Raw genomic sequence first — 1153433 nt, forward strand, 5'->3', positions numbered from 1 at the left:
TGACACCTGTCATCACAATGCTCGAAAACTTTTCTCATCACAATACGCCATGATCCCTGTCAGCACAATGTTCCATGACACTTGTCATCACAATTCTCCATGCCCTTTTCATCACAATACACCATGCCCTTGTCAGCACAGTGCTCCTTGGCCCCTATAATCACAATGCTCCATGCCCTCGTCATCACAATGCTCCAGTTCTCTTCTCATCACAATGCTCCATGCCTGTGTCAACACAATGCTCCATGACCCTGGTCATCACAATGCTCGATGACCCATGTCATCACAATGCTCCATGCCGTTGTCATCACAATGTTGCATGATCCCTGTCATCACTGTTCTCCGTGACCGATGTCATCACAATGCTCCAGGACAATTTTCATCACAATGCTCCATTCACCCTCTCATCACAATGCCCATGACCCCTGTCATCACAATGCTCCATGGCCTTTGTCATTTCAATGCTCCATGACAACTGTCATGAAAATGCTGGATGGCCCTTGTCATCACAATGCTCCATGCCATGGTCATCACAATGCTCCAGACCTCTTGTCATCATAATGTTCCATGCCCGTGTCATCCCAATGCTCCATGACACTTGTCATAACAATGCTCCATGGCCTTTGTCATCAGAATGCTACATGGCCCCTGTCATCACAGTGCTCCATGATACCTTTCATCACAATGCTAGATGACCACTGTCATCAAAATGCCCCGTGACACCTTATATCACAATTCGCCATGGCCCTTGTCATCACAATGCTCCTTGAACTGTGTCATCACAAGTTTCCAGGACACATGTAATCACAATGATCAATTACAACTTTCATCACAATGCTCCATGCCACTTGTCATCACAATGCACAATGCCTTGTCAGCACAATGCTCCTTGGGCCCTGTAATCAAAATGCTCCATGCCCTTGTCATCACAATGCTCCAGATCTCTTCTCATCACAGTGCTCAATGCTCGTGTCAACACAATGCTCCAGGGCCCCTCTCATCACAATGCTCGATGACCCTTGTCATCACAATGCTCCATGCCCGTGTCATCACAATGCTCCATAACCCCTGTCATCACAATGTTCCATGGCCTATGTCATCACAATGCTCCATAGCCCTTGTCATCACAGTGCTCCATGATACCTTTCATGACAATTCTAGATGACCACTGTCATCACATTTCCCCATGACACCTGTCATCACAATTCGCCATTGCCCTTGTCATCACAGTGCTCCATGAACCGTGTCATCACAATGTTCCAGGTCACTTGTCATCAAAATGATCCATGACCATTTTCATCACAATGCTCCATGACACCTCTCATCACAATGCTCTATGTCCTATGTATTCACAATGCTCCATGGCCCCTGTTATCACATTGCTCCATGATCCCTTTCATCACAATGCTCCATGACCGCTGTCGTAACAATGCCCCATGACGTCTTTCATCACAATGCTCCATGGCCCCACTCATCACAATGCTCCATGATTCCTGTCAGCAAAATATTCCATGACACTTGTCATCACAATGCTCCATGGCACTTGTCATCACAATAATCCATGGTTCTTTTCATCACAATGCTCCAGGAAAACTTTCTTCACAGTGCTCCATGACCCTTTCATCACAATTCCCAATGCCACCTGTCATCACAATGCCCCATGACCCCTGTCATCACCATGCTCCATGGCCCTTGTCATCACAAAGCTCCATGAATCCTGTCATCACAATGATCCATGACCGCTTTCTTCACAATGCTCCAGTAACATTTTCATCACAATGGTCCATACCACTTCTCATCACAATGCACCATGCACTTGTCAGCACAATGCTCCTTGCCCCCTGTACCCAAAATGCTCCATGCCCTTGTCATTGCAATGCTCCAGATCTCTTCTCATTACAATGCTCCATACCCATGTCAACTCAATGTTCCATGACCCCTGTCATCACAATTCTCGATGACCCATTTCATCACAATGCTCCAAGCCCTTGTCATCACAATGCTTCATGAACATTGTCGTCACAATGTTCACTGACCCCTGTCATCACAATGCTTCATGAACCTTGTCGTCACAATGTTCACTGACCCCTGTCATCACAATGCTCCATGACCCTTGCCATCACAATGCTCCATGGCCACTCTAATCACAATGCTTCATGCACTAGTCATCACAATGCTCCAGAACTCTATTCAACATAATGCTCCATCCCCGTGTCACCACAATGCTCCTTGACACTTGTCATCACAATGCTCCATGGCCCCTGTCATCACAGTGCTCCATGATACATTTCATCACAATTCTAGATGACCACTATCATCACAATGCCACCTGACACCTGTCATCGCAATTCGCCATGGCCCTTGTCATCACAATGCTCCCTGAACCGTGTCATCACAATGTTCCAGGAAACTTGTCATTACAGTGATCCATGACCACTTTCGTCACAATGTTTCATGACCCCTGTCATCACAATGCTCCATGCCCTATGTTTTCACCATTCTCCGTGGCCCCTGTAATCACATTACACCATGATCCCTTTCATCACAATGCTCCATGAGCACTGTCATTACAATGCCCCATGACACCTGTGCTCACAATGCGCCATGGCCGTTGACATCACAACATTCCATGACCACTGTCATCACAATGCTCAATGAACCTTGTAATCACAATGCTCCATGCCCTTGTCATCACAATGCTCCAGAACTCTTGTCATCATAATGCTCCATGCACGTGTCATCACAATGCTCCAAGGCCTTTGTCATCACAATGCTCCATGGCCACTGTCATCACAGTGCTCCATGATACCTTTCATCACAATGCTAGATGCCCACTGTTATCAAAATGCCCAATGATGCCTGTCATCACAATGCTCCAAGGCCACTCCCATCACAATGCTCCATGATCCCTGTCAGCACAATGTTCCATGACCGTGTCATCACAATGCTCCATGACCCATGGCATCACAATTCTCCATGATACTTGTCATTACAATGCTCCATGGCTCTCGACATCACAATGTTCCTTGGTGCTTTTCTTCGCAATGCTCCATGACAACTGTCATCAAAATACTCCAAGATTTGTTTCATCACAATGCTCCATGGCCCTTGTCATTACAAATCTACATGATCCCTTTCATCACAATTCTCCGTGGCAACTTACATAAAAATGCTCCATGCCCCTGTCATCACAATGCCTAATGATACCTGTTTTTACAATGATCCACGACCCTTGTCATCACAAGGCTCCATGTCCCTTGTATTCACAATGCTCCATGGCCCTTGTCATCACAATGCTCCATGAAACATTTCCTCACAATGCTCCAGTACGCCTTTCATCCAAATTCCCCATGGCCACTGTCATCACAATTCTCCATGACCCCTGTCATCATAATGGTCCATGACCCGTTTCATCTCAATGCTCCATGACACCTGTCATCACAATGCTCCATGGCCCCTGTAATCACAGCGCTCCATGACACCTTTCATCACACTGCTCCATGACCACTCTCATCACAATGCCCCATGACACCTGTCATCACAATGCTCGAAAACTTTTCTCATCACAATACGCCATGATCCCTGTCAGCACAATGTTCCATGACACTTGTCATCACAATTCTCCATGCCCTTTTCATCACAATACACCATGCCCTTGTCAGCACAGTGCTCCTTGGCCCCTATAATCACAATGCTCCATGCCCTCGTCATCACAGTGCTCCAGTTCTCTTCTCATCACAATGCTCCATGCCTGTGTCAACACAATGCTCCATGACCCTGGTCATCACAATGCTCGATGACCCATGTCATCACAATGCTCCATGCCGTTGTCATCACAATGTTGCATGATCCCTGTCATCACTGTTCTCCGTGACCGATGTCATCACAATGCTCCAGGACAATTTTCATCACAATGCTCCATTCACCCTCTCATCACAATGCCCATGACCCCTGTCATCACAATGCTCCATGGCCTTTGTCATTTCAATGCTCCATGACAACTGTCATGAAAATGCTGGATGGCCCTTGTCATCACAATGCTCCATGCCATGGTCATCACAATGCTCCAGACCTCTTGTCATCATAATGTTCCATGCCCGTGTCATCCCAATGCTCCATGACACTTGTCATAACAATGCTCCATGGCCTTTGTCATCAGAATGCTACATGGCCCCTGTCATCACAGTGCTCCATGATACCTTTCATCACAATGCTAGATGACCACTGTCATCAAAATGCCCCGTGACACCTTATATCACAATTCGCCATGGCCCTTGTCATCACAATGCTCCTTGAACTGTGTCATCACAAGTTTCCAGGACACATGTAATCACAATGATCAATTACAACTTTCATCACAATGCTCCATGCCACTTGTCATCACAATGCACAATGCCTTGTCAGCACAATGCTCCTTGGGCCCTGTAATCAAAATGCTCCATGCCCTTGTCATCACAATGCTCCAGATCTCTTCTCATCACAGTGCTCAATGCTCGTGTCAACACAATGCTCCAGGGCCCCTCTCATCACAATGCTCGATGACCCTTGTCATCACAATGCTCCATGCCCGTGTCATCACAATGCTCCATAACCCCTGTCATCACAATGTTCCATGGCCTATGTCATCACAATGCTCCATAGCCCTTGTCATCACAGTGCTCCATGATACCTTTCATGACAATTCTAGATGACCACTGTCATCACATTTCCCCATGACACCTGTCATCACAATTCGCCATTGCCCTTGTCATCACAGTGCTCCATGAACCGTGTCATCACAATGTTCCAGGTCACTTGTCATCAAAATGATCCATGACCATTTTCATCACAATGCTCCATGACACCTCTCATCACAATGCTCTATGTCCTATGTATTCACAATGCTCCATGGCCCCTGTTATCACATTGCTCCATGATCCCTTTCATCACAATGCTCCATGACCGCTGTCGTAACAATGCCCCATGACGTCTTTCATCACAATGCTCCATGGCCCCACTCATCACAATGCTCCATGATTCCTGTCAGCAAAATATTCCATGACACTTGTCATCACAATGCTCCATGGCACTTGTCATCACAATAATCCATGGTTCTTTTCATCACAATGCTCCAGGAAAACTTTCTTCACAGTGCTCCATGACCCTTTCATCACAATTCCCAATGCCACCTGTCATCACAATGCCCCATGACCCCTGTCATCACCATGCTCCATGGCCCTTGTCATCACAAAGCTCCATGAATCCTGTCATCACAATGATCCATGACCGCTTTCTTCACAATGCTCCAGTAACATTTTCATCACAATGGTCCATACCACTTCTCATCACAATGCACCATGCACTTGTCAGCACAATGCTCCTTGCCCCCTGTACCCAAAATGCTCCATGCCCTTGTCATTGCAATGCTCCAGATCTCTTCTCATTACAATGCTCCATACCCATGTCAACTCAATGTTCCATGACCCCTGTCATCACAATTCTCGATGACCCATTTCATCACAATGCTCCAAGCCCTTGTCACCACAATGCTTCATGAACATTGTCGTCACAATGTTCACTGACCCCTGTCATCACAATGCTTCATGAACCTTGTCGTCACAATGTTCACTGACCCCTGTCATCACAATGCTCCATGACCCTTGCCATCACAATGCTCCATGGCCACTCTAATCACAATGCTTCATGCACTAGTCATCACAATGCTCCAGAACTCTATTCAACATAATGCTCCATCCCCGTGTCACCACAATGCTCCTTGACACTTGTCATCACAATGCTCCATGGCCCCTGTCATCACAGTGCTCCATGATACATTTCATCACAATTCTAGATGACCACTATCATCACAATGCCACCTGACACCTGTCATCGCAATTCGCCATGGCCCTTGTCATCACAATGCTCCCTGAACCGTGTCATCACAATGTTCCAGGAAACTTGTCATTACAGTGATCCATGACCACTTTCGTCACAATGTTTCATGACCCCTGTCATCACAATGCTCCATGCCCTATGTTTTCACCATTCTCCGTGGCCCCTGTAATCACATTACACCATGATCCCTTTCATCACAATGCTCCATGAGCACTGTCATTACAATGCCCCATGACACCTGTGCTCACAATGCGCCATGGCCGTTGACATCACAACATTCCATGACCACTGTCATCACAATGCTCAATGAACCTTGTAATCACAATGCTCCATGCCCTTGTCATCACAATGCTCCAGAACTCTTGTCATCATAATGCTCCATGCACGTGTCATCACAATGCTCCAAGGCCTTTGTCATCACAATGCTCCATGGCCACTGTCATCACAGTGCTCCATGATACCTTTCATCACAATGCTAGATGCCCACTGTTATCAAAATGCCCAATGATGCCTGTCATCACAATGCTCCAAGGCCACTCCCATCACAATGTTCCATGATCCCTGTCAGCACAATGTTCCATGACCGTGTCATCACAATGCTCCATGACCCATGGCATCACAATTCTCCATGATACTTGTCATTACAATGCTCCATGGCTCTCGACATCACAATGTTCCTTGGTGCTTTTCTTCGCAATGCTCCATGACAACTGTCATCAAAATACTCCAAGATTTGTTTCATCACAATGCTCCATGGCCCTTGTCATTACAAATCTACATGATCCCTTTCATCACAATTCTCCATGGCAACTTACATAAAAATGCTCCATGCCCCTGTCATCACAATGCCTAATGATACCTGTTTTTACAATGATCCATGGCCCTTGTCATCACAATGCTCCATAGCGCTTTTCATCGCAATGCTCCGTGACCGCTTTCAGCACAATGCCCCATGACCCCTGTCATCACGATGCTCCATGGCCCTTGTCATCACAATGCTCCATGAAACATCTCCTCACAATGCTCCAGTACGCCTTTCATCCAAATTCCCCATGGCCACTGTCATCACAATTCTCCATGACCCCTGTCATCATAATGGTCCATGACCCGTTTCATCTCAATGCTCCATGACACCTGTCATCACAATGCTCCATGGCCTTTGTCATCACAATGCTCCATGGCCCCTGTAATCACAGTGCTCCATGACCCGTTTCATCTCAATGCTCCATGACCTCACTCATCGCAATGCCCCATGACCCCTGTAATCACAATGCTCCATGCCCTTGTCATCACAAGGCTCCAGAACTCTTGTCATTATAATGCTCCATGTCCGTTTCATCACCATGCTCCATGACACCTGACATCACAATGCTCCATGGCCCCACTCATTACTGTGCTCCGTAATAACTTTAATCACATTTCTAGATGACCACTGCCATCACAATGCCCCATGACATTGTCATCACAATTCGCCATGACCATTGTCATCACAATGCTCCATGAACCATGCCATCACAGGGTCCCAGGACACTTGTCATCACAATGATCCATGACCACTTTCATCACAATGCTCCATGAACACTGTCATCTCAATGCTCCATGGCCCCTGTAATCACAGTGCTCCATAACACCTTTCTTCATAATGCTCCATGACCACTGCCATCTCAATGCCCCATGACGCCTGTCATCACAATTCTCCAAGGCCCCTCTCATCACAATGCTCCATGACACTTGTCATCACATTGCTCCATAACACCTATCATCACAGTGTTCCCTGCCCAAGTCATCACAATGCTCCATGTCCCCTATAATCACAATGCTCCATGCCTTTTTCCTCACAATGCTCCAGAATTCTTGTCATCACAATGTTCCATGACCGTGGCATCACAATGCTACATGACCCTGGTCATCACAGTTCTCCATGACCCTTGTCATCACAATGCTCTATGTCGCTTTTCATCACAATTCTCAATGACCACTTTAATCACTATGCTCGCTGACCATTTTCATCACATTTCTCTATTGTCATTACAATTCCCCATGGCCCCTTTCTTCACAATGCTCCGTGATACCTGTCATCACAATCCTTGATGACCACTGTCATCACAATGCCACCTACACTTGTCATCACAATTCGCCATGGCCCTTTTCATCACAATGCTCCATGAACCATGTCATCACAAGGTTCCAGGACACTTGTCATCACAATGATCCATGACCACTTTCATCACAATGCTCAATGACCGCTTTCCTCACAATGCTCCGTGGCCTATGTATTCACAATGCTCCATGGCCCCTCTAATCACAGTGCTCCATGATCCCTGTCAGCACAATGTTACATGACAGTTGTCATCACAATGCTCCATGACCACTGTCATCACAATGTTCCCTTCCCATGTCATCACAATGCTCCATGACATTTTCATCACAATGCCCCAGAATTCTTGTTATCACAATGTTCCATGACCTTGTCATCACAATCCTCCATGACCACTGTCAACACAATGCCCCATGACACCTATCATCATAATGCTCCATGGCCCCTTTCATCACAATACTCCATGACCCATGACATCACAATGTTCCATGACAGTTGTCATTCACAATGCTCCATGACAACTGTCATCACAATGCTCCATGCCCTTGTCATCACAATGCTGCCAAACTCTTTTCATCATAATGCTCCATGACACTAGTCATTACAATGCTCCATTGCCTTTGTTTTCACAATGCTCCATGGCCCCTGTAATCACAGTGCTCCATGATTCCTTTCATCACAATGCTAGATGACCACTGTCATCACGATGCCCCATGACACCTGTCATCACAATTCGTCAAGGCCCTTGTCATCACAATGCTCATTGAACCGTGTCATCACAAGTTTCCAGGACACTTCTCATCACAATGATTCATAACGACTTTAATCACAATGCTCCATGACACTTGTCATCTCAATGATCCATGGCCTTTTTATTCACAATGCTCCATGCCACCTGTAATCGCAATGCCCCATGACCCGTGTCATCACAATGCTCCACGGCTTTTGTCATCACAATGCTCCATGACCCCTGTCATAACAATGCTCAGTGACCCTTGTCATCACAATGCTCCATGCCCTTGTCATCACACTGCTTCATGAACCTTGTCATCATGAAATTCCATGACACCTTTCAATACAATGCTCCATGACCCTTGTCATCACAATGCTGCATGATTCCTGGCATCACAATTCTCGATGACTGCTGTATTCACAATGCTCCAGAACGATTTTCATCACAATGCTCCATGCCCCCTATCATCACAATGCCCCATGACCCCTGTCGTCACAATGCTCGGTGACCCATGTCATCACCATGCTCCATGCCATTGTCATCATAATGCTCTATGGCCCATGTAAACACAATGCTCCATGCCCTTGTCATCACAATGTGCCAGAACACTTATCATCATAATGGTCCATGCCCGTGTCTTCACAGTGCTCCAGGACACTTGTCATCACAATGCTCTCAGGCATTTTTCATCACAATGCTCCATGGCCCCGGTCATCATAGTGCTCCATGATACATTTCATCACAATCCTAGATGACCACTGTCATCAAAATGCCCCATGACACTTGCCATCACAATTCGCCATGGCCCTTGTCATCACAATGCTCCATGAACCGTGTCATCACAAGGTTCCAGGACAGTTTTCATCACAAGGCTCCATTGCCCCTGTCATCTCAATGCTCCATTGCCTTTGCTCATCACAATGCTCCATGGCCCCTGTAATCACAGCGCTCCATGACACCTTTCATCACACTGCTCCATGACCACTGTCATCACAATGCCCCATGACACCTGTCATCACAATGCTCGAAAACTTTTCTCATCACAATGCTCCATGATCCCTGTCAGCACAATGTTCCATGACACTTGTCATCACAATTTTCCATGACCTCTGTGATCACAATGTTCCCTGTCCATGTCATCACAATTCTCCATGCCCTTTTCATCACAATACACCATGCCCTTGTCAGCACAGTGCTCCTTGGCCCCTATAATCACAATGCTCCATGCCCTCGTCATCACAATGCTCCAGTTCTCTTCTCATCACAATGCTCCATGCCTGTGTCAACACAATGCTCCATGACCCTGGTCATCACAATGCTCGATGACCCATGTCATCACAATGCTCCATGCCGTTGTCATCACAATGTTGCATGATCCCTGTCATCACTGTTCTCCGTGACCGATGTCATCACAATGCTCCAGGACAATTTTCATCACAATGCTCCATTCACCCTCTCATCACAATGCCCATGACCCCTGTCATCACAATGCTCCATGGCCTTTGTCATTTCAATGCTCCATGACAACTGTCATGAAAATGCTGGATGGCCCTTGTCATCACAATGCTCCATGCCATGGTCATCACAATGCTCCAGACCTCTTGTCATCATAATGTTCCATGCCCGTGTCATCCCAATGCTCCATGACACTTGTCATAACAATGCTCCATGGCCTTTGTCATCAGAATGCTACATGGCCCCTGTCATCACAGTGCTCCATGATACCTTTCATCACAATGCTAGATGACCACTGTCATCAAAATGCCCCGTGACACCTTATATCACAATTCGCCATGGCCCTTGTCATCACAATGCTCCTTGAACTGTGTCATCACAAGTTTCCAGGACACATGTAATCACAATGATCAATTACAACTTTCATCACAATGCTCCATGCCACTTGTCATCACAATGCACAATGCCTTGTCAGCACAATGCTCCTTGGGCCCTGTAATCAAAATGCTCCATGCCCTTGTCATCACAATGCTCCAGATCTCTTCTCATCACAGTGCTCAATGCTCGTGTCAACACAATGCTCCAGGGCCCCTCTCATCACAATGCTCGATGACCCTTGTCATCACAATGCTCCATGCCCGTGTCATCACAATGCTCCATGAACTGTGTCATCACAAGGTTCCAGGACGCTTGTCATCACAATGATCCATGCCCACTTTCATCACAATGCGCCATGACCCCTGTCATCACAATGCTCCATGGCCTATGTATTCACAATGCTCCATGGCCCCTGTAATCACAGTGCTCCATGACCCCTTTCATCACAATGCTCCATGACCACTGTCATCACAATGCCCCATGATGACTGTAATCACAATGCTCCAAGGCCCCTCTCATCACAATGCTCCATGATCCCTGTAATCACAATATTCCCTGCCCATGTCATCAAAATTCTTCTTGTCCCCTGTAATTAAAATGCTCCATGCCCTTACCATCTCAGTGCTCCAGAATTCTTGTCATCACAATATTCCATGACTGTCTCATCACAATGCTCCATGACCCATTTCATCACAAGGCTCCATGACCCCTGTAATCACAATTCTCCAGTACCCTTGTCATCATAATTCTCCATGCCTCTTCTCATCACAATGCTCCATGGTGTTTTCATCACAATGCTCCAGGAAAACTTTCATCACAGTGCTCCATGCCCCCTGTCATCACAATGCCCGCTGACCCCTGTCATCACTATTCTCCATGGCCCTTGTCATCAGAAAACTCATGACCATTGTCATCACAATGATCCATGACCCCTTTCCTCACAATGCTCCAGTACCAATTTCATCACAATGCTCCATGCCACTTGTCATCACAATGCACAATGCTTTGTCAGCCCAATGCTCCCTGGCCCCTGTAATCAAAATGCTCCATGCCTTTGTCATCACAATGCTCCAGATCTCTTCTCATCACAGTGCTCCAGTCCCGTGTCAACACAATGCTCCATGACCCCTGTCATCACAATGCTTGATGACACTTGTCATCACAATGCTCCATGCCGTTGTCATCACAATGATCCATGACCACTGTAATCACAATGCTCCATGCCATTGTCATCAAAATGCTCTGGAATTCTTGTCATCGTAATGCTCCTTGCCCGTGTCATCGCAATGATCCATGGCACTTGTCATCACAATATTCCATGGCCTATGTCATCAAAATGCTCCTTAGCCCCTCTCATCACAGTGCTCCATGGTACTTTTCATGACAATTCTAGATGACCACTTTCATCACAATGCCCCATGACGCCTGTCATCACAATGCTCCAACGACCCTCTCATCACAATGCTCCATGACCGCTGTCATCACAATGTGCCATGCCCATGTCATCACAATGCTCTATGTCCCCAGTAATTACAATGCTTCATGTCCTTTTCATCACAATGCTCCAGAATTCTTGTCATCACAATGTTCCATGACCGTGTCATCACAATGCTCCGTGACACATGTCATCACAATTCTCCATGTCCCCTGTCATCACAATGCTCCTAACACAGTGACTCCTAGCACAGTCACTGAAACTGTCCCTAACTAAGGCTCTGAGTCTACTCCTAACTCAGGCCCTGACACTGTCCGTAACTTAGGCTCTGGCAATACTCCCAATTCATGCACTGACGCTGTCCCTAACTAAGGGTCTGACACTACTCCCAACTCAGACACTGACACTCTCCCAAATTAAGGCCTTGACACTACTCTTAACTCAGGCCCTGACACTGTCCATAATAAAGACCCTGACACTAATCCCAACTCAGGCACTGACAATGTCCTTAACTAAGGCCCTGACACTACCATCATCTCAGCCACTGACACCATCCCTAACTATGGCCCTGACACCACTCGCAACTCAGGCACTGGTGCTGTCCCTAACTAAGGGAGTGGCACTACTCCGAACTCAGGCACTGGTGCTGTCCCTAACTAAGGCTCTGACACTGCTCCCAACTCAGGCACTGACACTACCCTAAATAAGGCCCTGACTCCACTCTTAACTCAGGCACTGTCACTGTCACTAACTAAGGCCATTACACTACTCTTAACACAAGAACTGACTCTTTCCATAACTAAGGCTTGACACAATACTTAACTCATGCCCTGACACTTTCCTTAACTAAGACCCTGACATTACTCCCAACTCAGTCACTGAAACTGTTCCTAACTAAGGCCCAGAACCTATTCTCAACTCAGGCCCTGACGCCGTCTCTAAGTAAGGCCCTGACACTACTCCCAAATCAGGAACTGACGCTCTCCCTAACTAAGGCTCTGACACTACTCCCAACTCAGGCACTGTCGCTGTCCCTAACTAAGGCCATAACACTACTCCCAACTCAGGCACTGACACTGTCCCTAAAAAAGGCCCAGACAATAGAACCAACTCAGGCACTGACACTGTCCCTAACTAAGGCCCTGACACTACTCCCAACGCAGACACTGACACTGTCCCTTACTAATGCCCTGACAGTACTGCCAACTTAGGCACAGACACTGTCCCTAACTGGGCCCCGACACTACTCCCAACTCAGGCACTGACATTGTCCCTAACTGGGCCCCGACACTACTCCCAACTCAGGCACTGACACTGTCCCTAACTAAGGCCCTGACATTTCTCCCAACTCCGGCACTGACACTGTCGCTAACTAATTTAGACCTAATCTGCTAGAACCTCAGGCTCTCCTCTGTTGCAAAAGATAATCAGAGCATGATACAGTTGTAACTAACAGAGCCAACCTGAAGACTCCTGAATTAGGCATGGCTCTCTATGGGTAAATAATTAAGAACAGGCTCAAATAATCAAGACATGAATCTACCAATAAAAATACACATATGCTGAACGAACAAGCAATTTCCACCCTACTGTGTTTAACCTACTAATTATCAAGGGTACCCAACTGGAAAAAGCTGGAATGCTGTCTTCACAGAAGACAGCTCCTATATGCAAAAGCCCCTTTTCTCTTCTAGCTGAAGTGAGCCTCTCAATAAAACCTTCTCAATTTTTGCAGCACACCCTTGATACAACAAACTGCTAAAAGTAGACCCCAAACCTTTGGATTCATTTTACTCAGTGACTCTGAAATTAAAGGGCATCCAAAACAATAACTTCCAGCAAATATCAACTAAAAAACAAGCCAGTGAGATGGAAATACATGTGAGGTTTTTGTTTCTGACTACCTGTTCTTGAAAATATACAAAAACCACTCTTGAAACCAGTGATTAACCTGTAACCAGTGCAAAGCCTTGGGCAACGTCACTAAACTTCCGATGTTTACATGGATGGACCTAGAGATTATGATACTAAGTGAAGTAAGTCAGACAGAGAAAAACAAATATCATTTATATGTGGAATCTGATTAGAGAAATGATACAAATGAACTTACTTACAAAACAGAACAGACTCACAGATCTCGAAATCAAATTACGATTACTAAAGGGGAAATGTGGGGGGAAGTGATAAATTAGGAGATTGGGTAGGGAGTAACATATACACATTACTATATATAAAATAGATAACTAATAACGACCTACTGTATAGCACAGGGAAATCTACTCAATTTTCTGTAATAACCTATATGGGAGAAGAATCTGGAAAAGAATGGATATGTGTGCGTGTGTGTGTATATATATATATAAATATGATTCACTTTTCTGTAAACCTGAAACTAATACAACATTGTAAGTCAACTGCACTGCAATAAAAATATTGCTTAAAAAACTATAAAAAAAAAGACCCTGACACTACTACCAACTCAGGCACTGACACTGTCTCTAACTAAGGCCCTGACACTACTCCTAACTAAGGCACTGACACTGTCCCTTACTAATGTCCTGACACTACTCTCAACTCAGGCACTGACATTATTCCTAACTACGGCCCTCACTCTACTCCCAACTCAGGCACTGACGCCATCCCTAAGTAAGGCCCTGACACTACTCCCAACTTAGGCACTGACGCTGTCCCTAACTAATGCCATAACACTACTCCCAACTCAGGCACTGACACTGTCCTTAACTAAGGCCCTGACATTTCTCCCAACTCTGGCACGGACACTGTCGTAACTGAGGCCCTGCAACTACTCACAACTCTGGCCCTGAAACTGTTCCTAACTACGAGTCTCAAACTACTCCTAACACAGACCCTGACACTATTCCTAACACAGTTAATGACACTGTCCCTAAATAAGGCCCTGAGACTACCCCTAACTCAGGCCCTGACACTGTCTAACTTAGGCCTTGGCACTACTCCCAACTCAGGCAATGACGCTGTCCCTAACTAAGGGTCTGACACTACTCCCAACTCAGACACTGACACTCTCCCAAATTAAGGCCTTGACACTTCTCTTAACTCAGGCCCTGACACTGTCCATAGTAAAGACCCTGACACTAATCTCAATTCAGGAACTGACACTGTCTGTAACTAAGGCCCTGACACTACTCCCATCTCAGCCACTGAAACCGTCCCTAACTATGGCTCTGACACTACTCCCAATTCAGGCACTAGCACTGTCCCTAACTAAAGCACTGGCAATACTCCCAACGCAGGCACTGACACTGTCCCTATCAAAGACCCTGATACTACTCCCACCTCAGGCACTGACACTGTCCCTAACTAAGGCAGTGGAAACTCTCCCAACATAGGCACTGACACTGTCCCTAACTAAGGCCCTGACACTACTCCCAACTAAGCCACTGACACTGTCCCTAACTACGGGCCTGACACTACTCCTAATTCAGGCACTGACGCCGTCCCTAAGAAAGGCCCAGACACTACTCCCAACTCAGGCACTGAGGCTGTCCTTAACTAAGGCTCTGACACTACTACCAACTCAGGCACTGACGCTGTCCCTAACTAAGGCCATAACACTACTCCCAACTCGGGCACTGACACTGTCCCTAACTAAGGCCTAGACAATAGAACCAACTCAGGCACTGACACTGATCCTAATTAAGGCCCTGACACTACTACCAACTCAGGCACTGACATTCTCTCTAACTAAGGCCCTCAAACTACTCCTAACTCAGGCTCTGATACTGTCCCTAAATTATACCCTGACCCTACTCCTTACATAGGCACTGACACGCTCCCAAACTAAGGCCCTGAGACTACTTCTACCTCAGGACCTGACATTGTTCCTAACTAAGGCCCTGATACTACTCACAACTCAGGCACTGACATTGACCCTACCTAAGGCCCTGACATTGTTCTCCACTCAGGCACTAACACTGTCCCTTACTAATGCCCTGACACTACGGCCAACTCAGGCACTGACACTGTCCCTAAATAAGGCCCGGAAACTTCTCCCAACTCAGGCACTAACACTGTCGCTAACTTAGGCCCTTACACTACTCACAACACAGGTCATGACACTGTCCCTAAATACCGCTCTCACACTACTCCTAAACAAGGCCCTAAATCTATTCCTAACACAGTCACTGACACTGTCCCTAACTAAGGCCCTGAGAATACTCCTATCTCAGGCCCTGACACTACTCCCAACTCAGACACTGAAGCTGTCCCTAAATAAGGCTCTGACACTATGCCCAACTCCGGCAGTGATGCTGTCCCTAACTAAGGCCTTGACACTACTCCCAACTCAGGCAATGACACTGTCCATAATAAAGACCCTGACACTCATCCGAACTCAGGTACTGACACTGCTCCCAACTCAGGCAATGACGCTGTCCTTAATTAAGGCACTGACACTACTCCTAACTCAGGCCCTGACACAATAACTATGAAAGGCCCTCACACTACTCCTAAATCAGGCCCTGAAATTGTCCCTAACTAAGACTCTGACACTGCTCGCAACTCCGGCACTGACATTCTCCCTAACTAAGACCTTAACACTACTCTTAGCTAAGACCCTGACACTATCCCTTACAAAGACCCTGACACTACTCCCAACTCCGGCAGTGACGTTGTCCCTAAATAAGGCCTTGACTCTACTCCCAACTCAGGCACTGACACTGTCCCTAACTAAGGCCCTGTAAATACTCTCAACTCAGGCCCTATCACTTTCCCTAACTAAGGACTTGACACTACTCTTAACTCAGCCCCTGACACAGTCCCTAACAAAGGCCCAGACACTATTCCCAAATCAGGCACTGATGCTATCCCTAACTAAGGCTCTGACACTACTCCCAACTCAGGCACTGATGCTGTCCCTAACTAAGGCCATAATACTACTCCCAAATCAGGCACTGACACTGTCCCTAACTAAGACCCAAACAATAGAACCAACTCAGGAACTGACATTGTCACTAAGGCCCTGACACTACTCCCAACCCAGGCACTGACACTGTCCCTAACTAAGGCACTCACACTTCTCCTAACTCAGGTTCTGACACCGTCCCTATCTTAGGCCCTGACACTAAGCTTTACATAGGCACTGACAAGCTCCCTAACTAAGGTCCTGAGACTATTTGTACCTCAAGCACTGACACGGTCCCTAACTAAGGCACTGATACTACTCCCAACTAAGGAACTGACACTCTCCCTTACTAAGGCCTTGACACTACTCTTAACTCATGCGCTGACACTGTCCCTAACAAAGACCCTGACACTATTCCCAACTCAGGCACTGACACTCTCCCTAGCTAAGACCCTGACACTACTCCCATCTCACACACTAACACTGTCCTTAAGGCCCTGACACTACTTCCAACTCAGGCACTGATATTGTCCGTAACTAAGGCCCTGACCCTATTCTCAACTCAGGAACTAACCCTGTCCCTTACTAATGCCTTGAGAGTACTGCCAACTCAGGCACTGACCGTGTCCCTAACTAAGGCCATGACATTACTCCCAACTCCGGCACTGACACTTTCACTAACTAAGGCACTGAAACTACTCACAACTCAGGCCCTGACATTTTCCTAACTACCAGTCTCAGACTATTCCTAAGTCAGGACCTGACACTATTCCTAACACAGTCACAGAATCTGTCCCTAACTAAGGCCCTGAGGCTACTCCTAACTCAGGCCGTGACACTGTCCGTAACTTAGGCCCTGGAACTACTCCCAACTCAGGCACTGATGCTGTCCCTAACTAAGGGTCGGACACTACTCCCAACTCAGACACTGACACTGTACCAAATTAAGGCCTTGACACTACTCTTAACTCAGGCTTTGACACTGTCCATAAAAAAGACCGTGACACTAATCCCAAAACAGGAACTGACACTGTCCGTAAATAAAGGCCCTGACACTACACTCATCTCAGCCAATGACACCATCCCTAACTAGGCCCTGACACTACTTCCAACTCAGGCACTGACATTATCCATACCTAAGGCCCTGACACTATTCTCCACTCAGGCACTAACACTGTCCCTTACTAATGCCCTGACACTATGGCCAACTCAGGCACTGACACTGTCCCTAAATAAGGCCCTGAAACTTCTCCCAACTCAGGCACTGACACTGTTGCTAACTTAGGCCCTTACACCACTCACAACACAGGCCCTGATACTGTCCCTAAATACCGCTCTCACACTACTACTAAATCAGGCCCTAATGCTATTCCTAACACAGTCACTGACACTGTCCCTAACTAAGGCCCTGAGAATACTCTTATCTCAGGCCCTGCCACTACTCCCAACTCAAACACTGAAGCTGTCCCTAAATAAGGCTCTGAAACTATGCCAAACTCCAGCAGTGACGCTGTCCCTAACTAAGGCCTTGAAACTACTCCCAACTCAGGCACTGACACTGTCCCTAACTAAGGCCCTGACACTACTCCCAACTCAGACACTGACACTTTCTCAAATTAAGGCCTTGACACTACTCTTAACTCAGGCCTTGACACTGTCCATAATAAAGACCCTGATACTAATCCCAACACAGGAACTGACACTGTCCGTAACTAAGGCAATGACACTACTCCCAACTCAGGCACTGACACTCTCCCTAATTATGGCCCTGACACTACTCCTAACTCAGGCACTAACACTTTCCCTTACTAATGTCCTGACACTACTCCCAACTCAGGCACTGACATTGTTCCTAACAAACGTCCTGACACTACTCCCAACATAGGCACTCTGCCTATCCCTAAATACACCCTGACAGTACTCCCAACTCAGGAAGTGACACTGTCCCTAACTTAGGCCCTGAAAGTACTCTCAACTCAGGCACTAACAGTGTCCCAAACTAAAGACTTGACACTACTCTTAACTCAGGCCCTGACACAGTCCCTAACAAAGGCTCTGACACTACTCCCAACTCAGGCACTGACGCTGTCCCTAACTAAGGCCAAAACACTCCTCCCAACTCAATCACTGACACTGTCACTAACTAAGGCCCAGACAATAGAACCAACTCATGCACTGGCTCTGTCCCAAACTAAGGACCTCACACTACTCTTAACTCAGGCTCTGACACTGTCCCTAACTTAGGCCCTGACACTACTCCTTACTTAGGCACTGACACGCTCCCTACCTGAGGCCCTGAGACTAATTCTACCTCAGGCCCTGACTCTGTCCCTAACTATGGCCCTGATACTCCTCCAACTCAGGTACTGACACTCTCCCTAGCTAAGGCCTTGACACTACTCTTAACTCATATGCTGACACTGTCCATAACAAAAACCCTGACACTATTCCCAACTCAGGCACTGACACTCTCCCTATCTAAGACCCTGGCACTACTCCCATCTCAGCCAGTGACACTGTCCTTAAGGCCCTGACACTACTTCCAACTCAGGCACTGACATTCTCCCTACCTAAGACCCTGACCCTATTCTCAACTCAGGCACTAACACTGTCCCTTACTAATGCCCTGACACTATTGCCAACTCAGGCACTGACACTGTCCCTAACTAGGCCCTGACACTACTCCCAACTCAGACTCTGACACTGTCCCTAACTAAGGCCCTGAAACTACTCACAACTCAGGCCCTGACAGTGTTCTTAACTACCGGTCTCAGACTACTTGTAACTCAGGCCCTGACACTCTTCCTAACACCGTCACTGACACTGTCCCTAACTAAGGCCCTGAGACTACTCCCAACTCAGGCTCTGACACTGTCCGTAACTTTGGCCCTGGCACTACTCCCAACTCAAGCACTGACACTGTCCTTAACTAAGGCCATAACACGTCTCACAATTCAGGCACTGCCACTGTCCCTAACTAAGGCCATTACACTACTCTTATCTCAAGAACTGACACTCTCCATAACTAAGGCTTTGACACAATACTTAACTCATGCCCTTACACTGTCCTTAACTAAGACCCTGACACTACTCCCATATCAGTCACTGACACTGGTCCTATCTAAGGTCCAGAGACTGCTCCCAATTCAGGACTTGACACTGTCCCTAAGTAAGGCACTGATACTACTCCCAAATCAGGCACTGACACTCTCCCTAACTAAGGCAGTGAAAATACTCCCAACATAGGCACTTACACTGTCCCTAACTAGGCCTTGATACTACACCCAGCTCAGGCACTGACATTGTGCCTAACTAAGGCCCTGACATTACTCCCTACTCAGGCACTGACACTGTCGATAACTTATGCCCTTACACTACTCACATCACAGGCCCTGACACTGTTCCTAAATACCACTCTCACACTACTCCTAAATCAGGCCGTAACACTATTCCTAACACAGTCACTGACACTGGCCCTAACTAAGCCCTGAGAATACTCCTTACTCAGGCCCCAACTCTTTCCGTAACTAAGGCCTTGACACTACTCCTTACTCAGGCCGTGACACGATAACTAAGAAAGGCCCTCACACTACTCCTAACTCAGGCACTGACACTGTCCATAACTTAGGCCCTGACACTACTCCCAACTCAGGCACTGACACTGTCCCTAACAAGGACCTGGCACTACTCCCAATTCAGGCACTGACACTGTCCCTAACTACCGCTTTCACACTACTCCAACTCAAGCCCTGTCACTATTCCTATCTCAGTCACTGGCACTGTCCCTAACAAAGGCCCTGACACTACTCCCAACTCAGGCACTGACACTGTCCCTTACTAAGGCCCTGACACAACTACCAACACAGGCAGTGACACTTTCGTTAAATATGGCAGTGAAACTACTCCTTACATAGGCAATGACACTGTCCCTAACTATGCCCTGACACTACTCCTAACTCAGGAACTGACACTGTCGAGAACTAAGGCGCTGACATTACTCCCAAATCAGGCACTGAAACTGTCGGTAACTATGTCCCTGACATTACTCACAACTCAGCACCTGACACTGTCCCTAACTACCGCTCTCACACTACTCCTAACACAGGCCCTGACCCTATACCTAACACAGTCACTGACAGTGTCCCTAACGCCCTGAGATTACTCATAACTCACGCCCTGACATGGTCCCTAACAAAGACCCTGACACTACTCCCAAATCAGGCACTGACACTCTCCCTATCTAAGGCCCTGAAACTCTTCACAACTAAGGAACTGACACTGTCCCTTACTAATACCCTGACACTACTGCCAACACTGGCACTGACACTGTCCCTAACTAAGGCCCTGAGACTACTCCTAACTCATGCCCTGACACTGTCCGTAACTTAGGCCCTGACACTACTCCTAATTCAGGCACTGGCACTCTCCCTAACTAAGGCCCTGAGACTACTCCTACCTCAGGCCCTGACACTGCCCCTAACTAAGACCCTGATACTACTTTCAACTCAGGCTCTGACAATGTCCCTAACTATGGTCCTGACACTACTCCAAAGGCAGGCACTGACACTGTCCCTAACTGAGCTAATGATACTACTCCAAACTCAGGCACTAAGGCTCTGGATCATTGTGATGACAAGGGTCATGCAGAATTGTGATGACAAGGGCATGGAGAATTGTGATGACAGGGGTCATGGAGAATTGTGATGAAAGTGGTCATGGAGCATTGTGATGAAAGTGGTCATGGAGCATTGTGATGAAAGTCGTCATGGAGCATTGTGATGAAAAGCGCTATGGAGCATTGTGATGACAGGGGTCATGGAGCATTGTGATGACAAGGGCCATGGAGCATTGTGATGATAGGAGTCATGAGGCATTGTGATGATAGGGATCATGGAGCTTTATGTTGAAAGGGGTCATGGAACATTGTGATGACAAGGGTCATGGAGCACTGTGATGATAATCGCCATGGATCATTGTGATTAATGGAGTAATGGAGCATTGTGATGAAAGGGGTCATGGATCATTGTGATTACAGGGATAATGGAGGATTGTGAAGAAAAGCACCATGGAGCATTGTGATGACCAGGGCCTTCGAGCAATGTGATGAAAGGGGTCATGTAGTATTGTGATGAATGTGGTCATGGAGCATTGTGATGACAGGGATCATGGAACATTGTTATGACAAGTGCCATGGATCATTGTGATGACAAGGGACATGGAGCATTGCCGTGACAAGTGCCATGGAGCATCATGATGAAAGTGTCATGGAGCATTGTGGTGACAGGGACCATGGAGCATTGTGATGACAGGGGGCATGGAACATTGTTATGAATGGGGTCATGGAGCATTGTGATGTCAGGGGTCATGGATCACTGTGATGGCAAGTGTCATGGATCATTGTGATAAAAGGGGTCATGGAGAATGGTGATTAAAGGGGCCATGGAGCATTGTGATGATAAGGACATAGAGCAATGTGATGACAATGATCAAGGAGCATTGTGATGAAAGGGATCATGGATCATTTTCATTAGAGGGGTCATGGAGCATTGTGATGACAATGGTCATGGAGCATTGTGATGAAATGTGTCAGGGAGCATTTTGATGAAAGGTGCCATCGGGCATTTTGATGACAAGGGCCATGGAGCATTGTGATGACAGGTGTCCTGGAGCATTGGGATGGCAGGGGTCATGGAATATTGTGATGAAAGGGGTCATGGAGCACTGTGACGACAATGGTCATGAGCATTGTGATGAAAGGTGTCATGGATCATTGTGATGAAAAGGGCCTTAGTTAGAGGCAGTGTCAGGGCCTAAGTTAGGACTAGCATCAGAGCCTTTGTTAGGTACAGTGTCAGTGACTGAGTTAGGTGTAGTGTCAGGGCCTTAGTTAGGGACAGTGTCAGGGCCTGCATTAGGACGAGCCTCCAGGCCTCAGTTAGGGACAGGTTCACAGCCTCGGACCTAAATTCAGGGCCTCATTTAGGGACAGAATCAGGGATTTAGCTAGCATAAGAGGATCTACAGCTGAAAGCAACCTGAACACCACCACAAGCAGATGCAGAAGGGAACCATGCACGCTCCTATGAAGGAATATTCCACAGCAGTTGAGTACATTTTGTTTAAAGTTAGTAACACTATAAAAATTATGTTTTGAAGAAAACTATATTCAGAAGATGAAAGAATCTCGTTCTAAAGAATCTCTTTAGCTAATCTCGACATTAGCTAAAGAGAAGGTTAGGTTAAGGTCTAGGTATAGTGTCAGGAAATGACCTAGGGATAGTGTCAAGACCTTAGTTACTTAGAGCATCAGGGCGTAATTTAGGACGAGTGAGTGTCAGGGCTTCGGGTACGGACAGTGTCAGAGCCTGACTTCGGGAGAGCGACAGGGCCTGAGTGAGGCCTAGCGTCAGGGACTTAGCTAGGGACAGTGTCAGGGCATGACTTAGGAGCAGCATAAGAGCCACGGTAGGATCAGCCTCAGGGGCTATGTTAAAGATATTATCAGGGCCTCTGTTAGGGACAGCTTCAAGGCCTCACTTAAGGATAGCATCTGCGCTTCCTTAGGGAAGGTTTCAGGACCTTGCTAAGAGATGGGTCAAGATATTAGCTCAGGATAGTGTCAGGACTTTAGATGTTGACGGCAGCAGGGCATTAGTTAGGGACAGTATCAGGCCCTGACTTAGGACGAACATCGAGGCCTTAGGTAGGGACAGGGTCACAGCCTCAAGACTAATTTCAGGCCCTTAGTTAAGGACAGCAGCAGGGCTTTAGTTAGAATAAGAGGCACGACATTTGCTAGGGACAGGGTCAGGTTACGGTCTAGGGATAGTGTCAGGAAAGGACCTAGGCATAGTGTGAAAACCTTAGTTAGTGAGAGTATCAAGTCCTTATTTAGAAACAGTGTCAGGGCTTCAGGTAGGGACAGCATCAGAGCCTGACTTAGGGAGAGTGACAGGGCCTGAATGAGGCCTAGCATCAGGCCCTTAGCTGAGGACACTGTCAGGGCATGACTTAGGAACAGCATCAGCGCCTCTGTTGGATCAGCTTTAGCGTCTTAGTTACACACATGATCAGGGCCTGAGTTAGTCACAGCGTCAAGGCCTCAGTTAGGGAAAGCTTCAAGACCTGAGTTAGGGACCGCCTCAGTTCTTAACTTAGGGATAGCGACAGGGCTTTCTTAGGGACAGTGTCAGGAACTTGGTTAGAAATATGTCAGCATACTAACTCAGGCTAGTGTCCAGTTTTTAGTTATTGCTGACAGCAGGGCCTATATTAGGGGCAAATTCTGGGCCTTACTTAGAGACAGTGTCAGGGCCTGAGTTAGGACTAGCATCAGCGCCTTTGTAAAGTACAGTGTCAGGGACTGAGTTAGGTGTAGTGTCAGGGCTTTAGTTAGGGACAGTGTCAGCGCCTCAGTTAGGATGAGCCTCCAACCTCAGTTAGGGACAGGTTGACGGCCTCGGGACTAATTTCAGGCTCTTAGTTAGAGACAGCATCAGGGATTTAGTTAGCATAAGAGGCTCGACAATTGCTAAAGACAAGTTTAGGTTAAGATCTAGGGATAGTGTCAGGAAATGACCTAGGGATAGTGTCAAGACCATAGCTAATTAGAGCATCAGTGCCTAATTTAGGCCCAGTGTCAGGGCTTCAGGTAGGGACAGAGTGTTAGGCTGACTTAGGGAGAGCGACAGGGCCTGAGTGATGCCTAGAGTCAGGGCCTTAGCTAGGGACAGCGTCAGGCATGACATAGGATCAGCATAAGGGTCTCTGTAGGATCAGCATTAGGGTCTTAGTTAAAGACATTATCAGGACCTCTGTGAGGGACAGCCTCAGGGCCTCACTTAGGGACAGTGTCAGGGCTAACTTGGGAGAGTTTCAGGACCTTGGTAAGACATGGGTCAGGATATTAGCTCAGGATAATGTCAGGACTTTAGATAGTGGTGGTAGCAGGGCCTAAGTTAGGGACAGTGTCAAGGCGTTAGTTAGGAGTAGCGGGCCCCTAATAGGTCCAGTGTCAGGTCCTCAGTTAGCAATAGTGTTAGGGCCTTAGTTAGGGACAGTGTCAGGGCTGGAAGTAGGTCGAGCATCCAGGCCTTAGTTCGGGACAGTTTCACGGTCTTGGGACTAAATTCAGTGCCTGAGGTAGGCACAGCCTAAGGGCTTCAGTTAGCATAAGAGGCAGGACATTAGCTAGTGACAGTGTCAGTTTAACATCTAGGGATAGTGTCAGGGAATGACCTAAGGATAGTGTGAAGACCTTTGTTATGGAGACTCTCAGGGCCTTATTCAGAACCAGTGTTAGGGCTTCAGGTAGGGACAGCATCTGAGCCTGACGTAGGGAGAGCGATAGGGTCTGAGTGAGGCCTAGCATCAGACCCTTAGCTGGGGACACTGTCATGGCATGACTTAGGAGCAGCATCAGGGCCTCTGTTGGATCAGCCTTAGGGTCTTAGTTAAAGACATGATCAGGGTCTGAGTTAGTCACAGCATCAAGGCCTGAGTTAGTTAGGGAAAGCTTCAGGGCCTCACTTAGGGACAGCGTCAGGGCTTACTTTGGGGCAGTTTCAGGACCTTGGTAAGACATGGGTCAGGATATTAGCTCCGCATAATATCAGGAATTTAGATATTGATGGTAGCAGCCCTTAGTTAGAGACAGTGTCAGGCCCTGAGTTACGACTAGCATCAGAGCCTTTGTTAGGTACAATGTACGGGACTGAGTTAGGAGTAGAATCAGGACCTTAGTTAGTGACAGTGTCAGGGCCTGATTAAGGGAGAGTGACGGGGCCTGAGTGAGGCCTTCCGTCAGGGCCTTAGCTGGGCACACTGTCAGGGCATGACTTTGGAGCAGCATCAGCATCTTTGCTGGATCAGCATTAAGGTCTTCGTGAAATACATGATCAGGGCCTGAGTTAGTCACAGCTTCAAGGCTTCAGTTAAGGAAAGCTTCAGGGCCTGAGTTAGGGACAGCTTCAGATCTTCACTTAGGGACAGCATCAGGGCTTACTTTGGGACAGTTTCAGGACCTTGGAAAGACATAGGTCAGGATATTAGCTCAGGATAATGTCAGGACTTTAGATACTGATGGAAGCAGGGCCTTAGTTACAGACAGTTTCAGGGCCTGAGTTAGGCCTAGCATCAGAGACTTTGTTAGGTACAGTGTAAGGGACTGAGTTAGGAGTAGTGTCAGGGCCTTGCTTAGGGACAGTGTCAGGGTCTGAGTTAGGCGTACTGTCAGAGACCTAGTTAGGGACAGTGCTAGGGCCTGAGTTAGGATTAGTGTCACGGCCTTATTTAGGACCAATTTCAAGGCCTTAGTTTGGACTAGCATCAGAGCCATTGTTAGGAATCGTATGAGGGCCTGAGTTAGGCATACTATCAGGGCCTTAGTTAGGGACAGTGTTAGGGCCTGAGTTAGGACTAGTGTCAAGGCCTTATTTAGGACCAGTTTTAGGGCTTTAGTTTGGACTAACAACAGAGCTTTTGTTAGGTATCATGTCGGGGCCTAAGTTAGGTGTAGTGTCAGGGCCATTGTTAGGGACAGTATCAGGGCCTGACTTAGGAGAAGTTCAGGACCTTAGCCAGCGAAAGTGTCAGGGCCTTAGTTAGGGACATTATCAGGGTCTGAATTAGCAGTAGTGTTAAAAGTCCTTAGAGAGGAGAGTAAGGAGTAAGTCAGGTCTCAGGCCCTGACACTGTCCTTAACTAAGGCCCTGACACTACTCATAACACAGGCCCTGATGTGATTCCCATCATAGGCCCTGATGCTGGTCTTAACAAAGACCCTGACACTGGCCCTAACTAAACCTATGAAACTACTCTTAACTCAGGCCCTGACACTCTCCCTAACAAACCTCTGACACTACTCCTAACTCAGGCACTGACACTGTCTCTAACTAAGGCCCTGACAATACTCCTAACTCAGGCCCTGACACTGTCTCTAACTAAGGCCCTGACAATACTCCTAACTCAGGAACTGACACTGTCATTAACTAAAGCCCTGACACTATTCATATGTCATGCCCTAACACTAATTCTAAATTATGCCCTGGCAATGTCCCTAACTAAGGGCCTGACACTATTCCTAAATCAGGCACTGATACAACACCTAAGGAAGGCCCTGACATTACTCCTAATTCAGGCCCTGAAAAGGTCCCTAACTAAGACCTACACAACTCCTAACTCGGGCACTGACACTGTCCCTAAATAAGGCCCTGAAACTATTCCTAACTGAGGCGCTGATACAAAACCTAACGAAGGCACTGATGCTACTCCTAACTAAGGCCCTGACACTACTTCTAACTCAGGCAATGACACTGTCCCTAACTAAGGCCCTGACACTACTCCCAACTCAGGCAGTGACGCTGTCCCTAACTAAGGCCCTGACACTACTCCTAACTCAGGCACTGACAGTATCCCTAACAACGGCCCTCACATTACTCCTAACTCAGGCACTGACGCCATCTCTTAGTAAGGCCCTGAAACTACTCCCAACTCAGGCACTGATGTTGTCCCTAACTAAGGCCCTCACACTACTCCTAACTCAGCCTCTGACACTGTTCTTAACTTAGGCCCTCACACTACTCCTTACTTAGGCACTGACATGCTCCCTAAGGCCCTTAGACTACTCGCAAAATAGACACTGAGACTGTCCCTAAATATGCCCTGAGAGTACTCCCAATTCAAGCACTGGCACTGTCCCTAACTAAAGCCCTGAGACTACTCCTAACTCACACCTTGACATTGTCCCTAACTAAGGCCCTGCCACTATTCCCAACTCAGGCACTGACACTGTCCCTAACTAAGGCCCTGACACTACTCTCAATTCAGGCACTAACACTGTCCCTAACTAAGAACCTGTCACTACTCTTAACTCAGGCCCTGACACAGTCCCTAACAAAGGCCCTGACACTACCCCAAACTCAGGCACTGACAGTGTCCCTAACTCCGGCCCTCACACAACTCCCAACTCAGGCACTGCCACTGTCCCTAAGTAATGCCCTGACACTACTCCCATCTCAGGCACTGACGCTGTCCCTACTAAGGCCAAAACACTACCCCCAACTCTGGCACTAACACTGTCCCTAACTAAGGCCCTGACACTACTCCCAACCCAGGCACTGACACTGTCCCTAACTAAGGCCCTGCGCTACTCCTTACTTAGGCACTGACACACTCCTTAACTAAGGCCCTGAGACTTCTTCTACCTCAGGCCCTGACACTGTCCCTAACTAAGGCCCAGATACTACTCCCAACTCAGGCACTGACACTCTCCCTAACTAACCCTTGACACTACTCTTAACTCATGCCCTGACACTGTCCCAAACAAAGACCCTGACACTATTCCCAAATCAGGCACTGACACTCTCCCTAACTACAACCCTGACACTACTTCCATCTCAGCCACTGACACTGTCCCTAAGGCCCTGACATTACTTCCAACTCAGGAACTGACATTGTCACTACCTAAGGCCCTGACCCTATTCTCAGGTCAGGCACAGACACTGTCCCTATCTAAGCCCTGACACTATGGCCAACTCAGGCACTGACACTGTCCCTAACTAAGGTCCTGACATTACTCCCAACACCGGCACTGACACTTTCGCTAACTAAGGCCCTGAAACTACTCACAACTCAGGCACTGACACTATTCCTAACACAGTCACTGACACTGTTCCTAACTAAGGTCCTGAGACTACTCTTAACTCAAGCCCTAACACTCTCTGTAACTTAGGCCCTGGCACTACTCCCAAATCAGGCACTGACGTGTCCCTAACAAAAGGTCTGACACTACTCCCAACTCAGACACTGACACTCTCCCAAATTAAGGCCTTGACACTACTCTTAACTCAGGCCCTGACACTGTCTATAATAAAGACCCTGACACTAATCCCAACTCAGGCACTGACACTGTTCGTAACTAAGGCCGTGACACTACTCCCATCTCAGCCACTGACACCATCCCTAACTATGTCCCTGACACTACTCCCAACTCAGGCACTGGCACTGTCCCTAAAAAGACTCTGATACTACTCCCAACACAGGCACTGACACTCTTCCTAATTAAGGCACTGACACTACTCCCAACTGAGGCCCTGACATTGTCACTAATAAAGACCCTGACACTAATCCCATCTCAGCCACTGACACTGTCCTTAACTAAGGCTCTGACACTACTCCCAACTCAAGCACTGACACTGTCCCTTTTAAAGCCCTGACACAACTACCAACACAGGCACTGACACTTTCGCTAAGTAAGGCAGTGAGACTACTCCCTACAGAGGCACTGACCCTGTCCCTAACTAGACCCTGACACTACTACCAACTCAGGCACTGACACTGTCCAGATCTACGGCCCTGACATTACTCCCAAATCTGGCACTGAAACTGTCGCTAGCTATGTCCCTGACACTACTCACAACTCACGCCCTGACACTGTCCCTAACTACCACTCTTACACTACTCCTAACCCAGGCCCTGACACTATTCCTAACACAGTCACTGACACTCTCCGTAACTTAGGTCCTGAGATTACTCCTAACTCACGACCTGACGTTGTCCCTAACAAAGACACTGACTCTAATCCCAACTCAGGCACTGACACTGTCCCTATCTAAGGCCCTGAAATTATTCACAACTCAGGCACTGACACTGTCCCTTACTAATGCCCTGACACTACTGCCAACACAGGCACTGACACTGTCCCTAACTAAGGCCCTCATACTACTCCTATCTCATGCCTTGACACTGTCCGTAACTTAGGCCCTGACACTACTCCTAATACAGGGACTGATACTCTCCCTAACTAATGCCCTGAGACTACTCCTAACTCAGGCCCTGACACTGTCCCTAACTAAGACCCTGATACTACTCCCAACTCAGGCTGTGACAATGTCCCTAACTGAGGCAATGATACTACTCCAAACTCAGGCACTAAGGCTCTGGATCATTGTGATGACAAGGGTCACGGAGAATTGTGATGACAAGGGCATGGAGCATTGTGATGACAAGGGTAATAGAGCATTGTGATGACAGCAGTCATGGGGCATTGTGATGAATGTTGTCATGGTTCATTGTGATGACAAGGTCGTGGAGCTTTGTGGTGACAAGGGCCACGGAACTTTGAGATTACAAGGGTCATGGAGTTTTGTGATGACTGGGACCATGGAGCAATGTGATGACAAGCGCCATGGAGCATTGTGATGACAGGGGTCATGGAGAATTGCGGTGACAAGTGGCATGGGCATTGTGATGAAATGGATACAGCAAAGTAGTGATTAAAGGGTTCATGGATCATTGTGACTACAGGGGACATGGAACATTGTAATGACAAAGGCCATGGTGCATTGTAATGAGAGGTGTCATGGAGCATTGTGATGACAGGGGTCATGGAGAATTGTGATAAAAATGGTCATTGATGTTTGTGATGAAATGCACCAGGGAGCATTGTGATGACAAGGGTCATGGATCATTGTGATGACAGGGGTTATGTAATATTGTGATGAAAGGGGTCATGGGTCATTGTGATGACAGGGGTCATGGGCATTGTGATGACAAATGCCATGGAGCATTGTGATGAGAGTGGTCATAATGCATTGTGAATGAGAGGGGCCATGTAGAAGTGTGATGAAAAGTGTCATGGAGCATTGTGATGACATGGGCATGGACCATTCTGATGACAAGTGTTTTGGAGCATGGTGATGAAAAGGGCATAGAGCATTGTGATGACAGGGGTTATGGAGCATTGTGGTGACAGAGGGCATGGAGCATTGTGATAAATTGGTTACTGGAGAATTGTTTTGAAAGTGGACATGGATTATTGTGATGACAGGGATCATGGAGCATTGTGAAGACAAGTGTCATGGAGCATTGTGATGACAGTGGTCATGGAGCATTGTGATGACAAGGGCCATGGAGCATTGTAATGATAGGAGTCATGGGGCATTGTGATGACAAGGATCATGAAGCTTTGTGGTGAAAGGGGTCATGGAACATTGTGATGAAAACGGCCTGGAGCATTGTAATGACAAGGGTTATGGAGCATTGTGATGACAATCCACATGGATCATTGTGATCAATGGGGTAATGGAGCATTGTGATGAAAGGGGTCATGGATCATTGTGATTAAAGTGATCAAGGAGCATTTTGTTGACAAGCACCATGAATCATTGTGATGAAAGGGGTAATGGAGAGCTGTGATGAAAGGAATCATGGATCATTGTGATGAAAGGGGTCATGGAACATTGTGCTGAAAGTGGTCATGGATTTTTGTGATGACATGCGCCAGAGATCATTGTGATGCCAAGGGCCATGGATCATTGTAATGACAGTGATTATGGAACATTGTGATGAAAGGGGTCATGGCTCATTGTGATGACAAGGGACCTGGAGCATTGTGATGATAGAGGTTATGGAGCATTGTGAGAAAGGGGTTATGGGGCATTGTGATGAAAGTGGTCATGTACCATTGTGATGACAGGGATCATGGAGCATTGTTATGACAAGCGCAATGGAGCATTGTGATTATAGGGGTCTTGGAGCATTGTGATTAGAGTGGCCATGGAGCATTGTGATGACAGGGTGCATGGAACTTTTTGATGAAATGGGGCATGGAGCATTGTGGTGACAGGGGTCATGGAGCATTGTGATGACAAGGGTCATGGACATTGTGATATAAGGAGTCCTGGAGCTCTGTGATTACAGCTCCATGATGCTCATCACAATGCTCCATGGTCCCTGTAATCACAGTGCTGCATGACCAGTTTCATCAAAATGCTCCATGACCCCACTCATCACAATGCCCCAAGACCACTGTAATCACAATGCTCCATGGATTGTCATCACAAAGCTCCATGACCCCTGTCATCACAATGCTCCATGATCGCTGTAATCACAATGATCCATGACACCTTTCCTCACAATGCTCCAGGATGCCTTTCATCACAATGATCCATACCAGTTGTCATCACACCCTTGTTATCATAATGCTCCAATGCGCTTTTCATCACAATGCTTCATGACCACTTTCATCACAATGCTTCATGACCATTTTCATCCGAATGCCCCATAGCCATTGTCATCACAACGCCCCATGACCCCTTTCATCACAATGCTCCATGACCCCTTTCATTACAATGTTCCATGCCCCCTGTCATCACAATGCTACATGATCCCTGTCATTACAATTCTCCGTGACTGCTGTCCTCTCAATGTTCCAGGACCATATTCATAACAATCTTCCATGCCCCCTGTAATCACAATGCCCCATGACGCCTGTCATCACAATTCTCGATGAACCTTGTCATCATAATGCTCCATGCCGTTGTCATCACCATGCTCCATGGCCACTGTAATCACAATGCTCCATGCCCTTGTCATCACAATGCTCCAGAACTCTTGTCATCATAATGCTCCATGCCCGTGTTATCACAATACTATATGACACTTGTCATCACAAAGCTCCATGGCTATTGTCATCACCATGCTCCATGGCCCCTGTCATAACTGTGATCCATAATACCTTTCATCACAATGCTAGATGGACACTGTCATCTCAATGCCCAATGACACCTGTCATCACAATTCGCCATGGCCCATGTCATCACAATGCTCCATGACCCGTGTCATCACAAGGCTCCATGACCCCTGTCATCTCAATGCTCCATTGCCTTTGCATTCACAATGTTCCATGGCCCCTGTAATCACAGTGCTCAATGACCCCTTTCATCGAAGTGCTCCGGTACCTCTTGCATCACAATGCTCCATGCCACTTGTCATCACAATGCACCATGCCTTGTCAGCACAATGCTACTTGGACACTATAATCAAAATGCTCCATGATCTTGTCATCACAATGGTCCGATCTCTTCTCATCACAAGGCTCAATGCCCGTGTAAACACAATGCTCCAAGACCACTGTCATCACAATGCTCGATGAACCATGTCATTACAATGTTCCATGATCCCTGTCATCACAATGCCCCGATCTCTTCTCATCACAAGGCACCATGCCTGTGTAAACACAATGCTCCACGACCACTGTCATCACAAGCTCGATGACCCATGTCATCACAATTCTCCATGCCCTTGTCCTCACCATGCTTCATGACCCTTCTCATTACAATCCTGCATGATCCCTGTCATCACAATTCTCTGTGACCACTGTCATCACAATGCTCCATGGCCTTTGTCATCGCAATGCTCCATGAACCCTGTCATCACAATGCTCGATGACCCTTGTCATCACAATGCTCCATGCTGTTGTCATCACAATGCTCCATGACCCCTGTAATCACAATGCGCCATGCCCTTGCCATCACAATGCTCCAGAACTCTTGTCAGCATGATGCTCCATGCCCGTGTCATCACAATGCTCCATGACACTTGTCATCAAAATGTCCCATGGGTTTTGTCATCACAAGGTTCCATGGCCCCTGTCATCATAGTGCACCATGGTGCCTTTCATCACAATTCTAGATGACCACTGTCATCACAATGCTCCATGACACCTGTCATCACAATGATCCATGATCCCTTTCCTCACAATGCTCCAGTACCCATTTCATCACAATGCTCCATGTCACTTGTCATTACAATGCACCATGCCCTTGTCAGCACAATGCTCTAGATCACTTCTCATCACAATGCTCCATGATCCTTGTCATCACAATGCTGCATTATCCCTGTCATCACAATTCTCCATGACCGCTGTCATCAGAATGCTCCAGGACCATTTTCATTACAATGCCCCATGACTCCTGTCATCACAATTCTCCATGGCCCTTGTCATCACAAAGCTCCATGACCCCTGTCATCGCAATGATCCATGACCCCTTTCCTCACAATGCTCCAGTACCCCTTTCATCACAATGCTCCATGCCCTTGTCAGCACAATGCTCCTTGGCCCCTGTAATCAAAATGCTCCATGCCCTTGTCATCACAATGCTCCAGGTCTCTTCTCATCACAGTGCTCCATGCCCGTGTCAACACAAGGCTCCATGACCCCTGTCATCTCAATGCTCCATGGCGTTTGCATTCACCATGCTCCATGGCCCCTGTAATCACAGTGCTCAATGACCCTTTTCATCGAAGTGCTCCAGTACCTCTTGCATCACAATGCTCCATGCCACTTGTCATCACAATGCACCATGCCTTGTCAGCACAATGCTACTTGCCCACTATAATCAAAATGCTCCATGCCCTAGTCATCACAATGATCTGATCTCCTCTCATCACAAGGCTCCATGCACTTGTAAACACACTGCTCCAGGACCACTGTCATCACAATGCTCGATGGTCCATGTCATCACAATGTTCCATGATCCCTGTCATCACAATGCTCCGATCTCTTCTCATCACAAGGCTCCATGCCTGTGTAAACACAATGCCCCAGGACCACTGTCATCACAATGCTCGATGACTCATGTCATCACAATTCTCCATGCCCTTGTCCTCACCATGCTTCATGACCCTTCTCATTACAATGCTGCATGATCCCTGTCATCACAATTCTCTGTGACCGCTGTCATCACAATGCTCCATGGCCTTTGTCATCACAATGCTCAATGAACCCTGTCTTCACAATGCTCAATGACCCTTGTAATCACAATGCTCCACGCCATCGTCATCACAATGCTCCATGGCCCCTGTAATCACAATGTTCCATGCCCTTGTCATCACAATGCTCCAGAAATCTTGTCATCATAATGCTCCATGCCCTTGTCATCACAATGCTCCATGACACTTGTAATCACAATGTTCCATGGTATTTTTCATCACAATGCTCCATGAACCGTATCATCTCCATGCTCCCTGACCAGTGTCATCACAATGCCCCATGACACCTGTCATCACAATGTTCCAAAGCCCCTCTCATCCAAATGCTCCACGATCCCTGTCAGCACAATGTTCTGAGACTTGTCATCACAATGGTCCATGACCCCTGTCATCACAATGTTCCCTGCCCATGTCATCACCATGATCCATGTCCCCTGTAATCACAATGCTCCATGCCCATTTCATCACAATTCTGCAGAAATCGTGTCATGTCAATGTTCCATGACCGTGACATCACAATGCTCCATGACCCATGTCAGCACAATTCTCCATGCCTCTTGTCATCACAATGCTCCATGGTGCTTTTCTTCAAAATGCTCCAGGACAACTTTCATCACAGTGCTCCATGCTCCCTATCATCAAAATGCCCAATGCCGCCTGTCATCACAATGCCCCATGACCCCTGTAATCACAATGCTCCATGGCCCTTGTCATCACAAGGCTCCATGACCACTGTCATTGCAATGATCCATGACCTCTTTCCTCACTATGCTCCAGTACCCCTTTCATCACAATGCTCCATGCCACATTTCATCAGAATGCACCATGCCCATGTCAGCAGAGTGCTCCTTGGCCCCTGTAATCAAAATGCTCCATGCCCTTGTCGTCACAATGCTCCAGGTCTCTTCTCATCACAATGCTCCATGCCCGTGTCAACACGATGCTCCATGCCATGTCATCACAGTGCTTCAAGAACCTTGTTATCACAATGCTCCATGACCTTTTCATCACAATGCTGCATGATCCTTGTCATCACAATGCTCCATGACCACTTTCATCGCAATGCACCTTGACGACTGTCATCACAATGCTCCATGGCTCCTTTCATCACAATGCTCCATGACTCCTGTCATCACAATATTCCATGACAGTTGTCATCAAAATGCTCCATGACCCCTGTCATCACAATGCTGGATGACCCTTGTCATCACAATGATCCATGACCCCTTTCCTCACAATGGTCCAGTATCCCTTTCATCACCATGCTCCATGCCACTTGTCACCACAATGCACCATGCCATTGTCTGCACAATGCTCCTTAGCCCCTGTAATTAAAATGCTCCATGCCCTGTCATCACAATGCTCCAGATCTCTTCTCATTCCAGTGATTCATGCCCATGTAAACACCATGCCCCATGACCCCTGTCACCACAATGCTCCCTGGCCTTTGTCATCACAATGCTCCATGACCCCTGTCATCACAATGCTAGATGACCCTTGTCATCACAATGCTCCATTCCATTGTCATCATAATGCTCCATTTCTCTTGTCATCACAATGCTCCATGGTGCTTTATATCACAACGCTCCAGGACAACTTTCATCACAGTGCTCCATGCTCCTTTTCACCACAGTGCTCCCTGGCCTTTGTCATCACAATGCTCCATGACCCTTGTCTTCACAATGCTGCATGATCACTGTCATCACAATGCCCCATGACCCTCTCATCACAATTTGCCATGGCCCTTTTCATCACAATGCTCCATAAAACGTGTCATCACAATGCTCCAGGACTCTTTTCATCAAAATGATTCATGACCACTTTCATCACAATGCTCCATAACCCATGTAATCACAATTCTGAAATCACATTGCCGCTGAAATCACATTGCTCCATGATCCCTTTCATCACAATGCCCCATGAGCCCTGTCATCACAATGCTCCATGGCCTTGTCATCACAATGCTTCATGAATCTTGTCATCACAATATTCCATGTCCCCTGTCATCACAATTCTCCATGACCCTTGTCATCACAATGCTGCATGATCCCTGTCATCACAATTCTCCTTGACCACTGTCATCACAATGGTCCAGGATCATTTTCATCACAATGCTCCATGCCCTCGTCATCACAATGCTCCTTGGCCCCTGTAATCACAATTCTCCATGCTCTTGTCATCACAATGCTCCAGAACTCTAATCATCGTAATGCTCCATGCCCGTGTCATCACAATGCCCCATGACACCTGTCATCACATTTCTCCATTACACTTGTCATCACAATGCTCCAGGGTGCTTTTCATCACAATGCTCCAGGACAACTTTCTTCACAGTGCTCCATGCCCCTTGTCATCACAATGCCCAATGCCCCCTGTCATTGCAGTGCCCCATGAGCCCTGTCATCACAATGCTCCATGGCCCTTGCCATCACAAAGCTCCATGACCCCTGTCATCACAGTGATCCATGACCCCGTTCCTCACAATGCTCCAGTACCCCTTTCATCACAATGCTCCATGCCACTTATCATCACAATTCACCATGCCCTTGTCAGCACAATGCTCCTTGCCCCTGTAAACAAAATGTTCCATGCCCTTGTCATCACAATGCTCCAGATCTCTTCTCATCACAATGCTCCATGCCCGTGTCAACACAATACTCCATAACCCCTGTCTTCACAATGTTTGATGACCCATGTTATCACAATGCTCCATGCCCTTGTCATCACAATGCTTCATGAACCTTGTCATCAAAATGTTCCATGACTCCTCTCATCACAATGCTCCATGACCCTTGTCATCACAATGCTGCATGATCCCTGTCATCACAATTCTCCATGACCGCTGTCATCACAGTGCTCCAGGACCGTTTTAATCACAATGCTCCATGATCCCTGTCATCACAATGTTCCATTACCTATGTATTTACAATGCTCCAAGGCCGCTGTAAACACATTGCTCCATGATCCCTTTCATCACAATGTTCCATGACCACTGTCATCACAATGCCCCATGACGTCTGTCATTACAATGCTCCATGGCCCCTTTCATCACAATGCTCCCTGAACCCTCTCATCACAATGTTCCATGACAGTTGTCATCAAAATGCTCCATGACCACTGTCATCACAATGTTCCCTGCCCTTGTCATCACAATGCTCCATGGCCCCTGTAATCACAATACTCCATGCCTTTGTAATCACAATTCTCCAGAACACTTGTCATCATAATGCTCCATGCCCGTGTCATCACAATTCTCCATGACACTTGTCATCACAATGCTTCATGGCCTTGGTCATCACAATGCTCCATGGCCACTGTCATTATAGTGCTCCATGATACTTTTCATCACAATGCTATATGACCACTGTAATCACAATGCCCCATGACATCTGTCATCACAATTCACCATGGCCGTTGTAATCACAAACCTCCTTGAACCGTGTCATGACAAAGTTCCAGGACACTTGTCATCACAATGATCCATGACCCCTTTCATCACAATGCTCCATGAGCACTGTCATCACAATGCTCCATGGTCTATGTATTTACAGTGCTCCATGGCCCCTGTAATCACATTGCTCCATGATCCCTTTCATCACAATTCTCCATGACCGCTGTCATCACAGTGCTCCAGGACCGTTTTCATCACAATGCTCCATGATCCCAGTCATCACAATGCTCCATGATCCCAGTCATCACAATGCTCCATTGCTATGTATTCACAATGCTCCAAGGCCGCTGTAAACACATTGCTCCATGATCCCTTTCATCACAATGTTCCATGACCACTCTCATCACAATTCCCCATGACGCCTGTCATGACAATGCTCCATGAACCCACTCATCACAATGTTCCATGACAGTTGTCATCAAAATGCTCCATGACCACTATCATCACAGTGTTCCCTGCTCTTGTCCTCACAATGTTCCATGGCCCCTGTAATCACAATGCTCCATGCCCTTGTCATTACAATTCTCCAGAACTCTTGTCATCATAAGGCTCCATGCCCATGTCATCACAATGCTCCATGGCACTTGTCATCACAATGTTCCATGGCCTTTGTCATCACAATGCTCCATGACCCTTGTCATCACAGTGCTCCATGATAACTTTCATCACAATGCTATATGGCCACTGTCATCACAATGCTCCATGACCATTGTCATCACAATTCCCCATAACACCTGTCATCAAAATGCTCCAAGGCCCCACCTATCACAATGCTCTATGACCCGTGTCAGCACAATATTCCATGACCCCTGTCATCACAAAGTTCCATGGCAAAGTCATCACAGTGCTCCATGTCCCCTGTCATCACAATGCCCAATGTCCCGTGTCATCACGATGCCCCATGACAATTTTCATCACAATGCATCATGCCCTTGTCAGCACAATGCTCCTTGTCCCCTGTATTCAAAATGCTCCATGCCCTTGTCATCACAATGCTCCAGATCACTTCTCATTACAAGACTCCATGCCCATGTCAACACAATGCTCCATGCCCCTGTCATCAAAATGCCCCATGACTCCTGTCATCACAATGCTCAATGAGCCCTGTCAGCACAATGCTCGATGACCCTTGTCATCACAATGCTCCATGCCGTTGTCATCACAATGATCCATGGCCCAGTAATCACAAAGTTCCATGCCCTTGTCATCACAATGCTCCAGAACTCTTGTCATCAAAATGCTCCATACACGTGTCATCACAATTCTCCATGACACTTGTCATCACAAGGTTCCATGGCCTTTGTCATCACAATGCCCCATGACCCCTGTCATCATAGTGCTCCATGGTACTTTTCATCACAATTCTAGATGACCACTGTCCTAAAAATGCCCCATGACACCTCTCATCAAAATTCGCCATTTCCCTTGTCATCACAATGCTCCATGAACCGTGTCATCACAATGTTCCAGGACACTTGTCATCACAATGATCCATGGCCACTTTCATTGCAATGCTCCATGACCCCTGTCATCACAATGCTCCATGGCCTATGTATTCACAGTGCTCCATGGCCCCTGTAATGACATTGCTCCATGATACCTTTCATCACAATACTCCATGACCACTGTCATCACAATGCGCCATGACGCCTGTCATCACAATGCTCCATGGATCCTTTCATCACAATGCTCCATGACCCCTGTCATCACAATGTTCCCTGCCCTTGTCTTCACAATGCTCCAAGGCCCCTGTAATCACAATGCTCCATGCCCTTGTTATCATAATGTTCCAGAACTCTTGTCATCATAATGCTCCATGCCTGTGTCATCACACTGCTTCATGACACTTGTCATCACAATGCTCCATGGCCCCTGTCATCACAGTGCTCCATGATAACTTTCATCACAATGCTAGGTGATCACAGTCGTCACAATGCCCCATGACACCTGTCAACAAAATTCGGCATGGCCTTTGTCGTCACATTGCTCCATGAACCGTGTCATCACATGTTCCAGGACACTTGTCATCACAATGATCCATGACCCCTGTCATCACAATGTACCCTGCCCATGTCATCACAATGATCCATGTCCCCTGTAATCACAATGCTCCATGCCCATTTCACCACAATGCTGCAGAATTCTTGTCATCGCAATGTTCCATGGCCGTGTCATCACAATGTTTCATGACTCATGTCATCACAATTCTTCATGACCCTTGTCATCATAATGCTCCATGCATCTTGTCATCACAAAGCTCCATTGTGCTTTTCAGCACAATGCTCCAGGACAACTTTCATCACAGTGCTCCATGCCCCATCTCATCACAATGCCCAATGCACTCTGTCATCACAATGCCCCATGATCCTGTCATTACAATGCTCCATGGCCTTTGTCACCACATAGCTCCATGACCCCTGTCCTCACAATGATCCATGACTCCTTTCGTCACAATGATACAGTACCCCTTTCATCACAATGCTCCATGCCACTTGTCATCACAATGCACCATGTCCTTGTCAGCACATTGCTCCTTGGCTCCTGTCATCAAAATACTCCATGTCCTTGTCATCACAATGCTCCAGATCTCTTCTCATCACAGTGCTGTATGCATGTGTCAACACAATGCCCCATGCCGCCTGTCATCACAATGCTCCAAGGACCCTCTCATCACAATGCTCCATGACCGCTGTCATCACAGTATTCCCTGCCCATGTCATCACAATGCTCCATGTCCCCAGTAATTACAATGCTCCATGCCCTTTTCTTCACAAGGCAACAGAATTCTTCTATCACAATATTCCATGACCGTGTCATCACAATGCTCCATGAACAATATAATCACAATTCTCCATGACTCTTTTCATCACAATGCACCCTGCCCTTTTCATCACAATGCTCAAGAATTCTTGTCATCACAACGTTCCATGACCGTGTCATCACAATGCTCCATGACCACTGTCAACACAGTGCCCCATGACACCTGTCATCACAATGCTCCAAGGCCCCTCTCATCACAATGCTCCATGACCGCTGTCATCGCAATATTCCCTGCCCGTGTCATCACAATGCTCCATGTAACCAGTAATTACAATGTTCCATGCCCTTTTCATCACAATGCTACAGAATTCTTGTCATCACAATGTTCCATGACCCTGTCATCACAATGCTCCGTAACCGATGTCATGACAATTCTCCATTAACTTTGTCATCACAATGCACCATGGCTCTTGTCATCACAATACTCCATGGTGCTATTCATCACAATGCTCCAGGACAACTTTCATCACAGTGCTCCAGGCCCCCTGTCATCACAATGCCCCCTGACGCTGTCATCACAACGCTCCAAGGCCCCGTCATCACAATGCTCCTAATACAGTGACTCCTAACACACTCACTGACACTGTCCCTAACTAAGGCCCTGAGACTACTCCTACCTCAGACCCTGACACTGTCCGTAATTTAGGCCCTGGCACTACTCCCAACTCAGGCACTGACGCTGTCCCTAACTAAGGGTCTGACACTACTCTCAACTCAGACACTGACACTTCCCCAAATTAAGGCCTTGACACTACTCTTAACTCAGGCCCTGACACAGTCCATAATAAAGACCCTGACAAAAATCCCAACTTAGGCACTGACAATGTCCGTAACTAAGGCCCTGACACTAACCCCATCTCAGCCACTGACACCGTCCCTAACTGTGGCTCTGGCACTACTCCCAACTCAGGCACTGGCACAGTCCCTAACTATGGCCCTGACGCTACTCCCAACTCAGGCACTGACACTGTCCCTAACTAAGGCCCTGACACTACTCTTCACTCAGGCACTGACACTACTCTAACTAAGGCCCTGACTCCACTCCTAACTCAGGCACTGTCACTATCACTAACTAAGGCCATTACACTACTCTTAACACAAGAACTGACACTTTACGTAACTACGGCTTGACACAATACTTAACTCATGCCCTGACACTGTCCTTAAATAAGACCCTGACACTACTCCCAACTCAGTCACTGACACTGTTCCTAACTAAGGCCCAGAGACTTCTCCCAATTCAGGCCCTGACACTGTCCCTAACTAAGGCCCTGACACTACTCCCAACTCAGGCACTGACACTGTCCCTAACTAAGGCCCTGACACTACTCCCATCTCAGGCACGGATAATGTGCCTAACTAAGGCTCTAACATTACTCCCAACTCAGGCACTGACATTGTCCCTAAATACGGCCCTGACATTACTCCCACCTCAGGCACTGAAGCTGCCCCTAACTAAGGCCCTGACACTACTCCTATCTCAGGCTCTGACACTATAACTAAGAAAGGCCCTCACACTACTCCTAACTCAGGCACTGATACTCTCCATAACTTAGGCCCTGACGCTACCCATAAATCAGACACTGACACTCTCCCTAAATAAGGCCCTGAGATTACTCCTACCTCAGGCCCTGACACTGTCCATCAACTAAGGCCTTGATACTACTGCCAACTGAGGCTCTGACACTGCCCCTAACTATGTCCCTGACACTACTCCCAACTCAGGCACTGACAGTGTCCCTAACAAAGACCCTGACACTACTCCCAACTCAGGCACTGACACTGTCCCTTACTAAGGCCCTGACACTACTCCCACCTCAGGCACTGACACTGTCCCTAACTAAGGCCCTGACATTACTCCTAACTCAGGCACTGACACTGTCAACAACTTAGGACCTTACACTACTCACAACAAAGGCCCTGACACTGTCCCTAAATACTGCTCTCACACTACTCCTAAATCAGGCCCTAACACTATTCCTAACACAGTCACTGACACTGTCCCTAACTAAGGCCATGAGAATACTCTTAACTCAGGCCCTGACACAGCACCTAACAAAGGCCATGAAACTACTCCTAACTCAGGCCCTGACATGATAACTAAGAAAGGCCCTCACACTACTCCTAACTCAGGCACTGACACTGTCCATAACTTAGGCCCTGTCACTACTCCTAACTCCGGCACTGACACTCTCCCTAATTAAGGCCTTAACATTATTCTTAGCTAAGCCCATAACACTGTCCATAAGAAAGACCCTGACACTAATCCCAACTCAGGTACTGACACTGTGCCTAACTAAAGCCCTGACACTACTCCCAACTCAGACAATGAAGCTGTCCCTATCTAAGGCCCTGACACTACTCACAAGTTAGGCACTGATGCTGTCCCTAAATAAAGCCCTGACTCTCTTCCCAACTCAGGCACTGACGCTGTCCCTAACTAAAGCCATAACACTACTCCCAACTCAGGCACTGACACTGTCCCTAACTAAGGTCCTGACAATAAACCAACTCAGGCACTAACACTCTCCCTAACTAAGGCTCTGATACTACTCCCAACTCAGGCACTGACAATCTCTCTAAGGCCTTGACACTACTCTTAATTCATGCCCTGACACTGTCCCTAACAGAGACCCTGACACTATTCCCAACTCAGGGACTGACACTCTCCCTAACTAAGACCCTGACACTACTCCCATCTCAGCCACGGACACTGTCCCTTAGGCCCTGACACTAATTCCAACTCAGGCACTGACATTGTCCCTATCTAAGGCCCTGACCCTATTCTAAGCTCAGGCACTAACACTGTCTCTTACTAATGCCCTGACACTACTCCCAACTCAGGCACTGACACTGTCCCTAACTAAGGCCCTGACACTACTCCCAACTCAGGCACTGACACTCTCCCTAACTAAGGCCTTAAAACTACTCTTAACTCATGTCCTGACACTGTCCCTAACAAAGACCCTGTCACTATTCCCAACTCAGGCACTGGCACTCTCCGTAACTAAGACCATGACACTACTCCCATCTCAGCCAACAACACTGTCCCTAAGGCCCTGAAACTACTTCCAACTCAGGCACTGACACTGCCCCTAAATAAGGTCCTGATATAATTCTCCCAACTCAGGCACTGAGACTGTCCCTAACTAAGACGCTGATTCTACTCCCATCTCAGGCACCGACACTGTCCCAAATTAAGACCATGACATTACTCCCAACTCAGGCACTGACACTGTCGCTACCTTAGGCCCTTACACTACTCACAACACAGGCCCTGACACTGTCCCTAAATACCACTCTCACACTACTCCTAAATCAGGCCCTAACATTATTCCTAACACAGTCACTGACACTGTCCCTAACTAAGGCCCGGAGATTACTCCTATCACAGGCCCTGACACTACTCCCAACTCAGACACCGAAGCTGTCCCTAAATAAGGCTCTGACACTCATCCCAACTCAGGCACTGACACTGTTACTAACTAAAGCCCTGACACTACTCCCAACACAGGCAATGACACTGTCCCTAACTAAGGCCCTGACACTACTCCCAAATCAGGCACTGAGGCTGTCCCTAACTAAAGCCCTGACTTTCTTCCCAACTCAGGCACTGACGCTGTCCCTAACTAAGGGTCTGACACTATGCCAAACTCAGGCACTGACACTCTCCCTAACTAAGGCCTTGACAATACTCTTAACTCAGGCCCTGACACTGTCCCTAAAAAAGTCCCTGACACTACTCCTAACTCAGGCACTGACACGGTCCCTAACTAAGGCCCTGACACTACTCCCAACTAAGCCACTGACACTGTCTCTAACGATGGCCCTGACACTACTCATAACTCAGGCACTGACACTGTCCCTTACTAATACCCTGACACTACTCCCACCTCAGGCACTGACACTGTCTGAACCTAAGGCCCTGACATTACTCCCAACTCAGGCACTGACGCCATCCCTAAGTAAGGCCCTGACACTACTCCCAACTCAGGCACTGACGTTGTCCATAACTAAGGCTCTGACACTACACCCAACTGAGGCACTGACGCTGTCTATAACTAAGGCGATAAAACTATTCCCAAATCAGGCACTGACACTGTCCCTTACTAAGGCCCAGACAATAGAACCAACTCAGGCACTGACATTGGTCCTAACTAAGGCCCTGACACTACTCCCAACCTAGGCACTGACACTGTCCCTAACTAAGGCCCTCAAACTACTCCTAACTCAGGCTCTGACACTGTCCCTAACTTTGTCCTGACACTACTCCTTACTTAGGCACTGACACGCTCCCTATCTAAGCCCCTGAGACTACTTCTACCTCAGGCACTGACACTGTCCCTAACTAAGGCCCTGATACTACTCCCAACTCAGGCACTGAAACTCTCTCTAACTAAGGCCTTGACACTAGTCTTAACTCATACCCTGACACTGTCCCTAACAAAGACCCTGAAACTATTCCCAACTCAGGCACTGACACTCTCCCTAAATAAGACCCTGACACTACTCCCATCTCAGCCACTGACACTGTCCCTAAGGCCCAGACACTACTTCCAACTCAGGCACTAACACTGTCCCTAACTAAGGCCTTGGCGATACTCTTAACTCAGGCCCTGACACTGTCCCTAAAAAAGACCCTGACAATTCTCCCAACTCAGGCACTGACACTGTACCTAACTAAGGCCCTGATTTTACTCCCAATTCAGGTACTGACACTGTCAATAACTTAGGCCTTTACACTTCTCACAACACAGGCCCTGACATTGTCCTTAAATACCGTTCTCACGCTACTCCTAAATCAGGCCCTAACACTATTCCTAACACAGACAGTGACACTGTCTCTAGCTAAGGCCCTGAGAATACTCCTTACTCAGGCCCTGACACTGTCCCTAACTAAGGCCCTGACACTACTCCTAACTCAGGCCTTGACACGATAACTAAGAAAAGCCCTCTCGCTACTCCTAACTCAGGCACTGACACTGTCCATAACTTAGGCCCTGACACTACTACTAACTCAGGCACTGAATCTGTCCCTAACAAAGACCCTGACACTACTCCCAACTCCGGCACTGACACTCTCCCTAACTAAGGCACTGGCACTACTCCCAACTCAGGCACTGACACTGTCCCTAACTATGCCCTGACACTACTCCCAACTCAGGCACTGACACTGTCCAGAACTAAGGCGCTGACATTGCTCCCAAATCAGACACTGAAAGTGTGGCAACTATGTCCCTGACACTACTCACAGCTCAGGCTCTGACACTGTCCCTAACTACCGCTCTCACACTACTCCTAATGCAGGCCCTGACACTATTCCTAACACATTCACTGACACTGTCCCTAACTAAGGCCCTGAGATTTCTCATAACTCACGTCCTGACATGGTCCCTAAGAAAGACCCTGACACTAATCCCAACTCAGGCACTGACACTGTCCCTAACTAAGGCCCTGAGACTATTCCTAACTCATGCCCTGACATTTTCCGTAACTTAGGCCCTGACACTACTCCTAATTCAGGCACTGACATGCTCCCTAACTAAGGCCCTGAGACTACTCCTACCTCAGGCCCTGCCACTGCCCCTAACTAAGACCCGGATACTACTCCCAACTCTTGCTCTGACAATGTCCCTAACTATGGCCCTGACAATACTCCCAACTCAGGCACTGACATTTTCCCTAACTGAGGCAATGATTCTACTCCCAACTCAGGAACTAAGGCTCTGGATCATTGTGATGACAACCGCCATGGAGCATTGTGATGACAATGGTCATGGAGAATTGTGATGACAAGGGCCATGGAGAATTGTGATAAAAGGGGTCATGGAGAATTGTGATGACAAGGGCCATGGAGCATTGTGATTACAGGGTTCATGAATTATTGTGATGAAAGTGGTCATGGAGCATTGTGATGAAAATGGTCATGGAGCATTGTGATGAAAGTGGTCATGGAGGATTGTGATGAAAAGCGCTATGGAGCATTGTGATGACAACTGTCATGGAACATTGTGATGACATGGGTCATGGAGCATTGTGATGACAAGTGCCATGGAGCATTGTGATGATAGGAGTCATGGGGCATTGTGATGACAGGGATCTTGGACCTTTGTGGTGAAAGGGGTCATGGATCATTGTGATTACAGGGATCATGGAGCACTGTGATGATAAGGGCATGTAGTCTTGTGATGAAAATGTTCATGGAGCATTGTGATGAAAATGGGACATGGAGCATTGTGATGACAAGTGCCAAGGATCATGGTGATGAAAGGGGTAATGGAGAATTGTTATCAAAGAGGTCATGGATCATTGTGATTACAGCGGTCATGGAGCCTTGTGATGACAAGCGCCATGGAGCTTTGTGATGACAAGAGCCATGGAGCATTGTAAGGAAATGGGTCATGGAGCATTGTGATGAATGAGGTCATGGAGCATTTTTATGAGAATGGTCATGGCGCATTTTGATGAAAGAGGTCATAGAGCATTGTGATAAAAGGGTTCATGGAGCACTGTGATGATAAGGGCATGTAGTCTTGTGATGAAAATGTTCATGGAGCATTGTGATGAAAAGGGGTCATGGAGCATTGTGATGAAAATGGGACATGGAGCATTGTGATGAAAGGGTCATGCATCATGGTGATTAAAGGGATCACGGAGGATTGTGATGAAAAGCACCTAGGAGAATTGTGATGACAAGGGCCATGGAGCATTTTGATGAAAGGGGTTATGGAGCATTGTGATGAAAGTGGTCATGTACCATTGTGATGACAGGCATCATGGAACATTCTTATGACAAGCTCTATGGAGCATTGTGATGACAAGGGCCATGGAACATTGCGATGACAAGTGGCATGGAGCATTGTGATTATAGGCGTCTAGGAGCATTGTGATTACAGTGGCCATGGAGCATTGTGATGACAGGGGGCATGGAACATTGTGATGAAATGGGGCATGGAGCATTGTGGTGACAGGTGTCATGGAGCATTGCGATGACAAGGGTCATGGATCATTGTGAGGAAAGGGGTCATGGAGCACTGTGATTACAAGGGCCATGGAGCACTGTGATGAAATAGGCATGGAGCATTGTGATGATAATAATCATGGAGCATTGTGATGAAATGGGTCATGGAGCATTTTGATTAAAGGGGTCATGGGGCATTGTGATGAAACGGGTCATGGATAATTGTGATTACAGGGATCATGGAGCATTGTGATGACAAGCGTAATGGAGCATTGTGATGACAGGGGTCACGGAGCATTGTGATGGCAATTGTCATGGAGCATTGTGATGACAAATTCCATGGAGCATTATGATGACAGGGGTCGTGGAGCACTGTGCTTACACTGAACATGGAGCACTGTGATGACAAAGGCAATGGAGCATTGTGATGACGGGGTCATGGAGCATTGTGATGAAAGTGGACATGGAGCATTGTGAAGAAAAGCGCCAGGGAGCATTTTCAGGACACTGTCCATGTAGCATTGTGATCACAAGTGTCATGGAGCATTCTGAGGACAGGGGCATAGAGAATTGTGATGACAAGGACCATGGAGCATTGTGAGGACAGGGGTTACAGGGCATTGTGATGAAATGGGGCATGGAGCATTGTGATGAAATGGGTACTGGACCATTGTGATGACAATGGTCATGTAGCATTTTGATGCAAGGTGTCATGGAGTATTGTTATTCAAAAGGCCATGGAACATTGCGATGACAAGGGACATGGAACACTGTGAGGAAAGGGGTCATGGATCATTGTGATGACAGGGGTAATGGAGCATTGTGATGATAAGGCAATGGAGCAATGTGTGAAAAGGACCATGGAGCATTGTGACGAAAGGGGTCACGGAGCATTTTGATGAAAGGGGTCATGGATCATTGCGATGACAGGTGTCACGGAGCATTGGGATCATAAGGCCATGGAGCATTGTGATGACTATGGTCATGGAGCATTGTGATGAAATTTGTCATGGAAAATTGTAATGAAAGGGGTCATAGAACATTGTGATGAGATAGGCCATGGAGCATTGTGATGTCAGGAGTCATGGAGCATTGTAATGAAATGTGTCATGGAAAATTGTGATGAAAGGAGTCATGGAACATGGTGACGACAAGGGCCTGGAGCTTTGTGATGACAAGGGTCATGGATCATTGTGATGAAAGGAGTAATGTAGCATTGTGATGAAAGGAGTCATGTATCATTGGAATTACATTGATCATGGAGCAATTTATGACAAGCACCATGGAGCATTGTGATGGCAAGGGCAATGGATCATTGAGATGACAGGGGTCACGGAGCATTTTGATGACAATGGTCTTAGAGCATTGTGATGAAAGTGGTCATGGGGCCTTTTGATGACAAGCGGTCCTGCAGCATTGTGATGATAAGGGCCATGGATCATTGTGATTACAAGGATCATGGAGCATTGTGATGACAAGGGTAATGGAGCATTGTGATGAAAGGGTCTATGGGGGTTTGTGATGACAAGGACCTTGGAGTATTTTGATGAAAGTGGTCATGGAGCATTGTGATAAAATGCTCCATGGAGCATTGTGATGACAAGGGTTTTGGAGCATTGTGCTGAGAAGGGCCATGGAGCATTGTCATGACAGGCGTCATGGGGCATTTTGATGACAGGTGTCATGGAGCATTGTGATGAAAGGGGTCAGGGAGCTTTATGATTACAGGGGCCATGGAGCATTGGGATGACAAAGGCCATGGAGAATTGTGATGAGAAGTGTCATGGAGCACTGTGATTATAAGGGCCATGGAGCATTGTGATGACTGGGGTCATGGGGCATTGTGATGAAATGGATCATGGATCATTGTGATTACAGGGATCATGGAGCATTGTGATGACAAGCGCCATGGATCATTGTGATGAAAGGGGAAATGGAACATTGAAATGAAACGGGTCATGGAGCATTGTGAAGACAGGGGTCATGGAGCATTGTGATGAAAAGTGTCATGGAGCATTGTGATGACACGGGCATGGAGCATTGTGATGACAAGAGTTCTGGAGAATTGTGTAAACTGGCGCCATGGAGCATTGTGATGACAAGGGTATGGAGCATTGTTATGACATGGGGCATGGAGCATTGTGAAGACAAGGGCCAAGAAGCATTGTGATGAGGAGGACATGGAGCATTGTTATGACAAGGTTCATAGAGCATTGCGATGAAAGGATTAATGGAACATTGTGATGAAAGGGGTCATGGATCATTGTGATTACAGGTATAATGGAGCATTGTGATGATAATGGTCATGAAGCATTGTGATGAAAGGGCTCGAGGAGCATTGTGATGAAAGGGGCCATGGGGAATTGTGATGACAAGGGCATGGAACATTGTGATGAATTGGGTCATGGATCATTGTGAAGTCAGGGTCATGGAGCATTGTGATGACAAGGGCTATGGAGCATTGTGATGTCAGTGGTCATGGAGCATTGTGATGAAAGGGGTCATGGAGCACTCTGATTACAGGGGCAATGGAGCATGGTGATGACAAAGGCCATGGAGCATTCTGATGACAGGTGTCAAGGAGCATTGTGATGAAATAGGTCATGGATCATTGCGATGACAGGAGTCATGGAGCACTGTGATTTCAGGGGCCATGGAGCATTGTGATGACAAGGGCATGGAGCATTTTGATCACAATTGTCATGGAGCATTGTGATGAAAGTGGTCATGGAGCATTGTGATGAAAAGGGTCATGTGGCATTGTGAGGACAAGGGTCATGGATCATTGTGAAGAAAGAGGTCATGGAGCATTTTGATGAAAGTTTTCATGGAGCATTGTGATGAAAAGCACGAGGGAACATTGTGATGACAAGTTCCATGGAGCATTGTGATTACAGGGGCCATGGAGAATTATGACAAAGACCATGGAGCATTGTGATGACAGTTGTTATGGAGCACTGTGATGAAAGGGGCATGGAGCATTGTGACGACAATGGTCATGGAGCATTGTGATGATAAGGGCGTGGAGCATTGTGATGACAGTGGTCACAGAACATTGTGAGGATGAGGGCATGGAGCCTAGTTAGGGACAGTCTAGCGGCCTTGGGACTAAATTCAGTGCCTGAGGTAGGCACAGCATAAGGTCTTTAGTTAGCATAAGAGGTAGGACATTAGCTCGGGACAGGCTTAGGGTAAAGGCTAGGAATCGTGTCAGGAAATGACCTTAGGATAGTATGAAGACCTTTGTTACTGAGAATATCAGGGCCTTATTCAGAACCAGTGTTAAGGCTTCAGATAGGGACAGCATCGAGGCCTGACGTAGGGAGAACGACAGGGCCTGAGTGAGGCCTAATGTCAGGCCCTTAGGGGGGACACTGTCAGGGAATGACTTAGGAGCAGCATCAGTGCCTTTGTTGGATCAGCTTTAGGCTCTTAGTTAAAGACATGACCAGAGCCCTAGTTAGTCACAGCGTCAAGGCCTCAGTTAGGGAAAGCTTCAGGGCCTGAGTTACAGACAGCCTCAGGTCTTCACTTAAAGACAGCGACAGGGCTTTCTTAGGGACAGTGTCAGGACCTTGGTTAGAAATGGGTCAGGATATTAGCTCAGGAGAGTGTCAGGATTTTAGTTATTGCTGGCAGCAGGGCCTATATTAGGGACAGATTCCAAGCCTTTGTTAGAGACTGCATCATGGACTTAGTTAGGAGTAGTCAGGGCCTTAGTTAGGGAGAGCATTAGGGTTTCAGTTAGCATGAGATGCAGGAGATTATCTTGGGACAGAGTCAGGTTCCAGGCCAGAGATAGTGAAAGGAAATGACCAAGGGATAACGAGAAGACCTTAGTCATTGAGAGCATCAGGGCCTTAGTTAGCAGCAGCGTGAGGGCCTTAATCAGGACCAGCGCCAGTGCTTGACGTACAGACAGCGTCAGAGACTAACTAAGGTACAGCAACAGGGCCTAAGTGAGGCCTATCTTTAGGGCCTGAGTAAGGGACAGTATCAGGGCATGACTTAGGAGCAGCATAAAGGCCTCTGTAGGATCAGCATTAGGGTCTTCATTAAGATATTATCAGGGCCTCTGTTAGGGACAGCCTCAAGGCCTCACTTAGGGACAGCGTCAGGGCTTACTTTGGGAAAGCTTCAGGACCTTGGTAAGACATGGGTCAGGATATTAGCTCAGGATAATATCAGGTGTTCAGATATTGATGGCATCAGGTCCTTAGTTAGAGGCAGTGTCAGGGCCTAAGTTAGGACTAGCATCAGAGCCTTTGTTAGGTACAGTGTCAGTGATTGAATTAGGTGTAGTGTCAGGACCTTAGTTAGGGACAGTGTCAGGGCCTGCGTTAGGACAAGCCTGCAGGCCTCAGTTAGGGACAGGTTCACGGCCTCGGACCTAAATTCAGGGCATTATTTAGGGACAGAATTAGGGATTTAGCTAGCATAAGAGGATCTACAGCTGAAAGCAACCTGAACACCACCACAAGCAGATGCAGAAGGGAACCATGCACGCTCCTATGAAGGAATATTCCACAGCAGTTGAGTACATTTTGTTTAAAGTTAGTAACACTATAAAAATTATGTTTTGAAGAAAACTATATTCAGAACATGAAAGTATCTCGTTCTAAGGAATCTCTTTAGCTAATCTCGACATTAGCTAAAGAGAAGTTTAGGTTAAGATCTAGGCATAGTGTCAGGAAATGACCTCGGGATACTGTCAAGACCTTAGTTACTTAGAGCATCAGGGTATAATTTAGGACCAGTGAGTGTCAGGGCTTCTGGTAGGGACAGCATCAGAGCCTGACTTAGGGAGAGCGACAGGGCCTGAGTGAGGCCTACCGTCAGGGCCTTAGCTGGGTACAGTGTCAGGGCATGACTTAGGAGCAGCATAAGAGCCATGGTAGGATCAGCCTCAGGGGCTATGTTAAAGATATTATCAGGGCCTCTGTTAGGGACAGCCTCAAGGCCTCACTTAGGGACAGCATCAGGGCTTCCTTCGGGAGAGTTTCAGGACCTTGATAAGACATGGGTCAGGATAGTAGCTCAGGATAATGTCAGGACTTTAGATATTGATGGTAGCAGGGCCTAAGTTAGGGACAGTGTCAAGGCGTTAGTTAGGAGTAGCGGGCCTCTGATAGGTCCAGTGTCAGGTCCTCAGTTAGCAATAGTGTTAGGGCATTAGTTAGGGACAGTGCCAGGGCCAGATGTAGGACGAGCATCTAGGCCTAATTTCGGGACAGTTGCACGGTCTTGGGACTAAATTCAGTGCCTGAAGTAGGCACAACCTAAGGGCTTCAGTTAGCATAAGTGGAAGGACATTAGCTAGTGACAGTGTCAGTTTAACATCTAGGGATAGTGTCAGGGAATGACCTAAGGATAGTGTGAAGACCTTTCTTACCGAGACTCTCAGGGCCTTATTCAGAACCAGTGTTAGGGCTTCAGGTAGGGACAGCATCAGAGCCTGACTTAGGGAGAGCGATAGGGTCTGAGTGAGGCCTAGCATCAGACCCTTAGCTGGGGACACTGTCAGGTCCTGACTTAGGAGCAGCATCAGGGCCTCTGTTGGATCAGCCTTAGGGTCTTAGTTAAAGACATGATCAGAGTCTGAGTTAGTCACAGCATCAAGGCCTGAGTTAGTTAGGGAAAGCTTCAGGGCCTCACTTAGGGACAGCGTCAGGGCTTACTTTGGGGCAGTTTCAGGACCTTGGTAAGACATGGGTCAGGATATTAGCTCCGGATAATGTCGGGACTTTAGATATTGATGGCAGCAGCCCTTAGTTAGAGACAGTGTCAGGCCCTGAGTTACGACTAACATCAGAGCCTTTGTTAGGTACAATGTACGGGGCTGAGTTAGGAGTAGAATCAGGGCCTTAGTTGGTGACAGTGTCAGGGCCTGACTTAGGGAGAGTGACATGGCCTGAGGGAGGCCTAGCGTCAGGCCCTTAGCTGGGCACACTGTCAGGGCATGACTTTGGAGCAGCATCAGCGTCTTTGCTGGATCATCATTAAGGTCTTCGTGAAATACATGATCAGGGCCTGAGTTAGTCACAGCTTCAAGGCTTCAGTTAAGGAAAGCTTCAGGGCCTGAGTTAGGGACAGCCTCAGGTCTTCAACTAGGGACAGCATCAGGGCTTAGTTTCGGCCAGTTTCAGGACCTTGGAAAGACATAGGTCAGGATATTAGCTCAGGATAATATCAGGACTTTAGATACTGATGGCAGTAGGGCCTTAGTTACAGACAGTTTTAGGGCCTGAGTTAGGCCTAGCATCAGAGACTTTGTTAGGTACAGTGTAAGGGACTGAGTTAGGAGTAGTGTCAGGGCCTTGCTTAGGGATAGTGTCAGGGTCTGAGTTAGGTGTACTGTCAGAGACCTAGTTAGGGACAGTGCTAGGGCCTGATTTAGGATTAGTGTCAAGACCTTATTTAGGACCAATTTCAGGGCCTTAGTTTGGACTAGCATCAGAACCATTGTTAGGAATCGTATGAGGGCCTGAGTTAGGCGTACTGTCAGGGCCTTAGTTAGGGACAGTGTTAGGGCCTAGTTAGGATTAGTGTCAAGGCCTTATTTAGGACCATTTTAGGGCTTTAGTTTGGACTGGCAACAGAGACTTTGTTAGGTATCATTTCGGGGTCTAAGTTGGCTGTAATGTCAGGGCCATTGTTAGGGACAGTATCAGGGCCTGACTTAGGAGAAGTTCAGGGCCTTAGCCAGGAAAAGTGTCAGGGCCTTAGTTAGGGACATTATCAGGGCCTGAATTAGCAGTAGTGTCAAAAGTCCTTAGTGAGGAGAGTAATGAATAAGTCAGGACTCAGGCCCTGACACTGTCCTTAACTAAGGCCCTGACACTACTCGTAAAACAGGCCCTGATCTGATTCCTATCATAGGTCCTGATTGTGGTCTTAAATAAGGACCTGGAACTGGTCCTAACTAAAGCTGTGACACTACTCTTAACTCAGGCCCTGACACTGTCCCTAACAAATCCTCTGACACTACTCCTAACTCGGTCACTGACACTGTCCCTAAATAAAGCCCTGGCAATACTCCTAACTCAGGCCCTGACACTGTCTCTAAATATGGTCCTGATTCTACTATGAACTCAGCACTGAAACTGTCCCTAACTTAGGCTCTGACTCTACTCCTAACTCAGGAACTGACACTGTCACTAAGTAAAGCCCTGAGACTATTCATAACTCATGCCCTAACACTACTCCTAAATCAGGCACTGAAAAAGTCCCTAACTAAGGCCGACAAAACTGCTAACTCAGGCACTGACACTGTCCCTAAATAAGGCCCTGAAACTATTCCTAACTGAGGCGCTGATACAATACCTAACGAAGGCACTGATGCTACTCCTAACTAAGGCCCTGACACTACACCTAACTCAGGCCATGACACAGTCCATAACTAATGCCATGACACTACTCCCAACTAAGGCACTGACAGTGTACATAACCAAGACCCTGACACTACACCTAACTCAGGCACTGACAGTGTCCCTAACAACGGCCCTCACACTACTCTCAACTCAGGCACTGACGCTGACCCTAAGTAAGGCCCTGACACTACTCCCAACTCAGGAACTGACGCTGTCCCTAACTGAGGCCCTGACACTACTCCCAACTCAGGCACTGACACTGTCCCTATCTAAGGCCCTCACACTACTCCTAACTCAGCCTCTAACATTGTCCCTAACTTAGGCCCTCACACGACTCATTACTTAGGCCCTGACACTGTCCCTAAGTAAGGCCTTGATACTACTCCCAACATAGACACCGAGACTGTCCGTAAAACGCCCTGACAGTACTCCCAACTCAGGCACTGACACTGTCCCTAACTAAAGCCCTGAGACTACTACTAACTCACGCTCTGACATTGGCCCTAACAAAGGCCCTGACACTACCCCCAACTCAGGCACTGACAGTGTCCCTAACTACGGCCCTCACACTACTCCCAACTCAGACACTGACACTGTCCCTAAGGCCCTGACACTACTTCCAACTCATGCACTGACGCTGTCCCTAACTAAGGTCCTGACGCTACTCCCAACTCAGGCACTGACACTGTCCCTAACAAAGGCCCTGATATTACCCCCAACTCAGGCACTGACAGTGTCCCTAACTACGGCCCTCATACTACTCCCAACTCAGACACTGACGCTGTCCCTAAGTAAGGCCCTGACACTACTCCCAGCTCAGGCACTGACGCTGTCCCTACTAAGGCCATAACACTACTCCTAACTCAGGCTCTGACACTGTCCCTAACTTAGGCCCTGACACTACTCCTTTCTTAGGCACTGACACGCTCCCTAACTAAGGCCCTGAGACTACTTCTACCTCACGCCCTGACACTGTCCCTAACTAAGGCCTTGATACTACTCGAACTCAGGCACTGACACTCTCCCTAACTAAGGCCTTTACACTACTCTTAACTCATGCCCTGACACTGTCCCTAACAAAGACCCTGACACTATTCCCAACTCAGGCACTGACACTCTCCCTGAGGCCCTGACACTACTTCAAACTCAGGCACTGACATTGTCACTACCTAAGGCCCTGACCCTATTCTCAACTCAGGCACTGACACTGTCCCTATCTAGGTCCTGACACTACTCCCAAATCAGTCACTGACACTGTCCCTCACTAAGGCCCTGACATTACTCCCAACACCAGCACTGACAGTTTCGCTAACTAAGGCCCTGAAACTACTCACAGCTCTGGCCCTGACACTGTTCCTAAATACTGATCTCAGACTACTCCTAACTCAGGCACTGACACTCTTCCTAACACAGTCACTGACACTGTTCCTAACAAAGGCCCGGTGACTACTCCTAACTCAGGCCCTGACACTGTCCGTAACTTAGGCCCTGGCACTACTCCCAACTCAGGCAATGACGCTGTCCCTAAGGGTCTGACAATACTCCCAATCAGACACTGACACTCTCCCAAATTAAGGCCTTGACTCTACTCTTAACTCAGGCCCTGACACTGTGCATAATAAAGTCCCTGACAATAATCCCAACTCAGGGACTGACACTGTCCGTAACTAAGGTCCTGACACTATTCCCATCTCAGCCACTGACACTGTCCCTTACTAAGGCTCTGACACAACTACCAACACAGGCACTGACACTTTCGCTAAATAAGGCAGTGAAACTACTCCCTACAAAAGCATGGACACTGTCCCTATCTAGGCCCTGACACTACTCCCAACTCAGGCACTGACACTGTCCAGAACAAAGGCCCTGACATTACTCCCAAATCAGGTACTGAAACTGTCGCTAACTATGTCCCTGACACTACTCACAACTCAGGCCCTGACACAGTCCTTAACAAAGGCCCTGACACTACCCCCAACTCACACACTGACAGTGTCCCTAACTTTGGCCTTCACACTACTCCAAACTCAGCCACTGATATTGTACCTAACTAAGGCCCTGACACTACTCCCAACTCAGGCACTGACACTGTCCCTAAATAAGGCCCTGAAACTTCTCCCAACTCAGGCACTGACCCTGTCCCTTACTAATGCCCTGACAGTACACCCACCTCAGGCACTGACACTCTCCCTAACTAAGGCAGTGAAAATTCTCCCAACATAGGCACTGATATTGTCCCTAACTAGGCCCTGACATTACTCCCAACTCAGGTACTGAAACTGTCACTAACTTAGGCCCTTACACTACTCACAACACAAGCCTTGACACTGTCCCTAAATACCACTCTCACACTACTCCTAAGTCAGGTCCTAACACTATTACTAACAGAGTCACTGACACTGTCCCTAACTAAGCCCTGAGACTACTCCTAATTCAGGCCCTGACACTGTCTGTAACTTAGGCCCTGACACTACTCCTAATTCTGGCACTGACCCTCTCCCTAAATAAGGCCCTGAGACTACTCCTACCTCAGGCCCTGACACTGTCCCTAACTAAGGCACTTATACTACTCCCAACTCAGGCTCTGACACTGTCCCTAACTATGGAATTGACACTACTCCCAACTCAGGCACTGACAGTGTCCCTAACTGAGGCAATGATACTACTCCCAACTCAGGCACTGAGGCTCTGGATCATTGTGATGACAAGCGCCATGGAGCATTGTGATGACAAGGGTCATGAAGGATTGTGATGACTAGGGCATGGAGCATTGTGATGACAAGGGTAACGGAGCATTGTGATGACAGGGTCCATGGAGCATTGTCATGACAAGGACCATGGAGCATTGTGATGACAGGGGTAATGGAGCATTGTGGTGACAGGCGGCATGGAGCATTGTGATGAAAGGGGTACTGTAACTTTGTGATGAAAGGGGTCAAGGAACATTTTGATTACAGGGGTCATGGGGCATTGTGATGAAAGTGGTCATGGAGCATTGTGATGAAAGTGGTCATGGAGCATTGTGATGAAAAACGCTATGGAGTATTGTGATGAAAAGGGTCATGGAGCTCTGTGATTACAGGGGCCATGGAGCACTCTGATGAAAAGGGCATGTAGCATTGTGATGACAAAGGCCATGGAGCATTTTGATTAAAGGGGTCATGGATCATTGTGATTGCAGGGATCATGGAACATTGTGCAGACAATGTTCATGGAGCATTGTGATGAAAGACGTCAGGGAGCATTGTGATGAAAGGGGCCATGGGGTATTGTGAAGACAAGAGCCATGGAACATTCTGATGAAAGGGGTAATGGACCAATGTGCTTAATGCTCCACAGTAATCAAAATGCTCCATGAGGCATGTCATCACAATGCTCCATGACCACATTCATCACAATGCTCCATGACCACTTTCATCACAATGCCCCATGATCACTTTCATCACAGTGCCCCATGAACCATTTCATCACAATGCTCCATGACCCTTGTCTAAAATGCTACATGCCGGTGACGACACAATGCTCCATGCCCCCTGTCATAAAAAAGCTCCATGACCCTTGTCATCACAATGCTCCATGGCCCCTGTCATCACAATATTCCATGGCTTTTGTCATCACAATGCTCCAAGGCCCCTGTAATCACAGTGCTCCATGACCCGTTTCATCACAATGCTCCGTGACCCCTTTCATCTCAGTGCTCCCTGACCACTTTCATCACAATGCTCCCTCACCCTTTTCATCAGAGTGCTCCATGACCCATGTCATCGCAATGCTCCACGCCCTTATCACCACAATCCTCCATGAACACTGTAATCACAATGATCCATGACCACTTTCATCAAAATGCCCCATGACCCCTTTCATCACAATACCCCATGACCCATTTAATCACAATGCCCCATAACCCCTGTCATCACAAGGCTCCATGACCTTGTCATCACAATGCTCCATGCCCTCTGTCATCACAATGCCCCATGGCCCATGCCATTACAATGCTCCATGACACTTATCTTTACAATACTCCAGGCCATTGTATCACAATGCTCCATAACTCTTGTCATCATAATATTCCATGGCGTTTGTCATCACAATGATCCAGAACCCCTGTAATCACAGTGCTCCAGTACACATTTCATCACAATGCTCCATGACCCCTGTCACCACAATGCCTTGTAACCCCTGTGATCAGAATGATCCGTGACCCCTTTCATCACAATACTCCACGACCCCTGTCATCCCAATGCTCCAGGACCCCTGTCATCAAAATGCCCCTTGGCCCCTTTCATCACAATGTTCCCTGAACCATTTCATCATAATGCTACTTGACCATTGTCATAACAATGCTCCATGATCCCTGTAATCACGATGATCCATGACCCCTTTCATCACAATGCCCATGCACCCTGTCACCACAATGCTCCATGTCCCCTGTCATCACAATGTTCCATGACCCTTGGCATCACAATGCTCCATGACCCCTGTCATCAAAATGCTCCATGACACTTGTAATCTCAATGCTCCATGGCCCTTGTCATCACACAGCTCCACGCCCTTGTCATCACAATGCTCCATGACAACTTTCATCACAATGTTCCATGATCCCCTTCATCACAATGCTCCATGGCCCCCTCTCATCACAATGCTCCATGAACCTTTTCCTAACAATGCTTCATGATCCGTGTCATCACAAGCCTCCCTGAACACTTTCATCACAGTGCCCCATGACCCCTGTCATAACAATGCTCCAGGAACCCTGTCATCACAATACTCCATGAACCATCTCATCATGATGTTCCATGGTCCTTGTAATGACAATGCTCCTTGGAGCTTGTGATAACAATGCTCTGTGATCCCTGTAATCAGAATGATCCATGACTCTTTTGATTACAATGTTCCATTACCCATTTCATCACAATGCTCCATGGCCCTTATAATCACAATGCTCCATGACACTTGTCATCACAATGATCCATGGCCTTTGTCATCCCAATGCTCCAATGCCCCTTTAATCACAGTGCTCAATGACCCTTTTCATCACAATGATCCATGGCACTTCTCATCACAATGCTCCATGATCCTTGTAATCACAATAATCCATGACCCCTTTCATCAAAACGCTCCATGACACATTTCATCAAAATGCTCCTGGACCACTTTCATCACAATGCTCCATGACACTTGTCAACAAAATGCTCCATGGCGCATGGCATCTTAAAGCTCCATGACACATTTCATCAAAATGCTCCTGGACCACTTTCATCACAATGCTCCATGACACTTGTCAACAAAATGCTCCATGGCGCATGGCATCTTAAAGCTCCATGCCCTTATCACCACAATCCTCCATGATACTTGTCATCACAATGTTCCCTTCCCGTGTCATCATAATGCTCCATGTCCCCTGTAATCACAATGCTCCATGACCTTTTCGTCACAATGCTCTAGAATTCCTGTCATCACAATGTTCCATGACCATGTCTTCACAATGCTCCATGACACATGTCACCACAATAATCCATGACCCTTATAATCACAATTCTCCATGACTTTTGTCATCACAATGTTCCATGGTGCTTTTCATCACAATGCTCCAGGACATCTTTCATCACAGTGCTCCGTGCACCCTGTCATCACAATGCCCCATGCCCCCTGTCCTCACAATGCCCCATGACACCTGTTATCACAATGATCCATGACCATTTCCTCACAATGCTCCAGTACCCCTTTCATCAAAATGCTCCATGCCCTTGTATCACAATGCTCCAGATCTCTTCTCATCACAATGCTCCATGCCCATGTCAACACAATGCTCCTTGACCCCTGTCATCACAATACTCGATGACCCATGTCATCACTATGCTCCATGTCCTTGTCATCACAGTGCTTCAGAAACCTTGTCATCACAATGTCCCATGACACCTTTCCTCAAAATGCACCATGACCCCTCTCATCACAATGCTCCATGACCCCTGTCATCACAATGCTCCTTGGGCTTTGTTATTACAATGCTCCATGTCCCCAGTAATCACAGTGCTCCACGACCCCTTTCATCACAATTCTCCTTGACACTTGTCTCACAATGCTCCATGCCCTTGTCATCACAATGCTCCAAGCCCCCTCTCATCACAAAGCTCCCTGACACTTGTCTCACAATGCTCCATGCCGTTGTCATCACAATGCTCCATGACCCCTTTCATGACAATTCTCCATGACCACTTTCATCTCAATGCTACATGGCCCTTGTCATCACAATGCTCCATGGAGCTTGTCATCACAATCCTCCGTGAACCCTGTAATCACAATGCCCCATGATTACTTTCATCACAATGCTACCTGACCCCTTTCATCACAATGCTCCATGATCATTGTCATCACAAGTCTCCATGCCCTTATCAGCACAATGCTCCATGACCCCTGTCATTGCAATGCTCCATGGCCCCTGTCATTACAATGCTCTATAATCCCGGTCATTGCAATGGTCCATGGCCCTTGTCATAACAATGCTCCATGATCCCTGTAATCACAATGATCCATGACCCCTTTCATCACAGTGCTCCATTACCACTTTCATCACAATGATCCATGGCGCTTGTCATGACAATGATCCTTGATCCCTGCAATCACAATGATCCATGACCCCTTTCATCACAATGCTCCATTACCCCATTGATCACAATGATCCATGTGGACTGTCATCACAATGCTCCATGACCCTTGGCATGACAATGCTCCAAGACCCCTGTCATCAAAATGCTACATGACCCTTGTAATCTCAATGCTCCAAGGCCCTTGTCATCACACAGCTCCACGTCCTTGTCATCACAATGCTCCAATACAATATTCATCACAATGCCCCATGACCCCTGTCATCACAATGCTCCAGGACACTTGTCATTAAAATTCTCCATGACCCCTCTCATCACGATGCTCCATGGCCCTTGTAGTCACAATGCTCCTTGGAGCTTGTGATAACAATGCTCCGTGATCCCTGTAATCACAATGATCCATGACTCCTTTGATTACAATGTTCCATTACCCCTTTCATCAAAATGATACATGGCGCTGCTCATCAGAATGCTCCATTATCCCTGTAATCACAATGATCCATGACCCATTTCATCACAATGCCCCATGAACCCTGTCATCACAATGATCCATGACCCATTTCATCACAATGCCCCATGAACCCTGTCATCACAATGACTCATGGCCCTTATAATCACAATGCTCCATGACACTTGTCATCCCAATGCTCCATGGCCCCTTTAATCACAGTGTTCCATGACCCCTTTCATCACAATGCTCCATGACACCTCTCATCACAATGCCCCATGAACCTGTCATCACAATGCTCCGTGGCGCTTTTCATCACAATGCTCCATGACCCCTTTCATCACAATGTTCTATGGCCCTTGTCATCACAATGCTCCATGCCCTTGTCATCACAATTCTCCATGACCCTTGTCACCACAATGCTCCATGGTGCTTGTCGTCACAATGATCCAGAGCTTTAGTGCCTGAGTTGGGAGTAGTATCATTGCCTCAGTTAGGGACACTGTCACAGCCTGAGTTGGGAGTAGTGTCAGGGCCATAGTTAGGGACAGTGTCAGAGCCTGAGTTGGGAGTAGTATAAGGGCCTTAGTTAGGGAGAGTGTCAGTGCCTGAATTAGGAGTAGTGTCAGGGCCTAAGTTATGGACAGTGTCAGGACTGAGTTAGGAGTAGTTTCAAGGCCTTAGTTAGGGACAGTGTCAGTGCCTGTGTTGGCAGTAGTGATAGGGCCTTAGTTGTTAGGGATAGTGTCATTACCTGAGTTGGGAGTAGTGTCAAGGCTTTAGTTAGGGACAGCGTCACTGCCGGAGTTGGGAGTAGTGTCAGGGTCTTTGTTAGGGACAGTGTCAGGGCCTTAGCTAAGAGTAGTGTTAAGGCCTTAGTTAGGGAGAGTGTCAGTGCCTGAGTTTGCAGTACTGTCAGGACCTAAGTTATGGACAGTGTCAGTGCCTGAGTTAGGAGTAGTGTGAGGGCCCTTCTTAGTTATCGTGTCAGGGCCTGAGTTAGGAGTAGTGTCAGGGTCTTAGTTAGGGACAGAGTGAGGGCCTGAGTATTCTCAGGGCCTTAGTTAGGGAAAGTGTCAGTGACTGTGTTAGGAATAGTGTTAGGGACTCTTTTAGGAGTAGTGTGAGAGCGGTATTTAGGGACAGTGTCAGAGCCTGTATTGTGAGTAGTGTTAGGGACTACGTTAGCGACAGTGTCAGTGCCTGAGTAGGGAGTAATGTCAGGGCCTAGTTAGGGACAGTGTCTGTGCCTATGTTGGGAGTATTTTCACTGCCTTAGTAAGGGACAGTGTCAGTGCCTGAGGTGGGAGTAGTATCAGGGTCCTAGTTAGAGACAGTGTCAGTGCCTGAGTTGGGAGAAGTGTCATGGCCTTATTTAGGGACAGTGTCAGTGCCTGAGTTGGGAATAGTGTCAGGGCCTTAGTTAGGGACAATATCAGTGGCTGAGTTGGCAGTACTGTCAGGGCCGTACTTAGGGACAATGTCAGTGGCTGAGTTGGGAGTAGTGTCAGGGTCGTTTTTAGGGACAGTGTCAGAGCCTGAGTTGGCAGTAGTATCAAGGCCTTAGTTATGGACAGTGTCAGGGCCTGAGGTAGGAGTAGTCTCAGGGCCTTAGTTAGGGAGCGTGTCAGTGCCTGAGTTAGGAGTAGTGTGAGGGCCTTTCTTAGTTATAGTGTCAGGGTCTGAGTTAGGAGTAGTGTCAGGTCCTTATTTAGGGACTGTTTCCGTGTCTGAGGTGGGAGTAATATCAGGGCCGTGGTTAGGGACAGTGTCAGTGCCTGAGTTGGGAGTAGTGTCAGAGCCTTAGTTAGGCACAGTATCAGTGCCTGAGATGGGAGTAGTGTCAGGGCCTTAGTTGGGGACAATGTCAGGGCATGAGTTAGGAGTAGTTTTGGGCTTTAGTAAGGGAAAGTGTCAGTGCATGAGTTGGGAGTACTGTCAGGGCGTTTTTAGGGGCAGTTTCATTGCCTATGTTGGGAGTAGTGTCAATGCCTTTGTTAGGAACAATGTCAGTGCCTGTGTTGGGAGTAGTGTCAGGACATTAGTAAGGGAAAGTGTCAGTGCCTGAGTTGGGAATAGTGTCAGGGTCTTTGTTAGGGACAGTGTCAGGGCCTGAGTTAAGAGTAGTGTCAAGGCCTTAGTTAGGGACAGTGTTAGTGCCTGAGTTGAGAGTCGTGACAGGGCCTTAGTTAGGGACAGTGTCAGTGCCTGAGTTGGGAGTACTGTCAGGGCGTATTTAGGGGCAGTCTCAGTGCCTATGTTAGGAGTAGTGTCAGGGCCTTTGTTAGGAACAATGTCAGTGCCTGATTTGGGAGTAGTGTCAGGACTTTAGTAAGGGGCTGTATCAGTACCCGAGTTAGGAGTAGTGTCAGGGCCATAGGTAGGGACAGTGTCAGTGGTTTAGTTGGGAGTAGTGTCAGGGTCTTTGTTAGGGACAGTGTCAGTGCCTGAGTTGGGAGTAGTGTCTGAGGCTTAGTTAGGGACAGCGTCAGAGCCTGAGTTGGGAAGAGAGTCAGGGCTTTAGTTAGGAACAGTTTCACTGCTTGAGTTTGGAGTAGTGCCAGTGGCTTTTTAGGGACCGTGTCAGTGCGTATGTTGGGAGTAGTGTCAGGGCCTTGGTTAGGGACATTGTCAGGTCCTTAGCTAAGAGTAGTATTAAGGCCTTAGTTAGGGAGAGTATCAGTGCCAGATTTGGGACTAGTGTCAGTGTCTTTGTTAGGGACAGTTTCAGGGCCTGAGTTTAGAGTAGTCTCAGGGTCCTAGTTAGGGAGAGTGTCAGTGCCTGAGTTAGGAGTAGTGTCACGGCTTATGTTATGGACAGTGTCAGTGCATGAGTTAGGAGTAGTGTCAGGGACTTAGTTAGGGACAGTGTCAGGCTCTGAGTTAGGAGTATTCCCAGGGCCTTAGTTAGGGAAAGTGTCAGTGACAGTGTTAGGAATAGTGTTAGGGCCTGATTTAGGATTAGTGTGAGAGCAGTATTTAGGGACAGTGTCAGGGCCTGTGTTGTGAGTAGTGTTAGGGACTATGTTAGCGACAGTGTCAGTGCCTGAGGTGGGAGTAGTATCAGGGCCTATTTAGGGACAGTGTCAGTGCCTATGTTGGGATTATTTTCACTGCCTTAGTTAGGGACAGTTTGAGGGACTGGGGTGGGATTAGTGTCAGGGCATTAGTAAGGGACAGTTTCTTTTCCTGAGTTGGGAGTGGTATCAGGGTCTTAGTTAGGGAGAGTGGCAATGCCTGAGTTGGGAGAAGTGTCAGTGCCTTATTTAGCGACAGTGTCAGTGCCTGAGTTGGGAGTATTGTCAGGACCTTTGTTATGGACAATGTCAGTGGATGAGTTGGCAGTAGTGTCATGGCCTTAGTTGGGGACAGTGTCAGGGCCTGAGTTAGGAGTAGGGTCACAGCCTTAGTTACGGACAATATCAGTGCCTGAGTTCGGAGTAGTGTCAAGGCCCTAGTTAACGATCGTGTCAGTTCCTGATTTGGGAGTAGTGTCACGGCCTCAGCTAGGGACAGTGTCAGTGTCTGAGTTTGAAGTAGAATGTGGGCCGTAGAGCAGTGTCAGTGCCTCTCTTGGGAGTAGTGTCACAGCCTAGTTAGGGACAGTGTCAGTGCCTGTTTTGGCAGTAGTGTCAGGGTCTTAGTTAAGGATAGTGTCAGGGTCTGAGTTAAATATTGTGTCAAGGCCGTTGTATGGAGAGTGTCAGTGCCTGAGTTAGGAGTACTGTCAGAGGCTTTGTTAGGGACAGTGTCAGGGCCTGAGTTAAGAGTAGTGTCACAGCTTTAGTTAGGGCCAGTGTCAGGGCTTTACTTAAGACCTGCATCAGGGCCTATGATAGGAATCAGATCAGGGCCTGTGTTATGAGTAGTGTCACGACCTTAGTTAAGGACAGTGTCAGGGCCTGAGACCTGAATTACTCCTTAATCTCCTCACTAAGGACTTTTGACACTACTGCCAATTCAGGCCCTGACAATGTCCCTAACTAAGGCCCTGACACTTTCCCTGGCTAAGGCCCTGAACCTCTCCTAAGTCAGGCCCTGATACTGTCCCTAACAATGGCCCTGACAATACACCTAACTTAGGCCCGACATGATACCTAACAAAGGCTCTGTTGCTAGTCCAAACTAAAGCCTTAAAATTGGTCCTAAATTAGGCTTTGACACTAATCCTAACTCAGGCCCTAACACTGTCCCTAACTAAGGCCCTGACAGTATGCCTAACTCAGGCCCTCATACGATTCCTAACAATGGCTCTGATGCTAGTCCAAACTAAGGCCTTGAAATTGGTGCTAAATAAGGCCGTGACACTAATCCTAACTCAGGCCCTAGCACTGTCCCTAACTAAGTCTCTGACAGTACACCTAACTCAGACCCTGACACTGTCCCTAAGCAAGGCCCTGACACTACTCCTAACTCAGTCCTTTACACTGTACCTAACAAAGTCTCTGATGCTAGGCCTAACTCAGGCCCTGAAACTGTCTGTAACTAAGGCCCTGCTTCCATCAGTATCTAAAGTCCTGACATTATCCTGAGCTAATATCCTGACCTATGTTTTCCAAGGTCCTGAGACTGTCCCAAAGTAAGCCCTGACGCTGCCCCTAAGTGAAGACCTGAGGCTGTCCCTAACTCAGGCCCTGAAGCTTTCCTTAACTGAAGCCTTGAAGCTGTGACTAACTCAAGCCCTGATCATGTATTTAACGAAGTCCTTAATGCTGATCCAGCAAAGACGCTGCTGCTGCTCCAAAGTCATGCCCTGACAGTGTGCCCAGCTAAGGGCCTGAAGCTAGGCCTCCCTCAGGCCCTGTCGCTCTCCCTAAGTCAGGCCCTGACACTGTCAGTAACTAAGGCCCTGACTCTACTCCTAACTCAGTCCTGTACATTGTACCTAACAAAGGCTCTGATGCTAGTCGTAACTCAGGGCCTGACACTGTCTCTAACTAAGGGCTGCTGCCATCAATATCTAAAGTCCTGACATTATCCGGAGCTAATATCCTGACCCATGTCTTACCAAGGTCCTGAAACTGTCCCAAAGTAAGCCCTGACACTGTCCCTAAGTGAGGACCTGAAGTTTTCCCTGATTAACTCAGATCTTGATGCTGTGACTAACTCAGACCCTGATCATGTCTTTAACTAAGATCCTAAGGCTGATCCAACAGAGGCCCTGATGCTGCTCCTAAGACATGCCCTGACAGTGTCCCCAGCTAAGGGTCTGATGCTAGGCCTCACTTGGACCCTATCACTCTCCCTAAGTCAGGCTCTGATGCTGTCCCTACCTGAAGCCCTAACACTGGTTCTGAATAAGGCCCTGAGAGTCTCCGTAACAAAGGTCTTCACACTATCCTTAGGTCATTTCCTGACACTATCCCTAGATGTTAAACTGACACTGTCACTAGCTAATGTCCTGCCTCTTATACTAACTGAAGCCCTTAGGCTGTGCCTACCTCAGGCACTGAATTTAGTCCCAAGACCGTGAAACTGTCCCGAACTAAGGCCTAGATCCTCTTCCTACATCCGGGCCTGACACTGTTCCTAACTAAGGCCCTAACACTATTGCTAATTGAGGACCTGACATTGGACCTATCAAAGACCCGCTACTCCTAACAACTTGACACGTTCCCTAACTTAGGCCCTGCTACCATCAATATCTAAAGTCCTGACATTATCCTGAGCTAATATCCTGACCCATGTCTTACCAAGGTCCTGAATCTCTCCCAAAGTTAGCCCTGACACTGTCCCTAAGTGAGGCCCTGAGGCTGTCCCTCACAGAGGTCCTGATAATGACTTTAACTAAGACCCTAATGCTGATCCTACAGAGACCCTTATGCTGATCCTATATCATGCTCTGACGCTGTCCCTACCTGAAGCCCTGATCACTGGGCCTAAATTAGGCACTGATGCTCTAATTAGCTGTGGTCTTGACACTATCCCTAGGTCATTTCCTGACACTATTCCTTGATCTTAACCTAAACTTGTCTTTAGCTATTGTCGAGCCATTTATGCTAACTAAATCCCTGATGCTGTCTCTAACTAAGAGCCTGAAATTAGTCCCGAGGCCGTCAACCTGTCCCTAACTGAGGCTTGGAGGCTCATCCTAACTGAGGCGCTGACACTGTCCTTTACAAAGGCTCTGATGCTAGTTCTAACTCAGGCCCTGACACTGTCTCTAAGTAAGGCCCCGAATTTGCCCCTAATATAGGCCCTGCTGTCAGCAATAACTAAAAACTGGACACTAGCCTGAGTTAATATGCTGACATATTTCTAACCAAGGTCCTGACACTGTCCCTAAGAAAGCCCTGTCGCTCTCCCTAAGTTAAGAACTGAGGCTGTCCCTAACTCAGGCCCTGAAGTTTTCCCTAACTGAGACCTTGATGCTGTGACTAACTCAGGCCCTGATCATGTCTGTAACTAAGACGCTAAGGCTGATCCAACAGAGACACTGATGCTGTTCCAAAGTCATGCCCTGACAGTGTCCTCAGCTAAGGGCCTGACGCTATGCCTCACTCAGGCCCTGTCACTCTCCCTAAGTCAGACTCTGATGCTGTCCACACCTGAAGACCTGACACTGGTTCTAAATAAGGACCTGATACTCTCACTAAGGTTTTGACACTATGCCTCAGTCCTTTCCTGACACTATCTTTAAACCATAACCTGACCCTGTCCCTAGCAAATGTCGTGCCTCTTATGCTAACTAAAGCACTGCTGCTGTCCTTAACTAAGGCCCTGAAATTAGTCTCGAGGCTGTGACCCTGTCCCTACCTAGGGCCTCGATGTTCATCCTAAGTCAGGGCCTGACACTGTCCCTAACTAAGGCCCTGCTGCCGTCAATATCTAAAGTCCTGACACTATCCTGAGCTAATTTCTTGACCCATCTCTTACCAAGGCCCTGAAACTGTCCCTAAGGAAGACCTGATGCTGTCCCTAAGTGAGGCCTTTAGGCTGTCCTTAACAGAGTCCCCGAAAATATCTTTAACATAGCCCCTGAGGCTGATCCTACCGTGGCTCTTATGCTGCTCCTAAGTCATGCCCTGACACTGTCCCTAGCTAAGACGCTGACGCTAGGCCTCACTCAGGCCCTGTTGCTCTCTCTAAGTCAGGCTCTGACGCTGTCCCTACCCAAAGCCCTGACACTCACTGGTCCTAAATTAGGCCCTGATGCTCTAAGTAACTAAGGTCTTGACACTATCCCTAGGTCATTTCCTGACACTATCCCTAGACCTTAACCTAACATTCTCTTTAGCTAATGTCGAGATTAGCTAAAGAGATTCTTTAGAACGAGATTCTTTCATCTTCTGAATATAGTTTTCTTCAAAACCTAATTTTTATAGTGTTACTAACTTTAAACAAAATGTACTCAACTGCTGTGGAATATTCTTTCACAGGAGCGTGCATGGTTCACTTCTGCATCTGCTTGTGGTGGTGTTCAGGTTGCTTTCAGCTGTAGATCCTCTTATGCTAGCTAAATCCCTAATTCTGTCCCTAAATAACGCCCTGAATTTGGGTCCGAGGCCGTGAACCTGTCCCTAACTGAGGCCTGCAGGCTCGTCCTAACGCAGGCCCTGACACTGTCCCTAACTAAGGTCCTGACACTACACCTAATTCAGTCACTGACACTGTACCTAACAAAGGCTCTGATGCTAGTCCTAACTTAGGCCCTGACACTGCCTCTAACTAAGGACCTGATGCCATCAATATCTGAACACCTGATATTATCCTGAGCTAATATCCTGACCCATGTCTTACCAAGGTCCTGAAACTTTCCCAAAGTAAGCCCTGACGCTGTCCCTAAGTGAGACCTTGAGGCTGTCCCTAACAGAGGCCCTGATAATATCTTTAATGTAGACACTAATGCTGATCCTACAGAGGCCTTTATGCTGCTCCTAAGTCATGCCCTGATACTGTCCCTTACTCAGGCCCTAAAGATAGGCCTCATTTAGGCCCTGTTGCTGTATCTTAGTTAGGCTCTGACACTGTCCGTACATCAAGCCCTGGCGCTGGTCCTGATTAAGGCGCTCACGCTGCTGCTAACTAAGGCCCTGATGCTCTCAATAACTAAGGTCTTCTCGTTATCCCTTGGTCATTTCCTTTCACTATCTCTGGCCTGGAACCTGACTCTGTCCCGTGGTAATCTCCTGCATCTTATGCTAAGTGAAACCCTAATGTTCTCCCTAACTAAGGCCTTGACTACTCCTAACTAAGGCCATGACACTGTCTCTAACAAAGGCCCGGAATCTGTCCCTAATATAGGCCTTGCTGCCAGCAATAACTAAAATCCTGACACTCTCCTGAGCTAATATCCTGACTCATTTCTAACCAAGGTCCTGACACCGTCCCTAAGAAAGCCCTGTCGCTGTCCCTAAGTGAAGACCTGAAGCTGTCTGTAACTCAGGCCCTGAAGCTTTCCCTAACTGAGGCCTTGACGCTGTGACTAACTAGGGCTCTGGTCATGTCTTTAACTAAGAGCCTAAAGCTGATCCAACAAAGGCCCTGATGCTGCTCCTAAGTCATGCCCTGACAGTGTCCCCAGCTAAGGGTCTGATGCTAGGCCTCACTCAGGCCCTGTCGCTCTCCCTAAGTCAGGCCCTGATGCTGTCCCTACCTGAAGCCCTAACACTGGTTCTGAATAAGGCCCTGATATTCTTAGTAACAAATGTCTTCACACTATCCTTAGGTCATTTCCTGACACGATTCTTATCCTTTACCCTAACCATGTCCCGAACTATTGTCCTACCTCTTATGCTAACTAAAGACCTTATGCTGTGCCTACCTCATGCACTGAATTAAGTCCCAAGGCCGCTAGACTGTCCCTAACTAGGCTCCATGCCCTTATCGTCACAATGTTCCGTGACCACTCTCATCACAATGCTCCACGCCCTTATCAACACAATGCTCCATGAACCGTTTCATCAAAAGGCTCCATGGCCTTTGTTGTCAAAATGTCCCATGACCCCTTTCATCACAATGCTTCCTGACCGCTGTCATCACAATGCCCCATGAACCTTTCATCACAATGATCCATGACCACTTTCATCACAATGTTCCATGACGCTTGTCATCACAATGCTGCATGATCCCTGTCATCACAATTCATTGTGATCACTGTCATCACAATGCTCCAGGACCATTTTCCTCACAATGCTGCTAGCTTGCTGTCATCACAATTCCCCTTGATCCCTGTCATCACAATTCTCCATGGCCTTTGTCATAACACTGCTCCATGACCCCTCTCATCACAATGCTCGATAACCCTTGTCATCACAATGCTCCATGCCATTGTCATCACAATCCTCCATGGCCCCTGTAAACACAATGCTCCATGCCCTTGTCATCACAATGCTCCAGATCTCTTCTCATAATAATGCTCCATGTCCGTGTCATCACAATGCTTCATGGCCCCTGTCATCACAGTGCTCCAGGATACCTTTCATCACAATTTTAGATGACCACTGTCATCACAGTGCCCCATGACATCTGTCATCACAATGCCACATGACGCCAGTTATCACAATGCTCCAAGGCCCCTCTCATTACAATGCTCCATGACCCCTGTCATCACAATGTTCCCTACCCATGTCATCACAAGGCTCAATGGCCCCTGTAATTACAATGCTCCATAGCCTTGTTCATAACAATGCTCCAGGATGACATGTCATCGCAATAATCCAGTACACTTGTCATCACAATGATCCATGATGACCACTTTCATCACATTGCTCCATGATTCCTGTCATCACAATGCTCCAGGATACTTTCCATCACAGTTCTAGATGACCACTGTCATCACAATGTCCCATGACACCTGTCATCACAACTGGCCATGTTCCTTGTCATCACAATGCTCCATGAACCGTGTCATCACAATGTTCCAGGTCACTTGTCAGCACAATGATCCATGACCACATACATCACAATGCTCCTTGACACCTGTCATCACAATGCTCCATGACCCCTGTCATCACCATTTTCCCTGCCCTTGTCATCACAATGCTCCATGAACCCTGTCATCACATTGCTCCACAATCCCTGTAGTCCGAATCTTCCATACCCCATTCATCACAAGGATCCATGCCCTTTGTCCTCACAATCCTCCATGCCATTTGTCATCACAATGCTCCATGCCCTTGTCATCACAATGCTCCATGACACCTGTCAACACAATGCACCATGGCTTTTTTCATCACCATGCTCCTTGGACCCTGAAATCACAATGCTCCATGCCTTTGTCATGGCAATGTTCCCGAACTCTTATCATCACAATGCTCCATGCCTGTGTCATCAGAATGCTCCAGTGCCATTGTCATCAGTATGTTCCATGGAGCTTGTCATCACAATGTCTCATGATCCCTTTCACCCAATTGCTCCATGACCATTGTCATTACAATTCTCCATGGCCCTATCATCACAATGCTCCATGACCCCTGTCATCACAATGCTCCATGGCTTTTGTCAACACAAGGCTCCATAACATTTGTCATCAAAATGTTCCATGACACTTGTCATCACAATGCTCAATGACCACTTTCATCAGAATCCTCGCTGACCCCTTTCATCACAATGCTCCATAGCCCTTGTCATTACAATTCCCTATGATCCTTTTCATCACAATGCTCCATGACACCTGTCATCACAATGATCCATGGCCCCAGTAATCACAGTGCTCCATGACACCTTTCATCACAATGCTCCATCTCCATGCCCCTGACATCACAATGCGCCCTGACACTTGTCATCACAATACTACATGGTCCTTGTGATAACAATGCTCCATGACCTCTGTTATCACAATGCTCCATGACCCTGGTCATCCCAATGCTCCATGATCACTGTAATCACTATGATCCATGACACCTTTCCTCAAAATGCTCCAGTATGCCTTTCATCAAAATACTCCATGCCCCTTGTCATCCCAATGCTCCATGGCCCCTGTAATCACAAGGCTCCATGACCGTCTCCTCACAATGCTCAATGAGCACTGTCATCACAATGCTCCTTGACCACTTTCATCAAAATATTCCATGGCCCCTGTCATCCCAAAGCCCCATAGCCCATGTCATTGCAATGATCCATGACCCATTTCATCACATTGCTCCTTGACCCCTGTCATCAGAATGCTCCATGGCATTTGTCATCACCATGCTCCATGGCCCCTATAATCAGAGTGCTCCATGACCCCTTTCATCAGAATGCTCCATGACCCCTGTCTTCACAAGGCCCCATGATCCCTGTCGTCACAATTCTCCATGGCCCTTGCCATCACAAGGCTCCATGACACCTGTCATCACAGTGCTCCATGACTCTTGTCTTCACAATTCTCCATGAACCCTGTAATCACAATTATCCATAAACCCTGTCATCACAATGCTCCAGTCCCAGTTTGATCACAATGCTCGATGTCCTTGTCATCACAATGATCCAGAACTCTTGTCATCACAATGCTCCATGCCCGTGTCATCACAATGCTCCATGACCCTTGTCATCACAATGCTCCATGGCCCTTTTCATCACAATGCTCAATGACCACGTTCATCAGAATCATCGCTCACCCCTTTCATCAAAATGCTCCATGGCCCTTTTCATTATAATTCCCCATGACCCATTTCATCACAATGCTCAATATCGCTTTTCATCACAATGCTCAATGACCACTTTCATCACAATGCTCACTGACACCTTTCATCACAATGCCCCATGACTCTTTTCATCACAATACTACATGGTCCTTGTGATAACAATGCTCCATGACCCCTGTTATCACAATGCTCTATGACCCTGGTCATCCCAATGCTCCATGATCGCTGTAATCACTATGATCCATTACACGTTTCCTCAAAATGCTCCAGTATGCCTTTCATCAAAATACTCCATGCCCCTTGTCATCACAATGCTCCATGACACCTGTAATCACAAAGCTCCATGACTCGTCATCACAATGCTCCATGAACACTGTAATCACAATGATCCATGACCCCTCTCATCACAAGGCTCCATTAACAGTATCATCACAATACTCCATGTCCCTTGTCATCACATTGTTCCATGCCCCTGTCATCACAATGCTCCATGCCCTTGTCATCACAATGATCCAGAACTCTTGTCATCACAATACTACATGCCCGTATCATCACAATGCTCCATGACCCTTTTCATCACAATATTACACGGCGATTTTCATCAAAATGCTCAATGAGCACATTCATCACAAACCTCACTGACACCTTTCATCACAATGCTCCATGATCCCTATCATCGCAGTGATCCATGACCACTTTCATCACAATTCTCCATGACCCTTGTCATCACAATGCTCCATGGCCCTTTTCATCACAATGCTCATTGACCACTTTCATCAGAATCCTCGCTCACCCCATTCATCACAATGATCCATGGCCCTTGTCATTACAATTCCCCATGACCCTTTTCATCACAATGCTTCATGACACCTGTCATCACAAGGCTCCATGGCTTTTTTCATCACAGTGCTCCTTCGCCCCTGTAATCACATTGCTTCATGACCCCTTTCATCACATTGAGCCATGACACCTGTCATCACAATTCTCCATGGTCATTGTGATCACAGTGCTCCATGAACCCTGTCATCACAATGCTCCATGCCTATTGTCATTACAATGAGCCAAGACCACTTTCATCAGAATGCTCCATTACCCCTGTCTCATGTCCCCTTTCATCACAATGTATCACAATTACCCCTGTAATCACAGTGCTCCATAACCTCTTTCATCACAGTGCTCCATGCCCCCTGTCATCACAATGATCCATGACCCCTTTCATCACAATGCTCCATGGCGCCTGTCATCACAATGCTCCATGCCCGTGTCATCAAAATGCTCCATGCCCCTTGCCATTACAATGCTTCATGACACTTATCTTTACAATACTCAAGGCCCTTATCATCACAATGTTCCATGACACTTGTCATCATTATGTTCCATGGCGTTTGCCATCACAATGATCCAGGACCCCTGTAATCACAATGCTCCAGTAAACTTTTCAACACAATGCTCCATGGCCCCTGTCACCACAATTCCCTGGAACACCTGTCATCAGAATGATCCATGACCCCTTTCATCACAATATTCCATGACCCTTTTCATCCCAATGCTCCAGGCCCCCTGTCATCACAATGCTTCATGGCCCTTGTCATCAAAATGCCCCATGGCCCCTTTCATCACAATGCTCCCTGACCCATTTCATCACAAGGCTCCATGACCATTGTCATCACAATGATCCATGACCCCTGTCATCACAATGCCCATGCCACCTGTTACCACAAATCTCCATGTCCCCTGTCATCAAATGCTCCATGAGCCTTGTAATCTCAATGCTCCATGGCACTTGTCATCACAGAGCTCCACACCCTTGTCATCAAAATGCTCCATGACAACTTTCATCACAATGCTCCATGATCCCCTTCATCACAATGCTCCATGGCCACCTGTCATCACAATGCCTCATGAACTTTGTCATAACAATGCTCCATGATCCGTTTCATCACAATGCTCACCGAACACTTTCATCACAATGCCCCATGAACCCTGTCATCACAATGCTCCATGGCGCTTTGCATCACAATGCTCCATGACCACTTTCAGCACAGTGGTCCATGACCCCTTTCATCACAATGTTCCATGTCTCTTGTCATCACAATGCCCCATTTCCCCTTTCATCACAATGCTCCATGACCATTGTCATCACAATGTTCCATGATCCCTGTAATTACAATGATCCATGACACCTTTGATTACACTGTTCCATTACCCCTTTCATCAAAATGATCCATGGCGCTTGTCATCACAATGCTCCATTATCCCTGTAATCACAGTGATCCATGACCCATTTTATCACAATTCCCCATGACCACTGTCATCACAATGCTCCATGGCCCTTATAATCACAATGCGCCATGACGCTTGTCATCAAAATGCTCCATGGCCTTTGTCATCCCAATGCTCCATGGCCCCTTTAATCACAGTGCTCTATGACCCCTTTCATCACAATGCTCTATGCCACCTGTCATCACAATTCCCCATGACGCCTGTCTTCACAATGCTCCATGGCACTTGTCAGCACAATGCTCCATGACACTTGCCATCACAATGTTCCATGATCCATGTCTTCAGAATGATCCATGACCCCTTTCAGTACAATGCTCCATGACACCTGTCATCACAATGCTCCATAGCCCTTGTCATCACAATGCTCCATGACACTTGTCATCAAAATGCTCCATGGCACTTTTCATCACAATGCTCTATGATCGATGTAATTCCAATGATCCATGACTCCTTTCATCACAATGCTACATTACTCCTTTCATCACAATGATCCATGGCGCTTGTCATCTCAATGCTCCATGATCCTTGTAGTCACAATGATCCATGACACTTTCATCACAATGCTCTATTACTGCTTTCATCATAATGCTCCATGCCCCCTGTCATCACAATGCACAAGGGCCCTTGTTATCACAATGTTCCAGGCCTTTGTCGTCAACATGTTCCATGACTCCTTTCATAACAATTTTCCATGACACGTTTCATCACAATACTCCATGGCCCTTGTCATCAAAATGCCCCATGGCCCCTTTCATCACAATGCTCCCTGACCCCTGTAATCACAATACTCCATGGCCTATGTATTCACAATGCTCCATGGACCCTGTAATCACATTGCTCCATGATCACTTTCATCACAATGCTCCATGACCAGTGGCATCACAATGCTCCATGACCCCTTTTCATCACAATGCTCTATGACCATTTTCATCACAAGGCTCCATGCCCTTGTCATCACAATACCCCATGAACCCTTCCATCACAATGCTCCATGACCCCTTTCATCAAAATGTGCCATGACCATTGTCATCACAATGCTCCATGACCCCTGTCATCGCAATGCTCCATGACCCTTTTTATCACAATGCTGCATGCCCTTGTCATCACAATTCTCCATTACCCCTGACATCACTATGCCCCATGACAACTGACTTCACAGTGCTCCATGGCCCTTGTCATCACAATAATTCATGACCCAATTCATCACAATGTTCCATTACCCCTGCCATCACAATGCTCCATGCACCCTGTCATCACAAGGCCCCGTGACCCCTATCATCACAATGCTCCATGGCCCTTGTCATCACAATGCTCCATGACCATTGTCATCACAATGCTCCAAGTCCGTGTCATCAAAATTCTCCATGACAGTTTTCGTCACAGTGCTCCATGGCACTTGTCATCACAAAGCTCCACGAACTTTTCATCACAATGCACCCTGACAACATTCATCACAATGCCCCATGACTGTTGTCATCACAATGCTCCATGGCCCTTTTCCTCACAATGCTCCATGACACTTGTCATCAAAATGCTCCATGACCCTTGCCATCACAATGCTCCATTTCCTTATCCTCACAATGCTCCATGACCTTTGTCATCACAATTTTCCATGACCCCTTTCATCACAATGCTGCATGCCAACTTTCATCACAGTGCTCTATGGCCCTAGTCATCACAATGCTCAATGGCACTTATCATCACAATCCTCCATGAAACCTGTAATCACAATGATCCAAGACCCTTTTCATCAAAATGCCCCATGACCCCTTTCATCACAATGACCTATGACTCCTTTCATCGCAATGCTCCATGACCATTGCATTAAAAGCTCCATGCCCATATCATCACAATGCTCCATGACACCTGTCATCACAATGCTCCATGGACCTTGACACCACAATGCTCCATGCCCCTTGTCATCACAATGCTCCATGATACTTGTAATCAAAATGCTCCTTGACCCCATTCATCACAAAGTTACAGTACCCCTTTCATCACAATGCTCCATGCCACCTGTCACCACAATGCTCCATGACCCTGTCATCAAAATGCTCCATGGTCCTTAGCATCACAATGCTCCATTGTCCTTGTCATCACAATTCTCCATGACCCCTGTCATCACAATTCTCCATGGCCCTTTTCATCACAATGCTCCATTACTCTTGTCATCACAATGCTCCACGCCCCTGTCATCACAATTCTCCATGACCCTTGTCATCACAATGATCCAGAGCCTTAGTGCCTGATTACGGGAGTAGTATCATTGCCTCAGTTAGGGACACTGTCATTGCCTGAGTTGGGAGTAGTGTCAGGGCCGTAGTTAGGGACAGTGTCAGGGCCTGAGGTAGGAGTAGTCGCAGCGCCTTAGTTAGGGAGAGTGTCAGTGACTGAATTAGAAGTAGTGTCAGGGCCTAAGTTACAGACAGTGCCAGGGCATGAGTTAGGAGTAGTCCCAGGGCCTTAGGTAGGGACAGTGTCAGTGCCTGTGTTGTCAGTAGTGTCAGGGTATTACTAAGGGACAGTGCCAGTGCCTGAGCTGTGAAGAGTTTCAGGGCCTTAGATAGGGACAGTGTCAGTGCGTGAGTTGGGAGTCGTGTCAGGGTCTTTGTTAGGGACAGTGTCAGGGCCTGAGTTAAGAGTAGTGTCAAGACCTTAGTTAGGGAGAGTGTCAATGCCTGAGTTGGGAGTAGTGTCAGAGCCTTAGTTAGGGACAGCGTCAGTGCCTGGGTTGAGAGTAGTGTCAGGGTCTTAGTTTGGGATAGTGTCAGTGCCTGAGTTGGGAGTAATGTCAGGGCCTTAGTTAGGGACAGTGTCAGTGCCTGAGTTGGGAGTAGTGTCAGGGCCTTAGGTAGGGACAGTGCAGTGGCTGAGATGGGATTAGTGTCAGGGTCTTTATTAGAGACAATGTCAGGGCCTGAGATAGGAGTAATCTTAAACCGGTAGTTAGGAACAGGGTTAGGGTCTGAGTTGTGAGTAGTTTCAGGGCCTTAGTTAGCGAAAGTTTCAGTGCCGGAGTTGGGAGTAATGTCAGGGCCTTAGTTAGGGACAGTGTCAGTGCCTGAGTTGGGAGTAGTGTCAGGGCATTAGTAAGGGACAGTGTTAGTGCCTGAGTTGAGAATAGGGTCAGGGTCTTAGGTAGGAACAATGTCAGGGCCTGAGTTGGGAATAGTGTCAGGGTCTTTGTTAGGGACAGTGTCAGGGTATGAGTTAAGAGTAGTGTCAACGCCTTAGTTAGGGAGAGTGTCAGTACCTGAGTTGGGAATAGTATCAGGGCCTTAGTTAGAGGCACTGTCAGTGCCTGAGTTGGGAGTAGTGTCAGGGCCTTAGTTAGGGACAGTGTCAGTCCCTGAGTTGGGAGTACTGTCAGGGCGTATTTAGGGACAGTCTCACTTCCTATGTTGGGAGTAGTGTCAGGGCCTTTGTTAGGAACAATGTCAGTACCTGAGTTGGGAGTAGGGTCAGGACATTAGTAAGGGACAGTGTCAGTGCCTGAGTTAGGAATAGTGTCAAGGCCTTATTTAGCGACAGTGTCAGTGGCTTAGTTGGGGGTAGTGTCAGGGCCTTAGTTGGGGACAGTGTCAGTGCCTGAGTTGGGAGTAGTGTCAGGGTCTTTTTTAGGGACAGTGTCAGGGCCTGAGTTAAGAATAGTGTCAAGGCCTTAGATAGGGACAGTGTCAGTGCCTGAGTTGGGAGTAGTGCCAGGGCTTTGCTAGGGACATTATCAGTGCCTATTTTGTTAGTAGTGTCAGGGTCTTACTTACGGACAGTGTCATTGCCTGACTTGGGATTAGTGTAAAGGCCTTAGTTAGGGAAAGCGTCATTGTCGGAGTTGGGAGTAGTGTCAGGGTCTTTGTTAGGGACAGTGTCAGGTCCTTAGCTAAGAGTAGTGTTCAGGCCTTAGTTAGGGAGAGTGTCAGTGCCTGAGTTAGGAGTAGTTTCAGGGCCTAAGTTATGGACAGTGTCAGTGCCTGAGTTAGGAGTAGTGTCTGGGCCTTAGTTAGGGGCAGAGTCAAGGCCTGAGTAAAGTGTATTCTCAGGGCCTTAGTTAAGGACAGTGTCAGTGACTGTGTTAGGAATAGTGTTAGGGCCTGATTTAGGCGTAGTGTGAGAGCGGTATTTATGGGCAGTGTCAGGGCCTGTATTGGGAGTATTTTCACTGCCTTAGTTAGAGAAAGTGTCAGTGCCTGAGGTGGGAGTAGTGTCAGTGCTTTAGTAAGGGACAGTGTCAGTGCTTGAGTTGGGAGAAGTGTCAGGGCCTAATTTAGGGACAGTGTCAGTGCCTGAGTTGGGAGTAGTATCAGGGCCTTAGTTAGGGACAACTTCCGTGGCTGAGTTGGCAGTAGTGTCGGGGCCGTATTTAGGGACAATGTCAGTGGCTGAGTTGGGAGTAGTGTCAGGGTCGTTGTTAAGGACAGTTTCAGGGTCTGAGTTACGAGTACTGTCAAGGCTTTAGTTAGGGAGAGTGTTAGTGCCTGAGTTGGGAGTAGTGTCTGGGCCTTAGTTAGGGACAGCATCAGTGCTTGACTTGGGAGTAGTTTCAGGGCCTTAGATACGGATAGCTTCAGTGCCTGAGTTGGGAGTATTGTCAGTGCATTAGTTAGGGACACTGGCCGTGCCTGAATTGGGAGTAGTGTCAGTGTCATAGTTAGGGACAGTGTCAGAGCCTGATTTGGCGGTAGTATCAAGGTCTTAGTTATGGACAGTTTCAGGGCCTGAGGTAGGAGTAATCTCAGGGCCTTTGTTAGGGCAAGTGTCAGTGTCTGATTTATGGGTACTGTCTGGGCCTAAGTTATGGACAGTGTCAGTGCCTGAGTTAGGAGTAGTGTGAGCTTCTTTCTTATTTATAGTGTCAGGGCCTGAGTTAGGAGTAGTGTCAGGGCCTTAGTTAGAGAACGCTTCAGTGCCTGAGGTGGGAGTAATGTCAGGGCCTTAGGTAGGGACAATGTCAGTGCCTGAGTTGGAAGTAGTGTCAGGACCTCAGGGATAGTGTCAGTGGCTGAGATGGGAGCAGTGTCAGGGTCCTAGTTAGGGAGAGTGTCAGTGCCTGAGTTGTGAGTAGTATCAGGGCCTTAGTTAGGGGGCGTGTCAGTGCCTAAGTAAGTAGTAGTGTCAGGGCCTAAGTTAGGGACAGTGTCAGAGGCTGTATTAGGAGTAGTGTGAGGGCCTTAGTTAGGGACATTGTCAGTGCCTGGTTTGGGAGTAGTGATATGGCCTTAGTTAGGGACAGCATCAGTGCCTGAGTTGGGAGTATTGTCAGAGCCTTAGTTAGGGACAGCGTCAGTGCCTGAGTTGGGAGTAGTGTCACGGCATTACTTAGGGAAGGTGTCAGTGCCTGATTTGGGAGTAGTGTGAGGCCCGTAGTTAGGGACACTCTCAGTTCCTGAGTTGGGAGTAGTGTCCGGGCCTTAGTTAGGGACAATTTTAGGGCGTGAGTTAGTAGTAGACTCAAGGCTTTAGTTAGGGACAGTGTCAGTCCCTAGTTGGGAGTAGTGTCAGGGCGTATTTAGGGACAGTCTCAGTGCCTATGTTGGGAGTAGTGTCAGGACCTTTGTTAGGAACAATGTCAGTGCCTGAGTTGGGAGTAGTGTCAAGACATTAGTAAGGGACAGTGTCAATGCCTGAGTTAGGAGTAGTGTCAGGGCCGTAGTTAGGGACAGCGTCAGTGCCTGATTTAGGAGTAGTGTCAGGGTGTTTTGTGTTTTTTTTATAGTTTTTTAAAAAATATTTTTATTGCAGTATATTTGACTTACAATGTTGTATTAGTTTCAGGTTTCCAGAAAAGGGAATCATATATATATATATATATATATATATATATATATATATATATATATATATATATATATACGCACACACATGTTCTTTCTTTTCCAAATTCTTCTCCCATATAGGTTATTTCAGAAAATTGAGTAGAGTTTCCTGTGCTGTACAGTAGGTCCTTATTAGTTATCTATTTTATATATCGTAATGTGTATATATTACTCCCAACCCAATCTCCTAATTTATCACTTCCCCCCACATTTCCATGACATGGTCATGGAACATTGTGATGACAAGAATTCTGGAACATTGTGATGAAAAACGCATGGAGCATTGTAATTACAGGGGCCATAGAGCATTGTCATGACATGGGCAGGGCACATTGTGATGGCAACGGTCATGGAGCATTGTGATGAGAGTGTCGTTGGAGCATTGTGATGACAGGTGTCATGGGGAATTGTGATGACAGTGGTCATGGAGCATTGTGATGAAAGGGTCCATGGAGCACTGTGATTACAGGGGCCATGGAGCATTGTGAATACAAAGGCCATGGAGCATTGAGATGACAGGGATCATGGAGCACTGTGATGAAAATGGTAATGGATTATTGTGATGACACATGTCCTGGAACCTTGTGATGACACAGTTCATGGAGTATTGTGATGACATTGGCCATAGCGAATTGTGATGACACATGTCATTGGGCATTGTGATGACAGTGCTCTGATGAAAGTTGTCCTGGAGCATTGTGATGAAAAGAACCATGGAGCATTTTGATGACAGGGGACATGGAGCATTGTGATGAAAAGTGCCATGGAATATTTTGCTGACAGGTTTCATGGAGCATTGTGATGAGAGGTGCCATGGAGCATTGGGATGACAGACGTCATGGGGTATTGTGATGACAGCAGTTATGGAGCATTGTGATGAAAGGGATTGTGGAGCAATGTGATTAGAGGGGCCATTGAGCATGGTGAATACATAGGACATGGAGCATTGTAATGAGAGGGGTTATGGAGCATTGTGATGAAAGTGGTCATGCATCATTGTGATGACAAGTGTCCTGGAACATTGTGATGACACGGTTCATGGAGGACTGTGATGACAAGGGCCATGGCGAATTGTGATGACAGGTGTCATGGGGCAATGTGATGACAGTGGTCATCTAGAATTGTCATGAAAAGTATCATGGAGCACTGTGATGAGAGGGGCTATGGAGCATTGTGATGACATAGGCCATGGAACATTGTGATGACACAGGCAAGGAGCATTATGATGACAAAAATTCTGGAGCATTGTGATGACAAGGGTCATTGAGCATTGTGATGATAGGGATCATGGAGCATTGTGTTGACACAGGCCTGGAGCACTGTGATGAGAAGAGATCTGGAGCATTGTGATGACAAGAGCATGGAGCATTTTGATTACAGAGGCCAAGGAGCATTGTGCTGACAAGGCATTGTGCATTGTGATGACAAGTGGGATGGAGCATTGTGATGAAAGTGGTACTGGAGCATTGTGAGGAAAGAGGTCATGGATCATTTTGATGACAGTGGTCATGAGCTTTGTGATGAAAAGGGCCATGGAGCATTTTGATAGAGGGGTCATGGGGCACTGTGCTGACATGGGGCATAAGGCATTGTGATGACAGGGGGCATGGAGAACTGTGATGAAAATTTTCCTAGAGCAATGTGATGAAAACACCATGGAGCATTGTGATGAGAAGAGCCATGGAGAATTGTGATGACAAGGGTCCTGGAGAATTGTGATTACAGGGATCATGGAGCCTTGTGATGAAATGTGTCATGGAGCATTGTGATGAGACGGTCATGGAACATTGTGATTACAGGGGACATGGAGAATTGTGATGACATGGGAAGGGAATATTGTGATGACAGGGGTCATGGAGCATTGTGATGACAATTGTCATAGAACATTGTGCTGACAGTGGTCATGGAGCATTGTGATGAAAGCGGTCATGGAGCACTGTGATTACAGGGGACATGAAGCATTGTGAATACATAGGCCATGGAGCATTGTGATGACAGGGGTCATGGAGCATTGTGATGAAAGTAGGCATTGATCATTGTGATGACAAGTGTCCTGGAACCTTGTGATGACACAGTTCATGGAGCATTGTGATGACAAGGACCATGGCGAATTGTGATGACAAGTGTCATGGGGCATTTTGATGACAGTGGTCATCTAGGATTGTGATGAAAGGTATCATGGAGCACTGTGATGACAGGGGCCATGGAGCATTGCGATGACAATTGCCATGGAGCATTGTGATGACAAGTGTCATGGAGCATTGTATAACACAGGCATGGAGCATTATGATGCCAAGAGTTCTGGACCATTGTGATGAAAAAAGCATGGAGCATTGTGATTACGGGGACCATGGAGCTTTGTGATGACAAGGGCAGGGAACACTGTGATGGCAGGGGTCATGGAGCATTGTGATGACAACTGTCATGGAACATTGTGATGACAAGTGTCCCGGAACATTGTGATGACACGGTTCATGGAGCATTATGATGACAAGTGCCATGGCGAATTGTGATGACATGTGTCATGGGTCATTGTGATGCTAGTGGTCATTTAGCATTGTGATGACAGGTATCATGGAGCACTGTAATGAGAGGGTTCATGGAGCATTGTGATGACAATGGCCATGGAACATTGTGATGACAAGTGTCATGGAGCATTGTGAAGAAATTGGCATGGAGCATTATGATGATAAGAGTTCTGGCACATTGTGATGACAAGGGCATGGAGAATTGTGATTACAGGGGCCATGGAGTATTGTGATGACAATGGCATGGAGCATGGTGAGGACAACGGTCATCGAGCATTGTGATGACAGGGGTCATGGGGCATTGTGATGAGAGGGGGCATGGAGCATTGTGAAGAAAAACGTCCTGGAGCATTGTGATTACAGCGGTCATCGAGAATTGTGATGACAGGGATCATGCAGCATTGTGATGACAAGAGTCATGGAGCATTGGGTTGAAAGGTGTCATGGAATTTCGTGATTACAAGGTTCATGAAGCATTGTGATCACAAGGGCATGGAGCATTGTGATGACAATGGCATGGATTACTGTGATGACAAGGGTCATTGAGCATTGTTGTGAAAGGTGTCATGGAGCATTGTGATGAAAAAGGCCATGGAGGATTGAGATGACAAGTGTCATGTAGCATTGTGATGAAAGTGGTAATGGATCATTGTGATGACAAGTGTCCTGGAACCTTGTGATGACACGGTTCAATGAACATTGTGATGACAAGGGCCTTGGCGAATTGTGATGACAGGTGTCACGGGACATTGTGATGACAGTGGTCGTCTAGCATTGTGATGAAAGGTATCATTGTGCACTGTGATGACAGGGGCCATGGAGCATTGTGAAAACAAAGGCAATGGAGCATTGTGATGACTAGTGTCATAGTGCATTGTGATGACACGGGCATGGAGCATTATGCTGACAAGAGTTCGGCAGCATTGTGATGACAAGGGCATGGAGCATTGTCATTACAGTTGCTATGGAGCAGTGTGATGACAAGTGCAGGGAACATTGTGATGACAGTGGTCATGGAGCATTGTGATGACATGATCATGGAACATTGTGATAACAAGAATTCTGGTGTATTGTGATGAAAAGATCATGGAGCATTGTGATTACAGGGGACATAGAGCATTGTGATGACATGTGCAGGGAACATTGTGATGACAGTGGTCAGGGAGCATTGTGATGAGAAGGGTCATGGAGCACTGTGATTAGAGGAGCCATGGAGCATTCTGAATACATAGGACATGGAGCATGGTGATGACAGGTGTCATGGAACATTGTGATGAAAGTGGTCATGGATCATTGTGATGACAAGTGTCCTGCAACCTTGTGATGACACGGTTCATGGAGCATTGTGATGAAAAGGGCCATGGTAAATTGTGATAACACGTGTCATGGGGCATTGTGATTACAGTGGTCAGCTAGGATTGTGATGAAAGGTATCACGGAGCACTGTGATGACAGGGGCCGTGGAGCATTGTGATGAAAAGTGTCATGGAGCATTGTATGACACGGGCATGGAGCATTATGATGACAAGAGTTCTGGAGCATTGTGATGATAAGGGCATGGAACATTGTGATTACAGGGGCCATGGAGCATTGTGATGACAAGGGTAGGGAACAATGTGATGGCAAAGGTCATGGAGAATTGTGATGTCAACTGTCAAGGAATATTGTGAATACATAGGCCATGGAGCATTGTGATGAAAGGGGCCATGGAGCATTGTGATGACAGGCGTCATGGGGCACTGTGATGAAAGGGATCATAGAGCAATGTGATTACATGGGCCATGGAGCAATGTGAATACATAAGCCATGGAGCATTGTGATGACAAGGGTCATGGAACATTGTGATGAATGTGGTCATGGATCATTGTGATGACAAGTGTCATGGAACATTGTGATGACACGGCTCAAGTAGCAGGTTGATGACAAGGGCCATGGCGAATTGTGATGACAGGTGTCATGGGGCATTGTTATGACAGTGGTCATCTAGAATTGTGATGAAAGGTATCATGGAGAACTGTGATGACAAGGGTCATGGAGCATTGTGATGGCAAGGGTCATGGAGAATTGTGATGACATGGGCAGGGAACATTGTGATGACAGTGGTTATGGAGCATTATGATGACAACTGTCATGGAACATTGTGCTGACAGGGATCATGGAGCATTGTGATGAGAGGGGTCATGGAGCACTGTGATTAGAGGAGCCTTGGAGCATTGTGATGACAGGGGCCATGGAGCGTTGTGATGACAAAGGCCATGGAGCATTGTGATGACAAGTGTTATGTAGCATTGTGATGACAAGGGCATGGATCATTGTGATTACAGGGACCATGGAGCATCGTGATGACAAAGGCAGGGAGCATTGTTATGACAATGATATTGGAGCATTGTGATGACAACTGTCATGGAACATTGTGATGCCAGGGGTCATGGAGCATTGTGATGAAAGGGGCCATGGAGCATTGTGATGACAGGCATCACAGGGCATTGTGTTGACAGTGGTCATGGACCATTGTGATGAAAGGGCTCATGGAGCAATGTGATTACAGGGGCCATGCAACATTGTGACGAGGACATCATGGAGCATTGTGATAAGAACAGCATGGAGCATTGTGATGACAAGTGTCATCGATCATTGTGATGACAGGTGTCATGGGGCATAGTGATGACAATGGTCATCTAAAATTGTGATGAAAGGTATCATGGAGCAGTGTGATGACAGGGGCCATGGAGCATTGTGATGAAAATGGTCCTGGAGCATTGTGATGACAGCGGTCATGGAGAATTGTGATGACAGGGATCATGCAGCATTGTGATGACAAGGGTCATGGAACATTGTGATGACAGTGGTCCTGGAGCATTTTGTTTACACGGGCATGGAGCATTGTGATGAGAAGTGATCTGGAGCATTGCGATGACAAGGCAAGGGCATGGAGCATTTTGATGACAGTGGTCATGGAACATTCTGATGACAAGGTTCATGAAGCATTGTGATGACAAGGGCATGGTGCATTGTGATGACAAGTGGCATGGAGCATGCTGATGAAATGGGTACTGGAGAACTGTTAGGAAAGGGGTCATTGATCATTGTGATGACAGGGGTCATGGAGCTTTGTGATGACAGGGGACATGGAGCACTGTGATGAAAGTTGTCCTGGAACATTGTGATGAAAAGCAACATGGAGCATTGTAATGACAAGAGCCATGGAGCATTCTGTAGACAAGGGACATGGAGAATTTAGATGACATGGGTAATGGAGAATTGTGATGTCATGGTCATGGAACATTGTGAGGACAACAATTCTGGAGCATTGTGATGAAAAGTGCATGGAGCATTGTGTTTACAGGGGAGATGGAGCATTGTGATGACAGTGGTCATGGAGCATCGTGATGAAAGGGATCATGGAGCATTGTGATTACAGGGGGCATGGAGCATTGGGATGAAATGGATCATGGAGCACTGTGATGACACGGGCATGGAGCATTGTGATTACAGGGGCCATGGAGCATTGTGATGACAAAGGCTTGGAACATGGTGATGATAAGGGTCATGGAGCATTGTGATGACCAGGGGCATGGAGGATTGTGATTAAAATGGTCCTGGAGCAGTGTGATGACAGCGGATATGGAGAATTTTGATGACAGGGATAATGCAGCATTGTGATGACAGGAGTCTTGGAGCATTGTGATGAAAAGGGCATGGAGCATTTTGATGACAGGGGCCAAGGAACATTGTGCTGACAAAGCATGGAGCATTGTGATGATAAGTGGCATGGAGCATTGTGATGAAAGGTGTACTGAAGCATTGTGATGAAAGGGGTCAAGGCTCACTGTGATGAAAGGGGTCATGGAGCTTTGTGATGACAAGGGCTATGGAGCACTGTGATGAAAGGGGGCATGGAGTACTGTGAAGTAAGTTGTCCTGGAGCATTGTGATGAAAAGCACCATGGAGCATTCTGATGACAAGTGTAATGGAGAATTGTGATGACAGGTGTCATGGGGCATTGTGATGACACGGACATGGAGCATTATGATGATTAGAGTTCTGGAGAATTGTGATGACAAGGGCATGGAGCATTGTGATGACAAGATTCATCGAGAATTGTGATGACAAGGGTCATGGAGCACTGTGATGACAGGGATCATGGGGCATTGTGGTGACAGGGGGCATGGAGCCTTGTGATGAAAATGGTCCTGGAGAATTGTGATGACAGCGGTCATGGAGAATTGTGATGACAGGGATCATGCAGCATTGTGATGACAAGGGTCATGGAGAATTGTGATGACAGGGGTCATGGAATATTGTGATGAAAGGGATCATGGAGCAATGTGATTACAGTGCCTATGGAGCATTGTGAATACATAGGCAATGGAGCATTGTGATTACAGGGGCCATGGAGCATTGTAATGACAAGGGCAGGGAACATTGTGATAACAGGGATCATGGAGGATTGTGATGACAAATGTCATGGAATATTGTGATGACAGGGGTCATGGAGCATTATGATGACAGTGATCATGCAACATTGTGATGACAAGGGTCATGGAGCTTTGTGATGACAGGGGTCACAGAACATTGTGATGGCAAGGTTCATGAAGAATTGTGATGACAAGGGAATGGAGCATTGTGATGATATGGGTCATCGAACATTGTTATCCCAGGGGTCATGGAGCATTGTGTTGCCACGGGCATGGAGCACTGTGATGAGAAGAGATCTGGAGCATTGTGATGACAAGAGCATGAAGCATTGTGATGACAGTGGGCATGGAGCACTGTGATGAAAATTGTCCTGGACCATTGGGATGAAATGCACCATGGAGCATTGTGGTGACAAGAGGCATGGAGCATTGTGATGACAAGGGTCATGGAGAATTGTGATGGCATGGGTCATGGTGCATTGTGATGACACGGTCATGGAACATTGTGATGACAGGGGTCATGGAACATAGTGATGACAAGATTCATGAAGCACTGTGATGAAAAGGCCATGGTGCATTGTGATGACTGGGGGCATTGGGCATTGTGATTACAAGGGGCATGGAGTACTGTGATGACAATGGCCATGGAGCGTTGTGATGACACGGTTCATGGAGCATTGTGATGATGGGGTTAATGGGCATTGTGATTATAGGGGGCATTGGGCATTGTGATGACAAGGGGCATGGAGTACTGTGATGAAAGTTGTGCTGGAGCATTGTGATGACAAGCACCATGGAGCATTTTAATGACAAGGGTCATAGAGAATTGTGATGACATGGGTCATGGAGCCTTCTGATGACACATTCATGGAACATTGTGATAACAATAATTCTGGAGCATTGTGATGAAAAGATCATGGAGCATTGTGATTACAGGGGACATGGAGCATTGTGATGACATGTGCAGGGAACATTGTGCTGACAGGGATCATGGAGCATTGCTATGAGAGGGGCCTTGGAGCACTGTGGTGACAGGCGTCATGGGGCATTGTGATGACAGTGGTCATGGAGCATTGTGATGAAAAGGGTCATGGCGCACTGTGATTACAGGGGTCATGGAGCATTGTGAATATAAAGGCCATGGAGCATTGAGATGTCAGGGGTCATGGAGCATTGGGATGAAAGTGGTAATGGATCATTGTGATGGCAAGGGTCATGGAGCATTGTGATGACTGGGATCATGGAGCCTTGGGGTGACAAGGGCCATGGCGAATTGTGATGACAGGTGTCATGGACATTGTGATGACAGTGGTCATCTAACATTGTGATGAAAGGTATCATGGAGCACTGTGATGACTGGGGCCATGGAGCATTGTGATGACAAGTGTCATGGAGCATTGAGATGACAAGGGCATGGAGCATTATGATGACAAGATTTCTGGAGTATTGTGATGACAAGGGCATGGAGCATTTTGATTAGAGGGGCCATGGAGCATTGTGATGACAGGGGTCATGGAGCATTGTGATGAAAACAGCATGGAGCATTGTGATGACAAGGGTCATCGATCATTGTGATGACAGGTGTCATGGGGCATCGTGATGACAATGGTCATTTAAAATTGTGGTGAAATGTATCATGGAGCAGTGTGATGACAGGGGCCATGGAGCATTGTGATGAAAATGTTCCTGGAGCGTTGTGATGACAGCGGTAATGGAGAATTGTGATGACAGGGATCATGCAGCATTGTGATGACAAGGGTCATGGAGCATTGTGATGACAGTGGTCCTGGAGCATTTTGTTTACACGGGCATGGAGCATTGTGATAACAAGGGCATGGAGCAATTTGATTAAAAGGGCCATGGGACATTGTGATGACAATGGCCATGGCGAGTTGTGTTGACAGGTGTCATGGGGCATTGTGATGACAGTGGTCATCTAGAATTGTGATGACAACGTGCCATGAAGCACTGTGATGACAGGGGCCATGGAGCATTGTGATGACAAAGGCCATGGAGCATTGTGATGACAAGTGTCATGGAGCATTGTGATGACACGGGCATGGAGCATTTTGATGATGGTGGTCATGGAACATTGTGATTACAAGGTTCATGAAGCATTTTGATGACAAGGGCATTGAGCATTGTAATGACATGGGTCATTGGGCATTCTGATGACAGAAGTCATGGAGCATTGTGTTGACACGGGCATGGAGCATTTTGATTACAGGTGCCAGGGAGCATTGTGCTGACAAGAGCATGGTGCATTGTGATGACAAGTGGCATGGAGCATGCTGATGAAATGGGCACTGGAGCACTGTTAGGAAAGGGGTCATGGATCATTGTGATGACAGGGGTCATGGAGCTTTGTGATGACAAGGGCCACGGAGCATTGTGATGACAGGGGTCATCGGGCATTGTGATGACAGTGGGCATTGGGCATTGTGATGACAGGGTGCATTGGGCATTGTGATGACAGGGGACATAGAGCACTGTGATGAAAGTTGTCCTGGAGCATTGTGCTGAAAAGCAATATGGAGCATTGTGATGACAAGAGCCATGGGGCATTCTGATGACAAGGGACATGGAGAATTTAGATGACATGGGTAATGGAGCATTGTGATGTCACGGTCATGGATCATTGTGATGACAACAATTCTGTAGCACTGTGATGAAAAGTGCATGGAGCATTGTGATTACAGGGGACATGGAGCATTGTGATGACAGTGGTCATGGAGCATTGTGATGAAAGGTAACACAGAGCACTGTGATGACAGGGGCCTTGGAGCATTGTGATGACAAGTGTCATGGAGCATTGTGATGACAAGGGCATGGAGCATTGTGATTACAGGGGCCATGGAGCATTGTGATGACAAAGGCTTGGAACATTGTGATGATAAGGGTCATGGAGCATTGTGATTACAGGGACCATGGAACATTGTGATGACAAAGGCAGGGAACATTTTTATGACAGTTGTCTTGGAGCATTGTGATGACAACTGTCTTGGAACATTGTGCTGACAGGGATCATTGAGCATTGTGATGAGAGGGTCATGGGGCATTGTGATGACAGGCAGCATGGAGCACTGTGATGAATGTTGTCCTGGAGCACTGTCATGAAATGCACCATGGAGCATTGTGAAGGCAAGAGCCATGGAGCATTGTGATGACAAGGGCTATGGAGCATTGTGATGACAGGTGTCTTGGATCATTGTTATGAAAGGGGTCATGGATCACTCTGATGACAGGGATCACGGAGCATTGTGATGACAAGTGTGATGGAGCATTGTGCTGACAAGTGCCATGGAGCATTGTGAAGATAGGCGTCATGGGGCATTGTTTTGACAGGTGTCATGGAGCATTGTGATAAAAGGGGTCATGGGGCACTGTGATGAAATGAGTCATGAATCATTGTCATTTCAGGGATAATAGAGCATTGTGATGACAAGAGCCATGGATCATTTTGATGAAAGGGGTAATGGAAAATTGTAATCAAAAAGTCATGGATCATTGTGATTACAGGGATCACGCAGCATTGTTATCACAAGCTCCAAGGAGTATTGTGATTACAAGGGCCATGGAGCATTGTGATGAGAGGGGTCACGGAACATTGTGATGACAAGGGCATGGAGCATTGTGATGAATATTGTCATGGATCAGTGTGACTACAGGGATCATGGAGCATTGTGATGACAAGGGTCATGGAGTATTCTGATGACAGAGTTCATGGGTTCTTTTGTTGACAGGGATCATGGAGCATTGTGATGAAATGGGTCATGGAACACTCTGATTACAGGGGCCATGGAGCATGGTGATGACAAAGTCCATGGAGCATTCTGATGATAGGTGTTAAGGAGCATTGTGATCAAATGGGTCATGGATCATTGTGATGACAGGGGTCATAGAGCACTGTGATTTCAGGGGCCATGGAGCATTGTGATGACAAGGGCATGCAGCATTTTGATCTCAATGATCATGGAGCGTTGTGATGAAAATGGTCATGGAGCATGGTGATGAAAAGGGTCATGTGGCATTGTGAGGACAAGGGTCATGGAGCATTGTGAAGGAAGAGGTCATGCAGCATTTTGATGACAGTGGTCATGGAGCATTGTGATGAAAGGGGTTATGGAGCACTGTGATTACAGGGGCCATGGAGAATTGTGATGACATAGGCCATGGAGCATTGTGATGACAGTTGTCATGGAGAACTGTGATGAAAGGGGCATGGAGCATTGTGACAATAGTCATGGAGAATTGTGATGAAAGGCGTCATGGAGCATTGTGGTGAAGGGGATCATGGGGTATTGTGATGAAAAGCGCCAGGGAGCATATTGATGACAAGGGGCCTGGAGCAGTGTGATGACATGGGCATGGAGCACTGTGATGACAAGGGTTCTGGAGCATTATCATGAAAAGGGCATGGAGCATTGTGATTAGAGGGGCCATGGAGCATTGTGATGAAAAAAGCCATGGAGCATTGTGATGACAGGTGTCATGGAGCATTGTGATGAAAAGGGTCATGGGGAATTGTAATGACAAGGGCCATGGAGCATTGTGATGAAAGGTGTCAGCGAGGAATGTGATGAAAGTGGTCATTGAGCATTGTGATGAAAAGCGCCATGGAGTAATGTGATGACAAGTGTCATGGAGCATTGTGATGTCAAGTGTCATGGATTATTGTGATGTCAAGGATCATGGAGCCTTGTGATGACACGGGCATGGAGCATTGTGATGACAAGTGTTCGGGATCCTTGTGATGACAAGGGCATGGAGCATTGTGATAAAAGTGGTCATGGAGCATTGTGATGACAAGGGCTTGGAGTAATGTGATGACAAAGGGCATGGAGCATTGTGATGACAGTGGTGATGGAGCATTGTGATGACAAGGACTATGGAGAATTGTGACGACAGGGGTCATGGGGCCTTGTGATGACAGGGGACCTGAACCATTGTGATGAAAGGGGTGATGGATGATTACAGGGGCCATGGCATGGAGCATGGTGATGACAAATGCCATGCAGCATTCTGATGACAGGTGTCAAGGAGCAATATGATGAAATGTGTCATGGATCTTTGTGATGACATGGGTCATGGAGCATTGTGATGACATAGGTCATGGGGCTTTGTGATGACAGGGGTCATGGAACATTGTGATGAAAGGGGTCAAGGAGCATTGTGATGACAGTGCTCATTGAGCATTGTGATGACACGGTCATGAAGTTTTGTGATTATAGGGGCCATGGAGCATTGTGATGACAATGGGCATGGAGTATTGTGATGAAAGGCGTACTGGAGTATTTTGAGGAAAGGTGTCATGGATCATTGTGATTACAGCGATAATGGAGCGTTGTGATGACCAGGGTCATGGAGCATTGTGATAACAGGGGTCATGGAGCACTGTGATCACAAGGACCATGTAGTATTGTGATGACAGGTGTCATGGGTCATTGTGATGTCAAGGGCATGGAGCATTGTGATGAAAGGGGTCATGGAGCACTGTGATTACTTGGGCCATGGAGCATTGTGATGACAAAAGCCATGGAGCATTGTGATGACAGGTATCATGGAGCATTGTGATGACAGGTATCATGGAGCATTGTGATGAAAGGGGTCATAAGGAATTGTAATGACAAGGGCCATGGAGCATTGTGATGACAAGTGTCATGGAGAATTGTGATGAGGAGGACATAGAACATTGTTATGACAAGGGTCATAGAATATTGTGATGAAAGGATTAATGGAGCATTGTGATGAAAGGGGTCAGGGATCATTGTGATTACAGGTATAATGGAGCATTGTGATGAAAAAGATCGGGGAGCATTGTGCTGAAAGTTGTCATGGAGCATTGTGATGACAGGTGTCTTGGAGCATTGTGATTATAAGTGCCATGGAGCATTGTGATGACAGGAGTCATGGGGCATTGTCATAAAATGGGTCAAGGATCATTGTGATTACAGGGATAATGGAGCAATGTGATGACAAGTGCCATGGATCATTTTGATGAAAGGGGTAATGGAACATTGTAATCAAAGGAGTCATGGATCATTGCGATTACTGGGATCACAGAGCATTGTTATCACAAGTTCCAAGGCGCATTGTGATTACAAGGGCCATGTAGCATTGTTATGACAAGGTTCATGGAGCATTGTGATGACAGGCGGCCATGGAGCGTTGTGATGAAGGGGATCATGGAGAATTGTGATGAAAGTTGTCATGGAGCACTGTGTTTACAGGGATCATGGAGGATTGTGATGATAAGGAAGTGGAGCCTTGTGATGACATGTGTCATGGAGAATTGTGATGACAAGCGTCATGGAGATTTGTGATGACAAGGGCCATGGAGCATTGTGAAGAGAGGTGTCAAGAAGCATTATGATGAATGTGGTCATGGAGCACTGTTATGACAAGGGCCATGAAGCATTTTGCTGACAAGGGCCAAGGAACATTGTGATGACAATGGTCATGGAGCCTTGTGATGAAAGGTGTAATGGGGCATTGTGATGACAAGTGCCATGGAGCATTGTTATGAAAGGGGTCAAGGGGCATTGTGATGAAAGTCGTCAGGGAGCATTGTGACGAAAAGCGTTAGGGAACATTTTGGTGACAAGTTCCATGGAGCATTATGATGACAAGTGTCATGGAGAACTGTGCAGACAGGAGACATGGAGCATTGTGATGACACGGGTCATGTGGCGTTGTGATGAAATGGGGCATGGAGAATTGCGATGAAATAGGTACTGGAGCATTGTGATGAAAGAGGTCATGGATCATTGTGATAAAAGGGATCATGGAGCATTGTGATGACAATGGTCATGGAGCATTGTGATGAAAGGGGTAATAGATCATTGCTATGACAGGGGTGATGGAGTATTGTGATGATAATGGCATGGAGCATTATGATAACAAAAGCCATGGAGCACTGTGATGAAAGGGTTCATGAAGCATTGTGATGATACGGGTCAAGGAGCATTGTGATGAAAGTGGCCATGGATCATTGCCATGACAGGTGTCATGGAGCATTGTCAGTATAAGGGCATGGAGCATTGTAATGACAGGGGGCATGACACATTGTGATGAAAGGGGGCATGGAGCATTGTGAAGACAGGGCTCATGGAGCATTGTGATGACAATGTTCATGGAGCATTGTGATAAAAGGGTTCAGGGAGCATTGTGATGAAAGGGACCATGGGGCATTTTGATGACAAGGGCCATGGAGCATTGTGATGACAGGGGTCTTGGTGCATAGGGATGACAGGTGTCATGGAGTATTGTGATGAAAGGGGTCATGGATCATTCTGATGACAGGGGTTCCAGGGCATTGTGTTGACTGGGGGCATGGAGCATTGTGATGACAAACGCCTTGGAACATTATGATGACAAGTGTCATGGCACATTGTGATGACAAGGGCCTGGAATATTGTAAAGATAAGTGTCATGGAGCATTATAATGGCTAGGGCCATGAAGCATTGTGATGACGGGGCATGGAGCATTGGGATGACAAGGTCATGGAGCATTGTGAGACAAGTGTCATGGAGAATTTTGATGAGAGGTGGTATGGCACATTTTGATGACAATGGCATGTAGCATTGCGATGTCAAGGGTCATGGAGCCTTGTGATGACAGGGGTTAAGGGGCATTGTGATTAAAGGGGTCATGGGGCATTGTGATGAAAGGGGTCATGGTCCATTGTGATTAAAGTGGTCATGGATCATTGTGATTACAGGGATCATGGAGGATTGTGGGGATAAGGGCGTGGAGCATTGTGATTACATGGGTCGTGGAGCATTTTGATGACAAGGGTTGAGGAGCATTGTGATGAAAGTGGTCAGAGAGCATTTTGATGAAAGTGTTCAGAGAGCATTTTGATGAAATGTGTCATGGAGCATTGTGATGAAAGGGGTCATGGATCACTGTGATTAGAGGGATCAAGGAGCATTGTGATGACAAATGCCATGGATCATTGTGATGAAAGGGGTCATGGAGCACTGTGATTAAAGGGGCCATGGAGTATTGGGATGACTATTGTCATGGAGCATTGTGATTATAAGGGCCATGGAGCATTGTGATGACAGGGGTCATGGAGCATTGTGATGAAAAAGGCCATGGAGCATTGTGATGACAGTGGTCATGGGGCATTGTGATGACAAGGGCAGGGAACATTGTGATGACAGGAGTCATGGAGCATTGTGATGACACGGGCATGGAGCATTATGATGACAAGTGTGCTGCAGCATTGTGATGACAATGACATCGAGCATTGTGATTATGGCGCCATGGAGCATTGTGATGACAAAGGCCATGGAGCTTTGTGATGACAAGTGTCATGGAGCATTGTGATGACACGGGCATGAGGCATTATGATGACAAGTGTGCTGCAACTTTGTGATGACAATGGCATGGAGCACTGTGATTACAGGGGCCATGGAGCATTGTGATGACAATGGCATCGAGCATTGTGAGGACAAGGGTCATCGAGCATTGTGATGAGAGTGGTCATGGAGCATTTTGATGACAAAGGCCATGGAGCATTGTGATGATAGGGGTCATGGGGCACTGTCATGCCAAGGGGCATAGATCATAGTGATGAAAGTAGTCATGGAGCATTGTGAAGAAAAGTTCCATGGAGCATTGTGATAACAAAGGCCATGGAGCATTGTGATGACAGGGCTCTTGGGACATTGTGATGATAGGGGGCATGGAGCATTGTGATTACAGGTGTCATGGGGCATTGTGATGACAGTTGTCATGGAGCATTGTGATGAAAGGGGTCATGGAGCATCATAATGAAAGGGGACCTGTTGCATTGTGACGACAAGAGCCATGGAACATTGTGATGAAAGAGTTCATAGAGCATTGTTATGTAAGTTTTCCCAGAGCACTGTGATGAAAAGCACCATGGAGCATTGTGATGACAAGAGCCATGGTGTATTGTGATGACAAGTGTCATGGAGAATTGTGATGACATGGGTCATGGAGCATTGTGATGACACTGTCAGGGAATATTGTGATGAAAACAGTTCAGGAGCATTGTGATGACATGGGCAGGGAACATTGTGATGATAGGTGTCATGGGGCATTGTGAGGACAGTGGTCATCTAGCATTGTGATGAAAGGTATCATGGAACAATGTGATGACAGAGGTCATGGAGCATTGTGATGATAAAGGCCATGAAACATTGTGATGACAATTGTCATGGATCATTGCGATGACATGGGCATGGAGCATTATGATGACAAGAGTTCTGGAGCATTGTGATTACAGGGTCCATGGAGTATTGTGATGACAATGGCCTGGAGCATTGTGATGACAAGGGTCATCGAGCATTGCGATGACAGGGGTCATTGAGCATTGTGATGACAAAGGCCATGGAGCATTGTGATGACAGTGGTCATGGGGCATTGTGATGACAGGGGGCATGGAAGAATGTGATGAAAATGGTCCTGGATCATTGTGATGACTGCGGTCACAGAGAATTGTGATGACAGGGATCATGCAGCATTGTGATGACAAGGGTCATGGAGCATTGTAATGACAGGGGCCATGGAGCATTGTGATGAGAAAGGCCATGGAACATTGTGATGACAATTGTCATGGAGCATTGTGATGCAACGGGCATGGAGCATTATGATCACGATAGTTCTGGAGCAATGTGATGACAAGGGCATTGAGCATTGTGATTACAGGGGCCATGGAGCATTGTGATGGCAGGGGTCATGGAGCATTGTGATGACAAAGGCCATGGAGCATTGTGATCACAGGGGGCATTGGGCATTTTGATGAAAGGGGTCAAGGAGCACTTTGAATACATGTGCAATGGAGCACTGTGATGACAAATCCATGGAATATTGTGGTGAAATGAGTCATAGAGCATGGTGATGAAAAGGGTCAAGGGGCATTGTAATGACACGGGCCATGGAGCATTGTGATGACAAGAGCCATGGAGCATTTTGATGACAAGGGCCATGGAGCATTTTGATGAGAGGGGTCATGGATCATTGGGTTGACAGGGGGCATTGGGCATTGTGATGACGAGGGTCATGGAGCATTGTGATGAAAGTTGTCCTGGAGCATTGTGACGAAAAGCACCATGGAGCATTGTGGTGACAAAGGCCATGGATCATTGTGATGACAGAGGTCACTGGGCATTGTGATGACAGGGGTCATGGAGCATTGTGATGAAAGGGGTCATGGGGCATTGTGGTGATAAGGGCATGGAGCATTGTGATGACAATCGCCATTGAGCATTTTGATGAAAGTTGCCATTTAGCATTGTGATGAAAGGGGTCATGTGGCATTGTGAAGACAAGGGCCTTGGAGCCTTCTGATGAAAATTGTCATGGCCATTGTGATGAAAGGCACCAGGGAGCATTGTTATGATAAAGGTAGTGGAGGATTGTGATGACAGGAGTCATGAAGCATTGTGATGACAAGGTTCATGGAACATTGTGATGACAAGGGCATGGAGCATGGTGACGAAAAGGGTCATCGGGCATTTTGATGACAGGGGTCACAGAGCATTGTGTTGACATGGGCTTGGAGCATTGTGATTACAGGGGCCATGGAGCATTGTGACGACAAGAGCAGGGAACACTGTGATGAAAGGGGCCATGGAGCACAGGGAAGACGGGCGTCATGCGGCATTGTGATGACAGTGGTCATGGAGCATTGTGATGAAAGGGATCATAGAGCAATGTGAATACAGGGGCCATGGAGCATTTGAATACATTGGCCCTGGAGCATTGTGATGACAGTGGTCATGGACCCCTGTCATAAAAGTGGTCATGGATTATTGTGATGACAAGTGTCCTGGAATATTGTGATGATATGGTTCATGGAGCATTGTGATGACAAGGGCCATGGCGAATTGTGATGACAGGTGTCATGGGGCATTGTGATGAGAGTGGTCATCTAGAATTGTGATGAAAGGTATCAAGGAGCACCGTGATGACAGGGCCATGGAGCATTGTGATGACAAGTGTCATGGAGAATTGTGATGACAAGTGTCAGGGAGCATTGTGATGACACAGGCATTGAGCATTATGATGACAAGAATTCTGGAGCATTGTGAGGACAAGGGCATGGAGCATTGTACTTACAGGGGCCATGGAGCATTGTGATGACAACGGCATGAAGCATTGTGATGACAAGGGTCATCGAGCATTGTGATGACAGGGGTCATGGAGCATTGTGATGACAAAGGCCATGGAGCATTGTGATGACAGGGGTCATGGGGCATTGTGATGACAGTTGTCAAGAAGCAATATGATGAAAGTGGTCTTGGAGCACTGTGATTACAGGGGCCATGGAGCATTGTGATGTCAACGGCCTGGAGCATTGTGATGACAAGATCCATCAAGCATTGTGATGACAAGTGTCATTGGGCATTGTGCTGACAGTCGGCATGAAGCATTGTAATGAAAGTAGTCATTGATCATTGTGATGACATGTGTCCTGAACCATAGTGATGACAGGGTTCCTGGAAAACTGTGATTACAAGGGCCATGGCGAATTGTGATGACAGGTGTCATGGGGCATTGTGATGACAGTTGTCACCTAGAATTGTGATGAAATGTTACATGGAGCTCTGTGATGACAGGGGCCATGGAGCATTGTGATGATAAAGGCCGTGGAACATTGTGATGGCAAGTATCATGGAGCATTGTGATGACACGGCCATGGAACATTATGATGACAAGAGTTCTGGAGCATTGTGATGACAAGGGCATGGAGCATTGTGATTACAGGTGCCATGGAGCATTGTGATGACAACAGCATGGAGCATTGTGATGACAAGGGTCATTGAGCATTGTGATGCCAGTGGGCATGGATCATTGTGATGAAAGTGGTCATGGAGCACTGTGATGAATAACACCATGGAGCATTGTGATAACAAAGGCCATGGAGCATTGTGATGACAGGGGCCATGGGACATTGTGATGATAGGGGGCATGGAGCATTGTGATGAAAATGGCCCTGAAGCATTGTGATGCCAGCGGTCACGGAAAATTGTGATGAAACCGGTCATGGGGCATTGTGATGACAAGGGACATGGAGCATTGTTATGACAGGGGTCATGGAACATTGTGATGACAAGGTTCATGAAGCATTGTGATGACAAGGCCCTGGTGCATTGTGATGACACAGGTCATCGAGCATTGTGATGACAGAGGTCCTGGAGCATTGCGTTGACATGGGAATGGAGCATTGTAATTGGAAGAGATCTGGAGCATTTTGATGACAAGGGCATGGACCATTTAGATTACAGGGGCCATGGAGCATTGTGATGACAAGTGTCATGGAGCATTGTGGTGAAAAGGGTACTGGAGCATTGTGAGGAAAGGGGTCATGGATCCTTGTGATGACAGGGGTCATGGAGCTTTGTGATAACAAGGGCCATGGAGAATTGTGATGACAGGGGTCATGGGGCATTGTGATGACAGGGTGCATTGGGCATTGTGATGACAGGGGGCATGGAGCACTGTGATGAAATTTGTCCTGGAGCATTGTGGTGAAATACACCATAGAGCATTGTGATGACAAGAGCCATGGAACATTGTGATAAAAATGGTCCTGAAGTATTGTGATGCCTGCGGTCACGGAAAATTGTGATGAAAGCGGTCATGGGGCATTGTGATGACAATGGTCATGGAGCATTGTGATGACAGTGGTCATGGAACATAGTGATGACAAGGTTCATGAAGCATTGTGATGACAAGGGCATGGAGCATTGTGATGAAATGGGTCATCGAGCATTGTGATGACAGGGGTCAAGGAGCATTGTGATGACAAGGGCATGGAGCACTTTTATTATAGGGGCCAGGAGCATTGTGCTGACAAGGACATGGTGCATTGTGATGACATTTGGCATGGAGCATTGAGATGAATGGGGTACTGGAGCATTGTGTGGAAAGGGGTTATGGATCATTGTGATAACGGGGATCATGGAGATTTGTGGGGACAAGGGCCATGGAGCATTGTGATGACAGGTGTCATGGGACATTGTGATGACAGTGGGTATGGATCATTGTGATGAAAGGGGTCATGGAACACTGTGTTTACAGGCGCCATGGAGCATTGTGATGAAAGGTGTTATGGAGCATTGTAATGAAAGGGGACATGCTGAATTGTGACGACAAGGCCCATGGAAAATTGTGATGAAAGAGATCGTGGAGCATTGTGATGACAAGTGTCATGGAGCACTGTCATGACACAGGCATGGAGCCTTATAATGCCAAGTGTTCTGGAGCATTGCGATGACAAGGGCATGGAACTTTGTGATTACAGGGGCCATGGAACATTGTGATGACAAGGGTCATGGAACATTGTGATGAAAGGGTCATAGGGCATTGTGATGACAGGGGTCAGGAAGCATTGTGATGAAAGGGGTCATGGGACATTGTGATGACAAAGGTCATGGAGCATTGTGATGAAAGGGGTCATAGAGCATTGGGATGATAAGGGCGTGGAGCATTGTGATGACAGTGGTCACAGAACATTGTGACGATAAGGGCATGGAGCCTAGTTAGGGACAGTCTAGCGGCCTTGGTCCTAAATTCAGTGCCTGAATTAGGCACACCATAAGGTCTTTAGTTAGCATAAGAGGTAGGACATTAGCTCGGGACAGGGTTAGGGTAAAGGCTAGGAATCGTGTCAGAAATGACCTAAGGGTAGTGTGAAGACCTTTGATACTGAGACTATCAGGGCCTTATTCAGAACCATTGTTAGGGCTTCAGGTAGGGACAGCCTCAGGGCCTGACTTAGGGAGAGCGACAGGGCCTGAGTGAGCCCTAATGTCAGGCCCTTAGCTAGGGACACTGTCAGGGAATGACTTAGGAGCAGCATCAGTGCCTTTGTTGGATCAGCTTTAGGCTCTTAGTTAAAGACATGACCAGAGCCCTAGTTAGTCACAGCATCAAGGCCTCAGTTAGGGAAAGCTTCAGGGCCTGAGTTATGGACAGCCTCAGGTCTTCACTTAAAGACAGCGACAGGGATTTCTTAGGGGCAGTGTCCGGACCTTGGTTAGAAATGAGGCAGGATATTAGCTCAGGAGAGTGTCAGGATTTTAGTTATTGCTGGCAGCAGGGCCTATATTAGGGACAGATTCTGGGCCTTTGTTAGAGACAGTGTCATGACCTTAGTTAGGAATAGTCAGGGCCTTAGTTAGGGAGAGGATTAGGGTTTCAGGCAGCATACGATGCAAGAGATTATCTCGGGACAGAGTCAGGTTCCAGGCCAGAGATAGTGAAAGGAAATGACCAAGGGATAACGAGAAGACCTTAGTCATTGAGAGCATCAGGGCCTTAGTTAGCAGCAGCGTGAGGGCCTTAATCAGGACCAGTGCCAGGACTTGATGTACAGACAGCGTCAGAGCCTAACTAAGGTACAGCAACAGGGCCTAAGTGAGGCCTATCTTTAGGGCCTGAGTAAGGGACAGTATCAGGGCATGACTTAGGAGCAGCATGAAGGCCTCTGTAGGATCAGCATTAGGGACTTCGTTAAAGATATTATCAAGGCCTCTGTTAGGGACAGCCTCAAGGCCAAACTGAGGGACAGCATCAGGGCTTACTTTGGGAAAGTTTCAGGACCTTGGTAAGACATGAGTCAGGATATTAGCTCAGGATAATATCAGGTGTTCAGATATTTTCGGCAGCAGGGCCTTAGTTAGAGGCAGTGTCAGGGCCTAAGTTAGGACTAGCATCAGAGCCTTTGTTAGGTACAGTGTCAGTGACTGAGTTACGTGTAGTGTCAGGGCCTTAGTTAGGGACAGTGTCAGAACCTGCGTTAGGACGAGCCTCCGGGCCTCAGTTAGGGACAGGTTCACGGCCTCAGACCTAAATTCAGGGCCTCATTTGGGGACAGAATCAGGGATTTAGCTAGCATAAGAGGATCTACAGCTGTAAGCAACATGAACACCACCACAAGCAGATACAGAAGTGAACCATGCACGTTCCTATGAAGGAATATTCCACAGCAGTTGAGTACATTTTGTTTAAAGTTAGTAACACTATAAAAATTATGTTTTGAAGAAAACTATATTCAGAAGATGAAAGAATCTCGTTCTAAAGAATCTCTTTAGCTAATCTCGACATTAGCTAAAGAGAAGGTTACGTTAAGGTCTAGGGATAGTGTCAGGAAATGACCTAGGCATAGTGTCAAGACCTTAGTTACTTAGAGCATCAGGGCCTAATTTAGGACCAGTGAGTGTCAGGGCTTCGGGTAGGGACAGCGTCAGAGCCTGACTTCGGGAGAGCGACAGGGCCTGAGTGAGGCCTAGCGTCAGCGTCTTAGCTAGGGACAGTGTCAGGGCATGACTTAGGAGCAGCATAAGAGCCACGGTAGGATCAGCCTCGGGGGCTATATTAAAGATATTATCAGGGCCTCAGTTAGGGACAGCCTCAAGACCTCACTTAGGGACAGCATCAGGGCTTCCTTAGGGACAGTTTCAGGACCTTGGTAAGAGATGGGTCAAGAAATTAGCTCAGGATAGTGTCAGGACTTTAGATATTGATGGCAGCAGGGCCTTAGTTAGGGACAGTGTCAGGCCCTGACTTAGGACGAACATCGAGGCCTAAGGTAAGGATCGGGTCACAGCCTCGAGACTAAATTCAGGGCCTTAGTTAAGGACAGCAGCAGGGCTTTAGTTAGCATAAGAGGCACGACATTTGCTAGGGACAGGGTCAGGTTATGGTCTAAGGATAGTGTCAGGAAAGGACTGAGGCATAGTGTCAAAATCTTAGTGAGAGTATCAGGTCCTTATTTAGAACCAGTGTCAGGGCTTCAGGTAGGGACAGCATCAGAGCCTGACTTAGGGAGAGCGACAGGGCCTGAGTGAGGCCTAGTGTCAGGCCCTTAGCTGAGGACACTGTCAGGGCATGACATAGGAACAGCATCAGCGCCTGTGTTGGATCAGCCTTAGCGTCTTTGTTACAGACATGATCAGGGCCTGACTTAGTCACAGCGTCAAGGCCTCAGTTAGGGAAAGCTTCAGGGCCTGAGTTAGGGACAGCCTCAGTTCTTAACTTAGGGACAGCGACAGGGCTTTCTTAGGGACAGTGTCAGGACCTTGGTTAGAAATATGTCAGTATATTAACTCAGGCTAGTGTCCAGTTTTTAGTTATTGCTGATAGCAGGGACTATATTAGGGGCAAATTCTGGGCCTTACTTAGAAACAGTGTCAGGGCCTGAGTTAGAACTAGCATCAGCGCCTTTGTAAAGTACAGTGTCAGGGACTGAGTTAGGTGTAGTGTCAGGGCTTTAGTTAGGGACAGTGTCAGCCCCTCAGTTAGGATGAGCTTCCAAGCCTCAGTTAGGGACAGGTTGACGGCCTCGGGACTAATTTCAGGCTCTTAGTTAGAGACAGCATCAGGGACTTAGTTAGCATAAGATGCTCGACAATAGCTAAAGACAAGTTTAGGTTAAGATCTAGGGATAGTGTCAGGAAATGACCTAGGGATAGTGTCAAGACCATAGCTACTTAGAGCATCAGTGCCTAATTTAGGCCCAGTGTCAGGGCTTCAGGTAGGGACAGAGTGTTAGCCTGACTTAGGGAGAGCGACAGGGCCTGAGTGATGCCTAGAGTCAGGGCCTTAGCTAGGGTCAGCGTCAGGGCATGACATAGGATCAGCATAAGGGTCTCTGTAGGATCAGCATTAGGGTCTTAGTTGAAGACATTATCAGGACCTCTGTGAGGGACAGCCTCAGGGCCTCACTTAGGGACAGTGTCAGGGCTAACTTGGGGAGAGTTTCAGGACCTTGGTAAGACATGGGTCAGGATATTAGCTCAGGAAAATGTCAGGACTTTAGATATTGAGGGTAGCAGGGCCTAAGTTAGGGAACGTGTCAAGGCGTTAGTTAGGAGTAGCGGGCCTCTGATAGGTCCAGTGTCAGGTCCTCAGTTAGCAATAGTGTTAGGGCCTTAGTTAGGGACAGTGTCAGGGCCAGATGTAGGAAGAGCATCTAGGCCTTAGTTCGGGACAGTTTCACGGTCTTGGGACTAAATTCAGTGCCTGAGGTAGGCACAGCCAAAGGGCTTCAGTTAGCATAAGAGGCAGGACATTAGCTAGTGACAGTTTAACATCTAGGGATAGTGTCAGGGAATGACCTAAGGATAGTGTGAAGACCTTTGTTACGGAGACTCTCAGGGCCTTATTCAGAACCAGTGTTAGGGCTTCAGGTAGGGACAGCATCAGAGCCTGACTTAGGGAGAGCGATAGGGTCTGAGTGAGGCCTAGCATCAGACGCTTAGCTGGGGACAGTGTCAGGGCATGACTTAGGAGCAGGATAAGGGCCTCTGTTGGATCAGCCTTAGGTTCTTAGTTAAAGACATGATCAGGTTCTGAGTTCAACACAGCATCAAGGCCTGAGTTAGTTAGGGACAGCTTCAGGGCCTCACTTAGGGACAGCGTCAGGGCTTACTTTAGAACAGTTTTAGGACCTTGGTAAGACATGGGTCAGGATATTAGTTCCGGATAATGTCAGGACTTTAGATATTGATGGCAGCAGGGCCTTAGTTAGAGACAGTGTCAGGCCCTGAGTTACGACTAGCATCAGAGCCTTTGTTAGATACAATGTACGGGACTGAGTTAGGAGTAGAGTCAGGGCCTTAGTTACTGACAGTGTCAGGGCCTGACTTAGGGAGAGCGACAGGGCCTGAGGGAGGCCTAGCGTCAGGCCCTTAGCTGGGCACACTGTCAGGGCATGACTTTGGAGCGGCATCAGCGTCTTTGCTGGATCAGCATTAAGGTCTTCGTGAAATACATGGTCAGGGCCTGAGTTAGCCACAGCTTCAAGGTTTCAGGTAAGGAAAGCTTCAGGGCCTGTGTTTGGGACAGCCTCAGGTCTTCACTTAGGGACAGCGTCAGGGCTTACTTTGGGACAGTTTCAGGACCTTGGAAAGACATAGGTCAGGATATTAGCTCAGGATAATGTCAGGACTTTAGATCCTGATGGCAGCAGGGCCTTAGTTACAGACAGTTTTAGGGCCTGAGTTAGGCCTAGCATCAGAGACTTTGTTACGTACAGTGTAAGGGACTGAGTTAGGAGTAGTGTCAGGGCCTTGCTTAGGGACAGTGTCACGGTCTGAGTTAGGTGTACTGTCAGAAACCTAGTTAGGAACAGTGTTAGGGCCTGAGTTAGGATTAGTGTCAAGGCCTTATTTAGGACCAATTTCAGGGCCTTAGTTTGGACTAGCATCAGAACCATTGTTAGGAATCGTATGAGGGCCTGAGTTGGGCATACTGTCAGGACCTTAGTTAGGGACAGTTTTAGGGCCTGAGTTAGGATTAGTGTCAAGGCCTTATTTAGGACCAATTTTAGGGCTTTAGATTGGACTAGCAACAGAGCCTTTGTTAGGTATCAAGTCGGGGCCTATGTTAGGTATAGTGTCAGGGCCATTCTTAGGGACAGTATCAGGGCCTGACTTAGGAGAAGTTCAGGGCCTTAGCCAGGGAAAGTGTCAGGGCCTTAGTTAGGGACATTATCAGGGCCTGAATTAGCAGTAGTTTCAAAAGTCCTTAGTGAGGAGAGTAAGGAGTAAGTCAGGACTCAGGCCCTGACAATGTCCTTAACTAAGGCCCTGACACTACTCATAACACAGGCCCTGATCTGATTCCTATCATAGGCCCTGATGCTGGTCTTAACTAAGGCTCTGACACTGGTCCTAAATAAAGCTGTGATACTACTCTTAACTCAGGTCCTGACACTGTCCCTAACAAAGCCTTTGACACTACTCCTAACTCAGGCACTGACACTGTCCCTAACTAAGGCCCTGACACTACTCCCAACTCAGGCACTGACAATGTCCATAGTTAAGACCCTGACACTTCTCCTAACTCAGGCGCTGATAATATACCTAACAAAGGCACTGATACTACTCCTCACTTAGGCCCTGGTATTCGCCCTAACTAAGGCCTTGACAATATTCCTAACTCAGGCAATGGCACTGTTTCTAACTAAGTCCCTGAAAGTACTCTTAAGTCAGGAACTCACACTGTCCCTAACTAAGGCCCTGACAGTACTCCTAAATCAAGCACTGACACTGTCCCTAACTTAGGCCCTGACACTACTCCTAACTCAAGCCCTGACACTGTCCCTAACTAAAGCCCTGACACTATTCCTAACTTAGGCGCCGATAAAATACCTATCGTAGGCTCTCATGCTTCTCATAACTAAGGCCCTGACACTCTCCCTAAATAAAGCCCTGAAATAGTCCTAACCCAGGCACTGAGAGAGATCCTAACTAAAACCCGGACACGACTCCTAACTCAGGCACTGATAACATAACTAATGAAGGTAAGGATTCTACTCCTCACTTAGGCCCTGACATTTGTGCTAAATAAGGCCTCGACAGTTTTCCTAACTCAGGACCTGACAGTGCCCGTAAATAAGACCCTAACACTACTCCTAACTCAGTCACTGACATTCTCCCTAACTAAGACCCTGACATTACTCCTAACTCATGCCCTGACACTGTCCCTAAGTAAGGTCCTAACACTACTCCTACCTCAGGCACTGACACTGTCCCTAACTAAGGCCCAGACAATAGGACCAACACAGGCACTGACACTGTCCCAAACTAAGGACCTCACACTACTCCTAACTCAGGCTCTGACACTGTCCCTAACATAGGCCCTGACACTACTCCTTACTTAGGCACTGACATGCTCCCTAAGGCCCTGAGACTTCTTCTACCTCAGGCCCTGAAACTTTCTCTAACTAAGGCCCTGATACTACTCCCAACTTAGGCACAGACACTGTCCCAAGAGCCCTGACACTACTTCCAGCTCAGGCACTGACATTGTCCCTACCTAAGGCCCTGACCCTATTCTCAACTCAGGCACTAACATTGTCACTTACTAATGCCCTGACACTACTGCTAACTCAGGCACTGACAATGTCCCTAACTAAGGCCCTGAAATTACTCACAACTCAGGCCCTGACACTTCCTAACTACCGGTCTCAGACTACTCCTATCTCAGACCCTGACACTGATCCTATCACAGTCACTGACTGTCCCTAACTAAGGCCCTGAGACTAATGCTTACTCAGGCCCTGACTATTTCCGTAACTTTGGCCCTGGCACTACTCCCAAGTCAGGCACTGATGCTGTCCCTAACTAAGGGTCTGACAATACTCCCAACTCAGGCACTGGCACTCTACCAAATTAAGGCCTTGACACTACTCTTAACTCAAGCCCTGACACTGTCCATATTAAAGACCCTGACACCAGTCCCAACTCAGGCACTGACACTGTCCGTAACAAATGTCCTGACATTACTCCCAACCCAGGTCCTGGCACTGTCCCTAACTAAGGCCCTGACACTACTCTCAACTCAGGCACTAACACTGTCCCTAAGAACTTGACACTACTCTTAACTCAGTCCCTGACACAGTCTCTAACAAAGACCCTGACACTACCCTTATCTCAGGCACTGACAGTGTCCCTAACTACGGCCCACACAATACTCACAACTCAGGCACAGACGCCGTCCCTAAGTAAGGCCCTGACACTACTCCCAACTCAGGCACTGACACTCTCCCTAACTAAGACCCTGACACTACTCCCTTCTCAGCCACTGAAACTGTCCCGAAGGCCCTGACACTACTTCCAACTCAGGCACTAACATTGTCCCTACCTAAGGCCCTGACCCTATTCTCAACTCAGGCACTAACACTGTCACTTACTAATGCCCTGACACTACTGCCAACTCAGGAACTGACACTGTCCCTAACTATGCCCTGACACTACTCCCAACTCAGGCAATGACACTGTCCCTAACTAAGGCCCTGACATTACTCCCAACTCCGGCACTGAAACTTTTGCTATCTAAGGCCCTGAAATTACTCACAAATCATGCCCTGACACTGTTCCTAACTACCGGTCTCAGACTACTCCTAACTCAGAGCCTGACACTATTCCTGACACAGTCACTGACACTGTCCCTAACTAAGGCCCTGAGACGACTCCTAACTCAGGCCCTGACACTGTCAGTAACTTAGGCCCTGGCACTACACACAACTCAGGCACTGACGCTGGCCATAACTAAGGGTCTGACACTACTCCCAACTCAGACACTGACACTCTACCAAATTAAGGCCTTGACACTACTTTTAACTCAGGCCCTGACACTGTGCATAATAAAGACCCTGACACTAATCCCAACTCAGGCACTGACACTGTCCGTAACTAAGGCCCTGACTCTACGCCCATCTCAGCCACTGACACCATCTCAAACTATGGCCCTGACACTACTCCCAACTCAGGCACTGGTGCTGTCCCTTACTAAGGCACTGGCACTACTCTGAAATCAGTCACTGATGCTGTCCCTAACTGAGGCACTGACACTACTCCCAACTCAGACACTGACACTCTACCAAATTAAGGCCTTGACACTACTCTTAACTCACTCCCTGACACTGTCCATAATAAAGACCCTGACACTAATCCCAACTCAGGCACTGACACTGTCCGTAACTAAGGCCCTGACACTACTCCCAACCCAGGAACAGGCGCTGTCCCTAACTAAGGCACTGGCACTACTCCCAACTCAGGCACTGATGCTATCCCTAAATAAAGCCCTGACACTACTCCCAACTCAGGCACTGACACTGTCCCTAACTAAGACCCAGATACTACTCCCAACTCAGGCACTGACATTGTCCCTTATAAATGCCCTGACACTACTCCCACCTCAGGCACTGACACTGTCCCTAACTAAGGCCCTCACACTACACCTAACTCAGGCACTAACACTGTCCATAACTTAGGCCCTGACAGTAATCCTACCTCAGGCAGTGACACTCTCCCTAACTAAGTCCCTGAAACTACTCTAACCTCAGGCCCTGAAACTATCCGTAACACGGAACCTGACACTACTCCCAACTCAGGCACTGACACTGTCCCTAAATAAGGCTCTGACACTACACCCAACTCCAGCAGTGAAGCTGTCCCTAACTAAGGCCTTGACACTACTCCCGACTCAGGCACTGACACTGATCGTAACTAAAGCCCTGGCACTACTCCCAATTCAGATAATGACGCTGTCCCTAACTAAGACTCTGACACAACACCCAACTCAGGCACTGACACTCTCCCTAACTAAGGCCCTGACAATACTCCCAACTAAGCCACTGACACTGACCCTAACTACGGCCCTGACACTACTCCTTGCTCAGGCACTGACACTATCCCTTACTAATGTCCTGACACTACTCCCAACTCAGGCACTGACATTATTCCAAACAAAGTCCCTGACATTATTCCCAACATAGGCACTGAATATATCACTAAATATGCCCTGACAGTACTCCCAACTCAGGCACTGACGCCGTCCCTAAGTAACGCCCTGACACTACACCCAACTCAGGCGCTGAAGCTGTCCCTAACTAAGGCTCTGACACTACACCTAACTCAGGCACTGACGCTGTCCCTAAGTCAGGCCATAAAACTACTCACAACTCAGGCACTGACACTGCCCCTAACTAAGGCACAGACAATAGAACCAACTCAGGCGCTGACACTGTCCCTAACTAAGGCCCTGACACTAATCCCAACTCAGACCCTGACACTGTCCCAAACTAAGGCCCTGATACTATTCCTAACTCAGGCACTGACACTCTCCCTAACTAAGGCCTTGACACTACTTTTAACTTATGCCCTGACACTGTCCCTAACAAAGACCCTGACACTCTTCCCAACTCAGGCACTGACACTCTCCTTAACTAAAGCCTTGACACTACTCTTAACTCATGCCCTGACACTGTCCCTAAATAAGACCCTGACACTCTTCCCATCTCAGCCACTGACACTGTCCCTAAGGCCCTGACACTATTTCCAACTCAGGCACTGACATTGTCCCTAATTAGGGCGCTGACACTACCCCCAACTCAGGCACTAACACTGTCCCTAACTAAGGCCCTGTCACTACTCTCAACTCAGGCACTGACACTGTCCGTAACTAAGGCCCAGAAACTACTCCCAACCCAGGCACTAACACTTTCCCTAACTAAGGCCTTGACACTACTCTCAACTCAGGCACTAACACTGCCCTTACTAAGGACTTGACACTACTCTTAACTCAGGCCCTGACACAGTCCCTAACAAAGGCCCTGACACTACCTCCAACTCAGGCACTGACACTGTCCCTAACTAAGGCCCTGAAACTAATCACAACTCAGGCCCTGACACTTCCTAACTACCGGTCTCAGACTACTCCTATCTCAGGCCCTGACACTAATCCTAATACAGTCACTGACACTGTCCCTAACTAAGGCCCTGAGACTACTGCTTACTCAGGCCCTGACTGTTTCCATAACTTTGGTCCTGGCACTATTCCCAAGTCAGGCACTGACACTCTCCCTAACTAATGCCTTGACACTACACTTAACTCATGCCCTGACACTGTCCCTAAAAAAGGCGCTGACACTACTCACAACTCAGGCACTGACACTCTCCCTAATTAAGGCCCTGACATTATTGCCAACTCAGGCACTGACACTGTCTCTAACTAGGCCCTGGCACTACTCCCAACTCAGGCAATGACGCTGTCCCTATCTAACGGTCTGACACTACTCCCAACTCCAGACACTGACACTCTACCAAATTAAGGCCTTGACACTACTCTTAACTCAGGCCGTGACACTGTCTATAATAAAGACCCTGACACTAATCCCAACTAGGCACTGACACTGTCCTTAACTAAGGTCCTGACATTATTCCCAACCCAGGTACTGGCGCTGTCCCTAACTAAGGCACTGGCACTACTCCCAACTCAGGCACTGACACTGTCCCTAACTAAGGCCCTGACACTACTCTCAACTCAGGCACTAACACTGCCCTTACTAAGGACTTGACACTACTCTTAATTCAGGCCCTGACACAGTCCCTAACAAAGGCCCTGACACTACCTCCAACACAGGCAGTGACAGTGTCCCTAACTACGGCCCTCACACTACTCCCAACTCAGGCACTGACGCTGTCCCTAACTAAGGTCATAACACTTCTCCCAACTCAGGCACTGACACTGTCCCTAACTAAGGTCCAGACAATAGGACCAACACAGGCGCTGACACTGTCCCAAACTAAGGACCTCACACTACTCCTAACTCAGGCTCTGACACTGTCCCTAACTTAGGCCCTGACACTACTCCTTACTTAGGCACTGACATGCTCCCTAACAAAGGCCCTGAGACTTCTACCTCAGGCACTGACACTGTCCCTAACTAAGGCCCTGATACTACTCTGAAATCAGGCACTGACACTGTCCCAAAAGCCCTGACACTACTTCCAACTCAGGCACTGACATTGTCCCTACCTAAGGCCCTGACCCTATTTTCAACTCAGGCACTAACACTGTCACTTACTAATGCCCTGACACTACTGCCAACTCAGGAACTGACACTGTCCCTAACTATGCCCTGACACTACTCCCAACTCAGGCACTGACACTGTCCCTAACTAAGGCCCTGACATTATTCCCAACTCCAGCACTGACACTTTCGCTATCTAAAGCCCTGAAACTACTCACAACTCAGGCCCTGACACTGTTCCTAACTACCGGTCTCAGACTACTCCTAACTCAGGGCCTGACACTATTCCTAACACAGTCACTGACACTGTCCCTAACTAAGGCCCTGAGACTACTCCTAACTCAGCCCCTGACATAGTCCGTAACATAGGCCCTGGTACTACTCCCAACTGAGGCAAAGATGCTGTCCCTAACTAAGTGTCTGACACTACTCCCAACTCAGACACTGACACTGTCCCAAATTAAGGCCTTGACAATACTCTTAACTCAGGCCCTGACACAGTCCATAATAAAGACCCTGACACTAATCCCAACTCAGGCACTGACACTGTCCGTAACTAAGGCCCTGAAACTACTCCCATCTCAGCCACTACATCATCCCTAACCATGGCCCTGACACTATTCCCAAGTCAGGCATTGGTGCTGTCCCTAACTAAGGCCATAACACATTTCCCAACTCAGAAACTGACACTGTCCCTAAATAAGGCCCAGACAATAGAACCAACACAGGCACTGACAATGTCCCTAACTAAGGCCCTCACACTACTCATCACTCAGGCTCTGATACTGTCCCTAACTTAGACCCTGACACTATTCCATACTTAGGCACTGACATGCTCCCTAACTAAGGCCCTGAGACTACTTCTACCTCAAGCCCTGACACTGTCCCTAACTAAGGCCCTGACACTACTTCCACTTCAGGCACTGACATTGTCCCTACCTAAGGCCCTGACCCTATTCTCAACTCAGGCATTAACACTGTCACTTACTAATGCCCTTACACTACAGCCAACTCAGGCACTGACAGTGTCCCTAACTAGGCCCTGACACTATTCCCAACTCAGGCACTGACACTGTCCCTAACTAAGGCCCTGACATTACTCCCAACTCGGGCACTGACACTTTCGCTATCTAAGGCCCTGAAACTACTCACAACTCAGGCACTGACACTATTCCTAACACAGTCATTGACACTGTCCCTAACTAAGGCCCTGAGAATACTGCTTACTCAGGCCCTGACACTGTCCGTACCTTTGTCCCTGACAATACTCCCAAGTCAGGCACTGAGGCTGTCCCTAACTAAGGGTCTGACAATACTCCAAACTCAGGCACTGACACTCTACCAAATTAAGGTCTTGACACTACTTTTAACTTAGGCCCTGACACTGTCCATATTAACGACCCTGACACCAATCCCAACTCACACAGTGACACTCTACCTAATTAAGGCCCTGACACTACTCCCAACTCAGGCACTGACACTGTCCCTAACTAAGGCCGTGACACTACTCCTAACACAGGCCCTGACACTGTGCCTAAGTAACGCCCTGACAGTAGACCTAAATAATTCCTGACAGTCTCCCTAACTAAGACCTGGACACTACTCTTAATACAGGCACTGGCACTGTACCTAACTAAGGCGCTGACACTGCTCCTAACTCAGGCCCTGAAACTACTCCCTACTCAGGCACTGACACTGTCCCTAACTAAGGCCCTGACACTTCTCCCAACACAGGCGCTGACACAGTCCCTAACTAAAGCCCTGAAACTACTCCTCACTCAGACCCTGACACTGTCCCTAACTAAGGCCCTGACACTACTCCCAACTCAGGCACTGACACTTTCCATATCTAAGAGCTTGACATTACTCCTAACTCAAACACTGACAATGTCCCTATTTGAGGTCGTGACACTACTCCTAACTGAGGCACTAACACTGTCCCTAACTAAGACCCTGAGACTATTCGTCACTCAGATCCTGACACTGTCCCTAAATAAGGTCCTGACACTACACGTAATTCAGGCTCTGACACTGTCCCTAACTAAGTCCGTGACACTACTCCTTACTCAGGGAGTTACAGTGTCCCTAACTATGGCCCTGAGACTACTCCTACCTCAGACTCTGACACTGTCTCTAACTAAGGCCCTGATACTACTCCCATCTCAAGCACTGACACTCTCCCTAACTAAGGCCTTAACACTACTGTGAACACAGACACTGACACTGTCAATAACTAAGGCCCTGACACTACTCTCAACTCAGGCACTGACACTGTCCCTAACTAAGGCCCTGAGACAACTCCTCACTCAGACCCTGACAATGTCCTAACGAAGGTCCTGACACTACCCCTTATTCAGGCACTGACACTGTCCCTAACTAAGTCCCTCACACTACTCCTAACACAGGCACTATCACTAATACCAACTCTGGCAGTGACACTGTCCTTAACTAAGTCCGTGACACTACTCCTAACTCAGGGAGTTACAGTGTCCCTAACTATGGCCTTGAGACTACTCCTACCTCAGACCCTAACACTCTCCCTAACTAAGGCCCTGACACTACTCCCTCCTCAGGCACTGACACTTTCCGTAACTAAAACCCTGACACTTTTCCTAACTCAAGCACTGACACTGTCCCTAACTAAGGCCGTGACAGTACTCCTAACTCAGGTACTGACACTGTGCGTAACAAAGGGATGACACTACTCGTAACTCAGGCAATGACACTGTCCCTAACTAAGTCCCAGAGACTACTCATCACACAGACCCTGACACTGTCCCTAACTAAGGCCCTAACACTACTCCCAACTCAGGCACTTACACTTTCTGTAACTAAGACCCTGACACTACTCCAAACTCAGGCACTGACATTCTCCCTAACTAAGGCCTTGACACTACTCTTAACACAGGCACTGACACTGTCCATAACAAAGGCCCCGACTCTACTCCTAACTCTGGCACTGACTCTGTCCCTAACTATGTCCTCACACTACTCCTAACTCAGACCCAAACAGTACTCCTAACTCAGGCACTGACACTGACCCTAACTAAGGCCGTGACACTACTCCTAACGCAAGCCCTGACACTGTCCCTAACTAAGGCCCTCACACTACTCCCAACACAGGCAATGGCACTGTACATAACACAGGATCAGACACTACTTCTAACTTATGGACTGACACTGTCTGTAACAAAGGCCGTGACACTACTCCTAACTCAGGCCCTGACACTGTCCCTAACTAAGGCCCTTACACTACTCCTTTCTCAGGCACTGACACATTTTCCCTCCAGGATCACTGAGTACCTCCAGACCCCTGTGGGCCTGCTGAGCAACATCAAGGCTCATAGGTCCCTGGGAGGCCCTCTTTGTATGCCGAGTGATGAGCAACACTCTGCACGTTCCTTCAGGAGAGCTACATTTCGAGAGCACTCGAACAGCATCAGGACCACAGTTCTAGCCAGTCCAACGTGCCCTGGAAGTCTTCGTCATGGCCCTCGTCTGAGCTGCCATGAGAAAGCACGCTGCTTAGAATTCTTCGAGGACCTCGTACCTGAAGTCTCTCTACTCAGGGAGAAAGTCAGCATCCTATCATGCTGTGTTACTCACGGGACACTGAACGTGAGGACTCACCTCAAGGTAAGGCCCTGAATTGCCATGCAGAAGCAGAGGCATGCAGCAGTTTCCATGAGGCTGTAGTCTCTGCTCTGCAGCATTTTAATGCCAGTATGCTTTTCAGGACACCTAGGAGCCTCACGTGGGCACCCTATTCCCTGCAAGAACACTGAGTACCCCCAGGCTGCACTGGGCCTGCAAAGCAACATCCAGGCCCGTAGCCCTTCGGACTCACTCTGTGTAGGGCGAGTGTAGGGCAACACAGTGCACTCTTTCTTGGGACATCTTGATTTCCCCAGCACTCCCACAGGTTCATGAATACCTTTCTAGCGAGTTCCAACATGCCATGGAAGTTGCACTCATTCCCTAGTCTGAGCTGCACTGAGAAAAAGCCTCGGCTTCGCATTCCATCTAGGACCTCCTACCTGCAGTCACACTGCCTCAAGGAGAAAGTCGGCTTGCGTTCCTATTGTCACTAAAACACACTTCTTCCTGTAGCACTGCAGGCTTTTGAAGAGGCACAGGCCCAGAGGCCTAGCTAGGGCATTCCTTGGTTGAGGCAATTCACTAGATGCAGAACACCCTGCCTCGAGAAGTTGATTCAGGGAAGGATTCAGTGTGTACTCTGTGTCTCTTTTGACTTGTTAGAAACCACAGGGATGTATGCTACGTGTGCCTATGGAAATGGGGGCGTGATGGTACTAGCCTTGCTTTTCCATTTGGAAAGCTCCATTCATGCTGCCTTGAAGCTCCCTGAAATGCTCTGCTGTTGACAGGCCTCTGGCCACTGTAGGCATGGGTCTGGGAGAAAATGAGTTTTCTCTCGCTACACAGGGTGCTTCCATGCCCGGGGTGGGGCTCATCCTGCCATGCACTTGAGCTAAAGGGAAACTCATCGTGAATAATTTCCTAGAGGAAAGGCCCTGGTAACAATGTAGAAAGGGAGGCATGCAGCTGTTTCCTTGTGGTCCTAGACGCTGTTCCACTTTATTTTAAAGGAAGTACCCTTTTCAGGACTCCTTGGCCCCTCGGGTGTGCATCATTCTCCCACCAAGATCACTGAGTGCCTCCAGTCCCCTGTGGGCCTGCCGAACAACATTGAGGCCCATAGGTCCCTCGGTGGCCCTCTGTGTCTGCCGATTGTTGGGCAACACACTGCACATTACTTCAGGAGAGATACATTTCCAGAGCACTCGAATAGCATCAGGATCACATTTCTAGCCAGTCCAACGTGCCCTGAAAGTCTTCCTCATAGCCCTCGTCTAAGCTGCCGTGAGAAAACACTCTGCTTAGAATTCTTCGTGGACCTCGTACCTGAAGTCACTCTACTCAAGGAGAAAGTCAGCATCCTACCATGCTGTGTCACTCACGGGACACTCAACGTGAGGACTTGCCTCGAGGTAAGGCCCTGAATTGCCACGAAGAAGCGGAGGCGTGCAGCAGTTTCCATGAGGCCGTATTCACTGCTCTGCAGTATTTTAAAGCCAGTACGCTTTTCAGGACACCTAGGAGCTTCGCGTGGGCACTGTATTCCATGCAAGAACACTGAGTATCCCCAGGCTCCCCTGGGCCTTCTAAGCAACATCCAGGCCTGTAGTCCTTCGGAGTTACTCTGTGTATGCCGAGTGTCGGGCAACATACTACACACTTTCTTGGGACTGCTTGATGTTTCCACCACTCCCACAGGTTCACGAACCTGGGGGGTAGAAGTAGTAGTGTCTGTGGTAGTAGTAGGAGCGCTCGTGGTGGTGGTAAGAGTCGTAGTTTCTGTGGTAGAAGTACTTGTGTTTGTGGTGGTGGTAGGAATAGTAGTTTCTGTGGTAGAAGTAGGAGCGCTTGTGGTGGTGGTAGGAGTAGTAGTGTCTGTGGCAGAAGTAGGAGTGCTGGTGGTAGTGGTCGGAGTTGAACGGTCTGTGGTAGAATTAGGAGCACTCTTGGTGATGGTAGGTGTAGTAGTGTCTGTGGTAGAAGTAGTTGCACTCGTGATGGTGGTAGGAGTAGTAGTGTCTGTGGTAGAAGTAGTGGTGATGGTCGTGGTGTTAGGAGTAGCAGGTTCTGTGGTAGAAGTAGGAGTGCTCCTGGTGGTGGTAGGAGTAGTAGTGTCTGTGGTAGAAATAGGAGCACTAGTGGTGGTGGTAGTAATTGCACGGTATTTGGTAGAAGTAGGAGGGCTCGTGGTGGTGATAGGAGTTGCAGCGTCTATGGTAAAAGTAGTTGCGCTCGTGGTGGTAGTAGGAGTAGTAGTGTCTGTTGTAGAAGTAGTTGCACTCCTGGTGGGTGTAGGAGTACTAGTGTCTGTGGTAGAATTAGGAGCGCTAGAGGTGGTGGTAGGTTTTGCATGGTCTGTGGAAGAAGTAGGAGAGCTCATGGTGGTGATAGGTGTAGTAGTGTCTGTGGTAGAAGTACTTGCACTAGAGATACGGGTAGGAGTAGTATTGTCTGTGGTAGAAGTAGGAGCGCTCGTGGTTGTGGTAGGAGTAATAGTTTCTAGGGTAGAAGTACTAGCGCTCGTGTTGTTGGTAGGAGTAGTATTATCTGTGGTTGAAGTAGGAGCGCTCGTATTGTTGGTAGGAGTAGTAGTGTTTGTGATAGAATTAAGAGAGCTCGTGGTGGTGGTGGGACTGGTCACTTCTGGGGTAGAAGTAGGAGCGCTCCTGGTGGTGGTAGGAGTAGTAGTGTCTGTGGTAGAAGTAGGAGTGCTCGTGGTGGTGGTAGGAGTAATAGTGTCTGTGATAGAAGTAGGAGCCCTCGTGGTGGTGGTAGGAGTAGTTCTGTCTCTGGTAGAAGTAGGAAAGCCAGTGCTGTTGGTAGGTGTTGCATGGACTGTGGTAGAAGTAGGAGCGCTCGTGGTGGTGGTAGGTGTACTAGTGTCTGTGGTAAAAGTAGTTGCACTCGTGGTTGTGGTAGTAGTAGTAGTTTCTGTGGTAGAAGTAGGAGAGCTCGTGATAGTGGTAGCAGTAGTAGTGTTTGTGGCAGAAGTAGTTGCAATCGCCATGGTGGTACGAATTGTCGTGTCTGTGGTAGGAGTAGGAGCGCTCATGCTGGTGGTAGGAGTAGTCGTGTCTGTGGTAGGAGTCATTGTGCTCGTGGTGGTGGTAGGAGTAGTAGAGTATGTGGTAGAAGTAGGAGTGCTCGTGGTCATGGTAGGAGTAGCAGGTTCCATGGTTGAAGTACGAGCACTCGTGGTGGTGGTAGTAGTAGTTTCTGAGGTAGAAGTACTTCAGCTTATGGTGGTGGTAGCAGTAGTAATGTCTGTGTTACAAGTAGTTGCACTCCTGGTGGTGGTAGGGGTACTAGTTTCTGTGGTAAAAAGAGAAGCGCTCGTGGTGGTGGTAGGAGTAGTAGTGTCTGTGGTAGAAGTAGGAGAGTATGTGGTGGTGGTAGGAGTAGTAGTGTCTTTGGTAGAAATAGGAGAGCTCATGGCGGTGGTAGGAGTAGTAGTTTCTGTGTTAGAAGTATTGCACTCATGGTGGTGGTAGTAGTAGTAGTTTCTGTGGTAGAAGTAGCAGCGCTCATGATAATGGTAGGAGTAGTAGTGTCTTTGGTAGAAGTAGGAGAGCTCGTGGTGGTGATAGGAGTAGTATTGTCTTTGGTAGATGTAGGAGTGCTAGTGGTAATGGGAGGTGTTGCACGGTCTGTGGTAGAAGTAGGAGAGCTCGTGGTGGTGATAGGAGTAGTATTGTCTTTGGTAGATGTAGGAGTGCTAGTGGTAATGGGAGGTGTTGCACGGTCTGTGGTAGAAGTAGGAGGGCTCGTGGTGGTGATAGGAGTAATAGTGTTTGTGGTAAAAGTAGTGGCGCATGTGGTGGTGGTAGGAGTAGTGGTGTCTTTGGTAGAAGTAGGAGAGCTCATTGTGGTGGTAGGAGTAGTAGTTTCTGTGTTAGAAATACTTGCACTCATGGTGGTGGTAGTAGTAGTAGTTTCTGTGGTAGAAGTAATAGCGCTCGTGATAGTGGTAGGAGTAGTCGTGTCTGTGGTAGAAGTAGTTGCACTCGTGGTGGTGGTATGAGTAGTATTTTCTGTGGTAGAAGTAGGAGCGCTCGTGATGGTGGTAGGACTCTTTGTTTCTGTGGTAGAAGTAGGAGTGCTCGTGGAGGTGGTAGGAGTAGCAGGGTTAGTGGTAGAAGTAGTGGCGCTCGTGGTGGTGGTAGGCGTAGTAGTGTCTGTGGTTAAAGTAGGAGCGCTAGTGGTGGTGGTAGGAGTACTAGTGTCTGTGGTAGAAGTAGTTCTGCTCGTGGTGGTGGTTTGAGTAGTATTGTCTGTGGTAGAAGTAGGAGGGCTAGCAGTGGTGGTAGGAGGAGCCGGTTTTGTGATAGAAGTAGGAACGCTCAAGGTAGTGGTAGGATTATTAGTGGCTGTGGTAGAAGTAGGAGCACGAGTGGTGGTGGTAGGTGTTGCACGGTTTGTGGTAGAAGTAGGAGCGCTCATGGTGTTGCTAGGAGTAGTAGTGTTTGTGTTTGAAGTAGTTGCGCTCGTGGTGGTGGTAGTAGTAGTAGTTTCTGGGGTAGAAGTAGGAACGCTCGTGATAGTGGTAGGAGTAGTAGTCTGTGGTAGAAATACTTGCACTCGTGCTGGTAATAGGAGTAGTAGTGTCTCTGGTACAAGTAGGAGCACTCGTGGTGGTAGTGGGAGTAGATGTGTCTGTGGTCGAAGTAGGAGCGCTTGTGGTGGTGGAAGGATTAGTAGTGTCTCTGTTAGAAATAGTTTCGCTCGTGGTGGCGGTATGAGTAATAGTTTCTGTGGTAGAAGTAGGAGCGCTCGTGGTGGTGGTAAGAGTAGTAGTGTCTGTGGTAGAAGTAGGAGCGCTCGTGGTGTTGGTATGTGGAGCAGGGTCTGTGGTAGAAGTAGGAGCGCTCGTGGTTGTGGTAGGTGTAGTATGGTCTGTGGTAGAAAGAGGAGCGCTACTGGTGGTGGTGGGAGTACTAGTGTCTGTGGTAGAAGTAGGTGTGCGTGTAGGGGTGGTAGGAGTAGTAGTGTCTGTGGTAGAAGTAGGAGCACTCGTAGTGGTGGAGGGAGTAGTGGTTTCTGTTGTAGAAGTAGGAGGGCTCGTGGTGGTGGTCGAAGTAGTACTTTCTGTGGTAGAAATAGGAGTGCTCCTGGTGGTGGTAGGAGTAGCAGGGTCTGTGGTATAAGTAGGAGCTCTCGTGGTGGTGGTAGGAATAGCATGCTTTGTGGTACAAGTGGTTGCACTCGTACTGGTGGTGGGAGTAGCAGGTTTTTTGGTAGAAGTAGTATCGCCTCTGGTGGTGGTAGGAGTTGCATGTTCTGTGGTAGAAGTAGGAGCGCTCATTGTATTGGTAGGGGAGTAGTTTCTTTGGTAGAAATAGGAGCACTCGTTTTGTTGGTAGGAGTAGTAGTGTCTGTGGTAGAAGTAGGAGCACTCGTGGTGTTGGTATGTGGAGCAGGGTCTGTGGTAGAAGTAGTTGCGCTCGTGGTGGTGGTAGGAGTGTCAGGTTCTCTGGTAGAAGTAGGAGCCCTTGTGGTGCTGGTAGGAGTTGCACGGTCTGTGGTAGAAGTTGGAGCGATCCTGGTGGTAGTAGGAGTAGCAGGTTCTGTGGTAGAATTTGGAACGCTCGTGTTGGTGGTAGGCGTAGTAGTGTCTGTGGTTGAAGTAGGAGCGCTCATGTTGGTGGTAGTAGTAGTTTCTGGGGTAGAAGTACTTGAGTTCCTGGTGGTGGTAGGAGTAGTAGTGTCTGCAGAAGAAGTAGGAGAGCTCGAGGTGGGGGTTGGAGTAGTAGTGTCTGTGGTACAAATAGGAGTGCTCGTGGTGGTGGTAGGAGTAGTAGTGTGTATGTTCGAAGTAGTTGCGCTCTTTGTGGTGGTAGGCGTAGTAGTGTCTGTGGTTGAAGTAGGAGCGCTCGTGGTGGTGGTAAGAGTAGTAGTGTCTATGGTTGAAGTAGTTGCGCTCGTTGTGGTGGTAGGAGTAGTAGTGTCTGTGGTAGAAGTAGGAGCACTATAGGTGGTGGTAGTAGTTGCATGGGCTGTGGTAGAGGTAGGAAGGCTCGTGGTGTGATAGGATTAGTACTGTCTGTGGTAGAAGTAGTTGTGCTGGTGGTTGTGTTAGGAGTAGCAGATTCTGTGCTACATTAGGCATGCTCATGGTGGTGGTAGGTGTATTAGTGTCTGTGATAGAAATAGGAGCATTAGTGGTGTTGGTAGGAGTATTGGTGTCTGTGGTAGAAGTAGGAGCACTCGTGGTTGTGGGAGGTGTAGTATTGTCTATGGTAGAAAGAGGAGCGCTACTGGTGGTGGTAGGAGAACTAGTGTCTGTGGTAGAAGTAGGTGCGCATGTAGTGGTGGTAGGAGTAGTAGTGTCTGTGGTAGAAGTAGGAGCACTCGTGGTGGTGGAGGGAGTAGTACTGTCTGTGGTAGAAGTAGGAGCACTCGTGGTGGTGGTGGTAGCAGTGGTTTCTGTTGTAGAAGTAGGAGGGCTCGTGGTGGTGGTCGAAGTAGTACTTTCTGTGGTAGAAGTAGGAGCACTCCTGGTGGTGGTAGGAGTAGCAGGGTCTGTGGTATAAGTAGGTGCTCTCGTGGTGGTGGTAAGTGTAGCAGGTTTTGTGGTACAAATGGTTGCACTCGTGTTGGTGGTAAGAGTAGCAGGTTCTGTGGTAAATGTGGGAGCGCTCGTGGTTATGGTAGGAGTTTCTTGGTCTGTGGTAGCAGTTGGATCGCTCGTGGTGGTGGTAGTAATAGCAGGGACTGTGGTAGAAGTAGGTGCTCTCGTGGTGGTGGTAGGAGTAGCAGGTTTTGTGGTAGAAATAGGTCCACTTGTGGTGGTGGTTGTAGTAGTTTCTGGGGTAGAAGTAGGGGCTCTCGTTGTGGCGGTAGGAGTAGTATTTTCTGTGGAAAAAGTAGGAGCGCTCATGGTTGTGGTAGGAGTAGTAGTGTCTCTGGTAGAATTAGTTGTGCTCATGGTGGTGGTAGGAGTAGTAATTTCTGTGGTAGAAGTAGGAGCACTCTTGGTGTTGGTAGGAGTAGTAGTTTCTGTGGTAGAAGTAGGAGCGCTAGTCCTGCTGGTTGTAGTTGCACGGTCTCTAGTAGAAGTAGGAGGTCTCGAGGTGGTGATAGCAGTAGTAGTGTCTGTGGTAGAAGTATTTGTGCTCGTGGTGATGGTAGGAGTAGTAGTGTCTGTGGTAGAAGTAGAAGCACTCTTAGTGGTGGAAGGAGTAGTAGATTCTGTGGTAGAAATACTTGTGCTCGTGGTGGTGGTAGGAGTAATAGTGTCTGTGGTAGAAGTAGGAGTGCTTGTTGTGGGGGTAGGAGTAGTAGTTTCTGTGGTAGAAGTAGCAGCACTCCTGGTGCTGGTAGGAGTAGTAGTTTCTGTGGTAGAATTAGGAGAGCTCGTGGTGGTGGTAAGAGTAGCAGGGCCTGTGGTAAAAGTAGGTGCTCTCGTGGTGGTGGTAAGAGTAGTAGGGTCTGTGGTAAAAGTAGTTGCAATCGTGGTGGTGGTAGGAGTAACAGATTCTGTGGTAGAAGTAGGAGCACTCATGTTGGTGGTAGGAGTAGCACGGTCTGTGGTAGAAGTAGGATCACTCGTGGTCGTGGTAGGTGTAGTAGTGTCTGTGGTAGAAGTAGGAACTCTCGTGTTGCTGGTAGGAGTAGTAACGTCTGTGTTAGAAGTAGGAGCACTCATGGTGGTGCTTGGAGTAGTAGTGTCTGTGGAAAAAGTAGGAGCATTCGTGGTGCTCTTAGGAGTAGTAGTGTCTGTGGTAGATGTAGTTGCGCTCATGGTGGTGGTAGGGGTAGTAGTTTCTGTGGTAGAAGTAGGAGTGCTCGTGGTGGTGGTAGGAGTAGCAGGTATTGTGATAGAAGTAGGGGCGCTCATGCTTGTTGTGGTAGAAGTAGTTTCTGGTGTAGAAGTAGGAGCTCTCGTTGGGGTGGTAGGTGTAGTAGTGTCTGTGGTAGAAGCAGTGGTGCTCGTGGGGGTGGTAGGAATAGTAATGTCTTTTGTAGAAGTATGAGCACTCGTGGTGGTGGCAGGAATAGTAGTGTCTGTGGTAGAAGTAGGAGTGCTCATGGTGGTGTTAGGAGTAGTAGTGTCTGTGGTAGAAGTAGTTGCACTCGTGGTGGTGGTAGGAGTAGTACTTTCTGCCGTAGAAGAACGAGCACTCTTGGTGGTGTTAGGAGTAGTAGTGTCTGTGGTAGAAGCAGTAGTGCTCACGGTTGTGGTAGGTGTAGTATTGTCTGTGGTAGAAATAGGAGCGCTAGTGGTAGTGGTAGGAATAGTAGTTGCTGTGGTAGAAGTAGTTGCGCTCGTGGTGGAGGTAAGAGTAATATTGTCTGTGGTAGAAGTAGGAGCGCTCATAGTGGTGGTAGGGTGGTAGTTTCTTTGATAGAAGTAGGAGCACTCGTTGTGTTTGTAGGAGTAGTAGTGTCTGTGGTAGAAGTAGGAGCACTCATGATAGTGGCAAGGGTAGTAGTGTCTGTGGTAGAAATACTTGTGCTAGTGGTGGCGGTAGGAGTAATTGTGTCTGTGGTAGACGTAGTTGCACTCATGGTGGTGGTAGGAGTAGTAGTGTCTGTGGTAGAAGTAGTTGCGCTCGTGGTGGCGGTAGAAGTAGTAGTTTCTGTGGTAGTTGTAGGAGCTTTCCTGGTGGTGGTAGGGGTAGTAGTTTCTGTAGTAGAAGTAAGAGCGCTCGTGGTTCTGGTGGGAGAAGTAGTTACTGTGGTAGAAGTAGGAGTGCTCGTGGTGGTGGTAGGAGTTGCAAGGCCTGTGGTAGAAGTAGGTGGTCTCGTGGTGGTTGAAGGTGTAGCAAGGTCTGTGTTAGAAGTCGTTTCTCTCCAGGTGGTGGTAGGAGTAGCATGTTCTGTGTTAGAAGTAGGAGCGCTCGTTGTGGTGGTAGGAGTTGCACAGTCTTTGGTACAAGTAATAGTGCTCGTGGTGGTGGTAGTAATAGTTTCTTTGGTATAAGTAGGAGAGCTAGTGGTGATGGTTGGACTAGTAGTTTCTTTGGTAGATGTAGGAGCACTCGTGGTGGTGGAAGGAGTTCTACTGTCTGTGGTAGAAGTAGGAGCGCTCGTGGTGTTGTTGATTGTAGTAGTGTCTGTGCTAGAAGGAGGAGCGCTTGTCTAGGTGGTAAGAGTAGTAGTGTCTGTGGTAGAATTAGTATCGCTCATTGTGGTGGTAGGAGTGGCATGTTCTGTGGTAGAAGTAGGAACGCTCATGGTTGTGGTAGTGTAGTAGTTTCTTTGATAGAAGTAGGAGCGCTCGTTGTGTTGGTAGGAGTAGTAATTTCTGTGGTAGAACTAGGAGTGCTCGTGGTGGTGGTAGGAGTAGTAGCGTCTGTGGTAGAAGTAGTTGTGCTCGTGGTGGTGGTAGGAGTAGTAGTTCCTGTGGTAGAAATAGGAGCACTCTTGGTGGTGTTAGGAGTAGTAGTGTCTGTGGTAGATGTAGTTGCACTCGTGGTGGTGTTAGGAGTAGTAGTGTCTGTGGTAGAAGTAGGAGTGCTCATGGTGGTGGTAGGGGTCGCATGGTCTGTGGTACAAGTAGGTGCTCTCGTGGTGGTGGTAGGACTAGTAGTGTCTGTGGTAGAAGTAGTGGAGCTCGTGGGGGTGGTAGGAGTAGTAATGTCTTTCATAGAAGTATGGGCGCTCATGGTGGTGCAAGAGAAGTAGTGTCTTTGGTAGAAGAGGGAGCGCTCCTGGTGGTGTTAGGAGTAGTAGTGTCTGTGGTAGAAGTAGTTGTGCTCTTGGTTGTGGTAGGTGTAGTAGTTTCTGCCGTAGAAGTAGGAGCGCTCGTGGTGGTGTTAGGAGTAGTAAATTCTGTGGTAGAAGTAGTTGTACTCCTGGTTGTGGTAGCAGTAGCAGATATTATGGTAGAAGTAGGATGTTCGTGGATGTGGTAGGAGTAGTAGTGTCTGTGTTAGAAGTAGGAGCGCTAGTCCTGCTGATAGTAGTTGCACGGTCTCTGGTAGAAGTAGGAGGGCTCATGGTGGTGATAGCAGTAGTAGTGTCTGTGGTAGAAGTAGCTGTGCTCGTGGTGGGTGTAGGAGTAGTAGTGTCTGTGGTTGAAGTAGGAGCGCTCATGTTGGTGGTAGGAGTAGTCGTGTCTGTGGTAGAAGTCATTGTGCTCGTGGTGGTAGTAGGAGTAGTAGAGTCTGTGGTAGAAGTAGGAGTGCTCGTGGTCGTGGTAGGAGTAGCAGGTTCTGTGGTTGAAGTATGAGCGCTCGTGGTGGTGGTAGTAGTAGTTTCTAAGGTAGAAGTACTTCAGCTCATGGTGGTGGTAGAAGTAGTAATCTCTGTGTTACAAGTAGTTGCACTCCTGGTGGTGGTAGGGTACTAGTTTCTGTAGTAAAGAGAGGAGCGCTCGTGGTGGTGGTAGGAGTAGTAGTGTCTGTGGTAGAAGTAGAAGAGTATGTGGTGGTGGTAGGAGTAGTAGTGTCTTTGGTAGAAATAGGAGAGCTCATGGCGGTGGTAGGAGTAGTAGTTTCTGTGTTAGAAGTATGAGCGCCCATGGTGGTGTTAGGAGTAGTAGTTTCTGTGGTAGAAGTAGCAGCGCTCATGATAATGGTAGGAGTAGTAGTGTCTTTGATAGAAGTAGGAGAGCTCGTGGTGGTGATAGGAGTAATATTGTCTTTGGTAGATGTAGGAGCGCTAGTGGTAATGGGAGGTGTTGCACGGTCTGTGATAGAAGTAGGAGGGCTCGTGGTGGTGATAGATGTAATAGTGTTTGTGGCAAAAGTAGTGGCGCATGTGGTGGTGGTAGGAGTAGTAGTGTCTGTGGTAGAAGTAGGTGCACTCGTGGTGGTGGTAGGAGTAGTTGTGTCTTTGGAAGAAGTAGGAGAGCTCATTGTGGTGGTAGGAGTAGTAGTTTCTGTGTTAGAAATACTTGCACTCGTGGTGGTGGTAGTAGTAGTAATTTCTGTGGTAGAAGTAATAGCGCTCGTGATAGTGGTAGGAGTTGTAGTGTCTGTGGTAGAAGTAGTTGCACTCGTGGTGGTGGTATGAGTAGTATTTTCTGTGGTAGAAGTAGGAGTGCTCGTGGTCGTGGTAGGAGTAGCAGGTTCTGTGGTTGAAGTATGAGCGCTCGTGGTGGTGGTAGTAGTAGTTTCTAAGGTAGAAGTACTTCAGCTCATGGTGGTGGTAGAAGTAGTAATCTCTGTGTTACAAGTAGTTGCACTCCTGGTGGTGGTAGGGTACTAGTTTCTGTAGTAAAGAGAGGAGCGCTCGTGGTGGTGGTAGGAGTAGTAGTGTCTGTGGTAGAAGTAGAAGAGTATGTGGTGGTGGTAGGAGTAGTAGTGTCTTTGGTAGAAATAGGAGAGCTCATGGCGGTGGTAGGAGTAGTAGTTTCTGTGTTAGAAGTATGAGCGCCCATGGTGGTGTTAGGAGTAGTAGTTTCTGTGGTAGAAGTAGCAGCGCTCATGATAATGGTAGGAGTAGTAGTGTCTTTGATAGAAGTAGGAGAGCTCGTGGTGGTGATAGGAGTAATATTGTCTTTGGTAGATGTAGGAGAGCTAGTGGTAATGGGAGGTGTTGCACGGTCTGTGATAGAAGTAGGAGGGCTCGTGGTGGTGATAGGTGTAATAGTGTTTGTGGTAAAAGTAGTGGCGCATGTGGTGGTGGTAGGAGTAGTAGTGTCTGTGGTAGAAGTAGGTGCACTCGTGGTGGTGGTAGGAGTAGTTGTGTCTTTGGAAGAAGTAGGAGAGCTCATTGTGGTGGTAGGAGTAGTAGTTTCTGTGTTAGAAATACTTGCACTCGTGGTGGTGGTAGTAGTAGTAATTTCTGTGGTAGAAGTAATAGCGCTCGTGATAGTGGTAGGAGTTGTAGTGTCTGTGGTAGAAGTAGTTGCACTCATGGTGGTGGTAGAAATAGTAGTTTCTGTGGTAGAATTAGGTGCGCTGGTGCTGGTGGTAAGTGTAGTCATGTCTGTGGTAGAAGTTTTGCACTCGTGGTGGTGGTATAAGTAGTACTTTTTGTGGTAGAAGTAGGAGTGCTCGTGATGGTGGTAGGACTCTCTGTTTCTGTGGTAGAAGTAGGAGCGCTCGTGGAGGTGGTAGGAGTAGCAGGGTCAGTGGTAGAAGTAGTTGCGCTCGTGGTGGTGTTAAGCGTAGTAGTGTCTGTGGTTGAAGTAGGAGTGCTAGTGGTGGTGGTAGGAGTACTAGTGTCTGTGGTAGAAGTAGTTCTGCTCGTGGTGGTGGTTTGAGTAGTATTGTCTGTGGTAGAAGTAGGAGGGCTAGCAGTGGTGCTAGGTGGAGCTGGTTTTGTTATAGAAGTAGGAACGCTCAAGGTATTGGTAGGATTATTAGTGGCTATGGTGGAAGTAGGAGCGCTAGTGGTGGTGGTAGATGTTGCACGGTCTGTGGTAGAAGTAGGAGCACTCATGGTGTTGGTAGGAGTAGTAGTGTTTGTGTTTGAAGTAGTTGCGCTCGTGGTGGTGGTAGTAGTAGTAGTTTCTGGGGTAGAAGTAGGAACGCTCGTGATAGTGGTAGGAGTAGTAGTTTGTGGTAGAAGTACTTGGACTCGTGGTGGCAATAGGAGCAGTAGTGTCTCTGGTACAAGTAGGAGCGCTCGTGGTGGTAGTGGGAGTAGTAGAGTCTGTGGTAGAAGTAGGAGCAATTGTGGTGGTGGCAGGAGTAGTAGTGTCTGTGGTAGAAATAGGAGCGCTCGTGCTGGTGGTAGGAGTAGTAGTGTCTATGGTCGAAGTAGTTGCACTCGTTGTGGTGGTAAGAGTAGTACTGTCTGTGGTAGAAGTAGGAGCGCTATTGGTGGTGGTAGTAGTTGCACGGGCTGTGGTAGACGTAGGAAGGCTCGTGGTGTGATAGGATTAGTACTGTCTGTGGTAGAAGTAGTTGTGCTGGTGGTTGTGTTAGGAGTAGCAGATTCTGTGGTATATTAGGCGCGCTCATGGTGGTGCTAGGTGTATTAGTGTCTGTGGTAGAAATAGGAGCGTTAGTGGTGTTGGTAGGAGTATTGGTGTCTGTGGTAGAAGTAGGAGCGCTCGTGGTTGTGGTAGGTGTAGTATGGTCTGTGGTAGAAAGAGGAGCGCTACTGGTGGTGGTAGGAGTACTAGTGTCTGTGGTAGAAGTAGGTGCGCATGTAGTGGTGGTGGGAGTAGTACTGTCTGTGGTAGAAGTAGGAGCGCTCGTGGTCGTGGTGGTAGTAGTGGTTTCTGTTGTAGAAGTAGGAGGGCTCGTGGTGGTGGTCGAAGTAGTACTTTTTGTGGTAGAAGTAGGAGCACTCCTGGTGGTGGTAGGAGTAGCAGGGTCTGTGGTATAAGTAGGTGCTCTCGTGGTGGTGGTAGGAGTAGCATGTTTTGTGGTACAAGTGGTTGCACTCGTGCTGGTGGTGGGAGTAGCAGGTTTTGTGGTAGAAGTAGTATCGCCTCTGGCGGTGGTAGGAGTTGCATGTTCTGTGGTAGAAGTAGGAGCGCTCAAGGTATTGGTAGGGGAGTAGTTTCTTTGGTAGAAATAGGAGCGCTCGTTTTGTTGGTAGGAGTAGTAGTGTCTGTGGTAGAAGCAGGAGCGCTCATGGTGGTCGTAGGAGTAGTACTGTCTGTGGTAGTAGTAGTTGTGCTCGTGGTGGAAGTAGGAGTAGTAATATCTGCGGTAGAAGTAGGAGAGCTCGTGTTAGTCGTAGGAATAGTAGTTTCTGTGGTAGAAGTAGGAGCACATGTGGTGGTGGTTCGAGTAGCAGGGTCTGTGGTAGAAGTAGGTGCTCTCGTGGTGGTGGCAGAAATACTAGTATCTGTGGTAGAAGTAGGAGCGCTCAAGGTGGTGTAAGATGTAGTAGTGTCTTTGGTAGAAGTAGTTGCGCTCGTGGTGGTGGTAGTAGTAGTAGTTTCTGTGGTAGGAGTAGGAGCACTCGTGATAGTGGCAGGAGAAGTAGTATCTGTGGTAGAAGTAGTTGCCCTCATTGTGCTGGTAAGAGTAATAGTGTCTGTGGTAGAAGTAGTTGCGCTCGTGGTGGTGGTAGAAATAGTAGTTTCTGTTGTAGAAATAGAAGCGTTCCTGGCGGTGGTAGGGGTATTAGTGTCTGTAGTAGACGTAGGAGCGCTCATGGTGGTGTTAGGAATAGTAGTGTCTCTGGTAGAAGTAGTTGCGCTCGTGGTGCTGGTAGAAGTAGTAGTTTCTGTGGTAGAAATAGGAGCGTTCCTGGCGGTGGTAGGGGTAGTAGTGTCTGTAGTAGAAGTAGGACCACTCGGGGTGCTGGTGAGAGTAGCAGTTCCTGTGGTAGAAGTAGGAGCACTTGTGGTGGTGGTAGAAGTTGCAGGGGCTGTGGTAGAAATAGGTGCTCTCCTTGTGGTTGTTGGAGTAGCAGGGTATGTGTTAGAAATAGTTTCACTCGTGGTGGTGGTAGGAGAAGCATGTTCTCTGTTAGAAGTAGGAGTGCTCGTTGTGGTAGTAGTAGTTGCACAGTCTGTAGTAGAGGTAGAAGTGCTCGTGGTGGTGGTAGTAGTAGTTTCTCTGGTAGAAGTAGGAGAGCTCGTGGTGATGGTAGGAGCAGTAGTTTCTTTGGTAGAAGTAGGAGTGCTCGTGGTGGTGGTGTGAGTAGTAGTGTCTGTGGTAGAAGGAGGAGCACTCGTCTTGGTGGTAGGAGTAGTAGTGTCTGTGGTAGAAGTAGTTGCGCTCATGGTGAGGGTAGGAGTAGCAGTGTCTGTGGTAGAAGTAGAAGCACTCGTGGTGGTGGTAGGAGAAGTAGTGTCTGTGGTAGAAGTAAGAGTGCTCGTGGTGGTGCCTGGAGTAGTATTGTCTGTGGTAGAAGCAGGAGCGCTCATGGTGGTCGTAGGTGTAGTACTGTCTGTGGTAGTAGTAGTTGTGTTCGTGGTGGAAGTAGGAGTAGTAGTTTCTGCGGTAGAAGTAGGAGTGCTCGTGTTGGTCATAGGAATAATACTTTCTGTGGTAGAAGTAGGAGCGCACGTGGTGGTGGTTCATGTAGCAGGGTCTCTGGTAGAAGTAGGTGCTCTCGTGGTGGTGGTAGGATTAGTAGTGTCTGTGATAGAAGTAGTGGTGCTCGTAGTGTTAGTAGGAGTATTTATGTCTTTGGTAGAAGTATGAGCGCTCGTCGTAGTGTCAGGAATAGTAGTGCCTGTGGTAGAAGTATGAGGGCTCGTGGTGGTATTACGAGTAGTAGTTTCTGCGGTGGAAGTAGGAGAGCTCGTGTTAGTCGTAGGAATAGTAGTTTCTGTGGTAGAAGTAGGAGCACACGTGGTGGTGGTACGAGTAGCAGGGTCTGTGGTAGAAGTAGGTGCTCTCGTGGTGGTGGCAGAAATAGTAGTATCTGTGGTAGAAGTAGGAGCGCTCAAGGTGGTGTAAGATGTAGTAGGGTCTTTGGTAGAAGTAGTTGCGCTTGTGGTGGTGGTAGTAGTAGTAGTTTCTGTGGTAGGAGTAGGAGCACTCGTGATAGTGGCAGGAGAAGTAATATCTGTGGTAGAAATAGTGGCACTCGTTGTTGTGGTAGGAGTAATAGTGTCTGTAATAGAAGTAGTTGCAGTCGTGGTGGTGGTAGAAATAGTAGTTTCTGTTGTAGAAATAGAAGCGTTCCTGGTGGTGGTAGGGGTAGTAGTGTCTGTAGTAGACGTAGGAGCGCTCGGGGTGGTGTTAGGAATAGTAGTGTCTCTGGTAGAAATAGTTGCGCTCATGGTGGTGGTAGAAGTAGTAGTTTCTGTGGTAGAAATAGGAGCGTTCCTGGTGGTGGTAGGGGTAGTAGTGTCTGTAGTAGAAGTAGGACCGCTCGGGGTGCTGGTGGGAGTAGTAGTCTCAGTGGTAGAAGTAGGAGCACTCGTGGTGGTGGTAGAAGTTGCAGGGGCTGTGGTAGAAGTAGGAGTGCTCATGGTGGTGGTAGGAGTAGTAGTGTTTGTGATAGAATTTGGAGAGCTCGTGGTGGTGGTGGTATTGGTAGTTTCTGGGATAGAAGTAGGAGGGCTCCTGGTGGTGGTAGGAGTAGTAGTATCTGTGGTAGAAGTAGGAGTGCTCGTGGTGGTGGTAGGAGTAGTAGTTTCTGTGGTAGAAGTAGGAGCCCTCGTGGTGGTGGTAGGAGTAGTACTGTCTCTGGTAGAAGTAGGAAAGCCAGTGGTGGTGGTAGGTGTTGCACGGACTGTGGTAGAAGTAGGAGTGCTCGTGGTCGTGGTAGGTGTAGTAGTGTCTGTGGTAAAAGTAGTTGCACTCGTGGTTGTGGTAGTAGTAGTAGTTTCTGTGGTAGAAGTAGGAGAGCTCGTGATAGTGGTAGGAGTAGTAGTGTTTGTGGTAGAAGTAGTTGCAATTGCCATGGTGTTAGGAATAGTCGTGTCTGTGGTAGGAGTAGGAGCGCTCGTGCAGGTGGTAGGAGTAGTCGTGTCTGTGGTAGGAGTCATTGTGCTCGTGGTGGTGGTAGGAGTAGTAGAGTATGTGGTAGAAGTAGGAGTGCTCGTGGTCGTGGTAGGAGTAGCAGGTTCTGTGGTTGAAGTATGAGCGCTCATGGTGGTGGTAGTAGTAGTTTCTGAGGTAGAAGTACTTCAGCTCATGTTGGTGGTAGCAGTAGTAATGTCTGAGTTACAAGTAGTTGCACTCCTGGTGGTGGTAGGGGTACTATTTTCTGTGGTAAAAAGAGGAGCGCTCGTGGTGGTGGTAGGAGAAGTAGTGTCTGTGGTAGAAGTAGGAGAGCTCATGGCGGTGGTAGGAGTAGTAGTTTCTGTGTTAGAAGTATGAGCGCCCATGGTGGTGTTAGGAGTAGTAGTTTCTGTGGTAGAAGTAGCAGCGCTCATGATAATGGTAGGAGTAGTAGTGTCTTTGATAGAAGTAGGAGAGCTCGTGGTGGTGATAGGAGTAGTATTTTCTTTGGTAGATGTAGGAGCGCTAGTGGTAATGGGAGGTGTTGCATGGTCTGTGATAGAAGTAGGAGGGCTCGTGGTGGTGATAGGTGTAATAGTGTTTGTGGTAAAAGTAGTGGCGCATGTGGTGGTGGTAGGAGTAGTAGTGTCTGTGGTAGAAGTAGGTGCACTCGTGGTGGTGGTAGGAGTAGTGGTGTCTTTGGTAGAAGTAGGAGAGCTCATTGTGGTGGTAGGAGTAGTAGTTTCTGTGTTAGAAATACTTGCACTCGTGGTGGTGGTAGGAGTAGTAGTTTCTGTGGTAGAAGTAATAGCGCTCGTGATAGTGGTAGGAGTAGAAGTGTCTGTGGTAGAAGTAGTTGCACTCGTGGTTGTGGTAGAAGTAGTAATGTCTGTGGTAGAATTAGGTGCGCTGGTGCTGGTGGTAAGTGTAGTCGTGTCTGGGGTAGAAGTAGTTGCACTCGTGGTGGTGGTATGAGTAGTATTTTCTGTGGTAGAAGTAGGAGCGCTCGTGATGGTGGTAGTACTCTTTGCTTCTGTGGTAGAAGTAGGAGCGCTCGTGGAGGTGGTAGGAGTAGCAGGGTCTGTGGTAGAAGTAGTGGCGCTCGTGGTGGTGGTAGGCATAGTAGTGTCTGTGGTTGAAGTAGGAGCGTTCGTGGTGGTGGTAAGAGTAGTAGTGTCTATGGTCAAAGTAGTTGTGCTCGTTGTGGTGGTAGGAGTAGTAGTGCCTGTGGTAGAAGTAGGAGCACTATTGGTGGTGGTAGTAGTTGCACGGGCTGTGGTAGACGTAGGAAGGCTCGTGGTGTGATAGGATTAGTACTGTCTGTGGTAGAAGTATTTGTGTTGGTGGTTGTGTTAGGAGTAGCAGATTCTGTGGTAGATTAGGCACGCTCATGGTGGTGGTAGGTGTATTAGTGTCTGTGGTAGAAATAGGAGCGTTAGTGGTGTTGGTAGGAGTATTGGTGTCTGTGGTAGAAGTAGGAGTGCTCGTGGTTGTGGTAGGTGTAGTATTGTCTGTGGTAGAAAGGGGAGCGCTAGTGGTGCTGGTAGGAGTACTAGTGTCTGTGGTAGAAGTAGGAGCACTCGTGGAGGTGGAGGGAGAAGTACTGTCTCTGGTAGAAGTAGGAGCACTCGTGGTGGTGGTGGTAGTAGTGGTTTCTGTTGTAGAAGTAGGAGGGTTCGTGGTGGTAGTCGAAGTAGTACTTTCTGTGGTAGAAGTAGGAGCACTCCTGGTGGTGGTAGGGTTAGCAGGGTCTGTGGTGTAAGTAGGTGCTCTCGTGGTGGTGGTAGGAGTAGCATGCTTTGTGGTACAAGTGGTTGCACTCGTGCTGGTGGTGGGAGTAGCAGGTTTTGTGGTAGAAGTAGTATCGCCTCTGGTGGTGGTAGGAGTTGCATGTTCTGTGGTAGAAGTAGGAGCGCTCATGGTATTGGTAGGGGAGTAGTTTCTTTGGTAGAATTAGGAGCGCTCATTTTGTTGGTAGGAGTAGTAGTGTCTGTGGTAGAAGTAGGAGCGCTCGTGGTGGTGCTTGGAGTAGTATTGTTTGTGGTAGAAGCAGGAGCACTCATGGTGGTCGTAGGAGTAGTACTGTCTGTGGTAGTAGTAGTTGTGCTCGTGGTGGAAGTAGGAGTAGTAGTTTCTGCGGTAGAAGTAGGAGTGCTCGTGTTCGTCGTAGGAGTAATAGTTTCTGTGGTAGAAGTAGGAGTGCACGTGGTGGTGGTTCGTGTAGCAGGGTCTGTGGTAGAAGTAGGTGCTCTCGTGGTGGTGGTAGGATTAGTAGTGTCTGTGATAGAAGTAGTGGTGCTCGTAGTGTTAGTAGGAGTATTTATGTCTTTGGTAGAAATATGAGCGCTCGTGGTAGTGTCAGGAGTAGTAGTGTCTGTGGTAGAAGTATGAGGGCTCGTGGTGGTGTTACGAGTAGTAGTTTCTGCGGTAGAAGTAGGAGAGCTCGTGTTAGTCGTAGGAATAGTAGTTTCTGTGGTAGAAGTAGGAGCACACGTAGTGGTGGTACGAGTAGCAGGGTCTGTGGTAGAAGTAGGTGCTCTCGTGGTGGTGGCAGAAATAGTAGTATCTGTGGTAGAAGTAGGAGCGCTCAAGGTGGTGTAAGATGCAGTAGTGTCTTTGGTAGAAGTAGTTGCGCTCGTGGTGGTGGTAGTTGTAGTAGTTTCTGTGGTAGGAGTAGGAGCACTCGTGATAGTGGCAGGAGAAGTAGTATCTGTGGTAGAAGTAGTTGCACTCGTTGTGGTGGTAGGAGTAAGTGTCTGTGGTAGAAGTAGGTGCTCTCGTGGTGGTGGTAGGAGTAGCATGTTTTGTGGTAGAAATAGGTCCACTTGTGGTGGTGGTAGTAGTAGTTTCTGGGGTAGAAGTAGGGGTTCTCATTGTGGTGGTAGGAGTAGTATTTTCTGTGGAAAAAGTAGGAGCGCTCATGGTTGTGGTAGGAGTCGTATTGTCTCTGGTAGTACTAGTTGCGCTCGTGGTGGTGGTAGGAGTAGTAATTTCTGTGGTAGAAGTAGGAGCACTCTTGGTGTTGGTAGGAGTAGTAGTTTCTGTGGTAGAAGTAGGAGCGCTAGTCCTGCTGGTTGTAGTTGCACAGTCTCTGGTAAAGTAGTTTGGCTCGTGGTGAGGGTAGGAGTAGTAGTGTCTGTGGTAGAAGTAGAAGCACTCTTAGTGGTGGAAGGAGTAGTAGATTCTGTGGTAGAAATACTTGTGCTCGTGGTGGTGGTAGGAGTAATAGTGTCTCTGGTAGAAGTAGTAGCGCTCATTGTGGTGGTAGGATTAGCAGTTTCTGTGGTAGAAGTAGGAGCACTCCTGTTGCTGGTAGGAGTAGTAGTTTCTGTGGTAGAATTAGGAGAGCTAGTGGTTGTAGTAGGAGTAGCAGGGCCTGAGGTAAAAGTAGGTGCTCTCGTGGTGGTGGTAGGAGTAGCAGGGTCTGTGGTAGAAGTAGTTGCAATCGTGGTGGGGGTAGGAGTAAAAGATTCTGTGGTAGAAGTAGGAGCGCTCGTGGTGGTGGTATGAATTGCACGGTCTGTGGTAGAAGTAGGATCCCTCGTGGTCGTGGTAGGTGTAGTAGTGTCTGTGTTAGAAGTAGGAGCTCTCGTGTTGCTGGTAGGAGTAGTAACGTCTGTGTTAGACGTAGGAGCGCTCATGGTGGTGCTTGGAGTAGTAGTGTCTGTGGAAGAAGTAGGAGCATTCGTGGTGCTCTTAGGAGTACTACTGTCTGTGGTAGATGTAGTTGCGCTCATGGTTGTGGTAGGGGTAGTAGTTTCTGTGGTAAAAGGAGGAGTGCTCGTGGTGGTGGTAGGAGTAGCAGGTATTGTGGTAGAAGTAGGGGCGCTCATGCTTGTTGTGGTAGAAGTAGTTTCTGGTGTAGAAGTAGGAGCTCTCTTTGGGGTGGTAGGTGTAGTAGTGTCTGTGGTAGAAGCAGTGGTGCTCGTGGGGGTGGTAGGAGTAGTAATGTCTTTTGTAGAAGTATGAGCACTCGTGGTGGTGGCAGGAATAGTAGTGTCTGTGGTAGAAGTAGGAGTGCTCATGGTGGTTTTAGGAGTAGTACTGTCTGTGGTAGAAGTAGTTGCGCTCGTGGTGGTGATAGGAGTAGTAGTTTCTGCCACAGAAAAACGAGCACTCTTGGTGGTGTTAGGAGTAGTAGTGTCTATGGTAGAAGTAGTAGTGCTCGTGGTTGTGGTAGGTGTAATATTGTCTGTGGTAGAAATAGGAGCGCTAGAGGTAGTGGTAGGAGTAGTAGTTTCTGTGGTAGAAGCAGTTGCGCTCGTGGTGGTGGAAGGAGTTCTACTGTCTGTGGTAGCAGTAGGAGCGCTCGTGGAGTTGGTAGGAGTAATAGAGTCTGTGGTAGAAGTAGGTGCTCTCATGTTACTGGGAGGAGTAGGAGGTTTTGTTGGAGAAGTAGGAGCGCTCGTGGTGGTGGTGGTAGTAGTAGTTTCTGGGGAGGAACTAGGAGCTCTCGTTATGGTGATAGGAGTAGTAGTTTCTATGGTACATGTAGGAGTGCTCGTGCTGGTGGTAGGAGTAGTAGTATCTGTGGTAGAAGTAGTTGTGCTCGTGGTGGGTGTAGGGTTTGTAGTGTCTGTAGTAGAAATAGAAGCACTCGTGGTGGTTGTAGGAGTAGTAGTGTCTGTGGTAGAAATACTTGCGCTCGTGGTGGTGGTAGGAATAATAGTGTCTGTGGTAGAAGTAGGAGTGCTCGTGTTGGTGGTAGTAGCAGTAGTGTCTGTGGTAGATTAGGAGCACTCTAGGTGTTCGTAGTAGTTTCTGTGGTAGAATTAGGAGTGCTCGTGGTGGTGGTAGGAGTAGCAGGGCCTGTGGTAGAAGTTGGTGCTCTCATGGTATTGGTAGGAGTAGCAGGGTCAGTGGTAGAAGTAGTTGCAATCGTGTTGGTGGCAGGAGTAACAAATTCTGTGGTAGAAGTAAGAGCACTCCTGGTCGTTGTAGGAGTAGTATTGTCTGTGGTAGAAATAGGAGCACTCAAGGTGGTGGTGGGAGTAGTAATGTCTGTGGTAGAAGTATGAGCATTCTTGCTGTTGGTAGGTGTAGTAGTGTCTGTGGTTGAAGTAGGAGCTCTAGTGGTGGTGGAAGGAGTAGTAGTGTCTGTGGTCGAAGAAGCTGTGCTCGTGGTGGTGGTAGGAGTAGTAGTTTCTGTGGTAGAAGTAGGAGTGCTCGTGGTGGTGGTAGGAGTAGTTGATTCTGGGGTAGAAGTAGGAGCGCTCGTGTCTGTGATATGACACGAGCACCACAGCGTGGCTGGAAAGCACCTGCTCTTTTCTCTTCCTACTTCTTTGTATTCTCCCAGCCTCTTAAGGTAGTACAGTGACTTGCAGGGGTATTAAAGTCAAAAGCTAGTTTTGTAGCTGGGACATTGGTTGAGAGAAGGCAGGGATTCTTGATAGAAATAGGAGAGGCTGGAAAATAATCTGATCCATTTTGGTCCCTCAACACTTGCAAAAATTGGGCCAAGGATTCCGGTTTTCAGGGTGAAAAGCAAGCTGAAAAGTTTAAATGCAAGCTACACAGGAGTCATCTCTCATCTGTATTGGTAATCTTGGGAATTTTGCTGGAGGCTGATCATTCAGAGAGGAGCTGACCTACTCTTGGACATCAAAGGAAAAAGCAGATTTCTGATCCCATGGAGTCTCTGCTCTTGGGGCACCTGTACAACGTGATCATTGCTCTGGTTACTCTCCTGAGGTATGTACGTCCTAAGTGTTCACTCCCATAGGCTACGTGACTTGTACTTTTCATGGCTTTTAAAACTCTAAAGGGAAAAGGGTCTTCACAGACCACATGGGATCATGCTTGTTGTGTTCTTGTGTTGTTCGCAGACGTAGTGCATCTAGAAGGATGCTCCGGACTCAGACATGCAAAGACATGTGGAAATAGTGTGAACAGAGGTGGAAAGTGGGGCGTGGGGTGTGGGATAGTTAAGGAGCAGATTTCTTGTGTTGATCTGTAGTTCCCTCTTGTCATTATTTATCACATCTTCTGTGCATCATAGGAGATAAAGTTCAGACAGAGCAGGGATGGTGGGATGAGGGAACCCACACAAAATTTTGGACTTAGCTTTGTTGTATCTACTTGGCCCCATTTGTCTAGGTGTCCTCTTTGTGTAGCTTATGCCCTACAGTCATTTTCATCCATTCAGAAATCTATTACATAAACTGCTTTATTTCTAAAACCCAGCTGAATATTGGAACTTCCAGTTACCACCCTCTCCCCCCTCATCCCCAAAATGGCTCACTGGTGTGTTATTATTTTTATCTGATTAAAAACTGTTTCTGGGTTTTTGTTTTGTTTTGTTGGGGTTTTGTTTTTTTTTTAAGCACCTGAGTGTTTCTGAACTGAAAGTATGTATCATCAAAGTGCTCATGATATACCCATAAGGATAGACTAGGGCGTGTAGCTTATCTGTAATAAGATGCGAAAATTTTAGAAGTTTTTCCTCTGATCTGTAAAATTTTCTCTCAAGAAAGTTTTTCTTTCTTTATGTTCTGTAACTTATTTTGGGTAATGCACAGTGAGAGAATTCTGTGGGAGTGAAGATAATGCTACATACAACCTGTCCTTCATGTTGTCATGGACTTACCCTACTTTGTACAAGAGGCCAAGGGTTGGCCTTTTGAAGACAGGGCTATCTTGGCATTACGACCTGAGAGATGCTGAAAACATCTCCTACTGCTTTCCTTATATCAAAATTACACAATTAGAAACTTATATTTTTATGGTACACATATACAATGGAATATTACTCAGCCATAAAAAAGAATGAAATAATGCCATTTGAAGCAACATGGATGGACCCAGAGATTATCATACTAAGTGAAGTCAGACAAAGACAAATATCATATGATACCCTTACATGCGGAATTAAAAAAAAAAGACAAAAGAGTTTATTTACAGAACAGAAAGACTCACAGACTTCGAAAAAAAACTCATGGTTTCAAAAGGGAAATGTGGTGGGGAGGGATAAATCAGGAGTTGGGGTTTAACATATGACTATATATAAAATCGATGATCAACAAGGACCTAGTGTACAGAACAGGGAACTCTAATCAATACTCTGTAATAACTTATATGAGAAAAGAATCGGAAAAAGGATACATGTATAACTGAATTACTATGCTGTACAGCAGAAACTAACACAATATTGTAAATCAACTATACTCCAATATAAAATAAAAATTAAATTAAAAAAAAAAAAAACAGGAAGGGACTTCCCTGCTGGTCCAGTGGTAAAGACTTTGCTCTTCCACTGCAGGGGGCATGGGTTTGATCCCTGGCCGGGGAACTAAGATCCCGCATGCCTCACAGGGAGGCCAAAAAAGAAAAAAAAAAAGAAAAAGAAACTTATATTTTTAAGTCTTGAAGACTTTCACGGTAAGTTCCTGTTAAACAGGACTGTCTGGGATGAGAAGCAGCTGTCATCCAGAAACTCACCTAGGTCTCCCGCCAGCCACCTGGGAGGACAGGGCTGAGTGCTCCGTGGGGGAAGGGCTCGTGACGCTGGCCTTGGCAAGGAGCCACCAGGAAGCTGGCTGCACACTGCCCTCCCACAGCTGCCCTGGTTCGCAGTGACAGCGGCTCCCGCTCGTACAGGGCTGTACAATTATTCAGAAAAGAGTGGGGACAGTGTGAAGTCACCTCACCTCCTTGAAACTGGTTGACTATTTACTCCTGGGACTTATCAGATTAACTTATAACCTACCCCACCTTCCTCTCCCTTTACCTGCCTCTCACTGCTCTTTGTAGGGACAGTTGTAGGAAAGGGATTATGGTTCCCTCCCACTGTGCTGGTGACATTCCAGTCGTGAAAATGTGAAGCCTGCCCTCTCAATCATCCCCCCTTCCCTCCGTCAGCTCTTGTTCTGCTCCTTGCAGGTTGTTTGAACATGCTGATGAAGGAGCTGAGCCATTTTTGAGATGTTTCCACTTACCAACATATGAAAAGCACACGCTCAGGGATCCAGAACATAAGCACATGCAAACTACGTACAAAGTGTTCAAGAAAACCTAGCTGTTTGCCGTAACAATTCCATGCAATGAACGATGTAGACGAGCCCTCCTCCACCATTCTGTGTGTGCCTTGCAGCCCTGAGAGGCACTCCTCTCGCAAGATGCCACTGAGGCCACTGCGCACAGCTGAGGAAGAGCGAAACAGGCCGCATGTTCCCTTTGTCCCAACCCTGCCCCCGAGACGGTCATGGTGAGACATGCTCTCTTGATGCAGTAAGGAGGCTCTTAGCAACCACCAGCAAACACCTGGTTCCCTGTGCGTTCCAGGTATCTCACAGCTGCAGATCCTGAGAAATGTGGGCACTTATCAAAATTAGCTTTCCCTTTTTAACACGTTCCTTTTTAGTTTTGGTTAGTCTTTTTGGGTTAAAAAGAAACGTTCGTATGTTGCTTGGCTACTCCAGACACACGGCATAGGAGTTCCTCTTGGCTACCTCATCCCCTTGTATGATGGCAGCTCTGGCGGGTCTTTTCACACCTTTTTCTCGGTAAAAAGGGAGAGGAATTGCTGACACACTGTGTGACAGAGCACATGAAGCAATTTTATTTTCGGTTTGAATATTACTGGTAAGGACATTGCTGGAGTGATGCATTAGTAATTTTTTGCTCCCTGATGATAAGTGAACCAGAGACAAATATTATTATTTATAATATTATTTACTGATAAAAGTAAATGAGCTGTCAAGTCATGAAAAAACATGGAGGGGAGAAGATGGTGGAAGAGTAAGACGTGGAGATCACCTTCCTTCCCACAGATACAGTAGAAATACATCTACACGTGGAACTGCTCCTACAGAACACCCACTGAACGCTGGCAGAAAACGTCAGACCTCCCAAAAGGCAAGAAACTCCCCCCATACTTGGGTAGGGCAAAAGAAAAAAGAAATAACAAGACAAAAGAATAGGGAGGGCACCTCCACCAGTGGGAGGGAGCTGTGAAGGAGGAAAGATTTCCACGCACTAGGAAGGACCTTCGTGGGCAGAGACTGCGGGTGGCAGAGGGGGGAAGCTTCGGAGCCACGGAGGAGAGCACAGCAACAGGGGTGCAGAGGGCAAAGCGGAGAGATTCCCACACGGAGGCTCGGCGCCAAGCAGCACTCACCAGCCCGAGAGGCTCGTCTGCTCACCCGCCGGGGTGGGCGGGGCTGGGAGCTGAGGCTCAGGCTTCAGTCGGATCTCAGGGAGAGGGCTGGGGTTGGCGGTGTGAACACAGCCTGAAGGGGTTAGTGCACCACAGCTAGCCGGGAGGGAGTCCGGGAAAAAGTCTGCAGATGCCGAAGAGGCAAGAGACTTTTTCTTCCCTCTTTGTTTCCTGGTGTGCGAGGAGAGGGGATTCAGAGCGCCGCCTAAACGAACTTCAGAGACGGGCGCGAGCCGCGGCTATCAGCGCGGACCCCACAGCAACAGGGGCGCAGAGGAAAAAGCGGAGAGACTCCCGCACAGAGGATCGGCGCCGAGCAGCACTCACCAGCCCAAGAGGCTTGTCTGCTCAGCCGCCGGGGCGGGCGGGGCTGGGAGCTGAGGCTCGGGCTTCGGTCGGATCGCAGGGAGAGGACTGGGGTTGGCGGCGTGAACACAGCCTGAAGGGGTTAGCGCACCACAGCTGGCTGGGAGGGAGACCGGGAAAAAGTCTGCAGCTGCCCAAGAGGCAAGAGACTTTTTCTTCTTTTTTTCGTGGCACGCAAGGAGAGGGGATTCAGAGCGCCGCCTAAATGAACTCCAGAGACTGGCGCGAGCCGCGGCTATCAGCGCGGACCCCAGAGGCGGGCGCGAGCCGCGGCTAACAGCGCAGAATCCAGAGACAGGCGCGAGCCGCGGTTATCAGCGCGGACCCCAGAGACGGGCATGAGACGCTGGGGCTGCTGCTGCCGCCTCCAAAAATCCTGTGTACGAGCACAGGTCACTCTCCACACCGCCCCTCCCGGGAGCCTGTGCAGCCCGCCACTGCCAGGGTCCCATGAACCAGGGACAACTTCCCTGGGAGAACGCACTGTGAGCCTCAGGCTGGTGCAACATCATGCCGGCCTCTGACGCCGCAGGCTCGCCCCGCCTCCTCTATAACCGTCCCTCCCCGCGGCCTGGGTGAGCCAGAGCCCCCGAAGCAGCTGCTCCTTTAACCCCGTCCTGTCTGGGCGGGGAACAGACACCCTCAGGCGACCTACATGCAGAGGCGGGTCCAATTCCAAAGCTGAACCCCGGGAGCTGTGCGAACAGAGAAGAGAAGGGGAAATCTCTCCCAGTCGCATCAGAAGCAGTGGATTAAAACTCCACAAACAACTTGATGTGCCTGCATCTGTTGAATACCTGAATAGACAACGAATCATCCCAAATTCAGGAGGTGGACTTTGGGAGCAGGATATATTAATTTTTCCCCTTTTCCTTTTTTTTTGTGAGTGTATATGTATATGCTTCTGGATGAGATTTTGTCTGTATAGCTTTGCTTTATAATAGCTTTATTTTACTTCACTATATTATAGCCTCTTTCTTTCTTTCTTTCTTTCTATTTTTTCTCCCTTTTACTCTGAGCCATGTGGACGAAAGGCTCTTGGTGCTCCAGCCAGGCATCAGAGCCGTACCTCTGAGGTGGGAGAGCCAACTTCAGGACACTGGTCCACAAGAGACCTCCCAGCTCCACGTAATACCAAACGGCAAAAATCTCTCAGAGATCTCCATCTCAACATCAAGACCCAGCATCACTCAATGACCACCAAGCTACAGTGCTGAACACCCTATGCCAAACAACTAGCAAGACAGGAACACAGCCCCATCCATTAGCAGAGAGGCTGCCTAAAATCATAATAAGGCCACAGACACCCCAAAATACACCACCAGATGTGGACGTGCCCACCAGAAAGACAAGATCCAGCCTCATCCACCAGAAGTCAGGCACTAGTTCCCTCCACCAGGAAGCCTACACAACCCACTGAACCAACCTTAGCCACTGGGGACAGATACCAAAAACAACGGGAACTACGAACCTGCAGCCTATGAAAACGAGACCCCAAACACAGTAAGATAAGCAAAATGAGACGACAGAAAAACACACAGCAGATGAAGGAGCAGGGTCAAAACACACCAGACTTAACAAATGAAGAGGAAATAGGTAGTCTACCTGAAAAAGAATTCAGAATAATGATAGTAAGGATGATCCAAAATCTGGGAAATAGAATAGACAAAATGCAATAAACATTTAACAAGGACGTAGAAGAACTAAAGAGGAACCAAGCAACGATGAAAAACACAATAAATGAAATTAAAAATACTCTAGATGGGATCAATAGCAGAATAACTGAGGCAGAAGAAAGGATAAGAGACCTGGAAGATAAAATGGTGGAAATAACTACTGCAGAGCAGGATAAAGAAAAAAGAATGAAAAGAACTGAGGACAGTCTCAGAGACCTCTGGGACAACATTAAACGCACCAACATTCGAATTATAGGGGTCCCAGAAGAAGAAGAGAAAAAGAAAGGGACTGAGAAAATATTTGAAGAGATTATAGTTGAAAACTTCCCTAATATGGGAAAGGAAATAGTTAATCAAGCCCTGGAAGCACAGAGAGTCCCATACAGGATAAATCCAAGGAGAAACACGCCAAGACACATATTAATCAAACTGTCAAAAATTAAATATAAGGAAGACATATTAAAAGCAGCAAGGGAAAAAAAACAAATAACACACAAGGGAATCCCCATAAGGTTAACATCTGATCTTTCAGCAGAAACTCTGCAAGCCAGAAGGGAGTGGCAGGATATACTTAAAGTGATGAAGGAGAAAAACCTACAACCAAGATTACTCTACCCAGCAAGGATCTCATTCAGATTTGATGGAGAAATTAAAACCTTTACAGACAAGCAAAAGCTGAGAGAGTTCAGCACCACCAAACCAGCTTTACAACAAATGCTAAAGGAACTTCTCTAGGCAAGAAACACAAGAGAAGGAAAACACCTACAATAACAAACCCAAAACATTTAAGAAAATGGGAATGGGAACATACATATCGATAATTACCTTGAATGTAAATGGATTAAATGCTCCCACCAAAAGACACAGGCTGGCTGAATGGATACAAAAACAAGACCCATATATATGCTGTCTACAAGAGACCCACTTCAGACCTAGAGACACATACAGACTGAAAGTGAGGGGATGGAAAAAGATATTCCATGCAAATGGAAATCAAAAGAAAGCTGGAGTAGCAATTCTCATATCAGACAAAATAGACTTTAAAATAAAGACTATTACAAGAGACAAAGAAGGACACTATATAATGATCAAGGGATCGATCCAAGAGGAAGGTATAACAATTGTAAATATTTATGCACCCAACATAGGAGCACCTCAATACATAAGGCAAATACTAACAGCCATAAAAGGGGAAATTGACAGCAACACGATCATAGTAGGGGACTTTAACACCACACTTTCACCAATGGACAGATCATCCAAAATGAAAATAAGTAAGGAAACACAAGCTTTAAATGATACATTAAACAAGATGGACTTACTTGATACTTATAGGACATTCCACCCAAAAACAACAGAATACACATTTTTCTCAAGTGCTCATGGAACATTCTCCAGGATAGATCATATCTTGGGTCACAAATCAAGCCTTGGTAAATTTAAGAAAATTGAAATCGTATCAAGTATCTTTTCCGACCACAACGCTATGAGACTAGATATCAATTACAGGAAAAGATGTGTAAAAAATACAAACACATGGAGGCTACACAATACACTACTTAATAACGAAGTGATCACTGAAGAAATCAAAGGGGAAATCAAAAAATACCTAGAAACAAATGACAATGGAGATACGACGACCCAAAACCTATGGGACGCAGCAAAAGCAGTGCTAAGAGGGAAGTTTATAGCAATACAAGCCTACCTCAAGAAACAGGAAACATCTCGAATAAACAACCTAACCTTGCACCTAAAGCAATCAGAGAAAGAAGAACAAAAAACCCCCAAAGCCAGCAGAAGGAAAGAAATCATAAAGATTAGGTCAGAAATAAATGAAAAAGAAATGAAGGAAACAATAGCAAAAATCAATGAAACTAAAAGCTGGTTCTTTGAGAAGATAAACAAAATTGATAAACCATTAGCCAGACTCATCAAGAGAAAAAGGGAGAAGACTCAAATCAATAGAATTAGAAATGAAAAAGGAGAAGTAACCACTGACACTGCAGAAATACAAACGATCATGAGAGATTACTACAAGCAACTCTATGCCAATAAAATGGACAACCTGGAAGAAATGGACAGATTCTTAGAAATGCACAAACTGCCGAGACTGAACCAGGAAGAAATAGAAAATATGAACAGACCAATCACAAGCACTGAAATTGAAACTGTGATTAAAAACCTTCCAACAAACAAAAGCCCAGGACCAGATGGCTTCACAGGCGAATTCTATCAAACATTTAGAGAAGAGCTAACACCTATCCTTCTCAAACTCTTCCAAAATATTGCAGAGGGAGGAACACTCCCCAACTCATTCTACGAGGCCACCATCACCCTGATACCAAAACCAGACAAAGATGTCACAAAGAAAGAAAACTACAGGCCAATATCACTGATGAACACAGATGCAAAAATCCTCAACAAAATACTAGCAAACAGAATCCAACAGCACATTAAAAGGATCATACACCATGATCAAGTGGGGTTTATCCCAGGAATGCAAGGATTCTTCAACATACGCAAATCAATCAATGTGATACACCATATTAACAAATTGAAGGAGAAAAACCATATGATCATCTCAATAGATGCAGAGAAAGCTTTCGACAAAATTCAACACCCATTTATGATAAAAGCCCTGCAGAAAGTAGGCATAGAGGGAACTTTCCTCAACATAATAAAGGCCATATATGACAAACCCACAGCCAACATTGTCCTCAATGGTGAAAAACTGAAACCATTTCCACTAAGATCAGGAACAAGACAAGGTTGCCCACTCTCACCACTATTATTCAACATAGTTTTGGAAGTGTTAGCCACAGCAATCAGAGAAGACAAAGAAATAAAAGGAATCCAAATCGGAAAAGAAGAAGTAAAGCTGTCACTATTTGCAGATGACATGATACTATACATAGAGAATCCTAAAGATGCTACCAGAAAACTCCTAGAGCTAATCAATGAATTTGGTAAAGTAGCAGGATACAAAATTAATGCACAGAAATCTCTTGCATTTCTATACACTAATGACGAAAAATCTGAAAGTGAAATTAAGAAAACACTCCCGTTTACCATTGCAACAAAAAGAATAAAATATCTAGGAATAAACCTACCGAAGGAGACAAAAGACCTGTATGCAGAAAATTATAAGACACTGATGAAAGAAATTAATGATGATACAAATAGATGGAGAGATATACCATGTTCCTGGATTGGAAGAATCAACATTGTGAAAATGACTCTACTACCCAAAGCAATCTACAGATTCAATGCAATCCCTATCAAACTACCACTGGCATTTTTCACAGAATTAGAACAAAAAATTTCACAATTTGTATGGAAACACAAAAGACCCCGAATAGCCAAAGCAATCTTGAGAACGAAAAATGGAGCTGGGGGAATCAGGCTCCCTGACTTCAGACTATATTACAAAGCTTCAGTAATCAAGACAGTTTGGTACTGGCACAAAAACAGAAAGATAGATCAATGGAACAGGATAGAAAGCCCAGAGATAAACCCACACACATATGGTCACCTTATCTTTGATAAAGGAGGCAAGCATATACAGTGGAGAAAAGACAGCCTCTTCAATAATTGGTGCTGGGAAAATTGGACAGCTACATGTAAAAGTATGAAATTAGAACACTCCCTGACACCATGCACAAAAATAAACTCAAAATGGATTAAAGACCTAAGTGTAAGGGCAGACACTATCAAACTCTTAGAGGAAAACATAGGCAGAACACTCTATGACATACATCACAGCAAGATTCTTTTGGACCCAGCTCCCAGAGAAATGGAAATAAGAACACAAATAAACAAATGGGACCTAATGAAACTTAAAAGCTTTTGCACAGCAAAGGAAACCATAAACAAGACCAAAAGACAACCATCAGAATGGGAGAAAATATTTGCAAATGAAGCAACTGACAAAGGATTAATCTCCAAGATTTACAAGCAGCTCATGCAGCTCAATAACAAAAAAACGAACAACCCAATCCAAAAATGGGCAGAAGACCTAAATAGACATTTCTCCAAAGAAGATATACAGATGGCCTACAGACACATGAAAGAATGCTCAACATCATTAATCATTAGAGAAATGCAAATCAAAACTACAATGAGATATCATCTCACACCGGTCAGAATGGCCATCATCAAAAAATCTATAAACAATAAATGCTGGAGAGGGTGTGGAGGAAAGGGAACTCTCTTGCACTGTTGGTGGGAATGTAAATTGATACAGCCACTATGGAGAACAGTATGGAGGTTCCTTAAAAAACTACAAATAGAACTACCATACGATCCAGCAATCCCACTACTGGGCATATACCCTGAGAAAACCATAGTTCAAAAAGAGTCATGTACCAAAATGTTCATTGCAGCTCTATTTACAATAGCCAGGACATGGAAGCAACCTAAATGTCCATCGACAGATGAATGGATAAAGAAGATGTGGCACATATATACAATGGAATATTACTCAGCCATAAAAAGAAATGAAATGGAGGTATTTGTAATGAGGTGGATGGAGTTAGAGTCTGTCATACAGAGTGAAGTCAGAAAGAGAAAAACAAATACAGTATGCTAACACATATATACGGAATCTAAGGAAAAAAAAAAGGCCATGAAGAACCTAGTGGCAAGACGGGAATAAAGACACAGACCTACCAGAGAATGGACTTGAGGATATGGGGAGGGGGTGGGGTGAGATGTGACAGGGTAAGAGAGTGTCATGGACATATATACACTACCAAATGTAAAACAGATAGCTAGTGGGAAGCAGCCGCATAGCACAGGGAGATCAGCTCGGTGCTTTGTGACCACCTAGAGGGGTGGGATGGGGAGGGTGGGAGGGAGGGAGATGCAAGAGGGAAGAGAAATGGGAACATATTGTATATGTATAACTGATTCACTTTGTTATAAAGCAGAAGCTAACACACCATTGTAAGGCAATTATACTTCAATAAAGATGTTTAAAAAAAAAAAAACATGGAGGAACCTTAAATGCGTATTCGTAAGTCAGAAAAGCCCATCTGAAATGGCTGCATAAGATTCTAACTATATGACATTGTGGAAAAGGGAAAGCTATGGAGACAGTAAAAAGATTAGTGGTGACCAGAGGTCCAGGGGAAGGAAGGGATGAACAGGTGGTGCACAGGAAAGGTATTTGCAGACAGTGAAACTACTCTGTTTGACACTGTAGTGGTAGACACATATCATGTCACCATACATTTGTCAAAACCCATATAATGTACAATACAAAGAGTGAACCCTAATATGTAAACTGCAGATTTTAAATAATAATGTTTCTGTATTAGTTTACTGACTGTAACAAATGTACCACACTAATACAAGATATTAATAGCACAGAAGCTGGAGTGGGGAAGGGAATACATGGGAACCCTCTGTGCTTTCCATTCAATTTCTATGTAAATCTAAAACTGCTCTAAAAAAGTAAATTTTATGGGACTTCCCTTGTGGTCCAGTGGTCGAGAATCCACCTTCCAATGCAGGGGACTCTGGTTCGACCCTTGGTCGGGGAGCTAAGATCCCACAGGCCATGGGGCAACTAAGCCCGAGCACCACAACTAGAGAAGCCAGCATGGTGCAACTACTGAGCCTGCACGCTCTAGAGCCTGCGCGCCACAACAAGAGAGAAGCCCCCATGTGCTGCAACGAAAACCCAGCGCAGCCAAAAATAAATTTTACTGGAGAACGATCAAGGTGGCCGAGGAGTAGGACGTGGAGCTCACCACCTCCCATAAATACATCAAAACTACATCCACACGTGGAATGACTCTCACAGAACATCTATTGAGACCTGGCAGAAGGCCTCAGGCTTCAGAAAGGGCAAGGAAACCTCCACGCAACTGGGTAGGACAAAAGAAAAAAGAAAAAGAGAGAAAAGTAAATTTCATTAACTAAAAATATCTGAATGATGACAATCACGAGTATAGTGTTTACCTATTTGAATACTATGCAGCAATTAAAATGGTTAATCTGGATGTTAAATGTATCCTCCTAGTGGTAACCACAAAAATAAAAAAAGAAAGAAAGAAAAGAAAAAAAGCAACTAAACACAAAAGAAGATAGTAATTCAGGAAATGTGAGACAAAAAAGCTAAAAGGCATATAGAAAACAAACAGCAAAATGACAGAAGTCCCTCCATATCAGTGATTACTGTAAATGAACTTTAACTAATAGATTTTAAAACATGATTTAACTATATGCTGTCTACAAGAGACTCACTTCAGATCAAAAGACACAAAATTGGCTGAAAATTAAACAATGGAAAAAGACAATCAATGCAAATCAAAAGCAAAAGAGAGCAGGAGTAATGGTGCTGATATCAGACAAAATGATTTTAAATCAAAAAGGTTTAAAAGAGAAAAATAAAAGCATTATATTAATAAATGGTTCATACAGCAGGAACATATAACAATTATAAACATTTATGTACCTAATCACAAACACTCAAAATACACAAAGCAAAAAATGACAGACCTGAAGGAGAGAGAGTTCTACAATAATGGTTGGAGATTTCTACACCCAACTCTCAATAATGGATAGAAAACCAGACAGAATATAGGTGAGGGAATAGAGGACTTAATATAATAAATCAACTAGACCAACTATACAGGGGAACACTCTACTCAGCAACAGAACTCACACTTTTCAAGAGGACATGGGACATTCCCCAAGACAGTCCACATCTTAGGCCATGAATTAAGTCTCAATGGATTTTAAAAGGTAAGTATCATATAAAGTATCTTCTCTGAATGCAACAGATGAAGTTAGAATTCATTAGCAGAAGGAAAAATGGAAAATTCACAAATATACAGAAGTTATCCAACACACTCTAGAACAACCAGGTCAGAGGAAAAATCAAGAGAAACTAGACTCCCACCCCACCTGGACCACAGCAAAGTGGTCGGCTGACCTGCGGCACCTAGGTCTCTGAAAGATGAATTTGGGTGAGATTTGTGACAATGCAAAGAAAGGAAGAGACTATGCACTTCTTGGAAATTATGACTCATCAGTGGTATATTACTAGGGGTGATAACAGCAAATTCAGAGATATTGTCAGTCAATCGGAGACCCAGCTGTCAAAGGCCAATGGCAGCAGGTTCAACAGGAATTATTGGAAGAATATGAACAAGTTAAAAGTATTGTCAGCACTTTGGAAAGTTTTAAAATCGACAGGCCCCAGATTTCCCTGTGTCCTGTCAAGAGGAGCCATTTAGAGATCCTGCTGCTTGGCCGCCCCCTGTACATGCAGAACACAGAACTCCACCTCAGATAAGGCGTCCCAATCGAGAAGACCTCTGAGCAAAGAAACGCCGGGAGGAGGAGCCCAGGGAGCTGTAGGCTGAGCACTTCCTATATCAAAGAGTGAAAAACCCTCTACGAGAAGGGGCAAGGATTGTAGACAAGAGGGAGAGATGACAAGGGAAGGAAAAATATGCAAGGCGGTGCAAGTGATGGTGAAATTCCAAAATTCGATGGTGCTGCATATGATAAGGATCTGGTGGAAGTCCTTGGCGAGACATCGTCTCCAGGAATCCTAGCAGGAACCCTGTGGGACGACACAGCAGACCTGGAAGAAGTGAAGAGGTTGCTAAGGGAAGCTGCTGTTCTTCCTGTGTGGATGCCTGACTTTTTCAAAGGACCAGAAGGCCATGGAAGGGTGTGCTGATGCTTGGGCCCCCAGGCACTGGCAAGACCACACTGGCTGAAGCTGCACCACTGAATGTGACACAACACCCTTCAACAGCGCCTTCCTCCACACTGACCTCTAAATCCATAGGGGGGCCTGAGAAGCTAATCTGTCTGTTGTTTGAAATGGCTAGATTGTATGTCCCCACCACGATCTTCACTGATGAGACAGATTCTATCTGCAGTCGAAGAGGAACCTCTGATGAACACGAGGCAACTTGCAGTCACATCTGAGCTACTCATTCAGATGGATGGAGTTGCAGGAGCTTTAGAGAATGGCAGTCCTCCCAAAATGGTTATGGTATTGGCTGCTACTAGGTTCCCATGGGACACTGATGAAGCTTTGTGAAGGAGATTAGGAAAAAGGATATATATAGCTCTCCCAACAGCAAAAGGAAGAACTGAGCTTCTGAAAATCAATCTTCGTGAGGTTGATTGGATCCTGATATTTAACTGGAAGATACAGCAGAGTAAGACTGAGGGCTATTCTGGTGCTGATATAACTAAGGTTTCCAGGGACGCCTCTTTAATGGCAACGAGACGGTGAACGGCCTAAGTCCAGAAGAGATCTCTGCACTTTCTAAAGAGGAACTTCAGATGCCTGTTACCAAAGGAGATTTTGAATTGGCTCTTAAGAAAATTGCAAAGTCTGTCTCTGCTGCAGAATTTGGAGAAGTATGAAAAGTGGATGGTTGAATTTGGATCTGCTTGAATTTCTGTCAGCCTTCATTTCTGGTATTTTTGTTTATAAAATGTGAAGAAATTCCAGCAATTTTTTAAAAAAGCAGGTTTGGAACTTTTCCTTGGAGAGATTTTCTCTTAAAGGGGAAAAATTAAAAACCACAAAGAATATAACCACAAAGCTAATAAGAAAATCTTACATAGAGAGCCTCATATCCACATACCCATGCATTACAACTGCACACCCAAACCAGAGCATCAAGGCCTGAAGAAAGCGACCAGTGTGCTACTGCAGAAACTTGTTTACAGAAGATTTAGAAGAACCTCTGTTTCTCACTGGCATTTGTTGGTTTTGGGTTTTTTTTCTATTCTTTGCTCTAAACACGAGGGACCTATATCTGTTGACTTTTAACATCAAAACTGGGTTGGTGTCCGATCCATTATTTGTTAAGAATGATGGTTTTGGATTAACTAATGAACCTGCTAGTTAAACATTTAGAATTCAATGCTTACAGTCTATCATATAATTTTTACCTTCCCTTCCCTCACCATTTCTTCTATTAGCTATTTAATCATTTATTGAGCTTTATGGGGGAATAGCCTCATGCTTTGTGGTTTTTGAATCATTTTTGCTGGATGGCTTTCTCTGGTCTTTAGTATTTTTTGCTGGCAATATTTCATGTTGGAAGGGTGGGAAGAACATCGTGTTTGCATAAGATGCTTTTCTTCATTCTAAGACTTCTGAGTTTGTTTTCACTTTTCTTTCAATATGCTCAATGCATAAACCTTTTATTTTTCTCAGCTTCAACACTGTTTTTTGCTGGATTTGCCTTTGGTATGCTAAATAAACGCTTTCGTATTCTAAAAAAAAAAGGGGGGGGGAAGTAAAGAGAAACTAGAAAATACTTGGAAATGAACGACAATGAAAACACTACGTACCAAAACTTACTTAGGGGATGCAGAAAAAGCAGTGCTGAGGGAAATGTATAGCTTTAAATGCCTATATTAAAAAACAAAAAAGATATCAAATTAACACTTAACTTTACAACTTAAGGACTCAGAAAAACCAAACCCACATCTAAAGCCACACCAAATACATTATTTGATGTAACTAATATCATAAAATATGAATAAAATCATCTCTAGAAACCTTCGCATTTAAATCAACCCAACCATGTGATGCAAGTCAAACACTCCGCTTGTCGCGCAGACTCAGGACGAGGCCACGGTCCGGCAGGTGGCCGGAGCGGAAATTGAGCCACCAGTTTCCGGGTCGCTTCAGACGCGCCCGGTGTGAAAGGAGGTTGGCCTGCGGCACCGGGAACGCCCCACGTCATGCTGAGCATGACGTTCTTGGATTGGGAGGACCGCCTGCCCCGGAAACGGTGAAGCCCCGAGTCAGGGCTGCTGCGGAAGCCTGCACAGAAGGGGTTCGGCTCCCCGGGGGGAGGGGGAGGGAGGCCCCGCGCCCCGCCTCCCCCCGCCCCTCTGCCGGGTTTACTCAAGCAGGGGGGAAGGAACCGAAGAGAGCACGGCTCCTGGGGGAGCCCCAGGCCCAGTCGGGACGTCACTGCCCACTCCTCGTCTTCTCTTCCACCCAGAAAGCCCGACCTGCGGTTCCTCGCCCTAAGGAAGGTTTCCCTCCCTAAGGAAGGCTCCTAGGTGCTTTCCAAGCGCCTAAATGTTGAAGCCGTTTAAACACAGGGCTGTCCTCACAGAGGTGGGTAGCAGCAGACCGACAGGTACAGTCCCATTTCTCGTGTTCTGACCAGATCCCCAGGTTGGAAAAGTGCCGAGAGCTGCACTTCCTCTAAACGCCACCGGGGGGAGCGCGTCAGTCACTGCTCCAGAGGCTGTTCTCTAAAAAGACCAGGACGCAGATGCTGGGAAGGGCCGGCGTCTCCCCCAGGCCCGGGCTGGGGACACAGGGCTCCCTCCGTGCTGCGCATGGTCAGAACACGGCCCACTCCGGGGACAGCGACAACGGAGAGGCCCGGCTCTCAGCAGGGCGGCTCCTATTCCCCTGCTATCCCTGGGGTCTTCTTTCATGTCATCAGGAGACTGTCTCCCCACATCCCCTGGCCTGGAACTTGAATTGTCTTACAAAGACTTTGTTACATACACTGACTCAGCCTCATGCGTGATGGGCCCACGAAAAGAAGTTATTCTGTGATGCGATCTTACCGTATTGATCCAGATTCAGTATTTCAAACCCGTGGTAATTTCAACATGACAAACAAAAGTTTAGTTTTCTACTTGTGAATAAGGATGTGCCGTGAAAATTAAAGTCCAATATTCAGGAAACTGTAACTGCCAGTTGATTATGCACTGCATTCAAATAATAAATATTATTACTCAGTCCCTTAAAAATGTTTTTGTCACAAAGCAGATTATAAAGGTTTTAGAAAATACTTAATTTACAAAAATTGAAATAAAACATCCAGAAATAACCAAGTTTAAATACTGGTGCCTATCTTCCCAATCTTTTTCTCATACATACACATGTACATTATTATTCTTCAAACTGGGATCAGATGGTACACACTAATGCCTGGTCTGCTTTTGTAACTTTAAGTCATAAACATTTTGCCATATCGGTATATTTTCTTCTGTAACATTACTTTTATTTTTTTGGTCACACTGCGTGGCATATGGGATCTTAGTTCCCGACCAGGGACCAAGCCCACGTCTCCAGCATTGGACGTGCAGAGTCTTAACCACTGGACCGCCAGGGAAGTCCCTGTAACATTACTTTCAGAGTATGAAATATAGACTGTTTAACCAATCCCCTATTTCATGTTTTTTTCAGTATAAGAGTATAAAACACCTTTGAATATGTGACTATGTAAATTCCTATACGGAGTATTTAATGAGTATTGAGTCAAAGGGTACATACCATTTTAAGGCTTTCCATATATAGTAAATGCCAAACTGGACTCCAAAAAACGTGCTATCAAGTCACACTCCCACAGCGGTGTCTGAGGGGATGACATATCTCCCTGATCACCTCACAACAGGTGGTTCTTGCCCCCTGCACTGAGAAGGAGCTGTAAAAACACAGAAATGCCCAAGCTTCCTTTTGAACCCCCACTAGAATCCACGTAAAGGGACACAACCGCATCTCTTCAAAACGATGCTCTGCTCATCCGACAGCATCCGCCAAGGACATGAAGCCATCAAGCACCTCCCGCTCCTGGGGCAGAGCCAGAATTCCAGCCCAGGACTGATGCTGAGGCCACGTTCCAGGCCGCCTCCACCAGGCCCTGGGGATCACGGTGGGCAGGTGGTCCCCGTAGGGAGGACGACGAGGCACTTGGATTCTTAGACATCCCGGACCCAGTACAGGATGGCCCCCAAACTTAGCCCAGACAGGTTCCCAAAGCAACATGGGCCTGAGCAGGACCACCCAGGACAGCCCTCCACACGGCAGCTCCTTCCACAATCACAGCCAGCCAAAGCATGTCTCTAAAACCCAGAGAGCAGTTTAAAGAGAGACCTCAACATCTGGAGATGTCAGTCTTGAAATAAGTTAATTTCTCAAATTATATTCTTTCCTCTAAACGAACTAAACTGCTATTTCCTGACCTAGTGAAATTCTGCCCTGCGATACCTGTTCGGTACAGCAGCACCGTTGTCTCCCCAGGTCGCCACGTCTGCTAGCTCCCCCATGGGAGGAAGGGCCACCCTCACTCAGCAGCTCTGTGGGAGCAGCGGCCGAGGCAGACACTGAGCCGCAAGTCTTGCTGACAGTCAGAAGGAGACCTGGCTTCGCCACTCCAAGGAAGGCCCCCTTTGGCCACATCCATGCAGAGAAAACCTTGAGCCATCCATAAAACCGTCCAAATCAGGTCTCCTTAAATGAACACTATGCAGAGCTGAGGGAAATTATATCTGGTTTTATGACATTTTAAAAATTGCATGCAAACTTACTTTATCTTAAAACTAAGACGTTCTTCATTCTATGACATAAATCACAGCAAGATCCTTTTTGACCCACCTCCTAGAAAAATGGAAATAAAAACAAAAATAAACAAATGGGACCTAATGAAACTTAAAAGCTTTTGCACAGCAAAGGAAACCATAAACAAGACAAAAAGACAACCCTCAGAATGGAAGAAAATATTTGCAAATGAAGCAATGGACAAAGGATTCTCCAAAATATACAAGCGGCTCATGCAGCTCAGTATCAAAAAAACAAACAACACAATCCAAAAATGGGCAGATGACCTAAACAGACATTTCTCCAAAGAAGATATACAGATTGCCAACAAACACATGAAAGGATGCTCAACATCACTAATCATTAGAGAAATGCAAATCAAAACTACAATGAGGTATCACCTCACACCTGTCAGAATGGCCATCATCAAAAAATCTACAAACAATAAATGCTGGAGAGGGTGTGGAGAAAAGGGAACCCTCTTGCACTGTTGGTGGGAATGTAAATTGATACAGCCACTATGGAGAACAGTATGGAGGTTCCTCGATAAACTAAAAATAGAACTACCATATGACCCAGCAATCCCACTACTGGACATATACCCTGAGAAAACCATAATTCAAAAAGAGTCATGTACCATAATGTTCACTGCAGCTCTATTTACAATAGCCAGGACATGGAAGCAACCTAAGTGTCCATCATTGGATGAATGGATAAAGAAGATGTGGCACATATATACAATGGAATATTACTCAGCCATAAAAAGAAACGAAATTGAGTTATTTGTAGTGAGATGGATGGACCCAGAGTCTGTCATACAGAGTGAAGTAAGTCAGAAAGAGAAAAACAAATACCATATGCTAACACATATATATGGAATTCAAAAAAAAAAAAAAAAGGTTCTGAAGAACCTAAGGGCACGACAGGAATAAAGATGCAGACGTAGAGAATGGACTTGAGGACACGGGGAGGGGGAAGGGTAAGCTGGGACGAAGTGAGAGAGTGGCATGGACATATATACACTATCAAGTGTAAAATAAATAGCTAGTGGGAAGCAGCCGCATAGCACAGGGAGATCAGCTCTGTGCTTTGTGACCACCTAGAGGGGTGGGATAGGGAGGGTGGGAGGGAGACACAAGAGGGAGGGGATATGGGGATATATGTATATGTACAGCTGATTTACTTTGTTATAAAGCAGAAACTAACACAACAATGTAAAGCAATTATACTCCAATAAAGACGTTAAAAAAAACAAAAAAAACTAAGACGTTCTTTCCAGGTTCCCAAAATGGTTGGTGACTGTTAACTCTGAAATGTATTATTCTTTATTCTGGTCACGTAGCAGAAGTGAGGGAAAGGGAAATAAGAATTCCTGTATTCGAATCCCACCCCTGTCGCCAGCTGTGTGGCGCAGGGCAGGTCGCTCAACCTCCTCAGAGTCCATACTGCTCTGATGGGACAGGCCCTGCCCATGAGTCCTCCTCAGGACGACCGTGATATCTGACCCCGGACAGTGAGAGGCCAAAGGATGCATGTTAAACTCTTGAGAGGCAAAACTTGAAGGCATGTTGTGTAATGCAGATTAGGAGATGTGCTCCGTTACTATTAACTTACACTAAAAAGCCCTAGATTATCTTCATTATACGTTATAAATCATCATTTAAACAATCAGAAATAGCTAGTTTTCCAGATTGGTGAGTCGCTTCCACAGTTTAACAGAAATCTAAGTTTTATAAAACTATTTTCAGGTGTTGCTTCATTGTACATAATGAGTTTTAAGTTTTATCACTGCAGCTGGAATTAACTTGCTATAAGCCACAGACAGGAGAGAGGCTTCAAAATTCAAATAATATCCTGATTCTGATTTTAAAGTGTTAACTTAACAAAATATTACATCCCATTCGAACTAACGTAAGTAAGCACTGGAAGAGTCACTCAAATACACTGGTTTTTACCAAACAATAGGAAAAAGACATAAAATAATTTTTCAATTTTGCTGATGTTCCATTTCTTCCTCTTATCCTAAGCAACTGCCTCATTTCTCAGCTCTGCAGGGTGATGCTGAGATAGCGTTTATGATGTCCACCCACACAGGACAAGTGCAACTCAATTATGACAGGAATTATGATGCAGGATGCCTTTGGGAGGAGGAGAATGCAGGCCTGCCAGGACCTGCACCAGCTGTGACGTCCAAACACAAATGTGGGTCCTCACTGACTACTTACTGACCCTGACCGAAGTCTCATTTGCTTCTCCCCTTTCCAGAATGGCAGACCCAATGCGTTGTGGAAGAAAGAACTGTGAGATGACAACTGGGACCACACCGGCCTCAGAGAGACACTGGGAGCTGGGGCAGCTGGACCACCTCACGGCACCACAAGGGGCCAACTCCAGTCTCCGTGGGCGTCATGACAAGGCTGCACGCACTGCAGCCGGACCCCAAGATGCTCTGCGGGGTCCGCTCTGTGGGACAGAGGTGGCAGGAGGGCCATCCTCACCTTCTTGAGCTCCAAGCACACGGAAACTTAAGTGCCCCAGGTCTGTTCCCACAACGATATGCTGAGCTGGAGACAGTGCCTTGGGGAAAAGTGCCAGGCTCAGCAAACATTATCTTTGCCAGTTTTGATTACTACACCAATTCCAAACACAGGAGGATTTTTAAAACTTTAATAAGAAAGTTTAAAGTCTGAATAAATAAATTTTAACTTTTCAACATCTTAAAGGCAAAACAAAGCAGACAGAATAAAGAAATAATATGAAGAAATGTTTATCCAACTGTGTTTCATTAATTCATTAATTCAATTTCTAGTTAAAATATTATAGAAGGGAAAAAAAAGTAAAAATACATAGGATTCCACTGCTATGGGGACAGAGACAAATGACTTAGAACACATCACCCTACGGCCTCTTCGGGTCCAGAACAAGGCCCCTGAGCTCCCCGATACCGTAGGTGGGGTTACGACAACGCTGGGATGAAATACTGCAGGGAGACGTCTTCATGGAGCAGGTCAAAATGAACAATCTTGTTCTTCACAATATCTAGGCAGAGAGGAAATCCATTACCGTAGAGACCCATTCCGCACACACACTTTCACCCCTGGACACTGCAGCAGCTTCTCCCCCAAGCCTCTCCTGGAGCACCCAGGCCCTCCCAAGGTGACTGGTCTCCACTGTCCCAGCCGATGCCAAACCAGGGGCCTGGCCCAGGCCGGCTCACCTGCTGCCAAGGAACAGGCCAAGGTATCCAAGGAAAAACCCACACGGCAGACTTCCCAGAAGCCACATGTACCCAAGTCACCATCCTTCCAGGAAAAAAGCAGCTTCCCATCAGCGAGTGCCCTGAGTGTGCTGTGAAGAGCCAAGCATGCAGGGCCTTGTTAGAGAGCGGGAGGCAGCCTGCAAGGGCAGGCATCATGCAGCCTAAGGTGAGCACCAAGGCATGGGGCCCAAGACCAAAAAGAGAAGCCAGACAAGAGGAAGAGGAGTGGCCGCAGCATGAAAGCAGCCCAGCTGCCAGGGCCACACCACCGAGGGCAGGAGCTGCAGGGGGAGCCATGGGGCAGGCCACACCTGAGGAAAGCCGGCTGAAGCTAGAACAAGCCAGGCAGCAGGAGAACGGCAAACAAAGAGCACACGCCCAGGCTACTGAGAGACCAGTCCCAAGAGAATGGGAGGTTGGGAAGGGACACAGGGGACCAGCAGGACACTTCAGGAGACATGCTGGACACACAGAGGTGGCAGTGGAGACTGAGGGCGGCAGGGAGAGCTCCCCAGAGGCGGGCAGCAGAGCCAACCACTGTTAAAAGTCAGGAGTCAAGAGGAAGCACAGATGACAAGACACCGACTACTGCAACAAGTCAGGCTCAGACACAGGAAGGAAAGAAATGCTTTCAGATGGAAACTTAAATCCAAGCCCAGTGGTATCAGAGACTCCACATACGTAAGGTTAGAGGAACACAGCAAGATTGGGCCGGACGCCCTTGCCCACATGCAGCTTCTCTCCAGGTGCAGACTCACACGTGACGCCAGGCAAAGTAGCACAGACCCAACGGCTGGGAAAACCCAAATACCTGACTACCCCAGAAAACTGGAGTCCACCAGTGACCGAGCTGTTCCCTGCATTTACGAAACTGCACACAACGCCTAAGACTACAGTTGATTAAAGTACTTGAAGTGTGAAAAACGAATCAAAATGCAAACTTACTGCATGTGGCCTTTGTAGGATTTACTTGTTGTCCAGCAAGGAACTGTAGGAGCTTCCTAATGTCTATGTGCACTTGAGCCATTTGTTCTGAGTTTCTATCTTGAGAAGCATTTTCAGAAGCTAAAATGACATAATATTTTAAGATACAATTATCTTCAAGTGGAACGGGGAACCCAGAGATCGTACGATGACTGTTTATGTAAATAAATGATTTACATGACCACTCATTTTAGCAGCCTAGAGAAATACTGCATGATATAAATGCAATCACTCACTAAGCAAACATTAAGTACTGACTCTTTTAAGATGCTATGCTACAGGAATTCCCTGGCGGTCCAGTGGTTTTAGGACTCTGTGCTTTCACTGCTGAGGGCCAGGGTTCGATCCCTGGTCAGGGAACTAAGATCCCACAAGAGTCACAGCTCCCCCAAAATACTATGCTAATGTACAGGGAATCTTCAATTATAGGGCCCTGAAATATGACCCAATCTCCTCCTTAAGGTCAAAGAAAACAGTTTCTCTTAGAAACATACACAGGACTTCCCGGGTGGTCCAGTGGTTAGGACTCTGCACTTTCACTGCTGAGGGCCCAGGTTCAATTCCTGGTCGGGGAACTAAGATCCCGCATACCTCATGGCATGGCCAAAAAAAACCCCCAAAAAGAAAAATGACCATATACACCTAAAGCAAGGCCTCTCATCATAAAGTGGAATGAAAGGGAAGAAAACATCCTTTCATCTCTGGGAAGGTATCAAAGACCCTCTTTGTTACTTACTAAAATAAACAAAATGAGGAACACCAAAATAAGTCATTTCATACAACTGCTGTCAAAGCTTTATTCACATGGATTTCACTTTGCTCCAGAAGCATGCCCGTCACTATAAAGTAAAATTCCCTCGCAATGGTAAGCTACAATGTGTCTCTAATAAGCAAACTTGTAGTAACGAATTTTAATTCTAAAAGTGGCAGGAGCCTTATTAGATCTACTTTGGAACACACGGGTGACTAAAACGGCCTTCACGGAGCGAGCACCGTCCCCAGGGCCTCTGCCTCGCTCCCTGCTGGAGCTTCCCTCCCACAGCCTGCCCGCCACTGTGAGCTCCACAGCACAGGACTCTGATTCCTGAGCCAATCCGCTCAACCACCCTCTCATCCACTGCTTACTGAACTGATTCCTAGTCCCTTACCACCTTGTATGAGACAAGAAATTTGATGATGTGTGAAAAGCTAATATTTGCTAATATAATTCTGTAAGTACCAAAGAGAGTAAAGTAGGAAAAGTGGGTGGGGTTGGAGACAAGATAGTGGAGTAGGACTTGAGCTCACCTCCTTACCTCCTCTCATGCAAACACCAAAATCACAACTAACTGCTGAAAAACCATCAACAGAAAAAGAATAGAACCTACCAAAATGATATTCTACATCCAAAGACAAAGAAAAAGCCACAAAGAGATGGTAGGAGGGGCACATTCACAATACAATCAAATCCTACACCAGCTGGGTGGGTGACACACAAACTGGAAAATAACTATTATCGCAGAGGTTCTCCCAGAGGAGTGAGAATTCTGGGCCCCACATCAGGCTCCCCAGTCTGGGTGTCCAGCATTGGGAGGAGGAGCCCCCAGAGCATCTGGCTTTGAAGGCCAGCAGGGCTTGAGTGCAAGAGCTCCACAGGACTGGGGAAACAGAGACTCCATCCTTGAAGGGTGCACACAAAGTCTCATGCACACTGGGACCCAGGGAAAAAAGCAGTGACTTCATATCAGCCTGGGCCAGACCTACCCGCTGGTCTTGGAGCGTCTCCCAAGGAAGTGGGGGGCGGCTGTGGCTCACTTTTGTGGAGAAAAGGACACTGGTGGCAGAGGTAACACTCATCGGCGTGAGCTCTCCTGGAGGCAGCCATCTTGACACCAAGACCCGGCCCCACCCAACAGCCTGTAGGCTCCAGTGCTGGGACACCTCAGCACAAACAAGCAACAGGATGGGGGAACAGCCCCGCCCATCAGCAGACAGGCTGCCTAGTCATCTTAAGTCAACAGCCACCTCAAAACACACCCCTTCACAAGTCCCTGTGCACCAGATGGACAAGACCCAGCTCCACCTGATAGTGGGCAGGCACCAATCCCTCCCACCAGGAAACCTGCACAAGCCTCTAGACCAGCTTCACCCACCAGGGGGCAGAAATCAGAAGCAAGAGGAACTACAATCCTGCAGCCTGTGGGATCGCAAACACGAAAAGTTAGACAAAATGGGACAGCAGAAGAATATGTTCCAGATGAAGGAACAAGATAAAACCCCAGAAGAACAACTACGTGAAGTGGAGATAGACAATCTACCTGAAAAAGAAATCAGAGTAATGACAGTAAAGATGTTTCAAGATCTCTGAAAAAGAATGGCGGCACAGACCAAGAAGAGACAAGAAATGTTTAACAAACAGCTAAAAGACATAAAGAACAGAGTGGAACAATTCAATAACTGAAATGAAAAATACACTAGAAGGAATCAATAGCAGAATAAATGAGGCAGAAGAACAGATAAGTGAACTGGGAGACAGAATGGTGAGAAATCACTGCTGCGCAAGAGAATAAAGAAAAAAGAATGAAAAGAAATGAGGACAGTTTAAGAGACCTCTGGGACAACATTAAAAACACCAACATTCCCATTATAAGGGTCCCAGAAGGAGAAGAGAGAGAGAAAGGGCCTGAGAAAGTATTTGAACAGATAACAGCTGAAAACTTCCCTAACCTGGGAAAGGAAACAGTCACCCAAGTCCAGGAAGCGCAGAGTCCCATACAAGACAAACCCAAGGAGGAACTTGCCGAGACACACTGTAATCAAATTGACAGAAATAAAAGACAAAGAAAAAAATATTAAAAGCAACAAGGGAAAAGCAACAAATAACATACAAGGGAATCCCCATAAGGTTATCAGTTTATTTCCCACCAGAAACTGTGCAGGCCAGAAGGCAGTGGCACAATATATTTCAAGTGATGAAAGGGAAAACCTATAACCAAGAATACCCAGCAAGGCTCTCATTCAGATTCAATGGAGAAATCAAAAGCTTTACAGACAAGCAAACGCTAAAAGAATTCAGCACCACCAAACCAACTTTGCAACAAATGCTAAATGAAGTTCTCTAGGTGAAAAAGAAAAGGCCACAACTAGAAAAAAGAAAATGAGGAATGGTAAAGCTCGCTGGTAAAGGCAAGCATACAGTAAAAGTAGGAAATCATCCACACACAAATATGACATGAAAATCAGCAATCGTGAGAAGATGAGAGTACACTTTTGTATATATATAGCCTGCCATATCAAAACATCATGGGAACCGCAAACCAAAAATCTACAAAACATATACACACAAAAAAGAAAAAGGAATCCAAACACAACACTAAGGGCAGTCATCAAATCACATGAGAACAAAAGAGGAAGGGAAGAAAAAAGACCTACAAAAACAAATCCAAAACAATTAACAAAATGGCAATAAGAACATACATACTGGTAATTACCTTGAATGTAAATGGATTAAATGCTCCAATTAAAAGACATAGACTGGCTGAATGGATATAAAAACAAGCAACTAGAGAAAGAACAAACAAAACCCAAAGTTAGTAGAAGGAAAGAAATCATAAAGATCACAGCACAAATAAATGAACTACAGATGAAGGAAGTAGAAAAGATCAATGAAATTAAAAGCTGGTTCTTTGAAAAGATAAACAAAATTGATAAACCTTTAGCCAGGCTCATTAAGAAAAAAAGGTAGAGGATCCAAATCAATAATATTAGAAATGGAAAAGGAGAAGTTACAACAGACACCAAAGAAATACAAAGGATAAGAAACTACTACAAGCAACTATATGCCAATAAAATGGACAACCTAGAAGAAATGGAAACATTCTTAGAAAGGCACAATCTCCCAAGACTGAACCAGGAAGAAATAGAAAATATGAACAGACTAATTATGAGTACTGAAATTGAAACTGTGATTAAAAACCTTCCAACAAACAAAAGTCCAGGACCACAGGCATGTTCTATCAAACACAGAGAGGAGAGTTAACACCTATTCTTCTGAAACTCTTCCAAAAATTTGCAAAGGAAGGAACACTCCCCAGCTCATTCTATGAGGCTACCATTACCCTGATACCAAAACCAAACAAAGATACCACAAAAAAAGAAAATTACAGGCCAATATCACTGGTGAACACAGACACAAAAATCCTCAACAAAATACTAGCAAAAAGAATCCAACAACACATTAAAAGGATCATACACTATGATCAAGTGGGATTTATCCCAGGGATGCAAAGAATTTTCAATATCCGCAAATCAATCAGTGTGATACACCACATTAACAAAAAATTAAAAAACCATATGATCATCCCAACATGCATCAATAGATGCAGAAAAAGCTTTTGACAAAATTCAACACCATTTATGATAAAAACTCTCCAGAAAGTGGGCACAGAGGGAACCTACCTTAACGTAATAAAGGCCATATATGAGAAACCCACAGCTAACATCATAGTCAACGGTGAAAAGCTGACAACATTTCCTCTAAGATCAGGAACAAGATAAGGATGTCCACTTCCGCCACGTTTTTCCAACATAGTTTTGGAAGACCTAGCCAGAACAATCAGAGAAGAAAAAGAAATAAAAAGAATCCAAATTGGAAAAAAAGTAAAACTGTCACTGTTTGCACATGACATGATTCTATACATAGAAAATCCTAAAGATGCTACCAGAAAACTACTAGAGCTCATCAATGAATTCAGTAAAGTTGCAGAACACAAGATTAATACACAGAAATCTGTTGCATTTCTAAACTTTAACAACGAAAGATCAGAAAGAGAAGTTAAGGGAACAATCCCATTTACCATTGCATCAAAAAGAATAAAATACCTAGGAATAAACCTACCTAAGGAGGCAAAGACCTGCACTCCAAAAACTATAAGACGCTGATGAGAGAAATCAGAGATGACACAAACAGATGGAAAAATATACCATGCTCCTGGATTGGAAGAATCAAAATGACTATACCACCTAAGGCAATCTACAGATTCAATGCAATCCCCATCAAATTACCAATGACATTTTTCACAGAACTAGAACAAAACATTTTAAAATTTGGATGGGAACAAATAAGACCCCAAATAGCCAAAGCAATCTTGAGAAAGAAAAATGGACCTGGAGGAATAAGCCTCTCTGACTTCAGACTATACTACAAAGCTATGGTCATCAAAACAGTATGGTACTGGCACAAAATCAGAAATACAGATCAATGGAAGAGGATGGAAAGCCCAGAAATAAACCCACGTACCTGTGGTCAATTAATCTTTTATAAAGAATCCCAGAATATACAATGGAGAAAAGACAGTCTCTTTGGTAAGTGCTGCTGGGAAAATTGGACAACCACGTGTAGAAGAATGAAATTAGGACATTCTCTAACACCATACACCAAAATAAACTCAAAATGGATTAAATACCTAAATGTAAGACCAGACACTGTAAAATTCTTAGAGAAAAACATAGGCAGAACACTCTTTGACATAAATCGCAGCAATATCTTTGTGGAGCTAACCTCCTCGAGCAATGAAACAAAAATAAACAAATAATTAAACTTAAAAGCTTTTGCACAGCAAAGGAATCCATCAAGAAAATGAAAAGACAACCCAAAAATGGGAGAAAATATTTGCAAACGATACGACCGACAAGGGATTAATCTCCAAAATAAGCAAACAGCTCAAGCATCTCAGTCTCAAAACACCAAACAATTCAATCAAAAAATGGGCAGAAGGGACTTCCCTGGTGGGGCAGTGGTCAGGAATCCACCTGCCAGTGCAGGGGACGTGGGTTCGAGCCCTGGTCCAGGAAGATCCCACATTCCCCGGAGCAACTAACCCTGTGCGCCACAACTACTGACCCTGCGCTCTACAGCCCACGAGCCACAACTACAGAGCCTGTGTGCCACAACTACTAAAGCCCGCGCACCCTAGAGCCTTGTGCTCTGCAACAAGAGAAGTCACTGCAATGCAAAGCCCGCGCACCACCACGAAGAGTAGCCCCCGCTCGCCGCAACAAGAGAAAGCCCACGCACAGCAATGAAGACCCAACACGGCCAAAAATTAATTAATAAAAAAAAAATGGGCAGATGATCTAAAAAGACATTTCTCCAAAGAAGACATACAGACAGCCAAAAAGCACATGAAAAGATACTTAACATCGCTAACTACTAGACAAATGCAAATCAAAACTACGATGAGGTATCACCTCACACCAGTCAGAATGTCCATCATCGAAAAGTCTACAAACAATTAAATGCTGGAGAGGGTGTGGAGAAAAGGGAACCCCCCTACGCTGTTGGTGGCAATGTATATTGCCATAGTGGTGCAGCCACTATGAAGAACAGTATGGAGGTTCCTTAAAAAACTAAAAATAGAGCCACCATATGATCCAGCAATCCCACTCCTGGGGGTATACCTGGACAAAACCATAATTCAAAAAAATACATGCACCCCAATGCCCATTCCAGCACTATTTACAATAGCCAAGACACGGAAGCAACCTGAATGTTCATAGACAGAGGAATGGATAAAGAAGTGGTACATACATACAATATAAAATAACTCAGCCATAAAAAAGAATGAAATAATGCCATTTGCAGCAACATGGATGGACACAGAGATTATCATACTAAGTGAAGTAAGCCAGACAGAGAAAGACAAACATCATATGATATCTTTATATGCAGAATCTAAAAAAATGATACAAATGAACTTATTTACCAAACAGAAACAGATTCACAGACTTAGAAAACAAACTTATGGTTACCAAAGGGAATAGGTGAAGGGGAGGAATAAACCAGGAGTTTGGGATTAATGTATATAAACCAGTATATATAAAATAAATGACAAGGACCTACTGTATAGCACAGGAAACTACACTCAGTACTCTGTAATAACCTATACGGGAAAAGAATCAGAAAAAGAATATATATATATGTAAGTATTACTGAATCACTCTGCCATACACCTGAAACTAATACAACATTGTAAGGCAACTATATTCCAACAATTAAAAAAAAAAAAAAGAAAGAAAGAAAAACTTTTTACTTTTTTAATACACACACAAAAAAAGTAGGAAAAAATGAGAAGTGTCACCCACATTTCTGACTCCATCCCAAGTGAGAAACTACAACCTCTGGGAGAAGGCACAGGCAGTGAAGAGCTGGACGGGCTCTTGGAGACCGAGCCCAAGCCCAGGTTCTACGGACGAGGAACGAGGGAGCCCCAGGGCTCACCCTTCAGCCACCGGTGGAGGCACGGCTCCTCAAGCCCAAGAGGCTCACCTGCCCACCGCACTGCAGTAACAAGTGACCCAGCCCCGTTATCCGTTCCCTTCCCGAGCATGAAACACAGGCACCCAAAGTTTAACCATTTTCCATCTAGAGACCTCGGTATGGCATGTCATCTGAAACAACTTATCAAAAGCAAAACATAACCCAGCAGGAAACTTACCTAGTGGAGGATTTCCAAGATCTTTAAAATGAGTTGTAACACACACTAGTTCAGTTTCTATTTTCAAGTTCAATTCTCCATTTAGGTTTGCTTCAATAATCTGCAAATTGAGTATTTTACAGTCTTAAGAAAAGTAAAAAGGAAAAAAAAGTGGACATCAGCTTCCAACAAACCAGGTGACAAGGTAGCCCCCCAAAACCCAGGGCACTCCTGACAGCACCAAGCCCCACATGGCATCAGCAAGAAGACAAGGCCTGAGAGCCAGGGACTCAGAAATCCCCGGAGAGCAGCCCCTCCGCGTGCAGAGCACCGTGGGAAGACCTGAGAACAGGTGGGGCTGGGGGTCCCTGCTAGAAGCTCTGACAACACAGACACTGTGCGACTCCTGCAAAACGGAGGGAGGAGAACCGGAAGAGAACGTGAAGTTAGAAGCTCACCACCTGCCTTATCTTTATAAATGGACCAAACCATCTATTACAACTGCCAATTCCACATAATCAGAAAGCCTTCAGAATATCAGGAGAACATAACCATCTACCTAAAAAATAAACTCAGACATTGGGAAGTGAGATTTCCAAATTCAGAAAGGCCCGGAGATGCCGTCAGGTGTCCAGGACTCCAACAGGCTGCAGGGCCCCTGGCCGCTGTGCTTTCCGCACTCAGAGGACAGCTGGGCTTGGCGACCAGCTGCCGTGGCCCCTACCGGCCACACCTCTCCCCGCCCCAGCAGTGCCTGGAACTTCTCCCAAGATCAGAGGGACCCTTTCCTTTCAAGCTCTACCCTCCACCAACCGACAGGGTCTTTAAACTGGACAGAATCTAGAAATGAAGCTCAGAGAAAGATACAGGTACCATGATACGCTGAAGATTTGGGTCATCTGCCCAGGGCACGCTGCATTTCGCCTTTTACCGTCAGTACCTCGCCATCTCTAAAGCCTGGCAGGTCTTCCGAAAGCCCGTGCAGCAGTGTGCAGGTCAGCATTTTGCTCAGCCAACAATACAAGACTGCCCCCGAGCCGCTGCAGATGACGGTGGCTGTCTCACCGAGGAGCCATTCCAGAGGTGCAGCAAGAGGAGCGGAGGCCATGGGACGAGTGGAGCACGCCCTGCTCCGCAGGGCTCAGCTGCAGCTAAATCTTACACAGATTTACTTCGGAGTATCACCTAGTAGACCTCATTCTTGTTCCTTAAATTAGTGAACTCTGAATAGTTTCCATCCTAGTAACAAAATCAAAAAATGCTTTTAACTTGAGTAAGCTCTCATTTCTAAGGCTTTGATGTTACATAGAAAACAGCCTCTACATTTCCTTGCTGCATCGTCTAGTAAACGTACCTCTGAATGGGAAGAATTCATTATTCTTTCACTACCCAGAAACTCACGGTGATGTTTCTAAGCCCGCTCTCTTATCCGGACACAATACTTGACTGAAATAAAATACGTAAAACAATCCTTGTGCCTACTGGGACTCTAAAGCTAACCCGTAACACAGGCCCGTCTGCTTCGAGTAAGCACACACTCAGTGTCTACCTGTAAATTCTCCCCGCTTTTGAAAAACAGGTTTTATATAAATACAGATTTATTCAAGAAGGCAGCTTGCAAGGTTCTAGATTCACTCCAGACTTCAAACACTCTCGCAGCTTTCTTCACACCCCCACCGCCTGAGTGATCAAACAGTAGCTCCACACCTCTGAGCACAGCCGGTGCCTGGTGTAGGGCAGCGTTCAAACAGAACTTGCCACGGGAGTTCACGAGCGACTCCCCGCACACTGGTCACCACGTTTACTTTGTGAGCGATGGCCAGAGTATTAGCCACATCAACACACTCTGCTTCTCAGGGACCTGGACAAGGTCTCACCTCTTTCGGAGACTCCCCAAATCATAATTACCTACCATTTACGGAACAGTGGCTAAACGCACTGGGAACCTAACACAAATGATCTCGATTCACAAAAAGGAGCAGAGCCACTGTGACAGTTGGGCTGCCATTCCCGTGCCGGGTAACAGCCAGCACCAGGGGGCACCGCTCAGCCGGGGGCCCAGGGTGGCTGCAAGGACTCGGCGCCTGTGAGGCTGAGACAACGTGCGAGGCGTAAGCAGCAGAGCACCGCTCCGACCACCAAGCACCGCCGACACACGCGTCCACCGCGGCAACAGCACCCCTGCGCGCTCGTCACACCCTCAGCCCGACCCCACCGCAGACCTCCCGAACCAGACCTGCATTTGGCTGGAGGGGATCCCAATGCCTTAAAACCTGACGGAGACTCCTGTCAGCCCATGCCTGTTTTTTCTGCTCCTACCTGAGTCGCACACGTCTCTCACTAAAGGAAGTAAGGTAAGGATGGCGTCTCAACAAGGGCCGCTGGGGCATCTGACGGGACAGGGATATTTTTAATGTGTTAAGTCCTATTCATTTTCCTTAGTTCTCTTGCTTGTAATCTTCAGACACAGAATTCTGGTTACTCAAGTAGATCTCATTATGCATTTGGCTACTCCAACTTTCCATATGCTTGATGACTTTCCATTTAGTATTTCACAGTGCAGTAGCCACTTCCACAAAATTCTCGCTTTTAAACACTCCAGGGAAGAGAAAAACACCTCTGATGCTTTTATCTAAGCGACTTTGCTGACTCATTTCCCTTGGACCAAAAGAACAAACAATCGGATCCTGGACTTAATCGCCCGCCTTTTCTCTCCTGGGCCTCTCGAACCTCTCTGGAGGTCCCCAGGGTACCCTCAGAGGAAGCTCCCAGCCTGACAACTGGATCAACATCAAGGCAGGCACAGCAGAACACCCATGTCTGCCCAGCACACACTGCTTCATTCACAGCCATTGTAAATTAAAGTGAAACCTATAAAGATTAAGTCATGAGTGAGCACACCTGCGGCGATAAAACAGCCCATCAGCGTTTTCCAGGCTTCAGGAAACTTTTGGATTCCAAAGATCTCTTGAAGCTAAGTTTCATTCCAGGTCCGTGTGCAAACACCTATTACCCGTGTGCTGACTGGCCGCCCCACAGTGGGTGGCCGTCAAGCAGAGACGGTTAAGACAATCTCCCTTTTCGGGAAGCTGCCACTTGAGGAGGGTTCCCAGGTGCTAGCAGGTAACTTATGTGGTGCTGAGCAGAGCAGCTCGGCAGAGGAGGGGCGTACAGCCAGTGCGGTGGGAGAAGGGCTAAGTGCTTTCCAGGGGACAACGGGAGAGAAGCAGCCAAGTGTGAACGGCAGAGACGGGCCTGGGAAGAACCGGCGCTGTGGGGATGGACGAGAGTCTAGAGGGGTCCTGCAGGGAGGGGGCAGCCGTGTAGCAGGTAACCGGCCTGCAGACACCGAAAGCAAAGGTTTCACCAGGTGGACAGGGGTTTCTATAATGAAACATCCAGGGACACAATCGAATGAGTTTTGGGGGTGAGTGAAGAACTCAGGAGAACCCCAGGAGGGAAGGAGAATGACCCACACAATCCCCCAACACTGTCACTGTCACATACAGCGTTTCACGACATTGGCAGAAAACCTTCACAGAAGTAAACATGACCCTCGACCTGACCTAAGAGCTGCCTACGGGAAGAGGGGTGTGTCCTGGGGGATCTCTGTCCTGGGCTCACGGAGACATCTGGCAAGTAGAGAGGCCAGCATCAGTGATCATAAGAAAATATGTACATTATCAGATAAAACATGTAACATGCTGCCCAAAACATATGGAAAGAAAGCCAGAACTGTTGAATATATCCTTAACGTACTATTAATATAGATATGAGGGACTAGGGCAAACGCGAGTGAGGAAAGTTGAGAAGACCTAGAGCAGGTTGCTACGGGCACCTGTAAAACTGCAGGCTCTCAACAACCAGCCAGGCCCCCAGAGCTGGGGGGTGAGGGACGCCCCACGCGGACACCACATGGTGAACGGCAGGGCACCAAGCCTCCATCAGACGGGGCTCCTCCCAGGACACGCAGCCGAAACCACACACTTGGGAGCTCTTTTCCAAGAAGTTAGGGCTTACAAGGTGATTGCTGATGTTTTTCATCTTCTCCACAATGCTCTTCATAGTCTTCAAGACTGGTAAATAAATGCTAACCTACAAAGCAAATGAGAAAAATCAGTAGTATTAAAACATTAACATAACATAGTCAAGTACTGACAGGTGCTCATTACCTGTCTGCAATGTGTGTACGCTTAAAAGCTCTGGAATCTTGTTTTTAAATTGCCTGAATACAGGTCCTGCTTAAAATATAAAAAGAAAAACAATTCTACAGCTTCACTCACTCATGCCTGCCTCTGGTGACATCAGTGACCATGTCCCTGTAGGCATTCCCTGGTTCCAAGACTGCAGCCCTGCAGCCAAGATGCCCTGCACATGCCCCAGCGGACTAAGACTCAGCACAGGCGGAGGCCATCCTCCAGGGGTTCACACCCAGGCTCAAGGTCCGCCTCCTACTCTGTGCAGAAACACTGGGGGCCAGTCTCTACAGCAGTGCCCAGACTGGGTTACAGCAGTACTTGGTACGATGCTGGCTTTTTCCCAGCAAAGATGTCTTCTAGAAAAAGCCAAATAAATATTCCATTCGCTGTATTTTCAGTCTCTTCTTCAATAAATCGTGAGCAAGAGTTTGACCCTTGGGCATCATCTTTATTCCCAGTGGCTCTGGGACTCCTGTCAGAAGAACTAAACCAGGCTCTCCTTTTGGCTCTTACACACACCCTGGACATCACTCCTTACGAGACAAAGGAAAAAACCACGTTCTGTGAAACCCAAGCTGGTGCCTAGGACCGTTACTCCTGATAAATGCGATGGTCCTCCAAAATATTACCTTAGGTTTACTTAAGCGTTATTATTGGGCAAGACTTTCTCTCTCCTAACTGTAAAGAATGTGGCATTTCTATTATGTAAAACGCTACTTTAAGATGTTTCATGTAAACAACTAAAGACAAATATTGCAATTTTTTTTTTCCTGGAGTGTCCTTTAAAAATGACTCTCTCTTTTCAGGCACTATACAACTTTCAAATAAAACCTACGGCAAGACTTTATCTGAAGTCAGAGAATTCAAATCACACCATTTAATACGTGGTGAGCGACAGGACACCGGGCATCACTCACGTCAGCGTCTGGGACCGTCGGTTCTTGTAAGTCTTTCCACAGTTTTCTAGGAATAACCTTTACAGGGATGTCATGTGTCACAACACGACTACTGCTTGACACGGATAACTGCCAACAGAAAAATTAAAAATTATTTGTATCACGTCAACACTTAAAAAAGAAAAAAAGAACTGAAAGACAAAAAAAGTTGATACCAAATCTAAGTGGAATGTTCTCAATTCAACAAATATTTATGGTGTGCCTATCCAGCTTGGGGCCCTGCTAGGAGCTGGGAAGTGTGGTGAGCAAGAACAAGATAAGGTCCCCTCCGTTCCAGAGGTACAGGTGGGTAAGGAAGGAAACACAAACTGTACACGCTGGGTGCACTACATATGATCACCACAGATGTGAAGAAAGCAAAAGAGCGACCAGGTGAGCGTGGGAGGAGGGTCTTAGACTGGGAGGCCCGGAAAAGCTTCTCCAAGAGGTGACGTCTCAGACAGGACCAGAACAAGGATGAGCTTCCAGTCATGGGAAAACAGAGACGAGGGGGACAGTGTTCCCCCAGGCAGGGGGAGAGCACATGCAAAGCCATTGAGGCACAAGCTGACTTGCTACGCAGAAGGGACCAAGAGACCGTTCTGTGTGCACAGGACACTCGGGTGCTGCTGGAAGGATAGAACTCGACCTGTCCATGTGCAGAGGCTCCTCTGAGACGCCACAGACCAAAATATTCTGCTCTTTAAGAAAGAAAAGCATGATATGTTACTCTCTTACTTTTCCTTAAGTAACTTAAAACCATACCACACTTATATTGTGAGGTGAAATACAGATTAGCTCTGAGAACTGCCTGACTGCAAAGAGCTGAGAAAAAGGAAGGAAGGCTGAGGAAGAGAGTGATCAAGACAGTGGAGGAGTAGGACGTGGAGCTCACCACCTCCCACAGATACATCAAAACTACATCCACACATGGAACGGCTCTCACAGAACATCTACTGAGACCTGGCAGAAGGCCTCAGGCTTCAGAAAGGGCAAGGAAACCTCCACGCAACTGGGTAGGACAAAAGAAAAAAGAAAAAAAGAGAGAGAGGAATTGGGATGGGGCCTGCACCCCAGGGAGGGAGCTGTGAAAGAGGAAAGGTGCCCACACCCTGGATGTCCCCTCACAGGCAGGGAGATCAGCCTGGACAGAGGGGGAGCTGTGGAACCTTGGAGGAGAATCCAGCAACCAGTTTACAGAAGGCAGAATGGAGAGAGACCTGCACAGACGGGAGATGCCACCGCCCTGCACTGCCCAGCCTGAGACACGTGTCCGCCGGGGCGGGTGGGGGCTGGGTGCTGAAGCGCAGGCTTCGGAGCTCAGGCCCGGGGAGAGGACTGGGGTGGGCTGCCTGAAGGGGCTGGAGTGTGGTGTGGCCATGACCAAGGGTGCACCTGGGCCCGCCACAGAGGCAACGTGCCACTGCTGGAGGACGTGTGAAGGGAGGGGCGGGGCCGCCACAGGAGCTTCTTTCCACGTGCACGCGCACTCTCAGGCAACACAACACCACCTATATGAGCTCCTGGGGCGGGCGTGAGCCACCGCTGCTGCTGAGTGTCGGGAGTGGGCGCCAGCTGCCACTGCCATCGCAGGCTCCAGGAGCACGTGCAAGCTGCTGCAGGCTCTGGGAATACACACGAGCTGCTGTTGTGGGCTCTGGGTGGGCAGGTGCCAGCCGCCGCCACTGCTGAGAGCTCCAGGAGGGGGCACCAGCTGCCCTCACTGTTGCAGCTCCAGGAACATGGAAAAGCCACCACATCTGCACACTCCCTATCAAGGGGATAGTGGCCAACACATGCTGAGGAGAGGCAAAAGGCATCCATACTAAAAGCAGCCCTCGCACCAAAAATATTAAACCTACACAAGCTACACAGGGATGCTCCCGCATATAAATAGCCTTCTAAGACCACAGGTGGTAACTGTTTCTCCTAAACTCAGAGAAAGAGAAATACAAGTAAAATGAAGAAGCAGAGGAACCACTCCCAGTTAAAAGACCAAGAGAGAATTCCCTGAAGGAACAAACAATGAAACAGACTTCTTCAGTCTAACAGAGAAAAAGTTCAAAAAGGTGGTAATGATAATAGTGAAGGAATTAAGAAAAGCTTTTTTTTTTTTTTTCAAAACAACCATTTCCACACACGGAGGAAGCTGCAGCAGGCAGATGCTCACGCTACGGGAACTCAGCCCTCCCGGGTCCACCCAAAGAAAGGCTTTTGACAGAAGTGCAGATTACCGTAAAAAAGAACTAGAGACAATAAGGAGGAGCCAAGAAAAATTACAAAATTAATTTGCCGAGATGAAAGCTGAGCTAAAGGCAACGAATAACAGAATGAATAACACAGAAGAAAGAGTAAGTGAGCTGGAAGATAGAATAATGGAAATCACTCAATCAGAACAGCAGACAGAAAGCCAAAAGAAAAAAAAAAAAATGAAAGCAAGATAAGAGATCTATGGGATAATATAAAGCATGCCAATCAATGCATAATACGGATTCCAGAAGGAGAAGAAAAAGTGGATCGAAAATGTTTTGAAGAAATTATTGCTGAAAGCTTCCCAAACCTAAAGAAGGAAACATATATCCAGGTACAGGAAGCACAGAGGGTCCCAAGTAAGATGAACCCAAACAGACGTACACCGAGACATAATTAAAATGGCAAAAGTTAAAGAGAGGATTCTAAAGACAGCAAGAGAAAAACAAGGAGTTAATTACAAGTGAACCCCCATAAGGCTATCAGCTGATTTCACTATGGAAATGTTGCAGGCCAGAAGGGAGTGGCAAAATACATTCAAAGTCTTGAAAGGGAAAAAAATCTGCAACCTAGAATACTCTCTCTACCCAGCAAGATTATCATTTAGAATAGGAGGAGAAAAATTTCTCAGACAAGCAAAATCTGAAAGAATACAGTGATACTAAACCTATCCTAAAAGAAATATTGAAAGGTCTTCTCTAAATATAAAAGAAGCAACAAGCTATACCAAAGAGGGAATAACAAATGGAAAGTAAACCACTTAAGCCAATACACAGATTAAAAAGAAAAAAAAAATTTTTAAATCTACTTGTGAAAACAATGATAACCACAACAAACTACAAAAGAATAAACATGAAGATGTAAAAGAGGACGTCAGACTCATAAAACACAGGGGAGGAGAATTAGAAAACGAAGATTTTTTTTTTTTTAAATGTGTTTGAGCCTACAATGACTATCAGTCTAAAGCAAGTAGATATAGGAAGGGGTTAACATACTTGAAAAACAGGGTAACCACAAATCAACAACATACAATAGATTCACAAAAACCAAAAAGAACAGAACACAAGCATAAAATAAAAGGAATCAAACCACAAAAAGAAAAACAAGAAGAGAAATAAAGGAACAAAGAAGAAACACAAGATCAATTGGAAAACAAGGTTTAAAATGGCAATAAATACATATTTATCAATAATTTCCTCAAATGTCAATGTACTAAATGCTCCAATCAAAAGACAGAGTGGTGGACTGGATAAAAAAGAAGAGCCTGCAATATGCTGCCTACAAGAGACCCACTTCAGGGACTTCCCTGGCAGTCCAGTGGTTAAGGCTCTGTGCTTCCACTACAGGGGGCACAGGTTCGATCCCTGGTTGGGAACTAAGATCCCGCACACAGCATGGTACGGTGTGGCCAAAAAAAACACTAGAGACCCACTTCAGGGCAAAAGAAACACAAAGATTGAAAGTGAGGGAATGGAAAAAGGTATTTCATGGAAACGGAATTGACAAGAAAGTGGCAGTTGCACTACTCGTATCAGACAAAATAGACTTTAAAACAAAGGCCATAAAGAAGGATAAATAAGGACAGTATATAATGATAAAAGGATCAATACAAGAGGAGGATTTTATACTCATCAACATATATGCAACTAATATCAGAGCCCCCAAATACATAAAAAAAATACTAACAAACATAAAGGAAGAAACTGACAGGAATACAATAATAGTAGGAGACTTTAACACCCCACTTGCATCAGTGGACAGCTCTTTGAGACAGAAAATCAATAAGGCAACAGAGATCCTAAATGATACAATAGAACAGTTAGACTTAATTGTTATTTTTGGGACATTACGTTAAAAAAAAAAAAGAATACACATTCTTTTCAAGTGCACATGGAACATTCTTTAGGACTGACCACATACTAGGGCACAAAACAAACCTCAACAAATTTAAGAGCACAGACATCATTTCAAGCATCTTTTCTGACCACAATGGCATGAAAACAGAAATCAACCACAGCAAAAGAAATGAGAAAAAAACAATCACATGGAGACTAAACTATGCTACTAAGAAACCAATGGGTCAACAAGGAAATCAAGAATGAAATTTAAAAATACCTTGAGACAAATGACAATGAAAACACAACCATACAAAATCTAAGGATGCAGCAAAAGCAGTTCTTGGAAGTTCATAGCAATACAGGCCTTCCTCAAAAAACAAGAATAATCTCAAATAAACAACCTAATCTATTGCCTAAAAGATTCAAAAAAAAAACAACACCTAAAGTCTGCAGAAGGAAGGAAATAATAAAGATCAGAGGGGAAATACATAAAATAGAGATTAAAAAAATAGAAAAAGGGGCTTCCCTCGTGGCTCAGTGGTTAAGAATCCGCCTGCCAATACAAGGGACACAGGTTCGATCCCTGGTCCAGGAAGATCCCACATGGCACGGAACAACTAAGCCCATGTGCCACAAATAGTGAAGCCAGTGAGCCACAACTACTGAAGCCAGTGAGCCACAACTATTGAAGCCAGCAAGCCACAACTACTGAAGCCCGCGCCTAGAGCCCGTGCTCTGCAACAAGAGAAGCCACCGCAATGAGAAGCCCGAGCGCAGCAACAAAGACCCAATGCAGCCAAAAATAAATCAATAAGTAAATTTATAAAAAAAAAAAATAGAAAAAAATCAATAAAGCCAAGAGCTGGTTCTTTGAAAGGGTAAACAAAATTGACAAACGTCTGGCAAGGATCACCAAGAAGAAAAGAGAGAGAAACCAAACAAAATAAGAAATGAAAAAGGAGAACTATCAACTGATACTGCAGAAAAAACCATAAGAGAATGCTATGAACAATTATATTTGAACAAATTGGACAACCCAGAGGAAATGGACAAGTTTCGAGAAACATACAGCCCACCAAAAGTTGAATCAAGAGGAAATCAATAATTTGAACAGACTGATCACTAGAAGTGAAATAGAATCTGTAATAAAAAAAAAAATTCCCTACAAACAAAAGTCAAGGACCAGATGGCTTCACAGGCAAATTCTACCAAACATACAAAGAAGAACTTTTACAGATCCTTCTCAAACTCTTCCAAAAGATTGAAGAGGAGGGAACACTCCCAAAAGCATTCTATTAAGCCACCATCGACCCAATACCAAAACCAGACAAAGATACCAGCAAAAATGAAAATTACAGGCCGATATCTTTGATGAACATAGATGCAAAAATTCTCAACAAAATATTAGCAAACCGAATCCAACAACATGTAAAAAAATCAGACACCATGACCAAGTGGGATTCATCCCAAGTTAACAAGGATGGTTCAACATATGCAAACTGATGTTATACACCACATCAACAAAAGAAAAGACTGGGACTTCCCTGGTGGTCCAGTGGTTAAGACTCCGTGCTTCCACAGTAGGGGCACGGGTTTGATCCTGGTCAGGGAACTAAGATACTGCATGCCACGCAGCGCAGCCAAAAATAAAAAAAATTTTTAAATTTAAAAAACTTAAAAAAAGAAAAGAAAAGACAAAAACCACATGATCATCTCAATGGATGCAGAAAAAGCATTTGACAAAATTCAACATCCATTCATGATAAAAACTCTTACCAAAGTGGGTATAGAGGGAACATATCTCAACATAACAAAAGCTATTTATGACAAACCCATAGCCAATATAATAAGAGGGAAAAGCTGAAAGCCTATCCACTAAAATCTAAATAAATACAAGGATGCCCACTCTCACCACATCTATTCAACATATTACTGGAAGTGTTAGCCACGGCAATCAAACAAGAAAAAGAAATAAAAGGCATCCAAATTGGAAGGGAAAAGGCAAAACTGTCATTATATGTAGATGGCATGATGCTACATATAGAAAATCCTAAAGACTTGACAAAAACTACTAGAACTGATAAATGAATTCAGCAAGGTAGCAGGATACAAGATACAGAAATCTGTTGCATTACTTTACACTAACAATGAAATATCAGAAAGAGAAAGTAAAAAAGAAAAAAAAAGACTCTTTTAAAATCACATCAAAGAAAAATACAATAAAATACTTAGGAATAAACCTGACCAAGGAGGTGAAAGACTTACATGCTGAGAACTATAAAACATTATTAAAGGTAATTAAAGATGATTCAAAGAAATGGAAAGATATCTCATGCTCTTGGATTGGAAGAATTAATACTGCTAAAATGGCCCTACTAAGCAAAGCCATCTACAGATTTAATGCAAACCCTATCAAATTACCCATGACATTTTTCACAGAACTAGAACAAATAACTCTAAAATTCATATGGAACCATAAAAGACCCAGAATTGCCAAAGCAATCCTGAGGAAGAAGAACAAAGCAGGAGGCATAACCCTCCCAGACTTCAGACAATACTACAAAGCTACAGTAATCAAAACAGCATGGTACTGACACAAAAAAAAACCCATATGGATCAATGGAACAGAATAGAGAGCCCAGAAATAAACCCACACACCTACAGTCAATCTTTGTGACAAAGGAGGCAAGAATATACAATGGGAAAAAGACAGTTCCTTCAGCAAGTGGTGCTGGGAAACTTGGACAGCTGCATGTAAATCAATGAAGTTAGAACACACCCTCATGGCATACACAAAATTAAACTCAAAATGGCTTAAAGACTTAAATGTAAGACATGACACCATAAAACTCCTAGAAAAGAGCATATGCAAAACATTCTCCAACATAAATTGTAGCAACATTTTCTTAGGTCAGTCTCCCAAGGCAATAGAAATAGAAACAAAAACAAACAAATGGGACCTAATCAAACTTACAAGATTTTGCACAGCAAAGGAAACCATAAACAAAACAAAAAGACAACCCACAGAATAGGATAAAATATATGCAAATGATGTGACCAACAAGGGATTAATTTTCAAAATATACTACAATGAGGTACCACCTCACACCAGGCAGAATGGCCATCATTAAAAAATCTACAAATAACAAATGCTGGAGAGGGTGGGGAGAAAAGGGAACCCTCCTATACTGTTGGTGGGAATGTAAGTTGGTGCAGCCACTACGGAGAACAGTATGGAGGTTCCTCACAATACTAAAAACAGAATTACCATATGACCCAGCAATCCCACCCCCGGAAATATACCCAGACAAAACTATAATCCAAAAAGATGCATGCACCCATATGTTCATAGCAGCACTATTTACAATAGCCAGGAAATGGAAACAACCTAAATGTCCATCGACAGATGAATGGATAAAAAACATGTGGTATATATAAACATTCAATGTTATAATACTCAGCCATAAAAAAAGAATGAAATAATGCCATTGCAGCAACATGGATGGACCTAGAGATTATCATACTAAGTCAGAAAGAGGAAGACAAATACCATATGATATCACTTATATGTGGAATCTAAAACATAACACAAATGAATCTACCTTCTAAACAGAAACAGACTCACAGACATAGAGAACAGGCTTGTGGTTGCCAAGGGGGAGAGTGGGTGGGGGAGGGATGGACTGGGAGTTTGGGGTTAGCAGATGCAAACTATTACATACAGAATGGATAAACAACAAGGTGCTACTGTATAGCACAGGGAACCATATTCAATACCCTGAGATAAACCATAATGGAAAAGAATATTAAAAAAAGAATGCATACATATGTATAACTGAGTCACTTTGCTGTACGGCAGAAATTAACACAACACTGTAAATCAACTATACTTCAATTAAAAAAAAAAGTTGAGAAATCCTCTTCCATAAAGAGCATTAAACTGAATACAACACTCACCCGAAAAACAAAGTCCACAAATCACATAAGGAGGAGAGGTGCCAGGATGAGGGAAGGCCAGGGAAGAGGCAGCACTCGCGCTAAAGGAAGTTAAGGCTTCAAAGAGTAAGAGGAGAGACTCCAAGGAGAAGACCCAGCATCACCAAAGCGTGGGAGTTGGGAAAGAACGGGACACACCTGGGGAACCACTCGGAGGGCAAGTGTTTGCAATTTGGCTCTACAATGGGTTGGGCCACACGTGAAGGGCTTCGGACAGTAAGTTGGAAACGTGAACTTCATTCTGTGAGCAGTGACAGCCTGTGGGGTACACGTGTCCTGAAGAGAGCTGCGCATTGGATTCATCTGGTAGTAGCATGGAAGAAAGATGTATTCCTCGAAAACCAGAGGTCATCCTAAAGGTGTTAGCAGCAGAGGCGTGGGAGAAGGGAGGGACACACAAATGCTTCAAAAGTGAAAATGGAGAGAAACCATGGTTTCTAGACTAGGTGACAAAACCAGTAAAAGAAATGGAGATGCTGGGATATGCAGATATGAGAAGAAGGATGCAGAAGTGCTATTTCACAGGAAAAGCAGTATCCTCGTTGAATATTATGGGATCACAATGCTATTTAAATATGAGGAGGACCTGACTCCAATGGAAAACAAATACTGACGTGCAGATCTTTCATTTTAATAAAACCAATTAGCTTTCCACATACTGTTAGAAAGCCTAGGCTTATAACTACTTTTGAATCCTCTGGGAAGTTTCAGAAACGCTCCCGTCGTACTCACCAGCTCTATAGAAACTGTGAGGCAGGGAAAGTGTTTATTAGTCAGCTTGATTTTCAAGGCTCGGGCATTCTGGGCAGTTTTCAAGGCTCGAGATAAATTTTCCGATGTTAGCTCTAAATAAATCGCATTGTTTTCTGCGGAGACACCTTCCATTTGAAATTCGCTGAAGAAGTTCTCCTAAGGGAAGAAAAAGGGGGGGCATCTGTGCTCTTTCTGGCGGCATTCGTGGGGGGCGGGGGTGGGGGCGGTTTGCAGGCCTCTCTGAGCCTCCGCTCACCTGTTCCAGCTCACACCACATGCTCACCCCTCCATTGGCCACCTTGTCCGAGAGGACGAAGTTCAACTTATCCGGGCTGATGCGCAGAGTGCAGGTTTTGGCAAGCTTGGCTATCATGTTACTGACTCCTACAAAGAAGGATTCGAGTAAGGAATTACTAAGAAGCACGCCAAGTATCCCAGACGCTAACTTAGCTCGCAGGACTCCCAGTTCAGCCCGACGAGCTTGCCGGTGGGAGAATCACGTTTACGCTGGTACCCACCGGGAAGCCTTTAATGCCGCTGAGGTCACGCCAGCCTCCCAACAACCCTGCGCGGTTCGCATCACCAGCCATCAGGGCTGGAATAAGGAAACCGAGATTCGGAAGTGAAATGGCGCCTACTGGCCGCCTTCCTCCCTCCCACGGCCACTCGGGGCCCCCGGGTGCTGCAGGGATCGGGGCAGGGCCAGGCGCCGCAGGGGGCGGGGAAACCAACGGGGCCGGGCTGTGAAGGGCGGTCTGCGCCAGATAAAGGTGTCTGCGCCGCCAGCGGCCGGGTTAAGAAAAGACACGAGATAGGACTCAAGCTTCAGGGACAACCCTCGGCACCTGCGCCCGCCCCATCCTCCAGCGGCCCGCCAGGCCAGCGCGCCCCCGTCTTCCTCGCGGGGCCCCGGCCGCAAGCACTGCCCCTTCCGGGCCTCCCGCCCTCCCCTCTGCCCTCCTCCCCGCCGCCCGGGGCCGACGCGGCCCCCACTCACGCGTGAAGTTGTTCAGACAGGCCGCATCCACAAGCTTAGCCCGAAACTTCATGGCGAGACGCAGCCCGTGCGGGGCGCCCGCAGGCGGCCGACTCCAGGGACCCCAGCCTTACGCTGCCCGCCGGAAACGCCACCGCGGGCCTGGGTTCCGCCTGGCTCGGCCGGACGCGCGCCCGCGGAGGGGAGGAGGGCTTTCGGGTCGCGCCCCTGGGGTGACGCGACCTCTGCCGGAAGTGACGCGTCCTCCGCCCGCAAGTACCGGAAGTGGTTCTGACGATTTGAAGTTTGAGCTCCGTGATGCTTATTTCCAATTCTCTTCTACAACATGAGAAATAAAATCAATCCCTTATTTATAAAGTATTGAGTAGAGTTACCGCTTAAATACACACCTCTCTGGGGTAGGGGAGCTTTAGAACCTCCCTCGCTCAGACGTTCGCACTAGTACCTCAGCGGTGCAGGACCACGTTGGATGATGCTGTGAAATTGTTTCAAATTTAAACTTTTAAAGTGTGCAAACCACAGGATGTTTAAAGAACACTAATGTTAAGTGGTAATTCTGTAGTCTTATCTCAAGATGAACTTCACCAGAGCCTGTTAAAAAAAAATCTCACAGCATAGGGGCTTCCCTGGTGGCACAGTGGTCAAGAATCTGCCTGCCAATGCAGGGGCCACGGGTTCGAGCCCTAGTCCGGGAAGATCCCACATGCCATAAAGCAGCTAAGCCCGTGTGTCACAACTACTGAGCCAGTGCTCCCTAGAGCGCATGCGCCGCAACTGCTGAGCCCGCGTGCCACAACTACCGAAGCCCGCATGCCTAGAGCTGGTGCTCTGCAACAAGAGAAGCCACCGCAGTGAGAAGCCCGCGTGCACCACACCGAAAGCCCCTGTGCAGCAACAAAGACCCAACGCAGCCACAAATTAATTAATTAATTTTAAAAAATCTGACAGCACAAATAATATAAATGATGGGGTAGAATTTTGAAAAACAAAACGAGAAATAGAACAATTGTCTCCAACTTGGTTTTTCAGAGACAAGATTGTCCATGTTAAGAATGTTTTATTTTTAATGTGCTTTGCAAGTAGAAACCTACAACCTTGTTTTTACCTTGGTGTATAGAATCAAGATATGATAAACAGTAATAACAGATCATTTTAAAAGTGCAAAATACGAAAATTACAAGCAGTTCTGCCTATTTTAAGACTATAACATGAAGGTAGACTCCAATCTACATTGTTACAAGTGTTTGCCAAGCCAAACGTGATTAATGTCACATTTACATTTTTTAGTAACAAAACATGCTTTTTAGTACTTCATAAGTTAATTTTAAAATAGATAAATCATTAAATGAGGTGGTTGCTATGGAGGTCATGAATATGATTAAATATTAAGTAAGCTTTGTAAACAATGTTTCATAATGTATTGATATTTACTTCAAATCACTTAATTTTTTGCCATAAAATTAAGAAAAAGATTTGTTTAGTCATAACAACATCAATGGCGTTGGGTGTTGTGGGGAAAATTGTCTAAGCATGGATAATGAGTTGTTTTGTTCAAGAGGAAAAAAATTAAAGCTCTTTGGCAATATTAACCAAAAAAGGGGCTTCCCTGGTGGCGCAGTGGTTGAGAGTCTGCCTGCTAATGCAGGGGACACGGGTTCGAGCCCTGGTCTGGGAAGATCCCACATGCCGCGGAGCGACTGGGCCCGTGAGCCACAACTACTGAGCCTGCGCATCTGGAGCCTGTGCTCCAGAACGAGGGAGGCTGCGATGGTGAGAGGCCCGCGCACAGCGATGAAGAGTGGCCCCCGCTTGCTGCAACTGGAGAAGGCCCTCGCACAGAAACAAAGACCCAGCACAGCCAAAAATAAATAAATTAATTAATTTTTTTAAAAAAAAGTACAGTTCGTGAATTAAAAAAATATATATATTAACCAAAAAAAAAAAAAGATTTTTTTTTAAACTTCCTAAGAAGATACGTGAGTATACATTCTGCACAAAGGCCCAAATAATATAGGGAATTTTGACCAAACAAATATAAAATTAAGTTGCAATGATCTTTTCTTGAAAGATAATAGGAATCTTATGTTTTCTTGCAGTTTTCTTAAATAGGTTTGGCAAATTAATAATTCAGGCTATGCCTGTCATTAGGACTCAAGTGCTATTGTTACTTGGTTCCCATTCTTGAAAGAGTAGCAAAGACTGGTGGTCCAGAAACAAGATAATAGTCTTGGTACAGGGAAAATTGGCAAGCTTAAAGCATTTGAAATGATTAGAAATGTATTTGGATCAATTTTACCAAAGTAAACTAATTTATATTTTGATATCTCTCTAATTATAGGTATTAGTTGATAATCAATACATATTTAATGAACTGAGTTGAATTTCATTACACTAATGAGGCTGTGTCTTGCTTCAGTCTTTTGGACCTTTTTGCTGTGGCTTGCTCTGTGCCGCACCATCTCTCAGAGAGGCATGCCATCCTGGATCCATCTTTATTTATGAAGGTCATAATCCATATGATAATATGATTATAAATCAATAAAAATGGACTTTTTGCATGCTTCTTAGAAAAAAATAATAATTCAATAATTTCAGTATTGATAATTAAATATATTGACACTACTTCCCTACATTTCTTCCAAACATTTTGAAGGCAAGGAATGAGGTCACCAGAGCTCTCTAGAAGCCTGTGTGGTACTGAGTTTTCTAATGCAATGTATAGTCATATTGTTGTTGGTCTAGCTAATACATAGTCTTCTAATGTATATGATTATAAGATCCAGGGAGCAGTGTTGATGTTAGTATGTTTGTTTATTGTGCAAGGAAATGCCCTCATCTTGAAAATGGAAATACAATGAGTGAAGCATACAAAACATGAGTCAGGGTGAGGAGTTGGAAGTAAGGAACTAACCTTTTTATAGCTGCAGAGATGGTAAACTCCACCTAGATAAGTATCATGCATTTAGTAGCTGTCACCCAAAGCTGCATCTGCCAGTGTCTGTCAGGTGCCTGCTTCCCCCTACAGTCCCAGGGGAAGGCTATTTGCAGTCCTGTAGTTACCAGTTAATGTTGGAAAAATTACCCAAGGAGAAAGATACTGGCATAGCTCAGAGGTTCTGCATCAGTCCTGATGGGCAATATTTGTCTTTTTATTTTTCTTTTACATGGGAAAACTGTAAAATGAGGGAAAGCATACTGCAGAGGTGGCATGAGTGAATGTCTTTCGAGAATTATACTAGTTTAAGGGTGGGTTTTGCTTAAACAGTTCTTCAAAGACTCTTCTCATCTTTTAGATGTTAAAGGAAAAATACTTCAATACATTTCATAATTTAAAAAATTGACATCTGTGGAGCCTGTTAGAAGTGTCAGGTACAGTGCTTGGGGCTGGGGCTCCGAGGAGGGGGCTCCTCCACCCAGGAGGGGGGAAGACCCACGTTTGTTGGGTGGCTCCTGTGTTTCGTTTTGATGTAGTAGAACTTATTTTTTTTTCTTTTGTGACTCCTGAAGTCTGAGTCATATTCAGAAAGGTGTTCCTCTATCCAATGCCATACGGGAGTTTTTCCAAGTTTTCTTGTTATATTTTTATGTTTTTTTTATGGTTTTGTTACACCTGTAAATCTTTTCCCATATTGGGAATTCATCATGTTGCACACTGAGAAGTATGGATGCAATGTTCTTTTCTTAACGAGGAGATAATTGTTCCAAGCCATTTGTTTTTTCCCATCCCTTTTGAGATGCCACCTTTATCATATATACTATGTTCTGACATAGATATAGAATATCAGATATTCTGAATATCAGAAACAGAGTTTTTTGTTTGTTCCATTGGTCCGTCAATGTTCCAGTGTCACACAGTTTAAATTATTTACATCTATGTCATTAATAATTCTGGGACACCAATTCCAATGTGTGGGGCTTTCTCCCCCACCCCAAGAAATTCTCCAAGACCAGCTGGGTGTCCTATGATTCAAGTCTGACACTACCTACCTGGAGAGAGCATTAGACCCCACAGGTCCCACAAGACTGCCCCACCCCCGTTCAGATGATGGTCACGGTCCAGATGTCACCTGTGCTTCTGGTCAACTGGCTGTGAATTGGGGTACCATGATCCCCTCCTTGGATTTGAATGTTTTGCCAGAGCCACTCACAGAACTCAAGAGAATCATTACTAGTTACATTACTTACTAGTTGCAAGAGAAACATTTTACTCACTGGTTTATTATAAAAGGATGTAACTCAGGAATAGCCGAATGGAAGCAATGAATAGAGCAAGGCATGATGAAGGGGCTCAAAGCTTCCCTACTGCCTCGGAGCTGGCCACTGTTCCCTAATCTCCATGGGTTCACCAAACCGGAAGCTCTCCAAACCCCATCCTTTTGGATTTTTATGAAGGTGTCTTACATAAGCATGATTGATTTGATTTAATCACTGGTCTTTGGCATTCAATTCAGCCTCCAGCCCCTCTCCTGTCCCCAGATGTCGAGGGCTGAGACTGAAATTTCCAACCCTCTATTCAGTGGTTGGTTCTCCTGGCAACCAGCCCCCATCCTTTCCAAAAGTCACCTCACTGACACAACAAAAGACACCTTGATCACTCTTATGCTCAGGAAATTCCAAGGGTTTTAGGAGCTCTGCACCATAAACTGGGAAGAAAAACAAATGTATATTTCTTACTGTAAATCACAGTACAACAGTCTTAGAGCTATTTCCCTTTGTTGATTTTCTTTATTTCAGGGGTTTCCTAGCTTCTCACTAAGTTTATAATTCCATGGAAACTTTAGAGTCAGTTTGGTTGAAAACACAACCCTTTGGTTTCTTATGCATATGTGTTTTAATCTTTTTAAACCTTTCTAAAACTGAAAATGTCAAACATATATAAATGTAGACAGAATAGTATTAAGTGAAACCTTGTGGACCAACACCTGACTTCAGTGATCATTTCATGACCAATCTTTTTCATTGATTCTCCCACCCATTTCCTCCTATATTATTTTGAAACATATCCCAGGTAAATCATTTCATTGGTAAATTTTAAAATATATATTATAAATCTAAGTGATAAGAATTCTTTGTTGTAACAAAATCATAATACCATAATAACCTAAACATTGTTTTTAAAAACAATTCCTTAATATTCCATAATTGTCTCATAAATACCATAATTTTTTTTCTGGCTTTTAATTCAGATCAAATTGAATTTGTAGATCAATTTAGAGAGAACTGACTTCTTGACAGTGAAGTTTTTGTATCCACAGATGAGTTATGTCTTTCCATTTATTGAAGTCTTTTCTTCATTATCCACTTCTCTTTCATTGGCTCTTCATACAGTTTAATACTTTCATTTGATTTTTTAAAATCTTTGTTGTGGCTTTTGTAAATTATATACTCTTACTGGTTGTGGTTTGCATTTATGAATGATTTTGATTTATATATGATAATTTTGTCTCCATCTGTGTTTGTAATGTATTTTTTAATCGAATTTATTGCATTTCAAGGAATTCATCAAGTCATCTGCAAATTAGTCACGGTCAGACTTCCTCACTAATTTTTACCTCTAATTTTATTAGCTTCTCTAATTGCACTGACAGTGTATCCAGATCAGTGTTAAATAACAGTGGTAACAGCAAACATCCATTCCTGGTATGGATGAATAATAAATGAAGGCAAAGATGCTGTTATGTGAAAGACTGTTGAAAAATACCATCTTCTTCTAAATGCAAACTTATTTTTCAGTGCTTCAACAACATGATTCATCCTCAGAAGCTACACTAACATGGGACTTCCCTAGCAGTCCACTGGTTAAGACTGTGCTTCCACTGCAGGGGGTATGGGTTCGATCCCTGGTTGGGGAACTAAGATCCCACATGACCTGAAGCTAAATTTTTTTTTTAAAAAAGCACAGTAATGCAGAGAGATTGAATTTACTTTCATATTTTTTATTAGTAAAATTCATTCACTTTTTACTGGCAGGTAGGAACCACTTGGAGGTTTCTTTCTCACTCCTGATTTTTGATTCCTATAGGTGTGGTGTAATCTAAGGGAATCACTTGAATATTTTGGACCTGTGGTCATGGCCTTCTGCACCAGTTCTTCTAGGTGTCATCTCTTGGGGTGCCATGAACCCTGAATCTATATAAACAAGTATACTTCGGGTGTCCCCAATTACTAAGGATTTTAAGTTTCACACATAATAAGAATTCAGAAACTTCATGCTGAAAATACAGAAAAGATTGAAATTAATGTCTTATAAAATAAACCTTCTCAAAGAACCCTAAGTCATGCTGATGTAATAAAAAATTAAAACACTATCTTTCCTTCTTAAGTCAAGTACTTTCAAGTACCAGTCTAATGGATGGTGTAATGAGCTACTGTAAGTAAAGAGCTCATAAAAAGGCAAATACAGGGGAGGGAGATAACATGGTGGTCTATACGCCAAGGCCTCTCACTGCCTTGTCCCGCCTCCGTGGTGCTCCTTGTTGACTGCCCCAGGGAGGGATGTGGGTATACAACTGAATGTGAAACTCTACAAGTACATTCATTTCTGACACATAAACTGCTTTCAGCTTAGATTTTCTCACCATTGGCCAAGAAGTGTAGTAACACATTTGTTTTTACATGGTTTGAGATGCCTTCTACATCTCTTCATTACTCCCTGTGACTAATGAGAAATGATATTTTGACTAATGAGAAATATATTTCATATGCCTTAATGACTTTCAAGGGTTTCTAAGTTACCAGTTGGTATTCTTTCCCCATTGAGTTAGGGTGAGAAGTGTTACTTATATTATCTGGTATTAAATATTTATTCTCTCCAAGTTCCTCTCTGCCCCCAACCATCTCATTTTGTACCATCATCATCCCATCCCTTTTACCGAAGGAAGATGATAGTGACCATCACACCTAATCTTATCAAGGCAATCTAATAAGTAAGATAAGGACTGAGAAAGAGTATATATATATATATATATATATATATATATATATATATATATATATATATATATATAAAAGTGATAGCAAATGATGAAGAATTTGGCTTAGAAACCACTTTTATATTTGCTTATTTTTTGCATTAAAACTTATGTACATGATTGGAGCTAAGAATTGAAATTCAGACAAGCCTTGCTTATCTCATACTTTTGTCATAATTATTCTCACACACACCACTTTGCATCAAGCAATCCCAACAAATCCCTCCCTGGGATGGAGTCACTGATATCCTATCTTTTCCCAAGGGTCTCATTACCTGGAGCGCAAATGTTTGAACGGTGGTTCCTGTTTTATTATATATAAACTGACCCAGGAAAACTTCTTCTCCTTCACATTGTTTCGAGATGCCCTGTAAAGAAAACAACAGACACAGAGGTTGTAATGAATGGGTGTTCAGTTACAGTAAATGGAGGCAAGTGTCTGTTCAAGTAGCAACGATTCTCCAGACATCTTTGGGTGTCCCCCGGGGCAGAGCGCTATGCTAGGTGCCAGTACTGCCCTATAAACCCAAAAGGTGTTTAACTCGGGTGGGGGAACCCTTAGGCAAGAAACAGGTTAATCAAAGGGCTGAATAGATTCAGATAGAGAGAGAAACAGAGAGGTGAGAGAGAGATGACAGAGCAAATTCCAGCATTGACTTTGGCCTCATAAATGTATTTGCTATACATTGAATAAAATAAACACCAAATGAGTCCCCATATTGACCCAATATGCGTGAAACTTAACCAGTTTGCCAAACTTTGATCACACAAATAGCTCCATCCAAAATGTAAGCTTTTGTTGATTTGTGTATGCAATTTCCCTTATGCTTTTGACCTTCCTTCTCTAACTTTTATTTATTTATTTATTTTTTCCACTATCAAATATTTTTTTTTCTTATTAGTCATCCATTTTATACACATCAGTGTATACATGTCAATCCCAATCGCCCAATTCATCACACCACCACCCCCACCCCCCACCACGCTTTCCCCCATTGGTGTCCATATATTTTTCCTCTACTTCTGTGTCCCAATTTCTGCTTGGCAAACTGGTTCATCTGTACCATTTCTAGGTTCCACATATATGCGTTAATATATGATATTTGTTTTTCTCTTTCTGAATTACTTCACTCTGTATGACAGTCTCCAGATCCATCCACATCTCTACAAATGACCCAATTCCATTCCTTTTTATGGCTGAGTAATATTCCATTGTATATATGTACCACACTTCTTTATCCATTCATCTGCCAATGGGCATTTAGGTTGCTTCCATGACCTGGCTATTGTAAATAGTGCTGCAATGAACATTGGGGTGCATGTGCTTTTTGAATTATGTTTTTCTCAGGGTATATGCCCAGTAGTGGGATTGCTGAGTCATATGGTAATTCTATTTTTAGTTCTTTAAGGAACCTCCATACTGTTCTCCATAGTAGCTGTATCAATTTACATTCGCACCAACAGTGCAAGAGGGTTCCCTGTTTTCCACACCCTCTCCATCATCTGTTGCTTCTAGATTTTCTGATGCTGCCCATTCTAACTGGTGTGAGGGGATACCTCATTGTAGTTTTGATTTGCATTTCTCTAATAATTAGTGATGTTGAGCAGCTATTCATGTGCTTCTTGGCCATCTGTATGTCTTCTTTGGAGAAATGTCTATTTAGGTCCTCTGCCCATTTTTGGATTGGGTTGTTTCTTTTTTTAATATTGAGCCACATGAGCTGTTTATATATTTTGGAAATTAATCATTTGTCCAATGATTCATTTGCAAATATTTTCTCCCATTCTGAGGGTTGTCTTTTCGTCTTGTTTATGGTTTCCTTTGCTGTGCAAAAGCTTTGAAGGTTCATTAGGTCCCATTTGTTTATTTTTGTTTTTATTTCCATTACTCTAGGAGGTGGATCAAAAAAGATCTTGCTGTGATTTATGCCAAAGAGGGTTCTTCCTATGTTTTCCTCTAAGAGTTTTATAGTGTCCGGTCTTACATTTAGGTCTCTAATCCATTTTGAGTTTATTTTTGCATATGGTGTTAGGGAGTGTTCTAATTTCATTCTTTTACATGTAGCTGTCCAGTTTTCCCAGCACCACTTACTGAAGAGACTGTCTTTTCTCCATTGTATATCCTTGCCTTCTTTGTCATAGATTAGTTGACCATAGGTGCGTGGGTTTATCTCTGGGCTTTCTATCTTGTTCCATTGATCTATGCTTCTGTTTTTGTGCCAGTACCATATTGTCTTGATTACTGTAGCTTTGAAGTGTAGTCTGAAGTCAGGGAGTCTGATTCCTCAAGCTCCGTTTTTTTCCCTCAAGACTGCTTTGGTTATTCGGGGTCTTTTGCGTCTCCATACAGATTTTAAGATTTTTTGTTCTAGTTCTGTAAAAAATGCCTTTGATAATTTGATAGGGATTGCATTGAATCTGTAGATTGCTTTGGGTAGTATAGTCATTTTCACAATATTGATTCTTCCAATCCAAGAACATGGTATATCACTCCATCTGTTGGTATCATCTTTAATTTCTTTCATCAGTGTCTTATAGTTTTCTGCATACAGGTCTTTTGTCTCCCTAGGTAGGTTTATTCCTAGGTATTTTATTCTTTTTGTTGCAGTGGTAAATGGGAGCGTTTCCTTAATTTCCCTTTCAGATTTTTCATCATTAGTGTATAGGAATGCAAGAGATTTCTGTGCATTAATTTTGTATCCTGCTACTTTACCAAATTCATTGATTAGCTCTAGTAGTTTTCTGGTGGCATCTTTAGGATTCTCCATGTATAGTATCATGTCATCTGCAAACAGTGACAGTTTTACTTCTTCTTTTCCAATTTGTATTCCTTTTATTTCTTTTTCTTCTCTGATTGCCATGGGTAGGACTTCCAAAACTATGTTGAATAATAGTGGTGAGAGTGGACATCCTTGTCTTGTTCTTGATCTTAGAGGAAATGCTTTCAGTTTTTCTGCATTGAGAATGATGTTTGATATGGGTTTGTCATATATGGCCTTTATTATGTTGAGGTAGGTTACCTCTATGCCCACTTTCTGGAGAGTTTTTATCATAAATTGGTGTTGAATTTTGTCAAAAGCTTTTTCTGCATCTATTGAGATGATCATATGGTTTTTATTCTTCAATTTGTTAATATGGTGTATCACATTGATTGATTTGCATATATTGAAGAATCCTTGCATCCCTGGGATAAATCCAACTTGATTGTGGTGTATGATCCTTTTAATGTGTTGTTGGATTCTGTTTGCTAGTATTTTGTTGAGGATTTTTGCATCTATATTCATCAGTGATATTGGTCTGTAATTTTCTTTCTTTGTAGTATCTTTGTCTGGTTTTGGTATCAGGGTGATGGTGGCCTCATAAAATGAGTTTTGGAGTGTTCCTTCCTCTGTAATTTTTTGGGAGAGTTTGAGAAGGATGGGTGTTAGCTCTTCTCTAAATGTTTGATAGAATTCACCTGTGAAGCCATCTGGTCCTGGGCTTTTGTTTGTTGGAAGATTTTTAATCACAGTTGCAATTTCATTACTTGTGATTGGTCTGTTCATATTTTCTGTTTCTTCCTGGTTCAGCCTTGGAAGGTTATCCCTTTCTAAGAATTTGTCCATTTCTTCCAGGTTGTCCATTTTATTGGCATAGAGTTGCTTGTAGTAGTCTCTTAGGGTGCTTTGTATTTCTGCGGTGTCTGTTATAATTTCTCCGTTTTCATTTCTAATTTTATTGATTTGAGTCCTCTCCCTCTTTTTCTTGATGAGCCTGGCTGATGGTTTATTAATTTTGTTTATCTTCTCAAAGAACCAGCTTTTAGTTTTATTGATCTGTGCTATTGTTTTCTTTGTTTCTATTTCATTTATTTCTGCTCTGATCTTTATGATTTCTTTCCTTCTGCTAACTTTGGGTTTTCTTTGTTCTTCTTTCTCTAGCTCCTTTAGGTGTAAGGTTAGATTGTTTATTTGAGATTTTTCTTGTTTCTTGAGGTAGGTTTGTATAGCTGTAAACTTAAACTTCCCTCTTAGAACAGCTTTTGCTGCATCCCATAGGTTTTGGATCATCGTGTTTTCATTGTCATTTGTCTCTAGGTATTTTTTTGATTTCAATTTTGATTTCTTCAGTGATCTCTTGGTTATTTAGTAATGTATTGTTTAGCTTCCATGTGATTGTGTTTTTTACGTTTTTTTCCAGTAATTCATTTCTAATCTCATAGCGTTGTGGTCAGAAAAGTTGCTTGATATGACTTCAATTTTCTTAAATTTACTGAGGCTTGATTTGTGACCCAAGATGTGATCTATCCTGGAGAATGTTCCGTGCGTACTTGAGAAGAAAGTGTAATCTGCTGTTTTGGGATGGAATGTCCTACAAATATCAATTAAATCTATCTGGTCTATTGTGTCACTTAAAGCTTCTGTTTCCTTATTTACTTTCATTTTGGATGACCTGTCCATTGGTGTAAGTGACGTGTTAAAGTCCCCCACTATTATTGTGTTACTGTCGATTTCCTCTTTTATAGTTGTTAGCAGTTGCCTTACGTATTGACGTGCTCCTATGTTGGGTGCATATATATTTATAATTGTTATATCTTCTTCTTGGATTGATCCCTTGATCGTTATGTAGTGTCCTTCCTTGTCCTTTGTAACATTCTTTATTTTAAAGTTTATTTTATCTGATATGAGTATTGCTACTCCAGCTTTCTTTTGATTTCCATTTGCATGAAATATCATTTTCCATCCCCTCACTTTCAATCTGTATGTGTCCCTAGGTCTGAAGCAGGTCTCTTGTAGACAGCATATATGTGAATCTTGTTTTTGTATCCATTCTGCAAGCCTGTGTCTTTTGGTTGGAGCATTTAATCCATTCACGTTTAAGGTAATTATCGATACGTATGTTCCTATGACCATTTTCTTAATTGTTTTGGGTTTGTTTTTGTAGGTCCTTTTCTTCTGTTGTGTTTCCCACTTAGAGAAGTTCCTTTAGCATTTGTTGTAGAGCTGGTTTGGTGGTGCTGAATTCTCTTAGCTTTTGCTTGTCTGTAAAGCTTTTGATTTCTCCATCAAATCTGAATGAGATCCTTGCTGGGTAGAGTAATCTTGGTTGTAGGTTCTTCCCTTTCATCACTTTAAGTATATCATGCCACTCTCTTCTGGCTTGTAGAGTTTCTGCTGAGAAATCAGCTGTTAACATTATGGGAGTTCCCTTGTGTGTTATTTGTCATTTTTCCCTTGCTGCTTTCAATAATTTTTCTTTGTCTTTATTTTTTTGCCAGTTTGATTACTATGTGTCTTGGCATGTTTCTCCTTGGGTTTATCCTCTATGGGACTCGCTGCGCTTCCTGGACTTGGGTGGCTATTTCCTTTCCCATGTTAGGGAAGTTTTCGGCTATAATCTCTTCAAATATTTTCTCTCGTCCTTTCTCTCTCTCTTCTCCTTCTGGGATCCCTATAATGTGAATGTTGTTGCATTTAATGTTGTCCCAGGTCTCTTAGGCTGTCTTCATTTCTTTTCATTCTTTTGTCTTTATTCTGTTCCACAGCAGTGAATTCCACCATTCTGTCTTCCAGGTCACTTATCAGTTCTTCTGCCTCAGTTATTCTGCTATTGATTCCTTCTAGTGTCGTTTTCATTTCAGTTATTGTATTGTCCATCTCTGTTTGTTTGTTCTTTAATTCTTCTAGGTCTTTGTTATACATTTCTTGCATCTTCTCGATCTTTTCCTCGATTCTTTTTCCGAGGTCCTGGGTCATCTTCACTATCATTATTCTGAATTCTTTTTCTGGAAGGTTGCCTATCTCCACTTCATTAAGTTGTTTTTCTGGGGTTTTATCTTGTTCCTTCATCTGGTACATAGCCCTCTGCCTTTTCATCTTGTCTATTTTTCTGTGAATGTGGTTTTTGTTCCACAGGCTGCAGGATTGTAGTTCTTCTTGCTTCTCTCTACCCTTTAAAATTGAAGATTTTTGAGAGGAGAGCACACTGGTGGAAGTTAATTTACCTTGTAAATCTCAAGTTTATTGTTAGGTTCCTTGAATCATAGTAACACAACAAAATAGAGATTTCATGAGTTCAGTCATTTTATTCAATATAATGAAAATCATAATATCAACATTTAAACTATTTATCAATTAATTTATTAAAAGAATTGGATACATCATGACTAAATAATGCACTCACAATTTTATATAATATATTATATTATATTCAATTATATATAATATATTCTATTATATATAATATATATCATATATAATATATACATTATCTATATATTGACATATCAATTTACATATGTCACATTTGAGATATATATATATATATATATATAAAGTCTCATATAGTTCCTTTAACCTGTTGAGAGGCATGCTAGTTTTTTTTTTTTGCATGCTAGTTTTATTTCCACCTTCTTTATCATTCTATTTTAATTTCACTTGGTTCATAAATTCACTAATATTAGAGAAAAACAATGAGAAGTAATTTTGCTTACTAAAGGATTCTTGACTGAAGGATTCATCCATAAAATCCCTCTATAATGAGCAACTGTGCACACTTTTGTGAGATAGGGTTTGATCTGCTCAAATCCAACATAACTCAACTATAGGTGTCTGGAGACACTGTGGATGGCATCAGGCTTGCATCAAAGGACAGTAGTCTCTGTGTTTTATAACTCCAGGACCATGTCATTTAAAGGCGTTTGAATGACACACAAGGCAGGCTGAGCATGCTTGTTTAACTCTGAGCCCTCCTCTGGATAGGAACACGAAGGGATTGAAGTAAGGCATGAACCTCTGAGGAAAACACGGGAGCAGACACTGAGAGAAAAACATGTGGAGATAGCCAGATGGTGACTGGTGTAGTGGCCTGGAGAAAAGTCACGCTACCCTGGCTGTAGGGGGAATCAGCAGCATGCTGGTGCTGATGTTTACTGCAAGGGCCCAGAAAGGGCCAGAGCTGGGGCCGTGCTGTGGGGCCCAGCAGGAGGTTGAGGGGTCCCTACACCTGAGAGTGGGCTAACTGTCTTTTTAAGAAGCAGTTAGACCCTAGTCATCACCCCTGCCCTTGTCCAGAAAGAGATTATCTTTTTCCTCCCAGGTCTAGGACAGCTGACCTCAGGAGCACCCGGCAAAAATAAGAGGTGAAGGTATAACCTCTGCATGAATGGTGGGCTGTGCACCTCCACACCCAGCACATTGGCCAAGCTGAAACCCCCAGGGCACAAGGTTGCAGGATTCCTGGGGTCAAACTTCTGGATACCACACTCTGCAGTCTCCAACCAGACCATCTAGCCATGAAGCTCACTGTTGACTTGCCTCTCATGTGTGCAGAAAAAGCCAGCTTTTGACTGTTCAGCTCTTAAATGTGACAAGCGTCACCAGACAAATGTGGAAAGCAACTAACAAGAAACATGGAGCCCCTGTTAACAAATAGGAAAGGGGGCACTTGGGAGTAAAGATGTGAGGGAGCTAAAAACATGGAACAAAACTGTAATTGCACCCAGTAATATAGGAAAACATATAGACTCTAGAAAAAGGAGTATTTATAGAAAAAAAAGTCTTAGAATAATCATGACAGCAGAAATGAAAAATTTAGCATAGGGTTTAAAATATAAATTGATAAAATATTCCAGAAGGTGGAACAGAAAACAAAGAAGAAAATTAAGATAGAAAAGATTTTTAAAATAATAGATTAGACAAAACTACAATGAGGTATCACCTCACACCAGTCATAATGGCCATCATCAAAAATCTACAAACAATAAATGCTGGAGAGGGTGTGGAGAGAAGGGAACACTCTTGCACTGTTGGTGGGAATGTAAATTGATACAGCCACTATGGAGAACAGTATGGAGGTTCCTCGATAAACTAAAAATAGAACTACCATATGACCCAGCAATCCCACTACTGAGCATATACCCTGAGAAAACCATAATTCAAAAAGAGTCATGTACCAAAATGTTCACTGCAGCTCTATTTACAATAGCCAGGACATGGAAGCAACCTAAGTGTCCATCATTGGATGAATGGATAAAGAAGATGTGGCACATATATACAATGGAATATTACTCAGCCATAAAAAGAAACGAAATTGAGTTATTTGTAGTGAGGTGGATGGACCTAGAGTCTGTCATACAGAGTGAAGTAAGTCAGAAAGAGAAAAACAAATACCGTATGCTAACACATATATATGGAATCTAAAAAAAAAAAAAAATGGTCATGAAGAACCTAGGGGCAAGATGGAAATAAAGACACAGACCTACTAGAGAATGGACTTGAGGGTAAGGGGAGGGGGAAGGGGAAGCTGTGACAAAGTGAGAGAGTGGCATGGACATATATACACTACCAAATGTAAAATATATAGCTAGTGGGAAGCAGTCGCATAGCACAGGGAGATCAGCTCGGTGCTTTGTGACCACCTAGAGGGGTGGGATAGGGAGGGTGGGAGGGAGGGAGACACAAGAGGGAAGAGATATGGGGACATATGTATATGTATAACTGATTCACTTTGTTATAAAGCAGAAACTAACACACCATTGTAAAGCAATTATACTCCAATAAAGATGTTAATAAAAAAATAGATAAGTCAAATCCTCAGGATGTGGACATGAAACCCCCTGACAACAGTTGTGCATCAGGCCTGGCCAGCAACCAGGTTGGAGCAGATGAGCAGTGCTCCAGAGGATATCTTTAAAAAATAAAAAAGAAATTATTTATAAAGTATCTGACATGAATGGGCAGAATGGGAGGATATTTACACATCTGAAGAAGAGGTTGGAAATGTTTTCATGATAGAAATATAGATAACTAAGCAAATTAAATTAAAATGAGGCAATTATCCTCAAGAACATCAAAATTTTCATGTAAAGAAAATAGTATTCCAGTGCATTGTATAACTCAACTAAAACAATATTGTTCACAGAGTCACAATGAAAACGTTGGCTATGGATTGAAACTGAGATAAGCCATCTGGCAGTGTCTCACAGATGAAACACGGATTCATCATGTGCTCTAGCAATTCCACTCTGTGGCACAAACCCAAGAGAAATGAAGACTGAGGTCCACAGAAAACCTTGTACCCAGCTCCTCACAGCAGCTTTATTCATAATAGTCAAATGGGTGGGATCCATTCAAATGTCCAGCAACTGACTAACGGATCAATAAAAGGGGTCTATCCATATAAGAAAATATTATCCAGAGATTAAAAATATGAAGTACTGACACATTATAACATACATGAACCTTGGAAACTTTATGCTGAGTGAAAGAAGCCATTCACAAAGGACCAGGACTTCCCTGGTGGTGCAGTGGTTAGGAATCCGCCTGCCAGTGCAGGGCACACGGGTTCAAGCCCTGGTCCGGGAAGATCCCAAATGCCGCCGCGAAGCAACTGGGCCCGTGCGCCACAACTACTGAGCCTGCGCTCTAGAGCCAGCGAGCCACAACTACTGAGCCCTGAGCGCCTAGAGCCCGTGCTCCGCAACAAAGAGAAGCCACCGCTCGCTGCAACTAGAGAAAGCCTGCACACAGCAACAGAGACCCAACGCAGCCAAAAATAAATAAATTAAAAAAACCAAAAAAACAAAAGACCACGTATTATATGATTCCATTTTATACAAAATATCCAAAATAGGGAAACCTATAGCTACAAAGTAGATTAGTGGTTGTCAGCGGCTGGGGGAGTGAGGTGGGGGATGGGAAGTGACAGCTAAGGGGTGCAGGCTTTCTTTGGAGAATAGTAAAAATATTCTAAAATTGATCATGTTGATGGTTACACAACTCTGTGAATATACCAAAAGCCACTAAGTGTACACTTTACATGACTGAACCCCCAGAGTGTGAATTATATCTCAATAAACCTGTTTGTTTTTTTTTAAGTTAAGACATAAATATTTTGGGAGAATGGGAGAGGCATGGAAGAGAACTAATCTCCATTTTCCATTAGAGGAAGTCAGTAGATAATAATCAAAACTGAAAAATCAAGGAATAACAGTAAAAGCAAATATGAAGGCAGTAATGACATAAGCAGCTAAAACTGTTACAAGTGGAAGCTTCCAGAGAGTAAAAATTGGGGTGGGAGAAGTGGGACAAGGGGAAATCATGTTTCCCTATAAACATGGAAACGTTTCTTTTTAAATTATACACATATAACTTTGATAAAAGTAAAAAATAGAATTAAGTAATAGTAATCATCTGGTCCAACCCTCTTACTTTGTAGATGACAAAACAGGATCCAGGAAGTAAGTGATTTTCTCACAGTGATACAAATGGTTAGCTGCACAGTTCAGATGAGATCCCAGCTCCCAATTCCTAGCCAATCACCTACTATAACCCCTTCTGAATGAAGATTTAGACAGCTTCTCACATAGACAGAAAATTCCTTGGGTGCGCTGGAGATGTTTCCTGAGGGAGACACCTTCTCTGAGATGTGCTCCATGGTAACAGCAGTTGGTATGATCTTCCTGGCAAGCTTGATTAGGGCATGACCCTGGGAACCTGGAAAGGCCCAGCACTTCCCAGGGTGGACATCCGGCTGGAAAGAAAGCACTGCATTAATCTTTTATCTGCTTATATAAATCCACCCCTACAATGTTGGCCAGCTAATCACTATTGACCAAAGAACTTGCTTATGCCTATAATATGAAGGCACTGTGTGGGATGTATCAAACAGGAAAGCTTCCATGACACCCATAGTTTTGGTTGTGCTGATGTCAATCAGAGCCTTTTATTGCGTGAGTATGTTTTCTTTTACTGCTCTAACTAGACTGTAAGTCGCTACAGGCAGCTAGTTGGTATGAGCGGTGAAGGCACTGGTGAAGACAGTGCTGGTGGTGGTAATGAAGAGGGTGGTGGCAGTCACTGTGGTGACGATGATGGCAGGTGATGATGGTGATGGTGGTGGTGATGGTAGTAGTGGTGATGATAATGGTGGTGATAGCGAAGCAGGCTATCCTGGTGGTAAGGAAGAAAGATGATTTCTACCATTTTCTAGATCTAGACTGTTCTCTGGAGTGAGATCTATACATTTGCCCCTGAAGGTATTTCTAAACTGGAAATAAATTCAGGTGTGTAGTTATAGTTAAGAAGAGCTGTACTGTCAGTTGGTGTCTAGTGCCTTTTGAGTTGAACTGAAATGATAGTGAAAATCTTACTTGGAAATATCGCCTATTATAATTGGACTTTATAAAAATGTGTTGGCCTGAACAGCACATGGCACAGTCCTTGCACTTAGGGGTCATGCATCTTCAACAAGTGTTTGTTGAGCGACTGAAGTTTTCAGTGGAAAAGGAAGACCACAGAATCAACTTAAAGAAAAGATATGGAATGTGTATGTTTTATTTGAGAAGTATATACTCTAGTTCACTGATCTTAGAATAATAAATAATTATTAATTAATTAATTAATCATAGTTCATTGCCCATAAGTAGGAAATGTTTCACGTAGTTTGATGACTGTAGAAATGCAAGAGGACAGTTTCAGTTTCTCTGACAAGTTCAGCGTTGTTTCCATTTCAGACATTAATATTTTTCATGATAAGTAATAGGAACAGAATCCTAAAATATAAACAGGTTATTTTAAATCTAGCTTTTACCTGGAGAATGATATCTGGAGGCATTTCATAATTTAAGAACCCAATCCCATGCCAGTAGAGTTTTGCTTTATTATTTTTGTAACTTTCTGAGGTCCCAGCTTCAAGAACAGAGGCTCCTGAAATTATAAAATAATTTTTAAAATTAAAAAATCACACAATTCAAAACACCATTTAGATTTTAATGTTGTTGGAAAACTATTACTGGGCAACTTACAAATAAGGTAAAATGCATACCAGGAAACTGATAAGAAAAGTATGACTTTCAGCTTTCACTACCACTGAAATTTTGTCACTTTGAGAAAACCATGCTTGCTCTGTGTGGTTTCACAAAATTTCTGGAATTGATATTACAATAAAAAATTGAAATCTGGAGCAACTGATTTACACATGGAAGTATTATGTGTACTGTGTTTATTAGCTAAGGAGACATATGGATCCCCATATTTCAACAACTCATATGATAAATAAGCCCAATTCACTCAAAAACAAAAGCAGAATGACCAGCAATGTCATAAATGTACTAACAAGTTGTATTCATACAGCCATTCTGCAGATTTATTGAGCTTTCATTTTAATCAAAGAAATATAAAATATACTCATCAAATATTACCCCTTCAGGTTACTTCATTTTAGAAGTAAAATGTATCTGACACATAAGAAATAAAGAAAATGCAAATCACTTCCTTAAATTCCATCTGGATATCACAATACAACATTAAAAAGACACATACGTGATGAATATCAGATCACCAGTGCCTTTTCTAAGATGGTAGGATTTGAAATAGTGAATGTACCCAGGGTTGCAGGACTTAGCAAGTAGAAACACAAGATTCCCAGTTAAATTTTAATTTTACATAAATGATGATAATTTTTTAGTACAGTTACGTCCCATACAGTATCTGGGACATATACTAAAAAATTGTTTGCTGTTTGCCTGAAACTCAAGTTTCACTGAGCATCCTTTATTTTACTTGGCAACCCTGTGAGTACCTTGTTTGTTTGTTTTTTTTCTGGTATGTTTGTAGAATACAGATTTTTAAAAATGCTCTGGTTTTGTCTACATGGTTATTTCCTTGTCATATTTTCTATAACATCTTTATTGGAGTATAATTGCTTTACAATGTTGTGTTGGTTTCTGCTTTATAACAAAGTGAATCAGTTATACATATACATATGTTCCCATATCTCTTCCCTGTTACATCTCCCTCCCTCCCACCCTCCCTATCTCACCTCTCTAGGTGGTCAAAAAGCACAGAGCTGATCTCCCTGTGCTATGTGGTTGCTTCCCACTAGCTATCTATTTTACGTTTGGTAGTGTATATATGTCCATGCCACTCTCTCACTTTATCACATCTTACCCCTCCCCCTCCCCATATCCTCAAATCCATTCTCTAGTAGGTCTGTGTCTTTATTCCCGTCTTGCCACTAGGTTCTTCATGACCTTTTTTTTTTTTTTCCCTTAGATTCCATATATATGTGTTAGCATACTGTATTTGTTTTTCTCTTTCTGACTTACTTCACTCTGTATGACAGACTCTAACTCCATCCACCTCACTACAGATATATACAATGGAATATTACTCAGCCATCAAAAGAAACGAAATGGAGTTATTTGTAGTACCTTGTTTCTGAGTGCTGATACCGTCTGCTTGGTCAGTGAATGTTCCTGCTGGACTGATTGGACAGGAATTAAACTTCCACATACTGATGTGAGGACTGACCCCACCCCAGCCATAATCTAGTTCAGAAAACGCTAATTGTGGCAGGTAGGGTTTTTAAGTAATTCAAATTCACTTTTCTCATTCTCATTTTTTAAGTTTCTATTCAGCTTTAATGAGATATACATACTACCCAATTTACTCATTTAAAGTGTACAATTCAGTGGTTTTTAGCGTATTCACAGAGTTGTACAACCATGACTGAAATCAACATTAGAACACTTTCAATCAGCCCCCAAAGAAACCCTATTGTGCTCAGCGGTCACTCCCCACTCCCCCGAACCACACCCCATCCCTAGGCAATCACTGACCTACTTGCTATCTACATTTGCCTATTCTGGACCTTCTGTCTTGCTGTCTCTTTGTAGTCAATCACAGTAGTAGCCTCTTGAATATGGCTACTTTCACTTAGCACAATTGATACATTTGAGCTTCCTGGCAGGTATAATGAATGTGTTCCTTCTTATTGTTGTGTAACATTCCACTGTATGGATACATCACAACTAGCTATTCCTTCATCTATTTCCAGTTTTGGTGACAATGAATAAAGTTGCTGTAGACATTCTCAGACAGGTTTTATTGTGAACATAAGTTTAAACTTCTCTTAGGTAAATATTGATACGTAGAGGTGGAATTGCTGGGTCATACATGTTATGTTTAACTTCATAAGAAATTGTCAAATGTCATACCCTAGTGAAGTAAGTCAGACAGAGAAAGACAATTATTGTATGTTTTCACTTATATGTGGAATCTAAATAATAAAACGAGTGACTGAATATAACAAAACAGAAACAGACTCATTGATACAAAAGAGCAAACTAGTGGTTACCAAAGGGGAGAGGGCTGGGGGGAGGGGCAAGATAGGGGAAGGAGATTAAGAAGTGCAAACTACTAGGTATAAAATAAATAAGATACAAGGATATAATGCATAGCACAGGGAATATAACCAGTATTTTATATGTAATGACTTTAAATGGAGTATAAGCTATAAAAATATTGAATGACTGTGTTGTACACCTGAAACTAATGCAACATTGTAAATCAACTATATTTCAATTTAAAAAAAAAAAAAAGAAAGAAATTGGCAAATGGTTTTCCAAAATGGCTGTACCACGTTACATTCTCACCAGCCACGTGTGAGAGTTCTGCTTGCTTCCCATTGCTGCCACCATTTCATGTGTCAGGTTTTGTTTGTTTGTTTGCTGTTCTAATGGGTATATGTACATTTCACTAATGGATACTAATGATGAGCATTTTTTCATGTGCTTTTTTGACATGCATATATCTTCTTTGATGAGGTGGCTTTCAAATCGTTTGCCCACTTTTTATTGGATTGGCTGCTTTCAAATCGTTTGCCCACTTTTTATTGGATTGGCTGTTTTCTTACCATTGAAATTTGAGAGTGTTTATAAATTGTGGATATAAGTCCTTGTCAAGTATTTGTTTGCAATCCTGTCTCCCAGCCTGTGACTTGTCTTTTCATTCTCTTCAATGGCTTTTTCCAAGCAGAAGTTTTAAATTTAGATGAAGTCCAAATTATCCATTCTTTTCTTTTTACGGATCACATTTTGGATATTGTGTCTAAGAAATCTTTTCCCAACTCAAAGTCACAAAAACTTTCTCTTATTTTTTCTTCTAGAAGTTTTATAGCTTTAAGCTTTATATTTAGATCATACTTTTTACATTTAATGCATTTTGAGTTAATTTTTGTAAGGTGTGAGCTGTGAGTCAAGGTTTATTTTTGCATATGAATGTCCAACTCTTCCAGCACTATCAACTTGCTTTTTCTCCTTTGTCAAAAGTTAGTGTGGGACTATTTCTTGACTTTTTATTATGTTTCATTAATTTCATTGACATCACATTCTCTCATTACTGTAGCTTTATAGTAAGCTTTCAAATCAGTGTGAGTCTTCCAAATTTGTTCTTCCTTTCAAAACTGTTCTGGCTATTTTAGAAAGAACTTGTAGATTTCTAAACAATCATGCTGGGATTTTGACTGGGATTGTATTGAATCAATAGACTGATTAGGAAGAATTGCCATCTTACCAATATTGATGCTTCTAATACACAAACTTGGAAGATCTGTCCACTTATTTAGGTCTTCTGTTATTTCTTTCATTAGTGGGGTTTTTTTTTTTCGCTTTTAGCATGTTTTTCATGTTTTTCACTGCTGTTGTGAATAAGACTGTTTTTAAAATTTCTTTTTCCAATTTCTTACTACTAGCATCTAAAAATTATATATATACAATTGAACTTACTAACTTCACTTATTAGTTCTAGTAGATTTTTTGATGATTCTCTACATAAATCATCATGCTGTCTGTGAATACAGAGATTTTTATTTCTTCCTTTCCAATTTGCTTGCTTCTTTCTTCTTTCCCTCTCTTCCCCTCCACACCCCCACTCTTCCCTGCCCTTCTCTCTCTGATTCTTGTCTTACTTTACTGTTAGGAATTCTAGTACAGTGTTGACTAGGACAGAGCATAGGTCTTTCATCTCCTTAGTTAAATTTATTCCTAGGCATTTTATTCTTTCTGGTGCAGTTGTAAATGGAGTTGTTTTCTTTATTTCTCTTTCTGATAATTTGTTATTAGTGTATAGAAATGCAGCAGATTTTTATGTATTAATTTTGTATCCTGCAACTTTACTGAATTCATTTTTGGTTGTAATAGTTTTTTTGTAGAGTCTTTATGGTTCTCTGTATATGGTATCATGTCATCTGCAAATAGTGACAGTTTTACTTCTTTTTCTCCCATTTGGATGCCTTTTACTTCTTTTTCTTCTCTGATTGTTGTGGCTGGGACTTCCAATACTACGTTGAACAAAAGTGGTGAGAGTAGGCATCCTTGTCTAGATCCTGATCTTAGGGGAAAGTGCTCAGCTTTTCACTGTTGAGTATGACGTTAGCTCTGGGTTTGTCATATATGGTTTTATTTTGTTGAGGTGTGTTCCCTCTGTACACACTTTGTCTCTGTATTTTTTTAGTGGTTGCTCTGGCAATCTTAATACACATAACTAACCTTTCAAAGTCAATTTAGAGTTAATATTTTACCAAGAGGTCCCTTTAACTTCACCCATTGACCTTTCCTTAAGAGTTGTCCATCTACATATATTAAAACCCCATCAGCTAATGTTATAATTTTTCTTTTCAACAGTCATACCTATGTTAAAGAACTTAAGAAAATTGTCTCATAGTTATAGATATTCGTCTTATCTGTTGTTCTTTCTTCTTTCCTTAAGTTCTAACTTTCCTTTTGGTGTCATTTCCCTTAGCCCTGAAAAACTTCCTTTAGCAGATCTGTTGACAAAGAAGTCCCTTGGTTTTCCTTCATCTAAGAATGACTCCATTTCACCCTCATTCTTTTTTTGTTTTTTTGTTATTTGGTTACACTGGGTCTTGGTTGTGGCAGGTGGGCTCCTTAGTTGCGGCACACTGGCTCCTTAGTTGTGGCATTCGAACTCTTAGTTGCAGCATGCATGTGGGATCTAGTTCCCTGACCAGGGATTGAACCTGGGACCCTGAATCGTGAGCACGGAGTCTTAACCACTGCGCCACCAGGGAAGTCCCTCACCCTCATTCTTAGAGGATATTTTTACTGGATCTGCATTGGCATTTCCTTTATTTCAGTGCTTTACAGTGTAGTTCCCTTCTCTTCTGGTCTCCTTGGTTTTCGATAAGAAATCTGCAGTCATTTGTATCATTATTCTCCCATATTAATGTGTGTGTTTTGTTCCTCTTGCTGCTTACAAGACTTCCTCATCTTTGGTTTTGTGAAATTTATCATGTGTCTGGATATAGTTTTCCTTGACTTTATCTTGTTTCTGATTTCCTCAGTTTCTTGACTCTATAAATTTATGTTTTTAACAAAATTTGGAATGTTTTCAGCTATTATTTCTTCAAATAAATTATTTTTCTGCATTTATCTCTTATCTGCTTCTGAGACTACAAGGATGAGAATGTTAGACCTTTTCATATATGTCCCATAGGTTTCTGAAGCTTTTTCATTTTTTTCAAAATTGTTTCCATTTTTTCCCATTTCTTCAGATTGGATAACTTCTACTGATTTTCAATTTCACTAATTCTTTTCTCTTGTCATTGTCCTATTATTAAGCCCATATAATGAATTTTTTTCAGATGTATTTTTCATTTCTCAAATTTTCATCTGGTGCTTTTCTATAGTTCCTCTGTCTTGGCTGAGAGATCATATCTTTTCATTCATTTCAGCTGTACTTACCTTTACCACTTGAAGCCTAGTTACACTACCTGCTTCAGAGTCTCTGTGTTTTAATCCAACATCTGTGTCCTGATGGAGTGGGTTGGCATCTGCTGGTTCTCTTTCCCCGTGCAAATCGGTCACATTTGCCTAGGTCTTGGTATGTCGACTAATTTTGAACTGTATCCTAGACATACTGAATATTATATTGTGAGACTCTGGGTGCTTTTGTTTGTTTCATCAGACAATCAACCAGAAATGTTCAGACCATAAGTGCCCCTCCTTTTCTATGGGAGGTGGTAACAATCTCAGTTCCATTTTCAGAGCCTTTACAACAGGCATGTTCTGCCCATGTGCCCCTCAGTGGACAGTCTAAGACCCGAGCTGTGGCTAAATCTTTGTCAAAATCTCAGAGCTGCTGCTGTGCTGCCGTGGGTCCGTCTCCGTGAAAGAGAAGCTACGAGGCAAGCCGGCAGCAGGCCACACACACAAGGTCAGGGCGTCTGCTCTCCTGTCCGGCCTTCTCAAGCCTTCTTCCTACACTCTCTGACCGACAGGACTATTTTGTTCTGGTTCTTTCTAGAACGGTGGAGTTTCTCTCACAATTTTAGTCACCCACCGCACTGTCACCACCTTGTGGCTCTGTCACTGCAGCTCAAGCCTCAGCTCAAGCTTCGAGAGAAAAGAAGAACGGTAAACTCACCCTTGCATGGGCCACATTTCCAGTCTTTTACTTCCCTCCACAATCTGCCTCCTTTTGTTTACTTTTCATCATACTCAGGTAGCTGGTTTTTATATTTTGTCCAACTCTTTTAGTTGTATGTCATCAGCAGGGAAGAAAGGCTGCCCTAGGCTTTTCTCCATCTCATCCTAACCAGAAGCTGGCTGTGCATCATGCTAACATTTATTCAGAAGCCATAACATTTTCTGCTATTCCTTGTTCTACATAGGGTATCTACGGACCTTTGTCATTATGGTTTTTCCAAATGGAAGTTGTAAATATATTCAACAGAATAGGAAGAAGGCATCAAAAGGCTGTATCAGAATGCCAAGACTCGGACTTCCCTGGTGGTGCAGTGGTTAAGAATCCGCCTGCCAACGCAAGGGACACAGGTTCGAGCCCTGGTCCAGGAGGATCCCACATGCTGCGGAGCAACTCAGCTCATGCACCATAACTACTGAGTGCATGCCACATGCCTGCGGTCTAGAGCCCGTGAGCCACAACTACTGAGCCCGCATGCCACAACTACTGAAGCCTGTGCACCTAGAGCCCATTCTCCGCAACAAGAGAAGCCACCGCAATGAGAAGCCTGCGCAAGGCAACAAAGAGTAGCCCCCGCTCTCCGCAACTAGAGAAAACCTGTGCACAGCAACGAAGACCCAATGCAGCCAAAAATAAATAAATAAATAAATTTATGCCCAAGCAAACAAACAAAAAAAACATTCTGTGAGTTACCTTCCCACCCTATCTAAGCTCATGCCTCTCAGGCTTCAGGGAATTCAAAGTCAGGCCTCTGTCCTCTTGCTCTGTCTCTCAACACACACACACACACACACACACACACACACACACACACGACTAATAATCATTCTGGTCCAAATGCTCTCTACTCCATGCAGGACACAAATTTATTCCCGCAATATTAGTTTGGCTTTTGTCACTTGATAAAAACTAGCGTTCCTCTGTGGGCTTTGTATTTCCTCCCTCTTTCTCTTGCATCCTTTCCTCCTCCTTCCCCGCCCCCCGCCCCATGCTTCACTGAGCCCATGGTCATACACTGCCACAGGCAGGGGCTTCTAGGCAATATTAAGGTTAACGATTCACAGTCTAAGCACGTAAGAATATATTTTTGGAGGATACTAAGAACATTATATACAGTCTTGAGACACTATCACTTAATCCCTAATAATGCATTTAGATTAGTCATTAGTAGTCGTTTTAGTATATAGAGGATAAAATGTTATAATGTTTGTGATGCATCCCCAGCCTCCCTGTGGCAGGCGCACTTTCTCTGTGGTGCTCTTAGTGTACGTCACACGCGCTAAGGAAGATGCACAGTTTGTGCTCCGTCTGAGATTTGCACTCACCTACAACCATTTCTATTCTCCGCTTTATTGTCTAGGTTTGTTAGTTTTTCCTCCCTCTCCAGTTACCAGGTAGATAAACACCAGAGAAAGAAACACAGAGGACATAGATGCTTTTGAAGCATCGACTTTTTATACAGGCCTTGTCACTTCTTTACTCACCTGCTGACTTAAGTGCGTAATCGGCCATCTGGACTTGATCTTCTCTCAACTTTTTAAGTACATAATTTACCAAGTTTGACGTTTCCTGTACAAATTTTAAAAAGAGTTTCCTGTTAACAATCTCTGTCAACTGCTTTTGAGTTTTGACAATTTACTGTGTTGATTTGGACCCAAGTTTCCTAATCTGCAAAATGATAACAACACTGAACGTTGACCAAGCTGCAGATGGAGCCCGGCACCACACACAGATTCTTAATATCGCCTTCCCAGATCAGTGGGCTCGGTGTTTCTCAGGCAGCTGAATTATCCAAGCTGAGATGTGTTCGGCCGTTCGCCAAGGCCACAGAGCAAGGCTGGACTCAAGCCCCTTCTGAAGCCCTGACAACCACTCCATCACGCTCTCACAGTGGGGCTGTCAGATGAGGATGCGTGTGACCTGCTGGGTGCCCCTTTTAGTGTCTCTGCTTAGTAATAAAGACTTGAATGTTCTGTAATATTTGGTTACATGTATATATATATATATATATTTTTTTTTTTTTTTTTTTTTTTTTTTTTTTTTTTTTTGCATCTTGTGGGATCTTAGTTCCCCAACCCAGGATCGAGCGTGTGCCCCCTGCAGTGGAAGTGCAGATTCCTAACCACTGGACCGCCAGGGAACTCCCTGTAGGTATTTGGGGATCAAGACAGTTTACATAGAGTACATGATTGCTTGTGTTAGAAATTATTCATCATTTGAATTAATATTGGGTTCTTAAGGATGTTCTGAGTCTAAAAAAGCAAGTGTCCTGAGAGAACATAACAGTCTGAGTTCTAACTGAGGAAGCACTTTGTCCCAGGGCCGTGGCAGTGGGGGGCCTGGAGGCAGTGGTGGTCAGTGTCAGCTTTCTGTGTCTTTCAAAAAGCAGAACCTAAGGAAAGGAAAGAAGTTATTGCTAATAAGGGGGGAGAAGAGGCAAAACCAAGCTCATTGGTCTTCACCATAATATTGCCCAACTTGGTGCTGAGCAGGTCAAATACACGAGCTTTAGGTCCCTGAATAAAAATATTTTACTATGTAAGTATTTGTGTATGGACTTTCAGAGACTGTCATTTCTGCATGAGCTTTTGTTTGTCTTCTTTTGTTTTTTAAGTGCAAAATAAGACAGAATCAGTTACTTATTTGGGTGGGAAGTCAGTTTTCTTGCAACACAAAATCTTCCCTGTGACACAGCAATTATGAAAAAGTGTGCTTCCAGGGGCAAGCTTTAGTGAATGTAAGCTACTGCCGGGGAAGAATTTTCAAGAGGACACTGACCACACCCCAGCTGTCGCCCCATTCCCCACTCACATAAGCTGTGGATGTGACAACTGAAGGTCGGACGAGCCCCGCCTCCCTGCCAATGCCCACATCACCTCGTCCACAACTTCAGTATGGTCCCAGCCTTCAGCGGGGTCTCCGTCTGCAGTCCAGCTGTAACTGTGCAGACCATCCCGTATATCTCTAAGTAAGGCCTTCAGAACATCTATTTCTTCAATTAAGAATAGAATTTCACGGAAGTTGTTTTCCAAAGTCTGGCTTTCCTTCCTGTGAATAGAGACCCTCACTGTGAAAGGAGGAAGCAGTGGGTTCCCTGCCGCCCCCCAGGGCTGGGCTTCAGGGCCAGCAAAATGAAGAGGTGCTTTACGTTGCAGAAGAGAGAAACCCTAAGTGAGGGGCGCTCAGGGGATGCCCCTTCGTCTAAAGCACTGCCCTTCACTACATGTGAAAAGCAAAGACTTTCAGGGAAGCCGTCCTGAGGGCATCCCAGGGCTTGGGGTGTGCTCTGTGCAGGCATGTCCCATCCCTTCCCTGGGGAGTGCAGCCACCCTGACCTGAGCTGGGTGATCTCACAGTGTGGAACTTAAATCCCCCTCTCACCTCCTTAGGATGGGGAACACCTTGTACTTCGAGTGGGGTACAGAGCAGGAGATTCCCAACCAAGCCCTGAGGCTCTGTGGACCAGCCTCGGGCAGGCGAGGGGGGAGCTGGAGGATCCAGCCAGGGGTGGAGGTGGGGGGCAGCTGCCTTTCACCAGCTCCAGGGTGCAAGATTTTACTTTCCAAGTATGGGCTCTGCTACTTGTACAGTTTGAAAGTTATTAGAAAGAATAAGAAAATGTCAAGCCAATGGGTATTTCTTTATGCTGAAAAAAATGGAAGCACTACTTATCTAGTATTTTCTCCCAATTTGTGAAACAATATAAAATTTTGAAGAAATAAAAACTGTTAAATTTTGGTGTGTTTGTAACAGTTTTTATTCCATGCAAAAACACTGTTACAAAATAATTTTGTGTCCCACTGCACCTCCCAGATCAGTAAATATATTTTAGAATTATTTTAACGGCTTCATAATTCTCCATTCCACATGTTTAACCTTCAACCTGCTTTTCTCATCTTGGTGGTTTCCTTTTCTTAAAAAATAATAAATAATATTGAAAGCACCTCCCAGTGTATATTTCCTTAAAGAATGATCCTCAGAAGTAGAAATTAGTTTTATAATTTTACAAAAGCATTTCAGCGTTTGGACCCACACCAGAAAGTCACGCACACGAGAACATCTCACTCACTTTAAAAGTTCCAGTTGCTCTTTTGGCATTCGAAGCCTGGCCTGAAGAAAACAAAACAAAACAAAACAAAATCATTCCAAATCCTGCCTACTCAGGTGGAGTTATTTTTCCTATTTGTAAAGGGGAAGGAAATCACACTGCCACCCTCGATAGAGACGTGCGGCAAGTGGGACCCACAGCCTCTAAGACACCTGCACCTTCCTGCAAATAGTTATATTTAGAGGAGATGCGGAAGCATCCAGACCTGAGGTTTGTTCCTGCACACAGTGAGGGGCACCCCCTTTCTCTGCAAGGAAGCCGATGGCTGCATTCCATCAGCATGCCATCAGACAAATTGCAGGCCTTTACCTAATGCCGGCAGGGTGTCTCAACAGGACCACCTCATGTTTGAACAGGGGGTGCCCAGCCAGGCTGACAACGCTGCTGCTCTTTGGGATGCACACAGGGCGTGGCGGAGGAGGTCCACACGGGACGGCGGACAGAGGGTCTGCTCCCAGGCTGCAGCCCCTGCCCACCCAGCTTCCTTCCGCCAGCTCCTCTGTGTGCGAAGCTCCACGTACCTCGTGGGTTCTAGGCTCCCCCACCAACGGCTGCAAACCCAGCAGCTTAAAATGACAGAAGTGGATTCTCTTACAGGCCTGGAGGCCAGAAGTCCGAGATCAGGGTGTCAGCAGGGCCGCACTTTCCTCTCAGGCTCAAGAGAGATTCCATTTCTTGCTTCTTCCACCTTCTGGAGGCTCCTGGGCTTGCTGTGGCCGCACTGTCCCCACACGCCCTTCTCCCCTAGGTGCATCTCCTCTGCATGTCTCTTATCTTATCTGTGTGACACGTGTCAGTGGGTTTAGGGCCCAAATGGGAAATCCAGGATGACTTCATCTCAGGAGCCCTGATTACATCTGCAGAGACTCTTTTTCCAAATAAAGGTTCCATGCACAGGTTCTGGGGGGCAGGCCATGAAATAGCTTCTTGGGGGTCACTTTCCACCCACTGCAGTGACCATCCATGAGTTATCTGGGAAATAATGTCCCATCCTTCTCCGCGGACAAGTCTGCTTTTTTGTTTCAAAGACTCTGACTTCTCATCAGTTTGCTCTGCCAAAATGGTGCAAGGCGGGAGGGACATCTCATCCACACTGTTGTGTGACAGTGGAGTGGAATGGAACACAGCACGCCACACAGAAAACAATTACCTCACTTTTGTTTTTCTGCTGAGCAATTTAATTTTTAAAAAATTTTTACTGGAGTATTGTTGTTTTACAATGTTGTGTTAGTTTCTGCTGTGCAGCAAAGTGAATCAAATTATACATATACATATATCCTCTCTTTTTTGGATTTCCTTCCCAGTTAGGTCACCACAGAGCACTGAGTAGAGTTCCCTGTGCTAAACTGTGTAGGTTCTCATTAGTGGGCAATTTAATTTCTTATAGGCTCTCCTCAACATTTTTCTTTTGATGGGGATGTGGATGTGGGAGCTTATTTTTGGTAGGGAGAAATTCATATTTCTAGTTCTTCAGTTTCTGTTTGACTAGGTTTCCTGTCGGTAGGGGCAGTGTTTTGCACTTCTGTTACTTTTTTTCTGTTCTAAACTTAAAAGAACATACAGAAAATATGCCTTCATTAATTTGTTGATAAATGAATTTGAGAGTTCTTTGAAAGCTAACATTTTCCGGATTTTTAAAAGCATTTTTATTTGCCTCATTTCCAAAAGGACTTTACGTGGCTTCCACTATAGGAACAAATATAGTATAAAAAGCCATCAGACCAGGGCTTCCCTGGTGGCACAGTGGTTAAGAATCTGCCTGCCAATGCAGGGGACATGGGTTTGAGCCCTGGTCTGGGAAGATCCCACATGCCACGGAGCAACTAAGCCCGTGCACCACAACTACTGAGCCTGCGTTCTAGAGCCCGCGAGCCACAGCTACTGAGTCCGCAAGCCACAACTACAGAAGCCCCCGCACCTAGAGCCCGTGCTCCACAACAAGAGAAGCCAACACAATGAGAAGCCTGCACACTGGAATGAAGAGTAGCCTCCACTCACCGCAATTAGAGAAAGCCCGTGCACAGCAACAAAGACCCAACACAGCCAAAAATAAATAAAGTAATAAATTAAAAAATAAAAAAAGCTTAAAAAAAAAGCCATCAGACCAAAAAAAAGTGAGGAAATGAAAGTGAAGAGAAAAGAAGGACTGGAAAAGGAAGATAACACGTGAAAGATGGGTTGGCATCCACAGGGAAAAAAGAAAACCTCAAAGATGCAGCAGAGGCTGCTTTGGGAACAGCTGGTGATCCATCCCTTCCAAGAGGGTCCTGTGATAAGAATGGTGCTGGGGCTCCTAAGAACCTTTCCGGAGCTTCCTTCCGGGCAGGTGTACAGAGCCCCATGGAAGGTTAGGACAGATGTCCAGAGCCTTCAGTAGGACTGCACAGCATCTCCAACAAAGCTCCTGATGAAACACCTGCTGCCTGACCCAAAACATGCCCATTGAAGGAGGACCAGTTGGCATCTACAGTCAACTGAACAGGTGTGGAATCAACAGCCTCCTGAGAAATGACTGAGTAGGGCTGAAAGGGCTGAGTAGAAAAGGCAAAGAAACAGCTGTGGACAGGGCCACAGCCTTGTTTGTCATTGTTAACTATTTTACTCTTAAAAATATGGAAGCCTTCATGAATCTGCTAGTCATCCTTGTTCAGGGGCCGTGCTGATCTTCTCTGTACTGTTCCAGTTTTTGTATGTGCACTGCCTAGGCGAGCACTGTTTTGTTTTTACAGGTAATGTAGACTGAGACCCAAAGCTTTATGCCTTAGAATGTGGCTCCAATACTTCGAGCTGGGAAGAATTGGATGCAAGTGTTCACAAATGCCTCACGTGGCCAGTATTTTTTTTTTTTTAATAACAAAACTGCCACAAGTTATCTAATTTTAAACCTTATAACTTCCAGGGAAGAGGGCACCAACTCAGGTCCAAGGTCATTGACTGGATGGAGTTCATTGGTCTGTCCCTTCTTTCCGTGGAGCAGTGGTTGACTTGACCGAATCTCCTGTCCTTCCTCCATTCTCTCATCTTCGGAGGCCAAAGCATAGGATAGACAAGGTAACATCTAGAGTGCTGGGGTGCACCAGAGAGAGGACACCAGTGTCTGGTCTCAGGCTAAGTCCCTTTTGCTCTAACTAGCTTCAGGACAGCTGTGAGGCCATTCTGTCCACAGCTCCAGGCAGTGGTTAACTGAAGTGCTAGTTGCCATTTTCCACATGCTGAAGCTTCCCTTGGGGTGCTGGCTTAGTTTGTTCAGGATGCTCCAGAATACCAGAAACTGGTTGGCTTATAAATAACAGTTTATTTCTCACAGTTGTGGAGACAGAATTTCAAGATCAAGGCACCAGCAGATTTGGTATCTGGTGAGAACCACTTCCTGATTCATAGACAGTGTCTCCTCACTGTGTCCTCACATGGCAGAGAGAGGGCAGGGAGCCCTCTGGGGTATCTTTTTTTATTTTTTATTTTTATTTTTTGGCCACACCATGTGGCATGCAAGATCTTAGTTTCCCGGCCAGGGATCGAACCCACACATCCTGCAGTGGAACTGTGGAGTCTTAACCACTGGACCACCAGGGAAGTCCCTGGGCTATCTTTTTTTAATGGGCACTTATCCCAACCATGGGGGCTCCACCCTCATGACTTAATCACTTCTCAAAGGCCCCACCTCCTAATACTTGGGGTTAGGTTTCAATATATGAATTTGGGGGGGACATAAATGTTCAGCCTATGACATTCTAACCCTGGCCCCCCAAATTAATGTCCTTCTTACATGCAAAATACATCCATTTTATCCCAACAGCTCAAAAGTCTTTGTTCATTCCAGCATCAACTTAAAAGTCTAAAGTCCAAAGCCTCAACTAAATATCATCCAAGTCAGATATGGATGAGACCCCAGGTACAATTCATCCTGAAGCAAACTCCCCTCCAGCTATGAAGCTGTGAAATCAAACACATTATCTGCTTTCAAACATAGCAGCATAGGATAGACATTCTCGTTGAAAAAGGGAGAAACAGGGAAGAAGGAAAGGGTAATGAATCACAAATCTAGTGTATTAGATTTTAAATGAGTGACATACAAAATGATTTAACAAAACATCACCTGGTAATTGTAAAGCTGTGAACCATATTCTGCAATTGCAGCATAAAATTGTCTGGATTTGTGAGGAAACTCTTTTTCTTTCAGCCTCATGTGATTTCTAAATCCTGTTAAGGAAAAGATTGACTTTGATTAAATAGTTTATCTGGAAACAGTTATAAGATATTTTACATTCATGAAACAAAATTTATATTTTCAGGCAGGACAAAAAAAAATTAAAGTTCTTTCTCTGTGTCCATTTGGGCCTCCTCCCTCCCTCCCTAATATGCAGTGTACATCTGCATTACACATTAACCAGAGCTCCTCAAAGACGGGAGTGAACTTTATATAAATATCAGCATATCATTTTGACGTATGAGTTTTTGTCTCAAAAATGTATATGTGCCTTCGACTTCTAACAGGTGGAACAGTTCTCAGAACTACTGAGATTCTGTCTCCTGAGATATAATCCTCAGTCTGGCTTGAATAAAATTCCTCTTTTTTCTTCTTAACCTGATTGTTAATTGAATTTCTGTGGACAACATATATTAATAGAAATTTCTCTAAGCAGGGAAGCTATATCAGATTCTTGGGTGACAATAATTTTCAATGACAGCATAAGGGGCTCAAAAAATTGTTCCCCCATTGAAACAATCATAAGCTTGCAAAGACTAACAGGACCAACTTTATTGGAATTCTGAAATCTAATCTCAAACTTACAGCAACCAGAGGACTGAAGAAAAGGGCAGATTAGTTTTGGAAAGAGAGCAGTGCGGCATTATTGCTCACCTGCTCTACCGTATCCCACTCCCCAGAATGGTGGCAGTGGCTGTGTGAATGGCAGCCAATGTTTCTGGTGTAGATGTTGTGCCAGGGGTCTAATACAGACATTGTTCTTCAACTACTGTGACTCTGAGCTTTGACCTGCCTAATGTTCCCCTGATTAGCTGGTGCAGAGGCTGACCTTTGTTTCTACCTGCTCCTTTGGGCTAGAACAGTTTTCTGGGAGGCTGCAATGTCTGTTGAAAGATTTCAAGACATAAACTGGCCATGACGTCTTTGAGGAAGCCCAAACATTGGACTAACTAGACAAAAACTTTATAAACCATCTGTCTTAAATATGCTCATAAACTAAAGGAAACCATGGACAAAGAGCTAAAGAAAACCAAAGAAATGAAGTATGAATAAAATGAGAATATCAATAGAAAAATTATAAAAGGAACCAAATACAAATTCTGGAGCTGAAAAGTACAGTAACTGAAATGAAAAAATTCACTAAAAGGGCTCAACAGCAGATGTGAGTAGGCAAAAGAGAGAATCAATGAACTCAGAGATAGAACAATTGAAATTATCAAGTATGATGATGAGGAGGAGAAAGATTAAAGAAAGTACACAGGGCTTGAGAGACCTGCAGAACAGCATCAAACTTATCAATGTACACTTATGGGAGTCCCAGAAGAAGACAGAGCAAAGGGCAGAAAGAATATTTGAAGAAATAATAGCTGAAAACTTCCCAATTTGATGAAAAGCATAAATCTACACATCCAAGAAGCTCAACAAACTCTAACTAGGATAAACTTAAGGAGACTTATACTAAGACACACTATAATCAGTCAGTCAAAAGCCAAAGAAAGAGAATCTTTTTTTTTTTTACATCTTCATTGGAGTATAATTGCTTTATAATGTTGTGTTAGTTTTTACTGTACAACAAAGTAAATCAGCTATATGTATACATATATCCCCATATCCCCTCCCTCTTGAGCCTCCCTCGCACCCTTGGTAGTGTATATATGTCATTGCTACTCTCTCACTTCATCCCAGCTTCTCCTTCCCCACTGTGTCCTCAAGTCCAAAGACAGAAAATCTTGAAAACAGCAAGAGGAATACTACTTGTCATATACAAGGAATCCTTAATAAGAATATTATCAGATCTCTGAATATTATCAGAAACTATGGAAGCCAGAAGGTGGTGGGATGACATATTTAACATGCTGAAAGGAAAAAAAACCAAAACATGCCAACCAAGAACTCTATATCCACCCAAGCTATCCTTCAAAATGAAGAGGAAATTAAGACATTCCCAAAAAACAAAAACTGAAGAAGTTATTGCCAGAATACCTGTCCTACAGTAAATGCTAAAGGGACTCCTTCAGGCTGAAGTGAAACGGCACTAGAGAGTCAATGTCATCTGGAGAAAATCAATATCTCCAGTAAAGATAACTATAAGTTTTAATAAGTAAATATAAAAGCCAGTATTATTGTATTTTTGCTTCGTAACTCTTCTTTTTATTTCCTGCATGATTAAAAAGACAAATGTATAAAAATAATTATACATCTATGTTAATGGATACACAATATATGAAAGTGTAATCTTTGACAACAACAGTGTAAAGGAGGAAGGGGTGGAGCTGTATAGGAGCCAAGGACTTATATGCTGTTGAAGTTATGTTGTTACCAATTCAAGCTATATTTTATGAATTCAGAGTGTTAGTTGTAATCTCCATGGTAGTCACCAAGAAAACTTCTAAAAAATATGCACAAAATGAGAAGAGAATCAAAACAGTACGCTGCAGGGACCTCCCTGGTGGTCCAGTGGTTAAGACTCTGTGCTTCCATTGCATGGGGCGCAGGTTCAATCCCTGATCAGGGAACTAAGATCCCACATGCTGTGCGGCACAGCCGAGAAAAAAAAACCCAAAAATCAATTAAATACAAAAGGCAATAATGAATAAAATGAGGACCAAACAAGATATAAGACAGAGAAAACAATAGGAAAATGGCAGAATTCTTTTCTTATCAGTAATTACTTTACATGTAAATGGATTAAACTCTCCAATCAAAATAAAGACTGCCAGAATGGATTAAAAAAACATGATCCAACTATATGTTGCCTACAGGAGACGCATTTTACAACCCAAACTGAAAACTATAAAACAATGCTGAAAGGTATTTTTTAAAGATCTAAATAGATAGGATGCTTACTATTGTTAAGATGACAATACTACCTGAAACTGTCTATAGATTCCAAGCAATCCCTGTCAAATTCCAACAATGTGGTCCAGGCGTAAAGATAGACATATAGACCAATGGGATAGAATTGCAAATCCAGAAATAAGCCCATACATCTATGGCTGATTGAATTTTTTGACAAGGGTGACAAGACCATTCAATGGGGAAAATAGTCTTTTCAACAAATGATGCTGAGACAACTGGATGTCCATTTACTGAAAAATGAAGTTGGATCCCTACCTCACGCTATATACAAAAATTAACTCAAAAGGGATCAGTGAGCTAAATGTAAGAGTGAAAATCATACAACTCTCAGAAAAGACATAGAAGTAAATTGTCATGACCTAAAATTTAGTAATGGATTCTTAGATATGACACCATTAAAATTAAAACATTTTGTGCATCAAAGGACATTACTCAAAAACTGAAAGGGCAACCTACTGAATGAAAGAAAATATCTGCAAATTATATATCTGAGAAGGGTCTAATATCCAGAATATATTAATATAAAGGACTCTTACAAGTCTAACCACAAAAAGACAAAAGCCCAATCAAATGGGTAAAGGACTAGAAGAGACCTTCTCCAAAGAAGATATATAAATGTCAAACAAGCACATAAAAAGTGGCTCAGTATTAGTCAATATCAATCGTTAGGGAAATGCAAATCAAAACCACAATCAGACGGCACTTCACATCCACCAGGATGGCTACAATCCTAAAAAATGGAGAACAACAAGTGTCGGTGAGGATGTGTGGAAACTGGCACCATCATACATTGCTGGTGGGAAAGTGAAATGGTGCAGCTTCTCTGGAAAAGAGTTTGGCAATTCCTCCCTAGCAATTTGCTAGTAGGAATATAACACAAAGAATTGAAAACAGGTACAGTAAGTCCACTACATGTGAATGAGTTCCGTTCTGAGAGCTAGTTCATTAAGTCCAATTTGTTCATAAGCCCAAATACTTATAATACTTTTCACACAAATAATACATAAAAAACAAAGAAACACAAAAAATAAAGAAAACATTTTAAATTCTACAGTACAGTACCTTGAAAAGTACAGTAGTACAGTACAACAGCTGGCATACAGGGGCTGGCATCGAGTGAACAGGCAAGAAATAAAGATACTGTACTACTGTACTCTATACAGTACTGTACAATGAAGTACACAAAAGCACAACCACTTGCAGAGGATGCACACACATGACAATGTACACCAGACATGTGAACTAAGTTATGCGATTGGACATGTGACCGTATGTTCGAATCTTTGAAAGTTCACAACGTGAAGGTTCGTATGTAGGGGACTCACCGTATTCAGACAAGTACATGGTCACACATGTTCATAGCAGCACTATTCACAACAGCCGAAAGGTGGAAGCAGTGGACGCCCATCCATAGTTGAATGGATAAACAAATTGTGGTCTATTGATACAATGGAATATTATTCATCCACAAAAAGGAATGAAGCACTTATTCATCTACAACATGGATGAGCCTCAAAAACATGATGTTTAGTGAAAGAAGCCAGACAAAAATGGTCATACGTTGTATGATTCCGTTTATGTGACACATTCAGAACATGTCAATCCTTAGAAACAGAAAGCAGATTGGTGGTTGCCAGGTCATAGGGGAGGGGGAATGGGGAGTGACTGATTAATGGGTGTGGGGTTTCTTTTGGGGTTGATGAAAATGTTTCGGAGTTAGAAGTGGTAGTTGTACAACATTGTGAATGCACTCAATGTCACTAAATTGTTCACTTCTAAGTGGTTAATTTTATATTATGTGGATTTCACCCCAGTAGATAAAAAAAGGATCTGAGGGGCTTCCCTGGTGGTGCAGTGGTTAAGAATCTGCCTGCCAGTGCAGGGGACACAGGTTCCAGCCCTGGTCCAGGAAGATCCCACATGCTGCGGAGCAACTAAGCCCGTGAGCCACAACGACTGAGCCCGTGTGCCACAACTACTGAGCCTGCGCTCTAGAGTCCGTGCTCCACAACAAGAAAAGCCACCGCAATGAGAAGCCTGTGCATCGCAACGAAGAGTAGCCCCCGCTCGCCGCAACTAGAGAAAGCCCACACACAGCAACGAAGACCCAATGCAGCCGAAAATAAATTAAAAAAAAAAAGAAGGATCTGAGTCCAGTTTACTTCCATTGAAATCATTAACACATCAGTGGTGTCTAAAATGGATCTGGCCCCTTTGTGGGCAAGTGGGCAAGCTTACAGTGGGGAAAGACAAAGAAGAAGTTTGCATGCACTGTGAAGTTGTATCTTAAAAGATGTCAAAGGAATATAGGGTATTCATTTCCAAAACAAGGAAAATCCTGAGCACAAAGAGTTCTACCGTTCACATGGCGCGCTCCTGACACAGGCAGGGAGGTGGGGCCTAAGAAGGGCAGGCGTGGATCACTGTACACGGGGCTAGGGTAGAGCTGTGGGAAATCTCATCACAGAGGGTTCACGAGTCAGGGCCGGGCAGCAGCAAGGGGGCTGGGGCGTGGGTGCGGCCTCCTGAGGTTCACAGTCCGAAATAAGCAGAGATGAAGACGAGACAGCTGGAAGCAGCAGAACCAGGTAGGAACTGGAATATTCAAGGTCTAGTCTAGGGGTCTGCTGAGATGGGGTGGGTGCTCAGGGCACTAAGATGCAGCTGAAGGAAGGCTGGTGCAGGCTTTAGAGAGCCCTCGGTCCAGGTATCTGCATGCAGTCCCAACTAAATAGCCCCCACTGCCATGTAAAACAGCATTTCGTGGTGAAACTGGGTGGAACTCTTTCATGGGCAGTCTACACTTCAGGTTGTCTGCATACCACAGAGCAGTTTTCCGGTGTGCTAGGGTTTGTGATGGGTGATATTTACAGTCAGAAAACTGCAAACGGCATGTTCCATCATTTCTTCAAGAATCCCATGATAAGCCAGAGGTTTTGGTTGTCAAAATCCCGTAAGATGAGTCACCCAGATTTAGAAAAGGTCAATTGTATGTGTTTGCAATAAAAATATAAAGGATTCTTAATTTCAAAGCAACTTCTTTCATTTTAAACTGTGATTCTAAGAGAAATAAAGTACTTGCTAAGTTTTCACAAAGATGCCCATATTACTTTTACAATCAGAAATAAAAGATTAAAAAAAAAAAAAGGAATGGTTCAAGAGTGTGCAGTCACTTCCAGGCTCCTGTGGCATTTATTACAAATGTGAGTCATTCCACTGTGATGTCTCTCACCACACACATCCTGTGAAATGGCTTCAAGGATCATTATTTAGGAAGACTCACCTAGAAGAAGAAAAGTCAGTATAAACACCATACTCGCGACAGTCTTCCATGATCGAGTCAACCTAGAAAGAAGAAAAATAACAGCGAAAAGAATTTAACCACACGCCACCCTTAACCTTTAATTTGAACTTTAACCTCTGTAACCAAGTCAACAAACATGACTAGGATGAGCATGTGAGTTAATTTAATTCCTAATCCACTATCTGCGAAACTGAGGGAAAGCAGTATTCAGGCTGGTGCATATACAGATTCACACACACATATATACCCCTCTCTTTCACACACATTACTGTCATGCTGTTGCATGTTTTTATGCCTATAAATGCTTATAAAGAAGAAAACAAAGGAGGTTATCCTAGAGGTCTTCAATGTAGCGTGAGCCAAAGAGAAAAAAGAAAAGTCAGAGTCGGATTTTGTGGAAATTCGGTATTAAGCTAAAGAACCACGACAATGAGCAACTACCTGATAAAATTCTTGAAAGCAATCCTAACCTTTTTTCCCACTTTTTATTGAAGTACAACATACATACAGAAAAGAGCACAAACCATCACACAGCTCAGTGGACCTTCACCAAATGAACGTATCCACGTAACTTCACCCAGAACCGGGAAAGAGCATGGCAGCTGGTCAGCAGCCCCTCTCGGCCCCCATCAGACCCTGCATTTCCCGCCCCTGAAGGGCACCTCTCTCCCAGGCTCTGTGCCCACTGAGTAGGCCGCCTGGTTGGGAAGCATCGTAAACGGAACGTATGTGCAGCTGCTCCTCTGAATGTTTGCGAGCCGTCCGTGGCCTCACGCTGCGTGGCTGGAGCCCCTTCATCCTTACCACCGCAGAGTATCCCACTGTGTGAGTACACACACGGGCACCATCCTAACGTTGGTGGGCATTAGGGGTCGTGATGCACAACACCGTTGCAGTCTTACAAACAATGCTGCTGTGAGCCCTCTTGTCCGTGGCTTCTGATGGACACGCCGTGTGTATTTCATTTAGGTGAACTCCCAGGAGAGGAACTGCTGGGTGGTAGGCTCTGTGCATATTCAGCCTCAGTAGATTTTTCCAAAGAGTTTTACAATGTGATCCCAGTTATAACCTTTTCAGATCCAACTTTAAAGATTGTTTAAAAAGAAAAAAAAAAAGAAATTGGCTAAAACAGGCTAATCCCGTTAAGACAGAAGGCTAGGAGCTTTGGGACAAAGTACTCTAAGGTGGCAGACTGAAATTTCCATTTAAAACATATGAAAAACTAGGTAAAGATGAATCACTCATTAATGACAGATGGCACCTTGACATAGCAGGAGAAGCACTGGGTCACAACTTAGGAAAGGGGGCGTTGTTACTGAACACAAGTCTGTGTGCCCGATGCACAGTGAGGGCAGACAAAACAGAAACGTTGGAGTGTGGAGCAGAGAAAGTTTTATTTCAGGGCCGATCAAGGAGACGGGTGGCTCACGCCTTAAAACCCCCGAACTCCCTGAAGCCTTTCAGCAAAGCCCTTTCATAGGAAAGGTGAGGGACGGGCATGGTTGGTTGCTGCAGGCTTCTTGGTGCCAGAGCCTTTGTTCTCGCAGCTGTCCGTGAAGGTCAGGTCACGCACGATGTTCCTGTAAACCTCCATCAAAACAAATGTTATCCTCTGTCCTGCAAGTTTTTATCTAAAGGTGTAATGCTCATAAAGGTCGTAGACAAGGAAGAGAAAGACAGGCATTACATTCCTTCTCCATGCGTCCTTGCGGCATTTAACCCATAACAAATCCCTAAGCAAAGCGACAGCGTCACCCCACATCTTACTTGTTCAGGTCCCAAGTCTCGACTTTCGCCCTCCGAGGTCCAGGCAGTGGCTGAGGGGAGGGGGTCCCTGTGCGGGCCGGTCACCCTGCCGGGCAGCGCTCATCCAACACACAGTCTGGGTCTTCCTGCCAGTGCCCAGGCCCCGCTGAGGAATCCCAGCTGGCAGTGCCCTCAGGGCCAGGTGCCCAGACCTGCCCAGCCACCATCACTGAGGGAGCCAGGTGCCCAGGACCCAGCCGGCCCTCAGCCTCCTCAGGCCACACAAATGGGGACCAGGTCCCTCGGACCCGTGCTCACAGTCTGGCGATAACGGCCTGGTGCCCGCCCTGCCCCTATGACACTGCTGGGCCTGAGTTTCAGCAAGTCACTTGAGCAGTTTGGGTTTGGGGTTTTGACCTGTTATGAGCTAGTTGCCATCAACAGAAAGGCAGAATTCCCTGCTCCAGGCGAATGAAGAATGGCTGAGCAAGGGACCTCAAGTCTGGAAGCTGCTTCATTCATAGTGCTGGACCCTGCACACGAAGAGACCGGGCAAGAGGCCACTGACAAATGAATGACCCGAGAGGCTGCAGTTTACAGTCATAATTTCACACTGCTGCCGAAGTGCATTCTCTAAAAAAGAATGTCTTTCTTTTTCATAACCCTTGTCCCCCACTCGCTGTAATTAACCTAAAACCCCAGGCCACAGAAAGTAACATTGCTGTTTAACATTATGCAAGGAGACAGGAAACAGATTTCCTGAATTCATTTGAGCTAGTTGACCAAATGGACAGATTTGCTCCCTCAGGGATCTGCTTCTGAACTGTACTGTCCATTGGGCTTGTAACCTGACAGCCCGGGAAGCAGCTCCAACGCCGCGGGGAGTATAGACTCAGGACTGTCAGGGAGGAAAACATTTTCCTCTCCCCTCCTAGGTTCCTCTGGCTGGTCTAAGAATTAAATGGACCTGAGACAGATTAAGCAAACACAAGTTTTATAACAGGTACGTGTGAGGGAGGCCAGGAAACTGGAGTCGCTCACCCAGATGGCTGAGACGCTCACCTCAAATACCATCTTCAGCTAAAGGCAGAAGAGGAGGTCAGGTTTGGGACTTTAGAGGGGAGGAAGGCAGTTCACATGGGGATGGAACAGCAAGTGTCTGGTACATAAAAGCGGAGACGGTGGGACACAGAGTGGACCCTGATGTCTGGGCCCTGCCGGTCCCCACCCCTTGCCCCAGTTCTCTGCAGACATCCCTCCCTGCTGATAGCTCTGTTCCAGGGACAGTCCCTTTATCTCAGTTCTTTACGCAGCTAAGGGGGAGGTAAAAAGAAAGACCTCCTGAGTCTTCTGTTTCTTCAAAATAATCAGCCTAAATTAACCCTCATGCCAAAGAGACATATTTTATGGGGGGGAGGGCAAATTTTGTTCCTCTACAGAATGAGCCACCTAATTCCCCCCATATAGAATCTTTAAGTGGCTTATCTGTCTACAAAAAGCAATCATGCCTATTGTCCATCCAGGGTGGTGAGAATGTGCTAAAAGCAACAGAGAGGTAGGTCTTCCCAACCCTCTTCTCTGAAGGGACGTGCATTCTTGAAACCACCATACCCCTTGAAATCTCACTGGTCACCTGGGGGATCCACTGTCTAAAGAGAGTTACTCTCTTTAGGGGTCATGGACCCCTCCCGAGGGACTGGCTTAATGAAAATTACCACATACCTCATTAACCAAAGGTTAACTAAGCTTTTTGATTAAACCTTAGCTGTTACCATGGGGACGGTTACTTCATTACTCTTTGTTTTGTTTTCCCAGCAGGCAGCTCCAAGGAGGCAGGTAAAGGGTCTTGGGTCTTTGGGCCACCCAAGTGGCCGGGGCTTTCCTGCTGTCTCCTCATGTGCTCTAACTAGAGGAGACAGTTATTAGCTCAAAATATGTACCCACTAACAGTCTGTGTAGTCAATTCTCACCCAAGGATGTAACAAATGCCCTCTGTGTCCAGAGTCGTAAAGCTCAGCGCTGGACCCTGCACAGGACAGAGACCGGCCAAGAGGCCACTGACGAATGACCCGAGAGGCTGCAGGTTACAATCACATAATTTCACACTGCTGCCAAAGTGACATTGAAAAAGAATGTCTTCTCTTTTATAACCCTTGTCCCCCACTTGCTGTAATTAACCTAAAACCCCTGCCGTTAGAAAGAAGACAGCAGGCCACAGAAAGTACTGGGATTCAGAGAAATCTTCAGAGGCTTTCTCTATAAAGGAGGGTTATTTTCCAGGTGAACAGAGCACATAGGACACATGACACGTATCCCATCAGATCTTATGGAATCCCCCTGCAGGTACGTACCCGCTGGCGTCAGGGTTTTCCTGCTCAGAGAGCACAGCACTCCTGTTCGAGCCGCTGCCGGCCTCCTCAGAAGGACCCCTGAAGAGCCTGGAGCCCCGCCTCGACCTGGGTCTTCCACTCATTTTCCCCACGAGGAACAAGTTGCTGGTAGATGGAATACCGTCCGCTGTCTCTTTGCTACCTGATGGAAAACATGATGCGATCCATAATGCGCTTTGGGTTGGTTCGGGTTTTGTCTTCTTACCTCTCAGGTGGTTGTCCTTCGAGGAGGAAACCGAGTGAACAAACCTTGAGATGCCTCGGGCTCTTCTGTTGCATCACCTTCTGTGACACATCACAATGGCCCAGCCCCGCGCAGGGGGTGCACACGGCCCCCTCCACCAGCCAGCACACGTCCTGAGTGTACATCACAGTGCTTTATGGCAGCAGCTCCCAAACATACCAGGAAATGCCAGGGTACCCGTACCCACTGTTCTCAATTTTTTTTAATTAAAAAATTTTTTTTTTCTTTTGGCCATGCCGCACGGCATGTAGGATCTTCGTTCCCCAACGAGGGATCGAACCCATGCCCCCTGCAGTGGAACTGCAGAGTCTTAACCACTGGACTGCCAGGGAAGTCCCCCTACCCACTATTCTGCTACAACAAATCAATGTTTCACTGTGTTTGCTTTAGTACTTTTTAAAATTTATTTTTGCTGTGTTGGGTCTTCGTTGCTGCTTGAGGGCTTTCTCTATTTGTGTCGAGTGGGGGCTACTCTTCGTTGTGCTGCGCAGGCTTCTCATTATGGTGGCCTCTCATTGCGGAGCACGGGCTCTAGGAGCTCGGGCTTCAGTAGTTGTGGCACACAGGCTCAGTAGTTGTGGCTCACGGGCTCTAGAGCACAGGCTCAGTAGTTGTGGTGCACGGGCTTAGTTGCTCTGCGGCATGTGGGATCTTCCCGGACCAGGGCTTGAACCCATGTCCCCTGCATTGGCAGGCGGATTCTTAACCACTGCCCCACCAGGGAAGCCCTTCAGTACTTTTTAAAAAAAAATAAAATACTAGAGACTTCCCTGGTGGCAAAGTGGTTAGGAATCCGCCTGCCAATGCAGGGGACACGGGTTCGAGCCCTGGTCTGGGAAGATCCCACATGCCACGGAGCAACTAAGCCCGTGCACCACAACTACTGAGCCTGTGCTCTAAAGCCCACGAGCCACAACTACTGAGCCCACGAGCCACAACTACTGAGCCCACATGCCACAACTACTGAGCCTACGTGCCATGCTCCACAACAAGAGAAGCCACCGCAATGAGAAGCCCGTGCACCACAACGACGAGAAGCCCCGGCTCGCGGCAACTAGAGAAAGCCTGCAGCAGCATCGAAGACCCAACGCAGCCAAAATTAAATAAATAAATTTATTTTTAAAAAACAAAAAACCAACAAAAAAAGTACCTTAACTAAAAAACACTTTAAAACAAAAACAAACAAAAAACCCAAACATGTAGTAGAACGTCAAAAGATTACTGCTAATCACAAAAAACAGACATCTCAAGTGAATGAATTTAGTGCTTTTCTATGTATGAGAAGATGCAAGAGTCTGGGCTCATTGAAATCATTCCATTGATCTGCACCTCAGCTATCTGGGGCCAGTGTCCTGCTTTTCTCCATCCCGAATCCCCTCCTCAGTGGCCTGATGGTGGGGCAATATTCCTTGTTTACTGGAATGGCTTGCAACTTTTTTTGTCCACACATCACAATTCACTCACCCATTCTTATATGGATGTAAAGTTCTGTTGCTTTTGGTTTTTCAGAAGCACAATGAATGTTCAATATCTGTCTTTGTACATGTCTCTTGCACACCACAAGGGCTTCCCTGGGTGGACACGCAGGAGAGGAATTGCTGGGAATGATGAGCATGGTTATTTGGGGCATAAAATTCCAGGGTGACAGTTATTTTCCTCTCAGCCCTTTGGAGATACTATTCCATGGTCTTGGACTCGATTGTTGTGGATGAAAATTCTGCCTAAACTTCATTCCTCTTTATTCCTTTTTTGTGAGAGTGTCTGTATGGCAACTTGGTTTTTCTTTTCCCTTTGGTCGTTTTTAAGATTTTCTGTTCATCTTTGATGTTCTTCAGTTTCACCCAGTGTACCTCAGTGTGATAATGGTTTTTAATTTTTCCTTCTTTTTGGAGGAAAAAACATAAGATACTTCATGCTTTCAGTTTGAATACTCATGTATTTCTTCAATTCCGGAATATTTTTCAGCCATCAGCTCTTTAAATGCTGCTTCTTTGCCATTGTGGCTCTTTTCTTATGATGGCCCACCTGCTGACATTTGTGACTTCCTCTTGTTTTATTCTCCATAGCGCTCAACTGTCCCTTCGTATCTGTTTTTGATTTTTTTCTGTTTTTTGGTTTTTCTCTCTTTGCTATGCTGATTTCAAGGTAAATTTGTAAGTGCTAGTATATAATTCACTGATTTTCTTTTTTTTTTTTAAGATTTTTTTGATGTGGACTATTTTCATCTTTATTGAATTTGCTACAATATTGCTACTTTTTAAAATGTTCTTTGGGTTTTTGGCCATGAGGCATGTGGGATCTTAGCTCCTGGACCAGGGATCGAACCTGCACCCTCTGCATTGGAAGGCGAAATCTTAATCACTGGACCGCCAGGGAAGTCCCACTAATTTTCTTTTTAACTCTGTGAAATATAGACCTATCCCAAGAAATCCCAAGATTCCTGATTTTTTACCTAATGGTCCCAAATTCAAAAGATACAAAATGATACATAGCAAAGTGTTGCCTTATTTAACCCACTTCTGCCTTGTAGTTATCAGTTCTCCACCCTCCTTGCATCCATGGGACCATTTTCTTTTATTTTCTTTCAAAGATATGATATGCATGTACAAATATATATGTAAAATACATATACTTATGTACAAATATATGGGTGTATCTATCTCTCTCCATCTATCTGTCTATTCATCTCTTCACTTTGTTGAAAGTAAATGGTAGCTTGCTAGGAACCATGCTCTGCATCTTGCTTTTTTCACATAAAAATATATCTTGGTGACCATGATAGTGGTGGTGGTGATGAAAAAAGAAGAAACGTAAATAATAGCTTTGATTTTAGGGTAGTAACTTTTCTCTCTCAGTAAATGGTTTATGAAAGTTCCAAAGAATCTTTAATCTTTTAAAAATGTATTGTAAAACCTGCCAAGTATAATAAATTAATTCATATTAGGAAAAAATATATCTTGGAAGTTTTTCTGACTCACTTTGAGATGATCTTCCTCATTCTTTCATGTCTGCCTAGGATTTCATTGTACGAATGTGCACCGAACAGTTTACCCTGATGAGCATCTTTATATTGAAAACAGTGTTCAGTAAATAACCACATGCTGAAGTTATTCTGAATGTACGAGTACATCTGCAAGAATGCACAGCCAGAGGAAGAACTGCTGGGTCAAAGTCTCTGTGTGTTTGTAATTTTGATAAATGTTGCCTTTGTCCTCTGCGGAGACTCTACCAGTTAAGTTTCCATTAGGAATTTATGAGATTTCCTCCTGTTCACCAACATGGTGTTTTATCAACCTTTTTATCTTTACCAGTTGAAGAGCTTTTAAAAAACTGTACCTCAGGATAGTTTCCTTTTGCATTCTGATGAGAGAGTTTGAGCTTTCTTTTTCCCACATGATTAAGACCCAAGTTCTCCTGGGTTCTGCTTTTTTTTTGTTTTTGTTGTTTTGTTGACCTGTTTTTGCTTTGTTTCTTTTGCTTGGAAATTTATTTTTAAAATCATTATCATTCTTTCATTTATGTCTTTAAGTGTATTCTTATTTCTTTAAGTGTGTACTCATTTGAAAACCCTTTTCAAACAACTGGATTAAAAATAAAATCTGTCTGGAGATCATTCATTTCCTGATGAGTCACCATCTTTCCATGGCCTGTTTCCTCAGTGACTTAGGGTTTTGGATGGCAGACTTATTTTGAGTGGGGAGTTTCCTAGTTTCACTCCCATCTCTGATCTTCCGTGTTTATTGGCACCCCATGACTTCCAGACTTGTTAATTTTTTTCTATTTGTATTTTGTCTATTGTTGTTATAAATCTGGAATAAGGAGGTACTTGAGACCACAACCCCAAATCTGATATTTTTCAGAAGACCCCAACATATTTTTAAAAGCAGTATTGTGACACAGACCTTTCAGCCTCCTACCTGCAACTGGGTTTCCTTTCTTCTATGACAACAAATAAGGAAAACTTCATTTTTTTTTAACATCTTTATTGGAGTATAATTGCTTTACAATGGTGTGTTAGTTTCTGCTTTATAACAAAGTGAATCAGTTGTACATATACATATGTTCCCATATCTCATTTTAAATAGAATCAGAAAGCTCCTGAAGGGGTAGCTCTCATGAAGATGCCGGGAAGAAAGAGGGAGGTAAGGATTGCTGTAACAAGGTCTGTTAGTGTAGAATTGTCTTGGTCTCAACTTCTTATCCATGATAATAAGAATGTTACTTTTCTTCTGGCACAAGGAGGGCATTCTTCAACATGGGAATTTCTTCTGATTTTAAGGGAAGGAAGATCCCTCCCCACCCCAGTAACAATGCACTAACCACAACTTGCAGCCAACAAGAAACTGCCACAACCTGGAACTCTTGTTCTTTTCTAATGAACTTTTATTCAAAACAACCCTCCCCAATTTCCTCCCAAAACCTAATAAAAACTGACCTTCCCTTTGTCTCTTTGGACTTGCCTATGGTTCACCACAGTGTGGACAAAGAATGTCTCCTGCCATGTTAGTAAACAGGACATGTGGCCATCAAAAGCCATCAGCCACTGCAGTCTCATGGACTGTGCACCCTGAGGGGATCCAGAATGGAGAAAATCTGGACACTGGCCCTAGATAGCTGAGGTGCACATCAAAGGAATGATTTCAGGGAGCCCAGACTCTTGTATCCTCCCATACATACAAAAGCGCTAAATTCATTAACCTGAGATATCTGGTTTTCTTTAATTAACAGTAATCTTTCGATGTTCTGACTACCTGGTCTTTGCTGCAAAATCTCCTACATATTCTGGCTCCCGCCTTACCTTTTTTGGAGCAGTCCCTCAGAGCGATCTGAGAGGCTGTCTTCTCGGCTTAAGTCCTCAGCAAGTCCACTGAATAAAACATAAATTTCGACTTTTAGGTTGTGCTTTTTTTTTTTTTTCCAGTCAACAATAGCTTGTTTGTCCCAGATTGCAATTCCTCTGCTATTCCCAAATAAACTCAACCCTGCTTTTATAATTTGTCAATAATTTTATTTAAGATTACAGTTTCGTTGGTTCAGAAGGAATTCTGATTGGCCATAATCTATATTAACATTTCTCTTCCCCAGCCCCTCTTGGCTGTGCCCTCTGAGACCCTTTCTTTGCAGGACCTTCCCAGACCAGTTACTAGCTGTTCCCAACTGAGCCAGGAGCAAGAGAAATATGCCATCCCTGCCAAAAGTTGGGGAGCGTTGTGGCTGGAAGTAAACATTTGGGAGTCGTCTCATATGGCGGTGCTGGAGGAGATTGCATAATCAGTGAGTATGGATAGCACACAGAGATAGCTGTCCAAAGACTGAGGTCTATGGCACTCCAAAATATAGATGCCAGGAAGAAATGTAGGATCCTGCGATGAAGACTAGCTTGCAGAATTAGCTTGTGAGTTAGAGTGAAAACAGCAGAGTCCCAGGTCTTGGAAGGCAAGTAAAGAAGGTGTGCGGGACCACTTATCCAAGCAGTCTTAACTGTTAGTCTCCAGGTGCAACAGTTTCAAAGCTGTGAAAGTTATGGGAACGTCTGGTTCAGATGAATGATCCAAACATAGTTCTAAAAGCCAGTTCCTCCTGAAATCCTAAACATGATGCAAAGCCTTTGTCTTAGTCCACGAGGGAGCCCACAGACTGGGTGACTTATAAACAACAGGAATGTACTTCTCCCAGTTCTGGAGGCTGCAGCAGGTCTGGTGAGAACCTACTCCTGGTTCCCTGACGCCATCCTCTCACTAACCCTAATCCCTGGGCAAACAATGCTGTGACTTATGCAAAAGGAAGCCCTGATATTCTTAGTGACAGTCTACGTGCCTCTACTTGCAGTGGAACAAACATTTGACATCATTGAAAAACAAAGTCTTGATTACTTTCAAGACTGGGCCAGCTGAGGATCCTGAAAATATTATATGAGAGCCGGATTAACCTCAGTTAGGGTTAATTCCCATCGCAAGAGTTACCCTCTCGTTACCCAATTCGTACGTCACCTGTCTTCTGCTAGATTTCTAGGGCTTTACTTGTGTAGCAGAAGCAGCACCTTGTTTAATTAAAGTTGCCAAATGACCACCTTTAAAGACATCTTGATTTTTCTTTTTTCTGCGAAAGAAAACCTTAGCTCCATACTACTGCCCGGGTGGTGGGAACCACAGGGTCTCCAGCGCCTAGTCCTCTCCATCATTCTCTCCGGATGACCACATCGTGGTCCCTGCTGCGGCCTCTGGGCTCACGGAGCAGAGTGGGGAGCCCGACTCACAGTAGAGCCCGAATCCAGGTGGGACAAAAGTGCGCACTGAAGTCAAGCATTGGGACTCTGAACACTGTTCCGAGGAAACACCGCCACAGACTCTTTTTTAAAGGATCTCTCAATTTCCAAACCAGAAATACTGAAAAAATAAAGTGTGTGGAAGACGTCTACATGGTAATTTTACTACTGATACACAGTTGGCAGAAATGGCTGTGTGCTGAGTTTTGCCAGGTACTTATTTGCCCTTTTTTAAAGACAATTAATTAATTAATTAATTATTATTTATTTATTTTTGGCTGCGTTGGGTTTTCGTTGCTGCGCATGGGCTTTCTCTAGTTGCAGCGTGGGCTTGCTCTAGTTGCAGAGAGCAGGGCTACTCTTCGTTGGGGTGCATGAGCTTCTCATTGCAGTGGCTTCTCTTGTTGTGGACCAGGGGCTCTAGGCATGGGGACGTCAGTAGTTGTGGTTTGCGGGCTCTAGCGCGCAGGCTCAGTAGTTGTGACGCACGGGCTTAGTTGCTCCTCGGCATGTGGGATCTTCCCGGACCAGGGCTCGAACCCGTGCCCCCGGAATTGGCAGATGGCTTTTTAACCACTGCGCCACCAGGGAAGCCCTGTCCTCTTTTTCTTAATGCATTAAATGAATGGGAGATTGACAAGAAAATCTCTGTCGAATTTCTCGGACGACTGGGAGGCGAGGGCGCACCAGAATTCTGAGGCCGGCCTCGCCCCCAGAACGCCCCATGCCTCGCCCCGCCAGCAGCGCGGCCTGGCCCAGCACCGAGGCAACGCCCCTGTCAGCAGCGCAGCCACGCCCCCGCCACGCCCTGAGGACTCGCCCGGCCAGCAGCGCGGCCACGCCCAGGCCAGCACTTAGGCCACGCGCTGGCGCTGGGCCGTTGATAGTAGGAGCCCGCGCTCTGCCCCTGGAGCTGATTGGCCGGCTGCGGCCCCTCACACTGCCCCGATTGGCTGCCGCTGCTCCCGCTGCGACCGCCGGTTGGCCCAGGCCGTTGCCCCGGCGACGCGGGTTGTTGTGGTTCCGTGCCGCGCTGGGAGTTTGGGTTTGGTCCCAGCCGCCCGCTGGAACAGAGTGGCCTCGGACGCTGCAGGTGGCAATCACCGAGACCTTAGGCCTGCAAGTGAGCAGAGTCAGACGGCCAGTGGGGTCGGGGCAGGGAGGGGGCCACCCGTCACCCGGGATGGAGGAGCACCGGGCCGGGGGGGGTGTACCTCGGAACCTGCTGTCCCCTGCTGTCTACTCGGCGTGTGTGTGCCCCTGCTGTATACCCTGCCTGGACGTGTCCCTGCTGTATACCCGTGTGGATGTGCCCCTGATTTATACCCTGCCTGTCAGGCGGAGGAGGACAGCCAGAGCAGGAACGGGGACCCGGCCTCTGCAGCTCAGCCCCCGCGTCGGTTCCTGGTTCACCCGAGAACAGAGAACAGCCGGCCCAGCGTGTCTCCCGGCATGAGGAACACGAGCAAGGAGCTGCACGTCGGCACGAGCCGCTATGCTCCCTGCGGTGAGTGACCCGAGGAGAGGAAACCCGCGTTTGCTCTGCGGCTGGACTGGCTCAAACCAGCATCCTGCGTGCGTGTGTGGCGGGGGTGGCCGGGAGGGGACAGGACAACACGGGGTACCCTCACAGAAAGCTGCACACTGCCCCTATGCCCCAGTGTGGAAGCAAGGCTTGAAGGGTAGCATGGGGGGAAACTAAGCTCCTTAGTTAGTTAGTTTGTTTTTTCCCTTTATTCAACAAAAGAAAGTCAGGCTACCCACTGCTGTTGGAGCTCCTCAGTTTTTGGAGCGATAGCGTCTCTGAAAATTTCTCTGTAACAGTAACCCTGTGTAAGTCTCACAGGGGTCTCCCTGTACGTTGGCTTGGGCACTTTCATTTTCAGCTGCATCCCCATGTATTTCATTGATCACCTATCTCTTGCTCCTAATTTAGACCCCAACCAGGGTAACTATGTCTCCTGCTTTAAGCAGTGGGACAAAGGAAACAAGCCTCTGGTGGAGGTTCCCACGGCAGTGGGCTTCTCACTGTGAAGCTGGCAGAAGGGAAGGAGGAAGACCTGGGTGCTGGAGTCTGATTTTGCCTTGGTTTTTACGCTGCCCCATCTCGAGAAGGGCTGGAGAAGGAGGGAGGAGAAGAGAGTCCCAGAGCTCTGCTGGGAAAGGCAGGGTGAGGGCTGGCAGGGGGGCTGCGGGCAGTGGGACCAAGCATGGGCTTCTTCACAGTCTCAACGTGCTTCTTGCCTGGAGCTCTGCTGTGGCCACTATGGTTGGGTCCGTGGCTGTGCTGGGAATGGGGTAGGGGACGGGAGGCCTGGGCCCCCGTCTCCACGGTGGGCTCTCAGCCTGGGTCTGACGTCTCAGTGCCTTAGTGTGTGGCCTCCCCATGTGAGCAGCACAGAAGACGGCGACACTTGCCAGGTGCTCTGCTAAACACTGTCACACTAACACTGAACTTCAGAACAACCTGTCGAGGGGTCCTTAGCCCTGGTTTATAGGTGAGGAAGCCGAGGCTCAGAGTTTCAGGAGGCTGCCCTGTTCTCCAAGGCCGCAGCGGCCCAAAGGCAGGGCTCCAGAGCCCCGTGGGATGTGCCCTCAGACACCAGAGAGCTGTGGGGCTGAGTCACCTTGTGATCTCTCTGAGCCTGGCTCCTTATGGATAAAGCAAGCACGCGAGGGGGCAAGGGAGCTCGTAAAGAAATCTACACGGTAGTAAGTGATCTGGTGCCATACAAGTACTGATCATGTTTGAGGACAAGACAGTTCTCGTTCCTTTAACCCTGTGTGTGTGTGTGTGTGTGTGTGTATGTGTGTGTGTGTGTGTGTGTGGTGACAGCTGGTTCACAGTGACTCGTGTGCTGGCTCTCTGAGCAGGGCACACAGTGATAAACAGCCAACCAGGTTAGAGCTCAGTGCCCGCCCAAAGCTTCCGGTAATGACAAGTAGAAGCTACTCTGTTCTCTGTGGATTAATTAGTAATCAAAACACAGAGAGGAAAAATCAAGCAAGAACCGAATGCCTTCCCTCTAAAAGAAAATATTTGAGCTGAATACAATCAGATAAGATGGTCCTACCCATCCTCCTAGTTCTTAAATTAATTCTCTGTGAGCTTGGGCACACTTCTTTAAAGCTTTCCCGGGGCAGGGGGTTTCTCCTTTTCAAAACTATAGTGTTTCCACTATACTGTTCATCTAATTACTGTTCTTTAGATATTTAAAAGATTTCCCATGAACATTCATTTTTATGCAGTGAACTAGCTTTAGTTCCAAGTACAGATTGGGCGGCTAACTTTTAGCTCCAGAGGATGGTGGCTTCTTGTTCCTGGGATCCAAGTGTGCTTGTGTAAAGGGATCTATTCAGCATCATTTTCCTGTGTTCCTACTGTACCAGTCAGGGTTCTCCATAGCCCAACAAGATGTGTGTGTGTGTGTGTGTGTGTGTGTGTGTGTGTGTGTGTGTGTGTGTAGAGAGAGAGAGAGGGAGGGAGATTGACTGGGAGACTGATTTATTTTAAGGAATTGGCTCACACAGTTGTGGAGCAGGCAGGTCCAAAATCTGCAGGCCGGAGACCCAGGGAAGGGCTGATGCTGCAGTCCTGAGTCCAGAGGCTGTCTGGGGGCTGAATTCCTTCCTCCTCAGGATACCTCAGTCTTTTCTCCTAAATCCTTGAACTGATGGCATAAGGCCCACCAACGTTAGGGAGACTTACCTGCTTAATCAGAGTCTATTGATTTGACCGTTAATCTCCTCTAAAAGGCACCTTCACAGTAACATGCCAGACTAAACATCTGGGAACTGTGGCCTAGCTAAGGCGACACATAAAATTACCCATCACACCTGCCAGGAGCCAGTCCTATGTTAGACCCTGAACGCCATGCTTTTTTTTTTTTTTTGGCCACGACACACAGCTTGTGGGATTTCAGTTCCCCGACCAGGGATCGAACCTGGGCCCTCATCAATGAGAGTTCAGAGTCCTAACCACTGGACTGCCAGGGAATTCCCTGAACGCCATGCATTTTTGACAGCTGGTTCCAGTAAGCTCTTAAATGCAAGAGTTACTTGTGCTATGATAGTGGCATCTTTCTTATTTCACACTTCTGGATTTTGTGTCCAAAGCTTTCAATCAGCGGTGATATTTGTTCTTATATTTGGACATGCGGTTAATCAGTTTCTGACGCAAAGTGTCACCAGAACACCAAGAGCCCGAGTGTCCTAGGGTCTTCCCTCTGTGGAGGCATAAGTGGGCCTGATCACTACAGGTCCCTGGGCTTCTGCCCACACCTCTCGCTCCTGGCAGGGACCCTCACAGGTGGTCACAAAGCAGCCTGCAGGGCTGTGTCTTGGGTGCCCACTGAGGGGGCCTCAGGGCTCTGACAAGGCCGGTTCAGCTCACCCCCCGTGGCCACTCTGGGTGGGGCGGGGGGTTCAGATCGATGGGGAGGGAGGGCAGGGAGCAAGCTGGCCTTCATTCACCGCCCCCCCCGTTTGTCCTCCCACCCTCCTCTTCACGGGACCCTGTCCCCTAGAAATCCCACACCTTTTATCTACACTCACCGCGCTTCACCCTTGTGGGACCAGACTTGATGTTTCCACGGAAGCCACACGCAGCCCACCCCTGCCAATCTGCGGCCCGAGATGCTTCCCACAGCATGAGGATGCCCGGGACAAAGCCCCCCCCCCGCCCCGCCCCGTTCAGCCACCCTCCTGAGTGCTGCTCCCCTTTCCTGTCTGACGACTCAGGATGTCCCACTTTGGCCTCAAGCAAAAGGAAAGCGGGGTGGGGTTCAGATGACATTGTTTGCCGGTGAAGCCTCCCCGATGACGGCACTCAGTCCTGCATCTTCCTGCTCCTGTCAAATTAGCAAACCTGTTCAGTAAGGCTCTGTCTGTGTTTGTTTGTTTGTTCTTCCAATTGGAGTATAGTTGATCCACAATGTGTTAGTTTCTGGTGTACAGCAAAGTGATTCACTTATACATATATATCTATTCTTTTTCATATTCTTTTCCATTATAGGTAGATATTGAGTAGTATTCCCTGTGCTATACAGTAGGTCCTTATAGATTATCTATTTTATATATAGTAATGTGTATATGTGAATCTCAGCCTCCTAATTTATCCCTCCCACCCACCTTTCCTCTTTGGTAACCATAAGTTTGTTTTCTATGTTTGTGAGTCTATTTCTGTTTTGTAAATAAGCTCATTTGTATCATTTTTTTAGATTCCACATACAAGTGATATATGTGGTATTTGTCTTTCTCTGACTCTGACTTACTTCACTTAGTATGATAATCTCTAGGTCCATCCATGTTGCTGCAAATGACATTATTTCATTCTTTTTTATGGCTGAGTAGTATTCCATTGTATATATGTGCCACATCTTCTTTAGCCATTCATCTGTTGATGGACATTTAGGTTGCTTCCATGTCCTGGCTATTGTAAATAGTGCTGCTTGTGAACATAGGGGTGCATGTATCTTTTTGAATTAGAGCTTTCATCTTTTCCAGATATATACCCAAGAGTGGGATTGCAGGATCATATGATAGCTCTATTTTAATTCTTTTAAGGAAACTCCATAGTGTTTTCCATAGTGGCTACACCAATATACATTCCCACCAACAGTGTAGGAGGGTTCCCTTTTCTCCACACCCTCTCCAGCATTTATTATTTTTTTAATTAATTAATTAATTTTTGGCTGCGTTGGGCCTTTGTTGTTGTGCATGGGCTTTCTCTAGTTGCGGTGAGCAGAGGCTACTCTTCGTTGTTGTGTGTGGGCTTCTCATTGCAGTGGCTTCTCTTGTTGCGGAGCACGGCTTCAGTAGTTGTGGCACGAGGGCTCAGTAGTTGTGGCTTGTGGGCTCTAGGGCACAGGCTCAATAGTTGTGGAACTTGGGCTTAGTTGTGGGATCTTCCTGGACCAGGGCTCGAACCTGTGTCCCCTGCACTGGCAGGTGGATTCTTAACCACTGCACCACGAGGGCAGCCCCCAGCATTTATTATTTGTAGACTTTTTGATGATGGCTATTCTGACTGTTGTGAGGTGATACCTCATTGTAGTTTTGATTTGCATTTCTCTAATAATTAGTGATGTTGAGCATCTTTTCATTTGCCTATTGGCCACCTGTATGTCTTCTAAATGTTTATTAAACCTAAATGTTTATTTAGGTTTTCTGCCCATTTTTTGATTGGATTGTTTAATTTTTTGTTATTGAGTTGTATGAGCTGTTTGTATATTTTGGACATTAAGCCCCAGTCCATCACATAGTTTGCAAATATTTTCTCCCAGTCCATAGGTTGTCTTTTTGTTTTGCTTAGATTTCCTTTTCTATGCAAAAGCTTATAAGTTTGATTAGGTCCGGCTTGTTTGTTTTTGCTTTTATTTCTATTGCCTTGGGAGACTGACCTAAGAAAATGCTGCTACGATTTATGTCAGAGAATGTTTTGCCTATGTTCTCTTCTAGGAGTTTTATGGCGTCATGTCTTATATTTAAGTCTTTAAGCCATTTTGAGTTTATTTTTGTGTGTGAGAGAGGGAGTGTTCTAACTTCATTGATTTACATGTGGCTGTCCAACTTTCCCAACACCACTTGCTGAAGAGACTGTCTTTTCCTCACTGTATATTCTTGCCTCCTTTGTCACAGATTAATTGACCCTAGGTGTGTGGGTTTATTTCTGGGCTCTTTATTCTGTTCCATTGATCTGTAGGTCTGTTTTTGTGCCAATACCACACTGTTTTGATTACTGTAGCTTTGTAGTTTTGTCTGAAGTCTGGAACAGCTATGTCTCCAGCTTTTTCTTTTTCCTCAGGATTGCTTTGGCAATTCTGGGTCTTTTGTGGTCCCATATAAATTTTAGGATTATTTGTTCTAGTTCTGTGAAAAATGTCATGGGTAATTTGATAGACATCATGTTAAAGCTGTAGATTGCTTTGGGTAGTATGGCCATTTTAACAATACAGTAAGTCCCCTACATACAAACAAGTTCCGTTCTGAGAGTGCATTCGTAAGTCCAATTTGTTCGTAAGTCCAACAAAGTTCGCCTACGTACCCAGCTAACACAATCGGCTATATAGTACTGTACTGTAATAGGTTTATAATACTTTTCACACAAATAATACATAAAAAACAAACACAAAAAATAAAGAAAATATTTTAAATCATACAGTACAGTACCTTGAAAAGTACAGTACAACAGCTGGCATCCAGGGGCTGGCATCGAGTGAACAGGCAAGAAGAGTTACTGACTGGAGGAGGGAGAGGAGGTGGGAGATGGTAGAGCTGAAGGATCATCAGCAATAGGAGTTGGAGGGCAAGCTGCAGTTTCACTCACGCCTGATGTTGATGGCACAGGTTCTGGTTCCTTGCTGGAACCAGATGCATGTTCACATTTTTGAAAGTTTGCAACTTAAAGGTTTGTATGTAGGGGACTTACTGTAATAATTCTTCCAACCCAAGAGCATGGGATATCTTTCCATTTCTTTGAATCATCTTCAGTTTCCTTTATCAATGTTTTATAGTTCTCAGCATATAAGTCTTTTGCCTCCTTGGTCAGGTTTATTCCTAAGTAATTTTTTTTCTTTTTGATGCAATTTTAAAAGGGATTTTTTTTTTTTTTTACTTTCCCTTTCTGATATTTCATTGTTAGTGTAAAGAAATGCAACAGATTTCTGTAATCTTGTATCCTGCTACCTGGTTGAATTCATTTATCAGTTCTAGTAGTTTTTGTGTGGAGTCTTTAGGGTTTTCTATATAGAGTATCATGTCATCTGCATATAATGACAATTTTACCTCTTCCCTACCAATTTGAAAACTTTTTATTTCTTTTTCTTGTCTTGTTGCTGTGGCTAGGACTTCTAATACTATGTTGACTAGAAGTGGTGAGAGTGGGCATCCTTGTTTTGTTCCAGATTTTAGTGGGAAGGCTTTCAGCTTTTTACCATTGAGTATTATGCTGGCTGTGGGTTTGTCATAAATAGCTTTTATTATGTTGAGATATGGTCCCTCTGTGCCCACTTTGGTAAGAGTTTTTATCATGATATCTCAGTGTTTTTAAGGTTCTAAGTTGATCAAATCTTGGCTAACATTTGGTCACATAGTCCAGAGACTTGCCCACATTTTAAGTGATTTGGGATCTTTCAGGAATGTGTACTCCCAGAAATGCAGTCTAATCCCAATTCCAATGGAGGATTGAAGGAGAAGAGAGAGAGAGCTGCACACGTAGGGGATTTGGATACCTCACTGGGAGGTGAAAAACCCCAGGGAAGGGCTCTGCTCTCACTGCTTTGGGACAGAGGAACAGCCAGTAGCAGAGAGGCCAGCAGGCCTCCTAGAAGGTGCTTGTCATCAGCTGGGTGCCGTGGCTGCTGCTTGTGGCCTTTAGGGACTGTTAGCTATACGACTGGCAGGGTTATGCCTCAGGTAACAGGTGTTTACACGAGGGCAGTTTCACCTGTGCTGGTGCCCCATGTTGATGTCCTCTGCTGGTGTCCTGGGAGGGTGAGACGCCCTCCCTGGTGTAGTTGTCTTCTGGGCAGTGGACCAAAGCAGCCTGGATTCCGTAAGTAATGACCTGACTGACCCTTGGCCTCCTCTTCCCTAGATTGGTATTACCACCTTCCTGTGAAGCGGTCTGAGAAAGCTATGGATGCCCCACCAGCGTCCCAGATCCCAGGCCTCAGTGACCTGAGGGAAGCCCCCAGTGGGCACACGCTCAGGGAACGAAGGTACTGGGTGAAGGACACGGACTCAGAGTACGTGAAGCTGGCAAAGCAAGGCGGCCAGCCCGGTGAGCACCGCAGGCTTGTGCTTTGTGGCAGGAGTGACACGGTCGTCTGGTCATTGTGTCTTCCCTGTAAAAATATGTGAAGTGTATGAGCTTTGCCCAAGGCCGTAGGAAGTCCAGGTCAATGGATACAGTTCAGGGTGCAGACTCTTCAGGGGCGTGCTGCCGTTTATGGGAAAGACCCACTAGGCTGTGAGTTCACCGAATTGGGATTTTCCTTCCGAGCGACACCCCTGCGGTGACTCCCGTGCCACCTCCCTGTCTAACTGCAGTCTCTGTCTCTGCACTGCAGTCGCCGAGCTCCGGGCCACCCCGTCCCCAGTCGCCTGTGAAGCATCTTTGTTCCTGTTGCTCTGCCTCATCGTCCCTCATCCTGTGTATTAGTATCTTCTTGATGATGGAGGCCAGGGATGAGTGTCCATGGTGATGCTGACGAACATCACACTTGTAACCATGATGTAACCGAGAAAGGCCTGCTCAGCTGTGCTAATTAAAGCTGCTGGTCAAGCTAGGAGTCACGTCTATCTAGCACGCCTTCTGGCTGGCCTTTGTGGTGAACGAGCCTGAGAAACGCTGACCCTTCTCTCTCTCTTTCTGACCCCTGCTCCTGCTGTGGAGATTGTCACGGGGAGAGTGGGCGACATGGCAGAGGGCAGCACCTGGCTTTAATGGTCAAAAGCCCGGAACAGACCATGTGACTCACTGCGTGTAAAGCATAGAAAGTGCGCCACCTCCCCTCTCCCCAGCCACCAGTTAAAAGGACATTAGTGCGACAGCTGGCAGAATCTGAACAAGATCTGTAAACTGGCTAAAAGGATTGCATCACACTAATTTCCTGATTTTGATCACTACACTGTGATTATGTCATAACTGTCTCTCGAAGCCTCCCAAAGGGTTCCCCAAACAGCAATGACAGTGACAGTACTAACGGGGGGGGGGGCGGGGGGGGGGAGAGAGAGAGAGCAATAAAGCAAATGGGAAACGAATCGCAGCATTTGAGGAATCTGGGTGAAGGGTTTAGGGGAATTCATACCATTTTTTGGACCTTTTGTCTAAGTCTGAAATACATAAAAACTAAAAGTTCAAAAAATAAAAAAGTTAAACATGTCTTGCTAATAGTAAGAACAGTCGATGCTGGCCGTCGCTCCCGCTTCCGCGCCTGACTGACCCCTGCCTGGGAAGAGCCCTCAAGCCGGGGGAGGGGGACGAAGACCTGGCAGCAAGTGGGGGGGTCGGGAGCTGGAGCCCGAGCGAGTCTCTGACCCTCTCAGCCTGGCTCCAAGGGGGGCACCGGTTAACACTCCCCCTGCCCCCAGGATTTAGAGGGGCCGGTGCCCCGCTTCCCACCGGAAACCCGGAGGGGGCGGCTCACCCCAGAACTGCCGCGTGGGGGGTGGAGAACAGACTGTCCTGGGCAGAGAGAGGAGCCAGGGCGCAGCCCCCCGGGGGGCCCGAGGAGTTTTGTCCCCGCAGATACCGCCCTGGAGCAAGGACCCCTCCCCCTCTCCCCAGAGACAGGGAGGCGGTGGCCGGCGGCGGGGTAGGGGTGCAGGAGGGATGTCCTCTGGGCACCAGGCAGCAAGAGCACTGGCGGGAGAGGACCGGGGACACCCCGGCGTGCTGCCCCCCGGCCCAGTGGAGCCCAGGAGGAGAGCCGGTCCCCTCGTCGCTGCGACCTGCCCGCTGGTAATGCGCAGGCCGCTCACAGCCGTGTCTTTTTGGCCTCGAGATCTGTTGAAGCACTTTGCCCCCGGCACCACGAAGGGCTCCCCCGTGGCCTACTCCTTGCCAGACTGGTACGTCCACCACAGCCAGCCGCCGACGGCCGACCGGAGGCAGTGAGTATCCCGAGCCCCGCGTTGCGGCCCCGCCCAGGCCTGCGTCCCCAGCCTCTGACCTCCGCGCCCGGCCTCTCCGCCCGCCGCCTCCTTGCAGCCCACTGTCTCCGGGAGGCTGGGCGCCCTCTTCTGTCCCGTCCTTGCTGGGAGTCCGCTGGTTGCCCAGCTTCTCCCCTGCGCTGCATCCCGGAGGGCCCCTCCCTCTCCCCTCCCCTCCCCTCCCTCTCCCCCTCCCCCTATGCTAAGGGCCTAGACTTTATCCTAGCAGAACGAGGAGCCGAGAACATGAGGGGGGTGGGGTGGGTGGGGACTGGTGAAGGTCAGAGCTGGGTGCTGGGGTGGGGGGGGGAGAGGGAAGGAGGGAGGCAGGGAGGGGAGGTCAGGAGGTGGCCCTAAGCCGCGGGCCGGGGCTCCTCTGTCCGTTTCTGCAGGGTCCCCGCTGTGTCCATACCGGATTACATGGTTTATGAAGAGTCTAACCCCGATCACGTCAGTGGCAACTATGAGTCCAGAAGGGGGCCCTTCGACTTTGACATGAAGTCGGTTTGGCAAAGAGAGGCCGAGGAACTGGAAAAGGAGAAAAAAAAGGTGACTGGAGCCCCAATAGATGGCATGGCTTTGCTTGCCGCCGGGAGCACGCCCCGCGATGTGCTTGTCGGCAGGGTGTGTCTCATGGCCCCGAGGTCTGCATTTTAATTTCGATCTGCTCAAAGGCCAGAGGTCACGGGAAATTAGCTTCCTTCTTCTCCTTATGAATTCGACCTTCGAGGTAAGATTGCCTTTTACTGAGTGAGTTTTAACGAGCTGACACTCATCTTGGGGAAAGTTGGCCGTCACTTCTCATCTGCCCGGATAGAAAAGACATTATCCAGTTTCTGAACAAGCCCATTCTGTTTAAGGGTTTAAGTTAAAGTTCCCCGTAATACTCTGTACGGGCAAGAAGGGAAGAGGAGATGCTGCTTCTCTTCTGTGCAAACCCTGGGTATTTGTATTTGACCTTGAAGGAGCACCGACGGCAAGGCAACACACTTTCAAGGCATTTCTGTTTCAAAGGCACCCTGTGAAGGCCATCTCGGGTCAGTGGCTTCCTGGTGGCGGTGTCTCGGTTCACGGGACTGGCGTGAATCCTGGGACGTGGGGGTCTGTGGGTGAACTGGAGACGTTCACGGTAAAACCGGCAGCGGGTCCTGACGGTGAGCAAGCCTGGCCGCCCTTCCCCCGCACGGCAGGGGAGCGGCCTTGCTGGCTGGCAGTTTCCTTGCCTGACCCCAGCCCGCTTCGCACTGTCTGCTAGGAAGAGAAGCCCTGGAAGTTTATTCCGGGGCTCGGAGAGTTGACCACTGTGCACAGTGTCAGCTGCGTGCAGCAGGCCGGCTGTCTGCCCTCAAGACACCCTGTCCCAGCCCTGAGCCTGGCTCTGGGGGGTTGGCATGTTCAGTGAACGGGCTGCTCCTGGCGACCCTTCCCAGCAATACATAGAGGCTTCAGGTGCTAACCAGGGCCACGGTGCCCATGCCCTATAAAAGGCTGGACGCTGTACTGTCGCCAAACCATTGACAGGGCCATGCAGCGGCTGAGAAAGTGCAGGGAGCAAACCCTTCTAAGTCAGGGTTTCGTGTGTCTCTCTGTACAGGTGAGGCTACCAGCCATCAAGTCCAAGTATCCGAGCAAAGCCGGGACCCCGCTTGGCCCCAAAGACCCTGCAGGAAGCAAACTGTCCTTTCCCCCCATGTAAGTGCACGGGCTGCGTCAGCATGGTCTGGATTCGGTTTGGGTTTGGTCTTTCGTCCAAGTGACAACAGTGACAACCATGGCTCCAATACACGATGCTGATGCCGGCCTAACAGTATTCGCTTCCCAGCAGCAGGTTGTGGTGATGTGACTTCAGTGGCACAACTTCCCACGGCCTGGCCCTGTCTACTGGCCTCCTCTTCCATTTTCCCTTCCCTCCGGATGCCCATCCCCCCGGGCCCCTGTGGGCCCCATCCTCCCCCTCCCTGAGCACTGAGCTGAGCTCTCTCCTCTGTCAGCCTGTGTCACCCAAGCTCGCCCTATAAACTTGGGGCCACATGTATGTGCTGCTCAGTCCTGACGTTTTCTGTCCCCAAGGCCTGGACCCTGGTGTCTGCGCCTAGTGAGCCCTTGGCTCTGCATTCAGCTGGAACATCTGTCAGGCGCCCTGACACTTTATTACTCGCCCAGCTGGAGAGGGGGTCCCTGAGGCCTTCTGTTTCTCTTCCCTTCCCCAGAATCCCACTGTAGTGCTAGAATTAATGCCGTTAATTGTCTGACTAATTCTTACAATTGCTTCTCCTCTAGTGGGGCTGGGGGAGGAGCAATAAATCAGTTACATTATGTGTGACAAATGCCATGAAAGCACCACACTCAGACTGCTAGGGCAAAAAAATTATATCTATCTATTGTCCATCTATCTATCTATCTATCTATATCTGTATACACCTATGTCTTTCTATCTATATCCATCTATATTTCTATATCTACCTATCTCTCTACCTATACATACATATATATATATATATAGATATATATAGATAGAGAGAGAGAGAGAGAGAGAGAGAGACAGGGAGAGAGCGCCAGCCCGCCAGAGCCATTAGGAAGACCCTTGACAACAGAGTGATTTATTTACAAGTAAGAAACCCGAGGCTCTCGGAGGGCACAGGTGATATGCATCACCTGTTTTACATCCGATCTCCCCACCTCTCCTAATGGAGGTTATGATAAGGTCTGCAAAGATGTAAATGACAGAGAGAAGACAGAGGTGTGTAAAGAAGCAGCAGATAATCTTTAACGTGAACAGGGAAGAACTAATTAAGAAAGTAACAATTTGTTTGAAAGTGGTAGAGTCTGAGTCACTCATCCCTCCCCAGGGAAGGGGCGGTTCTTTCAGAAGAAGGCATCCCTGGGAAATGCTGGAATTCTTCTTCTTCTCATTGGCTGTTCTGAAGAAAGGTTTTGGAAACTGAACTAAGTATGCGCTCACTGTGTACAAGGATGCTTGGAGGTTACTTCCTTATGCTTAAAAGTGGAGAGAGATTGAGAAAGAGAGATAAGAGGGAGAGAGGGAGAAGCATCTCTGTTGTGTATTCAGGGACAGTAACGCATCTAATTTACCATCAGTATGTTCGCTGAGAACGCTTCTGGATTATCCTTCACCTTTGTACTTAAGTACTTAATTTTCCTCTTTTTGAGGCCTGGTCAAAAAACCAGTTCACCCACAAACTTTTCCAAACTTATTAGCAATGGATATAAGGCTGAGTGGTTACAGCAGCGAGCAGACCCAGACAAGAGGACCCCGCAGACATCCAGGGCCTCTGCTTCGTCTCCGTCCCAGTCTCCGCGGGACGCCGAGCTGCCCCCAGACCCAGAGGCTCCGGAAGGCGCCAAGGAAGGCCCAGGTGAAGTGCACGGCCCCTGAGACCCCTTGTCTCATTACCTGTATCATAATGAGTGATCTAAAAACCACATAAAAAACCTACAGAGATATTGAGGTTACAGATACACATGAGGATAATATATATTGTGCTTCTTTCCTCTTTATTCAGATGAATAGCAAAAGTCATTATTTCTGTGGCTTTACATTTTCTTTTAGTTGTCAGAAATTCTGATGCTTTATGTGTTGTACCACACACATAATATCAGTTTTAGCCTCCTGGGTCCAAAAGATTCTGACCCCTGCAATGCTTGGTCCTCTCTGAGGCAGCTTCAGATAAAGCCCCAGTTCTTGAAAAGAACTCGCAGTTCAAGCTTGAATTTGTTCCATTATCAGCATTTCTTAAACTTTGTCATTAAACTTTGAATAGCTTAGACATTTCCCTGAAATTAGCTGTTCAAAAAACTTTATTAGTTTGATTTTTAACAATCACTGTCACAGGGACAATTAGTCTTATTTTGGGCGACGTCCATCTTAAGGTCTATCGAGTATGATGTTTAGTTTCTGTAGCTCTAGAACCTATTGACCATTTGCCTTTAGGAAACTTACTTTCACTCTGAGGCTTCATTTCTCTGATTAAGGAGGAAGGAGCTGTGTTGTGTCTCTTCAAGCATCTCAAATGTTTTATGTGATCTTTTGTAAACGTGAGCTCTGCCTGTCTTCCAGGCCGGTGGGCACCATGCTGGCCTGGCCAGTGTCTTAATGATACCCTCTCTCCACTGTCACCATGATGCCATTTTAAGTCATACAAACTTTTACTAATTTTTAAGGAATTATTGAGAGTAATTCTTTTAAAATTTGCCTCTTTTATTAAATTGAACAACTAATGCACTTGTCTTTTATTACAGAGTCTTCTTCTCCAAGTGAGTATTTATAGAGAAACTGACCTGCATCCAAGTATAAAAAGTGTCTCAGACACAAAAACAATTGATGGACATAGTTCTTCAATCTGAAGGTGATGCATCTCAGAAGCCTCTGAGGTCCCTCTCCAAACCACCCGTGTTCTAACTACAAAAGCTGGTGACATCTATGCCTTTAAAAAGTCAGAGTTCTAGGACTTCCCTGGCGGTCCAGTGGTTAAGACTCCGTGCTTCCATTGCAGGGGGCACGAGTTCCATCCCTGGTCGGGGAACTAAGATCCTGCATGCTGCGCAGAGGGGCCAAAAAGAATAAAAAAAAAAAAGTCAGACTTCTAGAAACACAGTTTGGGGACAGCAAAAGAAGGACCACTTACATTATTACAACAGAATTATTCTTTTATGCATATCACACAAGATAAAGCATATTTCAATTTACTTCAGAGGCATACATTTTATTAGACACTACGTGAGAAATGTGGGTTTAAATAATGGTAAAGAAGTGAAAGGCCAGGAGAGGCCTCTAATTTAAATACAGATGCCCCTATATACACTAGTAAACGTAAAATAGATAGCTAGTGGGAAGCAGCCACATAGCACAGGGAGATCAGCTCAGTGCTTTGTGACCACCTAGAGGGGTGGGATAGGGAGGGAGGGTGGGAGGGAGGGAGATGCAAGAGGGAGGAGATATGGGGACATATGTATATGTATAACTGATTCAGTTTGTTATAAAGCAGAAACTGACACACCATTGTAAAGAAATTATACTCTAATAAAGATGTTAATAAATAAATACATACATACATACATACATACATACATACATACATACATACATACAGATGCCCCAGGCACAGAGGCCCACCTGCACAGGGTCTCTGAGGGTTTTTAGTATTGTTTTTCTGCATGGTCTTAAATAGATAGAATTTTCCTCACCACCACCAAAATATCTGATCTGGTCAAGGAACTGTCGTTGGACATTAAGGTGATACACTTTCTACTGGGAAATGAATCATTGCAGTGCTATATAATCCACGTGTTTAAATTAGCAGCAAGACCCTCTTAATCTCAGAGGAAATTTTTAACAGTTCAAAATTAGCGGAAGACCAAGTAGGCTTGGTAAAGCCCCTGTAACCGGGAAGAATCACCGCTTGGCTGAGCAGACCTGCCTCTGCGCATTTTCTGGGTCGCCGAGGCGTCACTGCCCAGGTGTCGACCCGCCCCCCACAGAACTTCAGATCCGGACGGGCGGCGTGCTGGGGCTGCCCTCGGCCACTCGTTGCCCTCTGTCTCCTGTGCCTCCTCCTCCTGTCCATCCTGGCTTTTAACGTGATGAACAGCAATCGCCCACCCGGAGCTTGCCTTTTCCTTACACGGAACCACGCCCCGAGCCGGCCGCTGCAACTGTCTGGACCTCATCAAGGCTTCTTTAGTGTGTTTTCCCTCCACCTGTCACAGGATTATCGTTTTTCACTGCAATTTTTGCAGCCGCTCGAGGTGTTTCTGACACGCCAGATAGCTAGCTGGCCTTTAGATGAGTGGCACCGTTGACGCAGGTGCGCAGGGTGCGGTGTCGGGGTGCACGGTGGGGGCCGGGCAGCATCCCCTGAGGCCGCAACAGCCCGGTGGAGCTGGGCCGCCCCCCTGCCCAGGCCGCTCCCCGCTGCGCGTTCAGCTCCGCCCCCCTGCCCAGGCCGCTCCCCGCTGCGCGTTCAGCTCCGCCCTCCTGCCCAGGCCGCTCCCCGCTGCGCGTTCAGCTCCGCCCTCCTGTGTCCGCAGAACCTTCTCGGCACGTGCAGGCTTGACTCAGCCATCACCAGCCGCCTGCAGGTTGGAGGCTGATGTTTCCGACGTGTGATTTGTGGCTGCGGGTAGGACCGTGCGCTAGACTTTTATGTAGACTTCAGTAATAATCCTTATAAATAGGTGCAGAGGTACACGTTTTCTTTTAGTTAAAATTAATAGGTTCAATTTTCAAATTTATAAAACGCGCCATCTTTTGTCTCTTTGCCCTTAAAGTCTTATCTTTATTTTGCATTGCAGGTCCAGTAGCACCTCCATCCGCCTCAGCGGCCGCGGAGCGCAGATAAACCCCGCTGTGATGTGCAGCTGGGACCTGTGTAACAGCTATAGTTACAAGGCTCCTGTTACAGTTTATTAACATAGATTCTCACGAAATGATCCATCTTAGAACAGATTTGACGTCGCTGCTGCATAGATGGTGCCAGTGTTGGGTTTTGTTTCTTGCATCCCTCTGGGACGCCAGGCGCGTGGCCTTTGCGCCGCTGCGCCTCTCTGGCCTGGGAAGTCCCAGGGTCTGGGAACCGGCCACTTCCTTCCCACCCTCGGCCGACGTCACCACCTGCCGTGTGAGCCTCTACTGGCACCACTTCTGTTGAAATCGACGGTTTAGACTCTTGACTGGAAATGACTCACCCACAAGCTTTTTCACTATTTGGTCCTGTAATCTTTGTAGGAATAATTTTTCTGTTACAAAAAAGTATTTAATTCCAGAATATTGTGATATAGTTTATATTAAGAAACAGATTAATTTATTATGCCTTGAAATTTTAAACATTTAGTATGAAAACATTGTAGGATTTGCTAGTTTTAAATGTTTGAAAATATTTTTGGCATAAACTGAAATCCATAATAGTGAACATTTATTATTTTGTATTAAGTAAAAATATGTTTAATTTAAATATTTAATTTAGTAGTCTTAACAAAAATGTTTTACTGCTCAGACAATTCTCTCAGTTTATAAATTTCATTACTATTTATATGTAAGTAATTAGCATAAAAATGTAGTTTTATATTTTGTACATTTAATTCACTCATAAAATAATAACATTCTGCTGGAAGATTTTCAGAGAGCCAAGTAAGTTCAGAGATGTTTTAGCTTCTTTCCCAGAATAAACTTATCATGCATTTGCTCACCTAAAATCTAAACGTTTTCAATTAATTATTTAAACGATATACTGCATTGAACGCATGGATGCGTGTGGTTGTGTAACTACACAGCTCAGAGGACGTGAGTGGCACGTGCGGTGAAGGGAAAGAGTCCGCTCTAGAGGAAGGTGCCGACTGTCCCTGGTTTCTCCCCTCCCCCTTCCTTCCTCCACTTCAATCCCTACCTCATCCTCAACCCGTCCCCCCCAAGAAGAAAACATCAGGAACAGGTATCAGTAGCTTAAGACTCTTCGATCCATTTTGAGGATATTAGAGTAGCAGAAACCCGTGGTTTTAGGGAGAGGACAGAGTTTGGGGCAGGGACCTGTGACCAGATCTTGGCTCCACGCAGGGCAGCTGGGGTCTGTTATTGAAAAGCCAGTCGTGCAGTTAACTTTCTGCTTGGTAATAGAAAACAAACGTTATGAAAACGGAAGATTTGCACATTCCATCTAATTGTTCTGAAGTAAAGCACTTTTGCCAAAAGATAAAAAATATAGCTAGATCATACTAAGTATAAATTGTCAGTTAAAACCAGCAGGAAAAGTGTTTAATGAAATAGTACTGTCACACATATGTGCGTGCATGCACACTCACACACACCCTTCCAGTGTCCTGATGTTTCTGTGACAGGCATCTGGCAACCTCAGCTCACCACAGCCCAGCTCACAGAGCTTAGCTCTGAGCCTTGGTTTCCTCCTTTATCAAAAGGAGATACTTCCGGGACTTCCCTGGCGGTCCAGTGGTTAAGACTCTGCGCTTCCAATGCAGGGGGCACGGATTCCAGCCCCAACGGGCCATCCCACAAGCCATGTAGCGCAGCCACTAAATACATACATAAATACATAAAGAAAAAGGAGATACTTCCTATCCAAGGGCTCTCATGAAGATTAATCAAAATAAGTTTCAACAAGGTTCCTGACACAATATCTGACACTGTACTCAATCATCCTCTCAGCTTTCAGAAATCTAATGTTCAATTTGGTGGTCAACTTGCCCATGAAGGGAGGCCCAGATACACGTAGGAAAGCCAGCATCCCTGGAGAAAGCTGGGATTCTAACCCCTGTTAACTGATGTAGTACAGAGCCTGAGATCTGCCTGAAAGGGGCCCAGAGGTCACGCTCTATGAAAAGTAAAGCAGAAGTTAGTGGAAGAGAGGAAAGACAAGAGAGAATAGCTTCAAGGAGGAGAATGCAGAGCAGTGCAATAACAAGTAAGGCAGCATGGAAAGAAAGTGGAAATAAATGTCAGGAATTAGAGCAGATATGATGATGGAAGGGAATGAGGTACTTTGCACCCTACAATGGGCTTAACTCGAGCCCTAACCCTAACATCTTCAAAAATTGGCCAGATTGTACATTAAAAAGCAGCAGAGGGGCTTCCTGGTGGCTCAGTGGTTACGAATCTGCTTGACAATGCAAGGGACAAGGGTTCGAGCCCTGGTCCAGGAAGATCCCACATGCCGCGGAGCAACAAAGCCCGTGCGCCACAACTACTGAGCCTGTACTCTATAGCCTGCGAGCCACAACTACTGAGCCCACGTGCCGCAACTACTGAAGCCTGTGTGCCTAGAGCCCGTGCTCCACAACAAGAGAAGCCACCGCAGTGAGAAGCCTGTGCACCACAACGAAGAGCAGCCCCGGCTCGCGGCAACTAGAGAAAGCCCGCGGGCAGCAATGAAGACCCAACGCAGCCAAAAATAAATACATTAAAAAAAAAAAAATCATAACAGGCTTTTGTATCTCATCTGACCCTCGTCGACCCCTGCAGCAATGGGCATTGTTCCCATCTGAGGGATATGTTCAGAAAGTCACCGGCCAGCACGCAGCACGGCCAAGGGCACCAGGGTAATTTCACATGAGGGAAAATTCACTACAGACAGCACCAGTTAATGGTTTAGAGTGAAAGCAATGGGGCAGAAAGCTCGTGGAAAACGGCTCTGGCATGAGCGGTGACCTCGGGCAGTCATCTCTGTCCCCCACGTCTCTGCTGTCAGGCGGGGAGGAAGCCGCAGGGAGGTGTCGTGGGCGGGGCAACTGGTTTCTTGAGAAACCTGCTGGTCACCCGCCGCCGCCCGCTGCGGAACAAGAAACCAGGCGGGGGTGGGGCGGGGGCGCCGGGAGGGGAGGGGCCCCGGGAGGGGAGGAGGGGCTGGCGGGCGGGGGTGGACCCCCGGGCGGCCCTACTCCACTCGCTCGCCGGTAGCTCTCGGCACGCGTCGGGCGCAGCCCCTGGCGGTCCCTGCGCGGGAAGTGTCTGCTGCCAGCGCCCTGTTTTTGGGAAGCACCGACCTGCCGGTGAGGCGACTCGGGATCGCGGACGCGGGGCCATCTGCGGGGAGTCTGTGCGCGGAGGGCGCGCGGGGAGGGGGCGTGGGGAGGCTGTGCCGGGAGGGGGCGCGGGGAGGATGTGCCAGGAGGGCGCTCGGGGAGGGTGTGCGGGGAGGGTGTGCGGGGAGGATGTGCCGGGAGGGCGCTCGGGGAGGGTGTGCGGGGAGGGTGCGCGGGGAGGGGGTGCCGGGAGGGGGCGCGGGGAGGATGTGACGGGAGGGGGTGCGGGGAGGGGGCGCGGGGAGGGTGCGCGGGGAGGCTGTGCCGGGAGGGCGCTCGGGGAGGGTGTGCGCGGAGGGCGCGCGGGGAGGGGGTGCCGGGAGGGGGCGCGGGGAGGATGTGACGGGAGGGGGTGCGGGGAGGGGGCGCGGGGAGGGGGTGCCGGGAGGGCGCCGTCCGGATGCTAGGTCCACCTGGCGGAGGCGATTCGCGCGTGGCGGAGCTGGGCAGCTCTTCGTCAGTCCAAATTGAGCGGTAAGGGAATCGGGAGCACTTGGAACGTCCCCTTCTCGTGGGGGGAGAGGGGAAATTACGTTTTGGAGAATGATCGTTACCGGACTTGCAGAGTTCAAATGGACTCAGGTGTGCTCCTTGAGCCAACAGAGAACAAAGTGTCACAGCGTAAAATATTGGCGTCGAGGTGTCCGGCAGGTCAAAAGAGAAAGCTCAGTCACAGAGTATCTGACACAAATATGATTTGCACCGGGGAGCGAGCCCCTCTGCCGCTCTTGTACGCAGCGGGCTGTTCTTAAGACGGGCACCTGGGGCAGCCTCGCCGGCTCCGGGGTCGGGGCGTGACCCGGGGACTCAAGGTCACCGGCCCACAGCTTCCCTGTCCCCACCGCCCCACCTCCAGGACTGGCGGTCTTTGGCCCTCCTCGCCAGAGGTCGGCCCTGCCCTGGGCGGCTCCCAGCCGATGGTGAATTGCAGAGCAACCCCGTCTGAAATCCACGTTAGAACGGGGCCATTTCCTGGAAGGCCTGCGAGGCCGGTTCCTGGCGTGGCGACCCTGCGCTCTGCACTCCCCTCGGCTGTTTTCCGCCCTTCCGTCCGCCTCTCTGCCACCTTGCCCTGACTAGCCTGGCCTCCCTTTGGCCCATCTTTCCCCACTTCTATTTTCCGGGTCAAAGAGACCTTTGGTTCTATTCGTTGGCTGTGACCTTGGCTTTTAAAAGACTTGCTATTTCCCTGAATAGAAAGACTGTCTCCATCTGGGTTTCCCACCCTGCCAACCCCTCCCATCCTGTCTGCTTTCACTCTGCCGGACTCTCAGCACTGCGCCCCATTCTCCCACTTCTCAGCCAGTCTTCCATGACTTTTTTCCCTTTTCAGAGGCCAAACTGACCTTCTAGTTGTCTCTCTACTAGACTCCTTAATTCAGCCAGGTTTATCTGGCATGAATTATATTCTTTTCTAGGACTTTCAGCCCTGGTGGGCACTGAAGTAACACTTTAGTTGAAACAGACAAAGTAATTTTTCTTTACATTGGCTTTTGTCCAAGTGGACTTTTTCATTAATCATAAAATTAATACAAACTCATTGTTTTAAAAAAAAAAAGAACCAAAACGAACATATAGCAAAAAGTGAAACTTCCAGCTTTTCCCACTTCTTAAAGGTAAACCCTGAACATTTCTTTCCCTTCCTCCCTGCCCCCTTCTCTCTCTCCCTTTCTCCCATATACACACACACATTCGCTTTTGAAATACGTTCATTAAAAAAAAAAATGTTATAAACGTTTACACACTTAGCTATATGCCAAAGTAACCCACCTATCTGAATTTGGTTTAGTGGGTTAAAACTAGAATAAAACAGAACAACAACAAAAACAAAACAAGAAAAACAAAACCAACTGGAGGGCGTTTTGATTTTGCAAAGGTAGTGTTGCTGAGACAATCTTAAGTAAGGAAAGGGTGGGGTCAAACCAGAAAATGTCATGTCCCATGGGAGTAGAACGGGCAACGGAGAAATTGTAACGGGCGCAGACAGGCCCATATTAAGAGCTAGAGTGCGAATTTCGGAACGCTCTGTGTTCCCTTCAATGGTGGTTGGGAGGAAGGTGAGCGATGGCCTCCTGTGTCTCAGGTGGAAACAAAGAGTAGTTCTCAGTAATTAATGATTTTAAAAAGAACAAATAGCTCAGGAACAACCAACTGTTCTCAGGCAAGAGAAGTCACCATAGCAAAGACAAGAAATCAGTCATAAAGACTCCCAGTTCTGTTTCAAAGGTAAAGATCGGCCTGAAGCACATTCTTGAGCTGTTTTGCAGGATCCAAACCCCTTTAAGCACCCAACCACCAGATTAACTGGTGCCCAAGGGATGGTGATGCTGACCTTTGGGACCCACGTGATTTACTCAATCACGTGCCTGGATTTTGTCAACCTAGAGTGATCTTTGCCTCTTTTTAACGCTAAAATCTCTGCCCCAAGGGTGGGATTGCCGCCATGTTTGCACATGCACTGTGTGTTGGAGCATGTTGTCCACTGGGCAAGGGCGTCCAGAGCTCCCGTCTACACGGAAGGTCACATGTGCCCTTTCATGAGTACGCATGTGCCCTTGGCTTAAAGCGTCCCCATCCTGCTGCTGGGGAGACGGTGCTTGGATGGCTAGCTCCCTGTCTCCTTACTTGTTACCAGCAGTAAACGCTCCTGCTTTAATCAGAAGCACCTGGTGTGTTCATTGGCTCAGCGCCCCAGGCAGTGGGACCATAGGGTCCCCTAACAGTCGAGGAGCCTGAGACCCCAGAGCCAGGATCGGAGTTCTCTGGGAGGTGGCACCTCCGGGCCGGAATCTAGTGAAACCCTCCTGTTTAGAGAACATGGGGTCCTGGAAGGTGAGAGGAGACACCTTTAGGACACCAGCGGCCCTTGGGACAGTGTTAGAAGGAATGTTTTCTAAGACAGGCTCCAGGTCAGCATTGTCCTCAGGAGCAGGGTCTCACGCCACCGGTCGGCTGGGCTGTGGGAAAGCCATCAGTTATTCTGGAAGCCCTATTTCTGGACCAGGGCTCACCTGGGACCCTGCTGCCCCCTGAAAGACAGTGTGGAAAGTCCATGCTTCTCTAGTACTGGACTCGGCCCCAGGCCCCTAGTTCCTACCGGCCCTGTATCCCCCAGGATTTCTGCCTCGGGTGATGGCTGCAGGCACCTTGTGCACGAACCCAGTGCCTCTGACGAAACGTCCAACCTCACCCCTTGCTTGGTACATCACACTGTGGCCTTCCTTCCCTGTCCTCCCACTTGACACAGGCATCCCTGGCAGCCTCACCCTGATACTACCTTCCAGCCCTTTGGAGTCGCCTCCTGGATGCGGAAGGGTGCCACACCTTCCTGTTCTGATTGCATCTCTGCTCACGCTGTGTGCCCCTCAAATCCAACTGCAGGGAGGAAAAACTTCTATTCTCTTAGATTCATTTCTTGGGGGACTTCAAATTAAAAAGACAAAAGACAGATTAGCAAGAGAAAAGAGATTTTTATTTACGTGTGTATGGGAGAGTTCAGAGAAAAATGTGATTTCAGGAGGTAGTTAGAATTTGGGGCTTATATACCATCTTAAAAGGGGGTGGGGAGAGGCAGAGAGGCACTTCTGGGAGAGAAAATGACAGAAGGGGGTGGGACCAAAAGGGCACTTAGGGAAACACAGAGGACTTCGGAGAGACAAATGGTCTCTTAGAAAAAGAGATGAGATATAAGATAGGACAATATCTGTTTGGGTTTTTTTCAGAGAAAAGAGGTTTTTTCCTAGGAGGGGTCGTGACATGTTTGGAAGTCTCTAGGTTCAGGCAGGTATGGGCTTTCGGGAACTCAAAGTCTTCAGCTCAGAACAGTTGTTATGTGACAGTGGCTTATTCTGGAGCCCTTTGTGTGGATCCAATATACAAACCTCTGACTGTCATTCCCTGCTTCCAAGTTTTCCGAGTCCCCCGGTCGCCCCCAGGATGGTGTCATGTTGTCGGTGGTGACACGTGGCTGTCTGGGCACCTGGCCCCTAACCAGTGCCTGAATCCCATCTCCCCATGCTGGGCTGGCTGAACTGTTTCTTCTGCACCCTCCACACATCTCGTGGGCTTTCACGTCTCCTTGTTGTAAATACCGTCAGTCCTGTCCTCTCTCTGCCGCATCTTTTCCTGGCTATTCCTAGTCAGGGACCACTAATAAACAACCCATTCCTCACGCTGAGCTAGATAGACCTCCGGGCGCTGTTTGCACCTTTCCGTGGCTCTCCCTCAGCCGACCTGCATTGGAGCTCATGGTCACTCATGTTTGCTGCAGTGGACTCCAGCTTCTCAGAGTCCTGGGTCTTTCTCATCTCTCTTCAGATCACACACACCACAGCGGGTGCGGATTCTAACCTGAATAGGTGCACCCTGAGGAGCCGGGACAGCTACCTGTTGGTGATTTTACACATTGGATGACTGATGTGTGCAATGCTTAGCACTTTCTGCTATCTTACACATAATACTTAAATAGAAAGGCATTAAGTTACTAAAAAGGTGAACTAAAGGTACCAGGCAAGTGCCCGAATCCCCCTGGTGTTGCAGCTCCATCCACAGCTGCAGGGGCTGAGGCGGGGCAGACCAACCACATTGAGTCTTTCCTGGTTGGACAGTGCTGCAGCGCTAATTCAATGATGGGGTTTGGCAAGCTGGATTTTCTCGGCCACGGACGAAACGAAGTGGCTGCGCCACGGGTTTCGACCTGGGATGACGTCCAGGCTGGAAGTCCGCTGTATGATGTCAAGCGTGTGTCCTTAGGAAATGCACATACATATTATCTGTTGGAGGAAACAGGTCCAGGCGCATGATAACATGAATTCAGTACAGCAATTGAAAAAGCGGTTGTCAGAAACATTCCCTAAATTCTCTGAATGAGCTCACCTATGAATGACCTCTCCTAGTTACACTGCAGTGCTGGACAGTGCCCGCCCCGGGCCTCTGCGTGCAGAGCAGACGGTGGGGCATCCCCCCACGAGTGTTTGTCCAGGCCTTAAGTTGTGACCTGGAGTTGAACAGACTGCAGTGGACCCTGGGGAACTCCTGCTCTCCGTGTTAAACCCCAGTGGACCAAACTTTGGCCTCGTTGGTAAAGGGACTGCAGCATCCCCTGGGCCTGTTTCCTGATTCCTTTGACGGTTGGAAAAAATAGTGCAGCTTGTTGACTGAAAAAAAAATGCACAACCTAAAATTTGGGAAGTATGTTTTATGCAGTGGCCTTACTGAGGACTAGCCCAGCATACAGCCTCGCAGAGAGCTCTGAGGGACTGCTCCCAAGAGGTAAGGGGGGAGCCAGGATATAGAGAGGGTTTTGCTGAAAAACAAACAAACATGTAATTAAAAGATTACTACTAATCAGAAAAGCAGGCATCTCAATGATTTCAGTGCTTTTCTGTGTATAGGAAGATGCAAGAGTCTGGGCTCATGGAAATCATTCCTTTGATGTGCATCTTCACTACCTAGGGCCAGTGTCCTGCTTTTCTCCATCCTGAGTCCCTTCGGGGTGCACCATGGGGGGGTTGCTGCAGTGGCTGATGGAGGTAGCATTCCCCGTTTACAGGAATGACTGGTGTCATTTGTTTGCCTACAAGTTTATGCATTTTTTTTTAACTTGAAAATTTCTTCTGAAATTCCACCATCGCCCTGTGCCCCTGCATGCGTGGTTATCACTCTATTCTTAATCATCACCGGGGTCTCCTTTCACAGCAGTGGGGCCCGCTCCCCTCGCTGGTGGCCTCTGGAATAAGGGGGAGTCTGGGTGAGCAACCAGCCTGCCGGTGAGAGTGGAGTGGCTCTTGGGCTCCCGCTTCTGCTCTAACTGGTCTCAGGGGAAGTAAATTGAGAGGTTCACCTCCTCCCCACCTTTGACCTTTTTCAGTGGGCAGGGGGGTGGTGGCCCTATCATTGATCCTCCACACCCAGGTCTTTCTGAGAGTGAAATGTGGCTCTGGCGATTATACCGGGACTCCCAGTCCAACCTGCCTGTGTGCTCACTCCACCTATAAGTGTGTTAAGATATTTAGTGGGGAAATTTCCAATTAGAACATTGCAAAAGAAGTCTGCGATTTTGTGTGCACAGAGTTGGTTCAGTAAAGCCTTGCTGCCCGCAGGATCAGGCCCAGGCCCAAGGAGGAGTTGCTTTGGGGGTGGGGGGGAGGGCGGGGTCACAGCCTGGAGGGGAGCACTCACCCGGCACTGAGAGTACAAGGGAAAGCAGACCCCGAGCAGACTCAGGAAGGAGCCCAGGTCTGGGGCAGCAGACGGCAAGGCCGAGGCAGGGAAAACGGGTTCTCTGGTTCAGGGGCAGGAGAAGCCACCCAGCCTAGAGAGTAACACTTTCTCTGCAAGACCAGACAGGATGTCTTCTCTGTGGCTGAGTTTCCTTTCCTGGAAAACAGGGGTTGGGGACCTTCTGGGGTGCACTGTGCATCTCTGATTCAGCTGCTGCCCTGTGGGAAGGCGCCTCTAACTCTTCCTCTTTCTGAGCTCCCCACCCCCTACCCCCAGAGGAAGAGCCAGCAGCCTGGAGGGGACGGATTGCAGGAGGAGGTGACCCCAAGCCCTACTTCATCTCTCAGTGGACAAGGGAGAGCCGATAATGGGGCTGTGGGCTGACTTCCCCGGAAAGCACGTCTGCACTTACTGCAGACATTGAGGTGGATCCCAGAGGGACAGCGGCTGCTGATTGAAGGGTGGAGGTGCCGGGGGTTGCATTTCCTGGAAGCCAGACTTCTTCAGAAGCTGGGCTGTCTGCATCAGTCTGTCTGATGGATGCTGTAAAGGCAAATTATGACCTAAGATTCTGATCACCAAGTACAATTCTACTTTGTTTTCCCCACACCGCCAAGCAATTCTCCACACCAGCTCCTACACCAGGGGATCCTACAATCCAACTCAATTCTGGCGCTGTCTACCTGGGGACAGTGTCAGACCCCAAAGGCTAAGGGATCAGTCCTATAAGACTGCTCGCCTTCCCCGCCCACCGCCCCCCATCACAAGTCCAGGTTATCACCTGTGCTTCTGACCCAGTGGCTATAGAGAGGAGGTTCCCATAACCCCCCTCCTTGGGTTCAATCAATTTGCAATTGACTCACAGCTGACATTTCCTCAGAATTGTCCTATAAATGCTAAGGGAGGATGAAGGCTAGGTGAAGAGAGACAAGGCAGCACTCCAGGAAAATCTGTGCTCCAGACCTAACTATGACAATATTCTTTGGTTTTCAGAATTTGCCAAAAATGGTCAGTATTTAACTGTGTAACAGTGGCCATCAATCCTTTTTTCCAAAAAGAGGGCTTTGGGTTTTAGCTTTGTGGGGCTGGTTTTCTGGTAAGTGGCTGGTGAGGTAGCAGGTTGAGAACCTGGCCTGGAGATGGTGGAGCTGGCTCCACCGTAGACCACTCACCGAGTTCACCCAGCAGGTGCTTGGGCTCAGCTCTGCAGGGACTGGTGTCGGGTCAGTGCTCTGGTGGCTGAGCCCCAGTAAGAACTGCGGTTGTGTCTCATGGTTTTCCCTTCCTCTGGTTCTGGAGTTGGGACTAGGGCAGGGGTTGATCCCTACCTTCCCCAGGTCTTTCCCTTCCCTTCATGGCAGGCCCTCAAGAGCTGGTGCCTTTGCCGGGCCCCTCTCTGCCCCCTGAGCTGTCCTTGAGGCCTGCTGGAGGAAAGTTAAAATTCTAGAAGCGTGAGGCACCCAGGTGTGGTCTGTTAGGTCAAGGCAGTCTTGGCTGAGGGACCAGGAAGTGAAGAAGGGTTTTCTACCAGAGTAGGAGATGCCAACCCAGGCTTGCTTTGGGCACATTTCCGCCAGCTCCTCTCTGAAATTAGCAACCCTCCAGGTCTTATATATGTACGTGTATGTGATGTAAATGTGTCGAGTTCCTCTTGATGGCACTGACCTTCCACAGGTTAGCGTGGCCTTGCTGACGGTCCGAGTGACCTTGGTTCCTATTGGGGGGATCCACTAGTGTTCAACTAATTAAACGAGGAACCCATTGGACTGAGGTGGCTCTAATGCCGAGGCAGCCTGTGTCAGCAAACTGAAATCTAAGCTGTAAATGCCTCCAGGCTACAAAATCAAAATGCTATGAACAACCAATCACACAGGCCCCCTGGGCCTCATGCTGCAGCCGTCAGTCACGTCCTTGCTTTGCTTCCACCTTCTCTCCGTCTGCTGCTCCCCTGCTCCCTTGTCGACCAATGACTCCAATCGAAGTGCGCTCAAATAAGCTCCTAAAATGTTGACTATTACTTCTAACAGACTCTGTGCTGTTTTCTCCTAGGGTCCTGCCTCAGCTGAGAGATGGCCTCCCCAGGGGCTGAAACAAAGAAACCTGGAAATCACAAGTAAGGCTCTGACCTGCATGCTGCTGGGCTCCGGCTCGCTGTGATGACTTTGAGCCACACAGTTTTCTAAGAGCTGACACACGTGGACACCTTGGTTCTCGTGTCAGAGCCTGAAGCCTGGAGGACTGACCACTCAGTGGGCATACAGCTGAGCTGGCTGAAGACCCCTGGCACCTGGTGCCAGGGCCGCCGCTCGTAGCCTTGGGATGTTTGTTTCCCAAGGACGTCTGGGCACTTGCTCGGTGCCCAGACCTGTGTCCAGTGGGGTTTCTTTACATCTGGACACTCTTCTGAGTCACAGTCCCTGCTTCTTTCCCAGCTCTCTCTTGGTTCTGACCTTTCAATACTTTCCTTATTTCTTTGCAGTTTTTCATTATTCCACTATGTGATTCACATGGCCACTCTTTTATGTATATTTGTGCATTGTGGTGTTGATGAAAAAATTACTCAGTAGTTGATCTAAGAAAGAAAGGAAAAATTTTATTTGAGCCAATCTGAGGATTATAACCTCAGGAGACAGCTTTTCAGAAAGCTCTGAGCATTGCTTCACCCATAAGAGGTCAAAGCATGGTTATATACGTTTTTGAGACAAAGGGTAATAATACCAAATGATGTGTTACTGACAGTTTACACAATCCAGATCTACATGTACAGAGTAGTGGGCATGGGTCATTATGGCCCCTCACAAGATTAAGAAGGAAGGTTATCTCTTAAGGAGTTGTGACCCCTGATGAGATTGAAAAGGAATGCTGTCTCCTAAGGAGGTCTGGCTAGTACAGATGCACAACCCACACTAAAGGGAAGGGAGGAGATCCAAATGGGCAAAGGAAATGCTATGTTTAAATTTTTCTTGTTTTAAAATTTAAAATATGAACTTTTTTGTCAGTTTCCCCCTTCTGATCATTAATCTTTTGATAGAAAGCCTTGGGTGATCAAATATTTGGTCCTTTGATGCTAGGGTGGTTGCTTACCTGCCCTGGGTCCATCGTGTCCCTTGATGTCCAGACCTAATAGCCTGCTCGTTTCTTTCCTTTTAAGGGGTTGTATTAGTAAGATGTCTGGCAAGGACTGTCAATTCCAAGTTGTCCAGTAGAATTTATGCCAATTTACCTTGCATGTACCTTGTGCATGTTCAGTAATTTATAGTGAGCAATAGATGTGATCAAAATTGACAGTAAAATTAATGTCATTAGTAAGCGTTTAAGTGAAGATCCTCCTAAACCAAACCATTTTCCCAGTATTTTTACTAAATTTGGAAGATGATCATTCAGAAAAGAAATTTGATTCTTCATATGTCATAAGATGAGTTAACAAATATCTCGGCCAAATGGTCATACCACTGGTAAACTGATAGAAACCCAGAGTCCTCATATTAAAGGCAGATTGGCAGGGGTTGTTTTCAAGGATACCTGCAGGTGAACTTAAGCCCAAGGGAAAGCAACTATGCATCTTCCTAACCAACCCAGGGAAAGCCAAGGCCATAAACTTTTCCATAGGTCTACTGAGTCCTGTTAAGAGCTACCCAATATTTAACATCTAGTGAAAAGGAGTATTTATGGCCAAGTTCAGAACAGGTGTCATTAAATTGGCCAGGTAGGATGGTCTCACTTAGTGATATTGGTGGTAATGTTAGCTTGCATGGTGCTGATAGTGTTGGTCTTAGTGGAAGTCTAAGAAGGCCTGATATGGTCCCTTCCAAGGTGGCTGTAAAGAGTCCTTTATCTGATATCTTTCCCCGTATGCATAATCCCCTGGTTGCAGGTCATGGCACGTGGGATCTTCATCTGAAGATAGATGACTGAGATAAGTTTCAGAAACAAACTCTACAGTAATGTAACATAGCAAACAAGGAATCATCTGAGAAGTGAGTCTGAGGCAGTAAATACAGACCTCAGTTAACAATTATCAGGTAATTAACTTTATTACCTGATAAAGCTGCTGGGAACCTCAGAGTTCCCAATTTCTGGAGAGATCAGGTAGAAAGAAAAGATAAATGTCTCAATTCCACTTACAAGGGAGTAATTTACCCAAATTGCTGTAAGTCATAATTAGCTTGAGGGGAAGAGTTTCCTTATATCTGGAAAACAGATTAAAAAACCACCAACCAGGGAATTAATTCCCTGGCGGTCCAGTGGTTAAAACTCTGCGCTTTCACTTCAGGGGGCACGGGTTCAATCCCTTATTGGGGAACTAAGATCCTACAAGCTGCACAGCGTGGCAAAAAAAGCCAAAAATCAAAACAAAACCCAAAAAACAAAACCACCAACCAGGGATTGAACCCAGATCCCTGCAGTGAAAGCACCTCGTCCTAACCACTGGACCACCAGGGAATTCCCATAAAGTCCTTTCTATGAATCTTTTTGAAGATGAAGCAGTCTATAAATGACAAAAGACTTAAAAAAGCAAGGTTAAAAATCTGATTACAATGCAATTGTCAAAGAAACTTGGTTATTGCTGTGACATACAACATTTTAAGACCAGAACTAGAATTATGACTATAAACATTTACCAGGACATACCAGATTCTTAGGAGCTCCATATAATTTCTAGAGTATGTATATTAATAATACTTACCCATACAATGTAACCTAAGAAGGTTTATCACCACTCATTTGACAATGCTTCCCATGTAATTTAACATACCAAATAAGCCTAATTAGTTTAATATTCCTCTCTCTGAGGTGCTTCAGGGGTCCTCTCTGAAGAACCCCCAAGTTAGCTAGAGGTCAAAAGAGCTTCAGGGAGAATTTGATATTTGGGAGTTTGTCAAAATATCAAAAAAGGTTTAAAACACTTGGTCAAATAGGATATAGGTCACTGTGGAACAATACTTAATTCACTTAACCAAAGTGACAATAAAATATTTCACAAGCAAACACAGCTCACTTAAAAGGCTCACTAAATGGCAAAGAAACTTACACAATCCATTACCAAAAGCTACTCAATATTCCAAGAAAACTTTACTCTCTCAACAGAGAGAGAAAATGAAACTCCAGTCTTGCATCAGCTACTCTTAATAACAAATGTATTTAATTCAATTCAATGCAATCCCAGCCTCACCACACACAGAACTCTTTTCTCAGGGTTCCCTTTTCCACACACCTTCCATAATGTTCTGTCTTTTGTCACTTACTTTATTGATTATGCAGAAAAAATCCAGCTCTAGGACAGAATTAATTTCTTTCCCTTGAACAAAATGATTTCCATTCCTCATACCTTCTTTGGCTGAAAACATGCCTCCTACTTTCCTTGCATACTGAAATGTTTCCCTTATTATTTTAGTGGCTTTAGTTACATATATATTATAATTCTTAACCTTAAAACCTAGTATCCAGCAGAAACTAACAAGTAGGCAATTATGAACTTTTACGTTAGCATCCCAAACATTAGCATGCCACACGTTAGCAAACTTATACATACTATTTACCATTTCTAGAAAATGCATCGTTTTTTTTTTCCTAACAGAAAATGTCTTAGTGTGGCACCAAATATATTTTTATTAATAGTCCTAAATATCTTTAGTTTCTCTGTAAAAGGAAGCCTATGTTCAGTAATTAATAATGTTTCAGTGTCTTATTTGGAAATAAATTCTGGATAGAATCATTTAACTTAATCTAACAAAACTTAATCTAACAAAATTTAATCACTTAACTTAATCTAACAAAACTCTAAAGTTTCAAGTTATCTAAATCTGGAGAGACTATTTTTAAGCAGACATTCCTAAAACATAATTATTCCTTTAGAGTTTACACCAAAACTCTCATCATTTCCATTTAATTCACTTAAAAGTTTAGCATACCAAGTCATTTTTCTTGCTGACAAATTTTGTAACAGGAATAATAAGATCTTATGTGATTTCTAGTGAACCTGGGTACAGTAAGAGTATTATACTTAATGTTGGTGACTGTAAAGACATGTCTGTATTAATTAAACCATTTGCTTTCATTAAAATTAATTTTAATGAAATTAAAATCAATCTTAGCTCGCACGATTCTGAAATTCATTCGAGATAGTTTCTTTTATATTTCTAGGTATGTATATAAGTAGCAGCCAACTTCCTTTAAGCCAATTAAATAGAGCTCTTAAACAAATTAATTTTGGCAATACTACACATCGACAATACAGTTAGACACATACAGACACACAGACAGAGACCCCACAGTTCCCAAAGTTCCGCAATTTCAGCCCTGAGTCAGGAACAATAATAGAAATCCCTTCAGTTACAAAAGAAGTTGGATTCAGATTGGGTTTCTGGCAAATGCAACAGTGTTGCCTGTCTAGAGGGCCAAACCCTTTTTACTAATATTTATGAAGAAGAATTGCAAAGAGATAATCGTTCCCGGAGGTGATCAGGTAGAATATATGCATCTCAAAGGCATAGAAGGAGAAAGGCAAGTTCCTCCTAGGAGGACTTTGTTCCCTTAAGGCCAGGATTTTTTTTTTCTTCCTCAATACCTACAAGCCTCTGAAGATAAACAGGGGAGGATTTTGGAGTGGTGAAAGGATTGGTAAACTTTGAGATGTTTCTAAAGGCACCCCTCAGGTCCTGTAAAGACTAGATTTGTAAAACAAGGGCAGCTGTTTTTAATTCCTCAAAGAATTGGGTGGCCTTCTCAGTGTATCAAAGGACTGACATGCCCATTCATTTATGTTGGAATGTTTGACTTTCCCTCACTTAGCTTAGGGGAGAACACCCCACCCCCCCACACACAAAAAAATTCCTATCAAGCTCTGAGTATCAGCTCTGGTCAGTTTAGTCAGACCACAGACCAGTGGCTTCCCATCTTGGTAATCCGTTCACAAAAAATTTGAGGATCCTCCCTGGCTTTAAGAAATTCTTTAACTATGGCCCTCAGTTCCAACTTTTTGAGACAAAGGGCTGTATGTTAAATGATGTGTTGCTGACAGTGTACACGATCCAGATCTACAGGTACAAAGTGAGTAGTGGGTCCTGGGTCGTCATGGCCCCTCACAAGATGAAGAAGGAAGGTTATCTCCCAAGGAGGTCTGGTTAATGCAGATGCACAATATACAGTAAAGTGGGGGGGAGGCGGAAACAGGCAGAGAAAAATTTTATATTTAAAATGTTCTCCTGTTGCCCTAAAATACAAAATTTTTTCATCACTGGAAAAGCAAGAACTTTATGTCTTAATCCCAATTCCTACATGGACTTGAAATCCACTACTTTTCCCAGTTTCCTCCCCACCTACCTCTGCTGGGGTTCCCTGGGACACCCCATCCTGGGCGGTGGCCTCTCCTGGTTCTGGTGGCCTCTCGCCTTGATGACGTCCAGGGCCGTATGCTGCCCTCTGGAAACCCAGCTTAGGGCTCCTTGGTTCTCTTCTGGGAGGTTCCTCAGGAACTGCTCTGGAGACTCGCACGTGTGGGTCACCTAATTCCACACGGACACCTGTCCCCCCCCCCCTTCCTTCCCCATGGGTTCTGAGGTCCATTTTCAAGTTTTGGAGCTGCCCTGAGAATAGTACTTGTAGAGAGAATTTTTAATTGAATTAGTAGGATCCCTGGTGCTTCTTTTTTATTTTTAATAAATTTATTTTTGGCTGTGTTGGGTCTTTGTTGCTGTGCATGAGCTTTCTCTAGTTGCGGCGAGCGGGGGCTACTCTTTGTTGAGGTGCACGTGCTTCTCATTGCGGTGGCTTCTCTTGTTGCAGAGCACGGGCTCTAGGTGCGTGGGCTTCAGTAGCTGTGGCTCACAGGCTCTAGAGTGCAGGCTCAGTAGTTGTGGCACATGGGCTTAGTTGCTCCGCAGCATGTGGGATCTTCCCAGACCAGGGCTCGAACCCATGTCCCCTGCACTGGCAGGAGGATTCTCAACCACTGCGCCACCAGGGAAGTCCCTCCCTGGTTGCTTTCAATCATTGACAAGCAAACACGCCCTGTCCCCACTTTCCGAGCCCCCCCGGCCCCTCCCCCCCCCCACCCCGGCCGCCTTCCCGGGTTGAGGATCCTGGAGGCTGGCTGAGCGGGTGGTTGAAACGAAGGCTGGAGAAGGGAGGCCTGGCGTCAGGTGCCCTGGATGTGGCTCCACTGAGCAGTGACCCCTCCCCGTTGGCTAGTCATTATCTTCCCCTCCCTCCATCGTTTTATGGTCAATACCAGCTTGTATGTTCCACCCTCCAGAGGCCAGCGTGTCCTGTGAGGACCCCTGAAGTCCAGCTCATGAGCACAGCCTCTTATTAAAGGTGTGACCCTGAGCCTTTACGACGGGGACTGGTAGAACCTAGCTTCTGTGGCAGTTGTGATGTCGAATGACTTACACGCACCACCACTAATGACATGGTTTCCACCGCAGTTGAATGTCTTCCATCCTGCTGATCTCTGCATCCCTTCTGCCTGGCACAGGGCCTGAGGCGTGCTTGTGTGACATTCAGCCGAGGGCCCCCCTCCTCCCTGCCCCAGAGCCCCTTCCTCGTTCTCTGCCAGTCCCTTGAGCATGCGGCGCAAGATGTCTGGGCCAGTTTGTCGAACGGTCGTGTTTTCCCTACCCTGCTGATAAACTCCTGGAATCAGAAGCCGAGTTTCATTCATTTTGCATCTCACCCATTTCTTTTACAGAGTAGGTACTCAATGAATATTTGTTAAATGAATAAAGTGACAGAATAAAGCAAGATAAAGTCACTTGATATCGTGTGTAGACTAGAAAAATAGTTTTCCAAGTAATATGTCTTTGACTTGTTATTTTAAAATCCTTTAAAAAGTGGAGTTTAATCTATAAAAAATTGAATCACTATGTTATAGACCTAAAACTAATACAATACTGTAAGTTAACTATACCTCAGTAACAAAAATACTTGTTCTGTTCACTGTTACGTGTCCAATTTACATATTTTAAAACCCTTGTTGGTCTTCACAGTTACACCCTATTTCCTTCTCCTCCTCTTCCTGGAATGAAAGAGGAAAGAAAAGTTTTCTATTTTGAAATATGACACAAAGTTGTTTTTTCACATTCTGTTTTGTCAGTTCCGATGCTCGGCCGTTAGCCCTTCTGTTTGTACTCTGTGTTTGTAACATCCTGAAGGAGAACAAGAACCATAATTACAGTAAAATATTTGTCTTTAAAGGAGCTTCAGATGCTCTGGCTGTGTTATGACTTCAGAATTTCAGCTTGGCCTGGAGATCAAGAAGGCATTCTGGGAAAGCTTGGGGTTTGTCCCAACTGGATTTGGTCCCTTGGAAAGAGACCTCCTTGCCCCAGGAGAGTAAGCCTGGTCAGGACTGGTCTGGGTCCAGTGCAGACTCTGGCTTGGGCGGGTTGCTTGCCCCTCCTGAGGGAGACTCTCACGTCCCTGCCCCAGTGCCAATAGCACAGTCTGCTGGTGGTCCTGCTGCCAGTTTAGTGATGGGCTCAGGGTGTTGGCCAGTCCACCAGCACCCTCCCCTTTAGAAAAAGATCCCGTCTCTCTTCAATATTTTGTTCGCATCTTTTCTACATCAGCCTTTTGAGACTGTTCGGCTGTGAGTTAACTTGGATGCCATTCTAGGGAAATCGGAGGGAAATGTGAGAAGCACGAAGGAAGGAAGCGAGGAGATGCAGGAGAGAGAGAAGCAGGTGCCCTCGGTCTGGAGCCTGGGCATCTATGGTCGATGACCGATGGACTCCAGAGAGAACAGGGACCAGAGACAGTGGAGGAAGACGTGCGGGCGGCCCGGGTCAGTCACGTCATGGTGTTTACAAATCACAGGCTGCTGAGAACTTCTCTTCCTGTATGGTTTTTTTTCTCACAGAGTTAGAATGAGAAGGAAATGTGATTCGTGGGTTCTGGGCGGAAAGTGTGACTCTGAAGGAAGAAACAGAAAGTCCTGATTGCTGGGGACCCATGGCTGCTTCCCTCTGTGCCACTGGCATCTGGCAGCACGCCTGTGAGTGGGGTCAGGAAGGCACAGCTGTGGAAGGAGGCGTGTCTAAGGCTGGAGTTGCAATCTAGACCTGGGCATCATATTTGTAAATAAAGTTTTATTGGAACACATCCACACTCATTTGCATGTTGTCTGTGGCCACTTTCATGGGCCAACAGCAGGGCTGAGAAGTGGCAACAGAGCCCCTATGAACTGCAAGAAAAAATTATTTACTATCTGGCCTTTTATGGGAAATGTTTGCTGACCCCTATTGCAGGCGAGCAGTGTGCTGTCCAAGAGAAATATAATGTGAGCCACACAAAGTTTCTAGCAACCGCACTGAGAAAAACCAAAATGAAAAGATGTCCTGTCTCATTACTCCCTTCGGACATTGTACCAGCGAAGTGCTGGCTAGTGAAACAAGACAAGGAAATGAAAATGAAAGGCCTCAGATTGGAAAGGCTATCTCTGGGTGGGAGAATTAGAGGCGATTTTTTTCTTCTCATCCATCCACATTTCCTGTGATAAATGTATTATTTTTAACTTGAATCCAAGTTTATATGTTGAATGAACCTGGGTTGGGTAGCAACTGGCTACATGCTTTATATGGGATGATTTGGCGTTTTGATCTTTGTACTTTTTTTTTTTTTTTTGGTGGAGCCGTTCGGCTTGTGGGGATCTTAGTTCCCCGACCAGGGATTGAACCCGTGCCCTTGGCAGTGAGAACGTGGAATCCTAACCACTGGACCGCCAGGGAATTCCCTTGATCTTTGTGCTTTTTGGTGCTCTTCTGAGTTCTTCCTGATCATCCTCCAAAGGAGCCCTGGGTGTGACGAGCGGGTGAGGGGAAGGAGAGGGGGAGGAACGGAGACAGGGTGGGAGCCTCTGCAGGCTGGGATCGGCCTGCCCTCCGTGGCCCATACACCTCGCTGGCACAGGGTGCCGCTGTGGTCCTGCCGGCCCCTGGATGCTGGTTCTCTAAACTGCCTCCTTTCCTGTTTTGGGACAGCGACTTTGTACAGCTTTGCAATCCCCACGTGGCTGCAATGAAAGAAGACGTCCTCTACCATTTCAGCCTTAGCACCGGCACGCATGACTTCCCAACTATGTTTGGAGACGTGAAGGTAAAAGCAGGGTTTTTGATTCTGGGCATTTGCCCCAAGATTACCCCCCTTTCAGGTGACACAGGTAGACTGCACCACACAGGGCCGAGGTGACAGAGGACGGGCTCTTGAAGTTATATGTTTATTGGATTTTTGCAAATTGTTACCTTTCAAGAATATGAACTATTGAGTGAAAGAAAACTGTCACGAAGACTGCCGCATTGGTTCCTATAATTGAAACAATGTAAAATAAATTTCCTAATGCTTCACTGAGAGACTAGAAAGGAGCAGACACTAATCCTTTTCTAGGGGAGCGAGGGATACCCAGGAGGAGCAGTCGCATGTGTCTGCTGTCTGTCATTTAAGATGCACATCCATCTGTTTAGCTAGTTCGGTCCTGACTTATCCTCGCAGAGGACTTTTAAAGTGTCTGATCCCCGTGTGGAAAAGTGGGCTAACGTTTAGAATTCAAAACTGAAACAAGCCATTGACCCTAGGTCCGGGGCTGCCTCATGCGATCGTAAAGTCATAACCAGGTTACGTCCTGCCAGCCACCCAGATCTTTTGCGCTGTTCGTTTCAAACCGAGGGACGACTTTCCATGTGTTGTTGTTTTTTTTGTTTTTAAATTTTTATTGGAGTCTAGTCGATTTATAGTGTTGCATTAATTTCAGGTGTACAGCAAAGCGAATGAGTTATACATATACATATATCCACTCTTTTTTAGATTCTTTTCCCATATAGGTCGTTATGGAGTATTGAGTAGAGTTCCCTGTGCTATACAGTAGGCCCTTAGTAGTTATCTGTTTTATATACAGTAGTGTGTATATGTCAATCCCAATCTGTCAATTTATCCCTTCCCTTCCTTTCCATGTGTTCTTAATTCATTCAATTTTCATTCTTTCCTTAAGTTTAACCTGTAATTTTTTCTAGGCTACAGAATTTTCCTTTTTATGTTAAGAGACTAGTAACTATTTGATCACCGAGTCCTTAAGACGGGCTTATTTACCTGTTTCTCTTTGGACGCTTTCACGTACGGCACTTTGCAGATGAAGGTCCTACTTCTCCGAGAGCCCCCTGCTCACCGCACGGCTGCGACTCCCCGAGCCCCCACTGGCCCCCGGCTCTTCCCACAGGTTGGCCATTTGGGCCTCTGCTGGCCGGCGACACAGCGCTTAGAAGCCCATGTTACAGATGGGCTGTGGGGCCCTGGTTGCACACTGAGGGGCCCGCAGCATCTTACTCCAAACGCAGGCTCTCTCCAGTGCAGTGGGCTGCTGTGCACACGGTGCACAGAGCCCGGGCAGGCGTGGAACCTGGGCTTTCCTGCCCGGCGAGGGCGAGGGTGTGGTTGTCCTGCCTTGTGTGGAGCTGATTGCTCTGCACTGTTGGGGCCTCTTGCACTGAGCTGTGAGTCCGTGAACCAGTGCTTCGTAAACTCGAGGGAGCGTCAGAATCCCCGGGGGGCTCCTTAGCGCACACATTACTGGCTCCCCGGACGCGGGGGGGCCAAGGAAGGGACCTGCATTTCTAGCAAGTTCCAGGAGATGCTGCCGCCGCTGGTGGGGGGCACTTTGAGGACCCCTGCTGTACAGATGGGGTGCGGTGCCTGTGCTGATGGGGGTTCTGTTCTCTGTCTGCAGTTTGTGTGTGTTGGGGGAAGCCCTTCCCGGATGAAAGCCTTCAGCAAGTACGTGGCCGTGGAGCTGGGCCTTGACCACCCAGGTGCAGACTATCCCAACATCTGTGAGGGCACCGACCGCTACGCCATGTTTAAAGTGGGCCCGGTGCTGTTGGTCAGCGTGAGTATCTGCCCTCGTGGTGGGCTCAGCCCTTGTCTCTGCAGGCCCCATCCCCGCCCTGCACACAGCCTGACAGAGGAAACAGGAGTCGAGGGGAGCCTGGGGATGGGCTGCAGAGGTGGTGGAGCCCGTCTCCAGCAGAGACAGATACACACGTACAAACACACGCGCACACCCCCCCAGCTGTGCGCACACGGTGAGCACCCAGATTGGAGACCCAGGAGGGCGGTGCTCTGCCTGGACCAGGGCCACGAGGAGAGCCGGGCACCAGGGGGCCCCCTCGCCGGCCGCCTGTGTCACTTCACACACGTGCGATTCAGCAATGGGTGAACGCAGAAACCTCTGGTGTTCTCGTTTTCCAGTCTTGGTTCCCTTTGCAGAGGAGAACATTTTTAGAGGAAGTGCTGCCCTACAATAAGGCTGCCCCTGAGGCTGGGACGGGGGCCCACCCCTCTGGGCAGCTGAGACGTCTGGTGGCACCAACCACCCGGAACACACCCAAGAGCCAAGACGTATTCAGGTCCAGATAATCCACGGAAGCACTTCCCACGAGCAAGACTGCAGGACTAACACGTTCTCCAAAGAGTCCTTGGCCGCAGGGGCAGCTCCTGGCAGACGTGGCACCGGGAGGGCCTCTGAAGAAGGGCGGTTTTGGGGATGCGGAGGCGGAGGAAATGGCACAGGCAGAACCGCGGAGGTGGAGCCACCAGCCAGTTACAGAGTTTGGCTGCGGCAGAGCGTGTGGAGAAAAGGGAAAACGTGCGCGGGGCTTCCCACGCCAGCAGCTGTCTGTTACCTAGCAACAGCAGCCCTCTGGTCCTCAGCTGCCATCTGTTCCACGGGTGGTGTGGGTCAAAGGGGTCATCCATTCGACAGCGTCGTGCAAACCTTTACACTTCCCCAAGTGTTCATAGTTTTTAAATGTACGTTAGGAAGTTCATCTTCTTCACCACCAGTTAGCAATGTACCACAGAACACACAGAGGTGCTACCAGAGCGTGACGCTGGCATTTCTCCCTGGCTCTAGCACGGGATGGGCATCCCCTCCATCGCCATCATGCTGCACGAGCTCATCAAGCTGCTGTACCACGCCCGGTGCTCTGGCGTCACCCTCATCCGCATCGGCACCTCTGGTGGGATAGGTTAGTGTGCAGAGCGCCACAGGGACCCGGGTGGGCAGCGTGGGGACCCAGAGCTCCTCCCTGGGCCGTGCTCAAGGAGAGCTCAGCAGCAGCAGGCGTTTTGTTATTTTTTTTCTGGTCCAGCTACTTCTCCCAACCCACACCCCAGAAATAGGCACAGAAAGGCACCAGGCCACATGCACCCGAAAACCCGTCCTTTTGGAGTTATACAACGTGTGCCTTCTTGTTTGCTTGATTCTCTTTTTATTCTTGCTAATCCCTCTTTTCTCTGCCTTTCTCCTTCACTTTGCTCACTCCTCTCTATTCCTGCAAGGATGTGAAGCACCTTATGAGAAAACCTACAGGAAAGTCAAAGGGGGAAGAGAGAGATGCAATACAAAATTAAGATAAGTGTCCTTAAGTTGCCTAAAAGCCCCCAGTTCGCAACATAATTTTTTTAACATCGCAAAGCCAACAAAGAAAGAAGAGGATGCAATGAGACAGTAAAACGCTAAAAATCATGTTGAGTTTTCAGCCAAACAAGTTTGAGGCAAACTTGTTTTACTCTGATGTCCCAACTCTGGGCCAGTTTTTCTGCTGAAAACTGGGTTCTAGTAATTCTCGCTCCTGCCGAGGAGCTGGGAGCTGCTGGAAGGAGGTCTGGTGTCATCGGCCTGGCCTCTGTGCATTTGTTTCTGACTGCCTAGGCCTGACCTCCCCTGCATTTATGGTAATTTGAAAATTTAGGTATTCTCGCTGTGAAAGAGGATTGCTGTAGGCCCTAAATCTTCTCAATACGTTATCTCATTTTTCTTTTCACTATATAGACAGATTGATGGATAACATCCGTGTTTGCAGATTGTAATTCAAAGTTGAAAGGAGTTGTTCTCGGGAAGGCACTCCAATGACCGCGAGCTCCCAGGCTGTGCACACTTAGTCTGTGATGCCATCGACCCAATGGACTCCCGGCTGTGCACATCGCACCAGCGTCGGCGAGGAGCTCCCAGCAAATCCTTCCTGAGTTCTTGCTTTGGAGGGATTTTAAAATCAATAATCAGAGAGAGAATTCTGGAGGGAGTAGGGTGGATTTTGAGTCTCCCAAAATTGCCCCATAAAAATGGAGAGATCAACTAGAGAGCCAGACCCCAAACCCCCGACAACAAAGTGTGACATGGTGTCCCCACAAACCCCAAAATAGGACCAGTGGGTGGCTGGCATGGGCCGCCACTCGGGAGGGAGCACCGGGTGACTCCAGGGTTTCCGTCAGATGTGAGAATTCTGAAATGGCCAACAGGCATCCCGGAAAAGGGCAGGGCCTGTGTGAGGAAGAGCAGCTGACACTGGGAGGGGGTCTGCACCCTCCAATTTGAGGTCTGAAGTGGCTTGAAAATTCTAGGCCCCATGAATTCATGAAAGCCACCATCTGAGCTTTCTTCCAGGTCCACACTTGGTGTGGGGAGACACCTGAGGAGAGTCTACATTGACCAGAACAGGGACAAAGTACAAGGGAGAGAAAGTCCAGATGAACATGCAGGGGGCAAGCAGAGCCAGAGCTTGGCAATTGGCCACGTTTTTTGTTTTTTAAACTGAATTAGAGATACAATTTATACTTTATTATTATTTTTTTAACTTATTTTTGGCTATGTTGGGTCTTCATTTCTGCGTGCGGGCTTTCTCTAGTTGCAGCGAGCGGGGGCCACTCTTCCTTGTGGTGCGCAGGCTTCTCATTGTGGTGGCTTCTCTTGTTGCGGAGCACGGGCTTTAGGCAGGTGGGCTCAGTAGTTGTGGCTCACGGGCTCTAGAGCACAGGCTCAGTAGTCTTGGCGCACGGGCTTAGTTGCTCTGCGGCATGTGGGATCCTCCTGGACCAGGGCTCGAACCCGTGTACCCTGCGCTGGCAGGCGGATTCTTAACCACTGCACCACCAGGGAATGTTTCATGAAAGCGGCCGATGTGGGGCTCTGGGACAGATCTCCTGGCTTCTTCTTCCTCCCTAACTGTTTAGGAAAACCAATATCACATTAAAGTAAGTAGTAGTGTAGTAGTAGGAAAGGCTCCTGGTCAAATCCCAAGCAAAGTTATTATAAGACCTAAGAGCAAGGAGCAGAGTAACATCTGTACAATCTTGGAAACGCCCAGGGAGGCACAGGAAGCAGGACCTCCGGTGGGTCAGTCCTGGAGGGAAGCCAGGGCGTCAGGAGCTGGTGACGGCAGCAGCCGGGTTTGAGGTGCCCCAGTGTTCCTTACTCAAAACCTGAAATAATAAAAAGGTACAAAACAGGGACCAGCTGAACACATACTGGTAAAGGGGGCCCCAGACAGTTCCAGCAGCGACTGAAAGAGGCTGATCTGCGGGGATGGGCCGCTCGTCAATTTCACTTTCTTCTTTGCACTTTTCTGTATTTTCTGCAGCGTCTACGCATTCATTACTTTACCTTCAGGAAAAAAAAAATCTGGTGCTGAAAAGAGATCCTTACCTATTTCTTTTTAGGGCATGACTGACCCTTCAGTGTTATAGTGCGTGGACGGGGCCCTTCGCTCCCTGACCGCCCCTTGCAGCCGGGACACCCGCTTCTTCCTGCAGGTCTGGAGCCCGGCTCCGTGGTCATCACCCGGCAGGCGGTGGACGCCTGCTTCAAGCAGGAGTTAGAGCAAATTGTCCTTGGGAAGCGGGTGGTCCGGAACACGCATCTGGACGAGCGGCTGGTGCAGGAGCTGGCGCGGTGCTCCGCGGACCTGGGCGAGTTCCCCACGGTCGTGGGCAACACCATGTGCACTCTGGACTTCTACGAAGGTGAGGGGCGCGCTGATCTCCCGCCCGGGATTCCGCACCGCTGCGGGCGTGCGTCTCAGCACCGGTTCCCTCGCGGGCCGGTGGGTCGAGGACAGGCGGGGCCCGTCGGGCTGGACAGCATCTCTGTCTGGGGGGCGGGGCGGGCATGCAGTAGGCGCTTACTGCGTGCCCGGGGGGGTGGGGGAATGGGAGGTGGGCGCTCCCGGGCCAGCGTCAGCTCTCCACGTTCCCAGGGCAAGGCCGCCTGGACGGGGCGCTCTGCTCCTACTCGGAGAAGGACAAGCAGGAGTACCTGTGGGCGGCCTACGAGGCTGGTATCCGCAACATCGAGATGGAGTCGACCGTCTTTGCCGCCATATGCAATGCCTGCAGCCTCCGAGGTGGGGTCCCTAGGCCGCAGCTCCCCCTACTCCCCCCCCCACCCCCCACGTCCTCCCGGGCCCCGCCCATCGCCAGCCTTGGCCTTGCACCCGCCCTGCCCCCAAGGCGTGTTTCTGGACCCCTGTGCTCGGATCTCCTTGGATTGTCACGTGGTCCAAGGCAGGGTCCTCAGTGTCTCTGCAGGGATTCACGTGCCACTGAGAGACCAGAAAGATGAGAAAGTCCCCCCTTCGGCTCTGGGCAGGCTTTGCTGCCGACTCTACAATGAATCTGGCCTTCAAAGCTCTTTGGATTTCTGAATTGGGGCTAATCCACTGCAGTTCCTGGCCTCACCCTTTGAAGTCCAGCTCTGCCTTCCAGAATTCCTGCCTCGCAGCTGTCACGTCACCTTGCCTTTCAAGACAGTGCAGGGCCCCCGAGCTGGTCCTGGGGTTTGCTTGGGAATCTCTGGGAACAAAGGCAGGCAAGGATAAGGACAGAACAGGATAGTGTGGCCCTGTCAGCCTTTTCGTGTTCTCTATCAGAAGCCACTGTCGGCGCCTTCCCTTGAGGCCTGGACACTGGTATCTGTGAGCTAAGCTGGAATCCTGTTCTTTGCCCTGACCTGGCGTTTGCTTTTTGCAGCGGCCGTGGTGTGCGTCACGCTCCTCAACCGCCTGGAAGGTGACCAGATCAGCAGCCCCCATGAGGTGCTGGCCGAGTACCAGCAGCGGCCCCAGCGGCTGGTGGCCCACTTCATCAAGAAGTGCCTCGCGGCAGCCTGAGGTTCCCAAGTCTCCAGACATGAGCGTTGGTGTTTGCAGCAAATAAAATCATTGCCACAATCTCCTTCTGTATGACTTCCTGCATCCTTTGTAGAAGAGTCTAGGGAGCTGATTGTGTTTCAGAGGCAAAGAATCCTGCATTAACTACGCAGGAGTTTTTGTTTTTTTAAAGCTTCATGGGAGAATTTCTACCACATTAGCCTGATTTGGGTTTTCTTTAAGAATGTTCCTCTGAGTATTTGAAATATTTCTAGGGAGGTTTTTCAGACTTGTAAATTCTGATAGTTGTCAGATTTCACTCACTAAGAGAGAAGTCACGTCCGCCCTGGCCTGACACCTCCCCTGCATCTGTGCCCCCGTGTCCTTGGCTTCTTCCTGGGGAGTCAGGGCCCCCCAGCTGGGAGACTGGAGGGCTGGGCAGAGGGAGAATCCAGGGTGTCCCCTCCTGTCTCAGGTGGGTCTGGCAGCTGCTTTTGGGGTGTCCCCGAGTCCCCCCAGCCCAAGGACAGTTGCCCCAGTTGTCTTCTCGGCACGTCTACACCCCTGTGACAATGTTTGGTGTTCGACTCTTTTAAGTGCCCAAGGCGTGCTATTTACTGATTGCACACTGAGGCATGCACTTGTGCTACTTGGCAGGTAGCTCTGTGACTTTTCGGGGTGCAGGGAACCGTGCGGGGACCCTGGTGTTGACGTATGAGTATGGTCCACACACTCTTCAAAAACCCTCTCCCCTGAGATTCTTAGGTTCACCCCAAAATGAGGGTGGGTAATCAGGTCATTCGAGACCCACTGAGCCCGGCACCGGTCCAGATGCTAGGACCCCCTCCTGGCCCCCCTTCTGTGCTGGAGGCTGCAGTGTGGAGAGGGAATGCCTGCGGTTTTTCCCTCGGCACCCTGGAGAGGTGTCTGCTGCACCCCAGAATTGAGGCTGCCCAGGAGGGAGCCGCCTGGAGTCCCCCGGGAGGCTGGCAGGTCCTGGAATGTGTGTGTCCACTGGCTCTTGGCAGCCTCCAGCGCTGCCACAAGCTGCAGGAGCTATGCCCAGGTTCCTGTCACCAGGCTCCCATCTGACCCCAAAGTCCGAGTGCCCCCGACTTCAGCGAGACATTGCTGGTCCCTCTGGACGCGCGGCTGACCAGCTGACCAGTGGCCCCTGCAGCCCACCTGTCCGGTTGGGCCCCCTGTGCTTGTGGTCACTAGGCCCCAGGCCTGGGTGAGGGGCCGTGGGGGACCTGCGGGCTGGTCCTGTGTGCGCCCCTCCCACGCAGGTGTGGCCGCGGGGTTCCTCGTGGTGAAGCTGCGGGGTGGGGGGGTGGGGGGAGGCAGAAGCTGGGCGGTTGGCAGCCCAAGAGGCTGTTACAGCCTGGGAAGGGCCGGTTCTCCTTCAGCCGCTGTCTTTGCGGCATCTCCCCGGCCACGGCCACAGCCCCACGTCCACTGCTGGGAGCCACTCTGGAACCTGCTCACCGACCCCCTCCTCTGGGGCGAGGCCGCGGGAGACGACTCTGGACAAGGCTCTTCCTACAGATGCTGAGGCCCCGCGGAGGCGCCCGGGTGGGCCTGCGTCGCCCTTTGCTGACCGTGGCGGGGAGGGGCCCTGCCCATCCGTCGGAGGAGACCCCGCCCTGCCTCACCCCCTGGGGGGGGGCTTGTGAGGCCACGTGACGGCCCCACGAGGGCTGAATGGTGCCCACCCGCGGGGAACACAGGTCGGACTCTTGTGATGGGATAAAAGTAATGATCATACGCATTTCCACCACGACAACCTAAGCTGTGGACTAGTGTGGTCTCCGGGAGGACTCCGGAGCTGACGGTGCTTCCCCCGCCCTCACCGCCCGCCAGCACCCGGGTCCCTTCTCTCCCTCCATCCTGGGCCAGAGAGAACTGGGGCCGGAACTGAGGACCGGGACAGCTGGAGAGCTGGTTCAGGTCTGAGAGACGGTGCGGCTGCGCTGGTGTGGCGTGCTCTGTGCACACGCGTGCGCACGTGCACACACAACACACATGGGCCCGCACAGAACACGCCCCCGTGCAAACACGCACACAAAACACACATGGGCCCACAGAGTACACGCCCCCGTGCAAACGTGCACACACAACACACGTTCCCACATACGCGCAGGCCCCGTGCACACGTGGGTGCGCAGACAGACATTCACTAAGTAGGAAAGGAACGGCACTCAGTTGCCTTGACCTCCCGGGGGAAGGAGAGCTTTGGCACAAATCCCACCCTCGGGGCCAGCCTGGGAGCCCCGCCGAGGGTGGGGCGCGTCTGTTCGTTTTAGGGTCTCCAGAGAGAATGGTTTAAAAAGAAAAGTTTTTAAAGGTAACGTATGGCTGTCCTAGAGTAGATATCAGTGAAATGTGCTCTGCGGAAATGCACCGATCCTGCGGCGAGGGCACCTCGGTCCCGGTGTGAGAGGGAGGGAGCAGACTGTGCCTCGGGAGGCTCCCCAGGTGCACGTGGCTCAGGAGAGGCCACGTGGCTCAGGAGAGGCGGGACCTGCAGCCTGAGGAGGCATCTCACATCCTGTCACGTGGCTCAGGAGAGGCGGGACCTGCGGCCTGAGCAGGGATCTCACGTCCTGTCGTGGGCGTTTAGAAGGGGCCTGTGTAGTTCCTTTCAGCCCCAGCCAGGAAGGACAGTGCTGAGGCCACAGGTGCTGGTGGCGTCTTACCCACCCTCTCGGGGCACGATGCACCTATGCACACATGTGGGTCTGGCTCTGTTGCGATCTGGGGCAGCTGCTCACCTGTGACATTAGAATAACGACGCCTTCTCCCTTGGTCATGAGGGTGTCAAGGATCCTCAGATGAGGGTCACCTGGCTCCGTGGTTGTCGGTTTCTCTCAGGCGACCGCGGTGGTGCTCCTCCCATCAGGCTCACACAGGCAGCGAGGGGATCCTGGGAGGCTCGCTGCCTCGGGGAGACCTCTGTCGCGATCGGTCCTGAGATGGTGGCTGGCCTGCCTTCCAAGGTTCTCCCTCCGTTGCTGTGGCTGCTGCTGGTCCATAGCAGTTGTAACAACTGCTCCTCTGCGGACCCCCTGATGCCATGGAGTGGAGCAGCCCCCCTCCCCCCAGGCCCCCCGAGCCCGGCTCTGGTCTAGGAGTCAGGGATGCGCAGATGTCAGTGAAGACGTTCATTGGCTGGCTGCCTGCCTGGGGCCCAAGGGCTTTCCAGCATCCCCAGGATCGGAGGTTATGTGACTCCCTTAAGCCATATGGTTAAAAAAGTCAGTACGGCAGTTCCTCCAAGAATTCTACATAGAATCACCACGTGATCCAGCAATTCCATGTCAGGGCACTTGCACAAAAGAATTGAAAGCCGGGACTTGAACAGATGTTTGTACACCTGTGTTCACAGCAGGCAAAAGGTGGAAATGGCCCAAATGTCCAGCAACAGATGACTGGATAAACAAAGTGTGTCCATCCATACAATGGGAATGATTCAGCCTTAAAAAGGGAGGAAACTGTCACGTGCTATAACACGGATGAACCTTGAGAATACTATGCTGAGTGGAATAAGCCCATCACAAAAGGACAACTACTGTAGGATTCTACTTACATAAGGTCCCTAGAGCGTCAAGTCCATAGAGACAGAAAGTAGGATGGTGGTTACTGGGTCTGGGGAGGGAGATGGGGAGTTAGTGTTTAATGGGGACAGAGTTTCAGTTTGGGAAGATGAGAAAGTTCTGGAACCCTCCCCCTAATGTGCTTCTCTGACAATCTCCAACACTGAGCGTGTGGATGGCCTACAGTTTGATTTGATTATGACAGTTAACTACCTGGAGTTATGTCAGATCCCACAGGTTGAAGGGCATGGTCTTGACTTGACAATACTGCTCTTGTTTTAGATGCCAGCTGCAAGCGGGGTCCCCAGGCTACCCACGCTTCAAACTGGGGGCTTCCTATAACCCTTTCAGGTTTGATAGTTTGTTAGAATGGCTCACAAAACTCTGGAAAGTGTTATACTTATGACTACCATTTTATCATAAAGGCTGTAAGTGAGAAGCAGAACAGGTAGGCCAGGTCCATGAGGGTCCCGGGTGCAGGCGCTCCTGTCCGCAGGGGTCAGTGTGAGCTTCCCTCTGTACATCCACATTTTCACCAACTGGAAGCTCCCTCAAGCCTGGCGTTCAGAGTGTTTAAACTGAGTTTTCAGTACCTAGACATGATCCAATAAACCATTGGCCACAGGATTGAACCCGATCCCCAGATCTGCTCCCCTCCCCTCCCCAGGGGTCAGATATGGTGAAAAGGGGTTGGTATTATTATTCAGTTGGCTGGGGACTGCCAAAACAAAATAACATAAACTAGGGGCTTAAACGATAGGAAGTCATTTCTCGCAGTTAGGGAGGCTGAAAGTCCAAGGTCAAAGTGCCAGCTGATTCAGGTCCCTGGTGAAGGCCCTCAACCCAGCCTGCAGATTGCTTCTGATAAGGACATTCATCTCATCATGGGGGCCCCACCCTCATGACCTCATTTAACCTTCATCACTTCCCAAAGGCCCCACCTCCAAACACCATCACATTGGGAGTTCGGGTTTCCAAACATGAATTTCAGGGGGACACAAACATTCAGTCCATAGCAGTTGTAACAAAAGACATTCCAAGGGTTTCTGAACCAGGATAAAGGCCATATATATATATTTATTATCTCACAACACCACCGAGGTTTTTTTCTTTTTTTTTTTTTAACATCTTTATTGGAGTATAATTGCTTTACAGTGTTGTGTTAGTTTCTGTTGTATAACAAAGAGAATCGGCTATATGTATACATATATCTCCATATCCCCTCCCTCTCGCATCTCTCTCCCATCCTCCCTATCCCACCCCTCTAGGTGGATCAGCACTGAGCTGATCTCCCTGTGCTATGCGGCTGCTTCCCACTAGCTATCTATTTTACATTTGGTAGTGTATATATGTCAATGCTACTCTGTCACTTCATCCCAGCTTACCCTTCCTCCTCCCCATGTCCTCAAGTCCACTCTACACATCTGTGTCTTTTTTTAAGAAAATTTTTGAATTTTATGTATTTTTTTATACAGCAGGTTCTTATTAGTTATCTATTTTATACATATTAGTGTATATATGTCAATCCCAATCTGCCAATTCATCACATCTGCATCTTTATTCCTGTCCTGCCCCTAGGTTCATCAGAACCATTTTTTTTTTTTTAGATTGCCTATATATGTGTTAGCATACGGTACTTGTTTTTCTCTTTCTGACTTACTTCACACTGTATGACAGACTCTAGGTCCACCCACCTCACTACAAATAACGCAATTTTGTTCCTTTTTATGGCTGAGTAATATTCCATTGTATATATGTGCCACATCTTCTTTATCCATTCATCTGTTGATGGACACTTAGGTTGCTTCCATGTCCTGGCTATTGTAAATAGAGCTGCAATGAACATTGTGGTACATGACTCTTTTTGAATTATGTTTTTCTCAGGGTATATGCCCAGTAGTGGGATTGCTGGGTCATATGGTAGTTCTATTTTTAGTTTATTGAGGAACCTCCATACTGTTCTCCATAGTGGCTGTATCAATTTACATTCCCACCAACAGTGCAAGAGGGTTCCCTTTTCTCCACACCCTCTCCAGCATTTATTGTTTGTAGATTTTTTGATGATGGCCATTCTGAAGGGTGTAAGGTGATACCTCACTGTGGTTTTGATTTGTATTTCTCTAATGAATAATGATGTTGAACATCCTTTCATGTGTTTGTTGGCAATCTGTATATCTTCTTTGGAGAAATGTCTATTTAGGTTTTCTGCCCATTTTTCTTTTTTGATATTGAGCTGCATGAGCTGCTTGTATATTTTGGCAATTAATCCTTTGTCAGTTGATTCATTTGCAGATATTTTCTCCCATTCTGAGGGTTGTCTTTTCGTCTTGTTTATGGTTTCCTTTGCTGTGCAAAAGCTTTTAAGTCTCATTAGGTCCCAGGTGTTTATTTTTGTTTTTATTTACATTTCTCTAGGAGGTGGGTCAAAAAGGATCTTGCTGTGATTTATGTCATAGAGTGTTCTGCCTATGTTTTCCTCTAAGAGTTTTATATGCCCCTTACATGTAGGTCTTTAATGCATTTTGAGTTTATTTTTGTGTATGGTGTTAGGGAGTGTTCTAATTTCATTCTTTTACATGTAGCTGTCCAGTGTTCCCAATACCACTTACTGAAGAGGCTGTCTTTTCTCCACTGTATATTCTTGCCTCCTTTGTCATAGATTAGTTGACCATAGGTGCATGGATTTATCTCTGGGCTTTCTATACTGTTCCATTGATCTATATTTCTGTTTTGGTGCCAGTACCATACTGTCTTGATTACTGTAGCTTTGTAGTATAGTATGAAGTCAGGGAGCCTGATTCCTCCAGCTCCATTTCTCGTTCTCAAGATTGCTTTGGCTATTCGAGGTCTTTTGTGTTTCCATACAAATGTGAAATTTTTTGTTCTAGTTCTGTGCAAAATGCCATTGGTAGTTTGATAGGGATTGCATTGATTCTGTGGATTGCTTTGGGTAGTATAGTCATTTTCAAATGTTGATTCTTCCAATCCAAGAACATGGTATATCTCTCCATCTGTTTGTATCGTCTTTAATTCCTTTCATCAGTGTCTTATAGTTTTCTGCATACAGGTCTTTTGTCTCCTTAGGTAGGTTTATTCCTAGGTATTTTATTCTTTTTGTTGCAATGGTAAATGGGAGTCTTTCCTTAATTTCTCTTTCAGATATTTCATCATTAGTGTATAGGTATGCAAGAGATTTCTGTGCATTAATTTTATATCCTGCTACTTTACCAAATTCATTGATTAGCTCTAGTAGTTTTCTGGTAGCATCTTTAGGGTTCTCTGTATATAGTATCATGTCATCTGCAAACAGTGATAGCTTTACTTCTTCTTTTCTGATTTGGATTCCTTTTACTTCTTTGTCTTCTCTGATTGCTGTGGCTAAAACTTCCAAAACTATGTTGAATAATAGTGGTGAGAGTGGGCAACCGTTTCCTGATCTTAGAGGAAATGGTTTCAGTTTTTCACCATTGAGGATGATGTTGGCTGTGGGTGTGTCATATATGGCCTTTATTATGTTGAGGTAGTTTCCCTCTGTGTCTACTTTCTGGAGAGTTTTTATCATAAATGGGTGTTGAATTCTGTCAAAAGCTTTTTCTGCATCTATTGAGGTTATCATATGGTTTTCATCCTTTGGTTTGTTAATATGGTGTATCACATTGATGGATTTGCATATATTGAAGAATCCTTGCATTCCTGGGATAAACCCCACTTGATCATGGTGTATGATCCTTTTAGTAAGCTGTTGGATTCTGTTTGCTAGTATTTTGTTGAGGATTTTTGCATCTATGTTCATCAGTGATATTGGCCTGTAGTTTTCTTTCTTTGTGACATCTTTGTCTGGTTTTGGTATCAGGGTGATGGTGGCCTCGTAGAATGAGTTTGGGAGTGTTCCTCCCTCTGCTATATTTTGGAAGAGTTTGAGAAGGTTAGCTCTTCTCTAAATGTTTGATAGAATTCACCTGTGAAGCCAACTGGTCCTGGGCTTTTGTTTGTTGGAAGATTTTTAATCACAGTTTCAATTTCAGTGCTTGTGATTGGTCTCTTCATATTTTCTATTTCTTCCTGGTTCAGTCTTTGAAGGTTGTGCTTTTCTAAGAATTTGTCCATTTCTTCCAGGTTGTCCATTTTGTTAGCCTATAGTTGCTTGTAGTAATCTCTCATGATCCTTTGTATTTCTGCAGTGTCAGTTGTTACTTCTTTTTCATTTCTAATTCTGTTGATTTGAGTCTTCTCCCTTTTTTTCTTGATGAGTCTGGCTAACGGTTTATCAATTTTGTTTATCTTCCCAAAGAACCAGCTTTTAGTTTTATTGACCTTTGTATTGTTTCCTTCATTTCTTTTTCATTTATTTCTGATCTGATCTTCATGATTTCTTTCCTTCTGCTAACTTCGGGTATTTTTTGTTCTTCTTTCTATAATTGCTTTAGGTGTAATGTTAGGTTGTTTATTTGAGATTTTTCTTGTTTCTTGAGGTAGGATTGTATTGCTATAAACTTCCTGCTTAGAACTGCTTTTGCTGCATCCCATAGGTTTTGGGTTGTTGTGTTTTCATTGTCGTTTGTTTCTAGGTAGTTTTTGATTTCCTCTTTGATTTCTCCAGTGATCTCTTGGTTATCTAGTAGTGTATTGTTTAGCTTCCATGTGTTTGTACTTTTTAAAGGTTTTTTTCCCCTGTAATTGATATCTAGTCTCATAGCGTTGTAGTCGGAAAAGATACTTGATATGATTTCAATTTTCTTAAATTTACTGAGGCTTGAAATATGACCCAAGATATGATCTATCCTGGAGAATGTTCCTTGAGCACTTGAGAAAAAAGTGTATTCAGTTTTGGATGGAATGTCCTATAAATATCAATTAAGTCCATCTTGTCAAATATGTAATTTAAAGCTTGTGCTTCCTTATTTATTTTCATTTTGGATGAACTGTCCATTGGTGAAAGTGGGGTGTTAAAGTCCCCTACTATTATTGTGTTACTGTCAGTTTCCCCTTTTATGGCTGTAAGCATTTGCCTTATGTATTGAGGTGCTCCTATGTTGGGTGCATAAATATTTGCAATTGTTATATCTTCTTCTTGGATTGATCCCTTGATCACTATGTAGCATCCTTCTTTGTTTCTTGTAATAGTCTTTATTTCAAAGTCTATTTTGTCTGAGATGAGAATTGCTACTCCAGCTTTCTTTTGATTTCCATTTACATGGAATATCTTTTTCCAACACCTCACTTTCAGTCCCTAGGTCTGCAGTGAGTCTCTTGTAGACAACATATATATAGGTCTTGTTTTTGTATCCATTCAGCCAGTCTATGTCTTTTGGTTGGAGCATTTAATCCATTTCAATTTAAGGTAATTATCGATATGTATGTTCCTATTACCATTTTCTTAATTGTTTTGGGTTTATTATTGTAGGTCTTTTCCTTCTCTTGTGTTTCCTGTCTAGAGAAGTTCCTTTAGCATTTGTTGTAAAGCTGGTTTGGTGGTGCTGAATTCTCTTAGCTTTTGCTTGTCTGTAAAGCTTTAAATTTCTCCATCAAATCTGAATGAGATCCTTGCTGGGTAGAGTAATCTTGGTTGTAGGTTTTTCTCTTTCATCACTTTAAATACGTCCTGCCACTTCCTTCTGGCTTTCAGAGTTTCTGCTGAAAGATCAGCTGTTAACTTTATGGGGATTCCCTTGTAAGTTATTTGTTGCTTTTCCCTTGCTGCTTTTAATATTTTTTTCTTTGTATTGCATTTTTGATAGTTTGATTAATATGTGTCTTGGCATGTTTCTCCTTGGATTTATCCTGTATTGGATTCTCTGCACTTCCTGGCCTTGATTGACTATTTACTTTCCCATCCTAGGGAAGTTTTCAACTATAATCTCTTCAAATATTTTCTCAGACCCTTTCTTTTTCTCTTCTTCTTCTGGCACCCTTATAATTCGAATGTTTTTGTGTTTAATGTCGTCCCACAGGTCTCTGAGACTGTCCTCAATTCTTTTCATTCTTTTCTCTTTATTCTGCTCTGATGCAGTTTTTTCCACTATTTCATTTTCCAGGTCACATCCACTCCTCTGCCTCAGTTATTTTGCTATTGATTTCTTCTAGAAAATTTTAAATTTCATTTATTTTGTTGTTCATCATAGTTTGTTTGCTCTTTAGTTCTTCTAGGTCCTTGTTAAACATTTCTTCTATTTTTTTCCATTCTTTTTTCCAAGATTTTGGATCATCTTTACTATCATTATTCTGAATTCTTTTTCAGGTAGACTGCTTATTTCCTCTTCATTTGTTTGGTATGGTGGGTTTTTACCTTATTGCTTCATCTGCTGCATATTTCTCTGTCTTCTCATTTTGTTTAACTTACTGTGTTTGGGGTTTCCTTTTTGCAGCCTGCAGGTTCATAGTTCCCATTGTGTTTGGTGTCTGCCCCCATTGGGTAAAGTTGGTTCAGTGGCTTGTGTAGGCTTCCTGGTGGAGGGGACTGGTGCCTGTGTTCTGGTGGATGAGGCTGGATCTTGTCTTTCTGGTGGGCAGGACCATGTCTTGTGGTGTGTTCTGGAGTGTCTGTGAACTTAGTATGACTTCCAGCATACTCTCTGCTAGTGTGTGGGGTTGTGTTCTTGTCTTGCTAGTTGTTTGGCATGGTGCATCCAGCACTGGAGCTTGCTGGCCATTGGGTAGAGCTGGGTCTTAGTGTTGAGACACAGATCCCTGGGAGAGCTCTCACCAATTGATATTATATGGGGCCGGGAGGTCTCTGGTGGTCCAATGTCCTGGACTCAGCTCTCCCACTTTGGAGGCTCAGGCCTGACACCTGGCCGGAGCACCATGACCCTGCCAGCCACATGGCTCAGAAGAAAAGGAAGAAAAAACAAGAAAAGAAATAAAATAAAATTTAAAAAAATAAAAAATAATAGGGCCCTGAACCAAGATGGCGGAGTAGAAGGACGTGCTCTCACTCCCTCTGGTGAGAACACCAGAATCACAACTAGCTGCTGGACAATGATTAACAGGAAGACACTGGAACTCACCAAAAAGTACCCCACATCCAAAGACAAAGGCGAAGCCCCAGTGAGACGGTAGGAGGGGGGCAATAACAGTAAAATCAAATCCCGTAACTGCTGGGTGGCTGAATCACAGGCTGGAGAACACTTACACCACAGAAGTCCACTCACTGGAGTGAAGGTTCTGAGTCCCACGTCAGGCTTCCCAACCTGGGGATCCAGCAATGGTAGGAGGAATTCCTAGAGAATCAGACTTTGAAGGCTAGTGGGATTTGATTGCAGGACTTCGACAGGGCTGGAGGAAACAGAGACTCCACGCTTGGAGGGCACACACAAAGTAGTGTGCACATTGGGACCCAGGGGAAGGAGCAGTGACCCCAAGGGAGACTGAAACAGACATACCTGCTAGTGTTGGAGGGTTTCCTGCAGAGGCGGGGGGTGGCTGTGTGTCACTGTGAGGACAAGGACACTGGCAGCAGAAGTTCTGGGAAGTACTCCTTGGCGTGAGCCCTTCCAGAGTCTGCCATTAGCCCCACCAAAGAGCCCAGGTAGGCTCCAGTGTTGGATTGCCTCAGGCCAAACAACCAACAGGGAGGGAACCCAGCCCAACCCAACAGCAGTCAAGCAGATTAAAGTTTTACTGAGCTCTGCCCACCAGAGCAACAGTCAGCTCTACCCACCACCAGTACCTCCTATCAGTAAACTTGCACAAGCCTCTTAGATAGCCTCATCCACCAGAGAGCACACAACAGAAGCAAGAACTACAATCCTGCAGCCTGTGGAACAAAAACCACATTCACAGAAAGACAGACAAGATAAAAAGGCAGAGGGCTATGTACCAGATGAAGGAACAAGATAAAACCCCAGAAAAACAACTAAATGAAGTGGAGATAGGCAACTGTCTAGAAAAAGAATTCAGAATAATGATAGTGAAGATGATCCAGGACCTCAGAAAAAGAATGGAGGCAAAGATCAAGAAGATGAAAGAAATGTTTAACAAAGACCTAGAAGAATTAAAGAACAAACAAACAGAGATGAACTATACAATAACTGAAATGAAAACTACACTAGAAGGAATCAATAGCAGAATAAGTGAGGCAGAAGAACGGATAAGTGACCTGGAAGACAGAATGGTGGAATTCACTGCTGTGGAACAGAATAAAGACAAAAGAATGAAAAGAAATGAAGACAGCCTAAGAGACCTCTGGGACGACATTAAACGCAACAACATTTGGATTATAGGGGTCCCAGAAGGAGAAGAGAGAGAGAAAGGACCAGAGAAAATATTTGAAGAGATTATAGTCGAAAACTTCCCTAACATGGGAAAGGAAATAACCACCCAAGCCCAGGAAAAACAGCGAGTCCCATACAGGATAAACCCAAGGAGAAACATGCCGAGACACATAGTAATCAAATTGGCAAAAATTAAAGACAAAGAAAAATGATTGAAAGAAGCAAGGGAAAAATGACAAATAACATACAAGGGAACTCCCATAAGGTTAACAGCTGATTTCTCAGCAGAAACTCTACAAGCCAGAAGAGAGTGGCATGATATACTTAAAGTGATGAAAGGGAAGAACCTACAACCAAGATTACTCTACCCAGCAAGGATCTCATTCAGATTTGATGGAGAAATCAAAAGCTTTACAGACTAGCAAAAGCTAAGAGAATTCAGCACCACCAAACCAGCTCTACAACAAATGCTAAAGGAACTTCTCCAAGTGGGAAACACAAGAGAAGAAAAGGACATACAAAAACAAACCCAAAACAATTAAGAAAATGGTCATAGGAACATACATATCGATAATTACCTTAAATGTGAATGGATTAAATGCTCCAACCAAAAGACACAGGCTTGCTGAATGGATACAAAAACAAGACCCATATATATATGCTGTCTACAAGAGACCCACTTCAGACCTAGGGACACATACAGACTGAAAGTGAGGGGATGGAAAAGATATTCCATGCAAATGGAAATCAAAAGAAAGCTGGAGTAGCAATACTCATATTAGATAAAATAGACTTTAAAATAAAGAGTGTTACAAGAGACAAGGAAGTACACTACATAATGATGAAGGAATCAATCCAAGAAGAAGATATAACAATTATAAATATATATGCACCCAACATAGGAGCACCTCAATATGTAAGGCAACTGCTAACAGTTATAAAAGAGGAAATCGACAGTGACACAGTAATAGTGGGGGACTTTAACACCTCACTTACAGCAATGGATAGATCATCCAAAACGAAAATAAATAAGGAAACAGAAGCTTTAAATGACACAATAGACCAGATAGATTTAACTGATATTTGTAGGACATTCCATCCCCAAACAGCAGATTACAGTTTCTTCTCAAGTGCGCACGGAACATTCTCCAGGATAGATCACATCTTGGGTCACAAATCAAGCCTCAGTAAATTTAAGAAAATTGAAATCATATCAGCATCTTTTCTGACCACAATGCTATGAGATTAGAAATGAATTACAGGGGAAAAAACGTAAACAACACAAACGCATGGAGGCTAAACAATACGTTACTAAATAACCAAGAGATCACTGAAGAAATCAAAGAGGAAATCAAACAATACCTAGAGACAAATGACAAGGAAAACACGACAATCCAAAACCTATGGGATGCAGCAAAAGCAGTTATAAGAGGGAAGTTTATACCTATACAAGCCGACCTCATGAAACAAGAAAAATCTCAACTAAACAATCTAACCTTACTCCTAATGGAACTAGAGAAAGAAGAACATAAAAAACCAAAGTTAGCAGAAGGAAAGAAATCATAAAGATCAGAGCAGAAATAAATGAAATAGCACCAAGGAAAACAATAGCAAAGATCAATAAAACTAAAAGCTGGTTCTTTGAGAAGATAAACAAAATTGAACAACCATCAGCCAGACTCATCAAGAAAAAGAGGGAGAGGACTCAAATCAATAAAATTAGAAATAAAAAGGGAGAAGTTACAACAGACACTGCAGAAATACACAACATCCTAAGAGACTACTACAAGCAACTCTATGCCAATAAAATGGACAATCTGGAAGAAATGGACAAATTCTTAGAAAGGTATAATCTTCCAAGACTGAACCAGGAAGAAATAGAAAATATGAACAAACCAATCACAAGTAATGAAATTGAAACTGTGATTAAAAATCTTCCAACAAACAAAAGTCCAGGACCAGGTGGCTTCACAGGTGAATTCTATCAAACATTTAGAGAAGAGCTAACACCCATCCTTCTCAAACTCTTCCAAAAGATTGCAGAGGAAGAAACACTCCCAAACTCATTTTATGAGGCCACCATCACCCTGATACAAAAACCAGACAAAGATAGTACAAAGAAAGAAAATTACAGACCAATATCACTGATGAACATAGATGCAAAATCCTCAACAAAATAGTAGCAAACAGAATCGAACAGCACATTAAAAGGATCATACACCATGATCAAGTGGGATTTATCCCAAGGATGCAAGGATTCTTCAATATACGCAAATCAATCAATGTGATACACCATATTAACAAAGTGAAGAATGAAAACCATATGATCATCTCAATAGATGCAGAAAAAGCTGTTGACAAAATTCAACACCCTTTTATGATAAGAACTCTCCAGAAAGTGGGCATAGAGGGAACCTACCTCAACGTAATAAAGGCGATATACAACAAGCCCACAGCAAACATCATTCTCAATGGTGAAAAACTGAAAGCACTTCCTCTAATATCAGGAACAAGACAAGGATGTCCACTCTCACCCTTATTATTCAACATAGTTTTGGAAGTCCTAGCCACAGCAATCAGAGAAGAAAAAGAAATAAAAGGAATACAAATTGGAAAAGAAGAAGTAAAACTGTCACTGTTTGCAGATGACATGATACTATACATAGAGAATCCTAAAGATGCCACCAGAAAAGTACTAGAGCTAATCAATGAATTTGGTAAAGTTGCAGGATACAAAATTAATGCACAGAAATCTCTTGCATTCCTATACACTAATGATGAAAAATCTGAAAGGGAAATTAAGGAAACACTCCCATTTACCACTGCAACAAAAAGAATAAAATACCTAGGAATAAACCTACCTAGGGAGACAAAAGACCTGTATGCAGAAAACTATAAGACACTGATGAAAGAAATTAAAGATGATACCAACAGATGGAGAGATATGCCATGTTCTTGGATTGGAAGAATCAATATTGTGAAAATGACTATACTACCCAAAGCAGTCTACAGATTCAATGAAATCCCTTTGAAATTACCAATGACACTTTTTGCGGAACTAGAACAAAAAATCTTAAAATTTGTATGGAGACGCAAAAGACCCCGAATAACCAAAGCAGTCTTGAGGGAAAAAAATGGAGCTGGAGGAATCCAACTCCTTGAATTTAGACTATACTACAAAGCTACAGTAATCATGACAATATGGTACTGGCACAAAAACAGAAACATAGATCTATGGAACAAGATAGAAAGCCCAGAGATAAAGCCACGCACCTATGGTCATCTAATCTATGACAAAGGAGCCAAGGATATACAATGGAGAAAAGACAGCCTCTTCAACAAGTGATGCTGGGAAAACTGGACAGCTACATGTAAAAGAATGAAATTAGAACGCTCCCTAACACCATACACAAAAATAAACTCAAAATGGATTTGAGACCTAAATGTAAGACTGGACACTATAAAACTCTTAGAGGAAAACATAGGAAGAACACTCTTTGACATAAATCACAGCAAGATCTTTTTTGATCCACCTTCTAGAGTAATGGAAATAAAAACAAAAATAAACAAATGGGACCTAATGAAACTTCAAAGCTTTTGCACAGCAAAGAAAACCATAAACAAGACGAAAAGACAACCCTCAGAATAGGAGAAAATATTTGCAAACGAATCAACGGACAAAGGATTAATCTCCAAAAGATATAAATAGCTCATGCAGCTCAATATCAAAAAAAAAAAAAAAAAACCAATCCAAAAACGGGCAGAAGACCTAAATAGACATTTCTCCAAAGAAGACATACAGATGGCCAAGAAGCACATGAAAAGCTGCTCAACATCATTAATTATTAGAGAAATGCAAATCAAAACTACTATGAGCTATCCCCTCACACCACTTAGAATGGGCATCAACAGAAAATCTACAAATAACAAATGCTGGAGAGGGTGTGGAGAAAAGGGAACCCTCGTGAACTGTTGGTGGGAATGTAAATTGATACAGCCACTATGGAGAACAATATGGAGGTTCCTTAAAAAACTAAAAATAGAATTACCATATGATTCAGCAATCCCACTACTGGGCATATACACAGAGAAAACCATAATTCAAGAAGACACATGCACCCCAATGTTCATTGCAGCACTATTTACAATAGCCAGGTCAGGGAAGCAACCTAAATGCCCATCGACAGACGAATGGATAAAGAAAATGTGGTACATATATACAATGGAATATTACTCAGCCATAAAAAGGAACGAAATTGGGTCATTTGTTGAGACGTGGATGGATCTAGAGACTGTCATACAGAGTGAAGTAAGTCAGTAAGAGAAAAGCAAATATTGTATATTAACGCATATATGTGGAACCTAGAAAAATGGTACAGATGAACCGGTTTGCATGGCAGAAGTTGAGACACTGATGTAGAGAACAAACATATGGACACCAAGGGGGGAAAGCGGCGGGGTGGTGGGGTGGTGGTGTGATGAATTGGGAGATTGGGATTGACATGTATACACTGATGTGTATGAAGTGGATGACTAATAGGAACCTGCTGTATAAAAAAATAATTAATATTAAAAAAAAAAAAAAGAAATAGGCAAAGCCAATCTTTGTTGTTAGCGTTTAAGATCGTAGTTACCTATGAAGGACTTGTGAATGAAAGTGGGAAAGAGGAGGTGTTTTAGAGTGCTGGTAGTAACATAGTGAGTTCAATTTGTATAAAACTGTCAAGCTGTTCACTCAAGTTTGTGCACCTTTTGCTTGTATGTTGTGTGTCAATAAAAAGTTCACACACACACACAAAATAATAATAATAATAAAATTAAAAATAATAAAATTAAAAAAATAAATAAATGGAAGAGAGCAACCAAACCAATAAACAAATCCACCGATGATAACAAGCACTAAAATCTAAACCCAGATAAACATAAAATTCAGAAACAAATCAGTCACAGACAACAAACCCCAAGTCTACAGTTGCTCCCAAAGTCCACCACCTCAATTTTGGGAATATTCATTGTCTATTCAGGTATTCCACAGATGCAGAGTACGTCAAGTTGACTGTGGGGATTTAATCCACTGTTCCTGAGGCTGCACAGAAAAATTTCCCTTTCTTTTGTTTGTTCACACAGCTCCTGGGGTTCAGTTTTGGTTTTGGTCCCACCTCTGCATGTAGGTCACCCTTAGGCATCTGTTCCTCACTCAGACAGGAGGGTGTTAAGGCAGCAGCTGATTAGGGCTCTCTTGCTCTCTCAGGTCGGGGAGAGGGAGGGGTACGGTAGTCATAATTGGAATGCGGTGTGAGCCTGCGGTGGCAGAGGCCAACATGACATTGCAACAGCCTGAGGTGCACCGTGTGTTCTCCCAGGGAAGCTGTTGCTGGATCACAGGTCCCTGGCTGTGGCGGGCTGCACAGGCTCCTGGGAGGGGAGGTGTGGACAGTGACCTGTGCTCGCACACAGGCTTCTTGGTGGCGGCAGCAGCAGCCTTAGCGTCTCATGCCCGTCTCTGGGGTCCGAGGTGATAGCCGCGGCTCGCGCCCGTCTCTGGAGCTCCTTTAGGTGGTGCTCTGAATACCCTCTCCTTGCACACCCTGAAACAATGGTCTCTTGCCTCTTCGGCAGCTCCAGCCTTTCCCGGACTCCCTCCCGGCTAGCTGTGGCACACTAGCCCCTTCAGGCTGTGTTCACGCCACCAACCCCAATCCTCTCCCTGGGATCCGACCTCCGAACCCCGAGCCTCAGCTCCCAGCCCCCGCCCCTCCCGGCGCGTGAGCAGACAAGCCTCTCAGGCTGGTGAGTGCTGGTCGGCACTGATCCTCTGTGCGGGAATCTCTCCGCTTTGCCCTCCGCACCTCTGTGGCTGCTCTCTCCTCCGTGGCTCCGAAGCTTCCCCCCTCTGCCACCCGCAGTCCCCGCCCGCGAAGGGGCTCCTAGTGTGTGGAGACCTTTCCTCCTTCACAGCTCCCTCCCACTGCTGCAGGTCCCGTCCCTATTCTTTTTTCTCTGTTTTTTCTTTTTTCTTTTGCCCTACCCAGGTACGTGGGGAGTTTCTTGCCTTTTGGGAGGTCTGAGGTCTTCTGCCAGCGTTCAGTAGGTGTTCTGTAGGAGTTGTTCCACATGTAGATGTATTTCTGATGTATTTGTGGGGAGGAAGGTGATCTCCATGTCTTATTCCTCCATCTTGAAGGTCCCCTCACCACCTAGGTTTATAGTGTCACTAAACCTAAGTATCCTTAAGGCAGTGGCCTGTAGGTTTTTGGTCACATATTCCTGAACATAATTTTGAAAATCTGTGTACCTCCTGGTAAAATTTTATGTTTACACCTAACTTTTAGCATAAGTTTAGTAGAGGCAAAGGATGTAATTTCTGGGATAATTATTGTACCTTTGCTTTAAATGTATTCCATCAAGCCTCAGAGCTGAAAATTTAGCTCATTCATTTTTCAGATGTGTCATATACTCTGAATGACAGAACTCATCCTTATTTCAAATCAGTCATAATAGACTTTCTGTCATAAAAAAAAATTGATTCTTTTCCAATCTATTCACATTTCTATTTGAATAGAAACTGATTTCAAATTCTATTGACATACATGTATTAATATTCACGGGCAGCTCTGAATACTCTGAGATAGATGGAGGTCTAGCCAAGCATGGGTAGATGAACAGGGCGCCAGGCCTTCCAGCCCTTCCAGCCCTTGTAGCCTGGAAGAAATAAAGTACATACTCAATGCCTTACTATTTTTCACACAGACTCTCCTGGCTCAGCTTCTGGATTCTCCCACGAGCTGTTAAACATTCTCACTTTGTCCCTAGATTTGGCCCCAGAAGTTCTGACACCAAAGGGCAATGCACCATTGCAACAGTGTGATGGCTGGGTCTACAGTTTTTCTTTGGTTGAGCATGAGTGTGTCCTCATGTAACCCAGTTTGATGACCACAGTTCTGAGGGCACGGGACACATTGTATGTCATTAGTTCTTAGTGGATTGCTGTGGCTCCCTGGTTCTGGGGGGTGGAGTAGCCTTGTGACCCTGCTTTCATTCTGCAGTTCCCAATCCTTCCCTACAGAGAGGCTTCTGTTATCTGCAGGGAAAGGAGCTCCTGCTCAAATGGTGGGCCCACTCTGCCGAAGCACAGGTAATGGGGCCAGGTATGAACAGCCCACCTGAGATGGGCTCAGGCCTGCTCTGTGGCTGCAGGTGGGACAGGTCACGATGGCTTTTAGAGCAAGAAGATGCACCTTTCCAGCTCTGCTGCTTTGCTGTCTGCAGGCATCCTAGTTATAACCTCCTCTCTAAGGTGTATTTCCTTACCTGTAAAATGGGACCACAGGGTGGCCCATGTTTACTGTAGTTTTCAGAAGTGAATGGGATGATGTATCGGAAGATGTTTTGAAAACTGTAAAGCATTAAAGAAATGCTAGCTATTATTTTTACAAGCCCTCCGAGAGTGAGTTGGATAAACCACTGGCCTCCTCAGTCCTGTAATTTTCCCACCTGTTAAGTGATAGAGAAATTTCATGCTGTGTTTTCCCTCCCCCTCCCCCTCCCTCCTCCCTTGTATTGGACCATAATGTGTCTTTTTTTCTTCAAGTGGAAATAAGATTTATTCATTTCATGTACAAGGAATCAAGAGTTTGATCCAATAAGAAGGCAGTTACAATAAATCAAAAGCCACTGAGGATGTAGCAGTTTGAGTTTTTGAACTTGATTTGATTTCTCTAAAAGTGTAAATCCCACTCGTATAGCTTCGACAAATTGTGCCAAGTCAACAAGCATTTCAGAAAAGTGTAACATAAATCTTTAAGAAAGCAAAAGAAGATGAAGATGTGGCCTTTGTCTTTTAACAATAGAAAATCAAAAGGGAAGAAAAAATGTACACATACCCAGATTAATTTCCACATTGAAGTGATAACAGATACTAGGAGATGTTTTAATACTAAATATCACCTTTTTCAGCTCTTAAATAATTGCTATAGTAATTCACAACCACAAAAAGGGAGGGGAGAGAAGCTGCTGGAAATTGCTTTTTAAAGAAATGTGTTCTCTTAGGTCGTATTAATAGAAGTATTGGGACTAGACGAGAAAGGACATACTAGGTAGATTCTTACAGGTTCAGTCTTGGCAAGGGAACTACAGTTTAGCTCACATGGACTTTTAAACATCTAGATATATTGCATAAAAATCCAGGTTTTCAGCTTGTCTTGAACAATCAGAGCGCCACGTCCGCATGTAAAAGCAGTGGGCGGGAGCTGGGCAGTGATGCTCAGTGGTGACCACTGGGGATGCTGCAGGATCCATCCGGGTTGGAGGCCTGGGGCCCCACGGGGGGCGGGGGCACAGGGGGTGTCCTAGGGGGTCGCATCCGTGCGGACCCCACCTCCGCACACCCACAGGAGCGCGAGGGCACAAGGAACCCCAGGAATGAGGGCCTCCCACCTGTCTGCATGACATTTAAGCCCACACCCTTAAAAAATTGTAGGAGTGAGTAAGTTTAGGTCTGTAAAATGTCTCAAAAATGAATTGTATTGTTTAAGGACTGCTGAAAACTCTAAGAATATTCAGTCCGGCAACATTTTGCAAAACTGGAGGGATTTTTCTCATTTTCTAGAATAATGAAAAGCCAAAAGAATTCACTTTGCATCTAAATAATGGACCTGAGGTAAAAATGCTGGCTCTCTACTCTAGAGCCAGAATATGGACTGGAACACTAAAAAAGCCCTCGGGTTGCTGAGCAGTGGAGGAAAGGAGGACATTTGTCCTTAAGCGACTGGTGTAGAGTCCGCGCTAATGCCGCGCGGGGAGGGCTTGGTTTCTCTTCAAACAGGGTCTGTTATTTGGTTATCAGCTTTCCAGGTCATGGTGTCAGGAAGCCACCTGGAGACTCCAGCGAGGTGTGGAATCTGCTGTGAGCTGGAGGAGAGCCCCAGGGCTTATTCTCATCACAGTTGCCCTGAAGCTCGTCGCTGCCTATGACCTGGCCGTCTGCGAAGACCGTCACTCCTGCGACCCTAAGCGATGCCGAGCACGCCGGGTGTCTGAGCCCCGGGCTGGTGGGGAGGTCGTGCCAGAGGCTGGGGTGAGGGTAGGTCACCGCCGCTTCCTTAGTGAGGGCACTCAGGTCCCAGGGCATCAGTTTCCCTGAGGTTTCATGAAATGAGAAAAATGTCGCTGCCCTTTCTGAGTCCAAGGAGATAGCTGAGGAACAGGGGTTTGCAGACTGCTAACCAACTTCTCTGGAGGTGTATCTCCTTCCTCTGCATGCTCCTTCCTTAGAGATACTGGAGTACACTGTAATTATTCCAGTCTCCCCTCCACAACCAGTGTTTGGGATCTCTCAGGAACAGTTTGCCAAGTGAGCAGAGCAAGGAATTGCCTGGCTTCAGCTACAGGACCCTTCTTCATGCCACACGAAATGACTTTGAAATAACCACAATCTGGATGGCCTGCTCAGTGATCGCTCTGGTCCTCCAAGAACTTATTTATCATACAGCAGCGAGAACTTTGTTCTGGGGGAGGGCGTACTGTGGGGGAAGGAAACGATTCCCTGATGCTTTTGGCCTTAAGACTGAGTCACCTTGAATCACGTGGTGCTCAGGTGTGTTCCCTTCAAGAAGCATGCCTGCCCTGCAGGTGAGCTCAGATCCACTTAAACAGGAAAGAACTGAAGCCATTGGCCCCAAACCATGATTCTAGCTGGGTGGTCCTGAACACGCAACACAAACAGCACTTGAGAACTTGTTCAAAATGCAAATCCTCAGGCACCAGATGGACTGAATTAGAAAATCTGTGGGTGGGACACACAACCTATGGCTTAACAGCCTTTCTGATACAAACTCATGTCTGAGAGCAATGTACAAAACCAAGGAGAACCCAGTTAGTTTGCTAATGAAGAGATTCTGACCATCTCACTTGGGGTGCTGTCACCTCCAGGTAACCACCCCACCCTCTGTTGCTTATAACTCACATTGCAAGTTGTCCAGGTGGAGATGGGTGGGGATCAGGGTCATTTATTGGAGAGGGTCTCAAATCCACTTTTCTGTGGGTCTCCCTCCTCTCTGCCCTCCTTTGTGGGTTGGCTCCACCTTCATGCAGTAGTGAGATGACTATGGCGTTTACAGGTGTCACATCCAAAGTCAAGACCATCCCACCTGGAGTCCTCTTCTCAAGAGCCAGGAAAACTGTCAATGAAACTGCAGTAGAGCACCCATCCCCAAATGAAACCAGTGGTGTTTTGGAGGCTCCGAGGAGCTCCAATTCCTTACGTCTCAGCACAGAAAGAATTCAGCGAGAGGCAAAGTGATAGATAAGAAGTGATTTATTAGAATAGGACACTTGTGAGGCTTACAAGGGGGTAGGTGAGACAGTGCCACACCTGAGAACTTAGTGGCCTACAGTTTTATAATCAAAGGAAAAGTGGGGAGGAGGAAAAGACCACCTTCTTCCTCATTCTTGAGTAGAGGTCAAACTTTCGTCATCAGCTTCTCCTCCAGGTTGGGCACGGGAGATTTTTTTGTCCCTACATGGTCAAGACAGGACTGTCATGGCGCAATGGAAAAATTATTTCAGGTTTCAGTACGATGAGGGTCTTTCACTTTGAAATGTCACCTTTCCATAAATTATTGTTTTTCATGTGTGCAGAGAGCATGTCCTAGGGGTCATTAACTTATTGAGATCACTGGGCAGGATGTGGGTCCCATGCTACCATTGTTTTATTGCTTTGGGGCATGTCTCATGCTTCTGTTGCATGGTTTTGTTGCTACACAAGCCTGCTTGGTTTTGTGGTTAAGCAAACCTGCTCTCTTGAGTAACCATTAACTTACAGGGGTCTCCCATACTTTTTTCTTTACTTATGATCCCTTAGTGGGATTAACTATTTAATCACCTACTTTGTCCCTATCACAAATGTCTCACTGGTGGGCAAAGAGTCATGTGAGACCCCTGTACCAGTTCTGTGGGAGGAGGATGAGACTGAACATACAGGTCAACTGAGTTTTGTTTCTGAATCTGGGGACTGCGTTCTTTGCTTTGAGTCTCATGTAGCAGCTTTGGCCACCAGAACAGGATAAGACTGGTGCTCTGCCAGCTGGTCGTTTTTGTTTTGTTTTACATACAATGTAATGAACTTTTCTTTTAAAAAATTGGAGTATAATTGCTTTACACTCTTGTGTTAGTTTCTGCTGTACAGTGAAGTGAATCAGTTATATGTATATCTATATCCCCTCCCTCTTGGACCTCCCTCCTACCCCCACTCCCATCCCACCCACCTAGGTCATCACAGCGCACCAAGCTGAGCTCCCTGTGCTGTACAGAAGGTTCCCACTAGCTATCTATTTTACATATGGTAGTGTATTTATGTCAAACTTAATCTCCCAATTCGTCCCACCCTCTCCTTCCCCGCCATGTCCACGTGTCCAGTTAAGGAAACAATCCCATTTACCATCACAACAAGAAGAATAAAATACCTAGGAATAAACTCACCTAGGCAGGCCACCTAAGCAGGCAAAAGACCTGTACTCAGAAAACTATAAAACACTGATGAAAGAAATCAAAGATGACATAAACAGATGGAGAAATATACCATGTTCTTGGATTGGAAGAATCAATAATGTGAAAATGACTATACTACCCAAAGCAATCTACAGATTCAATGCAATCCCTATCAAACTACCAATGGCATTCCTCACAGAAGTAACGAACTTTTAAAATATGCAGTACTATGACTTTTTAAAAACATTTTGTTTTGCAGCAAGTGTAGATACATAGGAAGTTGCAAAGGCAGTGCAGAGAAACCACACCTAACATTCACACTGGTTCCTCCAATGGCTATGTCTCACATAACTGTGGTGTAATACCAAAATCAGAAAACTGACGCTGGCACGTGTGTGTATGGTTCTGTGCTATTGTATCACACATGTAGATTCATGGAACCACAACTGATGCACAGAACTGTTCCGTTCCCTCCTGCTACCTTCTGTAATCAGACCCAAGCCCTGCCCCCACCACTAAGATGTTTTCCATCTTTATAACTCTGTCATCTTGAGAATGTTATATAAATGGAATCATACAGTATGTGACTTTTGAGGTGGACATTCTTCACGTGATTCATCCAGGTTGTTGCCTGTATCAACAGTTCATTCCTTCTCATCGCTGAGTAGTCTTACAGGGTGTGGATGAATGACAATGTTTAACCACTCACTTATTGAAGGACATTTTGGTTTCCAGTTTTGTGCCATCATGAGTACAGCTGCTATGAACATTCACATGCAGAATTTTGTGTGAACATTATGTTTTCATTTCTTCAGGATAAACGCTGAAGAGTATAATCCAGGGTCCAGTCTGGGTCCTGGGCAGTGTCTACTTTGAGTTCTGTTTTCAAGCCCTTTGCTATGTTGACATTCTGTCTGCTCCAGGTGTGCACAGCTCAGGGGGATCCCAAGGACTCATATACAGAGCTAAGGAATCTCCTTCTCTGCCCCATCTGATCTATGATGTTGCCCACCCAGAGGTTCCTGCAGTCACCTTCTCCTGGGGTGCCTGGGCTGGGACGCAGGGGCCTTAGGCTTCTTGTGCTGCTGCCGCCCCTCCCCACTGCAGGGTCTACGTCTGTTACGGGGTACACCAGAGCTGAACTCGGGAGATTCAACAGGACTCCACGCTGTGAGGTCTCTTTGTAGGTCCTCTGGCTCAAGGATGAAGCTTTTTTCTCAGAACTTTTCCTATCTGTGTTTGTTTGCATTTCCAGAGTTTGGGGGGCCCTAAACTGTCAATCAGGCAATATGGAAGGAACCCCTCCAAACCCCCCAAAACAAAAAGGAAACTCACATGCTTTTTTTTTGGCCACACCACACAACATGTGGGATCTCAGTTCCCCGACCCCCGACCAGGTCTTTTCTTGTCATTTGGTATGTATTTTTACATGATTAAAATTATAGCTTTTTGCTTTTTTTTCCACTTAACATTGAATCCCAACATTTTAAAAGTTGCTGCTTAGTCTTCTTATATAATGGTTTTATTGAATAATAGTTTATCAGTTGGATACACATAATTAATTCAACCATATCTTCATGTTGGGTATGAACGTTCTTCCCAGCTCTTACTATTGGGAAGGACATCTTGATGCATGAAGGATGTATCTGATGCTGGGTCATTGCTCTTGAAGAGATTTCCTGGAGCAGGTTTCTGGGTCAGAGGTAGGACACCTGCGTTTGGGCAGGTAGGCAGCAGTTGGTGGTGCCCCCAGGGGAGTCCAGGGGGGCTGCTTCGGAGAAACCTTCCGGACACTGGAGAATATCTCCTGACCGTGAGCCATGCTTTTCCACATGAATTTATATGTTCGTTTTTATATTTCATTCTAACTGTAAATCAATCTGTTCATTGATCTCATTTTAATACTTTAATAACAACAACAAGAAAAAATAATGGAAGCCAAGTGTCTGCTGCTTGGGTGTCTCCCAGCTCTGCATTCTTTGGGGGTTTTTCCGTGTTTTCCTGAAGAGGCTGAGCCACTGCCTGCTCACCGGAGATGGCTCAGTGCCTCAGTCGACCCCGAGGGTTGTGGAGTGGTGACCAGCTCCAGGTCACGGTTGCACCTGTGGGGCTCTTCCCTTCTGCTCTGCGTCTCACCTCCCGTAACTCCCTTGCCCCCTCGCTGACCCCATCCCCAGCTGGACCAGCCTCTAGTTCCTGACTCATGAACGGAAGGTGATGCAAGCCTTTGGGGGTTGGTGAACTTCTGCTGAAGACTTGGGCTAGTGGAGGGAGCTTGGAGCGTAGTTTATTGCAAGGACATCTTTATCCTGAAAATCCATGGTGCACTCCCAGCTGGGGGCTGGAGGGGGCTGGTGGAAAGAACAAAACTCTCCTGGCCAGCATTTCACCAAGAACACACTTCTGCCACATCCAGATCCCTGCCCACACGTGAAGTGTTGTCTTCTTGCTTTAAAGGGCTACCTGTGTGGTAAAACGCACACTTTCTCTTAGACAGAATTATGGTGGGTCCACCAGATCATCCAATGTCTCCTTTTCATAAGGGCACAGTTGTTTTGTGTTAGGACCCCACCTTCCTCTGGTATGACCCCCATCTCAACTTGACTAACTGTATCTGCAGTAACTCTGTTTCCAAGTAAGGTCACATTCTGAGGTGCTGGGGGTTAGGACTCTACCGTGTGGGTCTGGGGGGGACCGTCCACCCACGACAGAGTGTTAACAGGGCCCAGCCTGGGGCTAAGGCACGCTGGCTCCACTCCAGCCTCAAGAGACGCTTGGGACTTTGAAATAGCACCAAGTTTGTTGGTGGATTGGGAGTCAGGTGTGCCCCGGGCTCCCCCCAGCCCCCCGCCCCTTGAGAAATAGGCTGGAGCAGATAAAGGGTTCATTGGCACAAGCCCCCTGAGAACACTCTTAACGTTCTCTGCTCTGGGAGGGGTGAATGATAACACGCCGTGGCCCTGCATCCTTCCCCTCCAGGCCGTGAGGCTAAGCTTCAGCCTCAGGGCTGCTCTGGGAGAGGCTGGCCAAGGGGCAGGGGGTGCCCACCACTGGCTGACAGCCTCCCAAGCTGCACATCCAGGGCCCCGCCAAGGCCAGTGGCCTGTGTCCCACCAGAATGGCCGCGTCAGTGCAGGGACCAGCTGGATGACACTGAACTCTGGGACACAGGGGCGTCCACCACCAGGGGGCCCAAGGAATGCTCTCACGCTGAGTCCTCCCTGCTCTCTCGGGACGTCAGAGCCCCAGGACCTCTGGCCTCATTGGCTTTGGTCCCTTAGGAGGCCCTAGGGTGCTCCGTGGAAGGACCCGGGCCACGTGACCCAGGTACACCACCAGTGGCCTGGCCCTGCTCAGACCCTTCTGTTGGTATGTCCAGCACAGGCCGCAGGACAGAGCCTGGTGGTCCTTGCCCACCCCCGATGGAGGTCTGGGTGGCGGTCACCCTGCTCTCTGGTGTGCCTGTGCCTGGCAGAAGCAGACAGTGACTCAGTGCTTCTGTGGATAGAGATCCCTGGGGTCGGGCATCTTCCCTGGCCAGCTGGTCAGCAGTGGAGTCTGGGGCAGTGACCTGCCAGCCACCTCCTAGCAGTGACCTCCCCCCCTCCAGGAGACCTCCACCCATGAGCCCATGGAGCTGCAGACCCGGCCTGCCGAGCGAGGTGAGTACAGGAAGGCAAGGGCATCCCCGGGGCAGCGTTGGGGAGCCTGCACGATTCTGTGTTTCCAGCAGTTTCCCTGCTAAGGTCACAGGGACAGCTAACAGGGCCCGCTTCTCTCCCTCTGTCTGGAGTCACATCTCAGGCAGGTGCCCATGACTTCAAGGGAGCCCCCGGGGGCTCGCTAGTAAAACTGGAAAACCATTCAGCAGAATTCTGTCGGGCTTAGAGATGAAGCTGATCGTCTTTCTACCAGTCATTGCCCTTGTGGGCCATGGGGTCCTCAGCGCTGGTCTGGCTGCCCTGGACCCTGGGAGGAAACAGGTCCAGTCATGGAAGGTCACTGAAGGTCATTCAGGTGTGTTTCAGTTTACTCAGAGCAGTGATCTAGGACATGCGGTCCAGAAATTGAACTACGGAAAAGCAGACATCCTTTTAGAGGGTGGGGCTGGCCCCTGCTAGGCTGGTTGGGTTTTGTTTGCATTTTCCCCTGGTCATAATCATGATCTCAGCAGGGCCCTTTCTTTCATTATGATTGATCTTGATTTGCTTCTGATCCTCTGACTTTAGTTCCATTTTCCTCCCTTGCTCTCGTTCAAAGCACTGGTGATTAAATAAAAGACGGAACATAGAAACAGCTTTGAAGGGCAGCGAGGTTTGCCTATAAAGGAAGGGTCTTATGCAGAGTTTTGTTTGTCTGGAAACATTCCTGATGTCCTGCATCACTGCCTGAGTTTAAGATGTCAGAATATCCAGTCTTTTTTAAAGGTATGGAAAACTGACACGAAAGGATTTCAAAAACAAGGCGTCCAGTTCCTCATTTTCCAATTGGGTTGTTTGTCAGGGTGAAAAAATAATCTCTTTACATTGCTCTTTTGCTGAAATTGTTACCAGAATATTGGAGGGAAGATGACAAGATTATCAGAAGGCTAGTCTGGAAGGTTGTTTCTAGGACGGTGGGTTTGTGTAGCTTCTGTGGAAAAAAAAAAAATCAAACAACCAAAAATCACAAAACAAGCCGCCTCCTTCTTACTTGGTGGGAATCCTGTTGTTTCCCTGGTTTATTTATTAACAGTTGGTTTCTTTGGCCCAGATGGGCCTGGTTTTTCAATTATAAGAAAGATTAAGAAAACCAAACTAACCTCCTAGTAAGAATAACTGCAGAGAGAGAGGCAGAGCACCTCGAGGCTTGTTTCATGAGGTTGTATTGCAGCTGAGGCTGTCTCCTGGGCAAGCTTCTAGACCAAAGAGCACGTTTTCCAGCCAGGGGCTCCGAGGACCGCCTTGCAGGGCCTCGGTGTGAGGTCAGCTCTGTGCTCTCCACTCAGTGTGCACCATTCTCTCCCCCTGGTTCCCGCCCACCGGGGACCGTTGCCTGCTGCAGCCATATCAGCGCTCCCCCGAGGGCCTGCACGGTGCCTGTGCGCCCTGGTCCCCGGGGTGCGCCCACCAGCAGGGGTTGGTTTGAAGCTGAAGCTGCTGGCAGAGTCTGACCTGCATACCCTAGACCCCTCCCACCGCCAAAGGGTAGGGGAGGCGTGGTGCCGGCATCCCATCTTGACCTTTGTCCCAGACTTAGAGAATCACCGCTGGGTGCGGGGGGGAAAAGGGCTGCTGTAAAAGACTGAAAATGAGAGTGAAAGCAGAGTTGCACTGGACCTGGGTGGGCCTGTGAGCATGGAGTCTCTCCACTGCCGGTCCCCTCTCATCTGCGCCTGGGTCACGGCTGCCAAGCCCAGCGGGGTCAGACCATCATCTTCTTTAGACCAGGATCGGGGCTCGCCTGGCCTCCCCACAGCCTGCCTGGTGGGCCTTCCGGGTCCCATTTCACCGCCTGGGTCTGGTCCACGCTGCCTGGAACCCCAGGGCTCTCTCCCAGGTTCCTCCAGTGAAGAGCTTTGAAAAAACACGTGTTGGGTATATTTGTTGAAGGCTAGCGTGGCTGAATAGGACAAGACGCTGCACACAGCAGGGATTAGGGTAAAAGTAATGGTCTTAGAATAAATCCGAAATAGTAATATAAGCCAAAGGGGGCTCAGATTGCCATCCATCTCGATGGTTCGTGCTACCTGTCGGTGGCTTCTTTCCAGAAGGGATGTCAAGCCCCGTGATGCCTGCTGGTGTGTCCAGGCCCTGTCTTCTGGCCCTGCAGTGGTTCTCCAGCTGTGAGGGTGTGTGTGGTCTGTGCTTTTCCAAGTTTAGTACCTGTGCAAGTAGCTTATAATAAGACTTATTCAATATTCTATCTTGAGGGCTTAGTGTAAGAAGGAGCATTTTTAAAAATATGTATTGTCCCTTATATTAACTGCGCATCAAATTCTCTTCCAATTTCATAATTAGAGGCTTGGCAGTTTCTCTTGCTGTTTGGTTATTAAGACCTTGCTACATGTATTACCAGTGTTTCCACAGCTACTTGTTCTTTTCTTGTGTTTCTTTATTTTTATTGATTAGATAAAATTTGTATATCTTGTCATCTCCCCTTCTCTTTGAAGTATGTCTTTTGTAATTCCAAAATTGCAGGAATTATATGCTTCATTCATCCATAGGTTTGACCAATATTCTCCTCCTCTCTTCTAGTTTTTCTACTATTATATTTACTCTTCTGCACTTCTGTCTATGGAGAGTGCACTTCTGAGCACTGTGTAAGGCTTTAGTTTATCTTTGTGGCAAAATCTGAATTCAGGTGGCCTGACACCATGGGTGAATTCTTCCTTGCTTCATTGTATCAAAAAGGTTATTTTGTCATGTGTTTTGAAACTCAGTAGAGTCTATTTTTGGACTTCCCATGCTATTTCATTGATCTGCATTTTTGCACCAGTTTCATTTTTTAAAAAGCATCGATACTTTAATATGTTCTACTATTTTGTAGGATTATCATCTTTCATAGCTCTTCGTTTTCATTCAGAATTTGCTCTGCTTTTGGAGCATATTTGCTCACGAATTACATTTTAGTATCATTTTTGAGTTAAAAAACAAGGCCAGTTGGAATTTGGATCAGAAATGTGCTGAGTGTGAGCAGGTGCTTGGGGGGAGAGGGTGGTCTCAGCCCTCCTCTCTTGTGTGCCCTGCGGTCATCTGGGGCCAGCTGTGTCCCTGTGGACAGAGCACGCAGTCTCTGGACGCTCGTCCCCTTGCCCTTCTCCTCTCCTGTGACCTCAGTCAGCCTTTTGGCTGTAGCCTTCTGTATGATCACTGGACTTAACTGTGGCAGGAAACAATATCAAAATCACTTTTTTGGGGGTACGTATTTTTCCAATTGTCTCCTTAGAAACATCCATTGAATTGGAATCTTTGTTTCAAAGAGTCTACACATCTACTATTTTGAAACATATAGTTCACCTGACTTCCAGAAAGGTTGTACCAATGTGCATCTCCTACCAGTGTTCCCTTTAACTTGGGTGATTGTTTGCTTGTTTCCTTCGAGTCCTTGAGGGAAGAATTTATTCCTCATTCAGCTTTATGACTCACTCTGCAGTCTCCCAAGCAGTGCTGGAAAGAGCAAAGTGTTAAACGAATGTTTAATGCATGTTTGTTGAAAGGAAAGCAACTGTTTTTCAGTATAAAGCTCAAAAAAATTAAGGAAAGGGAGAGTTTATTCATGTCTTCCTGTCAGTACCAAACTAACTCCATAACCAACATAAAGGTTTGGAAAAGGTCCTCTTGGGGAGGGAAGTTCGGACTGTGCGGGAGAGACAGTCAGAAGCCCCAGTTCTGAACTGCGGTGCACTTGGACCAGCTCAGCTGGTGGTTGCCCTTGGGCGTTGGCTCATTCTCTGCTGGAACCCGCTTCTCTTGCAGTATTTTATGGCAAGGACCTCATAATACTTACGGGAAAGTCTTCTCTTCTGAGCGGCTGGCATCCAGAGGCCCAAGCGCCCCAAAGAGACACAGTAGAATTTCACGCTTATTGCAAAGCCCTTTGTTTCCAAGGGGAAGGGCAGCAGGCTAATTCTACGTTGGACTTCAGCTTCCTCGATATTCGAAACTTGTTAGGCCGTTTCCCTCCCTCTCAGCCGGTGAGATCTCGTGGCCTGCTCTTCCCTCCAAGGACCCCTCTTTCCTTCTTCATTCGTTTACAATTATATTTTGTTGTACCAAAGAGTTTTATTCTATGTGGTTTTCGATTGTAACCAAACCCATATGCTGCCCGAGCAGCTTGGGGGATTTAAAAAATGGGTTTAAACTCAGTCTGTAAGACGTTTTGTTCAAGTGAGATGGAGAGTTAGCTTATTTAATCTGCAGGCCTGAGACTCCGTCTCCAGATCCAGGTTCCATCACAAGCTGGTTCAAGGACGCCAGGGAAAAGAATTTTCCCCTTGGTCCCCAGTGTGTAAAACGGGCACAGGGTTCCCTACCTCACTGATGTTGAGAGGATGAAGTGATGGATGAGCAAGAGCTCGTGAGCATTCAGGGGGTGCAAATGAGAGGCAGGGGGAGGGCCTGGCCCTCTTTACAGCTGCGTCCCCAGCAGCGCCTCCTTCAGGGGCTCTGGGCTCCAGGGAGATACCTTCACAGGCCTTCACACCCCCTCCCCCGTGTGTGTTCACTGCTGTTTCCCCAGCACCTTACCGGTACACTCCTCCTGAGGAAGGAATGAGGTCACTTGTTTTATTGCTCTAGTGCACCAGCGTTTATTGATACATCCCCCCTTTTTTTTATTTGCATGACTTCCTTAAATTTTTTTTTCATTCACAAATAATGCTGTTGTCAGCAGTATTGAGCACACCTTTGGTTGACACTTATTATGCCTTCTCAAAAAGTAGGTATTAGGTGGAACCTTTTTTATAGGTTAAAGCTAGTCTAATATAGGTAAACTAATATGGTTCAACCCCTTACATAGTTGCTGAATTACTGAGCCATAGAATTTGCACATCTTCAGCTTAATAATGTTGTCAGGCTGCCTTCTAAGATCCTGTTGATCTGTATCCTCATCAATACTTTTTACTTTTCCCAAACTGGTAGATGTAAAATGGTATCTCCTGGGGATAATTTGTGTCTGCCTGAGTCCTACTGAGATTGAACATCTGCTCGTATATTTCTGAGGGTCCATAGTTTGCTCTTCTTTGCTGCTGTTTTTTGACTGTTTTCTATTGGATTATCTCCTCATTGATTTGTAGGCATGTGTATATATTCTGGATACTATCTTGTAGTTGTGTATGTTGAAATAGATTCTTCAAGTCTGTGGTGAATCTCACTTTTCAAATAACTTCCCTGAGGATCAGAGATTTTAATTTAACATGGCTTAATTTTCCTTTGTGGTCTATGGGTTGTGTGTGTGTGTGTGTGTGTGTGTGTGTGTATTATTTAAGACAAACAAAACTGAAGGAGATGCTCTATGTTTTCTTGCAAAAATTTTAAAAATTTCTTTTTTCCACATTAAGAGTTTTGTACCCTCACTCTGAGGATAACCAATTATGTGGCACAATTTGTTGAAGAGCAAGTTTTTCTCCTATTGGTCCGTTGACCACCTTTTTTCCTGTATCAAGATTCCAGGTATACAAACCTCTGTTCCTAGGCTCTATGTGCTGTTCCCTAGGTCAGTTTCCATATTGTTGAAGTAATAGCAAGTGGTCTTACTTACTGCCATTTTATATAAAGTCTTGATGTGTGGGAAGACAGATTCTTTTAATCTGTTGTTGAAAATTGTGTTGGATACTTTTTGGTCTTTGTTTTCTTTGCTTTTTTGTTTTCTCTCACATTCTCTACTCTTCTCCCTCTCTCTTTTTTAAAAAAATTATTTTATTATTATTTTTGGCCATGCCATGCGGCATGTGGGATCTTAGTTCCCTGGCCAGGGATAGAACCTACACCCTCTGCCTTGGAAGCACGGAGTCTTAACCACTGGGCCACCAGGGAAGTCCCTTTGTTTTCCCAAATAATTTTATGCATTAAAAAAATGTCAACTCATTAAAGTTGACAACAACAGCAAAATCAAAACAAAACAAACAAAACCTTGTTGGAATTCCATTGGAATTGTACTGAACCTATGGATCAATTTGGGTAGAATTAACATCTTTATGATATTGCTATTTCTTATGCATTAACAATGTTTATTCATTTATTTAGGTTCTCTCTGGTGTCTTTTAATAAAGTTTCATAATTTTCTTCATGAAATAATTGCACATATTTTGGTTAGATTCCCCCTACCTCCAGTTACTTTAACTTTTCATTGATAATATAAATGGTATCCTATTTTATTTTTGTATATACTGCAATTTTATTTCAATTGCACAAACAAAGTTAGCGTGTAGGAAATTTAAATGAGACAGTACGGTAAAAATAGCAAAGAATGAAAAACTCTAAAAAAGGAAGTACACCTAAAGCATGAGAATTCAACATGCATTAGTGTTTCATCTTCAGTTTTGATTGACACTTTTGAAACAAACTTTGAGATCATGATGACTATTCTGAAGAGATTTCAGCACCAGCACTAAGGTTGGTACATTCAGTTGGTTTGTAATTGACTTATTAGCTATTTACATAGTGTATAGTACAGATTTGTCACAGGTTGGATCACAGTGTTAAAGGAAAGAAGGACCTTCCTTTAATTACAGAGGATCCCCTAAACTGCACTCGGCTTAAGACATCCGATGTATAAGAGCACGAAACCATCATACTAATGTGGCTCCAAAGAACATAGTTTTGATAAGGAAAATAACCTAAGCTTCTGTTTCCCATTTTAATTACTGAAATCTCTAACAATGAAAAAACTGTCACATAGGACAGTAAATGTACATAGTTATTCAATCAGACTTCTCAGAAAGAGCACATTTAGCAATCTGGGATAATGCAGAATGACAGGAAATATGACGTGATTCAACACTGGTTCTTTTTGTCATTTTACACAGACATCACGTTAATACTAAACCAAGGCACAAAACGTTTAGTGCATAAACCAGTTTCTTTTTTAAGATCTAGCATTTTTATTGTAGTCTTTTATCTTGCTTTGGACCACTTGTACCCAGTACTTTGTCCTACTATAGACTTTAACTCAGTCAACAAAATCAAAAGTGATTTCTGACCAGATTTATGGGGGACATAAAGATTTATATCATCAAGTGTTTGCATGACCAAAAGTAAGATAATAAAGATGAAAATTCCTTCTATTTCTTTTAGAAAATAGTACTTTATAAGCTTGCTACATCTTTAATGTCTTTACTCTTGGATGACAATGAATAGTTGATAGAAAAAAAGAACTGTAATGGTGTTTTATTTTAAAAATACACTTTCGGGACTTCCCTGGCGGTCCAGTGGTTAAGACTCCCTGCTTCCACTGCAGGGGGCACAGGTTTGATCCCTGGCTGGGGAACTAGGATCCCGCATGCCGTGTGGCCAAACAAACAAACAAATGAACACTTTCTTACTGAAAATTATCAGAGTGATGGTGAAATAGGATTGAATTCTCCTACGAAAGTAACTTTGGAATTTTCTTTCTGTAGTTCTATCAGTTGTTGCTTTATATATTTTGATTACATTTATTAAGCATATAAATGCATAAAATTATTATATTTTCCTATTGCATCACTTATTTTATTATGTAGTGATCCTCTCTGTATCTAATAATGCTCTGTGTTTTCAAGTCTCTTGTCTGATATTACCGTAGTTAATTTGTTTACTATTTACCTAGTATATATTTTTTGTCTCTTTACTTTCATCCAGTCTGTGTCCTTATGTTGGATAACTTGGTTTCTGATTATCTGAAAATATTCTTTTACCCTCATTTTTTTTTTTTTAATTTTTAAAATTTTTTTAAAATTTTTATTTTTATGGCTGTGTTGGGTCTTCATTTCTGTGCAAGGGCTTTCTCTAGTTGTGGCAAGCGGGGGCCACTCTTCATCACGGTGCACGGGCCTCTCACTATCACGGCCTCTCTTGTTGCAGAGCACAGGCTCCAGACGCGCAGGCTCAGTAATTGTGGCTCACGGGCCCAGCTTCTCCGAGGCATATGGGATCTTCCCAGACCAGGGCTCGAACCCGTGTCCCCTGCATTGGCAGGCGGATTCTCAACCACTGCGCCACCAGGGAAGCCCTACCCTCATTTTTGAGAGATGAGTTTTCTGGGTACACAATTCTAGATCAACCAAATTTCTCCAAGTAGTCTAAAGATATTTAATTGTCTTCTGGTTTCCTGCTATTAATGAGTCTTTGATAAGTCTAATTATTCCTTTGAGGTAGTGTGTCTTTATTTATTGAATTGCTATTGGGATCTCCTCTTTGACTCTTGTGCTGAAGCTGTTAATGTGGATTTATGTTTCCTGGTACATGTTATATTTCTTTTATCAGTGAAATTTGTGCACTTTATATGTTCTGGAAAATTCTCAGCCATTAGCTATTTAAATGCCTCACCTGCTTTCTCTCCATTCCCCTTGAGGGGTACGCTCTCTTTTGTAATTCAACCTTGCAGTTAAAGATTCAACTCATGACTTCTTTATTTTTTTTAATTAATTTCTTTTATCAATTCTCTCCTGCGAGCTCTTTGGAGATTTCTTTTGGTCTCTCATTTCTGTAAGATCAGCAATGCAACAAAACTATATTCTTCCAGCAGGCGTTGCCCTATTGTTGCTGGTCAGTGTATTGGAAGCAGAGTGATATTAATTGGATTTTTAGTTTTGTCGCATTTTCATTTCGGCTGGATTTCATTGCTAAGCCTTTTTCCCCTTAGGGTTCATGGTTAGTAATCATCTGTGTTCTTTTATGGTTGAGAATGTATGTATGTTGGTTTTATTTAAGGGTCATTTTGGCTGGGTATTGTATTTTTATCACCCTTTCTTTCTATTAGAACTTTGTAAATATTGATGCATTGTTATCTAGTATTGAATATTTTGAGGATATGTTTGAGGCCAGATAGATATTTTTCCTCTTGTGTGGATATTTGTAGTATATTTCCTTTATCTTGGAAGTCCAATAGCTCTAGTTCAGCTGCAGCTTATTCTTTAGAAATACAGCATACTCTTTTAGTCTTGAAATAAAATTTTCTCTGTTTTAGGGAAATTCTCCTGTGTTATATCTTTGAGCATACTTTTTGTTCCATTTGTTGGATTCTCTGCTTCAGGGATGGCAATTATCCTTATTCTGTGGAGTCTTTTGTTTTTCAAAGCTGATTCTGTTAGCTTTTTGTGTTAATATTTTTGCCTTTAAAACTGTTTTTTTTTTAAAATCAGTGTTGTTATCTTTGTTTTGGGGTTTCTAGATCATTTAGAGTTCCACAGTAATGATTTTTTTGGTTATTTTTATCCCTTAGATTTGCAACTTCTCTTTTCATTTATTTATCATCTTTTTTTTTATCAGCTCTTGTTTTCTGAATGTTTGTTCTTATTAAATTGTTCTTCTTTATTAAACAGTTGTAAAGAAATTCTTCATTTTATCTGAGTTGTTTCTTTTCCAGCCATGGTCCATGGCTTTCTTTTGCTGGCTTTGTTTGTTTGCTTCCCTCCAGAATGTTTAGATAGCTGTTTTACTCTTTGTTTTCATGTGACTGATGCTTGGGCCGCTTAGCCCAGGTGTTGTATTTGTCCTTGACTCTCTTTTCAGTAAACCTGAGACAAGTTTGATTCCTCCTGCAAACTCTGATGCAGTGTCTGAGCATACCCTATATGTGCCAGTTTTCTCCAGCATGAGGGATGGTTGGGATGCTGGTGGTGATGAGATACAGGCATGTTAGCTTAGCCAGTCTCCATGCTCTCCTTTGACGTTTTGTTAAAGGTTTTATACCACATTCACCCATCCAGTTAGGGAAGTGCATCTCCAACTTTGGATTCTTTTCCTGTTTTTATGTGTAGCCCTGGGAGCCTCTCCAGCAGAGTCAGGCTCCTTGTTCACTTTCCGTGTGTCGTAGTTTGAATGTTCCAGCAGCCATTTCCCCACCTCCACTGTCAGAAGGAGAAAAGGGGTCCTTCAGGGCCCCTGACTCCACAGACGCGTGCATGGGGGAGAGTCCCTTGCTCTGCAGATTTTGGGCCGAGTTGGGACTGACCGGGGTGGGCTTGTGAGATCCCCCCTCCCTCTTATTTTGTCTGGGAAAAGAAAAAGTCTGTGAGGAGATTTCAATACACCATTTTACCCAGGGCTCCTTTATTTATGTATTTGTATGTATGTATTGTTAAGGGCCCCCCAAAATGCTGTGGTGTCTCAGCTGTTCCGAGGGAACCGAGGAAAGGGCATCCGTAACCATCGCTGTGGGATGTGGAATTTGGGGGTGCAGGACTGGCACTTCTGCCGTCTCCCAAGGAAGCTTCCCTCCTGGGACTCTTGGCGGTTGTTTGGAAGGGCGGTCACTCCCTCGTAAGCACTCGTAGGGTACCAGATGGTTGTGTTTTTTGAGAGTAGAGCATGCAGCAGCTGCTTCTCCTGGCTGCCTTTGGGTGGCACTGATGCCGGTTTTGGAGCCCCTTCCTGCCGTTGAGAAGACATGACAGGGTGGAGGGGGCCTGCAGTGAGGGAGACCTGGGGAAGCACACACATTCACCAGAAAGCAAGATTCAAGGATGATAGTAACACATGAGAAGAAAAACACGATACAAAATGTGATGAAAGAGAGAAGGCTGCTTTTGTGCCCCTGCAGAGAAATAGTCCCATGAAAGACGGTGATTCACTCACTCACAATGGACAATGACACAGCAGAACTGGGTGTTTCCATACTTTTCTTTTGAACCGAGTAATTTCAAATTCAGATCGATGGAATATCTTTCTTCCCTGTGCTTTTCAGAGGGTCAGTGATTGGCTTGTAAATAAAAAACAAATATTATAATTTCAGGTCTAATTGGAATTTTATTTTTATTTCAAGATCTTCAGAGAAACTTCTCAATTATAAGAGGTAGAGTTTCATTTTTTTAAATAATGTTATTCTCTTTTGAAACTAGAGATTTGCCGTTGATTTTATGACTGGTTTGCAAATATTTGTAATTTTTTCGTAAGTTGCCATTGCCTATTTTAATTTGGCCTTGACAGGTCCTTTAAATTATGCTGGTCTTTGTAGGGAAAAAAAATCCAGATGCTATAAATAAAAAGATTGATACATTGATTGCATAAAAGATTTAGATGATAAAAAGGCAAATAAACAATTGGAAAAAGTATTAGCAGTACCTAAAAAAGACCAAAGGGCTGAATTCTTTAATTAAAACAAACAAAACAGGAAACAATGATTTACAAGCCAGTAAAAATGAAACAAAACAATTTAATAGAAAAATGGGTACAGGGAAGAACAGAAGTTAATAGAGAAGGAATCATTATATGCTTATGAAAAATGCTTGATCTTAATAATTAAGAAATATTATTTTTTGCATATGAGTTTGACAAGACTGATAAAAATTTAAGTTTGTTAGTCTCAGGTGCTACTGAAAGTGTTATTAGAGTGAATAATGACTGGTTTGGCTTTTACCGAGGGCATTTTGGTTATATCTATCCATTAAAAATCTAAATTAAAAATCGTATGTACTTTGAGTCAATAATCTTGTTTAGCAATGCTACCTCATAGATATACTTACAAAAGTCAGCCAAATGTACAGAAAACTCATGATAGCACTGGCCCCAAACAGAAAACTTTGCAAATTCCATAAATGGATGATTGGTTAAGTAACTTAAATTCTACAGTAGATTATTATATAGTCTTCAAAAACAATGAGGCTGATCTGTAAGTGCTGATATGAAAAATTATTTCCAAAAACATTTGTTATATTTATTTATGTCTTTAAAAAATGAATTAAGAAAACCGTTTGAATAATTTATCTTTTGGGAGAGTGGTTGTATTCTTCCTGTACTTTTTGAATTTCCTAACCATACATATATTTACTTATTTAATATCAAAAACAGCTATGTGAGTCTTGGCTCTGTTTTCTTTATACTTGTTTGTCTTAAAAATGGCTATCTTATATTATTAAAAAAATTTTAAAAATCCCAATTAACTATATATTTACTCTTCATAATGGTGTCAAGTTATTGTTTAATCTGAGGTATACTTTCTATCTTGCACACTTATATTCAGCCAGAATTAATTACGGACTCCCCCCACCTCCACGTACTCCAAGAAATGACTCATTTGTTACAGAGAATGAACAGGTGACTTAAGTTTTATGGTCTTCTTATGTGTCTTCTTCTTTATGTGTTTGTGACCCTTATTTCTGGTTTAATTACTACCCTTTGAGCCAGAGGGTGCCCTCCTGTGGGCGTTTTCTCTGTTATCAGGGTGTATGGTATTGGATATCAGCACTTTCTCAGAGAACTTTCCATAATGATGCACTTTCTGGCACAAGAAATGCTTCCTCATGACCTGTTTCCAAGAGGGTGATTTCTTTTCTTCTTTAATTACACCAGGGATGGAAACATTCTTTCCAATCTGGGTATGTCTTTATGGTTTCACATAACACTCACCTGGGCACACCTAGGTCTGTTTGCCCGACCTTACTGGGAAGGGCTGGGACAGGGGGATAGGCCTGGCAGCTCAAAGACCAAGGCAGTAAAGTGACAAGAAGTTCACTTTAGTTCAAAGCATCATGACTCAAGAGTCTGAAAGAACAAGACATGCTTTTTAGTGTTGACAGCATCCTTAACCTAACCTGCAGATTTTTAGGTTTTTGTTTGTGCGATATTGAAGGCCTTGCTTGCTCTGTGTCTGGCTGTAAACTTTTGTATTTGTAAACTGAGTGGAAGCCAATAGAAGAACATTGTCCACCAAAAAACAAGTGAAGAATGATGACAATAAAAATAATCTTGTGATAACTGAGGATTTTCTATTAATTAATTTTTCACTGGGCTATACCTTAGGTATTTCTTTCTCAAATAATTAAATTCTGTATATAGATGGCAGTTCCTTTTCTTTTGACATTAAAAATTCAGGGTTATACAAATTATTTCAATCCCTATGGGTAGCTCTTTTGCAGTCTGTGTCAAGAGATTTGACTCCAATAACCTGACTTTTCAGAGTTTGTTCCAGTCTGAAGAAAGTAATTTAAAAGAAAAATTATTTACACACAAAAAATTAATTGATAGAAAAATGTGAATTATGATATATTCATTTGTAAGAATGTTAGATAACCAGTAAGATGATGGTTATGAACCTTGTGTGGCATCATTAGAAAATATTCATAAAATGAAGGTAAGTGGCTGCCACCACCAACTCTGGGAAAACAACTACTTGGATGGAAAAGTCAGGAATGTTAAAAAAATAAGAAAAATCAACTAGTGAATTTGTTGGAGTGTGAGAAATATGGACAAAGTTGTTTGTTTAATGTCTTTAAAAGTCTGCAATAAATATATATGTGGAGAAACAGGGAAGGAGCAGAAGCCAGGTCTGGTGGGAGAAGTACCGGGAGCTGACAGTCGTGGATCTGGATACAGTAACAAGGGAACTGGGGCTGTCTCTGTGGGGCCTCGTGATGGTGATGATGATGGTGGTGATGATAGTGATGAAGATGATGGAGATGATGGTGATGACAATAATAGTGATGATGATGATGGTGGTGGTGATGATGGTGGTGATGGTGATGGGATGATGATGATGATGATGGTGGTGATGGGCTGATGATGATGATGGTGATGGTGATGATGGGATGATGATGATGATGGTGGTGGTGATGATGGGATGATGATGATGATGGTGGTGGTGATGATGGTGGTGATGGTGATGATGGGATGATGATGGTGATGATGGTCGTGATGGGATGATGATGGTGATGGGATGAGGATGATGATGGTGGTGATGGTGATGGGATGATGATGATGATGATGGTGATGATGGTGATGGTGATGATGGGATGATGATGATAATGATGACAATGATAGTAATGATGCTGGTGGTGGTGATGATGGTGATGACAGTGATAGTGATGATGGTGATGATGGGATGATGATGATGATGGCGATGATGGGATGGTGATGATAATGATGACAATGATAGTAATGATGGTGATGGTGGTGATGTTGGCGATAACAATGATGGTAGTGACGCATTGAGAAACCATTATTAATAACTTCCTCTGCTCCAGGAGCTTTATCAGCAAGACCATTTTGTTTACCTGGTTTGAAACCTCAACAGCATCACTCCTTGAGAAATGATTGCCTATTTTGTTTCTATCAGACTTATGCCCACTTGAAATATGGATAATGTGGTTAATTCTAAAAATGTTACATGAATAAAAATTACTAAGGCATGGCTTTTATCTAAAATAGTATGTCACCATTCACAATTGTGAATTAATGTATTTATTCATTTGGCAAATAATGTTTTGAGTGCCTTCGTGTCCCAGGCCTTGCTGAGGATGAAGTTGTGGACAAGGTATTTTCCCTGCCCTTCCAGGACTTACTGTAGGGCCAGACTATTATGATCAGTGGGACAATGGCATGATGGGACTCTGTAGAGTGTGCATGTGAGCACAGAGGAGAGGTGAACGCTCCATTCTAGGGAAAGGCTTCTGAGGAGTTAGCAAATGTGAAACTTTTTCAGATAAAAGAGTTCAAAGGAGGAAAGATCTGGGCAGGGCAGACAGCATGGGGAAGATTGGAACTAAAAGGAGTTCATTATGACTAAGAAGCAGAGGTGTGGCTGGAGGAACAAGCAGGTTCAGATCAGTAAAGGCTTTGAAGGATGCTGAGGATGGTGACTTCCCAAAGGGCACCGAGTAGCCACCGAACGGTTTCAGGAAGGTCCTCCTGGGAGGAGTACGTGGGGCAGTGCTCTAGGTGCAGGCAGAGGTGCATTTGAGATGGGGGGCTGGACACCGGGGAACACAAGGTGAGTCATGGGGCACTGCGTCACCAGGCCTGGCCTGAGCGGGAGGAAGAGGACAGGTTCCTTAGAGGTGAAGGGGGGACCACAGCAGGCTGGATGTTGTGAGGAGAGGGCACCTCCCGCTGGGGCACCTGGGCGGAGGGGCACCCTTCTGAACTGAGGAGGCACAGGAGGGGCTCGGGGGCTGTGCTCCGTGTGGCCGGGAGCACCCCCGAAGGGGAGACGCTCCTGGGGCCAGGCCACATGAGGAGCACACGGGGGGCAGGCCAGAGGGACAGCGAGGAGCAGAGGTGGAGGGACAGGAGGAGGCCGCGCAGCCGCGTGGGGGGCACTCCGGGTGGCCACGGTGAGCTGTCCCAGGTGTTGTTGCCTCGTGGGCGGGGGAAGGGCTGACACGTCCCGTCGCCCAGGGCGGCTCGGTGGGCGGGGACATGGAAGGCAGGCTGCAGTGCCATGGGGAGTGCTGTAGAATTTGCAGTGAGAAACTGCAAGGCCTGAATAAATAATTTCTGCTCAGTTATATCAACTGTCAGTCTTTTTTTTTTGGTTGCGCCGGGCGGCTTGTGGGATCATAGTTCCCCAACCAGGGATCTAACCCACACTCCCTGCAATGGAAGCATGGAGTCTTAACCACTGGACCGCCAGGGAAGTCCTCAACTGTCAGTCTTGATCTAAATATGCATTCTGAAAGTGGACAGGGGTATTTTGGAAAAGTCTTTTTTAAAAAATAGCTTGTCATTTATATACTTTAAAAATGCAAGGGTACAAAGCTCCTTTCACAAGGTTGCATGCATGTATATTTGAGGACCTGTAGCAAGCGCACTGGGTGCTGGCTTGCGTCAAGGGCTGGGCAGGAAGGGGGGAGGCAAAGGGGAAAATGAAAGTGAAAAGAGACAACAAACAGAAGGGCTTCACATGGGCCCCGGGGTCAGGGAACAAAGTGCAGGAGAAGTAAGGCAGGGCCGCGGCTGGGGGCAAGACAGCAGGTGGGAACGTCGGTGTCACAGGTGGACGACGTGCCATCAAGGATTGAGGGCCAGACCCCAGTCAGCAGCGGCTGATGAAGATCTTGAGTGATTTCATCATTGATAACAGAGCATCAAGTCTACAGCGCCGTGTGTTACAGGGCAGCCCTGGCACGTGGGACCAGCAGCCTAGAATGTTCCTTATGCTAAAGGATGATGCCCGTCCTGAAGCATTTACCCAAGCTCTTACTTTCTGTCAGGAGTACAGTCCCGACGAAGAAGTGGCCTTGGGGACATCGGAGATGATTTTTAGAGGCTGACGCAGATGAGTGTATGCAGGGAAGAGAAGCCTTTGTCTCAGTCTCAGTGGGGTCCTGACTCCAAATCACTGAGGACCACACTTTGAAGCCCCATCTGCCACCCCCGATGTGTGAGCCCAGGTGAGGGGTCTAGCCCTGTGAGTCTCTTTTCCATAAAGGCAGCCGATTTTACCTGCCTTCAGGGCTGCACCGAGGACTCAGTGGGAAAGCCAGTCCCGAGTCTGTGCCCGGCACAGGGTGTGGCCCAGAGGAGATGACCAGCAAACATCCACGCCCGTCCCTCGAACGCCCGCTGTCCTGGGGTGGCCAATGTTACTGTACACCCCGTTGAGGTGACCACCATTCCTGCTGTGTCCCTGAGGGAGACGGGAACAGAAATCACAGTTACTAGCCGGAATGTGACCCCATCCCTTTGTGGTCTCCAGTGCTAGGACAGGGCCGGGTCCTGAGTTGAGAACCCCCCTGCCCCTTCAGCTTAGAAGCCTACTCATTTGTCTTTCCTTCATTCATCAAACATTTACTGACTGTCACAGGCAAAGCACTGAGCTCAATGCTGGGCGTAGCAGGTTCCCAAGTCCCAGAGAGTAAGATTATTGCCCAGACCAAACCAGACTGGAGGGGAAAGACTTTCATCAGGGTTTTACGAGCTACAGCATGCTGGGTTAGTGCTGGCCGAGCTGTCTGCACTCGTCAGCACCCCGACTCTTCCGTCCATATGGTGATGTGAAGGGGGAGTGGGGGGCACATGTGACCAGCATTTTATGGAGGAAAGTGGCTTATTTTAATTTAATTTAATTTTTTTACTGAAGTGTAGTTGATTTACAATGTGTGTCAATCTCTGCTGTACAGCAAAGTGACTCAGTTATACACATACAGACATTCTTTTATTTCATGTTCTTTTCCATTATGGTTTATCCCAGGATATTGAATATGGTTCCTTGTGCTGTACAGTAGGACCTTGTTGTTTATCCATCCTATATGTAATGGTTTGCATCTGCTGAGCCCAAACTCGCAATCTATCCCAATCTCCCCCACATGCTCGGCAACCACAAGTCTGTTCTCTATGTCTGTGAGTCTGTTTCTGTTTCATAACTAAGTTCATTTGTGTCATATTTTAGATTCCACATATTAAGTGATATCGTATAGTATTTGTCTTTCTCTATCTGACTTACTTCACTTAGTATGACAATCTCTAGGTCCATCCATGTTGCTGCAAATGGTGTTATTTCATTCTTTTTTATGGTTGAGTAATATTCCATTGTATATATGTACTACATCTTCTTTATCCGTTCATCTGTCGATGGACATTTAGGTTGTTTCCAGGTCTTGGATGTTGTGAATAGTGCTGCTATGAACATTAGGGTGCATGTCTCTTTTTGAATTATGATTTTGCCCAGATATATGCCCAGGAGTGGGATTGCTGGGTCGTATAGTAGTTCTATTTTTAGTTTTTAAGGAACCTCCATACTGTTCTCCATAGTTGCTGCACCAACTTACATTCCCACCAACAGTGCAGGAGGGTTCCCTTTTCTCCAAGAAGTGGAAAGATCCTGAAAGATCTTGGACCCTATCCGGTTTTTCTAAACATCTTTGCATTAAATCATCTTTAGCAACTACACTTAAACATTAAGAATCCAAGGTGTATGAGACTTGAAAAATTTCCCAAGCTAAGAATTCCTCCGTTTTTTGTATGAGACGAGAGGAAATGTCTGCTCTGATTCTTCCCGCCCACGGCTTGTTCACAGCATCCGGAGGTGAGGGTGCCTGACAGAGATATTGACACTCCTCTGGCGGGAAGATGCGGCCAGGCAGAGCCGTCCTCTCTTGAAGCCTGTGTGCAGACCCTGGGGGAAAGGGGTTATTGCAAACGGTTTGTTACCTTTTTTCTTTTTTCTGTTGGACCGCTCAGATCTCCTTTAAATAAACAACAGGATTAGTAGTATAACAGCATGGTATTACATGTGACTGAACTCACTAGGTATTCCATTTCTGGGACCAATCATATGACTCATTTCTACCTTGTATCCACACCCAGGTTATTTGCAACCCCGGGATCTGCCCAGCCGGGGCGTTTTCCCCTTTGTCCAAGGCCTTCTTTGCAACACCGGGTCGAGGTGCAGGAACACAAGCTATGAATGGGCCACAGAGCAGCATTTTTGGTAAGAGAAACACAAGCATCCTCTTCAGAATTCATGGGAAGATGCTGCATAGAACAGGCACGAGGCTTTTAGTACAGCTTCCATAATTTGGGATGAGCCAGAGATCATAAAAAAACACAGAATTTAGAGTTACTAGAAAATCAGTTTTATTAAATTCAGACTCACATGAAAGCAACCCCAAGTAGTGGTTCATTTCCAGTAGCAGGACTTTCCACTGCTGTTAAAAGAATCACAAAGTGATCGCTGATTAGCAGATGCCATTTGCTTGTCATAGTTTGTTTTCTGTAGGTTAAAACTCTGACCTCAAAATTACCTGCTTAGCCAGCTATTCATTTTGGTGCCAAATGCCCCCAAACAAGTATTTGTTTGAGTTACCCGCTGGGTTTTTCCTGCTGTGCTGTTTTGGACCAGCATCCTGTTCGCAGCTGAGATACAATCTAGCCACTCACCTGGACCCGGTGACAGTAGCTGTCGTGACTCTGGATGATGAACCAGACTTGTGTTTGCCTGTGGCAGCAGTTTGCACCAAAGACCAAAAAGAGAAAGAGTGGGAGGTATTTTGTGTGAAAAGAGTCAAAATAAAGGGGGTTTTAACTTAGAGCACCCTGAAGGCTCTGGAAACTTCTCTCGGTGGAGTTAGGAATGAAAGGAAGTGACTGATTCATCAGATAGTTTGTTTTTCTCGTGTGAATAATCTGGCTTTGCTTCCTCTGTCCTTTCTGGTGTTGCACAATCTAAAATATTTAAGTGTAAAGCCTGTTAAAATATGTGATCTTTATCTTTCAACTGTAAGTTATAAGAAGAGAATGAAAAGTTTCTAGATAATTTTGGACACATCTGGTACAATATTTGTCAACGGTGCTTACATTTTTTGAGAGAGGTAATATAAAAGTATGATATTAAGAAAATCATTTGGATGTAGTCTAAAATCATAACCCTGAAATACTTGGTGATCTTTTTGCATGTGTGGAGAAGAAAGTGCCTTCCTGGGAAAATTAGAAGCGATGGAGGCTGATCAGAGTTTCCATTTTGGGTCTTTCTTATATCTCTTCGTTGCTCAGAGTGGGAAATTTGATTGTAGTTGAAGTCGGAAAAGTGGGGCTTTGCACCCATACTCTACCTGCCCTGTCACTTCTTGTGTGCATCTGTGCAAATTCCTTACCGTCTCTGCATCTGCTTCTCACTCACCTCCTTCTCCTGTTGTGAGTGTTAAAGTAGGTGGTAAGGAAGCCCTTCCGTGGTGGGAGGTAACAATCACCCATCCTTATTGCTCTGGCTGTAGCAGTCACACTGGAGTCTCCACATCGGGAAAGAGCTCTGCCCTTGTCCTCCCCATCCACTCTGCATCCTCACCTCCACTTGCTGACACCAGGTGATCCCACAGCCTGGGGATGCCTCTTTCCATGTCCTGAGAACCACAGGCTGTTTCAGAGCCTTGGACGCTGATGGCCAAGAACAAAGTTCCTCCCAGGCCTAGTGGTGTCTGAGACCGAGGTCTTTTTTTTTTTTTAATTGGAGTATAGTTGCTTTACAATGTTGTGTTAGTTTCTACTGTACAGCAAAGTGAATCAGCTCTACGTATACATAAATCCGTCTTTTTTGGATTTCCTTCCCATTTAGGTCACCACAGAACACTGAATTCCCTGTGCTCTACAGTAGGTTCTCATTAGTTATCTATTTTATACGTAGTTTCAATAGTATATATAGGGAAGTCTCTGTTCTCCCATATAAATTTTACAAACTTGTTGTCAAGGTCAATTAAAAAACTCTATTGGGATTTTGATTGGAGTTACGTCAAACCCAATGACATAGCACATCCTTTAATTTACCTTATAGCTTTACAATATTTTTGCATAAAAGCCATGCATATTTTTTGTTAAGTGTGATATGATTATAGCTTTAATTTACATTTCCTTAATCATGAATGATGTTGAGTGTCTTTTTGTATGTTTATTGGCCATTTGAATTTTTTGTGTATAAAGTGCTTGTTCAAATCTTTTTGCAATTTTTTAATTTTTAATTTTTGGTTTTACTGAATTCTTAGAGTTCTTTATATATTTTGATTGTAAATCATTTATCAGAAAGATGTATTGTGAATATTTCCATCAAGTTTCTGACCTGTCTTTTGAAGAGCAGAGGTTTTTCCATTTTGATGAAATACAGTTTATCACTTTTTTCTGTTTTGGTTTGTGCCTTAAAAAAATCTTTTTTTAATTGAAATATAGTTGATTTATAATGTTGTGTTAGTTTCAGGTGTACAGTAAAGTGATTCAGTTATACATATATATATAAATGTGTATATTCTTTTTTTACGTTCTCTTCCATTATAGGTTATCACAAGATATTGAGTTTAGTTGCCTGTGTAGGGAACTCTAGTAGGTCCTTGTTGATTATCTATTTTATATATAGTAGTGTGTATATTTTAATCCCAAACTCCCAATTTATCCCTCTCCCCCACCTTTGATAACCATAAGTTTATTTTCTATGTCTGTAAGTCTATTTCTGTTTTGTAAATAAGTTCATTTGTATCCTTTTTTTAGGTTCCATGTATAAGTGATGTGATATGATATTTGTTTTTCTCTTTCTGACTTATTTTGCTAGTATGATAATCTCTAGGTCCATACATGTTGCTGCAAATGGCATTATTTCATTCTTTTCTATGGGTGAGTAATATTTCATTGTATATATTTCTTTGTATATATGTACCACATCTTCTTCATCCATTCATCTGTTGATGGACATTTAGGTTGCTTCCATGTCATGGCTATTGTAAATAGTGCTGCTATGAACATTGGGGTGCATATATCTTTTCCAGTTAAGAGTTTTCGTCTTTTCCGCATATGTGCCCAGGAGTGGGATTGCTGGGTCATATGGTAGCTCTGTTTTTAGTTTTTTAGGGAACTTCCATACTGTTCTCCATAGTGGCTGCACCAATTTACATTCCCACCAACAGTGTAGGAGGGTTCCCTTTTCTCCACACCCTCTCCAGCATTTCTTCTTTTTGATGATGGCCATTCTAACTGTTGTGAGGTGATACCTCACTGTAGTTTTGATTTGCATTTCTCTAATAATTAGTGATGCTGAGCATCTTTTCACGTGCCGTTTGGCCATCTGTATGTCTGGTTTGTGCTTTTTGTATTTTTCTCTAACAATGAAATATTTGCCTAATTGAAGATCATTACAATTGCCCACTGCAGTTTCTTTCAGAAATTTTGTAATTTTAGCTTTTGTTTGGGTGTACGATCCATTTTCAGTTAATTTTTATATATGATGTAAGTGTTGAGGTTTAGCTTACATATGGTTGTCCAGTTGTCCTAATACCATTTGTTGAAAAGACTATCTTATGCCCATTAAATGCTGTCGGCACCTTTGTTGAAAACCAATTGATGTGATAATACCATGTAGATCTGGTTTTGCCCTCTTTTATTTCAATGGTCTTTAGGACTGTCCTTAGGCCAATAATCTAACTATAGCTTTAGAGCAAATGTCTTGAAATTAGGTACTATAAGTCCTTCAGCTTCGGTTTTTTTTCCCCCAAAAGTATTTTAGCTCTTCTTTGAATTTCCATATACATTTTAAAATCAGCTTATTTATTTCTACAAAAAAGCCTGCTGGGATTTTGATGAGGATTACGTTAAAAAATAGCCTTATAGAGATTTACCTCACATACCATAAAATGACCCATTTGAAGCATAAAATTAAATAGTTTTTAGAATATTTACAGAGTTGTGCAACTGTCACCACAATCAACTGTAGAAAATGTTGAATCACTTCGAAAAGAAGCCTGTGTGAATTAGCTCTCACTCCCTTTCTACTGTCTCCCCTGCTCCTGGCTCAGGCATCTGCAAACTGACTTTCTGTCTCTGTAGAACTGACTGTTCTGGACATTTATAGAAGTGGAATTATGCAACTCTGGGTTTTTGGTAACTGTCTTCTTTCATGTAGCATAATGTCTCATGGGTTCATCTGTGTTGTAGCAGGTGTCAGTACTTCTTTTTATTGCTGATCAATTAACATCCCATTGTATACCATATTATTTTGTTTATCTGTTCAGAGGTTGATGGTCATATGAGTCGTTTCTACTTTTTGGCTATTATGAATAATGCTGCTATGCATGTGCTACCCTTGGACAGTTTTTTGTATGGGCATGTGTTTTTTTCTCTTGAGTATACGCGAGGTCATATGGTAATTCTATACTTAATATTTTAAGGAACTGTCAGGCTGTTTTCCAAAGGCTCCGCCATGTTACCCTCCCACCGTCAGTGTTGGGGGTTCTGTGTCTCCGTATGCTCACCAGTACATATGCTTCTTTCCTTCAGATTATAGCTGTTCACGTCTGTGGTGCCATATGAAGTGGTAACTCTTGTGGTTTTGATTTACATTTTCCTAATAGTTAATGATGTTGATAGTCTTTTCATGTGCTTATTGACCATTTGTATATCTCCTTTGGAGAAATGTCTGTTCAAATTCTTTGCCTATTTTTAATTGGGTTATCTGTCTTTTTATTACTGAGTTGTAAGAGCCCTATATATATTCTAGATACAAGTCCCTGAACAGATATATGATTCACATGTATTTTTTCCTGTTTTGTTGGTTGTCTTTCCACTTCCTTAATTGTATCCTTTGAAGCACAAAGTTTTGTATTTTGTTAATGTCCCACTTGTCTATTTTTTCGTTTGTTGCTTGTGCTTTTGGTGTCATATCTAAAAGGCTTTGGCTAACTCATGATTATGAAGATTTACTCCTATGTTTTCTTCTAAGAGCTTTATACTTGTAACTCCTATATTTTGGTGTGTGCTCCATTTTGAGTTGACTTTTGTGTGTGGTGTGAGGAAGGGGTCCAGCTTCATTCTTTTCCATGTGGATGTCCAGTTGTTTCAGGGGATTACATTTAACCTGTAGATTAGTTGGGAGAGAATTGATATCTTAGCAACATTGAGTTTTCTAATCCATGAGCATAATATATCTCTCTATTTATTTAGGTTTTCTTGAATGTCTCTGAGGAATGTTATTGTAGTTTTCAGTTTTATACACATTTTGTTAGATGTATTCCTAAATAGTTTGTGTTTTTTGGTATTGTTTAAAAAATTTTAAATATGGACAATCAGTTCTAGTGGCTTTTAAATATATCTCTTAAAATTTTTTACATACATGATCACGTCACCTGGAAATACAGTTTCACTTTGTTCTTTCTTATCTGGATGCTTTTTCTTTTATTTACAATTTAATGTATTCTTTATTTACCTTCTTTATGTTCAAACTTAGATCATCGATTTTATACCTTTTCTAATATAAAGATTAAAAGCCTTATCATTCTTTCTGAGCACTACCTTACTTCATCTCACAAATTTTGATTTGCTGTATTTTTGTTTGCATTAAGTTAAAAATATTAACTGATTTCTACTGTGGTTTCTTCTTTGACTTATGGGTTATTTGTAGGTCAGATGTTTAGCTTCTAAATATTTGAAGATTTTCCTGAAATCTTTTTATTACTAATTTATGCTTAATTCCACTGTGGTCAGAGAATTCTATGTGATTTAGGTCTTTTTAAATTTGTTGAGACTCATTTTATGGCCCTAGCATCTGATCTCCTTTGATAAGTATTTAATGTTACCTAAAGCGACTACTTGCCTTCTGCTGTTGTTGGGTGGAGTGTTGTTTAAGTCTTCAGTATCTTTACTGACTTTCTGTTTGTTCTATAAATAATCAAGGGAGGATTTGAAATCTCCAATCATAATTGTGGATTTTTTTGTTTTTCTTTTCAGTTCTACTGGTTTTTGCTTCATTTACTTCAGAGCTCTGGTATAAGTGCATACACATTAGGATTGTTAAATCTTTTTCATATTGACTCATTTATCATGATATAATTTTATCCAATTATCTCTATTATACATCATGCATACAGCACATTATATATGCAATGTGTCATGTAAAATACAATATACACATTACATTACATCCATTATATAAAATATTATATTATAATGCATAATACATAATATATTATAAAGTGATATATAATCTTTTTATCCCTGGTTGTATTTCTCTGAAGTCTACTGTTGATATTTACATAAGTACTGTAGCTTTCTTTTGATTAGTGTTATATGATATCTCTTTTTCCATCTTTTTTACTTTTTGGCTATCCGTTTCTTTATATTTAAAATTTAAACAGCATATAGTTGGTTCTTTCTTTATTATTCAGTCTGACAATCTTTGCCTTTTAGTGTTTAGACCAGTTATTTTTAATATATTGGATTTACATTTTGCACTTGTTTTCTACTTTTGCCATCTCTTTTGTACTCCTATTGTCCTCTTTGTTGCCTTTGTTTATGTAAATTGAATATTTCTTATTCTTTAATGTTTCTCTACTATTGACTTATGAACTATACCTTTTGTTGTATTTTTCTAATGGTTTATGCAATTTCATACTAGTGTACATGTATCTGTAGGAGTCATTCCTAGAAGCAGAACTGCAGGTCAAGTGGTAAATACATTTTTTATCTTAATGGCCTTTTCCAAATGCTCCTATATGGGGATTGTAATATATTGCACTCTATCTTCCAAAATATGAGGCTATCTCTTTCTCTAGTATGGCCAATAGAGGGTCTTGTCCAAGTTTTAGATTTCTGCCAATCTGATTTCTCATTAATTTCTTGATGAGAAATGATATAACAGTGCAGTTTTAATTGCATTTTTCTCATTATGGGGGATGTTGAACCTATTTTCATATCTCTGTGTACAATTTATACTTACTTTCCTGTGAAATATCTTTCATGTCCTTTGTCAATTTTTCTCTCGTTTATTATTTTTCTTCTTGATTTCTAGAGACTCTTTACATATTAGGGAGTTAAACCCTTTATCTGTGACATGAGTTGTAAATATTCTTTCTGGAGTTTGTCATTTATTATTTGACTTTGCTCATTTTTTTAACTTTCATTTTGAAATAATTATAGATGCAAAGGAAGTTGTTAAATAGTACATCAAGTTCAGCTTCTTCAAATAGTGAGATCTTATATAACTATAGGACAATATCAAAACAGGCAATGGGGGCTTCCCTGGTGGCCCAGTGGTTAAGACTCTGTGCTTCCAATGCAGGAGGCCTGGGTTTGACCCCTCGTCAGGGAACTAGATCCCACATGCATGCCACAACTAAGAGTTTGAATGCCGCAACTAAGGAGCCCGCAAGCCACAACTAAGGCCCAGCACAACCAAATAAATAAATAAATAAAATATTAAAAACAACAATAACAACAAAAACAGGCAATGGACATTGGTACAATACTGGTAAGTAGACTGCAGGTCTTATTTCCCCAGCCTACCCTGAAAACAAACACAGGAGCTCTTCAATTTGGGGACTGGCTTGGAAATCCCTGGTGAGAATTGAGCAGGGGAAACCAAGAGGGTGCTGGGGACAGAGACTCTGAAGTTCCATTAAGCATGTGTAGCCAGTGTGTCTGGTCTGGAGTTTGGATTAAAAAAAAAATAGATCTAAAGAATGTCCCAAAGACTTCTTGTTTGCTTTCTTCTTTCCTCAGATAGGAGTTCCTCAAACTTTGCCTCTCTTTTAAACCCTAGACTTATTACAGGTTTCAAAAGCCTTTACATCCTTGCAAGCACCTGCCCTGAGTTACAGGTGGGCAGTGAAGGTGGGGTCTGGCTGGCCTTACTGGCCACAAGGCAGCTGTGGGGAACCCAAGACAGCGTTCTTAGGAAAATTATTTTTACATTTAGATCTGGTTGTCTTAAGAAATAATTCTAATTCTGTAAGAACTTGTCTCATTTGTAAACCAATAAGAAAAATTAGCACAGCTTATCATAGAAACAATAATCATATTGCTTTAGCTTTCTTTGCTTATTCCTGCAGCTCTTATGCTGAAAATGTGTCTGTCCCAGAATCAGCTATATTATTACTGCCCTTTATTCTTCTTTAAAGAGAGCTGGGAGCTGGACTCTGTGCTAATTTACACAGATTCCCTCTGCTGACCCTCCGACAACCCTATTAGGTGGCTCATGTTATGATCCCATTTTAAAGATGACTTTCCAAGGGAGACATTGCTTGAGAAGCATTTTGGTTCTGGGGGACCCTCACTGGGCCTCCGTTTCCTCATCTGCAGACTGAGGGAGGGCCCTGAGCAACTCCTCCCACCTCTGCTGTCCTCAGGTCCTTCACTGAAATCGCACAGGGGTTGCTGGATGGTTCCTGGCCCTTTGAGAGTCTGGTCTCCTACTGGTCTGAGGGCCACCAGACCAGTAGGAGACCTTTTCTTGTCTTCCTGCATCAGATCTTCTTTGTCCCCCTCTTCCATTCACGGCTCCTCCCATACCAGGCAGGGAGCAATGTCTCCTGATAAAAAGACCACAGAAAGGGACTCAGGAAGGAGGAAACTGGTCTCCACCCAAAACCTATTACAGCACTGGGATTTCCCTGGGGCTGCAGAATTCATTCTCTCTCTCTCTCTCTCTCTCTCTCTCTCACACACACACACACACACACACACACACACATTTAATCCAGGATTTTCTATGTATTGTTTTCTGCTATAAACACTTCTCATGTTAGTAATAGTTCATAACTGGTCTTAAGGACAAATTGAGGTAATTTTGGAATAATAATTAGAAAAATAACATAAAACCAGGTCGTTATTACAGGGAAACTCCCCTTGAATTACATCAGTCTCTATGATCTGGTGATTCTGTGGTTCCCGGGGGGAGATCAGGTGTGGGTGAGGCAGGAGAGTGCTGTCCACAGCCTCCAGGGGTCATTTTTATCCTTTAATCCGAGGCCACAACAGAAGTAATAACTGATTCCTTCTGCTTTTGGAATTCTGAGCCACTCATGGTGAAGACCACACTTTAAACAGTGAGATTTCCGTCAAGTGTAACCAGTGCTGGGCTATCAGGGCCTAGCCCTGGCTCTGCCCTATCCAGCCCCTTGCTTTTGGGAAATTCATGTTGATTCTCTGGGCCTCATCTCTTCATCTCTGAGTGGACTGACCTGAGAGGCATTGAATTTATTTTATTCGTCACTAAACCCTTGTTGACCCTCCTTTACTTCCTTATAGGTGGTGACAGTCTCTGGTGGGGGGGGGGGATGATGCAGCTTTGCTTTTCTTCGGTGGTGGATTTACCTGTTGACAACTCTTCCTTCAGTCACCGTGTGTGGAAATTTGTAAAATAAAGGGTTTGGGAGTTTTAAAAAATCTCATGGGTTCTATAATCTTTTAATCAAGAAAAATTTCCCCCTTTTTTTCCTCTTGGATATGCTAAATGTAACTGGACACCGACTTTCTTTAACAGGCTTTCAGCAACTTGTGAAATGATTCCCTATTTTATTTTAAATCAGTGTTTTCTTTCTGATTAAGATAAGTCCCCACTGAATTTGAGATCAGACGTAGACATGGTAGATAGTGTTGATTTTCAAGGTCGTGAGAACGTTTTCTCTTGTTTACTAGAAAAGAAATCTTTTCCCCCCATACATGATATGTATAAAGTTAAGAAAAAACATAGCAATTTAATCATCACATTCCATTAGAATTACATAATGTTTTTAAAATAAAAATTCACCCCAGTATATTTTAAAGGTCGAGTTGGCTTTATTGAATGATTCATGAATCAGGTAGCTTCCCATCTAGTAGGTAGAGGGGCTCCAAAGGGCTACAGAAAGGGAGAGGTTTTTAAAGGCAAGACAAGGAAGCCACAAACAAATAAGATTATTTTAGGCTTAGGTCACCCACCTGTGTCAGGGACAGAAGGGGCCTATGTGGCAAATTATCCTTCTTTGGAGGGTGGAAGGGATTACCTCTTTGGTGCTGATCAGAACATTTCACACCGCCCAGGGTTATATTCCTGGGGAAGGCCGTAACTGCAGTTAGGTTAGGTATTAAGTCTTGGTTTTAGCACAGGGGACTACATCCAGGGCCTGTCATTTCTTTTCTAACAGTGTGCCTTTCCCCACACCATGGGGTGAGCGCAGGATCGCCTGTACTAGAACCACTAGGGGGCGTGGGTTAAAATGCAGGGTCCTGGACAGGCTCCAGGCAGCGGGTGGGAGGTGAGGCTGAGAGTCTGTATCTTCACAGGCTCCCTCAGTGGTCCATCAGCCCACTCGAGTCTGACTCTCTCTGCAGGAGTCTGTTTCCAGGAGCCCCATTTTTAAAGACAAAAGGAAATCCTTTCACAAGCATGTGCTGTTATGCGTTTACCTCTTCTCCTAGAACTGGACATTTACTTTGTGCCTACATCTTGCTCTTTTAGATCACTGCTCTGATGGACATTATTGTTTACACATTTCACATTTACTAGTGTCTTCTAGTAGTCAAATTACTCAAAGCTAAAATAAAATTAAAGGCAACAAAACCAAACCAAACCTGGAGTGGATGTTTCTTACAAATTCGATAAAGGGAAGCTGCGTTTCAAGCGTGAGAAGACAGGGAACATCCCAGCAGAAAACGGGGCCTCGGCCTTGACCAGCCAGCATGGGTGGCACCCCCTCCTGCTTGCCAGCCTGTGTGACCGAGCCTGACTTCTGTCCTTGGTGTCCAGATGACCGCGAACTCGGGTCTTGGCAACACCCCGGCTTCTGCCCCCCAACTGACCGCTCACAGGGAGGTGCCCCCAGACCCTCCCTGGACGTCCCCCAAGGGTCCCTCTGCCTGACACCCTGTCTTCCCCATGCCGTGGCGGGGGGCGACCCACCCTCCCTCCACTGCAGACTTTCCTGCTCACTCCCCATCTCACCGCGGTTGACTGTCCTTGGGGCCTCGACCCAACGGCATTTGTAATAACGAGGCGTCACTGGGGACTCGTCCCGTTCCCTCCGTATGCAGGGCCCCTGTTCACTGCTGGGTTGGCTCCCAGCACCTTGTTCAGGGGAAGTGGTATAATATGTGTTGAATAAGTGAAAAAGATGAAGTGACTAGTAAACATATTAAATGGTTGAGCCTCACAGATAATAAAGCGATTGAGGACAACTTTCTAATTTTAAATTGGCCACAGTTTTTTAAAATGACAAATTCCATTCTGGACGAAGATACAGTAAAGTGGGCTGTTGGAGTTTTGGTGGAAGTGTACATGGGCACAGGGTTAGTTGAGAACACTTTGGCCTTGGGTGTGAAGAACCTTAAACGCTGAGGAAACTTGTGCCTGTAGAAGAGTTCTACTCGGGTATTTACTCCAATTCTTTAAAGTTCTTCTAGGTTCCCAACTGCAGCTGGAGCTCACAAGAAAGTTGATGACCTGGCCTTCTTAAAGGAGGTATAGGACCTCGCCCAGGAAGTTTATGAAATGATGGACAAGGCGAGAAACTTACAAAAACTTTGGGTAGAAAGATCCAAGACCCTAGGCAAGTAAATCTCTGAAACTCTCCACCCCATCCCTGGTCACAGGCTTAGGTGGGGCCCCGTGAGGCCGTGACAACACAGGATGTCTGTAAAATCCTGTTCATGTTTCATACCCCCTCCAGCGGCCATCGCTGTGGGTCTTAGAAAAAGCCACCCACCTCCAGGGACGAGGCCCGGCACCTGGGGCAGGTTGGGAGCCTGGGCTGCATTTCCGCTCCCTCCTTCACAGCCCTGGGGCACAACCTTCAGAGGGGCTGCAGCCCTTCCCCCTTGTCTCCGAGGGTCCAGGGCCCCTCCTTCCACTGGTCCTTCTCCTTCTCTTTCTTCTGTTGCTAACGTCCTTTCTCGCTCCCTCTTCCTCTGTGTTTAAAATCTGTCCCCAGGTGTCACACACACAAACACACACACACACAGAGACACACAGACACAGACAGACACACAGACACACATACACACACAGACACAGATACAAACACACACACAGACAGAAACACAGACAGACACAGACATATGCACACAGATACACAGACAGACACAGAGACACACACAGACACACACACATGCACAGAGACACGCACACACTTCCGATTCCTTTCCTCCTCCCTGTAGACTTGGTTGGTCTTTCTTTGTTAGTAACACTGTGATTCTGGCCTCATGATTAGCTTGCTTTGATGACAGACCTTTTGGATTATTGGGCTGCATTATTTCTGTTCACGATGAAGCATGTCTACAGTCTAGGTCAACTCTTCTTTGTAAATCCCCAGTAAAGAAAGTTCAGTGGATATAGGTTTTGACGAGCTGGGTTGACAAGTGGAGAAGCCTGGCCCTCAGAGGGGCAGCTCACTGCCTGTCTTCACACAGCCAGGTTAATACCTACAGACTTCATCAATAAACCGGGGCACAGCGATCCTGTCCTTTCCTTTTTTTTTTTTTGTTTTCTTAACACTACCCCATCTACAGCACCCAGAAAAATACAGGACATTCAGTTAAATGTGAATTTCAGGTAAACAACAGATAACATTTTACTGTAAGTATGTCCCAAATATTACATACTTAAAGTAAACATGTAAATGGGCATCTTATGTTTTCATTTGCTAGATTGGCAACCCTAAGTACCCACCTCGAATTTATATATATATATATATATATATATATTTTTTTTTTTTTTTCCCATGGAATATATACAAGAAAATAGAATGAAGCATTTGGCAGAAAATACAGAAAGAGCTCTTCAGAGGAGATAATAAACATTATGTGTTATTCCTAAGAGAGGAAGCAGCGCCTTTGTCCAGGGTGGACCGCTTTGTCCACAATGGACCCAAATGCAACAACAAAAAACCAGAGTAGCTTAAACACCCAAGGATGGGTTTCTTATATGAGGTGCTGTCATGGGGTCATTCTACTTTCATAAAATTTTTTCCAGCGAGGTTTCCAGCGTTCTGTTAGAGGGGGAGCTAATGTCTTGAGGTGAAGACCCCACTTGATTTTCAGTTTGCTGCTGTCTGAGCCGTTTCCCATGGTTTATGTGTAAAAGGAAACCGCCTCTGCTCACAGCACTTCTGGCACCAAATGTGTGGGTTCTCCAAACCAGGCGACTTCCCAGTTCTCGTGGACCCCAACTGGGTGTCCTGTGACTTAATCCGGTTCTAACAGACCCCGTAGCTGAGGCCTCAGCCCCACAAGGCTGCTCTCACTGCAGTCCAATAGCAAGGAGTGGGTGCCCGGGGTCTCCACACTTCAGTCCAGCTTGGCTGTAAATCGGGGGTTCTCACAACTCTTCCTCAGGTCCTGTGATTTGTTAGAATGATTCACAGAATTCAGGGAAACACTTTACTTGCTATTAGCGGTTTATCATAAAGGCTACAAATGAACAGCGAGATGAGCAAGTTACAGGGCAGGGTCTGGAGGGTCCCGGGGCTCAGGGCGTCTGTCCCTCTGGACGTGGTGTGTGGATGTGGTCACCAGCTAGAGGCTCTCTGAAGCCATCATTTCGTGTTTTTGTGGAGGTTCCATTAGGTAGGCGTGACTGGTTAGATCACTGGTGATACACTGCATCTCCAGCCCCTCTCCACTCCCTGGAGGTCGGGGTTGGGGGGTGGGAGATGAAAGTTCCAACTCTAATTGTTACTGACCTGGGCTCTTGGACTCTTCAGTCAATAGGAATGGACAAGGGGCCAGGTGAGAAACCCAGGCAAGGCTTTACTGGGGCTTCTGCTGCACCAGGGAGAGCGAGAGCAAGTAACCAATGCCCTTGCTCGCTCCCGTTGGCGGGGGCAGGAGTGGTGAGTTGGTCACTTAAATGTGGTGAGGGTGGAGGCAGGTGCTGGGGTCGGGCCAGCAGGGATGCTTGGGTGGTCTACCCACCCCCTTGGTGGTGCCCTGCACAGGGATTTTGTGCGGGACCCTGCTTTTGCTCCTGACACCTCTGAAGCGGCAGCTTGGTTTTGGCCTTTCTGTATCTTGTTCATATTTGCCCCAACTGTGCAGGCGTGCAGTTATTTTTAGTCCCTTATAGTTTCTTTGTATCTGTTGCTCCAGGAGACGTTGGTGCAGGTGCAAGCACTGCAGCAAAGGTCCCAGGTCCCAGCCTGTCTCAGAACTGAAGCCATCTGGGGGCCCCAGCCCCAAGCATGTCATTAGCGTTCAGAGGCACTCTTGTCACTTGGTAGATTTCAAGAGCCTTAGAAGCTCTCCTGTAGGGAACAAGGACTAGTATAAAAAGAGATGCTCCTGTCTCACCCATCCCTCAGGAAATGATGAGAGTTTAGGAGCCTGTGTTAGGAACTGAGAGCAGAGACCAACATACATTTCTTATTTTATCACAACCGGATTCCAAATATAATCTGAAAAATCATATTTTCACTTTTCTCTCCCTCTTTAACTTTTTTCTTTCATTGTTTTTCTTTATTTTCCTTTCACTCTCTCTATCCTGTCCAGAATGCTCACAATGCCTGTGTATTAGAGATTGATAAGATAATAAACACTTTTTGGCAAATTGTTGAAATTTGGCTTACTAGTTAAATCATTTTCCAGGAATTTACTTAATGTGTTTTGGAAGTCGAAAGTGACTGTTTCCTTCAGATTTATTCTTCGGTTTTGTGTAATCAAGACTCTGTGATCGTCCATTTGATTTTGGAACTAGAATAGCTGCTCGGCACATGCTTTCTGGTTGCCGACTGAACTAATACCTCTGACATCTTTATTGTAGATTCTTCTTGTGGCTCCAGTTTTTTAACAGTGAGTATTTTAACAAAAGTTTGAAACTTAATCTTCAGAGACATAGTGGTGTCAACTGAAAAAAAATGCACGACCTAAAGGTTGAGAATTACATTTTATTTGTTGGATTTTCTGAGGACTTAAGCCCGGGACACAAAATCTCTGATCGCTCTGAGGGACTCCTCTGAAGAGGTCAGGGGGGAGCCAGGATGTATAGGAGTTTTTGCACCAAAAACCAGGTAGTCAGAGCATCAAAAGAGTACTGTAAATTAAAGAAAAAACAAGCATCTTAAGTGAACAAACTCAGCACTTTTCTATGTATGGGAAGATGCAAGAGTCTGGGCTCGCTGAAATCATTCCTTGGATATGCGCCTCAGCTACCTGTGGTCAGTGTCCTGCTTTTCTCCATGCAACACCCCTTGTTTACTGATACGACAGGCAACATTTTTCATCCACAATGGTTAAGTTCAAAACATTGATTTTAACTTATTTTTCAAACATGTCTTTTTAATGCTTTGATTGTTAGTAACACTGTGTAGAAGCTGTATTTGAGACAACCAGAATCACTCAAGAGATGAATGAGTGATGAAAGACGAGTTTTACTTTTCTCAAGTAAGGCTCTGGGTTTAGAAAAGCAGAGGGTGGGCATTGAGGCCGGGTGTGGGTGGGTGACCCAGAGAGAGTGGCTTTAGAAGACAGGCATGCGGTCCACCTGATCTCATTAGGTTGGAGATTCCTGTGTTTGGCACAAACCTTTGACTAGCGTTAGGCACACAGCCTTCAGTTAAGGCACTAATTATTGATGGGGGGACGTTTTGCTTTCCCAGGGGCATTTGACAATGTCTGGACATATTTTTGGTGTCATGGTGGGGACAGAGGAGGGATTTTTGTGTAGACGGAAGTACTCAGTTATATCAGTCTTGACTGTGTTCAGCTGCAATAACAGAAAAACCCCAAATAACAGTAGCTGTTCCAGTTTTGTCCAGATATGAACAGTTTATCATTTATTTACAAAATCTATCTCAAAATCTTAGAAATTGGTTCAGCTTGTTACAAAAACAGACCTCTACCTCTCTTCTCCTGTCCAAACTTCCACAAAATTTGAAAAACCAACCTAACAGAGTAATTTTAAAATCGAGTCTTTTCAAAATCGTGACCTACTAGGCACAACTCTGGACTCCAGGGGTTCTGCGTTCTCACAGGTTTTGCAGCCCTGCCTCCCCATCATCTACCTGGTGTTTTGCTCTATCAGATGGATCTCAGTAAGACTGAGGAGGTGATCGCCAAGCTGGAGAGTCTTCACCGGCAGCCCCCCGTCTGGGATTTTCTACTTTTACTGCCAAGACTCTATGCAAACAATGTCCATGTTGAAGACGGCTGGCCTCCTCGGGGGAGGACACGTACTCCGCTGGGTTCTGAGGTAAATGAAAACGAGAAATATAACTAATTACAGGTGATTTGGTTTTTCCTCCTCACTTTTTAATGGGAAAATATTTCTCTGAGTGATTGATACAAGAAAACCATGCAGAATGATGTCACCTGAAAATGGCTGGACCCTTGCATCTCCACGCCTGCCCCTCATCTCCCTGTATAAATATTTTACGTTAAGTGCAGTGATGTTCAGGGCATGTGCTCCCTGATTTTAAAAAATTAACATTATATCATTAATGTTTCCTATGTCCTGATAGTCTTCAGATGATCATTATCAGTATAACTCTCCATTTTGATAAGGTATCATAGACTGCAATTTTCTTGATAACTTATAACTGGTCTTTGGTTGTTTCTAAGTTTTTCATTATTAGAGATGTGACATGAACATGATACTTTAGTTTCTTAGTAAAACCTGCTGCAGTGTCCCCAAATATTACCCAGAATTGCTAACTCAGTTCTTTCTGCTGCGGTTCAGTGAGCAGCACGTTCGTCTCCTTCAATGGACCTGACCCCACGTTACCCAGGGGTGACCTTTGAGATGACCCCTTCCCCTGGTGGGTTTCCCACATTTTAATAACATGGTCTTTTTGTTCTCCAGTTGAACTCTTTTGTGTAAACCTGTTGTATGAATATGGTGTTTTATTAGTAAAAGTTGAGATTCTTTCCAGATTTTTAACTGTTACTTGTTTTATCTGCCATCAGTGGGAGCGGCCAACACCACCCCCAGGCCAGGGTGAGAGGGGTCCCTGCTCCAAAGGGGGCCCTACTCTGGCCTCTGCAGCAGCCACGGCTCAGGAAGCCCATGGGGCAAGGGAATGTGTCCACAGAGCCCCCCACCCTGGAGCTCCCTGCCCTCAGGTCTAGAGCCCACCGAGGGCAGCTCTCTTCACTGGAGTGTGCACCCAAGGCCCGGGGTGTCCAGCGGCAGCTGCTGGCAGGAGTGTGGATGGTGCTCGCATGTGCAGGCCGAGTGTCCACACATGTACACGAGGACTTTGAGGTGCAGACAGAGCTGGGGGGCAGGCTGGGGAGGGGTCGGCTTTGGGACCAGGACTCCCACCCCTGGCGCGTTACATTCTGAGGATCAGAACATTCTGAAGTTGAACAGGGCTTCGCAATTTGTTATGAAGGTGTGTGTGCCAACATGGGACAGCGGGGCATAGTTGACATGTGTTGGTTTGATTTATAACGTGAATATTTGTATGTGGTTGGTGTGCTTCCCTTGGCCTCTTGCCCTGAGCCCTGGGCTGTCAGCAGTAGATACGAGAGCCCGAGGGCCCCCATCAGAGCAAGACAGCCTTTGAAATTAGAAGGTATTGGTGGTAGTTGTTGAGCCACATAAGCTCCAGCATTAATTGTATTTCTACATTTTACGTTGGTGGCACAAGTATCAAGAAAGTCCGCGTTCATAGAGATTAAGCATTTGCACGTGGAACCAGGTTCCAGAAGCATTCTGTTATCTAGGGAGACCCTTCCCTACACAGGGATGTGCTTCCTCAGCGAGAAGTGCCAGAAAATAGCCTGTTTGAAGCACAACTTATGCATTACTGGTGTTGCAAAGAACTAGACATGTTCCCACTTGGATTGAACGGATTTTCTAATTTACAAGTTTCATTGTAATTAGTTATAAGATATTGATTCTTAGGAAACAGAATTAACACTGTAGACATGTGGGCTCCCTTGTTCTGTGAAGCAGTGTGAAAACAAGTGACTGAAGCCTTGACACAGCCAGAGGCGGGGGGTGCGGGGGGAGGACAGTGGGGGGAGGGGGAGGGAGAGGGGCGCCGCAGCAGGTGCCCCACCCCGCCCCGAGTGTCAGGCTGAGAGTGGGAACTTGGAGCCAGCAGGCTGCTGCGCACAGGTTTCTCTGAGGGGACGGCGTTTTGTGCCCGTCGGCTGCCCGGGTGAACACAGGAGAGCACTTATCTTTCGTGTCTGGTTCCTGGTCCAGGGACTCAGGGTCGCACTGACAGCCCCGGGAGTGGGGAGTGCGGACGTGTGAGTTGCAGCCATGTCCTGCGCGGGGCTGGGCGGGTCACGGGGATGCCACCTGTGTTGCTGATGGTGCTCTCCTTCTGCTTTGCTTCTAGTTCCTTATCAGCTCTGGAACATTTAGACTGGCCGCCAGTCAGCCTCACCTTTTCCAGGGTCTCTGAAATGGTGCTGCATGTGGCCATTTCGGCGCTGGTATTTCTGCAGGAGAACGGAGCAGCGGCCATGGGTATGGGTGTCTTCACAGCTGTTATTATGACATTTCACTGTTGGCACTGGTTAAATTCATCGGCAGCCACCACAGAGCTAAAATGCTGTCCAGAGGAATGATTTAATTAAAATATCAACTGCAAGAAAGAATTGGTTGTTTCTGTTTGTAAAAGATAGACCTAGACTGAAAATTTGGGAATCAGAGCAATCTGACTTTCTACCATTGTCGAAATTCTGCAGTCACTGCAAATAAAAATGTTATTTATAATTTAAAAATAGCTGATTTTAAAGTTCTTGGACTTGATGTTCTCTAAGCATAGACCTGTCACTGGTTCTTTGATTTTCATCTATCCTCCCTTCTGAACTCGTATTACTGAATTCCTATGAGGAAGAAAGATTTGAAAATCAATAAGGCCAGTGAGAGGAGGCAGGTGATGTGGATTTAGAAAGCCCTCAACTGAATAGACAGCCTTTCCACAGGGGAAGGTGGGATTGCTTAGCTCTATTCTTGACCCAGGTATCCTTTCTTTCTTTTTTCATTAAATATTCATTTTATTTTATCTTACTGACAAATAAAATTTTATATATTTAAAGTGTACAATGTGATGATTTGATATATGCACACGCTGTGAAATGATTACCAAAACCAAGCTAATTAAAACATCCATCACTTCACATTGTTGCCTTTCTCGGGTGATGATGATCTCTGAGTCAATCTCAAGTGTCCCATGGGGTGTTACTAACTGTAATCAAGAGTGCTGTGCAGGAGACTTCCAGAACTTCATCATCTGAAACTGAAGGTCTGCGCTATGGCCAGTGTCCCCGGCCTGGCACCCCGGCACACACAGGAAATGCTAGTTTTAATCTCAGAACCAGTCCTTTTCCCCAGCCGGGATTCCCGGGTCCCCCACTTCACCACCTCCCCGGAGTTCCCCGTGACTGCGCCTTGTCTGTTGCCCTCTCAGCCTTAATTTCAGGGCACATGGGGTCACGCAGCAGCAGGTGGGTTTGCGGTGCTGGCACGCGTAGCGCTTAGCTGATGGTTGTTGAGTCGTGATCTGAAACCACCTCGAGCTGGATGTTCAGATGAAGGTCCCCCTTGGAATTTATGTGCTTTTAGGTTCGCAGTTGCCAGGCCACACTCACCAGAGATCATACGACCTTGGATGTCTCGGATGTGTATTCTGGGCGTGCCACCTCTTCATGGCATTGCTGGGTTGCTTGGGAAGCTTTATGAGTTTTATATCTTGATTAACTCTGTTAGGGGAAACTTTTCCTTTGGTTTTAAATAGTTTTTATAAATATGGTTTTAAAGACTCCACAGTATGTTATGCTATAAATATACCGTAATTTATCCTTTCTTCCCAGTGCTAGACACTGAGCTGGTTTTCAATATTTAATCAGTATAAAAGCAATGCAATAACATTGTGGTACATGACTTTTCCCTCAGGCACCTTATTAGGTTTCTTGAGATAGATTTTTAAAAAATAAAATTATTGGGTTCAATAATGTGAATTTCATATATTTCTTGAGCTATGTTATCAAATTAGCCTCTAGAAATTTGCAGTCATTTATGTCTGGAAGCATGTGTCATGTCACCACACTATAGCATCCCATATCAGCTTCTGTTTGCTTTTCCTGTTCGACAGTCCAAATGGCCTTTGGTCTGCATTTGCCTTTCCATTCGAAGTGGAGAAGACATCATTTTTTGAATGACTTTTGACCTGTGACAGTGTTTTTTTAATAAATTTATTTATTTATTTGTTTTTATTTTTGGCTGTGTTGGGTCTTTGTGCACGGGCTTTCTCTAGTTGCAGCGAGTGGTGTGCAGGCTTCTCATTGTGGTGGCTTCTCTTGTTGTGGAGCACGGGCTCTAGAGCGCAGGCTCAGTAGTTGTGGCACACGGGCTTAGTTGCTCCGCGGCATGTGGGAATCTTCCTGGGCCAGGGATCGAACCTGTGTCCCCTGCATTGGCAGGCAGATTCCCACCCAGTGCGCCACCAGGGAAGCCCGTGTGACAGTGTTATAGCAGCTGGCAGTATAAATCACTGGTTGTCTTGCAGAGTCAGGATACAGCCTGTCCTTGAACGAGCTGGTGTGGGACCCACAGAAGGTTCAGGCTGACCTGAAATCCCGATTCGGTTTTGATGACCTTCACGCAGAACGAATCCTGAATTATTCCGCTGAACTACAGGAGGTGCACGTGCTCGACAGCTTCTCAGTCTTGGGGTTTCTCTCGAAGCGACCCCAGAACCTGCTCCTGGGGCTGCAGGACAGGAGTTTCTTTATCGAACCTTGGCTTCTTTGACACAGCAGCCGCTGCTGTGTCTGGCCTTTCTACACGTGCTCCTTCCCTTTTACCTGTCGTGTTATCCCTGCCTCAAAGGCAGTTTGGAAGTAACAGGGCACCTTACTGCTCTCAGCAGCAGCAGGGGAGAATTCAGGCCCTGAGGGTGGGAAATTCTGGAGGCCAGTCGGGGACCAGATGGGGCGGGGGCACGAGAGGACTGCTTTCCAGGCAAAGAGACACTTGGGGAGCAGAGGTGGAGGTCCTCGGGGCAGCTGGGGTCACCAGATTTGAGTCTCACTCTCCAAACTAAAATCAGGGCGTCGGGTCAGACCAGCTGACCCTCTAGACCCTGCTCGCTGCTGCTCCCGAGGGTCCGCAGGCCCTCAGCTGACGTCCCTTTAGTCACCTGGTGCATCCGTGGACACTTCTGCTTCGTGTGGGGCAGGACGCAAGCACGGCACACCTGTCTCCCTTCCCTGCACAAACCGTCCCGCGAGACCCCCTTCCCACCTCAGGGGGACGCCCCGGGTCAGGGTCGAGGTCCTGAATGTCTGGGGGAGACCCAGGCCCTCCCGCTGGGCTCGGGGTCTGCACTCAGGACGTGGATTTTGGTCGCGTCTCAGGGTTCCCACGACCTGGTGCTTCCCCGACAGCACTTTTGGGTGCAGACTGAGGCTTTCCACCTCTGGGCTCCAGGCCGGGGCTCTTGGTCTGGGGTTAGAAGTTGGCTCCCCTCCCCCGATGCACTGCTGACTCCTGGGCTGCCGTGGGGTTTGGAAAGACCCTCCTGCCGGGCAGGCTGTAGCCTTGGCTGCTGTATAAGGAGTTTGATGTCTCCGTCTCACACCTGGTGCAATTTTATTAACCATCTACTTCCTGTCGGGCTTGGAACTGTGACCCTGGAGTTTCTCACGGGTGCTTTTGTAGGTGGGATGTGAAACCCCAGTCGGCTGACTTCTACTCCAGTTTTCTCCGCACTTTGTGACCTGTTTTCTCATTATTTTTAGGGTATAGTTTGAGTCAAACTATGTAAAACTTTTATCTTAGAAGGGTAACTATTTTGAGATTGGAATTACAGGAAAACGATCAGGAAATACCATGGAGTGTCCACAGAGCTCCGTGGACATCATGTATCACAGGTGTGTCTTCTACGGCTGCTGTAACAAACGACCGCCCAGGAAGGAGTCAAGGGGTCTGCATAGCTGTGTCCCTTCTGGAGCCTCCCAGGCAGGCATCGTTTTCTTGCCTCTTCCGGTTTCTAGAGGCAACTGCTTTCAGTGGCTTGTGGCCCCTTCCCATCCTCAGAACCCGTCATGGCTGGTTGAGTTTTTCTCACAATGCATCACCCTGACTTTCAGGACCCTCATAGTTTCCTCAGGTCGTTGGGATGATCCGGGATAATCTCATCTCAGGTCGGCAGATGGGCCCCTGTAATTCCACCTGCAACCTCACGGCCTTCCTGCCAGGCGACATGATACATTAACAGGTTCTGGGGATTCACACGGGAGAGTCTCTGGGGGGCCACCACCTGCCTTCCTACGGCATCAGCGTGGGTCCCCCCAGTCCTGCCCGACTCCAGGCCCTGCTGCTCCCAGCCTGCCTGGGGTCTCTGCATCTGCTGCCCTGGGACGGGGTGTCTTCCCACTGAGTGTCCTCAGACAGACAGCTCGGGTCCTGAGGACAGGGACAGGGCCATATTTCTCTGACAGGTCACGTGGTATTGCTAAGTGTTTTGTGTTTTTTTTTTAATTAAAGAACAAAAGAAAATACAGAGACCACGAGGGACTCTGTGGCTTTGTGCCTCGATAGTCACAGGGAATAGTTTTAATCTGGATCCTGAAGGAAACTACAGAGGGAACGAATCAGGCTTCGATGCTTTGTGATCGTTGCCGCCAATGGGATTTCTGAAAGATGACGCCACAATTGTAAAACTCTGTAATAGAGGAACATGGTTTCTTCCAACATGAACGTAAGTATTTTTATGGAGCCGTATTAGAGAAGTTCATTTACAGAAATAAAGGAGGTTTGGTTTCAAAATATTAAGCAATTTCTGACTCACAGCTCCAATTTGAACCCTTCCAACTTCATCCATCTTTGATAATTAGAAAAGAAAATGTTTTTGGCAAAGCAAATTTGTTAGTCCAAGGTATCAGTTAAACTGGGCCGGCCCATGGTTGCCTTTGGCCCGAGAGTGGAGATAAACAGTATCTGAAACCATCCCCAAGTCCTGGAGAAACATCAGTTCTCCTGAAAAAATGTCATCAACTTATTCCTTAACTCCAAAGTCCTCCCTTCCAGGCAGATTCACATGGACGTTATCACTCTATCACCCTGTTACGACTTCAGTCAAGCAAATGTCGGAGCTTTTTCTTTGGCAAGATTGTGGTGTTATTAGGAGAGAAACATCCCAGGAAAGAAGACCCTTGATTTCTAAATATTTTCCGTATCGTTGCCAGATTCCCAGACAGTTCACTGGGGCGGATGCTGTGTTCAGCCTTGTCCGGCTCCCATGAGGATGAAGAGGAAGGGGGGGGGTCACCCTGTAGACTGCGACCCCAGGTGGTCAGGGGCCAGAAACTACCTGCTCTGCGCCATCAGCCAGCTGCACCTCTGCAAACAGGTGCCGCCCCACAGCAGACACCTGTGTCGTGGCGTGTCCGGACCCTGCACTTTCCTCCTGCATCTTTCCCTGCTTGATTTTATTTGTTTGTTTGTTTATTTATTTATCTTTTGGATTTTTTTTCCTGAGTTTGACTTTTTTAAAAAAAATTTTAATTGAAGCATAGTTGATTTCCAATATCGTGTTAGTTTCAGGTGTGCAGTGCAGTGATTCAGTTATACACACACACACACACACACACACATATATCTATTCCTTTGCAGATTCTCTTCCATTATAGGGTCTTACAAAATATTGAGTATAGTTCCCTGTGCTCTACAGTAGGTCCTTGTTGGTGATTTTATTTATTTTAATTTAATTTAATTTTATACACTTAACATGAGATCTACTCTCTCACTGATTTTCAAGTGTCCAACACAGCACTGCTGACTACAGCACAGGCCGTATAACACAGCCCCAGACCCGGCGCATCTTGCTAACTGAAGCGTTACAGGGGCCAGTCCATTCATTCCGCGCCCCCGCCGCGACATTCACTCTCTGACTTCACGTCCTTCCCGGGGAGAAGCGTGAGGAGCCCCGCAGGCTGGACACCACGTGCACCTTCTCCACGTGCATCTGCCGGCCTCGGCTCACTGGGGACTCAACACAGCCGGTACCAGAGAGGCCCTCTTTATTGATTTATTTTTAATTTTTATTTTTTATTGAAGTATAGTTGATTTCCAATGTTAATTTCTGCTGTACAGCAAGGTGATTCAGTTCTACGTATATATATATATTCATTTTCATCTTCTTTTCCATTATGGTTTATCATAGGATATTGAATATAGTTCCCTGTGCTCTACAGCAGGACCCTGTTGTTTATCCATCCTGTATGCAGTCGTCACAAAGTCCCTCTCGGACTTAAACATCACCTGGCAATTGCAAGAACCATAATCTATTTTTGGCATGTGCGATTTCCACTGGGCTCCTTTGACGCCCTCCTTGGGCATTTGGTGCAGGGATTCGGTACCCCTGGGCACTGGGTGCCGACGGGCCTGCCCCTTCACTCTGGTTTTGATAAGCCCTCTGCTTGAACAGTGACTGTAATATAAAGGGAAACTGTCTTCCCGGGGACGCTGGTGTGTGCGGAGTGCCAGAGTGCTCACACAGCCAGGGGCCTCAGAACCGCGGGGCCCTGGCTGGTTCACAGCTTTCTGCTTTTGGAGAGGCCGGGGAGGGGTGTGAGGTAGAGGCCTGTGACCATCGCCCCCCCTTCACTTTACTGGGCACTGCGTTTCTCATCACATGTTTTCTCAAAGAACACACCTCTTTACCTCTTTTCCTAACATGTCTCACTGGTAAAGGTCAAACTCTCAAATAACGGATAAACGTCCTTAAAAAAAAATACAGGTCTGACTGTCCACTTGGAGGCACTAAATTTATCTGGTGCTAAATGATCGAGGGACAGCATCGCGCTGACCAGCAGCGGCACGGTCAGTGGAAGCCCTGGCCGTGCGTTTTGTCTGGGTGGCGAGCTCGTGGTGACGGGAAAGCTGTTCAGGGCACATCCCTGTTCACCATGCATCTCCCACAGGCTCAGTTTGGGCAGGAAGGACCTGTTTTGGTGTAATGTTGACAATCCACAATATGAATTGCCTTTAGTATCCCCAAGTTCATGACATGAAATGGTACTTGGTAACTGTGTATTAATTATGATAGAATTCTAAGGCATATGAATATACTTATGCTATCCCATGTCAGTTTAGTTTTTAAGGTATATTTCACTTGTTTAGAAACGTATGTTATCACCTTCTCTTTTGAAAATGGGAAGGGGGGAAGGAAAGAGAGAAATGGGACCAACAAAAAAGTTGCATGCACCCATCGTTGCAATTTGTAATCTTTAATTTCTGAGTAGAAATTAAAGCATAATACAATTGTCAACAGCTGTTTCAATCTGCCAGCCACATAAAAATGGGCCCTCTGTCACCTAGAATGGTTTGTTACTATTTCTTAACTAAACACTATTATTTCCAGTTTATTACTGTTGGTAACAATGTTCTTGTTTCTCAGTGTGCAGGTGTTTGACCAGTGGCAGAAGGGCAGCCTCTTCCAGAGGGTCCTGGCGGGGACTGGCCACGGGCTGGAGGCTCTGGGGACTCAGTCTGGGGAGGGGAGCCAGCCCTGTACGGTGGTGGGAGCTTTGCAGGCTGCCCTTCTCCTCCTGAATGACAGTGTGGCAGTCGATGGCCCCCAAGGCAGCCACACACCTACCAGGATGTAAGGCACATTTCCTGGTGGATCGTCCATTAGGCTAGACAACCCTGATTTTAAAGTGTGCACGACAAGACTGTTAGGAATGCATTCCATGTAGCCCCGGTTAGACAACGAACTGCTAGTTATTAGCAACTGGAAAGTACAAGGCTTGCATTGTGGACCCTGGTAGGACTGTTTGCAGCAATCTGGATGCCTGTCCAGATGTTGAAAGCAATCGAATGAGGGCACGATGTTTGAGAGGGTTTTCAGATTGTGGACCTTAGGTCTTCACGTCTTTGACATTCATTTAAAAATGAACAAAGACAGTTTAAAGGTCCTTTCCTGTAAGGAACTACTTGTTTTCCTATTTATTTAAACTTTTTGTGTAGTTGACATGTTTACATAAGGTCCAGAAATATTTGAGAAGTAGGAAAGGTGGGACGTGTGTTTTTATTTTTAAGGTACCGAGACCGACTCACCCACACGGTGGAGTCTAGGGCAACACGGGGTCTGTTTCTTCAGTAGATGTGGCTGTTTGTAGTAACTTGATGATTCTTAGTAAACTCCTGAAGTTAAGGCTTTCCTTGGAAGAGGACAGTAAGATTCCTTCATATTGTCACAAAAAGGTTCATTTCAAACTGTGGGTCATAGAAACTCTTGCTCCCTGTATGGTGTGGAGAGGGAGTTGTGATGTACGGATTGTACGGAGCTGTACGTATGGGGTTTTTAACGACACACTTAACAGCGGTAACTGAAAACACTGCCGACCCTTTTTCTTTTTCTGAAACCCAGTTAAGAAGCAGGGCGTTTGTTGCTTTTGAAGAGATTACCCGGGGCACATGGGGGCCGTGGCGGGGGTGGCAGCGCGGCTCCCCGCGGGCCAAGGGCACTGAGGAGGGGTTGCGGGCAGCCGGCCGCAGACGTCTGCAGGATTAGCTGGAGAAAGGACGGGGTACACTGTTCTGTCACACGAGAGCTGCACGTGCAGCACAGTGCGGGGGGCGGGGCGTGGGCGTTGAAGGCTTCCCTGCTTGGTTACCCGTTTGGGAGCTGTTTTAAAGTAACATCTCTGTTACTTAACACACAGTAGTAGAGACGCCACGTCAGGTCCCCTGGACGATCCTACACACCTCCAGCACGTCCTGGCCCTTCCGCCCTGGGTCCCGCTGGGACCCCCATAGACCAGGAGCCCCAGGGACCCTCCCCGTCTCTTGGCTCCTCGGGGATCAGGGGCATCAGTGGCCACGTCCTGCTCTAAGTACCAAGGCCACTCGCAGGCGTCCTCTTCCCGATCCTGACCTGGAGTTGGAGGGACGTGACCCCCCTCCGGTCATCCCGTCCGGCTGCGTTCAGGGGACCGCCCATCAGGGGGCAGGAGTCTGGTCGGAGCCGGGCAGCCTGGACCCTGCCACGCCGTCCGGACGCTGAAGTGCTCTTGAAACACACTTCCGTATAAAATATTTCCTGATAACCGCAGTTTTCGTGGCAAATATATATATATATATTTTATATATACATTTATTTATTTATTTATTCGTTTATTTTTTGGCTGTGTTGGGTCTTCGTTGCTCCCGGGCTTTCTCTAGTTGCGGTGAGCGGGGGCTACTCTTTGTTGTGGTGCACGGGCTTCTCATTGCGGTGGCTTCTCTTGCTGTGGAGCATGGGCTCTAGGCATGTGGGCTTCAGTAGTTGTGGCACAGGGGCTCAGTAGTTGTGGCTCACAGGCTCTAGAGCGCAGGCTCAGTAGTTGCAGCTCATGGGCTTAGTTGCTCCGCGACATGTGGGATCTTCCCCGACCAGGGCTCAAACCCGTGTCCCCTGCACTGGCAGGTGGATTCTTAACCACTGCGCCACCAGGGAAGTCCAAGAGCTCCAACTTTGTTTCTTCCAAATAGTCATAAATCGTCAGATGTTTCCAAAAGATTGGTTAAACCCTCCATTACTCACCTGCACCACCACTGACTCAAGTTACTCTCGTCTTTGTGTTCTGAATTCCCATTTACATTTGGATCCATTTCTGGATTTCTCTGTTCTGTCCCCTCATCTCTCTACCTCGGGGTCATACCATGAACCATAATCATGGCAAATATTTTTAAATCTCACCTGGAACTTTATCCTAACCCTCGCCTCTTCTACCCACTACTTGGGATATACGTTTCTGTTTTGGGGTAAAGAGAGTGTTTAATCCATATTCAGTACCTGCAAGAATCCCCAAATCAGAGGATTCAAGCGATACGACCTGTCAAGAACCTGGTTCTGTGTACGTGGGGAACGTGGGACTTTGGTCTGTGAAGTCCCAAAGTTGTGGGATATTTTCCTGTGAGTGGAATTTTTGTTTCCCAAGGAGGCATATTGAACTGCTTCCCGTTACATTTCATTTATTTATTTCTGCCCTCAGATTACTGCACCTGCAGAAATTGCAGCGCGTCCTTTGGGAGCTGCCCCCATGGCCGGCCCTGATGAGACTGCTGCAGCTCGACGGGGCTCTCGGGAGTGTGGTGGCCCAGCATCTACACCTTGTCCAAGGTAAACTAGCTCCAGGGTTATTTGTCCCCAACTCAAATCACGGGAACATGGGAGCGACTGGAACGCAGGCTCGAAGCCGCCCGTCAGGTCTGGAGGTGACGTATGGGCGTGCGTACATATTGGTGCTTGGCGATGGTGCCCAGGGATGTTTCAAATCCAGCACATCCGGGCTGAACGAATAGCGTGTCACCGTGGGGACCACATCCTGCTGTTCCGTCAGCCGGCCTGGGGCCTGGACAGGCTCTTTTCTGCCGTCCCATCCGCTCCCCATCCTCTGCCCACTCCCTGCCCCTCGGCATCCGTGGGGATAGCAGGTCCCCCTCGTCCGCCCTGATGCCTTTCCTTGACTGACGGTGGCTGCAGTCCCAGGAGGTGGCTGTCTGCACTCTGCTGCTTCCCACGGTGGAAGGAGGAAGCGAGATGTCTGATGGAGCTGCCGCCTGAGGCTCGTGCATCTGCAGAAAGAGGAGCCGGAGTTGGGTGACTTCGTCAGGCCCCTCCCTCGGGGGGACGTGAAGTGTCTGATAGCAAGTCCAGAGGCTGACCGGCCGGCTGCCAGGATTCAGCCTCTCAATTCACGGCCACGTGAGGGAGGGGTCAGGCGTGGAGCAGCTGGCCGGGGGTGAATGGTAACCCGTCTGTCTGTCCATCCTACAGAAATCCTCATCTGCCTGGCGACATTTGCTAAGGACTCTCGACCCGCTGGGCCTGGCCAGTCGAAACTAGAAAAGGACGTACTTTTTGGGGAGTTAAAACAGGTAAAGCACAGCAAAGGATCATAAGTAAGCAACTGGGATAGAACACTCCAGATGCTCAGGCAGTATTTCTTTTTGCTCTTGTTATGAATGGTGCTAGTGTAATAAAGAGAACAGGCAGTTTTTGAAGAACTTTGTTTTCTTTTGAAGCTCTGATTTCTGTTTGCGGGACTCTGGCTCTCAGGGAGCTATGTCAGCCCCTCTCCTTGTGGCCCCTCAGGCTCTCGTTTGTCTTTTAGCTGCGGATGAAGAAGAACGCCACTGGTCTGTGCCTGAACGGACGCTTGTCCCAAACGGAAGCTCCCCTGCGTCCCGGGACCGCCAGCAACCGGTGGGGGGGGGTCCGTGGGGGACTGGGCTGTGGTCACCACTCCTCCAGTGAGGCCAGTGCTTTACATAAGCTGCTTGAGTCACTGGAGGATGCGGTGAGTATCCACCATCTGGTCTCTTCCGGGCACTGGGGGCTCATTTCTGAGGTGGATTCACCAAAGATGCTCACACTGGAGGCTGGATAACCAACTTAGGTTGGTTATCACCAAGGGACGACCCCACAGCTCGGCGGGTAGTTCTGCTGGTTCTACCAGACCCCTCCCTCGTAGCTGCGGGACTCTGGGTACGCAGCTGGGGTACCGGGGGCGGGGGGGCCGGGCGGAGCTGGTCCTGTCTCCTCCGAGTCCCAGGCTCTCTCCATCCTTGTGGCCTGTCCGTGCGATCCCCCAGCAGCCCGGGGATCCCAGGCGAGAGAGGGGTTGGGAGCCGCCTCTCAGAAAGGGGCTGTGTCCCTCCTTCTGCAGCGTGTTGGTTAACAGGGGCCCCAGCCCAGCCTCGATGAGCCATGGGGGGCGGTTACAGGGTCGTGGTGCTGGGACGTCTGCCCCACTGGGGTCAGGTGGGGGACAGGCCAACACAGACGGGCTTGACGCCTGGGTGCTCTCTGCTTTATGGCTGCCTGAGGCTGTATGTGGGGTCTGTTCACCTGAACAAAGACTCAAGTCCAGGACCAGGACCAGGTGGTCCCAGGCATATGGGGCACAGTTCAAAGGGACCCCCAGCTGAGTAAGAACAGGTAAAAGCTGCATCACAGACGCCCACAGCTTCATTGCTTTATGTACCACAAGCAAAGTTCTCTCTGCCTTTTAAGGGTCATCATTTGCAAGAGGTCGTTACTGGGCCCACAAATATGCCAGTTTCAACACGGGAAGACGCCCCGGGCTGGCAGGACCTGGGGGCACGGCTGTTGGAAGTGAGCCTGCCCAGCGCTCGGCTTCTGTGGCTGCCGGGAGCCAAGGTCTCCCCCCACGACTGTACGGACTGGCTTTTCTCCGCGGCGTAAGTACCTGTTGGATGGAACTCTTCCGAACAATGGGAAACCAAGAGGACTCCAACCGCTTCCTTCTCTACTCGAGAGACAGATCAACATAGTGTATTCTATTTCTTATGAATAAAATAGAGTCACTTAATATATTTTCTGTTTTAAAAAGATTAACCTGTTTGGTACTGTTGGAAAGCATATACAAAATGTGAAATAGTGAACAGTCCCTCCAAAGTTTAACCGTTGGCTTAAATCTCACAGGAAATCTAGGGGATCTAGGGCCCTCGTTTAGTTCAAGGTGCTTGTTTATCACGTCACCTAGGATGCCAAAGCGCGGCTCTCGAGGGAGCGGTGCTTCTGCAGGAAATTTGCCTTGTTTTTATTTTATCAAATGTGAATTGTATGTGTGATGAATTTCCATTCTCCTCGGCTGCTAGGACGTTCACAGTCAAATATGTCATATAGGAATGTATTTTTCTTAACTCAAAACTCATTTCATATTGTAGACTTTAATTTTCCAGTTTCTCCATTCTTGATGGAGATATTTTATGTGTTCTTACATTTTTATATTTTATGTGTTCCCATAAATGATTTTCCTTCATCTTGCAAATCAGTGTGGGGGAAGTTCATAAATAAAAAAATACATATTAAGAAAACTATTTCAAAGATTCTAATTTCCTTATATAACTGGACTGCCAGGCATTTGTATATATTTGTATTTAGATGAGTTTGTCATATTGTCTTCTGGAAAACCATTATTCAATTTTGTTTTCGATTGCAGGGTATTTCATACACCTGAGAAAGCCCAACAGTTCCTGGAACAAACATACCCCTGGATAGCCTTCATGGGGTTCATACAGAAGACTTGCCAGGTGGCTTGATATGTGAATAAGCAGGAAAGTTTCCAGAACAGTCTGCTTGTTAAATCAGGAATGAGGGTGTTTTCCCCGTTCACTGTGGCAACATGGCTTCCTAAGAGCTGATCGATCCTAGTGAGTGAGGGGAACTAACAGCGTGGCTCACCAGGACGGTGCCGTGAGGTTTCCTCATTTACTCCCGTCGGCCATAACTAGACGGACCGCGGGTCCCGGCACAGTCACTGCTTTCTCTCTCTAAACTGTCCTGGTCTGGCCGATAAACACTTACCTGTACAGACTCATCATGACCCAGCCTCCGAAAGTCCAGATGTGCTGCGTGTGGGACCCCCTCCCTTAGCGCGTCCGCCCTGCCACGGGGGAGACCCGTGTGGACTGTGCACCACTCTCTCCTTACCAGCCTCACAACCAAAAATCCCCTAAAGCGTGAATCTCATAACTTGCAACTGCCTGACTCGCAGGGAATCATCCTGTCCCCCAAGAGACTCTCTTTTTTGAGAAGATGCTGGCAGGGTGATCCCTGCATCTCTGGTTGTGTGTTTCCATCTGCCTTGGGAATTACACGCCCTGGTTTCCCATGTGTTCCACGGGCTCTGTCCCATGGGGTCATCGCATCTTCTTGGAACACCTGTGTCTTGGACCTCTAGGGGGTTTGGGCCTGGGGATGGGATTTCTTGTTCCTTTTCTGTGGTCATGTCCACCGAACACTCCTTCCTTCATTCCTCCTCAAACTTGTCTTAGGGTCTGCCAGAGACCCTTTCTCTCTGGTTCTCGGTATCAGACTCACCCCCCATGAGAGGGGTCCCTGCATTTGCTTGCTTACACTGCGTTACAGGCTCTGTGCCCTGTACAGCAGCGCTGGGTCTGTGTTGGCTTCTCCAGTGGGTTGGCTGTGTTCTCTTGGGTTGGGTGCTCATTCTACATGTTAACTTTCTGCTTTACCACCTTGCCCTCCTTTTTTTGATCACTTATTTCTGCCCAGTTTTACCATTTCCAGAAATACAGGCTACAAACAGTTACATTCACCATCAACAAGAGGCCCAGGTTCAGAAGTCCCAATAGTATTGCTAATCACACACATTTGTTGTGTTTTGAGTGAACTGCTTTATTCAATCCTTGTGACAACCTGTAAGTTGGGTACAACTTCATTTTCAGACGAGAATACTGAAGCTCAAGGAGATAGTATTCTTGGAGTAGGTCACAAAACTGCTAAGTGTCAAATCCGGGAAGGCTCACTGTGGAGCCTGTGAGCTTGACCACCCTCTTCCCTTTGGACAGATCCTTGCTAGGGGTTTAACTCTGCCCAAACACGCTCCATTGCAGAAATATAACTCCTCTTGACAAAGAACTGAGTTTTGTTGTTTTCTACTGTACATTTATTTTCTATTTCACTAATTTCCCTTTTAGTCTTTATTTCCTTCCTTCTAGTAAACTTAGCTTGATGTTCTTTTTCTAGATTCTTGATTTTCAGATTTTCTTCCTTTCTAATATATACTTTTAGGGCTATACATTTTTCCATATGCAAAGCTCTGTATATATTCCACACATTTTGATACGTTGTGTTTTACGTTAGACTCACAGATCTTTCTATATTGAACTTACTTATATTTTAAGGCTTTGAGCAGTGAGTATACTGTAAAGCAATTTTGATTATCACATGGAGACATGGGTAGTTACCACTAGGGGGGATGAATAATAACCGAGGGAAATTCGTGGGCTCTGGGCCCTTTACTGCCTGTGTTGGATGAGTACACAGACCTGATTCAATACATCCTTGCTACTCAAAGTGTGGTCCCTGGACCAGCGGCATCAGCACCATCTGGGAGCCTGCTAGAAATACAGAGCCTTGGCCCCATCTCAGATCTATGGAGTCAGAGTGTGATCTTTAGGACGACACCCAGATGGTCTATGAGCATGTGGAAGTGTGAGGAGCTCTGGTTTACATGCATTACTAGCCTGTTGATCAGCATTCAACTCTCGGTTATACATTCTGTATTTCCCCTTCCTCCTGTAGAAAACAAAACCAACTGCACATGATAAGAATTTGTTATTTATCTATAACAGAAATACTAATTATGTTTTCTAATAACTGGATTCTGCTCTAAGTATTTAAATCATGGACTGCAGTGAGTTTTGCAGGCAGATGGAGCTGGGAGCAGACCCTGCTTCTGACGCAGATTTTACTGAGTGGGTTACTGGCCTCCCATTGCAATCAGTTTTCTCCTTGGTGACATAGAAATTATACGGCCTACTGTACTGGGTTCTTATTAAGTAAGCTAATGTACGTAAAATGCCTAGTGCAGTACTTTTAGGCAGTTTCCATAGACACTAGTTCCTTTTTCTCCCCACAGAAATGATGTCAGAGTAATAATGCACCACAGGGAATGGCCACGGAATTCACTGTGGTGGATTACGTTTCTTTTTTTGTTTAAAAAAGTTATTCCAAGTGGCTTGGTTTTCTGGTAGCATTAGCTTTAAAAAAATCGGATATTAATCACACACATCTGTGCTAATTTTCAAGATTGTTACCACCTTTTCCCCACTTCAACACTTATAAAATTATATATACATAAGCCAGTCTATTGCAGCGGGAACTCAGTGAAGTATAAGAAGTGCAAGTTTTATGTAATTTTGCCTCTGAAATAGGTGCTAGAGAGGTTAAATTACTTGTCTTAAATTAGAAGGATTTCTTTCTTTAAAAAAATCCACTTTATTGAAATATAATTGATGCATACAACAAATCACCTGTGTTTAAAGTGTACGATTTGTTAGGTTCTGATATGTGTGTATCTGTGAAGCTGTCATTACAGTTGCGACAGGGAACGTGTCCACCTGTTCCCAAAGTGTCCTCTTGCTCCCCTGTAATCCCCCCTCCCGGCAATCCAGCCCCCGTTCCGGTCCCCAGGCAACCACTGATTTGCCCTCGGTCATCATCAGTTAGTTTTTTCCTTTTCTAGAAATTTATATAAATGGAATTACATAGTATGTTCTATGACATCTTTTACTTAGCGTAATTAATTAGAATTAATTAGTTTCAGCTTCATTCGTGTGGCAGTATGCTCACTCCTCTTGATTGCTGAGTAAAATTCTGTTGTGTGGATGTATCACAGATTGTTTACTCATTCACATGACTCACAGTTTGGGATGTTTCCTGTTTTTGGCTATTGCAAATAAACCTGCGAGGAGCATTCATATACAATTTTTAATGGAAATATGCTTTCTTTTCTCTAGAAGTAAAATGGCTAGATTATATGGTACATGCATGTGTAACTTTTTAAGAAACTGACAAACTGTTTTTCAAAGTTGTACCATTTTAGTTTCGACCAGAGCCCCTTCTGCCAGAGGGTTCTGATTCCTCCACTTGGTATGGTTGGTTTAGAAATTTTTAGCCATTCTAATAGGCGTGGTATCTCGTAATGGATTTCATCCGCATTTATGAGTAGTGATTTGAACATGTATTTTTTCATGTGCTTATATATCGTCTGTGTATCTTTAGTCATGAATTGTGTATTGAAATCTTTCCCCCACTTTAAAAATTGGGCTGTATGTTTCTTTATCATTGAGTTTAAAAGTTCCTTGTAAAGCAAGATAGAAACCCTTTATCAGATACGTGCTTTGCGAATATTTTCTCCTGGTCTCAAGCTTGTCTTTCCATTTTTCTCAACAGTGTCATTCAGGAGCAAAAGATTTAATTTTGATCAAGTTCTATATATCTTTTTTTTTTTCAGTGGATCATGGTTTTGGTACGGTAGCTGAGAAATCTTTGCTAACTCTTGAGGTCACAAAGATTTTCACCTGTGTTTTCTTCTAGAAGGTTAATAGCTTTAGGTTTTAAAGTAGATCTGTGATGCGTTCTGAGTTAATTTTTGTATATGATGTAGGTGCATATCAGATTTTATTATTTTATCATTTGCATATGGAGATCTAATTGCTCCAGAAAAATTTGTTGTGAAGATAATCCTTTCTCCACTGATTACCTTTGTACTTCTGTTAAATAAGTTGTGCAAATATGTGGATCTTTTCCTGCACTGTTTACTCTGTCGCAGTGATCTCTTTGTTGATTTTTACACCAGTATCATCCGATCTTGATTATTATAGTTTTATGGTAAGTCCTAAAGTCAAGTAGTATAAGTCTTCCAACTTTGTTCTTCTAAAAAAATTTTTTTAAGTATTCTAGGTCATTTGCATTTTCATATGAATTTTAGAATCTGCTTGTCAATTTCTCAAAATTCTTCTGGAATTTTAACCAGGACTGAGTTGAATCTATAGATAAATTTAGGGAGAATGACTTTTTTTCTGGTAGTAATGAGTCTTCTGACTCATGAACATAGTATATCTCTCCAGTTATTTATGTCTTCTTTATTTCCTCTTAACAACTTGTAGTTTTCACTGTAGAAATTTTAATATTTAATATTTCTATGCTATTGAAATGCTAGTGAAGTATATATATATATATAATGTTAAACCAACCTTGCATAACTGGGATAAATCCTAGTTGGTAAGATATATATCTTTTTCATATGTTAGTGGATTCAACTTGCTAAAATTTTGTTTAACATTTTACATTTGTGCTATGAGGGATATTAGACTGTAGTTTTCCTTTCTTTTAATATCTTTGTCTTATTTTGTTATCAGGGTAATCCTGGCCTCATGAGTTGAAGAGTATTTTCTCCTTTTCAGTTTTTTTAGAAGAGTTTGTGTTGAATTGGTATTGTTTCTCCCTCAAACATTTGGTAGAATTCACTAGTGAAGGCATCTGGGCCTTTAGTTTTCTTTTTGGGAAGATTTTTAACTACAAATTCAATTTATTTAATAGATACAGGGCTATGCAGATTATCTATTTCTTCTTAAATGAGCTTAGGTAGATTGTGTCTTTCAAGGAATTTTTCTCTTTCATCTGAATTGTCTAATTTAGTGTCATCCATTTTTCATAATACAGCTGACCCTTGAACAACATGGGTTTGCCCTGCGCTGGTCCACTTGCGTGTGGATGTTTTTCGGTAGTAAATACTACAGTACTTGTGCCATCTGTTGTTGGTTGAATCTACAGATGCAGAACCACAGGTATGGGGGATGTGATTTGGAGAGCTGACCATATGTTATAAGAGGATTTTTTACTGCGTGGAGGGTTGGCACCACTGACCCCCATGTTATTCTCTTAATATTACAGAATCTGTATAATCTTTACCTCTCTCATACATGATATCAGTGATGTGTGACTTTCTTTTTTCGTGATCACTCTGCCCATAGTTTTGTCAGTGCTATTGATCTCAAAGAAGTAGCCTTTGGTTTTGTTTGTTTTTCCCTAATGTTTTTCTTTTTCCTATTTCCTTAGTTTCCACTTTTATTATTTTCTTTCTTCTACTTACTGTGGGTTTAACTGACTCTTCATTTCTAGATTCTTAACTTGGAAGTTGAGTTGGAAGTTGAAGCTTCTGAGACCCTTATGCTTTTCCATATAGGTACTTAATTTCTCCCTAAGTACTGTTTTTTTTTAGTGGCATCCCACAAATATTGGCATATTGTACTTTCATTTTCATCTAATTTTAAATTACTTTTTAATTTACCTTTTGATTTCTTTTTTGATCTATGAGCTGTTTAGTTTGTGATTTTCCAGTTATATTTAGTTATTGATTTCTAATTTAATTAGTCAATGAACATTCTTTGTATGACTTTAATCTTATTAAATTTATTGAGACTTTTTTATAGCCTAGAATATGGTCGCCTTGGAAAATGTGCCATTTCTTTTGAGAAGAATGTGTACGATATTGTTGTTGGGTGGGGCATTCTTCAAACATCAATTAGATCAAGAAATCTGTATCCTTACTGATATTTATCTTCCTATTTTATCAATTATTTGGAGAGGGGTATTGAAATTTCCAGCTATAATTGTGGATATGTCTATTTATCCTGTATTTCATCAGTTTCTGTGTCGTGGTTTTTTAAAAAAAATATTTATTTATTTATTTATTTGGCTGTGTTGGGATCTTCGTTGCAGCATGCGGTATCCTTCGTTGTGGCGCCTGGGTTTCAGAGTTGTGGTGCATGGACTTACTCGCCCCGCGGCATGTGGGATCTTAGTTCTTCGACCAGGGATCAAACCTGCGTCCCCTGAACTGGAAGGTGGATTCTTAACCACGGGACCACCAGGGAAGTCCCTGTGTCACGTGTTTTGAAACTTTGTTATAGTATGCGTAAAGATTTAGAATTGTTATGTCTTCTCAATAAATTGATGCTTTTATGATTATGAAATAATAATGATATTATCATCTGGAACCTACTTCATCTGAAAGCTTCCTTTTGATTAATGTAGTGTGGTATGTCTTTTACATCTTTTTACTTTTGAGTTATTTATGTCTTTTATTTCAAGCACATTTGGTACATGCAACATATAATTGGTTCTTGTTTTATCTGACCTGACAAGTTTTGCCTTTTCATTGGGGTATTCAAACTATGTAGTACAGGGCTTCCCTGGTGGCGCAGTGGTTGAGAATCCGCCTGCCAATGCAGGGGACACAGGTTTGAACCCTGGTCCAGGAAGATCCCACGTGCCGCAGAGCAGCTAAGCCCGTGAGCCACAACTATTGAGCCAGCACTCTAGAGCCATTGAGGCACAACTACTGAGGCCCACATGCCTAAAGCCCATGCTCTGCAACAAGAGAAGCCACTGCAATGAGAAGCCTGCATACCACAACGAAGAGTAACCCCAGCTCGCCACAACTAGAGAGAAGTCCACATGCAGCAACGAAGACCCAATGCAGCCAAAAATAGAAATAAATCAATAAATAAATTTATAAAAAAACAAAAACAAACAAACAAAAACTATGCAGTATAAACTAAATACTATAAACTGTTTTATGTGATTAACACTCTTCTCTACTAATTCTACCTGAATTCTCTCAGTTCTGGGTAAGTTTTGATTGATTAATTTTTTTCCTAGTTATGGGTCACATTTTCCTGCTTTTTTGCATGGCTGGCAATTTTTGATTGAATGCCAAATATTATGAATTTAGCCTTGTTTTGTGATTGTTATGTTGTTTTCCTACGTTATCGAAAACATTGCTTGAAATAGTTTGATCCTTTAGGGTCTTGCTTTTAAGATTTGTTAGGCTGGGCTGGAGCAGTGCTCAGAGAGGCTGTAAATATTCCCCGTTACTGAGTCAAGACCTTTTTGGCATCTTCTCCTCAATGTCTAACAAATCGTGGATCGCTCTAGTCTGGGTAACGGGAACAAAGTTTGTTCCTGGCCCTGCGTGATCACTGGTCCCTTATCTTTAATTTTGGGTGGTTCTTTCCCTGGTCTCAGGGAGCTCCTTCTCTTGCATGGAGCATTCGTCCTCAACAGACAGCAGATGCCTCCCTGGGCAGGTACTCTGTCCCATGAACCCCTCCGGTCTTTCGGACTCTAAACCCCCTCCCCTCAACTCAGGACGCCTACCAGACTCCAGCTTTGCCTTCTGAGTCACGGCGGCGAAGGCCTCACCTTGTTTACTTTCTGCCGTTTGTTCATGGGTCTCTGTCCTACACTCCTTGACGGCCAGTGGCACTTCATCTTGGCCAGAAGCGGAAGTCAAATCAGAAGGACTTCTAATCCTCTCTTGTTATATTTTTAACCATGTTAACTGAAACACTGTAACATTTCTCACTTTACTAGACTTGACTTTTATACCCAACTCGAAATCAATACATGAAATGCCTTCCTATTTAGCTTTCTCTGAGGAATCTCCCTGTTATGGAGAAAACATTGATTGGAAAATCATTGGTGATAATTGTTTTGCATTTTTGAATAACTTAATCAAGACTCCAATGGCTTCAATATCCAGGTGAGTTTTCAGAATTCAACTTCTAGGTCTTGACTTAACTATTATCTGAAGATAAACAAAACCTAATTATTGGAGGCACTTGCTTTAAAATGTGAGATCCTGATTTAGCTATCAATAAAGCACTTCATATGTGTTCGGTTCTCAATAAATATTTGTGTCATAGAATGTATGACTCATGTTCCATGGATTTTGAAAGGAAACAGATTATGGTAAAAATATTTCCCTTTGAAAGCATAATTTATTATAAAATACTCCCAAAATAAAATATTTCTTTGAAAAATAGTCTTATCTAGTTGCTTAGAGTTTAGACTCGGGATTGATGATTTAAGAGCCTGGTAGTTCTGGAGACTTTTGGGAGAGAATTGATCTTTGGAGCTAAATCTGCCAGATTATATACCGCTTGGCTATTTCAGCACATGTGTTGAAATGGATATTTTTATGTATAATTATGGATATTGCGTACAGTTTAAAAGCACACTTTATTGTCTGTGGGGTGTGTTGGGATGTGATGGGACAGAAGCTTTGCCTTAGAGCAGTAGTTCTCAAACTTGGGAATGGATCAAATTTATCTGTGAAATTTGCTAAAAATACAAATGCTTGAACTTCGCCCCAGACATGCTAAATCTTGCCTGTGTGTAGTACCCAGGTTTCCGTAGATACAAAAAATTCTACAGGTGGTTTTGGTGCGAGCCAAAGTTTAAGCAGCACCCCACAACATCTGTCTAGACCCGGGATTCGTCACTCCTGGGGAGACTTTAAGCTCAGCTATTAATGGGTACAGGAGGAAGAAAAGGTGATGGACCCTCTGGCGAATCAGTCCCTTGCTCGTGTTGGATTTATAATACCTCACTTTCCCGAAAGTCTCAGCTATTTAATAGCACAGAAAGATGGCAATGAAACTAGTCTGTATATGCTCCAAGGACATGTTTAATTTTATATTTGTAGACTCATAGCAGCTGGCACAGTATCTTTCATGATAGGGGCTAGGTAACTAGATGTTGACTTAATGAATGAATGAATAAGAATGGACACTAAATACAGAGTTAATATTAAGAAAGCTGAGCTTGAAATGAGAAAACCCAGCCCATATTCCAGTTCCTGCCATACAATAGCAGTTTGAATTTGCTAATTAAAAAAAATCCTGAAATGTTTCTTTTCACATGGAATAGAAATGATGATGTTTACCTCCAAGGGCTGTTGTAAGCATGAACTAAGATTATAGTGGTGAAAGTGCTTTAAAAATTGTAAAGTGATATAAACGTGTGTGGCAATATCACTACTAGTAGTACTAGTTCTGCTTCGGCCCTTATTCATCCTACTATTACTACCCCATGACCTCTCAGATCCTAATGAAAAAGAAGATCATTTGCATTCTGCTCTACCAATACACAATTACTCACATAGTAGTTGTGCATGTATTTCTACGCAGGGCTGGGTTTGAGTAAGGTTCATATTGAAGTCTTCAGAGTGTAGCTTTCTCTTTCCTGATAGAATTTTTTCCCAGGAAATGTTTTCGATGTTCCATGGTTCAGATTAGCCGCTGTCTGTTCTACAAATGGCAATAAAGTAAATTAAGCCTGTATTTTTCTTGCTGTCAGATCTCAGCTGCGAGAGAGGAAAACAATTCCTTGCACTTGACCCATCCTCTGTGTATTCTATGCCAGATTGTGTTACACAACAGAATTACAGAGTTAAGGAAGTTTAGAAAGTAATTCACCCTTTAGGGCATTAAGAGCCAATACAGGTCAAAATCCTGTATCCACAATTCTGAAATCCGAAAAAGTCTGAAAATCAAAGCTTTTCTCAATATCGGCATTGAAACTCATTCTGCAGACGTTAAGTGTTAAGGGGTCTGTTTCCCCTCTCACTGAACCTGTTCAGAGGTGTCCCTGCAGAAGTGTTAGTGAGTTGATACAGGGCTGCCCCGGTGCCCCTGGTGGAGGGGCCATGAATGCATGTGTGATGCGTGCACAGGCTCCCTTTCTAAAGTCTGAAACACACAGGCCCCAAGGATTTCAGAAGTGGACTTGTAGCTCCTGAGTCAGTCAGTTCTTCAAGTGAGGGCTCCTATTATAAGTGTGGGTTTGTCTTAATTGCTGAGCTGCTCCTTTGAGAACTCTTTGTATTTAAAAAATAAACCCCCGGAGGGGAAGTACGCCATCTAAAATGATGAGTTTCTGATAGTGGGAAGTATAGCATTGTTTAAAGAGCACTGCAGTTGCTTTCTAGAATGAGAAATCCTAAAATTTGTCCTTAGATCATACAGGGGTAGTTTCAAACCGTCTTGCAATTTGGACAACCTCTGTCACCAAGACGTTCTGAGATGTAATAAGGAATTGAATCCTAAGATGCCTCTGGCGTAAACAACAAACTTATCTTTAATGATCATGCATATAAACTCACTGAGTAAAGTAACTTAAAATGCATTGTTTTTGGTGCAAGAAGCAGATTTTAAGCTAAATGTATGCAACTGCATTGTAGATTTCTAAAACATTTTCAAATGTTCACATGAATCCCTGTTGGGAAAATATATTGCCTAGTAAATATTTCATTTATGTTTTACTATAAACAAATCCGAGTATTCTCTAAAAATTTGATAAGTTGAATTTGTCTTGAATTTATTTATTTTTTCTGTTACTGCATCAGTTCTGTTAATATTGTAGGGTCTTAAATTTCACACAGGCACTTCTAATGATGGAAAAGAAGTTGCAGACCCTTGAGGATGAGCAAATGAACTTCCTTTTATCTCTTACTGGATTTTTGGAGAAATTATTATTGCCCAATCCTTTCAGCTCATCCAGTATTCCCAAATTCCATAACCTCTCATCTCTCCCTGAGACGATTCTAAATACAAGTCATTTGTGGATAAATCATTTAGCGAGTTTAGAGAGAGACACACCTGGTATTGATACTCAGAAACTTCTGGAATTCGGCAAAGAAATGATTGAAAAAGTACAAACTCTTGAAAGTCTCTGGATAAGGAAGGAATCAAGAAATATCTTGAGATTTATGGAATTAATACTTTTTGGAATGAATCCCAAGATCCTGGCATTGTGGACGCATGGCACTTCAAAAGGAGAAAGAGCTAAACTGGGAATCTTGTCTACGCTTGTAAATTTTTCTGATCCAGAAAATGAGAGGATTCATAGTAAAAGCTTTCACTTTTCCCAGTTGTTCCATTCAGATTGGCCTCAGTCGCCAGCCAGGAAAATGGATTTTGTTCATTTAAGTGAAGTGATAATAAATAGTCTCTATGAATTAGGATTTCTGAGGCAGGAACAAGTCTCAGAAGCTGTGGGCACAGTCTATGCTATGAGGAATGCATCCGATCTTTTCTCAGCCCTTTCTGAACCTCAAAAGCAAGACACTGATAAAATTTTGACTCATGTATATCTAAATGTCTTCCAGGACAAAGATTCAGCTTTACTTCTCTAGATTTATTCTTCATTTTACCAATATATTTATAAATTCTTGAGCATTCAGAGGAGAGAGTCTTTGCTATCTTTCCTTACGCAAATCTCAAAACACATTTTGGATATCATAAAGCAATTTAATTTCCAAAACATCAGTGAAGCATTTTCATTTTTTTCTTTTCTTTTCTTTTTTTTTTTTTTTTTTATGAAGGAAACAGGAGAAGGAGATAAGGAACTTGTTATTAAGCAGCTAATCTCAATTTTGCCTGATATCGGGGAACGGATTTCAGGTGTTGAATATATGTATGTGGGTGCTTGAGTTTGGTTTTTTTTTTTTTTAAATTAATTAATTAACTAATTTATTTTTGGCTGGGTTTGGGTCTTCGTTTCTGTGCGAGGGCTTTCTCCAGTTGCAGCGAGCGGGGGCCACTCTTCATCGTGGTGAGCGGGCCTCTCACTGTCGTGGCCTCTCGTTGCGGAGCACAGGCTCCAGAGGCGCAGGCTCAGTAGTCGTGGCTCACGGACCCAGTTGCTCCGTGTCATGTGGGATCCTCCCAGACCAGGGCTCGAAGCCGTGTCCCCTGCATTGGCAGGCAGACTCTCAACCACTGCGCCACCAGGGAAGCCCCAGCATTTGCATTTTTATATGATACAACAGGGTTTCTTGGGGGAATTTCTGAAGTATCTTACTGTCAACAGTTGCTTTCAATTTTTAACTTTTTGGAGCTTCAAGACCAATCCCTGATGTCTACAGAGGGCCCCGCAGAGGAAGTGATCCATGCTACTTTGACAGGTCTCAAGCAGCTCTTCATGGTGGATGATGGTTTTCATATTTCTTTATTTCAGTATGTGAGCCAACTCGCCAATGGCTCAGCAGAAGCCCTGCTGGGTAGTGAATGCTTTGTTCTGGATAATGAAAGCATTTCTTCCATGAATTATTCAAAAGATGAGGGGTCTTCATCTATTCGCCCATGGGCACACATCCTTTCAAACCTCTCCGCAATCGGCGGTGAGTTCTGTGAATTTACGGCCGTTCACTGTACCATTTCGTGGCTGCGGATGTGGGAAAAAATCTGTGGACACATGACTCAAATATTTCAGCTGGACACGAATATTTTCACTCCTTTTCGTGTTGGTCTCACTCAGATTTTGGATGCACTGGAGTGATGTGAAAATTCCCAAAATCTGCCAGGGAATATTTCCAGATGTGGAAAACAAAATGAACTCTACTTTGAAGCGTTACTTGGATGTTGAATATAATGATGGGGCCTTATTGTTCATTGAATACATCAAATATAAATCATGTGAACGTTTACTTAAAAAATGTGACTGACTTTCTAAACGTTATACTTAATGCAGTCTTTGAAAAAGAAAAGGTACCAAAGTCTGAGATTTTATTAACTCTTTTAAATGATTCCACAAACCAAGTAAGGATGCTTATCAACAACTTAACAAGGAACTTTGATTTTGCGCCTCAATCCAACTGGAAACATTTTACTGAATTAATTCTAAAACTCATAGAAATGTCAGATGAAATGCCTCATCAGTTTCAAAGTATTTGGCTGCATTTGGTAGCTCTGGGGAAGGAAATTCAAAAACTTGTGAAAGATATTTCCCCTAACATCCTGGAAAAGAACACCTCTTCTAAAACTGAAAAAAATTTAAACATAATTGCTACCAGTCCAAAGGAAAATGATATACACAACTTAGGCCGTTCATTTTATCATTTAGCTAGTTACCTTGCCTTCAATTTATCTCATGAGCTCCAAAATTCACCCCAGATAATTTCTCATGGATTAATGAAAGCCGTGGGTCTCAGTATTGAATTCGTGAGGGAGGCGTTCAATGCCCTGATGCCCTCAGTTTATCACGATATTCCACAAGAGCCAGATAATTTTCAAGTTTTAAAGAAGGTAACTTCTCTCCTGCGCACAGTCAAGGAAACAGACATACACCTGCTAGTAGACGAGCTGGAACAGATAAGTGAAAGCCTGATGGATTTCTTTTCTTTTTGTTTTTTTAAACATCTTTATTGGAGTATAATTGCTTTACAATGGTGTGTTAGTTTCTGCTTTATAACAAAGTGAATCAGTTATACATATACATATGTACCCATATCTCTTCCCTCTTGCATCTCCCTCCCTCCCATCCTCCCTATCCCACCCTTCTAGGTGGTCACAAAGCACCGAGCTGATCTCCCTGTGCTATGCGGCTGCTTCCCACTAGCTATCTATTTTACATTTGGTAGTGTATATATGTCCGCTTCCCACTAGCTATCTATTTTACATTTGGTAGTGTATATATGTCCATGACACTCTCGCACTTTGTCTCAGCTTCCTCTTCCCTCTCCCCGTATCCTCAAGTCCATTCTCTAGTAGGTCTGCGTCTTTATTCCCATCTTGCCCCTAGGTTCTTCATGACCATTTTTTTTTTTTTTAGATTCCATATATATGTGTTAGCATATGGTATTTGTTTTTCTCTTTCTGACTTACTTCACTCTGTATGACAGACTCTAGGTCCATCTACCTCACTACAAATAACTCAATTTCGTTTCTTTTTATGGCTGAGTAATATTCCATTGTATATATGTGCCACATCTTCTTTATCCATTCATCCAATGATGGACACTTAGGTTGCTTCCATGTCCTGGCTATTGTAACTAGAGCTGCAATGAACATTTTGGTACATGACTCTCTTTGAATTATGGTTTTCTCAGGGTATATGCCCAGTAGTGGGATTGCTGGGTCATATGGTAGTTCTATTTTTAGTTTTTTAAGGAACCTCCATACTGTTCTCCATAGTGGCTGTATCAATTTACATTCCCACCAACAGTGCAAGAGGGTTCCCTTTTCTCCACACCCTCTCCAGCATTTACTGTTTGTAGACTTTTTGATGATGGCCATTCTGACCGGTGTGAGATTTCTTTAAGATCGTCAGTAAGTTAGGTACTGGCAGTTTGGGGGTCAGCTTCTTTGTTGACTTGATGGAAAAACCTGTCGACAGCTCACGTTCTTGGAGTATTTACCACCTGCTGAGGTTCTCACGCCTGCTTCCTAAAGAGGACGCCGATGCCTCACTTGACGTGTACTATGTGCTCCCTCATGCCATGAGGCTCCTGTGGGGCATGGGTGACAAAAACATCATGGAGGCCCTCAAGGATATCTGTAACTTCACACTCCTGCATGGCATAAGCCTTTCAGACGTCACCAAGGAAGACTTCGCTATTGTGATTGAAATTCTTTTGGACACAATTGAATTAATATCAGATCAACCAGGCATCCTTTCAGAGGCTTTAACTTGTCTTCCTGTGTTTTGGTGTTGGAATCACACAACTTCTGGATTTCAGCAGAATCCAAGGTCAGGAGCCTGTGATGCCCACGAGCTCACATCTCCTTCCTTTTACAGCAAAGTGGCCAGTATCCTTGACCACCTCCACCTGTCTTCCCCAGGTGAAGACTCACAATGTTGGAATGAAAGCTCACAGGTGGAAATAACTAGGAAAGTAGCCTGTGTAATTCATGAATTAATGGATTGGAATTCCATTCTTCTAGAGCTGTCCAAAGTCTTCCATGTTAAAACTTTGCTTGTGAAAACTGTGCAAGAATTTTGGCATAAGGTGTTACCATTTGTCCCATTTTCTGGAAATCAAAGCAATGGCAGCATCTCTGAACTTTGTCCCAGTGGTTCCATAAAGCAAGTTGCTTTGCAAATCATAGAAAAATTACAAAATGTCAACTTTACAAAAGCCACATCAGATGAAAACCTCCTTGATAAACTAGCTAGTTTAAACAAGATCCTTAATGTTGATGAAGGAACAGAATCATCTGTTAGAAATATTTCCTTACATTTGGAAAGGATAATAAACTTGCTTTCTAGGGATGAGAGCCTAGAAAATAGTACTAATTCTCTAGTCTCTCCATTCATGACATTTCTGAGTGAAAACCTTATGGGTGGGGACTTCCCTGGTGGTCCAGTGGTTAAGACTTCGCCTCCCAATACAGGGGCTGTGGGTTTGATCCCTGGTCAGGGAGCTAATATCCCACATGCCTCTGGGCCAAGAAACCAAAACATAAAACGGAAGCAATATTGTAACAAATTCAATAAGACTTTAAAAATGGTCCACATCAAAAAAAAAAAATCTTAAAAAAAAAAAACCTTACGGGTGGTAGTTTAGAAGCACTATCATGTTTTATTAAAAAAAGTGAAACAACTTACAACTTTGAAGAACTATGGCTTGAGTTTGAACAAATCGTGAAAGATCTAACCCATAACTTTAGTATCAGACCCCTGTTTTCTGAAATTAACAAAGAAATGCAAATTACTAATTCAGTGGCTCTCCAAAACCTAACTTTGCCACTTGCCCATTTTTTGGAAAGCCTGGATTCATCATCCTTGAAGACACTAGAAATCATTGAAGATTTTTTATTGGTCATAAAAAACTGGTTTCATAAATATGCAAATGAAGATTACTCCAAAATGATACAAACGTTATTTCTTCTTACAGCTAACAAGAGTTCAACTGATGATAAAGCTTTGTTGACTAAAGATATTGCTACTTTTTTGGGTTATCTCAAAAATGTTTCTAGAGAAGATAATTTTGATGTTGCCCTACTTCTTTGTCTGCTAAACCAAGAACAGCTAACTAATTTCTCAGTTGTTCAGCTGCTTTTTGAAAACTTCCTAATTAATTCAATCAACAACTTAGCTGAGAGTGCTCAAGAAGCAGCCTTGAATTTAAGTGATACCAACCTTCAAATAATGAATTTCATTAATCTCACCTTGAACCATACACAGTCAGAAAATGGTGAGAGAATCATTCTCCCTCCAAGAAGCATAGTGGATTTCATGGAACAGTTTTTGAAAACATTCTTCCCCTTTTTACTAAAGAAAAATTCTGGGGACAAAATATCTCTTCTGCTGAAAGACTTCCACAAAGATGTCATTGCAGAGATGAGGTGAGTTTACTTTTGCTTCATATAGTGCCTGTAGTTACACGTTACAATCCAGTTTATTTCCTGGAGTTTATAAGTGTCAATGACAGCACTTGTACCAACACCTTTGAATGATCTTTGAAGTGAATTTTGTCTTAGTGAACGTTTTATAAAAATCAAGGTAAAATAACTTTGAAGATTGTCATCTAACTAGTAAATATATGTATATAAGCCTAGCCCCTGGCAATTAATCACTTATTATGTTTTATTACAGTTTTGGATTATGAAAATAATTATAAAATTCTACTTTATGTGGAAATGAAAATTTGTTATTATATATGTATATGGATATATGTGATGGTCATATTTTGAATTAATGCATTAACTGTCTAATCACAAACGAAGGGCTTAAGTATTTTCATTCCAATAAATCTACTGATGTTTATATTTGGAATTGCTAAAACTCCAAAATTTTAAAACTCAGTCACATTATGTTTTTTCATATATTATTTTTTCATCCCTTTTGAAGCTTGCCAGTGAAAAGGCTGGAGGGAGATTCTACCTTATTCTGTGATGTCCGTATCAGTCAGGTCTCAACCTCAGAAGCAGAACCAGAGCAAAGACTTCATACAGGGATTGAATTGGCGTCCGCAGTTTTGGGGATGGCTGAGGGAGTCCAGAGTCAGCAGGGCAGGCTGTTAGGAAACAAGCTGGAATCCCACAGGCAGGAGCTGCAGGTTCCCATCCACAGGGGGCCGTTGGGGGGCAGGGTCAGGGCCGGGGCCGGGGCGATGGGGAAGGAGGTATCCAGCTGCGTATGCGGTGGGGCTCGCTGGGTCCGGGAGGTCCTAACCCTCTCGAAGACCTTGCGACTGGTGAGGTCAGACTTCCCCGGGGCAGCATCCCTTCTCCCTGACTTAAAGCTGGCTGACTGGGGTCTTCAGTCACATCTGATGAATCCCCTCCAGCAACACCTAGGTTAGTGTTTATGATGCTACAAAGTGGCTGTCATGCACTCTCATGAGCGAATCACCTGTGAAGCCCACCAGACCAGAAACACACAACAAAGGGGCTCTGGGGCTTGAATCTGGGGCTCGGCCCAACCGAGTTGACAAGTCACAGAGCCCCTGCCACGCTGAGTGGCTCGCTAGGTTTTGGAACATTCAGGAGGACGTTACCTCCTACACTGAGAATCACTTTATGGTCATTTCACGTTCCTTTCCTTTCTAAAAGCAAAGTGCATGGCTTTTTCAGTTGTTAGGTTTGAGGCATTGCAATGGATTTATACATGAAATCCATCCAATCTTTTCATTATTTGGCCACAAAACATTAATTTTCATCTGGGATGTATTTTAGCATTTCAGTATTTCAGTCAGTATTATCCTCCCATGATGCTACTGTAAAGCAAAAAAAATCACTACAGTTCACCCTTGAACAATGGCATGGGCCCAGTTATAAGTGGCTTTTTCAATAAATAGGTACTACAGTACTACCTGATCCACAGTTGGGTGAATCGTGGATGTGGAACCACAGACATGGAGGCTGGCTGCAAAGGAAAGTCAGTTCCCATAACCTTCGGGTTGTTCAAGGGTCAACTGTGTATGTTTTCAATCTTTTCATTACTAACTGTGAAATTTAATAAATATATATTTACAGTTTTGTCCCAAAGGATAAAATTCTAGAAAATTTGAAACTGGATCATTTTCTTACCTCCATGAAAGAGGACAGATAAGTGAATATTTTTTCATCTTTAAAGGTAGCTGTGTATCACCTAATCAAAAGCTCATTTATGTTAGATGGTGGAGAATTTTATTTTGATAATCCTCGAGGACTGCAGTTCATGGGAGATTTATTCCATACTCTTCTGAGGGAAACCTCAATGAAAAATGAGATTGAAAATAATTTGAAGTTTCTTATGGTGGTGAATCAATCAGTTGCTTTCCCATATGAACAGTTCTGAGGACCTTTTCAAACTCAATCAAGATCTCAGGTCTGCTCTTCACCTCGTGAGAGAAATGTCAATAGAGATAGCACGTCTCATGGACACTCTTTTAAACTCTCCTATTAAGGACTTACGTGCCCTGTACCCTGCCCTCCAAGAAGTTATACTCGTTAATCTAACCGATTTGCTTTCCTTTATAAATAGTTCATCTCCCCTAAGAAACAGAGCAACGTTAGAAATTACCAAGCGCTTACTTGGTGTTATCTCAAGGGCAAGAGCGGGTGGAGAAAGTCGTGCCCCGGACCCCCTCTCAGAAATGTCTAGAACTCTGACCATGCTGGTGGACGATGGAGCCAAAATGAGAGGTCTTGCCACCTCCGTCACCTCCACAGTGCACCTTCTTAAGCTGGCCGAGAAAACTTCAAGAGAGGTGGCTGCCATGTTTGAAATGCCTTTCGTCTTCACAGCCAACAACACCATGAAATTCTTGGACACCCTTTATTCCATTTTACAACAAAGTGTTCGAGATGTTGCCAATGAAATGATTACTTTGAAAAAACCAGATCGTTTAATATTTGAAAATATAGATGACTTGTTGATGCCATTTCTTGACTTGGCCTTTGGGATGATTGGAGTCAAACCTGCTGTTTCCCAAGACTCTGATATTTTCAATATGTCATCTAGCATATTCATATATGTGAACCAGTCCAAAGATATTTATGATATTAGGGAAGAAATAGTTGAATTTTTAACTTCTGTGAAAATCAATTTGGAAGACATGGAACGTCTCGTGGCAGCATTTAATAATGGGATCCAAATATTTCCTGTGGATTCTGTCAACTTATGGGAAGAAATCCTGGATTGCTTAGTTCCTATAGTTAACATCATCAGTCACATAGACTTTTTATAGTCTAATCCAATTTCCACTCATAATTTGCCTCAAGATACAAAAGGGGAAAGAACTCATGAAGTGATCCTGTTTTTGCATGAAATACCGTCACGAAACAGCATGGAACTAGGGACTTACTTGAGAAAGGTGATCGACCTCACCTCAGAAGCGCTTTGGCATAAGTTAGGGAAGGACAACAAGGATGTTTTTAGTCTGTTGCTGACATTGACTCCACATCCAAATGACCTTTTGAAAACCATCACAGCAGTTGTAAAGGCCTCCAGTGCGTTGAAAAGTGACAACAGAGGTGATTTGAGTAAAGCTTTGCTTTTCAGCACTTCTTTGATTCAGGACGTGACTCACCAACAACTCAGAGAAGCAGTCCAGAGCGTGTTAAGCAGTCCAGAGCGTGTTAACTCCTGTGGGTTGAAAAGTGACAACAGAGGTGATTTGAGTAAAGCTTTGCTTTTCAGTACTTCTTTGATTCAGGACGTGATTCACCAACAACTCAGAGAAGCAGTCCAGAGCGTGTTAAGTAGAATAGCTCTCGTGAGTCAAGAGTTTCTCCTCAACAGCTCTCAGAAGACACACTCCTTGAGCACTTTGTTTCAGCACATTTTTGAAATTTTTATTAATGCAACCCCTGGAGAGAATAGCAGATCAAGAAAAGATGAGAAGACCAAGGAAGAGCTGGTTGACTTTCCTGACATCCTCAAACCATTATCACATTTTGAGAAATACCAGAAGGGATTGATTGCATTGGCTGGATACTGGCAAAAGGTCTCACTGATCGATCCCAGGTAATAAAACACTGAATTTGCTTCATTTGCCCCTGCAGTAACTATAAAACAGAATCAAGCAGGAATTGCACTGAACCAGGGTAAGCAGTCCTCCTTGAGCTCAGCCTTCCTTACACTCTGAAGCTGGCTTCCCCAGGGCATGGTTCATGCCCAGTCTCTTGTTGCTATTTGCCTCATTATTTGGCATTCAAATACGATTTGAATTTATTCTAAATTTCTCCAAAGTAAATTATTTTTTCAAAAGTAAAAACGTCTTATTCTATTCACGTGCCCCAAGACTAGGTATGTAACCAGTTTTTCTGTTTCCCTGCTCTGGCAGCCGAGGATTCTGCTATTTGATATGCAGATAAAAATGTGAGGCCATTCACATCACATAGAAAACTGTGCTTTCAAGGGTAACTGCCCCCTGGACAGGGCCGGGCTTCTTCCCTCCTTAGATTCAACCCAAATCTGTGGTTGATCTATGTCCAAGCACTGGCTGCCCACCCCGAATAGTAGGTCAGGGGAACCCTGCTCTTGGAAGGCCCAGCACTGTTGGCTGTCATGCTCCGGGGGTCATCTGCTGCCTTAGGATGAGAGCGTGTGCAGCCGTGTCCCAGCCCATCCTCTCTGTGTGACAGTATGGTTCCGGTGGTCTGTGGTCTCTGAGCCCCACAGGGGGATTGAAGGTGAACCCTCACTCATCTGCCAGGTAGCCTGACTTATTCTCTGTTAGTCCTGTTGCCACACGGCTGCACCTTGAATCCACTCCTTTTTAATAACCTGGAAGGATTTCCTTGGATGGTGAAGCATGTGTCTGTTGGCACAAAGAACTATTGGTGCCTTGGAATTTGAATGATGGCTTTCAGAGCCTCATTGTTTCTGATCCTAAACTGTGTTTGACTTGACACTCGGCTCTGAATTTTCATTTGAGCTGGAGGTGGTCCTGGCAAGCCCTGCTCTTCACCAGTCCTGGCTTTCACCTGATGTTTCCAGTTTTCCACAGAGCGGATTTACACCGTGACCCCAAGACTGGAACCTAGTGGGCTGTGAGCTGACTGGGTGTAGTCGCCACCCCAGTTTTTAAATTCGCAAGGCTTGGTGCCCAGTTTCATTCTACTTTAGTGATTACTTGCTTCCACTCTTTCTCCTGTTTTCACTATTCTTTGATCATGGCCTTCTTGAATGAGGAAGATACAAAAAGTCTAAAACAGAAAATCCCTCTGTTGTGGGTTTAGGGTCAGACTAGCCTGATTTGGATGTGAGTTTTGGTTCTACTCTTCACTAACTTTCTGAAGCAAGGCAAATCCTTTAAACTTTCTGAACCTCCCTTTATTTGTGTGTAAAACAGGGATAACAGTGATACCTTTTGGGGGTATGGTAAGGATTCTACAGTAAAATAAACTTAAGCTATGCATTTAATATGCATATTAATTTGGGTTTCAGACATGAAGCATATTAGGGATAAAACAGCAACCACAGACATCTAGGCAAAAACATTAGCTTAAAATTAAAATAATAAGAACAACAACAACAAAACTCCTAAAAAAGTAGAAAGGTCCATTAATATTCTAAAGATTTACTACAAGTTCCCAGATGGCAGAGGTCAGGGATCTAGAGGGAATTTGGGCAGAATTCATTCTTCCTGCCTCTGCTTCAGTGCCTACAGTTACACAGAGAAGAGAAGCTTGGTCGCCCCAGACCTGCATCCGCTGCTTTTGTCCCAAGGAACCCTCTGGCCCTTTGTCGCCTCCCCGTTTGCTGGTCGGGCCTCATTCAGAAGCGAGCGTCACCACCTGTGTTACGTCCCGTTAGAGCCCAGCCCCCTGTGGAAGTGAGTGCTGCTTCTAGGCTGTTCCTCAGTCCCTAAATCTATCATAGCACTAAGGCCAGTGAGCTGCAGGGGCAACGGGGGTCAGAAACAGAAGGTGGTACCTGCCTCTGTTCCCTCCTTGTGTCTGAAGCCTTTGCAGCAAGTCCCCGGTGAGGGGTGGGGGACATGCACCCCACCCCCGGAGGCCCTCTGCCCCCGTATGAGGTGGTGGCCCTGCAGCCTCACCCGGGAGCTGGTTGGAAACGCAGGATCCCAAGCTGCCTCGTACCTGCCCCGTCACAGCCTGCCATGGGCCGCCAGGCGGTCCTTAAGATGCGAGGGTTTGTGAGCCGCCTTCTGGACCACGTTCCTCATCTCAGAGGCTGAGAGACCAGGGCCTGGGGCAGCTCTGCTGAGTGGCCAGTGGTGGCCGCACAGGGACCGTCAGATCCGACTCTTCCTTCCAGGCCCACAACCCTTGGGGCACAACTAAAATGCCGTCATTAAAATCCCACAATTTACTCAGAGTCTATATATAATATTACCTGATGGTGATTAATAAATGGCCCTACACATCATTATGGTTTTCTTCCGGCCAGAAACAAAAATTACATGTAAGCTTGTCTTTCTATGGGGCTAAAACGATTTGCTAATAACTATTTCCCACCCCCAATTATTTTCCCATTCAGCTATATTTTTTTATAGTTGAAAAATTAACTTTATGTTGTGTGTTGTTTGGAGTAATCCTTTGCTCTTGTATCTGGCTTCCCTAGAGGATTTTGTATAATTCCACCTGACCTTCAAAAGTGTCAAATGGCTTCCTACTCTCTTCATGCACAGTTAACTGCTGTAACTGTAAAGAAACCAGTTTTCATCACCTCAAGCATCCCAGCGCCCTGTCCATACGTGCATTTAGTCACTGAGCTTGCTTGTGTCCTGATAGGTACACACAGCTCCACCACGCTGAAGTTTCTGAATTAACGCATGAGAACTGCATTCTTTAAGGACTGGCTGGACTCTGACACAATAATCCAATGAAGGAAAATTCACATTTGCCGAGGGAGGTGGCCCTGCTAAGCCCTCAGGTGTGTTGAACTAAGCAGGATTGTTCTGTGGTCACGTCAACACCACAGCAGAACGAAAAGTTAAACGTTTTTTTAGAAAGTTTCATTCTTCCTCTGAGGAGAGTAAATTTAGAACAACATGCCGTAGAAACATTGAATTGCATATAAAATAATGAAACTTCGCTGTGGTCCCTGGAAGCCGCGCTGTGGGCTGTCCCAGCATCCAGGTGCCTTCTCCAGTGCGGTGATGTTTTCCCAGACCAGTGATGCTGCCGTGTCCGCCCCAGCAAGAGAGCCCAGGGCGGGGTGACTCAGCATGATGTCGAAGGGGGTGGCCCGCTGAGAAGCCAACGGGCCTTTGTGTTTTTAAAATCAATCTTCAGGGCTTGTCAAGGATATTTATTTTCAGGGAATGTCCTTGGGCAGCTGTAGCCTTAATTAGTCGATGTGGCCCACAGTTAAAAAAAAAAACAAAACTTTTTTTTTTCTTTTAGAAGTGCTTCCCAGATAATGTTATTTATATGTTCAGTTGTGTCTGATGTTTGGGATGGTTTTGAGTTTTGTAAGGAATATAGAAACTCATCTGAGGGAGGGACAAAAGCCATGGGGGGCTTAAGATGGGACAGTTCGTGAGCTGCTCTTCTGGACCACGTTCCTCATCTCAGAGGCAGAGAGACCGGGGCCTAGGGGGTTAGAAAGATAAGGGTTAAAGCTGTGAGCTGCTGAGCCCTTTACATCAGTGGCGTTAGGACCTAACTCTGAAGAAGAATTCAGCTCTTCTGAGCCAGGGCAGCTTATGACAAAGTTGGTTGGGAGGCTTTTTTGCCACATTACCGGAGTGGGCTCCATAAAGACCAACACACACAGGTGTATACACACAAGTACACCTATGCACGCATGCGAACACAGAGACTTGCGTGTGCGCATACACGCATACACACACACACACACACTATGGCGCTCCAGGAGTCTGTTTAAAGATAAGAGTCTTCCTTATGTAAAGGTGGGTTCCCGTACCCACGTGGAAAACGTAAGAATCCCCACCTGGCTTCCTCCTTTCTCTCTCACACTCTGATCATGTACCTTTGCATTTCGAGAGGACGGGCCCAGACAAGAAGAGAGAGCCTATGTCACGTTTGTTGGCAACAAAATGACGCTCTGAACGAAAACAGGAGACCTGCCGTTTCCTGTGTCCTCGGATGTCTGTGGAGCGAGTTGGCCCAGCAGGGGAACGGTTCGTTCACGAGTGTTACGACATGTTCTCGCACAGAGAAGCAGATCCTCACCTTTAACGCCGCTGTCTGTTTCCCCCTAAGTGCCGTGGAAGCGTGTCGGGCTTTTCCGCAGCCTCCGGAGCCCCAGGACCTCGAGGTGACTCTGTGGAGAGTGGAGATGCTGGTCCAGCATGTGCTCGTCCTTCTTGCAGGTGGGCTGCTTGGGGAGAAGGGCTGCCCAGTGCCCCTGCCGGGCGGGCAGCGAGGTGGTCAGGTGCCCCTGAGTTTCTCTTGGGCTCAAGCGCAGCCTTCTTGCCGGTTTCCAAGGCCCTGAGTCTTCCCAGCCTCCCCACCCCCGGGCTGCGACCTTCTCCAATCAGCTGAACGGCCCTTCCCTGCCCCGAGCTCGGCTTCTGGGCTGTGTCTCTGCTCCTGGAATGTGCTTCCCTGTGTTTGTGGCTTGACCTTCAGCTGTGCCCTACGGCTAGAGCCGGGCATCTCTTCCAGGAGGAATGCCTGCATCCCCTTCGCTGGCAGTGACCTTGAGTTGACCTCTATCATATGCAGTGTTAATGCTCCTATTTCTTTTTTTTTTTTTAATGGATATAGGAAACAAATTTATTTAATAATTAATAAATATTACGTTTAGTGGTATTACAGAGAACTACAGTCTATGGCGGATATCCAAACACTGAATAAACGTGGGTGAATGTTAGTATTAAGTATTTGAATAAGGTAACAGTCATATCTCCCAGCAAGGTTAACAGCACTACCAGAATCACGTGAAGAAATTGCCAACTTAAGCATTTGTTTTGCTTCCCAAATGTGTTATTTTTTGTAACACCACTCATAGGATTTGTATAAGGTATATGATGCATGTAAATGTATTGATATTTCTTTTATTTGCAAGAATGACTCACTGTTAGCAGCAGATGGGGCCATGAACACACACCCATAACATGGCAACAGCTACAAGCAACGTGGGCTGATTGGATGGAGACCGCTTCTCTCTTGACTTCAACCTTCAGCCCCACGTGTCAGCAAAACCTTATGGAGCAAAGCTCAATGGGATTCTGGCACAGACATGGTAAATCAGGGCAAGTGCAACTAACTCTTGTACCAGGACTAGCTTGCTCTCACTGATTGCCGGTCTCCTGCCTGCTGTGGCCGACCTTTGATGAGTCCTTTGCCTTTTACCCTCTTCCCAGTGCTGACTACCTCCCATTCACTTGCTGAGACCTCCTGAGCTCTGAATGCTGCTTCCCTCTAGGTGTTCCTTCTCAGGCTTCCCCCACACACTGCCCTAATGCTCCTATTTCTTAAGTCTCCCCCCTCCCCCGGCATCAGTCTTCCTTGAAGGCAGCATCCTTGTCTCCCTCTCCTGCGTGTGCCCAGTGCCTGGGGTAGAAGATCGTTCCACTGACCAGGGCTGGGTGACCCATGCAGTGACCCGAGTCCCAGAACACGTTCTCTAAAATCCTGGCACTCAGTGCTTGTATTTTAGCTTTTTGTGGCCCTTCCTGCAGTCGTCTGCCGCTTCACTGAGAGCAGGATCTGTCACTCATTCAGTTCTGTCTCCATGATACTCAGAGTAGAGTCTATGCTAGTGAGTCATTAATACTTATATTGTGAATGAGTTCACTCATTTGAGATCCTGCTTGTCAAATCCACTACTACAGATGTCAGTGAAATTTCCTCTTCATGCCATTGCTGAAGGAAAGTGCCATGAGCTGCCTTACAGGGCTGATGGGTGATTTTCAGGACTTTCTCTAAGGTGTAAACTCTGGTCTCCGAGCACTTCTGAGTCCGTAGACTGGACCAGCACTGCTGGAGTAATTCCGCCCGTGCACATGTGTTGCTGCCTTTTCACGCCTGGTCTCCTGAATGAGGCTGCAGAGAACCCACTCGGTGCTGTCGGGCCTGAGGTCCTTGAGAGCAGGGGCAGCAGGAGTGCTGGGGAGATGGGTGTGAGCGCAGAGGGGGGACATGGGGAAGCTAAGGGTGGGCTGATCAGGAAAAGAGAGGAGCCGGGGTCAGCGGAGCGGGCCGTGAGCCCTGGGCCCTGCGTGGAGCCCGCCACGCTGGCCCCGCACCCGTCCCAGGTGCATCCGAGACACCGTCTCATTCTGCTTCCTCCTCCTGACTTACTCTCAGGCGGTTGTTATTATCTAGATAGGTGTTACTTCCTCTGGGAAGCTCTTCTTGGCCTCCACTCCTGGGGTCAGAGGCCCTGCATTAGGCCCCTTGGCTGTGCCCTGTGGGGCGGCCGGCCTGTGGTCTCCTCACGACCGGGCCTGCCTGTTAATCAGCAGAAACCCAGCGTGTGGGGACTGGAGCACAGGAGCTGCTGGCAGATGTTTGCTGAATGAAGGAATGAGCACATGCCAGGAGCCCTCACTGCTTGTATCTCTGTCCCCTGGGACTCCTGCCTGAGCGGGATCCGTGGGGTTTTACACTGCCGTCCTGGCAGGAATGTCCGGCCACGGCCAGCAGCGGATGGGCCCAGGTGTGTCACTGAGCGGGTGTGCGGGGCTGGAGGACACCGTGGAGAGCTTGCTCGGGACCCAGGGCAGGCGTGGCCAGGTCCAGGGCAGGGAGAGTGGTCCGGGGACCCAGGGTGGTTAACTGGGGGATGCAGGAGGCAGAGACTGGGAGCCAGGAGTCTGACCAGCCCCCACCTGGGGCGTCGGGAGGAGAGGCCAGCCTTGGGTAGGAACCAGCAGGTCAAATACCTTTTCAAACAAACGTAAACAAATGAGGTTTGCTCAGGGCAGTCTTGGTTTTCACCTACAGCCCGGAGTAGAGACGAGCAGGAGGGCCGCAGTTGGAAGGTGGGTCGCAGGCCCCCATCCTCCACTAGGGGCGCCACCTGCCCCTCACCGCCAGCCTCCGCCTCCGCTGTCGCTTACACTCCTGACACCTCTGTGCCTTGCCCAGGTCACGCCCAGGATGTGGGCCGGCTCCTCCCAGGCCTGTCCCTCTGCCCCCCCACCCGCCCCACCCCGCTGACAGTTCGCTGCCGCCCGGAACCACGAGCTCTCCCTAAAGGAGGCGGCTGGTGATGGGGTCAGTGATGGACCCTGGCCAGCAGCCTCCATCCCGCCGACACTCTGCTCTCCTCACCCGGCTTCCCAGGACCACAGGGGCCTCCGGCACCCAGGCTGCCCCCGCGCCCGCCCCACCCGGCGCTCGGCCCCACCCACCGGAGCTCGGCCCCGGGAGCCCCGCCTCCAGCAGCGCCGGGCCCGCTGGGACCGCCCCCAAGATGCGTGCGCAGACCCAGCGCGTTGGCACCGGGCGGACCAGGGCGGACTCGCGCGTGCGGGCGCTCCGCACGCGGCTTTGCACGTGCTTGTGAGTGTTTTCACGTTACGGAAAACGAAATGGACTTTTATGAGTAACAGAACTTCTATTTGTTTCAATTAGAGAAAAAACGTTTTGCCCCGACAGGCAGGCAAAAGGCACAGCGCCGCTGTCCGTCTCTAATATCTACATAAATGCGCTAACGTACAGTTGTCTCAGTGCCAACGTGGAATCCCATGCGCAGTGAGAGTCACCAGCGGTTGAGTCGATACGAAGAAAGTTAGGGGTGCCAGCTCCTTACCCCCTTTCACTCCGTGCTCTAAATGGTTGAAAACAGCCGTAAGGAGCTCGATGGGGATCAGAAATTACATTAAAAAGTGGCCGCACGTGCTCTTCCGGGGAGAGCAGAGTCGGAGAAAGTGGCCGGACCTCAGGTTGAGCCAGGGGTCTCCTACCACCTCCCAGATCTGGACCTTCCATCCCCGCTGTGGGCAGCGTTGCGTCTGGATGGTCCCGTGCCTGGACGGTTACAGACCTGCCCCAGCACGAGAAGGAGAGTCCACTGTGTTGTCTCCGCCTCGAGGGCGCCGGGCTCAGGCTTCCCACCGACATGGCACCGCCCGCCTGGAGCGCCCGAGCCCGTGAGGAGGGGTCGGAGCTTTCCTCCCGGTGTCTTTGCTGGTGGGAGGGGGTGCTCTTTCCTCTCTACAGCCTCCTGCATGTCAAGATTATCACGGTGTTAAATTTAAGAACAAAATCCTGCTATAGCGGGAGTGCTATAAATGAGTACAATTAAATTTAATTTGCATATAGTTACAGATTATGAGCCAGAGGTGCTTTTCTGCGAGGGAACCCTCCCCAGTGCAATACGCTCTGTTCAGCCTGCGTTCTCGGAAATGAGGCTCCTTGTTTGTACCTGCGGCTCTGACCCGGATGTGTCTGGGCACCTGGGGGCCAGGATGAGAGCCTCCGTGGAGGAGGGAGAAGGCAGGGCTGTGAAGTGTCGGGTGGAGGATTGGGGGTGGCTTGGAGAGCTCCCTGCCCAGGAAGGGGAGCAGAGAGTGAAGGCCCGAGGGGCTTCTGCGAAAGTCGTCAGACTCAGACGCACAGACCTGCCCCTGGGAGGGGGCCTGGGCATCCCTGGGTCTTGTGCCCCCTCACCCATCCTTCCCCTTCTGCTCTCCTGTGGTCGTGTCGTGGTCAGCGGAGGAGGGGTCTGTGCGCCCGTCTTAGGGTCAGTGACCGTGAGGGAGGGAGCAGCCTGTCTCCCGGGGTGGCAGACATCTGAGGGTCCAGCAGGCAGCGGGGACGCGGGAGGAATGAAGCCACGTGTCCAGGAGTCCTGCCACCAAGTAGGAAATGGAGAGCCTGGCCTGATGGCCCGGCCCCTCCCCACCCCGTCCTCCCCGGGGCGTCAGACGGACAGGACTCCAGCCAAGGCCTCGCGCTCTGTACACGCTGGACCCTGGCTTCCCGCCCGCCCTGGTCCGCAATCCGGAGGTTCCGTGCTGGTGGTGGCCCCACGAGGCAGCGCGAGTTTGGGTGCTCAGCTCACGTCCTGGGAAGCTCCCCTGTGCCCAGGGACCCCCGAAGGAGGGACTCAGAGCTCAGGACCCTCGACTGTGACACCTCAGGATGCTTCACATTTAACTCACTTGGAACATACATTTGTTAGTTCTCTGATCATGATTTTCCTTTGCAAGAGTGACCAATGGCACTTTTGAGAAAAATATTTAGAAGTTTTATTTATTAAACTATTATATATTGATTTATGTTTGATGCCTTCACATAATCACCATAACCTGGGACTGTGCTTCCAACATCAGGAAGAATTGGGTGATGAAATAAATAAATTCTGATGATGTGAAATACATGATATACAGCAGGACTGCCGTGTCCAGGGAAATATACATAGATTTATATGAGTGTCTGCTGCTTTTTGGCATGTTTTACATTTTAAATTACCTATATTTGTCAGTTAATTTAACACATGATAGATATTTTACATTTTTATCAATTTATAGGTATACACATATTTTGCAAAATGATTGGTCTTTTATAAAGTTGTTTATGCTTGTAAAAGATGCTGATAATGTATCCATGCAGTCTTAGAGTCAGGGCCTAGACCGGGGGTTCTTCCACGGTGCTTCTCAAAGTCCTCAGGGCTGCTCCCCCAGCCAAGGGGAGGCCTGGAAACTTCCAGGCTGCACTGCAGACCTTCAAGGCGGGCAGAACTATGGAGAAATAGACATGTTTTCTTTTCAGTCATCGGTTTTGTGGCTGTGGATTTTGAAAGGCTTCAGTTTTCGGGCCAGGAGGCCATGTGCCAGGTCCTCAGCTGGGCGGTGCTGGTCCCTGCCGTGTCCTCTTGTCCTCTGGGTAAATGGCAGAGCCGGCTGAGAGCTGGACTCTCCTGGTTCCCGTCCAAGGGGTCCCTCCAAAGCCCAGCAGTGCCCAAGGGCAACTGGATAGGATCAGACATCCTCCATCTTCTCTGCAGTGCTTCCTGAGACCAAGGACAGTAGGCTGACAGCTTACAATCCACGTGATGCCCGGCGAGGATGCACGTGTGTCTGGTCTCCAGACTTGAGCTCATACCAACGAGTAAATATGTTTCTAACTGTATCGTTGCTGTGTTTTCTAGGAGCTGGAAAAGATAGGGACCTCTCTCCATCAGCTAAGTTGTGAAGGTCTTATTAGGAATCTGTCCAGCGCCTTGGAAAGCTTCAGGAGCAGCTTGGAAGATGCCAGCGAGCAGGACTGTGAATGCCAGCCTGGACCGGCCTCCATGATGCACACGCACATGTACGTGCCCTCTGGCGGGGCCCCCGCCTCCTCAGTCTCCCTTCATGAAGACGATGCATTTTAAATTATGAGTTTCAGACAATAATGTGTACAATATACTATTAACACATGTGTTTTCTCACCAACACCAAAATTTCCTGTGACTTTAACTTTTTAAATTGTAAACTGTAGGAGCAGCATTAGTGCTAAGGCTAGCTTTACTGGGGATCAAGAAGTTGGATCAACATGTCGAGATCTGAGATTACAATATGGTATTGAAAAAGTTCTATAAGAACAGTCAGCGATTTTTCAAATGACCTTCACAGTGGATTCATTTTGTACTGTGTTCTCAAAAGTGTGAGCCCCCGGAAGAGGAAATCGGGGACTTTGTATTCTGCAAGTGACTTATTCACAGAAGGAATGATGTTCCTCTGACTTCTCGATACCTCGATTTCTCATACATGCCACGGTCTATCCTATCGGTTCCTTTCGCATTTGTGAGAAGCTGTTTGTTACCCATCCTTATTCCTCGGACTCATCTTGCCTGGCGGGCATCCTGGTATGGAGGGGTATTCACACACAGAGACATCGTGTGTCGGAATCTCTGAGAAATCTTATGGAAAAGCGATATTGTTCTCTAGTTCATTTCCTGGGGACTGAGACAGCACATTCACTCCAGCACTGTTCCTGGTGTTTTATCTTGCCTAAATTAGCTTTAATTTTCTGCCATTTTAGGTTGGCCCAAAGCCTCGAGAAGACTTTGTTGTCTGGGAATCCCATTATGACTTTTCTTAGCAATTTCACAGTAACTGGGGGTAAGTACGTAGTTTCTCCAAATTTGCTTGATTAAAAATTAAATTTAGTTTCTCACACAAATATATTATTAAAATAAAACTTATTAAGGGAGAGTTATGGTATCTATATATGATAAATAACAATTTAGAGCCTGGCGGGTCTGATGTATTTGGGGTTGAGAAGGAAACCCTAAAGTCCTGGGTACCAAAACCAAGAGGGGGAGAAAGAAAAGCTTCTGTGGTCTGGGTGTCTCCCTGGCCCTCCCTCCCTACACATCTGGGAGTCTCTCTTTCCCCATCTGTCCAGTCTTACTATTCCTGAAACCCTTGCAGCATCAACAAGTCAAGTCTGAAGAATCCTGGCAAATCTCCTCTTGTTAGGAAAAGTGAGATGAATGGATACGTGGAGAGAAGTGCGTTTCCTTGGTCACTGCTCCCTCAGAAAAAACACCTCTTTTGAGAGTCAAGCAGCAAATGCACAGGTCTTGGAGGAAGCAAGGGAGTAGAAATACCCCATAACCTGGGGTTTTGTTTTACTTCCAGTAAAATGACCTCAGTTCCTCCCAGAAGAGTAAGAGATGACTTTATTTAGTGCTTATTATGGGCTGGACGTAGTGGAGGAACCGTCCTTGCCAGGTTTTAATGTCAAATCTTGTCTTCACAGTCAGGAATAGCCCAAACGCTTATTATTACAAGATTTCCTTCCTTCTGATTATTTTTCAGACGTAAAAGTAAAAGAGTTGATGCAGAACTTCACCAAGTTAACTAAGAGCTTCGATCTTCTCTCCACATCTCAGATGAAACTATCAGCAGCATTTTAGAAGCAAACGTTTCCCACTCAGAGGTACAGTTTGCTGCTTCTCCCGCCTCACGAGCCCCTGGTGTCCTGGAGCTGTCGGCCTCGTGTGGTCCCTTCTCCCCTCTCCCCCCACGGCTGGGGGTTGAGTGTGAATGATGTAAAAAGGCAGACAGGAGATCAGAGAACAAGCTGGCCACCCAAGGGCGTTATCGTCCTCTGCCATGACCATGGGGTCTTCAGTTTCATTATGTTGTCTTCATTGGGGTTAGAAAGGGTAAAACTGGTGATGATACTTATGCCACTGATTCCCAAACTGACGCATGACAGCCCAGGGACCTGCCTGGGTAACTGATTTCCTTTCAGTAGGGTTAGCCGGGTCCAATCTGACTGCACCGTGGGAGCCGCTTAGTGTGACAGCGGCAGGCAGTCAGGCCGTGTCGTCCCCACGGTGGGTGAGGATCACTGATTAGGGCCCCAGAAATAAGGAGGTGGGGACGTGGGCTGTGGCGGTGGGCTGTGTTTGCCCACGGAGGGAGGAGCAGGTGAATTTCACCTGGATCCTCGGCAGGGACTTCGCTGAGATAACCTTTCAGTGCATCGCGTGGGGTTTACTTTCCTGTGCAGACCACCTGCCAGAAGCATTAGCCACCAAGATGGCTCTCAAGTGACCATTTTTATTGACAATCACCTGGGCCTCAACGGACATTTACTTTCACATTGATTCCTGTTACCTGGGGCTAAATGCAAGCCCTGACAAGTAGATGAGTTAATCAAGAATTAACCTGCATTGAGAAAGAAACGGATTAGAGGCTAGGAACCCCAAATTCGAGTTGTAGTCTCAAGTTGTCTGCGGTAAGTCACATGGGTCTTCAAGGAAAATGTCAGAGGCGGCTTATCGGACGGCACGCGTTGCGGGTGTGTGGGGGTCAGGTTGGGGTGAGGACACCGGCTCGTCGGCTGCCTTAACTGTAAACAGTGGTCAGATCTGGTTTGAAATCTTTATTCAGGCAACTTGTGACGGGAATGGAGCAGTGAGTTGATTTCAGTAACTGACCCACAGGGCTGTATGAGGAGCGTCAGGTTAGCTGACTTCCAGCCCTTATAGATTCAGAATGTTACCATCTTCTCAGCCTTTGCTGCCCGATTAGCAAGTGGCCACCGGGGGTCGCTGACGCTCCGTGGCGGGAGCGCTGGGCCTCGAGAAGGCTCGCGTTCTGAGGTGCCTTTGCTGCAGAAGCGGCTGTGCGGTGCTTCCTGCGTGCACGTGTCTCTCACGATGTGAGTCGCTGCGGGCAGTTCCCTGAGTGGCTGGACGGTTTGGTCATTGGCGGGGGCGTTAAAAAAGCTTGCATTCTTGGCATTCAAATAAGTAACGAAGTTACTCGCTGGGATAAAGTGTATCCATGAACCCACGCGTGTCTTAGGTTACAAATTCATGTTTGGTAGGTGACAGTTTGGGGCCTAGATTTTCTACGTGGTGAGGTTGACAGCACATGTTATGTGTTACTACATATAATCTGTAGTGACCTTTCACTATTTCTCTCTCTGGGCTCCTCCGCCTTACTTTCAGTCAGTGTTGAATTCATCACGTCAGAGCCTCAGCGTTCCCGGGGGGCACATTTCCTTGGCACGAGGTCCTGGGAAAATGGCAGGAGCTCGCATTCATTCACTCACCTAAAATCTCCCTTCCCGTTGTGTGAGCTTCCAGAACCTGGAGTCCCCAGCCCGCGAAGGGAGCCGGTGCCTGTGGGCTGGCTCGCCAGATCAACAGACACGTATGGGCAGCGAAGTCCAGAAGCGCGTGTGCCGTGGAATTTCAGTGTACAGTGTACAGCAGTGGGGCCACCGGGCCCGGGAGCCGCCCTGCAGACGGAGCTGGGGGCTCAGACGGACGTGATGAGAAGCCGCTGGCTGTGAGAGCAATGGGAGAGTCGCAGGGTGGAGGCCTTGGGTCCAGGGGCCAGAGGCAGCGGGCAGGGAAGGGGCCGGGCCGGCTGTTGCGGGACGCGGTGCCCCTGGGAAGCTCCCCTCCGCCCACGCTCCATCCTGAACCCCGGCAGCTCCTGTCGAAACCAAATCACAGACTCCCGGACCCTGGAGCTCACCTCCCCCACTGCCATCCTGGGCTGAATCCCCTCCACCCACCCTGGACGCACCCAAGCCTTGTAGGCTGCAGTGCCGGATCAACAGCGACTCTCTCCCTCTGCGTTCCAGGCCACATATTTATTCTTTTAAAGGCAGCAGTGAGGTCGAAGAGTCAGGACCACATAGACTGAGAGGGCGACCAGAGGGTCTGTCTCCCCCTATCCTCCACGACTGAGCACGTTCGGAGGGCCTGGGAGACAGGCTTCCACCATCCTCAGCAGACTTGCCTGCCCACCCTCCAGGTTCTTACAGACGGAGGTGGAGGAGGGGTGCCCGAGAGAGCGGATCTCTTCCGCGCAGGTCCCCTACCCCCCACCCCAAGGGAGAAAGCGTCCTGACACCTTGCCTGACTTCCCTTGGGCAGGAACGAGTGCCTTTGGTGGATCTGGCCCAGCCTCTCTCAGTCGCTTGAGGTGGTTCTGTAAAGCATGAGGGACGCCTGGCTGGCACACTGTTTGGTGAGAGAGATGCCTTGCAGGGATTCGCCAGCATCTTCCATTCCGTTGGTTAAAAGCTGCAACGGATGGTTGTTGGTGGGACTCAGAGTAGACACTGGTAAAAACTGTCTCATTCTGGCTTTTTCCCTCCGTGAGAGGGAAAGAAATAATCAATGTGTGAGCGGAGCTAAGGGTTTCTGGCCCACGCTGAGGAATTTGGCCACGTGTGCCCTGGGAGGTACCACCAGCCACTTGGAGCGTCTGATCTTGAGGGAGCTCGTCCTGGGTTCTGAGTCCCGCAGACCACCCCGCTCCCACATCATCTGGCTGGACTTTATGGTCCTTTTAACTTGGGGAACTTCAGACCCTCCACCACCAGAGGAAAAAAGTAAGTGGCTGCTTCTAATGGGCCTCTGTTTTCCTACTTACACTTATGCAAATATTTTTGAGCCTGAGTTTCAGGATTGAGTGCACTGATCTCTGCAAAAAGTACTTCTTACTGGTTCTGGCCAATTATTCTAAACTTCGAGGTATCTTTGATCCTGATCTACTTTACAAAGTGTCACTTGTCTCTCAACTTGGCCAGTCACAAAGGAGACGAGCACGTCTTCTATGCTTCTATTCAAGTCATTAGTGCAGAAAGATGCCCACAGCCTGGGGATGCCCATGCCTGTTTAATAGTTTGGGCTCTTAACTCAGCCATAACACATCTGGGGTCCTGCTAACTCATTAGTCTGATAACTTTGCCTTCGAAAGAAAATGACTTTGTGTTGATCTGGCCCATTTATGGTGACTCTCTCAACATAGTTTCGGCAATTGCCATTTTCTTGAAGGGCTCATGGAGAACCCAGGATCAGAATTCACACGGGGAGTGACATTATCTGTGGGTAGTAGAACCGTTATCTTGTCTGAAGCCCTGGGAGGAGGGGGTTAGGGTTTGGGTTAGGAAGGAGGAGAGGGAGGGGAGGGCACTGGGGTTGGGACGGAAGGGCCAGGGGGGAGCGGGGCTTCCCTCCAGGCTTGCAGCCAGCGGGCACCTCAGTGGGTGGGCACCCCATTACACCACCCGCCCTGGGCCAGCTTGCGGGCTCGGTGCAGGGCAGGGGGCGAGCGTAGGGCAGGGGTGCACGATGCTGACCCACAGACTTCTCGGTGGAGTATGGAAACAAAGAAGGAATTTACTAGCCTAACTCTCTCTGTCTCTCTTAAATTTAATACTTTTCAATCAACAAGCGTATCTAACTTTTATTCATCTTTCTTCAGATTTCCTGTCAATCAAAGCTCTGTTCCTGCCGGTAGCCTCCAGTCAGTCCTGGTGGATGTTCCTGGGCTGTGTGTCTTTCACAGTGATCTCCTCTGGTCCCCCTGGAGCACCTGTGGGTCTTATCACCGCCTCTTCTGCACAGACGGGCAAGCTGAGGCTTGCAGGTGCCGCCAGCCGCTGGGCGGGCCCACGGCAGGAGCTGGAGTCACCCTCCTTCTGGGCCCTTCCTGAGTCTTCCCCGCCTTCCTCCCACCGTGTGGGGCTGCAGCCCTTCCACACAGCCCTCAGAGCCGTCTCCTGCCCTCCAGTCTCATTCCCGTCCAGGCCTCTTCATTGCGCGAACAGATCCGAGCCCGCCGGGACATGGGCAGCAAGGCCCGGCTCCTCTCTGTCACGCGGAAGGTGGTTCTTAGTATCAATCCCACTTCTTTGCTTCGACAAGCCCTGACGTGCCACAGTCACCTCCCCCGCTATTTCCAGTCCTCCCCCATCACTGTTGGTGTTTCTTTTCTGGTCATAATTAGGTTGAGAACAGTGATCGCTTCCAAAGCTTCTCTGCACCTCTGAGTGTAAAATTGTCAGCTGGGCAAAATGGGGACCATCTCTGGGGTGCTGCTCTGAGCACAGTTAGGGTTTTGGCAGATGCTCAGTAAACAAGCTCCTGCTAAAAATGCAAATGCTTTGCCTAGGAATCACTTTCACTTTTACAGGGAGTCTATGAACTCAAATATCTAATTATCTGAGTGTGTGTGTGCGCATGTGTGCTGGGGTCACAGTGGTGGGGAGCTGCCTGCCCTAGATCCCTGGCGCCTTGAAGTTTTCCAAGCCGGACATGGACGTGTAGGAAGGGCACCAGCAGCACGGCATCCATGTATCTGATAACTGACTGGACCAGCCTAAGCAAAGCCTGAGCTGAAAGATGCCCGTCTGACTTTAAAACAGATTCACCCATGATATTTCCAGCCCAACAAAACTGAGTATTGTCTCTGTTTTTCTTATTCCCCACCTGCTTCATGTGCCTTTCAAACAGGGAAAATGGTCACAGTAAGATTAAAAAAAGATAAAGAGTAAAGTAGAGAAGCACAGAGAAGGTGCGGAAGCAAACACGCTGCAAGGTGCTGCTCTTGCGTGTGGCGTGACTGTGGGGTTTCTGCGCGATGGCACCCGGGACCTCCCAGTTGGTTGAAAGAGGTGTACACAAGTTTTAAGAAAATGTTTGCCTTGGGGCTAAATTCTAAGAGATGCATGGAATGTGATCCTGCCTGGGGACCACGGGTGACGCTGAGATGGTGGCTAAGGCCAGGGTTCCCTCGCAGGTGCAGAGGGACCCTCACCAGCCAGTTCTGGTGCCCACACGAGACCGGGAGCTATGATTGCCCAATTTAAAGCAAACTTCCACAGAAGCCCGTTTTACAGAACTGATCAAAGAGGGGCCTCCCAAATCAAAGCAAAGGGTGGATGTTCATACTCCCCCACTCCTGCTTCCTCTTTGAAACCCTCTGTCAACAAAAGGCATCCACCTTCCCTTAGAGACCATGATGGAAACAGTAGAATAAGGAAATCTTTCCCAAGGTACGTCTGTACCACATAAGTCCCCTGTGGAAAAAGGGGTTTTGGTTAATTACGTGTGAAAACAATTAACATCTCTCTCAAAGATTCAAAATGTACATCAGCGTATTAGATTACCTAACCATTTGTGATGGTTAATTTGTATGTCTATATGTGTGGGCCGTGGTACCCAGACATTTAGTCAAATACCAATCCGAATGTCCCTGTGAAGTTATTTTTTAGATGAGATTCACGTTGAAATCAGCAGGCTTTGAGCAGATTACTGTCCGTGATGTGGGTGGGCCTCGTCCAATCAGTTGAAGGACTGAGAAGAGGACTGAGGTGCCCCCAGGGTGAGGGAATTCCTCCTCCAGACGGCTGCTGGGGCTAAGCTGCCACGTCAGCCCTGGGCCTCCCGATGCCGGCCGACCCTGCAGAGTTTGGTCTCGCCAAGCCCCATGATTGAGTGAGCCAGTTCCTTAAAAAAATCTCCCAGAATATGCACATCCTATTGGTTCTCTTTCTCTGGAGAACCCCCATTAATCCCTTCTGCTATTTCTTAATGATTTGGGGGGCATTTTATGGCATTATATGAAAGCATCTGATGAGTTCTCCCTGTTGACAAGGCTCCTAATAAGGGAACGGTAACTTCTGTTCACAGAGGGTCTTGCTTGGCCCGAACATTTCGCAGTAATCACACCCATCAGGGTATAAACACAACAGAAAGTCTGTTTTTTTTCTTTTTTATATTCTGCTTTATAGTTTGTCTTATTACAAATATTGTTAATCAAAAGTCATTGCTAGGCAGAGACGCAGCCCTGGCCCTTTCACGGAGGGAAAAGGAGGCACCAGACACTAGCACAGCTGTCGTCAACCCCTCCTTTTCACTTTGTTTGCTTTTTCTTTTCAAAAATGATAACAGGCTTGGAAATCTGGTTTTCAATTTTGGAGATGGAGGAGAAAAAAATAGTTCACAGTGATACCGATGAAAAATGAAAACTGATAACCTGAGAGCAAAGGCTAAGACTTAATGTCAGGAGGGAGAGGGTCTTCTCCTGAGAGCATTGCGGGCGGAGGGCGGACGCCAGTCCTGAGCGGCTCCCAAGCCATCACAGAGGGCAGGTTGCTTACAGGGTCAGGGAATGACGTGCACGTTTTAGAAACCTTTCCATTTAAAGTGTTTGAAATGGAACAGAGGTTTGGGATCCATGAAACTACAGGTAAATCCTCAGCGTTTTGGGAAAACGGGACTTCAAGGGGCTCGTCATCAGGGGAGCTCTGAGTCTGGGGGCCGCACATCTCAGCTGTAGTCACGTCTGACCGTCGTACTTTGACACAGGTTCTCTCCAGTGCCCCGACGGTGGCTTTGTCTCGAAGGTGCGATGGGGACGTGTTTTGTCTGCTGCTCAAGTTCCCTGAGGATGGCAAGTCCGGGTCTGCAGCGCGGGAGCTGTGCCGCCTGCCCCGGGGCCCAAGTGTTTTCCCTGATTGTGCTGACGGGTCAGAACCCGGACCTGTGGAATTTTGTATCCAAAGAAAGGGGAAGACGGCCGCGGGCTGGGGTCGGCCAGCGGGGCCCATGGGGATGAGTCGGGGGCAGCAGGGCAGGCGCAGACCCCGCAGCCTCGGGGTGGGGCTCGGAATTGAGGGGTGTCCGGGAGACTTTCCAGGGTCCTTGGAGTCAGTGTGCTCAACGGGGAAGGACCAGCGATCAAAGTCCCCACCTGAGCCCAGCGCCACGTTCCCTCCTCTTTGACCAGCACTTGACTGGAGTTTACCTGGGAGGCTGGCTTCTGCTGTGCCCCCCACCCCAACTCCCCGGCGGCCCCTCTGAGTCAGAGCTGCTCCCCCACCTTGGCAGTGGCCGCCTCTGCCCCCTGTCACGTCCTGGGGCCCGTGGGCTCTGTCCCGAGAGGGGATGTGCTCACCTTTGCCGGGGCCTGTCAGGGAGAGGGGTGCAGATGGCGGGGGACACGGGGCAGCCCCTCCCTGGGTGAACCAGCTGTTCCCTGCTGTCCACACGCCCACAGCACGTGGGTGTGCGGGAAGGGGCTGAATTGACCGTGGGGACAGCTGCCCCGAGGGCAGGCCCAGGTACCCTCTGCAGACAGGAGTTGCGCCCTGGGCTGCACGCCGGCTCGCGGCCTGGCTCTGCCTCGTCTCGAAGTCCCTCATCTTCCGGCCTCCGCTGTTGGAATCGTTACCTGTGTCTCCAGACCCTTCACCTTCGACCCTTAGGGACTGTCTTGCTCCAGGTTTCTCCCCAGGGATGGATTTGCCAACACCTGGGCTGATCAGCGACGGCTTCGGTGCCCCACATCCGGGAGGACAGTTTGGGGGCTCAGGAAAAGGGTAGATTTGCCCTTCCAGCCCAGTGTCCTTCGTGGTCTCCCTCTCCTCAATAACTTCAGGAATCCAGTGGGTGATATACATGCTGAGAACAAAGATTAATTTTCAGAATGAGAATTACTTCTGAAAATTTCGGAATTTTCATTTCCAACCCGTAAGCAGGAGGATGAACGTTTCCTAAACGTCCCCATGCTCTGCAAGGCCACGTGCATCGCGGCGGGATCCATGCCTGCAGCTCACACGCAGGCCGGTGAGTCCTGCATCCCCTCCCACGGCCCCTCTTCCGCTTCACCACGGGCACCCCTGGCGGCCAGTTCTGTTAGGTACACAAAAGCCTCCGATCTGAAACTGGTGCTTCTCAGGCCCCGATAATGACTTTGACAAAGAGCCATAAGGATGAGACACTGGGTTGGAGTTGGTCTCCCAGGCACAGTGGAATCGACACCACCGTGAATAACACCACCTCCTCCTATCCGCGCAGCTCCAGGGAAGCTGATGGGTACGTGGTGTCGCTCAGAGGTGTCAGCCGTGAAGACACACTCGGGGAGCCACACCAGCGCTGGGGCCCAGCAGGCTGGGCTCCCTCCCAGCTTCCCTTGGCTGAGAGTGACTCTGTGATGCCTTTCACAAAACGCAATTCCAGGTTAACGTCCAGTGCGTTCCTCTGGCCGTCAGTGCTGGGTCTCCACGCAGGTCAGTCCCATCGCTTGGTACCCCGAGGGCCACTTCTGATGTGCAGCTGCAGTTAGAAAGGCGAGTGGGAAAGCCATAGGAGCCTGCACCCCTCGCTCCTGCCGAGGAGGCTCTGGTACCTTAACTGACGACACAGGCACGTCACTGTGTGCAGAGAGAGTGAGAGGCAGAGCAGGGGTCTCGGTCCTGCAGGCCAAGGGCAGAGCCAGCAGCTGAGGGGCAGGCACAGAACCCTGAGGGCCCAAGTTTGAAAACCTGGAAATTCAGAATGCAGATAAAGGCAGGGGAGGAGATTGGCTGTGAGTCCTCCCCTCTGTGGGAAGGGGCAGTGTGTGCTAATTTACCCATTCATCCAACGCGTATTTCCTAAGCAACTATGATAGTATTTTTTGGAAATATTTATTGATTTTTTTTGTTATATTATTACTATTTTTCTAATAGGTCTTTATTGGAGTATAACTGCTTTACAATGTTGTTAGTTTCTGCTGTATAACAAAGTGAATCAGCTATACGTATACATATATCCCCATATCTCCTCCCTCTTGCGTCTCCCTCCCACCCTCCCTATCCCACCCCTCTAGGTGGTCACAAAGCACCGAGCTGATCTCCCTGTGCTATGTGGCTGCTTCCCACTAGCTATCTATTTTACATCTGGTAGTGTATATATGTCCATGACACTCTCTCACTTCGTCCCAGCTTTCCCTTCCCCCACCCCGGGGCCTCAAGTCCATTCTCTACGTCTGTGTCTTTATTCCTGCTCTGCAACTAGGTTCATCAGAACCATATTTTTTTTTTTAGATTCCATATATATGTGTTAGCATACGGTATTTGTTTTTCTCTTTCTGACTTCACTCTGTATGACAAACTCTAGGTCCATCCACCTCACTACAAATAACTCAATTTTATTTCTTTTTATGGCTGAGTAATATTCCACTGTATATATGTGCCACATCTTCTTTATCCATTCATCTGTCAATGGACATTTGGGTTGGTTCCATGTCCTGGCTATTGTAAATAGTGCTGCAGTGAACATTGGGGTGCATGTGTCGTTTTGAATTATGGTTTTCTCCAGGTATATGCCCAGGAGTGGGATTGCTGGGTCATATGGTAGTTCTGTTTTTAGTTTTTTAAGGAACCTCCATACTGTTCTCCATAGTGGTTATATCAGTTTACATTCCCACCAACAGTGTAGGAGGGTTCCCTTTGGAAATGTTTATTGACTGACATTTTCTCATAACGATCTTTTTTTTAATTTTTAATTTTTTAATCTCTTAAATTGAAGTATAGTTGATTTACAATATTGTGTTAGTTTCAGGTGTACAGCAAAGTTATTCACTTACACATCCATACATATCTATTTTTTCAGATTCTTTCACCTTACAGGTTATTACAAAATATTGAGTAGAGCTCCCTGTGCTAAGCAACCAGTATTGCCAGAGGCCGTTCTAGCACCTGTGGCCACATCAGTGACCATGACAGGCAAAAATCCCTGCCTGTCCCTGAACAGAGGGGATACAGTTAATAAGTAAAACACAGAGTGTGTCAGTGGTGACAGCACAGGTGGGTCCCAGTATCCGGAGCCACTAATGCTTCTAAAGCACCCAGGGTGCATTCCTGGCCCTAATCTTCCAGCTGTGATGGTGCGGAAGCCCTTGAATCTCTCTGAGCTCAGTTCCTTCATCCACAAAATCAGCACCAGCACACAGCCCGCAGGGGTTCGGAGGACGGGAGGATGTGTGCGCTGTGACACAGGGAAGCTGTAGGTAGATGGAAACTGTTTCACGCATAAGAATCATTTTATTGTGACCCTCTTCTTAAATATCCACTCCGGACACCTCAAAGACAGAAAAAAATTGTTTGAAAGTCACTTGACTTTTTAAAAAATTATTTATTTATGGCTGTGTTGGGTCTTCGTTTCTGTGCGAGGGCTTCCTCTAGCTGCGGCAAGCGGGGGCCACTCTTCATCGCGGTGCGCACGGGCCTCTCACTATCGTGGCCTCTCGTTGCGGAGCACAGGCTCCAGACGCGCAGGCTCAGTAGTTGTGGCTCACGGGCCTAGCTGCTCCGCGACATGTGGGATCTTCCCAGACCAGGGCTCGAGCCTGTGTCCCCTGCATTAGCGGGCAGATTCTCAACCACTGCGCCACCAGAGAAGCCCAAGTCATTTGACTTTTAACAGCCGGTCATATCCGCTCCTGGTTCATGTTCTGACGATACCAGTACGATTGAGCATGCTCCCAAAACGGAGCCAATAGAGAGGGCTGTCTACGGCACAACAGAGGTGTCTCCCAGGCTCAAGAGAACAAAATCAAATAACGCTCTTCATTCTCTGCCCTGCTCCAACGATGCTTGTGAGGCACCCCGTCCAGCACTGGTTATGTCGTGTTGTGTTTCCCTTTGAGACTCTGCTCCCTGTGGAAGCCAGCGGCCCGCTCAGCTCCCTGCTGGACGTCGTGTCCAGCCTCGGCCACCTGCTCCCCAGAGCCGGCCGCGTCCTCGAACACCTTCCCGAATTCCTCCACGAACTTAAGATCGCTGCCTTGCTGGACACGCCCGACTTCCCACAGGTGGGTGCTTGGTCTTGGCCCCGGGGAAGGTGCGGATTTGCTGTGTCTGTGTGTTTGCTCCTCTGCCTTCCTTTCTCTTCCACTGTCTAAAATGCGCATGTGGTGACAAAGCACAGGGATGAGGGTACGTCTTAGTGGCTCTGGAGGCAGCAGCATGATGAGGAGCAAGGCCTGGGGTCCCCTGCAGAACCAGAGAAAGCGGGACACACAAGCACCCACGTGGAGGTGGCAGTTCAGGTGTTCTCTGTGATGTCAGAAGTCACTGGATGGATTACCCTCACAGAGGAGATTCCAGGGTCCTGTTTAACTGAACTCAGAGAGTACCTTGCTTTCAGAAACCTTAATATGTTTACTTGCACACAAGTAATTGGCTTGCAGATTACAGATCGTTTGCTGCGAATACAAACACGAAGTTGAATGAGGTCAGTAGCCGGATGTTCGTTGTGTCTGGACTCTCTCTGCCTGGAATGGAGTTGGTGGGGAAGGGGGTTGTGTGTGGGGCCTGTGAAGGGTGAGGCGCAGGGTGAGGGGCGGATGGTTCATCCTCGGACCTGCCCCGGACGTGGGACACGGGGTGTTCATCAGTTGAGGGGTGAGTTGAGAGCCCTCGAGCATCTGGGAAATTTAGCTGTAGAGACACATATTCATACTATTAATTAGTCTGAGTTAGTGGTACTTTATGGATTAATGATTTATCACTGGACAGACAGCAGAGATTTGCTGGTGTGTGTGTGTGAGTGTGAGACATTTGTCTCTTCAACCATAGAGACCAGAAAAATCACTGCTGTGATTTGCATAGCATTTCAAGGACAGAAGGACTACCGCTGAGATTTCATACCTTCAACTTGGTGACAATCTTATATAATCATTTGGAGGAGGGACCGAAGTTTCAGGAGCCTGGGAGGGAGTCCCTCTAAGTCACTGTTTGCCTGTGGTTTATTTTTCTTATGTTTTCAGGCTTCACAAAGTAACCAGGTGAGAAGCTCAGCTTTTGGTTCTTTCCAGTCTGTGATGAAGGTGGTTTGCAAAGAGCAAGCATCTTTCTTTAGGAACTCTGACATCTTTCTTAACTTGCCTAGAGTTAATGAACTCTTAGGAGACGACAAGGAAGAATTGAACATTCCTGAAGATTCAAGTAAGAAAACAGTAATCCATATTTGTTTAGATTAATTTGCATTTTGATAATTAGCCCTGCTTTGTACAAGATACTCTTGTGTAGAAAGTGGGTACATACGTGCAAAGAATTTCCTACCTGCACCCTCTAACCTGTATCCTTCATTTTCTGTAAGGTCAGCAAATGCTGACGTCGCAGTTGGATTTGCAAGACCCCTGCACCCTTGAGCACGGGTTAATTCTCTCACCTGTGACGCCGAGGAACTGGGTCTTAAATTCCAGTGCACCTGAAGCCCCAGCCCTTTTGGGACCCCTGGGTAGCCAGTAACAGTGAGAGGTCCAGGTCCGGAGACCAGGAGCAGCATTTTGGTTCTTGCAGAATGGCTGTCTCACAGCCAGGAGAGCCATACGTGGTCCCCTACAGATTTGCCTTCTGTGTAATGCTCCCTAACAAATAACAGCAGATTTAAAGGTGATGCCCTGGCCCCACTGTAAGTGGGTGCATTTTGATTAGGAAGAGAGATGAAACGCACAGCTAAGGGTTTGGGTTTAAACTGCTCAGCCCCACCAACAAGTTGTGTGTCTTCGGTCCTGTGACATCACGTCCCTGAATCATGTTCATCTCATGTATGACATGGAAATGTAGTACCTGCCTTGTAAGGTTGTTGTGAGGAGTGATGGGGGTGATATCTATCGACTATTGAGGATGATGGTACCGTTGTGTCCTAGTGTATTAATCACTCTTCTGCACTGTACAGCAAGTTAGTGGTTTAGGACACACACTTATCATCTCATGGTCTCTGTAGGTCACAGTCTGAGCACTGATTAGCTGGGTCCTCTCTCAGGATTTCATGAGGCTGAAGTGAAGGTGGGTGGCCAGGGCAGGGGTCTCGTTGGAGTTGGTTGTTGGTAGAATTCAGTTCCTTGCAGCTGCAGAACCCCAGGAGGCTGCGTCTTCAAGGACAGCAGTGTATCTCTTTGACTCTGAGGCTTCTGGTCTCTTAAAGGGTTTAGCTGATGGCTCAACCAGGATAACCTCCACTTCGATCAACTCTAAGTCGGAATCCCTGCACCGTGGCCGTGTAACCTAACCGGGGGTGTGGTCCATCATATCTACAGGTTCTCTCTGCAGAACAAGGCCACGAGGCTGTCTTAGACATCTGCCAACTGTACCCAAGACACCTCTTTATATACTTGTGCCTGGGATGGACAGACATGTTGGTGGGACCAGGGAGAAGGAGAGAGGGGAATTATGTAGAGATGGGGCTGCAGGGTGTCCTCAGAGCTGCCCTAGAGACAGTGTGTTGGTGTGTTCATCAGCTGATGGATAATTTGGAGAGCTGTCAAACAAAATATAATGTGGCAGTATAGATACACATTAAGGCTATTCATATAGAATAATTTTGTTGTCTTCTTTCCTAATCCTCATTTCCTCTTTTCTTCTTGCATATGGGTTTTTTGAGGATTATTAATTTGTTCATCAAATCCAATCATCCAATTATCCATCCATCCTGCATCTATCCATCCATCCACCTATTCATCCTTCTATCTTTCCATACATTGCTCCGTCCATCCATCATCTATCAATTAATCCATCCATCCACCCATCCATCCGTCCTGCATCCATCCATCCACCCACCTATCTATCCTTCTATCTTTCCATCCATTGCTCCATCCATCCATCTTGTTGTTCAGCTAACACTGAGGACCAGTTTTTCTTTGTCCTTTCATACATTTGTTTCAAATGATGGTCACCGAACCATAGACAATATTAGTACCCTCATTTTTCAGGTGACACGAGAGAAGCTCAGAAAATGTTAAGTGACTTGACCAAGTTCACACAGCTCACAAGTGGCAGATATTGGGATTCCAGGTTTTAGATTTCTTGTTCTGTTCATATGTAGGATTATGTCTTTTCCAAAGTAAAAATTGCTACCATCTATATTAAGTTTATAATTTAAACTGTAAGTTGTTAAACTATCAGTAAGAACAACCTCTATAATTAATGCTATAAGAAGTCATTATGTAGTCATGCTCTTAATTTATATTTTACGGAATTATTTCTATCAATTTTATTGTATTTGTTGAATAAAAAGAATTTGTTTTTCTTTTCAAATGGGGAATTTAGGAAAATGAAACTGATAGTGAAAATTACCACAACAGTAATTTTCCTACCTTGCGTGTTATGGATTGTGATATCAAAGTTAAGATAATATTTTCATTTTAAATGTTCTGTTCGGGAGCAAAAGAACTGGTTATACTGAAGTATTTGTCACTAACTGGCTTAAAACCTTTCATACTTGATTAGTAATCATTATGGTGGTGAAGGCTCCACCTTCATTAGTACCTGTTGGTTCGGTTGAATAAACCTCCCATTGAAACCAACCAGCACTACAGCAGTGTGAGTGCCAACATGAGGAATTGATGTTTGGGTGAAAACAAGGTGATTTAATGTAACAAAAGCAGTCAGTGCAATAGTTCTGTATAGGTGCAGCAAAGGAAATTCTGTAGCAATTTATAAAGCTAATTTCTTAAGAAAAACCTAATTATAGTCTCAATACAGTGACTGTTGAAAAGAAGATTTTCTAGATTAAAAACCAGATGCATTCCTTTTGCATTACTGTTTTAATTTTTAGGTGTCTTTGTCATTATTTAGTACTCTTACCGATGACTTAGTTTAAAAATGTGAAGGTCATACTTTCCTCTCTTTCAAATTATTGACGGGAACATGGTGTCTCAGAGTTTTGAGACAAGAGCTGCTAAAGACAAGGACAAGAAAAATTATTTCTGAACTTACTGCCCCAAATCAGAATTGAGTCATGAAAAATATATATAAGCCACTCATCAGAAAGTGAGGCATCATGGCTATGTACATGAATTTCCTTGTTATCCTGGACATCCCCAATCATGAGCAACACTTTTCGTTTTTTTTTTTAATTGTGACAGCACCCTTTTGCTTGAAGCTTTATCAGGAAATACTACAGTCTCCAAATGGTGTTTTGGTGTGGTCCTTCCTAAAACCTGTATTACATGGAAAAATACTGTACACACCAAACACTCCAGAGATTAATAAGGTCATTTGAAAGGTGAGTTTGAATGAATGAGGATGTTATAGACCATACAAGCAGTACAGTGGGGAGCAGTCTGTTAAAATATTTAACATGATTGTCGTATAGCTTGGATTACACACAGTTTTCTTACGTTGATTACAATTTATTTTTCCCTGGGTATTTTTTCCCTGTTCCCGTCGTTGTTGAACTTGGACGTGCTGCGTCGTTCTCTCAGAGGACTTTCTGGGGGCAGGAGGTATTATTTGGAGTAACTAATGCAGGGAGGACACTTAGGCAAAGGAGGCCGGTTCAGGTGGTCCCAGGAAGATGTGGAGAACAGATGCGCATCTGTTTTGCTCGGTGCATCTGGTGATGAAGGGGAGAGTCTGACCCTGTGTTCGTGGTCCGGGTCTGGTCAGGACATTTCCCAAGTCGGTGACGAGGCTTTGTCGGCCTCATCTGTGGTGGGGGAGCCCAGGTGGAGAAGCCAAGGAGCTTCCCTGGAGGCGTCTGGACATTGCACAGCTCTGCATGTTTTCCCTTCCTTACATTTCTTACCTTCTCAAACCCATTAGCTTCGGGATTTATCATTGTTCATATTTGCACTTTCTTTTGACAGGGTGGTGTTGTGTCTTCCCAGGGTCTTGTCTCCTTGTCTGACGGTGTCTTATGAGCCTGCAGGCACCTTTGAGGGACTTCAGGAGGCCATGGGCCCTGTCAAAACCAGAGGAGGAGACATCAAGTCCTATTAATGCTAAACTTCCGAGCTTCAAATAGTGCTAACAACTTAAAAGCTAAAAAGTTGGTGATGGTGTGTGTGGTCATCCGAGTAGTTGGGTTATTTTTGTCAAAGTAGATTTTACAGGTTCACGTTTCCTGCCCTCGTGGTTGCCATGTGGCCTCTTGCTTCCTGCCTGGGACTTAGCTTAGGGGCTGTATTTGCCTCAGTTTATTCTGAATGTGCTTAATAACTTCTGCTTTATCTTGGGACTGTCCATTTGGACTGGGCTGTCACAGTGAAATGACTTTAATCTAGACGTATGTCAGGAGCTCATCCTTCCAGGGCTGGGCTTCAGAGGGGCCTGGAGCCAAAGCCAGTGTCGTTCCGATTATCTCCCTGCGTTAAGCTTGCAAGGGCTGTGGGTAGTTCAGAAATTTCGCAGAGAATGGCTCTGTAGCACGGCTTTATTTTAAATTCAAATTAAAAAATGGGCCATGACTTTATTATTATTATATTATGTATTATTACACAAAGATATTATTGATGATATATAAAATGTACTGTAGGATTATATACTGTGCTGTATTCTGCGATACAACAGTTAGTACGACAGTCTTGCTTTTGAGGAGGTCACCCTACAGTGGGGAAAGAGAAGACAAACATCTGAAGAAACAATTCAGAACTAATGTGATGAGAGATTCGCTCAGTGTGGCACAGGAGGTGAGCTTCCAGACCCCCTGGAAAGGAGGGTTTAAAAGCCTTCCGAGGGAGGGGACGTGCAGGCCTCCAGGGGGGCGGGGGGAGGGGGCTTGGCCCCGACAGAGGTGTGGCAGTGAGTGTGCCCCGTGCGTGCTGAGAACGACGGAAGTTTTGGAAGAACAAGCAGACATTTCCCTGGCTCTTGCTTGGTCCCCCGTACATGTCATAGGCAGCGCTGTGAGCTGGTGCCTTTTTCACGCATTCGCTGGGGCTTGGCTGACGACTTTGCATGAGGGTGTCCTGGTTGTACGTGTAAAGCTAGACTTCGTGGCGCTGGAGCCAGGCTGAATTATTCTACGTAACTTTGTGAAAACCGGTTCTGCTCGTTGGACTCCCGGTCCAACGTTCCACGTGGCTGGGAGAGCCTAGAAGCCTTGCCAGCTTACGGTGTGTGAAGCACATCACCTGTCAGGGTGGACGGGCCTGTGTTGCGTGTCTTCTACTACTTGGTCTTACTCTCTCCATTACTTCCCATTAGGTGGAACCACGTGAAGTTGCCATTTTTTCGTGGGAAAAAAAGTGTATAAAATTGGTCATCTCCTCCGGTTGGACCTGTAACTCTGAGGGAAGCAGCAAGCAGCACGGTGTCGTGAAGAGAAACACGTGTGCACGTGGGCAAGGCCGGGGGTGCCCCCGCACCTGTGACCTGTCCCTTGTCACCGTCCCTCTCAGTGGGCCTTTTCCTCCCAGTTAACACGGAGGCCGGAGGGAGACCCACGGTTTCTGGGAGCCACGAGCGTAGACCGGACCTCCTCCTCCGCGAGCGCTGTTTCTGGAACGGCGTTGCCCCCAGGGCTGTGGGGAGTGAAGGTCCCCTCAGGAAGCAGGAGCAGCCGGCGGAGACCAGCGTTCTCAGCGCCGGGGGTGGCAGGCAGCTTTGCCCGCTGAGCGCCTGCAGCAGCGTCCGCAGACGCCCCTGTCCCCGCCCACAGCCGGGGCTCGCTGCCGGCATCCGGCGGGGAGGCCCCTGTCCCCGCCCTCGTCCCCGCCCACAGCCGGGGCTCGCTGCCGGCATTCGGGGGGGGAGGCCCCTGTCCCCGCCCTCGTCCCCGCCCACAGCCGGGGCTCGCTGCCGGCGTCCGGGAGGGAGGCCCCTGTCCCCGCCCTCGTCCCCGCCCACAGCCGGGGCTCGCTGCCGGCATTCGGGGGGGGAGGCCCCTGTCCCCGCCCTTGTCCCCGCCCACAGCCGGGGCTCGCTGCCAGCATCCGGGGGGGAGGCCCCTGTCCCCGCCCTCGTCCCCGCCCACAGCCGGGGCTCGCTGCTGGCATCCGGGGGGGAGGTCGGGGAGGCCGCCGGCTGCCCCACGGTCACGGGGCGGGCCCTCAGCGGGGAAGGTCGGCGTGCTGAGGCTGCGGGACCCCGGAACACAAGGGCTTGTCGGGCTGGATGGGGCCCCGCGGAGCAGGCGGACAGAGCAGGGGCGGCCGGGCCGGGGGGGGGGCTGGGCTGGCGCGCCCCGGCTTCGCTCTCCCCGGGGCCGTGCTGCGCCGGGGCTGGGGGCCGGCGGGCGGCCTAGGGCAGAGGGGCCTCGGCCTCACTCGGGTGTGCGTCTGGAGGAGCGGCGGCCGCTGGTCCCGAGCCCACCGGGTGGCCCGAGCGCAGGGCTCAGGCGGGAGGGGGAGACGGGGGGCGGGAGCCAGGCCTCCCCTGAGGACCGGCTGCGAGCCGGCTGCGGCCGGGCGAGGGGTCTCAGCCTGGGCGAAGCCGGGCAGGCGGCTGAAGGGGAGGCCAGGCCTCCCGGGGGCCGCTCCCTCGGGTGAGGCCCCGGCCCCCTCGGCGGCCAGACAGGGGCCCTCTCTGTCTGGCACATTCATGAAATGAAAAGTACGCAGTTTACTAAAAAGAATGATCTAGATATAGACTGGCCTCCAGGACTTACTGTTAACTGTATTTCGGGGAGGTGGGGAGGAACGTGGGGTGTCCCAGTGACGAGAAGCGGGTCACACACGTGGGCACCTGTGCTCCGAAGTGTACAGACAGTTTCAGGACGATGTCCAGGGAGCTGGTGGCAGCGCTTCCTCTGCGTTTGGAACGTGGTTCCTGGGGCGCAGAGTAGAAAGGGAGGCGATCTTTTCAAGAAGCTCTTTGAACACTCGGAACTGGTTAGAAGGAGCAAGAGATGCACGTCTGACAGCGTCCCGGGAAGTCTTTCCATCTTGCTGTCTCGTGTGTCGGTGGATTGGTGTGTCAGCGGGGACGAGGCAGAGCGTCGTCCTGAAGGTGCTGCCAGGCCGCTCCACCGAGATGCCCGGTCCAGCCGGCCCTCTGTTCTGGGGAAGGTCAGGCCAAGGTCCCTTTGTTTCTGGGGCCCCAGAGCGACCTTCCTCTCTTCACCCAACCCTGCCGAGATGCGGAGGGAGGACCTCTTTAGAGAGAAATGGGTTGTGGGGAAGGGGCTCTTCCCTCCCGGGGTCTGCCTTTCCTGATTCTGGCCAGGTCAGAAAAAATCCTTTCTTTTATTTAAATCTTCAAATTCCTTTGTCTCATTCCCCTAGCAATAAGCAAATGGTCTGAATGCTGAGGAGGGTGATGTAAATAAGAAAATGATGAATGCAACAGAAAAAATAAACCCATAGCTAAGATCTTATGCTATGACCCAGTCACCTTCTTCTTTCTTTTTTTTTTTTTAAACAAAAATGAGCTGTAAGTAAAAGAGGCTTAGGGCATTTTCTAAAATCAGCAGTTATTAGGTGGTATGTAGGTGAAAACAGAGCCTAAGTAGTTTCTCCCAATGATATAAAAGTGAAGACAAGACTTGAGGTTGTGTCATCTCTGAGATTCGTGCCCAGTTCCGGGCAGGGATCTGAGCTCCGTGCCACGTTGTCTCCCTATGATCTTCTGAAGGTTTTGCTCAAGTTCTTGATTCTGTAAATTTTGTATTTCACCAGTTTGGGGAAGTTTTAAGCTGTTATTTATTCTAATAGCCTTTCAGCCCTACTCTGTTTCTCCTGTCTTTCTGGGACTCAAGAGATATGAACGTGGACTCCTAGTATTGTCCTGCAGGTCCCTGAAGCTCTGGTGACTTTGTCATCTGTTTTTCCTCTTGCTCAGATTGGGTGAAGTGTACTGACCTGTCCTAAAGTTCACTGGTTCTGTCCTCTGTCATTTTTACTTGAGACCATCCAGCAAGTTTAAAACACTTTCTGTTATGGCATTTTTCAGTTTTGTACTACCCCGTGCTTAGCTGTCTTTTTAATAACTTGTATTTCTTTGTTGAACTTTTCTGCCACTTAATTTGTTTCAAGACAGTTTTTAATTGCTTGTTGAAGCATTTCTATGATGACGGCTTTAAAGTACTTGCCAGATCATTCCAACATCAGATTTATCTCAATATTGACATTGGTTGATTCTTGTGAGTTCTCTGGTTCTTTGTATGGTGGGTGATGTTCAGTTGTATTGTGGGCAATTTGGCTGTTATGTTCAGAGACTGTAAGAAAACCTTTCATTTTTGCGGACAGTCTCCTGTTCAGGTTTAACACACAAGTCTCAGTGTCCTTTGTGGGCTGTGGTTCCAAGGACAGTTTAATCATCACAGGCTTTGTGCTGTTATTTTGATCTGCTTAGTTCCTCTAGTGCCGCTGAAGCTTCCACGGGTTCCCGGTGCTGCTGCCTGAGGGGCGGAGGGGTTTCTCCAGGAAGTTTGTGCCTCTTAATCCCCTTCATCTGTTTCACTGGAGACCACCAGTTTGTTCTCTGAATCTATGAGTCTGTTTCAGTTCTGTTCTGGTGGTTCATTTGTTTAGTTTTTTAGATTCCACATATAAGCGATATCATATGGTATTTGTCTTTCTTTGTCTGACTTATTTCACTTAGTATAACAATCTCTAGGTCCATCCATGTTGCTGCAAATGGCAAGATTTCATTCTTTTTTTATGGCTGAGTAATATTCCACTGTGTATATGTACCACATCTTCCTTATCCATTCATCTGTCGATGGACACTTAGGTTGCTTCCATGTCCTGGCTGTTGTAAATAGTGCTCCAATGAACATTGGGGTGCATGTGTCTTTTCAAAGCAGTGTTTAAGTAACTTGGCTAAGATCACCAAGCGAATAACCCAGAATGGGGGGGCCTTGTTCACCACTTCATTTTTAAGTGCTCTCGGTGTGATCTTTCAGAGGCTCAGTGCAGTGCATATATTCATGTTGCCTACTGTTCAGTTCTTACAAAATTCTGCCTTATTTCTAGTCATATTTACTTTGTATCTTTTAATGATGTGGTACTGTGTGTAGAAATATTAGTCACTAAATTCTGAATTTATTTCAGAATAAAATGATCGTTATTCCATTTATCCTTTTTGCAATGAATTAGATTTTTTTACTGTTAACATTTCTAGCTTTTAAGTTTTTGCTTGATTTTTGAGATCTTTTGTATTTGATTCAGTATAGAAATACAGTTGGCTTTGATAGTTTTGTCTCTGCAATATAACATAATCTTAATTAAGAAAAGTGTTTTATTTTCTTTATAGCTATAATTTTAGCACCTACACCTATACCTGGCTGAAAGAACTTTGGTAAATATTTATTGAGTAACTTGACGAGATGGGTCTGAAAATCTTAGCCTTTGAATTACGGTATTTTAACCTACTTGAAGTTATTTTCATAACTCTGACAAGTTTAGAGCTATTTTGTCATCCTCCTCTATAGTTTTGAAATTTATACCTGTCCTTGTGGTTATCGTTTTTCCTCTCTTTTGCCAGAAGAATTTGTTCTGTGGAGTCTCTTTTCCTCCTTTGTTTACTGTCTTCTGTTTTTTAATGTCATGTCTGTCCTCTTCCCAGTTATCAATGCCCAGACTCACTGCTTTCTTACATGAGAACCTTTTTTTTTAAAAAAAATAATTAATTAATTAATTAAGTTTTGGCTGTGTTGGGTCTTCGTTTCTGTGCAAGGGCTTTCTCTAGTTGCGGCAAGTGGGGGCCACTTTTCATCGCGGTGCCCGGGCCTTTCACTGTCGCGGCCTCTCTTGTTTTGGGGCACAGGCTCCAGACACGCAGGCTCAATAGTTGTGGCTCACGGGCCTAGTTGCTCTGTGGCATGTGGGATCTTCCCAGACCAGGGCTCGAACCCGTGTCCCCTGCACTGGCAGGCAGATTCTCAACCACTGCGCCACCAGGGAAGCCCCTTACATGAGAACCTTTGCTGTCACTCCATCCTCTCTTCCTGCACCATGGCTGTCTTGTGTTGATAGAGCCTGAAACCAGTCAGACACATTAACAATCATCAGCATCAGAGTGAGCAGCCGGTGTTTACAATTTTACTGTAACTTTTCTATTATAATTTTTTTCTTTCAAGAATTATTATTGGCATTTGGATTAAATTCAGAACCTTGCTCACCATTATTTAAAATTAATTCTCTATTTGAGTGGATTCATGGCTCATCATAATTTCAATGTTCTCATATTGATTTAACTGTTTACTCAGGTGTCTTCAGGTAACTTTTTCAGGAGCATTTGTAGGTAGCGTCATTTCTTTGTCCTTGGATATCTGAGGTCCTCACCTTTGCACCATAGCTCAGCTGGACATAAGAATTCCTGGCTTACGTTATTTCTCCTTGAAAACTCAGTAGGTTCTGCTGCATTGTCTACTGACCTTTAATTTTGAAGAGAAACTCTCTGAAACGACATTATTGTTTTTCCTTCTTCACAGGCTTCTTGTGTTCTCCCTGAGGCTGATATATTTATTCTTTTAGTTAGAATTCCAGTTGTTTCAAGGTATGCTAGCACTAGTCTCTTGTTAATATTTTTTGCTGTGTAAGAAATGTTTATAGCACCGTTATTCACAATAGCCAAGATATGGAAGCAACCTAAGTGTCCATCAACAGATGAATAGATAAAGAAGATGTGGTGTGTGTATATATATATATAGATAGATAGATAGATAGATAGATAGATAGATAGTACAGTGGAATATTACTCAGCCATAAAAAAGAACAGAATTTTGCCATTTGCAACAAGGTGGATAGACTTGGAGGGCATTATGCTAAGTGAAATAATTCAGACAGAGAAAGACAAATACTGTATGATATCACTTAAATGTGGAATCTAAAAAAAATGAAACTAGTGAATATAACAAAAAAGCAGACTCACAGATATAGAGAGCAAACTAGTGGTTACCAGTGGGGAGGGGAAGTGGGCAGGATGGGGTAGGGGATTAAGAGGTACAAACTCTTACGTATAAAATAAGGTACAAAGATATATTGTATAACATGGGGAATACAGCCAATATTTTACAATATCTATAAATGGAGTATAAACTTTAAAAACTGTGAATCACTATATTGTATACCTGTAACATATATATATATATTGTGCAGCAACTGTACTTCAACTTAAAAAAAAAAGAAAGAAAAGGGAAATGGTCTTCAGATTTGCACACTCAGCAGTGGTGGGTTTTCTCCCTCCTGTGATAACTGACCCTGTTCTTGGCCCCTTCTGTGCTCTGGGTTCTGAATCTTGGCTTAGATCTCTTGCATCTGTCCTGGACTGTCTCTGATTTGTCCTTCTTCTTCTTTGTCTCACGGCCCTCCTCTGAGGGCTGGGGCGGGGTCTCCACTGCCCCGTCTGTCCCCCTTGTTTTGATTCCCAGCCTGTGTTCAGTCTCTGGGTCTCACCGCCTCACGTGGGCTGTTTCCTCCTCGTCGCCACCTCCTCTGCGCTCCTGGATGTTTCTTGAAAATACAAAGTAGATACTTTCTACATTTTCTCCTGTTTCTCATTAGGTTTATTTTGACCAGAAGGGCCTTTTCACGTGCCTCTGGTGTTTCCCTGCTTGCTCATCCTTAGCAACAGAGGATCTCACTTTTGTGGGTGGGTGAGTAACACAGACGTCGAGTGAGTCGCAGCTCAGGCTCATGTGAAGGCGGAAGGGCGGCGTTTGGACGGGCTGCGGCTTTTCCTTTGCCGGTCAGACCCCTGGCAGCTGAGTGGGGGAGGGGCAGCAGCCGAGGCAGCCGTGCCCACGAGGGGCTCCGTCCTGTCCTGGGCTCGTCTTAGGAATTATAGCAGCAGGAGCCTCTCTCCTCTTTCCAGCCCCTGAGCTGGTGTGACCTGTGCCATTGTGACCCCAGGGGGGTGTGGCTGGACTCCAGACCCTCCTTAATCTTATCTCTTTGTATATAGACTGTTTTCAGTATAAAAACATAGTAACGTTGCCATAGACATCTTCATGGGTATAGCTTTGTATTTCACTTAAATTATTTCCTCAGGATCGAGTCCTTTTATTTTGAGAGAAAAAGGCAGGGGTGTTTTTTGTAGGGCAGTGACCATAAATATTATTTATGATACCAAATTATTTTATAAAAGTCTTACGCTCATTTGCTGTGCCAGCAGCCATAAATAAATAACTACAGTTTCCTTTTATCCTAAATAGAGTTGGGTATCATAAACAAATTGTAGATGCTAGTTGAGAATGTATTGTTGAGACGGAAGTGTGAGCAGACGTCTTGTTTAGTCAGTATATACTGGGGACGTCTGTTGCTCCTGAGAGTGACCTATACACTGGGGACACCACGGTGACCAAGTGGACAGCACCTGACAGAAAGAGTCTGGGGGGGAGGGCGTTGGGACGGTTACCGTATCCGGGGAGGTGGCCTTGGAAGATCTCCGCTCTGATGGCCGAGCCGCACACAACGCTGGTCTCCTTGTTGTAGCAGCCACAGCGCTGAAGAACCTTCCTAATGCAACAGGGCTGAGCTAGAGATGTACCCAAATCTTCTTTATTTTGCAGGCAAATCATACTTTTGATTTTGTGGGCAAGCTGAAGACTTTATCTGAAACACTGCTGAACTTGTCCAGTGTTTTTCAGAGCAGCAGAAATGGTCAGATGCTCCACCAACTGCAGGTGAGGGAGGGGTGACCCCTTTGCCATCGAGGGCTGGGGGAGCCCACGCTCAGGTGCGTCTGCAAAACCAGAGTGGTCCTTTACAGGATTCTGCAGAGCCACCTGGGGCGTGGCTTGCCCAGTTGGCTGGTAATGTTGACGTAAAATTGGATGTGTGTGAAAACTTTTTGTAAGTGATCAGTTGTTTTGCCCATGCAAGATGTTACTATTGTGGGAATGATCAATAATTCATTAGTATTTATTTGTGCTTTAAATTCCGTGTTAACTTAAAGCTTTTTGGGGTGGGTTTTTTTTTGGGTGCTTTTCAACTGTGGGTCTATTAAAACAATTATCATTCCCCAATATTCTGTACTGACAATGTAATATATTCCAAAATACGTGGGCTGTAGTTTCAAATGGCCTGACTTCTTCTGAGCAGGACAGTCATTAGTTAACAAAACTTTCATCAAGGTAGATCACATCAGAACCTTTTGGGGCATCTGTGTACCTCTGACTTAACCTGCATCTGATAGCATGAGAAAATACAACTACATTTTTGTTCTTGTTTGGCTTATTTTTTATCCACTGACCAAGTAGTTCAAGGTGGTTCTGAGCAGGGACTCAGAGCCAGATGGTCTGGGTTTGATTCCCAGCCTTGCCCCCACTGCTGTGTGATCTTGAGCTGGTCACTGAACTTCTCTGTGCCTTGGGCTTCTTACCTTTGAGATGAGGAAATAACCATAGTTATGAGCTATAAAGTGACTTAAATTATGTAAGGCACTTGGAAGAGTGTTTGGTACGTAGGAGATGCTTCTGTGTCTGGGTCCTCCCAAAAGCAGACACCGAGATGAGGTTACATGTGTGAGAATTTTGTCAGGGAAAGAGCTGTTGGAGCCGAGGCTGGGGAGGCTGGGGAGGCCGGGGAGGTCTGGCCCTGAAGGGATGGGGGGTGGGGTGGGGGCTGGGTGGAAACACCCCACAGGGCCCTGCATTTAGTGGACACCTCTCATCCAGCTGAAGTCAGGTATCATGGGGGATCCTGTGTCAGGGGAGCCGTGGCTCCTAGGAGTGGCCTTGGCGTGGTCAAGGCTAAGAGCAGCCTGGGAGGTGTGGCCTCCGGGCAAACTGAGATGGATTTCAGAGCACAGCAGAGGACCTTGGATGCTGCCGTTCCTGGAGTTGGGAGTCTGGGATGCTCATTCTCATGGTGGCCATGGCTATTATTGTTATTCTTCTTCTTTAATTTGTTTGCTCACCAGTTAATTTGCTGATACAGGGATCAGTAGGCGTTTTCTGTAATGAATCAGATGGTAAATAGTTCAGGCTTTGAAAAGGGGTCTGCTGTAACTACAGATAATTATATGCAGTATAATAAGCAGCAGGTTGAGTCTCTACAAAGTAGTGTGAGAACATAACAGTGCCTAACTCCGTCTCAAAAATCAGGTGGTGTGTGGGAAGAAGGATAAATTAAGAGTTTGAGATTAACAGATGCACACTGTTACATATATATATATATATATAATAGATAACCAACAAGGATCTACTGTATAGAACAAGGAACTATACTCCATATCTTGTAATAACCTATAATGGAAAAGAGTCTGAAAACAAATATATATATATATATATATATATATATATATATATATATATATATATATATGTGAATCACTTTGCTGTACACCTGAAACTAACACAACATTGTAAATCAAACATATTGATACTTCGATTAAAAAAAAAAAGAAGCAGGTGGTTTCTTGGAGAAGTCTTCAGTTTAGCTGAGTGCTGTTTACCAAGTAGTCAAGTTAGAAATTAAAGCCACTTATTCAATCACTTGAAGAACTTTTTACTTAGAGAATGAATTGTGGTGAGTGGCTCTATTTCTTAGCATTGAGATCACATTCAAGAGTATCTGTAGTGCCTTTGGATTTGCAGTAACTGATGCCTGGGTTCTAGGTCTGGCTCTGCCCCCAGGGGGCTAGATTAGTATTTTGCTGATGCCGGCGACCTGTCATTTCTTTGAAATTTTCGCCTGTATTAAAAAAATGGCATCTCTACCTTTAGGTTCATTTTTTGATCATTGTTTCTGGTTTTTGTTATTTGTTTTTATTTTTATTTTTTTAAACATCTTTACTGGAGTATAACTGCTTTACAATGGTGTGTTAGTTTCTGCTTTATAACAAAGTGAATCAGCTATATGTATACATATACCCCCATATCTCCTCCCTCTTGCATCTCCCTCCCACCCTCCCTATCCCACGCCTCTAGGTGGTCACAAAGCACCAAGCTGATCTCCCTGTGCTATGCAGTTGCTTCCCACTAGCTATCTATTTTACATTTGGTACTGTATATATGTCCATGCTACTCTTTCACTTCGTCCCAGCTTACCCTTCCCCCTCCCCGTGTCCTCAAGTCCATTCTCTACGTCTGCGTCTTTATTCCTGTCCTGCGCCTAGGTTCTTCAGAACCATTTTTTTTTTTTTTTTTTAGATTCCATATATATGTATTAGCATACCATATTTGTTTTTCTCTTTCTGACTTACTTCACTCTGTATGACAGACTCTAGGCCCATCCACCTCACTACAAATAACTCCATTTCGTTTCTTTTTATGGCTGAGTAATATTCCATTGTATATATGTGCCACATCTTCTTTATCCATTCATCTGGTGATGGACACTTAGGTTGCTTCCATGTCCTCTCTATTGTAAATAGAGCGACAGTGAACATTGTGGTACATGACTCTTTTTGAATTATGGTCTTCTCAGGGTATATGCCCAGTAGTGGGATTGCTGGGTCATATGGTAGTTCTGTTTTTAGCTTTTTAAGGAACCTCCATACTGTTCTCCATAGTGGCTATATCAATTTACATTCCCACCAACAGTGCAAGAGGGTTCCCTTTTCTCCACACCCTCTCCAGCATTAATTGTTTGTAGATTTTTAGATGATGGACATTCTGACCGGTGTGAGATGATATCTCGTTGTAGTTTTGATTTGCATTTCTCTAATGATTAATGATGTTGAGCATTCTTTCATGTGTTTGTTGGCAATCTGTGTACCTTCTTTGGAGAAATGTCTGTTTAGGTATTCTGCCCATGTTTTGATTGGGTTGTTTGTTTTTTTGATATTGAGCTGCATGAGCTGTTTGTAAATTTTGGAGATTAATCCTTTGTCAGTTGCTTCATTTGCAAATATTTTCTCCCATTCTGAGGGTTGTCTTTTCGTCTTGTTTATGGTTTCCTTTGCTATGCAAAACATTTAAGTTTCATTAGGTCCCATTTGTTTATTTTTGTTTTTATTTCCATTTCTCTAGGAGGGGGGTCAAAAAGGATCTTGCTGTGATTTAAGTCGTCCAGTGTTCTTCCTATGTTTTCCTCTAAGAGTTTTATGGTGTCTGGCCTTACATTTAGGTCTTTAATCCATTTTGAGTTTATTTTTGTGTATGGTGTTAGGGAGTGTTCTAATTTCATTCTTTTACATGTAGCTGTCCAGTTTTCCCAGCACCACTTATTGAAGAGGTTGTCTTTTCTCCATTGTATATTCTTGCCTCCTTTATCAAAGATACGTTGACCATATGTGTGTGAGTTTATCTCTGGGCTTTCTGTCGTGTTCCATTGATCTATCTTTCTGTTTTTGTGCCAGTACCATACTGTCTTGATTACTGTAGCTTTATGGTATAGTTTGAAGTCAGGGAGCCTGATTCCTCCAGCTCCATTTTTCTTTATCACGATTGCTTTGGCTATTTGGGGTCTTGGTGTTTACATACAAATTGTGAAATTTTTTGTTCTAGTTCTATGAAAAATGCCATTGGTAGTTTGATAGGGATTGCATTGAATCTGTAGATTGCTTTGAGTCGTATAGTCATTTTCACAATGTTGATTCTTCCAATCCAAGAACATGGTATATCTCTCCATCTGTTTGTATCATCTTTAATTCCTTTCATCAGTGTCTTATCGTTTTCTGCATACGGGTCTTTTGTCTCATTAGGTAAGTTTATTCCTAGGTATTTTATTCTTTTTGTTGCAGTGGTAAGTGTTTTCTTAATTTCTCTTTCAGATATTTTATCATTAGTGTATAGGAATGCAAGAGATTTCTGTGCATTAATTTTGTATCCTGCTACTTTCCCAAATTAATTGATTAGCTCTAGTAGTTTTCTGGTAGCATCTTTAGGATTCTCTATGTAGAGTATCATGTCATCTGCAAACAGTGACAGTTGTACTTCTTTTCTGATTTGCATTCCTTTTATTTCTTTCTCTTCTCTGATTGCGTTGGCTAAAACATCCAGAACTATCTTGAATAATAGTGGTGAGAGTGGGCAAACTTGTCTTTTTCCTGATCTTAGTGGAAATGGTTTCAGTTTTTCACCATTGAGAATGATGTTGGCTGTGGGTGTGTCATACATGGCCTTTATTATGCTGAGGTAAGTTCCCTCTATGCCTACTTTCTGGAGGGTTTTTTATCATAAATGGGTGTTGAATTCTGTCAAAAGCTTTTTCTGCATCTATTGAGATGATCATATGCTTTTTCTCCTTCAGTTTGTTAATATGCTTTATCACATTGGTTGATTTGCATATATTGAAGAACCCTTGCATCCTTGGGATAAACCCCACTTGATCATGGTGTATGATCCTTTTATGTGCTGTTGGATTCTGTTTGCTAGTATTTTGTTGAGGATTTTTGCATCTGTGTTCATCAGTGATATTGGCCTGTAGTTTTCTTTTTTTGTGCCATCTTTGTCTGGTTTTGGTATCAAGGTGATGGTGGCCTTGTAGAATGAGTTGGGGAGTGTTCCTCCCTCAGCTATATTTTGGAAGAGTTTGAGAAGGATAGGTGTTGGCTCTTCTTTAAATGTTTGATAGAATTCACTTGTGAAGCCACCTGGTCCCGGGCTTTGGTTTTTTGGAAGATTCTTTTTTTGTTTGTTTTTTTCCCAACAGGTTTAATCAAATGCCACTGTCTCAGTGAAGCCTTTCTTTTTTTTTTTTTTTTTTAATTTTTATTTATTTATTTATTTATTTATGGCTGTGTTGGGTCTTCGTTTCTGTGCGAGGGCTTTCTCCAGTTGTGGCAAGCGGGGGGCCACTCTTCATAGTGGTGCACAGGCCTCTCACTATTGTGGCCTCTCTTGTTTCAGAGCACAGGCTCCAGATGCGCAGGCTCAGTAATTGTGGCTCACGGGCCCAGCTGCTCCGTGGCATGTGGGATCTTCCCAGACCAGGGCTTGAACCCGTGTCCCCTGCATTGGCAGGCAGATTCTCAACCACTGCGCCACCAGGGAAGCCCTGTTGGAAGATTTTTAATCACAGTTTCAATTTCAGTGCTTGTGATTGGTCTGTGTATATTTTCTATTTCTTCCTGGTTCAGTCTCGGACGGCCGTGCATTTCTAAGAGTTTGTCCATTTCTTCCAGGTTGTCCATTTTGTTGGCATATAGTTGCTTGTAGTAGTCTCTCATGATCCTTTGTATTTCTGCAGTGTCAGTTGTTCCTTCTCCTTTTTCATTTCTAATTCTACTGATTTGAGTCTTCTATCTTTTTTTTCTTGATGAGTCTGGCTAATGGTTTACCAATTTTGTTTATCATCTCAAAGTACCAGCTTTTTGTTTTATTGATCTTTGCTATTGTTTCCTTCATTTATTTAAATGATACATTAAACAAGATGGACTTAAATGAAATGTCCTATAAATATCAATTATTTCTGTTCTGATCTTTATGATTTCTTTCCTTCTGCTAACTTTGGGGTTTTTTTTTTGTTCTTCTTTCTCTAATTGCTTTAGGTGTAAGGTTAGGTTGTTTATTTGAGATGTTTCTTGTTTCTTGAGGTAGGATTGTATTGCTATAAACTTCCCTCTTAGAGCTGCTTTTGCTGAATCCCATAGGTTTTGGGTCGTCGTGTCTCCATTGTCATTTGTTTCTAGGTATTTTTTGATTCCTCTTTGATTTCTTCAGTCATATCTTGGTTATTCAGTAGTGTATTGTGTAGCCTCCATGTGCTTGCATTTTTTACAGATTTTTTTTCCTGTAATTGATATCTAGTCTCATAACATTGTGGTTGGAAAAGATACTTGATACAATTTCAATTTTCTTAAATTTATCAAGGCTTGATTTGTGACCCAAGATATGATCTATCCTGGAGAATGTTCCTTGAGCACTTGAGAGGAAAGTGTATTCTGTTGTTTTTGGATGGATTGTCCTATAAGTATCAATTAAGTCCATCTTGTTTAATGTATCATTTAAAGCTTGTGTTTCCTTATTTATTTTCATTTTGGATGATCTGTCCATTGAAAGTGAAAGTGGGTGTTAAAGTCCCCTACTATGATTGTGTTACTGTTGATTTCCCTTTTTATGGCTGTTAGCATTTGCCTTATGTATTGAGGTGCTCCTATGTTGGGTGCATAAATATTTACAATTGTTATATCTTCTTCTTGGATTGATCCCTTGATCATAATGTAGTGTCCTCTTTGTCTTTTGTAATAGTCTTTGTTTTAAAGTCTATTTTGTCTGAGATGAGAATTGCTACTCCAGCTTTCTTTTGATTTCCATTTGCATGGAATATCTTTTTCCATCCCCTCTGTTTCATTCTGTATGTGTCCCTAGGTCTGAAGTGGGTCTCTTGTAGACAGCGTATATATGGGTCTTGTTTTTGTATCCCTTCAGCCAGTCTATGTCTTTTGGTTAGAGCATTTAATCCATTTACATTTAAGGTAGTTATCGATATGTATGTTCCTATTACCATTTTTTAATTGTTTTGGGTTTGTTATTGTAGGTCTTTTCCTTCTCTTGTGTTTCCTGCCTAGAGAAGTTCCTTTAGCATTTGTTGTAAAGCTGGTTTGGTGGTGCTGAATTCTCTTAGCTTTTGCTTGTCTGTAAAGGTTTTAATTTCTCTGTCAAATCTGAATGAGATCCTTGCTGGGTAGAGTAATCTTGGTTGTAGGTTTTTCCCTTTCATCACTTTAAATATGTCTTGCCACTCCCTTCTGGCTTGCAGAGTTTCTGCTGAAAGATCAACTGTTAACCTTATGGGCATTCCCTTTTATGTTATTTATTGCTTTTTCCTTGCTGCTTTTAATGTTTTTTCTTTGTATTTGATTTTTGATAGTTTAATTAATATGTGTCTTGGCATGTTTCTCCTCGGATTTATCCTGTATGGGAGTCTCTGCACTTCCTGGACTTGATTATTTCCTTTCCCATATTATGAGAGTTTTCAAGTATAATCTCTTCAAATATTTTCTCAGTCCCTTTTTTTTCTCTTCTTCTTCTGGGACCCCTATAATTCGAATGTTGGTGCATTTAATGTTGTCCCAGAGCTCTCTGAGACTGTCTTGAATTATTTTCATTCTTTTTTCTTTATTATGCTTTGTGGTAGTTATTTCCACTATTTTATGTTTCAGATCACTTCACCGTTCTTCTGCCTCAGTTATTCTGCTATTGTTTCCTTCTAGAGAATTTTAAATTTCATTTATTGTGTTGTTCATCCTTGTTTGTTTGCTCTTTAGTTCTTCTAGGTCCTTGTTAAACGTTTCTTGTTATTTTCTCCATTCTGTTTCCAAGATTTTGGATCATCTTTACTATCATTACTTTGAATTCTTTTTCAGGTAGACTGCTTATTTCCTCTTTATTTGTTTGATCTGGTGGGTTTTTGTCTTGCTCCTTCATCTGCTGTGTGTTTCTCTGGTCTTTTCATCTTGCTTATCTTACTGTGTTTGGGGTTTCCTTTTTGCAGGCTGCAGGTTTGTGGTTCCTTTTGTTTTTGGTGCCTGCCCCAGTGGCTGAGGTTGGTTCAGTGGGTTGTGTAGGCTTCCTGGTGGAGGGTACTGGTGTCTGTGTTCTGGTGGATGAGGCTGGATCTTGTCTTTCTGGTGGGAGGACTATGTCTGGTGGTGTGTTTTGGGGTGTCTGTGACCTTATTATGATTTTAGGCATCCTCTCTGCTAATGGGTGGGGCTGTGTTTCTTCCTTGCTAGTTGTTTGGCATAGAGTGTCCAGCACTGTAGCTTGCTTGTTTTTGAGTGGAGTAGCGTCTTAGCATTGAGATGGAAATCTCTGGGAGAACTTTTGCCGTTTGATATTACATGGAGCCGGGAGGTCTCTGGTGGACCAATGACCTGAACTCAGCTCTCCCCCCTCAGAGGATTAGGCCTGACACCCAGCCAGAACACCAAGATCCTGTCAGCCACGTGGCTCAGAAGAAAAGAGAGAAAAAAAAAAAAAGAAAGAAAGAAAGAGAGAAGAGAGCCACCAAATCAATAAACAACTCTACCAATGATAATAAACTCTAAATACTAAACTAAGATAAACGTAAGACCAGAAACCAGTCAGTTGCAGACAGCAAATCCCAAGTCTACAGTTGCTCCCAAAGTCCACTGCCTCAATTTTGGGATGATTCGTTGTCTATTCAGGTATTCCACAGATGCAGGTACATCAAGTTGATTGTGGGGATTTAATCCACTCCTCCTGAGGCTGCTGGGAGAAACTTCCCTCTTCTTTGTTCGCACAGCTCCTGGGGTTCAGCTTTGGATTTGGTCCCGCCTCTGCATGTAGGTCGCCTGAGAGTGTCTGTTCTTAGCTCAGACAGGACGGGGTTAAAGGAGCAGCTGCTTCGGGGGCTCTGGCTCACTCAGGCCGGGGAGAGGGAGGGGTATGGATGCAGGGCAAGCCTGAGGCAGCAGAGGCCGGCGTGACGTTGCACCAGCCCGAGGCGCGCTGCGCATTCTCCTGGCGAAGTTGTTCCTGGATCATGGGACCCTGGCAGTGGTGGCTGCACAGGCTCCCGGGAGGGGCAGTGTGGATGGTGACCTGTGCTCGCACACAGGCTTCTTGGTGGCTGCAGCAGAAGCCTTAGCGTCTCATGCCCGTCTCTGGGGTCCGCGCTGTTAGCCGTGGCTCGCGCCCATCTCTGGAGCTTGTTTAGGCGGCGCTCTGAATCCCCTCTCCTCGTGCACCCTGTAACAATGGTCTCTTGCCTCTTCGGCAGCTCCAGACTTTTTCCCGGACTCCCTCCCGGCTAGCCATGGCGCACTAGCCCCCTTCAGGCTGTGTTCACGCCGCCAACCCCAGTCCTCTCCCTGGGATCCGACCTCCAAAGCCTGAGCCTCAGCTTCCAGCCCCCACCTGCCCCAGCGGGTGAGCAGACAAGCCTCTTGGGCTGGTGAGTGCTGGTCGGCCCCAATCCTCTGTGCGGGAATCTCTCCGCTTTGCCCTCCACACCCCTGTTGCTGCACTCTCTTCCGTGGCTCTGAAGCTTCCTCCTCGCCCACCCCCCATCTCCACCAGTGAAGGGGCTTCCTAGTGAGTGGGATATTTTCCTCCTTCACAGCTCCCTCCCAGTGGTGCAAGTCCCATCCCTATTCTTTTGTTTCTGTTTTTCCTTTTTTCTTTTGCCCTACCCAGGTACATGGGGAGTTTCTTGCCTTTTGGGAAGTCTGAGGTCTTCTGCCAGCGTTCAGTAGGTGTTCTGTAGGAGTTGTTCCACATGTAGATGTAATTTTGATATATTTATGGGGAGGAAGGTGATCTCCACAACTTATTCCTTCGTCATCTTGAAGGTCTAGCTCTATTCATTTATTTTGAGTTCTCTCTTTCATGTTGGAAAGTTTCCTTAACTGTCTGTTGAGGTTAAGAATGAGGTACTGAAGCCTGATAGGATGTTTTTCATGTGCAGGGAGCTTATTGGGACTGTGTTTCCATCAGTGGTTCTCAGCTGAGGGGCAGTTTGTCCCCAGGGGCATTTGGCAAGGTCTGGAGACATTTCCTGTTGTCACAGCTGGTGAGATGCTCCCAGCCAAGAATGTTCCTAAACATCCTGTGATGTACAGGAAAGTCTCCCCTAACAGATAGCTCTGGCCCCAAATGTCGGGAAGCCCTCCCTCATTTAGAAGAGACGAAGGCAATAGGATGGAGGCAATTGTTGGACATCATCTTTAGGGCTAGAAACAGGGGATCTCAAACCCCCTAGTTGGCCACGGCTAACGCCAGCGTGTCTCAGGTCCTCAGCTGTAAATGTCAAATGGGGACAATGCGCAGCTTCTCGTGGCCAGAGCTCGGCTGAAATCCTTGCAGAGTCTTTTACCCCATGCATGTGTGAGCCTCCGATTCTTGCTGCCCTTGCCAGTTGACAGAGCGGGGGGCGCCCCGTGGCCTTCCCACACCTCCTGCTCCACAGACCTGTGTGTTTCCTCTCGGCCCGTCTTTAACTACCTCTTACGTGTGATGGGGACACAGGAGAGAGAAGCCGGCCTGGTCTAGTCCTCTCACGATGGGCCTTTGTGTCCCTGTCCCGTTTTCCATCCTTTCCTGTGGAGGTGCCCCCCCCCCCCCCCAGCACCCTCGTCGGGTCGGGGAGGGCATTGAGGAGTCCAGAGTCAGAGGACATGTGGTGGAGACTTGTGTTACATTCACTCCACCGAGCGAGAGCTCTTACCAAACAGCCGCTGCTGCCTTCTTCTCGGGGAAGCACCTCTGCAAGGGGTGCTAAAGCCCACGGAGTTTTTGTGTGGAGCTGCTTTTCTAATTCCTAACATTACGCATGTACACACACATGTACACGCACACACACATACACACACACGGATATAATCATTCAATTATATGAACGATTCAGCTATACAAAGCCTTTTTTAAGCAGCTTTGGTTCTGTCCCTGGAACACAATTAAAGCCACACTCTGCGGAGGCCAGGTCACTCCTTATTCCATGAAGCCTCTGGAATTAACACAGTGAAGTCGTCAGCAAGCTTACTGGGTGAGCCTGTAGAGCACACATTCAAACGACAAATGATCAGCAATATAGAAATGCCCCCGGTTTGCCCCATCCTGTAAAACTGAACACTTTCCAATTCTCTATCAAAAAAAATCCCAAACACTCAGAGCCCCTCAGAGCGTGGAATGCACTTTTTGGTCTCCTATTTTCTAGTTGTTGAGCTTAGTTTCATCGGGAGGAATTAAATTAGGATAACTGGCTGGCGCCTAGCTCTCCTCTTCAGCAGCTGTAACCATGACAACAGGATGCCCTCAGTAAGCACTTACACACACGAGGTACTGGGCTTAATCCTTAGGACAATCCCGTAGGGGATTCTGCTTTCTTCACACTGCAGATGAGGAAACAAACTTTGACGGATAAGATAACTTTCCAGGGTAAACATGGAATCACAGGAGAGCTGCTATGGGGGCAAAGCTGAGTCTTGTCCCCTTTGTTGCCACCGCTGCCCGGCTCCCCGGGCAGGTACTGAGGGCGACAGGGCCGCCCTCTCTGCTTGGAGCTGGGTTACTCTAGCCGTGTCTCTCACACGTCCTTCACTCTGTTCTTCATTCTTTCCGGCTCCCACTGTTGACTTAGCTGTGGGCTGCAACCTCACCCTCTATGATTTAACCGTTTTCTTTCCATTTACAGGTAAGTATCAGCATTACAGGGACTGTATAGAAAAGGTGGAGTTTTCACTCAGCAAATAAGTAGCAAATTTTGCGTGGAACAGAATTTGACTCTTCTGAGTAAATTTTCTCATGAAGGAATTTATTTGCACAGTCCCTGCCTTGGGAACGATACACGCTGTGCCCAGAGAAAAGTTGCCATGTCCTCGTTTCCGTGTCCTCAGGAGGGAAGCTGGACCAGATGCTGAACCGCATGGGCGCTGGACGCCTCCGCTCCCTGGGCCGCATCCTGACCAACCTGACCTCCTGTGTCCTGCTGACCCTCTTCCAGGGCCTGACCTCCGCCACCTCCCTGGAGGCGACCTCACAGGCCCTCATGCGGAAAAAAAGCTTCTTGGCCAGTAAGTATTCAGTGAACACACATGCTCATAAAGGCAATATTTGCATATTTCTCCCCAAACGTGTCTTATCATGGCTCCGACAGAAAACAGTACTTTCTGGGTAAAATGAACAAAGCAGAACTGGTCCCCTTGAGTTGGTGAAAAGATGGATCTCGTACGTCATCCGAGGCCCAGTGCTATTCCCTGCGTCCATGTTTACCAGTTTACGGGACTAGTTTACCAGTTTATGGTTAAATCTCATGTGATAGGTTATATTTTTCTTGATTAAAGCTGTACTCTGATTTCTTCCATCCCTTTTATTTTTATCAGGTATATCTGGATGTCCTAGGGTCAGGGGAGAAGAGACAGTGGCCAGTTCAAGTCTATTGATCAGTTGTTCACTTATTCAACATAAATATGATGTATTCTCATATTCCTTTTGAATAAACAGTGAATTGTTTTTATTTGGCTTTGTATTAGTTTGCTAAGGCTGCTGTGACAAAGAATTGCAGACTAGGTGGCTTAAACAGCGTAAATTTATTTTCTCATAATTCTGGAGTCCAGGTGTGGGCAGGCCTGGCTCCCCCCGAGGCCTCTGTGTCCCCGACGTATGGACGGATGTCTGCTCCCTCATCTTCCCTCCGTGCGTTTCTGTGTCCGCACTTCCCCGTCTTCTAAGTACAACAGTCATGCTGGATTAGAGCACATCCCTTGACCTTATTTTCAGTTGGTCACCTCTGTAAAGACTCAGTCTCCCAATAAGGTCACATTGTGAAGTGCTAGGGGTGAGGACTTCAACTTATGAATTTTGGGAGGGCAGAATTCAGCCCACAAGCAGCTTTATATATGAAACGCGAAGAATTCCTGTGGCAGAACACAGAATCCAAAGACATTAGTTCTTAGGGACATCTGTAATCACAGACAAGGAAATCCTATTATTTGTGCAGGCTCATGTAATTTTTCAAGTCCTGCAAAAATGCAAAACAAGTAATTTTTTGTATTAATGACACCACCGTGTGGTTTTATTAAAATAAAAAAGAGGATTTTTAATTTTAGGAGGGAGTTGGGAATTGGGAGACCTTGGTGCTACCTCACCGCTGAGGGCTTGTGTCACACAGAAAATCAGCCTCTCCTCCCTGGGGTGCGGCCCCTTCTCAACGGGGGCGCTGAGCTGAGCGAGTGTCCTGGGGCATCCGGTCAGACCCATGCTGAGGTGGTGTGAGCCGCTCCTAGGTTGTGCTGACCCCCTGTTGGTCCTTTTCTGACTTTAGGCATCATTTTTAACAGTTCCTTAGGGGGTAAGAGAACCTCAGCTCAGAATCTCTCCAGCTGCCGCCCCAGGTTACATACAGCATCCGGACCAGCATCTTGTACAGCATAAGAACGGATCTGGTGAAAAATCCTTTCTGGAAGTTCCACCTTCAGAGCCTCCCAGCCAATGGGTTCAAGTATAACTACATCTTTGTCCCGTTGCAAGACATGGTCGAAAGAGCTATCATCTCAGTGCAGACGGGGCAGGAGGCCCTGGACCCGGCCGAGCAGGTGCAGGCAATCCCATACCCGTGTCACACCAGCCATCTGTGAGTACCCGGTGGAACCGAGCTCCTGAGGGCCCCCGACAGTGGAAGAGGCCCTGTGTTTGGAAACCAGGTGGAGAAAAATCCTGGAGCCTTTGTATAGCCATTCCGCCAAAGAGCATTTGGAGATGTTCCATTCTCCTTTTTAATTTCCTAAGGCTGTGCCATCCAGATAGAAGAACAGTTGTGGAGATAATGTAGTCAGTTAGATTTGACACCAGGCATCTGTAGCTTCAGACACCCTTCACAATAAATTTGCCGAATAATATTCACGGGGATTCTTCCCATCTGAACTAGGGAATCAGAGGAAGCTTATTTCCTCTTCAGCCCAAATCCTTACAGTCTGGGCCTGTGACACCCACATGCAGGGATGGAGGGATTCCCAGAGGCCTGGGGCGGGTGACCTCATAGGTGGGGTCATCTGAGAACACTCACGAGTTGAATTGAATTATTCAGCGGGTGACTGTAGCTCCGACACTCTTGGGGTGAGAGTGAGGGGAAGCTCAGTCGAAGGGACTCGGGACAGCGCTCACCGTTGGGATGTCCTTCCGTGTAAGACGCTTCGGAACCAAGACCTGGGCAATGTTTCGGGCGGTGCTGTGTTCAGAGAGGGGTGCATTCACGAGCCCCCTCCTCCCTGACTTTCCCAAGCAGGTCAGCAAACAGGACTAGGCAAGGGGAGGATGGCAGCAGACCCTGCCCTGGGCTGGGGAGCCGGACTCTTCTGTACGTGACTCCGGCACAGGCTGGTGGGAGGACACAGCGCAGATGTGAGCCTGAGGGTCCCTGATTCACCCCTTCCCATGCCAGGGAGGGCGGTGGAGACACAAGACCTGCATCAGCCCGCTGGCCCGAGGGTCGGGGTGGGGAGAAAGCTTCGGTCCTTCTCAGCAGTACCCCCCGCCCGCATTGTCCTGGGCCAGGATCAGGGTCCTGGGGGTGGGGGGTGGATGGAGGGAGAAGGGCAGGAGGCAGAGCCTGGGTGACGTGGGGAGGGGCTGGGGGTTGGCCATCACCCTGCACTGGCACCGGAGTCATGCATCTCAAGAGAAAGAAACAAAAGCTGAACCATTTTTTTTAAGGATTCCATATATATGTGTTAGCATACGGTATTTGTTTTTCTCTTTCTGACTTACTTCACTCTGTATGACAGGCTCTAGGTCCATCCACCTCACTACAAAAAACTCAGTTTCGTTTCTTTTTATGGCTGAGTAATATTCCATTGTATATATGTGTCACATCTTCTTTATCCATTCTTCTGTCCATGGACACTTAGGTTGCTTCCATGTCCTGGCTATTGTAAATAGAGCTGCAATGAACATTGTGGAACATGACTCTTTTTGAATTATGGTTTTCTCAGGGTATATGCCCAGTAGTGGGATTGCTGGGTAAAATGGTTCTGAGGAACCTAGGGGCAGCACAGGAATAAAGACACAGACGTAGAGAATGGACTTGAGGATGCGGGGAGGGGGAAGGGTAAGCTGGGACGAAGTGAGAGAATGGCATGGACATATATACACTGTCAAATGTAAAATAGATAGCTAGTGGGAAGCAGCTGCATAGCACAGGGAGATCAGCTCGGTGCTTTGTGACCACCTAGAGGGGTGGGATAGGGTGGGAGGGAGGGAGACACAAGAGGGAGGAGATATGGGGATATATGTATACATATAGCTGATTCACTTTGTTATACAGCAGAAACTAACACACCATTGTAAAGCAATTATACTCCAATAAAGATGCTAAAAAAAAAAGCTGATTTCCCCACGTGGTTGTCCCTATATATGGGATTTTGATCCAACAGGCTCATTCTTTTCTGCCTGACGTTGCTAATAGAGACAAGCCACCGAAGAACACTGTTAGTAAGAGTTATTAAAAATGCAAGTCAGGGATTTGCCACCTTCAGAAAAAGAGATGGAGACAGCGAAATGTTTATGAAGGTCAGAGTAGTCTTGTAAAAAGGTTTAAACAAATGAGAATGTTGGATTTCCTAATTTCCAAGTTTATTGACAGGCTTTTGTTTGGGTTCCAGAGTAGGGATAAATGCACGGAAGAATCTGGAGCGTATTTCTTTGATTCATACTGTCCTGATAATAAGGAGGTGACAGACAGTCCTATTTCTGAGGTCACTTAGACATCCTGGATTTAATAGGCTTCTCCTTTTATTGTTAGTTTTATAAACAAATGGTTATCAAAAGTTGAGAAAGTAGAGAAAAAAGTCATACTTCATACCCTCTTCTAAAACATCAGTTGGTTTTTTTTGTTTGGGGACTATTCTTCCTTTCCATGACCTTGAACTCATGATATCTTGCTAAGAGAGAACGTTTTTGTGTTTTTTCATTTGAAGCCATTTATGGAGCATTTGCTATGTGTCATGTATGCACGTGACTGTCATACTTGGTGGTGAAAAAGGTGTCGTCCTTGCCTTCTGGGAGCTTGCAGACCAGGGGTTACCAGGACCGTAAGAGCCCTGAGAACCGCAGTTACCCTCCCCTGTGGGATTCCCCAGGGATGGGAGTCACAGGACCTCTCGCCACCCAGTTGGGAAGTTGGTGGAGGGGCACACGCGTCCACATCAGACACCAGTCTCTTCCCTAAGGTCCGAGGGAGGATTTGAGGTCGAGCAGAGCACTCGTGTTCCTCCTCCCCTCCCTCTCCCTCATCCCCTCCTTCTGTGGTTAGTCTGCCTTCAACATGCTTCCTCCTTCTGCATTTTAAAAATTCACTTGGTGCACACATAGTTTCATTATTTTCTTGTTCTGTTGATACTTTTTTCAAAGGACCATACATGGATTTTATTTATCAATTCTCTTTTTTTGTCTTTTCTAACTTACTTGTTATTTCTGTCTTTATTTTTATTACTTCGTACTTTTATATACCCTCAATGTGTTATGCTGTTTCTCTGATACCTGAGACCCATGTTTGATACATTATTTTTAGTGTGTTTTTCCTTTAATTTGTGTAGTGACCTAAGGTGATGACTTTTCTTTTCAATCATTATTTCAACTATGTTCCATGGATCTGATATACGACTAAAAGTTCATTGTTTTCTAGACACTTGCAATATGGGTTTCTACTGTCTTTTTGACCCAAGAGCTGTTTAAGTTTCTTTTAATTCCCAAGTGGAAATTCTGGGGAATTTTAAGCATGTGAAGTTACTCAACTTACTTATAGTAAGAAAAATTCAAATTAAAACTAGTCTGCGATAGCATTTTAAAAATCAGATTGACAAAATCCAAAAATTGCATCATACCCTAAATTGCCAAATACTGCTAATAAACCCTAATTTTTACATTGCCATCAGAAAATACTGTGTTTATCATTTCCACTTTTTGAATTTATGGCATTTTCTCTGTCAACTATTATATAATCTACTTTTCTGAATGATTTATGGGCACTTGAAAAGAAATTTCTGATTTCCTGTTTTTATAGTACAGAATTTATCTACATTAACTTTGTTGTTTAGGAATTCTCTGTCCTTATTTGTGTCCACTTCATCTGTGCTGAGCTAAGATAGATAAACTGTAGTCTCTTGTTACTGGAACATCCCCTTGCTTTTTCCTGTGGTGTTGGCCTTTTGAATCTTGGGGCTGAGTCACTTTGTGCAGAGCCATGAATAATTGTGTTCTGGGTCTTCCTTAATGCTTTGTGGACGTAATTCTACCTTGTATAAAATTAAATTAATGACCTCTGCTTTTTCCCCCTTTCCTCTCTCTCTGGATTCACAGTTTGCTTGCCATGCCTTTGCCCATCCTTGCATTTTAAACTTTTCTGAAGTGTCTTGTTTTAGGCGTGTCTCTTGTGTGCATCACATAGCTTCATACATGGGGGAGGTTAGCTGTTTAACGGTATGAAATGGAATTTCACGTATATATGGTCTTAGTTATGTAATATATTTTTCTATACTTATACCATTATTTAGGAATGTTCTGCTGTTGTTCTAGTGGTTCCCTTATAGTTATAACTTTGTACAAATAATATCAACCCTTTCTTTCTTTTTTTTTTTTTACCATGACCAATAAAAAAACAACGTAATTTCTCTTCTTCCATCACTTCTTCTTTATCATGCAATTTTAGTTAACGTTATTATCTCAGTGTCCTCCTTTGTACGTTAAAGATGCCTGTACTTATATTCTACATTTGTCAGCGTTAAACAGATAGCCTTTGATTTTGGCATTTACCAACTCATTCTTCCTCTTTGAAGAATTTCCCCAACCTTCCAATTTTTGTTTGTTGTATCATTTGTACATTTCAGGGAACAAAACATTTCCAATCTGTATTGTCTTCTTATTTTTCATTTTTGTTTTAGTCTTATTTTTACTGGAAATAAATCCACTTCTTACCATTATTCTTTCACTGTGATTTACCAGTCATCCTTTTGTGGGCTGGTTTGTCTTCTAGTAATTTCCTTAAGAAGATCTCATGAGACAATTTAACCCGAGTTCTTACATACTTAAAATTCTTTGCAGCATTTATGTTTGAAAGACAGCTTGGCTGGATATGAAATCCTGGGCTCACTCTTTCCTTGAGTATCTTGTAGAAATAGCTCCATTATCTTTGGCTTTCAGTGTTAGTATAAAGAAATCTGAGGCCACCTTGATATTTTCACTCTTTTATATGACTTGGTAATTTTGACAAATTGCTAATAACTTGAAAATTCAATAATTTACTAGGATACACTTAATTGTTGACCATTCTAGGACAGTTTTCCAAGGCACAAGATGAGTTCATTCAATGTGTAAGACTTAAGCTTTTTTTTTTTTTTTTTTTATGGAAACTCTTGGTGTATTCTAGCATTACAAATTTATCATCTTCCAGTATTTGGTTTTTCTTAAGGGAATCCAATTGCATGACTTCCCCCCTGTGTTTCTTATCAACAAAATCCCCTTAATTCTATTAAGCTCTTTCTTTCTTTCTGTTTCCTTCAGCTGTGTTCTCATGTGTGGTTTACGTCTCTCACTGTGTGTGTGCAGCGTCGTTTGCCCTTGTTGTGCTCCTCATTCTGTCTCTGTCCATCTGGCGGCTATTCCGCCTTCTGTTTCTCCCCAGCCTCTTCCAGCTCACGCTCTGTGTCTTCCTGCCCCCTCATCATCTCATCGCTGAACTGTAACGCTCCTGTGGCGTGGTGTTTTTATAGGGGATTGCCTTAGTAAATAGTTTTAAACTGGTGGCAGAGATGTTGGCTCTTTTCATCTGTTTCACATCACCATCTTTTTGGCATGTGTTCTTCATTTGTTAATAATTCTGAGACTCTCAACCTACTTTTATTTCTCACGTAGCTGTTGTGCTAGATTTCTGTTGTCGTTGTTACTCATCTTGAACGACTCGGGTCTTCCTGGCCAGTTGTTTGCAAGAGGCTCCTGCTAGTGGTGAGGACCAGGGATGTGAATGCCCCCAGAGCTCAAAGGCTCTCTTCCACGGCCACGAAGAATACACGTACTCTTCACATAACCCTCCTCCTCTGTCTCCCTGGAGACCCTCTCTAGGTGGGAGTGGCTCCTGACACCACCCAGTTTAACAGGCAGTGGACACCCACTTAGCACCTGCTCTTCTCTGTACTGTGCCCCCAGAGTGTCCCTGGGCTTTAGGAAGTGTAGTGTTTTTTTTAAACAACGGACATTTATTTCTCACTCTTCCAGAGGTCCAGGGGCTAGTAGGTTTGGTTTACAAACCTACACACCCTTTCTCAGGGGTGAAGGCTTCCTGCTGTGTCCTCAGAGGGTGGAGAGAGTGACAGCTCCGGTCTGTCTTCCTCTGCTTCTGAGGATGCCAGTGTCGTCCTGGGACCCCATGCTCATCACCTCATCACAACCTAATCAACCCCTAAAGGCCACACCTCCAGATACCATCCCTTTGCGGGTTAGGGTTTCAATATACGAATCTGGGGGTGACATATTCAGTCCATAACAGAGATGTAGGAGATACAGGAACATAGAGATATTCCTTCTGGAACAGAAAGAATCACTTTTGTGACTACTTACTTAAGAAGTATAGTTTTGATGGCACATTCTAGACCTCCAGAGGGTGGGGTTTTGCTGCTGACGCCTCTCGTATCTACTTTTTTGGGTGACTCCTATATGAGCTTGATTATTTTTAGCAACTTTTTCAAATACTTGGCCATCTCTTCCCAAATACGTGTCAGAATTGCAGTGGCAGTTTTTCCTTCTCTTGTTGATTTGGACTCGTTTCCAGGAGCAGATTAGGAAAAGCCTGAGTTACACACCATGTACTGTCACTTCTCTTCTGCAGTTTCTTATTCTTTTTAATTTGTACTAAGTGGCCTCACTCAGACAGGTATGTGCAGAGCGTCCAGATTGGTTGCTGCAAGGACCACAGAGTTGGGTTTATGCGATTCCAGGCCCCTCATGTCTCTCTCCTTTACAGACATAGAGCAGGTCCTCTGTGTCTGTAAAGTTTCATCGTGCTCTGTGAGTTTGCACACCTATAAATCAGGACGCCCGACAGTGGTTCTGCCCCAGGCACAGGGTCAGACAGATCTCGGTCCTGAGCAAGCCCTGGGGCCATAAGGACAGCGGGACGAAGCGTGGGAGCAGGACTCACCGCGAGCATCTTGGGGCGGCGTTGGATGCTGACCGCACTGTCCCCACAGGTTCTTGAACAACGTCGCTCCTTCTTCCCGCTGATAGCGATGCTCACGTGGATGGTGTCTGTGGCCAGCGTGGTCCGCAGGCTGGTTTACGAGCTGGAGATCCAGCTGGAGGAGGTGAACAGCCTGGGGGATGGGAGGGGGCGTTGGGGGGTTGGGGGTTGACGGCTGCCCCATCACGGACGGGACGCTGCGTGCGCTCGGCTGGGTCCCACCGTCCCAGGAGACTCGCTCAGCACGGAAGCCCAGGGCCCTGGCAGAGCTGCAGAGGTGACACGTCTGGTCCATCCAGGAGAGGAAAGGAGGCTGAGGACGGGCCCACGAGAGTCGCTCACTCGGCAATGTTTACGCGATCCAGACAGACACACGGACGGAATTCCCGTCTTCGTTTACGGCTGGAATTCTTTACGTACAGCTTTGCTGTTTTTGTCCCAGTGTTGTTAAAACTCGAAACTATCAAAACTGCTTTTAAGAATGAAAGTTCATAAAAGCGTCTGGTAAAGACCTGCCTTCCCATTCAGCCGGGCAGATAGGTGGGCACATGGTATCCACTTATTTATTAAAGCAAAGGAAAAGTGCAGAGAGTCATTCAGTTTTTTTTTTTTTTTTTTAACAGAACTGAAAGCCATTCAAATGGCATTCTTTTTTTTTTTTAAATTAATTATTTATTTATTTAATTTATTTATGGCTGTGTTGGGTCTTCGTTTCTGTGCGAGGGCTTTCTCTAGTTGTGGCAAGTGGGGGCCACTCTTCATCGTGGTGCGCGGGCCTCTTATTATCGCGGTCTCTCTTGTTGCGGAGCACAGACTCCAGACGCGCAGGCTCAGTAGTTGTGGCTCACGGGCTTAGTTGCTCCGCGGCATGTGGGATCTTCCCAGACCAGGGCTCGAACCCGTGTCCCTTCCATTGGCAGGCAGACTCAACCACTGCACCACCAGGGAAGCCCAGTCATTCAGTTTTGACTAGAGTTGCACTGTTGTATTGCATGTTGTTCACCTGTGTAGCACGAATGCATTCCTGGATTTCTGTGTTTCTTCCCCATCCAGCTGGGCCCCAGGTGTAAGGCCTGGGACTGGGCGTTGGTGGTGCTGAGCTCCCTGCCCAGGGCCGCCAGGGTGGGGCGTGCATCTGAATTGCTCTCACTGTGAAGGAACCAGCCCTACACCCAGGGGTATCACCATGTTATAGGTGAGCAAGCGGTCCGTTCAGTGGATGGATTAATTTTAGTGTTATTGCTTCAAACTGAATTACTCTGCAAAACACATCCTAGAACCTGAGCAGTCACCCCCGAAGTGAACAGCTTAAGGCCCAGTGTTTCCCCCTTCATGTTTCTCTTTGTTGTTATTAAACAAAACCAACACAAACCAAATGACAAAAAAAAGAGGGAACAAAACCGACAAAAGTTCAATAAACCAGGAAAGGCATCGAGACTGCGGCCGGTCAGGCTGGGGTCTGGGGTCTGCTCCCCTTCGCAGCTGACTTCTCACAGCTGTGAGGTTGTTCTCAGGCCACCTCGTCCCCTTTCTCCCCCTCCCCACGGCCAGCGACCTGCTCTGCAGGGGGTTCGTTCGTGTCAATGACTGACTCTGGAGGACGCGTCCAGCACGGCGTCTCCGAGGCCATGTTTCCACACTGGCGGCCACAGGCAGGGATGAGCCCCGGCTGGCCTGTCCCCCTGGCGCACCTGCCGTGTCCTCTCTCAACCCCTTGATGACCGGTTCTCCCTGTGTTGGCAGTATGTGAGGACAATGGGCGTGCCCCCCGCTGTCCACTTGCTGGCTCGGCTCCCGGAGCACGGGGCCAAGCTGACGGTGAGCAGCGCCGCCCTGGCCCTCATCCTCGGGGTCAGCGGCATCTTCCCCTCCAGCAGCACCTGGATGGCGTCCTCTTCCTCCTGGACGTCGGGGTGTCGGTGGTCACGCTGAGCTGCCTCCTGAGTGCCTCCTTCGGCCGGGCGAGCTCGGCCGCCCTGTGCAGCAGCCTGCCCTACGCGGCCAGCTTCCTGCCCTGCATCGTGCCGGCCTGCAGGCCTCCCTCGTCAGTGCGTTGTTTTGTGAAACTGCAGAACAAGGCTGCCGTGTACCCCGCAGCACGTTTCAGTGCATCACTGTCAGATGTGTGGGGCTTTCCCGTCTCCCCGGTGTGTCCTCCACCCTCAGCTGCAGCCTTGTGGTGGTAGGTTCACTACCACCACGGAGGGCTTGCTGAAGGGCGGTCCATGAAAAACTGGTGTTTTTCACGGAATAGGGACTCTGCTCTGAAGACTCTTGGAGAAATCGGGAGCATCCTAAAGGAAGCGCACGACTTCAGTTTCTCTTTGTTTCACACATGGAAGGAAACAGATCTCCAAAGCTATTTTAGAAGTAAAAAATAAGCATTTTTTTTGAAGCATCACGAATTACATCACATTAGCTGGAAAGATGTCTCCGTTGGCTGTGTCAGAGTCACCCATCCATTTAGAATGTACCTCCCCAAAAGCATTAGAATATGTCCAGGTCTGTGCTATAAATACGCAGAAGACAGAAACTCATCCATTCTTGGTGACTGTTACCTGGTGAGCGCAGTGCCGACACACAGTAGGGTCACACAGTACACAGCACTGGGACGCACAATAGGGACACACAGTACACAGCACTAGGACACACAGTAGGGACACAGTACACAACACTGGCACACACAGTAGGGTCAGCACTGGGACACACAGCAGGGACAGCACTGGGTCACACAGCAGGGACATGGTACACAACACTGGGACACACAGCAGGGACACAGTACACAGCACTGGCACACACAATAGGGACACCGTACACAACACTGGCACACACAGTAGGGTCAGCACTGGGACACACAGTAAGGACAGCACTGGGACACACAGCAGGGACATGGTACACAGCACTGGGACACACAGCAGGGACACGGTACACAGCACTGGGACACACAGCAGGGATACACAATACACAGCACTGGGACACACAGTACATTGGAAGGGATGGTGGAGCCACGTCTCAGGGCCTGCGTCATGGCCCTGTCATCATGTAAACATCCCTGAGCTCAAGGGCAGGGCAGGTCCTCATGGCACCCTGTGAAGAGTGTGATTGGAGTCCCTGAGGGAGAATCCGGGGTGGGACCAGGTGGGAGAAGTCAGACAGAGAGAGACAGTTGCTGTGTGTTTTCACTTAAAGGCGGAATCTAAAATATCCAGCAAATGACCAAATATAACAGAACAGAAGCCGACTCACAGATACAGAGAGCAAACTAATGGGTACGAGGGAGGGGTGGAGGGAGGGGCACGATAGGGTAGGGAGCAAGAGGTGCAAAGTACTAGGTATGAAATAAATGTTCCAAGGATGTGACATGCAGGGCCGGGAATATAGCCACTATTTTATTGTAACTTTATGTGGAAGATAATCTATGAAAACATCAAATCACTATGTTGTTCAGTTGGACTAACAGAACTCGTAAGTCAGCTATACTTCAGTTATTAGGAAAAAGCCGCCCAGGGTTGCCAGGGGTCCCCTGAGGCCTTCAGAGGTCACCCAGTCCTGACAGCCCAGCCAGACTCACTGGTGTGGGTGGGGTGAAGGTCTCTGCTCATTTCGGGCCTTGGGGCAAAATGCTTCCATGAAAGCCAAATTACTCTTCTCCAGCATCAGTAAACACTTCAGTCTGCCCTGGTTTCCACAGCTCGGCTCCTATGCCTAGATTTGCATGGTATTCATCAGTATGTTATCCAGTTTGGGTTAGTTTATGTCACACCGGTAGTCAGTAATTTTGTGTGTTAATTGGATGTTTTCAGAATAATGAAAACAACTGGGACCACTCAGTGACCCCACCAGGTATTCCTTACATATACAAAAAGAGCCACTGACCACCCGGCCTGAATTTCAACGGATGTGTTTTGTTTTTTATTTCAATCTTTAGGTTTAAGTTTTTATGTCTACAAAGTCTGATTTCCTTTTTACGTGTTGAAATGGTTTCTAGCAAATAAAGAATCTAACTCTGGTACATTATATTTTTAAATGTAAGATCCTTTTCCAATGAGCTTTCTTTTTTTTAAACACCAGAACTCGCTGCTGGAAATGAAATCACATTTTCCTCCAATGCGCCCTCTTCTCGTGTGCAGTCTCCATCAGTCGGCCTGCAGTGTGCTCCAGGGCATTCACTTGATAAAAAATACATAGTAAGTTGCTCTATTCCATTTGCCACTGCTTTGTGTTATACATTTGTGTGTACCGTGCATTGTATCTACGACACTTCAAGCACTGCAGTAAAGAGAGAGAATTCCTTTTAACATTAAAAACTGGCTTGTTATCACACTTTTCAGAACAGGCTGATGCACGGCCCAGTCTTGGGCTCAGATGTGGAGTCACCGCCTGGAGCGATGGTTTGGCATCATTAAGACCCTGAATGTGCTGTGGTGTCATTATTTGAACTTAGGGCTGTGGACTTTCTATGGCCCATTCGGACACTAACTTGCAGTTTTTCTCTTCTCCCCCTCGATCTGCAAGCAGTACCTCCTCTCCACAACTGCCTTTGGATGAGGAGTATTTTTGGTTACATTCCTGGAAGGGCAAGAGGCAGGTAAGAGGATGCAGTTTTTAAAAAAGTGACTCAGGTTTTTGGAAATTTAGTTATCGTGTTGCAAGCGATACAGTAGAGAGTGTTAGTTACAAAGCAGAAGGTTTGGAAGGAGATCCTGGCGTTGGTTTAGCTGATGTAAACCCCTCCCTCCATCCAGTTACCCTGGTTTTAGGAACAAGGACAATCCTGGCCTCCTGTGCTCCAGGTCGACTGCCCAGCCAGTGCCTGGGGCTTCCTCGTGACACCCCTGAAACACACTTGGTCAATTAGTGACCCTCGGAATTCTCCCCTGAACGGGCTGTGCAGGGTCTCGTCTCTTAGACTGTTACTGAGCTGCAGTCTGTCTTCCTGGACTTCCTGCCCACTGTTCCTGGTTTCTCTTTCTAACTGCCTGTTTTACATGACAGCTGTTTATATATCTTCAGCTGTCATCTTCACCTCCAGGGTTTCTGGATCCTTCTTGAAGCCATGATCCAGAAGGATCTCTAACCAGCATAGAACAGAGAACAATTATCTCCCCTCTTTTCTCTGTATTTTATTCCTATTAATTCAGCCTACAATAATTAAAAAAATTTTGTTGGCAATGTTTTTCACTTATATTGAGATTTTGTCAGCTAAAACCCTAGACCAGAACAGACATACATTTCTTAGATGTTTATATAGTTTTTTGTGGTGTGTTTTTGAAAACACAGGGAAAATATATGCCATATATGAAACTGAACTCCAGATAGCATTACATTAGCTCATTAATTTGTGCCAGTCTTGAAATTCTCCGACTTTTCTGTAAAACATGTTGAACTGTTCTGAACTATACTACACTAAAAATGTATTAAAACAGATGAGTAATCCTGAAATGACCTATCCTGAATTCTTCAAACTGATTTTTAAACAAAATTGGATCATAAGGATATGGCAGAAAAATGGTCACTGTTAGATCCTTTGAATATTTCGGGCCAAATTCCAACAAGTACACAATGTTAAAACATTTATTTTATTGAGTTCTAGGTTAGTACCATAGGAAAATTGAGAAAGATAAATATTTTTCTTAAAACAAATTATATTTTAATCCAGCAATAACTTGCAAACATATTGTAATAAGAGAATAATTCTTTCCTATTGCAGATCCTATAAATCCTGTTTATATGTTTTCCAAGAGCGAGAATAGTATAATTTAGAGTTTGGGTTCTCAAGGAGCTGTCATCTTTTCTTTAAACATGCTTATTTTCCCTAAATATAGATTGTTTTAGTTAAGTAAGTAATATAAGTAATATATATGGTATATATATATACTATATAGATAGTATATAGATATAAGTAAAGCAAACTTTAAACTTTTTAAAATGTTAGGTATTCAGGCATTGATAATGGTCACCCACCTGCTGTCCTTGAATCAGGGTGAGATGAAGCTAACATTTCACAGGAGGTACAGGGCCCATGGCCTTGACCTGCCTTTTGTTTTAGTTTTGCTCAGCTTTGCCTTCAGGACTGATGAATTCACCTCACCAAAGTCTGCCCGAAAGAGGGTGAGCAGCTCTGACTCTGACCTTACTCTTCCTTCCAGGGATTCAGTGGGATAATATGTACCGGTCTCTGGAACTAGGGGGCATGACATTTGGCTGGGTTTGCTGGATGATTCTGTTTGATTCAGGCCTTTACTTCTTATGTGGATGGCACTTGAACAACTTGATTCCTGGTAAGAATTCTGCACTTTATAAGATGACAAAATCAACTTAAAAAACAGTTTGAACTGATGTATGTGAACATTAGGATAATTATTTATTCTTTAAATAAGACATCAGAAAGGGAGTTGATAGGATGTTTTATTTTATTTTTATTTTTTTAAAAATTTAATTAATTAATTAATTAATTAATTTTTGGCTGCGTTGGGTCCTCGTTGTTGCGCATGGGCTTTCTCTAGTTGCGGCGAGTGGGGGCTGCTCTTCGTTGCGGTGCACGGGATTCTCATTGTGGTGGCTTCTCTTGCTGTGGAGCACGGGCCCTAGGAATGCAGGCTTCAGTAGTTGTGGCATGTGGGCTTAGTAGTTGCGGCACACAGGCCCTAGAGCGCAGCCTCAGTAGTTGTGGCATGTGGGCTCAGTAGTTGTGGTGTGTGGGCTCAGTAGTTGTGGCATGTGGGCTCAGTAGTTGTGGCTCACGGGCTCTAGAGCACAGGCTCAGTAGTTGTGGCGCACGGGCTTAGCTGCTCCGTGGCATGTGGGATCTTAGTTCTCCCACCAGGGATTGAACCCGCGCCCCCTGCAGTGGAAGTGCGGAGTCTTTGCCACTGGACCACCAGGGAAGTCCTGAATTTTTTTATTTCTTAAAGAATCTTAGTTCCCTAATCATTTCTAGATTTTTATCTTTGGGCTCAGTAATTCTTCCATATGGTCTGCTCTATTTCCAGAGCTTTCTATTGCATTCTTCCTTGCATTTATTGAGTTCCTCAGCTCCAGAATTTCTGTTTGGTTCTTTTTTAGAGTTTCAATCTCTTTGGCAAAGTATTACTTCTGTTCATTAATTTTATTCCTGAGCTCATTAAACTGCCTTTCTGAGTTTTCTTACAGCTCGTGGAGTTTCTTCTTGACAGCTATTTTGAATTCTCTATCAGTTAGATCACAAACTTCTGTGACTTTAAGTTTGGTTTCTGAAGAATTGTCACTTTTCTCTCTGTGCTGTCATGTTATGGTTTTTTGTGGAGCTGGATGAATTTCTCCTCTGCTGGCTTGAAGTAGTGAACACCTTTCTTATTTTGGTAAAGCATTTTTTAACTTTGATTCTAACAGTTCAACAGATTGGTGATTAGAGGCCCTTTTTTGGTTTTTCAGTAGGTGGTGCTGTAGCGCAAGTTTTTGGTTTCTCTTACCCGAGCAGCCTCGGGCTGCATTTGGGACTCAGAACTTCCCACCTGTCCACGGCCTGTGCCAGAGGTGTCCCCACTGCCCTTGTTCCTGTTCTTTGCGCCTCTGGAGTCCTGGTTCCCTCTGTCACTGGCATTGCCACAGGAGGGCACCAGGTTGGAGGACGCCTTCCCTGCATCCCAGGTGGCCTGGGTCGGGCACTGCTGCCCTGGCATGGCGAGGGGGGGCAGGGAGGGGCCGAGGTGGCAGGTGTCTCCCCCAGGTCTGGGGTTGTCAGACAGGGCGGCTGGAGTCATGGGTGCCACCGTGGCTGGAGGGCCCGGGGTTGTCGGCCCCGTCCTGTGGCTGTGGGCACCTCTGTGCTGCGAGCCTGGGGTCCTGTGCCCCACCTCCCGGGTGCTGTGGTTCTCTGGGCTGTGGGCTCAGCTGTCGTGGCCCCAGTGGGGACAGGGATCACAGGCCCCGCCTCCTCTATACCTTCAGACAGGCAAGTGTGAGGGTCTCTCCAGGGTCCTGGTGTACTGGGCAGAAGAACCTTTGCTGAGTCGCGGGTGTTTTACGAGTTGCACATTGAAGGGGTGGACAGAGGGAGCATCTCATGCCCCCGTGATGCTGACCTTGAATCAAAGTTGGTGTTTTTAATCGAGGAGAAAAGATACATAATTCAGTCAATCTATTAGGGAGAAAAAGTTTTGCTCATTCATAAATTCATCAAAATAAGTAGCATTAAAAATAATGAAGAAATAAGAAAAGTATGATTTTAAAGAGAGGGAAGGCCTTTCAAAACATCATGCCAAGGACATAAGCAATAAAAATCACTAGTTTTCATTATAAGAATTTACATTAATATTTCAAAGTATCCAAAGAAAAATGACAATATGCTTTGCAAAGTTATGAAAGAAAATTGAAATTCTCAGGTCAAAGTTTAAAAACATAATATCTCAGTGGAAATCCTAGCAAATAACTTGAACCAATCATTTATTAAAAACTAAAGTTTAAATTTAGTGAATTTATAAAAAGGTTTAATGAGCACGCAAGAGCATAGATTTGCACATACCTAGTAGACAATTTTTTCTTCTCTATGATAAAAATGACAATAACTAGTGCAGGAGATAGACTGTAAAAATTGACTCTATGTTTTGTTTTTTGTTTTGTTTTCTCAGAATGCTAAATAATTTAAGAAGAGGAAACGATTGGCGGGGTGGTGGTGCATACAACAGCATAGAAGGGAGAGAGACATGTTTTCGGAGCAAAGCAGCCTGGTGTTGGCCGAAAGAGTTTACTCCAGTGGTTTTGTCGAGGAAATGCTTTCTTCCCACTCTTCCTTTAAAAACTGTGAGAGGCATGGTTCTGTCTTCCCGGAGGAACTGAAAGAACAGACCCTTGAGTGAAATGTGGACGTGCTGTGAGCAGGTGTCTTTTGAAAGGTGATGATGTGCCCTGGAGGCGAGATGGACCGCGCATGTGCGCTGAGATCCACCGGTTTTGAGCTGGTCCTGTCTGCTCGGCGCTCCCGCCCGGCTCCTGAGAACTCACGTGTGTGTTCCCCCTCTCCTCGCATCCCGGTCTGTGCCCGTCCCCGCAGTTCCTGGCTCTGCTTCCTGCTCCAATGATGAGTTTGCATGTTGGTCTTGTAGAGAGATGTGGTCCTTCTTGTTTGGACCTCCGGATCTCCTCAGAATGAGGTTTTCGTTAATTTTCTAAGTTTTGCTGCTTCTGGCAGCTCTGGACACTGGGAATCAATCACCTGGCCGTAGGCTATGCCCAGTTCCCCAATCACTGCCTCGAGGGAGGGGAGGTTTGATGAATGGGTGCAGGGTGGAGAAGTGATGTGACCACGACTTTCCAGAAGATGCCCTGGAGAACGGGGTCTGGGAGTTGGTGGAGAAAGCTCAGGGGCAGGACAGACCAGAGAGATTCTGCCACCAGAAGAGGCTTCTTGCAAGAGCAGCAAACACCGAAAGCACTGAGCCCAAAAGAATCTAAAGCAGGGTCTCAGAGAGATATTGGGGCATCCACGTCCATAGCAACGTTGTTCACAGTGACCAGAACGTGGAAGCAACCCAAGTGTCTATCGCTGAATGAATGTGTAAATAAAGTGTGGTCTATACATGCAATGGAATGCCATTCAGCCTTAAAAAAGAAGGAAATTCTGACACTTGCTACAAGGTGAATGAACCTTGAAGATATTATATGCTAAGTGAAATAAACAGTTACAAAGAGATAAATTCTGTATGATTCTACTTATATGAAATAACTAGTGTGATGGTTAATTTTATGTGTCAACTTGACTGGACTAAAAGATGCCCAGATAGCAAGTGAAACATGATGCCGGGTATGTCTGTGAAGGTGTTTCCAGAAGAGATTGGAATGAGTGAAGCAAATGGCCCTCAGCAATATGGGTGGGCATCCTCCAAGCTACCCAGGGTCTGAATAGAACAGAAAGGCACAGGAAGGGTGAATTTTCCCTGTGCTTAAGCTGGAGCATCTCTCTTCTGTCTTTGGACACTGAAGTGCCTGGTTCTTGGGTCTTCAGGCTCAGACCAGGACTTGTACTAGCAGCCCGCCCTGGTTCTCAGGCCTTTGGGTTTGGACTAGAACCACACCACTGGCTCTCCTGGGCCTTCAGCTTGCAGACGGAAGATGGTGGGACTTCTCAGCCTCCATGATTGCATGAGCCCAATGTGTCATAGTAAACTTCTGTCTATGGACACACACACACACACATATGTATATATGTCTTCTTGATTCTGTTTCTCTGGAGATTGCTGAGTGACATACCTGCAGTAGCCAAATCATGGAGACAGAAGGTAGAATGGGGGTCAATAGGGGCTGGAGGAGGGGGAGGTGAGATGGTACAAGGTGAAAGCTGTTCTGGAGGTGGTTACACAACAGTGTGAATGTACTTCACATTCCTGAATTATTTGCTTAAACATGGTTAAGGTGGTAACTTGTGTGATATGTACTTTATGATAGTTAAAAAAAAAAGACTGAGCCCTTGAGGGAGGTGTCTGGTGCTCAGAAGTCCCACTTTGTAGATCATGTTTCAGGGGAAGAAAAGGAGCTTGGGCGAGCTCATGGAGGAGGGAAGTTGGCCCAGAAAAGCTGAGCGATGGCGGGAATGCTGGTTGGTGAGGAAGCGCTGAGTCATCCCTTATCATGTGAGTCAGCAAACTATCAGCCAAGCTGGCGGTTTCTAGAGAGCATTTTATTTTTTTCTGAAAGGTAAATCAGGTCAACTTGGGGCTCAGAAGGGAAGGGAAAGCTGTCTTCCTTGAGGGGCCAGGAGACCTAAGAGCCCAATTTGCTTATCTTTTGGAAGGACCGAGGCCACGAGGGCCACGCTGGGTCTGGGGTTTGCCGGCATCGGGCTGGGGGCCACTCTGGGTGGTTGAACTACTGGCTAGATAGGAAGACCAGAGTCTATTCCAAAATCAAAGATCAAAACTCCAAGATCGTTGTAACACAGGTATAAAAACAAAAAGACACAGAGTCGGCCAAAGATGGCAATAAATATTTCTCCTTTTTTTAATCATGAAATTCCTGATTCTTCTGTTTCAAAAGTTAAAAGAACAATTGCAGTTGGTAATTTATATATCCTTAAATAACACAGAGTATTTATTTTCAACTTTGACAAAGTCTGCCAATAATAACAAAAAATAAAATTGCTAGAAAATATCAGTGGGATCTCAGATCCATAAGTAGTAATTACAATTTCTAGGTGTTCCCTGACTCAGTTTGCTCTTTTTAAGACAAATATTTTGTAACACACCCTTGACTCTCTTGAGATGAAATTCACAGATAATAAAGCCTACCTGCACACGTGATACCTGCAGATGATTTAAAAATTAGTGTAATGTCTTAACTGTAATATAAAAGAGAAAGAAAAAGTAATTCGTAATGAAATAATATACAAATTCTCAATGCTCAGCCATGACTTTATTAAAACACAAAATGAGGTAGGTACTCGGATGCTCGGAGTAAGTTTATATGTTTAAGGGAAGAAAAATGATCAGAAAGCATTTGGTACTACAAGTAAAACAAACAGAGGAGATAAAGATAGAGAGTAGAATAAAGCTAATATTCAGGTAAGTAATGACAGATAAGACTCACTTGTATATGATAAAGATGGAAATAACTTTAATTAAAGTAGGAAAAATTAGACACAAATGGACTGGATAAAAGAATGATATTTTGGTAAATGATCTGGGTCTTATTTAAAAGTGTACGATCAGATAATTCCCTGTGTCATCTCACGGGGCTGGTAATGATGAAACGGCAGATACATCCGTCTTATAATTCCACCCCATGTCGCGGCCTCCACTCAGACTCTAGAATTTTAGACTTTGGTTATTGTATTCTGTAGTCAGCGTCAGGAAATGGAGGGTGGACTGGACAAAAGAACGGTAATAAAGAGGGTTCATGGAGAAGACACGGGGAGATGCCTGGGAACAGCATCAGAATAAGATTGAAATATAACAGGAAGCCTCCCTATGAATCATTTGAATGTGTAATTTTTATACAATGGATTTCTTACTGTGCTATAATGCTATATATATATATAATGACAGTAACATAAAATAGTTTTCAGAAAACCCTTATTAGTAACATTTAGCACATTCATGAAACTATGCTAACTTTAAGAGCATTTGGTTCCAAGTTTGTTGGAAGCGTCTCAGCTCTAACACGTATTGTGGGTCACGGGCTGTCCCGTAGCCACAGCTGCGCTGCCCCGCAGACTCAGACAGCGAGCCGGCATCACACCCATGATGGGATGTGGTTTCCCGAAATGATGAACAACTTCCTCATCAAATAATCTCCCACTGGGTTTTAAAGTGGTTGCACTCCTGGAAAATTCTGTGTGTAATGGAACTGCCCAGGAACTTTGGGTTTATGTGTCCTGCACTCACGTGACCATAAGAGCTTGTCCCTTGCGTGAGTGCGTGCGGTGGTCTCACAGGATGCAGGCCAAGGACAGGTCTTTGTTGGGTTGGGTTCTGTGCCTTGCGGGACTCCTCCCTTCCCACATGCCTGCCCACTGGAGTGGATTTGTGCAGCCCTTAGTCGCTCATCAGGCCTTTTTATTTTCTGTGTTTCTACTAATCTGACATCCTGGGCTTTCCTGACTCTGGAGGGATGGCCCCCCAGGGCGAGCTAATCCCTGGAGACAGTGAAGGCTTTGCTGGTGGGCACGCCTTTCACACTCAAGACAGCCTCTGCTGCAGGTTCCCACACTCAGGCCACTGTCCCCTGCCCTCCTCACCCGGGCCAGGGCCAGGCAACCGGGGCAGCCCTGTGCCCAGAGCCCGCGGGCATTACTCAGACTGGCCGGTCCTAAGCCTGCTCGCCCTTTCCTGCCACGGAAACCACAATAGAGGCTGTTGCCCATGATTTCCCTGGTTTCCTCTGCTCCCCGACTGACCCTGCTGCTTCCCTGTGAGGCCCTGCAGGGTGAGGCACGTCCCCTCCTCTTGAGAACTGTGACGACCAGAGACTCTGCTGGCCTCATTGTGCCTGAATAATAATAAAGCCTACGTTTAAAACTACCCGTTCAGTCTGCCCACTCAAAGCGCCCCTTCCCACGTGTCCAAGACAGCCCTGGGGGCTCCTAGCCACTTGGGGATCAGGACAGTCACCGTGTGAGGGTCTCCCCGGGTAGGAGGGTCTCCCCAGGTTGGGGGGCGGGTGGGAACTTCCTGTCTGTCTCTCACACACGCTCACACATGTATATACACCGCCACACCGGTGCTTTCTCTGCGTTCCCTTGTCTTTTTGATGAAGCGATGGTGTAGGAACGCAGCCCAGCGTTTCCCAGGCTCAGTGTCTGATGGGGACACCCTGCAGGCCCAGTGTCATACATCACACGGTCTCCCCGCCTGCAGGGCCCTGCACTTCACTCAGCTCACGAGCAAGCATCTGGTCCTCCCGGAGTTGGGAGTTTTGTTTCATAAACTCTCTTTACGTGCCTCCAGTGGGATCGGATTCTGCCCTCTCCGTCCAACATCCCCGGCTTCTTCCTTCGCCTCCGTCCGCTAGGGGGCAGCACTGATCAGCCTCCCGGCCCCGTGGGCTCCGGCGTCCCCCCTCGAGCAGCAGAGCTCGGGAGGAACTGAGGGCCTTGGCATGTGTTAACGTTCCCACAGCACTTGGTAATGTGAGCAGGTGCCCAGAAATCAGGCGTGACTTCAGGAGCAAAAGCCCAGGGTGGAGGAGCGCCGAGTGGCCTCTGTGCCAACTGGGACTCGGCAGCTTCCCATCCGCTTAGATTAATAGGTTAATTAGGAGGATTTAAAAGTCCAGACAGAGCAAACCGAAGATGGGCTACTTAGCAAATCATCCTTAATATTCAGTTTATGTCTAATTTGTTTTTCTAACTCGGCACGGCCTGCAGCCGTGACCCTGGCCCGGGCCTCGTGCACCAGACCTGGACCACCCAGCGTCCTCCCAGCGCCCGCCAGGCCTCTGGGGGCCTCCCCACCTCTGCTGATCCACAGTCTGTTCCATCCCCAGCGTCTGCCCCGCCTGCTCTTCTACCAGGCGGCGCCCCTCCCACTGGCCGGGGTGGCTCCGGGGCTCGCTCAGCCCGGGGTGGGAAGGGGGGTGGGGGGCGGTGTGCTTCCAGCAGGAAACCGCTGCCAGAAGGCCAGAGGGAGAGAAGGGGCTGCCGGCCCCGCAGACCGAGTTCCCTGATGTGTTCGTTGCTCATCCTCTCCTTCTGTTTCCGCAAACGCATCATTCACACGACTGTCCAGGACCTGACTCTCGTTCCCACTGGGTGGCTGAAGAGGGTGGGGCCCAGGAGCTGAGGCAGGCGAGGCTCCCTGCTGATTTGAAGGGGCAGCAGCGTGTGTGCAGGAGGGCAGGTGCCACCAGAGGCCTCCTGGCGGTTCCCCGAGTGGCTTTTTTATTTTTTTAGCAGCAATAATTTTATTAACAAAAATGAGAGCGATCGCTTACAGTATTTGCTTTGTCTGGTAAATATCAACTCATTTAGGTACTTAATGCTCATTATCATCTCCATTTTTACGGATAAGATAACTGACACACAGAGAGGTTATTTAAAACTTAAATGGCAGAACTAAGATTCAGACTTAGTCTGGCACATAGCCAATGCTCTTAACTGCTACAGTGCCTTGCCTTCTTTTGGCCCGAAGGACTGCGTTCCACCCAATTAAATAGGGCATTCCAAAATGCTTTTCTTGATTTAGTTGATAATATAGATTTTAAATACACAAAATCTCAGTAATATAAGGACTAAAACATTTAGGAGGGTAGAACATTTTAATATAATTGCTTTTTGATAGAAGCTGAGAGGATTTGGCATCATAATCTATATTATTGATGTTAATTTGACACTCTAAGTCACGAATGACTTTTTTTTTAATTTTTAAATTTCATTTATTTTTTTATACAGCAGGTTCTTATTAGTCATCCATTTTATACACATCAGTGTATACATGTCAATCCCAATCATCCAATTCATCACACCACCACCACCACCACCCCCACCACCGCTTTCCCCCCTTGGTGTCCGTACGTTTGTTCTCTACATCTGTGTCCAATTTCTGCCCTGCAAACTGGTTCACCTGTACCATTTTTCTAGGTTCCACATATATGCATTAATATGCGATATTTGTTTTTCTCTTTCTGACTTACTTCACTCTGTATGACAGTCTCTATCTAGATCCATCCACATCTCTACAAATGACCCAATTTCATTCCTTTTTATGGCTGACTAATATTCCATTGTATGCATGTACCACATCTTCTTTATCCATTCATCTGTCGATGGGAATTTAGGTTGCTTCCGTGACCTGACTATTGTAAATAGTGCTGCAGTGAACATTGGGGTGCATGTGTCTATTTCAATTACGGTTTCCTCTGGGTATATGCCCAGTAGTGGGATTGCTGGGTCATATGGTAGTTCTATTTTCAGTTTTTTAAGGAACCTCCATATTGTTCTCCATAGTGGCTGTATCAATTTACATTCCCACCAACAGTGCAAGAGGGTTCCCTTTTCTCCACACCCTCTCCAGCATTTGTTGTTTGTAGATTTTCTGATGATGCCCGTTCTAAATGGTGTGAGGTAATACCTCATTGTAGTTTTGATTTGCAGTTCTCTAATGATTAGTGATGTTGAGCAGCTTTTCATGTGCCTCTTGGCCATCTATATGTCTTCTTTGGAGAAATGTCTATTTAGGTCTTCTGCCCATTTTTGGATTGGGTTGTCTGTTTTTTTAATATTGAGCTGCATGAGCTGTTTATATATTTTGGAGATTAATCCTTTGTCCATTGATTCGTTTGCAAATATTTTCTCCCATTCTGAGGGTTGTCATTTCGTCTTGTTTGTAGTTTCCTTTGCTTTGCAAAAGCTTTTAAGTTTCACTAGGTCCCATTTGTTTGTTTTTATTTCCATTACTCTAGGAGGTGGATCAAAAAAGATCTTGCTGTGATTTATGTCAAAGAGTGTTCTTCCTATGTTTTCCTCTAAGAGTTTTACAGTGTCCGGTCTTACATCTAGGTCTCAAATCCATTTTGAGTTTATTTTTGTGTATGGTGTTAGGGAGTGTTTTAATTTCATTCTTTTACATGTAGCTGTCCAGTTTTCCCAGCACCACTTATTGAAGAGACTGTCTTTTCTCCATTGTATACCCTTGCCTCCTTTGTCATAGATTAGTTGACCATAGACGTGTGGGTTTGTCTCTGGGTTTTCTGTCCTGTTCCATTGAACTATATTTCTTTTTTGTGCCAGTACCATATTGTCTTGATTACTGTGGCTTTGCAGTATACTCCGAAGTCAGGGAGTCTGATTCCTCCAGCTCCATTTTTTTCCCTCAAGACTGCTTTGGCTATTCGGGGTCTTTTGTGTCTCCATACAAATTTGAAGATTTTTTGTTGTAGTTCCGTAAAAAATGCCATTGGTAATTTGATAGGGATTGCATTGAATCTGTAGATTGCTTTGGGTAGTAGAGTCATTTTCACAATATTGATTCTTCCAATCCAAGAACATGGTATATCTCCTCATCTGTTTGTATCATCTTTAATTCTTTCATCAGTGTCTTATAGTTTTCTGCATACAGGTCTTTTGTCTCCCTAGGTAGGTTTATTCTTAGGTATTTTATTCTTTTTGTTGCAATGGTAAATGGGAGTGTTTCCTTAATTTCTCTTTCAGATTTTTCATTGTTAGTGTATAGGAATGCAAGAGATTTCTGTGCATTAATTTTGTATCCTGCAACTTTACCAAATTCATTGATTAGCTCTAGTAGTTTTCTGGTGGCATCTTTAGGATTCTCTATGTATAGTATGTCATCTGCAAACAGTGACAGCTTTACTTCTTCTTTTCCAATTTGTATTCCTTTTATTTCTTTTTCTTCTCTGATTGCCATGGCTAAGACTTCCAAAACTATGTTGAATAATAGAGGAAAGAGTGGACGTCTTTGTCTTGTTCCTGATCTTAGAGGAAATGCTTTCAGTTTTTCACCATTGAGAATGATGTTTGCTGTGAGTTTGTCATATATGGCCTTTATTATGTTGAGGTAGGTTCCTTCTATGCCCACTTTCTGGAGAGTTTTCATCATAAATGGGTGTTGAATTTTGTTATAAGCTTTTTCTGCATCTATTGAGATGATCATATGGTTTTTATTCAATTTGTTAATATGGTGTATCACATTGATTTATTTGTGTATATTGAAGAATCCTTGCATCCCCGGGATAAATCCCACTTGACCATGGTGTATGATTCTTTTAATGTGTTGTTGGATTCTGTTTGCTAGTATTTTGTTGAGTATTTTTGCATCTATGATCATCAGTGATATTGGCCTGTAGTTTTCTTTTTTTGTGACATTTTTCTCTGGTTTTGGTATCAGGGTGATGATGGCCTCATAGAATGAGTTTAGGAGTGTTCCTTCCTCTGCAATTTTTTGGAAGAGTTTGAGAAGGATGGGTGTTAGCTCTTCTCTAAATGTTTGATAGAATTCACCTGTGAAGCCATCTGGTCCTGGACTTTTGTTTGTTGGAAGATTTTTAATCATTGTTTCAATTTCATTGCTTGTGATTGGTCTGTTCATATTTTCTATATCTTCCTGGTTCAGTCTTGGAAGGTTATACCTTTCTAAGAATTTGTCCATTTCTTCCAGGTTGTCCATTTTATTGGCATAGAGTTGCTTGTAGTAGTCTCTTAGGATACTTTGTATTTCTGCGGTGTCTGTTGTAACTCCTCCCTTTTCATTCCTAATTTTATTGATTTGAGTCCTTTCCCTCTTTTTCTTGATGAGTCTGGCTAATAGTTTATCAATTTTGTTTATCTTCTCAAAGAACCAGCTTTTAGTTTTATTGATCTTTGCTATTGTTTTCTTTGTTTCTGTTTTATTTATTTCCACTCTGATCTTTATGATTTCTTTCTCTCTGCTAACTTTGGGTTTTGTTTGTTCTTCTTTAGTTCCTTTAGGTGTAAGGTTAGATTTTTTATCTGAGATTTTTCTTGTTTCTTGAGGTAGGCTTGTATTGCTCTAAATTTCCCTCTTAGAACTGCTTTTGCTGCATCCCATAGGTTTTGGGTCGTCGTATTTTCGTTGTCATTTGTCTCTAGGTATTTTATTTCCTCTTTGATATCTTCAGTGATCTCTTGGTTATTTAGTAACGTATTGTTTAGCCTCCATGTGTTTTTGTTTTTTATGTTTTTTTCCCTGTAATTGGCTTGTAATCTCATAGTGTTTTAGTCAGAAAAGATGCTTGATATGATTACAATTTTGTTAAATTTACTGAGGCTTGATTTGTGACCCATGGTGTGATCTATCCTGGAGAATGTTCCAGGCACACTTGAGAAGAAAGTGTAATCTGCTGTTTTTGGATGGAATGTCGTATAAATATCAAGTAAATCTATGTGGTCTATTGTGTCAGTTAAAGCTTCTGTTTCCTTATTAATCTTCTTTTTGGATCATCTGTCCATTGGTGTAAGTGAGGTGTTAAAGTCCCCTACTATCATTGTGTTACTGTTGATTTCCTCTTTTAGAGCTGTTAGCAGTTGCCTTATGTATTGTGGTGCTCCTATGTTGGGTGCATATATATTTATAATTTTTATATTGTCTTCTTGGATTGCTCCCTTGGTCATTATGTAGTGTCCTTCCTTGTCTCTTGTAACATTCTTTATTTTACAGTCTATTTTATCTGATATGAGTATTGCTACTCCAGCTTTATTTTGATTTCCATTTGCATGGAATATCTTTTTCCATCCCCTCACTTTCAGTCTGTATGTGTCCCTAGGTCTGAAGTGGGTCTCTTGTAGACAGCATATATATATGGGTCTTGTTTTTGTATCCATCAGTGAGCCTGTGTCTTTTGGTTGGAGCAGTTAATCCATTCACGTTTAAGGTAATTATCGATATGTCTGTTCATATTACGATTTTCTTAATTGTTTTGGGTTTCTTCTTGGAGGTCCTTTTCTTCTGTTGTGTTTCCCACTTAGAGAAGTTCCCTTAGCATTCGTTGTTGAGCTGGTTTGGTGGTGCTGAATTCTCTTAGCTTTTGCTTGTCTATAAAGCTTTTAATTTCTCTATCGAATATGAACAAGATCCTTGCCGTGTAGAGTAATCTTGGTTGTAGGTTCTTCCCTTTCATCACTTTAAACTTGTCATGCCACTCCCTTCTGGCTCTGTAGAGTTTCTGCTGAGAAATCAGCTGTTAACCTTATGGGAATTCCCTTGTATGTTATTTGTCATTTTTCCCTTGCTGCTTTCAGTAATTTTTCTTTGTCTTTAATTTTTGCCAATTTGATTACTATGTGTCTTGGTGTGTTTTTCCTTGGGTTTATCCTGTATGGGACTCTCGGTGCTTCCTGGACTTGCGTGGCTATTTCCTTCCCCATGTTAGGGAAGTTTTCAACTATAATCTCTTCAAATATTTTCTCTGGTCCTTTCTCTCTCTCTTCTCCTTCTGGGACGCCTATAATGCAAATGTTGTTGCATTTAATGTTGTCCCAGTGGTCTCTTAGGCTGTCTTCATTTCTTTTCATTCTTTTTTCTTTATTCTGTTCTGCAGCAGTGAATTCCACCATTCTGTCTTCCAGGTCACTTATCCGTTCTTCTGCCTCAGTTATTTTGCTATTGATTCCTTCTAATGTATTTTTCATTTCAGTTATTGTATTGTTCATATCTGTTTGTTTGTTCTTTAATTCTTCTAGGTCTTTGTTAAACATTTCTTGCATCTTCTTGATCTTTGCCTCCATTCTTTTTCTGAGGTCCTGGATCATCTTCACTATGATTATTTTGAATTCTTTTTCTGGAAGGTTGCTTATCTCCACTTCATTTAGTTATTTGTCTGGGGTTTTATCTTGTTCCTTCATCTGGTACATAGCCCTCTGCCTTTTTATCTTGTCTATCTCTCTGTGAATGTGGTTTTTGTTCCACAGGCTGCAGGACTGTAGTTCTTCTTGCTTCTGCTGTCTGCCCTCTGGTGGATGAGGATATCTAAGAGACTTGTGCAGGTTTCCTGATGGGAGGGACTGGTGGTGGGTAGAGCTGGCTGTTGCTCTGGTGGGCAGAACTCAGTAAAACTTTAATCCACTTGCCTGCTGATGGGTGGGGCTGGGTTCCCTCCCTGTTGGTTGTTTGGACTGAGGCGACCCAACACTGGAGCCTCCCCAGGCTCTTTGGTGGGGCTAATGGTGGACTCTGGAAGGGCTCATGCCAAGGAGTACTTCCCAGAAATTCTGCTGTCAGTGTCCTTGTCCCCGTGGTGAGCCACAGCCAACCCCCACCTCTGCAGCAGACCCTCCAACACTAGCAGGTAGGTCTGGTTCCATCTCCTATGGGGTCACTGCTCCTTCCCCTAGGTCCTGATGCACACACTACTTTGTGTGTGCCCTCCAAGAGTGGAGTCTCTGTTTCCCCCAGTCCTGTCAAAGTCCTGCAATCAAATCCTGCTAACCTTCAAAGTCTGATTCTCTACGAATTCCTCCTCCCATTGCCAGACCCCCTGGTTGGGAAGCCTGACGTGGGGCTCAGAATCTTCACTCCAGTGGGTGGACTTCTGTGGTATAAGTGTTCTCCAGTCTGTGAGTCACCCACCCAGCAGTTATGAGGTTTGATTTTATTGTGATTGCTCCCCTCCTACCATCTCATTGTGGCTTCTCCTTTGTCTTTGGATGTGGGGTATTTTTTTTGGTGAGTTCCAGTGTCTTCCTGTTGATGATTGTTCAGCAGTTAGTTGTGATTTTGGTGCTTTCACAAAAGGGAGTGAGAGCACGTCCTTCTCCTCCGCCATCTTGAACCAATCCCACCATGTGGCTTCTGCAGCCTCATGTCCTCAGACAGCCTTGTTGCCCCCTTTCTGCTTGGGGAGGAGAGGAGACAGCCGTGTGCCCATGTTGGGTGGTTGTAGGACCCTGGATGGTGCCCGGGACAGAGTACAAGGGCAGTACCGGCCGTGATGTGATGTAATTACCGATCTGCTACTCCCCTTCGTCCCCCGAGGGATGGTTATTAGTGTGTGGGACCTTGGGGAATATTCCACCTGCTCTAGTTGGTTAGGGCTGCGTCACAAAGTACACAGACTGCAGGGCTTAAACAGGAGACACTTATTCTGTCACAGCGCTGGGCTCCAGACTCCAGGATCCAGGTGTGGGCAGGGCTGGTTCCTCCCGAGGCCTCTCTCCTGGGCGTGTGGATGGCCACCTTCTCCCTGGGTCCTCACATGGTCATGCCTCTGTATGTGTCTGTGTCCTGATTTCTTCTTCTAAGAACACCAGTCTTATTAGATCAGGGCCCACCCCCATGACCTCATTTTACCTTAATCACTCTTTAAATACTGTCCCTCCAAATACAGTCACATTCCGAGATACCAGGGCTAAGACTCCAACAACCTGTAACAGGTGGTAAATACTGGACCAGATGCCAGCTCAGCATCTTCCTTCACATCAAAACACAAGGGACCCCCATGCTTTCCTTTGCGGTCACCTCTTTGAATCTTTTGCATCGAGTGTGTGATTGTGTGTCTCTTCTGTGCTCGATGGTCAAAGTGCTAATATATAAAACAGTCTGCACAGAGGCCTTTATCTCTTCAATCACTTGTAGAACTTAGACCAGGCCTCATACATAAGCTAGGCTGTGTTAAAGAAAATTGATAGGTGTTAATAATTAAATCCACTTTCGTTTCAACATATAATGGGGCAAAGTAACTATTAAGTGGCTGAAATGAATTTGGAGGATCCGTTTGAAGAATGGCCATATACCTCATATAGAAATGTTAGCACTATGAGTTATCCTTCTCTGTAGGGTTTTTTTTTTTAACATCTTTATTAGAGTATAATTGCTTCACAGTGTTGTGTTAGTTTCTGCTATATAACAAAGTGAATCATCTATATGCATATGTATATCCCCTCCCTCTTGCATCTCCCCCCCACCCTCCCTATCCCACCCCTCCAGGTGGTCACAAAACACCAAGGTGATCCCCTCGTGCAATGCAGCAGCTTCCCACAAGCTATCTATTTTACATTTGGTAGTGTATATATGTCCATGACACTCTCTTACTTCGTCCCAGCTTACCGTTACCCCTCCCCATGTCTTCAAGTCCATTCTCTACGTCTGTGTCTTTATTCCTGTCCTGCCCCTAGATTCATGAGAACCATTTTTTTTTTTTTAAGATTCCATATATATGTGTTAGCATATAGTATTTGTTTTTCTCTTTCTGACTTACTTCACTCTGTATGACAGACTCTAAGTCCATCCACCTCACTCTCTGTAGGCTTTTAATTGATTAATTCCTTCAGCTTTTAATAGTGTCTAGTAATCCATGCAGACAGCAAAGACAGGAAGAGTGACAGCTAAATGGGAGGGCAATGGGGAACATTCCACAATTATTTAATGCCAGTTTCACTTTTAATAAATACCTGCCTGTTTATTGAACACCTGCTTGGAAGGCGTTTTGGGGGAAGGGTACGTGAGGGCATCGCAGGTGGCTGGGCCAGGCTGAGGAGGGAGGCTTGGGGCTGATGCTCTGTACCCCGCGGTCACTGGTCCGTGTATGGGATGTGGATTGAACAGGTTAAGATGGGATAACATTTTATAGTGATTTAGCTGAGATATCCTACTACAGAATCTGAAATAATTGGTATAGACGATTTTATTTACAAAGCAGAAATAGAGACATAGATACAAAGAACAAACATATGGATACTAAGGGGGAATGCGGGGGTGGGATGAATTGGGAGATTGGGATTGACATATATACACTACTGATACTAGGGTGGGATGAATTGGGAGATTGGGATTGACATATATACACTACTGATACTATGTATAAAATAGATAACTAATGAGAACCTACTGTATAGCACAGGGAACTCTACTCAATGCTCTGTGGTGACCTAAATGGGAAGGAAATCCAAAAAAGAGGGGATGTATGTATACGTATAGCTGATTCACTTTGCTGCACAGTAGAAACTAACACAACATTGTAAAGCAGTTATACTCCAATAAAAATTAAAAACAAAAAACAAAAAAAACCCAAACAGAAAAAAAAAACAAAAAGAGGTATTCCACTTTAGAATCTTCTAAGTAGAAAAAAATTGAACTGATTTCAATTTATCTTATTTTTTAGGAACTTCCGGTTTAAGGAAACCATGGTGCTTCCCCTTCACTGTTTCCTATTGGCAGGATGTGTGTGGGTTGGTGGTGAAAAGGCAGATCGTGGCAGGTTCTCACCTGTTCTTCTTCAGTGGGGATGTAGACAGTCAAGGTTGGTAATGAGGAGTGTAGTTGGAGGCGTGTTTCTCCTTCTGGCCAGTTTGGTTTTGTTTTTCATTTCTGGTTGAGCCTTTGTAACCGTGTGTGCACCGCTGCCCAGAGGCCCACTTTCCACCCCTCGTGGGCAGGAACCCTGGTGTTAGTGTTACTGTTTACAGCATCCTCTGTGCATCATGTGCATTTGTGCACTATTGTAATTCAGCAAAATGAAGCTTCATTTTTAACATGAATTTGTGTAATAAATAGAAGCAAAAGTCCCAGGTGTAACATACTTTAGAACGTTCAAAGTGTTTCACAAGTGCTAGTTTATTCGAGGCTCCATGAGAGAGACTATCGCTGCCCCTACAAATGGGGATGTGCTTCCCAGGAGACTGGCGGGGGGTGGCTGGCCCCCACCCCAGTCCTATCGGGGCCTGGGGCTCATCCACAGAGTACAACTTAGCAGGAATCTATGGATAAACAAGCTCCCATCGTGACAGTTTTATACTGTAAGTCAATATTGTAATTTTTTTCTGACTGCACAAGTAAAATATGAATCTCACAGAAAATTTGGGACAGCACCACCTAGTAATGGTCACCTTCTCTGGAGACTGTCAGTCGTGTGTAACTAACCTGCCTGCCATCATTCCTCTGCATATATACAAACACCTGTGTGTGTGCGTGCTTGTTTTTATTTTCTTGCAAAATGTGTAACATAGGGTACAAAACTTTGTAGTCAGTGATTTCACTTAATTTTTGCCATCGTATAATCTGCCTCTTGATTTTGGTGGAGAAAGATTTTTGAATTGCTTTGCAAGTTTCACAGAGGTAGAATTCAAGCCCGAGGCAGCCACTGAGTTATTAACTGTGAACGTTGCTTTGGGGGCTTTTGGAATCCTCTCAGGGTAAACTGCATCTTCCTCACAGGCTCATGCATGCAAAATGGGGAAGGAGAGCTGGAAGGAGCCCCCCGCCCCCAGGTGTTGTCCTGCTTTCTGTGACCAAGGAGCATGTTCACCACCAGGCAGCGGTCCAGGACCTGACCCTGACTTTCCACAGGGACCAGATCACTGCCCTGCTGGGCACCAACAGTGCTGGGAAGACCACTGTCATGTGCGTTCCACTCCCCTCCTGAAACCCGGGGCTTTGGTTCTTACGGATACCAGTTTACCTGTGAGACAGAGGCTAGATCCCTTTTCTTCCTTTTTTTAATTTCATCTCAGTACAGAGTTTAAAGACACAGCAGAAAGACAGACCTCTCGCTAGAGCTGCCGTGGGTCTGAGCAGACTCAAGGGTGGGGGAGGGACTGTTTAAAATAAATTTAATTCTTTTATTCCCTAAAAGATATTCATGGTTTTACTTTGGCCTTTGAAAGTCCTATGACATTTTTTTTTCTCTTACGAAGTTTAACTCTGCTTGCATATCTAGAGGAAGATGAAATTTGCAATGACGTTTGCAATTTTTTAACACCTGAGTATTTTTCTTTTTCATGTTCTGCTTTTTGTGTGGTTGTGTTTTTTTGAAACCTTTATTTTTGATTTGGGATCCAATGGCTCCAGATTTGTTTAAAGAATCAAATCATGTGATCCCAGAGAAAGGATGAGCTCAAACATTCATGGCCCACAAAACAGCCCTGAGCTGACTGTGGAAATGGGGCGTGTTTAAGGCCAAACCACCCAAATTACTGAATTTCTCTTTTGAACAAGTGACTGTCTTTTTGTTCTTTATCAGTAGGACTAAAGTATGCTTAGTTAAAGCAAGAAAAGGGAGGATTTGCTTCAGAATTCTTATAGGTAGAAAACATAAAGCTTCAGAAATCTTTTACTGTGAAAATGTGGAAAGGTTTCTACTTTCCTTGGATGCTGAAATAGAGTTGAAGATTTCGCTGAGTACTTTTTTAGTGTTTTCAGATCAGGAAAGTAAACGTTGCTCAAATAATGACTCAGAAAGCCAGCCTCCACACTGTGCTTTTACTAATGCACATTTCCTACAAGAAAACCTGGAGCTTGTGTTTAGCACAACGATGAGAATCAAATCAGGAGTTTCTCGATGTTTCGAGGGTCACTTCATCATTTTTTGTGCCTGTTTGCAGCAGGCTGTGAGTCACCCCAGGGATGTCTCTTCCTGGCAGGTCTCAGAGGAGAGGCTCAGAGGCCTGTTCACTGGCTGGTGGTCACTGAAATGAGAAGCTCTGAGACTCATCCAGATGTGTACACATGGTCCCACTGTATCCCCCAAAGAGGTTTGAAAATTGCATAGCACACAGTTGTCAATCAAAGTTACTGAGGTGCAGTTCACTTGCAGTGAACAGTATGTGTCCAGATGTGCGTCTGATGGGCCGACAGGCTTAGCTACAGCTCACAGAAGCCGGGGGAGGAACAGGACACCGACTTTTGTGTCCCCCCCCCCACCGCCCCAAGGCACCTGTGCCTCCTGGATCCTGGCCCCCGAGCGACCAGACCTGCTGTTTGTTGCTGTTACGCAGTTTGCATTTTCTAGCGTTTCCTATAAGTGGAGTTGTGCTGGGTCCCCCATTGGCATGATGCTCGGAGACCCACGTGTGGTACTGTCGCATCAGCTGTCTGATCAGCTGTTTCACCTGTTGGTGGCAGTTGAGGTTGTGTCCAGGTTTTGGTGATTATGAACATTCATGTAGACCCCTTTGTGTGGACACACATTTTAATTTCTTTCTGTAAGTAGTTAGGAGTGGTTTGCTAGGTCTTGTGGTGAGTGTATATCTCACTTTGGAGAAAAAGAACGTAGTCTAAAGCATGAATAATAAACTCCCTGAACCAGCAGACTGGGCAGTCCTCAGGTGTCCTGTGGGCAAGGCAGACAGGAGTTTCTGGAGACAGGCCTCGGCTTGTCATGGCTTTGACGTGGCAGACGGGTGGCTCCAGCGTAGAGGAAGGAGGCCCGGCCGCAGGGCTGGGGGTCGAGGTTGCGTCTCTGCTCGGCTCACATCCCGTGAGGGCTTGGGTGATCGGCTGTTTCTCTAGCCTGCTTCCTCGTCTGTGACGACAAACTCGGAGTCACCGTCCTAAACTCTCAGCTCTGACGGTCGGTGGTCACCGCGCATCCCAGGGGAGCGTGACCAGACCGCAGGCCCGCGTCCCGCCGAGCTCCTGACACTCTTTGCCTCCCTGTGGACGAGGCGGCTGGCGGGAGGTTAGGTGCGACTCCCCGCAGGCGGCAGGCGTCCCCAGGGCCGCTGGGGGTCAGGGCGGCACCCCCCCCCCCTCCACTTACGTGTCTTCTCTGCAGATTTTTGCTGAGGGGGCTCTACCCCCACCATCCGGAGCCATCGCGGTCAATGGCAGGAACCTGCAGACGGAGGCATCCTCGGTCAGGGCGGAGCTGGGCGCGTGTCCGCAGCGCGACGTGCTGTTTGACCTCCTCACGGCGCTCGAGCACCTGCCGCTCTTCTCGTCCCTGAAGGCGCCACGGGGGACCCGCCGGGAGCTGCGTGGGCGTGTCCGTAGGTGGGTGGCAGCCACCTCTGTCCTCTGTCCCCCGTCCCCCGCCCTGTGTGGGTGTGTAAGGGGTGTGTGTGTCCCGAAGTGCAGAGGACGGGCGGAGGGGGTGAGGAGCGGGTGAAGGAGCCTAAGCGGTCCTGCCGAGGAGTCTGGACGTTACCCTGCAGGTAGGTGGCTGGAGGCAGCAGGGGGCGAGCAGCCTGCGGCCCGGCGGGTGTACCGGGGGCCCTGGGTGGGTGCCAGCCCTGAGAGGGAAGGGACTCAGAGAGGCCGCTGAGAGCCTGAGTCACGGTTGCGAGGGAGGCCCAGGTTTGAAGGCTGTTCAAGACCACGTTGAGCAGCTGGGTGTCCAAGGTGGGGACGGGAGGGGTCCGGGGTCAGGATGCGTTCTGGGGGGAGCAGAGGACACGTGTGTGGGGAGACGAGGAGGGGCTGGGCGGCAGGACGGGCCGGGAGGCCACGGAAGCTCGTCCCATTTCACCGGGATGCGTAGAAGCTGAGCCCAGAGGGCAGAGGGGACCCGAGTCCCCGGTCAGGACACAAAGTGGCGTCTCTGGGAGGTGGGTGTGGCGGGGCCCGAGGGGGAAGGACAGGGCCGGGTGGGGCCTTGAGCCAGCGGGCGAGCCACTGATGTAGAAGACACGGCCGGGGTGGGTGTGAGGGCCGTGGCCCAGGCTGGGCTTGGCCGCTCGGGGGGACGCGCGGCCGGGCCAGTGTGGAGGCTCCTTGTTCCCAAGCCGACTTCACGAAGCAGGACATCAGGCGGGCCCGACCCGTGGGGGGGAGATGCTGCTTTGGGGCCGGGGTGTGAGCACGGATGGTCAGTACTGAACGGGCCTCAGAAGAAAACGGGCATCTAAGGAACTGTCACACGTGACCGCTTATCGCTGCCTTGAAACAGTTTTGCAAGATTCATTTTGTAAAGTGAGGGTTTACAGTCAGCATGTAGTGAAGGAGAAAGCATGCAGGGCTTGGGAGCGCTCCGTCCCCCGAGACCCTGTTCCTCACCACGCGAAACGAAAAAACTTGCGGTCCGGAGCAGTGCTGGAAAACGACCCGCTGTTTCTCCAGCAGCGCCCGCCGCCGGGCGGGTATATCCTCCACGCCTGGAAGAGAGCAGTGCTTCTCTGGATGATCTCCCTTGAAACGGGGGACTGTGTTTAGGGACAGCGGGTGTGGAGCACGTCAGATGCAGGCGGACGCTCACGCTCGCAGGGTCAGATGCGAATCAAGTCTGAACCGAGGCAGCCCCAACCTCAGGGGACATGAGTCCATAAATCAGAGACGGTGCCCCAGGCTTCGTTTTACCGGTGGTCTCCCCCCACACCCCCAGTTCACATTATTGGCTGGTAAGTGGCGTCTAGAGGCTGTTCTCCACTGCAGGGGGCGGGTTCACGTCACGTCTTCAGAAATGGCTGCTGATGACGGCCACGCTAGTGACCGTGGGGTCTCAAATACACGGGAAAATGTCTCCTCTGCGCTAGTCAAGCCCGTCCTAAACGACAGCAGGTACTTGCAGAGAAGTGACGCGTGTCGCTAAGGGACAGATTGGTTATGTGCCACCTACGTTTTTATAAAAGTCACGGGGCACCAATTTTCATTCAAAGTATGCGCCTACCCTGGACCACGGCAGACTCCGCTCTGCTAGTGGCTGGGCCTCAACGTAGCTCCTAACGATGCTTTGTGGGCTCCATCTTTTGATGTGGGTGCAGCAACCTCGGTAGTTATCAGTTTGCTGCGTGTTACCTGGCAACGAGGCTGGTGCGCACAGAGGTGGTCGGGGTGCGATCATGTTTTAGGACAGCTGTTCTCAATTAGAGGAGCGACGGCTGGAGCCCCTGACTCGGAGCTGGCCGCTCAGTGTCAGCTCCCGTGGCAGTGCTTCGTTTCCTTAATGGGGAGCTTCGTTACAATCCTGTTCAAGGCGGACGGGATCCAGGGTAGACGCCTCAGAGGGAACATGTGTCAAGAGTCAGGTCTTTACTGCTGCCTTTTATTTGGAGGAGAAGGTAGGAGAAGTCAAGGAGGTGCTTTATCAATGGGATGCCATGATGCAGTGAGCGTTAGTCTTGAGGATTCTGGCGAGCACCGCAGGGCTCCAGCTGCAGGCTGGCTTGTTCGACGGTGAAGAGACGCAAGAGGGCACGTGTGCAGGTGGACATGAGGAGAGGACAGGGCATCGAGCCCTGGACCCTGCAGTGTGGAGAGGCTGGAGGGATGAGGAGGGACCCACCAGGGATAAGGGAGAGGGACCGGTGGGGGCAGAGGAGGGACCAGTCCATTGAGGAGGGTCAGGTAACATGAAGACTGAAACGCGACCTCTGGACTTAGTGTAAGGAGCTGGCTGGTGACTTGGATCAGAGCCATCTCAGTAGCACAGTGGGAGGGAGGTCTCTCTGGAGTCTGGTAGAGAGAGGATGGAAGGAGGGGGCTGGAAACTGCACTTCTTCCCCGGAGTCTTGCTGTGAAACGGAGCAAAGAAGTGGGACGTTATCAAGATGCAAGAGAAAAGGATGTTTTGAATACGGAGCAAACCACTGAGGCCGATGAGGGCGGGTGGCTTGCTGGGCGCTGCCCGGTGAGTGGTGGGGAGGGTTGTCGGGGGGGGGGCACTCTGCGGAGGGCAGAGCCTGTGGACGCAGAGGGCAGGGAGGGGCCGCGGGGCCCAGAGGAGAGTCGGGTTTTGTGGGTGAGCGATGGCTGGGGAAAGGATGTGGTCAGAGGAGGACGTGTGGGATCGAGCCTCTGGTGGAGCTGCGGCTGCTGGAAGCAGCTGGGTCCAGGGTGTGGCCTGGTCTGGAGTGCATAGGAGTGTGCTGAGTTCAAGGTCGAGAGAGAATGGGCAGGGTTTTGGTATAACATAGAAATGGAATTAGGACCTGCGTGTTTGAGAACATCTGACATCTCACTGCCTTGCTTTTCTGTTGGTTTTCTCTGCCGGTCCATGTGGGACTAACGTGGGCTTAATAAATCCACCTCCTCTGGTGTTGGAGTCAATCAACTGGCCGGGGAGGGGTTGGGGGTCTAATGGGAATAAACGTGAAGTCAGTCCCCTGCTGAGATGGACCGCTTGTCCTTTTCCTCCCAACTGGGCTGCTGTCCACAGTAGGAGCACCTGAAAAACAAGGGTAAGAACGGCTCCAAATGTAAGTTGAGGTTCACCCCGCAGGAAATGCACGGGGACGCTGACCAACCGTCAAGTGGGCAGACTGACAACCAGACCTGAGAAGCTCTCCTGGGCTCCTTCTGGGTCGGGATGAGAAATCTGCAAACAGTGAAACAGACACGAAGCATTTACTCGGTGATCGGGTGGGCAGGTCCCTGGGATTTTACCAGCCAGTGTCTTTGCCTGAGGGTTTGCAGTGTTCTGGGACCTGACAGTCTTGAAGCCAACCTGCGTGGCACCTTGTAATCCCTCCCTGGGCCTCCTCCTCTCTGGCTGCTCCTTGGCCTCCAGGAAGTTGTGAACCCGCCTGTGGCTCCACGGGAGGGAATCCGCTGGGTGTGGGCGCTCAGGGGAGGATTTCGGGGGGCACTGCTCTAAGAGGGGCTGCACAGAGGGTGAGATTAAGTAGGCGGGGGGAGCTAAGTGTTCCCAAGAGTTCACGGGGTGCAGAGTGAAAGGTTACCTGTGAGGAAAGACGGCGGTGGCCCCTCCTGTTGGGAGATGCCGGGCTTCTGAAATCAGCGTGGAGACTGAAGGCTCCCGGAGATAAGAGGGGGCCGATCCCCACTTTAACGGCGTCTGATCATCCCTCAGTCAGGAAGGGGCTGCTCCAGATGTAGCGCACGTGGGCCAGAGTCCAGACCTCCCGCAGACGCGCCTGGCGGGCTGCTCTGGCCGCCCCACCGGCCTCCGCAGAGTCCCGAGGGAACGGAGGGCCCTCGGTGGCAGGTGTGAGCGAAGCCCAGAGAGGAGACAGCACGTATTTCCTACAAACGGGACCTAAGGGCAGGTCCTGCTCACGAGGCCCCGCGCTGGGTCCCCTGAGGCGGCTCCATCTGGGCCCCTCGGAGGCCGGTGCTGTCGCGTCAGGACTCGCGGGCAACGTGGGTTCTGGGCCTCCTCCGTGTTTCTGGGCCTCTTAGGAAGCGCTCGGTGCTTGCGAGGCATTGTTTGTGGAGTGGGATTCGGAGCTCGGGGAGGTGAGGGCTGTGCCCTCGTTCCAGAACTCTCCAGGACGCGGGGCTGGTGCAGCACCTGCCCCAACACGCCCGCGCCCACTCGGGGGGTACGTGGAGTAAGCTGTCCCTCGGCATCGCCCTCCTCGACGCGTCGTGGTCCCGGACGAGCCCACCGGAGGGGTGGACCCGTGTTCCCGGCGTGGCGTCTGGGACGTGCTCCTCGAACACCGAGAAGGTGGGGCCGGGCGGCGCTCCACATTCTCTTCCCGAGACACCGCCGTGGAGGAGGGGAGCGAGGAGCGTATCCCAGCACGTTACCCTCCTCGGGGAAAGACATTTCCCGGGAACCCACGGAGACACACCCGTCGTGCAGCATCTCCGTGGTGCCGGGCGTCTGGGGTTTGCTCAGTCTCGGCAGCGGGGCCATCGGAGCTTGTCACGCCTGATGTCAGTGGACACCGCACGCATCCACGTTGGGCTCCATTCTGGAGTAATTCTGGGATTACGAGGAGGGGTGTGCCAGCTATAATCTGGAAAAAGCCCTCCCTTTCCTCGGGGAGGAAACCGAGGCACAGAGAGAAGGGCTGGGGTTTGCTCACAGCCACAGGGGAGGTTCCCCGAGCCAAGGGTGGAGCCGGGGCTGTGGTTTGGAAGTTTTGTGTTTCTCACCTGTATTACTGTGTACAGTATTTCCAACTTAGGGCATTAGATGGGCAGTTACTGACTGCCAGCTTCTGATTCCTGCTGTGATTCTGAAGCCCTGCAGCCAGGAAGCACTGCATTTCACACAGAAACACCGGAGTTTGGAAAAAGCATCGGGAAGAGGGAAACGTACCCAGTGCTGCTGCTAGGCACGTGTGGGAACAACGGCGGCAGGGTTACCGTGGAAGCTTGTAAAGTGTTTTCTTTTCTTTTTGGACTTCTGAGTACAAAGCCTTTTTGACTTAACCTGAAACCTTCACCTCCCTGCGGGAGATAAGGATTTGCTTCTTAAGAAATGCAGGGAGAAGGGACCAGAAAAAAGTCGTCATATTCTCTCCTTAAGGCAGAAAAGATGCTCCTGTTTGTCCCTTAAAGCTTGGTCGTAAGGCCGGGGTCGGGGAGGAGACCTGAAAGGACCACCCCGTCCTCTTCTGTTGCAGAAACCTAGGGGGGTCGTAGAGGGAGAAGACAGAAAAGGCCGCAGACCACCCTGGGCTGGGTGACCGCTCCGGGACCGTGAGGTGGTCAGGGGTGAGGGGTCCTCCCGACCCGGTGCAGCCGCATCAGAGCTCATGAGGCCCAGCGGGACGCACCCGTGGCGCCTGTCCCGCACATTCATAGCCCCCAACTTCTGCACTGAGAGGACGGCAGAGCCTGCCCGGGGTGCTGCCTACAGGGGTGAGGTGGGCCCTGGAAGCCGGGGCAGACTCGGGGGCTGGCGGCCAGCAGGACCGAGGGCCCCGGGGGGGCAGAGGGCCCCGTGCCGTGGGCTGACTCTGTTCAAGGCCCTGCTGCACAGGTGGGGCGGGGACAGGACCAGGTGGTCCCGGTCGTCAGCTGGGGCCAGAGGATGCTGAGCACGCCGGGCCCGAGCCCCTCACCCTGCCCACTGCCCCGAGATCACAGCTCCCCCCCTCTCCTCTTACCTGAGGCCCTTTGGGGAGAAAAGTAGGATGAGAAATCGTGACCCTCTGTGCAAGAGACTTTGGACACCACTTAAAGGGACGGGTGACGTTTTGAGATAAAATGAACGTAAATCCTTTCCCTGCCCCGGGAGTGGGGTTGATGAAGACGACAGGTGAGAGGTGGGCAGGTCAGCAGATATTGTTACTCTGCTCGCCTGAGTTGCAGCGCACAGTAAACACCACAGGCTCTTGGCTCTTGTTTATTTTAAAAATCAGAGCTGGGGCCTTCAGGGCTCAGCTGACAGAACATTTGAGTCACGAGCATAATTGTAACTTTGGACAGAAAACCAGGTACGATAAAAGTCTCAGAAACAGGCAGCTTTCTTCAAATTCTGTTGTTATAAATCAAATATATTCTCGCTGTTCTAGGTCATTTGGCAATGGTTGTCTTTGGGGGCTCCTTTGGAAGAGTCTGTGCACTGACGGACGTGTGAAATCAGTAGGATAAGATGGGTGGTACCAGGAGGGAAACAGGTTTTCAAGCGTCAACATTTAGCGGTGTCTGGAAACAGCCCCAAACCTCCAGGCAGCTGTGCCACAGCTTTGTAAACCAGATCTAAGGGCGGCACAAAAGCAAGCGATCCCTGCTGAGTAGAAGGAGGCTCTGCTGGCAGAACACGGGGCGTTTGGCGCTCCAACTCCCTGGGATGTGATCCGCGTTTCCTGCTGAGTGATGCTTGGTGCTGAGGTCCTGGTCAGCCCTAGGACTGGTGCTTCCAAGCCTCCCTTGGAGGACCAATAAGGACGGAAAAGGTACCAGAGCAAATTGGTCCACTCGTCCCCCTCCTGCTCTACACATCCTGGACAACCTGGGAAATGACCCCACGCCTCTGGGCTCCAGTTTGCAAGTGGAGACAGTCATGCACCTTGTGGGGCTGTGTGTGAAGTGAGTGTGTGAAAGTGCACAGCTCAGTGCCTGGTACGTGGGTGCTCGGCCAGTGGCCACTCATCACTGTTGTTAAAACGGACAAGAGAAGTGGTTGGGGAAGGACCACCTTCCGAGGAGAGGGGACCAAACGCACCACCTGAACTGGGGGAACGCTAAAGTGGTGTCTTACCAAGCAACACTTGTCTTTTGAGTTTTGGGGGTGTCTTGAATTCCCTAAATGCCCACTGAGAAGCATCAAACATCTGTGAACTTAATCTACATGTTTTTGGAAATTACATTCCAGCTAACTTTCATTTTCAGATGACTTGATTGTCTGGAAACACATCATCTGGTCTCTAAACTGTTTCTAACCCCAGATCAGGGACTGAGCACATTTTCTTAGCCTCGAAGGACTTCTCATGCCAGGGGGTTGGCCTTGGTCTTTGGGACACATCTCTGGTGATATTGGCCGCTGTGCTCTAGGGTCTGTGTATCATGGTTTCTTTTTAGATGCAGTTTAAAAAAAAAGTGAATTGAGAATCCTGGTCTTTCCATCTTTCTCTGCTATTTAAAAATATAAAATCTGGTAGAGTTAAAAACGTGTTCGGCCTTCTCTCTTGGAAAACTTGCTTTTGAGATGAGAATCAATCAATGGGTTTATTTCTATTCAGTGAACTAGAATAGGTAGAATGGGCTTGATGTAGGCCTGAGAGCTTCCCTTCAGGTAGCTGAAGTGAACTTTATGAAAGCACCTTGCAGGGCCTCTGGCCTTCTGAGATCAGTCTGGCCCCTTTCCTCCCCCAGGAAACGTAGTGAAACTCGGCAAGCGAGAGAATTCATAGGGGACACCTATGACCCGAACGTTTGTTTCTACAAAAAGCAGACACGTGCCCTGTGCTTGGTGGGGCCTTTCTTCCTGGGAAGGCCATGGCTCACGCCCCCCGCCTGCACCCTGCCCCCCACCTGCAACACACTCTCTGTGGCCACAGCCGCCGTGAGCTCTTCCGGATGGGGCGGCTGGCCCCGGGGACTCCCTGGCTTGTCTCTCAGTGTCACCCTTTGCGATGGAGGGTTTGCAGAAGCCGTGTCCTGACCCAGAGGCGTTTCTGGGCTTCTGATTTGGAGGGTGACCTCAGCTAACTTAAAACTCTGTGATGCCCTTGACACCACCCACCCCCGCATTGGCTCCCCGCACTGGAGGTTCGAGATGGACCCCTGGCATGTTGTGCGGGTCTGATGCCGGACTGTCGTCTTCACCACCCACCAGCTGGACGAGGCCGAGGTGCCGAGTGACCGCGTGGCCGTGCTGCAGCAGGGGCGGCCCCAGTGCTGCGGCACCCTCTCCAGCCTGACCCAGGCCCACGGCCGGAGCCTCCGCCTGACGCTCAGCAAGGAGGTGAGACCCTGGGGGTAGGTGCAGGGAGACACGAACCTCCTCGGGGGCCAGAGGAGACAGATCCAGACTGTTCCCCAGTCACAACATTTCCACGTTGGGGTCAGGTCACTCAGCAGGTGTTTATTCCGAATCCAGCCTGGGCCTTGCCTGCTGTAGGTCTCGGGGAGGTGACAGAACAGGACACAAGGTCCTTGGGGTCTCAGTCCTTGTGGAGGAAACGATGTTCCTGAGAAAGGGAGAAACAGAATGTGGACACTGGTGGGTGTGGAGCAGGAACTGGAATTTCAGAATAATTTGCTTAGGGATAGATGTGAAATCAGTTGATGTAAATTTGGTATGTTTGGGTTTACATTCCTTGCTGTTCCCTGACTTTTTTTTGGATAGCCTTCTGTTCTGGAGGCCGGCGACCCAAAGGACACAGCTTGTGCCACGTCTCTGATGCAGACCTACATCCCACAAGCATCCCTCCGAGGCAGCAGCTGGGGCGAGCCGAGCTACACGATCCCTGAGGATGCAGACAGAGCCTGCTTCAAAGGGCTTTTCCAGGCCCTGGACCAGAACCTTCACCACCTGCACCTGACGGGCCATGGGATCTCAGACACCAGCTTAGAAGAGGCACATTCTGATGAAAGATGCTTGAGCAGGCTTTTCTGATTTGTGCTTTGCCACTCAGGGGACCCTGTGCATGTTCATTCATTTCCCAGCTCTGACTGGCGTTTAATACACGCGACAGGTAACTGTGGTCCTTTAGCGGAAATAGCATTTTTATATTCGAGAACTTTGGTGTCTTTAATCAACAATCACTGGCTGTCCAGACAGTTTCAGGAGCGGGAGGCTTCCTGGTCATATTTCCTCACCTGGAGGCGCCTTTCTCTTTCCTCTGTGGACCTAGTCCTGCTCGGAAGCCCCGGCCCACGGTGGACAAAGATGTGCAGAAGGTCACGCAGGGGAGAAGTGCGGCCCCCACTCTGCTCCCCTCTCCCCGGGACAGAGCCGGCCGGCACCAGCCCCTTGGTGTGGGTGTGGTTTCTTTGCAGTGGGCGCTCAGAGGAGTCCGAGCCAGGCCTTTCCTCCACGAGGAAGCTGCTGCTTTGTGTAACCAAACCTTGAGGTTCGTGTGAGCCAGATCTGAGTTTCAGGAAGTGCTGCAGATTTAAAATAAAAATCAAGTGCTGCAAAATTAAAATTTAAAAAAATCTGGGAAGAACCTTGGGCCACCTTCTCTGTATTGCCCGAGAATAGTAATAGTGGCCGATCAGGTTTTATGTTAGTAGTTGGCACTTAGAGTCTAAAACAATGTCTGGGACTTTAAATGACCGTGAGAATTAAAATAGTGTGGCTTTCAGAATGTCAAAGGCTGAACTTTTGGTTGGGTTTTGGAAGGGATTTGGGGGCTGAAGGCACATCGCTGGGTCAGCGATGCAGGAGAAGCAGCCACTTGTGTGTAAATCGGTGTGACCCCAAGTGGTGATAGCAGCCACTACGATGTTTGTCTGGAATAAGTGGCCATAGAAGATTGTAAGGCAGTAAAAGGTTCACAGTGTTACAGACTGCTTTTATACGTAGAATGTATTTGATTCTCCCCTCCTAACTCTGTAACTTACTATCATTCCTGTTTTAAGGTTGAGGCTCAGGTAGGCTAATATCTTTACCCCAAACCACACGGCTCATAAATGACAGGTTTTCTGACAGTGAGTCCAGTTAAATGTGCCCATGACCTTGTGGGCGATGCTCTGCCTTCCATGGACCGTCAGCCGTCACCTTGTCCTTTTGAATAGGGCAGTCGGGGCCCACAGGCCAGCAAGGAGCAGCCTGATACGTACCCAGGAAGGATACAGGCTGCTTCCTAAGCCAGAGAGTGCGGAGTCGTGAATCTCCTGTCAGGGCCGGCTCCCCTGCTGTCGCGCTTCCGGCCACGACACGTATGCCAACGCGAGGAAAGGCAGCCCCGATCCGGGGTTCCAGCTGCGCTGCTTGCCTCCTCTCCCCACCCTCTGTGGTCCACTCCACGACCCCTCTCTGCCTTGTCATCTCACCCCGGGTGCTGAGGGGTACTTGGTGCCCAGCTCCATCCCAGCTGCACCTGTGCCCGCTTGGCACCAGTGGCAGCCGGTAAATGTTTCCTGAATGACCGTGTGTCCGGCTTCTGGGAGCAGCCTGTCCCAGTGGATGGGGCGGGAGCCCTGAACCAGCCGGGTCTCAGTACACACCTTTCTCCCTCCAGTACCTGCGGCCTTGAATAAGTCACTCCAAATCTTTTTTTTTGCTTATTATTATCTGTATTTATTTAAATACAGCAGGTTCTTATTAGTTATCTATTTTATACATATTAGTGTATATATGTCAACCCCAGTCTCCCAATTCATCACACACACCTCCCCCCCGCCTCCCCCTGCTTTGCCCCCTTGGTGTCCAAACGTTTGTTCTCTACGTCTGTGTCTCTATTTCTGCCCTGCAAACCGGTTCATCTGTACCATTTTTCTAGATTCCACATATATGCGCTAATATATGATATTTGTTTTTCTGACTTTCTTCACTCTATATGACAGACTCTAGGTCCATCCACCTCACTACAAATGACCCAATTTTGTTCCTCTTTATGGCTGAGTAATATTCCTTTGTATATATGTACCACATTGTCTTTAACAATTCATCAGTCAATGGGCATTTAGGTTGCTTCTACATCCTGGCTATTGTAAATAGTGCTGCAATGAACATTCGGGTGCGTGTGTCTTTTTGAATTATGGTTTTTTAGGGTATATGCCCAGTAGTGGGATTGCTGGGTCATATGGTAATTCTATTTTTAGTTTTTTAAGGAACCTGCATACTGTTCTTCATAGTGGCTATATCGATTTACATTCCCACCAACAGTGCAAGGGGGTTCCCTTTTCTCCACACCCTCTCCAGCATTTGTTGTTTGTAGATTTTCTGATGATGGCCATTCTGACTGGTGTGAGGTGATACCTCATTGTAGTTTTGATTTGCATTTCTCTAATAGTGATGTTGAGCACCTTTTCAAGTGCCTCTTGGCCATCTGTATGTCTTCTTTGGAGAAATGTCTACTTAGGTCTTCTCACATTTTTTAATTGGGTTGTTTGTTTTTTAATATTGAGCTGCATGAGCTGTTTATATATTTTGCAGATTAATCCTTTGCCTGTTGATTCATTTGCAAATATTTTCTCCCATCCTGAGGGTTGTCTTTTTGTATTGTTTATAGTTTCCTTTGCTGTGCAAAAGCTTTTAAGTTTCATTAGGTCCCATTTGTTTATTTTTGTTTTTATTTCCATTACTCTAAGAGGTGGATCAAAAAAGATCTTGCTGTGGTTTTTGTCAAAGAGTGTTCTTCCTATGTTTTCCTCTATGAGTTTTATAGTGTCTCATCTTACATTTAGGTCTTTAATCCTTTTTGAGTTTATTTTTGTGTATGGTGTTAGGGAGTCTTCTGATTTCATTCTTTTACATGTAGCTGTCCAGTTTTCCCAGCACCACTTATTGAAGAGACTCTTTTCTCCATTGTATTTCCTTGCCTCCTTTGTCATAGATTAGGTGACCATAGGTGCATGGGTTTATCTCTGGGCTTTCTATCCTGTTCCATTGATTTATATTTCTGTTTTTGTGCCAGTACCATATTGTCTTGATTACTGTGGCTTTGTAGTATACTCTGAAGTCAGGGAGTCTGATTCCTCCAGCTCTATTTTTTTCCCCTCAAGATTGCTTTGGCCATTCGGGGTCTTTTGTGTCTCCATACATATTTTAAGATTTTTTGTTCTAGTTCTGTAAAAAATGCCACTGGTAGTTTGATAGGGATTGCATTGAATCTGTAGTTTGCTTTGGGTAGTATAGTCATTTTCACAATATTGATTCTTGCAATCCAAGGTCATGGTATATCTCTCCATCTGTTTGTGTCATCTTTGATTTCTTTCATCAGTGTCTTATATTTTTCTGAGTACAGCTCTTTTGCCTCCTTAGGTAGGATTATTCCTAGGTGTTTTATTCTTTATGTTGAAATGGTGAATGGGATTGTTTCCTTGATTTCTCTATCTGATCTTTCGTTGTTAGTGTATAGAAATGACAGAGATTTCTGTGCATTAATTTTGTACCCTGCAACTTTACCAAATTCATTGATTAGCTCTAGTAGTTTTCTGGTAGCATCTTTAGGATTCTCTGTGTACAGTATCATGTCATCTGCAAACAGTGACAGTTTTACTTCTTCTTTTCCAATTTATATTCCTTTTATTTCTTTTTCTTCTCTGCTTGTTGTGGCTACGACTTCCAAAACTATGTTGAATAATAGAGGTGGGAGTGGACATCCTTGTCTTGTTCCTGATCTTAGAGGAAATGCCTTCAGTTTTTCATCATTGAGAATGATGTTTGCTGTGGGTTTGTCATATATGGGCTTTATTATGTTGAGGTAATTTCCCTCTATGCCCACTTTCTGGAGAGTTTTTATCATAAATGGTGTTGAATTTTGTCAAAAGCTTTTTCTGCATCCATTGAGATGATCATATGGTTTTTATTCTTCAATTTGTTAATATGGTGTATCACATTGATTGATTTGCATGTATTGAAGAATCCTTGCATCCCTTGGATAAATCCCACTTGATCATGGTGTATGATCATTTTAATGTATTGTTGGATTCAGATTGCTAGTATTTTGTTGAGGATTTTTGCATCTATATTCATCAGTGATATTGGTCTGTAGTTTTCTTTTTTTGTAGTGTCTTTGTCTAGTTTTGGTATCAGGGTGATGGTGGCCTCATAGAATGAGTTTGGGAGTGTTCCTTCCTCTGCAATATTTTGGAAGAGTTTGAGAAGGATGAGTGTTAGCTCTTCTCTAAATGTTTGATAGAATTCACCTGTGAAGCCATCTGGTCCTGGACTTTTTTTGGGAGATTTTTAATCACAGTCTCATTACTTGTGATTGGTCTGTTCATATTTTCTATTTATTCCTGGTTCAGTCTTGGAAGGTTATACATTTCTAAGAATTTGTGCATTTCTTCCAGGTTGTATATTTTATTGGCATAGAGTTGCTTGCCGTAGGCTCTTATGATGCTTTGTGTTTCTGTGGTGTCCGTTGCAACTTTTCCTTTTTCATTTCTAGTTGTATTGATTTGAGTCCTCTCCCTTTTTTTCTTGATCAGTGTGGCTAAAGGGTATCAATTTTGTTTATGTTCTCAAAAAATCAGCTTTTAGTTTTATTGATGTTTGCTATTGTTTTCTTTGTTTCTATTTCATTTATTTCTGCTCTGATCTTTATGATTTCTTTTCTTCTACTAACTTCGGGTTTTGTTTGTTCTTCTTTCTCTAGTTCCTCTAGGTGTAAGGTTAGATTGTTTATTTGAGATTTTTCTAGTTTTCTGAGGTAGGATTGTATTGCTATAAACTTCCCTCTTACAACTGCTTTTGCTGCATCCCATAGGTTTTGGATCATCATGTTTTCGTTGTCATTTGTCTCTAGGTATTTTTCGATTTCCTCTTTGATTTCTTCAGTGATCTCTTGGTTATTTAGTAATATATTTTGTAGCCTCCATGTGTTTTGTGTTTTTTATGTTTTTTTCCCCTGTAATTGATTTGTAATCTCATAGCGTTGTGGTCAGAAAAGATGCTTGATATGATTTCAATTTTCTTAAATTTACCAAGACTTGCTTTGAGGCTCAGCATGTGGTCAACCCTGGAGAACGTTCCGTGTGCATTTGAGAAGAAAGTGTAATCTGCTGTCTTCGGATGGAATGTCCTGTAAATATCAGTTAAATCTGTCTGGTCTGTTGTGTCATTTAAAGCTTGTGTTTCCTTATTAATTTTCTGTGTGGATGATCTGACCACTGGTGAAAGTGAGGTGTTAAAGTCCCCCACTATTACTGTGTTACTGTCGATTTCCTCTTTTATGGCTGTTACTAGTTGCCTTATATGTTGAGGTGCTCCTATGTTGGGTGAGTATATATTTATAATTGTTATATCTTCTCCTTGGATTGATCTCTTGATCATTATGTAGTGCCCTTCCTTGTCTCTTGTAACATTGTTTATTTTAAAGTCTATTTTATCTGATATGAGTATTGCTACTCCAGCTTTCTTTTGATTTCCATTTGCATGACATATCTTTTTCCATACCCTCACTTTCAGTCTTTATGTATCCCTAGGTCTGAAGTGGGTCCCTTGTAGACAGCATATATATGGGTCTTGTTATTGTATCCATTCAGTGAGCCTGTCTCTTTTGGTTCGAGCATTTAATCTGTTCACGATTAAGGTAATTATTGATATGCATGTTCCTATTACCATTTTCTTAATGTTTTGGGTTTGTTTTTGTAGGTCCTCTTCTTCTCTTGTGTTTCTCACTTAGAGAAGTTCCTTTAGCATTTGTTGTAGAGCTGGTTTGGTGGTGCTGAATTCTCTTAGCTTTTGCTTGTCTGTAAAGCTTTTGATTTCTTGATCAAATCTGAATGAGATGCTTGCCAGGTAGAGTAATATTGGTTGTAGGTTCTTCCCTTTCCTCACTTTAAATATGTTGTGCCACTCCCTTCTGGCTTGTAGAGTTTCTGCTGAGAAATCAGCTGTTAACCTTATGGGAGTTCCCTTGTATGTTATTTGTCATTTTTCCCTTGTTGCTTTCAATAATTTTTCTTTGTCTTTAATTTTTGTCAGTTTGATTACTGTGTGTCTCAGCGTGTTTCTCCTTGGGTTTATCCTGCCTGGGACTCTCTGAGCTTCCTGGACTTGGGTGGCTATTTCCTTTCCCGTGTTAGGGAAGTTTTCGACTATAATCTCTTAAAATATTTTCTCAGGTCCTTTCTCTCTCGCTTCTCCTCTTGGGACCCCTATAATGAGAATGTTGGTGCATTTAATGTTGTCCCAGACGTCTCTTAGGCCGTCTTCATTTCTTTTCATTCTTTTTTCTTTATTTGCTCTGCAGCAGTGAATTCCACCATTCTGTCTTCCATGTCAGTTATCTGTTCTTTTCCCTCAGTTATTCTGCTCTTGATTCCTTCTAGTGTATTTTTCATTTCGGTTATTGTATTGTTCATCTCTGTTTGCTCTTTAATTCTTCTAGGTCTTTGTTAAACATTTCTTGCATCTTCTCGATCTTTGCCTCCATTCTTTTTCCGAGGTCCTGGATCATCATCACTATGATTATTCTGAATTCTTTTTCTGGAAGGTTGCTTATCTCCACTTCATTTAGTTGTTTCTCTGGGGTTTTATCTTGTTCCTTCATCTGGTACATAGTTCTCTGCCTTTTCATTTTGTCTGTCTTTCTGTGAATGTGGTTTTCATTCCACAGACTGCAGGATTGTAGTTCTTCTTGTTTCTCTGCTATCTGTATTTTATCTGTAAGAAAACTGAGGCTTAATGAGGTTAACTTGTCCAACTACACAGATAAGTGGCAGAGGGTATTCACAACTCCATGTCTTCTTCCGTTACTCTTTCCAATGGATGACACAGCATCCCTGAAGTTGTTACTGTTATTTTCAAACTATAATCTCACAGAACAAGGATCCTGGAGAAAGTCAGTGGTGTGGTTGATTCCATTGCTCCATAGTGTCATTCAGAACGTACCCCTATTCTATCTGTCCACTCAATCATCCTCAGTAAGTTAGGAATATTGTCCCTCAAGCTCTAACCACTATCGCCTCAAAAACCAACTCAAAGGTGGTAAGAGAAGGTGAAGCATCCTACCAACTTGCTTCTCATTTTTGACTAATGAGAATCGAGTCACTCGACTTCTGAGCCTCAGTTTTCTAATCTTTAAAATGGAACAATTAGAACAGTTTCCATGGTTATTCCAAATAACCATTAATAGTTAAACACCTGGAACAAATCAGGCAAAATGGTAAAGGTCCTTCTTGCCTACAAATCATAGAATGTGAGACTGGCCATGGCTTTGTGGTAACAGTAGAATTAAATTGCATCTGTGCTCCAGGAAAAGGCACCTCTTGTCCAGGGGTTTCTGGCCAATGCCCATCCTGCCCGTGTGGATTCAGAAGACGGGACGTTTCCTGTGGCTTGAGTCAGGGTGGGTCGGAGTTCTCCGTGACCTGGGTGGATGGCCTGGGTCACTGCTTGGAGCCCCGGCCACACACCACTGGTCACTGAGGCCTGGATAACAAATCCCAGTATCATGCCGGGAAGCTAGTAATTTGTATAGTTAGGAACCTTTGTGTCGTGTGAATCACAGTTTTCCTTCAGATGTGAAGAGGTGGTGCCTTTGATGGTTGTTTCGCCAGCCTGGGTCACTTGAAAGTAAAAAAAGGTTTCTTCTGGATTGTAAGAAGAAGCGACTGGCAATCACGCGCAGACGTGTTGCCCAGTGTCTGTCTCCAGAATCATCCACGGCTTACCAGGTGTTTCCTAGCTTGTGGTGTCTGGCGTGGACAGACAGACGTGTCCTGTGCTTGCTGGATTGTCGGGCAGGGCAGCAGGGCCTGAGGGGACATGGCTCAACCTTTCAGGCCACACACACTTATCAATAACCATGAGCGTTCACCCTCGTCGTGTGTATACTCATTTATTTATGCCTAAACCCACAGCTAGAATGCACGTTCCCTTCCTGTAAGCGGTATCTTGTCTGCTGCCAGTAAAGGAGGAGTCCTCAGGAGTCCTGTGATGCTTGTGGTTAGGTGGAGTGAAGTTTTGTGGAGTGACTGACTCGACTCTTTATGGCTTTAAACATCACAGGGAGAATGGTGAGGAGGGTCTTTAAGTTCCAGGCAGATGTTTAGCTTTTAAATATTTTGTTAATTAGTACGCATCGTGTAACTATCTCAAGGCAAAGTGAACATACAGGGAGAGGATTATTGAAAACTATGCTTTATATAAATAAGACACTTCAATATTCATTTTAGTAATGTGTTCCCTCCTTCCCTCCCTCCCTCCCTCCCTCCCTTCCTTCCTTCCCTTTCTTCTCCCTCTCTTCCACCCTAACCCTTTCCTTCCTTTCTTTCAAATGATCGGTTCTGGCTGCATTTTTCAGCCCCACCCTGAGATTACAAAAAGGACCCTTCTAGAGCAGGAGAGATGCCAGCCCCGCTGTTTACTTGTTTGCTTATGCTTGTACCACTCATATTATCTGCCAGATCTTTTAAAGCCACTTGTCTTCTTTGTAAGCATATTTTAGTAAAATCTAGACAAATCAATGGAAAATCGACTTAAACGGCAACAGAAAGCTGTGGCCTGCGGAACTGGAGGGAACAGTGAGGCGGCCACTGTCACAATCACCCATAGCCACACCGGCCAACCGAGGACACCATGGCCACACCTTAAATGTTAGGGATTCCTAACTGCTGACGGGGCTTATCTAGGAGTAGAAACCGAGGTTTTCGTATGTTCCCCTCACACCTGGGTGATGGTGATGTGCCTGGGAGCCCTGGCCTGGACACCCTGTGGGACAGCCTTCCAGGGTTGTGGCTGAATTGAGGGAGGCCCAGCATAGGCCCAGAGTCCGCAGGCTGTGGTCCCACCTCAGCGGGATGTGTGCTCTCCATGCTTGGTGACCCCATTGAAAGCTGGGCGCCCTGAGGAGCAGGGAGCTGGGCTGATGGAGGGGACCCCAGCGCAGGGCCTAGTGTGATTCAGTTTGACTGGGGTCCATGTGGAATGTCCGGCAGGGTCGGGGGTCTGAGGGCCTGGGAACCCCGAGGGCTGGCCACATGAGTGGTCCTCCACTGCATCCTGGACTCCCTCCCCCCTCCCCCAGATGGCGGGCGGCCCAGGAGCCTCCACACCGCTGTGCAGGGCCATCACTTCCCCTTGCCAGGCCCCGTCACCTGCCAGCCTCCTTGCCCAGCCTCCCCTGGGCCCCCCTTCCTGGCTTTTCCCTGATTTCTGATGCCCCACCCTCACCCCCTCCTTGCTCTCCTCCCTGGAGACCTGGGGCTTGTTAGCACCTTGCCCAGAATTTTAAATCAGATTGGAAATCTCATTGCATACACCCTTTTTTTTTTTTAAAAAAAAAGGAGTTACCCAATTAATACTATTTACCTCAAGCAATATCCATTTTTTCCCATAACCATGATTTTTATGACTATATAATTTCTGATATATAAAAAAACTCCATCATACAGTTTCTCACTTCTGCCTTTTAGGGCACTTAAGTTGTTTGCAGTGTTTCCATGTTAGCAATAAGATGATACACACGTCTGTGGACAGGGCTGGTCCGGATGGGGGGGAGCTCCTGCCATCCTCTCCTTAGACTTAGAAGTGTAATTTCTGGGACAAAGACATGAACCTTCAGACCTGTGATCTTGTCAGATAGCTGCTTCCCAAAGTAGTTGTACCTGTTTGCAACCCCAGTGTTTTCCCCTGGGCCTCATAACCTCCCCCTGCCCCCGAGGGCCCAGTGTGTCCTGTTCACGGCTCTGTTCATCACCCCTCACGGCCGCGGGGGTGTGGGAAGCACAAGCCAGTGGGTTTTTGGGCTGTGCCTACTGTCAGGGTGAAGCCGGTCCCGTGTCCTAGGCTGGAACTTCATTTTCCTCATCCCTAAAATAGACATATCTTCCCTAACTTTCATACACAGTTTTTGCTTGGATCGAGTTATATAATAATACTGAGAATAGGTTACAAATAGCAAGAAAACACACAAAGGTGAGGACTTACCAATATTACTTTTCCTGCTACTTATATCTGAAATACTTGTGCAGTGATTTATTCTGAAATTAAGCATTTCTGTTATTTTTAATGTTATGGTCGGTGTTCCATCACAGTGTGACCTCTAAAAATGATTTTTATGCTATATTCCTTAAATATTCCTCTTTCTGTTTAGTTATTTGCCTTTTTTCTCCAAAATATTATTTATACTTTACCCATCCACGTTCCTTTTGAACATTTCTTGGCTTTTATTGAGCTATAGTTGATTTACAATGTTGTATTAGTTTCTGGTGTGCAGCAATTAATTCAGTTATAGATAAATATGTATATATATATATATTTTTTCACGTTATTTTCCGTTGGAGTTGACTACAAGATATTGAATGTAGTTTCTTTTCAACATTTCTTAATCTTGTTCCTCTTTTACCCTCTTTTCTGTTTTTTTTTTTTTTTTTTTTAATTCATTAAATTGCATGCAGTAAAATCCACTCTTAAACATTGTGACAAAGGCATAGGGTCATGGAACCAGCACCACACTCGACATACAGAGCGGCTCCGTTCTCACTGCCTTCTTAAAAGAGTCATTCTTCCACACAGCTTGCCTCCCTGCAAATGGCTTTTCTTTTTCCAGGATTCCCGCCCCGCCCAGTCTCACGGTCCTCTGTTAATCATCCCCAAACAAACCCAACGAGGAGCGAAAGAACCGGCTGCTCAATTACTCTGGAGATTTTATCTACTTCTGCAATTTCTTGCAGTAATTTCCACCTGCTACATTTAGTACATGCTTCCTATGTAATAGGTGCTAAATAAATATTGATCCATAGGGTCTCATATCTCTCTTCTCTCTCACACACGCAGATGCTAAAAAAGAAAGTATCTGTGTTAAGGACAGCCAACATTTTATGGCTCTCAGATAGCAGATTTAACAAAATACAGTTTTATAGTATATTTGGATCTGTTTGAGAAAGCTGTCTTAAATTGGAAAAAGATAAAGCGCCTTTAAAAAAAACTTTCTTTTGTTCAGAATAGTCTATAAAATACCATCTCCACCAATTTCGTGTCTTTACACTTGCCAAGTATTGACTTTCCTGTCTTGTGTCTGTGATCGATCGCGATTGGCATGGCTGTAATCGCACCCCGGGACCTTTTCTTTTGTTCCTCTGCATTTTGCACCGACGACTTCACAGTGGGTGGGGAAGGGCTGCCGGCAACACGCCTGGCTCTGCAGCTGGGCTGCAGGCTTCACTTAAACTGCGACAAAGTCCTGTAAATCACAGCTCCTAAATCGGCCCCTAAACCATACCCAGGCCAGTGAGACAGAGACGTGGAGTTTGATCCTGTGGTCACCGACTTTACTGCGGCATTTATGCGCCCTCCCTCTGGGCTTTACTGCGGCATTTACGTGCCCTCCCTCTGGACTTTACCACGGCATTTACGCGCCCTCCCCCCCCCCCCACCCGGGCTTTACCGTGGCATTTATGCACCCTCCCTCTGGGCTTTACTGTGGCATTTATGCGCCCTCTCTCTGGGCTTTACTGTGGCATTTACGTGCCCTCCCCCAGGCTTTACTGTGGCATTTACGCGCCCTCCCCCAGTGCGAGGGACAGTGTTTACCATGTACGGCTGGGGCTCAGGAGAGCAGGAGCCCGCCTCGGGCAGATGAAGTCGGTTCGCAGCCGTCCCCGAAACCAAGACTGGATCTGTTGATGTAATGCCAATAGGCTGAATGTGAGTAGCCTATTGTTGTACAGACTTTTTTTTTTTTTTTTTTTTTTTTTAATTTTTTGGCAGGGCTTCATGGCATGTGGGATCTTAATTCCCTGACCAGGGATCGAACCCATGCCCCCTGCAGTGGAAGCGTGGAGTCTTAACCACTGGACCACCAGGGAAGTCCTCTGAACAGACTATTTTTTGGAGCAGTTTTAGGTTAACAGCAAAATCGAGTAGAAGCTACCGAGGTTTCCTATACATTCTCTGCCCCAACACATGCAGGGTCTCCCCTATCATTAATATTCCAGAGCGTTTTTAATAAATCTGAAGCTGCTAGTAATATTCTAGGAAGGTCAGACTGCCTGCGTGAGATGGACAAATTCTCCCCACCCAGCTTGCTGACTTCCATTCAGGGGCTTCCTTTGTCTCTCCTTTGTCTCAAGTGGGTCCTGGATGTCAGTCCCTTGGGTGCTTGAGCTTGTGGCCACGAGGGTGCTTCTCCTTCCAGTCTATTCCTGGTGGAGCTAGAGGCTCTGTGCTTGCCTCCATCTCTACACACTGAAAACCACATGGAACGTCCAGAGCCATCTCCTCCCTGCAACCTGTAAATGTTACCTGTGTGGACCTTATGTTGGGACAATTATCTGGGATTGTCTTGGGGGACCTGGTGTTATCACAAGTGTGCTCGTAAGAGGCAAGTAGGAAGGGTGGACGGGGAGCAGATGATGCCTTCATGGAAGCAGAGATTGGAGTGATGAGCTTTGAGGATGGAGGAAGGAACCACAAGCCAAAGACTACAGGCCACTAGATGCCAAAAAAGCAATCAAGGGCTGTTCCTTCCTTAGTGCCTGCAGAAGGAACAGCCTTGCAATGCCCTGATCTTGGTCCTGAGGCCCAGTTTAGATTTCTGGCTTCCAGGATTATGAGATGATAGATGTGTGTTGTCTGTGACAATTTGTTACACCAGCAAGTGGGAACTCATACAAGTTTCTATAAAATAATAGAAGTCCTTCTGTGTGCACGAGGTGGCCTGTCAGGGCACAGCCCTGCCCACAGTCCTGTGTCTGCAGAGGATTGGTCACTGACTTGTCTTATCCTTTATCATCTCAACTATCGCCATGATTTTATCTTCTGCTTCTTAAAAAAAAATCACTTTTGGGAAACTGAAAAGACATACCATATGTTACATTGGCCAAAGTTTGGAAATTCTTCCTCTGCTCATGTCTTTCTTTGGTGGGATGATACTGCTATTGTCTTACAGAGTTTGGTGGGTTTCACGTATTTCTCCAGCATCCAGGCAGAAGGCACCTTGCACTGAGCATCTCTGGGGTTCAGTCCCTCCAACTGGCACTTTCAGTGCAGGCTGAGTTTGGCATCTAACGGTGCTTGGTGATGGGGCAGGCTCAGCCCTGCAGTCTGAGGATCAACAGCAAAGTCAGCGTCGAGTTGACACTGTGCTGTCATGAAAGTTTAGACCCTGAAGCTCTTCTCAATTAAGAATACCCGAGTCCCCAGGTGAAGAATCCCCAACTGCTGAACTTCTGATCCTTTAAAACAAAGAGCAGAAAAGCCATAGGCTTTGTACATAAACCCATAGTTTTGTTAAATTGTAAATTATTTTCACACTATTTAGTGTCCCTGAGATTTAATTTGATCACTTCTTTCTCCCCAGTTTTATTGACATATAACATTATATTAGTTTAAGGTACACAACATAATGATTTGATTTATGTATATATGAGGAAATGATCACCATTATAAATTTAGTTTACATCCATCACCTTACATAGTTATATATTTTTTCTTGTGATGAGAAATTTAAAAGTCTATGCTTTTAGCATAGATTTCAAATATATACAATACAGCATTGTTAGCTGTAGTCACCCTGCTGTATGTTATACCCCCAGTACTTAAACCTGGAAGATAGTACTTTTTGACCACCACCCATTTCTCCCACCCCGGCAACCACCACTCTGTTCTCTGTATCTATGAGTTAGTTTTTTTTTAAGGTTCCACATATAAATGATATCGTACAGTATTTGTCTTTCTCTGTCTTTCTCTGACTTGGTGTAATGTCCTCTAGGTCTATCCGTGTTGTTACAAATGGCAGGGTTTCCTTCTTGTTTATGGTAGAACAATATTCTGTTGTATAAATACATCACATCTTCTTCATCCATTCATCCAGTGATGGACACTTAGGTTGCTTCCATGTCTTGGTTGCTGTAAATAGTGCTGCTGTGAACATGGGGGTGCAGATATCTCTTCAACATACTGTTTTCATTTCCTTCAGATAAATACCCAGAAATGGAATTGCTGGATCATATGGCAGTTCTATTTTAGTTTTTTGAGGACCCTCCATACTGTTCTCCATAGTGGCTGTATCAATTTACATTCCCACCAACAGTGCAGGAGGGTTCCCTTTTCTCCACACTCTCACACACATATTATATCTAGTCTTTTTGATAATAGTCATTCTGACACATGTGAGGTGATATCTTACTGTGGTTTTGATTTGCATTTCCCTGATGATTAGTGATGTTGAGCACTTTTTCATGTGCCTGTTGACATTTGCATGACTTCTTTGGAAAAATGTGTACTTAGATCCTCCATCTGTTTTTTAATTGGATTTTTTTTTTTGCTGTTGAGTTTAATTTAATCATATCTTATGTTCTTATTCATTTCATGTGATGAATTTACTTAAAATTTAATGAGAGTAGCTTGGCCAATCCTCACTTGATTGTCCTTTAACTTGGGAAGACTAAGCTAATTTCAGTGAAATTTAAAACATTAGATAAGATCAAAAATCACTCTTTTATGTAAAAGAGGGAGATGTGGGTCCTATTTTATCATGTGAATTGGCCTATGGCCTCTATTCAGGGAGAGGTACAGAGAAAACACCAAAAGAGGAGCAAGATATGTATATAACATCATCCCGTATCTGCATTAAAAACTCACTAAAGCAACCTTCTTCTTAAACTGTGGGGAGTGTAGCTGGTGTGTGAGATGCTCAGCCGGCTCTGGGGCTATTCAAGTTTTGTTTCTCTCTCTTTTGAAAGGTTGTTTCCATGTGTTTAGTAGACCTTCCCTAATCTTATCTATAAGGAGAATTTTTGCAGTATTTTTCATTTCCTTATCCTTGTCCAAGTGAAGTGAAGCATATGTTTCCCTGTTTTGGTTATCCAAAAAAATTTGTGAAGATTTGGCCTTCAGGTACAAAGATTGATTTAAAGTTGTGCTGGAGAATATGTATCATGTAATAAAGGATAGATTAAGACTAGAATGTGGGACTTTCCGAACTCAGTGGGGCGTGATGAGCCTTCCATTCTGGATGGTAAGGTTCCTTGAGACCTGTGACAAGGGAGCTTTAGGACTGTAGTCTAACTGCTTCCAGTGAGCATGGGAATCACAACCCAGAATAACGACATGGTACCTGCCATCGAGAACCCAAACTTTTGAGTACAGCAGGCATCATCACATGCTTTTGACAGATGTGGCCCTCACTGGGCCACGATGATACTGTCTCATTTTTCTCAGCCTCCCGGACATTGTGCCTGCAGTTAAGGTGGGTCAGCACTGGATGGCACTCATGGTGTTCTTATTGTCTCAGCCCTGCCTCTCACCTTTCACAGGTGATGTTGGAGGATTCTGACAGTGAGCCTGAGGCTGAGTGCTGTGTTGTACTGATGGTGTCCAGTGATCTGTGAGATTCTGGGAGCAGGGCCTCTGCCATTATTCTGTTTTCTCCTCCAATGTGCAGACACACATGCATGCTGCCTTGCTAGGAAAGGAGAAGAGAAGGAAAATGTAAAAAGGTAGATGAAGATGATTATCAAGCATCTTTCCTTTGTTACCAAATATGCTTTATGTAATTCACAATTACATTTGAACATCCAATGAAAATTCCATTAAAATGAGATACAAAGGAAGTCTTTGCTCCGTGAATGAATCTTGACTTGCACTATTTCTATTGTCTCTCATTTCCTTCGTTTTATAAATGCACTGGGTGAATGCTGATCACGTGGGCTCCTCTTAGGCAGGATGACGGTACTGATCTCACTGGGTTGACTTAAGCATTAACTGATGTGATGCATCACGGGCATCCCACTGTCCTTACACTTCCTCCTCCGCTACTCTTAGGACCAGATGTCGCGAGCTTTACATACAAACACGTTCACTCCTTGCAACAATTCTGTGTTGTGTGTCTTCTTGTTACCATTTATCGTATGAGGCAGCTAAGCCAACGTGGCAAATCGTGCTCCCAAGGTGACACCTCGCACAGTGTTGCTGTTCTCTTATCATTAATCACTGTTGTTGTTTCTACTTGTAGTAATCGTGAGGTTTGCAGCTCTTCCTCGGGGTCTTATTGGGAATCAACAAGGGGTTATCTTGTCAATAAAAGTAACCTCATCGGATTTAATGGCATCTCATGGCTCATCACCAATTCGGAGGATTCAGACTCCTCTTAGCAGGACTCTGACCCCAATTAATTCACCACATGCACTGAGAACGCATGCCTACCCCTCCTGCCGGCTGCTTCTCCCCTGGTGCCCTCTCCCCATCTTCTCCTGGGGGCTGGGGGCTCCGCAGAACACCCAGAGCCAGTCAATACCTCCGTGCTCATTCTTCTAAGAAAGCAGTCAGGATGGAAGTGCTGTCTACAGAAATCTGAAGCCCAGGGGCGCTGCTGCCTTGGGGTCTCAGCTGGGGCACGCTGAGTGCAGGACCCACCCGGTGGCGGGGAGGCTGGGACAGCTCAGGGCCAGGCCCCTGGGGCTCTGCGGCCGTGGGCAGAGGGGGGTGTGCGTGTGGTGACGCCGCCAGAGGAGAGCGTGGCTCACAGGGACGTGGAGTGAATCATGGCTGAGCGGTGAGCAAGGAAACTCGCTGCCTGCTACCCTCTGTGCCCTGCACCTCACAGCCGTCATGCGCTGAATTAGCCGCTGTTACTGTCATCCCGGTCTGCAGACGAGGTGTGAGTCCTGTGTCTGCAGCGCATGGCAGGCCCTGACCTTTGCCGGGCGTGGAGTCCCTGCCTCAGAGCCCAGCGCCCCACCCCTTCTCCACGGGGATGTGCAGCTGCAGGGCGGCCTTTATGCACCAGCCACGTGGCCCCTCCTCTTCGCCCCACCCAGGGTTTACGGTAGGGACGCCCTCCCGCCTCTGCACAGGCCTGCCCCACCTCTGGCAGCTGCCCACGGGCTCCCGTCCTCACACCTCCCTGACACTGTGCACACGCTCTTCCACCTCACTCGTGCTGATATGGGGCGCAGTCCTGAGATTTGTAAAAAATTTTATTGAAGTACAGTTGATTTACAATGTTGTGTTAGTTTCAGGTGTACAACACAGCGATTCAGTTATGCATCTATATGTATATACATATATATATGTTCTTTTTCAGATTATTTTCCATTAAATTACAAGATATCACAAGATAATGAGTATAGTTCCCTGTGCTATACAGTAGGACCTTGTTGTTTATCTATTTTATATATAGTAGTGGGTACATGTTAATCCCAGACTCCTAATTTATCCCTCCCCCATTTCCCCCTTGGCAACCACAAGTCTGTTCTGTGAGTCTGCTTCTGTTTTGTAAATAAGTTCATTTGTGTCATTTTTTAGGTTCCACATATAAGTGATATCGTATGATGTTTGTCTTTGTCTGACTTACTTCATTTAGTATGACAATCTCTAGGTCCATCCATGTTGCTGCTAATGGCATTATTTCATTCTTTTTTATGGCTGAGTAGTATTCCACGGTATATATGTACCACATCTTCTTTATCCATTCCTCTGTTGATGGACATTTAGGTTGCTTCCATGCTTGGCAACTGTAAATGATGCTGCAGTGAACATTGGGGTGCATGTATCTTCTTGAACTAGAGTTTTTGTCTTTTTCCAGTTATATGCCCAGGAGTGGGATTGCTGGATCATATGGCAGCTCTATTTTTAGTTTTTTGAGGAACCTTCATACTGTTGGCTGCAACAACTTACACTCCCACCAACAGTGTGGGAGAGTTCCCTTTTCTCCACACCCTCTCCAGCATTTGTTATTTGTAGACTTTGATGATGGCCACAGCCCTCGGGTTTGAACAGTGAGGCTGGGCTTCAGCTTCCTGCACTAACCAATTAGCGACTTCAAGCCAGTTTCTTAGATGAACCTGTTTAGGTAGCGTGGGGTCCCGTAGCCTGTATAGACAATGGTCCAGTGGAGATTTTTACACATGGTCCCACCCATGCTGAATCAGCAATGAGCCTCACGAGTTCATTGCCTGATTCATCCTGAATTTCTAAGATGCCAGGACAGTGTGTCATAAACTCCAGCTGAATTGGATGTGCTGTGCTATCAGCCTTTCCTTTTCCTGCCCACTCCTTCCTGGGGACTTGCCCAGAACCAAAGTGCCCTGAGGTTCACTGTCCGGCTTCACTCACCTGTGTGTCCTGCGGGCAGGACTCGGTGGCCTTAGAATTATGCCCATTAACTGAATGACCAAATGAAATATGATGGCTGTTTGGTGAATATTGTCATAATGACCCAGTTGGGTAACTGAGGCAAAAAAAGTACAATGTGGAAAGGAACATAAAGTAATGCAAAGCTCTCTTCCATTTACAAAAAGGTGTTTCTGAGTCTTTTGCAAGATTCCTCGAAGCAATGTGACGCTGCCCCAGGGACAGAGTCGGCGCCCCCAGAGCCTGTCCCTGGTGTCTGTAAGTCAGAGGATTTCTTTGAGTTTCTGCTGGAGGGGTTATGCCACCACCCTGACCAACACCCCTTGTTTTAAAAGTTGAAGAGAAAGAGATTAAACACAGTGAGAGGTATAACTGGAGAGAGGCAGAAAGCTTGGCGTTTTATCCTGACCTGAATCAAGCAGCTGTGTGTTTGTGGGACACTTTACCTTTTCTTCAGAACTTAATTTATCATGTAAACGATGTCTCAGTATGTAAAGTTAGAATAATGGACGCAGTTTGTCTTGTTTTCCTGCCTCACAAACAAGCCAGTCTGGCCGTATTCACGATGTGCATCTTATGTGCAGGCACTTTGCTGGGATGGGTTTATGTGCAGAAGAATCCTCATGTGAGTCTTGTCTCCCAGGAGCCTCTGTCCACTTGGAACCAAAGTGTGGTCTTAGGTTTCGTGTGCAGGTCTCCACGCACAGGCGTCAGCCGTGGAACAGAACCCCGGTGTGTGACTGCTCCTCAATCAAGCCAGTTTTTACCAGGTTTACTGGCAACAGCCCAGCAAGGAAGGCAGAGCTGGACTCCAGAGGTGTGGAGGGCGACAGATCTCAGAGCCTTCCACAGAGACTCCAGGCCACCAGCCGTGCAGAGCCGCGAATAAATGACCAAAACTAAACGTGTCAGGATGTTTGCCAAACTGCCTTCTCACCAGAAATGTCTGGTTTTCCATTGTCCCCACTTGCTCCCCAGCTCTTGGTACTGTCAGGTTTGAAAAATACGTATTTTAGGCTCGTGATTGGTTTGTAGGGGTCTCTCAATGTGGTTTTAATTTCTTTTTCCCTAATGATTGATTATGTCGGGCGTATCTTATTCTAACAGCTTTACTGAGATATAATTCATACACCACACAGTTTGCCCATTTAACGTGTACAGTTCAGTGACTTTTAGTTTATTCAAAGAGTTGTGTATCCATTGCCCACCCCCCCCCCAAGTTTAGAGCAGTTTGCATTACCCCAGGAAGAAATGCCGCATCAGTTTACCTGTTGCCTCCCTGACCCCCAGGTCTTCCAGCCGTAGGTAACCTGTAATCTACCGTCTGTCTCTGTGTGCTTGTCTGTTCTGGACATTCACACAAGTGGAACACACAGCACGTGGACCTTTGTGTCTGGGTGCTTTCACTCAACCTGATGTTTTCAAGGGCCATCCGTGTGGTGGCCTGTGTCAGGTGGCCTGTGGCCTCTCCTTTGATGGCCAGATAGTGTTCACTGTACAGATGTGAAGGTCTTTGGGCTTGTTTTGAGTTTTTAGCTGCTCTGAATGCGTTGCTATGAACACCTGTGTATGAGGTGTCTGTGGACGTACGTTTTCTCCTGGGCATGTATCTAGGGTGGGGTCTCTGGGTTAGCCAAGTGGGTTGGCCAGACCCTACCCCTCCAGCAAGTCAGTCACGTGCCTTCGCTTCCTCCTGAGCCCTCACGGGTGGTGCCTACAAACTGAGGTGTCTGACCATCTCTCTAAGGAAGGTTATGCTTTTCCCCACCATGCTACTCAACATTTTTCCATCTTTTCTCTACTTACTGATTTCACACCATTCCTACATTAAATATTCATATGTGTTACAGAAGTTCTCCATTTCCAGTGACCAAAATTTGCATTAGGTTGCTCTTGCTGTTAACAGATTACAATCAATTTAGCAGTTTAAAACATATCCACTTCTTTTTTTATATCTTATTTTAAAATTTTTATTTTATATTGGAGCACAGTTGATTAATAATGTTGTGTTAGTTTCAGGTGTACAGCATCAGTTATACACATACATGTATCTATTCTTTTTCCAATTCTTTTTCCATTTAGGTTATTACAGAATATTGAACAGTGTTCCCCGTGCTCTCCAGTAGGTCCTTGTTGTTTATCCATTTTAAATATAGCAGTGTGTACATGTCAATCCCAAACTCCCCATCTATCCCTCCCCCTCCACTGTTCCCCGCATCCCCCTGTAACCATAAGTTCATTCTCCAAGTCTATGACTCTGTTTCTGTTCTGTAAATAAGTTCATTTGTATCTTTTTTTTAGATTCTGCTTATAAGCAATATCATGTGATATTTGTCTTTCTTTGTCTGACTTACTTCACTGAGTATGACAATATCCAGGTCCATCCATGTCTCTGCAAATGGCATTATTTCATTTCTTTATATGGCTGAGTGGTATTCCATTGTATATATGTACCACATCTTCTTTATCCATTCCTCTGTTGATGGACATTTAGGTTGCTTCCATGTCCTGGCTATTGTAAATAGTGCTGCAATGGATATTGGGGTGCATGTGTCTTTTAGAATTATGGTTTTCTCAGGGTATATGCCCAGTAGTGGGATTGCTGGGTCACATGGTAGTTCCATTTTTAGTTTTTTAGTTCTCCATAGTGGCTGTATCAACTTACATTTCCACCAACAGTGTAGGAGGTTTCCCTTTTCTCCATGCCCTCTCCAGCATTTATTTTTTGATGATGGCCATTCTGAACAGTGTGAGGTGATACCTCATTGTAGTTTTGATTTGTATTTCTCTAATAATTTGTGATGTTGAACATTTTTTCATGTGCCTCTTGGCCGTCTGTATGTTTTCTTTGGAGAAATGTCTATTTAGGTCTTCTGCCCATTTTTGATTGAGTTGTTTGCAATTCTGATATTGAGCTGCATGAGCTGTTAGTAAATTTTGGAGACTAATCCCATATCAGTCGCATCGTTTGCAAATATTTTCTCCCCTTCTGTGGGCTGTCTTTTCATTTTCCTTATTGTTTCCTTTGCTGTGCAAAAGCTTTTGCATTTAATTAGGTCCCATTTGTTTATTTTTGTTTTTATTTCTATTACTCTAGGAGGTGGATCAAAAGAGATATTGCTGTGCTTTATGTCAAAGAGAGTTCTGCCTATGTTTTCCTCTAAGAGTTTTATAGTGTCCGGCCTTACATTTAGTTCTTTAATCCATTTTGAGTTTATTTTTGTGTATGGTGTTAGGAAGTGTTCTAATTTCATTCTTTTACATGTAGCTGTCCAGTTTTCCCAGCACCACTTATTGAAGAGGCTGTCTTTCCTCCATCGTATAATCTTGCCTCCTTTGTCGTAGATTAACTGACCATAGGTGTGTGGGTTTATTTCTGGGTTTTCTATCCCATTCCATTGATCTGTGCTTCTGTTTTTGTGCCAGTATCATACTGTTTTTGTATGTAGCTTTGTAATATAGTCTGAAGTCAGGGAGCCTGATTCCTCCAGTTCTGTTTTTCTTTCTCAAGATTGCTTTGGTTATTCAGGGTCTTTTATGTCTCCATACATATTTTAAGATTTTTTGTTCTAGGTCTGTGAAAAATGCCATTGGTAATTTGATAGGGATTGCACTGAATCTGTAGATTGCCTTGGGTAGAATAGTCATTTATACAATATTGGTTCTTCCACTCCAAGAACATGGTATATCTTTCTATCTGTTTGTATCATTTTTGATTTCTTTCATCAGTGTCTTATAGTTTTCTGAGGGCAGGTCTTTTGCCTCCTTTGGTAGGTTTATTCCTAGGTATTTTATTCTTTTTGATGTGATGGTAAATGGGATTTTTTCTTGAATTTCTCTTTCTGATCTTTCATTGTTAGTGCATAGAAATGCAACAGATTTCTCTGTATTAATTTTGTATCCTGCAACTTTACCAAATTCATTGATGAGCTCTAGTAGTTTTCATGTCATCTGCAAACAGTGACAGTTTTACTTCTTTTCCAATTTGGGTTCTTTTTATTTCTTTTTCTTCTCTGCTTGCCATCGCTATGACTTCCAAAACTATGTTGAATAATAGTGGTAACAGTGGACATCCTTGCCTTGTTTGTGATCTTAGAGGAAATGCTTTCAGCTTTTCACCATTGAGTATGTTAGCTGTAGGTTTGTCCTATATGGCCTTTATTACGTTGAGGTAGTTTCCCTCTATGCCCACTTTCTGGAGAGTTTTTATCATAAATGGGTGTTGAATTTTTTCAAAAGCTTTTTCTGCATCTATTGAGATGATCATGTGGTTTTTATTCTTCAATTTGTTGATGAAGTGTATCACACTGATTTGTGTATATTGAAGAATCCTTTCATCCCTGGGATAAATCCCACTTGATCATGGTGTATGACCCTTTTAATGTATTGTTGGATTCAGATTGCTAGTATTTTGTTGAGGATTTTTGCATCTATTTTCATCAGAGATACTGGCCTGTAATTTTCTTTTTTTGTGGTATCTTTGTTTAATTTTGATATCAGGGTGATGGTGGCCTCATAGAATGAGTTTGGGAGTGTTCCTTCCTCTGCAATTTTTTAGAAGAGTTTGAGAAGGATAGGTGTTAACTCTTCTCTAAATGTTTGATAGAATTCACCCGTGAAGCCATCTGTTCCTGGGCTTTTGTTTTTTGGGAGTTTTAAAATCACAGTTTCAATTTCATTATTTGTGAGTGGTGTGTTCATATTTTCTATTTCCTCCTGGTTCAGTCTTGGAAGGTTATACCTTTCTAAGAATTTGTCCATTTCTTCCAGGTTGTCCATTTTATTGGCATAGAGTTGCTTGTAGTAGTCTCTTATCCTTTGTATTTATGTGGTGTCCATTGTAACTTCTCCTTTTTTGTTTCTAATTTTATTGATTTGAGCCCTCTCCCTTTTTTCTTGATGAGTCTGGCTAAAGGTGTATCAATTTTGTTTATCTTTTCAAAGACCGAGCTTTTAGTTTTATTGATCTTTTCTACTGTTTTCTTAGTTTCTAGTTCATTTATTTCTGCTCTGCCCTTTATGATTTCTTTCCTTATACTAACTTTAGGTTTTGTTTGTTCTTCTTTCTCTAGTTGCTTTAGATATAAGGTTAGGTTGTTTATTTGAGATTTTTCTTGTTTCCTGAGATAAGATTGTATTGTTATAAACTTCCCTCTTAGAACTGCTTTTGCTGCATCCCATAGGTTTTGGAACATTGTGTTTTCGTTTTCATTTGTCTCTACGCAGTTTTTCATTTCCTCATTGATTCCTTCAGTGATCCATTGGTTGTTTAGTAGCATATTGTTTAGCCTCCACGTGTTTGTATTTTTACAGTTTTTTTTCCTTGTAGTTGATTTCTAATCTCATAGTGCTGTGGTTGGAAAAGATGCTTGATATGATTTCAATTTTCTTAAATTTACCAAGACTTGCTTTGAGGCCCAGCATGTGGTCAATCCTGGAGAATGTTCCATGTGCACATGAGAAGAATGTGTATTCTGCTGCTTTTGGATGGAATACCCTATACATATCAATTAAGTCTGTGTGGTCTAGTGTGTCATTTAAGGCCTGTGTTTTCTTATTGACTTTCTGTCTGGATATCTGTCCATTGATGAAAGTGTGGTGTTAAAGTCTCCCACTGCTCTTGTGTTACTGTCTATTTCTCCTTTTATGGCTGTTAGTATTTGCCTTATTTATTGAGGTGCTCCTATGTTGGGTGCACATGTATTTACAATGGTTGTATCTTCTTTGAACTTCATATAAATGGAATCATACAATATGCACAAAATTATGTGCTTTTTTCCTGTATGTTTTGTCTCTGAGATTCATCCGTGTTATGGCTTGTGTAATTTCTATGTAGTAATATTCCACTGTATATATCAAAATTCATCTCTGTTTTATATAAAATTTTTATTTTAACTGGGCATAGGCATTATTTTCTCTTTTCATTACTAGAATTTTGCCTAAAGGTTTAATTTCTGAGCATTCATTTTTTATGTTACATTAGTTAATGACTTTCATATGTACAAACAAATGTAAAGAAAATATGATTATGCTCTTATAGACATTTTGTCATCATTGAGAACTTAGGATAATTTACACTGAAAATGTATTGCCTCCAAATATCCTCCTCATTTTGGTCATACATCTGTTTTGAAAAATGATAATTTCATGTTCTGAATTTGGGGAACATTATGAAAATCCATGTAAATATGTTAGAAATAGAACATATGCAAACAAGCTAATGTTACTTGCAAAAGAGTAGTATTTTAAATTTAAGAAAGAACCCCGAGGAAAGAAAAATTGTAGTGTTTTCCATTACCATTGTAAAATATGATATAAAAATGTAATGTATCATTGAAATTACAAGTTATGGAACTGGAAAATACATCATTTAAAAATCTATTTAAGTGTTTCATTACTAAGAAAAAAATGAGTCCAGGATGCATTAAAACAAATTTGGTACGAGATTGCCTACATCTACCAATTTTATTATATATCTGCAAAATCCTCCCGTACAGCTCCGCATGAGGCCTGTACCTAAGTAAAAGTTATACTGCTTCCTGGAAGTAATTTTATCAAAATTCTAGATCAGGATTTTGGAGACCATGTGTTTTAATGTCTTCTGGGTAAAACGCTTTAGTTACTTTGCTTTGTTTGTTTGTTTGTGAGATCCACAGTAGGGAAAAGTGACTTCTGGAATAACGATTTACAGAATCCTTCCTCCTCCTACGGATATCCTAGAAACTATTATTTGTCATGGATTCCTACTCCAGGGGGCCCTCACCCACAGGACCTTCTCTCTACACACGCCCACGTCTTCAGAAACAGTCTCCCACAGCCAGCTCGCCAGTAACTCAATTCTTGCTTCTCTGAGAGATTGGTAAAGGCAAAATAAAATATAGAATAATAAATTTTTAACCACAGGGGCCCTAGTGGCTCCACAGAAATGAGTGGTGAAGACGGAGCCCTGGGGCTGCACGTCCGTCCTGTGTCCTGTGTGGTGAGGCAGGCATGGCAGCCGCCCCTGTGTGGAGGCACCCAGAGGGCATCAGACACTGCAACCCGCGTGTTGTGTGCATGTTCTCTCTGAGTGCTCACATCTCTCCTGTCTCCACGTCTGGGCGAGGAGGCTGAGGTTTACAGTCATCCCATGTGTCTGCCTGCCCACCCTCAGCGGGTCCAGCAGGAAATGCCCTTCCACGTGCAATGCCTGCCATTTCAGTCTCTTCAGATCCTTTATTTTTTTGCAAAGGCGAGGGTGGGGCTCCCAGGGTCACTCGGCTCCAGCCTTGCGCCTCCCACCTGGAACCCGCTGACCCCAGGGCGGGTGAGTGTCCCCTTGGCCACAGGCCTCTCTGCTGTCCTGAGCGGTCACATCCCTGCAAGGATCAGCGCATGTGGCTTTCACAGTTTGACCAGGCTGAGTTCTCTTCAGTCATTTGCATGGTTCTCACCTTCCTCCTGGAGGTTCATCCAGTGGTGCCAGGTGATGGAGATTCTCAGGACGAGCTCTCAGCCTTCCAGCCCTGTCTCCCAGGGGCTCAAACTCTCCTGGTTGCTGGGAAGCCGACCCTCCTCACGGCTCTGTGCCCCCGCATCAGAGGAGCCCCCTTCCTGCACCACAGAGACCACTGACCTCTGCCCGCACAAACCTCCTGTACCCGTCCTCTGCGCCCCTCTCCTTGTCCGCCTGCCCAGGTGAGCACGGTTCCTCAGCCCACGACGAGTCCCTGCCCACCTTCTCGGCAGAGTCCTTTCCTCTGTGTTTTCAGTCTCTCCCGTCTCCTGGGTCTTTCCCATCCGGACTTACATGTGCTCGTGGCGCTTCCTTTGAGGAAAAAAGTGGCACAAGACAAACAGGAACTTCCCTCCAAAGTGCCTCCGTCCAGAGACCTGCCTGTCTCCTGGGTCACAGCCGGGCCCCCTCCTCACACGTCTGGGCCACTCGCTGTGTCCTGCTCCCCTGCCCCTCACCTGGAGCTTGTTCTCATTCCCCGGGGGCCGCTGTGCCGCTCCCTTTGAAGGCATCACTCCTGACCTGTAAGTGGTGGTCAGCCCCCGCTTTGTGCATGAAACTCCCTTTCCTGGGACTCGGTGATGCCACATGTCCTCGGCCTCCAGGTGACAGCGCCCCAGAAGCCCAGGCTCCACGCTCCATGCTCTGCCCACGGCGGTTTCGCCTCTGCTGCTGGTCCCCGTGGCTCTCGGGGCAGCTCTGGCCGCCCCCGGGGCTGTGACCGCCTGCTTGCAGCTCCAGCCAGGAGCCTCCCAGGGCCCTGTGTCTGCGTGTGGGCAAGCCCAGCTCGCGATTTCCCCCGGCACCTTTCTCCCCCTCAGAGAGCATCATCTCTCTCCACCTGGTTTACACGTCACCCCCTCTGCTCACCCCAGATCCCACCCATCCACCCTCCACTGTAGCCAGCGGCGTCTAAGTATTTGATTACAAGCTCCTCACTTAAAGTTTTCCATTTTTCGGCACCAAATTCTGCCCGCAGGCCCAGACCCAGAGGACCCGGGGCCGGGGCCTGCCTCGCAGTGTCTGCGTTGTGGCCCAGCTGGATCCTGTCCATTCTCGAGCCGATGGGGCCCCGTCTGGCCCCCGGGACCTGCGCCACAGCTCCTCTGCTGCCCCCGAGACCCCTCCCCTCCCCGTGTCTCGGAGAGAATCCCTAGTTGTTCTTCCGTGTGTGGTTGAATTTTTCCCTTTTCAGAGAAGTCTTCTCTAGTTGCACAGACCAGGCCGCACCCCTGTTCTGGGTGCTCAGGGGACCCTCTTACCCTTGCAGCACCTGGAACAAGTTGCACTGAACTGTGCTTCTTTTCCCCGACACAACTGCCAGCCCCAGGGGACGGGCCCGGGGCTGTCCTACTTACTGCTGTATCCCAAGCACCCCACGCAGCCCCCTTGCATCATAGACGTTGAACACGTTTCTTGCCTAACTGACCAGACGGTACTTCGGTGAACCCATGGCCCTGCACTGGAGGCAGGTGGTGACCATCCGGCCTCACTTGGGCCACCCCAGGCTTCTGGTACCCGTGCGTCCCTATGCATGTCTGGTCTTTGGAGGAGCAGGTCCTGGGACAGACAGCTCACTGATGTGTCACAGCCCCAGCTGCTGTGTTCAGGATATAGTTTTAAGAGAAGAGAGCTTTTTAAAAGAATTTAAAAAAATCACCCAGATGCTTTTGTGTGTGTGTGTGGGATCTAGTTCCCCGACCAGGGACTGAACCCATGCCCCATGAATTGGAAGTGTGGAGTCTCAACCACTGGACCATCAGGGAAGTCCCCTGGGTGCTTTTTATTTTTTAAACTTTATTGTATAATTGATATAAAAAAGCTCCATATACTTAATGTATACAGTTTGATGAGTTTGTGACAGCATCACTACAATCAAGGTAGTAAACATATTCACAAATCCAAAAATGTTCTCGTGCATCTCCCTCTTTTTTTTTATGTGTGCTAAGAACACATGACGTGAGAGCTGCCCTCTCAGTAAACACTTTAAGTTGGCTCTGGGCACAGTGTTGCCTGCACAGCTGTGGAATCTAATCAATCATCTTGCTTAACTGAAACTTTATACCCGTTGAAGGACAAATCCCCTATCCCCTCCCACACCGTGGCAACCACAATTCTATGCTCTGTTCCTATGAGTTTGACTAGTTTACTCCTCATATAAGTGGAATCAAAAGTATTTATCCTTCTGGGTCCAGCTTATTTCACTTAGTGTAATGTCCTCCAACTTCACCCATGTTTTCACACGTGATAGGATTTCCCTCCTTTTTTAGTGCTAAATAATATTCCATTATATATACATATATATATATATATATATATATATATGAGTATACAAGGCTTCTAACTTTCCCATATTCTTGCCAAAATTTCTGCACAGCAAAGGAAACAACAGAATGAAAAGGCAACCTACAGAATGAAAGAAAATATCTGCAAACCATATATCTGATAGGGGGTTAATATCCAAAATGTATAAAGCACTCCTACAACTCAGTAACAAAGAAACAAATAACCTGATTTAAAAATGGGCAAAGGACCTGAACAGACATATTTCCAAAGAAGACGTACAGATGGCCAACAGTTACATGAAAAGATGCTCAACATCACTAGTATCAGGGACACGGAATTCAAAACCATGATGGGCAACACCTCACGTGTGTTAGGATGGCTACTTTATATATATATATATATATATATATATATATATATATATATATATATATATATATATATATATATATATATAACAAGATAACCTGATGTTTATTAAATTGGCAGTTTCTTAGGCCCAGTTTCCGCAAAGTTTGATTCCAAAGACTTAGACATTTACATTTTTAAGCAAGCACCCCAGTTTCCTTTGATTTAGGTGGTCTGTGGTCACTGCTATGAAAAACACCCTATAAGAATCTCTTTAAGCTCAAATTTGATGTGAAACTTCACAAATCCATCTAATGGAGAGTGAATCTGGGAAACCGTTGTTTTCCGCCTGTAAGACTCTGCTGTGCCTTCTTTCTAAGAAGCCGTATTTCCACCCCTCCCCTGCCTTGTGAGATCTGAGATTGCATTGAAATTCTTATAACTCTATGTCTGTCAGCATCACTTTACCTAAACTTCTTTTTTCTCCCTCAATTTAATCCTCTGTATTTCATTCTTTTTTTAAACAACGTTATTCAAGTATAATTTACATACTGTAAAATTAACTGATTTTAAATAGATAATTCATTAATATTTAGTAAATGTACTGAGTTGTGCAGCCATCACCATAATGCAGTTTCCGAACTTTTTGTTTGTTTGTTTTTTATTATTATTCTTTTATTAAATTGGAGTATAGTTGCTTTACGATGTTGTGTTGGTTTCTGCTCTACAGCAAAGTGAATCAGCCACATGTGTACATATGTCCCCTCCTTCTTGGACCTCCCTCCCATTCCCCGCACCGTCTCAGCCCTCTAAGTCATCACAGAGCACCGAGCTGGGTCTGTATTTTATTCTTAATTGCTCCTCCCTGTGATGATGGGAAGTGATTTTGGCAGCGATTAATCTGGAGGACCTGCAGCCTCTCGTTTGCTTCCTGAGACCATCCTGTTTGCACAGCCCATCCTACCCGGGAGGCCATCATTCTCTGCCTCTTCAAAGAGCTGTTCCAGATTCTGTGTGTCTCCTAGGCTTGGCTGTGGCGTTAGATGCAGAGCTGTCTTTTCTTCTTTCTCCGCATTTCCTCAGACTTCAAACACATGCAGGCGAGGTGGAGAGGAGACGTGTCTGCTGCCAGTCATACCCGCCAAAGAAAGTTTGTGTGCCGCGTTCGCTAAAATCAGCAGAGAACTGACGGCGGGTGCTTTGCAGAAAACCGTCTACCAGAATGAAAATGGAATTGAAATAGACTTGGGCGGGTTAATGCTGGTGGCAGGTGCCAGAAAGCAGCAGCTTCCGCTGGGGCCTTGGGAAGCGGGGAAAGTGTGTGGAGACGGAGTTCTCGCCAGCGTGCAGATCAGACCTGCCAGAGAAGGTGCCAAAGGTTGGTGATGAATAGTTACAATCCTCACTTCCTGAACTGGAATCGCATCTTCTCGTGAAATATTTGACAAAGAATGTGTTTTACTTCTCTGAGGGTAGTCGCTGCCTCAAATTTAACGACAGGACAACTTGGGGAAAGCTTTGTGGGCCTGTCGGTCTTCAGGAAGCTGAAGACAGACATGCCCTCGAGGGCACCCTCCTCCACACTCACCTCCTGGCCGGAGCGGAGCGGCGTTGAGCCGGGCATCCTGAACCGGTACCTCCGTTCCCTCCTCCCTGATGGCATGAGATGCCGTGGAGTGTCTGAGCAGCTCTCTTTGCCTCTCTTAAAACCACGAACTCATCTCTTAGCCTCATCACCCACTTCAGCATTCTTGTTTACACTGATTGAAATCAGATTGAGATGGACCCACCACTGGTGGCTTGAAGACGGCTTTGCATGAGGCCCACCAGGCATGACTGTCACAGCTGAGAGAGGACGTCGGGGGTGGGGGGCCTGGGGAAATGCACAGGGGGTGTTTCCCAAGTAGGAAGAATGGCCTTGGGGTGGGGTTGGGGGGGAGCCTCAGCTCAGTGAGGTGAGAAACAGACGGGGGTGGTGGGTACAGCATTTGGTCAGCGTCCATCCGTCCCTCATCCATCTGACCCACGCAGAGCAGAACCAAGGCTGGGGGCCAAGGCTGAGGTCGTGATGGGGGTGCAGCAGGAAGTGTCTCCGGGTCCTTTTCCTAACCATCCATTAGAACTTTGGGGGGAGCTCAGGTTTGAAAACCCAGGTGTGAGGCTGCTGAGAAGCTTCAGGAGGACCTGTCTTTGGTGCATTTAAGACAAAACCCAAATTCTGAGCTTGCGACCAGCCCAGGAGATGTATGTAGTTGGTGGCAGAGCCAAGCTGTACCCTGGTTGTCTGAACGTCAAGTCACTATCTTTTCAAGGCAGGTTTAAACAAAGGGGTTTCAGCAACCTTTAAATTATTCAAAAAACGTGGCTAGGTGTAAGGGATGACCCTATTCCAAAGTGAAATCCTAATTTGATTCTTTTAACATTTTGCGTATCACAATCATAATGCTTTAAAAAAATTTTTTTTATTGAAGTATAGTTGATTTATAGTGTTTTGTAAGCAAAGTGTAAGTTTTGTACAGCAAAGTGATTCAGTTATACATATACATACATTCTTTTTCATATTCTTTTCCATTGTGGTTTATCACAGGATATTGAATATTGTTCTCTGTGCTATACAGTAAGACCTTGTTGTTTGTCCATCTTGTATATACTAGTTTGCATCTGCTAACCCCAAGCTCCCAGTCCTTCTCTCCCCCAAACCCCTCCCCCTTGGTAACCACAAGTCTGTTCTCTATGTCTCTGAGTCTGTTTCTATTTCATAGATAAGTTCATTTGTGTCATATTTTAGATTCCACATAAAAGTGATATTGTATGATATTTGTCTTTCTGTCTGACTTACTTCACTTAGTATGATCATCTCTAGGTCCACCCATGTTGCTGAAAATGGTATTATTTCATTCTTTTTTATGGCTGAGTAGTATTCCATTGTGTATATATGCCACATCCTCTTTATCCACTCCTTCGTTGATGGACATTTAGGTTGCTTCCATGTCCTGGCTATTGTAAATAATGCTGCAGTGAACATCGGGGTACATGTATCTTTTCAAATGGTTTTGTCTGGATATATGCCCAGTAGTGGGTTTGCTGGGTCATATGGTAGTTCTATTTTTAGTTTTTTAGGGAACCTCCATACTGTTCTCCAGAGTGGCTGTATCAATTTACATTCCCACCAACAGTGCAAGAGGGTTCCCTTTTCTCCACACCCTCTCCAGCATTTTTTATTTGTAGATATTTTGATGATGGCCAATCTGACTGGTGTTAGGTGATATCTCATTGTAGTTTTGATATGCATTTCTCTAATAATTAGTGACGTTGAGCGTCTTTTCAACAATCATAGTGTTTTTCAAAGAATCAGATCAAGGATATATATCTGTATAACAATTGGAACCTTCAGTGGCTTTTCATGTAGAAAATTACTCTATCACCTATTTTTTTCTTTTTTTAAGAAAAATCATGTACAAGAAAATAGTATAGTTGTTAAAAGAAAACAGGTAAAGCATCAGAAAAGTTGGGTAATATAGAGCTGTGAGATTATTATTAAAACAATTTAGATAAACATAGAATCTACTTGTTAGCTTTTTAAAGAATTAAACATAATACTCTTTTTGCTTTTCAAAAGCAAGGTTACAGTAATCTAGCATGGTTTTAAATATTGTATATTTTTATATTATCATGTTAATATTTAAGAAATAATTGTATTTTGGGTTTTATGTCATATTAATAAGCATACCAATGTGTCACAAAATTTTTCCTTTCACTTTTTTCCCCTCTTTTTCGATTTTCTCTTTTTTCTCTTTTCCTCTCCTTCCCTCCCCTGTCTCCCCCTTCCTTCCTTTCTTAATAGGAGGATATTTGATTTTGTTAGTTTTTCTTCTTTAAATGGTATGAATTATTATTCATAATTCAGTCATAATTTGCATAAATGTCACACAATTATAGTCTTTACCAAGACAAAGATTGGGGACCACCCCACCTAAGCCTTTTGTGCTCTGAATGGGGTCACTGGTGGCACGCTGCCTGTACAGACGTCAGTGTGTCCACGTGAGGTTGGGATTCCCGAGTCCTGGTGCTGGGACACATTTTCAACATTAATGCCCATCTGCAGGTGTTTATTACCTGTTTGATTAAAAGCCTAACCCCCAGGAGCCATCCAGCACTGTTAGTTTTCCATACAGCTTGCTGATTCTGTTTTCTGGATTGGTGAGAACAGATGAAATCATTTAAGCCTTTTCCTGTCTGCTAATGATTTTGAAGTCCCAGGTCATGACTGGGGCACAGTAGAAAATGTAGTCATCCCTCAGCATCCTAGGGGGGATTGGTTCCAGGACCCCTGTGAATACCAAAATCCCTGGATGCTCAAGTCCCTTATATAAAATGGTGTAGTCTTTGCATATAACCTACACACATCCTCCTGTATGTTTTAAATCATCTCTAGATTAGTTATAATACCTGATACAATATATACACTCAGTAAATAGTTACCAGTGTGTGACAAATCCAAGTGTTGCTTTTTGGAACTTTCTGGAGTATTTTTTTTTTTCTTGAATATTTTCTGAGGCAGATACAGAGGGCCGGCCATATCCCTAATACCTGATGTACTGTGTTTCTGTCTCAGAATCTGTGTCTACTCCAAGGAGATCCTCCCCACGCCGGGCACCCTCCCTGCCTGTCAGAGAACACCTTTTACTCCTTGAATTCCTGGCAGTGGCAGCCCCTTGGAGAAGTCTGACCCACTGTTAAATACAGTACACTGTGTTGGTCATGGTTAATTGTCATGTTTCGTTACGTTTGACTCTATTAGAAGACTAAAAGCTTTGAGAACTTTATTCAAAGAGAAAACCTAAGGAACTAGCATAGCACTTACACATAATAAATACTGTGCTTTGTTCTCCCAAATTAACTCACTTCACAATTTCTCCTGAACTGGGTGTATTTATAAATAAGTGAAAGGTTTGAATTACATTATTTTAAAGATCCACTTCAACTCTAAAATTCTCTTAACTCAGTGAACAAAGAAAGATACTATTTCTGTTTCATAAAATCGTGCATCTCCCAAATAAGTATACAGTCTTTACAGAATAATTATTGATTACAAGATGCATAAATACTCATTGTTCAAAAAACCAGAAAACTGTGAAGAAAAAAAGTAGCATGATCTCACCACACAAATTAATAGAAATCTTTAATAAGTAGGTTGAAAATGTATATAGTACTTTGACTTTTTAAAAAAGATATTTATTTATTTATTTACTTGCACTGGGTCTTAGTTGTGGCAGGTGGGCTCCTTAGTTGTGGCTCATGGACTCCTTAGTTGTGGCATGCGAACTCTTAGTTGCAGCATGCATGTGGGATCTAGTTCCCTGACCAGGGATGGAAGCCAGGCCCCCTGCCTTGGGAGCATGGAGTCTTATCCACTCCGCCACCAGGGAAGTCTCACTTTAACTTTTTGAATCTAAAAAATCACTTGGTCAAATTCAAATAGTGTATAGAGTGTAGAAATTATTTCATAAAAGACAACAACTTTTCACTAAAGTATATACACCAAAACAGTAATAATTTTTCTAGTTTAATATTAGTATTGTTAGTAAATTATATTCATTCTACATGTATTATTTTGTAACACATTTTTCTCCATTGAGTGGTTGTATTTTAAATTGTTCAATTAATCCCCCCTGTGTCAGACAACTTCTTGCTGCTATTTTCTCTAAGATGTAACAAACCACCTTATTTGCTATATTTGATGAATTTCTATTGCTTTTTGACTAACACAGCTCTTGGTTTGGAATTAAGCTGATCAAAGGTGGTTCATACTTGCTTCCCCCAGAAAGACTGAACAGGTCTATTCTCACAGCAGCACTGTTAAGAAGGCCCATTTCCTAAAGCACTCAGTAACAGTAGGGATGAACATTGTTTTTAATCCTTACCATATTGATAATCTGAAAATTTATTTTCCAGATAAATTTTCTTACATGAAAATATCTGATTTTTCAATAAACATATATTAGTTATTTTGTAGTTTTTTCTTTTAAAGGAACTGCATATTCAGGCATGCTGTTCGCCCAGTTTTCTTTTGGAGTATTCATTTTTCAAAAATTGACTTGAAGGCATTACATTTGTAATGCTTTGTTTTAAAATCTTCACGAATATTTGGATGAACTTGGCAATGTGGAGATTGCATTCTGGCGTGGATGCTGAGTCTTTAAGTAATCCTTTAACAATTGAAGCCACCTGACCAAAAAAAAAAAGTCTTTGGACATCTTCCCTAAGCAATTTGATGGTCAGTGTAAATGGGAGTGAATAATTATGGATGTAACTGGAGTCCTTGAATATAATTGCACTCATAAGTCAAATGAGACAATTCATAACAATTTGGTCCAGTATTTCAGTTTTGTCTGTTAAATTATTCATATGAATACTTTCATGAGTTTAGCTGTGAATATTTGATTGGTGGTTGGATTCATGACATCAACTATCTTAGCTCTTCATTTTTCCAATTGTGTCTAATTAACATATATGGGAAGGTGGGGAAAATTTGTTTTTCTTAATATAAGAAACACCTTTCCCCACGGACTTACTGAGGCTGTCTGATGAGCATTTACTAGGACTGGTAGTTTCATAAGTGTGGTAATAATAATCCTCATTACCTCAAGGGAAAATACTACAAGTTTCTATTTTACAACTGGGGGAAATGGTATCCAGAGAGGTTAGGTAAGCTTCCAGAAGTCACACAGCATGTTGGTGGCTGAGACTGGATTCAAATCCCGGTTTACGTGGATTGAAAGATGGAGCCGTCCCCACGCCACAGTGACACTTGTGGTGGTCCCCTCTGGAGCACGGCCAGAGGGCACAGGGCCATTGTCTGACCCGGGCCCCGCTCCTCCATCACCAGGCAAATCCACCACCCAGATGATCACGTGCTCTTTCCATTTTGTAGCACCTGCTGTGCAGACAAAACCCTCTGTGACTTGAACAGGGGTTTGCAGTCATGGCCTGCGGTGCACGTATGTGAGAAGGCGCACAGCGTGGCAGCAGCTGCGGTGGCCAGATGTGCAGTCGAAGGAGGCTGACCCAAGGGGTGTGGCTTCCAGTGGGCAGTGACCAGATGTGTGGTGGAGGCACAAGCCCCCGGGCCCACCGGTGGCTTTCAGGTCCTCTTGAATGGAAACGGTGAGGCGTCTGTCTTGGTGGAGAAACAGCTCCTGAGCCAGAGGCCGTGAGGACAGTAAGCAATCATCTCAGCAGTCATTTTGGAATCTAGGGGTTTGGCAACCAACAACATTTCAGTTATTTCTTCCTGAGTTAGATAATTCACGTAATTACCCTAATAGGTCTGCATACGTAATGCCATGCGTCAGTATTATCCCACATTAGAATGTCCTAAAATGATCAGGAAGGGGGTATTTGGTATTCGTGTCTATGTTTATACGATGAAGGATCAAATTTAGCTTAATATACCTTTTCTAGCACTCGAGTCTCTCTATCTGCTGATTTAATAACTGCTTTATGAGAGTTATATATGAATCATCATTAGTTGTGCATTAAATCAGCAATTCTTTAACCCAGCTGAGCATCGGAATCCCCCGGGAAGTTTTCATTTTCTTTCTTTCTTTTTTTTTTTAAAGCAGATTTTAATCTCTGAGTCTGTGAAGATCTGATTCTGTCTGAGGTGGGACCTGGAAATCAGCATTTAAAAAAAGGTACCCAGGTGAATCTGACATGTAGTCGGAAGTATTAACCACTATTTTCACCACAAGCCCAGCCTCATTAGAGAGTGCTGCTTGTTTTACAATAAAATGTTACTTTGTATCATAATGTGCATCTCATCATGTGACCTTCAGTGCAGTAAAGGCTGTCATCCCTAATCTTCAAAGCGTCTGGTAAAGGACTTCACCTTCTGCCACCTGCCACGCGTACTCAGCACTTCACACAGTTATTCGCCGAATATGCCACGCTGGTTAATAGCTCATGTGCTGGTCTTTAAACATCCAGATTTTCTTGACTGCCTTCAAACATCTCCTGGTGGGTCTTAAGGATTCTGCCTAAATGTCCCCACTTTCCCCCTAAACCTCCCAAGACTGCGTCTTTGATTCCAATCCTTGAAGCTCTGCCCACCTCATTACACTAGTTTACATTGTGTTGGGTTGTTTACATTTTTATCTCAATCCCTGTGTTACACCTTTTTTGAGGACAGAAACCAAAGAGCCAGAGCCTGCACACACTGGCTCTCAGGGAGGATCTGCAGATGAGGGGGGTCTTTCAGATATGCATTTTCTTCTCCAGCTGTGCCTCTGCAGCTCTGCTCTCAGTGCTATTATCAGTCGTTTATCTTTCAAGACGGTAGTTTCTTTAAAAGTGTTTTCTTCCGGGACTTTAAGCTTATTCACTGCTCTTTTATTAACTGTATTTCAGTTTGATATTTGTAAGCAGTACAGTCAATTTAGCATAGCTGTTCTTTGTTTCTTTGTTTCTTTTTTTTTTTTTTTTTTTTTTGGCCACGCTGCATGGCTGGTGGGATCTCAGTTCCCTGACCAGGGATTGAACCTGGGCCGTGGCGGTGAAAGTGCAGAGTCCTAACCACTGGACCGCCAGAGAGCTCCCACACCTGTTCTTTCAGAGGCTGCTTTTCTTGTGCGATACTCTAGGAGGAATCAGTGGGGGGTCCATGGGCCTGGCCGAGGTTCAGCCGCGTCGTCCTTTAGACGTGCCCGGCTGGAGGCTGCAGTCCATGGGCCTCTCTGTTTGCTCCCAGCTTCGCCTCCTCAGCTGGACGCAGAATCTGCTCTCATGGGCTGTTTGGCCGGAATGGGGGCAGGTTCACTGCACAGAGTCTGTGGGCCCCGATGACCACCCTACGAGGGAGCCTGGCAGGAGGACCGGGCCAGGACGCCCAGTTCGTGCTGTGCTTTCCGGGTTTACCTTTTGCCTCTCTGTTCGCGGAAGGCTGTTATCAGATTTGCCGCGTAAGGAAGGGAGGCCAGCGCTGCTGAGGCGAGGCCGGGACCCCCTGCCCCGTGAGGCTGCCCCAGCTCCTCCTCACCGGGGATGCCCCAGACGTGGCAGAGGATGCAGGGTGCAGGGGTCGGCAGGGAACTGGGGGTCGGCAGGTGTGGTGCCGCCCGAATCCTGACCAGGATGTAACCTGTGAGGGGGGAGACACGGGGTGAGAACAGAGGAGGAGAACCAGGAGAGGGGGTCTCAGGGAGGAAGTGCGCTCTCTGTCACCTCCCACCCCTTCCTCAGTGGCTTGGGGACCTTGGAACATCTTGCTTTTTTTCTTCTTGTGCGAGAATTCAGGCTCATGTCACAGGCTTTGTTTTAACCCATAAGAATAAACACAAGCCCCTTCTCCCCATCCTTTTGCATCTGCCTGCCTCCCTTCAGAAGCAGGGGCGGAGTGGGGACCACTGTGACATCTGTCCTTGTGTTTAATGTCGCGAGACACCCCGTGCGTGTAACTTTCCGGTGTGTCCTTACTTAGGGTAGAGTGGGAGCCGCTGGTGCTCCTGGGCTGAAGGATCAGTGAAGGGACCTGCACGACGGGGGGTGTGTCGGGGACGCCACGTGGGTCCCGGGCACTAACCTGCTGTATCTTCCTGTCCCCTCAGATGGCACGCCTGCTGGCACCCCCAGTGCGGGCAGCCCCCTGCTCTGGGCACAGACGGCCACCCTCCTGCTGAAGCGGCTCCGCTACTCGGGTTGGGCCTGGAAGGGCACCGCCGCCGACCTGCTGCTGCCTGTGCTCTTCGTGGCCTTGGCGATGGGCTTGTTCATGGTGAGGCCTTTGGCCATCGACTGCCCTCCCCTCAAACTGACACCTGGTCATTACGACATGGCCGAAACCTACTTTTTCAGGTAAGAACCTTTTTTAGCTTCTTTCCTTGTATTTCCAAATTATGTCAGGACAGATTAGGAATAGCAGTAGCTCTGATTCTTTAAGAATTTGAAATATACATGCATCGTCATCGTTTTGGAGGTCGGTGTTCCCGAGGGTGAGCACTGAGGGGCTCCTGCTTCTTTCGGGGCCTGTCTCACGACAGATGCTGAGGACAGATGCGGCAAGCCTGGTCCAACCTCTGTGCCCACCGGCTCCCCTTGGTGGAAGGGGACACGATCACTGACATGCAGAGAGCGGGGCTCACAACCGCCCACGGGCCCTGAGCCGGGACTGGGAGGGCTGGATGTGGTCCAGAATGGTTAGGACTTTAGAAGAGTATATACATTGTATATTTCACAAACCCTCCAAGGCTGCTTCCGGGACACCGGCCCTTAGCTGCACGCCCCCCTCTGCAGAGAAATGTCTGGATTTTCTCTCTAAACAGGAGGGGGCCCCGGCACAGCCCCGAGCCAGATTAAGTCCTGTTCTGCCAATACGTTCAGGCCAGTCTGAGTGTTGCCGCCAGATAAGTTTACGTAGGAAGTTCTCAGAGCTTCCAGGGGTGTTGTTTCTCCCACGTGGGGTTGGGGACATGAGAGAGGTCCCGGCCTCCTGAGAGCCTCGCCCTGGGTGGGCTGGTCCCTCTGGACCAAGTTCAGAGCATCTTCGCTGAACATCTGCCGCGGCCGGGATCTGGGCATCTTTACACTGAGTGCCGAGCCTGGACCATCTTCCTTCCAGCAGGCGCTGCTCAGTCCCACTGGGGCCAAGACCCAGACTGGGGGCGCCTGGTCCACACTGAGCAGGCATCTTCATCGGGCTGAGCATGGTGTGGGCAGCCGGGAGGTTGGGGGTAAATTTGCTTTTGTCAAATGTGTATCTTGATGAAAGTACTGAGCTGCATTAACTAGGCTCTGAGGGCTTGCTGATCTTTGTGCCACTTTTACAACGGTGTGTGATGTGGAGTTAAACAAATACAGGCACAAAAGGAAAAGTCGAGAGTGAACTCTTTGGTTTGTTTCTATCTCTGTGGTAACGGGATCCCCCGCCCCCAGCCCTGTGTGAAGAACCGTGCACCTGTCCCGAGTATTTCTTTCCAAGAGGGGTCCTCCTCTCTGGCCCAGTGCTTTATTTACCTGCTCTCATCCCTCGTTTATGGAATGGTTAAATGTGTGAGAATGTCCACTAATGCTTCTTTTTTTTTTTTTTAAATCTTTGGGTTTATTTATTTATTTACGGCTGTGTTGGGTCTTTGTTTCTGTGCGAGGGCTTTCTCTAGTTGCGGCAAGTGGAGGCCACTCTTCATCGCTGTGCGCGGGCCTCTCATTATCGCAGCCTCTCTTGTTGCGGAGCACAGGCTCCAGACGTGCAGGCTCAGTAATTGTGGCTCATGGGCCTAGTTGCTCCGCGGCATGTGGGATCTTCCCAGACCAGGGCTCAAACCCGTGTCCCCTGCATTGGCAGGCAGATTCTCAACCACTGTGCCACCAGGGAAGCCCCACTAATGCTTCTTACTAGCCAGATGTTCAGATTTCTGTTGCTCTCCTCAGGTATGTAAGAGCTGTGAATATTTTGAGCTTTTCAGTTACAAAATTGCAACTGTCCATTTTTTTCCATCATACATTTCCATCACAAGTTTTTCGGGGGTAACATCAGTATTTTCAGGATGCATATTACCAGATTACTCTTATAAATGTGCACCGATTTACAGCCCCATAAAACCCTTGATTCTTTTATTCAACAAGTATTTATTATGTACCTACTACATGCCACATACCATTCTTGGTAGTCACCCACGTATGAACAGAACAGGCCCAAATCCCCACATTCGTGGGAGAGAGGAATCTTATTTCTCCAAATCTGCACTCTTGCTTTTGATGCCCAGACCCGCTGATGCATTGCTTTGTTAGGCGGCTCTTAGGTTACTCTTGAGACTGAATGTCCTCAGTCACTTTATGATTGTTTAAAATTTCACTTTGTATATTGAATGGATTGAGCATCACATGCAATTAAGTTACATTCTCAGTGATCTCCCTTCTCCTCTGCCCCGTCTTCACCTCTTCACCTTTTCTTCTCAGGCAGGTGAAGATTTCTCTACATGGGGTTCATGTCACTGAAACCATTTTCAAATAGCATTGAAATGCTTGCAAATAGCCATTCACTTTCTCCACTGCGTTATTAATTTGGTAATTATATTTTTTTTGTCTGAGAGCATTTTTCCTGTTCTCACAGTATTAATCTGTCACAGAAGGAATGCACTCCAAAATATTTTGAGTCTGAGAATGATAGATATTTTAATATTTTCTTCCATTTCTAAGAAGCTGAGGAGGCTACATATTTGATGCTCATTTTCTCATCCTTACAGACGGGATGGGCCATAGGATAGGGTGTGTGTTCTGTCAGAAATCGCGTATTTCCCCTCTTCTAATCTTTAATTTCAGACTAAACAGAAAAGAACGAGTTTACATGTCATTAGTTTTTGTTTAGTAGAGTAGCAGTTTACCTAGTTATGAGGGAAAAACTGTAAGGCGCTGCCAGAGATGGTTCATACTGATGGAGACCTTCCTTGTTCGTCTGAGTTTTCCTCGTGGGCGAGGAGGGTGCCTGTGCCCCTTTTGGATGCACAGCTGCTCTGCTTAAGGCTCACCATGGGCACCACTACCTCCTTCTGTGCCCTCCTTCTGCTCTAGTGGGGTGACCACGTGTCCTGCTTTGCTCAGAGGTGAGACCTGTCATCTTGGCGTCCATATTAATCATGCCCTTTCACTCTCAGACGTTTCCTGGAAACCGTGTCTCAGTTTCAGAAAGAAAGTCCTGTGTAGGCAAATGACTCTCAGTTACTGTTACTTTATTTATTTAGTTTTGGCTCAAGGTGTCTATTCATTCAGCGAACTTGTTTTTATTGTGGTAAAATAGATACAACACAGATGTTACCATTTGAGATATTTTTAAGTGTATCCACATTATATTCACTGAGCACCTGCGCTGTTTGAGTTTCTCTGGCTGCTGGGACCCTCGGCCGTGTCTGTCCTGAGATGCCCAGGCAGCCACGGTTCCTGGCTCAGGAGTAGGAAGGCGTCTGCTTTCCTCCTTCGGGCCAAGAGACTGGGGAGGCTGAGGTCCGCAGGTCACCTTCTGCAGGATGGCCCTTTTTCCTCCCCGCCCCGGGTGCTTTGCACCTGTTCTTCAAATGCCATCCCTGTGTTGCCCGGCCTGGGGCACCTCTGCCTGTGGAAGCTCCCACAGAGCCCACGGCCCCCATGGAGCCGTTGCCAGTCAGCCCAGGGCTGGCACGGGACAGGGAAGGGCTGGACCGGGAGCAGGGTATGGGGGGAGGCCCACGCAGCCTGCTTTCTCGAGTTGGTTTGATCTCCATGTGCGTCAGAGCCATCTGGGACTCTTGTTAACACGACGCCCCTTGGGGTGCTGGTGAGGAATATGCGCTGGTTCAAGCAAGCCCCCCACCACGCTGCTGCACGTGGAGTTTTGAGAAACGCTGACATGGAGAGGAAGCAGTGCCCCATGCAGGAAATGCCTCAGGAATCCCAGTCAAGCACTCTTTCCAATCCCTAGAGTCTGGTAAGGACAGGCTTCATGTGCCTCTAACAGCACTTTAAATACAGCCAAGAGTTTGAAGACAACCAAAAAGAAATAGTTTAAGAACAAGCATTTGAAATTTATGGCAACAGGGATAATTTAAAGCTAGTTCTTTTTTCCTTTTTTTTCAAGTGACCTCTAGACCTAAGCAAAAAAGTAGTAAAAAGTAAACCATAACTTTGAAACTTGATCTTAGTAATTATTCCAAGTAAACTACTTTGTGGATCAATATTTTTTTTCAGAAAAAAACATTTCAAACTTTCATATTTGTTCTTGGATTAATGGGCTAAAAGAGAGCTATTCAGAGTATTTTCACAGATGCCACAAATACCGTTTTCTTTTTATGGGCAACATTTCCATGGAAAATACGTTCCTTTCCTTCTAAAAGTGTTTTCTCATTTTTCAGAAACAGAGGTCATGCTGCCTACTTATGAGACAGAGCTTTGTTGTAAATTTCAGCATCTTTCATCACTGTGTGTTTCTGGACACAGCTGTATGGGATCAGATTAGGCCAGTTGTAAACCACCTAGGTATTTTAAAATCTTGGTTGTATTTCACGCAGTGGGGAAGAAGGTGTTTTCCTATAAATAGTTATTCTTTTTGGTTTTGGATGCCATAGTGGTGTTCGCATGCCAATTTAGGCTTGAAAGTAAAGTTGTCTTCAGCTCGGTGTAATAGGCTGTTCTTTCTTTTCCATTATAATTGGTCCTTTCTGAAAGGTAAGAGGTTTGGGAAGATCAAATTGAAGGAGGTAAAATAACTGGGTAGAGATGAAGGAGTAGGTCTACGATTTCAGTGCATTAGCAAGATGACAGTTTGTTCCAGAGTGCTTTTGAGAATCGGCTGTGTTCTGACTACTGTCCTAAGCCTTCCCCTTTCTCTCATGGATTGTTTTGTTCCACGATGAGAAGCCCACCGTTAAGCCAGTGGAGATGTTGCAGCCACTGGGAGGAACCGGGATAGAAGAGGTGGCAGAGGGGGGCTCACAGGAAGAGGAACTTGGAGCTTAGTGGCTGGAGACGGTGTCCAACCAGGTAGCAGGGAAGCGGATGCCCATCAGAGGGAGCTGGTCCGCCCCATCAGAGGGCGGTTCCGCTGGGCTGGGCCGGGGTGCCTTCTGGGAGAGAAAGTCGGGAAGAGCAGGGAGGGACTTGAATACTCTTTCAAGGCTCGTAGGTAACAGGGAACCAGTGATACATCTTGAGCAGAGAATACACCAGGTTGCTGCGTGAGAGGCTCACTGCCGATTATGGAAATTGGGAATCCCTGTAAAGTCCCCGTCTGTGCTGAGGCTGCACTGCTCGAGGATGGACATTGCGCCTCATTCTGGGCTTTGACGTGTACTTTCAGGACGTGGGGTGCACGAGCCTCACCTACCCAGACCTCCCCAGGTTTAATCGCTGGTAGAAAGTCAGAAAGGTGTTCAGGAGTCAACTTTGCTTTGTCTATAAACAGAGAAATGGATTAGAAGAATCAGTGGTTGAACGTTACTTTGTGGTGTCTACATTTCTTAAGAGAAGCTAATGTTGAAGTTCTTTAGAAAAAACCATTTATGCTCATTTGTTAATTTATATACTGCTTCTTTCCAAAGATTTGAGGTCGTCGTTCACATGTAAATGATCTATCATTTTTTTCCTTTATTTTGAGGGTAAGTGCTCCCAGAGATGTCTATTCAAAAGCATTTTGCAAATTACATGATGTAAGTTCTAGAAAGTAATAAATCTCTTTTCTTTCATAAACACTTATCATCCAGAATTTTAATTAATTGAAATGAGCCCCACTCCTAATCAGCCAGATTTAAAATATCATCTCCTTTACAGTTTCTCAAGTCAAGATATTTCTTACAATTGATGGATAGAAGTTAATCTAGAGTTTGTTTCTGTATCTCTTCCAGACTATAAGAATAGTGCGTCTTATCTTTGATGGTGTCGTCAATAAGAAGATTCCATCTTGGTGGCCTTGGTCCCCATGGACGCTGCTTGAACTATTAACAGACTTCTGAGATTTGTGCCAGTAAAATAGATACTATAATTCATTGTGTACTTAAAGCATACATAGGACTTCTTTCTTCTTATTGAAGAAAATGTTCAATATAATTCACATATAGAAACACACAAAAAACAAATAGAAGAAGTTGTTTTGTGGGACTTCCCTGGAGGTCCAGTGATTAAGACTTCGTGCTTCCACCGCAGGGGGCACGGGTTTGACCACGGGCCGGGGAACTAAGATCCTACGTGCTGTGCAGTGCAGCCAAAAAAATAAATAAATAAAATAAAAAATTAAATAAACTACTTTATGAAAAAAAGAAGTTGTTTTGTTGCAGGGCTATGCTATAGGACACGTACTGATAGCAAATCAGAGCTCTAGCAGTAAGAGAATAGCTTTATAGACTTTAATATATTAACAAGATGTAATACTATGCAGCCTTTAAAATTAATTTTTAAAAAACATACAAAAATGCCAGAGTTGGTAATATTATAATGTTAAGTGAAAGGGTGAGAAAAATAATACACTTGAATGCAAGTATATAAAAATGCATTATCTGTGGTGGTAAAACGGTGCTTTTAAGACATTTCTTCATCCAGTTGCTGGTTTGGCCTCCCCATAAAAAAGGTGAATGATTAGCTCTATCTGTGCTGCTAGGAACATGTGCCTGGACAGTTGGCCTGAGCTCTCTCTGACAGACTGTCCTGTGAGCTCCCAGGCAAGTATTAACCTCCCGCCTTGTTTCCTTTGTCTCACGACAAGCAGCAGTGAGAACGGTGACATGGAGCTCGCCCGCGTGCTTTTGCGGAAGTTTGGGGATCAGGACCCTCTGTGCTGACTTACACTCAGACCTGTAAGTATCCGATGCAGAAGTGCAGCCTCCAGCCAGTCCCCCGCAGGCTGGCAGGACTGGCTTCTCCAGGACTGTGTCGCCTGTTCTCACTATAGGGCTGAGACTGAGCAGGCCTGAGGGGTGTTGCCGTCTAAAATGACCTGAAATAAGCTCCATCATTGCCCCTTCCCTTTCTTGGTGAAGACATGCTTTATATCATTGCAAAAAACATTAAATAATAATGAATAACATTCCCTTTGCTAACTAAAACCCCAAAAGAACAAAACTAAAAGAATAAGGTAGCAATTAAGTATGAAATATGTAGTAACTGTTATTTACTTTTAGGGTAAACTTGTACCTATGAAAAGATTAATTGTACTTTTTTTAACTAAAGGGAGTTAAAAAGTCTGTAACATCAGTGTGGATGTGAATTACTTTGAAGACTTTTTTTCCTAGGTTTTGAAAATGATAATATAGAGATGACCTTTCATGAAACCTTGATAAAACATGCCTTTCTTCATAAACATACCTTTCTTCTCTCTCTCTTATTTTGCTTGACTGTTATTTATTGAGGATCTACTATAAATATCATGTTGTTGTAGGAACCAGGATTGATGGAGGACATGGCCCCCGGCTCAAGAATTTGCAAATGGGGAAAGTGATAAAAACCATAATGAAGTATTAAGTACTAAAGTGTATGTTTTTCAATAATAAATATAAAAATCCAGACAATAATACAATATTGGCATATGTTTTCCTAATTTGTGATGACATTCTGTGCATTACTCATGTTGGTGATTAGCACGAGACTGAATAACTATTAGCAGTCTCAGTGAGGAAGAATTAATAGAAAATTAATTACGTTGTTTCACTTTAGTCTTCTCTTGAAAAAGAAAGTAATTTATTTAACTAAATAAAAGCTTCCATGGTGATGCTTTTATCTCCCTTCTGTCCAAAGAAACACACAGGTTGTAAAAAGCGTCTACCTTTGAGAAATTGAAATATAACCTGTGGCCCTGAAGGATATAGTCTGGGACCAACCTGGGCAACAAAGAAAGAACAGTTGGCAGAAAAAAAAAAAAAAGTATATATTATTGGAGTATAATTGCTTTACAATGTTGTGTTAGTTACTCCCGAACAGTGAAGTAAATCAGCTCTATGTATACATATATCCCCTCCCTCTTGGACCTCCCTCCCCCTCCCATCCCATCCCACCCATCTAGGTCATCACAGAGCACTGAGCTGAGCTCCCCACCTTCCCCCCTGTGTCCACACATCCGTTCTCTACGTCTGCGTCTCTATTCCTGCCTGGGAAATAGGTTCATCTGTACTATTTTTCTAGATTCCACAAATATGCATTAATATACAATATTTGTTTTTCTCTTTCTGATGTACTTCACTCTGTATGACAGACTCTAGGTCCATCCACATCTCTACAAATGATCCAGTTTCATTCCTTTTCATGGCTGAGTAATGTTCCATTGTATATATGTACCCCATCTTCTTTATCCATTCCTCTGTTGATGGACATTTAAGTTGCATCCATGTCCTGGCTATTGTAAATAGTGCTGCAATGAACATTGGGGTGCATGTATCTTTTCAAATTATGGTTTTCTCCAGGTATATACCCAGGAGTGGGATTGCTGGATCATGCAGTAGTTCTATTCTTAGTTTTTTAAGGAACCTCCATACTGTTCTCCATAGTGGCTGTATCAATTTACATTCCCACCAACAGTGCAGGAGGGTTCGCTTTTCTCCACACTCTCTCCAGCATTTATTGTTTGTAGATTTTTTGATGATGGCCATTCTGACTGGTGTGAGGTGGATACCACATTGTAGTTTTGATTTGCAGTTCTCTAATAATTAGTGCTGTTGAGCATCTTTTCATGTGTTTGTTGGCTATTTGTATATCTTCTTTGGAGAAATGTCTATTTAGGTCTTCTGCCCATTTTTGGATTGGGTTGTTTGTTTTTTTGATATTGAGCTGCATGAGCTGTTTGTTTATTTTGGAGATTAATCCTTTGTCTGTTGCTTCATTTGCAAATATTTTCTCCTATTTTGAGGGTTGTCTTTTTGACTTGTTTGTGGTTTCCTTTGCTGTGCAAAAGCTTTTGAGTTTAATTAGGTCCCATTTGTTTATTTTTGTTTTTATTTCCATTTCTCTAGGAGGTGGGTCAAAAAGGATCTTGCTGTGATTTATGTTATAGAGGGTTCTGCCTGTGTTTTCCTCTAAGAGTTTTATAGTGTATGGCCTTACAGTTAGCTCTTAGTCTATTTTGAGATTATTTTTGTATATGGTGTTAGGGAGTGTTCTAATTTCATTCTTTTACATGTAGCTGTCCAGTTTTCCCAGCACCACTTATTGAAGAGGCTGTCTTTTTTCCATTGTATATTCTTGCCTCCTTTGTCATAGATTAGGTTATCACTGATGCATGGATTTACCTCTGGACTTTCTATCCTGTACCACTGATCTATATTTCTGTTTTTGTGCCAGTACCATACTGTCTTGATTACTGTAGCTTTGTAGTATAGTCTGAAGTGAGGGAGTCTGATTCCTCCAGCTCCATTTTTCCTTCTCAAGATTGCTTTGACTATTCAGGGTCTTTTGTGTCTCCATACAAATTGTAAAATTTTTTATTCTAATTCTGTGAAAAATGCCATTGGTAATTTGATAGGGATTGCATTGAATCTGTAGATTGGTTTAGGTAGTATAGTCATTTTCACTATATTGATTCTTCCAAGCCAGGAACATGGTATATCTCTCCATCTGTTTGTGTCATCTTTGATTTCTTTCATCAGTGTTTTATAGTTTTCTGTGTTCAGGTCTTTTGTCTCCTTAGGTAGATTTATTCCTAGGTATTTTATTCTTTTTGTGGCAATGGTAAATGGGATTGTTTCCTTAATTTCTCTTTCTGATCTTTCATTGTTAGTATATAGGAATGCAAGAGATCTCTGTGCATTAATTTTGTATCCTGCAACTTTACCAAATTCAGTGATTACCTCTAATTGTTTTCTGGTAGCACCTTTAGGGTTCTCTATGTTTAGTATCATGCCATCTGCAGACAGTGACAGTTTTACTTCTTTTCCAATTTGGATTCCTTTTATTTCTTTTTCTTCTCTCATTGCTGTGGCCAGGACTTCCAAAACTATGTTGAATGATAATGGTGAGAGTGGACATCCTTGTCTTGTTCGTGATCTTAGAGAAAATGTGTTCAGTTTTTCACCATTGAGAATGACGTTTGCTGTGGATTTGTCGTATATGGCCTTTATTAGGTTGAGGTAGGCTCCCTCTATGCCCACTTTCTGGAGAGTGTTTATCATAAATGGGTGTCGAATTTTGTCAGAAGCTTTCTCTGCATCTATTGAGATGATCATGTGGTTTTTATCCTTCAATTTGTTAATATGGTGTATCACATTGATTGATTTGCATATATTGAAGAATCCTTGCATTCCTGGGATAAACCCCACTTGATCATGGTGTACGATCCTTTTAATGTACTGTTGGATTCTGTTTGCTAGTATTTTGTTTGAGGATTTTTGCATATATGTTCATCAGTGATATTGGCCTGAGTTTTCTTTTTTTGTGCTATCTTTGTCTGGTGTTGGTATCAGGGTGATGGTGGCCTCATAGAATGAGTTTGGGAGTGTTCCTCCCTCTGCTATATTTTGGAAGAGTTTGAGAAGGATGGGTGTTAGCTGTTCTCTAAATATTTGATAGAATTTGCCTGTGAAGCCATCTGGTCCTGGGCTTTTGTTTGTTGGGAGATTTTTTTTTTTTTAATTGGAGAATCTAGTCTTTCAAGAGGGAAAAAGAAGTAGAATCAATGCTCAGGGAGTGGAACATATTCCGAATTCTGCTCAGACGTCTGTTTTACCTTCAGATACTGTTGGAGGAAGGACAGCGGTCCCCAGAGCTGTCCCCCCGCCTCCCCCAGCCTGCGGACCACGCTCACTGTTTCGCCCACAACTTTCCTCTGCCTTCCTGGTCTGTTTCTGTTTTTGCCTCTTTCTTTGTGAAATCCTCATCTCTTAACTCATTCCTAATTTGTAACCATTTCTACTCTTTTCCTTTGTCAGCATGACAAAAAGCTGGGAGGCGGGGTGCCTTATACAAGGGGGTGCTTTGGATCCTTCTATCAATAATACTTTCTGTCCATGTTACACAAAAAGGCTTGATTTACTGAAGTCCCAGATCGAAGCAAAATGTTTTATTTAAAACAAATATGTGTCCTTCTGTAAGTGTAAAACATTGTTGAATTCAATATCTACATATTCCATTTTAGGCAGACTTTAGTCATCATTTGATTATGAATTAACAGAAACATTTTAAAACAATAGATGGGATTCTGCGTATTGACTGTTTTTTTGTTCAGACTCTGAGCTCATGCTGCGGGAACCAAGTTGAACTCCTGCCTTTACCTCCTTTCACACAGAAGGCAGCAAAAATCTCCAGAAAAAGCTATTGTGGTATAAACATGAACTAAACGTTACATTTTCCCATTATAGTAGATGATGCCTAATTTAAATTTTAAAATGTGCTGAAGTTCCCAGCCTTTAGAAGCAGACTGGGAGATTTCAATACCAAGGCTTATGTCCCAGGGCTTGTGTCTGGTGACACTCCAGCCGTGATTTCCCTACTACCGCTGAAGTAAAACAGTCACTTTTCCCACTCATTCTTGATACTGTTTTGTATAGAACAGAGTGGTAGTGAGCAAATATTATATTTCTATTGCACGTTCAAAGCCAAGTGGAGAGATGGGTCAGGTTCGTGTCCATGGTCAGATGGCAGCAGTTTGAGGAATGATCTCTGAGGTGCCAGACTCCCTGGCTCACAAGGTCGTGTCCTCGCTCCTGGCATGGCTGTGACAGCTTCCTTCACCTGGGCCTGGGGGGATGGAAAGTTGAGTTCAGGGAGCAAAAGCACCCAGAGGGCACGTGTCCGGCACCCTGGAAAAGGAGGGGACCCAGATTCTGGGCGGGGTTGCACGAGCCCACATCCCAGCTCTGCCGCGTCCGCCCTGTGTGATCTGGGCCCTGACTGACCTTCCTCTGCTCCATTAACATCACCCTGCTCCCACTTCTCGAGAGAGAGCAAGTGTCACCTTGGACCACAGGGTGGCCCCTGTGCCAGGCTTTTGGCTCTTTCAGGCAAGTTTGTGTCAGAACTTCCTCTCTTAGGAGTAGGTCCTGAGAGCACCTTCCTCACGCCGAGATGTAAAGTGCGCTCTGACGGTTGAAACTGCAGGCAGTGGGCCTGTGTCAGAGAGGCCTGTTTGATCCAGCCTTGCCAAACCCGGCGGACGGAGGGACTGTGTCAGGCACGTCACTCGGAATGACCATCACTGCTCGTGTGTCCTGCAGAGCCCGGCCGGGTACCACGCAAAGCCGAGGTGCAGGGCGCTTGGGGTCCTGACACCGGAGGTAAGTGGACGTGTCTGATCCTCACGTTTCCTCCCCTCCATCCTCCCCTGTGAGTGCAGCTTCACGTGGCTCCTGCAGCTCAGAACTTCCTGGAGGCTGGGAGGCTCCCAAATCCAGAATCTGTGCAATGCTTTTGCTGGTCTCTGTGCAGCTCTGCAGGTCACATCTGATTACTCTCTAACAGGAAGCCAGGAGAAGAACTAGTGGAGGATTTGGAAGGGGCAAAGAGGACATTTTGAAGAAATTCATTATGCTGTGAACACTTGCCCACAGTCACTGAAGGCCTGAAGCTAAAGCAAGGAAGGCCCTGAGCTCAAGAAGTGTAAATGGAGTCATTTTTTTCCCCAAGTAATTATCAGATACAGCAAGCAGTTCGATGAAGCACATCACTCCCTTAGGTGATATTTCCCTGTTCACTTTCAAGACTCAAACTGGAGTCCCCATTGGCTGCTTAACCAAGAAAGTCACACCAGCAAAGCCTTGAAATTATTTTTGTTATTTCAGAAACTTACATGGAAATTGTACTTTGCTAACCTTGTTAATAGAAATGGTAGGTTTCTTTTCATGGGACTGGACATGTTTCACCTTGATGTTCTCACGTTGGAGCAGCAAGGTCTGGAGCAAAAAGTGAGGGCTCAGAGGTCAAAAGACCATCTTCCAAAGTGTGATTCTGGGTGAGCCCCTGACCTCTGAGAACCCCAATCCCTCTTCCCAAAAGTGAGGGTGGCAAGCGGTTGTAGTAAAAGCATCTAGCGGGGCACCTGTAGTTCAGTAAATGTCAGTTTCCTCCCTTCTCCCCCAATGTTTGAGTAAATAACAATTATCATTACTAAAGCAGATTTTGATTTACAAACACTAGTGAAAAAAAAAAAGTATGAGGCCTAACAAGGAGAAAAGTTATAAGGAAATTTGGAATAAAATGGATGGACCTGGAGATGATCATGCTAAGTGAAGTAAGTCAGACAGAGAAAGACAAACACCATATGATATGGCTTATATTTGGAATCTAAAAAAAAAAAAAAAAGGATACAAGTGGACAGATTTACAAAACAGAAACAGACTCATAGACTTAGAGAATGAATTTACGGTAACCGGGGGGAACGATGGGGTGGGGGGAGGGATAGTTAGGGAGTTTGGGATTAACATACACACACTACTATATATAAAATAGATAACCAACAAGGCCCTACTGTATGGCACAGGGAACTCTGCTCAATATTATGTAACAATCTAAATGGGAATATAATTTGAAAAAGAATAGATACATGTATATGTATAACTGAATCACTTTGCTGTACACCTGAAACTAACACAACATTGTTAATCAACTGTGTTCCAATATAAAATAAAAATTAAAAAAAATAAAGGGTTCTGAACCTCTGCTGTAAGTTGTTTTCATAGCAGTTTCTGTGGCACTGTGGTTCTTCATAATGGAAATTTAATACTAGTTGCCTTTCTTTAAATGATGATTTAATTACAGTGTCACACGATGAAAAGGAATTAGCAGCTCCCGGTGTTTATTAATTGCTACACTGGTGCTGAGGGCTCCTGGTTTTGCCACCAGGAGCCCCAAGGTTCATGACAGCCCCCTGAGTCCCTGCTGAAGGTCCCAGGATTCAATGCATGAACAGAGTGAGCATCATTTAATATAATGGAAATATTGTCATTGTAACAGAACGCTGTCATCAGATTAACAGCTCAAGCTGTGAAAACAACTGTGAACGCTTGGCCTTCTGCAGCGGGAGGTGATGCTCTCATGAGCTGTGCTCCGGTCTGGGGGATGCTTTCATGGAAATACAGCAGCTCTGTGATGTCAGGATCATCCCACCTTTCCTCCGCTTTGTCAGGGGGAATTCTTCCTGCTGGTGCATGGACCCCTTCTCTCACCCAGAAGTCCAGGAGTCCTGCGGCTGCCTGGTAGGTTTCTATCATGTTTTTGAGTTTTAAAAAGTCTAAACCTCAAGAAACAAAAATGAGTTCACCCCCATCTGAAGAACCTTCACTTTTGTTAACTAAATTAACTTTTGAACTAAATGACCTTTAGGGTTACTCGATTAGCTGCTTCTTGGAAAGGTGTCGTGACATGGTTTCCAGGGTGGTCCTCCTGTTCATTGCCCACTGGTCATGATCGGTGGCTGTCCAGCAGTGTTCACGAAGCAAAGGAATCTTCTCCAATTAATGCTGAAGAAGCTAGGATTGCCCTATGGGGGGAAATTTCCCAGAATTTCAAGGCAGGATGACCTCAAGCTCTTGTTGTATTTTTATTTGAGTTTTGAGAGTTAGATTTTAAAAACTAAGATAGCATTTGGCTCTTCTAACTATGGCTGATCAGTACAAGAGCACACGGAAGTGGGTTTTCCCCTGTTACAGTGCAAGGCATTGCTGACTAGTCTGCAGAGGAGAATGGAGTGAAACTTATATGGAAAACTGGTTGGAACTCATTTCAAAGGAAATCTCAAAAGGCAATTAATAAAAGGCACAGGACTGTTAGCCACAATCAGCAAGCTGATATGGCAATCTTAATTTACTGAAAAAGGAAAAGCAAAATCTTAATTTAAATTCAGGATCTATTAAGAAAACGGCCACTTGAACATGTTGACAGGGACTTTCTGTTTAGTGGCCTGTGGGATACACCCCTCCTAATAGTTTAGTGACTTTAGGAAGTCTTCCTTTCAATGGACCTGGTCTGCTTTCTTCTCTTAGACCAAATGTCTGGATGTAAGTGAGGCAGTTACACAGCAGTGAGGTGGACATCCAGGTGGGACCCACCAGAGACTATTGACTGGTGCTCCTTTGCAGTGACCAGCTGTTCTGCTCAAGTTCTTTTGGACACAGTGATTTGTTTCTTCCCCGTCTTTTTTATTCCATTAACTCATGAACCCTGTAATTTTTCACTCCATGCTCTTATTCTGTGGCTTTGATCTAATCATCCTGTTAGACTGGTACCTTTTGTTAACAGCTCCCTAAAATTTACTGGAACTAGACTGTCAGTGGCAGAGGAATGAATGAACAAGTACCAAGTGGTTGACGTGAATTCACTGCAACTCACGTGAACCTCATGTGAGACCTCAGTAATATGTGTGCAAGAAGAAAAGCGTTTCCCATGAAAAAGCTCCATAGCCAAGGCAGCTTCAGAAAGGCCAGATAAAGCTCTGGTTAACAGGTCTCTTTGCTGTAGCTCTTGCACGATGCTGTTATCATGTATGAATCATTACACAAGGGGTGGAAAAGATGCAGCGTTTCCTGCAATTGACTCAACTGAAGAATCCTTGTTTTTTCTGGCACTGTGTGCTTGGGCAGAAATTGTGGTCCCCATGTTAGGAGTCAGAGGCCTTCAGGAGAGGGGGAGTCGGGGTGGTCCCTGCTGGGCAAATATTTTCTGATTCTAAGCCTGTGAGTCACTGCAGAAGAGGAGTTTGATGTCTGCTTCAGGCATTTAGGGAAGAAACACGTTCCTTTGAATTTTTTGCTCATCATCCTCTGACTCTTTCTGGTTCGTCAAATGCGAGGTCACCCCAGTGAAAACATTTTTCCCCTTTTGAGTTCTTACAAATCTGCCCAAGCTTACATACAGGAAAAGGTTGGGAAGTTCCCAAATCTAACTGACAGCAAAGGTTGCAGTGGAATTCTAGCATAGTTCTCAAACGTATCAATAGGTGGCTCTTAAAGAGATTTGAGAACATGTAAAGAGCCATCGATGATTCATTGAAAACATGACAGCTAGGGAAAGTCACGTTTACTTTAATGTCAGTAAACCTGTGTGTGGGTTATGAATGAGCTTCTACCTGACGTCTTTGGAAACAATTGCAGAAGTGCCCCAGTGGAAGCACCAGGGCTCCCTACCTGACCAACCGCCTGGGCCACAGGCTGCTCAACCTCTCCGGCCTCCCCCTGGAGGAGTATTTGCTGGCGCCGGAGGAAAAACCAAGGTGGGTTTGAAACCAGCGCTGGGTCTTTCCTGTTCCCAGAATTACTTCAGAAATCCAAGTGTTTCAAATGCTGATGTTCTTCAAAACTCAGAAGTCTAGTACTAACCTTGATGCTCATAAGAATTCCAAAGAAATGCTGCAAGCCTTAATCAGATTCCTCCTGCCAACTTTCTCTCTTGCCCTGGGGGAATCCCGTCCATGGAGAGTCACCTGGGGAGACAGACTCGGCTTGAGTGCTTTAGAGAATGAGCCCAGAGACGTTAACAGAATAATGAAATAATGGTCTCCCTGGTGTCTTAAAGTTCCTTTCCTGAGATTTTGGGGAAAGCTTTTGTTCTGTGCTGCATTTCCGTGAGCCTAAGAGGGTGAATCTAGGTGAGGGGGTAGGGATGAGCTTCTCATTGCTTTGAATTGCAATCACATTTACCACTCCATCAGATTTCCTGAGACCCCAATGCAAAATCATTGCATGGTGTGTCCGAGGTGCCTGCAACACCCCCCCCTTGCCCCCAGGCTCTCTTTACCTCTGATCCTTCCTGGACCATCTCCGGCCCCCACTGTACTTTGCCTGAATCTCCCCCGTTGCCCATTCCTCAGGTCTTCAAACACGGCCCAGAGTCTCTGCTTTTTGCAGGTTAGAGTTTGTGTGGCCAGGACTTAGAATAGTATCTGGCATACAAAAGGCACTCAGCAAATGTCTCTGAAATGAGTGAATGGATGGATGAGTTAAATGGAGCCAGGTGGGAATGCATCCTTATTCCTGTGCCCCAAAATTTCTGCTGAGAGTCCAGGCACGACGGTGGACGTTTGTTTTTCAAGCTCCTTTTATCAGAGACTGGGAGACAAAGTTTAATATGTGTTTTTATTTCTAAGGTCCAATATTTTTAGAAGCTTCATGAGTGCCAGATACTACACAGCCCAAGAGACACGGAGACAAAAGATGTAATTCCCACCTGCGAGAGACTCACAGAGCCACATAAGAGATAAACTAGCAAGTAGACAGTTAAAACCCAGAGTAGCAATTGACACTGTACCCGCAAGAGACTCACGGAGCCGCATAAGAGATAAACTAGCAGGGATACAGTTAAAAGCCAGAGTAGCAATTAACACAATAAGTGGAAATGTAGGGTATTGTGAGAACCCCAAAGAGAAGGAAATGCACCCCAAAGTAGCTGGGGATGCCTTCCTGAAGGAGGCCTTGTCTGCACTGAGGATTAAAGAAGCAAGAGTAGGGAAGAGAAAACAATTCAAATCAGAGTAACTCAGAAAAGCCTGACAGACTAAGTGATTCTGAAAGCCGATTTGCAGGAGAAACAACAATTAATTAAAATAACTGCGGTGCAGGGGACCACAGCCGTGTCCTTACGTGGCATGTGTTTCCTAACAGGATGGTAAGTTCTGAGCGGCCAGGCCACGTCCTCCTGCAGGCTGAGCCCTGTGAGGCCACGACACGGAGCCTGGGGGCTCAGCAGCTGCTGTCTGAGGCTTCTACGACCAGTGGGTGGGGGAGGCCCTCTGTTAGGAAGGCCTGATGCTGCCTGGTTAAAACACTAACACCGCCTTTACTGTCAGCAGGCTCGGAGGATGGTCTTTCGGAGTGAGAATCCCTGATTAAGTTCAAGACGCACATTCAAATATATCAAAACCCAGAACTTTGGCAAAGGTAATGATTTTTCTTTTTTTTCTTCTTGTTTTAGAAAGCATTCAGGGAAACTTGCTTTGTAAATACCTTTGTGGGTACAGGCGGAATCAAACCAAATCCCAGTGTTTGTTACTGAGAAATAAAACCAGTTGTTCATAAACATTCCCTTGAAAGAGAAAATGAATTTAGTTTTAGTTTTCCTTTAGGCTGTATAGAAATATATGAAATAGGTCACTGTCTTTTGTTACGATCAGAATGCACCTGATGGATCTAAAGCAAATGAGAAAATAATCTGTGTTTAAAGACATTCATTGTCAGGATAATGGTGATCTTGATACGTGCACTTAAGTTCCTCTTCTTCCTGACGGCTGGATGGACCCAGAGCTGGATGGACACAAAGAAAATGGTGCACTCCTCCCAGGGGCTGGATTTTCAAGCCCTGCGGAGACTGTCCCTGTGAATAAGGAAAGTTTCCCTGGCATCACCAAAAGTGGCTGGGAGGGAAGGAGGGCTGGGATAGAGGAAAGACGCCCTTACCCACCAGCGGGAACTTAGAAGCAGGGAATCAGGACAGGTTTCTCCAAGGAAAGAAGTCAGTACAACCTTAAGATGGGAAAAGATCTGAAGCGTTCAGTCTTCGGTGACTGGGGAAATAGTTGTCTGGTGTCGGTCCCGACTGAGAGAAAAATTGGGAAAGAGTAGATCCTGGGAGTGAAGTGTCTGCTTGTAAACCTGTCATATCACTAATGAAATGTCCCTACCTTGTGCTGGGGTTTCATGGTTCCTGGGGACACGGAAAAGCTTATCAGGATCTGGGTTTGTGCCTGGTGCAGGCTTACTCATCGGAATAAAGGTGCTTTACAGGTTTTCACAACGTAATCCCTGAGGAAAATGCTAACATTCATACTTCATGATGCAATTCTGGAAAAAAGTGTTAACAGTCATATTTCACAACATAATCACTGATGAAAAATTTTAGTCCCTGTGTGGACTGTTCAGACATCCCTCTTTCAGCTGAGATTTGTTCAGATCTCTTCCCTTGTAGGCCACATGCATATTATAGCTTAATACGAAAATATCAAGATTCATAGCTTGATAGAAAAATAACCTAAAATACATTTGCTGGCTTCTGAACACAGGACGTGGCTGTTATTAAAATCAACGCAATTTGTAGAAGGAATCTACTCATTTCCTCTCAGAACATTTTAACTTTCTAATCTGTCCAAGCCCCAAGCCCTCTGTTGACAGTGGGCCGTCGTGTCCTTGCTTTCAGGGTCCGGGGTCTCTTTGCATCTCTGCTTCTGTGATGAGGGCACAAGATCCCTGTGTCTCCCTGGCACCTGTTCTTTTCCCTCTTTATTTGTCTTCTGTATTGACATGTTTGACTAGTGATTTCTGCAGCTTTTAATGTTGTTTGACCTGGACTTGGCCAGGCACAGGCATGCAAGCCAATGGTATGCAGCCCTCTGGGGATGGAGCTTCTTTCCAGGAAGGCCAGTAGTCACGATACCGCACTGGCTGTGAAGGGCGTCTGTTGTCTGAAATCCCTACAGCACTGTTGCTGGTTGATGCCGTGTCAGATTATTGCATTAACCTTTCAATAATTAACCACCAGCCTTTAACTTTGGCCTTTGGGGTACAGTCATAAGACATGGAGTGATTTTCATAGTCTTTCTGAAGAGAAAATGGAACATTTTTGTAGGAACAGGCTTAATACTTATAAATTCATTGTACTGTAGAATGTCTCTCGTGGAACCTTTATGAGTTATTTCATTCACATCTTGAGTGTTCAGCTGGTTTAATTAAACACCCTCTAGAAGGTATGCACTTCAGTTAAAAAGGCCAAACTCCTGGTGTTTGGCATTCGTTCTGTTCTCACATAGACTTTTAGCCATTTAAATATCCATCCAGTGATTTATTTTTCTTACAGTTACTCAGTTGCCTTTCTGAGGAACTGTTACTCAGGATCCCGAGATGAAAGGTCTGTTTTGAGGTGTCATGATGTGTTCCTAAAAGGAGGTTGACTTCCTCCTTCAGTTACTGGATTTCATTGTGTCCTGACTTATGGGCCGGCAGGGAGGGACATCCCACAACTTACTTCCAGAGAATGGTCCAGTGTTTCAGGGAAGCATTCTTGGAAGAGAAAAAAAGAAGAAGAAAAGCTCTTCCTTTGAACTGTGCTTAACCTTAAATGTTAATTTAAAGGTCATTATGAAACATCTATTGCTTAAAGAATTTATAAAATTTCTCCCAAGCGAAAGCCAATTTATAGAAGAACAAAAATGAAGTTCAGACTGCTCCTTGAAACTCTGTGCGCCAGTCACCCATCACCAGAAAGATGCTGTAGGGTGGGAGGTCACTGCCAACAGGGCCGTCGGCATCTGGCTTTCACAGAGCTGGTCTCAGCAAAGGCCTCCCTCCTGGGGGTCGGGGGGTGTCCCCAACCAGACCCTGCTGGCCCCCTGGGACTGTCCCCACGACCACATCCTTGGTGCCCCTGACTCTGCCGGGTGCTTCTCCCATCTTCCCTGACAGCCACGGGTGGAGATTTGGAAACAGACCATTGGAGCAGCTTCTCGCCGGCCTCCTTCCTGTAGAGAGCTGGGCCTGAAGCCCTCTCGGTCCAGCGTGGCAGCACCCTTGCCCTCTGACTTCGCCCCCGTAAAGCATCCGGGGCTTTCCATCATCTCACTGAGGTCCACAGGCTGCATCGTGGTTCCTGTTAGTTCAGGCTGCACCCTCTGGAGTTAATCACTGGTATTTGGTGAAGTCAGGGTTCTCCAGGTTCAACCCCTTAGGTCCCTAGAAGCCCCTTTGTCCCCTGAGAGGGTCATTCAGCACCACCCCTCCATCAGCAACTGTCACAGAGTTTCACGGCCGCACCTGTGACTTGGTCTCTGTCCTGAGGTGTCCCTCTCGACCTTTGGCCTGGAGACAGGGACCTGGGTGGAGAGGTTTTCTGGCTGCTGGCCTCGGTGGGGATGGCAGTGGGGACCCAGTCCTGGCGACCAGGCCGGGGGCTACAGCGACAGCAGAGGCGTAGGGGCTGAGCCCGGGCCAGAGGGAGGACATCAGAGTCCCTCAGCCAAGGGTGTAGAAGAAGCGGGGCATAAACGGGACCTGACACAGAAGCCATGAGCCCACGGGGGGTGGCTGCAGGGTGCCCAGGATCCCGGGTCCCCCCGGCCCACACAGCTAACCCACTCTGGTTTCCATGTTTTTGTACGGTGTCACTCTTAAGCTGGAAAAAAAAAATCTCCCTGCTTTTAAAACAAAAATTAAAACAAACAAATGAAACAAAACAACATCCGAAGACCCCAGATCCAGCGCAAAGATTACCATTGCCTTTCATACGTTTCCCTCCAGTGAAGCAGTTACAAGAGCCAAGATTGGGGGTCAGGAGGTCATGGACCATGGTCCTGGGGGTTCCCGTCCACACGCCGGGGTTCCGACTGTATCAGCCTGTCCCTTGACTCTAACAGAGTCTTGTGCTTGTATCATTTCCAGAAACACGGCTAGATCCTGAGTGTCAGCACATCTGTGGCTGTGTGTCGTTAAGGTGGGAGTGCCAGGGGGCCGGCCCAGGCCTGCAGGGCCCAGGGTCGCTGTGCCGGGCACAGGAGCGGTGGACACCCTGGCAGGTGACCTCAGTGCAGGGAGAGCTGCCCCGTCAGGGACACCCACACTTTTCCCTGCTTTTCAGAATCACGTGTCTGAATTACACACACTGCGAATCTGTGGCGGCTTTTGTTACCAGTCTCAGATCTACCTGGATGCCCCGGGTCTGTGGATAGTCAGTCTCAAGTGGCATTTCTTCCTCCTTGGAGTTGGGAAGAATGACTGCTAAGGGTTTCCCTGAACCTAAGAAAATATTTGAAGAAGGGGGTGTGTATTGACAGCTGCCGTGAAAGAGGGAGGGGTCTGCTGCTTCCGTCTTGCCTGGTGATGTGAGCTCTCTGAGAAATAACTGAGGTCGCTGTCCTGTGTAGACTGGCATTTTCATGAGTGGTAGCCCAGCTGCCCCCGTGAACACGGGACCCTGGCGGAAAATGGCTGGTCACCCCGTGATGAGGGGGGGGGATTGGGTCGGAAGCCGAGGGACTTGCGATGCGGCCCTGACTTTGCACAAACTGTGAGAACCTGCACGGCCTCCTTCGAGCATGAACTTGCTGGGGAGCAGCTCTAGTCCCACAAAGAAGATTGTCTGTCACAGAAGGTGGCATCATCTAGAGAAGTGAACTTGAATTAAGGTCAGAATTTGCCAGTTGATTCATTATACCTCTTAAAGACACTCACCAGTGTTCCAAACTGAGTACATTTAAAATTTTTTTCATTAAAATTGATCTTTTGAAATATAGATACTGATGGTTCAATTAGTATTTTTTATGCTACTTCTTATTTCAACGTTAATAGCATTGTCTGTCTCCTATTTTCTGCTTCACCTTTCTCCTGCCTGACAGGCCTGCTGCCTTATTCTCCATGCTCAGCAAATGTTCACTTCAATTTATTTTGAGAAATAACGTTCCACATTCAGTTATTAATTTGAAAGTAATCATTTTTTTCTTATCATTTCCTTGCCTTTAATTTTCAGGTCAAATTTCATTAGCTTACCAACTGAGAAAGAAAAAAATGATGGTCTTAGCTTCCCTTTTTGCTGTGAGAATATAATTATAGAGCAACACTCAACATTTGTTCTGGGGAAAATTAATCTATTTTTAGCCGTAAATTATATGCTGGAGATAAATGTAAAATTAGCAGGCTGGAATTCACTGCTCACTGTCAGCTGTGCAGGACCAGTACTCCAAGACCTGCGTTCAGGTGCTGGTGAAGTTAATTTACACGTGTTCCTCGCATCCGAATAGACTTCAGAACTAATTTCATGAGGGCCATTAAGTTCTCTTTCTTTTTTGGGTGTGGTACAATCAGAAGGGCTTTCATTCCCTGCCATCCTACCTAAATCATCTCAACAACCTTATTTTGTGGAGGCTCTTACCCCCTGTGGCAGACTAGAGGCAGTACAGTAAAGTTATTTTTAATGCAGTTTGTAATTCAGTACTTTCCAAAGACAGTGTTTTTAAAAGGGAAAGAAACAGAGAAAATTCTGAATAGGAACGTGAAGCGTGATGAGAGGTTTCCGCCGGCAGCCAGTCCATGTAGAAATGGGTACAGATTGGGAGCCCGGGCTGCTTTTGTGTGTGTGTGTGTATGTGTCTTTCAGTGTCTTTCCCTTCCTGGAAGTTGTGATCTCAGGTGACTAGAGAGTTCACTCCTAGCGACTTAGTATCTTCCAGAAGCAAGAGGAATTTTTCTCTTTAAAAAGACACTATCGTACAGAAAACTGTTATAGACGACCCAGATCACCATTATTGTTAGGAAGGTGATCATAATTTATCATAATTTACTGTATGCTGAGCCCTCAACTCATAAGTTATCTGTGTTGACTGCAGATTCACTACCTGTGCTTTCTTATTTCTTACCTGTGTAAATGACACGGGTCCATTTCTGGAACCCAGAGTGGATTTACTGGTTTAAGGGGATGTTATATGTTTCATGTGGGTGGGCTAAGTTGTAATTTATCAAATTCATTCAGTTCTTTAAAAAAAAAAAAAGAAAGAAAGCAAACAGATGTATAAATACCAGCAGGCCATAGCCATCATAATTTATTCACAGGATATATTTGTCAAAGCATTAATTCACATAGAAATAAATGCTAAATGATTACCCCAATATGCTATGACTTTACCCCAGCCTTGTCATATTCTTCCATATTTGTTTTCCCTTCTCCACCATTTTCTCTTTTTTTTTTTTTTGGCTGCGTTGGTCTTCGTTGTTGCGTGCGGGCTTTCTCTAGTTGTGGTGAGTGGGGGCTACTCTTCGTTGCGGTGCGCGGGCTTCTAATTGCGGTGGCTTCTCTTGTTGCAGAGCACGTGCTCTAGGCACACGGGCTTCAGTAGTTGTGTCTTGCGGGCTCTAGAGTGCAGGATCAGTAGTTGTGGTGCACGGGCTTAGTTGTTCTGTGGCATGTGGGATCTTCCCGGACCAGGGCTCGAACCTGTGTCCCCTGCATTGGCAGGAGGATTCTTAACCACTGCGCCACCAGGGAAGTCCCTCCACCAATTTTTAAAATAAAACATTTAATTATTTTGTGACACTGTAATGCTTTTGGAATGACAGTAAGTAATATGAAAATGTGTATGCCCAAGTAGAGTACAAAAGAGCATAAAGTTGTATGGATGAGGGAGGGCACAGTGATGTTTGTTGTGTCTGAAATGTCTGAGGGACATTAGATATTTTTATATCCAATGTCTCATTTAGTCTTTATGGCAGTTTTGTAAGGTAGGTGCTATTTGTCTCCTTCACTGATTAGAAAACTGAGGCTCAGAGGAATTGACCACCAGCTGTGGCTCTGAGCAGGTTGAGTGAGGGAGCCTTGGTCTGATTCTAGGTCCAGCTGATAACACAGCCTTTGCTTTTCTACTGCAATGAACTGAGAGGGCGCTTCTGGTGGGCACGGATAGGACATGCTTTGTGGAAGGGGGTCACTAACACTGGACCTAGGACATCCGCAAATGTTTGACCGATGTCAGGAAGCTACTGTGGGTACTAGTGGTGCTGATGTGAGAGAAATCTGAGCATCTGTTCGGGTTCCGTGGGGAAGTACAGTTTGACCTCATCGTGAGGGTCATTGTAGAGGGACATTGTTGAGGGGGTGTCTGAGGCCAAATTCTGCTTGACCTTGACTGGCAGAGGGAGGAAGCTGGCCTTTAATTAATAAGCAGCAGACAGGCTTTGTCTGCAGTTGAGAATGAGGATGACAACGTCCCAGGAATATCTTAGGAAGAATAATCTGGATCCATGTGGTGAAGGGAGGGTCCCTGCTGCAGCCATGGGACCTGTTGGAAAGATGCTGCTCACAGTTTAGAGGTAGCCCAGACAAGGCCAGGACACATCGGGGCAAACAGTGAAATTGTCAAGTTCAAACAGGTGGGAGAAAAGGTTGGGGCTTTGGGGATAGGGAAAGGAAGAAAAATAAAGAACCTGACACATAGGAGTTTAGAGTAAGAGTTTAAAGGGTTAAAATGTAAACGTGAGCTTTTAAGAATGAAGGACTTAGTGGTCAGCGCTGATGACCTGAGAAATGATTCAGGAGAAGGAGATGGAGAAAGGGATTTATACAAGTTCCGAGGCGGTGGGTTTCATGTTAGATGAAAATAAGTGTGTGGCACGATTCAGAGAACTAGAGAAACAAGGTCAGGAGAGGGTCCTGAGTAAACCATTTAGCCTGAACCTTCTCACAAGCAGTAGATTCCACTGGTTCTCTGGTCAGGTCCTGCCATAATCGAAGCTGCAAAGACAGGAGTCTGGGGTGGGGAAGGAGACAGAGGGGCTGCAGCGCCCCCAGAGGTGGGAAGGTCTTGGCACGGAGTCCAGGGAAAGGCAGATGTCAGGAAGAGCAGAGAAAATTTTCCCAAGTTCCAGAATCTCCAGGGAGAACGAGGATGTGGTGCCTGGGGCGGTGGCCTCCGTGGAACTTGTGACGTGCAGATGGGATCAGGTGGAAGGAGGTGGGAGAGGCTCTTCCAGGGATTTAGGAAGCCAGGTGGGTAAACTCTGCTTTGAGGGAGGTTAGTGAAGAAGGGCGAGCAGGGAAGCGTGTGCGCGTCTGTGTAGCATAAGGAGAGCTTGGACCTGGGAACAGCGTTGACTGGCCCGCAGGTGTCTACCAGTTGTGTCTCGTCTGCCCTGTTTCCCAGGTTCCCAGACGTTCCTGGTGAAGCTTGGCTGAGAAGCACCCACTGGTAGGAGTGGACTTTGTGTTCCTTTGTTGGAAAGTTGTATCGACTTGAAAAAGACATTTATTCTCAGCTACTGGAAACTTCTTTAACAGTATTTTATTCATGTCAACGTTCCGATTCCCCTTGGCGTGTGTGTGCAGCCCTCAGGAGAAGGAGGGTCTGTGCAGTCAATTGGGAGCATGCAGGTCGCAGCCCCTCGGGAGAAAAGGTGGTGACTTTTTATCCGAGTACTGAGTGAGGACTCCGATGAGCATTGCTCCTCACCTCCCTTGGTGCTTGTCCATCTGCCACGGGCGGACATGGAACTGTTAGCTTAGCCATTACGATGAAGCAAGCACTCACGGGCCGTGGGACTCGGGCAGAGCCTGTGTTGTGGGCCCAGCAGCCCGGGGACGGGGCTTAGCGGGCATCCTGGCAACAAGGCCGAAGGAACTGCTTTGCAGATGACATGCCCTGCTGCTCGTCCCCACAGTCCTGTGTCGGGGCCCAAGGATACCTGGACGTCCCTGCCTTAGATGGAGGGGCTTTCTGAGCCCTGACCCAGCCAGGCCGCCCTGTGGAGCCCCAGCGAGTGTGCAGCTTGTCGGGGCCCCCGATTTTAAGTGTAAAACTCAACGTCAAGCAGGTTACTAGCCCAGCCAGCACTGGAATCATTGTTAAATCCCCTGGGAGGCTGGAGCAGCCCAGACTGAAGAGACGTGCTCCTGCAGGGACCCTCCAGGTTGGGTCTTCCAGCTGTGTGAGACCACGTGCAGGCCAGGTGTCCTGTTCCACGGCCATCAAAGGTGGCCAGGACGCCCATGGGTTATAGGCGTGGACGTGGCCTTAGTTCACCCAAGGGTGGGGGACACAAAGTATGTGTCACCTTAGAGGCTTTGTTCTCATGTCAACAGGTTAGTCACACGTGATGTCATGAAATGATATATTTCCGGGTCCCAAGGGAAGTTAAAGGCCCATTGAGGGCAAACCCTCAATGTTGATGGCTTCTTCCTGCGCCTTGCACGGCTAGTCGGCGAGTCTCTCTGCCCTTGGGACCCTGAATCTGCACGTTTTCAGTCGCTTCACCACCTGCTCCTGCACAGCCTCTTGGCGGGTCCCTTGGGTCCCATGTGCCCCCATCCCCACAGCCTCACACCCCCTAGTGCCCAGGGCCACCCACAGAGCACGGCCCTTGGCTCACGCATCCCGCGGCTTCCTGTATCTGCTGTAGTCAAATAAAAGGCTCCTCCCTGCGACCTGTACCCCCGCTCCACTCCTGTCTGGCCTGGCCGCCCCACCTCCAGCCTCCCCACAACACTGCTTCACCTCTCCCCCCCACATGCAGCCCCCAGCCCGTGGGCTCCTTTCTGTCTCCCCAGGTGTCCCCTCTGTGCTCACCGCAGGTCCCGGCTCCCTTGACGTCTACTTGTCACACCCTCCTGGATGAAATAATAATAATTAATAATAATAATAAAAACCCCCAAACCCAAACCCAGGTTCAGTCCTGCTTGCCCATCACAGGCCACCTCACCTCACGCTTCGATCTTGTGTGCACGTCTGAGTCCCCTATATTCTGGGTGCTCCCCTTGGGAAGCATTTTTGTTAAGATTCCACTGATATTGATTCAAGAATAAAGACACAGTAAAGATGCTGACACTTTGCTGGCGGGAAGCGTTTCTAAAGTGGTGAAATTGTCCTTGCCCCATATTCAGGGCACCAGGGGTCACGTTTCCTCCCGTGACACAGGCCATCTTCTCACGTGCTGCCGACCTGTCACTGCACCCACTCCCGCCGTGCTCCCCGTCGGCGCAGCCAGAATGTCACCCCGACGACCTGCCACCCCCGCAGGCCTGGCTCCTGCTCTGCCTCTGTCCAGACTACCTCTCCCACCCTTCTTCACCTTAAGCATTTCTGCTCAACTTTCTACATTAAAACACCTTTACTGAGGTAGGATTGACATAGAACAACTTGTAAATATTAATATACACACCTTGATGAGTCTGGGATAAGTATACACCCTGAAACCATCATCACAATCAGGGCCATAACATTTCCTATGCCTCCAAAGCTTCCTTCTGCCCCATCCATCTGTCTGTCTATCATCTATCTATCTATCATCTATCTATCTAACATCTATCTACCTATATCATCTATCCATCTAGAGTCTATCTATCTATCTATCTATCTAGCATCTATCTATATCATCTATCCATCTAGAGTCTATCTATCTGCATCTATCTATCTATCTATATCATCTATCCATCTAGAGTCTGTATCTATCTATCTAGCATCTATCTGTCTAGCATCTATCTATATCATCTATCCATCTAGAGTCTATCTATCTGGCATCTATCTATCTAGCATCTAACTATCTATCTATATCATCTGTCCACCTAGAGTCTATATCTATCTATCTAGCATCTATCTGTCTAGCATCTATCAATCTATATCATCTATCCATCTAGAGTCTGTCTATTATCTATATATCTATCTATCATCTATCTATATCATCTGTCCATCTAGAGTCTATCTATCTATCTATCTATCTATCTATTTTGTGATAAGAAAACCAACATAAGATCTATGCTTTTAGCAGATTTTCAAGTACACAACACAGTGTTTTAAACTCTCGGCTCTGTGCTGCACCGAGATCTCTGATTTATTACATTTCCCCCTCCCCCAGCCCTTGGTAATTACCATTCTGTTCTCTGCTTCTGGGAGTTAAACTATTTTAGATTTCTTATGTAAGTGGGGTCATGTAGTATTTGTTCTGGGTCTGGCTTAATTCAAGGAAACAATCAAGAAAATGAATTATGACAACATACATGCCTCCAAGCAGGAATCTGATATAGTGGAATAGCGTAGAGAGACAGTATGTGTGTGTATATATCTACACACACACACACACACACACACAAACACACACACATCCAATCAGAAATACTAATGGTGGCTTTTTCTCTGGGTAGTGGACTCACAGGAAATGTTTAAAATTTTCTGTGTGCCTTGCAGTAAGTTATGAATTTTCTCCCATATATGTATAACTTTTATAATTAAAAAAAAGACGGCTTGGAAAAAAAATCAATGTTTCACAGTAAAGAGCATTTAGATAGCTCTCCCCAGAATTTTTTTATCCTACAGGATTTCACTGTTCAAAGCCTGGAATAGAACAGGAGGTACAGGCCATTTCCTAAGAGCTATCAGGAGAAAAATTTGTTTAGCAAAATTACTTCACTGCCTTACTTTTGATGGAATAAGATACACACTCCCCGGGAATAAACCCCCGAATCCTAGTGTGAGAGCCCATGCCTGAGAAAAGGAAGTCAACTCAGGTCTGTTTACAGAGCTTCTGCCTGAAGAGCTGTTGGGTATCAGGAACGAGCCGTCAGCAGTGGTCTTCAGTCTGCACCTCAGGGAGATGGAGATATTTCAGAGAGAGGATCCAGTCGCACTTGAGTGGAGGTGACGAGTACCCTGGGCTGGGAAGGCTTGTGGGCCCTGAGGTGTCAGGACCAGCCTTTGCCCTCATCAAGGAGGAGTCAGAACAAAATACAAATAAAACCAGCTGTCAACCCAGCATGGGGTCAAGGACCTGCCCCACGCCTCGTGGGGGAGCACGCTGCCTTCACTGAGAAGGTGTTAACACAGGAACTGTCTTGGTGTGAGCTCACATCCGTGTAGACACAGGGAGATGTGTGAAGTCCATGAAGCAGAAGAGGAAAGATGAAGGAAAAGCCAGCCTGAGTTGCAGGGTGGGGTCAGAGGGAACTGCTGAGATGCAGGTGGTGACATAGATTTTCATTGGATGCAGAGTCACCATATTGATGGCAAATCTTCCTGCCCCATGTGCAGTCTTCTCAGAACACAGAGGGAAAAGATGATGTCATAAGCTATTAGGATTAGGTAGAGGAAGAAAGCAAACAAATAATAATTAAAGTAACAAGGAACAATGAGAGAAGAAAACGTACATCAAAAACAAAACAACACAACTCTGGGCCAATGGAAGGGTTTGCCATGATTCAGACAAAATTCCTGAACTGGAAATTATGAGATAGCAATTATTGAATAAAAAGAAGACTGGTGAGTTTTCTAGAGTTCAAAGATAAAGGACAATCTCTTTTACAAAGTTATAACAGATTACTTTTGCAGGAATACAAATAAGATTGGCTTCTGACTTCCAAAAATTTCCCTTGAGACCTCTTCTTTTACTCAGGGATTATTTAGAAGTGTGTTGTTAAAATTCTAGGCTTTTGAAATTTTCCTTTTACCTTTCTGTCACTGATGTTTTGTTTGATTCATCAGAGTTAGAGAACACACTCTGCATATTTTAATGATTTTAGGTTGGCTGAGGTTTGTTTTGTGGTCCACGTATGGTTTATCTTGGTGAAGTTTCCATGGAGGATGAAAAAATGAGTATTCTGCTGTTGTTGGGTAGAGTGTTCTATATATATCAATTAGGTCTTATTGGCTGGTTATGTGGCTCAGTTCATCAGTACACTTGCTGGTTTTCTGTCTTGTAGTCCTGTCATTTGCTGAGTGGGGGGTATTGAAGCCCCCACATATAATTGTGGATTTGTCTGTTTCTCCTTTCATCTGTACCCATTTCTGCTTCATGTATTTTGAGGCTCTGATGATTGGTACATAGTTGTGCCTTCTGGGTGGACTAATTCGTTTGTCATTGTGTAACATCCCTCATTGTTGCTGGTAATTTTGGCTGCTGTGAAGTCTACTTTATTTGATTTTAATATAATCTTTCCTACTTTTTAAAATTAATGTTTGCATGGTATATCTTTTCTATCCTTTTATTTCTAGCCTATGTCATTATATTTGAAGTGACTTTTGAGTAGACGGCATATAGTTGGATCATATTTTTTAATCCACTCTACCAATCTCTGCCATTTAATTGGTGTATTGAGACCATTTACATTGAGTGGATTTACATATCACTGAGCTTAAATTTGACACTTTATTGTTTTGTTTTTTCTCTTTTTTTTTTTTATGCCTTCTTGTGAGTTATGGAACAGTTTTTTAGGATTCCATCTTGATTTGTCTGTCATATTTTGAGTATATCCCTTGATCTAGTTTTCCTGGTGGTGGTTTTAGGTATTACAACGTACGTGGGTGACTTACTACCATCTACTGGTATTGGCATTTGCCACTTTGAGTACTGTGTAGAAACCTTATTTGCACTTAGGGCCCTTAGCCCTCTCCACTTCTACAATATAACAGTCTTAGGTATTTACTTATACCTTGAGCACCACCTTGGACCGTGTTCTAATTATTGCTAATGTCACTAAGAATGACTTGAGAAACTCATGAGATAAAGGCTGGTCTGTTATATTTAACCCCATTTTATTTATTTATTTATCTATTTATTCATTATTTTCTGCTATATTAGAGACATTGGTTGATAACAAACTAGGTTCTCTTTATTTTTCTTTTTTGGCTGTGCCACAGAGCATGTGGGATCTTAGTTCCCCAACCAGGGCTGAAACCTGTGCCCCTGCAAAGGAAGCACAGAGTCTTAACCACTGGACCACCAGGGAAGTCCCTGCCCCAATTGTAAACACATTCTGATGTTCTTTCCTTTTGGAAGTTCTAAGCCTTCTTCTGTTATGATTGATTTCCTTTTTGTTTAGAAGACTTACTTTTGCTATTTCACAGTAGGTTTGCTAATGGCAAATTCTCTTAGTTTTCTTTCCACTGAGAATGTTTTTATTTCTCCTTCATTCTTGACAGATAGTTTCACTGAATATATAATTCATGGTTGTCAGAAAAGAAACATCCAGCACTTGAGAAATGTACCAATTCCTTCTGGATACCATGGTTTCAAATGAGAAATCCACTGTATTTTGAGTTTGTGTTCCCATCTCTCTCTCACTGGCAGGTTTTAAGGCTTTTTTATTGTCTTAAGTTTTTGGAAATTTAATTATAACATATTCTGGCATAGATTTATTTGGGTTTTCTATTTGGGATTCACTTAAATTTCATTAGCTCTTGAATTTGTAGGTTTACATCTTTTGCCAACCTTGGAAACTTTTCTGTCATTATGTCTTCAAGTACTTTTTCAATCCCTCTGTCTCTCTTCTTCTCAGACTATGGTAATAAAACTGTCAGCTCTCTTGTTATTTTCCCATAGGTACCTGAATTTCTGGGATTTATTTTCTTTGTTTTTTAGGTTGGGTAAATTCTGTTGTTCATCCTCAAGTTCACTGATTCTATCATTCTGTTTAACCCAACTGTTGAGTACATCTAGTAGGTTTTTTTCTTTTTTTAATTTCTGTCACTTTATTTTCAGGTCTAGAATTCCCATTTGATTATTTTTTATCACTTCTGTTGCTTTACTGATACATTATTATTATTATTTTTTTACATTTAAAGAGAATTCACAATTACTCATTGAAACATCTTTATGATCCCTGTTGTCAGATAATTCTCACATCGTGACTCATCTCACTGTTGGCATCTGTTCATTGTCTTTTCTCTTTCAAGTTGTGATTATTCTGGTTCTTGTTATGAAAGCTATTTTCTCAGTCAAATCCTGGATATTTTGGATGCCAAATTATGAGATTCTAAATCCCATTAAGTGGTTTTGTTTTGTTTTGAAGTAGGCAATCTTTCTGTTGAAGTCTCGCCTGAGAACTAGGTAGATATGTATGTTTAACCTACCACCGGGCTCTGCTGATGCCCCCCTGGCAAAAGCTGCAGATCTGGGGGGTGGGGTCCAGATCTACCACTGAGCCTTGCTGGCACATACATGGCAAAAGAAGGCACTGACTCGCACTGTCCTGTGGCTCCTCAGTGAGGTTTACGTTCATCCCCCAGGGCCCGCCCCTGACACTGGGGGCAGGTACTGGAGGACCAACTGTACCTCCCCACACCACGTGGCCCCCTTCAGTGTCAGTGATGCTGGGTGGGAAGTGGACACAGCCAGATGGCAGGGCAGAAGGTGGAGGTGAAGTGGTGCTGACAGCCCTGCTCCATGCAGCCACGTCATTCATGCCACCAGGTGGACAGGGGGCTGGGCTTCCTGCTGGTCCCTCCTGAGGGGCAGGGGCTGTGCAGCATGGAGAGGTGACTCTCCTCACTCTGCCATGCTCAGTCTCACCGGCCAGGTGCGGGAGAAGGCTCGGCTCGCCTCTGGATGCCAGTGGGGCATCCGTGGTGCTCCCTGTCTCTGTCAGGTGGGCAGGGGGTCCACTTCCAGATGGGACCTGCTGAAACTGCAGAGGGTGGGGCCGTTTCCCAGCAGAGTTTGGCTGGACTAAGGGGGTGGATATTGACAGGAGTGTGTTCTTTTGTTAGGCCACCTTTTCTGCTCCTTCAGCTTTCCTGTCTCCTGGGGTCTGTGGGAAGAGCTCTGCTTCCTAAAGCTTCACTATCATTAGGAGCAAGGGTCGGGGTGGGGGGAGCTTTTCTTGTCTGGATCCGTTGGCTGTTCCCACTTGGAGGCTTCCGTAGGCTTTCATGTGTGGGAGGCAGTAAGGAAACCAGGGGACACACCGAGGTGTCCTTCCCCATGTCCCAAGGTCCTTCTTCCCACTTGTCAGAACCTTCTTGTGTGTACTGTAATGTCCAGGCTTTGGGGTCACAAGGGAGAGGACCTGGGGGGATTGGAACTACTCCACGTGGAGGGACTAGAGTCTGGTCTCTGACTCCTTAACCACAATCTCCAAAGGCAGCGGGCCCTGGAGTGCTGCCTACAGAACATGGCAAGAAAAAGGCGCACATCCCAAACTCTGTACCTAGTGAAGGCGTTTGCTCATGGAGTGAACAGACCACAGAGACGCCCCCTGTGGGGTGCGGCTCAGAGGACATACTGCCAGTATCTCCAGTAAAAATGGGGCCCAGAGACAGTCCCAGAGGGACTCGTCAAAAGTAAGATCACAAAAATATTAAATCCAGAGAATGAATGAATGAATTGGTGAACATCGATTCTCGTGAAGCACATAGATTACGCAAATGTTGGCATGCATGCAGTGAAAAAATTATTTGAAGGTCATGAATGATCCATGAAATAGAAGATACATAATGTGAAATATAATTCAGTAATAATTACATGTATGTAGAGAAAACCCCAGACATTTTGAAATAATTAATATCAAAATGCAAATACTGATTAACTGTGGTTGGTTTTGGATTGGATTATGGTTTATTTTAATTTTACTCTTTACCCTGTTCTTTATTTAAAACCTTTTTACGATTGACATCTACTACTCAAGAAGCATAATAATTAATCTTAATACTGAGAACAAAACCTTTTCCAGGAGAGATTAAGAGGAGGGAGAGAGAGAAAGCCATCAAAATACCTTCTAGTCAGGAAAGTGCATGCATTGTTCTTAATACCCTGTCAGATTAATTGAACTCTTCCATATCTCACTAATGACTCATAGTGAGTTAATTAAAAAGAACACAGACTTTTGCACATGCATTGATGCCAAAGCCAGTCTTTTCTTTAGTTGTGGATGTTTACAGACATCTGGGCATTAATACTTGCAAAGATATATTTTATAGAAGGAGTGAACCAAAAAGTGACCACTTGAATTGGAGACAAGATAAATGTTTTGCTATCATAATGAATATTGGACAAAAGCACAAATGTGCATTTTTACAAATGACAAATATACAGAATCTGGAAACCATAGAAGACGTACTCTAATGAGAATACTAAATCAGAACACTATTTTTATACATTTATACATTGCCGTGGGCCAATTCTTAGAAAGAAAAGCTGGAATATAAATGAGTAATCAAACAAAGAAAAATAATTCAAGTGTTTTCAGAATGTACATTTGGAAACGTCATTTCTGAAAACCGTTGGAGGTGACACTGAAGAGAGACTTGAGTGATTTCCTTTGCTGTCTTGTGGTGCTGGAACCGGAACTGTGGTCCTTCCCCGACGGGCTCTGGGCCTTTTCGTGGTGTCATCAACCCCGAGATCCTATCACATTACAGTTATTACCTAAATGGAGCTCTGAGCACACACAATGCGATGGAAACAGCCCAGTTACAGAGATTGCCCGTTGCAGTAATGTGTCCCTGCAACGAGGGCATCACAGGCTGTAAGTACAGAAAATGCATAAACTGGGGTCCAGAGAGTCAGGGTTGTGCCTCTCACTCTGTACTGTGTTTGGCCTTAGAGAAGCCGTCAGAACGTCCTCTGCCTCAGCTTCCTCCCCCCAGCACTTTCTTTGTCCCTGGGGAGTTGCACTCAGCAGGGTTCCTGGTGTGTGAGATGGATCCCAGGCCCCATCTCTCTCCTGGGGTCTGTGGGAGGAGCTCTGATTCCTAACCCTTCACTGTTGTCAGGAGCAGGGGTCGGGGGAGAAGGTGGTGGGAGTGCGGGCCTGGGCAGGCATTGTCACTGCCACCTGCTGCCTCTTCTTCCGGGGTCCTGGGGCACATGGACCCCAGGGAGAGGGGTACCTTCCACCTGTGGTCTCTCACGACTCTTCTTCTTTGGGAAACAGGCACACGCATCCCTTATTGCAGTAACTCTAAGTCCCTCCCTACTTTTGCAAAACACAAACAAAATCTCAGCACTGATGTAGAGGAATGTTAACCTGATTTTGAAAGAAGTTTAATCCTGCAGAGCCTCTTCTACCTTCAGAATATCCGTGGTTCTGAAAGCATCTGATGTAGTGATGACCAAATGGCAGAATCAGAATTAAAAGCCTGCCAGCATTCAGAAATCCCAGAGCTGCAGGAGCAGATCCTTCCCCAGGCAGCCCCCACCTCTTTCCCCATCCTGCTCCCCGATTCCCTCCTTCATCCTTATGGGGGTCCTATGAGTGGACCGGGTGCCCCCAGGGCTGGGGAACTCTGCCCACTGGCTGCTGGGTCCTGGGCTCCTACGAGGTGTGTGTCGAATGAATTCTCAGCCCTTGGAAGGAAGAAGTGTCCAATCTCTCTTTGACCATTGGTGAAGCTCCACTGATGTCTGGTGCCCAGATTTCCACCCAAAATCAGAATAAAATCAGAATGTCGTTTGACTTGGCATCCAATGTGGGGAGCTGCTGTCTTAGAAAAGCTGGTGGTAAATGCCCAGCTGGAGAGTTGGGTCTCTGAAAACCGGTGGAGGGATTTTCCTGCTGATGTAATGGTCTCCATTCTCAAACACTGTGGTCTCAGGCCCTTTCTTTTTCCATCTCTTACTTTTAAAGAGAATTTCTAATTTCCAGGTGGATGTGAGATTCAGTCTCCCTGTGGCCTTGAGCACCAAGCAGATGCCAGATCCGAGACTAGTAGGGCTCCCTGCAGGGCCCTGGAGAGGACCCCAGGCATACGAGTCTTCAGGAGATTAGATTTAAATATTTACTCTGTAAAATATGCAAACAATGGGACTTGAAAGCCAGTGCTGAATGGAAAGCTGGGGCCTGAGAGATTTCTGAGCAAAGGCCCCGGGGAGGGAGGACAGCCTCTGCACCGCGTGGGTCAGGCTGCTTCCTGCTTCTCATTGACATGTTGTCGGCACCCACTACAGCTCCCATGTAGACGCAAGGTTCTCTTTGTAGACGCAAGGTTCTCTGTGTAGACGCAAGGTTCTCTGTTTAGACACAAGGTTCTCCGTGTAGAGGCAAGCTTCTCCACTTAGAGGCAAGCTTCTCTGTGTAGATTCAAGGTTCTCCGTGTAGACGCAAGGTTCTCTGTGTAGACGCAAGTTTCTCTGTGTAGACGAAAGCTTCTCCGTGTAGAAGCAAGATTCTCCATGTAGAAGCAAGGCTCTCCGTGTAGACGCAGGGTTCTCTGTGTAGACGCAAGGTTCTCTGTGTAGACGAAAGCTTCTCCATGTAGACGCAAGCTTCTCCATGTAGAAGCAAGGCTCTCCGTGTAGACGCTAGGTTTTTTGTGTAGACACAAGGTTCTCCGTGTAGATGCAAGGTTCTCCATGTCCTGTGATTTGGTGAGCGAGCCTCCCCTGGGACTCTGGATGCTTGGCTGCTACCTGTGTCAGGAGCAGGTCACCTGCTCTTCCTCTGCTCCCTATTCAGCCTCTGGATAACAGGGGTGAGTCCAGGCTGGGCCGCTTCCTGGGGGGCCCCTTCCTGGAGGATCTGCAGGCCGTGCATGCTGTCCTGGTCTCTGAATCACATCATCTACAACCAGACACTGAATGAGGAGATATTGAAAGTGTCCAGAACATGGCATGGCACGTGGTGGCGTTGCCAACCCCAGGAGCACTCAGTCACTTCATTAGTGAAGAAGGGACTGGGGTACCCTCGCCTCCCAGATGAAAACCCTAAAAGGATGACAAAATCCAAGATGTGGGCGAAAATGAAGGGCCATAAATTCATAACAGAGGAAAGAGGGCACAGAAAGCAAATATTAGAGAACATTCGTAATCTTTCCATGGTTACTCTAATGGTTTAAAACAAGTACAGATATTTATGCAGCTGGATGACAATGAAGGTCCACCCACAGTCGTTTAAAACTTCATTGTTGAACTCGCCACAAAGTGGCCTGCAGCTTCTCACTGTGGAACCAGCAAGGCAGGGCCGTTCGCCCTCCTCCACCTCCTTCCCTGTACAGATGCAGATGCAGACGTGCAGAACCAGGAGTGTACGCGGGACACACTGGCGGGGACGTGGGTTGTGGCACCTGCAGCCCAGGGCTCGAGTCCTGGGAAACTCACAAACCTCCGCGCTCCAGAGGCTGCTTCTGTCATGGCTGTGATAAGGCTGTTCTGTAAGAATTTAGACTAACAGCCTAACGTCCTGACCAACACACATCACGTGACCACAGGTTGATCTGCATTTCCTTTGGGTACCAGCCCATCCTCTGCTCACAAGGATGTTGAGAACCGCATCCGCCTCCGTTCCCTCTATGCCTCTGGGTCCCTCTGCAGGAAGGTGGTCAGAAACAAACCCCGTCCCGGGGCAGACGGAGCAGGTGTACGGAGGGCTCGGGGGGTGAACGCAGCAAAGGTGAGATGCACCTGGGTTGCCGTGCGGGAATGTGACAGCAGTAGAGCTCTTCAGGTGGGAGCAGTGGGACGGCAGAGTGACAAGAGCATCCACGTCCAGATAAAGAATACGGATGCTACATTTTCTTTTTCTTGTTGGAAATTCTCCAGGGCTGGAGGGAGGGTGGTGATGCCAGGGGAGGAGAGCTGACAGGCGATGCGGGTTGGGATGGCTCGGGGGCTGCGGTGTGAGGGTGATGTGGGCTGGACACAGCGCGGGGACTTGTCGGGTCTGTGAGGTGCAGGAGAGGGGGGACGATGATGACTCAGTGCTTGAGCCTGGGGGCTGGGAAGACGCGGGATGTTGACAGCCGTGGACAAGCTGAGGGAGGAGCACGTCAGCAGCTGACACAGGTTGTTCAGGATTTAAGACCCTGTGGTGTGCAGGGCAGATGTAGGGGACATACACAGCCAGCAGGGGAGGCCCCAAGGAGAGTGGGGGCAGAGCAGGGGACCCGGGGGGGGACCCTGTGCCTGCCTCTGTGTCCTCTAGATGAGGAGCCAAGGAGTGTGCTGTGTGCCGTCCGGCTGCATGAAAGGCAGCTCAGTCTGGCTCCAACCACTGGAGTTGGTGCAGGCCCTACAGGTCAGAGGGCACCGTCCCCAACAAGACCACCTCACCTCCGACACCAGCCGCTCTTCAAGGGTCCCCAGCCAGCCCCGCTTGTGACCGCCTCGCTGCAGCCTTGAGGGTTTGCAGGACTCCATTACCTTACAGAATTCACTAGAAGCTCACAAAACTCAGGGAAGCAATGGACCTACAGCCACAGTGTTATTGTAAAGGATTCAAGTTGGGAGAACCAGCCAAACACAGAGGTGCTTGAGGCTCACCCTCTCCCCTCAGAGGTCAGGCTGGCCCAGAGTTTCAACCCTCTAGACCACGTGCTTTTTTTTAAAATATCTTTTGAATCTATCTCCCTGGACTGCCTTCTTCCTCCAGAACATTACAGATCAAGTCCGTCTTCTGTGCTCATGACAATCCTGTAGCTACCTGAAGGCATTTTTCGGCTCCCTCTTGCCCCAGGGGAATTTTCAGATTAGGCAAGTCCAATATTGTCTCATGTTCCCAAAATAATATAATTTCCAAACCGTCCCTCAGCTAGCTGCATTTCTCTGGATGTTTTCTCACCTACAACACGCTCATTCATCCACGTGGCCCCAAGCAGTGCACAGTACTGCAAACTCACCCCCTCGGGCTCTGGCGCCCCGTGGGGCCCTTGCTGGGTTTTGGCAGCATCTGCACGTTATAAACATGGTCCTCAGTCCCTTAGCTACGGGGCTGCCTCCTGACAGGGCTGGTGGGTGCTGGGCCGCTTGTCCCATGACTGGAAACTGGAAGGAATGGGAGCTGGCAGATACCTAAGGATGGGGTGGAGCCTCCTTCAGGGAAAGAAAGACATAAAGGTGGTGTCAGTGGTCCAGACGGGCAATTCAGTTCGTGGCAAACGTGTACTTCAAGTCTCGGAGGTGGGAAACCCAGTGCGGGCATTCGGCACACACTCTGGGAGCCTGCAGCAGAGCACTCGGACGGTATGAGTTCAGAGTCCAGAAATCGTTCTGGAAACTGTGCAGGGGGCTTTTTGCTGCACCATAGCTCCCACTGTTCTTTTTGCTATGAAAGAACTTGCTGTGGTGCGTGGCCGAGCCCAGGATTGAGGAGAAAAGGGCTGGTGTGGCTGGAGCGGGAAGGGGGATGGGTGGAGGGGGGTCAGGACGCCCGGTGGCAGAACTGGCTGGACCCCGAGTTCTGAAGTCCATTCCAGCTCCAGGCCTTTCATTTATTTATCTTCACTTCTACCCCGTGTGTTTCTGTAAAGATTTGATGTGCCCTCGTATGAGAGTGCAGAACGTGACAGGCTAAATTTGAGCCACAGGAGGAGGAGAAGTGTAAGGGAGGCACGTGAGGTGGGGCAGAGATGCTGGGATGGCTTCCACAGGCAGTCAGCTCCACGTGCCTGAAACGGCCAATCAGAGCAGGAAATGTGATTGGTCTTGTCATTGACAATAAGACGAAATGCCTGAAGCCCTGGAGTCCTTCTTGATACAGCATGGATGGAGTTTGTGGGCGCAGAGAGAGCACGTGTGGATGTCATGAACGGCCTTCACGATGAAACCCTTTAAATTGGTAAGTTGACGGCAAATTCTCCATATTGCCTGCTATCATTACGCTAATGCAGAAGCCCCAAAAAGCAAAACAAAACAACTCCTTAAAACAAAACCGGACCCATGAAGTGCTTCAGTTTTCTGTCTAGACTTGGCTTGATCTAGAGGTGAATTTTTGAGTGTTGCCCTGGTTTCCATCAAATAATCCCCTTGGCGTTTTTTGTTTGGCCTTCCTGAGTCCGTTTCCTCACAGTACATTATGGATGCTGCATCACGTAAGCCACAAGGACTGGACGGTACAGCGTGGTGACATGTTAGCACAGTGCCTGTGACATAGCGCAGGCGTGTTCAGTACATGCGGGTGATTTCCGGGAACAGCGACTACAGAGGTCCCAGCGCAAAGTGGCTGAGCTGCCGGATGGGGCCTGCCATTTGGGAGGGTGGAGGGACCGGGCCAGGCGGGCAGATGACACTGGGCACAGTGCCCTGGGTGGCTGGGAGGGGGGCTGTCCCTGGACAACAGGCAGAGGCTTGCAGGCTCACTTTCAACTTGTCTTTCATAGGAATCACGCTTTACAGCCACCCATACGGAGGAGCCTTGCTGAACGAGGACAAGTTGTGAGTTAAAGGAATACTGGTCTGGGGTGCCGACTGTGGATCAACATCTCTGGGTTGTTAGGGGTGATTCTCATCCCTTTTCTGCTTCTGCCCTGAGTGACGTTGGCAGGTGCACCTAGTGGAACAAGGCTTGGGCATTTCTGCGCAAAGTGTGAGGACAGGGATGGTTAAAGGAGAAAGTGCATTGACTGAGTCTAAAATGGATGAGCAGGGCTTCCCTGGTAGTGCAGTGGTTAAGAGTCTGCCTGCCAGTGCAGGGGACACGGGCTTGAGCCCTGGTCCGGGAAGATCCCACATGCCGTGGAGCAACTAAGCCCGTGAGCCACAACTACTGAGCCTGTGCTCTAGAACCTGTGAGTCACAACTACTGAAATCCACCCACCTAGAGCCTGTGCTCTGCAACAAGAGAAGCCACAGTGGTGAGAAGCCCGTGCACCGCAACAAAGAGTAGACCCCGCTCGCTGCAACTAGAGAAAGCCCGTGTGCAGCAACAAAGACCCACCACAGCCAAAACAAGAAAACAAAAACAAAAACAGAAAAAAACAAAAATGGATGAGCATGTCATGTAACTTATTTCTAAAAGTAGCAATTGTTCCAAGGGGCTGATTTGCCAAAGCTCATGCGACCCAACATCTTTTTCAAGTTAAAATTTTAAACGTGGCATGTACAGAGGTAGCCATAGTGACGCCTCCTGACAGTTTCTCCTATAAGTCTGTCCTCACTGTCCAGACGGAGATGGTGCTGATGAGGCCAGTGTCCTTTATGTGCAGACCTAAGTGTCTCCTCCTTTTCCCCATCTCCTTTCCCTGCCATATGGTGGACAAACTTTTATTTAAAAATTGATAAGTAAAAGTATTTTTTATGTACTTCCTGTGACCTACCCAACAGAGTGGGAGAACACAGATCTGGTTGATGGGTGATCTCCCCTCCCGTCCAGAATGCAGCAGGTGGTCCTCACATTCATATACAGACTCTCGGGGTCCTTCCTTTATCCAATACCTGCCAGAATTCTAAGTGTGGGCACATCGACTTTGGTTATGAAGTAAGACGTGATGGAGGGTTTGAGCTGAGCCATTGCATCGGTGCATTACCAGAAGCAGCTGTGCCCTGACCGTCCCCAAAGGGGAGGCAGTGATGGACCAGAGGTGTTGGTGGTGCTCTAGTTAAAAATGACACAGAAAGTACAGTGCACATCATCGCCAAGCACCTCCATCTACTAGAGAACATTCTGGTGTTGTGAGAGACTAGATTCAGAGGTGGGGCCACCACATGTGGAGCGAATCACCACCCCCGCCCCCAAGAGCTGTTATCCAGCAAGGTGGCCCTAAGAGGGCAGAGGCCACAGCTCAGTGTGGAGGCCACTAAGCAGGAGCCTTTTATTTTGCCTGGGAGGCGGGCTCAGTGTCAAGACTGGGCTCCAGGTGGGCAGACAGGGACCTGCCTGTGACCTTCGCTCTCCTCTGTGTGTCCTCTAGACCCCGGGAGTGTAACCCAGGCCTCGAAAGGTCATCGAGGGGATTTAATGAGAGAATCCACACCCTTAGCCAATACGCCAGCTGGTCCTAAGTTCTTTTTTTTTTTGAGGAAATACATTTATTATTACAGTGTTGACAGAGCTCACTAGGCATTTGAAAAATAAACGAGTAAATCTGCATTTTTACCTCAAATAAAATTTTTACCTGCATTTTTACCTAAAATGAACTCCACATGGGAGAGATATACCATGTTCTTGGATTGGAAAAATCAACATTGTGAAAATGGCTATACTACCCAAAGCAATCTACAAATTCAATGCAATCCCTATCAAACTACCAATGGCATTTTTCACAGAACTAGAACAACAAATTTCACAATTCGTATGGAAACACAAAAGACCCTGAATAGCCAAAGCAATATTGATAAAGAAAAATGGAGCTGGATGAATCAGGATCCTGGACTTCAGACTATACTACAAAGCTACAGTAATCAAAACAGTATGGTACTGGCACAAAAACAGAAATATAGATCAATGGAACAGGATAGAAAGCCCAGAGATAAACCCACACACATATGGTCACCTTATTTTTGATAAAGGAGGCAAGAATATACAATGGAGAAAAGGCAGCCTCTTCAATAAGTGGTGCTGGGAAAACTGGACAGCTACATGTAAAAGAATGAAATTAGAACACTCACTAACACCATACACAAAAATAAACTCAAAATGTATTAAAGAGCTAAATGTAAGGCCAGACCCTATAGAACTCTTAGAGGAAAACATAGGAAGAGCACTCTATGACATAAGTCACAGCAAGATCCTTTTTGACCCACCTCCTAGAGAAATAGAAATAAAAACAAAAATAAACAAATGGGACCTACAATAAACAAATGAAACTTACAAGCTTTTGCACAGGAAAGGAAACCATAAACAAAACAAAAAGGCAACCCTCAGAATAGGAGAAAATATTTGCAAATGAAGCAACTGACAAAGGATTAATCTCCAAAATTTACAAGCAGCTTATGCAGCTCAATATCAGAAAAACAAACAACCCAATCCAAAAATGGGCAGAAGATCTAAATAGACATTTCTCCAAAGAAGATATACAGACAGCCAACAAACACATGAAAGAATGCTCAACATCACTAATCATTAGAGAAATGCAAATCAAAACTACAGTGAGGTATCACCTCACACCAGTCAGAATGGCCATCATCAAAAAATCTACAATCAATAAATGCTGGAGAGGGTTGGAGAAAAGGGAACCCTCTTGCACTGTTGGTGGGAATGTAAATTGATACAGCCACTATGGAGAACAGTATGGAGGTTCCTCAAAAAAGTAAAAATAGAACTACCATATGACCCAGCAATCCCACTACTCGGCATATACCCAGAGAAAACCGTAATTCAAGAAGAGTCATGTACAACAATGGTCATTGCAGCTCTATTTACAATAGCCAGGACATGGAAGCAACCTAAGTGTCCATCAACAGATGAATGGGTAAAGATGATGTGGCACATATATACAATGGAATATTACTCAGCCATAAAAAGAAATGAAATTGAGTTATTTGTAGTGAGGTGAATGGACCTAGAGTCTGTCATACAGAGTGAAGTAAGTCAGAAAGAGAAGAACAAATACCACATGCTAACACATATATATGGAATCTAAAAAAACAACAACAAAAAAATTGGTTCTGAAGAACCTAGGGGCAGGACAGGTATAAAGATGCATATGTAGAGAATGGACTTGAGGACATGGGGAGGAGGAAGGGTAAGCTGGGACGAAATGAGAGAGTAACATTGACATATACACACTACCAAATGTAAAATAGATAGCTAGTGGGAAGCAGCCATATAGCACAGGGAGATCAGCTCGGTGCTTTGTGACCACCTAGAGGGGTGGGATAGGGAGGGTGGGAGGGAGATGCAAGACAGAGGGCATATGGGGATATATGTATATGTATAGCTGATTCACTTTGTTATAAAGCAGAAACCAACACACCATTGTAAAGCAATTATACTCCTATAAAGATGTTAAAAAAAATCAACATGGAACAAACTGTTAAAGGTAAAGCATTAAGATAATGGAAGAAAAAGTCTGAATATTTTTGTAATTTTGCCTAACTAAAAGTTTTGTATGCAAAGCCTATAAAGTGAAAGTAAAGAATGTGTTATATAATTTATATAAATATAAATCTATAAATGGAAATTAATTCTGTGTCAAAAAATAAACTTTAAGAAGTGAAGGAAGAAACAGAAAAATATTTACGACACATCTGACAACAGCTAATTTTCTTGATATTGTGAAACCTTCTTATAAGTCAGCAGAGAAAGGATGCCTGATCTATTTTTTTCAACATTTTTTCAAAGTGAATGAAAGATTCTTTTTTTTAGATTTTATTGAAGTATAGTTGATTTACAATGTTGTATTAATTTCTGCTGTGCAGCAAAGTGCCTACGTTATTCATATACATATTCTTTTTTATATTCTTTTCCACTTTGGTTTATCACAGGATATTGAATGTAGTTCCCTGTGCTCTACAGTAGGACCCTGTTGTTTATCCACCCTGTATAAAATAGTTTGCATGTAATTAATGGTTCTGGCCGCTGTGACCCTCATCACTGATGGGTCCCGGCCAGCCTCTGATGGCCGTTCTGCTCTGCCTGCAGCCTGGAAAGCATCCACCAGTGCGGCATCACCCTATGCATCGTGCTTGGATTCTCTCCATCCTGTCCGCGTCCATCGGCAGCTCCGTGTGCGGGACAGTGTGACTGGGGCCACGAGGCTGCAGCACATGAGCGGCCTGGGCTACAGGACCTACTGGCTCACGATCTTCCTGTGTGACGCGGTAGGACTCGGGGCCATGTCCCTCTGTGTTCCTGCACCCGGGGGACGTGTGTATGCATGTACCTGCGTGTGTGTGGGTGTGTGGCCGCCCCACGTGATCCATAGAAGCAGGGCGGTTTCCTGGACGCGTGCTTCACGTTATGTCCCCTTTGCTTCTCTGCACCCTTCATGTGGGCTTGCTCCCGAGGAGGGGCTGCGGGGCCTCCGCTGGGATCTGGGAAGCTAGGGGCCTGCACAGGTACCGAGACAAAAGATGTAATTCCCGCCTGCGAGAGACTCACGGAGCCACATAAGAGGTAAAACTAGCAAGAAGACAGTTAAAACCCAGAGTAGCAATTGACACAATACCTGTGAGAGACTCACAGAGCTACATAAGAGATAAACTAGCAAGAAGACAGTTAAAACCCAGAGTAGCAACTGACCCAGTAAGTGGAAATGTAGGGTATTGTGAGAACCCCAAAGAGAAGGAAATGCACCCCAATCAAAGTAGCCGGGGTGCCTTCCTGAAGGAGGCCTAGTTTGCACTGAGGATTAAAGAAGCAAGAGTAGGGAAGAGAAAACAATTCAAAACAGGGTAACTCAGAAGAGCCTGACAGACCAAGTGATTCTGAAAGCTGATTTGTAGGAGGAACAATCATTCATTAAAATAACTGGTGCAGTGGACCACAACCGTGTCCTGTACGTGGCATGTGTTTCCTAACACGATGGCAGGTTCTGAGAAGCTCATATTCTAACGCGGATAAGGAGTGGATGACCTCATCCATTCCTTCTGAGTAAGCAGCACCCTCCTGGGATGGCTGCAGGCTGAGCCCCATGGGGCCAGGACATGGAAGCACAGGACGGGGAGAGACTCCTCCAAGGTCGTGTGTCCAGAGGGTCTAGAGCGGGCTGGGCAGTGCCAGCCGTGCAGTCCTGGTTCAGGGCTGTCCCAGCGCTGCCCACTTCCATGCCTTCCGTTTAAAGGTGCGCAGTGACCACTGCTTCCCCAGAGGCAAGGGGGGGGATGTGCCAGGGGAGAATAAGAGCAGGCAGGGGGCCCCCAGAGTCTCCCCTCTTTTCTGCAGGCATCAGTCAATTACCCTTTATCCCTCCCACTGAATGTGGCTCCTCTTTACCCTGTGACGTGTGCTGTTGGCTTAAGGTCGGGGAGGACTATTTTCTTCTCGGTTTTCCCACCTTCATCCAGTCGTTCACCGCCTATTCAATCACTCAGTTAACGGATGTTCTTGAGGCTCTGCTCTGGGTCAAGGTGTGTCTGAGGTCTTGGGGACAAAGCCATGAACAAAGCAGAGAAGGTCTTTGTCTTGAGGGAACTTGTGTCCTTATGAGTGGAAGCAGAAAACAAATAGCCAAGTAAACATAAATAAATACACAAGATGCAGTTGGCTTGTGACTAGGTTTATCAAGAGGATGAAAGAGGGCCATGGGATCGAGGGTGACTTCAGAGCAAAGCTGGGGAGTGGCCCTGCAGCCGGAGAAGGGGGGCTGGCGAGCGAGCCCCCAGGGGAGGCCGGGGTTTGTCAGCCCGCAGTGGGGAGGCGCGGGCTGCCGGGCGGGGAGTCTGCCCTTGGTCCTGAGTGTGGGAAGAAGCCGTGTGTCCTGGGAGGGGGCTGGATTCCTGCCCCTTCCCCGTGGGAGGTGGGTGTGGGCGGCCGTGTTAGCGGCCCCCCGGCTCACGGGGAGGCACAGACCACAGACATTTATCTAATCGCCTTCTGGAGACTGGAAGGCCCGGATCCAGGTGTGGCAGGGCTGGTGCCCCCTGGGGCCTCTGTCCTGGGCATGTGGACGGCCGCCTTCTCTGTGTCCTCACCCTGTGTTCTCACCTCCTCTTTTCACGAGGACACCAGCCCTGTGGGATCCGAGCCCATCTTAATGACCTCATCTTACATGGATCTGGAAGGGGCCTCTCCAGGCCTGAGTCCGCTGCTGCAGACCGTGTGCCGGGCACACAGGACACAGACCTAAGCTGGAGCTGACCTGAGAGCTGGAGGGTCAGGAGGTGGTGGTATACAAGCCCCTGACGTAACAGGCCCTCTTCCCTTGATTTTCTCGGCTCTTTTACTTGGGTTCTGTCTGCCTGTGTGTCACTGTGATCCCCGCCTTCCAGTTAATGGCTTTCGCTTTCCGGGATAACCTGGTGGCCACGGCCCTCCTGCTGGCACTTTCTGGTATGTGATGAGAAGCGCAGCTGCAGAATTATGGTGTGTTTTCTGAAGGACAGAACCCCAGGGGCGGCTTTGAACCTGCTGTCGGCTTCATGGTTTTCTCTCTTTCCAAGCAATTATGCTGCTTCTTCCGGTGGCGTGGAGCCGGCCAGCCTGAGCGGGACGCCCGGGGCCCCTGCACGAGGGGTGGGTGATGGCAGCGGCTTTGGCTCCGGCTCAGTGTCTGTTACTCACTCAGCTCCAAAACTGTCCTCGGGGAGCCCGTGAAGCTCTATGTCTGCTGTATTTTTCTCTTTCCTGATATTAGTAGTTTGGAAATGTTTTGTCTAACTTCTATCACTTTTTTTTTTTCTTGCAGGAAAAGTAGCAAAACCAGAAAAGTCATTTACAAATATCTCATTTGTACACACTAATAAGGATCGTTGCTAGCAGTCCCCAGATTATACCTGCCGGGTATCAGGAATGCATAATGTCATCCTCTCTTACAGGTCATGCATATTTGGCTATAGATCTAGGCTAAGTATGTGAGAGATACTTGCTAATAGCAGGGAAAATAATTAAAGTGCTGATTTATTTTAATTTAAGGCTAATATATATATTTTAATAGAGCATTCTGCTTTTTTCTAAGCCAAAGATTACAACTAAAATTATTTTTACATAGATGACAGTTGTATCAGTGATCCAGACTTATTCAAAGCATCTAATTAGGGACCAATTATATCATTATTGGATAAATAGATACATGGATGGGTGGATGGATAGATGGGGAACAAAGAGAGACAGAGAAACCTTTTTAGGAATATTGACATTGCCACTAACTCTGTGACCTTGGAAGGGTTCATTTCTCTCTCTAAGCCTCACTTTCTTCCGTGTAGAATACAATTCTGTTGCTGTGAAGATGATATTAAGTCATTCACATAAACCTCCTTTACAGTGGCCGGCAAGGGTTCCCATTAAATTACTTTTAGTTGTTATTGTTACTATAAGAATTATTTTAATATTTAGAGGATATTATGTCTTAAGCTCTAAAGCATGCCTATAGTAGAGTCGCTACTATAGGCATGCTTTCTATACTCAGCTGGAAATTTATGTTCCTGTATATAACCATCTACATACGTGGGCTCCTGGTTCTAAAGAAATGATTTGATTTCAGTTTATTGATCCAGTTGAATGCATAGTGTGGTCATGGTTCCTTATAGTGTGAGTAAAATATGTTTTGCTGTAAATTATTTTTGAACTTTAGAGAGCAGATTTCAAAAATTAAGGTGAAACTCAGACAAAGTCACATGGTGGGATGCTCTTAAAAAAACGTATTTTCAGGAATTTTCCTTAACCTTGTTTTGCTTGTTTGCTTTGCTTCCTTTAAGAATCTGAATTAAGCTAGAATTCTGTCCACATTCATGATTACAGCACTTTTCAAACAATTTCAGGGGACTCACAGGTCTCTCGAGTTACACTGATGGCCCAACAGGGTGGCCACCTCAGGTGGAGGGGTCTTAGGTGAGAGGGGCTCAGAGGACCTGGAAAAGTGTCCCAGGCCGGTTCCAGTGGACGAGAGCAAGGGGCGGGGGGCGGCGGCCAGATGCTCAGGGTGACCCCCCCAGGGGCTAGTTTGGGTTTAAAGGGTGGTCCTGCCTCCACTGGAGGCCAGGCCTGCACACAACCTGACAGGGTGACCCCTCAGCAAGAGGAGGAGCCCTTGGGGCCCCGGTGGACGAGAGTGTCGGCTCGCAATCCTGTTCCCATGAGGAGCCCCAGAACCATCACAGAAAGGCTGCATCCCAGGATAAGCTGAGACCAAGAACATGGTCAGGCATTAAATGGGGCTGTTTGTCTGGAATCTGGAAAAATTGGGGAAAGTGTAAATGAATAGACTCTTACAAGACATAATAGGACAGAGTGCCCAGTTACAATTTTCCTTTATCTTTTCTTTTTTTTTTCTTTCTCTCTGTGGAGGAAAATTTGATATTTAAGCTGGAAAGGGAGGAGAATTCACATCAAAAAAGAAAAAAATAACACCTGAAAATCTCAGACAAGAAAGAGAATCTGGCTTATATAAAAAATGGAAACCTTAACTGCATACTTGGTGCACATTTAGTACTAAAGGATGATGAAGATGAGGTCACAGAATCCTGGTCCATGTCTGGAAAATCCTGCAATGTGGAGGTGGGACCGGTTTCAGAGGGAGGAAAACCCCATAAGTGGCAGAGTAATTATGAGCGGGCTGCCACCCTCCAGGTTTAATCGTTAAAATTATATCATAGTTCAGTAAAAGAACGGCAGTTGCTTGAAGCTACCGTATGTTTTACCAAAAAATAAATTATGCATTTTAAGCCAATTTAATTCTTTCCTTGAAAAGAAAAAAGCAGGAAGACTGGAGCCACCAATACATTTATTTGAACCAAGCATTGATATTTAAGGGCAGTTGTATTAAAACACTCACCTCCACCTTGTATGCTCGAAAACCGTTTTCTTCACGCCTGAATTATGAAGCAGACTGCTGTTGACAACTGTATGATTTTATGTATACTATTACATATATATATATATCCTATTTTCTGAAGCACAAGGGTGTATCTTTTGACCCAGGGACGAATACCATAGATTTCATGTGGAAAAGGAACTATACTCAAATCAAAAGCTATCTCGAGGGCCTAGCGTCATTTTGAAGCTTCATGCTTTTCAGAGCTAGTTAACGTATTAAGGAAACCTCAGACATTTAGAAGCTACCGAGGTATTTCAAGTGAAACCACTAACTCAGCCTGAGAAAATGGTGACAGGCTTACACTGCGTGTGCAGAGAGCATATGGGAACACGTGGAGTCTTCAGAGAAAGGTTGTGACTTAAAGTCAGTGACTTCAGCTGTTTCATACATTCTGTCAATAAAGCAGACCATATTCATAAATGTGTACGTATATAGTCATGGTTCTTATAACAACCTAATATATTTTCAATTGATGAACTTTTGTTGACTGTTCCTTTCCATTAAAATGGGAAGGATGCTGCATGAAAAAATAAAAATAAAGAAAATAAAGTAAGTGACTCTTCTGCCGGTACTTGGAGTTTCCTTTCCTGGGACAGGGCAGGGTGGGTGTCATAGAGGAGGCTGCAGTGAGTCGGCCGTGAATGAGCCCTGGCTCTGTGCTCTGGAGAAGGAAGAAGGAAGAGGTGTTTTCATTAGAGGACCGTTGTGGGTGTCTTCTTAGAGCGTGAGGTCATCTGAAACTTCTGGGGGCCACTTCTCGGGTCCAGCCCTCATGCCCCAGCTTCGGGCTCACACACAAATCACTCCCGCTTTCATCTCCTCTTGCTTCTCAGCTGTGGGTCCTCGGTCAGGTATCTTAGCCTCGTCCATCCCATGTCCCATCTGTGAAATGGGGCCGTGACACCCGCCTTCAGGGCTGTAGGATCAGGGAACACCCTGGAGGCATACGGCGTGGAGCCCAAGCACAGAGCACCCTGGAAAGGAAGCTTTCCAGTTCTATATTACGTCCTCCTTTTATATAGAGCTTCCCACCCTTGGTAGCTTTAATGATTTTATGTTTTTAGAAAAGCAGGTGTATCCCTGCTCTGCTGAGAAGACTGTGAGCAGAAAATGAGGCCAGGCTTGCCCCGTGCAGGAGGGGACACTGGGGTTCTCTCCAGGTCGCACGTCCTAGCCCGGGTTTGACGCTGCCCAGGGCTCTCTGCCCGTGTACTACAGAAAATGTGCTTTGTCTTCAGAAAATAACTGCCGGATTTATTAAGTAAAAAGTGCTCCTGTTCACAGAGGGAGGAAAAATAACCAGGCCAGCAAAATCTCATCTTTAAATCAGTCTGTATAGAAGTAAGTGTTACAGGACAAGGAACGCGACTTTTCACTTGACATTTCAGACACGCGACTCTTCCGTGGGTGTATCTCATCTCCAGAATCTTCTTCACTTCGGACGTGGCTTTCATCTCCTACAACTCCCTGAACTTCCTCCTCGGTCTCTGCACCATGCCGATGTCCGTCATGCCCTGGCTGTTGGCCTTTGTCTCCAAGTCTCAGGTCAGTGACCTCCCACAGGCTCTGGGACTCACGCCTAGACTACTGTTGCTTTTCCAGCTGGAACTCAGTGCAGATGTGCTGGTATCCACTGTCTTCACCTCCAGAAGGAGACACTGACTCTGCTTGGCAGAAACCCCTGTGCCTTGATAAGCCCAGAGCCAGGCTGGCAGCAGCAGGCACGATGTGAGCAGTTTGTGCACCTGCTCTGTGAGTGGAGGGTAGGCCGAGTCACGCGTTCACATCCTGTTTGCGTCCACATCCTGTTTGCATCCACATCCTGTTTGCATCCCTGTTTGCGGGTGAATTGCCAATCGATGGCTGGAAGAGTGGCCGTGTGTGTGGAGCGCGTCCCGTGCTGGCGTCAGGGGCGCAGGGGTCAGACCTTCCTCTCTGCGAGGTCAGCTGCTCCGGGGCGGAATTGGCCCCCGTGCAGACCACACTCTCAGGCCACCACAGGTCTGGAGTGTCAGGGCGATTCTGCCCTCTGAGCCCCGGGGCATGTTTAGATTTGCTGCTTTCAGGGTGTTGGAGCAGAGTCTCCAAGAGACTGGACTCCTAGTCGAGGAACTTTACTCCTGGTGAGGAAGCACCTCTCTCAGGGAACCCCTCCAGCAGGCCGTTTGCATCGGGAGGCCCCTTTTGGGTGTCATCGCAGCAGGCGTCGAGGTCCAGTGGAAACCAGCTCTGCTGACACCCCACTCTTGTCCTTCCATGCTCCTCCCCGTGAGGCCTGCCGGGGTCGTGTCTGCTGTAACTCATCTTCTGTCTTGCTCAGCCTCCCCTGAGCTGCCTGTGGGGATGAACTTCATAGTCTGCACCCTCCTCTGCCCCGGATTTCCATGCTTTTCTTTCCTGCTTTCTTTCTTGGCTCTGACCACACAGGTCTCTCCTGACCCCTGCTGTCCATGTGGATCCCGTTCCTCTCTAGTCCTGGGGCTGGATCGACTCAGGGGCTGAGGAAACAGCCTGGGAAAGGCCTGGCCTCCCAGTTCTGGAGGATGGGCTGCTGGTCGGTGTCTGGCCAGTCTGGGACTGAGGCCTGTTCCCTCGGGACGGGCTCCCTTCCTGCTGCCCGGACACGCCGGGACTTGGTCAGCTCTGCAGCAATGGCTCATCTTATTTGCTGTTGTTGTGCCTCACGTTTGCACAGAAGCAGTGAGCTCTGTAAACATTCATTATGCATCCAGTGAAACAATTTATTTTGGTGATTTTTATAGATCTATTATTGACACTAATCTGTATTGGTGTCTCTAGCCTTTAAATAGTAGCTAGCAGCATGAGTCACTGGCTTTAGCTTGAGGAGAACATTGAAATTGGAGGAGGCAGAACAGGGTTCCCCTCGTCCCCATCGGAGCTCAAATATGACGTGGATCCTGGTCATGAACTAAAGGGGGAGGAAGACAGACTCAAGGGAGACAACCCCCGCCCCAGAGGACGGGTCACACACAGAAGAGGAGAAGGGTCAGGAATCTTGAGATTCTAAGGCTAAGGTGAGCGGGAGGCTTTGTTCCCTCCTGTTATAAGTAGCATTGCTCACCTGGAGAGAAATCAGCAAGCAGGAAGTTGTTTGCAAAAAAATGGGTCAAACTCAATTGTTAACAGATAATAAAAGGCATTTCATTGCCGTTACTAAGGTCTTTCTTTTCCTTTGCTCTTTATTTAGATATACTTTGCTTAAAAAACTCAACGTGATAAATGGGTAATTTCAAATATTCCTTTGTAAGTTCAAGGGGCAATATAGTCTTATGAAATCATGGAATAGGCCAAGAAAGGTGACTAGATGTTCAGATCAGTATCAAATGCCAGTATAACTGGTATTAACCATTGTGTATACAAACGATAACATTAATATGAGCATTTTACTTTTTACCAAATCACAGTTTCTAAGCTGATGCGTACAGAAAAGGCATTTTGGGTTCTAACTCAGGATGTGGAATATCTCTCTCTCCCACTACTGAGGCTGTCTTTTGAGGGGAGGGGGATGTAGGTAGATGAAAAACTCATAGTTTCAGTAATTTATTTCTCTACTTGATCAGTCTCCACATATTGTGAATTAGACACTCATAAATTGCTGTTCCGTGAATTTGTGTAGCCACGCCGGTCATGCGTGTGGATTATTTGCTGAGTGTCATGCATTAGAACAGCTTTGTTCACATGGGAATAGACACCAGTGTGAATCCCTTATAGTCAGATCTGAGTCCTCCTTATTAATTATTTCCTGAACTGTTAGATCGTGACTTAAAAGCTGTAATAGTCTCCTATTTCCACCTTATAACTAGGAAGACAAAAATCTTCCATGTCATACATTATTTGATCCAGGGACATAGTTTTATGAAGAGTGGGATTAATAAGCCCCTTTAGTACTGGATGAAATCTGTAAATAGTGGTAGTCAGTGAAGACCAGAACTAAGGGAAAATTAAATGAACCTTTCATGGTTTTCCCATGTCTATATGCAGAAGACAATAAACTGTAATATAATAAAAATACATACCCCTAAAAGTCTTCATTGAATTTTCTATTGTCCCCAGATCACACTAGTTGAGACCACTCATTGTGAACAGCTGTAAGTTTGCATGATAAGGGAGAACTGGACATTACTGAGTATGAGATATATAATTGATGGTTTTATAATCTTTCTCTACAAAGAGCTCTTAATTTGCTTTCTCTTTCTTTCATTGCACAGAATTTGCAGAACATCTGTGACATCCTCAAGTGGGTCTTCACTATTTTCCCTCAATTCTGCCTGGGTCAAGTGCTAATAGAACTCTTGTTACAATCAGATCATATACAACCTGACCCACAACTTTGCCATCGATTCGTACATGAGCCCCTTCGAGATGAGCTTCCTGGGCTTGATCTTTGTGCAGCTGGCAGTACAAGGGACGGTCCTTCTCCTCCTGAGGGTCCTGCTGCACGGGGACCTCTGGCAGTGGCCCAGGTATGTCCCTCGGGGCTCGTCCTTGATGGCAACTCCAGCCTGGAGGCTGCAAGACAAGAAACGTTCTGATCAGTGTCATACACACTTCTGTTAGTTAGGATTTTATGGGTTTTTTTGTTTGCTTTGTTTTTGTTTATTTGTTTTTTTATTAGTGAATGACCGACATTAGGAAGGAGAATGTCAGGAGCAAGATGTCAACCTGTGAGATAATCGATCCAGTTTTTCAATTGCCTCAATGAATTTTCTCCTTTAATATTGCTCAGTTTTCCTCTTACTTTGATGGTAACATCTAAGGTGAATTTGGTTGATACCATGATATAATTTACTTTTATGGTGAAATAACATCAACTCCTAAAAGCAGGAATGTATGGAAATTCAGTGCCGATAACCACTTGCCCTTTGCAAGATCCTGTTGTTACTAGTGCTTATCATATTCTTCTTATTTATTTAATATTATTTAATTAATGATGCTAATAATGTTTTCCTGTTTTTTAGTTAAGGATGAAAGCCCAAGGGGTATACGTGTATATGTGGGCTGACCACATGCATGTGCGTGTACCCGTGCCACACAGCATCCTTACACCCACCTCCCTGTATCCTCAATAGGGTTTCAGGTGGTTTTGCAAGGAGGTCTGAAGTGCTGTCAGATAACGCATTTTAAATATTAAGGAAGGAATGTGCTTACCTGTGTAGGGTCCACAATGCATGTCTCTCCCTCCGTAATCCTTGTGGCCTGAATCTGTGGACTTGCTCTTTCCAAGAAAGGGATCCTTTCTGGAGAAATCACTAATTAGGGCCATATCACAGGAGAACCTATTAAAGATTATAGACACACTGTTAGCATTTTGTGGTGATTTCCTTATAGGAGTTCCCTGTCTCAGTCACTTCATCGATGTACCTCCTTTATAACCCCTTTAATCTGCTCAAGTGGAGAACCATTTTGAATACACATCACAAAGCTCTAGAATTGGCTGCAATCCCTCTGGAATCTGTAGATTTCCAATACTGACTGAGTTTGAAATAGAATTCTGAGTGCCTTTCAAGCGTAATTGGTTCAGTAATTGGCCCTCACTAGTTTGATCTGTTGTGAACCCTGTTCTGTAGAAATCCCTCTGGCAGATTTCAGGGTATCTCATCCTCCTGAAGCACTGAAAGATCTTTCTTTCAAGACTTCTGGTATTACCTTTACTTGGTAAAGTATAAGTGAAACCATGTTTTAGAATTACGTCCTCAGGGCTCCCCTGGTGGCGCAGTGGTTAAGAATCTGCCTGCCAGTGCAGGGGACACGGGTTCGAGCCCTGGTCCAAGAAGACCCCACATGCCGCGGAGCAACTAAGCCCGTGCACCACAACTACTGAGCCTGCGCTCTAGAGCCTGTGAGTCACAACTACTGACCCGGCGTGCCACAACTACTGAAGCCCGTGCGCCTAGAGCCTGTGCTCTGCAACAAGAGAAGCCACTGCAATGAGAGGCCTGCATGCTGCAATGAGGAGTGGACCCCGCTCGCAGCAACTAGAGAAAGCCCGCGTGCAGCAATGAAGACCCAATGCAGCCAAAAATAAATAAATAAAATAAATAAATTTATTAAAAAAAAGAATAATATCCTTGTTATCCACAGTAAATAGTCAATAATTGTTGTTCTTTGTCAATGTGAAGGTTACAGAGTCCAGAAATTTAACGTAATTTAGACATTAGTTGCTTATCACTCTTTTATGGACAACTGTCACAATAATGATCTGACCAAATTCATCTGTTTTTAAAATCCAGATCTAACCAGGTCACTAATCATTGTCTGAAAGAAAAGTCCAAGGTTCTCAGCCAGGCCCTTCCAGTCCGGCGCCTCACGCCCAGGGATGCTGCATGTGGTGCCCCCTCTGCCCCCACCCCTGATGTTGGCATCTGGTCCCCTGCCTGGGCTGGTCCTTTGCCAGGACTGACTGCCCTGCCTCCAGGACCCTCCTCATGCCCCTCCCATCTCCCAGGCCAGGCTTGACATCCTCCCCGTGTTTCCAGTACAGCCTGTTTTCTCCATCAGGGCCACCTGTGGTTTTTTTTCTTGTTGTTGTTGTTTTTCTTTTTTTAAAATTTTTATTGGAGTCTAGTTGATTTACAATGTTGTGTTAGTTTCAGGTGTACAGCAAAGTGAATCAGTCTTACATACACATGTATCCACTCTTTTTTAGATTTATTTTCCCATATAGGTCATTATGGAGTACTGAGTAGAGTTCCCTGTGCTCTACATTAGGTCCTTATTAGTTATCTATTTTATATATAGTAATGTGTATATGTCAGTCCCAATCTCCCAATTTATCCCTCTTCCCCTTACCCCCAGTAACCATAAATTTGTTTTCTACATCTGTGACTATATTTCAGTTTTGTAGATAAGTTCATTTGTAGCCTCTTTTTAAATTGCACATATAAGCGATATCATATGATATTTGTCTTTCTCTGTCTGCCTTACTTCACTCAGTATGATAATCTCTAGGTCCATCCATGTTGCTGCAAGTGGCATTATTTCAAAACAGTGCCATTTGCGCCAGTGTTGTTCTACAGTGTTTGTCTGTTACTCTCCTCTGCTTGACTCTGCGTTCCTTCACGCAGGAACTGTTTTACACTGTTGTAGTCAAATCATGGAAAGAATAGGAAGACCCTGCCCTCTGCATCTACACAGACGCTTCCTGTGTCCCCTCCCAAGTGGCGTGTCCACCATCTGCCCGGGTGCCCCTCCCTGCCCGGCACCTGTCCCCGTCCTGCAGTCCTGCTGCCGCCGGTGTTGTCTGCTCAGATCTGGGTCTCCATCAGAGCCTGAGCTCCGGCCACAGCCGAGTCAGGTTGGGTGGGCTTGGGGGGTTCCTGTTTGTTCTCTCTCTGGTCTGGATCCGGGCTCTGCTCTCTGTACCCCAGGCCCTGGCTGGGTCCGAGCAGCCACACAGCCCAAGGCAGCATCTCCCTTCAGACATATCAGCTGCACCGAATTCCTGCAAAATCCCCCTACACCAGCGCCCATCAGGATCCTTACTTTGTAACACAGATGCCATTTTTCATGATCGGCAGTTGGAAGACGGCCAAGTGGCCCATTTCTGAGCACAGGGGAATGAACTGCATGTGTCTTGTTGTGCGGAGGCTGGCAAGCGTTGACCTCGCTCAGTGCCCCCCATCTGCCAGAGCCACTTGAGATGTAACCAGTATGCATCTGGACCCCGAACCCTGCGGGCAGACACCCTCTGGGGACAAGACCAGGGAGCAGGTGTAAAGCTTCCCAGGTGATGCTAATGAGGAGAGAATTAACTGATGCATCTCGGAAACAGGGAGGGGTAAGCTGGCACCTTGTCCTGGTACAGGGAGAGACGACCTCTGGACAGCTAGGCCAGGCTGAAGGGCCCAGGGACGCGCCCTCACCTGGGAAAGGGGGGGACAACAGTCAGGAAGAAAAGTGTAAAATTCAGTGAATCTTCATAAACTGAACACACCTGTGTTCCCTTCTCCCAGACAGTGGCATCAGCAGCTCAGAAGCCCTCCACAATCCCCTGCCGGTCAATCCCCACTCTGTAGATAAGCGCTGTTATTTTTATCACCACTGATTCATTTCTCATGCTTTTGAATATTATGTAAATTATATCATATAACACATACTCCTGAGTAGCTATATTTTCTCATCATCTGTGCTGGGTCTTGAAAAATTATATGTTTGTCCAGTGGTGATTTCAGGTATGGAAAAAATAATACAGGGAAAGGAGCTGGGGCCACTGGGACCTGGCTGTGGGTATTTTATTTTATTTTATTTTATTTTATTTATTTATTTTTTTTTAAAAAAATTTTATTTATTATTTATTTATTATGTTTATTTTTGGCTGTGTTGGATCTTCGCCTCTGTGCGAGGGCTCTCTCCAATTGCGGCTAGCGGGGGCCACTCTTCATCGCGGTGCGCGGGCCTCTCACCATCGCGGCCTCTCCTGTTGCAGAGCAGAGGCTCCAGACGTTCAGGCTCAGCAGTCGTGGCTCACGGGCCCAGTTGCTCCGCGGCATGCGGGATCTTCCCAGACCAGGGCTAGAACCCGTGTCCCCTGCATTGGCAGGCAGACTCTCAACCACTGCGCCACCAGGGAAGCCCCTTTATTTTATTTTTAATACCTTTTTATTTTAAAATAGTTTAAAGCTCACAAGAAATAGCAAGATTAGTACGGAGAGAGCCTATGTACCCTCCCAGTGATACTGTGATAATGTAATAATACAGTACATCACAATATTACATTGATATAACCAGGAAATTGATGTTGGTACAATACTATCTCACTGTCAGCACTCATTTAGTTATTAAAATATTGGCATATTACAGTTTGCAGAAATTGAGATTTACTTGAAAGCTAAAATGCACCAGAAAGAAAATCATAAGGAAGATTGGAAAGTGAGCTAGCTCAGATTTTGAGTCAACAAATCAGAGGTGAAAGTTCACTTTATGTGCATCTGACAGGTGTCTGCTGAGTGCCTGCTATGCATCCTCCTACACCATCCAGCACGTGCTATGGAGCTGTAGTGTTTGGGGACTTTTGTGGGTAATCTACTTTATTAAAGGGCCTGTTTGCTAAAAGTGGTCAAAGTTGATTTCTTATAACTCTGCGATAAATTACTTGTCCTCTAGCACAAAAGTCTGGCATGACTTTATTGCTCGTACAATTGAAAAGTAGTTTGAGTTTGGTGTCCATCCACGTCACTGTCTTTTAGGCTGATGTACATTTCCTTTGCGTTAGAGGATGAATGTTGACCCCTGATAGTAACCAGCCAACGGGATGCAGAACGTGGGTGGGTGGGCCAGAGCTGGTACCGCAGACTCTGGGGGCCACGTCTTCTGTTCAGATGACCTCTGACCTTTCTCTCCCTCTAGATTCTTCCGGTCCATTTCCCAGGTGTGAATTAACTCTGACTTACCCTTCCAGGGGCCACTCTGCCATTCGAGGCACAGTCACATCTTCCAAGGACGTAGATGTTGAAAAAGAGCAAGTGAGGGTGTTGGAAGGCAGAACTAGTGGAGACTAGTACAACCTTAGTAAGAGTTAAAGAGGCTTCTTCAAGAGGACCACTGCCGTGCAAGATATTAGCTTGGGCCTACTCAGGGGAGAGGTGAGAAAGCTCCTGTTTGTACCTTTTCTGTTGCAAACTGGTGTCACTCTAATTGTCCATCTGTTCGTGTTATTCTCAGGATATCTGAAATCGGAACTAAGAGCAGCTTCACATTTCAGGAATCTCTGCAGGGTCTAGGTGGAGAGTCAGTCGGCTCTTTCCCTAGTGAAAACTCTGCTGATTGAGTGATGGGTTTTCTCTGTTTCATAATTTTTAAAATTTAAGTGATCAAGGAGTTTTAATTAGTTTGGCTTATGGGGTGACTCTATTGAGTGCAAATATTTTATAAATCCAATTAATTAAGGAAACCACTTCTAACTCCTGCTTAGACTTCAGTACTCTTTAAGTGGCCAATTAAGCCTGTCTAGTAATATGCTATTCTGGAAAGGTAAAAACACTCACACACTATAGCCATAGCTCAGAGTTGTTTTTTTCACGAATGTGTCATTAATTCTAGTAGAAATGTTTAATCTGAACTGACAGAAGCCATACAAATTGTTCCCAACATGTGCTTAATGCATAAAGGGAAATCAGTTCTGGAAATGATTACCTTTAATTAACTGTTAAAAAGAAAAAGAGTATCTTGCATTCACATTGTACCAAGCTTCTGAGAAATTCAAAGTAGGTTATATCGTTATCTGATTGGCATCAATGCTCTACTTGTGAGTGGATCTGAGGTAAAGAGAAGCAGAGAGATGGGTCTGAATCCATCCAGGGACCCTTAGACCCTGACCGAGGTGTGTGGTCAAATGGGACAGAGGTTAAAGAAGTGGTTTATGCAGTTGTTGGCTACTCAACTCTAAGACTAGCTATGTGATTTTTGCCATCTTATGGAACTGTTTTCTTACCCTTGCTTTAAAAAATAAATTTCTGTCTTGCTACTACCTCTCCTTTAGTTTTAAACTAAAGTGTGAGAGAAAAACTTGGAAAACTTCCTATGAGAGATGCTCCAGGTCTCTGAAATGATCCAAGATGCATTTACCTTTGGGTTCTCTTCACTAGGCTGTTTATGAGCATCTGAGTTTAATGACTTAGATGTAAAGTCCTACGCAAGAGCCTGCAGAAGAGACGGATGGCTAAGATGTGTCCCCGTCCCTCTAGGAATTAATAATCGGGTAGGAAATGGGAGATCATAAACATACACAGTGTTGCATAACAGTAGGGCAAGGGTCAAAGGCACAGAGTGAATCGGCTCGGAGCTGTAAGTCCAGAGAGGGCGGCCTCGAAGGAGGAACGGGAGCATCGTGGGAGTGGGGAAGGCAGGGGTTGTGCAGAGCTTTATGAAAAAGGAAGGTTTGGATAAACTTAAGCCTAAGCCAGGAGGGTAGATAGAGTTCGGATAGGCTGATGGTTTGTACCTGGGACAGCAGCTCAGGTGTGGTCTGTGACACGAGTGACATGGGACAGGACAGGTCTGCAGCAGGATGGACCCCTATATCAGAGCGTGGGAGAGACCCAGTCAAGGTGGGGGAAGCATGAGTGTTGAAGCAGGTGGCACCCGGAGCTACAAAATAGGGTTCTGTGATAATCAGGTGGGCTTGGCCACAAGAAACACAGAACAGTCACTTTTCCAGGATTCAGGGAGCCAGGAAGCCAGCTTAGGTCAGGAGACAGCAGTGCCCAGACATCGGGAAACAAGTGTCCTGGAAGGAGATCAGTAAGAATGAAACCATCTCAGCTTCCACCACAGAATCCGCAGCTAAGCATATACAGAGGTTCAAGGTAGAGGCTGAGGCTGTGAAAGAGCGAGGCCATTGTTTCCACCATGGAATGTAAGACAGAGTGAAGCAGGAGATGTGACCTGATGCTGAGCAAGAGTATGGGAATAGAGGGCCTTCTTGATTAGTGTCAGCATTAGGCTATAGTCTGAGTGAGAGGAGAGAGACAGAGAGATGGAGAGATTCAGAGACAGAGACAGAGGCAGGCAGGGGAATAATAATGATTATGATGATGTGACTCCTAAAAAATATTGCGCTTACCAGAGGGACATAGTTGGGAGCCTGTTGGATGCGCCCTGGATAGGACAGGAAATTTCAGCGTAATTGGTGGTAGTTGGCTTTTACTTCTCATCCTCTTGAGTTTTCCAGACGTGAATTTACTTACTTGTCTGTGAATTAACACCACTCAAATGCCACGGTGATTTCAGAAGTACTGCACGAGCTATAAAATGCGTTATACATTTATTTTATGATTGTAAAAGTCTACAAATAACACAAACCAAAAATATCAACTCAGAGTTGGGTGAAAGCAAGTGCTGTTTCCGGTATAATTTTGATTTTATGGTTTGTTTGTTTTCTCCTCTCAGTGCTTTGGGCTTCTATGGGTGAACGGAGCTGGGAAAACCACCACATTCAAAATGCTGACCGGGGACCTGCCTCTGAGCTCAGCACACGCCATCCTCAGGACTCTCATGGGGTAAGATTTAATCAGATTTAATTGTTTTGCTGCCTATAGAGATAATCATCAAGCCCAGAGACCCCCAGCCGCCCCTCAGTCCTGTGCACTAAAGTCAGAGGAGGTCATTTCCCTCCAATTAACTTTCCAATGACCACTCCTTACAAGGTGGAAAAGAGCCTCCAGATGGGAATAAAATGAACTTGACGTTTCTGGCCAGAGAGTAGAGGAGGTGTTGGCAAAAGCTTCCCAGGGCTAACCCCTTCCAGGGGCGTTGGCTGCTCTGCCCCATGAACCCAGATGAGCAGGGAGCAGTCAAGGGCTGGTTCTTCTTGCTTTGCCATCTGGTGGAGCTTCAGACGCCGTCCCCCAGTGCAGGGGCCAGAAGGGGCACGGTGGTTTCATTGTTTTCCCACCCAGACCTCATCTTTCGGGCAGTACAGCAGTTTTCCAGCTAGTCTTCCAATAGCGTGCCATTCGTGTGTGTCCCAATCCTATCGCTGTTCCCAAATCCCATCCTATACCCCGCTCTTCTGATTCTCAGTGCTGTGTGATGACATCCTGGCCTATATCTTTCTGCTTTTCCTACTACAGCGAATTCATTGTAACTTGATAACAGATTTCAGAAATCTGTCGTTGAACTGACATAAAGAAAGAGACATGCCTTGGGCTACATTCTCTGAAGGTCATGATATAAATAGCCACCAAGTTCTCAGTGCTGGACTTGATTTCATAGTCTGTCTACCTGGGATCCTAGAGTTATTCCTAAGTAGACTTGGAAGTAGTTTGCTTGAGATTTTTCTTATATAGGTTCAAATACAATAATTGAAAAAAGTTCAAAAATATCATAATTGAAAAAAGTTCAAAAATATCATAATTATCCATTAATTAGCTGATTCTTTGCATCAACAAATAGTTTATTGTCCATCTATGATGTGCCAGGCACCAGGAAGACAGAAATTTTTCCTGTAATCCTAAAATTCAGTGTTAATATTCGTATGTCTCCTACTAGTTTAATTTAAACATGCATAGATATCTGTGTGTATATATCTAATTTTATCTATTATCTGCGTGTGTGTGTGTATGTATGTGAAATGTAGGTGATTAAATATGTAGAGAGATGTGTACTTTAAAATCAGACACGATTATAAAGATCACTGTGTAGACTTCATTTACACTTATTGCATGAACATTTCATAATCCTCTTCAACAACATTTATGAAAAGATTTAATTTTTTAGAAGCCTGGTGGGCATGCCATTTCATTGTTAGATTAATTTGCATTTCCTTGATGACTCATGAACCTGACGGAGTGCTCTCCTCACATTTATCTGTTGCCTGGGGTTTCTTTCTGCCAATCGCCTGTCATGACCATTGTTCTTTTCTTATAAGGTTGTCTTTTTGTTACTCATTATGTACGAGTTTTTAATATATTCAACTAGTAACTAATCCTTTGCGTGCTTTATATGTTTTAAGTATTAGGTTCAATGGTACCTTGTATTTTAACTCTGTTTTAAAAGTTTGTGTGTGTAGAGGTTCTCAGTTTTGATAAGACTGATTTATTTTTCTTTTTCTTTGCTATTTCTTGCTTTTTGAGTCTCAGGAAATTCTCTTTCTAAAGTAATAAAGCTATTCTCCATAGTTTCTTTTCAGAGGCTTCTATTCTACATTCATGTTTCTAATTTATATGGAGTTTATAATTGAATATATGGGGTAATGGAAAAACAATCTGATTTTTTTTTCTGATCCCGAATTCCAGTTTGCCTAAGGCTATTTTCACAGCCATGTGTCTTTTGTCCGTCAGTTGGAAGCATCTTCTGCTCCGTACCGAGCGGTCAGCCAGGCTGGGACTCAACTTTACCTTCTCCTGCTTCAGCTGCATCCTGGTGGGTTGCACCACCTATCTGTCTTCCTAGTTTTTCATTTCCAGAATAGTCTGGATTACCTTGGGACCTTTACGAGGTATTATTTTTAGAATCATTTTGGTAACCTGTATAAAAATGTCACAATATTTGAATCTTGATTGGAATTGAATCAAATTTATTTTATAATTTGAAGAGATTTGCACCTCTATGATATTTTGTCTTCCTTATCCTTAACTCTGGTAGTTACCCATTTATTTAGCTCATTTAAAAAGGATCAATTCAGTATGTTGCACTTTTCTTATAGAATCCTTGCATATCTATCTTAGATTTATTCATCCTGATGAATTTGTCTTCATCAGGAGGTAATTCATCTCTTAATTGTTTATTTTTTGGGACTTTCTTCTTTGGTTTTTTCATGGCTAGAGATTTTGCTGGTTTACCTCGCGAGTGAGTTTATGTGATTTTACTCTCATTCTCTCTTTTCCTGTCACCTTCTGTGTATCAGTTTGCTGCTCTTTCTGCTATTTACTCCCTAGATCTCTGGTCCAGGGCCAGGTCGTATGTTGACACCTTTGGGTTCCTGTCCTGCAGCCGCAGGCAGACGGCCCATGTGAGTCCTTGCATCGTCAGGTCCCCATCTCACTCTGGGACCCAGCCTGGAAGATGAGCAGCTTCCACGTCACCTTCTCAGCCTCCTGCCGGGAGAGGTGGGGCTCTAGACCCAGGTGTCACACACTGAGCTGGGCTCTGGTCCTCTGCATCCCTACATGAGTGCATTTAGTCCCCATTACCTCACAGGGGCCCGATTCCTAGCTGCTGTGTGTAATTCAGGTAAGAACGCAGCGACCAGTGGCTTCAGACCCTGCGTCCTGTACTCTCTTGCTTCTGATGCACAGAGATATTTATTTTTGAGTGTGTTTTTCTATTCTACACTTGTTACACAGCAGTGAATGAAGTAAATAAATATCTATTAGTCATTTTTTTAAAATTTAAGTATAGTTGATTTACAATGTGTTAGTTTCAGGTATACAGCAAAGTGATTCAGTTATAGCATATATATATATATATATATATATATATATAGCATATATATATATATATATATATATATATATATATATATATGTTTTTTCAGATTCTTTTCCCTTATAGGTTATTACAAAATATAGAGTGTATAGTTCCCTGGGCTATACAGCAGGGCCTTGTTGTTTGTCTGTTTTATACATAGTTGTGTGTTTATGTTAACCCCAAACTCCTAAGTTATTCCTCCCCCACTTTCCCCTTTGGTAACCATAAGTTTGTTATGTCTGTGGGTCTGTTTCTGTTTTGTATATAAGTTCATTTGTATCATTTTATTTTGTTTAATGCAGAGAAAAAAATGCAAAGCATTGTGTCCACAATTCTCACTGGAATTTTGATTTTATGTTGCATTTATAGATTAATTTGAAAAGAACTGGCATGTGAATGCTGTGTCTTCTTTTCTGCAAACGTTGTATATTTTTCATTCACTGAAATAAATCTAATTCCTTTTAAAAAGTATTTTAATCTATCTAGGATACAATGCTTATCCCAGTAATTCATGAAACATCTCCTTTTCCTCCTATGGTAATGCCTCTGATTCCAGTTTCCTTTTTGCTTTCCCTAAAACCATCGAAACAATGTTAAATGGCAGTGTATCTTATTACTCACTTAATGATAGTATTTCTTTTTATTTTTCACTTTTAATTTTTTTCTTTCAGTTTCATTGAGATATAATTGACATAACAGTATAAATTTATAAACTATATATGTTTAAGGAGTACAGCATAAGGATCTGACTTACATACATCATGGAATGATTATCACAAGTTTAGTGAACATTGATCATTTTATTTAGGTATAAAATAAAAGAAAAAAATATTTTCCTTGTGATGAGAACTTTTAGGATGTATTCTCTAAACAACTTTCATATGTAACACACTGCAGAGTTAATTGTATTAATCATGTTGTACATTACATGCCTAGTACTTATTTATTTACCTTATAACTGGAAGTTGTACCTTTTGACGGCCTTCACCCAGTTCCCCTTCCCCCTATGCCCTCCTCTGCTAACCACAGACCTCATCCCTTTTTCTATGAGTTTGTTTGTTTGTCTGAAGTGTAATTGACCTGCAACATTGTGTTAGGTCCTGGTGCACAATATAGTGATTTGATATTTCCATACATTACAACAGTATCACCATGATAAGTCTAGTTACCATCTGTCACCACACAAAGTTATTACGTTATTGTTGACTATATTCCCCACACATACATTTCATCCCTGTGACATATTTATGTCATAAATAAAAGATTTTTGAATATTGATCTGTCCTTATTTTTCTGCAGTATACTTTGTTTTGCCATGGATTTAAATATTTTCTTATTTGCTAAATTTTATATAGCATTTTAAACGTACACTTGATCATGAAAATTAGTTTGTTGTTGAAAAATCTCATTTTAAATCCTTACTATAAAATTACTCCTATTTTTAATTTTTGTTGTTATTTTGACAATTTAAGTTTTCTAATAAACCTATTTACTTAATTTAAATTTTTAAACTACTTACATGGAGTTATAACTATTATTATCTTAATAGTTATATTTTTTTCTCCTCTCTGTGCCTGTATAACTTGTGATTTTTTCCTATAAAATTATCTTTGTACTTCCTAGACTTTGACTATTTTACTTTAAAAAGAATGAAAGATTGAATTTATTTAGCACTTCAAATTTTTTTCAGTTTTTCAGCAATTCAAATTTTTTTCAGACAAATTTTGCCATTTTTATTACCCTCTCTACCGTGCTTTTCTCAATCTAGTTTTGTGGTTTTGTTTCTAACTTCTTGATTTGAATGATTTTTAAAATCTTTTTTTCTTTAAATAAAGTATCAAATCATTGTCTATAAATATGCTTCTTTGTACAGCTTTACTTTGACCCTAAACATTTAATGTGTTATATTATTGCTGTCATTATTCTGTAAATAACATATATAATTTTGATTTTGTCTTTCCAAAATTTACATAGAAGAATATTTATATTTACTCAAAATCTTGTGTTTCTTGGTTTAATATATTTTTAAAAATTTCCTAAAAAATTTTTTATTGACGTTATAGAAAAGAACATCTCAATGAATTTTCACAAAGTGAAACCCTTTTGTAATCTGTGTCTCACTCAAGAAACAGCACAAGGCCCTTTAAATCCCTATCCAGTCATTTCTCCCCTTCAAAGGTAACTCCTATCCTGATTTTTTAAAATGTAGCTTAGTATATTTTTATAAGGCAAACTTTTATAACCGAGACTCAGGCCAAGACCCAGAACTCTGGCAGCTAACTGGGAAGCCAGTCAGCCTTCCCTGCCTCAACCACACCCCTGAGCCAGAGAATCCTGTGTGGCTTTATCATCCCAGAGTGTCCCTGGACATCAGCGTTTGACCTTGCTCATTTGTAAGGACCTCATGGGACTTTCAGACCCTCAGTCTACAGGTCCCCTCTTCCTTTCTTTCTTTTCTTTATAGTCTACCTTTGATCCTGGGCCATTGGACTTGGAGACCTGCCTGTGAACCGTGCTGATTGCCTACAAGCGATGAGGTCTAACGTGATGCTCTGTCCTGTTTCTTGCAAGTTGCAGCTGGATCCAGAGTTATCATCAGGCTTGAGGTCTATCCTTTGACATAAATAAGCAGGAGGTAATGTTTCTGGGTTTTTTTCATCAAGAACCATCTGATATCTGGTCTTCACTCCTTTTTTGATGTCTAATGCCAAGGTTAGTGCATTAATTCATTGGAAATTGCAAAATGGTAATAGTCTAACTCTTATCGTTTTGTTTTCATTTACTAGCTGGAATAATTTTTTAAGGAGTTGCTGTCACTACATTTTATTTCACTACCCAGAGGTATAGTTTATATAAAAAAGGACAGATAAATGCTTGTTTTTGTTTCCCCTGTTTATCTACTCAGTTTTCAAGATAATCAATTGATTTCCAATTAGGAGTTGTTTGCTTGTTTGTTTTTGGTTGTATTATTCTGGTTTTATTCTGATAGATTTAGAATATATCAGAAGGTTACTTTGTGCTTCGTTATCCCTTTCACTCCTTAAGGGGGCATTTTCTTGCCTCTCCCCATCCCCCCAGTCTGGTTTCCTCATCCTTGTACTAGGAATGATGATGGCTCAGACATGGAAGATTCAGCAAGGTCTCATGTCCAGCAGCTGGCATGCACTCCTCACGTAAGGACTGTTCCCTTTCTTAGCTTCCATGAGGACAGTCGGAGACCTGAAAGCATATCTGTCTTACTCCAAACTCTGCATGTTTAAATGTTGTGCTATCTGTTGGCTCTTTTTGGTTTGTTTGTTTTTAATTTAATTTTTATTTTATATTATAGTTGATTTATATGGTTCTTAACTGTTATAATCATTGCTATCTGTGGGCAGAGAATACAATTAGACTTCAGTGAGTCTATGACTATTGATAAAAAGTCAATATTTGGAACTAATTATGTTCAAGAACAGAAAATAGAGAGAACCGATCAGTTGAGCGAGTGTTTGAGCTCTGTTAGGATGGGCTTGTAGATCCTAGCTACCACCCGGAAAGGGAACCATGCCACATGCAATTGAAGCTCTCTCAAGTGTTATGTTGCTGATTTTTCTCTGCAGTTTTTGCTGATTGTGTGGTGCATTTTCTTTCCCCTAATTTCTCTTTACAAGTACATATGGACAAAAGGATCAGAATGTCAAAAGAAAACAAAAGTATATGGTTTATTTTTTCAGCCCTGGAAGGCTGTTTCTCTCCTTAATAATCCCATTCCATCATTTGTTAAATAATTGGAAAATGAAATTCAAATAGCTGGTCTTGAAAGGAAGAATAAATTTACATCCCCATAATGGTCTATAAGACCCTTATTATGCTACATATCTGTGTAATTAGTTTAATCATAACTAGATCACTCTTGCATTAATTATATTTTTAACACTGATTATTTGTAATGTTAATTGCACATTGGTATTCAAGGGATTAAATGGATAATTAGAACACAATGGAATTTTTAACTACTTAGAGAGTTGGTATGTATATTTCTGCCCAGGAACCTCATAACTTATTGCTACCTAATTGAAACACAGCAATTCAGTCATCCGTTAGATTAGGGTTCCTCTTGTCTCTCGTTTGAGGTTATGTTATTAATTTTTATGAATGCTTATCCTCAAACCTGAGACTATGTCCTGATTATTCCAGTTTGGTTTGAAGTATCACGAGCTCCTGGTATAACGACAGTGGTCACGAATTGGAAGACCGCAGGTCAAACCCACCTGCCCTGTTGTTTGGCAAGAACAGTGTTAAAATGCTCACCAGCTCTGTGTTAGGGGCTTGGCTTTCTCCATCTCGCCTAATAATTGTAACAACTTTGTGAAAAGGCTGTTACCCTAACTTAGCAAATCGGGAATCTGAGATTCAGAGGATTGAGTGGAGCGCAGACTTCCAGGGAGGGGCAGAGGATTCGAATCCATGTTCATAACATACAAGTCACCGAACAACTGATAGTTGGGATTTAGGCCAATGATGGTGACACTGGACTAACAGTAGGACTGAGGTGCTGACTCAGAGCCCAGCCGACCTGACTGGTCCCTCCTGGGAATGAGCTCGGAGGCTCATGAGGTTTCGGAGGCTCCGGGGGGTGGGGGGTGTAAAGCAGCTTTGGAACAAGGCCCTGGGCATGTTGAATGTGTTTGTAAGTGTCATATCCCGTCAGCATTGTGGAGGCTGCATCAGTTTCTGCAGGTCCTACTGATTGATGATTATCCACAAGTAAATATTTACATGGTGGAAAAAAAAAGAAACAACCCCAAATCCTGTTTGCATTTTTCCTTTCAGTTCACCTCTCTTATTTGTTCTTGATCCTAAGACCAACCTTCCTTTCCACACCCTAATTATTCTGATCTCAGTAATACCTTCTGATCCCAATAACTACATATATATTTTTATGTCTTAAATATATTATATATATTTATATATCACATATTAAATATACTTATGTATTAAATATATAATGTATGTTAAAATGTATATATTTAAATAGTCCTTTCAGAAAGATATATACCAACACTTCTATCTTTCTCAGACCTAGATACACTTAAGTTATAGTACTTATCTGAATATTTATATACTGGTCATAAATTTTCTTTTTTTTTTTTGGTAAAACTCAGACACTTTTATTTACACTTTAAAAAGTGAACAGGTTGCCCACAGAAATGGTTACGAAATTTGAAGTGTTTTATTTTGTACTTAAAAAGTGTAGGTCATGGGGCTTCCCTGGTGGAGCAGTGGTTGAGAATCTGCCTGCTAATGCAGGGGACACGGGTTCAAGCCCTGGTCTGCGAAGATCCCACATGCCGTGGAGCAACTAGGCCCGTGAGCCACAACTACTGAGCCTGCGCGTCTGGAGCCTGTGCTCTGCAACAAGAGAGGCCCGCGCACCGCGATGAAGAGTGGCGCCCGCTTGCCGCAACTAGAGAGAGACCTCGCATAGAAACGAAGACCCAACACAGCCAAAAACAAATAAAATTAATTAATTTAAAAAAAAGTACTGCTTGCATTCTCTAAAAAAAAAAAAAAGGGTAGGTCATTGATTCATCTTTATAAATAATTTCTCTGGTAACAGCAATTCACTTCTTTTAACCTCCCACTCAAAACCTCACCACTTCAAATATTCCATGTTACTAGTACCTTGGTAATAGTGTTACCAAATTTTCCTAAGAGCAGTGTGTAGTGTTTCTCATAGAAACCTAGAAATAATGCAAGTAAATATAAACATTCATTATTTGATGGGGAATTATTTCTGAACATTAATATAAAATTCTTAATATAAAATATGGATATATTTAAATGTGAAAATTTTACATTTTTTTGTACCTGAAAATACTAAAATTTAAAGGCAAAAACAGAGATCAAAAAAGACAGAGAATAGAGAGACATAATACATAAAGTAGTTACAAAGTCAATTAAACAATATTTAATGTCAGTTAAGGTGAAAGATTAGAATGACCTGAAAATGCTCTATTACTAGATAAAGGTTAAACCACAGTTATTTTATAAGTGCCTATCTGAGGCCGCAAGAAAGAAAGGGAATCCTGGTTCTATAAAGGAAAAAAAAGCTCACAAAGTGGAGTGATTGCTTGGGCTGGTGCTGTGGCTGCCTGACAAAGGGGCAGAGTGACTGTGGGTCTGGGAATTGGAGGCTGAGGTTTTAAGGTCCCTGAAGGTGAAGAGATGAGGCTGCAGCTTTGCACAAGGGGAAACTTTGAACCGAAACCCTGTATAAATCTAGCATCACTGAAGGGCTGCATCCTCACTGGCCCAATGGGCTCTTGAAAAAATGGCAGAGAAAGATGGTAAGAAAACTTGTTGGTTTCTATTGAGGCTCAGACTTTTAAAGGTAAGGTCTCCCCTGGATTTTGAAACCCTGGTATTCTACCTGCTGTGAGGAAGGGAGTCTAAATTTAACTACTGTGGCCAAGGACCCGCATCTCTCCCTACCCAGGAATGTAACATAAAGATGGCTGCAGGCTCATGGTCCCCGTGGGCACCTGGAAGAAGAAAACACAAAACTTATTTGAAAGGAAGCTCCCACAACTTACACTTTATGGGAATTTCAATTTAAAAAAGAGAGTGTCACTAAAATGGAGTTTGCAATCAAACATTACAAAACTCACAGAAAGTTATCCACTGAGGATATACATTGATGGATATGACAAAGGGGAGAGTTGGCCTACTAAGAATCTAATACAATAGAAGTGCAACCTCACAGAGAACGTACAACATGAAGGAAGCAACATGACATCATAAAAAAGAAGAGATTTGAAAAAAAACATTTCCTAGGATTGAAAAAGATGGTCATTGAAATCAAAAAGAAAACATAGTTCTTGTGTTGAAAATAAATAATACCCAGCTTATGAAAAGTATGTGAAAGAGAAATTAAGAGAGATGAGGGGTAGAAAGAGAAGATCCAACAAGTGTTTAATCAGATTTGTGAACAATAGAACAATAGAACAGGGAGGATGGAATAAAGGCATCATTGAAAGAAATAATAGCTAAGAATTTTTCAGTACTAATAAAAAAGATGACTCTTTAGGCTGAAAAGCACTATGCTTCTCAAGCATAACAGATAAGAAGATATTCATACTTAGACATTTTATAGTAAAACTGCAGAATTCCAAAAACAAAGAAAAAAAGAAAGGAGAAAACACAGATCATCATAAGGGTGTGAAATTAACTTGTACCTGTTCAAAATAGTCATTACTAAGCACTCATGGCTTCTAAGCTTCAATTTAAATAAATTAAATTAATTTTAAATTTAATTTCTCGGTAGCACTAGCAACATTTCAAGAGCTTACCAGTTTCTTATGTTTCAGATGGCACAGATAGAGAACATTTCCGTGGTTGCACAGGAATTTCTGTTGGAAAGTGAGGAATTACACCAAAGGCACCTTCTTAGCAGCAGGAGTATACACAGAAATAATGGAATAATAGCATGGATGAAAAAGCTGGAATTTCTGGATTGGTCAACAGTTATTACATCTAGGTAGGGAATTATCAATTATTCGTATTTGTTCCTTATTCCTTCCTGTGTTTTTCAAATCTTGTATCATGATCACGTGTTAAATTGTCAGGTAATTAAATAAATAAGCAATAGAAAAACTCTTTTAAGACACAAGGCTTTCTCTTCACATTTCAGACCAGCAATTTTGGAGCCTGCTCTGCTTTAATATGTGCAAGTGGGATGGACATTTTTTGGCATTAGTTTCCTCCTGCCTTAAATGATCACTAACATAGAATTCGTGGGAGCAGTAAGTATTAAGTGCTGTAACACCATCAAATTGCTCAGTATTATGGGTGCAGCACTTAGGAATTGATAAAAAGATTCCTCTGCTTCATTTAAACTACTGCAATACCTATGTAAAATACACAGAGCTCATTCGTTGCTTATAAAAGCCTTATCTTCCTTTAGACTGACATGAATCCCAAATTAAAGTAAGTTAAATCATAACCACATCAACTAGGAATTACTTGAACATGCATTTCCATTTTAAATTAAATGGCAATTTAACAACACTAATATAGCTAGGAAAACAATGAAGGAAATCCCTCTATCATCTTACATTAAAGTTATTTTTATTCTTGTAGTCTCAGTTTTGCAAAAGAAATCTATTTATCTATCTATACATATACATATGCATGCCTACATAAATACATAGTTTCAATAATAGTATTATTTTGGAGTTGAGAATGTAATTTTTGTAATGGAAAATACCTTCAAGATGTAAAGGACTGCTGACCTTTCATACAGAGTATGCAGTGTGATTTATTATTTCTTGATATGGCTCTATCCTATGCCAACAAAATTGCTCTATACTCCTGGCCTGATGTGCCAGTATAATTGCCTCATCTTGGGTAATCTGTGTGTTTCATTACAAATCGGTATTAGAAGAACTCTGCACATCCCCTGGCAGAGCTGTGTCCTTAAGCATTTTGTTAATTAAGGGGTAATGCTCACTGAAGAAGGACATTGGAGACAACTGCTTCCTTTCTCAGATACTGAAATACAAAAGCCTGGTGGAGTTCTCTATAAATTGAGAATATGTTTTTTCTAAGGCTACTGTAACATAGAACCATATTTTATTTAATAAATAGAATAGGCTGCTAGGGGTAGGGGGTGGTCGGAACAGCAGCTTCAGATATTTGATTTTCATCCAAAGATTTTTAAATGATAAAAACAATCACAAAGGAACTCTGCTGAATACTCTGTAATAACCTAAAATGGGAAAAGAATTTGAAAAAGAACAGATACATGTACATGTGTAACTGATCACTCTGCTGTACACCTGAAACTAACACAACATTGTTAATCAACTATACTGCAATATAAAACAAACATTTAAAAAAGTCACAAACTTACGGCTTATATATTGAGCTGTACGAGGGTTCAAATATGAGCTTCGAATATTAAAATCAGAGTTAGTCAACTGTCTGAGCTCATTCGCTCTCTGTAAACTGCCCCCCCTGCAACTGTGAACCCTTCTCCCCACCGCTGGTCTCCCGCCACATGGTGGCTGAACCGTCCGCAGCATCCTGAGGGTTCTGTCTCTGTTCCTTCCTCAGCACTCTCTCTCTATGTTCCCCAGAGTCCCCCTTCACCCGAGGAGCCCTGATTCCCCACCAATGTCAAGCACAAACAGGTCAGCAGACTCCCATTAGGAGGGTAGGATTATCCCCAGCTCCATCCTAGGACTGGACTTGACCGTATCCCTGTTGAAATGCCCTGTCCCATTGTGTCTCACCTTTGGTCGTCTGTTTATTGGATGGTGAGCTCTCTGATGAGTGTAGTTTTCCTCAATAAATGATCAACCCTTTCATCATCCAGGTGGAGAAGCTGAGGCCAGAGAGGCGGGGGGACTTGCCTTAGTCGTAGAGTTTGAAGTGATGCCCAGCGCCTATTCCCTCCCAGCTGCTGTTTGACATTTATGGAAATAAATTTTAAAAATTGTTTTTCTTTTCACAGTGGATAACACCACTGGTTGAATAACAGTATGTGTGTGTTTGTGTGTGTGTATGTGTGTAATATTACACTATTATATATGTGATAGTTTGCTAGGACTGCCACAGCAAAATAACAGACTTAGGCAATAGAAATGTGGGTGGCTTAGGCAGTAGAAATTTATTTTCTCAGGGTTCTTTTTTTTTTTTTTAATTTTATTGAAGTACTGTTGATTTACAATGTTAATTTTTGCTGTACAGCAAAGTGACTCAGTTATACATATATATATATATATTCTTTTTTTATATTCTTTTCCATTATGGTTTATCACAGGGCATTGAATATAGTTCCCTGTGCTATATAGTAGGACCTAGTTATTTATCCATCCTGTATATAATCGTTTGCATCTGCTAACCCCAAACTCCCAGTCCTTCCCTCCCTCTTTTCTCACGGTTCTGAAGATGAAAAGCCCAAGGTCAAGGTGTCAGCGGGTTGGATTCTGCGGAGATCTCCCTCCTGGGCTTGCAGACGGCCGCCCTCTTGCCGTGTCCTCACGCTGCCTGGGGCCTGTCTGTCTCTCTTCTTATAGGGACACCAGTCCTTCTCCCCCACCCTTATGACCTCATTCGACCTTAGTTACTTTTCCAAGGGCCCATCCCCAGTGCAGTCTGCAATCCCATCCTGAGGCCCTGGGGGTTAGGATTTCACATTTTCTACGTGGAGACAAGTCATCGCTGCTCTGTGCCCCCCTCCCCCCCTGTGTCAGCTGTCACCAGCCGGCATCCCACAGGGCTTCACTCAGTCACGTGGCAGATGGGGATAAAAGAGCTGTCAGTGGAGCTCTCTTCTCTCTGTCCTCCTCCTCCCTGGACCCCACCATTCCCTCCTTCCCTCTTCTCCACGCTCTTCCTCCTCTTTTCTGGAAAAGCTAAGATGTTGAGTGTGCACCACACAGAAGCCACATCCACTGGGAACTGAACAGACGTTGCCCTTTCTCTCTTTTTGCTTCGATCTAATTACGGTGTGTTTCACACTGTCACTTTAGTGCAGGTAACGCTCATACACACTTCATCTTTCCTCTGCATCAAACCTGGTGGAATAAACTCGACACTCATAAACGTCTTGCCGTGCAGTGGTGAAGGGCAGAGCCTCGGTCTGTGCCTGACCACAGTGCGCGGGCTCTACAGCAGAGCTGGGCAACCTTCTAGAACAGGGGCCCACACATGTCATTCTTCACACCCACCCTCTGCAGCAGGAACACTGGAAATGCATTCTGAGAGAAAACAAATAATATAATTCTAAACACTTCTAAAGAACCACAAAAATAAGCCAACTGAACATACACCACTTTTTCTGTTTAACGTCCACATGGGAGCAGTTGACATTATCAGCAGTCTGAATTCCCAGACATCCCTTTATGATTGGAGGTGAGATGATGTTAGTTAGTTTTTCCTTTCTAGTTATTCCAGTGGCTTGATCTCTACCTGGTGTGGTTGGTTTTTGACCCTAGAGTAACGCACAGGAAGGCATAGTACTGACCTCCCCACCTAAGGAGGGATAGTGACTCAAGATAAAATTCTAGTTCCTTGTTTGTTTGTTTGTTTATATCTAAATCCTTATGGATCTGTATCTTATTCGGGGTTAAAAGAGTGAGACAGAATTAAGATTTGAATTAAAAAAAGGTTATCTACTTATTACCATACCCTTTATTGAACAGTCTATCTTTATTGATTTGAAATGACCTACTTATTTAATACACTGTTAGGTATGTCTATATGAACTTGATATGTTTATGTGCTTTTAATTTTGAACTTGTTTGCATTTTCTGGCACAAAGTCTACCCTACTTTTTAAGCTACAGTTTTATAACATGTTTTACTATCAAAGCCAGTCCCTTCATTATTAGTCATGAGAATTTTCCTGTTGTGAAATCTACAGAGATAGAAACAGTTGTCAAAACATTGAAAAGATTGATGATGTTGAGCCTCCTCATTTAGGACTATTGTCACTCCAGTTTCTGCAGTTTTCTAGCAGATTCCTCATTAGATTTTAATATAACCTATATATTTCACGTTCTGGATACTCCTCCACATTTCATTTTATGTAATTTGATAGTGCCGTGAATGGAATTTTCCTTCTCTTATATTTTTAATTGGTGAATGTTGATATACAAGGAAACTACCTTTTTTTAAGTTGTGACCAACCATTTTGTTATATTATTCTATTTGATCTAATATTTTCTTAGTTGAGTATCTCCACTTTTTTGGTAGAGAAAAATATTACTTCATAATTTCTAATATTTATATCTCTATATATTTTTCATTGTTTTATTTGAACTAGAATTATGCTTAAACCTGCATTGGTAATAAGTATCTTTTACTAAGAACTCACTTTTACTGAATTTTTTCAGAAAAAATTTTCTGGAATTTTTCCAGAAAAAATTTTCTGGAATTTTTTCCAGAATTTTTTCTGGAATTTTTTTTCAGGAATGAATGCTGATTTTATGTAAATCATAATGTCAGTGATTTTTTTTCATCCTTTGAACTATATTATTTTTCATATTTTTAAAGGAATGCATATAGACAGTGGTTAACTTATTCAGTGTTTATACTATTATGATTATATAAATACTACTCATAGTTGAGCCCTGAAACACCATGACATTTCCTTTCTTGCACTAAAAGTCCTAATGAAGACTATATATGGGTTCTTTTAATCAGTGAAATTTTACTTCCTTTGGTGCTAGGACATCTTCTTCATTTTTTTTCTTTTTTAATTTTTCCACTTGTGTTTCTTTATTGTCTCTTTCTTGGTCTCCATTATTCAGCTGCCATGTCTCCTAGAATGAAACATTTTCTCTTCTCTGTTCAATGTCTTTATCTTCTAGTTCTACTTTCTGGGAGATTTTCTCAACTTTACCTTCCAACTGTTTATTGAGTATTTTATTTTAATCATAGTTTTTACATTTTCACTAGCTCTTTGTTCTCTGTGGTTATCTTTTTACAAAACATGACATTCTATTTGTTTTTCATAAATGTGGTACCATCTCTTATCTCTGAAAATATTGATATACTTTTCTTTTAAAATAATCTCTCTCTCTTGTCTCCAATCCAGGTTCCTGTTTTGTTTGTTTGTTTGCTTTGGTTTAAGTTGTTCATGTCACATATTTCCTTCAAATGACTAATGCTCACTGGATATTTGCTTACACTTTATACTTGAGCACTATAAGTCTTAATGAAGACTCTATATGGACTTATATACAGTATATATTAACTGGGTTTCATGTAATTTAGGGGGGCAGTAAAGGCAAATGTATATTTAATCCCTATCTTTAATTGGATGTCTAGATTTACTAACTACAAACTACCTTTGCATTGCCACTGTGACCCCATTTAATCATGTCCTATTTGTTTGAACCTTTCAAAAACTTGAATTACCAGAACCAGTAGTGACACACTTTTTGAATTCCATTCACTTAAGTCTACAGGTGACAAGATCTTTTTCCTTTTCAGGCTTGATCATATAAACTGGGATCTTAGATTCAGATTGTTGTTAAATTTTTGCATTGTTCTTTCTCTCTTTTTAAAGAAGATGCATGTGTGTTACATGCATCATTTATTTAGATATATGTCTATTTTAATTTGTTTCAGTTCTGACCACTGGCTTTTTCATTTATCTTTATAATGCCTAATTCTACTTAGGTTTTGTTTGTTTTAATGAAGGATAACTGGGGTGTGGAGATGTATGTTCTGATTGCTGGAATATCAGAGAGTTACTTTAGGTGCTTTCACTGTGAGAGACAACCAGGTTATACAAATGTTTCAGAAGCTTCTGAATGTTGCTGCTATCTGTTCAGATATTCATATCTTTCATTTTCTTTGCTCTGAAATTTACCAAAACAAGCAAGAAAACAAAACCCATTAACTATTCTTCAGGAATTATCGAGGCTTCATAGTATTTATTTTCATTTTGGTGTTATTTTTAGCCCTCTTTTATACATTTTTTATTAACTTCAAGACAATGATTTTGGTTTCCTTACAGTCCTTCTTTATTTTGAGTTATTACCTGTTATTCTTATCCTAGGAGACTTTTAATTTCATCTGTCACTTCTCCCCGTGGACTGATGTTTCTCATTCGCTAAGGCTGCTCCATCTCACGTTCTACTAGGAGTGTCTACATGTTTCCTAAATTTTTCAGACACCCTCTTGCTGAATTTTCTGGATGTTGTTCCCTTTCCACTATTCAACACTATTTTTAAGGGGTATCATTTTACTTCTCTTAGAAAAGGCCTGATCTTTCTTAAGTTGATGTTTCTCGACTGCCGTGGTGAGCAGGATTCCCTCTGCACAGGTGGGGATGGTTGCGTATAGAGTTTAGAGATGCAGCCAGAAGTCTGCTGGAGATGCCCAGCTTCCTGGTCAGTGTTGGTGGCTGGCAGGTTTTTACCTTTTGTCTGTCCTTTGTATTGAGGTAGCATCATTTCTCACCTTCACTGCCTTTTCCTGCAGCTCAGAACCAGGGTGGAACATAGACACGGGCTGTGTCTCAGAGCAGCACCCGAGGTTTCTGGAGCCCTCTCTTCTGGTGCGTGTGCTACTTCTCAGAGCCAGGATCCAGGTGCTGCATCTGTGTTGGGTGAAGGTGGATGTATGTTTGCCTTCCTTTTCCCCTGCATATTCTCTTCTATGATTTGAATCCTTATTATGAGCTGGTTTTTTAATAGTTTTTTAAAATCTAAGTCCTTCTGTCTTATAACTATGAAGATGCCCTCTAAGACTATTACATTGCTTCTCTGTGTGATGAAATTTTGTTGAATTTTATGGGCATTTTAAGGTAAACATTAGAGATGTAATTTTGAACTGGAAGCTTGACCTCTGGTTGTGATTAGTAATTCTGATAACAAGGTAAAGTAAGAATTAATGTGGGTTAATATGAATTAACTTTTGTTTTTTTTTTCTGCTTTTTCTCAGAGATGTAGGCAAGGTTCAATGGAAACCAAACCAGGTGAGAAGGGTTGAGGGTCAAGGAGAAAGGAAATAGGGCAAAATAGTTTGGGATCATAGTGCCATAAATTCTGAACAAGGGCATTGAAAAAAGTGGAGTCAAGTATGACTTTGAGGTTGAGAAGTTTGCGCCAGGATTTTCTGAAGCATGAAGTGTTAACCAGCAGTAGGGGATGCAGAAAAGGAACCATTGGGGGCAGAAGATGGGGTCTTTATTCTTCTTTCTTCTTCTCTTTTTTTTTTTTTTAGTTTTTTATTCAGTTTGGTTTTTATTCAATTTTATTTTCTCTGAAATAATGCTCTTTCTTTAAAGGAACTAATGCACCATAATTCATGCTCTTTTTCCTTTTTCTTCCTAGAAAAAACTGTAAAAGGTAAATATGCATCCCGACACAGGGATGAAGTTGTGCTTTTGATATAATTTGTTGCCTTTGAATATGGTAGATGATGACCCAAATGATTTAGCATAAATAGTAAACATTTGGTATTATCTGTAACAACACTAATGTATTATAATTTCCATGGGGAAGGAGGATGCTTTCTAGCTTCAAGCTATTATATAGATCATAAAGGAGTGTATTTTAAAGGCTGTGGGCTCTTTGAATGGATACTACTTTGGTCTCAAATATCAGTTTCCTTTTTGCATTCTCTTTATCAGGTAAAGAATTTTTGTGATGTTGCTTTAGCATTTGTCATCCTCATTTTAAATGTTTTTGGATGTGCACATGGTGGAAATATTCCAAGACTATAGACTATAGTGTACCTGTGTTCTCCAGTGGGCCAGTCCCCCTCCAGGGGGTTCTTGTTTACATTTGTGCACCTGTGTGTGCAGATCTGCATGGCGGGAGAGGGAGTGAGCCAGGGTCCCTTGTCAACATCTGCTTCTCAGTTTCTGAAACGGTCATTGGTCTTCGTGTTGGCTGCCAATCTAGGGTCAGGGAGGCCATTTCTGTTTCCTGGAAAATAATTTCATCCAAATATAAGTTTATTTGCTTTGATATGTGCAAAATAATGTCTTCTTATTGTTTTAATTTCCTCTATATTTGTAATGTCACCATTTTTATGTCACATTTTGTGATGTTTACCTTTTTTTTCCCCCAGAGGAATGGCTGATTTGTCTACTTTTTTTCATGAAATCACCTATTTATTTGTTCTACAATGTTTTGTTTCCTAATTATTTAATTTCTACTTTATTCTTTCCTCCAAATTTCCTTTATAAATTTTTCTAGCTTTTTTAGTATGATGCTTAAGTAGTTAATTCCAATTTTTTCTTCTCTGTTACTGAAAAAATTTAAATCCATGCACTTTCCTCTGACCATTGTTCTCGATAATTTTCCACATGACTTCATTTTTGTTATTTTCCAGATATTTGGCAAAGTCATTTGATTTTTCTTTTTGGAAAGAGCTTTGACTTTGACGTTTCAAAGTTGTATGATGTTTTGTTTTTGGCTGGTTTTATTTTGTTCAACAGGAAATTTTCGTATGCCTTGTTTCTTCTTGGTCTGTTTTTGTTTGTTTTTGTTGAATGCTCGTTTTTTGTTTTCTGCACGGCCCCCCCTTTCTTTTGCCAATTTGGAGTGCTTTCAGACGGTGTTTAGCTTCTCCAGTTTCTTCTACAAATATAACTATGTATAATGCTTAATTTTATACTTCTTTATAGGGACTCTATTATCTCCTCAGAATAAACAATAGCAAAATTCGTATATTCTCAATTCCAGACATCACCCTCTCTCTTCTTTTTCAATGGGTTTTCTCCTTTCAGCTTTTTACTCCTAGTGTTTTTGGGGGAAAGGCAATATGGTATCACTGATCTCGGAGTGAGAACTGGACAACAGCCAGAGGCTTTGGTGGGACTTGGCTCCCAGACCTTTACCGGCATCTCCATGTGGGACAGTGTATCACTTATACAGGATACACTGTCCTCTAAATATGTAAAATAATAACACCCTTGAATTCTCTATGTTGTTTGTCTTTTTCTTAAGGAAAAACATGTTAAAATTTCTGAAAGACTGAAGACTTTAAAGAATGCTATAAAATTGAGGCATTATCATATTGTAGCTACTGTTTATCAACAGCTTATTAGCAGTTTGAAGCTTTCTTGCTAACAGTATTATTTGCAACTTGTTTTTTTGTTATGATAGTGACTCAGTAGATTTTGACACATGACGGTAAAATAACTTATACTTCTAATGTAGGAATTATTTTAAAATCTCACTTTGAGAAAATAAAAACCACGGCAAATTTGCCTGTTCTTGCGTGGGAAGCAGCCGCATAGCACAGGGAGATCAGCTCCGTGCTTTGTGACCACCTAGAGAGGTGGGAGAGGGAGGGTGGGAGGGAGGGAGATGCAAGAGGGAAGAGATATGGGAACATATGCATATGTATAACTGATTCACTTTGCTATAAAGCAGAAACTAACACACCATTGTAAAGCAATTATACTCCAATAAAGATGTTAAAAAAATATTCAAAATATTAAGTAGAGAATAGTTATACCAACATTCTCAATCTGTCAATTTTTTGTAAATGACCTGGATTTTAGTATTTATATGAAGATTCTTTGTATAATTTTAAACATTAGAGATACCCACCACTGGAATAATTTGAACTGTTTAAATTGAAAAAACACTCTTCCTGACAAGATCTATCATGGAATTCATAGTGCATTTAATATAATTTGAATCCACATAAGTACACATAAGTGCAGGGCATATTGCAGATAATTATCCTATGAACCAGTGACCCTCAGATTTACTGTCCTGATTCTGTGACCTCACCGATGACTTACTTGACCTTTACCCCTGACCTGAGGAGGAGGTGTGTTTGGTCAAACAATGCTGAGGACTGAGCGGTGCTACCGGTGTCAGTTGGTTTTGAAGTGGACCAGCATGTGTTGTAAATAGTGAAATATCAAGTGAAAAAGCGTGCAATGGACAGTCTGAGTGACAGTTGAACAGGTGACAGGCAGAAGCTAGCGTTTGTTCTTTAGAAACAAGTCTTTGATGCATTAACTTCATCTCTTCCTGGAGTGAATGAGTAGACAGAAGGTGTGTGCATGAGGAATGCATGTAAGGTAATGAGCCACTTTGTTGCCAGAAGTTCCTAGCATTGTCTTGGGCAAGAAGGTGAAATCTCAGCCATATGAAAATATAAATAAGTATCATTTTACTGTTTTGAAAGGACATTACTTAAAATGTGTGTGTCTGTGTGTTTGTGTTGTGTGTCTGTGTGTTTAGGTCCGAACCTGGGTAATGATTTTATTCTGGTCTTCAGAGAAGGAGTTAAAACATCTTATTAATTCCTATTTAAGAAACAAAGCAACATGTCAGCATCATATTCTTTCTAAAACCGTGTCAAGTCGTTATGGGGGTTCAGCTCCCGGAAATCCAGTTGTTGGGTTTGTTCTTGGGCTCAGGGGCTTCTCCTGACTCAGGGCTCATGTCCAGGAGGCAGTGAGACTGGCTCACAAACAGTCCAGTGACCCAGGAGCCAATCGGGAAAGCAGCCCTGCACTTACCTGACAGCAGGACATGGGGTGAATTAGTGGGTAAACTTGCAGTGAAATGTGGATGGTGGCAGCAAAACATCAAGCATTTTGAAGACAAACAGGTTTAAAATACTGATGGGAAAGCAAATCAAACCAGGGTCATTGAACGGTTCTTTCTTGGCTCTTTTTGACCTACTTTGGCAGCTTACAATCTGCTGATAATACAAAGAAAATTAGATGCCTGAAGTGAAGAGTGGAATCTCGGTAAAACCTTTTCAAATATTAAACTATTGGCTTGGCAAAGGTCTCTCAGAATGCTCCAAACATTTTATTTAATTTCCAGAAATTCTTGATCTGTTATATCATTAAATAAAGAGAAATAAAAGCTAGTCAGCATGCATTGTGATAAAAGCCACTTGAAGTTCATTTTTGTCAGACCTTTGACTGAAAAATGTCTTGCCTTTCTGATAGGTGCTGGAGCATAAAGCATACAGAGTGTTATGACCTCCTTTATGAGGTTGAGGTAGCTGAAATGCAAGCATGTGGAAACTAAAAAATAGATGTGAGCATTTACTAATAGCACATAGATGTGATTGACAGTGATTTTGATTTAGAAAGTGTTTGTTTAGCATCACTGGGAGATTTATATCCATGGGCTCATCTTTTAGGTCGGTTAGAATGAACTCTGGTTTGGTCCTGAAACTCTGGCCTCACTGCAGAGCATCACTGTCATACGACGCCCTTTTGTTCGCACGTTGTCACAAGGCCGTGCCCTCTTAGTGTGTCCATCTGGATTATAACATGATGTCATTGAAAATGAACCTTGAGGTGTCAGGTTGATCTCTTCTAGACCCTTATTTTCCCCCAAATTTTGATAAAAAATTTTCTCTATTCACAGAGCAGCAGGTATTTAAGCTAATGAAATAGAGTTAGGGAAACCAGGACATGCTTTGACTTCATGTGTCTTTAATGCTCTTTGAGTCTCTAGCTCCAATGTGGTTCAGGAGCCCCACAAGGATGGATGCCAATTCATAATAAAAACTATAGGACGGATAGATGTGAGTGGGGAGGTGATTCCTACTAACTCAAAGCAAATGCAAAGGTCTTAATGGCATAGCAGATGGGAGATGCCCCGCTCCGAAAGGAGAGGGAAAAGCTCTTTATTTCACTCCATGTGAAATCTTGTCCTTGGTTAAAGACTATACTCCCGTGTAACTAGAAACTAGGCAGCAGTCACTGCACTAGGTGATGCGTAGACACCAGCCTCTTTCCGTCGCTCCCTGCACCCCCCTCACTCACCTCCTCAGAACTGTTCACCTATTCCGAAGTGCAGAGATACCAACTGGAAAGGGACAGGTGCAGGTGTGGCCCATGCAGTGCAGAGGCAGGAAGTGCCCTGGGGCTACTGAACACTGAAAAGGGTAATTTAAAGAGCTATCTCATCTCTTTAAATGGTTTCGAATGTTTAAATTTGTACAAGCATTGTATCTTTAAACTAGCTGAGATGGGGAAAGTTGTTATAGGAAACCATGAAAACTTTTTCCAGCAGAACTTAAGGTAAAACTTCTTAAACACTAAACATTGTGTTAGGAGTTTTGTAAATTAACATGTACAGCAACTTTTAAAATGTAAACTTTATATTGAGATATTTAAAGCTACCTAAAAATCCTCAGTGTAAGGCTTGATGGATTTTCATGTTAGCCCATCCATATAAGCAAGGAATAGACCATTGACAGGACCCAGAAGTCCCCATAATGAACTCAGTCAAGACCCTATCAAAACTAAAGCACTGTTCTGACATTTATCACCATATATTATAGTTTTGCCTGTTTGTAAACTTTATATAAATGGAGTCATGCAGAGTATGTTCTTTGGTGAGTGGCTTCTTTTCGACAATATGGTGTTTGTGAGATGCATACATGTTGTTACGTGTTGCAGTAGTTCGCTTTGGTTAGTATTGACGGATATGCACTGTGGATGTTCTTGAGCATTTGCTGGTGAACACATGAAGGTATTCAGGTTGTATACATATTAAGGAACACAGTTGTTCCTATAGAGCAGGTGCATTTTCAGCCTCTGTAGATACGGACAAACTGTCATGATATGATTCACATACTATAAAATTCACACTTTTAAGTGTAGCAATTCAATGGTTTGTAGTAATTCACAAAGTTGTGCAATTATTTCTACTAATTCCGTATCATTTTCATCCCTTTGAAAAGAAACCCTGTAACAAACATCAGCCATTCCCTGTTGTCTGTCCTCCCCCAGCCTTTGGCAACCATTAATCTACTTTCTGCCTCTATGGATTTGCCTATTCTGGACATTTTATATAAATGGACTCACACAATATGTAGCCTTTTGTGTTTAGCTTCTTTCTCCTGGCATATTTTCAGGGTGTATCTGTGTTGTAGCCTGTGTCACTACTTCACTCCTTTTTATGACTGAACAATACCCAATGGTAGGAATCTACCAAATTTTGTTTATCCATTCATCCACTGAAGGACATTTAGTTCTCTACCTTTTTGCTATTATGAGTAATGCTTCTATGAACATTATTGTGCACATTTTAACTAGATATAAGTGTTCACATCTTTTGAGTGTATAACCAGGAGTGGAATTACTGGGTCATATAGCTAGCTAACTAAGCGTAATATTTGAGGAACTGCCAAAGTGTTTTCCAAAGCAGCTGCACCATCTTATATTCCCAATCGTAATATACAAGGGTTCTAATTTCTCCACATCTACACCAACACTTATTATGGTTCATTTTTCTGATTATAGCCATCCCGGTGGATGTGAAGTGGTACCTCATTATGGTTTTGATTTGTGTTTCCCTAATGACTAATGAGGCTGACAATTTTTTCTATGCTTATCGTCTGTTTGTACATTTCTTTGAAGAAATATATATTCAGATCCTTTTACCATTTTAAAAATTGAGTTCCTTTTATTTTTCTTTTGAGTTGTACGAGTTGTTTACATTATAGGATCAGCCCATTATTAGATATATGATTTATAAAAATTCTCTCCAATTGTACAGTTGTCTTTTTATTTTCTTGATAGTGTCCTTGGAAACAAAAAAAAATAAATTTTGATGTTATACAATTTATCTTTTTTTGTATTTTTTTCAGCTTTATTGGGGTATAATTAACAAAATTGTAAGATATTTAAAATGTGCATGGTGATGATTTGATATACATATACATTGTGAAAGGATTTCTCCCATCTACTTAATTAAAACATGCATCACCTCACATATTTATTATAGTTTTGTTATAGTTTGGTAAGAACATTTAAGTTCTACTTTCTTAGCAAATTTTAATTATATAATTGCACTGTGTTGTAGCTATAGACACTATGTTTTACATTAGATCCTTGAGCTTGTTCATTTACAGCTGAAAGTTTGTACCCTTTTACCAACCTCACCCTATTTTTCCCTACTTCCAGACACTGGGGACCACTTTTCTACTCTCTGTGAGTTTGCTTTCTTTTTTTTTTCCCCAAATATTTCACATGTAAGTGACACTATGGAATATTTCTCTATCTGACTTATTTTACTCAGCATCATGCCCCCGAGGTCCATCCATGTTGTTGCAAATGGCAGTATTTCCTTCTTTCTCATGGCTGGATAATATTCCATTGTGTATATGGAACATTATTATAATAATATTCCTATACCTATATTTTTTTTTTCCAAATTTATCTGTTGTTGGGCACTTAGGTGGTTTCCCTATCTTGGCTATTGTGAATAATGCTGTAATGAACAGATATCTCTTTGATATCGTGTTTTCATTTCCTTTGGCTATATACCCAGAAGTGGAATTGCTGGCTCATATAGTAGTTCTGTTCTTAACTTTTTGAGGAATCTCCATACTGCTTTCAGTGGTAGCTGTACCAGTTTACATTCCCACCAACAGTGCACAAAGGTTCCCTTTTCTCCACATCCTCATCAGCACTTGCTGTCTCTTGTCTTTGTGATGACAGCCATTCTAAAGGTGAGAGATGATATCTCACTGTGGTTTTGATTTGCATTTCCCTGATGATTAGTGATGTTGAGCATCATTTCATGTACCTATATGGCCACTTGTATGTCTTCTTTTGAAAAATTCAGTTCCTCTGCTCATTTTAAAATCAGATTGTTTGGTTTTTTGCTATTGAGTTGTGTGAGTTCTTTATGTATTTTGCATATTAATCCCTTATCAGCTATATGATTTGCAAATATTATCTCACATTCAGTAGATTACCTTTTCATTTTGTTGATGGTTTCCTTTGTCGTGCAGAAGCCTTTTAGTTTGGTGAAGTATTACTTGTTTATTTTTGCTTGTGTTGCCTTTGCTTTGGTGTCAAATCCAAAAAATCATTGCCAAGACTGATGTCAAGGAACTTATTCATCATGTTTTATTCTAAAGGTTTCATAGTTTTAGGTCTTAAATTTAAGTCTTTAATCCATTTTGAGTTGTTTTTTTTAATGTGGTGTAAGATAGAGATCCAGTGTCATTCTTTTTGCATATTATACAGTTTTGCATGTCTATATAGTTTTTACAACACACATCTTTTATTGAGGGGACTGTCCTTTCCCCCATTGTATATTTTTGGCTCCTTTGTCATAAATTAATTGACCATATATGGGTGGGTTTATTTCTGGGTTCTGTGTTCTTCCATTGGTCTATGTGTCTGTTCTTAGGCCAACACAATAGTTTTTTTGATTACTATAGCTTTGTAAAATAGTTTAAAATCAGGAAATGTGATGCCTCTAGCTTTGTTCTTCTTTCTCAAGATTGCTTTGGCTATTCAGGGTCTTCTGGGGTCCCCTACAAATTTTAGGATTTTTTTCTATTTCTGTGAAAAATGCCATTGGTATTTTGATAGGGATTGCATTGAATCTGTAGATTGCTTTGGGTATTATGGATATTTTAACAATATTAATTTTTCCAATCTATTAACATGGAATATTAATATTTTTCCATTTATTTGTGTCTTCTTCTTCTGATTCATCAATATCTTATAGTTGTCATTGTATATCTTATACTATACAGATCTTTCACTTCCTTGGTTAAATTTATTCCTCAGTATTATATTTTTTTGATGCAGTTGTAAATGCACTTGGTTTCTTTTTTTTTTTGAATTTTTGAATTTTATTTATTTTTTTTATACAGCAGGTCTTATTAGTTATCCATTTTATATACATCAGTGTATACATGTCAATCCCAGTCTCCCAATTCATCCCACCACTACCACCACCACCCCCCCCACCCCCCGCGCTTGGTTTCTTAATTTCTATTTCTGTTAGTTTGTTGTTATTGTATGGAAACATAACTGACTTTTGTATACTGATTTTGTATCCTGCAACTTTACTGAATTTGATCACTCATTCTAACAGTTTTTTAGTGGAGTCTAGATAGACTCTATCTTATGCTATGCTTTTTGTGTTGTGTCTAGAAACTATTGTCTAATCCATAGTTAGGAAGATATAGATATGTATGTTTTCTTCTACGAGTTTTATAGTTTTGGCTTTTACATTTAGGTCTTTGATTGATTGTGACTTGATTTTTATTTATAGGGTGGGGTGGGGATCTAATTTTTTGCCCTGCAATATTTATAGTGTTCCTTTATAAATCTTTCTAATTTCTGTAAGTTTAATATTGAATAGTAATGTCTTCTCTTTAATTTTTGATTTTAGTAATTGGAATCTTTTCTCCTTTCTTATTGGTCAGTCTAGCCAAAGAATTGTAGATTTTGTTAATTTTTTTTCAAAGAACCAACATTTAGTTTTATTGATTTTCCCTATTGTTTTATTTTTCCTATTTTCTTTTATATTAAGTTTTGTTGTAATTTTATTTTATTTTTCTTCAGATTGTTTTAAATTTAGTTTTCTGTAATTTTTCTAATTTCTTATGGGGAATGTTAGGTTATTGTTTTGAAATGGACTTTCTTTAATATATATATTACAGCTATATCTTTCCTTATATGCACTCCTTTAGATGGATCCCATAAATTTTTATACGTTGTACATTTGTTTTAGTCATCTCAAAGTATTTTAGAATTTTCCTTCAGTTCTTTCTTTGGCTTATTTTTTTGGGGGGGGAGCATGTTATTTAATTTTTACATATTTGCGGTCCTCCCAAATTTCCTCCTATTACTGATTTCTAATTTCATTCTATTGTAGTCAGAAAACATATATTCTGTGATTTCAGTTCTTTAAAATTTATTGATGTTTGTTTCATGAGGTCACAAATGTTCTATCTAGAAAACGTTCCATGAACATCAGGAAGGAACGTACATCTGCTGTCGTGGGTGAAGTGTTCTGAAAAGTCTCTTAGTCCAGTTGGTTTAGTGTTGCTCAGGTCCTCCGTATCCTTCTTGATCTTCTGCCTGATTTTTCAATCCATTATTAAATGTGATGTATTGAATAATCCAACTGATATTGTTAAATTGTCTATTTCTTCTTTACTTCTGTCAGTTTTTCCTCATGTATTAAGGGTCTCTGTTCTAAGCTGAAAACATGCTAATAGTTGTTATGTTTTCCTAAGGAATCGATGCTTTTACATTTTATAAACATTTTATAAAATGTTTTTCTGTGTGTCTAGTATCAAGTTTTTTGTTACAATCTATTTTGTCTGATACTAGTATAGCCACTCCAACATGCTTCTGGATACAGTTTGCATAGCATATCATTTTTAAAAATTGTTTTAAAACACACACAGCATAAACTTTACTATCCTAACAATTTTTAGGAGTACAGTTCAGTATTAAATGCATATTACTAAGAAAAAGAAGCCAATCTGAAAAGGCTACATACTGTTATAATTTCAACTATATGATGATCTGTAAGAGGCAAAACTATGAAGACAGTAAAAGATCAGTGGTTGCCGGGGAAGAGGGAGGGGTGACCAGGTGGAGCACAGAGGACTTGGAGGCAGTGAAACTGTTCTGTGTGATACTGTGGGTACCTGACATCATGAATCTCACAAAACCCATAGGATATTCAGCACAAGACCCTTAAAGTGGAGTATGGACATTAACGTGGAGTTAATGAGAGTATCGATATTGATTTACCAGATTTAACAAATGTGCCATAGCAATGAAGATAATAACAGGGGAGATTCCAGGTGAGAGGAGAGGGTTATATGGGAACTTCCTGTGCTTTCTGTGCAGCTTTCCCATAGACCTAAACTGCTCTAAAAATTAAGCTTATTAATTAAAAAATAATTACCTCCTCTCCTCCTTTTTATATAGTTCTTTTATCTTTGTCCGTAAGTGTCAAAGCATGAAAACAATGGTGGACTTGTATGGGACATATAGAGGTGTTAGAACCAGTTCTGTGGTCAATTTGGGGCCAGCTGTGCCTGTGGGGTTTAGTTTTAACATCTACAAGATGGAAAGTGGTGATTTAAAAAAAATGCAGTGTGCATTTTTACCATTAAAAGAAAATATAACAAAGTACTATATTGTTGATAAACCTTGAAAACATGCTAAGTGAAAGAAGCCAGATATTTTTCATTCAGTTTACAGTGAATTATCCAGAACAGGCAAATCCACAGAGACAGAAAGTGGATTAGTGGGTGCCAGGGGCTGGAGGGACAGGGAAATGAGGAGTGACTAATACATGCGTGTTGACCTAAAACAAATAGAACAAATAGACTGCTGGTTATTTCTCCAGCAAGAGTGGGTTTTTCGGGATCATCAGGGAATTGCAATTTGGGGTCTGCAGCCCTGGCCATCCATTTGCAAGTTCCCCTGCAGAAATGGAGAGAATGCTTTTATAGAGGGGAAGGAAAGGGAAGGGAAGGTGGGCAGGTGTAGTAAACAAAGAGCTCACAGCTTTCCATTGGCTGAGTCCTCACCTGGAGAGAAGCAGAGTCTTTCTTCTTCGGTCAGCTCTGCTGTTGTCACAGGGCGCGAGAGCTTCCCCTGCTGGTCTCCTGACTGTTTAATTAAGGCTTCTATTGTTTTTTTGTAGAGTTGTGGGTTTCCTTTTGGGATATTGAAAATGTTCTAGAACTAGATAGCAACGATGATTGCATAGAATCGTAAATTCTCTTAAAACTCCACTAAATTTTACACCTTAAAATGCCTAAAATGGTAAATTTTGTATTATACGTATTTTACTGCCATGAAAGAGAAAAGAGAGGATAGAAAAATAAAGTTACTGAGTGAAATATTTCCAGAAGTAGTGGTTCAAAACAAAGCCTGATATTATATATTGAGATCACAAAATTGTAGTATTCCAGTAAAGTTGCTGAAAAAGATGCACACCAATATATTTCCTGTAAAATCTCTTAAATACACTGATAAAGAAAATTCTTAAGAGTGATTGAACAGAAAAAAAAATTTTTCTGTAGAGTAGCAAAAATCAGGCTGAAATAAACTTTTGCTAGATGAAATTAAGGGGAAAACAAGTTTGAAGGAGTAATGTTTACAAGATTAGGAAGAAAAAGCAAAATGAAGTGGGGAACTTAAAATTTTACACAAAATTTTACTCAAAGTCAAGTTTTCTTGCATTGTTTGCTTGTCACCAGGTGCATGTACCACTTTTAAAAAAATTATTGGGTTGGCCAAAAAGTTCGTTTGAGTTTTTCTTATGGAAAACCCTAACAAACTTTTTGGCCAACCCAATAAACTATTAATAAACACTGAATTACTAGATTAACTTTTTTTTTTTTTTTTTTAATGAGAGACGCTCATAATAGCCTCTGTAGCAGTCACGATTTCTCAGCAAGTCTTTCTTTATTTTCCATTTAGGAAATAGGAATTTTCCTTTCTGGAGTGTTCTCAAGAATCTTTACAGACTTTATGATTTCATCTGTGTAAAAATGCATAGAAACACGTCAATGTTTCATGTGAAATGTGATCTTGAATAGTTTAAAAGTTTAAATGTGATCACATTTGAGTAGTTTACAAATTTCCATGATGAGTATATATTAATATTAAAATTAGAAATAGAGCAAGACTTCTTTTCCTTTGAGTACATATGGTTTTGTATAATTCTCACCCTGCACTCGTGGAGCATAGCTGCACTTAAAGGATTAACACTAAAACGTCAATGGTAGATGTTACTGAGGGCTGGGACCATGAATTTTTCTTTTTAGGTTCCTATTTTTTTGTATGTTCAATGACGGATATATAATATTGTTATCATAAAAATGATTTTTAAAAAAATCTGATACTGAATGATTTATTAGGTGTTTGGTTGGGGAATAATAGCCATGATGGCCATTTATTGAGCTGTAGCCATGGTTGCCAGATGACGGCTATGAAGATGAGTGTCTTATGCATGTTCTTTAACATCCAGAGCAATCGTGGCCTCAGAGCCGAGTCTGTCCTATGGACACAGGGGCTGCTACTCATTCCTTGAGCCCAATTAATTGCGTTAGACAAACTGCAACTAACTTCTGATTGATAAGCCAGATTTAAGAAATGGGTGGGCTTCCCTGGTGGTGCAGTGGTTGAGAATCTGCCTGCCAATGCAGGGGACACGGGTTCGAGCCCTGGTCTGGGAAGATCCCACATGCCGCGGAGCAGCTGGGCCCGTAAGCCACAACTACCGAGCCTGCACGTCTGGAGCCTGTGCTCCACAACAAGAGAGGCCGTGATAGTGAGAGGCCCGCGCACCGTGATGAAGAGTGGCCCCTGCTCGCCGCAACTAGAGAAAGCCCTCGCACAGAAACGAAGACCCAACACAGCCATAAATAAATAAATAAATTAAATTAAAGTAATAATAATAATAATAAATAGAAGTCATCATTTGTGAGCCATAGACTGGATTCTAATCATTAGAGGGCTTCCCAGGGCTTTGCGCTTGTAGAAAGTCTGAGGAACATGGAAAAGTATGGGAAACAAGATGCATTCTTTCTTTTCCTGTTCTTGTTCATTAAATGGAAACAGCATTTCAGGGCGGGGAGTTAAAGGGGATTCAGAAGACCTCTGTTGGAAAACTGATCCCATCGTTCGTGGACTGTCTTCTGCAATCTGAGCTGCAGTTTCCTCTTAACTTGCACTAAGCTTGCTTTTTTGCAAGGTCCGAAATCAAGGACTACTGTGTAATTGCATCTTCTGAAATCAGGTAACGAAAACCTAACCCTTGCAAGATTTTGCAGTTTGCGAACGCGTTTTCCTTACAAAAGAAGGCCGGCTTGCACTGAAGAGTTCCCGACAGGGCCGTTCCTTACCTTCAGCAAAACTGCCCGCTCCGCCTCACCCCCATGTCTCCTGGATCGGGATGGGGCCTCCGTCCTGGAGCGGGTCCCCGGCTCACCGTGGCCAGTCAGCTTCTCCCGTCCTGCGGCCCTGCTCTCAGCACCCTGGTTCACCCAGGCTTGGACGTGGCGACCAGGGTGGGGACCCACACGTGGTGTGCACGTTTCCTCCTCGCGTGAACTGGTCCTGATGACAGTGTCTGCCCATCAGCACCCTTGAAGGCAGCCCGTGAAATCCTCCCCATTGAGCTTTAGTGACGGTGGTGACAGTGAGTGTTCAGAGCATCTGGTGGCGGACATGCATTGAAGGGCCCTTAGCGTCCTCCCCTGAGACCGGACAAACATCTCCCCACCGACACCTGTGTGGGAACGACGCGTCTGACTCTCTCAGGGAAAAATGCCTGGTGACACCTTTCGTCCACTTGGTTTATAACTAACTATACACTGTACCACTCGATTTGCAGAAAAGACCCCGTGTTTGCTGGTGTCTGCTTTCCTGCTCAGTGCCATTTTGTGTCCACTTTCCTTCTGTTTCTTACTTTGGGGCAGTTGATGACCCTCAGCTCTTAAGAAAAATGTGTTCGGTACTGCCTGACTACAAAAGCACAGAAACCCATCATGCAGCCTAGGAACATCTCTCTCAAAAGTGGTTCAGATAAGAAGTGCTTCAGTGTTTATTGAAGGAGAAAGCTTCGGGTTTCAAGAAATGTCAATTTACTTGACGACGTGAAATCAACAAAGCCTTTTTCTGCTCTCCTATGTCTTTCTAGGGTAGATCCTTCTGGAATTTTATAGAGGTTGGGGTGCATCCAGGCTGGCCTACCTCCCCAGATCCCTAGGGGGGCCCAGCTGACATGAGGGGCCCCAGCCTCTGCTGGGTGTGGAGCGTGGCCTGGAGCTGAGGCCGGGGTTCCCTCCGGGCTGGGCCTGCCACCCTCGCACTGGGGATGCTTGTTCTCCCCGCGCCCCTCACCCTGTGTTTTCTCTCCTTCAGGACGAACCCAGCTCGGAGATGGATCCCTGCTCCAAGTGGCACCTATGGGAGGCGGTGACAAAGGAGGCTCAGGAGGGCTGTGCCGTGGTCCTGAGCTCCCACAGGTGAGCACGGCCCCTCAAAGCTGGGGGGCACCCAGGCCAGACGCAGTGCTCCCCACACAACCCGCTGTCCCAATACCACCCTGCCACGGAGATGTCACTGTTCACCCCATGACATAGGTCAGGACACTGACCAGAGAGAGACCGAGGGACACAACCAAGGCCACTCCACCAGCGGGTGGCTGAGCTGGACTCTGAAGCCAGTGGTCCCTCATCTACCACACCCTGTCTGTCCGTCGCTGCTGGACAGCTGGGAGCCTTCCTCGGGCCCTCCTGCGGCCACATTTCTGCCCCTTTATCCCAGCACTAGACTAACCTGAATTGAAAACCCAACACATTTCTGAATTGGGTCTCATATTTTCATCTCCACAGAATTAGTCTTGCAGTGAGATTTCAAAATCTTTGGCTTGGGCTTCCCTGGTGGCGCAGTGGTTGAGAATCTGCTTGCCAATTCAGGGGACACGGGTTCGAGCCCTGGTCTGGGAAGATCCCGCATGCTGCGGAGCAGCTAAGCCCGTGAGCCACAACTACTGAGCCTGCGCGTCTGGAGCCTGTGCTCCGCAACAAGAGAGGCCGCGATAGTGAGAGGCCTGCGCACCGCGATGAAGAGTGGCCCCCGCTCGCCTCAACTAGAGAAAGCCCTCGCACAGAAATGAAGGCCCAACACAGCCAAAAAAAAAAAAAAAAATCATTGGCTTGTTTTTAGCTGTACACTGCACTGTTCCAGGCCACATAGCAATGCAATTCTTAGGTTTCTTATGTCCCCTGATGGAGAGTGAGCGCTGTGATTTGGCTCATAAACATTCTTTTTTTATTTTATTTTATTTTAAATTAATTTTTATTGGAGTATAGTTGATTTACAATGTTGTGTTAGCTTCTGCTGTACAGCAAAGTGAATCAGTTATACATATAGATATATCCACTGTTTTTTAGATTGTTTTCCCATATAGGCCATTACAGAGTACTGAGTAGAGTTCCCTGTGCTCTACAGTAGCTCGTTATTAGTTATCTATTTTGTATATAGTGTGTGTATATGTACTACAGTGGAGATCAGGTTTTAGAGTTTACAAGTGCTTTCTTCCTACTTGTAAGTCAAATGTGCGAGGAGCTAAGTGTCAGGAACTGAGGATCCGGGATTCTTCCTCACTTGCAAGCTTACAGATTTGGCGCTCGGGGTTCTTGGATGCTTCCAGGAGACAGGCGACTCGTGGGTCAGAGACAAAAGGCCGATTATTCACAGCGAGAGCAGCATCTGGTGTCAGCAATGTCACCTGGTTCCCTGAACCCAAGTCACCCAGGGATGCTGCAGTCATGGATGGGGACCTGTTGGACAGGAGATAAACACCAATCTGGGGACCCTCCTCTCTATAGCAGCTGACAAGCCAACCGGCTCTGCATCTGGCCCTCATTCTGCAAGGTTGCTCTTGCAGCCACAGCTGTGGCCAGCGGCCAGGTGGAGACCAGCCGGGACTTTGCAGGCTGAGGGCTCCTAGCAGGACCTGTGGGGGAGGAGGGACCCCCAGATGTTCCTGAACCGATAAGTCTGAGCTGGCGTGAGCGGCCTGCTCCTTGTCGCTAGACGTGAAATGCAAAGCCGGCCCATCATTCGAAATGGGAGGTCCCTGAGTGGGTCTCGGGGGCTTTGCTGATGGCTCCAGCAGTGTCAGTTTACGTGAAAATAACACTGGCGCTGTCAATCCACGAGCACGATCCCATCGCAGGAAATCTCAGAGCCAGGTCCCATGGGGAGTGCTGGTGGCCACCCTTCAGGTCCAGGCAAAGTCGGCCCACTGTGAAGAAACCATGCCATTCACACCACTGCTTCTTCTTTTTTTTTTAACTTACACTCATTCACTGATGGTTTGCCTGTTGCCAGATATTCCTGAATTTTTTACTGTCAGACTAACCACTAACCATTTTTTTAAAAAGTTTCTTTGAGGTATAATTGACATACCATGTAATTTCCCCACTTTAAGTGCAGCTTTCTGTGAGGTTTCAGTCAGACTGTGGACCAGTCTGGGTCACCACTACCCAGTTCAGGACATTCCCATCACCTCGGAGTGTCTAGTGCCTGTTCTCAGTCAACCCCCATCTGCCCCCGACTCTTTGTCTCTATAAATGTGCCTTTCCTGCGTATTTCATCTGCATGGAATCATGTGACCTATAGTTGTCTGTATGTGACTGTCACTTGTCATGTGTCTGAGAGTCACCACATGGCACCCAGCAGTGGGCCTGTGTCCACTGGGCAGCAGGACAGCATTTGTCATTCACTCACCCGTTGTGGCCCTTTGGATCATTCCCAGATCGGCTGTTCAGTACAATGTGCTGTGAACCGTCTCATACATGTCTTTGGACACACATTTCTATTTCTGGGTTGTATGGTAGTTTGTGTTTAGCACTTGAAGAAGCTGCAGAGCTGTTCTCCAAGGTGTCTTTATCATTTATTATTCCTGGAAACAGTGATGAAGTTTTCAGTGTTTCCACATGCCTGTCAGCACTATCTTCCTGATTGTAGCCATCCTGGTGACGTGTGGTTTTAGTTGACATTTTCCTAATGAACATGTCACCTTCTGTCTTTTCACCTGCATTGCTTCTTATAAGAAGCCAACCACTAGCGGTTCCGACATCATCAGTCACATTTGTCTGACTCTCTCAAGATTTCTCGGTGGTTCTCAACATCTCGACTTTGATGTGTCTGGATGTAGATCTCTGTTGTCCTACCTGGGGCTCGTTTGTGTTTCTTTGGGAGGAATCTATGACAACTCTTTCCCCTGCAGTGAGTAGCTCCTGGTGCCTCTGCCTAGTTGGTTTTTTCAATTTTGTTTTCATTTTTTAAAGCCTGGGGTTTTCAGAATCACGCTGTTTTTATACAGGCCAGTTGCCGGGCAGAGCCTGTGCTTGACCACCTCAGGCCAACAAGGGATCTCTTCTGTCTCTGCCACGATCTGCGTGAGGGTGGGTCAGGGCATTCCAAATTCAGGCTGTTTTCTAGTCGGTTCAGTTTTCTCTTTCCTGCTTCCTCTGGTCTCTGCAGGGTGCACATGGGTGGCGGGCGGAAGGCCTCTGGGCTCACGCAGAGTCTGTGGCTGGTTTGGGTCTCTCTGGCCTCTCGTGCTGTACACGCAGCCTCACGGGCTCCATGCATGACACGGCCACAGGCCAGACCCTGAGCTGTTGGCCCTTCCTTTTGCTGGACTCTGCAAGAGCCGGGATTCTGACCGTGTTGTTGGGTGTGGGCGTGGCCCGGTGGTCCACGGTGTGTGCACCCTTCAACAGGGGCAGAGGGGCTGCTGAGCTTCGCAGCCTGGCCCACCTGCTAGGGCTGCGTGTTGTAAGCCAGAATGCTGCAAACCACCCCCTTCTTACCTGGTTCAGCAGTTTGTCAGCTGTAACTGTCTCTTATGTTATCATATGCCTTTGGTCAGTTTCCAGAATTCTGAAACGTATTGTTTTTGTTCATTTTGTCCAGTTTCATAGTTGTCTTCTGTCCATGTCTACCCTTGACCGTAGCCAGAAGTCCTCACCTTGGTTTTTTTTTTTTTTTTTTTGGTTTTTGTTCTGTTTCTCCTCTGAAAATAAAATTTTACATCGAAATGAATTAAATTTGGCAAATTCTCTACTTTATCATAATGTATACACGTTCTTGCTTCCAGTGCCCCTCTTGCTGTGCCATTTCAGGAAACTCTGTATTTCTATAGTCATTCTGCCAGCACTGAAGTCCCTGTGCTGGTGTGTTGATTCTGAGATTGGGTACACAGGTGTCATGTTAAAAATTCCTGGTAATTTTCATATAACGAATAATTATTGCAGACAGTTCTCATATCACTGTAATTTCTTTTTTATGTCTTCCTGTTCATTTGGTTTCACATTAATGATGTATCTTTATTTCCAAAAATCTGTCTGTATTTGTGCAACACAAAGATCTAAATGACTCAGTGATAATGAAGAGCAGGGCAGCCTTGGATCGGTTCCCTGATCCTAAAGCAGTGCTGTCAGCTGAGAAGTCTCTGAACTGCAGTTTCCTTTTAATTTTGAGTCCCTCTCCCTCCCCCATTCCTTATCCTGGGGGGCCACGGGGGGAGCAGGGGGCAGGACACCAAGGGTAGGAGTGCTGGGTCCCGATTTACTCTCTATGAGGAATTAAAATCAGCCTGACCAAGAGGGACCAGGACTTCCTCCACCTCATCCGTCAAACGCTGATCTGAGAAACTCCAATATAAACCCTTAAGCCTCTGCATCACCTGCCCTACTTCTGTCCCGGTCAGCCTAACTGCCAAAAGGAAACATGGTGTTTATTTTTGAGTAAATGGTCAGAGGTTCCTTTCGTTGTTGTAACACCTTGACTTTGTTTATTCCTCTTGATGCTGAAGATCATCAGAATCTCAAATCTCTGCCTCTAGGCTGAGACTCAGTAGAATCCCACGTGTTTGGAGCATAGCTGTTTGATAGCTGATACTCATTCAATTGGAAATTCCGAGTCATTACTCTGCGGCCTTAATTAATATCAGTTGTGATTTGGGATCCGTGTTTAGCGAGGTAATATAGAAGTGACTACATATTCTCCCACTTTAATTAGAGACCTACTATGCATTAATAAAAATAGTAAGTTTATTTTAAATTGAAATTAATTGAAGAAACATAGAGAAAGATACGTGTGCACAGAAAAATATATAAAGCACATTTGGGATGTTTATAGCCCTAAGATTTCATAACAAAGACCCCAAGTGACAGTGGCTGAGACCAGACACGCTTTTCTCTCCTGCGTTCACAGTTCACGCTGCTGGGCTGTGTCAGAGCCCAAGGTCGTCCAAAGACTCAGGTTCTTTCCACCGTGGCACTTACTCATCAGTTTCATGGTTGAGTTGACTCCTTAGCTGTGTCCCTATCCCAGCTCATGGAAAGTGGAAAGATCCAAAACCCAGGGCAAGTGCCTTGCCTTACTTCATTATGACCCAGAAATTGTCCTTCACAGTGACCTGATGGGTTGTGTGTCCACCTCTGGCTGCACGGAAGTCTGACCAGTATGATCTTGATCTGAACATACACTGACCCAATGAGCAGATTGTTGTATGTCCATTCCCCAATAGGAAAACTACCATACTTTCTGTAGAATTTGTATAGTACAGCACGGTAAAAGAAGGAAAGAATTCCACCATTAATTTCACTTTTCAGATATTTATAGTCATACGTTTTTTTGTTTTTCTTCCCAATATTTTTTTTTTGCATATTTTAATTTTTAATTTTTTTTATTTTTTTATGTCTTTATTGGAGTATAATTGCTTTACAATGTTGTGTTAGTTTCTGCTGTACAACAAAGTGAATCAGCTATATGTATACATATATCCCCATATCCCCTCCCTCTTGCATCTCCCTCCCACCTTCCCTATCCCACCCCTCTAGGTCGTCACAAAGCATCAAGCTGACCTCCCTGTGCTATGTGGCTGCTTCCCATTAGCTATCCATTTTACATTTGGTAGTAAATGTAAACTATATGTAAAATATATGTCCATGTCACTCTCTTACCTAGTCCCAGCTGACCCTTCCCCCCCGCCCCCCGTGTCCTCAAGTCCATTCTCTACATTGGTGTCTTTATTCCTGCCCTGCCACTAGGTTCATCAGTACCATTTTTTTTTTTTTTTAGATTCCATATATATGCGTTAGCATACAGTATTTGTGGTATTTGTTTTCTCCTTCTGACTTACTTCACTCTGTATGACAGAATCTAGGTCCATCCACCTCATTACAAATGACTCAATTTGGTTCATGTTTATGGCTGAGCAATATTCCATTGTATATACATGCCACATCTTTATCCATTCATCTGTCAATGGACATTTATATTACTCCCATGTCCTGTCTATTGTAAATAGTGCTGCAATGAACATTGTGGTACATGTATCTTTTTGAATTATGGTTTTCTCAGGGTATATGCCCAGGAGGGGGATTGTTGGGTCATATGGTAGTTCTATTTTTAATTTCTTAAGGAACCTCCATACTGTTCTCCATAGTGGCCGTATCAATTTACATTCCCACCAGTAGTGCCGAGGGTTCCCTTTTCTCCACACCCTCTCTGACATTTATTGTTTGTAGATTTTTTAATGTTGGCTATTCTGACCGGTGTGAAGTGATACCTCATTGTGGTTTTGATTTGCATTTCTCTAATGATTAGTGATGTTGAGCATCTTTCCATATGTTTGTTGGCAATCTGTATATCTTTTTCGGAGAAATGTCTATTTAGGTCTTCTGCCCATTTTTCGATTGGGTTGTTTGGATTTTTGATATTGAGCTGCATGAGCTGCTTGTATATGTTGGAGATTAATCCTTTGTCAGTTGCTTCATTTGCAAATATTTTCTCCCATTGTCTTTTCGTCTTGTTTATGGTTTCCTTTGTTGTGCAAAAGCTTTTAAGTTTCATTAGGTCTCATTTGTTTATTTTTTATTTTATTTCCATTACTTTAGGAGCTGGGTCAAAAAGGATCTTGCTGTGATTTATGTCATAGAGTGTTCTGCCTACGTTTTCCTCTTAGAGTTTTATAGTGTCCGGCCTTACAGTTAGGTCTTTAATCCATTTTGAGTTTATTTTTGTGTATGGTGTTAGGAAGTGTTCTAATTTCATTCCTTTGCAGGTAGCTGTCCATTTTTCCCAGCATAACTTATTGAAGAGGCTATCTTTTCACCATTGTATATTCTTGCCTCCTTTATCGAAGATAAGGTGACAATATGTGCATGGGTTTATCTCTGGGCTTTCTCTCCTGTTCCATTGATCTATATTTCTGTTTTTGTGCCAGTACCATACTGTCTTGATTACTGTAGCTTTGTAGTATAGTCTGAAGTCTGGTAGCCTGATTCCTGTAGCTCCTTTTTTCTTTCTCAAGATTGCTTTTGCTATTCGGGATCTTTAGTGTTTCCATACAAATTGTGAAACTCTTTGTTCTAGTTCTGTGAAAAATGCCAGTGGTAGTTTGACAGGGATGGCATTGAATCTGTAGATTGCTTTGGGTAGTATAGTCATTTTCACAAGGTTGATTCTTCCAATCCAAGAACATGGTATATCTCTCCATCTGTTTGTATCATCTTTAATTTCTTTCATCAGTGTCATAGTTTTCTGCACACAGGTCTTTTGCCCCTTAAGTAGGTTTATTCCTAGATATTTTATTCTTTCTGTTGCAGTAGTAAATGGGAGTGTTTCCTTAATTTCTCTTTCTGATTTTTGGTTGTTAGTGTATAGGACTGCAAGAGATTCCTATACACTGTGCATTAATTTTGTATCCTGCTACTTTACCAAATTCATTGATTACCTCTAGTAGTTTTCTGGTGACATCTTTAGGATTTTCTATGTATAGTATCATGTCATCTGCAAACAGTGACAGTTTTACTTCTCCTTTTCCAATTTGGATTCCTTTTATCTCTTTTTCTTCTATGTTTGCCATTGCTACAACTTCTAATACTATGTTGAATAATAGTGGTGAGAGTGGGCACCCTTGTCTTGTTCCTGATCTTAGAAGAAATCCTTACAGTTTTTCATCACTGAGAATGATGTTGGCTGTGGGTTTGTCATATAAACATATTATGTTGAGGTAGGTCCTCTCTGTGCCCACTTTCTGGAGAGTTTTTATCATAAATAGGTATTGAATTTTGTCAAAAGCTTTTTCTGCATCAATTGAGATTACCATATGGTTTTTATCCTTCAGTTTGTTAATATGGTGTATCACATTGATTGTATAATGAAGAATCCTTGCATTCCTGAGATAAACCCCACTTGATCTTGGTGCATGATCCTTTTAATGTGCTGTTGGATTCTGTTTGCTAGTATTTTGTTGAGGATTTTTGCATCTATGTTCATCAATAATATTGGTCTGTAATTTTCTTTTTTTGTGACATCTTTGTCTGGTTTTGGTATCAGGGTGATGGTGGCCTCGTAGAATGAGCTTGGGAGTGTTCCTCCCTCTGCTATATTTTGGAAGAGTTTGAGAAGGATAGGTGTTAACTCTTCTCTAAATGTTTGATAAAATTCACTTGAGAAGCCATCTGGCCCTGGGCTTTTGCTTGTTGGAAGATTTTTAATCACAGTTTCAATTTCAGTGCTTGTGATTGGTCTGTTCCTATTTTCTATTTCTTCCTGGTTCAGTTATGGAAGGTTGTACTTTTCTAAGAATTTGTCCATTTCTCCCACGTTGTCCATTTTATTGGCATATAGTTGCTTTTAGTTGCTCATGATCCTTTGTATTTCTGTGCTGTCAGTGTTACTTCTCCTTTTTCATTTCTAATTCTGTTGAGTTGAGTCTTCTCCCTTTTTTTCTTGATGAGTCTGGCTAATGGTTTCTCAATTTTGTTTATCTTCTCAAAGAACCAGCTTTTAGTTTTATAGATCTTTGTATCATTTCCTTCATTTCTTTTTCATTTTTTCTGATCTGATCTTTATGATTACTTTCCTTCTGCTAACTTTGGGTTTCTTTTTGTTCTTCTTTCTCTAATTGCTTTAGGTGTAAGGTTAGGTTGTTTATTTGAGATGTTTCTTGAGGTAGGATTTTATTGCTATAAACTTCCCTCTTAAAACTGCTTTTGCTGCATCCCATAGGTTTTGGATCTTCGTGTTTTCATTGTAATTTGTTTCTAGATATTTTTTGATTTCCTCTTTTATTTCTTCAGTGATCTCTTAGTTATTTGTAGTGTATTGTTTAGCCTCCATGTGTTTGTATTTTTTGCAGTTTTTTTTTCCCTGTAATTGATATCTAGTCTCATAGTGTTGTGGTCGGAAAAGATGCTTGATACAATTTCAATTTTCTTAAACTTACCGAGACTTGATTTGTGACCCAAGATGTGATCTATCCTGGAAAATGTTCTGTGTGCACTTGAGAAGAAAGGGTAGTCTTTTGGTATGGATGTTATTTATTTTCTGTTTGGATGATCTGTCCATTCGTGTAAGTGGGGTGCTAAAGTCCTCCACTATCATTTTGTTACTGTCGATTTCCCCTTTTATGACTGTTAGCATTTGCCTTATGTATTGAGGTGCCCTTATGTTGGGTCCATAAATATTTACAATTGTTATATATCTTCTTGGGTTGATCCCTTGATCATTATGTAGTGTCCTTCATTGCGTCTTGTAATAGTCTTTATTTTAAAGTCTATTTTGTCTGATAGGAGTATTGTTTTTCCAGCTTTCTTTTGATTTCCATTTGCATGGAGTATCTTTTTCCATCCTCTCACTTTCAGTCTGTATGCGGCCCTAGGTGTGAAGTGGGTCTCTTGTAGACAGCATATATACGGGTCTTGTTTTTGTATCCATTCAGCCAGTTAGTGTCTTTTGGTTGGGGCATTTAATCCTTTTATATTTAAGGTAATTATTAATATGTATGTTCCTATTACCATTTTCTTAATTGTTTTGGGTTTATTTTTGTAAGTCTTTTCCTTCTCTTGTGTTTCATGCCTAGAGAATTTCCTTCAGCATTTGTTGTAAAGCTGGCATGGTGGTATTGAATTCTCTTAACTTTTGCTTATCTGTAAAGCTTTTGATTTCTATTTCGAATCTGAATGAGATCCTTGCTTGGTAGAGTAATCTTTGTTGTAGGTTTTTCCCTTTCAACCCTTTAAATCTATCTTTCCACTCCCTTCTGGCATATAGAGCTTCTGCTGAAAGCTCAGCTGTTTATCTTATGGAGATTCCCTTTTATGTTATTTGTTGCTTTTCCCTTGCTGCTTTTAATATTTTTTTCTTCGTGTTTAATTTTTGTTAGTTTGATTAATATGTGTCTTGGTGTAGCTCTCCATGGGTTTATCCCGTTTGGGACTCTCTGTGCTTCCTGGACCTGATTGACTATTTCCTTTCCCATGTTGTCTTCCCAGTTTTTTAACATATATGTGCAATTTTCCTATAATGTATTGTCATTTTACCATTCCTATATCATTACCTTTTCCACATACAATTAATTGACTCTAGAAACCCTCATTTTAATGGCTCACACACACACAGATGCACCCTCATTTGTATGAGTATTATATTATTCTACTTTGCAAGCTGTTTCTAGATTTTTTCATATTCTAAGTAAGTTGTTATATGCATTTATATTTTCTGTGTTTCCTAAGGTAATTTCCTAGGAGAGGAATTATTGCCAAATTGATTTTCAGAAAGGTATGTCCATATTTCATTCCCAACAGTAGGATATGAAATGGCCTCTTTAATTGAGAGAATATCTAGCTTTTGGGGTATTTTTTGGATCTGAGAATTCTTTGTTCTTATTCACACTGGAGATGGGGGAAAAACATTTTTCTCTGCAACACACACAGGCACACATGACAAATGCCTGCCTGGCTAGAAAATAGTTTTAAGATCACTTATTTGCTGCTTAAATTTGCAATTTATTGGTATGTTTATTACCTATGAACATTTTTGGGGGGGAAAAGTCTCTATATGTTATTTACCCCTTTTCCTCTATTGAATTTTTATTTTTACACTAATATATATGAGTTCTTTATAATAAGTACATCAAATGTTACCCATTGTGTTTGTTGCAGTTTTTTTTTAATGTTAGTTTGCTGTATTTTGACACACTTATTAGAAGCTTGTAGTTTTGCATTGTCAAGTACATCAAACTTTTCCTTTGCAGTTTCTTTCATTGCTCTTGTGCTTAGAATGTTTCCATCCTCTGGTCACCTATGTATTTAAAATACTAATGTCTCATCTGCACTGTCTTATCTTGTTCCCGTGACCTGTCTTGTAATTCCTTAGCATACTGTCTCACTTTAATTATTTAAGAAAATATTAATATTTTCTGGGTGAGTCTTCTTTCACTTCTCTCCTTGTTTGACCTTTTTCTGCCTCTTAATTTTTTTATGGGGAGTGATAAGCTTAAAATTTTGATCAATATTATACTAAATCCTTCTTATAATTTGTATTATACTTTTACATACTTATAATAATACAATTGTAAATTATAAGTCTTGATAGCATACTTTATATCAACATAATAATAAATTATATTACAAGCTAAATTATAGTTACAAATTACAATGTTATGTATTATTTATTATGTATTACATACTGTATTATTTATTATTTATTATGTATTACATACTGTATTAAAATATGATTTTTTTAATATTGTATACAAAATTTATTTTATATTTATACTTATATTTTAAACTTACAAGTTAATATTATTTATATTACAATAATTTTTATACTATAATAATTTCCCATTTAAAACATGTTCATTCTTTTCCCTTTTTCTGACACATCTTTCCATTGATTCAAGATTTCACTTAGGTCCATTAGTAAATCTTTCTTTCCATAAGACTTTCACATTTTTTATGAAGGTCATTCTGATCTATTTTGCTCTTTTGTATTATTGCTTAAAGGTTCTCTCCTACATATTTTGCAACTGGCCTTCCTAGTATATGGAAAGGCTACTAATATTTTGTTAGTTGTGTAGTTGGCCACCTAAATAAAGTCTTATCCATTTCCAAAGTACTTCTTTGGGTTTCGTGAGGCCCCTCTATGGGAAATTAGCTGCTTTTCAATAACAGTGTATCTGTCTCCTTGCTCATCTCACTGTTGATTCAAGCCCTGCACCTGGGGCCATGACTCACCCCTGGGTCTTGTCTCCCCAGCATGGAGGAGTGTGGGGCCGTGTGCATGAGACTTGCCATCATGGTCCATGGCAGCTTCCGGTGCCTGGGGTCCCCACAGAACATCAAAAACAGGTGCGTTGCCATCTTTTCACTTAAATGTTTCCTGTGAATTAGTAGTTGGATGCGGTTATAACTGGAGGCCCAGGCACCTCAGGGGCACAGAAGGGGAGATGGAGCATGAGAAGGCAGGGGCATGTTTGTGTGTGAAACACCATCACCAGGGGTGCCCACCATTGGCTCCACAGAGCCCAGCTTCCCCCACCACCCCACCAAGGTCTTACTGTCTTCTGCCCATGAGGACACATGCTCTCATCACGGTGACACTGGGAAAGTTGGAAATAACATTGCACAGTCAAGGTGAAACAAGGACCAAAAATATCCTCATTGATACAAAATACCACATAGAAAGATTGTACTGACATATTCCTCACCCAGAGTGGGGTTAGCAACCAGTGCTGCACCTGGAGAAAGGCCCCCATTGATTGAAGAGGGTGAAAGATGGTCCCTGTGCTTGCTTCTTAGTTCAACTAATAGACTAGAGACTTTGCATGCTTTAATCACTTAGATTTCTTCCTGGTTGTCTTTTTTTTCCATTTACTTTTTGGAATCATAATGATTTTGTTATCAAGTTGTATGAGTGTTTTTGTGTCCCCGTGTAACTTTTTTTTTTAATTCAGTGTTGCCTAAGCTATTTTCGGAGTTTACAAGGCATACCGTGTATTATTGTGCTTTGCTTTTATTGCACTTTGCAGATACTGCATTTTTTACAAGTTGAAGGTTTGTGGCCACCCTGCATTGAGCAAGTCTGTTGGCACCATTTTTCTAATAGCATTTGCTCATATTCTGTCTCTATGTCACATTTTGGTAATTCTTGCAATATTTCAAACCCTCCACCAGTAAAAAGATTACGACTCACTGAAGGCTCAGATGACAGTTTGCATTTTTTAGCAACAAAGTATTGTTTTAAATTAAGCTATGTACATTTTTAGACATAATGCTGTCGCACACTTATTAGAAGACAGTATAGTATAAACATAACTTAATATGCACCAGGAAACCAAAAATATTGTGTCACTCCCTTAATTGCGATATTCGCTGTATTGTGGTGGTCTGGAATGGAACCTGCAGTATCTCCAAGGTATGCCTCTAATTTCTTTTAAATTTGTTGTTTAATCTGTTCCTTTTGATATAGAGTAATTTATTCATATATGTCGATACATCTCTTTTCATTTTCACTTATTCAATGTTTTTAAAGTAAGAATTCCCAAGTAGAGATTTGTTAAATTCACATATATATTAGGTTGAAATATTTTTATTTTATGGAGAAAATACCATGAATGTTTGGATGGAGGTGCCGCGTTGGGGAGTGGACGACGGTTTCCCAGCAGCTGAGAGCCAGGCCTTGCTGGCTGGTCACGCTCACTGTCACTTCATGTCAATCCCTCATCAGATAAACCTGCTGGAAACTGTTCTCAACATGTGCTCTGCTCACCTTTAATAAGGGTCATCGAAAGAAAAATAATATTTCACGCTCCCTCGCCTTTATGAATGCTCACATAAAGTTTTATAGCCCTTGCCTGCTTGTCGGGTGATGTATGTCTGAGTTTAGCTACTTGCCTTTCAAGAGGTTTACTGACGTCTCTGGAAGGGGCAGGGGGAGGGGAGGCTGTGGGGAGGCGTATCTTCTTGCTGCTCTGGTCTGTGTGCTCATTGCTCTTGCCTGCCTCTGAGTTTTAGGTCTGATCATGTGTAATATGGGTGAGGATGGAGCGTTAGTAAATATGAACTGTAGAATTCTTTTTTCCCCCAGGATACATTTTTTTTTTCAGTTATACATATACATGTATCCATTCCTTTTCAAATTCTTTTCCCATCGAGGTTGTTACATAACATTGAGCAGAGCTCCCTGTGCTCTACAGTAGGTCCCTGCTGGTTATCCATTTTGAACATAGCAGTGTATACCATAGAATTCTGTTAACAGATGGCTTGTGGGTTAGTCACTGGAACCTTGAACTCAATAGATTTAAAAATAGTTTGTAAAGTTGGTATTTTCCTATGACAAACTGACTACATGTATTTCCATAATATTGAGATGGAGAACACAGGATTGATCATTTTTATGGAATGCTGGACTCTTAAACCTGGGGGTCATCAACGTGGTGCCCACTTCCATCCCTGGGGCGTGGGGGGCTGCAGGAGGCTCCTCCCTCCACCTGGTCCCTGCCCTTCTGCCAGCATCCCTGAACATCCCTGAGGCCCGCAGTGCCTGTGCTCGCTTGCCCTGAGGGCGTTGAAGCAGACAGGGGGCCAGCTTCCTGGCTTCCAGCCTTGTTGCCCTGACTACGTGGGCAGGCTTGTTACTGGGTCAGAAGGAGGTTTCTTGCCCGGTGTCTGCTGTGACCTTGGGTGATGGGTCCAGAAGTTCGATTTGGACCATTTCGTGGAGGCCCTGCTGGGTTCCTGCAGTGGGACCACTGGTAGATGAAGGCCTGGTCTGGCTGCCCCTGGATGGAGCCCATCACATGGTGTCTGGGTCTCAGTCTCCCCAGCTGTGAGATGGTTGTCGTGAGGACCACACACGTGTGAGAGAACTTAGAAGAGGGCCCTGCTCCGGTCATGCTGGGGTGCCTGCTACTGTTACTACCACAGGCAGTTTTAGCCAAGTGACCCGTCCCGCTGTGTCCCCAGGGAGAGTCAGGATGTAAAGGGGTCAGAGAGAGCTTCTGTGATGGGTTTTGTGAGAGGCGATGAAAGCCAGGATGAAGCCGTGGAAATGAATATTCCTGAGCCCTGAGTCCAGACAGTGTGATGCTGAGCATGTCAGCAAAGGCAGCAGCTGAGGAGGAGAGTCCAGGGTGATCCCGTGATTTGGGGACGGAGGGAACGTGAAAAGAGTGAGGAGAGAATGAAGAAGAGAGAGCGGGGGTGCAGGGGCTCTGAGGAGAGAACTCAGGATGAAGCGATGTTTCAGAGATGGACCTGAGGTTGGGTTCAGACCTGAGTTAGGGGTTTCCCTGTGGAGACATGGAGGTGGCTGGGCTGGGTCCCGTCTGGGTCAGGAGACATGGTCTTAAGTGGGAGCTGACGGCGGGAACTGCAGAAACCCTGTAGAGGGGTGATGCAGGGAGCTGCAGAAACCCCATAGAGGGGCGATGCAGGGAGCTGCAGAAACCCCATAGAGGGGTGATGCAGGGCTGGGTCCTTGGGAACCCCCCAACCACGAGGGCCGGTGCAGAAGAGCCCACGGAGAGAGGCAGAGGAGAGGGGAGCCAGGAGGTAGTGAAGGTTTAGCCCCTGTTCAGCTTCCAAATCCCAGTGCTGGTCTGGACCCATCATCAGCCACTAGAAACCCTCAGGGAAATCCCAGCAAATGAAATGTTGATGGCAGCCAGGGGCCCCGCTGGAATAACAGCTCACTGTGTAACCCAAAGTGGGGTCTGGCTGCTTGCCGCTCAAAAGCCAACAAAGAGGCAAGGCTGGTGGAAAGGAACGTTTGCTTTATTTCAGAGGTCAGCATCCTGGGGAGGGGGAGGGCGGGCTCCTGTCCAAAGGCTGACTCCCCCCCAGTGACAACCAGTGGGCAAGAGCTTTTATAGACAGAGGAAGGGGGCTATGTGCAGAAACAGCACAGTCAGCTCTGACAGTCACCTTGAAATTGGTCATCGGTGGTCTGACCAGTGTCATCTTGATTGTTTTAAGTACAGTTAATCTTCAGTTCCAGGGTTGGTTTGTTCCCATTTCTTTGAGGCCAGTTCTCGGAATTGTGGCAGCTTATGTCATGGCTACAGTCTGGTCATCATGGAGTTCACTTCTTCCATCTGCTGGGGGTTTCAGTATCTACGAGACAGCTCACAGGACATGGCTCAGAATATTATCTGTAGCCCTTGAGGAGGGACTAAAGGTCCTTGACTTTGCCTAATGACTAAACTATTATTGTTTAGTCTTGTTGGACTGTTTTCCTTGGTTTCTGCATTTTCTCACTTCTCTGATTAAACTTACTCTTTGGCTAAAGTTTTCCCCCAGACAAAAGGCAGGTGGAGGACATGGTGGGCAAGGACCATAGGGTTCTGCTCCATTTCAACTGGGCACAGAATCCATCTTCCAGGTGGGCGGGGAGGGGAAAGGGATGCAGGGATGGGGAAAACCAAGAGCTGCAGAAGTAGAAAGGGAGGAAGAGCATGTGGGTGGGGTGTAGGAGAGGTAAACAGATGGAAAAAGAGACACAGAAGGAGAGCACAGGCCCTGCCCTCCCTGCCCCATCCGCTGGGATGGCACAGCCCCGGAGATGGTGCAGGGGAGAGAGGTGCATCCCAGACCTCAGAGCCGCCATATCGCCCCCAGCCTGCCAGCGAGACCAGGTCCAGGCCATCCCGGGCTGCACTCCCTCTTCTTGGGTGCTTTTCATCCACTCTCCACTCTCGGTGCCCTGATTCTTTTCCTTCCACCTTTGCTCGTTTGAATTCCTTTCCTGGGCCCGAAGGGCAACCCACTCATCCTCCCCCATAAGAGAACATTCCTCCAAAGGATGCGAGCCCCTTCCCCTACTCCTTTCTGAGCATCACAGCCCCGCATCCTGCTGCCCACCCAGACCGCCCCCTGCCTCCGGGCTCCATTAACTGCATTTGTAGAAAATGTGAGGTGTGTAAGGCCACCCTATCAGGAGATGATTGGACTGAAGAGTTCGTCAGAGGTCCCGAGAGGATGGGCCACGCGTGAGCCCAGCGAGGAGGGACCAGTTGGTCCTATGGAGTCTCTCCCATTGGGTGCCCGTCAGCCAGGGAGCGAGGCTCACAGCACCTGTGGTGTCACAGGCCTAATAGGTATGCATCGCAGGAGAGGTACCAACCGTGGCATCTGGCGGCGGGGATGTTTGGTTGGAGGGTGCAGGGGAGTCTCTGAGTACAGGTTAAAAGTACAGGTAAATCTGGTTAGAAGGGCGCTGAATTCTCGCTCGGCTCTCCGGGCTGGCAGGGGAGGCACAGTGAGAGGGAGGAGCCGGGAACCGGCCTGAAGAGGGGCCAGCTCCGCACACGGGGCACTTCATCCCACAAGCCAATCCCCCGGGCCCTGGGTGACCTCAGTTTGCAGAAGTTTCAGGGTCCGAGTGAGAAAAGCATCTTCCTCTCCTTCCAAACTCAGTCTGGTCCCAGCTCAGATGTGAGAAATGACACCCAGGAGCCCGAAGGCATGGAGGGCACTGGGAAGCTGACAGGTTGGGGTCACCGCGATGCCCCCCACATCCTCTGAATACCGCTCCCTTGCCTTGTTGTCCCGCACCTGCAGCCTCTCTCAGACACCTCCCAGCCGTGACTGCATCCCCACCAAGCTGCCAGCACCGTCCGCCTTCCTTGTGGGGTGGGACCCCATGGCCTCTCCAAGGCTCGGCACTTCCCTTCCTTGTTTTCTCCTCACAGCGACAACCTGTTCTCTTCTTTGGCAGGTAACTGCATCCTCGCTGCCAGGAGGTCTGTCTGTGCCAATCCTGCCTGGTTCCAATTAGACCCTATGCTCCTGGAGAGCACAGCCTCTGTCCTTTGTCCACCTCAGGGAGGCTCTGTGCTCGGCATCCTTACTGTCTCAGGGATGGAGCCTGGGGGCAGCGGCAGCTGGTCCTGGACCCCTCGGCCTGGGGAACCCAGGAGAACTATTCCAAAGAGGATGCACACGGTCCTGAAGTGTTTAGGCTTTGATCCCCCAGGAGGGCTAAATTCACTCCTTTCCTAATTGGCCATCCTATTTTTCTTTCTCAAGTTCAAGACTGTCTTTGTTTAACTTCTTAAGGTGTCTTAAGTGACAGCTGTAAATAATTAAACATTGTGTTTAACCATAGAGTTGGCATTCTAATGTAGTTTTAAATGTTCTTTGTGTTCATAAACAAAGAACCAACCAAGTTCAAGTTTGATAATCATGGAGTCATACTTTATCATTTCAGGAAAGAAGCCAATGCTAGATTTCAGTTCCTGGGAGTTACTAAGGGACTTTTTCTGGCTCTGGCTCGGGGCTGCATCCTGCTCATCCCAGCTTCAGATGGCATCCCATCTCGATTTGTCTGAAAGTGAGAACTGGTTGGCCAGAAGGACAGACAGGGTCTAGAGTAGGGAATTTCCGAGGCGCGGTCTCTCTGGAGAGAGTGGCATTTTCTCCCCCTCCACGCCCCCTATCTCCCCCCACCCTGAGCCCTCCGGAGTCTGCTTCAACCTTGTGATGTGCAATGTGGTCCCTGCCCTGTTCCACCGCAGGCCTCTTGCCACTGCGAGCTCCTCTCAGACCCTCCTCAGCTGCGTTCTCACTCCGTCCTTCTCACTCTGTCCTTCTCCGCACTCAGCCGGGTCCCCCCATGATGACGTCTTCCTTCCTGCTGGAGGACCTGCCCTCCCCTAAGCCTCCCCTGCCCTGGCCTCCACTGCCTGTGCTCAGTGGCCCTGCAGTCTGGACACCGCCTGTGGCTTTCCTTTCCCCATTTCCAGTCGGAGCAGGAGAGGTGCCAGTGCCCCTTGGTGACCCCCTTCAGGCTCAAGAAATTTGGGAACGCGTCCCTCCCCCTTTTGCCCCAGCTAAGGAAGTTGCCTTTTCTGAAATTTGTAGAGCACAACCATAACCTGCAGTCCCAGACCCCCTCTCCTCGGTGATCAGGCCCCTTCCCAGGAGTCACTCCTGTTTTCCATTCTCACTTCCACAGCCTATGGAACAACCCTTCTCTTATGAGTCCCAGGTCTCACCCTTTATCTGGTGGCCATTGGTTACATGTTCTCTTCCCTCCTGGAGTAAGTACTGTGTGTAGATTATCTAGCATGAGATGACACCTATATAGTGCGTTCCAGACGCTAGTCCTGAGTGTTCTACACGTATCAGGTAGCTTATTCCTCATGACTGCCAACCCAGTAGCCATCGTTATGACCCCTTTTTACAGGCAAAGAAAATAAGACTGGAAATGTTGAGTGTCATTCCCAGGGTCACTGGTTAGTAAGTGGAAAGGTTGGATTTGAACCCAAGCACTCTGGCTCCGCTTTGTTCTGCAATGTGTATCCTCATGATCATCCCCATGTAACAATAAAGGGAGTGAGCCATCGTGGGGCCGGGACTCACCTGTGACCCATCTGACTCCTGAGCCCCCAGGACGGTCACCTCACACCCAGCCTGCTTCCCACTGGGGCTCATCCTGGGGCTGTGCAGATGTGTATGGATGCAGACCCTGCCCGGTCTACAACCACATCTGGGCCAATTGCTCTCTCTTGTTGATTTTCCTCTTGGTGGTGTTTCTGTGTGTTCTCATTGTCACTAAGATTCTGACACACACTCACTTAACATGTTCCTAAGCTGAGAGATGCCTCGTGGGGGAGGTCTCACAAAATATTTATTTATTCATCATTCTTCAATTCCTTTGTCCCTATTTTTGAGGGAGCAATTTGTTTCTTTATCAAGTGTATTTCTTTTACTCCTGAGAAAGGAGGTAGCTCTCCTCAGCAGGTGGTCACCTGGCTGACCCGTGGAATTTGTCATCACGTTTGCCTTCACGACACTGCGTTGCATGAACATGGTCAGCATTGCCTTAAGGTTTTCTGATCTGCGTGCTCTTCTCCTGCTGGGCGTTTTGGGTGGGTCCCTCTGGTCTTGGACATTCAGCTCATGAGTGACGTCATCCAGAGCTGTCATTTTACCAAAGGGGGCACCATACTGTCATTTTCTCATATTTTCCCTCAAGAACAAACAGACTGCTTCTCACCCACAGTGAAGATGGGGAACGGAAGTGATGAGAGATTTTTTTCCTGGATTCAGACTCACATCGTGATTCCTGTTCATTCACGCACATTAGCTGAGGGCCTGTCTCAGGAGCCCAACGCAGGTGTGGTCCCCTGAGTCAGTAAGTCTGGTGTCAGACGGACACGCATACACAGAAACATAAACACAACACTCTGTGGTGATTTGGTGAACAAAACGCTGTGTGATGCAATTCAGGTTAAGTCATCAAATGTTTTTGGGTGTCTGTGTAGTCACAGGGTGTTGAGCTGGAGAGATGAATAAGGCATGAAACCTAAAGAACAAATCAAAAATTACATGAGAGCCTGTAAGTGCTGCACGCAGTAGGGGTTAGGAGGAGACAACACTAGCCCAGTGTTTTAGGTGATGGATTGCTGGGGTGGCTTCATGGAAGAGGAGGCATTTCAACCAAGTGTATTCATGGGAGGTGACTCAACTATGCATGCATTTCTGGTGCTGGGAGAGACCTGGAGATAAACAGCACAAATCATGTTTGACAAGAGCTGGACTGTTACACAGGCCCAGGGTGAATAGCAGGGCATCCACTTGAGGACAGCCTTTGGGGTTAAACCAAGGAAGACTTAAATGCTGGGGTGAAAAGTTAGGGAACAAAGGGAAGGAACAAGAAACAGGAGCAGGAATGTCAATTAAAAGGCGATTCTTGTTCTTTAGTTGGAGGTTAATTTAGATGGACTGGAGTCGGCTGGGGACAGGGCGTGTGGGGAAGAAAGCATTGGTGGGGGGCTTTGCAGAAAAATATAATAGAGCTTTACAGCCGACTGGTCCGGGGAGTCAAGGAGGGAGGAGCCATCGTGGTCACTAACCCTCGGGTCTGGGAGATGGAAGATGGAGCTGTCGGGGAAAAATCGGGGCGCTGGGACGGCTGAGAGCGGGGTGAGGGGGGGCATGTCTTTGTGAGCCCCGGGAGCTGCCTGGGGGTCTCACAAGGAAGAAACTGTTCTGTGTTCTGCCCTGTGTCCTTCGTCCCGGCAGGAGCCAGGGAAAGAAGACTAAAGCTGGTGGTGACGGCTGACTCTCAGGAGACAGAGGATGAGAGTAGCCGGGCTCTTCACACCTTTGCGTCACTGTTTGTGAACGCGGATGTGACAGGTCGGGGCCCTCATCCGTGCTCTTACATCTATTGAAACGTTGCCAAACTCAGGCCATTTGCCAGGTGCTTTTTGTGCATTATCTCATTTAATCCTTACAACGTGATAGCTATGAGTTTACCCACTTCACCGTAAAGAAACTCAGACCTAAAGAAGTTAGGCTGTTGGCTCAGAACAGAGAGTTACAATTGAAAGAAGCAGTTTTCAAACTCAATTCTCGACTCCTGAGTTCCTTATCCCTTTCACACTACGGCTGTCATCCCCACTCACCTGACCCCAAACTGATGGATCGACAGAGCGCCGCGGCAGGGGTGTGGACCCTTCTTCTGCTGCATCTACTGAGAAAACAGGCTCCCCTCTTCCTGAAACACGGACCGACCCCTTGGATGAGACAGCTGAGATGTAGAGTCAAACTTGTAACACCACCTCTAGGACCTTGAAAAAGTTCTTTCACATTTCTGAAAGCTGGTTTTTTCCCTTAATGGGGACAATCATACATATTTTGTAATGCTGTGGAAAGAAGTAGATGGATACACCAGTAGTGTTCCCACCTGATGCCGTGATGTCCTCTTTTCCCGAGATGAATGCGTGGTTTATTCCCTCAGTTCTCTCAACAGTCACCGCTCCAGAGGGGTCTCCAGTATCTAGTCCACCCTCCCATAACAGCAGAAGAGCCCCTGGAGGTTAGCTGGCATCACAGCCACCTGGAAATAAGAATGCATTTTCCAGCTCTCACGACCAACCGCTACGTGTGGGCACAGAGATAATAGGAGAGGTGCCAGAAACTTCAAGGATATGACTTTGTAGGAAAGGACATACACTTTTTCTGCCCCTTCCTTCCTTCCTTCCTTCTGACCTGAATGCAGATGTGATGGTTAGAGATGAAGCAACCTCAGCAATGGAGACATGTGAGCAGAGCAATGGGACAGAAAGGGCCAAAGGAAGGCCTTACCCCTCTGCACTGGCTGACCTCAGACTATAGGCTTGCTCATATCCTGCTGCTTTGGGTTTTCTGTCACTCATCTGTGAATCTAAACAGACGTACTCTGACATGTGAAAAACAACATCGGTGTGTTTACCTGATTATTTTCAACTTCTTCCCAATGGAATATAAATCTCCTGAGGGTAGACCTTTGTTTCTGTTTATTACTGTATGTCTGACATTTGGGACAGTGCCCGGTACATGACATGTGCTCAGGGTATTTGTTGAACAAATAAATAAATGAGTGAATGAATGCAAAGTCCATAGTGCATGGGGGGCCTTTACTAAATGCTATCTTCTTCCAGGTTCTATAACTAGACTTTGAAAGAGGAATCAGAGGAGGCTGTGGAGAATTTAGGGTCTGTTCAGCTTAATGAACAACTACTAATAACAACAATCAACCCCTTTGATAAAGACTTCCATTCCGATCCCACTGATCTCTGGACGGGGTGAAACCTGCTTTCTCTCAGAAGCTTCTGCATTATTCATCCTCCGTTGGCTGCTTTTAGAAACAGGCTCTGTCTTACTCAGTGCCCCCATTAACAGGAACCATCAGGTGCGTGATTCAGGCCTAATTGCTGCCACAGCCTTGGCAGTATTTTCCTGTCACTTCCCTGCAGGGTAGCCAGACTCAGCACTGATGCACCCTGACCTGCCAAGAAATAATGTGCAATGAAGACAGAGAAAACATGCCTCCAAAGCTCAGTGTGCACTACTGGATGGTGAATTCTGATTCCAAACGTGGTCTCAGCACAAGAAGACCCAGCCTAGCCAAGGAAATGGATTTCTCTTAGGTCAGAACTATATTTCAGCTTTCAAATAATTCAAGATTGGAATTTGGGAAGTTTATTTACTCTGGGTTCAGTTAGCTTAAAATTTAGGTGTGTGTGTGCACTCAGAGAAAAATGCATGAACCCGCAACATTTCATGGTTTCATAGTTGAGAAGCATTTTACAAATTTGATTTTGGGTTCTCTTTTATCAAAGCCATTAAAAAAATAAACTTTTCCCTGAGTTAGATTTTGTTACGTAGAGCAGCAAAATGAAGTTTATAAGATGCAGTGGATTATACGATTATCATTCGTCCTCCTGAAGCTGCAGGTTGGCTGGCTCTGTCCCAACTGTCTCTCATCCTTCTCCTGGGATCAGCCTCTGAGCAGTGGGGCTACGAGAACGGAATGGCCAAACTGCACAAGTACGATTCAAGCCTGAGGTCACATCACACCTGCCAAACCAAGTTATGTGGCTAAAGAAAAAGAGTAGAAAAGTAGTCCCATCTCTTAGGGCAAGAACACAGCAAAGTTATGTGGTGAAGGGTGTGGGCATGGGAGGATGCAGAGAGTTGGGGCCATGTTTACAAACTACTACTATCCCAAACATTTGTCACTAATTTTTTTTTTAAACAGTGGCCATCCTCTTTCTTTGCTTTTTAACAGATGAATTGAGATATACTTCACATGTCCTGTAACTCCCCCATTTAAAGTGTATAATTCAGTACTTTTCAGTGTATTCACAATTATGTGTAACTGTCTCCACAGCCAATTTTAGAACATTTTCATCATCTCAAAAAGAAACCCTATCCCTTTAGCTATCCCCCTTCTATTAATTCCAGTTCTAAGCCCTCACTAGTCTATTTTCTGTCTATTATTGACATATTAATGGAATTACATAGTGTGTGGTCTTTTCTGACTGGTGGCTTTCACTTACCATAATACTTTAAAGTTCATCCGTGTTATCAGTACTTCATTTCTTTTTATGGCCAAATAATATACAACACTTTGTTTATCCATTGTCAATGGACAATGGATTGTCAATTGGATTGTTTCCACCTTTTGGCTATTATGCGTTCTGTTGCTATAAACAATCAGGTATGAGTTTTCGTATGGACATATCTTTTTATTTCTTTGGGCATATACCTTGGAGTGAAATTGCTGGGTCATATAGTAACTCTGTGCTTAATCATTGAAGGAACTGTCAGACTGTTTTCCAAATTGGCTGCACCATTTTACATTCCTGTCAACAATGAATGAAGGTTCCATTTTCTTTACATCCTTGCCATTTAATTATCTGAATTTTCATTCCAGCCATCCCAATGAATGTTAAGTAGTATCTCGCTGTGATTTTGAGTTGCATTTTCCTGATGACTAATGATGTTGAACATATATCCATGTGCTTGTTGCCCATTTGAATGTCTTCTGTGGAGAAATGTCTATTCATATCTTTTGCCCATTTAAAAGAAACTAGGTTGTCTTTTTATTATGGATTTGAAAGAGTTGCATACTCTGGGTACAAGTTCCTTTTCAGATAGATGATTTGCAGATATTGTCTCTTGATACATGGTTTGCCTTTTCACTTTGATAACATCCTTAGAAGCACAGATGTTTTTAATTTTGAAACTACCCAAATTATCTATTGTTTCTTTTGTTTTTCATGTTTTTTGTGTCGTATCTGAGAATCCATTGTGAAATCAGAGACAATGAAGACTTTCCACTATGCATGATTCTAAGAGTTTTATCATTTTAACACTTACGTTTAGATATTTGATCCATTTTGCATAAGCTTTGGTATCAACTGTGGGCATTGCATGTGCATCCAGCTCTCTCAGAACTATTTGATGAAAAGATGATTCTTCCATTGAATGGTCCATGCCACCTTGTCAGAAATCAGTTGGCCACAGGCCCACAGGCTTATTTCTGGACTGAATTCTGTTTCATTGACCCATGTATCTATCCTGATGTTACTACTCTGTCTTGATCATTGTTGCTTTCAAGTAAGTTTTGAAATTATTGTTAGTCCTTGAGCTTTTTCCTCTTTTGTAAGATTGTTTTAGCTAGCCTAGGTCCACTGTGATTCTATATAAATTTTAGAATCAGCTTGTAATTTCCACAGAGAATTCAACATGGATTCTCACAGAGATTATGTTGAATCTTTAGACCAATTTGAGGAGTATTGCTGTCTTAACAATGTTAAGTCCTCTGAGTCATGAACGTGGTGTGCTTTTCTGCTTATTTAAATCTTCTTTAATTTCTTTTAACAATGTTTTCTAGTTATAAAATATAAATTCTGCATTTCCTTTGTTAAATTTAATCTTAGGTGTTTTATTTATTTTGATGCTATTATAAATGGAATTAAAAAAAATTCATTTTCTGAGTGTTCATTGCAAGTGTGTAGAAATACAGTTCATATTTATGCATTGCTCTTGTATCTTGCAACCTTGCTGGACACATTTATGAGTTCCTGCAATATTTACTGGATTCCTTAGGCGTTTCTATATATATGCCCATGCCATTTATAAATGTAATTTTACTCCTTCCTTTTCAAAATGGATGCCTTTTATTTATTTTTCTTACAAAATTTCTCTAGGTAGAAACTTCCCTTTTATTCTTATGTTGTTGAGTGTTTGTAATCATAAAAAAGTGTTGGATTTTGCCAAATGTTTTCTCTGCATCTATTGAGATGATCATATTGTATTACATTAGCTGATTTTCAGATGTTAAACCAAACTTGCATTCCTAGAATAAATCACACTTGGTCATGGTATATGATTGTTTTTTATGTTCAGTTTGTTAGTATTTTGTTGAACATTTTTGTGTCCATGTTCATAACAGATATTGGTCTCTAGTTTGTTTTTGTTTTTCTCTTTTGATACTTTTACCTGGTTTGGTGTCCTGGTAATACTGGCCTCATAAAATCAGTTGGGAAGTGTTCTTCCTCTTCTATTTTTTAGAAGAATTTATGATCCCAATTAACATTTTCTTTGATATAGATCATCTAGTTTTTAATTCATGTTTGGAGGAATCCAGGGTAATACTGAGAAAATATTTACTGTCTTGATGATGTATTTTCACAACCCATATATCATTAGGGTCTTCCTTGACAACGGGAAATGGGAATATCTGCCTGATTTCATGGCAGTGAGGGTTCAGAGTCCCCTATCCGAGGGGCTCTGTGAGTTCCTGGTGCATCATCACCTTGTCACATGCCCCAATGTCTCTGTGCACCTATGGGCTCCCCACCCTGTGTGCTTGCTGCTGGGCCTGGGAACACATCAGCTCAGCTGTGTGCCCCTCTCATTATTTGCCCCCCAAACACATCAGGCTCCAGTGTTCTGTGAACTTAGTCTTCTTCCTGATGTTGTTGAACGTGGAGCTGAGGGGGAGGCGTGCACAGCACAGCACAGAGCTTCCTGTCTGTCTGGTCCTGTCCTGCACCCTCTGTTGCTTGCTGGCCAGACTCCTCTGGTGGCCAGTATGTACCCACCCTGCTGTCCAGCAGGAATGTTTCAGCCACTTTGAGGCCCCAGAGACTTTCGCCCTGGGTCTGGCTTCTTGAAGCATTTTCTCAACAAGGGGAGGGACACTGCCTCTTAATTCCTCTCTGCTAAGAAAATTATTCATTTTCCTCATTATTCCATTATTGTTTTAAAGCCTGTATTACATGGGATCTGACTGGAGTCCACAGAGATTATTTGGGAAACGAAATTCAGAAGAGCTTTAATTGCATCTTCCGAGAGGATCATCCCTTCTATGTCCCCTCCACACCTCCAGACTGCAGCCAGTCAGAATCAAGTGCATTTGCTTGTGGGCCTGGAGCCGAGCCCTCGCCCTGCCCGGAAGGGCTTTACAAAGCTGTGATCGCTGCCGACGGGGCAGCTGAGCGGGGTGCAGGCTCTGAGGTTCCCCATCTTAATGATGCTGTTTCCCTCCCGAGGTCTCACCTGTGAGTGCTTGGGCCGTCTCTACAGGCAGCACTCACCCAGCCGGGAGGAAAATTGCCCTGGCCTTTTTCCATGGGACATTTGCTTAATTACGTTGAAAGGCTCAGAGAGAAAAATCAGGGTGAGAATGACTACTTTAGTCCCCACCACCTCTGCGGGGATGGTGGTGTGAGCACAGTGTGGCGGCTGAGTCTGTCAGCAGGCAGACCCCCAGGGTTTGCCGTGTTCTGAAGTCTGATGTGACAGGACATCCATCCAGCTGCTCAAAATGTCTCCTTTTCCCAAAGACTCTTCCCTTCTCGTACTGACGTCACCCAGGATGGACAGATACGTAAACCACAGAAATGCCATTCTCTTTCATGATCAGGCTTCTGATCGTGTTTGCTTTAGGAAAACGTGCCACTCTGTAACATTTCCAGGTTAGGGCCTGTGTTTCCTACTGAGATTCAGTGGGGCTGCGCCTGGAATCCCACCCAATGATAGGACATTTGTTTTCTGTTTGTTTTCAGATGGCTTATGTGGTTTTCTACTAAACTGAACCAGCCTGCTCAGTGAAATAATTTTTGTAGTTTCCTATTGGCCCCTACTTTTATGCAGGAGGATTATTACACATTTAGAAGCTTTTTTTTATGCTTTTATTGATCAGAAACTCACATAAATAATTTATTTCAACAACAAAGACCTCTGTTGGCTCGCCCCTCCACACTCTGAGTGAAAGTTATCTTCTGTTACTCAGAGTAGAAATCATGGTGTCAGGATTTCAACTTTATGGATAACAGTTAAATTTATATCTCAAGTTTCTCTTTAAAAATGAAAAGAATAAAAAAAGAAATGTCTACTTGTCAGGATTGAGAAATATAGACAATCACATGTACTATTACCAGCCTTAAAAGGTATCTTTTATCTATCTAGATTCTAAGGCATTTCTGAAACGAAGAAAAATGTTCAGAGATCGTGAAAAAAATGCAGGAAGCTGGATGAAGGTCCTGGTCTTAAGCTGAAATCTCAGCAGCCTGAAAACAAGATGGTCCATGGTGCTGGTTGGGCAGGTGACAGGGGTCTAGTGCTGCAGGAGCGGGTGCTTACTTTACCATCCTGCTGACCTGACTATTGCCTCATGCTTTAAAAATGGTCCTGTCCCATTCTCCCCTGAAGAAAAGAAAACCTATAGAAATATTCAGACCATTTTGCTTTTCAATTAGGAGAGAAATTCTAACAAAAAATTTAATCCACTCACTGATTCATCAAACAGTACCTGGACGCCAGGCAGGAGAGCTGATGGTCCTTGCCTTCGAGCAGCTTTGCTGTAGCAGCTGATGAGCTAGGAGGATGCTCCACACATGGGGATGCACAGGAGAAGGGCATTCTGACCCCGAGAGCTCAAGGGAACCTTTGCAGGCAAAGGCCTCCACAGCCAGCATAGGACCTTGCACATGGAGCACCAAATCAACATGTTGCATAAATGGAGAAAAGGGCTCAGGTGTGAGCAGAATGAGAAGCTGAAGGCAAGGGCATGCATCAGGTCGTGGAGAGCCTGGTGGGCTGAGCCCAAGAGTTTGACTTTATTTTTTTAAATTTTATTAGAGTTTAGTTGATTTACCATGTTGTGTTAGTTTCTGCTGTACAGCAAAGTGACTCAGTTATACATGTATATATATCCTTTCTTTTCATATTCTTTTCCATTATGGATTATCCCAGGATATTGACTAGAGTTCCCTGTGCTCTACAGTAGGACCTTGTTGTTTATCTCTTCTCTTTATGTAATAGTTGCCTCAGGAGTTTGACTTCAGAGGGAAGATGTCCAATCTTTTGGTGAAGGCTGCGTGACCTCCAAGTTCTGAGACAGTTCTGCTGGCTTTTGCTCGTGGCAGCTTTGACCTGTGCTCTGAATTCTGGATCTGCGGCTGGTGGGGTCATTTAAGAACCTGGCACCCTGGCTGTAGAGAGGAATCTTCACCCGCAGAAGTGTGTGAACATGGATCAACCTTCTCTTCACTGTGAGGCTGTGTCACCTGCCCCCCGAGATCTTGCCTTTAAACTCAGAAGCTCACAGAGGCTCTTTCCAAAGTCCCTTTCTTCCCTGGGAGGAATGCTGGTGCCAGCTGCCAAAGGCTGCTTTTCATTTGTTAGATGTCAAAGGCTCTCTTTATGTTAATGTCTTCCCTGCATATTTCTCAGGACCGTTCAGATTTGCATCTGCAGTGGTTAGAAAAGTTTCTGAAACAGACTTAACTGAAGTGGAAGTAGTAAAGGCCCTGGCCCTGGAGAGAAGTGGTTTTGAGTCAGAAGGCCTAGGTAGTCCCGTCTCTGCTAGTGATAAACTGAGTCATGGTGAGAAGCCCAGACCTCTTTGGGGCTCAGAGTATTATTATAAATATGTGATATGATATGATATCATATTATATTATATGATCTAATCTAATCATAATCTAGTCTAATCTAATATACAGTAAGTCCCCTACATACCAACCTTCAGGTAGTGAACTTTCAAAGATGCGAACGTGCGTTCGCATGTCCAATCACATAAGTTAGTTCACGTGTTTGGCATACATTGTCACGTGCATGCATCCTCTACAAGTGGTTGTGCTTTTGTGTACTTTACTGTACAGGACTGTGTAGAGTACAGTAGTACAGTATCTTTATTTCAAGCCCAGGGTGTCTGGAAGCAAGCGTAAAAGCAGTGGTGATGTAGCTGGTACTGCTAAGAAAAGCCAGCTGTTGTACTGTACTACTGTACTTTTCAAGGTACTGTACTGTAGATTAAAAATGTTTTCTTTATTTTTTGTGTTTGTTTTTTATGTGTTATTTGTGTGAAAAGTATTATAAACCTATTACAGTACAGTACTATATAACCTATTGTGTTAGTTGGGTACCTAGGCTAACTTTGTTGGACTTATGAACAAATTGGACTTATGAATGAGCTCTCGGAATAGAACACATTTTTATGTAGGGGACTTACTGTAATATATAATATAATATAATATAATATAATATAATGAACTACTTGATGTGAAAGTTCTTAATATCAACAACGCCATGTGCGTGGGCGATTAAAGAGGACTGTTTGGAGCTTGAATGTAGCCGACAAGTATCCATCACTCAGCCAGCCCTCCTTATTCTCTCACTGGCTTTTAAAATACACGTGTGTATATTTGTTATTCCATTAGTGCGTTGCCTGTTCCCTTGTTTTAGCGTTTATTAGGTGTATTACACTGAATGTTTGTGGTACCTAAATGTTGTATCCCAGCAATGGTCTAATGCTTCTTACTGGTGCCTTCACTGGCAGATGACGCTGTTTATTTATTTTTATGTAATCGCCGACTTTGCAAATGATGTGGATGTGATCTGTTGTCTGGATATGTGAGAGGGATGAGTGAATATATAAACGAATGACTCCTTGGTTTCTTTGAAAGCTTTTAGACTGTAAAGCACATGAATCAAATAAATCCTTCATGGAATTTAGATCATTGGCATAAATGTGTGTAGATTATAGGCAGAAATGAGAAAGGAAGACTAACATAAATTAGATACTCACATCGTGAATGAATTTGATAATCTGCAAAGATTCTCTTAGTTATTGAAGATGCTGTGCTTTTATAACTTTCTGTCTACATGTCTTGTTGAGTATTCTAGAGAGATCCTCAGGAATTTGCCAACCAATTTCAGAAACATATTCTCTTGAGTTTTTTTTTTTTTAAAGAACTATGTAATTCAGATTCTCTAGAGTAAAGCTGAATTTTAAACATTAATATGTATATATTCTTATAGTGAGAATTTGTTAGACAATTATTGGAATTTAGCATGCATTTTTTAAAATGCATTAGGAAAATACGCCTGGAGGGCTGCCATTCCTGCGAATGTGAAGTGGATCGTAGTGTGTGTGAAAGAGCAAAGTCATTTCTGCTTACTCAGTGTTGCCTCTCACCCTTGTATTTTTATGTAGCAAATGTGGCAAATGTGTGTCCTGATTTTTAAAATTTATTTTATTGAAGTCTAGGTGATTTACAATGTTGTGTTAATTTCTGCTGTACAGCACAGTGATTCAGTTATACATATATATATATATATATATATATATATATATATATATATATATACTTTTCATATTCTTTTCCATTATGGTTTATCACAGGATATTGAATATAGTTCCCTGTGCTCTACAGTAGGACCTTGTTGTTTATCCATTCTGTATATAATAGTTTGCATCTGCTAATCCCAAACTCCCACTCCATCCAACAACCCCCACTTGGCAACCACAAGTCTGTTCTCTATGTCTGTGAGTCTGTTTCTGTTTCATAGATAGGTTCATTTGTGTCATATTTTAGATTCCACATATAAGCAATATTATATGATATTTGTCTTTCTCTGTCTGACTTACTTCACTCAGTATGATAACCTCTAAGTCCATCTGTGTTCTGATTTTTCATTTGCTTTGTCTAACTCCCCCAGATAAATCGTGAGCATCTTCACACCAAAGAAAGAGCTCCTTCATTTTGGCCACGTCCTGGGCAGAACCTTGGTTTCACTGTATATTTATTCACCTGCTTCCTCAGTGCCACCTGTGCTGACCCGGGCAAGGCTCGGCCTCAGAGAGTCCCGAGAGCGAACTCAGGAGACCTGTGCCCCAGCTACTTTCGCCGATGTTCTGTCCTCAGCAACCTCTCAGCCCTGAGTGGCCTGGAAACCGTTAGCTCGAAATAGCAGGAGGCCGTTGGAGTCACACACAGGTCTCGGGGGATCTGAAAGCAGGGCAGGAGGCTGGGACACAGAACCGGGACGAGGATCTCTGGGTGCTCACAAGGCTGATCCATGTCCCTGAAGCGCGGCCATGCTGCCTTTGGCCTCTTGTTCACCATGTAGATTCACCGGAAAAGTGCTTTGCCCATAAACGTGTTAGTCAATCTCACATATGGAAAACTTCGTTAAATGCAACCATTTCCCCAGCAATGCTTTGTAAATGAAGGTGCTTGTAAGGCTCTGGGCATGCCTTTTTTCATCCATTCATTCATTCATTCGACTAATATTTATTAGTTCTAGGTGCTTGGGGTACATACAACAGTGAAGAAAACCAATGAAAAATTGCTAACATCGTGATATATTTGTGTATTTGCTTTCATTCAATAGATCTTTACAGAGATGCGGGGCATCTGGAGCATGCAGTAGAATAAACACACATGGTTTTGGGAAGCCCCATGCATTCTTGGAGGTCACTGTTTGAGGTTGTGTATGGTATGAACGTAACCTCGGGTGTGGTCGCTCAGACCCCAGCAGACCTACCGCCCACATCTCTGCAATGTCAGGCCGAGGGGCCCCTGTAGTCACAGGGCCCGCAGGGTTAAGTACAGTTGGGAGAATTGTTTTCCATGATAAACAAATGCCTGGCTTCATCCTGTAAGCAGCCCCTATTCCCTTCCATCCTTCCCAGCCACGCTGTCATCCCCTGAACCTGGGATGTTCTCAGGGTCCGTCTCCAGCCCAGCTCTGACTTCTTAACTCAGCACTTCGCTTTCACACTTTCACCCTGCCTCTTGTATGGATTAGGAGTTGATTCTAGAATTTGCTAATTTTTTGAAAAGACAAATCAGTCTCTGTGTCAATGAATTACAGCAAACTGCATGAGTTATAATTACTTCCTGAATATTCTATTTTTGAGAACACAAAATTTTCCAACAATTTGGAATAGTTACTTTCTTTTGTTGCCTTCCTGTGAAAATGGACTTAGAGTTTATCCATCTTAGGGCTATATAATAGTAACCTTATTTTTTAAATTCAGCTCTCAGGTTTGGTGATGATTATACAGTCAAGGTTTGGCTCTGCAATGAAGCAAATCAACACAGTGCTGTTTCCGACTGCTTGAAGCTCTCTTTTCCAGGAATCCAGTTTAAGGTATTGCTAATATTGTACATTACTTCTTTGTTTTGAGCTAAAAACATCTTATAAGTGTACTTGTCTTTTCCCCTGTTTTAATTCTTTGCTGTCAAAAGATATCTCTTATTGTTCTGACCTCATTGCAAAGTACAGGCCACACCTCTCCACCCAAAATATCAGGGGTGGTGGATGTCACCTGACCTTGCTATAGGACGACAAGCCTGCTTTTCCCCTTGTTGGGTCACCCAGAGCAGATGGTGGTTACTCATCCCCCCTTTTCTGTGGGAACAACTTCATTACACAGTTTGTTTTGTTGAGGATGGAAGATACAAAAGTTAATTTCTCCCATGCATTTGCTGTGGGGTTTGTAGGCTCAGGGATTTCAACATTAATTCACAGGAAGGGCCCTGGGCTTGAGATCACAACCCTCTACACACTTGATGCAAAGTGTGGTCCCTGAGCCAGCAGGTCTTCATCACCTGGGAGCAGGTGAGAGCTGCAGTATCTCAGTCCCCAGCATAGTGACCCCAAATCTGCACTTTACCAAGGGGACCAGGCGATCCTTGTACACACAGACGTCTGAGAAGTGCCATCTGCAGTTCTCTTGGATGACCCCATGATTCCAGTTTGTCATAACTTCTAATAGGTTGTAGTCCTCAAAGGAGCTATGCATTGCGTGTCTATTTCATCCACGACCATTTGGTAAAATCCTACCCGGCGAGAAGCATGCCGTCCAAGTCACAGGGGTTCAAGGACCACTCTAAACTACCCCGTGAACCCATTGTTGGGATCTCCATGTGCACCCGTGGAAATGAGGCTCAGAACAGTTAAACATCTCACCAGGAGTTGCTCAGCTAAAGGTGGGGATGGCCGGGTGCTCCGGTGTGAGGTTCAGGTGTCTCTGTGCATCTCTGTGATGTCACATATACCTCCTTCTTCTCAGCTGTCGACAGGTGTCTTCTTCCCCCTAGAGAGGGCTTCCCAGGCTTGTGGCAAGGCGGCGGGGGGCGGTGGTGCAGAAAGGGGCAGAGCAGTCACCCCCACCCAGGGGGACACCTCTTATCAAATATGCCTTGTGGTGAATCGTAACCCATGACTATTCTCTGGAGACTCACAAAACTGACCCCCGCACCTAGTTAGTATTTAAAGGTGTGGTTTGCAAAAAGATAATTTATTTGGCAATTAAATATAGTGTGGTCAATTTTGCTTAATGATTCCTAATCCTGTGATCCAATCTTTTTTTTTTTTTTTTTTTTTTTTTGCTTTTAGGGGTAGCGCCTTAATTTATTGGAATACCATGTGCCAAAAAGATGGGCGTGCTTAGTCTATTCAGAGTTCTGGAGGACAATAAAAACTTCCTGAGTATCAAATATTACTCCATCAAGCAAACCCCTCTGGAGCAGGTATGGTACCTCAAAGGCGTCACCACGTTGTTTTTCTTGAGGCCTACTCCAGCCAACTTAAAAACGAGCCAGATTATACTTCTTGAGATCACCATATCTTTTATTACTCACCATTTGAGTTTGCAAAATTCTGATAAAGATGGTGAGTGTGAGGAGCCCCATTTATTGTGTGCTCTCCACTCAAGGTAAATAGTCACCATTCAGGGCTTCCAACTGCTCATAATTTCATTGGTCGCTCAGTTAGCAGATCAGGCCCCGTCAGCCTTCCCATCCCCACTTACCCACCCCCCCCCACAGTAATTAAAGGGGCTCCACTGTAAGTGAGCTGACTTTGGGAAGAAAAATGCTTGGTTCCCTGAGTCCCAGAAGGTGAAATTAGATCACAGGTCAATCTAAAGCCGTGCTTAAGGCATCGAGAATTTCCTGATGATTTATTAATTTTCCAGAAATGTTCATCATTCCTGGAGTTGGGTCCTCAGAAGACCCACCTGTTGAGGGTGATTTAGGAAGGGGTGCTATGAATGAATGGTTATGAGTCTTAGGAAAAGTTGGGCAGGGCTTGGAGATGTTCCTTGTAATAGTTGAGAACAAAGGGTTGAGTGTTCCTCGAAGTTAATTATTTTCATCATTTCTTTCAGATACTTGTTAATTTTGTGACTGAGCAGCAACAAACTGCACCACCTTCTGGTCCGTCCGCCAGTCGTGAGCACCCACAGAACCTGCCTGTCTAAGCGCTGAAGAAGACGTTGTTCAGAGAAATAAAACCTCGTCCTTTATTATAATTAAGATTCAAAGATCAAAGGAGCGAGTGGGCCGCAGAGGAGCTGGAAGACACAGGGCAGGCAGTCCAGTCTCATTATCTCCTTCATTTTCTGTTTTGAAACTCTTTGTTAATTAAGAATGATCACACTGAAAGGTCAGTCTTTTCTGTAGACTTTTGGGCAGTTCCTTTGATTCAGTTACTGTCTTTGCCAAGTTGAGGTGGGCCGGGTTCCTGGGACACGGGAAGGAATTGACGTTCCTTCTGGAGCTGGAAAGGCTGTCAGAGTTTGTCCAGGTCAAACATTCCATTTTAATTTTAAGGAAACTGAGGCCCCCAAGGCTAAAGACTTTCCTAACTTATTTGTATAGGGAATGGTACGCAGAATTGTTTTCTATTTTTGTTGTCCTTTTACTAGATTATGCTTACATGTGTCTAAATATCAATTCAGTGATTTAAATGTGCCGTTTCTCTAACCCCGGATGAAATTATATGTTATGAGATGAAAGCATACTATTTTTTCTTACAAAAGATGCTTTTAAAAAAATAGGCATTAAAGAGCTCTTTAGTCAATGCTTTAGCAAAATTAAATAAATTGAACTGGGTACACTGTATCATTTACAAAAAGTGTGACCAGAATTTCACAGATTATAAATTTAGGGGACTATAGAAAGAAATATAATATAGATGTATTTTCTTTTTATTAATTTGGATTAATAATTACTGTTCTTAAAGTCATTCTAAGTCAGTGGTTTTCAAAGTGTGTTGGTCCCCATAATAGCTGCATTTGCATCTCTTGGGAGCTTGGCAGAAATGAAGGTTCTCAGGCCGCACCCCGGAATCTAAAACTCTAGGGTGGGAGCCCCGCAGTCTTGGTTTAAACAAGTCTCCCTGGTTTCTGAAGCACATTCCAGTTTGAATACCAATGGTCTAAGGAAATATGTAGGTACCTTCTAATTATACAAGCAAAACTAGCACCATATGTAGTAAACATTAATTTTCAAACAATTTTTGTATTTCTAAAACTCTGTCATTCTCAGAATTATTGTCCTAAGAGTATTTTCAGATATAACGTGCTCAGATGTGGCTCTAAAAGGCTTTGTAAACCCGGCCGTTTGCATTTTATAGTTAGTAAAACACATCAAATCACCGTGTCTGTTCCTCAAAATGGTTTCCAGTCAGACACTTCTGAGTTGAAATATTTCTCAACCTTCTTTGAGTAACATTCTTCTAAAACCCCAATGGAGGACTGCACTGATTTTATTTTAAAACTTAACCTTATCCAATTAAGTTTTTGAGTGACAGTAACTTGTGATCAAAACAAAACACTTTCTTGTGGTATTTCTTTGCTGAAGCAAGATTTCCTTAAAATATATCTTTCCTGAACATAATTCTATACTAGAGATATTTTTAAATGTTAAGGTTTAAGCCAATCATGGATCGTTTTGATTGAATGATTTTGATTCACATATATCACATGAATTATGCTTTCTAAAAGAAGTTACAATTTAGGGTTTTATGATTTTTCTCCCAATTCTACCATTGTCTCATTGTCAAAATGGAAGATGCAATCTTTTGTTGTTGTTGTTGAATCAATAGATAAAATTTGTGAAACACAAACATGTTTATACTGCCATGAATAAATGAAGTGTGCTTTAATGTAATTGTGTTTCTGCCAGTATATTTCCTTGCATCTTTAGGGATCTAATTTAATTTTGGTAAGGAGGAAATGAAACTACTAGGATCTTTTAAAGCTTAAAGGTTAAAATTTAATTGTGTTTTACTCTGCTATGTTCTGCTCTTAGGGATTCTTTTCTAGGCTTTGAGTTGCTGATCTCTTGAAGTTCACGCTTCAAGGTATGCCTTTGAACAATAAACAGGAAGAAAAAGAGAAACCCAACGTGCTAAAACGCCATATCCCAGAATACAGGACACAAAAGGTCAAATCTTATGTTAATGTTGAAAATGTCATTGCATTTATAAGTCATGCAGATATGTTATGCCTTTGGAGTTAAACATTTGTCTTAAGACCTTTGGGCTTAAGGTCACCCAACTGAGACTTTTAAACAAACTACCGTCTTTTGAAAGCATTCTGAGTGGAGTACTTTGTAAGGCAGAGACAACCTTGATGATTCCACTTCCACTGATCTGGCTTTTATTATATAGTTTATCTTTGCCCAGATGTTTAAACAGATGATGTAGTAAAGCCTTCATGCAAAGTCCAGAGTGTAAAACTCAAACAAGAAGTATATTTTTGGAATTGTAAAGAGTAAGGCCTTAAACTTAATACTTAGCTTCGTTTAGTGGATATTGAATTAAAAAACGGCTCAACATTATCCCTCCAAAACATCTTACAGAATACTTGCACCACACACCCCCTCCCCTCAATATTTAGTGTTCGTAAGTAGGATGTGCATACTTCAGCTTAATCACAGATTCTTCTACCCAAATGGGGAATATAGACATTTAAAATTTCCAAATGGGTGTGACCGTGTTCTCTCCTTTGGCTATTGCTTGGGTGTTGCATTATCCAGCTTAGTGTTGGTTTGGAGCTGGTATGTTTACAGTATGTTTCAACTCAGTTTCACACCCTTGAATAGTCCAAGCCCTTTCAGTCACACACGTGTGCGTGCACACGATCGTTCTTTCAATTAATATTATCGAGCCCATTCTGTGTACATAAATGGATGGTGGGTGCAATAAACAAGAGGTGAGGGATTCACAGTGCAAAGACCCAGCCTCTGTCCTTGAGAAGCAGGCAGTCCAGTGGGGACAGCAGGTGAGGTCTGTGAACCCTGAGCACACCCTGCTCTCCAACCAAAGTGGTGGGTACTGACCTCGTGGAGTCCCCACCATCTGGATGGGCCCGCACAAATGGGGAACAGGAAGAAGGATATTGGAAGGTAAGAGAATTTCAGAACAAATCAACACTACTCAGTGAGCAGTGTCTATTTGCCTACGACTCTGGAGGGAGTTGATATAATGGCTCCGTAGCACGGAGAACCCAGCTCTGCCACCTTTAGAATTTCCCTTATGTTCCAATGTAGCTGCTGGAGCTCTAGCTATCACAATGTAGTCAACGCAGACAAGAAAGAATACATTGGATTAGGGGGAAAAGCACACCATTTAAAGAGGTCTCCTGGCTTATATGACATTGGGCAGAAATAGTCACATGGCCGTATCTTAGCTGCAAATGTTTGGGCAGTACAGTTTTAGCTGTGGACCTTAAATGAAATGTAGCTTCTGATTCTATGCAAGAAGAAAAAAAACACATACTGGATAGGCAGCCAGCAGTTTCTACTACAGGAGCACACAACAAGTTTTGTGGTCGTTTCATGTGAGAACAGAATGAAATCAATTTTGGTCACATTGAGTGAACTAAGTAATGTCAAATTATGTGACTATTTTTGGGCAACCCAAGTTCTAAGAGTATTACTATTTTCAGGATTAGAGTAGTGTATTAACATCTGTAGATCAGATGCCATTTGTATTTATAAGCATTATCAAATTGAAGCAATAGATAAAATAATTTTATGGATATTTTCCATTTGGGGTAAATAAATGACACTGTCATTTTCTCGCTGTGAAAACTCCTACTGAGAGCTTTAATGGATAAATTTTTCTTGCTAGAAAGGGTTTCAAATTGCTGAAAGAAGTCAGAAGCATTTTTCTTAATTACTTGCTATTTCTTGTCATTGCATGGAAGACATTTCACTATTTTTATCAGTAAATTTATCACATTTTTCTTTACATTCAAGTGTTTTAAGGAAAAATGAAGTCTACTGCATTAAATGCACGTCTCAAACATAGCAAAATGTACTGGTTAAAAAACACGTCTAGAGAGAGGAGCTTCAAGATGACGGAAGAGTAAGACGCGGAGATCACCTTCCTGCCCACAAATACATCAGAAATACATCTACATGTGAAACAACTCCTTCAGAACACCTACTGAATGCTGGCAGAAGACCTCAGACCTCCTAAAAGGCAAGAAACTCCCCACATACCTGGGTAGGGCAAAAGGAAAAAGAAAAAACAGAGACAAAAGAATAAGGATGGGACCTGCACCTCTGGGAGGGAGCTGTGAAGGAGGAAAGGTTTCCACACACCAGAAAGCCCCTTCGCGGGTGGAGACTGGGAGGCAGAAGAGGGAAGCTTCGGAGCCACGGAGGGGAGCACAGCCACAGGGGTGCGGAGGGCAGAGCGGAGAGATTCCCGCACAGAGGGTTGGTGCCGACCAGCACTCACCAGGCCGAGAGGCCTGTCTGCTCACCCACCGTGGCGGGCGGGGCTGGGAGCTGAGGCTCGGGCTTCGGAGGTCAGATCCCAGGGAGAAGACTGGGGTTGGCGGTGTGAAAACAGCCTGAAGGGGTTACTGCATCACAGCTAGCCAGGAGGGAGACCAGGAAAAGGTCTGCAGCTGCTGAAGAGGCAAGAGACTTTTTCTTGCCTCTGTTTCCTGGTGCACGAGGAGAGGGGATTCAGAGCGCCGCCTAAACGAGCTCCAGAGACGGGCGCGAGCCGTGGGTATCAGCGCGGACCCCAGAGACGGGCATGAGATGCAAAGGCTGCTACTGCCACCACCAAGAAGCCTGTGTGCGAGCAGAGGTCACTATCCACACCTCTCCTCCCGGAAGCCCGTGCAGCCGCCACTGCCAGGGTCCCGTGATGCAGGGACAACTTCCCTGGGAGAACGCACGGCGCGCCTCTGGCTGCTGCAACGTCATGCCGGTCTCTGCCGCCAAAGGCTCGCGCCGCCTCTGTACCTCTCCCTCCCCCCGGCCTGAGTGAGCCAGAGCCTCTGAATCAGCTGCTCCTTTAACCCTGTCCTGTCTGAGCAAAGAACAGATGAACTCAGGCGACCTACATGAAAAGGTGGGGCCAAATCCAAAGCTGAACCCCAGGAGCTGTGCCAACAAAGAAGAGAAAGGGAAATCTCTCCCAGCAGCCTCAGGAGCAGTGGATTAAATCTCCACAATCAACTTGATGTACCTGCATCTGTGGAATACCTGAATAGACAATGAATCATTCCAAATTGAGGAGGTGGACTTTGGGAGCAACAATATATATATATTTTTTTCCTTTTTTCACTTTTTGTGAGTGTGTGTGTGTATGCTTCTGTGTGTGATATTGTCTGTATTGCTTTGCTTTTACCATATGCCCTAGGGTTCTGTCGTCCTTTTTTTTTATTACTTAAAATTATTTTATTCCTTAATAATTATTTTTAATTTTAATAACTATTTTATTTTATTTTACTTTATTTCATTTTATCTTCTTCTTTCTTTCTTTCTTTTTTTTTTCCTCTTTTATTCTGAGCCATGTGGAAGACAGGCTCTTGATGCTCCATCCAGGCTTCAGGGCTGTGCCACTGAGGTGGGAGAGCCAAGTTCAGGACACTAGTCCAAAAGAGACCTCCCAGCTCCACGTAATACCAAACGGCGAAAATCTCCCAGAGATCTCCATCTCAATGGCAAAACCCAGCTCCATTCAACGACCAGCAAGCTACAGTGCTGGACACCCTATGCCAAACAACTAGCAAGACAGGAACACAACCCCATCCATGAGCAGAGAGGCTGCCTAAAATCATAGTAAGGCCACAGACACCCCAAAACACACCAACAGATGTGGACCTGCCCACCAGAAAGACAAGATCCAGCCTCATCCACCAGAACACAGGCACTAGTCCCCTCCACCAGGAAGCCTACACAACCCACTGAACAAACCTTAGCCACTGGGGATAACATCAAAAACAATGGAAACCACGAACCTGCAACCTGTGAAAAGGAGACCCCAAGGACAGTAAGTTAAGGAAAATGAGAAGACAGAGAAACACACAGCAGATGAATGAGCAAGGTAAAAACCCACCAGACCTAACAAATGAAGAGGAAATAGGCAGTCTACCTGAAAAAGAATTCAGAATAATGATAGTAAACATGATCCAAAATCTTGGAAACAGAATGGAAAAAAATACAAGAAACGTTTAACAAAGACCTAGAAGAACTAAAGAGCAAACAAACAGAAATGAACAAAACAATAAATGAAATTAAAAAATCTCTAGAAGGGATCAATAGCAGAATAACTGAGGCAGAAGAACGGATAAGTGACCTGGAAGATAAAATAGTGGAAATAACTACCACAGAGCAGAATAAAGAAAAAAGAATGAAAAGAATAGAGGACAGTCTCAGAAACCTCTGGGAGAACATTAAAAGTACCAACATTCAAATTATAGGGGTTCCAGAAGAAGAAGAGGAAAAGAAAGGGACTGATAAAATATTTGAAGAGATTATTCTTGAAAACTTCCCTAATATGGGAAAGGAAATAGGTAATCAAGTCCAGGAAGCACAGAGAGTCCCATACAGGAGAAATCCAAGGAGAAACATGCCAAGACACATATTACTCAAACTATCAGAAATTAAATACAAAGAACAAATATTAACAGCAGCAAGGGAAAAACAACAAGTAACACATAAGGGAATCTCTATAAGGTTAACAGCTGAGCTTTCAGGAGAAACTCTGCAAGCCAGAAGGGAGTGGCAGGACATATTTAAAGGGATGAAAGAGAAAAACCTACAACCAAGATTACTCTACCCAGCAAGGATCTCATTCAGATTTGACAGAGAAATTAAAAGCTTTACAGACAAGCAAAAGCTAACAGAATTCAGCATCCCCAAACCAGCTTTACAACAAATGCTAAAGGAACTTCTCTAGGCAGGAAACACAAGAGAAGGAAAAGACCTACAATAATAAGCCAAAAACAATTAAGAAAATGGTAATAGGAACATACATATCAATAATTACCTTAAATGTAAATGGATTAAATGCTCCAACCAAAAGACATAGGCGGGCTGAAAGGATACAAAAACAAGACCTGAATATATGCTGTCTACAGGAGACCAACTTCAGACCTAGGGACACATACAGACTGAAAGTGAGGGGATGGAAAAAGATATTCCATGCAAATGAAAATCAAAAGAAAGCTGGAGTAACAATTTTCATATCAGACAAAACAGACTTTAAAAGAAAGACTACTACAAGAGACAAAGAAGGACACTACATAATGATCAAGGGATCAATCCAAGAAGAAGATATAACAATTGTAAATATTTATGCACCCAACATAGGAGCACCTCAATACATAAGGCAAATACTAACAACCATAAAAGGGGAAATCGACAGTAACACAATCATAGTAGGGGACTTTTAACACCCCACTTTCACCAATAGACAGATCATCCAAAGTGAAAATAAATAAGGAAACATAAGCTTTAATTGATACATTAAACAAGATGGACTTAATTGATATTTATAGGACATTCCATCCAAAAACAACAGAATACACATTCTTCTTAAGTGCTCACGGAACATTCTCCAGGATAGATCATATCTTGGGTCACAAATCAAGCCTTGGTAAATTTAAGAAAATTGAAATCGTATCAAGTATCTTTTCCAACCACAACCCTATGAGACTAAATATCAATTACAGGAAAAAATCTGTAAGAAATACAAAGACATGGAGGCTAACCAACACACTACTTAATAACCAAGAGATCACTGAAGAAATCAAAGAGGAAATAAAAACATACCTAGAAATAAATGACAATGAAAACACAACGATCCAAAACCTATGGGAAGCAGCAAAGGCAGTTCTAAGAGGGAAGTTTGTAGCTATACAATCCTACCTTAAGAAACAAGAAACACTTCAAATAAACAACCTAAAACAATAAACACCTAAAGCAATTAGAGAGAGAAGAACAAAAAAACCCCAAAGTTAGCAGAAGGAAAGAAATCATAAAGATCAGATCAGAAATAAATGAAAAAGAAATGAAGGAAACGATAGCAAAGATCAATAGAACTAAAAGCTGGTTCTTTGAGAAGATAAACAAAATTGATAAACCATTAGCCAGACTCATCAAGAAAAAAAGGGAGAAGACTCAAATCAATACAATTAGAAATGAAAAAGGAGAAGTAACCACTGACACTGCAGAAATACAAAGAATCGTAACAGATTACTACAAACAACTATATGCCAATAAAATGGACAACCTGGAAGAAATGGACAAATTCTTAGAAATGCACAACCTTCCAAGACTGAACCAGGAAGAAATAGAAAATATAAACAGACTAATCAGAAGCACTGAAATTGAGACTGTGATTAAAAATCTTCCAACAAACAAAAGCCCAGGACCAGAAGGCTTCACAGGCGAATTCTATCAAACATTTAGAGAAGAGCTAACACCTATCCTTCTCAAACTCTTCCAAAATATAGCAGAGGGAGGAACACTCCCAAACTCATTCTACGAAACCACCATCACCCTCATACCAAAACCAGACAAAGATGTCACACAAAGAAGAAAACTACAGACCAATATCACTGATGAACATAGATGCAAAAATCCTCAAAAAATACTAGAAAACAGAATCCAACAGCATATTAAAAGGATCATACACCATGATCAAGTGAGGTTTATTCCAGGAATGCAAGGATTCTTCAATATATGCAAATCAATCAATGTGATACACCATATTAACAAATTGCAGGAGAAAAACCATATGATCATCTCAATGGATGCAGAAAAGTTTTTTGACAAAATTCAACACCCATTTATGATAAAAACCCTCCAGAAAGTAGGCATAGAGGGAAATTTCCTCAACATAATAAGGGCCATATATGACAAACCCACAGTCAACATCATCCTCAATGGTGAAAAACTGAAACCATTTCCACTAAGATCAGCAACAAGACAAGGTTGCCCACTCTCACCACTATTACTCTACATAGTTTTGGAAGTTTTAGCCACAGGAATCAGAGAAGACAAAGAAATAAAAGGAATCCAAATTGGAAAAGAAGAAGTGAAGATGTCACTGTTTGCAGATGACATGACACTATACATAGAGAATCCTAAAGATGCTACCAGAAAACTACTAGAGCTGATCAATGAATTTGGTAAAGTAGCAGGATACAAATTTAATGCACAGAAATCTCTTGTATTCCTATACACTTAAGATGAAAAATCTGAAATTGAAATTGAAAAAACACTCCCATTTACCATTGCAACATAAAGAATAAAATACCTAGGAATAAACCTACCTAAGGAGACAAAAGAGCTGTATGCAGAAAATTATAAGACATTGATGAAAGAAATTAAAGATGATGCAAGTAGATGGAGAGATATACCATGTTCTTGGATTTGAAGAATCAATATTTTGAAAATGACTCTACTACCCAAAGCAATCTACAGATTCAATGCAATCCCTATCAAACTACCACTGGCATTTTTCACAGAACTAGAACAAAAAATTTCACAATTTGTATGGAAACACAAAGACCCCGAATAGCCAAAGCAATCTCGAGGAAGAAAAACGGAGCTGAAGGTATCAGTCTCCCTGACTTCAGATTATACTACAAAGCTACAGTAATCAGGACAGTATGGTACTGGCACAAAAACAGAAATATAGATCAGTGGAACAGGATAGAAAGCCCAGAGATAAACCCACGCACATATGGTCACCTTATCTTTGATAAAGGAGGCAAGAATATAGAGTGGAGAAAAGACAGCCTCTTCAATAAGTGGTGCTGGGAAAACTGGATAGCTACATGTAAAAGAAAGAAAATAGAGCACTCCCTAACACCATACACAAAAATAATCTCAAAATGGATTAAAGACTGAAATGTAAGGCCAGATAAAACTCTTAGAGGAAAACATAAGCAGAACACTCTATGACATAAATCACAGCAAGATCCTTTTTGACCCACCTCCTAGAGAAATGGTAATAAAAACAAAAATAAAGAAATGGCACCTAATGAAACTTAAAAGCTTTTGCACAGCAAAGGAAACCATTAACAAGACAACAAGACAACCCTCAGAATGGGAGAAAATATTTGCAAATGAAGCAACTAACAAAGGAGTAATCTCCAAAGCATACAAGCATGTCATGCAGCTCAATATCAAAAAAAGAAAACAAACAACCCAATCCAAAAAATGGGCAGAAGACCTAAATAAACATTTCTCCAAAGAAGATATACAGATTGCCAACAAACACATGAAAGAATGCTCAACATCATTAATCTTTAGAGAAATGCAAATCAAAACTACAATGAGATATCATCTCACACCAGTCAGAATGGCCATCATCAAAATATCTAGAAACAATAAATGCTGGAGAGGGTGTGGAGAAAAGGGAACCCTCTTGCACTGTTGGTGGGAATGTAAATTGATACAGCCACTATGGAGAACAGTATAGAGGTTCTTTAAAAAACTAAAAATAGAGCTACCATATGACCCAGCAATCCCACTACTGGACATATACCCTGAGAAAACCATAATTCAAAAAGAATCATGTACCAAAATGTTCATTGCAGCTCTATTTACAATAGCCAGGACATGGAAGAAACCTAAGTGTGCATCAACAGATGAATGGATAAAGAAGATGTGGCACATATATACAATGGAATATTGCTCAGCCGTAAAAAGGAATGAAATTGAGTTATTTGTAGTGAGGTGGAGGGACCTAGAGACTGTCATACAGTGTGAAGTAAGTCCGAAAGAGAAAAGTAAATACCGTATGCTAACACATATATATGGAATCCAAAAAAAAAAAAAAGAAAATGTTCAGAAGAACCTAGGGGCAAGACGGGAATAAAATTCAGACCTACTAGGGAATGGACTTGAGGAAACGGGGAGGGGGAAGGGTAAGCTGGGATAAAGTGAGAGAGTGGCATGGACATATATACACTACTAAACGTAAAATATATAGCTAGTGGGAAGCAGCCGCATAGCACAGGGAGATCAGCTCGGTGCTTTGTGACCACCTAGAGGGGTGGGATAGGGAGAGTGGGAGGCAGGGAGATGCAAGAGGGAAGGGATATGGGAACATATGTATATGTATAACTGATTCACTTTGTTATGAAGCAGAAACCGACACACCATTGTAAAGCAATTTTACTCTAATAAAGATGTTAAAAAAAAAAAAGTGCCAGATATAATATCAGCATTTCATCCAGGTACATCCTCTGACCCCTTTTTTATCCATGTTTTTCCTCTTGTTCCTTAACTTTTTGCTTTTCTAACTCTCATTGTCTATTATATTTGTAAATTATTGTTTGCAAAGTAGTCCACAGACTAGTGGCTGGACCTACAAAAACTACCTGATACATGATATACTTGTTTTTCTTCACATTTCCCTGAAAACTCTCTGTCTCTCTCTCTCTGTCTCTCTCTCTCTCTCACACACATACACACACACACACACACAAACACGTATACATAAAAAAAATTCTAGAAGTTTCACGAGCCCATCTTTCAAATAGAAGGCATCGTGAATACCATATTTGCCATGGCATTTATGTCCCATGTGTATGGCTTTGTATGCTGAATTCCATATGTTACCATATTGTGGGGATATAGTTGTGGTTTTGTTCATTAAACACAGGGACGTAACTTCAGACAAACCCTTTGTGTAGCGTCATGATGGTTGATGGGTCACTGCTTTCACCTATTCATAGTTACCCTCAGTGTTACATTGGGGCTTGCTCTACCCAAACGTAAGCTAATGAAGACTTCATTTGCTTTTGCATAAACTGAACCGAATCAGGGTGATGAGCTGGGGTTAGGCAGTGTGTCGAGGGAAGGTCACCAGCTGGGCATCAGCAGATCTGGCTCTGCTTCCAACTTGAGTGAGATCTTTTCCAGCCCACTTACTGATGGACTCTGCCCTTCCATACCTCAAAGTATCTGAGTACTTTCTCTGTAGTTCCTCTGTTTGAAAAGCACGTTTTCCCCTCTCCTTGCTGAAATGCTGTAAAATTTAGGGCGGTGGAAAGATGGGTTCTGATATAAGAAAGACCTACTTTCAAATCTTGCCTTTTTCACCTGAGAATAGTGGGGCCTCTGGGAGTGTTACTCCCACCTCTGTTACCCAGCCTCTGTTCCTCTTTGTGATGAACGTGGAGGGCATCTCCAACTCAGAGGGCTGTTCTGAGGATCGAATTTTTTTTTAATTAATTTTTTAATTAATTTTTATTGGAGTATAGTTCCTTTACAATGTTGTACATTCTGCTGTACAGCAAAGTGAATCAACTCTACGTATACATAAATCCCCTCTTTTTTGGACTTCCTTCCCATTTAGGTCACCACAGAGCACTGAGTAGAGTTCCCTGTGCTCTACAGCAGGTTCTCTTTAGTTATCTATTTTATACATCATATCAATAGTGTATGTATGTCAGTCCCAATCTCCCAATCTATCCCTACCCCCCTTTCCCCCTTGGTAACCATAAGTTTGTTCTCTATGTCTGTGTCTCTATTTCTGCTTTACAAATAAGTTCATTTGTTCCATTTTTCTAGTTTCCACGTATATTCATTAATATACAGTATTTGTTTTTCTCTTTCTGACTTACTTCACTCTGTATGACAGTCTCTAGGTCCATCCACGTCTCTTCAAATGAGCCAGTTTCGTTCCTTTTTATGGCTGAGTAATATTCCATTGTGTATATGTGCCGCATCATCTTTATCCATTCCGAGGATTGAATTTGATCATTAATGCTGAAGCCCTCTTCACCACTGTCCAGCATGGAGTGAATGTTGAGTGACATTAGCTGTCCTAGGAATCAATCCTGAGGCAGAATCATGCCATCATGAATAGCCTGGGCTTTGGCTGTAGGTACTACAGAAAGTTTATTTAACTGTCTGTGATTCAGCTTTTACCTAAACTATCCGGATGCTGGGGGCCACTGTGGGAATTCAGCGAGATAGCACATGTAGAGCTGGCTTGTGGTGAGCACTTAATAAACATCATTGTTATTACTACTTGCATCATTCCATTAGGACTAGGGCTGCCATAACAAAACGCCATAGACTGGGTGGCCGAAACCACAACCATTTACTTCTTCCAGTTCTAGAGGCTGGAGGTCCCCGATCGAGGTGCCTGCTGGTAGGTCCGATTCTGAACTCTTTTCCTGGCTTGCCCAGCTGAGCGCTCAGCTGGTGTGACTCTCTGAGAGAACGAGCTTGCTGGCTCCTCCCTCTGAAGACACTGATCCCATCGATCAGGGCCCCACCCGGTGCCCTCATTTAACTGTGATTACTTCTGTAATGGCCCGTCTCCAATGCAGCCACGCTAGGGGTGGGGCCTTCAACATACGGATTTAGGGGGGACACAAACATTCTGTCCAAAACACTGTTGTTATTGCTATTGTTATTATTATTTACAGTCCAACACAGATATCATCCTATTTTTTTTTTTTTTTACTTTTTAAAAAATTTATTTTATTGAAGTATAGTTGATTTACAATATTGTGTTAATTTCTGCTGTACAGCAAAGTGATTCCGTTATACATACATATTCTTTTCCATTATGGTTTATCACAGGATATTAAATATAGTTCTCTGTGCTATACAGTAGGACCTTGTTGTTTATCCATCCTATATATTAATATAATAGTTTGCATCTGTTAACCCCAAATTCCCAATCCTTCCCTCCTCCACTGCCCTTGGATACCATCTATTTTTAAGCCTTCCTTTACTTCCCAGAAATGATCTCCTCTCTGCATTTGCTAGATGATTATGCATATACATCACTATACACATATACGTATTTCCCGCTATGAGACTTAAGTTACTTGCATCCTGAATCCCTGACCTCAGTCACATAATTGGAAATATCCAAACACTACTGACGACCCAGGCCTGCTCACTGAGGCTCTTCTGCTTTCAGTCTCTCTGTGTGTCCTTTCGGATGCTTTGACTGCTGTGTCTTCACTTTTGCTAATCTGTCCCCACCGTGTTGAGTAGAAATATGCTCTCACTTTTACCCAGTTATTTTTAATTTCAGACATTGTAGCTTTCCTTTCTAGAAATTCACTTTGGGTTTTATTTTTTATGTCTTCTATGTCTCATACTTTGCTGTGCTCTACTTTCTTGAATATATCCAATAAAGTTATAATGAGTGTATGAATGTCCCTACTACAATAATTCTGTCATCGGCATCTCTTTCTGGATCAGCTTTGATTTTTATGCTTCTTTTTATGTCTGAAAATGTTTAATTAGATACCTGATGACATCGTAATTTTACTTTTTGAGTTCTGTATCTCCTTTTACTTTAAACAATTCTTCATTTTTATCAGTTAAATTACTTTGAAACAGTGGGATATTTTTGAGACTTGTTCTTCAACTTTGTTAGACTGAGCCAGAGCAGCATTTAGTGTGGGACGTATTTTCCCCACGACTGAAGCAAAACCCTCCCATGGGTTACTCTTCCCAATCCTCTGTGTATTATGATTTTTTTCCACTTTGTATAGTGGAAGCACCAAGCATCTTGACCTGTATGAGCGTTGGAGATGGTTCTATCTGCTCCTTTGGGGTGGTTCTCCCCAGGCTTCAGACATCTTCCCCAGTGTATGCCCCAGTCATCCCTCTTCTAAGTGTTTGGAGGGACCCTCTGCAAACTCTGGAGACCATGCACCACGCACCCTGCTCTCCGTGGTTCTCGGCCCTGCAATCTTGGTCTCCCCAAACTCGCCGCTCCATCTCCTGACATCTGGGAAATCACTAGTCTCTATCTGTGTTCCTCCTTCTGCTGCCACGACCCAGAGCTCTTCCCCAGGTGGGAAGCAGGGGCAGTTGTAGGGCTTGTACGCTTTGATTCCCTTCTCTCAGGGATTTCTCGTGTCTGAAAACCATTGTTTTATATACATTTTTTCTCATTCTTTTTAGTTCTTTAAGGTGGGAGGGCAAAACTGGTCCCTGGTTCCTCCATCCTATCAGAAACAAAAGTCTCTCTGTAAAGATCATTTGGACGGAGGAGAATAAAAACCAGGTAGTAAGAATACCAGGGCTTTCCAAACAACAAGGTTCAATGAATCTCACTTTGAGGTACCAAGGGGATATCTTAGAAACAGAGTAAACAAGATCCTTGGAAGAGAGTCCACACCTACTTGAATTGCACCAAAATTAAGTAGCAAAACTTACGTCAAAATGTCCAGCACGGGTTTGACCCAGATTAAGGACTCTGACATCGCAGGGCAGGGGCAGTGGTGACGTCCTGCGATTCTGCGCATGGCCTCCCATTGAATTCCCTTCACTTTTTCTGAACCAATAATGCTCTAGAACTACTGATCCTGCACACATTCACGGAGGTTTCAATGCAAGTTAGTTTGAACACTGAGTTGTCTATTTTTCTCTATCTAGGAGAAATGCTCTCAAGATTGGAATTCTGTTATGAAGTAAACTGTGGACACAACTAGCTCTGATACAATTTTTATTAATCTGAAATCAAAATCAAAGCACAGGTTATTTGTAGTATTTAGGTATTTCCAAGATATAAAGAGTTAAGCTTCATTTGCATGAATTTTCTCAGAAGAACGTTCATCCAGTAGACCCTAGCACCCTCATCTTTGCACTGCTTTTAAGTAATGAAGCAATGCAAATTGTTTTTCATGCATATAGATTAGAACATTCAGTTAGATTTCAATTATGTACCCGACTGCTTTTAAGAAACTCCCAACTTGTACTGTGCTAACACCAGACCCCTGTTCTTTCTCTTTTTAAACCTTAACCAATTTTAAGAAATCATCTAGCAATTTTAAGACTGCATCTTTTGAACTGAGGAAGGGAGAATTCATGAGGCTTCGGAATGAAAGAAGCCTCTCAGAGCTCAGACTGTCTTGTCTGCTGGATTAAATTCCATTAACGGCATTATTTGCTCAGAGTTTAAGGGGCATCTCAAGGTGTTCACGATCTGGTAAGAGAGACAGCCCTTCAGAGGGGTAAGTTGAAGTTGCTAGAAAAGCACAGAGGCAAGGGCATCTCAGTCAGACAGGAGACCAGGAGACACCTCCAGAGGTTTGTTCTTTCATTCACGTGCTCATTTCTTTAATGATTCACACACTTTTGTACGGTGATGATAAGTACCAAGTAAACAGCTGAGGACTGAAGGGAGGAGAGTAGGAAGGTAAATCAGACACAAATTCAAATTGTAAGTAGTCTGTCTAGAGAGCTGAAACCAAGAATAACTAACCAACTGTGATACGAGTTCTCTTTTGTTACCTGCTTGTTCTGTGCCAGGCACTTTATATGCCTTAACTGGCCTCGTATTTCCTACGACACTGTCCAGAAGGGGTTATATATGTCCATTTTACAGATGAAGTAACAGAAAAAAAATGGTATTCACTAGGTTTCCGAGCAAATAGTTGAGATGCAGCTCAAACCAAGATATATTTGACTCTAAAGCAATTATTTTTTTTTTTCCACTATGAGGCATAGTTTCCATTTTCTCAAGATTTCTCTTCTGAATTAATAATTCTACATGAAAAAGAAAGTAAAGGGCAAGATGCAAGGGGTCAAATTTGCCATATGTGCTCTCCTCAGCCTCTCTTTGCAAAAGGCTGCCACGCTCACCTGTTTACCTGGTCACCTGGTCACCTGCTCATCTGCTCTCAGCTCTTGAAAACAGTTTGTGGCACTTAACAGGTGTATTTGTTTCCTGGTGTTGCTGTAACAAATTACCACAAACCGGATGGCCTAAGACAGCAGATATTTATTCTCTTATCAAAATCTACAATGAAGGTTTGGCAATTTCGCACTCTCTCTGAAGGGTCCTGGGTGGGTCTCTTCCTTGTCTCTTTCTGGCGGCTCCTGTCAGTCCTTGGTGTCCCCAGCTTCCGGCTCATCATCCCAGTCTCCGCTTCCCCGTCACATGGTACTTTCCCTGTGTGCCTGTGTCTCTCCTCTTCAGGACACTGGTCGTTTGATTTAGGGCACATGCCAATCCAGGATGACCACATTTTAACTAATTACATCTGCAACGACCCTACCCCCAAATCAGATTTGTGGTTCCAGGTGGACATAAATTTTGGGGTGGTGACTTATTCAAACCCCTGCAGTGTAATAAATAAGTGTAATGAACTCTTGCTGAGTGAGACACTGAATGAATTTCCTGTAATCTGCATGTCCTGAGCTCCTCATCCAAAGACACGATGGTCCATGGAATGCCGGCTGTGGCCATTTGATTGAAGCAATGAACCTGATTTGTCCAGACTTGACTGTATCCACACCTGTGAGCCTGGCATCGTCTATGGAGCTTGCTCTGGACAGTGAAACATTTGCAGACACAATGCACCAACTTGGACATGCTCGTGTGTTAGGACTGGTTTGCTGTCCTCATCTGAGCCTCCAGAAGACACGTCTCCCGGGGGATGAGCGGCCATGTGGGCCTTGAATGGTTATTCTAGTTTATTAAGAATATTTACACACACACACGTCTATGCCTATTTCTATATCCTGCTGACTTATAAATTAACCTTCTTTTAATTTTACTGAAGTCCTCCAAGTAGAGACATAGAATTAATGGTACATGACCCATTTAAATTTTAATTATTCTGATTCTTAAATGCATTGCACACAATTTCTAAGATGGGGGATTTTCACAGAATTACCATTTTGAGATTCATTCACTGTGAATAATTCTGAAACGCATCCACTTTCTTGCCCCAGGGATTGTCGTACACAAAAGAGAACATTTACCCTGCTGTCGTCAGGTGACATGTAATTCTGTAAACACGTGCATTTGCTCAGTTACAGAAGGGAGCATTCTTGATTCCTCTTTTACTAATCTCAAGAATAATCACTTCTTATAAAAACCACATTATACAATGAATAGAAAATAGAATTCAAATTTCATCACGTGGAAATTTCAGCATATCCTTTAGGTACTAACATTTCCCTAAAAGACAACACAGTCCTAGCAGATAAAAAATGGTGTCTGCAAAAGTCTAACATAGCTGATAACGTTAACAAGATGCGTCAAGTTAGTAAGGTATTTGCAGCGAGCACAATTTTTGGTGAAAGGAATTTTTGGAGGTTTAGTCCTTTTCTGGAAATTTTTTTAGAGACAAAGCCAAGATGCTTCATTGAAGCATGAACACTGCTTAGGTCTCCATGGATGCCTTCTTTTTTACTGTAACCAGAGATCAGCTCCATCAAATTGCTAGAATGAAAAAATGACAGAGAAAACGTACATTCATTGCCATGAAATTTTTCTCAGGGAGAAAAGTTGACTCATGGAATCAAAAGAGGCGTCCAGACTTTCTGACAAGATTAGAATACAAAAAAGTCACGTGCCCACCTCTGGGGAGGCCCAGCGGCAGGCACACTGCCCTTGGGGAGCGTTCAGTTTGGGGATTGCCCTGCCAAAGGGCAGCTTCACTGGAGCTGCTCTGCCCTGGCTGCTCTTTGTTAGAGGGCCTTGAAAACTCCCCTTATTGAGTAAGAAATGTTTGGAGCAGGCATTCAATCTATTTATCTCTTATTGCAACTAATGGCTTATCTACATACATAGGAGTTTGTCTAAGAAAGGTGTTTTCACATAGTTTTACCATAAAAATTATTTCTTCATAATGAGATCCACAGAAAGTTATTTTTCTCTTTATCAATCTTGTTCACACTTTTATACGAAAGGGGCAGTAAAGAACATCTTGTGTTTTGTTTGTGCTGTGTTTTGATCAGCTTAGTGCTGCCTGAATATTTGATGCTCTAAGTGCTTGTGGCTGGTACCATTGTGGGGTTGGGATGTGGTTCTTTGTGATTTCAACAATCCCACCTGTTCAAGATAAAACTCCTGTTTTTCCTGGCGTTTTGGCTGGGGAGGAAGATGAGTCCAAACCTTGGAAAATGCTTACTTTGTAGCCTCTTCCTGAATTCTAAACCACTGGCATGGGGCCTTTGCACACCATCTTTCTGCAACCGGGGTCCCTGTGACACAGAGGAGGCTGGATTCTGGTTAAAAGATGAAGAAATGGACACTGCAGGCAGGCAGTCGACTGGTCCAGTGTGATAGAACCAGAAACACGTGGACAAGCATCGAAATAGTGGTTGCTACAGGCAGCACTGAAGGCAGAGTAAGCATCCGATATCCAAGAGAAACTCAGCCCCTTACCAGGTTGTATAATGCTTTTATAAAAACATGTTTAGAGAGGCGCTTCAAGATGGCGGAAGAGTAAAACGTGGAGATCACCTTCCTCTCCACAAATACATCAGAAATATATCTACACGTGGAACAACTCCTACAGAACACCTACTGAACACTGGCAGAAGACCTCAAACCTCCCAAAAGTCAAGAAACTCCTCACGTAACTGGGTAGGGCAAAAGAAAAAAGGAAAAACAGAGACAAAAGAATAGGGATGGGACCCGCAACAGTGGGAGGGAGCTGTGAAGGAGGAAAGGTTTCCAGACACTAGGAAGCCCCTTCGCGGGCAGAGATTGCAGGTGGCGGAGCGGGGAAGCATCGCAGCCACGGAGGAGAGCGCAGCCACAGGGGTGCGGAGGAAAAAGTGGAGAGATTCCTGCACAGAGGATCAGTGCCGACCAGCACTCACCAGCCCGAGAGGCTTGTCTGCTCACCCGCCGGGGCGGGCGGGGGCTGGGAGCTGAGGCTCGGGCTTCTGAGGTTGGATCCCAGGGAGAAGACTGGGGTTGGCGGCTTGAACACAGTCTGAAGGGGCTAGTGCACCACGGCTAGCTGGGAGGGAGTCCGGGAAAAAGTCTGGAACTGCCGAAGAGGCAAGAGACTTTTTCTTGCCTCTTTGTTTCCTGGTGCGCGAGGAGAGGGAATTCAGAGCGCCGCTTAAAGGAGCTCCAGAGACGGGCACGAGCCACAGCTATCAGCGTGGACCCCAGACACCAGCAATGAGACACTAAGGCTGCTGCTGCAACCACCAAGAAGCCTGTGTGCGAGCACAGGTCACTCTCCACACCTCCCCTCCAGGGAGCCTGTGCAGCCCGCCACTGCTAGGGTCCCGTGATCCAGGGACAACTTCCCCGGGAGAACGCACGGCACGCCTCAGGCTGTTGCAAGGTCATGCTGGCCTTTGCCGCCACAGGCTTGCCCCGCCTCCGTGCCCCTCCCTCCGCCCGGCCTGAGTGAGCCAGAGCCCCCAAATCAGCTGCTCCTTTAACCCTGTCCTGTCTGAGAGAAGAACAGATGCCCTCAGGCCATCTACACACAGAGGCGGGTCCAAATCCAAAGCTGGACCCCGGGAGCTGTGCGAAAAAGAAGAGAAAGGGAAATTTCTCCCAGCAGCCTCAGGAGCAGTGGATTAAGTATCCACAATCAACTTGATGTACCCTGCATCTGTGGAATACCTGAATAGACAACAAATCATCCCAAACTGAGGAGGTGGACTTTGAGAGCAACGATGTATATATATTTATCCCTTTTTCTCTTTTTGTGAGTGTGTATGTGTATACCTCTGTGTGTGATTTTGTCGTATATCTTTGCTTTTACCATTTGTCCTAGGGTTCTGTCTGTCCTTTTTTTTAAAAAATTACTTAAAGAATTATTTTTCTCAGTAATTATTTTTTATTTTAATAACTTTATTTTATTTAATCTTCTTTCTTTCTTTCTTTCTTTCTTTCTTTCTTTCTTTCTTTCTTTCTTTTATTTCTCCCTTTTATTCTGAGCCATGGGGAGGACAGGCTCTTCGTGCTCCAGCCAGGCATCAGGGCTGTGCCACTGAGGTGGGAGAGCCAAGTTCAGGACACTGGTCCACAAGAGACCTTCCAGCTCCATGTAATATCAAACGGTGAAAACCTCCCAGAGATCTCCATCTCAATGCCAAGACCCAGCTCCACTTAACGACCAGCAAGCAGCACTGCAGGACACCCTATGCCAAATAACTAGCAAGACAGGAACACAACCCCATCCATTAGCACAGAGGCTGCCTAAAATCATAATAAGGCCACAGACACCCCAAAACACACCACCGGACGTGGACCTGACCACCAGAAAGACAAGATGCAGCCTCATCCACCAGAACACCGGTACTAGTCACCTCCACCAGGAAGCCTATACAACCCACTGAGCCAACCTTAGCCACTGGGGACAGACACCAAAACCAAAGGAAACTACAAACCTGCAGCCTGCAAAAAGGAGACCCCAAACACAGTAAGTTAAGCAAAATGAGAAGACAAGAAATACACAGCAGATGAAGGAGCAAAGCAAAAACTCCCCAGACCTAACAAATGAAGAGGAAATAGGCAGTCTACCTGAAAAAGAATTCAGAATAATGATAGTAAAGATGATTCAAACTCTTCAAAATAGAATGGAGAAAATACAAGAAAGATTTAACAAGGACCTAGAAGACTTAAAAAGAGCAAACAAACAGTGATGAACAACAAAATAAATGAAATTTAAAATCCTCTAGAAGGGATCAATAGCAGAATAACTGAGGCAGAAGAACGGATAAGTGACCTGAAAGATAAAATAGTGGAAATAACTACTGCAGAGCAGAATAAAGGAAAAAGAATGAAAAGAATTGAGGACAGTCTCAGAGAGCTCTGGGACAACATTAAATGCACCAACATTCGAATTATAGGAGTCCCAGAAGAAGAAGAGGAAAAGAAAGGGAGTGAGAAAATATTTGAAGAGATTATAGTTGAAAACTCCCCTAATATGGGAAAGGAAATAGTTAATCAAGTCCAGGAAACACAGAGAGTCCCACATAAGATAAATCCAAGGAGAAACATTCCAAGAAACATATTAAACAAACTATCAAATATTAAACACAAAGAACAAATATTAAAAGCAGTAAGGGAAAAACAACAAATAACACATAAGGGAATCCCCATAAGGTTAACAGCTGATCTTTCAGCAGAAACTTTGCAAGCCAGAAGGGAGTGGCAGGATATACTTAAAGTGATGAAGAAGAAAAACCTACAACCAAGATTACTCTATCCAGCAAGGATCTCATTCAGATTTTACAGAGAATTTAAAAGCTTTACAGACAAGTAAAAGCTAAGAGACTTCAACACCACCAAACCAGCTTTACAACAAATGCTAAAGGAACCTCTCTAGGCAGGAAACACAAGAGAAGGAAAAGACCTACAATAATAAACCCAAAACAATTAAGAAAATGGTAATAGGAACATACATATCAATAATTACCTTAAATGTAAATGAATTAAATGCTCCAACCAAAAGACAGACTGGATGAATGGATACAAAAGCAAGACCCATATATATGCTCTCTACAAGAGAACCACTTCATACCTAGGGACACATACAGACTGAAAGTGAGGGTATGGAAAAAGATATTCCATGCAAATGAAAATCAAAAGAAAGCTGGAGTAGCAATTTTCATATCAGAGAAAATAGACTTTAAAACAAAGACTATTACAAGAGACAAAGAAGGACACTACATTATGATCAAGGGATCAATCCAAGAAGAAGATATAACAATTGTAAATATTTAGGCACCCAACATAGGAGCACCTCAATACATAAGGCAAATACTAACAACCATAAAAGGGGAAATCGAAAGTAACACAATCATAGTAGGGGACTTTTAACACCCCACTTTCACCAATAGACAGATCATCCAAAGTGAAAATAAATAAGGAAACACAAGCTTTAAGTGATACATTAAACAAGATGGACTTAATTGATATTTATAGGACATTCCATCCAAAAACAACAGAATACACATTCTTCTCAAGTGCTCATGGAACATTCTCCAGGATAGATCATATCTTGGGTCACAAATCAAGCCTTGCTAAATTTAAGAAAATTGAAATCATATCAAGTATCTTTTCTGACCACAACACTATGAGACTAGATATCAATTACAGGAAAAAATCTGTAAGAAATAAAAACACATGGAGGCTAAACAACACACTACTTAATAACCAAGAGATCACTGAAGAAATCAAAGAGGAAATCAAAAAATACCTAGAAACAAATGACAATGAAAACACAACGACCCAAAACCTATGCGACGCAGCAAAGCAGTTCTAAGAGGGAAGTTTATAGCAATACAATCCTAGCTTAAGAAACAAGCAACATCTCAACTAAACAACCTAACCTTACACCTAAAGCAATTAGAGAAAGAAGAACAAATAAACCCTCAAAGTTAGCAGAAGAAAGAAATCATAAAGATCAGGTCAGAAATAAATGAAAAAGAAATGAAGGAAACAATAGCAAAGATCAATAAAACTAAAAGCTGGTTCTTTGAGAAGATAAACAAAATTGATAAACCTTTAGCGAGATTTATCAAAAAAAAAGGGAGAATACAAATCAATAGAATTAGAAATGAAAAAGAAGAAGTAACAACTGACACTGCAGAAATACAAAGGATCATGAGAGATTACTACAAGCAACTGTATGCCAATAAAATGGACAAACTGGAAGAAATGGACAAATTCTTAGAAATGCACAACTTTCCAAGAATGAATCAGGAAGAAATAGAAAATATGAACAGACCAATCACAAGCACTGAAATTGAAACTGTGATTAAAAATCTTCCAACAAACAAAAGCACAGGACCAGATGGCTTCACAGGCGAATTCTATCAAACATTAGAGAAGAGCTAACACCTATCCTTCTCAAACTCTTCCAAAATATAGCAGAGGGAGGAACACTCCCAAACTCATTCTATGAGGCCAACGTCACTCTGACACGAAAACCAGACAAATATGTCACAAAGAAAGAAAACTACAGGCCAATATCATTGATGAACATAGATGCAAAAATCCTTAAAAAATACTATCAAACCGAATCCAACAGCACATTCAAAGGATCATACAGTATGATCAAAAGGGGTTTATCCCAGGAATGCAAGGATTCTTCAATATACGCAAATCAATCAACGTAATACACCATATTAACAAATTGAAGGAGAAAAACAATATGATCATCTCAATAGATGCAGAAAAGTTTTTTTGACAAAATTCAACACGCATTTATGATAAAAACCCTCCTGCAAGTAGGCATAGAGGGAACTTTTCTCAACATAATAAAGGCCATATATGACAAACCCACAGCCAACATCATCCTCAATGGTGACAAACTGAAACCATTTCCACCAAGATCAGGAACAAGACAAGGTTGCCCACTTTCACCACTATTATTCAACATGATTTTGGAAGTTTTAGCCACAGCGATCAGAGAAGAAAAAGGAATAAAAGAAATCCAAATTGGAAAAGAAGAAATAAAGCTGTCACTGTTCGCAGATGGCATGATACTATACATAGAGAATCCTAAAGATGCTACCAGAAAACTACTAGAGCTAATCAATGAATTTGGTAAAGTAGCAGGATACAAAACTAACGAACAGAAATCTCTTGCATTCAAATACACTAATGATGAAAAATCTGAAAGTGAAATTAAGAAAACACCCCCATTTACCATTGCAACAAAAAGAATAAAATATCGAGGAATAAACCTACCTAAGGAGACAAAAGAACTCTATGCAGAAAATTATGACACTGATGAAAGAAATTAAAGATGATACAAATAGATGGAGAGATATACCATGTTCTTGGATTGGAGGAATCAACATTGTGAAAATGACTCTACTACCCAAAGCCATCTAGAGATTTAATGCAATCCCTATCAAACTACCACTGGCATTTTCCAAACAACTAGAAGAAACAATTTCACACTTTGTATGGAAACACTAAAGATCCCGAATAGCCAAAGCAATCTTGAGAAAGAAAAATGGAGCTGGAGGAATCAGGTTCCTGGACTTCAGACTATACTACAAAGCTACAGTAATCAGGACAGTATGGTACTGGCACAAAAACAGAATTATAGATCAATGGAACAGGATAGAAAGCCCAGAGATAAATCCATGCACATATGGTCACCTTATCTTTGATAAAGGAGGCAAGCATATACAGTGGAGAAGAGACAGTCTCTTCAATAAGTGGTGCTGGGAAAACTGGACAGCTACATGTGAAAGAATGAAATTAGAGCACTCCCTAACACTATACAACAAAAAGAAACTCAAAATGGATTAAAGACCTAAATGTAAGGCCAGACACTATAAAACTCTTAGAGGAAAACATAGGCAGAACACTCTATGACATAAATCACAGCAAGATCCTTTTTGACCCTCCTCCTAGAGAAATGGAAATAAAAATAAAAATAAACAAATGGGATCTAATGAAACTTAAAAGCTTTTGCACAGCAAAGGAAACCATAAAAAAGATTAAAAGACAACCTCAGAATGGGAGAAAATATTTGCAAATGAAGAAACTGACAAAGGATTAATCTCCAAAACATACAAGCAACTCATGCCACTCAATATCAAAAACACAAACAACCCAATCCAAAAATGGGCAGAAGACCTAAAGAGACATTTCTCCAAGGAAGACATACAGATTGCCAACAAACACATGAAAGAATGCTCAACGTCATTAATCATTAGAGAAATGCAAATCAAAACTATAATGAGATATCATCTCACACCAGTCAGAATGTCCATCATCAAAAAATCTATAAACAATAAATGCTGGAGAGGGTGTGGAGAAAAGGCAACCCTCTTGCACTGTTGGTGGGAAGGTAAATTGATACAGCCACTATGGAGAACAGTATGGAGGTTCCTTAAAAAGCTAAAAATAGAGCTACCTTAAGACCCAGCAATCCCACTACTGGGCATATACTCTGAGAAAACCATAATTCAAAAAGAGTCATGTACCAAGATGTTCATTGCAGCTGTATTTACAATAGCAAGGACATGGAAGCAACCTAAGTGTGCATCAACAGATGAATGGATAAAGAAGATGTGGCACATATATATAATGGAATATTACTCAGCCATAAAAAGGAATGAAACTGAGTTTTTCTGGGGGGAGTGGATGGGCCTAGAGAATGTCATACTGAGTGAAGTAAGTCAGAAAGAGAAAGAGAAATACCATATGCTAACACATATATATGGAATCTAAAAAAAAAAAAGAAAAAAAAATGGTCAGAAGCTCCTAGGGGCAAGACGGGAATAAAGATACAGACCTACTAGAGAATGGACTTGAGGATACAGGGAGTGGGAAGGGTAAGCTGGGATAAAGTGAGAGAGTGGCATGAACATATATACACTACCACACATAAAATAGATAGCTAGTAAGAAGCAGCTGCATAGCACAGGGAGATCAGCTCCGTGCTTTGTGACCACCTAGAGTGGTGGGATAGGGAGGGTGGGAGGGAGGGAGATTCAAGAGGGAAGAGATTTGGGTACATATGTATATGTATAACTGATTCACTTTGTTATAAAGCAGAAACTAACACACCATTGTAAAGCAATTATACTCCAATAAAGATGTTAAAAAAAAAAAAACATGTTTATATCAGGGTGCAAATGGTGAGATACGGATGTCTGCATGAGAAAAATTTCCTTCCTCTGGGAAAAGAATGATCACAAAATGTTGTAAAACAGTATTTTATCATGTTGCAATCGTCTTGTGAACATTTGCTATGAGGCAGCTGTGAAGGGTGCTGTTACATGCCATAGTGTATTTTATGTCCATGTTACACTGGCCCTGCTGGACAGACACAAATACACTCATTTTTATGGTGAGAAAACTGAGTCTCAGGAAGGAAGAGTTTCAAAGATCTCACTTTAAAAAAGAATAGATACATTTATATGTATAACAATCACTGTGTTGTACACCTGAAACTAACACAACATTGTTAATCAACTATACTCCAATATATGGTAGAAATTTTAAAGAAAGGAGGAAAAAAAAGAATACATGGACTCTCATTGTGGAATCAATTATGGAAGTGAAAAGTGTTATCATAGTCTTATATATCCAGTACAGACCTGTGGAGATTGGGACAAGAAGGCACTAGAATATTTCAGAGTTTTATATTAGGTGACGTTTTGCTTTCAAGTCAATAAACAAAGAAGAATTGAAACACCAAAACAAAACAAAAACCAAAACAAAGTTCAGACCCCTGGGGGCATACAGCCTAAATTTGGACATGTCAGTGGGTCTCCTCATTTCATTCTCTGTGCTATTTTGCTTTACACTTAGACATATATCTTGGTGTCCTTTTCATGTTTAATATTTACTATTAAATTGTGTTTTTTTCCTTTATTTTCCAATGTTATAATAGATGGAAGCCAGTAAACCATGACCAAACACTGAGCTTCAGCGAGGTTGGCAAATTGCTGAAGGTCACACAGGGAAAGATAGAATTTGATACGAGTTCTCTATGACCACGAACCTCATCAGGCATATCATGATGTGTCCAAGGCAGCAGGGTCTGCAACGAAATTACGTCCATAGTTTAGGAATATTGGATCCTCTGGGGAGGTTATCTTTGTACAGCTTAATTTTGTTGTTTTGCTTTCTCCTTTAGGTGGTGGATTTAGGGGAGAAAGAACAGAAGGACTCAGAGGCAATGAAGTTTTGACATTTTTGAACAGCAACTTTCCTCACTTGGGGTCTTCAGTAAATTACTTAAGCTCTCTAACCTCAAGTCCCCCCTCCTGCACCTGGCAACCTCCTTTAGAGTAAGAGCAGTTGCCAGATGACTTTGAAGAAGTGTAACATTCCATGATAATACATTCTGCTTCAGGAGGTTGTACTAATGTTTAATGAAAATCAAACGAAATGATCATTGTGGATCCTTCTGCAATCTGATAAAATGGAGAAAATGGCAAAAAATAATATTCTCAGAAAAAAGATTTTTATGATAAAGTAAATGTACCACATTCGTATATAGTTATCAGTCTATTTTGGGTTTTTCCCTATTGCATGCTTATATTTCTTTTCTACTAATTAAAAAAAAAATAAGAATGTCAAGCATCACACATTCATATAACCTGTGTAAATCAGGGTAAAAAAACCCCAGAACGATCATGAAAACATTAAAAAGAACAGATCATGACATTTTGTTGAAAAAAACACAATGCATTATTTCCTATTCTAAAAATATAAGAGCATCTGATGAACATCAGCACGTGCCATCAGAACGATTATGCCAGCTTTGTGGGTTGGCTCCTTTTGTTCTTCACACCATCTTGGAAATCACAAGAGCAGATGTGCGTTTGGAAGCCAACATTGCCATCCATTACTTGCCTGTGTCCTCACGCATTCTAGGTGTCTTCTAGGTGTACCTCAGCACCACAAAGATACTCGTCTGACTTTGAATTTCTAAAGGTAACCGATTAAACGTAATAGGAAGGTGTTTTATAAGAACATATTTTCCTGAGGTCTAAAAGGCATCCCTATAAGCATCTTATGACAACGCACTTTAATCACCTGTTCAGGTGTCTACCCTGAATGTATTCAGCTCATCAAAGAGAATATGGATTTGTACAAAGTCTCTCCAAATTACACATAAGCAAAAAAGCCATTCAAAATACCTACGTTTCAGCTTTTTAAATAAAATTCATACTCAAGGATAGCGTGATAAAAATGGCTGCATTTAATACATTTCTAGTCTGTTTGTAAACCAATCCAGATCTATCATGATCTACTGAGCATCTGTCTTGAATCAGACTCAATGTTTCCTAGGTCAAAAATGTTCTGAAAATGGCATCTATTCATGCAACAAATAACGCACTGGGCTCCTGTGAAGTCACGGTCAGAGCAGTGATTAGGAAGGTGGTGTGTCTGCATCGAAAGTACATGAATCCAGGACCCAACCTTGTGTGGGGGGATGCGCCACACAAGCACGTTGTGTATCTGCTTCACTACAGCACACACAGCCTTGCGTTTTAATTTTCTGATTATACCTTGGTTGTGAGTGACAAGGAGATTGGGTGTTTCATTTCTCTTGTTTTTATCAGTGTGTCTGATGCATGTTTTTTATCAGGTGGTCAGTATATCTTCTTTTTTTTTTTAATTTTATTTATTTATTTATTTAGTTTTGGCTGTGTTGGGTCTTCGTTTCTGTGCGAGGGCTTTCTCTAGTTGTGGCAAGCGGGGGCCACTCTTCATCGCGGTGTGTGGGCCTCTCACTATCGCGGCCTCTCTTGTTGTGGAGCACAGGCTTCAGACGCGCAGGCTCAGTAGTTGTGGCTCACGGGCCTAGTTGCTCCACGGCATGTGGGATCTTCCCAGACCAGGGCTCGAACCCGTGTCCCCTGCATTGACAGGCAGATTCTCAACCACTGCGCCACCAGGGAAGCCCAGCATATTTTCTTAAAGAGAAGTTAACTGTAGATTATACAACAAACTTGAAAATCAAGTGTCCTGTAAGCTAGTGGGCTGAGATAGATAAACAATTTAGCCTAGATTTTTTCGCTTTCTCCAGAATGGTTTTTAATCTCAATAGCAGTGTTTTTCATAGTAATGTAGAGAAAACTGTGACCTAACACTTAGTTCATGTGTCAGTGGCCAAGGGTTAGAGATTCCCTTCCCAGGTAAACAAACCTCAGGAAATCATTATTGAGGGTCTGCTTTAAACTTCCCAGGGTAACTGAGATCTTGCCACATTTGGACAAATAGCAATAAAGAAAATTGTCTATAAAACTGCTATAGGTTTCTGTTTGTCTTTTAGCAAATAAGGAGAAGAGTGAAATTCACATAGGTTGGGATCTGTAAACTTACTTAAGGAAATTACTTAAGAAATCCTCTCAAACACATGCTGATTAGAAATGCTGCTTGGAGAGAAGGATACACAAAAAGGATGTTATGATGGGGAGCGGCTCCTCTGTGGCAGGAAACCCACACGTGGTCTAGGTGAGAGCTCTCCCCAAAGCAGACCCTGAGACAAGCAACCCTGAGGCAGGGGTTTGGGTGAGAGGAGCTGATTTGTCTGGGGTTCATCAATATTATGACGGATAGAGCAAAGATTCAAACCGAACTCTGCAGAAATCAGGACTTTGGTTTCCCAATCTATTTACTATATCTGTTATACAGAGATGAGGAGAAGGGAAGGCTATAATCCTTTATCAAAGCACAACTACATTAAAAAATGCTTAACCCAAAGCCTAAAACATGGAAGGAAAGCTCTATTCCAATATTGTAGCACAATGATGGGACCAAAATCCAATGAGTGGTGTCTTTATAAGACAGCTATTAATTAATTTCACTCATAATATTTGTGAGAAGAGGAATTTTATTTAGATATGAACAGATCTTTGGGAAGGAAAACAAATGAGAGAACCCTAATTAGAAGAATTTGAGTTTTGTATAAACTCAAAAGTGATTTTTTAAAATCCATTTGTTAGAGAACACACCTGGGGTTGCCAAGGGTGATGGGGGATGGGGGAGGGATGGACTGGGAGTTTGGGATTAGCAGATGCAAACTAGTATATATAGGATGGATAAACAACAAGGTCCTACTGTATAGCACAGGGAACTATACTCAACATCCTGGGATAAACAATAATGGAAAAGGATATAAAAAAGAATGTATATACGTATAACTGAATCAGTTTGCTGTACAGCAGAAATTAACACAGCTTTGTAAATCAACTATATTTCAATAAAAAATAAATTTAAAAAATGCATGTGTTAATTCATCATATGGCGTTGAAAGTATCTTCTTCACTTTCTTTGCTTATTTTTTGAAGATATCCAGGGCTCTTTAAAAGAGGTATCCTTCTGATCCTTCCCAAGTAATTATTTGAAATTTGATGGTAGCAGTAAATGTATCTTTACCTTCCTTGTGAGTCCCTGTTATAGTTCCTTGTCACTATGATAATTCATATAAAGAGGCGCCTTTCTTAAGCTGTTTGGTTTTTTCCTCATTAAGTTATCGTACCTCCTGCAAAATCAAGGTGATGTTAGCAGCGACCAAGGCATAGCTACTGGGAAATATTGATGCCCAGACCCAGAAGCGAAATTGCTGTGCAGGTGTGATGGGGTGAGACAGTTTACCTTAATAAATGGCCACTTTGTCTTTTCCTAGCAGCTGTCAAAACAATACACCTTAGAGGGGGTAATATCTCTCTTCACTAGAACTTTTTATTGCTTGTAATTTAAAGCCACAGTAATTGAGATGTTGAGTGGAGAACTGGTGACAGAAAGGTGAGAGCTTGGGGGAGGAAGTTTGGACCCCAGATGCTAATAACACATGATCACAGCTTGAGGAACTGGTGTGTCCTGTTACTCATGATGGGGGGTAAAAAAAAAAGTCATCTTTTTTATAGACTAGAGTCGCAACCTTGGATACTGCAGGGGCAGGGCCAGACAAATTACAATGAAGACACTGGGACTGTATTTGCTGAGAATGTTGCATTGTTTTGGGAACAGTGAAACCCATGCACTTGGTTTATGTTGGCAGTGAGACTTTCTGAATAATATTTGAGAAGATCCTCCCCCTTCTCTGGCTCCTGAGAAGCCAGACCTCTGTTTGAAATATAGCACATGTATGAGAAATTATGGTATTTATTTTATGGCGAATCTTTCCTTTGAATGAAACTTAATTTCCTGCTTTCGTTCCTTCATCTTTTAATTTTTTTTTGATACTGTGTGTACTCCTTGTCTAAAATTCTTCATAGATTTATTTAGGGTTTTTCTTTTTTCCTATAAACTGTCAAAGAGGGATTTAGTAAATATTTTGGTTCAGAATGATTGATTTTGAAATCGTGAAGATACAGTTGCAAACTTCATCGGAGATGAAGCTCTCCGATGCTGAGATCCATTTCAGACAAGGGTGAGAGAATGCTCTGAAGGTGTGGTGAACCGTGGCTATTTGCCAGCCTTGCAGCCTTCTTCTCTAGTGTCTCTGAAAGCTGGACCATAAGAATGGCCAGTTTGGCTCAGTTAGAAGCCTTGTACCAGTCTTCTTGCGATAGCCAGTTTGTGGGAGGTGCAGAGGACTGTTTTCTCATACATCAGTTTTGTTGTGAGGTAAGGAAGGATGAGCAAATTGAAAAGGAAAACACTTACATCAGTTACCTGGACAAGTTCTTTAGCAGGAAAGAGGGTACTGAAATGCTAGAAACTGAGTGGGTAGAGGATGGGAAGCTTGGTGAGAGAGGAAATGAGGAAGGATTTCTAAACAACAGTGGGGAGTTCCTCTTTAACAAGCAGCTTGAATCCATAAGCATCCCACAGTTTCACAGTCCGGTTGAGTCACCACTTAAGTCAATACAGATCACACTAACACCTTCTGCTATGAAATCTTCCCCTCAGATTCCTCCTAAAACATACAACAACATTCTGAAACATCTGAACTAAAACACACAGCAGACATTTCTTTTTGTATTCTTCATGAAATGTGTTTTGTCTTTTTTATTACTAGTGTTTAAGTCATTTTTTTACTTGAATCAGATAGTGTCATTTAGAAAGGATTTTTTCTTGGTTTTTAAAATCCAGACTTTTTTTCTACATGTGAGATGGTTTTCATTTTAACTGGCATGTCGTTTACACACAAAAATAAAGAATAGAGCAAAATAATGCAATGCAGGAAAAGACAAAAGAAATGCACTAAGAGAAGTAAAAAATATTCTCTCATAGAACAATGATCTGTTTTACAGGAAACAAAAATCTTGCCTTGAAATTTACACAGTGAGACTGTACATAATTGCATAAAAATATTTATTTTTTTCCTAAAACATTTTTCATTCATGAGTATTTTCAAGTTTTTCATACTGTACACATTTCTTAAAAACACGTGATACCATGGAGTTTTCTGCCTATGTTTTCCTCTTAGAGTTTTATAGTGTCTGGCCTTACATTTAGGTTTTTAATCCATTTTGAGTTTATTTTTGTGTATGGTGTTAGGGAGTGTTCTAATTTCAATCTTTTACATGTAGCTGTCCGGTTTTAACAGCACCAATTATTGAAGAGGCTGTCTTTTCTCCATTGTATATTCTGGTCTCCTTTATCAAAAATAAGGTGACCATATGTGCATGAGTTTATCTCTGGGCTTTCTATCCTGTTCCATTGATCTATAATTCTGTTTTTGTGCCAGTACCATACTGTCCTGATTACTGTAGCTTTGTAGTATAGTCTGAAGTCCAGGAGCCTGATTCCTCCAGCTCCGTTTTTCTTTCTCAAGATTGCTTTGACTATTCAGGGTCTTTAGTGTTTCCATACAAACTGAAATTTTTTGTTCTAGTTTGGAAAATGCCAGTGGTAGTTTGATAAGGATTGCACTGAATCTGTTGATTGCTTTGAGTAATATAGTCATTTTCACAATGTTGATTCTTCCAATCTAAGAACATGGTGTATCTCTCCATCTGTTTGTATCATCTTTAATTTCTTTTGTCAGTGTCTTATAGTTTTCTTTTTTTTTAAATCAGACTTGAATTATATTTTATTTTATTATTTATTTTTTTAACATCTTTATTAGAGTATAATTGCTTTACAATGGTGTGTCAGTTTCTGCTTTATAATAAAATGAATCAGTTATACATATACATATGTCCCCATATCTCTTCCTTCTTGCATCTCCCTCCCTCCCACCCTCCCTATCCCACCCCTCTACGTGGCCAAAAAGCACTGAGGAGATCTCCCTGTGCTATGCAGCTGCGTCCCACTAGCTATATATTTCACGTTTGGTAGTGTATATATGTCCATGCCACTCTCTCACTTTGTCCCAGCTTACCCTTCCCACTCCCCGTATCCTCAAGTCCATTCTCTAGTAGGTCTGCATCTTTATTCCCGTCTTGCCCCTAGGTTCTTCTGACCATTTTCTTTTTTCTTTTTTTAAGATTCCATAAATATGTGTTAGCATACAGTATTTGTTTTTCTCTTTCTGACTTACTTCACTCTGTATGACAGTCTCTAGGTCCATCCACCTCACTACAAATAACTCAGTTTCGTTCCTTTTTATGGCTGAGTAATATTCCATTGTATATATGTGCCACATGTTCTTTATCCATTCATCTGTTGATGGACACTTAGGTTGTTTCCATGTCCTGTCTATTGTAAATAGAGCTGCAATGAATATTTTGGGACATGACTCTTTTTGAATTATGGTTTTCTCAGGGTATGTACCCAATAGTGGGATTGCTGGGTTGTATGGTAGCTCTATTTTTAGTTTTTTAAGGAACCTCCATACTGTTCTCCATAGTGGCTGTATCAATTTACATTCCCACCAACAGTGCAAGAGTGTTCCCTTTTCTCCACACCCTCTCCAGCATTTATTGTTTCTAGATTTTTTGATGATGGCCATTCTGACTGGTGTGAGATGATATCCTATTGTAGTTTTGATTTGCATTTCTCTAATGATTAATGATGTTGAGCATTCTTTCATGTGTTTGTTGGCAATCTGTATATCTTCTTTGGAGAAATGTCTATTTAGGTCCTCTGCCCATTTTTTGATTGGGTTGTTTGTGTTTTTGATATTGAGCTGCATGAGCTGCTTGTAAATCTTGGAGATTAATCCTTTGTCAGTTGCTTCATTTGTAAATATTTTCTCCCATTCTGAGGGTTGTTTTTTCATCTTGTTTATGGTTTCCTTTGCTGTGCAAAAGCTTTTAAGTTTCATTAGGTCCCATTTGTTTATTTTTGTTCTTATTTCCATTTCTCTAGGAGGAGGGTCAAAAAGGATCTTGCTGTGTTTTATGTCATAGAGTGTTCTGCCTGTGTTTTCCTCTAAGAGTTTGATAGTGTCTGGCCTTACATTTAGGTCTTTAAACCATTTTGAGTTTATTTTTGTGTATGGTGTTAAGGAGTGTTCTATTTTCATTCTTTTACATGTACCTGTCCCGTTTTCCCAGCACCACTTATTGAAAAGGCTGTCTTTTCTTAATTGTATATTCTTGCCTCCTTTATCAAAGATAAGGTGACCATATGTGTGTGGGTTTATCTCTGGGCTTTCTACCCTATTCCACTGATCTATATTTCTGTTTTTGTGTCAGTACCATACTGTCTTGATTACTGTAGCTTTGCAGTATAGTCTGAAGTCAGGGAACCTGATTCCTCCAGCTCCATTTTTCTTTCTCAAGATTGCTTTGGCTATTCGGGGTCTTTTGTAGTTTGTTTTGAATTTGTTTTCATACAAATTGTGAAAAATTTTTTTCTAGTTTTGTGAAAAATGCCATTGGTAGTTTGATAGGGATTGCATTGAACTTGTAGATTGCTTTGGGTAGTATGCTCATTTTCACAATGTTGATTCTTCCAATCCAAGAACATGGTATATCTCTGCATCTACTTGTGTCATCTTTAATTTCTTTCATCAGTGTCTTATAGTTTTCTGCATACAGGTCTTTTTTTCTCCTCAGGTAGGTTTATTCCTAGGTATTTTATTCTTTTTGTTGCAATGGTAAATGGGAGTGTTTCCTTAATTTCACTTTCAGATTTTTCATCATTAGTGTATAGGAATGCAAGAGAATGAAACTGCATATTAAAAAGAGAAGATAATAGATTATGACATGGGTTGGAGCTATGTAGTTACCAGGCGTTACAGTGAAAATATTTTGGGTGTTTCATTCTTAGGTGGGTAATTGGCTTGCAAGTTTTCATTTTGGATATTTCTATTTACATATGTGACATATTTCTTCTGTGCCTGCCAATGACTGCATAGTGAAATATTTCATTGAGAATTGAAATGAGGAGGTCATTGCTGATCTCTGAAAGACTGCAGAAGGAGGGGTCCTTCTGTGGGTGGCTGGACGTGACATAGAAATAATTTCTGTATCGAGGAGACAGGGGCGACGTGAATGAGGGGTGGTCTCTGACCTCACTCGTAAGTCAAGGAAGGGTGGGGATGTTGTGATTATTTGACTGATTGCTATCCGAGAAGATGAGGGAAGATCGACCTCCAATCTCAGTTGGATATTTTTGCGTTTGAGAGGAAGGAAGGAGGCAAGTCCTGAAGGCATTCAGTCTCAGATGGTACTGTTCTCCCCACGTCCAAAGTTGAGAGGCTGAGAAAGAGGGAGAGACCAGGGTCGATCTGAAGACCAGAAACAAGTGAAATAGCTACAGGGGGAGGAGAACAAAAGCCACCCAGGAGCAAATAAAGGGTGACTGAGGCTCCATTGGGGGTTAGCCTACACGGGACGCAGGGGGGTGTATTCCCTAGAGGGAAGCTGGACGAGGATTGGGGATGGACCAGTCAGGGATCTATGTCAGATGATGTGAGTTCCATCACATGGATACTGGGGGGAAGAGACGTTAGGCTGACCCATCAGTTGGGGGAGGAACTTACCTCTCACATGTATTGTGTGATGTGTGGGTGAGGACACAGGGGGGGATTTGCCAAGCTGAGGGGTGTTGAAATGCACATGCTTAGTGGACAGAAGAGTATTCTTGAAGCTCACTATGTGCCCAGGCTGACTGCACCCCAGGCTATGAAGAGAAGGTCACACGGTGGCCTCGAGAAAAGTGGGCATCAAGTCTGATGAAGAGAGAGGGGGACGATTGCTTGTGGACTCCAGGTAGTAAAGGACGTGAGGATGTGTGCCTGGAAACTGACAGTGGGGACTTGGTGGTGTTCCTGGGAGGTTTGATTCAATGCCCATTTCAAACGTGGTCTCCATCCAGATCATACACATTTGTATGTATATGTATATCTATTATCTATCTATCTATCTATCTATCTATCTATCTATCTATCTATCTATCTACCTATCTATCCATCTTTCTGTCCATCCATCCATCCATCCATACATCCCTCTATCTATCTACCTATGTAATATATTGTTTTTAAATAAATGCTGGTGTAATGCACAGTTTTAGACCCTAAAGGGTGATGAAGAAATTTGGTGCAGAGAATATCTCTGACTTTAAAAGATGCTCACAATCCAGTAGGGGAAACAGATGGTAGAGGAACAATTTAAGAGTGTCTAAAAGGAGGATCATATTGCTGGGTATGGGTTGTGGATAAAGGTGACCATCCCCAAACTCACAAATAAATACTAAAAACGATAGTAAGCACAACAGGTACTATTTCTGAGCACCTGCCTTAAATCAGGTGCCTTACAAAATCCTCTCAACAATACACCCTCATTTCATGCTGTCAAAAGCTGCAGTCTCTCTGTGGGTAGCTACCAGGTCTGTTCTGTTCCTCTGGCTCTACCTGGGACATCCTCTAATAGCCTTGCTATCTGTAAAATAATAATAATATTATTAATACATAATAAATAAGGGAACTGAATCTGCGCACCACCTCAAGCTGGGCCGCTAGAGTGAAGAACTATGTTAATTTCATGCTGCAGCATGGACAGTCCTCACCGGCCACCCCAGCCTGTGGCAGCTGAGGAGGTAGACAGTGCTAAACCCCATCCTACAGGCGCTGTCCCGTGGGTGGCCTGCCCCCTTTAGTTAGAGAATGGCCTTGAGAATGGCCAACGCCAGGCCACCTGTAAGCCAACAGTACCCTATGGGGTCTTCCCACAATAGACCCCCATCCACGTCCTCCACCTGACTTTCGTCTGTAGAGAAACTTTAGTCAAAGTGTACATTTAATCAGAGAAGTGAGAAAATGCAGAAAGAAAGGAAAACAGGAATAATAATAGTTTAGCAGTTAAACAAAGTCAAGGACATTTAGTTCCTCCCAGGGAACTATAGATAACATTTTGAGTCATGTCCTTTGAGCTGTTCTGCAGATACTGAGGCCCCCACCTCAGTATCCAGGTGGGAGACGTTAGCTGCAATCTGCCCACGAACACAGAGACCCCAGACCGGTTGGAACCAGGAGGTTGATGATGCCGACTCCCGATGACCTCACCAGCAGCCAATCAGAAGAATGTCCACGAGCTGACCACACCCTGCTTCTTGAACACTGTAAGACTCCTCACTACCCCCTCCAGTGCGGGACACACAGTCTGGAGGGCATTAGCCCTCTGTGGCCCCCTTTGCCTGGCAAAGCAATAAAGCTATGCTTTTCTACTTCATCCAAAACTCTGCCTCCGAGATTTAATCAGGCCCCGGTGCACAGAGGCTGAATTTCGACAACACACCGGCGCTAACTCAACCACATGGTGCCTTGTGACAGAAAACTAGCTACGAGCTCATTTTCTTCCCCAGCTTTGGTTGGAATTTAATGTCACTTGTCATCTGTCCTATTCTCTCACTGCCTTCTTTTCTACATGAACAAAGGCCCGATTTTAGCAGCATTTGAAACCTACAGCAAAGCTTCCTGTTTAGGCTCATCCTCAGACCCTTTCCTCAACCTCTTCAGATAATTTGGTCATCAATGATGGGAGCATCTGCTTTGTACAGAAAACATGCTATTTCAACATCTGAAAGAGGCAGACTGATTGGGCCCAGAGAATGGTGCTCGTGTGGCGGTCTCATTCAGCGAGACTAGGGGACAGAGAAAGAGCTACTCTGCACAGATGTTCTCTGAATGGCACTCAGGACAGAATGGAGACTCAAACAGTACATGCTGCCTGAGGCTAATGAACGTCTTGAGGAAAACAAATAACCCAACGCTTAAAATTAGAAGGGGAAAGAGCTATTTATTGGATTTTTCAAAATCTGTTATTCATGCATTTCCTTTAAAATCATGCTATGCGTTTGTCATGTCTTCGCTAGTCCCAGTTGCCCCTTTGCTTCGAAGCCTCCTGGCAACCTATGTACCTTCACATGCACAAAGCACCATGTTTGTTTTCAAGCCAGGGATTGGGGGGCGGTCTGCGAACAGCATATGTGGTTGCAAGTACCTCTTCCATCACTGGCCGTTCACCTGTGGCCCACCTGTGTGCATCTCCCAGCTGGAGCATAAACGCCCACTGCTGATGAGGAAGCACATTTGCCGTATTGGACCCTGTTATGTGGGCAGAGTCTCTGGATGGAAGTGATGCTCCAAAGGGTCCCTAAAGAGTTGTCTTCAAGGAAGAGTCCCCTGAGAGGACCCCTGGAGGCTGATCTTTCCAGACAGATACTCCCTGAGTCTTAAACTTTAGTCAAAGTGGCTTCTGTTGCAAAAAGGGTTGACACTGGGGAAAGAACTGGGGCCTGAAAACAAAGCATGGGATAAGTCAGCTGTGCTTAAGGGCCCTGACTTAGTGCCAGGGCTGGACTCCAATGTCTTGCGAGGCTTCCTGTTTGGACTGCTTGTCTAGAACAGGGATCCTGGCCTGTAGGAAAGTCTGCCAACAGCTGGGTTTCTGACATTGAGACGCGCCTGGTCTCAGGTGTGCTCCTGTTTTGATGCCCAATGTGTGAGGGATTTTTAGTCATAAAGACAGACTCCAGCCAGCAGTTGTGGGTACAGACACATGTTCAGTTCCCATGAAGATGGGATGGGGTCCCGAGCCCCAGCAAAGTGGACTTCTGCGCAGGGTCACACTTCCCATGGGCAGCAAGATCTAGAGGAGGGAAAAAGTCAGAAACTGACGTTTGCTGAGCACTGTGATTGCATCATAGTTGGGTTACTCCATGAAATCCCTAAGCCCCTTGACAGGTAACGTGCACAAGGTGTTCCTACCAGGTGATCTGGTCACCAGGGTGCAGCAGCCCACCTTCCAATCCAAAACCACTGTGAGTCAAAGACCAGCCTTTGGGTGGCACTGGTGGTACCAGCAGGTGGTAAGCAAGCTTGTTTCTCAGGCAGCTGAGCCTGTAAACAAAAGGCCACCTCCAGCCCCTTGGTGCACTGAGTGGAGCCCCGGTCAGCCGATCCTATGATAGAAGCAGAGCCAATGGTGCATTTTCTCCACTGTGATCCAGGATGTGGCCTTGCTGAGGAATCAGAATTTGGTAGAAAGGTTCATCAGTGGCTTCCCAAGTCCAGCAGCCAATTTCCAAGTGAACACACGGCTCTTGTCCTGCAGACAGGGAGTGCTGACCCGTTGGCCTTCTCCGGAGGTGATGGAGAAGTTTGGGGCAAAAAGACAACCCAGGTGGGAAGATTCCCACACCGAGTGCTCCATGTGGATGCACGATGCTCGGCCAGCCTTCTCCACGGGCAGTGCTCAATCTACTCTCATTCGGGCAGGTCGGGAAATAGTTCTAAGTGACCATGAGGTTCTGGGAGTGTAAGAAAACCTCATGTTTCATTCATCTGCCTGCAAACATGGCTTCCTCTGTCACCCAGCTGAAGAGATTGGTTAGTGAATGTCTGGAGCCGCTTGGGAGAAATATGGAGGTTGATAAACTCAGGTGCAGGAATCTGGGTCCAGGTGTCCTCAGGGTGAAGGAGGTCCCTCTTCCAGAAACGCCGTAGGGAGGAGCCCTCCTACAAAACTTCCACGAGGATGCAAACTCCGAGCAGTGACGTAGTGAGCCAAGACCTAGAAATGCTCCTTGGAAGCATTTATGCAGAGATGACTTGAATTTCTCCCCTAAACATTTGAAAGAATTACTTCCCAGATGCAATGCTATACCCTGAGTCTTGATATCAGCTTGGCTTCTGCTGCCCCTGTTTTCGGTGGGACCCTTTAACCAGCACCACCAGCAGAGTGGACTCTTTCCTGACTTTTCCACATCCAGGGGTTCTCAACCTCAGGACATTTGTCTCCCCCACCAAGGGGCCATTTGGCAACATCTGCAGAAATTTTTGGTTGTCACAACTGTGGCAGGAGGATGCTAGTGGTGTCTGGTCCGTAGAGAACAGGGATGATGTTAAATGTCCTATAATGCACAGGACAGCCACCCACACCAGAGAACCACCCAGTTCATAATGTCAGTGGTGCCAGTGTGGAGAAACCATGCCCTAACTGAGGTCTCCACACTTAGTAAACAAAAATAAATGAAACCCAGTTAAATTCTAATTTCAGATAAACAACAAATATATTTGTAATATATCTATGTCTAATTGCGTGGGATATTTATATGCTTAATACATCTCAAATATTGAATGGGAGCAATCTTACATTAAAAAATTATTCATTGTTTATCTGAAATTCAAGTTTAACCAAATATCCTGCACTCGATCTGGCAACCCTGGCTCTATCCTTTGTACAAAAGTGTGCCCTATGCTGCAAATTCCAAGCTTTTCTATCACAAGATGGAACTTTCTTCAGTTTAGGAAAATTATTACAAAGAAAGCATTATTGTGTAATAGCAAAGGCTTTGGAATAAAGCAAGTCTCAAAGCCCACTTCTGGCCAGCTGTATAATCTTTAATGTCTCTAAGCCTTAGTTACCTTATGTGTGTTATGGGAATATGTTATGACTATTCCATGGGATTATTGCAAGAAGTAAATAAAATAATGTGTGAAAAGTGACTGATATTCATAAAGGATAATTATAATTTTTAGTATTAATTTATCCTTTTCCTCAGCGATATCTTGAAGTTCCTTTTAAGTTCAGGTTTTATCAAGACAATTCTCCCTTCCAATATATTCAGTGGAATTATGGTAACTTGCTGTACTGGATGAGCCCAAAATGAGTTGAGTCTTTTATTTTCTTTTTAATAGTTGTTGAAGTAAAGCAAACATACAATTGAGTTAGCAAATCTACATCTCTACATCTCTCAAATTTACATAGATTGAGAGTTATACATCTCATTATTTGTAGTTCTTTTTTTTACAAACTGAACATACTCAGGTAACTATCACCCAGATCAGGACATGGTCAGCACCCCAGAAACTTTCTCATGACCTCTCCCCTTCATTACACACCCGAAGACAATTGCCATTTTCATGTTTATCACCACAAATTAGTTTTTTTCTGTTTTTGAATTTACTATAAATTGAATTATGTGGTAAGTACTTTTTTTTTTTAAACAGATTATTTTTTAAATTTATTTATTTATTTATTTATTTTTGGCTGTGTTGGGTCTTCATTTCTGTGCGAGGGCTTTCTCTAGTTGTGGCTAGCGGGGGCCACTCTTCATCACGGTGCATGAGCCTCTCATTATCGCAGCCTCTCTTGTTGCGGAGCACAGGCTCCAGATGCGCAGGCTCAGTAATCATGGCTCACGGGCCCAGTTGCTCCGTGGCATGTGGGATCCTCCCAGACCAGGGCTCGAACCCGTGTCCCCTGCATTGGCAGGCAGATTCTCAACCACTGCGCCACCAGGGAAGCCCTGTGGTAAGTACTTTTTTGTGTCTGGATTTTCTTTTTGTTTTTAATCTCTTTTCTCAACACTATATCTGTGAAATTTCTTGTGCTGCTGCATGTAGCAGTCATTTAATGTTTTTCTTTGCTGTGTGATATTCCATTGTAGAAATGCACCAAGATTTATTTATCTTTTCAGTGGCTGACGGGCATTTGGGTAGTTTCCCAAGTTTTGCTATTGTCGATGGTGCTTCTATTAATATTTTGCAGTAATTTTGGTAAATATATGAATGCATTTCCATTGCATGGAGCAGCTGTGTCACTGTGCATGCATAAATTAGTGCTAAGTAGATTGTTACACAGTTTTGCATGGAGACAGTGCCAATTTCTCCCCAACCAGCAGTGTCTGGAAGTTCATGGTCCCACATTCTCCCTGCACTTGATATTGTCTCTTTTTATAAATGTCAGCCCTTAGGGTGACTGTAATGCTATCCCATTGTGTTTTTTTTTTTTTTTTCTTTTTTGGTTGCATTGGGTCTTCATTGCTGTGCGCAGTCTTTCTCTAATTGCAGAGAGTGGGAGTTACTCTTCATTGCGGTGCACTGGCTTCTCATGGCGGTGGCTTCTCTTGTTGCGGAGCACAGGCTCTAGGCACGTGGGCTTCAGTAGTTGTGGCACAAGGGCTCAATAGTCGTGGCTCGTGGGCTCTAGAGTGCAGGCTCAGTAGTTGTGGTGCATGGGCTTAGTTGCTCTGTGGCATGTGGGATCTTCCCAGACCAGTGCTTGAACCAGTATCCCCTGCAGTGGCAGGCGGATTCTTAACCACTGCGCCACCAGGGAAGTCCCTCCCATTGTGTTTTTTTTTTTTTTAATAAATGTTTTTGTTTGTTTGTTTGTTTTTATAAATTTATTTATTTATTTTTGGCTGTGTTGGGTCTTCGTTTCTGTGCAAGGGCTTTCTCTAGTTGTGGCAAGCGGGGGCCACTCCTCATCGTGGTGCGCAGGCCTCTCACTATCGCGGCCTCTCTTGTTGTGGAGCACAGGCTCCAAATGCGCAGGCTCAGTAGTTGTGGCTCGCGGGCCCAGTTGCTCCGTGGCATGTGGGATCTTCCCAGACCAGAGCTCGAACCCGTGTCCCCTGCATTGGCAGGCAGATTCTCAACCACTGTGCCACCAGGGAAGCCCCTCCCATTGTGTTTTGAATAATATTTTCCTGACTAACAATCGTGCTGAGTACCTTTACAAATGTGTATTGACCACTGTAATATAGGTTTTAAAAAAATTCTGTCTTGATCCAGTTTCAAGGCCCTGGCCAACATTTATTATTAACAGTTTAAAATTGGTGTTTTAAACCATATTTTAGCTTAATTTCCCTGTGATCAGACTAAAATCTCTGAATTTCTGAGACTTCCTTTATGGCTCAGCATCTGATCAATTTTAGTAAGTATGCACACGAAACAGAGCCATCTACTCTTGGTTTCTGTACAAGTTTTAGTTATATTAATTATACCAACTTAGTAATCTTATTGCTCCAATCTTTTATATTATTTGCTTGTTCTTTCATTGACTGAGAATGTTATTTAAACCTACAGTTAAGATTATGGGATTCTCTACTCTTTATTTATTTTTGTCAACATTTTTGCAATTCTACAGTAGCTTTACTAGTCATTAGAACAAGTCTGTAAGCTCAAAAATTGTATCATTATGGAGTCAAATGTATTATTATTGGTTATTATTTTTTCTTTCTGTAAAATTCAGTATTCCTCTTTAAAAGTTGACAATATCCACCCAAGTCTTTCTCTAGCACACAACACTGATAACTGTTAACCATACCTGGAACCCAGATAACCCATTAATATGTTTTCCGGGGCTGTCTTTGACAGAATTTTTGACACTTAAACTTGACAAAGTTGATTGAGTTAGTAGGTGTACAAATTTTCTCTGCCTCTAAATAGCATCAGGAAAGGCAGAAACATTTGATTTCTAAGCAGATAACTGCAGTTACTAGAATCTGTGTTATATCCACCTCTTAGAACATATTTAAATTATAAATGCCAAAGAAGGATTTCAATGCTAAAAATTTTAACTACAGTTAAGGCAACTGGTATTTTCTGAATTACGTTTGCATGGTATATCTTTTTCCATCCCTTTTCTTCTTTCTTCCAATCTACCTATGTTGTTGCATTTGAAGTGAATTTCTTGTAGATAGCATATTGTTGGATTCAGTTTGTTTATACACTCTGAATGAAAATCTGTCTTAATTGATGTATTCAGACCATTTACCTTTAAGGTAATTACTGCTATATTAGAGCTTAAATCTGCTATTTTATTAGTTTTCTGTTGGTTCCCTTTATTTCTTATTTCTCTGTTTCCCTTTTTCTGCCTTCCTGTGGATTATTTGAAGTTTTTTTTTTTTTTTTTTTGGATCCCATCTTGATTTGTTGATAGTGTTTTGGAGTATATCTCTTTTACAGTTTTCTTAGTGTTATTCTAGGCATTACATCTACCACCTGGGACTTATCATGTCTACTGGTATCAACACTGCACCAGTCTGAGTGCTGTGGAAACTGTACTTTGCCGTATTTGTGCTTTTTTGGGTTCTTTCTTCCTTTCTGAGCTCCAGTATCTTTCTTTTATTATTTTCTCTCTTTTTGAAGAAATTCCTTTACTCAGTCTTTAACGGTGAGTCTGCTAGTGAAAAATTCTTTAAGTTTTCCTTTGTCTGAGGTTGTTTTTCTTTCTTCTTCAATTACTTAAGGATAGTTTCACTGGATATAGAATTCATGGTTTACAGTTCTTTTCTTATATCATTTGAAAAATGTTGTGTCACTTTCTTCTGGTTTCTGTGATTTCAGCTGGGAAATCTACTGTCATAGCAAATGATGTTCTCTTATAGGTAATGTCATTTTTCTCTGGCTACTTTCAAGTTTTTTCACTGTCTTTCATTTTCAGAAGATTACTTATGATATGTCTTGGTGTAGATTTCTTTCCTGTTTGGGGTTCACTCAGATTATTTAAATCTGTAAGGTTTATGTCTTTTGCTAAATTTGGGAAATTTTTAGCCATTATTTCTTTAAATAGGAATGTTGAATTTCTATTACTGTCCCACATGTTCCTAAAGATCTGATCACTTTTTTGGGGGAGGGGTCTATTTTCTCTCTTTTATTCAGACTGGGCAAGTTCACTGATTTTGTCATCTCTACTATGGACCCATTCAGAAAGTTTAAGAACATTATTATATTTTTAGTTTTGTAACTTCCATTTGGTTCTTTTTATACCTTTTACTATTTTTGCTGAGATTTGCTAACTTTTCATTTGTTTCAAGGGAATTTGTAACTGCGTATTGAAGCATTTCTGTGATGTTTGCTCTAAAATCCTTGTCAGGTTCCCCAGCCTCGGCATCATCTCAGGGTCTTTTCTCATTTATTCCAGTTCTGATGTTCTTGGTTCTTGGGATGACTGGTGATTTCCGATTTTATCCACCACATGTTGTCCTATTCAAATTTCCTCTTTTAGCAGGCAGGGTCCTTGTCTTAGTTTCTTCTAATGCTTTTAGATAATGATTCCTGCAGTTGTCACAACTTTCTTGTTTTGGTAGATAGGCAGGTGAGTCAAACAGCAACTATCCTGGTACTGATGGTAGCAGAAGTCGGCTCTGAACTCTTGTCTCTGAAGTTTGGTTTAAGGGGATGGAGTGACTTAGTATGTTCTATTCAGTTCATTTTGAATCTCCTTAAAATTTGTGAGCAATTATTACCTTTTATTCTCAAAGTCCTAATACTATGAAATATCCAATTTAAGATCTTCCAAGCACTGTGACTAGAGCCGAGAAGGACATGTATGGAAACTTAATGAGTTATTCCCATCCTAGACAGATAATAATTCTTATACGAGCATAATAATTATTATTACAGTTAGTTTTATTGGATACTCACAATAATATAATAATGTTCTAGGCATTATTCTGAGTACGTATTATGTGTTTATTCACTGAACTCATAACAACCATTCAAGCTACTTACAATTATTTGTCATATCTTATAAATGAGGCCAGAGAGGTTGAGTATTTCTTCAAGGTCACACAGAGAGTAAGCAGCAAAGCCTGAGAAAATGATCAGAGCAGAGATTGTCACCGTGAAAATGAAAATGCAATATAGTTTTATTACCGATATTTACTGTATTGTTTTTCATTGTGCCTGTAGATCTGCATCCACTAAAGTCAAGGCACTCTCTGCTTCACAGCAAAGGTACAATCTGTAAGAAAGAAGGTGGAAATTAGCTGTGTTCAGAAGATATCCGATCTGGAAAAAGTCAGGCTGCTGACCTGCTTCCTGGAATAGAGCCTGGAGACTGTGAGCTCTCGGTGATCCCACTTTCAGAAGCACCATTCTTTCATCACAGGAATAATGGCGGCGGCAGAGGCAGGCGTCAGGTAGGCGGGCCTGATGAAGGTTTACAGGGCCCAGTATGCTTCACCATAGGGCCAAACAAGATGCTAAGAGTGTCCAGTGGGACGTCCCAAGGCTGAGAGGTCGCCTCCAGGAGCTAAGCAAGGGCCCAGGCTCTCCCTGGGCAAGGTCAGCTCTTTCCTGCAGTCACTGTGGCCCTTTCCTGGAACTGCACCTCAGTGTGTGGGGTGGTGCCTCCAGCCTTGCTCCCTTACCCCTTTAGTGGAGAAACTGCAGAGTTACGTGGCAAAGGGTGTGAATGCACAAAGGAGTAAGGAATTGGGGAAATCATGCCTCTGTCACCCTGGGACTTGGATTGCGAGATCAGGAAAAAGGGTAAGAGGAAAAAGTACCCTGAGAGCCTCTGTGCCCAAAGGACCACTTTGAAAGACTGTGATAGTAATGTTTGAATTTAACAGAGGATTCGAGGAACTGAACTGACCGTGCAGAGATGCATTATATGTATTTGAAGATGGCGAAAATTGACATTTGGATGAGTGGCTCCTGATCTCTGAATTACCTAGTGTCAGAGTGATGGAGAGGAAGAGACAGAAGAGAACAGGTGATACCAGGTGGTAGATGTGGGGTCTGAACAAAGAGCAGCTGAAGATGATGCTCTGTTTTCCAGATGGGTGCCGGGGTCATAGGAGTGAGATTAAGAAAAGCAGAAGAAAGAACCATTTTGGAGAGAAAGCTGAGCTCAGTGAGGGGCTCTATCACAGCTGGATTGCTAATGATTTCTCACCTATGACCAAACTCTTTTCCGTGGCAAGGTCTTTGCACAAACGGTTCATATCCACATAAAATGTCCAGCCTGACCCATGCTTCTGGGTACGTCCTGCCCATCCACCGAGTCTCAGCTAAACATCACTTCCTCTGGGAACCATGTTTGCACCCATATATTGCTTGAAATATCCCAGTTTCACCCCACCCCCCTCTTTAATAATGTTTTTCTTTTGTTTGTTATGACTTTCTTCCTGGCTGTTTTTCCAATTCGGTTGTAATATCCATGAAGGTGGGTGTTACGTCTGTCTGGCTCACCATGTATTCCCTGTGCTGAGTTCACTGCCTGTCCCATAGTTGGCACTTACTGAATACATTCTGAATGAATGAATCAATGAAAGAATGAATAAACGACACTTTTATTATAGTCTGATTGGACCATCCTGAACCTGTTTTGTCAAGAGATGACTTTATTTCACACAAATCTTCCATCCTTATGCACCAGGGATTATTTTTACAGTCTAGTCTCAGAATATTGCATTCATATTAGAACTACTAATAACATTTTCCCCTTGCCTTTTGATTATACAATGAGTTTAGGAATAACTTCTGAACAATCGAGTCCTTAAAAGTTTATAAGCAAACAGCATGGTGTAAGGCAGGGATGGCAAATATCTCAAGCTTATGACAGAGCCTATTATGCTTCCCCCAAGCCAGGCATTGCTGGTCAGTAACCGCTGTCTTTCTGTTGGAACAAAGAATGTTTATTTTGCAAATTGAAAATTCAGCAAGCCATAAAGAAAAAGCATAAGGAAATCTCTTTATTAAGGAGTGATGACTAGGATCAATTACTTGCTTACAATTTGCAGAGAAAAAAATCACTTCAAAGGATAAACTAAAATCTGGTTCAAATACTTACCTAGCAGGCAGGGAGAATTTGGACAGAGGACATAGGGATGAAACCAAGACTTTCCTGCATGTATCTTTTAATATAGTTTGGACTTTTGAAACATATAAATATTTTACATGTTAAAAAAAATAAAATTTATTTAAAAAGCACACCCTGAAACTGAAAACAGAAGAAACAAATGAACCCATAGTTAATGTAAACACAAAAATGAAATAATTATTTTAAGTATTAAGTACACAATTTTAAATGCAGTGATCTTATTATAGACCCTTTAGCTGGTTACATTCTATGGGTTAAAAAAAAACTGCAAAGAATTTTATAATTCTATTAATCATATTATGTAAGTAGTAATATTGATACTGTAATTAAAAAACTCTTTTAACAAACAACCCAATCAAAAGATGGGCAGAAAACCTAAACATACATTTCTCCAAAGAAGACATACAGATGGCAGACAGGCACATGAAAAGAAGGTACACATAGCTAATTATTTGAGAAATGCAAATCAAAACTACAGTGAGGTATCACCTCACACTGGTCAGAATGGCCATCATCAAAAAATCTCAAACAATAAATGCCGGAGAGGGTGTGGAGAGAAAGTAACCCGCCTACATTCTTGGTGGAAATGTAAATCGGTACAGCCACTATGGAGAACAGTATGGAGGTTCCTTAAAAAAACTAAAAATAGAGCTACCATATAACCCTATAATCCCACTCCTGGGCTTACATCTGGAGAAAACTCTAATTTGAAAAGATACATGCATCCCAATGTTCATTGCAGCAGTATTTACAATAGCCAAGACATGGAAACAACCTAAATGTCCACTGACAGATGAATGGATAAAGAAGATGTGGTACATATATACAATGGAATATTACTCAGCCATAAAAAAGAACATAAAAGTGCCATTTGCAGAGATGTGGATGGACCTAGAGATTGTCATACTGAGAGAAGTAAGTCAGACAGAGAAAGACAAATATCATATGATAACACTTATATGTGGAATCTAAAAAAAAATGATACAAATGAACTTATTTACAAAACAGAAATAGACTCACAGACATGGAAAACAAACTTCTGGTTACCAAAGGGGAAAGAGGGGGAGGAATAAATTAGGAGTTTGGGATTAGCAGATATACACTACTGTATATAAAATGGATAATCAAAAATGACCTACAGTATAACACAGGGAACTATACTCAATATTTTGTAATAGCCTATAAGGGAAAAGAATCTGAAAAAGAATATATGTAAAAAACTGAATATTATATATATATATCAAGAATATATATAAAGCTGTATATATATGTGTGTGTATATATAAAAGTGAATCACTTTGCTGTACACCTAAAGCTAACACATTGTAAATAAAGCATACTTCTGTAGAGCGGAAACTAACACAACACTGTAAAGCAACTATACTCCAATAAAAATTTATATTAAAAAAAGTCCTCATCACAAGAAAAAGAAATAAAATGTAACTTTGTACGGTGACAGATGGTAACTATACTTATTGGGGTGATTATTTCTCAATATGGAATCATTATGTAGTACATCTGAAACTAATATAATGTAATAGGTCAATTATACTGCAATAAAAATCCATCAGTCCAGTTTAAAAAAATTTTTTTAATTAAAGAAAAACCTCTTTTGATGAAGGTAAGCTCATGTTTTATTTTAAAGAATAATTCTAACTCATAAATGTAAGAAGAATGAGAGAATTAGAAAAATCACAATTTTACAACACGCTGGAAAAATTCAATTAAGGCAGAAATTTCAACAGTTGCTAAATCATGGTGGTTGCTGATGAACAGAATTTTTGCGGCACAGAAAGCAAACAGAATCTCCACAAATAACTTGCTCATTGCAAAGGAGAAAACGTGACTTTCACTGAAGATCTGAGTGTGACTGGTAGTGGGGAGTCCTGACTAGCTCGTGCCCACCATTGTGGTTTTGTAGAAAAGGTGCAGCATCACCTGGGAAACTCTTAAGGCAAATGTTTAACGTGAATCTAATCAAATCTATAGACATAACTTTCTTTCAGGAAAGACAGGGATAGGGCAAAATTTCCCAATCTCTGCTGTGCATTGAGATCACTCTACAACGTGAGAAAATACTGCTGCCTGGGTTATAGTAGAACTGGAGAAATGGGAATGTGGATGGATATTAGAAAATTATTCTTTTTTAATGGAACTTGTTTTTTTGTTTTAATTAATTAATTAATTAATTAATTAATTTATGGCTGTGTTGGGTCTTCATTTCTGTACGAGGGCTTTCTCTTGTTGTGGCAAGCGGGGGCCACTCTTCATCGCGGTGCGCGGGCCTCTCACTATCGCAGCCTCTCTTGTTGCAGAGCACAGGCTCCAGACGTGCAGGCTCAGTAATTGTGGCTCACGGGCCCAGCTGCTCCACGGTATGTGGGATCTTCCCAGACTAGGGCTCGAACCCGTGTCCCCTGCATTGGCAGGCAGACTCTCAACCACTGCGCCACCAGGGAAGCCCTAGAAAATTATTCTTTAATGAGCTGTGATCATGATATTATGATTCTACACAAATGATAAAGCCGTCTTAAAGACCAAAAGGATGGAGACTAGTAGTAGCTATTAAATCCATATTTGATATCAATTTGAAATAATCATTTAAAACAGCATTTGAAAACATTACATTTAACTAAAAAATAATTAAGGCCTTTTCTTAACTCCCCAGAGTCATCAGTTTCTGCTAGTGTTCAAGTTTCCATAATACTCATCAGTCTCTGCAATGATGTGATTAATTTTCTTGTATGTTCTATGTTTGTGTGTCTAGTGACTTCAGTTGCCTCCGTCTCTACAAACAGTAAATGGTAACCAACACCACGGCCCTAGATGGCTTGCAGAGACCAGCGCCACCATCCAGGTCTTAAAACTCACAGGGATGCTGATTCCCACCAAATGTGCATTCAACTTCCTTTGGACGCACAGAAGGCAAATGGATCTCGCGAATGACTCACCCAGGTGGTGAGTACAATTGTGGCCCTGTTCCAGACGTGTTATGTCGTGTCAGCAAAGTAACAAATTTCTGGTGCCCGGAGTCCTGCTACTGATCGTGTGAAGGTTTGCTCTCTCTACCCCTGTTAGTAAAGGCCACCATTATTTTCCCTGTATCTCAATAGTGATATGTTTGGTTTTGTACAGTATATATATATATATATATATATATATATATATATATATATATATATATATATATATATATAATATATTGTGAATACTGTTATATTTATTTTTATTTTTATATATCACATTTGACTGTTTTAGCCAGTTTGGGCTACTCTACCAGAACACCATACATGGGGTGCCTTACACAACATGATTTATTTCTCACAGCCTGGAGGTTGGGAAGTCCAAGGGCGAGTGTCCAGCAGGTCCAGGGTCTGGTGAGGCCTCTTCCTGATTTGTGAGCCTCTTCTCACTGTGTCCTCTCATGGTTGGATGCCAAGCTCCCATGTCTCTTCTTGTCAGGGCACTAATCCCGATACCTGAGGGATCCACCCTCACAACCTAAGTACCACGTAAAGGCCCCACCTCCTAATACATCCAGCTGGGGATTAAGATTTCAACATGTAAATTTTGGGAGGATACAAACATTCGGTCCATAGAATATAGGATATAATTTATACATGATATTTTTGTTTTCTTCCTTCTTTCACTCTCTTATCATCTAACATAAGACGTGCTAATTATAGTTAATTTTACATCTTGGCGTGTAAGTTGCGGGCTGTCACAGGAGAAGAGTGAACGTCACTCAAGGGCTTTGCATCCTTGCTGGGGGAGGGTTAACGTACTTTAGGTTTGCAAACAGGACAGTTGTGTCGTGTCAGGCAGACGTGTGACTCTGTCAGTGAGGGTGTGTAGAGTACGGGGTGAGGAGTGGTGGGTGAGAGCTAAGTTGACAAAAGGTGGATGGTGATGGCTGGTGGAGTGTCAGCCTTTTCAACTCAACCAAGTCCTCCAGAACCCCCTTTCGGGCTTGTCTCTCGGGAGGATGCGAGAGCGATTCCTTGTGAAAGTTGGAGGGTGGAAGGGAAGCACCAGCCCTTGTGAGGTTCACACACACCCTCACCCGTTATTCAGTCAAATGCAAATCTAAGCGCTGGCGTGAGGGAGTCTGGTGGATGTAATCAAAGTCTCTAATCCCAGTTGATTCTAAATTAGGGAGATTGTATTGGCGGGACTTGACTCAATTAACCAGAAGGCTTTACAAGTGGACTTAGAACCTCTATGGGGAGAGCAAAGGACTCCGGGCTTCTGCCGTGGACGACTGTGTGCTATGGCTTTGGGGTTCCACCAGCTTGGGCTCTTCCGTTTCTAATCGTCCACCTGACAGACACTGGAATCCTTAGCTGGCCTCACAGTTTCCTAATTGCACAGTTTTCCTAATTCCCTGTAATAAACCCATATATGAGTGTGTGTGTGTGTGTATCCCTGTGTATGCACATGTGTGTGCATGTGTATGTGTGTGTGTGTATATGTATGTATTATAAACGTGTGTGTCCACTGACATTGGGCCCATTTAACAGAGGTTTGGGTCAGAAATCCATTCATCTTCTGACCCCCTTGTGCCCTCATTCAGACCAATGGTGGATGTCTTTGGACCCCAGGTATTAGTATTAACCAAGAGTCACTCTCTCAAAATCCTCCAAAAGTCCTTAGTACTGTTCTTTCTCTGAGCACTACTACCCTGGGACATGGTTGCAGGTCAACTTGGGAAGAGCAGAGAGGAAGGTTTACACGTGATATTTATGACAGTGTTTGAGGAAAGGAAGTTCCTCAAGGACACCTAGCCTCTTCTTCAGTCAAGGAGCCCAGATTTGTAAACTGACTTAGATGTGTGAATTGGGAAAAAAGTGAGTTCAGTTTCCATTGTGGTGACTTATAAGTGTGTTTAAGATGTTTATGGCTCACCGATGTCTGGAGATTATTTTTTCTACTTTTCTCAATTATAAAGTCAAACTGTAGTAGGTTGCTCATACATTTTATTATTAGGGTTACCAGCATAGATTCCTTGTGAGTAAAACCAGCTTGAAGACTTTATTCATCCTGCTTATTATGGAAATCGTGCCTGCCTTGTCTTGGGGGGAGGGAGAGCTACACAGTGCCACCTGGACTCGCCATTGTAACATCCTATCATTATTTATAAATCAGAGCACAGTACCATGCAGCTTTTCTGTTTTCACAAAGTGTATAAACACAACATTTAAGTTATAGCAAGGACAACAGACCAGGAGATGATTCCATTGCAAACATAGTTTATTACGCACAGTTCCCAAGAGGAAGGGGCATGATAAGCCCGGTAGGTGATCAGAGGGAGGTACTGGGGTTGGAATTTCCCAGGAGGCAGAGGGGGAAGGGAACTCTGGGCAAAAATCTTCACTGTGGTTTTGCCAGAAGGAACAGGCGAGGCAAAGTAAGCGGGCTTAATGTTGGCTGTTTTAAATAAGTTCAGGGGGCTCTGGAGTGTATGGACAGCCCTTGATGTCCTGCTACCTGGTTCCAGTGTTCTTGGGTCAGTTGTTTAGCATCTCTGAGAGCTGGTTAATCTTGGGAGGGGAAGTCCTTCCAGGGTCAGCAAGGCCCCAAAGTCTAAGCCATAGAAAATCAATGATTTACGGCTACTACTCCCCTCCCATCATTCCTACAGAGCACAGCCATGCAGGGTGCTTCTAGAGTGTTATTCACCCTCCTCGATGGAGGTCACAAGGCCTCCATGAAGGCTGTGTCCTCTGGGGCCCCGAGGAGGTGTAATGTGCTTGCGTGATGCACCCAAATCCTAATACCTGCAGACCTTTTCTATTCCTTCCTAAATATTATTATACCGTGGAATTTCTGATGTCTTCAACTTTATTGAATATAGGACATCACTGAGTCAAGTTTTCAGCCAACCAGCCGAGTGTACTTCTAACCTCAACTTGCACATTAAATGCTGAATTTTGAGAAAGGGCATGTGTGTTGACTAATTCAGCCAGATCTAGCATTGCATCATTCTCTCCAATAGCCTGAGAATCTATTCCCACATGTGTTCTATGTGATCTTACCAATCTCTTTCCTTATTAGACCTTATTTGTTTTCCACTGAGGGTACTGGTGTCTAGTCCACATCATGAGTCAGGGGCTCTGAAGGATGGTGATTGTAAGTATGAGGACAGTCAGGATGCCCTGATGTGGGAACTTCCTCAGGTGAACTTGTTACCTGAACTTCATAAGCACAAGAAAGCCAGTCTTCAGACAAAGGAAGTGACCCGGGGTACCAGGGATTCAAGCTCTGCTTGATTCAGTGTCATCCAAACTTCCCATCCATTTCTCAGGTTTTCAGTTGTTTCCAGTTAATGCCTCAGTTTTTTCTAAGACTTGGAAAATATTGGGATTCTTTTAAGGCCACCAGGGAGATCTTGCTTTGCTAACTGTGACCAGAGCTAAGAGTTTAAAATCCTGAGCTTATTATTATTTTTAACGTAACCTCTCCATCACAGTTGGAATAAATCAATCTCTGTTCAGTCCTTGTGGTGTCATATAGCTACCTTATTAGTAAAACAAAGTAGTTACCTGACCCACAAATCCATCATCATAAAATACTGCTTTATCTCAAGCATGCATGGTTGATAATTTAAATAATTGTGATGCCACCGGTTGCTGGCATCTCATTTTCCAATCACAATGAGGTCATAAGTAGTTAAAATTAAGATGTTAAGCCAGCAAATCTCTAAATCTTATCTTAAAGATCTGTTTTCTGAGATGACTCCTAGGACCCAGATCATGTCAACCAACGTGTAGCAAGGGAAAAAAAAACCTGTGCTGGAGGGTCCACGAGAGGGAATTTAATAGGAGGAACTGCTTCCCAAGTTATCAGAAAAGATAAAAATGAGACAGTGAGGCAGCCCAGAGATGAACAGTTTAACAGACTAACAATTTAAAGAACAGTAACTCAAAACCTCTGCCATCCCTAGGGCTGGAAGGGTATATGAAGAAACAGCTTTATCAGGCCCCAGGAGTGGGAGTTAACTGGTGGAGGCTGGGGCAGTAAGGAGGCCGGGGGAAGGTGAGGTGATGTGCAGATATCCCAGCAAGAGGTTAAACCACAGGAGAGACAGGGACACACTGGGCACCATCCCGGACAGAGAGCGGGCAGAGACAGCCTAGATGCCCTCATGCTCTTGCTCTCCAGTCACCACCGATGAAATGTGCCTGAAAACAAGTGGGATAGGGAGCTTGGGAAATGTAATTTTTAGGCCTCAACTCCCTAAATTACAGAATAGAATGGGGAAACTGGGTCTGAAAGTCAATGACAAGCAAATGAGCAGCATGTTTCTTTTTCTTTCCCATCAAACCCATAGAGCATGGAAGAGGAATCAGGGCTGGGCATAGACATTTCTATTCCAGCTATTATCCTCTCTCGGTAAGCACCCACATGGGCACAGTATTTATTTGTTATTACTGGCTTGAAAGAATGCACATTCATGATCTTACAGTTTTGGAAGGCAGGAATCCAGGTCTGGTTGAACTGGGTCCTCTGTTCAGCTTCAAACAATTAAGGTTGTCTGGACTGCGTTCTCATCAGAAGCTTGCCTGGGGTTAGGTCCCCTTCCAAGCTCCCTCACTTTGTGGAAGAATTCATCTTCTTGCAGCTGTAGGACTCATGGTGGCTTGCTTCTTCAAGGCTGGTGGGAGAAAGCATGTCTCTTCAAGGAAAACCCTGTCCCTCTTTAAGGGACTTTCATTCGATTAAGTCAGACCCCTCTATGATGATCTCCCACTTGACTAAAAATCGACTGATTTGACTAAAAATCAACTGATTTGTGAGCTTAATTTTTGAACATCTGTCCCTTCACCTTTGCCACATAATATAACCTAAATTCCCAGAATGACTTCCATCATATTCAAAGGTCTTGCCCACACTCAAGGGAGGGTTTATACAGGGTGTGTATGCCAGGGAGTAAGAACCCTAGGGGTCATCTTAGAATTCTGCCTATCACAAATATTCTTTGTATAATCTTCATCATTTTCTACAGACGTAAGCAATCCTTCAGAAATGCTGCCACTGAATTTCTTCCCAGTTCTATCAGCTGGCACTGTTGTCTTTTTTTCAAAGGCAACTTGCAGCCCACAGTCTCAGAGATAATGAGCGAGGACCCAGTTCATGGCACACACAGCTCTAATTTCATTCTACACTCCTTGGTGACAGACGAAGTTGTCAGACTCTAAGAAATGACTTTGCAATGTACCGCAGAGTACTGGCAGGAGATTTGCAGTTGAATGATTATTTCCAATGATTGCTGAGTGAAGTCCTCTAAACTCGACATGAGCACAAGGTGTTTTTACAGAATTGGTGGGGGATAGACATCCATCGTTTGAATAGTCCGTATGCAACACCGGGGGAGGGGTTGTGGAGACCCTATTTTGGGAGGCTGTGTAGCACAATGGATATTATAAAAGGTCAGGTTTCTGGCCCTGATTCTGTGACCATGGTTGGGTGAATTTGAGCCATTTCCTGTATTCCTTGGGTCAACCTCTTCATCAGTAAGTGAACTGATTAAGTCTAAACTCTGAAGCTCTAACATCCTATGTCTTTAACAAAGTGTCATAGACAAATATCATATGTTATCGCTTACATGTGGACTCTAAAAAAATGGTACAAATGAACTTATTTACAGAAGAGAAATAGACTCACAGAGGTAGAAGACAAACTTATGGTTATCAAGGGGGGGAAGGGGGGGAAGGGATAAATTAGGAGATTGGGATTGACATATACACACTACTATATATAAAGTAGATAACTAATAAGGACCTACTGTCGAGCACAGGGAACTCTACTCAATACTCTGTAATGGCCTATATGGGAAAAGAATCTTAAAAAGAGGGGATATATGTATATGTATAACTGATTCACTCTGCTGTACAGCAGAAACTAACACAACATTGTAAATCAACTATACTCCAATAAAAATAGATTAAAAAAAAGTGTAATAGAATTGCCATTTTGGTGACAGAGTCCAGACTGAGTGTTTATTTTTTAAAACTGGGATTTCAATTGACCTGGGTATTGTTAGCTGGGAATAAGGAAAAAAACCCTCAAAAAACACAAAACCAAAGGGCTCCACTGACAGGATGGTTGCACAAAGGACCCTACTGTTTTAAGGTGACAAAGTGAATCTCCCCAGTGTGATTTTCAAGCCTTTCCTGCCTTCCCCTCCTGCTAAAGAAACAGGAGCCCCACCTTACCTTGTGATTCTCAGAGCTGTCACCTCTCCCTGCTTCTGACTGAAAGCCCAAATCACTGCTTTTTAATATGACAAACTCTTCCTCCTTTAATGTGGAGGCCTGTAGTTTCGGCATCTGTGAAATAGTCCCTACTTTTCCCTTCTCTAGGCTCCAAGCTCTGCTCTGCTTTTATTTTAACAGTTCTGAGGTGTGTTCTCCCTGGATGATGACAGGGACCCTGTTGTATTGATATTGGCTTAAATGATTGGCAATGGCCATACTAGCCTTTACCCCACATTTATGTGTGCCAGAGGCAAGATAAAGGCATTTTCTCCTGTCTAGTAAACAGCATGGTTTCAATAATAGAACTTTAAAACTAAGATATTTATTACCTTTAACTAATTATAATTATTTATTTGATTTATTTATTAGAGTGTTTATTCCTCCTTAATTTAACACACACATATATAGCACTTACTGTGTGTCTGGTATTATCCTAAACACTTTACATGTACTAATTAATTTAATCCCTACAATAACCCTATGAGGTCATTGCCATTATTGCCATTTTACAGAAGAGAAAAAGGAGGCACAGCCAGCTTAGGTAAGGCAGGCTCCAATGTCTTATGATCAAAACAAGTGTGCTGTTTCCCCCTTTTCAAATGGTCTGTATAGTAAAGCAATTTTAAAAGACAGCAACAATGTATTTTTTCTATTGCATGTCCAACTGAGAATCATTGCTCTTAAATCAATTATGAGATTCTGGTTTCGAAGTTCAACCATACTGCAGAGGGCACTCAGATAAACCGCTGAGAACAGCCCCAAATGTTGGCTCTCTCCAGCTTGCACACGGAAAGATAACTGAAATTCAAAACCAATTACTTACAGAACAAAATGAAGAGGCTCTTTTGAGACAACATGACATGGGAATGGGCAGTTACCTTTGTGGCTCTTTTCCTCCAATACTTCCAAGAAAATGTAAAGTCTTTCCAATTCTGCTTTGAAAGACATATTGCTAATCTTAAATCACCATCCATGCTGGAGGACAGAAATCACACTTTTCAAGTTTTCTTTTATTTGCATTTAATGGTGTGACAAAGTGCCCGAAACCCCTTTCCCAAGATCTCCTTCTCAATCTGGTGCCTCAGATCAGACACACACACACACACACAAACACATGTCTGTTTTGAAATCCAGCTGTGTTTGTGATCATGGCAATGGTGTTTTCTGGCACAGCGGCAGAGCACTTCTTTGATGACCTAGAACTAGAAAAGATTCAGCACCGGGAAGGCAAAACAAAATGGGCAACACACTACACAAACAATGAATGTGCGTCGACATCAGTGCGGCTCACGGAAGCGATCGGTGTTGGACCTGCAAGAAGTACAAGGTCACATCTCTGTTGACCCCAATTCTAGAAACAAGCTTATGAGAGGCATTCAACAATACATTCCTTCAGCAAATAAATTTACAAAATGACTTTGCCAATGTAGAGACAAAGACCCAGGGAATTAACTTCCTAATGTCACACAAGTGTGAGACAGCAGAGGAGCGGTGAATCGGTCCTCCTGACTTTATGTCCTATGTTCTCTCCAAATCACCACGGTCACTGTTTTCATACAGCGTGGATTCAGTCTGGCTTAAAAAGTAATGTGTAACAGGAATAAATGTTGTGTAACAGGAACAAATATAAAGTTGTAGGTCAATTATACTTCAGAACAAACAGACAAACTCACAGAAAAAGAGATCAGATTTGTGGTTAGCAGAGGCGGGGGGTAGGGGTGTAACTGAAAGTGGGGTGGGCTGCTCACTGCTCAAAAGCCAATAAAGAGGCAAGGTTGCTGGAAAGGAAGGTTTGCTTTATTTCAGAGGCTGGCAACCAGGGGAGGGCAGGCTCCTGTCCAAAGGCCGACTTCCCCCATGGGCAACCAGTGGGCAAGAGCTTTTATAGACGGAGGGAGGGGGCTACGTGCAGAAAGAGCACAGTCACCTCTGACAGTCATCTTGAAATTGGTCATCGGTGGTCTGACCAGCATCATCTTGATTGTTTTAAGTACAGTTAGTCTTCAATTCCAGGGTCGGTTTGTTCCCATTTCCTTAAGACCAATTCTCGGAATTGTGGCGGCTTATGTCATGGCTACAGTCTGGTCATCATGTAGTTCACTTCTTCCATCTGCTGGGGGTTTCAGTATCTACAAGACAGCTCACAGGACGTGGCTCAGAATATTATCTGTAACCTGTGAGGAGGAACTAAAGGTCCTTGACTTTGCCTAATGACTAAACTATTATTATTTAATCTTGTTGGACTGTTTTCCTTGGTTTCTGCATTTTCTCACTTCTCTGATTAAACTTATTCTTTGGCTAAAGTTTTTCCACAGACAGGAGGCAGGCGGAGGACAAGGGGGGCAGGGACCATGGGGTCCTGCTCCATTTCAGGGGGATGGGGAATTGGAGGAAGGGGGTCGGAAGGTACAAACTTCCAGTTATAAGTAAGTACTAGGGATGTGATGTACAACATGATAAGTATAATTAACACTCCTGCACATTATATATGTAGGTTAAGATATTAAATCCTAAAAGTTCTCATCACAAGGAAAATTTTTTTCTATTTCTTTAATTTTTATATATACATGGGATGATCGATGTTCACTAAACTTATTGTGGTGATCATTTCGTGATGTATGTACATCAAATCATTATGTTCTATACCTTAAACTTCTACAGTGCTGTATGTCAATTATATCTCAATAAAACTGGAAGGAAAGTGAAAAAAATAATAAATTTAATAAAGAGATCTGCAGCCTTGGAGGATCCAGGTAGGAAAGGTGTCATCAGGAAAGCCAGCTGTGTGGGGACTGGAGCCCGATGTCTGGTCTTAAATGTAGCAGCTGGTCCTAGAGTTTAGCTGATTGTGGCCACACCGGAATATGAGCCCAGATTTGCCAGAACTTCCAGTTTCCAGAGAGAATTTGGAAATCAAGATTTTTTTATGAGCAATTTCCCAATTATTAAATCTGGGAATTCATTCAACATTTTTTTTTAACCCTGGGTTAGGCCACATAACTATTACAGCCACCAGTTTATGGTTTTATGATGTCGTACATCATAAAATTAAGTTGGCCTGATAAAAAAGGATACCCAAGAAGAAACCTGGTTTGTTGGAACATCAAAGAGTTGATCTCAAGGCTCATGTATTTTTTTTTTTTTTTTTTGGCTGCACCGCGAGGCTTGTGGGATCTTAGTATCCCGACCAGAGATTGAACTCTCGCCCTCCGCAGTGAAAGCATGGAGTCCTAACCACTGGACAGCCAGGGAATTCCCAAGGCTCATGTATTTTGAATCTTCTGTTCTCTTCAGCATCAAACACTGCAGCCATTCGATGGCTGGGACTTGGTGATACCCATGCAAGCAACCACAGGCCAAAACACTGTGGAATTTCACCCAATATTTTAATTTTCCCTCTCTCCTGCCCTGATAACTGAGACGGGAGAAGAAAAATCCATCTTTTATTACTTTGCTTAAAATTTTGCACTTTTTGGGAGATACCCAGGTTAAACACATATTAACAGAAATATGAAAGACATTATTGGCTGGAATAATGTCTCCTAGCAGAGTGAGAATTCAGAAGGCTGACAGTTCTGGAATTCCCATTCTGTGGTTTCTGAGCTGGTCCAAGCTGTTAACCATGTTGAAATATTGGAAGGAGAGGCAACTTCCTGACTGTGTCCAGAGAACGTTGTCACATCAGAATCACCTGCACTCAGTCCTCTGGTCACGATCTGTGCACCACGCATCCTTACTTCTTTCAGTTCTGCAGTCCTCATGCTTTGAGAAGAAGACTAAATCAATCAGCCAGCGTGAGATGCAGGTAAATGAGTCACCTTGGTGATCGTTTCAGTTGCTTCTACTCCACAGCCGCTCTCCAAATCCCCCGTAATAAGAAGCTGGACTTAAAAAAAGTTACAATACAGTAATCTTAGTTGAACTGATAAAATATAAGAGACAGAAACAAATTTTTGTGTAGTTATTTTCTTGACTGCAAGGGTATAACTCCAGCAGAAATAGACTTCCTGGTACAGAGTGGGCACTCAATAAAGAGAAAGGTCTGAGGGTTACAGGGAACACAACATGATATTCTCATGTCTGTGGAAAAAAAGTAATGTGAAATGCCCTAATGGTGGAGTATAAATCAATTTGGTTATTCTAGGTTTACCTGAAAGAATTTCTGGCATTTATTTTCATGTAAAAATTTCCTGAAGAGTAAAGGAATTGCTGTTATCATTATTTAAATTCCTTTGGTGACCCCACCTTACGCCTCTCCTAAAAATATGTAACTTCAAGGATGCCTGTGTGGTGGGCAGAAAGGACTGTGGGATAAAACATGTAAACATTAGACTTGAACATGACTTATGAAAGAGATGAGCCTTATTAAGAAATTTCAACAGGAATAAATGTATGTCTTCACAGCATTAATGACATGATCATGTAATTTCTTTCCCTTTGGCTATTGATTTATTGGATTATTTTGATAAATTTCTTAATTGAAGACTATCAGTGAATTCCAGAGTGATTCCCTAGGTGACCATCATATGCTACATGTCAAATGGGCTTTGAGGGTTCTGCCCACACTCTGCCCAGATCCCCTGGGCTCCCATTTGCTGGTTCTGTTCACCCTTCCTCCGGCTTCTGAACAGCCCACCCCTGGAAAGTGTTTTGGGGCCCTGCCCTTGGGCTACTAGAACCTCCTGGAGCCACTTTGCAGATCTACAGAGAGCAGGGTGCCTGCGATTTTACATTCCCCAGAGCAGTCAGTTCCTCACCTGGAGCTGGGATGCATTCCTGGGATGCCAGTAACCCTGGAATCTCCCTCTAGGATGTGGCTGAAGCCACTGTGCCTGGGACTCTGCCTGAGCTGTGCCCTTGCTGGCTTCCCTCTCCCCTTGACCTTTCCCTCCTCTCTCACCTGTTTTTCTGGAAGCATTTCCTAAGTAAATCACTGGCCTCAGAATCTGTCCTACTGTTTGCTTCTGGGCAGCTGGCCTTAAGTAAGTGCGCTAGAGGATTTGGCTTGCTAATGTTAAGCTTTGATTTTAGCCTGTGAATGAATTTTCTGTTGCTGCTGTTACAAAAACAACCACAAATGTAGTGGAGTAAAGCAGCAGAAATTTATCCTCTTACAGATCTGGAGCACCCTCACATGGGTCTCCACGGCTGCATTCCTTCTGGAGGCTGCAGGGAGAATTTGTTGCTTTGCCTTTTCCTGCTGCGGTTCCTCCTTCACCTGGAAAGCCCATCACTCCAGCCCCTGCTTCCCGCATCACAGCCCTCTTGCCTGCACATTTTTTCATGGCATTGGGCCACCTGGATGATCCAGGAGCATCTCCCCATCTCGAGATCCATACTTTAACCATCTCTGCAAGTTCCTTTTGTCATGTAAGGTGATGTTTTCACAGGTCCTGGAATTAAGATGTAGAAATTTTGGAGGGGGATGTTATTCTTTCTACTATAAAGCTATGCTTGTAAGTGAGATTGACCTATAATTTTTGTGAGTGCTTTGTCCAGTATCAATGTTAGGATAATAGCATTGATTGAAAAAATTATTTTTCTTTAGTCTAAAATTGTTATATAGCAAAACATGATCATTCCTGCAAACTATGAAAAAAATTGCCTATAGAAACAAAAAAGGTAGACTTGAAAGCTGCTTCTTAAAGTCTTAAAAATATGTATTTTCCCTACTATTTCCAATGTTTTTTTCCTATTAGGATTTTTCTTCCACCATGTGTCAGTTCTGGAAATATATTTTATTAGATTGTTTACACAGTGATTTTCAAATTCATCTGCCTAGCCTTGTATAGGGTGTTGTCTTCATATGGGGTGTTGTCATTTTATGGGGTTTTTTCATTGTATAGTGTTTTGCATTTTATGGAACATTGTCATTGCTCAGGAAGCTGTCTGATTTCCTTCTTTCAAATCTTTCCTGGCCCACGTTTCCTAATGTTGGATCCTCTTTCTTTCTTCTAGATTGTAGTCTGTAGGTGAAAGATTATTTTTTAATATATGCCTTCACAAGTACCAGCTCTTAGATGTATTGGTTTAGTTCTTTTGTTTTCTGATTTATGCATTTGTTCTTCTGGACATCTCTATGCTTTTATTTAAATTTCCTTGGAGATATAGGGCAGATGTTTTGAGGGGGGACAGTCGGGTGTTGGGGCACCTCCTTCCCTTTGCTTCAGCACAAAGATGCTCCCACAAATCTCACTTTCCAGGTTAGCAGCTTCTGACCAGCTCCCACTTGCGAGCAGCCCAGGACTCAGACTGGTGTTTGGGGCCCTAGGGTACCCACTGCCCTGCTCCAACCTTGCTTCATCTCCCCTGGCTTCTCCTTCCCCGGCAAGGTGTCTGGTCTGGGCCAGGGACCTGCATCTGTCCAGAGTCTGCAGGTGCCCATCTAGCCACGAAAGCTTCTGACTCTCTGTCTCACCGATCTTATTGATTTGCCTGGCTAGTTACTAAACTCAGCTTTTCCTTTTTCCTTTTTTTTAAACTTTGGAAGGAACTCTTCCCTTTCTTGTTGGCTAAGAATTTTGAATGAAAATTGAACTTTATCAAAAGCTTTTAATCTGTCTCTTAAGATGGTCATATATTTTTTCCACTTAGATGAAATAATATTTTAATATTGACTGAAGATTGAATTTCCAGAATAAAGACAACTTGGTCATTATATGGTTTCTTTTTATTTTTTCTGGATTTAGTTTGCTAATATTTTGTTTAGAATGTATGCATCTTTATTTATAAAAGAGATGAGTTGTAAGTTCACTTTTGTTGGAGAATGTATACCTTTATATTTTTATTCCCCAGTTTTCTCCAAGTGTTGTTACAGATTGAAATATTTCTTTCTTGAATATCTGATACTCTTTGCCAACAACACCGCGCAGTGCTAGAGTTTCATTGTGGGAAGATTTTTGATTACTGATTCTATTTCTTTAATAGTTAGAGGATTTCCCAAGTTACCTATTTCTCTTTGAATCAATTCCTTTTATTTTTTTTTCATTACAGGTAAAATTTAGAATGATTGGCATAAGGTTATTCATAATATCCTTTTACTATCTGTCTAATAAATGCAGAATCAATAGCAATCTTCCCTTTTCCATTCTTTATATTGGTTATCTTTGCCCCCCTCTTTCTTTTTTCCTGCTCAGTCTGCTAAAAATATGTTACTATTCTTTTCAAAGAACTTAATTTTGGCTTTATTTACCATCTCTTTATGCTCATTTTCTATTTCATTAATAGCTACTCATCTATTTAATAATATCTCCTTACTTATTGAGCTTTGTTTTGTTGTTTTTATTTTTTTAATTATCCTTCCTTTTGTGAGAGATGCTTCACTCAGAGACTTATAGGTTTTCTTCTCTTATTTTTTTCTAATAAAGTCACGTAAGATTCTAAAGTTCCATCTAGTTGGGGCTTTAGTTGCAAACACTTTGGAGATGTATTATTTTTATTATCTTTTGATTCACAACTATTTACATTTTCTTTATATTTCTTCTTTGACTATGTGTTATCTATAATTATGGATTTAATCTTTTAAATATGTATAAGAATTTCTAGTTATTTCTCTTTTATTGATTTCTAATTGCATTGTGCTAAGGAGATACAGTCTATAGTATTTAATTCTATAAAATTTAATTATAAAATAAGTAGTCTTCTTTTGTTGCTGTCACATATTCTATGTGTATTTTGCAATAATTGAATTGAATTTATTTTATTTTTTATGATGCTTGGTCAGGTTTACTCAGATCTTCTGTGTACTTTGTTGTATCTCTTCCTCAGAAGTGTGTTTTAAAACTACCATTATGTTATATTTTTCTAGCAAACTGAATGTTTTGTCAGTAGAATGTGGTCATCCTAACTCTTGTGATTTTTTTTGGCCTTAAAACATTGGATAGCATGCCACATTTTCCTTTTATGTTATTTTCTTTTTTTTTTTATAGTTTATATGTATGTTTTTATTTCTTTTCTTTTTTCACAACTTTATTGGAGTATAAATGCTTTACAATGTTGTGTTAGTTTCTGCTGTATAACACAGTGAATCAGCTATATGTATATATATATATATATCCACATATCCCATGCCTCTCGAGCCTCCCTCCCACCCTCCCTATCCCATCCCTCTAGGTCGTCACAAAGCATCCAGTTGATCTCTTTGTGCTAAGCAGCAGCTTCTCACTAGCCACCCATTTTGCATTGGTAGTGTATATATGTCAATGCTACTCTCACACTTCATCCCAGCTTCCCCTTCCTTCACTGTGCCCTCAAATCCATTCTTTACATCTGTGTCTTTATTCCTGCCCTGTCACTAGGTTCATCAGTACTACTTTTTAAAATTCCATACATACGTGTTAGCATATAGTATTTGTTTTTCTCTTTCTGACTTATTTGACTCTGTATGACAGACTCTAGGTCCATCCACCTCACGACAAATAACTCGTTTGTTCCTTTTTATGGCTGAGCAATATTCCATTCTTTATCCATTCATCTGTTGATGGACATTTAGTTTGCTTCCATGTCCTGGCTATTGTAAATAGTGCTGCAATGAACATTGTAGTTCATGTACCTTTTTGAATTATGGTTTTCTCAGGATATATGCCCAGGAGGGGGATTGCTGGGTCGTATGGTAGTTTTATTTTTAGTTTTTTAAGGAATCTCCATACTGTTCTCCATAGTGGCTGTATCAATTTTCATTCCCACCAATACTGCAGGAGATTTCCCTTTTCTCCACACCCTCTCCAGCATTTATTGTTTCTAGAGTTTTTGATGATGGCCACTCTGACACTGTGAGGTGATACCTCATTGTGGTTTTGATTTACATTTCTCTAATGATTAATGATGTTGAGCATCTTTTGATGTATTTGTTTGCCATCTGTATGTCTTCTTCGGAGAAATGTCTATTTGGATCTTCCACCCATTTTTAGATTGGGTTGTTTATTTTTCTGATATTGAGCTGCACGAGCTGCTTGTATATTTTGGAAATTAATCCTTTGTCCATTGCTTCATTTGCAAATATTTTCTCCCATTCTGAGGGTTGTCTTTTCGGCTTGTTTATGGTTTCCTTTTCTGTGCAAAAGCTTTTAAGTTTCATTAGGTCCCATTTGTTTATTTTTGTTTTTATTTCCCTTACTCTAGGAGGTGGGTCAAAAAGGATCTTGCTGTGATTTATGTCATAGAGTGTTCTGCCTATGTGTTCCTCTAAGAGTTTTATAATGTCTGGGTTACACTTAGGTCTTTAATCCATTTTGTGTTTATTTTTGTGTATGGTGTTAGGATGTGTTCTAATTTCATTCTTTTATGTGTATCTATCCGTTTTTCCCAGCACCGCTTATTGAAGAGGTTGTCTTTTCTCCATTGTACATCTTGCCTCCTTTGTGAAAGGAAAGGTGACCATATGTGTGTGGGTTTATCTCTGGGCTTTCTATCCTATTCCATTGATCTATATTTCTATTTTTGTGCCATTACCATGCTGTCTTGCTTACTGTAGCTTCATAGTATAGTCTGAGCTCTGGAAGCCTGATTCTTCCAGCTTTGTTTTTCTTTCTCAAGATTGCTTTTGTTCTTCGGGGTCTTTGGCATTTCCATACAAATTGTAAAATTTCTTGTTCTAGTCCTGTGAAAAATGCCATTGGTAATTTGATAGGGATTGCATTGAACCTGTAGATTGCTTTGGGTAGTATAGCCATTTTCACAATATTGATTATTCAATCCAGGATCATGGTATGTCTCTCCATTTGTTTATGTTATCTTTGATTTCTTTCATCAGTGTTTTATAGTTTTCTGAGTACTGGTCTTTTGCCACTTAGGTAGGTTTATTCCTAGGTATTTTATTCTTTTTGTTTCCATAGGAAATGGGGTTGTTTTCCTTAATTTCTCTTTCTGATCTTTCATTGTTAGTGTATAGGAATGAAAGAGATTTCTGTGCATTAATTTTGTATCCTGCAACTTTACCAAATTCATTGATTAGTTCAAGTAGTTTTCTCGTGACATCTTTAGGATTTTCTATGTATAGTATCATGTCATCGGCAAACAGTGACAGTTTTACTTCTTCTCTTCCAATTTGTGTTTCTTATATTTCTTTTTCTTCTCTGATTGCTGTGGCTAGGACTCCCAATACTGTGTTGAATGAGAGTGGTGAGAGTGGACCTCCTTGCCTTGTTCCTGATCTTAGAGGAAATGCTTTCAGTTTTTCACCATTGAGAATGATGTTTGCTGTGGGTTTGTCATATATGGCTTTTATTATGTTGATGTAGGTCCCCTCTATGCTCACTTTCTGGAGGGTTTTTATCATAAATGGATGTTGAATTTTGTCAAAAGCTTTTTCTGCATCTATTGAGATGATCATATGGTTTTTTTCCTTCAGTTTGTTAATATGGTGCATTGTATTGATTGTTTTCCATATACTGAAGAATCCTTGCATCTCTGGGATAAATCCCACTTGATCTTGGTGTATGATCCTTTTAATGTGCTATTGGATTCTGTATGTAGTATTTTGTTGAGAATTTTTGCGTCTATGTTCAGCAGTGATATCGGTCTCTCTCTATATATATTTTGTGATCTTTGTCTGGTTTTGGTGTCAGGGTGATGGTGAACTTGTAGAACAAGTTTGCGAGTGTTCCTCCCCCCCATAATTTTTTGGAAGAGTTTGAGAAGGATAGGTGTTAACTCTTCTCTAAATGTTTGATAGAATTCTTCTGTGAAGCCATCTGGTCCTCAGCTTTTGTTTGTTGGAAGATTTTTAATCACAGTTTCAATTTCAGTGCTTGTGATTGGTCTGTTAATATTTTCTATTTCTTCCTGGTTCAGTCTTGGAAGGTTGTGCTTTTCCAAGAATTTGTCCATTTCTTCCACGTTGTCCCTTTATTGGCATATATTTGCTTGAGTAGTCTCTTATGATCTTTTGTATTTCTGTGGTGTCAGTTGTAATCCTTCCTTTTTCATTTCTAATTTTATTGATTTGGGTCCTCTCCCTTTCTTTCTTGATGAGTCTGGCTAAAGGTTTATCAATTTTGTTTATCTTCTTAAAGAACCAGCTTTTAGTTTTATTTATCTTTGCTATTGTTTTCCTTGTTTGTATTTCATTTATCTCTGCTCTGATCTTTATGATTTCTTTCCTTCCATTAGCTTTGGGTTTTCTTTGTTCTTCTTTTTGTAGTTGCATTAGGTGTAAATTTAAATTGTTTATTTGAGATTTTTCTTGTTTCTTGGGGTGAGCTTGAATTGCTATGAACTTCCCTCTTAGAACTGTTTTTGCTGCATCCCATAGGTTTTGGATCATCGTGTTTTCATTGTCCTTTGTTTCTAGGTATTTTTTAAATTTCTTCTTTGATTTCTTCAGTGATCTTTTGGTTATTTAACACTGCCCTGTTTAGCCGCAATGTATTTGTGTTTTTTACTGTCTTGTTCTTTTTTTCCTGTAATTGATTTCTAATCTCATAATGTTGGTGTCAGAAAAGGTGCTTGATACGATTTCAATTTTCTTATATTTTCCAAGGTTTGATTTGTTACCCAAGATGTGATCTATTCTGGAGAACATTCCGTGTGCACTTGAGAAGAAAGTGTATTTGTCTGCTTTTGGGTGGAATGTCCTAAAAATATCAATTAAGTCTATCTGGTCTATTGTGTCACTTAAAGCTTGTGTTTTCTTATTTATTTTCTGTCTGGATGATCTGTCTATTGGTGTAAATTGGGTGTTAAAGTCCCCCACTATTATTGTGTTACTGTTGATTTCCTCTTTCATGGCTGTTAGCATTTACCTTATATATTGAGGTGCTCCTATGTTGGGAGAATAAGTATTTACCATTCTTATGTTTTCTTCTTGGATTGATCCATTGATCATTATGTAGTGTCCTTCCTTATCTCTTGTAACAGTCTTTATTTTACAGTCTATTTTATCTGATATGAGTATTGCTACTCCAGCTTTCTTATGATTTCCATTTGCATGGAATATCTTTTTTCCATCCCCTCACTTTCAGTCTGTATGTGTTCTTAGTTCTGAAGTGAGTTTCTTGTAGACACCATATATAAGGGTCTTGTTTTTGTATCAACTCAACCAGTCTGTGTCTTTTGGTTGTAGCATTTAATCCATTTACATTCAAGGTGATTATCAATACGTATGTTCTTGTTACCATTTTCTTAATTGATTTGGGGTTTTTTTGTGGGTCTTTTTGTTCTCTTGTGTTTCCCACTTAGAGAAGTTCCTTTAGCATTTGTTGTAAAGCTGGTTTGGTGGTGCTGAATTCTTGTAGCTTTTGCTTGTCTGTAAAGCATTTGATTTCTCCAACAAATCTGAATGAGATCCTTGCCAGGTAGAGTAATCTTGGTTGTAGATTTTTCCCTTTCATCACTTTAAATATGTCCTGCCACTCCCTTCTGGCTTGCAGAGTTCCTGCTGAATGATCAGCAGTTAATCTTATGGGGATTCCCTTGTATGTTATTTGTTGCTTTTCCCTTGCTGCTTTTAATATTTTTCTTTGTATTTAATTTTTGATAGTTTGAGTATTATGTGTCTTGGTGTGTTTCTCTTTGGGTTTATCTTGTATGGGACTCTCTGTGCTTCCTGGACTTGATCAACTATTTCCTTTCCCATGTTAGGGAAGTTTTCAACTATAATCTCTTCAAATATTTTCTCAGACCCTTTCTTTTTCTCTTCTTCTTCTGGGACCCCTATAATTCAAATGCTGTTGCGTTTAGTGTTGTCCCAGAGGTCTCTGAGACTGTCCTTAATTCTTTTCATTCTTTTTTCTATATTCTGCTCCTCAGCAGTTATGTCCACCATTTTATCTTCCAGCTCACTTCTCTGTTCTTCTGCCTCAGTTATTGTGCTATTGATTCCTTCTAGAGTATTTTTAATTTCATTTATTGTGTTGTTCATCACTGTTTGTTTGCTCTTTAGTTCTTCTAGATCCTTGTCAAATGTTTCTTGTGTTTTCTCCATTCTGTTTCTGAGATTTTGGATCATCTTTATTATCATTACTCTGAATTCTTTTTCAGGTAGGTTGCCTATTTTTTTCTTCATTTATTTGGTCTTGTAGGTTTTTACCTTGCTTCATCTGTAACATATTTTTTTGTCATTTCAGTTTGTTTTTTGATGGGTGGGGTTGTATTCCTGTCTTACTGGTTGTTTGGCCTGAGTTTTCAGGCAGTTGGATAGAGCCAGGTCTTGGTGCTGAGATGAGGACCTCCAGGTGGCTTCACTCCAATTAATATTCCCTGGCATCTGAGGTTCTCTGTTAGTTCAGCGGTTTGGACTTGGTGCTCCCACCCGACCTCTGGTCTGGGAACAAAGATCCTGCAAGGTGTATGGCGTGGCAAAAAAAAAAAAAAAAAAAAAAGAAACAAAAAAAAAGGAGCAGTACAATAACAAATAATAAAAAATAAAATAAAATTAGAAAGATAAAAAATATGTTAAGAAAAATAAAAATGTAATTGAAACAACTGGTCGCTGGGGGTTCCTCTCATCCACTTAGGTGTCCGTGGTCCCCCACTGGTGCCTGGTAGGTGCCCTAATTGTGCGGAGACATGAATTCTGTGCCCTCCTAGTCCGCCATCTTGGCTCCTATGTTATTTTCAACTAAATTATTCTTATATATTATTTGAGACTGATAGCAATTAGATTGGCTTGAGAAGGATACTGTGTCATGTTCTATTTAAAAATCATCTCTTTCTTTCACCACTGAAAACAAAAAATTAAAAGTATCATAAATTTCTTTTGTTTCATTTTATTTTATTTACTGTGTTCATATTTTATACACATTACTTGAAAACAATGTATAGTTGTATTTTAACTCCAATCTGACAGTCTTCATATTTTCATTAGAACTTCTAGTCCAATTATATTTGCTGTAATTATTGATATATTTGAATTTTTACTCATTAATCTATCTTTTTCTTTTTATTCTTCTTTGTGTTTTTCTCTCCTTTGTTGTCTCCTTTTAGAGTGATTATTGTTAAGTATTTTATCTCCCCTGTAAAATTGGAAGTTATACACTTTATTAATATTGAGAAGCATGCAGGTGTAACCAAGAAGGACCCTACAGGGCCTTCCTGGAACAAAGCCCCCATGTCCTCCACCTGCCTCTTTTTTGTAGAAAAACTTTAGCCTCCTAGACCTTCTCCAAGTTCCAAAGAGCAAACTTAATCAGAGAAGTGAGAAAATGCAGAAACAAAGAAAAACAATCAAGCAAGACAAAATAATAATAGTTTTGCCATTAAACAAAGTCAAGGGCCTTTTGTTCCTCCTCAAGGGCTATAGACAATATTCTGAGCCATATCTTTTGAGCTGTTTTGCCGATACTGAAACCCCCACCAGGTGGAGGAATTTAACTTTTTGCTGCCCAGAAGCTCGTAGACCCCAGACCAGTTGGAACCAGAAGGTTGATGATGCCAACTCCCAATTACTTCACCATCAACCAATCAGAAGAATGTCCACGAGCTGATCATGCACCCATAGCACCCCTCCCCCATCCTCTCTTTAAAAACATTTCCCTGGAAGCCAGCAGGGAGTTCAGGTCGTTTGAACTTTAGCTACCAGTGCTTCCTGTTTGTCACCTGCAATAAACTCTGCACTTCCCTCCATCACAACCTGGAGTCAGTAGATTGGCTTTACTGCCAGAAGGTGAGTGGACTGAAGTTTTGTTTGGTAACAGGTAAGAGTTACTTTATAAATTTAATATTCATACTTAGTTATAACCTCAGATAATACCTTTATGCTCTTTCTAGATAATAAAAGCACTTCAAATTATAGGTTATTATCCTGATTAGATCTTAGGTATGTTTAAGTAAATATTTATTTCATCTCCCAAAGCAGTATTATTTTTTGTATTTTATTCATCAATATTCATTTGGATTTACCCATGTATTTTTCACTTTCTTTGTTGCTTGTCATTTTTGCCTCCAAGGTAATTCGCCTGGGATCACTTTTCTTTTGTCTAAGTGTGCCCTTAAAGTTTAGAATTACCTGGAGGGAGTGCATTAGCCAGGCTGTACCAAACTAAGTTTAGTTATAAATCAAATGTGAATATTGGTGGCATCACATTGTTAACTTTTTTCTCACTGCTGTCCTGTCTGATACTGGCCATGTGGCTTCACCTGGGCCAGTTTTGCCTGTGTTGCATCCCACGGATCTGGGTTCATCACATAACATGAATATCCACCTCCACAGGGGAGAAGACAGTGTGGGTTATTATTTGTCCAGTACTGTGGCCAGGTCTGTCCAGAAACCACATATACTACTCCTGGCCACGTTTCATGGGTCAGACCCCGATTATATGACCCCAGCTATGCACAGGAAAGCAGGATACACAGATGTCCTACACAATCTAGGAAGTGAAAGTAGGATCTGTGTGCATCCAGACAGGCTCTCCATTGTGGGCATGTGCTGGAGGCAAAAATCTCTATTTTATCTGAAAATGCTGAGGCTACAGAAGTGAATAAAAAAGAAAAAAATCTCTGCCCTCATGGGGCTTACATTCTCACATGGGGAGGAGGGTAATTAACAAACTATTGATGGATAAATAAATGGCATAGTTGGTGAGTATCATGGAAAACGACAACAGCAGAATCAGAGACTAGAGAGTACAGTAGTCGTGGGCTTAAAAATGAGCTGCACTGGTCAGTATGGCCTTACTGAGAAAGTGTCTTATATTATATATTCAAAGGCATTTAGAGGGTGAGAATGAGCATATCTGGATGAAAAGGAAATACAAGACCCCAGGAACAGCAGAGCTGGAGCAGAGTGAGAGGAAGGTAGGGATTTGGAAAATGCAGCAGGAGAGAAGGTGGGGAGAGGTCATCAAGGGCCTTGGAGAATTTGGTAAGTAATTTTGCATTAAAAAATAATAAATTACTAAGGAGTAGATCTCAAAAGTCTCATCACAAGAAAACAAATTCATAATTCTGTGTGGTGATGGATGTTAGCTAGATTTATTATGGTGATTATTTTGCAATATACACAGTATTGAATCACAATATTATATACCTGCAACCAACATAATGTTATATGTCAATTATGCATCAATACAAAATAATTTGGCTTTTACGTGCACTGAAATATGTAGCTACTGGTTGTGCTGAGTAGAAGTTTAATATAATGCAATGTCTCTTTTCATGATAGTTTTTTTGCTGCTGTCTTGCTGACAGTGGGCAGTGGAGCAGGAGTAATTGATCAAGGGTGGAATTAGAGAGGTGTGATGCTGGCTTAGAACAGGGTACCATTGGTGGGGGTACTAAAAAGTGACAGAGTTCTAGAGAGTTTTTGATACTGGATATTTTGTGGTTAAAAACAGAGAAGAAAATTATGGCCCCCAATTTTTTTGGCTTGAACATCAGACAGATAGAGTTACCACTAACTGAGATGAGGATCTCAGGGTTGGACATGTTAAATTCGAGGTATCTATTACAGATCCGTGTGAAATGTTGGCTCTGAGACTGGACATACGATTCTGGACATTAGGGGAATCCATGCTGGAGACAAGTTTGTAGAAGTCATTGCTGTGTAGAAGGAAGACATTTACACGTGAGGCCACATGGGACCATACAGGGAATAATGTAGAAATTGACAGTAAAAAGTCTTGGGGATTGAACACCATGAGACGCCACTGTGAAAAGGCTGAAGGAAAGGATGATGGCCAGCAAAGCAGCCTGAGAAGGAGTGATGAGTGAGAAAATTAGAAAAGCAAGCAAGTACGGTGCACTGGAAGCCACGTGAAAATAATCCATCAACAAGAAAAGGAAAAATCCCCTGTGTCAAACGGGATCCGACCAAGACTTGACTCAGGAGTTAGCAGGTGCCAGTCGGTGCCTTCACAAGTGCAGTGTCTGAGGAAAGGGGAGTGGATGTAAGACAGGATGGAGGTGGTGGTGCAGACAAATCAGAAAACTGTCCATAACAAGAGTAGAGGAGCATGGTTATAGCTGGAGTGTAATCGAGAAGATTTTGCACGTTGTGGTTTTAAAAGAATAGGTAAATAAAAACATACTTGCATCCTGATGTGTGTGATCCAGTAACGCTCGAAAAACGGCTGCTTCTGGAATTAGACGGGGAAAGTGCCAGAGATGCTTTGGAATGGGGAAAAGAAGGGTGATGTGTGAGTTTGGGTCTGATATGGAGTCAGTGGCAGTTGCATTGGAGCATTTTCCCTGGTAGCTGGTGAAGACTGCCTGCTTAGAGATGCTAGGGGTAGAAGGTTGTGGAGGTTTTCTGTCAAAAGCTTCTATTTTCCCAGTGAAACAAAAAGCATCGTCATGAGCTGAGAGAGAGCCTGGAGTCAAGGAGGATTGAGAGAATGAGTTATGAGAGAGTTGTTTTAGAGAGTGAGAAGAGTAATTGACCAGTGAAAAGTGGAAGCCACAGTCTGTGCAGGGATGGAGGTGAGGAGTCGGATGCAACTTGAATTGAGAATTTGGCATCTAAGAATGAAGAGGTCAGGGTGCTGGATTGGACCAATTATCAATAAATAGAGAATACTCATGTTCTTTGGCTCCATTAATCCTTTATATCTTCATTTTTATCTTATTTGATAAGGACTTCCTTATGAAAGGACCATATGAAAATATGAAAGGACCATACTTTCATTTTTGCTTTTTACTTTTATGCATTTGACTATACTTTCATTTTTTAGCATTTTGGGTTGTTTGGTTTTATAAGACATGTCTCTTACAAATAGCACAGAACAGGTGGTGATGCACTCTTATTTTCCCATGTTATTTTGTGTGTTCCCTCACTCTTTTCATTTCCTGCCTTATTACTATTTGCTTAAGTTTTCAGGATTTCTCCATTGTTTTGAAAATCATAACTCCAATATGTATCCTCTTATGGTTTCAAAACATACTTGATACTTTCTGCCTTTAATGAGAATGAAGATATCTCAGATAACAGAATACCTCCCAAAGTAAGGTGAAAATGTAATTTGATCACTTTTCCTCTTATCCCCTTCCTTTCTAAAGATATTTTTTAATTTTGTTAAATTTTTACTAATATGGGATTCTTTTTTTTTACTGGTAAGTCTTTTATTACAATACTGTGATCAGTTGAAGAATATACAGATTTAAAAAATAAAAAAAAATTTAGAGGACTGAAGAGAACATAAAAATTCTTTGAAGAAAATAAGAGTTACAAGAAAAGATCAAGAGAGCCAAAACCAATTTACTAAGAAATTCTGAAGAATGTCTTGGAAACTGTCTTAAAACATACTTTTTCTTTTATGGAAAAAACAGGCAACATCTCTTCTGAGCAATCATAATCCCCCCTTTCTGTCTCCTTTCACAAATATGGGATTTTTGAATCAGATGATTATTATTTTTTTAATATTCTGATAGTCACCTTATTCCTTAATCTTCTAAATTAAATGTAAATGTTTATTTACTCCATTATCTATTATGTAAAATAATATGTTTCTCCCATCCTTGAGCCACGTCTTGGTCACACAGATGCTTCTCAAAATTTGATGTGCTCACAAGTCACTTTAGGATCTTGTGAAAAAGCAGATACTGATTCAATAGGTGTAGGTGTGCCTGAGATGGTTCATTTCTAACAGGCTCTGCGGTGGTGCAAATCCTCAGATGGTCTGGTTCCAAGACCAATTTATGTAGCAGTGAGATGATATGTCTCCTTGAGGGCATTCTTCTAGGAAGGTGCACAGATAATATAGTTTCTGAGGCCTTTCATGTTTGAGGATTATTTTCCTGTGACCTCCCCCTGTGATAACAGGAGCCTGATGAGCTAATGGTCTTCTGATGTCACAACATTTTTCCTCAAAAGATTTGTTGCTTATTTTAAGAAAGACTATTTTGTCAGCATGATAAAAATGCATCACATGAGTAAGAAAATTGATTCAGTGAGAACAATTAACTGAATGTTTTAAAAGTTCATTTGTTTGTTTATCCAACAAATATTGACTGAAAAAAAGGTTATGTGCCTGGAATTCTTCCAAACATTTGTGACCCAACAGTGATTATAGTGAACAGAATCCCTGCCTTCATGGAGCTTACAAGAGGAAATAGCCTGGAATTAAGCAGTAATAATACAGGTGGAGAGGTTTGGATACATTATTTAGGAGTTAAGAATGGCAAGAATTATTTGTATCTTAATCTTTGGTGTTTTACCAATTTAATTTACCTACTTATTTTTTGGAAATTAATGTTTTATTAAATTTCTGATCTTTTTTTATGGAGTTGAAAATAACTCTGCTACATTTAATTAAATATTTTCAGTTTATTTTTTAAATTTTTATTTGATTTTTATTGAACAGAACTCAAGATTCAAGTGATGAAATATTTTGCATTCTCTGTTTGCGTTTTCTTTTTTGTTTGGAAAATTACATATTATCAATATAATTATGTCCCTCATAAACTTTTTAGTAGACTTTAAATTGTGAAAACTTCCTGTATTAATATTTTTAGGCACATTTAGTATTTGATATATAAAGTATCGATTTTCATTCTTTGAACTCTATCCTATTTGCTCAAATATCTTGATATTAAGCAATTAGCAGACTTCTGGTTATTATTTCTTTCTATTCTTCAGTCATTTCATTATGTTTAGGTAAGTTTTTCCAATAGTCAGCTGATGTGTGACTGATTCATGAGATCACTTCAATCAGTGATCGTGTGAACCTACCATGACACAAACAGCATGGCACATTTGTCAATTAATAAATGTTGGATTGAGAGGTGAGTCGCAGAATTGCCTGGGTCCACCTCTATGTTCAACCAGCCATTATGTCCTCTGCATGACCTCCTTCAGCTGAATTTTAGCTTGGACAAACCACTCTCCCTGCCCCACTGTTGGTCCATCACTGGAAAGAATAATTAGTAACAATAAGATGTCATTGAAAAATTGGCAGCTGAAGAATGAAATGATCAGATTGGCATTTGAAAAAGCCTGATTCAGTGTAAAATGACTGTGAGAGGATCAGCTTGGTACCTGGGAGAACAGTTTACAAATGACCGGTGAAACTTTAATTACTGTATGTTAAAAATAATGTCCCTCAAATCTGAGTCAAAAATCAGTGAAATTGCCATGTGGCTGACAGGGCCTTTGTGCTCCAGCTGGGAGTCAGGCCTGTGCATCTGAGTTGAGAAAGCTGAGTTCAGGAGACTGGTCCACCAGAGACCTCCCAGCTCCACGTAATATCAAACAGTGAAGGAACTCCCAGAGATCTCCATCTCAACCCTAAGATCCAGCTCCACTCAACGACCAGCAAGCTACAGTGCTGGACACCCTATGCCAAACAACTAGCAAGACAGGAACACAACCCCACCCATTAGCAGAGAGGCTGTCTAAAATCATAATAAAGTCACAGACACCCCAAAACACACCACCGGATGCAGTCCTGCCCACCAGAAAGACAAGATCGAGCCTCATCCATCAGAGCACAGGCACCAGTCCCCTCCACCAGGAAACCTACACAACCCACTGAACCAGCCTTACCCGCTGGGAGCAGACACCAAAAACAATGGGAACTGCAAACATGCAGCCTGAGAAAAGTAAACTCGAAACACAGTAAGATAAGCAAAATGAGAAGACAGAGAAATGCACAGCAGATGAAGGAGCAAAGTAAAAACCCACCAGACCAAACAAATGAAGAGGAAATAGTCAGTCTACCTGAAAAAGAATTCAGAATAATGATAGTAAAGATGATCCAAAATCTTGGAAATAGAATGGAGAAAATACAAGAAACATTTAATGAGGAACTAGAAGAACTAAAGAGAAAACAATGATGAACAACACAATAAATGAAATAAAAAATTCTCTAGAAAGAATCAATAGCAGAATAACTGAGGCAGAAGAATGGATAAGTAAACTGGAAGATAAAATAGTGGAAATAGCTACCACACAGCAGAATAAAGATAAAAGAATGAAAAGAATTGAGGACAGTCTCAGAGACCTCTGGGACAACATTAAATGCACCAACATTCGAATTATAGGGGTCCCAGAAGAAGAAGAGAAAAAGAAAGGGAGTGAGAAAATATTTGAAGAGATTATAGTTGAAAACTTCCCTAATATGGGAAGGGAAGTAGTCAATCAAGTCCAGGAAGCACAGAGAGTCCCATAAAGGATACATCCAAGGAGAAACACACCAAAACACATATTAATCAAACTATCAAAAGTTAAATACAAAAGAAAAATATTGAAAGCAGCAAGGGAGAAGCAACAAATAACATACACGGGAATCCCCATAAGGTTAACGCTGAACTTTCAGCAGAAACTCTGCAAGACAGAAGGGAGTGGCAGGATATATTTAAAGGGATGAAAGGGAAAAAGCTACAACCAAGATTACTCTTCTCAGCAAGGATGTCATTCAGTTTTGACAGAGAAATTAAAACCTTTAAAGACAAGCAAAAGCTAAAAGAATTCAGCACCAACAAACCAGCTTTACAACAAATGCTAAAGGAACTTCTCTAGCCAGGAAACACAAGAGAAGGAAAAGACCTACAATAATAAACCAAAAACAATTAAGAGAATGGTAATAGGAATATACATATCAATAATTACCTTAAATGTAAATGGTTTAAATGCTCCAAACAAAAGACATAGACTGGCTGAATGGATACAAAAACAAGACCCGTATATATGCTGTCTATGAGAGACTCACTTCAGATCTAGGGACACATACAGACTGAAAGTGAGGGGATGGAAAAAGATATTCCATGCAAATGGAAATCAAAAGAAAGCTGGAGTAGCAATTCTCATATCAGACAAAACAGACTTTAAAACAAAGATTATTACAAGAGACAAAGAAGGACACTACATAATTGTCAAGGGATCAATCCAAGAAGAAGATATAACAACTGTAAATATTTAGGCACCCAACATAGGAACACATCAATAAATAAGGAAAATACTAACAGCCATAAAGGGGAAATTGACAGTAACACAATCATAGTAGGGGACTTTTAACACCCCACTTTCAGCAATGGACAGATCATCCAAAGTGAAAATAAATAAGGAAACACAAGCTTTAAATGATACATTAAACAAGATGGACTTAATTGATATTTATAGGACATTCCATCCAAAAATAACAGAATACACATTCTTCTCAAGTGCTTATGGAACATTCTCCAGGATAGATCATATCTTGTGTCACAAATCAAGCCTTGCTAAATTTAAGAAAATTGAAATCATATCAAGTATCTTTTCTGTCCACAACGCTATGAGACTAGATATCAATTACAGGAAAAAATCTGTAAGAAATACAAAGACATGGAGGCCAAACAACACACTACTTAATAACTAAGAGATCACTGAAAAAATCAAAGAGGAAATAAAAAAATACCTAGAAACAAATGGCAATGAAAACACAGCAACCCAAAACCTATGCAATGCAGCAAAAGCTGTTCTAAGAGGGAAGTTTATAGCAATACAATCCTCCCTCAAGAAACAAGAAACATCTCAAATCAACAGTCTATACTTACGCCTAAAGCAGTTAGAGAAAGAAGAACAAAAAAACCCCAAAGTGAGCAGAAGGAAAGAAATCATAAAGATCAGATCAGAAATTAATGAAAAAGAAATGAAGGAAATGATAGCAAAGGTCAATAAAACTAAAAGCTGGTTCTTTGAGAAGATAAACAAAATTGATAAACCATTAGCCAGACTCATCAAGAAAAGAAGGGAGAACACTCAAATCAATAGAATTAGAAATGAATAAGGAGAAGTAACAACTGACACTGCAGAAATACAAACGATCATGAGAGATTACTACAAGCAACTCTATGCCAATAAAATGGACAACCTGGAAGAAATGAACAAATTCTTAGAAAAGCACTACCTTCTGAGTCTGAAACAGGAAGAAATAGAAAATATAAACAGACAATTCACAAGTAATGACATTGAAACTCTGATTAAAAATCTTCCAACAAACAAAAGCCCAGGACCAGGTGGCTTCATGGGTGAATTCTATCAAACATTTAGAGAAGAGCTAGCACCTATCCTTCTCAAACTCTTCCAAAATATAGCAGAGGGAGGAACACCCCCAAACTCATTCTACGAGGCCAACATCACTCTGATACCAAAACCAGACAAAGATGCCAGAAAGAAAGAAAACTACAGACCAATATCACTGATGAACATAGATGCAAAAATCCTCAACAAAATACTAGCAAACAGAATCCAACAGCACATTAAAAGGATCATACACCATGATCAAGTGGGGTTTATTCCAGGAATGCAAGGATTCTTCAATATACGCAAATCAATCAACGTGATACACCATATTAATAAATTGAAGGAGAAAAACCATATGATCATCTCAATGGATGCAGAGAAAGCTTTTGACAAAATTCAACTGCCATTTATGATAAAAACCCTCCAGAAAGTAAGCATAGAGGGAAGTTACCTCAACATAATAAAGGCCATATATGACAAACTCACAGCAAACATCATTCTCAATGGTGAAAAACTGAAACCATTTCCACTAAGATCAGGAACAAGACAAGTCTGCCCACTCTCACTACTACTATTCAACATAGCTTTGGAAGGTTTAGCCACAGCAATCAGAGAAGAAAAAGAAATAAAAGGAATCCAAATTGGAAAAGAAGAAGTAAAGCTGTCACTGTTTGCAGATGACATGATACTATACATAGAGAATCCTAAAGATGCTACCAGAAAACTACTAGAGCTAATCAATGAATTCGGTAAAGTAGCAGGATACAAAATTAATGCACAGAAATTTCTTACATTCCTATACAGTAATGATGAAAAATCTGAATTCGACATTAAGGAAACACTCCCATTTACCATTGCAAGAAAAAGAATAAAACACCTAGGAATAAACGTACCTAAGGAAACAAAAGACCTGTATGCAGAAAACTATAAGATACTGATGAAAGAAATTAAAGACAACACAAACAGACGGAGAGATATACCATGTTCTTGGATTGGAAGAATCAACATTTTGAAAATGACTATACTACCCAAAGCAATCTACAGATTCAGTTCAGTCTCTATCAAACTATCACTGGCATTTTTCACAGAACTAGAACAAAAATTTCACAATTTGTATTGAAACACTAAAGACCCTGAATAGCCAAAGCAATCTTGAGAAAGAAAAATGGAGCTGGAGGAATCAGGCTCCCTGACTTCAGACTATACTACAAAGCTACAGTAATCAAGACAGTATGTTACTGGCACAAAAACAGAAATATAGATCAATGGAACAGGATAGAAAGCCCAGAGATAAACCCTTGCACATATGGTCACCTTATTTTTGATAAAGGAGGCAAGAATATACAATTAAGAAAAGACAGCCTCTTCAGTAAGTGGTGCTGAGAAAACTGGACAGCTACATGTAAAAGAATGAAATTAGAACACTCCCTAACACCATATGCAAAAATAAACTCAAAATGGATTAAAAACCTAAATGTAAGGCCAGACACTATAAAACTCTTGAGGAAAACAGGCAGAACACTCTGTGACATACATCACAGCCAGAGCCTTTTTGACCCACCTCCTAGAGAAATGGAAATAAAAACAAAAATAAACATATGGGACCGAATGAAACTTAAAAGCTTTTGCAGAGCAAAGGAAACCATAAACAAGACAAAAAGACAACCCTCAGAATGGGAGAAAATATTTGCAAATGTAGCAACTGACAAAGGATTAATCCCCCAATAATACAAGCAACTCATGCAGCTCAATATCAAAAAAGCAAACAACCCAATCAAAAAATGGGCAGAAGGTCTAAATAGACATTTCTCCAAAGAAGATAAAGAGATTGCCAACAAACACATGAAAGTATGCTCAACATCACTAATCATTAGAGAAATGCAAATCAAAACTACAATGAGGTATCACCACACACTGGTCAGAATGGCCATCATCAAAAAATCTACAAACAATAAATCCTGGAGAGGATGTAGAGAAAAGGGAACCCTCTTGCACTGTTGGTGGGAATGTAAATTGATACAGCCACTATGGAGAACAGTATGGAGGTTCCTTAAAAAAGTAAAAATAGAACTACCATATGATCCAGCAATCCCACTACTGGGCACATACCCTACAAAAACCATAATTCAAATAGAGTCATGCACCACAATGTTCATTGCAGCTCTGTTTACAATAGCCAGGACATGGAAGCAACCTAAGTGTCCATCAACAGATGGATGGATAAAGAAGATGTGGCACATATATACAATGGAATATTACTCAGCCATAGAAAGAAACAAAATTGAGTTATTTGTAGTGAGGTGGATGGACCTAGAGACTGTCATACAGAGCGAAGTAAGTCAGAAAGAGAATAACAAATACCATATGCTAACACATATCTATGGAATCTAAAAAAAAAAAAAAAAAGGTTCTGAAGAACCTAGGGACAGGACAGGAATAAAGATGTAGACGTAGATTATGGACTTGAGGACATGGGGATTGGGAAGGGTAATCTGGGACGAAGTGAGAGAGTGGCATGAACATATATACACTACCAGATGTAAAACAGATAGCTAGTGGGAAGCAACTGCATAGCACAGGGAGATCAGCTTGGTGCTTTGTGACCAGCTAGAGGGGTGGGATAGGGAGGATGGGAGGGAGACACAAGAGGGAGGATATATGGGGATATATGTATATGTATAGCTGATTCACTTTGTTATAAAGCAGAAACTACACACCATTGTAAAACAATTACATTCCAATAAAGATGTTAAAAAATAAGTATATATTAGATTGAGAGGAGGGAAACTGTTATTAACTACATGATGTGTTCTTTGGCAATTATTTACCCAATTTTTAAATGAACTTCGACTTTCTACAACATGAACACTTCAGAGGTATAAATCAACACAGACATATTATAAATATTTATGGAATTGCCTGTATTTCAAACTGGACATTTTTTTCTTAATAAATGGCTAAAGAATGAACAAGTGTACATTCTGGAAGTTCTGCCATAGGCTCGTTAAAACCAGGAGAGTGGGATTCTGATGCCGGCCAGTGAGAAGAAGGTGAGAGGCAGGAGTGCATCACCAGAGGCGGGGGCCTCTGGAGGTGAGCAATCACAGGATCCAGGCTGCATAGGTGCGTGTCCTTAGCAAGGCTGGTGGGGTGGAAGGGAATGCTCACAACTGTTGTCACAAGAGCGAGCATGAGTCAGGACAGATGGGGCACGACTGTGAGGACTCAGCATAATAACAGACAGGAGTAAATATACCGAAAACATCCTAGTGTTGTCCTAACGGAAAGATTCCACTCAGTTCAATGTCTGAGACGTCACTGTTATTACGGCTGATTACAGGGGGTCCACGCGAAGCGAAAGCTACTCAGGTCACACACAGCACCCAGGACTGTTTCCATCTAAGTCTAAGTCACTGACTGTAAATAATCCCAGCCCCAAATTTACTGATTTTACAAAATTCCAACAGTGGATTCATTTACTTACATGTCTTAGTTGCATATGATTGTCAACTATGTTCACAACTAAATATACAAAAGTGCAAAATACATAACATTGCATTATTAGTGTTACAAAGACCTAACATGATTTACACATTGGATTGGTTCCTTCAGTTGTTATTAATGTTAACAGCAATCTTTGATGGTGTCACTTTCTATTTTCTAGAGTAATTTTAAAATCGATTAGGTAACTCAGCTTATCTAAGTTTTTCCTTTGGATTTTTGACTAGTATTTCATTAAAATATAAAAATTGGCTTGGGAACATTGATGCTTGTTCCCCACATGCAGAAAAATGCAATTTCTCTGCAGTTATTCAAATCATCTTTTATACCCATCTGTAAATTTTCACGATGTTCTCTTGTAGTTCAAGTGTGTCTGTATTGAGATGGGATCAAGGCTTTGATTAGAAAACTCTGAAATATCTGGGACTTAAACTCTCTGGGAATTCCTGAAGTGAACCCACTCTTGAAAGAGCAAAAATGTGGGAGACTGCTTAATTCTGGCCTTTTCCATAAATATAATGAAATTTTGTTCCTGTCAGGTCAAGTAACAGGTAACATGGAGCATGGCCATAGATGAACTGAAAAGTTTTTGTAGTAGACTTTGGCTGCATCCTCTCCTTATAGAAAGTTTGTCATTCAAACATTTTTGTTAACATAATTTTAGTTTTTTCTAATTTATTAACATTAATGTTTAAAAATTAATTTTAATGTTATATTTATCATTTTTTAATCTAAAGCTTCAGAAATTCCTAGGTACAAAAGATTGTTATAAAAAACAGAATATATGAAAATATATCTTCACCATTTATGTAAATTACATATAAAAAATCAATTTTGAATATCAAGTCTTCACATTTGCAGATTAAGCAGCATTACTATAATAAGTGACTAGAAATGGGAAAGAATAAAATTAGTTTCAAACATTAATTATATGTAAATATATGTTTATGTATTATTTTGTATATATATATACACAAAAGTATATACATATATATGTATATAATGTATATGTATACATTATATACATATAGGTAAATATATTTTTAAATATATAACACATATATATATATGGATAGATAAGATAGTTATAGATCTATTTATGATTGTTTGTGATCCCAAAGTACTGTACCAAGGTAAAGACTTAAACAACAAAATTGTCAACATATAGCCAATGTTTTATAAATTAAAGCAAGTAGTATATTTTAAAATATGACCCCTTATGGAAGGTTAAGACAAGCCACTAATTTTCACAATGTATCAATATATTCATAGCCAAGTTTCTTCTACAAGCATCTATAATCACACAGACACACCCTCTTTCTGTTTACACATTCCTTCACAGCGATCAGCCCTGGGATGATGTTGTGTAGAAGCTCTAGATTCAATTTCAATGACAAGCTGCACTTTCTGGTCTCCCACAAAATTCAGGAAGCTCACGTTAAGGGTCGTTTCATAATCTGTCTTGCGCGTCGTGTGTCCGTGACACTCCTGGTCTCAGTGCAATGCAGTGGTCCTTTCCCACGTGGTCCACTTTCCTGGTTTTTCAGGAGTGGCAATGGTGTTTGACTCCCCCAGACCTATTATATACAAAATGACTCGTGTAAACCAGTCACGATGACTCCATTCTGAGCCTCTCTAAGTGCTTGGCTTAGGAGTGGGCGCGGTACCGACTTTAGCCGTGAGTTTGAGCTGGAGGCTTCCCTTTATGATTGGATGTGGTTGTTGGAAGTGCAGCAGCCTAAATAAAGCAGAGCCCAGGAATCTTAGAGGCCCCTGGGGGTGCGGACATGATTCATCTAGACATCTCACTCGAGGAGCGAGAATGAATATCTTTACTGTGTAAATGGGATTAAATTGATATATTTTTTGTTAACAACAGTCAAATGAGTCTTAACAAACTGAGTAAAATTTGAGTGGGTTGACTGTGTTACTCTTGCTGAGATTTATTTATCTATTAATACCTTCTCATGTCCACACACACATTCAGATTTTTGCATGAAATGTTAGTCTTTGTTCCTGCTCAGAACCATGCTTTTTCCTTTAATCTGCTTTGCCATTTCTTTGTGATGGTTCGGTGAGCCTGCACTCAGCTTCAAGAATTGTTCATAGCTGCCACTGTGTTTGCTACTGTCGTTGTCAATATCACAATTTCCTTGTGTTTCTAGTCTTTGGTCCAATATAAATATAAGGAGACCTCTGTATGTAATTTAAAATTTTCTTGTCGCCTCATTTTAAAAAAAATAAAAAAGAAACAGGCAAAGTCAATTTTAATAATATGTTATGTAACTCAATAGACACAAAAAATTGAGTAACTCATGTTTTTTAAAATAGCCAGCAAAATTACCCATTGGGAAGAAGCCAACACACTGTGAAATAGCTATTAACTAAACTATTAACACAGATACATATGTAGATGCATAGCAGCTGCATTAGCCGACTCTTGTTCAGTGTGACAATTGCCACTCTTTCCTTAGTGCAGCGTGGGGACCATAGTCCAGAGTCCTGACTGTGCTCTGTGTTCATTCTGCTCTATGACCAAAAACACAGCCCTCGGATGCATTGGATTTGCTCTCACGTTTTATCTTTTGGTTTCCACTGACATTGAGATATACTGTTTGTGTGTTTAAATTTAAACCAGCATGAAAGACTACCAATCTGTTTCTAGATTTTCTTAGATAAGGAAAGGCAGCTTTGGTTGCCTTTGGACCCCATATCCGACGTCAGCCTGTTAGGTGAGCGTGAGCCTCTGGCACCTGCCACAGACCTCACTCCTTGAAAGATGTGGTGGCAGCATTTACGTCTTCCTCCTTCACAAATTTCAGCTTTCTGCCTGGCTGCTGAGGGCAGAGAGAACCTGTGTGTATCTCCTCCGAATCACTCCTCTAGGCTGTTAATGACTTTTCCTCAGAGGTAACATAAAGGTTGAAAAGAGCCTTTTCTGTGCATGATGACAGCTATTTAAGAAAGTTTCTCTTTAAATTTCAAATACTTCTCTGTCTTCATCTCATTTCCCTTCCTGTTTGCAAAGACTCCAATAATCCTGCAGTTCCAGGAGTCCTGAGTATCCTTCAGGGTACACAGATTGTGCTAACATCGTCTTTATTTGAGTGCTTTCCCACTCATTGTTGAAGAACGAGCATTATCATTTCTGTGTTGAATTTTACTCAGAAGCTTAAATTGTTAATACTTGTACTGTATTGTGCAATTTGTAAAGTATGCTCAATTGTAGCATCTCATTCTTATTTTTTAAGTAACTTGGATTATGTTCCACACTGTCAAGTTCAAAGGGCATTGGCAAGGTCAGACAGTAAGGTTCATGGGTGTGGGTGTGTAACTGGGGTGGACCAGACTGGCCTTGCAGGCAGGTGGCCAGACTCCTGGTTTTCTCCGCGACACCATGATTCCGTGTTTCTATCCCAACATCAAGTGCTTCTGTGGGCCATGAAGGGAGGTGTCGACTTTCTCACTGTCTCCCCACGTTTATGGTTTAACCACTCTGTGCAGCTTAGGAAGAATCGGGGGAGCTGTATCACACATAGAGAATAAACAGGGCAAATGTTCCCAGAGCAGGCGATTGGCTCCACTGTTTCCAAGTTACCAGAAATGAGTCTGTAAACACGTGCAAGCGGCTTGCTTTGGAAGAGACCATTTCTGAAGAAGTCTTAAAGTGCAGAAAAAATATAATAGTTGCAAAATACTAACTGCAGTGTGTTCACAATCCTACACATGTTACCTTGCTGAATCATTTATGGTCTTACGTCATCATCAGAAAGCCCTACAAGGTAGGAATCAACATCAAGTGTTTACAAATGAGAAAATGGAAGTTCTGTGTGGGTAATGCACCCACAGTTACCCACCAAGTAAGTGTCCAAGCAAGGATAGGACCCCAGGACCCTCAGGGTGGAAAGTCAAGCACTTTTTCCTTCACCACAGCTGTTAGAGATGCAGGTGGGCAGCTCCTTGCTCACCTCCACTTGTGTATTTCTCCAGGTTCCTTGTCTATTATTCCAATGCACTCTGCTTTCCCGTCATGAGAATTCTCTGATTAAGAACACCTAAATCACAAGATCAGAATCTGTCAAGCAGCCACAAATTTATTTTCTTGTTACTAGAGTAGAAAAATACAGTTTCTATTTCCTGTATAGACTGCAGAAGAGCTGGGCAGGTAATAAATTCTTGGCACCTTCCAACCATTGGTGATGACTTTGGGTGATGCACAGACTCTGGGTGTGTTGTATGCGATCTTCTAAAAATGCAAATGAAAAGCATGTTTGCTTTATCCTTCACCTCTGCTGTTTCATCACCCAATGTCCTTACAACTCTCTGGCAGAAGAAAAACTACAGGGATACACATTTTTTAAAAAGTAGTATTTGGAATTCTTTTTTTTTTTTTTTTTTTTTTTTTTTGTCCATGCTGCGTGGCATGCTGGATCTTAGTTCCCTGACCAGGGATAGAACCTGGGGCCTTGGCAGTGAGAGTGTGGAGTCCTAACCACCGGACCACCATGGAAAAAATAGTGTTTGGACTATATATAAACTAGATAACTAATAAGAACCTACTGTATAGCACAGGGAACTCTACTCAACACTCTGTTGTTGTCTATATGGGAAAACAATCTAAAAAAGAGTGGACATATGTATATGTATAGCTGATTCACTTTGCTGTACAGCAGAAACTAACACAACATTGCAAACCAAATATACAACAATAAAAATTAATAAAAAGGTAGTATTTGGAAATTCTTGTAACCTTGACATGAAGAGGACAGGTATAGGTTTGGAGAAATAGCTTCAAAAAATTAGCAGGATAAAATGGGTTTGAGCGATTCGAGAGGTCCTATTGCCCACAACCAGTCTGTAGCTCAGAGAGCTCTGCTGTCGCTCAGGAGAAAGACAAAGAGGTGGCTATATTGATGAGAAAGTGTCCAGTGGAGCATCAGAGCCCAGGGAGGAAGCTGACCTTTTCTTCTCATGTTTCTACATCCGTCCTTAACTTAGGACCATTCTCAGACATTCAGGTCCTCTTGGGACGTGGCATGGGCTCTTGCCAACACTTCTGCCCTCTTAGGAAAGTGCCGGGGGGAAGGATCTGCCATCTCCTCCAGCCCCACTTCTTCCTCCACGTCAGAGAAGGAGGGACTTCACCAATTGGGTGAGTCTGGTGTAAAAGTCACTTTGTATGTGGAACCTCCTCCCGCCTTTCCTTTCTCTCTCCAACCTGCCTGACAACAAGCAACACGGTTCTGGTTCCTTCTAGTCTGTTTCCTAAAGACCAAGGCCATCGTGGTCTGCAGGGCAGCTGATCAGGTCAGTGTATATATCTCACTAAGCCTGGATACACGTTCCAAGACCACCTTGGGGCTGAGGGAGAGGCATCTCTTTTGGCCTCTTCCTAAGTCCCATTCTCCAGGACAGCTGTCAGGTGCTGATATTTTTATTCCCAGCTGACCCTGGCTTGTGTCTCTAATTCTGAACCTAAAGGAAGAGCACAAATGGTGTGACCTCATCTCTGGTTGGAGTAGGGTTAAGAACAGGATATAGCAGAGGGAGGGCAAGCCTTCAAGAGGTCACCAAGGCCCAGAAACCAGCCTCTCCTGGGCGACTAGACCTTGTGAGGACCTCAGAATGGATGTTCATCAAGGAGATTTCAGGAGACTGATGCTCAGCAGTGGGAGATAGAACTTGCAGGTACTCCACCCTCTCTGGGCTACGTGTTTATCCTGTGCGGGGTTATCTAAATGGCATTCCAACTGGAAACAAAGATGGCCCCATGAGGGACTTGGGGAAAAGACAATGCACTGGGTGATCCTAATGGCTTGTGTTAGTAATTTCGACAGTCTACTATAGACTCACCAATGTGCCAGTGGTGAGGACAAACCAGTAGGGCTCTTGGCAGGTGTGCAGGGTCCCCCTTCTCATTTACCTACTCTTCTCCTAGGACCTCATTTTCTTCTTCAGGCACAGGAGTTAAGGACATAGACTTTGGGGAAAGACGAAACCTGGGGTTGAATCCCAGGTGTGCCACTTACTAGTTGTACATACTTTAGACATACGTCTCATATAAGCCTTGGTTTGCTCACCTGAACAATGAAGGTGATGCTAATCATGGTGGTATGAGGGCTGAATGAGCCCAGTACTTGTAAAGCCCAGAATCTGGGCCTGGTCTGGAATCAGGGATATATATAGTATGTGTATAAAACCCAGAATAATAGACCTACTATGCTACTTTCTACTGTAATCCTTCTTTATCTTTCATACACTAAAATTTTGGGGCCTTAGAACATACCTCATAACAATAATGATTACAATTTTCACAGCTTTAAAAATTTCCCATCATATTTTTGAAGTACATGGTCACATCTAATCCTTTTTAAAACCCCTTGTAACAAAGCATTTATTTTCACCTTGATGGGGAAAGCGTGGCTAAAAGCAAGGCAGTAAGGCACCCTGGGTCATGGCCAGAGATGGCTTGTGGCTTCATGGGGACAGAGGTCTGAGATCCCTGATTCTGGACCAGGTTCTTTAGAACAGAGTCCCCTGCAATTTGGGGTGAATGAAAATGTGCAGGGCAAGGTTGTAATAATGCTGCAGTCACTGGATCCTTTTTTAAAAAATCAAACACAGGGATGTTTCTGATTTTGAAAGCCCATCCCAAGTTTAATAGTTTGAAATATCCTTTTAGTCTTTTCAAGATGCATTGTATTAGAATGAACTGCATTTTAAAATGTGCCTTTTTATCTCACCTGCTTTCTACCCTTTGCTCACCTTTTATTCACAGTATGTTGGCAAATGACGGTTTTAGTAATTTATATTTTCAGACAAAGGCTGGATATTGCCTTTAACAAATTAAATATTACACTACAGCATGGCAGCAGCCACTGTTGGAATGCATTGTGAGAACAAGGGTACCTATTTAGGATTATTTTCTGGGTTCCTGTATCAGACTTTAAGTTGTTTTAGACCAGGAAATCACAAAGTACATTTTTTATCATGTAATCTTTTTTCTTTTAGTTTGAATGCACAAAATTTGAATGGATACACACACACACACACACACACACACACACACACACACACACACACACACATGCTTTAGGGATTATATTAAAATGAGCCTCAAACACAAACAGGAAATGACCTTGCTGCTGAAACTCCTGCCTGCCCTCTTTGTTCATATCTCCCTGTCCCCCCACAGAGAGAACCACTGTCCTACATTTTATCTTAAGTATCCCCCTGCTTTTCTTTGTTCTCCTTACCCCACCAGCAATACGTGCATCTCTAAGCAATATATTGTTTAGTTTTAGCAGGGTTTGGGCTTCATCCAAAGGAATCATACTGTGTGCATTATTCTGAAACTTCTTTTTTTTTTTTTTCTTTTTTAACCAAACCTGTTTGGAGATCCTTTTTCACATGTGTCAGACACACAATTTGTCCTAGAAAGGAACAATTTAAAAATTGATTGGTAGTGGAATCACCCACTTCCAACTAAATGGACAATCCATATTGCTGGGAAAATTACAAATGGGATAAAAGCTCCAACTATACCTGGTTGAATAACAGCTTTTAACAGTGCTCAGGGCACAGGCGGCCTGGATTTCTGGAAGCTTCAGTCCTGTGGGTTTAAAGTTCTGTCCAAGGGCTTCAACCACCGGAGGTCCCACCTCACCTGTCTGTGCTGTGCATGATGCACCCTCCCGACACCCCACGCTGGCAGATGAAGTTGGACCCTCAGGCTGCCTTCTTGATGCAAACACACGTGTGTTAGTCAGGGTTCTCCAGGGAAACAGAACCTATGGAGAGTGAATATACGTGTGTGTGCATTTATATATACTATAAAGAGATTTATTATAAGGGGCTGGCTCACGTGATTTTGGAGGCTGCCATGTCCAAGTCTGCAGTGTGGCCATGGCCTCAAGATGCAGGAGAACCGATGGTGCAGGTGAAGTTCAAGGCCAGCTGGCCGCTGTGCAGTGGTGCGGAGGCCAGTTTTTTTGTTCTATTTGGGCCTTCAACTGATCAGACGAGGCCCACCCACCTTCTGGAGAGTGACCTGCCTACTCAAAGTTCACCAATTCAAATGTCAGTCTTGTCCAAAGACACCCTCCAAGTTGGCACATAAATTAACCATCACAATGTGCAAGGGCAGAAATTCAGGTTTTGAAATGCTTACTTGAAATTCTCATCTTCTGCCAATCTACAGCTCTAGTTCAGCCCTGTGCCACCTCCCTGACACCTTCCCTGTATCCACTGCCTGCTCTTGACTGTACTTTGGAATGCTCTCAACACAGTCCTCTCCAGCGAGGCTCAGTGATTCTAGGCCAGATAATGAGTCTTGTCTCCTTGTGCATCCTGGGGCCTCTGTGTGCATGGCCTGGGACAGGCATGCAATCATTGCCAGCTGAATGCAAACCAGCACAGCCTTGGTGCAACACACAACGCATCCCAGTAATAATTCAGTAGAGCTACTGAATTGAAATAGTCCTGTTTCATAGAGCATTCTGGAAGAAAAGGCTGTTTTCTTCTCTTTTCCTTTCTGGAATTAAGAGCTTGATTAAGTGTCTGGAATGATCTGCCCAATTCAGATCCTGTCTGTGAATAACATGGCTGGATGAGGACTTCTCTAAAGCGCATCTTTATAAAAAGGGCAAAGGGATTTTCATCCATGACAGACATCAAACTCCCAAAAAGAATTCTGTGTGCTTTACCTGTCAGTGACCAAGGCTGGGCTCCAGACCAGCTGCATCCCTGTGCACTCCAGCCCTCCCACCTAGGAGTCCACCAGGACCATGGTGGCACAGAGGAGTCTGTCCTCACCTGTCCCTAGTCTCCTGATTCTGCCCCTGGTCCCTCATGTACTACCTGACTCCAGGCTCTGGGATGTCCACTTCTGTCTCACGAGGCTATATAACTAACTACATGCTTTCCAGGCTGTGTTTATATATGTTAGGCGGCCTGCGCTTGGTTGTGGGTGTTTCCAGGGTTAACCCCATACCCTCCGCCTTCTCCCGCAGCCTCCCTCATCCCAGGCTCAGCCCTCGAGGCCTCCAGCATCTCAGCCTGAGGGTGGCCTATGTCTCCACACTCCGGCCAACTTAGCACCATGACTGCAGCATCCTCTGTGTCAGGTAGAGTTTTCTTCATCAGCCATGGATGCAATAGGGGCATCGAAACACCCCTGGGCATGGAGAGCAATTTAGTTTAAATTTGTGAGGAAGGACTGTTGACCTTGTCATGCAGGTGATGGAAAAGAGGAGGGAGATGTCAGGATGGCTGGTTCACCTCACAGAGCTCATGAACGGTGATGTGAGCTGGTATATAGGATGGATCAACCACAAGGTCCTGCTGTACAGTAGAAATTCATGCAACATTGTAAATCAACTATACTTCCATAAAAAAAAAAAAAAAAAACAGTGGGGCCACAGTTCAAATCCAGATCCGCTCAGAGGTAGACAGGAAGACGGGGTCCTGGGTTCCAGAAGATTGCATTGTATTACCTCATGTCCTACTGTATGTTCTCATCTGGCCCCGAGGTCAGGAGAGCAAGGACCACGGTGTGAGCATGGCTCCCGTGATGCCTGACCGTCCTGCCTGCTGACTGTCACCGCTGTCCCCACAGACGCACCCCAGACGTCCTTCAACCATGTCCCCAGGATGGGGGCTGGATCAAGCAGGCCTCTGTCCCTGACCCTCCCCAATATCCCTGGCTGTCACCATCCTAGGCAAAGACTCCTTACGGGAAACACCTGAACACTCAGCCTGAATGCCTGCCTGGCATCCCCCAGGGGGCAGCCCTCACCTGGTGGGCTGGCTCCACATTCCTCCCCACCCCCATATCCAACCGGTTCCGATCAAGAGACAGAAAGCACACTGCGATTTAAACAGCTGGAGGGTAATTATTAACGTGTGACCAAAGAGTAACTAGAAGGTATAAGGAAACTCCACAAGGCACCCCAGGTGGAGGGAGAGGACCTGACGGTCACAGACTTGTCAGGGGCCCCCGCCCCATGACTGAGCTTCCCGCCTCCCTGGAGCAGGTACAGGTGCAGCCTGCAGGATGGTTTCCTGGGGTCAGAGTTGATCCCCTGTTGCTGAGCAACTAGGAAGCAATAACTCAGGGCCCTGGCAGGTGTGTGGGCATGTGGGAGGGTGTGGGGCGCCCAAGTGGACAGGTGTGCGTCCACAGTGAGGGGGGCACGGAAGGTGATCACCTGGCTGGGCTGGAGCTACAAGATCACGGAACGACCACGTTCTGCACGTGTAGCCAGGGCTGGATGTCCTCGCCCACGCGCTGCTGAGCAGCCGTACAGCCCTGGCCACTTGAGACCAGCCCTTTCCTTCTGCAGGGTCCCTGCCGAGCGGTCTGCTGACAACCCTTAGGGTCCGTGCCGATCAATGTCAAGGAGAAAGTCTCAGAGGAATTCTTCCCAGGGTTGCGGTGCTGGGATTGAGAGTGAACTTGGACCAGAGATGCGCCAACATCCCCCACTGGTTGGAATGACTCTCCGGTGTACTGCGCAGTGTTTTCCAGAGTCCGCTGGTGGCTCACAGCTCAAGTGTGCATTCTTTATGGGCTTTCCTCATTTTGTTGACTCACTTTCCCCTACCCTTGCATTTGTTTACTGGGATGACTTACACGCACATTCTTGGTTCTTTATGTGCTTCTGGGGAAACACACCCTTAGCAGACAAATCAAGCACAGAATTCAAGGATGAGTAATATATTGCAGCTTTTTACAATGACCAGCATGTGAGGTCATAATGAACAAGTATAAAGCAAGCAAACAGCCACATTGGGACTGAGGAATTGAGAGTTACTAAGTAAGTGTACAATATTGGAAAATCATACAAGCTATGATTCGGTCACTTGCAAAATGCAGAAGCTAACTCAAAGGACTGTAGGGAAGATGAAATGAAATTGTAAATGGAAAGAGATTAGTGTGCTCACCTGCAAACCTCCAAACGTAAAATAGATAGCTGGTGGGAGGCAGCTGCATAGCACAGGGAGATCAGCTCGGTGCTTTGTGACCACCTAGAGGGGTGGGATAGGGAGGTTGGGAGGGAGACGCAAGAGGGAAGAGATATGGGAACATATGTATATGTATAACTGATTCACTTTGTTATAAAGCAGAAACTAACACACCATTGTAAAGCAATTATACTCCAATAAAGATATTTTTAAAAAAAAACTCCCATTGGACTAAACCCATAGGCTTATCTTCAACTGTAAAGAGAAAGAAAGACATTATCCAAGTATGTGACTAAAGCAGGCAAAGTGTCTTGGTGTCATAGGTTTGGAATAGGCAGAGTGCTTGGTGGAAAGTGAGAGAAACCCAACCCAAATGAGTTTAAACAAAAGAGGCCATATTGGCTGACAATGCTGAAAAGTCCAGGGGTAATGGCTTCAGGTACACATGGATCAATGTGGCTAGAAACGTCTTTTCTCTATATGTCTGCTTTTCTTCATGTTGGTCTTAAGTTCAGTTTCTTCCTTCGTGGGGCCTCATCCTGACTCTAATTCCAGTGAAAGAAGTGCACATCCTCCTCAGTGATACAGCAAACACCCCTAGAGTGTGAATATTTAGATATCCCTGCTGCAAAGGTGTGTGTGCATTATCCTGTGGTTACACCGTTTCCATTTTGGATTCAGCCATGCTGTTTTACATGAATACACATATCGAAATTTATCCCACAAAGTTAAGCTTATTAATTAAGCCTTTGAGGAAGTTTCCAAATTGACATATGAGCAGAAACTTATGTACTTTCCAGACTTCACAATAGCCAACAATTTGATGATGGTCTTCTATTGTGATGTCCAAAATGATGATGTGAAAGTTGAAAAAGCTCAAACTTATAGAAGCAGAGAGTAGAATGATGGTTACCAGGGAGGGAAGAATTAGGGAGATATTGGTCAGAGGGTACAAACTTCCCCTTAGAAGATGAATAAGTTCTGGAGATCTAATGCACAGCATTGTGATTATAGTCAACAGTGCTGTTTTATTCCTCAAAGTTGCTAAGAGACTAGATCTTAAATGTTCTCACAACAAAAGAGAAATGGTAATTATGTGACGTGACGGAGGTATTGGCCAATGCTACAGTGGCAATCATATTGCAATATATAATATATATATATATATATATATATATATATATATATATATATATATACATACACACACACACATATATAGATGTATCAAATCAGCACATTGTACACCTTAAACTTACACAACATCATGTCAATTATCTCTCAATAAATCTGGAAAAAAATTGGATGCTCAAAAAAAGAAAAAAAGAAAATTGAACAAGGTCAAAGATATAGGTTGGCCCCAGGACTTCTGTAACTAAGCCTTGTCCATCCTCACTCAGCTCAAAGCTTGCTGTCATTAATTTGTATTCTGATTTACACATATATCAATCGGATGCAAGCAATTTGTAATCTTCACAAATGTATCTCTTTTTAATGATAAATGGTGGTTACATACCAGTAAATTTAGTGCCAGTTCTTAGTAGCTATAAAGAATAATGGCCCCTCAAAGATATTCATTTCCTAGTCTCTGGAACCTGTGACTATCTGTCCTTATAGGGTAAGAGGAACATTGCAGATCTGATTGAGTTTAGGATCATGAGATGGAGAGATTATTTTAGAATGTCTGGGTGGGTCAAGGATTCTTTCAAGTGAAAGAGGGAGGTGAGAATTAGGGAGAGAAAGAGATGAAGAGGCTATCTCCTTTTCTTTGAAGTCGGAAGAAGATGCCAGGTGCTAAGGGATGCAGATGACACCTTGAAGTGGGAAAAGACAAGAGTATGGATTCTCCCCTAAAACCCCTAGAAAGAATGCAGCCCTGCCAACACCTTCATTTTAGCCCAGTGAAATATATTTTGGACTTTTGACTTCCCAGTCTGAAAGAGAATAAATTTTTGTGTTGCTTTAAGCCATTAGGTTTGTGAGCATTTGTTACAGCAGCAACATGAAACTACTACATTACATTTAGAAAAGGTTCATTGCACCGTGGTTTGATTGTGTTGGGATAGGTTCCTCGCGTGCTCTCCGCTGTCTGGGAGATCTTATCATGCATCAGTCAGCTCTCGGTCAGGCACTTTAATAAGATTATTTCATTTAATTTTCACAACAAACCTATAAGCCATAATAACTATCCCAATTTTAAATTCTACTAAGCTAAGTTTCAGAAAAGCCCGCAAACCACTGTGCGTTAGAAGGCCTGATGGACCACAGACCGGTTCTCTGCCCTTTGTCCAGGGCTTCTCCTCTGTGACACTCTACACATCATGCTTGACCAGAGGTGTAGGAAACAACCTGACAGAGTTATTTTCTTGCACCAGGAGTCTCACAATGCATTGCTATGTTGCAAAAGAAGAATTTGAACATTTTACCACGTTATATTAAAAAAAGAGATTTCTCAAGTAGAAAAAGCATGGTGTGACACAAAACTAACAAGTGAAAAAAAAAAAAAAATTCAAGCCAGGGTGGGTCATTCACCTGACTGGCTTTTTTTAACCTTAGATTGTAATTCTGTTTCCTTATCATAAATGGTGACAATATAATTGCCCTACAAATTTCACACAAGAATGTTGTGACATTTAATTGAGAAAAATTATGTAGAACTGTTTTATTTTATAAGATACTTTATATATTTATCTCATGATGATAATTTAAGGTATGATTAGTGTCAGTTTAGTTCCTTATTTTTAGAGAAATTTCTAAACATCTGAGGTTCACAAATGTTATTCAGTGATGGTGGTAAGATAACAACATTTGTGTATCCTAATTACCCATATTGGAAAATTAGTGCTACTTTGGAATTAATGAAATACCAGGTTGCCCAATTAAGGGGAGTGTTAAATTCATCTAATGAGCATTGTCTGTGCATCAATTGTTCCACAGAGAACAGAGGTGATTTCACCGGAACAGTTACATATATTAAACAGAAAATTTATAGCTATCTCTGAGATGTTTTTGCTAAAATTGGTTTGAGAGGGTTCACCTAATTGCAGCTATTATCTTTCTCCACTTCAAATTGCAGACGCCACATGGCTACAATCACCTAATAAACTGTGACGCTTGGAGTGCTGATTATAGATTTCAGCAGGATTCATTTTCTGTTTTTTAAATTTTTTTCTTTCTTTTTTTAAATAGATGAAAGAAACTATGAAAATTTTGACCTGGTGACTAATCCCCTTTAAACAATTGGCAATCTTCTCCTAGGAGGAACAAAAAGATTTGCCCTTTGTGGTTTCAGCTCCTTTTTGAGAGATGCTGCAGCTCGGATGTAGATCGGAATTTAGGGGATCAGATGCTCCCAAGTGAGGCTGCTCGTGTGAGTACGTGGGAGCACTGGAGTCAGCCATGACTCAGAAATGAGAGGTGCAAACACTGGAGAAGCGGCTAAGATGGACAAAACTTGACATAATGCTGTTCATGGAACAACCTTGAATGTAACGGCAGGAAGCAGTGGGAATGGCAGCAAAAAATAACAATAATTTACCTTAAAAGGTATGCACTTAAAACTGTTTAGCTGAAAATTGGATAGGGAAGTTACCAAGAATGAAATGATAATCGATGAACATTGCTTTGGAGTCAGACCCACTTGGACTGCCATCCTGGATGCCCTGTGGGACCTGGACCCGTGTTTCACATCTGAGAACAGACAGTCATGACCTTGACTCACAGTGCAGGTGGCAGACGGGGTACAAGTTTGTGCAGTGCCCTACGGGGCACGTGTGCAAGCCAAGGTGCTGTTACTACTGTCCCTGACGGTAGCACGAACATGGGTGGGAAAAGCTGAAATTATAATGAGACTTCATCTCCAATCAGGCCTTCCAACTGGAAATTAAACTAACATCCTGAATATTGACTTTGAGGTGAGTTGAGGTTGTTTTCTATTGTATGGAAGCAAATACATCTACAAGAGCCCAGGGCAGGCCTAACTAAAATCTCTGTGGATCTTTGAGCCAAGCCGTGCTTCCTGCCAGGGAAAGGTGGGAAACTGGTCAATTCTGTGTTCAGCTTCTCTCAGTACTTCTGTCTCCGCCCTCACCTCCACTCGCACTCATTTAGTGCCCTTATTATCTACCCTTATTCTTTAAAAAAACTAAAAATACAAGTATTTTCCCCTTTGCGTGCCTTTAATTTTTTATATTTAAAAAATTTTTGAAGTATAGTTGATTTACAATGTTGTGTTAATTTCTGCTGTACAGCATACAGCAAAGTGACTCAGTTATACACGTATATGCATTCTTTTTTTATATTCTTTTCCATTACGGTTTATCTCAACATATTGAATATAGTTCCCTGTGCTCTACAGTAGGACCTTGTTGTTTATCTATTCTGTATATAATGGTTTGCACCTTCTAACCCCAAACTCCTAGTCCATCCCTCCCCTACCCGTCCCCCTTGGCAACCACCAGTCTGTTCTCTATGTCTGTGAGTCTGTTTCTTTTCATAGAAAAATACAAGTTTTGTCTTATGTTTTATTAATTGTCATGAAAAATATTTATTGGTGATCCACGCTGGGCATTGAGCTGGATCTGGAGGCCCTGGGAAGACCCTGGTTGGCATGTCCACCTTTGGGAGATGGACAGACAGATAGTATTCAATTAACAACTGCTGACTGAGAAAGTCCAATGAAGATGGATTCTAGAAATATCCTCAGAGGCCTTCAACTATGGGAAGGCTGTCTTCAACTGGTCTATTTAGAGGATTAAAGGAAAGGAAGTAAATTTGTGTAGAACTCCAAAATATGACAAGCGATAATTATTCAAATGAGTGTCTAATACATTAGAGGACTGTTTACCACTAAAATTTTAGCTTATACATTGAGCATCTCCTATGTGCCAGACCCTGAGGGCAGCACAGAATAGCTGAACGATACACATATTCTGCCCAGAACATTTAGCTTTGTTATCAGATACAGGTCTCTAAAACACTTATTTGTGGACTATGGAATATACACCCCATTCCATCTGCTAGAATCTGAGTATCTGAAATATTATTCCTGGAACCATCCTAAGTCACCACGTAGCTAAGATTGCCTTCATGTAACCATTCTGTTCCCTCCTGGGAGTGGTTTTCCTGAACAGCATCCCTGGCTTACGTGTAGGATTTTTCAGAGACACAAACATATAAACTTGTGTTCCCTTTGTAACAGCCCACGGGAGGAACTTCTCTTTCTGATTGTTGGTTTCTTTGTCTCGGCACGGAAAGTTTCTCCTTTTTTCTGTACAATGGTTGGTTTTGATGTTTAGGACATTGAGTCACAATTTTATTTAACTCTTTGTTTTAGCCGGGGTTGTAATTCATATTGAACAGTATTTCAACGTATTGTCATATGTACTTTATGTATTAACTTTTAGCAACATTTAGGATATGGGTCCTGGGGAACTCCTACTGCACTGATATTAAAGGAAATATGGGAAAAGTGTTGACTTACTCAAGAAGTCCAGAGCAGTGGTGGTTCTGGTGCTGGCTAATTCGATGGCTCAATGAGACCACCTCCTTTCCATCTGTGTGTTTCTGCCTCAGCATGTTGGCTTTTGTCGTTGGTTTCTCTTCATGGTGCAGGACAGCTCGGGCAGGTGTACCCATCACATGAAGACATGACCATGCTGAAGCCTGCAAGAGAAGGCTGTCCACAGACTTCTCCTCATGCCTCTGGGCAAATTGTGTCACATGTTTTTTCATAATCTAATAACCAGCAGAAGGGGATGGGGTGACCAACACTGGGCTAGACTTATGGGATGGATCCCCCTAGAGCTGGAAGTCTGTTCCCTTCACACATGACTTGGTAGAGCAGGTAAATGAAACAGAGTTCTGTTAGCAAAGAAGAATGGCAGGTACTGACAAGTATGTATTAAATTTCCTTCACGCCTCACCTGTGGTTTACCTTTCTCTCTTTGATGCAAAGTTCTCAGCTATTCAATCTATTCTACTGTATGCAAATGCCTCAAATCCATTTTTCTAAACAAAGTGCAGGCATAAGCAAACAAACAAATCATAGATATTAAATACACCCTCCATGCGGTAAGGTGACACACCCTGTGCTTGAGCATGGAGACACAGACATTGAAGAAAAGAAAAGTGGGAAGTGTATAAGACTGGGGCTCAAGGAGGTAAAACAGGCTTTGCAGATGGGTCTGAGGCAGAGCCCCAGGGAAAGGGGGCATCTGTCATCACTGAGGCCTAGGAGACCCTACAGGAATGGCTTCTCATCACTGTGGGGACACTCAGGAGAAGAAGATGTTCATGAGCTTAGATTCAAACATACCTTGTCGGGGGTGCTCTGAGGAAGAAATCCCAGAGGTGACTATATGCGTGTGTAAAAGTACTTTCAGAAAAACACTTTCATAACTGTTCTCTCATTTGCTCTTTCCAGTCCTGCTGAGAGAAATATATTTGATCTGTGAAGAAGCTGAGCTGCAGTGTACGTGGGCTTTCCCCAGCATCACGCAGCGAACAAGGGACCAGGTGTCTTAGAAGTGCTGTTTAGGGAGAGTCTGAAGCCTTGTGCTACAGTTCAGAACTCGACACCTACAAAGACTTCAGTTGGGTGGGGAGACACTTTGGTGTGGAGTCGGTGGGGTCTGTTGTTTCTTCATGGGTTAGAAAATGGAAAAATGCCACAGCACCGTGGTCATATAGATTACCTGTATTTTGCTCATTTGTCCATTTCTTTATTCATTCATTCATTCGTTTCCTCATTCAATAGACACTGAATGAGCACAGCTGTTTTAGGTGTTGCCCTGGTGCTGTGACACAGACACACAATTCGGGGTGAAGGCACATAAGCTGTGTAAAGGATGCCTGGAATTTGGACCCAACTGTGACTCCTCAGCTTTGTCTTCTAGACTCTGGATCCCCCCGAATTTGCTACATTTGCTGGATGTGATGGCATAAAGCTATCTTCTCTTGTGTTGGGAGCACGTAGCTGAGAGGAAATGAAGGCAGACACCACTCAGTGCTATTCCTTGTCACCCAACAGGGATGTACATGTCACAGCATCCTCACGACATCCGTGTGCAGGGATGTTATTCCACTACTTGATTGACTAGGTAACTGGGGCTCAGGGCAGTGAAGCACTTTGCCCAAATTCACGATCATTAAAAGTAAATCTATTACCTACTATATAGCACAGGGAACTCTACTCAATACTCTGTAATGACCTGTATGGGAAAAGAATCTAAAAAAGAGTGGATATACGTATATGTATAACTGATTCACTTTGCTGTACATCTGAAACTAACACAACATTGTAAATCAACAATACTCCAATAAAATTTTTAAAAGTAAATCTATTAATATACATTTTAATATAAAACAATATAATATAATATAACAGTATAATATAAAAATATAAAAAATCTAATCTAATCTAATCTAATCTAATCTAATATAATACAATACAATACAATACAATATAATATAATATAATATAATATAATATGTCTAAATTCCATTTTCTGCACGATGTCTGTTGGCTTTTCCTAAACAGAATGGTTTTAATTTAGAAGATACGAAACAAAAATTGGAAGTGGCAGGGGAAACGTTGGCTGAGTACAGAACATATTTTAAAGAGCAGAGGACGTTTCCAGGTAGAATCGGATGCCCAGGAGCTCCTGATGTTTTTCTCGTGTCAGCTGCAGGGATCCTGGGGACAGAAAGGTTTGGAACAACGGGTGAAGAAGTGGGGAAGGTTAAGAGTGAGGATTGCAAAGCTGTGCGGGGAATGAAATAAATTCTCCTGGAGTGTGCCTGCTTCCAGGGACACTGCCACCGCCCCTTCTGTATGCATCTCCTGCCCAATTTCCCTGTTTGTGAGTCAGAATGGGGAGCAATTTGACAAAATGAAAGCCTTCACGTCTCTGGTATCAGATTGAATTTTCTCAAAGGTTATATTAGAAACACTGCTGTGGTTACAGCAAATGTCACAGAGAGCTTGTCAAGTTTCACTAAAGTTCCTGAAATGTGGTAACTTGCTAATAGAATAGCAATTGAGAAGGGGGTGGGGTGGAGAGCATCACAGGGCTTGTTGCAGCAAATCTTTTCTGAGCCTGAAGCTTGCATCGCCTCCGACCCTCCCACCCTCAATTCTGCAGGCGAGGCTGAGACCTGTGACTTTGCTCTCCTCAGTTTTATTCGCCTCAAATCAAAACAGTGTGACAATTCCAATCCGACGGCCTATCAGTCAGGCATTATAAGGTGACCCAGTCAACGCCGGTCTACTGGGTGCTACCGGACAGGACAATCATGGGCCACACCAGCCAGCACCGTGTGGGTGTCTCTGGCCTGCTTCTGTTGACTCAGTGACTTGGCCCTAGGCTTTCTTGCCTGTGGCTCTTGAGGGCATCAGGCTGACCTCAATAGAAGAGTGGATACAGACACCTGCCCACAAGCAAGCATTTTGCTTGTATGAGCATCATTGATTTGCTTTTGTAGGAAAGGGAGACTGGCAGAAATAGCATGCCCATTCTCTTCCTCCTATCACCGAATTTCAGATGCTCATCTTCTTTTAAAAGGCAAGACTTTCAACCTCTGCCTCAATCATGAACATTATCAGAACTTCTTTCCCTTACTCTCTCTTCATAAGTTCTTTCTCGCAGCCTATGACACACCCAGGGCTTCTCATCCAAGAGGCTGTGAGTTGCCCAGCCGCCTTACTGTCCTCCGTATGCTCCCACTCTCAAAAATCATTTAAAAAGCAGCCCGCATTCCTGGTGTCACATCCTGTTCACACACTCATGCCTTGTTCCACAGTGATCAGCTTCCTGTCTCCTGAGATCATACACTTAAAGGCCACCAAGAACACGGTGGTTCCACATTTGATGGGCGGCTTCTCAATCCCCCCTCTCTGGACCGCTGAGCAGGAAAGAAGGTGTTTCTCCTGAAATATCATTTTGAGTAGTGGTTAAAGCATCATCTCTAGAGTCTGAGTCTGGCACTTGGGCTCCACTACTTTCCAGCTGAGTGAGCCTAGATGGGTTATTGAGGCTTATTAAACCACAGTTTTCCTCATCTGTACAATGGGAATACCGATTCCTACTTCAAAATGTTCTCCTGAGGATTCACCTTGAGATCCCTTCAAATTCATCACAAACAAGTCTGACTCACCACCCACTTTCCAGACTGTTCTGTGTCCTCTGGACGCTGGAAATAAACTATTACTCAACAGCCTTTGGTCCTCATGGGACCCAAGTTCCTTCTTTGGCTTCACCTTCTGGAATATTATTTTTATGGTCTTACTTTTTACTATCATTTTCTAACTCAATGTCTTATACTCTCTTGTTTTGTCTCTAATAATTGTGTCTAAATTATTCTCCCCATTTTCAGCCTCTGCTTCCCTTTTGCATGTTCACTTGGATTGTCTTCCTGGTTGTAGCTTTCATCTTATTGCTCCTCATGTGATAACTATGGAAACTGCCCCTCAGCCACAAATAAAGTCAAAACTCCAATATTCCATTACTCGATAGGAACTATTTGTCCCAGGTTGTAATTTCAAAATGTTCCACCTGACACCATCCCTGGGCTTCACCCCAAGAGGCTGCTCTCCATGCCCTGAACAACCCCTGACCTCAATTCAGTTGTCACTCCCTCAAATGCTCTCCCTCCGACCTCACCCCATCTCTGTCCTCAGAAATCTGTCATGTCCTAAGCAAACAGGCCCGTCCTCCCAGAAAGTATCCAGAGAGGAACCAGTGCATTTTCCTCTGCAGCTGCTGTTACAAGGGCTTCATCACAGGTATTAGGACACGTGTCTTTGCGTTCATTCCTTAAAGAGAGATGCCAACATTTAAAAAATTTTTAGCCTTCCTCAGTGCCACGGATATGTTCATTTTTCCACCGATGATTATTTCATTGAATTACTGACTTTAGAATTCAGAAAACAAAAGCCAACACATTGCATTTGCGTTGTGAATGTGGAATTCATTCCTTTACTTAATAAATGGTGACTGAAAATGAGTCATGTGTTTTACTCCCTGTGCTGGAGAGAATCCCAGTCTTCAGGTGAGTGGTTCTCAAATGTTGGTTTGTGTCAAGACCACCTGGACGGCTGGTTAAAAACACCAGAGTTTCTGATTTAGCAGTTCTGGTATGAGGCTCAGGAACTTACATTTCTGCAAGTTCCCAGGCGGTGACAAAGCTGCTGGTCCAGGGACCACACATGGAGAACCACTGTCTCAGACAATGAGTTCACAACAAGCTTCATTCCTCTTGGTTTGGGTGCAGTCACGGCACTGACTACATCTCAGTTTCACTCTGTAAAAGGTAAGTGCTGGCCTGAGTAATGCCTTTCTCAGCTCTCACATTCTACAGGTATCTGTGAGTAACACATTCTTAATGAATAAATACAATCTAGAGATTTCTGCTGAACCAGTGACATTTCTGTCAGTGCTGATATAAAAAGGATGATGAAGAGCTATCTTCACGTATTGGGTTGCAGTTTAATTCCCAAAGATGACCTTTGGGAAATCTGGATTGTGTTCCAAGGGCAAAGTACCATTTTAGCTTTGATTTTGAATAGATTTTTTAAAATAAAACTTAAAAAATAATTTATTTATTTATTTATTTATTTATTTTTGGCTGCATTGGATCTTCGTTGCTGTGCACGGGCTTTCTGTAGTTGCGGTGAGCGGGGTCCACTCTTCGTTGTGGTGCACTAGCTTCTCATTGTGGTGGCTTCTCTTGCTGTGGAGCATGGGCTCTAGGCGTGTGGGCTTCAATAGTTGTGGCACACAGGCTCAGTAGTTGTGGCTCATGGCCTCTAGGGCACAGGCTTAGCAGTCGTGGCACACGGGTTTAGTAGATCTGCGGCATATGAGATCTTCCCAGATCAGGGCTGAAATCTGTGTCCCCTGCCTGCATTGGCAGGTGGATTCCCAACCACTGTGCCACCAGGGAAGACCCTGAATAGATTTTTTTTTGTAACCAGACATGGGTGGCTTAGCAAAGAGGCAGTTGTTTCTAAAGAATTCAATATGAGTAGAATTTGTCTCAGTTTTTGCATTTGTTTAGGAGTAAAATGGAACCCACGAAAAGTAATTCATGGACTATGAACTCTGGACCATAATTGAGCTGCAGTGTCTAGGAAACAAACTCAGAAATATTGGAGGTGGAACAGGTAGAATTTATAGAAACTTGTCAGACAAAGTCTCAGTGCTATTTATTTATTTAGAGAGTCTTGGCCTTGTTAGAACCAACATTTTACTTTCCATGGGTTTGCCAGATTAAAAAACAAGGAAACAAACAAACAAAGCAAACAAACAAAGAAAAACCCATCACTCTCAACCCTGTGTCAACACTGGGAGGGGTCAAGAGATGGCTTTGCAGAGACAGCCTTATACCCCTGGGCAAGAGGACGTTAAATACTCACTAAGTTTTTTTAGACACCGGAGTTTTGAAGCTGACCTGAGCCTCACCCTGGCTCTTAGCAGTTGGATATTACAGGTTGTTTACAATAAGTTGGGACAAACGGAGACAATGGAACCAAAAACTGGGCTCAAAGTGAAGCTGAACAGTTGCCAGGGAAACTGATTATGAAAAGCGGGAATGTTGAGTTTTAATCTTGTCTTATACAATCTGTGTCCTAGGAAAGAGCAGGTGAAATTTCGATCAGAGGGTTGAGAGGGGATCAGAGCAGGCACCAGGTAGTTAATTATGTTAATTAGCTATGTTTTCTCCATTAATGCCCTCCTACAGAAGTTTTGCTGGGGGCTGACTTAGGAGCATACTAGGATTTCCTAAAATTAAAAATATATTATGGAAATTTTGGTAAGACTACAGTAAAAGCTGCTTCCCTGGTGTCAGCTTGGTCTCAGCTTCTGACTCCTTCACAGCACTGATCTCATTTTTATCTCCAAGGCCCACCCACTTGGTCACCTTTTTTTTTTTTTTTTTTAATTTTAATTTTATTGGAATATAGTTGATTTACAATGTTGTGTTGGTTTCCGGTATACAGCAAAGTGATCCAGTTATACACATACATATATCCACTCTTTTTTAGATTGTTTTCTCATATAGGTCATTCCAGGATATCGAGTAGAGTTCCCTGTGCTATACAGTAGGTCCTTGTTGGTTATCTATCTTATATATAGTAGGGTGTGTATGTTCATCTCAAGCTCCTGATTTATCCCTGCTCCCCATGTTTCTCCTTTGGTAAGCATAAATTGTTTCCTATGTCTGTAAGTCTGTTTCTGTTCTGTAAGTAAGTTCATTTGTATAATTTTTTAAAAATTAGAGTCCTCGTATGGGTGATATTGAGGGCAGGAGATAGACGGTCTCCAGCGTAGGCATTTACAACTGGCCTCCTGTTCACACCTCCTGTGGTGAGAAGAAGATGGGCTCCAGGCCAAACATTCATTACAAGCCCCCTGTTTACATTTCCTGAGGCAAGAGACAAATGGGCTCCAGGACTCCATATTTATGATCAGAGTCCTGTCTATATTTTGAGATCTGCACTTCGATATACAAAGCAACAGGAATAGGGTAGATAACTGGATATCGGACACTTACGGCAAGGACAGAGAGGGGTTAAACCCTGTGAAAAGATCAAGAGGTCATACATTTCCCATCCTTGGGGCAAAGGAAACATTGCACATGTGCAGAAATGCTCTTTGGGGGTCAAAAAGGAAGGGCACCACCCCATAATAGGTGGTGCTAAGGTCATCTCATAGGCCTCTGGGCTGTAATCTATTTTGGAAAAAAGTTGCACACGCATGCTGGGGAGGGTCCTAGGGCAGGTCAGGTGTGGAAAAAGAAACCAGGTAATTGGCCAGAGGTAAACAGAGACCCGGAAGAACTGCCCTATATGAATGACTTAACTGCCTCTTTACTGGGCTCCTTCTCATTAGGGAGGACGCCCACACCCTTTCTCTCCGGGTGTGCATCTCTGCCCTGCTTCCATCTTAACTAAATAAACTGTTTCTCTGTGTGCTCTCCCACTTGTTGTTGTGCTATGTCTCTAATAATAAGCTTTGTACCTGTTTTTACAGTTTTGCCTCTGTGAGAAATGCATTTTTCACTGGGGGCAAGAGCCAGGGGGTGTGGTGGGTAGGATTCCTGGTTTTCCTCCAGGCTCCCCAGGTTCAACTCCTGGGCAGGGAATTAAGATCTCACTTCATGCCACCACTCACTGCTTCCTCTCCAAGACCAATATCGTATGATATTTGTCTTTTTCTGTTTGACTTACTTCACTTAGTATGACAATCTCTAGGTCCATCCATGTTGCTGCAAATGGCATTATTTCATTCTTTTTATGGCGGAGTAATATTCCATTGTATACATGTACCACATCTTCTTTATCCACCCTTCTGTTGATGAACATTTAGGTTGCTTCTGTTCCCGGTGAATTTAAGGTTCTTCCTTTGTCACGAAAGAATTCGGAGATGAAGCAAGGAGGTTAAGAAAGTTAAGTGAGAGTTTATTTAAGCAGGGATACTCTCAGAGGGAGAATGGGCAGGCAGGTGAGAAGCTGCTGCCTTGTTTCTTTGGCAAGCCAGTTATGAGGGACATACAAATGAATGGGCAGAATATTCACTGGGGAAGGAGGAGTTTGGGGGTCGTATTCCCTGATTTTCATCCCAGCTCCATCTTCCCGAGGGGAAGAGGGATTTTTGTCCTTATTTAGCTTAGATCAGAAGTGTCATGGTGTCAGTGCATGATGAGTACTTCTTATTTGTAAGGTTAATTTTATTGTAATGAGAACACAATGAGCAACAGGTTACATTCAGATGTAGGAGATTCCCACCTTTCCCCGCCTTTCTTTGTCTGCTTCCAGGACTCTTATCACCCAAAATGTGTGGTTTCCTGTCATTCTGGAGGTTCCTGCTTCTCTTTGTCTGCCCATGGACCCACACTGTTTGCACGATGTGTGATTTCCTGCCACCTGGCTCCTGCCCCCATGTTTCTGCTCATACCTAGCTACCCGCCTGCTGTAACACTTCCATGCCCTGGCTATTGTAAATAGTGCTACTATGAATATTGGGATGCACGTATCTTTTTGAATTATGGTTTTCTCCACATATATGCCCAGGAGTGGGATTGCTGGATCATATGGTAGTTCTATTTTTAGTTTTTTAAGGAACCTCCATACTGTTCTCTATAGTGGCTGCACCAACTTACATTCCCACCAACAGTGTAGGAGGGTTCCCTCTTCTCCACACTCTCTCCAACATTTATTGTCTGCAGATTTTTTGATGATGGCCGTTCTGACTGGTGTGAGGTGATACCTCATTACAGTTTTGATTTGCATTTCTCTGATAATTAGTGATGTTGAGCATCTTTTCCTGTGCTTTTTGTCTGGGCCACCTTTAATAAGTTAAATTTGATTGATTAGTTTTCCACTGATGGTATACAGAAAACTTAATTTGCACGTCTATAGGAGAAATCCTTGCTCATTCCTGACCTAAGGAGAAAGGCTGATGCATCCCACAGATGTGTGGGGTCTGGAGAGCTCATAATGCAGTTGCCCAGTGTCCAGCCAAGTATGAGCTTTATGTTTGATCAAGCTGCCCCTGGAAGATGTAGTTGAATGGATGGCTTCCTAATGATGATCCAGTTACCAGGTGCAGACTAGCTCTGAAAAATGTGTGACCTGGAGGAGTGGGCCAGGGTGAGGGCTTCTCGTGGGGAACGAGACACCAAAGGAAAGAGGAAAGGAAGGGGCAAAGCCATACTTGTTCAGTATTTTTGTCTCAATACTGACAACAAGGAAGTTGCAGTATTTTAAAATTATGCATCAGTAAAAACAATTGCATGCATTAGAAGGAAATAATGCATTTACACGTCCTTGACTCTTTGGCTTAGTTCTGATGCTGAGACCTCTTGGTCTAAGCCAGAAAGGATTATTGTAGAGAATGTTATGTCTTCAGAGGATGGACGGTAAAACGACGACTGACACTCTGCTTGTTCTTCACAGTGAAGAGAATCAAACTCACTTTTCAGGAAACATTTCACATCTTACCTTTTATGTGTTATTTCATTCCTGATTAATATAACTTAATTTAATCTGCTTCATTCATATCACAGGGATCCAGCCACTATTTTCTGTTTGAGCGAGGGAAACAGGTTCCTCACGCTACTCACATGTGTTGTCCTTCTTCCTTTTATTCTGAGTCAAAGGGCGTTTCATGGGCTACCTCCATAATTGGTAGTTATACAAAGATCAAATCTCTAGCTGTGGTCAGAAGGGGAAGGTAGAGCAGTTAGGGATGCTGACAATTCTCCCCGGGAGTTTGCCCCCGAAACTACTTTCATTCTTTTTTTTTTTTTTTTTTTTTAAACATCTTTATTGAAGTATAATTGCCTTACAATGGTGTGTTAGCTTCTGCTTTATAACAAAGTGAATCAGTTATACATATACAATATGTTCCCATTTCTCTTCCCTCTTGCATCTCCCTCCCTCCCACCCTCCCCATCCCACCCCTCTAGGTGGTCACAAAGCACCGAGCTAATCTCCCTGTGCTATGCGGCTGCTTCCCACTAGCTATCTATTTTACATTTGGTAGTGTATATATGTCCATGACACTCTCTTACCCTGTCACATCTCACCCCACCCCCTCCCCATATCCTCAAGTCCATTCTCTGGTAGGTCTGTGTCTTTATTCCCGTCTTGCCACTAGGTTCTTCATGGCCTTTTTTTTTTTTTTTTTTTTTTTTCCCTTAGATTCCGTATATATGTGTTAGCATACTGTATTTGTTTTTCTCTTTCTGACTTACTTCACTCTGTATGACAGACTCTAACTCCATCCACTTCATTACAAATAACTCCATTTCATTTCTTTTTATGGCTGAGTAATATTCCATTGTATATATGTGCCACATCTTCTCTATCCATTCATCTGTCGATGGACATTTAGGTTGCTTCCATGTCCTGGCTATTGTAAATAGAGCTGCAATGAACATTTTGGTACATGACTCTTTTTGAACTATGGTTTTCTCAGGGTATATGCCCAGTAGTGGGATTGCTGGGTCGTATGGTAGTTCTATTTGTAGTTTTTTAAGGAACCTCCATACTGTTCTCCATAGTGGCTGTATCAATTGACATTCCCACCAACAGTGCAAGAGTGTTCCCTTTCCTCCACACCCTCTCCAGCATTTATTGTTTCTAGATTTTTTGATGATGGCCATTCTGACCGGTGTGAGATGATATCTCATTGTAGTTTTGATTTGCATTTCTCTAATGATTAATGATGTTGAGCATTCTTTCATGTGTCTGTAGGCCATCTGTATATCTTCTTTGGAGAAATGTCTATTTAGGTCTTCTGCCCATTTTTGGATTGGGTTGTTCGTTTTTTTGTTATTGAGCTGCATGAGCTGCTTGTAAATCTTGGAGATTAATCCTTTGTCAGTTGCTTCATTTGCAAATATTTTCTCCCATTCTGATGGTTGTCTTTTGGTCTTGTTTATGGCTTCCTTTGCTGTGCAAAAGCTTTTAAGTTTCATTAGGTCCCATTTGTCTATTTGTGTTCTTATTTCCATTTCTCTGGGAGCTGGCTCAAACAGAATCTTACTGTGATGTATGTCATAGAGTGTTCTGCCTATGTTTTCCTCTAAGAGTTTGATAGTGTCTGCCCTTACACTTAGGTCTTTAATCCATTTTGAGTTTATTTTTGTGCATGGTGTCAGGGAGTGTTCTAATTTCATTCTTTTACATGTAGCTGTCCAATTTTCCCAGCACCACTTATTGAAGAGGCTGTCTTTTCTCCACTGTATATGCTTGCCTCCTTTATCAAAGATAAGGTGACCATATGTGTGTGGGTTTATCTCTGGGCTTTCTATCCTGTTCCATTGATCTATATTTCTGTTTTTGTGCCAGTACCAAACTGTCTTGATTACTGAAGCTTTGTAATATAGTCTGAAGTCAGGGAGCCTGATTCCCCCAGCTCCATTTTTCGTTCTCAAGATTGCTTTGGCTATTCGGGGTCTTTTGTGTTTCCATACAAATTGTGAAAATTTTTGTTCTAGTTCTGTGAAAAATGCCAGTGGTAGTTTGGTAGGGATTGCATTGAATCTGTAAATTGCTTTGGGTAGTAGAGTCATTTTCACAATGTTGATTCTTCCAATCCAGGAACATGGTATATCTCTCCATCTATTTGTATCCTCTTTAATTTCTTTCATCAGTGTCTTATAATTTTCTGCATACAGGTCTTTTGTCTCCTTCGGTAGGTTTATTCCTAGATATTTTATTCTTTTTGTTGCAATGGTAAACGGGAGTGTTTTCTTAATTTCACTTTCAGATTTTTCGTCATTAGTGTATAGAAATGCAAGAGATTTCTGTGCATTAATTTTGTATCCTGCTACTTTACCAAATTCATTGATTAGCTCTAGGAGTTTTCTGATAGCATCTTTAGGATTCTCTATGTATAGTATCATGTCATCTGCAAACAGTGACAGCTTTACTTCTTTTCTGATTTGGATTCCTTTTATTTCTTTGTCTTCTCTGATTGCTGTGGCTAACACTTCCAAAACTATGTTGAATAATAGTGGTGAGAGTGGGCAACCTTGTCTTGTTGCTGATCTTAGTGGAAATGGTTTCAGTTTTTCACCATTGAGGACAATGTTGGCTGTGGGTTTGTCATATATGGCCTTTATTATGTTGAGGAAAGTTCCCTCTATGCCTACTTTCTGCAGGGCTTTTATCATAAATGGGTGTTGAATTTCGTCGAAAGCTTTCTCTGCATCTATTGAGATGATCATATGGTTTTTCTCCTTCAATTTGTTAATATGGTGTATCACATTGATTGATTTGCGTATGTTGAAAAATCCTTGCATTCCTGGGATATACCCCACTTGATCATGGTGTATGATCCTTTTAATGTGCTGTTGGATTCTGTTTGCTAGTATTTTGTTGAGGATTTTTGCATCTATGTTCATCAGTGATATTGGCCTGTAGTTTTCTTTCTTTGTGACATCTTTGTCTGGTTTTGGTATCAGGGTGATGGTGGCCTCGTAGAATGAGTTGGGGAGTGTTCCTCCCTCTGCAATATTTTGGAAGAGTTTGAGAAGGATAGGTGTTAGCTCTTCTCTAAATGTTTGATAGAATTCGCCTGTGAAGCCATCTGGTCCTGCGCTTTTGTTTGTTGGAAGATTTTTAATCACAGTTTCAATTTCAGTGCTTGTGATTGGTCTGTTCATATTTTCTATTTCTTCCTGGTTCAGTCTCGGCAGTTTGTGCATTTCTAAGAATCTGTCCATTTCTTCCAGGTTGTCCATTTTATTGGCATAGAGTTGCTTGTAGTAATCTCTCATTATCTTTTGTATTTCTGCAGTGTCAGTGGTTACTTCTCCTTTTTCATTTCTAATTCTATTGATTTGAGTCTTCTCCCTTTTTTTCTTGATGAGTCTGGCTAATGGTTTATCAATTTTGTTTATCTTCTCAAAGAACCAGCTTTTAGTTTCATTGATTTTTGCTATTGTTTCCTTCATTTCTTTTTCATTTATTTCTGACCTAATCTTTATGATTTCTTTCCTTCTGCTGGCTTTGGTGGTTTTTGGTTCTTCTTTCTCTAATTGATTTAGGTGCAAGGTTAGGTGGTTTATTCGAGATGTTTCCTGTTTCTTGAGGTAGGCTTGTATTGCTATAAAGTTCCCTCTTAACACTGCTTTTGCTGCGTCCCATAGGTTTTGGATCGTCGTATCTCCATTTTCATTTGTTTCTAGGTATTTTTTGATTTCCCCTTTGATTTCTTCAGTGATCACTTCGTTATTAAGTAGTGTATTGTGTAGCCTCCATGTGTTTGTATTTTTTACAGATCTTTTCCTGTAATTGATATCTAGTCTCATAGCGTTGTGGTCGGAAAAGATACTTGATACGATTTCAATTTTCTTAAATTTACCAAGGCTTGATTTGTGACCCAAGATATGATCTATCCTGGAGAATGTTCCATGAGCACTTGAGAAAAATGTGTATTCTGTTGTTTTGGGGTGGAATGTCCTATAAATATCAATTAAGTCCATCTTGTTTAATGTATCATTTAAAGCTTGTGTTTCCTTATTTATTTTCATTTTGGATGATCTGTCCATTGGTGAAAGTGGGGTGTGAAAGTCCCCTACTATGATTGTGTTGCTGTCAATTTCCCCTTTTATGGCTGTTAGTATTTGCCTTATGTATTGAGGTGCTCCTATGTTGGGTGCATAAATATTTACAATTGTTATACCTTCCTCTTGGATCGATCCCTTGATCATTATATAGTGTCCTTCTTTGTCTCTTGTAATAGTCTTTATTTTAAAGTCTATTTTGTCTGATATGAGAATTACTACTCCAGCTTTCTTTTGATTTCCATTTGCATGGAATATCTTTTTCCATCCCCTCACTTTCAGTCTGTATGTGTCTCTAGGTCTGAAGTGGGTCTCTTGTAGACAGCATATATATGGGTCTTGTTTTTGTATCCATTCAACCAGCCTGTGTCTTTTGGTGGGAGCATTTAATCCATTTACATTTAAGGTAATTATCAATATGTATGTTCCTATTCCCATTTTCTTAAATGTTTTGGGTTCATTATTGTAGGTGTTTTCCTTCTCTTGTGTTTCTTGCCTAGAGAAGTTCCTTTAGCATTTGTTGTAAAGCTGGTTTGGTGGTGCTGAACTCTCTCAGCTTTTGCTTGTCTGTAAAGGTTTTAATTTCTCCATCAAATCTGAATGAGATCCTTGCTGGGTAGAGTAATCTTGGTTGAGGTTTTTCTCCTTCATCACTTTAAGTATATCCTGCCACTCCCTTCTGGCTTGCAGAGTTTCTGCTGAAAGATCAGATGTTAACCTTATGGGGATTCCCTTGTGTGTTATTTGTTTTTTTTCCCTTGCTGCTTTTAATATGTTTTCCTTATATTTGATTTTTGACAGTTTGATTAATATGTGTCTTGGCGTGTTTCTCCTTGGGTTTATCCTGTATGGGACTCTCTGTGCTTCCAGGACTTGATTAACTATTTCCTTTCCCATATTAGGGAAGTTTTCAACTATAATCTCTTCAAATATTTTCTCAATCCCTTTCTTTTTCTCTTCTTCTTCTGGGACCCCTATAATTCGAATGTTGGTGCGTTTAATGTTGTCCCAGAGGTCTCTGAGACTGTCCTCAGTTCTTTTCATTCTTTTTTCTTTATCCTGCTCTGCAGTAGTTATATCCACCATTTTATCTTCCAAGTCACTTATCCTTTCTTCTGCCTCAGTTATTCTGCTATTGATCCCATCTAGAGTATTTTTAATTTCATTTATTGTGTTTTTCATCGCTGCTTGGTTCCTCTTTAGTTCTTCTACGTCCTTGTTAAATGTTTCTTGCATTTTGTCTATTCTATTTCCCAGATTTTGGATCATCCTTACTATCATTATTCTGAATTCTTTTTCAGGTAGACTACCTATTTCCTCTTCATTTGTTAAGTCTGGTGTGTTTTGACCCTGTTCCTTCATCTGCTGTGTGTTTTTCTGTCATCTCATTTTGCTTATCTTACTGTGTTTGGGGTCTCCTTTTCACAGGCTGCAGGTTCGTAGTTCCCGTTGTTTTTGGTATCTGTCCCCAGTGGGTAAGGTTGGTTCAGTGGGTTGTGTAGGCTTCCTGGTGGAGGAAACTAGTGCCTGAGTTCTGTTGGATGAGGTTGGATCTTGTCTTTCTGGTGGGCACGTCCACGTCTGGTGGTGTATTTTGGGGTGTCTTTGGCCTTATTATGATTTTAGGCAGCCTCTCTGCTAATGGATGGGGCTGTGTTCCTGTCTTGCTAGTTGTTTGGCATAGGGTGTTCAGCACTGTAGCTTGCTGGTCATTGAGTGATGCTGGGTCTTGATGTTGAGATGGAGATCTCTGAGAGATTTTTGCCGTTTGGTATTACGTGGAGCTGGGAGGTCTCTTGTGGACCAGTGTCCTGAAGTTGGCTCTCCCACCTCAGAGGCACGGCCCTGATGCCTGGCTGGAGCACCAAGAGCCTTTCGTCCACACGGCTCAGAGTAAAAGGGAGAAAAAATAGAAAGAAAGAAAGAAAGAAAGAAAGAGGTTATAATATAGTGAAGTAAAATAAAGCTATTATAAAGCAAAGCTATACAGACAAAATCTCACCCAGAAGCATATACATATACACTCACAAAAAAAAGGAAAAGGGGAAAAATTAATATATCCTGCTCCCAAAGTCCACCTCCTGAATTTGGGATGATTCGTTTTCTATTCAGGTATTCAACAGATGCAGGCACATCAAGTTGTTTGTGGAGTTTTAATCCACTGCTTCTGATGCTACTGGGAGAGATTTCCCCTTCTCTTCTCTGTTCGCACAGCTCCCGGGGTTCAGCTTTGAATTTGGACCCGCCTCTGCATGTAGGTCGCCTGAGGGTGTCTGTTCCCCGCCCAGACAGGACGGGGTTAAAGGAGCAGCTGCTTCGGGGGCTCTGGCTCACCCAGGCCGCGGGGAGGGAGGGGTACGGAGGAGGCGGGGCGAGCCTGCGGCGTCAGAGGCTGGCGTGACGTTGCACCAGCCTGAGGCTCGCAGTGCGTTCTCCCGGGGAAGTTGTCCCTGGATCACGGGACCCTGGCAGTGGCGGGCTGCACAGGCTCCCGGGAGGGGCGGTGTGGAGAGTGACCTGTGCTCGTACACAGGATTTTTGGAGGCGGCAGCAGCAGCCCCAGCGTTTCACGCCCGTCTCTGGGGTCCGCGCTGATAACCGCGGCTCGCACCTGTCTCTGGATTCTGCGCTGTTAGCCGTGGCTTGCGCCCGCCTTTGGGGTCCGCGCTGAGAGCCGCGGCTCGCACCTGTCTCTGGATTCTGCGCTGTTAGCCGTGGCTTGCGCCCGCCTTTGGGGTCCGCGCTGATAGCCGCGGCTCGCGCCTGTCTCTGGAGTTCGTTTAGGCGGCGCTCTGAATCCCCTCTCCTCGCGCACCAGAAACAAAGAGGGAAGAAAAAGTCTCTTGCCTCTTCGGCAGCTGCAGATTTTTTCCCGGACTCCCTCAAGGCTAGCTGTGGTGCACTAACCCCTTCAGGCTGTGTTCACGCCGCCAACCCCAGCCCTCTCCCTGGGATCCGACCGAAGCCCGAGCCTCATCTCCCAGCCCCGCCTGCCCCAGCGGGTGAGCAGACGAGCCTCTTGGGCTGGTGAGTGCTGCTCGGCGCCGAGCCTCCGTGCGGGAATCTCTCCGCTTTGTCCTCCGCACCCTTGTGGCTGCGCTCTCCTCCGTGGCTCCGAAGCTTCCCCCCTCTGCCACCCGCAGTCTCTGCCCGCGAAGGTCCTTCCTAGTGCATGGAAATCTTTCCTCCTTCACAGCTCCCTCCCACTGGTGCAGGTGCCGTCCCTATTCTTTTGTCTCTGTTATTTCTTTTTTCTTTTGCCCTACCCAAGTACGGGGGGAGTTTCTTGCCTTTTGGGAGGTCTGACGTTTTCTGCCAGCGTTCAGTGGGTGTTCTGTAGGAGCAGTTCCACGTGTAGATGTATTTCTACTGTATCTGTGGGAAGGAAGGTGATCTCCGCGTCTTACTCTTCCGCCATCTTCTCCCACCTGTCTACTTTCATTCTTTTTGTTGACTTCACAGCACAGAGCTGGGGCAGATGTAGTGGAGCTGATGTGCAGACGGAGGCCGAGGAAGAGGGTGGACTCAGCACAGGGTCGTCCAGCTCATTGATTCTGCATGAGGCCCTGACGTCAGACTCGGACCATCCCAGCCTGGCTGGTGAGGTTCAGACAGGTGGCACAGGAAGCCTTGGGTGGATGGCTGTGCTGGGTGGACTTTGCTGGAAGGCCCAGGGCAGGCAGAACAGCAGAAATGACAGTGGCTCATGCCATTCACCTGCCAGCTCAGGTGCCTCCTCTTCCAGGAAGGCTCCCCTGACTTTCCAGGCTGGTGGGGGTTCTGTTTACACCAACCTCACTCCACAATGACTCTGCTCTCTTTACCTTTGCCCCAGGATGCTGATCCTCATGGACTACATTGCCCTCTTCTGTATGTCTGCCCAGTCTCGGTGGGAGAATGACAGGCAGGAGAATTTCTTCCCTTATAACCAAGATGCGTGGCCCGGGAACCATGTGGTGAAAGCAGCAGTGGCCTCACCCAGTGTTACCCCTACTCACCTACGAGTTCAGCTCTTATTTTCTGTTCCTGTGTCCTTGACCTCCTGGGCTTGGGAAGTCATAGTTCTTAGAAAATAATTCTTCTACCAGGGATCAGAGTCAGTTCCATTATCAGGAAGCCTGAGACTGCCCTGACCTTTCCATGGGGACTCTCATTCCACTCAATGTACAGGGATTACTATTCTAGGATCATCAGTTCCAAATGTCAAGGGGGAAATTGAGTAGTTGCTCAAAAAAGACTGAGTCTGGAACTCAAGGGATTCACTGTCATGCTTTGTGGTCCTTCCAAACCATCAATAATGTTCAATAGGAAATTTAGGCAAAGCAATAAAGTCATCCCCTCTGAAGGGAGGGATTCTGGGTAAAGGAAGGCTTAAAAGTCTTTCTAGGGAAAAACATCCACGGTGCTAGCACAACAAAAGGGAGACAGCCTGTGGTCTTCTACAAATTCAGAGGAGGAGCTGCCATGTCTTATGTTTCTCTTCTCCCTCTTTCCATCCTGAGAAATGCACATGGGGATTTGTGTCTGCTGTGCTGGACTTGAGGATTTCTCCCCTTGAGGGGCGGCGAGAATAGAGGCTGAGTGGGCAGAGACGCGGCTGTGGGGTGGTACTGTCCCTGCTCAGCCTGCCTCCTGACCTGGGGGCTCCCCCCACGCTCCTTGACCCTGCCGTCTGGGGGTTCAGCCAGGGAAAGGCGCTGACTCCCCTCAGCCCCATGGATGCTTCTGGCACTGTCTGCTCTCCTCCCTCCAAGCAGCTCCTTCTGCAGCTCAGTTACCAGGATCCAGGAAACTGGTTCCTCTCTGACTGCTGTTCCAATCATAGGGGGTGTAACAGCTTTGTGATGTTGCTGGTTGTGCCAGCATCACGTTCATGGCATTCATCCTGTTGTTGGTCACATAGGGCTGAGGCTCTCCTGGTCCCATTGGTGTCTGACACTCCAGGGTCTGAATAAACCACAAGCCGTCCACTCTGTTGTGAATGGGCATTTAGCTTGTTTCCAGCTCTTGGCTATTAGAGTTGGAATAAAGCCACTGTGAGCATCCTGCCCACGCTCCTGGATGGACACACAGCTAGGAAAGGGGTCACCGTAGGTTACAGGACATGCATATTGTCAAATTCAGGTGATGCTGCTGTTAAAGAGCTTTACAGAGTGTTGCAGTGATGACAGACTTTCCAGCCACGTGTCACAGTGCGTACTGTTCCACCTCCTCCTCATATGAGGTCACTGTGGCTTCAGTCTGCACTCATCGAATTGCTAAAGAAGCAGAGCACATTGTCTATTATTTGGGTGTCACCTTCTGGGGACTTCCTGAATAGGACACTCTCTCCCAGTTTTCTCTTGTGTTTCCATCTTTTCTCGTGGATTTCTAGGATTTCTTCACACAGTCTCATTTACTACAAATCCCCTTTGGCTTATATATGTTGTAAAAGCCAAAGATTGCTGTACCCTGGATCAGATATGGCAATCTTGCTGAACTCACGTCTGTTCATTATCAGTAGCGTCTTTAGACTCTTTCTACTTAAGCCATCATATTATCTGTGAATCACACACTTCTGTTTCACCTGCTACAATCCCGATACCATTTTATTTTCTTGCCTTTTGCTCTGGCTGAGATACCCTGGGCATCGCCGGATAGAGCCACTTATACTGGTATCCCTTCTTATTGTCCACATTAAAGAAAAATTTTAGTGTTTTATCATAAAGTATGATGTTAATAGTTTTTTTTTTAATTACTGAGAAAAATGTGTTAAAATCTTCCAATATTATTGTGGATTTGTCTATTTCTAGTTTTAGTTCTGTCAATTTGGCCTTTTATATTTTTTAAGCAATGTTTGAAGTAGCTACAAATTTACCACTATTTTAAATTTATCATAATTTCATGGATAGAGGAGATATTCTTTAACTCTAGTAATATTTTTGTCTTAAATTCTACTTTATCTGGAAGTCATACCAGCTCCCCTTCAGCCCATGTTTAGGTGATACACACATTGTTTCTACACTGTTTCTTTCACTGTTTTCATATTCTTATGTTTTACATGTATCTCTGAAATCAGTATAGTTTGATGTTTTAAAACCCAATTTTAAAATCATTGTCTTTTAATTAGAGTACTCAGTGTATTTATTAATTAGAATCACTGACATTTGGGGGTTTAAATATTTAACTTTCTGTTGCCCTGCCTCTTCTATCTCCCTTTTACTTTTGGACTGATTGCTTTATTTTTGTATTTTACTCTGCATTAGGTTGGCTGTTCTATACTCTGTTATTATTCTTTAAGAGTTACTCTGAGATAGACTAGGTACCATCTGTTCCTCAGCACCTATGTTATTTGATATTTTAATGCTTTTCCTGGACTAAGTCATTTTATTCTTCCCTTATTTATTATTTATTTTAGTTATACATATTTTATATTGTTTGTCATATGTTACATGATAATACATAGAATAAGTAATTATTATTCTTGTTTTACAGATGAATGTCCATTTATATTTATCCACAGATTGAACATTTTGCTGCCCTTTATCCTGCGTCTGAACTTGTATCGTTATTATTTTCCTTTAGAATATTCTACCCTTTAATTTGTTTCCTGTAGATCTGCTGGTGACAAATGCCTTCAGTGTGTGGCTGTTTGAATTTTAAAATTTCCTCTTCATTTTTAAAAGTTATTTTCACCAGGTATAAAATTCTAAGCTGGGAGTTATATTCCTTCCATGCTTTAACGATACCATCTATTTTTTTTTTTTTTTTTTTTCTTCAGGCTTCCGTTGTTTCTGAGAGAATCAGGTCTCAGCCCAATGGCTGTTTTTTGTGGTTTTTTTTTTCACCCCCCAGCTCCTTCTGTAATTTATTTTTGTCTTTGTTTCTCGGTGTTTTTAGTATGATCAACACCCGCCCCCCGCAACTTAGTTTCTAAGCCTCCTTGAAACTTTGGTTTGATACATGTCATAAGTTCTAGAAAGTTCCTTAGCTTTGATCTCTTCAAATATTGCTTTCCCTCAATTCTTTCTTCTATTTCTTGGCCTCAGACTACACACATATCAGACTGCTCACGGAATCCTCAATATCTCTTACTTACTTTCTTTTCCGCATCTTCTGTACTTTTGTCTTTTTGTGATTTACTCTATTTTCTTTTGATCTATCATGTAGTTTGCTGATTTTTATTTTGTGTGTGTTTAATCTATTGTTAGACCCATTCAGTCTTTAGTTTTTGGTATTAGTTACATAAGTTGTATTTAGTTCTTTTATATGATTTCCAGTTCTCTGCTAAAATTCTCAATCTTTTCTCTGATCCCATTAAAAATTATAAGAATGGTTATTTTAAGGTATTTACCTAATAATTCTTATTTATAAATTCCTACATATGTCTTTTTATAGCTCGTTTCCTTTGAATTTCCTTCGAGTTATCCGGTTATTTTTAACAGTGCTCCATAGATTGTGTATTTGAAATATCGTTTGTTAAAAAAATAATTTCAAGTCTAGGAAAATTCTACCTTTTTTTGAAGAGAGTTTGCTTTTCTTTTGTCGGGTACCTGACACAGTGGCCCTCTGGCATCACTGCAGCCAGCTTCCAGGCAGTGGGATGGGCTTCCAGGCTGAGTAGTGCGCTGGGAGGGCCTGTCACTTCTGTTCCGAACCAGGGGGCGGGAGGGTCGCCAGAACCCTTCCACTGGGGACCTTGAGCCACGCCAGTTTCCCTCCTGGATGTTCAGGGCTCTGACGTCACCATGCAGCCTCTTTTCTGCTCAGATTCCCAGTGATACAGGCAAAGCCACCTCCAAATGTGAGGCTTTAAACCCTGGGCTCCTCCCTCTACTGCATCCAGTGTGGCTTAGTCTTAAATAACTTATTATTACTTCAGAGCCTTCAATAAAATGTTTGAAATATCTTTTATTGAAGTGTAGTTGATTGACAATATTGTGTCAGTTTCAGGTGTACAGCAAAGTGAATCAGTTTGTATATATATAATTTTTTCAGATTATTTTCCGTTGTAGATTATTAAAAGATATTGAGTATAGTTCCCTGTGCTATACAGTAGGTCCTTGTTCATCTATTTTATATATAGTAGTGTGTATTTGTTAATCCCAAACTCCTACTTTATCCCCCTGCCCCTTTCCCCTTTGGTAACCCTAAGTTTGTTTCCTACGTCTGTGAGTCTGCTTCTGTTTTGTAAATAGCCTCATTTGTATCACTTTTTATTCTTTTTTAAAATTTTTAATTATTTTTTATTTATTTATTTTTTGGCTGCACCTCACGGCTTGTTGGACCTTAGTTCCCGGAGCCAAATCCCTGGCAGTGGTAGTGTGGAGTCCTAACCACTGGACTGCCAGGGAATTCCCTGTATCATTTTTTAGATTCCACATGTAAGTGATATCACATAATATTTTTGAAAGTCCTCATCAGAATGGCTGATCCGAGTCACTCAGATTCTCATTACCTGAAGCACATACAAGTATACATTATGCCTTTATCCATCCACCAGCCCCTCAGAGCTCACCATCTGCCACGCAGACACCAGGTCCTGTCCAGGCTTACTTTCAGTATCGAGTTCAATTCAGGGAACTTTGGGCAGTCACTCCACGTGTGTCTACAAGGGTGATGGAAACAAGGGAAAAGGGAGACAAAAGTGTTCAGGCTTTTCCAAGAGGCTCACAGGAAATCGTTGCCATAATAACTCAAAGTGAATGTAATTCCTGCTCTAACTCTGCACCTGAAGAAGACTCTTCCTTGCCTTGTAGATGCAAACCTGTCACTATCTATGTGTCCATCTTGAGAAGCTTCTGTGATCTTACAGCTTCCTTAGGTGTCAATGAAGGGCCTCAGGTATGAGAATTATTTCAGATCTGTAATTAATTCCGTAAAGAAAGCGCATGTCTAAAATGTAAAATTACCTTTCATTTTCACATAATTCGGTGCTTGGAAGATGTTAATAATATTTTCATAAGCCCTTAAGAGTAGACTAAATCATGTCAAAATCATTGACAAAATGATCTTGCTTTGTGTTACGGGTGTAAAAATTCAATAGATGCCCTTAAGTAGATTTTACTTCATAGGTGAAAAGAAAAGGTATCTGACTCCTTTTCCCACTAAAGTATCATAGTTTTCCTGTTATTTGTTTAGCAGCTGTTAAAATTCTTTCTCCAAATATGTCCTTTTTGATTTACGTGTTCTATTTTGTGGTGTCATTTCCCCTTTAAAACCCAAGAGTGTTCTAAACACCCCGCGGCAAAAGAAAGCTCGCTTGATAAGCAACAGCCATTAAAAGTCTACAGTGTGTGTTGCTGAAATAAGGTTTGAGTTCGGGTTTTAATAGGTATGGAGGGGACAGGTAACAGGGTTATGTTTGTGACACTCCGGACTTAATCAGTGAGTTAAAATTGTTCTGCTCTTTTAAAACCATCATTCAAAAAACACCCTGAGGTCTTTAAGATCCTAAGACATGAAGCTCATAAACTTTTCAGTTTCTGGAATCAAGAGGAGCCTGCAGCACCCTTTGACTGATAGGTTTCTCCATCTCAAGTACCCATTTGGTCCCTAACTCACTCCTGGCCATCAGACTCTATTGCCATAACTCTGCCAGGTGTGCATGAAAAACTACACCTGGGAAAGTTACAGGCGGAGGATAGAAGAATTTAACTGTTTCCTACCACGATTACCAAGTGAGAATCCCAACGGGTACCAAATAATGCCGTGACAAATGGGGATCCCGTGCATACATGCATACGCATTCTTTCATTCACTCATTCATTCAAGCGTGTATTGTGTGTCTTTTCTGACCACAGAAATGATAAAAACTCTCTGCGATAACAACTGAACTCAGACCTACACAATAAATTAGAGGGAGACTTGGGAAGGTCTGGGAGATGGAACAGAAGACTGGGTTTCAGCAGTGAGGCCGTTGGACGAAAAGGAAGGGAAATACTGTGAGGAAAGGGGGAGAGAGGAGGTCAGTGAGGCATGGGGAGCCGAGTCAGGCAGCCAGGTAGCCCTGGGAAAAGAAGTTCAGATTTTATTCTAAGAGTGAGGGGAGCCCAGGAAATTTTAATACCTGGGGCCCTGCTTACATTTTGAAAAGGTCTCTCTGCTGTAAGGAGAAGGTTTTGTGGGAGGACACGAGCAGGGGATGTAACGGGACCCAGGTGAGTGTCCTGGAGGCTTGGCTAGAATGTCGTGATGGCTAATTTTACACATCAGCTGGACCCAGGCATTTAGTCAGACATTATTCCAGATGTTGCTGTAAAGGTGTTTTTTATTTGAGATGAACATTTAAATCATGGACTTTGAGTAAAGCAGTTTCTCCTCTCTGATGGGGGGGCTTCATCCAATTAATTAAAAGACTTAAGAGAAGAGGTTGAGGCTCCCGGAAGAGGAGAGAACTCTGCGTCCAGATGCCTTTGGACTCAAGCTATAACATCAGCTCTGACCCGAGTCCCTACACCGCTGGTCTGCCCTGTAGATCCGGGGCTCGTCAGACCCCACGATTGCACAAGCCAATTCCTCAAAATGAATCGACTGCTTTCTCTCAATCTCTCTCTCTCTCTCCACACACACACGCAGACACACACACACACAGACACACACAGATACAGACACACACACAGACACACAGGCTCACACACATACAGACACACACACATAGACACACACACAAAGACACAGACACACACAGACACACACACAGACACAGATACAGACACACCCACACAAAGAGACACATACACAGACACACACACACACACACACGCAGAAGCAGACACACATACAATTGCTTCTGTTTCTTTGGAGAACCTTGACTGATACAAATAGTAACAGAGACAAAGAGAAAAGAGATACATTCCAGAGATTTGGGAATTAGAATCATACATCTCTGCTGAGATTTTGGGGGGGGGGATCAGAGAAAAAGACAAAGCAAGCTTGCCTCCTACGTTTGGGTGTGAGCGGATGAGAAATCAGAGACGCCATTTCCTGCGATGGGGGGGATGGTAGTTATGGCAGTGGGGCTCATGGGAGTCAGTGGGGTTAGTTGTGGTCAGTGACAGGGGCTTAGTGGAGGTCAGTGGGGTTAGTGGGGATCATTGGGGTTCAGTGAAAGTTAGTGAGGGTCGACAGGGATAAGAGGATTATTAAAATATTGTCCTGGACGTGTGGAGTTTGAAATGCCAGTCATTCCACAGGGAGATACCACGTGTCACTTGCTTATATCAAAAGGCATCTTGGGGCTTTGGTGAGAGCATGGAATCTGACACCCAATATCATGGTTCAAATCTTGGCTCTTCCATTTACAGAATCTGAACAGATAAGTTTGGCCTGTTTATCCTTATTCCTTTTTATAATCTTGAGATAAAAATAACATTGATATCACAGACTCTTTTTCATATGACATTGCAAAAATTTATACGTTAATTTCAAAGCTACGAAAGTCATGGAAATGCCAGCTCTGCGAACACGAGAACATTTGTCTTGGTGAAGGTGAGGGCGTGGACATGGCTGCTGGCTGTGTTATTCATCATGCATTAGAAGCTGCGGGTTCCATTCATTTATTTAAACTAGAGCTGGACTGTTAGGAGGACCTGCTTGAAGACCGGCTTCAAGGCCTGGGCGGGATCCCAGTTTCCCTGCAGAGAACAGGTGGGTGAGAGCTGACCTCACGGCGGCCACCGCTGGGCACAGGGCTTCTCAAACCATCCATGGGGAAGGACCCTTTTCCATTGTTTTATTCCTTAACCTGTGAGGGATCAACACTTTTAAAACAATAGAATAAAAATAAAATGCTAGAAACACAATTTTAAAAACAAAAAAGCATACTGCCGGTCCTAATTACTTATAGTTATATTCAACACATAACATCAGTCTGTGAAATTACTGTAAGAGTTGCCAAATGCTTCGTCTCCAGTTTTGCATTTGTCTAGACCAGGATTTCACCCACTGTGAGCTCTTGAACATCCCTGGAGCAACATCACCTGGGAAATAATTCTCAGAAACAGTTGAGCTGGAGACCACAGGGAACAGATCGAATTTATGGTAATTTATTAGATGAGGGCTCAGGGTTGTAATTTGGGACTTATAGGTGACCCTGTTTTTGTGGCCTGGGGGGATGAGGTCCAGGGAACTCAGGTCCTCGGAATCTTGCTCTGTAATCAAGGTCTTTGCCTGAGAAGTTGGGTTGGGCACGGGGGAGGCAAGCATCTGGTGACTACACCCCACCCCTGCTAGCATGGGGTGCTGCTTTGTCTGGGAGCCCAGCCAAGTATGGGAGGAAAGCAGGGAATGTACTGCCCACAGGCCAACCTGGCAGGGCTATTCAGCTTTGCTCTCTCTTTAAGGATGTGCAAAAGGGCAATTAGAGCTACACATTGGAGACCCAGCTCTATGCTGTGAAGAGCTAAGCATCCCCACCCCAGGCAGGCATGGAGGTCCGGTGGTGGCAGGTGACCTCTGTGTCCTGCCCACAGCCCCACCCTGGGGGTCAGCACAGGGTCAGGAGGTCAAGGGTGAGGAAGGCAGCTATGGGGGCAGGCAGTGTACAGCCTCTCTTTCCTTGGTTGACTTTGCCTGTTCCAGGGAACCCCACTGTAGACCAATTAAATTAATGATAAGAATCACCCCTGTAAGATCCCAGCAAATAATATCACTTTCTCTGAAAGAGGATTTTGCTTGCTAAGAAAGGAAAAAGTTGTTCGAGCCCTTAGAACAGTAAGAGCTTTGAGAAGAAAAGTAGGTAGCAAGCTGGTTTTCCTGAGAGTGTAGGACCAGGAAAGTTTGATTTAGCCCCTGGCACCCTGGGCAGGAAGCTGACCAGCAGACAGTTTCCTGTTGCCTCTGAGAGGTCAGGAACTGAGTCCCAGTGTGTTCCAGGCTCTTCTCTCCGGGGATCACGCTTGGGAAGTGTTTGGATCTGGTCCGCAGCAAGCTCAGGATGCCAGGTCTGGTCTAGAAACCTTGTCTAAGGCACTGGGTTTTTTGTTTTTTTTTTAAGGAAAGAAAGGTTCAGGAATTATTATTTTCTTTCCTTTGACTTGAGGCAATTAAAAGAAACATATAGACAATATTGAAATTAAGGCAAAAGTGGAAGAAATCCAGATGAAGATAAAATAAAAATGAAAACAGTGGCAGGGTCACAGGGCATATAAAATGCACGGTGTAGAGTCACGTACATTTCTAGAAGTCAGCTTTGAGTCTGTTTCTAAGCTTTCAATATCCTACATCAGAGGCAAAGCATGGATAGTTATTAGAGTCCTGTAGCTACATGAGCAAACTAACTAGTTGCATAGAAACACTGCTTGCCAGAATTGGAGACATGAGGATTTTATTCCATGCGGCCTCACAAAGAGGATATGGAGTGAGTGATATAGAGATGTTTGTTTTCTGTTCTTCTAAATATTAAATAAAAAGCTGTTTTCAAGTGAATTCTGTCACAGTGCATAAAAATGTTGTCATTTAGCTGCATGCTTTATCGTGCCAGGCATTCCTTTAAATGCAGTCACTGTTCGCCATGCGTTATGTCAAACTCAGAAAGTAGTGCAAGATTATTTTCTTACTTAAGTGCATTAAAATGCATACATAGTGTTTAGAAATGCAAATCCTTTAGACAGACTCTTTGATTAACTCTGGCTTTATTCCAATGGTTATAATAGAGTCCCTTTCACAGAAATATAATATTATGATTGCAAGACAAAGATCTTCTTAAAACATTCCCATGGGATCCACCACGTGGAGGTGGTGAAACCTCCCCCCATATAGAAACCCCCCATATAGAAATGGGGGCTATATCAAAAGAGAATTTACAAAACAGTGGCACCGAGGGCTTTTTCTCCAGCTGCTGCATTGGCCTGCGAAGGAACGCGTGGGTACCTTCTCCTCTTGTTCTAATACTCAGGGCAGTTTCATTTTTCTAGGGCATCTGGGTGGGAAGTGAAGACAATGCATCACTTTGATTTACGGTTATAGTGGTCCATGTTTTTCACTGCTGCTTTTCTAACACTTCTAGAAGGATTTTTGTACAATCTCTGCCCATGTGCTCTTTTTAACAAAGTAGGTATGGAAGACAACAGAAATGTATTCTTAACTAGCTAAATCTTCAAAAATATAAAATAAACTGTAAGTGTGTGTATAAATAACTAGAATCAGCTATCTATCACCAGAAAGTGTCACATTGCTTATGCTATAATCTTGGCGATACCTTTTCTGTATTCATTAAAAAAATAATTTGCAAAAAAAATAAAATGTGCCATAGTTCCTCTCTTTTCAGATTTCTTTCCAAGCCATATTTAAACATAATCATTTTACATAAGAGTAGTTTTAGATTATTTGTTTTGTTTTATGTTTGTTGCATCATACTCTATAAATATGTTTTCCTGTGCCCTTCTTAAAATTATTTTAATGGTTCAACATATTATAATTTGTTTACGAGTGTTAGGATTGTCTCCCATTTTCATCTGGATGCTGAACATAAAGCTGTGGGCAGCTGCTGCTCTGCTCACATCAATTTCTGCTCCAGGATCCTCCCTGAACATGCAGCTCTGACCTGAGACCCTGCTTGTCTCAGAGAAGAGGAGATAAAAGGTGTGGCTGAACCGTTCAATGCCTCTCAGAGGCTCTGCTCCCAGGGGCTCAGGTAACTAACTACCTGTGCTCTCAGTGGGCCGAGCAATGCAGGTGGCCAAGCCTGCAGTCACTAAGGCAGCCAAGAAAATCCATCCCACGGAGAAGCCACAAGCGGTTTGAACAATAGCAGAGTCTGGTGCAAACATTATGCTCTCCTGCTGCTCTGAGACACAACCTACTGCATTTTAATGTAGCAGTCAATGCTCTATGACATTTTGTCGTATAACGTTTATAATCTGTTTTCTTTCCTTCCCTACTTCTCAGCACCCTTAGCTACAAATTTGGATAAACAATGTCATCATTTAATCTTTAATATTAAAAGTCTCTAGTGAATCGTGTCAGACTTGTCACTTAGTTAACAGCATGCAAACTGCCCTAGGTGTAGACACAACTCAGAAAAAAACTGTTGTTTTGAGGACTGTATTAGAGAGTTATTAATTTTACAGCTAAAGATATTTACAGACACAAGTCAATCCATTTCCAAAACATGGAGGAGTCAGGGTATAAGTAAGATCCAGAAACTAGAATTTCTGTGGGTCTTTTATGTGTTTATGCCACATGTCTTTTTAATATTCAGCCCTTGCTTTCCCACTCACCAGCAAAATGCAGAGTTCATTATTTGATGACTTAACTCTTTTCATTCAGCAAATCTTTAAAAAAATGTCATTTTAAAATTCATCTTTAGACACTGGAACAAATGATGCACAAGAAATTGCATAAAATTGATAGTGAACTAATATTCTCAGGGCTGCATTGGCACTTTTCAAAATTTTATATATTTGATGAAGAGTCAGGGCTAAATTTTTCAGTAGCTACATGTGCTAAAATCCACCATTTACTTCCTGACCCTTAGAAAACATTTCCTTTCCTCTTTCTGAAACGGAGGAGGACCCTATGGTCCTTACCGCCCACGTCCTCAGCCTGCCTTTTGTCTGGGGAAAAACTTTAGCCAAAGAATAAGTTTAATTAGAGAAGTGAGAAAATGCAGAAACAAAGGAAAACAGTCCAACAAGACTAAACAATAATAGTTTAGTCATTAGGCAAAGTCAAGGACCTTTAGTTCCTCCTTACGGGTTACAGATAATATTCTGAGCCATGTCCTGTGAGCTGTCTCGTAGATACTGAAACCCCCAGCAGATGGAAGAAGTGAACTCCATGATGACCAGAATGTAGCCATGACATAAGCCGCCACAATTCCGAGAACTGGCCTCAAAGAAATGGGAACAAACCAACCCTGGAACTGAAGACTAACTGTACTTAAAACAATCAAGATAATGCTGGTCAGACCACCGATGATCAACTTCAAGATGCCTGTCAGAGCTGACTGTGCTCTTTCTGCACGTAGCCCCCTCCCTCTGTCTATAAAAAACTCTTGCCCACTGGTTGTCACTGGGGGGGAGTCAGCCTTTGGACAGGAGCCTGCCCTCCCCCTGGTTGCCGGCCTCCAAAATAAAGCAAACCTTCATTTCCACCAGCCTTGCCTCTTTATTGGCTTTTGAGTGGCGAGCAGCTGGGCCCCCACTTACGGTATCATTTCCAACAAACAGAATTCTTATCTTTGGTGATGATTTTCTATAATATTGAGGCTAACAATGCTTTTCACAATCTTTTAAATTCAAAGTGTATGCTCATTAAAATTAGCATTTGTAAAGTCACTTGAGGAAAATAAAGCTTTAAAATTATAATGAAATTTTAAAATATTTTATTTACTACATCAGTATTAAAAAATATATAATTTTAGCTCTTAAGAAAAAAAATCACTCGCAATCTTCTTATCTCTCTGTTTTTGTTTTCATATTCCCATCTCTCTCTTTTTCTGTATTCATATATGTTTTACATATTTATAACCGTAGCAAAGTTACCATTTTGTATTCTCATTTAGCTACTTTTACTAATATAATTATTTTCTCATGTTAATACATAGTGTTTAAAATCATTAACAGCTACATCATATTTATTAGGCCAATAAACACAGTAAACTTTGTATAATTAAATAATGTCTTATTTTTGTAGATTTGATTTATTTCCAATTTTTATTAACACACAATACTAAATGAAATAATTATTTTTAGTCTTATACGGTTTTTTTTCCCCAAAATACTCTTATCACAGATTCCCAGGGGTGATATTACTGGGTTTGAGACTTTTTCAGCTCTTGAAATCTGTGCCAAATTGCTTTTCTGAGAGATATTTCAATTTACAGATCTGAACGATGTATTAGAATGTGTTATTAAGCCATTGTCAATTGTAATTATGAAAAATTTTGCTGCAAAAAATTTGTAAGGCTTTTAGGTTTAAACGTTTTTTCTATTCTTTAAGGTATTTTAAATTATTGTTATTATTATTAGTAGTAACAGTAGTCTAAAATATATAGGTAACATGTATCTTTATGACCTCTGTTTCTGGGGGTCTTGACATTGTTACATAGAAGCTACTCCAGCCATCTTTTATCTCTGTTACAGATATTCTTGTTTTAATCATATGGATGTTTAATCATATAGACATTTAATCAAATATGTTTATCAATTTATTGATCTATCAGTCAAAAGACAGAAACCCTTACAGCTATTTGGACAGAATTTAATACTAAAAGTTGTTAACTAGTTATAAAAATATTAACTACTGGACCTATAGAGCGTGAACTCTAAGTTATCAGGGAGGAGGCATCTACAGGAAGGTGTGGTGAGTGGGGAGGGTTGGCTGAAACTCAGTCCTCTGAGGCTGGTCATCAGGTGCTTCTTCTCTGAGCCCAGAGGAGGTGGCCGTGAGCCTGCGACCCCAACCTCACAAAGGAGGGCAGCTGCTGGAGAGACAAGGCATCATTGCTGTGGGCTGCACCAGGGACTCCAGGGAACAAACAGGAAGGAGCCCTCCACTCCTCCTCTAGCCCCCGGTCCCTTCACATGCTGGAAGCACCCCAGCCCCAAATTCACAGAGCAGGGGACAGAAGGGTGGGTTTGGAGCTGAGGGGGGCAATTTAATATCTGCAATAAGAAGTATTGGAAGAGGTTGGACTCCTAAAAAATACATCCCACCTGCACTCCTTCATTCTGCCAGAGAGAGAGGTGGGTGTGAAGTGTGTCTATTTATACCTTTATACCTTGCTTTGTACCACAAAGGATTTGTTACTTACCAATATTAGTGGAAAATCACTGTGTATCTGGGTCTGTTTGAGATTTTGGAATTTATCTTAACTTGGATTAATTCTATACCCTCAATTGAATCTCAGAAGAGATATTCAACTGGGCACATACTAAATTAACACATTTTTATTTCCTACCAGGAGCTCTGTCTGTTGTCCCAGCTTTGGCCTTTCTTTATGAAGCTGAGGACCGAGCTGAGGACTTCAGACATGAGAGTGGTAACACATTGAACTGAGTAATAGACACTGGGGTAATTATATTCTTTATTGCCATTGCATTTTCTGGAGTTTCAGGAGAATATTTAGGCCTCCAAGACACCATGAGTGGCAGCTAATATCATCATAATTTGAGAATTCTTGGAATTAGCACATTTTCCTCTTTTGGCCCCCAAACATAAATAATGGTTGAATGAATGAATGGATAAATAGGACCCTTTTTAAAATTATCAGTCCATCAACTACCAGTTTTCTGTTTCACCCCTGATTCCTTTGCTTGCATACGCCCATATTCTGGAGTCATGTGATACGTGATATTTAACCATATGCTGTAGACATATTACCATGATACCATTCCAGGGATTTCTGTTTTGGACATTAGTACTATTTTTAACTTTTGCCATTGGAATATAACTGCAGAAACTTCCAGTTTCAGTTTCCACAAGTAAAGAGCTCACACGTTGTCATTCTCTTCTTACAATAAGAAAAAAATGAACAAACTAAAAATCAATAACTATTCTAGGACCCTTTTGAACTCAACAATAAGGAAAAAAATCCAAAAAAATAATGGGCAAAAACCAGGTACCTCATCAAAGCAGATATACATTTGGCAAATTAGTATATGTAAATATGCTTACCATTATTTGTTGTCAAGGAATTGTAAATGAGATACCGCTATATAGCTATCAGAATGACTGAAATCCAAAACACTGACAACACCAAATGCTGGTGAGGATGTGGAGCAATAGGAACTCTCATCCATTGCTGGTGGGGATGCAAAATTGTGCAGCCACTTTGGAAGACAGTTTGGTAATCTCATACAAAGCTATGCATGGTCTCACTATATGATCTAGCAATTGGCTTATCAACCTTAACAAATTGATTGAAAATTTATGTTCACACAAAAACCTGTACAAATGTTTATAACAGCTTTAGCCATAATCACCAAACCAGAAGCAGACAAGATAGCCTCCTGTAGGTGAATGATAAACAAATTCTGGTCCAATCATACAATGGAATGTTATTCAACTATAAAAAGAAATGAGCTATCAAACCACAAAAAAAACATAGGGGAAAGATAATCCATATTGTTAAATGAGAAATGCCAGTGTAAGAAGGCATATACATTGTATGATTACAATTACATGATATTCTGGAAGAGGCAAAACTATAAATGCAGTAAAATGATCAGAGATTGCCAAGAGTTCAGGGGAAGGGGAAGAAATGAATAGGGGGATCACCGGGAAATTTTAGGGAAGCAAAATCACTTCGTATGAAACTATAAAGGTGGATGTAAGACATTTTGCATTTAATAAAAGCCATAGAATTTTATGGCATGAAAACTGAACCTTAATGTATTAAAATAAAAAAAAAAAATCATTTAGGAGTTTGGGGACCCAGGAAGGAATGCAGACTGTGAGAAATGAATCTAATTGTATTACTAACATATGAAAGAGTCTCAGTGAAGGGAACGGGGTGGGGAAGGTGTGGGTGTAAGTAACTTTGGAAATGAATTTAGTCTGTGAGACTAAAGGCAAAAGGAGCTGCGTATAAGCACATTACGCCAGTTGATAGCGTTACGTCCCACGGGAGTATATTAAGTAAATGGAAGGCAGAGGGTGGGGTCAGGTTTCTCACTGTGGGAGTGACATTTACAGGAAAGCAAGAGAAAGAGGCCAGAATGATCCTTGTGGTAGAGATGTTGATGTGAATCGTGGTTACTTAATACAGTTACAGGTGGTTACATGTACAAGTGTTTACAGATGTGTGTGCACAGGAGCTAGTAGAAACACATCTCTTCTTTGCTCTGTCATTTGAGAGGGTGAAACAAAAATGCCAGTAACAATAGAAACATCCAGTAACCAGATTTTGGTTTCTAGTAATATTCTCCAATAAAAGAAACCAGGCCTCCGTGGTAATTTGTGAAAAAAAAAAAAATATACGAGATGAACCTGGAGCATTCTGTAGTGCTAGAAAGTAAGGAAGCACTCAAATGCACACACACATATGCACACACACACACACACACAGAGGTGCACACACAAATGTGTGCCCACATGTGCGTACACACATGCACTCACACGTACACACACTCACATGCACACGCACACAGGTTGTTGAGGGTATTTCAAAGGAACACAGAAGCCAACTGGCAGTGTTCCCCATATTTAAAACTGGATCAATTTTAGCATCAAAATATATATAGTAGTTTTGAATTATAACTCAAAGTGTGAAATAAACATCCATGCGTCCATACTGATATAAATAAGTGACTGAGTAAATTAATAAATAAAGGCGTAAAGACACACCTTTCATGCAGAAGAGTTCCGAGTTATTTGCGTAGGAACTCCAGCCTCGAGGAAGGGAGTATCACTTCTGCTCCTGAGGTGTGAACCTCACAGATGCATTTACTTCTAATGTGTACGGCGGGGAAGGGAAGGGAGAGGGTCACTTTACCGTGGAGAAGCTCGACAAACAGAACCTCTACCACGTGGGCAAGGTCAACATCAACAGTCATAAATCAAAACATGATGACATGACATGATGTGGTGAAAATGGCACTGCATCTTGTGTTCTTCTTCCCCAAAACCCATAACTCCAGTCTTTCTTTTTTTAATTTAATTTATTTATTTTTTGGTTGCATTGGGTCTTCGTTGCTGTGTGTGGGCTTTCTCCAGTTGCGGTGAGCAGGGGCTACTCTTCGTTGTGGTGTGTGGGCTTCTCATTGCGGTGGCTTCTCTTGTTGCGGAGCACGGGCTCTAGGCGCGAGGGCTTCAGTAGATGTGGCATGCAGACTCAGTAGTTGTGGATCGTGGGCTAGAGCGCAGGCTCAGTAATTGTGGCACACGGACTTAGCTGCTCCACGGCATGTGGGATCTTCCCGGACGAGGGCTCGAACCCATGCCCCCTGCATTGGCAGGAGGATTCTTAACCACTGCACCACCCGGGAAGCCCTCCAGTCTTATCATGAGAAAATTATCAAACTAATTTTATTCTTTAAAATTGGTCAAGGTCATTAAAAGAAGGACTAAAACACAAAAACAAGGCAAGTCTGAGAAATTGCCACAGGCAAGAGGAGCTTAAAGTGACATGACAGCTCAATGCAATCTGGTGGCTGGGATGGGGTCCAGGAACAGAAAATGGACAGTAGGTAAAAACTATGAAAAATTAAATAAACGATGGGCTTTCTCTCATAATATATTAACATCAGTTCATAATTGTAAAACTGTATAATGCTAATTTAAGATGGGAATAATAACAGAGGAAACAGTGTGGAGTATTTGGGAATTCTCTGTACTATCTTCTCCATTTTTCTATAAATCTAACACTTTAAAAATTAGTTATTAAAAATAGCTACAGTGAATGTCTTTATGTACATATCTCTGCAAGTTCTGTTTATTTCTTTGACATATGTTCCTGGAAGTGATATTTCTTTGTGTAAAGACTTGCTTCTTATTTGTTTGGATATATTTGAAAATATGGCTTGATTGCTTCCAGAGAAATTTTATCAATTTATACTCACAACGAGAGTGACTTAGATCACTGGATTCTCATACTATTGCAAATACTGGCTATCTATCAATTTAAAAAAATTCCCAAATAAAAATATCTCTTTAAAATATTATTAATGTGGTTGAACATCTTTTGATGTTTTCATTTGACATTCTCTCTGAAAATTTAAGTGCTGATATACTAAGTTCTGCATCCAATCCCCTAAACCTCCAAAATTCACAATTTATTCTTTTCATCCTTTCAGTGGTCCTTGCACCTTTCTATCAGCACTTCTCACATAGCTTTGCCCACCAATCTACCCAGAACAGACCTCGTGGTGGGCACACCCCCAGCTTCCCCACCAGGTTCAAGGCCACCTCTGATCCACCCCAGCCTCCTGCCCTCTGCCTCAGCTGAAGACTCTGGTTCCTTCATGAGAAAACTAAAGCTTCTAACATGATATCGCTCAATTTTAGCTTATATCAGCTTGGTACACTTATCAAAACTAAGAAATGAACATCAGTACAATACTCTTTTTTTCTTTATTTTAAACTTTAATTTTATTGGAGTATGGCTGATTTACAATGTTGTGTTAGTTTCAGGTGTACAGCAAAGTGATTCAGTTCTACATATACATATATCTATTCTTTTTCAAATTCTTTTCCCATTTAGGTTATTACAGAGTATTGAGCAGAGTTCCCTGTGCTCTACAGTAGGTCCTTGTTAGTTATCTATTTTATATATGGTAATGTGTATATGTCAATCCCAAACTCCCAATCTATCCCTCCCCCACACCTTTTCCCCCTGGTAACCATAAGTTCGCTCTCTAAGTCTGTGAGTCTGTTTCTGTTTTGTAGATAAGTTCATTTGTATATTTTTTATTTTAGATTCCGTATATAAGCAATATCATATGATATTTGTCTTTCTCTGACTCACTTCACTCAGTATGATGATCTCTAGGTCCATCCATGTTGCTGCAAATGGCATTATTTCATTCTTTTTTATGGCTGAATTATATTCCATGTATATATGTACCACATCTTCTTTATCCATTCATCTGTCGATGGACATTTAGGTTGTACAATACTCTTAATTAAAATAGAATTTCATCATTTATTTATTTGAATTTCACCTGCTTTCACACTAATGCCCAATCTAGGAGACCATGTTGCATTTAGTCATCTTGTTTCCTTAGTCTCCACCATTCTGTGACAGTTTCTCAGTTTTTATTGCTTTTCTTGCCTATGACACATTTGAAAAGCACTAGGGCAGAAATTTGTGAAATTTTCCTGGTTTGGGTTTGTCTGATGTTTTCACCTGATTAGACAGGGTTATGGGTTTGGGGGAAGACTATCACAGAGGTAAAGTGCTTTTCTCATTGTGTCGAATCAGAGGACACACAATGTCAATATGATTTACCACTGACGATATTAACTCAATCATTTGATTAAGTTCTATCCCAGTAAAAGTTGTTATTTTTCTCATTCTAATCTCCTTTTTGTTAGATGTGACTCATTAAATCCAGCCTCTACTGAAGGACAGGGTAATTCAGCTCCACCTTCCAGAAAGAAAAGTTTCATATGATTTGTGAACATAAGTTACAGTCACCATAGTAATTAACACATAATTACTATGGTGTAAGGAGATACTTTGTAAGGAGATACTTTGAGATAATTTGAGCCCGTACAAAAGTTTTTCTACTGAGTTTTCATTTATTGGCAGCTTGTTCCTGCAGCAACTATTACTCTGATGTTCTAACAGTGATTTTCTATTCCCCTCACTTCTTCCACATTTATTAAGGTTCTTCTCTAAGAAAAATGTTCCCCTATTTACCATTATTTACATATTCAATCATTTATCAATCAGTACAAAAGTCATAAATATTTATTTCAGTCTTTGGATTACACCTTAATATTATTGTTATCTATTTTGTTCCTCAGTGTCTTCTGGCTTTGGCCCCTGTAAGCTCTCTTTCAGGTAGGTTCATGTGTCATTGTGACACTTTTTTTAAAGCTATTCTTTACTTTCTGGCACTAAAAGTTGCTCCAGGCTCATACTGTATTTGCCTGCCTCAGCCCTAGAATCAATCAATCACTTTTCCAAAGATTCTTGGTTCCTCTTATTAAAGAATGGGGAAATGAATCCAGCATTGTATAAAAAGAATTATGTAACATGACCAGCTGGAATTTATTCCAGGTATGCAAAGCTGCTTCAGCACTCAAAACTCAACTAACATAGTATATCACATCAACAGGCTAAAGAAAATAAAATCATATAATCACATCAATAGATGCAGAAAAAGTACTTGACAAAATCCAGCACACATTCACAAATTCTCAGCAAATTAGGAGCAGAGGGGATTTTATACAAATGAATAAAGAACATCTACATAAAACCGACAGCTAACACAATACTTGATAGTGAGAAACTTGACAGAATTGTTCATTTACAATCTTACTCTCTTGTTTAAAAATATTAACTAGTTTATTTATTTTTGGCTGCATTGGGTCTTCGTTGCTGCGTGAGGGCTTTCTCTAGCTGTGGTGAGCCGGGGCTACTCTTTGTTGTGGTTCACAGTCTTTTGTTGCGGAGCACAGGCTCTAGGTGTGCAGGCTTCAGTAGTTGTGGCTCGTGGGCTGTAGAGTGCCCGCATGTAGTTGTGGCGCACGGGTTTAGCTGCTCCGCGACATGTGGGATCTTCCTGGACCAGGGCTTGGACCCGTGCCCCCTGCACTGGCAGGCGGATTCTTAGCCACTGCTTCACCAGGGAAGTCCCTAAAAATATTAACTAGTTTTAAAATTTTGTCTCACTGCTCTCTGATATCCGTAGTGTTTTGCTGAATAGAAGTCGGGATACAGTGTTATCAGCGTCATTGTTTTGTATCTGATTTTGAGTATTTCTTTATTGATCATGATATTTTGTATCTGAAGGACGCCCTCTTCTTATTTATGTTGCAATAACAGTTTTATTTTAAAATGTAAACGTTTTGTCCCACATGGGCATCTGGATCCCTGGGTCTGAATTCCAACTTTGACCACTTACTTCCTGTGAGACTATATGTAAGATATTTAAACAAACTGTGCCTCGGTTCCACTATCTATAAATGGTAATATTAACAGTACATACATTGTAGTATTGCTGTGAATATCAAGTGTAGAATATATGTTGTTAGAACAGTGCCTGGTATACAATGAGCTATATAATTATTATATTGTTATTCTCCTTTAACACTTTGCTCTGCATAAGTAGATTTTCTAATATTGAGATGACCTTGGGTTTATGGAAAAAAATGCTACTAGTCTTTCTTCCTCCAATTTGTTTGTTCTTTTATATTTAACTGTAGAAAATTGCAATGTATATGAGATTCAAGAGAGGGAAAAATTGAAAGAGAAAAGTAACACACAATAGCATTATCAAGAATTATCATTGTTAACATTTGGACACTTTTTCCTGCCAATATGTTTTTTGTGAGTAATTTTCTTAGAATTGGCATCATATATACAGATAATTTTATATCCCATTTCTTCTTTCAAATATCACCTATCACATATTTTCCTATGGTATTAAGTGATACTTTTAGTTACCATAAAAACCAATGTTAATTTATGTTGGATTCCTATGCAATCACATTCCAAAGGACTGCTCAGAATTTCTGGAAAAATAGATAAGAACTTTTTCCAATTGGCATAAACTGCTTACCCTGTCATACTGATCATTAAGTGATCAATATGATCCCTAAGTATTCTTTGACAAATCCAACTGAAAAGGAAAATAAAATTATCTCAACCACATGCAAAACATGTGATGACTCACTCCAATTTCCAGGCTGCAAGTTTCCCAGTGATAGTGAATTTCTAGTAACTTCTATCTTTTTTTTTTTAAATTATTTATTTATTTATTTATTTATTTATTTATTTATTTTTGGCTGTGTTGGGTCTTCGTTTCTGTGCGAGGGCTTTCTCTAGTTGTGGCAAACGGGGGCCACTCTTTATCGCGGTGTGCGGGCCTCTCACTCTCGTGGCCTCTCTTGTTGCGGGGCACAGGCTCCAGACGCACAGGCTCAGTAGTTGTGGCTCATGGGCCTAGTTGCTCTGCGACATGTGGGATCTTCCCAGACCAGGGCTCGAACCCGTGCCCCCTGCATTAGCAGGCAGATTCTCAACCACTGCACCACCAGGGAAGCCCACCTCTATCTTTTGATTAAAAAAAACACACACACAAAATATTGGAAACATTTCATTGTCTGTTACCTTTTGCTTCAATTTTGTAATTTCCTGGCTTCATGCCAAAAACCCTTCTTACAGTAAGTATATTCTTTCATAAATTTAAGTGAGATATGAAACTTCGACATATACCCAATGCTGTTAATTGAAAATTTTTATTAATGGGCTTATTTATTTAAAAAGACATAATATTTATTTTACTTTGACAAGGAAATCATATAGACATGAGGTTATAGTTATTCACAAAACAGAAACTCCACTATAATGTTCATTTTCTATTACTGCTCTAACAAATTCAGCAGTCTGTGATTAAAAAATACAAAGTTATTAGTTTAAAGTTCTATAGTTCAGAAGTTTAAAATGAGTCTCCCTGGCCTAAGATCAAGTTGTGGGTCGGGCTGGTTTCTTTTCTGGAGGCTTTGGGAAAGGATTCAGTGTCTTGTCTTTCCTGTTTTCTGGAGGCTGCCAACATTCTTTGGCTCCTGGTTCCATCCTTCCACCTTCAAAGGTAGAAATGCTGCATCTCTGGTTATTTTCCTACAGCTGTATGTACAGTAACACATTTATAAGAGCCAAGGGTTAGGACACGGACATTTATTAGAGAGGGCATTCTTCCACCTCCTACATCCATATAGTTTTTAAAGGAACTACTTTTTTTAGTAGGAACTACTAACTTAAACATCTGTGAAGTAGAAGGAACATTTTATAAGGCAAATGCGTAGGAGAAATTCAGACAATAACAAGTTTACATCCTGATTGCTGTGCTTTTCTCTCTTCAACCAAAACTTTCAATATTTGAAATCTTGGAACTTTAGCCTTAAAATTGGACCCTAACGCAGTTCGGAAAACAGCCTTGCTCTTCTAGAGCCTCTCATTCAGATCTGTGTTCCCTTATTTAAGTCTTGGGGCCCCTGTGTTTAAGACTCAGAATTTTAACATTAGTTTGTTGGAACTCAAAGCCTGAGAGTTTAAACTCAGGGTGTACTACTTGACACAGGTGTTGGGGTGACAGACTGGACCCTATGAATCAGTAAGTTGATATTTAATGTCAGATTTTAGATGGTAACATCAGTTTATTCAGGTAAAAGATGATGTATTCAATTTAAATTTTTATTAGAATAAATGACCTTTCGCTTTTCCAGAGGAATCCTGTCCCTGTGGTGCATCCTTTGTGTGTTTGGTGCACCTTCACTCTTTCTACCAGGCCAGCCATAAACACCAGGTAACATTCCATCACCTCTCAGAAATGGCCCAGGACAAAGGATAGCCATCCCACAATCTAATTATTTACATCTTTCAACTCTCATTAAGTAACATTTTTAAGCTGACAGTTATTTCCTTATGCCCATGACTGCCATATTGGGCGACTGGCTAACATTCTAACTGTGGCTTTCAGAAAAAACACAGCCCCCCAGATCAAAAACTCAGCAGTCTGAGCTGGTTCTTTTAAAGCTTGTGCTTTGATTGGAATAAGTCCTTTTCCTTTGGGGGCTCAAACATTCAGTGGCTCTTTTTTTTTTTTAATCTGGGAGAATTATATAAACCTGTTTCCTCATTTAAACTAGAGATGGCAATACCTAACACTTAGGGTAGAGTGACATTTAAAAGTATTTAGTGGGCTTCCCTGGTAGCACAGTGGTTAAGAATCCTCCTGCCAATGAAGCGGACATGGGTTCAAGCCCTGTTCCAGGAAGATCCCACATGCCGTGGAGCAACTAAGCCCGTGCGTCACAACTACTGAGCCTGCGCTCTGGAGCCCATGAGCCACAAGTACTGAGCTCCCGTGCCACAACTACTGAAGCTGCATGCCTAGAGCCCGTGTTCCACAACAAGAGAAGCCACCACAATGAGAAGCCCACACACCACAATGAAGAGTAGCCCCCGCTCGCCCCAACTAGAGAAAACTCATGTGAAGCAACGAAGACCCAATGCAGCCCCCAAAAAAGCATTTGGTTCACTAGGATTACAGCAGAGATTCCACAAGCCTTAGTTCTGTATCTCTGACTACCCTATGAATAAAAGGTCCTGCTTGCACTTTTTTCATAACCTTTATTAACAGATGAATTAATTACTGACTTATTCTCCTCTTTGTTTATTGGACTTTACATTTCAAGAGGACCAAATCCGTATTTTTCTCATGTAGCCCTGTGTGCCTGGTGTCTAGCAGAAGTTAGTGTTTCTCTTCAAAGCTTTTGCACAGCAAAGGAAACCATAAACAAGACGAAAAGACAACCCTCAGAATGGGAGAAAATATTTGCAAACGAATCAACGGACAAAGGATTAATCTCCAAAATATATAAACAGCTCATTCAGCTCAATATTAAAGAAACAAACACCCCAATCCAAAAATGGGCAGAAGACCTAAATAGACATTTCTCCAAAGAAGACATACAGGCGGCCACGAAGCACATGAAAAGATGCTCAACATCACTAATTATTAGAGAAATGCAAATCAAAACTACAATGAGGTATCACCTCACTCCTGTTAGAATGGGCATCATCAGAAAATCAACAAACAACAAATGCTGGAGAGGGTGTGGAGAAAAGGGAACCCTCTTGCACTGTTGGTGGGAATGTAAATTGATACAGCCACTATGGAGAACAATATGGAGGTTCCTTAAAAAACTAAAAATAGAATTACCATATGACCCAGCAATCCTACTACTGGGCATATACCCAGAGAAAAACCGTAATTCAAAAAGACACATGCACCCGAATGTTCATTGCAGCACTATTTACAATAGCCAGGTCATGGAAGCAACCTAAATGCCCATCAACAGACGAATGGATAAAGAAGATGTGGTACATATATACAATGGAATATTACTCAGCCATAAAAAGGAATGAAATTGAGTCATTTGTTGAGAAGTGGATGGATCTAGAGATTGTCATACAGAGTGAAGTAAGTCAGAAAGAGAAAAACAAATATCATATATTAATGCATGTATGTGGAACCTAGAAAAATGGTACAGATGAGCCAGTTTGCAGGGCAGAAATTGAGACACGGATGTAGAGAATGGACATATGGACACCAAGGGGGGAAAACTGTGGTGGGGTGGGGATGGTGGTGTGCTGAATTGGGCGATTGGGATTGACATGTATACACTGATGTGTATAAAATTGATGCCTAATAAGAACCTGCAGTATAAAACAACAAACAAAACAACTAATACTAAACTTTCATTGGGTTATTTGTATGGAAATATGTTAATATAAATGTTTCAGACATTATATGAAATTTCTAAAAATCTTATATTTGTATTTGTACGGAAATATGTATGGAAATATGTTAATATAAAGGTTTCAGACATTATATGAAATTTCTAAAAATCTTATATTTGTATTTGTATGGAAATATGTATGGAAATATGTTAATATAAATGTTTCAGACATTACATGAAATTTCTAAAAATCTTATATGTTCTGGTATAGTGTTATAAGTAATAATCCTAGTTATTACTTTAAAATGTATATCTCAGAAATAACTAATTTTCTTGTCAACTGCATTATTATGAACTTTCATCAAATCTTTAAAAAAAAAAAAAAAGTTAGTGTTTCTAGTATATGCTCAGTATTTCCTCTACTCGAAGCTTCCTTACATCTTAGTTCCACAAGTATGATTCTTTTTTTTAAAGTTGTATTAAATTATTAAATTGTACTAAATTGTATTGGATTATAATAATTGATTGACAATGTTGTGTTAGTTTCTGCTGTACAGCAAAGTGTATCAGTTATACTTATACATATATCAACTCTTTTTAAGATTCTTTTCCCATGTAGGTCATTACAGAGTATTGAGTAGAGTTCCCTGTGCTCTACAGTAAGTCCTTATTAGTTATTTATTCTATATAGAGTAGAATATATATTTATCCCTTCCCCCACCTTAGCCCTGGTAACCATAAGCACAACTATGATTCTTAAGAAGCTCGCCATTAAAACTGTGAGCAGATTCCTGGGAGAAGATAGCGGAAGAGTAAGACGCGGAGATCACCTTCCTTCCCACAGATACAGTAGAAATACATCTACACGTGGAACTGCTCCTACAGGACACCCACTGAACGCTGGCAGAAAACGTCAGACCTCCCAAAAGGCAAGAAACTCCCCCCGTACTTGGGTAGGGCAAAAGAAAAAAGAAATAACAGAGACAAAAGAATAGGGATGGCACCTGCACCAGTGGGAGGGAGCTGTGAAGGAGGAAAGATTTCCACGCACTAGGAAGGACCTTCGCGGGCAGAGACTGCGGGTGGCATAGGGGGGAAGCTTCGGAGCCACGGAGGAGAGCGCAGCAACAGGGGTGCGGACGGCAAAGCGGAGAGATTCCCGCACGGAGGCTCGGTGCCGAGCAGCACTCACCAGCCCGAGAGGCTTGTCTGCTCACCCACCAGGGTGGGCGGGGCTGGGAGATGAGGCTCGGGCTTCGGTCGGATCGCAGGGAGAGGGCTGGGGTTGGCGGCGTGAACACAGCCTGAAGGGGTTAGTGCACCATAGCTATCCGGGAGGGAGTCCGGGAAAAAGTCTGCAGCTGCCGAAGAGGCAAGAGACTTTTTCTTCCCTCTTTGTTTCCTGGTGCGCGAGGAGAGGGGATTCAGAGCGCCGCCTAAATGAACTCCAGAGACGGGTGCGAGCCGCGGCTATCAGCGCGGACCCCACAGCAACAGGGGTGCAGAGGAAAAAGCAGAGAGACTCCCGCACAGAGGCTCGGCGCCGAACAGCACTCACCAGCCCGAGAGGCTTGTCTGCTCACCCGCCAGGGCGGGCAGGGCTGAGAGCTGAGGCTCGGGCTTCAGTCGGATAGCAGGGAGAGGACTGGGGTTGGCGGTGTGAACACAGCCTGAAGGGATTGGCGCACCACAACTGGCTGGGAGGGAGACCGGGAAAAAGTCTGCAGCTGCCAAAGAGGCAAGACGCTTTTTCTTGCTTCTTTGTTTCGCGGCACGCAAGGAGAGGGGATTCAGAGCGCCACCTGAACGAACTCCAGAGACTGGCGCGAGCCGCGGCTATCAGCGCAGACCCCAGAGGCGGGCGCGAGTCGCGGCTAACAGCGCAGAATCCAGAGACAGGCACGAGCCGCGGTTATCAGCGCGGACCACAGAGACGGGCGTGAGACGCTGGGGCTGCTGCTGCCGCCTCCAAAAATCGTGTGTGCGAGCACAGGTCACTCTCCACACCGCCCCTCCCGGGAGCCTGTGCAGCCCGCCACTGCCAGGGTCCCGTGATCCAGGGACAACTTCCCTGGGAGAATGCACTGCGCGCCTCAGGCTGCTGCAACGTCACGCCGGCCTCTGACGCCGCAGGCTCACCCCGCCTCCCCTATACCCCTCCCTCCCCATGGCCTGGGTGAGCCAGAACCCCCGAAGCAGCTGCTCCTTTAACCCCGTCCTGTCTGGGCGGGGAACAGACACCCTCAGGCGACATACATGCAGAGGCGGGTCCAAATCCAAAGCTGAACCCCGGGAGCTGTGCGAACAGAGAAGAGAAGGGGAAGTCTCTCCCAGTAGCATCAGAAGCAGTGGATTAAAACTCCACAAACAACTTGATGTGCCTGCATCTGTTGAATACCTGAATAGACAACGAATCATCCCAAATTCAGGAGGTGGACTTTGGGAGCAGGATATATTAATTTTTCCCCTTTTCCTTTTTTTGTGAGTGTATATGTATATGCTCCTGGGTGAGATTTTGTCTGTATAGCTTTGCTTTATAATTGCTTTATTTTACTTCACTATATTATAGCCTCTTTCTTTCTTTCTTTCTTTCTTTCTTTCTATTTTTTCTCCCTTTTACTCTGAGCCGTGTGGACGAAAGGCTCTTGGTGCTCCAGCCAGGCATCAGGGCCGTACCTCTGAGGTGGGAGAGCCAACTTCAGGACACTGGTCCACAAGAGACCTCCCAGCTCCACGTAATACCAAACGGCAAAAATCTCTCAGAGATCTCCATCTCAACATCAAGACCCAGCATCACTCAATGACCAGCAAGCTACAGTGCTGAACACCCTATGCCAAACAACTAGCAAGACAGGAACACAGCCCCATCCATTAGCAGAGAGGCTGCCTAAAATCATAATAAGGCCACAGACACCCCAAAATACACCACCAGACGTGGACGTGCCCACCAGAAAGACAAGATCCAACCTCATCCACCAGAACTCAGGCACTACTTCCCTCCACCAGGAAGCCTACACAACCCACTGAAACAACCTTAGCCACTGGGGACAGATACCAAAAACAACGGGAACTACGAACCTGCAGCCTGTGAAAAGGAGACGCCAAACACAGTAAGATAAGCAAAATGAGATGACAGAAAAACACACAGCAGATGAAGGAACAGGGTCAAAACACACCAGACTTAACAAATGAAGAGGAAATAGGTAGTCTACCTGAAAAAGAATTCAGAATAATGATAGTAAGGATGATCCAAAATCTGGGAAATAGAATAGACAAAATGCAAGAAACATTTAACAAGGACGTAGAAGAACTAAAGAGGAACCAAGCAACGATGAAAAACACAATAAATGAAATTAAAAATACTCTAGATGGGATCAATAGCAGAATAACTGAGGCAGAAGAAAGGATAAGTGACCTGGAAGATAAAATGGTGGAAATAACTACTGCAGAGCAGGATAAAGAAAAAAGAATGAAAAGAACTGAGGACAGTCTCAGAGACCTCTGGGACAACATTAAACACACCAACATTCGAATTATAGGGGTCCCAGAAGAAGAAGAGAAAAAGAAAGGGATTGAGAAAATATTTGAAGAGATTATAGTTGAAAACTTCCCTAATATGGGAAAGGAAATAGTTAATCAAGTCCTGGAAGCACAGAGAGTCCCATACAGGATAAACCCAAGGAGAAACACGCCAAGACACATATTAATCAAACTGTCAAAAATCAAATATAAGGAAAACATATTAAAAGCAGCAAGGGAAAAAAAAAAACAAATAACACACAAGGGAATCCCCATAAGGTCAACATCTGACCTTTCAGCAGAAACTCTGCCAGCCAGGAGGGAGTGGTAGGATATACTTAAAGTGATGAAGGAGAAAAACCTACAACCAAGATTACTCTACCCAGCAAGGATCTCATTCAGATTTGATGGAGAAATTAAAACCTTTACAGACAAGCAAAAGCTGAGAGAGTTCAGCACCACCAAACCAGCTTTACAACAAATGCTAAAGGAACTTCTCTAGGCAAGAAACACAAGAGAAGGAAAACACCTACAATAATGAACCCAAAACATTTAAGAAAATGGGAATAGGAACATACATATCGATAATTACCTTAAATGTAAATGGATTAAATGCTCCCACCAAAAGACACAGGCTGGTTGAATGCATACAAAAACAAGACCCATATATATGCTGTCTACAAGAGACCCACTTCAGACCTAGAGACACATACAGACTGAAAGTGAGGGGATGGAAAAAGATATTCCATTCAAATGGAAATCAAAAGAAAGCTGGAGTAGTAATTCTCATATCAGACAAAATAGACTTTAAAATAAAGACTATTACAAGAGACAAAGAAGGACACTATATAATGATCAAGGGATCGATCCAAGAGGAAGGTATAACAATTGTAAATATTTATGCACCCAACATAGGAGCACCTCAATACATAAGGCAAATACTAACAGCCATAAAAGGGGAAATCAACAGCAACACAATCATAGTAGGGGACTTTCACACCCCACTTTCACCAATGGACAGATCATCCAAAATGAAAATAAATAAGGAAACACAAGCTTTAAATGATACATTAAACAAGATGGACTTAATTGATATTTATAGGACATTCCACCCCAAAACAACAGAATACACATTTTTCTCAAGTGTGCATGGAACATTCTCCAGGATAGATCATATCTTGGGTCACAAATCAAGCCTTGGTAAATTTAAGAAAATTGAAATCGTATCAAGTATCTTTTCCGACCACAACGCTATGAGACTAGATATCAATTACAGGAAAAGATCTGTAAAAATACAAACACATGGAGGCTACAGAATACACTACTTAATAACGAAGTGATCACTGAAGAAATCAAAGGGGAAATCAAAAAATACCTAGAAACAAATGACAATGGAGATACGACGACCCAAAACCTATGGGACGCAGCAAAAGCAGTGCTAAAAGGGAAGTTTATAGCAATATAAGCCTACCTCAAGAAACAGGAAACATCTCGAATAAACAACCTAACCTTGCACCTAAATCAATTAGAGAAAGAAGAACAAAAAACCCCCAAAGCCAGCAGAAGGAAAGAAATCATAAAGATTAGGTCAGAAATAAATGAAAAAGAAATGAAGGAAACAATAGCAAAAATCAATGAAACTAAAAGCTGGTTCTTTGAGAAGATAAACAAAATTGATAAACCATTAGCCAGACTCATCAAGAGAAAAAGGGAGAAGACTCAAATCAATAGAATTAGAAATGAAAAAGGAGAAGTAACCACTGACACTGCAGAAATACAAACGATCATGAGAGATTACTACAAGCAACTCTATGCCAATAAAATGGACAACCTGGAAGAAATGGACAGATTCTTAGAAATGCACAAACTGCCGAGACTGAACCAGGAAGAAATAGAAAATATGAACAGACCAATCACAAGCACTGAAATTGAAACTGTGATTAAAAACCTTCCAACAAACAAAAGCCCAGGACCAGATGGCTTCACAGGCGAATTCTATCAAACATTTAGAGAAGAGCTAACACCTATCCTTCTCAAACTCTTCCAAAATATTGCAGAGGGAGGAACACTCCCCAACTCATTCTACGAGGCCACCATCACCCTGATACCAAAACCAGACAAAGATGTCACAAAGAAAGAAAACTACAGGCCAATATCACTGATGAACATAGATGCAAAAATCCTCAACAAGATACTAGCAAACAGAATCCAACAGCACATTAAAAGGATCATACACCATGATCAAGTGGGGTTTATCCCAGGAATGCAAGGATTCTTCAACATACGCAAATCAATCAATGAGATACACCATATTAACAAATTGAAGGAGAAAAACCATATGATCATCTCAATAGATGCAGAAAAAGCTTTCGACGAAATTCAACACCCATTTATGATAAAAGCCCTGCAGAAAGTAGGCATAGAGGGAACTTTCCTCAACATAATAAAGGCCATATATGACAAACCCACAGCCAACATTGTCCTCAATGGTGAAAAACTGAAACCATTTCCACTAAGATCAGCAACAAGACAAGGTTGCCCACTCTCACCACTATTATTCAACATAGTTTTGGAAGTGTTAGCCACAGCAATCAGAGAAGACAAAGAAATAAAATGAATTCAAATCGGAAAAGAAGAAGTAAAGCTGTCACTATTTGCAGATGACATGATACTATACATAGAGAATCCTAAAGATGCTACCAGAAAACTCCTAGAGCTAATCAATGAATTTGGTAAAGTAGCAGGATACAAAATTAATGCACAGAAATCTCTTGCATTTCTATACCCTAATGACGAAAAATCTGAAAGTGAAATTAAGAAAACACTCCCGTTTACCATTGCAACAAAAAGAATAAAATATCTAGGAATAAACCTACCTAAGGAGACAAAAGACCTGTATACAGAAAATTATAAGACACTGATGAAAGAAATTAAAGAGGATACAAATAGATGGAGAGATATACCATGTTCCTGGATTGGAAGAATCAACATTGTGAAAATGACTCTACTACCCAAAGCAATCTACAGATTCAATGCAATCCCCATCAAACTACCACTGGCATTTTTCACAGAACTAGAACAAAAAATTTCACAATTTGTATGGAAACACAAAAGACCCCGAATAGCCAAAGCAATCTTGAGAACGAAAAATGGAGCTGGGGGAATCAGGCTCCCTGACTTCAGACTATATTACAAAGCTTCAGTAATCAAGACAGTTTGGTACTGGCACAAAAACAGAAATATAGATCAATGGAACAGGATAGAAAGCCCAGAGATAAACCCACACACATATGGTCACCTTATCTTTGATAAAGGAGGCAAGCATATACAGTGGAGAAAAGACAGCCTCTTCAATAAGTGGTGCTGGGAAAATTGGACAGCTACATGTAAAAGTATGAAATTAGAACACTCCCTGACACCATGCACAAAAATAAACTCAAAATGGATTAAAGACCTAAGTGTAAGGGCAGACACTATCAAACTCTTAGAGGAAAACATAGGCAGAACACTCAATGACATACATCACAGCAAGATTCTTTTTGACCCAGCTCCCAGAGAAATGAAAATAAGAACACAAATAAACAAATGGGACCTAATGAAACTTAAAAGCTTTTGCACAGCAAAGGAAACCATAACCAAGACCAAAAGACAACCCTCAGAATGGGAGAAAATATTTGCAAATGAAGCAACTGACAAAGGATTAATCTCCAAGATTTACAAGCAGCTCATGCAGCTCAATAACAAAAAAAGAACAACCCAATCCAAAAATGGGCAGAAGACCTAAATAGACATTTCTCCAAAGAAGATATACAGATGGCCTACAGACACATGAAAGAATGCTCAACATCATTAATCATTAGAGAAATGCAAATCAAAACTACAATGAGATATCATCTCACACCGGTCAGAATGGCCATCATCAAAAAATCTAGAAACAATAAATGCTGGAGAGGGTGTGGAGGAAAGGGAACACTTTCACTGTTGGTGGGAATGTCAATTGATACAGCCACTATGGAGAACAGTATGGAGGTTCCTTAAAATACTACAAATAGAACTACCATACGACCCAGCAATCCCACTACTGGGCATATACCCTGAGAAAACCATAGGTCAAAAAGAATCATATACCAAAATGTTCATTGCAGCTCTATTTACAATAGCCAGGACATGGAAGCAACCTAAATGTCCATCGACAGATGAATGGATAGAGAAGATGTGGCACATATATACAATGGAATATTACTCAGCCATAAAAAGAAATGAAATGGAGGTATTTGTAATGAGGTGGATGGAGTTAGAGTCTGTCATACAGAGTGAAGTAAGTCAGAAAGAGAAAAACAAATACAGTATGCTAACACATATATACGGAATCTAAGGAAAAAAAAAAAAAAAAGGCCATGAAGAACCTAGTGGCAAGACGGGAATAAAGACACAGACCTACCAGAGAATGGACTTGAGGATATGGGGAGGGGGTGGGGTGAGATGTGACAGGGTAAGAGACTGTCATGGACATATATACACTACCAAATGTAAAATAGATCGCTAGTGGGAAGCAGCCACATAGCACAGGGAGATCAGCTCGGTGCTTTGTGACCACCTAGAGGGGTGGGATGGGGAGGGTGGGAGGGAGGGAGATGCAAGAGGGAAGAGAAATGGGAACATATTGTATATATATAACTGATGCACTTTGTTATAAAGCAGAAGCTAACACACCATTGTAAGGCAATTATACTTCAATAAAGATGTTTAAAAAAAAAAAAAAATAGAACTCAGGCCCACCGGACCTACTGAATCACAATCTGCACTTTTACAATCTCCCCAGTGTACTTCTGTACCCATGAATAGTTGAAAGGTATATTTTTACCTCGACATGTCTTTTCTGTATGAGAAATACACACATTTTATCCAGTTTGATATAAATAAAACACTCAAAAATGCAAAAAAAAAAAAAAAAAAACAACAAACTGTGAGCAGTGGCACAGCTTTAAACTGACTGCCTGAATGATTGCCCGCACTTCCTGCTGGAAGCAGACAAGACCCATGTGTAGATAACCAGGAATCAGAGAAGGAAACACCCCTGACTGTGCGTGAGACTGAAGGGTTTCTAGACCCCAGGAGAGAAGGTCTGCTGGAGTCAGGACCCTCTCTGGGTCAAGGCCGTGTGCCTGGTGTAGACACATGGAAAGGAAAGTGCTGGGATTCAAAGTTGGAATATTGTGGTCGTACCACTCTGATCTGGTAAAACCTGCTTGACCATTTGACTGGAAACTGAAAAAAAATTTTTGAGAAGCTATACTGTGTAGTTGGATTTAAAGAATCAATCAGCAAATATGTTTAACCCCAGTAGGATTTACTGTGAAGCTGATGAAGCTTGGGCGTCAGCTGTGCAGGTCTTTTGAAGGCCTTGGATTGGCTTTAGCAATCTGGTTACATGAGGATGGAGCTGTATAAAATTTGCAATGCTGTGTTTCTAGTACTTCTCTCTCCTAACCCCCACCCCCAAAAGTTTATCTATATAGGTCCATCTTTCTTCACCTTTCATGTCCAACCTGCTTGATCATCCAGAGAAGTTCCGTTTGGAAGAGAGACCGGGTTGTGGCATCGTTATGATAAGGGGGCATCAGGTACCCTGGGCAGTGGGGCTTCCCTGGAATGTGTACTTTCAGGGCAACAGTGCCCACATCCTGAGGAGAAACACAGGATCTTAGGGAAAGTTTTTGTTTGCTAACAGGGAGAATATTTGGAAAAACAGAGAATACCTGAATTTGGGGTGAGCTTTTGGGCACAGAGTGACACCCTGGAAGAACCTTTAATTTTGAGTGGGAAGAAAGAAAAATGAAAATAGTATTTTTGGTCACCTGAAGAAGTCAATTCAAATTTATGGGGTTCTAATTGTTCAATTTGTAAATATAAATTCGGAGCTTTGGGTCCCAAAGATAACATGAAACCGAATGTTTTTGAAGCTCTTACTATGTGTGGAAAACAGTGATAATTGTATTTAATCCTCAGAAAAACCTAAACTAACTCAAAATGGCTTCTATAAGAGATAAAACTATAAAATTATTAGAGAAAAACATAAGGATAATTCTTTATGACCTTAAATCTGTTCATGGATTCTTGGAATTGACACTAAAATCACAAGCAACAAGAGAAAAAAAGATAAATTAGACTTCATTAAAATTAAGAACTTTTGTGCATTGAAGAACATTCTCAAGACAGAGAAAAAGAAAACCTACAAAACTGAAGAAAATATTTGCAAGTCACTTATCAGATAAGGGTTTAGTTCTAGAATGTCAAAGGAACTCTCACAATTCAACAACAAAAAGACAGACAATCCAATTTTAAAAATGGGCAATGGACTTGAATACATTGTCTCCAAAGAAAATATGCAAATGGCAAGCAAGCACATGAAAAACACTCAACTTCGTTGGTCATTATGCAAATGCAAATTGGAAACACATAAAGATGCCACTTCACACACGCGGGGACACCTTGAATTAAAACAAAAAAGAAACCTGAAATTAACAAGTGTTTGAAAGGATGTGGAGAAATAGGAACTCATCCATTTTCTAAGGGGTGTACAACCATGCAGTTCAGAGGAAAACAGCCTGACTGTTATTTTAAAAGTTAAACATAGAATTACCATATGACACTGAAATTCCACTCTTATGTAATACACAAGAGGAATAAAAACATATGACAAGTTTCTATGTCCACACAGAAACTTTTATGCACTTGTTTAGAGCAGCATGATTCATAATAGCCAAAAGGTGGAAACAACCCAAATGTCCATCACCAGAATAATGGTTAAACAAATTGTGGGTGTACATACAATAAAATATTATTCAGTCATAAAAAAGGATGAAATATTAATAAATGCTACAACTTGGTTGAATCTCGAAGATATATGGTAAGTGAAAGAATCTGACATGTCAGATCCATATGATTCATTTTATATGAAATATACAGAATTGGCAAATCCATAAGGACAGGAAGCAGATCAGTTGTTGGCCAGGGGGTGAGGGAAGGGAGAAATGGGGAGTAATTACTTAAAGGCTACGAGGTATTCTTCTGGGGTGACAAAACATATGAAACTACAGCGAGGTGTGGTTCACGACATTGCAGGTGAACTAAGTGCCACGGAATCATGCACTTTGAAATTGTTAACTGTGTATAATACGAATTTCACCTCAATAAAAAAGCAATCACTGTAATTTACTATACACACACCTTAAAAAGAAAAACCATGTAGTCACCTCAACAGAAGCGGAGAAAAAATTTGGCAAAATCCAACATCTATCCTTAAGAAATGGTCAGCATAAAGGACATCTGTAAAGTTGCTACAGCCAGCATGAAACTTAACGTGGAAAGACTGAATGTCCCTGCCTAAGATCCTGGAAAAGACGAGATTGTCTACCCTCTGTGTATAATAAGATGGAGTGGATTGAGGTCACTGGAAGAATACACAACCAGCAGAAACAGAAAGATGTTGTCACCAATGGCAAGGGGGCTAAGAGGGAGCTATTCTCAGTACCTGTAAGAGAAAGAGCCTGGTATAAACACCTGCCACGTCCAGAGAGCCCCATGTTACATCAGCACAACGGGACCAGTCAAGTAAGACCTTCCCGGGAGGGCTGCACACAGGGTCAGCATGGTCTTGGAAGAGGAATAGAAGCTCTAGATGAGAAACAGAGAAGAAGGTGATGTGTCCCCTCATGGACCAACCTCCACCCTCCTCCTCCAGGAAGGCTTCCAGTGGGGGTGGGAGGAATCTCCCTGCAAAGCAAGAGCTAAACTGTGGCTGTTACAGAAAAGCCTGGCCATTCACCTGAACTGACCAGAGAACTGTATTCCCCAAGAGAGCAGACTCCTATGGGACCTACACAAGCTTTCACCTAAGACCCCCATCCCACACAGGGCAAGGGCAGTGCAAGATTCACTTGCTGTATGATTGCATCCAGCAAGCTGTGTCCATGCCATGCAGAGAGAAAAGAGGAGCAATACATATGGCTCAGCCGACATTGATAGGCATCAGGATTGTGACCTGGGCTAAGAATTCTTCATATAAATGGTCATGTCCTCTGTCTTTGAATGTTCTTTCCATTAGGCAACTCACGGAGAAGAACAGTTATTCTGAATAGGCATTTATACTCTCCCTGAAAAATTAGGCATTATACTCTCCCTGAAGGAATTAGGCATTTACACTCTCCCTGAAAAATATGCCATCAATATAAGAACCCAGGATTTCTGACAATTGTGCTTTCTTGGGTTCTCAGCTTAGATGTACATCCTTACCTCCTGTTGCACTTTGTATTGTACCAGGGATGAAAGATCAAACAAAGCAGAGCCCTGGTTGTTCTTAAAGAAACACCATGCATTAGTGCTTCTGTGACTTGGATGGAAATGCTCCTTCCCATCTCTGAGGTTAATATCGTGCCATCAGCACTTAATTCAAGACCATCACCCACCATAAAGCCTCTTCTCATCCTTACTGCCTGAATGGGACTTTCCTCTCTTTTAAATTGTATACCAGTTTTCCATTCAGTTCTACCACAATATTTGTATCTTTCCACCAAGGCTACAAAACTCTAAGTTTAGAGCCATGTTTTGCATGCAGGATTGCCTGCTGCCACAGATGGAGCTCAATACATGCCTGTTCAATGAACCAATGACTGAATGGGTGGGGCTAAAGGAGCAAATTAAGGAAGGGCGTTATTACAGCACCTCCTTCATCATGAAGACAGCTTCATCTTCACTCTCGGATGACTTGAACATTTCTCACTGCTTCAGAGACTAGGCCATTCCAGCTCCCCTTCACGTCCCGGTGGCTTACGTGCGAAAACATGATGGTGAGAGTAACATGATCAGAGCTGTGGTGGTTCTGGGTCATGAGAGCAAGGAAACAGATTGTGACCAAAGAGTGGGACGTTGAAACACTTGTGAGGTGAGCGTTACTGCACTTGAGGGTGACAAGAATCTCTGAAGACTGAAATTGGTTGAAGTGGTCCCGTGGACACTGCCTCAGTCAACATGATGGAGTGCACAGACGTGGGGTCTCGAAACCCCTCCCTCGTCCTAAGAGAAGAGGAAAAAATTCTAACACTTTCTACATACTTTTAGCATAATATGGAGCACATAATAGTACAGCTTTTTTCCCCTGCTCAACTGTGTGAAAATCTATGTCAAATGTCTTTCCCATCTTATTCAAGATTCAGTCTTATCAATGGTCTCTAAGAACCTATAGAATCCTCCACAGCCCCTGCGGACAATCCCCTTGCCCCCCTGCTAACAGGCCAGCCTCCTTCCTGCCTCAGGGCCTTTGTATGTGCTCTTCTCTCTACCTCCATGCTCTTTTCCAAGGTATTCGAAGGGCTCATTGCTTTTAGTCCTTCAAATCTTTGCTCAAATTCTACTTTCTGTGTAAGGTCTTTCCTGGTCCCTTTGTTTAAAATCACAACCTCCTGCCCCTTTTCTGTTTCTCTTTCCAGGCTTTATTTTTCTCCACAGCATTCATCACATTCTATCACACTATATAATTTACCTATTTAATTTGTTTATTGTTTACCTGTCTCTACTAAAATGCAATTTTCAGAAGGCAGGGCTTTGCTTATTGGGTTCGTTGCTATATCCTCAAAGCATAGAACAGTGCCTGGCACATAATAAATATTCATTATTTGTATGACAAATGAATAAATAAATGATGTAGAGAAGAATCTTTGTAAATTCATCTTTTTGTTTGCTATACATCTAATAAATTTTTAATTTATCAATATTATAAGCTTCAACTGTGAAACTTACCATCTTGAATATCAGAAAGCTCCTTGCCCTTTTTAATCTATAAATTGACCAGATTCTTCCATAGTTGATTAAATAATTCTGGTAATTGTAATGATTGCCCATGTTGCTCTGTGATGGATGCATTCGCTATGGTTGGTTGTGAAAATTTTTGAAATGCTCCTCTCCTAAGACTGTGCTGTATAGATGATTTCCAAGGCTGCATGGATACCACCGCCACCACCAAAAGCATTATAGCATGGATGCAACGAGAGATCATCAAATTTGTGGAACGGAATTCTTAAAACAGGAAAAAGAAAGTAGTACAAAATAACAGTCTCCCATAACTCACCTCCTTCAGTAATCATTACCATTTTAGTGCGTACACACACACACACACACACACACAGCCCTACATATTTGCAAGTGCTCTTCTCTGTTCCTGAACATTTTTTTCACCCCTCCCTGAACCTCTTCCCAACACCCCAAATCGAGTTTTGGAATTAAAGGGCATTGTGTCCTCTGACCAGGGTACAATAGCTCTTTTGTTGGACTCAGACATTCATATTCTTTGGTAATTTATCTTAATAAAGAGTTGTACATGTCCATCCTGGCAAATCTTAAAGATGCAAAAATCATGAATGAGAAAAATCATGTGTAATTCCACACTTCAGAAATGACATCTATCTCTCAAAAATGTTTGGGTGTTTATTTCTAGAATTTCATTCAGGCACCTATGTGTATCTTTTCACAGAATTGGGGTCATTTGGTGCATACTGTTTGTACCCTACTTTCTTCCATGTAATAATAACTGTTAAGATTTTCCTTTCCAGCTAACCTTCCTGTTTATTGCTTATATGTCATTTATCACCTACCCCAATAGACTGATTAGGAAGGCTGCTGGCACTAAAGTTACAGAATAATCAATCTCGATGCTAAATGAAATCAGAAACACATCATCTTTTCCCTTCTTTATTTGTGGTAAATACTGTTATGGCTCCCATTTGGCCTCCAGCTGGGATTTACGTTCTTGAAGTATTTTTATCAAGGAGAGAAAAATGATACCTCACCTTTCTCAATTTTTTTCCCTAGCATGTGATGTTTCTGACAGCATCTCACTGCCTTCTCTGACCGCGAGGTTACAGACACATGGTGCAGCTGAATGGCTTGGGTCTGCGTCTCTTCTATTTCCACTTCCCAGTTTTCCTTCGTGGCTCTCCTCGAACAGAAACTGAGCATGAAATGAAGTTGGTGTTTAAGTAGATACCACATGAAACCATTTTCTCCCCCTAACGATAAATTTAGTAGTTATTATGACTCTTTGGGAATTACAAATTAAAGCCATGGGACATTGTTTCACACACACATGTTTGGGAGAAATTAATAATTATTGCATTTTCAGTGTTGACAAAGAGGTGATGCAAGAGGAACTATACACAGTGATGACGGTAAAATTTGTTACAATCTCTTTACAAGTTCCTTTGAAATCATCTATTAAAGTTTTTTTTTTTTTTAGGAGAGCTGGGCAGAAAGCACAGCACCAATTACCCCCCCCCTTTTTTTTTTTTAAATTTCCTTCAATTATTTAATTTATTTACTTATTTTAATTTTGGCCGCACCCCGTAGCATGTGGGATCTTAGCTCCCCAACCAAGGATAGAACCTGCATCTCCTGGACTGGAAGGCATAGCCTTAACCACTGGACTGCCAGAGAAGTCCCTCTATTAAAGTTTAACAGCCAAAAATGCAACTTTTCCAGGCAGAGCACATTACCCTACAGTAACAGTTGCATATTTAAACCTGGATAAATGTACATGAGAGTTACAGCAGCAGCTTTTGTAATTGCAAAACAAATAAATAATAAAGCCACCCAAAGACACGTTGACAAGAGTTTGGATAAATGAATTGTGGAAGGCCACTCATGAGTGGAAATGAATTCCTCCAGAAGCAGGAATGCAGACGAATTTCACAAGCTATGTTGAGTGAAAGAATTTGGACAGAGACTCACGTGTCCACGGATGCCTGGGAGGTGTAACTGCCTTGCCCATGTGAGAGGAATAAACAGGACTCGAACCCATGGCCTCTGATATAAGAGTGTGGTTACCCAAAGAGTACATGGAACCAGCTGGTTCAACAAGCATGGCGGGAAAGAAGAAAGAAAGGAAATCACCTAACTGTAGGTTCAGGAGAAGCAGAGAGGTGGTTTCCTCTTTTTCTGGAGTCTCGGCTGAGAAGGGAAAGGACTAGAGCATTAGCCAGATGGGGATGTACAGTTGGAGAAAGACTTTTGTCTAAGGAAAAAAAATGCAGATTCATATGTTAAGATACAAGGGCCAGTGGGAAGAAGCCTTTCGAAGGTACCGAAGGGAAAGGAGATGATTCATCGAGTGTGGTTCCCGAGGCGGCAGGTGGAGGTTCTCCTTGCCCTTCAAGTAGTGGGAAAGGCTGCAAGTGTGAGTGGGGAGAGAGGGGGGGTGTAGGAGTAGGGGCCGAGGGAGGAAGTATTCTGGTAGTTTAACGTCTATGAAAGTAATTCATCCAAGTGGTATAAGCTGTCAAACAGGACTAGAAGCATCGTGGTCGATATTAACTGAATTGACATTCCCCATTATCCCAGCCTGGGGTCCCCCTCCTCAAACTAACTTCTGCAGCTGTCCCTTCTGATATTTATTTGCATAATTACCAAACTTCCTGCACCATTATTCCTTGTTATGCAGATTCTAGTTCTTATCATGGATGCCCATCTGGTACAGCACTCGTGAACCGAGCTCACATGGGCCCTTCCCTTTAGGGTTCTATCATAATTTTTCAAACACTATTTACCATTGAATTTATGATTATTTAATTATTACTGATGCTCCATAAAGTTTATCTGTAATTGCGTTTCTTTTCTTGTATTTTCTCATCTGTAAAATGAGAATGATACAAACTAGACCCCATTTCATAGAGTTGTTAAGAGGAGTGAATGTGTGTATGACTAAAGGGTCATAAACGATGCCCAGCACACGATGCACAATTGTTAATTGTTCTTCCTATCAAAAGAAGCAGAGGAGGTTATAAAAATTGATGACTCAGGTTAAATTCCAAATTTCTTGACTGCATACCAGACACTATGCACAGTAGGCCTCACTTTTGCTTTTTTTTTTTTTTTTAATAAAAGTAAATTAAAAAAAAAGAAAAACAACAGCATTGCTTTGAAATGTTAGAAACAACGTTGCCTTGCACATAAAGGTCAATGAGACGTCCCAAGTATGCCTTGATGGGTACGTCCATCTTCCTCTCAAATTTATTTTATCACCTTGACCTTTCCTCCCAACCTCAGCTGAGCGATTCTACATGTTTGCTGAATACATTCTGCAGCTATGTTATGCTTTTGTGAAGAATGAACCCTTCTGAATGTCAGTACAAATACCAATTTAACATCAGAGCGATTCTGGAGGGAGTTCTGATTACGAGTTTATTTATCAAATAATGAATATTATTCATTAGTCTGGCACTGACTTATTTGAGGGGAGAGGATGGATTGGTGCTTTGGTGGCCTTAGTGCTATCTTAGCAATTCTAACTGCAGGAACATTGGGAGGATCTTTACAGCTACAGAATGGAACCCGCGGCTCTCTTGACAAAATAAGCCAAGACAGTCTTAAATACTCAGCAAAAATGTTGTGATTTGTCATTCTCCCATCAATAACCCACAAATATTAAACAGGATAGAAAACCATGGATACCCAATACAAATGCCCTAGATGCGCCAAGAGGAATGACTCATGAGCTTCTGTAATTTTGTTTCCCCATCAGCAGAGATATCTCTAAAAATACCTTGCACCGTAGATACTACAAGAAACTCTCTCTTTTTGCAGCCATAAGCATTTGAATCTCAAAATAATATAGATGATGTCACCTTCTCAGAGGGCGGACCCCTGACCTTTCTGGCTAAGTGGAAACTCCTAATCTCCATTGAAGCCATAAGGAACTATTTTATTCTCTTTAAAGCCCATCTGTCTAAAATTATATCATTTTCTTTGTTTGTCTAAATGTCACTGTCTTCTTCTCCCTCCAGAATTTAATCTCCATAATGTCAAGAATTTTTCCTGTCTTTTTCCCACTTTATTCCCAGTGCCTGAAAATGTTTCCAGCATACAGTTGGTGCTCAATAAATACCTTCTGCATTAAAGAGTTGTTACGTGATAAGATGGAGCTACACTGGCTTGCAGATTCCGGGGAGATCTGTGTGCATTACATAACTAGCTCAAAGGTATGAGCTTTTTTAGGAGCCACATGCCAAAATGTGGAGCTGGGTGTTATCAGAAGAGTTATCAGCAGGCCTGAAAATAAACTCTAGCTCTTGATTTTCAAAGTTTGAATTCAGTCAGGTATGTCAATTTGGTTAATATACCTTCTGATGGGTTTTTGCAATTTTATGATTGTTATTAATTAGCCAGCAAAATTTCTACATACATGTAGTTCCTTAGCTTTGGAAACAACACGATTCCCATTGTAAAATGCCCTCTTCAATCATCTAAAACCTACATGTCAAAATCTAAGTTACAGGAATAAGATATAGTTGAAGGAATACAGACATACCTCAGAGATATTGCTCCAGACCACCACAATAAAACAAATATCAAATAAAACAAATCACATGAATGTTTTGGTTTCCCAGTGCAAAATTATAATTATGTTTACACTATACTGTAGTCTATTAAGTGTGCAAAGCATAATGTCTAAAAAACAATGTACATACATTAATTAAAAATAGTTTATTGTTAAAAATTGCTGTCATCAGAGCCTTCAACAAATCATTATCATTTTGCAATAGTAACATCAAAGGTCACTGATCACAGATCACCATAACAAATATAATAGTGAAAAAATGAAATATTGTGAGAACTGCGACACACAGACATGAAGTGAGCAAATGGTATTGGAAAAATGGCACCAATAGACTTGCTCAATGCAAGGTTGCCACAAAACTTCAATTTGTAAAAAAAAGCAAAATCTTTAAAGCAAAATAAAGTGCAGCATAATAAAACAAGGTGTGTCTGCATTCTCTTTTGCAGTAAGAAAAAATATGCGGACATAAGGAAAGGAATTTCCCAACATGAATACATTTAACTAGGAGAAGCATGGGCGAAAGGACATCTTCCTCTAAGGAATATATCCCAAATCTGATTGAGGATGAATCCTCCCCATTGATTTCCTTTCTTCTACAAGCAATCAGACTTTTTTATTCCTAGAGGGATGTGCAAGTGTCTGAAAGCACTGTGCTGCAACAAAATGGCAGTCTTCACCTGCGGTAAGTTTCCAAATAGAGGGTGCAGAAGCATCATTGCTGTTTGGTTTGGGGACAGGACACAGCCATCTCAGGAGCACATGGGCTACCTTGGCATTTACAGTAGTGCCCAAAGTACTGGACAGAGGGTGGCGCCATAGTCCTAGGAAGAGAATTGAGATTGTGGAAGGCTATGTGCTTGGTGACACGGAGGCAGAGAGGTTAGTTTCCATCTCTACTGTACTTACCTGCAGTACTTGGGGACCTGTACAAAACCTCTAAGTCCTGGGTCCTTATAACAAAAAAACAGAAAAAGTAACTTTCATAGAGGACTACTGAGAGATTTTGGAACCTGTCAGACTCTGAACTATGGTAGGTTAGAAGGCAAGTTCCCCTTTCCTCCAAATTAACCTTAGAGTCCTCAGTCTCCTGTTTCAAAACCTTGTGTCTAAACAGTGCTGTGCTATTGTCCTTACATTTAAAACGTTTGTGAAGATGCATGAAAAATTGAATATGTTTAAAATTAATAACACTTTCTCATGCATAGTCTTGTTAAATACATTTCACATTAAATCCCATTTAACATGATGCACAGTGTTCTATTATTCTCCTATCAGATGAATGACTACCACATTATTCCAGAAAAGTATATAGAAATGTACTTTAATCCTGTTCTCTAGGCTATAAGAGATGTGAAAATGTAAAATTTACCCTGGAGGGATGAGATGTAGAATATTTAGATGTATTCTTTGTGGCTTTTTCACTTCCTATACTATCATGTTTCATGTCAGTTGCATTTTAATAAAATTTTGATCTTCATAAGATATTTCAAATGGAATTTTAATGCTTTACAATTTTGATTGCTACTATTGTCAGCATTTAATCAACAACAATGTTATAAAATAATATGAGGATCTCTTTTAAACAATGGTGAATCTAGGTATTCTAGAAGAGCTAATATGTGATGCCATATTTCTGAATTAGAGATTAAGATATTATTGTGGGGAGTTCTGTCAATGTCAGTTTTGGGTAAGGATGTTCAGATAAACACAAACACTGAGATCCAGTAAAAACATTAGACCATATAAATACCACACCCTGGCCCCAAAATACAGACATTCAAGAACTATCAAGGCATTCAGAGTGTATGAACAAAGATCTGGGAGAAGAGGGATGCCAAGAGCTAAGTATGTCATTCAGGGCCACTATTATAAGTGTTTACTGATTTCACAACTTTGGCAGTGATGTCAAGAAGCCAAGAAGCACTTTCAAAGAGTCATGAAAACAGGCAGACAAAGTCTAGAGTTCAGGGACCACAGGGAGGAGGGGCTCTGATTAATCTCAGGCTTTGTGTTGGGCTCCACAAAGCTACAAACTAACAGTAAAGGTCCACAACGAATAAGTCATTCCTCACAAAGCCTGAAGCTCAGCTGGGAATCATTTTCAGCTCTGATTGGATTAAGTTGATCTGGGATCTCATGTACCCGTGGAGGAAGAAAGCATCATATAAAGCTTCAAATCACCTATACAACATTTCACATATAATATTGAGTACTCAATAAAAATAACCAGTCATTTGAAATGGCAAGAATATATGGTGAAAAGACAAGAGAAACTATAGACAAAGAAATATATGCTTGGGAGGCCAGATCATGAGTATAAAAGAAAGAATTAGTGAACTAGAAGATGGGTCAGAGGAAAATACCCAGACTGATGAACCAAGAGACCAAAGGATGAGATATTCAGAAAAAAATCAAAATCGATATATCAGATAAGGTTAAAATGACCACAAATAATTGGGATCCCAGGGAAGAATAATAATGAGATAGAAAGAGGAGTTGAAAAGATAGTGGTTAAGAATTTTCTAAAAATGTATCAAGTTATCAAGCTACAGATTTTAGAAGTATGATGACGTTTAAGAAGTATACATGCAAAAAATACACCTAGAAATATGATTTTTAAAAATTAAAAAGTAAAGACTAAAAGTATGCCCTTAAGGCGGAGAGAGAAAATGAGATAAACTTCCAAAAAATACCAATAAGAATTTCAGTTGAAAGATCTCTGAAAGATCAATGGAAACCAGAAGGCAATGGAACAGTATCTAGAAATTTTGGAAGGAAAATAAAAAATCATACAGAAAAATCAATATCCAAACAAAGATCCAGTGTAATCAATAATAAAACTGAAATTAAATAAATTTTCAGAGAAACAAAACCTGAGGGAATTTGCCACCAACAGCCCTTCAATAGAGAAACTAAAGATACCCTTTATACAGAAGGAAATGATCTCAGACTAAAACATTCATTAAGTAATGAGGTATTACATATTTCAGTAAATTAATATTAATTTTATGTATTAAGACATGTTATTTATGAAAACATTTATATTTTCATATATAATATTTATTTGTATAATATATAATAGGATTAAAAAAAGAGAATTAATATATAATAGTATAGAGTTGAGAGAAAGTAAAAGGAGCTAATATATTCTAAGATCTTTGTATTGATCCTGTAGTATGTGTGTGTGTGTGTGTATGTGTGTGTGCATGTCTATAATAATAAGTTATGGTTGCATTCAGTATTCTTCAGGAAAACTACAAAAAATTATAAAGGAATATATACCTATCAAGCAAATAGAGGGGAAAGGAACATATATACAATCAATTGAAAGAATCAAACAAAATAGCATAGATTAAAAAGAATGTTGAATAGGCAGGACAAATTGAAAAAAAATAAGGTAATAGACTAAAACCTAAATAGATAGAAATTGCACTAAATATTAATGGATTTAGCATTGAAAGACCAATCTTCCCAGATAGAATAAAATTATAACAAAATACAATGATATAGTTCTTATAAGAGGCAATATCAAAGGGAGAGAAAAAGTGGAAAATTTATAACATATAAACTGTAACCAAAAGCAAGCTATTGTAGCTATTTTAATATTACACAACATAAACTTTATGTAAAAAGTATTAGAAATAAGGAAGTATATTTTAGTATTTATATTACACACAAGTAGATTTTATACTATATTACATATTTTACTATTTTCATATAGTACATACGAGTATGTGTTTTATATTTATTTAATTGCAAGTTATAATTAAAATATCAACATGACAGTTTTCTAGGTTTTTATTTACTTAATAACATATTTTCAAAATATCTGAAAACAAAATGACTGAAATAAAAAAAGAACAGATAAATTCCCAACTATAGTGAGAGATTTTTAATACACATTTTAAGTAACTAGTAGAACAAGAACATAGGAGATTTAAAAAAAACATTATTAACAAATTTTATATTATGTACATGTATAGAATATGGCACTAAATAACTTCAGGATACTTATTCTCTTCAAAACACATAAAATATTGTATAAAAACAGAGGCATTAAGCCAGCAATCCATGACTAAAATAACATTGGAAAATTCCCACATTCTAAGAAATCAAGAAATTCACTTACAATAACCAAGTGTCAAAGAAGAAATCAGTAGAAGTTAGAAAATATTTGAGTGATAAGGACAATGCTAAATATCAAACATGTAAATGCAGCTTAGCCATGAGTTCAGGGACAATTATAGCCATAAACACATACAAGACTTGAGGACACAGGGAGGGGAAAGGGTAAGCTGGGACAAAGTGAGAGAGTGGCATGGACTAATATATACTACCAAATGTAAAATAGATAGCTAGTGGGAAGCAGCCACATAGAACAGGGAGATCAGCTCAGTGCTTTGTGACCACCTAGAGGGGTGGGATAGGCAGGGTGGGAGGGAGACACAAGAGGGAGGAGATATGGGGATATATGTATATGTACAGCTGATTCACTTTGTTATAAAGCAGAAACTAACACACCATTGTAAAGCAATTATACTCCAATAAAGATGTTAAAAAAAAAAGAAAGAATAGAAAAAGACAAAGGCTGGAGATCTATTTTCTAAGGATCCATGTAAAGAATGAGTAAAGTAACTGTTAATAAACACAAAGGAAACAGCAGAAAGGAAATAATACAATAGAAAGGAAATAATGAAAGAGAAAACAAAAATACCTGTGTTATGTGGGCTGAGTAAAGATGCAAGGAAGAGAGAGAGAGAGAAAGAGAGAGAGAGAAATGATAACCAATACCATTCATGATAACAGGGGCATCACTAGGATATGACAGATATTAAAAAGATAAAAGGATCATTTGAACACATTTATGCTAGTAAGTTGAAAGTTTAGATGACGTGAACAGAGTCCTAGAAAAACACAGTTTACCAAAACTGAGGTAAAAGAAACGGAAAATTTGAAATGCTTAATATATGCTATAGAGATTAAACCCATAGGCACACACGTACCAAAGATAAAATCTACTCCAAAGGCTAAACTAAATTTTATCAGATTCATTTTATGAGGTCAGCATAATTTTGATGTAATAGTCTGACAAGGACATTAAAACAACATCAAGAATCTCACCCATGCATATAGACAAAAAAAACCCTAAAGAAATAATTTACAAACTGTATCTAGCTATCTATAAATGCAAATTTAATTTATTTTATATTTAAATATAAGTTTAAAAAATAAGTATAGAATAAATATATTACAACAAAGTTGGAAGTTTTAGCTCAGTAATTTAATCTCAGTTTTAACACTAAAAAATCAATCATTGTAATTCACTGCATTAACAGAATTAAGGAGAAAAATATATGATCTTATCACTACATGAAGATAAAACGTTTTGTAAAATTTAGCATCTATTAAAAATAAAAAATATTCTTTGCTAACTAATAATGTGTTAGTCTGATTATGCATATGTCTAATTTATCTATCGCAAACATCACATTAAATAGCAAAATACTGAAAGTCGATGTGTGGAATTGGGGGTGCTAACAGATAAACTGAGGCATATTAATAGTGTTAAGAGTTTCTTTGAGCAAACATCGATTTGAGTCGTACAGCACCAAAACACAAGGTTTTACGAGAGCATCTCACACAAGAACTGGGGAAAGACTCAGAGGAGAAGCAGAAGCAAAGCAAGAGCATTACTTGATTGACTGTAGCTTAAGTAGTTACCTTGTTTGGGAAGCACAGTTGACATTTGTGACAGGTTGTCCTTGTGTTTGATTTCTTAACCTTGAGGCATTACAGGCTTAGGTTTCAGCTTGCTTGCTAGGCTGCTAAGGCATTAAAGCCGCCTAGGTCTAATGGCCTCCTTGTTTAATTAACAGGGGTGTAGCTGTCACTTCTTCTATTCAAATTTGTACTGCAGGACCTCAACAATGCAAAATTCATATATATTCTTATATGCATACTTGTGTGTATATTTATATATACATAAGGATAGGAAAGAAAAATACATTGTATCATCACACATGACACATTGAAATTAAAAAAAAACTATAAATAATTATGAAAATTAAAAAATAGGTCTCTTGGGCTTCCCTGGTGGCGCACTGGTTGAGAATCTGCCTGCCAATGCAGGGGACACGGGTTCGAGCCCTGGTCTGGGAAGATCCCACATGCCACGGAGCAACTGGGCCCGTGAGCCACAATTACTGAGCCTGCGCGTCTGGAGCCTGTGAGCCTGTGCTCCGCAACAAGAGAGGCCGCGATGGTGAGAGGTCCGCGCACCGCGATGAGGAGTGTTCCCCACTTGCCGCAACTAGAGAAAGGCCTCGCACAGAAACGAAGACTCAACACAGTCATAAATAAATAAATACATAAATAAATAAAAAAGAACGTGAATTTCTAAAAAAAAAAAAAAAATAGGTCTCTTGATTTAAGGCCAAAAAATAAAATCAAATGTATTTCTTTATGCTACTAATTAACAGCTGTAAAATAAAGTTTATAAAAGATATAATTCACATTAGCAGCAAAACATCAAATATATGTAAATATATAAGAATAAATGTACAAAAAAAGGTTTAAGAACTCTATCAGACTATTAAATAATATTATAATAAATAAAGAAGGCTTAAATTAAATGGAAGGGAAATCATATTCACGGATAAAAAGAATAAACATTTCAAAGTTGTCAGTCTCCAAAATAATCAATAGATTCAGCACATTCACAATAATAATCCATCCATTTATGCCTTTGTGTGTGTGTGAGAGAGAGAGAGAAAATGTGTGAATCAACAAGTTGGTTCTATAATTTACATGAAATTGCAAAGGGACAAGTATAGGCAAGATATTTTTAAGGAGAAGAACAAGTAGGAAGACATCTCTACCCCATATCAAAAGCTCTTAGAAAGCTACACAACTTCTTCATCTGGCAATAGTACACTGAATGTGGATCAGACCAGTGGAGCAGAATAGAGAATCCAAAGTTAGACATGTACTGGTATAAACAGTTGATTTATGATAAACTTGGATTTTCAGAATAGTAAAGGGGAGTATGTCTTTTTTTATATGGTTCTGAGTCAATTAGCTATCAAGATCAAAGAAACAAACAAAAACAAATAACTTTTATCCCTACCTCACACCAAATATAAACATTAATTCCAGGTAGATTCTAGATCTAAATGTAAAAGGAAACCTAAAAAAGCTTAGATGTTATTGTAGGAGAATAACTTCACAACCTCGGGATAGGGAAAGTTTTAAGAAGACACAATACACCTTAAAGGAAATGATAGTTGATCTATACTTAAAATTTCTGTACCTTAAGAGACATCCCTGGGAGAGTGAAATGTGACCAAGAGAACAATAGAAGATGTCCCCAACAAACACAGCAGTCAACAGGCTTGTATTTGGAAATACTTAAATAAGTCTTACACAGACAACAATGCAGTTAAAAATGTGCATGAGACAGGAGTGTATGCATGTGGGCATCAAGTCATGGGTAAGAATGTTCATCACAGTGCTACTAATGATGGTCAAAATCTAGCAATTTCAAATGCCCATCAACTGTAACATGGACAAATAAATTTCATCAGAGCATTCATAAAATGGATTATTACATGTGCAATTTAAGGAGTACATTATAACTGTACAACAATAAAGACAAATATCACAACATAATATTGAGTGGGAGCAGCCACACACAAAGGCTTGCACGTATTTAATTCCGTTTAGATACAGTTCAAATTGGGTAAAGTAACCTATGATTGGCAGTCAGGATTAGAGGGCACTTTTGGGAAGCGGGTGAGAGTAGAGCATGAAAAGACATGAAAAGACCTTCGAGCTGCCTACAATCCTCTTTTCCTTGGCCTGTGGAATCTGTGGGAAGCCACATGTGTACACAGAGCTTGCTGAGGATGGGTTCCTGGTGAGCAGAGCCTGGGAGCCTGGGAATTACTAAGATAATGTTGTCCGGGAAACACAAGGAGCAGGGCAGTGGGGTTGAGGGGGAGAGCGAAGACGCTAGCGAGGATGTAGCCTTAGATAAAGGCCAGCCTGAACTTGACCCATCCAGGGGAGGGCTCTGGACTGCAGTCAGGCAGCCCTGCCTACCTGGAGGCAAGGGAGCCCTTCATCCCAATCTGTTAGTCACCGGCTGAAGGCTGGCGGTGAGGACTGCACCATCCCCACCAGGTAACTCCCTGGTAATTCTCCAGAGAGGACCAGCACTTGGAGCAGCAGGAGGGGACGCACGTGGTGGTCAAGACGCAGCCCCAAATCATCTGCTTGGAACAGGAATCCTACCATGAAGGAACGTACGTATTCAACTGTGCTCAGTGCCGAAGCCAGGGGCTGAGGTGATGAGTCTCCTAACAGGCTCTCTGAGCATCATCCCAGGGCACACCTATTCCTCACTCTCTGCTTCTCCCCAGTCCCACAAGGCTCCAAGCACCTTTCTCTCTTGAACCCGTATTCTATCCAATAGTTTACTTTCGGAGAAAGCGTCCCACATCTTTGTCAAATGCTAGCCTCCCTCAGGGGTCTATAAATCCCCCAAGGTCCAGCATCCATGGAATGATGGATGTCCACCACTTTCTATTCCTGCTGCCCCTGCTGAAGCAGCATGTAGGTCTGCAGATGGAAAGGAAAAGAAAGACAGTGAGACGTTTCATGATGATTATATTCTTCCTCAAATATTTCAAATGAGAGACATCTACTGCCTTGAGGAACACCTCCCACTGGACTGGTGAGAGTCATAATCCCACACTAATGAAACTGAATAACATTCCTTATTCCTTCAACTTTTTACCTTTTAAAGCCTTTTCTTAGAGATTGGCTTTGGGCAAAACACATTCCCTAAATCTTAGATTCCTTCTCTAGTCATGGATAGGAAAGAGCATCTCATTTTACTGCAAAAATAGTTTCTTCACATTTGAATATTCCCATTCCTGATACAATGTAATGGGATATAGCTCATGTAGAGGGAAGAGAGAAATTGTAGAGGGGAGAGAAAATTTAACTTTCCCCAACACATTGTGAGAGATGAGACAAAAGAGAGATCCCAGAGGAACATAATTTCCTCATTATATCGTTGAGTAAGTCTGTTTAATACAGAAGACACACACAGACACGAACATAAAATACAGCTCTTAACCTCACTTCCAAACATTCATCAATGATACACACATTTAAAGTAAAAGAAGTAAACAATTAAAATTAGAAAATGCAAAGAGTACAGAAGGATACAAAAGTGTAAGTGAAATTCTTGTCCCCATTTCACGTCTGAGTCCTGTCTTCAAAGGTAAACACTGACAGTAGATTTTTGTTTTAATATGGCTTTGTATTTAATTTTTTAACATCTTTATTGGAGTATAATTGCTTTACAATGTTGTGTTAGTTTCTGCTGTATAACAAAGTGAATCAGCTATATGTATATATACATCCTCATATCGACTCCTCTTGCGTCTCCCTCAGACCCTCCCTATCCCACCCCTCTAGGTGATCTCCCACTAGCTATTTTACATTTGGTAGTGTATATACGTCAGTGCTACTCTCTCACTTCATCCCAGCTTACCCTTCCCCCTCCCAGTGTCCTCAAGTCCATTCTCTACGTCTGCGTCGTTATACCTGTCCTGACCCTAGGTTCTTCAGAACCATTTTTTTAGATTCCATGTATATGTGTTAGCATACAGTATTTGTTTTTCTCTTTCTGACTTACTTCACTCTGTATGACAGTCTCCAGGTCCATCCACCTCACTACAAATAACTCAATTTCATTTCTTTTTATGACTGAGTAATATTCCATTGTATATACATGCCATGTCTTCTTTATCCATTCATCTGTCGATGGACACTTAGGTTGCTTCCATGTCCTGGCTATTATAAGTAGAGCTGCAATGAACATTGGGGTGCATGTGTCTCTTTGAATTATGGTTTTCTCAGGGTATATGCCCAGTAGTGGGATTGCTGGGTCGTATGGTAGTTCTATTTTTAGTTTTTTGAGGAAGCTCCATACTGTTCACCATAGCAGCTGTTTCAATTTACATTCCCACCAACAGCACAAAAGGGTTCCCTTTTCTCCACCCCCTCTCCAGCATTTATTATTTGTAGATTTTTTGATCATGGCCATTTTGTCTGGTGTAAGGTGATACCTCGTTGTAGTTCTGATTTGCATTTCTCTAATGATTACTGATGTTGAGCATCCTTTCATGTGTTTTTTTGTCAATCTGTATATCTCCTTTGGAGAAATGTCTATTTAGATCTTCTGCCCATTTTTGGATTGGGTTGTTTGTTTTTTTAATATTGAGCTGAATGTGCTGCTTGTATATTTTGGAGATTAATCCTTTGTCAGTTGCTTCATTTGCAAATATTTTCTCCCATTCTGAGGGTTGTCTTTTCGTCTTGCTTATGGTTTCCTTTGCTGTGCAAAAACTTTTAAGTTTCATTAGGTCCCATTTTTTATTTTTGTTTTTATTTCCATTTCTCTAGGAGGTGGGTCAAAAAGGATCTTGTTGTGATTTATATCATAGAGTGTTCTGCCTATGTTTTCCTCTAAGAGTTTTATAGTGTCTGGCCTTACATTTAGGTCTTTAATCCATTTTGAGTTTATTTTTGTGTATGGTGTTAGGGAGTGTTCTAATTTCATTTTTTATATTTAGCTGTCCAATTTTCCCAGCACCACTTATTGAAGAGGCTGTCTTTTCTGCATTGTATATTCTTGCCTCCTTTATCACAGATAAGGTGACCATATATGCATGGGTTTATCTCTGGGCTTTCTATCCTGTTCCATTGGTCTATATTTCTGTTTTTTGCCATACTGTCTTGATTACCGTAGCTTTGTAGTATAGTCTGAAGTCAGGGAGCCTGATTCCTCCAGCTCCATTTTTCTTTCTCAAGATTGCTTTGGCTATTCAGGGTCTTTTGTGTTTCAAGGCAAATTGTGACATTTTTTGTTCTAGTTCTGTGAAAAAAGCCATTGGTAGTTTAATAGGGATTGTATTGAATCTGTAGCTTGCTTTGGGTAGTATAGTCATTTTCACAATGTTGTTTCTTCCAATCCAAGAACATGGTATATCTCTCCATCTGTTTGCATCATCTTTAATTTCTTTCATCAGTGTCTTATAGTTTTCTGCCTACAGGTCTTTTGTCTACTTAGATAGGTTTATTTCTAGGTATTTTCTTGTTTTTGTTGTGACAGTAAATGGGAGTGTATCCTTAATTTCTCTTTCAGATTTTTCATCATTGGTGTACAGGAATGCAAGAGATTTCTGTGCATTAATTTTGTATCCTGCTACTTTACCAAATTCATTGATTAGCTCTAGTAGTTTTCTGGTAGATTCTGGTAGAATCTTTAGGATTCTCTATGTATAGTATCATGTCATCTTCAAACAGTGACAGTTTTACTCCTTTTCTGATTTGGATTCCTTTTATTTCTTTGTCTTCTCTGATTGCTGTGGCTAAAACTTCCAAAACTATGTTGAATAATAGTGGTGAGAGTGGGCAACCTTGTCTTGTTCCTGATCTTTGTGGAAATGGTTTCAGTTTTTCAACATTGAGAACAATGTTGGCTGTGGGTTTGTCATATATGGCCTTTATTATGTTGAGGTAGGTTCCCTCTATGCCTACCTTCTGGAAAGTTTTTATCATAAATGGGTGTCGAAAGCTTTTTCTGCATCTATTGAGATTATCATATGGTTTTCACCTTTCAATTTGTTAATATGGTGTATCACATTGATTGATTTGCATATATTGAAGAATCCTTGCATTCCTGGGATAAACTCCACTTGATCATGGTGTTTGATCCTTTTAATGTGCTGTTGGATTCTGTTTGCAAGTATTTTGTTGAGGATTTTTGCATCTATGTTCATCAGTGATACTGACCTGTAGTTTTCTTTTTTTATATACTTTAAATATGTCCTGCCACTACCTTCTGGCTTGCAGAGTTTCTTTTTTTGTGACATCTTTGTGGTTTAGGTATCATGGTGATGGTGACATCATAGAATGAGTTTGGGAGTGTTCCTCCCTCTGCTATATTTTGGAAGAGTTTGAGAAGGATAGGTGTTGGCTCTTCTGTAAATGTTTGATAGAATTTACCTGTGAAGCCATCTGGTCATGGACTTTTGCTTGTTGGAAGGTTTTTAATCACAGTTTCAATTTCATTACTTGTGATTGGTCTGTTTATATTTTGTATTTCTTCCTGTTTCAGTGTCGGAAGGTTATGCTTTTCTAAGAATTTGTGCATTCCTTCCATGTTGTCCATTTTATTGGCATATAGTTGCTTGTAGTAATTTCTCATGATCCTTTGTATTACTGCAGTGTCAGTTGCTACTTCTCCTTTTTCGTTTCTACTTACTTCTGTTGATTTGAGTTGTCTCCCTTTTTTTCTTGATGAGTCTGGCTAATGATTTATCAATTTGTTTATCTTCTCAAAGTACCAGCTTTTAGTTCTATTGATCTTTGCTATTGTTTACTTTATGTCTTTTTCATTTATTTCTGATCTGATCTTTATGATTTCTTTCCTTCTACTAACATTGGGGGTTTTTTGTTCTTCTTTCTCTACTTGTTTTAGGTGTAAAGTTAGGTTGTTTATTTGAGATTTTTCTTGTTTCTTGAGGCAGGATTGTATTGCTATAAACTTCCCTCTTAGAACTGCTTTTGCTGCATCCCATAGGTTTTGGGCCATCGTGTTTTCATTGTCATTTTTTTCTAGGTATTTTTTGATTTCCTCTTTGATTTCTTCAGTCTTCTCTTGGTTATTTAGTAGCGTATTGTTTAGCCACGACGTGTTGTATTTTTTACAGTTTTTTTTTTTCTTCCTGTAATTGATATCTAGTCTCATAGCATTGTGGTCAGAGGAGATACTTGATATGATTTCAATTTTCTTAAATTTACCAAGGGTTGATTTGTGTCCCAAGATAGTCTCTATCCTGGAGAAAGTTCCATAAGTACTTGAGCAGAAGTGCATTCTGTGGTTTTTGGATGGAATATCCTATAAATATCTATTTAGTCAATTTTGATTAATGTATCATTTAAAGCTTGCGTTTCCTTATTTATTTTCATTTTGGATGATCTGTCCATTGGTGAAAGTAGGGTGTTCAAGTACCCTACTATTATTGTGTTACTGTTGATTTCCCCTTTTATGGCTGTTAGTACTTGCCTTATGTATTGAGGTGCTCCTACTTTGGGTGCATAAATATTTACAATTGTTATATCTTCTTCTTGGATTGATCCCTTGATCATTATGTAGTGTTCTTATTTGTCTCTTGTAATAGTCTTTATTTTAAAGTCTATTTTGCCTGATATGAGAATTGTTACTCCAGGTTTCTTTTGATTTCCATTTACATGGAATATCTTTTTCCATCCCCTCACTTTCATTCTGTATGTGTCGCTAAGTCTGAAGTGGGTCTCTTGTAGATAGTATATATACGGGTCTTGTTTTTGTGTCCATTCAGTCAGTTTATGTCTTTTGGTTGGAGAATTTAATCCATTTACATTTAAGATAATTATCGATATGTATGCTCCTATTACCATTTTCTTAATTGTTTGTGGTTTGTTATTGTAGGTCTTTTCCTTCTCTTATGTTTTCTGCCCAGGGAAGTTCCTTTAGCATTTGTTGCAAATCAGGTTTTGTGGTGCTGAATTCTCTTAACTTTTGCTTGTCTGTAAAGGTTTTAATTTCTCTGTCCAATCTGAATGAGATCCTTGCTGGGTAGAGTAACCTTGGTTGTAGATTTTTCTCTTTCATCACATTAAATACATCTGGCCACTCCCTTCTGGCTTGCAGAGTTTCTGCTGAAAGATCAGCTGTTAACCTTATGAGGATTCCTTGTATGCTATTTGTTGCTTTTCCCTTGCTGCTTCTAATATTTTTTCTTTGTATTTAATTTTTGATAGTTTGATTAATATGTGTCTTGGTGTGTTTCTCCTTGCATTTATCCTGTATGGGACTCTCTGTGCTTCCTGGACTTGACTGACGATTTTTTTCCCCCATATTAGGGAATTTTTTAGCTATAATCTCTTCAAATATTTTCTCCATCTCTTTCTTTTCCTTTTGTTCTTCTGGGACCCCTTTAATTTGAATGTTGGTGCATTTTATGTTGTCCCAGAGGTCTCTGAGACTGTCCTCAATTCTTTTCATTCTTTTTTCTTTATTCTGGTCTGCAGTAGTTATTTCCACTATTTTACCTTCCAGGTCACTTATCCATTCTTCTGCCTCAGTTATTCTGCTATTAGTTCCTTCTAGAGAATTTTTAATTGCATTCATTTTGTTGTTTATCATTGTTTTTTGCTCTTTACTTCTTCGGGGTCCTTGTTAAACGTTTCTTGTATTTTTTCCATTCTATTTCCAAGATTTTGGATCATCTTTACTATCATTACTCTGAATTCTTTTTCAGGTGCACTGCCTATTTCCTCTTCATTTGCTCGGTCTAGTGGGTTTTTACATTGCTCCTTCATCTCCTGCATATTTCTCTGTCTTCTAATTTTGTTTAACTTGCTGTGTTTTATGTCTACTTTTCTCAGGCTGCAGGTTCATGTTTCCAGTTGTTTTTGGTGTCTGCCTCCAGTGGGTGCGGTTGGTTCAGTGACTTGTGTAGGCTTCCTGGTGGAGGGGACTGGTGCTTGTGCGCTGGTGGGTGGGGCTTGATCTTGTCTCTCTGATGGGCAGGACTGCGTCTGGTGGTGTGTTTTGGTGTGTCTGTGAACTTAACATGATTTTAGGCAACCTCTCTGCTAAAGGGTGGGGTTATGTTCCTGTCTTGCTAGTTGTTTGGCATGGGGCATCCAGCACTGACACTTGCTGGCCATTGGGTGGAGCTGGGTCTTAGTATTGAGACAGAGATCTCTGGTAAAACTCTCGCCGATTGATATTACATGGGGCCAGGAGGTCTCTGGTGAACAATGTCTTGAACTCATCTCTCCTACCTCAGAGGCTCTGGCCTGATACCAGGCTGGTGCACCAAGTCCCTGTCAGCCACACGCTCAGAAGAAAAGGGAGAAAAAGAAAAAAAAAAATAAAAATAAAAAATAATAATAATAAAAAAGAGGAGAGCAACCAAACAAAGAAACAAATCCACTAATGATAACAAGTGCTAAAAACCTATACTAAGATAAACATAAAAATCATAAACAAATAACTCACAGACAGCAAACCCCAAGTCTACAGTTGCTCCCAAAATCCACCATCTCAATTTTGGGACAATTCATTGTCTATTCAGGTATTCCACAGATGCAGTGTCCAGCAAGTTGACTGTGGGGATTTAATCCACTGCTCCTGAGGCTGCTGCGAGAGATTTCCCTTTCTCTTCTTTGTTCGCACAGCTCCTGGGGTTCAGCTTTTGTTTTGGCCCCACCTCTGCATGTAGGTTGTCCTCAGGCTTCTGTTCCCACCCAGACAGGATGGGTTTAAAGCAGCAGCTGATTAGGGAGCTCTTGTCATTCAGGCTGGGGGGAGGGAGTGGTATGGTAGTTATAATTGGAATTGAGGTTGAGCCTGTGGCCACAGAGGCCAGTGTGACGTTGCAACAGCCTGAGGCACACCATGTGTTCTCCTGGGGAACTTGTCCCTGGATCATGGGACTCTGGCAGCGGTGGGCTGCACAGACTCCCGGGGAGTGTGTTGATAGTGACCTGTGCTTGCACACAGGAGGAAGGGGCTTCCTAGTGTGTGGAAACTTTTCCTCCTTCACAGTTCCCTCCCAGAGGTGCAGGTCCTGTCCCTATTCTTTTGTCTCTGTTTTTTCTTTTTTCTTTTGCCCTACCGAGGTACGAGGGGAGTTTCTTGCCTTTTGGGAAGTCTGAGGTCTTCTGCCAGCATTCAGTAGGTGTTCTGTAGGAGTTGTTCCACGTGCAGATGTATTTCTGATGTATTTGTGGGGAGGAAGGTGATCTCCACATCTTACTCCTCCACCAACTTGAAGGTCCCCTGATAGTAGATTTTTGTTATTCCTTAGATGATAAGAGATCCACATATATGTATGTAAGCATTTGTTGATTATATATTTGTGTATATATATATATGTATATATATATATATATATAATCTATAAATATACAATGTATTCAGCAAAATATATATAAACAACTATAGATACATGTATGTATATAGATATATGTGTGTATATATGCATATATATATATATATATATATATATATATATATATACACACACACACACATATGGACACCTCTATATGTTCCTGCATTTGTTTACACAAATGATATGATACCATGTGCACTTAGTTTCCTCAATTAATGTCACATCCTGGAAGGCATGAACCTAGCATGTGTCACCTTTGTCTTTGCACAGAGCTGTATTTCTTGCTTTCAAATCAAGTTTGTTTTGAGTAGAGTTAGAGACATCCATCTGGATGTCTGGAATTTCCAATGTCACAAAAATACTTTCACAAAACTGTTTTTTCCATTAAAATGAGATTTTTCCATTGCATGGTATTTTAATCAGAATTACACTGGGAAGCTGAAATGAAACCGTCAGACTGTAGTCAATTTGTCTAACCATGGGGCCAGTTTCTAACCATCTCATTTCATTTCAGTCTCTTGCTGTGTCATGTCATGTATCCGGGATGCAATTGAAAATGAAATTATCTGTGACCACGTCAATTTCCTAGTATTTATTTAAAATGCAAGTGCTCTTTTTTGGAACTTTATTAATTCAAAGACGACAGTATAGTAATTTTAACAAAGTGTGATGCATAAAATTAAACTCTAAGATGTGCTGAAGGTTCAGTCAGCAAGTGTGTGTGTGTAATGAGTAGCACATGTAGGCATGGCTGCAGCTGGGAGAGAAAACATTCTCAAAAAGGGTGCGTAGTTCATTTCACCCTCTCAAAACAGAAAACTCTGACCATAGGGCCTGGAGTGGGTGCACTTGCTCTATAATCTGAAGCAGAACCTGGAGGATCCCTTTAATGAGTAGGAAACTAACAGCTGGGGTTCTCAGGAGGGAATAACCTCACCCAAGGATGTTAATGACATTCATTTTATGAAACTACTACCTAGAGCAAAATAGTTACATCAAACTACAGAGAACAAGGAGTCACTTCATTTATCAGATACAGCTCTTCTTCATTTAGGAGATGGTGAGAAGCTCTCCCCAGAGATGGCTGTGGGAAGAGGCCCTTCTGGTTGGGGTCTTGGCTTGAAGATGCTCAAGCTTGTGTGTGTGTGTGTGTGTGTGTGTGTGTGTGTGTGTGTGTGTGTGGGTATCAGAACCCACACTCCAAGCACTACATAGGGACTTGTCCAATGCTCATTTTATCATCTTTATCAGTTCATATGTGGAGATGTTTGCTTACATCAACTAGCCTCTGCAAAGTGCTTGCTATTTGTACTAACTCTCTCTTTATGTTTATTTTCACCTGTATATTTTCTAATCTGAGAATCCTGAACTCTAATTTTATGGGTGTCTCTCTGTGCCTGTGTGCTGATGGGACATATTTTATTTCTGAATAGAATGTGTCCAGAGAAGGGAGCCCCACCTGCCCCAGTGCTGGGACACCTGCTGTGTGTAAGCACAGCATGGGGCAGCTTCCTGGTCAGGGCAGCCTGAGGACTGAGCCAACCTGACCATCTCACTCTCAGTCTTGTGTGGACAATGACATTCTCTGCCTGCTTCTTGCTGTTTGAAAAATCCAGGAATGCCTTTGGATCAAAGTGACTCTGCCAGATACACTAGGGTAATAGCATTAAATAAACTTTGGACTGTGTTGTGCAGGAAATCCTCATCCACCACGTCTAATTCTTTCTGAAGTTTGGAAAAAGTGTCATATAATAAAGTCCAAAAGGGTTATGTTAATAAAAAAAACACTTTTATTTGAATTTTTAAATTACCAAATATTCCATATAATAATAATAATAGGAAAGTTGAAAAAGAAAGTGGTATTAAAAGAGGGAGATCTACAAGCAATAAACACTGGAGAGGGTATGGAGAACAGGGAACCCTTATGCACTGTTGGTGAGAATGTAAATTGGTGCAGCCACTATGGAAAATAGTATGGAAGTTCCTCAGAAAACTAAGAAAAGAACTACCATATGATCCAGCAATCCCACTCCTGGGCATATATCTGAAGAAAACCATAATTTGAAAAGATACATGCACTCCAATGTTCATTGCAGCACTATTTACAATAGCCAGGACATGGAAGCAACCTAAATGCCCATCGACAGATGAATGGATAAAGAAGATGTGGTACATATATAAAATGGACTATTAGCCATAAAAAATAACAAAATAGTGTCATTTGCAGTGAGATGGATGGATCTAGAGATTGTCATACCAAGTGAAGTAAAGTCAGATAGAGAAAGACAAATAACATATGATATTACTTATATTTGGAATCTAAAAAATGGTACAAATGAACTTATTTACAAAACAGAGATAGGGTCACAGATGTAGAAAACAAACTTATGGTTACCAAGGGGGAACAGGGGAAGGGATAAATTGGGAGATTGGGACTGACACATACACACTAGTATGTATAAAATAGATAACCAGTAAGAACCTAATGTATAGCACTGGGAACGCTACTCAGTACTCTGTAATGACCTAAATGGGAAGAGAATCTAAAGAAGAGTGGATATATGTTTATGTATAACTGATTCACTTTGCTGTGCAGTGGAAACTAACACAACATTGTAAAACAACTATACTCCAATAAAAATTAATTAAAAAAATAAAAATAAAATGAGAGTGAGAGAGAAAATAGAGAAATGTCAATAATTTTGTAATGAGAGCAAAACTTTTAATAGCAAAGACTGGAAAATATAGTACAAATATAAAAAGGTAGATGATTCACACCTTTTGAATTTACTTGCAAAAATTCTACATAATAAAATGGCAAACATAACAGTACATACAGTAAGTAGCCTTGTAGGAGGCCTGTAGGCATCCCTGCCTGCTGGTGTTGACACCTTGTGAAAGGCCCATGCCTGGAGCAGGGGCTGAATTTATTGACTCACTTCAAATGAACAGAATACAGCAGAGGTGATAAGAGTTCACTCTCATGGTTAGGTTATAAAAAGGCAGTGGCTTCTGTCTTGGGATGCCTCTCTCCTGTACGCTCAATTGAGGGAGGCCAGCTGCCATGGTGTGGGTTGCCCACATGTGGGGAGGTCACATGTAAGAGAACTGGGCTGGCCTCTGGCTCACAATGATCGAGGAGCTGAGTCCTGCCAGGGGTCACTGTCCGAGTGCAGAGCAGGTGTTCCCCACAAGAGCCTTCAGCTGAGACCGCAGCCCCTGTCAACACCTTGCCTGCAGCCTTGACTGTGACCTTGAGGCTCAGCTAATGCACTCCTTGCTTCATGACCAACAGAAACTTGTGAGATAATAAACGTTCATTGTATTAAGGGATGAAGTTTTAGGGTCATTTTTTATGCAACAATACATAATTACTACAGTAAGTTAATCTTCATTCATTTGCCATGACAACTAAACTTATCTCATAAATTTAAAAATTTAAGAAATTCATCCATTTTTTCAGTCGACCAAAAATGTGTTGAGTATACACATGCTCTGTGAAGTAAGAGAAGTGGTCTCTGCCCTCAGAGACCTTACACTGAAACAGGAAAGACAACAATTAAACTAGTCACTATGATAACACACAATGGGTGTTTGATTTGATAAATATAAGAAAATGTCAGGGAGTAACCCTGTTTAGCAGTCAAAGAAGACTTTCCTGAAAAGGAGATATTTAAGCTGATATCTGAATATTGAGTTGTAATTACCAGGGAATGACATTGAGTATCTTATGAGTATCTTGAGAGAGATGATGGCACATCTGAAGATGGTGAAGACTCATATACCTGGGGCATGATGTGAAGGAGGTGATGGAGATGAGGCTGGAAAGCTGACCTGGAGTTAAATCATGAAGATTCCTGCAGAGCACATTAAAAAGTTTGGATGTTGTCTTCCAATAGCTGGGAATTTAATGGGGGATTTAAAACAGGATGATGGCATCTTCAGAACTGGTTTTGTAAAGATCATCTGGATTAACTGTGCAGAATGTCTGGAAACAGGATAATTGTGGAGGTAAGTTAATAATCTGATGGCAGAGTGGCTAGAATAACATTCTATACTGTGGACACTTGTAATGAGAAGAGAATGAAGAGAAATTCAGGAGAAAAAAGTAGAAATTGGTGGCTGGTTTGGAGGTGGTGGTAGGGAAAAGGAGAGAATAGGGTGAATTCCAAGTTTCTGTCTTGGGATCCTGTGGGGCTGGTTGTACTAGGAAAGCTCAGTTCCATCTGCCTTCAGTCTGTGTTTCTTTCTCATGTGTCTCTTTCACTCCTCACCCCAGAAACTTCATTTCTGACACTTCTGGTCACCAAATGTGTGTGTGTGTTTTTTTCCCCACAGCAAGCAAGTCTCTGCAACACCAGCTGTCTTACAACTTAAGTCAATTCTAACACAATCTTCCTGGAGGTCCTTACGGGCTCAGTCCCACCAGATACTACTCCCCACCCCCACCATCACTTCGGATGCCAAATGCAACTAGTGGGTCTCCAGGTCACCCACTACTTCTGTCCAATTTGTCTACAAATGCGAGGTTCCCACAAATCCTTTCCTCATGTTTGATTAATATGCTTGAGAGAACCCAGAGAAACACATTTACCAGTTTATTAAAGGATAGGGTAAAGGAATCAGAAGAACAGCCAGATAAAGAGATACATAGGATGAGATCTGAGGGTCCCGAGCACAGGAGTGTCTGTCCTCATGGAACTGAGGTGTATCACCCACCTGGTATGTGCATGTGTTCACCAACCTGAAAGCTCCCTAAAACTGTGTTACTGAATTTTTATGGAGGCTTCCCGATGTAGCCATGATCAATTATTAACTTCATTTCCAGCCTCTCTTTCCTCTCTGGAGAAGTGGGGAGGGGCTGGGCTGCACACTCCAAGCTTCTAATCATGGCTTGGTCTTCCTGGTGACCAGCCCCACCCAGGAGCCACGCAGGAGCCACCCAGAGTCACCTCATTAGAACAAAATATGCTCCTGGTACTCTTGTCACTCAGGAATTCACAGGGGTTTCAGGAACTCTGTGCCAGGAACAGTGGGCAGAAACCAACAGGTTTTTTCTATTATCTCACCATGGTGGTGGATAAACTTTGCTGAAGAAAATGATATAAGTTCAACTTTAGACATAGGGGTTTGAGGTGCCTATAAAACACCCAACTGGAACTTCCCAGGATAAACTTGAGCTAAATACTTTAAATTATTATCATAAATATAGTAATTCAATACTTAGAAGTATTAGGGCATACAGTAAAAAGAAATGTAGTTCTGAGGACAATGGTATTTATGTATTAGTTAGAAAAAGAGCAAGACATCTACAAAGAGGCTGGGAAATAATAGTCAAAAGTTACAAGAAAAACTAGAAGTATATTTTTTCTTAAAGGTAAAGGAAAAATGAGAATTTTGAGAAAGAATAATTTTAAAAAATGTGGCCAAGATGGGATTTTAAAAGTTTATTGATTTCATTAACTATTATGTCTATGAATGAGTAAAAATAATAAAATAAGAAATGTGGACTTAGCATTGGGTTAAATTAATGAACAATTAATTATCAATTATATTATTATTAAAATTATTTAAATGCAAGTATAAGAGAAAAATATTAGTAACTGTGCCCCAGCCATATAACCTGTCTTCTAAAAGAGTGTCAGGTCATTCTATGGTGCGATTTCCTCTATTTGTAAGTTCCAAAAAAAAAAAAAAAAAAAATTCCAAGTGCCACCATAGGTGAGGCCATGTCAATCTGAAGGTAAAAGATAAATCATTCTGTATAATACAGGGCAAAAACATCTGAAACTGGATGGACATTTGCACTCCTCCAGGAAGAACGAGGCACAGGGCAGCTTGAGCACTTACTGCATAACGGATGGCGAGAACAGCCCTGTAAGGAGAAGCCTCGCAAAGGTTTCCTGGAAAGTCCATCCTGGCTTGGCTTCCTTTCCCCTGGCTTGACTTTGCTTCTCAAAGAGCCAACTGGGTCTCTTTTCACTTTCCAGTCTTTTGAGCAAGGATATTGTCTGTATGATGCGCAGAACTTCCTAATACTGGATTGGGTTTTAGGTTTTGAAACTCAAGGTCAAGGCTGTGGAAACAAAGTGTCTAGTCCTGGTCTTGAGTTGCTGGGAGGCCATGTGGTCAAGCAGGATTTTCAGCTACAAAGTGTCAGCTTTGCTTGGAATCCACTGAGGGCTTTTAAAGATTAGTGAGGATAATGTTAAGAATTCAGAAGAAAAGTGCAGCATGACAGGTATCCTTCTGTTCAAAGGTAACCTAATTTTTCTTAAAATATTTTTAGGTTAACAAAGGGACATAAACCTTGAAGAATTTTATTTTTGATCTATCTTTTAACTATAAAGAGAACAGTGACCGGCTGACAAAATTTCAGGCTCCATAATGTTTTCATCATGATGTACTGGAGTCTCAAGCCTGATTGAAATCTCATCTCCACCATGTATTGGCTTGATGCTTTGGGGTCAGGTCCTTAAAGATTTGAGCCTTAGCTTCTCATGAGTGCATTAGGTGTAGTAATTCTGACCCTGCAACCATGCCGGGTTTTGTACATCTTTGCTTCTCAGCATCTTTCACTGGAGCATCCATTCCACAGGCAGGCCAAAAGTGTCGCATGAACCATGAGGGTGTGTGCAAACCAGTATGAAGCCCATTTGGAGTTTACCTTAGTGTGGAATTTACTTTCTGGCTCACAAAGAATTATAAAATTGATGTAGATCTTTCCGCATCTTTGAGTGGAATTGGTAACTAGTCAGATGTATAATGTTACGATAACAAATAACCCCAATCTCAGATACATTGATGTATCTGTCAAAGCCCCGTGGATGTGGGCAAGTGGGCTGGGCAGCTATACTCTGAGAGCCAGCTCGGAAATCCAGCTTATTTTCATCTCATGGCAACCTGTGAGTCCAATATATATATATATATATATTTTTTTTTTTCTGGAAGGGAGAAACCAGAATAAAGAGGTGAGTGCAGGCACACCTCACAAGTATTCCAGATTTGGTTCCAGGCTACTGCAATAAAGCAAACACTGCAATAAGGCGAGTCACAGGAATTTTTGGTTTCCCAGTTCACAAAAAAGTTATGTTTACACTATACAGTAGTCTATTAAGTGTGCAGTAGCATCATGTCTTAAAAAAAAAACCAGCATACATACTTTAATTGAAGTATGTTTTATTGCTAAAAAAATGCTAACCTTCATCTGAACCTTCAGTGAGTTGGGTAATCTTTTTGCCTTGATGTTGGTAGCTCAAGACTGGTCAGGATGGTGGTTGCTAAAGGTTGGGGTGGCTGTGGAAATTTCTTAGGACAACAACGAAGTTGGGCACATTGATTACCCTTTCTTTCACGGATGATTTCTCTGGGGCAGGCAATGTTGTTTGGTAGCATTTTACCCACAGCAGAATTTCTGTCAAAACTGGAGTCAGTCCTCTCAGATCCTGCCACTGCTTTATCTACTAAGTTTATGTAATATTCTAAATGTTTTGTTGTCATTTCAACAATCTTCACAGCTTCTTCACCAGGAGTAGAATTCATCTCAAGAAACCACTTCTTTGCTCATCCATAAGAAGCAACTCCTCATCCTTCCAGTTTTATCCAGAGATTGCAGCAATTCAATCACATCTTCAGGCCCAACTTCTAATTCTAGTTCTCTTGCTATTTACACCACATCTGCAGTTACTTCCTCCACTGAAGTCTTGAACTACTCAGAGTCATCCAGGAGGGTTGGAATCAACTTCTTCCAAACTGCTGTTACTGTTGATATTTTGACCTGCTTCCATGAATCACAAATGTTCTTGATGGCATCTAAAATGATGAATCCTTTCCAGAAGGTTTTCAATTGACTTTGCACAGATCCACCAGAGGAATCACTGTCTATGGTAGTTATGGTCTTACTAAAGGTATTTCTTAAATAACAAGACTTGACAGTCAAAATTACTGTTTGAGGGACTTCCCTGGTGGCACAGTGGTTAAGAATCCACCTGCCAATGCAGGGGACACGGGTTCGAGCCCTGGTCCGGGAAGATCCCACATGCCACGGAGCAACTAAGCCCATGTGCAACTACTGAGCCTACACTCTAGAGCCCATAAGCCACAACTACTGAAACCCACGTGCCACAACTACTGAAGCCTACACTCCTAGAGCCTGTGCTCTGCAACAAGAGAAGCCACCGCAATGAGAAGCCCGTACACCTCAACAAAGAGTAGCCCCCGCTCGCTGCAACTAGAGAAAGCCCCCGCACAGCAACAAAGACCCAACACAGCCAAAAATAAATACTTACATACAGACATATATACATACGTACATACATACATACATACCGATGGAATTAAAAAAAAAATACTGTTTGATTCATGAGCTGCAGAATGGACGTTGTGTTTGCAGGCACGAAATCAACATTAAACTCATCAGAGCTCCATCAGAGCTCTTGAGTGGCTAGGTTCATTGTCAAGAAGCAGTAATATTCTGAAAGGAATCTTCTTTTCCCTGAGAGGTAGGTCTCAAGAGTGGGCTTAAAATGTTCAGGAAAACATGTTATAAACAGATATGCTGTCTTCCAGGCTTTGTTCCATTTAGAGAACACATGCAGGTTAGATTTAGCATAATTCTTAAGGACCTTAGAATTTTTGGAATCCTGAGCATTGGCTTTAACATAAAGTCACCAGCTGCATTAGCCCCTAACAAGAGTCAGCCTGTCTTTTGGAGATTTGAAGCCCGGCAGTGACTTCTCTTCTCTAGCTATGAAAGTGTTACATGGTATCTCCTTCCAATTTAAGGTTGTTTCATCTCCACTGACACTTTGTTTTACAGTATAGTCACCTTCATGAATGATCTGAGCTAGATCTTCTGGATACCTTGCTGCAGCTTCTCCATCAGCACTTGCTGCTTCATCTTGCACTTTTATGTTATGGAGATGACTTCTTTCCTTAAACCTCATGAACCAACTTCTGCTGGCTTCACACTTTTCTTATGCAGCTTCCTCACCTCTCTCAGCCTTCACAGAATTGAAGAGAGTTAGGGCCTTGCTCTGGATAAGACTTTGGCTTAAGGCGATGTTGTGGCTGGTTTATCCAGTGTCTATCCAGACACTAAAACAGTCTCCATATCAGCAATAAGGCTGTTTCACTTTCTCATCACTTGTGTGTTCAGGGAAGTAACTTGTTTAGTTTCCATCAAGAACTTCTCCTTTGCATTCACAGCTTGGTGTTTGGTGTAAGAGGCCTTGCTTTTAGCCTACTCAGCTTTCTCCATGCCTTCCTCACTATGCTTAGTCATTTCTGGTTTTCTTTTTAAAGTGGAAGACTCCCTTTCACTTGAACAGTTAGAGGTTATTGTAGGGTAACTGATTGGCCTAGTTTCAATATGGTTGTGTCTTAGGGAATAGGGAGACCTGAGGAGAGGGAGAGAGATGGGGGAATGGCTGGTCAGTGGAGCAGTCAGAACACACACATTTTTTGATTAAGTTCGAAGTCTTACATAGGAGTGGTTTGAGACACCCCAGAACAATGACGATAGTGACACCAAAGATCACCACAAGAAATATGATAAAAATAGAAATGTTTGAAATATTGCAAGAATTATCAAAATGTGACACAAACACACAAAGTGAGCAAATGCTTTTGGAAAAATGGTGCCCATAGACTTGCTTGATGCAGGGGTGCCACAAACTATCAACTTGTAAAAAAAACACAATATCTACAAGGCACAATATAGCAAAGCACACAAAAAACGAGGCCTGCCTGTACCAGAAATTAAATGCTTCCACACAGAAGGGAGGTACATCACTTCTGCTCCCATTTCATTGGCCAAAGCAAGTCACGTGTCTACTTTAGCATCAGGTAAATGAGCAGATGGGGAAGAGCCAGTGGGCTGAACACGGGTCAGGGAGAGGGATGCCCATCACACTGTAAGCTCTGCCCCCTTGCTCTGAAATTCTGCATGTATGTGCAGGTAGAGTGAATAACCAAGAAGAATGCAATCTTATTTGTGATCAGTCAAGACACCTTGCAGTCCAGGCCAGCTCCCTACCAGCCATAATGCATTGGCTACAGATCTGGAAGCTTCTTCCCTGCTCATCTCTCTCCTTTTGGGGTGCACTGCACAAGAATCACGCACATCCTGGGAAGCCCTTTGATGGTCCTCAGAGACAAGCTGGCCCTTGGAACTAGGTTGGGATGATGCACTTTCTTGCTTTCATGATTGAGGCCTGAGGTGGTGAATCCTCACATTTTCAGATGGGGGTGCATTCTCTATGATAGGAGAACCACACTTCATGGTTAGGTCAGTGTTAAGGATGTCAGAGCAAAGAGTAGAGAGGAGAAAGAGCCCCCATGTCCCCTGGCATGCAGTTTGAGAGGAAATCAGATGTATCTGAAAGTACTTCATTAAATTTTATTTAACTTTCTATAAGTTCATATTATTCTTGTTAGTTGAACAAGATCATTCTCTCTATGAAGGAAAGCACCAAGGCCGATCCTGGTAAAACAGTGCCATGAAGACTGCCCCGTGCCCTTTGTTCTTGCTGGGAGCTTCCCACTCCACTGTAAACCTTCCATACAACCCTACATGTGGAGACCCTCCCACAGCTTCGTCATGTCCTGGACCCTGTCCTGGACTCATTAAAGTTATAGTGAGATGCATATTCAGGGCTCTCTTGTAATGGGAACATGAGGAGATGTGAAGAAGCTACTCTCAACAACTCCAAGCATGGAATTCACAGTAGGACTTGCACAAAATGATATCAGTAGTTCTGCATCCTCCGTCCATAGTTTGACTGCCAAACCTCTACTCTCCCATCCTTAGTTACCCACCACTTCCTAAAATATTAGATTAGTAAATATACCAAGATCGATATTAGTAAGGGAAACGTATAGCCCAGGCAAAGTCTTGTGTATCAAAAGGTAACACATAAGATAAAAAACGAAAGTGATTCAGGGAACTCTACTCGATATTTTGTAATAACCTATATGGGTAATAAATCTGAAAAGTAATGAATATACGTATATGTATAACTGAATCACTTTGCTGTACACCTGAAACTAACACCGCGTTGTATCAATAAATCAACTATACTCCAATATAAAATAAAAATTAAATTTAAAAAGGAAAGTGATTAATGAATATACTGAAATCTAAACTTACTAGTATTCAAATGATTAATATTATAACCACAGCACTCATTTTTACCTTCATGTTAGTTTTGAAAAATGATAATACCCACTTTTGGAAAACAAAATATAGTCAAATAGATAAACACTCTGTACAGGTAAACTTCAATATTCCTTAAGCATAATAGAAATATTCACACTTTCGGTCATAAATTTCACTGCTTGGGATTTCTTGTGGGAAAGTACATCACATGCATAAAAAAGGAAGTGCAAAGATTACAAGTGTTCAAAAGTTGTGGATAGTTTACTTAAAACATGGTACATCCATACAGAGAAAATTTTTGCAGTTACTTAAAAAAATACTATGACGTAGGAAATATTCACGTCTCACAGTCAAGGAAAAAGCAAGGATATACTATCACAAATTTGAGCATGGAGTGGTGGTTATATTCCTCTTTAGATATTACTATCTTCTTCCCAAACATTCTACCAAAATCATGTACTATTTTTAAGATCAGAAAAATGTCGACAAAGCATTTTGGCATGTCTTTGATATTGTAGGAAATGACTAAATCATTTTGTACAGGGTTGTTATTTGCTCAGCTGTGCTTAGGTACTGGGTTCTCAGGAGGGAGACTTATAGTGCAGTTTGTCTTTGTTGGCAAAGTCTTCTTGATGCTTTTGGGAACAGCTGCAATGTGGGTAAGGCACATCTGCTTAACTTCTTGCCAAAACGCTTACCACAAAACTATCCAAGTAGGAACTTAATCAATAGGCAGTAAGATGTAATAGTCACCAAGTCAATAAATACAGCAAAGGGGAGCTAAATATGTGTTCCCTCCATTTCTGTCTTTGTGGACATGCTTTGAAACTCTGGTTGGCTGGATGGATGAGGAGTCTTTCATGGAGTCTTCTCTGCTCGTATTGTCTGCTTCCCACTAATATAGTGCCCTTGGATTTTTACCTTTTACAGGATCTGGATTTAGTTTACCTACTCTGTTCTCCCCATGTTTCTTCACTGAATTGCCCTCAAATATATCTCTCTATCTCTACCTCTCTATGTTCTATCTAAATATATTTATCTATCTTTGTCTCTCTATATCTATCATCTATCTATCATCTATCTATCTATCTATCTATCATCTATCTATCTATCTATCATCTATCTATCTATCTATCTATCTATCTATCTATCATCTATCTATTTATCTATCTATCATCTATCATCTATCTCTGTCTCTATCTATCTCTATCTCTATCTCTATTTATCTATCTATCTATCTGTCTATTTTCTATCATCTATCTATCTACTTATCATCCCTGTCTCTGTCTATCTACCATCCCTGTCCCTAACTATCTATCTATCTATCTATCTATCTATCTATCTATCTATCTATCATCTATCTATCTATATCTATCTCTCTGTCTCTATCTATCTATCTATCTCTCATCTATCTATTTATCATCTATCTATCTGTCTAACTTTGTTTCTGATGATGATCTCTTCGATGTAAAGTATTGGGATACATGGGTATAGTTTCATAAAATCATTTCTCTACTGTAGACAATTACTTTCTTCCTGTTTTCCTCACTATTTAAAAAATTAAAAAAATATATGTAAATCCAGATGTGCTAGACTGAAGTGTTATTTCCCCTTTTTCAGATCTCTTCTTTAATCAGTGAAAATCTCTTTCCTTCATGCACTAGCATCCCATCCCAATCAAACCTTCACATTGATTTCACCCTAAACAAGAGCAAAGTCAGGGATAAACGGTCACTTCATATATACCAGGTGGTTTGCAGGCAACTTCTCTGCTTCTTTAGAAATGTCATTTCAGCCCAACCATGGAGGAGGGACTGAGTATTGAATAGGGACAGACAGAGAGGCATTTAGGGCTGCTGGTAGCAGCGGAGAGGGATTGTAAGGAGTTACATTCAGGCAGTGGGAGGGAGGAGTAAAGTGTCCTCTGTGAATGACAAGGTCCTACAAGGAGCAGCTCCCAAAGGCTCTCCTTCCTGGAGTGCATGGCTGAGTGAGGGGGTGGGCAGAGCACCACCAACTGAGACCCTTGTTGAGATGTTCCCAGAGCCACTGGTACCCTGGACTTTGGTTAGACTGTAAACTCTACTCCAGGACACACACTCACCAGTTTTATTTCATAATCTTAGGGTGTAATTCAGGACCTGCCGCAGACGAGGTGGTTTCTGTGAACACCAATGAGGAAGAAGTTTGCCAGAAGTTCTGCAGTTTCCCATGAGTTCTAGAAACTTCCACACTGAGTTGAAATGTGTGTCTCTGTAGTTTATACTAACCAAGTGTTGTTGACACACCTGTCCTCACCCCTTGTGTGGTGGCTGTCTTCCTCCACAAAGGTTCACAGAGCCAGACACCAACCTCCCAGAGCTGGTGGGAGAGATGGGGCAGCATGATGTCAGGTGAATTCTTGCTGGTGGAAACTCTCTAAATGCAGTTTCTCTTTAATAAGAGAGAAGGCTGAGGAAGAATGCTTCCACCCCGCCCTGGTCCTGGTCCCCTGACTTTGCATGTGACTGTGGACATGAAGCCACAGCAGGATTTGGCAACATAAATACCCCCATATCACCCCAATGCCAGCCCAGAGCACAGACAGCTGCCTCCTCATGGGTTTCTTGTTATGGGAGGAAAATGTCATTTTATCCAAGTGTTCTTTCTGTTACTTATCACCAATGCATTCCTAACTAAGGCCAAGTTCAACACATACAGTTTCCTCCTGTGCTGGGCTTAGGAGCTGGAAGCCCATGTGGTTTCTTTCTTCCAATACTTCACAGCAACATTGTGAATCCTCAGGTCAAAATCTACCAGTAGAAACAGAACAGGGCATACTGGTATGTTTTTGTTTTTCACTCACTTAACACATGTTTATTAAGCACAAGATATCCACCAAGCTATGTGTCAGGAGCATCCTTTTAACCCTGTTAGTGTTTCAACAATGTTTCCATCCTCTGTCCCATCAGTGCACCTGAATCCATGCAGCATTTTTCTCCTTGTAAGTAGAGGTCTGAATGCAAGAAGGCTCCGGGATGACATCAGCTGTTGTGAAGATGCTGGCTGTTTCGAAGCAGTTGTAATGGACATGTCCTTATTGTGATTTTATGAACAAGAGTATTTTCAAGGGCTTTGCTGTTGCTGCCTTTGCTTCTCTGAGCCGGTGCTGAAGGATGGTACTGTATGGACAGCCACCCAGAGGGGGATGGACAGGTTGTGATGCTGTTGTCATAGTAGCGCCTGGATCCTGCAGTCCTCTCAGTCTCTGAGGAGTTCAGCTGAACAGGGGCTACTTTGGGTGTGACTCCATTACCAAATGACAGTCTTTTTGAAACACCATTTAGGATGCATTTGGAGTTGGAGATGGTGCCCATTTGGTACTGAATGTCATTACTGCTTGGAGATAGGTAAGTCAATGTTAAAATATCACCCTTTCATGAGCTCTCCCAATACCTCAAGCTTAAAAACTTTATAAAATTGGAACATATAGCAGTTAAATAGAGGGTTTTCTTTTGCCTTCGATGTGGCTTTCCAGAGAAAATGTGTGGAAAAACTAAACAATGTATCCTAGAAGGTCGTACATGAATAAGTGGCCTTTCTACCCACTTGGTGTTTCCCTGAGGCTGAAGTGCAAATTTGCTCTCTTTGTAAATGGAACAGGCTCCGTGTCTGATGAAGAGAGCTGTGCCCTTAAGTTCTGGATGATGGAGGAAAGAATAGGGAAAATTCCCAGATTAGATAGACTTCATGGGATTGTTAAAAGTAAATGCATATACGATAATTAGATTAGGAGAAGAGAGGGAAGAGAAAAAGGAGATAAGTAAAGATTCATGTTTAGCCTTAAAGAATTCAAATTTCTGGCATATCATAAATACTTAGATTGATTGGAGACCTCAAATCTCCCTTTACCACCACAGTCCCAATGCCTGCTTCCCTTCCTCTGTCTCTCTAGCAAGTGCATGTGTTTTATCTTCCTGGTTTCTGTTGAAACACTCACCTCTGGTAGGAAACATACTATTTCTGAAGGTACACATTGGAGAGGTTGATTTTCCCTGCATTTCTTAATTGATTCTGAAACAATTCACTGAGCGTTTCCTCCTTGCTCTATATGGGCTGCTTATTAAGGGTACAAGTTGGTTCTGCTTTGGGGGTTTGCCCAGTCACCAGTCCAGAACCTTCAGAGCCTTGGAAATCCTTCTTACTCACAGCAACTGGAAATGGTTTGGGCACCTCATCCAATTTGGGCCAATTAGATTCTCTCCCCTATGAAACCTCAGAGTCCCCTACAATTGTCTGTTGGACCCCTGCGTGGAGTGCTCATGTACAATTTGATCTGGGCAGTCATATTGGGGACAGCTGTAAGGTGAACAGAGAAAGCCAGAGAAACTCTGGCTTCTGAGGAAGAGAAAGTGAACCCCTAGAACAAAGGACAAAGAATGGGCACATGGCACCAGATAGAGAACATGCAGATGATCATCTATCCTCTGTCTTGAGGTAGTTCCTTTCCAGTGATCGGTACTTGCCTTTAAAGAGGTCTTTCTGTCCTGAAGTTCCAGAGATACTCTTGTTTCCTTCTGTTGTACACAAGACAACCAACCCAAAATGGAGTCGCTTATGCTAAGCCCCATGTCATCAAGCTGAGACTTAATTACAGAAATGAAATCTTAAAACAATCAATCAGTAATCACCTGGTCGGCACTAATCAGGTAACCTGCCAGAAAGACCCTGTCGTGCTCTAAAGGAGATTATCCTTGCAAAAACCAACCCTCTCTTTTTCCTAGAATACCTTCCTTGTTCCTGCTGCCTTCTGCTTATAAAATCTCTTGCCTTGTACAGCTCTTTGAATTCCCTTTCTATATGCTGGTTTGGATGTTGTCTGATCCATGATTTGTTGAATAAAGCCAAAAAGATCTTTAAAATGTACTCAGTTGAATTTTGTTTCTCAACACTTCCTCCCCAAATCCCCCTTTTATTGTTTGGCCAGTTTGGGATAGTTCTGTGCTGTAAAACAATGACTCCTCCTTGGGTTTTTTTTTTTTTTTTTTTTTTTTTTTTTTAATTCTGATAACCAGGGAACGGTTTCTTTGACCAAGGAGTGTTTATAGCTACTTCTCTAATGAGGGACCCCAGGGCTCTACTCTTCTTAAACAGGTTCTTTCTTTTCCACTGTTGAATCCCTTTTGCACCTGACACCTTTACTGTTTAATCTGTATGGAGGGTGTTGGGCACGGAGAAAGTTTACTCCTCATTGAAAGCTAGTTGCCACCTTGACTGCCATTTCTGCTGTAGCCGGTACGTAGGGACAACCAGAAGAAGGTTTAAGGAGCGATCTGCAGCTCGGTGCTTTGTGTCCACCTAGAGGGGTGGGATCGCAAGTGTGGGAGGGAGACGCAAGAGGGAGGAGATATGGGAATGTATGTATATGTATAGTTGATCCACTTTGTTATACAGCAGAAACTAACACACCATTGTAAAGCAATTATACTCCAATAAAGATGTTAAAAAAAAAAAAAAAGAAGAGCAATGTGTTAAACGTCTCCGGGGTGGTCCAAATTTTACAGAGCCAAGGCTGTGTGCAAAATTGCATTGAGCCCATCTCATTTCTTTTCTGAAACCCTCTTTTATCCCCTCAGTCTGTTCTTCTGAGTCTTTTTTGCTATTAGAAGACACTGAGAAAACAGACATTGTAATGCCAGCTCCAACTCAAATTATCTGGTGGTGAAAATCAGAGACCAAAATTTTTTTTAATGTGAAAGTTGCTAGAAAACTCACAAAAAATTGAGTAGAGTCACAGTGTTCAAGAAAACATCCCATTTTCTCTGATACCAGCTTTAGCATCGCGGGTACATTTTCTAGTCTAACAGAACGTAATAGCCTAACAAGGTCAGCTGTGATAGGCACCTCTTCTATATACACTTCTGTTTGCATTTGTGATGTCTGATTATAATAAAAATACTGTCACTTGGATTCTAAAAACATTTTTATTGCTAATAGAGTCTAAAACTTTTTAGCTAATTAGAAAACTGTACCTTTAAAAACTGCAAAGTTAATATATATAACCCATAAAAGTGTGTTGCTGTTTTTTGTTTTTTTTTTTTTTTTTTTTTTTTTTCATTTTTTCCTAATAGCTAAGCCTATGACTACTGCCTCTGGAAATGTTTATCAATTTAATATGAGCTTGGTGCACTGCCAGTGATGCCTACATAATTCTTGGGGCCCAATGCAAAATAAAAAAGGGGACTTGTATAAAAGTTAGGGGGACAATCTTCATATAAATGTACTCAAATATAAGTCTTTTCTTTTTAATTATATTTTATTCTTATAAAACACAATAGAGGAAATAGTGACACAAAAATAATAACATGCCCTTACAAATTACAAGAAACAAAAAATGATATCTTTGTGTGATAATTTTATATAATTCGAGAATAACAATGCTTTATTAATGTGATAGCTTGATTGCTCTTAAGACTTTTCTGGCTAACTTTTCTGCAAATGTATTTATTAAGTCAACAAAATTCATACTTGAGAAACTTAAATTTCAATTGATATAATTGAGAGTGATATCTGTCTCTCTTAGCAAATGCAAATCCCGGATGGTAGCAACAGTGCAAAGTAAGAGGGCAGTAGGAAGAGAGGGTCTGCCTCTCTCCAAAGAGCCAGGCCTGCAGCCACATCTGTTCAGCTTCTGGGTCCATCTGTTTCAACTCCCTCTGGGAGATGGGGCAGGGACAGCAGCGACTCGGGGCAAAATGTTGTCCAGAGCTCACCTCCAAGGCCTGGAGACCAACAGCTGTGGGCCAGTGTCCAGGTTCTAATTGGCTGCAGGAAAGTGATCCAAGTCCCACTGGACAGCAGGGGGCAGGGTCAGGGGCCTTCCATCAGGATAAATAGATGACCTCATAGAAGAGTCACCCAGCTGTTAAGGAAAGTGGGCCCATGACCCTGATACTAAAGCTCTTACCAGGTCCACTTGTTTAGTTTGAATAGCTTAACAAATCCATGTATATATATATATATAAACAAAGGATAACAAGGTACTTTGCAAAATCAGTCAATCCAGGGCTGTGTGGCTTCCTTATTGACAGTCAGCCTTAAGAAGAGGTATTTTATATTAATCTTTCATGTATGACTCCAGTCAATCAGCAAAGTGCACAACTGTTGAAAAGGTAACAACAGTTTTGGCACGCTATCTCTGGTAGCTTGTCACCATCTGTAAATGCTGGGGTTTTACTTGGACCTTAGAGACAATAATAGAGCCAGGACTGGCCTTTAAATGCTTGATCAGTAATTGCCTCTTTATCGCCCACTTAACTGAAGTGCATCTCGTTAACACATGGGGAATTCAAAGAAGAAAATAACAGCAAAATGCAGTGTTGACAAATGGATGTTGAGGCCCAGGGACACTGCTGTCAAGGCCTTGTGATTAACACCCAGCTTTGTTCTGGTCTCCCACATGCTCCTCAAACTCCCTTTGTGCTCTAGGCTCTGAGCTGGGTGATGGGGGCAGAGTGTACAACACACAGTCCTAATTCTGACTTCAAGTGGGGACAGTTGAATAAAACAGAAAGACAGGGATGGGACATTGACCTCTAAAGGCCCTCATGAAAGACTGTCCAGATTTCTGCTGAAAAGCAATTTATTTGGAAGATGAACAAACTCAATTAGGCATAATGGCACATATTCAGTACAAAAATGTCAACTCCTGTTTCCAAGCTCCCCTTTTAATTTGTAAACCAAGCTCATAGCACGAGGTTTACAAATGTGATCCAAACACAAACGTTGCATATAATTGCAAAATATCAACACATTATGAAATTGGATATACTATACTGCTTCATGTGGATGATCATTTTTTTATGTGAATTGAGAAAGAAAGGAATGATCTCAGAAGCCAGAATGTGAAGCAAATAATAACATGGGTGAGGGTGACCTTCTCTTGTTTCACTTGGTCTGAGGAGGGGCATATAAGGATCCAGAATGCCTTTGGTCCAGCGCAGGTTCCTGCTAAAGGGAGATCCTCTTGGGTGAACTTTCCAAGGCTCCTCACACAGAGGACATGTCTCACCAGTGACTTGTCTGGAACACAGTGCTCAAATCCTTCATATATGGAAAAATAAAATGACTTAAATTCATTTCTCCAACTTTATGAAACAAGCACCAGTAGAGGTGAGCTGCTTTGGGGGGAAGGAAATTAATCACCTACCATACAACTGACACAGTGCTGAGTGTGACAGAATTATATACAGAATGGTGTACAATATTGATATTATTTTGTCTTCCCAATGACTATTAAATATATATTCATATTCTGAATTTATAAATGAAACTAAGCCACATTCCAGGTCACACAGATACCACAGGTCTGTTTTTCACACCGAAGAATGACAGTGATCCAGGGCCTGATCATATTCTCTGAACTTCTGGTCATTTTTACTACAGAAGCGTAAAGAAAATCAAGTAAGTACTAGGGAGCTGTCAGTCTTCCTTATGAATATGAATGTTTCATGTCTCCAGGTAAGGGCATCCATTCATCTTGGAAATGAATGGTTCCGGTTGTCCTCATACAGGGCTAATGAAGTGTGGACATTACACAATCAGAAACTATCCTAGTCATAAAATCTTGGTGTACTTCATCAAATGATTCTTTGATATACAAAGTCAACAATGTTCTCAGAGGATGAAAAATGATCCTTCACTAGGCAGGGCCAGTCTCCTTACAGGGAAGCAGGGATGTAGAAAGGGATTTCACCAAGATGGAAACTCATAGGATGCCTTTGGCAGAGGGTAGGAGGAAAGGGAAACTGAGGTATCAAAAGAGTTTTGAAAGGTGTATCTGGACTGGAAGGCAAGGGCAAGAAATTAGAAGGATTCTACTGGCCTGGGGGCATGCCCGGGACAGGAGCCTGGGGATAAAGATGATGCTGAGTGTGACGCAGAGGGGACCCTCCTGCACTGTTGGTGGGAATGTAAATTGGATAATTCACTATTTTCCACTATGGAAAATAGTATCGAGTTCCCTCAAAAAATTAAAGATAGAACTACCGTATGATTCCACAATCCCACTTCAGGATATGTATTGGAAGGAAATGAAATCAGGATCACGAAGAGATACCTTCACCCCCGAGCTCACTGCAGCATTGAAAACAAGCATGGGCCAAAGTAATGAGGACCTGGGAGAAGCAGAAATCTAAGAAGTTGTATTAGAGAAGGAATCAGGTGCTGAAATAAGTTTAGGACGTTGTTAAGCCTTTTGGAGACCAGAGTTTCAGGGTCATCCTCTGAGTCACTGTTGGAAAAAAATGCAGACTGTGACAGCAGAAGGATGAGGGATATGGGACTTGTTTGCAGGAGACCAAGTTGAGTGGAAAAAGTCCCTTCTTCAGTGGTTGTATAGAAGTAACCCTGAGATCCCCAGATTGTAGGTGCAGGGGTAAGGGTGACATTAGCCAAAACCCACCAAAATACAGATTAACATTCATTTGAGGGAAGGAAGAGAAGCAACAGTTTCCTTGTGCAATCACAGCGTCTCAATTTTCCAAAACTGTGGTGAAGGGAGCAGAGACAATGCTCAATCCTATACCCTTGTTCACATGCTGCCATCATATTTGCATGACATTTGTGATTGTCTAAGATGATCCAGTGTATCAGACAGTGTGTGGTTCTAGAAACACACAGAATAATGAGTCACTATGAACAGCTGGAGTCAAGTATGTGGAAGTGGGGAGAAGGTGCAGACTCATAGAGGGAAGGACCCTAAGGGCAGCTCCGCAGCAGAGCTGATGGGAAACGAAGGAGCAGAACTAGTTTTGTGGCTGGAGTTTTGCATCCTCACCAGACTCACCAAGCTTACCATTCATTCAGTTCCTGAAGTTTGCTTAATCCTACACAATGGGTGCCTCAGCCCCTAACTTAGGGGATAAAGTTAGTGAGTTTAGCACAGAGTATTCAACATCAAGAAAGAAACTCACATGTTCTAATGAAGTAGAGTAATTGAAAGACAACTATTTGAGCTCCTAAAGGGAGAATTTTTTTAAATTTATTTTTTATTGAAGTATAGTTGAATTACAATGTGGTGTTAATTACAGCTGCACAGTAAAGTGATTAAATTATATGTAAATATATTCTTTTTCATATTCTTTTCCCTATGGTTTATCAGAGGGTGTTGAATATAGTTCCCCATGTTATACAGTAGGACCTCGTTGTTTATCCACTCTGTATATAATAGTTTGCATCTGCTAATATCAAACTTCCAGTCCTTCCCTCTCCCACCTCCCACTCCCATTGGCAACCACAACTCTGTTTTCTATGTCTGTGAGTCTGTTTCTGTTTTATCATGGTTCTTATATGGAACTATATTTTTTGCTCGTGGATATTATAAACATTTGTTATGTGAAAAAATGAATATTTTTTCTTAGTAGTCTTTTCAACAGAAAATAGGCTTCCATAATAAGTATTTGAAAGTACTTTTTTTAAAAAGTATTTGATCTGTGTTGATTGGATATTTGAAAGCATTAAAAGAAAAAGTGATGATTTTGAGTCCTTAGAACACTTCAGAGGCCTTGCCCCAATCAATCTTCCTCTTTAATATCAGCAGTCCCTACAGCTATGCCCTTCCCCAATCCTCTGGCTTTCAAGTTGCCTTTTATCCTAAACAATTTACATAGTATTACCAAGATCTCCAAGTAAGATTTAGACAGGAAAAAAAATCTGTCTTCTCTCTTGGGTTCAACTCTATAATTGCAAGATCTGCATGGGCGCTGGAAACTTCCACAAAACATTTATTTGCCCCTGGGTGAGTTGTTTATTCTCTGGAGCAATCTTCTCTTTTGCATTCAGAGTGAGGTGGCAGAGATGAAAGACAGCTTTGAACTTCAGCTACAAGTCAGAACAGAAGAGTGATGCTTGACAGCCTCAGAATTATAATTGATCCAGCTTGGCTCAGCAGTGATTGGAAGTAGGTCAGAAAATGGCCGTGGTGGAGTTCAGAGTTTGCTATAGAATATGACTTCTTCTTCTTTAATATTCCAACAAATTCTTGTCTTGTTCTCAAAATTGGTCTTTTTTCTCTTTCCGTATATATATATGTATATATATGAATGTAACTATACATACATTATATGTATGTATATATATGTATATAAACAAAAATAGCTGGGAAATCTTTGATATAAAAAAGTGTTGAGAGAACATGACTTACAAGATAATAAAATGTATTTAAATCATAATGGTAGTTATAAAACTGAGGTCACTTTGCAAAAAAGAGATAAATAGACCAGTAGCTCAGAATGAGAAGCCCAGAAAAAGAACCTATAAAAGTTGATAACTGATAAACAAGCATCTTACATCAATGGTGAAAATGTAAGCTATTTAATGAATTGTGTTGGGGAACTGTCCATCAGGAAAATTTGGCTACTTTTCCATCAAGATAAATATTTACTGGAAAAAAGTCAAAATGGATTTTAAGAATTTGGTGATATCGCCAAGATGGCAGAGTAGGAGACCTCGGTCTCCATTCTCCTACAGAGATCAACAATCAGACAGGTACCCACCAACAACATCAGCTCTGGGGTTCTTAAGAAACTTCAGCATTAGAGTGGAAGGAAAATCATGGGAATAACTGCACAAAAGAGCAGGAAGATAGGCTCATCTTCTCTGCATCATCCCAGCCCCAGGTGGGCACTGTTCAGCTAGAAAGAGTTCCCCTCACCAGGAAAGGAGGAACAGAGTGAGGACCAGCTTCCCCAGGCTTTTGGGGTACCACGTGAAAGTTCCACTTTGGTTTCACCCCAGACTGGTAAAGCTGAGACCTACAGAGACTAGGAACAAAAAAGAAAAGCAGGAGCTGCCACACTCAAGATGCAGTAGGAGAGACCATGGTTCTCAGTCACCTATTCTGCAGACAACACCAGCAGCTTTTACCACTGAAGAAACCAATGACCAACACAGCCACTGAAGACCCCTGCAGATTTCTCCAGGTTTAGCCCCACAAGTGTTCAGGTTCACTGCTGCCAGCCACATGAGTTCCTCCATGCTTCTTACCTCCTGCCCCTGTCAGAGCCTGGGACCACACCAACAGCCAGCCCAGGCCACCGCAGCTGCAGGAGTCATGACACCAGCCTAAACCCCTGCTGCTGACCCCACCACCATGTACACACTTGGGCTAGCCCCTCTAGCTGTGCACTTACACACTGCTGGCTTGACACCCATCACCAGCCTCCAATCACCCATGTCCTGGGTTGCCACTGCCATGGCAGAAGTGCACACTGATGGCCAAGGCCCCACAGATGCAGCTCTGTCTTCTGTCATTGGCTCCCCTGCAGCTGAGCACTGGCATGGGCCCATCGCAGACTTCATCACTGGCCTTGGCTGCTGTGCACCCACAGTGAGGCCCTGCAGCCACCGGAGTACATGCTGACAGCCAGGGTCCCCCAGCTGCTTGTGGGCCCAGATTCAGCTCTGTCTCCAGTCACTGGTCTATACATCTTGGCTCCCCTGTAGCTGGCCTCTCTATGCCTGACCTTGCCCTACCCACTTCCTGATATTGGCCTCTATTGCCATATGCCTGGGGTGAGACTCAGAAGCCTGGGTAGTGCACACGGACAGACAGTGCCCCCACAGCTGCCAGTGGACCTGCAGTTGGCTACAACCCTTCCTGCTTGCTCTGTCCTCCACCACGGCGTGTGTGTTTGCAGCTGACCCCTGTCACTACACAGGCACTGTAAATAGCCCTGCAGTTGAGTGTGTGCACACCATAGGCTCTGGCCACCACTGCTGACTGCTCTGGTCCCCAGTGGCTGGAACTGAAGACACCACAGAGGACTTCAAAGGTCTTTGCAGCCTCTGCAGAGCCTACAGTGCTCACTGAAGACCATGTGGTTGTCAGTGCCGTGGGCCTCAGTGGCCCGAGCCAAACAGACATCATTCCCCCTAGACCTGGAGCCACCATGCCCCCCACATCGGGGCCAGGGTCACAGCATGCTTCAGGGTGTTCATACCCGTAGGTCAAGGTCTTTTCTTACTGAAGTCACTCCATAAACTTTGGAAGAGATGATTGCTTCTTCAAATGCATAGACACCTCTGCAAGGCTACAGGGATCATGAAGAATCAGGGAAACATGACTCCATCCAAGAAACACAGTAAAATGCCAGTTACTGACCCAAAGAAATGGAGCTACAGGAATAGGTCAACAACAAATGTAAAGTAATTGTTCTAAAGATGCTTAGAGAGCTACGAGAGAACACAAACAATTTAATGAAATCAGAAAAAACAAGAACAAAAGGAGATGTTCTCCAAGGTGATAGAAAACATAAAAAAGAACCAAACAAAAATTTTGGAGCTGAAGAATATAATGAATGGGCTGAAGAATTCCATAGAGGACTTCAACAATAGACTTGACAAAAGAGAAGAAAAAATCAGTGAGCTCAAAGACAGATCATTTGAAATGATCAGGTCAGAGGAGCAAAAAGAAAAAAAGGAATGAAAAAGAATGAAGAAAGTCTACAGGATTTAAGGAATTCCATTAAAAGAAATAATCTACACATCACTAAAGTCCAAGATGGAGAAGAAAAGGAGAAAGGGGTGGAGAGCTTTTTCAAAGATATAATGGCTGAGAACTTCCCAAACCTGGGAAAAGATTTATACATCCAAGGTCATGAAGCTATTGGTCACTCCAAAATTTCAATCCAAAACAATCTTCTCTAAGACACATTATAATAAAAGTGTCTAAAGTCAAAGACAAAAATAAATTTTATAGCAGCAAAAAAAAAAAAAATAAAGATCTCATACAAGGGAGCCCTCATGAGGCTATCAGCTGATTTCTCAGCAGAAACCTTGCAATCAAAGAGAGAATGCAATGTATATTCAAAGTGCTGAAAGGGAAAAAAAATGCCTATCAAGAAAAATTTACCCAGCAAAGTGGCCCTTTGAAAATAACAAAAGCCTAGGTAGTTCACCACCATTAGACCTGCATTACAAGAAATACAGAAAGCAGTTCTTCAAGCTGAAACAAAAGGGCATTAATTACTAACATAACAACATATGAAAATTTACGGCAGGTATAGGTAAGTAGTCAAGTTCAGAGTACTCTAATACTGTAATATGGTAGTGTGCTAACCACTTATCTATAGCATAAAAGTTAAAGGACAAAAGTATGAAAAATAGCTATCCTATAATAATTTGTTAATGGATACACAATATGAAAAGTGTAAATTGTGACATGAAAAGCATAAAATGCAATATATAAGGGGAGAGTAAAAGGTTAGAGTTTTTGTATGTGATGGAGGTTAAGTTGTTATCAGCTTAAGATAAACTGTTATCAGAGAAAGACAAATATCATATGATATTGCTTATATGTGGAATTTAAAAAATTGGTGCATATGAACTTATTTACGAAACAGAAATAGAGTCACAGAGGTAGAAAACAAACATTGTTACTGGGAGGGGAGAGGGATAAATTGGGAGATTGGGATTGACATATACACACTACTATAGATAAAATAGATAACTAATAAGAACCTACTGTATAGCACAGGGAATTCTCAATATTCTGTAATGACCTATATGGGAAAATAATCTAAAAAATGGTGGATATATGTATATTTATTGGGCCAGCCAAAAAGTTTGTTCAGTTAATGAATACATTGTTCAATAAAGTTCTTGGTGAAAATGAAAAATGTGTCTTTTATTTTTACTTAAAACTGAATGAACTTTTTGACCAACCCAATAAAACATTCACTTTGCTGTACAGCAGAAACTAACACAACATTGTAAATCAACTACAGACCAATAAAAATTAATTTAAAAATAAACTATTATATGTAAAAATGCTTTAAAACTTTTTATTTCTCTATTTATTCTCTCATAGTAGCTTGTTTTATTCTGTTTTGTTTTGTTAACTTTTCATTTTAGAGTTAATTTTTAACTCATCTAAATCTTTGGGAATCCCAGTCACCTGGATTGAGGGTGGTTTCCTCTAGCCAGAATTTGTTTTTGTGGTGCAAACACCTGAGAAGCAATGGGATGGCTGCTGATAAGTACAGGTTTTGGGGGTATGAATTGTTCTAAAGTGAGATGGCTGTGGTGATTGTATAGCTCTGTGACTATACTAAAAGCCACTAAATTGCAGACTTTAAAAGGGTGAATTTTATGGCATTTGAATTATATCTCAATAAAGCTGTTATACAAAAATTAGCTGGGGAGCTTGACTGAACTCTACCTCCTTGAATGTTTCTGCCAAGGAGGTCCCTGGGGTCACCGGGAGTCAAACTTTCTCCCAAAGAATGACAAAGTAACAGAATATCCAATGGGAAAATACAGCAGGGCAAAGAGTGTGCCCTCTACTAATAATTCCACAGGGAAAAAGGAATGAAGGCAAGTTCAAAGCTGGGCTTCCTTACCAGCAAGCGAGGTTGTAATTTTCCACCAGTGTTTACCAATATGTGATCCTCATCTTTTTGCCAATACTCCTTTATTTGGTCTAATATTTTCAAAGATTATTGATTTTTAAAAATGTGTTTTCATTGTTCTTTAATTTGAGTTTCTTTGATTACTTTTGTGCCTGAGAGTTTTTCCTGTTAGCTATTCTTTATATTTTTTTAAATTGCCTTTTCAAACTTTTACTCATTTTTTTGGTATAATAAGACCTTTTCTGTTGTTAAGCCCTAGGAGCATTTCATAAATCAATGATTTTAATCATTTGTCACATATTGCATATGTTATATTCTAAATTGCTGTTTGCTTTCAATTTTGTTTTAATGTTTTATGACTTCTATTTCAGATTTTATTTATAGTTCTTTATCACAGGAAACCACCAGTGTTTAATTAAGTAGGTAAAACCCCTAAACTATTTCTTTAAACAATAAATCCAACAGAGCCATATGAGAGAGAAGGGAAATGGCAAAAAGCAACAAAAACTGAATAAATGCCATTTTACAACTAGAACAGAGAAATTAAAACTTATTTAGTACTGCCAGGGCCACAAATTATTCAATAAAATTACAGTTTTTAGAGGTAACATTTACTTGCACAGAACTTAGCAGCCATCTCTGATGTAGCGATTGCAGTAAGACCACTTTGCTAAAATAATGTTTGAAACGGCCCTTTTAGGGTGCAAAGGAATATATGCTTTTCTTTATTTGCAGGGAAATAGAAATATGTTTATTCTTATTGGTCTTTTTTTTCCTTTTGTCACTAATTTTTAGAAGAACTACAATGGAAAGGCTAAGAAAAATAATCATTAATTATTACGAAGAGGAAAATAAAAAGAATGGGAAGCTCAATGAGTACAGTATGAAAAAGAAAATGTGGAAAGAGAATTTAAATACATGCAGTAGGGCTCATATCATATTCTGTGTCTGCATTAGTCAGCCTGGCGTCTGACTTTATCTACACCGGTAGGGCAGCATCCCGATACCTAAGACAGAAAATATCCCATGAAGCAATTTTCAATCGTGAATATTTTTTGAAGATTTGGTCGTCGTATCCTTTCCTGCTCAGAGATCCTGGGGAACAGCTTCTAAGAGGGAGGAGAATGAGGGAAGTGGCCCCGAATAGATGCCTGGGGTACCAGTCACGAAGGTGTGGGAAGGGGAATAAGGGGAAGATGAGGAAAGTCGCCAGACTGGAAAAAATTAAAAGTCTCAGAATCCTAACAGTTGATGAGGACACTGATCAACAGAAATTGTCCCACGTGGCTCGGGAAGAACAAACTGATGAAAACCCTTTAGGAAACTCTGCTGCATCCAAGGAATCTGAGTATCACCCTCCCTTGAGCAGCAATGTCCCCCAGACCTGTGTTCAGCCAGCAAAACGCATTTGCTGAGGACAGATGCCAGTCTCCATGAGGAAACAGCTACTCGCTAATCCTCTGAGTAAATTTATTTCACAGAGCATGACGCTTCAACACGACTCTTAGTGACATGGAGGGAGAGAGATTAATTTTGTTATGAGATTTTGTTACTAGAAGACTCTGTTTTTTGTTTGTTTTTTTGGTCTCACTTACACTCTTACAAATGGACTCAAAGAAATCAACTGCTGACAGTTGTATATATGTCCATGCCACTCTCTCACTTTGTCACAGCTTACCCTTCCCCCTCCCCATATCCTCAAGTCCATTCTCTAGTAAAATAGATAGCTAGTGGGAAGCAACCACATAGCACAGGGAGATCAGCTCGGTGCTTTGTGACCACCTAGAGGGGTGGGATAAGGAGGGTGGAAGGGAGGGAGATGCAAGAGGGAAGAGATATGGGAAAATATGTATATGTATAACTGATTCACTTTGTTATAAAGCAGAAACTAACACACCATTGTAAAGAAATTATACTCCAATAAAGATGTTAAAAAATAAATAAATAAATAAATAAATAAAATGGATAACTAATTAGAACCTGCTGTATTAAAAAATAAATAAAATAAAATTCAAAAATTCAAAAAAAACCCTTCTTCCATCAAATATGTGTAATTTAAAATTAATGTAATCATGGAGGTTTATATTTTTTTCCTAAATTTTGTTTTACTTAAATGAAAATTTTAAACGGGCATCTGTGATTCCTACTAGAGTCTTTCAGTGTATGGAAACTTCTTTCCAACATAACCTGAGGAGATACCAGAATTGTTCAGCCTTGCAGAACAAAACAAATACATAAAATTCCACAGTGAACACTCAAAAAAAAAAAAAAAAATCACCTGCTGAGATTTCAGATCTGATACCCTATTGTGAAGTGCTTGGAGCAGCAGTCAGGTCTCGCCTCACATTTTCCACCTCAGCATCTCTTAAACTCCCAGGCATTTTTCAAGGACTCAAAAAGAAAATGTTGAATAAAACGCTTTTAGAAGACAGGTTTACACAATCTTTTTGCAACCCCAAAGCAATAAAACCCCACAGATTTTCTGGAACTAAAATATAAAATTAAAGAGATTGCACATAGTACAATCATTGTAGTAGTAACACAATTTGCCATAAATATTTTACACTTTTTCTATGAGTAATTAATGACCTTTCTAAGTTTCTTCATGATGCCTTGCTGTGAAATAAGTGATTTGGAATCAATAGTGTATTTTAAACCACCACAGTGAACATACTTTCTATTGTAACAGAACGTGTTCAGAATGAAGGGAAATTTTGCTCTAGATTTCCTCCCAATGTAAATTTATTATGTGAACCTCTGTTAAATGGCTTCAACTTGTCAGATTAGTAAAATGTCAGGTCTCTGCTTTAGGGATGTCTCTGTAACCACCCCATTCATAACTGCACCCCTCGTTGGCCTATTCTCCATGTACCTTACATTATATTACATATTGTTTATTTGTTTGCTTTGTCTCTCCTCTAGTGAAATGCCAACTCCTTGAAGGCACCGTGTCAATTGTGTTTGTTGATGTATATCAAACTCTGATAATGCCACTGATGTAAGAACTTATGCTCCCTGCCCCTTTGGAATACGCCTCTAAACTTGCCTCTTTCAGGAGCTGGACGTAGGGGCCATGGCCATCAACTCTGAGGTTTTGTTCTCTCTTAGCCCCCATCTGTACCATCTGTGATCTTTCTCGGTAATTGACAGCCGCAGTGCCTGTGATGCTGGTGACTGTATTTGCAGCTGCTGACCTGCACCGGGCACCAGCTCGCAAACCCTGAATGCCAGTGTTTTTCTTCCTCTGGGTGCAGCAGAAGAATTCCTTCCACTCCTTCTGAGCGGCTCAAAGATAATTCTAGCAGTAGAAGAGTGTCCTCCACCTATTGTTCAACCATAGCTCTGGGGAGGCTGGGTTAGGGCATAACTAAGCACAGCTTCATTGATCCCAAGAGACCCCATCTGGCCCTCTGAGCACGATATTTTGATACACAATGATTTTCTCCAAGAGGTGTCTCTGTCTCCCCATGAATCTGGCATTTCTAGAAGTTGTCTGGCTGCCAGATGTTCTATGTTTGTCTACACTCAAACTCCGAATAAGTCCCATTATCACAAATTACTTGCTATTGGGTTTCTGGACCCAGAGGATGTGATTGGACACAAAAATTCTGCTACAGTTAAGGATTTCTTAAATGTTCCCCAGCAGCTTGGAGCCTGCTCTGCCCTACATAAACTGGGAACACTTGGATGCCTTGAGGTCTCACTCCATACAGCAGCAAATTAGGGGTTCAGTCTGTATCAGTCCAAAGAGTAAAGCCACAGGATCACAATCACAGAGAAGAAAACATCAGGCCAGACTTCAGCTTCCTCGGTAATTGGTCCACCGGGAGGAAATGAAGAATTTATATGAGCAAATATAAAGGGACTTAGTCTATGGTGGGTCCAACTGCCACTGCCATGAGGGTTCTGTAAGGAATCCCTTCCATTCTGTCCATGTTTGCATCCGCCAGCAGGGATATTTCCTTCAGTGTTTATTTCCTGATACTCACCAGCCTAGTTTTAGTAAGTGTCCACAGCAACACAGAAATAACATTTCTAAAGCAAATGCATGTGCTGACATGCTTTTAGCATAGCAATAAGTACCTTGTATATTCATTTTAAATGTGAATGTGCTAATTGTAGAAATTTAAAAATACAATATAAGAAGAAAACTATTTCCCGAATGCCCTTTAGCCATGGAATCAATGTCAGCACTTCATTATATTCCTCTCCGTTCTCTCTAAATATAGTTGTAGAGCATTGCTGTTATCATGCTTGAATAAAGTTGTGCATCTTGCTTTTCCACTTGGCATGATGAGCTCAGTACTCCATGCGATAAACATTTTAATTGGCTGCATATTACTTCTTTGACCAATTCTACCACAATGTAATTGAGTAGCCCCTAACTTGGGCAATCTTTTCTTTCCAGTTTTAATTATTAGTGTTTGATACTATTATTGCTACGGTCTGAATGAATACCTCCCAAATTCATTTGTTGGAATCTTAATGAGGATACCAGGTGATGGTATTGGGCGCTTTGGGAAGTGCTTTGTTCATGAGGGTGGAGCCCTCATGGTTGGCATTAATGTCTTATAAAAAAGTTCAAAGTATACATAATCCCTATAATATAAATGTCCCCTGGTCTTCTTCACTGTGGGTAATTCAGATCCAAATGACTTGGATGGGACAATTGTCTTAGTTAAATACTAATTATTTCTTGTCTTACATATGCCCAATGGGACTTATGCACAGTTGAGGTAATGCCCAAACCAATGGTAACAATTAATGTGCATTGGGACCCTCTTTTGTTCCAGCCACTATGAGGGTCCTGACAAAAAAAGCATTTGTGGTCATGTGTGAGAGCAGACAGTAAAACCAAAAATCTTAATAAAATGTGATGACTGCCATTGGATGCAAGAAGAGGAACACTTGCCAGTTCTCTGGGTGGGAGGTGAGCTAGATGTGGCTTCTGAATAGTGATAACACCTCTGTGGGGTCTGAGGGTCCAGCTGTATGGAAAGGTGGGGAGGCAATCGGTGAGCAGAGGTACCTCCCCGCAAAGTTGCCAAACAGGACCCTGCCTGCCTTGAGGGCGGGAGCTTTCTCCTCGGTCCCCTAGCATTTCTCATGGTGCCTGGCTCCAGAGATTCCTGACACATGCAGAGTAGATATGTGAACAGATGGATAGATACATGGTAGATAGGTAGACAATAGATTGGTAGATAGGTAGACAATAGGTAGGTGGATAGGTAGACGGATGATAGAAGAATGGATGGATAGATTGAGAGATAGATGCTAGATGGATGGATGGATGGATAGATGGATTGTTAGATATATGGATACATAGATGTAGATAGGTGGATAGGTAGACAGATGATAGATGAATAGAGAGATAGATGATGGATGGATGGATGGATACATGGATACATAGATACCTGAATAGATAGATAGATAATAGATAGACACATACATACATAGATACATACAAACACACAATACATACATAGATATAGATAGATGATAGATACAGATGGACAGATACATAAGGATGTATTGATACATAAAGATGTTAGATGGATAGATAGAGATATAGACAGATATAGAGAGATAGATTGAAACACAAATATATTCATAGATCTATCTATTGATTAATCAATCTATCTGTGTATGGATAGCTAGAGAAATAGAATGATATCTATCTATGTGTATCTATGTATATCAGTATGTACATAGATAGATAGGTCATAGGTAGCTAGCTAGCTAGCTAGATATAATATTTGTGGAGAGAGAGAGAGAGATTTTCACCTTTCTAACTTTAGTGTAATCCTAGAGCAAATTATGTGCTCAACGTGTGCCTGATGGTTAAGAAAATGTTTAGTCAATGGATGCTAGGTCTCTACATACACCTTGCGATGTAGGTTCATGCAGTCTCTTCCTGTAGCACCATCCTCATTCCTAGGCTGGCACGGTGCCAGGAGCCACACTGCTGCAAGCTGGCTCCCCCAGGGCAGAGGGAGCAGCAGCCTAAATGGTCTAGGTCACCTACTCCAAACTGCTTTCTTTTCACATTTGTTTCTTTTTAATATGGATGAGACAAAAATCTGTAACCTTTTCTCACAAGCTAAGAAGGATGTACTCTTTAGATTCAGAGGCAAATTAGATGGAAGTCAAGAAGACACAGGGACAATCATTTAATTCACGGGCAATAGGCTCACTATGAAAATACAATCTCTTTTTGTTCTTTTCCTTTAGAAACCTAGTTGCTATCTTTTAAAAAGTGCTTGAGTCAGGAAAACCGGCTTATTAAAATGCATAAGGTTAAGCTTGCCTGACTGTCACCAATAATCAGAGTATTTTTTATCTGCAGTGCATATCACAATCTCATTTTTACAAGAAATGTGGTCCTTCTAAGTTTTGCAAATATGAGAATCACATGCGTTTGACTTCTCCATCCCTGGCTGGTGTCCTTCCTATCACTCACCCGCCCGGCTGTCCGGGGGCAGGACACTGTCACCTGCCTCTGTCTTCTCTTCCCTCGTTCTCCTCACAGGCCCTCTGCCCTGTTGCACCCTGACAAAGGGCTTCAATAACCACTGTCTGACAGATGGGTGCCACTTCTAACATACCCAGTCGCCTTCTTCTGCAAATAAGATAAAATACACTTAGTTCCTTGTTTCTTGCTATCTCTGTTTTGTTGCCTGAATGTGGAGCTGCTTTCCCCTTTGAGCACTACCTGTGCTTAATTTGAATCTCCATTTACTTTCCTCCCACTCTCTTACCCCAGAGACTTTCAGAAAGTGAGATAACTGTTAAAGATTTTGAAATGCATATACATGTCTCCAATCTGTTGAAATCCTGTTTCCTGACATAAAGTCAACCTAGTTTGAGAAGAGTATTAGAAATGTTTGAAAAGATGCCTTTGCAGTGACAATGTGGATCTGATTCGATGAATGGATACCTTAAGTGGTATTTCAGTTATTTATAATAATAACAGTTACTGAAAATTAATGATTGTGAGAAAACAGTGATTTTTAAAATTTTTTATTGATTTATTGTGTGAACACAAAAAGATTGGAATATCTCCACAGATTTTAAAAAAAACTTCTTTCCCAAAACTTAATGCATGTGTTGGATGTAGACCTTCATCCTCAGGGACCCTGGAGCCTGCTCTCCCTGACCTGTTCTCTTACCTCATAGCCTAGGTTTTGAGCCTCTAGAGGGGGATATGACTGCTTTGGGCAGGCTGCACTCTCCACTTAGCCCCAGGGAGTCGCCTGCTCTAGGATTTCTGCCCAGTCTCCGCAAGGCATTTGGATTTTTTGACCCTGGTATTGTCTGGTCTGGTCTTGTGGAATTGCTGTTTTCTCACATGGAGGAAAGATGAGTTGATTGTCTCAGAGGACTTCTGTTCTCTGTCTGGATTCTCATTGATCTGAAGGATCACAGCAGGGTCTGGGAATTCTGAACATGTAAGAAAGCAGAATTTTAGAATGTAAGATTTGCATCTTCTCCTAGAAACAGATAGCTATCAGGAGTTTGAGAAACCAATTTACAAAATACAAAACAAAAACCATTTTGTTTTCTCCAAGGGGACAAAACAAACTTAAACCCAGGGCTTTTAAAAGCTTCTTTCAGTTTGATAAAGTGGAACATGCAAGAAGATTATAGAGAGATGGGGAAGAAAAAATCTAACCCAGAGATGTTGTATTATTTAGTGGATTTGCAGGTACCTCTTATTTTCTGGAGGTGTGTATACCCCAAGTGCTTCTATTCTTTTTTACTTTTCCATAGCAATAAAGTGAAAAAAAAATCAAATTCCCAAATCACACCAACACACTTACTTTACTATTTGGAAAATTAATTTAGTAAAAGGAAAAATAATCATATATATGATATTAAAAATGTTTTGTTTAAATGCTGGAGAGGATGTGGAGAAAAGGGAACACTCCTACACTGTTGGTGGGAATGTGAATTGATGCAGCTACTATGGAGAACAGTATGGAGGTTCCTCAGAAAACTAAAAATAGAATTATCATATAATCTAGCAACTTCAGTCCTAGGCATATATTCAGATGAAACTCTAATCCAAAAAGATACATGCACCCTTATGTTCATAGCAGCACTATTCACAATGGCCAAGACATGGAAACAACGTAAATGTCCATCGATAGATGAATGGATAAAGAAGATGTGGTACATATATACAACGGAATACTACTCAGCCATAAAAAAAGAAGAAATCATGCCATTTGCAGCAATGTGGGTGCAACTAGAGATTATCATACTGAGTGAAGCAAGTCAGAAAGAGAAAGACTAATATCATATGATATCACTTACATGTGGAATCTAAAACATGACACAAATGAACATATCTACAAAACAGAAACAGACTCACAGACATAGAGAACAGACTTGTGGTTGCCAAGGGGGAGGGGGATGGGGATGGGGGAGGGATAGACTGGGAGTTTGGGGTTAGCAGATGAAAACTATTACATATAGAATGGATAAACAACATGGTCCTACTGTATAGCACAGGGAACTATATTAAGTATCCTATCATAAATCATAATTGAAAAGAATATTTTAAAAAGAATGTATATACATGAATAACTGAATCACTTTGCTGTACAACTGAAATTAGCACAACATTGTAAATCAACTATACCTCAATTTAAAAAATTTAAAAATGTTCTGCTTAAATGTTTAATAATGATGAAAGCTCCAAACCATCCAAATTGACACATTTCTATGTTAAGAATATTTTGTTATAAAGTTTAACCAATGAGGGGAAGCAAGAGTTGACACAGTTTGGCAAGCATAATGAAAGCACATTTGCAAGCGTATTGTAAAGGCTATAGCACATGTACAGCAGGAGAAGGTGAGCTCCCATGGGGATAGAGCTATTGCTATGTCTGTAATGAAAGGGGCCACCTGCCATGTGAGATTTACATCTAATTCTAAAAGAAGTGTGCACTCATTAAAATCAAGGCAGGAAACACTGCCAAAGTAGAAAGGTGTATCCAAAATATCAATAATCTCAGTCATTTTCTATACTTCATTAAACTATTTTCTCCATATATAGTTAATTCTTTTACTAAACTAAATAAAGCCAAGAGCACATCCTTTTTACAATTTATATTCCAACTTTTCATTTGCCCTTGTTTCATGAACATTTTCCCAAATTTATCAAAACATCATTCTCAGTGGTTACCTTATAGCCCACCCAGTTTACACACTCTTGCCAGCCTTTCCATACTTGTTGGATATTGTATGTGTATGCACACATACATGCCCACATATATATTCAAATATATTGTCTGATATATTTGAAAGTATATCAGAACACACACATGCCCACATATATATTTTAAAGGTGGCATGTTTATCTCTGATATTTGGAAAGTATAAAAACATCTAGAAAATAACAAGTTTCCCATGGTCTATCCATTAAGTACTATTATTTTTAAAAATTTATTTGCCATCTTTTAAAAAAATCCTCTAAAATTGATTTTACCTAATAACAGTTATTTCCCATGTCCTCAAAATATATTTAAACACTATTTTATAGAATATGTATTATCCAATGGTTAGAATAAATCATAATTTACATAAGTATTTTCCTAACGTTAGGCCCAGATTGTTTATGATTTTCATTACTGTAAAAAATGTTCTTGTCGCACATGCCAGATTTCTAATTTTTTTAAGGGCCTGATAACTATGAACAAACACATCCGACAGTTTGTACATATTCACTTTGCAAACGGGGGTGAATGTAAGGGTGCAGATTTCACTCCATTCTGAACTATAGACAAATATGGACAAAGGGAATGAAGAAACAAACATACTACAGATTTCTTTCAGTTTTCAGCAAATACCTTAAGAACTACTCGGGATATTTTCAAGAAGGGAAAATAGGATAATTTGTTAAGAAAGTAAAAGCACTTCAGAAAAACAGGGTTTTTGTAATTTGAAACAAACCCTGAGACATCAAAGCAGTTACTCATTTGTGTCACAGGAGAGAAACCGGTGTGGGAAGGAGGGGGGGAGGTCCCCAGGCTAGTGGGCGGTGTTTCCCAGTGGAGTGTCACTTGGCAGTGGCCACAGGACCAGAGAAGAGTGACATCCAAAATACAGGGCAGCAGGACCAGCAGGGGCACCAACCAGGATGTGCTGGCGGGTGATGGACCGATTGGGTCTGCGGGTTCTGAGGGCACGAGGTGGGGTTTGGCTCAGAGGCGGGTTTTCCACTGGAAGAGAAATGTGCCCCCATGTGTGGCAAGCAGTTTGGCTGCCCTGCCTGGCACTGGCCAACATCATCCCAGGGGCCAGAGCCAGCGCCTAGAAGGGGCCACCAAGACCCAAGCAGATGGTCAGAAACCCCACAGAACTGTGGCAGTTTAGGGGCAGGACCCATTCTTAGTAGGAGAATAATTATCACTGAGGAATCAGGTAGGAGATCTCAGTTGCGCTGCTTATATGAATGCGATGGGCAGTGTTCACGAAAATAATCAATAAACAATCTATAATAGGAATAGAAAGTTTTATTTGAGCCACACTGAGGTCTAAAGCCCAGAAGACATTCTCTCAGATAACTCTGAGGAACAGCTCCACAGAAGCATGGTTCTCAGCGCAGTTTTATATCTTTTCAGAACAAAGAACATCAAACAAGTCATGGATACATTCCTTCGAGGTTTCAAAAAAACACATCAACAGGTACACAGCGAGTCAGTACGGCCTTGGCACCTGGGAAGGGAGGTTTATCATCACGGGAGGACCAGCACTGACGTCCCAGGAAGGGAGGCATTTCATCCTTATTTTTGTCATGGACATGCTTTACTTCTGGCCAATGTGCCCTTTTCTTAATAATTAAAGCAGATGTACAGTGCGTGTTTGATAGGCCACAGACAGGCATAATATTCAAGTTAACTCATGTAAGAGCCAGAACGGCGGCCCCACACCTCAATAGGGGAACGTCCCTCTTATCAGCAGGAAGGAGGCTGGAGCTCAGGAGGCCTGCCCTCTACTCAGCACCCGGCCCCTCAAGGCTGGCTGGGGTTGGTGGGCTCAGCTCTAGGGGAAGCACAGGACAGCCCCTGGCTAAAGCTTGGAGGAGACAGGTGCCTGAGAACAGTTGTCTGCCAAGCCTTCTCATCCTTGTTCTCAGCCGGCAGGGCGACGAAAGGAAAGTGTTTATTCAAAACGTATACAGAGGGTTACACTGCAGTCGCATTCTCCATCCTTATAACTAAAGAAACGCCTTTTGCTCGCACCCTGTGGAGACTCTAGAACGTTGTCTAGTATAGTAGCTGCTAACCCTAGACGGGTATTCAAACATAAGTTAATTAAAATAAAGTGCAAGGAAGAATTCTTCGTCCCTCCTTCAAAGCAGCCGCATTCCAAGCGCCAGGCGGCCCCCGTGGCTTGGGCTGCTGTGCTGGGCGGTGCTGGCGTGTCCACAGCCTCAGGGAAGGTCTGCTGGACAGCACTTCCAGACCCTGTGATAATGACAGCACAGGGCACCTCTTGGTCCTCACTGTGAGCAAACGTTCCCTCCTCGTCCTTCTCCTGCCAAGAAGAGGTGCTCTTCAGTTGAAAGCACATAGAAATCGTACAGAAAGACATAAAAGGATTTGGACTAAGGAATGACAAATGTCTCTGAAGACCAGAAAAAAGAAGAGACTCTTTACATTTTTAGGAAGGGTGTTTCTAGATGTAATTTTATAGTCAGGGGCTTTCTGAGAATTTAGGGAAGGAGCTTTCACCTGTAATCCAGTGAATGCTTAGGAGTGTCAGGGGGCTGTGGTCCTCCTGGGCTGAAGAAAACACCTCTTTCTGTTGACGAGGGACTTATAGGTCATACCTTAGAGCTATTCCCCTGTGATCACAACATGACCAATACCGAAACCTGAATTGATTGCGTGAGGCCACTCATCACAACCCGACTCCCCCTTTGCAGCTAGGTTTTGTCCTGTGATCAATGCCATTTTTCTGATACAGGTTTCATTAGTATTTAGGTATGAGAACACCCATAGGTCAGGAGGCAGTTGCCACTGAGAAGATCGCTTTACATAATTATATTCACAGTTCCCAAGACGAGGGGTCATGCCACACCCTGGGTGGGGGGCACAAGGGGAAGCACCAGGGTCAGTCAGGAGGCAGAGGGAGTGAGGGGAGAATGCGGGCAAGGGCCTTTAAGGTGGTTTCTTTGAGAAGAAACAGACACAGGATAAACAGGCTGGTTTGAACAATTTCAGTGGGCTCTGGGGCTCAGGGGCTGCCCCTAGTGTTCTGGTACCTGGCCCTGGGGTAATTAGGGGAGGGGGATAGTGGCCCAGAGTATGAGAGCCTGATAGAAGAGGTGGTTGAGATGTCAGCTCTGCACTGGTTGGTGTAAATTTGAAAGGTGCCGGGAATTAGCCTACCCTACAGGGCAGTCAAAGCATCAAGATACATGTCTTCTTGGAAAGAAGACATGGGGAAGACAGTTGTGCAAGGGGAAGACAGCTGTGGTGGTTGAAGAGATTATTGTTCTGGGGACGTAAATGTTCACAAAGGTTCAAAACAGAGAAAGAGAATTATGTGTTGCTATTCTGCATTTGTGATGTATGGGAAAACAGCAGCCATCTTGTGACCATGAGGTCCCAAGTGTTAGGAGGAATAGCAAATGCCAATGATAGAATAGTAAAAAGATGAAAAATCTGAGGACTTGAAGGCATATTTACATAGCTGAATCAATCTCAGGGAAGCATTTACTTCTTTGTTGCCTCTACAGTTAGAACAATAACGTCTATTTCATCAAGTCACTGTTGAACAGGGTTTTTGTGCTAAAGATATTCCTGATATTATAATGGCAACATTTCCATGAGTCTTTCCCTCTCCACCCTATTTAATGTAGCCCCCCATCCCAGGTCTTCCTGCATCCCTCCTGACCCCCTCCTTCCCCCACCCCAGCACTTCTATAGCATACAACATTTTATACTTATTTGTTTATTATCTTTCTCACCCACTAGTATGTAAGCTCCAGGAGGAAAGGACTTCTGTTTGTTTCATGCACCTGCACTTGATGGAAAGGGCCTGGAGCATAGCAACCACTCAATGAATATTTGTCACATTAATGAATAAAGATGCTTTATTAATGACATCAGTAAACATTTGTAACAAAATAGAGTTCTACTGATATTCCAGTGCAAATATTTTTAATGGCAAAGGAAAACGTGTAAATTGAATTGCAGAAGTTCAGAGCTGAAACAGAAATTAGAAAGTTAGATATTTTCATGTGGGAAAACAAAGGTCAAGGAGAGATGTAACTTGGAAATGGTCATACTTATAGTACATGAGCTAAGTCTGATTCACCCAAGTCCAAATATAGCCCTGATGTTAATTAATCAAGTGCTTTCCTTAGTGTTAATAGCTTACCAACTATTTCAATTTACATACTTATAGGTTGTGCTGTTTGCAAAAGCCAGTATTCAACCATTTTTGACTTAACAATGTTAATTCTACTTTGCTCATCCTTTTAAGCTGTGGTTTTATATCTTTATTTTTGATCAATATTTTGAAAATATTTCTTCATAAAAAACTAAGTCCTCAAATACTGAAAGTCTCTATTATATCTATTTGTTTTGAAAGACAGTCTCTATTTTTAATAAGCAGTACTATACTTAAAATACATAAATTAAAATTTTAATAACTAAAAATAATTGCTTAAAAAATAACTAATTTCATTTGTTCTGGAAATTGGAATGAGACTTAATTTTTTTCCACCAATAGAAAGTCTGCAATTCAATTTCAAAACAATACAGACCTTAAAATTCCTACAATTTTGTAAAACAATTTTCAGTATTTATTATAAATAAACTTCGTGGTGCCAACTACAAATTGGCACTTGCCATCTACCTCTGCAAGGATTAAATCATGTGCTGCAGCAGCTGCTGACTTTCAACACACCCTGAAAGGAGCTCAGGTGGAGAGCAGAAATGAGGCACTCTGTGCTCTGGGAAAAACTGGCAGAACACATCTTCAGATAGATTAGTTTCAGGAGAAGATTTTATGAGCCCAATTCTTGTATCTACTCATATTTAGAAAAGCACTGAAATCCCTCATGGTGATATCTACTCCTCATGACTAGCAGTAACCTTCATGAGACTAGCAGAAACCTTCTGCAAAAAAATATGTGCTTGATTGCAGGTACTACCCCTTCACCAAAATCACATGTTTACTGACTTTCCCCCCTGCCTCTCTGGAGCAGTTTCTCAGAGCTGAGATGCTGTCTCCAGGGCTATAGTCCTCATTTTGTCCCCAATAAAACTTAACTCACTATTCTCATGTTGTGCATTATTTTTTCAGTCAACAATGGTTTAAATACATTTTTCCAGTTTCAAGAACATTTGATTTTTCAAGCCATTGAGCCAAGGTTATTTAGTTATGCAAGGATGCTAATTAAGCCCAGAGGGAGGGTTGATCTGATATTTGGGTGAATATTTTTATATTATCCAAGGAAACCATTGATTAAAACTCCATATTAGCATTATTTTCTTTGTTCACTGATGCTGAAATTTAAGGTGTTTGCTAAGTTGCACAGTATTTTATTTAATAAAATCATCTATTAAGGAATACATCTTATATTTCCTTGGCCAAATTATCACACAGAAGCAGCGTAAGCAATCTGGCCTCAGGAGGTCCCCAGTGACGGATAAGGCAGACTTGTCAATAAGGAAGAATGAACCGTAGAAGAAACAACTGATCATTTCATTTAACTATTTGATTTAAAATATGCACAAGGCACAGGGCTCCCTGTCACATACGCAAACACTTCCCACACACAGATGACTCCTTCATTAGGTGTTTATAGAGGCTTTTTTAAATTAATTTTTATTGGCGTATATAGTTGTTTTACAATGTTGTGTTAGTTTCTGCTGTACAGAAAAGCGAATCAGTTATATGTATACATATATCTTCCTCTTTTTTGGATTACCTTCCCATTTAGGTTACCACAGAGTATTGAGATTTCCCTGTGCTCTACAGTAGGTTCTCATTAGTTATCTATTTTTTACATAGTATCAGTAGTGTATATATGTCAATCCCAATCTCCCAATTCATCCCACCCCCCACCCCCCTTCACCTTCTGGTATCCGTAAGTCTGTTCTCTACGTCTTATAGAGGCTTATTTAAAGGCAGACACTGAGACACTGGGTCTTGGAGTCGAAGACCTCAGGAAGGGGAGTAGAGGGGGATGCAAGCACCGTGGTCCACTTCCCCATCGTCCCATCACACCTTCACTCAATGTTTGTAGTGTGTGTTGGCACAGGGGTGTCAACAACACGAAACTGCAGATAAGTGAGAAGTTAAGAACTTTTGCAAGGATAACCCTGAATGGGTCCTATGCTATCGGAGGCGTATTTATGGGGTTGGGAGTGTGATGTGGAAAGTATGGGTGAGGAATAGTGTCCGGGAGGGCTAAGCAGGGGAGGTGCCCATTGAGTGTGTCCTGAAGAACGGTGAACATGTCCTGGCAGAGAGAACAAAGAAGAAATAGAAGGAAGGGCAGGTGCACAACAGAAACAGGTGAGAGAGGAGAGGAGGGGTGTCATCCTGCGGCTGGCCCTGGGAGGTGGGGAGGGATGGTGAAAGGCAGCCTGGGGAGGGAACCAGAATTGAGGAGTGATGCCATACTGGTTACCATAGCAACCGCACCCGGGAGCAAGGAAGCGTGGGGAAAGGGCTGCGCAGGAGAAGCAGAATTCATGACAAAGTGACCTTGCCCTGGACCTGTCCTCCTGGGCAAGCGAGGGAACCTCTGCTCCTCGGCTTCCCTAGGGGAATCTTTTGTTTGTTTACCTGAAGCCACTTGCAGGGTGGAGACACTCAGTGAAGAGGGGCTGGGGGGAGCCAACATGGGATAAGGGGTTGTCGTGGACCTGGACACGATCATGCTCAGTGAGGTGAGCCAGACAAAAACAAATATCTTATGATATCACCTATATATGGAATCTAAAATAATGATACAAATGTGTTGTCAAATGAACTTATTGACAAAACAGAAACAGACCCACAGACATAACAAACTTATGGCATTTACCAAAGGGGAAGGGGAGGTATAAATTAGGAGATTGGGATTAACATATACACACTGCTATATATAGGATAGATAATCAACAAGGACCTACTGTATAGCATGGGGAACTATACTCAATATTTTGTAAGAACCTATAAGGGAAAAGAATTTGAAAAAGAATATATATGTATGTATAACTGAATCACTTTGCTGTACACCTGAAACTAACACACACTGTAAATCAACTACACTTAATTTAAAAAAATTTACCCTGTGGTTTGCTCATGCTTCCCCACCCTTGGACAGACCACAGGGTTGTTAAGTTCCCCCAGTGGCATTTTCCACTGCAGGCGAGTTTGTGAACTAAGCCTTTTCTTCCCAGGAGTAATAGGAGCCTTTCCCCTTTTCAGGTGAGGGGCACATCCTCCCCCTGTGAACACGTGAGCCCACCTGGTGATCGTGGTCATCACAACCTGGGAGTCCAGAGCAGAGCCAGTTCCTGGGAAGGATGATGAATAAACTGAACGTCCCCAAGTGTGTGCCTTTCCATCTGGCACTTTTGTTGGAAAAAAACCCCACTGCCTCTGTGCCCAACACTCTCTTTTGATTTGCTCATATATGATTCCATGGGCACTGAAAATGCAAACAAAAATAGACTAGGTGAATGGTATGAAATGCAGGGAATGGTGCCACTCAGGAAATAGTTTGTGGGAAAAGAGGTCCTTGGGGCCTTTGGCGAGCTTGCTAAAATTCAGGGGCACATTTCACCAAGGGAGTTGGAGGTTGAGGCCAAGTTACTTCAAGGTGGTCCCAATCCTAGCTGCCGGCCCAGAAGATCTGGGCAGATACATACCTGGGGGAGAGACTTTGAGCCTGCGAATAACTCACCTTCAGTCTGTCCCTCCAATAATAAGAAATCGCATTTTAATGTATTTTTCTCATTTGGGGTTCGTGACACCCTGTACTTGGAGGCCACGGTGCTATCCCCATTTAATAGCTGGGGAAACAGAGGCTAAGGGAACAGAGGCAGACTTGCTCAGCCTACGAGCTGGCAGACAGTGGACCCTGAATGTGGATTTATAGCTGCTGAGCCAGCACACCCAGGGGCTCCTAGTGACACTACTTTCCTTCTGGGGGAGCTTTTGAAGTCTCTTCAGCTATGGTCACTGAGTGGTGAAAACTATCAGATTGTGAGGAGTCCCTGGGAAGAAGATACTGAAAGAGGGGGGCATGGTAGTTTGGGGGTGGGGAGCTGGGCGAGTCTCTGTGAGCCCAGAGGCCGCTAGCGGAGGGTCTTCCACAGTCAGCGACTGCAAAGCACATCCCAAAACCGGCCTCCAGCTGAGGAGCAATGCAAATTCAGTTAATTTAAAAATGCTAGAAGCTTACGGCAGGAGCAGAGATGTATGCAAGAGTCTGAGACAAGAAAAGGCAAAGGGAAACAACAAGCTTAGCATCCTTGGTATCACACGTCCACTCCAATCCCCTTAAGAGTTGTTTACCATTTTAATGTCAGCATTGATTGACCAATTCAACAGGAGTTTCCTTGCAGAACCGGTGATTTCAGGCCAGTCACAAGCCCGTCAGTTTTGTCTCCACCAGCCCCGGATGGGTTTGCAGGTCTCCCTGGAGACTGGCAGTCACGACATCCTCCTAGTCCTAAAGGACTCTCTCTCTCTCTCTCCTGATTTCTCTTTGGCTTTTATCACTACTTGAAGGTGAAATATTTTATAGAATGTTATGTACAGTATGATTCCATTTCTTTAAAAACACGACACAATAAAGTGACCCATAAATGCACAGAAACTATCTGGGAAACTCTGCTAACTGGTTCCCTCCACAAGGAGGAGGGGTGCTGATTGGGGAGGGGTGCTTTATTTTATATGTTTTATTCTATGATTTTTTAAATGTTTGAATTACTGTCACCATTAAAAAATATGTTACGCAATAAAACTAAAAGGGTGACTAAATAATTAAAAATGAATAAATTAAAATTTAAAATACAAACCTCTGGTTTGAATGTTTTTCATTTAGATTTCAGAAAATTACAAAGTCGTTCTCTGAGTGTCTTATGATATAGACACTCAGGTTCCCAGGAGCATGTCCAGGTCAGTGTTCTGTATCCAGGTTGGGGATTTCCTGAGTTAAATTGTTTAGAAAATGAGCTCTTCTATGTGTCTGTGCTCTGAGGACTTAAAAATAACTTTGATCTATTCCCCCTGCCCCCTCTGCCCCAGCCATGTGGATGAACTAAGAGGCATCCTTATGCAAAGGATGCAATTTGAAATGGCCCTGCAGTCTGGTCCACATCTCAATATAGGAATTTTGACTGGCTGAGACCTGCCAACTGTGACCAAAACACACCAAATGTGAGAATATGAGCCTAATGGGAGATCCCAGGACATAATTTTCGGTAGGAGGTGGTTGGCTACCAAAGATCAAAATCAATGGACTCTGTAAAAGTACTATTTTCTTCCCAGAACAAAGGTACAAATATTGTGTGTTTGTCTCACTAATGAACAGTTTAAATTAAAAAAGAGTTTTTATCAGCCTGATATACTTCTTTAACTCTGTCCTTTGCAATAATTCCAGAATTTGCCCATTTCCTGCATAATTGTTAATGCAAACAAGCATTTCGTTCTAGGAGATGACAATGCCACAGCAGTGCCATGCCTTACTCTAAATAACCCAATGGGACAAATCTCTTGGGGACAAGAGTCCATCATCCACAGCTGGGACACATGCTGCACACAAGCTCTCAGTGACCAGCCACAGTGTGCAGGCACCTTTATCTGACATTCGATCCCAGGCATTGCTTGAAGGGCTTTGGACACATGCAACCATTTACTCAACCAGGCAATGAATTTTTACGCTTGAGGAAATGCTGCTTAAGTAACTTATCCAAGGTTTCCAGCTAATAAAAGTGGACAGAATGGACACTCCGACCCAGGAAAGCTGACTTGGAGACCATACTCTGTGTTGCAACCTTCATATCTCTCTTAATTCTCTCCTCACTCTGTATATATGTACATCAAAAACTCAAAAGTGATAATGCACTGTGGTGTCCTGAATGGGAGGGAAATACAAAAGGGAGGGGATATATGTATATGTATGGCTGATTCATTGCTGTGCAGTGGAAGCTAACACAGCATTGTAAAGCAGCTATACTCCAATAAAGATCAATTAACAAAATAAACTGCGATTTAAGAAGTTAAAAAAAAGAACAAATTCAAAAGTGAAAACAAAATAAAGCCACTGGCTCCATGTTTGAATGGGACGCAGTGAGAAAACTTCTTGGAGATTTAAACGATTGAGATCTATGGCATGCAGCGTGAGGATGCGTGGTAGAGCTGTCACCTTCAATAGCTTGGAAACTGCTGGCTGAAATTGTAGCTGCAGTGGAAGCAGTTGATAATAGGAGAGTTTTGTTGTGCGTTTGTTGCTGTAAGCGGTATTTATTTGTCAAGGTATTGGAGAGAATAAGGGGAGAGGGATGAGAGAGAGAGGTTGCAGAGAGAGGGAGATGTCTCAGGAAAGAATAACTGCTTTGCAAGCAGAAAACAAACAAACAAACAGAGAAGTCTAAAAATTTGTAGCTTTAGACGGTGGGAAAAACCAATTGCTAGGTAGCTCCCATATTAAGGCATGTGTCTGAGAAAAGGCCATGAATGACAAAGACCTGATAAAACCTCTGCAGGCTACAAGGAGCCAAGACAAAACCTCACTACCATCATCAAAAAATCTAGAAACAATAAATGCTGGAGAGGGTGGGGAGAAAAGGGAACCCTCTTGCACTGTTGGTGGGAATGTAAATTGATACAGCCACTATGGAGAACAGTATGGAGGTTCCTTAAAAAACTAATAATAGAACTACCATACAACCCAGCAATCCCACTACTGGGCATATACCCTGAGAAAACCATAATTCAAAAAGAGTCATGTACCAAAATGTTCATTGCACCTCTATTTAAAATAGGCAGGAAATGGAAGCAACCTAAGTGTCCATCATCGGATGAATGGATATAGAAGATGTGGCACATATATACAATGGAATATTACTCAGCCATAAAAAGAAACGAAATGGAGGTATTTGTAGTGAGGTGGATGGAGTTAGAGTCTGTCATACAGAGTGAAGTAAGTCAGAAAGAGAAAAACAAATACAGTATGCTAACACATATATATGGAATCTAAGGGAAAAAAAAAAAAGGTCATGAAGAACCTAGTGGCAAGACAGGAATAAAGACACAGACCTACTAGAGAATGGACTTGAGGATACGGGGAGGGGGAGGGGTAAGATGTGACAGGGTGAGAGAGTGGCATGGACATATATACACTACCAAATGTAAAATAGATAGCTAGTGGGAAGCAGCCGCATAGCACAGGGAGATCAGCTCGGTGCTTTGTGACCACCTAGAGGGGTGGGATAGGGAGGGTGGGAGGGAGAGAGATGCAAGAGGGAAGAGATATGGGAACATATTGTATATGTATAACTGATTAACTTTGTTATAAAGCAGAAACTAACACACCATTGTAAAGCAATTATACTCCAATAAAGATGTTAAAAATAAATTAATTAATTAAAAAATAAAAACAAAAAAACCTCACTACCAGATTGTTGACAAACTCCCCATGTCTTGCTCCAGGTCACTCCGGTGTAGCCTGTAAGTTCAGAGGGAAAATCTGGCAGCAAGAAATCAAAGAAAGACAGCAAATTTGAGAACTATCTCAAAAATAATGTGGAGTATGGTTATTGACACAGAATTGTCTGGAAAATACTGAATTCCCCCAATTCTAATACACTTTTGTTTCCCCACATTTTAGCATCTATCAAATAAGGAACAGATGTCAGTGTATGATTGGCTTTTTTTTTTTTTTTTCATTTTCTTAGTGGTACATAAAATAATGATGATTCTTACAACAGATGACAGGGCAGGATTATCTAAGGGAACTGTGTAGAAAGCAAAGCAAAACAAGAGCAAAAGCAAAGAAGAACAAGCCTAGCACTAGAATAAAAATGTCTTTGACTGTATTGACTGGGTTGCAAAGCTGTGTGCCCTCCGACACCCACGTCCAAGGGGCCCAGGGAGAGGACGGAAAGGGCAGAACCTCCCAGGACGGAGAACGTGTCCCAGAAAGCTGCCCCGAGGCTTTTGCAGATGCTGGAGCAGCCACATGGGCCAGATTGCATGACCCGTGCCATCAAACTGCCCTAAGAGAATTTACACAGAGCTACGTGGGTGTGAGTCATTGAGCAATTCTTTTCACTCACATCACTAAAAGGCCCCTGCGTGTTTTAAGTCCAAGCACAGCATTTTTTCCCCTAAATTCATACCTCTGCACTTGAACCCAGTCATATCATCCAGTCAACAGCTCAGGGTCTAGAGTGGGCAGCAAACTCAGCGACAGTGTGTTGGTGTCTGAAGGGAAAAGCCTCATTTGCAGGTAACATCTGCTGGCCGGGCTTGGGCCTCCAGAGAGCACTTTTCATGGAGGCCATTAAACACACAAACGGTTCCTAAACTCCATCTTATTTTGTGTTTCTCCTCAGCAAGCCAGAATCGTCAGATGCTTTCTCTGTTCAGCAACACTGGGCACGGAGGCAGGTGAGTGCTAAATTGGCAGATGCTGACTCTGAAGAATAAACCCCTACAGAAAAGCCCAGTGGTTACCTTTGTGGATTTTCCTATCATTTTTTGAATGTTTATTCAAAATATAGAAAATGTATTTTTGCATTTTTTGAATGATGCTAGATTCATTTGCATGACAGTTTCATTAAATATGAATAATTTTCTTGCACATTCTTCCCCTCCGTCCCAACACAAAAATTACAGCACTGTCATTCAACTCAGAATAGGGAAATGTCAAAACAAATTTCAGGATCCAGGATTGTTTGCACTGCCTGTGAATTAACTATTTTTAGCCTAAGCATAAGACTTATTTTTAGAGGCTGAAGTCAGCTGATGTAGCCTTGTTCGTGTGACCCAACTGAGAGATGAAGTTGGCTGTGATCATGGGCCCAAGTACATACATTCTAACTTAGTTTATTTAATGCAAGAGATGCCTGACGACCAATGGTAACATTTGTTTGAAGTTTTCAGAACTCACAAAGGATTTTCCCTTTTTAATTGTCTTTAAACTTGAAGCAGACTTAGATTAACTTCCAAAAGATAGGAGATGTCTCTTTTAATGCAGTAGCTAAACTCCATTTAAGATGATTTGGGGTATTGGCGTGATTGCTAACGGGACCTTAGAAATCATCCTGGAAACATCGTTTGATTCCCCTTTCACGTTGTGTCAAGAGTTGTCCTCACTGACTTTCATGTGTGTTTTCTAAACGCAGATTGATTTTATCAAGACCTCTTCTTACGGAGTTGTTAACATGCTTTTATTTCTTTTGGAAAGATGATGTATTAACTAATCTAAATGTGGAAGGAGAATCAACCGTGTTCTCAACAGAGTGATAGCCCATACTCCAATTTCATTTTATTTTACTTCATTTCATTGATTCTTATTTACAGGGGAGACTAGACACCTCCCCAGCCATGAGGATTCTAAATTAGTCGTTGAATGTGAGCACCATCTCAAACTCCAGGTCGATGTCATCCTAAATCAGTCCAGACTAAAGCTCATTCAAGCTAAATGACATGTCTCATAACTGGTTTTTATCTTCTTTGCTTATGAAAGCATCTTTTAAAGATGTATGAGTGAGAAGAGAAATGAGCAGAGCAAGAATCTAAAGACAGCAGGAAAGACAGCCAAGAGAAGAATTAACCAAAACCATGAACTCATACATTTTTCCCTTGATAGTTTTGATTAGTTTGTAGGCGTTGAACACCTTTGCAATTTAGGGTGATAAGAAAATGACTGCACCACTTTATCACAAAAGATGATTTCTAGTTAATTTCACACTATGGGTCTTCAGTTTTATGAACAACATATAGTTTTTTATATGTACATATTTTTATTTATCTATCTACTTATTTATTTATTTATTTGGTTTACCAAGTCTTAGTTGCGGCAGGCGGGCTCCTTAGTTGTGTCATGCGAACTCTTAGTTGTGGCATGCATGTGGGATCTAGTTCCCTGACCAGGGATTGAACCCGGGCCCCCTGCATTGGGTGCACATATTCTTAATCACTGTGCCACCAGGGTGGCAACAACATATAGTTTTAAAACATCAGTTTTTAGCCCTTTTTCTTTGGCCTCATATCCCTTACTTAGTAGTTACTTCCCCAGCTTAAGTATGGTTAAATTCATATTTTATTTCTATAATCTGGAGGATGTTGGGTTTCATATAATCGATGGGTAAATAAATCCCTGCCCCACCATTTGCCAGGTGAATGAAATAGGAATAACACTGCCTACCTCATGGAACTGGCTGAAAGAGTTGCTGGTATGATGTAAGGAAACCCCTAGCACACACAATGTCTGGTAGACAGCTGCCTTTCACAAATGTGTGTTGAATTAGAAAATCTCTTCATGAAATTATTGAAGATTCATATATACCAAGGTTACAGACTCAGATCATATAATTAAGTGCTGGAGACAGGATTTGAACCCAGGTTCTATGGCATTGTTCCAACCACCTTTACGGGCCCAAAGATGCCAAGCCAAAACAATAATAAAACATACACAGTAATGTATTATATGTATTATGCTTATAACACTGCATTCTAGAATTCAAATTTTCTAGGAGAGTCAAACGTAAATGTTCTCACTAAAAAGAAAAAGATAATTATGTGAGGTGATGGAGGTCTTAAATAGCTAGATGGGAGGAATCCTTTCATAAGTTATACATATCAAGTGATCACAATGTATATTTTCATATCTTACAATTTTATGTGCTTACTGTACCTCAATAAAAATTTTTTTAAAAACCCTTAAGAATAATAAAACCATCCAAATGTTTCCCATCACATTTGACATAATATTCTACCTTGTCGCCCAGATTTACACAGCTCTGCACACCTCCCCTTGCTACTGCCCCAACTTCATCCCACAGCAGCCATAAGCCAGGCACTGACTCGCCAGACATATGGACTTTTTGTATGTGGAATTCCGTGTTTCCGTGGTAAGGGCTTCATACTTGGAGGTGCTCCCAGCCTGGCATCCTCTTTCCAATGACATTCACACTGCAGCTTCCTTCCCATCACTCAGAAATCAGAGACAGCTTTCTGGCCAGACGGTTCCAACCAAACGGTTCCATCCCCTTCTTACCAGGTAGCACCATCTTTTAGCTTTCTGATCAGTGAATGAAGGGCATTATTTATGTATTGATTCACTTACTTCCTCTCTGTCTGACTTGAGAGGATGTATATTCCCCAAGAGTATGTTTTCTCATTCAACATTATTTTTTCAGTTCTGGGTACAGAGGAGTGGCTGATGCTGAGAAACCACTCCAAAAAAATGTGTTGGGGGCTTCCCTGGTGGCGTAGTGGTTGAGAATCTGCCTGCCAATGCAGGGGACACGGGTTCGAGCCCTGGTCTGGGAAGATCCCACATGCCGCGGAGCAACTGGGCCCGTGAGCCACAATTGCTGAGTCTGCGCGTCTGGAGCCTGTGCTCCGCGAGAAGAGAGGCCGCGATAGTGAGAGGCCCGCGCACCGCGATGAAGAGTGGCCCCTGCTTGCCACAACGGGAGAGAGCCCTCGTGCAGAAACGAAGACCCAACACAGCCATAAATAAATAAAATTAAATTAAAAAACAAAACAAAACAAACAAACAAAAAAACAAAAAAAAAACCCAAAAATGTGTTGAATTGAGAAATGTGAGGCAGTTATTTGAACAGCATACAAAAAAGTAATTTGGTAAGAATGCACAATTTGCATGTTAAATCTACCTTCGTTCTTTACTTATTAGTACATTAAAATTAAAGTAAGTTTTGTAATGAATTTGATCACAAACACATGTAAATGTGAGGCACGTAATTATATAACAGTACAGCATTGTGTGGTGGTTTTAAACGCTTTAAGATCTTTTTTTTATTATCCTCATCAAAATGGAAACACAAAATGAAACAGTACTCATGGAGAACTCACAGAACTTAGGAAGGTATCTATGGATTTCAGGTTTTTTAACCGACTGCACAAGTGTTGAGGAAGTTGCATGGGTTCAGATGTGTTTCTGCATGCAGGACTGTGAGATTGGTGGTGATCTTGGGACCCCTTGATTCCTTGAGAGGCCTGAAGCAGGGAGCATGTCATTTTCTCCTTCAACATCTTAATGAAATCGTCTGAGTGCAAAGTCATTCTCTTTGATAAAAGAGTTTAGTACAGTTAGGAATTTTGCTAATTGCCAGGACTGAAGTCTAGGGTTCCTGACTCAATCATAAATACCTATGCCAATAACTTACTTTCTGATAAAAGCAGATGGATTTGATTTTGCAAAAATCTGGATGATTCACTATTAGATATAATTGCTATTGTGTGAACAAAAGAAGGCTGCATTTCCACAGTAAGAGGAAAAGGGTGCATCTCCTTAGCATTGATAAAATAGCATTCAAAGGATTGACATGCAATGGTCATATAATGCCTTTGGCAAAGCTGGCCACCCTCATGGGAACCGAATACTGATAATGAATTCCACTGTTGCTGTCACTTAATGCTTAGTACAGGTACATGTCATTGTATCAACAACAGATGATTTTCAATTTAATCGTCCCACATCTTCTATAATTCTAAAGATGATGTTTCCATAAGAAGAAAGGAAATTATAAATAACCTGCAAAATTAAGGCCCCAGATTTTTATTATGAATAATTCATTGTCATTATTCTATCCCACCATTTTTATACTGATCCTTAGGAAGTTAACAGTTAAATTTTAAACTATAGAAAAGGACGATAGAACTATTAGACATCTGGCATACTTTATTTTTTTTTATGAAACTTGACTTTACCTCAGAAGAAACAAACTCATAGAATGACATTTTGTTAACACAAACTCCCTGCTTGCTTGAATTTGCACTTGTTAAATTTTAACTGAGCTAAAAAGAGAAATCTTTCATCGTACCGCTTGCTGCCAGTCCTGTAACGAAAGCCACCCTGCTGGTTGTAGCTCTAATAATAAACTTTCTTTCACATGGGGCCTTTCAAAGTTATAGGGTCACAAAGTGCCTGGAAATAAATCTCAAAAAGACGAGCACATTCTGGAATTGCATCCAAATTCTTTATGCCTGTGACTATAACAGAGTTAATAAATTGTGGATATAAGTGAATAACTGCAAGCAGACCCAGAGGTGAGAATGCTCAACAGATAAGAACGAGCAGGTGTTGAGGGCTCGCAGAAAGGAGCTATGAGCAGCAGGGGTTTAGGGCAGATACCTGCAGAATTTAACTTAGGCTGTGGGGAGCATAGCTGAGGGCCTCCGATGAGGGAGCCTTGGAGGTGAATGCACACGGGACACCACCGCAACCCTGGGGCCTGGAAGGGCGTGAGGGCCTGAGCTGATGTCATGCTCATGAGCTTATCAACAGTCATTGGTTAAATCCTTGTGAACATGAAAATTACAAAAGCCTTAACTGTTCATTTTCTGGGACTATCTCCTAAGTAAAGCCTGAGGGAGCCCAACCATCCCCCACTTTACACAAAGATGACTCTCATTCTTTCCTTTCTTTCTTCTTCCCTCCTATATTGAGAAATGGCAAAGGTTCGAATGGAAGACTTGGTACATTTTGATATTTGACACTTGAGCCCCTCCCAGTGTTAGGAGTCGGTCCTTTTTACAGGGAGGCGTTTCCCCTTCTTCCCCACCTCCCTGTCTCTGGGCACGTTTACCTTGCTTTACATCTGACATGTGTCATTTTAGTTACATGTTCCCTCCCTTGCTCAAGACTCAGCACCTCTAGGGGAATCTGTACATGACATCTCTTTTGGGGTCATCCTTTCCTCATTTTGTTCCTAGTACAGTATCAGTATTTCTCTTTTTCCGTATTATTTATCTCCATGGTAAGAAATTTCAAAATACACTTTGTTAGTTTCCTTATTATTAATTTTTTATTAGAATAGACTTTCTTATGCTTAACTGATTGTGTTTTCCCTTACTAAAATCCATTTTTATTTTAGCTGAGTTAATTCCCCAAGGTACTGAAGAATTCTTCTCTGACTTGTGCTAAATTATAAACCACCTACGAGTTTTGCATAGTGGCATTTACAATGTGACTTTTATCGTTGGCTCACCATAAAATCTACTTTAGGTTAAGTTTAACTTTTTAAGGCAAGTTGCAGTTTGTTACTAGGTCACATTTCTGATGACTTCATTAAATAACAATTGATTTGCATTTAGGTACAAAGTCCTGCTTTACCAGGGAGGCTCTTGACCCAAAGAAATGTTATCAGTCACCCAAGTCAACACTTCCATTTAATGCTTAAAATTTGCCAGTGCTTTGCCAAGTTGTAACCTGTCACCTTGATCATTTTCAACACTTCCAGTGACTGGAAATCAAAATCATCCTGTTCCATATTTGGTCATCTTTTCTGAGGTAAAGTGCTACCTGAACTAAAACCCATATGCCCTTCACTTCCCTTCAGTGGTCTTTGTCACAGACCTTGTGGAAAAGAAAAAAGTTAATATCCATGTGACAGCTTTACAACTATCCATAAATGTTTCCATTCCCCTATTGAGTCTCTTCATTTAATGGACTTCAGAGACCACTCACCAGTGTCTCTTAAGGGGGTTTGCTGGTGTTACTGACAGGACCCTCAAATTAGACCAAGAAAAGCCAAGTGTAGGACAGGGCTGTTGCTTATTCTTAAGGCATGTTTTCTGTGCATCTGAGGGTCACAGTAAGGATTTTTGAATCACATCCCTCTGTTAAATAACATTAGGTTTATAATTAAAACTTTTATTTTTAAAATTTGTGCGTTGATTTATTCCCTAAAACGCTGCTCTATGGGAGCCCCTGAAGGTGGCTGTACCAGTTGATATTCCTATCAGCAATGCACACGGGTTCTTGTTTCTCTGTACCCTTACCAACACTTGGTACTGTCTGTCTTTTTATTACAGATACTCTAGTGGGCATTTGGTTTAATTTGCACTTTCCTATCTACTAACAAAGCTATCTTTTTATTTGCTTATTTATCATTCAGATATCTTTTTTGATGAAATGGCTTTAAAACTTATGGTCAATTTAAAATTGAGATTTTTGTTTAGTTAAAATTGAAAAGTTGAGTTCTTTACAATATATCAAATACATGATTTGCAAGTGTTTCCTTCTAGCTTATGACTTCCCTTTAATCTTTTACATTTTTATTGTTTTGAATTTTATTTTATTTATTTTTTTATACAGCAGGTTCTTATTAGTCATCCATTTTATATACATCAGTGTATACATGTCAATCCCAATCACCCAATTTATCACACCACCACCCCCACGTCCCCTGCCACTTTCCCCCCTTGGTGTCCATACATTTGTTCTCTACATCTGTGTCTCAATTTCTGCCCTGCAGACTGGTTCATCTGCACCATTTTTCTAGGTTCCACATATATGCATTAATAAATGATATTTGTTTTTCTCTTTCTGGCTTACTTCGTTCTGTATGACAGACTCTAGATCCATCCACATCTCTACAAACGACCAAATTTCGTTCTGTTTTATGGCTGAGTAATATTCCATTGTACATATGAACCACATTTTCTTTTTCCATTCATCTGTCGATGGGCATTTAGGTTGCTCCAATGACCTGGCTATTGTAAATAGTGCTGCAATGAACATTTTGGTACATGACTCTTTTTGAATTATGGATTTCTCTGGGTATATGCCCAGTAGTGGGATTGCTGGGTCATATGGTAGTTCTATTTTTAGTTTTTTAAGGAGCCTCCATACTGTTCTCCATAGTGGCTGTATCAATTTACATTCCCACCAACAGTGCAAGAGGGTTCTCTTTTCTCCACACCCTCTCCAGCATTTGTTGTTTCTAGATTTTCTGATGATGCCCATTCTAACTGGTGTGAGGTGATACCTCATTGTAGTTTTGATTTGCATTTCTCTAATAATTAGTGATGTTGAGCAGCTTTTCATGTGCCTCTTGGCCATCTGTATGTATTCTTTGGAGAAATGTCTATTTAGGTCTTCTGCCCATTTTTGGATTGGGTTGTTTGTTTTTTTAATATTGAGCTGCATGAGCTGTTTATATATTTTGGAGATTAATCCTTTTTCTGTTGATTCGTTTGTAAATATTTTCTCCCATTCTGAGGGTTGTCTTTTCATCTTGTTTATGGTTTCCTTTGCTGTGCAAAAGCTTTGAAGTTTCATTAGGTCCCATTTATTTATTTTGTTTTTATTTCCATTACTCTAGGAGGTGGATCAAAAAAGATCTTGCTGTGATTTATGCCAAAGAGTGTTCTTCCTATGTTTTCCTCTAAGAGTTTTATAGTGTCCAGTCTTACATTTAGGTCTGTAATCCATTTGGAGTTTATTTTTGTGTATGGTGTTAGGGAGTGTTCTAATTTCATTCTTTTACATGTAGCTATCCAGTTTTCCCAGCACTACTTATTGAAGAGACTGTCTTTTCTCCACTGTATATCCTTGCTTCCTTTGTCATAGAATAGTTGACCATAGGTGCATGGGTTTATCTCTGGGCTTTCTATCTTGTTCCATTGATCTATGTTTCTGTTTTTGTGCCAGTACCATATTGTCTTGATTACTGTAGCTTTGTAGTATACTCTGAAGCCAGGGAGTCTGATTCCTCCAGCTCTGATTTGTCCCTCAAGACTGCTTTGGCTATTCGGGGTCTTTTGTGTCTCCATACAAATTTTAAGATATTTTGTTCTAGTTCCATAAAAAATGCCATTGGTAATTTGATAGGGATTGCACTGAATCTGTAGATTGCTTTGAGTAGTACAGCCATTTTAACAATATTGATTCTTCCAATCCAAGAGCATAGTATATCTCTCCATCTGTTGGTATCATCCTTAATTTATTTCATCAGTGTCTTATAGTTTTCTGCATACAGGTCTTTTGTCTCCCTAGGTAAGTTTATTCCTAGGTATTTTATTCTTTTTGTCGTAATGGTAAATGGGAGTGTTTCCTTAATTTTTCTTTCAGATTTTTCATCATTAGTGTATAGGAATGCAAGAGATTTCTGTGCATTAATTTTGTATTCTGCTACTTTACCAAATTCATTGATTAGCTCTAGTAGTTTTCTGGTGGCATCTTTAGGATTCTCTATGTATAGTATCATGCCATCTGAAAACAGTGGCCGTTTTACTTCTTCTTTTCCAATTTGTATTCCTTTTATTTCTTTTTCTTCTCTGATTGCCATGGCTAGGACTTCCAAAACTATGTTGAAGAATAGTGGTGAGAGTGGACATCCTTGTCTTGTTCCTGATCTTAGAGGAAATGCTTTCAGTTTTTCACCATTGAGAATGATGTTTGCTGTGGGTTTGTCACATATGGCCTTTATTATGTTGAGGTAGGTTCCCTCTAGCCCACTTTCTGGAGAGTTTTTATCATAAATGGGTGTTGAATTTTGTCAGAAGCTTTTTCTGCACCTATTGACATGATCATATGGTTTTTATTCTTCAATTTGTTAATATGGTGTATCACATTGATTGATTTGCATATATCGATGCATCCTTGCATCCCTGGAATAAATCCCACTTGATCATGGTGTATGATCCTTTTAATGTGTTGTTGGATTCTATTTGTTAGTATTTTGTTGAGGATTTTGCATCTATATTCATGAGCGATATTTGTCTGTAATTTTCTTTTTTTGTAGTATCTTTTTGTTACTGTCGATTTCCTCTTTTATACCTGTTAGCAGTTGCCTTATGTATTGAGGTGCTCCTATGTTGGGTGCATATATATTTATAATTGTTATATCTTCTTCTTGGATTGATCCCTTGATCATTATGTAGTGTCCTTCCTTGTCTCTTGTAACATTCTTTATTTTAAAGTCTATTTTAACTGATATGAGTATAGTTACTCCAGCTTTCTTTCGATTTCCATTTGCATGGAATATTTTTTTCCATCCCCTCACTTTCAGTCTGTATGTGTCCCTAGGCCTAAAGTGGGTCTCTTGTAGACAGCATGCATATGGGTCTTGTTTTTGTATCCATTCAGCGAGCCTTTGTCTTTTGGTTGGAGCATTTAATCCATTCATGTTTAAGGTAATTATCAATATGTATTTTCCTATGACCATTTTCTTAATTGTTTTGGGTTTGTTTTTGTAGGTCCTTTTCTTCTCTTGTGTTTCCCACTTAGAGAAGTTCCTTTAACATTTATTGTAGAACTGGTTTGGTGGCGCTGAATTTTCTTAGCTTTTGCTTGTCTGTAAAGCTTTTGATTTCTCCATCGAATCTGAATGAGTTCTTTGCTGAGTAGAGTAATCTTGGTTGTAGGTTCTTCCCTTTCATCACTTTAAATATGTCATGACACTCCCTTCTGGCTTGTAGATTTTCTGCTGAGAAATCAGTTGTTAACCTTATGGGAGTTCCCTTGTATGTTATTTGTCATTTTTCCTTGGCTGCTTTCAATAATTTTTCTTTGCCTTTAATTTTTGCCAATTTGTTTACTGTGTGTCTCGGCATGTTTCTCCTTGGGTTTATCCTGTATGGGACTCTCTGTGCTTCCTGGACTTGGGTGATTATTTCTTTTTCTATGTTAGGGAAATTTTCGACTATAATCTCTTCAAATATTTTCTCGGGTCCTTTCTCTCTCTATTCTCCTTCTGGGACCCCTCTAATGCGAACATTGTTGCATTTAATGTTGTCCCAGAGGTCTCTTAGGCTGTCTTCATTTCTCTTCATTCTTTTTTCTTTATTCTGTTCTGCAGCAGTGAATTCCACCATTCTGTCTTCCAGGCCACTTATCCTTTCTTCTGCCTCAGTTATTCTGCTATTGATTCCTTCTAGTGTATTTTTCATTTCAGTTATTGTATTGTTCACCTCTGTTTGTTTGTTGTTTAATTCTTCTAGTTCTTTGTTAAACATTTCTTGCATCTTCTCAATCTTCTCCTCCATTCTTTTTCCAAGGTCCTGGATCATCTTCACTATGATTACTCTGAATTCTTTTTCTGGAAGGCTGCCTATCTCCACTTCATTTAGTTGTCTTTCTGTGGTTTTATCTTGTTCTTTCATCTGGTACATAACCCTCTGCCTTTTCACCTTGTCTATCTTTCTGTGAATGTGGTTTTTGTTCCAAAGGCAGCAGGATTGTAGCTCTTCTTCTTTCTGCTGTCTGCCCTTTGATGGTTGAGGCTCTCTAAGAGGCTTGTGCAAGTTTCCTGATGGGAGGGACTGGTTGTGGGTAGAGCTGGCTGTTACCTTGGTGGGCAGAGCTCAGTAAAACTTTAATCCACTTGTCTGCTGATTGGTGGGGCTGTGTTCCCTCCCTGTTGGTTGTGTGGCCTGAGGTGACCCAACACTGGAGCCTACCTGGGCTCTTTGGTGGGGCTAATGGCTGACTCTGGGAGGGCTCACGCCAAGGAGTACTTCCCAGAACTTCTGCTGCCAGTGTCCTTGTCCCCATGGTGAGCCACAGCCACCCCCACCTCTGCAGGAGACCCTCTAACACTAGCAGGTAGGTCTGGTTCAGTCTCTATGGAGTCACTGCTCCTTCCCCTGGGTTCCAATGTGCACACTACTTTGTGTGTGCCCTCCAAGAGTGGAGTCTCTCTTTCCCCGAGTCCTGTCAAAGTCCTGCAGTCAAATCCCACTAGCCTTCAAAGTCTGATTCTCTAGGAATTCCTCCTCTCATTGCAGGACCCCCAGGTTGGGAAGCCTGAGATGCGGCTCAGAACCTTCACTCCAGTGGGTGGACTTCTGTAGTATAAGTGTTCTCCAGTTTGTGAGTCACCCACCCAGCAGTTATGGGATTTGATTTTATTGTGATTGTGCTCCTCCTACCATCTCACTGTGACTTCTTCTTTGTCTTTGGATGTGGGATGTCTTTTTTGGTCAGTTCCAGAGTCTTCCTATTGCTGATTGTCACCTTTAATCTTCTTAATGATGTTTTCTGAAGCACAAGATTATATATTTTTGATATAGTTCAGTTTACCAATCTATTATTTTATGTATCATGAATTTGGTGTCAGATCTAAGAACTTTTTGCCCAAACCAAAGTCACGAAGATTTTCTCTTGTATTTTATTTTAAAAATTTTATAATTTTAGCTCTTATATTTACTTTTATGATTCACTTTGAGATATTTTTTGTGCATTGTGTGTGGTAGAGGTCAGCTTACTAATTTACTTCTGGATATCCATTTTTTCTGGCTTCGTTTGTTGAAAAGCTGTCCTTTATCCATTGAATTACTTTGGAATCTTTGTCAAAAAGCAAACAACTATAAATGTACTTTTGTATAGTTTTTTGCACAATTTTTAAAAACTAGTTGCAGCACTTAACAGTGATCACTGAGGCACTTTATCAAGACTGAATCAACTGTTTAAGAATTAAAAGTTTAACAAAGGAGAAATGGAGGGTTTTTTTTAAAAGTACTTAAATAAAATATTAATAAGTTTGCAGATGCATTCATCTTCACAAACAAATAAAATATGCATCAGCAGAGATTTTAAAGTACACAGAAAAGCTTTCAAATGATTAATTCATCTATATACAATGTTATACCATTAAATTAAGTGCATATATATACATACACACATCCTCAGTCAGACAAAAACCTAGGAACTCAGGTGGCAGCAAAGGCTGGAGGAGCCCAGTATTCCCCTGAAACAACAAGATCAAGGTCACAGGGTGATGGGGCAGTGAGGGACCCAAAGGGAGTAGGTGGATGGAGGCTGCTCAGGACACATCTGGTGTGTGAATGAGGCCGTGGTCAGTCACAGAGCCAAATGTCAGATGAGAAAGAAGCACAGCTCAGTGATAAATGGAGGAGGAGAGGAATTAAAGAGTCAGTTGTGATCAAAACTCAGTTTTAAAACCAGCGTTAACAGTCACTCTCACTCGAGTCTTCCTACATTTTAAGATCTAAGCAAGTGAGAATGAATTTTGGCCAAGAAAATTATGAAAGAATATTATTGTATGCTATTTTGCTGTAACTAACCCTGAAATAGCACCTGGAAACTATTTTTCTGGAGTGCCTACCATGTCGGGCGCTGTGCTAGGTGTTTTCATGAGTATTTCCTTATTTTGTGTTTAGGCACCGTGTGAAGTATAACTTTCAGAAAGATAAAAGGAAAAATACGTGTTCAAGTCCCAGAGGACCTGGATTCAGACTTATAACCAGGTCCTCTTTCCTCGTGTCTACTGCAGCCTGAAAGCTAAACATAGAGAAATGCGGTGGGTGATTCGCTGATTTTTTTTTGCCCTGTGCTCTAACTTTCAGCATCTGCACATCCAGGCCCTGTGAGATTAAAAAACTCTCCATCAAAATGTGACAGCTAGTTCATTCTAGCTCAGGTCCACACGGCTTCGGGTGATAAAGCATCGTCAAAATGTATGCAGCTTCTATGTCCCAATAAATTTCTGCTGAGAACAGATTATTAGGAAAGTGTTGCAAGGTTTCTTTGGACCAAAATATTTTACTTTTGTTTTATCCCTGTCACCTCCAGTTTTACCTAAAGAGATGATGATTCCTGATTCCGCAGGATGAGTTATTAACTAAGATACTGATGACACAGAGCAGAACAAGGATGACTCCTGGGGCTTCTCATCATCAAAATTGTTTATTCAGAGTATATTCTGTGCTGAGAACTGTGATGAACATGTATTACATACTGTCTGGTTTTTTTTCACCAGGGTGCACCACTCTGATGCCCATTTAGGCAGGTGGTCTAGATTTTGTATGTATAAAAATCACACTGGGAAATTTAAAAATGCAGTTTCCTGGTGGTTCTACCACTAAAGATCCTGATTGAATAGTTTGGGGATGGAGCCCCATATATTTAAAAACCCCACAAAATCCTCCAGGTGTTACGATGCAGATGGTGAGAGATGAAATTTTGAAAATCTCCCCTGTACTTCGTGTCTCTATTACGGGTGGGTGGTGGTAGATGCTGACACTTGATTCAAGGATGTAGATATCCTGGTTCTGGTGGTAGTTATCACAACTAACATTAATGAAAATCCAGAAAGTTAAATGTTGATATCCACAGCTATGATTCAGAGAAGACAGATCAGATCAGACAGCCATCATGTGGTAGAACCCAGATATGCATCTAGTCTGGTTACCACCTGGGCAGGATGGAGTTAAAGCTGTTGATCTGTTATATACTTCTTTTCTGGAAAGAAAAGAAGGTTGGTGACTTGGTTTGATCAACTTGTAAAAATAACTTGGTAATTTGACCCCTTGGAAATAAAAGTAATGATATTTGATCAAAGGAGAAGCCTTATCTATGGAATGCTAAGAGTTGGGTAGCTCTGGTTTAGGATTGTTTATGGAAAACAAACCAACAATATGATTTTTGAGGGCTGGCTCTTCAGAGAATGTCATACAAGATAAATAGCTCTCAGAGTCTACAAAATGGAGATGTTTCATGATGTGAATTCTTGCCACTGTGTGAGGTGACCACAAATCTCTGTTAGAGACCTCATTTCAGCCTGAGTCAGGCAGTGTGTGTCCAGGGTGGAAAGGTCGGCTTTAGGAAGCCGTGTAGGATGTCCCGGGTCTCTGACTGTATCCTTGAAATTGTTAGTAATGCTTAATCCTTGGTAAGATCTTTGATTCGACAATCCGACCCATCGTGTTAGATCACTTAATCTTCCATCTTCTCATTGGTTAAAGCACCTTATCACAGTACAAGTAACAGATTTACCTTCACTTAAATGATATCGTGGGACTCTGAAATTTCACTGCAGTTTCAAAAGCTTCTTGAAGGGAGGAAATAATTAGCATACTTGTGAAGACTAGACCTCAAGCAGGAGAATATGGTAGCACAAATTGTCACACATACTTTATCCTAAATTAACATGGTAATTAAAATGGCCATCTGTGTTCACTAATTGCCTTTATCCAGAGCGAAATTAGAACTTCTTCTATCTCTATAACCATCAGGTAGTTTTACAACTTGGAGCCTGGCACCAAGTGAAACATAGGTTAAACTCTCATCCTCCCAGTAGAAGGAGAGATACAGCACCCATTCCAAAGAGATGGCTCCCAGGCCCTCAAGAAAAACATTCTTGATTGTAAAACTGGAGAGAAGCCCATTTAGCTTTTAAAAAGGTCTACATGCATCTCAAAGGGACAGAGAAAGGATTTGCAACTACATTTTCTAAAGGAAATACTCTAGGAAGAAAGCGGGGGGACCTCTACCCTTTTTTCACTAGGGAAATTTTAAAAATTTGTTTTAAGGTTTGTATTTGCTTTTACAGTAGCATAAGCTTTCTGGCAAAAATGAGATGTTACCAGAATTTAGAATAAAGCATGTGTTCTGTAAATGAGGTTTTTACTGACTTAATATTTCCTCACAGTTCGTTTACTTATTCTGAGCAGCTTTCAATTCCACAAGGGCTTGTTAATAAATCTCAGGGGAACTGTTTGCCTGTGTCAATCAAAAGTCCTTAGCACATTTTGTTATGAAACACACAGACACACACACACACCCGGAAGCCTTGAGAACTCCAGAACTCCCTTCTCCTGAGATATTTTGGAAGTTAAGTGTAAAGGTTTCAGACCAGTGACCATTTCGTGTTTTATTTTTGGCATGAAATAAAATGATGCATCCTTAAGTAACCCACTTTTAAAATGATGCATCTCTAGAAAAATCTTGCAGTGGAAGAGATCAGACTCATGCAACACAGCCAAGGTTCTTCCAAAATGAGCAAAAAGGCTATTCTAATGTCAGCATCATCTGCAGTGTTGAAGCCTTTCCCCTGCTAATGTCAGAATGTAGATCCATCTACCCCTCCTGCCTTCCTTCATTAAATACCAGCATGTCCCTCACTTGCCAGGAAGTGTCATCCCCTGGCTTTGCAGAAGGCTCTAGAAAGGGGTCAGGGGTCTTCCAGTCCAGTGTGAATGCTGAGCCAAGACCAGGACCTGAAGGAGCACTCCTGCACCTCAGATGGGTTTCCAATCACAGGTAGAAATTTGCCAGGGAGTAAAGGTGGATACGGCTTCCCAGGCAAATGAGAGGCATAAGGACTTGAAAAAGGATATTTAGAAATGATTATTTTTTGGTGGTGATGTGTTGAATTAGAAATGTCTTGAGAACGGCTAGAATGTGAGTTAGGGGTATCTCTTAAAGAGCTGAAGCTGCATCGTGTTAGCAGAGCATCTTGTACTCATTCTGAAGATATGGACAAAGGAGGCCTTTGAGTAGGGATAGAATGAGATGTGAAACTGTAATAAAATATTTCTCCCGTGACAGTTGGAACAGACAGGAGGTGGCAGGAAGGTCCTAGAGAGGGATCTTGCCATATGAGGGGGAGTCCGAATGGCAGGAATTGAGCCACTGGTAGAAGGGGTGAACAGGAATTGGATTAACTCCATCAAAGGTGAGAAGTGGAAGGGCATCATTCAGGGATTTGCCTTACCGCTGTGAACTTGCCAGGAGCAAGCAAAAGCATAGCCAATTTTTGATAAAATTTGGACTGTTGAAAAATGGAATTCCTTTGATGTTTCTTATAAATTAAAAAAAAATCATATTTTATAACCAGCCTTCTTTCTGCAGAGCCTCTGGCTGCCATGAGGGCCCAGAGGTCTGTTTAATTAACAAGTGTCCAAGTTGGCACAGAGGCTGCAGAGTAAAGCAGCCGGTCCCATCTTCCTCGGGCTGCCACCTTGCTGTGTCACTTCTGACCATTGTCCTAACTGGGTTGAATTTCACATTCTCCAGATGCAGAATTTGAATAGGTTAGTCCTAGGTTCTGGAACTCTTACTTAACATCCCCTAATTAGGAGCTCATGGTCTAGTTTTCTATTTAAAATTCTCCTATATTTGGTTCTCATGAGAAAAATTCTTTCACATCTCTGAAAAGCTTTGTTCACATATACCTTGCGTGAATGAATTAACCAGAGGTATATATATATCGAATACTTTCCGTCTTTTTTAAATTAAGATAATCTTTTTCATGTTAAAAAATAGTCTCAGATTATTCTCGTCTGTCAAGTGAGAATGTAATTTTGAAACTCTTCTGGAAAATCAAAGAAAAGGACAGGATGTGATTTCTCCTCACTGGTGAGATGATGCTTCTCCGGCGCTCGGGATGGAGTCCACAGGAGTAGATTTGGTCGCCCTGATGCTCGGCCTCAGAGGCCCTCTTCAAGTGCTCCAATTTATTTTTTCACACTAATTAGGAGATATTCATTTTGTCCCAGTTAAACATTCAGGGAGAAGCTGTACTTCCATATATATAGTTCAGTTTACTGAAGTTCACAGGCAGGCAATGCCCGGATGGAAAGTATTCCTCGAGGAATGTGTGGGACAGAGCAGGAACGCGATTCTCCTGCCCCTGGTCTGGGTGCTAGAAGGTGCCGTGGAACTTTGCTTAACAGTCATCTGCTAATTTTAACAGTTCGGTACGACATATTTCTTCCTAGGGTGAGGAAACAGAATCTCATAAAATGGATTAAACTGCCCCAGGTTTTGTAACTGGTAAAAATGAATATTTTGGGGAACAAGGATTGGAACAAAATTGATTTTGAAGACTTTCACTCACTTCCATCCAAATTCAAACAACCCATTACCCTTCCCCTGGAAGCAACACTGCAAAGTAAGAAACAGCCACCCCAACTGGCAGCCATGGAAGAAAATCTTGCCAGAAAGGAATGAGATCTGTTAAGGGTCTAATACTCCATTCCCTGCTAGTCTCTGACATTTACCATCAGATTTAATTAGCAAAAGAAGCCCCCATGAAGAAAATACTATTATCTTCATTTTTACAGATGAGGAAAACAAACAAACCATAACACCACCAACCAAAAAAACCCAACTACATTTCAGATGACTAAAGTTGGAATCAACTGTGTGAATGCCCAGCTCCAAATGTCCACATCTTTGGAATGTCCACATTCCATCAACGGAATGTCCACCCCTGGGATAATCTTCACAGAGGTCAGGATCCAGGGAACTGTGGTTACAAACAACTACACGAGTTGATATTGTCTCTACCTTCTAATTGAGGAAACAGAGGTATAGTGAGATTATACGTCTCAACCATATTTATAGAGTTTGAATGTGCAAAGTGGGGCTTCTACAACTTTTCTCCTGTGGTCTGTCTTACCTGACCCCTAAAGCTACTCGGAACACTGCAGTATCTGTACTTTTATTTAGGATTTTCTCTCTGCCCTGCCCTCCGTGTTAGCAAACTTAATCTTCAAGATTCTGGGCATTTCATAACAGAACCCAAAACTTTATAGGAATCTGCAATGGACCCAAGCATTGTGCTATACGCTGGAGAAACTCCAGCAGGAAATTCCCTTGCTGTGATTAGTCTAATAGAGAATTCCCTTCAATCTTGGTCACATCGCACTCCTTCTAAGAAGTTTGTTCACAAACCTCCAGGAAATAGTAAGGTCTATCTTTCCCTCGCCCTCCTAGCTGTTTCCTTGTGGCTCTGACGAGACCTTCATCAAAACCATCCTTTGACTATGCCTATTTATAATCTGTGATGTCTGCTAAAATTTGAGTTTGGAAGGACAAACGAATGCTATTCTTTCTCTGTCTTCTGTAGTCCCTTACATAGGACTCAATGAATATTTGCTTAATTTAGAAGTAGGGTAAGAACACCCACAGATCCAGAATAGAAAGGAAGGAACAACCTCGTTAACCAGACGGAATCAACCAGAATTGCAGAATGACTCAACAGAGCCAGATGGCATTTGGGAAGGCCCAGTAATCCTTTCCTCGTTCATCTCTCTCATCATCTTTCTGGGCAAAATTTTCATAAAAACCGCTTGAAAACTCACATGTTTTTGGGCTGTCATCCTGTCGCTATGATAATTACTGTGCTAATCACAACACCTTGCAGATTAGTGGAGATTAACAGTGGGTAGGAAGGGTGAGCAGGCAGATTGGCTCAAAGGCAGCTGTGGCAGAGCCCCCGGAGGACTCCTGTGCACAGGCTGGTGGAGGAGAAGCAAACACATATTCCTGCGAGTCGTTCGGGACGGCTTTTGTGAGCCGTGTGTCCTGGGAGTTAGTGGAGGGGTGCTAAGCCTGAACCCCAGCATTGTCAGTGGTGGCTGAAGAGGGAAAACCTGTGACATACTTTCACCAGAAATTAAGGGAAATCAAATGAGAAAAAAGGTTTCAACTGTGAATTGGCGTGGGGTTCCCAGGAATAAATAAAGTGGTTGCGCTTGTTACCTGAGGACTCTTCAGAACTCTCAATATGTCAATATGAGTCATGAGTCAAGTTTAAGTGCAGGTACTTATCAGAACCCTGACATTTTTGACCCTAGAATTCTTGGCTCCTCCCCTACCCCAGCCCCCCCAAAACACCATTTCTCAGGATGGGTGTTCTATAGAGCACTCTGGAAAATCCTGACCTAGAAGTAAATTTTAAGGAAGAGAAGGTCAATTATCTTTCTTTGAGGATTAATTTGGTACCAACTATGGGTGTTAGGTGCTTTTATATACATTTCCTCATTGCACCTACCCAAATCAGTGACACAGAGAATACTATTTTTCTTATACAGCTGTGAGCATGACAACTCAAAAAGCTTACGTGGCAAAGTCAAGTTCAGTGGGGCTGTGACTTGAGTTAAAGTCTGCTGATGGTGTCCCTGGTGGGACAGAGAGACTACAACTCCTTGTCAGGGCAGGGAAGGGCTCTGCTCAGCTGAGGGACCATGCAGAAGCTCCGACATGACTAAGGGTCTGTTAGCATGGTGAGGAAGAGTGCAGAAAACAGCAGTTAACTTTAGCAACCACTGAAGTCATTAAAAGAGGATATATGATTAAGTGGAAGATAGGCAACAGAGTTAGGAAACTGGGGTACTATTCTAGAGACCTCTGCCTCCCTGTTAGGTGCCCAAAGGAAATATTTGATAGAAAGCCATGAACAACTGAAAAAGCAACACTTTATAAAACACTAGTGAGTGAGGAAGGACCCCACAGAAGCTTCAGTTGCCTGAAGCTTAGATTCAAGACACAAAGCAAAAGAGAAACCACTTCTTGAGGCCTAGATTCAGGAGGGTTAGTTATTCACCTCAAACTCTCTGGGATAAAGCACCAGTCTCCTGACCCAACTTACCTGCCACAGTGAGGGATCCCTCCTCTCCTAGGCCACTCCCGTTGCATTGAAAGGGTGGCATCTATGGGCTGACATTCCAGGGCACGAGGCCTTTGAGTCTGGGTTAGAACTTTGGTCTGGGACTTATTAAAATATCCCTGCTCTTTGCTGTGTGGCTCTTTACCAATTCCTGTGGGCTACAATGAAGCTGAAGGTGGGGATGGTTGTGCTGGCGGTGGTGGTATCTCCCCAAAACCAAACCTTTCAGGAGGAAGTGTCAAATAAACTGTAAAGGGCATCATACACTTAGTCTTAAAAGCAACAAGGTCAAGGACACAGAGAGTGGTTTGGTTTTTCTAAGGATGGAATAAGGATATTTTACATTATCTTTTCTGCTGATTGCAAACAAAAGTCCTGGTTGGAAACCTAAGACAATGATTGGAGGGCAGTATGTTTCATGTGGTTGTGTGATGTGTGTGTGGGTGCATGTGGTGGGTATGTGTGTGTATGTGTGGTATTTGTTGTTTTTCCTCCTGAATCCCTTGGCTTAGACTCAGGGCAGCTTAAACCCCTGGCTGTTCAATGCTCATGATCAGAAAATCTCCAAGAAAAACCCTTTCTGTTTCGAGGACCAGGTTGCCTAAGGGATGGAGAGAGAGGGAATCCTCTGCTTTGTTTCTTTGTTTATTGTGTGTTGTTTTAGTTTTTTCCTAGCCTAGACAATAAGTAAGACTCAATCCCCAAAATACCTTTCTGTGGAGTCAATGGCAACATTTGTTGCTAAAACAGCTAAAACTCTGGGAGGAAAATCCTTCTTCCTGACCAGATTGACTGGGAAAAGCATCCTCTGTTGTCTGATCAGTGAAGGAGGACTTTTGCTACATTTTACTTCTTTCTGTCCTCCTGCTGCTTTAGCCCAGAGGTAGACCCAGTTTCAGGAAGTGTGTGATAAGATGAGGGTGTGGGGATGAACAAATCCATAGTTTATAATGAGTAGACAAGAAAAAGAGGCTACTGAGTGCTGGAGAATTGAGGAAATTATAGAGGGGAGGGATCTCCAGGAAGAGATTCTGTCGAGCTGTGTATGACATTCTGGGCTACAGATGCATAGAATCGACCTAAAACAACAACCCAAGTTAAATTGAGAAATGAACTATGAGGTAAACCAACAACTAGGAAGCTGACTGGGTTCTGGATAGAGCTCATACAGAGCAGATTTGAATGTCTCTGCTCAGGCTTTAAACACTGAGCCCACAATGTAACTGCAGAAGGTGAGTCAGACTTGCAGCGGGATACTAACTGGGATCAAAGATACAATAAAGGTAAAAGGAGAGAAAAAGAAAAGATCAACAATGGAAACAGTGATCAATAGAAGGCTGTGATGGGTATATTAATATCAGACAAATCAGACCTCAGAAGAAGAAAAAGCATCAGTGATAACAAGGGGTATTAAATATGATAAGAGTCAGTTCACCAAGAAGACTACAATCCTGCATAAACATGTACCTCATAACAGAGCTTATAACAGCATATGACACATACAACAAAAACTGGTAAAACTGAAAGGAAAAATGGAAAATATCCCATTAAGTGATAAAATAAGCCGGCAGAAGACCTAAAAAACAACATGAACCAACTAAACCAAATTGATAGTTGTAGAATGCTCTACCCAACAGCAGCAGAAGACAGACTGTTTCAGGTTCACATGGAATATTTATGCAGACATATCCTCAGTCTTAAACAAAACCTTAAATTTAGAATAATTGAAATGTGAAAATATATATTCTTTGACATAATGAAAATTAACTAGATATCAGTAACACAATGATAACTAGAAAATCTTCCAAATATTTTGAAGTTAAACAGCAATCTTCCACATAATCCATGGGTCAAACAAGTCTTAATGGAAATTAGAAAATAGTTTGAACTGAATCAAAATGAAAATAAAACATGAACTTTCGGGAGATAAAACTAAAGCAATGTTTAGAAGGAAATTTATAACATTAAACTTATAAACTAGCATAGGTCTCAAATTCATAATCTTACCTTTCACCCTGAGAAACTTAAAAAAAGAGAGAGCAAAATAAAGCAAAGAAATTAAAAAAATAAATATTAGAGTACAAATCAATAAAATTGAAAAAATAAAACCAACAGAGAAAATCAATAAAACCAAAAGGTCTGTTTTTGAAAAATCAGTGAAATTGATAAACTTCAAACAATAATGGAATAAAATATATGACATGAATTACCAATACCAGAAATTAAGGAGAGGATATTACCATAGAACTCACAGATATCAAAAGGATAATAAGTGTATAGTACCAATAACTCTATGCAAAAATTTGACAACTTAGATTAAAAGGACAAAATACTCATTAGATAAATACCATAAAGTTTACTCAAGAAGAAACAGATAACAAAAATACTACTATATCTATCAAATAAATTGAATTTGTAGTTAAAAATCTTCTGAAAGAGATAACTCCAGGACAAACTGGTTTCATCAGTTAAGTCTACCAAACATAAATGGAAAAAATAATAGAAATTCTATATAATCTCTTCCAGAAAGTAGGAGTAACTCACAATTCATTTTATGAGACTAGCGATATCTTGATGACAAAACCATAGAAAAGCAGTGCATGAAAAGAAAACTATAGACAAATATTCTTTATAAATTTAGACACAAAAGTTCTTGACAATATATTAACAAATCAAATAGTCAATATATAAAATGAAGAAACCCTGGGCTTCCCTGGTGATGCAGTGGTTGAGAATCTGCCTGCCAATGCAGGGGACATGGGTTCGAGCCCTGGTCTGGGAAGATCCCACGTGCCGTGGAGCAGCTGGGCCTGTGAGCCACAATTACTGAGCCTGTGCGTCTGGAGCCTGTGCTCTGCAGCAAGAGAGGCCACCATAGTGAGAGGCCCGTGCACCGCGATGAAGAGTGGCCCCCACTTGCCACAACTAGAGAAAGCCCTCGCACAGAAACGAAGACCCAACACAGCCATAAATAAATAAATAAAAAACAAATACTTAAAAAAAAAAAAAAATGAAGAAACCCCATCACTACCAATTTGAATTTATACTGGGAGTGGAAGATTGGTTCAACATTTGAAAAGTCAATAAAATGTTACATATGAGAAAATACATGATAATTTCAATAGATGAAAAAAATTTCAGAAAAAAAATTAACATTTATTCATAATAAAAACTCTCAGAAAACTAAGAATGGAAGGGAATTCCCTTATCTTGATAAAGGGCATCTATAAAAACAAACAAGCAAAAACACATAGCTTAAATCTTAAGCAGTGATAAAAGAGTCAATATTTTCCCTCTCGTGGTGAGAAGAAGGCAAAAATGCTTACTTCTCATCTCTATTACTTAATAGGGTAGAGGAAGTCCAAGCTGGTGCAGTACTTTGAGGAAAAGAAATATAAGACCTAAAGACTGGAAAGGAAGAAATAAAACTCCCTCTAGTTACAGAGGCCATAGTTGTCTACATAGAAAATCCCAAGAAACATGAAGAATAAATCTTATTTATAAGCAAAATATAAATCTCGACCTATATTTCAAACTTTTTAAATAAGTAAATCAAACTGGATCATAGAATGAAATGTAAAATATGAAACTATAAAGGTTTAAAGGAAATATAGAAGAAAACCTGTGATTGTTTGTATGTATCAAAAATAATACCATTGCACTGTGAAAAAACATTGCTAAAAAAATAAAAAGACAAGCTACAGACCAGGAGGAGGTATACAGTTCCCATATTCAACAGATTATTTGTGTCTAGAGTATACAAAAAGCTCTCAAAATTCAATGATAAGTAGACAAACAACCCAGTTAAAAAAACAACCCAGTTAAATGAAACAAACAAACAAATCAAAATTCAATGATAAGTAGACAAACAACCCAGTTAAAAAGGGTAAAAAATTTGAAGACACTTCACCAAAGAAGATACATAGTTGGAGAATAATCTTGTAAAAAGGTGCTTAGTGTCATTATTATTTGGGAAATGCAAATTAAAACAATAAGTACCACTTCTCATCTATTAGAAATAATAAAATTTTAAAAATTTGACATTTCCAAGTGCTGATGAGGGTTTGTATCAACTGGAAATCTCATTCATTGCTCGAGGGAATGCAAAATGCTGAGCCTATATTTTACACGAGGTGTGCAGATGATTATAAAGTTAAACTTACACTAACCATTGGACTTAGCAATTCCCTCCTCAAGTATTTATACTACAAAAATAAGAAATTCTGTCCACACAAAAGCACAAAAATGACTATAGCAGCATACTCATAACTGCCCCAAACAAAAAATAACTCAGATATTCATCAACAGATGAAAGAATAAAGTCTGATAAATCTATACAATAAAATACTACTCAAACACAAAAAGTAATGTTCTATTGATGCCTGGAAATTTGTGGTCAGTATCAGTTGCACTATTTTTAGTGAGAGTAGTCAGGCCCAAAAGGCTACATAGGTGTGAGTTCATTTATATGACATTTTGGGAAATGCACAAGTACAGAGAGAGAAAGCAGATGTAATTGCCAGGAGGTAAAGGTGAGGGGTGGGTTTGACTAGGAAGGGGCAGAACAAAGGGAATTCTTGTGGAAATGAAACCACACTCTATCCTGATGTTGATGGTGGTTATACAATCCAAGGCATATGGGAGACGTCTGGTTTCCCAAGTTCACTGCAGCATTATTCACGATAACCAAGATACAGAAGCAACCAGTGTCCATGAAGAGATTAATGGATAGAGAAAATGTAGTATATACACGTAATGGGATATTATTCAGCCTTAAAAAAAGAAGAAAATCCTGCCGTTTGTGACAACATGGATGAACCAAGAGGACATTATGCTCCGTGAAACAAGCCAGTCACAAAAGCACAAATGCTGCATGATTCCACTTACAGAAGGTATCTAAATTAGTAAAACTCATAGAAGCAGAGAATACAGTAGCAGTTGTCAGGGCTTGGGGAGTGGGGAAAACCAGGTGTTGTGATTCAACGAGGGTAATTCTCAGCTATGCTAGATGAGTATGTCCTAGAGGTCTGCCGCTTGACACAGAACCTGTAGTTAACAATACGGTGTCGTGCACTTGTCTCCTGTTATGTGTTCTTACCACGAAACAAACAAACAAATCAAAAAATAAGGCGACACAGGAAACTTTGGGAAGTGTTGGACATCTGTCATCTTGATTGTGATGCTGGTACCCCAGACATTTGCCTATGTCCAAACTCATCAAATTATACACATTGTATATGTGCAATTTTTATCAATTACCTCTTAATAAAGCTGTTAAAAACATAGAATTGTAAACCTTAAAAAGTGAAATTTACCAAATGTAAATTCAAAATAGAAATATTTTGAATGCCGTAAACTTGAATGTAACACATCTCTTTCTGTCATATGGAGGATTTACAGTGTTTCTATTTTAGTTTATTATATAAGCTACAAAGATTGCAGACTTCAGACTTATAGAAGAAATAGGGAGGTCTAAAGATTTTGGAGCATATTAAAACTGGAGATGTTGAAAAAAATTGAAACCAACAATAAGCAAGTCATGAATATAAGATTGAGGTAGTAGGAAAAATGAACAAGATTGAAGGTTTGCAGCAGCATGCTACTACTGCGCATTTATATTTGTATAATGCTTTCTATTTTCACACATACACACTCACGTGCTCATAATATCATTGGACATCTACCATAGCCCTGCGATACCCACCTCAAATTATACTTGGAGAAAGTTACCAAAAATCCCGATGAGGAAGATGTTACTTTTTCAGACCCTTGCTTTCATTCATATCTCAGAGCTTCTCCTAAATGATGCACGAATATGAATTTATTCTCAATTAAACCTGTGAAGGAGAGTAAACTGGCCTATTGTGTTACCTGATCTAATGGAAATTAAACTGCATCCTTTGTTGAATAAAAGCTAATTAATTGCATTTATCGTCTATTTGCTGGTTAGTAACCTCACAATTCCTCCCACTTATATGGTAGCCCTGTATAATTATATTTTAAAATGATTTACTCATTTGGTCTATCCAAACAGCAACAGTTCATTTTAAAATTGATTAAATATACTCTAGGCATGAACTTATGAACTACATTTCAAAAAACAATTCATCATTTCAATGAACAGAGTCTAGTTTAATTAATTAAATTGAACTAAAAATGTAGTCAGTGATCTTTCCGTCACCCAAATTTAGTAGCTGGGGTCCTCAGGGCAAAATATTTGCACTCATTGACATTACATAAGTCAATCAAAACAGTTTCACACACATTTGAGTAATTTTTATCATTTTTTGTAATAATTACTAAATCAAATGCACTGTAACAGTGATATTTAAACAGTGATATTCATTGAAATACAATGAGCAATGAATAAATTCAGTAGTTATAGAATATTTATTTGAAATATAACAGGTTTTAAAAATCACCTGGAAGTGAAATTGTGACCACTATTAGAACAGCATGAGCTAAATAATAATAGTTTAATTTTGAATAATTACCCATGGTTTACATTGTCTTAAATCTGCCACTTATTAGGTGCTTGATCTTGGCCAAGACACTAAATTTCTCCAAGCTTCACTATCTCTGTTTATAATATAGATATAGAAAAATATCTAACTAATAGGACTATTGTGGAAATTAAATAAAATATATTTAACACAGTGCCTGCCAAAAATTACTGCTGTTATTATTATTATTAATATTATTATTCACATCACCTATCTATTCCTTTATCAGGACTACCTATTCTTTTATTAGGAAGAAAGATGAGATTTGTGCAGACAAGCAGAGGGTAAGACACATAGTGATCAATACCTAGATGTTATTACAATACAAGCATCATTTCTTGAAAATGAGGTCAAAGCAGAGCTTGGCATTTTACCAGAAACTCCCCCAACCAGTCTTGAAGGAAAATTGCTGATCCAAACTGTTACCTTGGCAAAGGAATCATAGGTAGGGAGTAGGAAGGTATTAAAACTTAAGACAGCCCCAAATTAAGTGTTGAGGTTTCACTGGTCAGAAGTCAAGGGACCAAAAAAAGTAAGAGATACCGAGAAGTCTGGAAGTAAATCCATGTAAATATGGTTCCATTTGAACAAGCAATATTCAAGTAGCTGCATTTTTCAGGGTTTAGTCAGGAGACAGAAAACACATCAGTCATTTAAACAGGGACATTTTAATGTAAAGAATTATCGACTGCAAATGTTTCTCTTTGGTAGTTGGTATGGCCCCATGACAATGCCCTCCAGCTACTTTTCCAGCATTCCTGCTGGAGGCTTCCTGCCTGCCAGGGAGGGAAGGAATAAAAGAGAACTCTGAAGAAACCCAAAGGCTGAAAGAGAGCCCCAGAGGAAGGAGCAGGTGTGGAGGCGGGTTCCCTCCCCAAGGCTGGATTTAGACCTTGCTGGCAAGGGTGTGGCTGTGACCCAGAGCTGGTGGAGAAGGTGGCTGGTTGCCTTGGCTGGACCTGTCCATAGGCTGTGGGGCAAGACCAAGGAGCAGGAAAGCTTCCTCGGGCCTGGTGAGCACAAATACTTCTGTTGGGGGTGACGCAGAGGGAGTCCTGCCCACGAGCCATTGAGCCAGCATCGTGCCAGCTACCAAAGAGGAATAATGACAGGGACCAGCTCCATACTGCAAAGCGGGGCAGTGAAGGCTGGCTTTGGAGTTCAGAGTTAATACACTGATAACTGCCCAGTAGCAATATCTGACACTATTAAAACTCACATTGTATCAGGTGCACAAGCTTATTTAATCTTTATAACAGTCTTGTGACTTAAAAACTACAATGCTTCCCTAAACAAAGACCATGAGGAACACACCTAGAGTCCAACAGATTTAGGTTTCTTAGTTTTTGCAGAAGAGAACACACACACTATAAGAAATGAGGGCATCCCCAAAGGGAGGGGTGCTGTAGAAAGGTTCTCTTAGGTTTTGAGGCTCACAGTTAGTCTCAAGAAAGTCTCACTAGTTATAAATCAGGCTTTATAAATCAGGAAAAACACTAGAACAGTGAGTGGACTTATTTTTAGAATTAACCCATGTCAAGTTATTGTCAGATCTCTTTGATGTGGTCTGATCTAAATCATATGGCGGTATATGAGTTTTTGCTCCAAGGGTTTCAACTTAATGTGTTCATGGTTGGCTTGGTTAATTTGCTTGGAAAATCGTAGTACAGATTTATTTGCAGGTTGTGATTTTGCTTTCAACTTTCAGTTCGTTCTGTGATTCCACAGCAGAGCTATTGTTTGCAATGTTTGTACTGGTGTGGATAGTTACAATGTCAGAATGTCAGAGCTGGAAGGATCCTGGAGATGGCTTGGTTTAAACCTGAAAGCTGATGATCATTGTCTCTTGTACTACACCACACAGTCTTTGCTGTGAAATGAACAGAAGAATAAATTACCTACTTGGGTCAACATTCTATGTCTTGTGAATCAAGTAAATGTGATGATGTACATTTAGAGGTGACATTGGCTACACATGTGCAAAAATTCCCCTTTCTCTTTACCAGCAAATTCTCTCTCTCTCTCTCTCTTTTTTTTTTTTTTCACAGTGCTTTAAAAATCATCCTTGGAGTAGATTTATCTTTCCTTGACAACAGGACTTTACACTTAAATATCTTGATTTAAGGTGACAGAATTTGATTTAATTCTATTATTATATCTTCCAACCCAGAGACTTAATTTAACCACTTATTGTAATTTTCTGTTTAATATCAATAAAATGTCTTCCCCATTGATCTTACATTGAGAATGAGATCAGATTAATTCTGTAGGTCTCCCCAAATTTATAGCTGGAAGGGAAAGTGAGGATTGAAATGAATTTATTTAAATTTACACTGATTGAAACCAATATCCTACAAGCCTTTACTAAAAACAGCTTGTCTGACAAGGAAATATGTACAGTGCATATTAGAGTTTTTATGAAACTTTAATTCCCTTTTAGTGCTTTTTATGTCAGGGAAATATATTGAAGTAGAGAAAATTTATCATCCACTTTTGAACATTTAATGACTAAAAGAAATAAAGGTAGATCCAATTCGTGCAGTATGTATTCTGCATTGTGATCAGCTCCGTTGTTGAAGCAAGGACGACCGAGAATTACATTAACACAGAAAATTGCTCAGTAGATCCACAGTGGATTGGAAATCCCCCAGTCCCACATCTATGGAAGTGGCAGGAGTATAGTTTATTAACATGTCTAGTGTCAAAGTGAGTGTAATAGAGGTGAAATGGGAAAGTCCAAATGGTAATGTAGACTCTCCCTGGGTGTAGATATCACAGAGATTGCAGTGTGAGTCACCTATACATTTGTGGATACTTCTTGCATATTTGGAAAGTCAAGATCAAGGAGCACAAGTTTCATTTCAAAGCATGGTGCTTCATGTGTGTCTACAACATTGTATTTGGTACTGGGGGTAAAAGGATGATGAGAAAGACATCGTCCATGACTGAAAACAGGTCACAGTATACTGACGGGAAGAAATTCACAAAGACACCATTTCATTTCACTGTCATGAGAGTAACTATAGAGGAAGCAGAATGTGGCCCTCAGACCATGTAACCCAGTGTGTGGAGCGGAGCATCTTGGAAGGTGAGTAGCAGTTACCACAGGAAGAGTGTTAACAAAAGCTTTTACTTTCTCTGGAAACTCTCACCATGTGATATTAGTGGGCAACAGAGCACAAGCCAAAGATGGCAAGAGATTTGGAAAGGAGGGGGAAGGCAGAGTTTGGAGCAGCTGGAAATGGTAGTTTGGGGTCATGGAACTTAGACCATTTAGACTGGTTGTCTTGTATCTGTGATCCCTCAGTGGAGAAATGATTTTAAGGAGAAAAATAGAAGGGAAAACAGAAAGTTAATACATAGTCTAGACAAGGTATCATGGCGACCTAAATTATGGGTTATGGTTAGAAAGGACAGGGGATGGATTTAAGAAAGCCTCCTCAATTTTTTGTGCAGAAAGAGAAGAAAAGGAAGCAGAAGACCCTGAGGAAGTGTCCAAGAACTTTGTGTAATTAAGTGAAGGACTGAATCAGCAAGGAAAAGGTGGTGAGATGTACCCAGTTCTCAACTTCCAAGTCTTACGACTCACCTGGAGCACTTCGTAATCTTGTGAAGTTGTTTCCTACATCAGAACTGTATGAGGAACTGCAAGAAATAGCCAATGGGGCTGCTTATGATGCAGAATCTGTGCGCATTAATTGGACTTCTCTTTATTTCTTTTCATCACTAAATGTTCAAAATCAATGATAATTGTTTTCCTATATCAAAATATATCTAATCAATAAATTAATGCTGAGATGTTTTAGTAATAGATTCATATACCTAGTGTAATAAATAATCTTTATAAACCATCACAGTTGACATATCAGTTTTGCATACATTAGCCATTTTCATCCTCAAAAATTTATGCCCTGGATTAAGCATACAGTCACCCTGATTTTGCAGTGCAGCCTGCCTGGGGTCCCAGTTCCCCAGAACACGTGTCTCTGAAACTACTTTCTTCAGGATCCACAGTGTTGGTATTTGAGGAAGCAGGACTCAGCCTTCAAGCAAAAGTTCCTCCTTTTCTGTGTCCTCACAAAACACCAGGGTTATACATCTGAGGGTGATTTGTTTGGCTTTTTTGGTTCTGCATTATTTGTTGTTTATAACCCTCAATTCCAGGGGCTGAGCTATGTGTCTTTGCACTTGATTAAATGGCTATGCCTCCAATAATAGTGTGAGATGCTGAGTGTCTGAGGAGAGCCTCGGCCAGGAGTCTCGGGTCTCCCAGTAAAGTGGGGAAACAGGTACTACGATTTCATTGACTGTGTTTTAAGAGCTATTAAACATTAAGTGCTGCTCTGAAGATTATGAATAATAAGTAGATGACTTGTTTTGGGAAAAAGTCTATAATTCTATAAAACTGGCTAAGTTAATGCCCTAGAATCCTATTAAGCAGGAATTCTTATTGCACCAAAATGTTATTTCAACTGGCAATTCATGTAATAATGACTGTTTTTAGATGTCTGCTCCCCCTCTCCTGCCCCCTTTGTAGAGACATCCTTTTAGTTCAGCCTCAAAGAAAAGCTCTCATGTTCACCATGTGTTGATAATTGATTGACTGATGAGATTTGGAAGGAAGGCAAAAGTGACAAAATTGAGTAGGATTAAATAATCCTTTGATCATCTCTAATACCCAGATTTTTTTTTTTTAATTTTTTTATTTATGGCTGTGTTGGGTCTCCGTTTCTGTGCGAGGGCTTTCTCTAGTTGCGGCAAGCGGGGGCCACTCTTCATCACGGTGTGCGGGCCTCTCATTATCTCGGCCTCTCTTGTTGCGGAGCACAGGCTCCAGACGTGCAGGCTCAGTAATTGTGGCTCACGGGCTTAGTTGCTCCGCGGCACGTGGGATCTTCCCAGACCAGGGCTCGAACCCGTGTCCCCTGCATTGGCAGGCAGATTCTCAATCACTGCGCCACCAGGGAAGCCCCACCCAGATTTTTTGAACCTGGGAAATTCACCTTTGAGGTTTCTCTTTCTTAGGATAATTTATCAAGGCCTTTGCTCATTTTTCTTACTTATTTTATTTATTCATTAAGGCTTCGATAAAGAGATGTCAAAAGCATTCTTCCATGTATTAAACAGCATAAACAAAGCACAGAGGAGAGCGGGTTAGCCATAACTGGTGGGAAATGGGTCTCAGCAGGGACTTGGCACAGAAGTAAGACCTAAGCAGGAATCTGGAGGGCAAAGTAGGTCTGTGAGTGTGAGCAAGGCAAAGGGACCACCACCTGAAGTATCACATGTTTCTGGAAAATGCAAAACTGAAAAGCAGTCTGCTCAGCTGGCCAGGTTGACCATTTGAAAAGTACTAATGACCACCCTCTCAGGGCTGCTTCATCTCTTGCCCATCCATCCCCAGCCCTGTCCATCTTTGCCAATCTCCACATTCTGTGTCCTGGGTGGTGGCTCTTTTTCTGAGGCGTCATCCACACTCTGTTACCCTCTTCATTCCTGTGGTTTGTTTTGCACCATGGATACACCAGCAGGAGAGTCGTGAGAAAGGAGAGGTTCTCGTGTCTTCCCTGCTCTCTCTTTTCCTCTAATAGGTTTTTTTTTTTTTTTTTTTTTTTTTTTAATCGGAGTATAGGTGCTTTACAATGTCGTGTTAGTTTCTGCTGTGGAGCAAACTGAATCAGCTATATGTATACGTATATCCCCTCTTTTTTGGATTTCCTTCCCATTTAGGTCACCACAGAGCACTGAGTAGAGTTCCCTGTGCTGTACATCAGGTTCTCATTAGCTGTCTGTTTTACACATGGTACTGTGTATGCATCAATCCCCATCTCCAGTAGGTTTTGACCGTGGCTCATGCCTCTGTCTACGGTCCTTCGTCCTGCCAGCCTCTTCAGATGCCTCCTTTATGAACTATGGCCCTGGGAATACCACCCCCTCACCTGGCTGCTCAGGGCAGAGCACAATGGTCACTAGTTCTTGGGGTCTTCTATCCATTCTTGGTTCTCTGGACCTGCCCCTATCTCTGTAAATACTCACTTCATTAGACTTTCTTCAGTTAATCATTTGGATATACCATCTGTTTCCTTCAAGAATGCTGAGTGGTGGCGGCTGCACCGGCTCCCGGGAGGGGCGGTGTGGAGAGTGACCTGTGCTCGCACACAGGCTTCCTGGTGGCGGCAGCAGCAGCCTTAGCGTCTCAGGCCCGTCTCTGGGGTCCGCGCTGAGAGCCGTGGCTCGCGCCCGTCTCTGGAGCTCGTTTAGGCGGCGCTGTGAATCCCCTCTCCTCGCGCACCAGGAAACAAAGAGCAATTGATTGGAGAAATGTCCACTGATCTCCGAGCCGGCGGCCTCGGCCCTGTTTGTTGGTTATCAGCGTGTCCCGGGTTGTTCTTCTGTGGTTCCACGTAAGGAGCCGTGTCAGGCCTGTGACATCAGGGGAACATGGGCCTGACTCAGCAGAGACCCAGTAAGCATTTGTTGAATAGAGAATGAGTGACATATAAAAGCAGTCACCTGGGATGATGAAACTCCATAATAAGACACAGTGTGCACTCACTCCCTTGTTATTGTCCGACTTACAGGTACACTGTGTAAGACAATGAAGATAGCGCCGGTTGTTTTCACAAGATCAAGTCCATCTATCCTGCAAATCCTTAATAGCTGTCATGACAGTCTTTGGAGAACTCACTGATGACAATGTGAAACATAGAAAATATACAAGGTGGGGTGACATATATCCATACTTTTTAAAGCATGGGGAGACGACTCAAGGAAGACCTGTTAGAATTGGAAAGATACTGATGTTGAAGAAAATCAAGAAGGTGGAGCAGCCCTCTACCCACTTGACCCATTTGAATCAGAATCATCTTCATCTTCAACTGAAGACTCAGAGAACACGCCCCCAGGCAGTTGTTCTGGAACGGAGCCCTCTCTGTGCACACGCCCTGGCGGATACAGCGGCAGCAGTGCCTGACAGCACGGGTGAATCGGGTACTGTCCTACCTAGGCCACGGGTTCTTCTGGCCATTTATCCACAGTTTCCACAGGGGGGATGCTGTTCTAACACCAGAGGACGTGGCTCGAGCTCAGAGGCACTGCAGGCGTGCTGGCTGGCGGTGTACAGCAATGTGAACGTTCAGCCCTGCTGTGCAGAGCCTTCAGAGGCCCTCAAGTTACGATCTGCAGGCAGAGAGTGAAGCCTTTGTACAGCAGAGCCGTGTAACTTTGGCCTGCGGAGCCAACGATCGGTTACTCAATCTTCAGCCGATCGGAGCACAGTTCTAAGGAAGACGTCATTTCTGCTGACTCCGACAATGAAATCTGCGTGCAGACTCTGTTGATGCAGCTTCGATCAGTTTCCACTGCCATTAGTGGACCCAATAATCTCTGGGGATGTAGGGCTGCTGTAAGCTGGGTCTTAAAACCGCCCGCTGCACCCTACTTCAAAAAATGAAAGCACATACAAATTATATGTTGGGAATAAGCTTTGCACCTTAATTTGCGTACATTAAGAGAAGTTTTTCAAATTTATAATGTTTGGATGAACATATTATTACTTTGCTATAAAATCCTAAATTTAATTTGTAATAAAGATTGTTGGACTATTCTAGCTTACCAGCCGTTGGACTATTCATATTACAGGGTGAATATGACATAGATTATGTCAAACTTTGATTTATATTCATGTAAAATATAATTGTATTAAAAGTTTAAACTTTCATGGAAGGAAATTTAACAAGACAAAGGGGTGGAATCACGTTTAGACTTAAGAATGGTGTTCGTTCTCAGCTGCTTCTTTTATCCACTGAAGCTTGAGGTGAATTACTTCGTAGGCGGTTTGACTGCATGTACCAGAGGACATTTATAGTAATACCTGGAACCTTGGTCTTTTATGTTAGGTCCTCCTCTGACGCCATGTGGATTCCACAGAGCATGACTATGAATCGTGTAGATGATTATGAGTTTAGATTTTTAGCTGTTAATTTACATGTAAGGATGGGAATTACGGGCTTACTGTGTCACCTGCATTTGTGCAACGTAAAAATAAAAACAAGGATTCTTTTATATATATAAAAAAATTCAATTGTGAAAAAAAAAAAAAAAAAAAGAATGCTGAGTCATAACGTTTTCTAAGCTTAACACTATAGATTTTCCCCTTAGGAAACTAATTCTGTGCTTGAACAATTCTCTGAAACCTTGTGATGGCCATACAAATTTCCTATGAATTATGATGTTTTTCAAAGTAGCTCCACTAATGATGTGGTAAAATAAATCAATGTCTCATTCATCTCTAGGGTCAAAAACCTTATAAACTTACAGTGATTTTCTGAAGTTATATTAAGTGTGGACATCTCATACTAACTAGCATTAGTCACTGATTTATAAATATCAATGGTGCAATAAAGGACATGAGTTTTAGAAAAACAAAATCTCCTTTTTTAAGCCTTTTGTCAAAGTGTTAGAAGAATAGTACCATAATTAAAATGACCTATATTCTCCCTGTTTCTATTATTTTAAATCTCTCATTATCTCTTGTTGAAACTATTGCCATGATTAATTCACTATCAGGTGCTTGGGCCTACAGTCCATTTCCCTCTTCCCAGCTAGAATTGTCCAGTGATGCTGCTTCTTTAGTTTCTAAGACTTCAGTAGCTGCCTACTGACCACAGGTGAAAGTGAAGGTCACTAGCCTGGCTGGCCAGGGCTTCTGATCTGCACCCCGCCTCTCCCTCAAGGGTTCACACATGCAATTCATAAGAACCATGTGCCCCAACAGTATTGACTGTGCATCCTTTCCTGGACATATCATTTTCACTCTTCTTCACATCTGAATTCATCTTCTGCTTGTATCAGCCAGAGTAAATTTTCCTCATTCTTTAAGTCACAGCAGAAGTAGTTCTCTGAGAAGACTCCCCTAACATTTTTATTCTTATTTCCACACATTGTCTCTGTGCTTCAGTTATAATTGACTCATACCTCCACGGCATCCTATGTCATATTGCATGTGATTACTCCATCATATGTCTTTATCTGCCCAATGATATAAACTATTTGAGAAGGGAAACAAAGCATCTTCATCCTTGAGTTCCTGATGCCTTACACAATGTCTGGCACAGAAAAGTGGCAATAAGTCTGTTGGCTGCAGGGTTGTGAGAGGCGTGAATGGTCCGGTGATTCATCTTGGGTTGTGCAGAGAAGAATCCTTGTTGTGTTGGCTCCTCCATCCTCCACAGGCCATCACCAAAGTCAACAACCACTCACTTGACACCTATAAAATTTACTTAATCATTTGCATAGAAAATGTTCCTAGAATCTTATTATTTGATGGCAAATGATGGTTGACTGAACTTCAAACAAGGGCACCAAGTCAGTAATAGGTAATATGAATGGATTCTGTCAAAGAAAGATTAATTCATATTTCTTTCTGTGAAGAAGCTTTTATGCTTCTTCATGCCAGGATAATTTTCTCATATATTCAATAATAAAGTAAAGCAATGGGGAAGTTCACTTAGATTGGTTTTCTCTTGATTTTAAACAAAAAGGTAAATAAGCCCTTTCAATTTATTCAACTTTAACATAATCCAATAGTTCTGGTGAGATTCAATTATATAATGGCTTAATTGAAAGAAAATTAAACAGGTATATGTCTAAGTTCTGTCACACTAAAAGATATTTAAACTACTCTAGGAACAGATATTTCAATTCTGATATGATGACTTTAAACAAGGTGGTATTTGATTTTCAGAACAATCAATAAGAATTTCACAAACATTTGGGAGCCATCTTCTATTGATCTTGCACAAAATCAAATCAAATTCCACTTTATGCCCAGATGATCAAAGTAAAGGAAAAAGAAGTTGAAAAGCCAATTCGAGCTTTGTTAAGTATTTTTTAAGAATGCCTTCCATGATAGTAGCAAGAATGGATTATCTTCCCTATCTTACCACTAGTAACCAGGTAACCAGGGGTAGGCTGAAGCTGAGAACATGCTTATCATCTTACAAGTTAGTTAGGTATTTATCGAAAAAACCTGCTCTATAACCACACTTCCATACCCTTCATGTTTCTACATAAATATGGATTATTGGATGATATATATTTAAAGAATTTCTATTTTATAGCCTATTTCACAAAGGATTTAAGGAACATTATAAAGTGAAATACGCATAAATCAGGACAATTACATTTTAAAGGCGAATAAAAAACCAATTAGGAAGAAGATAAAGGCAAATGGAATAGTTTCCTCAAATTATTCACTTACCTCCTCCGAGCACTACCTTGTGCCCTATGGTTCAGCAGCACCTGCAGATAGGAAGCAACTGTTAAGTTACAGGATTCTAACTTTTTTTCTCTGTATGGAATATTGGCTCAACTAAAGGATCAATGGCACTGGGTGAAGTGAAGACTCTGGTGAGTGTTTTCCATGATAAGGAGCATCACATTCAGGTCTGAAGCAGGTGGAAAGACATATCTCTATAAAATCTAAGCCATCACATTCAATATAATGTAGTGAAGGTATGAGTTTTGTCTATTTATTCTAAGTACAGTAAGTCCCCTACATAGGAACGAGTTCTGTTCTGAGAGCTCGTTCATAAGTCCAATTTGTTCGTAAGTCCAATAAAGTTAGCCTAGGTACCCAACTAACACAATCGGCTATGTAGTGCTGTACTGTAATAGGTTTATAATACTTTTCACACGAATAATACATAATAAAACAAACAAGCACAAAAAATAAAGAACATTTTTAATCTTACAGTACAGTACCATGAAGAGTACAGTAGTATCAGGTACATCACCGCTGCTTTTATGCTTGCTTCTGGCCATCCTGGGCTTGAAATAAAGGTACTGTACTACTGTACTCTATACAGTGCTGTACAGTAAAGTACACAAAAGCACAGCCACTTGTAGAGGATGCACGCATGTGACAATGTACGCCAGACACATGAACTAACTTTTGTGATCGGACGTGCAAACGCACGTTCACATCTTTGAAAGTTCACAACCTGAAGGTTTGTATGCTTTCTTCTGATAATCTAAATTTCAATGGGTATAACTAATACTCTGGGCTGTATCTGCTGCTGAGAGCTAATGATTGGTCCCTGAATAGGATCTGGGTAGCATCTGCCTCCAGTGAGTTCTACTGGTCCAGCTGCCCAGTGGAACCTGCCATCAGCCTGATCTGCTAAAGAGATGTTTGTCTACCCATCCTTGGCTGGGCACACTGCAACAATGTAAAATTGTGCAGAGAATAGCCATTAAGGCAGCAGAGCCTAATGAATCAAAAGACCCCTTCATCTGAATGCCATTCTTATAAGCAGAAGGAATGCCACGGTCTCCCTTAAATGTTTATTAAACATTATCTTTACACTGGCTTAGGCTCAACTCCTGGCCCTGATGCTTTGCCATATATGTGACCTTTGGTAAATTACTTAATCTTTGAGTTTCTGTACTTTCAAAGGGTACATAATACTTGCCTAATGGTTTGTCATGAGAAATAGATGTCCCGTGAGTCACAAAGAAACAGTGACAGTGTCTGATGTCAATGGATGTTATTTTCCCCTCTTTCTTTAGCTTAGGGTTTCAATCTCACTTTGTTAGGTGCCTTTTGACAAAAGCTGTCTCTAATGTCAACACTTCAGACTCAGCTGCCTGCAATTTCCAGGCCTTATCACTTTAGGATCTCAGCTGTGCTTATGCCTGCTTTTGAACTTCTATTTTCATTTGTATTTCCCTCTAGCTGATCACCTTTATATGCGAATGGTCAGTTTTCTATTAAACTAGGTGATATCTTATTTTCACCAGTTTCTTTTATACTGGATAAATGGCTTAGAAAAGAGCATCCCTTGCATCTCAACATTACTTCTAATTAGTGTCCCTATTTTTAAGTCAAATCAGCTCAGTGAAGGAGCTTGATGTTACTTCCCTTTGTACCTACATTTATTCTAAATTCATTCTTCTCGACTTAGAAATGTAGGGGTATGTATATTACCCGCAGTAAAATCATGGTGGATGATAGTAGGTGGCACTTTCTGTGTGCACCCAACACACCATCCACTATCATACGCCATGTCCATTCACTCATCACATCATGAATTTCCAGGTTGGGTGTTAATATACCACATAAGCCTCTTGACAAGGGATGGACTATGGTCAATGAATAATAAAATTTTCTGATTATTTTCTAAGTTATAGTTACTATCTTTTACTTTAGTTACTAAACAGGCAGCTAGCAAAGATTAGGTTCTTTGAAGAGGTGTGAGCCTGTCTTTTTTTTTTTAATTTTTATTAGAGTATAGTTGATTTACAATGTTGTGTTAGTTTCAGGTGTACAGCAAAGTGAATCAGTTATACATATATACATGTATCCACTCTTTTTAAGACTTTTTTCCCATATAGGTCATTGCAGAGTATTGAGTAGAGTTCCCTGCGCTATGCAGTAGGTTCTTATTAGCTACTTATTTTATATATAATAGTCTGTATGTGTCGATGCCAATCTCCCAATTTATCCTTCCCCCTTTATCCCCTGGTAATGATACATTTGTTTTTTACATCTGTGACTCTATTTCTGTTTTGTAAATAAGTTCATCTTTACCATTTTTTTAGATTCCACATATAAGCGATATCATACAATATTTGTCCTTCTCTGTCTGACCTGCTTCACTCAGTATGACAATCTCTAGGTCCATCCATGTTGCTGCAAATGGCATTATTTCACTCATTTTTATGGCTGAGTAATATTCCATTGTATATTGTACCACATCTTCTTTATCCATTCATCCATTGATGGACATTTAGGTTGTTTCCATGTCTTATATTTTCTCCACAACAAGGATCATATCATATCTGAATGGGGCTGAATTGAAGAGAATCTTTTCTCAAAATAATTATATTTCTTCAATTCTATTAAAGGGTTTGTTTTAAATCAATGTATTGCACTGAATCAATGATGTAAAAGTTTTAGTCTAAAAAGTAGGCTTTACTTAATAACCAGTTTATATATTAACACTTCTTAAGACTTTTTGGTGGGAGGGCCTACCATGTTAAGTGTTACTTTAGTATTCTCAGGCAGTTAAAGAATTTCACCATAATATGGATGAAAATTGATATGCCCCTATCAATTTTAGGGCATAAGGCCTTTGTGTTTCTAATGCATAGCTGTACACAGAGAGAGGAATCAACTCATCAATAGGGCTTCTGAAGGACCTCCTAGTTCGTGGTTATATAGCCACAGAATCAGTGTAAAGTATATTGCTTTTATTCTTACTTCCTCAGGATAAGGTTATGAGTTAAACTTGTTTAAATACCTGCATTTAATGACTTACTTGTAAATTATTAAGAAAAAAGTAAGAATTTTGATTATCTATTATAATAATTTTTATATCCATTTTAATTCTGCCTTTACAGTCATGAACCAGGCTTTGAAATACAATTAATGGCACAGGATTGATATTGAACCTTTATAATTGATAATTCCTGCTTACATGGTGAGTATCAATAAATACTTGGTAAGATGAAACAGAACTTAGCAATGATTAGTATCAGGATATTAATATGTAAAACTTGTTTTCAATATTCAAGATATTAGATTAACAGGTTCAGTGAATCGTTTTTTTCAGACATTTATTCATTCTGGTCAGAGTTATCAAAGACTCAGTGTATGCCAGTGTCTGGGCAAGGTTTAATAATACAGATCTAAGGGACATGGTCCTTGCCTACAAAAAACTCACAGAAGAGAGAAAAGTGATGCATATTCTGAAAGTCTTACACATGAGGTTTAGGGTGCTGGTGAGACACATGGAAGATTCTAGAACTTAGATGAGGACTTCAAGAAAAGCTTCCCAGAAGAGGTGATGACTGAGCTGAGAGTTGATTAAAAAGAATGTCAGCCTTGTGAGGGAGTGAATTAAGGCCTTGGGATTGCCGGGTTGTAAGACGGAAATAAAAGCATGTAAATCAGCTGTATAAATTGGAGTTCAAGACACAGGAGAATAGCCAGGTTGGATCTTTGCCCAGGCCACTTTCTAGCCTCACAATATTTTCCTAATGATGCCTGAAGCCAATGCCTCTGTGACCAGCCACTGCTACCCTCCTTTCCTGACACATTTCCCTCATCCCCAAGCCCCATCTCTGCATCATCATGGCGTCTCCAAAGGCCAATGAGAGTGAACTGCTGGGGCAAAGGGCTGATGAATGTTTAATTTTATAACAAAATGCCAAAAATTCTCCAAAGTGGGTGTGCTGTTTCTTGTTTCCTTCAGCAATGTATGAGAGAGATTCAGCTGGTCCATATCCTTGCCATTATTTTCTGTTGTCACCTTTTTGATTTTATCCATCCCCTTGGATATAAAGTAGTACCCCAATGGGGTTTCACTTTGCATTTCCCTCGTGACAAAGAATGCTGATCCCCTTTTCATGTATTGCTTGTATTTCATATATCTTCTTATGTTTTGTCTGTCCAAGTTTTTTGCCTCTTTTATTGGATTACCTTGATTATTGATTTGAGGATTTATTTATATAATTTGAATACAAGTCCCTTGGCACATATGTGTATTGTGAATACTTTCCAGTCCATGCCTTGCATCTTCATTTTCTCAGTGTTATGCTTTCATAAGCAGGAATTTTAAATTTTGATGAAGTCTAAATTATCAATTATATTTCTTTTACAGTAAGTTCTTTTTATGTGCTCTTTAAAATATCTGTGTGTAACCAAAGAACACAAAGTTTTTCTCTTACAGTTTCTTCTAAAAACTATAGTTATAGCATTATACTCTTAGTCTCATGAAGCTTTTCAAATTCTTTCTGCATGTGTATAATACGAAGTAGGGTTTGAAGACTATCTTTTTTTCTATATTTATCTAGTTGTTCTGACACAATCTGAATGGCATTGGCACATTTGTTGTGGACTATCTCTATATTTTTTTCTGTTTCATTGATTTACTTGTCTATTCTTATGCTAATATCACATTATCTTTATCACTACAGATGTATGACTTCTATTAAAATCAAGAGGTACAAGTTTTCCAGTTTAGTTCTTTCTCAAAACTTTTGAATATAATGCCTCACTTTTCATTGAAATTTCACAGTCAGCTTGTTAATTTTTTCAAAAAACTTAGCGTTTCATTGGAATTAAATTGATTCTATATATTAATTAAAGGAGAATTGAAATTTTAAAGGAAAGTCTTCATCCCATGAATATGTTGTACCTCCATCTATTTCTCTTTGTAACAAATTGTTATTTTCATATAAAGGATGTATATGACTTTTGTTTAATGTATTACTCCAGATTTGATGGAGTAACTGCAAATATATCTGTTTTTAATAAATTAATTAAGATATAATTAACAAAAACTGCACATAAAGTATATAATTTAATAAATTTTTATATGTGTATATACCCATGAAAGCACCATCACAGTCAAGATACTAACTTGAAAAAAAAAGAGCATCAAGAACTTAGGGGAAATCTCTGAAAAAGGGTCACTGAAATTTTCTCTCATATTTTCTTCTAAAAGTCTTATTGTTTTAGTTTAAGTCTTAGTTGTCTTATGTTGAAGTCTATGATACATTTTACATTATTTTTTGAGTATGGTATGAGGTATAGTTCGAAGTTTATTTTTTGCAAGTGGATATCCAGTTGTTACAGCAGCATCTGTAGAAAATACAATCTATTCTCCATTGAATTTTTCTAGCATATTTATCAAAGAGGAGTTGTCCTTATATGATATACAAAACTATTTCTGGACATCCTTTCTGGATAAGTTGATCTATTTATATGTCTTGAGCCCTAGCCATGGTGTCCTGATTACTTAAGCTTTATTATAAGTCTTAAAATCCACTTCCTTTTCTTTTCCAGAGTTGTTTTAGCTTTTCGATGTTCTCTGCATTTCCATATGGATTTTTGAATCAGTTTGCCAAATTATACCAAGAGAATGGCCTGCTGGGATTTTTTTTTTTTTTTTTTATACAGCAGGTTCTTATTAGTTATCTGTTTAATACACATCAGTGTATACATGTCAATCCCAATCTCCCAATTCATCACACCACCCTCCTCATCCCTGCTTTCTCTCCTTGGTGTCTATACGTTTATTCTCTACATCTGTGTCTCTATTTCTGCCTTGCAAACCAGTTCATCTGTATCATTTTTCTAGATTCCACATATATGCATTAATATTCAATATTTGTTTTTCTCTGTCTGACTTACTTCATATATGCATTAATATACGATATTTGTTTTTCTCTTTCTGACTTACTTCACTCTGTATGACACTCTCGAGATCCATCCACATCTCAACAAATGACTCAATTTCGTTTCTTTTTATGGCTGAGTAATATTCCATTGTATATATGTACCACAACTTCTTTATCCATTCGCCTGTTGATGGGCATTTAGGTTGCTTCCATGACCTGGCTATTGTAAATAGTGCTGCAATGAACATTGGGGTGCATGTGTCTTTTTGAATTATGGTTTTCTCTGGGTATATGCCCAGTAGTTGGATTGCTGGATCATATGGTAATTCCAATTTTAGTTTTTTAAGGAACCTCCATACTGTTCTCCATAGTGGCTGTATCAATTTACATTCCTACCAATAATTCAAGAGGCTTCTCTTTTCTCCACACCCTCTCCAGCATTTATTGTTTGTAGATTTTCTGATAATGTCCATTCTAACCGGTGTGAGGTGGTACCTCGTAGTTTTGATTTGCATTTCTCTAATAATTAGTGATGTTGAGCAGCTTTTCATGTGCCTCTTGGTCATCTGTATGTCTTCTTTGGAGAAATGTCTATTTAGGTCTTCTGCCCATTTTTGGATTGGGTTTTTTGTTTGTTTGTTTGTTTGTTTGAATATTGAGCTGCACGAGCTGTTTCTATATTTTTGAGATTAATCCTTTGTCCATTGATTCATTTACAAATATTTTCTCCCATTCTGAGGGGGTTGTCTTTTCATCTTGTTTATAGTTTCCTTTGCTGTGTAAAAGCTTTTAAAATTCATTAGGTCTCATTTGTTTATTTTTGTTTTTATTACCATTACTCTAGGAGGTGGGTCAAAAAAGATCTTGCTGTGATTTATGTCAAAGAATGTTCTGCCTGTGTCTTCCTCTAAGAGTTTTATAGTGTCTGGCCTTACATTTAGGTTTTTAATCCATTTGGAGTTTATTTTTGTATATGGTGTTAGGTAGTGTTCTAATTTCATTCTTTTACATGTCGCTGTCCAGTTTTCCCAGCACTACTTATTGAAGAGACTGTCTTTTCTCCATTGTATATCTTTGCCTCCTTTGTCATAGATTAGTTCACCATAGGTGCATGGGTTTAACTCTGGGCTTTCTATCCTGTTCCATTGATCTATATTTCTGTTTTTGTGCCAGTACCATATTGTCTTGATTACTGTAGCTTTGTAGTATAGTCTGAAGTCAGGGAGTCTGATTCCTCCAGCTCCATTTTTTCCCCTTAAGATTGCTTTGGCTATTCGGGGTCTTTTGTGTCTCCATACAAATTTTAAGATTTTTTTGTTTTAGTTCTGTAAAAAATGCCATTGGTAATTTGATAGAGATTGCATTGAATCTGTATATTGCTTTGGGTAGTATATAGTCATTTTCACAATATTCATTCTTCCAGTCCAAGAACATGGTATATCTCTCCATCTGTTTGTGTCATCTTTGATTTCTTTCCTCAGTGTCTTATAGTTTTCTGAGTACAGGTCTTTTATCTCCTTAGGTAGGTTTATTCCTAGGTATTTTATTCATTTTTTGCAATCGTCAATGGGATTGTTTCATTAATTTCTCTTTCTGATCTTTTGTTTTTAGTGTATAGGAATACAAGAGATTTCTGTGCATTAATTTTGTATCCTGCAACTTTACCAGATTCATTGATTAGCTCTAGTAGTTTTCTGGTGACATCTTTAGGATTATCTATGTGCAGTATCATGTCACCTGCAGTGACAGTTTTACTTCTTTTCCCATTTGTATTCCTTTTATTTCTTTGTCTTCTCTGATTGCCATGGCTAAGACTTCCAAAACTATGCTGAATAATAGTGGTCTTGTACCTGATCTTAGAGGAAATGCTTTCAAACACCATTGAGAATGGTGTTTGTTGTGGGTTTGTTGTATATGGCCTTTATTATTTTGAGGTAGGTTCCCTCTATGCCCACTTTCTGGAGAATTTTTATCATAAATATGTGTTGAATTTTGTCAAAAGCTTGTTCTGCATCTATTGAGATGATCATATGGTTTTCAATCTTCAATTTGTTAATACAGTGTATCGCATTGATTGATTTGCATATATTGAAGAATCCTTGCATGCCTGATAAACTGCAGTTGATCATGGTGTATGATCCTTTTAATGTGTTGCTGGATTCTGTTTGCTAGTATTTTGTTGAGGATTTTTGCATCTATATTCATCAGTGATATCGGTCTGTAATATTCTTTTTTTGTGGTATCTTTTTCTGGTTTTGGTTCAGGGTGATGGTGGCCTCATAGAATGTGTTTGGGAATGGTCCTTCCTCTGCAATTTTTTGGAAGAGTTTGAGAAGGATGCGTGTTAGCGCTTCTCTAAATTTTTGCTAGAATTCACCTGTGAAGCCATCTGGTCCTGGACTTTTGCTTGTTGGAAGATTTTTAATCACAGTTTCAATTTCATTATTTGTGATTGATCTGGTCATATTTTCTATTTCTTCCTGGTTCAGTCTTGGGAAGTTATACCTTTCTAGGAATTTGTCCATTTCTTCCAGGTTGTCCATTTTATTGGCAAAGTGTTGCTTGTAGTAGTCTCTTATGATGCTTTGTATTTCTGCAGTGTCCATTGTAACTTCTCCTTTTTCATTTCTCATTTTATTGATTTGTGTCCTCTCCCTCTTTTTCTTGCTGAGTCTGGCTAAATGTTTATCAATTTTGTTTATCTTCTCAAAGAACCGGCTTTTAGTTTTATTGACCTTTGTTATTGTTCCCTTTGTTTCTATTTCATTCATATCCGCTCTGATCTTTATGATTTCTTTCCTTCTACTAACTTTGGATTTCGTTGTTCTTCTTTCTCTAGTTCCTTTAGGTGTAAGGTTAGATTGTTTATTTGAGATTTTTCTTGTTTCTTGAGGTAGGATTGTATTGCTATAAACTTCCATCTTAGAACTGCTTCTGCTGCATCCCATAGGTTTTGGATCATTGTGTTTTCATTGTCATTTGTCTCTAGGTATTTTTTGATTTCCTCTTTGATTTCTTCAGTGATCTCTTGGTTATTTAGTAATGTATTGTTTAGTACATGTGTTTGTGTTTTTTACCTTTTTTCCCTGTAATTTATTTCTAATCTCATAACGTTGTGGTCAGAAAAGATGCTTGATATGATTTCAATTTTCTTAGATTTACTGAGGCTTGATTTGTGACCCAAGATGTGATCTGTACTGGAGAATGTTCCATGTGCACTTGAGAAGAAAGTGTAATCTGCTGTTTTCAGATGGAATGTCCTATAAATATCAATTAAGTATATCTGATCTTTTGTGTCATTTAAAGCTTGTGTTTTCATATTAATTTTCTGTCTGGATGATCTGTCCCTTGGTATAAGTGAGGTGTTAAAGTCCCTCACTATTATTGTGTTACTGTTGATTTCCTCTTTTATAGCTGTTAGCAGTTACCTTATGTATTGAGGTGCTCCTATGTTGGGTGCATATATATTTATAATTGTTATATCTTCTTCTCGGATTGATCCCTTGATCATTATGTAGTGTCCTTCCTTGTCTCTTGTAACATTCTTTATTTTAAAGTCTACTTTATGTGATATGAGTATTGCTATTCCAGGTTTCCTTTGATTTCCATTTGCATGGAATATATTTTTCCATCCCCTGGGATTTTTTTTTTATATTCAAATTTCACCTTGAAAGAATTGTTGATTCATATGCAGTTGTAAGAAATAATCGATATCCACTTGGTCATGATGTAGTATCCTTTTCTATATATTGGATTTTACTTGTAAAATTTATATTTAGAGTTTTTGCTTCTATATTTATGAGGAATATTAGTCTGTAGCATTCTTTTCTCATAATATCTTGGCCTTAGTTGGATATCAGTGTAATGCTGGCCTCATAGAATGAGCTGGAAATCATTTCCCACATCTTTAATTTATGGAAGTGTTTCTGGTAGAACTGGTTTTATTTCTTCCTTAATGCATCTTCAGTGAATGTGTCTGGACCTAAAGATTTCCTTGTGGAAGGGATTTACTTCCAAATAAAATTTCTCCAATAGATATATAGTTATCAGTTTCCCTATTATACTTGAGTGAGCATGTGTCTTCCAAGGAATTTTCAGTTTCATCTAAATTACCCAGTAGTGGCATATAGCTGTTCATAATATTCCCTAATTATCAGTTTAATAACTGTGGCACCTGTAATGATAGTTCCTCTTTCATTCTGAATATTGGCAGCTTGAGATTTGTTTCCTGAACTGACTGGTTTTTGGTTTCATTGGCTTTCTCTATTATTTTTCTCTTTTCTATTTTATTGATTTCCCCTCTGTTCTTTATTATTTTCTTCCTTCTACTTACTTTGTGTTTCGTTTGGTCTTCTTTTTCTACTTTTTGAAAGTGAAATTGGAGGCTATTGACTTGAGACTTGTGTTTTTCTACTAATATAAAAATAAACAGAAAATATACTGTGGAGGGAAACTCCCAATACTGTTTAGTGGCATCCTGCAAATACTAGCTTGTTGTGTTCTCATTCCTTTAGTTCAAAATACTTTATTTCCCTTTTGGTTTCTTTTTTTGACTCATGTGTTATTTAGAAGTTTGATTTGTATTCAAATAGCTGATGATTTCCCCAGTATCTTTTATTGCTGATTTTTAACTTAATTCTATTTGAATACTTTTCAATTCACTTATACTTGTTTTATGGTCCTGAATATGATCTATCTTGTTAGATGCTCTGTGTGAATTTAAAAATAATGTTCAGTCTTCTAAAGTTGAGTAGAATATTCCATAAATGTCTATTAAGTCTCATTAGTCAATAGTGTTGTTCAAATCTTCCATATCTTCATGGATTTTGTGTCTATTTTTCCTATCATTTACTGAGGGAAGAGTATTGAAATCTCCAAGTGTGGTTGTGGGTTTGTCTATTTCTCCTTGTATTTCTATCAGTTTTTGTTTCATGTTTTTGAACAATTGCTATTAGGTGCAGAAACGTTTAGGGCTTTTTATGTCCTCTTGATCAGCTGGCCCATTTATCATTATCAAATGACCTTCTTTATTCCTGGTGATATTTATTGCTTGAAATCTACTTTGTTATTGATCTAATCATTTTAGCACAATTTTTACTGAGGATAGCACTGTATATCTTTTTCAAATTTTTTTACTTTTAACATTTTAATGCATTTTATTTAATGTAAATTTCTTGTAAGCAGTATGAAGTTGAGTCTTGATTTTGTAAACAATACGACAATCAAGCTCTTTGTTGTAATTGAAATATTTAGTTTACATTTATGTGATTATAGGCATAGTTAGCTTTAAGTCTATCATGTTACAAATTTTTTTTTATTTGTCTCATGTATTTTGTGTTTCCCCTTTTCCATCTTTTAATGACTTATTTTGTGTAACTTGAGTACATTTTATAATTTAATTTCATTCCCTTCTTTGGCTTACTAGCTATACCAGTTTTTAAAAAATAGTGGGGTTTTGTTTTAGAATTTATATTGTACATCTTTATTATATCACTACCTGCTTTTAAATGATGTTATACCACTTATTATAGAATAAGTACCTTATAATTTCTTCTTTAGTAAATTTTATGCCATTTTTGTTATACTTTTTACTTTTATACATCTGTTATAAACTGAACAATACATTTTTATTATTTTTTTGTTTAAATATTCTTATTTAATATTAAAAATATTTAAATAAGAAAAATTAATCTCATATAGTTACCAATGTGTTTACTATTTTATGTGTCTTTATTCATTTGTATACATACATATTTCCACATAATGTCATTTCTTTCTGTCTGAAAATCTGCGGTTGATCAATTCTTTCAGATTTTGTACATAAAACTTTTTTATTTGCTTTTGTTTTTGAAACATTTTTCTCACTGAGTAGAGAGTTCTAAGTTGGCAACCTTTATTTTTTCCTTCCAGAACTTAAAAAGTTTGCTCTGCTTCCCTCCCACCTGCATTGTGCCCTCTGAGGAATCCAACCTGTTGTCTCCCCATCTTTGTTCCTCTGTTCATAATGTGCCATTTTTATCTGGCTGTAGATTCCTCTCTTTCACTAGTTTTGAGCAACTTGAGTACAATAATGCTCTAATGTATTTTCATATTTCTTGTGCTTGAGTTTTGTTAAGGTTTTTCAAACTATGAGTTTATAGTTTCCATTAGATTTTTAACTTTTTCACCCATTATTATTTAAAATATTTTTTTTCACTTTCCTCTACTTCTTTCCTTTTGGGACTCTAATTACATGTATACTAAACTGCTTGAAGTTTTCCCTAAACACTTGATATCTTTTTTAAAATAATTTATTTCTCTTTTATTTTGAGTGCTTTCAATTTCTATGTCTTCTTCACTCATTGTTTATTCTGCAATGTTGAATTTAGTGTTATTTTCATCAATGATATTTTTATATCAGTTTTTGTAATTTTCATCTCTAAGATTGTGATTTGGGTCTTTTTTATTTCATATTTGTGTCTCCTTAACTTTTTGAACATAATATATAATAACTGTTTTTCTTGTCCTAATTCTAACATCTGTGCCAGTTCTGAGTCAGTTTTCTTGATAGCTTTTTCTCTTCATTTGATTCAAATGTTTCTGCTTCTTTAAATGTCTGGTCCTCCTGTTTGGATACAAGACATTGTGAATTTTTCCCTTTGTTGATGGCTCCATTTTTTTTTTTTCTATAAATATTCTCAGCTTTATCCTGGGATACAGATAAGTTATGTGAAGGATTTTTTTTCTTTGTGTCTTGCTTTTCAAGGTTTGTTACGCAGGGCTAGAGAAGCATTTAGTCTACATATAACTATTATCTGTTACCAAGGCATCTCTTCTGTGTTCTCAACCCAAAGACCCATCCTCTTACCGTCAACATCTTTGTCTTTATAATCATCGTGCGTATTACATTAAGGGTCAGCTGTGTCTTAGTTGTTTATCCTATAGGTGTCCTGGTGCTTAAAGGAGTGCAGCATTAAACAGCAAATTTAAAAATCCTATGACAGATTGAGAGACTGTGAAAGAAAGAAAAAATGTTTTATTACAGTATTAGAACAAGGTATTCTACATTTTCATCTGGGGCCCACAGTTGTTACATGGCTGGCCGTGGAGTGTCAGACAATGGAAATTTATTTGTTGCTCATGTAACAATCTCACGCTAGCTTTCAACACGGCCCCAGTAGACAGCCTTCTGCAGCCTCCCTTAAAGGGTCAGGTTCCTTTCACCTTGAGGTCCACCCTTCTGCAGGACTCTGGTTTACTCTGCACCACTTTTATAACCAAACTGAATGTTGCAGAACTGATCTGCCTTTTCCCTCTTCTTATTCAAGAGTCTCAGTGCTAATCTTATGCTTTTCTTTACCGCAAATTAGCATTTTTTGTTTGTTTAGTGTTAGCATTCTAATTAGCGTTTTTCTTCAGGGACACTATGGGTCCCAAAGGTCCAAACATAAATTGCTATATAATCTGTAGGTTACGCTTACACATTTCCTAATAAACTCTTGTAAGTTCTACTTAAAAAAAAAAAATTAGTTTTAAAATGGCCTTGAAGTTGAACAATAATATTTCCTTTGTCATGTAAAGTAGTTTAGATTACAATAAAAAGTAGTGGAAGTATTATTACATACAGAACATAAAGGGAATTATCAATCTCCTTTCACAGAGCAATACTTTCAGGTTAACTGTGTTTATAGAGTCCGTGATGGGAACGTTTGTCTTCTAAGGTACATGAGAGCTTTTATACAATCCATAAAGAGAGAATGTGGATATACAGGGCTGACTTCACCAAAGGGAAGAACTGACTTTGTAACTTAGCTAGATACTGGGGTAAATTTGAAAAGGAATTTGATAGAATTATAACAAGTAATGTACAGGCTGTGTACTGGACATTTTGAGAAATGTTGGTTTCATCTTTGATGCAAAGCAAAGACTCATCCAAAACCAAAGTCCAGTCACTAATCAGAAGATCTGCAGGATGTGGCTAGTTTTATAGTTCATCATAATTCTACATTTGTGGTTTACATTTCTCTGGACCAGAGCTTATTTTCCCCTCATGACATTTAAAATATTTTTGATTATTGTATCAGTACATAATAATTCCATGGATTTTTAAGATACCAAAGAGCTAGAAAAATACCAATAATCACAGCATCCAGAGCACACAGTTTCTTGTTCTTGATAATTGCACTGTGATTGTGTAAGATGTTGAATTAGGGGGAGCCTGGTGAGAAGAGTGAGAGAACTGTGTACTACTTTTGCAAATTTCTTTAAGATAAAAATTAGTTCAGAATAAAATGTTTAAAAATGATCACAAGTTTTAGGGACTTCCCTGGTGGTGCAGTGGTTGAGAATATGCTTGCCAATGCAGGGGACACGGGTTCAATCCCTGGTTTGGGAAGATCCCACATGCCGCGGAGCAACTAAACCCATGCGCCACAACTGCTGAGCCTGCACTCTAGAGCCCATGAGCCACTACTGAGCCGACGTACCACAAGTGCTGAAGCCCACGTGCCTCGAGCCCGTGCTCTGCAACAAGAGAAGCCACCACAATGAGAAGCCCATGCACCACAATGAAGAGTAACTCCCGCTTGTCATGACTAGAGAAAACCCGTGCACAGCAACGAAGACCCAACACAGCCAAAAATAAAATAAAAAATTTTTAAAATCACAATATTTATAGACTTTTAAGTATTTGAGACCACATTGTATATATAACGTGTCTTGTTCTTTTCAAATCACTATATCATTAGTACTTCCTCAAGTCATGTTTAATGGTCACATGATATGCCAATTTGAAAATATATTATCATTTACTCAACTATTATCCTACTATTAACTACTGCTTTGATTTCATTTGTTTTATAAACAATTTTGCAATAGATATAATTATTGGATAATTCTTTGTCTTAATCTTGGATTATGCTCTTATGTTATAGAATCAGAGGTGGAAATACTGGGTCAAATGTTATGAACATTTAAAAGAACAGGATCATGTGTGCACCCCAGACCTGAACTTCAGCAGGGGCCACAGAGGAGAGAGGCAGAAGGATCCCAGGCTGAGTAGGACCAGGATTTTATAAAATTAGAATAGTTACATATTTTCATTCCTATATGGGTAATGACAGCCTCTGAGACCATATTTAGGTATCTGGTAGTCTCAGATTTGTTTCTAGGGCAAATTAGTTGTAGGTTATCCAGTCAGCTCGGTAGTAAGGATATCCAGATGCTTGTTTAATGCCTTGGAACTAGGTTCTTATAAGTTCACATTTGGAAATCCAGAATCTCTTCTGCAGGAAAGGAAATAGTAAATAACAAGTGCTAAAAATATAGAGGATTCACTATTGTTTAAGGGGGTGAATAATGGTGCCCTACACATTGTCTAAGCCTCTGGCTGGACTGAGCCTTTCTCATAAAGATGGATTAATTGTGAGCAAGGAGGAAATGCTTGGTCTGGGTTTCCATCTGAGACCAGTGCTCACTCCTGGGACCCAAAAGCATTGTTCTTTTGTAGAGTAGAGTATTTGCAGAAGAAAATTATTTTATGTCGGTCTTGGAATTAGGGATTGGCTGGGGCCAGGGTGGGGCTGGGGAAAATTTATATGGATATGTACTTGTTAACTCTATTAGGCTCAAGACATAGGGTGAGTGCAAACTTGCAGGCTGGTGAGTAAGGTTGTAAATAGGGTAGAAATCATTTTCAAAGTACACAGATTCTCAAGCTCTACATGACCCACTGAGTCAGAATCTCTAGGGGAAGTATCAGGAAGTCTTTACTTTTTCAGAGTTCCAAAGATGACTACGACATAACTCCCAATTTGGGAAGTGCTGACCTAGAGTCTAGAGGCAGAGGTAAGAGCTGACCTACTAGAAAAGGGTAACACACACTGTGGATACAGTAGCAATAATCATAACAACACTCGAAGCTAAAGGAAAAGGGTGCAGATAAACGACTGTGACTCGGGCAGAACCTGGATTGAAAACGGACGGAGCTCTACCCAATCTTGGGCTGGAAGCATGAAATGAGCTAACAGGGAAAAAAGTGATTGGTGTGGTTGCCTGGAAAACACTGAGTAATCGTGAAATGTTTAGTGAGCGCCTGAGTTATTTTGACTGTTGTGGTTTTGAATCACTAGCCTCCATGATGCTCTCACTGAATAGTTAGAACGTATCAATATTAAGCATTACACTAGAGTGGACTAATTAGGACCAGGGAACTAAACACAGAGAATCCCAAAAGCTTTGTCACTGCAGGATGTTCATTTTTCTCCCTAAAACTTTAATCCAGTTCTGGCCATAGAAACAGCAGAGGAATCTGGACAAGTAAGCCATGTTCTGGATTTGTTCTGTGTTGTGGTCTGTAAGGCTGCAGCCACCACTCTGCAGCCTCCCCCATCAACTGGTTCGCTGTCCACGCAATTAACCACACTGCTTGTTAAATTGAACAGAATGATTGGATTTATTTCCAATTTAAATACTGAATCAATACTCAAATGAGGTAAAATATATGAATTAAAATTTCATATCCCCAGAGCCCAACAGTACCTGCCATATAGTATGTGCAAAATAAATGTTGATGGAATCGAAGTCTTCAATAAAAATGTCATCTGAATGAATTAAAAATCTGAGCATCACTGATATAGTTCCCTGATCATTTGGGGAGTTAAGGATGGAGATGTTGAAGGAAAATAAGGGCTGGAGGAATTTACATGGGGTGGCGCCATGCTGGCGTAATTCAAAAAAAACGTGCTATTACTCAGACCCACATACCATGTACACATACTGTGATTTAAATAAGAGCCAATAAATTTGCTAATTGGATAAACAACGTCAAGGCATGAAATTTTTGTTTTTGTTTTGTATTAATCTTAATAGCAGAGGGGAGCCAATATTAAAACAGATTTTTCAGCATTAATTGAAGGGATTTTAAACTTCCCAGAGTGGGAATGTAGAGACATATGGAACTATTCCAGTAGAGCAAGCTGGAAGTACTTAGTTATATAAAGTGTAGCACACACCACGACCCAGCAATTCCACTCCTGAGAGTGTATACAGAAAAGAAAATGTCAAACAGGTTTACAGGTATATTCATTAGAAAGATGGTTATGGTGGCAGAGAGTTGAAGGCTACCTCGGTAAACCGACAAAGTGTAGCAGATGCACAGTTCAGAGCACTCCCTGTCTTAGGTGGGGCTCTCTGGAAGCAGAGCTTGAGACATTGATTCTCATGCAAAGATTTATTGACTGAGTGCTCTCAGGAGAAACCTGCAGAAAAGTGAGGAAGCAGAAGAGGGCAGGGGAGGAAAAAACAAATACATGTTTCTGGAGAGGTTTAGCATCAACCACATCCATGGGGAGCTCTGGAGTATACATTGTGCCAGAGTTCAATTTGTCCTAACAGAGGCAATGACACCTTCACACGGCTTGGTCAGACGCTGCCCCTGGAGATAAGAAGAGGATGTATAATCTCATATCCTCAGAACAACATGGCTCACCTTAGTCAAGGACATTGCTTTGGAGAAGAATACAGCTGTGAGGACCTAACAGCCAACATCACTAAGTAACCAGGTGGGTACCTTGTCCCAGGTGAAAGTAGCCAGCAAGGGGACAAAACAGCATCTGCTACTCGATAGAAGAAATGGATTAGGTGTTCACCTAGGAACATGGATGGATCTCAAAAATATTGTGCTGAGTAAGAAAAAAGTAAGAAGCAAAGTTGTTTGTATGCAGAATGCCATTTACATAAAATAAAAATGCTTAATACCGGGCTTCCCTGGTGGCGCAGTGGTTGAGTATCTGCCTGCTGATGCAGGGGACACGGGTTCGAGCCCCAGCCTGGGAAGATCCCACATGCCGCGGAGCACTAGGCCTGTGAGCCACAACTACTGAGCCTGCGCGTCTGGAGCCCGTGTTCCGCAACAAGAGAGGCCACGATAGTGAGAGGCCCGCGCACCACAATGAAAAGTGGCCCCCGCTTGCCGCAACTAGAGAGAAAGCCCTTGCACAGAAACGAAGACCCAACATAGCCAAAAATAAATTAATTAATTAATTTTAAAAAATGCTTAATACCAAAAATATGCATTTTATTAAAAACACAAACATAACAGCTGCATACAGAATGATATTCAAAATATGTAACACCCTCTTGGGAAAGGTACTGACCAAATAGGACAGGATGCTGACACTCAACATAAGAAAAGAGAGTGGGTGCTTCTGTAGATCAATTATGACGACATTTGACAGTATGTGAAGTACAAAGACTTGAATTTGCACTTGACGTTCAAAAAGGAAAAACATGAATAAATAAGAAAAGAATGGGGAGGGAAATCTTTCTCTTTGTCCTCCATAGAAGTTAAAGTAAGGTGATTTTGAATGATCTTCCATTTGCAGGATGGAATTCTCTGTTCTTTCATTCCCAGCTAATGAATTCAAAGACTTTTTTATACAAGCTTGTCTCTATAACTCCTGCCAGCTCCCACGGTCTCCAGGCAAGGCTTTCTCTTAGAAAAGTGAGCAATGGCTGCCTTGCCATGTATCAGAAATAAGAACGTAGATTTTCAATGTTTTGAGGTTTGTATGGAACGGTAAGGAATTTGGTAATGACTTATTTTGAATATTTAAGGTGAGATCAGCTTTATCAGGATTAAGGACAAAGGTAGCTGCTGAAATTGATTTATTCTACCCCATGAGAGACTGAATATACAAACAGAAAAGGACCAGACTGTATATAAAAATATGACCCACAACCTGTAGCAACCTGCCTTGAAAACCAACCCCCTTATTTACAATAAGCAATCCAGGGAGCAGCCTGCTAAAAGTCAGACTTTCAGGAAGCCAGGATGCTGAACAATAACTTCTCTAACAACTGTCCCCAGATGGCCAGGGTGTGATCAATAACTGACAGCTTCTCTAATTTTTGGACCCAGTTCCAACTTAGAACCAACAGAGCACCCTTACCCAATCACAGGAGACCCCTCACTTCTAGTAGCCGCCCCAGCTTCCCCAGGCCCACAGCCTCCATCAGGGCACCCCTGAGCCCTCCCTTTTTTCACTATAAAATTCCGCACTTCTCTGCCTACTTTTTGGTCTCTACCAAAACACAAGTGATGATGGTTGACCCTCTTGTTATAACAAGCTCTGAATAAATAGCCACCACTTAATATTATTTGGTTGGTCTTCATTTATTTCCCAGGTTAATCGTGAGGGCTCCAGTGAGGTCTGGTCTGCACTTCCCATCACTGTAGGCCCTAGTGTTCAACCAAACGTGGTCCCCACAGAGGCCCCTTGTTCCCTGCTGCTCACTGCTTGCCAAGTCCAGGAAGATGTGGAAAGACAGCACTGGGGGTGAGCTCTGCTCTTTGCTTTGAGTCCCTCAGCTATTTAATCTTAGTTTGGTACCAGGTTTTGTTATTAGTTTCCTTTCTGTTTTGCATCCTTGTTGGAATTAGGCAATTCCTCTTCCTTCCATTGTGCTGCATTTTGTGTTCCTGTTTTTGTACTGGGCAGTCTAAAATTGCTGTTTGTCATGAGTCCTGGGGTAGGACACAGCCACGGGTTCTACAAGCCTGTTGTTTTAGGCCGGCTCATGGCCCAGTCGGTTTTCACTTCCTGTGAGACCACCGCTCACTTGGACTAACTTTGCTGCGGGTCACCAATAAAACTGGATGAGATTCCCCTTCTGTTTTGATTGTGTGTCCTGAGAGCTTGGCCGTAACTCCAAGACAGCGTCCTTTCTGGTTTCCCACCTGCCGGGTCTGCATTTGGACGAGGCCCACCATCAGGGTGGGCCTGAGACAGGAAGTGCTCAAGCATCACGTTCCTACTGCCAGCTGCCACGGCAAGGGGTCCGGTAAGTCAAATCCTCTCCTCTGCTTGGGTGAACCCTGCTTCTCACCTGTCCTCTCTGTACAGTCCTAACTCCTGTGCCTGTCTTTCTAAACAGCATAACGTCACCAAGGCTAACTCAGGTGTTCGGTGTCCATTCTCAGGGGCATTTGATTTGAGCCATGTTTTCATTTGTGAGGCATCTTGAAAAGGAAGGGAATCAGATTTTGCAAGCCCAATGGACAGCATTTCTTGATTGTTATGCAGAGGCTTCCAAATGAAATTGTGAATTAAAAATTGCATCACTAAGGGAGTCTGTGGCCAAAGATAATGAGCAATTTGACAATCTTAAGCAAGAAAAAATTAGACTCATTTCCCTCAAATTCTCCCTCCAGTCCCCTCCCTGCATCCATCTCTCCCACTTCCCTCCTATACTGATCTCTCTCCTTTGCATCTTTTCTCTAAAAAATAATAGACAGAAACCTCAATTATGTAGAGTCAGGAGACCAGAAGGGGAATCCTCACCCCCTGAGACAGTAGCTGAGCCGACAGGAAGAAGACAGACCCTTCCTCTTTCTCAGCAGGGACTCAGCCGATGACCAGCCATGGATGCTGTTTACTAAGCCCTCCCACCTTCCTTTTCCTCTATAAAATCTTTCTCCTTCCCTTGCTGTGCAGGAAAGTGCATGTGACTCACTATGGTTGCAAACCCTGAATTGCAATTCTCTGCTAATCCCGAATAAACACATTTTGCTGGAGAAATACCTGGCAGCCCAATTGTTTCAGATTGAAACTTCCCTCCTTTTCTTGTCCAGACCCTCTACCTTTCCCTAATAACCTTCCTAAAAGCCCCAAATGCCAGCTGCCTCTAAGGACCCATCCTGCCCATAAGCCATGCTCATGAGTTGTTTGCTGACCACTGTAGAATTTAAGCCTTGGGTCAAAGCTGAATTTAAGAGTTACAATTAAAGATTTTGCTAAATCCAAACAAAACCAGCACATATTCATAGAACAATTTATAATACTTTGGGTACATATAACCCAGGGTTACCTAACCTATATCAATTTGTACACATGTTGGTCAGAACCATACAGGTTGCTTCTGTGTGATAAAGCTGATTGGATTGACCTGGAAAGAGATACTGTAGATAAATTTCTCTTCACAATAAATTTCAGGGTCGTAAATGAAAACCAAAACAAAACAAAACAAAAAGGCCAGAAAAGTAGATCTACATCTCTTAAAAGTCATACCTGAAACATTTCCAATAAAAATGGATTGGACCAAACTTTAATTATGCAAGCAACAAAAATAATGAAACTAGAGGAGATTTTCAGGGTAGATTAGAAAATACCTACTGAAAACACTTGAGAGTGTAAGGAGGGACTTATGTAACAGCAGCCCTCTCTTCTCATTGCCTCAATGGAATTAAACCTGAACTTGGAGACTTAATTTGAAAAAATTAGAATGAGAAAGAACACCTTCAGCTGAACTACAACACAGGGAAGAACATTATAAAAGGGGTTTAGAATAAAACTGAGAAAAAACCTAAAGTAAATTTGTGGCTCTGCAGATCAAACAACTAGGTGGCCCACCCCCCAGCCAACCACTTGAAGAAATTATAAACCAAAAGGACACTAAAAAAGAAGTCCTATCTAATGAAAGCAAAACAAAGACAAAGAGAAATGGCTTGATTCAAATCAATGAGGGTGTTCTGAGGAAGGAAAAAGTGCCTAGTATCCTACCATACACTTAATCTATCAAAATGAAATACTTATAAATTATGGATGGTCATCCTCATCAATTCCTGATAGATGCAGGTGCTACTCCTCCTACATTAAGCTCTGATAACTTTACTCAACCTTTTGCCCTGGAGTAAACTTACTGCACAGGTGGAAGGTATTTCAAATAACCTACAGATGTTCCCCTATCTCCCAGCCCTTAACTGTAACCCGTGAGCCCTTGACTGAAAAACATTCCTTCCTGCATTGTGATACCACCTTTGAGAATTTAATAGGGAGAGACATACTCTGCAAACGGAATTGCAATATTAAATGCTCACCACAGTGACTCTTTCCTAATGTCCCAGAAGATTCAACTATTCATATTCAAGCAGTATATGCCTTGGATGTACATTTCCCTCCTCTGTTATATTTCATGCGTACTCGGATAAGGATTCTTGACATTGTATCTGACTTGGGGCTAAAAATTCCACAGATTTTGGAAAAATAATTGGAGTAGAATCCATCAAAGTCCATACAAATTCTACCAAACTGTTACCTAAACTTCCCCAATATCTCGTAAAGTCAGAAGCAAAGGAAGGGGACAAAAATAGTTGAAAGCCTTACATCCAAAGGCTTCTCATGTCTTGCACTAGCTCTTGTTACACTCCTGTCCTACCAGTAAAGAACCAAATGGACAAGGAAAGAGATTTACTTAAGAACTCAAGGCCATCAACAAGATTGTTATCCCTGCTCCCCTATAGTTCCTAATCCAAGTACCATCTTGCCCTCACTTCCAGGAGCTTTGCTGTAGTGGAGCTTTGCTCTGCCTTTTCCATGTGCCTCTAACCAGGAGAGTCACTATCTTTCTGCTTTCACCTGTGGAGGACATCAGTACACCTGACAGCATGGCAGGGCTTCACTGGAAAACCTCCTACTTCTTCCAAGTGCTCAATTAAGACTTACAGGGTCTACACCTCTTAGAGAAATGGAAATAAAAATAAAAATAAACAAATGGGACCTAATGAAACTTAAAAGCTTTTGCACAGCAAAGGAAACCATAAACAAGATGAAAAGACAACCCTCAGAAGATGGCGGAAGAGTAAGACATGTAGATCACCTTCCTCTCCACAAATACATCAGAAATACATCTACATGTGGAACAACTCCTACAGAACACCTACTGAACGCTGGCAAAAGACCTCAGAACTCTCAAAAGGCAAGAAACTCCCTGACGTACCTGCGGAGGGCAAAAGAAAAAAGAAAACAGAGACAAAAGAATAGGGACGAGACCTGCACCAGTGGGGGAGAGCTGTGAAGGAGGAAAGGTTTCCACATACTAGGAAGCCACTTCGCAGGCGGAGACTGCAGGTGGTGGAGGGGGGAAGCTTCGGAGTCGCGGAGGAGAGCGCAGCAACAGGGGTGCAGAGGGCAAAGCGGAGAGACTTCCGCACAGAGGATTGGTGCCGACCAGCACTCACCAGCCTGAGAGGCTTGTCTGCTCACCCGCCGGGGCGGGCCAGCGCTGGGAGCTGAGGCTTGGGCTTCGGAGGTCGGATCCCAGGGAGAGGACTGGGGTTGGCGGCTTGAACACAATCTGAAGGGGCTAGTGCACCACGGCTAGCTGGGAGGGAGTCCGGGAAAAAGTCTGGAACTGCCGAAGAGGCAAGAGACTTTTTCTTGCCTCTTTGTTTCCTGGTGCACGAGGAGAGGGGATTCAGAGTGCTGCTTAAAGGAGCTCCAGAGATGGGCGCGAGCCACAGCTATCAGCACGGACCCCAGACACCGGCATGAGACACTAAGGCTGCTGCTGCAGCCACCAAGAAGCCTGTGTGCAAGCACAGGTCACTATCCACACTTCCCCTCCCAGGAGCCTGTGCAGCCCACCACTGCCAGGGTCCCGTGATCCAGGGACAACTTCCCCGGGAGAACGCATGGCATGCCTCAGGCTGTTGCAAAGTCATGCTGGCCTCTGCCTCCGCAGGCTCACCCCACATCCGTACCCCTCCCTCCCCCTGGCCTGAGTGAGCCAGAGCCCCCAAATCAGCTGCTCCTTTAACCCTGTCCTGTCTGAGCAAAGAACAGATGCCCACAGGCCATCTACACGCAGAGGCGGATCCAAATCCAAAGCTGGACCCTGGGAGTTGTGCGAAAAAGAAGAGAAAGGGAAATTTCTCCCAGCAGCCTCAGGAGCAGTGGATTAAATATCCACAATCAACTTGATGTACCCTGCATCTGTGGAATACCTGAATAGACAACGAATCATCCCAAATTGAGGAGGTGGACTTTGAGAGCAATGATGTATATATATTTATCCCTTTTTCTCTTTTTTTGAGTGTGTATGTGTATACTTCTGTGTGTGATTTTGTCTGTATACCTTTGCTTTTACCATTTGTCCTAGGGTTCTGTCTGTCCTTTTTTTTTTTAAATTACTTAAAGAATTTTTATTCTTAATAATTATTTTTTATTTTAATAACTATTTTATTTAATCTTCTTTCTTTCTTTCTTTCTTTCTTTCTTTCTTTCTTTCTTTCTTTCTTTCTTTTATTTCTCCCTTTTATTCTGAGCCATGTGGAGGACAGGCTCTTGGTGCTCCAACCAGGCATCAGGGCTGTGCCACTGAGGTGGGAGAGCCAAGTTCAGGACACTGGTCCACAAGAGACCTTCCAGCTCCATGTAATATCAAACGGTGAAAACCTCCCAGAGATCTCCATCTCAATGCCAAGACCCAGCTCCACTTAACGACCAGCAAGCTACACTGCAGGAAAACCTATGCCAAACAACTAGCAAGACAGGAACACAACCCCATTCATTAGCACAGAGGCTGCCTAAAATCATAATAAGGCCACAGACATCCCAATACACACCACTGGACGTGGACCTGACCACCAGAAAGACAAGATCCAGCCTCATCCACCAGAACACAGGTACTAGTCACCTCCACCAGGAAGCCTACACAACCTACTGAACCAACCTTAACCACTGGGGACAGACACCAAAAACAAAGGAAACTACGAACCTGCAGCCTGCAAAAAGGAGACCCCAAACACAGTAAGTTAAGCAAAATGAGAAGACAAGAAATACACAGCAGATGAAGGAGCAAAGCAAAAACCCACCAGACCTAACAAATGAAGAGGAAATAGGCAGTCTACCTGAAAAGAATTCAGAATAATGATAGTAAAGATGATCCAAAATATTGGAAATAGAATGGAGAAAATACAAGAAAGTTTTAACAAGGACCTAGAATAACTAAAGAGCAAACAAACAGTGATAAACAACACAATAAATGAAATTAAAAATTCTCTAGAAGGGATCAATAGCAGAAAAACTGAGGCAGAAGAACGGATAAGTGACCTGGAAGATAAAATAGTGGAAATAACTACTGCAGAGCAGAATAAAGAAAGAAGAATGGAAAGAATTGAGGACAGTCTCAGAGACCTCTGCAACAACATTAGACGCACCAATATTCGAATTATAGGGGTCCCAGAAGAAGAAGAGAAAAAAACCAAAAGGGACTGAGAAAATATTTGAAGAGATTATAGATGAAAAATTCCCTAATATGGGAAAGGAAATAGTTAATCAAGTACAGGAAGCACAGAGAGTCCCATACAGAATAAATCGAAGTAGAAACACGCCAAGACACATATTGATCAAACTAGCAAAAATTAAATATAAAGAAAACATATTAAAAGCAGCAAGGGAAAAACAACAAATAACACATAAGGGAATCCCCATAAGGTTAACAGCTGATCTTTCAGCAGAAACTGTGCAAGCCAGAAGGGAGTGGCAGGACATATTTAAAGTGATGAAGGAGAAAAATCTACAACCAAGATTACTCTACCCAGCAAGGATCTCATTCAAATTTGATGGAGAAATTGAAAGTTTTAGAGACAAGCAAAAGCTAAGAGAATTCAGCACCATCAAACCAGCTTTACAATAAATGCTAAAGGAACTTCTCTAGGCAAAAAACACAAGAGAAGGAAAAGCCCTACAATAATAAACCAAAAACAATGAAGAAAATGGTAATAGGAACATACATGTCGATGACTACCTAAAATGTAAATGGATTGAATGCTCCAACCAAAAGAAATAGACTGGTTGAATGGATACAAAAACAAGACCCGTATATATGCTGTCTACAAGAGACCCGCTTCAGACCTAGGGACACATACAGACTGAAAGTGAGGGGATGGAAAAAGATATTCCATGCAAATGGAAACCAAAAGAAACCTGGAGTAGCAATTCTCATATCAGACAAAATAGACTTTAAAACAAAGACTATTAAAAGAGACAAAGAAGGATACTACATAATGGTCAAGGGATCAATCCAAAAAGAATATATAACAACCGTAAATATTTATGCACCCAACATAGGAGCACCTCAATACATAAGGAAAATACTAACAGCCATAAAAGGGGAAATTGACAGTAACACAATCATTGTAGGGGACTTTAACACCCCACTTTCACCCATGGACAGATCATCCAAAATGAAAATAAATAAGAAACACAAGCTTTAAATGATACATTAAACAAGATAGACTTAATTGATATTTATAGGACATTCCATCCATAAACAACAGAATACACATTTTTCTCAAGTGCTCATGGAACATTCTCCAGGATAGATCATATCTTGGGTCACAAATCACGTCTTGGTAAATTTAAGAAAATTGAAATCGTATCAAGTATGTTTCCTAACCACAACGCTAGGAGACTGGATATCAATTATATGAAAAGAGCTGTTAAAAACACAAACACACGGAGGCTAAACAATGCACTACTTAATAACCAAGAGATCACTGAAGAAATCAAAGAGGAAATAAAAAAATACCTAGAAACAAATGACAATGAAAACACGATGACCCAAAACCTATGGGATGCAGCAAAAGCAGTTCTAAGAGGGAAGTTTATAGCAATACAATCCTCCCTCAAGAAACAAGAAACATCTCAAATAAACAACCTATACTTACACCTAAAGCAATGAGAGAAACAAGAAAAAAAAAAAAAACCCAAAGTTAGCAGAAGGAAAGAAATCATAAAGATCAGATCAGAAATTAATGAAAAAGAAATGAAGGAAACGATAACAAAGATCAATAAAACTAAAAGCTGGTTCTTTGAGAAGATAAACCAAATTGATAAACCATTAGCCAGACTTATCTAGAAAAGAAGGAAGAAGACTCAAATCAGTAGAATTAGAAATGAAAAAGGAGAAGTAACAACTGACACTGCAGAAATACAAAGGATCATGAGAGATTACTACAAGCAACTATATGCCAATGAAATGGACAACCTGGAAGAAATGGACAAATTTTTAGAAATGCACAACCTTCTGAGACTGAACCAGGAAGAAACAGAAAATATGAACCGACCAATCACAAGCACTGAAATTGAAACTGTGATTAAAAGTCTTCCAACAAACAAAAACCCAGGACCAGATGGTTTCACAGACGAATTGTATCAAACATTTAGAGAAGAGCTAACACCCATCCTTCTCAAACTCTTCCAAAATATAGCAGAGGGAGGAACAATCCCAAACTCTTTCTATGAGGCCACCATCACTCTGATACCAAAACCAGACAAAGATGTCACAAAGAAAGAAAATTACAGGCCGATATCACTGATGAACATAGATGCAAAAATCCTCAACAAAAAACTAGCAAACAGAATCCAACAGCACATTAAAAGGATCATACACTATGATAAAGTGGGGTTTATCCCAGGAATGCAAGGATTCTTCAGTAGACTCAAATCAATCAACGTTATACACAATATTAACAATTGAAGGAGAAAAACCATACGATCATCTCAATAGATGCAGACAAAGCTTTCAAAAAAATTCAACACCCATCTATGATAAAAACCCTCCAGAAAGTAGGCATAGAGGGAACTTTCCTCAACATAATAAAGGTCATATATGACAAACCCACAGCCAACATCATCCTCAATGTTGAAAAACTGAAACCATTTCCACTAAGATCAGGAACAAGACAAGGTTGCCCACTCTCACCACTATTATTCAACATAGTTTTCGAAGTTTTAGCCACAGCAATCAGAGAAGAAAAAGAAATAAAAAGAATCCAAGTTGGAAAATAAGAAGTAAAGCCATCACTGTTTGCAGATGACATGATACTATACATAGAGAACCTTAAAGATGCTACCAGGAAACTACTAGAGCTAATCAATGAATTTGGGCAAGTAGCAGGATACAAAATTAATGCACAGAAGAGTCTTGCATTCCGATACACTAATGATGAATAATCTGAATGTGAAATTAAGAAAACACTCCCATTTACCACTGCAACAAAAAGAATAAAATATCTAGGAATAAACCTACCTAAGGAGACAAAAGACCTGTATGCAGAAAATTATCAGACACTGATGAAAGAAATTAAAGATGTTACAAATAGATGGAGAGATATACCATGTTCTTGGATTGGAAGAATCAACATTGTGAAAATTACTCTACTACCCAAAGCCATCTACATATACAATGCATTCCCTATCAAAGTACCAATGGCATTTTTCACAGAACTGGAACAAAACATTTCACAATTTGTATGGAAACACAAAAGACCCCGAATCGCCAAAGCAATCTTGAGAAAGAAAAACGGAGCTGGTTGAATCAGGTTCCCTGACTTTAGACTATACTACAAAGCTACAGTAATCAAGACAGTATGGTATTAGCTCAAAAACAGAAATATAGATCAATGGAACAGTATTGAAAGCCCAGAAGTAAACCCACGCACATATGGTCACCTTATCCTTGATAAAGGATGCAAGAATATACAGTGGAGAAAAGACAGCCTCTTCAATAATGGTGCTGGGAAAACTGGACAGTTACATGTAAAAGAATGAAATTAGAACACTCCCTAACACCATACACAAAAATAAGCTCAAAATGGATTAAAGACCTAAATGTAAGGCCAGACACCATCAAACTCTTAGAAGAAAACATAGGCAGAACACTCTATGACATAAATCACAGCAAGATCCTTTTTGACCCACCTCCTAGAGAAATGGAAATAAAAACAAAAATAAACAAATGGGACCTAATGAAACTTAAAAGCTTTTGCACAGCAAAGGAAACCATAAACAAGACCAAAAGACAACCCTCAGAATGGGAGCAAATATTTGCAAATGAAGCAACTGACAAAGGATGAATCTCCAAAATATACAAGCAGCTCATGCAGCTCAATATCACACACAAAAAAAACAACTCAATCCAAAAATGGGCATAAGACCTAAATAGACATTTCTCCAAAGAATATATACAGATTGCCAACAAACACATGAAAGAATGCTCAGCATCATTAATCATTAGAGAAATGCAAATCAAAACTACAATGAGGTATCACCTCATACCGGTCAGAATGGCTATCATAAAAATATCTAGAAACAATAAATGTTGGAGAGCGTGTGGAGAAAAGGGCGGACCCCTCTTGCAGTGTTGGTGGGAATGTAAATTGATACAGCCACTATAGAGAACAGTATGGAGGTTCTTTAAAAAACTAAAAATAGAGCTACCATACGACCCAGCAATCCCACTCCTGGGCATATACCCTGAGAAAACTATAATTCAAAAAGAGTCATGTACCATAATGTTCATTGCAGCTCTATTTATAATAGCCAGGACATGGAAGCAACCTAAGTGTCCATCAACAGATGAATGGATAAAGAAGTTGTGGCTCATATATACAATGGAATATTACTCTACCATAAAAAGGAATGAAATTGAGTTATTTGTAGTGAGATGGGCAGACATAGAGTCTGTCATACAGAATGAAGTAAGTCAGAAAGAGAAGAACAAATACCGTATGTTAACACATATATGTGGAATCTAAAAAAAAAAATTGTTCTTAAGAAACTAGGGGCAGTACAGGAATAAAGATGCAAACTTAGATAATGGACTTGAGGGTACAGGGAAGAGGAAGGGTAAGCTGGGATGAAATGAGAGAGTGGCATGGACATATATACACTACCAAATGTATAATAGACAGCTAGTGGGAAGCAGCTGCCCAGCACAGGGAGATCAGCTCGGTGCTTTGTGACCAACTAGAGGGTGGGATAGGGAGGGTGGGAGGGAGATACAAGAGGGAGCAGATATGGAGATATATGTATATGTATAGCTGATTCACTTTGTTATAAAGCAGAAACTAACACACCATTGTAAAGCAATTATACGCCAATAAAGATGTTAAAAATAATTAATTAATTAAAAGAAAAAAAGACTTACAGGATCTAAACACAGACCATGACTACCGGGGCACTGGGTAAGGGGTAAGGGAATTGTAATGTTTTCCTTCTTTCCCTGCTCTTCGTCATCCCGTCTTCCCAGCCATTTCCTTAATTACAGAAAATGACTCCCTTTTTCCTACTGTCTTATCTTTTCTATTGCTTTTCCTGTCAACTTCTCTGTCTTGTCTCTCATCGTACTTCTTCCTTTTTCCTCTACTTATCCATGATTTCTTTATTTAATCAATTGTTATAGTGAATTTTATTAACAAATAAAGGAAAAATTCATTTTTCTATCAATAAGCAGAAGCATTCATTATACTCAATTATACTTTTTCCTAGCGTGGATCAGAAGCTTACAGCATTGAAGAACTTCTCTCCTCTGGCCATAAGTAAACTTTACCCTCCTCTGATCAGCTATTATGAAGAAGTTTAGAGATTGCAATGTTTTATGTTGTTGAGACATCTAACTTTGGGTGAAAAATGTTAACTTCTTCCAAAAGATGTTATAAGTTTAATAATAATATCCTACCCTGGTTTGATTAGAGTACCACCAGCAAAACTGTGAAATCATTAATCAGAATATAGTAAAACAACTTTTAAACTCCATTAATTTTCAAGAAGATCCTGTAAGAAAAATGATTAAAAATAAGAAAGAAAAACGTTTTGGGCATGCATAGGTTAACTGAGTTGCTATTTATAATAGTAATAAAAATATAAAAAACAATTCAAAATTAGAAAAGTGAAATGATTTACCTATTATGTTAGAATTGTCATTTAGCATTATTCATGGCACAGAGTAAATGCTAAGTTTAAAAAATAAACTTAATTGAATGGAATGCAATTAAATTATTAAAAGAAATGAGCATTTACATATATACACTATCAAATGTAAAATAGATAGCTAGTGGGAAGCAGCTGCATAGCACAGAGAGTTCAGCTCGTTGCTTTGTGAACACCTAGATGGGTGGGATAGGGAGGGTGGGAGGGAGACGCAAGAGGGAGGGGATATGGGGATATATGTATAGGTATAGCTGATTCACTTTGTTATACAGCAGAAACTAACACAACATTGTAAAGCAATTATACTACAATAAAGATGTTAAAAAATACCCAGAAAAACAAAAAAACAAAAATCACCTTCCAAAAAAAAAATCATTACCATATTTAGGTTAACAAGGATTAGAAGTCATTTTGAAGGCAGCTTAATGCCTTATCTCAGTTATTTTCTGACAGTTCATTAGTTTACAGGTTTTTACTGGCATCAGAAAGGCCCCTTACATTGCAATAAAATCCTAGTTATATATAGTGACTTCAATAAGACAAAGTCTGGTCTGCTTGACAGAATCTTTGACAGTTTTTGTTAACCTTACAAAGGGCTGCCCAACCAAAAACGTCAGAATAGCTGGTAACTATGGTAGCAGCCATATGGGCCAATGATGCACCATGCCTAGCTGCTCTGGAGCCAACTTTGTGGGCAATCACGTTCCTCCTTGCAAGACCCAGAAAACCTATAATGTAGAAGCACAACTATAGGAAGAGGAGAAGGAGGAAATGCTTGAGAAGAGGAAGAAATCAGGGAGAAGTAGAATTTGAATTGGACAGTGATTGAGATAATGATACTTGAATTTGAATAAAGAATAAAAGTGAACTGGATTTGACCTGATTAAGTTTCCCTCTACTCACAAAACGAGTGCTCTAGAGCTAACATGATCTTAGTTGTACAAAACGTTATTATTTTTAAAAATTCTTGTATTTTCAGCCTGTATCACCAGTGAAACTTCATGCTCCTTAGACAGATATTCACACATCCTTGATGGAGTTGGCAGAAATGAACCTTGTTCTCAATTTGAAACGAAGAATTTGAGTCTCAGATGGACTCAGGTTTGGTTCTTAAAACACAGTGTTCATCTCGTTCCTTCATGAGGCCGCCCAAAAAATTCATCAAGGATGCTGTGATTAATCATTACAGAGAACACCTATCCCATTTGTCTAAGCCTCTTAATGAAGAATTGCTATTCTAATGCACTTATAATAAACTTTATAAATCATATTCTGGCTCTGTGATATCCAACCCAGATACCTTGCCATCCAAGAGAACACATGTTGAGAAGGGAAAGGAGACATGAGTACACTGAGTGCATAAAGCACTGACAGTATGGAGTGATGGATAGAGCACTGGGGTCTCCTGAGAGGGCAGTGAACCCCCAGAACAACAGCAGGAGACAGAGGGGCAGCACCGCCTCTGAGACTCCCACCAGCACACTCAGGAAGAAGCAGGAAGGAGTGACGGGCAGAAGGAGGACATCAAGCCATTGCTGCAGGGTTAGGGCTCTGGCAAGTGAGCAAGGAGTTGTGCAAAATCATAGATCACCATAAACTTTTACCTTTAGTGTAGTGTTTGACTCAAATTTTCAGTGCCTTTGTTTCAGCGGGAGTGTTGGCAATATCTCCTTAAGTTCTGGTTCATTAAAATTCTTGAAAACAGTAAGAGAGACAAAAAAATGGTTTTAAAGTTTTTGCTTGAAATGGATGAAATTGAACCATTTAAAAAGATCTTCCAAAACAAATTCATTCCAGAAATTACATTTGCATTAGTATATACTTTCTTGGGTTTATATGGTAAGGACAAAAACATTAAAAACTCATTAAAGAGCATGCATTAAACACCATCAGTTTTCCATTATATTTCACACTTACAAATATTTATTGATTGTTTACTATATACAGTACACTGTGGTTACAAGTTTGCATATTTGCAAAAAAGATAACATTGGTTTTGTTCTCAAAGGCCTTATATCATAGTGAAGTGACAGACAATTCAGCAAGTAAGTCAAATTAAATTAAAAGCAGGACTACTTTACTGAGGTAATATTTAGGATATCTAGTCGTCAGTAGTAAACTTACCCTTTGCCCTGTTTTGGAGTTCGTAGTAAACTTACCCTTCTTTGCCCTGCTTTGGGACCCTTGACACTGGACCCTGTAAGCATTTCTCTTTTGTCATCTGATCTGAAGATAACAAAAACACTAATTTGAAGAGAAACATGCATCCCTATGTTCTTTGCAGCATTATTTACAATAGCCAAGATATGGAAGCAACCTAAATGTCCATCAACAGATGAATGGATAAAGAAATGTGATATATATATGTATATGTGTGTATATATATATATATATATATATATATACGCACACAGCATGTATACATATACACACAATGGACTATTAGCTATAAAAAAAATGAAATATTGCTATTTGTGACAATATGGATGGACCTAGAGGGTATCATGTTAAGTGAAGTAAGTCAGACAGAGAAAGACAAACACTGTATGATTTTACTTGAAATTTTTATTTTATGTGCAATTTTATGTGCAATTTAAAATCAGAACAATGAACAAGCATAACAAAAGAGAAACAGAATCATAGATACAGAGAACAAATGGTTGCCAGAGGGGAGGGAGTGGAGAGAGGAGAGAAATAGGTGAGGGAGAGTAAGAGTTACAAACTTCCAGCTACAAAAGAAATGATGAAATGTACAGTGTGGGGAATATAGCCAATAATAATATAGTATCTTTGTGTGTTGACAGATTGGTAACCGGAATAAAGATGTTTTATGGTACTGCTCTGATGTATAGATAAAGTTAAGTGCAATTTGTATGTGACTCAACCATGCTCAATAAATATGCTCTTCCCTCTTCTTGGCTGAGCCAGTAGCATACTTCAGAAATTCAGATAGCTCAATTACTTCTCACTATAGGTCATGGTTATGATCTAGATTTTTTTCCATGACAAAATCAAATTTAATTGACTTGTTAAATAGTGACCACTAGTAAGTGGTGGTACAACTAAGATTCAATCTCCAAGTTGCGCCTTCAAATCCACAACTAAATAAAATTTGTTAATTTCTCCAGCAGACAGATTGATCACTAGAGTCTAACACACAATCTTATCCAAAAAATGAGACCTGAGAGTGCTTTACTTCTGTTCTAGTCTTCAATCTATTCTTTTTATTAACCATCAAGTAATATCACTCCCCCTCAGTAAACGTCAAAGTATTTAAGGTACTATGTACTTTTTTTGCTAGATATAAAGGCTTTTGGGCATAAATATCTAGCAGGCCAGTAGGGTTCCATTTCCACCCTGTAGACGAAGGCCAAAGCTCCGTCCACAGAAAGTACAGTTCTGATCTTGATTTCATATATAAGACATGACAGGCAAGTATTGTTTATGATTAGACTTTTATTTGTGTTACTAGAGATGTGACTCTTTCAAGCAGTAGATCACTGGAAATACTTAGTACTTAATTATATACATTAGGTCATCATTAAGCATTTTTATTGGCTTGTAAATCAACTCTGTTGCCTTGTTTAGAGCTTTATTCCTAAAACACTTCAGATTTTTTTTTTCTTTTCTTTTTTTCTTAACTTTCCTGATATGTTCATTAAGGTAAGTCTTAGGGTTCTTTTCCAGGGGTGTGGACCAAGTATGTTTTAATCTTCCTTCTGTTGTTTGTCCTGGGATAAGCCTGAATGCACTGAGATTATGCTCCTTGCTGTCAGAATCCAGCTTTTCAGGATAACTCCCGAAGGTAGAGGACAGCTGGCTGGGATGGGAAGGACATTGCACCACAGCTATGGAGACAGCCCAGACTTGTTCAGGTGAATGGAGCTAACACCTTATCAGGTAAGCAGAGCCAACCTTGCTTTTGATGCCAAATCAGTCTCTATGACCTTTGACAAATCACCCAACCCTCTCCTCCTCAGGTTCTCCAACAGCAACACCAGATAATGTTTCCATTAGGATTTCATGAGATTTACATGCAAAACAGTAAAACATAGGAGAGACTCAATGTAGAGTAGCTTGAATATTGTTACTGGAAACAACACTTGAGAGTCAAAAAACTTGGTCTAGCGCTTTTTAGCTGCGAACTACTGTGCAAGTGGGCATCAGTCTCCCAAACCACACTCCTGCACCAGCCGTCTTAAGCACACAGTCCAGGGAAGATCAACTTCCTTGCTTCTCATTTTTCTCTTGTTTTTCAGTGTCAGTCTTTGTCTTTGCTCCGCCCTGCCTCCACTCCACCTTCACCAACAGGTACACTTCTGTCACTTTGCCATCGTTGTCTGGCTCAAGTGTAGAAATAATATGTCTCCTCGGGACTGCCAATACTTAATGTACATATGCTGTTTCTTGTATCAGTAATTCTATCTGGTCCCCCTTTTCAATGATCTACTTGTGTTTCTGTCTCTTATAACCTTTGTTGATCTCAGTTTGATTGGCAATCAGCACTCATAAATGCTGGACTTTTTACCACTTCCTGACCACATGCAGGCAAACTGAAAGCCAGGGAGCATATTTTCCTGTATCAGAAAGTGAGTGACAAGATTTTAAATAATGGCTACAGGCATCTGGTGGATGGCAGAGAAGCCTGGGAGGGAGGAAAGCACACACCAGACCCTGACAGTGTTTATGACCACAGAAGGTTATATAACGTGATGAGATGAGAAGCGGCAGAGCCATAGGGGGCAATCACCCTCTCCTGGATGCATGCTCAGCCACTCAAGGAGAGGAGCAGGCTCGCAGCTCTGGTGTGCCTGGCCGGGAGCCTGGTTGCAAGGACAGAGGTGGGCCCAGCGCTTGGGTTCCTGGTAGAGTGGGAAGATTGCACATGGCCACTGTGGGCTGGCCAGAGGCTATTGACAGGGCTCAGTTCATGAAGCAACTTTTTTCGACCGATTTGCTGTTCTCTACTACCAGAGCCACCCTGGACCTTCTTCAGAAGAAAACACACCCACACCCGATTTACCAAGCATCTAATATGTTCCACGGGAAGGCACATTACATCACTGTGCTTTTTATAATTTACTCTAAAAAATGCACACACATTGCAACAGACCAAAAAAATACTATGCTTTTTTACAGATGGGAAATTAAGGCACTGATTTATTAAGTTAATTTGCAGGCAGGTTGAGTTATGTGCTTAGAATCCCACTGGAAATTTCAGGAATCAAAATTTGAACACAGGTTTTGCTTTGTTTTTTAATTGAAGTGTAGTTGATTTACAATGCTGTGTTAGTTTTAGGTTACAGCAAAGTGATTCATATATATATATATATATATATATATATATATATATATATATATATATATATATATATTCCTTTTCAGATTTTTTTTACATTTTAGGTTATTACAAGATATTGAATATAGTTCTCTGTGCTATATATTAGGTCCCTTGTTCTTTATTTTATATACAGTAGTGTGTATCTGTTAATCCCAAATTCCTTTCTGCTTTGATAACCATAAGTTTGTTTTCTGTGTCTGTGAGTCTATTTCTGTTTTGTAACTAAGTACATTTGTATCCTTTTTAAAAATTCCACATATAAGAGATATTGTATGATACTTGTCTTTCTCTATCTGACTTAATTCACTTAGTATGATAATCTCTAGGTCCATCCATGTTGCTGCAAATGGCATTATTTCATTCTTTTTTATGGCTGAGTAATATTTTTTTCTAGTTTCCAAAGCCACTGTTTGTTTGTTTTTTTAAGTATAGTAGGCTTCCTTGACATTGTTTGCAAAGTCGTCTTCAAGGGCATGTTAAATTACAACTATTCACCCACTTGAAAACTCAAATGGCTCCATAGCTCTGATGAAAAGACCATACTCCTTGATTTGACAAATAAGACCTTTGGACAATCAGGGCTCAGTTTTCCAGACAGCCTTGACCTCTTGACACCAAAGCCACCCCTTCTCCCGTTTCCTGTGTTCTGCTTACTGTTCTGCAAACAATATTTGCATAACAGTGTTTTGCAAGTGGCTTGGGACACTTTTCTGCTCTAGGGCATGTGGGAGATTAATAAGTTCCCATTTGTTTATTTTTGTTTTTATTTTCATTACTCTAAGAGATGGATCCAAAAAGATTGTGCTGTGATTTATGTCAAAGAGTGTCCTGCCTGTATTTTCCTTTAAGAGTTTTATAGTATCTGGTCTTACATTTAGGTCTTTAATCCGTTTTGAGTTTATTTTGGTGCATGGTTTTACAAAAAGTTCAATTTCATTCTTTTACATGTAGCTGTCCAGTTTTCCCAGGACCACTTATTAAAGAGACTGTCTTTTATCCATTGTGTATTCTTGCCTCCTTTGTCATAGATTAACTGACCATAGGTATGTGGGTTTATTTCTGGGCTTTCTATCCTGTTCCATTGTTCTATGTGTCTCTTTTTGTGCCAGTACCATACTGTTTTGATTACTGTAGGTTTGTAGTATAGTTGGAAGTCAGGGAGCCTGATTCCTCCAGCTCCATTTTCCTTTCTCAAGATTGCTTTGGCTATTTCGGGTCTTTTGTGTTTCCATACAAATTAAAATTTTTTTGATTCTAGTTCTGTGAAGAATGCTGTTGGTAATTTGATAGGAATTGCATTGAATCTGTAGATTTTCTTGGGTAGTATAGTTATTTTGACCATATTGATTCTTCCAATCCAAGAACAGGGTACATCTTTCCATCTGCTGTGTCACTTTTGATTTCTTTCATCAAAATCTTACAGTTTGCAGAGTACTGGTCTTTTGCCTCCTTAGGTAGGTTTATTCCTAGGTATTTTATTCTCTTTGGTGGAATGGTAAATGGGATTGTTTCCTTAATTTCTCTTTCTGATCTTTCATTGTTAGTGTATATAGAACATACTGGAGAATTTAACTCCATCACATCAAGTTGAAAACAGTTAGATAGAGCTTTGTGCCTTATTAACACCTCCCTTTAGGTGCATCTCATTATATTTTGTGGTGGTTAATCCTTGTGTATATGTTCTTCTTGCTTGAATGAGGAGAGATTGATGATGAGAAAATTGCTTTTTCTTCTCTGTGTTAAATTTTACAGTCCCTAGCACACAGTAGATTCCAACATGTCTGTTGAATTAATTAATCAATGTTTATTTTGTCATTATTATGGTGCAACATAAATCAATATTAATTAAATGTATCATCTTAATTCATCTTCAAAAAGATGATTATTCAAAGGTTTACTACCTTCTTTAAAATATGTGCACAGTAACTCTTGGGAAGAGACATGAAGTTGTATTGAAGTTTGGAGTCTCCGGAGCAGGCTCGTAGGCTCACATATGCCGAGGAATGAAAGTCTTGGAAATCACACAAAGAGTAAAACGTGGCAAAGACAGTCACACGGGAGGCAGGCTGGCCTCTAGTCTGGCCTTAGGTCATCACTGGAAAGTATTTGTAACTCTCCCATTCTCTAGTTTATTTACATATACCGCCCACTGAGGGCTGCTGCTTGAGGAAGAATCAAAGAACAGTTCTCATCGCATAAAGGTACAAAGGCAGAGGGAAGAAAAAAATTAATCTGTTCCCTTGGGATTTTGAAGAAACATTTTTATTCTGTGTCATATTTCAGGTGTAGGCGAGGGCAAACAATAGTTCAAGGTTGTTAGGGAAGAGAAACAATCAAATCTACGTGGTGAAACATGCCCAAAGCAGTTTATCTTGTCTGAGGTCTCTCTTCTTTCCACATCTCCCTTAATTTTGGCTAAAGCTCAGAAGAACTTTTCTCCTTATTTCACCATTCAATTTAACTGTACTTCATTTTCAGTGTTTTTCTGATTTCTTTATGCATGCTTACATACATGACTCAACTTTCTTTCCTTATCAATATAGAAAATGATTCGTTAGACACATCTGAAACACCTCTGATGAATTCCGATGTGATTTTTTTTGCAACTGTTGCACACATATCATTTAGAAGCTGTATGATGGTGTTGCTTCTTATCCACAAAATCATATAATTTTAGAGCCACAAGATTTTCAACTCAGAAAAAATCTAGGTCGAACACCTAACTTCACAGGTGAGGAAACCCACGACTGGTTGGTGTATGTATTGCTCACGGTTACAAAACTCATTAAGAAAAGACTGAGGACTAAACCATGATCTCCCAGTTCCCACAGTTACTCTCAGATTATGGGGCTTTTCATGTCAGTTCACATAGTCATTTGATTGAACCATTTTCATAACCCAAGGCCTAGAAGTTTCACCCTTGAGTTAGACCTGATGAGCTCCAGGGTATAAGGACATGGACTTAGCATCAGAAACAGTTGGATCTAAAGCTTGACTCTGCCGTTTGGGGACATGACTGGCCAAGTTAGCTCACCTTTATCATTTACAATCTCATTATCTGTAAAAGGGGTTTGTGATACTTATGCCACAGGGTTATCATGAGGCAAACATGAAAGAATAAATATACAATTTTAGCTCATTTCCCAAGAAAAAGAAAAAGAATTTCTCTCATCATCTTCTCTTTGAGTTAAGGGTATTTCAATTCATGCATTTAAATATTTATTAAACATGAGTTTAAATGATAGTTTGCTTTTGTCCTTAGAAACCTAAACCACATTTTTTTTTTCTTTATTCTAGTTTACCAAGAGAGGTATTCATTTTTTTCCAAAGTATTCTAACTACAGAGAAATGTTTAAAATTTTGTTAATTTTCTCATAAACCAGTCTATCCTCTTTGGGAAGAAAACATAACAGTTTAATATAAAATCTGAGATCATATATTTCTATTCTGTTATCCGTATAGCTATTCCTCTCTTGGTGTGTGTGTATGTGTGTGTGTGCTTATGTGTGTCTTCCAGCTACTAGGAATACAGCACCATGTGTCAGCTACGTTTCCAGGCTGGGAAGACTTTTCTTTACCGCTGTACTGCTGAGTACTCCACACCCCTAAATGTGGCAATAAACCCATTCTGTGCTAACTCTAAAAGGTCATGTCAACTCATCTGTGGACCTGATCCTAATTATTTTCTCCTTTGTCCGTTGGTGTTAGGGACCTTACTCCCAAGAAAGAGTTGTTGGTTAAATATAAATAGGGGGATACAAGAGTCTGGGCACCCAGTTCCGTTTTCTGTGAACCCAAAGGCCGAGTTGCAAATATATCATTTCATTACATGGTTTGGATCACTGGTGCTTAAACATGAATATAGATCCTTTGTATTGCTTATGTTTAAGGATATTTAAATATGTGATTGGGTGGATCTGAATATATCCAGCAACTCTAGCAACATAAACACAGTATCTCATGGTCAAGTGTTCATTCTCTACTAGGACCCAGCAGGAGAGCAGTAATGGTTTAATTATACAGAGAGTTATTTATTGTTGCTCTGGAAGCCATGGCATTTCTTCAGATCTCTAGGGATCTGCATTGACATTCTCTCTGCTTCATGAGGTGTAACTTTTCTTTTCTCTTTTTTTTTGTCTTTTTCTTTTCCTTTTTTTCCACAGAGGGGTACTCTGGCATGCCTCAGACCATTGCAGCCCACAAAACTTTACCAATATGTCAGATCAGTGAATCCTTTGGTGTTTTCCCACCCTGTGGGATGCATGTGTCATACTAGGTTGTTAATGGTACTTACCACTATTTACACACCATGTATGATAACTGTGATGTCATTACTATAGTGCAGTCACGTGGAGCTTTACAAGATCAAGAAACAAGGTGATTCTTTTTTTGTTTTTAACATATTTTTTGGAGTATAATTGCTTTACAATGGTGTGGTAGTTTCTGCTGTATAACGAAGTGAGTCAACCATGTGCATACATATATCCCCATATCCCCTCCCTCTTGCATCTCCCTCCTGCCCTCCCTATCCCACCCCTCTAGGTGGTCACAAAGCACTGAGCTGATCTCCCTGTGCTATGCAGCTGCTTCCCACTAGCTATCTTTTTTACGTTTAGTAGTGTATATATGTCCATGACACTCTCTCTCTTCACCCCAGCTTCCCCTTCCCCCTCCCCATGTCTTCAAGTCCATTATCTACGTCTGCATCTTTATTCCTGTCCTGCCCCTAGGTTCATCAGAACCATGTTTTTAAAAAGTCCATATGTATGTGTTAGCATATGGTATTTGTTTTTCTCTTTCTGACTTACTTCACTCTGTATGACAGACCCTATGTCCATCCACCTCACTACAAATAACACAATTTCATTTCTTTTTATGGCTGAGTAATATTCCATTGTATATATGTGCCACATCTTCTTTACCCATTTATCTGTCAATTGGCATTAGGTTGTTTCCATGTCCTGGCTATTGTAAATAGTGCTGCAATGAACATTGTGGTACATGACTCTTTTTGAATAATGGTTTTCTCAGGGTATATGCCCAGGAGTGGGATTGCTGGGTCATATGGTAGTTTTATTTTTAGTTTTTTAAGGAACCTCCAGACTGTTCTCTATAGTGACTTTATCAGTTTACATTCCCACCAACAGTGCAAGAGGGTTGCCTTTTCTCCACACCCTCTTCAGCATTTATTGTTTGTAGATTTTTTTGATCATGGCCATTCTGACCGGTGTGAGGTGATACCTCACTGTAGTTTTGATTTGCATTTCTCTAATGATTAGTGATATTGAGCATCCTTTCATGTGTTTGTTGGCAATCTGTATATCTTCTTTGGAGAAATGTCTATTTAGGTCTTCTGCCCATTTTTGGATTGGGTTGTTTGTTTTCTTCATATTGAGCTGCATGGGCTGCTTGTATATTTTGGAGATTAATCCTTTGTCAGTTGTTTCATTTGCAAATATTTTCTCCCATGTGAGCGTTGTCTTTTCATCTTGTTTATGGTTTCCTTTGCTGTGCAAAAGCCTTTAAGTTTAATTAGGTACCAGTTGATTGTTTTTGTTTTTATTTCCATTTCTCTAGGAGGTGGGTCAAAAAGGATCTTGCTGTGATTTATGTCAAAGAGTGATCTTCCTATGTTTTCCTTTAAGAGTTTTATAGTGTCTGGCCTTACATTTAGGTCTTTAATCCATTTTGAGTTTATTTTTGTGTATGGTGTTAGGGAGTGTTCCAGTTTCATTCTTTTACATGTAGCTGTCCAATTTTCCCAGCACCATTTATTGAAGAAGATGTCTTTTCTCCATTGTATATTCTTGCCTCCTTTATCAAAGATAAGGTGACCATATGTGCGTGGGTTATTCTCTGGGCTTTCTATCCTGTTCCATTGATCTAGATTTCGGTTTTTGTGCCAGTACCATACTGTCTTGATTACTGTAGCTTTGTAGTATAGTCTGAAGTCAGGGAGCCTGATACCTCCAGCTCCGTTTTTCTCTCTCAAGATTGTTTTGGCTATTCAGGGTCTTTTGTGTTTCCATACAAATTGTGAAAGTTTTTGTTCTAGTTCTGTGAAAAATGCCGTTGGTAGTTTGATAGGGATTGCATTGAATCTGTAGATAGCTTTGGGTAGTATAGTCATTTTCACAATGTTGATTTGTCTAATCCAAGAACATGGTATATCTTTCCATCTGTTTGTATCATCTTTAATTTCTTCCATCAGTGTCATAGTTTTCTGCATACAGGTCTTTTACCTCCTTAGGTAGGTTTATTCCTAGGTATTTTATTGATTTTGTGGCAATGGTAAATGGGAGTGTCTTTTAATTTCTCTTTCAGATTTTTCATCATTAGTGTATAAGAATGCAAGAGATTTCTGTGCATTAATTTTGTATTCTGCTACTTTACCAAGTCCATTGATTAACTCTAGTAGTTTTCTGGTAGCATATTTAGGATTCTCTATGTATAGTATCGTATCATCTGCAAACAGTGACAGTTTTACTTCTTCTTTTCCAATTTGCATTCCTTTTATTTCTTTTCCTTCTCTGATTGCTGTGGCTAAAACTTCCAATTTATGTTGAATAATAGTGGTGAAAGTGGGCATCCTTGCCTTGTTCCTGATTTCAGAGAAAATGGTTTCAGTTTTTCACCATTGAGAATGATGTTGGCTGTGGGTTTGCCATACATGGCCTTTATTATGTTGAGGTAAGTTCCCTCTATGCCTACTTTCTGGAGAGTTTTTATCATAAATTGATGTTGAATTTTGTCAAAAGCTTTTTCTGCATCTTTTGAGATGATCATATGGTTTTTCTCCTTCAATTTGTTAATATGGTTTACCACATTGATTGATTGGCATATATTGAAGAATCCTTGCATTCCTGGGATAAACCCCACATGATCGTGATGTTTGATCCTTTTAATGCACTGGTGGATTCTGTTTGCTAGTATTTTGTTGATGATTTTTGCATGTATTTTCATTAGTGATATTGGTCTGTAGTTTTCTTTTCTTTGACATCTTTCTCTGGTTTTGGTATCAGGGTGATTGTGGCCTCATAGAATGAGTTTGGGAATGTTCTTCCCTCTGCCATATTTTGGAAGAGTTTGAGAAGGATAGGTGTTACCTCTTCTCTAAATGTTTGATAGAATTCGCCTGTGAAGCCATCTGGTCCCAGGCTTTTGTTTGTTGGAAAACTTTTAACCACAGTTTCAATTTCAGAGCTTGTGATTGTTCTGTTTATTTTTTCTCCTTTTTCCTGGTTTAGTCTTGGAAGGTTATGCTTTACTAAGAATTTGTCAGTTTCTTTCAGGTAGTCCATTTTATTGGCATATAGTTGCTTGTAGTAATCTCTCATGATTCTTTGTATTTCTGCAGTGTCAGTTTTACTTCTCCTTTTTCATATCTAATTCTGTTGCTTTGAGTCTTCTCCGTTTTTTTTCTTGATGAGCCTGGCTAGTGGGTGATCAATTTTGTTTATCTTCTCAAAGAACCAGCCTTTAGTTTTATTGATCTTACAATTGTTTCCTTCATTTCTTTTTCATTTATTTCTGATATGATCTTTATGATTTCTTTCCCTCTGCTAACTTTGGGGGTTTTTTTTTGTTCTTTTTTCTCGAATTGCTTTAGGTGTAAAGTTAGGTTGTTTATTTGAGATTTTCCTTGTTTCTTGAGGTAAGATTTTATTGTTATAAACTTCCTTCTTAGAACTGATTTTGCTGCATCCCATAGGTTTTGGGTCATTGTGTTTTCATTGTCATTTGTTTCTAGGTAATTTTCAGTTTCCTCTTTGATTTCTTCAGTGATCTCTTGGTTATTTAATTGCATATTGTTTAGCCTCCATGTGTTTGTATTTTTTACAGTTATTTTTTTCCTGTAATTGATATATAATCTCATAGAGTTGTGGTCAGAAAAGATGCTTGACATGATTTCAATTTTATTAAATTTACAGAGGCTTGATTTGTGATCCAAGATATGATCTATCCTGCAGAATGTTCTATGAGCACTTGAGAAGAAAGTGTAATCTGTTGTTTTCGATGGAATCTCTTATAAATATTAATTAAGTTCATCTTGTTTAATGTATCATTTAAAACTTGTGTTTCCTTATTTATTTTCATTTGGGATGATCTGTCAATGGGTGAAAGTGGGGTGTTAAAGTCCCCTACTATGACTGTGTTACGGTCTGTTTCCTCTTTTATGGCTGTTACCATTTGCCTTATGTTTTGAGGTGTTCCTATGTTGGGTAAATAAATATTTACAATTGTTACATCTTCTTCTTGGATTCATCCCTTGATCTTTATGTAGTGTCTCTCTTTGTCTCTTGTAATAGTCTTTATTTTAAAGTCTATGTTGTCTGATATGAGAATTGTTACTCCAGCTTTCTTTTGATTTCCATTTGCATGGAATATCTTTTTCCATCCCTTCACTTTCAGTCTGTATGTGTCCCTAGGTCTGAAGTGGGTCTCTTGTAGACAGCATATATACAGGTTTTGATTTTGTATCCATTCAGCCAGTCTATGCCTTTTGGTTAGAGCATTTAATCCATTTACATTTAAGGTAATTATCGATATGTATGTTCCTATTACCATTCTCTTAATTGTTTTGGGCTTGTTTTTGTAGGTCTTTCCCTTCTCTTATATTTCCTGCCTAGAGAAGTTCCTTTAGCATTTGTTGTAAAGCTGGTTTGGTGGTGCTGAATTCTCTTAGTTTTTGCTTGTCTGTAAAGCTTTTGATTCCTCTGTCCAATCTGAATGAGATCCTTGCCGAGTAATCTTAGTTGTAGGTTCTTCCCTTTCATTACTTTAAATATATCATGACACTCCCTTCTGGCTTACAGAGTTTCTGCTGAAAGATCAGCTGTTAACCTTATGGGGATTCCCTTGTATGTTTTTTGTTGCTTTTCCCTTGCTGCTTTTAATATTTTTTCTTTGTATTTATTTTTTGATAGTGTGACTAATGTATGTCTTGGCGTGTTTCTCCTTGGATTTATCCTATATGGGACTTTCTGTGCTTCCTGGACTTGATTGACTATTTCCTTCCCATGTTAGGGAAGTTTTCAACTATAATCTCTTCAAATATATTCTCAGGCCCTTTCTTTTACTCTTCTTCTCCTGGGACCCCTATAATTCGAATGTAGGTGCATTTAACATTGTCCCAGAAGTCTCTGAGACTGTCCTCAGTTCTTTTCATTCTTTTTTCTTTATTCTGCTCTGCAGTAGTTATTTCCACTATTTTCTCTTCCAGGTCACTTATCCGTTCTTCTGCCTCAGTTATTCTGCTATTGATTCCTTCTAAATAATTTTTTATTTCATTTATTGTGTTGTTAATCATTGTTTGTTTGCTTTTTAGTTCTTCTATGTCCTTGTTAAACGTTTCTTGTATTTTCTCTATTCTGTTTCCAAGATTTTGGATCATCTTTACTATCATTACTCTGAATTATTTTTCAGGTAGACTGCCTATTTCCTCCTCATTTGTTTGGTCTGGTGGGTTTTTACCTTGTTCCATCATCTGCTGTGTATTTCTCTATCGTCTCATTTTGCTTAACTCACTGTGTTTGGGTTCTCCTTTTTGCAGGCCGCAGGTTCATAGTTCTCATTGTTTTTGGTGTCTGTCCCCAGTGGCTAAGTTTGGTTCAGTGGCTTGTGTAGGTTTCCTGTTGGAGGGGACTGGTGCTTGTGTTCTGGTGGATGAGGCTGGATCTTGTCTTTTTGGTGGGCAGGACAGTGTCTGGTGGTCTGTTTTGAGGTGTCTGTGAATTTAGTATGATTTAGGCAACCTCTCTTCTAATGGGTGGGCTTGTGTTCCTGTCTTGCTAGTTGTTTGGCATGGGGCGTCCAGCACTGGAGGTTGCTGGTTGTTGAGAGGAACTGGGTCTTAGGGTTGAGATGGAGATCTCTGGGAGAGCTCTTGCTGATTGATTTTATATGGCTCTAGGTAGTCTCTAGTGGTCCAATGTCCTGAACTCGGCTCTCTCACCTCAGAAGCTCAGACCTGACACCAGGCTGGTGCACCAAGACCCTGTCCACCACATGGCTCAGAAGAAAAGGGAGAAGAGAAGAAAGAGAAAAAATGGTCCTTAAAAGACCTACTAGAGGTGCCTGCCCACGAGCATCTTCCTGCCTCTCTCAGCTGCCAGAAGAGCTGCACCAGGTGGGCCAGCAAGATGATTCTTAAAGACTCTTTTGTGGCAGAGTTCTGGATAGTTAATACTGCCCTGTGGTAGATAGTGAACATGTATTACTGAGTTTCCCATAGAAAATCAAACTGATTTTATCAGTGGTCCTGATGTGGATCAAGAACTGCAATTTCCCTCCTCAGTGGTTGTACAGTGAATGCTGGAAGCTGTATTGATCCACTTCCGTAAAATACCCCATCAGCACAGCAGCTGTGATTAGAAAAAAGCAGTACCACCTGGTTACATTTACAGTAGTCCTCCCTCATCTGTTACAGTTCTTCTCGTTTTAGCAAGAGACAGAAATTGGATGGGATATTATGCCAATCACCAACCTTGAATTCCTTGAATCAGGAGTTGGCAAACTTTTTCTGTAGAGTACCAGATATTAAATAATTTAGACTTTGCAGGTTAAGGGTCTCTGTCACAGTTACTGAACTCTGCAGCCATAAATAATCTATAAGCTAACGAGTATGGCTGTATTTCAAAAACGTTATTTCCAAAAATAGGCAGTCGACGAAGTTTGGCCAGTGGAACATAGTTTGTCACATCCTGAGATCAGTCCCAGGATACATTATTGCTACTGATTCTCTCTTATTTTCTGGATAAAGAGGGGTGGTTCCAGAATTTCCACTGTTGGGTAGTGGGCCGAATAGTGTCTCTCCAAAATTTATGTCCACCAGAAAACTCAGAACGTGTCTTTTTAGAAATAAGGTCTTTGCGGGTTTAATTAGTAAAGCTAAGGTGAGGTCTTGTGGATTAGGGTGGGCCTTAATCCAAGACTGGTGTCCCTATAAGAAGAGAAGGTAGAGGCAGAGATGCATAGAAAGAAGAAGGCCAGGTGAGAGTGGAGGCAGAGATGCATCCACAAGCCAAGGATGCCAAGGGCTGCCAGCAGCACCAGAAAAGGAGAGAAGTATGGAACAGACTTTGCCCAGAAACTCCAGAAGAAACCAACTTTGCTGCACTTTGATTTGAAACTTCTAGCCTCCAGAGCTGCAAGAAAATACATCTCTGTTGTTGTAATCCAACCCTAATTGTGATCTGTGAGGGCAACCCTAGAAAACGAATACACCTACTGCCTTAATTGCTCTTACTCGAGGACTCAGGGACATAATTTGATGTTCTTCCCATTGTTAAGTATATTTATCTTAATTATGCACTCAGGGGCAAGATGCTTAACAGTATGGTGGGATCACAGGTATTATGAGTTGGTCACCTGGCCTTCATGGTATCCAACCCAAGCCATGTGATTGTGATGGTCCCCTTGTATTAGTGTGAGCTCAGACTCATACTCACCAGTCCTGAAAAACTCTGAATAATCTGCTTTGTCTAGGAATTGTTAGCCTGGAAAAGAGCCACGTCCCTTTATAGAAGGACTGGCAGAATATGTACTTCAAATACTTGCAGTAATTTTGTAGGATATTTTGTCAAAGAAACATGGGCATCCTTTAATTTGATGGGCTCAGGCTCTAACTTAGATCAGAAAACAGAAACAGAGGTTATGATTTTCTATTGCAAAACATAACATACACTTTCTGATCACAGTATTATGACTTTTTAATGCACATTTAGCAAGACTGTAGTCATTTTTCATCTAAATCACCCCTTCATTTTCCATGATCCATTAGCTGTTGCTACATATCTTTGACTATTAAGCACTGTGAAGTCTGCTTATTACAGTAGTCAGGTCAGCCTTGGCATCCAATATTGTTTTTTTTTTTTTTTTTTCCTTTTGTTACTGAATAGTAGTTCATAGAATTCATACACCATAGTTAAAAAATTATCCTGTTGATAGATATTTGGGCTATTTCAAATTTTTCATCATTAAAAGTTAAGCTGCTATGAACTTTGGAGACAACATAGTCATCATTTGTGTGTGTTGCTTTGGCCCATTTACCAGGTAACCCCAAAAGCAAGTGGTTTTGAGTGAGGCCCAGAACAAAAGGATGTTCTGTGACAGGTCGAGGCTGCCAACATTGCCTGGAGAGTCATGGGAGGTAGGGATGCTGTAACACTGTTTTCCTATTTTAAACATAAAACATTATTTGGATCATCTAGAAATTAACATGAGACATCAGGTCTCATGGTTATAAAACATCAGTGGATAGGCATTATTACAGGGACACTATAAATGTTCTAGATAAAATGATATGAAATAAAAAGGTGAAGAATAATAAAAATAACAAGATAACTATAAGATGTACCTAGTGAAACTAGTAATAATTCAGTAGAGAGCATAATATGGTGAAAATGTGAAATTGAGGTTTAGATATATTGATGGTGGCAATAAATGTGTAATGTGAGTTGCTAAGGATTGGAAAAAATATATACATATATAATCTCTCTCTCTGTATCTATATTACATATGTTGTGTACAATATGCACACATAGACAACCATATGCACACGTAAAATTCCTGCACCTAAATGTGGGTCATCATCAGAAGAAGTCTGCAAAAATGTACATCAACATATTAGCAGTAACCATCTCCAGTTTGTAAAAGTAGAAATAACAGGTGATTGTTTTTCCTTTCTAAAACAGAAAAAACAATCTAAAAATGTTCTTCTTTTTCTTTTTTTAGTATTTTAACATCTTTATTGGAGTATAATTGCTCTACAATGGTGTGTTAGTTTCTGCTCTATAACAAAGTGAATCAACTATACATATACATAGATACCCATATCTCCTCCCACTTGTGTCTCCCTCCCTCCCACCCTCCCTATCCCACCCCTCTAGGTGGTCACAAAGCACCGAGCTGATCTCCCTGTGCTATGCGGCTTCTTCCCACTAGCTAGCGGTTTTACATTTGGTAGTGTATATATGTCCATGCCACTCCCTCACTTTGTCCCAGCTTACCCTTCCCCCTCCCCATGTCCTCAAGTCCATTCTCTAGTAGGTCTGTGTCTTTATTCCCATCCTGCCCCTAGGTTCTTCATGACCTTTTTTTTTTTTTTTTTAGATTCCATATATGTGTGTTAGCATACGTTATTTGTTTTTCTCTTTCTGACTTACTTCACTCTGTATGACAGACTCTAGGTCCATCCACCTCACTACAAATAACTCAATTTCGTTTCTTTTTATGGCTGAGTAATATTCCATTGTATATATGTGCCACATCTTCTTTATCCATTCATCTGTCGATGGACACTTAGGTTTCTTGCATGATTTATGAAATGAAAATCCTCTGGAGGATAAAGATAAACACTTTATGTTTTAAAATTGGGCAACGAAAAGAGCATGAAGCCTACCATCAGAAAGCCCTGCCTTGCCCTGCCGTATCCCTCCACCTTGATCTTTAGAATCTATTAAATTTGTGAAGGGGGTCAAAGTGCACTCCTCAGAGAACAGGTGCAGAAGGGATGGAATGATGGGGTGGAGACCCCTGGTGCAGTGTCTGGAGTTGATTAGGGTCTCGAGAATTGTTGGATCTACTAGAATGTGAGTTTCAGGGTCTGGCTTCTCCTATTCTTCCCCCTTCAGTACAAGTTGATCCCCAAGTTGATCCCCAAGGTCATCCTATTCTGCCTTCTTCATTTCCTTTTCTGAATAGCCCAAAATTTGTGCCCTCACCCCACTTTGAGTACCTTTACTCCAATCCAGACCTCATGCTCAGTTCAGTAATGATTAGTGAAATGCGGTGTGGGGCAGTGGGAATTGAGATCGTGAGCCCCATACTTATCTCCTGGTGGAGCATGGCACTGAGAAAGTAACTTCCCCTCCCTGGACTTCTGTTTCACCCAGGAAGGGAAGGACATGGGTCATTTCCAACCCCCTTTAGTGCAAACACACAGCCTGTTCCACCTGTTCCATCATCCCAGTACCACAACCATCTCTTTCTCGCCTCCCAAGGCTGAAACTCTTTGCTCCTACAAGGACCACTATATGCTTCTCCCCTGGAAAAAGCTTATTAAATTACCCCAACACAAAATATCCACATTTCTTCTGATTGTATTTAGCATTTATAATAAATGTACCAAACTATCTCACTTGGTGAGGGAACTGAGAAACACAGATGACTGAAAAGAGAACTAACAAGCCTCCTTGGTTGGTGCATAAGTCTGAGCAGGTCAACGTTTGCCAGCCTCGATGGCTAGCCTAACAGGTAATGCACTCAGATATTAGAATTGCTTTTTATTAATCTCCTTCCCTTTACCCCAATTCAGGCAGATAAACTCTTTCTTTAAGGAAAATATATTAGAGCAGTAAAACATAAAAAAGACTTTTATAGATGCAGAAGAATTTGAAACATAAAAAATGTAGTAATAGTACATAATGAGTACGACCAATGCTTCCTGCACCCTGAATTGGATGTGGGTTCCCAGACTTGTGATCTCTAAGAAAGATGGTCCTGTGTCCTGCCCGTGCCCCAGTCCTTTTCCAGGGGGGACAATGGGACAATAACCCAACATCAGAGAGAGCTGGGTCCTCTTACCCAAAAAAAACCCAGGAATTGAAAAAAATCCAGAATATAAATGTCCTTTATGGGGACATATTTAGGCAAATGGGCCCAACACACCTCTTAATTTTCTGTGGCTCAAGAGCAGTGGCATAATGTTTTATACCACAATGTGACAGTGCAGGTAATGATCAGAAACATTGGACGTAATGAGGCCTTTGGGATTAGGAATAATGCACGCAGAGCAGCAGCTTGTGTGAACAGCTGAGGATCAAGTGGAATTTTACAAACCTCAACAGCACTGGTGTAGATAAATGATCCAGAAGAATCTCTCGCCCAGTGTGTTGGCACCCTGCTAGCCACCTTGAACTCAGATGCATCATAGGTGGGCATTTGGTGTCAGGACATTGAGTTTTATCAGCTAAGCTGCTTGGGAGATTGAAATGAAAATTAAGGTGGTCTCTAGACAAACTGAACGTTAAACCTCTCTTAGTAAGTTTGTAGACAGAGATTGCTACCACTATCTAAAAGGAAAAGGCTCCTCGGGGCTTAATGAAAATTTGCCTGGCAAGAGTCAAGTAGATACCAGATGGACATTAGGAAATGTTCGAGTGTGGCTGCGCTGTAACAGGTTCACTCGAGTAAGTGTAAAGTGAAAGCAACATGGCTGACCTGAGTTTTGACTCTGACATGAGTAACTTTTTTGGTCTCCCATTGTTATTTTAGCCACAGTGGTTTCATGTGTGAAATTAATAAAAGTTAGAAACCTCAACACTTGCTAAAAACCTATCAGATGCTTCGTAGATGGTCATTAAAAAGTATGATGCCTGGACTAACAACACCAGCACCAACTGGAAATCTGTTAAGATGCAAATTCAGAACAACTGAATCTAAAACTCAAAATGAGGCCCCAAAACTCTATCTTTTAAGAAGCCCTCCAGGTAGTTCAGAAACACATTAAATTTTACAACCATCAGTCTAGATAGTAAGAAGTTAAGTTCTAGTGGGTACTGTGAACAGAACAGTATGATGGAGGGCTATTGTACTTTTATAGCCAAGGAGATTGATTAGACAGACTATGACATAATGAACTGTGGACATGGTTACTTGAAAACGTTCAATAACTACATTATTACTAGAACAAATATTGCTGTTAAAACAATTCCTTTGTTCCCACAGAATGTGATCCTTCACCAATGAATCCATTGAACTGAACAGGTCTATTTGCATTAGCTTTTACTTGGCTTGCATCCATATTTGTTTTCTTTCAATAAACTGTACGATAATGAAGTCATGTGATTGATGGTGAAAATATCAGCCAGGAACATACCTTATTATTTTTCTCTTTTGAATTATGTACATTTCAAATGTTGTGAAACTTCAGAGTAACCTGTGATCCTGATAATAGTACTTCATCTCTGATGTAATGTGTTATGGGCCACAGTGTTGATGAAAAACGCTACCTTACAAAAGTCCTTCAGAAAATGGATACTGAAAATTTAACAGGTTATTGCTCTGAGGACAGAGTGTGCATGCCAACACCTCCCTTATTCCCCTGTGCGTGTGAAGGTGGAATGTTGGTTCGTGGAGAGACTAAAAAATGATTACATTTGCTCCCATAAATGCTGTTCTCAAGCTACAAATTAAACTGTAGAGGTACATGGTAATAAAACAAGAAAGACATAAAATTGAATTTATTTTTTAAAATGTTTTCAGATTTTACATTTTTATTTAAAAGTTATAAATCCTTCTCTTTCAGTGTAAGGAACTAGGCCCATCAATATCCCTTCCTTCCTTCCTTTCTCTTCTTTTTTTTAATAGAAGTATAGTTGATTTACAACATTGTTCTATTTTCTCCTGTACATCCCTTCTTTTTCTTTACAATTCAAACCAATTATACCCTTCCCTGTTTTTTTCCCCCTAATTTCCTTACCCTCTGAATTGATGCTTAAGAAATGGTATGACAGGATGAAAATGGTAAACAAGATATAAGGAATTCTGTAGAGGAAGGAAGAAGCACTAAGGATCGGTACTATGTCAGGCTCTAAAATATTATTTCATTTGTTTACCACGATATTAACTAGCTCAAAATTATTATCCCCATTTTAAAGCTAAGAAAACTGTGCCACCAAGACTTTAGGTCATGTGTCTATGGTCAACTAACAAATTGAGTTCTGGGAACCAGAACCTGTGCTCTAAACCCCTTGATCATCCTCACTCCCAGGAAAATGAGAATGCTGTATTGGTCATTTAAAATCTACCCAAAGAAATACAAAAAATTACGTGGTGAATTATTGTGAAATATAAGACATTCAAAAAGAAATGAAAATTCTAAATTCTTGACAGAAAGAGGAGCTCACAAAAATTAATAGGAACTAGACTGATGGCAAAATTCCAAATAGCAGTACCAGATGGCAAAAGGCAATGCAGTAATATTTTTTTTAAATATTGAAGGAAAAAAAATGAGGCTACAGTTTTAAATCTGGAGAATATATCTTTCAAACATGATGGCATAATCACAATATTCTTATTAAATGAAGACGAAAAAACAATCCCAGAATATGCTCCAAGTATGACTAATCAAATCTCATAAAATTTATGGCTGTCTAAAAAATTATTAAGCTTAGAACCAAAAGAAAAAATAAAAAGTATAACTAGAAATTGTATTCCTAAGTATCCAGAACAAACCTGTTCACTCATATCATTAGGATGCTGGTTTGGGGAGGATGGCAGACAAGAGACATGAGGTATTTGCTGTGTTATGAGAGATGTGGACAGTATTGATTTTAAGAAATCAATTAGTAAATAAACATAGACATGAGTCTTGGCAACCACAAAAATACAAAAAATGGAATAGACATATTGGTTAACCAATAGAAGAAAACAGCTAGGTTTTCACAGGCTGGCCTGGAAATAAATGGTCCTACCTGGGAGAGGGTAGTCTGTTAGATCTGATTGAGAGAAGAGAGGCCAGTCGATCTAGCTTAACAAGTAAGTGCATTTTTTTCTTATGTAAGAATGCACAGGTAGCCAGCCTGATAGAGTGGCTCCACTGCAAATGACTGAGACCCCAGACTCCTTGTATCTGGTGACTCTGCCGTGCATGGCCTTCATTCAAAGGCTCGAACTGTGCTTCATCCAAAACAAATGCTACAGCTTTAGCCATCACATTCTGCTACTCAGAAGGAAAAAGATGCAGACAAACCAAAAAGATATTGATCAGAAATCTTTTAAGGAACATTTCTAGAAACTATCATATACTACTTACTCTGAATTTCCTGGGACAGACTTATTCCCACGGTCACACCTAGTTTTGAGGAAAATATACTTTGGCGGCCTCATGCCTATTAAAAATCAGAATTTCTATTATCAAGGCAGGTAGAGGAAATTGATCTTGGAGGATAACTTGTAATTTCTGCTACAAATCTGTGAAATATAATTATTACCCTCCTTTTATGGGAAAAAGGACCCGAAACATAGAAAAAAAAGCTATTCGTCAGGGCCACACAGCTTATAAGGGGTAGACCTAAAATTAAACCAGTGTATGTCTTGCTCCAATGTTCATACTCTTTCCAAAAAGCTATACAAATGTGTAGAATTCTGCCTTAGGAGCCATCTAGACTCATGTTGAGAGGAGAGGTTCAAGTCATATTACCTAGAATGGAATCCCAGGCCACTTTTAACAGCTGTGGGACCATAAGACATAAGCCCTTATTGGGCTTCAGTCTCCTCACCCATAAAATGGGATTGTGGAAATGTTCCATTGCACTTTAGAATCAAATGAGTTGACATACATAAAGCCCTTAGGCACAGAGAAAATGACCTATGAATATTGACTATAATTATCAGTTTTTTTCTCTTTACATATGAGATGATGCCAGTCCCCAAAGGGGAGGAATCATGCCTATAATTACTCAATAAGTTAACTTAGGAAGAGGGACTTGATTCTATTTGCAATAGAAAAAGTAAGAAACAGTGAGTCTCTAAAGCTAAGTGTGAGAGAATTAGAGGCATTTTTAAGATATTGAGAAAAGAGCCTTAGACAACAGACTTGAAGACTGATGCGATGAGGAGGAGAGAGAGGTAAATCAGCTTCTTCCAGGTGTGTGGCTTGGGTAAGCGTGGGACACTGGATCAGGAATACAGGATGAATTGCAGGTTTCTGAGACAAAGAATGAGTTCTGTCTGGCACTCGCTGGGTTCGAGTTGCCAGTCACACATCTCAGGAATTTGTCTAATAATTGCTTACACATGGGCCTGAGGCACAGGGTCTGTACCGGTTCCCTAAGTTTGGGAAACTGCACAGCTGGTTACCGCAGCTGTGCCTGCGAAGGAGAGAGGATGCAGACTAGAACCTGGGGTAAGAACCACATCGAGGAATGTGTTCAAGAAGCAAGAAGAAGGAGATGGACATGATGGAGAAGGAGGTGCTTGTGTTAAAACCCTACCTCCACCTGGATGCCACATCACCTGGGATGCCTTAGTCACTCACCTTGGATGCTCTCTTGCCTCACTTTCCCCAGTTGAAAGAAGCAGATTGCAACCTCCTTAGGGATTTACTCAGGACTGAGCAGGGTCATACGAGTAAAGCAATCACTGTGGGATGAAATTTAGGAGAGAACAGCCTCCGGGAATGCAGGGAGGGGGAAACTTTAAGAAGGACCAAAGATCAAGGGTCTCAAACGCTGCAGACGCTAAGAACGTAAGCTAAGAACTAAGATTTGTTAAATGCACTTGGGAAGAACATTTTCCATGAATTAATGACGTTATGGAGTGGAAGGGTGATAACCCAGCCAATAGAAAATGTGCACAATGATCTTTAATCATCTTGACTATAATGGAAATAGGGTAAATGTCAATTTGTTAAAAATATATATATATATATGGGCACTTTATAAAGCTTTCTTATTGTCTGTGTGTTTATTTTATTTACAGTGCATATGTTTCCATGATATACATTTTCTGAGAGAAAAATGTTAGCAGAAGGGGGTGACTGAAGTTAATGATGAGAATGTTGATACCACGATTAATGAGGAAGCAGATGTGTTTTTAGTTGGGAGGTTGATACAGATGAACTTTCACATGGTATTGGATATATTTATATGTTGGAGATATAGATATAAATATACATCCAACTATAACATCAGATAGAATAAATTTTCAGATAACAGGATAAATGACAAGCACTTCAGAAGTATAATTAAATCAGAAGTGTAAGAAGATTAAAGTGCCTTTGAAAAATAAAAATTGCCTCTGGTTTAGACAGGATATAGATTGAATGATTTTTACCCTTAAATAGTAATTCCAGAAAATATAAGGGTTCAGAAAAAAATAGTAACTAAGTGGTTAAATTGTAACATAACCAAACTATCTGCTGAAAAAATATGTATATTACTGTTCCATATACACCAATGAGTTGAGTTCAAAGATTTACTTATTTTATTTCTGTTAGTAAAAATTTTATATATTTAGGGTGTGCAACATGATGATTTGATATACATACAAGTTGTAAAATGATTACTACAGTAAAACTAATTAACATACTATCTCCTCATATTTTTTGGGGGGTGATAAGAGCAAGTGAAGTCTACTCTCTTAGCAAATTTCCAGTATTATTAATTATAGTCATCATTGCTGTACATTAGATCTCCTGAATTATTCATCTTAAATAATTGCAACTCTGTAGCCTTTTACCAACATCTCCCCATGTCTTCCACCTCCCCAACCCTGGTAACCACTGTTCTACTTTCTGCTTCCATGTACTCTGTTTAGATTGCACACAAAAATGAGATAATTCATATACATTTTTATTTCTGTGTCTGGCTTCTTTCAGTTAGTGTTATGTCCTCCGGTTTCATTCATGTTGTTGCAAATGGCAGGATCTCCTTTTTTAAGATGGAATAATATTCCATTTTATATACATACTGCAGTGTCTTTATTCATCCATCCATCCACCCATCTGTCATTTCCAGATGTTGGATACTATGATTAATGCTGTAGTGAGCATGGGAGTGCACGTATCTCTTAGAGGTAAAGATTTCATTTCCTTTGGGTAAATACTCACAAGACATATTGCAAAATCATGTGATAGTTCTATTTTTAGTTTTTTGAGAAAGCTCCATACTATTTTCCATAATGGCTGAACCATGATGAATGAATAAATGAAAGAAAGAATAAGTGTAAAAGTAACTGTAAATGTAAATTTGGTAAAACAGAAGTAGCCCAATATTATTAGAGTGAAAATACCAGGTTAAGAGCTTTAGCGATTGAAACCTATTTCTGTAGACACATATACTGGCTCTTCTAGGAATGAATTCTGACTCAGGAAAAGGGAATCTCAAGATTTTCTGGAACTGTACTCACAACTTTTAACAGCTGATGGTAGTTTATACCGATTATGTCCATGATGCATATCTGTACTTATAACAGCCCAGGTCTGTGTGGTCATTGTCTAAGATTTTGATGGAAAATGGGTTTCTGGGATTTTAGCAACAGTATGATGGAAAATAAGAAGGAAAGGGGTACTGCAACAGTTCCTAGGAAGGAATAAGCCACAGACTGAGACCATGATCACACTGCACACACCTGAATCCAAAACGATCCTCTCATCTCAAGGTCCTCAACTGGGTCATACAAACAAAATCCCTTTTGTCATGTAAGATAACATGCACAGATTTTGGGCATTAGGGCCTGCACGCTGTAGGAGAAGGCATTATTCTGTCTCCTACAGTATTTATGTGCATTATCTCATAATCTAAACAACAATTAGGATGACTGTAATGAATAGTCAGAAAGATCAAATCTTATTTTCTTTGTGCAAAATTTACGATTTGCAGAGAAGCGATATGAATCATCTGCCATCTTCAATCCCCAATCTTTTCATTAAACTCTAGTGCATCTGGTCATAGTCCCTAGGAGTATATAATGCTGGCTTCTGATACACCTAAAAATTAAAAGGAAAGAACAAATACCTGCAATAAGGCACCATCTCAGCATGAAGAAAAGTCTGAATTGGCCAAACCAGAAAAAAAAAAAAAAAAAAAAAAAAGCCAACCAGTTAGTTGATTGATAGAAAGCAGAAAGAATGTAATTGATTTTCATGGAAAAAATAACTATTTGGTAAGATAAAAATTTTAGTTCAAATTGGTGAACCTGTATTTCTAAATGTAGATGACACTACTCTGAAACTATGTAGTTTCCCGATACAATTTTTTGCTTTACTAATGGTATCTATCTGAGTTTGCTTTATTTTATTTTAAGAGAGGGTTTCTGTAGCTTTGCACTTATTGAAATTCCTGAACACAAACAATGCATGTGTTAAAGCTTATTTTCCTCTGTCACATTAGACTGAATCTTATTACAGAGACACTGCTTCAGCGAGAACAGTTTCCATAGTCATGGGTAACCTGGTGCACCTCATAGATGCCCAGACAAAATTGGCTGAAAATGAGTGCAGAAAACATTCTCACACCATCTCTCTTCATTGGAAAATCTGCCAAAAGGTTTTGGATCTTTTGGATCATACTCAATCAAAAGCAAATGCTACCCAGAAAAATCAATTCCAGGCCAGTAAGAGTGAAACAAGGAGCTTTTGGAAGGAACACATATTTCAAATATTTTGTGAATTAAAAAAAATTTAATCATGTTCTTTTAGCTACTTAAATGCCTTTGTATTTAAACCTTTAAGATATGTGTACCTTTCTCTTATCCCCCCCCAAACATCCCCAAACTAGATTGGCCTACTACGGCATCCTCTGCTTGATAATAGTCATGTTTCAGCTAATCAAGAAAGTGATGAGACACTGATTAATTTTAAGTGCTTAAGAAATATAATTCTCCTTTTGATAGCTTTCTAATTATTCTATATTCCTGACAGAAAACACTACAGAATGTACAATTCCATTTATATGAAGTTCTAGAAAAAATATAGCAGAAATGATAAAACCAGGGGCAGGGCATAACAGGAGGAGAATAACAACTGATACAAGAGGTCAGGAGGAAACTTTTTGGGGTGATGAAGTTCTTCTGTATCCTGAACATGGGATGGTCACATCAATTGGTGTCTTTGTCAAAACTTATTGTATTTTAAACTTGTAATTTTTATCTTATGTAACTGGCCAAACAGCAGAAGGGTGATATAAGCACCTGAGCAATCTGTCAATTTTAGAAAGTTCCCATTTGCCGTCTTGAGAAGTCAGCCTGGCCTGGAGGAAAGAGTCAGCAGCGCCAGAGTCTTGGGCCAGAGCATCAATGCAAGGGAGGCTTTTAATGCCAAAAATGGAAACTGAGGCTAGGCTATGAGTAGATCCAAAGTGGCTGAGGATAAGGAACAAAATGATTTGTGAATATCACAGGCATCCTAGCCACATATGAGGTATCACAATACCATGCTTTCCCCCCTTCATCCTAATTCCAACTCAAGCCATATGCTGAGATGAAGTCTTCAGATGTATCCTCCACCCAGAACCAAAATTAACCCAGGTCTGGGCCGTGCCCATGTCTACAGGTGAGCTGCAGACAGCCAGCAATGAAGAACTGATCAGAGGTCACATCTGACATATGGCATCCATGTCTAGACGTGACCACATGGCTCTCAATTTCTCATTTTACTCGGGACTTATTTTGAGCCACAGTAAAGATGTGGGATGGAGAGGAATTGGGGAAGGTGTCATCCTACATATTATACACGTTCCTCTATCCCGTCATTCAGAGCAAGGTCTCTGTAAAAGTATAAAGCTTTCTTCTATTGTTTAATATCTCCTTCACCTGTTAGTGATGTTGATAATGATATTCTTTGGAGAGAATATCATATGAGTAATAAATAATGGAAGATGATTTATGGGCAGTGATTCTGATGAGTGATAAAGGTGGTACTTCAACGTGGGCGTCAGAGAGCCCTTTTAGGAAGCAATTATGATCTTTATTACTTTATTTCTCTTTATTATGAGGAATCCATCAAAAGAAGGTCCAGTAGGAGAACATTTTCAGCAGGAGAGAGAAGTGCTCAGGTACTAAATGAGTAACAAACATGAAATGGTCAACAGACAAAAATATGGCAAACCTTGTTGGAACATTGTGAACCAACGTCAGGCGGGGAGATTATGAAACTAACGGGGATCAGAGTCCATTGTAAAAAATGTGGATTTTGTTACATTTTAAGTAGGTGAGTGGATTCTTTTGTTTTATGTTTAAAAAAATAACTGTGATTATTTGAGGAGTAAGCGACAAGTGGGCAAATAAAGAAGCAAAGAAATCGATTTGCAGGCTGCAGAACGAATCCACACAGAGATGATGTGCTGGGGATGAGGGTGACAGCATGGACTCGGAGAAGACCTTCAGCATTGGGGCACATTGCTGTGGGACGGGCCAGTCCATGGGGTTGCCAGGACTGCTCGTACAATGAGAGATTTCAAACACAGAGCAGGGCTTGCTCTTCACACAATGGCTTTCCTGTTGCCAGGACTTAGTGCTCTGTTCATTCTTTCAAAAACCATCTCAGATCCATCTCATCAGAGCAACAGTTCTTGTTTCCCTAGAAGAATCCTTGAGTCCTCTTCCTGTCCTCTCACATCCCTCTGTTTGCTGCTCTAATGGACCCTTTATTGCTTTGCCTTTTAGTTATTTGTACATGTATCTATACTTAACCCAAGAACAACAACTGTGTCTTATTCACTACTTAAAAACTTCCATTTTCTCATGTTTGGGTCTGTTGTCAATTCTGTTTGTGTAGTGTGGTATTTTGAGCCATCAGAGGTCACACAGACAAATACAGAATCACATTTTAATGTAAGATTTTGATAATTTCCCCCAAGAAATTACCCAAGATATATTCATTGTACAACCATTTGCCAGGCAACGTACTAGACCTTAGTTGTAACTAATTGTCTGACAGCTTTAGTGCAAAGAATACTGGCTAAAAATCCTAAATTTTCATAATTGATTTTCCTCTATATAAAAAGATATTCCTATTATCTCACTGGAGGTTTGTATTAAATATTAAACAACTTAATGTAAATAAAATACTCATTGAATTCTAGAGTTACATCAATATCAAGGATTATTGCAGAAAACAAATTCTAATTGTGCCCTCATCCTTCTCCTCATTCTTTTATTTATCCATTCACTTATTTAACAGATACATTTGAGTATGTACCATGGGCCAGAATCTATGTCTGGCACCATACTTATCTCTGTTTTGACTGTTACTTCCCTGGTGACTTTGGGAAAACTCATCTTTCTATACATTTACTCCCTCATCTGTAAATTGGGTACTTATTAGTAACCACCTCATTAGATTGTTGTGAGGATTAAATGTTAATCAATATAAAGGATTAGAACAATGCCTGGCACAAGTCAATACATAATGTGTTTGTGATAATTACCCATATCATCATAATTAAATAATAGGCTCTGGGCATAAACACTTTATTTGAAGGACTCAAGAAATGAGAGAATGAATTTGAATCATATATCATTCTTCTTGAGTTCACAACTTTGGAAAAAGCTCATTCTGAACACATAAAAAGTCATAATTGGCTTCCTGGTGATTTCAAGGCAAAATGCAAAACTTTCCAACTTAATTAACTTTCCAAGCTATTTGAAAGTGATTGCATCCACTTGCTTATTATTATTATTATTTTTTTTGCCCTGCTGAGAAAACTTGCTACATAGTTCAAAATGACACTGGGTCAGTGTATGTATTTGAAACCATAGCCTTAAAAAATTGTCTTCTCAGGTTGAAAAATTCAAGTTATTCAATTGTTGTTATGTTGTTTGTATGGAGAAATGAATTCTCTGCAATTACAAATCGGCTCTATTGGAATACTGCCTGTAATTAGGAGTCCTTAATGAAGGCAAGTGTGTTCCCTCTGGAGCTTACACATTGATACTACCAGATGTGTTACTTGCACTGTTTATTGAATGAGTAAAATAACAGTTTATCAAAATGAGAGTGAACCTTAAAAACTTGCAATATTTCACAGGCTGCAAAATAATTGCAATGACTCTAGTGTACAGATGGGCAATTGACCTTATAAATCTGAATTTTAACAGAATGAAAATAGATATTATAGATATTCAGGTCTTCTTCAGCAAGTATCTTAACATGAGTCTAGACCATTCACATTTCTTTATTAGTCAATCAGTTTGTATCATGGCATAATCTTCTTTCACTGATTAATGCAAGATAACAGATATTTTTTTTCATTAGGAAAGGAAAGAATAATAGACAAATTTCCTCCTGCCTTGTTAATTAGAAACAGGCGGATAATGAGAGTCTCCTCTGTAATACTCTTCAACAACATAAAAGTGATCTGTGGAGGAAATGTGCTACTGATCAAGGGTGCCTTAGAGCCCAGATTCTGTGGCTCTGAATGCTCCTCCCTCAAAGACGGAAGTCTGAGCACAGATACCCCGTGGGGAGGGGCATCATGGTTGTAGCCCACAGAGTACATGGAATCGTGTTGGTGGAAACACTGAGCAAAAGCATCGTGGGTCATGAGTTTTGCACTCAGTTCTAGATTAAAATTCCAACTTTTTTCCTGACTTCATTTGTGACTCTGAGTAATGCTTTCATCTCTTTGAGTCTCTGTTCTTTTCATTTGAAAAATGGAAAAAATAATCTAACCTCATAGACTGATGGTGATAGTTACTGATGGCGTATGAAGTGCTGGCTCAGTGCCGGGCACCTGACAATGACAATGGCTAAACTAACTGAGGAAAGGTGACCCAGAGCTGTTGTCTCCCTGGAGATGTGTTACACTGTTTAAGGTTCACAACAACTGCACGTAGTGAGTGCTGTGTTTCTCTCCAGCAAGATCTTCTCCCTCTTTCCTTCCCCAAACAATCTGATTTGCTCCAATCCTTCTTTGTATGTCTCAGGGAAGCGATCCTATGTCAGTTACAGGTGTGGAGGCTGATTAGCTAAACCAGCTTGGGCACCCTATTATCTTGCTCATGAGAGATTTAGGAAAGAGCATATGCTCCAAACCTGACCCATGGGAAGTCACATTTCCCAGGGAGGGGGCAGCTGCTGTAGTCTTCTGAGAAAGGATTCCTTGTTCTTCGTGAGATACAGGACAATGTTGTCGATTTCCTTACTCTGGATTCTAAGGGGCCTGGATGTGATGCTGTGTCTGAGGATGAAGACAACACAGAGGAAGGCAGAGCAAGAGAAAAGTAAAGCCCTGATTACACTACTTGGGGTATGACTTCCTCCAGGCTTTGTGTTATGTGAGAGAAAGCATTTTATTGTTGATTAAGCTGATTCGAGCAGTCATAACATCCCACCTGAAAATCCATTTTTCTGTATGAGGAGACTGAGTTATGGAGAAGTTAAATAATTGTCTGAGGTTCCCACAGGCAGAAAGTTCCAGATGACTACTTCCAAGCCCATGTTCTTAACCCTCAGATTACACTCCCTTCCACATTTGAATTCAATTATGGTTAGGCTGTCGTCTTTATCTTCTCCACTGTCGTCAGCCTCTTCATCAGATCCATCCTGCTCTGACAAGAGAATCCTCTACTCCACTCTTTAGCTCAAGCCTCCCCTCTGATTCCTTGTTCCTATAATTAATTAATAATTAACTTCTGTCTTGGGCATTGCTAGAATCTCCTGCTTTGTTCCCACCTCCCTTTTCTTTTCAGCAGCCCCTAAAAGACATCTCTTCCTCTGAAAACTATCCCTGGAAAATCCTCAGACAGCTTGCTGAGAAATCTGCAAGATTCTGTCATGTTAGCTCCTTGGACTTCAGATTCATGCATGCTTTGGTTCCAAGTCCTGTACCTCAAACATTTTAGACTGGAAATTTTAATTCCACATAGGTCCCTGTATAAAGTAGAGTTTGGAATATTTACAGGTATAAGAACACCTTTAAAATGGCCTATAATGACCAGGAAAACAGGTCATGATCCCCACACTATTTACTTATCTAGAGGGAGCATATGGCCCGTTTTTACACTCCCACCATTATAATCATTTCACCAACCACATTTCATGATTTCCCTCGAAGTGTATTGCATGCTTAGATTTTCTGTGACCAAAGATCTTGGTTAATACCCTTGTTCCTGAGTTCACTGAGTTATCACAGTCAAGTCATCAAGAAGATTTGAGGCATCATATATTCCTCTAGAGAGTGTGGATAATCAAGGTTAAATCATCTTGAGTTGTGGGTAGAATAATAAGATGGTACCTGACATTGAAGAACTGCTTAATAAATAATAACTGTTACTACTTTTGTTGTTGTTATTCACAAAAGCCATCACTATATTCTACATATTCAAACATCTCTCTTGATGATACAGATGTCAAGTGACAAAAATTGACCTGTGAAATTTCCCCACCTCTCAGCCTCTGTGCCAAGGTCACCTAATGGGAACTCAGTGTCAAACAGGCAAGGCCCCCAGTACCTGCCCTTTGGTCACAGGTACATCTGATACCAGGATGCAGCCCTTCCTTGTCCCTGGCTTCTGGGTCGAGGCAAGGACTTGAGTATCAGTTCCTGAACTTGACATTTTCATCCTGAGCTTCAAGTCTCCTATTGTGCAGCTGAATTTTAGTCACCACAATTACCTGAATTCTTTACATTTATTTCACTTTGGAGCCATAAGATTTCTTTATTTCATATTTGGTACTTAGGTCCTTTTCCTTGATGACAAAGACATTTAGGTTCACCTCAGGATAAGCTATAACAGACAAAATAGATGCAAGTTATTGAATATCCATGTAGTATTTCAAAGTTCAATGAGAGATTGATATGCATAGGATATTTAGTGTGAGGATGGAAATTAAAAAAAAATAAGTTAGGGCTTCCATTGTGGCACAGTGGTTGAGAATCTGCCTGCCAATGCAGGGGACACGGGTTCGAGCCCTGGTCTGGGAAGATCCCACATGCTGCAGAGCGACTAGGCCCGTGAGCCACAATTGCTGAGCCTGCGCGTCTGGAGCCTGTGCCCCGCAACAAGAGAAGCCGCGATGGTGAGAGGCCTGCGCACCGCGATGAAAAGTGGCCCCCACTTGCCACAACTAGAGAAAGCCCTTGCACAGAAACGAAGACCCAACACAGCCATAAATAAATAAATAAATAAATAAATAAAATTTTAAAAAATTAAAAACATTTAAAAAAATAAGTCAAAATATTAAAAGTGCTAAACTCTTATTTTGTATGCTTAAATTTCAGGAACTGAGTGTTTTATGTAGGTCAGTTTTGTAAGTCAGCTATATGCTCTTCAAGCATTTTTTTTCTCAATAAAATGAGGAGATATCATGAAATAACCAGTAAAGCCTCTTTCAGTTATAAAGTCCTGTGATGGACACTACAGGGTTAAACTTTCAACCATGCATTAAATTTTCATATAGCACCTACCGTGCCAACTTTGATTTTTAGGTTTGAGTGTAGAAGAATGAGCAAATGAACACGGTTTCCAATGTCAGAGCTTTCACAGTCTGTTACAGGAGGGAGATGTGCGTCAAACAGTCACATCAGCTGACCTGGAGGAAACCAGGAAGGTGTGTGAGAAAGGAACAGCCCTAGACTTGGTAATGGCTTCTGTGACGATGCCACGGCCAGACTACAAACCAAATGGTGCACAGGAATTAACCATATGAAAAGTGAATGTGGGAGATATGATATGGTCTTATTTTAGCAGAGATTATGGAGCCATGTGACTTTGCCATTTTTGTAGATCAAAACATGCACATGTCAGTTATGCTATCTGGTCAGCCTAATAGTGACACCTGTAATAAGATGGGTGGCTCAGAGCACAGGATAAGATGAAGAATGGTGTTGCCGTAATGGGAGATTTTCTATTTGGAGCACACAGAGTCAGTGGGTCACCAAAATACTGAAAATATTTTAACTATTTGAAAAGGCTTCTACTCTAGAACTGTTCTAAAAGCAAAGCTATGTAATCAAACATCTGAAAACATGAGGAGCGACCCTCCCTGAAGAAAAGGAAATCCCTAGGTGTGTGGACCTCTGTTTTCTCTATTGAGGAGAACCTACAAAGTCTCCAAATGGGGGTAAACATGCAGCTTTACTTTTTTTCTCTCCTGGGGAAAAATTAGTTATTGTCTGAAAAATTATTTAAATAATTACTTCCTGCAACACATAGTCCATCCCTGTGTAATTTCTTTATGAAGTTCTGGAGCGAAAATCAGGATAGAATTGTCCTCAAATGTAATTTGAATGGACCCCAGAGATCTGATGTAAGAGCATAAACTGGAGCTGACTGACCGACCAATGAATCCCTGTGTACTGACCGAACACAAGGAATGTGATCCATCTGAAACCAAAGCTGCAGCTGATTAAATATCTGAATGGCATGATCGGTTTTAAATAGATATTTAGTTCACATCAAAATACGCCCTATCTTCTCTAGCCGATGCCTGGGTCTCTACCAGAAAACAGGGACTTCTTGGCGGCAGCATCTTCAAGGAGATGATTTCTCTGGTGAGCGTCGGGGATAGGGATGACAAAAGCATGGAGACTTATTTATTCAGCCAATCTGCCCAATGCCTCTTTACAGAATGTTCGTGGGTGCCCGGCACTTGCTGGTCCTGAAGAACCTGGCACCTGTGACAAGCAGCTGTCGTGCTCTCAGGGTCCTGGGGCCCTAGGTCCTAGAGGGGAGATGGACAGATGGAGACATCTGACCAATGAGGGACGGTAGAGAAGCCAAGAGGAAGGGTCCTTCCCAGGCTGGATGGCTGAGCAAAGGTTCAAGGCATTAGCTCACTGTCGGGGCTTACAGGTCATCAGCTCTGCCAGCTATTTTAGAATTCATTTCTGCATGACATCAGATAACCAGAGAGATATATTTACTTGTGTGTATGTTTAGCAACATATTAGTATTTTTAATACAAAGGAGGAAAAAAGACACAACATTTAGTGCATAATACCAGAGTACAGGTCATTTGGTTGGTACATTCCAGGCAAAAATGTAAAATAGAAAGTATAAATTGTACAGAAAAGTACAAAATAGAAAGAAAAATTTCTCTCCCTCCCACTTTCTCTTTTATCCCAAGGTTGATTACTGTTTGAATTTTATTTTGATTCCTTTCTTAAAAAGCAATAAAAATGATATGTTATATACTGTATTTGTAACATATTCATATTGCAAACTGTATTTGTAATATATTCATATTCTTGTAATATATTCATCTGTATTATTTTCCTCCATACCCCCATACACCTATTTATTTATTTATTTATTGACAATAAGGGATCACTACATATTTCTTCCTAAACTTTTCTTTTGTGTCTTAAAATATATATTTGTCCACATCATCAAATATATAAATTTCCTTAATTAGGCCATAGATTATTCCATGATATGAATACAATTTAATTTTTAGCCAATCTCTACTTGATGAGCATTTTAGTCAATCTCAGTTTTCTACTTGCACATATTTTGAGAGAAGAGTCATAAATAAACTCCTCAAGGCAAAATTTCTGGGATATGTTTATACATTTTTAAAAAAATTTTGAAAGAGATTAGCAAATTGTCCTACAGAGCAGCTGTAAAGAGATATCCTTCTACTGACAGTATGTAAAAGTTCCAATCTCTCCATATTCTCTAAAATGCTTTGTACTATACATTTTTTTAAATTTAGCTAACACAATAGATATGTTTTCATTTTAGATTACAGTTCACTGTATCAACTTTGATAAGTAAATTTACTAAGGAAACATGTAAAAAATAATATATTATTAAAAGAAAACATGGAATGAGAGCAAATGCTGAAAGCACAGATTCTATGTCACCCAGTGTGACATAATAATAAATATATAATTTGTCTCTGCCCTTGGTTCCTGACACAGAGCTCCTAAAACCCTTGTAATTTCCTGAGTGGTGAGAGCATGCTATGCAGAGCACCAAAATCTCTTGGAATTTCCTGGGTGGTAAGGTCATGTTTTGTTCTAATTAGGTGACTTTTGGTGGGCTCCTGTATAGCTTCATGATAGGGGCTGGCCACCAGAAAGACCAAGCCATGATTAGAAGCTTGGAACTTTCAGCCCTACCTCCAAACTCTAGGGAGGAGAGGAGCTGGAAACTGAATTAATAATTGATTGTGCTTACGTGATGGAACCTCCAGAAAAATTCCTAAACTGCAAAGTTTGGAGAGCTTTCAGGCAGGTGAATGCACCTACGTGCCAGGAGGGTGGTGCAAACCAACTCCACAGGGTCAGAAGCTCCTGAACACGGTACCCTTCCAGGCCTTCTGCCCTATGTACCTCTTCATCTAATTGTTCATCTATATCCCTTATAGAATCCTTTATAACAAACCAGTGAGCATAAGTAAAGTGTTTCCCTGAGCAGTTCTAGAAAATTAGCAATCCTGTGGTGGGGGAGTTTGTGGTCAAGTTGGACAGAAGTGTCAGTGCCCTGAGGACCATTATTTGTGACTGTCATCTGAAGTGAGAGCAGTTTTGTGGGACTGAGCCCTTAAGCTGTGGTGTCTCACAGTAACTCTGGGTTGTTGGTGGGGGAACTGACACCCAGTTGGTGTCCAGAGAGTTGGAAAATGGGTTGGTGTGGGGAGACCTCCACAGACACTTGGCACCAGAAGTGAGGTGGGTAGAGAAACAGTTTTCCTGTACCCGGTTTCCTATTCACTCCACCATGCTGCTATCTCCTTTAGTAGAAAATAAATAAACCAAAAATAATTGATATAAAATTCTGGAAACTAAGAGTCTTTCTAAAATGAGAGTTCTTTCAAAACACAGAGTAAACTGGATCCAGGCAGATTCCACCATCTGAGCTTATCAAAAGGACAGAAACTTGAAGAAGTAACCCTGGTTTAAAGAGAGATGATAAATAATTTCCATGTAACAGAAAAAGTTTATCAGATAAGAACAAGAAACTGCTAGACACTCTAACTGTCATCTATAGAAATGCACATGGAAATGGGAAAATCTCAATTCTGGATATACATTAATTGCATTGAATAGGGTTTCATCTATATTTTATGTTTTCATACTGAAATTTTTGACTAATGACTTAAAGTGGTATTAAGAAAAATATGCATAAAATAGAGGATTAAGACAAGGGGTGTGTTGAAACATCCTTCCGTAGGTTACTACCAATTGGCCACCCCCCTGGACTCTGTCCTTCCTGGTGTGCAAAACAATAAGAGAAGCATGAATTTCACAAAAAGGTGAGTGATGTTTTTGCTGGATGGCAAAGAGATGACCAAGTCTACAGAATACAGAAGAGTAGGATTTTGTGGTCTAATTCACATGAAGGCTTCTCTGAAAATGAACAAAAGTAGAATTTAGAATTACAGGTTCCAGCCTCAGAAGACTTGTAGGAAGCAAGCAGAACATGCATTGTACAGTGACAGGCTATCATCTGTAGGAGTTTTGTTCAAGAATTTTCTACACCCCATCACCATAAGCCCACTGTTGAGGAGAACCAAGTCCTAGAGCCCTTATTCATTCAGAATTGATCAGGGGCAGGAGAAGTGTTGTCTCCATGAAACTGAAGGAAATAGACCCCTTCCTTCCACTGGGTGGATGATGCACTGGTCTGAGATGGCTCTGTTCCCTTTAAGTGTGAACTCTCCCCTCTCTCCACACTGGTACCCTTGCCCTAGCGTAGTGATTGAATACTTATATAATAGCATTCCATTTAAAGTTATTATAAAATAATGACTATATTTCCCTGTGCTGTACAATAGATCCTTGTTGCTTACCTACCTTATACATAGTAGGTTGTATCTATTAATCTCATACCCCTAACTACCCCTCCCACTGGTATTCACTAATGCTTTGAATTCTTTATCTGGTAAATTGTTTATTTCTGTTTCATTATTTATTTTTTCATTGGTTTTCTTTTGCTTTCTCCAGTGAGACCAGTTCCTCTCTTTCTATTTTGCTTAACTTTCTCTGTGGATTTAGGTGAAACAGTTCCCTATTGTGGTCTTGAAGGAGTGTCCTTATGTGAAAGGGTCCCTACACAATCTGCCTGTGCCCCGTGCCTTTGGTGGAGAGCTGGATATGACACGAATGGAGGTTATGTCCTTCCTCATGATGTGCTGGCAGCTGTCACCTTGGTAGGAGGTGTGGCTGGATATGGAGGGACTAGGGCTGTTGCCAAGTATTAGTGGAGTTTCCTCTCTCGATGTCTGTCACCTTCTGTCAGGGATGGGGTTGGATCCCAAGTTGCTGGAGCGGAAGCCCTGAGAGTCTGGTCCGAGATGGCTCTGTTCCCTTTAAGTGTGAACTCTCCCCTCTCTCCACACTGGTGCCCTTGCCCTAGAGGGGAGCAGTGCTGGGGCAAAAGGGGCCAACCGGGGCTCTCAGCTCAGGATGGGCCATGGGCTGTGTGCACTGGACACAGGTCCGAGCTGCCTCCAATTCACCATCTCTGCAAGCGTCATCAAGGGCAGCCCTAGCTGCATCGGACACTCCTTTTCCCTCTCAGCAGACCATTCAACCCAGCCTCCACCACCCCACCCTGCTGGGGAGGTGTACAGTAGGGCAAGCAGGCCTACCTGGGCTGTCAGCATGTAATGGGGTGCGTGCTGCGGTGGTCCAGTCACTGTTGGAGATCAGGACCACCCCAATGTGCCGCCCATGGAAGCACCAGCATGCCATGGCCATCTCTCTCCCCGTTCATGGCGTCCCTCGCCCCAGTGCAGAACTACATACAAGGTGAAGGGAGCAGGGCTTGAGCATGTGCGTGGCTCAGGCTGGAGCACAGGCCAGGGCGGTCATGGGAAACAAGGCAGCCACTGGAGCGGCCCTCCATCCACCCTCTCTACCCTGTCCCCGGAGCAAGTCAACATTCGCAAGGTCCTGAGAGCAGAGTCCAGTGTGCGGTCCAAGCGGCTAACTCCCCAGGGAAGAACTTTCTATAAGTCTTTAGAAAAGATCATATAGTTTTGTTCTTAATTCTATTAATATGGTCTATTATACTGATTGATGTTTGCATATTATACAAACCTTGCATTCTTGGGATAAATGCTACTTAGTTGTCAGGAGTAAACTTCTTTGTATGTTGTGGGATGCAGTTTGCTAGCATTTCATTGTGGATTTTCTGTCTCTATGCATAAGAGATTTTGGTGTGCAATTTTATTTTCTCATGATTTTTTTATCTTAGATTTGGTATCAAGGCAATGCTGGCCTCATAGAATGGGTTAGGATGTAATTCTTCCTCTTCTATTTTTTGGAAGAATTTGTAAAAGATTGGTGTCAATTCTGCCTTAAAATTTTGAAAATTTTGTTAATGAAGCCATCTGGGCCTGGGCTTTTCTTTGTGGGAAGTGTTTTTATTAGTAATGTAATCTCTTAAATTGAATTCAGATTTTCTTTTTCTTCTGGATTCAGTTTCAGTAATTTGTGTCTTTCTAGGAATTGGTTCATTTCATCCAGATTATTTTCTTAGTCCAGGTCTGCTATAACAGAATACCATAAGCCAGGGAACTTGTAAACAACAGAAATTTATTTCTCACAATTCTGGAAGCTATGAAGTCCAGTATTATGGTGCTGGCAGACTCAGTGTCTAGAGAGGACACACTTCCTTGTTCATAGATGTCTGTCTTTTTCTCTGGGTCCTCATATGATGGAAGGAGGTGGGGGAGCTCTCTGGGGTCTCTTCTTTGAGGGCACTAATCCCATTCATGAGGGTTCCACCTTCATGACCTAATCATCCCCCAAAGGCCCCACCTCCAAAGGCCATCCAATGGGATTAGGTTTCAGCCTGTGAATTTTGGAGAGACACAAATATAGAAGTTATATAATTTGCTGACATACAACTGCTCATAGTATTTCCCTATAATACTTATTATTTCTCTAAGGCTAGTTGTGATGGTCCATCTATCATCCCTGCTTTTCATAATTTGAGTCTCTCTCTCTCTCTCTGGTTAAACCAGCTAAAGATTTGTTCATTTTGAAGAACTAAATTTGCTTGTGCTGATTTTATTTTTTTTATCCTCCATTTCATTTATTGCTATTTTCCCAAAGGCAAAGAACCCCAAAATCACCAACAGAGACTCTTAGAAATCTTAAGACTTAGATTCATTCTAAAAATACTATTAAACATTTTGCAGTTTCCATTTTGTGAGTGAGTTTCAAGGGACCTGAGGAATTTTTGAAAGCCAGTAAAATCTATAATATTCATTTTTGGTAAGTAAATATTCTTATTCAAATTTATGCTCTTATCTGCCTAAAGCATTCTAGGTTTTGTTGAGATATGATTGTTTCTCTGTCTGCATTGACTACTTTGATTCCCCCACATGTTTTTGTCCTGCTAGCCATTACTAGACAATATAGATAAATATGAAGATACCAACAATCACAACAGCACTAATTACATTATTGAACTCTACTATGTATTAGATTTGGGGCTAGTTGTCTCTGTAGCTTATTTTCAATGCTCATTGTGTTATGGTTAATATTATTTCCTCTAATAATTATTATCTGCTGTCCTTTTCTGCCTACCCATAATGTGCCTCGGTTTCAGTACAACTTAACATGGTGTTGTGTAGGTGTTGCCATCTTCACTTGGGTAGAAATATTAATTTTATTTTTTGTTGAGTGGTTTTGCTTCCTCACAGGAAATAAATCACTACTTCAATACATGTCTTCCCAACTGCTTGAAAGATATGACAAATTGAAGACTCTCTGAGGTGTGTTAATACATTTTACTGTCTGGTTATATTACATTTTAATATGGAACTCTATAAAAGATTACTTAGATTTTGTTCTGGCTTTATAAAGGTATAAGCTGCACTCAATAACCCTTGTCAGATAAAGGTAAGAAACTAATTAAGTAATAAATCCATACAAATTGTTACAGAAAAGTAATGACTTCTTTGCATCTTTTATAATAGCAATACTGTATTAGAAAGCATTAGCTAGTATGGAAGGCCATGACTGGGTCTGAAGACAAAAAAATTCCTTTGCTCATTGGGATTTATGTCATATCTTCTCAGTTTGGATTAGAATAACTAAGCAGAAACTGTTAAGACTCATCTAATTGATTTCAGATGCTTTTAAGCTCCTTTTTAATATAATTTAAAAAGTAGGTCCCACATTTATTAGTAGTAAGTGTGGTCATGTAGGACACAATTTTATTTTATGAAAATAACTTTCATGTTGAGATAAAATAATTGGAAATGAAAAGAAAATAAGTTTTATTCAACAAACACTTGTTAGACAGCTGTCAGTATAATGGTTTATGTGGGATAGTAAGTGTGTGTTTTGCCACGCTAAAAGGACGCATGAGGCCAAGGCAATGTCCTCAACTGTTTCAAGTTAGTAAACTTCCTAGTTGATTGCATTCCCATTGAATGATTACTAATTAATGGAATGAGAGAACTGTTGTATTACTTCAGTTCATCACTTCAGAGCCCATTCTAGAACTATTCACTCTGAGGGTTTGAAATTACCATAAGTGATTCATAAACAAGAACAAGTGGAAGAAACCTTAAACTCATATAAATAAAAACAAATTGAAGAGACCTTAAAAGACACATAAATATATAAGGGACAAATGACCTGAAACTCATTCAAAATCTTAAAGTCATCTGGTACAACTTATTAAAACAAAATTAATTTAAGCTCATACACTCAGATTTTATTTTAACATGTGAAAGATGTATCAAGGATCAAAGAATGTCAATGTTTAAAAAAAGCCTTTACAAACAATGTAATCTCATGATCCTTCCAGTGCTTGAAATATCCCCCCCAAACACCTACAAGAAATAGTTATATAAAAACTTCCTGAAGATATTATTAAAATAAATATTCCAGGTTCTGCATTAGGTCATAGGGAAGGACTACTAGAATAAGAAAGTGATATTGAGGATACAACAATAGTTTGGGCTGGGAAAACATTGATACAGAACTGAAATACAGACAAGGTGGGTATGGATATAATAAAAGTTCAGTAAGGACAAGGAAATAGGGGTTATGTTGAGCTAAAGTAGTTATAATAACGATGTTGGTGTTGATGATGATGATTTTGATGATAATAAATATCTCTGGTTCTCTGATACTGAAAAGACATTTTAAAAGATGTATCTGACTAGTTGATCATACTCAGTTTTCTTACAAAGCAGTTTGAGATAGTTAAATAAGAATCAAAATAAAAGTGTATTTGATAAGTGGGGAAGGAAAAGAAATCATCATACTGTAACACTGTGCTAAGAGACAGGGTAGCTGATCACATTTTCCAGGCAAAGAAAATGTTAGAAAGCATCCATTGCCTCGTTCAAAAAATTGGAACATATTTTTTCCAAAGCAAGGTAACAATTTCTTAATTCTGAGTTTTTGGAACAATTTTGGTAATATGAAAAAATCTCAAAGCAGATTTGTAGCTTTCTTTCTTTTTTTTTTTTTTTTAACATCTTTATTGGAGTATAAGTGCTTTACAATGGTGTGTTAGTTTCTGCTTTATAACCAAGTGAATCAGCTGATCTCCCTGTGCTCTGCAGCTTCTTCCCACTAGCTATCTATTTTACCTTTGGTAGTGTATATATATCCATGCCACTCTCTCGCTTTGTCACAGCTTACCCTTCCCCCTCCCTATATCCTCAAGTCCATTCTCTAGTAGGTCTGTGTCTTTATTCCCGTCTCGACCTTAGGTTCTTCATGACCTTTTTATTTTTCTTAGATTCCATATATATGTGTTAGCATACAGTATTTGTTTTTCTCTTTCTGACTTACTTCACTCTGTATGACAGACTGTAGTTTCATCCACCTCACTACAAATAACTCAATTTTGTTTCTTTTTATGGCTGAGTAATATTCCATTGTATATATGTGCCACATCTTCTTTTTTTTTTTTTTTTGATATTTATTTATTTATTTATTTATTTATGGATGTGTTGGGTCTTCGTTTCTGTGCGAGGGCTTTCTCTAGTTGTGGCAAGCGGGAGCCACTCTTCATCGCGGTGCACGGGCCTCTCACTATTGCGGCCTCTCTTGTTGTGGAGCACAGGCTCCAGACGCGCAAGCTCAGTAATTGTGGCCCATGGGCTCAGCCGCTCCGCGGCATGTGGGATCTTCCCAGACCAGGGCTCGAACCCATGTCCCCTGCATTGGCAGGCAGACTCTCAATCACTGAGCCACCAGGGAAGCCCGCCACATCTTCTTTATCCATTCATCTGTTGATGGACACTTAGGTTGCTTCCATGTCCTGGTTATTGTAAATAGAGCTGCAATGAACATTTTGGTACATGACTCTTTTTGAATTATGGTTTTCTCAGGGTATATGCCCAGTAGTGGGATTGCTGGGTCGTATGGTAGTTCTATTTTTAGTTTTTTAAGGAACCTCCTTACTGTTCTCCATAGTGGCTGTATCAATTTACATTCCCACCAACAGTGCAAGAGTGTTCCCTTTTCTCCACACCCTCTCCAGCATTTATTGTTTGTAGATTTTTTGATGATGGCCATTCTGACTTGTGTCAGGTGTTATCTCATTGTAGTTTTGATTTGCATTTCTCTAATAATTAGTGACTTTGAACATCTTTTCATGTGTCTCTTGGCCATCTGTATGTCTTCTTTGGAGAAAAGTCTATTTAGGTCTTCTACTCATTTATTGATTGGGTTGCTTGTTTTTATGATATTGAGCCACATGGGCTGTTTGTAAATTTTGGAGACTAATCCTTTGTTGGTCACATTGTTTGCAAATATTTAAGACAGTCTCTTCAGTAAATGGTGCTGGAAAAAGGTATAATATTTTAATATGTACTTGAAATGTCATAAGTATATAATATTTTTAAACATTTATTTTAAAATATTTTTAATGGTCTAATATTTTCAAATATTTTCAAAGAGTATTTTATTATTAGTATCTAACTCACAGGACTGTAGTGTAGAGTACATGAATTAAGAAGGTCAAAACAATTTGAAGAATGCCTGGCATATAGTGACTACTAAAACCACCTAAAAAAGCAAATTACAAAAACATGTTGTCTCTATTTTTGCACTTTACATGATTATTTTTGAATGGGAAATTACTGAGTGACTTATGCATATTTTATTTCGGCAGGTAGAAGGACATTTTTACCTTAGAGAAATTTGCATGCTTTCTATTTATTGTTTCTCAAGGAAATAACATTAGAAGGAGAAGATAATTGGTTTTATAATCAAAACTGAACTTAAGCCCCAGCTATGTCAGTTTAAACTTGAGTTAATTATCTAATGTCTCTGTGTCTCTTTCCTTTTCATTAAATAAAACTAAGGTGAAATAAAACATGTCTCAAATTTGCAGGATTACGTGACAGAAGATGAATAAACACCCTTGTGCCATCATATATTTATTAATGAGTTTCCTCTGTTTCCTTCTAATAAGAATAAAAGAAGGATTACCACACTCTTCCTTGGTTTGTTTACACTCTTGGGCATATTATTGCCTCCTATTGGCAGGGACAGAGGACTAATTACCAGTGTGAATCCTCAATGAAATCTAACTGAAGATTGAAGTCAGGAAGACATTTTAGACCAAATTTTAGAGGGGCTAAGTCAAAAGAAGAAGAAATAATTTATAGCACCAATTCTAAACCAACATTTTGACATAGGGGGCCAGGTCATCTACACATTGTCACTGAGAAAATATAGTTTATGTTTCTCTATCATTTTAAAAGTCTGAGACAATTGGTTTGCTCATATGGCTCCACACTAATTATCTGAATTTCAACAACTGCATCATGGAATCAATGTCACTAGAGTAACAGCATCGATATAAAACAAGGGAAAGCATTTCTGATGCATAGTTCCTGATCCCTCTGGTCTCCAGATATAAATGAGACTCAGTGAGGTATTTGCTTCTGTGGCTAAAGACTGAGGAGTGAAAGATTTGTTTTATAGTTCTAAACAGGACAAACTTTTAAAAATTCAAGAACATATGTACTTATAAATTATGAAAATACACTTTTGCATACACTGAGTTTCTTCTTTAATCATGAGATGGTGTCATTCACTACATCAATGTAATTAAGAGTTGATTTATTTCTTTGTTGAGAGAATTCATTTTAACTGTATTTTATTTATGAGTGAGACTGTGTTATTGCCACACCAAACCTCAGTTAATCAAATCTTCTACATTCTCAGGCTGAATTTTTGAAACTTTCCATAACAGCTTATTTTGACAAAGAGAGTTGTGAGTTACTGCAGGTATGTCAGGTGTGTCATTCCATAACTTAAAATGATAGAATACCTGGTCCTCAAGTGCATAATGATGGTGTTGGGGAAACTCAAGTATAAGTCACTCATTATTTCCTTTTGTCAGAGTTTCCTCATTTACTTAGAACAAGTTTAAAGAATTCTTGAAATAAGAGTAATGTGAGTTATCTAATACAGCTTATCTTCGAATTGCTATTCTCTATGTTTCATAGTCTTTACTAGGGGCATATGGTTTAGCAGGACCATTCTTAATTAAACCAAGTAGTATACAATCGATAATGCCTGGCATTTGACTGCTTTGTAAAAATTTATGTCCTCTTGTCCATACAGTGTTGAATTTTTTTCATATATTTTGAAAATGGGCAAAGCAATGATTTTCAATAATTTCTTTGCCTTCTAAATTGTTATTATAAAAATATTGTTCCTATTTCTCAATTCGCTACATTAGGTGATAGCAGTATAGTTTAGACATAAACACAGAATTGTAGATCTAACATTTCTTCCTATCATTTTATTTAACCTTCAGAAAAAACATGAGAAAATATAGATACAGAAATAGTAGATATAGAATGAGACATTCCCAAGGCCACAGTAAGTATTGGAAATTGAAAGCTACCTTGGTAAACATGTGAAGCAGGAAGCCCCAGGAATGGAGAGAAATAAAAAGCTTGAGCAACAAGTTGGGACCTAGAGGGGCCATCCTATCAGTGAAAGGGGAATTTCCACTAGTTTAGGTATGTGACTACACACAATGTTTCTGTCCAAGATTATGAATAGAAAAGAAAAAAAGAAAAAAAAAATCACATGGGAAATTAAAATCCCCAAATTTTAAAGAATATTGGGCTGGACAAAAAGTTTGTTTGGGTTTTTCCATTATGGAAATTAAAATCTCCAAATTATACAAAATATTGGGTTGACCAAAAAGTTTGTTTGGGTTTTTCCAAAAAACTCTTTCACTACTCAATAGTCTAAATTTGCACTACTCAGTTGATGCCAGAATGACCTAGAAAAAGTGAATATATTTGGGAATATATGTTGGTAATGGGAGGAGGCAAAAACAAAAGTTCTCTGAGAAGAAACTTGCACACTCATGTCAAGGGGTCTCACATAACAAAAACAAACTAACAAACAAAAACCCTCCACTGAAAGTAAATAAAATAAAAGAGAAAAATGCCAAAGCAAAGTTTCATCATAAAAAAACTCAGCAGATACAAAATAACAGGAATATCCTCATTCAAAGAATATCAGATTATAGGTCTATCTAAAAAGAGACCATAACATTAAAGATACCAAAAAATAAAACTGCCTTAAATAACTGAAGAAATATAAGAAAGACTAGGAATCAAATGGAAAAGCATATTCTGTGATGTAAAACATGCAAAAGTAAAATAGAACAAGAAAGAACTACCAGAAAGGAAATATATAATGACTTGAATTAAACATTTAATAACTGGATCAAACAACAGATTAAGCTTTGTTATAGAAAGAATTTATGAACTGTCAGCTATGAGGACAATACATATATATATCTACATATGTATCCTGGATGATGCTACAGGTGTTAAATTGTTTCAGTAATGATTCCAATAAAAGGACATTAATAGCAAATTGGGAATAGAAAAATATATTTATCCTGACATAGAATCGGTACAGAACAATCTACAGTAAACAAAAAATTCAGTAACAAAAGACAAATGGATGCATAGCCTTTAATAAATTTTTATTTGCAATATTCAGTAATATTCTGGAAATCTTATCCAGTATATTAGAAATATTTTTTTAAAAACTGTTTAAAAGTGAAAGAAATAAACCAGCATTTCATCATTTTTGAAGGAAAATTCAAATGGTTCTATAGACAATCTATAAAATCTAATCAGAGATGTCAGCAAACATTTTGGCTATAAATGTAATCTATTGATGAACAACAAGTGTTTAAAAATAAAATTAAACGTCATGGACTTCTACACTTGAGATCTTCTAGATTCCCCTTGATTATTCAGAACATTCATGGGAGAAAACTATCTGAGACCAGGGAAAGTATCACCCCAAGGGGTTAGAGCAAACAATCCTAAGCTCATACAGGGCCAGAGATAGTTTGTATTCCAACCAGACTGGATAGAAACTATCATAATTGAAGGAACACCAGGTGGGGTACACAGAAATGTAATGACTTATTGTTGGGTGAAATGGTACAAATGAACTTATTTACAAAACAGAAATAGAGTCACAGAGGTAGAAAACAAACTTATGGTTACCAGGGGGAGAAGGGAGGGAGGGATAAATTGGGAGATTGGGACTGACACATATGCACTGCTATATATAAAATAGATAACTAATAAAGACCAACTATATAGTACAGGGAATGCTACTTAGTATGCTGTAATGACCTATATTGGAAAAGAATCTAAAAAAGAGGGGATATATGTGTACGTATAACTGATTCACTTTGCTGTACAGCAGAAACTAACACAGCACTGTAAATCAACTATACTCCAATAAAAATTATATATATACATACATATATATATATACACACATATATATTTTAAAAACTGGCCCTAAAGACTGTTCTGATCATACTTGAGTCTAGAGAACTTACATTTCCATATAAGATGTAGTGAAAAGGAGTGTTTTTCCCTCCTCCCTGAAAGTGTTTGGGTAGGTGATTCAGTCAACATACATGAGAGCATAAATTGGTAAAACCCAAAACATGTACAAGGATGTTTGCAGCCGGATTGTTCATAGAGACCAAACTAATAACAACTCACATGCATAAGCAGTAAAATATGCATATAAACTATGATGTATTTATAAAATAAAAGGTAATGAATTAGGGCTACATGTACCAAAAAGGACACATACTAAAACACAATATTGAGTGAATAAAACCGGGTACAAAAGACAAAATTTCATACATTATATTTATATAACTTTAGGCAACAAGCAAAATTTACCCATGGTTGTTGAAAATCAGGATATTGACAAAAAAACCTTTGTAAGGGAGAGATATTTTAGATTTGGGACACAACATGCAGAGGATTTACTAGGCTGCCATAATTCTCTTTCTTGAACTGGTAGCAATTTATTAGTCTGTACATTTAAGATAATGCATTTATCTGTGTATTCGTTGTATTTCAATGGATATTTTCTAAAATGATGGGACAGAAAACAAGAGTATAAAAAGAGGAGTAAACACAAAGCCCGAAGGCATGATGATGAAATTCCAAAGATAAGAAATATTACCACATATTCAAATAAATTAAATTTGCCAATTCAACAATAGAGCTTGTCAGACTGAAAATAAATATAATGTGTTCTTCATAGAGGAATAACATGCAAGACATAGAAATGTTGAAAGTAAAGGGATGGTGATTTTTTTCAGGAAAAGAGTGATTGAAGGTAGGAAGCAGATAGAATAGATTTTTGACATGATGTAAGATAAAGATTCCTTACATATTATATAGGCTTCAATTCACCATCATGAGTATGTCATTTATATCTTTAAAGTGGCCTTGAAATGAACAAAGTAAATTTAATAGAACTACAGGAAGAAACTGTTGGTTCAGTATCATCTGGGAGATTTTGAAATACTCTCAATTACTGATAGGTCAAGCATAAAAAATGGCTAAGATATACAACATTCAAAAAACAGAATTAGCTAGTTTTATTCATTGAACAATAAAAAATCCTGCACTTAAATATTGTAAAAAAACGATGCATTCTTCTTTAACATACTTGCTACATTTGCACAGATTGAGAATATATGCAAACAAATCACAGGAATTAAACTTTAAAAATTTAAAATAATACAAACCACTGTATAGACCAGAGCCTCCCATCAAGCCTCTTAGATAGCCTCAACCACCAGAGGGCAGACAGCAAAAGCAAGAAAAACTACAATCTTGCAGCCTGTGGAAGAAAAACCACATTCACAGAAAGATAGACAAGATGAAAAGGCAGAGGGCTATACACCAGAGGAAGGAACAGGATAAAACCGCAGAAAAACAACTAAATGAAGTGGAGATAGGCAACCTTCCAGAAAAAGAATTCAGAATAATGATAGTGAAGATGATACAGGACCTAGGAATAAGAATGGAGGCAAAGATCGAGAAGATGCAAGAAATGTTTAACAAAGACCTAGAAGAATTAAAGAACAAACAAACAGAAATGAACAATACAATAACTGAAATGAAAACTACACTAGAAGGAATCAATAGCAGAATAACTGAGGCAGAAGAACGGATAAGTGACCTGGAAGACAGAATGGTGGAATTCACTGCTGCGGAACAGAATAAAGAAAAAAAGAATGAAAAGAAATGAAGACAGCCTAAGAGACCTCTGGAACAACATTAAACACAACAACATTCGCATTATAGGGGTCCCAGAAGGAGAAGAGAGAGAGAAAGGACCAGAGGAAATATTTGAAGAGATTATAGTCTAAAACTTTCCTAACATTGGAAAGGAAATAGCCACTCAAGTCCAGGAAGTGAAGAGAGTCCCATACAGGATAAACCCAAGGAGAAACACAACGAGACACATAGTATTCAAATTGGCAAAAATTAAAGTCAAAGAAAAATAATTGAAAGCAGCAAGGGAAAAATGACAAATAACATACAAGAGAACTCCCATAAGTTTAACAGCTGATTTCTCAGCAGAAACTCTACAAGCCAGAAAGGAGTGGCATGATATACTTAAAGTGATGAAAGGGAAAACCTACAACCAAGATTACTCTACCCGGCAAGGATCTCATTTAGATGATGGAGAAATCAAAAGCTTTACAGACAAGCAAAAGCTAAGAGAATTCAGCACCACCAAACCGGCTCTACAACAAATGCTAAAGGAACTTCTCTAAGTGGGAAACACAAGAGAAGAAAAGGACCTACAAAAACAAACCTAAAACAATTAAGAAAATGGTCATAGGAGCATACATATTGATAATTACCTTAAACGTGAATGGATTAAATGCTCCAACCAAAAGTCACAGGCTTGCTGAATGGATACAAAAAAAAGACCCATATATATGCTGTCTACAAGAGACCCACTTCAGACCTAGGGACACATACAGACTGAAAGTGAGGGGATGGAAAAAGATATTCCATGCAAATGGAAATCAAAAGAAAGCTGGAGTAGCTATACTCATATCAGATAAAATAGACTTTAAAATAAAGAATGTTACCAGAGACAAGGAAGGACACTACCTAATGATCAAGGGATCAATCCAAGAAGAAGATATAACAATTATAAATATATATGCACCCAACATAGGAGCACCTCAATACATAAGGCAACAGCTAACAGCTTTAAAAGAGGAAATCGACAGTAACACAATAATAGTGGGGGACTTTAACACCTCACTTACACCAACGGATAGATCATCTGAAATGAAAATAAATAAGGAAACAGAAGCTTTAAATGACACAATAGATCAGATAGATTTAATTGATATTTATAAGACATTCCATCCAAAAACAGCAGATTACACTTTCTTCTCAAATGCGCACGGAACATTCTCCAGGAGAGGTCCCATCTTGGGTCACAAATCAAGCCTCAGGAAATTTAAGAAAATTGAAATCATATCAAGCATCTTTTCTGACCACAACGCTATGAGATTAGAAAAGAATTATAGTGGAAAAAACGTGAAAAGCACAAACACATGGAGGCTAAAAAATACGTTACTAAATAATCAAGAGATCACTGAAGAAATCAAAGAGGAAATCAAAAAATACCTAGAGACAAATGACAATGAAAACACGATGATCCAAAACCTATGGGATGCAGCAAAAGCAGTTCTAAGAGGGAAGTTTATAGCTATACAAGCCTACCTCAAGAAACAAGAAAAATCTCAAATAAACAATCTAACCTTACACCTAAAGGAGCTAGAGAAAGAAGAACAAACAAAACCCAAAGTTAGCAGAAGGAAAGAAATCATAAAGATCAGAGCGGAAATAAATGAAGTAGAAACAAAGAAAACAATAACAAAGATCAATAAAACTAAAAGCTGGTTCTTTGAGAAGATAAACAAAATTGATCAACCATTAGCCAGACTCATCAAGAAAAAGACAGAGAGGACTCAAACCAATAAAATTAGAAATGAAAAAGGAGAAGTTACAACAGACACAGCAGAAATACAAAGCATCCTAAAAGACTACTACAAGCAACTCTGTACCAAAAAAATGGACAACCTGGAAGAAATGGACAAATTCTTAGAAAGGTATAACCTTCCAAGACTGAACCAGGAAGAAACAGAAAATATGAACAGACCAATCACAAATAATGAAATTGAAACTGTGATTAAAAATCTTCCAACAAACAAAAGTCCAGGACCAGATGGCTTCACAGGTGAATTCTATCAAACATTGAAAAAGTAATAGTGTAGGCAAAAGAGTGTTTCAAATTTGCAATAACAATTTTGTTTTCTGCAATATTTCCAAAATTAATTGTTACTTTAAAATTTAATTTCAATATAACGGTGTGTCTTAATTTCAAGCTAGAGCTATGCATTTGTAAGTAAAACCTGTTCTCTGCAGTCTTTTGATCTCCTCTAACTCTTCATTCCTGGCCTTATAATTTGTTTACAGATAGTTTATAACAAACAGCCGATACAAACAACAAAAACCCCGACAGCAGTTAAAAAAAAAAAAAAAAAGTCAGTACAAATGGAAAGTCATCCCTAAAAGGAGCTGAGTATTTCTACTTAGTCTATAAAAGCTTTTCCCTATTCTTTGGGAGAGCAGGGCTTGCTTGAGATTGCCATAGAACTAGTAATGGCATGTCCATGGCAAATTGTGGTTCTGATTCAACCCCTTTAAAAAGATTCCTGCTTTAAGAAGAAATGCCTGCCTTTGAAAATGCAGGTTACAATGCCATTTATAATGGCTGCAATATTATTCTAAGTGCTTTTCTTCAATTTAATCTTAAAATAGTTTTGTGGAATTATTTTTTCTTTTTCAAAGAGACATGCATATATGTGAAAAAAAAAGTCTCCTTCAATTTCTGCTATATCCTTGACACTTTCTCATATTTTTTTCCCAAGGAGACAGAGTCAGTCTTATGCCTCAGGGCTGTGACAGAAAGAATCTCAATAAATGCAAAGGAAAACTCGTGGAAAATGCAATGCACCTGTAATTAATATTGCAAAAGGGTTATATGTCTTCTTTGTTCTTCAAAGCTTTCTTATTGTGAAATTAATTCTTATCAAAATTGTTTCTCAGGACCATACTACTGTTACTGGGATGTTGAGATTTAATGGGAAAAGTACAGTTGATATTCATATATAACTAACTGAAATCAACAAGGTGTCAGATAAATCACACTAAAGTAAATTAGAACCCACATTTTTCTTCATGGTGATATAAACAAGTCTGGAAATGGCTTAAGTAAATAATGAAATATAATATATACAATGAGGATGAAATGTGATATATTGGCACAATCTCCAGCAAACAGAAAATGCTCAAATATTTGTTGTAGAGCAGTTAGTAATACTATCAAAACTTGCTACCTTTCTTTCTAATGATCAAAATGATAATTTAAGGTAATAGTGCTTGGTGGGATTTTGGACTGTGAACATTCTATTGGATGATGGACTTGCTCAAAAAGGCTACAGGTAGCTAATGAAATTATGCAGGTTAGTATCAGGAAAAAATCCGTGTTACAAGAACTTAACCAAAAGTTGCTAGTGTGATAGAATATTGAGCAACGTCTTAAGGAATAATCTCAAACTAGAACCACATTGCTCAAAGCTTGGCAAATACACGTCTCCTATGCTCAAAAGCTGAGACTCTCTATTATACAAATTGGAAACCTAGTATTTGATACAGTTCTTGATACATAGCGGGATCCGTGTTTTATTTATCTGCTTGCTTCAGTTCTATTAAATTATTCAACATTTCTTCATTTATATCCTTATGATGATTCTTTATGGATTTTTCACCAAGAAATACCTGATTCTAATTAGTTTAATTAGTTTTTCAACTAATCTTTCTGATGTTTCTATGCTTCTGTTTCAAGTTGATGACTGTAACCCTGGTTTTCTGAGAACATCTCTGATCTACACATTTAAGATAAAATTCTTCATGGTTAAGTACTGAGAGTGTAAAAATATTATCTTCAAAAACCCAAGCAAATTATATTTCTTACCAGAATGCCAGATACCAAAATCAACTAATAATTATTTGTAACATTAATGAGTAAGATGTAGCCCTACCTGATCTAAAGGAGATAAAATATATCCTCCAACTGCTAACATCAATGTAATACAATCGTTTAAGAAGACCACATCTTGGACTACTTTCTGAGGAAATGCAAATAAAAATAATGATAGTGATAATAATAAACAATGTAGTAATCATTTGTCATTTCCCTATTATATGTGAGTCTGATGAGGGATACTTTCTAGATGCAATAAACATTATTTCTTATGATGATCTTTGTAGTATTTTCCTTAAAGGTGAGAGGATCAAGGTTATAAGCAATGCATTAACTTGCAGCCTGTCACACACAGAGTGGGAAAACTAGCTTCCTCATTCAGACTCCAATCAATTCTTTGAACTTTTTTCAAACCTTTGCCATTTAAAGGCAAGTCCATTTTATATTTAAATATGATTCACAACAGATGATTGACAGACAACAGTTCAAGTGGAGCTTATGAAAGTAAAATTGTATTTATCTATTTATCTAAGGGTAATTGGAGTTTAAATGATTAGCCACCAAAACTCAAAAGAGAAAAAAATTTAAACAAGAAGACAATTCAAGTTTTCTACTTAAAATTTTCCAGTATCAAGCTCTTTGAATTTTTGTTATTTTAACAGAATTTATTTTGACATTGTTTTCTGTGGATAATATCCTTCAACCTTGTATCTTGTCTAATGTTTTTACCTTCACTCTTTGTTTTTACCTCTCACCTTCTACTTATCACAATTTAAGGACTATATGTTAGAATTAACTAACTATAATGATATGTAGTGTTTGTTCTTGGTGCCTTTTTATTTTGTCTTCATCTTTTCTTCATGACCCCCACATGCAAGTAAACTTACCACATTTATCTTCAATTGGCCTTGATTGTATTTTTCATTGTCCTTTGCTTTGTTGTAACTTTGCACTTTAGATTTATGCAGTTATACAGTATTCATGTCTTATAGATGCTACTTTTATTTTTTTCAGAATAGACTGGAGCCATTTTCTAATATGTTCTGCTGCATCTAACACATACATTTCATGTTAAGTATGTCCTGCTTCTTGTTTTACACATGACCTCTTTTCCAGGACCCAGTGATGGGTGCACACTAGTGAGGTCTGTGGGGAGGTAAGTGTAGTTCCTAATTGGCCCCTGATTCAAGTGTTTTTTGTTTTTTTTTTTCCAAATATGTCAATGATTACTTTTGGTGAGTCATTGCCAAAGGTAAGAATGTTAATACACACATACTATCCTCCAAGTTTGTGGTTCTCAAACTCTTATTTCTGAGCTATGTAATAACCACCTCACACCTTAAGGAATCAGAAGAATAAACGGTATTTTCTTGCAAATCACAGGTTTCAAAGCTGAGACCTGAGCTAAGGGAAGAGGTGTAGTCATAAAATAGAGGAGCCTTTACTGGTTTGAGGTTATTATACTTGGACTGGGATTTTTGCTATCTCAAGGTGACATTGATATTTGAAAATGTCCAGTGGGACTAGGGATTTGTCTGTTATGTAATCCAGAGTCAGAAAAGTAAGAACCAATAAACCTGTTATGAAAGGCAGTAGTTGGGAAAAAAATACAAATAAAGCTATTGGATGATTCCACTGAGTTACACTCACTGAATAGCCAGCTTTGTCTGACTGAGCTCCTGTTAATTTGGGAATGTGTGGACAACTGGTAACAGGTTAGGTAGCCTCAGCATTTCACCACCCGGAAGATTGTGCCGGGAAAAGCTACCCAGGTATGAGTCAACTGAAATTTATATTAATTACCACTGTACCTAAAACTTTCTATAATTTCACATCTTTTTATAGATATTTATGAGACAAAGTTCTTGGTATTGACACGCAAAAAATTTCCAGCTACATTACTATTATTGTTCACAAAATAGTACCTTGTAAGAAGCTATTTTTCTGTGTTTCCTTCATGAAATGAAGATCACTCAAGCCAGTGTTTCTCAAACTTAGAGTCTGGGTATCCAAAAGGAAAAAGAATCGTACATCTTTTAAAATTACTATGTTTTTCAAAGATCTCTAAAGAAAAAACTCTCAAACTAATTACTTAAAATATGCTACAGTAAATGGGCATATCATATAATGGGACACACAATTTGATGGAGTTCTAAGCAACAGTTGAAAATTTACAGACATTTTGATGCAAATTTGCCTGTGGACCCTGTGGGTGGGGTGGTGGTCATGGAGGAATGTTTCCAATCTCTTGGACCAATGATGGACATTCATGTAGAAATCCTAGGATTTATTTATATTATCCCCTGTCTCAAAATTGCCAAATACAAGGCCAGTTTCTCCCTGTACTGCAGTCGTGTTTAAGCTGCAACATTAAATCAAATTCTCTCATCACTTCTTTAGAAACAGAGAAAAATTGACAGCTTTTTGCTCATGTAATCACCCATTTAAAGTTGAAGACAGCTATTAAATCTTTCATTTACTTTTCTATTTTTCAGAAAGCCCAGATCACTTAATCTTTGCTCGTAAAATTTATTTCCAGTTCCTTTGTCTTCCCCTCAAAGGAATGATCTTTCTTGATGATAGGATGATCATTCATATATTGTACATTATTAATAGTTGTGGTTGAATGAGTGAGTTTATACAAAACCTTTCAATTAAAAATATATATAGGAAGCAAAAGGAAGATATTCATCTTCACTCTCTTAATCTTTCCTCAGAGATAGGTCCCATCCATCTGTGTTTAAAATTGTTTTATTTTTACCGGATGTTTTACACTCGAACTATATCATTTGTTTAAACATTTGGATAGTTAAGACACTAAGAAATCCATTCGAATATCAATTTCCAAAGCATGCATTCTGGGAAGTACATTAAATGTACAATGTACATTAAAGTTTATTTTCATGTAAGTGAGGCATATGCTTTTGGTATGTGGGTAGGGTAGTTCCAATTTCTAACAAGAAATTTAATGCAATTTAATGAAGTACAACATCTATGAAGAGGAAAGCATCTTTCTTTGCAAATTCTACCAGCATGTTAGGCACACATCAGGGTATGTACATACAGAGGTTCATTAATCAGAAGTGTACGTATTTTTTTTTTTTTTTATGATTTTTAGAAATTTCATGTAATGTCTGAAACATTTATATTGACATATTTCCATACATATTTCCATACAAATACAAATATAAGATTTTTAGAAATTTCATGTAATGTCTGAAACATTTATATTAACATATTTCCATACAAATAACCCAATGAAAGTTTAGTATTAGTTGTTTTGTTTGTTTTTTTATACTGCAGGTTCTTATTAGGCATCAGTTTTATACACATCAGTGTATACATGCCAATCCCAATTGCCCAATTCAGCACACCACCATCCCCACCCCACCGCAGTTTTCCCCCCTTGGTGTCCATATGTCCATTCTCTACATCTGTGTCTCAACTTCTGCCCTGCAAACTGGCTCATCTGTACCATTTTTCTAGGTTCCGCATACATGCATTAATATACGATATTTGTTTTTCTCTTTCTGACTTACTTCACTCTGTATGACAGTCTCTAGATCCATCGACGTCTCAACAAATGACTCAATTTCGTTCCTTTTTATGGCTGAGTAATATTCCATTGTATATATGTACCACAACTTCTTTATCCATTCGTCTATCGACGGGCATTTAGGTTGCTTCTATGACCTGGCTATTGTAAATAGTGCTGCAGTGAACATTCGGGTGCATGTGTCTTTTTGAATTACGGTTTTCTCTGGGTATATGCCCAGTAGTGGGATTGCTGGGTCATATGGTAATTCTATTTTTAGTTTTTTAAGGAACCTCCATATTGTTCTCCATAGTGGCTGTATCAATTTACATTCCCACCAACAGTGCAAGAGGGTTCCCTTTTCACCACACCCTCTCCAGCATTTGTTGTTTGTAGATTTTCTGATGATGCCCATTCTAACAGGAGTGAGGTGATACCTCATTGTAGTTTTGATTTGCATTTCTCTAATAATTAGTGATGTTGAGCATCTTTTCATGTGCTTCATGGCCGTCTGTATGTCTTCTTTGGAGAAATGTCTATTTAGGTCTTCTGCCCATTTTTGGATTGGGGTGTTTGTTTCTTTGATATTGAGCTGAATGAGCTGTTTATATATTTTGGAGATTAATCCTTTGTCCATTGATTCATTTGCAAATATTTTCTCCCATTCTGAGGGTTGCCTTTTCGTCTTGTTTATGGTTTCCTTTGCTGTGCAAAAGCTTTGAAGTTTCATTAGGTCCCACTTGTTTATTTTTGTTTTTATTTCCATTACTCTAGGAGGTGGATCAAAAAAGATCTTGCTGTGATTTATGTCAAAGAGTGTTCTTCCTATGTTTTCCTCTAAGAGTTTTATAGTGTCCAGTCTTACATTTAGGTCTCTAATCCATTTTGAGTTTATTTTTGTGTATGGTGTTAGGGAGTATTCTAATTTCATTCTTTTACATGTAGCTGTCCAGTTTTCCCAGCACCACTTATTGAAGAGACTGTCTTTTCTCCATTGTATATCTTTGCCTCCTTTGTCATAGATTAGTTGACCATAGGTGCCTGGGTTAATCTCTGGGCTTTCTATCTTGTTCCATTGATCTATGTTTCTGTTTTTGTGCCAGTACCATATTGTCTTGATTACTGTAGCTTTGTAGTAGAGTCTGAAGTCAGGGAGTCTGATTCCTCCAGCTCCATTTTTTTGCCTCAAGACTGTTTTGCCTATTCGGGGTCTTTTGTGTCTCCATACAAATTTTAAGATGATTTGTTCTAGCTCCGTAAAAAATGCCATTGGTAATTTGATAGGGATTGCATTGAATCTGTAGATTGCTTTGGGTAGTATACTCATTGTCACAATGTTGATTCTTCCAATCCAAGAACATGGTATATCTCTCCATCTGTTGGTATCATCTTTAATTTCTTTCATCAGTGTCTTATAGTTTTCTGCATACAGGTCTTTTGTCTCCCTAGGTAGGTTTATTCCTATGTATTTTATTCTTTTTGTTGCAATGGTAAATGGGAGTGTTTCCATAATTTCTCTTTCAGATTTTTCATCATTAGTGTATAGGAATGCAAGAGATTTCTGTGCATTAATTTTGTATCCTGCAACTTTACCATATTCATTAATTAGCTCTAGCAGTTTTCTGGTGGCAGTTTTAGGATTCTCTATGTATAGTATCATGTCATCCGCAAACAGTGACAGTTTTACTTCTTTTCCAATTTGTATTCCTTTTATTTCTTTTTCTTCTCTGATTGCCGTGGCTAGGACTTCCAAAACTATGTTGAAGAATAGTGGTGAGAGTGGACATCCTTGTCTCGTTCCTGATCTTAGAGGAAATGCTTTCAGTTTTTCACCATTGAGAATGATGTTTGCTGTGGGTTTGTCATATATGGCCTTTATTATGTTGAGGTAGTTTCCCTCTATGCCCACTTTCTGGAGAGTTTTTATCAGAAATGGGTGTTGAATTTTGTCAAAAGCTTTTTCTGCATCTATTGAGATGATCATATGGTTTTTATTCTTCAATTTGTTAATATGGTGTATCACATTGATTGATTTGCGTATATTGAAGAATCCTTGCATCCCTGGGATAAATCCCACTTGATCGTGGTGTATGATCTTTTTAATGTGTTGTTGGATTCTGTTTGCTAGTATTTTGTTGAGGATTTTTGCATCTATATTCATCAGTGATATTGGTCTGTAATTTTCTTTTTTTGTAGTGTCTTTGTCTGGTTTTGGTATCAGGGTGATGGTGGCCTCATAGAATGAGTTTGGGAGTGTTCCTTCCTCTGCAATTTTTTGGAAGAGTTTGAGAAGGATGGGTGTTAGCTCTTCTCTAAATGTTTGATAGAATTCACCTGTGAAGCCATCTGGTCCTGGACTTTTGTTTGTTGGAAGATTTTTAATCACAGTTTCAATTTCATTACTTGTGATTGGTCTGTTCATATTTTCTATTTCTTCCTGGTTCAGTCTTGGAAGGTTATACCTTTCTAAGAATTTGTCCATTTCTTCCAGGTTGTCCATTTTATTGGCATAAAGTTGCTTGTAGTAGTCTCTTAGGATGCTTTGTATTTCTGCAGTGTCTGTTGTAACTTCTCCTTTTTCATTTCTGATTTTATTGATTTGAGTCCTCTCCCTCTTTTTCTTGATGAGTCTGGCTAATGGCTTATCAATTTTGTTTATCTTCTCAAAGAACCAACTTTTAGTTTTATTGATCTTTGCTATTGTTTTCTTTGTTTCTATTTCATTTATTTCTGCTCTGATCTTTATGATTTCTTTCCTTCTGCTAACTTTGGGTTTTGTTTGTTCTTCTTTCTCTAGTTTCTTGAGGTGTAAGGTTAGATTGTTTACTTGAGCTTTTTCTTGTTTCTTTAGGTAGGCTTGTATAGCTATAAACTTCCCTCTTAGAACTGCTTTTGCTGCATCCCATAGGTTTTGGGTCGTCGTGTTTTCATTGTCATTTGTCTCTAGGTATTTTTTGATTTCCTCTTTGATTTCTTCAGTGATCTCTTGGTTATTTAGTAACGTATTGTTTAGCCTCCATGTGTTTGTCCTTTTTACGTTTTTTTCCCTGTAATTCATTTCTAATCTCATAGCGTTGTGGTCAGAAAAGATGCTTGATATGATTTCAATTTTCTTAAATTTACTGAGGCTTGATTTGTGACCCAAGATTTGATCTATCTTGGAGAATGTTCCGTGCGCACTTGAGAAGAACGTGTAATCTGCTGTTTTTGGATGGAATGTCCGATATATATCAATTAAATCTATCTGGTCTATTGTGTCATTTAAAGCTTCTGTTTCCTTATTTATTTTCATTTTGGATGATCTGTCCATTGGTGTAAGTGAGGTGTTAAAGTCCCCCACTATTATTGTGTTACTGTCGATTTCCTCTTTTATAGCTGTTAGCAGTTGCCTTATGTATTGAGGTGCTCCTATGTTGGGTGCATATATATTTATAATTGTTATATCTTCTTCTTGGATTGATCCCTGGATCATTATGTAGTGTCCTTCCTTGTCTCTTGTAACATTCTTTATTTTAAAGTCTATTTTATCTGATATGAGTATAGCTACTCCAGCTTTCTTTTGATTTCCATTTGCATGGAATATCTTTTTCCATCCCCTCACTTTCAGTCTGTATGTGTCCCTAGGTCTAAAGTGGGTCTCTTGTAGACAGCATATATATGGGTCTTGTTTTTGTATCCATTCAGCCAGTCTATGTCTTTTGGTTGGGGCATTTAATCCATTCACGTTTAAGGTAATAATCGATATGTATGTTCCTATGACCATTTTCTTAATTGTTTTGGGTTTGTTTTTGTAGGTCCTTTTCTTCTCTTGTGTTTCCCACTTAGAGAAGTTCCTTTAGCATTTGTTGTAGAGCTGGTTTGGTGGTGCTGAATTCTCTTAGCTTTTGCTTGTCTGTAAAGCTTTTGATTTCTCCATCAAATCTAAATGAGATCCTTGCCGGGTAGAGTAATCTTGGTTGTAGGTTCTTCCCTTTCATCACTTTAAGTATATCATGCCACTCCCTTCTGGCTTGTAGAGTTTCTGCTGAGAAATCAGCTGTTAACCTTATGGGAGTTCCCTTGTATGTTATTTGTCGTTTTTCCCTTGCTGCTTTCAATAATTTTTCTTTGTCTTTAATTTTTGCCACTTTGATTACTATGTGTCTCGGCGTGTTTCTCCTTGGGTTTATCCTGTATGGGACTCTCTGCGCTTCCTGGACTTGGGTGGCTATTTCCTTTCCCATGTTAGGGAAGTTTTCGACTATAATCTCTTCAAATATTTTCTCTGGTCCTTTCTCTCTCTCTTCTCCTTCTGGGACCCCTATAATGCGAATGTTGTTGCGTTTAATGTTGTCCCAGAGGTCTCTTAGGCTGTCTTCATTTCTTTTCATTCTTTTTTCTTTAGTCTGTTCCGCAGCAGTGAATTCCATCATTCTGTCTTCCAGGTCACTTATCCGTTCTTCTGCCTCAGTTATTCTGCTATTGATTCCTTCTAGTGTAGTTTTCATTTCAGTTATTGTATTGGTCATCTCTGTTTGTTTGTTCTTTAATTCTTCTAGGTCTTTGTTAATCATTTCTTGCATCTTCTCAATCTTTGCCTCCATTCTTATTCCGAGGTCCTGGATCATCTTCACTATCATTATTCTGAATTCTTTTTCTGGAAGGTTGCCTATCTCCACTTCATTTAGTTGTTTTTCTGGGGTTTTTTCTTGTTCCTTCATCTGGTACATAGCCCTCTGCCTTTTCATCTTCTCTATCTTTCTGTAACTGTGGTTTTTGGTCCACAGGCTGCAGGATTATAGTTTTTCTTGCTTCTGTTGTCTGCCCTCTGGTGGTTGAGGCTATCTAAGAGGCTTGATGGGAGGCTTTGGTGGTGGGTAGAGCTGACTGTTGCTGTGGCGGTCAGAGCTCAGTAAAAATATATTCTAGTTAAATTTTGTCCTTTGAATTCATCTACTTGTTATTATCAAATCGAAGATTGATGTGCTTCTCCTGAGGCAGAGTTGCACTGTAGCTAAAAGCACAGGTTCTGGAGGCTAACGACTTGGGTTCAAAACCTGTCTCTACAGCTTTGCCACTTGAGAGAAGCTGGGCAAATTATGTCTTCCATTTCCTCATCAAGTGTAGATGTTGGACCTTAGATGATACTCCTGGGGAAGCAGTTATAGCACATTCACTGCCATGCTAAGTTTCCTCTGTGTTATGCTGCTGGTGTTGGGGGGTCTCCCGCAGAGGCGAGTGGTGGCTCTGTTTCACCGTGGGGATAGGGACACTGGCAGCAGAGGTTCTGGGAAGTTCTCCTTGGCGTGAGCCCTCCCAGAGTCTCCAGAAGTGTACGTATTGATGAAGTTTTATAAATGCAAATAGTCATGTAACCAACCCCCGAACATGACCAAGAAACAAACTTGCTCACCACAGAAAAGCCCACTTCAGGCCCCCAGAAATGCACTCCACCCCTCAGGCAACCCCGATTGTGAATTCTCACCCAAGAATTAACTCTGCTTGTTTTTGAACTTTGCGTAAACGAAGCCATCTCAGAGTTCACCTTTTGTGTTTCACTTGACACTTTGGGGGCTGACCCGCGTTGATAAATATATCTTTTTCATTCTCATGCTTTATAGTATTACTTTACATAAATATGCCACAAGTTATTTATCATTCCTCAGCTAATATATGTTTTTCCCTCCTTTTTTACCAATTTGGAGAACGGGGCTTATATTGGGCTTCTGCACTTCCTGTTTTGCCATAAAGTGTGGTCCTCCAGAAGCGACCTGGGTGTGTATCTGTACCCCAGTCTGTAGAGGGACACCCTCAGGTACATTATTATGAGTGTAAACCAATGACTTTAATGTTTGATTCAATCAAAGAAAGCAGACGTGTAAACATTTCATCTAATTATTTTCTGGGAGGAAAATTACAGGCATATCAATTTTTTTTTCCTTTCCTTGGTTCATTTTGGTGATTGTCCCACTTTCATTTCATTTTCCTATCTGAATTCAGGGTCTGAGTGCATTTCCAGCTACTGAGGATTTGAGTGCTGGTACCTTCTGTGGCCCCAGGCTCTGTCGAGCAGAGGGAGGTGGCCTGTCATCTGCTCATGGTGTAGACTTTGCTGCTTTGGCGATGCAGTCATGGCAATGCAGTGGGTGCCAGTTCTAGGTCTTTGATATTCAAAGGCAGCTGTGTCCCAACTCTATAAACCCTCCTGTAAAAGGGTATATATAGTATAGTTACTCTCTGGCTAATGACAGTTTATCTGCAAAACTGTTGCTAATTTCAAAACCTCCCAAGACTACAACCTGAGAGTACTGCCCACTTGACCTTTATAATTTCTCCAAGTGAAATATTCATAATAAATATTTGAATTAACAGAGAAAGGTTTTGGACTTGTGTGTGTGCGTGCGTGCGTGTGTTTGTGTGTGCTTCTACTTAAAGGAATTTGCCAACTTATATAGACGGGACAACCTGGGAAAGTAAAATATTTTATACGTACATCATACATATTTATAAACACACATCAGTTACAACTGCACTTTTCAGGATGAGTCACTGAGCCCGGTGACTTTCAGAGGTCTTCCCCATGTATTCTCACATCCTTCTCCTTTGACAGATCTATGAGTTGAGAATAAAAACCAAAACAACCAACTGCAGCAACAAAGGGGGCTTTATATAAATATCTAACGGCATTGTTCTGCTAATAAATCCCATTTCCTGTTATTTTTTCCTATCATTAATTCTCTCCTATTGTCATCATTTTCTAGAATTAAAGATGCTCCTATTATTTATGTTTCAGACTCAGTTAAAGAGAGAGCTCTTTGGCATACAGCATTCAGGGCATTTTGTCAGAAGATTTGGGCCCTTAATGGATGAACACACAGTGGGATTGAGTGCACACGTGCTGCCAAGGAGGATGGGGAGGCTGTTCACTGGAGAGATTGTAAATCACAGAATGAGAGAAAAGTGAAAGAATGAGACATATCCTAAACCCCATGTGTGTCAGCATACAAATTAGTGCCAAAGTATTTACATTCATTAGTGTTCCAGGAACAATGAGATAATGCTATTGTCCTTTCCGACTTCAATGTTTAATCATTTGTAAGGAGACTTTCATAAAAAATTCTGCCCAGCTCTTTGGCCAGCAACCCACCTGTCATCCTCTGCTCTGTCCTCAGGTTTAACCCATCACTTCCTTTCCCTCAGCCTTGGGTGGAACCACTGCCAAGATGCAGATTTTCATATAAACTCTACAGGAAGACCAGCACTCTTGAGATTGAACCCTGGATACAACAGAAAAGGTAGAGTCCAAGATTCAGCATGAGAAAGGAATTCCCCCATCAGCAAAGACTGATCTCCACTGGAAACAACAGGAAGATAGCCATACTTTGACCAGGACACTCGAAGGCATCCAATCTGCATCTTGGTTTGAGCCTTGTGGTTGCGCTAAGAACAGGAAGAAGTGTTCCCACTCTTGAGGAGATAAGCATTGCAGAAAGATTCGTCTGGCTGTCCAGAAATACCCTAAGGAGGGTGAGGGTGGCAAAATCTGTTCTTTTTGCTAGAAGTGACCTTCAGATGAATGTGGTGTCAGAGTTTTACAGCCACTTTGACAGCTATTATCACGGCAAATATGGTCTGACTTGTGAACAAAGTAGAAGACAAGTAACTGTGTACGGATTAACAAGAGACATGAACTAAAATAAAATAAAAATTATTTTCATGTTCATAATGTTCCTTATGAAATAGGTAAGGAAGAGTACACATGTATGAACTCTAAAGACTATAGCTTCTTAGTATTGAATTTGCATCCACAGGGGACCTTGGAACTCCTCTTGTGCCTTAAGGAAAAGCTTTGTTTCAGTCGTGCTGGGCAGATCAACTTCCAGGCAGGGCAGGAGTGCTGTACCAGGAATCACTGAACTTTGCTCTTAGGAAATGCTTCTTCTCCTGAACTTTAACTTTTCAAGCTATAGTCTGCCATTTTTTTTTCTTCCATTTCTTTTGACCTTAGCTGGCCAGAGCTTAACAACTGATTCACTGTCCCCTGGAGGCTCACACCAGTCAGCCCAAGAGCCACTCCTGACCAGGAATCAAGACCTCAATCCTCAACGTGGTCCAAATCGGAAAAAAAAAATCATTTCATTGCTGCAAACCATGGTCTCTGATGGCTTTGGGAGAGGTCCGAGGTGTGTGTATGCTGTCCACAGAATTCCTTCTCCCCCTAGCCTTCCCCTTGATTTAAGGAGGAGAAGAGCCTTCCCCCTCAGGACTACAATAAACCCAGAACCCTGGTCAACTCTATCAGGACCCTTGGAGATAAGAATCCTCCTGTCTTTAATTTAGTTCTCAAGAGTAAGGTTTGTGATTCTTCCTTAGCAGAATTCTTGCTCTTTGAATAGATCATGTCCCTGAGAAGAAAATTTAGATCTAGCAGGTGAGTGGTAATGAGCCTTTTGCCTAGGAGTCTTACTGGGATTTTACTAAATTTGTTTTTAACAGTTTCTAGCTCAATTTGCTTCCTTTTTTTAATGACTGCTGTCTAAGCCAAATATTAATTGGAACCTATGATATTTGAAGATTTTCCAAATCATATACACTGGACTAATAGTTCTGGAAGATTTCACAGGCCTTTATAAAAAGTCTCTGTGGTCAAACAGAGCTATAAAAGAAAATCACAATGTGACTGTATTAAAGATTCTAATAAATCTTATAGAAGAAAAGCATGTTTAACTTGTTTAAACCAACCAAGTTTTCTAAATTTTTTTTGCAGTAGACTAGTGTTCCATAAAAGATAGTATTCCATAAACTATTTAGGAAGTACATTTTTAGGCCACTTATTGAGCTTTCCTATGATTCTATGGCAAATTCTGATTCCCAAACAGGTTTAAACTTTTCTACATCCACTTCTCTATATCCCCTGCCTTTGTATTTCTTCTTAGAAACTTGTTCACTTTTTAAGGTCAACCTGCACACAAGTATCTCTTTTCCATAACTGCATCACATGTGTAGTAGGGTTAGTGCTTCTTCCTTAGTGTCTTTCTCACTATCCTAGCTTAACATCCACCTGAGTGTGGAGGTAACAATAGCACTGACTTTGTCAAAGAGCATATTCTGCCTCCTCCTTCCTGTTATAGGTTGTAGATCTCCAAATCCTGAAGACGTAGCTTCTGTTTTGTTTATTAAGAGCTCCCCATTTATGAGACTTCCCTGGCGGTCCAGTGGTTAAGACTCTGCACTTCCAATGCAGGGGATGAGGATTCTATACCTGGTTGGAGAACAAAGATCCCACATGACACGTGGTACAGACAAAAAATTTAAAAATATATATATAAAGAACTACCCAATTTGATAAGTTCAGAGCTTCTTATTTTGGTGGTTAAGTAACACTAGACACACAGATTCTCCTTCCAAACAAAAAATAGAGAAAAAAGGAATGATTCTCATCTCTTACTCTTTCCTGCAGGTCAAACGTCTATTTTTGTACTGTGGTTCACACCCTTCTTCTTCACCTTCCCAAACACAGAGTATCATAATTTCTGATTTGGTCTCCAATCTTTTTTGAATATTCTGTTATTAGTTATTTTCAACCATAAAATATTAATAAAATATTTATGGAATATTTTGTTATATTAACAGAAAAATAAATAATGTTGACTTTTCCAAGTGCTTATTTATTTCTGTCTGGTCACTTAGTTTTCAAGAGCGTGTCTTAACAAATACATATCGCATTTAAAAGCAAACTAACCAGGAGTGGGACAAAAGGCAAGCAAACAAACAACAAGGCAACAGAACTCTTCCAATGACTGCAAAAGGAGGAAAGGAAGTAAACAAGGACTCGTTGGTGATTTATCATCCTGTTTATAGGGTATCTGGGCTGTTTTAAAGGAGAACATTTCACTCCATCTATGATTGTATAAATTATGGTTGAAGGCAGTTTTTGTTCTTGGCAGTTGCTGCAGCTGTGTGGGACTACATTGAGAGAAATTTGATATAGTATTGACATTTTTTTAATGAAAGCTCTGTCAGGTTTTATTTGTGCAAGTGAGAGCTGAGAGACCCAAGTGACTGTCACTTATTATGGAGAACATCAAAGGAAATAAGCAGATGGGAGTGAAATAGACTAAGTATTGAGCTTGGGCCAAAAGCTGAAAAAAGGGGAGGAAAAATATAAGTTATGCTAATTTCTGTCACGTAAAAATATGGCTTAATGAGTAGTTCATTCTCTATTCACCCTGATCAAATGTGTCTGAAGACTAGTTAGTTACAACTAAGAACATTTTCAAACTAGATTTTATGGAAACATCTGTAGAATAATCTTCAATGCATCTGATTTCCTTATAAGTTCATATTTTTAAAAGCAAGTTGTTTTTCCTTTTTTTTTGAACTGATATAACTTCTACAGGATTCATCCATGTGCTCCACAGGGGTAAATGCAAATATTTTTGAGATATGATAATTTGCATTTCTGGGCACAGTCAGTTTATTCCAGAGATGCAGATAATCATATCACACCCTCAATAAAAATGTCTGAAAGTGTCCTGTTGCTAACATTGCAAAGCCTCCTCTTTCCAGAATGTTCCAGACTATCTTACATCTGGCCCCAAACCTGATCACTTGCTATTTCTTCTTCTAAATCACAGCACTCCACCCTCAACCCATTCTTCCCAAAACACCCCAGCTTCCAGTGTCCCTGATTAATTTCCAATTCTGGTAAAAATATGCATTTTCAACCCCAGTGTATTTGTGCAATCATGGTTGAGGACAGTGTTCCTACTGTCTATGAGATACTTCCTGCAAAACTCCTCTTGTCGTTCAAAAGGGGTCATAGAAACTTCCAGAATTCTCTGCATTCCTAGTCATTGTTATCTGCATGATCATGGACCTTACCTTCATCTTCATCAACAAAAACAGTAACAAATGATTAATTTGTCTCATATTTTTTTCTCCAAATCATTGAAAAGTCAAGGTGAAAATCTAGTTTTTGTGGGGACTGAAACTTATGAAGTTTAGGGGACTCCCTTAAGAAAAAGAATACAAAATTACACATACAAAAACCTTAGATGAGATTGGCTCAAGATGGCGGAGTAAAAGGATGTGCGCTCACTCCCTCTTTCGAGAGCACCAGAATCACAATTGACTGTTGAACAGTCATTAACAGGAAGACACTAGAGCTTACCAAAAAAGGTACGTCACATCCAAAGATAAAGGAGAAGCTAAAATAAGATGGTAGGAAGAGTGCAATCACAATAAAATCAAATCCCATAACTGCTGGGTGGGTGAATCACAAACTGGAGAACAGTTATACCACAAAAGTCCACCCTCTGGAATGAAGGTTCTGAGCCCCACGTCAAGCTTCCCAACCTGGGGTGTCCAGCAAGAGAAGGAAGAATACTCAGAGAATCAGACTTTGAAGGCTAGCAGGATTTGACTGCAGGACTTCAACAGGACTGTGGGAAACAGAGACTCCACTCTTGGAGGACACAGACAAAGTAGTGGGTGCATCAGGACCTGGGGGGAGGAGCAGTGACCCCATAGGGGACTGAACCAGACCTACCTGCTAGTTTGGAGGATCTCCTGCAGAGGTGGGGAGTGGCTGTGGCTCACCACAGGGGCAAGACACTGGCAGTAGAAGTTCTGGGAAGTACCCCTTGGAGTGAGTCCACCCAGGACTCTACCATTAGCCCCACTGAAGAGCCTGCAGTCTCCAGTGATGTGTCACCTCAGGTCAAACAACTAACAGGGAGGGAACTCAGCCCCACCCTTTAGCAGACAAATGGATTAAAGCTTTACTGACCTCTGCCCACCAGAGCAGTAAACAGCCCTACCTACCACCAGTCCCTCCCTCCATCCGGAAGCTTGCACAATCCCCTTAGATAGCCTCATCCATGAGAGGGAAGACAACAGAAACAAGAAGAACTATAATCCTGCAGCCTGTGGAACAAAAACCACATTCACAGAAAGACAGACAAATTGAAAAGGCAGAGGACTATGTACCAGATGAAGGAAAGAGGTAAAACCCCACAAAGAGAACTAAATGATGTGGAGATAGGCAACCTTCCAGAAAAAGAATTCAGAATAATTATAGTGAAGATGATCCAGGAGCTCAGAAAAAGAACAGAGGCAAAGATAGAGAAGATGCAAGAAATGCTTAACAGAGACATAGAACAATTAAAGAACAAACACCTAGAAGAATTAAAGAACAAACAAACAGAGATGAACAATACAATAACTGAAATGAAAAATACACTAGAAGGAATCAACAGCAGAATAACTGAAGCAGAAGAACGGATGGGTGACCTGGAAGACAAAATGGTGGAATTCACTACTGTGGAACAAAATAAAAAAAAAAAGAATGAAAAGAAATGAAGACAGCCTAAGAGACCTCTGACACAACATTAAATTCACCAACATTTGTATTATAGGGATCTCAGAAGGAGAAGAGAGAGAGAAAGGACCCGAGAAAATATTTGAAGAGACTATAGTCAAAAATTGCCTAACATGGGAAAGGAAATAACCACCCAAGGTCAGGAAGCACAGAGAATGTCAGGAAGGATAAATCCAAGGAGAAACATGCCAAAACACACAGTAATCAAACTGACAAAAATTAAAGACAAAGAAAAATTATTAAAAGCAACAAGGGAAAAACAACCAATAACATACAAGGTAACTCTCATAAGATTAACAGCTGACATCTCAGTAGAAATTCTACAAGCCATAAGGGAGTGGCACAATTTATTGAAAGTGATGAAAGACAAGAACCTACAACCAAGATTACTCTACCCAGCAAGGAACTCAATCATATTTGATGGAGAAATCAAAAGCTTTACAGACATGCAAAAGCTAAGAGAATTCAGTACCACCAAAACAGCTCTACAACAAATCCTAAAGGAACTTCTCTAAGTCAGAAACACAAGAGAAGAAAAGGACTGACAAAAACAAACCAAAAACAAGTAAGAAAATGGTAATAGGAACCTATATATTGATAATTGCCTTAAATGTGTATGGATTAAATGCTCCAACCAAAAGACACAGGCTCACTGAATGGATACAAAAACAAGACCCATATATATGTTGTCTACAAGTGACTGACTTCAGACCTAAGGACACATACAGACAGAAAGTGAGGGGATGGGAAAAGATACTCCAGGCAAATACAAATCAAAAGAAAGCTGGAGTAGCAATACTCATATCAGATAAAATAGACTTTAAAATAAAAAATGTTAAAAGAGACAAGGAACGACACTACGTAATGATCAAGGGATCAATCCAAGAAGAAGATATAACAATCATAAGTATATATGCACCCAACATAGGAACACCTCAATACATAAGGCAACTGCTAACAGCTATAAAAGAGGAAATTGACAGTAACACAATAATAGTGGGGGACTTTAACACCTCACTTATAAGAATAAACAGGTCATCCAGACAGAAAATTAATAAGGAAAAAGAGCTTTAAATGAAACAATAAACCAGATAGATTTAATTGATATTTATAGGACATTCCCTCCAAAAAAAGCAGATAACACTTTCTTCTCAAGGGCACATGGAACATTCTCCAGGATAGATCACATCTTGGGTCACAAATCAGGCCTTGGTAAATTTAAGAGAATTGGAATCATATCAAGCATTTTTCTGACCACAATGCTATGAGATTAGAAACAAATTACAGGGGAAAAAACCCCATAAAAAACAAAAACACATGGAGGCTAAACAATGCACTACTTAATAACCAAGAGATCACTGAAGAAATCAAAGAGGAAATCAAAAAATACCTAGAGACAAATGACAATGAAAACACGATGATCCAAAACCTATGGGATGCAGCAAAAACAGTTCTAAGAGGCAAGTTTCTAGCAATACAATCCTACTTCAAGAAACAAGAAATATCTCAAACAAACAATCTAACCTTTCACCTAAAGGAACTAGAGAAAGAAGAACAAACAAAACCCCAAGTTAGCAGAAGGAAAGAAATCATAAAGATCAGAGCATAAATAAATTACATAGAACCAAAGAAAACAATAGCAAAGATCAATAAAACTACAAGCTGGTTCTCTGAGAAGATAAACAAATTTGATAAACCATTAGCCAAACTCGTCAAGAAAAAGAGGGAGAGGACTCAAATCAATAAAATTAGAAATGAAACAGGAGAAGTTGCAACAGACACTGCAGAAATACAAAGCATCCTAAGAGACTACTACAAGCAACTCTATGCCAATAAAAGGACAACCTGGAAGAAATGGACAAATTCTTAGAAAGGTATAACCTTCCAAGACTGAACCAGGAAGAAATAAAAGATATGAACAGACCAATCACAAGTAATGAAATTGAAACTGTGATTAAAAATCTTCCAAAAAACAAAAGTCCAGGACCAGATGGTTTCACAGGTGAATTCTATCAAACATTTAGAAAAGAGCTAACACCCATCCTTCTCAAACTCTTCCAAAAAATTGGCAAAAAGGGAACACTCCCATACTCATTCTTTGGGACCACCATCACCCTGATACCAAAACCAGAGATATTACAAAAACAGAAAATCACAGACCAATATCACTGATGAATATAGATGTAAAAATTGTTAACAAAATACTAGCAAACAGAATCCAAAAACACATTAAAAGGATCATACACCACAATCAAGTTGGATTTATCCCAGGGATGCAAGGATTCTTCAATATATGCAAATCAATCAGCGTGATACACTATATTAACAAACTGAAGAATAAAAACCATATGATCATCTCAATAGATGCAGAAAAAGCTTTTGACAAAATTCAACACATATTTATGATAAAAACTCTCCAAAAAATGGGCATAGAGGGAACCTACCTCAACATAAAAAGGCCATATATGACAAATCTACAGGAAACATCATTCTCAATGGTGAAAATCTGAAAGCATTTCCTCTAAGATCAGGAAAAAGACAAGGATGTCCACCCTCACGAGCCTTATTCAGCATAGTTTTGGAAGTCCTAGCCAAGGCAATCAGAGAAGACAACGAAATAAAAGGAATGCAAATTGGAAAAGAAGAAGTAAAACTGTCACTGTTTGCAGATGACATGATACTCTACATAGATAATCCTAAAGATGCCACCAGAAAACTACTAGAGCTAATCAATGAATTTGGTAAAGTTGCAGGATACAAAATTAATACACAGAAATCTCTTCCATTCTTATATGCTAACAATGAAAAAACAGAAAGAGAAATTAAGGAAACAATCCCATTCACCATTGCAACAAAAAGAATAAAATACCTAGGAAAAAACCTACCTAAGGAGGTAAAAGACCTGTATGCAGAAAAATATAAGACACTGATTAAAAAAATCAAAGATGACAGAAACAGATGGAGAGACATACCATGTTCTTGGATTGGAAGCAGCAATACTATGAAAATGACTATAATATTCAAAGCAATCTACAGATTCAGTGCAATCCCTATCAAATTAACAATGGCATTCTTTACAGAACTAGAACAAAAAATCTTAAAATTTGTATGGAGACACAAAAGACCCCGAATAGCCACAGCAATCTTGAGGGAAAAAAATGGGGCTGGAAGTATCAGATTCCCTGACTTCAGATTATACTTCAAAGCTACAGTAATCAAGACAATATAGTACTGGCACAAAAACAGAAATATAGATCAATGGTACATGATAGAAAACCCAGAGATAAACCCACACGCCTATGATCAACTAATCTATGACATAGGAGGCAAGGATATACAATGGACAAAAGACAGTCTCTTCAGTAATTGGTCCTGGGAAAACTGGACAGCTACATGGAAAAGAATGAAATTAGAACACTCCCTAACACCATACACAAAAATAAAATCAAAATGAATTAAAGACCTAAATGGAAGACCAGACACTATAAATCTCTTAGAGGAAAACATAGGAAGAACACTCCATGACATAAACCACAGCAAGATCCTTTTTGACCCACAACCTGGGGATGTGGAAATAAAAACAAAAGTAAACAAATGGGACCTAGTGAAACTTAAAAGCTTTTGCACAGCAATGGAAACCATAAACAATATGAAAAGACAACCCTGAGAATGGGAGAAAACATTTGCAAATGAATCAACAGTCAAAGGATTAATCTCCAAAATATATAAACAGCCCCTGCAGCTCAATATAAAAAGAGCAAACCACTCAATCAAAAAATTGGCCAAAGATCTAAATGAACATTTCTCAAAAGAAGACATAAAGATGGCCAAGAGTCACACGAAAAGCTGCTCAACATCACTAATTATTAGAGAAATGCAAATCAAAACTACAATGAGGTATCACCTCACACCAGTTAGAATGGGCATCATCAGAAAATCTACAAACAAATGCTGGAGAGGGTGTGGAGAAAGGGAACTCTCTTACACTGTTGGTGGGAATGTAAATTAATACAGCCATTATGGAGAACAGTATGGAGGTTCCTTAAAAAACTAAAAATAGAATTATCATAGGACCCCACTTCTGTGCATATACCCAGAGAAAACCATAGTTCAAAAAGACACATGCACCCCAATGTGCATTGCAGCACTATTTACAAGAGCCAGGTCATGGAAGCAACCTAAATGCCCACTGTCAGACAAATGGTTAAGGAAGAGGTGGTACATACATACAATGGAATATTACTCAACCATAAAAAGGAACGAAATTGTGTCAGAAGTAGAGACGTGGATGGACCTAGAGTCTGTCATACATAGTGAAGTAAGTCAGAAAGAGAAAAACAGATATCGTATATTAACACATATATGTAGAATCTAGAAAAATGGTACAGATGAACTGGTTTGCAAGGCAGATATAAAGACACAGATGTAGAGAACAAACGTATGGACATCAGGGGGGAAAGCGGGGTTGGGGGGTTGGTGGTGTGATGAATTGGGAGATTGGGATTGACATGTACACTGATGTGTATAAAATAGATAACTAATAAGAACATGCTGTATAAAAAATAATAAAATAAAATTAAAAATATAAATAAATTTTTAAAAACTTAGGTTAGAAAATAAATATGAAGTTAGATTAGAAAAGATATCACAGGGAATACAAATTTTAAGAAGTTGACAAACCATACAAACATCACAAAACCCAGAAAAATATTATCATATTTTTATTAATAAAACTCCTTGAAATATTTAAAAAAATTATTCTTTATTTTACTTGCATACTCTTTTTTCCTTCATACGCAGTTATTTGGAAGACTGTTTGTTTGCTCTTCATACAGAATAAAAAAATATTGAGTCCTCTCCAAGTATGGTTGATCAAAAAGTATTAATGATAGTTTAGGATCATTTTATTTCCTCAGTCGTGTAAACTTTTAGTGTTGTATTGTTAGGAAAATCCTCCATCGTGTTTCTTCTTCTTTTTTTTAAAACATTTTTATTGGAGTATAATTGCCTTACAATGGTTTGTTAGTTTCTGCTGTATAACAAAGTGGATCAGCTATACATATACATATATCCCCATATCTCCTCCCTCTTGCACCTCCCTCCCACCTTCCCTATCCCACCCCTCTAGGTGGTCAGAAAGCACCGAGCTGATCTCCCTGTGCTATGTGGCTGGTTCCCACTAGCTATCTATTTTACATTTGGTAGGGTATATAGGTCCATGCCACTCTCTCACTTCGTCCCAGCTTACCTTTCCCCCTCCCTGTATCCTCAAGTCCATTATCTAAGTCTGCATCTTTATTCTTGTCCTGCCCCTAGTTTCTTAAGAACAATTTTTTTTTTTAGACTCCATATATATGTGTTAGCATATGGTATTTGTTTTTCTCTTTCTAACTTACTTCACTCTGTATGACAGACTCTAGGTCCATCCACCTTACTACAAATAACTCAATTTCTTTTCTTTTATGGCTGAGTAATATTCCATTGTATATATGTGTCACATCTTCTTTATCCATTGTACTATCGATGGACACTTAGGTTGCTTCCATGTCCTGGCTATTAAAAATAGTGCTGTAATGGATATTGTGGTACATGACTCTTTTTGAATTGTGGTTTTCTCAGGGTATATGCCCAGTAATGGGACTGCTGGGTCGTATGGCAATTCTATTTTTAGTTTTTTAGGGAACCTCCATGCTGTTCTCTTTAGTGGCTGTATCAATTTACATTCCCATCAACAGTGCAGGTGGGTTCCCTTTTCTCCACACCCTCTCCAGCATTTATTGTTTGTAAATTTTTTGATGATGGCCATTCTGACTGATGTGAGGTGATACCTCATTGTAGTTTTGATTTGCATTTGTCTAATGATTACTGATGTTGAGCATCATTTCATGTGTTTGTTGGCAATCTGTATATCTTCTTTGGAGAAATGTCTGTATAGGTCTTCTGCCCATTTTTGGATTGGATTGTTTGTTTTTTTGATATTGAGCTGCATGTGCTGCTTGTATATTTTAGAGATTAATCCTTTGTCAGTTGCTTCATTGGCAAATATTTTCTCCAATTCTGAGGGTTGTCTTTTCATCTTGTTTATGGTTTCCTTTGCTGTGCAAAAGCTTTTAAGTTTCATTAGGTCCCATTTGTTTATTTTTGTTTTTATTTCCATTTCTCTAGGAGGAGGGTCAAAAAGGATCTTGCTGTGATTTATGTCATAGAGTGTTCTGCCTATGTTTTCCTCTAAGAGTTTGATGGTGTCTGGCCTTCCATTTAGGTCTTTAATGCATTTTGAGTTTATCTTTGTGTATGGCATTAGGGAGTGTTCTAATTTCATTCTTTTACATGTAGCTGTACAGTTTTCCCAGCACCACTTATTAAAGAGACTGTCTCTGCTCCACTGTATATTCTTGCCTCCTTTATCAAAGATAAGGTGACATGGGTTAAGGTGCATGGGTTTATCTCTGGGCTTTCTATCCTGTTCCATTGGTCTATATTTCTGTTTTTGTGCCAGTACCATACTGTCTTGATTACTGTAGCTTTGTAGTATAGTCTGAGGTGGCAGAGCCTGATACCTCCAGCTCCGTTTTTCTCTCTCAAGATTGCTTTGGCTATTCAGGGTCCTTTGTGTTTCCATACAAATTGTGAAATTTTTTGCTCTAGTTCTGTGATAAATGTCATTGATAGTTTGACAGGGATTGCATTGAATCTGTAGATTGCTCTGGGTAGTATAATCATTTTCACAATGTTGATTCTTCCAATCCAAGAGCATGGTATATCTTTCCATTTGTTTGTACCATCTTTAATTTATTTCATCAGTGTCTTATAGGTTTCCACGTACAGGTCTTTTGTCTCCTTAAGTAGGTTTATTACTAGGTATTTTTCTCTTTTTGTTGCAATGGTAAATGGGAGTATTTCCTTAATTTCTCTTTCAGATTTTTCATCATTAGTGTATAGGAATGCAAGAGATTTCTGTGCATTAATTTGTATCCTGCTGCCTTTCCAAATTCATTGATTAGTTCTACTAGTTTTCTGGTAGAATCTTTAGGATTCTGTATGTATAGTATCATGTCATCTGCAAACAGTAACAGCTTTACTTCTTTTCTGATTTGGATTCTTTTTATTTCTTTTTCTTCTTTTATTGATGTGGCTAAACTTCCAAAACTATGTTGAATAATAGTTGTGAGAGTGGACAACCTAATCTTGTTCCTGATCTTAAGTGAAATGGTTTCAGTGTTTCAACATTGAGAAGGCTGTTGCCTTTGGGTTTGTCATATATGGCCTATATTATGTTGAGTTAAGTTTGCTCTATGCCTACTTTCTGGAGGATTTTATTATAAACGGGTGTTGAATTTTGTCAAAAGCTTTTTCTGCATTTATTGAGATTATCATATGGTTTTTATCCTTCAGTTTGTTAATATGGTGTATTATATTGATTTGCATATATTGAAGAGTTCTTGCATCCCTGGGATAGACCCCACTTGATCATGGTGTATGATCCTTTTAATGTGCTGCTCGATTCTGTTTGCTTGTATTTTGTTGAGGATTTTCGCATTTGTGTTCATCAGAGATATCAACCTGTAGTTTTCTCTTTCTGTGACATCTTTTTCTGGTTTTGGTGTCCGGGTGATGGTGGTTTCTTAGAATGAGTTTGGGAGTGTTCCTCCCTCTGCTATGTTTTGGAACAGTTTGAGAAGGATAGGTGTTAGCTCTTCTCTAAATATTTGATAGAATTCACCTGTGAAGCCATCTCGTCCTGGGTTTTTGTTTGTTGGAAGATGTTTAATCACAGTCTCAATTTTGGTGCTTGTGATTGGTCTGTTTATATTTTCTATTTCTTCCTGGTTCAGTGTTGGAAGGTTGTGCTTTTCTAAGAATTTGTCCATTTCTTCCAGGTTGTCCATTTTATTGGCATAGAGTTGCTTGTAGTAACCTCTCATGATCCTTTGTATTTCTGCAGTGTCACTTATTACTTCTCCTTTTTCATTTCAAATTCTTTCGATTTGAGTCTTCTCCCTTTTTTTCTTGATGAGTCTGGTTAATGGTTTATCAATTTTGTTTATCTTCTCAAAGAACCAGTTTTTAGTTGTATTGATCTTTGCTACTGTGTCCTTCATTCCTTTTTCATTTTTTTCTGATCTGATCTTTATGATTTCTTTCCTTCTGCTAACTTTTGGGGTTTTCTTGTTCTTCTTTCTCTAATTGCTTTAGGTGTAAGTTTAGGTTGTCTGTTTGAGATGTTTCTTATTTCTTGATGTACGATTGTATTTTTATAAACTTCCATCTTAGAACTGCTTTTGCTGCATCCCATAGGTTTGTGGTCGTCATGTTTTCATTGTCATTTGTTTCTAAGTATTTTTTATTTCCTCTTTGATTTCTTCATTGATCTCTTCGTTGTTTAGATGTGTATTGTTTAGCTTCCTTGTGGTTGTATTTTTTCCAGGTTTTTTTTTCCCTTTAATTGATATCTAATCTCATAGCATTGTGGTCGGAAAAAATACTTGAAATGATTTCAATTTTCTTAAATTTACCAAGGCTTGATTTGTGACCAAAGATATGATCTATCTGGGAGAATGTTTCCTGAGCACTTGAGAAGTGTATTCTGTTGTTTTGGATGGAATGTCCTATAGTGTCAATTAAGTCCATCTTGTTTAATGTATAATTTAAAGCTTGTGTTTCCTCATTTATTTTTATTTTGAATGATCTGTCCATGGTGAAAGTGGGGTGTTAAAGTTCCCTACTATGATTGTGTTAAGGTCAAGTTCCCCTTTTATGGCTGTTAGCATTTGCCTTATATATTGAGGTGCTCCTATGTTGGGTGCATAAATATTTACAATTGTTATATCTTCTTGGATTGATCCCTTGATCATTATGTAATGTCCTTCTTTGTCTCCTGCAATAGTCTTTATTTTAAAGTCTATTTTTTCTGATATGAGAATTGCTACTTCAGCTTTCTTTTGAGTTCAATTTGCATATAATATCTTTTTCCAACCCCTCACTTTCAGTCAGTATGTGGCCCTAGGTCTGAAGTGGGTCTCTTGTAGAGAGCTTATATATGGGTCTTATTTTTTTATACATTCAGCCAGTCTATGTCTTTTGGTTGGAACATTTAATCCATTTACATTTAAGGTAGTTATCAATATGTATGTTCCTATTACCATTTTCTTAATTGTTTTGGGTTTGTTTTTGTAGATCTTTTCCTTCTCTGTGTTTCCTGCCTAAAGAAGTTCCTTTAGCAATTGTTGTAAAGCTGGTTTGACGGTGCTGAATTCTCTTAGCTTTTGCTTGTCTGTAAAGGTTTTGATTTCTCTGTCGACTCTGAATGAGATCCTTGCTGGTAGAGTAATCTTGGTTGTAGGTTTTTCCCTTTCATCACTTTAAATATATCTTGCCATTTCCTTCTGGCTTGCAGAGTTTCTGCTGAAGGATCAGCTGTTAACCTTATGGGGATTCCCTTGTATATTATTTGTTGCTTTTCTCTTGCTCCTTTAATATTTTTTCTTTGTATTTAATGTTTGATAGTTTGATTAGTATGTGTCTTGGCGTTTTTCTCCTTGGATTTATCCTGTATGGGACTCTCTGTGCTTCCTGGACTTTATTGACTATATCCTTTCCCATATTAGGGAAGTTTTCAACTATAATCTCTTCAAATATTGTCTCAGTCCCCTTCTTTTTCTCTTCCTCTTCTGGGACCCCTATAATTCAAATGTTGATATGTTTAATGTTGTCCCAGAGGTCTCTGAGACTGTCATCAATTCTTTTCATTCTTTTTTCTTTATTCTGCTCTGCAGTAGTTATTTCCAATATTTTATCTTCCAGGTCACTTATCCGTTTTTCTGTCTCAGTTATTCTGTTATTGATTCCTTCTAGTGAATTTTTAATTTCATTTATTGTATTGCTCATCATTGTTTTTTTGCTCTTTTGTTCTTCTAGTTCCTTATTAAACGTTTCTTGTATTTTCTCCATTTTATTTCCAAGATTTTGGATCATCTTTACCATCATTACTCTGAATTCTTTTTCAGGTGGACTGCCTATTTCCTCTTCATTTTTTTGGTCTGGTGGGTTTTTACGTTGTTCCTTCATCTGCTGTGTGTTTCTCTGTCTTCTCAGTTTGATAAACTTACTGTGTTTGGGGTCTACTCTTTGCAGGCTGCAGGTTTGTAGTTCCTGTTGTTTGTGGTGTCTGCCTCCCGTGGCTCAGGTTGGTTCAGTGTGTTGTGTAAGCTTCCTGGTGGAGGGGACTGGTGTCTGTGTTCTGGTGGATGAGGCTGTATCTTGTCCTCCAGGTGGGCAGGTCTGCATTCACTGGTGTGTTTTGGGGTGTCTGTGACCTTATTATGATTCTAGTCAGCCTCTCTGTTACTGTGTGGCTTTGTGTTCCTGTCTTGCTATTTGTTTGGCATAGGGTGTCCAGCACTGTAGGTTGCTGGTCATTGAGTGGAGATGGGTCTTAGCATTGAGATGGGGATGTCTGGGAGAGCTTTCACCTTTTGATAATACATGGAGCCAGAAGGTCTCTGGTGGACCAGTGTCCTGAACTCAGCTCTCCCACCTCAGAGGCACAGGCCTGCCAGCTGGCTGGAACACCAAGACCCTGTCAGCCACACAGCTCAGAAGAAAAGGGAGAAGAAATGAAAGAAAGAAAAAAATAGAATATATTTATTAAAATAAAAAAATTATTAAAAATTAAAAAATTTGAAAAGTAATAAAAAAAAAGAAAGAAAGAAGAAAGAAAACAAACCAAAAAAACAAATCCACCAATGATAAGCAGTAAAAACCTATACTAAAAAAACAAACAAACAAAAAAAAAACGGACAGACAGAACCCTAGGACAAATGCTAAAAGCAAAGCTATACAGACAAAATCACACAAAGTCCCTCGCCACAATTTTGGGATGGTTCATTGTCTATTCAGGTTTTCCACACATGCAGGGTACATCAAGTTGATTGTGGAGATTTAATCCACTGCTCCTGAGGCTGCTGGGAGAGATTTCCCTTTCTCTTCTTTGTTCGCACAGCTCCTGGGGTTCAGCTTTGGATTTGGCCCCGCTTCTGTGTGTAGATCATCTGAGGGTGTCTGTTCTTCACTCAGACAGGATGGGGTTAAAGGAGCAGCTGATTAGGGGTCTCTGGCTCACTCAGGCTGGGAGGGAGGAAGGGGTAAAGAATGTGGGGTGAGCCTGTGGTGGCACAGGCTGACGTGACGTTGCAACAGTCTGAGGCATGCCGTGTGTTCTCCCGGAGAGGTTGTCCATGGATCATGGGACCCTGGAGGTGGCGGGCTTCACAGGCTCTCAGGAGGGGAGGTGTGGATATGGACCTATGCTTGCACACCAGCTTCTTGGTGGCTGCAGAAGTAGCCTTAGTGTTTCATGCCTGTCTCTGGTCTGTACTGATTGTCACAGCTTGTGAGCTTCTCTGGAAATTGTTTAGGTGGCGCTCTGAATCCCCTCTCCTTGTGTACCCCAAAACAATGGTCTCTTGCCTGTTAGGCAGTTCCAGACTTTTTCCCAGACTCCCTCCCAGCTAGCTGTGGCACACTAGCTCCCTTCAGGCTGTGTTCATGTAGCCAACCCCAGTCCTCTTCCTGGGATCTGACCTCAGAAGCCCGAGCCTCAGCTCCCAGTCCCCACCTGTACCAGGGGATGAGCAGACAAGCCTCTCAGGCTGGTGAGTCCTGGTCAGCACCGATCCTCTGTGCAGGAATCTCTCCACTTTGCCCTCTGCACCCCTGTTGGTGCACTCTCCTCCATGGCTCTGAAGCTTCCCCCCACCATCCCCTGTCTCTGCCAGTGAAGGGGCTTCCTAGTATGTGCAAATTTTTCCTCCTTCACAGCTCCCTCCCAGTGGTACAGGTCCCATCCCTATTCTTTTGTCTCTGTTTTTTCTTTTTTCTTTTGTCCTACGCAGGTACTTGGGGCCTTTCTTGCCTTTTGGGAAGTCTGAGGTCTTCTGCCAGCATTCAGTAGGTGTTCTGTAGGCATTGTTCGACATGTAGATGTGTTTCTGATGTATTTGTGGGGAGGATGGTGATCTCCTTGTGTTACTCCTCCACCATCTTGATGGTCTCCCCATGTTTCTTCTTTATACAACCTCTAAGACATGGAAAAAATTCTTATGCATGAGAATCTATATCTGTATCTTGTAAAACTTATTTCCCATCCTTTAACACTCAGTTGCAGTGCTGGGCTCTGGGTATGAATGGCCCTGCCCCACCGACGACAATGCCAGAGATATCCACAGAGAGGTGAGGAGACCTTCTTGGAATTCGTTCCTCTTCCAACCCATCTAGCAAAGACCTACGTATTCAAGAATGTAACAGTGAACCACAGAACCTATAAACCTAAGCTGAATGCATCCCGTTTGTGTCCCTTAGTGGACCTCTAAATGCCCAAACCCACTCTAACACCGTTTTACTCCTACAGGAATGTAAGGGCAGTGATCTTAAGGAATTGCAGTTAAAATATCTTCCTTGTGCAAATGTATGTGCAAACTTGTGTGCAATTGCTGTGGTCACCCCAAGGCCTTGAAAAAAGCAAGTGAAAGGAGGAGGCTGAAGCCTTAGCTTCATCGGCTGCCCAGTAAGTCCTTCCCTGGAAGGAGGGGCTTCCCCCTTCACCTGTGCAGGAGACTATTTGCTGGGATGCTACACATTCCCAGGCCCACCTTCCTGGCTCCACTGCCCAGAACCTGGAGACCATGGGGCCCGACTTTCCCAGGTGTAGAACGCTCATGCCACTCCTGGTCTGCAGTCTGTCTAGGCTGCCTGATCACGTTCCTTCCTCTCTTCCATGTTCCTTGGGCAGTGAGGAGTCTCCTTGGTGCTAGAGGGCAGCCTGCTTCTCCCAGCGACCATATGATAAAAGAAACCAGAGACATAGCCGTTGTCTCTTCAGTGAGGGTTCCAAATCTAGCACCATCTACACTGCCTTATAAAGCCATATTTATTTTATGTCTGCCTATTGATAACTGTGTGTATGTGTGTGTGGCTTACTTTTAGCTGAGACCCTCAAAAGAAAACAAAATTTGTTGGTGGTGTAGTTTCATCAAGAATACCTCTCCATCCCCCACCCATTCATGCAAACACAATTCTCAGGTGTATAGGAAATGTCAGTGTCCCCGAGGTTGCATCTTGGAGAAACAGGGAACATTATCAATCCTTTACTTACTAGTTAGTAATGATTTAACTACCTGGAAACACATCTTAGAGATTAACTGTGCTTGAGATTATACAAATACGTAGTCTTATTCTACATTTTAATTCCTGTACAGTAAAATCCAAACATTGCTAAACCTGTGGGATCTTCTTGGGTTTCCTGAATATTGATAAATTAATGTTATTATTTAGTTGTTCCAATTGTTACAAAATTTCTATTTTATTTTTATAAAATTTATTTTTCCCCAAAACTATGACAGTTTCATGTAAAATTGTCAGGCTGCAAAATTAATTCCCTTGCACAGGAGAATTTATTAGCTGGCAAAGAAAACATGTGATGTGTTGCTGTTTACCTTGAACAATTGATGCAAAGTTCAATCTTTCTCATGTTTCTTTGTAATGATAAAACAATTTAAAATGTAATGTGTACAAGTCATAATAAAATATTATATTAAATGAATATCTATACTGTTAATAATGTTTCTAATTTATAATTTTAGAAATCCTCACAAACTGGGAAAATGATTTTAAATTCAATGATATTTAAATTATACATCATTTATCATTACAGGTAGCCAATAAGAGAAACTACTTTACTTTGTCAAATGATCTAAGATTTTTAAAAATTACAATTAATATCACTTTCTGATTTTAAAGTAATAATTACAGGACAAGAAATTAAGTTTATAAGTACTTCTAAATTAAGTTTATAGTACTGCTTTCAAAGAAGTGGTTAGTCTCAACAGTATGAAGAAGTTAACTATGAAAACAAGAAAATCTAGCAAACACTCTATAATTTAGCAACACCTTGTTGAAACAAATGTATGCAATGCAGATTTCAGGGGGGAGAGTAAGAAAAAAAGAAAAAAATGGGAGAAGACAGTTACCCCAAAGATTAGTACTTGAGCACCATATGATGCATGAGCAATTGAGATGCTGAACCTGTATTTTCAGTTTTTCCTAATTCAATTTTGCAGGTCTTACCCTAATATATTACATATAGGACTAATATGTTATTGCTATATTCACTAATGTATGATCATGCTTATTCAAGGATATGAGGAAAAATTTCTGAATATGAGCAAATTCTTGACATTAAGTGACTACTCTCTAGTCAATGAAATAACAAAGGCAAAAATCACTGCATTACAAAGCAAAATGTTTTATTTTCTGGGAAAATGTAAGAAACTGAGTGCAACAATGGTACAGAGTGGAGTCAGGTCATCTGCTTGTAGAAATCAGGAAGGATTTCATGTCAAAAAGTGTTCTGTCTATATTTTCCTCTGGGAAATTCTTGGATCCGTCTACTGGAGCAAAGGAAATAAAAGCAAAAATAAACAAATGGGACTTAATTAAACTTAAAAGCTTTTGCATAACAAAGGAAACCATCAACAAAATGAAGACTGAATGGGAGAAAATATTTGCAAATGATATGACCTGACTGATAAGGGGTTAATGTCTAAAATATATAAACAGCTCATACACCTCAATATCAAAAAAACAAACAACCCGATTAAAAAATGGGAAAATGATATGAATAGATATTTTTCCAAAGAAGACATACAGATGGCCAACAGCACCTAAAAAGGTGCTCAATGTCACTAATCATCAGGGAAATGCAAATCAAAACCATCACGTCATACCTGTCAGAATGGCTATCATCAAAAAGAACACAAATAACAAATATTAGTGAAGATGTGGAGAAAAGGGAATGTAAATTGGTGCAGCCACTGAGGAAAACAGTATGGAGGTTTCTCAAAAAACTAAAAATAGAACAACCATATGACCCAGCAATTCCACTCCTGAGTATATATCTGAAAGAAACAGAAACACTAATTGGAAAAGATACATGCACCCAGTGTTTGTAGCAGCATTATTTACAATAGCCAAGATATGGAAGCAACTTATATGTCCATCAACCAATGAATGGCTAAAGAAGATGTGGTACATGTATACAATGGAATATAATTCAGTCATAAAAAATAATGAAATTTTGCCATTTTCAACAACATGGATGGATTTGGAGGGCTTTATGCTAAGTGAAATAAGTCAGACAGAGAAAGACAAATACTGTATCATGTCACTTACATGTGGGATATAAAAAATACAACAAAATAGTGAATATAACAAAACAGAAACAGACTCACAGGTATAGAGAACAAACTGAACTAGTGGTTACCAGTGGGGAGGGAAGAGGGGCAAGACAGAGGTAGGGGATTAAGAGGTACAATCTGTTGTATACAACACAGGGAATACAGTCAATACTTTATAATAACTATAAATGGAGTATAGCCATTAAAAATTGTGAATCACCATATTGTACAACTTATATAACATTGTACATCAACTATACCTCAATTAAAAAAAAGACCTCATAGAAGTGTTGATTTGTGAACCAGGCCTTGACACTTTGGAACTGAAGGAAGAGAAGAAACCAGCATAGGGGGCAGAGGCAAGGTGGTATCAGTGGGAAAAGGGAAGCCCCATGAGTGCAGAACTGCACGAGTTATGAAAGCCAGACTTTCTGGAACAAAATAGAGGCTGAGAATAAAAGTGCTGAAGTTCCCTGTGTGTTGGGGTGAAAGCACTGAGAAAAGTCATTGAATTTAAACGACTGGATTAGATGGCATTTTAAAGATAATTAAACTTAATCCCACCTAAAATGACACCCCCCCCCCCACCTTCTATTTATTCTTGGCTAAAAATCAACTGCTCCATACTATGCTAGTCAATGCTGGGCTAACAAGGAATTTTGCTTTCTTCTCTTTCTTGTAGTAGTTTATTCATGTCAGTATTATTTTACCCTCCAGAATATGTTCTTCTGCACATTCTGAGTTTAGACCAGTCTTCTTTAACATATATGATCTTTTTTTTGTTTTTTCTTTATTCACTACTTAGGAGGAGTCTGAGAGGCTCAGAATCTACTGTAAATAGGCAGGTGGACGGTCCATTCAGGGCTGATGGTGGGGATGAGGGGGCGGAGGGAACCCAGGACCTTCCTCCAAGCAGTCAGTAAATTACCGTTTGTTACTGTCTGTTTTCTGGGCCATGAGACCCGTTCTAGAAGGACGGCGCCTATTTCATAATGGTTGGTAAGCATTGCGGATCCCATCCTGTAGTTTATCTAATACTTGTTTATATTCTCAGATCTTAATGTGAAGAGTTAGATGGTGTACCTGTTTTCAGTTTCTGCTGTTTTGCAACCTTTTATTGTGTGCAATTCCATCTACCTGAGGAAGGATCCCTCCATCTTACTGTCTGGTAATTATTACTGCATAATTTAAAGCGGTATGCAAGTTATTTCATCTCTTACCAAAAACAGTGGGTTACACACACACACACACACACACACACACACACACACCAAATTCCAAATCACACCACCTACTTTACCTTTCCAAGCTCTGCCATTCCCTTATATCTCTTAACCCAGGGATCCAGCAAAGCTCCCCCCTCGTCCTGGTTCAGCAGCCCATCCCCCCACTTCTTGGAACTGAAGTACCTGAGCCGGTGCTGAAGGGCTGTCCACAAACACACCGGGCTGGGGAAACGCCCCACCCTGCAGGAGATGCCAGTGCCTAGTTCTGTCTTCACTCACTGGACCTCCCTTTTTAGTTAAAAGCATCAGTGAGTCTTGGTTGGTAGACCTTCCTCCAGCTGACTGTCAGTTGTGCTATTAAAAGCTTGCTCTGCTCCTTATTTTAATAGGCATTTCTCTGTGAACGGGTGATGAGGAATCGTGTTCAGAACCTCAAATTCTTTGACTAATGTAAACATGCAGCGAACGACCCATCAAATTGTGTCTCTTCTGGCTGAAGTCCTATTTCAGTAACAGAAACAATTTGAAATATTTGAAGGGTGTCTTCTTATCCAGCCTTCTAGAGGTGTGAATTCCATTCCCAGCATGAAGGCAAGGTGACACTAGGAAAGAAAATGGATGATCGGGTATTTCTCTTGGTAGAATTGTGCGATGCCTCACCCCCTACAGAGTTTAACCACAGAGGGGGTCTCCTTAACCTCGAAGCAGGAACAAATGTGAGTTTTTACTTCTAAACTTGGCAACGACATCACATTTCTCTAAATCTAAGTCTGGTCAATGCTAGGATTTGTATGTGAGTGTTTCTTTTCAAAGTAAATTGATCCATTTTCAAAAATCAAGCACATTTTCTATTCTTTACCTATGCTCTTTTATTTACATTCTTTAATTTTTTTTCTTCTTCTTTTTTGTTTCTTGTTTCTTTACCTGTGCCCTTTTATAGCTAACTGTTCTCAGCATTCTCGGGGAACACAATAATCTAGTGAAAGAGGGTCCAATAGACAGATATCAAGTAGCAGGCTGGAAAGTTGGAGGCCATGATTTCAGAATATTTGTGGGGAAGTAGGGAGGGTGGTATGTCTTTTCAAATGCATTGGATAGCACTTTTAGGGAATTTTTCGACTATCAGCAAAAAAGGTGTCTCTTTGTGGTGTTTTCTGACTGCTGTAATTTATGGAGGCTTTTTTCTCGATTATTTTGCAGCTGTGGACACTACTAACAATTTTAAAATAACATACTCAAAAGTGACAGGCGTGAACTAGGAGAACAAAGTAAAATTTTCTATTTGGAGAATTATTTTTAAAAATACTTTCAGTGTGGCGGCTATTTCCTATGCATTTATCATAGACTTTCAGAGCCAGCAGGAGGATGGAGGTCAAGCCATCTACAGGAGATGTCTGAGGAGCTCAGAGCATCCTGTAAACTCGTGGAGAAGAGACACAGGTGCTTACCTGCAGCAAAGGGAGCAGCTAGCTTCTCCCTCCCTCCTTCTTTCCTTCCTTCCTTCCTTCCTTCTTTCCTTCTTTCTATCCTTCTTTCCTTCTTTTCTTTTTCTTTTGTTTGGTCTCTCTCTCTCTCTCTTTTCTTTTTGATATTCTTCCCCCTGTTGGCTTCTTTAGTTAAATTCTATCTTTAGAGCCCAGAAAAAATATCGAGTGATTCAAGTGATCACTTGCCCTTCATTAAATACATAAGTGAAAGGAGAATTAATTAATGAACTTCTTCCCTGAGAAATCGCGTACAGAAAGAACCCACGAGAACTGCTATTATAGACCCCAAGAGAAGCAGTCCTGTGGAACACCACTTTAGCAGCTTCTGACAATGAGGATCTGAAATCCAAGTAAAGACTCTGAATCCAATTTTGATGGTTGACCACTGACCACTCACCACTCTACTTCCCCCTTCTGCTTGACACCTAAGCAAACTGATGGGAAGTCCAGAGGTACCTTCCCCTGCTGCTCAAGCTTTGGTTCATGTGTGGGATCACTCACCCCAGTCCCATCCCCATCTCCGTGAAACCCCAAAGCCAGTCCCTTTTCCCCAGTCTTTTAAATCATGTTTGGACCTGCTTAGAAAGCTTGCCTTGCTTTCTCCAGAAATCCTCAACGGGTGAGTAAATAACATTCTCAGTCCATAGAGCTTATTCTGGCTTTATTTGTTTTACATGTACTCACGTGCATGTGTGTGTGTGTGTGTGTGTGTGTGTGTGTGTGTCTGTGTGTGTGTAGTTCTATCCAATTTTATCATGTGCGTCGGTTAGTCTAGCCAGTCAGCATGCAGAGCCGTCCTGTCACCACAAGTCCCTCTCAAGGTGTTCATTAGTCACCACACTCGCTCTTCCTGCCACCTCCACTGCTAAGCCCTGGCAACCACTAATCAGATCCCAGCTCTCTAATCCTGCCATTCAAGAGCATTATGTAAATGGAATCATGCAACAGGTAGCCTTTGAGACTGATTCTTTTCTCTCAGAATAATCCTTTTCCGATCCATCCAAGCTGCTGCATGGATCACTGGTTTGCTCCTTTTCAGTGCTGAGGAGTATCCCAAGGCCTAGGTGTTCCACAATTTGTTTAACCACTCACCCATTGAAAGACATTTGTGTTGCTGCGGTTTTTTGCCTATTATGACTAAAGCTACTGTTAACATTTGTGTACAAAATATTGCTTTTCATTTTGCTGGGATAAATGCCCCAAAGTGCAATAGCTGGGTTATCTGGTAAGAGTATGCTTTGCTCTACAAAAAGAAAAAAAAAAACAAAAAACTGTCATCTTGTTTCCCAGAGTGGAAAACAAAAAAAGGTCTTATTCATACCCTCCCAATGTTTGGGTTGTGTGATCAGTCTTTACATCCAAACAAAATTTTGAGTTGGGTGTTAGTGAGGCCCATAATGTACTCAAGATCAGAATTCTTTCTTCTGTTATGGGAGATTCTTATGTGTCTGTAAGAAAAGGAAGGGGTCATCGGTAAGTACTGAAACCACAGCCAAGCCGGACTCTAAGTGAAACTTAAGTAATTCATTATTTAAAAAGGAACAAAAATCTTGTAGACCCAAACTCATAGTGTAAACTTCATGTCAATCATATATAGAAATGTTAAGTGGATGGTTCAGGGTTGCTGGGTCTAGGAAGGAGAAAAAGGAGGAAGAATGGGAATGAATGTCCCTGTGTCCTCATTCTTAAAACTGCACAGAAAAGCAGGATCAGATTTCCAAAAGCACGTGTTTTTTTTTTTAAAGCCAGCCTACTCTAACATAATTACTATTATAAATGTGTTTATAAGAATTCAGAAGCTTGACATGAACTGTTAATGGAAGAGTAGCCTGGGCAAATCAAAAATTTCAAATGACCTTTAAAAGAGAATTAGAGATGAAAATTCTATCTACTTCCACAGTTTGATCCATAAAAAACATCAGATTATCATATGATGAACCAGATTCTGATGTTAAAAAATAAAGGACCAAGGAGAAGATCATATAGACATTGAGAATCTCCTGAATCTAAGATTTATTATTCATTTGTAAATATCTCAAATACTGAGCATTCCTCTCCTGGTCTCCTTATAGGTATAATGAATAATAATTTTTTTCTAAAGGTATTTCAAACATAAGTGGAGACCTTGTGTTTGGAGATGGTTAGTAACATTTCACATGCAAAAGTAGTATTCCATGTGTGTTAAATATAATTTTATATATACCAGTAAGATTTTCTTTGGGGGAAGGGCTTGCTTTTTCTATTTTTGATTTAACCTTAGAGTTCGAATGGCTTTAGTGGTCAATTTTAAAGATGAGAAGGTAGTATCATAAAGGAAAATAATTTATTAGAATCTAACAGGATACAGGGTATATCAAAAGGAGCCTGTTAGGTTAGCATAATTAAAAACAATATTCTAGGTATGTCAGATAATTCTTAATGAAAGATTGGCATCATTTTCACTTGAAAATTCATGTAGTTAAGAATATAAAAAATAAATAAATACACACATACATACATACCAACATACATAAATAAAATAACAAACCAATCCAAAACAAACACATAGATAAAGAGAACAGAGTAGTGGTCACCGGAGGGGAAAGGGGATGGAGGAGGGTGAAATGGGTACAGGGGTCAACTGTACACTGATGGATAGAAACCCAGCCTTTGAGCTTCCCTGGTGGCACAGTGGTTGAGAATCTGCCTGCCAATGCAGGGGACATGGGTTCAAGCCCTGGTCTGGGAAGATCCCACATGCCGCGGAGCAACTAGGCCCGTGAGCCACAACTACTGAGCCTGCGCGTCTGGAGCCTGTGCTCCACAACAAGAGAGGCCACGATAGTGAGAGGCCCGTGCACCGTGATGAATAGTGGCCCCCGCTTGCCACAACTAGAGAAAGCCCTCTCACAGAAACGAAGACCCAACACAGCCAAAAATAAAAATAAATAAATAAATAATATTAAAAAAAAAAAAAAAAGAAACCCAGCCTTTGGTGGTGAGCACGCTATAGTGTAGATGAAGTAGAAATATGTTGTGCATATGAGACATATAATGTTATAATCCAATAAAAACATTATTATCATGTTAACTTTGGGCATTACTGATAGAAATAATTTGTTCTATTCATGTTATGAATCACATACTCGTGTATTTCATTTATGTTTCCAGTGATTTTCTTCTATAGTTGAAGAACTGAAAGAGCTCAAGTTTAGAAGGAAATATTATTGTAGTACCATAAAGCATCCTTACAACTTACCTGAGATAAACTTTGAGATTTATCTGACAGGAAGCATATAATTTAAACACATTCCTTTGACTAGACTAAAATTATTTCTTGAATGAAATTAATATGATCTATTGACCAATTGTATATTTCATGAATGGCTTAACTATGAATCTCAGATACGCATTCGGGAACAGAACAATCTTACCACACTAATCCTCATTCTTAAAGAATCAGAACTGCTTTGATAAGGATGGGGATAAGTTAACATTTACCAAACAAACAAAACTACCATCACTAACAAAAACCAAATGGCTCCTCCGAACAGGAGACACTGAAACATAAGCTCTTTGAAATATTTCTGAGGTCTGAAAGTGTCATGGAAGACAAAAAGATGCATAAACATGATATGTTTTAGCTAGGGTATGCCAAGAGGCCCAATTATAAAAGCCTCTGTAAACTAGGATCCTCACAAGTCTGGAAAAAATGATGAAAGTTTCCTAGCTAATTTACATGTAATCTGTCAATCAAAGAGAGGAATCTATTGGGGTTTCTAATTACTCTGGAGACCAGAAGGACAGAGACATTTGAGAATTTTGAAGCCTAGATATCTCTTTCCCAAACCTCCAAACCATTAGCTTAGCAATCTATTAATTTCCACCTTTCAATCATGTCATGATTTCAGATATACAGAGTAACTTGAATGTTTCAGATAAGTCAGTTATTGGGCCACATTTTTAGGTCAATATTCAAATTCATTCAAGAGCAGTTTGTCAAAGCTCACACTCATGATACAACATTATAGCCCAAGTCTTACCTATGGTAATTTCATGTTTGTATCTGTACTTTATTCCTTTTCATGGCTGAGTAATATTCCATTGTTGCATATACCACATTTGTTTATCCATTTCATCAGAGAACGAATATTTCTGCCTTTTAACTATGATGAGTAATTTTGATACAAACAGCAATGTACAAGTCTTTATATAAGAATATGTTTACATTTATTTAGGGTATACAGCTAGGAATAAAATGTCTGGGTTCTATTTCTGGATAACTCTATGTTTTTCTTTTTGAGTTCTGTCAAAAGTTTTCCAAAAATGCTGCAACATTTTAAATACCCGCCAGCAATGAATGAGGGCTCCAACTTTTCCACATCCTCAGCAATACTTGTTATTTCCTATTATTTTTATTCTAGTCATCCAGGGTGTGTGAAGGGCTATTTCATCATAATTTTGATTTGCATTTCTCTAATGACTAAAGATGTTGTGCACATTTTCTTGTGCTTAGTGGTCATTTGTGTATCTTCTTTGGAGAAATGTCTTTTCAAATTATTTGACCTTTTGTTTTCACATTGGGTTATTTGTTGATTTGTAAGAATTTTATAATATATTCTGGATACTAGACAATTTTAATGTATGAGTTGCAAATATTTCTTCCCATTCTATAGACTGACTTTTCACTTTCTTTACAGTGTCTTTCAATGCACAAAAGTCTTAAATGTTGATGAAGTCCTATTATCTATTTGGTTTCCTTTAGTTGCTTGTGCTTTTGTGTCATAGCTAAGAATCTGGAATCTATCGCCTAGTCCAGGGCAACAGAGGTTTATGCCTATGTTTTTTTCTAGTCATTTTATAGTATTAGCTCTTACATTTTAGGACTTTATATATTTTAAGTTAATTTTTGTATATGGTATGAGGTAGGGGTTCAAAATCATTCTTTTGGAAATGGATATCCAGTTGCCTAGCATCAGTTCAATTTTGTGACTCTATTCAATGCGATACTGAATTGAAATGAGCCTAAATGGTGGAGTGAGAAATTCCCATTTTATCAAGGCTACTCACATATGTATGCACGCAGGCAAACACAACCAGTTTATCTGATGAATTTTTGTTATTTTGAATTGTAAGCAATGCTAAGTTATATACCATATTTATTTGTATGCATGTGAAAATATATACAATACAAATATTAAATACCTAGTAGACATATTATGGGGAAAACTGTTGTATACTGCATTTTATCAAGTCAAAGATGCTCTGTGACTGGACTATTCCTGATCTTATCAGACAGTGACAAAGGAAGATATTTATAAGTTCTGTAGGTTACAATTGACCCCTTATTGATTGAAATAGTAAGAAATTTATTTTAATTTAAATAAATGGAAAAAAAATTTTTAACAATGTCTTCAATTCTTAGATAATCTTCATTTCAGAAATGTATAACGTGAAAAAATGTGCATTATAAAATTGGCAGAAAAGACAGATTGTTACCAAAATACTCTATAAATTTACATTACCATCATTTGTGCATGACCAGTCCTGTTTTTCCTAAGTTCACCAAAAGTAGCTATTATATTGTTCTATAATTTTTCCTTCTGGTTGACCAAATCCTATAACTCATTTGTATCCATATTTCTGTGATTTATACCATTATTATTTCATTTTTCTGAAATTGTTATTGAGTTTAAGCAGAAAAATTTTTTAAATAAATGTAAAAATGAGGAAGAAATCTTAATATCAACAGCTGAAAATGTAATACTGTATCTAATAATCTCCAGGAAATAATTAAAAGAAAATCAGAAATAATAAGAGAGTTAATATTTTGGCCCATTTAAATAAAATATTATACTCTTCTTATATTAAATAACTACTTCAAAAGTGTAATGAGAAAAAGACTCAATGTTTCATAGAAATACAAATATATGTTCATTAAAATTATATTTTAAAATACATGGTGGTTACAATACATAATCAGATACCTGAATTAAGACCATTGTGTTGAGATATGTCATTTTCTTGTATCAGAGGATTCAAAATCTATTAATTTAAGGCACATTACTGTAATTTTGTTATTGAATTTATCCAGCATTTGTCAAAGATTTTATTAACATTTCTATAAATATTATTTGATTATCCAGCATCTCTAAGGCATTATTCTTATCTTTCTTATTGCTGTTCCTACTTAAAGATAGCAAACGGCAGAGGAGCAATACATTCTGGTTCTCAATCTAAAACCACGTGAGCGCTATCTTCAAAATATGTTTAATAAAACCAAACAAAATGATTCTTTGGTTTAACTGGATGAATAAATGTGAAAGATACCCTGGAAGCCTCAGAAGTAAACGTTTTCCAAAGAAGAACCTGTTTTAACTGGTATTAGACATGATCAAAATCCAGTCACCAAAATAACTTGTGTTGCTTCCAAACTAGTCAGACAAATGGATGAAATCAAATAGTTACTCCAGGAGAAGACATAAAGCTGTGTATGTGAAGAAGACCCATATAATCATCATTACATTCCAAAAAGAGGAGAGGACAATGTGTTATTCTGAAATACCATAGGAACAATTGGAAAATGAAACTCATCACACAGTTCAGCACAGACAGCACTGGGTGAATCTCAAGACTGACTGATTTCACTACAGTTGGAAATACATGACCACTGGACACAAGCAAGCTTTTTGAAACATGTTACCAAAACTGAACTTCAAACTGACAAAATTGTTAGATTGGACTAGATATATATTTTAAACCTCTCTATAGAACATGACAACAAGCAACAACAAAACCACCTTTACAAAGGATAAAATGGCAAACAGAAATAAAACAAATATATGACAAACAGAATGCTATAATCCTGATTATGTTGAATTCCCATGAATCTGGAAGACAACAGATCAGTAGAAAGACATCTGGAAAAGACATGAACAATCAATTCAAAAAAAAATTATATTTGAAATATAAGTATTATATAACAATATATTAACTTTTAACTTAAGTAAATATCTAGCATTGTTCAATTATATCTGATATCAATATATTGATACTATCAATATAATTATATTTATTATAAATTCAAACTACAATTTTATACCCTAGATCAACCAGTAGATTGGCTAAGATTAAATGGCATATTTAAATATAAATTTTAGCCATTTAAATTTTACCATACATATAAACAATTCTAAGGAATTTTTCTAAGTAATTCTAAACATTGGACCCCAAAATAGAATTTCCAGCAATAGTTGAATGTAATTCTTGATTGCTTATTACATTATTTTATAATCCTGAAAATTAAAAAAAAATTTTTCCATAAGAGTTAAAGAAAAATATTTTGTAGCCATTCACAGATTTTGTCTACATCTATGTCTCTCAAAACAGAAGAATGCTCCATAAATGAAAACAAATTATAAAGTATGTTCCAATTATGTGCAGTAGAGCAGGAGATCTCACTTTAGTTAAATAGCTATAATAACTTACACACATACACACACATTTATTTATGCATTCATGATGAAACTTCTGCAATTTTATACACTTTTTTCTCTGGGGTATTGGTTTCGGTTCTATTTTCCTATATTTGCTTTCGTGTATAATGTAATATCTCTATAATGGTTGTGTTTTTAGATAATTAAAAATCAAAACCATAAATAAATGATTAACTTCAAATAAACCAGCTTTAACATCAGTAACTATCTCAACTCCCCCAAAAGCTAACAAGAGCAAACACACCAAAAGAAACATCTAAGGAAACTCTGACCTGCTGAGGAAGTATTCCCCTCATTTATTACAACCATTAGTCCAGGTAAGGCTCTTCATTAGAGTTTTGTGATTTTTCTCTAAATATATTAGATATTTTATTGTAAGTGAATGCCATGTGTGTACATCCCTAAGCTTAAAATAGAGAAGTTTAGATGTTCTGTGCAGTTTTTCAAAGTACTGAAAAGCAACCCAGAAGAGGCACTATAATGTGACAATTACGTACCCCTTGGGGAAAGGACCCAGCACCTAGTGTCTCCTTGTTTCTGTGTCCCTTCCTGGGCCTTTGGTCCACAGGCAGCATCCTGAGGACACTCCTGTGAGCAGCGCACCTCCAAGCCTAATGGCAGCTTGGTTTACCTTCTCTTTTCCAATTCAAAATCAGCTCTTTCCTGGTGTAACTCAGGCTACCACCACCAGAATCAGTTTCTCTGTTGGGAGCACAGCCACCACCCCTTTTGCCTGGTGGGCTGAATTCTCTGAGAGCAAAAGGTAATGTGTTCCAGGAGGGTGGCAGCCACCAGACCAGGTACCTGCTTTAGGAAATGACCGTTCATATCCCTTCAGCTGCTGCAAAGACAGTTTCTCTTCAGAAAGCAACCGGTTTTGTACCTGTCAGTCTCTAGCAAGAAAACAGGAAGGTATATATCTAATGTGAACATAAAGTAAAACTTTTAGGCTTGGAGTGAAATATTCATTACTGCTCAACATCTGGCAGGTAGCATCTTTGGTGCCCAGGCATAACACCATCTACTCTTTGTATCCGTTTAAGCTGAACTTCAACTGGAAATACTTCCAGTCACTGGAAATAGGCATTTGGAGGCTTATTTCATTAGAGTAATATTAGCTCTTTTATCAGTTGTCTCTGAAAAAAGTTTTTTTGTGATAAATTCTTGCTCATTCCATATTAGGTCCCTGTCATAATGCTAAGATAAAAACAAAAATAACCTTTTCTGCTGTCGACAAACTCTTTATCATGAATTACAAAATGTTGTGTCTGCTTGAGAAGAAAACACAAATAGACTATTAAAGCTGTGTTAAGAATCACCAATATGTATTAATTTATTCATGTTTTAAATAAAGGATCTCCACACATTCGCTTTAATAAAAAAATGACTTAAGCTCACAGATCATTGAAAGATATTCAAGAATATATGCTGAAACCCATTGAAGAAAAGAAAATGGAAAATCAGGTCAAACCTTCCTTGCAAAACTGACATCAACCAAATGTTAAACCCTTTAATAGAAGGTAACTGAATATGGCCTAAATGCCAGATGGCATTATTTCAAATCTGAAATATTGTAATCAGATTAAATAGGTAGTGAAGCAGTTTTATTAAATTTCTGGGCAGACATTTTTTAAAGTATCTTTGTTTTCTCACCAGGAAGTTTGTTTAATATAAACTTATTTAAACTCTGCGAACATTTTAATGTTTTCCTTTCATTAACAAGTTCTTACTTGTCCCAGGTGGGCCCCCCACCCTCCCAGCAGGCTCCCTCAGATGACTGGCGGTTGGTGAAGGAGTAACCTGGTGCTGTCTTCACTCATTCAGTCACTGAAGACAGAAAGAGCAGCGGCTTCTCCCAAAGCAAGACCAGAGCTTTTCTCAACCTTCCACCATATTTAACTAAAATTTGTAGACTGCAGCTAAATCAGTGCTGAGGGAGAATTTTATAACAGTAATGCATACACTGGAAAAGAAGAAAAGTCCCAAATCAATACCATAAACTCCCACTTAAGAAACTAGAAAAAACAGCACAAAGTAAATGCAAAGTGAGCAAAAAGAAGGACATAATAAAGAGATGAGCAGAAATCATTAAAATTGAAAACAAATACAAGAGAAAGAAAAACAATGAAACAAAAAGTTGGTTCTTAAGCAATAAAATGAGCAAGGCTGTAGTGAGACTGGCATTTTAAAAGAGACCCAAATTACTAATAACAGGAGTGAAACAAAGGATAACACTACAAACCCTGCAGATATCAAAATGATATCAAGGAAAGGCTATGAACAACCATGCACACATAAATTTTATAACAAATGGACCAATTCCTCTAAAAGCAGAAACTACCACAACTCAAGAAATAGGAAACAGATTATTTGCTTAGCCCATAACTATTAATGAAGCTGAATTCATAACTTTAAAAAAATACAAAAAAGAAATTTCCAGGCTGGAATTCACTGGAAAATTTTACCAAACATTCAAAGTAAAATTACAATTTTACACAATTTCTTCAAAAAAATACAAGAGGAGGTAATACTTCCCAACTCATTTTAAGAGACCAGTACGACTTTGATATCAAACCCTGATATGAAAAGGATAGTACATCCACATACAAAAAAATACAAACCAATATCTCTCATGAACTTACAGTCAAAAGTGTTCTATGCAATTTTAGCAAACTAAACCCAACCATGTATAAAAAGAATAATACCACATGACTGGGATTTATTTCAGGTATGCAGCATTGTTTCTATATTCAAAAATCAATCACTGTGTTACACCATATCAATGGCATAAAGAAGAAAAATCACATTATTATGTAAAGTGAAGCAAAGAAAGCATTTAACAAAATCCATACATTCATGTTAAAAACTTTTTGTTACTATGTTAAAAGATAAACTGAGGCACATTAAATTCTTCAAGAGTTTATTTGAATCAGGCAGCACCAAACCAAAAGTGGTTAAGAGCACTCCACCTACAGGAAGATGGGAAGAGGATTTATACATTGGATTCATAAGCTACATAAGGAAACTATTTGAATAGCTAGAGCTGAAATGGTTACCTTATTTGGAACAGCCTAGTAGGCCATGTGTGATTTGTTCTTAGATTCAAATGCCTTCATCTTGAGACTTTTATAAGAAATGACTGTAGCATAAGTTTGAGTTTGCTTATCAAGGTACTCAAGCCACATCAGTCCAATGGTTTCTTGTTTGATTAACAATTAGGAATAGAGGGAAACGTCCTCAATCTCATTAAAAAAACCTATTTCAATAATCTTATAGATAACATCCTACTTTCTGGTTAAGACTGAACACCTCCACTCAAAGATCAGAAACAAGGCAGTTATATATGCTCTCTCTGCCCCATTCAATATAGTACTGAAATACTAGCCACTGCAATAAGCCAAGAAAAATAAATGCCATATAGTCTGGAAGAGAAGAAATAAAATTGTCTCTAGTTGAAGGTGATGGTCAGAATGTCTACATAGAATATCCCAAATAATTAACAAAACAAAACTCCTGGAACTAAGAAATGAGTTCAGTAAGGTCATGAGATGAACATTCAACACAAAAATCAATTGCATTTCTATATGCTAACAATGAACAAGCATCAGCAGAAATTTAAAAAACACAATACCATTTACAATTGCTTTAACAAAAATGAAATACTTAGGTTTAAATTTAAGAAAACATGTCTGAGATCTGCATGCTAAAAATTATAAAATGAAAAAGAAAAGAAAGAAGACCTACATATATGGAAAGACATACTGTGTTCATGAATTTGAAGATACACATTGGAAAGATGCCAATGCTCCTTAAATTGAATGCAATTCCTGAAAAAATCTGAACAAACTTTCTTATAGACATACAAGTTCTTTCTAAAATTTAAATGCACAGGAAAATCCTTAGAATAGCCAAAACAATTTTGAAAAAAGGACAACAAAGTGGGAGGAATCATCCGTCCCAATGTTAAGGCTTACTATTGAGCCACAGTAATGAGACAGTCTTGCACAGGCAGAGGAATTGGGATGGGGAGGGGGCTGTGTCTGCAAAGACATAGCTCAAGGGAGATATTTAGGGTAATGGAACTTTTCTATATTCATCTTATAAGACTCTATGCATGTGTGTATCCCTATATGAAATGATGAAATGCCTGAGAATTTCTGTAAAAAAAATTCAGAAATATAGAATGGATCAATGAAGCAATGAACATATGTGGCAAAATATTACTTTCATTGAATCTGGGTGAAAGGCACTGGCTTATTATATTATTCCTTCTAATTTTTTGTATGTTTTCAAATTCCCTCTCTCTGTTTCTCTCTTTACAGAAACACACACACATTTTTTTTTTTCTGAACAATTTGAAAGTAAGATGCAAATATGTTGCCACTTCATCCTTAATGCTTACATTTATTTCCTAAATCAACACTCTCCTACATAACTACAGTACAAAATTAAAATTAAGAAATTAACATTACTATCTAATCCACAGGCCCCATTATTTAAATTTCACAAACTGCTTTTTTTTTTATAGATTCACAATCCCATGTGTGATCATATATTTTATTTAGCTGTTATATCTCTTTAATTTTCTACAATCTGAAATAATTCCTCAGTCCTTTTACTCTTTGTTTTTCGTTACTTGGATATTTTGGTAACTATGGCAGTTTTGGGCAGAAGTTCCATATAAATAACAGTTTGTTCTCATTGCATCAGGAGAACATGATGTTGAATTGTTCTGTTACCAGTGATATTCAATTTTCCACTTTGTTACAGTGATTCTGGGCTTTTCTGCATTGATAAGTTAATTAATAATTACATTTTACTTATTAATAATTAAATAAAATTAAATAGAAGATATTTTGACACTATATAAATATCCTATTGCACATCAAATGTTGATCCACTAATTTTAGCAGTTGATGCCAAATCTTTGTCTGAATCCATTATCCATATGATAGTAACCAAATGATGGTTTTCTATTTCTGTCATCCCATTTATATTAGTAGGTACTCTACTGTAAGACAGAGCTCACCTCTCTTCCTTATGTATTGATTTATATCAATGTGGACTCATAGATTCCTATTTAACTCAATATGTCACAATTCATTATTATCATTATTTTGAAGCTCAGTATTTTCCAGACTTGGCCAGTAGGAAATCCTTCAAGCTAGCTCCTATGCCCTTTTGACAATTTTCATTATTTTTAAAATACTTCCTCACATTCTGGCACAGCAAAATGTTCCAGGTTCATCTTGTACTTTTCTGTTCCTGCTCTGGTGTCAAGGATCATTGATTCTTGGCTCTTGGGGTGGTACTGCTTCTGGTTCCTCTCATGAGACAGAGCTGGAAAAAAATTCATGTACCCACACTATCTATATTTCCAAATTTGTCTTCTATATAAATGTTAACAACCTTGAGATCACACTTTGACCTTGGGTTTCTAATCCACTGCCCCATAGTTAATCCTAGCCTTATTCATTTTTATACTTTTAACTGCCTTTTGTAACCTGGCTCCCATTATATGATATATTTACTTATATACTTATTGTCCCCGTGCATAATCTCTTGGCCACCAGAGCCATTTCCACAGCCCAAGACAAGCACCTGGCACCCTTTATCCCAGGGGTGTTGCCCTATACACTGTTCTGGACATGTCTTCTCCACCCACACTAGACAGGTTGGCGGATTGTTTAGACTCAACCAAGGGAAAGGTATTTAAAAATTTTATAATAAAAAAGTACTTAACAGTGACAGTTTAAATTTTCTTTCCAATTTAGTTGTCTTTTATTTATTGTTGTTGCATAACTGCTGTGGATAGGACTTTCAGTTGAATAAAAGTGGGGAGAGTAGGCAAACTTGTCTTGTTCCTGATCTTAGAGGAAAAGTATCAGAATTTTACTGTTGAGTATAATATTAGATGTGGGTTTGTCATATAAGGCCTTGATTATGTTGAGGTACATTGCCTCTATTCCTATTTTGTTGAGAGTTTTTATTGTAAATGGATGCCAAGTGATTTTTCTGCATCTATTGAGGTGATCATATGATTTTTATCTTTCATTTTGTTAATATGATGTATCATGTTGATTAACCTGTGGATGTTGAACTATCCTTGCATCCCTGGAAAAATACCACTTGTTTATGGTGTATGATACTTTTAAGCTATTGTTAAATTCAGCTTGATAATATTTTGTTGAGAACTTTTGCATCTATGTTCATTAGGAATATTGGCTTGTAATTTTCTTTTTTATGATGTCTTTGTCTGGTTTTGGTATCAAAGTAATGCTGGCCTCATAAGAGGAGTTTGAAAGCATTCCCTCCTTTTCAAATTTTTGGAAGAGTTTGAGAAGGATACATATTAAATCTTCTTTGAATGTTTGGTAGATTTCTCCAATAAAGCTGTTTGGTCCTGGACTTTGGTTTGTTGGAATGTTTTGATTACTGATTCAATCTCCTTACTATTTAGTAATCAGTCTATTAAGATTTTCTATTTCTTCATGATTCAGTCTTGAAAGATTTTATATTCCTAGGAATTTATCCTTTTGGTTAAATTGGTTAACAATTGGCTGTCCAATTTGTTGACATTTAATTGTTCTCTCTTTCATTTCCGATTTTATTTATTTGAGTATTCTGTTTTTGTTTCTTGGCAAATCTAGATAAAGGTTTTATCAATTTCATTTATCTTTTAAAAAAAACCCAGATGTTAGTTTCATTTATCTTTCTATTGTCTCTTTAATCTCAATTAAATTTCATTTATTTCTGCTGTGATCTTTATTATTTCCTTCTTTCTACTAACTGTGGTCTTTGCTTTTTCTAGTACCTTTAAGTGTAAAGTTAGATTACAGGCCAATATCTCTGCCAAATATAGATGCAAAAATCCTCAACAAAATATTAGCAAACCAAATCCAACAACACATAAAAAGGATCACACACAATGATCAAGTTGGATTCATCCCAGTGTCACAAGGATGGTTCAACATAGGCAAATCAATCAATGCGATACACCACATCAACAAAAGAAAAGACAAAACTACATGGTCATCTCAATAGATGCAGAAAAAGCATTTGATAAAATACAACATCCATTCTTTATAAAAACTCTCACCAAAGTGGGTATAGAGGGAACATATCTCAACATAATGAAAACAATTTATGAGAAAATCACAGCCAATGTAGTACTCAATGGTGAAAAGCTGAAAGCATTCTCACTAAAATCTGGAAAAAGACAAGTATGACTACCCTCATTTCTCCTATTCAACATAGTATTAGAAGTCCTAGCCACAGCAATCAGACAAGAAAAAGAAAGAAAAGATATCCAAATAGAAAGGGAAGACGTAAAACTATTATTATATGTAGATGACATGATAGAAAACCCTAGACATTCCACACAAAAACTATTATAACTGATACACAAATTCAACAAGGTAGCAGGATAGAAGATTAACATATAGAAATCTGTTGCATTCTTTATTCTAAAAATGAAATATCAGAAAGTGAAAGTTTAAAAAATTCCTTTTAAAATTGTGTCCAAAAAATAAAATACCTAGGAATAAACCTGACCAAGGAGGTGAAAGACTTATACACTGAGAACTATAAAACATTGATAAAGGAAATTGAAGATGATTTACAGAAATAGAAAGACATACCATGCTCTTGGATTGTAAGAATGAATATAGTTAAAATGGCCATACTACCTAAAGCAATCTACAGATTTAGTGTGGTCCTTATCAAATTACTCATGACATTTTTCACAGAACTAGAATATATAATCCTAAAATTTATAAAAACAGAAAAGACCCAGAATTGCCAAAGCAATCCTGTGGAAAAAGAACAAAGGAGGAGGCATAACTCTCCTGGACTTGACAATACTACAAAGCTACAGTGAAAAAACGGTGTGATATTGGCACAAAATCAGACATATGGATCAATGGGATGGAATAGAGAGTGCAGAAATAAACCCACAAACCTATGGTCAATTAATTTTTGACAAAGGAGGCAAAAAAATACAATAGAGAAAAGACAGTCTCTTCAGCAAGTGGTGTTGAGAAAGCTGGACAGCTGCATGTAAATCAATGAAGTTAGAACACTCCCTCACACCATACACAAAAATAAACTCAAAATGGCTTAACGACTTCAATATAAGACATGACATCATAAAGCTCCTAAAAGAGAACATAGGCAAAACATTCTCTGGCATAAATTATAGAAATACTTCCTTAAATCAGTCTCCTATGGCAATAGAAATAAAAGCAAAAATAAACAAATGGGACCTAATCAAACTTATAAGCTTTTGCACAGCAAAGGAAACCATAAAAGAAACAAAAAGACAACCTTTGGAATGGGAGAAAATATTTGCAAATGATGTGACTGACAAGGGATTAATTTCCAAAATATACAAACAGCTTATACAGTTCAATATGACAAACAAACAACTCAATCAAAAACTGGGCAGAAGACCTAAATATTCATTTCTCCAGACATACAGATGGCCAATAAGCACATGAAAAGATTCTCAACATCTCTAATTATTAAAGAAATGCAAATCAAAACTACAATGAGATACCACCTCACAAAAGTCAGAATGGGCATCATCAAAAAGTCTGCAAATAATAAATGCTGGAGGGACATCCCTGGCAGTCCAGTGGTTAAGACTCCACACTTCCAATGCAGGGGGCATGGGTTTAATCCCTGGTCTGGGAACTAAGATCCCACATGCTGTGTGGTGGGACCAGAAAAATGAAAAACAAGCTGGAGAAGGTGTGGAGCAAAAGGAACCCTCCTACACTGCTGGTTGGGATATAAGTTGGTGCAGCCACTATGGAGAATAGTACAGAGGTTCCTTAAAAAACTAAAAATAGAATTACTATATAATCCACCAATCCCACTCCTGAGCATATATCTGGAGAAAACTCTAATTTGAAAAGATACATGCACCTCAGTGTTCATAGCAGCACTATTTACAATAGCCAAGACATGGAAGCAACCTAAATGTCCAGAGACAGAGGAATGGATAAAGAAGATGTGGTACCTATACACAATGGAATATTACTCAGCCATAAAAAAGAATGGAATAATGCCATTTGCAGCAGCATGGATGGATCTGGAGATTATCATACTAAGTGAAGTAAGTCAGAGAAAGAAAAATACATGATATCATTCATATGTGGAATCTAAAAAATGATACAGATGAAGTTATTTACAGAACAGAAAAAGACTCACAGACCTAGAAAACAAAACAAAGAGGAGGGGAGGGAGAAGGGATAAATTAGGAGTTTGGGATAAACTGATACACACTACTATATATAAAATAGATAATCAACAAGGACCTACTGTATAGCATGGGGAAATATGTTCAATATCTGTAGTAACCTGTAATGGAAAAGAATCTGAAAAATGGAAAAGTTATATACATATATATAACTGAATCACTTTGCTGTATACCTGAAACTAGCACAACACTGTAAACCAATTAGACTTCAATTAAAAAAAACAAAAAGAATACAAGAAATAACAAGTGTTGGTAAGGATGTGGAGAAAGTGTAATCCTCCTGCCCTGTTGATGGGACTGTAAAATGACTCAGCCACCATGGAGAACAATCCACACGTTCCTCAAAAATTTAAATATAGAACTACCATATGATCTAGCAATTTTACTTCTGAGTATTTACCTAAAGAAAACAAATACACTAACTCAAAAAGATACATGCACTCCGATATTCATTGTGGCATTATTTACAATAGCCAAGATATGGAAGCAAGGAAGCAACATAAATGTCTATCAATAGAAGAATAAAGATGTGATATATATATATATGGTGTAATATTACTCAGATATAAAAATGAAATCTTTCCACTTAAAAAAACATAAATGGACCTAGATGGTATTATGCTAAGTGAAATAAGTCAAATGGAGAAAGACAAATACCACCTGGTCTCACCTATATGTGGAATCTAAGAAACAAAACAAACAAACAAAATGAAAACAGATTCATAGATACAGAGAACAAACAGGTGGTTGTCAGAAAATAGGGGTGTGGGGAGCAGGCAAAATAGGCAAAGGGGATTAAGAGGCACAAACCTACTATTGTATAATAATAAATAAATCAGGCATAGAATATACAGCATAAGGAATATGGTTGAATAATATTGCAATAATATTTTTATGGGAACAGATGTTTAATAGACTTATTGTGATCATTTCATAGTATATGCAAATCATTACGCAGTACATCTGAAGCTAACAAATATTGTACATCCACTTTTTCAGTTAAAAAAATAAAAATACAAACAAAACCACACTTTTATCTCACCTTCAAGGCTTGCTTTTTTGTTTTAGCTTTTTTTGCTTCAATATAGTAATTATATTTACAATGATTATTTAAACTCACATCTCTATACTTAATTATGCTACTGTTACTCTCAGACATATTGCATTTTCTGATTTTGATTCATAAGTCAATTACATGACAAATTGAAGGAAAAATAATGTTCTGTGGTCTTTATATTATTCATTTTTTAAACATCTTTATTGGGGTATAACTGCTTTACAATGTTGTGTTAGTTTCTGCTGTATAACAAAGTGAATCAGCTATACATATACATATATCCCCATATCTCCTCCCTTTGCATCTCCCACCATCCCTATCCTACCCCCTAGGTGGCCACAAAGCACCTAGCTGATCTCCCTGTGCTATGTGGCTGCTTCCCACTAGCTATCTATTTTACAATTGGTAGTGTATATACGTCAGTGTTACTCTCTCACTTCACCCCAGCTTCCCCTTTCCCCTTGTGTCCTCAAGTCCACTCTCTACATCTGCGTCTTTATTCCTGTTCTGCCCCTAGATTCCTCAGAAACAAAAGAGAAAAACAAATACCGTTTGCTAACACATATATATTATTCATTTTACAAGTCTCCTTCAAAAAGTCTTTGGATTATGTCTCCAGAATTATAGAATGAACAAAAATTAGTTTGATAAAACCAGCAACTGGCAGTTAAGTTTTATTGTATTTTCTGTAGATTATTATGTCACATCCATGGCATTATTAAAGCAATGCTGCAAGTTCAGGATAGTTGATGCTTTAGCTGCTCAGGATTTTCCATCATAGAATTTTCCCTGTAAGTGTGGTGGAAGGAAATCAGTTCTGAAGATAAAAGCGAACTGCGAGGTTTAGCTCTTAAGGGTGGTTTAGAGTTTAGCAGCTTAACATCCTTCCCACAGCTAACCAGAGTACCGGCGCAGATCTTGGGATTAAGGTGTGTACAAATAAGCATGTTTGAAGGCTGTTGCAGGAATATCACAAGGAGTAAAAGTCAATAAATCTTTGCCCAGCTCTAAGAGAGTTATGTAACTAACTGGATAAATTGCCAAGTTTTACGAAACAATTTTAGACCATAGATTTACAATGCGCCAGGACTGATCTCTATTTAAATTTTCCATTACAAGATAAATGTCCATAAACAAATACTGAGACCTGAAATAATGCTGATAATACATCTGGCAGAACAAGAAGAGGTACTTGAGAAAAAGAAAACAAAAAAAACCCTAAATTTCATTTGAAACTGTTCCCAAAGTGCAACTTTGGGTCATGTATCATGATATAGCTAAACAGTAGTTTGTGCTTTGTGCTAATTATTTGCTTGCTTTTCTTTCTCCCCCTGCAAGTTTGAAGTGACTTGAATATTTTTTAAAATAATATTGGCATATAGGCTTTAGAAAGAATGTCAACAATATTAAAGCACACTGTAGAAAAGCAATTAAAAATACATGAATACTCTGGCATATTAATCCACCAGCAAGAATTGATCATACATATATCCTCGATCATCATGGGATAAGACATAAATGATTGTGTTTAGCGTTTGCCATGAGGATGATCACTATATGTGAGAAAGCTGGTTCTGGTGCTGGACTTCTTTGGTTGGAATCCCAGTGTTATCACTTCCTGGCCGTGTGAGCCTTTATTATTTCTGTAAGGCAGTTTTTTGATAAGTAAAAACGGGGAAAATAAAAACAACCACTTCAATAAGTTCACACATATAAAACGTTTAGGACATCATTAGCAACAAACATTACCATTGTTTTTGAAAAACATTATTTGAGTCCCATTATTTTAATCAATATTATAATATTAAGAGATATTAACCAATATTGGAGAATTCTGGGGGGGGGTCCCCCACTTCAGTAACAGAGCTTTGTAGAGAAATCTGTTTTAGCTGATGGTCATTCCCCCATTTTCCTCAGTATTAAATACTGTTTTAGCCCTCCGTAATCCTGAATTTCTACCTAGTGATAATGTCAACTCTATTTTATATTAGAATGTTTTCTGTATAATATGCCCTTAGCTTTCATTAATGACTCCTTTAAATTTATTTTATTTATTTATTTTCGCTGCATTGGGTCTTCGTTGCTGCACGCGTGTTTTCTCTAGTTGCGGCGAGCGGGGGCTACTCTTTGTTGCCGTGCATGGGCTTCTCATTGAGGAGCACAGACTCTAGGCATGCAGGCTTCAGTAGTTGTGGCATGGGGGCTCAGTAGTTGTGGCTTGCAGGCTCTAGAGCGCAGGCTTCAGTAGTTGTGGTGCACAGGCTTAGTTGCTCCGTGGCATGTGGGATCTTCCAGGACCAGGGCTCGAACCAGTGTCCCCTGCATTGGCAGGCGGATTCTTAACCACTGCGCCACCAGGGAAGCCCAATGACTCCTTTAATTTTGGTTTTAGACTGGACATGGAATGATGACTCTAAAGCTGACTGTTTATGCTGAGGTATTCCACATTTCCTTTTGGAAGGTTTTAGAGTTTAAAATGGAATGTTGTAAGCCAAGGAACAATTAAGTTGTTTGTCCATTCACTCATTACTGTATTCAGTAAACATGTATTCATCAGCGTCTATCTACTAAACACTGCTAAGTGCTGAGTCTGGAACAGCGAATGATACAGATGAGGACAGTACTTATGAAGCTTTCACACAGTGCGTAAAGACAGGGACGGGGGAGCCTTCATCATGTCTCTGACAGCCTGTAACAGAGAGGTCCCAGCTCTCCTCTCAAGGGATGCAGTGGCTTGGATGAGGCAGCATGAGGAATGCTGTGGTAAAAGTTGATTGTTTGGTCTTATTTAAATCTTAATCAAAATGTTTTCCTGTGAGCTTTGTGTAAGGCTTGCACAGGAGAAAATGTTTCAATCCACACGTTTCCCCTGTTCTCTATGTTAACAAGAACACACCCCCTCCAGGGGAGCTGCCTAGCTGCCTATTAAAATGTATATTCTTGAAATAATAGCAGTAATAAAATGACATATAATCAGTGGAAATAAGTAAAGAAGAAAGAGTAGGGAGAGAGGCAGGGGGGAGAAAGTCGAGGACAGGGAGAAGCAGGGAGAAGAAGGAAGGAGAAGAAGGGGACCACTATTCACCAGTAGCCCACTTTTGCTCTGTCCCTCATGCCCCTCATGCCTTGTTTCCATTCTGCACCAGCTTTGCTCTAAGTTCTATCATTACAGTCATTCCCTCGTCTACATCTTCCACCAATTTATCCGTTCTTTCCTTCATTATAATTCACTGGCATGAAGTCATGGTTATTATGTCCTAGAGTCAGTCAACTCTGTTTTAAAGGCACTACCCTCTTACTTTGGCTGGTGATCTCATTTTTCCCTGTGGGTACTGAATACTCTAAACTTCAGTGATATGGATAAGAGAGAAACACCCTCAAGCAGGAAACAAGGTGACGCCTGCCTGGAGGGTCTACCACAGCCATGACTGCCACCTGAGGTGAGACGGGAAGGATGAGATGAAGTGGTAGAGTTGTCTGGCCCAGTTCACCTCTTGCATTATCGAGATCCTCATGATCTCATGCACGTCCACTCTATTGATTAGACTTCAGATACTGGCCAGATGCAGTCTCTTAAAAGCACTGAATACCAAGCGTTCAGACATATAATCTACACTCCCCTTTGCTGCAACTGATAATATTCATTATTTACCTCCTCCACCATTCATTCTAGATTTTCTTAATCTTTAATCACCATTTTCATTGGTTTAGGTTGCTTTTCTGATGGGGCCACCCAGACCTTCCCTGAGGAGTCTGAGCCCTTGCCAGGCATGCGTTATGGCAATTGTTTATTCCCATTACCACCAGTGAACACCTACTATTTAACAAGCCCCTGATAATAATCCTGGTCAGTTACTCCTGCTAGATGGTCTTTTCTATCTTTGCCTACTAGTCTATCACCTTGGAGAGCTCAAAATGATTAGGTGGGAGTCATAGCTGAAGTTCAGTGGAAACATCACAGAGTTTTCAAGTGGAAATATTCTCCTAATAGGAAAAAAGGATCTCTTATCCAGTAGATACTAAGGATGGAACCACTAGTTACACACTGTGGCAAAGATACTTATGATGAGAGGGTCTGTTTCTGCGTCTATCTTCCAATTTCTAGACTCAAGTCTTCTAGCTTTAGAGGACACAGCAGCATGGACTGCTGTTACATCAGTGCCTGTTCCACATCTTCGATGACAGTGCCATCAGTCCTCAGTGTATTGTCCCTAAGTGGGCACATTCGCTAAGAGTTCATGCTATTGTTCTGAGACCAGATGCTTTCAAGTGAGCAGACACCCAACTGGATGGCAGTTTTCCTTAGGGTGAGGTGTCCATGAGAAAACCCTCAGATTCCATAATTTACTAGAAGGATTCACAAGACTCAGAAAGAGCTGTTATACTTGGAGTTATAGTTTATGACACTGGAAGATTATGAATTAAAATCAGCAAAGGGAAATGTGACATCCAGGAGAAACCAGGTGTGAGCAACCAGATGTCCCTCCCCAGTGGAGCTGCACAGGGTGTGATGAATTCTCCCAGCAATAATGTGTGACCACACATGCAAGGTCACCAACCAGGGATTCTCACCTGAGCCCAGGTGTTCAGTGTTTTCATCAGCAGCCAATCACCCCCAATGCTGCTGTAGGTAGCAGCTCCATGACTGATCAGCTATTCAGAGCTCAGCCTCCTGGAGCAAAAACAGGCATTCATCATAAATCCCACTGTTAGGATAAATTTCTCTCATCACACTGTTCTTTCATGGGTATCAGACAAGGGTCAGTGCCAAGGACAAGCCTTTCTTTTGAACATGTTGGGTTTAAGCAACGCAAGCCTGCTGAGTTCACCCTTTCTTGCACCATCTCCTTACGTGTAAAATGGGTCTCCTGGTTTAAAATGATATTATGTAATTTATACCATCATTAAAAATGTGATTCTGATATTGGTAAAGTGGGACTGTTGTAAACTCTCTGAGGGCGGCACTAGCAGAAGAGCCAGAGGTGCCCAAGGACAGAAAACACATGATGCATCCTTAAAACAAGACTCGCAGAGTGTGGTGAGTGAACCCCACCCGCAGAAGTCTTCATTTCTGACACCGCTGAAACCAGAGACAGAGCAGGAGGATCAGAGTCCGATAGAGGGTGGGGGGTGGAGAAGCACCACACAACACCCACCAGATTTCTTCACCTTTCCTCTGGTGTGGGGACTGAACACCAGCTCTGACTGCCCTGAAGAACTGGTGGAGGAGAAGCCAAGAACAAGACTCCATGCTCCTTTCCTACTCATCCTCCCATGGGTCCAGGGAAGCTTGCGCCAGGCTCCAGCAGCTGCAACCCTAGTGGAGGTTGCTCAGGTGGAGAGCAGGCAGGAGTTGTACAGTTCAGCACATGGCTCAGAGCCAGGAGTGAATTCACCAGCCCTAGTTTCAATCAGGTGATAAGTAAATACTATATTGTTAAGTCAATACTAAATTGTTATGTGCTGCCTTGAGAATGAATGCAGAGCTCTTTCAAAGAAGGATACGTGTCATAGGCAGGAATGGAATATCCCTGTTCTAAAATAATTGAGAGAATAAACAGGGAATCTTGGGGTCGGGGAAGATAGTTACAACCAATTGCCAAAGAGTCATTGGGATACTCTGGATGCAAAAAGCAGAAAAATGATACAAAATCACAGATATCATCAACAACTGGTTGGTCTCCAAATGAAACCAGTTGCAGCTAACATGTCTTCTTACTTTTTCCTTCCCTGTGTAAGACAGGTTTTGGTCTAGAGACCTAAAAAGTTGCAGTTTGTAAATCTTTGTCCAGTGACCTCGTAGGAAACTTAATGTATCTTGGCCATGAAACACTCAGTTAAACTGCCCAGATGTTGCCATGGAAGAGTTCCCAAATTGTAAAATGTTTATGTCTGCACCACATTTTATTTGTAGTTTTTGTGGTGCAATGAGCATAGTTCTCAGGAGGGATCCTTCATAAGGCTGCTGTTCAGAAGTTAGTTTCACACACACACACACACACACACACACACACACACATGCTCACACACACACACACAGTATCCTGGTGAGGTGTAACAACTTTTTTTACACAGTAGTTAGAGTTCTGAAGAATCTGTAGATATTTGCTACAATTCTACATGTAATTTCCATTGTGTACCTAGTTGCAATTTCATTTTTAAGTTATAATATTTAAAACAAATTAATCTTCTTGTTCTATGTTAAATTACACTTTTATTCACTTTGGAGTGATGCATAGTTGTAAATCTCAGTCTAGTGTGCCCATTACTTTGTACTTGCCTTGCCCTAGTTTATCATGTACCAAATTGTGGCAACAAGTTCCTAATTTAGCACCTGTCTTCTTTCCGGGGTCCCTTCTATGGACCTTTATATCATTCCCAGGCTCTGAAAACTCTCACGTGGCTTCTAATCACGTGTACAGTACTTCTTGAACCCATCATAACCCAACACTAGCTGCCTTTATTCAGAATATTCTCCATCTACTTCGCCACGGTGCTCACAGCACACCTCCAGAACAAGAGTGTCCCCTACAGCTTAGAACATCTTCTTTCCTTCACATCAACTCCAGGCTTTATCTTTTAGAACATAACTCAAATACCAGGTCATCAACGCCCCTTCCCTTATTCTTCAGACAATTTTCTGAGCCCTTCATAAGCTGCTCCTTTGCTTGATTTGGTATCTGATAAAACAATTTTCTGAAACCGGGATTACTTACCCTGGGGTTCCCCACAAGCTTACGGACTCCTGGAGTAGAAGGACCATGCCTTGGTCTTCATTTAGAACCTTCACAACTTACTGGTCTGACTCTGTCTCTTTATGAGAAATTACTCTTCATGGGCCTTGGTTCACATCACGATTAAGGGGATAACAAGAGGAAAACTTTTATGATTTTTGTGCTTCAGTGCCTTCACTGAGCAATTCTGTGGAATTTTCATAAAGGAAGATCAACGTTATGCTCTAATGAACTTGCATGTGTGCCATGCATATTCTCAGAACAATTTTAAACCCGGTATCTCCCTGCCTCACTGCAGTAGGGGTTATTATCACAGTTTTCAAGAAGACACTGAGACGTAAAGAGGAAATTGATAAATAATATGACCTTCAAGATAGAGTTATAAGTTAGTTTTGCTCATGTCAGCATCTGGATCCTTAATGTAGTCAAAATAAGTTTGGGAAAATTATCATGAGCTGCTATTTTACATTGTGTCAGCAATTCTCTAGAGTATTATATTATGCTATTAACTATATTGCATTCATCCTTGTTACTCTGTAAACATATGGTTATTAGATTAGAATATTACTAGCATAAATACAGTCTCAAGTAACATGAAAATTAACATGAGAAACTTAGAATCAGCCAAGAAACACCGTTTGCATGGGCTCATTGAAACATCCCCTATGTGCATAAAGGGCCAAGCAAGTGATTGGTGTTTTAGAAATAATAGGACAGCCACACTGTTTACAGGGCAAAACATTATGCAATAATAAGAAACAAGTCATACTTTGACAGCCATTAAAAATGTCCTAAAAAAAAAAAAAAAAAAAAGTCCTTTACTTCTGCTTCTTCAAAGTTCTTAAGCTAAATTTGTTATATTTGAGGGCAGCCATTATTATTATTTTGTTTTACTATTCTGACCCTCTTGTAGATCCTTGCAAAGAGTGATTGGCCAAAGGTAAGAATTTAGAAAAGATATTTTATCTTCTATACCACAGCTCAAAATCATCCTGGTACCCACTGACTTTGTTCAGAATTTCACAGACTTTTCAGAAATAAAATTTTATTATATTGCACTGCACTATAAACCCAGTTCTTTCCTTCCACTGTGAAAACAATTTGGAAGAATCCTAAGTGGATAAACTATGAAACTGCAAGCAGACTGACATATTGTCCCAGTGAAGGAACTGGATTGTTTTTGAGAAAATAAATATTATGCCCACCCTGATGTCATTTTTATTCAACAAGAGAGAATACAAGCAGAGACATCTGAAAGTAAGTGAGGATGTCTTGAAATTATTGAAAAGTCATGCTTGGCTGAGTTCGTCTCCGAGGTACTCACAGCAAGAAGTTGGATGCCAAAATGTAGCATGAAGAGTACAGGAGATGAACAACTTTTAAGAACTTTTTTAGAAAAATGGTATTTAAGTTTAGAGAAACTTGACATTTTGGAAGCACAGGCAACAATAGTTAGTAATATCAGAATTAGGTATTTTTAAATCTGAAGAATTTTAAACCAACTTTTCAAAAGAAGTAATTTTTTTGGACACATGCCATTGAATCATTATTCACATAGAGACAAAAAGCCTTGTAGGCAGTGAAAAAGGCATACTCCTTCTTAGACTCTGAAATTTTAAATATATGAGTGGAGTCCTGATATTCTCTTAAAACACTAAATAACCAAAAAAGGTATAATACCATGTACAAAAATTTCCCTCACTAAAAAAAAAAAAAAAATTCTCTTTGGTCCTTGGTCTTCTTTTCAATTTTTTTTTTTTTCTAAAATTTCTAAAATGATTTCTTTTTTCAGGTTAGTTAAAAACTTTCAAACTGGAATGTTAAAAATGTTAATACTAATAGATATTAGTTATTTAGTGCTTTCTATGTAGTAGACCCTGTGTTAGTGACGTCATATCATGATTGATTTTGTGTTTTACTTCCCATGATCATCTTCAGATGAAACCTATCACGGGGGGTGGGGAGGGGAACAGGGTACAATGTTGCCTGGACCAGGGGGGCCTGAGTGGCATCACTCCTGTTCACTGTCTTAAATTGCCCATCACTAGCTCTGGAGATTTGGGGATGAGGTTTTACTCTCAGTCTCTTCAGTTGTGAGTCAGAGATTGAATTAACCAAATATTTCCATTACCAAAATATTTTAAGTGATGGTATTCGCTTTTAATGACTTTTTTAAAAAAGCTTTATTTGTACAAATAGCAATAATGATCTTGTGAGCTTTTAGCTTTTGTCTCTGAACTTCTCTTCTAATTTATATTTACTCTCGTTCTCATTTTGTATTATTTGTTTTATTCAGCCATATTATTGTATTGTTTCTGCTATAAGGCAAATAAATCATTGTGGAAGGAAACAATATATACACATATACATAACCAGGTGTATATATGCATATAAATTAAACTGCAAACTTTACAGTAGGGAAAACAAAAGCTGTTGCAACTTTATTTTTCTTTTGATAGTGGTTGTTACATAAATGAGCCAAAGATGGGCTCAAAATATTTGTGTACTTTTTCACAGCGGGCTGCTACCTATTAGCTCAAAAGCCTGCTGGCACCAAACTCAAATTTTTACGCATCCAATTGTTTAAAATACAGTCAAAATAATCAGATTTTCAGCCTGTTAGAGACCACTTGCTTTTCATACCCCGTGGCACTGCACTCAACATGTACTAGCCATAGATGAGATAAACCCAAGGACTCCAAGCCCCCGCTGCCCTCCAACCCAGAGACTCCTGCTGGGCTGCTTGCTGAGTGACATTGTCTGGACATGGAAAGCCCTCTCGGACCCCCCTCTCCTCTGGAAGTTCCCTCCCCCTCCTCCCCTTCTCCTGATGTTAGGGACTTTCTCAGGTTACAAACTTGTCAAAGCATCCCCTCAATAAACCTTGCTGTGTGCTACTGCCCCCTGATGGTCATATGTTTTTCCTTGTTCAGCACCTGCGTCCTTCACACTCATTATAGTGGTGAAACAAAAATAAGACATGGACCCAAATATATATATTTTGCATCCTCTATCTAATATACACTGTACTGAGCATTTTTCATTCACTCTATTATTTTACCTTATGAAATTCTTACTCACTGGGTAAAGGTGTTATTATCCCCTGACAAATAAGAAAATCAAAACAGCACATCAAGTCTTCCACATCTAGGAAGAAATGTAACTTAAGTGGTGATGAGGAACAAACTAAACTGTCACATCCCATTATTTTTCTGGTTATAAATCACCAGCCCATCTACTTTGAGCTCTCTACTTCTATTTTTAATTCATTTTGAAGTCCTGTTATGCCATCCTGGCATATATCAGGGATTTAATTTTTTCCAAGACTCAGTTTCTTTACTTGCAAAACAAATTCAAAAATATCCGTTCTAAATATACAAGCCCACATGAAAAGAAGCATAAGTAATTACTTTATCATCTATGAGGAGTTCATACATCTAAAAGCGTTATTTATTCTTCTAATTCTGAAATGACAGTGGGCAGTGGATCCATACATTGTGGACATCATGATATAAATACCAAATAATTCAAATGGTGAGGTGAACCATTAGTACAGAACTTACCTGTGCCAAAGCGATATCTGGTGCATAAAGGGTAAGAATTCATTATTTTGAATCCATTAACAAAATACTGATTTGATAGGTCGCTGAAGACATGGATGAACAAATTACTCCTTAGCAGTCTGAAAAGAGGTAGTTTTCCAAAGACAATTTAAGTCTGAATTAAGTTTTTTTTGCATTAGAAAATTATGCAAGAACTGAAACATTTTCCTCGTTTAGAAAGTATTTTTATTTTAGCAGTACCATTATCTTGCAACATAGGTTAAAAAAGATAGAATATTTTTTAATTTTAAATTTATTTTAAAAAATAAGAAAAAAACTAATAAAAATAATATTTGTCAAGTTAGTGTTACAAGTACAGATATTTTCAATTAATTTTTCACTGCAGAATTGATTGCCCATGGTCAGCAGGAGTGATATTCCCAGCTGCTGCTGCAGTTATATGTCATTATATGTCCTTATTCTGCCAGAAGCATGATTAGGTAATTTATGAAATAACAAAAGGAAGTCATAGTTTATTTAAACAGCAAATTGTAGAAGAATTTCTTTGAGAAATTGAATAATTCAAAAGAAATACTCAACCTCATTTTCTATTGGGAGGTAACAAGAGGTACATTTACATCAAAACTTTAAGGGGTGTGTGTGTGTGTGTATTTATACCTATATTATAAGACAGAATTTCAAAGCAGTAACAAGTCATGAATTTGGCCCCTAATGGAGGTTCTTTAGAATACCAGAAGTTTGCACAGAACAAGTTTTTCTTATTGAACTCAATGACCTGCCTTCATTTAGACTTGAAAGGTCAAATCTCAAGCTTTCTCTTGTAAAGGTATTGGCTTACAGAACCTCTTGCTTATTGTAAGACAGTATATCTGACATGGACTTTGTGAATTTAGAGTCAAATTGTTCATTTAGAACCCTACTAGAATTTTGTTCCCAATAAAGTTCTTAAAAAATAGCTTTATAAACTTAATGAATGTCACATTGTAAGACAGTGACATAAGACCCCTGAGAATCACATCCTGTTGGTTCTCCTCTGGCTCCTCCTACTTCTCACCAGTCTCCCTGTGGACAACTTTTCTACAGAATGCCTCTTAAGTATTCCTGCTTTCCCAGTGTTCAGACTCACTTTGCTACCCACTTTGCATATTCTCAAAACAATCCTAAGTCTACCACAGCAACCTACATACTCATGATCTCCAAATTACCAGTATCCATTGCTGTCTCCTAAACGACAGTGACTGCCCACCTGCCATCTTTCTATGTCTTGATGTTAGAGTCTGGGCCACCAGAGAGGGACTGGGAGAAAGGCAGAGGGAGGGATTTTATCCCTGTGCAGATTTCAAAGATTATCTCTTTCTACTTTCTCCTAAAATTTGGGTTCCAACTATGTTGGTCTGTTTACAATTACTTTAATAGCCTATGTTCTCTTCTGATATTGTACATGGTGTTTACTCTGCATTGAACACATTTTTCCAATCATTTACTTGGTTGATTTATATTCATTCCAGCTCGAACATGACCTTCTCTTGGAATATTGTTTAAAAACCTATCAGTTGTTTAACAAGGACTTAGAAGACGTAAAGAGCAAAAAAACAATGATGAAAAACACAATAAATGAAATTAAAATTTCTTTAGATGGGATCAATAGCAGAATAACTGAGGCAGAAGAACGGATAAATGACCTGGAAGCTAAAATAGTGGAAATAACTACTGCAGAGAAGAATAAAGATAAAAGAATGAAAAGAATTGAGGACAGTTTCAGAGACCTCTGGAACAACATTAAATGCACCAACATTCGAATTATAGGGGTCCCCGAAGAAGAAGAGAAAAAGAAAGGGACTGAGAAAATATTTGAAGAGATTATAGTTGAAAACGTCTCTAATATGGGAAAGGAAAGAGTTAATCAAGTCCAGGAAGCACAGAGTCCCATAGAGGATAAACCCAAGGAGAAACACGCCAAGACACATATTAATCAAACTATCAAAAATGAAATACAAAGAAAAAATATTAAAAGCAGCAAGGGAAAAACAACAAATAACACACAAGGGAATCCCCATAAGGTTAACAGCTGATCTTTCAGCAGAAACTCTGCAAGCCAGAAGGGAGTGGCAGGACATATTTAAAGTGATGAAGGAGAAGAACCTACAACCAAGATTACTCTACCCAACAAGGATCTCATTCAGATTTGATGGAGAAATTAAAATATTTACAGACAAGCAAAAGCTAAGAGACTTCAGCACAATCAAACCAGCTTTACAACAAATGCTAAAGGAATTTCTCTAGCCAGGAAACACAAGAGAAGCAAAACACCTACAATAACAAACCCAAAACAATTAAGAAAATGGTAATAGGAACATACATATCGATAATTACCTTAAATGTAAATGGATTAAATGATCTAACCAAAAAACAGACTGGCTGAATGGATACAAAAGCAAGACCCGTATATATGTTGTCTACAAGAGACCCATTTCAGACCTACGGACACATACAGACTGAAAGTGAGGGGATGGAAAAAGATATTCCATGCAAATGGTAATCAAAAGAAAGCTGGAGCAGCAATTCTCATATCAGACAAAACAGACTTTAAAACAAAGACTATTACAAGACACAAAGAAGGACACTACATAATGATCAAGGGATCAATCCAAGAAAAAGATATAACAATTGTAATTATTTATGCACCCAACATAGGAGCACATCAATACATAAGGCAACTACTAACAGCCATAAAAGGGGAAATTGACAGTAACACAATCATTGCAGGGGACTTTAACAACCCACTTTCACCCATGGACAGATCATCCAAAATGAAAATAAATAAGGAAACACAAGCTTTAAAGGATACATTAAACAATTTGAACTTAGTTGCTATTTATAGGACATTCCATCCAAAAACAACAGAATACACTTTCTTCTCAAGTGCTCATGGAACATTCTATAGGATAAATCATATCTTGGATCACAAATCAAGCCTTGGTAAATTTAAGAAAATTGAAATCATATCAAGTATCTTTTCTGACCACAACACTATGAGACTAGATATCAATTACAGGAAAAAATCTGTAAAAAATACAAACACATGGAGGCTAAACAATACACTGCTTAATAACCAAGAGATCACTGAAGAAATCAAAGAGGAAATCAAAAAATACCTAGAAACAAATGACAATGAAAACACAACGACCCAAAACCTATGGGATGCAGCAAGAGCAGTTCTAAGAGGGAATTTTATAGCAATACAATCCTACCTTAAGAAAAAAGAAACATCTCAAATAAAAAACCTAATCTTACACATAAAGCAATTAGAGAAAGAAGAAAAACAACAACAAAAAATACCCAAAGTTAGCAGAAGGAAAGAAATCATGAAGATCAGATCAGAAATAAATGAAAAAGATATGAAGGAGGCAATAGCAAAAATCAATAAAACTAAAAGCTGGTTCTTTGAGAAGATAAACAAAATTGATAAACCATTAGCCAGACTCATCAAGCCAGAGAAAAAGGGAGAAGACTCAAAACAATAGAATTAGAAATGAAAAAGGAGAAGTAACCACTGACACTGCAGAAATACAAATGATCATAAGATATTACTACAGGCAACTCTATGCCAATAAAATGGACAACCTGGAAGAAATGGACAGATTCTTAGAAATGCACAACTGCCGAGACTGAACCAGGAAGAAATAGAAAATATAAACAGACCAATCACAAGCACTGAAATTGAAACTGTAATTAAAACTCTTCCAACCAACAAAAGCCCAGGACCAGATGGCTTCACAGGTAAATTCTATCAAACATTTAGAGAAGAGCTAACACCTATCCTTCTCAAACTCTTTGAAAATATAGCAGAGGGAGGAACACTCCCCAACTCATTCTACAAGGCCACCAATACCCTGATACCAAAACCAGACAAAGATGTCACAAAGAAAGAAAACTACAGGCCAATATCACTGATGAACATAGATGCAAAAATCCTCAACAAACTACTAGCAAACAGAATTCAACAGCACATTAAAAGGATCATACGTCATGATCAAGTGGGGTTTATCCCAGGAATGCAAGGATTCTTCAATACATGCAAATCAATCAATGTGATACACCATATTAAAAAGTTGAAGGAAAAGAACCATATGATCATCTCAACAGATGCAGAGAAAGCTTTTGACAAAATTCAACACCCATTTATGATAAAAACCCTCCAGAAAGTAGGCATAGAGGGAACTTACCTCAACATAATAAGGGCCATATATGAAAAACCCACAGCCAACATCATCCTCAATGGTGAAAAACTGAAACCATTCCTACTAAGATCAGGAACAAGACAAGGTTGCTCACTCTCACCACTATTATTCAACATAGTTTTGGAAGTTTTAGCCACAGCAATCAGAGAAGACAAAGAAATAAAAGGAATCTAAATTGGAAAAGAAGAAGTAAAGCTGTCACTGCTTTGCAGAGGACATGATACTATACATAGAGAATCCTAAAGATGCTACCAGAAAACTCCTAGAGCTAATCAATGAATTTGGTAAAGTAGCAGGATACAAAATTAATGCATAGAAATCTCTTGCATTCCTATACACTAATGAAGAAAAATCTGAAAGTGAAATTAAGAAAACACTCCCATTTACCACTGCAACAAAAAGAATAAAATACCTAGGAATAAACCTACTTAAGGAGGCAAAAGACCTGCATGCAGAAAATTATAAAACACTGATGAAAGAAATTAAAGATGATACAGATAAATCGAGAGATATACCATGTTCTTGGACTGGAAGAATCAACATTGTGAAAATGACTATACAACCCAAAGCAATCTACAGATTCAATGCAATCCCTATCAAACTACCAGTGGCATTTTTCACAGAACTAGAAGAAAAAAATTCACAATTTGTATGGAAACACAAAAGACCCATAATAGACAAAGCAATCTTGAGTAAGAAAAACGGAGCTGGAGGATTCATATTCCTGACTTCAGACTATACTACAAAGATACAGTAATCAAGACAGTATGATACTGACATGAAAACAGAAATATAGGTCAATGGCACAGGATAGAAAGCCCAGAGATAAATCCATGCACATATGGTCACCTTATCTTTAATAAAGGAGTCAAGCATATACAATAGAGAAAAAATAGCCTCTTCAGTAAGTGGTGCTGGGAAAGCTGGACAGCTACATATAAAAGAATGAAATTAGAACACTCCCTAACACCATACACAAAAATAAACTCAAAATGGATTAAAGACCTAAATGGAAGGCCAGACATTATCAACCTCTTAGAGGAAAACATAGGCAGAACACTCTTTGACATCAATCACAGCAAGGTCCTTTTTGACCCACCTCCTAGAGAAATGGAAATAAAAACAAAAATAAACAAATGGGACCTAATGAAACTTAAAAGCTTTTGCACAGCAAAGGAAACCATAAACAAGATGAAAAGACAACCCTCAGAATGGGAGAAAATATTTGCAAATGAAGCAACTGACAAAGGATTAATCTCCAAAATTTACAAGCAGCTCATGCAGCTTAATATCAAAAAAAACCAAACAATCCAATCTAAAAATGGGCAGAAGACCCAAATAGACATTTCTCCAGAGAAGATATACAGAGAGCCAACAAACACATGAAAGAATACTTATCATCCTTAATCATTAGAGAAATGCAAATCAAATCTACAATGAGATATCATCTCACACCACTCAGAATGACCATCATCAAAAAATCTAGAAACAATAAATGCTGGAGAAGGTGTGGAGAAAAGGGACTCCTCTTGCACTGTTGGTGGGAATGTAAATTGATACAACCAGTATGAAGAACAGTATGAAGGTTCCTTAAAAAACTAAAAATAGAACGACCATATGACCCAGCAATCCCACTACTGGGCATATAACCTGAGAAAACCTTAATTCAAAAAGAGTCATGTAACACAATGTTCACTGCAGCTCTATTTACAGTAGCCAGGACATGGAAGCAAGCTACGTGCCCATCAACAGATTAATGGATAAAGAATATGTGACACCTATATACAATGGACTATTACTCAGCCATAAAATGAAATGAAATTGAGTTATTTGTAGTGAGGTGGATGGACCTAGAGTCAGTCATACAGAGTGAAGTAAGTCAGAAAGAGAAAAACAAATATGCAAACAAATACCATATGCTAACACATATATATGCAATCTAAAAAAAAAACACAAAAAAATAGTCGTGAAGAACCTAGGGGCAAGACAGGAATAAAGACGCAGATCTACTAGTGAATGGACTTGAGGACACGGGGAGGGGGAAGGGTAAGCTGGAACAAAGTGAGAGAGTGGCATGGACATGTATACACTACCAAATGTAAAATAGATAGCTAGTGGGAAGAAGCTGCATAGCACAGGGAGATCAGCTCGGTGCTTTGTGACCACCTAGAGGGGTGGGATAGGAAGTGTGGGAGGGAAGGGACACAAGAGGGAAGCGATATTGGGACATATGTATAACTGATTCACTTTGTTATAAAGCAGAAACTAATACACAATTGTAAAGCAATTATACTCCAATAAAGATGCTAAAAAAAAATCCTATCCATTTACTCTCAAATACACTGGGCATATCTCTTTCATAGTCCTTACACACTATATTTCTGCTACCAGTTGTTTAGCTCTTTGATATGAATGACTACATTGTATTCATATTAGCACCCCAACGACTGTACTAGATTTCACATACAATTAACTCAATATTTCTTGAGCAAAGAAATTAATAGACCATGGAGTGAACAAATTGGTGAATGAGGATGTCTGCCAAAGACACATTGCTTCTTGGGAAAATAGTTTCTGCTACTAAAGAAATGTAGGTGTGCCCTTAGAAAATATAATTATCTACAAAGTTTGCTTGAGACATGCAAAACAGTTTTTTAATCTCCCCTAAAATAATATGATGCTTGTCTCTTAGAACTGTGTTTCTGGTTAGGTAGTAGATGAAGATGTCATAATTGCTAGCCAGTACAATGAGGGTCTCTGTCAATGGGGAACTCATCTCTATGCCAGTGACCCACAAGTTTCAATATGGTGGTCAAGGTGATTAATTGCCTTGGTGGTAGTTAGTTGGTCAGGATACCGTTTAAGGTCCCAGCTAATATGTAGAACAAATATTTCTTCCTGATATATCAAGAAAGGTTCCAAAGATACTTGAGGTAGTCCTTGAAAAAAAAAAATGTTGGAATAAACAAGATAACAGAAGAAAAGTTTAGAAAACAGAGTTCCAAGGAGAGAAAATGGAATAATTGGTGAAAGAAGACCTGAAGAGTTAAGAAGTTGTGAGTAGTTCAGGGTGGCATTGCCATGGAAACATAACATGTATGATGGTGGGTGGCAGACACTGTTTAGGCAAGAAGAATGAAAAGGAAGCTGGAACAGTAAATCCTAAAGTCCAAATATGGCACAGGTGAAGAAGACTGTTTACTGCTACTTTTACTGCTATCTAGAAGTCATTGAGATTTTGCTATGTATCAGAGATAAGGCTAAAATCATTAAACTTATTACCTCATTTAATCTCCTCTTGAATCATATAAGACATAGAAGCTTATTTTTAAGATTGTTTTACAGATGAGGAAACTGAGGTTTGGTCAAAATTAGTGAATTTCTGTAAGTCACCCTGCTAGCATACGGTAGAGTCAGAATTTGAGGCCAATGTTCTTAATGACTATATTCTACAGCCACATTTCCAAGTCTGGCTTTTACCCAGTTTACCCATGGAGATGTTTCCAGTTGGTAAGGATTTGCCAGTCATTGACTGGAGCTATGCTTTACCTTCAGCTCAACTGACTACACATTGATTCCTCCTGAACAGATACTGCTGTTCATTTGGACATTTAGCTTATGTTCACGTCCACTGAGTCCCATATGACACACACCCAAACTCACACACGCACACTGACCCTTCACTCTCTCACTTGGAGAATTTCCACTCTTCTCCCTGTAGACTCAGGTCTCTGACCTCTGAGGTCTTCCTCAGGCCCCACTCACTCAAGAGGCCTTCTCTGACCACTTTGTTTTTTCGTGTTTTATCATTGAGCAGGAACAATGATAACTAGGTTTAATGAGTATTGAGTTTTTAAACCAAAATTACTTGCCAGGGATATGCTTTATCAAAAGTCACATATATTTAGGTTTGAATGGAAGTGCAGTCAGCTGTGTGGAGTGGCCAATGTAAGGTCACATCTCTACAGAAGGTACAGTGATTATAGGAAAGTCCTCTACTGAGTCCAGTGTCAATAGGAATTATCTTCACATCTCTCCTTGCTTGTTTCTGCCACTGGCACTATCTTCCCCCTCATTTCTATTATGATTGATGTTTCTTTCATCATCCTTTCCAGTATTGGTCTTAAGATCTTGCTCCCAGGAGTCACTTGAGACCCAGGAACAAAGGTGATGATTCAGAGCACTCCCTGGGGTGAGGCATGCATCTCCTCAACCACATGCTCTGAGGAAAAAATGCCATACACAAGCATGCACTAAGTCTATCTTTCAGTCCCCTTTTATAATGTTATGCAGAGCTGGGGTGTCAGCTGATGGGAGCGTCACCTCCCAAGGCCTGCTGTTACACCCTTTTCATTCTGAACTAGACCATCTTCTGCAGGAAATCTAGGAATGATGGCTTCAAGGTTTGCCTTTAACATTCTATTTTCAGAGTTCTTATTGCTTAGTTCTCAAGAAGGGATATTCATTGATCAAGTAGCCCTAAACTGATTAAGTTTACTCTTCCTGATCATGATATCTACCAATCCTTAAGTTCAAGGGGGCCCCAGAGATGACCAGAATAGACCACGGTTACAGTTGAGATGAATGACAGTTATGTGAGGGTACCAGCCCAGCCACCTCCACCTGTGAACTGAGTAAGCTGTCTCCCAACCCCCCAGAGGAAGAAAAGTTTACAGAGAGCAGCTGCCCACAGACTCAAAACCTGTGTTTTCTGGAAGGCCCTTGTTTTGCACGGCTTCCTTGAACCTTGTGTCTGTTCTCAGCCTGAAGGTGACCCAGGCTGGAGAGAAAATTGACAGGTGAGGAAGCCCAGGTCAGTTTCTATCACACCTTCTGTTGTGGAACATTCCATTCTCCTAATCCTAGGTCCTCAAGTCAAATCATCTCACTTATATTGACCCAAATGTTCTAAGTGGTATCATGCTAAGTCTTGTCTTAACTCAAGTGACCTAGGATATCCAAGCACCCCAATCCTAGCTACTGTCTGTCTACACCAGCCAGTGCTGTTTGGGTTTTATTTCTCCCAGTGCTTCAGTCGTAGCTCCCATAGGATGGAAATTCTTAACCGTATCTCACCTGCCTACCTCATACGCAGGCAACATTAACCTACATTCTGTTCATGAAAAGCCTGAAACCCTCACGCACCGGTGCCTTCAAACACACCCCTTCTTCTCACTGGGATGGCCTTTCCCATATTCTGTTTTGGGACCTAATTCTTTCCTTCCTTTCAAAATGCATCTCAGGTGTCATCTCCTTGAGGTACACATTCCTGATGCTCCCAGGTCAACTGGCTCTCAACTTGGTCTCCTTAGTATGTACCTCTAGGTTCTGAACTTTTCTCACCATCAATATTTTCATAAGTACCTGATTTTTCTTTATTTTCCACTAGAATTTTATGTTCTTGAGGCCATAAATATGTTTCATTGTAATTTTTATTCACCATATGTATTTCAGGATTAATCAATAAGCTTTGTTTGTTCATTAATGATTTTTCTTCTTGTCAGTAAACCTGTTCATGAATATTATCCTAATCATAGGAATAATAATTAAGTAAGAAAGAAATAAGTGATAACCTATTTCTAATGCGTTCTGCTTAGAGCCTTAATTTCCTTATGTGCATTGTCTCGCCAAATCTTCTTAACAATCACTGCAAAAGGAATTATTATTAGTCCCATATTACCTGTGATTAAACTGGGATATTCAAATAACTTGCTTGATGTTTCATATCAAGTAAGCAGCTGAACTGGTATTTTAATCTAAACACCCATTAAACTAATAATTGGTTGAAACCAGCAGAGTTCACTTAGAATATGAATTTTGACATCTTCCCTTGTAAATATACAATTAATTATTGAGACATTACAAGTGCTGATGAATCAGTTGATAATTTTCTTCTTACATAAGTATTTTGTACTTAGAAAAAGTATATCACATGCAATCTATATTCAGATGCCAAGTTATAGCTGTGCTTTCATCAGATGAATCAATGTCATATTTGTTTCCTGGATTAGCTGTGAACTCTGTCGGTAATTAAATTGCATTTAATCAATTTGGAAGAGAAAAACCATCTGTCAGGTGTGTGAACCTAATTAGCCACGGTGTTTTGAATGGACCAGTATATAATGGTAGTGATTTTACTATCAAGAGTTACAATTCAAACAAACAAAATTTTATCATTACACTTTATGTGAATCTCAACAGCTCATCAAAAGTCTATTTCTGGGAAAATCTTCATACTTTGGCTTGGAAAATAACACTTTATGGGAGATTGCATTTGAATGAAGACATCTGTAGTGGGGCTAGAATTTATAGAATGCCTCTTATGGAAGATAATAACCAGATCATCCGAACACATTTGCATTGGATGCATATCCTGGGCATGACACACATTTGTCAGGCACTCCTGTAATAGGTACTGTGCTGGATGCTGTAGTACTCAAGGATGAGAAAGATACCGTCCCTACCCTCAGTGTTTTATAGTATAGTCCAGGGAGGTAGTTCTGTAGATTAACAAAAGAAATCTAAAACTTCCTGAACTCTATCTATCAAGCTCGGTTCTAAATTCTCAGTTAATCCTCACAGCCTGCTCACAGTGGTTATTTCTATTTTACACAAAGACACTCCAGTTGATGAGGGTGGAGACATAATAACAAGAGAGAGAGAGTCAGCAAAGTTGGCTTCCAAAAGGCAATCAAACCTTTGAAATAATGGTGAATTTTCTCATGTGGCACTGAATTAGATTTTACTATAGTGCCCAAAGTCATAAAGATTTACAAAAACCCTTTGAACAGAAGCATGAAAATAAGGTGCTCTGCACGGAAAAAAAATAAAATATATCACTTAGAAGGGAAATAAGTGCAGTTCCAGAATTTTCACAGATTTTTTTTTAACAGAAAGAAGAGAAGTATCTAGACAACTGGCATGTAGATGATTAAATCTGAAATTTACAGGCTGAAATTTTATAATTTCAGACAACGAGACTAAGATATTATGGAGTCAGAACTCTACTGTAAAACAAAAAATGACTACTTGACATATGAGAACATGTATAAGGTAGGAGGAAAACTGAGGCAGTAGATGACAAAGTGATAATCCATCGAAGGACATGGAAGTCACGTTCATTATCTTCAGTCATCTGAGCACTGCTTTGCCTACAGGAAGAATTACAAATTCCCTTGCATGGTCTGTAAGTCTCTTCATGTGTAACCTCTGGCTCCCTCCCCAAAGAATTGCTGCCTCCCAGAAATAACTGAATGTCCTAAAGCTAACAGTAAGATTTTTTTTTTTTTTGGTGGACAATCCATTGTTCTTTCATTCATAAGAACTACTACGATTTATAGAAGAATGATTATTAAGAATTATACAAGAGGTCAATTGAATGTCTTGAGCAATTCACCATGAGAGCTGCAAGTATGCCCATATTTCCTAAGACCACAAAGCCAAGGTCACTTTTAGGTATCATTATCACAAAGAAACAAAGTTTTTATCACTTCAAGAGTTAATGCCAGCATTTGCAGTGTGCAAGATTCAACTTCATGCCTCAGCAAAATTACAAATGGCATGGCATATTGATTTATGAATAGACAAAACTTGGAATACTAAGTCTGCAAATGTCAGGGGTCTACTCTATTACAAATGACAACAACTGAACATAATTCCAAGCAATCATATTCCTTGAAATTTAAAGTCAATACCTGTACCTTCCACAACTAGAACTGGTACTTGTCTGTGTTGACGGCATCTCACTACATCACAACGGTGCTATTACTTACGGACTCACTTTGTGAAGTTATGGCTTTCCTTTACAAGACAAGACATTTATGAATGAGAAATGTAACCATTCCAAAATTTTGATCAAAGGAAAGAGGTTCTGTCAACAAACATAACGGGGGAAAATCTGAGAGACAAAAGCATATAAATGGAGTCAGGGAGTGGAATGAGGGGAGTCTTGGACTTGCAGAAAACGGGTCTGCAGGGACCCTGGCTTATTTTGTATTAGGTTGAGATAACACAAACATATCCATGGAGACCATTCTTCACTCCCCCAAGGAATTCTATTATTCCAGGTTCTTCTTTTTCATTAAATAAATCATTCAAATTATATAAGTGACCCAGAGCAGGCAAAATGTTGTGTTCAAGTCCTCCATCTCTGCCTTCATCAGCTCACTTCTGGGGTTCCCCATGGATAACTATGCTCTCAGGAGCATTAATGAACTTTAACTGGACCATTGGAAAGTCTTTTCTTCCTTGATTCCATCATTAACATAATACATAGACCAAGCCCTCGAATTCCATAATCCCTCAGTAATATCATATTCGACTCAGTTCTTCTTCTAAGAAGAATGTAGCAGACACCGTGTAACATTGATATTTATATAACATTTACATAACATATACAAATATATAAATTGTTTATATAACAAATTTTTCATAACATCTATGTAAATATTATTACATATTATCTATGCTCCATAATTCTTAAATATTATTATCCCCACTGAAATATAAAAAAGTAAAACAAATTAGATAATTGCTCAGGGTTTATCACCACATAGCAACAGCTGAGAATCAAATGGCTGTCCATCTGATTTCAGTCAGTCTACTTAATTATTCTATGTTACTCGCTCTTGTGAAGCTGGTTTGAAGTGATATATTCCCAAAAGACTGGCCCACACTCTATGTTTGAAAAAAAGTTGAACTTTTGGTGCTGGAAAAGCAGAGAATCACTCTGTACTTTATTCCATTTATGACCTGAACTGGAATGCAGAAACCTCTCCCTTCTGCTTGTTTGCTTTTTTCTCCATTTTATAAATTTGGCTTAAAATTTACTCTTTCATGGAAACCTCTTTCATTCATCCCACAATTTTATATCAAATCAGTTCTTTGTATTGGGGAATGTGTTAGACACTGGTCATGCCTAACAGTGTGTAAGATGGACTCTATCCTGTCCTCACAGAAATTTCAATTTAGAAAGATTAAGTACAGGGGTGAGGAAATAACTTTAAAATATATATGTATATATATATGCATGTATACACATTTTAATTATTTAATCAAATTATACTATATTTGATTAATAATTTTGTGATCCTTTCTTATAACCCCAATATTAGATCTACAGAATTTCTTTAAAGACTCTATCCCATACAATCCTATATCAATTAATGATATAACAGCACTGTTTACAATGCCCTGTTCTATGCTCAGATCATTGTTGTATCCAAATTAAGAAACATTATTATATGGAAAATATTTAAAATCAGAGTAACAATAAAGCATATTTTGTACAAGAAAGAAGAATTCAAAATATATATAAATGAAATATATATGTAACAATATGTGTTTATTATATAAAATGAAAAGAATTATATTCTTTAATTATATTAAAAGAATATAAGTAAACTAATAAAATTCTTGATTATAAGCAGCAGAAGGAATGAGCTTGAGGCTTCTTTGAGCATAACATTTTTAAATAGTTTTGCTACTGTACTACAAAAATATTTTAGCTGTTTAAAAAATTAAATTATATGTAAATCAAAAAACTGAACATAACTTTAAAAAAGAACATTTTTATATCAAAATATTTTAATAACTATAGGGAAGAAATAATTATTTCTGGTCATCTAGAATATAAACTACATTTATGACAAGTTAGTAGGATATACACTAAGGGGCCAAAGAACAGTAACATTAAATTACACTGTATATACTGTAGTCTCATTATTATTAGAACAATTGGTATCATTATTTTGATATGATTTTTATAGTGTATGGTAAAGCAAATTAGTGATTGTGTTACTGTTATAGTATAGAGAGAAGAGCTACAAATATAATACTGAAAACTTATGCCAAATCTCCCCAACTTAATTGGAATATTTATTACAAATTCAGGATTTTCTAAAATTATATGGTTTGTACTCACAGGAAAGACCTAGAAGCCATGACACCCAACAGCAATGAATAGGAAAGCAATAATAATCCTTAAGGCCACCTTTTTTTTCTAATCATATTTCTCCCCTGAGAGGAACCAGAGCTTGTCAGAGAAATCCAACTCTAGTCTGGATGGGGGATGAACACAGGGAAGTTCTGCAGTGCCCAGAAAGGATTGTCTTAGGCTAAACTCTATAACCAGACTCACCAGATTATAACAGGCCACACATGGGACCAGTCTGCTAGTGGGATATGAGACTGGTATAAGCGCTTGCCCATAGGGTACCCTGGGCATTGGTCTTGAGTGGGAGTCTGCAGCCATACATCAGACAGCTCAGGTGCAGGGAGATAGATGCACATGACAGTTGTGGAACCTGCACTATCTTGAGGGTCTCATTTCTGAGAGAAGCTGATATCTCTTGCAACAGCTCTACAAACATAGATCCCATGGTCTCTCCAGAAAGATTCAGTCCCAAGAGTGACCACACCCAGGGAAGTAACAGATACAGCTTCCTATCATATGATTACTAGTCTCCGAGGCCAGATGCAGTTTGCCAATGAAAGGTAATTTTTACTATTAGCAATGTCGCTCAATAACTTACCTTCTTTATCTGTTTTCAAGATACAGAGCTAAGAAGTTAACCAAAGTTCAAATCCTCATGCAGCAGGGGAAAGGGTTTTATTAACATTTTGCCCACAGAAGTATTCAAATATTAATGCTGTTTAAAAAGTAGAAAAAATAATAATGGTTTGTCACTATTTGAGATGACTATTATTTTATACTTTAATCTAAAAGTTGGTAATTAAAAGGAAAATAAAAGGTCTTTATCCATGGAATCCAAGTAGTACCAGCTATTAAGAATGACAGCTAACAAATGTAGGCAATTCAGCTTATAGCATTGGGATAGTAGAAGTTTTCCATTCTGAAGGAGAATTCATTCAAGGCAAGGGTCATTGATGAGAGCTAAAATCATCAAGTGAAAGAGGATGGGGGAGTGGACACTTGCAGGATTGTTGAAGGTGGTCATCAAGAGGACGTGACTGCTGGACCCTGGCAATTGGAGGCTCCTCACCCCTCCTCTGTACTTGGAATGTATGTCTTCCTACTGTCCCCACAGTTGGAGCTGTTTCAAGGATACAGCCTTGAGGGAGTAATGTGATGTTGAGACCATCTGGACAGTATATGTGACTGAACACAGTCAAGTCCTCTATGTAAACTTTAAGATTCTGGTGGGTGGGTACTGAGATCTACTCACACGTAAGTTCCCTGTTTATGAAGCCAGCCACCCCCCAATCTGGAGAGGCTGCCTCTTTCTTAGGTCTCTCCTTGTCCTGCATGTAAGGGCACCAGTTTCAGATCTCACCCGGGAAGCTCCGAGGTTAGGAACCAACAAAAGTGCATAAACATCACCCACAGAGGACTTAATATTCACAAGGACTCACTCCTCTACCATGCAGGGGTTTGTGTGTCCTCATTGTAACCCAGTGGTCAAGTCAGTCTAAGGTTCCTTGCCCCTTATCCTTAGAGGGGAAATATTGTATGTTCAGCATGTCTGGGGAAGGAGATTAAACTTCCATGGTTCAACCCTTCCTTATCCACCCTCATGGGTTTGATTACAGGTAGGAGGCAAACATTCCCTGTTCCTCTGAGTCATATTATTTGCAGAATAAGTTTAAGGAAGGCTGTCCTGTGGGTTTTCAGCAAAGTGCATGACTAGATGGGTCAATCGAATTTAGAATGCAATATTAACACGAAAGCTGGACAGCATATTTGTCCCAAGTGTTTCGAAGAAGGATTAGTCATTTTGTTAGGACTTCTCCATTTGTTCCCACAGACCAACTCCTTGCTCTCTGCAGTCTGTATTGTGTTAATTGTATGCATTGTGCTCACCGCTCCTTAGTGCTCTAGCTTCCAGTGGGTTCAGCCAATGGTGAGTTTTGCAGGAAATCAGAGAAAGGGCAGGAGAATGAGGTGGAGTATTTACTTTCCTAGAGGCTTCCCAAAGTATTGCTTTGGGCTGACTTCTTACCTCTACCAAGGTCACAAAGGTGCAAAAAAATTGGAATTTCACATATGGATACTTGCTGGTTTTGGTATTGTTACAGCTTGTGTCCTGGAATTTTGATAAATTCTATTATATGAGATTGCTATTTAAAAAGAAAGCCATAGTATGTTTAGAATCATATATACTGTGTTGTTGAACATACTTCTTAAAGAAGAGATGCCGTTCTGACTAGGCAGCAATGGAAACTGACTCTTGTGCTTAGAATTGTAACAGTCTGATGCTTGGACAAGTTGTTTTGTTTTTGATTTTTGAAACGTTTTCTAATTAAACGTTACTTTATTTTTCAAGTTTTAAAAAGCAAAACGTTGAAATAAAACACTTAGGAAATAAAATTAAAATTTAAAATATTGACCTCATTCCATCATTATTAATTTCACTAATAAAATTTTTATTTCATTTTGTCTTTTCTGTGCATATTTTACATAGCTGCAAAACTTCCATGTATTTCATTGTATCTTTCTTTTTCTCTTATCATAATAGAACTCATTCTGCAAATCAGTTGCAAACACTGATTGGCTAATGGCTATTATTGAGAATATGTGCTATAATTTACTTAAGTGTTACCCCATATTTTGACATTTTGGTTACTTCTGATATATTGTAAGGTTACCTAGCTCTTCAATAAGTACTTTTCTATATCAATTTTGTTTTATAACAAAATTATAATTATTACTGCTGATAGAGTACAAATAGTATTTATTAACTAGGATAAATTAGTAAATAGAGCTCAGCCATCCAGAAATACTGTATAAAATAGAACTTCCTAAATCAATTATTATAAAGCCAAGCTGGAATGAAAGAATGGGAAGGGGGGCACAAAATCAGGGTGGAAAGATCTGGCTGAGGCCATAAGAGATCATGGCTGGGGAGCAGCCATTTCAGGACAGGCTCATTTCAGAGGCAGAACTGATGTTACTGACTCTCACCTTTCCCGATGCTCCTGTGTGCCTTTGTTAAGTTTATGAACTGTAGATTAGAAAATGGGTGTGTCAGACTGTTTAACCAAGGTTCTTTTTATAAAAAAAATTTTAACCATATCTAAACACCATCTTGGGGATTTCCCTGATGGTCCAGTGGTTAGGACTCTGTGCTTCCACTGCAGGGGGCATGGGTTCGATCCCTGGTTGGGGAACTAAAATCCCCCGCATGCCGTGAGGCGCATCCAATAAATAAATAAATAAATAAACACCATCCTGCACCAGAACATCTGCAGCCTTGCCACTCTTCTGAGGTGGGTCAAGGGTCAAAGGACTGGTCTTCAGGCTACCTGGGCACCTTGTAAACTTGCAGTTCATTCTTGATGCAAATGCTGGTGCCTCATGGACGCTTGTGGGCCTGCAGCTGACCACTGAGATAAAGCCTGAGAGAGGGCTGTGGTTGCCCAGGACAGCCAGGACTGTATTGGCTGGGAGAAGAGTGAATTTAGAAGAGCTCATTGGATCCCAGAGGAGCCAAGGATATGGGTAAAAAAGCAGGCATGAGAGCAGATGCCAAACTGCAGAGCCAGGCCATGAAACATAGAACAAGAGATGAAGGCAAGGCTTACAGAAGGTGGTGATGTGGTAAGTGGGTGAGTGAGTGGATGAACGGATGGATGAGACTCAGGGCCAGTCATTTAGGACAGACTGTGTGAACTCTGAAGACAGTTACGTATGACATATCAGACTCAGGGACAGTCCTGAGGGAGAAGACACCTGATTTCAGATGGACGTTGCTTCAGGGAGTGCTCTGTGAGTGGACAACAGGGGGACATGGGCGGAAGCCCCTCCCCCATATCCTCTCCATGTCATGCACTTAATCATGCACTTACCTGCTTCATATTTCGGCCTTACGTGCTTCTACACGACTGAAAAAGGCTCCTAAAACAGCAACTGAAATGTTAGAAGAAAAAGTGGAAATTCCAATATTATCAATATTAGTTTTCTTGGGCCACTGTAACCCAGAATTCTACCTGTGTCCTCTCTAATTCCCTGAGTGTGGGTTCCTTCTCCCAGTAAGGAAATACAAACTTCTTTCCTATTTATGACTCCAAAACAGAAGAAGAAAGATTAATTATATGTAGACCCAAGCATTCTCAGGGCCAGACTGTGAAAATCAAAGACATTTGCATTTGCCGACATTTCTTCTTATATAGAAATATTAAAAATTCAATCACAAAACACTTGGAATCGTTTGTGTTTCCTAAGTGTCTCAGTCTGTGAATGCACCTCCCAAAAACCTTACCTGCTTTGCCATTTAGAAATGGAATATTTTCTAACTGTAAAAAATGTTAGAGTGTTTCAGGATGTTTTGTGATTTAAAATAAGATTTTCTCAAGATAATTACCCTTCATAATTCTTTTACTCTATTCTAGATATGCAAAAGCAGGCTTTTAGATGGAGGTTTCTGAACTTTTGTTCAGAAACTATACAGCACATTCACCTGGAATGGCTGTGCATTTTAGCTGTGACATAGGTGATACCTGTTTCTTATCCATCCATCTCTACCTTATCATTCAAAGCACTCAGTCCCTGTCTTTGCTGCTTAGAGGTGACACACCCCTGCCAGAAGCACCGAGGGTGATCTGCATGTGCTTCATTTAAGGTTCATGGGGAGAGTTCCAACCCAAAGTCCTTGGCTCAAATGCACCCAAACGACATTCCATCCCAGGCAGCCCAAGCCTGGACTCCTCTGGGATCCTGATGAGACAGCCAGGGTGGTGTATGGCAGCCCCAATGAACAAATACAGTCATTGATGTTTCATGGGCAGTCTTCCTTGGCAGTATCCGTTACCTGTCTGGACACTAGGCTAAGAGAGTTTTTATCATTTCTTAGAAATTTTCCAGTTGCATTTTGTATTTCAGCTTATATCCACAGTGTGTTTAATACTGTAATTCCAGTGGAATAATCTTTTTTTTCTCTCTCTAAATTTCTCTCTCTACAGTTTTAGTTGTTGATTTTTCTAGTTGCTACTCAATTTGATTCAAAGAGGTCCTTTTTACACTGGGTGCTCTGCAAAGCACCGACACTGACATGGCACATGCCTGCCATCTGGAAAAGTAACACATCATTCTCTCTCTCTCTCTCTCTCTCATCTATCTCTCAAACAAGGAGTTTGACTGATTACATTAGATGTGCTGCCATAGACTTGATTAGGAAATTTCAAAGTTCTCTAAAGTATACAGTTTTCTAGGGTGTCAATACAATCTCCTCTTCCAGAATATAGAAAGGCTTTGCTAATATAGTTACTTCCTATATCTCACTATCAAATATTTCCTAGTTTGCTATGAACTTTTCTATGAGAGCATTTGTGTGGCATACAAGTTTTTCAGCAAATAGGTGTAGATTTTCTTAAGTGAAGAATAGGAACACTGTAACTTTGATGGCTTCTGTGATTCTCTGTAATCAAGACAAAGCTAAATAGTTGCACTACTGTGATATTATTTTGCTCTCAAAAAAAAAAATTTAAATAGTATCCAGGTGTTATGCTGAAGAATCAAACTTCAAACATTCTGGATCCCTAAGAGCCATTTGTTAGATCCACCTAGCTGAAACAAGTGATTTGATGAAACATGGAGAGACAAGCAAACATCAAAGAGATTTCAAAGTGCAGGAAATTGTAGCTCAATTATGTTTATCATAATTTCAAAATCCACAAGAGAAAATCAAAACACATGGATATAATCATACATTTTAGCTGTTAGAATCTCTAGAATAGTTATCCTTTTTTTGTGATAAAAAGCAAATATTTGGTGTGACTATATCTTTGTAAAAATAGGCATATATACACAAAAGTTATACAATGGAAATTAATGCTCTTAAACTTTGGTCACATCTCTACGTTGCATGGAATTTTGGTGATTTTTTAATCTTCTTATCCTGATTTATTATTTGCCTACAGCAAAGTACTGTCTCTTGTGTAATAATATTTTAAAGCCTGTACAAAACAATAAGAACCAAGTAGTTTTAATTAATTAAATGAGCATAGACCCAATGTGATTAAAGTTACCCAATGGAGGCATTCACTTGGGCACTGTATCATATTATCCATGGGACCCTGTATTGGAGCAACTTCAATGAAAACCATTTGTCAACATTTCATTCAAAGCTCTGAAATATACAGGTACTTTCAAAGTGCCACTTAATCTTGTGAAATCTTTGCCTCATAAGTAACTCTGGATATCAGCAAAAATTTAAATACAAGGATGTTCTGTTCACCAACACTATTTAAGTTGGGAACAATTTGAATCACCTTTAATACTCAACAATGATGGAGAGGGTTGATAAAGTAGGAATCGCTCATGGTAATTTAAGGTATTACAAGCATTGCAAATTATGTCATAGAAGAATTTTTAAAGACACAGAAAATTGAAAAATAGGGTTTTTAAACATTTTGTTTTAAAATAATTACTGATACACAGGAAGTAACAAAGGTAGTACAGAGAGATTCTGTATACTTTTCACCCAATATTTCCCAGTGATTACTACTTAAATATACATGGGATAATATCAAAACCAGGAAACTGACATGAATATAAATGTACATGTATTGTTCTACATCATTTTATCACATGTAACAGCCACCACACACAAGATATAAAACTACTTCATCCCAACAAACATTTCCTTCTTGCTACCCGTTTATAGTCAACACCCACACTCTACCCCCCACCACACTGCTGCCATCCCTTATCCCTGATAACCACTGATCTGTTTTCCATCTCTATAATTTTGTCATCTCAAGTAGGTTATAAAAATGGAATCATATAGCATGTAAAATTTTGAGATTGGCTTTTAAACTCGAAATAATGCGCTTGGGACCCATCTAAGTTGTTGCAGGTATCAATAGTTTGTCCCTTTTTACTGTTGTGTAATATTCAATGGTATGAATACCACAGTTTAGCCATTCATCTACTGGAGGACATTTGGGTTGTTTCCAGTTTTTCACCATTACAAATAAAGCTGATATGAACAAAATTGTGGAAAATTCCCTCGGATTCTTTATTTTATGACAGTTTTTTTTTTTTAAATCATAAATGGCTGTCAAATTTGTGAAATGCTTTTTTTTGCATTTGATCATATGATTTTTCTCTTTTGCCTGTTAATATAGTGGTCTACATTGATTTTCAAATATTGAACAAGCCTACATGCATGAAATAGTCATAGTGTATAATTTTTGTGTGCACATATAATAGCTTAATTATATTTGCCAATATTTTTTAAAGAATTTTTGCATCTATATTCATGAGTGGTACTGGTGTGTCATATTTTCCTTTTATACTTTGCATTTTGGGATTTTGAGAATTGGTCCCTCCTCTTTTGTACTTTCTGGGAGTGACTGTGTAAAATTGGTGTTATTATTCAAATATTTTGAAGAATTCTCCAGTGATGTCATCAAGTCCTGGAGTTTTCTTCTTTGGAAATATTTTTAACAATTTACCTTAATTCCAATAGGGCTATTCAAAGTATTTATCTCAAACTGAGTTAGTTGTGGTAGTCTCTGCTTTTTGTTTCTTCCTAAGTTGTAAAATATATGTATTTAGAGTTGTTCATAGTATTCCCTTGTTATCCTTTTGACATCTGCAGGGTGTGTAGTGATATCCACTGTTTCATTCCTGATATTAGTAGTTTGCATCTTCTACTTTTTTTCTTGCTAGATTTTTGTCAAATTTATTAATTTTCTTAAAGAATTGGCTTTTTATTGTATTGTTTTTCTCTACTGATTTTCTGGTTTTAATCATGGATTCTTTTGAAGCTTACTTTTAACTTCTGGGTGTTTAGATTTCCTCTCTTATTTCTGTTGTTGATATCTAGTTTGCTTTCTTGTGTTCAGAAAACACACTGTGTATGATTTCAATATGGAAAATTAGTTGAGGCTTGTTATAAGGCCCAGGACATGGTCTATCTCATTATATATTCTGTTAGCATTTGAAAAGAGTGTGTATTCTGCTCTTGTCAGGAAGAGTGTTCTCTAAGTGTCAGTGAGATCCTGTTGACTGATCAAGTGTCATTGAGTTCTTCTATATCCTTAGTGAATTTCTGTTTAGCTGTTCCATTAATTGCTTACAGGAGTCTTGAGGTTATTGACTATAATTGGAGATGTGTCTATTTCTCCTTTCAGTTCTATCAGTTTTTGCTTCATACATTTTGCGAGCTATTGTTTGGTACGTACACATTAGGACAGATATGTCTTCTTGGTTGATTATTATTTTATTATGTAATTTTCCCCTCTCTCCTTGAAAATTTTCCTTGCTCTGACATCTCCTTTATCTGATATTAATATAACCACTCTTGCTTTTTGTTCATTAATGAGTGTGTTGTATAACTTTTCCGATCATATTACTTTCAAAGTATCACTATACACTGCATCATTATATTTGAAATGAGACTTTTTGCCGATAGCATATAGTTTGGTGATTTTTTTTAAATCCACTATGCCAATGTCTGTCTTTTAGATGGTGTATATAGACCATTTACATTTAATGTGATTTTTATATAAAAGGTGTAAATATGCCTTTTTATTTTTTGTTTTCTGTTTGTTCTCCCTGATTTTTATTTGTTTTCTTTATCCTAGCTTCCTCTGAGTTACTTGAACAATTTTTCAAATTCTATTTTGATTTATGTATAATGTTTTTGGATTTACCTCATTGCATAGTTTTCTTAGTGGTTTCTCTAGGTATTATAGTACATATACATGTATAACATCACAATCTACTGGTGTCAAATTTTTTCCACTTTAAATGAAATGCAGAAAACTCACTTCCCTTTACATGCTTTTTTTCTTTTTTTTAAATTGAAGTATAGTTGGTTTGCAATGTTGTTTTACCCTTTACATTCTTTTAATCTCCCTATTTATAATATGATTTGTGTAAATATTTCCACTGCATACATTGAGAACTACATCAGGCAGTGTTATAATTTTTGCTTTGACCTCAAATATAATTTAGAAAACTCAAGAGGAGAAGGATATTATATTTACCCATTTTAAAAAAATCCATTATTTTTTCTTTCTTCATAATGTCCCAAGATTCCTTCTTTGATCATTTCCTTTCTTATTAGAAAACTTCCTGCAACCATTATTTTAGGGTAGCTCTGTTAGAGACAAATTCCTTAGCTTTCCTTTTTCATAGACTGTCTTGATTTCCCTTTCATTATTGAGGGATTTTTTCCCCACTAGATATAGAATTCTGGTTCCATAGTTCTTTTCTTTCAGCACTGAAAAATTTTGTGCCACTACATTCTGGTCTTTATGGTTTGTGATGACAAATCCATTGTCATATGAATTGTTTTTCCCTACACCTAATGCTTCGTTTCTTTCTGGATGCTTTCATGATTTTGTTCTTTGTCTTTAGTTTTCAAAATTTGATTATGATTTGTTATGAAATGTTTGTTAGGGTTTACCATGTTCATTGTTCACTCAGTTTCTTGACTCTGCAGGTTTATGTCTTAGAATAAATGTGGTAATTTGCAGCCATAATTTCTTGAAATATTTTTAGCGCACTATCTTTTTCTTCTCCATTCAGGATTCTAAGGACATGAATGTTAGATATTTTGCTATACTGCCACAAGTTCCCCATGATTTTCTTAAGTATATGTTTTCTCAGTTGTCCAGATTGGGTGAATTCTGTTGTTTTGTCCTCAAGTTCACTAACTCTATACTTTGTCCACTCCGTTCTGCTATGGGGCCCATTCAATGAGTTTTTCATTTTGGTCACTGCATTTTCTAGTTATAAAATTTCCATTTGGTTCTTCTTTATATTTTCTATTTCTTTGATGATAGTTTCTACTTCTTTGCTGAATCTTTCTATGTTTTCATTTGTTTCAAAAATGTTTGTCACTGCTTGTTGAAGCATTTTTATTCCTTTAAAATTCATGTCAGATAATTCTAACATTTGTGTCATTTCAGTCTTGACATTTGTGGATTTTTTTTTTCTTTTTCACAATGCGATCTTCCTGTTCTTTTCTATGTCATGTGATTTTCTATTGAAATCTGAATATTTGGTTATTATATTATAAGATTGGATCTTATTTAAATCTTGTATTTTTAACAGGCCTCTTCTGTCACAACTCCAGTGGAAGAAGGGCAGGATGCTGCTTTTTTACTTACATGTGAGACAAGGCCAGGTTTCCAACTTGGCTACCACTAAAATCTGGGGGAGGAGAGGATCCTTATTCCAATGGGCAGTGGTGGGAAGCTCACTTCTCCACTTGAGCTCCACTTTAAGCTCCCTACTACATCTCTGGTGATACCACCCTGGCAAGGAGTTATAAGAATGATGCATTATGCCTCCCTAATACGCCTCTACTAACCCCGTGGAATGAGTTAGCCTTATTATTTCTGAGTGATGGTGAAAACCATGAAGCCCCTCTAGGTCTCCTCTGACACCACCCCATTGAGGAGGGGTAGAAGTACCTCATAATCACTGGATGGGGCTAGTGGGGCAGGCTTCCCACATAATTACCATTGACACACAGGTATGGTGTCTTCTTACTTATCAGTGAGATGAAAATCCCTGATCCCAAGTGGGTCTGCTCTAATACCATCCAATACGGGTGGTTACAGTGCCTCATTATTGCCTGGTAAGTGTGGAAGTCTAGGTTCTCCATTCAGTCTGTTCTAGTGAGGGTGGTAATAGGACTGCAGGTTTTTGTGTGTTGGGCTGGAGTAGAGTGATTATTTTCTAAAAGTTGTCTATCTTGTGAGGTGTCTATTTCCTCATACTGTGACTAGAGAGAGTAAGTTTAATCTGGACTTTTTATGTTTGTGCTCACTGAATTTTCCAGGTTTCTGGTATCACTGGTACCAAATAGGGAGGTATAAGCCAAAAATCAAACACAGGGAATTCACCATGATGTTGTTCCACATGTCCTGGGGTCCCTTGTCAGTCTGCCCTATTTTCTGACATTACAGAATTTTTTTGTGATTGTTTAATTGTAATGTCCAGGATTTTTAAGCTGAAATTGGAGGCAGAAATAGGGAAAATTAAGTATGCTCTATCAGCTCAGAAGCAGAAATCTCTATACAATATAGTTATAAGAACTATGAATGAGTAAATGACTGAGGAAAGGGTAATAGTGATAAACATAAGAGCATGTGGAGAATGGCCCTATTCCTATTAAAATGTTACATATGATATATCATAGGTTGTTTACACACATATATGTATATTTACACATACATACACACATACATGCATAACTACCCACACAGGAGTTATAACCGAATTTTAACATTTTTGCCTTGATGTCATATGATTGCAGTTTTTATTTTTCTTCAGTATATATTTTCTTTTTTTTTTTTAACATCTTTATTGGACTATAATTGTTTTACAATGTTGTGTTAGTTGTTGCTGTATAACAAAGTGAATCAGCTATAGGTATACATATGTCCCCATATCCACTCCCTCTTGAGCCTCCTTCCCACACTCCCCATCCCACCCCTCTAGGTGGTCACAAAACACTGAGCTGATCTCTCTGTGCTATGCAGCTTCTTCCCACTAGCTATCTATTTTACATTTGATAGCGTATATATGTCAATGTCACTATCTCACTTCGTCGAGCTTACCCTTCCCCCTCCCTGTGTCCTCAAGTCCATTCTCTATGTCTGCACTTTTATTCCTGTCCTGCCCCTAGATTCTTCAAAACCTTTTTTTTTTTTTTTTTTTAGATTCCATATATATGTGTTAGCCTATGGTATTTGTTTTTCTTTTTCTCACTTACTTCACTCTGTATGACAGACTCTAGGTCCATCCACCCTGTTACAAATAACTCAATTTCGTTTATTTTTATGGCTGAGTAATATTCCATTGTATATATGTGCTACATCTTCTTTATCCATTCATGTTTTGATGTACACTTAAGTTGCTTCCATGTCCTGGCTATTGTAAATAGAGCTGCAATGAATATTGTGGTACATGACTCTTTTTGAATTAAGGTTTTCTCAGGTTATATGCCCAGTAGTGGGATTGCTAGGTCGTATAGTAGTTATATTTTTAGTATTTTGAGGAACCTCCATACTGTTCTCCATAGTGGATCTATCAATTTACATTCCCAACAACAGTGCAAGAGTATTACCTTTTCTCCACACCCTCTCCAGCATTTATTGTTTGTAGGTTTTCTGATGATGGTCATTCTGACCAGTGTGAGGTGATACCTCATTGTAGTTTGGATTTGCATTCTCTAATGATTAGTGATGTTGAGCATCCTTTCATGTGTTTGTTGGCAATCTGTATATCTTCTTTGGAGAAAAGTCTATTTAGGTCTTCTGCCCATTATTGGATTGGGTTGTTTGTTTTTTGGATATTGAGCTGTATGAGCTTCTTGTATATTTTGGAGATTAATCCTTTGTTAGTTGCTTCATTAGCAAATATTTTCTCCCATTCTGAAGATTGTCTTTTCGTCTTGTTTATGGTTTCCTTTGTTGTGCAAAATCTTTTAAGTTTCATTAGGTCCCATTTGTTTATTTTTGTTTTTATTTCCCTTACACTAGGAGGTGAGTCAAAAAGGATCTTACTGTGAGTTATGTCATAGGGTATTCTGCCTATGTTTTCCTCTAAGAGTTTTCTAGTGTCTGGCCTTCCATTTAGGTCTTTAATCCATTTTGAGTTTATTTTTGTGTATGGTGTTAGGGAGTGGTCTAATTTCATTCTTTTACATGTAGCTGTCCAGTTTTCCCAGCACCACTTATTGAGGCTGTCTTTTCTCCATTGTATATTCTTGCCTCCTTTGTCAAAGATAAGGTGACCATAGGTACATGGGTTTATCGCTGGACTTTCTATCCTGTTCCATTGATCTCGATTTCTGTTTATGTGCCAGTACCATGCTGTCTTGATTACTTTATCTTTGTAGTATAGTGTGAAGTCAGGGAGCCTGATTCTTCCAGCTCCGTTTTTATTTCTCAAGATTGCTTTGGCTATTCGGTGTCTTTTGTGCTTCCATATAAATTGTGAAATTTTTGTTCTAGTTCTGTGAAAAATGCCATTGGTAATTTGATAGGGATTGTATTGAATCTGTAGATTACTTTGGGTAGTAGAGTCATTTTCACAATGTTGATTCTTCCAATCCAAGAACATGGTATCTCTCTCCATCTGTTTGTATCATGTTTAATTTCTATCATCAGTGTCTTATAGTTTTCTGCATAAAGGTCTTTTTTTTCCTTAGGTAGGTTTATTCTTAGGTATATTATTCTTTTTGTTGCAATGGTAAATGGAAGTGTTTCCTTAATTTCTCTTTCAGATATTTCATCATTAGTGTGTAAGAATGCAAGAGATTTCTGTGCATTAATTTTGTATCCTGCTACTTTACAAAATTCATTGATTAGCTCTAGTAGTTTTCTGGTAGCATCTTTAGGATTCTCTATGTATAGTATCATTTCATCTGCAGGCAGTGACAGTTTTACTTCTTTTCCAGTTTGGATTGCTTTTATTTCTTTTTCTTTTCTGATTGCTGTGGCTAAAACTTCCAAAACTATGTTGAATTATAGTAGTGAGAGTGGGCAGGCTTGTCTTGTCCAGATCTTAGTGGAAGTGGTTTCAGTTTTTCAACATCAAGAACGATGTTGGCTGTGAGTTTGTCATATATCGTCTTTATTATGTTGAGGTAAGTTCCCTCTGTGCCTACGTTTTGGAGGGTCTTTATCATAAATGGGTGTTGAATTATTTTGAAAGCTTTTTCTGCATCTATTGAGACGATCATATGGTTTTTATCCTTCAGTTTATTAATATGGTATATCACAGTGATTGGTTTGCATATATTGAAGAATCCTTGCATTCCTGGGATAAACCCCACTTGATCATAGTGTATGATCCTTTTAATGTGCTCTTGGATTCTGTTTGCTACTATTTTGTTGAGGGTTTTTGCATCTATGTTAATCAGTGATATTGGCCTATAGTTTTGCTTTTTGTGACATCTTTGTCTGGTTTTGTATAAGCATGATGGTGACCTTGTAGAATGAGTTGAGGAGTGTTCCTCCCTCTGTTATATTTTGGAAGAGTTTGAGAAGGATACGTGTTAGCTCTTCTCTAAATATTTCAAAGAATTTGCCTGTGAAGCCATCTGGTCCTGGGCGTTTGTTTGTTGAAAGATTTTTAATCACAGTTTTAATTTCAGTGTTTTTGATTGGTCTGTTTATATTTTCTATTTCTTCCTGGTTCAGTCTTTGAAGGTTGTGCTTTTCTAAGAATTTGTCCATTTCTTCCAGGTTGTCCATTTTACTGGCATATAGTTTCTTATAGGACTCTCTCATGATCCTTTGTATGTCTGCAGTGTCAGTTGTTACTTCTCTTTTTTCATTTCTACTTCTGTTGATTTGAGTCTTTTCCCTTTTTTTCTTTATGAGTCTGGTAATGGTTTAACAATTTTTTTTCTCTGCTCTAAGAACCAGCTTTTAGTTTTACTGATCTTTACTATTGTTTCCCTCATTTCATTTTCATTTATTTCTGATCAGATTTTTATGATTTCTTTCCTTGCTAATTTTGAGTTTTTATGGTTTTTCTTTCTCTAATTGCTTTATGTGTAAGATTTGGTTGTTTTTTGAGATTTTTTTTTTCCTGTTTTCTTTTTCTTGTTTCTTGTTTCTTTCTCTAATTGTTTTAGGTGTAAGATTGTGTTGCTTATTTGAGATTTTTCTTGTTTCTTGAGTTTATAGCAATACAATAGAATTGTATTGCTATAAACTTCCTTCTTAGAACTACTTTTGCCGCATAGCTTTTAGGTCATCGTGTTTTCATTGTCATGTTATTTCTAGGTATTTTTAAATTTCCTCTTTGATCTCTTCAGTGATCTCTTGGATATTTGGTAGTGTATTGTTTAGCTTCCATGTGTTTGTATTATTTACAGTTTTTTTTTTCCCTGTAATTGATATCTAATCTCATAATGTTGTGGTCAGAAAAGATACTTGATATGATTTTAATTTTCTTAAATTTTCCAAGGGTTGATTTGTGACCCAAGATATGTTCTATCCTGGAGAATATTCCATGAGCACTTGAGAAGAATGTGTATTCTCTTGTTTTTGGATAGAATGTCCTATAAATATCAATTAAGTCCATCTTGTTTAATGTGTCATTCAAAGTTTGTGTTTCCTTATTGATTTTCATTTTATTTTATCTGTCCATTGGTGAAGGTAGGGTGTTAAAGTCCCCTACTATGATTGTGTTACTGTCAATCTCCCCTTTTATGGCTGTTAGCATTTGCCTTATGTATTGAGATGCTCCTATGTTGGGTGCATAAATATTTACAGTTGTTATATCTTCTTCTTGGATTGATCCCTTGATCATTAGGTAGTGTCCTTCTTTGTCTCTTGTAATAGTCTTTATTTTAAAGTCTATTGTGTCTAATATGAGTATTGCTACTCCATCTTTCTTTTGATTTCCATTTGCATGTGATATCTTTTTCATCCCCTCACTTTCAGCCTGTATGTGTCCCTAGGTTTAATGTGGGCCTCTTGTAGACAGCATATATACAGGTCTTGTTTTTGTATCCATTCAGCCAGTCTATGTCCTTTGGTTGGAGCATTTAATCCATTTCCATTTAAGGTAATTATTGATATGTATGTTCCTATTACCATTTTCTTAATTGTTTTGTGTTTGTTATTGTAGGTCTTTTCCTTCTCTTGTGTTTCCTGCCCAGAGAAGTTCATTTAGCATTTGTTGTAAAGCTGGTTTGGTGGTGCTGAATTCTCTTAGTTTTTGCTTATCTGTAAAGGTTTTAATTTCTCTGTCGAATCTGAATGAGATCCTTGCTGGCTAGAGTTTTTTGGTTGAAGTTTTTTCCCATTCATCACTTTAAGTATGTCCTGCTACTCCCTTCTGGCTTGCAGAGTTTCTGCTGAAAGATCAGCTGTTAACCTTATGGGGATTCCCTTGTATGTTATTTGTTGTTTTTCCCTTGCTGCTTTTAATATTTTGTCTTTGTATTTAATATTTGATAGTTTGATTAATATGTGTTTTGGCATGTATCCTGGATTTATCCTGTATGGGACTCTCTGTGCTTCCTGGACTTGATTGACTCTTTCCTCTCCCATATTAGGGAAGTTTTCAAGTAAAATCTCTTCAAATATTTTCTGAGTCCCTTTCTTTTTCTCTTCTTCTTCTGGGACCCCTATAATTCGAACATTGTTGCATTTAATGTTGTCCCAAAGGTCTCTGAGACTGTCCTCAATTCTTTCCATTCTTTTTTCTTTATTCTGCTCTGTGGTAGGTATTTCCACTATTTTACCTTCCAGTTCACTTATCTGTTCTTCTGCCTCAGTTATTCTGCTATTGATTCCTTCTAGAGAATATTTAATTTCATTTATTGTGTTGTTCATCCATCATTGTTTGTTTACTCTTTATTTCTTCTAGGTCCTTGTTAAACTTTTCTTGTATTTTCTCCATTCTATTTCCAAGATTTTGGATCATCTTTACTATCATTATTCTGAATTCATTTTCAGGTAGACTGCCTATTTCCTCTTCATTTGTTTGGTCTGGTGGGTTTTTACTTTTTTCCTTCATCTGCTGGGTATTTCTCTGTTTTCTCATTTTGCTTAACTTACTGTGTTTGGCGTCTCCTTTTTACAGGCTGCTGGTTCATAGTTCCTGTTGTTTTTGGTGTCTGCCCTGAGTGGGTAAGGTTGGTTCAGTGCGTTGTGTAGGCTTCCTGGTGGAGGGGATTGGTGCCTGGTGGATGAGGCTGGATCTTGTCTTTCTGGTGGGCAAGACCACATCCAGTGGTGTATTTTGGGGTATCTGCGAACTTATTATGATTTTTGGCAGTCTCTTTGCTAACAGGTGTGGTTGTGTTCCTGTCTTGCTAGTTGTTTGGCATGGGGTGTCCAACACTGGAGCTTGTTGGTTGTTGAGTGGAGCTGGGTCTTAGCATTGAGACGGAGCTCTCTGAGAGAGCTCTTGCTGATTGATATTATGCAGTACCAGGAGGTGTCCGGTGGTTCAATGTCCTGTACTTGGCTCTCCCACCTCAGAGGCTCAGGCCTGGCACCCAGCTGGGGCACCAAGACCCTGTCAGCCACTTGGCTCAGAATAAAAATGAGAAAAAAAAAGAAAGAAAGAAAAATAAAATAATTAAAATAAAAAATATTATTAAAATAAAAAGAAGACAGCAACAAAACCAATAATCAAATCCACCAATGATAACAAGTGATAAAAACTTTACTAAGATAAATATAAAAATCAGAAACTAGTCAGCTGCATACAACAAACCCCAGGTCTACGGTTGCCCCCAAAATCCATTGCCTCAATTTTGGATTGCTTCATTGTCTATTCAGATATTCCACAGATGAAGGGCACATCAAGTTGATTGTGTAGATTAATCCAGTGCTCCTGAGGCTGCATGGAGAAATTTCCCTTTCTCTTCTTTGTTCACACAGCTCCTGAGGTTCAGCTTTGGATTTCACCCCACCTCTGCATTTAGGTCACCTGAGGGCGTCTGTTCCCTGCCCAGACAGGACAGCGTTAAAGGAGCAGCTGATTAGGGGGCTCTGGCTCACTCAGTCCAGGGGTGTGAGGGGTACAGAATGGGGGGTGAGCCTGTGGTGGCAGAGGCTGGTGTGACATTGCAACAGCCTGAGGTGTGCCATGTGTTCTCCTGGGGAAGTTGTTCCTGAATCACGGGACCCTGGCAGTGGCAGGCTGCACAGGTTCCCAGGGAGGTGTGGATACTGACCTGTGCATGTACACAAGATTCTTGGTGGCTGCAACAGCAGCCTTAGCATTTCATGCCCATCTCTCTTGTCTGCGCTGATAGCCACAACTCACGCCCATCTCTGGAGCTCGTTTAGGCGGTGCTCTTTATTCCTTCTCCTTGTGCACCCCAAAGCAATGGTCTCTTGCCTCTTTTGCAGGTCCAGACTTTACCCCATACTCCCTTCCAGCTAGCCATGGTGCACTAGGCCCCTTCAGGCTGTGTTCACGCAGCCGACCCCAGCCCTCTCCCTGGGCTCTGACCTCCAAAGCTGGAGCCTCAGCTCCCAACCTCCACCCATCCCAGCGGGTGAGCAGACAAACCTTTCAGGCTAGTGAATGCTGGTTGGCACTGGTCCTCTGTGTGGGAATCTCTCTGCTTTGCTCTCTGTACCTCTGTTATTGCACTCTCCTCCATAGCTCTGAAGCTTCCCCTCCGCCCACCCCCAGTCTCCACCAGTGAAGGGGCTTCTTAGTGTGTGGAAACATTTCCTCCTTCACAGCTCCCTCCCAGAGGTGCAGGTCCTGCCTTTATACTTTTGTCTCTTTTTTTCCTTTTTCCTTTTTCTTTACCCAGCTTCGTGGGGATTTTCTTGCCTTTTGGGAAGTCTGAGGTCTTCTGCCAGCATTCAGTAAGTGTTCTGTAGGAGTAGTTCCACATGTAGATGTATTTTTGTTGTATTTGTGGGGAGGAAGGTGATATCCACGTCTGACACCTCTGCCATCTTGAAGCTCTCTAGAATCGTTATTCTTAAACATTTGTGTACCTAAGAATCATGTGGGAATCTCATGCAGATTCCCAGGCAATATGTCAAGAAGTTCAACACAGTAAATTTGACTGTTTGCATTTTAACAGTAACTGCAAGTGACTTTCTAGCAGGTAGTCCACTGACTGCACATTGAGAATATTGTTCCACAGTATTTCATACACGTGCTAAAGTTAACAATTTGGGTTCATGATTTCTGGCATTCTAAGTTAAGAGAGCAAATATGGCTTTGCTTTCTCAACACTAATGATCCTTACAATGTATTAAAGGTAATGGCTACTGCCCATGAATCCATCGTAAAGCTAGTTTGTTCTTTCTTCAACCAAGCACTAAGCATAGACTACCTGCCCTAGGTCTTAATGCTGCTGAGGAATTCCCACCCCACCCTTTCTTGGTTTAATTACCTTGATCACCTGAATAATAATCTCTGCACACATAACAGGCACACAATACATGAACTACCATTTTAATTAATTCAGGTCCTCTGATAACACAAAAACTAAACCTTGTAAATGTAAAAAGAAATAAGGAAAATTTCTAGGAAACCAGAAAATATACAGATTTAAAGTCAGAAGTCCAGTAATATAGATGTAGATGTAGATGTAGATGTAGTGTGTTAGTCTGCTAGGGCTGCCAAAACAGAATACCATAGGTTGTGTGGTTTAAAATATAGCAATTTATTTTCTCACAGTTTTGGATACCAGAAATCCAAGATCAATGTGCCATTGGGATTGGATTCTGGAGGGACTCTCTTCCTGGCTTCTAAGCAGTGTCTCAGCCCTTATCCTCATGTGGCATTTCTTCTGTGTTTAGGTAGAGAAAGCAAGATTTCTCGTGTTTCTTCCTCTTCTTTTAGACAACAGTCCTATCAGATTAGGACCCCACCCTTATGATCTCATATAACCTTTATTACCTCCTTAAAGGCCCTGTCTTCAAATATAATCACATTGGGAGTTAAGGCTGTGATAGATGAGTTTTGGAAATCTATAACATAGATATACACATAGATATAGATTTATATGTAGCTTTACATTTTAGGCAGAAGCTCTACATATTTTAGTTTATTCTAGTTTTACAACATTCCATGTTTCTTCTATAGATACTGTTTTATGTTAGGTGACCCTCTTTCTTACAACTTTCCCAGGAGATACATATCTAGACCAGAGATAATATCTTATTCAGATGTGTGTCCCTACAGTTGTGCTGGAAAACACCCTCTATTCTTTTTTCATAAAAGATGTGGGAAAGGCAAACTTTTGTGCCTTTGAATATTGAAAGTACCTTAATTTTGTCCTCACTCACTTGAGTGATTAGTCTTGGAAAATGGCAGACATTTGTTCTCAATTGCCATTTTATACAAAGGGAGCTGAGACTCTGAGAAATTAATGTAATTGCCCAATGTCAGCCCAGTGGGAAGAAGTGGATTCTAGAGACAGAACTCAAACCCTAGTGTTTGAATTAATTTATTCATGAAACATTCATTCTTTTACTCAATTGGGACTTGTTGAACATCTATTATTTTCATGGTTCTATTGCTACAAAGATAAAGATTTTTCTCTAATGCTGAGAATTTTATAGTATTATGGAGACACAATGTTCTCCCTTTATTCTTTCACTTTTCCCACCTTCCAACCAAAAAGAAGTGTTACTTGCCTTCCGTGCCCTGCATTTTCCTGAGTCCATGCACTGGAACATGCATTCCAACACCTCCTAACCCAGCTACTCCTAAAATCCAAGCTTGACCTTCAAGTTTCCATGTTTCCCATGTGACTTCTTCTTCAACGTGGAAATCCTCTCTCTCTGCCATATCCCCAAATACTATTTCTACTTCTCGGATCACTATCACTTTCTCCTTGCCCTTGCATGTATAGATTTATAACCTCTCTGCATAGACAAAACCTGTAAGAACTTACCCATGTCTAGTCATTGTTTCCCCACCCGAGCTTAGCAAGCCCCCTCCCATATGCATCAGCTGCCCAGTGTCTTTAATCCATCGCTACTTCACACTCCCTCATCTTCTTCTCTGGGAGAACAACAGTTTCTCAGACATGCTTTCCCTAAAATAGCTGTTGCTGCCATGATCTGTCCCTGGTCACTGCTAGCTGTCTTTAAAACCTCTGATTTATATTATATTATATTATATTATATTATATTATATTATATTACTATTTTCTGTAACGTATAGTAGACTTTACTCTCCTTAAGAGTAACGTCCTGGGTTATATTCATCTCTCATGATGTTAACAGTATGTAACATTTAGAAAGCACTTGAAAAAATATTTATGAGTAGGTGAATTGATAACTATTGACACATATGAAAAAATTCTTCAGTGTGACATTCAAAAAAAATCTGAGTACTAGCAATAACTTAGAGGTATCACATAAATACAGTGACAAGATTTCCTTTTATTAATTAAACATTTTCCCTGTCCTGCTCTCCATGATTGGGTATGGGGTGAAAGCCTGCTGATATCCACCTGGCAAAGTTTCGATGATGAATGAATAGATTTCTTTATAGCATTAATTACAGGGCTTAAGTTTTTCTATTCAGAGCCAGAGGCACTACACATAGCAGATAGACGTTGGAGCTTATAATAATCCAAAAACTATCACTAAAGGGAATTCATGTGTCAAAAGTAAGTATGATGTTTTAGAAAATAAGTATGCTACCTGCCAAGATGTTCATAGGAAACGCTGGCATTTCATCTTCAGAAATAATTGAAATAACTATTTTTCAACAAATATTTATTGAACACTTGTTATGGACAATGACCCAGGTGCCTTTTGAACAACTCACTTAAGCATTCAATAGAGTCCATCCTTCACATGTAGGAACTAAAGTGGTATTAACTGACTTGGCAGGATTTACAGAGCTAGTTCATAGCTGCAGAAAAATCAAAGAAAATATCAAGTTATTTACAAAATAACTATTTAGCTTTCTTTTTAATTAATCAGCAGCTATTTCCTACTGTCCGTTGTAGTTATGCTCTTAAGAAGTTATGTACGCACAGACACAGAAAACAAACTTATGGTTACCAGAGGGGAAAGACAGGGGAGGGGTATATTAAGAGTTTGGAATTAACAGATACACACTACTATATATAAAATAGATAAACACCAAAGACCTACTGTATAGCACAGGGAATTATACGCAAAAATTTTTAATCTGAAAAAATAGATACATATGTATGTATAACTGAATCACTGTGCTGTACACCTGAAACTAACACAACATTGTGAATCATCTATACTCCAATTTTAAAAAGTTGTGGAGAGGAAACCTGTGAGTGAGCAGCTGGGTCTTCTGGGGATCTCTGGAGTGCGATTTGTGGTAAGAAATATTACCAGAGATATTACTGTGGAGTCACAAGCTCATATTATCAGCAACTAACTGTGGCCCAGGACTCATCAAATCCCATCGATTTTACTTTTCTCCTTCTCACGAGCTTTGAGTTTTCGTCTCACACTCTGATCATCACAGAAATGCATGCTTGAAGGAAGGGACATGCCAAGATGAGCTGATCTTCTCTCAACAGCTGAGTGCATTTGACAAGGTGTGTGTTTTAGTTTGGGTTCTCAAGTGGAAGCAGACTTTGAGATAAGGATTTAAACCAAGAAAATTATTTAGGAAATGATCCTGGTAGGGGAGAAGTGAGACAGGTAAGAAAGGAAAGCCCATGCGCATTAAATCATGTTACTTGCTGGGGGCGATCCCAAATAGGGACCTGCACAAAACAGTCCTCAGAGTTACCCAAGATGTGAGGCGAGGAAGCTGGAGTATTGATTTTTCATTGGTTGAGGCCTGCTTCTGGGTCATTAATATCCAGGTACCTCCAACCTACCCAGTGCATGGGGTGAGACTGTTCACATGGTCAGAAGCCTTCAGGCAGAAAAGTACAGGTGCTTGAGGTAGGAAGTCAGCTCTGTGCCTGGCAACAATTTGGTGGGAAGGGTGATACACCACGTGCATTTCCATCCACTTTCATTTACTTCTGCTTGAAAGCTGATCAATAGAATCATTCAGATCCAGGTACCCCAAGGCCCTCTTCCATTGCAACTTCATTCCATCAAAAATCATTCAGAATATATTCATTGAGTTTCTATTCCAATCCGATCTCTCTGTTGTGCATTGGTTCTGTAAATGTGAATGCATACATTCCTATCCTGGAGACAGGAAAATGAGAGTGCACCATTTTACTAATCTTTACCTGACATCCCATGCTGCAGTGGGACGCTGAAGAAGACATGAATGCTTTCAGGGAACACTTGGATGGTTTTGTTGAGTTTACATTCAAACTGAGTCTTGGAACATAAGTAGAGGTTTCCAACATGCCCAGCTGAAAGGACATTTGAAATGGAGATCGAATTGTTTGTTAATACATAAAAACTCTGTGTAAGAACTTATACAGCAGTATTTTAGACCAGAAAAGGAGTCAGGAGAGAAGTTATTAGGGTACTCAACACCACAACAAGAAACTGAAGTATCAACTAAGATAATTGAGATCCTGCTGAAGATTAAATTTGAGCAGCGTGAATGTAACAAAGACCTCCTGCCTCAGCTGCCTCATTTGGAAGATGAAATGAAGACATTTCAACCAAGTTTACCAGTTTGGATGCTAAAGCCACAGACCAGATATTAACAGTGATATAGTCTCATCTACAGCAGGGTCAGTGGAGGTAAAGTACAGGGGGCAACATTTAGATATGTTTAATTCATAGAAAACTTGTTTTTCTGTTTTATCAGACTGATTGAATTCAGGTTTAGTTTTTGCAATTTATTAGCTATGTAAACTTGTGCAGATTAACTGTTCTTTCAGTTCTCTCATTGGTTATATAGAGAAAAGAATGTCATTAACCTCCTAGGGATGTTGAGATGATTAGATTAAAAACTCCTCATTTATCATTTAGCATGTGGCCCCTGACACTCAGTGAGTGGTTAATAGATGTCAGATAATGCTCTTATTGTCAGATAAATTATTATCCTATTTATTTCCACAAGAACTATCATAAATGAAAAAGTCAATTACAATGTGCACATTAATTATAACTAATTATAGTTCTTTCCAATCAGACACAACCATACAATTGTATAATCATATATAAAATTAGTAGAAACATAATCTAACTTTATTAATGTATTTTTGCTTAATTACAAAAGTACAGAATATTTTTCATAGTTGGTATAAAAAATTAACAGTTAATAGATCATTAAAACTCCTCAACATGGCGATTAGCTGACCATTAGTGGCTCACCCACTTTCCCACATAAAATCCTTAAGAAAAAATAAATACTTAAAGTTAATTGCATAATTAAGAATTTTCTGGATTTTTAAAATAATTCAGAATTGTTTAGTATTCAATTTTAAATTACAAGTTTTTGTTTTATCACAATGGCTATGAATCAAGGGTATTTAAATGATTTGATGGTTAAGTAAGTTCCTACAACCTCAATTCCTTTACTTATTTTTACTCTGACTCTTTTCAGGAGCTTTAACAAGATATGTGTGTATCAAAAGATTAATAAAATGGTCCTTACCATTGACATAGAAATAAAAGACTCAGAAAAGAAAGAAAAAGCATGAACTACCAAGGAAATAATATATGTATAAAAAAGTATCAGATGTGGTATAGTTTTAAGGTAGCAAAAAAAAAAAAAAATCATACAACCATCTCAATAGACAGAGAAAAAGCATTTGACAAAATTCAACATTCTTTCATCATGAAAACTCAACAAATTGGGTATAGAAGAAACGTACCTTGACCATATATAACAAACCTATAGCTAACATCATACTCAACAGTGAAAGGCTGAAAGCTTTTCTTCTAAGACCAGGAACATGGTAAAGGTACCCAATCTCACCACTTCTATTCAACACAGTACTACAAGTACTAGACAGAGCAATTAGGCAATAATTAATTACTTAATTATTTAAAAATTAAAAGGCATCCAAATTATAAAGGAAGAAGTAAAATTGTCTTGTTTGCAGATTACCTGATCTTATATAGAGAAATTTCTAAAGACTCCACTAAAAAAGTGTTGGAATTAATAAATTCAGTAAAGTTGCAGGATACAAAATCAACTATAGAAATCAGTTGCATTTCTATACACTAATGGTGAACTATCTGAAAATGAAATAAAGATACAATCCCATTTACAATTGCATAAAAAATAATAAAATAGGAATAAATTTAAATAAGGTGAAAGATCTGTACACTAAAAAATATAAGACATTAATGAAAGAAATTAAAGAAGGCACAAATAAATGGAAAGATATCCCATGTTCATGGATTGGATGAATTGATAATGTTAAAATGTACATACTACCCAAAGCCATCCATAAAGTAAATGCCACTCATCAAAATTCCAACGGAATTTTTTCACAGAAATAGAATAAACAATCCTAAAATGTGTATAAAACTGCAAAATATCCCAAGAAGCAAAAGGAATGCTGAGAAAGAAGAACAAAGCTGGAGACATCACACTTTCTAATTTCAAACTATATTACAAAACTATAGTAAATAAAACAGTATGATAAGGGCATAAAAACAGACACATAGACCAATGGAATAGAATCAAACGTCCAGAAATAAACCCATGTGTATACAGTCAACTGATATTTGAGAAGGGACCTGGAAATAGTCAATAAGGAACGAAGACTCCTTAATAAATTGTGAGGGGCAAACTGGGTATTCACTTGCAAAAAAATGAAATTGGATCCCTATCTTACACCCTACATAAATACTAACTCAAAATGGATTAAATACTTAAATGGACTAAAGATCTGAAACTGTAAAACTTCCAGAAAAAAAACACAGACAGCAAACTCTTTGACATTAATCTTGGCTATAATTTTTTGTATATGACATGAAAAGCACAAGCAACAAAAGCAAAAATAAACAAGTGAGACTACATCAAACTAAAAAGCTTCTACATGGCAAAAGAAAAACTCAGGAAAATGAAAAACCTATGAATGGGAAGAAATATTTGCAAACCTATTTCCAATGCAGGGTTAATATTCAAAATATATAGGAAACTCAAACAACTCAATACAAATAAATAAATAACCCAATTTAGAAAATGGGCAAATAACTTAATAGACATTAAAAAAAAAGAAAAGACAAAGGATACATGAAAAGGTTCTCAACATCACTAATCATCAGGGGAATGTATATAAAAACCACAATGAGATATCATTAAACACCTGTTAGAATTGCTATTGTTAAAAAAAGGTGTGATAAGTGCTACTGAGGATGTGGAGAAAAGGGAACTCATGTACTCCGGGTGAGAATGTAAATTGGTACAGCCAGCATAGAAAACAATACGGAGGTGCCTCACAATATTAAAAATATAATCCAGCAATCCCACTTCTAGGTATATAGGTATCTCTGCTTCAAAGAGATACCTAGACTGCCATGTTCATTGCAGCATTATTCACAATAGCCAAGATGAAACAACCTCAGTGTCCATCAATCAATGAATGTGCAAAGAAAATGTACATATATAATATATAAAGTATATGAATGAACATAGTAAGTATTTCTATATACGTATATATGAATAAACTATATATGAATACTACTCAGTTATAAAAAAGTAGGAAATTCTGCCTTTTGTGACAGTATGGATGGAACTTAAGGGCATTGTGGTAAATTTACAAAGTCAGACAGAGAAAGACAAATACTATATGATTTCACTTACATGTGGGATCTAAAAAAGCCAAATTCATAGAAACAGAGAGTAGGTTGGTGGTTGACAGAGGCTGGAGGGTTGAGAAAATAGGGAAATTTTGGTCAAAGGATACACTCTTCCAGTTAAAATATAAATAAGTTCTGGAGATCTAATGTACAGAATGGTGAGTATAATTAACAATACTGTCTTGTATACTTAAAAGTTAAGAGAGTAGATCTTAAACTTTCTCACCACATAAGCAAAAAAAGGTAATTATGTGAGATGAATGTATTAATATTATCATGGTAATCATTTTATAATATAATATTTGATAAAATATTATAAAATACATTTTATAATATTTGATACATATATCAAAACATCACATCGTATACCTCAAACTTACACAAAGTTATGTGTCAATTATATCTCAATAAAGTTGGGGAAAAAAAGAGCCAGCTTTTGGTTTTGTTGATTTTCTCTATTGATTTCTTGTTTTCAACTTCATTGTTTTCTGCTCTAATTATGAATATTTATTTCCTTCTGCTCACTTTAGATTTAATTTGCTCTTTTTTTCAAGTTTCCTAAGATGGAAACTTATATTATTGATTTACGTCTTTCTTCTCTCCAAATATATAGATTTAATGCTATAAATTTCCCTCTGAACACTCCTTCTATTGCATTCCACAAATTTGATAAGTTGTGTTTTCATTTTCACTTAATTCAAAATATTTAAAAAATTTTCCTGAGATTTATTCTTTGACCCATGTGTTATTTAGAACTATGTTTTGTAATCTCCACTTATTTTGGAGTTTTCCAGTTATCTTCCTGTTATTGATTTCTAGCTTAATTCCATTTTGGTTTTAAAGCGGATATTACATGATTTATATTATTTTAAATTTGGTAAGTTGTGGGATTGTTTTTTTGCCAGGAAAGTGAATATTCTATGTGAGTTTGAGAAGGATATCTATTCTGATTTTGGATGTAGTGGTCTATAGATGTTGATCATATCCAGTTGATGGATAGTGTGGTTGAGTTCAGCTATGTCTTTACTGATTTTCTGCCTGCTAGGTCAATCCATTTCTGGTAGAAGGGTGTTAAAATCCCCAGCTATGATAGTGGATTCATCTGTTTATTCTTGCATTTCTATCAGTGTTTGTCTCACTTTCTCTCAGTAGTTTGACAATTTGTTGTTAGGCACATACACCTTAAGAGTTGTTATGTCTTCTTAGAAAATAGATTTCTTATCATTATGTAATATGTTTCTTTATCTCTGATGACTTTTCTTAAAATATGTTCTGTCTGCAATTAATATAGCTACTCCTGCTTCTTTCTGAAGGTATGATATATGGTATATTTTTCTTAATGCATTTACTTTTAATCTGTATGTATCTTTATATTTAAAGAGGATGTCTTGTAGATAACATATATTTTCTTTTTTGATTCCCTCTGACAAATCTCTGTATTTTAAATGATGCATCTAGACTACTGACATTCAAAATGATAATTTGTATAATTGGATTAGTATCCATCATATTTCTTCCTATTTTCTATGTGTTGCCCTTGTGTTTTGTTTACATTTTTGTCTCCAATGCTTTTTCTGCCTCTTGTGGTTTTAATTGAGTATTTTATAGGATTTCATTTTCTCCCCTTTCTTAGCATATTAGTTATAATTCCGTTTTTATATTTTTTAGTGGTTGCCCTAGAGTTTGTAACATACAATTACAACTAATTCAAAGATAAATATTGTCAGATATAATTTTTAATCAGTGGAATTTTCAAGGAACCCATATAGAATAGGAGGATTTCTGACAATTCACTCTGTGTGCTTTCTCTGTTTTGCCAGACAATGAGCTGTTTGGACCTGAGAGCTCATCCAAGTCCTCCAGAGGCCAGGTGACCAGTGTTACCAGCACGGCCCTAGACAGTGAGCTTAGGTTTACTGGTGCCAACACAGGCCTGAAAAGCCCTCCTGCATTTGCCCTTTCTACAGGGCACACGTCTTGAGTTCTAGCCCACCCTGCCAGATGTCTGCTTGCTTTCAACCAGAGACTTTTTCATAACACACATCTCAAACAAACTGTATATATATATATATATATATATATATATATATATATATATATATATATATATGGTGAAAATGAAGAACAAAGATGCTAAATAAATACAAAAGGAAATAGAAAACATAATGAAAGAAATGATGCTTAGTAATATTAATAGAGAGCAGTACATATTTCAATGCAAAAGCATTCAACAGAAAAAAATTAGTTTGTATTAATAAAGTATATACTCAATAGTAAAACTATAACAATAATTAAACTTTAGCAAGCCAGTTAGAAAATCAGCAAAAGACTTGAATATACAGTTCATCTAGAAAGTGAAGCATTGCAAATAACCACATCAAAAGATACTCAACTTCATTAGCCATCAGAGAATTACAAATTAAAATCATGATGATATAACACTACACACTTTTTTAATGACCAAAATAAAATATACTGACAGTGTCAAATGCTGGTGAGGATGTGGAGAAACTGGATTTTTTTGTACATTGCTGGTGGAAATGTAAAACAATACAGCCACTCTGGTAATCAGTGTGGTATTTTGTTTTATAAATTTAAGCCTACATTTAGTATACCTCTCAGAAATCACACTAAAGGTAATTTATCCTAGGGAAATGTAAGCTTACATTAAAAAAAAAAAAAACCTGTACACTAAATTAGCTTTACTTTAAGTGGACAAAAACTAGAAACAACCCATATGTCTTTCAACAAATTAATGGATAAAAAGCCATGGTACATCCAAACAATGGAATACTACTCAGCAATAAAGTAGAAAACCATAATTTAAAAAGATACCTGCACCCAAATGTTCACTGCAGCACTATTTACAATAGCCAAGTCATGGAAGCAACCTAAATGTCCATCGACAGATAAATGGATAAAGATGTGGTGTGTATGTATACAATGGAATATTATTCAGCCATAAAGAAGAATGAAATAATGTCCTTTGCAGTAACATGGATGTACCTAGAGATTATCATAATAAGTTAAGTAAATCAGACAGAGAAAGACAAATATTATATGATATCACTTACAGTGGAATCTTTAAAAAGTGATGCAAATGAACTTATATACAAAACAGAAATAGACCTACAGACATAGAAAACAAACTTATGGCTACCAAAGGGGAAACAGGGGGAGGGATAAATTAGGAGTTTGGGATTAACATATACACACTACTATATATAAAACAGATAACAAGGACCTACTGTATAGAACAGGGAACTGTATTTAATATCTTGTGATAACCTATAAGGGAAAAGAATCTGAAAAATTATATATATATATATATATATATATATATATAATATACATGTGTGTATGTATAACTCAATCACTTTGCTATACACCTGAAACTAACAAAACATTGTAAATCAACTATACATCAATTAAAAATAAAAACCAAAACAGGTAGAATGGAAAATTTATTCATACAACAGTATGAATAGATCTCAGGGAAATATGTTGAGTGAAAAAGCCAATCTTAAAGGGTTATATATTTTATGATTCCATTTATATAACTTTCTCTAAGTGACAAGTTAAGATAGAGAATAAATCAGTGGTTGCCAGGGGTCAAGTTTGGTGAAAGAATAAAACTATTAAAGCTTGACCTGGGGGCTTCCCTGGTGGCGCAGTGGTTGAGAATCTGCCTGCTAATGCAGGGGACACGGGTTCGAGCCCTGGTCTGGGAAGATCCCACATGCTGCGGAGCAACTAGCCCCGTGAGCCACAACTACTGAGCCTGCGCGTCTGGAGCCTGAGCTCCACAACAAGAGAGGCCACGATAGTGAGAGGTCCGCGCACCGCGATGAAGAGTGGCCCCCGCTTGCCGCAACTGGAGAAGGCCCTCACAGAAAGGAGGACCCAACACAGCCAAATATAAATAAGTAAATTAATTAAAAAAAAAAAAAAACTTTAAAAAAAAAAAAAAAAAGGTTGACCTGAAGGAGTTTCTGTCTAGTGATGGAAATAGTGTATCCTGATTTTGGTGATGGTTACTCAAACCTACACATGTGATAAAACTTCATGAAGTGTACACACACAAACAAAAGTACATAAATACTGATAAATATTGAATAAAGTCTGTACCTGAGTTATTAGAATGACACTGACATCAGTTTCCGGTTTTGACATTGTCTTATGATTTGATAAGATATTATTATTACTGGGGGAAGCTGGGTAGAGGGTACATTGGAACTCTCAACCTTGGGAACGTTTTACATCTTAAATTACTTCAAAATAAAAAGTTATCAATGAAAACATACATGGTAAACACTAGAGAGTCTAATAACCCATTTGGTATAATTGAGCATTTATTCTTTTTTAAATTGAAATATAACTGATATACATTGTATTAGTTTAAGGTGTACAACATAATGATTCAACATATTTATATACTGCAGAATGATTACCACAATAAGTTCAGTTCCCCTCACATAGTTACAAATGTTTTTCTTTTAGAATCTCAATATTTATTCTTAAGATCTCAATATTTAGTCTTAATTTAAGATCTCAGTATTTATTCTTAATTAAAATAAGGAGGGTGGAGGGAGAAAAGGGTGAAAGGACAGAAGGAGGAAAGCAATCAGAGGAGAAGGAAGGAAGAAACTCAAAAGGGAATAGAAAGAAACTATCCTTTGATAAAGATTGTCTTGTAAAACAATACCCAGCGTCATATTAGGACCCAGATTCTCAGTACATAATTGGAATTTGTGAATAAATCAGGGAATTCAAGGTCAAGCAAACTTAGTTCTTATCCTAATAATGTAGTTCACTAAGTCAGTCATTATGAGATAAACTCAACCTGAATCTTAGTTTCCTTATCTGAAATTGGCAAGAATAATACTGATATTATGAGGTTGCCATGAGAATTAAAACACGTGTGGGTCCACAGTGTAGACCCACTAAGTCCTGGTACTCTAAGAGAGCATTTGCAGAAGTTCAGCTGTATGAAATTAAATTTATATGTCTCTTAAACAAAATATACTGCAATATCTAGAGAATAATTTTCCCTCTTTCCTGCTCTCTCTCTCTGCTGTTTGACTTTTCACCTTCCGCTTGTTTAATATTCAGAAAAATCTTAGATTCTAGTCATTATTTCCAGTTTACATGGAGAAAACTGAAGAACAAAGAAGTTAAATAATTTCCCCAGTGTCATTGTGTTAATAAGACAGAAAGCCAGAATTTCAACCCGGGAGCTAGTTACTTTCTACCAGATATTGAAGTGCACATATACATTCTAATGAATATAGGAAATGTATACATTCTAAAATGATCCTAAATACCAAAGGCTATCTCAAAATGGCACAATTAGTTGAAATCTATGTTCTTAATGTCCTGTGAAATTCATTTATATAGTAAGGTTCCAGACGTTAGTGGTATCCAGGTAGAATGGGAAAAACTTTACTTAGCAAAAGTTATTTCTTGGATTTCTCCACTGGCTGTGAATTCTTCACTTGCCAAGATTTCTTGCACTGCCCAATATTCATCTCTGCAGATGTGATGCTTCAAAGCCTTGCCTCTGAACACAGCATAGCCAGTAGGGCACAGATGCTCTCTGAATACAAAGTGAGTGATTCACATGAGTCAGCATTAATGGGAAATCAGTATTGAATCAGAGGAAAGTACCACAAGGACTCAGGATGGAGGACAGAACCGCACAGCGAGCCAGGATTAATGCAGCCAAAGGAAGATGGAGAATGAGGTGAGAACTCTTTAAAGAAGATCTTCCCGTACATTAGGTAATAAACCTTATCTCAAATCAATGGAGCATGATACTTAAATTGACTAAGCATGCAAAAAAATCTCTGCAGGAGATGGCACTGCTATTTGTATTCTTCACTAACCATTGAAATATTCCCAGAAAAACCCTCCTTCCACCCTGCTGCTCCCAGAGTCCCACTCAGCGTACACAAGAAATTGAAAATTAATATCCAAGCAGTGTTGAGAGCTGTTGAGTTTCAAATCTGAAGTTACTGCTTAGGCTTGATGAGGAAATTACTGGCTGGAAATTTAAAGGAAAAGAAGAAAAGTAGTCATAACTTATCACTGATTTTTTATCCAAGAGTAAGCAATTGTTTGGGTCTCTTTTAATTTACAAACTTAACTGTTTATTTGTAGTCATCTGAAAATTTAAATACGAGGAAGAATCAGTGTCTCTTTATATGTCTCATTATTTAATTTCAGCCCCAGGTCTTCAGAGTTTGCTCCTAACAGTAGGTAATTATTTGCACATAAGGACCATAAAAAAGAAGACATTTCTAGAAAAATAGACCTGGTTTCCAGTCTGTGTCTTCTTTCAGGACAGGGTTGGTGGAATACTTATCTTTGCACCCTCAGAACCAAGCACAGTGCTTTGCATATTGTGTAAACTTTTTTAAAAAGTTGATTAAGGAATAAAATAAACTGTAAAATAGGCCTCACTGACTTTTATAAAGGCTGCAGAATATTGAATACCTCAGGGGCCATGTGTGCTGAATTTCCTGTTACCAATTCAGCATCACCACTGTTCTTCCCAAGGCCACCTCTGCATTGTAGAAAAGAAGTCAGGAATTGTATTTCCAATAAGATTTTGGGTTGAGTTGGCTGGTATGAGGAATTGCCTTTGGGGTGGGAGGCTGAAAGAAATCAGAGGTCATTACTGTTGGACACAGTCACAGCCACACAAGTGGTTTCCAACACCCTTCTGGAACCAGCCATTTCCTGCTGCAGGCTGATATGTGAACATTTGTGATCCCAGCTGAGATCTCCCCAGATCCTCACTGCCCCAGCTCTTCAGACTTGGCACACACACCAAATTCCCAAATTCAAGTCATCAATACCTGGTATACCTTGACTCCAAGTCCAAGAATAGACTGTTTTCCTGAACAAACCCTGGTTCCACAGCCATTTCCATCATCAGCCTTAGAACCATAGTGCCTTGTATATTACCACTGAAACCTCTTTAACCCCTCAGTTCCTATGAGATCTCAGAGGTCAGCTGGTGGTGCTAAGACTCTTGAATCTGTCAATGGAAATCGAACCGTTCTCGAGACCAGGGATGCTCTGTGCTGTTCTCCTGCTGTCTTTTCAGCTCCATCCTTCCTCTTGAACTGCCCCAACACAATCCTCCCACAGAGAATTCTTAGGAAGAACTTTTTATACATTTGGATTTTAATGAAACATTGGCTCTTTTTCATATTTATTAGAACATTTGTAGACTTCAATGAAGAGTGAACATTCAACAACAGGCTATGTACTAATTGGCTTGGAAGGGGCCCACACTCCTTTTTTGTTTCCAGGTCATATTTTCAACAGGACTTTCAGCCTCACATTGAAAAATAAAATCCGTCAACTCGTGTTACAGTCTAGTCATCTTCCTCTTAGCTGTTGTCATCAGGAAATCCCGCCCTCAGATTCACAGGTAACATTGGCATCAGGGTGTCAGCATTTCTCTATATCTTCACAACTTCCCTCACCCCAAAGTGTAACTCCTCATTCTGGTGCACATTCAATGCCCTGTAGGTTTAAAGTCTCAATTTCCTCAATTCCAAGAGATGTTTATCTACACATCAGTGAACCACAATCCCACAGTGGCAGGAATTCCTCATTTTCAGAAGGATTCCAACCTTAAATCTTGCAGGGCTCTCTTTGGTCACCACCATCAATAATCCCATATCTCTCACCATCTTATACTCAATGTGCCTCTGCTTTCACTTTAGGAAGACATCTGGTTCTCAGAATATACTCTTTTCTCCCTCCTTTGAGTTTCTTTCTAATTTGGCTGCTTTCTGAATCCAGTTTGGGCTCCCTGCCCCACCATATCTCCCACCTGGACTGCAGTGAGGATTATAATCATAATTCCATGATGTGCAATATCCAGCAAGGTGTGAACACTGTCCAGCAGCTTTAAGTCCTCACTCAGCTCCTGTTCTCAGGCTGCTCTAGATCACGGCTTTGGGATTTTTCTTCTCTATGTTTCTACTGCCTAGAAAGGTTACTAACATGCACTATGTATTCGGTGACTATTTTGCTGAATTCAATGAAGATCATTTTAACAGTTTTCTAAAATGTTCTCTCTCTCTCCTAACACTCCCACCCACACAATCTCAAGAAGATGAACTCTCCTCCTCCTATGATGAGAAAAGAGAGCTTTTTGACAGACCCCCCCGACTTCAACAACTACACGTTTACATGGCAAGTATGAGTTTCAATTTAAGAAATATGTGTAGGAGAACACCAGTTTTTTGTTTTTTGTTTTCTCTAATCAACTTAATATTGTGTCACTGGGTGGGCAGGAACATTATTCTCGGACACTTTGAAGCCACCAGGCTCACTTGCTCTGACCTGAGTTTTAAGGGTGTGGGTGAGGTCTCTACTGCAGCCCTTGAGTCCCAGGCTGGCTGGCCCTGGGGCAGGTGTGGTGTCTGCCACGGCATCTTTAGTCCAGTGGGCTGCATCTCCTACCGCAGTTGGGACCAGTGGAAAAGCTGAGAGCCCCTGCTGAGGACTGCCTTCCTGGTGGTCACTGAGCATCCTGGGTGTCCTACAGGGCAGCCCCGCTGCACACAGGGTTCTCAGAAGTCTCTTCTGTCCCTCCACCTGGGAGCATCTTTTTAAATTCTAAGTGCACCTTATTTCCTCATACACCTCTTTCTTCAGTGGATCTAAGCTTTGGAAACAGAATCCAGAACAACTTTCTTCTCAGTTTGGAAGAACAGTGAATGTTGCTTGATTAACCAGGGGAAATGAAGGGAAGAATGTGGAGAAGGCAAAAATGAATATCTCAAAAGTAACTATATATGGTAGTTTACCTAAAAATAAATAACTAAGCTCATCTTTCCTTCCGTTTCTCCTGCTAGAGAGGTTCCATGGTCACCATCTGTGGCCTGGCCTCACCTGGTCTTGGGATCCCTCCCTCAGCCCCACCCTGGGGAGTCGCTCATCATATGTAAGCCCTTTCTCTCCCATTCCACCCACCTCTCCATTTCTACTGGATTGTTTCTTCCAACATGTTTATACTTACACTAGGACGTCCAGCTTTAAGGCAGCTTTCCTTGACCATGTCCACCCGATGCTGTGTGTCCTTTATTCCCTCTACAGCTGCATGTTCAAAAGAGAGGTTGACATTCCACCCCACCTTTCTCACCACATAATCACCTTGAAGCACTGAACTAACCTTGCCCAGGTCAGTGAGGCTGCCCTAAACCTGCTGAGAATCTTCTATCTCTTGTTTCACTTGACTTCACTAAGGTCTCTAAAATGATTAAGTACAATAAAGGACTTTTTATCACTTGACATGCTCGGGTTCATTATCAATTATAGCAGCCGTGCCCAGATTTCTTTTCTGCATCTCTGGTCCCTTTTCCCTCAGGCATTGCATGAGGTCTTATTTCCCTGTTCATCCCACAACTGCTCATGTGATCCAGGGCTACAGCCACCTCTGTTTTGCTCACCATACGCTTTTCTCATACAACTTGCAGACACAAGTCCAGATGGTTTTCTATAACAATATTTACTGATTGCACAATAATAAAGTACTGAAAATCCCTGATGAAATCAGCTCCTCATATTCCTTTTTCATGATAATTATTTCCAACATATTTATTCCCTATCAATACTAAAGCCCATTTTCAAATCTTTTCTTATTTTAAAAATAGTTTACATAAGTAATAATTGACTATATTTTCAAAATAAAAAAACAAAATCATACAGAAGTTTATAAATTAAAAATGTAAGCTCCCAATTACGATCCCTGCTTGCTCTTTTTTACCCACTCAAACTATTCCACTTACCCAATCATTGACATTTAATAACTTTACAAAATATCTGTGCTTTTAAATACATACTATATACTCATTTACATGTGTACACTGTGTGTGCTTGTATATGGGTTTCATAAAAGAAACCTCTCTACATACACATGTCATCCTCAAAAAGGGTACAGACCTGCTGGAATTCTAATACTATAGCCTGTGATGGTTAAGCAATAGGAATTTATCATTAATATGTGTTGGGTTTTGCTTTATTTGCATTTCAATAGAATTGTATAATGAGTTTTTTCAACTTTCAAAAGTATTTAAAAGATGTCCTATCTCTACATCTCACTGTTTAAATCCCTTCATGTATAAGAAAGGAAAGTTGAGTCTAGGGCTTAGCAAAAGAATCCATACCCCTCTTAAGAAACCTGAACAAGAAAATGGAGTTTGGTGTGCAAAGAGCTGGGTTGATTCCCATCAGATGTCTTGGAGGGGACCTGCTTCTGGGACCAGTTACCCTAATGCAGAAGAAACCAGGTCCCCCAGGTGTCAAGACATCTCCTTGAGGATGTCCCATGGTAGAGCAAAAACAGTCATCAGGCTGACACTCAGAAAGGGGTTCCGTTGGGAGGAGCTGTGTGTCCACAGCAGACAGGCTCTCTCTGCAGGAGGATTACGGCTCCAGCTCTGTTCACCAGACTCCCCGCCTGTGCCAGGGAAACCCTGTTCTGCACCAGGGAAATCCCTCCCTCAGTCTCGGCGGGAATGTTACCGCTTCTGGTCCAGTGTTACCCACAGGAGGAGAAATTACTAGAAAAGCAGTTTCTGCTGTAATCCTTGGATAGTTACCATAATTAACTCCTAAAGGAAAATAAAACTGCAGAAATGTCTATTTGTTCTACTGAAACCAGATCATAAGTAAGCTTTATTTAACAAATGCATAATTTTTGGCGTGCTTGGTGATATGACTACGATCATTGAGAGGAGCTAAGGTATGAAGAAAAGAGGTTGAACTTGGCATTCCTTCTTCAGGGACACCTGGGGCTACAGATTGTTCAAGGGAGCCATAGTTTTGTGTAGCCACAGAGCAGTGGTTCAGCCAGAGTCACTGCTCATGACTGGGAGCACCTGTGTCCAGGTATCAGGCCTTTCCATTTCTAAGCCTCAGTTTACCTCTTTGTAGAAGTGGGGTCAGGAAATGTGTGTGAGTCAGTGCACTGTTACTCAGGATTCTATTATGAATCAATATAAAGGTTAGAAAATGGAACCTCAGAACTTGACCAAAGTCTGGCATTTGGGGCTTAGATCTGAGTCCCATGGTATTATATGTGGACTTCTAGAATCTTCCTGGAGTAGGGCAGGGTTTTGACTCTCCCAGAGTCAGGCAGCAAGGCAAGCCTGACGGTGATGATGGTGAGGCAGCTCTGAGAACACAAAACTTTTGCCTTTGCATTAACCTGCCCAGATGTTCCATTTAGAGCAGAAAGCCACATCTTAAACCTAGGAATGAGGCTGGAGGAAGAAAGCTGTCTGGGATCACCCTCTGAAATATGATTTCATAAGTTACAGCAAGACTGAGAATAAAATGTATGAAGCAAGGGCACAGTCTGGGGCTTTTGTATGCCCTTAGGAGTTATATGCCCAGTGGTCAGTCTGAGCCCTGCAGACAACAACCCAGTGGCTCCGGCCACTTCTCAGAACTCTGCCCTCATCCTTACCACTCTGTCCACAAGCTCAAGCCACAGCTGCCATTGTCCTTTATTCCTCCTTTTGCCTCTCTGTCTGGCTTTAGGGCTTCATATTTACTGAGCCCTCGTCTGGATAGATTATGACTCAGAGGTCTCATGCAGGGGTTTTTCTTTCCCTTTGTACATTAGGTCTCAGATTAAATGACATCTTGGAAAGCTTCTCTCCAACCTCAATCTAAATCTCTAAGTCAGATTCTCCTCCTCCCACTTTTCTCAATAATACCATGTTGCATGCTGTTGTGTTTTCCTGAAGGCATATATGGCTGCCTAAAAATGTCCCATCTATTTATTCGCTCACTTATTTATTTACCTCTCCCTTCCACTGGTGTATGAGTTCCAGGAAATCATAGATTCTGTCTTGTCCAGTGCCTACTTACAACAGAATCTGGCACTGAACCATGAAAGACAGAGTAGTCCTGCCTATGCAGTGAGGAAGCAATGGGGAAGGGGTGATTGTTATGTAGTTATCTGTGTAAGTGATGGCATTTATAGAGTATATGACCAGAAAAGTTCAATAAACAATTAATCTATGATGGTGTTGTCAGGGAGGAAGACATTTTCCTCTACCCCTAGGTTCTTGACAGATTAACAGGAGAAAATCAAGCAAAAGTTTAGTAGCATCATGGGAAAGACCAGGAATACTCAGTAACTCACCCAAATAGCTGAAGCCCTCACCTTAAATACCATCTTCAGCTAAAGGTAACAGAGGATGTTGGGGTTAGTGGTTTGGAATTTCAAAGGGGAGGAAGGCCATTCATGTGGAGATGGAGAAGCAAAGGTTTGGCAAATAAATGTTTGCTGGGCCAGGCAGAGACAAAGGGGTGCCAAGAAGAGTTTTAACAAATGGATTTTGCCAGGTTCCTTCCTGTCTACACACCTACTTCAAACTACAGTTATCCGTGGGGATAGCGCCTTTCCTGGAGCAGCTCCTCTACATTCTTTTAGGCAGTTAGGAGGAAGGTCAAAGTTTCTGTCTGAATCCTTTGGGACTTGATTGTTATCAGCTCAAAATAATCTGCAGACCAAAGAGACACTCTGGTGAGGCAAGTTTTGCTCTCCTACAGTGTCAAGAGTAAGATTACCTTTCTTCTGTGGTTTACCTTGGGCAACTCATTCAGTAGAAACCATCATCATGGCAAATGCTGTGGACACCACTTCATAGAACGATCCCGTTTCCACAGCAATGAGATTTTAAAACTAGGTGACAGGCTGACTTAAATCTCACCAACACACAAGATGGCTTAGAAGAGAGAAGTAATAGAAAACAAATTTCTTGTAATTGCATCAATTACATCAAATCTTACAGAGTGCTTTCCCCTGGGCTGTGGGAAGCACTGGTCAGAATGAAGCAAACTCTAACTGTGTTAATAGATAGAGGTCAAGTCTTAATTCCAGCCCCTCCACTTACCAGTTGAGTGACCGTAAAATAATGTCTTAACTTTTTTGATCGTCAATGTCCTTATTAAAATGAGATGTTCATACTGCCTGCCCCATGCCTGGCTTGGAGGAAATGCTCAACCCAAAACAAGCAGTGTGTGTAGTCATCTGATTTATTCTCACCCCACCCTAGGTAGTAGGCAAGATCAGGTGTTATAATCGATAGAGACATAGTATGTTGCAGAGGTGCTCACAGGTGAAGAGCGTAGTATAAAACCCCATACTCAATCCCCTGCTCCAGTGCTGCTCCTCCCTAAAACATAACTCTATATGACCCTTTTCTTTTTTTTTTATTTGCTTGCATATGCATGTGAGCAAGTGTGTGTTTTTTGTAATATTTTCCACATAAAAGGAATTGTGTAAATGTATCCATAAGGCCCAGAGAATAATAAGACGAAGAGAACAAATAAGTGTGTACCCATTAAAGAGATTGTAACCTTTACCAAATGTTCCCCACAAGCCACCTCCCCCAATATGATCCACCGCTTTCTCTCCATTCTCCCAAGAAGAACCACCACTCTGAAATTTGTGTTTACAATGAACTGGACTTTGAATACAGTTTTCTTACATATGTATTTAACTTCAAAGTTGTATCATTTCATTATGTCATTTTCTTTTTTACTTTAAGTAAACGTTAGTATACTTTATACATTTTTCCTTGAGTTGCTTTATCCCACTCAGTATTGGATTCCTGAGATCCCAGCATGTTATTGAAAATGGTAGTTCATTCTTTTTTTTTATTATTTTATGTTATTTTATTGTGAGAAAATAACACAGTGGATTTATCCATTCTACAAATGATAGATTTTGTAGTTGTTTTCAGTTCTTGTATGTATCTCCTTGTATAGCTGTGCAAGAGTTTCTTTAGGATATAAAACTTGTAGGCCAAAGGACATTTGTTCAATTTTCACTCAACTATTTAGTTTTTAAAATTGTTTCTAAGACAGAAGTTAGGGCAGTGAAGAAAACATACAAAAATCCCTTCCCTTATGGTGATTATATACCTGTGGGAAAGGCAAAGAGTAAATAAGACAGAAAAATAAAACATTATGTTTGTCAGGATAGGCCTGGTTATGCTACTGTAGCAAATAATCCTCAAACCTTAGAGGTTTAAAAAATTAAAAATATTATTTCTTGATTTGTTACATGTTCTTCAAGGGTTAGCAGGGACCTCTCTCCACCTTGTCATCTTTCTCATTTGGGGACCCAGGGTGGCCAAAGTGCCACACTCTGGGTACACATCAGGCACAGAGAAGGAGGGTGAAAAGAATGTGGCAAAAGCCACTGATGCACATCAAGATTCTTCACAGAACAGACACCTGTCTTTGTATCTGTGTCTCAAGCCTAAGGAAAGGCTCCTGGCCCTGCACATAGTGTGGCTGTGAACTCCAAACACCCTGCACCTGGGAGGAAGGAGGTGATCAAACACTTGCAAGAAGTCCCAGTGACTAGCACAAATAGGGCTTATTAGATGGTTATAATCATAAAGGGAAAATGCAACAGGAAGAGGACTAGCACAAGAGTACAGGACTGGAAACCTTGTTGGGGAGAGTAATTAGCATACGATGATTAGAGAAGGTCTCACCAGGAAGATGACCTTGGGATAAACAACTAAAGCAGACAAGAGATTGACTCATTGTAGGGGCATTTCCAGGAAAGACCACTCCCTACTAAGGGAATCAGGGAAAGGCCCAGGCAGAAGCTAAGTGGAGTGTGCTAGGAGGGGCATGAGAAGGAGCCAGAAGTAGAAGCTGAGTGAAGCTGGGGGCAGATTGGGAAAAGACATGTGGAATTTGGCATTTACTCTAAGTTACAAAAGATTTCAATAGAGGTCTTTGAGAAGAAGAGTGACACGATCTGACATATTTTAGTAGGATGGTTGCTATGGTAAAAATAAGCTGAATAAATATTGGGGTGCATGTGTCTTTTTGAATTATGATTTTCTCTGGATAAATGCCCAGAGTAGGATTGCAGGATCATATGTAGCTCTATTTTTAGTTTAGTTTTTTTTTTTTTTTTTTGCTTAGTGTTTTTGTTGTAATTAGACTTGGCTTTGAAAAAGCAGAACACAGAGGTAAAGTGCTTCTTCTTCACTATGTATTAAGAAAACAGGCTCTTTTTTTTTCAATATTTAATTTAATTTATTTATTTATTTTAATCAGTCATCAATTTTATACACATCAGTGTATACATGTCAATCCCAATTCAGCACACCACCATCCCCACCCCACCGCGGTTTTCCCCCCTTGGTGTCCATAAGTTTGTTCTCTACATCTGTGTCTCAACTTCTGCCCTGCAAACTGGTTGATCTGTACCATTTTCCTAGGTTCCACATACATGCATTAATATACGATATTTGTTTTTCTCTTTCTGACTTACTTCACTCTGTATGACACTCTCTAGATCCATCCACATCTCAACAAATGACTCAATTTCGTTTCTTTTTGTGGCTGAGTAATATTCCATTGTATATATGTACCACATTTTCTTTACCATTCGTCTGTCAATGGGCATTTAGGTTGCTTCCATGACCTGGCTATTGTAAATAGTGCTGCAATGAACATTGGGGTGCATGTGTCTTTTTGAATTATGGTTTTCTCTGGGTATATGCCCAGTAGTTGGATTGCTGGATCATATGGTAATTCTATATTTAGTTTTTTAAGGAACCTCCATATTGTTCTTCATAGTGGCTGTATCAATTTATATTCCCACCAACCGTGCAAGAGGGTTCCCTTTTCTCCACACCCTCTCCAGCATTTGTTGTTTGTAGATTTTCTGATGATGGCCATTCTAACTGGTGTGAGGTGATACCTCATTGTAGTTTTGATTTGCATTTCTCTAATAATTAGTGATGTTGAGCATCTTTTCATGTGCTTCTTGGCCATCTGTATGTCTTCTTTGGAGAAACGTCTATTTAGATCTTCTGCCCATTTTTGGATTGGGTTGTTTGTTTCTTTAATATTGAGCTGAATGAGCTATTTATATATTTTGGAGATTAATCCTTTGTCTGTTGATTCGTTTGCAAATATTTTCTCCCATTCTGAGAGTTGTCTTTTCGTCTTGTTTATGGTTTTCTTTGCTGTGCAAAAGCTTTTAAGTTTCATTAGGTCCCATTTGTTTATTTTTGTTTTTACTTCCATTACTGTAGGAGGTGGATCAAAAAAGATCTTGCTGTGATTTATGTCAAAGAGTGTTCTTCCTATGTTTTCCTCTAAGAGTTTTATAGTGTCCGGTCTTACATTTAGGTTTCGAATCCATTTTGAGTTTATTTTTGTGTATGGTGTTAGGGAGTATTCTAATTTCATTCTTTTACATGTAGCTGTCCAGTTTTCCCAGCACCACTTATTGAAGAGACTGTCTTTTCTCCATTGTATATCTTTGCCTCCTTTGTCATAGATTAGTTGACCATAGGTGCATGGGTTTATCTCTGGGTTTTCTATCTTGTTCCATTGATCTATGTTTCTGTTTTTGTGCCAGTACCATATTGTCTTGAGTACTGTAGCTTTGTAGTATAGTCTGAAGTCAGGGAGTCTGATTCCTCCAGCTCCGTTTTTTTCCCTCAAGACTGCTTTGGCTATTCGGGGTCTTTTGTGTCTCCATACAAATTTTAAGATGATTTGTTCTAATTCCATAAAAAATGCCATTGGTAATTTGATAGGGATTTCATTGAATCTGTAGATTGCTTTGGGTAGTATAGTCATTTTCATAATATTGATTCTTCCAATCCAAGAACATGGTAAATCTCTCCATCTGTAGGTATCATCTTTAATTTCTTTGATCAGTGTCTTATAGTTTTCTGCATACAGGTCTTTTTTCTCCCTAGGTAGATGTATTCCTAGGTATTTTATTCTTTCTGTTGCAATGGTAAATAGGAGTGTTTCCATAATTTCGCTTTCAGATTTTTCATCATTAGTGTATAGGAATGCAAGAGATTTCTGTGCATTAATTTTGTATCCTGCAACTTTACCATATTCATTGATTAGCTATAATAGTTTTCTGGTGGCATTTTTTGGTTTCTCTATGTATAGTATCATGTCATCTGCAAACAGTGACAGTTTTACTTCTTCTTTTCCTATTTGTATTCCTTTTATTTCTTTTTTTCTCTGATTGCTGTGGCTAGGACTTCCAAATCTATGTTGAATAATAGTGGTGAGAGTGGACATCCTTGTCTTGTTCCTGATCTTAGAGGAAATGCTTTCAGTTTTTCACCGTTGAGAATGATGTTTGCTGTGGGTTTGTCGTATATGGCCTTGACTATGTTGAGGTAGGTACCCTCTATGCCACTTTCTGGAGAGATTTTATCATAAATGGGTGTTGAATTTTGTCAAAAGCTCTTTCTGCATCTACTGAGATGATCATATGGTTTTTATTCTTCAATTTGTTAATATGGTGTATCACATTGATTGATTTGCATATATTGAAGAATCCTTGCATCCCTGGGATGAATCCCACTTTATCGTGGTGTATGATCCTTTTAATCTGTTGTTGGATTCTGTTTGCTAGTATTTTGTTGAGGATTTTTGCATCTATATTCATCAGTGATATTGGTCTGTAATTTTCTTTTTTTGTAGTGTCTTTATCTGGTTTTGGTATCAAGGTGATGGTGGCCTCATAGAATGAGTTTGGGAGTGTTCCTTCCTCTGCAATTTTTTGGAAGAATTTGAGAAGGATGGGTGTTAGCTTTTCTCTAAATGTTTGATAGAATTCACCTGTGAAGCCATCTGGTCCTTGACTTTTGTTTGTTGGATGATTTTTAATCACAGTTTCAATTTCATTACTTGTGATTGGTCTGTTCATATTTTCTGTTTCTTCCTGGTTCAGTCTTGGAAGTTTATACCTTTCTAAGAATTTGTCCATTTCTTCCAGGTTGTCCATTTTATTGGCATAGAGTTGCTTGTATTAGTCTCTTATGATGTTTTGTATTTCTGCAGTGTCCATTGTAACTTCCTCATTGTCATTTCTAATTTTATTGATTTGAGTCCTCTCCCTCGTTTTCTTGATGAGTCTGGTTAATGGTTTATCAATTTTGTTTACCTTCTCAAAGAACCAGTTTTTAGTTTTATTGATCTTTGCTATTGTTTTCTCTGTTTCCATTTCATTTATTTCTTCTCTCATCTTTATGATTTCTTTCTTTCTATTAACTTTGAGTTTTGTTTGTTCTTCTTTATCTAGTTCCTTTAGGTGTAAGGTTAGATTTTTTATTTGAGATGTTTCTTGTTTCTTGAGGATGGATTGTATTGCAATAAACTTCCCTCTTACAACTGCTTTTCCTGCATCCCATAGGTTTTTGATCGTCGTGTTTTCATTGTCATTTGTCTCTAGGTATTTTTTGATTTCCTCCTTGATTTCTTCAGTGATCTCTTGGTTATTTAGTAATGTATTGTTTAGCCTCCCTGTGTTTGTGCTTTTCACGTTTTTTTCCCTGTAATTCATTTGTAATCTCAGAGCGTTGTGGTCAGAAAAGATGCTTGATATGATTTCAATTTTCTTAAATTTACTGAGGCTTGATTTGTGACCCAAGATGTGATCTATCCTGGAGAATGGTCCATGCACACTTGAGAAGAAAGTATAATCTGCTGTTTTTGGATGGAATGTCCTATAAATAACAATTAAATCTATCTGATCTATTGTGTCATTTAAAGCTTCTGTTTCCTTATTTATTTTCATTTTGGATGATCTGTCCATTGGTGTAAGTGAGGTGTTAAAGTCCCCCACTATTATTGTGTTACTGTCGATTTCCTCTTTTATAGCTGTTAGCAGTTGCCTTATGTATTGAGGTGCTCCTATGTTGGGTGCATATATATTTATAATTGTTATATCTTCTTCTTGGATTGATCCCTTGATCATTATGTAGTGTCCTTCCTTGTCCCCTGTAACATTCTTTATTTTAAAGTCTATTTTAACTGATATGAGTATTGCTATTCCAGCTTTCTTTTGATTTCCATTTGCATGGAATATCTTTTTCCATCCCCTCACTTTCAGTCTGTATGTGTCCCTAGGTCTGAAGTGTGTCTCTTGTAGACAGCATATATATGGGTCTCATTTTTGTATCCATTCAGCAAGCCTGTGTCTTTTGGTTGGAACATTTAATCCATTCACGTTTAAGGTAATTATTGATATGTATGTTCCTATGACCATTTTCTTAATTGTTTTGGGTTTGTTTTTGTAGGTCCTTTTCTTCTCTTGTGTTTCCCACTTAGAGAAGTTCCTTTAGCATTTGTTGTAGAGCTGGTTTGGTGGTGCTGAATTCTCTTAGCTTTTGCTTGTCTGTAAAGCTTTTGATTTCTCCATGAACTCTAAATGAGATCCTTGCCAGGTAGAGTAATCTTGGTTGTAGGTTCCTCCCTTTCATCACTTTAAGTATATCCTGCCACTCCCTTCTGGCTTGTAGAGTTTCTGCTGAGAAATCAGCTGTTAACCTTACGGGAGTTCCCTTATATGTTATTTGTCATTTTTCCTTTTCTGCTTTCAATAATTTTTCTTTGTCTTTAATTTTTGCCCATTTGATTACTATGTGCCTCGGCATGTTTCTCCTTGGGTTTATCCTGTATGGGACTCTCTGCGCTTCCTGGCATTGGGTGGCTATTTCCTTTCCCATGTTAGGGAAGTTTTCTACTATAATCTCTTCAAATATTTTCTCTGGTCCTTTCTCTCGCTCTTCTCCTTCTGGGACCCCTAAAATGCGAATGTTGTTGCGTTTAAAGTTGTCCCAGAGGACTCTTAGGCTGTCTTCATTTCTTTTCATTCTTTTTTCTTTAGTCTGTTCCACAGCAGTGAATTCCACCATTCTGTCTTCCAGGTCACTTATCCGTTCTTCTGCCTCAGTTATTCTGCTACTGATTCCTTCTAGTGTAGTTTTCATTTCAGTTATTGTATTGTTCATCTCTGTTTGTTTGTTCTTTAATTCTTCTAGGTCTTTTTTAAACATTTCTTGCATCTTCTCGATCTTTGCCTCCATTCTTTTTCCGAGGCCCTGGATCATCTTCACTATCAGTATTCTGAATTCTTTTTCTGGAAGGTTGCCTATCTCCACTTCATTTAGTTGTGTTTCTGGGGTTTTATCTTGTTCCTTCATCTGTTATATAGCCCTCTGCCTTTTCATCTTGTCTATCTTTCTGTGAATGTGGTTTTTTTCCACATGCTACTGGATTGTAGTTTTTCTTGCTTCTGCTGTCTGCCCTCTGGTTGTTGAGGCTATCTAAGAGGCTTGATGGGAGGCTCTGGTGGTGGGTAGAGCTGACTGTTGCTGTGTTGGTCAGAGCTCAGTAAAACTTTAATCTATTTTTAGTTTTCTAAGGAACCTCCATATTGTTCTCCACAGTGGCTGTATCAGTTTACATTCCCACCAACAGTGCATGAGGGTTTCTTTTTCTCCACACCCTCTCCAGTATTTATTGTTTGTAGATTTTTTGATGATGGCCATTCTGAGCAGTGTGAGGTGATACTTTGTTGTGGTTTTGATTTGCATTTCTCTAATAATTAATGATGTTGAGCATCTTTCATGTGCTTTTTGGCCATCTCTATGTCTTGTTTGGAGAAATCTCTATTTAGATCTTCTGACCATTTTCTGATTGGGTTGTCAGTGCAACACTATCTACAATAGCCAAGACATGGAAGCAACCTAAATGCCCATCGACAGAGGAATGGATAAAGAAGATGTAGTACATATATACAATGGAATATTACTCAGCCATAAAAAAGAATGAAATAACGCCATTTGCAGCAACATGGATGGACCAAGAGACTGTCAAACCAAGTGAAGAAAGTCAGACAGAGAAAGACAAATATCATATGATTTCACTTATATGTGGAATCTAGAAAAAAATGGTACAAATAAACTTATTTACAAAACAGAAATAGAGTCACAAATGTAGAAAACAAACATGGTTATCAGTGGGTGGTAGGGAGGGCAGGGATAAACTGGGAGATTGGGGTTGACATATACACATTACGATATATAAAATAGGTAATTAATAAGGACCTACTGTAGAGCATAGGGAACTCTACTCAATACTCTGTAATGACCTATATGGGAAAATAATCTAAAAAAGAGTGTATATATGTGCATGTATAACTGATTCACTTTGCTGTACACCTGAAACTAATAACATTGGAAATCAACTCTACTCCAATAAATTTTTTTAGAAAAGAATGTACTGAATGTTAGGGGGAGGGGTGACAAAGCCAGGAACAGGGGACTAGTTAGGAGGATATTTTAATAATTTAGACAAGAGATGAGGGTAACATGAACTGTGATGGTGGAAGTTAGTGTTGTGAAAAGTGGTCAGAATTAGGGTTCTGAGAGGAAGAGAGCAGTCAAGGAGCTTCAAGACATAGGCATGAGCAAGGGAGGGATGGAAGGACCTCACCAGGATGGACTGCTACTTTCAGCTCTGCAAGGACAGTGATGCAGTGCTGCCCAGCAGTTATTATATATCTATCCCCTAACACCTGAAGGGTGTAATTATCTCTTTTGCTCCTTATCTTAGCTAACAATATTGTTTGACCTTTTAACTTATTTTCTAAACTGGTGGGTATGAAATGTTACCACGGTTTTTGGGGGGTTTTTAAACGTCTTTCTTGGAGTATAATTGCTTTACAATGGTGTGTTAGTTTCTGCTGTATAACAAAGAGAATCAGCTATACATATACATATATCCCCATATCCCCTTCCTCTTGCGTCTCCCTCCCACCCTCCTTATACCACTCCTCTAGGTGGTCAAAAAGCACTGAGCTGATCTCCCTGTGTGATGCAGCTGCTTCCCACTAGCTATCTATTTTACATTTGGTAGTGTATATATGTCCATGCCACTCTCTCACTTCGTCCCAGCTTACCCTTCCCCCTCCCTGTGTCCTCAAGTCCATTCTCTACGTCTGTGTCTTTATTCCTATCCTGCCCCTAGGTTCTTCAGAACTATTTTTACTTTTTAGATTCCATGTTTTGTTTTTAATTCATAATTCCTTGATTTTTCATGAGCTTGAGAATTTTTCATATATTCATTTGAAAATTGTGATTCTTTTCATCCAAAATACTGATTACTGATTCAATTATTTTCCCTATTTTTTTTTCCGATTGGGTTGTCCATTTTTCTTCTCTTTTTTTTTTTTGTCAAAATTGTTTATATATTCAAGTGGAATTGAAAACATCTTCTATTTTATAGCTTACATATTCTAATTTTTCTTTTAAATTATCTAACTCTTTGTTACTGGTATATAGAAATCAATTGATTTTTAAAAAATAGTTATATCTGGTCTACCAGAAAAGCAATCTTACTAATTTAATTATCTTTTATAGATTTTAGGAGTTTCCTATATGTATTAGTCAGAGTTCTCTAGATAAACAGAAGCAATTGCAGCTAGTTCAATTGATTGATCTATTGACTGTCAATAGATAAGTATAAGAGGAGATTTCTTATTGCAATTGGAGCATATGGTTATGGAGCCTGAGAAGTCCCACAATCTGCCTTCTGCAAGCTGGAAACCAGGAAAGCTGGTGATGTAATTCAGTCCAAGTCCAAAGGCCAGAAAATTGGGAGGCTGATGGTATAAGCCCTGAACTAAGTTAAAACCTCTGAGAAGAAGGAGCGTTGATGTCCAAGGGCAGGAGAAGATGGATGTCTCAGCTCAAGTAGAGAGAATAGATTAGCCTTTTCTTTGTCTTTTTGATCTATACAGGCCCTCAATGGATCAGATGATGCTCATTCACAATGGTGAGGATCATCTTCTTTACTCAATCCACCAATTTAAATGCTAATCTCTCTGGAGATACCATCACAGGCACGCTGAGAAAAAATGCTTTACCAGCTATCTAGGCATCCCTTAGACCAGTCAAGTTGACACATAAAATTAACCCTCACACTATATTTATAAAAAGCCATGTTAACATCAGAGTTTCCTTCCTTTTTCCAATTCTCACAACTTTTATTTATATATTTTTTTAATTTTAATACATTGCATAGACTTCAAGTTTGGCAATACTGCTTGCTCAAAAATACCTAGTAACATCAACTGTACCATCACTTCTGCTTTACTCCATCCCCAGAAAGATGTCATAGGATTTGAAAATAAAGAATTGCAGTTAAACCTAATTTAGCTACAAAAGGTGAGATTACGGTCTATGCCCAATTGTTTTAGTAAGAATATAAAAAGTTACATTCAGTGGTCAGAATACTATAGAGGTACAGACATCATGCTTTACACCTTGATAATGCCCTTCATTGGCACACACAGGAATAGTCCCAATCTGAGGATGGAACAAACAAAAAGAAAACTTCCATGAGATTGAAAGATAAGCTGTTGAATACTTGTTTCCATCTGAGAACACATTTTTTAGTTGATTTAGTAATCTCCCCAATCCTCAATCATTTGTTTAAACCCCTATTCCAATTTTATAAAACCATGAAAAGACAATGAAAGGATAATAACTAATGTGGTATGTCCATTATGTCTCCTTGCTCACTATTATACATCAGTAGCAGTGAAGTATTGGGTTGGCCAAAAAGTTCGTTTTGTTTTTAGGTAAAAATAAAGACACATTTTTCATTTTCACCAAGAACCTTATTGAACAACGTATTCATCAACCGAACGAACTTTTTGGCCAAACCAATACTACAGTGATAATAGAAATATAACCAGGTGGGTCCAAATGATGGGATGGTAACTTCTGCAAATACTATTTATTATATTTTCTTATTCTCATATTTTCTATGGTTGCTTCTGTTTCTGTTGAAGAATAAGCACAATCTAGATTAGAATAGTGTCAATTACTGCCAACATACATTTGTAGCATCCCCACCTTATGTACACACACACACTCACAAACACACACACACATACACCCCTCTGTTCAGTTTAATTCTCTGGCCAGCTCTGCAGTCTTTTGTCCTTGGGGAGTTCTATCTACCTAAAGTCATGCTCAGGTAATTTATTTTCTATTGATGCTGAGTTCATTTCTCACTACCTTGGTTGTTTCAGTACATGCAAGAGGACTGTGCCATCATTTATTTCATCTTCATACTATTTGATCACATACATGAATAGTCTTTTAATAAACCTAGTTGTAAAATTTGATCAAGATGTCTGCTGTATTCTCCCAATCCCCGTCTGAATAGATATATGCATGACCTATCTTAATTTTTCTTCTAAATCCCTGTAGAAATTTACTTAGGATGTATTTTATCAGACAGTCTTCTAGTAGTATATAGACCACTGGCTTTAGCATCCATCCATAAACATCCAAACACTCCCTGGAGGATGTAAGTCCCTTATCCTCTATCACTAAATACGTGGCTCTCAGCTCCATTCAGCGTGCAGATTTACCATCACCTTCCTCCAATAGCATTTTAATGCATGTGAAGCATATCTACATTGGCTGATTTGCAAAGATCAGCACTATCCTCAGTCCAGAAACTCTCATGTGTGAAACAAGCAAGACATATTGTCTCAGCTAGAAAAAATTATAGTTCAGACCATATGTTAGTAGGGGCAGGGAGATCTTGGAAGACCCCACCATTACTTCCACAAGCAATACTCCGCGCTAATGAAAGAAGTGATCTCTTCACAAAGTTTCCCTAGTCTTGAGCTTTGTAATAAACCATTTATCTTTTTTCAGTGACTTCCACTCTCTCTATGCAAATGTTTATCTGACCTAATGGGTATTTCTGGTCTCATGTTTATCTGATGTCTTCCTATGGTAGAAGCAGTCTCTCCTGGCACCTAGGACCAAGCTGGAGATGGTCTTCCACCAGAGCTGTATAAAGTAAATGCATCAGACTACACCAGTAGATTTGCTGAATAACAGTACTGAATCTCTGCCAGAGCCCCCATCCACGTGCATTCTTGTTGAACACACTTCACAAAGCATTTGAGTGATTGAATATTTGCATCCCAGATACACTGCCTCCCCACAGCCTTTGTAAACACTGACTGTTATTTCTGCTCACGGCACAACGTAAATTTAGATTTCTTCCTCATGACTTTCTGAGTAGGGTTCAGTAGGATTCCTAGGGTGGGATGTGTGTTCGTCCAAACCCAAACAAGACTAAATGTCTACTCTTGCTCTTTAGAGGCAGCTCAATGAGAGAGAATAATTTATTTCTTACAATTTGAAAGATGTCCCTAGTTGCTTTGTCCCAAACAGTCTCCAAAATTTCTCAGACTAGACCAGGCACTGAGTTTTGGCTGGGTTTGTCCTCCAGCCTGTATTTGTCATATAGTTGACTACAATCCTTAAATTCCCTTGCTCTTATTTTTCCAAAGAGACAATTATAATGGCAAATCAGGGTTTTTTTTAACATCTTTATTGGAGTATAATTGCTTTACATTGTTGTGTTAGTTTCTGCTTTATAACAAAGTGAATCAGCTATATATATATGTATATGTATAGGGTCAGGCTTTTGAACACCTACTTCCACATATTACAAGTTAGTTGCCACAGCATTTGAAAGAGTCTGTACCTACTTGGGACTATGTTATGAATTGCAATTTTCCGTTTCACTCACTAGTTTGTACAATTGGTCATATGCTCCCTCCCGCGTTATTATTCTGAGAATCCATGATGGCATAAATGCACCCACTGTTTGCTGATATTTCTCAAAAAATGCCCCAGCTCCTTAAAGGAATCACCTCTGCATCCTGTGGTAATCTGGCCATGGCTCCAGGTATTTCCGTGGTTTGTGTGGGATCCCAGCTTGTAAGGTATTTTGTGAGTGAATATGTACTGTCTGCTGGGATGACAAAGCAAGGTCATGCCTTCCAAAACCAGAAGAACTGGTCTTTTTAAAAATTTTTCTAAGAGCATTTCTCACCCATTTTATTATTTTTTAAAAAATTTTTATTGGAGTATACTTGATTTACAATGTTGTGTTATTTTCAGGTGTACAGCAAAGTGAATCAGTTATACATATATATATACTCACTCTTTTTTGGATTGTTTTCCCATATAGGCCATTACAGAATATTGAGTAGAATTCCCTGTGCTATACAGTACATCCTTATTAGTTATCTACTTTATATGTAGTAGTGGGTACATGTCAACCCCAATCTCCCAATTTATCCGTCTCCCCCTACCCACCCTTGTAACCATAAGGTTGTTTTCTACATCTGTGACTCTATTTTGTAAACAAGTTCATTTCTACCCTATTTTTAGATTCCGCATATAAGTGATATCATATGATATTTGTCTTTCTCTGTGTGACTTAACTTGAATCTTTCTCTTTCATCTAATTTTCTCCCATAGATTTAGTTTTTGGCAATGTCAATAATATTTAGCAAATAGTATTTACTAACTCATCCACTCCTTGAAATTCTTTCTATGTTCACTTAGCCAGACCGCTTGGTCTCCATTTCTCCCAAATTTCCTTGGTAAGGCATTTTCCCCCATAATCAGTTCATATCAAGGAAGTGTAGGGAATACTCCTAGCATTGGATTCGTCTCATGCTTTTCTCTCCTTCCCATGTTTTTAACCAGAGTGCCTTCACTGTTATGATTTGTGGACCAGAATTACAATTCCCACTTCAGACAACAGTCTGTGCTACTACCGATGGCCGACATGTCCAAGGAAACTCGCAGGCCTTATAGATCCACCTCCAATGTCATTAATGATTCAAAGAGCACAAGCAAAAATGCAGTCAGAGCATTCTGCTTTGGGCAAACCAAAAATAGGCAGAAACAGCTCCCAAGGTGCTCCCTTTCCTGCATGGGGATGCATTCTGGGTTCAGAAAAATGGACAAGAGCTAAGAGTGTCTGCAGTGCTGTCAGTGTAGTTGGAGTCTTTTATAAATGACTAGTCAGACAGGGTTAAAGATATTATATGACAAATTTTTATTCATAAAAACTGTTTATTGTATATGCCCCAAATTTATGTTCCAGGTTTACTTAAAAATCAGCAACCTTGACTTACCAGGTATATGCTAATAATAGTATTTGAAAAGATCCTGGTCTGTAATATTTCTGTTAACCAAATGCCACTATCATATGCACAAGGAAATTTGTCTTAAGTCGTCATGTTCTTAGTTGATCCAAGAAGAAGGTGGGTGAATTATAGACCTGCTGTGAACTCTTCTATATGAAGATATGTACTATAACTAGTGGTGCCTTAGCTACACTGTGTGGTACATGTATGTTTTCTTTGGTACATAATTCCCAATTTTTCCAAATTGGTTAGTACTAACACCATCAAATTATGAGATCTCCTTTTTTTCCATACCCTCAGCAACAAATTGGTGTTCATTCATTCTAATACTCACCATATTCTGATGATGTGTCATAGTATCTTATTTTTGTTTTAATTTAATTTCCCCAATGATTAAAGAGATACTGATTTTGTTTTTTGCTCTTTTGGTAGTCCCTCCCCACTCTTTTTTGAATTGCTTGTTGAAGTCTCTAGCCTATATTTATATTAGGATGTATGTCATTTAATTATTGACATGAAGTGTTTCATTTTATATTCTTGATAAAGCTCTTTACCATTATATATATGGAAATATCATCCGATAATCCATGGCTTTTCTGTTACTTTCAGTGGTGAGGATTGATGAACAGAAATCCATGCTTTTAATAATTTTAATATTAATTTATCAATAATTGCCTGTACAGTAATGAGTTTGGGTATTTTTCCTGTTGTAAAAAGATTTGTCTGTCCCAGAATCAGAATGATATTCTGCTGAGTTACCTTCTAAAAACTTTATTGTTGAGAAAATAAACATTTAGATTTACTGTCCATATGTAATTGATTTGTGCATATCCTATAACGTGGGGTCAAAGTTAAATAACTCTTTCGTATTGTTTTCCACTTGATCCACCACCATATGTTAAACAGACTCTCCCCACTTCTGCTCTGATGCCTCAAGTTTGTCATTAATACAGATATCCATTTGATAGTTGTGTTTCTGGAATCTTATAGATCTACTGGTCTATTTGCTATCTGCCATCTCTTTGCTTTAATTAATATCATTTTGAAAAATGCGTTAACATTAGGGAACATAGGCACCCTAGTACTGTTTTTCTTCAATATGGATTTAGCTATTTTTGTTTCTTTGCATTTTCATATGATTTTAAGGATCAGCTTCTCAATTTCCACACAAAAAAATCTGCTTGGTTTTTCATTGGGATTTGATTTAATCATATATTGATAGAAGAATATTCATAAATTTATCATATTTATCTTTCAATCTGTGAAGATGATATATCCTTCACTTTATTTAGACCTTTAAATGTTTTCTTAATGATATTATATATATTTCTGTGTAAAGATCTTGCATCTTTTCTTTAGATTTATTCCGAGGAATGTGATGTTTCTTGATGCAATTACAAATGGTAGCATGTAAAAAGTTAATTTGTAATTGCTGATATATAATAACATTGCTGAATCTAGTGACGCTGCTGATTTCATATATTGAGCTTCGTTTTTTATCCATAACCATTTAAGAGGGTTGCTTCATGTTGTTTGGCAATAGATATAGTAACATTTTCATGTTTTCATCTAAAATTTTTATAAACCTAATTTCTGTTTCTTATCTTACAACACTGACTAGGATCTCTAATAAAATGCTTAAATTAGGTGGCTATTCTTATTCTATGGGCATTCTTGTTTTATTCTTGATTTCAAGGCACAAGATGTGCATACTTTACCATTTAGTATGGGTACCCTAAATTTTATATGTAGTTATCCTTGGGCAGGCAGATTTCTGAGATGACCATCAAATTTCCATCCCCAGGATACACACCTGTACAGTCTCTTTCCCTTGAGTGTAGTCTAGACCTGTGATATGATGGATTTTCTGTACCTCCTGTGTACTAACCCTCACATGCACACTTGTCTATGGTCACTCCAATTATTATCTCTTTCTATACCTTCAAACTAATTCTTTTGATTCTAACCCCACACCGCAGGGTTAATTCGAGCCTTCTGTCTTGTCTATTCTCAATTTCTTTTTCTGAAAGTAAAAAACCTGACCCTCATCATCTCCAATATATTTACCTATTTGTTCAATCCTTACATGCACATAGTTTCAGGATTACTAACCTAAGCCCTTTTAAGAAATAAAATTACTATCTAGAGTACAGTATTTCTATACAGTTCTTTTTGTCTTTAGACTCAAAATATCCAAGTCAAAATCCTGATTTGCAAAGTTATGTAGGCTAGTTCCCTTTTCCCCAGCCCCTTCAGTCTAGTTATACATTCATTTGTAATGCAGTTAGGTTAATTTTTTTGACTGTCCTTTTTAGTTTTATTTGACATGTATGATTCATCATGACTTGAGTTTTGTTTTGAAACCATAATTGAGGGTCACGTTTTAAAACCAGCAAGTGTTATTTTTGGAGATACATTGTCTAAGGAAGCAATGAACCATCAAGTGTGAGCAGCATTTACAAGAACAGCATAAAAAAATAGTTTCAAAACTAAAGATTTAGTTGAAGGAAAGACATTACATCAAAGAGTTAACAGAGCAGTTGTTCATATTTCCCAGATAACATTGGTGATTTAAAGGGTCTTATACATAGGCATGATTTTTTTTCTGTCGTGTGGTTGCTAAGAATTGTACAGTTGCCAGAATATTAGTGAAAGACTACATCAAAAATGCTTCCTTGGGAAAGCTGGGGGTTGGGGGGGCATCTGCCCATTTAGTGCAGCACAGATACTGTTAACACGGTAGTTATTTTTGTATATGTGCTATTTGAACACGATGGTGAAATAAAGGAAATTCTTATTTATCGTTTATCTTTGATTCTGACAAACCCAGAACTACATGAAACTATAAAAGATTACATTGTCATCAACAGTGGTTTGAAGGTAAAAGTATTGTGCATGTATTCAAATGACTTGGCTATATTGACAAGAAACAACCTGGGTGGTCACCAGATTATTGCAGCTGGTTGGTGTCAAAATGTAAATCAATGTAATAATACCTTCACTGAGAAAGTCTTGCCTCTCCACTCCAAAGTGAGATGAGCTAAAGTGTGCACAGGGTCGTAGTAAAAATTGTGAATGGCATAACATCTAATGCCTTGAATTTTAGATTATTCTCATCAGCATCTGATGATACAGAAGCTGAGTATGAACAATTATTAAGAATGCTGAGGCATGATAGTTAAAATTGGGAAAATTTCTCTCAAGAGTATTTGAACTACAGAAAAGACCATTAGCATTCTTCATTCCTCAAGATAAGAAACAAGAGTAACCATACATTGGTCAGCAGGACATGCTTATTGCGTGATATTTTCAGCATTTTTAATCATCTGAATATATCCAGGCCAGGAAGAATTTAAATAGGTTTGTCAGTGGCAGATACAATCAAAGAGCAAAATTAAAAACCTTTAAGAATAGAATTTCTACAGATTGTTCTGTAAACAATTTTATTTATTTCTTTTAAATTAAAAAAAAATTAAAAATCTTTATTGGAGTATAATTGCTTTACATTGTTGTGTTAGTTTCTGCTGTATAACAAAGTGAATCAGCTATAAGTGTACATGTATCCCCATATCCCCTCCCTCTTGCATCTCCCTCCCATCCTCCCTATCCAACTCCTCTAGGTGGTGACAAAGCCCCAAGCTGATCTCCCTGTGCTATGCAACTGCTTCTCACTAGCTATCTATTTTAAATTTGGTAGTGTATATATGTCAATGCTACTCTCTCACTTCTTCCCAGCTTACCCTTCGCCCTCCCTGTGTCCTCAAGTCCATTCTCTACATCTGCATCTTTATTCCTGTCCTGCCTCATGCCCCTTGTTTCTTCAAAACATTTTTTTTTTTTTTTAGATTCCCTATATATGTGTTAGCATATGGTATTTGTTTTTCTCTTTCTGACTTCACTCTGTATGACAGACTCTAGGTCCATCCACCTTACTACAAATAACTCAATTTCGTTTCTTTTTATGGCTGAGTAATATTCCATTGTATATATGTGCCACATCTTCTTTATTCATTCTTCTGTCGATGGACACTTAGGTTGCTTCCATGTCCTGGCTATTGTAAATAGTGCTGCAATGAACATTGTGGTACATGACTCTTTTGAATTATAGTTTTCTCGGGGTATATGCCCAGTAGTGGGATTGCTGGGTCATATGGTAGTTCTATTTATAGTTTTTTAAGGAACCTCCATACTGTACTCCATAGGGGCTATATCAATTTACCTCACCAACAGTGCAAGAGGGTTCCCTTTAATCCACACCCTCTCCAGCATTTATTGTTTGTAGATTTTTTGATCATGGCCATTCAGATTACTGTGAGGTGATACCTCATTGTAGTTTTGATTTGCATTTCTCTAATGATTAGTTATGTGGCGCATCCTTTCATGTGTTTGTTGACAATCAGTACATCTTCTTTGGAGAAATATCTATTTAGGTTTCCTGCCTATTTTTAAATTGGGTTGTTTGTTTTCTAGATATTGAGCGGCATGAGCTGCTTCTATATATTGGAGATTAATCTTTTGTCAGTTGTGTCATTTGCAAATATTTTCTCCCATTCTGAGAGTTGTTTTTTTTGTCTTGTTTATGGTTTCTTTGCTGTACAAAAGCTTTTCAGTTTCATTAGGTCCCATTTGTTTATTTTTGTTTTTATTTCCATCTCTCTAGGAAGTGGATCAAAAAGGATCTTGCTGTGATTTATGTCATAGAGTGTTCTGCCTATGTTTTCCTCTAAGAGTTTTCTAGTGTCTGGCCTTACATTTAGGTCCTTAATCCATTTTGAGTTTATTTTTGTGTATGGTGTTAGGGAGTGTTCTAATTTCATTCTTTTACATGTAGTTGTCCAGTTTTCCCAACAACACTTATTGAAGAGGCTGTCTTTTCTCCATTGTATACTCTTTTCTCCTTTATCAAAGATAAGGTAACCATATGTGTATGGGTTTATCTCTGGGTTTACTCTCCTGTTCCATTGATCTAGATTTCTGTTTTTGTGCCAGTACCATACTGTCTTGATTACTGTAGCTTTGTAGTATAGCCTGAAGTCAAGGAGCTTGATTCCTCCAGTTCGGTATTTTTGCACAAGATTGCTTTGGCTATTCGGGGTCTTTTTTGTTTCTATACAAATTGTGAAATTCTTTGTTCTACTTCTGTAAAAAATGTCATTGGTAGTTTGATAAGGATTGTGTTGAATCTGTAGATTGCTTTGGGTAGTATAGTCATTTTCACAATGTTGATTCTTCCAATCCAAGAACATGGTATGTCTCTCCATCTGTTTGAATCATCTTTAATTACTTTCATCAGTGTCTTATAGTTCTCTGCATACAGGTCTCTTGTCTCCCTAGGTAGGCTTATTCCTAGGTATTTTATTCTTTTCTTACAATGGTAAATGGCAGTGTTTTCTTAATTTCTCTTTCAGATTTTTCATCATTAGTGTATAGAAATGCAAGAGGTTTCTGTGCATTAATTTTGTATCCTGCTACTTTACCAAATTCATTGATTAGCTCTAGTAGTTTTTTGGTATAATTTTTAGGATTCTCTATGTGTGGTATCATGTCATCTGCAAACAGTGACAGTTTTACTTCTTCTTTTCCAATTTGGATTCCTTTTATTTCTTTTTCTTCTCTGATTGCTGTGGCTAAAACTTCCAAAACTATGTTGAATAATAGTGGTGAGAGAGAGCAACTTTGTGTTGTTCTTGATCTTAGTGGAAATGGTTTCAGTTTTTCACCATTGAGAATGATATTGGCTGTGGGGTTGTCATATATGTCCTTTATTATATTGAGGTAAATTCTCTGTATGCCTACTTTTTGGAGAGATTTTATCATAAATGGATGTTAAATTTTGTCTAAAGCGTTTTCTGCATCTATTGAGCTGATCATATGATTTTTATCCTTTAGTTTGTTAATATGGTGTATCACATTGATTTATTGTGTATATTGAAGAATCCTTGCATTCCTGGGATAAACCCCACCTGATCATGGTGTATCATCCTTTTAATGTGCTGTTGGATTCTGTTTGGTACTATTTTGTTGAGGATTTTTGCATCTATGTTCATCAGTGTTATTGGTCTGTAGTTTTCTTTCTTTGTGACATCTTTGTCTGGTTTTGGTACCAGGGTGATGGTGGCCTCATAGAATGAGTTGAGGAGTGTTCCTCCCTCTGCTAAACTTTGGAAAAGTTTGAGAAGGATAGGTGTTAGCTCTTCTATAAATGTTTGATAGAATTCGCCTGTGAAACCCTCTGGTCCTGGGCTTGTTTGTTGGAAGATTTTTAATCACAGTTTCAATTTCAGTGCTTGTGAGTGGTCTATTCATATTTTCCATTTCTTCCTGGTTGAGTCTCGGAAAGTTGTGCATTTCTAAGAATTTGTCCATTTCTTCCAAGTTGTCCATTTTATTGGTATATAGTTGCTTGTAGTAATCTCTCATGATCCTTTGTATTTCTGCAGTGTCACTTGTTACTTCTTTTTCATTTCTAATTGTATTGATTTTAGTCTTCTCCCTTTTTTTCTTCATGAGTCTGGCTAATGTTTTATCAATTTTGTTTATCTTCTCAAAGAACCAGTTTTTAGTTTTATTGATTTTGCTATTGTTTCCTTCATTTCTTTTTCATTTATTTCTGATCTGATTTTTATGATTTCTTTCCTTCTGCTAACTTTGGGGTTTTTTTTTGTTTTTCTTTCTCTAATTGTTTTAGGTGTAAGGTTAGGTTGTTTCTTTAAAATGTTTCTTGTTTCTTAAGGTAGGATTGTATTGTTCTAAACTTCCCTCTTAGAACTGCTTTTGTTGCATCCCATAGGTTTTGGGTCATCGTGTTTTCATTTTCATTTATCTCTAGGTATTTGTTAATTTCCTCTTTGATTTCTTCATTGATCTCTTGGTTATTAAGTAGTGTATTGTTTAGCCTCCATGTGTTTTAATTTTTTACACATTTTTTCCTGTAATTGATATCTAGTCTCACAGCATTGTGGTTGGAAAAGATACTTGATACGATTTCAATTTTCTTAAATTTACCAAGGCCTGATTTGTGACCCAAGATATGATCTCTCCTGGAGAATATTCCATGAGCACTTGAGAATAAAGTGTATTCTGTTGTTTCTGGATGGAATGTCCTTTAAATATCAATTAAGTCCTTCATGTTTAATGTATCATTTAAGGCTTGTGCTTCCTTATGTATTTTCATTTTGGATGATCTGTCCATTGGTGAAAGTGGGGTGTTAAAGTCCCCTATTACGATTGTGTTACAGTCTGTTTCCCCTTTTATGGCTGTTAGTATTTGCCTTATGTATTGGGGTGCTCCTATGTTGGGTGCATAAATATTTACAATTGTTATATCTTCTTCTTGGATTGATCCCTTGATCACTATGTAGTGTCCTTCTTTGTCTCTTGTAATAGTCTTTGTTTTAAAGTCTATTTTGTCTGATATGAGAATTGCTACTCCAGTTTTCTTTTGATTTCCATTTGCATGTAATATCTTTTTCCATCCCCTCATTTTCAGTCTGTCTATGTCCTTAGGTCTGAAGTGAGACTCTTGTAGACAGCATATATATGGGTCTTGTTTTTGTATCCATTCAGCCAGTCTATGTCTTTTGGTTGGAGCATTTAATCCATTTACATTTAAGTAATTATCTATATGTATGTTCCTATTACCATTTTCTTAATTGTTTTGTGTTTGTTATTTTAGGTCTTTTCCTTCTCTTGTGTTTCCTGGCTAGAGAATTTCGTTTAGCATTTGTTGTAAAGCTGGTTTGGTGGTGCAGAATTCTATTAGCTTTTGCTTGTCTGTAAAGGTTTTAATTTCTCGGTCAAATCTGAATGAGATCCTTCCTGGGTAGAGTAAATCTTGGTTGCAGGTTTTTCCCCTTCATCACTTTAAATATGTCTTGCCACTCCCTTCTGGCTTGCAGATTTTCTGCTGAAAGATCAGCTGTTAATATAATGGGGATTCCCTTGTATGTTATTTGTTGTTTTTCCCTTGCTGCTTTAATATTTTTTCTTTCCTAAGTGTCCATCATCAGATGAATGGATAAAGAAGATGTGACACATATATACAATGGAATATTACTCAGCCATAAAAAGAAATGAAATTAAGTTATTTGTAGTGAGGTGGATGGAGTTAGAGCCTGTCATACAGAGTGAAGTAAGTCAGAAAGAGAAAAACAAATACAGTATGCTAACACATATATATGGAATCTAAGAAAAAAAAAAAAGGTCATGAAGAACCTAGTGGTAAGATGGGAAAAAGACACAGACCTACTAGAGAATGGACTTGAGGATGTGGGGAGTGGGAAGTGTAAGCTGTGACAAAGTGAGAGAGTGGCATGGACATATATACACTACAAAACGTAAAATAGATAGCTAGTGGGAAGCAACTGCATAGCACAAGGAGATCAGCTCTGTGCTTTGTGACCACCTAGAGAGGTGGGATAGGGAGGGTGGGAGGGAGGGAGATGCGAGAGGGAAGAGATATGGGAAAATATGTATATGTATAACTGATTTACTTTGTTACACCATTGTAAAGCAATTATACTCCAATAAAGCTGTTAAAAAAATAATAATTTTTGATAGTTTGATCAATATGTGTCTTGGTGTGTTTTCCCTTGGATTTATCCTGTATGGGACTTTCTGTGCTCCCTGGATTTGATTAACTCTTTCCTTTCCCATATTAGGGAAGTTTTCAACTATAATCTCTTCAAATATTTTCTCAGTCCCTTTCTTTTTCTTTTCTTCTTCTGGGACCCCTATAATTCAAATGTTGTTGCATTTAATGTTGTCCCAGAGGTCTCTGAGACTGTCCTCAATTCTTTTCATTTTTTTTTCTCTATTCTCCTCTGCAGTAGTTGTTTCCACTATTTTATCTTCCAGGTCACTTATCCGTTCTTCTGCCTCTGTTATTCTGCTATTGATCCCATCTAGAGAATTTTTAATTTCATTTACTGTGTTGGTCATCACTGTTGGTTTGCTGTTTAGTTCTTCTAGGTCGTTGTTTAACGTTTCTTGTATTTTCTCTATTCTATTTCCAAGATTTTAGATCATCTTTACTATCATTATTCTGAATTCTTTTTCAGGTAGACTGCCTATTTCCTCTTCATTTGTTAGATCTGGTGGGGTTTTACCTTGCTCCTTCATCTGCTGTGTGTTTCTCTGTCTTCTCATTTTGCTTAACTTACTGTATTTGGGGTCTCCTTTTCACAGGCTGCAGGTTCATAGTTCCCATTGTTTTTGGTGTCTGTCCCCAGTGGCTAAGGTTGTTTCAGCGTGTTGTGTAGACTTCCTGGTGGAGGGGACTAGTGCTTGTGTTCTGGTTGATGAGGCTGGATCTTGTCTTTCTGGTGGGCAGGTCTACGTCTGCTGGTGTGTTTTGGGGTGTCTGTGGCCTTATTATGATTTTAGGCAGCCTCTCTGCTAAGGGGTGGGGCTGTGTTCCTGTCTTGCTAGTTGTGTGGCATAGGGTGTCCAGCACTGTATATTGCTGTGATTTGGCTTGTCTGTGACCTTATTATGACTTTTGGCAGCCTCTTTGCTAATAGCTATTTTGTGTTTCTGTCTTGCTAGTTGTTTGGCATGTGGTGTCCAGCACTAGAGCTTGTTGGTCGTTGAGTGGAGCTGGGTCTTAGTATTGAGATGGAGATCTCTGGGAGTTTTTCACTGTTTGATATTACGTGGAGCTGGGAGGTCTCTTGTGGACCAATGTCCTGAACTTGGCTCTCCCACCTCAGATGCACAGCCCTGACGCCTGGCTGGAGCACCAAGAGCCTGTTATCCACATGGCTCAGAGTAAAAGAGAGAAAAAAAGAATGAAAGAAAGAAGAAGATAAAATTTTTAAAAAGTTATTAAAATAAAAAATAAAAAATAATTATTAAAAAAATGTTTTTAAAGTAATAGAAAGAAAGAAGAGAGCAACCAAACCAAAAAACAAATCCACTGATAATAACAAGCGCTAAAAACTGTACTAAAGGGCTTCCCTGGTGGCGAAGTGGTTGAGAATCTGCCTGCCAATGCAGGGGACACGGGTTTGAGCCCTGGTCTGGGAAGATCCCACATACCGCGGAGCAGCTAAGCCCGTGTGCCACAACTACTGAGCTTGCACGTCTGGAGCCTGTGCTCCGCAACAAGAGAGGCCGTGACAGTGAGAGACCCGCGCACCGCGATGAAGAGTGGCCCCCGCTCGCAGCAACTAGAGAAAACCCTTGCACAGAAATGAAGACCCAACACAGCCAAAAATAAATAAATAAATAAATAAATAAATTTATAAAAAAAAAAAAACTGTACTAAAAAAAATAAAATAAATAAAAAAAATGAACAAGCAAACAGAACCCTAGGACAAATGGTAAAAGCAAAGCTAAACAGACAAAATCACACACAGAAGCATACACATGCACACTCACAAAAAGAGAAAAAGGAAAAATATATATATATCATTACTCCCAAAATCCACCTTCTCAATTTGGGATGATTCGCTGTCTATTCAGGTATTCCACAGATGCAGGGTGCATCAAGTTGACTGTGGAGATTTAATCCACTGCTCCTGAGGCTGCTGGGAGAAATTTCCCTTTCTCTTCTTTTTCACACAGCTCCTGGGGTTCAGCTTTGTATACCACCCTGCCTCTGCGTGTAGGTCGCCTGAGGGCGTCTGTTCTTCGCTCAGACAGGACGGGGTTAAAGGAGCAGCAGATTCGGGGGGTCTGGCTCACTCACGCCGGGGGGAGGGAGGGGTACAGAATGCGGGGTGAGCCTGCGGCAGCAGAGCCCAGTGTGACATCGCATCAGCCTGAGGTATTCTGTGTGTTCTCCTGGAGACCTTGTCCCTGTATAACGAGACCCTGGCAATGGCGGGCGGCACAGGGTCCTGGGAGGGAAGGTGTGGATAGTGACCTGTGCTTGCACACAGGCTTCTTGGTGGCTGCAGCAGCAGACTTAGCATTTCATGCCCGTCTCTGGGGTCCGTGCTTATAGCCGCAGCTCACTCATCTCTTGAGCTCGTTTAAGTGGCACTCTTAATCCCCTCTCCTCGCGCACCAGGAAACAAAAAGGCAAGAAAAATCTCTTGCCTCTTTGGCAGCTCCATACTTTTTCCCGGACTCCGTCCTGGCTAGCTGCAATGCACCAGCCCCCTTCAGGCTGTGTTCACGTAGCCAACCCCAGTCCTCTCCCTGGGATCCGACCTCTGAAGCCCAAGTCTCAGCTCCCAGCCCCCACCCACCCCATCGGGTGAGCAGGCAAGCCTCTTGGGCTGGTGAGTGCTGGTTGGTACTAATCCTCTGTGCGGGAATCTCTCTGCTTTGCCCTCCGCACCCCTATTGCTGAGCTCTCCTCCATGACTCTGAAGCTTCCCTCCTCCACTACCCGCAGTCTCCACCCATGAAGGGGTTTCTAGTGTGTGGAAACCTTTCCTCCTTCACAGCTCCCCCCCACTGGTGCAGGTCCCGTCCCTATTCTTTTGTCTCTGTTTTTTCTTTTTTCTTTTTCCCTACCCAGGTACGTGGGATAGTTTCTTGCCTTTTGGGAGGTCTGAGGTCTTTTGCCAGCATTTAGTAGGTGTTCTGTAGGAGTTGATCCACATGTAGATGTATTTCTGATGTATTTGTTGGGAGGAAGGTTATCTCCATGTCTTACTCTTCAGCCATTTTGAAGCTCCCTCCCTTGGTGCTTTTAATATTTTTTCTTTATATTTAATTTTTTATAGTTTGACCAATATGTGTCTTGGCATGTTTCTCCTTGGATTTATCATATATGGGACTTTCTGTGCTTCCTGGACTTGATTATTTCCTTTCCCATGTTAAGGAAGGTTTCAACTATAATCTCTTCAAATATTTTCTCAGTCCCTTTTGGTTTTTTCTCTTCTTCTTCTGGGACCCCTATAATTCGAATATTGGTGCATTTAAGGTTGTCCCTGAAGTCTCTTAGACTGTTTTCAATTCTTTTTTCTTTATTCTGCTCTGCAGTAGTTATTTCCACTATTTTATCTTCCAGGTCACTTAACCATTCTTCTGCTTCAGTTATTCTGCTATTGATTCCTTCTAGAGAATTTTAAATTTCATTTATTGTGTTGTTCATCATTGTTTGTTTGCTCTTTTGTTCTTCTAGGTCCTTGTTAAACCTTTTTTGTATTTTCTCCATTCTATTTCCAAGATTTTGGATCATCTTTACTATCATTATTCTGAATTCTTTTTCAGGTAGACTGTCTATTTCCTCTTCATTTGTTAGATCTGGTGGGGTTTTACCTTGCTCCTTCATCTGCTGCATATTTCTCTGTCTTCTCATTTTGCTTAACTTACTGTGTTTGGGGTCTCCTTTCTGCAGGTTGCAGGTTCATAGTTCCCATTGTTTTTGGTGTCTGCCCCTAGTGGGTAAGGTTGGTTCAGTGAGTTGTGTAGGGTTTCTGGTTGAGGGGAGTGGTGCCTGTGTTCTGGTGGATGAAGCTGGATCTTGTCTTTCTGGTGGGCAGGAGTGCATCTGGTGCTGTGATTTGGCTTGTCTGTGACCTTATTATGATTTTTGGCAGCCTCTTTGCTAATAGCTATGTTGTGCTCCTGTCTTGCTAGTTGTTTGGCATGGGGTGTCCAGCACTGGAGCTTGTTGGTCATTGAGTGGAGCTAGGTCTTAGCAATGAGATGGAGATCTCTGGGAGAGCACTCGCCAATATATATTATGTGAGGCTGGGAGGTCTCTTGTGGTCTAACATCCTGAACTCGGCTGTCCCTCCTCAGAGACTCAGGCCTGACACCCGGCCAGAGCACCAAGACCCTGCCAGCCACAGTTTTGGGAATTCTGAGGTCTTCTGCTAGCATTCAGTAGGTGTTCTGTAGGTGTTGTTCCACATGTAGATGTATTTTAGATGTATTTGTGGGGAGGAAGGTGATCTCCACGTCTGACTCCTCTGCCATCTTGAAGGTCCTCCCTGTAATTGAACAATTTTAGATCAACTAAAGAATGACCTTGATGTTGCATGTCTATGAAAAATTATCAATAGACACTTTATGAAGCTGATAAAATATTTTGAAAATTGTTTTCCATCAAAAGAAGATCTATCAAAAGGAAATTATAATTTTATAGTTAATTTATAAATTAAAAATTATAGTTGAATTTAAATGATCTTTCCATGAAACAGAATCCACCTCTTTTGTTGAAAAATCATTTAAATTTAACTGCAATTTACATGATAATATGCTTGAACTATCTACTAATGTGTTTAAAATAATTATGGAAATATCTTTGTTTCCTTTTGAAGCATCCCATGCTTCATTTTTATAAAAGTTAAAGTCCTGGGCTTGCAGAAATAGTTTTAAATTTCATTTCGTTTAATATTCTTATCAACATACTTCTGAAGACTAGTTTCTGTACTAAAATTTTTGTTCAAATAAAACATAAACAACTTAGGGATTTATTACCTGTGTTAATAGTTGTCAATTCCTTAACAAACAAGAAGTTCATTGGTCACATTAAAATAATTTAAATATTGATATTTTAGTGTTTATTAAAACTTCATGTGTATACATTAATATGGGAAGTCAAATGTTTAGCTGTATATTTTGTTTAGTTACAACTGAACAGTGATAGGAAGCTAATGATTACTTTTAAGCATATTTTCAAGGAATCAGATGTGTCCTTTTTGTAATTCTTTTATTTCCCTATATCATATTTGGTTGAATTATATTTAATAAAAGGTAAATTTATTTTTGTTGAATGAAGTCATAAAACTATTGGGACATTGTTTGCATGCATGTCCTTAAGTGGTTAAAAAAATGCTCATTATATTATACTAGTAATTCATTTTTGGTTTGTTTTTTATTTAAATTTTTAAAAATTGAGGTACAATTGATGTATAACATTATATTAGTTCCAGATGTACAACATAATGATTCAACTGTTTGTATATATTGTGAAATTATCACCATAGTAAATCTAGTCATCGCCTATCACCACACGTACTTACAATTTTTTTTCTTGTAATGACAACTTTTAAGATCTACCTTCTTAGCAACTTTGCAATATGTCGTTTGCAAAAACATGAATAGTAATTCATTTTTATTGTATTTCACAAATTATCAGTCCAGTATAGTCTGATATAAAAACAGACAGACAAAATTGAAAACAACAACAATAAGACAGAAAAAAGAAAAGAAGAGAAAAGTAAAGATAACCTGTCCCTCAACACAGATTGTCTGAAAATATAAGGAAGGCCTTTCCTGCATGGCCTGGCATTTAATTTTGGAACTAACATCAGGTTTCATCACTGCACTTTCCACACAGAAGGTGAAGGTCCTGAGCAGCCCCTCACCAATAGGGCTCACGGGAGATGAGACGGACCTGCTCCTAGCAGCCACAATGACCTAGTGTCTACATACAAGCTCTGCCTTGGTCCCTGGTCTTGCACGGTCATCACTGAACGGCCCAGGAAAGAGAAAGAGAATGATCTGTAAGGGGGTGGCCATCCCGCCGGACATCTGGATGCTGGCCAGGGTCCTTAGCCCACCACAGTCATTGATTATCCCCAGGGCCCATGGCGCATCAGCACCCTCTGGGTTCTGTGTCTGTCAGCATGGATGGTTCCACTTTCCGTCTGCTGAACTGGTGCTCAGAGTTTATCAAGGACAGGGTTTGTTCTGAAAATGGAGGGGGTGGAAGTGAGTGACAGAATGCAGCCAAGTAGGATGGAAGAATTTACTATCAGAAATTGAGAGTCAGATTATATCCCTGCCTTAAAAAAAAACAAAAACAAAAAAACTTAGCTTCTTTGGAAATTAACTGATTAAAGGAGTCTTGTACCCTCTCATTCTATAACATTGGCTTCATCTTCCAAATAGTAATACCAGAGTCAGTGGCATAGGGAAGTTACATAACAAATATCTTAGAAAGAAGAGACTGGCCCTTAAAACTGTTTTTCCACCTTTGCTCAATTCACTAGTTTATTCAGTCATTTGACAATGTTGTATTGTTTTGATATTAATGACAGAGATAAGCAGACAGTGTCACACATAATATTTGAAGTTAATTTAGTTAAAAACCATAGAATGCACATATCCCTAAACTATTATCTGCTTCTGGTGAGGGATCTACACTTCATTTTAATTTCTGTCTTCAAAAATGCTTTTAAGCTTGGTGGTGATTCATTTTATTGTGCCTTTTATATACTTCCAGGAATTGCTTCTTTCATCTACTATTTGAAATGGTGACTGATAGAGGAAATCATTCACAATAATATGCTCCACAAGGAAAATATAACCACCCAGCTATTGTTCCAGATCCTTAAATCATGTTTTACCTCATCTGATAAAAAGCCTAATTTATGCTGGAAAGAGCAAATATGTTTGCTACAAAGTGGGTTTCCTGTTGCCAAGTAAGATAAATGCCAGGGCAAGGAACAGAGATATAGCTTTCTTATATATTAATATCTAAATAGGGAGATTTGAAGCATTATAAAATGGCATTCCTCTAGGAAGAGGGGGAAGGATTGTCATTGACTCATCAAATATTTATTGAAATACTAGTATATGTCAGAAACTGATCTTGGAGATGGAGCTACAACTATGAACAAACAAAAATTCCCACCCTTGGCTCACATTGAACCTAAATAACCATGTCTTTGCCATAAAGAGCTGAGTGGTCATTTCCACTGTCTACCTCAGTCATTGAAAACATACCACAAAGTAGAGTGAATGTCACTCACGCTCTTGAATTCAACACCATCTGGAAATGTGACTATGAGATACTGAGCATCAAATATGAGTCAGGTGATTTACTTACATTCCTTCTCAGTCTCATAAATAAACGCTCCAGGTAGGAGCTACTGTTTCCCTATGATACATCCTTCTAGCCCACAACGGATAAAATAATTTCATCAAATCAAATGCTGTGGCAAAGTTGAGTTTTCACTTGGTTGTTGGGCCGATTTGGGAAAAGTCTGTCAGGGAAACAGCACTGTTTAAAGTTTTGGATGGAATAAGTGTTGTTGGTTTTACCAGTAGTTCTGGAAAGTTCAAGGGCTTCTGGGAATCTTTTGTAAATTGGCGGCTTCAGATCTTCTGAGAAGCTATCTGATGCAGTTCACTGTCTGGAGCTGATTCTCTTCTAGGTTGGAGAGAGAGTATGTCTGACCCTGGAGAGCATTTTGACAGAAATCTTGTTTCTGTTTTTTCTTTGTTAAGTTTCCCTCTGGATCTTTTCTTTAAGGATACAGATGCTTGTTGTTTTTCATGACTTACTAAATAAATAGAACACAAGAGGAGGTTTGATTTCTTAGTTAAGGCAAGCTTCATTAAAGTTTGTGCATTTCAACATTTTCTTATGTTAAGAAGTCTTTCAATTCAATTCCTCATTTTTTGGTAGAGTTTAAATATATAGGATTAGTTTAAACATTGGATTGACTAAATCAATAAAAAATCATGCATTTTGGTACTGAAAAATGGATTCCAAATGTAGATTATTTTCCAAATTCCATGTTTCTTCTAAAGGTTGTAAGATTAAGAAAGTAGAAGTCAAGGTTTTTTGTCTTAATTCTCTTATCATCTACTTGTGAGATCTTTGCCAAGACACTGGTCATCCTGAGAAAATTAACATTCTAAAATGTCATCCTGTTGAAGGACTATATAATAACTACTTGTGGCTATCAGTTACTGTAATAGAAAGTTTTACTAAAAATAACCATAGTAACACCAATGTGTTAATATTATAGTGATTTCATAATTAGCCACTGACCAAAGTCTTTTACATTAATATACAGCAATATGTGATTGAACCAGTAGTAATAGTAATGCTGATTACAATCACAATACAGAGAAAAACTAGATAAAAAAGAATGGGAAAGGAAGGTGTAAAATATGACATTTTTTGTCTATGTATTGGAAATGGAAGTGTATGGAAAGTAATTAAATAATTATGGTGAATGAAGAATTGTTTAATGGATTGTTTGTGTGAGGATGCATGGGGAGTTGTGTAGAGCTTCTTTGGAATGAACCATCTGAGATTTGACAACACAGTCTAGGATGAAATGGTAATGACAGCTGTGACATGCTTATTGTCCACTGATTTAACAAACCGATGCTGAAGAAAAGCCGTTCAAAGGTTTATACAGTGTGAGCTCCAAAATGTGCAACCTTCTTAATTTTTTCAAAATATTGCCCTTTAAACTATTCAGGAAACTGCTATTGAAAGCACAGCTGAAGCTGCCTCTGTTCTACTTTGTGTCCTTACCAACTTTGTAAATAAATATTATGTATGAACAACAGGTGTGTGTGCAGGTATCTGTGTGCATACAAGCATCTACATATGAATACACTTTGTGAGTACAACAAGTATTATCAATCAGAAATTGAATATTGCTGACTTTAATATTTTTTCCTGAGTTCTCATGTTATAAAAGATTCTCAATGGCTAGTTTGACAATTTTTGTGATAGATTATAATGAATTAATTGTGATGGGAAAGACAAGAGAACCCATAGTCTTTGGACACCTCTCTTGTTCCATGCATTTTGTGAAGTCCTTTATAATCAGTTATTAATATAAATTCATATCACAGTTATTAATGTTCAAATATTATGAATGAGAAAACTAAGCTCAGAGAGGTAAAATAACTTATGTAAGATGACCCACAAGTCAGTACTGTTCTGAGGTTCAAAAATATTTTTGATAAAAACCTCAAGTTTGTATCATGTATCCTCATTTAGCCTCAATATATCATGGAGCCCCAAAGCAATCGCTATCTCTATGGCAATCTGCTACCAAATGAATCAAGTTCTGCTTCTTGCCGCTTATAAAATCAATTACATCACACATGGTAGAAGGAAAAGGTGCCTTTAATCAGAATTCTGGCAATCTGGGGAGATGGGGGACTCAGCGTCCCCCAAAACCACCTCCCAAGATTCTGCTCTGCCATGAAATTTTTTAAAGGGAAACAAAGTAGTAATCTCAGTTAAGCATTGCAATAGGGAGTCAGAGTCCTCACCATCCCCCACAGTGTGCAGGCGTGTCACCTCCTCGGGATCTTCCTCTAGATGTTATCTTGTTCACACAGTTTTGTCATGCAAAACTGTTCAGGAGATTACTGAAGGGGAAGCTAGGGAAGAGGTCTGCTCATCTGTTAATTACTTCTTCATTTCTACTTCTTTGATCTATGGAGAGAACTGACAAGTTAGGCAAGGTATTGTGTGATTAAAAGATTTGAAAGGTGTGCTAGGACCAAAGATGAGTAAAGCACGGGGGTGCCTGGTTTAAGATTAGCTACAATATAGCTTTGCTAAAGTGACAGGAAAAGGGGCTTCCTGCTGAGGGCGGTTTCCTGTCAAGAGCTGCTTACAAATCCTCCATAATTTAATTGTGATTTAACTATTAATATACAGTAAGGGGATTACTATACAACCAAGTGCATCATTTAGGAATGAGCCCACCTGCAAAAACAAACCAAACGTCAAAGCAAAACACAACAAATATCTGACTAATGAAGGCTAAGTACAAAGGTGACTCATCTCCAGCTGCCAGAAGTCACTGTGTTAGGAGTGAAGACAGAGGACCAATGATGTCATCAAGGTCCCAGGCATGTCCTATCTCCCTGCTCTGTCAAGATATGTGTATGGCTTTTCTCCTTCTGGACTCAGGAGGACGCTGACTGCCTTCAGGTATGTGTCTCTGTTCTAGACATTAGAAGGCAGAAAGGGAAAGAAAGGTACTAACAGTCCATGCCATCTGAGTCTGTGTCGTATAATTGACCATAACTTACATCACACAACTTCAACTAGTGGCAAGAGCATCTGAATATGTGAATATATTTAGTGCAGCACATTGATATCCTAAAGCAAAGAAGAATTCAATTTTCAGGAAAAAAAGAAGAAAGGATTTTGGTGGAAATGAATAATGTCTACCTCACTGAAAATTTCAACTCTGATCGATGACCTAAAACATCTACAGCCAAAGAAACTATTATTTTATCATGTGCCCCCAAATATCACAGACTTTTAGATATTCATCTGAGAGAACTTAAACTCTAACTACAAGGGAAACTAATCACTTACCCTAAATCACATGCAAGTTATTTTTAGGACACAGAAAATGAATGTTGATGTAAACATGTTAGGCATTAGATTTTAACTCCCAATTCATTTCTTTAAGTATTTTTGATTTTTATTAATTTCCAAACACTCACTGTGGACATATTTTTCAGTGTTCTAAGGTTTGGACAAAGAATGTCACCTGCCATTTCAGTAAACAAAGGATGTTGCAGCCTTAAAGACAGCAGCCACTCTGGAGGGTGCATCTTGAGGGGAATTCAGGATGGAGAAAAATAGGACACTGGCTCTTGTTAGTTAAGATGCATATCTAAGGAATAATTTCAATGAGGCCCGACTCTTGCATCTCCCCATATATAGAATGCACTGAAGTCTTCAGCTTGAAATGACTGTTTTGTGATTAGCTGTAATCTTTTGATGTTTGCCTATATTTTCTTCCATCAAAAACTCCTATATCTCCTGGCTCCTCTCTTTACCTCTTTGGAGCAAGCCCTCAGCACTGAGAAGCTGTATCTTTGGCTATAGTCCTCAGTAAGTCGGCCAAAAGAAAACCATAATTCTCGACTTTTAGGTTGTGCATGTTTTTCAGTTGATGAAGGGAACCGATAAATATAACCAGTGTTTTGTCAGAAACAGCAAGACCTTGGGAGGCTACATCAGGTGCAATCGTGTTGTGGCTTTCCATGTTTAGAAGTCCACTAAAGCTCACCCCACTTCCTCTTTTCTTCATGTAACGCCTTCTCCAATTCTCAGCCACTCGATACAGTTTTCTACAGACAAACAGGATGACTGATTTGAAAGAAAATCTCGAAATTTAGTCCAGAAAGACTTGGATAAGAGATCTGTTATCCTTTTCAGTGGTGAAAACTGCATCTTGCTGTGGGTTTACAACAATTAGAGCTGATGTGCCAACATATCCAATTGTAGGAGATTTCAAACAAGGTCATGCAATTGGACACTATCTGGCCAATTTGTAGGTACCAGAACTACTGGCCAGACTGAGTGCACATTTAATAAAATCTATTATCCAGGACTTAAAATCATGACTTGTGTCTTACCTACTTCACTCAAAACCAAGTGGGTTAGGCTTTTAATGTTAACACAGTCATTGGCAGATGATTCTTCCTTCTAGATTTTGAGATAACTATATCCTACTTTTGTACTTTTGTCTTATTTTTATACATCATCATATATACAAACATTTTCAAGATCTTTATATTGTGAAATAAAACTCATGTTTTATGACAAGACAAGAAAAATTTAAACAAAAAATTTTCTCTGCCCTTTGGCCTCTTCTCTCCCCCCACTGTGCATTGTGTATCTGTATTAGGCATTGACCAAACCTCCCCCATCGGCAGAAATACCTGCTCAACCGTAAAGAAAAACATTATCCCAGCATCAACAAGGCAACTCCTTAAAAAATAACACTCCTTTGAATCTTGTAAGGGGCCACGATGGTGCTTAGATCTGGACTGTGTAAGCTGTCAATAATACGCCATTTAATGTAGAGCCCTTTGTCGTAAAAAGCTTATGTAACTGTGCCTTGACTTCTAATTGGACGGAACAGTTCTCAGAGCTTTCTGGTATGTTCTTCCTGGGTTATAATCCTCAAATTTGGCTGAAATAAAAATTTCCATTTCTTTCCTAGATGGACTGCTTAATTTTTCATTGAATATGAATACTTAGATCATTCAGATTCCATTTGAATAGCTAATCCTTCAGTAAGTAAAAGGATCAGCCTGCAAGGTTTACTCCTCTTTTCCCCCCCATATTATTAATTGAGAGTCAAGTGAGTGAAACTAGACATTGAGTAAGATGTCTCTTCTCTCTAAGTTTGGGCATGGCTTTAATATCTAGTCCTTAAAGAACTCTTGGACATGCACTTATTGAGTTAGTATTGGTTTGAAAACCAGTCTTCTTTAAGTTCTACTCAGATAACATTGAATTCACAGGTGTAACTGGACAGAACATTTCACCATCTTCCGAGTCATGGTACATATTACAGTTTTCCTGTCTTTGTCTGTTTGCACTTGTGACATGGAGCTTTTTCCTACTGCATTTTTGTAAAAGTATTATCTTAACTGGAAAAAAGTCTGCCCACTTTTGTGTCCAGTTTCATAATCTCTTTTGAATTTGGTCCCAGTCTATTAATGGTTGATCCAAAGGTGACACTTCATGTCAATGCTGTTCTTCCAAGAGAAGAAAGGAATACACACCCTGGATCCTGAATTGTGTCTTTCATCTTGTTTGTTAACAAATGATGTTTTGTTTCCATCTGCATCACACTGTGGCTAAAAAGTTTAAGTCCTTTTTCAGGATTTGTCTTTATTTTTTGAATCTCGGCTGCCTGTTATTTCTGATCATGACTGATTGCAGTTGACCATGTTATTCTTCAACAGGATGCAGAGGGACGGTCCACAAACCTACCCACCCGAGACTCCCACAAGCCTGAAGGATGCCACATCCCCTCTCCGGTACCATATGGGCCACTGCCAAGGTTTGCCCTGAGGTGGCAGCAGGGAGATATAACCCAGAGAGTTCTGAGAAGATCCTGCCCATCTTCCTATTTCCTGGCCCATGAAGGTACCATCTTAGGCTTGTCTAGGGACAAATATATGATTTGATATGAGTATATATATATATTTGTTGCTTTATTCTGCTTATGAAGCTGATGCAGAACTGCATTTTGTAAGCTTGGTGTTAACACTTGTCCTTCTATTCATAGGTCGGCAGGCCTGTCTTCATTTTTAATAAGGAAGGAGAATGGAGAATGAGGCCAAATCATGCCAGGCTTGGGAAGAACCAGGGGTTGTAGAGAATATTTGATTGTGAGGAGCAGATGATCTGATCTAGACACAGAAAACAGAAAGCTCTGTTATCTCCACATGCACACCCTCCCAGGCAGTGAAGAGTGCCTGTAGCTGGAAAGATTTCCAGATTTTATAGTGTTTTCACAATTAAAGACAGTTACAGTTGAGTGCACAGCATGTTGCCATGAGCCAGATAAAAGTACATCATCAAGAGTTCTGGGTAGATTGGGTACTTGCCTGTTTGAATGATTTATAAATTTTTGAGGGGCTACTTGGGAACAAATACTTTACTTCAGGCTGCATATTCTAATGTCTTGCTCTGAATTGAGACTGAGTGCTTTCTAAGGTTTTAGCAGAGCAATCAGAAGTCGCACTGTGGCTTCCAGATGGATTGTTTTCCCTGGTACCTGTGAGCGGGGAGCCTCATTTATGCCGGATATACTGGCTAGTGAGCTTGGGAAGTAGTGGGTGTCTGTATTGCCCCAACAAGCTTGTTTAACTTTACAAAGTAGTTTAATAAGCAAAAGCTCATTTATTTTCCCCCTCTGCAACTGAGTCTTCTGAAATAAACTTGGAAGTAGCACCCTCAGACTTTCTCTGGTGTGTTCAAAAATTCACTTCCATTTCAGCTATATTAAAAAAGAGACCTAAAAGCAAAATGTTTCCTCTCTTTTGGTGTGCATGTAGGGGGTGGTTCTGCCGGGGAGAATTGCAGTTGACCAAACTATATTATAAATTCTGGCTACCAAAACGAAGAGTCCTCTACGGTGGGCTTCTCTGTCCAGCCCCCCTTAGATGGGGAGAGCCCCATGGTCTTGACCACGTGACTGTCACTGGAGCGGCCGTGCAACGCAGCGACCCTCCCGCATTACCAGCTTCTGTTTCCATACTCTTAGTTGGGTCAGTGTTGGGTCAGTGTGGGGTCATTGATGTAAGAGAGAGCAGGAAGCTTCCCTTGCTTTCACTTTCACTTGTTTGTTTTAGTTCTTTGTTTTGTCTTAATTAGAAACCCAGGAAGTCAAAGCCCACTCTCTGCAGTTGGAAAATCTGTGCAGATCTGGCCACACTGGGAGCTCCTGCACGAGGAGCAGGTGGGTCTGGGGCAAGCAGAGCCCAGGTGCAGAAAAAACAGGTGAGGCAACTACCTAGAATAAAACACAGAAATAACATAAAATATAAACAGAACAAACCTTTAGAGTTTTCCTCTGCCTCATATTATGCCTCGTTTACGAAAATAAGAATATTTAGAAGACAAGAACAAGCAGAGAGAAAATAGGAGAAAATCAGTGACAGAGAACCCGAGGGACCAAGGATGGGGGCTGTGGACGGAAGGATGTGCAGCAGCGTCGCCCCACAAGCAGAGAGGTACTTCCCGTAGGGCATCTCCAGGGGCGGTGGTCCTGCTGGGGAACAGGCAGGGCATGGGGCAGCCCAGGGGGGACCTGCAGATGTCAAAGGTGAGGTGGCGAAATGCCCCTTCGTTACCTGCCCACCCCCCGACACTGGACTGGGTCGGTTGTGTCCCAGGGACCAGCCTGCCAAGTGCCAGATGTTCCTGGCAGCCCTGGGGCCTGAATAGGAGCCGGGGTACTCGGGGAAACAAGGCTTCAGGGAAATCATGGGGCATCACGGGGTCTTTACCTTGAAGGGTGGGCACAGTCAGGAGATGCTGCACCAGCCTGTGGGGAAAACATCAGACTTTGACAATCACGGTTTGAGACCCCAGGACTTCCACTTGAGCAGAAGGGGTTTTGGGGAGTCCGGGGATTCACTGGGGAAAGCTTGGCGGGATTTTTCTCTGTTGTGTCTATTGTAATTTTAATGCACAGACTTGTATTTTTACTCCCTTTGGCTGGTGAATCCTGTGGGTAAAATCGCAACGCATCTCTTTTAAGATTTCTATTTTCTTTGCCCTCTGATTGCTTTTTTTCTTCTTCTTCTTCTTGATTCTATTGAAGAACAAACTTATTATTAACTCTGAGGAAAAACAAATTGTAAAGCCGTTATCCGAATGTATTATAGATACAATTGCAATTTCTATTAGCAAGTTATGTTCGGTGATAGGGATAAAATGATGGGGAAGAAATTAAGATTTGTTTTTTCCTGGAAGCAAAACCCCAAAACAAATGAATGGCATTCTGATTCCAGTAGAGATATCTCATTACATCATAGCTTAATATATAATTAGGCAATTAATTCTTTATTTTATTCATAAAGACTTTAATAATTTAATGGTCTGTTTTTTAGCAGGGGATGTGTTGCCTAATTATGCACGGCTCTGCTTTATTTTGCCAATCTGATCCATCTCGAGGAATATTTATGACTGGCTTTAATAGAATGCAGTGGTCCTGATGTTTCAAATACCTTTGGTTTGTCCATTCAGATCTACACTCCAGTTTCCACCTTGCCCTCTGCCCAGAGAGGCTGAGCTCAAGTGTATCATTTTTTATCTCAGCTGGTGGGAGTCCTGACATGTGAACAGAGGGAGAGAGAAGAGTAAATCCAGGTTGTTATTCTTGCAGCTTCTTCCTTGTGGGTTGGCCTCAGATTCTGGTAATCGCTGCTTACTTCTCTCCTTTGGATGGCTGTATGAAATTCAGATGAACTTGATTATTAACTTATTCAAAGATAGAAAACAATTCTAGGTGGATTGTAAAGCCAAAGTGAAAAACAAAAAGGCTTTGCAAGGTAAAATAGACAAATATCTTCATGAACCTTGGGAAGGCAAAGATTTCTTTAGTAAGATACAAAAGTGTAGCCTAAAAAGAAAGAGATGGGAGAATATGACTACATTAAAATGATGCTCCTTCTTTGAGAGCAGACACAGATAAGAGAGAGAAAAATCAAGCCATAGTCAGGTAAAAGGTATTTACAATACAGACAGCAGAGGACTGGGATCCAGAATACATAAATAATCTATAATCACAGCAACAAAAAAATACACAATGCAATGAAAAACTATGCAGGAGAAGTGGTGCTTTGTAAAATAAGGCATCCATATAAACAATAAAAAATATTTTTAAAATGTCTGATTCACCTCTTTAGTAACAAAGCAAATTAAAGTTAAGTTTACAATATGATAATGCTATACACTCATCAAGATGATTAAGAAAAAAAAAATGACAGTACTAAATGTTTAGTAAGTAGATAGATCAGTGGGAATCCAGAGTCCTATTGGTAGAACTGTAACTTATACAATGATTTTGGATAGCAGTCAGTCATTACTTACTCACTTTGAACATACACATATCCTATGACCCAGTAATTTCAGTCCTAAGTGTTTTCAAAACAGAATACGTGAACATGTGCACCAAGGGAAATAAATAATGTTCATAGGAGCATTATTCAAATTAACCTCCCAAAACTTGGAAACAACCAAAATATACATCAGTGGTAGATCAGACATACAGATTGGTGCATTTATTAACAGAATGTTACATAACAATGGAAACCAATGAACTGGAGACCCATACGATGTAGAAGAATCTTATAGTTTTGAAGGGAGATACAGAACAATACGTGAAGATCTGTTCCAATTATATGAATTTCAAAGCAGGCCAAGCTATTAGATACCAGGTAGTGGTTTTATATGAGTGCTGTTCTTTAAAAAATAAAAGGTTAAAAATAATCACACTGCTTATATGGAGGTTTTCAGTTGGAGGAGATTTGGGAAACTGTTAGGGATTCCACTTGGTTTTGTTACAAGCCCAGTGCAAAGTGACAGAGACCATAATACCCTGGGATTTCAAAAAGGAAGACATACCCTGGGAGTCTCTACACCAGCACTAACAGATCCTCCTTGTTCACCCAGGCCTCTGAATTCAGAGCCACTAGTGGGATTGGGAACATTAGGACTACTTTTCTCAAGACCCATCAAAACATGCACCCCTGCCAGGAGTAGTTATGTCATAAGTATTTAGTCTGGGGGCCTGGAAGTGATACTTCCTAAGGTGATTTCTCTCTTGTGAAATAGTCTCTTTCTTTCACTTCCTCATATTTCTCAGCAAGTGCCACCCCAAGTTATCTCGGTGGAGTGTCACTTGTATACTCCATTGCAGTGGAACTCTCTCACCTTTAAAGTTCTATAACACTGATTATGGATGATTTTACACAGTTGACTTTTGAACATCGATGCACATCTCTTCAAAGGATCAAAGGCTGCACTAAGATGGGAGCCTTGCCTTGTGTTTCTTCTTTATCCCCTGTTTCAGTTAGCCTGATGCTGAGTATACAGTAGCTCTTCGGTAATAATGTGCTTAAAGATTTATTGATGGGGAAATGTCCATGGATCCTGATAATTAACTAAAATTAAACCTGAGACTGAATCTCCCCTACAGTGGAAAAAATATAAACATATTCAATGAGGTTTTTTTTCTCCAATAATGTATTACTAAGTCTGATCAGGCTATTTGGAAATGAAGGCTTATATGGGTTTAACAAATAGTTTTAGAATGGGGTTTCATACTGTCATTACAGAGTACTTTTTACAGTTGGCATTATGTGTCTTTAAAAGTCTTCATAAGTACTTCCTATTTCCAGTGTGTTAAAGAAAAAAACTCAGTAAGCATATTTCAAGTAATATATTCTCTCCTTTGCTCCTGCCAAGCCTCCTATAAATAGAAAACTCAGAATATTTCTGCCAATTTCCTGTATCCGAGCTTTCCACTAGCAAACTTCTCTTGCAAGAGTAGATTAAACTACTTGTCTTGAGTGTTGGCAGTTGAGGTTGAGTCAGCATAATTATTCTGAATTTCCCTCCAAATAACCTTCCCTTTAGGAAATAAATTTAAAGTGTGTAATCTGCTAAGGTCAGTGGGGACTATATTCACTACTACACTTGCCCCCAGGCCTGGGTAGGAGGAGACAGTACAGCCTGACTGCTTCTGGGGTCAGCCCACCATGGCCAGGAGCATGAAGACCCCAGAGGTTCCGTCCTGCGGGTGGATGATGGATCAGAGTTGAGGTTGCCTTATTCACGAGAGAGCACATGATAATCCCGGAAGGGCAGAGTTGGCCAAAACCCCATTCTCCATGGAGACTCCTGGACCACTAAGGAAACTTCTAGGCCTGCTCTCTGTGCACTGGTTCCACAAAAGAACAATGAACTCATGTATTTCCATTGTCTGTTACGTGATTCCCCCCAGAGTAACCCACCTAATATTTGGTTAAAAGAATACCATTTCAGTAATACTTTTCTGAAGAGCAGACCTATTTCAAAGAAGGACTAACCTATGAATTTATATTTTTTATTAAAATGTTTATGTTTTGCCTCCTTGGTCATTCTTCTGTAATACCCCTCAGAGAGAGATTGAAGGAAGAAAAATTGTAAACTGGAAATAACGATGTAAGTTCTTGAACATAATCCTCACAACCACCTACTTTTTAAACTAATGAGTGAAAGAAGACTCACAGAGATACATCATCTTTAAGAGAAGCTACGTGATGATTTGTGTAATTTAGGTCCAAAGCTATGTTGTCTGATGTAAAATCTCAGGATTCTCCACATGTCCTCTCCTTAGGAAACAGAGCAGGAGACATGTTGCATGTTAGGACATGTGGTGAAGAGCTCAGAGAAGGGGAGTGGAAACAGTGGATCGAAAGAAAGGATTGTAGTGAGTAGAGATGTTAGGATCGGGAGTTTAAGTTGTGATCACAGTCATAATAATTATAAGCTATTTACTTTGTTGCTGTGACTGCTCCCCTTTTTAAATTGCCTCTTTCTCAAGACATGGTGAACGGACTTCCCTGGTGGTCTTGTGGTTAAGAATCCACCTTCCAATGCAGGGCATGTGGGTTCAATTCTTGGTCAGGGAATTAAGATCCTACATGACATGGCAACTAAGCCCGTGCGCCACAACTAGAGAGGATCCCACATGCCACACGAAGATCCTTTGTGCCACAACTAAGACCCAACACTGCCAAAAATAAAATATATATTAAAAAAAAGACACAGTGAAGAGATGGGAGCTGGCAGGTGAGGTGATGTCCCTAAATCTCCAGGAGAGACAGCCCCTCTCCTTTGATGGTCTTTGATGTCATCTTTGCTCATCTCTTCCCTCCATATAAGAGAGAACATTCTCTGAGACTGGGGGAATAAAATCAGAATTCCAGTAGGCCATTGTGCTGAGAATCAGAACTCTGGTGGTTGCACATGGTGTGTAAGGCTTCCCCACCCCCTGTTGTTTGTTGCTGGGCTGTTTGCCCTTTTGAACCACACTTTGCTCTGTGCTCCGGACCTCCTTGGGCTGCATCAGCTGAGTTTCCCTGAACCGTGGGCCAGCACGAGACTGGCACAGGAGGAAGGCATGGGGTGTTTACTCCCCTGGCAGCCTGCCTTCCAAGGGGAGATTAACAGGGTCTTCTTTTCTCACCCAAAGGCCACAGCTCCATGAGGTAGCTCTTGCTTCCAGTTACAGCTCTTCTTTATCCTGGTAGCCCCCCTCCCCTTGTCCCATCAGCCCTGAAGGGTATAAAAATTTCTTCTGTAGCGTGTCTCTGGGTACTTGGTCATCTCCTGAGAGTTTCCCATGACCCTGTCCTTACCTGGTAAATAGTCCCTTGGTTAAAACCCTTTCCAGTGATGTCTGCTAGTGTGCTTCACCTTCTCTGTCAGGACCCTACGTCTGTAATGACGAGATTAATTGCTGATCCCGCATTAGTTCATTAATTGACACAACCTATTTATCAACAAAGGACTGTATATCAGACTCGGTACTAAAAATAATAGTCCCAGAGATAAACCCATGCACCTATGGTCACCTAATCTATGACAAAAGAGGCAAGTATATACAATGGAGAAAAGACAGTCTCTTCAATAAGTGGTACTGGGAAAACTGGACAGCTACATGTAAAAGAATGAAATTAGAACACTCCCTAACACCATACAAAAAACTAAATTCAAAATGGATTAAAGACCTAAATGTAAGGCCAGACACTATAAAACTCTTAGAGGAAGACATAGGCAGAACATTCTTTGACATAAATCACAGCAAGATTTTTTTTGACCCACCTCCTAGAGTAATGAGAATAAAAATAAAAATAAACAAATGGGACCTAATTAAACTTAAAAGCTTTTGCACAGCAAAGGAAACCATAAACAAAATGAAAAGACAACCCTCAGAATGGGAGAAGTATTTGCAAATGAAGCAACTGACAAAGGATTAATCTCCAAAATATACAAGCAGCTCATGCAGCTCAATATCAAAAAAACAAACAACCCAATCAAAAATAATAGTAACAAGAGTTGACATTTACTGAGCATGTCCCTTGGGCCAGACCCTTCTCTCACTAAGTATTCTCTGTTTAATGTGATGAATAATGTCAATGGCCCTATGTGGCATGTGTATTAGTCAGGATACACTAGGGTATGTTGCATTAAAAAAAAAAAAAATCCCAAACCTCAGAGACTTGATCACAAAAGAGATTTATTTCTTAGTAACATCATAATTCTCTTTGAAAACAAAAGTTCTTAATACAGAGATGCTTGTCATTTGTGAACGCATATGCACACACACAAACACACGAGTTATGCCATAATCATGATCTGTACTCGTAGTCAAATTTTGAGTATCTTAGTCATTTCAGGACAAACTATAACAAAGTATCATAGACTGGGTGGGTTGTAAACAACAGAAATTTATTTCTCACAGTTCTGGAGGTGGGGAAGTCCAAGATCAAGTCACCAGCAGATTCAGTGTCAGGAGAGAACCTGCTTCTTTGTCAGTAGGTGACTGTTTTCTCACTGTGTCCTCACGTGGCAGAAGGAGCAAGGGAGCTCCCTGGGGTCTCTTTTATGAGGACACTATTCTCATCATGAGGGCTCCACCCTCATGACTTTATCACCTCTCAAAGGCCCACCTCCTTTTACTATCACATTGTGGTTTTTGGGTGTCAACTTATGAGTTTGGGGGTCGGGTACCCAGCTTTTAGTCCATAACATTGAGTTGAAGTTGAAGAAGTAAAAGTAAAACATGGCCAGTGTAAAGAATCTCTAGATATTAAAAAAAAATTCGGGTTTTCTTTTATACGCACTGAGAGAATAGAGTCGTATCTGTGATTTATGCCATATGCTTCCAAGACTGCCTTACACTGAGCCAGTGTTGAAATATGTCTATTAAAATCTCTGAGATAATTATGGCTGACCTTAAGGCAATTCTTCAAAATAAAAGTGTAGCTGTACCTCCCTGTAACGTAGGCATTAATTTAATGATATTCTTTCTTCACCACATTAGGTTGATTTACAGTAGGAAATAAAATATTGCTGAAGGCAAATATCCAAAGTCAGTCTTGTGAATGGTCCACCCTCAATGGTCATAAGACACAGGAGACTGAACAAAGAACAAATTTGGGGATGGACACTTAATAAAAAGTTTTAAAAAGGAACTGTGGCTTAGGTCGACTAAAATAAAGTCATGGAATAATTTTAAATTTTCACATGAAAAACATAAAAAAAGGGGGAAAAACTTATCTGAAACTTCTAGATCTAGTGAATGTGATTATTGCCAGATTTGAAATAAGGAAATAAAATGACAGTAATTCTGAGAAAAAGCAATCTGATCTCATAATATTTCTGGAATCTTTTGAGATGCTAAAGGAATTTTACATTTACGTTATGAAATGTCCACTAATTTACCAGTTTTATACTTCATAAAAAGAGACTTTAGAAAGCAGCCAATACTATCAATTAGACAGAATTTTGATGTATGCTGTCAAATTCCACTGTTTGGGAAACTGGTGGGGAGGTGGGAACCTGGCAAAGAAATTTTAACTGAAAAATAATAACCTGCATTTTATTTATCAGGGTGGAGTCAGCAGTAGCTAAATCATCTTTGTGATAAGAAATAGTTCAATGTGTGCTTTTATTTTCAGGCTTGGATGAGAGGTTAAGAACAGTAACTTTTACTCAGAGACACTCAATAAGGATTAATTTTTATTACTACCCCCACTGTGGAGAACCACCACCATCCTCCTCCTAGTCACCCTTACCATCATCTTCACCATCATGTCCATCCTCGTGCCAGCAAAACACTCTGGTATAAAAGAAATAAAGCATCCGTGGTATCCTACTTTGTATCTAGAACTACTGCTGAGAGGGCTGCTGAAAATCATCATCTCTACTAATAATACCAAAAAGTTACCCCACCTTGTTGAGCTCAAAATATCCCCGCTGTTAATGACCAGTGGAGTCCTCTTAGAATTTAGTTGGAAGGTAATAATTTTGGGAATGTCTCTGGTTCTAAGTCCCTCTGACTTTATCCCTCGTACTCCATCCACCTGGTCTCACCTCCCGACTCCGTTTTGCCTCCTAGGCCCATTCATTTTCAGGATGCAGGTTAGATGTGATCTCCGGGTAACCCTCTCACACTGCCCTGTACATATGCACCACTTAGCACACTTCCCTCTGATCTAGCGCCTAGCAATGCACATATAAAATGCTCCTATGCACGTGTGTGTGTCCTCCAATATCCTTACACATACTTTAAAAATTGGAGGGGAGTGTGTTTTTGCCTCTCTATCCCCAGGACTAAGCACAGAACTGAATACGCTAAATATTCATTGTGTAAATTTACTAAGCACTTAGCTATTAACATAAAGTAAAGATCATTCTCTTATGTTCTAGTTGAAGACATAATTTTCTTTCCTCAGACACCACGCTTGCATTTCTTTTTCACTTAAAAATGTTCTATAACCTTAAAAATATAAAGCCGATCTTGTTCCCAGCTGCCACTCCTGCACCTGGAATTACTTGTCTTATGATTACACTTCTGAAATAGCTCACATCTCTACCCTGCTCTGCATTTCCCCTGCACTGACTTGGTTAAAGAACTTATAGGCAGTTTCCTTATTTTCTTAAAAGCTTCTCAATTAGCTTTCCTTAAGCCTGGATTTTCCTTTTTTAATTCTGCTGCCGGAGTTATTTTTCAAAGTAATGAAGTGATTCTGTCATTCCCAGAATCAAAGTCATTCAATGGAACGTCATTCACTTTGGGGCAAAGTGCAGTCCTCAGAGCCTCAGTCACTTTCTACCTGAAACATCAACAGTTCTTTTCAACACCCAGTGCCCTGGGCACTGGGCAGGCACCAGGCAAGACGTCCGTCATGCACCTTCTCACTAGTTGTTGCAACCACCATACCAAGGGGTGTAATTGTTGTCCTGGAATTGCCTCTCCACACTAAATGTTTCATTGAAAGAGTCCAATTACTTTTCCTTTTGATTTGTTGTCTTCCAAATGAGGTGTTATTATGAAGTGATTAGGTTATGGAATTTGAAAACACTTTCTTCAAAATAATTAATTTCACCCAGTAATCTCTCAACTTTTTTGATCTAAAGATTCAAGAATTTCTCTTTAATACTTCCCTCCTATCATGTATTTAAGCATTATATTTCTTCCTTCTGCTTTTTCTTGCTTCCAGAAGTATGTATATATACATATATATGTCTATATATCCTCTATGTTTGGTTTATCTCCTATTTTTTACTTTTGTAATTGTCTTTAATGTCCCCTGACAAGCTCTAGGGCCATCAATTTTAACAAACTGGCTATACTTTCTTCAACCTCTAATTTGGCCACCATGGCCACCATTACTTACATTCATTTGGCGACCATGTTTGTTTGTTTTTACTGAGAACATTTTCCTAAGTTGTTTCTTACCTCTTGAAATTCTCTTCAGATTTCACTGCTCTGTTTTTTTAAATGAGTGCAGCATCCTCTTTAATCTTTCTAATAATGCAAATTTGTAGTAAATTTTCATTTATAAACTCATTTGTTCTTAATCTACCCCATTTCTAAGAGGGATCTTGGTACTGATTTTTGCATTTGATGTTTGTTGGAGGGAAACCACATGATCCCACCTGTCCCTGTGGAGGAATCCTGTAGAACATGGTGTCTCAATCTGGACACCACTGACACCTTGGACTGGGTAGTAATTCACCATGGGGGTGAATTACTGTACACCATAGGGGTGAATTACTGTACACCATAGGGGTGTATAGTGACTCTCCCCAGCCCTTAACCAAGTACATATTAAGTTACATTTTTTTCTCAATTTGGAAGAATAACCTGAATTCAGGGTTGAAACACCTACTTTTGGAGAATCCCTGAAAGCAGAAACAGTCTTTCTTAGCCATGCAGACCAGGCTCCCAGCCAGGAGGCCTGCAATTTGGGGGCCCTTTGGCCATTTTCAAACAAACCCTTCACTAAAGCTTTTGTTGATAAGAAGATGGGCTTCCCTGGTGGCGCAGTGGTTGAGAATCTGCCTGCCAATGCAGGGGACACGGGTTCGAGCCCTGGTCTGGGAAGATCCCACATGCCACGGAGCAACTGGGCCCGTGAGCCACAACTACTGAGCCTGCGCGTCTGGAGCCTGTGATCCGCAACAAGACAGGCCACGATAGTGAGAGGCCCGCGCAGCACGATGAAGAGTGGCCCCCGCTCGCCGCAACTGGAGAGGGCCCTCGCACAGAAACGAAGACCCAACACAGCCAAAAATAAAATTAAATAAATAAATAATAATAAAAAAAGAAGACATTTCATTCTTCTTATATCTGATATCATCAGTTATGAAATTGTCCCATAGACCCCCAGCAATCTCTTTCCTTTGACTTGCTGTATTTTCCCTATTACCGGTCTTTGTATTTCCATTAAAGTACTTTTAGTTTTGGCCAATATCATAGTTGAGACAGCGTGTATTAGAGATTATTGTGGTTCTCAATTGAGGCATTTTGGTCCATTTCAAAGGCAGGAAGTCGAGGCTTAGATTGACTCTAGTGCTCATCACTTCTGGAAGCAGAGAAGAAGACATCATGGGGAGAAGCCATGGAGCTGGCCAAACTTTTTCTATTCTCAATTCCAGTGGTATTTCATATTTTCATTCAAGATAATTCATCTAGAATTATTTTTTTCTTAAACTGAATCTGCCTAAATATCTAGTTGCCTTATGATTAATCATTCTAAAATCTAACACTTTAAAACATTTGTGTACCCGTTGTGAAAGATGCTTGTTTTATATTTTGTGGATCTGGTATTAATATTTTATCTACTTTTGAACCTTTTAAGGAATTTTTAGACAGTTGATTTAAGAATCTTTTTTCTCACAATGCCACGTGCTTGCTTTATATTTATCTGGCGATGATGTTTTAAGGTATCATTTTGTGTGTACGATCTAGTATTTACTTTCAAAATAGAAATACTAAAAATAAAACAGTGAAGGTTAATAAAATTATGGCCCAACCATCTCACTCATTAATTTTTGCTGTCAGTGTATTAGTGCCTCACTAAATAAAAGACTGATAAATGAAGTAATAAGCATATGTATTGGAAATAGCTATGGAAGAAAAAATAGCAAAAAAAAGAGGCTTGTACACGCACAGAAGACATATTGTAAACCCAGATTTAAATGACCAGATGTATTATCTTCCATACATTTAATATTTAATAGAAGCAAAATACAGAAAAATATTATTTTATAGCCAACAAGAGAACAGTGAAATAATTTATTGTCTTCCAAATGAGGTGTTATTATGAAGTGATTAGGTTATCTATTTAATGGCTACAAATACCATGAATATTGTATTTAAACCTCTTATTACCATCTGTATGCCATGGTCCATAATCAAGTGGTGCCCAAGGCATGAGAACATTATGATAATTTGCCCTCAGAGAGCACAATCATGACCTGGCAATGTGTTGAGCTATAAAATCATCTTTAAATGGCAAGAAAGTCACCATAATGCATGACAGTGAAATAAAGTTTTGGAAAATGTGAGGAAAGACACATGAAAATTGACTCAAAAGAGCCAATAAGATTTATTAGAAATATCAAAGCACAGTTAAACCACTTGTGAAACAAAGTAAGGAAGAGGGATTTGGCTGCAAGAGAGAGAAGGATTTCAGGATTGACAGTGAAGCTATGGTAATTTAAACCACGTGGAACAGTCACAGGGATGGCCAGGTGGACGGCAGAACAAAATCAGGGCCGCAGAAACACGCGCACACACACACACACACACACACACACACACACACACACACACACAAGCATGCGCAAACATTAAGTGGCACGGATGATTTTCCTCCCACCTGACAGCCATCTTCCCATCTTCTTGAATTCTTCTTGATCTCTAAATATTAGATTTTCTAGTCCTCAGGAAACTGAACATCTTTTGTCCCTTATCTAGAATTTCTCTCTAGACCATTCCCTTATTTAAATTCCTTTTCCCTGTCAATTCCTTTCTTCCTTTTAACACCAATCCCGCTGCTCTTGGACCTCCAGACGCCCAGATCCCGCCACCTCCTCCATCTGTGTGTCTAATAAGGACATAAAACATATCCAATGATCTCCTGATCTCCACCTCCATAGTTTCCTTCTCTCCTCCATAGTTTTCCTTCACAATAAATGGCCACATTATTCATCCATGTACACAAGACAAAAATCTCTTGGAATGTTCTCAGTTTTCAGATTACGGAATTGTAAGCAGTAGCTAAGCTGAATGAATTAAATCAAGATGCATCAACATGTACAACACATAAATAAATGATTTGGGTTTTAAAAACACAGAACGATTTGTACAATATGCTACCATGTACATAATTTTAAAAACACACTTTTAATAGTATATGGTGTTTTAAGAGTATAAATATGCTGTTTACCAATTTTTGACTTTGTGATTTCTTCCACAGAGAGAGAAAATTGAGGTTGGGTTTGAATGAAACTTCACATGTATCTATGGTTTTGCTGCTTAAGGATAATCTAAATCAAATATGGCAAAATGTGACTACATATTCAGCTGGCATGTTTGTAATGCACTTTTATTTAGCTTTCAATACTGGCTTGTATGATGTAAATAAAGAATGAGCAGCAAAGAAAGGGCATTGTCAAAGGCAGCCCATTCTCTGGGTGCTGTGAGGTCTTCCAGGGAATGAACTTTGCTGAAATAAAAGGTTTGCGGAGGGCAGACAAACCCAGAATGGGATTTCTTGTTTATTTAATGGTCTGCAATGTTATAAATATTTCATTGAACAACACTCAGGGAGGAAGCGTTCTGAATGTATAATAAAAATCAAATGAGAAATACTATGCAGTAAAATATTGCACAGGATAAACCAACTTTGGCCGCATAAGAGTAATACATCAAGGCAGCGGTGGTGGTGGGCAGTGTGCTGTAGAGCAGAGAGTGTCAGCTCTCAGTTTGATGAAGGTACATCTTTATCCTTTAGTTTGCCTACAGGTAAATCATTTATTCTTTTAACCCTCAGGGTTTACAATTTGCAGGCACTTTTAAATTTTATATAAGTGTGAAATCTGGATAATAGCAGATGGTCAAAAAGGGCTGGGATTTTTAAATTTTTGGTAATTTTCTTTTTAAATGCAGTCCCATCCACACTTTTCATTCATTAAATGACATCAGGATAGTTTAATTTTGAACAGTCTAAAATTGTGGCAGGCGATAAGTAATAGATTACTGTATCTTTCTACTAATAATAACTAGTTAGGAGAAGTATCTTATAGTAAGCCTTCTATCCAGCATTATTTTGACGAAATCTGCATTCATTCTTTCAAAATTGCACTTGTAGCACATAAAACATCTAGGAAGAAATATGTCTGGCTGAGGTAACATTCTCGAAAGGATATTGTTTCATTGGTTTTCCCACTTTGGGCACCACAATTTTGATGGGCGTGTATTTAGGCAGGTGTTTATCACAACTCCCAGATGCGTTAGGAAGATGACAAAAGAAGTCATGTGATATGAACAAGCGCATGCAACTGAATTAAATTAGTACACAGATTAGTATAGATCTGATTAAGAAATACATACATATGGTAATTGCAAAGGCTGTTTGTCAAGGATCCACTACCAACTTCTTGATTAGTATACTAATCAAGTCAATTTACATGAGCTGATGTAAAATAAAGACTCAGGAGCTTATTATAGGGAAGTTTATCTCTAATTTGGCTCACATAGACGTGGGCTGTAGTTCCAATGGGTGATGATCAGAACGGTTCCTTCCACTCTGTGCTGCTGCCATCTTGAAAATGATGTCATGCAAGGATGGAAAGGAGGCTATGAAAGATCACGAGAGGAAGAGGGGTGGAAACCGCCTTCCACCCAGAGCTCTGTGTGGTCCCCATTCACCTCTGGTTTCCAGCTGGGTTCAGCCAGTGGGAGGCACTGATGGGATGTCAGAGGGCAGGAGAGAAAGAGGTTGGGTTACATGTGCATGTATTCCTAACAGCCACCTCTAAGCAGAGGTGCGACCTGTAAGTGGCAGTTCTGGTCCCATGGCTATGTTTACACCAGGTTCCAATATCACTGCTCCCTTCCCTCCTCAGAGCTGGGTGATAACCTCTCCCTGGTCATCTATCCCTCGGATGCTTCCCCATCACCTGTTGCTGTCTTACCCTTGCCCACATCTCTGTAAGTGTTCCTTGCATTCGATTCTCTTCAACTGAACATCTGAGATGCATTAATGCCCTGCTGGATACATAGGACTACCTCACTCTTACTCACATGCCATCATCCAGAGTGTATTCCAATGGCTCAACCTAACTAAGAGGCTAGAATTGTAATCCCTCCATAGCCTCAGGAAGGGAAAACTGGGCTCCTGAGCATCTCACCTGTCCTTGCAACAATTTGATTTTCAAAAGGGGACTCCTGGGGACATTGGTGTCGTGGTATATTAACATAGCTTAACTCTTTAATAAAGGTGTTAGTAACCAAACTGTTTAGAGAAATGCCAAGCTAAAGAAGCTCAAGGTGCTTCTAATGTTTTATTCAGAGTCTAGGAGAAATGTGATGTGCTGATGTGCAAAAGCCAACCTCCAAGATTGAAATATCGTCTGCAGAATTTGCACCTTGGAAACCTGTATTTTTCATGAAGCAGCTGATATGATTGAAGTTCTTTCCTGAGAAGTCAGTTTAGGAAATGCTGTCGTAGTTCCTTCTCAGTAAGCAGCTGGTGTGGTTCCTTCTCAGTAGGCAGCTGGTGGGTCTATCAGAACTTTGTCTAGGGGAATACTTTCTGGTTTTATCAAATCAAATTTCTCTTTTTCTGATACCTGCTTCATTTCTCCTGTACATCCCATACTACTATTCCCTCATCACCTTCACGGGATTCTCACATTGTTTCATTATTCAGCACATGAAGAAAGTTCTTAATTCTTAGTTACTGCATTTACAATTTCTGTGGCCCTCTTTGCCTGGCAAAGCAATAAAGCGATTCCTTTCTACTTCACCCAAAACTCTGTCTCCGAGATTTAATCCAGTGTTGGGGTCCAGAGGCCGAATTTAGCTTCAGTTTCTAAATCTTAAACAAGTCATTAAAATAGACTTCTTTAGCCTCATTATATTTATTTATTTTTTAATGTCATCTGTTTTTTTTTTCACTTTGTTCAGATATTTTAAAACCAATCCCAGACATCCTGTCATCACACAACTTCTTATTTCACTGTTATGGACAGTAGGGCTATCTTACATGACCCCATAGCCATTATCACACCCAATGAAATGAATGATTCCTTGGTATTTAGACCATAATCACATTTCCTTAATTGTCTCAAAAATATCTTTTTAACTGGTTTATTTGAACCAACATCTAAACTAGGTCTGCACATTATGTTTAGTTGGTCTCCCATGTCTTTCTTAAGCTAGTATTCCCAATGGGAGCATATTTTGATCAATGCATGAAGAAATACACTAGGAATTGCAAACTCCAGCTGTGTGAGGGGTAAACAACCTATCACTGAAGGTACTTCTAGACACATCAACAAGATGTGGACCTTTGTTGGATACAGCTTTTATTTATTTATTTTTTGAATTTTATTTTATTTATTTTTTTATGCTGCAGGTTCTTATTAGTTATCTATTTTAAACATATTAGTGTATATATGTCAATCCCAATTTCTCAATTAATCCCACCACTACCACCCAGCCCCCTCTTTCCCCCCTTGGTGTCCATATATTTATTCTCTTCATCTGTGTCTCTATTTTTGTCTTGCACACCAGTTCATCTGTATCATTTTTCTAGATTCCACATATATGCATTAATACACAATATTTGTTTTTCTCTTTCTGACTTACTACACTCTGTATGACAGTCTCTGGGTCCATGCACGTCTTTGCAAATGACCCGATTTCATTCCTTTTTATGGCTGAATAATACTCCATTGTATATATGTACCACATCTTCTTTCTTCATTCATCTGTCGATGGGCATTTAGGCTGCTTCCATGATCTGGCTATTGTAAATAGTGCTGCAGTGAACATTGTGCTACATAACTCTTTTTGAATTATGGTTTTCTCAGGGTATATGCCCAGAAGTGAGATTGCTGGGTCATATGGTAAATCCGTTTTTAGTTTTTTAAGGAACCTCCATACTGTTCTCCATAGTGGCTGCATCAATTTACATTCCCACCAACATTGCAAGAGGGTTCCCTGTTCTCCACACCATCTCCAGAATTTGTTATAAGTAGATTTTCTGATGATGTCCATTCTAACTGGTGTGAGGTGATACCTCTTTGAAGTTTTGATTTGCATCTCTCTAATAATTAGTGATGCTGAGCAGCCTCCCTCTTGCATCTCCCTCCAACACTGCCGATCCCACCCTTCTAGGTGGACACAAAGCACCGAGCTGATTTCCCTGTACTATGAGGCTGCTTGCCACAAGCTATCTATTTTACATTTGGTAGTGTATATATGTCCAATCCACTCTCTCACTTAATCCCAGTTTACCTTTCCCCCTCCCCATGTACTCAAGTCCATTCTCTATGTCTGCGTTTTTATTCCTGCCCTGCACCTAGGTTCTACAGAACGTTTTTTTTTTTTTTTTTTTTTTTTTTAGATTCCGTATATATGTGTTAGCATACGGTATTTGTTTTTCTCTTTCTGACTTACTTCACTCTGTATGACAGACTCTAGGTCCATCCACCTCACCACAAATAACTCCATTTCATTTCTTTTTATGGCTGAGTAATATTCCATTGTATATATGTGCCACATCTTCTTTATCCATTCATCTGTCAGTAGACACTTAGGATGCTTCCATGTCCTGGTATTGTAAATAGTGCTGCAATGAGCATTGTGGTAGATGACTCTTTTTGAATTATGGTTTTCTCAGGGTATATGCCCAGTAGTGAGATTGCTGGGTCATATGGTAGTTCTCTTTTTAGTTTTTTGAGGAAGGTCCATATCGTTCTCCATAGTGGCTGTATCAATTTACATTCTCATCAACAGTGTAAGAGGGTTGCTTTTTCTCCACACCCTCTCCAGCATTTATAGTTTGTAGATTTTTTGGTGATGGCCATTCTGACTGGTATGAGGTGGTGCCTCATTGTAGTTTTGATTTGCATTTCTCTAATGATTAGTGATGTTGAGCATCCTTTCATGTGTTTGTTGGCAATCTGTATATCTTCTTTGGAGAAATGTCTATTTAGGTCTTTGGCCCATTTTTGGATTGGGTTGTTTGTTTTTCTGATACTGAGCTGCATGAACTACTTGTAAATTTTTGAGATGAATCCCTTGTCAGTTGCTTCATTTGCAAGTACTTTCTCCTATTCTGAGGGTTGTCGTTTCATCTTGTTTACAGTTTCCTTTGCTGTGCAAAAACATTTAAGTTTCATTAGATCCCATTTGTTTATTTTTGTTTTTATTTCCATTTCTCTAGGAGGTGGATCAAAAAGGATATTGCTCGGATTTATGTCATAGAGTGTTCTGCCTATGTTTTCCTCTAAGAGTTTTCTAGTGTCTGGCCTTACATTTAGGACTTTAATCCGTTTGAAGTTTATTTTTGTGTATAGTGTTAGGGAGTATCTAATTTCATTCTTTTACATGTAGCTGTCCAGTTTCCCAGCACCACTTATTGAAGAGGCTGTCTTTTCTGCATTGTTATTCTTGCCTCCTTTATCAAAAATAAGGTGACCATAGGTGCGAGGGTTTATCTCTGGGCTTTCTATCCTGTTCCATTGATCTAGATTTCTGTTTTTATGCCAGGACCATACTGTCTTGATTACTGTAGCTTTGTAGTATATTCTGAAGTCAGGGAGCCTGATTCCTCCATTTCCATTTTTCTTTCTCAAGATTGCTTTGGCTATTCGGGGTCTTTTGTGTTTCCATACAAATTGTGAACTTTTTTGTTCTAGTTCTGTGAAAAATTCCATTAATAGTTTGATAGTGATTGCATTGAATCTGTAGATTGCTTTGTGTAGTATAGTCATTTTCAAAATGTTGATTCTTCCAATCCAAGAACATCGTATATCTCTCCATCTGTTTGTGTCATCTTTAATTTCTTTCATCAGGTTTTTGGTCTCCCTAGGCAGGTTTATTCCTAGGTATTTTATTGTTTTTGTTGTAATGGAAATTGGAGTGTTTCCTTAATTTCTCTTCCAGATTTTTCATCATTAGTGTACAGGAATGCAAGAGATTTCTGTGCATTACTTATGTATCCTGCTACTTTACCAAATTCATTGAGTAACTCTAGTAGTTTTCTGATAGCATCTTTAGGCTTTTCTATGTATAGTATCATGTCATCTGCAAACCGTGACAGTTTTACTTCTTTTCCAATTTTGATTCCTTTTATTTCTTTTCTTCTCTGATTGCCATGGCTAGGACTTCCAAAACTATGTTGAATAATAATGGTGAGAGAGGGCAACCTTGTCTTGTTCCTGATATTAGTGGAAATAGTTTCAGTTTTTCACCATTGAGAATGATGTTGGCTCTGGGTATGTCATATATGGCCTTTATTATGTCGAGGTAAGTTCCCTCTATGCCTACTTTCTGGATAGTATTTACCATAAATGGGTGTTGAATTTTGTCAAAAGCTTTTTCTGCATCTATTGAGATGATCATATGTTTTTTCTCCTTCAATTTGTTAATATGGTTTTTCACATTGATTGATTTGCATATATTGAAGAATCCTTACATTCCTGGGATAAACCCCACTTGATCATGGAGTATGAACCTTTTAATATGCTGCTGAATTCTGTTTGCTAGTACTATGTTGAGGATTTTTGCATCTATGTTCATCAGTGATATTGGCCTGTAGTTTTCTTTTTTTGTGGCATTTTTGTCTAGTTCTGATATCTGTGTAATGGTGGCCTTGTCGAATGAGTTTGGGAGAGTTCCTCCCTCTGCTACAGTTTGGAAGAGTTTGAGAAAGATAGGTGTTAGCTCTTCTCTAAATGTTTGATAGAATTCGCCTGTGAAGCCATCTGGTGCTGGGATTTTGTTTGTTGGAAAATTCTGAATCACAGTTTCAATGACATTACTTGTGATTTGTCTGTTTATATTTTCTATTTCTTCCTGGTTCAGTCTTGGAAGATTGTGCATTTCTAAGAATTTGTCCATTTTTTCCAGGTTGTCCATTTTATTGGCATATAGTTGCTTGCAGTAATCTCTCATGATCCTTTGTATTTCTGCAGTGTCAGTTGTTACTTCTTTTTCATTTCTAATTCTATTAATTTTAGTCTTCTCCCTTTTTTTCTTCATGAGTCTAGCTAATGGTTTATCAATTTTGTTTATCTTCTCAAAGAACCAGCTTTTAGTTTTATTGATCTTTGTTATCATTTCCTTCATTTCTGTTTCATTTATTTCTGATCTGATTTTTATGATTTCTTTCCATCTGCTAACTTTGGGGTTTTTTTTGTTCTTCTTTCTCTAATTGCTTCAGGTATAAGATTAGGTGGTTTATTTGAGATGTTTCTTGTTTCTTGAGGTTGGATTGTATTGCCACAAACTTCCCTCTTAGAACTACTTTTGCTACATCCCATAGGTTTTGGGTCGTCATGTTTTCATTGTCATTTGTTTCTAGGTATTTTTTCATTTCCTCTTTGTTTTCTTCAGTGATCTCTTCGGTTTTTAGTGGTGTATTGTTTAACCTCCATGTCTTCGTATGTTTTACAGATTTTTTCCTGTATTTGATATCCGGTCTCAAAGTGCTGTGGTTGGAAAAGATATGTAATACAATTTCAATTTTCTTAAATTTACCAAGGCTTGATTTGTGAGCCAAGATATGTTCTATCCTGGATAATGTTCAATGAGCACTTGAGAAGAAAGTGTATTCTGATGTTTTTTGACTAAATGTCCTATAAATATCAATTAAGTCCATCTTATTTAATGTATCATTAAAATCTTGTTTTTCCTTTTTTATTGTCATTTTGGATGATCTGTCCATTGGTGAAAGTGGTGTGTTAAATTCCCCTACTATGATTGTGTTACTGTAAATGCCCCCTTTTATGGCTGTTAGCTGTTTCCTTATATTTTGAGGTACACCTATGTTGGGTGCATAAATATTTACAATTGTTATATTTTCTTTTTGGATTGATCCCTTGATCATAATGTAGTGTCCTTCTTTGTCTCTTGCAATAATCTCTATGTTAAAGTCTATTTTGTCTGATATGAGAATTGCTATTCCACCTTTCTTTTGATTTCCATTTACATGGAATATATTTTTCCATCCCCTCACTTTCAGTCTGTATGTGTCCCTAGGTCTGTAGTGGGTCGCTTGTAGACAGCATATGTAGATGTCTTGTTTCTGTATCCATTCAGCCAGTCTATGTCTTTTGGCTGGTGCATTTAATCCATTTACATTTAAGGTAGTCATTGATATGTATGTTCTGATTACCATTTTCTGAATTGTTTTGGGTTTCTTATTGTAAGCCTTTTCCTTCTCTTCTGTTTCCTGCCTTTAGAAATTCCTTTAGCATTTGTTGTAGAGCTGGTGTGGTGGTGCTGAATTTTCTTAGCTTTTGCTTATGTGTAAAGGTTTTAATTTCTCTGTCCAAATTGAAAGAGATCCTTGCTGGTTAGAATAATCTTGGTTGTAGTTGTTTCCATTTCATCACTTTAATTATGTCCTGCCACTCCCTTCTTGCTTGCAGAGTTTCTGCTGAAAGATCAGCTGTTAACCTTACAGGGATCCCCTTGTATGTTATTTGTTGCTTTTCCTTGCTGCTTTTAATATTTTTCTTTGTATTTAGTTTTTGATAGTTTGATTAATATGTATCTTAGCATGTTTCTCCTTGGATTTATCCTGTATGGGACTCTCTGCACTTCCTGGACTTGATTTACTGTTTCTTTTCCCGTATTAGGGAAGTTTTCAACTATAATCTCTTCAAATATTTTCTCAGTCCCTTTCTTTTTCTCTTCTTATTCTGGGACCCCTATAATTCGCATGTTGGTGCGTTTAGTATTGCCCCAGAGGTCTCTGAAGTTGTTGTAAATTCATTTCATTTTTTAAAATTTATTCTGTTCTGCAGTACTTATTTCCACCATTTTATCTTCCAGGTCACTTATCCGTTCTTCTGCCTCAGTTATTCTGCTATTGATTCCTTCTAGAGAATTTTTAATTTCATTTAGTGTGTTGTTCATCATTGTTTGTTTGCTCTTAGGTCTTAGGTCCTTTTTAAACCTTTCTTGTATTTTCTTCCTTATATTTCCAAGATTTTGGATAACTTTACTATCATTACTCTGAATTGTTTTTCAGGTGATTCCTTACTTCCTCTTCATTTGTTTGGTTTGTCAGGTATTTACCTTGCTCCTTCATCTGCTGTGTATTTCTCTGTCTTTTCATTTTGCTTAATTTACTGTGTTTGGGACCTCCGCTTCACAGGCTGCAGGTTTGTAGTTCCCATTGTTTTTGGTGTCTGCTCCTAGTGGGTAAGATTGGTTCAGTGGGTTGTGTAGGCTTCCTGGTGAAGGGGACTAGTGCCTGTGTTCTGGTGTATGAGGCTGTATCTTGTCTTTCTGGTGGACAGGACCAGGTCTGGTGGTGTATTTTGGAGTGTTTGTGAATTTAGTGTGAATTTAGGCAGCCTCTCTGCTAATAGGTGGGTTTATATTCCTGTCTTGCTAGTTGTTTGGAATAGGGTGTGAAGCACTGTAGCTGGCTGGTCGTTGAGTGGAGCTGGGTCTTAGCATTGAGATGGGGATTTCTGGGAGAACTTTCACTATTTGATATTATGTGGGGCTGGGAGGTCTCTGGTGGACCAATGTCCTGAACTTGGCTCTCCCACCTCATAGGCTTAGGCCTGACACCCAGACAGAGCACCAAGACCCTGTCAGCCACACGGCTCAGAAGAAAAGGGAGAAAAAGAAAGAAAATAAATGAATAAATAATATAATATAAAGTTATTAAAATAGAAAAAATATATTTAAAATATAAAAATAAAACTTAGTTTAAAAAAAGGAAGAGAGAGAGAAAGAAGAGAGCAACTAAACAAACAAACAAAAAAACCGAATCCACCAATTATAACAAGTGCTAAAAACTATACTGAAAAACAAAACAAAACAAAACAATTAAAAACAAAAAACGGACACTGAGAACCCAGGTCAAATGGCAAAACCAGAGCTTACAGACAAAATCATACAAAGAATCATACACATACACACTCACAAAAAGTGAAAAAGAAAATATATATATATATATAAATTTAAAAAGGAATAGAGAAACCAAATCAATAAACAAATCTACCAATGATAATAAGCTCTAAGTACTAACTAAGATAAACATAAAACCAGAAATAAATTAGATGCAGAAGGCCAACCCCAAGTCTACAGTTGCTCCCACAGTCCACCACCTCAATTTTGGGATGATTTGTTGTCTAGTCAGGTATTCCACAGATACAGGTTTCATCAAGTTGCTTGTGGAAATTTAATCTGCTGCTCCTGGGGCTGCTGGGAGAAATTTCTCTTTCTCTTCTTTGTTCACACAGCTCCTGGGGTTCAGCTTTGGATTTGGTCCTGCCTCTGAGTGTAAGTCACCTGGGGGTGTCTTTTGGGAAGTCTGAGGTCTTCTGCCAGCGTTCAGTAGGTGTCCTGCAGGAGTTGTTCCATATACAGATGTAGTTTTGATGTATTTGTGGGGAGGAAGTTGATCTCCACGTCTTACTCCTCCACCATTTTGAAGGTGCCCCCTCAATAATTTAATTAAATTTTAAATGTTTTTCTACTAACTGATTGACAGGTATATTCTGGAAGAGATGAGAAATTACTGCTAAGCTTGCTGCTGAACAATATGACAGAAGTTTTCTATGGCATTTGAAGGCTTTACATGCCTTCTCTCTCAACTTTGAAAATGTAAAGTCAGCTGGAAGAAGACAAGGTGGCTACTAGCTGTAGGAGCAGAGATGGGCAGGAGGAGAAATCTTGGTGCCAAAGCAGAAGCTTTAACAAAGGAACCAGGTTGTTTGTTTTTTTAATATTGAGGTGCATGAGATGTTTATATATTTTCAAGATTACTCTTTTGTCTGTTGATTTGTTTGCAAATGTTTTCTCCCATTCTGAGAGTTGTCTTTTCATCTTGTTTATGGTATCCTTTGCTCTGCAAAAGCATTTAAGTTTCAATAGGTCCCATTTGTGTTTTTTTTGTTTGTTTGTTTGTTTTTATTTCTATTACTCTAGGAGGTGGGTCAAAAATGATCTTGCTGTGATTTATGACAAAGAGTGTTCTTCCTATGTTTTCCTCTAAGAGTTTTGTGGTGTCCGGTATTACATTTAGGTTTCTAATCCATTTTGAGTTTATTTTTGTATATGGTGCTAAGGAGTGTTCTAATTTCATTCTTTTACATGTAGCTGTCCAGTTTTCTCAGCACCACTTATTGAAGAGACTCTGTTTTTTCTATTGTATATCCTTACCTCTTTTGTCATAGATTAGGTGATCATAGGTATGTGTGTTTATCTCTGGGGTTTCTATCCTGTTCCATTGATCTATATTTCTGTTTTTGTGCCAGTAGCATATTGTCTTGATTACTGTTGCTTTGTAGTATATTCTGAAGTCAAGGAGTCTGATTCCTCCAGCTCCATTTTTTCCCCCTTAATACTGCTTTGGCTATTCTGGGTCTTTTGTGTCTCCATACAAATTTTAAGATTTTTTTATTTTAGTTCTGTAAAAAACACCATTGGTAATTTGATAGAGATTGCATTGAAACTGTAGATTGCTTTGGGCAGTATAGTCATTTTCACAATATTGATTCTTCCAATCCAAGAACATGGTATATCTCTCCATCTGTTTGTGTCATCTTTGATTCCTTTCATAAGTGTATTATAGTTTTTGGAGTGCGGGTCTTTTGTCTCCTTAGGTAGGTTTAATCCTAGGCATTTTATTCTTTTTTTGCAATGATGAATGAGATTGTTTCCTTAATTTCTCTTTCTGATCTTTAATTTTTAGTGTATAGGAATGCACGAGATTCCTGTGCATTAATTTTATATCCTGCCACATAATCAAATTCATTGATTAGCTCTAGTAGTTTTTTGGTGGCATCTTTAGGATTATCTATGTACAGTGTCATGTCATCTGCAAACAGTGACAGTTTTACTTCTTCTTTTCCTATTGGTATTCCTTTAATTTCTTTTTCTTCTCTGATTGCTGTGGCTAGGGCTTCCAAAACTATGTTGAATAAGAGTGGTGAGAGTGGACATCCTTGTCTTGTTCCTGATCTTAGAGGAAATGCTTTCAATTTTTCACCATTGAAAATGGTGTTTGCTGTGTGTTTGTCATATATGGCCTTTATTATATTGAGATAGGTTCCCTGTGTGCCCAGTTTCAGGAGAGTTTTTGTCATAAATTGGTGTTGAATTTTGTCAAAAGCTTTTTCTGCATCTACTGAGATGATCATATGGTTTTTATTCTTCAGTTTGTTAATATAGTGTGTCACATTGTTCATTCGCATATATTGAAGAATCCTTGTATCCCTGGGATAAATTTTATTTGATCATAGTGTATACTCCTTTTAATGTGTTGTTGGAATCTGTTTGCTAGCATTTTGTTGCCAATTTTTGCATCTATATTCATCAGTGATATTGGTCTGTAATTTTCTTTTTTGTAGTACATTTGTCTGGATTTGGTATCACAGTGATAGTGGCCTTGTAGAATGAGTTTTGAAGTGTTCCTCCCTCTGCTATATTTTGGAAGAGTTTGAGGAGGATGGGTGTTAGCTCTTCTCTAAATGTTTAATAGAATTCACCTTTGAAGCCATCTGGCCCTGGACTTTTGTTTGTTGGAAGATTTTGAATCACAGTTTCGATTTCGTTTCTTGTGATTGGTCTGTTCATATTTTCTATTTCTTCCTGGTTCAGTCTGTAAGATTATACCTTTCTAAGAATTTGTCCATTTCTTCCAGGTTGTCACTTTTATTGGCCTAGAGTTGCTTGTAGTAGTCTCATGATGTTTTGTATTTCTGCAGTGTCCATTGTAAGTTCCCCTTTTTCATTTTTAATTTTATTTATTTGAGTCCTCTCCCTCTTTGTCTTGATTTGTCTGGCTAAAGGTTTATCAACTTTGTTTACCTTCTCAAAGAACCAGCTTTTAGTTTTATTGATCTTTGTTTCTATGTCATTTATTTCTGCTCTGACCTTTATGATTTCTTTCCTTCTACTAACTTTGGGTTTTGTTTGTTCTTCTTTCTCTAGTTCCTTTAGGTGTAACGTTAGATTGTTTATTTGAGATGTTTCTTGTTTCTTGAGGTAGGATTGTATTACTATAAACTCCCCTCTTAGAACTGCTTTTTCGGGCTCCCATAGGTTTTGGATCATTGTGTTTTCCTTGTCATTTGTCTCTAGGTATTTTTTGATTTCCTCTTTGATTTCTTCAGTGATCTCTTGGTTATTTTGTAATGTATTATTTAGCCTCCATGTGTTTGTGTTTTTCACGTTTTTTTCCCTGTAATTGATTTCTAATCTCACAGTGTTGGTTGGAAAAGATGCTTGATATGATTTAAATTTTCTTAAATTTACTGAAGCTTTATTTGTGACACAAGATGCAATCTATCCCGGGGAATGTTCCATGTGTAGTTGAGAAGAAAGTGTAATCAGCTCTTTTGGATGGAATGTCCTATAAATATCAATTAAATCTATCTGGTTTACTATGTCATTTAAAGCTTGTGTTTCCTTAATATTTTTCTGTCTGGATGATCTTTCCATTGGTGTAAGTGAGGTGTTAAAGTCCCCCATTCTTATTGTGTTATGTTAATTCCGTCTTTTACAGCTGTTAGCAGTTGCCT

General features: G+C 42.1%; 5 protein-coding genes, 8 long non-coding RNA genes and 1 pseudogene across 23 annotated transcripts; 10 read left to right on the plus strand and 4 right to left on the minus strand.

The window, feature by feature from the left end:
- Positions 1–6438: 6438 nt before the first annotated feature.
- LOC309631589 lies at positions 6439–60552 on the minus strand. Its single transcript, XR_014246388.1, has 3 exons — positions 60435–60552; positions 36179–36202; positions 6439–6533 (listed from the first exon to the last, which is right to left on the minus strand). It is a non-coding gene; the product is annotated as an uncharacterized lncRNA (long non-coding RNA).
- Positions 49743–89185, plus strand: LOC309631590. 3 transcript variants are annotated; one of them, XR_014246389.1, is made up of 3 exons: positions 49743–50112; positions 83452–84196; positions 89093–89185. It is a non-coding gene; the product is annotated as an uncharacterized lncRNA (long non-coding RNA). The 3 variants fall into 3 exon arrangements; XR_014246391.1 differs by lacking the exons at positions 49743–50112; positions 83452–84196 and adding exons at positions 84211–84370; positions 88321–88520; XR_014246390.1 differs by lacking the exon at positions 49743–50112 and having other exon boundaries at positions 83428–84196.
- LOC309631592 lies at positions 50563–83002 on the plus strand. The gene is made up of 2 exons (XR_014246393.1): positions 50563–57745; positions 82937–83002. It is a non-coding gene; the product is annotated as an uncharacterized lncRNA (long non-coding RNA).
- Positions 89186–91182: 1997 nt separating the features above from the next.
- On the plus strand, positions 91183–98050 carry LOC309631591. Its single transcript, XR_014246392.1, has 4 exons — positions 91183–91348; positions 93905–94328; positions 96720–96792; positions 97785–98050. It is a non-coding gene; the product is annotated as an uncharacterized lncRNA (long non-coding RNA).
- A 3916-nt stretch (positions 98051–101966) lies between these two features.
- LOC309631594 lies at positions 101967–106598 on the plus strand. Its single transcript, XR_014246395.1, has 2 exons — positions 101967–102339; positions 105779–106598. It is a non-coding gene; the product is annotated as an uncharacterized lncRNA (long non-coding RNA).
- A 7056-nt stretch (positions 106599–113654) lies between these two features.
- On the minus strand, positions 113655–116666 carry LOC309631593. Its single transcript, XR_014246394.1, has 3 exons — positions 115476–116666; positions 115083–115211; positions 113655–114697 (listed from the first exon to the last, which is right to left on the minus strand). It is a non-coding gene; the product is annotated as an uncharacterized lncRNA (long non-coding RNA).
- A 26443-nt stretch (positions 116667–143109) lies between these two features.
- LOC309631887 (katanin p60 ATPase-containing subunit A-like 1 pseudogene) lies at positions 143110–155319 on the plus strand (annotated as a pseudogene). Its single transcript has one exon. The product of its transcript is annotated as a katanin p60 ATPase-containing subunit A-like 1 pseudogene (transcript).
- Positions 155320–159023: 3704 nt separating this feature from the next.
- HUS1 (HUS1 checkpoint clamp component) lies at positions 159024–183242 on the minus strand. 4 transcript variants are annotated; one of them, XM_082398765.1, is made up of 8 exons: positions 183036–183238; positions 182295–182422; positions 182018–182194; positions 173184–173291; positions 172088–172162; positions 168089–168188; positions 160575–160694; positions 159024–159409 (listed from the first exon to the last, which is right to left on the minus strand). In XM_082398765.1, exons 1-8 carry the CDS (start codon positions 183085–183087, stop codon positions 159327–159329), a joined length of 843 nt encoding a protein of 280 aa, XP_082254891.1. In that variant the 5' UTR covers positions 183088–183238; the 3' UTR covers positions 159024–159326. The 4 variants fall into 4 exon arrangements, with proteins under 4 accessions (XP_082254891.1, XP_082254893.1, XP_082254892.1 ...); XM_082398767.1 differs by lacking the exon at positions 183036–183238 and adding an exon at positions 182884–182903; XM_082398766.1 differs by lacking the exon at positions 183036–183238 and adding an exon at positions 182557–182689.
- A 1736-nt stretch (positions 183243–184978) lies between these two features.
- SUN3 (Sad1 and UNC84 domain containing 3) lies at positions 184979–234849 on the minus strand (the record flags this gene model as incomplete). The annotated part of the gene is made up of 12 exons (XM_082400415.1): positions 184979–189247; positions 190282–190374; positions 200351–200518; positions 201578–201693; positions 209757–209841; positions 211149–211320; positions 212342–212382; positions 216477–216580; positions 222730–222791; positions 231591–231697; positions 234083–234512; positions 234809–234849. 12 exons carry the CDS (start codon positions 234847–234849, stop codon positions 189128–189130), a joined length of 1539 nt encoding a protein of 512 aa, XP_082256541.1. The 3' UTR covers positions 184979–189127.
- Positions 234258–251424, plus strand: LOC309632009 (uncharacterized protein C7orf57 homolog). 3 transcript variants are annotated; one of them, XM_082399022.1, is made up of 9 exons: positions 234258–234518; positions 234734–234902; positions 241992–242177; positions 243904–244012; positions 244444–244600; positions 245646–245743; positions 247223–247428; positions 248312–248326; positions 250364–251422. In XM_082399022.1, exons 2-9 carry the CDS (start codon positions 234848–234850, stop codon positions 250408–250410), a joined length of 873 nt encoding a protein of 290 aa, XP_082255148.1. In that variant the 5' UTR covers positions 234258–234518; positions 234734–234847; the 3' UTR covers positions 250411–251422. The 3 variants fall into 3 exon arrangements, with proteins under 3 accessions (XP_082255148.1, XP_082255146.1, XP_082255147.1); XM_082399020.1 differs by having other exon boundaries at positions 234403–234518; positions 247271–247428; XM_082399021.1 differs by lacking the exon at positions 247223–247428 and having other exon boundaries at positions 234403–234518; positions 244444–244599; positions 245644–245743; positions 248312–248418; positions 250364–251424.
- Positions 251425–253423: 1999 nt separating this feature from the next.
- Positions 253424–277819, plus strand: UPP1 (uridine phosphorylase 1). Of its 3 annotated transcripts, XM_082399272.1 has the most exons (8): positions 253424–253567; positions 261872–261935; positions 270802–270916; positions 272538–272696; positions 273723–273837; positions 276401–276610; positions 276844–276990; positions 277616–277819. In XM_082399272.1, the coding sequence occupies exons 2-8, from the start codon at positions 261892–261894 to the stop codon at positions 277753–277755; spliced, it is 930 nt and encodes a 309-aa protein (XP_082255398.1). In that variant the 5' UTR covers positions 253424–253567; positions 261872–261891; the 3' UTR covers positions 277756–277819. The 3 variants fall into 3 exon arrangements, with proteins under 3 accessions (XP_082255398.1, XP_082255400.1, XP_082255399.1); XM_082399273.1 differs by lacking the exons at positions 253424–253567; positions 261872–261935 and adding an exon at positions 269588–269816; XM_082399274.1 differs by lacking the exons at positions 253424–253567; positions 270802–270916 and having other exon boundaries at positions 261903–261935.
- A 20006-nt stretch (positions 277820–297825) lies between these two features.
- ABCA13 (ATP binding cassette subfamily A member 13) lies at positions 297826–634461 on the plus strand (the record flags this gene model as incomplete). The annotated part of the gene is given in 93 exon segments (XM_082400416.1): positions 297826–298024; positions 298489–298625; positions 299662–299709; positions 299712–299837; positions 304641–304692; positions 306018–306104; positions 322717–322855; positions 334042–334111; positions 334115–334196; positions 337403–337431; positions 338663–338850; positions 340932–341062; positions 343086–343240; positions 345790–345794; positions 345796–345859; positions 345861–345953; positions 348010–348209; positions 350584–350711; positions 351369–351469; positions 351706–351942; positions 353459–353656; positions 353660–353690; positions 361362–361476; positions 364140–364908; positions 364912–365044; positions 365515–366049; positions 366051–366125; positions 366127–366887; positions 367808–368824; positions 369037–369844; positions 371477–371549; positions 371553–371744; positions 371746–372669; positions 372673–373451; positions 377624–377795; positions 380534–380875; positions 383469–383684; positions 384039–384423; positions 385126–385167; positions 385170–385349; positions 386350–386479; positions 389356–389449; positions 395893–396204; positions 397162–397339; positions 400264–400397; positions 400401–400403; positions 409575–409688; positions 409775–409817; positions 422680–422711; positions 422714–422988; positions 429593–429609; positions 429612–429706; positions 431326–431497; positions 434069–434127; positions 434131–434170; positions 435732–435863; positions 452623–452760; positions 453675–453715; positions 453718–453860; positions 456013–456029; positions 456032–456277; positions 460471–460584; positions 464123–464280; positions 464665–464895; positions 483183–483273; positions 502750–502996; positions 509367–509426; positions 509428–509454; positions 516702–516771; positions 518665–518783; positions 520359–520395; positions 520399–520446; positions 525337–525432; positions 525436–525445; positions 542829–542883; positions 547031–547082; positions 547085–547112; positions 547115–547209; positions 549265–549383; positions 553250–553406; positions 556091–556174; positions 556176–556438; positions 561118–561376; positions 561380–561397; positions 561401–561463; positions 563769–563878; positions 565661–565742; positions 595815–596044; positions 607649–607741; positions 628015–628149; positions 629046–629055; positions 629378–629423; positions 629426–634461. Coding segments are annotated over 93 exon segments (15909 nt in total). The 3' UTR covers positions 629695–634461.
- LOC309632132 lies at positions 418502–421872 on the plus strand. The gene is made up of 3 exons (XR_014246748.1): positions 418502–418812; positions 421253–421429; positions 421739–421872. It is a non-coding gene; the product is annotated as an uncharacterized lncRNA (long non-coding RNA).
- Positions 634462–830078: 195617 nt separating the features above from the next.
- On the plus strand, positions 830079–842331 carry LOC309632135. The gene is made up of 2 exons (XR_014246751.1): positions 830079–838138; positions 838278–842331. It is a non-coding gene; the product is annotated as an uncharacterized lncRNA (long non-coding RNA).
- Positions 842332–1153433: the final 311102 nt, after the last annotated feature.

The sequence above is a fragment of the Balaenoptera borealis genome (genome assembly GCF_965194805.1).
Source record: "Balaenoptera borealis genome assembly, chromosome: 7".
Lineage (NCBI taxonomy): Eukaryota > Metazoa > Chordata > Mammalia > Artiodactyla > Balaenopteridae > Balaenoptera > Balaenoptera borealis.

Coding starts and splice junctions, on each gene's coding strand:
- LOC309632009 (XM_082399022.1), top strand. CDS start 234,848: ATGAGGAACACGAGCAAGGAGCTGCACGTCGGCACGAGCCGCTATGCT. Junction 244,013..244,443: donor CCGACGGCCGACCGGAGGCA/GTGAGTATCCCG, acceptor CCGTTTCTGCAG/GGTCCCCGCTGTGTCCATAC. Junction 244,601..245,645: donor TGGAAAAGGAGAAAAAAAAG/GTGACTGGAGCC, acceptor CTCTCTGTACAG/GTGAGGCTACCAGCCATCAA.
- HUS1 (XM_082398765.1), bottom strand. CDS start 183,087: ATGAAGTTTCGGGCTAAGCTTGTGGATGCGGCCTGTCTGAACAACTTC. Junction 182,423..183,035: donor CTGTCTGAACAACTTCACGC/GTGAGTGGGGGC, acceptor CCTTCTTTGTAG/GAGTCAGTAACATGATAGCC. Junction 173,292..182,017: donor TCACAGTTTCTATAGAGCTG/GTGAGTACGACG, acceptor TTCTGTTGGCAG/TTATCCGTGTCAAGCAGTAG.
- UPP1 (XM_082399272.1), top strand. CDS start 261,892: ATGGCCTCCCCAGGGGCTGAAACAAAGAAACCTGGAAATCACAA. Junction 261,936..270,801: donor AAGAAACCTGGAAATCACAA/GTAAGGCTCTGA, acceptor GTTTTGGGACAG/CGACTTTGTACAGCTTTGCA. Junction 270,917..272,537: donor CTATGTTTGGAGACGTGAAG/GTAAAAGCAGGG, acceptor CTCTGTCTGCAG/TTTGTGTGTGTTGGGGGAAG.